Source organism: Pongo abelii, chromosome 6 (genome assembly GCF_028885655.2).
Source record: "Pongo abelii isolate AG06213 chromosome 6, NHGRI_mPonAbe1-v2.0_pri, whole genome shotgun sequence".
In the NCBI taxonomy this organism is placed as follows: Eukaryota; Metazoa; Chordata; class Mammalia; order Primates; family Hominidae; genus Pongo; species Pongo abelii.
The window spans coordinates 44,040,375-45,193,807 of NC_071991.2; the positions used below are offsets into that span (position 1 = coordinate 44,040,375).

The window sequence follows — 1,153,433 nt, forward strand, 5'->3', positions numbered from 1 at the left end:
GAAGGCTACTAAATTTTCCAAAATAGGACAAACGTTTGTACCTACAAAGTGCCATAGGACTGCAACATTTTTCATGTCATCCTTGTTCCTCTGGCTTTATTCTGGAGCAGTTTTTTAATGTAATAGTGATTATGTACTCAGTTCAACACACCTAGTTCCTTTTTTTTTTTTTCAGAGTCTTACTCTGTCGCCCAAGCTGGAGTGCAGTGGTGCAATCTCGGCTCACTGAAACCTCCACCTCCCAGGTTCAAGTGATCCTCCAGCCTCAGCCTCCTGAGTAGCTGGGACCACAGGCATGTGCCACCATGCCAGGCTAATTTATTTTTGTATTTTTAGTACAAATGGGAGTTTCACCATGTTGACCCTGTTGGTCTCAACCTCCTGGCCTCAGGTGATCTGCTCACCTCCGCCTCCCAAAGTGCTGAGATTACAGGTGTGAGCAACTGCCCACACCTACTTTCAAAATCATTGTGGAATTAAGTCCTCATTGAAAATTCTTCTTAAAACTACAGACAGGCCACTGAGAGATCCCAGGGATGGACTCCAGGACTACTGAGAGATTTCCTAGGAGTAGCTGGTGAGCATTGAGCAGGTTGCTTACCAATACACCAGGGCAAGCACCCTTAGAGGAAACAGTCTACACCATTGTCAAGACAGGAAATGAAGCAAGTCAAGAGATCAATACCAAGAAAACTGATTTTAGGGAAAAGTGAGGCTTATCACTTCCATTCAACACAGATTTCTTGAATACCTATTGTGTTCCAAGTACGGGGACAGGTAGGCGCAATCCCGCTGTCTAGGATCTGAGAGCTTAGGAAGGAGATGTCATTGAATAATTTCAAAATTACATGGGAAACTATGAGCAGAGTGAGAAGATATGTTTGAACCAGGGTGATGCGTTTGAGAAGGTTTCTAAGAGATGCAACCTTATCCACATCTTGAGAAGTGAATATTATCCAAGTGAAGCCTGGGAATGCCTGGGGGGTGGCCAAAGGAAGGGCAAAGTCATGATCCAGCAGGTGTGTGTGTGTGCAGGGTGGTGGTAGGTGAACCATGAGCTGTCTGGTGATCAAAGCTTAGAATGTTAGGCAGGAAACAGCAAGGTCAGATTCTTATGGCTGACCTGTGGTGCTGGTTGCCATGTGGAGAATGGAGCTGACAGCGGGGCTGCTGTAGAGAACATGTTGAGGGCAGGCAGATGATCCCAGCAAGGTGAGGGATGGCAGGACCTGCATCAGTGCAATGGCAGTGGGTGTGCATGTGAATGGGACAGGAAGTAAAATCAGTGGGACTTCGTGGCTGATGGATGTGTGGGATGAGAGAGACAGAGAGTAGATTCTGAATAAGAAACCATCAGATGCTCAGAGAATGTTTTCCTTGGGACATGGAGTTTGAAAAAGGCCTTTAAAACAAAAGTTCACAAACCACGTGAGGGCTTGGGGTGCCAGGTTTTCATGGGGTGCCAGCCGTGTGACTTGGGGCCGGCTCAGCCTCAGGTTGTGGAGCCGCATCGGGCATCGGCAGAAAGTGAGCCAGAAAGATCGTGCCTGTCTCCTTCGCTTCCATTTGGGGTTTTACTCGTCCCATTGACAGCTGGGATTAGTACTTTCCTAATTCAATTGTTTTTGTAAATCCCCATTCATCTGATGATTGATTACAGGTGGCTATAAATTGAGACATGACAGAGAATAGTTTGGCTTCTCCTTGCTTCTCTCCTCAGTAAACCAGAGGCCTGGAAAATCTTGGGGTTGCCTTGGGAAACATAATGCACTCTAAACTGGGAGCTGAAGGAAGGTGGAACATTTAAATTAACCTCCAGTGGAAACCTCAACCTGCTTGTTATGGTCATTCTTGGCACAAAAGGCATCTCATTTTGGCTAACATCCAGAAACACAAAAATGGTAAAATTTCGGGACAGAAAGTTGGCATGGACCGTGTGGCAATTTCCCTAGTCCCCACCAATTCCCCTGCTTTGGAATTCTGTCTAGACTTGGCTTCAAGGCACATTCCTTCAGCCTTCAGTAGGCAGAGGTGTCCAGCTCTTGCAGTGTGTACATGATTTAAAAAGAACTAAGAACAGGCTCTCAACAAACCACTGCCTTCTAAAGGTCAAATCTCACTGCTCCAACTGTGACCGGGAAATGGAAATATATTCCAGATCGCTCAGCCCACAGGTGCAGAAGCTGAGGCTGCAAATTGCATGTGCAGACTGGCGGGGTCCCTTCTCTGAGCCTCCAGATGCACAGGGAATGTTTTATGTACAGGAAGACGGAGGCTACACAGTGACAGCTGGGCGTCAGAGAAAGAAAGTATGGACATGTAGTTAACTCTACCACAAATCCCCAAAATTCAAGCCACCAACATAGGAGAGAGAAAGGGAGCAGCCAGGGAGATTTGGTCCATGCATTCATTCCAAAAATGTTGAGCACTGATTATATGTCAGATATTTTTTTCCAAAGATATTTCTCCATCTGTGACAAAATTGCTCACACTGGAGAAACATGTTTCCTGCCAGTCAGACGTCACTTTGCAATTCAGGGGGCTAGAACACCAGCATGCCATTTGCCCCTCGTGTATGATATCACCAGAAAAGTGATTTTATGACTTTCCTTTTATCCAACAAACTTAGTCCCTTTTCATAAATGACCTGGAGAGAAATATACCCTGAGAAATGAATTTCACAAATGAAGCATTCTGCCTGAAGGAGGTTGGAGACTGTTCAGCTTGAGGTGCAACTGCCAGCCCTTTCTGTGCCTGTAGGTGGATTGCCAGGGAGCTATTGCCATGAAGGGCTGTAAAGTTTTAAGTTCTCCACATACAGAAATGCTAGCCATTTTATGTGATGATTATAGTGATGATGATGATGATAGGAAAATAGACTGAGAAAAAAATATTGAAGAAATTAAGAAGAATGAGAAAAAAAAATCTGAAGAACCTAAAACTAGTAAGTGAGGGAAGTATTCAAAGACTAAATTGGACACAATCCAGGGCATTATTAGTTCTGAAATATTTCTTGAGCACCTATCATTTTCGGGCCATGCTAAGTGCGGAGGATATAATAATAAACAAAGCAATTAATGTCATGGAAGTTTCGTTATGGTGATGAAACAGAGTAAACTATAATAATAATAATAATAGTAACAGCTATATAGGATACCAAGTGCTGAGAAGGGGAGGAGGTAACGGGGATAAAATGTGTGTGTGTGTCTAGGGAGTGGGTGCTAATTTGCTTAATGAGTGTTGGAGAAAGAGACACCAAGAAGATAACATTTAGACAGAATCCACTCGCTAAATGAAAGAGTCATTCTCTGGGCAAACAGTTGACTCTTTGACTTCCCTGTCATCTCTATTCCCAGGCCCTAGGGATTAACTGGTGTTCCCTTCCTTTTCAGCATCCTTCATTGCATTACCTGTCAGAATTGTACAGTATGCGAAGTTTAAGGGAAAGTGATTTTTGGACTGCATGTTAGAACATTTGTGTCACTATAAGGGAATACCTAAGACTGGGTGATTATAAAGACAAGAGGTTTAATTGGCCCACAGTTCCGCAGGCTGTACAGAAAGCATGGTGCCAGCATCTGCTTCTGGTGGGGGCCTCAAGGAGGTTACTATCACGGTGGAAGAAACCTGTATATTACATGTGAGAGCAAGAGAAAAGGGAGAGGGCAGGAGGTGTGTGCTCTTTTAAACAACAAGATCTGGCGTGAACTCAGAGGAAGAACTCACTTGTCACCAAGGGGATGGTGGTAAGCCATTCATAAGAGATCACTCCCATAATCACCTCCCAGTCACCTCCTACCAGGCCCCACCTCCAACACTGGGAATTGCACCTCTCAACATGAGATTTGGAAGGGACAAACATCCAAACTCTAGCAGACCTCATGGACTAACCCACAAGAAGAATTTGTCCTTCTGCACCTTCTCTGGCCAGGCCCTGCATTTTCTGGTTTGGATGCCAGGTGGTTTCTGAGCTTTTCCTGTTTCTTTAAAATGTCAAGAAACCAATCCACAGCATGTGCTCCAATCTCTTTACACTTGGGGCATGGGACTTTTTTATTCAGGTCAAGGAGTTAGAAAACAACAATATTAGGATGCTGACAGGCTTCCAAATGGGAGGTGACTCTTTGAGAGAAGTGGGATGTAAATATCTTCTTTGTTCTTTTCCATCCATACATTAGATTTTGTGGGTATTCTCAATCTAGTTTTAATTATATGGAAGAAACTGAACTCCGTCCTTTTGCTCGGATGTGCTTTATTAGATTAGGGAGATCTCTTTGCCTTCAAACTGAATGGCCACTACACACCTTCAAGGGGCCATGGGGTCATGCTCTTGTTGTCATGTCCTGATCTGCATTGCATCCTTGGGGACACAGGTGACCACACCATGTGAGACATCATGATGCACAGAGGGCATGATAGATTTCCTGAGTAGTTGTCACTTTTCTCTCTGCATTGTCCCTTCCTCAGATATACTTAAGGCCCACCTTATTGGGTTCTAGTGTCTTAGATATAATTTCACAGTCGGGCAATTGGGTAACTAAGCTGCCTTACAACTCTTGTCCCTACAATCCTTTACAGTTGAATAGTGTTTTATTTGCTTGTTTTTCAAAGTTCTTGCATATATTTTTTCACTTGTTCCTGATAATAGGATTACTAGAAAACTTGTGCTACTTGATAATCACCATTTCACAAGTTAAAAAGTTGAGTCTCAGGAAGGTTGGATAACCTGTCCAAGTGACTGAACAGGTCATTTTCCAGCTCTGAGCAGCATCCAGTTCTTCCAACTTCAAATCTATTGCTCTAAAATCACATCTCAAAGACGCACAACCCTGGGATTGGATTCTGGCCATGGGTAAAATGCTTGCCAATGGGAAACAAGTCACCTTCTTACCTACCTCCTATCAAGGAGTGATTTGCTCTCCCTAGACTCATGAAGGAAACTGCAGATGAAGCTGCTTCCTGTGCGGTGAGATGTGAACACCCAACAATGAAGGGAACCAGTGACACAGAAAGCCTTTCATTTTCAATCTTCCCTCTGAGAAGCTCTCAACCCAGGCCTTGGCCAGGATTCTACCAACGCTTCCCGACTTTTGAGCTCAGGTCCATTTGTAAGCCTCTCCCATTCAGCTCTGCAGGGTAAGCAGACAGCATCAGGGCATCTCCTTTACCTCCCATAATTGAGCTCTCTTCCTCCATAGAGTGAGCAAACACAGTGCACAGAACACTGAACACATCTAGGATTGCCCTGGAAAAGCTTGTCATTTAGTGGGTAGTAGAAAGACTTCTCAGGAATAAAAATAAGAGTGATAAGGTCTGCCCTCATGTGTGATCTAGAGCATTTTGACCCAAGTGGTCCACAAACCAGAAGATCCATATGAACAGGAGGCAGGGGCTAGTTAGAAACAGAAACTCAGACTTCATGCAAGAACTCCTGAATCAGAATCTGCATTTTAGTAAGATCTCCAGGTGATTTATGCACATATCCAAGATTGAGAAACCTATACCAGGGAACCGATTTCCCTCTAGCCTGCATACGAGGAGGTCTGTGCCCTAATTCCTCCTCCATTCTCTTACCTGTCCCCTCCCCACATAACTGTGTCTGTGTCCACCCTCCTCTCTCACAATGCTCAAGCCTCACAACACTCTTGCTCTTGAATATATGCCTTAAATTCTCACAACAGCTCATAGATATGTTTTCTTGTACCCACATTACAGGTACTGAAACTGAGGTCCAAAGAGAGAAGAACTCACCTAGGGTAGAATTACTGCTAGGTGTGGCTGTGCCTGGAATTTGAAGCTAGGCTTGGCTCACTCCAAAGCCAAATCTCTTCCTACTATAACCAGAATGACTTCATACAAACCTCCTATGGCCCATTTTTCCCAGAAAAACCCTTTGCAGAATATGGGGAAGCAGTTTTCACAGATCCTATAGACCCACAAGAGGGAGACTTTTGTCAGAGGTGTTTGAACCAGAGCAACTCCATCTTGAATAGGGATTGGGTAAAATAAGGCCGAGACCTACATTGGGCTGTGTTTTCAGGACGTTAAGGCATTCTTAGTCACAAAATGGGATAAGAAGTCAGCACAAAATACAGGTCGTAAAGATCTTGCTGATAAAACAAGTGTGGTAAAGAAGCCAAAACCCACCAAAATCAAGATGGCCATGAAAGTGACCTCTGGTTGTCCTGACTGCTCATTATATGCTCATTATAATGCATTAACATGCTAAAAGACACTTCCGCCAGTGTCATGACAGTTTACAAATGCCAAGGCAATATCTGGAAGTTACCCTATATGGTCTAAAAAGTGGAGGAACCCTCAGTTCTGGAAATTGCCCACTCCTTTTCCGGAAAACCCATGAATAAGCCATCCCTTGTTTAGCATATAATCAAGAAATAACCATAACATAGCCAACCAGTAGCCCTCGGGGCTGCTCTGCCTATGGAGTAGCCATTCTTTTTTCCTTTACTTGCTTAATAAACTGGCTTTCACTTTATTCTGTGGACTGATCCTGAATTCTTTCTTGCAGCAAGAAAGAATTCCCTCTCTTGGGGTCTGGATTGGGACCCCTTTCTGGAAACACATTCTCTGGCAGTTCAGATGTTCCCCTCACCACTGTTCTTGCCACAAAATAGCTGAGAAAACTCAGCTTCCATCTTCAAACACCACGCAGAAGAGGCAAAGGCTCTTCTGATATGTGCTCGTCCTGGATGCATTATCATTTATTGGCCCAAATTGTTTCATGCCCATTCTTTCCCAATCACAGGGTCTGAAGGTGAAAATACTGAAACACTTAAACCAATATGGGGGCATTCCTGGAGCTGCAGGTGGGTCCTCTCACCAGTCACATGGTCAAACGGGAGGAAGTAAATTCCCTCCTGCCTGCCTCACCCTAAACAAATCAAGATACAATAGATGGAGTGAGAACGTAGAGGCATACTTCACTTCATTGTGCTTCATTTTATTGCATTTCACAGATACTGCATTTTTTACAAATTGAAGGCTTGTGGCAACTCTGTGTCCAACAAGTCTATCAGTGTCATTTTTCCAACAGCCTGCACTCACTTCGTGTCTCTGTGTCACATTTTGGTAATTCTCAAAATATTTCCAATTTTTCAAATTATTATTATATCTTTTATGGTGATCTGTGATCAGTGATCTTTGATGTTACTATTGTAATTGTTTTGAGGTGCGAGGAACAGTGAAGATGGCAAATCTAATTAATAAATGTTGCAATTGCTCTGACTCCTCCACCAACAAGCATTCCCCATCTCTCTCCATCTCCTCAGGCCTCCCTATTTCTTTGAGACACCACAATATTGAAATTAGGCTAATTAATAACCCTGCAATGGCATCTAAGTGTTCAAGTGAAAGGAAGTGTTGCACATCTCTTTCTTTAAATCAAATGCTGGAAATGATTAAGCTTAGTGAGGAAGACACGTCAAAAGCTGAAATAGGCCAAAAGCTAGGCCTCTTGCACCAAGTAGTTAGTCGCGTTGTGAATGCAAAAGGAAAGGAATGAGAAAGCAAAACAGATTTATTGCTGATATGGAGAAAGTATGAGTGGCCTGGATAGAAGATCAAGCCAGCCACAATATTCCCTTAATTTAAGCCTAATCCAAAGCAAGGCCCTAACTCTCTTCACTTCTGTGAAAGCTGAGAAATGAGGAAGCTGTAGAAGAAAAATTTGAAGCTAGCACAGGTTGGATAACGAAGTTTGAGAAAAGAAGCTCTCTCAACATAAAAGTGAAAGGTGAAGCAGCAAGGGCTGATGGAGTAGCCACAACAAGTTATCTAGAAGATCTAGCTAAGAAAATTGATGAAGGTAGCTACACTAAACAAATTTGCTATGTGGATTAAACATCCTTCTATTGGAAGAAGATGCCATCTAGGACTTTTATAGCTAGGGAGAAGTTAACGCCTAGCTTTAAAGCTTCAAATGACAAGTTGAATCTTGTTACTAGCTAATGCAACTGGTGACTTTAAGTTGAAGCCAACGCTCATTCACCATTCTGAAAATACTAGAGTCCTTAAAACTTATGCTAAAGATACTCTGCCTGTACTCTATAAATGCAACAACAAAGCCTGGATGACAGCACATTTGTTTACAGCATAGTTTACTGAATATTTTAAGACCACTGTTGAGACTGATTACTCAGGAAAAAAGAAAAAGATTCCTTTTATTAGGTTATTGCAGTTCTGCAAATACTTTTGCACCAAACTAATAAAATGTTACTGTTTATAACAATGCACCTGCTCAACCAAGAGCTCTGATGGAGATGTGTGAGGAGATTAATGTCGTTTTTGCGCCTGCTAACACAATATGCATTCTACAGGTCATGAATCAAGAAGCCATTTCAACTTCCAAGTCTTGTTATTTAAGAAGATGATTTTGTAAGACTGTAGCTGCCATAGGGCTTGGTTCCACTGATGGATTTGGGCAAAGTCCACTAAAAACCTTCTGGAAAGTATTCACCATTCTTGACGCCATTAAGAACATTTGTAATTCATGGGATAAAGTCAAAATATCAACATTAACAGGAGTTAGGAAGAAGTTGATTCCAACCCTTATGAATGACTTTGAGGGGTTCCAGACTTCAGCAGAGAAAGTAACCATGGATATGGTAGAAATAGCAAGATAACTAGAATTGGAAATATAGCCTCAAGAAGTGACTGAATTTCTGCAATCTCATAATAAAACTTGAGCGAATGAGGTGTTGCTTCTTTGTTTTTTGTTTTGTTTTGTTTTATTTTGTTTTTAAGACAGTCTTACCATGTCACCCAGGCTGGAGTGCAGTGGCATAATCCTGGCTTATTGCAACCTCTGCCTCCCAGCCTCCAGCGATTCTTCTGCCTCAGCCTCCACAGTAGCTGGGATTACAGGCCCACACCACCACGCCCACCTAATTTTTTTTTTTTTTTTTTTTTTAGTAGAGATGGGGTTTCACCATGTTGGCCAGGCTGGTCTCGAACTCCTGACCTCAGGTGATCAGCTCACATTGGCCTCCCAAAGTTCTGGGATTACAGATGTGAGCCACCATGCCAGCCAAGGAATTGTTTCTTATGGATGAGGAAAGAAAATGGTTTCTTGAGATGGAATCTACTGCTGATCAAGATGCTGTGAACATTGTTGAAATGACAAAGACAAATTTAGAATATTACATAAATTGAAATGACAAAAATGATTTAGAATAGTACATAAACTAAGTTGATAAAGCAGTGGTAGAATTTGAGAGGACTGACTCCAATTTTGAAAGCAGTCCTACTGTGAGTAAAATGCTATGAAACAGTATGGCATGTTACAGAGAAATCTTTTGTGACAGGAAAAGTCAATAGATGCAGTAAAATTCATTGTTGTCATATTTAGATCCTGGAAACAGGTTACAATGTGCTGAAGGCTCAAATGATCTTGAGTATTTTTTTTAGCAACAAAGTATGTTTAATTAGGGTCAGTACATTGTTTTTTATACATAATGCTATTGTACAATTAATATACTACAGTATAGTGTAAACATCACTTTTGTTTGCACTGAAAAACCAAAAAATGCATGTGACTTGCTTTATTGTGATATTTGCTTTATTGCTGTGTCTGGAATCAAACCTGCCTATATACTGAGGAGAAAACAAACAAACAAACAAACAAAAACTACAAAAATTAAGAATGTGACAGAAATATATTTATTGGCAAAGCCATATATTAACTGGAAAAAATCAAGTCACAAAACAGGAATTTCAGCATTTTCTTATGTCTTTTTTCCCAAGAATCTGTCTATCTATAATATCGAGTATAGAAGGGTGCTAAAATAATAAGTTTATGGGAGCTCTTCAGTTTATCCTTAATGCTTTTCTCAATCTTTTGGTTTTTTTCTCTATAATAATAAAAAATTACATGTAGAGCACATATTTAAAGCATATTTTTTTAAACACACACTTTTTTTCTATAGCATTATTATTATCCTCAATATCAGTATCCACATTTTAGGACCTACACAGCTGTACAGCACTCTATAAAGTCAGTTTTTTTGAACACCTCCTTGTGGCATGATCTCAGTAGTTTATGCCAATCTATAAAAGATTCCTTCAAAGAGAAGTACACCTACCTTAAAAAAAAATGGACCCCAGAACCTGGTAGCATTAGAAGGAGAATCTGCTCCTGGAGAGGAGGGGTAAGTCAAGGAGCCCAACTTCCTTTCCCTGGAGCTGCCTGTACCCTAAGGTCTTATCTCCACCCACCAATTCCTGTGGGTCCTCTTGGCCTTTAACACTTCTAAACACATTTAAACTAAACATCTTCATCTAGTTGCCTCTTTGCTTAGCTGAAAACATGTTTCAAAATTTTAATATTAAATTAAAATTAAAATTAAAGACTTTACCAATTACTGAAGAATTACAAAAGATTAATAAACCCTAACTACTTGACTTTGGAGAGCCTATTACATATGCCATGCTCTTTGGAGGAGAATTGATGGGATCTCACACATGTGAAACCTTCTAGAAATGAGAAGGCTTCATTCCACTCCCTGGATCCACTCCTCCATTCTCCAAGCCCCCCTTTCCCTTTGAGAGAGAGAGACACACACAGAGAGAAAGAGAACAAGTTTCACAGTGTATCGATCAACCACTACATTTTAAGAATGATTTCACATAGACCCAGATCATCAATAAGGTATTTATTTTCATTGGCCTCTCTGTGCAGATGGATAATAAATAGAATGACAAATAATGGTTCCTGCTCTAAGAACCTTACAGTTTCTGGTGGGAATATCAACAAATGCCTGGAATTCATGTTGAAATATCAAGAAAGGAATATGCAAATACTCTGTTTACTCCATTTATCATTTGGCTCATGGTTGGATGGTTTCTGTCTCCTTCATGATTGCTTCCTCAAATCATAACTAACCTTAAAACCCAGATGTAATGGCATCTCTTTCACAAAGCTGTCTCTGATCCCTTCCTCCAAAGTCATAGAATTCCTTTTCTTCTGAACCTCCAGCATATATAGTATTTTTCATGGGAGACATTTTACAGCTTAACACAATGATTCTCCACCGGAAGAAAGGGTGGGAATATATGTAACACAAATCTTACTAAGTTCTAAAAAATTACATAAATTACCAAGAGTCACACAGATAGTGGAAGGTACCACATTGTAATCCATATCTTCATTCCAAAAACCCTGCTTTAAACTACTGGTGTCTCCTGATCATTTTCAAACCACTTTCTACATCCTCCTCTCCTCCACCCCACCAGCCTGGATTGCAGTCCCCTCATCATGTCCACATACCTTTGTCCATCTTTGATGAGTCCCTGGGACTGGTGGCAGGGAGTGGCATCCCCCTCAGACCCTGAGGCGAAACAATATTGACAACCACGTTTTTACCCTGTTTGTGGTCCTTATCTGTCCTACTGGGTTATGTACTCCTCTAGGGAAGAAACTGTACCTTTTTCATCTAGCTCTACCTCCCCCAGACACCATCATTATGGGAACTAGAGCAATGTCTTACCTTATCATTTTTGTATGAGTTTTTCAATAGATTTTTTTTTGAATAAAGGAAAAACATAGAATATACAGATTATGTAAGTACAAATAATATAAGGTGTAAGTGATAACATTTGTGGATAAACAGGATGATGTGGGGAGACTTTCTGGAGGAGGTGAGGTTTTTTAATTTCTTTTGGCTGGAGGATCCTGACTTAGCAGAGATGAAGGTGAAAGGCAGTCCAGTTAGGGAGAATTGCATAATGGTCTGATTTAAAACATTCCTCGTTGTTGATGAGAAATGACAGTGCTGATAGGTTTCCTATGACCATAGAACAGATGAGCAAGACAGTTTAATTCTGGGAATTTCTGCTTTCCATCTCAGCGATTACTCCTTGGGCCATTATCTCTTCAGTGGATGAAGGTACTTGCTAAAAATAGGCTACTAATGTTTTCCTTAGAATTACAGCACACGTCAGAAGAGAGTAATGACCCAATGCCGCACTGTTTTCTTTTCATTTCAGTTGGCCTCAAACAAATAAACCCGATAAATATTATCAGAGTCACATATGCTCATTAAGGGTTATAGTCAGTGGCTCTGTTTGTTTTACTGTGTAATAGATGATGAAACCATGGTGATGAGTGGAGTAAGCTGGGATGGTTTTCGTATTTCCCCATCTCAACACTGAAGACTTGCTCATTGTTATTTCACTGGCTTGTACGAGAAATAGAACAGCTCACTAAAACTCTTACTCATTTTGACATGTCTTAAAGAAGTCCACATTCACATATTCTGATTTAGCTCAATGACACATGATACATGTTTGAAAGGGGTTCTTAAATAAATCATTGAACATTAAATAAGCATTTTCACTGACAAGAGGAACAGTGTGAAAACTTTCAAATAAGAAATAGTATTCTTAATAACTTACTAACTCACCATAACTGAGGATTCTGTTGGTAATCATTTTATGGGCTAGAGGACAAAATTCGGCTCATGTTGTATAAAATTTATGCCTCAAAAAGTCAAAGTATATAGTACTGGCCTACTGTCTTTTTAAAAACATTTCAGGCTAGTAAAAGAAAATAAACACTATAATTATTCCTAATGAAATTTCCACACATTTTCATATCTAAGCCTCATGGCTTTCATTTTTTGTTTAAAGAGACTGAAAAACCATGGGTCTTCCTACTCTTGTATGAATTTTTACCAAAACCCTTATTTTACTATCCAGAAGGGCTGCTTTTCCCTATTTGCCCTAATCCTTCTATCCACAGAGTGATCTTTCTAAGATACAGATCTGATTGCATCACTTTCTAGTGAAAACCTTCAACAGTTCCCTGTTAACATAATCCAAATACTTTTGGATGATGTACAGCACTATTCGTACTATGGTGGTCTATTTTTGGCCCTTTAAAAATTCCCTTTCTGTGTAATTCACAATTGTCCTGAACTTCATATGTCCCAAAACTTGCAGGCTTTTACCCTTCAGCCTTCAAACACACTTCTCCTTATCTTCCAGGTAAAATTGCTGTCATCAACACTGCACTCAAATTTAACTTCTTCTGAGATTTTTTCCCCCACATTTACTCCCAAACACCTCATGGTTCCCTTCTTCCAGATCATTTAGTGCATTTTCCAGGCACTCAAGTCGTGTCATTTCCATCACCAGCATTTTCATTATTTGTTTTGATGTCTATCTCCTGCACTGCGCTGAGGACTTGTCTTTTTTGTAATGAAAGCTCAACGCTGATACAATCCCAAGCCCCAACCCGGTGCTCCATAAATGTCCATTTACAATGCCATTGAATAAATGAATCACAAACTCCTCCTCACTAGCAAGGAACAAGCCCAGAACTCATGCTTTTTAAAGCCCTGATACAATTTGCAATTTCAACTTGCAATTGTATCAAGTTCCAGACCGAAGCCAGTGTTAGGGTTCTGCAAAAGCATCCAAGTAGGTTTTAGCTTCTAGTTAAAACCACATACACCCAAGAGAACATCAAGGGTTATTACTTGAGTAGACACCCCGTCCACATAAAAACGGTGAACACATACACTTTGTTCTTTGAAAATGTTTCCTTGAGTCTCTGCTGAGATGTATTCATTTAGAATAACAAAGGTTGATCAGCATATCACCAACCAGACAGCAGAAACTGTATGTTTGGCAGCCACTTCTGGAGGGATACAGGCCTGCATTTTGTTTCCTAACAGATTTCAAGGACCTAACTTAGTGGGAGAAGTACAGTCTTACAGGGGAGGAAGGCTGCACGATACCAAAAAACAGACAAACAAACAAACAAAAAACAGCATCACACTTGATAGTGATAATGTTTCCACCGGCATTGTCCAAATCTGCTCTGTAATTACACACTCAATGCCATTGTAAAATGGTAGCCGTCGGAATATAGTTATAGCAACCTAGAACATCACAGATGGAAGGAGTCTTAAAGGAACTGTTGTTAATATCTTTCATTACTCAGATGTGGATGTAATAGCTAAGAAACAAGTCCTATCTGCCCGACTTATTAGAATATAGGAAAAAATTGAGGGGAAGATACTCCATAAAGTGGCAGCATAATAGGGTAGACGAGCTATCAGTTCCAAGGGACAGATCAGTCTGGCTTCATCACCTGTATGGCTATAGGAAAGTCACTTAACCTCTTTGAGGCTCATTTTTTTTGCCTATAAAAAATATCCATTGTTATCTTTTTTAGAGGGTTGCAGTTAGGATTAAAGGTTCTAAATTAGGAACATCTAGCACAATGCCTGGAAAAGTATAAGTCTTCAATAATTGATAGATATTATTATTATTGCAGTGGAAATACAGGGAATGTGAATCATGTTTGGAGTGGACTTTTGTCATCTGGGGCTATAAAACAACCAAATCTTCGTATTTGGGGGGAAGCCTGATGGACAGGAAGAAGGCCCACCTTTCATTACGGAGGCTGAAAGGGGAGAGTTCTGTCAGTGAGAGAGTGGTTACCTGGTGGAACCTGTTCAATCTGAGCTTCCACTGGGGCTCTGAACCTGGAAGTGACATGGCCCTACCCCTCGCCTACCTGCATTCTGCCAGAGGATCCAGCTACAGAGGCCCCGTTTGTTCCTACATGCGATTCAACCCTGATGTTTCTGGGAGCTCTCCATCTATCCTCCAACCAATTCTTTTTTTTGTTTAGGATAGACAAAATTGATTTCTGTGACTTCTGACTAGCAAGACACTCACTATAAATATAATTCAAATAGAGGCAGACCAATAATTTCCAATCTAGTCCTTGTTTCTCCATTGCTAGCATACTTTGTGCTATATCGCTTTCTCAATTAAAACCATGGCTCAATTTTCTATGTTCATAGACAGAGCATAGATCTTTAAAAATGGGAAACTGTGGATAAACCACACTGTTTACTTTAATTCACAAAAATGAAGTAATTATATACACAAACCTAGACTGAGAGGCTGCTCTGTCTCCTCTGAGTTTAAAGGGCCTGGGCTAAATGGCAGCAAAGGAGTGGGAGAACAGAAGCCTAGAATGTCCAGTCTCACTAAGTGAGCACCAATTACAAAAGGAACAATCATCCAGTGCCGGCAGGACTTTGTGCTAAGCAGCCAGTGATTTTCCAATGTTTTTAAGTTGGAGGAAAATATATGACAGATGTGTTGGCTCTGGGAACAATAAAAACAGCTTCTTAAATCACCAAGAAGGGGAGGGAAAGAAAGTAATACAATACAGGATAAATCAGGAGGGAGCCGGCAGGACTGTCTGTTACGGTTGAGGGTAGCAAGGGAATGATGTGTTCAGTAGCAGTAAACAAGCATGGGGTGAGAAGGCCTCGGACCACAAGACCAACCATCATAGAAAACTGTCCGGAATCCCATCCTGAAGGAACATGATCTACAACTTGAGGAACACAAGAGGGATAAAACACTAACAAAAACTCAAATGGGGCAATAACGTTAAAACACAGTCGACTTGTGCATTACTAAAGCAAAGGGATGAAAATAATGAATCAGCAGGCTGTCCCAAGTTCCACTAAGACAGTAGTTCTCGACATATAATGTACCTAAGAATGTCCTAGCATTCTTGCTAAAAGTGCAGAGCCCTGGGCTTCTTGGTCAACAGGTGCTACTAGGCCAGACATGGCAGCTCATGCCTGTAATCCCAGCAGGTTTGGAGGCTGAGGTGGGCAGGTTGCTTGAGCCTTGGAGTTTGAGACCAGCCTGGGCAACATGGAAAAATATTGTCTCTACTAAAAATACAAAAAATTAGCTGGGTATAGTGGCACATGCCTGTAGTCCCAGCTACTCATGAGGCTGAGATGAGAGGATCAATGTCTGGGAGGTCAAGGCTGCAGTGAGCTGAGATCATGCCACTGCACTCCAGCCTGGGTGACACGGATTCTATCTAAAAAATAAAAAAAAATTAAAAAGAGATAATGCTACAGTAAGTTTTATCTAGAACCTATAGAACCTAAGAATCTATATTTTTAACAAGTTAGAGGGTGGTTCCAATGCAGTTAGCATTTCTCACTTCTTGGACTTCCTAGCCTCCAGAACTGTGAGAAAATAAACTGTTGTTTTTATCTCACCTAGTCCAGAGTATTTCATTATGACAGCCTGAGCAGATGAACCCACTCACCTAGTACTTTACACAAAGTAGTGAATAATGCTAACCCTAACTCTAAAGGTCCAATAAGGGTTTTTAGTTTCAACAGATACAATGCCAGGTCACATTGTCCTAGTATAATATGTTCAAGACTAAGACACCTGGTATTACAGCATTATGAATAATCAGTGGTGAACTGAACTCATTTATGAACATTCTAATGTTCACTGTGGACTTCTTTTTTGGTGATGTGTACAACCTAGTGGCAATAATAATGGCCATTATGTATTGAGTTCTCACTGTGAGCCAGGCCCTGCTAAGTGCTTTATATACATTGAAAAGGTGACTCTTCAAAGTAATTCTGTGAGGTTAATTTTATTATTATCCCTGCTTTATAGATGAAGGAACTAATAAAGAAGATGAGAATCTTGGATATAATATGATGGTATAATGGTTAATTTTATGTGTCAACTTGACTGGGCCACAAGATGCCCAGACATTTGGTCAAACACAAGTGTGGTGCTTCTGTAACAAATACCTAAACATGTGGAGTAATTTTGGAGCTGGGTAATGAGTACAGTCTGAAAGAGTTTTGAGATATATGCTAGAAGTATGGACATTAACACAGATTCTGGTGAAGTCTTAGACGGAAATGAAGAACATGTTATTGGAAGCTGGAGGAAAGGCAATATTTGTCATAAAATGGCAAAGAACCTTGTTGGCTTGTGTTCATGTTCTAATGTTTTGTGGAAGGTAGAACTTGTGAGTCATGAAATTGGATATTTAGCTGAGGAGATTTCCAATCCAATTGTCGAAGGAGTGTCTTGGTTCCTCATGACTGTTTATAGTAAAATGTGAAGAAAGAGACAAATTGAAGAAGGAATTTGTTAAGCAAGAAAGAACCAGAATTTAAAGATTTGAAAATTTCTCAGCCCCTCCATATTGCAAAAAGAAATGTTCTGAAAAGAACACTAAGAGTATGGATGATCAACCATTTAATAAGAGATCATGTATTCAGTTTCTCCATTTAATCAGCCATCTTAACAGAAGCCAGGAATAGAGATGAGATTATACCAGCAAAGACACTGCCATTGTGAACTAAAGGGGACAGAAAAGACAACAAAATGCAGCAAGTCTGTCAGACTTCTTGGGTTTTACCTGATGGAATCATGAAACTATCTGGTTGCAAACAAGTGCTATCTTTCAAGAAAAGGGAAAAAGGACCCCAGAGCTACAATTCAGACTTCATCAGGGCTGCCAATCCTATCACTGGTCCAGAGTGCACACGCCAGGGGTGCAAGGCTGCCTCCACGTAAGTTTCAGATGGCTGGACCACAACTCTGCAGAACCATGTGTGGGCAGAGCTACCACAGAGAGCCAAAGAAATGAGATGCTGCCATCCCACTGGGCCTGGAAGGTGGAGGAGCAAACCAAAGAGGATTATTCTCGAGCCTTAAGGTCTAATGGGGCCAGGCTCAGTGACTCACACCTGTAATCCCAGCACTTCGAGAGGCCAAGGCAGGTGGATCACTTGAGCTCAAGAGTTTGAGACCAGCCTGAGCAACATGGCAAGATTCTGTCTCTACCAAAGATACAAAAACTTAGCCTGGCTTGGTGGTGTGTGCCTGTGGTCCCAGCTACTTGGGAGGCTGAGGCAAGATCACCTGAGCTCAGGAGGCAGAAGTTGTAGTGAGCTGAGATGGCACCACTGTACTCCAGGCTGGGTGACAGTGAGGCTCCATCTATAAAAAAGATTTAATGGTATTTCCCTTCCTAGGTTTTACACTTGCTTAGGACTACTCATCTCTTTCTTCCTTCTAATATTTCTCTTTTACAATACGAATGCCTATCCTATGCCTGTCCCACCATTGTATTTTGGAAACATACAACTTGTTTGGTTTCATAGTTTCACAAGTGGAGAGAAGTTTTTCCTCAGGATGAACTGTTTATTGAGTCTCATCCATATCTGATTTACATAATACTGAGGTGAGACTTTGGACTTTAGAGATAATATTGCAAATCAGTTAAGACTTTTGCGGCTATTGGGGTGGAATTAATACATTTTGTATGCAATAAGGGCAAGAATTTGGGGGGGCAAAAGGGATGCAATACTATAGACTGCATATTTGTGTCCCCCCAATATTTATGTACCAAAGTCTTAACCTGTAATTTGAAGGTATTAGGAGACAGGGTCTTTGAGAGTTAATTAGGGGTAGATGAGGTAATAAGGGTGGGGCTCTCATGATAGGATTATTGAGGATGAAACATCTGAGAGCTTCTTCTCTGTCTCTGTCTCTGTCTCTCTCTCTTGCTCTCTCTTGCTGTCTCTCTCTTCCATGTAAGGACACAGCAGCAATTTGGCAAGCCATCTGCAAGCCAGAAGAGAGCCCTCACTGGGGAACAAAATTGGCCAGTACCTTGATCTTGGACTTTCTAGCCTCCAAAACGGTGAGAAAATAAACTGTTGTTGTCACCTAGTCCAGGATATTTCATTATGACAGCCTGAGCAGATGAACCCACTCACCTAGGAAGTGGTAGGATTGAGATTTGAATTTGGAAGCCTTACCTGAGGATTTTTCACTTAACCAACGACACTACACTTTTAACAGTCTCTTTTCCCCACAAAGACTTCCAAAAAGAAAGCTAGGTATCCTCTCTTAGGGCATATTTTTGTCTCCAAAATTTCCCTTATACCAATGGATAAGAGAAAAAGTGACTTGATTTCAGGTTCCAGGTGCTTGGATTTATTCTTCTTCTTAAAATGTCTCTGAGTAGTGGGACAGAAATTTCCCCACCCTTCCCCTCATGAAGCTGTGTAGACAGGCCACAAAGGAAAAGAGCAACTGACTTTCTCATTTCTACATGATTTGACCATGTCACCAACACCTGTGTCAAAATGAAGTTTCACCAGACGCAGTCAGGCCTCCGCAGGGGCTGCTGAGCCACAGTGTCTCCAGGAAGACCCGCTGATGAGTCACACTCCAATCCACTCATCAGACCACCGTGCTGCTGGCCTTCTGTGGTCTGGTAAGAGCCAGAGCACTTGGAGAAAAATGCAAATGCGTCTTTAGTACCTACATAAAGGTAAAACATTTTGCAACAGCATTTCTGGTCTTTAGATTAACACGTACACTATGTCAGCTTCACAGGTAGTTTGGGCCCACGTTTGAGTCTTGGGAAAGAGTAGAGTAACAGGAACCCTACTTCTTTCATGTGCGTAGGAAAGTGTCCCAAGGATGTTTGCTTGTGGATGTCTTGAAGCTTGGAAAGTGGGAAATGCTAAAGGGGAAACTAAGTCAAGGAAGTTCTCCTTACAGATATGGGGCTCAGCATTTTGTGGAGACACAAGCATAGGGCATAATGGAAAAGGCATGGGGGGCCAGGAACTGTGAATGTGGGGGTATATCAACCTTGCACCAACTCCCAATCAGGAAGGTACATTATGAGGCTGAGCAAGGCAGATAAAGCAAATTACAGCAACTAGAGCTGTCAGCCAAAGTGATCTTTGTAAATCCAAACCCAATCATGTCATTATCCTGCTTAAAGCCTTTCAAATGACTTCCATTGCATGAAGAACGCAGTTGGAAAGCCTTAGTGAGTCCTGCATAACCTATGTCATACACATTTCAAAGACCTTACTCGTACCTCCCTTCTCGAGCTTCATCCCCTCCACTCCAGTGCCCCTTAGGTTCCTGGAACATGTCAGTCTTTTTCTGCCTCGTGGCCTTGACACATGCTGCTTTTGTTTTTCAGATGGACCGCTCATGCTCTTGGCTTTGGCTTATCCTTATCCTTTTGGTCTCGCCACAATTGCCCCATTTGAAATTCATCCCTTGCTTTTCTATTATTTTCTTTCTCAGCAATCTGGTCATAACTTCCTCAGCCCTCATACATTATGAAATTACTATGCCCGCTCACACCTTTTTGACTGTCCCACATTTCGACTTTGAGGCCCATGAGCATGGGGACCACATCTGTCTTGGTGTGCCCTCAATATCCCCAGCATCTTACACATGCCTGGCACTTGGTAGGTGTTCAGTCAGTGTTTGAATAAATAAGTGAAAGTCCCGTTGGCAAGAGTTAAGCTGTCCTTGCCAGGACATTGTGGTCGCCTGACACAGCAGTCAAAGAAGCCTGGAGAGCAACCCCTGCCTGACTTGCCATCAGAGCTGACTTCCCTTTGACACTTTGACCGGAGGCAAAGAGAAATGACAGAGGTGTTGCCATTCTCCAGCCCACAGCATGTGTCTGTGTGCTGGGCAGAGGGGTGCAAGTGAGGGCTGAAGACCAGCCTGTATTCCAAGGGCTGGCCAGGTGCCAGCCACCTCAATCCACAGGGGGATGCTTTTCTGGTTAGACTGCCAAGAGCTGAGAGCTTTTGGAAATTCACACAAAGACACAGCACGGGCTATCCAAGACCCCGTCGATAACTCAAGGGGGTTACAGACCAGAGAGCCAATGGCGAACAGGAAAAAATGGAATCGCAGCCCCAAGATGGCCGAGGTTTAAGGGTCAAGTGGCAGGTTCATCAGGCTACAGAGCCAGGCTTTGGATCACAGAAATACATCAGCCAGACCCAAGACTAGAATCTCCTGGCAGGAGCAATAGCAGGAAGTGGTGGCATTCAGATAAGATCTGCCCAGGTAGGGATTTACTAGTCACTTTAATGCAGTTTGGCTCTAATTAATTTAGAGGAAAAAGCAAACACCAGGGGAACCAGAGAAACAAGACCAAGGAAAATAACCTTATCCAATTTCTATATCCTCTGACTGCCTCTGAAAGGTGTTTATCAACAATAACTTCCTTGTGAGAGGGAGTGGTTTCCATTTCTGGTCAGAGCAGCCACTTTGTAAGCTTGTTCATACCCCCTCCTCTAGAAGCCCCATGCAACTTGTCACCAAAGAATACCTTGAGAAATACTGAAGCCCTAATTCCTTCATATTATTTTTCCTATGGCATACAAGTAGGCCTGGGTAAAATGAGATAGCACATACAAGTTGCTTTGCAAATTCGCAAAGACTCATGACAGACTTTAAATAATCTACCCCCAAGGGAAACCTAAGAGAATGAATAAATGGAAAATGACATTGCCATTCATTTTAATAGTAGGAGCTCCGTCCTGTCCCTTCAACCTTGTCACCAGCATGCTCTGGAAGTCAGATCAACAGCTCCCTTTTACAGATGGTCTATTGCATTTGCTATTATTATTGACACTGCAACCTGTTCCCTTTTCTCTCCCTCCCAGCAGCCGCCAGAGGATCAGCCAAATGGCCCTGAATGAGGAAACCCATTCACGGCCATTTGATTGCGGTTGTGTGTGTGTTCAGGTCTCCATCTCACACTCACTCCATCCTGACAAGTGCAGAAGGTGAAAACATTGCTAGTCAGCCTATTTTCTGAAAGGGATCAGCTTGTTGCTGAAAGATTTATCATCAGGGAACTGCAGGGTAGGGGAAGGCCTTTACTTGAACCAGAATCGGTCATTCAGAGTTCATTCTGTAACTTGATCATTTATTTATATTTTATGCACCTTCTACCAAGGAAAGAGGGTGCATGTGGGACCATTACCTCATTGAAAGTAGTGTGGTCAAGTAACTATCTCATTGAACAGTCTGTTAGAGACGTAGTGTGCAGCTCATTTGACTGTTGCTCTAAACCTTTGGGCTCTGTGTGACCTCTGGTGAGAAAAGGGGATTTCAGGTTTTGCCTTCTCTAGTCACACGCACTGCAAATGGGATCATGAGACACAGCTCCTGATTCCAGAAGACATATTCCATCCTCCACTCTCAACCACTCATTGGAAGAGAACATGCTGAGTGAGAGGTGACAAAAAGCCTGGAAAAATTGAAGGAGGGGTTGTAGGAAAAATAATTCTTCTTGTAAATATTGGTGGCTCATGTGCATGAGATCACATTCAGAGATGTGAAACCTATCAATGGCTAGGAAAGGTAGTCATAGCTTGGCACTGTTATAAGATACAAATCATAGCAACATCTTCTATTTATCTAAGGCTTCAGTCATGTCAGAATGTACTTATTTCAATTTCTCACTTAATCCATGGATATTTTTATTCTTACTGCACAGATGAGGCAATGGATATTTAATGAATAGTTTGCCCAAAGTCATAGCTAAGAACTGGGATACCTCCCATGTATTTGGATGCTCAGACAAGAGCTCTGTTCTCCAAGGTCTCTAAAACCACATTTAGAAGCAATTGAGGGCAGCAGGAGGTGATATTGGAAAAATCTGCCTGCAACCCACTCACTTCCTCCAAGAGTAAATAGACCCACCTCAAGGCTCCCTTGTTCACAATGACTCCTCTTCTGTGAAAATTGCTATTAGTAAATCAAATGCCCCTACAACCAATGTTTGAACCATCCAACCCTGGTCCTCAGCTTGCAGGACCCTAGCCATAACTGATCCACAAAGGGTGGGAGGGATATCTGATCCTGGTTTGACCATTTAGATTGGAACTAGATGACACAGACTTGGTCATGGAGCTTAGTTAAGGCAGGGCTATGAAAGAATTGGTCATAACACTTTTTGCTGAACTCTCAGAAGCTACTCTTTCTTCCAAGTCTTGTCTGGCATTCTCAAAAATGTCCTCTTCTTACTTAAGAAAGTGTAGAAGACACTTGCGTATGTGTGTTCATTCAACACACATTCTAAACCCAGTTCTTCCTTGCCTTCCTCTCTCCCTTGCGTCTAAGGATGGCAATGCACTGTAACTCTGGCCAAGAAAATATAGGTAGAACCCTGTGGGCTGGAAGATGGGTTTCAAAATAAAAAGGCAAAGGCATACTCTTCCCATTTCTCACTGACTAGAAAGCAGATGTTATGCCTGGAAAAGAAGCCACCATCGGGAAAACATTTTTTAAAGGCCACAGAAATGAAGGATCATTGAATCAAAGGATCAGAGGGACAGCCTACCTCTAGTTTTTGTATCATATATAGAAAAGAAAATACAACTATTGGTTTAAGCTCCTGTGAGTTGGGTATTCTGATATTTGCAAACAGAGAAGTAGCTTCTTATACTTAGAATGAATAGAATCTTGCATACCTCTTGAATATCATGAAGCGGACTTAAATGATTTGAACATTTCAGCTGTGATATGGGACCCAAGGAAGTCATCCACATATAGAGATCTGAAGGAACATTCTGTACATGTGAGGAGGATGATCCTTGAGATTTCCACTTCCAAATCCTCCCTCCTTTATAGTGTAGAACAGGATGAAGAAATCTTGGTTAGGCTTCTTTAGGTTTCTTGAAGGGAAATGTATACAAAACCATGGGTAATGAAGGTTTTTGGAAAGACAGAAGATATGTGGAATATTTATAAAATTGATCAGACACTAGAGTCACCTCAGATTCTATTTGTTACTGATTCATTCTTTCATTAACATTTGTTCATTCACTTAGCCTATAACAAGAGTTTATTGACCACCTATTGTGCCAGGTGCATGAATATTCTGGTAATTAAGATTTATTTTACTCTCAGAGAGCTTTAATATAGATCTTGAAGCGGATTTTTGCAAGTACTTCCTATAAAGTTGGATGAATATCTGGATAGTTGGGATATGTCTACATTTTACCAAGAAATGAAAAAAATGTTCATTATAGATAAGGATGAAAACTTGGTACACATAATGTACTTTCCTTAATTCACTTAGCATTTGTGCTTTCCCAAGAAGAGATTTCAGAGAATTCATTTGGTACCAATCAGTGAGGGTGAAATGCTACTCTTGGGCACATGTAACATGTCGTCTCAAAGGTGATTGGACTTTCACCTGCCCCGTCCTACGTGGCTGTTTCTGGAGTGTTCATATGTCTGTATTGGTCATCTCAGGCTGCCATAACAAAATATAATAGACTGTGTGGCTTAAACAACAGAAATGTATTTTATCACAGTTCTTGATGCTGGAAGTCCTAGATCAAGATTTGGCAGGGATGGTTTCTGCCGAGGGCTCTTTTCTTGACGTGTGGATGGTCATCTTCTTTTTGTGTCTTCATATGATGGAGACAGCAAGCTCTGGCATCTTTTTCTCTTTCTATAAGGGCATCAGCCCTATCAGATTACACCCCCACACTTTTGACCTTATTTAACCTTTATCGCCTCCTCATAGGTCCAATTTCCAAGTATAGTCACATTGGAGGGTTATAACACCAACATTCGAATTTGGGGGAACATAAACATTCAGTCTATAATAATGGCTGATTCTTCCTGCTTTGGTAGTAGGGCAGATGTCACTCAAAGGGCACTCTATGTGAACAACACCACAAGATCAGAAAGAAAAATAGAGTCACTTTTCTTTGAAGGTGGCTCTTTAGGCACTATGGACTTTTCCTTCCATCATCCCTGGTATGCGGACAAAAATAAACCATCTTGAGAATGCAGTAGCTAGAATTCTTTCTCTGAAAATACTGGACTCATTGACTTCAAGCAAATACCATAGGTAATCCATTAGCAGCTAACTATGAACAATCACTATTAGCCAATACATAATTGATTTCAATTTATCTGCCTCAAATGCCAGGAAAAGCATGGGTAAGATCATGAACAGCCACTACTGGGTGATGAAAGAGAGAGGAGCTCTAGAAGGAAAACAAAATACTGTCTTGGGTTATATGCTTTGGTGTCACATATATAAATAAAATACAAGGGCTATTAGAAATGATTTTGTGATTGAACTAAAGGTCAGATATTTGTAGTTTCATTTAACTGAAGAATAAATAAAAAAGAAATGAATATGCCAAAATTATAGGAAAGTTCTGTGATGAAAACAGAGTTTCTCACGCCCAAACCCACTGGCTCTAGCCACTGCCAGGACTCATGCACCAGAGTCCTATCCCATGAGAGGCTCTGGTCCAAGGGCAAACCTTTCCTACTTAATTAGCTCTCTGATAGTTCAGACGTGCTTTTCACAGTATTAGCTACTGCTTAGGGTCCCTTCCCCTAGATTTTCCTATATATTAAAGACAATACACCTGGAAAAGAGAGACACTAAAACTTTCAACATCAAAATTCAGATTGGCATAAGCCAAAAGCCCCCAGGGAAGGGTAGTAAAAAAGTAAGAATTGCATATTTCCACATCTGTTTTCAATGAGACTTATGTCAAATAATTTTGTTATTTGACAAAAGCAATTCAAAGAATTGCTTTGTTTTTTCAGAATGCCTTGAAAATGTCATTAAAATTCACCTATCAGCACACACACAGAACATACCACCTGTCCAGAGTGTTAGATCAAATGAGAAAACAGGGGCTTAGGCCTCATGAGTAGAAAGAGACTTGATCTGCTGCAGAGGAGGAGAGGCAATGTTATTTCTAAGCATTCCTGTTTCGACCAACCTGGGGGCAAGCAATCTATTTTCAGCTTGACACCAATCAGGAAATGGCTCTGCTAAAATACCCTCCCTGTTAATACAAATGAGACATATCTCCGGAAAAGCAGAGAATGCCAGCATGGATCTGAGTGCTCAGATGAGAGAGGCCATTCCTGGGATAGTAAGTGAAAAGCTATAGTTATACGTGAGAAAGCAAACCTGCAGGAGCAAGTTTCTAGATGGTAATTTGGTAATTACATTACAATTAGAAAGTCTTACAGAAAGTCTACAGCAATGCAAACCCTTTGGTGCAGTAATTTCACTCCTTTGAAATTATCCCAAGGATATGTAGGCAAGGATGCTTATTGTTGGGAGGTAGCCCTAGATAAATCTCTTGTGTTACAACACACCTTGCTGGATATGGCAAGAATGCAGCATCCTTTACCACTCTTTACCAAGGCCATTTCCCAGGCTGGTGCTTATAGCAAGCAACCTTGGAGGATGAGGTAATGTCTCCTACTGAGACAAAGAGCAGGCTTGCTTACCATTTACAAAGCAGAAGTAAATTCCCTAAGCTCAGTATTCCTCAGTTGCAATGCAAACCCACTGTGAGCAAAGTGTCCCTCTGGGCCCATTGAATCAGCTCTGTGGGGTTTGGAAGCAAGGGGAACCAGTGTACATGCTGATATTCATGCTACCTACAGTACTGTAGTAATAAAGCCCTTTGTCTCTGACCCAGCATCTTATGTCTTCTACCAACATCCATGAAACGGTAGCAGATTCGCTTTTTAGCTGGCAAGGAGGGTAAAATCGAATCCCAGACCTGACAGCTATGATGATTGTTTCGTAAAAACAAGGACATTAACTGTCTTCTAAGGAGAAATTGGTTAAGTTAATTGTGGTACATAGATACACAAGGTAGAGTGCAGACATTTAGAATGGCTTCGGGATGTATGTTTATTGACATGGAAATAAAATAACAACATTTTTTGAGTGAAAAATCAGGTAAAAAAGAAACATATATAGATGAACCACTTTTATATAAACACGTAAACATTTCACAGGTGTAGATATATAAAATTTCTGCATGGTTCCATACCAGAAAAGAAAAATGTTAACCAGAGCTTTCTCTGGATGGTGGACTCATAAATGAGTTTTATTTATTTTCTCATCTATGAGGTCTCTTATTTCTCAGTGTAAACATGAATTATTTATGTAAAAAAATTATATTAATTGACAAAGACCTGCTAAAAAAAAGAGCATATGACAAAATCCTTGTACTTGAAACAAACTGTGAAGAGCTGCTCTGCAAATACAGAGGGAGCTGCAAACAGAAGTGAGGTTCCTGATGGGACACAGCTCTGCCTGTGGTACTGATGACAACCCACAGAACCTGAAAGAGAAGAAATAATGAAAATACCCATCTTAGACATGATCCTCTTAGAACAACTGAAGATCAGTCTCAGAACCTAACATTTAGAATCTGAGGTGCCAATTATGCCTGGTGTTTTAATGAATAAACACTCTCACTCAGTGTCTGTGAGTTATCCAGTGCCACAGGTCACCCAGGAAGCCTGAGACTCTGCCCTCAATCACTGACTCACTTCTGCATAAACCCCTTTTAAATCTCTTGTGCTTATCCCTTCCAGTGCATTTCACTGCTCTGGCTTGAATCTAGGTTCTCATCATCATTTGCCTGGACATTAGAATATTCTTTGAACTGGTCTCTCTATCTCCACTTCACATCCTGATATAGTTTGGAATTCCCCTCCAAATCTCATGTGGAAATGTAATGTCGTGTTGGAGGTGGTGCCTGGTGGGAGGTGACGGGCTCATGGGGGCAGATGAATGGCTTAGCACCATCCTTTTCATGCTGAGTGGGTTCACATGAGACCTGGTTCTGTAAAAGTGTGTGGCACCTCCCGCATTGCTCTCTCTTCCTCCCACTCTTGCCATGTGACATGTCTGCTTCCACTTCACCTTCTGCCATGAGTGAAAGCTCCCTGAGGCATCCCTGGAAGCCAAGCAGATACTGGTGCTATGCTTGTACAGCCTCCAGAGCCATGAGCCAATTAAACCTCTTTTTTAAAAAAATAAATTAGCCAGTCTCAGGTATTCCTTTATAGCAATACAAGAATGATCCAACACACACTCCTTTAACCCTGCCACCTGATTTTTTAAAAACATAAGTCAGAGTGTCACTTCTTTGCTTAAAATCCTTCAGTTTCTCCCAAATACCTACAAGGTGTCCCAGCACATAAGGTCCACCTGCTGGCCTCACTAAACTTTCTCCTTGTCCCCCTTGTCCTTCTCCCAAGACTCATTTCTTTTGATTTCTTGCATCTCCTCTACGGAATGTCTCCACTCCCACCCAGCCAGGCAAATGCTCATGTCAAGATTCAGATCCTCCAAGAAGAGTTTCATAACAGTCTCCCCAAGTTGAATTCTTTCTTTGGAGTCTCAATTATATCATATTCAAGTTCATCAAAACACTTACCACCCTTTGCTTTTGTATTTCTCAGAACTTTCCTATTTGATCGTGAACACATGAGGTCAGGAGCCACATCTTCTTTATATTTACATTATCAACATCTAGTCCTATACTTGGCACCCAGAAGAAAATCTATACCTGAATGAAAAAAATACCTAGTTAAAACCATAGAGTCTGGCCAGGTGCAGTGGCTCACGCCTGTAGTCCCAGCATTTTGGGAGGCCAAGACAGATGGCCTTGAGATCAGAAGTTCAAGACCAGCCTGGCTAACATGGCAAAACCTTGTCTCTACTAAAAATACAAAAATTAGCTGGGCATGGTGGCGAGTGCCTGTAATCCCACCTATTCAGGAGGCTGAGGCAGGAGAATCACTTGAACCCAGGAGGCAGAGATTGCAGTGAGTTGACATCGTGTCATTGCACTCCAGCCTGGGCCACAGAGTAAGACTCCATCTCAAAAAAAAAAAGAAAAACAAAACCATAGAGCCTGAGTACAAACACACTCAACAAACCTTCTTGATTCTGAAAAGTTCCCAATTAAAAAGCCTCCTCGCGATGGACTTTCATTGTATTGCCATCAATATTTTGCTGCCCAGAAAGAAATAAATTAGATGATTGTTACCTGCAAAGAATGTTGCTTTAGACATTTTTGTTTCTGTGGGACACAGGGCAGTCTCCCCCTCCTGCTACACTGGAAATGTTAGCATCACTGGGACAAAAGCCAACAGGAAAAACTAACACCATAACAGGATAATATGCTTTATCGGATTATCCTGTGGAACTAAGCATACTAAGAGATACTTTAAACCTTTTCTGTAATTTATTCAAAAAACATTCAAGGACAGAAATAAATGTCAACTCGGATGAACCAAAGCAGATGTAGAAAACAAACAAAAGCCATGACCAGACATAAAAACTGACCCAATAGGATGAGGGCCTGAAACTGGAAATCAAGTTTCTAAGTTCTATTTAAAATACAACAGTTGAAAGCTGGGTGCAGCGGCTCATGCCTATAATTCCAGCACTTTGGGAAGCTGGGGTGGAAGAATGGCTTGAGGCCAGGAGTTCAAGATCAGCCTGGACAACATAGTGGGACCCCCGTCAGTACAAAAATTAAAAAAAAAATAGCCAGGCATGGTATAGTCCTAGCTACTTACGAGGCAAAGGCAAGAGGATCCCTTGAGTCTGGGAGGTTGAGGCTGCAGTGAGCTGTGACTGTGCCACTGCACTCCAGGCTGGGCAATAGAGCAACACTCTGTCTCTAAATAAATACATACATACATACAATGCATCAGTTGGAATAGGCCTCTAAAATACAGACCACATGTAAATTTGAAATAATCTTTATTTCATCAGTGTGATCCCTTATCATAAGCAGAGTATAACACAGTGTTTCCAGAAAGGGTTTGAAAGGTCAAGACAGACCATGTAACATGAAGACTGATAAGTCATTTCTAACATGATGACTTTTGCCAAGAAAGGCTGTGGAACAATCGGAAGCAGTGGAGTTTAAAGAACTATCTCATAAGTTAGGATCAGGACAAACATCTTTGCCATTACAGGTTCTTTCTCTTCCTGACACCCACAGTGCCCTGAGTTGGCCTCATGGGGCCAGCTGGAGCAGGAGCTGGAATAAGAGTAGAACCTCAGGGGCTTCTGGGTGGGACTGTGGTCTCGGAGCTGCTCAGGATCTACTTGGCTACAGGCAGGCCTTCTGGATGCTCACACCACAGGGGCTTGTGAGAAGGGGCCTTCCACCCTCAGGTCTGTGGGGTCTGGGGGCCATGTGGAGCAGCTCAGCCACAGCCCTCCACAGATGGGCCTTGTCACTTACTGGAGGGTTTGCTTCAGAGATCGCTTCTGTGCCCCAGCCTTGGTTACTCCTCTTGTCCTGGTGAACATTAAGCCCCGTATCCTTTCTCTACCTTTACCCAGCCATGCCTTTTGGTCTTGAGATCAGCAGCACTTATTTTCCTGTAGGCCATGGAGAACTTTGTTTTGTTTTTTGATGTCTCTTCTAGAGGCTTCAGGAGCTGAACCTCACCTTGGAGGTGGCTGATCACAGTTTGGGCACTAATAACGTACAGTCATTGCACTGCATTAGTTTCTCAGCTCTCCAGTGCTGGACCCATCCAGTGAATTATATATAGGGAGGCAGCATCCTCAACTGGTCATGGTTTGCTCTGTCCATGCCAGTTAGCGTTAAGCCCTGACAATAAAATGAGGCTGTGCTGGAAGCAGCCCTCCCCACAGTGGACTCAGCAGACACGGTTCCACTGTTCGGTATCACGTTATGGGCAAATGAAGAAGGGGTTTGGTGTGTGACCTGGTCCATGGGTGTTGTAAATTATTTGTTGCAAAAGGGTTTCTTTTATAAACATTTCAAATATATCTAGATTGCCTCATCCTATTTTATTCTTTTCTAGTTTTACAGAAATATGCAAATAAGACTTAAAGCTGTGGACAAGAAGAGGAATTGGTTCCAAATCTCATCAAGTCCATTGTTCATACAATGAGTGTGTTTTTCATTTGGAAAATTTCTTAGGCTCATGAAAGAAGAAAAGAAAAATGGGTGGGTACATAGAAATGTATTAAATAGAATCTGTTATTAAAATTATGATCCACAGGTTAGAAATAAGTATTACGTTTAGCTTTTCTATATCCATTGATTCCAGTCTTAGACCCTCTATTAGGGAAGAAGTAGTAGGAGTGGGTTCTTGTGGTTATTGTATGTATTTCTGTATAAGAATTCACTGCGTTGGAGATCGAGACCATCCTGGCTAACATGGTGAAACCCCGTCTCTACTAAAAATACAAAAAAAATTAGCTGGGTGTGGTGGCGGGCACCACCTGGGCTGGCTAGTCCCAGCTACTCGGGAGGCTGAGGCAGGAGAATGGCGTGAACCCGGGAGGCGGAGCTTGCAGTGAGCCAAGATCGCACCACTGCACTCCAGCCTGGGCGACAGAGCAAGACTCCATCTCAAAAAAAAAAAAAAGAAGAAGAATTCACTGCACTTTATTTCCAGAAGTTCCCATAATTTGGGAGAGGACATTCGATGCTATGTAGCCAGAATTTATACAAGTACTTTTTCAACTTCAGTTTGATTGAGGGTGAGGGTGTGTGAGATTGGGAAGCATGAAGGAGGTTATTTTATTTTAATTGCTTGGGTGTGGGAGGATCTGGTTATCAGTTTCCTATGAAACGCACTCTATTCTGAGGGATTTCGTACTTGTCTTATTAAACGGAGATTCTGTGATTTTCTCATTACTTACACATGAACTTAGTGACTTGTAATAACACTTCATGGTTCCAATCTCAACTTGCTCTTTTCCAGCTACGACAAGGACAACATCCCTGCCTCTGGGAGCCTGGCAGCACCTTTTCCATACTGGTGAGATTGCACTCTGGCCTGTGCAGAAGAGGAGGCTACTGGATAGCACTAGACTCTGTGGTGATGGGAGAGAGAGCACAGGGTGAGTCCTTTCTCACCCATTTGGGTAACAAAACAAAAAACCTGAGAAACACCTAAGTTGTGCTTTACAGACTTGAACTCAGAGAAGGATGAGCTTGGAAATGCCCAGGGTTCCATGATGGTAAGCATCAAATTTTTCAAAAGATGTAAGAAAAGAAAAATGAAGTCTGATGCATCCACAAGCACAGCTTTCTGGATAGTGAACAAAGAGCTAAGATACACATCTCTGGGTTCATTGAAACAACCTCTAGAACAGTTTCATATATTTCCTTTTCTCTGTATCTTTCAGCTCTTTCAACCAAACCATGAGTCATTTTCCAATGTGGCAGTCTATTCCTCTATGTTTAAGTCACTTTAGGCAATTTGTAAACCCATGTATGAAGCTTCTATCAGTCTAGCTTGAATAGAAGCATTAACGGAGTGCTTAACCTTTAGACAACTCTTTTGTGAAGGCTGGACAACAGACGGCTTGATATTACCTTTTCAGTGGGGACATGGGAGACCAGTGGTGTGATGAGGTAGTTGAAGGCAGATGTGTTGTCCTGAACTAGATATCTCAACCACAGCACAGGGATCTGCCAAAACCAATTTAACAGGTGGGCAGCTGTTACCCTCCTCCCACTGCCTCACAGAGTTAGGCTCTGAGCGTGAAGGCAGACAACTTTTGTCATAGGAATTTATTCCCCGCATATCAATAAGAGACTCTCCTTAAGAGAGTCTTTAACTTCTTAAGGGCAAAAGACGACAGTCCATTACCAGGAGGAAAACATTGCTATTATATGATCACTCATGCATGTCCAGAGGATGATACGCAACAGCTTTGTTTTCTATTTTTCCATAAATGCAGAATCCTTCCCAGGAGCCCTCTCCTCTGGTCTCCTTTCACAATCTCTGTGTCCTGCTTACCTTCTCCCAGAACCCTGGCTCTCAATCTGTTGTTCCATTTAGTTTTACCACCTGTGAAAGTTCTGTGAAATCCTCAGGGTCCTATTTGTTTTGAAACTAGCTTTAGGTTCTTCAAAACTCAAACATGTTCAACCTTTGTCTTACTAATAGTGCCCACTTTTTATTGCATGATTGTGATGGCCTATGCAGTCCTATGCAAATAGAGATACTTATTTTTTAAAAAAGGGTTTCTGTGTAAAAGAGTGGTGGGGCAGAAAAGAAGAGAGTGACAATGCGGGGGAAACACCCCGAAACCTGCCTTGTGGTATCTGAAACTAGGCCATTACAATGACTGAATTCTTACCATTTTTTTAAGATTTTCAACCAACAGTCTTCCTTCATTCACGATATCAGCAAATTAACAAAGTGCAGCTAATGTAAATGACTCTCATTTTCCATTGTCCATTTTAAAACAAAGAGGTCATTCTCTGATAGTAGATGCATAGAATGTGTGTTCTACATCAGTTTTTGTTTTGTTTTCCAAATAGTCTGTTTTGTCTTTCAGAGGTAGAATTGCCAAATCTCTGAAACTTAAATCAACCCAAAGACAAAAGTATGTTTTATTTTGTTTCACTTGTTTTAGTATGAATATATAGTACTTTAAAAGAAACATCATATACAACTCGATTAATATGAATTCATAATGTTGACATTAGAAATAGGCCAACAATCATTCTAAAGTGAAACCATCTTTATTTTGAAAATTACCAAATATTTTCTACGTTTTAAGTTATTATTAATATATAACTCTGCCTATTTTTTTCAGAGTAATTGATGAAGGTAAGACTAAAACAAATGAATTAATGAATAAAGGAAAAAAGAAAGAAAGAAGAGGCAGGTGATACAAGGGTGCAAATACACAGGCCCATATAGGCTTACATTGTTGCAAACGTAGTTAAATTTGGCTCTTAGTCCCCTGGCAGTCAAAGCAAAAGAGGGGAGATATGGTCAGTTGCATAGTTCTTATTATTAGATGAGAAAAACACGCTAGTTCCTCAGGGGAAGCGAATGTATTTTTCTTGTATTCATTTCTCAAGGAAATCAGGCTGGTGGGGCCTCACATGGGAAATGCTGAGTGATGTCATACACACTGAACTTAACTGGAGTCCTACAAACAAGGCTAGAGTCTCTCCTTAGAAACCAAGTGCAACCTTAAAATGCAATCCAGTTTAAGCAATTTGTAAACCCAAATATGAAGCTTTTATCAGTCTAGCTTGGGTAGAAGCATTAACAGAGTGCTTAACCTTTAGACAACTCTTTTGTGAGGCTGGACAACAGACAGCTTAATATTGCCTTTTCAGTGGGGACCATGAAGGCCAGTGTTGTGATGAGGTAGTTGAAGGCTGATATGTTGTCCTGAACCAGATATCTCAACCACAGCACAGGGATCTGCCAAAACCAATTTAACAGGTGAGCAGCTGTTACTCTCCTACCAACACCCCACAGAGTTAGGCTCTGAGTGTGAATGCAGACAACACTTGTAATAGAAATTTACTCCCAGCATATCAATAAAGAATTAAGTATTCACCTTCTGCAAACAGAATATTTACTTGGGGCCCATTTAGCTGAGATCATTCCCATGAAGTCACATGACTAAGATTGGAACACATGGCAAAGCATCATCTCACTCAGCGGTGCACACCATTGGCTACTTTTCACTATGTGAGCTTTGCAAAGTGATGTTACTGATAGCCACCCAGAGAGATCCAAGTGCCTATGACATTTGAGGCACTTGCCTGGACTGTGCTTTCCTGAACCCCTCTCCAGAATCTGGGTCTCAGAGACTTGCCTCTTGCTGATCAATACAGTCAATCTAACATCCCCACAAAGATGGAGTGTATTTCTGATTTTATGATGCAAATAAGATGTTCAAAATTAAGTTTAAATTTTAGCAAGTTCCTTTCTGTTTCCCTTTATATACTCTCTCTTTGATCTAAGCGGAGCTTTCTCTCTACCCAGGAAGACCTTTCCAATCAAAAGCTACATAGGCAAGATTCAAGTTTATTCAAGCATAGCAAGACAAATCTGTCTTAATTTATGAATGATTCATTGATACAAAATGAATAGAGAAATCCTTCTTGAGCAAGGATTAGTAGGACATTTCGATATCTTCATGACATCAAGAAATACTTTGTAGAATGTGAAAGTCTTTCTGATACTCCTAAATACCAAAGTTCAATTTAACATTCACTGGGCTGGGGGACATCAGTTCAAGGGTTAATGTGAAGGAAAAACAATTGCTTTCCACAAGTCCAGGATATCCCTTCTGATGATGGTCTTAATTAAGATGAGTGAGTAAGTCAGCCTCACATAAACGCAGTCTAAACTTGCATCTGACATCTTTTCAAAGGATCAAAATACTGAACAGCATGAAGCATGGCAGTTTGACCTCTCTTACTTTTAACTTCTATCTTGATGATTTGCAACTACTTCTAGATCTAGAGGCACATCTTCTGCCAGAAACAATGAAGAGAATGAGTACACATTGATGACTGTATATAAGCAGAATGAATCACACTAGGATATTGATATATGTAAGCAATATTCCCCCATATTTATGCCATAGAATGCCATTTGCCATTATTAAATTTTGTATGCAAATACATTTGGAAAGGAGTATTCCATTTAATTTAACACAGCTTTCTTAAGAGAAACACAAAAACATTCTTCCCAGTACAAATTGGCTCCAGGTAAGGCATAAAAGCATATCCTGTTGTTCAGGTTACAGAGGCAATTATTTCATTCCTAAAAGCAGAGAATAAATAGATGTCTAAAAAGTATCAATTGGAGTTTAATACCCAAGTAGACAATGCATTTGCTGCACTGGGAAGACTAAAAATTGGGAATAGTAAAAATCAATGAAGAAATCTATCTCCATCTCCTTAGGAAGCTGAATTGGGATAAGACATGTTTTGTTCAGTGGGCCAAAGAGCTTGATGATAGTCTCCACTTGGGGAGCCCACAATACCTTTACATTCACCAAAAGTATCTGTCACTTCTGGGTACAAAAAAAACCCAACATTCTTGAAAAGAATAAGCATAATACATACATGTGGGAATAATTCAAATAATAATTAGGTAAATTTTGAAATGATATAACTCGGAAGAGACAACATGTAAAAGTACAGGGCTGGGGCAACATAATAATGTTTCTTTGTTTATATGCAATTCCCAGGAAAAGGTGTAGTTGATGCTTAAAATACAATCCCTTTGGTTTGGTCAGTTTCTTCTTGGACATTATTATAAGGGGAGGAAGCTGGAAATAAACTCATCTCCAGATGATCTTCCTGGAAACCTGCCTAAAAGAGTGGTACATAGGTTTGAAAATAAACAAGCTGGGCAGATTAGGGTAGAAAAGTTTCCAGGATCTGATCCATAACACTTCTATCTAACAAGAACATTGAACTCAGCTGTGTTCCTTATCAAAAGTCAACCTGGAGCCATTGTGTGATCAGCCCAGGAAGAGCCAACTCACCCACCCTTTTCCCATTGAATTGCATACTATTTTCATGACACAAATGGATTTTTTAACCTAGAACTTCTCACTAGTAATGCAAGTATGCTGTCTTGAGCAAAACTCTCCATTTTTCTGATGTGTGTGTGTGTGTGTGTGTGTGAGATTTGTTTTTGAAGGAATTTGTATAGTAGGGGTTGAGGGTTCTTGGTGAACACAGTCTATTGAACTGAATATCATGCAATCTGAAGGATCTAGAGATACCAACTGTCCACTTGAGGCAAAGAGGACAGCAAGCACACTACCTTCTTTCTGAGAGGTGAAGCCAGCTGGGCTTCTGGGTCAGGTGGGGACTTGGAGAACTTTTCTGTCTAGCTAAAGGATTGTAAACGCACCAATCAGCGCTCTGTGTCTAGCTAATTGGGCAGGGGACTTGGAGAACATTTCTGTCTAGCTAAAGGACTGTAAATGCACCAACCAGTGCTCTGTGTCTAGCTAAAGGCTTGCAAATGCACCAATCAGCACTCTGTAAAAACGTACCAATCAGCGCTCTGTGTCTAGCTAAAGGTTTGTAAACACACCAATCAGCACTCTGTAAAAACGGACCAATCAGCAGTCTGTAAAATGGACCAATCAGCTCTTTGTAAAATGGGCCAATCAGCAGGATGTAGGTGGGCCCAAATAAGGGAATAAAAGCAGGTCACCTGAGCCAGCTAGGCAACCCACTTGGGTCCCCTTCCACACTATGGAAGCTTTGTTCTTTTGCTCTTTGCAATAAATCTTGCTGCTGCTCACTCTTTGGGTCTGCACTACCTTTATGAGCTGTAACATTCACTGCAAAGTTCTGCAGCTTCACTCCTGAGGCCAGTGAGACCATGAACCCACCAGGAGGAACAAACAACTCCAGATGCGCCACCTTTAAGAGCCACTGCAAAGGTCTGCAGCTTCACTCCTGAAGTCAGCAAGACCACAAACCCACTGGAAGGAAGAAACTCTGGACACATCTGAACATCTGAAGGAACACACTCCAGACATACCATCTTTAAGAACTGTAACACTCACCACGAGGGTCCTCAGCTTCATTCTTGAGGTCAGCGAGACAAAGAACCCACCAGAAGGAACCAATTCCATGCACACTTCTATCTTAGGCTTTGATTGCTTTTGAAGCAAATGAAGAAGAGCTGGGATTTTCTGAGTCCTCCTCTCCCACTTCAGCCACAAAAGGTGTGTGATGAAGTCCATCCTAGCAAAATCCAAGGCTGAGGAAGGAGGTGATTGATCACAAAAGAGAAGAATAAGAAACAAAACAGAGTTCTGTCATCTGGAGTCCTTGGTCACACTCCCTCACTCCCTTGCTAACTTAATGAGGGAGTCTTTGGTCACACTCTCTCTCCTTCCTAGGAAGGCAGGTGCGGCACTGTGTGTGATCCTATCTGTCTCCAGAATCTTGCCTTAGAAAGGGCCTACATATGGATGAGCAGTCCAGCCTTTAAAGGACAGTTAAATTGCATTTGGTAAACATTAATCCAGTTTGAAGTATTTTTAAATATTTTGAATCCACTATGTGATTTAAAGTAACTTTTATTAGGAGTGTGGGGGTGCTGAGGGTGGAGGAGGAGTCACATCAGTTACAGTAAACCATGATAGTGTTGTTTTCTAATATCATGTGTATGTGTATGTGCATAGTATTTTGTTCCCTTCTTAAGAGAGTCGTCCAATCTTTTAAGAATAGACATTCAACTTCAAAAATCCTTGTGGTAAGTACATGCTTTTCAGACTTTCCTGCTCAAGTAAATTGTCACAGGACCAGTGATATAAGTGTGTGATTGCTGTCAAACATGCACTAGTACACATATACAGGTTTGTGGACTAATGCATTAACTTTTTGGGAGAGAAGCAATGTGCTGGTATGGTAAGATAAATTAAAAGAAACATAAATGAGATGTAATGCTGAAGACTGTATGAAAATGGAGGAAATTTATATGAAATATTTCTCATTTTCTGTGAGATAACCATGAGAAACTTTGGAAAAACAACAAATTGAAAAAGTTACCCAAATGTCTCCAAGATGATGTAATATAATGTTTCTTTTGAAAAATATCTTTCCAGTGCCTCTGAATCTACAACATCTTTTAGATCTATGGGGCATTTGAAAGTATTTTGGTATCTGAAATGCATATGTATTGTCCAGGATTTTGTCTGGTTTCAAACATATTGTTTGGACCTGGAAACGAAATGGAGAATACTTCTAATGGCACTAATGGGAGTCTTCTCAAAAATACTCATGTCATTTATGTACCATGACTGATTTAAGAATAAACTTGTGGGGAAACAAAACATTGGCATGAGCACAAATCTACATATTGGAAGTCACAACTTCCAAAGGAATTGCAGAGAAACAACTCTCATTGTTTCACTATGAGAAACAGCATTTGAAGGAGAGTGTGCAAACAAGATGTTATGACCTTTTGTGGGTAGTTATTTATTCACTTCACAAAGGGCCCAAAATCCACAGATCATCACAAGCAATTGGGCAATGTGGCATCAAAGGTTTCTGAGGGATTTCCAGGCAAGATGGCCGAATGGGAATAGCTCCAGTCTGCAGCTCCCAGCGAGACCAATGCAGAAGGCGGGTGACTTTTGCATTTCCAACTGAGGTACCTGGCACATCTCAATGGGACTGGTTAGACAGTGGGTGCAGCCCACAGAGGGTGAGCAGAAGCAGGGTGGAGTGTTGCCTCACCCGGAGAGCACAAGGGGTCGGGGAACTCCCTCCCCTAGCCAAGGGAAGCCGTGAGGGACTGTGCCTTGAGAAATGGTGCACTCCAGCCCAGATACTATGCTTTTCCCACTGTCTTTGCAACCCACACACCAGGAGATTCCCTCGGGTGCCTATACCACCAGTGCCCTGGGTTTCAAGCACAAAGCTGGGTGGCCTTTTGGGCAGACACCGAGCTAGCTGTAGGAGTTTTTTTTTTTCATACCCCAGTGGCACCTGGAACACCAGCAAGACAGAGCTGCTCACTGCCCTGGAAAGGGGGCTGAAGCCAGGGAGCCGAGTGGTCTTGCTCAGCAGATCCCACCCATTGAGCCCAGCTAGCTAAGATCCACTGGCTTGAAATTCTTGCTGCCAGCACAGCAGTCTGAAGTTGACTTGGAATGCTTCAGCTTGATGGGGGGAGGGGCATCCACCATTACTCAGGCTTAAGTAGGTGGTTTTCCCCTCACATGTAAACAAAGCTGGCTGGAAGTTCAAACTGGGCAGAGCCCACCACAGCTTGGCAAAGCTGCTGTAGCCAAACTGCCTCTCTAGATTCCTCCACTCTGGGCAGGGCATCTCTGAAAGAAAGGCAGCAGCCCCAGTCAGGGGCTTATAGATAAAACTCCCATCTCCCTGGGACAGAGCACTTGGGGAAATGTGCGGCTGTAGGCACAGCTTCAGCAGACTTAAATGTTCTCGCCTGCTGGCTCTGAAGACAGCAGCGGACCTCCCAGCACAGCGCTCAAGCTCTGCTAAGGGACAGATTGCCTCCTCAAGTGGATCCCTGACCCCTGTGCCTCCTGACTAGGAGATACTTCCCAGCAGGGGTCGACAGACACCTCATACAGGAGAGCTCTGGCTGGCGTCTGGTGGGTGCCCCTCTGGGATGAAGCTTCCAGAGGAAGGAACAGGCAGCAATCTTTGCTGTTCTGCAGCCTCTGCTGGTGATACCCAGGCAAACAGGGTCTGGAGTGGACCTCCAGCAAACTCCAGCAGACCTGCAGCAGAGGCGTCTGACTGTTAGAAGGAAAACTAACAAACAGGAAGCAATAGCATCAACATCAACAAAAAGGATGACCACTCAACAACTCCATCCAAAGGTCACCAACATCAAAGATCAAAGGTAGACAAATCCATGAAGATGAGGAAAAACCAGTGCAAAAAGGCTGAAAATTCCAAAAAACAGAATGCCTCTTCTCCTCCAAAGGATCACAACTCCTTGCCAGCAAGGGAACGAAACTGGACAGAGAATGAGTTTGATGAATTGACAGACATAGGCTTCAGAAGTTGGGTAATAACAAACTCCTCCAACCTAAAGGAGCAAGATTTAACCCAATGCAAGGAAGCTAAGAACCTTGATAAAAGGTTACAAGAACTGCTAACTAGAATAACCAGTTTAGAGAAGAACATAAATGACTTGATGGAGCTAAAAAACACAGCACGATAACTTCATGAAGCATACACAAGTATCAATAGCCGAATCGATCAAGCAGAAGAAAGGATATCAGAGGTTGAAAATCCCCTCAATGAAATAAAGCATGAAGACAAGATTAGAGAAGAAAGAATGAAAAGGAATGAACAAAGCCTCCAAAAAATGTGGGACTATGTGAGGATACCGATCAATGAAACAGAAAATTAACAAGGATATTCAGGACTTGAACTCAGCTCTGGACCAAGTGGACCTAATAGACATCTACAGAACTCTCCACCCAAAATCAACAGAATATACATTCTTCTCAGCACCACATAGAACTTATTCTAAAATTAACCACATAATTGGAAGTAAAACACTCCTTAACAAATGCAAAAAAACGGAAATCATAACAAACTGTCTCTCAGACCACAGTGCAATCAAATTAGCACTCAGGATTAAGAAACTCACTCAAAACTGCACAACTACATGGAAACTGAACAACCTGCTCCTGAATGACTACTGGGTACATAACAAAATTAAGGCAGAAATAAATAAGTTCTTCGAAACCAATGAGAACAAAGACACAATGTACCAGAATTTCTGGGACACAGCAAAAGCAGTGTTGAGAGGCAAATTTATAGCACTAAATGCCCACAGGAGAAACCCAGAAAGATCTAAAATCGGCCCCCTAACATCACAATTAAAAGAACTAGAGAAGCAAGAGCAAACAAATTCAAAAGCTAGAAGAAGATAAGAAATAACTAAGATCAGAGCAGAACTGAAGGAAATAGAGAAATGAAACACCCTTCAAAAAAAAATAAATGAATCCAGGAGCTCGTTTTTTGAAAAGATTAACAAAATGGACCGCTAGCCAGACAAATAAAGAGGATAAGAAATAATCAAATAGAAACAACGAAAATGATAAAGGGGATATGACCACTGATCCCACAGAAACACAAACTATCATCACAGAATACTATAAACACCTCTATGCAAATAAACTAGAAAATCTAGAAGAAATGGATAAATTCCTAGACACATACACCCTTCCAAGACTAAACCAGGAAGAAGTCAAATCCCTGAATAAACCAATAACAAGTTCTGAAATTGAGGCAGTAATTAATAGCCTAGCAACCAAAAAAAACCCAAGACCAGACAGATTCCTAGCTGAATTCTACCAGAGGTACAAACAGGAGCTGGTACCATTACTTCTAGAACTATTCCAAACAATAGAAAAAGAGGAACTCCTCCTTAATTCTTATGAGGCCAGCATCATCCTGATACCAAAACTGACAGAGACACAACAAAAAAAGAAAATTTCAGGCCAATATCCCTGATGAACATCGATGCAAAAATTCTCAATAAAATATTGGCAAACTGAATCCAGCAGCATATTAAAATCTTATCCACCATGATCAACTTGGCTTCATCCCTGTGATACAAGGCTGGTCAACATACACAAATCAATAAACATAATACATAACATAAACAGAATCAATGACAAAAATCACATTATTATCTCAATAGATGCAGAAAAAGCCTTCGATAAAATTCAACACCCCTTCATGCTAAAAACTCTCAATAAACTAGGTATTGATGGAATGTATCTCAAAATAATAAGAGCTATCTATGACAAACCCACAGCCAATATCATACTGAATGGGAAAAACTGGAAGCATTCCCTTTGAAAACCACCGTAAGACAAGGGTGCCCTCTCTCACTCCTATTCAATATAGTATTTGAAATTCTGGCCAGGGAAATCAGGCAAGAGAAAGAAATAAAGGGGATTCAAACAGGAAGAGAGGAAGTCAAATTATCTCTGTTTGCAGATGACATGATTGTATATTTAGAAAACCCCATCGTCTCAGCCCAAAATCTCCTTAAGCTGATAAGCAACTTCAGCAAAGTCTCATGATACAAAATCAACGTGCATAAATCACAAGCATTCCTATACACCAACAACAGAAACACAGAGAGCCAAATCATGAGTGAACGCCCATTCAGAATTGCTTCAAAGAGAATAAAATACCTAGGAATACAACTTACAAAGGAGGTGAAGGACCCCTTCAAGGAGAACTACAAACCACTGCTCAAGGAAATCAGACACAAACAAATGGAAAACACTCCATGCTCATGGATAGGAAGAATCAATATTGTGAAAATGGCCACACTGCTTAAAGTAATTTATAGATGCAATGCTTTTCCCATCAAGCTACTATTGATTTTCTTCACAGAATTAGAAAAAACTACTTTAAATTTTGTACAGAACCACAAAAGAGCCTGTATATTCAAGACAATCCTAAGCAAAAAGAACAAAGCTGGAGGCATCATGCTACCTGACTTCAAACTATACTACAAGGCTATAGTAACCAAAACAGCTTGGTACTGGTACCAAAACAAATATATGGACCAATTGAACAAAACAGAGACCTCAGAAATAATGTTACACATCTACAATCATCTGTTCTTTGACAAACCTGACAAAAACAAGCAATGGGGAAAGAATTCCCTATTTAATAAATGGTGTTGGGAAAACTTGCTAGCCATATGCAGAAAACTGAAAATGGACCCCTTCCTTACACCTTATACAAAAATTAATTCAAGATGGATTAAATATTTAAACATAAGACCTAAAACCATAAAAACCCTAGAAGGAAACCTACGGAATATCACTCAGGACATAGGCATGGGCAAAGACTTCATGACTCAAAAACAAAAACCAATGGCAACAAAAGCCAAAATTGACAAATGGGATCTAATTAAACTAAAGAGCTTCTGCACAGCAAAAGAAACTATCATCAGGGGTGGTTCCAAGATGACCAAATAGGAACAGCTCCAGTCTACAGCTCCTAGCGTGAGCAACACAGACAATGGGTGATTTCTGCATTTCCAACAGAGGTACCATGTTCATCTCACTGGGGCTTGTCAAACACTGGGTGCAGGACAGTGGGTGCAGTGCACGGAGCATGAGCCAAAGCAGGGCGAGGCATCGTCTCACACAGGAAGCACAAGGGGTCAGGGAATTCCCTTTCCTAGCCAAGCAAAGCTGTGGCAGATGGCACCTGGAAAATCGGGTCACTCCCACCCTAATACAGTGCTTTTCCAATGGTCTTAGCAAACAGCACACCAGAAGATTATAACCCACACCTGGCTCAGAGGGTCCCACGCCCATGGAGCCTCGCTCATTGCTAGCACAGCAGTCTGAGATGGAACTGCAAGGTGGCAGTGAGGCTGGGGGAGGGGCACCCACCATTGCTAAGGCTTGAGTAGGTAAACAAAGTGGCCAGGAAGCTTGAACTGGGTGGAGCCGACCGCAGCTCAAGGAGGCCTGCCTGCCTCTGTAGACTCCACCTCTAGGGGCAGGGCATAGCCAAACAAAAGCAGCAGAAACCTCTGCAGACTTAAATGTCCCTGTCTGACAGTTTTGAAGAGATTAGTGGTTCTCCCAGCACGGAGTTTGAGATCTGAGAACAGACAGACTGCCTCCTCAAGTGGGTCCCTGACCCCTGAGTAGCCTAACTGGGAGGCACCCCCCAATAGGGGCAGACTGACACCTCACATGGCCGGGTACCCCTCTGAGATGAAACTTCCAGAGGAATGATCAGGCAGCAACATTTGCTGTTCAGCAATATTTGCTATTCTGCAGCCTCCGCTGCTGATACCCAGGCAAACAGCATCTGGAGTGGACCTCCAGCAAACTCCAACAGACCTGCAGCTGAGGGTCCTGACTGTAAGAAGGAAAACTAACAAACAGAAAGGACATCCACACCAAAACCCCATCTGTATGTCACCATCATCAAAGACCAAAGGTAGATAAAACCACAAAATGGGGAAAGTACAGAGCGGAAAAACTGAAAATTCTAAAAATCAGAACGCCTCTCCTTCTTCAAAGGAACGCAGCTCCTCACCAGCAATGGAACAAAGCTGGACAGAAAATGACTTTGACGAGTTGAGAGAAGAAGGCTTCAGACGATTAAACTTCTCTGAGCTAAAGGAGGAAGTTCAAACCCATCGCAAAGAAGTTAAAAACCTGGAAAAAGGATTAGACGAATGGCTAAAAAGAATAACCAACGTAGAGAAGTCCTTAAATAACCTGATGGAGCTGAAAACCATGGCATGAGAACTATGTGATGAATGCACAAGCTTCAGTAGCCGATTTGATCAACTGGAAGAAAGGGTATCAGTGATGGAAGATCAAATGAATGAAATGAAGTGAGAAGAGAAGTTTAGAGAAAAAAGAATAAAAAGAAACGAACAAAGCCTCCAAGAAATATAGGACTATGTGAAAAGACCAAATCTACGTCTGATTGGTGTACCTGAAAGTGACAGGGAGAATGAAACCAAGTTGGAAAACACTCTGCAGGATATTATCCAGGAGAACTTCCCCGATCTAGCAAGGCAGGCCAACATTCAAATTCAGGAAATACAGAGAATGCCATATAGATGCTCCTCGAGAAGAGCAACTCCAAGACACATAATTGTCAGATTCACCAAAGTTGAAATGAAGGAAAAAATGTTAAGGGCAGCCAGAGAGAAAGGTCAGGTTACCCACAAAGGGAAGCCCATCAGACTAACAGCGGATCTCTCGGCAGAAACTCTACAAGCCAGAAGAGAGTGGGGGCCAATATTCAACATCTCAAAGAAAAGAATTTTCAAACCAGAATTTCATATCCAGCCAAACTAAGCTTCATAAGTGAAGGAGAAATAAAATCCTTTACAGACAAGCAAATGCTGAGAGATTTTGTCACCACTAGGCCTGCCCTGCAAGAGCTCCTGAAGGAAGCACTAAACATGGAAAGGAACAACCGCTACCAGCCACTGCAAAACCATGCCAAATTATAAAGACCATCAATGCTAGGAAGAAACTGCATCAACTAACAAGCAAAATAACCAGCTAACATCATAATGACAGGATCAAATTCACACATAACAATATTAACCTTAAATGTAAATGGACTAAACGCTCCAATTAAAACACACTGACAGGCAAATTGGATGAAGTGTCAAGACCCATCAGTGTGCTGTATTCAGGAAACCCACTTCATGTGCAGAAACACACATAGACTCAAAATAAAGGGATGGTGGAAGATCTACCAAGCAAATGGAAAACAAAAAACGGCAGGGGTTGCTTTCCTCGTCTCTGATAAAACAGATTTTAAACCAACAAAGATCAAAGAGACAAAGAAGGCAATTAAATAATGGTAAAGGGATCAATTCAACAAGAAGAGCTAACTATCCTAAATATATATGCACCCAATACAGGAGCACCTAGATTCACAAAGCAAGTCCTTAGAGACCTACAAAGAGACTTAGACTCCCACAAAATAATAATGGGTGGCTTTAACACCCCACTGTCAACATTAGACAGATCAATGAGACAGAAAATTAACAAGGATATCCAGGACTTGAAGTCAGCTCTGCACAAAGCAGATCTAATAGACATCTACAAACTCTCCACCCAAAATCAACAGAATATACATTCTTCTCAGCACCACATAGAACTTATTCTAAAATTAACCAAATAATTGGAAGTAAAACACTCCTTAACAAATGTGAAAGAATGGAAATCATAACAAACTGTCTCTCACACCACAGTGCAATCAAACTAGAACTCAGGATTAAGAAACTCACTCAATACTGCTCAACTACATGGAAACTGAACAACCTGCTCCTGAATGACTACTGGGTACATAATGAAATGAAGGCAGAATAAAGATGTTCTTTGAAACCAACAAGAACAAAGACACAACATACCAGAATCTCTGGGACACATTTAAAGCAGTGTGTAGAGGGAAACTTATAGCACTAAATGCCCACAAGAGAAAGCAGGAAAGATCTAAAATTGACACCCTAACATCACAATGAAAAGAACTAGAGAAGCAAGAGCAAACACATTCAAAAGCTAGCAGAAGGCAAGAAATAACTAAGATCAGAGCAGAACTGAAGGACATAGTGACACAAAAAACCCTTCAAAAAATCAATGAATCCAGGAGCTGGTTTTTTGAAAAGATCAACAAAATTAATAGAACGCTAGCAAGACTAATAAAGAAGAAAAGAGAGAAGAATCAAATAGATGCAATAAACAATGATAAAGGGGATATCACCACCGATCCCACAGAAATACAAACTACCATCAGAGAATACTATAAACACCTCTACGCAAATAAACTAGAAAATCTAGAAGAAATGGATAAATTCTTGGACACATACACCCTCCCAAGACTAAACCAGGAAGAAGTTGAATCTCTGAATAGACCAATAACAGGCTCTGAAATTGAGGCAATAATTAATAGCCTAACAACCAAAAAAAGTCCAGGACCAGACAGATTCACAGCCGAATTCTACCAGAGGTACAAGGAGGAGCTGGTACCATGCCTTCTGAAACTATTCCAATAAATAGAAAAAGAGGGAATCCTCCCTAACTCATTTTATGAGGCCAGCATCATCCTGATACCAAAGAGTGACAGAGACACAACAAAAAAAGAGAATTTTAGTCCAATATCCCTGGTGAAAATTGATGCAAAAATCCTCAATAAAATACTGGCAAACTGAATCCAGCAGCACATCAAAAAGCTTATTCACCATGATCAAGTGGGCTTCATCCCTGGGATGCAAGGCTGGTTCAACATATGCAAATCAATAAACATAATCCAGCATATAAACAGAACCAAAGACAAAAATCACATGATTATCTCAATAGATGCAGAAAAGGCCTTTGACAAAATTCAACAGCTCTTCATGCTAAAAACTCTCAATAAATTAGGTATTGATGGGACATATCTCTAAATAATAAGAGCTATTTATGACAAACCCACAGCCAATATCATACTGAATGGCCAAAAACTGGAAGCATTCCATTTGAAAACTGGCACAAGACAGGGATGCCCTCTCTCACCACTCCTATTCAACATACTGTTGGAAGTTCTGGCCAGGGCAATCAGGCAGGAGAAAGAAATAAAGGGTATTCAGTTAGGAAAAGAGGAAGTCAAATTGTCCCTGTTTGCAGATGACATGATTGTATATCTAGAAAACCCCACTGTCTCAGCCCAAAATCTCCTTAAGCTGATAAGCAACTTCAGCAAAGTCTCACGATACAAAATCAATGTGCAAAAATCACAAGCATTCTTATACACCAGTAACAGACAAACAGACAGCCAAATCATGAGTGAACTCCCATTCACAATTGCTTCAAAGACAATAAAATATCTGGGAATCCAACTTACAATGGATGTGAAGGACCTCTTCAAGGAGAACTACAAACCACTGCTCAATGAAAGAGGATACAAACAAATGGAAGAACTTCCCATGCTCATGGATAGGAAGAATCAATATCATGAAAATGGCCACACTGCCCAAGGTAATTTATAGATTCAATGCCATCCCCATCAAGCTACCAAAGACTTTCTTCACAGAATTGGAAAAAACTACTTTAAAGTTCATATGGAACCAAAAAAGAGTCTGCATTGCCATGTCAATCCTAAGCCAAAAGAAGAAAGCTGGAGGCATCACACTACCTGACTTCAAACTATACTACAAGGCTACAGTAACCAAAACAGCATGGTACTGGTACCAAAACAGAGATATAGACCAATGGAACAGAACAGAGCCCTCAGAAATAATACCACACATCTACAACCATCTGATCTTTGACAAACCTGACAAAAACAAGAAATGGGGAAATGATTCCCTATTTAACAAATGGTGTTGGCAAAACTGGCTAGCCATATGTAGAAAGCTGAAACTGGATCCCTTCCTTACACCTTATACAAAAATTAATTCAAGATATTTAAAGACTTAAATGTTAGACTTAAATGTTAGACCTAAAACCATAAAAACCCTAGAAGAAAACCTAGGCAATACCATTCAGGACATAGGCATTGGCAGACTTCATGTCTAAAATACCAAAAGCAATGGCAACAAAAGCCAAAATTGACAAATAGGATCTCATTAAACTAAAGAGGTTCTGCACGGCAAAAGAAACTACCATCAGAGTGAACAGGCAACCTACAGAATGGGAGAAAATTTTTGCAATCTACTCATCTGACAAAGGGCTAATATCCAGAATCTACAAAGAACTTAAACAAATTTACAAGAAAAAAACAAACAACCCCATCAACAAGTTGGCAAAGGATATGAACAGACACTTCTCAAAAGAAGACCTTTATGCAGCCAACAGACACATGAAAAAATGCTGATCATCACTGGCCATCAGAGAAATGCAAATCAAAACCACAATGAGATACCATCTCACACCAGTTAGAATGGCGATCATTAAAAAGTCAGGAAACAACAGGTGCTGCAGAGGATGTGGAGAAATAGGAACGCTTTTACACTGTTGGTGGGACTATAAACCAGTTCAACCATTGTGGAAGTTTGTGTGGCAATTCCTCAGGGATCTAGAACTAGAAATATCGTTTGACCCTGCCATCCCATTACTGGGTATATACCCAAAGGATTATAAACCGTGCTGCTATAAAGGCACATGCATACGTATTTTTATTGCGGCACTATTCACAATAGCAAAGACTTGGAAGCAACCCAAATGTCCATCAATGAAAGACTGGATTAAGAAAATGTGGCACATATACACCATGGAATACTATGCAGCCATAAAAAATGATGAGTTCATGTCCTTTGTAGGGACAAGGATGAAGCTGGAAACCATCATTCTCAGCAAACTATCACAAGGACAAAAAACCAAACAATGAGAACACTTGGACACAGGAAGGGGAACATCACACACCAGGACCTGTTGTGGGATGGGGGAAGTGGGAAGGGATAGCTTTAGGAGATATACCTAATGTAAATGATGAGTTAATGGGTGCAGCACACCAACATGGCACATGTATACATATGTAACAAACCTGCACTTTGTGCACATGTACCCTAGAACTTAAAGTATAATAATAATAATAAAAAGAAACTATCATCAGAGTGAACAGGCAACCTACAGAATGGGAGAACATTTTTGCAATCTATCCATATGATGAAGGGCTAATATCCAGAATCTACAAAGAACTAAATTTACAAGAAAAAAAACCAAACCCATCAAAAAGTGGACGAAGGATATGAATAGACACTTTTCAAAAGACGACGTTTATGTGGCCAACAAACATATGAAAAAAATCTCATCATTACTGTTCATTAGAGAAATGCAAGTCAAAACCACAGTGAGATACCAAGTCACACCAGTTAAAATGGCAATCATTAAAAAGTCAGGAAACAGCAGATGCTGGAGAGGATGTCGAGAAATATGAACACTTTTACATGTTGGGTGGGAGTTTAAATTATTTCAATCATTGTGGAAGACAGTGTGGTGATTCCTCAAGGATCTAGAACTAGAAATAGCATTTGACTGAGTGATCCTATTACTGGGTATAAACGACTATAAATCATTCTACTATAAAGATACATGCACACATATGTTTATTGCAGCACTATTCACAATAGCAAAGACTTGGAACCAACCAAAATGCCCATCAAGGATAGACACAATAAAGAAAATGTGGCATATATACACCACAGAATACTGTGCAGCCATAAAAAAGAATGAGTTCATGTCCTTTTCAGTGACAAGGATGAAGCTGGAAATCATCATTCTCAGCAAACTAACACAGGAACTGAAAACCAAATGTGGCATGTTCTCACTAATAAGTGGGAGTTGAACAATGAGAACATATGGGCAAAGAGAGGGAAATATCACACACTGGGGCCTGTCAGGGGGTGGGGGAAAGGGGAGGGATAGCATTAGAAGAAATACCTAGTGTAGATGATGGGTTGATGGGTGCAGCAAACCACTATGGCATGTGTATACCTATGTAACAAATCTGCACATTCTGCACTTGTATTCCAGAACTTAATCATCATCATCATTATCATCATCATCATAAGGTTTCTCAGGGAGCAGGTTACTGCCAGAGTTGACACTAAATCTGTTTGTGGGTTACATTTCAGTCTAAGTGGCATGAATCATGGAATGATGGAGAAAGTTACTTATTAAAAGTTGCTTTAGTGATCTATCTTGCAACTGCCTTGGAATATGATCACGGGTTGCAGTTTCTTTAAACAAATAGCCATGCTTGTATTTTCATGCAGAGAAGGGATGGCATGGCTATAACACATAAAGAACTAAACTGTAGAAACTATATTCTGTTTGACATTTAGTTACTGATGCAATATCACAGGACATGAAGAGAAACTCCAAGACATCCAATAGGTTTCTTTGTAAAACAAACAATCTAAAGGGCATGACTTGTGTTTTGCCAAACACAGAGTATAAGAGCATTAGTTACTTCTTCTCTATAATCAAATTGGCAATAGAGTCTTCATCGGCTAAAGGAGAAGAGGCTGTTCTGCTGCATGCTGGATAGGATAAAAGTCATTCTTGCTAATATTCTTACAATCTCACTAAGAGACTGATGAATGAACTTGGGATTCTGCACAAACAATAAGTGAAGGTTAAGGAAAAGTTGCGAACTGCCTGCTTGAGCATTGAAGATATTGTTTAGCAAATATGAAGAGACTCTTGGCAATGGCAGGGAAACAAGCATTTAAGGAAATGTCTTTCCAATGACTAGTGGACTGCCAAGCTAACTGAACAAACTTCCGTGTTTAAACATGACAAAGAATATAGACTTCATTTAATTAGTTCAGGAAAGTCACTAAACAAAGAACATTAGCAACAATAATAAAACATGGCACCATTACAAATTCTGGGGAGGAAGTCAAATTAGATATCCAGAGTTGCTATACTGTATTATTTTAAATGTCTAGTTTTCAACAAAAATTTCTTAGACATGCAAAAACAAACAAACAAAAAAAAAAGAGAAAGCATGGCCCACACACACAAAAAAGCAGTCAATAGAACTTGTGCGTGAGAAAGCCCAGACACTGGACTTACTATAAAAATACTTTAAATCAGATAACTTAAACATGTACAAACAAGTAAAGAAAACTATTTCTAAAGAAATAAAGGAAATAATGCCTCATCAATTGGAGAATATCAACAGAAATAGAAATTATTTTTTAAAAGAGCCAAGTAGAAATTATGGAGTTGAAAAGTACAACTGAAATGGAAAATTTACTAGAATGGCACAACAGCAGATTTGAGCTGACAGAGGGGAGAATTTGCGAACTTGAAGATAAATTAATTGAGATTATTTAAAAACAGAAAGTCTTAAAAACAGAAAGAAAAATAAATAGGGTCTCAGAGACCTGTGGGACACCATCAAGCATACCAACATACGTATAACATAAGTCTCAGAAGTAGAGAAGAGAAAAAGGCAGAAAAATATTAGAAGATAAAGTGCATGAAAAATTTCCAAACTTGAAGAAAAATATTAATCTACACATCCAAAAAGTTCAACAAATTCTAAGTAGGATAAACTCAATGAGATTCAGATCAAGACATTACAATGAAGCTGTCAAAGAATAAACCAAAGACAGAAACTTAAAAGCAGCTAGACAGAAGCAAGTCATGAAATACAAAGATCATCACATACAAAAGGTAATCAATAGTATTAATTGCTGATTTCTTATTTAAAAAAAATGGATACCAGAAATCAGTGAAATGACACAATCGAAGTACTGAAAGAAAATAATTGTAACCAAAAATTTCATATCCAGCAAAATTGTTCTTCAAAATAAAATTTGAAAAGAAATAAAGACATTCCCAGATAAACCAAAACCAAGAGAATGTGTCACTAGCAAACCTGCCCTAAAAGACATACTTTAAAAAGCCCTTTAGAATGAAATAAAAGAGTAACTTAAATCCACATGAACAAATAAAGACCACTAGTAGATAAGCACATAGGAGCTGGATTAGCCTACTGCTGCTTGCTACTCCCCACTCCCTTTGCTGACTCTTCTGTGCAGCAGAGGCAGTTGCACTCCTTCTTGGAACATTACCCCACTGGCCAGAGAACTGCCCTCCAATCCCCACTGGAACTACAGCTTGTATCCACATGTGCAGAGCCAGAGTGTGGACTTGCGTGGCTCAGCCCCCACCTGACCTTGCCCCTCCACCCACTATGGTCACTTAATACAAAGGACAGAAACTTTTGAGAGGTCTGTGGTTCTGCCCATTGCCTGAGACACCAGAGTACTTCCTCTGGGTAGCATAAAGCAAGCATACAACCCATCACTACCTCCTAGCTGGAGGCCAACCAACACAGTCTGTTACAGCATCTGTAGGCAGAAGAACAGAGTGCCATGAAAAAAAAACAAAAACAAAAACGTGTATGTGACCTCAGATATCACCATTGCCTGCATCATCCTGGCTAACCAGAAGGTTCTGAGTCTATTCATGAATCACTACTACAGCTGGCATTTGAAAAAGCCAACACTCTAAGACTATTTCTAACCAAGGTATCTCACAGATTCTATATCACTCCTCTGCCACCCCCATCAGAGTTGGTGCTGGTACCTGTTCCTGGGAAACTAGAGGACAGGTCACATTATTGTAACCCTTGCAGATATTGCTCAGCACCAGCCTGGAGTGTAATGTGGCAGCCCCACTGGGTGACTAGACTCAGAGGAGTAGCAGCATTCACAGTAGTTTGGCCCTCAGGGAGGGACTCCTACTCCTGGGGCAAGGGGAAGTCCATCATATCAAAGGAGCACCCCATGGGACCAAATAAGCCACATGGCAGACCTTGAGTCTCAGAACTTTTGCTTGTGAAAATTTTCATTCAGCAGAGCCACAGGTGCAGTGCTGGGCTCAGTGGGGGAAAGCCTACAGCTCTACCCCAACAGTCAAGCAGCCCTGGTGCTTGTGAAAGGTTTTGTGAAAAAGACTTCTTCCCCTCACCCACCACTGCAGACATAGTGGGGCTTCTCCTGCAGGAGCTTGGTGTGGGTGCATCTGTAGACAGCCTTTCTAGAACACCTCAGGGTGACTGCATCCCCACAGGAGGAGTGCCCTCCAGGTTCAGGCTTGCATGAGGGGTAGAGTTACAATCCCTCTCTACATGAAACATCAGCATTCAGCATTCCTGCAGACAAAAAGAGATGCCTGTTTAATCTGAATAGCTAGAACACTGGATCAGGAATGTGACTGGGAGGTAGTCCACTTTCCTGCTGGCCTGGCAGTGGAGTTGAGGTGGCTTCTTCCTTTCCCCCTAAAAAAGACCTCGATGTGTTTCACTGAACACTCTCCCAGCTGCCTCTGTCAAAACTTGGACCCCTGCCCACCACTGGGTATTGCATTTACCCACCTGTTTTAGCCACAGCTGGTTTTTACGCATAGATACCCCCTCTACTGCCTGAAGTCTGAACTATGCAACCCAGTAAATAAAATACTGGGGAAAAATTAATAAACAAATAAGTTTACACCACTAAGGAATGACATAAGCCTCAAGAGACCTCTACCATTACAACCCCACAGAAGATAATGAACCTGCTTACACACTGAGCAGTTTTTAGACATCATCCTTTACAAACTCATACAGAATCTTCACCCTTGAAAGCACCAAGAGCTGAATTGTTTCAATAAACTATAATCATTAAAGTCACATCTTCAAGAGGGGAAAAGAAATTTAAAAATAAACAGTCAAAAAATAAATTAAAAATAATTAGAAGAAATCATCAACCCAAATTAGAAGGAACCAGAAAAATAATTCTGGCAATATGACAAAACAGGGTTCTGTAACACCCCTAAAAGATCACACTAGCTCTCTAACAATGCATACAAACCAAGATGACATCTTTGAGATATCAGATAAAAAATTCAAAAAGTTGATTATTAAGTTACTCGAGGAGATACAAGAGAAAGGTGAAAACCAACATAAAGAAATGTAAAAAAAAAATTCAGGATATGAATGGAAAGTTTTCTAAAGAGATAGATATTTTTAAAAAACTAATCAGAACTTCTGGAAATAAAAGACATATTTAGGGAATTACAGAATACACTGGAAAGTTTTAACAATAGACTAGATCAAGTAAAAGAAAGAATTTCAGAACTTAAAGACAAGGCTTTCAAATTAACCCAATTGGACAAAAAAAAAAAAAAAAAAAAGAATTTAAAAGAAACAATGTCTCCAAGAAATATGGCATTATGTAAATTAGCCAAACCAAAGAATGATTAGTGTTCCTGAGAGAGAAGAAAAAACAAAAAGTGTGGAAAACTTATTTGAGGGAATAATTGAGGAAAACCTCCTGGGCCTTGCTGGAGATTTAGACATCAAAATACAAGAAGCTCAAAGAACTCCTAGGAGATTCATCGCAAAAAGAATATCACCAAGCTATATAGTCATCAAGTTATCTAAACTCAATGTAAAAGAAAGAATTATCAGTATTGAAACAAAAGTATCATGTAACCTACAAAGGAAAACTTATCAGACTAGCAGCAGAATTATCAGCAAAAACCATACAAGCCAGAAGGGACTAGGGTCCTATCTTTAGCCTCCTCAAATGGAATAACTATCAGCCAATAATTTTGTATCCAGTAAAACTAGGTTTCATAAATTATGCAAAAATAAAGTATCTTTCAGACAAGCAAATGCTGGGGGAATTTGTCACTACCAGAAGAGCCTATAAGAATGGCTAAAAGGAATTCTAAATCTTGAAACAAAAGGTTGATATGCACTAGAATAGAACCTCTCGGAAGCATAAAATTCACAGGCCTATGAAACAATAGCATAGTGAAGAAATCAAAGTATCTAGGTAACAATCAACATGATGACTGAAATAGTACTTTATATCTCAATATTAATGTTAAATGTGGTCTAAATGCTGCACTTAAAAGATACAGATTGGCAGAATGGATAAAAACTCACAAACGAAATGTCTTCTGTCTTCAAGAGACTCACTAACACATAAAGACTCATATAGATTCAAGGTAAATGGGTGGAAAATATGTTACATGAAAACAGAAACAAAAAACGAGCAGTAGTATCTATTATAATATCAGATAAAACAGATTTTAAGGCAACAACAGTAAAAATAAGAAAAAGGTCATTATATAACAATAAGAGGATCAATTTAACAACAAGATATTACAATCCTAAATATATACTCACCTAACTCTGGAGCTCCCAGATTTATAAAACAATTATTACTAGACCTAAGCAAAGTGATAGGCAGCAGCACAATTATAATGAAGAACTTCAACACTCCACTGACAGCACAGACCGATCCTCAAGGCAGAAAGTCAACAAAGAGAAACACTGGACTAAATTGCACTCTAGCACAAATAGACCTAACAGATATTTGCAGAACATTCTACCCAAGAACTGCAGAATATACATTCTTCTAATCAGAACATTAAACATTTTCAAGACAGATTATATGAGAGGCCACAAAACAAGTCTCAGTAAATTTTTTTAAGCCAAAATCATATCTTCTCAGACCACAGTGGAATAAAACTAGAAATCAACTCCAAAAAGGACCCTCAAAACTATACAAATGCATATAAATTAAATAATTTGCCCCTGAGTGATTTTGGGGTTGACAATGAAATCAAGATGGTAATTTAAAATTCTTCAAAATGAAAAATAGCAACATAAGTTATCAAAATCTCTGGGATACAGCAAAGTGTGTTAAAAAGAATGTTTACAGCATGAAAAGCCTAATTCAAAAAGTCTGAAAGGTCACAAATGTGACCTTTAATTTAATTCACCATATAAAATTAAAAGCAAAAACCATATGATCATATCAATAAATGCAGAAAAAGCATTCAATAAGATCCAGCATCCCTTTAAGATAAAAACCCTCAACAAAATAAGCATAGAAAGAACATACCCAAAAATATTAAAAGCAATATATGACTAACCCACAGCCAACATCATACTAAATAGGGAAAAGTCGAAGGCATTTCCCCTAAGAACTGGAATAAGAAAAGGATACCCACTTTTACCATTTCTATTCAACATAGAACTGGAAATGCTAGTTAGAGCAATCAGGCAAGGGAAAGAAATAAAAGGCATCCAAACTGGGAAAGAGGATATCCAACTGTCTAGAAAACTCTAAAGATTCCTCCAAAAGACCCTAGATTTGATAAATGAATTCAATAAAGTCTCAGGTTACAAAATCAATGTATACAAACCAGTAGCATGGCTATACACCAAAAATGACCAATCTGAGAATGAAATCAAGAACTCAATCCTTCTTTACAATAGCTGCAAAAATTTAAAATATCTCAAAATATACTTAACCAAGAAGGTGAAAGATCTCTACAAGGAGAACTACAAAACACTGCTGAGAGAAATCATAGATGATAAAATCAAATGGAAATATATCCCATGCTCATGGTATGGAAGAATCAATATCATGAAAATAACCATATTGACCAAAGCAATTTACAAATTCCATACAATTCCTATCAAAATAGCAACATCATTTTTCACAGAATTAGAAAAAACAATTCTAAAATTCATATGGAACCAAAAAAAAGAGCCCAAATAGCCAAAGCAACCCTAAGCAAAAAAGAACAAATCTGGAGGTGTCACATTACCGAACTTCAAATTATACTACAAAAGGCTATGGTAACCAAAACAGCATAGTCCTGTTATAAAAGTAGATATATAGACTAATGGAACAGAATAGAGAGCTCAGAAATAAAGCCAAATATTTACAACCAATTAATCTTCAACAAGGGCATACAAAAACATAAATTGGGGAAAGGACATCCTATTCAATAAATGGTGCTGGGAAAACTGGGTAGCCACATGTAGAAGAATGAAACTGGATCCCTATCTCTCACCACACACAAAAATCAACTCAAGTTGGATTAAAGTCTTAAATCAAAGACCTGAAACCATAAAAACTCTTGGAGAAAACCTAGGGAAAACTATTCTGGACATTGACTAGTCAATGAATTTATAACTAAGAACCCAAAAGCAAATGCAACAAGAAAAAAAATAAATACATAAAACCTAATTAAACTGAAAAGCTTCTCCACAGCAAAAGAGATAATCATGAGTAAAAAGACAACGAATGGGAGAAAATATTTGCAAACTATGCATCCAAAAAAGGACTAATATCCAGAATCTGCAAGGAACTCAAATCAGCAAGAAAAACGCAATCCCATCAAAAAGTGGGAAAATGACATAAATAGACACTTCTCAACAGAAGATATACAAACGGCCAACAAACATATGAAAATGTGCCCAATATCACTAATCAGGGACATGCAAATTAAAACCACAATGACATACCACCTTACCTCAGCCAGAATGGCCATTATTAAAAAATCAAAAATCAAAAAACAACAGATGTTGCCATGGGTGTGGTGAAAAGGGAAAACTGCTGGTGGGAATATAAATCAGTACACCCTTTATGGAAAACAGTATAGAGTTCTCAAAGAACTAAAAGTAGGATTTACCATTTAATCCTGTGATACCACTACTAGGTATGTGATATGGTTTGGCTGTGTCCCCACCCAAATCTCATCTTGAATTGTACACCCATAATTCCCACGTGTTGTGGGAGAAACCTGGAAAGAGATCATTGAATAATGGGGGTGGTTTCTCCCATACTGTTTTCGTGGTGGTGAATAAGTCTCACGAGATCTGATGGTTTTATTAGGGTTTCCACTTTTGCATCTTCCTCATTCTCTCTTTGCCTGCTGCCATCCAAGTAAGATGGGACTTGCTCCTCCTTTCCTTCCTCCATGATTGTGAGGCTTCTCCACCCACGTGGAACTGAAGTCCAATTAAACATCTTTCTTTTGTAAATTGCCCAGTCTTGGGTCTTTATCAGCATCATGGAAATGGACTAATACAGTACGTGTCCAAAGGAAAATAAGTCATTATATTAAAAAGACACCTGCATGAATATGTTTATTGCAGCACAATTCACAATTGCAAAGATGTGGATCCAACCTAAGTGCCCATCATTCTATGAGTGGATGAAGAAAATATGGTATATAGACATCATGGAATACTACTCAGCCATAAAAAAGAATGAAATAATGTCTTTTGCAGGAACTTGGATGGAATTGGAGGTCATTATTCTAAGTGAAGTAATTCAGGAATAAAAAACCAAATACTATATACATTCGGAGTGGTATAGTGGACATTGGAGACTTGGTGGGAAGAGTGGGAAGGGGTATTATCAGCAGCGTGAAAATGAACTAATACAGTATTAGTATTAATATCTAATTACATCTAATATCTGATACTAATACAGTAATAGATATTGGGTACAATGTACACTACTTGGGTGATGGGTGCACTAAAATCTCAGACTTCACCATTAAACAATTCATTCATGTAACCAAAAACCACTTGTACTTCAAAAACTATTGAAATAGAAAATGTATATTTAAAAAATTAATTAGTTAATTAAGTTGGTAATAATCCAAATTAGGTTGTTATAAATTACTGTGTTATTTGTAATCTTCAGGGCAACCACTGAAACAACAACTCAAAAAAATAATAAAACAAATAAGGGAATTAAAATGATACACTAGAAAATATTAAACACAAAAGAAGGCAGTAACGAAGGAATAGGTGAACCCAAAAGATACATGATACAAAAAAGAAAAGGCAAAATGGTAAATTTATTGTATCCTAGCAACTACAATCAATGTAAATAAAGTAATCATGCCAATCAAACAGCAAAGATTTAAAGAAAAAAATCCAACAATATGTTGTCTGCAACAGCTGCAGGCTCGTAGCAGTCTGTGGCCTATTAGGAACCTGGCTGCACAGCAGGAGGTGAGCAGTGAGTGACTGAGCATTACCACATGCACTCCACCTCCTGTCAGATCAACAGCGGCAATAGATTTTCACAGGAGCACAAACCCAATTGTGAACTGCACATGCGAGGGATCTAGGTTGTGTGCTCCTTAAGAGAATCTAACTAGTGCCTGATGATCTGAGGTGGAACAGATTCATCACAAAATCATCCCCTCTGGCTCCTGCCTGTGGAAAAATTGTCTTCCACAGGGCTGGCCCCTGGTGCTAAAAAGGTTGGGGAACGTTAGTCTACAAAACACAATTTAGATTCAAGACAAAAATAGGCTAAAAGTAAAAGGATGGAAAAAATATATACTATCCACACAGCAACCAAAAGAGAGCTAGAATGGACGTACTAATATCAGAGAAAATAGACTTTCAGACCAAAAAAATGTTGCTAGAAACAAATAGCAAAATTTTATAATGATACAAGGGTCAATTTATCAAGAATATATAACAATTATAAACACATATGCAGCTAACATCAGAGCCCCAGAATGAAACAAAATGACAGAATTGAAGGGAAAAATTAACAATTCAACAATAATGGCTGGAGACTTTAATACAACACTTCCAATAATGACTAGAACAACTAAACTGAAGCCGGGTGCAGTGGCTCATGCCTTTGGGAGGCCAAGGCAGGTGGATCACCTGAGGTCAGGAGGTTGGGACCAGCCTAGCCAACAGGGTGAAACTCCGTCTCTCCTAAAAATACAAAAAAATTCTCTGGGCATGGTGGCAGGTGCCTGTAATCCCAGCTACTTGGCAGTCGGAGGGAGGAGAATCGCTTGAACCTGGGAGGCAGAGGTTGCAGCGAGCCAAGATTGAGCCACTGCACTCCAGCCTGGGCTACAGAGCAAGACCCCATCTCTTGGGAGGGGGTGGGGTGGCGGAAGAACAACTAAACTGAAAAATAACAAAGAAATAGTTGACTTGAATAGCACCATAAACTACACCTAACAGACATCTATTTGGTCCACCAAACAACAGCAGAATACATACTATTCTCATGTGCATACAGAAATTCTCCAGGAAAGAACATGGTAGGGCATAAAAGAAGTCTCAAAAATTTAAAAGAATTCAAATCACACAAAGGATTGACATGACATACAAAGAAATGAAATTAGAAATCAATAATAGAAGGAAATTTGTGAAATTTTTATATATGTGGAAATAAAACAACGCATCCTTAAACAACCAATGGATCAAGAAAGAAATCATAAGAAAAATTTAAAAACAGCTTGAGATGAATGAAAATGTTAAAATGCAACATATCAAAATATATAATATGTAGCTAAAGAAGTACTTAGAGAGAAATTTATGGTTCTAAAAACTTATATGGAAAAAGAAGACAATCTCACATCAATAACCTATGTTTCCATTATAAGAAACTAGAAAAAAAGCTAACTAAACACAAAACAAGGAGTAAAAAAAAAATACAGATTAGAACCTAAATAAATGAAATAGAGAATAGAAAATATTAATAATCAATAAAGCCAACAAAACCAAAAGTTGATTCTTTGAAAATATCAACAAATTTAATAAGCCTTTAGCCAGACTGACCAAGAATAAAAGAGAGAAGACTCAAATTACTAAAATCATGAGTGAAAGAGGGAACATTATTAATAATAACAAAAAATTAAAATAAGAAGATTTTAAGGGACTATTGTGAACAACTATATACCAACATTTTTGATTACCTATCTGAATAAACAAATTTCTAGAAAAACAGAAACTACCAAAACTGAGTGAAGGAGAAAGGAAAAATCTGAAAAGACCTATAAAAGTTAAGGAGATTAAATTAGTAATAACAATAATAATAATAATAAACATCCCACAAGGAAAAACCCAAGCCCAAATGGCTTCAGTGGTGAATTTTACTGAACAATTAAATACATCACAATTCTTTGACAAAAATCCAGAATATACAAATAAATCTTACAATTCAAAAATAAAAGGCAAATAACACAATTTAAAATGGGCAAAGGATTTGAATAGAAATTTTTCCATCAAATAATTAATAAGCACATGAAAACTGTATAACACATTTTTGAATCATCAGTGAAACAAACATCAAAACCACAGAAAATATTACTTGACTAGTCTACTGGGAAGGCTCTCTCAAAGAAGACAATAACAAATGTTGGCAAAGATCTAGAAAAGCTGGAAGCCATATAAACTGCTGGTGAAATTATAAAATAGTACAGCCTGTTTGGAAAATAGCTTCATTATTACTCACAAAGTTAAATATAGAGTTACCATATGGCCTTGTAATTCAACTCTTAGCTATATCCCAAGGTAATTGAAAACAATGTTCATGCAAAAACTTGTAATGACTGCAAATAACAGCATTATTCATAATAGTTAATTATTGGGACCAACAACGTTTTTGTCAAGTGATTAACAGAAGGTGGTATATCCATTCAATGGAATATTATTCAGCCATAAAATAAATCAAGTATGTATACATGCTTCAATATTAATGAACCTTGAAAGCATTATGCTAAGTAAAAGAAGCCAGACACAAAGGCCACATATTGTATAATTCTATTTATATGAAATAGCCAGAATAGGCAAAGCCATAAACATAAAAATTAGATTAGTGGTTGCCAGGGCCGAGGTCAGGAAGGAATTGGAATGACAAAGTAACAACTAATGATATGGATTTTCTTTGGGGGATGATGAAAATGTTCTCGAATTCAGTGTAAGTGATGGTTATACAACTTTGTAAACACACTAAAAACCATGAATTGTATACTACTGAAGGGTGATTTTATGGTATATTAATAAAATCTCAATTTTAAAAAATTAGACTGCCAAAATTATAAAACACATGAAAATAACTGAAGCTAGTGAGAAGAATCAACAAATAGATAATTTGAGCATAAATTTATTCCAGATGAAATTAGCCATGTTTTCTATATTATCTTCTATTCACTTATCAGTCAGAGAAAGACTTTAAAATTAGAGTTTTGGGTCTGTTCCAAGATGGCCAAATGGAACAGCTCTGTTCTGCAGCTCCCAGCATGATCAGCGCAGAAGATGGGTGATTTCTGCATTTCCAGCTGAGGTACCTGGTTCATCTTATTGGGACTGGTTGGACAGTGGGTGCAGCCCATGGAGGGTGAGCCGAAGCAGAGCTTTGGAAAGCACAAGGGGTCAGGGGATTTCCCTTTCCAAGGGAAGCTGTGACAGACTGTACCTGGAAAAATGGGACACTTCCACCCAAATACTGCACTTTTCCCATGACCTCAGCAACCGGCAGATCAGGAGATTCTCTCTCATGCCTGGCTTGGCGGGTCCTACGCCCTTGGAGCCTTGCTCACTGCTAGCGCAGCAGTCTGAGATCGACCTGCAAGGCTGCAGCCTGGTGGAGGGAGGGGCGTCCGCCATTGCTGAGGCTTGAGTAGGTAAACAAAGTGGCCAGCAAGCTCAAAATGGGTGGAGCCCCCCACTGTTCAGCAAGGCCTACTGCCTCTAAAGACTCCACCTCTGTGAGCAGGGCATAGCTGAATAAAAGGCAGCAGAAACTTCTGCAGACTTAAAACATCGCTGTCTGACAGCCCTGAAGAGAGCAGTGATTCTCCAAGCATGGCGTTTGAGCTCTAAGAAAGGACACACTGCCTCTTCAAGTGGGTCCCTGACTTCCATGTAGCCTAACTGGGAGACACCTCCCAGTAGGGGCCGAAAGACACCTCATACAGGTTGGTGCCCCTCTGGGATGAAGCTTCCAGCAGAAGGATCAGGCAGCAATATTTGCTGTTCTGCAGCCTCTGCTGGTGATACCGAGGAAAACAGGGTCTGGAGTGGCTCTCTGGAGCAAACTCCAACAGATCTGTGGCTGAGGGACCTGACTGTTAGAAGACAAACTAACAAACAGAAAGGAATGGCATCAACATCAACAAAAAGGACATTCACACCAAAACCCCATTTGTAGGTCACCAACATCAAAGACCAAAGGTAGACAAAGCCACCAAGATGAGGAGAAACCAGAGCAGAAAAGCAGAAAATTCTAAAAACCAGAGTGCCTCTTCTCCTCCAAAGGATCACAGCTCCTCGTGAGAAATGGAGCAAAGCTGGATGGAGAATGACTTTGACGAGTTGAGAGAAGGAGGCTTCAGAAGGTTGGTAATAACAAACTTCTCCAAGCTAAAGGAGCATGTTCTAACCCATCACAAGGAAGCTAAAAACCTTGAAAAAAGGTTAGACAAATGGCTAACTAGAATAAACAGTGTAGAGAAGACCTTAAATGACCTGATGGAGCTGAAAACCATGTCACGAGAACTTTGTGATGCATGCATAAGCTTCAATAGCCAATTTGATCAAGTGGAAGAAAGGATATCAGTGATTGGAGATCAAAATAATGAAATAAAGCAAGAAGATAAGTTTAGACAAAAAAGAGTAAAAAGAAGATCAAATTAATGAAATGAAGCAAGAAGATAAGTTTAGACAAAAAAGAGTAAAAAGAAATGAACAAAGCCTCCAAGAAATATGGGACTATGTGAAAAGACCAAATCTACATTTGATTTGTATACCTGAAAGTGACACGGAGAATGGAACCAAGTTGGAAAACACTCTGCAGGATATTATCCAGGAGAACTTCCCCAATCTAGCAAGGCAGGCCAACATTCAAATTCAGGAAATACAGAGAACACCACCAAGATATTCCTTGAGAAGAGCAACCCCAAAACACATAATTGTCAGATTCACCAAGGTTGAAATGAATGAAAAAATGTTAAGGGCAGCCAGAGAGAAAGGTTGGGTTACCCATAAAGGGAAGCCTATCAGAATAACAGCGGATCTCTCAGCAGAAACCCTACAAGCCAGAAGAGAGTGGGGACCAATATTCAACATTCTTAAAGAAAAGAATTTTCAACTCAGAATTTCATATCTAGCCAAACTAGGCTTCCTAAGTGAAGGAGAAATAAAATCCTTTACAGACAAGCAAATGCTGAGAGATTTTTGTCACCACGAGGCCTGCCTTACAAGAGCTCCTGAAAGAAGCACTAAACATGGAAAGGAACAACTGGTACCAGCCACTGCAAAAACATGCCAAATTGTAAAGACCATTGATGCTAGGAAGAAACTGCATCAATTAATGTGCAACATAACCAGCGAACATCATAATGACAGGATCAAATTCACACGTAACAATTGTAACTTTAAATGTAAATGTGCTAAATGCCCCTATTAAAAGACAAAGACTGGCAAATTGCATAAAGAGTCAAGACCCATCAGTGTGCTGTATTCAGGAGACCCATCTCATGTGCAGACACACACAGGCTCAAAATAAAGGGATGGAGGAAGATCTGCCAAGCAAATGGAAAGCAAAAAAAAGCAGAAGTTGCAATCCTAGTCTCTGATAAAGCAGACTTGAAACCAACAAAGATCAAAAGAGACGAAGAAGGCCATTACATAATGGTAAAGGGATCAGTGCAACAAGAAGAGCTAACTATCCTAAATATATATGCACCCAATGTAGGGCACCCAGATTAATAAAGCAAGTCCTTAGAGACCTACAGAGAAACTTAGACTCCCACACAATAATAATGGGAGACTTTAACACCCCACTGCAATGAGACAGAAGGTTAACAAAGATATCCAGGACTTGAACTCAGCTTTGCACCAAGCAGATCTAATAGACATCTACAGAATTCTCCACCCAAAATCAACAGAATATACATTCTTCTCAGCATCACATTGCACTTATTCTAAAATTGACCACATAATTGGAAGTAAAGCACTCCTCAGCAAATGTAAAAGAACAGAAATCAAAACAAACTGTCTCTCAGACCACAGTGCAATCAAATTAGAACTCAGGATTAAGAAACTCACTCAAAACCGCTCAACTACATGGAAACAGAATAACCTGTTTCTGAATGACTACTTGGTACATAACAAAATGAAGGCAGAAATAAAGATGTTCTTTGAAACCAACAAGAACAAAGACACAACATACCAGAATCTCTGGAACACATTCAAAGCAGTGTGTAGAGGAAATTTATAGCACTAAGTACCCACAAGAGAAAGCAGGAAAGATCTAAAATTGACACCCTAACATCACAATTAGTAGAACCAGAGAAGCAAGAGCAAATTCAAAGGCTAGCAGAAGGCAAGAAATAACTAAGATCAGAACAGAACTGAAAGAGATAGACACACAAAAAAACCCTTCAAAAAAACCAATGAATCCAGGAGCTGGTTTTTTGAAAAGATCAACAAAATTGATAGAATGCTAGCAAGACTAATAAGGAATAAAAGAGAGAAGAATCAAAGAGACGCAATAAAAAATGATAAAGCAGATATGACCACTGATCCCACAGAAATACAAACTACCATCAGAGAATATTATAAACACTTCTATGCAAATAAACTAGAAAATCTGGAAGAAATGGATAAATTCCTGGACATGTACACCCTCCCAAGACTAAACCAGGAAGAAGCTGAATCTCTGAATAGGCCAATAACAGGCTCTGAAATTGAGGCAATAATTAATAGCCTAACAACCAAAAAAAGTCCAGGACCAGACAGATTCACAGCCAAATTCTACCAAAGGTACAAAGAGGAGATGGTACTATTCCTTCTGAAACTAGTCAAATCAGTAGAAAAAGAGGGAATCCTCCCTAACTCATTTTATGAGGCCAGCATCATCCTGATAGCAAAGCTGGGCAGAGATACAACAAAAAAAGAGAATCTTAGACCAATACCTCTGATGAACATTGACGTGAAAATTCTCAACGAAATACTGGCAAACCGAATCCAGTAGCACATCAAAAAGCTTATCCACCACAATCAAGCCGGTTTTACCTCTGGGATACAAGGCTGGTTCAACATACATAAATCAATAAATGTAACCCATCACATAAACAGAACCAATGATAAAAACCACATGATTATCTCAATAGATGCAGAAAAGGCCTTTGACAAAATTCAGCTGTGCTTCATGCTAAAAACTCTCAATAAAGTAGGCATTGATGGAATGTATCTCAAAATAATAAGAGCTATTTATGACAGACCCACAGCCAATATTATACTGAATGGGCAAAAACTGGAGGCATTCCCTTTGAAAACCAGCACAAGACAGGGATGCCCTCTCTCACCACTCCTATTCAACATAGTGTTGGAAGTTCTGGCCAGGGCAATCAGGCAGGAGAAAGAAATAAAGTGTATTCATTTAGGAAAACAGGAAGTCAAATCGTCCCTGTTTGCAGATGACATGATTATATATCTAGAAAACCCCATCATCTCAGCCCAAAATTTCCTTAAGCTGATAAGCAACTTCAGCAAAGTCTCACGATACAAAATCAATGTGCAAAAATCACAAGCATTCCTATACATCAATAACAGACAAACAGAGAGCCAAATCATGAGTGAGCTCCCATTCACGATTGTTACAAAGAGAATAAAGTACCTAGGAATCCAACTTACAATGGATGTGAAGGACCTCTTCAAGGAAAACTACAAACCACTGCTCAACAAAATAAAAGAGGACACAAACAAATGGAAGAACATTCCATGCTCATGGATAGGAAGAATCAATATCATGAAAATGACCATACTACCCAAGGTAATTTATAGATTCAATGCCATCCCCATCAAGCTACCAATGACTTTCTTCACAGAATTGGAAAAAACTACTTTAAAGTTCATATGGAACCAAAAAAGAGCCCGCATAGCCATGACAATCCTAAGCAAGAAGAACAAAGCTGGAGGCATCATGCTACTTGACTTCAAGCCATCCTATAAGGCTACAGTAACCAAAACAGCATGGTACTGATATCAAAACAGATGTATAGATCAATGGAACAGAACAGGGGCCTCAGAAATAACACCACTCATCTACAACCATCTGTTCTTTGACAAACCTGACAAAAACAAGAAATGGGGAAAGGATTCCCTATTTAATAGATGGTGCTGGGAAAACTGCCTAGCCATATGTAGAAAGCTGAAACTGGATCCCTTCCTTACACCTTATACAAAAATTAATTCAAGATGGATTAAAGACTTAAATGTTAGACTTAAAACCATAAAAACCCTAGAAGAAAACCTAGGCAATACCATTCAGGACATAAGCACGGGCAAGGACTTCATGACTAAAACATCAAAAGCAATGACAACAAAAGCCAAAATTGACAAATGGGATCTAATTAAACTAAAGAGCTTCTGCACATCAAAAGAAACTACCATCAGAGTGAACAGGCAACCTACAGAATGGGAGAAAATTTTTGCAATCTACTCATCTGACAAAGGGCCAATATCCAGAATCTACAAAGAACTTAAACAAATTTGCAAGAAAAAACAAACAAACAACCTCATCAAAAAGTGGGCGAAGGATATGAACAGACACTTCTCAAAAGAAGACCTTTATGCAGCCAACAGACACATGAAAAAAAGCTCATCATCACTGGTCATGAGAGAAATGCAAATCAGAACCACAATGAGATACCATCTCATGCCAGTTATAATGGCAATCATTAAAAAGTCAGGAAACAACAGATGCTGGAGAGGGTGTGGAGAATTAGGGATGTTTTTACACTGTTGGTGGGAGTGTAAATTAGTTCTACCATTGTGGAAGACAGTGTGGCGATTCCTCAAGGATCTAGAACTAGAAACACCATTTGAACCAGTGATCCCATTACTGGGTGTATACCCAAAAGATTATAAATCATGCTACTATAAAGACACATGCACACGTGTGTTTACTGCAGCACTATTCACAATAGCAAAGACTTGGAACCAACCCAAACGTCCATCAATGATAGACTGGATTAAGAAAATGTGCACATATAAACCATGGAATACTACGGAGCCATAAAAAAGAATGAGTTCATGTCCTTTTCAGGGACATGGATGAAGCTGGAAACTGTCATTCTCAGCAAACTATCACAAGGACAAAAAACCAAACACCGCATGTTCTCACTCATAGGTGGGAATTGAACAATGAGAAAGGGCGGGGGGAAGGGGGAGGAACATCACACACTGGGGCCTGTCGGGATGGGCAGCTGGGGGAGGGATAGCATTAAGAGAAATACCTAATGTAAATGACGAGTTTATGTGTGCAGAAAACCAACATGGCACATGTATACCTATGTAACAAACTTGCACATTGTGCACATGTACCCTAGAACTTAAGGCATAATTTAAAAAAAGAAGAAAGAAAGAAAAAGAAAAAGGAAAAATATAGAGTTTTGCCGGGCACGGTGGCTTACGCCTGTAATCCCAGCACTTTGGGAGGCCAAGGTGGGTGGAGCACAAGGTCAAGAGATTGAGACCGTCCTGGCCAACATGGTGAAACCCCAGTCTCTACTGAAAATACAAAAATTAGCTGGCCATGGTGGTGTGTGCCTGTAGTCCCAGCTACTCAGGAGGCTGAGGCAGGAGAATTGCTTGAACCCGGGAGGCAGAGGCTGCAGTGAGCTGAGATCACACCACTGCACTCCAGCCTGGGAGATGGAGCAAGACTCCGTCTCAAAAAAAAAAAAAAATTAGAGTTTTACTATCCTCAAAGAAACAAATGCTGGGATACTTTACATTAAAAAATGTGAAACAAAAACTGAAAGAACGACGCAATTACAAATATAGAATAATCATTTAAAAATATTACAAATGGAAAAATACCTTTATCGAAATAAAAAGAAACTTAATAGAAAAATCACCTCCAGATATGATGGTATAAAAGTGAAAATTAATTAAGTGAAAGATAGTATTCAGGAATTTGCCAAAAATAAAGCAAAAAAAGGAAAAGATGTTTTAAAAACTGAAACTAGTGAAGAGGTAAGCTAAATAGATTGAGAGGTTCCAACATATGTCTAATAGAAGTTCTTGTGAAAGAAATGGAGTGGATGTTGAAAAAGAAATATTTGAATATTTTTCATAATTGAAGAAATCCATAGGTTTTTGTAGAGAAAATATACTCTGAGTACTGAGCAAATTAAATAAAATTAGGGGAAAGGGGTGGGAAAAAAATAAAAATAATTAATTTAATTAAACCAACAACTAGGCATATCTTTGGGAAATTTCAGGAAAAAAATAAATGATATAAAGAAAAGAGAGATTACTTTCCAAGGAACAATTTTACTACCACCAGAGATTCATATGCAACAATAGATTCCAGAAGAAAATGAAATTATATGTTTTTAAATGCCAAGGAAAAATAATCATCAAGCTAGAATTTTATACCTAAATTCTCATGTATGAGTAAGAACAAATAAAGGTATCTAAAGACATATAAAGACTAAACAAATTTACTACAAACATATGAGCTCAGGCAATGATTCTAACTTCTCACAAATTTTGAATGATATGCAGGAAACACAGACATTTCTATATCCCACTTTAGTGGTGTTACATGGAGGCTCCAAAAGGGTCACTGGACTGAAAGAGTCCTGAGCTCAGGACCAGGAGGCTCACGTATGCAGGAACATCATGATTAGAAGCAAATAGCCAGGACTTCATTCAGTGGTCTTTTATGTTGTCCCAAAAGGTTTGATATGACTATATGCCCCTCAACAGTCAATTTAGGTGACCAGCTAACTTTTCTCAAGTCCGAGGTATTTCCTGGTATGCAAAGTTTTTAATGCTAAGACAAGAACAAGCCTGGTTCTGGTTGGTTGGTTATCATAGCAGCCATTAATACAAGAATCAGGTCCTCCACAGGAAAGACCTCAGTAAGCATGCAGGGGATACTGTATAGTTCTGACTCCCCTTTTCCTACCACTCAGTGCTACCTATATTCATATACCACACAATAGCAAGGCAAGACAAGAGAAAGGAAATCCATATGACTATGCTTTCACCAAAAGATTAAGACATCTCAAAATAATAATTTAAATCAATTTATTTTATCTTTATTTTCCCGTGATTGAGTGGGTAGCACTCACAAATGAGATTAGATGCCTTAGGGAATGCTAAGTAGCTACATTTTCCTTCGAGTATCTTAGACTGTGTGAGATTGGTTAATTTGCCATGCTACATATACAAGTTTTTAAATAATACTTTTTATAGTCTTTGAGACACTATTTTCCAGTCACAAAATACGTTTCCCACATTGAGATTTTGAATATGATCCCCTCATGGGCAATGTCTAAACAGTTATACTGTCAGAGATGGCAGGAATATTCAGGTTTACAAGAGCCCTGACAGCTCTATTAAATGAACCAGTCTTCACAACTTGGAATTTACCTCAAACTAATATTTGGCCTTGATGGAAAGACTGAAAAACAAAACAAAGTGTATTTGTCTGGTTGGGCTGCCATAACAAATTACCATAGACTGGGTGACTTAAAGAATGGAAATTTATTTCTCACAGTTCTGGAGGCTGGGAAATCCAAGATCAAGGTGCCAGCTGATTCAGTTCCTGGTCAGGGTTCCCTTCCTGGCTGAGGCTGGCTGTCTTCTCACTGTTTCTTAACATAGTAGAGATAAAACTTGAAAGTTTTCTGCTGTCTCTTATTATAAAGACACTTGAAAGTTTTCTGCTGTCTCTTATTATAAAGACACTAATCTCACCATGAGGGACTGACCTTCATGACCCCATCTCCAAACACCATTACATTGGAGATTAGGGCTTCAACATATAAATTTTGGGGTGATACAAACATTTGGTCCATTACACAAAGCAACCTACTTGAATCTAGAAACTCTTTTATTACTTTATTCTAAGTTTTTACCTTTGCTCTTTAACCATCTTCTGGTTTCCAGCAGCAATTTTGGGAAATCCTCTGATCTAGTATCTATGAATCTAGTAGCATTTCTCCATTAAGGAAGAAATTTTGTGGATGTTTCGCTGAATAACACCAAACAAAAGTCCAATACAAAGACAATCTTACCCAATTCTCAAGAGTTAGTTTCTATGATTTCCATTATAAGCTAAGAAGAATAAGGCTTGATTACTACTATTGAAATATTGAGTAACATGGATGGTCCTGTTTGGGAAGAATCAAGCTGTATTAGGTAGTATTTACTCAGCATCAGTAGTAAGTTCTCAATTAGCAGAATGAGCAGTGGCGTGGGAATTTTTATTTTTTATTTATTTTTTTATTTTTTTTTAATACTATATCTAGTTTATTCTTTCTTTTTTTTTTTTCAGTGGGAAAAGATAATTTATTTAATAAAGGATGCACAGAAAATAGCTGTGCATTAAGAGAAAACTAAAATTATATCCCTTTATCACACCATACACAAAAATTAATTACAAATGGATTATACACTTAATTTTTTTATTGAAACAATTGAAACCCTTAACAGAAAATCTAGGAGATTGCATATTTATTTATTTTTTTTTGATAATTCAGTACAATTTTTTTTTCTTTTATTATTATTATTATTATTATTATTATACTTTAGGTTTTATGGCACATGTGCGCAATGTGCAGGTAAGTTACATATGTATACATGTGCCATGCTGGTGCGCTGCACCCACCAACTCGTCATCTAGCATTAGGTATATCTCCCAATGCTATCCTTCCGCCCTCCCCCCACCCCACAACAGTCCCCGAAGTGTGATGTTCCCCTTCCTGTGTCCATGTGTTCTCATTGTTCAATTCCCACCTATGAGTGAGAATATGCAGTGTTTGGTTTTTTGTTCTTGCGATAGTTTACTGAGAATGATGATTTCCAATTTCATCCATGTCCCTACAAAGGACATGAACTCATCATTTTTTATGGCTGCATAGTATTCCATGGTGTATATGTGCCACATTTTCTTAATCCAGTCTATCATTGTTGGACATTTGGGTTGGTTCCAAGTCTTTGCTATTGTGAATAATGAGGCAATAAACAGCTGTGAGGAGAGCAGTGGTTCTCCCAGCATGCAGCTGGAGATCTGAGAACGGGCTGACTGCCTCCTCAAGTGGGTCCCTGACCCCTGACCCCCGAGCAGCCTAACTGGGAGGCACCTCCCAGCAGGGGCAGACTGACACCTCACACGGCCAGCCAGGTACTCCAACAGACCTGCAGCTGAGGGTTCTGTCTGTTAGAAGGAAAACTAACAGAAAGGACATCCACACCAAAAACCCATCTGTACATCACCATCATCAAAGACCAAAAGTAGATATATGAATTTTTATTTTTTTAAACAGGAACTTGCTCTGTCACCCAGGCTGGAGTGCAGTGGTGTGATCGTGGGATCATGGTTTGCTGCAACCTCAAACTCCTAGTTCAAGCAATTCTCCCACCTTGGCCTCCCAAGTAGCTAGGATTACAGGCACGTGCCACCATGCCTGCATAATTCTTGGATTTTTTGTAGAGACGGAGTTTCGCCATGTGGCCCAGACTGGTCTCAAACTCCTGGACTCAAGCAATCTTCCCACCGCAGCCTCCCAAAGTGTTGGAATTACAGGCATGAGCCACCATGACTGGCAAGAAATTTTAAATGACACCTTAACCAGTGCTTTTGGCTTGAGTATGATTCGTGACTCTGCTGAGGTTCCATAAATTCTGTGCATCAAGCACAGAGTTGTATTGTGAATACATCATTTTGGATGGGATTGGAAGCTGGTCCAGTTTTCTTGTCTTGGTATCCAGTTCAGCTACTTTCTCCTCCCTGCTCTCAACTGGGGTTTCTCCAGACTCATGTAAACCACCAAGCCCAAAAGAGTTGTTCTGTGATGAAGAGAACACCTATTGAGCTCTATCTGAGAGGCTCTGCAGAATAGGGAATAATATCACTTAAAATTAAATAGAGCTAATATCACAAAAAGCTGAAAGAATGCCAAGGTTTGTCACAATAGTTAGCTCTGAGAAGATAATATACATGTGGACAACTGAGGAGGATGAATTCATTGTGATTGTATTCTATTAGGCATATTAAAGAGCAAGTCAGACAAGACCATTCCTTTCCCTGAAACAATTCAAACTGAAAGAGTCATGCAGAAACCAGTCTTTACATGGGGGAATATCATGTGGGTTCATCCCATAAGATAAGAAACCATCTTCAGTGTGAATTTTAGCTTTTGACTACTGTCAGAAAGTATAGAAAATTCTCATAAAAATAGAAAGTCAGGATTTGCTTAAGAAAAGCAAATTTTATTCCAAGGGTTAGTCAGGGGCTTACTATTATAACCCAGAGATATCATTAATTAAGCTCTGCAAGCTGTGGCCTGCTATAGCTCTCTTTCTTCTAAAAACAGAGACTGCAAAAACCTTCAGGTGTATACACTAGACTTGGAGAAACTTACATGTGGTACACTGGGAGTCATGTACAAGCAACACAATATCCATATGACTAGAGAATGAATACATCATATTTGTGATATATTATATAACATAAAAATAAATGTGCTATAGTTACACATAACGACATGAAAGCATCTTATAATCTGTGAATGAAGAAAGTTCACCTTGACTTTACTGAAGTACTGATGATACAGAATTAATAACAAGCACTGCCTATGTTTCCTTCCTTTGTTCACTCCATCTGAGCACTAAATTATTAGTTTCATGGCCTATATTGTATGCACACTGTAAATCTGAGCCCCAGAGATAGTCTTCCATGTTGAAGAGTGTCTTGTAATGGATACCTAGTTGAAGGAGAGAGCTGAAGTCCTCGGATCCATGCTGATGACTGATGGGCTAATCATCCAAGCCGGTCCTGGAGCATCTTCCTGTAGGGTCTAATATAAAAAATTGAGGCTGGGCATAGTGGCTCATGCCTGTAATCCCAGCACCTTCAGAGGCCAAGACAGACAGATCGCTTGAGCTCAGGAGTTCGAGACCAGCTGGGTGGGGCAAGCTGGCAAGGCCCCACCTCTACTGAAAACACAAAAATTATCTGGGCATAGTGGTGCATGCTGGTGCATGCCTGTAGTCCCAGCTATTTGGAAGCTGAGGTGAAGGGATCACTTGAGCAGGGGAGGCAGAGGTTGCAGTAAACTGAGATCATGCCACTACACACACACACACACACACCACACACACACACACACACTCGGTAATTGAAAGATCCAGGCCACCTTGGCTGAAGATAAAATGTCTTCGTCAGTTTGGGGTGCTTTAACAAAATATTTAAGACTGGATAACATATAAACAATATAAATTTATTGCTCACAGTTCTGGAGGCTGGAAAGTCCAAATTCAAGGCACCACCAGATTTGGTGACTGGTGAGGGCCAGTTCCTCATAGATACTGCTTTCTATGTGACCTCAACTGGTAGAAGGGGCAAATAAGCTCCCTCAGACCTCTTTTATAAGGGCACTAATCCCATTCATGAGAGAGCTCTGCCCTCATGATCAAATCACCTTGCAAAGTTCCTGCCTGTTAATATATGACTTTGTGGGGGACACAAACATTCAGACCACAGTATCAAATGAGGAAGTTCATCATCAGCAGGGAAATGTTTCTATTCACAGTTCATGGAGATCAAGATCCATGGCCTCCAGGATGACTCAACTGACACTAAAGAAATAAAGACTAGAAGAGCGAGAAGCACTCATTTAGAAAAGCAGAGAAGATAACTTAGAATGGGATCTGAAACACTAAATACCATATTTTTGCCAAGGATGTAGGCAATATTGATGGACTACATCAGGCCTGGGGAATTTGGTGGTCCCCAAGAAGAATCTTGACCAGTCAGTGCTTTTTCCTTAGAGGAGAGAAGATTTAGGGGCCTGTGAATTTATTCTCAAGCCAGAAATTCTGAAAACTATTCTCTGTCTCCTTGAATTAAGGTAACAGAACATGTTTCAATTTCAACATTGATTATTGACTCTCTACCTAAGAGCTTTGTGCTCTGAATGGGTAAATGGTGCAAAACCATGGTTAATGATTATCAATGACCAAGCCAAAAATCACTATGTGAGCTAGAATTCTTGTCAAAACTGCTAAATGCCCTTGTTTTTTCTGATTCTCAAAAGGCATTTTTTCAGAATAAATGTCTCCTGCATGTAATATCTTCTACATAAACAGCGGACAATTCTATGATGTTCTCTGATGGTAACTTGCCAAGCAACTGCAATGCTTTTAAAACCAGGTAGGGAACCAAGGGGCCTAAGTTCCTATCCAAAAGCTCCACAGGGTGCACACCCAGGACAAAACACTGCTCATCTCTTTCTCCTCTTTCTTCACATTTACAGGCTAAGGAGTCTCCCTCAACTTCTGTTTTATAGAGGCTCCAACTGAATCTTGAAAGTGCTGGCCTTGATGTCTACCTCTCCACCCATCTCAGCTTTCTAATCTTCCCAGAAGCACATACAAAATGGCCTTGTACCAAAGGGTCTGTCCAGCAGCTAAGAGCTGGGCACTTTCAAGACAGCTCAGAGGGCAAAGCTCCTATTAGTAATTACTTGGTATTGCCCATGCCTGTGTAAAACAGCCAAAGGGCAGGAAATACCACCAGGGCATAGAGGGGAAAGATAGAGGCCTGTAAAGAAATATATCTGAAAGCAAGTCAGCTATGTGTGGCACTTATTGCAAGGTAAACTCCACTTACCATTATGAGAAAGTTACTAACTCCAACTCGAGGCAACTGTCAAGGGCACCTTTCAATTTATTAACCCAAAGCTCATGAGGCCTCTCCTTGAATCTTGCTCTATTTTGGATGAAGTGAAATATACCAGTGGATTCTTTCAAGAGAAACTACAGTCATTGTCGATTTCTACACTCTCAGTAAAGAAACCTTGTGTTTTTTGCTTCCTTTTAAAGTATGCATGTGATGCCAGTTTTGCCCGAGGCTGCTGTCTTTGTCTCCTTGGCAAGGACTAAAAACCCTGCCCCATGAGTCAGGCTCTCTGACTCCTGAGGCGTGAATCTGAGGCAGACTGCAAGAGCCACCCAATGAAGAAGGAAGGTGTTCTCTTCAGAAGCACCCAGGTCTCAAAAAGCAAAGGCAAAGAGCCAAAGAGTTTCCTGAAATTAGGACTTGGAGTGCTGGTGCTCCTACTACCACGGAGGCCAGGTGAAACAACATCACCTCTTTCCTGATCAGTTTTATAGAAACTCTGGGATAGGTGACAAATACTTTACTAAGCCCAAAAGGGGTCACTAGAAGACATAGTCCGATTTGGAAGAATGCTAAGCTTAATCATTAAGGAACTCCTCACCCCTCTAAACCCTGGAGTAAAAACCAAGTGTTTCTCCTCATAGCATTGGATAACCATGGAAACAATCCAGGGGGTGACAAATACGGGAAGATACATTTTTTTCCTTTCTAACACATCTGAGTTAATATAGGAACACTGGTGTCTCTTTTGAATCTGCAACTTAACTGACCTCACTACGATTTATATTCATGTTATGGATATATGCAACTTCTCCAGGGTAGAGTGAAAAAGATGGCCATATTTAATTTTAATGTTCTAAATAAATGGCTGGAACTGCCACCTCCCTATTGTGAGATTGTCCTCATCTCCAGTCTAGGGCCTTTCCTTGCATGCTCATACACGCACACACCCACACCAACCTCTCAAAGTGCAGTGGGCAACCTCACTTTCGAGCTGAGGCCCACAAAAAGCGGGAGGTTACAGCCACCACCCCCGGGGGTTGGTAGCTTTGGAAGCAGACAAAGGCCTCTGCAGCAGATGACAGCTGGGAAAAGCCGAGGCATCTGATTGTGCTGTTCTTGCTTACTGGGCTGTTCTTTGCCACTGCAGAAAGTTTAGAGTCCTGACCTAGCTCCAGCAGTTCTTCGAGGTGAAGAGCATTCCAGCCTACACTAAGCCTGGTCTCCCAGTGCCGCCTGCTGTCACCTAGGTGAGATCTGAGCACCTTGATGACCTGCTTCAGTACGAGGGTGCACCTGGCCCCCAGCCTCTCTCTACCTCCATGGAGGTTTTATTTCAGAACCCTTGCTATTCCCTCTCACTAGGACCTTTCCACCCTGGCAGAGTGCAGCAACTTTGGATTTTGAAAACACAAGGTTCAGGGATCTGTGCTTCTTTGTTTTTGAAAGGCCCCTATAGTCCACATACAAATTTATTCACCTCGCTTCCAAATAATATATTATTTTGTAAATAAATAAATAAATAAAATTTAAAAACAGAATTTTCACCTTACAAGCACCTATTAAAGTGATTCTTACAACATGAATATTTTTTATTTATACTAACACATTTCCATTCTATATCCCTAGAGTACTGGCAAATGCAGGAAGGTGCCAATAACATCCAACCTGCAATGGGAGATATGGGCATAGAGCGTGGAGCTAACAGTACCTGACCCAGAAACAATTACCCTCAGGGCCAACACCAACCTGTCCACTTCCTTAAAGTGGGCATAGCACAGGAATGCTAATCACAGCAATGGGACTGCAATTTAATTACCATCCAAATGAACATGCTTGGCATTTTGTTCTTTTCTTTTCCTTCTGAGGCTTTCAGAAAACAAGGTATTAAGTATTTAAACCTTAAACTTGCTTATCTTTCATTTTATCTTTATTTATCTCTTGGCTACATTCTCTCATGCTGTGTCTCCTTTGCTCTCTGACAATATCTAAAGGTAGTCCATCCTTTCTCTTTCATCTGGGGATCTAGAGACACGTTGACAAATAGAAGATCTGCCAATCAACAATTTGGGAGGATGATTTTCCTGTTCAGACCAAGAATAATGAAAGAGAAAGAAGAAATAAAACCAACCAACCGACAAACAACAATAAAACTGAAGCCCAATTCATGTCTGAGGCTCTGACATGACCACATGCCAACAGGAAGTAGCTGGACCACCTCGCTTCCAAATGGGCTGAGTTGGATGTGCATTTTTCACTCATTCTGGGAGAAGTCCCACCCTCTCCTTCAGCCCTTTCTTTTTGGCAATATCAGCAGGTACAGGTCAGGTGATAGCAGATATTGAAGTTTCCAGGGCTTCTGGTGATATTCTTGTTAACCTCACTCATAATTGTCATTTGTCCTACACAGGGCATACTTTCCTCACAGAAGAAGCCAATTCAACGGGAGAAATATTTATCATGGGCATCATATATGCCATATCTAGGCACTTAGGAAACAAGAGACCGAGATATGGTTCCTTCCATGAGAAAATGACAATCTAGCCAGTGAGCTAGCAATATAAATGACTTCAACACAAGGTCATAAGTGGAGGAATAATTCTGGAATGTATAGGGGACTATGGAAGCACACAGAGGGGCCTTTAACCAAGTAGAGGAGATGGAAGAAGGTAGTCAAGAAAGATACCTCCGAGAAGGTGCTCCCAGGCTGAGTTATAAAAGAAAAGGAGGCAACACCATGATAAAAACTATGGAGGAAGAAAGAAGCATGAGCCACACAGTGGATCAGTAAGATGTGTTCAGGGAATTGCAGCTGATGCTAGAAGGGAAGGTGCAGAAGGGCTGTTAAAGGAGCTCTGGGAGATGCATGTGAAGAATCAAGAGGAGCCAGGCTGTGAAAGGCCTGGCTGCGTTCTGAACGTGTAGGACTTTGTCAGGTAATTGGGAGTTGTGGAAAGGTATTACACAAGTAAGTTAGATGATCAGGTAGGTCCTTCTAGCAACGATCTAAAAATGTATCGGGGTGGGGGCAGTGCAAAAGGAGCAAACTAGAACAAGGAGACCTGTCAATCAGTTATTATAATATTTCTGTATATGGGATCATAAAAGATAAATTAAGAAACCTTGGGTTGGGGTTCTGTATATTTTATTAGCAACAATCTGAAATGTATTGGAGTGGGGGCAATGAGGAAGGAGCAAAGCTAGGACGAGGAGACCTGTCAATCAGTCGTTATAACACTTCTGTGTACAGGATCATAAACAATAAATTAAGAACCCCCAGTTTGGGGTCATTTAGGAGGTAAAATGAATAGGACTTTCTGAGTGATTAAACAGAAAATGGTGAAGATGGTTGATTCAAAGGTAACTTCCCAGTGCCTGGTTGAAATAATTGGGTTGATGCTGGCACCAACAAATAACAGACTATCCAGGAGGAAGCTTACTTTTAGGGAAAGATGAGTAGAGTGTTAGACAGGGTGAGTTTGAAGTGTCCATGGGACATGCAGGTAGAGATATCTGGTAGTCCCTGAGCAAATGAGTGGAAGCCTGAGGAGAGGTCAGGGCTACAGAAATAAATGTGTGAGTTATCTGTGGCTAGCAGGTGGTTAAAGGCATGTGATTCAGTGAGCTCATCCAGAAAGAATACTTAGAATGAGTAGAGAAGAAAGATAAAACTCAGGAAAACCCCAACAGCTAAGTGGATGGCTCTCCATGCCTGTGAAATAAACCAGAGTGTGTCAGGTAACTTTTCTCTCATCACCACTTGTGAGGGAACTTTTTCATCTATTCAGAGTCCCACAGATACCAGATCCTTCTGACAATGACATAAGCATATTTGTATAAAACAATGATATAAGAGATTAAAAGTATTACCCTGTCTTGTGGAATTTAGACTCTAAGGGACGCTGGCTGTTTGAGTATTTGAATACCAAAGAAATGAACCACTAAGAATGGAATTTCAGGCATAAACAAAGATTTCTGAAGCCAGGATGGGCACCAAGGAAAACATTCTCTCTCCCCTCCCTCCTTGTTCCATCTTTTTATTTCAATCGTCTTCCAGAATTCTGGTCTCACTCAGCAGGTTCCATTGCATTTCAACCTGGAGAATGGTTATAAGGTCTAATAGAAGGTAATGTCTCTAAAACAAGTAGATTATTCCCATGCTAACTTTCCTCTTATCATCATAGCTTTGGGGCTGTAATAGACTAACAGATTTTTCTATACACCCCCCACCTTTTTTTTTTTTTTTTTTTTTGAGACAGAGTCTCGCTCTGTGGCCCAGACTGGAGTGCAGTGGCACAATCTTGGCTCACTGCAACCTCTGCCTCCCGGGTTCAAGTGATTCTCCTACCTCAGCCTCCTGAGTAGCTGGGATTACAGGCACATGCCACCATGCCCGGCTAATGTTTGTATTTTTAGTAGAGACGGGGTTTCACCATGTTGGTCAGGCTGGTCTTGAACTCCTGACCTCGTGATCCACCCGCCTTGGCCTCCCAAAGTGCTGGGATTACAGGTGTGAGCCACCGCAACTGGCCTGTTTTCCCCTTTTTACCAAAGACCCTTTTCAGAGGGGTATGAGGAAATGAAGAGACTTATTTTCCACCCAATTTTATTCTCCTGCCTCTAGGCTCATGGCTAGGAAACATTTCCCACCTCTCCACGTAGTGATCCTCTAACTGGGTTTTCTCCAGTGGAAAGTGCCTGCCCCTCCTATATCTAGGCCTTCAGGATGTGGATAGGTATTATGAACTGAATGATTGCATCCAGCCAAAATATATATGGTGAAGTCCTAACCCCCAATGTGATGGTATTAAGAGGTGGAGCCTTTGAGAGATAATTAGGATTAGATGAGGTCATGAGAGCAGAGCCCTAATTATAAGATTAATGCCCTTATGAGAGGAGAAAGGGATGCCAGAGGTTCTTCTCTCTACCATCAGGGGACCCAGCAAGAAGGTGGCCATCAGCAAACCATGAAGAGGGCCCTCGCCAAAGGCCAAATCTGCCAGTGCCTTGTTCTTGGATGTCTCAGTCTCCAATACTGTGAGAAACATGTTTGTTGTTTATAAGCCACCAAGTTTGTTGTTGTTGGTGTTATAGCAGCTTGAACTGAGACAACCGGCTTCTTCTATCCTCCTGCAGGCTAGAGCCTGGGTATGTCTGTAACTCAGCCTCTACCATGCAGGTGATGGCGAGGCCCTAAAGGATGACGTGGTCACAAAAGGAGAGGAATCTGGGTGGCTGCGTACATCCCAGAGACCTTGACCTCTCATCTTGAACTTCTAGAGAAAAATTAATTTCTTGTTCTTTGAGCCTCTAAATTTGAGGAAATATTTTTATAAAAGTAACCTACTATCCTAACTTATGTAGGGTAGAAACTGTGGGTAAGATGGGTAATAAAACCAAGAACTGCTCCTTCTTCTAAAGGGAATTACGTAGTATTTTTAAATTATAGAAAACATTGTAAGGTCATTTTATAATGATTAGAAGAGTCAAAGATACAAAAAAAGTTTACTAGAGTTGACAGTCATGAATTTTTGTCCAAAGTCTTCCCCCATGGGGAGCTAATGCTTCTCAACCCAGAGGAAAAGAAATCTACATTGTATGATTGAGGAACTCTTGATGTCCCTCACTGGGTCTATTGAATAATAGCTTATTGATGTGTTGGGTATTCCCAGGCTACTTTGTCAGACAAGAAGATTACTTAACAAATGCAGTCCCTGGGGCCCTCTTTTATCTACAGTGTTTTTTATGACTCCTTATTTACTTGAACCAATAGATTCTGACATTCTGCACTCTTAGTTATGGTCAATCAATTATGTGTTTCTAATTCTGTAACTACTCCAGACTCCATATGGCTTTGTCAATAGCTTCATGTATGGACATTTTTAAAGTATAATATCTGTGTATATAAAGAAAGAAATGAATAATAAATGTTAAAGCCTACACAGTCTGACACTCAAAAAGTGCCAGTAGCACGTCTTTGTCCTTTTTGTATACATACATACAAACACATGCACATACATAAAGTTGTTTTTTTAAGTAACTGAAAAATCAAACACCAAATAGTAGAATGTAATTAAATGGCAGCTTACTGATTCAGAAACAGAACTATTCAAGCGTAGACCTAGATTCAGTTATGATAGGATGCCACGACCCACATGATGGTATCAAGATTCAGTTTATCTCTTTTCATCTGTATTGGCTTCATTCTCAAAAAGACTCCTCCTTCATCCTCACAAGATGTCAGAAGCTCATGAGCTACCTAATGCCAGGTTAAAATCCAGTAGTAACTAGTAAGAGTCTTTCCTAACATGGCCCACATCCTGGGATTCACTTTAACTGGACTTGCTCCATTCATGCACATCCTTCAATCAACCACTGCAATCAGAATGACTTAGGCCTACATCATGCACTTCATTTCTAGAGCTGTAAGTGGACCCATACCTAGACTGTGTGGACTGAGAAGAAGTAGATCCCATACAAAATATTAGGTCTGGTACTGAAAGAAGAAGAAACAGGTGATGGAGAAACAAATAGCAACTACTCACTGCGGTTAACCTCTTGGCTGCCTAACATTCATATACAATTTTAGTGCTAATATGTATATCTGTGTGTGTGTATGTGTGTATGTAGAGAGAGAGAGAGATTGTCCCACATCCATATATGACATATATAATATACTCACTCAGTCTCCAGAAAGAAAAAGTAAAATCTCATTTGATGGTTTCACCCCACTTCAAGTTTAAGATTAATGGCTGATGTGCAGTTCTCACAAGGTACCCAACATGCCCAATATACAATGGTGGAGAGAGAACCAAAAAAACAGGGTGCGATGGGAAACATTAGTAATCATTGATTCAATGCATGTATCAAATTCTATTTTATTTACCTATGTATTTCTACATTGTCTGGAACATAGTAGGTACAATAGTATTTGCTGAATTAATGAATGCACACACAGCTGGACAGGAATGGGAAGGGCTGCCTGTCCCAGCAGGAGAATGAGTTCCTTGCCATGCTTGTCAAGTTCTTCCTGCTCTTCCCTCTAAGAGAATGGCTCCTGTCCTCTGCCTTTATGGCTACCTTTTCTGCTTTTGGTAGAATCCTCTTGGTCTTTTGTTTTCTGTGACCATATCTTAACATGGCATTGCCAAAACTGTCCCCATTATTAGCCTGTTTTTGTTGTTGTTATTGGTGTTGTTGTTGACAACATTTCTTAGACCTCAGGGTTTTCTTAGAGACTAAACATTCATAGACAATTCCTCCTACGAATTGTCTGGCTCCTCCTTTAGGAACATTTGAGGTCTTACCTAGTTTCAAATACTGAACTCCATAAGCCAGTCTCCAGATATCTTGTTGAGTCATGATCCTTGAAATTGGATTCCAGCCTGAGAATTTCTGTTTCTCAGTGATAAGACTGGTGCTCTGTCCATCCCTGAAGTCTTTCCCTTAGTGATCTTTGACTTTGTACTGCCCAGAGCAATTTGAAACAATAGTTGAGGTAAGAAAACTCATCTGGCACTCAGGCACCAACCAGCCGCACCTTAAGAATGTGGGTCATTATCCTTTTTGTCACGTAGGGAACAAGATATGCTCAGCAGCGATCGGAAAAGAAGTTAGCCCCACATTCTAATGGTATTTTCTGATATGATCCCTACCTTCCTGATTGGGTTTGCACTAATTTATGATTACGGTAAGAATAAACTTTTCCAAACCTGCAAAATTTCAGATCACCAAATTCTCATCTTCCTTATTTTACAGGGTTCATGCAGAAAGGCATCTCTTAGCCAAATTGTACTTTCCTTCCTCTCTGATTTCAGATATAGAAGGTTCAACATAGGTTTGTCTAATTCTGGTGGGACCTTTATTGTGCCTTCTAAAAGGCCACAAAAGGCAGGCATGTGTTTCAATATCATGAATTTCTCCTCCAAATTCCATAATGCAGCAGCCTCTATACGCCTATGGTTTGAGGTCTGAGATATAGCAGTGTAAGATATGGCTACACTACCAAACAACACAAAACGCCAACTTCTAAGTGAATAGGGGTTCTCAGTGCCTTCCACTCTACTTCCTCAGCCTAGCATTTTCATATTTTAAGATTTAATATTTACTATACTCTACTATACTCTATTCCTGACAATGATTTCTGTGTAAAGATCTTATCCGTGGTAAAGTTTCTAAATATGAGGTATCAAGCATAGCCATTAATTGGGTGACAAAACTGAAAAGCCCAGGAGAAGACCCGGCTTTGTAGAGGGCTGAAAAGAAGGTCTCATCAGCCTTGTCCTAAGATGCACTGAGCACTGTGACAAAGGAAATGTAATCGGACTTTGAGTGATGTGTGTCACTCTTAGGACAAGCATGGAACCCTGTCCAGATATTAGGGACTGAAAGAGGGGAAGGGGAAAATCCCTAGACAAAAATTAGATACGTAGAAGTGGTGTTGTCTGAGCTAACTCAAGAGTAAGCTAAAAAAAAAAACTGAAAAAAAAAATCTTGACTTAACAGCATCTTTAGTCTCATTGTCAAATGCCATATTTTTGTGTTAGGATTATTGTTCAGCAAATATTTATTTATTTCCCTTTCTTGTGTGGGTGAAATTTGTTTTCCTGACTCCATTGATGCCAGACCTGGCCATATGATTTTCTATAGTGAATGGAATGTTAGTGGCCATGACATGAAGAGGTCTTCCATGAGCCTGTGCATTTCAGTTTGGCTCTTGTGCTTTGGTAATCACCATGAGAGGAGCATACTGCAGATAGAGCTGCCCCTTTAGCCTGGGCCCCAGAATAAAAACACATATAGCAGATCTGAATCCAGCCAGCCCACAGCCTGAAGCAAAGACAACTAGATGAGTCCATTCTGGACCAGCTGAACTGCAAGTCAGCATGCAAAATAGTGAATGGGGAGAACAAATGCTTGTGTTGTCAGCTACCAAGCTTTGAGATTATTTGGTAGGCAGCATTATTTTTGCAAAATCTCATTAAGACATTCTTGTAGTACATGCTCTGGAATTTCTTTCTAAAAGCAAAAATGCAGTTGGAATATGGGACAAGGAAAATTATCTTGAAATTGAATTTTCATAGCAAGCGTACTGTTTTATTTAGATTGTATATATACTTTGGGTGGACTAATGGAAATTTGGGGGACAATGTGATGTTCTTAGTTTTAAGATGTACAATTTTTTTCCATTTTAACATTTCTAAAACTAGGATGTGTTATAAAATCAATGTGCATGTGGCATAGTGGCATGTGATGGCGTTTCTCCGTGTCCTGAGCCCCACTGCTTATGGTGTATCCATCAAAGGTCGGATCCATCCTGGCTAACATAGTGAAACCTCATCTGTACTAAAAGTACAAAAAATTAGCTGGGCGTGGTGGCACGTGCCTGTAGTCCCAGCTACTCGGGAGGCTGAGGCAGGAGAATCACTTGAACCTGGGAGCGGAGGTTGCAGTGAGCCAAGATCGTGCCACTGCACTCCAGCCCAGTGACAGAGGGAGATTACATCTCAAAAAAAAAAAAAAAAAATGTTGGATCCAGCAATTCCGTAGTCAGGAAGGATGGTGAAGGATAGCAGGAGATGGCAGGACTAGAGAAGTCATATCAGGGGTGTATTCTCGGACAAGTGCATCAAGTATCTAAACAGCATCATTAAATATTGATGGAGTACAAGATGACTGACAGCAAAGTAGCATTCTATTATAAAAACTAAATAGTGAACTCCACGTTGCATTATGGTAAAGTCTGCTTTTTTTTTTTTTTTTTTTGGAAATGTTTAATTCCCTGAACATGTAGTCTTTCAGAACACAGACTACTGTGTCATGTAGTAATGAAGCAATTGTTTTTAATTTGGAAACTAAGAACAATTCTTACAAAGATGGACACATCTTGACTACAAAAATGCTATCAGCACAGGCCCATCTAGGACAGGAAATTACACAGTATAAGTTAATGATAGATGGAGTTTCTCAGGACTTGCCTTGTGAATGTTGGCAATTGTCGACCAAAACAAAATTTTATTTTAGTTTATCTGATATTAAGCTGCTCTTTTTTATTATACTGAGTCAACAGTTTCAGCTGCTAAAGTTTTCCCATGGAACAATGTTATAATTGGTTGGATAATTGGGAGTTGTGTTCCTGACCAAGGACTCAGCAACAGATAAATCATAGATATAACTAACAAAATGTCATACAAGCAAGATACAACAACCATAAACCTCTAAAATCATCTGAATTAGTAAAATTTTGACCCCAGTACCATAAAATGGGCAAGAATTTAAAAATAACACATAAAATACAGGCCTAATGTATCATAAATCTGGCCAATCTAAATTAATAGAAAGATAGGTATTGTAAACATTGAATTAAAACTTTTGTAGGATAATGTGTAAGGCCTAGTTCTTCAAGAAAAAAAAGCAAGCTGTCACAGTAAGTTGAAGTGAAGCATCCTTTATTCCTCAATAAATTTCAGTGCAGTAAATTTGTCATATAAAAGCCAATAGTTTCTTGAAATGCCAGACCTTAGGGAAGAGTGCTTAGGACAAAATACTAACAGACCTTAAATTTAAATTTTCAACATTTCCACCAATCTTCATATATGATTAGCTGGCACCTGTGCACACACACTCGTACATCCACACACACACCATGCCCTCCCACCTGCATGAGTTCATAGTTACTACAATTCCTTCAGGATGTGAACTCAGGGATGTAAGAAACAAGACAAAGAAAACTGCTTTTCATGGTTCCTTTATACCAATGGTTCTTAACTAAGCATGATTTGCATGACATTTGGCAATGTTTGGAGACATTTTTGGTTGTCACTAATTGGGGGGAAATTACTGGCATCTAGTGTATATAGGCCAGTAATGCTGCTAAACATCCTACAATGTGCACAGGACAGCCCCCACAACAAAAAATTATCTGGCCCCAAAGTGCCAAAGTTGAGAGACTTTTTTTTTTTTTTTTTTTTTTTTGAGACAGGGTCTCACTCTGTCACCGAGGCTGGAGTGCAGTGGTGCAATCACGGCTCACTGTAGCCTTGACCTCCCGGGCTCAGATGACCCTCCTACTTCAGCCTCCCCAGTAACTGGGACTAAAGGTGTGTGCCACCACACCCAACTAAAAATTTTTTTTTCATTTTAATCACTATACAATTGTTCTTGTAGCAGCTGTCACATAGAAGATTTTAAAATAATGTCATTGACTTTGAACTGTACTCAAAGTTCAGAAGAGTATTTTCAAAACAGCAAGTACAATGTCCTAATAATCTAGAACTTTGATACAATTTTTGGTGGGTTGTACTGTTTATTTGCTTATTTTGTAATGTTTTGCTTTGTTTGTTGTTTATCTTCTTAGTTCTTCTGAACTTATCCCACCCCCGAAGCAATATCAGGAAAGTCACCCATGGCTACTTTGGGATAAGTATTTAGAAAGAATGGAAATTATGCCTGTCAGCCATGGTGAAGGGAAGAGAAATGAAGATGGGAGGGGGCACAAAGGTTTAAATTAATAAAGCCCAGATTTATTTTTAGTACCTATTATCAGAACCTCCTCCTTCTCTGAGTTCTATTTCTTTCCTGAAAACACAATCCAGTGCCAAGATGGTCTTTACTACTAACAAACAAACCAATCAAAAATTTCGTTGTAAAGCCATTTTGACTTTTCCTGGGGCCTACCATCATTTCTATATGTAAAAGGCAATCATTAAATACATGCCAAATTAGTGTATATATTTTGGATTTGTTGTGTGCCATGGGCTATGCTGGGTACTGGTCATAGAGAGGTATAGGAAGTGTGCTTCCTGCTTTCCATAAAGGGGAACATGGGGTTACCATTATTATTAGCACGTATCAATGAATGCAAGTGCAGAGGAACCAAATAGAGCAAAGGCTGACCGGATCTTCCAAAGTCACCAAAATAACACTGTCAGAGAGGTCACTGGAATCCTTGATCAGTACTGGACACATAGGCAGGCATTCTTACTTCTCATTACTTCCCTTCTAACTGCCATTATGTCCCCTCTCTGTTTGCACTGCAGCACACTTTGTAAGCATGGATCAACTTTCAAGCTTATGTCGTTATAAAAATGTTCCATATTTTTGCAGGCAGGCCTTGCAATATCTCTTGACCCAGCACATGATAAGTTAACTATTTCCTGTAGATAGCAAGTACCAACCTAAGTTTATAATTCTTGCTACCCTCCATTAAAAGTTAATCTTCTCAGACTGGGCATTTTGCCATCTTTCTTCTATTTTGACCTAACATCTGTCATCCCTGGTCTGAGTCTTCTGTCTCCAGCTTGATGTGCATTTCTGGTTAAGCCTGCGATTGCTTCCTGTCTCCAACTCTTCCTCTATTCCATGGATCCTTCAGAGAATCCTTCTTTGTGTGCTGGTAGGTCTTAGGAAAGCACTTTCCATGTTGAAAACCAAGAAGGAAAAAAAAAGGAAAGAAACCAAATCCTACATCTAGGTCAAGGCAAGAGCAGCTGGATTGGATTACAGTCTTCCAACTCTGGATGTTCTCCCTGTTGCCACCAGCTTCCAACAAGGAAAATGAAAAGTGAATTAGCCTGTTGAACCCCAACTCAAGAAGTCAGCAGGTAATGTGAGCACTTTCCTGGAAGATGCCCTTGGGTGAGGCCCTGTCTAACCAAGTTGCTGTTTTTAGACTCAGACACGTTGGCTCTAAAAGCCGCCACTCGGTAAGGAATTTTGTACAGATGAATTCACTCTTCTGCAAACCTTCCTGATAAAGCCACGAGATGAGTCCAAACTACCTCATAACCTTGGAGCCGGTCTGTCTGGAAGGGGCCAGAATAATCAGACAAGTGGAGTAGTTGAAATCTCTCATGAAATATCTGGAAACAGGTAATAATGAGAAAACAGAATTCCAGATGAAGTTACACAGAATGCAAAGCCAAGCAAAGGCCGTCGTCAGTGAAGGAGAACTCCAATGTCTGAGAATAGCCTCCCCCATAGTTCTCTCCTCCCTGTGACATCAAAGGAAGGTCTGCAGCCCACACCTCAGTTGTATTCATGTTTCACTGCATCTAGCAACCAATTTTGACTGTCAGAAAATACAACACCTTCAGTAACTAAACATTGGCCCACAGCCCACAAGCAGGAGCCTAGTGAACCCCGGGGTGACATGTAGCCGTGCTTCAGAGCAGTAAGTCAAAGAGACAGGTGGAGGCACGCACTGTTTGGACCAGTCGCACTCAGAAACCAAACATCGAGTGTCCAGCAGCGTGGCTCCCAGGTTCTTCCAGGATCACCAAGTGATCTACTGTTTTCCAGACCTTGGCCTGTCCTTGGCAGAGCTCCGGTCCAGGTGACCCGAGAAGGAACTGTTGATTTTGGAAATAGCTGAGACTGTATTTCTGCCACAACAGATTGGGTCTCCACTCTCTTTTACTTAATAAAATTTTATGATTGTGCTTGCAGTATACATGCATTGTAGAAAAAGCACATCACAATAAAGTGGGGAAAAAACCATAAATGACCACCCGGAGATAGTCTTGAGGGTATTTTAGAGTATTCCACTCTGAAGATTTTCTTCTGCATATGATGTATCTATGCATACTTTTCAAAAATGAAACCATACCATCCATGGTCATTTAAAAAAATTTAAATATAACATACATACAGAAAAGAGCATGTACACATGTAGAACTCAATAAAATCTGTATTACTTTGTAAGTTGTATTTTCTTTACTAAGTCATCATGCTTTTCTACAGCTACAGATATTCCACTGTGTTTAATAGCCACATGGTATTAAATTGTAAGAATCTTCCAAAGTTTATTTAACCAATTCCCTGATTCGATATTACTATGAAAAATCTGGTAGCTATATATTCTGCTGTTAACTATTTTTATATTTTGTATATTATATGGTATTACAAATTCCTAGGTGAAGGAAAAGAAGTGCTGTATCAAAGCCTATGCAGATTTTAAAGCTTATGATATATTTGGCCAAGTTGCTCTTTGAATTATTTCTAATGTTGCCTTTCTTTCCTCATACTTTTTAAACATTGTGTGTTATTAATTTTAAAAATATTTCCATTTGATAGAATAAAGTGGTATATTATTAAGTTTTAATTTGTATGTCTTTGATTTCTAGTAAACTTCATCTACTTGTGGTCTATTTTTTTTTTTTTTTTGAGATGGAGTCTCGCTCTGTGCCCCAGGTTGGAATGCAGTGGCGTGATCTCAGCTCACTGCAAGCTCCGCCTCCCAGGTTCACACCATTCTCCTGCCTCAGCTTCCTGAGTAGCTAGGACTACAGGCACCCGCCACCACGCCCAGCTAATTTTTTGTATTTTTTTTTTAGTAGAGATGGGGTTTCACCGTGTTAGCCAGAATGGTCTCGATCTCCTGACCTCGTGATCTGCCTGCCTCAGCCTCCCAAAGTGCTGGGGTTACAGGTGCGAGCCACCGCGCCCGGCCGGTCCATATTTTTAAGTGGCTGTCCTGGTGATGCCTTTCCAATTTTTCTGTTAGGTTGAGGTTGGATGTGAGTATTTTTCTTACCAATCTGCATATACATCTTACAGAAAAAAAAAACTAAATAATTACTTTTAAACATTGTAAGTAATGAAACTGGATCCTTATTTACTAATGTTTAGAATTAAAAGGTGAGTATTGACTACCCTCATAAGATAAATAAATTAACAAACTTTTCTTGTTACAGTATCTTAATTTTGGTGAGGATGATGTCAAACTTATCTTAGATTACAGCTGTATAATGCAATGTGTCTCAGGCATTGTCAACACCCTTGCCTCATCTTTATGCAATTCTGAGTTAAAGATCCCTCCAGAATTAACAGTGTGGTTAAGCGAATGGGCTGTGATGTTAAACAAATCTGGATTCAAGGCCTTTCTGTAACTTGCTAACCATGTGATATTAGGCAATATACTTAATCTCAGTTTCAGTTTTTTCAGCTGTGAAATGGGAAGAGTAATAACACCTACTTCATAGGGTCTTTTGTGAGCGTTAGATGAGGCAATGCATATAAAACCAGTAACAGTTAAATGTTAACTACATTTAGGCACTGCTTTACAAGGCTAGTGCCTGACAGAATGATAACTCAGTAAGTGTTAGCTATATTAAATGAGTATTATTATACCTGTTATTTATGGGCCTTGTCTTGCAATTAGAATCAGGAATTCAAAGCCCAGGAGGTAAAAACTAGATTAAGCACCATCCCTTATAGAATTATGTTTCAGGGATGCTGATTTTTGTCTGGGAATATGACACATAACACAGTAGTGGGTGAGCTCGGTCAGGACATTGATACTGCATTTCTGAGCTAAGAAAGAGTTTAGAAGTCAGTGAAGTTCATGATTCTGAGGCAGAAACCCAAGTCCCCACTCAATCTTCTCTCTCTCTCTCTCTCTCTCACACACACACACACACATACATACACACACACACACACATACATACACACACACACACACAATCAGAACAAATATTTCTCCTAACAAGTATATCCTACTTCCATCTTCCTACCCTGAACGGAAGCCCCATCCTATTATGGAGACAAAGAAGCACCAGTTAAGCTCATGACTCTTGACAACAGCACCTCCTTGAGTCTCTGGGAGGCCAGCAATGCTTGAAGGATGCTCCCACTCTGGGAAGATTTGTTATTTGGTTTGTCAACTCTAAGTTATAGAGCATTCTTAAAAATTATAATTCCCATCTATTTCCTATGCAGCAATCAATGTGCTTATTCTACTTCTCCTCTCTCCTTTCTCCCAGTTTTTAAAGTTGTATTATTATATAGTCATGGTATCCATGGGATATCGGTTCCAGGACAACACTTCCCATATCAAATTCCAAGGATGTATGAGTCCTTTATATAAAATGGCTTAGTATTTGCATATAACCTATGCACATCCTCTCACATATTTTAAATCACCTCTAGACTACTTATAGTACCTAACACAGTGTAAATGCTGTGTAAACAGTCATTATACTCTATTGTTCTTTTATTTGTATTTTTTTATTGTTGCATTTAAAAAATATTTTCTATCCGTAGTTGTTTTAATCTGAAGATGTGGAACCCACAGATATGGAGGACCCACATACTTGTCGGGACAATAAAAAATTACACATTATTTTTCTACCATTGTTCCTACATTTATTTTAGTTTGGGATCTATAATTAAATATATTCAAGACTCACTATTAGTCCTTTGGCCAACGTTTCCCCAGTTCTTTCTGATTTGGATGAAGCTTTTCTCCTTGAACAGTTCTGTGGAAAGAAAGTTTCAGAGTACAGGATCGCCTGAGTTGTGCATGCTCAATTCTGTTGAGGGATAGCATTGGTTCATAAATTCCTTGGATCAAATCCTTGAGTTTATCAAAAATGTTCTCCACCATGGTCTTTACTGTTGAGAAGTTTGATGCAAAAAAACAAAACAAAAAAAAAGCTCTGGAAATGGATGGTGATGATGGTTGCACAACAGTATGAATGCAGTTAATGCCGCTGAATTGTACACTTAAAAATGGTTAAAATGATGGCAGAGCGCAGTGGCTAATGCCTGTAATCCCAGCACTTTGGGAGGCCAAGGCGGAAGTGCAAAGATCACTTGGGGCCAAGAGTTTGAGACCAGTGTGGGCAACATAGTGAGGCCCCATCTCTACAAAAAATTTAAAAATTAGCCAGTGCGGTGGCATGTGCCTAGGGTCCCAACTACTTGGGAGGCTGAGACAGGAAGATCACTTGAGCCCAGGAATTTGAGGCTGCAATGAACTATGATCGCACCACTGCACTCCTCCAGCCTGAACAAAGTGAGATCCTGCCTCTAAAAAAAAAAAAAAAATTAAAATGGTAAATTTTTTTGTCATGTATATTCTACCACAATAATTTTTTTCAAGGCACCTATTAGATGCCAGGAAATGTTCTAGACCCTGAGTACACAGTAGTGAATGAGAGAGACAGATATTTGGCCATTGTGAAATTTACCATTCAGAGGGAAATGCAGAAAATAAATGGCGTTATATGAATGAGACACAGTGCAGTGTAGTGATAAAGAACTTGAACTGGGAGGAAATACATTTCTGTTGTTTTAAAACAAAAAAACTATAAATATCATAATCAATATTAGTTATGCTTGCTCTATTTCCTTTTATCATCCCTTTTCATTAATATTTACTTGTTCTGCTTTTTTGTGAGAAAACATAAATTCTTCAGGTTGTAATCAAAAGAGAGAATGTTTTAAGTCAATGAGAAAATCACTCTTAAGATACACATATTGTTCAGAATCGTCTTCTCACAACCAAGGGCTTCTTGCTGCTTGGAAATGGTGGGTAAGTCATTTTTATGAACCAAATGATTCAAGTAAAAAGATTTACTCAATACGAATAGTTTATTTATTTGTTGGACATATGTATCAAAGTTCTCAAAAAACTGTGAGTGATTCCATCACAGAAAATACTTGAAAATTGTTATCCTATTAGAGGTTTCTTCAGAATTGAACATCTCACTCCATGAGTTAACCATGTTATAGAGATTTTACTTGAAAGTAATGCAACTATTTACCACACTAAAAATACCATCTGCCACTTGTTTTCAGGCAAACTTGGCTCATATGATAAAACTAGAATGTTTTAGGCATCTTGTACTAAATCTGGATATTGGTGTTATCAAAGTAGAAAGTGAAAGAATAGGAAGTTAACTATGTGTTTTGAAAAAGGGATTGTTTTACACACATACACACACACACATATACATATATGTGTGTATACTTACTTCCCTAATCCTAAATCTCCATCCTCTACCTGAAGGCAATAATATATGTCTTCAGCTTCTAAATAATTTTTATTGCAATAAAATATACTTAACATGTATCATCTTAACTATTTTAAGTGGCATCAAGTACATTCACATTGCTGTGCAAACATCATCACCATCCATCTCCAGAAGATATTCGTATTCTCACAATGAAACTCTGTCCCCGTTAAACACCAACTCCCCATTCCTTCCACCCTGCAACCCCTGGCAAGGGCCATTCTACTTTCTGTCACTATGAATTTGACTATTCTATTATGTGACAATAACTTTTAAAATTATAACCTAATTATTCTAATATTTAATACAGTTAATGAAGCAAATTACGTCCCTTAAACTATCAGATGAACCCCACATTGGTATATATACAAAGACCTCATGGTGTAAAATCCCAGCCTTGGCCTGGTGGGGACCTGCCTCCATGAGGCAAACACAAAGCCCCTTTATTTGCCCTATTTAGATGAATCCTAAACAGCCTCCCTGGCGTTCTGGGCCCTGCCATATACTCGGTATGTTTCTGATGGTGCAAACTCAGTCGTAAAAATATCTACAGTACTTGCTTTAAAAGTACTCGCTGCTACTTAACTGTAAACAGACTTGTAATTTGGCTGTAAAAACTCATGAGTTGCTGAAAGGGGCTATAATAAAGTCGTAATGATTGCTGGCGAGAACCCTGCAAGAGAGGTTGAGGGTGGTTGGCCGGCTAGGAAGGATGGTATGCGTGATGTAAGCTGCGCCAAGCTTGGGCAGTGGCCATCCAGCACTGCCTTCCGAGAGGTTCATCTTTCTTGTGGTCCTCAATTCCCAAATATATCAAGTGCTGTTGGGTTCATGGCTACTAAGCAGAAGACACAAGGTCAGTTGTCAATCTCAGCCCTACTGGGGATACAGAGGCGCCCTTCAAGCCCGTCAGGGTCTTTGAACAACAGCAATCTTTCTTTTTGGTAGGAGGATGTAAGGTAACATTTGGAAATGAAGGCTGGAGAGAATGACAGTTTGCTGCTGCAAACAGGTCCCATTGAAAGCCCAGGGTGCCACCCTTTACCTTGTGTGCGATGAAAGAACTCTTCTTTCTGCAGGGATTGCTAGAGGAGGGTTTATCTAAGTAAAATGAAGCTTTTGTTGTTGTTGTTCATTCTGAAGTACTGGGAGAATATAACCAAAACGCAGGCCTTTCAGAGCCAGAAGTGACTTGGCACCAGTAGATCTGTGTGGGGGCTTCCAACGACGGCCAAGGAAGTTCTCATATTGGACTTCTGGCTCAACAGACTGGTGTCCTAGCAAAGGCTATGGTCTTACTGAGCCACTGCCCTTCTCTTCTTCTCCCCTGGCCCTCTTCTCCCCCTTTCTGAACTCTGTCCCCATTTACTTTCCATAATTCTCTGTCTAGGCGCTGATATAAGTGGGGCTCCCTGCAATGAGAACTGTCCCTCAAGTGATACCTGTTCTGCCTGGAGCCCATTTAGAGCTCCCTCTCACCCCCATCCAGCTGCACAGCCCTTCAGAGGTGGATGGTTTGGCTAGATAAGTGGCTGCCCCCCTTGACTTTACCAGCAGTCCAGGCCCCAGGAAAATAGAGTAACTTGATTAGCTGCACGTGGTGACACGCGCCTATAGTCCCAGCTACTCGGGAGGCTGAGGCAGGAGAATCACTTGAACCTGGGAGGCAGAGGTTGCAGTGAGCCAAGATCGCGCCACTGCACTTCAGCCTGGTGACAGAGCAAGACTCCGTCTCAAAAAAAAAAAAAAAGAAAAGAAAGAAAGTAATTTGGTTTGGAGTCAGGAGATCTGAACTTGGGGAAATAATTTATCTTTCAAAGCTTGGACCCTCCTCTGTAACAGGAGAGGATTAAATTCATTGCCTATGGTGTTTTCTAGTTTTAACAATTTTGGTTTTTTCAGCTACAGGATATTCTTGGAGCCTCTGTTTCTTTGCCTTTTCAGAAAGACGAGGCCAGAGCAGAACTGGATGCAGGAATACTTTTCTTCAGTCAAGGTCCTGGCTTAGACTTATAGAGACAGAGGGAGACATACAAATCCTGAAAATCATGTTGAAAATGATTTCATTTACATTAAGATTTTAACATTATTAAATGATTCTAAAAGAAATACAAGGAGATGGCTTTATAGATGCCTGCTCTCATTAATTCTTTGTGGTTTTGATTTTTTTTTCTTTTTTTTTTTTGCGATGGAGTCTCACTCTGTCGCCCAGGCTGGAGTGCAGTGGTGGGATCTCAGCTCACTGCAACCTCTGCCTCCCGGGTCCAAGTGATTCTCCTGCCTCAGCCTCCCAAGTAGCTGGGATTAAGGTGCATGCCACCAAGCCCGGTTAATTTTTTGTATTTTTAGTAGAGATGGGGTTTCACCGTATTAGCCAGGATGGTTTCGATCTCCTGACCTCGTGATCCACCCACCTCGGCCTCCCAAAGTGCTGGGATTACAGGTGTGAGCCACTGCACCCGGCCGTTTTTGATTTTTTTAATTGAAAAATAAATTAAACATAAACATATTCTGGCCACATAATGTATGCTTGTTTTTTTGTTTGTGTAGTCACAAGTTTTTCTGTGATGCCTGGATTTGCAGGGAAACCAGCCTGAACACTCATCTCACGGTCTCTGTTACTTGGAAGGAAAACACAGTTTCTTATTTCTTTGCAGAACCGCTTGGGTGAATGTAGGCTGTTAAAGTTGAAGGTGAGCTCACGTGCTCGAATTCTGAGCCCATGTGAGGATGTCAGTAACTTCTGATGGGGCATGAAAACGACACTGTGTTTTAACTCAAGCTCTCTTTGCCTCTCCATTCCCACTTGCCTGGATTTGGCTGGATGTGCACCGCCAGGCTCCTTATTTCTGGCACTACTGTACAAAATGACCAGTGAATCCCTCCTATGTCATGACTCTGATTCTGAGTTCCTGGAATTTTAAAAAATATCCAACACCTCTTTTCATGTTTAGCATTTCTGCACTGTTTTAAAGCTTTTTAAGACCATAATTCAATTTATCCCCCATGAGAAACCAAGTGTATTCTGCATTCCCTTCATCCTCTTTGTGCTTATTTCTCAATTCTATTTCTGATTTATTGCCTGGCATCCTTTGCTTTGGGATCTATGTGCCAAGAAAGCCACAAGGTTAACGTGGACCTGAACAGTGCTCTGTGATCCTCTGTTTGAAATCGCCAGAAATCAAGGCAGTTTGGTAACATCATTCCGTGAGGCCTGAGCTTGCAGAACGCCTTGGGGATGACCTTCTTATTGGATGCACACCAACTGCACTGTCTGGTAGCCTAAGGTGATGGTTGCTATATAGCGTGTGTTGTGAAGATTCGTAAGATTAAAGGTTATTCTCGTGAGATACAGAGATAGGACCAGGCTCCCGGGAAATTCCCCATTAAGTTGAAACAAACAGTAAGGACACATTTGCCTGGCCAAGGAAGTGATCAAAGGATCTTTGTGAGAAAACAGGAGATTTAGGACCAGCCAAGAGAGTCATTGTTCTCTTCGCTGCTAGCCTGGGTCACTTCCTCATTAGTTATGTCCCCAGATATTGGTCACCAAGATCCCTGGGCCACTTTCCCAATTCTTTGTAACCAAGTTCTGCTGAGAGTCCATGTAAGAGCTGTAAGTCAACTGAAATATCTTCTCTATAATGGAGTTAAGCTTCTCAAAGCCAAATATAGTATGAATCACAAGATGAAAACCTAAAACAATCAGCTTACAGTTGGGAAACACTACCTCACTCCCCACCCCCTACAATATACACACACACACACACATCCATCCAAACATTTCTTTCTTTTAAGCTCCAAGTGTCAAATGTAATCCTGGGACTGACAATTATATATATTTTCCCTCATTTATCTTATATTTTAAATTGCACTTGCTTTTGAAAACCACCTAAAATCCTTTGGGGAAAAATAACGCATAGGTTAATCACTTTGTAAATGAATAATAAATGATGTGCCATTTTTCTTCCAAGGTTTTCCCTTTCACTGCAGCCCAGCAGTCCTTACTCTGTCCTAAGTTCCTTTAGCTTCCTTGCAGAAATGCAGCTTCTAGGCTGCCTCGTGGTTTTTGCAGAGCACAGACAGCATCCTGAAAGTATGACATGCTCTTCACTGGCAAGGACCTTCAGAGTTCCTCGGCCCTTCTCTCACCAGCTATTGACACTTCTCAGCCCAGGCTTGAGCACAGACGATGCCTTTGACAAACAAGTACTATTGTTTGGGCCAGCCAGATCTGTGGAATGAACTTTGGAACTCAAAGGGGACTAAAGATAGTTTTCTTTCACATCTGCTATGCTCCCAAGATAGTTTAAGTAAGAGTTGTTGAATGACTATGTGTTTTATGGGCACAATCTCACTTAATCCGCACAACTAGTTCATCCTGTAGACAAGGAAACAAAGGCATAAAGAGGCTTAGTCCAACATGAAGGAACATTGCGGGGAACTCAGGCAATCAACTTCACAATTCAAAATCTTGATTATGCAGGAGGAGCCAGAGGGAAAGAAATAGCTGGGCGGTTAGAAATGTGGCTTCAGCAAGACCATGGCGTTTGCTCTGGGCATTGAATGACAAGAAGATTGGAGATAGGCAGAGAAGGGGGAGGCTGCTTAAGGAAAAGTATGAGCCAAGTTTCCAAATGTGGAAAACACAGCCGGTCCATCATGGGCTCTTCCCAGAGCCTGGCCAATGCTTCGCTGAGAAGGCCTCGCAGCAGCCCCCCCAGGATGAAGGAGGTGGGGGTCCTTGTGCTACTACTGTGACCTCTAGAAGAGAGAGGGCCAGGGCCCACCCACTCCCCCCCAGCCCACCGCAGCCAGATCCTGCGAAGCCTGGTCTGCCTTCTTTATCTTTATAATGCAGCTTAATTTATACTCTGGAGCAGAGTGCTGTGTAATGACATACATGGCCATACGCTCGGGAAGGAGTGGCAGGTTAAAGACTCAATTTCCTGGCCTCTCCAGCTTTGCCTCACCCTGCTTAATGATATTTCAACATTGAAAGGTTTGAGTTTTTTTTCCTCTTTAAATTAAATATACAGTAGGTGTTTTGTGTTTAATTTCCTTAAGAAAAAACTGTGTTGTGGGGGTGACATGGTAAAAACAACAAAAAAAAGAAAAGTAGAAAAGAGTACTGGAGTTTATAAAAACCATATTGTATGCTCAAGAGACGGGAGTTACCTTTTTGGAGCCTTTTTATTCTCCTGGGAATACTCATAATGCCGTCTTATGAGTTTTGTTTGTTGTTGTATTTTTCGTTGTGCTCTTGCTTTCTGTCTCAGCGTGTGCGTTGCCTCTTGAGTCGCGTGTCTTTTTATATGCTTCACAGAGGTAAATGGCTGACACCATAGCCTGGAGCAAAGAGGCTTTGGCGCAGCCTGCGTTCCATCACGTAATTCCATTCACAGGGCGTATTTATAGCCACGGAGGTGCCAAAATGGGAGGCGGAGGGGTAAATAAAGAGCCTTGCCTTAAGGAAGGTGGCTCACTGAATCTGATACGCAGAGAACCTCTGCCAGTCAGGGTTGGTGGGGAGGGAGGGAGGGAGAGAGGGAGGGCGGCCAAAGATGCCAGTCTGTTCTCAGAAAGGTCAAGAGCTGTGCACAAGTTAAGGGAGCAAAGCAAGAGGAAGGGCACAGCAGGGCACTCTCGCACTCCTTCCCTCCTATCAGAGGTTCTCCCACTGGGACCCTCAAAGCTCTGGGGGTTCTACAAGAGCGGCTTGGAGGCCACAGGTGGGGAAGAGCAGAAGGAATAACAATGCCTAAGAGCCGGACGTGGCTGTAGCCCGCTTCCCCAGGCCCAAGGAGAGCCACTGCCCTTTCACTTAAATGTGGCAGTTCCCAGTGACATTTTGTTTGAGGAATAGCTTCTTCATTTACCTAGGAAGTTTTGACTGTCCCTGATCTAGGAACTGTTCACTGTTCACTTTGATCACATGAATCACCTAATGGCCCCCTAAAGCCTCACCGAGTATTGTTCTCTGCCACCTCCACCCCATTTTGTGTCCAGAATTCGTAGGTTCTCGGTCTCACTGACTTCCAGAATGAAGCTGTGGACCCTCCTGGGGAGTGTTACAATTGTTTTTTGTTTTTTGTTTTTTTTTTGAGACGGAGTCCCGCGGTGCGATCTCGGCTCACTGCAAGCTCCGCCTGCCGGGTTCACGCCATTCTCCTACTTCAGCCTCCCAAGCAGCTGGGACTACTTGCGCCCGCCACCTTGCCCAAAATAATTTTTTGTATTTTTAGTAGAGCTAGGGCTTCACTGTGTTAGCCAGGAGGGTCTCGGTCTCCTGACCTCGTGATCCACCCGCCTTGGCCTCCGGAAGTGCTGGGATTACAAGTGTGAGTCACCGTGCCCTGCCGAGTGTTACAGTTGTTAAAGATGATGATGTGTCCGGAGTTTGTTCCTTCAGATGTGTCCAGAGTTTCTTCCTTCTGGCGGGTTCGTGGTCTCGCTGACTTCAGGAGTGAAGCTGCAGACCTTTGCGGTGAGTATTACAGCTCTTAAAGGCAGAAAGCCAGCATGTCTGGAGCTGTTTGTTCCTTCTGGTGGGTTCGTGGTCTCGCTGGCCTTAGGAGTGAAAGCTGCAGAACTTTGCGGTGAGTGTTACAGTTCATAAAGTGGCACGTCCAGAGTTGTTCATTCCTCCCGACCGAAAGTTTGTCACTGCTGGTGGGTTTGTGGTCTTGCTGGCTTCAGGAGTGAAGCTGCAGACCTTCGCGGTGAGTGTTACAGCTCATAAAAACAGCGTTGACCCAAAGAGTGAGCAGCAGCAAGATTTATTGTGAACAGCAAAAGAACACACCTTTCACACTGGAAGGGAACCTTCTTGGTGTCCATGTGCTCTTATTGTTTAGCTACTACTTATAAGTGAGTACATGTGGTATTTGGTTTTCTGTTCCTGTGTTAGTTTGCTTAGGATAATGGCCTCCAGCTCCATCTATGTTGCTGCAAAGATCATGCATGATTTCATTCTTTTTTATGGCTGTGTAGTATTCCATGATGAATATGTAGATTTTCTTTATCCACTCTACTACTGATGGGCATCTATGTTGATTTAATGTCTTCTATTGTGAATAGTGCTGCAATGAACATACACATTTATGTGTATTTATGGTAGAACGATTTATATTCTTTTGGTTATATACTCAATAATGGGATTGCTGGGTCAAAGAGTAGTTCTATTTTAAGTTCCTTGGGGAGGAACTTGTATTCCCACCAGGAGTGTATAAGTGTTCCCTCTTCTCTGAAACCTCATCAGCATCTGTTATTTTCTGACTTTTTTAATAATAGCCATTCTGACTGGTGTGAGATGGTATCTTAATGTAGTTTTGATTTGCATTTCTCTAATGAATAGTGACGTTGAGTATTTTTTCAGATGCTTGTTGGTCACATGTATATCTTCTTTTGAAAAGTGTCTGTTCATGTCCTTTGTCCACTTTTTAATGAGGTTGTTTTTTGCTTGTTGATTTAAGATCCTTATAGATTCTGGATATAAGACCTTTGTTGGATTCATAGTTTGCATATATTTTCTCCCATTCTGTAGGTTGTCTGTTTACTCTGTTGATAATTTCTTTTTCTGTGCAGAAGTTCTTCAGTTTAACTAGGTCCCATTTGTCAATTTTTGTTTTTGTTGCAATTGCTTTTGGCATCTTCATCATTAAATGTTTACCAGGTCCTATGTCCAGAATGGTATTTCCTAAGTTTTCTTTCAGGATTTTTATAGTTTTAAGTTTTGCATTTACTTCTTTAGTTCATCTTGAGTTGAATTTTGTATATGGTGTAAGGAAGGGGTCCATTTTCAATCTTCTGCATATGGCTAGCCGGTTATGACAGCACTATTTTTTTAAATAGGGATCCCTTTCTCCCAATGCTTATTTTTGTCAGCTTTGCTGAAGATTGGATGGCTGTACGTGTGCAGGATTATTTCTGGACTCTATTCTGTTCCATTGGTCTATGTGCCTGTTTTTGTATCAGTACCATGCTGTTTTGGTTACTGTAACCTTAACCTTATAGTATAGCTTTTTTTTTTTTCTTAAGACAGAGTCTCACTCTGTTGCCCACGCTGGAGTGCAGTGGCATGATCTTGGCTCACTCTGCCTCCCAGGCTCTGTGAGCCACCGTGCCCAGCCCCTTGTAGTATAGTTTGAAGTCAAGTAAATTAATGTGGCCAGGTTTGTTCTTTTTGCCTAGGATTGCCTTGGCTATTCAGGCTCTTTTTTGGTTCCATATGAATTTTAAAACAGGTCTTTTTTTTCTGATTCTGTGAATATTTTTAAAAAATTATTTCTTTATTGATTATTCTTTGACCCATTGGTTGTTCACTACCATGTTGTTTAATGTCCATATATTGGTTAATTTACCAATATTCCTCATGATATTGTTTTCTATTAATAGTTTGATACAATCGTGGTCAGAAAAGATATTTGGAATGGTTTTAGTCTTCTTGAATTTGTTAAGACTTGTTTCATGGCCTACCTTAACATTTGATTTATCCAGAAGAATGTTCCATGTGCATTTGAAAAGAATATGTATTCTGCTCCTGATGGATGGAATATTCTTTTCATATCTGTTTGATCCATTTGATCTATAACATTAGAACAGTATTGTTCAAATCCACTGTTTCCTTACTGGTTTTCTCTCCAGATAATCTATTCATTGTTGAGAGTGGAGTATTGAATTCCCCTACTGTTATTGTATAAATGTCTATTTCTTTTTCTGTTACTATTAGCTTTATATATTTAGGGGCCCTGATGTTGGGTGCACATATATTTATAATTGTTATGTCTTCTTGATGAATTGACCTTTTTATCATTATATAACGACTTTCTTTGTCTCTTGGGACAGTTTTGACTTGAAGTCTATTTTGTCAGATATAAATATGTATAAATATAACCACTCCTGCTCCCTTTTGGTTACTATTTGCACAAGATATCTTTTTCTACTCCTTCTCTTTCCACCTGTGTGCCTCCTTAAAGCTAAAATGAGTTTTTTGTAGGCAGCATATAGTTAGATCTTGTTTTTCAAAATCTATTCAGCCATTCTGTCAATTTACATTTAAAAGTAATTACCAGGTCTGGGCACAGTGGCTCATGACTGTAATCCCAGCACTTTGGGAGGTCACGATGACAGGATCATTTGAGGCCAGGAGTTTGAGAGCAACCTGGCCAACACACCAAGACCCTAGTTCCACAAAAGAAAATTTTTTTTAATTAGTCAAGTGTGGTGGTGCACACCTGCTGTCTTAGCTACTTGAGAGGCTGAGGAGGGATGATTGCTTGAACCCAGGAGTTTGAGGCTGCAGTGAGCTATGATCACAGCATTGCACTACAGCCTGGGTGACGGAGACCCTCTCTCTAAAAATCTTTAATTTTAATTAAAAAAGAAGTAATTACTGAGAGGTAAGAACTTAATGTTGACACTTTGTTTATTGTTTTCTGATAGCATTATAGTTCCTTTATTCATTTTCTCCTTCTTGCTGTCTTCTTTTGTGATTTGATAAATTTTTATAGTAGTATGATTTTATTTCTATCTCTTTATCTTTTGTGTATGTACTATAGGTCTTTGTTTTATTTTGTGGTTATCATGAGGCTTACATTAAACATCTTATAGTTATAAAAGCCAATTTTAAGCTTATAATAACTTAATTATGACCACATATAAAAACTCTACACTTTAACTTCTCCTCCCTCCACACTTTGCTATTGATGTCAAAATTTACGCCTTTTATATATTGTGTATCCATTAACAAATTATTGTAGCTATAGTTATTATTAATACATTTATCTTTTAACTTTATACTGGAGTTAAAAGTGACTTATTCACCACTTTTACAGTATTATTCTGAGTCTGACTATATTTTTATCCTTACGGTGAATTTTATATATTCTTTTTTTTTTTTTTTGAGACAGAGTCTTACTCTGTCACCAGGCTGAAGTGCAGTGGCATGATCTCGGCTCACCACAATCTCCACCTCCTGGGTTCAAGTGATTCTCCTGCCTCAGCCTCCTGAGTAGCTGGGATTACAGGTGTGCACCACCACACCCAGCTGATTTTTGTATTTTTAGTAGAGACAGATTTTCACCTTGTTAGCCAGGATGGTCTCAATTTCCTGACCTCATGATCTGCCTGCCTTGGGTTCCCAAAGTGCTGGGATTATAGGTGCGAACTGCCACACTTGGACTAACTTTACATTTTCATATGTTTTCAGCTTGTTAGCATAATTTTTTCAACTCGAACTCTCTTTAGTATTTCTTGTAAAGTAGGTCTAGTGGTAATGAACTCCCTCAGCTTTTGTTTGTCTGGGAAAGTCTTTGTCTCCCCTTAATTTTTGAAGAATGGCTTTGCTGGGTATAATATTCCTGATTGACAGATTTTGTTCTTTTTTTCTTTCAGTACTTTATATATCATTTCACTTTCTCCTGGCTTGCAAGGTTTCTGCTGAGAAATATGTAGATAGTCTGAAGAGGATTCCCTTTTATGTGATAAGTTGCTTCTCTTGTGCCGCTTTGATAATTTTCTCTTTGACTTTGACTTTTGGGAATTTAATTATAATGTGTCTCAGTGAAGATCTCCTTATGTTTAACCTATTTGGGGTTCTTTGGATTTAGTAGATCTGGATATTTATTTCCCATTCCAGGTGTGAGAAGTTTTCTGTTATTATTTTTCAAAATATGCTTTCTGTTCCATTCTCTTTCTCTGCTCCATTAGAACTCCCATAATGCTTATATTGGGTTCCCTTGATTGTGTCTCATAAGTTCCATAGACTTTCTTGACTCCTTTTTTTTTTTTTCTCTACTTGGGAAATCCCAAATGACCTGTCTTTGAGCTTGCTAATGCTCCCTTTTGCTTGATTTAGTCTGTTGTTGAGCTCTTTATGAAATTTTTCAGTTTAAACATTATGCTCTTAAATTCTAGAAATTTTTTGTTCTTTTTTATGGGTTGTCTCTCTTTGTTGAATTTCTAATTATGTTCTGTATTGTTTTCTTAGTTTTGTTTAGTTTTCTATCAGTATTCACTTGTATCTCACCGAACTTCTTTAAGACAATTAGTTTGAATCCTTTGTCAAGAGGTTCATAGATATCCATTTCTTTAGGTTACTGGTGCTTCATTTTGTTCCTTTGTTGGTGTTATGTTTTTCTGATTATTGATGTTTCTTGTGGCTATGCATCTGAAGAAGTAAGTACCTCCTCCAGTCTTTACAGACCATCTTCACCAGGGAAAGCCTTTTACCAGTCAGCCCGTGCAGAGGTTCTGGGTAGGCTAACTGGTGGGGCTTTTGGTCAGGCTTGCTGTTGGAGTCTTCAGGCAGGATGGCCTGATGCCTGAGTCAGCAGGTGAGCAGGCCTGGAGCTTGAGCCCAAAGGGGCTGGCCTGGTACTAGGGTCCACTGGGCTTAGCCTGATGACTGAGTCCTCAGATGGGGCAGAAGCCTGGGTCCATGGGGGTGAGCCAAGAGCATGGGACAGGGAAGTGGCCTGGACATGGGGGCATACCTAGAGCCTGGGTCCACAAGGGTGAAAACCCAAATATATTAACACAACACTCAGCAGCTTACACACTCTGAGGCTTACCTCTCCAGTTGCTCACCTGTCTCCTCATTATGCCCCATATGGCAACCACACAGACTTTTTATTCATTCAATGATTGAATCAGTGTTCATTGAACAACTACTATATGTCAGATATACTGTCACTGCTAAGTGAATGATGCAATATGACTGACCTCATGGAGCTTGCATTCTATAGGACAAAGGCAGAAATAAACACGAATATCCAAATAACATGGTTGTCAGGTATCATGCAGAAAACAAGGGGGTAAAAGGGTAGAACCTGAGTTGTGGGACTATTTTGTATAGTGCATGAGACAGTCTTTGAACTTAGACTTTGAACTCAGAAAAGTGATAACAGGGATAGTCTTTTCCTGGAATTTTGCTTGTAAAAGGTCCAGTGGAATAGAACCATGAGAACTGTTGTCAGTAGGTAATAACCTACTTGACTTATATTAATAAGTTTCTTAGGCAAGTTATTGGTGATGAGATAATTTGTTATGTGTCCACATGGGATTCCACAGAAAGAGATCTCAGTCTGGGGCATAAGAATCTACTCTCAAGCCCTCAGGGTAGTGAATTATGGGGGCCTGAGAATGTGTTCTGTTTCTGATTCTGAAGACAGCTAAGTCATGATCAGGCCCTTAAAAAGGCCCCTGGGAACTACTTTTGATGTCATTTGGGTGCTTGGGATAAGGCATAACCTTTCCAAGATCCTGTCTTAAAGCCCATGCCAAACTTAACAGTACTCTGAGACACCCTCTCCTCCCAGCAAGGTAGATCCACAGAACACATAACCCTCAAGGATTGCCACTAGCAGTCCTCCCAGGGAACACTTCAGACCATGTGTTTCAAGACCATCAAGTCCAGCTAAAAGTCATAGACTGATCCCCCGTACTTTCCACATGTCCCTTGAGAGCCATGGCAGCCAGCTGGCTGGCCTACCCACCAGGGTCCATGCTCTTACCAGCTGTGATCCACCACTGCCTGCCCAGCCCATCGATGTACTTCAAGGCACAGCTTAACTCCTGGACCAGCCTTCTTCCTTCCACCCTCCTGCCCCATTCATCACAGTCAAGCTCCAGCGCATTTGCATTTTCTTGCCACTTTTGTGCCAAAAGAAAATCAGTGAAAATAAAACACAATCCATGCGGCAGTATCGGGCCACAGGCTTTTTGTCTCAGCCTAACTGACTCTGACAGCTAAGGGAGGAGAGCAGCAGAGCCAGCCTAGCTGAGCAGCAGCCATGGCTCTGGTTCCAGAAACAGAAGTGGACACTGCCACACCCAGGTGCATCTGAGACCCCTTCCAATGCATACTCGGGAGTAGGTGACCTGGGCTCTTCTCAGACTTCCTACTTGACACCTCCCTTCCACCTGTAATCCCTTGGCCCCGACTGATGCAGTGAGCAGTACCTATCTGTGGTCTGCCATAAATCCTCCCAAGTGCAGGTGCACCCAACCCATGCCTGTAGTCTCTGCTTGGGTGTTCCAGTCTACCACACCCAAAGTGCACCTTGCCTTATTATGTGACATGGTTTTTTTTTTTTAAAAACCTATGAATGTGCCTTAAAGCACAAGGCTTAGAATGTCATTAATTTTTGCTTCCTATGCAAATGAAGCTTATTTTAATTTTTCAAAAATACTGCTGGAAAACCTGATCTTGGGTATATCTCTACCTTTCTTTCTTTCTTTTTTTTTTTTGGATGGAGTCTCGCTCTGTCGCCACACTGGAGTGCAGTGGCATGATCTCGGCTCACTGCAACTTTCGCCTCCCGGGTTCAAGTGATTCTTCTGCCTCAACCTCCCTATCTCTACCTTTTGTGGTAGAAAAAGTACCTTTCTTTCTACTTCATGGAGAACCATTTGCATATATTCCCAGAGTTTTCCAAGTCCATGTTGGAAGCAGAGTAGGAGAGGAAGCCTGCTGTAGGAGAAGTGACATAGATTTAGGAGTGAGATGCCCCAGGTTTCAGTCGAACATGAGTTCCTCTTGGTCTATGTAGCCACTTTATTCTCTGACATTCAATATTTTATCTGCAAAACAAGGGCATGGATGCCTATGGAGCATAGGGTAGTAGAAAATGCATTGGCTTTGGAGTCAGACGTACCTTGTTTTCAACCCCAGCTCTGCCACTTCAGAGATTAAAATAAGATGCTACATGTAGAATGCTTAGTGCCACACCTGCCATAGTGTGCCCTTTAGTGGCACCTGACCCTGCTGATCCCTCCCTTGTTTGAAAGCACTCTCCAACCCCCACTTTCCGGTACCACATTCCCCTGCTTTTCATCCAAATTTATTGGCCACTTCTTTTCAGTATCCTTACTGGCTCTGCCTTCCCCTTCCAAACACAAAATTTTGGAGTTGCTTGGAGGTTAGTTCCAGAGCCCTGTCTTTTGCCTCTCTTTCAGGAAGCTCAGCCCTCCCACCTTTGTCTCTCTAGTCCAGACGACTCCCAGGGCATTGAAAGGTCTTGGATAAACATATGCCTACTTGAGGACCTATTTGTACTTCTCAAAATCAGAACTCTTGTGTCTTCCAGCCAAAGCACCTCCTCACCCCTGTGTATTCTGTCTCAGTCAATACCACCACTGTTGGCCTGGTTGCTGAATCTAGAAACTTAGGAGACTTTCTTGACTCTAACCTCTCTGTCTTCACTACTTTTCTAATCCATTATTGAGCTCTGTGATTCTATGTTAAAAAGACATTTTGAATCTATACTTGTCTCCGTGACTCCTTCCACTACCCTTGTAGCAATGAAGGTCATCACAACCTCTTGCTCTTACTACTACAGTAGTTTCCTAACTGGTTTCCAGCTTCCAGACCTTTTCCTACCCAACACAGTCTCCAAATATGTTTGGTCTTTCTAACTCACAAGTATGTCATATCACTCAGCTGCTTAAATCCCCCTTGGTAACTTCCCATTTTATTTAGAAATATTAATAAATTCAGACTATCCTTCAGGACTTAGAATGTTTTTTATCATCTGGCCTCTGCTTCAGTCTTCAACTTCACTACATGCCACTCTTCCAGCCACTGGTTATACTGGTCCTCTTTTCCACCTTGAGGTCCTCAAAGGTTCTATTCCGTGGGCTTAGGACTCCCTGCCATTTCTGGTTTACAGGACCTTTATCTAATATTGGACTCAGGTATAGGTCCAAGGGAGATGGAAGTAAGAGATTCCATGGATTTATAATTGTTCCTACTCTCTCAAGCTACATCTTTGACCAAGAGTCAAGTTCCTGAAGTGGTTATTTTCCCTGGCAGTACCCTGATTTCTCATATAAATAGACTTTTCTGGGCCTGTCCTTCCAATAGTTCGGACCTGTCAGTAGGTCTGAATTACAGGGGTAAAAACAATCCTAAAGCATATGCTGGGATGCTTACTGCATACTAACATGGGTATCTCCAAATTATCTTGCCTGTTGGGGTTAATAATTCTGGGAGTTGGCTAGTTAGCAGGCCTAGGAGAATGACCACTATGGAGGCATCGCATTGTGGAAGAATTTCTTAGTGTATTAGTCAAGCCATCCAACATTTTGGCCCAGCTTATGTCTTCATTCACTATTCTACCCACACACATACATCTTGCTACCCACACACAATTCATTGCTTGATGAATTTACCTTTCACAGCTCTGTTTTCATTCTCTACCTGTGATACTTATTTAGCCACTGTGGAAGCCACACTCTCCTTCAAGTCCCAGTCTGAATGTCAACTCATGAATATCCTGAATCTAAGTGTTCATCCCCACAGTAGCTTAGTGTTGTCTTCTTGGAGCTCCAAGTGATGGTGCTTATTTCCTGCTAGTGGCCCCTGCCACCTCCTATCATGGTACATCAGGCACCATGCTGTGCATTTTATAAGCCTTATCTAACATAGTACCTACAAGATAGGGTACCATCAATAGCCCCAGTATACCCATGAGGAAAATGAAGCCTAGAAAATAAAGTGGCATGTCCACATTCATAATTCAAATCCAATCTGTTCTATTCTATCATGCATTGTTTTAGCCATTGCACTATTTTGCCTCATTTCAAAGCATGACTCCATATTCCTTGAGGCTCATCTTCATATATACCAGGCCTCCACAGCATATGAAACACTGACACTTCCCAGGCCACACACTGTTAATAGAGTGGTTTCCTATTCTGCTTCTGTAAAGTCTCTTAAAAGTGGGGGGAAGGTAAAGAAAGGTCCATCCACAACAGCATTAACTATCTGTTATAATGAGAAAAAGTTGGGAAATTGATATCTCAATGTTTCCAACACCAACATTAGCTTAAATTCTCATCCCCACCCTTGGCCTAGGAGGGTCACACCAAGACAAGTCAGATTGCCCTTTGGAGCCCATTAATTAGAGAAGGAAAGTGTTTATGTGGCCTCAGCTTGGGATGAAATAATGATTGCCTTTCCTCCCAGCAGGTCTCACCCCATCTCAGGAAGACGTCAGGGGTCATCAAAAGGACAAACTCTGGGTTGATGAGTCATTCTGGGAGAAGGCCAATCATAGGATGGAGGTGGGCTCCAGGGACTGGTGAAAGGAAATGGTACCTTTTCCTTTAAGAACTGAGGTTGAATTTAACCTCAGTCTGATGGCATGAAAAACCACCTGGTCTGTCTGGCTGGGGATCCAGGAAAGGGAACAAGGGTCCCCAAAGAGGAAGACTTGTAGACTAGTTTCTGCCACGGCCCTTGGGAAATCTTTGCTGCCAAGTCTCTGAGGATCACAGGTGAGGCAGGTGTCAGAAATATGGGCCCGTTTTATTTTTTCCATTTGTAAATCTGGCTCCATTAAAAGAAGGAAGAAGTGGTGGAAAAAGTGTACTTTTGAGGAGGCAGTAGAGCAGTGAGGCCAACAAACTCTGGTTTCTCTCCAAGCCAGTACATCTGCTGTGGCGCCCTTGGAGGACCGTTGAATCATACGGTGAAAACACTGGAACCTGCAAGTATTACAGCCTTTTCTGCTTCTACTGCCATTACCACCATCCTCAACACCAATACCATAACCTCGGCCACTATTCCAACTACCACTACTATCACTAGCCTCTCTTTAGTGTCATTGAATTATTTGGCAGGTACCATTATAGGTGATCTGATGTTTACTTTTCATTAATGTATATAACAGGAATTATTATCTTTAATAATGAGGAAACCAAGGTCTAGAGAGGCCGGGCAAGCTGACCAAGGCATACTTCTAAGTGGCAGAGCTCTTATCCAAGTACATCTGACACCAAGGCTCTGCTCTTAACCACTATGACAGATGAAAGATTCCCTTTGGGGCAGAGAAGAAGAGTTCAGATTAACAAACCACAAACTGTAAAGTAAGGATAAGTCCTACTCCACATCTCTCATCCCCAACTACTCTCCTGCTCACTCATACTTTGTGACTCCATCGCACTCTTTAGAATAACCAGTCTCTCTCCTCCTTTGGGGCTATCACTCTCTTGCCTGTTTCTACCAAGCAAGAGGTGATTGTCATGTTTATTCTAAATTGCTATAGCCATTCTTGCCTTCTCAGCAGGTCATTGTGACCTCTGCTTGAAAAATGCAGGAAAAAATTCAGGAAAAACTCTCATCCTTTAGTATCAATCACTGCAGAACAGGCGGGCCAAATATTAACATGTGAAGATTTAGCCAAGCAAGGAGCATCTCCAGCCTCATCATAATGGCATCCAGAGAGCCCACAGCACCCTACTGAGTTCAGGGAAACTCAGTCATAAAGGGACATCCCATCTCTCCAGGGATCCAAAACCATTTGTTCTCTCACCAGAGGGTTATGAGCAAAGGAAACATATTTGAGTCTGGAAGCCTGAACATGCTTTTCAATCATGAGCAAAGCATTAATGTTGATAGAAATCTGGACAGGGAGACAGTCTGCTGAAGGTTCCTGAAGTCTTTTCTCCGCTATGCCAGCAGCTGAGGAGAGAATCAGCCAGGTAGCAGTTTCCTGTTGCTGGCTTGGAAAGTTTTCCAGTGGACTCTTCAAGCATAAATATATTGGAATGAGTCTGATCCCAGGAAAAGCACCAAATGTCAGAAAAGTGGAACATAAATCTTGCCTAGGGTGGAGATTCCTTGACAGTAAGATTTTTTTTTTCACTAGTGATACAAGAGAGAATGTGAAAGTTCAGCCTGATTTTGTGAGCTACGATCATAGTATTTCTCTTTCTGGAAGAAACTTGGCATTGTCTCCAGAGCGTTTCTGTGATTTAAGCTTATGGAAACTGAATTTACTGGAGACTCTGTCTGTGGTTGCATATCCTGCTCCCACAGTGGGGAGCCAGTTCAGTGGGATATGCCCTAAAGTAGGTAGACAAGGATTGACTGATGTTTTGGGACTTAGATAGGGATAAATCAATCCACTGCTTATAGTAAAATACATGGGAAGTTAAGCATGTTTCACATTACAAAATTCATACATTAAAACAGGTAAAGTACATCCTGGAAAGTCCCTCCCACCCTTAACTTCTAGAAGGCCAATTTAACACTATTTACAACAATTATAGCAGCCAACATTTAACAAGGCCTTATTCTGTAGTAAGCATTTTGCATGTATTGTGTCACTCAATCATCCTGACAACTCTATGAGATAAATAGCTATATTATGCCTATAGGTAAAACTGACACAGAGAGGATCAGAAACTTTTCTAAGTTCATACAGAATATGGGTCAGAGTAAAGATCTGACCTTAGGGTGTTAAACTCCAAGGCCCATGCTATTAATTTCTATGTAATGCAAACTAAGGATCAAATAAAAGAAACTCGAAGAGTCCCGATTTAATTGTTGTTCTCCATTCTCTAACCCTTGAGATTCTCAAAGTCGCACATGAAGGTAGACTGTAGGAATAAAGAACAGCTGAATTACTGGGGCCAAGGTCCCAAACAACCAGAGGCAAGCTGTTTTTCATTCCAAATATACAAGGGAAAGGTCTTCACCTCTTGCAGTTCATGAGCTGGACACATACCTAATTAAGAAGCCTGTATTGTTAAGAAGAAAGCATGGTGAGTTCTGATGAACTGACCACACAAACAAGTTGGGAACACCAAGTTCTCATTGCCTTGGTTTAATCTCATGCTTTCAGTTAGGCAGGACAACTAAACCAAAGGGTTGTCAGAGCCAAGGACTAAGGCAGCAAAAGAGTCCTAGGAAGAAGGAGGAGAAAGCAGGCTGATCCACATATACTAGAAGCACAGAAAGATTTTCAAAGCTAAATGAAGGAACAGATGGAGATGGGCTCAAGTTTTTGAGCTTCCAAACAATGTGTAATAATTCTGAGAAATAACCAAGGATGAATTGTTGCTCCTAGAATAAAAAAAAACATGAATCCAGTTTTACCTGATAAAACACCAATTCTGATGACCTTTTTATCTCTTCTTGACTTCAAACTTGAACCAGGAAATTAATAACATATTCATTAATTTGTTTCGTTGTTTTTTCTTATCAATTACATTTATGCAATTTCAGGAAGGCCAATGTTCACCTGTAACATCTTTATTAGTTTTACCTTTAACCTGAATTCAATGGGTAGCAGACTTCACATGCAATTAGTGTGAGCCTTAATCAAAGAGCTTTATTGTGTGTTCTAACAGGAAGCATATCTATAGTCCTCTTCTGTTAATGACAGTGGGGATCTTGAGAACACACGCACAGACACACACAGCCTTGATGTGTGCTACCAATAAGATACATTCTACAGGGACCATTGAGTATTGCCTTCCATAGGAGAAAAGAGGATAAAATTTTATAGCAGGAAGTAGCTAAGATGATCCTCTTTATAACCTGACCATAAAGAATCCAACCAGTGGATGACAGACACCAGAGCTCCATGCTCCACAGAACAACTGGGTCATTTTGACTGCTTCTGAATAGAAGTAAACAGAGCTTTATGTAAAATTGTTTATACTGGCCAGACTTCAAGAACTTCAACTTTAGTGTTGGATATTTCAAAACCTTCATAAATTAATGGATTTTTCCTCCATAATTTGCAGCCCAATGGATCATCTTCTGATGCCTGGAGAGCAATGGGAGACATTCCTGTGTGTGGCAGATCTGGTCAGTTGCTCTCATCTATAACAAGGACATTTCATAACTTCCAATACTTTGTCTAAAAGGAAACTAGAAGCAAACAAAGGTGTGAGAAAAGGGACCTTTCTTAGGGATTTAGACAAATATTAGAGCCAATGTTGATTTCCTTAGCAAACCAAATGACCCTCTTCGTGATGGTTTTCACATGTGCATTTTTACTACCCTAGTCCTTAATGTTACTTTAGATTATGCCTTTTTCCAGGGCTTACCCTTTAGCTTGTCGAGCTCCTCCTTCGGCTTTCCCTGGGATGGGAGCAAGGGCTTCAGAATAAACACAGTTCTTCTATCAACAGGACTTCATCTTGACTCTCTCCAGAACCACACTGTGTGGTAGAAGCCAGTGTCAGCTTCCACATGGTGAAGGATGCCACTGTGCCTGAGATCTGGAAAAGAGATTGGGGTTATTTCCCAGCCTGCTGCTTTACTTGGCATGCAACTATCATGTTAAGAAAGGGCTTAACAATGTGCTCTTTTATATCAGGATATGGGGCCACCCCCATCTCCCAGCCAAAACAATAAAAGGAGCATTTGATATGCAATAAAGTGGCTGTTGCTCAGATGACCCATCCTCCCAAGTTCCGTAAACATGTACCTGAGTCTTAAGGGAGAAGGTGGGGGCTCAACTTGACAGAGAGGTTTCACTAAAATCTCTGTACATCACTGAGTCCCCAGAAGAATTGCTTTTCTATTTATGTAATGAATGGAACACAAATATGAAGAAGAGGAATTCTTCCCACTTTAAAGGGAATGGGAGCAGCTTTAGCACACCAGGGAATGTAGAAAACATAGAAGAGTTGTGTTCTATATAGCAGTGACAGGTTATGGCTTCAAAATAGCCAAGGCTTTGGCTGATGGGTCGTGAGAAGTAGTTAATGATGGGTGCCTCTAGGTTTCTGAGAACATGGGAGAACATGTTACCCACGAAAACATGAGGACAGTGGCAAGCTACTTTACAAGAAACTGAAAATCTCATAGTGGAGGATGAGATGGTGAAGGGATAAGGTAGAAGTTATGTTCTGTTATGTTTTCTAATCCCAGTTTTATATTCTACATTGGTGTGAGACACATATGCTTGTACAATTTGGCCTCATAATCATTCTGCATAGCTTTCAAGGACCAAATGCTTGAGGGTCATTCTCTCTCTACCTCACAATAAGCTGTTGCCCAGAGGATCCTCCCTGGTTCCATCAATATCCAATCTCTTCTAGGCCAGATGGAAAATCTAACTGGCTACCTTTGCACACTTACAACAGAACTTCTGTCTATCAGCTGTACTCCTTTTTCCTGTCATGAAACATTGGTTCAGCACAGGTCACTGAATCATAAACCATTAGAGTTGGAAGGCAACCAAGAGATTCTCTGGCCCAGTGATTTTTTAAACTGTTTTAAATAAAAAATTTTTTTTCCAATGAAATTTTACTCAGATCTCAAAATATAAAATAAATATAGTAGCTATGATTCAACATGGCATTTTGATCATAACTTTTTATCACTTTTACCCAGTAAATAAATATAGATAGTATAATTACAAAAAAAGTCATCGTTTTGCAGTCCCTAATGAAGCCATGGATTTAGGCAGGAACCATGAATGGGTGCTGAAATCATAAGATGAAAGATTGATGGGGAGCTTCACAATACAAGGATCAGGCTGACATCAACAGAGCCCAATGATCACACCCATTATTAGTAAAAGTGGGTTAATCAGCCATGTTGTGCCTTCAGAGCATTTGCAGCAGGGAGTATAGCGCATGACTTATGAAGTACTCTTGCCTGAATAAATAAATAACTAAATAAACCCAAAAATCTTTCCTCTAGTTTCCAGGAAATCTAATCACATTAATTTCCAGGAGCTATGGGTCATAAAAGAATAAATCAAACAATACCATGAGGAAGCAATCAGCCAAATTCAGAATGTAGGACAGTCTACAGAACAAATATCCTAGTTTCTCCAAATGATCAAAAGAATGTGCAGTGAGCTGGATTATTGGCCAATTATTCACTCCCTTTTCCTGTGAGAAGAGTATACATTCAGGCCTATTGCTCCTTGGCTGGCCATTCTCTCAAGGAACAGAGTATGTTCCTGCCCCATTGGTGTTGACTGGGCCCCATGACTTGCTTTGACCAATGGCAGGTAAGCAGCAGAGACTATGCCATGTCCAAGCAAAGCCATGTCAGCTATGGCATCACCAGCTTTCTTGCCCTTTTATGTCTTCCACAAGAACATCCTGACACAAATAGCCTGGGTCCCAGAAAAACAAGACACATGGAGAGAGGCCAAAGCATTGCCCAACTGCAGACTGTGTGCACTGTGGTCCAGAAATTTAAAAATTTAATCCTTTATGTTATAGCTGTTGAATTTGAGGGTCATTTGTTACCACAACAAAACAGGTAAATGAAATATGGAAAAAAAATATGCAAAATGAAGAATTATTATAGAATAAAAGAAACTGGAGAAATGTAACCATTGAAAACATTTCTTGAACCATGATTGGGTCTCATTTCAAACTATAAAATATCACTTTGGGGACAACAGAACCAATGTTAACAATCTTTGTGTATGACAGAATGTTAAGGGACTGTTGATTTTGTTAGGTATGAGAAGCTCATGTATGCATGTATTTCTGAGTTAGAGATGTATACTGAGATATTCATGACACAAATGACATGATGCCTGGATTTGCTTCTGAATACTTCTAGAAAACAAAGTAAGAAATGAATAAACTGTTCACAAAACATTGATAATTGTTGAAGCTGGATAATGAATACATGGAGGTTAATTATACTATTATCTCTAACTTTATATATGTTTTAAAATTTTGCCTAGTAAATATGTTTTAAATCATAGTGAATAAATTAAAAGGTATTTAAAAAAATGACAGACAGGACATGAAGGAAGTCATCAGTAGACAAAATTGTGAAATTCCTTAAATATGTAAAGTGGTTAGATGAGTGGTAACTTAGAAAGTAAGATTGAGGAGCCAGACACGGTGGTTCATGCCTGTAATCCCAGCACTTTGGGAGGCCGAAGCAGGCGGATCACAAGGTCAAGAGCTCAAGACCATCCTGGCCAACATGGTGAAACTCTGTCTCTATTAAAAACACAAAAATTAGCCAGGCGTGGTGGCAGGCGCCTATAGTCCCAGCTACTCGGGAGGCTGAGGCAGGAGAATCATTTGAACCAGGGAGGCAGACCTTGCAGTGAGCCAAGATTGAGCCACTGCACTCCAGCCTGGCGATAGAGCAAGGCTGCATCTCAAAAAAAAAAAAAAAAAAAAAAAAAAGAAGTTTGAGAAAGCTTCATTCTCAAGTATGTGCATGTGTGGTGGAGGGTGGCAGGGTTTTTTCTGGCAGAGGTTGTTGATCTGCCCTGGAGAGTTCAGCATAAAGCCGACAACTTTACCACATTCACCCATCCAGACATCTGCACACAGAATGATATCTGGTAAAGTATTTGCCTTCCAAGTGAAAAATAACAGGCTTCGTTTTCCTTAAAACAAGGCAAAACCTGTCTAAGGAAAACTAGAGCAGCTAATGTGGGTACTGGTGCCCAAGAACAAAGCACTCCAAAATGTAGCATCTAGGGCTTTTCAGCCTAATAGTCAGCTCCTCCTGTTTTCACCCTAAAGTGAAGCCTACCAGACAATCAGCCCTGTCCACAGAGGAATGCCAAACAGGCCAATATTGCCTTATTCTTAGATGTGAATGGACTATGAAGAATCGCTATACAATTGGGGAAGGTCTGCAGCTCAATAGACATAAACACAGGAAAAGTGACACCAGAGAAAACAGAAATAACTACAAAACAGGATAATATTTTTTAGAAAAGAAAATCTTTCAATTAGCATTCTCAGAGATACTGAAACAAGATAATGTTCATAAAACAAGAGCAGAATTCTATGAAAATGGAAAAATAAAAGGTAGTAGAAAGGACTGCTGGAAATTAAAATTCAATCCTAACTCCTACCCTGCCCTTGTTTTAAAAAAGAAGAAGAAGAAACAACAAAAGAAGATATAATAGAGTACCCCCAAGAAAGGAAAGAGAAATGTGATACTTTCTATCACTGGGAAAGTGAAGGAAACATTTGGGGCACCTAGAAGTGGGAAGTAACGGAAGCAGATAAGAGAAGAATAGAATAGCCATTTATCTGACAGAACAGTAGAACTCTAGAGCTTTGTTTAGATCTTTGGTGTTTTCATCATGTCTGGTTTTGTCACCATGTCGTTTCAGAATATGTGACATGCACATGTGCAGAAGCAATTTAATGTGATGAGCATATTCTAGAAATGTAAAACCAAAGAAGATTCAGCAGCATATGGAGTAAATCCTCAAGTATCTAATAACTCAGCCAGGCTTTTATTTCTAGAACTGAGAATCTCAAAATCTAGTCCCTACATTCATTCTCAGCTCTTGGTGTATACAGGTTAAGATTTAAAACAAATCTAAGAATCTCTCACAGGGATGTAAATTAGCTAGAGAAGTCCCCATCATTTTGGTTTTGAAAATTGGGACTAAGTGGTTTTCAGATTAGAGCTATGTTTGAAATTTTTATAAAAAGAACATGTTTGTGTGTTGAGAAAAACTCCATTCACACACACACTCCCCACTCATTGAGTGCATATTAATTCCCTGCAGTACATTATCAAAAAACTAAAGAATATGTCAAAATTACTTTTACACTGGTCAAGTCTAAAAAATGCTATCAAAATGTATAGAACCCATGACTAATGATTTTGGGGGAAAATATCCAATAATGAACCTTGAAATCACATGTCATTTCTGGTAAACACATACAGACACACATTTGGATATAACATGAAAGGTATTCTTAGAAAGCACTTGCTAAATTGTTTATTACATTTTATCTAAAGACTATTTAATGTGTTGATTACAAGCCGTGTTTCAAAAGAAATTGTTCATTTGGGCACATGCTTTGGCTGAAGGAAGCTTCAAGAGGTTGAAGGAAGGAAGAGATTCCTTCAAAACAAAAAGAAGAGATTCCTTGAAAACAAAGTTGAGTAGATATTAACTTTAAATGATTTTGAACTTTGTCTAGGCTCTAAGTGAAAAAGAAAAATCCATGTGTATATTAAAGAAGAGAAAGGCTTTTAAGAATTCTAAGAAAGGGTACTGTCAAAAAAAAAAAAAAGATCTCAGGGGAAATTAGACCATGGATGCCGAGGAGTCCTGGAATGGCTCCAGGCTGCACAGGCCCCTCCAGGAGCAGCGGCTGCACAACCAGTGTCTGTTCACAGCGGGAACCTGTGGCTCTAAGCAGCAGCCCTGGGATGGATGCACAAATACAATCCATTCACCATGGTTATTTGCCAAACTGCCCCAAAGGCCTTCACCAACCCCACACACCGACCCCGCCTCCCATGGGTCTGAGACAACCTAGGAGGAATTTGGAGAGCCTCTGATTTATGGTGGTGAAGATTTCCTTCCTTTCCAGTCTGCTAGAAGGAAAGAAGCCAAATGAAACACTACTCATACACAGACTTCTAAGCCATGGGTGGCATTTGCACCTAAGTTATATCTTCAACTTGGTATACACATGGGATCCCCTTTCCTTTAAAGTATTTAAATAACTTTCTAGAAACTTCAATATGCCCAGCCTGTATTTTTTCTAGTATGGTCCTTCTGTTCTTTCCAGGGAATAAATTGACAGACAGCTGTAAGAGTGTGGGTTTAAGAGTAATGTTTTAAGAGTGGGTGTTCTGGAGTCTGACTTCCTATGTGCACATGAAAGCTCTGGCATGCATGGTTCTATGACCTTAGGAAAGTTACTTAAGCAATCTAATTTTCAATTTGCCTACCTGAGAGCTAGAGATGAAGACAGTGTCAATCTTACAGAGTTATTATGAGTAGTGAGATAATATCAACAAAGTTAGAATATTCTCCTGCCCAGAGGTATTATGGTTGCAATTAAAAAAGGAAACAAACAAACAAACAACAACAACAAAAAAAAAAACAGCAACTCAAAATGGCCAAACAATAAGTAAATGTATGTTTCATATAAGTTGGAATCCAGAAAAGCAGCCTTCAGCACAAAATGATTGACAATTCAATGGGTTGTCCAAAACCCAGGTTCTTTTCCCCTCTTCTATGCTATCTTTGGTATTGATTTCATTCCAAATCTTCTCTCTGTCTTGGTCACATAATGGTGGCCCATGGACAACATTATGACCACCTGTGGCATTATTTCTTGTTCATGTTCAGTAAGAAAAGGTGAGGCAAACTTTCCCAGAAGCTTTCCAGGAGTCTTCCCTCATCCCTTGGACCAGAATTAGGTCCCATGCTCATTCTAAAATAATCACTGCAGGGAGACGAGGACCGCCAAGCCTGGCACAGACTCATCTTTGCAGGAGAGATGGATAGGGGGGAAGATTACTTATAGATTCTGTAAAGGTTAGCTTTTATTAGCATTATTGTCTACATTAGGAATGCACTTGTAGACTTACAGGAAGTTTTTCTAAAGATGCAAGTGGTTATTGCCTCAAAGGTCTTGAAATGACAAACACATTTTATTTGTTGTGTCACTTCAGGTTGATTTCTAGTGGCTGTCTAAAATGGTACTTAAGAAGGATTCAGGGGTTCCAACTGTGTTGGGGAGGAGAAGGAAAAATGATTAGTTATAGGAATTAGCCTGGAATGGAAGATATGGCCTCATCAATGCCATGGGTAGGACTGAACAACTGGGTGCTGTTTCATTGACACTCTTTTGTTCTGCCACCTTTTAAACTTTAGACAATATGGAACTACACTAACATGTGCTCGAGCTTTTTTGACTAAAACCAGAAGCACATCCTCCCCATGGAAAAATAAATTTCTGAAAGAAAGATTTCTGAGAAAGTGAGTTTTCTCAACAGTCTAATTCAACAACTATTTCCTGAACACTAACTTAATTCCTATGTTGTGCCAGGTGCTAAGCAGAATACAAAAGACGTGTGAGACACAAACTCTACCCTTAAGAAATTTCCAGTCTATCTCAGAAGAAAACATGTGCGCAGTAAAGGGTTAATAGTAGAAAAGACCACCTAGAACTCAGAGTGCCAGGAAATTGCTACCACCATTTTAATTGGCCGTGACTAACTTGACCAGGGAGAATCCCATAATTAAGTGCAGTGCCGTTTGGCAGAGTGGCATATGGGATCTGCCTAAATCTGTAACAGGGAGCTGATACTTTCCATGGAGCAGGCAGACAGATGGCCTGAGTTTTTCAGACTTAGCTTCAATTTCTCCCATGTATTAATCATAACCACTACTGTGACCTTGTATAAATATATATTCTTCCAGAAAAGGATAGATCTTGAAGCCTGATGAGGAGGTATGTTTCTAGAGCACTAAGTGTGGTGGTGGTTTCTCAGGCTCCTGCACCATCTTCCAATACAACTCTTAGGATTCCCAGTTGAACAGCATTGATCTATCAAAGTGGCTCTGCACTGTTGGCCCTAGAGAATATGTTACACAGAGAATATACTGTATATCACAAATTCTTACATGCTCATATCAGTGCTACATGTCTATAACTAATTTGGAGCAGCTAAGCCTGATAAAAATTTATGGGGTGATAATAACAGCAACAGTTACTCACTAACAGTCACTTAATCCAGAGCACTGTATCGGCAAGAAGAATCATGATATAAAACTGAAAAGAAAATGTCTCTGGCTTACAAGATATTTATAATCTGGTTAACTTAATACAACAGAGATATATAGAACAAAATGTATAAGGGAACATACAAGACTACTCTCTCTCATCTAGGCCCCTACTGTCTCAAAGGCAGATTATGACAGTTGGTTCTTTTGGCTCAATTTTGGTCCACTCTATACACAACTGTCAGGGCCATCTTCACAAGGTATAGCTTTGGATGAGTCATTTCCTTGGTGGAAAACCTACAACATCATCATAGTGTCTACAGAAAAATTACCCTCTTGACTTTCAAGGTCCCCAGCTATCTGAAATCTGTTTCTTCCCAGTCTTCCAATCCATTGCCATGGAATGGCCCTCTTTCACTACCCACATAGCTCCTTTAACTGAATCTGTTTACTTAAGATTTCTACTTCCAGATGTGCCAATGGTGTTCCTGCCTCCACAGCCTGCTCACCTCTGCATGTAACACTCTTCGTGCCTCTACTTATATGAGTCTTGTTTTCCTTTGAAGATGAAGGCTCATTTCCTACAAAATTATTTTCCTAAGCACAGCAGGTTACAGAGTCATTCCCATCTCTGAACTCCAACAACACTGGCATTTCTTAGGTAATAGGATGAGTTATTATGCATCAACTTTATGTGTCTTACCTCCCAACCTTGGTTTTAAGTTCCTTGATGTTGAGTACCTGTCCTAATCCTCTCTGTATATCCAAAGCTTAACAAACACAAAATCTTCAACAATGCTCTTGATGGCAATATAAAGTCAGGCATAAGTATTGAGCTGAGTAAAGGAGTAATCAGTTATAACAAAATAAACTGGAATTAATTTTTTAAAGGTTTACTAGACCACTGACTTTTAAAATTGGATTTGGAAGAAAGGGCAGGAATGACTGAAGTGTGAGAAGGAGGAAGCAAGAAGGGCGTAGGTTAAAATGGTGGCTGTGGACATGGAAAAGAATGTGGACTTGGAATGGGTGGGCCCAGGAGCCTGGCCACATTCTGATAATGCAATAAAATCAACAAACCAGTGCAGAAGTCTGGTTGCCAGATGCCCTTCCCATTGCGTATCTTCTAGGTGTAACTTGCTGAGGTCTATAGAGTCAACAATTAGGGCCAAGAAAAAGTCATCCTGTAGGCTCAAATGCTATCATGTGACCTTTAAATATTTTTTTCCATTCAATTCTTTAAAATACCATTTCCTTTGGCAAAGTAATTTTTTCCAATGGGAAGCTCATTGGTAAGTTTTTTGGTCCTCATTTTAACCTTGTTAGAACAATTGGACAGAATTGCAAATGTTGATTAATATTTTGCACATGTATTTATCCTCTTTTTCATGTCCTCAAGTACCGCTTGAAAGCTCCATATTGTAGAGAAGACCCTATGACTTCTAGATCTGCAGGTTTTCAGTGGGGTAGGGTACGTTACTGTTATGTTATGATCAAGGGATCAGCCAGGTTCCACTGAGGCTGCACAGCTGTGACCCAGTCAGCAAGCCCTGACCTCAGATGCCTCTCATGCTCAACACTTTAGCCTTAATCCACCTCAGTTCTTTTCCAGAGCAGACATCTGAAGAGTGTGTACATCAAAGAGTTAGGAAGGTGTGCCAAGGAAGGTATGAATTCTCTCACTTGATATTTCTTAACTTTGTAAACACTCTACTTCCCTACAGTTCTGAGTTAGCAGATACCCAAAAGGGGTATAGTTAATTCCTCATTTAAAGTTTCTTTCTCCTTTAAACTTCACTGCAAAACTGTCCATCTATTTTCTCTACACTTATTCCATTCTCTGTGTATCCACAGTATGAAAGAAATAAGAATGGCAGAACTCAAAATATGGATCTTAGAAATTATGTCCTCAGAGCCCCTGACTCATCAGAGTAAACTGTAGCCCAGAGGGGATGTGGCCTGGTCAGTGTCACTTGGACAACTTATAGTTCTCTAATTATATTAAGAACTAAGATCTTCCCTGTAATTTGACTTGTGTCCCTAATGTAACTGCAAATATGAAGAACAATTAATGAGGACTCTTCTTTAGATAGTTTTGCTTCCTCCACGTTAGAAACATACTCATTGCAAGAAGCCAAAGTAAGAATTTCACAAGAAGTCAGAACAAGAATTTTTCATCAAAAAACCACTATGGTAAGTTTTATCTGTGGATCAATTATACCGCAATGAGCCCACCTGTATCCTCCCTTAAACTTAAATAATGTAAAAAAAAGATGAATAGATGGGACGGTCAGGCACCTGCTCTCCCACCTGAAGGATTAGCTTCCTCCGGAATAGTGTTTCTCCGCAGCAGCGTTACTGACATTTTAGGCTGAGTTTTTGCTGTGGGGCTGTGCTGTGCATTGCTGGATGTTTATCAGTACCCACTATCCCCAGCTTCTACTCCCTGGATGCCAGTAGCAATCCTTCTCCCCCCACGCTGCCCCCAGTTATGAGAGCCAAAAATGTCTCCAGACATTACCAAATTTCCCATGAGGGAAAAAATTGCCACCCTCCTCCTAGAGAACCACTGGTCTAGAACGTGGAGGTTATTCTGGGAAGTCCTTGCAAAAGTTTCTCATTAATATTTGTGTTCCATATCCTTTACCGCCTACTCTACCATTACTGCTGTAATTTATATCCTGCACTCCCCCGAAGAGGTTAACATACAGCAAACAACACTGCCCTTTCATAATGCCTCCTCCAGACAAGGCTTGACAAAGAGTGGGGATCATTGAAAGACATGAATACCAGAGGGTGAGGCTCACTGGCGGGGGTGGGGGCGGGGGGACTATAAAGGTGACCTACTGCAGAAACCACTCAGGAAGTTAAACTCCTCTCTGAGTTTACAATTAATTATGTATTGCTGTATAACAAACTATCTAAAATTTAGTGGATTAAAACAATGTCAATGTATGTGGGTCAGAAATTTGGTCAAGGTTCAGATGGGCAGGTTCTTCTGTTCCATGTGGCACTGGCTGGGGTCAGTCATTCAGTTGTATTCCCTTGGTTGCTAAGATAAGCTGGATATCCAAGAAAGCTTCACTCACATGTCTGGTATACTGGTGCTCCTCCAAATGGCCCCCTCTCTCTCCCCATAGCTAGCTTGGGCTTCTTCAGAGGATGATGTTCAGACATCTAGCATGCTAGTTGATTTCCAAGAGCAAAAAAGGAAGGTGCCATACCTCTTAAAGACTTAGCTTAGAAATGGCACGTGGTTTTAAAAATATGTGCAAGGATACATAGAGAAACAAATATAAATGTGTGGCTGGGTGTGTGTGTACGCATGTATTTCCTCCCTCGTCTGCAAAGGGGACCTAGTCATAATGATATTCCAGTAACAATTAGCACGTCTAGTATTTAGATCTTGGTTTCTAAATACCATTTTCTAGTAAAAGGAACAAGGGCTTTTTGGAGAAATGATTAATTCCAGGGCTATTGTAGGAAAAATACAACATGATCCTGAACATCTTGTATTGACAGAAAGTAAGAAAGTGTTCTTAAAAAGGTAGGAGCATGTTGAAAGGACATTCAATTCATGCTGAAGAAGCTCTCGATGGCCAGATCTGTGACAATTTAAGCAAAAAAACAATAAGTACAATAAACAATAACCCACAAAATAAATATCAACTAGTCCATATTGTTATAAATAAATAATTGAATATGTAAACAAATGGAGAACGGGCAACTTATAATAGAATTACAGTTAATAAATCTAAAAACAGGAAAAATAGAAGTAGAATACCAAATAATTGTTTAAGGCAAGAATCACAGACAGATGCTAAAGTTCGTGGGCAAAACTATAATGAAAAACAGAATATTTGCATATTTTCTATGGTATCCTAGAAAATGCCTCCTCAAAAGATAATGCATTCTGTCTAAACCCTGAAACCTATAAATGTTATCTTTCATGGGAAAGACTTTATGGATGTGATTAAATGAAAGATCTTGAGATGGAGGGGTTATTTTGGATTGTGTGGGTGGGCCCTGAATAGAGCCACAAGTTTGCTTACAAGAGACAGGCAGAAGGAGATTTGATGGCACACAGAAGATCATGTAAAGGAGGAGGAAGAAAGCAGAGTGAGAGGGAGAAGATGTTACACCACTGCCTGTGAAGGTGAAGAAATGACCATGGGCCAAGGAATGAAAGGAATGCAGCTTGAGATGCTGGACTATGTGAGGAAGGGAATTCATTTCTAAAGCCTCCACAGAGAGCACAGCCATGTAACACTTTTCTTTCAGTTCAATGACATTGATCAGAATGAAATCCAAAGACTTCTGGCCTCTAGAATTTTGAGAGAATTAAGTTCTATTGTTTTACATGACCGTGAGTGTGGTAATTTGTTACAGTGGCCGAAGTGAACTAATACAGTCTCAGAATATTTCCCCAAAATATACTTACTAATTACAGAAACAAACAAACAAACAAAAACAAACCCACGACCTTTAAGGGGAACTTGTAAGACGCCGCCTTAACTAAAGGATCAAAGTTAAAATGACCAGTAATACAATATCAACATCATGTACATCCTGTTACGATATACTACAAAGATCCAAAATCACCTCTGAAATTTCTTGCCAAAAATGCATAATCCTGATCTAATAATGAAGCATTTCACACAAATTAATGGACATTCTACAAAATAACTGCACAATACACTGAAGGTAATTACACAAAGAAAGATTGGAGACTGACCCAGATTGGAGGAGACTAAGAAAAAATGACAACTAAATGTGATGTGGAATCCTGGAATTGATCCTGGATGAGGAAAAAAAATGACATTCGTGGGTATATTCATTTTCTATCACTGCATAGCAAATTACTCCTAGCTTAGAGGCTTAAAACAACAGCCATTTATAAGCTTTCAGTTCCTTAAGTCAGAATTCAAGCATGGTATATCTCTACTCAGGGTATCACAAGACTGAAATCAAGCTGGCTTGGCTGAGTTCTTGTCTGAAACTCTGGAAATGGATCCACTTCCAAACTGATTCAGGTTGTTGGCAGAATTCAGCTCCTTGTGGTTATAGGACTGAGGTCCCTGTTTTGTTGCTGGCTGTCACTTGGGTCTTCTCTCACCTCCTAGAAGCCACCTGCATTCCTTGCCATGTGACTACTTCCAGCCGTGGGGGTTTTCCACATGTCAAATCCCCTTTGTGCTTCAAATCTGAAGCATAATGAGTTTGACCTCTAGACCCAGGTTTAAAGGACTCATGTGATTAGTTCAGTCCCACCTAGAGAGTCTCTCTATACTAAGGTCAACTGATTTTGGACCTTCATTACATCTACAAATTCCTTCCATAGCAGCACTTACTTAGTGTTTGATTGGATAACTGAGAGACAGTGTGTGTGGCTGGGAATCTTGGGGACCATCTTAGAATTCTGCCTACCCAAATGAGACAACCAGTAAAATTTGAATAATGTTTATAGATTAGCTAATAGGATTATATCAATGCTAATTTTCCGGTTTACATCATGTTACGTTGGTTATATAAAATGTTAACATTAGTAGAAACTGGATGAATGTACATGGGAATTCTATGTACTATTTTTGGCATTTTTTGTAAATCTAAAATTATTTAAAGTAAAAAGATTTTTTAAAAAGCAAGTCATAGCCCATAGCCAGGCTCAGTGGCTCACACCTGTAATCCGAGCACTTTGGGAGGCTGAGGTGAGAGAATCACTTGAGGCCAGGAATTTTGAGACTGGCCTGGCCAACACAGTGAGACCCCCACCTCTACAAAAAATTTAAAAATTAGCTGTGCATGGTGGTGCATGCCTGTAGTCCCAACTACTCAGGAAGCTGAGGTGGGAGATTGCTTGAGCCCAGGAGTTTGAGACTGCAATGTGCTATTGTTGTGCTACTGCACTCCAGCCTGGATGACAGAGCAAGTGCTCACCTCTTAACAAAAACAAAGCAAGTCACAAGGCTATCTTGGTGTCATGGAATACTATGCAGCCATAAAAATGAATGAGATCATGTCCTTTGCAAGGACATGGATGAAGATGGAAGCCATCATCCTCAACAAACACAGGAACAGAAAACCAAACACTGCATGTTCTCACTCATAAGTGGGAGTTGAACAATAAGAACACATGGACACGGAGAGGGGAACAACACACACCAGGGCCTGTTGTGGGGTGAGGGGTGAGGGGAGGTAACTTAGAGGACAGGTCACTAGGTGCAGCAAACCAACATGGCACAGGTATACCTATGTAACAAACCTGCGTGTTCTGCACATGCATCCCATATTTCTGTTTTGTTTTTTAGAAGAAATAAAGAAAAAAAAAGAGTAGCTCGGTTTCAAGGGGAGGAGAAATAAAATGCATCTCTTGCAAGAAGGAGGCACGTGCATATAGGGAGGGAGGAATAGATGGTGACTATCCTTGAAGGCTATTACAAACGCTATGAGTAATAAAATAAATATGACCAGTTTCTGTCTCATAGAACTTGTAATCTGGTGGGTGAGAGGATGTCTATTCAGCAGATATTTGTTATGTATCTCCTATATAGTAGGCGCTATGATAACAACTGGAGATACAATAGTGACTACGATACCCACAATTATATTATAGTTTAATAGAAGAGAACCACCAGTAACCAGGTAATGATAGCTCAATGTGTGACAGCTGTTTTGGTCAGATCAGCACAGGGGACTAAGATAGCAAACAACATGCAGCGAGCACTTCTAATTGTGCGGGTTAGAAAGAGCTTCATTCATGGCTTAATAGACAAACATGAAGATGTACTTCTTTCTTGCTTCTGCTCCAATATTTGAAAATGTTCCAACAAACCAAAACTAAAAGAAGTTATCTATTCAGTTCACTGCTGTATCTTCTCATTTTCTGGGACTACTTTTTTTGTCCCAGAAACCCAGAGTAGGTTTTCATATAAATGCATGTTTTCCTACTAATACAATTTTTAAAACTCCTACTGGAGTTATATATGTAATTCTAGACATCTCTCATACTTCTTTTTATTTGTCCAAGAATCTGAAACTTAATTGGAAATAGGTTTCACTCATGTTCTAACATTTTTCAGAATTTTTGGTAAGCTATCATTTATAAGCTTATAAGAGATGCTCTCTCTCTCTCTTGCTCTCTCCCCATATATATGGAGAGCATATATATACACGTATATATATGCTCCAATATTTGAAAATATTTTATAAGCTTATGAGATGTTCTTATAAGCTTATGATATATATATCATATATTATATATATGCGGAGAGATAGAGACATATATATGGGGGCATGTGGTATAGAGACATAAATATATATATGGGGAGAGTTCTTATACATATTAATCTTATATATATTAATCTTATTTTATATATATATAAAGAGTTCTTATTTTACACGGATGCGTCTTGTAAATCTATTTCCACTTTGTTCAGGAAATTAAAGGTAACAACTCTGACAACTGTCAGAGTCCTCTTTCTCCCCCCATCTGGGCCTATTCTAGATCTGAGAGCTTTTTTTGCCGAGCTAATAAACCTTCCCCCAGAAATGCGCCCACACAGAGACCCACCAAGCTACTCATTTCACCTCATGTCACCCAGGTTGTATGAGAGTAGTTGCATAAAACATCGAGTTTGGATCGTTGTCATCTCTCCGTGGTTTGTCAGTGAGTTCAGCTAACGATTCACTTAGCAAGTCTTGAGCACCACCTCTGGCCTGCATGCTGGGCTTACATCCTTTCACTGGAGTTTTCCCAGACTCCAGAAAGTAAAGCTAGAGAATGAGACAAAACGTTTGGGACTCAGCATATGGGAAACGTGGGCTTGGAGGTGGGAGCCCAAGTCACTGGCTACTTTGGCTCTGTTGTGTTTCTGAGAACGGGGGCTTCAGTCTGCTGTAGTCTCAGACTTCTCCCATTGCACTTGTGGAGTTACTGCATTTCTGTCCTTCCCTGTGGCCTGTGTCAATGCCATTGCAAGCACGTTCGGCTGTATGAAGAGGCAATCCTAGATAGGAAAAGAGAGTTCATTTTTCTACCTCTAGAGATAGTGATTCTTTAACTGTCCTCCCAAAATGGAAGCTATAATTTTCCTGACCCTCTCCAAGGAAAGAACACAATAATGTTCATCAGGAGTACATTTCAAAGCTTCCATCAGGAACAGCTGGAAGTTTTTTGTAAAATCTAAAAACATAAATCCAGGACTGTCAGGGTGAATGTGTGTTATGCATGTTGCCACATCTCATACCAAGAGATGCTATGGAGATCCAAATTCTAGTGGGTTCACAAAGAGGTAAGAGGGGTGGAAAGAAAGGTATTTTCCTGTGGCAGTTTGACATTAATTTCTTTTCTTTCAATATCCCAGTTGCGTCTTCTGAAGCTGAGTCTCCTGTTTTATGGTGAGTACTCATGCAAAGTTCTAGGTGAGAGGAAGGGGTGTGAGTGACAGGACACAAAGCAGGAAAACACTGTTCCCCCAATCTATGTGGTCAGGAGCCAAAGAAACTAACTGGAGTTGAAAGGACTGTCATGTGGTTAATCTGCAAAGAAAGAGAAAGGGAGGAGGCACAGGGAGGGATGTGGCAAAGTGTTTTCAGCCTGCTAGGAGAAGAAAGCAAAGGGAACATGAGAATGGAATCACCCTATTTAACAAGGTAGAGGTGAGGGCACCATCCTTCTGGAGGCCATTGGATTAAAATGGCCAGGGACAAACTATTCATCACCACCTGAAGGCCAAGTAAATTTTCCTTCGCTAAGAAAGAGTAAGAAGCAAAGTCCAAGACCCAGCCTGACGCTGGAGCAGAACAGTCCCCCATCACACCATCATGCTCTCCCTGCTCCTGCCCTAATGGAACTTCCTCTGTAACCACAACAGCAAGACCCAAGCTGTTTGGCTCCAGCATCTGGGGCTGGAACAAAGTGTCGGGCCTGGAAGGAAGAGTCTAGACTCTGCTCTGCATTCTATTTTATTTACTTTAGGTTTTCCCCCTTAGAACTGGGTGCATGTGACATAGAGCCAGAGAGCCTGAGAACTCTGCTACAGCCCAGAGTAGCATTTGGAGCACCCTTTCATTTCTTTGCCTGCGTTTCAAGGGACAAGAAGTGGCAGCTAGTTATTAAAGAGCCACCCCACCCAGAGATTAATTCAAGACTGCTTGCGGGGGTGAAGTCATGGTGAGAATTACCACTAGTTATCTTCCTAAAGACTGAGAAAGTCCTATTTTTCTGAAGGTCGGACACAGGTTTTGGTATCCACAGTTGTATAACATGGATCTATAACTCTGTGTGCATGTCTGTGTGTGGAGAGAGAGAGAGAGAGAAAGGATGAGGAGATGAAGAAAGGAGAGGAGAGAGAGGAGGAGGAGGGGTTGGAAGATAAAAGGACAGGAGGAAAAAGATTTTTACCCCAGAGAAGGAGAGAGAGGGGAAGAGGTTCAAAGGATGAGAAAAAAGACAGGTAAGAACGGGAGTAATCAGGACAAAGAGAGAAAGAGGTGAAAATGGAAGAGTGGGAAGGCAGCAATTGTTCATGTTGCAAAGGACTTTCCTGTCCTGCACTTTTAACCCTAAGGTCTTAATAAATGAGAAAAAAGAGCTGCGTCACATGAAAAATCGAGGTGAGTAAATTCTGATATCTGGCTAGTGTTCGAGCTCTTTCTAGTGCCTGCCCCTCCCTCTCAGTACCAACATGTCAGGCTGGGTTCATTCTGCCTGTGGCTTCTGGAGTCTTCCAAGGAAATGTGTCCTTGGATCTGCAGCTCCTGGGTGTGCTCTCTCTTTTCCTTTCCCCCTAATCAAATTTGCCTATTCCAGTTCCCATTCCTCCAAATCTCTCCTTTTTTGTGCTTGTTTTCCCTAGCGTGTGGAATAAATGTATTGGTGCAAAGTATTTGCATTCATTCGCCTATAATACTTTAACCTCCTAAAGTGACACCAGAAGACATATTTTTGAGTGGGTGTTGGGGTAAAGATGTCTAGTGCAGTTGCTTCTTCTCCACTAATCCCACCACATAAGCCTGTCCTGCATACTGCCCACCTTGTTTAAAAGTTCAGGGCCATTCCAGGCACGGTGGCTCATGTCTGTAATCCTAGCACTTTGGGAGGCTGAGGTGGGTGGATCAATTGAGGTCAGGAGTTCGAGACCAGCCTGGCCAACATGGTGAAACCCTGTCTTAAAATACAAAATTAGCTGGGCAGTGGTGGTGCACACCTGTAGTCCCAGCTACTTGGGAGGTGGAGGCATAAGAATCACTTGAACCTGGGAGGCAAAGGTTGCAGTGAGCTGAGATCGCACCACTGCACTCCAGTCTGGACAACAGAGCCCAGGCAACTGAGATGTTGAAAGAAACTTTCAGGGCCATTCATGCTCAGAAAATGGCATGGTGTGTCTGTATGGAGAAACTAAGGATCTTATGAAAGCAGTAATTCATGAAACATTTAACCTTAGTTTTGCTATACTGGGATAGTAAGAAGAAACTCAATTGTACTTCATGCCTGAGAAAACTTTTAGACTGCAATATAAGAGCCTCTGTGATGGGTTTTTAATTTTCCCTAACTGCTGTTTGAAATGGAAATATGCATCTTTTTTCTGCATCTCTTCATCTTCCTTATCAAACACATGCACCAGTACTAGTACCACTAGATCAAGAAGGAAGAGGAGTGAGATTGACATCCTACCTCCTAAAGATCACTCATACTGTAATCAAGATAAGCAACTTTTTTTTTTCAGGCCCGTTGTACCTCAAGAATTCCATCAAATAGAAGGGCTCACTACATCAGGGAGTCTCCTATGAACAGAAGCAAATGCAAGGAGACTATCATAATCTTGGGGAATGAGTTTGAAAATGAATAGCCCAGGGTTAGGGTATGGAGGGCAACGGTGTGCATTTTTCCCACTCGTCTCCTTTGCCAATTGAGAGTCAATGGTGAGCAGTTATGAGAAGGGGCTGAAGATCTGCATAGTCTGTCTAGCCTGGACCTGGCCTTCACTCTCAGACTCTTTAGGTCCATTATCTGGAGTATGAATCCTACGCATGAATGCAGCATTGAGCCACGTAGGACCTGCAAGTTTCATATCTATAAAGCCTTTAAAATACAACATGCCAAACCCATGGCACAAAAGAGTCAGTGGTGAAATAGCAAACTCAGGTGAGATATGAGAAGGTGCAAGCTTCCCAAGGGCAGGAGTTGTGAAGTCTTCATGCCAAAGCCCTGCCTTGTGGTGCTATCCAGCCTAATGTCCTGGTATGAACTAGCCTGTATAAAATCCTCTTTGTTTTGAGATGGAGTCTCACTCTGTCACCCAGGCTAGAGTGCAATGGTGCTATCTCAGCTCACTGCAACCTCCGCCTCCCAGGTTCAAGTGATTCTCCTGCCTCAGCCGCCCAAGTAGCTGGGACTACAGGCACCCACCACCACGCCTGGCTAATTTTTGTATTTTTAGTAGAGATGGGGTTTCACCATGTTGGCCAGGCTGGTCTCAAATTGCTGACTTCAAGCGATCCAGGTGCTCAGCCTCCCAAAGTACTGGGATTACAGGCATGAGCCACCATGCCCGGCCCCCTCTTTGTTTCCTTAAATCATGATTATACTTCTAACCCCTAGGAGATGGATCAAACACACGCTCACACCAAGAAATTGGGTAGTCACACAAAGTTGATCAATATTCATTTATCTTCTGCTAGAGAAGCATTCAGCATATCAGACTGCTTTCTGGAAAATATCATGCTTGATTAGTCAGAAAATCATGGCAGTAAAAAGTTTCAGAATAAAAAAAAAAAAACAAGAAAAAGAAGCCCATTTGCTTACGGACACACTTCCAATTCTGTAACGATTACCCCACTGAGTTTCAGAAAATTTTCTAAGCCAACCTTAGACACAAACCTGCCAGAAGGCAGGCCTTGACACAAACTGAACTTGAGCATATGGTATATTAGTAGTGTGCTCTGTTTCAGGAATGTGTAAGATAATAGGTCCTGATAATTAAAACAGCACATTTGTTTATAAGCATAACTTGATCTGGGGCATATTGTTAGAAATTTTAGCAAGCATGATGTTTCTTTCAGGACTAATTATTCATCTGGACTTGAAATATATTCCAAATTATTTCTTTCACTAAATCAGTAGAGCACAGTAAATGCTTTCTGTTAGGTGACCAGTAGGTTCAAAGTCCTGGCTCATTTTGAGTTGTGTAGGTGGAGTCCTAGATACTTACATATATGATTTCACTAGAGACAGTCTTTTTGTTTTAATATTGACTGTGTCATGTCTGAAGACTGCACTCTACATGGATTTGAAAATTTTAGGGGAATTTTGAAAATTTTAGAGGAATTTTCTGTCCGCTTTGCATGATCAATATCATCCTACATATGTTTACCCAGATATTTAGGGTCTGCTCAGTAAGTGAGTAAATTTACATTTCAAGATATCTACCCAGATCAGCAGAAGAAATGGTTGGGCATATCTTTCAAGATATGTGGTTTTGCCAATTCTCTGCCATCTAATCTTTTACCATTTTTCATATTAAATGTACAAGCATAAAGAAATATTTCAATACCTGGCCTGAAGTAAATGTCTCTGAGTATACATCTGTGAATTAGCCAATGGGGGAAAAGTACTGCAGAAGGTATCCAATTAGCCTTGTATGATGTGATTCTAACTAGTAGAATAACAGCAGGAGTTCTTCAGAATAAGATGTCCGCAAAAAGCAAAGCAGAGAAGACAATAACTGTTTCAAAAATCAGTAAACATTCTTTGGAAAAGTGTCAGGAGGCCTTGTGAGAAGACAAGTTCCTATTTGTTTGGAATCCTTCATTCTAGAAACATCTTAGGCCTTACAGCATAGATTAATGACTCAAATCATTCTAATAAAGAAGAATATGAAAAGAAAATGGGTTTTAAATCACAGTTTGAAAGATGAACATCTGTAATTTAGCTTTCATATACCATTTGGTGTGTAATGACTTTGCTTTAAAATAGATGTGCCTAACAGCCAGGAGTTGAGGTCATGTGATTCCCCGGACTATACCTGGGCTTAGCAGTCTTGAGCAACAATTTATCCTGGAACATATGTCCTAATCACTTCTCACCTACTGGACACAGGTGTTTTTTATACTTTATATCCATTGAAATACTCAATGCTAAGGCATGATCTAGTCTTCAACAGTGATGCTCAGATTACAAAGCAATGTCTTCCTGTCATTCTTTTATCTGTCATGATGTATAAATTATTTAACACCTGGTTAGTCATTTAAGAACCTGTTTAATTCATTTAAAAACCGTGTTGCATTTTCACTTGGCTCAAAATAAGGTACCAAGTGTAAAACCACTTCTCACCTACCTGTGCAGACAGATACCTAGATCTCTAAATGCACTGGGAAAATTGACTTTCTGCCACATAGCCTAAAATCACCAGAGAAATACAACATAAAGCAAATATTTACCCCTGCAGGGGAGAATGGAGCTCAGTTTTATAATGGACATCAGCAAAGTCCATGGTTTAAATTAGAGACTAACAAAGGGTTCAAGAGCTCAGAACTAAGTTATTCTGTTTAAAATCAATCACAGAGACTGTCATTCTGATTATTGCTTTGACTCCCCAACACAAATTTAAATGCAGATTTTATGTACAAGTAGAAAGTATCAAGAGATCTGCTCTTTTTCAGGCCTGTATGGACGGGGCGGGGGGGGGGGGCAGTGAGGGCATGGGGGGTAAGGGGCAAACGTTTAGGACATTAATGTAATTAGAATAAGGAGTGCATTTTTCCAGGAAAAAAATCAAATCTTTATTTTTAAAAATCCCACAAATCCATAATTAAATCATCATCTGAAAAAAAAATGGTAGGGAACAAAATGTGGGGTACATTTAAAGGGCACTAGATTCATTAATACCAGAGCCATTCTGGAGATGCCATGTAGGAAATCTGGAGTTACTCTAAATCTTCTTTTTAGTGGTATCAGAACTGGGGAGAAGGGTCCAAGCAAAGTGTTGCCTTTGCCAGTGTATTCGGATCGAGGTTATGAGGAAGAGCCCTTTTCCTTTGTCAGTGAGTTTCATGTTGGTCCACCACTCCAGCGTTGAGCAGCTCCCCGATGGCCCTGTCATCGTATCTCAGGACCTCCTTCAGGATGTGCATTGTGTGCTGCCCGAGCAGGGGAGGCGGCCTGGCCTCTGACATCTTGAACTTACTGTATCTCACAGCTGGGCCTGCCAAAGGAGAAGGAAAGCAGGAAGCCTGTTAATGACTAACCCTAGGAAATTAATTACCTAAGCAGCCTGGGGTGTTTTCCACGAATGCCAAAAATATCAATGAGTGCCAGTTACACCCTTCCAGAAGCACCATCGTTTTGGAAATAAACGTGTTTTCACATGTGGCTTTTCTTGACTCAGGTTCATCCAAATGTGCAGTGCTCCTCTGACTCGCTCATCGCCATGCAGTGGGGCTGCATGGATGAAGCTAACTTGTGCCGGGCCTGTTTGGAAGCTGGTGTTCCCGTCATGAAGACTCAGAGGTAGGGCACTCAACTGAGTGAACTCTAAGTAGGAAAGAACAGTGACCACAGAAACGTAGTGTCTCTCTGAAGCTGGAAATTTGATCCCAGGTGAAAGCAACCCAGAAGCTGACTACTCAATGTCTACTGTATAGTTCCAAGGTTTAGTTCAACTGACTGCAGATCACCGAAACCTCAGCTAGACCCCGGTTCAAGGCTTTTGGTGGTAGAAGAAGTTATGTGTGCAGGCTTCACTGTCAGAGAGACTTAGGCTTTGCTCTCCGCTCTTATGCTCTCTAGCAGAGCCATCTTGGATGAATTACTGAACTTCACACCATAAATTGGGTCTGATAATGTTTATTGTACAGACTTCAGGTAAGGATTTAATTGAGATCATAGACAGAAAGCACTAAGTAAGCATTCCCTAACCCATGCTAATGCACAAAACTTGTTGGTTACTATGATTACAAAAGCTGCCACAACATCTCTCTTGAAGCTTATAGTGTAAGGGGAAAAGGGGTGCCGGGCACTAAGTTCCTCTAAACAGAGTTGAGCAATGCTTTTAAGAACTGCTGGAAATAGATTTTACTATCCCCATTCTTCCCATGAGGACACGAAAACCCCTAAAACCTAAAGTTTTGCTCAAGGCCACATAGCTAATCATAGGGCCTGGATGAAAATCTGTGTCCACTGGAACTGTCTCACATTAAACGCCATGAACTTTCCATAATATCAGCGGCCACTTCTGACTTCTCACTCTTCCATGGAGAGGCTGGACACTGGGGAACATGTTGTTTCAACTAATTTTACCTTTGTTATCACATTCAGTAAGTGGTATTTATGTTGGCTGTCCTTTATGTCTCATTTGATTAGACTTCAGGAGAACAAATGATATAGTAGTCACAAGAAGACTTATAAAACAGGATATTCCTATCTCAATTTTTTTTTCTGGCTTTCTCTTGATTTGAGGAGCCCATAGGAAGAACAAATAAAACCAAAGCATGAGTGGGTAAAAGAATGCCCATCAGTAAAGCAGCAAACGAGCTTTGAGCTCTTTGGAGAATTCCATTAATAAAAGTACTTTTGCACATGCCACTGTTGACAGAGATGGAGGACTTGGGTCTCCTAACACCGTCAAGCCACACCTTTGTGTAACACATCTGATCCACTACAGAGGGACAACTTTCAACTGATGCCTAAAGTTTTTCCTTCTCTGAAGCTTAGTGACATTCATCGTTTTCTTCTCACATTTTCTTTTAAATGCCCCAGTCAGTGTATGACTACCTTTTCAAGGGTTTGTCCCTTTTCAGTAAGAGAGAAATCAACTATAGCACACACTGGGAGGCAGGGTCCACAGCTTTCCCAAGAATGCCAATAATGTGATGGTTTAGGCATCTGACCCTTACTCATTGCTCTCTCCAACTCTGTTCCATTTTGATATTCATTAAAAACAGTTTTAATCTAAAACCCGTCTATCAAAAGAAGAACTCCGTTGAGGCAATATATGCCTCCTGAAGTCAATGTCATGTGACTTTACTCCACTTGAATTACCTGAAGCAAGACAGTAGTAGTAGCTCTCATAGTCCAGTTACCATTTCTTTTCTTTTTTTTTTTTTGGAGATGGAATTTTGCTCTTGTTGCCCAGGCTGCAGTGCAATGGCATGATCTTGGCTCACCACAACCTCTGCCTCCCAGTTTCAAGGAATTCTCCTGCCTCAGCCTCCCGAGTAGCTGGGATTACAGGCATGCACCACCATGCCCGGCTAATTTTGTATTTTTAGTAGAGACGGGGTTTCTCCATGTTGGTCAGGCTGGCCCAGCTACCATTTCTTAAGAACTTGTGATGCGTCAACCACTGCACCGAAGGCTTTATGTATTAATACATCATTGCATACAGTTCTCACAACAGTCCTGTCTGTTGGGTAGACTGTCAGTCATCTTTATTTCCAGATCAGGACATTGAAGGAAATGGAGGTTTAAATGTTAAAGTTAGGATTAAGGTTAGGAAATTAAAATAACTTGCCCAAATTCATACAGCTAGAAAATGATAGAGTTAGATTCCAATTTCATGTCTGTTGGGTTCAATAACTTGGATTAAAAAATAATAATAATTTATTGAGGTAAAACTTACATAACATAAAATTAACCATTTTAAAGTGATCAAGCAGCTTCTCCTCATTCCTCCCAAATCCAGGCAACCATTAATCTACTTTCTGTCCCTATGGAGTTATCTATTCTGGCTACTCCTTATAAATAGGATCATATATAATTTGTGAGTTTTTGTGTCTGGCTTCTTTCACTTAACATAATATTTTTGAGATTCATCCATATTTTTCATATCAGTACTAAGAGCCTGGACTTTTAACCTCCACACAGTGATCGAATGAGGGAATTCTTCAGGTCCAGCCAAACTAAAGGGGAGTTCAACTTGTGTTACTCCCACTGTATGCCATACTTTTCTGGTAGCTTCCAGATCTACACTGAAGACTATGCTACCAGTTTAGAATGAAGAGTGTTTAACCTTTTGCATAAAATGTCTTCAAGAATTTAGGTTGGTAAAATGGTATTACCTGGCAACTTTTTCACACTTGCTAGGATGAAGACATAGACTGCAACGGGACAAATAAAGTGATGTCAAGATCTCAGAGAAAGCTAAATTCCCATGAGCCATTTGAAATATGTTCTTGCAACCCTGTGCAATAATAATAATAGCAGGGACATCCCTCTCTGAATAAGGTTTGCATGAAGAAAACAAAGGGCTCACAAAACACATTTGTTTCAAAAAGTAGAAAATATTTGACAGAATTATTTATATCTAAGGTCCAAAGAAAATGACTAATCTGATCTTTCATCTAAAAAATTATGAGCAGGGTAAGTCACATGTTCTTAAATTTTTTGGCGAACTAACATCTATATTCTCATCTGTTTTTAAATATGTACAAGCTATGTGAACTTCAGAACTCTTAAGGTCTCAGAGCCTCAGTCTATACATTTCTAAAACGAAGTCAGCAATACCTATTGAAGGGTGGTTCGGGCACTGAGTAATATTATATAGATATCAATCAATATCAGTAATAATCTAAGAAATGTATGTAAAAATAACAAGATAAAATTTTGCCTATAAAATTAGCAAATAATGTGGGAATTTTTGTTTGATTTTAAGAGGTTGGTGGCTGATAAGAGTGTAAATTGGTGCAATCCTTCTGGAGGAAAAATTTGTCAACTAAATATCAAGACTTTTAAGTGTTCGCATACTTGGATGGAGAAATCCCACTTTAAAAATTTTTTCCTATGGACATAATTAGGAATGTTCACAATTTTCATAGGCAAAGATCCATATAGATTTTTTAATCTGCTCAATACTGTTAAGAGCTCTTGACTTCCTACATGGCATTCTAACCTACAGCCCATAAAAATTCTTTGCATGGGATCCCTAACTTTGGTTTAACTTGAATTTTCTGTCTGCTCATTGCTTCCAAGGGTTACCTCTGTTAGGACTAGGTGTTCAGCTTCTCATTATTTCATGTACTGTCCTGCACACCTATCTTCAACCTCTCTCTTCCAAATAAAAAGGTCAAATAGTTATCATGCTGAAAAATATTAGCAAGATTTATCCAAAAGTTGGGCACTGGTTAAATAAATTATAGGGAAACTGTACAGTAATTTCAAGTTATAATTTAACTTTTGGCTTTGAGTATATATATTGCCTTCACACTCTCCTGAAACCCCACTGAAATAAAAGTATAAAAATTAAACAAAAAAACTTCATATGAATGAAAAGAATGGAAGGGGAGCATCACTAATGAATGGGATATTTCCAACAAATTTACAGGCCACATGGATGAGATCATGTTGATGGATAAAAGAGATAGAGAAAGCTGAAGCCTGAAATATTCTAGAAGGAGAATAAGAGCAAGTGGATGCCAGTTGGTCTGTTTTGCCTCCCAAGAGCCTTTGATCTTAAAGTCAGTGATTATGAGAGACACAGAACAGGGACTAGAAATAGGACTAAGAAGAAGGATTGAATGTCTGAATATAGAACAAGGGTCCGTTTGGATCTGCAATAACATTTAAACAAGCTTTGTAAAAGTAGAGTACAAGCAGCTAGCATTTAGCTAGCATCAACCATTTCTTTTAAAAAGAAGCTCAAGAAAGCTACAAAGGGAAAGTTAAAAATTTTTAATATGGATTTTTGTGCCTCAGTGCAAAGCCCTCCATACTCCAACATTTGAGGGGCCCATAGCCTGTCTATGGCTCTGAATCCATGTTGTAAAGACTGTCAGTGAAACTACCTTGACCCACACTTCCAAGCATTCTCATTCAGAGCAGATCCAGTAAAAGTGGAAAACATCCTCAACAACAGAGAAAAATCAATGCCAGGCATCCAGATCTTTTTTCTATAAAAGATTGATCAACCAGGGATCACTAGAAATATGAGAACCAAATAAAAGATGTTAAAAGTGGAAACAATGAAGATAACTCAGAACAGAACAAGAACAGAATGCTATGCAAAAAAAAATGCAATTGAAACAAGATTTAGCACTTACATTTTCCAATATTATTGTCGAAATTAGGAATTTAGAAAATAAAGTAAAAGATGCTCCCAAGGATTTAGGGACAAAAATATAGCTTGTCTAAAAAATGTGAGAAAGAAACTAAGAATTCTCATAAAACAGACAAGAACCCCAGGAAAAAAGAGGCAAAAAGAGTAGAAGAGGATAAATTTTTCTTCTCTTTTCTTTTCTTTTCTTTGAGGAGAAATTTTTCAACAAAGAATATGAGGAATAGAGAAGGAGAGCATTTTTTCAGATTAAAAGAGTCAACTGAGAATCCAACAGTATAGATGAAAAAAAGATTTACATCTTGACATCACATAAAATTTCAGAATATCAGCATTAAAAATATCTGAGAAACTTCCTGGAAATGGAGGAGGGGTGAACAATTCAAGATCTAAGCACTAGGACAGGAGGGTGGAAACTAGTTTTTTTTTTAAAGAATAAAATTAGACTGCACCAAACTCCTCACTAGTGTCTACTAAAAACTAAAAGTAGAGTTTGTTTTCAACTTTTTGTTTTTTTTAAGACACAGGGTCTCGTGCTGTCTGCCAGGCTGGAGTCCAATGGCACTATCATAGCTCACTGCAGCCTCGAGCTCCTGGGCTCACGGGATCTTCCCACTTTAGCTTCAAAAGTAGATAGGACTTTAGGAGTGTACCACCACAGCAGGCTAATTAAAAAAAAAAAAAATCTAGAGATGGGGACTGGCTATGTTGCCCAGGCTGGTCTCAAACTCCTGGCCTCATCCTCCTACCTCAGCCTCCTGAGTAGCTAAGAATACAGGAGCATCCATGTCCACCTTTCAACTTTCTCAAGGGAAATACTGTTAAACGTAGAATGGTATGGCCAGTTAAATGATTAATCAAATATGAAGTTATTTGCAAATTCTCAAAGACTAAGTAAGTGTACTGAAATAAGTTTCTTGAGTATGACTGCAGTAAAATATAGAAGCCAATGGACAAGAAAGAAAAAGAAAGAAAGAAAGAGAGAGAGAGAGAGAGAGAGAGAGAGAGAGAGAGAGAGAGAAAGAAAGAAAGAAAGAAAAGAAAGAAAGAAAGAAGAAGGAAGGAAGGAAAGAAGGAAAGAAAGAAAGAAAATTTTGATACACAATAAGGACCTACTAAGGAGCATAGGGAAAGAAGGTCCCAGGATGACAGCTTAGACCTGGAGAGCCAATAAAAGCAGAGATGGAGAAGGAAGACAGAGGCCTTCAAAAGGAAAGTCTAAGAAGGCAAAAAGCCTTAATTGTGTAACTGCTATAACTGAAAAGTTGGAAAAATATAATAATAAGTTACATCATACAAGAAAAAATAATAATTAGATACTTTATGAAAAAAATATGCATGGAAAAATCAAGATCCAAATATGAAGCAAATCCAAAATATGGCAAGATTTTAAGTAATTGATGGAATATCTGCAAAGAAAATTCATTTGACCTTGATGGTAAGAACATTCATTTGAGTAGCACATATAACCTTGTGCATTCTCTTCAACGGCTCTTAGCATTAAATTGTCTATTTAGATGCCTGTATCCCCTATGGGGGCAGGAACAATGTCAATTGTGTTTGCTAATGGGCCTTCAATGCTTTTCATGGTCACTATGAAATGAAAATATCAGTGGCAAGCATTCTTTCTTAGATATTCGCTATGACTGTGGACTATGGCTTTTTGTTTCATTATTTCATTGGACTTTGCAATTTATATAAGGTAGAGACTATTATAGCTCTCATTTTACAGATCAGAAAACTGAGGCTCTTTAAAGGGTTAATTAATTTGTCTAAGGTTATCCAGCTAAGTGATAGAACCAGCATAAGAGCTTATATCGGGCTGGGCGTGGTGGCTCATGCCTGTAATCCCAGCACTTTAGGAAGTCAAGGGAGGCGGATTGCCTGAGCTCAGGAGTTCAAGACCAGCCTGGGCAACATGGTGAAACCCTGTCTCTACTAAAATACAAAAAATTAGCAGGGTGTGGCGGAGTGCACTGGTAGTTCCAGCTACTCGGGAGGCTGAGGCAGGAGAATTTCTTGAGCCCGGGAGGCGGAGGTTGCAGTGAGCCAAGATTGCGCCACTGCACTCCAGCCTGGGCGACAGAGTGAGACTTTGTCTCAAAAACAAAAAGAGCTTCTATCTGTTAGACTCCATAGCTCATGCTCTGTCAATCAATACAAATTTGTTGAACAAATAATTGCTAACAATAAAAGAAAGTTTAATAAATACTGTGATATTATTACACATAGTAATACATATATTAATTAATGTATGTATCCACTAATTTATTCTACATATAATTTTGGAGTATCTATCCTGGTGCCAAGATCTGGGCTGTATGATCTACATATATATTAGCAAACAAAACACACACCTGGACCCTACTCTTCTAGAATTTACTTTCTTTATTTATTTATTTCTTTTTTTTTTTTGAAGTGTTGTGCTGAGTGGTTGTGGGAATAAAGAAAACACAATTTTATTGTCATCATCAAACTCATCAATTAGTAACATTTCTTAGCTCTTGAAACCCTTTGAAAGGCTGATAAAAGCTGTTGGTCCTCCCCTCAAAATAAGCACTTATTAAACCCAATGCTCTGGAATTTACTTTCTGATGTGGGAGGCAGACAATGAACAAACAAATGCAAATAAATTGCTAAAATTTGCTAAAAATTATAAAATTATTAAAAACCAAGTTGAAAATGGAATAATATTGCAATCACAGTGGGGAGGGGCTGAAGTGGGAGAAAGGGCATTTCTAAATGGGACGTGCAGAGGAGGCCAAGCTGATTAGATGATCCTTAAGCTAAGTCAGAAGCTGAGCTATCAATACGAACAGTGGGGGAAAGAAGATTCCAGGCAGCATGAACAAGACTGATGTTCAAGGAACTGAAAAAAAAAATGAACCAGTGTGGCTAGCACGTAATTTAACAGAAGAGAGGTACTAGATAAAGTTGCAGGGAGTGGCAGGGGATAGTATGCACAGGGTATAGACTATAGTAGTGACAGTGGATCTTATTCTAGGTTCAGTGGGAAGCTACTGGAGCTTTAAGAAAAGCAGTGGCAGGACTTACAATAAGGAATACTTTTGTGCTAAGCAGAGAATGTAATGAGTTTGGAGGTTGTTGTGGGTAGACCAGAAGAGATGATGGCGGCCTTGACTGGAATGGTACGTTAGAGTTTTAAGAAAAGTGGATGTGTTTTTGAAAGGTATCCTAGTGATAGAATGAGAGGACACACTGATTAATACATGGGCCAAGGTAGTTCAGGAGAAAAAGAAAAGGATCAAAGAAGAATCCTGAGTTTCTGGGTTCATTTACCAGATAGGGAAAATCGAATGGATTGCATGGACAAGTTTGGCACAAGCCAAGGATTATTTTTTTGGACATGCCAAGTTTGAGATGCCTATGAGATATCCAAAGAGAGATGTCAGTGGGTCTTTAGCTATGCAAGTCTGAAATTAAAGGAAGAGTTTTGGCCAGCATATGTAAAATCAGAAGTTATTTACCATCTAAATGTCCTCATTCTAAAACGACATATTTCCACAGCAATTGTATTTATTCCAACATCTCTGATGCTGAGGTTTTAAAAATAAGTTGTTTATGCAGCCTTTTCTCTACTATCCAAGGTCTCTACCAAAATCTATTGCATCAAAAACATTTTATGTCCACAGGAGGCAAATAAAATAAATAAATAATTATCTCTAAAGCTCATAATTTTGGAGATAAGTGCATTTCTTTAAAAGAAAATCCATATTCTTGTCCTTCAACAGGCAAATTTCTATGGACTTCATGGGTATAAATTAAGGTACTTTTACTTTTACTTTAAGCCATGCTTACAGGTTATGCCCATCTCTAAGCAAGGGCTGTGTGTAAACTGCCTGTGGTCCTCTAAGGGATGGTTCTAGAGGGGTCTAGGATAATGACGAAGGCTTTTTGCTTCAACTGCTTCATATGCCCATACCTGGGAGGCTGAACTGATCAACTTCATGGAAGCCAGAATTACAGAGCTGGCAGCAGACAAAATGCAGAGGTAGGTGTGGAAGGATCCTGTCACAGTTTCTAAATTATATATTATAACATCTAAAACTACTATTTAAGGAACGCTTACTGCATACCTCACCCGACATGAGGTGCTATGTGTTTGTTATCTAATTTGATCCTCACAACAACATTAAACATTTTTTTTTTTACATTTACAAATGCATTTTATGCCTAAATCACAAAGGAGGAACATGGAGCTCACAGAAGTTAAAAAATGTGTACAAGGGCACACGACAGATGCAAATATAGATCGGTTGACTTCATAGCTGTTGTTTTTGACAAGTGATACAGCAAGGCGGTTAAGACTGTGGGTTCTAGAGCTGGAGTGTCTAGGTTCGCATCCTGGCTCTGCCATTTACTGACTCCATCTCCTTGGGTAATTTACTTACTGAACCTGTACCTCAGTATCTTTACATGTAAAATGGGCATGACACTGGTATAAAGTGTCATATAAAGCTGGGAGAATTAAAAACCTTGCTTCTTATGAATCCCTGAGAACAGTACCAGGCACACAGTTAATACTCAATATATGTTATCCTTTCTTCTCTGCTACAGTGATGACCTTAGCAACTTAGATACCTCTCATAGAGCTTTGATCACCTGCTAATTTCAGACCTAGACTTCCCAGAACATTAGCAAGTTAGCTGCATTTTAGATTTGTGAGAGCAGGCTAAAGATAAAAGTTTTAACTTGTAGAAATCTTTAACTGTCAGGGACAAGGTTTTTTAAAGTGAAGGGAAAAGGGAGGAAGGAATCAACCATTTCTTAACCACGTGTTACATAAAAAGCACTTTTCAAATATTTATTTTGCTTATTCCTCATTACAACCCTTTGAGATAGGTATGTTTCCCCTTCCTACAGAGAATAAAAAAGAGGCACGGGAGGTTGGATGATTACTCAAGCCACACTCTTTATGAGTACATACTTAGTGTCTCCAACAGCATCAGGACGTGTACCAGAAATTCATTTTATACCCTTTTACCTTTTAACTAGTTAAGTGGAAGGAACTATGAAAACACGGGACTTCTTTCACTCATTTAACAAGCACTTACTACAGACACTATTATATGTGCTTCACTCATTTATTTTGCTCAGTCCTTATGATAACCCCAGATGGCCCTATATCATCCCCACTTTACAAATGGGGGAGACTGAGAGACAGAAGGGAAGCCACTTGCTCAGGGTCACAGAGCTGGTGAGGAGCAGGGCTATGATTCACACTCAGACAGTCCTGTGCCAGAATCCCAGCTCTTTGCCACTGGACCACACTGCTTTCTGGTGAAAGAAAGAGAGCAAAGGAAGGAGAGAATGATCTCAGCTTGAAACTGAACTCAGGGGTCCGGAAGCAGAATGCGCAGAGAGCCACTTGAGGCCCCACCTTCTGACCAGTATGTCCTCTCCATCTTTCTAGATCAGAGTCCACCAGATTCCTTGTGCAATAAATTCTTGTTATTACCTCCTGTTTTCAAATGAATTTGTCAAATGCCACCTAAACCCTTGTAGGAAGTCCCGGACTCACGGCACTGTCGATACATGCCAATTTCTCATGCCTCTGAGTCAGGGGATGCTCTGCAATGCCTCCCTCCACCCACCCTGAAAGGAATGAAGCCTTCACTATCCCCTCTGTGGAAAGTTACCTGAGTCAAAGCACAAGGAGGGCCTAGTGCCTGGCGCCCCCGGAGAATCCCTCAGGCTAGCTCTGTGGTGTTTTCCGTCTGTGGTTTGAGATCCCTCCGTAACACGGCCCCAGTTATTTTGTCTCACCTCCTTTTAGAAACCTCCCATGATTCTTCTAGGGTGAAAAGGAAATCTAACCAATCTATGCAAACACCCCAAGCTACTCTAGCTATATACAGGTTCAAGCTACATTTCTATAAGCCAAACAACTTAATAATGTAAACAGTTGCAGGAAACAGAGGTAGCCAAAAACATGGGGGAAACCATAATGAATATTCAAGTAATGGGAACATAATATCACATCATCATGAGGGAAGGGACCTAAACAGTCCCTTTTTCCAGAACTCCATGCACCTTCCATCCTAATGATGCATTTCTACACCAATGAAACAAATTATTGCTCAACCTCACAGCTCACTGGCAACTGATCAGCACTAAGGGTTAAAGTAATTAACATAGCTGGCCAGTCTGATCACAATGGAAATAAGAATGAATAAAATCTAATAAATGGAAAATACCCTAAATGTGTGGATTTTTTTCATTTGATTTTTTTCTTAATTTCTGACATGGGTATCATCAACTTCTTAAAGTATCAAGAATACTTAAAAGTGAACATCTGTTTTATAAGATATGAAATGTTTGTTATAACAAACATTTTTTCTTTGGACTTCTTTGGCTGATTGTTAAGATACATGCTGTAGATACCATTTAATCTTCAAGGCTTAGTAGTGTAGTAAGAAGCCAAACTTCATTTTGCTGAAAATAATGATAGCTCCAGTACTAAGTTATTGCACAATTTCCCCTCCAGTGCTTGAACTCATCATCATAACAATAACAATATTTTTATATGGCACCTCTCAGCCATAGCATCCAATGCACCAAATGGAGCCATACACTTAGAACACATTAAACCCATTAGATGTGAGATAAAAACAGAGAAAGCTATTTAACTAGCATGGAATGGTGGGATAAGGCCATAGAGAATAAATATGGCTTTGGATATTTTTAACAGAAGAACTCAAGCCATGGCACTGCTTACAGGACCAGGCATCCCAGAAACTCAAGGCATCTTGTGGTATGTACCACCAACATAGATAGGTCTGCAGTCTCACTCAGAGTTCAGAAACGCCATATATCACTACTGCTTGAATCAATTTTGGCTCATTGTTTTTTAACTTAATAAGGAGGGCCTCAAGTGCCAGTATCTATAGGTTGTCTATTTTTAACCACATCAATGACCCTTTGATAGTCATCAGTGTTATCCACCAAATTTCCAGTTTCTGCTGACAACCGAAATGAGGCACTGAGGAAAAAGTCTCAATCATGGAGGTTTATTAAGCCAGCTTTAGGGTACATCCAGGAAAAACACGAGCCATAGACACAGCTGTGGCTATTTTTCTCAAGAGTTTTCAGGCTGTCCAGTATATATACATTTCCTTAAGGGGGAGAGAAAGCATGTAGGAAGAGGGCCAGGTACAAGGTAGAGTGGATGGTTACATTCCTGTGAGACTTTAGTTAGTGCCAGGTAAATCTACATTTTACATGTAATAAGGTGAATGTTTGAAGAGAAAAAGAAGTAAAGGAAGTGTAAATTATGCAAGTGTCTCTGGGTAGGTGGAAATAATTGGTCTCCTCTTATCTTTGTTCTGCACCTGGAAAGATAAGCTTGTAATCTACACCATCAGTGTGGAATCCAACAGACTTTAGATTTAGGAGCTAGACTTACATTGCAGGCCTAAAGTTATAATTGGCACGCCCTTGTTTCTGGGAGGCCAGCAAAAGATTTACCCATGATTGATCTGTGGGAGCAGTCTTTCATAGATGCCCAAAGCCTTTTACCTTGTAGGGATCTGGCTAATGTATAATGCCAGTAACAGCTTCATTTGGAAAAGGGCATTGCACGACTCAGTCTCCAGGCTTAACTTTCCCTTTTGCAAAGGAGTTTGGGGGTCCTGAGACTTTTTTTACTTTCCTTTACACTAGTTTCCAGGAATATGACAGTATTACACACCGTTGTCCCTTTGGGGTTGGGTAAAACTGTGTGAGCCCAATGAATTGTGAATGAAAGAAATGTGGGCCGGATGTGGTGGCTCATGCCTGTAATCCCAGCACTTTGGGAGGCTGAGGTGGGCAGATCATGAGGTCAGGAGTTTGAGACCAGCCTGGCCAACATGGTGAAACACTGACTCTACTAAAAATACAAAATTTAGCCAGGCGTGGTGATGCACGCCTATAATGCCAGCTACTCAGGAGGCTAAAGCAGGAGAATCGCTTGAACCAGGAAGGCGGAGGTTGCAGTGAGCTGAGATCGCACCACTGCACTCCAGCATGGGTGATAAAGTGAGACTCCATCTCAAAAAAAAAAAAGGAAGAAAGAAAAGAAATGTATATGTCATCTCCAGGACAGAACCCTCAATTGCTGATTTAAGACCCTGTCGGTCTCCCTGTCTCTTTGGCAGTGTGTGAGAATGGTGACTGTTCCACCAGCCTGGGTACCTGTCAACCCATGATGGACAGGTAGTGTGAGCAAGAAATACATTTGTGTTGTTTTAAGACACTGTTATTTGGGAATTGTATGTTATCCCACCACAAACTAGCCTATTAAGATTGATCACATGCCTCAGTTTCAGTGTAGAGACCCACTTGCCTGGACTAGAGGAGAAACTCATTAATCTAGTTCCTCGGCACTCCTTTAAAAAGCATTCACTCCAGACATTCCAAATACTTCGAAATGGCTCATTTTGTGTGTAGCCAATTTTGGCCAGTGGAATGATGATACTAGCTATTATTTACTGAGTACTTACATGTGTTAAGCACTTGGCATAATGCTTTCTATATATTACCTTCTTTGATGCACTAAATGAATTTAAAAGGTGGGATCATTATGATACCATTTTCTCAATGAAGAAATTGGGGTTAAGTAACTGTATCAAAATTACACAGCTTGTCAACTGAAGAATTTCCTTAGAACTTAGGCTGGTTAAATACAAAGTGCGTGCTCATTAACACTGGGATGTACTTCCTCCCTGCATAATGTGGAAGAAAATCTGCTCTCATATCAGTGGCTGGATAAATACCATTCTTTAGCAGATGGTGTTATAAAGCAGTACTGTATTATAAATACTTATATATTTCATGATTGCTAATCTATTAAGGCATTTATCTTTCATTTGAAAAAGAAACAGGGCAACTTGTATTTGATTTATCTATCTTGTTCCAACCCACTGAAATGTCATAGTAGATTATCCATTTCCTACTGGAAAAATATATGGCCCATAAGGAAATACTATTCATATTCATTAGTAAACATGCTGTCTCCCCTCAAAGTGTGCTACCCAAACCTTCCGCTGAGGTCTCTGAAAAATGTGGGACTGGAAGAAGCTCTCTCCTGACTGTTTTTTTTTTTCCAACAGTGGTGTTTGCATGTCATTATTTTAGACACTCATGAATACTCGAAAGGGTGAAGAAACACCTTGCTGACAATGTGCTCTTTGCCAAAATAATCAATTCTTCCTCTTCTCTGCCTTCTGGAATTCAAATATTCAATACAAGCTCTTTGGGTGCATTCCCAAGACTTTGTTTGGTTAGATTTCACCATGGAAAACAAAATTGGTTCAGCTGAAGTCTATAGCCAGAATATTTTAAGCTTCATAGTCCTTCAAAGTAGTAACCTTCTCCTCACCTCCTCTGCCTCTGTGCTCCATTAAGGAAAAAACCGAAAGTTTCAGGTCAGAGAAGCCAGATCACATTTTGATTCAATTTTAAAAGGAGCAACTAAACAGAGCTAGAGTAGGTGGTTATTTGTGGCTCTTACCTCAAATGAGCTTTGAAAAGTTTTTCTGTAAACTTGATGATACTAGTCTTTTGTAATTTAATAAATTTTTTCCGAACGTCTAGTCACTATAGTAAAAGAATTAGTCTTATATCAACCATCTTCTATTCTTTCCCCAGAGTCTTTAAGATCACACAAATGACGGTTATATTCCAAGCAAAGAGAGAATCAAGAAAATTAGGCCCCCAAACCTGCTGCTAAGAAAAAGAGAATGTGTTAATTATTTGTCGAACAATTGGTCTTAGTTTTTCCCTTTCGTCTTGCCTGTGCAGTCCAGATGGAAATGTTTTAGGAGAAAGTCCTTTCTCTCTATGCCCCTATTTGAATTTTGGCATGACCATCCTCTCAATAACAGCACTGTAATCCCTGGCCTTACTTATACCTTGCTAGCCCCACAGTCCTATCTCTGAAAATATCTTTCACACACACCCACACTTCTGATCTTTTCCGTCATCCCCTTGGTTCAAAGCACTGTGCAATATGAGGACAACTTGTTCAATCCTTTTCCCCTGCTGTTTCTTCCAGCCAAACTGCACTTACTCTCTGCTGGACCTGAGGCTGTGTGGGTCTATGTGCCAAAATGGAATGCATCTCAGCTTGGCAATCCTCAAGTCTATGATATTCTCAAAGCTCTGTTTAGGCTAACTTAATGTTGGACCTTCCCCTTTTCCCATAGTCCAAAGAAACATCTCTCTTCTTTGACTCCCTATAACATTTGATCTGCTTCTCCTCAGTGTTGTATCTCACTTTATAATTGCATTATCTCTTGCAATCTTTGCTGACAACGAAATTTATGTTTTGTTCATTGTGTATCCTCCACAGCATCTACCATATGAGTATTCCATCAGTAACTGCTGAAAATGTTAGACAAAAAAAAAAACCACCAAAAACCAAAACCCACTAGATTCCTAGAATAGAAAACAAGGCCACTAGAAATATGTGAAATATAGAACTAAAGAGAGGTCAAGGCTTACAGATTGGTATATTTTGCACTACATTTCTAAGTGAAGTCATCTTGACTCTTCTCTTTCTCTTACATGCCATATCCAATCCATCAGCAAATTCTACTGATTCTATCTTCTAAACACATACAAAATCCAATCACTTTTTACAGCCAGCCTAATGGTAGCTACCATCATCTCTTGCTGGATTTCTGTGAGAGCTTCCTATTGATACAGACAGGAGGCAGGGAAATACTGGGTAGAAGAGGGCGGTCCCTGGCAAGGGCCCCACCCTCAAGCCTGGACCTGCGGTCCAAAATGAGAGCTTTAACATCCCTGTTTTCCCACCCGAAATGTTGCCTTTTCCAAAACCACCCTGGCCCACCCTGCCCCCCACCCTGTACCCATAAAAACCCCAAGCTCCACTAGCAGGACACAGAGTGGAGCAGCAGAGATGAGGAGAAGAGAAGCAGCAACCAGATGTCAGAGAAAAGCAGGTTGACTTCAGAGGGGTGGCTTGATGGCGGGACTTCCAAGAAGAGTTCGGTCATTCAGGAGAAAATTATCTTCCCACTCTGTCCCCCTTCCAGCTCCCCTTCCCACTGAGAGCCACTTCCACCTCTAAATAAAATCCTCTGCATACACCAGCCTTCAATTCATTTGGGTGACCAGATTCTTCCTAGATACTGGACAAAAACTTGGATACCAAGAGGGCAGGGTATAAAAGGCTGTCACCCTGACCCTCCACTGAGCTGGTTTACACTTAGCCATCTGCAGATGGAAAATGCTAAAAGAGCACTGATTGTAACACATGCCTTCTGGGGCTCCGGGAGTTGCAGACACCCCTTCCCAGACAGCACAGCTAAAAAAGCATTGTAACACACTTGGATGCTGCCGTGGTTCCTGTACAAAGCCTGCTCCCACCAGAGAGGAGCAACTGGCTGGTTCCAGTGTTCATTTGCCCTGGTTCCTGCACCCACTCACCTGAGTACTCCCCTTCCCATGATGGGTTTAGAGCTGCGGGCCGAGTAAATGAGCCACCCCTTCACAAGTCTTGCAAAGACTTGTCAAGGGAAATATCACTACCAGCTCTCCCTGCCTGCAGGCTTTCCTTCAGTGTATTCTCAACAAAGCAGCTGGAGTCACCCTTTTAAAACAAGTCCAGTCATGTCATTCCTCTGCTCAAAACACTGTGAGGCTTTCCCTTGCTCTTCACAATAGGCTATGGGGTTCTACATAATCCACTCCCCTTCCCACCAAGCCACCCTGTGCCTTCCTCTCTTGCAGTGCTCCCTCCGGCTCAGTCTGCCCCAGCCACACAACATCCTTGCTGTTCACCAGGCATGTTCCTCCTTGGGACCTTTGCTCCAGCCATTCTTCTCTGCTGGGAACATTCTTCCTCCTAAAATCTACTCACATCATTCCCTCAAGTCCTTCACGTTTCTGCTCAGTGAGGCCTACACTGACTCACTTCAACTTTTTTTTTTTTTTGAGACAGAGTCTCTGTTGCCAGGCTGGAGTGCAGTGGCATGATCTCAGCTCATTGCAACCTCTGACTCCCTGGTTCAAGCGATTCTCCTGCCTCACCCTACCGACTAGCTAGGATTACAGGCATGCGCCACCATGCCCAGCTAATTTGGGTATTTTTAGTAGAGACGGGGTTTCGCCATGTTGGCCAGGATGGTCTCTATCTCCTGACCTCATGATCTGCCCGCCTCGGCCTCCCAAAGACCTGAGATTACAGGCGTGAGCCACCACACCCCGCTTCACTTCTACTTTTTTTCATCCTGCCACCCTGACTGCTACTTCCCATCACCCCTTAAGCCAGTTACCTCCTTTCTTCCAGAGTACTTTTCATGTACATCTACCATTCTTTATCTGTCTTTCTCTGCTGGAATGTACATTTTATAATGGTAGAGATCTTTGTATTTCCTCAAGAGAGAGTGAATGAGGGACTGATTGAGTTTAACCAAGCTTTGAATTCAGTCCTCAGGTTTCTAAAACAAGGAAACTCAAAGTACTTACAACCTCAAAAAACAAATTCTGTCAAACAGATCTAAAAGCAAGGTGAGGCATTTTCACTGAACATGAACCAAAATAGTCTCATGTAGACAAGAAAATGTTAAATGCAATGTGTCTGTTCTCACTGCACCTGACTTACAGAATTGTGCAACTTGCATGTATGTTACCCACAAGAAAGAGGCCCTGCAATATTCCAAAAATGAAACATTCTAATAGCTGTGTGAAATCTTTGAGTATAAAGATCCACTTTATAAGTTGGATAAAAACAGGTGTTCAAGAACAATTTTAAGTTCTGTGAGGGCAGGAATCTTACCTGTTTTCTTTGCATTGTATGTCCAGAGTCTAGTAAATTAACATGCTCAATAAATATTTGTTAAATGAACAAATAAATGAAGGGAAAGAGTCTCTACATTTTCAGAAATAAACAAGAATGCAAAAGGTAATTTTTCTTTTCACTTAAAGGTTTTATCATCTGGGTGTTGGTATGATACTGAATTTACCTTAATTTGTTTAGATGTTAAGCTTTTAGTATGACAATAATAGGTAAGACTCCATGAACCATGTAAAATGAGTCAGGAAAACACTGTCAGACTTTAAAAAAATGCTTATTATTTCTTCTTGGAAGAACATATTTTTTGTTTTTTTTTAAATGATTATTTGTTTTTCTACTTGGAAAACATAAGTCTTATTTCTTATTTCTATGAAACTGTAATTTGTACAATTGTACAATAACCTCATTTTGTTTCACATGTTTCTCTTTGGTAGTGGGTGTTGCAAATTTCATATAATAATAATAATAATGATATGTGTCTGTTGTGGTACACAAACATTTTCCTATTTATTGTTTCTTCCCCTTCTGCATATTCTCCTTATTAACTATTTAGATTGATGTTTACAAAATGCCCTGCCAATGCTCCTAATATTAATTCTGTGGTTATTCTTTCCCAGTATCTTTTGAATTATTTAAAAGTATTTAACACACAAGGTGAAAAGGGCTAATTAGTACTGAAAATCTGAAATGTTTTTATTTTCACAGTTTTATTGTGTATCTGAGTATGGTCATTTATTTTTTATGTACTAATTAAATACACGAGTAATATTCTCTCTCCCCAAAGGGCCCTCTGCACAGTTTCCAAGAAACAAAATTGGCTCTCTTCTCACACTAAGGGTAGAGATGGCCATTGTCCATGAAATGTTTAGGATATCCTCAGCCCATGCTGAGTGGGAAGACATTTCTTTCCACACTGAAACTTCGTTAATTTTGCCTGATTCACAATCCAGCATAGGTAATGAAAAATATGAAATGTATCATTTCTTATAAATAAATGAAACTATGTCACAGATGTCTTACAAACCCATAAGAAAACTTACTCTAGTAAAATACACAAGTGGATTGTAACTAGTAAATCAATTCTTTATCTACAACAGGTACTTGTTCTGTGTTTGAGCATGCTTATTTTCAGGAGTAACTGAAACATTTCCTGTGTAATCATAATTAAACTAACAATTTGTTTAGGAATGTCATTAACAAGACAGCACAAAGATAAACATCAATTTAGTTGTCGTCATCTATAATAGATGATCATATATTCAAAATTAATGAGAACCAAATTTGAAATATAAATACTCTTAGGTCTCTAAGTCTAAAGGTCTGTAAAACAGGAAGACTTAGTCTCAGATAATGATTCGTAAATTATTGTCTGTAAAAAAGTTATTGATGAATGAATAAAAGAATAATTTGTCATCTGTGTTAATACATTTTGTTGTCTGTGTCAGCAAAATTTTATTTTGTTTATTAGGAAAAATGAATAAGTAAAAAGGAAGTACTCTAATGAGAAGGTTCCCACATGACATTTTGAATCTCATAAAAGAAAAAAAAAAGTCTAAGTATTATAACAATGATGAGTTATAAATTTAAGAGTCCTCCTTGGATTACACTGGTTTAAAAGTTTTTGTACCTTGAAATTATAAAACAGTTTATGTGAGGAAAGTGACTATTTTCATATACTATAAAAGGATTAGCTAGTTGGCAGTCTCTAAAAATAGTTCTAACATAAAAAAAAAACACCCAAATACATGTCTATGTTTTAAAGATAACCACAATTTTGTTTCCAATGAAACAGAACATTCAATAAACATCCAAGTGACTATTCTACAGTAAGTTTGACTGCCCAGACCAGTGGTGTGCCAGTGAATGTGCAGTAATGCCCACTGAGTGTGCTACAGCAAATGCTGGAAGCCTCTTGGGCAAAACACAGAAGAGGAGAGCATCCCAAATCTGTTTTCAAAAAAAAAAAGAGGTTTGCTCATTTTCTGCTTCCTTTATGGGTGAGAGCCAGCTTATCAAAGAAATAACAGATGACTCAGTGCCTTAGGTATTTATCAAAGTGTGAAACTGAGGCTTTCCACCTCAGTTTTCTAGCTTGCCAAGTCAAAAATGCATATCGCTGAGCCTGGCCTTACACATACTAAATCAGAATCTTTGTGAGTAGGGCTTGTTATCTAAATTTGAGCCACTTTGTGAACTCCGTGGGAGTCATCCTGCACTCCTCAGAAAGTCTCATTATGTGAATAATAATCCTTTCATACCCTCTTGGTATGTGTTTGTAATCCTAAGTCTCAACATCCAAATGAAGTTTTGGGTGGAGATCAGTCCTGCAGGGTGACCACCACAAAATCATAGAATATGTTCTCAGACAAGAAATCAATAACAGCAAGACAACAGGATAACCTCCAAACACTTGGAAATTAAACAACATACTTCTAAATGATGCATAGGTCGAGGAAGACTCAAAAAAAAAAAAAGAAAAGAAAAAACATTCAATCAACTAAATGAAAATGAAAATATAACATGTCAAAATTTGTAGGACACAGTTAAAGCAGTACTGTGAGGAAAATTTATAGCACTAAATGCTTACATCAGAGGAGACAAAACATCTCAAATCAATCATCTAAGTTTCTACCTCAAGAAACTAGGGGAAAAAGCAAAAAATAAACCCAAGCCAGTAAAAGGAAGGTATTGATAAATGTATGATCAAACATCAATAAATTGAAAATAGGAGAATAGAATCAATGAAACAAAAGCTGGTGCTTAAAACAAAGTTAATAATATGGATAAACTCCTGCTAAGTCTGACAAAATAAAAATAGAGAAAACACAAATTACAAATATCAAGAATGAAACAAGGGACGTCACTCTAGATCCTGTAGTCATTAAAAGTTTACTCTTCAAAATTTAACTCAGAAAATGGACCTTTTACTCAGTAACCACTGACTACCAAAACTCAAAAAATATTAAAATAGGGAAGTTGAACAGTTCTATAATCATTAACGATATTGAATTCATAATTTAAAATTTTCTAAAAAAGAAATTTATAGGTTCCTATGGTTTCACTGTAGAATTATACCAAACATTTAAAAAAGAATTTACACAATCAATTCCAGAATATAGAAGAGGGAGGAATACTTCCCAACTCATTTTATGGTCTCAAAACCAATAAAAATTAGCTGGGCATGGTGGTACATGCTTACAGTGTCAGCTACTTGGGAGGCTGAGGTGGGAAGATTAGTTGAACCCAGGAGTTTGAAGCTGCAGTGAGCTATGATTGTGCCAATGCACTCCAGCCTGAGCAACAGAGCAAGATCCTGTCTCTAAAAAATAAAAATATGGTCTCAAAACTAGACAGACATCAAAAGAAAACTAGGGATCAACGTATCTCATAAACTTATGTCTAAAAATCTCAATATGGCAAATAAAATCCAGTAATGTATAAAAAAGAAGTATTCACCATGAACAAGTAGAATTTATTCCAGTAATGCCAAGTTGGTTTAATATTTGAAAATCAATCAATGCAATTCACCATATGAACAGGCTAAAGGAGAAAAATCATGTGATCATATCAATTGATGCAGAAAAGGTATTAGACGTAATACAACACCTACATGTGAAAAAAAAAAAAAAGAACTCTCACCAAAGGAGGAATAGAGGGCACTTCTTCAACTTCATAAAAAACTAAAAAGCATTTACAAAACCCAGTAGCTACCTTCATACTTAATGATAAAAGACTATATACTTTAAGATTAGAAACAAGGCAAGGATGTCCCCTTTCACCGCTCTTATTCAACAAAGTACTGTAAGTTCTAGCCCAGTAATAAGGCAATAAAAAGAAATAAAGGGCATATAGTTTGGAAAGGAAGAAATAAAACTGTTCCTATTTGCAGACAGCATGGTTGTCTATGTAGGAAATCTTGAGTAATCTATAAAGCAAGCAAACAAACAAACGAAACCCTAGATGTAATGAAGGCCTTAGGATACAAGATAAAGACACAAAAAGCAATCACATTTCTATGTAGTAATAAGGAAAATGTGGAAACTGCAATTTAAAACACAACACTCCTTCCAATTACTCCAAATAAAATGAAATAGGTATAAAATTAACAAAGCTTTTAAGTATACTGAACATTACAAAATGCTGATAAAAGAAATCATAGAAGACCTAAGTAAATGGAGAGACATACTGTGTTCATAAATTTGAAAATACAGCATATTAAAGATGTCAATCCTCCTCAAATTGATACACATGTTGGATGTAATTCCTATCAAAATCCCTGAAAGAATTGTTGTTTTCTCCTGTAAACACAGATAAGCCTATTCTAAATTTTATCTGAAAAGACACAGGATTTGTAATAGCTAAAATAATTTTGAAAAAAGGGGTAAAGTAGGAAGATTCACTCTATTCTATTTTAGCTATTATTATACAGTTACATTCATCAAGACCATGTGGTACCAGTGGAGGGATAGAAATCTCAGTCAATGGAACAGAAATAGAGAGTCCAGAAATAGACTCACAAAACATATCCAGTTGATGTTTAGCAGAGGTGCAAAGGCAATTAAATAGAGGAAAGATAGTTTTTTCAGCAAGTGATGCTAGAGCGACTGACCATCCATAGGCAACAGACCTCATCCTAATTTTCATATCCCATAAAAAATTAATTCAAAATAGGCTGGGCCTGATGGCTCACGCTTGTAATCCCAGCACTTTGGGAGGCCAAGGCGGGTGGATCTCCTGAGGTCAGGAGGTCAGGACCAGCCTGGCCAACATGGTGAAACCCCACCTCTACTAAAAATACAAAAATTAGCCGGGCATGGTGGTGGGTGCCTGTAATTTCAGCTACTTGGGAGGAGGAGGCATGAGAATCGCTTGAACCCCGGAGACAGAGGTTGCAGTAAGCCGAGATTGTGCCATTGCACTCCAGCCTAGGTGAAAGGGCAAAACTCTGTCTCAAAAATAATAATAATAATAATAATAATAATAATAATAATAATAATAACTCAAAATGGTCACAGAATTAAAAGTGTAAAATGCTTAGAATAAAAACATAGGAGAAAAATCTTTATCTAAGACTAGGTGAAGAATTCTTAGACTTGATACCAAAAGCAAAATCTAAAATGAAAATTGATAAACTGGACCTCATCAGAATGGAAAATATTTGTTCTGTGAAAGATCATGTTAAGAAGATGAAGAGACAAGCTACAAATTTGAAGAAAATATTTGCAGACCACATAGCTAACAAAGAACTAGTACCTAGAATTTATATATTTAAAAAAAACTCTCAAAACTCAAGTAAAAATTTTTAAAATCCAGTTAGAAAATGAGCAAAAAACATGAACAGACATTTCACTGAGATAATATGGAGGTGGCTAAAAGCATATGTAAAGACGTTCAGTATTAGCCATTCAGGAATTATAATAAAAATCACAATTAGCTATTGAAACACATCTACAGAATGACTAAAATAAGGAATATTGATAGCACCATATGCTGATGATGATGCAGAGAAATTGGATCACTCATACATTGCTGTTGGGGATATAAAATTTTTCTAGTCACTCTGGAAAAGAGTATGACAATTCCTTTCAAAAATATACATGCATTGACTATACGATATAGCAATTGTACGCCTAAACATGTATCCCCGAGAAATAAAAACTTGAATTTACTCAGAAATCTGCTCATGAATGTTCGTATGTAATGCAAAATCTGGAAACAAATATCTTTCAGTAGGTGAACAGCTAAACAAAGGTGTTGTATTCTATACCATAGAATACTATCCAGCAATGAAAGGAATGAACTATTGACACAAGCAACAACTTGGATGAATCTCAAGGAAATTATGCTAAGTGAAAAAAGCCAAAACAAGGAAGTTACATACAGTATAAATCAATTTATACAACATTCTTGAAATAAGAAAATTATAGAGGTGAAGAACAATTAGTGGTTGACAGGAATTATAGAAGGAGGGAGAGAGGGAAGTGGTGGTCCCTCTAAAAGGGCAGAATGAGGGATTCTTGTGATGGAATTGTTCTATACATCGATCACGGGTATATTCACAAGGATCTACATGTATGATAAATTCCATAGTACTAAACACACACGTTCACCACACAATGAGTCACATAAAACTGGTAAAATCTGCATATGGTCAGTCAAATGTATCAGTGACAATTTCCTGTCTGATATTGTACTATAGTTATGCAAGGTGTTACCATGGAAGCAAACCAAGTGAACAGATAATTTCTTACAACTCCATGTAAATCTACAAATATCTCAAAATAAAAAGGTTTTAAAAGCTATGAAAAGACAACAAAAACAAAAGCAAAACCTTACATCTGATTAATGCTTTTCATTTTGTATCTAACATCCCATTTCAAGAAAATGAAAAATACACCTGAGCACAGGGCTCACATCTGTAATCCCAGAGTTTTAGGAGGCTGAGTTGAGAGGATTGTTTGAGCTCAGGAGTTTGAGACCAGACTGGACAACACAGTGAGACCTCATCTCTACTAAAAAAAAAAAAATTAAAAATTAGTAGGCATAGTGACATAAGCCTGTAGTCCCAGCTACTCCGGCTGCTGAGATGGGAGGATTGCTTGAGCTTGGGAAATCAAGGCTGCAGTGAGCCATGATCACTCCACTGCACTCCAGCCTGGGTGACAGAGTGAGACCCTGTCTCACCAAAAAAAAAAAAAAAAAGAAAGAAAAAAAAGAAAGTGGAAGATACTAATGATTTCCTCCAAATGGAAAGTACTAAATATTTTCCTAACCAATTGGATGGATCTGGCAATTGGGGGATAGAAAAGTTAAGTGATTTACCTGAACCAGAAGACTTAATAATGGGTTCATGAAGCTTAACATTAAACTAAAACTAAACTTTACTTCAAATCCAGAAATATGTTTATGTTTTTAAAAGCTTTGAAACCAAGTAAGAATATACAATAAAGCCATCAAATATGTTCTTCCAAATTGTTTGTAAGCCTTGGGAGATTGCCTTCTGTGTCATACAAATCAGGTTTTATGTAGATCCTTTACAGAAAACAGTGTTTCTGGAGATTGGCAATAGAATGGAATGTAGGTATTGCCAGAAGGAGAGCACTAGCAGAACTTAATTTCTGTAGTCAATATTTCAACATGTAATAAATAGGGGAAAGTACTTGTAGGAGCCATCATAGGTAAGAAGAAATTTAAAGAATTTGGGCATAAAATTTAGGATATACCTGGAAGGAATATAAAACAAACAAAAAACAGTCCACATCTAGTTCTTTGGAAATTAGATTTTAATTCTGTTGTTCTTATGCCTTTACGTTTTCAGGTGAATCTCGAAGAGACAAAAGACCAAATTCCAAGCTGTCAGCAAGGTGAAATGGAAGAGGAAGGCAGTGTCTTGAACTGCATTGTCCCGGTCCAGCACCACCAGCCTCATGTGGGTGTTTGAATTAAACTTAAATACAACTAAAATTCAGTTCCTCAGTTGGACTAGCACATTTCCAAGGCTTGACAGCCACATGTGGCTAGCAGCTATCATACTGGGCAATAAAGAAAGACATTTCTATCATCTCAATAAAGCATTGGACAGCTCCAATCTATATAATTAATGAAAACACTAAAAAGCCCCAAACTTTTTTTTTTAATTTAAAAAGGACACCATTTTACAAATGACACATCGATGGATTCATATCCATGGCCTCCTAGAAGAGCAGGGTGGAGAAGACCCCGAATACTATCCTGTCAAAACACTTGTTACAGGCTTGAATCTTTCTGGTTATTGATGTCTAAACAGCCATGGCAAATAATTTTTATTTCCTTCATTCTTTTGCAGGTTAAAAGAAACATTTATTTTATTTGAAACTGTTCTATAGCTGTAAGTCTTTCATCATTCTGGCTGCTTACTGCTGAATTCCAGTCTGGGTTCCAATTTATCTATATATATCTCTAGTCAAATAACTGGTGCCAAAATTAAGTGCCATGTTCCAGGTGCGCAGAATATAGGAGGTTTATCTTTTTCCTTAGTCTAGATATTATGCATCTACTTTTACAGACTAAAATCACAAGGTGACTTTTAGTAACCCCACCAATAAATTTATTTGCAATTAGTTTTTAGTTAAATAAAACCCTGCAATCTGGTTAATGTGGCCCATTGCTCCATCTATTTGAAACGTTGTGTGTCCTATTTATAACCAGTCTACTTTTGAATACTTCTGGTGGAAAAATCATTAACCCTGTTGATTTTATATCAGATGCAAAAGTGTGGCCTCCAACATCTTTTTCCATGTAACTGTTAAAAATGTTAATAATGGGGTCCAAGCATATGTCTTTGGGAAACTCTACCCCCCCACCCACCCCCCCAGCCTAAGAATCATCACAGTTTGGACCCAACCATTCACAAGTCAGTTGAACTATTTAACTGTCCAGTCCATGCTTCTCCATTTTGCCCACAAAGACATACCTAGTAACCCAGCTTTTATTGAATCTCCTGCAATACGCTTCACCTTTCCCAGAAAGTTAAAAAAGCAGACACTGAGATTTTTTGTTTCAGATGACTAGGGAGGTTTTTACAGCACAGAAGAGAACTCACCAACCCTGGAGAAGGGATGATGCACTTGAAGTATTGGCACCCCACAGTGGGCAACTCTAGCATTTCATGTTAAAACAATGCTGAAAACAATTTCTAATGGTTCTATTGATTTTCAAACAATAGTAAAGGGTAGGGTTCTACTTAATTGAATCCTAATGAGTTCGGTATTTACCACAGTCCATCACCAAATGCACTTCTTGTACAAAACTCTTTGAACCTGCTGTGGGAGAGGAGAACTCTCTGTTCTAAATGCTGCCTTCACCACTGTCCAGATGGGATGTTTTAGAACCAAGTCTCTCACTGACTCATTCAGTCTAGAAACAAATAGAGGAAAATTTGCGGCACCTGATCCCAAAGCAGGTGGCTATGCATTAATGATGTAGCATGTGCCAAGATCCTGAAAGGAACAGTTCTAGAGAAATATTGCAGGACCTAATAATTTTTAATGTCTCTCCTAACTTGAAAGTGGTTTGTGTACATGACTTCAATTTTCAAAAGATACAGTGCAGCCTGGGACTTTAAAACAGGGAATCTGGCAAATTAACTAATAAGTGTATGAACACATGTTGAAATGGCAAGGCACTAAATAGGCTGGCTTCTCCTACAGAAAAGAGTCATTTAACAGGAGTCAGTTAAGTCAATGTTTGCTTTCCACGTAGGGAACTTTACATCACAAATGGGAGACATAATTCAGCAGGTAGAAAAAAAAGAAAAAAAAAGCTTTCCAAACAGGGAAACTTCCTTGGGTTGTTAATGTTTCTTGTTATGTTAAGATGGGTCTTGGAAAACAACCCATCTCAGATCAACATTCCTACATGTGGAGTTTGGATTTCTTTTTTTCTTCCAGTAATCTTCAACTACAATGGGATCTATTTGACTATTATTGCAATGTTTAAAACAGTACTGATTAGATTCCTTTCCACTGGGACAACCAAGAAAAAATGGACTGCTGAAAAAAAAAAAATCTAGAGGTAAAATATGCAGGCCTGTCAAGGGATGATGGCCGGAGCAGAGGTCTATGGACCGAGGGGATGGCAGCATGCAGAATAGAAGTAGGAATGGAAGAGGCCGGGTACGATGGCTCACACCTGTAATCCCAGCACTTTGGGAGGCCGAGGTGGGCTGGACACAAGGTCAGGCGATCGAGACCATCCTGGTTAACATGGTGACACCCCGTCTCTACTAAAAACACAAAAAAATAAGCCAGGCATGGTGGCGAGTGCCTGTAGTCCCAGCTACTCGGGAGGCTGAGGCAGGAGAATGGCATGAACCTGGGAGGCGGAGCTTGCAGTGAGCGGAGATCGGGCCACTGCACTCCAGCCTGGGTGACAGAGTGAGACTCTGGCTCAAAAAAAAAAAAAAAAAAAGTAGGAATGGAAGAAACAAAGAAGGCCTGAAGCAATAGGTATATCTGGTCTGAAATCTTCCTCTTTAGCTAATTCTCTGTGGATAGGAGTACTCACCTCCGGGAAAAAAAAAAAAAAACCCAGAAAACAAAAAACCAACGAAACAAAAAACCCAGAGTGGATGTATGAACCATTATAGCTGTCCTTCTCTTAACTGTTTGGTGCAGAACACTAAAAAATATAAAGTTTGGGAGAACATGTGTCCTATTATGTAATTTTGCTATAATATTAATACTACCACAACATTAAATGGGACACAGTGTTTTCACAACCATATGATATTAGATGATACTCACAATGACCCTGTGGGGTGGAGGATAATTATTTTTCCCACTTAACATTAAAGGAAAATAAGGCCCTGAGAGGTTTCACGTTGCCTAGAATCCCCCAAATAAGGAAGCGGAGCAAGAACCAGAACTGTTGGATGCCTGCTCTGGGTTACTTTTCAGGACTCTGTGTCACCACCTATCTCATGAGTGCTCTCCAGAGATACCCGGAGGCACACAGGGACAGCCACACATTTGCATGCACGGCCCCTTGTGAATGGAGACAGGCTCCGTACTGCTCACTTTCTTTTACTCCCCTGCACCCAAGACCCCCCAACATGTGCTGTTGCCCTGAAACTGGAGTTACTACTATACAAGTGTTCTAAACATAGGCTATTGTCCTGCCAGAAGACTTCTCCTCTGGAAGTCCTTGGAGCCCCCTCTAGGCTGTCCTGCCAGTGTGTGAGCCTGTACTCTCTTCCTCTTTAATATGCCTGGTAGCCTTCACCCTACAGGCCTACAGCCAGCCCTGCTGAATTCAGGCTGGGGTGGGGGTGAATAGTAAGAAGAGTATCACACAGAGATAGGATCTAGAGGTGTAACATGTAAACAGAAGTGTTCTTAGTGTCCACAGTCAGAACTCAAGGTTATATTTTCCCACAGAATCCATGTGACTGATGTTGACTTGCTAATGAGATTCAATAATTCTGGGAGTATTTAGTAGCATCTTGGTTAAACATCTGCATTATGTAGGGCTTCACGGATGACTGCAAGACCCTATCCATCATTGATAATATTGTTTCTATGGGGAAATGTGTTTGAAGTTTCATATGACAGCCCTCCAAAGAAATTCTAGCAAACAAACCCATTTGAAAGTTGGGCACTGCCTGTCTTCCAGCACTGGCTGTTCTCCCTCTCACTCTCTCCAACCTAACCTGTTTTCTTATATCCAACTTCTGGGTGGCCCACGAAGGCTATTGCTCCTCTGAGGCCACAGCAGGCATAAGCAATGAGGAGAAGGTGAAAGTGCTGGGGAACAGTCCCAGCAGCAGAGGGAGGGGGGCAGGAGAGGGAAGAAGACAGAGTTGGAATCATCACCAGACAGCAAACATTGGGTGAGCCTACACTGTTGATAGGACACAGGCTTTTTACGGGAATCTAAAATGCAACTTTCAGGCAGGATGAATGTCATTAAGAAAGCACAGGCCGTGGCATGAGGCAGGCCTGGGGTACATTCTGTTTCTTATTAAAAATGATGATCTTAAGCTAAATACTTAACCTCTTAGAAGGTTCAGCTTTCTCATCTCTAAAATTGAGATGACATTACTTCTCAGGGTGTTTGTGAAGATCAAAGTAATTGTGTAAATGTGATTATTACAATCTTCAGCAGCATTTACCAGACAGTTGAATGTTGCTTTTTCTTACTTTCCTCCTTTGAGAGATGCAAGGTGGTACAGGGGAAAGATTAGAGTAAAAATAAGTGGATTTGAATTCCAGTCTCAGAATCAACCCCATGGAGGGGCTGGGCACACTCTCCGAGTTACTGTCTTCTGTGCTGTCTTCTGAGGACTTTTGTTGGTGGCAGTGAATTAACATATGCGTGAATGGCTGCAACTAGCTGGTCAATAATTATCATTCACTGTTTTGACAAATGTGTGTTGAGTGCCTACTATAGGCCTGGCACCACCTTAGAAACATGAATCCAGCCAAGGAGAAATAATCAAGGCAGGCCTGTTCTGTTAGATGGAGTGGTCAGGGAAGTTTCTCTGAATAGATGAGATTTGAGCAGAGACCTGAGTGAGGAGTGGGAGTGAGCCACAGAAATATCCAGAAAGAGGCATCCAAGAAGAGGGAATAATCTGAGTAAAGGCCAGGCTGTCAGGGTCTGCTAGGGCCTGATTGAGACCTTGCAAGGAGGTCCTCAGGGGTCTTCATGACTAGTGCAGGGAGCAAAAAGTATGGGCACGGGGCACGGACAGGGGAGGGCAGGACCAGTGGTCTGTTGATATGTGCTCTGCAAACCGCTGGAAGGACTTTCTCCTAACTTCTAGGTACTCAAGCCCTTGGAAGGTCTTGAGTGAAGGAGTTTACATTGTGAAAAGCCACATGGAGAAGAAACTTGTGGCCCAAGGGTGAAGGCAGGCAAGCGCTGGGAGGTGACTATGGTCAGCAGAGCAGACCTGAGAGGAGGCTCTGGGCCTGGGGTGGTAGCAGTTGGGGACACAGATGTGTTCTGACTCAATGTGCGTGTGGTGAAGTAGAGCCAATTGGATGTGCTCATGACGTGGTGGTGGAATGTGGGAGAAAGAAGGAAGCAGAGAAAGGATCAAATTGTCCTTTTTACTCTAAAGATGATGCTAGTTACTGCAATGGGAGAATACTGTGGGAGAAATGGTTTTTGAAGGAAAGTCAGTGTTCTATTTTGGATTGAGTTTGCCACATGCTACATGAATTGAGTTTGCTATATGCTTTTGGTGTCTGTGTGGAAATGTGAAGCAGGCCCTGGAGCTAGGGAAGGGTGCAGACCTAGAGACAGACACTGGGGAGGCCTCCACAGAGTGATATGGTGTGACAGCACAGGGCCGGACATGGTCATCTGTAGAGCAGGAACAGAGGAGAGGGAGGAGAACCCACCATGACACTGCACAGCATTTTAGAGGTCTGAGGAAGGAGATGCCACTCCATGCATGGAAAGTGACAAGACAAAAGAGGCCCTTTCTTACAAAAATTCTTTGTGTCCTTTTTTTGTTATTGCTTTTGTTTTTCTTTTCATTAAAATAATTATGAAATATTTCAAAACATGCTGAATACTGAAAATAAAATAACTGACACTCCACCCGAATTTCTAACTTGTGAACATTTTGCCACTTTGCAATTGACAGCAAGCGAATCCCAAAATTGGGGCTCAGCCTGGGAGGGTTCTTGACTTTGCTCAGGAAAGAACTGAAGAATGAGCTGGCAATGAAAGAAGGCAAGTTTATTAGAGCAACAGTGTATGGCAAAGTGGCTGCTCCCCAGAGCAGAGCTCTCTCATAGGCAGAGCTGCCCAGAGCAGCAGCAGCAGCAGCAGCAGTCCTTATGGATTGCTGGCTAGCTATATTTATACACAGTCTTCATTATATGCTATTTAAGGAGCAGGTTATTCAGAATTTTCTAGAAAAGGGGTGGGGGAGTTCCTGGAACCATATAAGGAAACTTCTGGGTTGTTGCCATGGCATTTGTAAACTGTCATGGCACTGGTGGGACTGTCTTTATGCTTATTAGCAGTGAGGGCAAGAGGGTCACTTTTGTTGCTATCCGCTGGTTTCGGCTGGTGTCTTTGCTGCATCCTGCTTTGATTAGTAGGGTCATGATCGGTGCTCAGAATATAAGTCCTGCTGGTCTCTCATCTCACTATATTCATTTCAAAGACAGCTAAAGTCATGCCCCCAAACCGCTAAAGTCATGCAGTCCAAACTGCTTCTTCTTCCTTCTCCAGGAGGCTTTAGTGAGCAATGAGAACAGTGCCTGGTGTGTGGGAAATTCTCAGTGAAGGTCAGGAACTGTGGCGCCACTGGAGGTGGTCTTTACCATTATGATGATATTGAGGTCAGTCTTTCCCATGCATTTTCTAGCTCTTACTGCATAAAGGTATCTCCATAACAATGCACAGTACAATTTTGTATGTTTTTCAAATTAATGTAAAGGGTAAATTTTTGTATTCTTTTGTATCTTTTTTTAATTCAACATTGAGTTCTTGAGCTTTTTTTTTTTTTTTAATGTAGCAAGTCAGACACAGTTTAGAATATAACAGTAACAGGAGGAGGAAACAAAATCTTTGCAGAGAGAGCAATGTGAAGGTGCTTTGGAAGCCCCAGTATGCCAGCTCTCCAGATGCCTTTTCTCCATCCCGCCCTCTTTTTCATTCCTTAACTGCAAAGCTATTGGAGAGAAAGGAGAAGATCATTCAATGTTGTGACAATATTAAACGCTAGCTTCACAGCCCCTCAGGACAAGAAAGACCATGTGGCCCTGTAGCCCCCAACTGGAGCATGCTTGCTCCTCTTCCCTGATAGGAGCCCTCCCATGGGTTGGGGATAGAGGTTCTGACCCTGGGGCAGCCCCACTTGACTCATGAACTGATGAGCATATTCACTTCTGCAAGCAAAGTAAAACTGAACATAGGAGCTATACTTGCTGGTTACTGTTACTGTTCTATCCTCTCATGTTCCAATTACCTGTTTTATTTTTATTTCAGAGCCTTCACTGAACAGGCAATGTTTGGATTTAAGCTCTAAAGAAATGTGGGTAGACAGAGGGCATATTCCACATAAGAATCCAGGCATGGATTTTGAAGTAGCAGCTTGACCACTGTCATTGCAGAGCTCAGGCTAGAGGACAGGATTGGTTTTCAAGACTCTGATACCCATCTGTGACAGACGGGCAACTTCTGTGCTGGCAGTATCAAAGCAACCCCACCAAGAGACACGCTGGCCTCTCTGTGGCTGGATGGTTTCCATGGTGTGGGGGAGTTTTGTTATTGTTGCTTTTGTGAAGTTTAAGTTCTTGTGGCTTTTTCCCTTTGCCAGCCTTGCTTAAGACCAAAGGAGAGCTGGATGGTAAAGACTCCCCTGAGAATGGGCAAACGAGTTGCAGATCAAGTATCCTGGCCACAAAGACAAGGAGAGGATCAGGCCCAAAGCTCCAGGCCTGGACACGCCCCGGAGGAGAAATGATCCTCGTGGTTAGTAACAGAGCCAAGCTTCCTTTGTCTAACCTTTCGCTGGAATTAAGAGCTTTTCACATTTCAGTTGACTTGAGAACAGACAGGGAGCCCCAAATCAGAAGCAGATTGGAGCTGGTGAGCAGGAAAATGACACTTCAGCCTCTAAAATGCAGCAGCTCTGTTTGTCCCTTGCTTCTGACCCCAGCAGTCTCTTTGCTCCCTCTCTTCTCCCTACTCCACAGAATGCTTCTCTCCCCTTCTCTGAGACTCTGCTCTTAAAGCAGGAGGTGCCCGATTCCAGTGGACTCTCTCCACTGTGGAATGTATCAGAGCAGGGGCAGCACCTTCCCCAGCAACACACCCTATCATCTTTGATCCTTTGCCATTTGCACTATGGGTTTTCATTTGACCCAGCAGTCTGAGTTTGCTCCAGTATTTGTGTTTTTGTGTTTTTCTTTCCTATGCTTCTCTTTCCCTCCCCGCCCCTCCTTTATGCTGTGGCCTAAGTACACTGAGCTTCTTCTTTTGTTTGTATGACAGAGGATTCCTTTTCATTCGTCAAGATTTTAACTATGCATACCACAAAAAAACTGAAGCATAAAGCACCAAAAGAAAATGAAGATAGAAAAATCTAGTGGATTTGGAGGTGAAAGAAAGCAAACTTGCACCCAGTTTTCCAAATCTTAAACAGATTTATTTTCTTGGCCAAGTTCTCAGTTACTCACCACAGTGCTCTTATTTTGTGCCTCAAGGGATAGGCAAAAAGCTCCTTCCTGCTCAGCACTTACTTAATACTTAAAAGAAATACCCTTTCTTTCTCTAGCAATGCACTTGTTTTAACAGTGGAAATACAGGGCACCCAAGAGGTCAAACTCTCTAGAAACCCGGGGCCAATACTTACAAAGACTGATGCTTTGTGGGTGACTCAAAAACAACCGTAGAGTCAGAATTAACAACATTCTCCACATACTGTTTAAATGGTCACTCTTTGTCCGGAGCTGGGTACTTTCTGAAAACTGTTTCTCTAGCCTGCGGCAAGCGTGGGCTTTGGTTGTGAGGCCCAGAGGCTTAGCTTCTTCACCCAATGCTTGCAAAATGTTTATAGCAAACTCAAATACCTTCCACAGATTACTCCCATTCTCCATCTGATTTCTTCACCAGCTGTTCTCTGCCTGATTCATTGTGCAGATTTCTTTCTAGTGTTGTGGATATTCCCTAGTTACCTACCATAATGCTTGGTCTTACAGGTGTATAGCATGTTTGCAATGCTTGTTCATATGCTCCCAGGGAAAAAAAATCATAAAATATAATCTTATGTGTAATTTTCCTGAATACTAAGTGCTCTGCCCTAAACTTGAAGATAGTGTAGCAGTTGAAGGATGCCAGGAATTACTTCACCTCATGTATATGTACCTGTTACAGATTATATTCATTTTCAAATTAATTTCAAAGCCAGCTGTTATTTTTGCTAAAAGTCATCCTTGATGGTATGCTTTAGCAACTACCATTTAAAACTTAGAGACAACTAGCCGTGCAATATGAGGATTTAAAAATTCAGTACTTGGGTTGTTTATTGTGGGTTTTACATTTTGAGCTTAAGTCTCCTTCTTAATATATTGTCTGTAGGCACTTAATAAGACGGATTTTTAAGGAAAAATAAAATAGCTTTACTATATATATAACATGCATATTATATATAAAATGTTGGAACTTTTTGGTGATTTAGTTTTCCTTTATAAATACGGGCATGTAGTTATTCCTATAGCAATACTAACACTGAAATACGAGTTTCTATGCCATGGAGGCTTTTTTAGAAGTTCTAGCTGGGAATGTAAGCATCTATGTAACCTTAATCCAAAAAGAGGGCTCCTCTAACTGGGAAGGTTGGCTGTTTGGACCGTCGGATGGCTGAGGAGAATGGGTCACCTGCCTAGCCTACTTAATGAGCTGAGTCCACTCTGACAGTCAGAGCTGGGAGAAAGCATCTTCTTCAAAGTGAGCACACATCGGATTCCCCCTCCATTTTTTCCCTTACTCATGTGGAGGGGTTAGGACTTTGAAGAAGTCAGGTTTTTCTTTTTCTTTATTTCATGGAATATGTTAAAAAACAGAAAGAAATATCAAACCTATGCCATGTACTTCAAATGAAGCTTCCACAAAAAATTTGAAACCCTAAAAAGTTCTTCATTTAAGCCATACAGAAACACAAATATTCAAACTCTCCTAAGTAATGCTAAAAACAAGGCAGCTAGTGTTCCAGCAAGGGCAAGACCTCACTTGTTTGTTATTTAGGACTCTTATCACTGTCAATTTTAGCTTGATGAAAGTACTACCATGTGTCAGAGACAATGCCATATGTTCATCAAAAAAACAATTTAGTTTCCCTCTGGGCATACAGAAAGACTACATTTCCCAGTTTCTTTTGTAATTAATTTTGGGCTATGAGTCTGAATTCTATCCAAAGAAATGCAAGTGAAAGTTGTGTATACTACTTCCAGGTCTGCCAGAATCCTCCCACCTCCTACACAACCTTTAACATCTCTCTTCCCCCTTCACACTAACCCTGGGACCACATAGTGAAGACGGCGGCATCGCAAGACAGGAAGAGCTTGGGTTCCTGAAAGACTGCATGAAGCAGTGCCCTCTTTTCCATGACTATCTTGGTCTGTGACAGGCTGCAATGGTTTGAAGGTTTGTCCCCTCTAAAACTCATGTTGATATTTAATTGCCATTGTGATGGTATTGGGAGGTGGGGCCTTAAGAGGGCTCTGCCCTCATAAGTGGACTAATGCCAGTTATCAGGAGTAGGCTCACTCACTTCTGCTCTCACTTTTTCTTGCTCTCACTCTTGTTGGCCCTTCTGCTTTCCACTATGGGATGACAGAACAAGATGTCCCTCATAAGATACTGGCACCTTGATCTGGGACTTCCCAGCCACTAGGCTACAAACCAATAAAACTCTGTTTATTACGTATTACTCATTCTTTGGTGTTCTGTTATAGCAGCACGAAACAAAGACACAGGAAGAAGCAAGAAATAATTATTTGAGATTTAGTGGTTGTTGTAGCAGCTTGCATCATGTACCCCAACGAATGCATACCATATTATATCATGTATGTTCTCTGTGTTGCTTATTTCCTACCTCAACCATAGCCATCATTTTAAGACAACAATTAAGAAAACTCCTTTATCTGCACAAGTGCTGTCTCTCTACCTGATGTTTTTCCCCTCCTCCCTCTGTTCTTGCCTCCCCAACACACACACATACCCGTTTACCTTTATATAACCCTTTTCCAGCTTTGAAATGGCAAGTGGGCCTGACAGGAAAGATTCTTTGGACTTTAAGAACATCCATCAGCTTTATTGCTATAGACAAATTTCTTTCCTTAATGTTTTTTTTTTTTTTTTTTGAGCAAGGAATATGGTTTGCCCTCTGAAGTCATAGAGTGAATTAATTTGAGGATTTAGCTAGCTACTTGTCATGAACCTGAATGAGAGAAAGGGAGAAATTTTCATCCACTACTCATCGTCATTTTCTCTCCTTCTGACTTCCACTTTCCCTAAATTGTTGCATTAATCTAGCCACTCCCCAGTCATCAGCACTATAGTGTGAGTTCTTTTAGGAAAAGAACCAGTGCTTATTCATTTTTTATCCCTGATACTTGGAACCTACCAGGTAATCATTAAACGTTAGCTATTATTTAACAATAAGATTAAAACCAGGTGGAGCCAAGATGGCTGAATAAGAACAGCTCCGGTCTACAGCTCCCAGCGTGAGCGACGCAGAAGACGGGTGATTTCTGCATTTCCAGCTGAGGTACCGGGTTCATCTCACTAGGGAGTGCCAGACAGTGGGCGCAAGACAGTGGGTGCAGCACACTGTGCGCAAGCCGAAGCAGGGCGAGGCATTGCCTCACTCGGGAAGCGCAAGGGGTCAGGGAGTTCCCTTTCCTAGTCAAAGAAAGGGGTGACAGACGGCACCTGGAAAATTGGGTCACTCCCACCCTAATACTGCACTTTTCTGACGGGCTTAAAAAACGGCCCACCAGATTATATCCCACACCTGGCTTGGAGGGTCCTATGCCCACGGAGTCTTGCTGATTGCTAGCACAGCACTCTGAGATCAAACTGCAAGGCGGCAGCCAGGCTGGGGGAGGAGCGCCCGCCATTGCCCAGGCTTGCTTAGGTAAACAAAGCAGCCAGGAAGCTCGAACTGGGTGGAGCCCACCACAGCTCAAGGAGGCCTGCCTGCCTCTGTAGGCTCCACCTCTGGGGGCAGGGCACAGACAAACAAAAAGACAGCAGTAACCTCTACAGACTTAAATGTCCCTGTCTGACAGCTTTGAAGAGAGCAGTGGTTCTCCCAGCACGCAGCTGGAGATCTGAGAACGGGCAGACTGCCTCCTCAAGTGGGTCCCTGACCCCAGACCCCCGAGCAGCATAACTGGGAGGCAACCCCCAGTAGGGGCAGACGAGCAGCCTAACTGGGAGGCACCCCCCAGTAGGGGCAGACTGACGCCTCACACAGCCGGGTACTCCTCTGAGACAAAACGTCCAGAGGAATGATCAGACAGCAGCATTCACGGTTCACGAAAATCCGCTGTTCTGCAGCCACTGCTGCTGGTACCCAGGCAAACAGGGTCCGGAGTGGACCTCTAGCAAACTCCAACAGACCTGCAGCTGAGGGTCCTGTCTGTTAGAAGGAAAACTAACAAACAGAAAGGACATCCACACCAAAAACCCATCTGTACATCACCATCATCAAAGACCAAAAGTAGACAAAACCACAAAGATGGGGAAAAAACAGAGCAGAAAAACTGGAAACTCTAAAAAGCAGAGTGGCTCTCGTCCTCCAAAGGAACGCAGCTCCTCACCAGCAACGGAACAAAGCTGGACGGAGAATAACTTTGATGAGCTGAGAGAAGAAGGCTTCAGATGATCAAACTACTCCGAGCTACAGAAGGAAATTCAAACCAAAGGCAAAGAAGTTGAAAACTTTGAAAAAAATTTAGACGAATGTATAACTAGAATAACCAATACAGAGAAGTGCTTAAAGGAGCTGATGGAGCTGAAAGCGAAGGCTTGAAAACTATGTGAAGAATACAGAAGCTTCAGGAGCCAATGCAGTCAACTGGAAGAAAGGGTATCAGTGATGGAAGATGAAATGAATGAAATGAAGTGAGAAGGGAAGTTTAGAGAAAAAAAGAAAAAAAAGAAATGAACAAAGCCTCCCAGAAATATGGGACTATGTGAAAAGACCAAATTTACGTCTGATTGGTGTACCTGAAAGTGACGGGGAGAATGGAACCAAGTTGGAAAACGCTCTGCAGGATATTATCCAGGAGAACTTCCCCAATCTAGCAAGGCAGGCCAACATTCAGATTCAGGAAATACAGAGAACACCACAAAGATACTCCTCGAGAAGAGCAACTCCAAGACACATAATTGTCAGATTCACCAAAGTTGAAATGAAGGAAAAAATGTTAAGGGCAGCCAGAGAGAAAGGTCGGGTTACCCACAAAGGGAAGCCCATCAGACTAACAGCGGATCTCTCGGCAGAAACTCTATAAGCCAGAATAGAGTAGGGGCCAATATTCAACATTCTTAAAGAAAAGAATTTTCAACCCAGAATTTCATATCCAGCCAAACTAAGCTTCATAAGTGAAGGAGAAATAAAATACTTTACAGACAAGCAAATGCTGAGAGATTTTGTCACCACCAGGCCTGCCCTAAAAGAACTCCTGAAGGAAGCACTGAACATGGAAAGGAACAACTGGTACCAGCCACTGCAAAATCATGCCAAATTGTAAAGACCATCAAGGCTAGGAAGAAACTGCATCAACTAACGAGCAAAATAACCAGTTAACATCATAATGACAGGATCAAATTCACACATAACAATATTAACTTTAAATGTAAATGGGCTAAATGCTCCAATTAAAAGACACCGACAGGCAAATTGGATAAAGAGTCAACACCCATCACTGTGCTGTATTCAAGAAACCCATCTCATGTGCAGAGACAGACATAGGCTCAAAAGAAAAGGATGGAGGAAGATCTACCAAGCAAATGGAAAACAAAAAAAGGCAGGGGTTGCAATCCTAGTCTCTGATAAAACAGACTTTAAACCAACAAAGATCAAAAGAGACAAAGAAGGCCATTACATAATGGTAAAGGGATCAATTCAACAAGAAGAGCTAACTATCCTAAATATATATGCACCCAATACAGGAACACCCAGATTCATAAAGCAAGTCCTGAGTGACCTACACAGAGACTTAGACTCCCACACAATAATAATGGGAGACTTTAACACCCCACTGTCAATATTAGACAGATCAACAAGACAGAAAGTTAACAAGGATACCCAGGAATTGAACTCAGCTCTGCACCAAGCAGACCTAACAGACATCTACAGAACTCTCCACCCCAAATCAACAGAATATACATTTTTTTCAGCACCACACCACACCTATTCCAAAACTGACCACATAGTTGGAAGTAAAGCTCTCCTCAGCAAATGTAAAAGAACAGAAATTATAACAAACTGTCTCTCAGACCACAGTGCAATCAAACTAGAACTCAGGATTAAGAATCTCACTCAAAACCGCTCAACTACATGGAAACTGAACAACCTGCTCCTGAATGACTACTGGGTACATAATGAAATGAAGGCGGAAATAAAGATGTTCTTTGAAACCAACAAGAACAAAGACACAACCTACCAGAATCTCTGGGACACATTCAAAGCAGTGTGTAGAGGGAAATTTATAGCACTAAATGCCCACAACAGAAAGCAGGAAAGATCCAAAATTGACACCCTAACATCACAATTAAAAGAACTAGAAAAGCAACAGCAAACATATTCAAAAGCTAGAAGAAGGCAAGAAATAACTAAAATCAGAGCAGAACTGAAGGAAATAGAGACACAGAAAACCCTTCAAAAAAATTAATGAATCCAGGAGCTGGTTTTTTGAAAGGATCAACAAAATTGATAGACCGCTAGCAAGACTAATAAAGAAGAAAAGAGAGAAGAATCAAATAGATGCAATAAAAAATGATACAGGGGATATCACCACTGATCCCACAGAAATACAAACTACCATCAGAGAATACTACAAACACCTCTATGCAAATAAACTAGAAAATCTAGAAGAAATGGATAAATTCCTGGACACATACACCCTCCCAAGGCTAAACCAGGAAGAAGTTGAATCTCTGAATAGACCAATAACAGGCTCTAAAATTGTGGCAATAATCAATAGCTTATCAACCAAAAAGAGTCCAGGACCAGATGGATTCACACCTGAATTCTACCACAGGTACAAGGAGGAACTGGTACCATTCCTTCTGAAACTATTCCAATCAATAGAAAAAGAGGGAATCCTCCCTAACTCATTTTATGAGGCCAGCATCATCCTGATACCAAAGCCGGGCAGAGACACAACCAAAATAGAGAATTTTAGACCAATATCCTTGATGAACATTGATGCAAAAATCCTCAATAAAATACTGGCAAACTGAATCCAGCAGCACATCAAAAAGCTTATTCATCATGATCAAGTGGGCTTCATCCCTGGAATGCAAGGCTGGTTCAATATACGCAAATCAATAAATGTAATCCAGCATATAAACAGAACCAGAGACAAAAACCACATGATTATCTCAACAGGTGCAGAAAAGGCCTTTGACAAAATTCAACAACGCTTCATACTAAAAACTCTCAATAAATTAGGTATTGATGGAATGTATCTCAAAATAATAAGAGCTATCTATGACAAACCCACAGCCAATATCCTACTGAATGGGCAAAAACTGGAAGCATTCCCCTTGAAAACTGGCACAAGACAGGGATGCCCTCTCTCACCACTCCTATTCAACATACTGTTGGAAGTTCTGGTCAGGGCAATCAGGCAGGAGAAGGAAATAAAGGGTATTCAAATTGGAAAAGAGGAAGCCAAATTGTCCCTGTTTGCAGATGACATGATTGTATATCTAGAAAACCCCATTGTCTCAGCCCAAAACCTCCTTAAGCTGATAAGCAACTTCAGCAAAGTCTCAGGATACAAAATCAATGTACAAAAATCACAAGCATTCTTACACACCAATAACAGACAAACAGCCAAATCATGAGTGAATTCCAATTCACAATAGCTTCAAAGAGAATAAAATACCTAGGAATCCAACTTACAAAGGATGTGAAGGACCTCTTCAAGGAGAACTACAAACCACTGCTCAATGAAATAAAAGAGGACACAAACAAATGGAAGAACATTCCATGCTCATGGGTAGGAAGAATCAATATCGTGAAAATGGCCATACTGCCCAAGGTAATTTATAGATTCAATGCCATCCCCATCAAGCTACCAAGGACTTTCTTCACAGAATTGGAAAAAACTACTTTAAAGTTCATATGGAACCAAAAAGAGCCCGCATCGCCAAGTCAATCCTAAACCAAAGAAACAAAGGTGGAGGCATCACACTACCTGACTTCAAACTATACTGCAAGGCTACAGTAACCAAAACAGCATGGTACTGGTACCAAAACAGAGATATAGATCAATGGAACAGAACAGAGCCCTCAGAAATAACACCACATATCTACAACTATCTGATCTTTGACAAACCTGACAAAAACAAGCAATGGGGAAAGGATTCCCTATTTAATAAATGGTGCTGGGAAAACTGGCTAGCCATATGTAGAAAGCTGAAACTGGATCCCTTCCTTACTCCTTATACAAAAATTAATTCAAGATGGATTAAAGACTTAAACGTTAGACCTAAAACCATAAAAACCCTAGAAGAAAGCCTGGGCATTACCATTCAGGACATAGGCATGGGCAGGGACTTCATGTCTAAAACACCAAAAGCAATGGCAACAAAAGCCAAAATTGACAAATGGGATCTAATTAAACTAAAGAGCTTCTGCACAGCAAAAGAAACTACCATCAGAGTGAACAGGCAACCTACAGAATGGGAGAAAATTTTCCAAACCTACTTATCTGACAAAGGGCTAATATCCAGAATCTACAATGAACTCAAACAAATTTACAAGAAAAAAACAAACAACCCCATCAAAAAGTGGGCGAAGGACACGAACAGACACTTCTCAAAAGAAGACATTTATGCAGACAAAAAACACATGAAAAAATGCTCACTATCACTGGCTATCAGAGAAATGCAAATCAAAACCACAATGAGATACCATCTCACACCAGTTAGAATGGCAATCATTAAAAAGTCAGGAAACAACAGGTGCTGGAGAGGATGTGGTGAAATAGGAACACTTTTACACTGTTGGTGGGACTGTAAACTAGTTCAACCATTGTGGAAGTCAATGTGGCGATTCCTCAAGGATCTAGAACTAGAAATACCATTTGACCCAGCCTTCTCATTACTGGGTATATACCCAAAGGACTATAAATCATGCTGCTATAAAGACACATGCACACGTATGTTTATTGCGGCTCTATTCACAATAGCAAAGACTTGGAACCAACCCAAATGTCCAACAATGATAGACTGGATTAAGAAAATGTGGCACATATACACCATGGAATACTATGCAGCCATAAAAAATGATGAGTTCATGTCCTCTGTAGGGACAGAGATGAAATTGGAAATCATCATTCTCAGTAAACTATCACAAGAACAAAAAACGAAACACTGCATATTCTCACTCATAGGTGGGAATTGAACAATGAGAACACATGGACACAGGAAGGGGAACATCACACTCTGGGGACTGTTGTGGGGTGGGGGAAGGGGGGAGGGATAGCTTTAGGAGATATACCTAATGCTAAATGACGAGTTAGTGGGTGCAGCGCACCAGCATGGCACATGTATACATATGTAACTAACCTGCACATTGTGCACATGTACCCTAAAACTTAAAGTATAAAAATAATAAAATAAAATTTAAAAAAAGATTAAAACCAGGAGACAAATATCCTTAACTCTGTCAAGAGGCATTAGGACAATTTCGTGGCACTAGGAGTGATGCCAGGCCCTTCTCTTAAATCCGTAGCTATTTGAATCCCAGATTTGAAACTTAAGGGAAATAAAAATTTAAGTATACATGCCACCTCTTAATTTCTTTTCAAATACTTTTTTTCATTTTTCCTTCTCAAAAAAGAAGGAGAAGGAAGAGGAAAGGAAAGAAAAGTAAATGAAAATTTTTAAGAGGTCCATTTTCTACTCAAGGATGAAAATGCAGGTCCCAAATGCTTATAAAATCTACCCCTTTCAACTACTATTTATAGTAAGCAGTGTAGTAGAGTTAGGTGGAGGAAAAGGAAAACTATGGGAGTAGAAATTGCATTTGCTGAGTACACATGTGAAACGACAGTTACCACCTTCATTCTCCAGTGTTAGGTTTTGAAATCGCCATAGTAGGAAATCCACTTTAAATATGTTTGCCTTTGGATCTATTTTTAAATGAAAAAAAAAATCTCAGTGCTTCTGGTGTATGTATGTAGTAGAGACAGTCTTAACCTAAGATGTTAAGAGAGGAGCCTGGGGACAATTTATCAGTGTCAGAACCCAACACCAGAAGAGAAATTGGAGTGACCTTTTAACAAAGGTTCTATTTTTAAGATCTAATTGACTTAGCCACTGGGATTATCTCTGGTATTAAAAGTTATTTAAGGGGGTTGCTCTATGAAATTCAAATAGGATGTATGGTAAATCATTAATAAGATGATACAATGGCAGCAAATATTTACTGATGCAAAACAAAAAGCTCTAGAATACCTGAGGGTTTGCCTGCTATGGTAGTGAGTTATGAGAGACATCACAACCAAGGCGTGCTTGTGGCTTTTTCCTTGCAGCAAAATAAATAAGCAGCCCTTGGAGTCATCAGAACACCCAGGAGGACTTATAAGCTGTCCCCTGGGAATATTTAGTCAAACTCTTGCTTACTGATTCTTCACTTTCTCCGAATTTCCCACTCTTTCATTTCCTAACTTGTGTTTTTAGCTGCCCACTCCCATAGTATTTCCCCATTTCCTTAACACTCTCATTTTCAATTTATTCCTTCCCCATATCTCTTTCAGGATTTCTCCACGTTCAACACTATGAGATTACCTCAGATAGGAGAGTCCACTGATGAGTGTACGTATGAGTAAGGTAAAAAACAGTGCTCTACAAGGTTCCCTTGAAGACCCTCAGGGACCTCAGTCTATCAATCATTTTCTCCCCTGCATATGCAATCTTTCTCTTTCCTATTACAATATAACTAGGGTGAAGTATCTTCTATCTTAAAAGACAATGTTACCCAGACTTTAAACCAACAAAGATCAAAAGAGACAAAGAAGGCCATTACATAATGGTAAAGGGATCAATTCAACAAGAAGAGCTAACTATCTTAAATATATATGCACCTGATACAGGAGCACCCAGATTCATAAAGCAAGTCCTTAGAGACCTACACAGAGACTTAGACTCCCACACAATAATAATGGGAGACTTTAACAACCCACTGTCAATATTAGACAGATCAACAAGACAGAAAGTTAACAAGGATACCCAGGAATTGAACTCAGCTCTGCACCAAGCTGACCTAATAGACATCTACAGAACTCTCCACCCCAAATCAACAGAATATACATTCTTCTCAGCACCACATCGCACTTATTACAAAATTGACCACATAGTCGGAAGTAAAGTACTCCTCAGCAAATGTAAAAGAACAGAAATTATAACAAACTGTCCCTCAGACCACAGTGCAATCAAACTAGAACTCAGGATTAAGAAACTCACTCAAAACCGCTCAACTACATGGAAACTGAACAACCTGCTCCTGAATGACTACTGGGTACATAATGAAATGAAGGCAGAAATAAAGATGTTCTTTGAAACCAATGAGAACACAGACACAACATACCAGAATCTCTGGGACACATTTAAAGCAGTGTGTAGAGGAAATTTATAGCACCAAATGCCCACAAGAGAAAGCAGGAAAGATCCAAAATTGACACCCTAACATCACAATTAAAAGAACTAGAGAAGCAAGAGCAAACACATTCAAAAGCTAGCAGAAGGCAAGAAATAACTAAAATCAGAGCAGAACTGAAGGAAATAGAGACACAAAAAACCCTTCAAAAAAATCAATGAATCCAGGAGCTTGTTTTTTGAAAAGATCAACAAAATTGACAGACTGCTAGCAAGACTAATAAAGAAGAAAAGAGAGAAGAATCAAATAGATGCAATAAAAAATGATACAGGGGATATCACTACCGATCCCATAGAAATACAAACTACCATCAAAGAATATTAAAACACCTCTACGCAAATAAACTAGAAAATCTAGAAGAAATGGATAAATTCCTGGACACATACACCCTCCCAAGACTAAACCAGGAAGAAGTTGAATCCCTGAATAGACCAATAACAGGCTCTAAAATTGAGGCAATAATTAATAGCCTACCAACCAAAAAAAGTCCAGGACCAGATGGATTCACAGCTGAATTCTACCAGAGGTAAAAAGAGGAGCTGGTACCATTCCTTCTGAAACTATTATAATCAATAGAAAAATAGGGAATCCTCTCTAACTCATTTTATGAGGCCAGCATCATCCTGATACCAAAGCCTGGCAGAGACACAACAAAAAAAAGATAATTTTAGACAAACATCCCTGATGAACATTGATGCAAAAATCCTCAATAAAATACTGGCAAACTGAATCCAGCAGCACATCAAAAAGCTTATCAACCATGATCAAGTTGGCTTCATCCCTGGGATGCAAGGTTGGTTCAACATATGCAAATCAATAAATGTAATCCAGCATATAAACAGAACCAAAGACAAAAACCACATGATTATCTCAATAGATGCAGAAAAGGCCTTCGACAAAATTCAACAGCCCTTCATGCTAAAAACTCTCAATAAAGTAGGTATTGATGGGACATATCTCAAAATAATAAGAGCTATTTATGACCCACAGCCAAAGTCATATTGAATGGGCAAAAACTGGAAGCATTCCTTTGAAAACTGGCACAAGACAGGGATGCCCTTTCGCACCACTCCTATTCAACATAGTGTTGGAAGTTCTCGCCAGGGCGATCAGGCAGGAGAAAGAAATAAAGGGTATTCAGTTAGGAAAAGAGGAAGCCAAATTGTCCCTGTTTGCAGATGACATGATTGTATACTTAGAAAACCCCATTGTCTCAGCCCAAAATCTCCTTAAGCTGATAAGCAACTTCAGCAAAGTCTCAGGATACAAAATCTTTGTGCAAAAATCAGAAGCATTCCTATACACCAATAACAGACAAACAGAGAGCCAAATCATGAGTGAACTCCCATTCACAATCGCTTCAAAGAGAATAAAGTACCTAGGAATCCAACTTACAAGGGATGTGAAGGACCTCTTCAAGGAGAACTACAAACCACTGCTCAATGAAATAAAAGAGGACACAAACAAATGGAAGAACATTCCATGTTCATGGATAGGAGTAATCAATATCGTGAAAATGGCCATACTGCCCAAGGTAATTTATAGATTCAATGCCATCCCCTTCAAGCTACCAAGGACTTTCTTCACAGAATTGGAAAAAACTACTTTAAAGTTCATATGGAACCAAAAAAGAGCCCACATTGTCAAGATAATCCTAAGCCAAAAGAACAAAGCTGGAGGCATCACACTACCTGACTTCAAACTATACTACAAGGCTACAGTAACCAAAACAGTATGGTACTGGTACCAAAACAGAGATATAGATCAATGGAACAGAACAGAACAGAGCCCTCAGAAATAACACCACACATCTACAACCATCTGTTCTTTGACAAACCTGACAAAAACAAGCAATGGGGAAAGGATTCCCTATTTAAGAAATGCTGCTGGGAAAACTGGCTAGCCATATGTAGAAAGCTGAAACTGGATCCCTTCCTTACACTTTATACAAAAATTAATTCAAGATGGATTAAAAACTTAAATGTTACACCTAAAACCATAAAAACCCTAGAAGAAAACCTAGGCAATACCATTTAGGCCGTAGGCATGGGCAAGGACTTCATGACTAAAACACCAAAAGCAATGGCAACAAAAGCCAAAATTGACAAATAGGATCTAATTCAACTAAAGAGCTTCTGCACAGCAAAAGAAATTGCCATCAGAGTGAACAGGCAACCTACAGAATGGGAGAAAATTTTCCAAACCTACTTATCTGACAAAGGGCTAATATCCAGAATCTACAATGAACTCAAACAAATTTACAAGAAAAAAACAAACAACCCCATCAAAAAGTGGGCGAAGGACACGAACAGACACTTCTCAAAAGAAGACATTTATGCAGACAAAAAACACATGAAAAAATGCTCACTATCACTGGCTATCAGAGAAATGCAAATCAAAACCACAATGAGATACCATCTCACACCAGTTAGAATGGCAATCATTAAAAAGTCAGGAAACAACAGGTGCTGGAGAGGATGTGGTGAAATAGGAACACTTTTACACTGTTGGTGGGACTGTAAACTAGTTCAACCATTGTGGAAGTCAATGTGGCGATTCCTCAAGGATCTAGAACTAGAAATACCATTTGACCCAGCCTTCTCATTACTGGGTATATACCCAAAGGACTATAAATCATGCTGCTATAAAGACACATGCACACGTATGTTTATTGCGGCTCTATTCACAATAGCAAAGACTTGGAACCAACCCAAATGTCCAACAATGATAGACTGGATTAAGAAAATGTGGCACATATACACCATGGAATATTATGCAGCCTTAAAAAATGATGAGTTCATGTCCTTTGTAGGGACATGGACGAAGCTGGAAACGATCATTCTCAGCAAACTATTGCAAGGACAGAAAACCAAACACCACATGTTCTCACTCATAGGTGGGAACTGAACAATGAGAACACTTGGACACAGGATGGGGAACATCACACACTGGGACCTGTTGTGGGGTGTCGGGAGAGGGAAGGGATAGCATTAAGAGATATACCTAATGTAAATGACGAGTTAATAGGTGCAGCACACCAACATGGCACATGTATGCATATGTAACAAACCTGCATGTTGTGCACATGTACCCTAGAACTTAAAGTATATTTAAAAAAAAAAAAAAGACAATGTTACCTTGGAAACATATTTCCTATTTGCTATGGTACTGTATCTCTAACTTTCCTTCCTGCAAAGATTTATCTATATTCCCTGCCTCCACTGGCTCACTTCCCATTTACTCTTCAATCCATTAAGATCTCAATTCCAGTGTTTATCTCCAGTGTTGAAGATACTCTCACAGGTACACATATACTTCCACATTATTAATGTCCATGATACAGGCTTTAAAACAGGAAGTATCTTCCAGAGCCACTGCCCCTTTTTGAGGAAAGTGGTCCTTACCAGTTCTTCATGAAGAAGTAGTCATGTTCTGGGTACCATATTACTTTGTTTCCCTGGCTACAGCTGACTGGGCCCCAGGCAGGTGAGGCAACACAAGTGATTCAATAGCTACGAATCTATGGACTATGAGGTCCCTCTCTAATTAGAAACATGGGGATAAACTAGACCAATCTGATTCTCTCTTGAAAGAGCTGGTCTAGAGATGGTAATATGGAAGTGCATCCAAGGTGTGTAGACCTCCACAGAGTAACAAAGAATTAGGCTGATGGCAGACTGCCTGTAGGCAGACCACGGTGCACCACCTATTGAGGAGGTAACAAAATATCCTGATTGCAAGAGTTGTGTTATATCCTGAGCTCCTAGTTTCTGAACTGCAGTCCATTCTTTATGAGGCCTGGCATTCCTTGGTTCCTGTTCTCTCAAAACCTGGTTGCATGAGTAGAGTTTCTGTCTACTTCATTTTCTGAGTGTATAGTTATAATTAAGCAAATTGATTTCATGATTTCTTTGTCAAGAGAACCTGAATGAACATTTCTTAGCTAGCAAAAAGCCCACCTAGCAACCATTATATTACATGTGTGATATTTGACTCTGCAGATCACTACCTCCTTCTAGAAGTTCTCTCTCTTGGCTTATTTAATACAACTCTTCCAGATGTTCCTCCTACTAATGAAGCTATTTCTTATCTTCCTTCCTGCCATCTCTATTTACTCATTTCAGCCCTTAAAAATGGATCTTCCTCAGGCATCCCATTGCCTACTTTTGTTCAGTCTATATGCTCTGTCTGAAGAACTATATATATATTCATGGCTTCAACCTCCATTTGAATCCTAATGCCAGTTGTTTGCTGGATACCTTATCTTCTTTTGGATGTACGACAAGATCCTCAAATTCCACATGGTTAAGACAAAAATTATCATTATTTTGCATAAAATAGCTCTTTGTCTTGTATTCCTTCCATCAATAGTTGATATAATTGTTAGCCTAAATCCCCCCAGTGAGTAACCTGATTCTAAGTCCAGTCACTATTCTCACTTACTCCATGATTTAACTTCTCTCCAGTATGACTTCACCACTCCCACCCTCTATCACTGCTTATTCAGGGTTTTTTCCCCCGACTCCCCAGTGACTTGGGTGTTCCTGCTCTGTGTTTTCATAGTACCTACTGAATACCTCTTTCAAAGAACCACCTATTGTACTGAGAGGTTGACTTTCTCATCTGTCTCCTCCAAAAATGTAAGTTCCCCATGGGTAGAGGACCAGTTTTAAAATCTAACACAATGCTGGCCAACTATAGGTACTTACTACTATTTTTTGAGTGGATAAATAAGTAAAAAGTCAGAATTGCCTGTGCCATACACAAAAATGAAGAAGCTCCAGCCTTCAAATTATATCAAAACCAACTCAACTAAGAATGGGAAATGTGATATTGGACAATAGAAGTGTTGGTTTGTAATCTCCAAACTTCTCCCCAAAGACACTACAGACAAACACTTTTAACTTACTCTATTCTCATCCCCTTCTTATACTCTCTCTTTACAATATCTTCATGCCACTCTTATTTGACTTCTCCCTTGTATATTCCTACCAAACCAAGCCCTGGTTCTGGAGTTAATGGCCATAGCTAATAGTGCAGAGTTGTGATAACTTCGCCTGTTAAGATTCTGTTCATTCCATATGTACAGAGGCCTTTACTTTGCATACAATGGGTTTGCTAAAGAATAACCTTAGTAACCTCTTCAGCCTTAAAATTGACCAACTCCCCCACCCCACCCCAGATGGCAGATGAGAGGCTTTTAGTTTGCCTCAGCCACTTGGAGATAGCAAGACAATGCATAAAGATCAACTCTGTGAACTTTAATTCAAGAAGGAAAATAGGAATCTACTGGAATCTTGAAGAACAAACCAGAATCCAGGGAGCAAATGCCAGCAAACAGCCCCTGTGATGGTGTCTGATAAAATGATAAAATGAGTAAAACCCCAGTACATGAGAGAGGCAGAGAGCCTCCCTCTGAAGCTCACCTTTCCAATGGAGATCCAAGCAACCCAGACCAAGGGGGAGCACTTTGTTTCTCCCAAGCCCTAGTGCTAACTTGGGGAAAGGACTGAAGATGTTGTAAGAGAAAGACACCACAAAAAGCTCAATACATTTTCCCCAGCCTAGCCTAGGACCAAGGGCAGGGTGCCATTTTTAATGCAGGACCACACAAAGTCAGGAATTCTTTGGTGACCTGGCAGCATGACTGTGTTGGTATTTTAGTCTTGGACCAGAGGCTGGAGCAAGACTTGCTCTGGAGTGGGGTAGGGGCCTCCACAGCCCGAACTGTAGAAGGCACCTCAGCAGTAGATGCTAGAATTGTGCTCCCCCTATTGCAAGCCTCGGGCAGAAGGAGAGCTGCTACAGCTATAGTTTCTCTTGGGCAGTGAGACTTGCCAGCTTGGCAACGTGGAACTGGTCTGCATGTACCATTGCTGGGTGCCCCAGCTTGCTCCTCTGAGATTGTGGTACAGCAGGGCACTCTCCATTTCACCCTCAGGCAGAAATCCAGGCATTTGGAGCACCCACTTGTGTGGTTTTGCAGCCTGAGCCACACCATCCTTCCTTGGCATAGATTGTGGTACAGGAGAGCTCTTGCTGCTCCATTCACAGGCAGACATACAGGCATTCAGAGCACCCACTCACCTGTATCAGCAGCCTGACATGCCCCATCCTTCCTGTGCAGAGATCCTGGTACAGGGAGGCCCTCTCTGCTTCACATGCAGGCAAATCTCCAGGCATTTAGAGCACCCACTCATTTAGTTCAGCAGCCTGAGCTACCCCACCCTTCCTATGCAGAGATCCAGATGCAGAGAGGCCCTTTCTGCTCCATGCCCAGGCAAATCTCCAGGACGCTTGCCTTAGTCATCCTGCCCCGCCTGAGCAGAGAACTTGGTGTAGGGAGACCTTCTCTGCTCCACACTCAGGCACATCTCCAGGCATTCACAGCACCCACCCAACTGGAACAGTGGCCTAAACTGCCCCAGCTTTCTTGTGCAGAGATCCTGGGTGCAAGAGGCCCTCTCTACCCCATAACCAGGCAGACCTCCAGGTATCTGGAGTACCTACTCTCCTAGGAGTTTAAGCCACCCCTCAGTCCCACATAGAGAACTTAGGCCAAGGAGGTTTCCCAGCACCATGCCTAGGCACACCTCTGGGTGCTCAGTGGCGGCTCACTGTACCCACCCTCAGCACTGGTGCTCGTGCCTGCCATCGGGGCCCCTGGAGGAGGACCTGCCTGGTCTAGCGCTGCCCATCTTGGCCCCCAACCCCACAGGGCTGAGGAGGGAGCTCAGACCACTGTGCACTCCACAGCTTAGCCCATTGCCTGAGGAAACAGAGGCCTTCTCCTAGTAAGCAAGGATCAACTATATATCCAACCATGTTGGCTGCAGCTGGCTCTTACCTATAAGCGCCATCTACAAGCTTGTAGGTCAAACTGCAGAGCCCAATATAAAACCTGCCATCAGAAGTGCATGGGGCTATAGAAACAAAGCCAAAAGACCCTACCCAGCACTCTCTACAGTCATATCACCTAGGAAGGGAGAGAAAGGTAAAGAAAAAAATAATATTATAGGCAAGAAAGAAAAAGAAAAATCCTACCCACACTAAAATAATTACAAAAATTAGAAGTGCCAGCATCTCCAGATGAGAAGGAGCCACTGCAAGAATTCTGGCACCAAGAGGAATTTGAATGTGGTGACAGCATCAAAGGATCACACTAGCTCTCCAGCAATGGTTCCTAACAAAAATGGAAACTCAGAAATGACAGATTTGAAAGCATGGATTGCAAGGAAGCTCAACCTCCAAGACAAGTTTGAACATCAACACAAAGAAACTTCTAAAGCAATCAAGGAAATGAAGGAAGAGGTAAACATCTTAAAAAAAAAAAAAAAAAGAAATCAAACAGAGCTTCTGGAATTTAAAACCTCACTTAAGGAATTTCAAAATATAACTGACAGATTTATCAATAGACTGGACCAAGCAGAAGAAAGAATTTCAGAGCCTGAAGACTGGTCTTTCAAACTAACCAAGTCAGACAAAAATAAAGAAAAAATAATTTTAAAAAATGAATAAAGTTGTCAAGAAATATTATGTAAAGTGACCAAACTTACAAATGATTGGCATTCCTGAGAGAGAAGGAGAAAGAGTAAATAACCTAGAAAAAAAATTTGAGGAAATCATTCAAGAAAATTTCCCTTATCTTGCTAGAGAGGTACACATCCAGATACAAGAAATCCAGAGAACACCTGCCAGATACTACACAAAATGACTGTCATCAAGGCATACAATCACTAGACTATCCAAGGCCGACACTACAGAAAAAAATCTTAAAAGCAGCTCACTTACAAAGGGAGCCCCATCAGGCTAACAGTGGACTTCTCAGCATAAACCTTATAAGCCAGGAGAGATTGGGGGCCTATTTTCAGCATTCCTAAGGAAAAATGTTCCAACCAAGAATTTCATATCCCACCAAACTAAGCTTCATAAGTGAAGGGAAAATCTTTTCCGGGGAAGCAAATGCTAAAGGAATTCATTACCACTAGACAAGCCTTACAACAGATCCCTAAGAGAGTTCTAAACATAGAAATGAAATAACAATAACTGCTTCCACAAAACACACTTAAGTACCTAGCCCACAGACCCTATCAAGCAGCCTCACAATAGAAACTACAAAGCAACCAACTAACAACTTCTCGATAGGATCAAAACCTCATCTATCAATATTAACCTAGAATGTAAATGGTATAAATGCTTCACTTAAAAGGCAAAGAGTGGCAAGTTGGATAAATAATACCCATCCATCTGTTGTCATCAAGAGACCTATCTTACACATAAGGCTATCTTACACACCCATAGGCTCAAAGTAAAGACTTGGAGGAAGATCCACCACACAAAAGAAGGCAAAAAGAGAGCACAAGTTGCTTACCATCTTTATATCAGCCACAATATACTTTAAACCAACAACAATAAAAAAGGACAAAGATAGGCATTACATAATGATAAAGAGTTCAATTCCATAAGAAGATTTAACTCTCCTAAATATATATACACCCAACATTGGACCACCCAGATTCATAAAACAAGTACTTTTAGACATATGAAAAGACCTAGACAGCCACACAATGATAGTGGGGAACTTCAACATCTCACTGACAGCATTAGACAAATAATCAAGGCAGAAAACTAACAAAGAAATTCTGGACTTAAATTTCACAATTGACCAAATGGACCTAAAAGACATCTACAAAATATGCCATTCATTACCACAGATGATACATTCTTCTCATCTGTACATGGAACATACCCAAGATTGACCACATGCTTGTCCATAAAGCAAGTCTCAATAAATTTTTTAAAAAATCAAAATCAAACCCACCACACTCTGGGACTACAGTGGAACAAAATTAGAAATCAGTACAAAGAAGACCTCTCAAAGCCAAGGGCAAATGAAAGAACTTGCCCCTGAATGACCTCTGATTAAATAATGAAATTAAGGCAGAAATCAAAAAATTATTTGAAATAAATGAAAATAGAGTCACAACCTACCAAAATCTCTGGGACACACAAAAACAGTGATAAGAGGAAAGTTTATAGCACTAAAAACCTACCTCAAAAAGTTAGAAAGATCTCAAATTAACAGTCTAATCTCACACCGAGAGGAAGTAGAGAAACAAGAACAAACTAACCCCTAATCTAGCAGATAAATAACTAAAATCAAGGCAGAACCAAACAAAATTGAGACCCCAAAATCCAAACAAAGAATCAGTAAAATCCAAAGTTGGTTCTTTGAAAGGATAAACAAGATCAATAGACTGCTAGCTAGATTAACAAAAAAAAGAGAGAAGATCCAAATATGTACAATCAGAAATGACAAAGGTGACATTACAACTGATCTCACAGAAATACAAAAGATCCTCAGAGACTGCTATGTGCACCTCTATGCGTGCAAACTAGAAAAAAACTACAGAAAATGAATAAATTTCTGGAAACACATAACCTCCCGAAATCGAATCAGGAAGAAGTTGAAACCCCAAACAGACCAATATCGAGTTCTGAAATTGAAGCAATAATTTTAAAAACTACCAATCAGAAAAAGCCCCAGACCAGATGAATTCACAGCTGAATTCTACCTGATGTACAAAGAAGAGATGGTACCAATTCTACTGAAATTATCCCCAAAAAATCAATGACTGTGGTCTCATTCTATGAATCTAACATTACCCTGATACAAAAACCTGGCAAAGACACAACAAAAAATGAAACCACAGGCCAATCATCAACAAAATATTAGCAAACCAGATCCAACAGGACATAAAAAAAGTTAATTTGCCATGATCAAGTAGGCTTCATTGCTGGGATGCAAGGTTGACTCAGCATACACAAATCAATAAATGTGCTTCACCACATAAACATAAAATCAAAACCAAAAACCATATGATGTCCATAGACATGGAAAAAGCTTTCAAAAAAATCTAACATCCTTTCATGACAAAAACCCTCAAGAAACTTGGCATTGAACAAACATACCTCAAAATAGTCATAGTCATCTATGAAAAACCTACAGCCAACATCATACTGAACAAGCAAAAACTGGAAGCATTCCCCTTGAGAACTGGAACAAGACCAGGATGTCCACTCTCACCACTCCTATTCAATACAGTACTGGAAATGCTAGCCAGAGCAATCAGGCAAGACAAAGAAATAAAATGTATCCAAATAAGAAAAGTAGTCAAACTATCTCTCTTTAAGGACAATATGATTCTACACCTAGAAAACCCAAAAAACTCCATCACAGGCTCCTGAAACTGTTAAACAAGTTCACTAAAGTTTCAGGACACAAAATCCACGTACAAGAATCAGCAGCATTTCTATACACCAATAATGTTCAAGCTGAGAGCCAAATCAAGAACATAATCCCATTTACAAAAACCACCACAAGCAAACAAAATACCTAAGACTACATCTAACCAAGGACAAAAAAGAGTTCTACAAGGAGAACTATAAAACAGTGCTTAAAGAAATCATACATTAAACAAACAAATGAAAAAATATTCCACACTCATGGATTCTAAGAATCAGTATCATTTAAATGACGCTCGAGCCCAAAGCAATATACATATTCAATGCCATTCCTATCAAACTATCAACATCATTTTTCACAGAAGAGAAGAAAAAACTATTCTAAAGTTCATATGGAACCAAAAAAGAGCCCAAATAGCCAAAGCAAGCCAAGCAAAAAGAACAAAGCTGGAGGCATCACATTACCTGACTTCAAACTATATTACAAGGCTGCAGTAACTAACAAAAACAGCATGGTATTGGTACAAAAACAAAAATATAGAACAATGGAACAGAATACAGAACGCAGAAATAAAGTTGCATACCTATAGCCATCTGATCTTCCTCAAAGTTAACTAAAATAAGCAATGGGGAAAGGACTCCCTATTTAATACCTGGAACTGGGATAGTTGACTAGCCATATACAGAAGAATGAAACTGGAACCCTACCTTTCACGATATAAAAAAATTAACTCAAGATGGATTAAAGATTTAAATGTAAGACCTCATACTATAAGAATCCTACAAGAAAACAGGAAATGCCATTCTAGACATTGCATTTGGGAAATAATTTATAATTAAGTCCTCAAAAGCAATTGCAACACAAACAAAAATTGAAAAGTGGGACCTAATTAAAATAAGAGCTTCTGCACAGCAAAAGAAATATCAACAGAATAAACAGATAACCTATGGAATGGGAGAAAATATTCACATACTACACATCCAACAAAGGTCTAATACCTAGAATCTGTAAGGAACATAAACATTTGACCAAGTAAAATACAAATGACCCCATTAAAAAATGGGCAAAAGACAGCAACAGACACACCTGTTGAAGTCATACAAGTGGCCAACAAACATATGAAAAAATTCTCCACATCACTAATCATCAGTGAAAGGCAAATCAAAACCACAATAAGATACCATCTCACACCAGTCAGAATGGCTATTATTAGAGTCAAAAAACAACAGATGCTGGCGAGGCTGCAGAGAAGAAGGAACATTTATACATTGTTGGTGGAAATGTAAATTAGTTCAGCCACTGTGGAAAGCAATTTGGAGATTTCTCAAAGACCTAAAACCAGAGCTTCCATTTGACCTAGCAATCCCATTACTAGGTATATATCCAAAAGAAAATAAATCTACTTGGGAGGTTGAGGTGGGAGGATTGCTTGGGCCTGGGAGGTTGAGGCTACAGTGAGCCATGATTGTGCCATTGCACTCCAGCCTGGGTGACCAAACCAGACCCTATCTCAAAGAAAAAAAGAAAAGAAATCATTCTACCAAAAAGACAGATGCGCTCATATGTTCATCACAGAACTATTCACAATAGCAAAGTCATGGAATCAACCTAGGTGCCTATCAAAGATGGATTAGATCAAGAAAATGTGGTATATACACACCATGGAATACTACACAGACATAAAAAAGAATGAAATCATGTACTTCACAGCAACATGGATGCCGCTGAAGGCTATTATGCTAGGCAAATTAATGTCAGGACAAAAAACCAAATACCACATGTTCTCATATATAAATAAGTGGGAGCCAAACATTGGGTACTCAGGAACATATGGCAACAATAGAAACTGGGGGCTACTAGAGAGGGTAGGGAGGTTGACAAGGGCTGAAAAACTAACTGTTGAGTACTACGCTCAGTACCTGGGTGATGGGATCATTCATATCCCAAACCTCAGCATCACGCAACATACCCAGATAACAAACCTGCACATATACCCCCTGAATCTAAAATACAAGTTGAAAAAAACATTGACCTACTATCTTCACAAGCTATTGACTCAAAAGGAAGGATTTGTGAAAGAGCTTGAGGAACAAAAACCTAGTATGGTACTTCTTTAACCATACTAGGTTAACGTAACCTCTTTAATTCTAGATTCTGCTGATTGTAGAAAAATAAGTTACTTTTTTGGGTGTGTGTACGTGTGTGTGAAAGAGAGAGAGAGAGCACACACACACACTTGTATATATAGAATAAATATAGAGTTACCATTGCTCATTTTGATTTGCCCACACTAATAGAAAATATCATTGGCATAGATGGTAAAGAATAACAGATATTGTAAAGTTTACTTCAGAAGGAAAAATCATAGATGGAAACACTAAATATGAGCTAAAGCTGACTTAGCACTTAACAATATTCAGTTAGTATTAAGCACTTCACAAGCATTATTTTATGTAATCCTCATAACAACCTTGTTTATAAGAGAAAACTGAGGCTCTGCTGCATTTGAGTCATCTTTGCAAATAACAGAACTAGGGTTGAAAATCAGGTATGTTAATTTGCAAAATCCATGTTTTTGATAGCAATAACACACTGCCTGCCAAATTTATCTTGTCCAGTCCAACTTCCCAAGTTTCCAGATGAGAAAACCGAGGCCCAACGGTATAAAATGTCTTGACCAAAGTCCACCGTTGGTTAGGTACAGAGTCAGGAACAGGCATGAATTGTCTGGGGGCATTTTGCCTTGTCATTGAAATATATGACTCCTGGAGACAAATATCAACAAGTAAAAGAGACAAGTCTGGGAAGTGAGCAAGATAAAGTCATATGCTTTCCTCTTCTGCCTAACTGGAATGGCCTGAATTCTGTTTCTCATAAAATCTCCAAGAGACAACAGTTACATTCATGGGAAGGAAAACAATCTGTTTGAATGACACACACGAGATATTTTTGTATAAAAGCAGGGAATGGGGCAACTTATTGCCTCTTAAAGATCAAAAGGCCCTTGGAGGAATGTTCTTCCTTACCACCAACCAGCTCCTTATCCCAACCCACAGCTGACTGACTTCCTTATTAGGTTTGGACAATGGAAGGACAAAGAATTTAAACCAACTGGGCTTTGTGAAACTGCAGAAGAGTAAGTCTTGGGGAATGGAGGCAATGTCCCCAGGGAGCATGGCTGGAAGTAGACCAGTTGGGCTGTGAGGGAGGAGACAGTGCCCAAGCATATGGATACCTCTTTGCAGATAATCCAGCCTTGGCTGAATACAGTTCCTGCAAATCCAAGCATTCTTCATTTTCCAGAAGGCTATTCCCATTTATTCACACTGTCCGGGCTTCTGCTGCTGGGATGTCTGATGGCCTCTGTCTTCAGGTGAGGCCAGGGGCCAGTCTCAAGGGCAGAGTCCTTCAGGTTAACCTTGAGATTAAGCAGCTTTCTCAGGTCTGGAATCCACTGCCAAGTCTCTTGGCTGCCCTCACCTGCTCTTGTGCTTTCCTTATTGACAAACAGGGTAAGGGTGGAGTAGCCATGTGTGATAGTTAATATTGAGTGTCAACTTGATTGGATTTAATGATGCAAAGTATTGTTCCTGGGTGTGTCTATGTGGGTGTTGCCAAAGGAGATTAATATTTGAGTCAGTAGATTGGGAAAGACAGACCCACCCACCCTCAATCTGGGTAGACACACAAGTGAGGCCAGGATAAAAGCAGGCAAAAGAACATAAAAAGGCTAGACTGGTTTAGTCTTCTGGCCTGCATCTTTCTCCTGTGCTGGATGCTTCTTGCTCTCAAACATTGGACTCCCAAGTTCTTCAGCTTTGGGACTCGGACTGGCTTCCTTGCCCCTCAGTTTGCAGATGGCCTATTGTGGGACCCCACCTTGTGACCGTGTGAGTCAGTACGCCTTATAAACTCCCCTTTATATATACATCTATCCTCTTAGTTCTGTGTCTCTAGAGAACCCTAACTAATACACCATGGGACATGTCCAGTGTAGTCAGATAGCCCTTCTGTCATAACTCAAACTACCCCCAAGTTAGCCTCATCATGGTTCCGAGCCTCTATCTGGTTGTCCAGCTTCTTCCTGTAGACGCTTTGTCAAGGGCCATCATCCTTTCCTAAATCTCAGCTTTTTGACTGCCTTATTTGTATAGCCTAGCCCTTGGACACTTTCACCTGTTTCTGCTGAGAAACTGAGTAATTGCCTCCAGACTCTACGGGCTGTGGAAACCTCCTCTCTACCCATCCCCCTTCTCACTTGTATTAGTTTATTGCAGTTTCATCCTGTGAGACCTCACGTCAAAATTTCTTGTTCTAGAACATTAAGCATGATGGTTTGATAGGTGCAACAAACTACCATGGCACCTGTTTACCTACGTAACAAACCTGCACATCCTGCACATGCACCCCAGAACTCAAAATAAAAATAAAAAAATAACATAAATGTTCTCTGAAAAATGTAAATAACATTGGACTATAACTTGTCAATGATTCTCTCTAACTTCTGAGACTGTAACGAAATAAAGCTACTGCGACTGCTACTGCTACCACTACCACTACTAATACTACTGCTATTACCAATTAGCACCTTTTGAGTGATGAACATGGTGTTAAGTGCTTTACATGTATAAACTCACTCAATCTTACAACTTTAGAAGGTGGGTAGTGAATATCCTCCTTATTTTAATTTTAGAGGTCTGGAAACTGATATATAAAGAGTTGAAGCCAGAGACTGCCAAGTGCTCTGCACATGGAGCTGCATGCAGACCACGCTGCATCCTCTGAGATACAGATTCCCTCATCCTCAGGGCAGCTGGGTAGAGCCTGGTTGAAACCCCCAGCCTCTACCTAAGCTGGCCCCATTTGTTCATTCCAAGGTTCCAATCCCAGCATTTGTACCAATATTATTGATTTTAATATATTATATTACATTGAATATATTGTGAAGGACCAGTTAAAGAAATTTGTTGAATGGTAGAGTCACTCTGAATACAAATATGTGGAAATTAGAACCTGATTTCAGAATCAATATTCATGATGATGTTTTTCCTAACAAAACAAATAAAAGGGGGAAGAGAGGAAAACCAAGGATGGGTATAAGACAACAGGATCATTCAGAACCACCATAATTCCTCTAATGTTATAAAATGTAGGGAAAAAAGTAAGAAAGATAAGCAAAGAGAGGAAAATCAGGTTGACAGGGAAGATTACAATGATAATGGCTGAGAAGGGAACACTAAGGCTGACTTGAATCTCAATGTTCAAAAAATTCCTAATGAGGATTTTACTCTAAACATTCATATAAATATGAACAAGATAAAAGAGATTTAAAGCAGGGTGGATTTAGGGTTGAACATCTGTAAGTCTTGCCCATGTCAGGGTTTGATAAAACCCTGAAATGGGCTATTCAGGACCACCTGGGAACCTTTGAGAACAAAACTCCACCAACATTACAGAGTTTAGACATCTCCCCTTTTTAAAAGCAGAAACTTATTACAGAATATCTAGCCCTAGGTACTTGTAAATTTGAAATTTCTATAAGCTTTTAGTTTTCTTTTACAAACAGAGTAACTCATCAAACTTAATGGTTTTCACTTGGATGCTTGATATTTGAGGATTTGGAAGTATATCTAGCCATCCCTTCTCAGCAGATTCCCCAGGTGGCTTTCTAAGATGCACGCACTATTTGAAGGAGCCTTTCCTCCTCACTGTTTCATATTTCTGGCATTTGTCTCTAAGGTGCCATAGATGGCACTCCACATACACACAAACAAATGATTTTAGTCCAAGTCAGGGTAACACCCTATTCTATGCTACTACCATAGTTTGTTAATACACATGGAATCATTTAATATGTTCAAAAGCAAAGCACTAACATCTTTATATTAAAAAGCACCCCCAAACGAATATGTGCTCCTTTTACAAAGACATAAAACAAATGACAACTGCTATTAAGTCAACTACACATAAGAAATATTGATTCCTGACAGTAGAAACATTAACAGTTCCCTAGACTGGATTTATGTCTAGATGACACCAAAGTGATTCTTCCCCAAATGTTTTACAGGAACGTGAAATTTGTAGGAAACTTTGAGGGAGGTTCAAGGCAATCTCAATGTCTTTGTCATACCCTCATGGCCACAGTTGCTTGCCTCTTTGCAGGAAAGCAAGTCATCTTGCTTTAAGATGCTGTCAGCTTGGGAATGTCAGCTTGGGTTGAAGTGGAGAGCCCCAAACATATTTTGGCTTCCAGACAGTGAAACAGCAAATGCTTTGCTTTCTAACTAAACTCAAGGAACAAAATTTTTCATGTCTGCTTTGATGAATGAATTATTCAGAAGCAGTGAGTTCATCTCTTTTAGAGTCCAGAAATTGGTGAAGACCCATATAAATAGTAAACAATGCTTTTTTGGCCTCATGCCCCAACCCAAACAGTATGTTACATGTAGCCAGCCAGATTCTGCCCTTGGACACACCCAGATGAGTCCTACTATAGTCAATGAAAATTGCATGAGAACTTCTGGGGGGCAGAATTTGGCTGGGGTGGTATGCATAAGGCTCAACTTCTGAGGGTGGGCAGAATTTGGCTGGGCTGCTATGCATGAAGCTCAAAGGGCATGGCGTACACCCAGAATGCAGCTCAATGGTTGGATTCATGTGCCTTTAGAGACAATGCCTTTTCTCTTTGCAGTATATTAACTAGCATGCCTTAAGCAGGCATGGGAAAATTGATCCAGGAACCAGTGCATCCTAAAACTGTCCAACTCTCTGAAGTCATGCTGTAAAAAGACAGAGTCATTTTACTTCAGAAGTTTGCTTTCGTGTAGACATATCGAAGCTGACCACAAATAAAAGTGAAAACAGATCCAGAATAAGTACAGTAAACAAGGGAAAACACATGGATCCTGGAGTGCAGATGAAACAAGGCTGGTTTTGCATGTCCCCAATATTCTGCCTTTCCCTCCCCCAAATATTTTCTTAACATTTCTAGCATTATTAACAGAATTAAATTATTCTACATGGGTGCAGAATCAGCCCTATGGTGCCAACATTTTTTCTTTTTCTGCACTCAAGATAGTAGAAACACAGTGCATTTTAATGGCAATGGCACTGATCTTTATTATGGCAATTTAGGTTTCAGTGTTTACCCATGGGAAGCTAGGCATCATTCAGAACATATAAATGACAAGGACTTTGTCTCTGAGTACCTTATCATGTTTTCCAACAGATGCTTTCACTTAAGATATTCCATCTTTGAATCATCCACAAATGCTGATTGCATTGAAAGAATTTTTTTTTTCTGAGAAGGGTAATGGCCCAGACAGTGATATTCTTACAAAGACAAAGGTAGAGGACCTCACTACTTCAACTCGTAGATATAAACGGATGCAGGATGAGGTGTGGCATCCCCATGATTCCTCCTCTTAAAGCTCATATTATCTAAGAGATATTTATTAAGCATCTATTATGTGTCAGGTACTTTTCTAAATGTTAGAGAGACTGCAGTTAATTACAAGTCCCAAGTATCTGCCCTCATGAAACTTGCATTCTATTATACTTGAAGAGGGGAAAATAAAGAACTAGATCAATGCTGTATTGCTCAAGTAAGCATTGATTTAAATCTTTTGTAAGCATTTCTTCTCTTAGTTTTATGCCCAATGTTATATTTATGCACAAGATGTACAATGTTGCCAAAACTTGTAAGCTTTTGGAAGGCAAAAAGAAGTTTACACACACTTTTCTTTGTAAGGCGATAATCAATTCCTAGATGATTATGATTAGCCCCTTTGCGACAAAGAATAATAAAATACTATCATCTCAAAACCCCATGCTCCATTTAGTCAACATACTACCATAGACTGCTTTTCATGTGGAAAGTGAATTTTCTTGGGTTTTGAAGTTGATCTTTCTAGATGACCAGGTAGAAAAGTAATATAAATTGTTTCCTCCTCTTCCAAAAGTAATGTAATCAACACACTGTCCTTCCCACTGTAAATTGTAACAATATGTTTTACAGTCTTCAATAAAACTAGCATTTGAAAAGACAAATGCAACAGCACAAATGTGCTGGAAATGGTTTTCAATTATCTGATTTTCTTTAAGAACTCTACAGAAATTTAAATTTAAATTTTGATTTCTTTAGGTTACTCAAAGAATTTGTGTCTAGTTGCATGATCATATTACTTTTGTGATCATTTTAATCACTGGTAAAATTAATAGTAGTTGTGTCTATTATTTTTAATGGTTCAAAAATATTATTTTGGGTGATGAACTCTTGTTTCCTTCATGAGGATGGAATAAGAAGATGCAATATGAGGGAAGAGAGGGCATAGGAAATACAATAATTCCCTTAAGACTTAAGGAATTTGAGGCACATGGCAGGTAATTAAAGGCACAGGCTTTGGAGTCAGAAAAAAATGGGCTTGAATCTGGCTCTGCCACATACTCACATGATTTTAGGCACAGTTGAACCTCTTTAAGATCAAGCTGCCCATCGGTAAGATAAGAATATTTTACTTAGAGAGCTGTTGTGAGCATAAAATGGAACAATATCCATGAAGGACTTGGTGCAAGGCCTGACATATCTGTGAGGATATGTCACAGATCTATAAAAGGTTGCTACTTTTCATTATTAATATTACTAGTATTTTATTTTTTATTACATTGCATAAGACAAGAGGGAAAATTTAGCTTTATCTTGCCCATGAGCAACAAGAAAAGGAATGAAGTATAATAGAAAAGCCTTGTCTTCCAAATAAAATTATAGTTGATAAAAATTGGTGTTATTATTTTCCATTATCATCAACTACTTGTAATAGGTAAACAGCTTTTTTAAAGAAACATGCAACCAATTGCTAATTTCCTATAATCTGGGAATCAAAAATAGTGTGTTTAAATGGATAGCCACAGTAATCTTTAAATTTCATTCGAATTTCTTATTGTAGCTAGTAATAGAAAATGGAACAAACAGTGAATAAAATCTGATCATTTATATATGTTCTGGTGCAGGCTACACTCTATAGAATAAAAAACACTGGGGATGGTCACACTTCAAATCCCAACTTTCAGCTCCAAATATGCAAGTAATTGGCTTTTCAATATTGTGATTTCTACCAGCTATCTATAGAAAGCACGTGTGACTCAAGGCATGGAAGGAAGGCTCAGTGGTTTTTAGGTTGCGCAAGTTAAATGAGCCTGCTGAAGTGAACAGCTTCTGTAAACCACCATTTGAACAGAATTGGGTTGTCCTCTTCCATCTCCATCAGGTTTCAGTTCTACCACTCACTACTTGCAATCGCTAGGCTTTGCTGGGGAAGGTGTTTACAAGGCTTTATAGATGACAAAGTGGAAACCGTAAGGCTTTTATAATCTTAACAGACAATCTTATCCATAATGAACAAGACAGGGGACCAGAATACACAGTAAATGTAGACCCAGCAATAGAAAGAGGCTTTGGGGGTTTTTAAATGCCATTTTGGTGATGATCACATTGCAAAGTCAGAAAGAAGACAACTAGAAGGTGACTGTGTGTGTGTGTGGTGTGTGCGTGTGTGTGTGTGTCTGAGTGCTGATACCACTGGGGAAATTTCCATAGGGGGATAGAGAAAAAAATTCATTCATCCATTCCCTGTGACTTTGTTTCTTGCAGCATATCTTCAAGTCATTTGTCTGGTTTAGTTTGTAATGACTAAGTGATGAGGCTTCCATAATGTTCCCAGTGAGACTATTCCGTAGTCTACAAAATTTCACTGTTTCCTCTTATTTAGCTTAATTTTACTCCATTTCAAGTCACTGTTTCCATTCAAGAAAAAAAAGAGTCTGTTCTTTAAATTCACATCATAGGAAATAGTTTTTGTTTTCTTTTCATTTTTAATGACTGGGTTTCTCGGTGGCCACACTTAACATTTGCTAGAAGAGATGTAAGACTAGATGCAGATTTTTTTTCTTGTTCACAAGAGCTATATAAGCTGGTCTATGGGGTCAGATCCTCATCCAATGCACTTATGAGGGCATTTTTAGATGTATACATCCTGACCCAGAGGGCCTGAGCACATGTGATAAACCATATATTACATGACATCTTTAGGGTTGTTATTTTCCCCCCATTCCTATGTCCAAGGTATATAAACATGAGTTCAAAGTTCAGCCCTATTTGAAATGTCCTACAAGATTTCAATTCTGAACTTATTTCTAGAAAATACACACTGCCATCTGCTGTACCTCCCAGAAGATGGGGCATCCTCCTGTGAAAAAACTCAGTCTTCATTTTTATGCTTAAGATTGTAGACTGGCTCACTATTGCCAGCTTCTCCCAACCCCTTCTTCATTGTCCATGTGAAATCTACCCCTCAAGATGAAGTACTTTGAGTACTGTAAAGTTTCTTACCAAGACACATCCACAAAATCCTGGTTGGCAAGATGGTAGGATAACCTTTTCTCTCTATCCTCTTTGAAATAACCCAAGCCTGTGAGAATAAGGCACAAATCTCTAACAAAATACATCTCAGACCTCCCCCAGCAAGATGTTCTAAATTGTTTGGGATTGCTTACATAAATGTAGCTTCCAAATCCCACTAAGACTTGCTGAATCAGACATTTCTGCAGGTGGGAGAAAAGTTAAATACCCCAGATGACTCATGTGTATGCTGAAGTAGAAGTAACGAAGGTCTTCATCCCTTTCACTCTATTCTGGAGAGTGTTCACACACTTTCACTATCAATCCACTTGCTGGCAGGAATCTTCTTCTTTCTCCCTATTAGTACTCACAATGGAACTACTGCTCTGTGTGAACAAGTTGATCTGGTTTACATTAAACACATTGTCTGCCACCATGGCATGACTGCTTGAGATCAGTGTCAGGATGTGCCTGGGAACACAAACCCTGGCAGTGGCACTTCCTGGCTCTGTGACCTCAGCCAAGGCACTTAACTGTGTCTGTCTCAGTTTCCATATCTCTGAAATGGTGGCAATAACAGCAACTACCTCATAGGGCTAGGATACAAATTGTGTGATTAAGTTAATTAATATGTGTAAAGTGGTTAAAATAATGCCTGAAGTATAGTAAACACTTTATGATTATTATTATTAAATCAAGAACACTATAGCTTCAACTTCTGTACACAATATAGAACCCTCTGTATGCCCTGTACACCTTCCTGGGTAGAAAACAAGGAAATAAAGCAACTTGAGTCTACAGTAAGCGGTAGCAGAAAATAATGGGAACCTTCTTTCTGTGGTATCCAGAATGAATAACAAAGACCTTAAAAGGCCATAAGGGCCAGGCGCGGTGGCTCACGCCTGTAATCCCAGCACTTTGGAAGGCTGAGGCAGGTGGATCACCTGAAGTCAGGAGTTTGAGAACAGCCTGGCCAACAAGGTAAAACCCCATCTCTACTAAAAATACAAAAAAAATTAGCCAGGCATGATGGCGGGTGCCTGTAATCCCAGCTACTCGAGAGGCTGAGGCAGGAGAATCACTTGAACCCAGGAGGTGGAGGTTGCAGTGAGCTGAGATTGCACCATTGCACTCCAGCCCGGGTGACAAGAGTGAAACATTGTCTCAAAAAAAAAAAAAAAAAAGTCATGAATACGACACCCCCACCCTGCCCCTACTCCTGCCTCAGATCATAGCCACTCTCAAACAAGGCCACACCCATCATCCAAGGCATGGAGCATCAGCAAGATGACCTCAGAGTGCTGCAGCCCCCAACGTTATGTAAAGGGAAAGGAGTAAGTCCTGCTTTTTGGCTGGGTAGGCAAGAATAAATCTTTAGACATTGATGACAATGACTTTTGAATGTCAGAAATGAAAACAAACGTCTGCTTGGAGCACAGTGTCATTTTCCAGGCCCACAGTAAGTGGAGCCACTATAGCACTCGTGCTAAGAAAGGATTTTCCTTTCTACAAAAAGATTCTGAATAAAATCTCGCAGTTTTTCAGGAATCTAGCCCTCCCAAAATCTGTTACCTGGCTTCATCTGGGACAGGTTTGCTATAGTAATGACTTTTTCACTGCAGGTATTCAGCATTCTGCTTGTTTCACAAACTTTCTTCTCTGCATTTTCCAGGCTAGTGCCAAGGATAAGGCTTTTCCATGCCAGGTTTTCTGAAAAATTAATAAATCTACTGCCATAATCCTAACTGCCTCAACTGACAAATTTAATAAATGACAGGATGCAAAGTCCAGGTTGCCTAATGGGATTGCTTTCTTTTCTTTTTATTTTTTCCTCTTTGACAAGTTTTACAGAGTAGCACTTCTGAGACATGGTCAAGTGCTATAAACCTAATCCTTAGCAATTTCCTCCTTAGCTCAAATAACCTAAATATTTTATGAATGGTAAAGCGTTTCACATGTCAACCATCAACCAACCCTTGTCTATCCTTTTACTCTGCCTCACTTTTCTTCTGGTTGTTTGGGTAACTTTCTTTAGGAAAACATACTTTTGTCAATCTTTCACACAAAATGCACAGGATATTTTTATATGCTTTCTTTAGAAGGTTTCAAAAGGAGTATGCTATTCCCAAGCAAAATATACTACATAAAAGCTATCAAAATTTTCCAATAACCTTGATGTTAGTTAAAAAAGAAAAAGAAAAAGAAAAAAAGGTCTGGTTTGAGTGTTTGGATAAATAAGAGCACCAATTCTAGGGAAGTGAAGAGCCTGTTGGTGCACAAAAAGGAGGCATCAGCTCCAGGCTCTCTTCATGGAAGAGGTAGCTCTGGTGCCCTTTTGGGGCATTCTTGATCTGACTGGAAATGTGTTTGGGCCCAGAGTCCATCCTGTCTCATAAGAGTTCCTTTGCTCAAGGGGGCTGTGGGCTACCATCCAGCAGAGCAAAGTGATTCACCCGTTAAGTCTACCGCAATCTTCCTAAAGCAAAAATCTGCAGGGATTTGCAATGGCGCTGGGGTAGTTTAGCTTGTAATGAGAAATGACAAATTATAATGCATTTGTGAACCTAACACTTTGGGATACAGTCCATCTAACAAAAATGATTTTTAAAAACATAAAAAAGAAAGAAAAAAATGTACTATTAAGTGCCAAATCAGCTATTATTTTAGTAACTTAGGTATTTTGCCTCCTTGGATCCTTATGATAGTTCTGAGAGGTAAATATCACTTCCTGCACTTACAGTAGGGATTATAATGCTCAGAAAGTTAACTAGCATGCACAAAGCATAAAGGAAACAGACAAGTGGTGGTATTTGAACCTTATGGCAATAAAGAAAACAAGATTTATTTACACCCAAGACACCAATGTGTTTTGAAATATTACTCACTAGCACCAGGATGTATTATTTGCTAAAATGAGTTAAAATTCACTTATTTTGACTAAAGCTTCTGACTTTTTCTTTCACTACTGTCAACAAAAAAATTCTTATAAAAATTTCTCAATATATTGATGGTCTACCTCAGCAATTCAAAACACGTTTTCCCTTTTAAAAATTATTCATCTATACATTTCTCAAAGGATCTCACAAAAAGGAGTGCACCATAGAACCAACAGAATTTGTATCAAAGGAGCCAGAGTTATTCTTTTGTCATAATCAATCAATCTTAGCACAATCATTTATTCAACAAGTACATTTATTGAATCAAGTTTTTGCAAGGGGCTGAGGATAAAAGATAAATATGAGCCTACAGTCAAGAAGATCACTGGGAAGGGAAAAGACATAATATCAAATTATAACTATAATACAGTTTGATAAATGCTAGGAAATGCACGTATGCAGGAGAGTAAGGCAGGTTGGAGAATCTGTGTGTGGCTGAGGATTCAATCAGAGTTGCTGAATCTTGAATTCTAAAGGAGGGATTGGAGATCTCCTGGTGGGTATTATATAAGGGGATGCACGTTTCAAGCACAGGAAATAACACAGGTCATGCAACTGTATAAAGCTGCCAATATATCTGAGTGGCTAATCAATACAGCATGAGTTGGCCATAGGGCAAGACAGGCAGGGAAGGTGAATGAGGTCCTGGGAAAGAAGTCCTTGTATTCCAGTCTATAGAATTTGAATTCTGACCTATAAGCAAAGGGCATACAGAGTATGTACCTAATACTATGAAGCCATAAATCCTAAAAGTACCTACAACTTGCATCACCTCTTCTAAGCAAAGCAGCCCACCATTTATTTGGGGGGGTCCATGCTTTTCATCATGTGACCCTGTAAGTTTGATAACAATAAAGTGGGCTGAGAATCAGTGGCTGGTCCAAAGGTTGGACATGAGAAAGCCCATTGGCCTGTAAGGTACATGGGATGGAAAATGTAGGAATGGAGAGGAAGGGATAAATCTAAGAGAGATATATGACATGGAACTGAGAGTTCTGTTGACCAGATGGATGTGGGGAATAAGAGCAGAAGCAGCCTAGGATGACTGTCGTTTCCAACTACCGGGACTGATGCGACCAATAATCCAGACAGTGAATACAAGAGAAGGAACGGATTTCAGGGTATAGAAAAACGGTGTAGTTTCAGAGGTCTTGAGTTAAGAAATTGAAATGACTTATAGAGTGATCATATTTTCCAAATAAAAAAAATTGTTTTATAAGGACATCCCAATATGCAGTTTTTGTAAGAAAATAAGGCAGGTATTTCAACTTGGAGCTATTGCTATAACTATGAAATGCTGTGTACTTTAAGTTAAATACTGATATTGAAGGTCAGTTTAATATTCCTGGAAAGAAACTCTGCATCATCTCATCTTTTCTCTATCCTATTGAACAAATAAAAATTTATCCCAAGACTTACTGAGCCCCTCAGTATGCAATGCATGCTGTAGACTGAGGAAACTTGGTCATGAGCACTAGAAAATCCTTTGTCAGAATTGCCCTGACCCACTTTATACAGGGATATATACAGGGTTGATATCCCAGTCAACCCTGGCCTTACCCTGCCTTGCTCTTTGGACATTCAACTTTCAGGTTGTGCCTGGCTTCTCTTCAGGGACCTGCCTTGTCTCATCTCGGGCTGACCTTCACTCACTGTCATCCACTCTTTTGGGCACTGCCTCAGGGCTAAACTTCTGGAGCTATCAGTTGGCTCCAAACTTTCATTGGTCTAGATTAACAGCATAAAGTCAAATATTTTCTCCACAATATCTAAGACATAAAAAGATGCAACCTGTAGCCACACCTGATATAGAAGGCAATATAGCTTAGTGATAAACACCGGGGTGTGGTATCAGAAAAAAATTGGGTTCAAATCTCTGGTCTTCTATGTATGATATAAAATCTCAAACAAGTTACTTTAGCTCTCTAAGCCTCACTTATAAAACAGGAATGATGATGGAAGCTGCCTCCTAGCTTTCAAGGTCCCGATGTGATAATACAATCGTATATGGCCAGTGCTTAACCTGGTACCTAACAGAGAATAGAAGCTCAATATTCCTCCTTCTTCTCTTTCTTCTCCTTTTCCTCATCATTGTTAATTCTCTAATATGCTTCTTGTTAGTACAAAGTCTACCAAGTTGCCATCCTCCCAAGCACCTTCTCAGAAATGTCCAGGTCACTCTCTAGCTTTCAGTCGGAAGTTCTCTCCTTACCATATCAGTGTTCCCATCCCTTTTGAATACCTTTGCATATAATCACTTGTTTTCATGGACTGATGACTAAATGGGACACCAACACTCAGATCTCCAACCCAATACTCATCTCGTTTCCTACTTCTAGATGCTATTAGACATTTTTTACTGACTATTTAGTGGGCTCAACACACTGTGTGTGGTTTTTTTTTTTTCTGAAAGGTATTTGTCGTACACAGACAAACAGAGAAAAGGAAATTCTGAAAGGAAAGAACTTTCAAGTCTAGGATCCAAATGGGTTATTATAAACAATTGAGAGTATTTAAAAAGAAAGAAAAAGAAACCTTTAAAAGAGGTCAAGAAAGTACCTCCACAGAACTCTTTTCATTTATATTATTTCAAGTAAAAGATCACATATTCAAAATGTTCCTATTAATTTTCATACACTGCATTCACTCAGCATGTTTGACCATTTCACTTCATAATGTTTTGGCACAAAAATGTAAATAACATTGCACTTCACCTTCCCAAGTTCCCATAGTCCATTTTCCGTAATAGGGGGAAGAATACACTAACAGTCAGAAACTATGCACATTCTGCTGGTTGAAATCCAAAAGCAGTTTTTTTTTAAAGTTTTCTGTCACAACTTGTTCTTGGGAGTTTGCTCCTTGCCAACTAAAAACTATGATTTTCAAGAGAATACAAGCCCTCTTAACAATCAGACAAGATTATTATATCTCTGTGTCGATGCGATTGAAGCCCCACGAAAGCATCAATTTTTGACTTCAGTTCAAGATATGGAACCCCTGCTTTTCTACTTAAGATTTTATTTTTCTTGAAGAACTTCTGGAACATTCCTATTTAGCTGTTTTTAGGAGAGAAGCCAACTTTCATTTATTTAGTGAAAGAAGATGGGCTTTAAACACATTTCAATTTGAGGATGGGGTCCTACTGGAAATAGTTTTGCAAGTAGCTATTTATAAAATGTTTCATTGTGGTAATAAAGAGAAAGGAAGTGTGAGGAGAACTGGGTTCTAGTCTCGGCTCTCTGCTAACTACCTCCTATGGCTTTGGGGAAGTCATTTTTATGTCTAAGCCAGCATTCTTCCAGTGCACCTCTGGGAACACAGGGGTATAAGTTATTCTACTCTCAAAGATGCTTGAGCCCACTGGTGTATTATACATCATGCAATTTCTTCAAGAAGGAAATCTGTAAGTTTGCTTAACCCAGTGTTTCCCAAGCTTATTTTACCGTGTAACTACAATTAGTGTTCTATGGAACATTTACTTTGGGAAGTGCTATTGTAGGTGTATATTTACTCACCAGAAATATATTAGCATATTGAAAAAGATGTTTATTAAAATTCCCATAAATTCTTGTATTATCTGATTGCTCAAAATGTCTGTGGCATGAAATAAAAATTGAAGAATGAAGTTGTTTTTCTTAAGTTTTAAAAAGAACACGAAACTTCTGTTTATGGAAATATGGTGGATTAACTATCCTGAAAAAATCTTCTCGACCCAGGACATTAAAAAAATGTTAGGATACAGATTTAAAATATTTTAAATGTATGGCTACATTGATAAAAAATAAATAAAAAATCTTTCCGGAAGGCAGGAGGAGGGTGGGGAGGATCCAGTACACACAGCAAATGGTAAAATATTAAGTGAGTTCCGAAGCTAGCAGCTTCCCCAGGAGCATCTGTCAATACTTTCTGACTTATAGCTGTGGTATAAATGACCACAGGAAGAACAGAAAACATAGCTTAAGCATTGTACAAGATGAGGAGTCATATTTGTGATCCCTCCATAAAGCTGGGCTTCCCAAAATGTTATAACCTCAGTGAAATGGTGAACTATAAATAAAATACATCTCATGGAACAATGGCAAGAACCCTGACGCAGCATGGAGGGTGATAAAATAATTTCCTTGAGAATTTAACCATAAGTCAGACCTCATACAGATTTATAGCCTGAAGTCACACCACTTTGAGAGTAACAAACACTATAAGGTGAAATGTAGCTTAAAAATGTTGTTAGTTTGAAGTATCATAGGGTCTATCAGAAACAAACACAAAGGAATATGCTCTCGAGCTGGACCTCAAAGAATTCTGACAGGTAAAGTTCCAAGGAACATAACATATTAAACATATCTGGAAATAAATTACCATGAACTAGAGAAAGAAAACAAATAAATGAAAGAATCAGATCCTTAAATAGTTCAGCTATTAGACTATCAAATCCAACATATAAACGTTTTAAAAAGGAAGAATCAAAGTTATAAGAAAAAAATCACTCTATAAGAATAATATGGGAAAACATAACTTTTAGAAATAAAAAGTAAATCATTAATTTAAAAACTCAGTGGAAAGGTTAAACAGTATAGATACAGATACAGAGACATTTAGCAAATTGCAAACAGCAGATTAGATACAGCTGAAGAGACATTTAGTGAACTGCGAAACAGAACTGAAGATAATAATCGGACTTAAAAAATATGAAAGTTAAAAGACATGAAAGATAAAGTAATCAGAGTTAACATGCAGCTAATTGGAGTTCTAGAAGGAGAAAGAGACTATCAACATTTGAAGAATCTTCCAGAACTGTTGACAGACATGACTCCTCAGATTCAAAAAGCCAAACAAATTATAAACAAGATAATAAAAATATAAATAAATCCATACCTAGATACATCTTACATTTTTAGTAAAACTGCAAAAACAAAACTAACAAGTAAACAATAACAACAAAAAATAAAGTCCAAGACAAAAATTTAAATTTAAAAGTCAAAGGAGAAAGAGAAAAGATTACCCATGAAGTAACGACACTTAGAACGCTGACTTCTCAACAGCAAGAATGAAGCCAGAAGCATAGATGTTACTAGTCAATGCAAATAGTCTTGTATAATATCCTATAACTAGGAAAACAAAGTAAAAAGTATCAGAAGCTGACCAATGAAATGACTAACTGGAGAAATAATGTCATTAAAATTAAGAGTAATCACTCATCATGTCTGAAGTGCAGTCTCTAGGAACAGGAGTAGTGAGCCTGGCTGCCTATTTACCACATCAAAGATGCAAATTCCAATTTTTGTTGCCACCCTTCCATTCCACCTCTTCTGCAAACCCAGAGATGTGTACCTTAGATAATCAACCAGAAATTCCATGTAGAATCAAATTTATAAGTATAATGCAGGCAAATCCAGTAACTCATGAAATCTAATTATGGCTTTAAAAATCAGCTAAAAGAAGGCACATATGAATGTTGTATGGAGATAGTCTAAGACAGTGCGTCCTAAATATGGATATGCATTAGAACTATCTAAGGAGTGTTCTTAAATAATACAAATAGCTGGACTGTGCCTGATCTACTGAATAGAATCTCCAGCACAGGAATTTGTACTTTTAAAAGCCTCCCTAAGCAATTCTGATACATGGAAAAATTGGAGTACAACTTGTCTAAGGGAACTCCAGCTATATCTAACCTTGTGCTCCAAAGGCCCAGTACCTGATTCTTATTAGTTCTCAGTGCCATGAAAGCTGACATACTCAAAATCAAACTGTCTTTAAAACTAATATGGGTACCAAATTACCACTCCTTAATGTATATTGCTGTCACATGAAGCACTGCTATTCGTGTTCCCATGATTGTCCCATTCTCCACCTACAGTCAACCACATGGAAGCATTATTTCAAGAAGAGACTTTGTTTGCATCAGAAACCATTGTCACATGGACCAGATAGCTACAAGTCCAGCATATTTCATCAGCATATTTTCTTCATGGCAATTAATAAGTTGCTGGTCAATACGGAATCAGAACAAGTGAGTAAGACAAATTGAAGATCCCTTGAAATATCCTTCTCATCAAAGGAATGGTTTTTAACACAAGACCAGAAAATGTAGGCCTTTTGACAACAACCCTGTGAACAACGTAATCTACCTTAGTATCCTCTTGATAATGGAACTCTCAGTATGTGAACAAGATTGGGATGTGCACAGATGACACTGCTCCCATAAAACTCCTTAATTAACTGCTGTACCCTGCTTTAGAGTAATACTTTAAAGATATACACTCTTCCTTCCTGTTCTACGACACAGGTGCATGTTCATATTTCTAAAGTCCAGAAATGTCTTAAGACAGATATATAGACTTAATGTGACTTTGTTTTTATTAAATCAATGCAGATTTGCCCATCAGAGCATAAAAAATTGTTTCTTCCATTATAACTGCAAATTTTCTGTGGCAATGCTTCATATTTACTCATCTTAGGCCAACCCTTGACAAATCATGTGTGGCCAGAGAACAGGATTAAAATCTTTGCTTATGCTCTCCATGTGTGTGGGAGGAGTTACCCCAGAAGAAAGAGGGGCTAGCTAGACCAACAAAAGAGGGAAATAAGGTATGTAAGGCCAAATAGTTACTGTATTTGTAGTATTCCTGATTAATTCCAAAGGGAGCTTGTATCACAAACAAACCAATTCACTTAAGTAACATGTTCATAAGAGCATCGCGGCAGCCCAGGTGAGAGCTTCAGTACATTTTTGGATTGTTTCAGAATTAGGAATTTGGACTGAAATAAGACAAAATGTAAATCCAGAAATAATATTTCCATTTTTTACTCCTTCCTGTCTTTATTAAACATTGGCCTTGATTGTAAAAACTTGCCAGCATACGACTATTTGTTTACATGGGACCTATGGAAACAGCATTAAGCAATTTGTTCCTCAAACTATCATCTTTCTCCTAAAATTCTAATGTGCAACATTATGGTTATTCTTTCAAGCATACCAAGTTGACCTACCTAGGTAGCCCTACAGACCTCTGATCACTAGAATACATCCACAGCCTCTGAATTCGCTGAATAAAATCTCTAGAGTTAAATGGCAGTTCCTGGAAATGCAAATCAGTTAGAAAGCTGTTTAGGCAAAAAGGCAACTGAAAACATTCTTTGCTTTTAAATTATTTTGTTGCTATCTTTAAGCAAAATTATTTGTCTCTATTGCATTGACAGATAAAGTGCTACAAAGATAGAGCTTACGGTAATGGTTCTTTTGAAATTTGATGAAGACAAATTTGTGTTGCACTAATTTTAATCCAGTGGTCTTACCTTTATCATAACAACTTTAATTTTTTTAATTGAAAAGGGAAAGGATACATTCTGTATAAACAGCAAATGCATTTTCTGTCAAAAATAATTAATGTCTGATAGAGAAAGTTTATGAATTTTGTAAAAGAAAGGATTTTTGTTTGCTTTTTGAACAATCTTTGCAAAATAGCTCTCTCTGCTCTTTTGACATCTGTTAGCTCCTCCATATCCTGGAAGTATTAAGTGTATTATGCTTTCAGCTGCAAGCAAATAAGAACAAATCTCAGCCACCTCATTTTATAAATCCTTTCAATCATTTGCAATATTCTTTGACTAGAAAATAAAAGGACTGCATCAAAAAAGTAATTTAGTTCATTGCTTACAGATGAAACTGCACACCAGTCAGTGTCTACAGACAGAGTACATTACTAAAACAGATAACACTCAAATATTTATTCATCACTTTATAAGTTAGAGTTTCTAAAAAATTATTGATAATATCTCAAATGTTTATTTTCTCAAGATAAAGTTATCAGAATTTAAATTATCATGTGCATATAAGCAAACAAGTGATGACTTAATATTTTTGAATTATTTCAAGATTGCATTTAAATTAATGTTATTTGTCTGCAAATAATTTCTGTATTCCATACTGTTATTTATTATCTGTTGGAATTATTTCTTTGATCTGAGTTAGGCCTTCAAAGAAAAGACATTTTAAGAAAACTCTCCTCTGTATCATGGCTCACTAAGTATTTAGAATACACTTAAAGCTATATTAGTCCATTGTCACACTGCTATGAAGAAATATTCGAGACTGGGTAATTTAATAAGGAAAAAAGTTTAATTGACTCACAGTTCCACAGGGCTTGGGAGGCCTCAGGAAACTTGTAATCATGGTGGAAGGGGAGGCAAACATGTCCTTCTTCACATGGCAGCAGCAAGGAGAAGTGCCAAGCAAAATGGGGAAAAGCCCCTTATAAAACATTCAGATCTGGTGAGAACTCACTCACTAGCATGAGAACAGCAGCTGGGGGTAACTGCCCCCATGATTCAATTACCTCCCACTGGGTCCCTCCCATGACACATGGGGATTATGGCAACTACGATTAATTCAAAATGAGATTTGGGTGGCGACACAGCCAAACCATGTCAAAGTTTTACTATAGCAGTGAAAATTCATTGATATAGAAGTTATTATTTGTAACACATTCTTATCTTTCTCAAATATTTACAGACAAATCTTATTTTGAAGGCAGCTTTTGGGAGCAGCCACTTCTGGCCTTGAACTTTTCCTGGGGCATTACTAGTCAAGGTGACTTGGACACATTTTCTAACCCTTCTGAGCCTCCTCCTCCACACATTTTTTAACTCTGGAAATCACACTCACCACATTGGGTTTTAGGAGGAGTAGATGAACTGATGAGTACAAAACCTAATGCAGTGCTTTATAAACAAAAGGTACACGATAAAAGTCTACATTTTAATCCAAAGAATAATATAAAGTAGGCTTTTACTCTTTAGGACTCTATTTCTTGAGACTCTTTCATAAGGCTTTTTCTCTCTCAAGACCCCAATTCAAAATCCAGCTATCCCACTCCTGGGTATTTATCCAAAAGAACTGAAATCAAGATCTCAAAAGATATTAGCACCCCAGTGTTCACTGCAGCACTATTCACAGTAACTAAGAAACAAACTAAATGTCCATCAATAGATGAACGGATTAATAAAATGTATATATATACAATGGAATATTATCGACCTTAAAAAAGAAAATCATCCTACCACCTGCTATTTGGATGGATGTGAAAATCCATGCCATATGGATGAACTTTTAAGACATTATGCTAAGTGAAATAAATCAGTCACAGGATAAAGACTGCCTGATTTCACTTGCCTGAGGTATCTAAAATAGTCAAATTCACAAAATCAGAGAGCAGAATGGTGGTTACCAAGACCTAAGAGGGAGGGGAATGGGAAATTGCTAATCAATGGGCATAAAGTTTCAATTATGCAAGATGAAAACTTTCTAGAGATGTGCTGTACAATATTGTTCTATAGTTAACAATACTGTATTGTACACTTAAAAATTTGAGAGAGTAAATCTCATGGTAAGTTTTTTCACAATAAAATAAAATAATATTTTAAAAAGAAAAGCTTAACTCAAGAAAGCCTAGATGGATCCCAGTGATGAAACCCTGTCACCAGGATCCTAATACTGATCATGTCTTAATCCCTGTCTCCTGGCTCACTTCAAGCAGGCTCCAACTGAGTGGTGACAAATATGGCAGCCAGGAGCCTCTGCTCTAATAATTCTAATAATTATTCTAATAATTAAGTGACAAACTGAAAAAGAGATAGTTTTCCCAATAATTACAGATAGAATCCAAGAATTTTCTCAGGTTCTGGACTTGGTTATGTGCCCTGGACTGAAATCTCTGGCCAGGAGGATGCAGTAGATTCATGTTCCCTCATTGCCCAGGGGAGGCTGTAGCAGGCCTGCCTGAACTACCATGAGTAGGAGCCATGACAGCGTCATGTGGAAAGCAAAGGCTGAGACAGACTTGAGAAATGTCTGGACTTTGAATGCAGACCCCAACCCACACAGAGATCCATCTGAAGAGAACAGTAACTTTATAGGCTCAACATGTTCTATCATTTCCATTTGGTCCTTCTTTATATCTTCTGTTTCTTCGCAGAGATGTTCTATTTTCTTGTTAAAACTTCCTACTTTCACCTTTGTTTTACGTGTGTTTGTAACTGCTTTTGAAGCTTTTATATGATGGCTGCCTTAAAACTTTTGCCAGATAATTCCAATGTCTGTGCAGTCTCATCGTTGGCATCCATTGATTTTTCTTCTCCCATTCAAGCTGAGATTTTCTTGATATGAAGACTGATTTTCAATTGTATTCCTGGACATTCTGAGTGTTAGGAGACTCTGGATCTCATTTCAATCTTCTGTCTTTGGAAGCCTCCTTTGACTGCATGCTGGCCGGGGAAGGCGTCCTGCCTCATTATGGCAAGCTGCAGGTGGAAGCCCAGGCCCCCATTTGGTCTCCACTGATACCCTGCTGCAGGGGGAATGACTCCTCAATACTACTGGGCAGGGGTGGAGCTTCAGGGTCCCCCTGGGTCTCTGGTGATATCAGAGACCTTCTTGCTCTTACCCATGTGGCTTTCATGGATACAGCAGGTGGTAGAGTGGGCGGCTTGTTACTGCTGGAAGATAACAGTCCAGGCTTTCCCCGCTGGTCTCTAACACCTCACCAGCAAAGAAGGGCAGCCATGCCTGTTACCACCGGGCAGGGGAGGAAGTGCCTTCTCCCCATGGGTCTCCACTTTTGATGCGGGGATGGGCATCATTACTGCCAGGTAGGAATGTAAGTCTAGGCTTCTCACTCTGCCTTTGCTGACAGAGGTGGAAGTGGGGCTGCCGTTTTTCCTGTGGTGTTTGGCTAAAGTAGGGAGGTTACTGTCTAAACATTTTCTGTCATGCTAGCCTGCCCTTTTCCTGGTTCTTTGGCTAGAGAGAGCAGGCATTTCTTGAGGCTTTTTTTTTTTTTTTTTTTTGGTCAAAGTTTCTTGGTTACCAGTTTCTCCAATACCTAGCTTGAGATATGTGAAGCAAAAAGAAATGCCAGGATCTTATTGTCATGTTGATCCTTAGATCCCAAGATTGCTAGCTGGTTTGCCTTCTTCTCTCTGTCTTTCAGTCTTACATTTATCTCCAATATCTACTTTTCTCTGAGATCTTGGCCCCGTATGTGCTGACTGCTTTAGTGTCCCTAAACCCAGACCCAGCAAAACTGTTGCGAGCTTTAAGTCACTATTTCTGGTAGGTCATTATGCCATGCACCAAGAAATGGTAATGCCCTAAGCGGAGAAAGGGAAAGAGTATACAGGGCTTACTCCAGTGTGTTTCCTTTCTCTTTGGGATATCGGCCCTGAAGCCCTAACTCTCTTGGTAGTTCCCCGGTGATTTTGAACAGATTTTTGAAAACTTATCCAGTTTTTCTTACTGTTCTTGCTGGAAGGGTTAGTGTGCTACAAACTGGTCTTCCTTATTAGAAATGAAACTCTCAGATACCTCCTTAGGATCTGTATACAATATTGTAACGAGTATTCTCTTCTTGCATATCTGCCCAGGACTTATAATTCAATTCTGACAGCAGAGGACTGAGAGTCAAGACAGACTGCATTTGTGAAGTTTAATAAAAAATGAATCAAACAGTTACTAATGAATTATTAGGTTTTCACCAGGGCTGATATTAAGTTTGTGTGCACTGGTACATTCATACTGGTTACTAGAATACTGATCTATTTCATATTAATTAGTAAATAACTGCTGTCCTGCATCACCTGTGCCCAACCTGGGATCCCACCGAAATTCTTAATGATCCAAAACATTAAGGCTAACACCCAGTTCAGGATGCAGCCTCAGTGACACCATTCCAGTGCCTTGTCCAGCAATCTATTATTTTTAGTGAAGGGGTATGATTAATTATTGTTAAGGTATTTTGAATACCACTCCTGTATACTTATCTCAGCTTGTTTATTTTTCATTTATTATAGAAATTAATTATATTTTTCTTTTGGTTATTTCCACAGATAATTGCTTAATATGGCTCTTTACTTATTTGAATAATATGCAACAATATAATTAGCAAGAATATTTGGAATTGTTTCTGCTAGTATACTCTTAATTTCTAGTCTATGAATATCTTTACCTTTCATTAACATAATTGAAATCAGACGTGATTGCCAGTTTAAGCCAAATAACTTATGGTAAGGCCAACCTCACAGCTGAGATAATAAGTAATTCCTGCTAATCAAAAGTGTTACATTGAATATATGAAACTAAGAACATCCTATAACACATATCTTATAGAAAATAATCATTAGCAAATTAGTTCATAGTGGCCATCTTTATTCTTCTATTACCTCCTGAATCATTTTCTTCTTGAACTGTGGTATCAGTGTATTACTGTCAATACACATGTCTGAAATCATATGCTCAAATTTCACAAGACTTAATCAATATTTCACTTACTGACCTTCCAGAGGAAAATTCAAGGCATTATGCAAGCTAAGATTTTTTCTTTCTTTTTTCTTCTTATTTGGAGATAGGGTCTCCTTCAGTTGCCCAGGCTAAAGTGCAGTAGGGCAATCATAGCTCACTGCAGCCTCAGATCCTTGGGTTCAAGCAATCCTCTTGCCTCAATTTCCTGAGTAGCTAGGACTGCAGACATGCACTACCACCATTAGCTAATTAAATTTATTTTTATTTTTATTTTTATTTTTTTTTATTTATTTATTTTTTTTGGTGACAAGGTCTCACTATGTTGCCCAGGCTGGTCTTGAACTGCTGGGCTCAAGTGATCCTCCCACTTTGGCCTTCCAAAGTGCTGGGATTACTGGCATGAGCCACCATACCTGGCCCTAAAATTATTTTTCTTTAAACCAAATTACAAACAGAAGCCTAATTAATGATTTTGCCTAACTGTAATACAATTACAATTCTTCACTTTGAAACCCACCAATTTAGAAGATGTTACATGCATTTTTAATACCTTAACTTTTCTTCTTTATATGCTACATTGAAAATGGAACCATGTGCTGCAAATAAAAGAAAAATTGAGGGGCAAGAATGCCAGCTGTGAGCCACCATCTCTTGCTGCCCCCAGAAAAAGAAAAAGAAAAAGTGCTTACAGATGTATTCATATTTCCCAGTGATTGTGACCAAACCTTGGAGGCTTTTCCTGGATTTACCTTAAGTTCCTGGTTACTAATTTGGTCCAAAGAAATCTCAGTATCAAATGTATATTCTCCAACTGGGACTAAGCTTTCTTTAATAGGATTTATGAGACATACTTATCTTTGAAGATACTGTAAGGATTGGCTTACTGAAGATTGAAGACTGCCACATTGTCAAAATTCATTTCACTGAGCTAATTTAGTCCTGGTTCTTATCCCTAAAGAATTAGTAAAAATACAGGTAGGCAGACCAAATTAATCTGAGAACAGCCATCTTCTCCAGGAGTGGACAATCCAGCAGCTTATTCTCCCTAATAGAAGAAATGGTTGATATCAATTTTGTATATATTTTAGTTCACTTTGAGAGGCTGTTTTCCACTGATAAAATTTATGTAAAAAATGTGAAATGTATAAATGTTGGAGGGGTGTAGGGGGAAATGATGGTGGCAGAGACTGAGACAGTTTTGACCGGGTAAAACTAATTATTGAGGCTGCTTAGAAGGTAAATGTCCCGTGTTAAGGGGTTTCTTCAAAAATATTTTTGCTACCCACCAATCACATGCAATATTACCTTGCATTTATGGGCTCCTATAGATGTATATGTTAATATTATTAATTTTAGACAGTAGGTAAAGTTACTTATTTCAAAGTGAAGACATGGAGGCTCGGCATGATTAAGTGACTTGCTACAGGTAACAAAACATATAAGGACGAAAGCCAGATTCTAAGTCTTTTTTCAGCATTTTCTCTTTCCAGTTCTCCACAGTCCAGGTAGTACCTGCATCTACTATAATCACGTCAAATAACATTGTTTAACATTCTCAAGGCATGTTAGAGTAATTTTAGCATTGTACTCATAATTGTTTTAAAATTATTTCTTCCCCAGTCCCTGCTACAGAAAAGATGAACTGGAAAGGGATCAAAGGGGACATTCTCTGGCCCAAGAGGTCAAGAATTCACGTGTATTAATAAGCGATTAGTCTACAAGAGTTCCTCCCAGAAGCAAGTGAATCTTGTCCTCAGAATGTAATCCCCAGTAATGTAGAATTTTAATGACATAAAAGTGTTATAAGTCGCTATGAGAAGAGGATGACCTAAGCAGTTCTGAGTGGCCCACTTGAAACACTGAAAATGAGAATGAAAAGAATGCTCTTAGCCCTGTCCAAGGGAGACACCATCACAGGAGCTTAAGTTTCAGATGATGATAAAAGCATGCTGATGAGTGGAGCAGAACCAATTTTTGATAAAGCTGTGAAACTCACTACCCCCCTCACCCCCAACACACACAAAATGGCTCCAAACTACCTGCTTCTCTTTGCCCGGAAGCCATGCTCAAACCATCTTGTGAGTATAAATGTGCCACATTAGGTTCTTATTAGACTAAGAAGAAGGTCTCATACTCAGGGATAGAAAGATCCAGAAGCTGTAAAAGGCTTTTCCCATGAAAAAATTTAATAGACACTAATTCAACAAGTCATTGATTGAGTCATACACTCATGCTTAGCACTGAAGAATCTAAAACGATAGAGACACCATTGCCCTTTAGGAGCTCAGAATTCAACTGGCTTTTTGGTGGAAATTAGTTTTATGAGTGAGTTTAAAGGGTATAAACCAATTTCATCAGGGCCTGCAACCTAGTGGAAGAGTAAACCATAGCAATTCAGGTCAAATAACTGAGAAATGTCTAAAGTTTAGAGGTGAGAGCAAATCTAGGATCCCAGCCTAAATAAACCTGCATGAAGTTGTAAGCACATCTACGTTGGTACATTTTCTCAGTAATTCCTCAATAAGACTATTATTTCCTTTAATAAAACATAGGGATCTTCAGAATTTAGCATTGGACGGCAAATCAATGGCTGGAAAGGGGTGTCTGAACCAACCCCCAGGCTCTCCACCTGGGCTTTGCCTACCTTTTCTCCTTCTCCCCTCTGATTCTTATGCCTTCTCCTATGGGCCTCTTACCACCACTCCTGTTAGTGCTCTAAAATAAACAGGAACAAAATTAGTTTTACTTATTAGTTTTCACTGAAATTGGTTGAAATTTTCAGAAAAGTTTCTTTTACTAAATATTAAATGAGAACAAAGGGGAAATAAGAATGCTACACATATAGGCAAACTAATTAAGAAAAGCTTTCTGAACCTGTCAAAGCTAACTTGCCTGTGGGGCCTGAAAGTTCTATCTCATTCTGTATGGGATTCCCTGAAAAAGAGGTGGCCACCCTCTCAGCTCCAGGACTAAAATAATTCCTAGCAACAAGAAAAGGTAGCCCGATGTCCTCTGGCTGGCATCAGTTGGTCTCCACAGGGCAAGCTTTTGGATGTTGTGACCACCCAGAGTTTGTCACAAAAGACACAGATTTCATTGCTGTTTCTGGCTGGGTATCTCACTAGTCATTGACAACAGGAAGAAACTTATGCTCGAAGTCAGCCTTCCTCAGCACAGAATCAACTGGACTCCAATATCTTCCCACCACATCATAACCACAGCACCCACAGAGGCAGAGTCACATGGAAGTTTTTCTCTCACTGATTCCTGTTAACTGAGTCCCCTTTGCAGAAAATCATAGTAACTCAGCAAAAGGCAACCAGTGGTTAGAAGGGTTAAAGGACCATAGTGAAAAGACTATAATCTATTGGACATCCCAAGATACTGTGATAAAAAGAATCTTTATTATGAAATAACCGTGTTTCTCTATGCTCCTGTTGTTTTTGCTAAACAAGAACATGGCAATTTCATGAGATGAATTCAATCTGAAAAGGGGTAAAGAATGAGGCCCCCTCATACCGCTTTTTTCCTTGACAGGAATGGCAATATTTCTCTGGATTCTCTTATTATATTTAGGCTCAAAGGATGCATATGCCAATCTAAATACACAATGCCCTCAAACTTTTCTAGACAATCTTTTGGTTCAAAATTGAAGGCAATGACCTAAATGTGATGGCTGGAAGAACACTTCTGCTAATGATTTTGCTAGAAATCTTTGGTTAGGAGCAGAAGAAACTTACAAAGCCCAAGTGTTTACTACCTAACTTCCTTATATCATAGACCACAATAATAATAGAAATAAACTGGCATATGCTTGTATTAATAGCCTGAAAAATGAAAAGAAAGAAAACTACTTACATTGGCAAGAAAAGTATAAGAAAACTAGAGAATTAAAACTTACTGATGAATTGGTCAGGGATATTTAAAAATTATAGATATGTAATAAAAATAAGGATAAACAGAATATAATATGACTGTGTAGAGCATTAATTCTCAATGCACATGGAGAAAGAAATAATGGACACAATTTTAACTTTCTAGAAAAAAACAATATTCTATTAATTAACACTGTACTTCTAAAAAAAACAAGGTTTATGCCTTTTTCTGATTGTTCTGTAAAGATTTTTCTAAATATTAAATTATTTAAAAATACCGATGAAAAATAAAGAAGATAAAAATTACCCAAAATCTTACCACCCAGGAAGAATTATTATTAATATCATAACATTGTCTTTAACATTTTGATATATTTCCTTCTAGACTTTTTTTTTGGTGGGGGGAGGCTTACACCTCATACTATCAATTATGCCAAAGCTTGAATATTACAAAACAATCTAACAGTTGAGTTTTAGACGAATAACAAGCTCTAAGGTCCAGATAGGAAAGAAGATGCAAACAGGGATAACCATTTGATGTTAAAAAGTCAGTTAAAGAAGTTGCCTGAGAAGCTGGTAGAGTCTGCTAATTCAGTGATAAGAAAACATTTGCCAGTTTTTTCCTGTAAGTTTCACTTAGCCCATGTTACCCCTTTTGCGTGTGACTCAACCATCAGTAGACCCCTGAACTTTTTAAAAACTCTATTCATTCTCAGAAAACATTTATTCTTTCTGTTTTGGTCTGAACTACACAACCTACTAGCAAGTCTGAATCTCAACACATGCTGTAACTTATATAGCTTCATTATTATAAAAATATATCTAATATAAAGGGGTGTGTGTTTACAAGTGTGTGTGTGTGTATGTGTGTGTGTATCTTCCCTGCACCGCAGCATTTTGTCTGAGTTTGGCTCTCAGGCCAGCCCCATTCCCAGTGCTGGCAGAGAGCTAATGCAGTTTTCCTGAGACTGCAGATTCTATTGTTACTTATCTTTTATTATGATTTCCATCGCTATCATTTTATTCAGGAGAAAAGGTTATCAATCCTGGTGATGTCCTTTTAATTCCAAAGGAATGTAAGATGGAAATTTATTGTCAGAGTCCCAAGGCTAAGAATACAGAGATAATAAGAAAGCCTTGAGAATAACTATCTTGGGTATATATAAACAACACTGATACATTACGTGCATAACTAAGGAGAAGCAGCGAGCTGATACAGACTCCAAGGAGAAGGGGATTGTAACTGTACATGGAGAAGAAAAAGGGAAATAAGCATTCTTCAAAAGCCCATGTGACACCAAAAATAGGTAAAGTTATCCACATGAGGAACCCGATGCCTGAAGAATGCAGAAAGATAAAATCAGATACGTTGTACTTAATTTTTCTTTTGGTAAACTTTGTCATTGGAAATATTTCCTTTCTTCCATTTTGCAGATTTGTAATGCCATTCTTTATGCCTTAATGAACTTCTAGCTGGCCTCTGAAAACTGTTTCCTCAAAATATTTAAAACTTTTCAATGCTGGTGTTTTTAAATTTTTTAAAGGCAACAAAATTAAAAAAAAAAGAAGAAAAAGAAAGAAAAAGAAAAAAAAACCCCACACTAGGAACTCCAAGTCCTGCCAATTTTTTCTTCCTGCCAAGTCCTATTAGTATAAATGAACGGTTTATTTTAAGAAATGCCTGATAAATTACTCTACACAATCAGTAATGAGGGTACTGTCAGCAAAGGAGAATCATTTCCAAAATTTACTTGGCATTAAGGAGCTAGTGCCTTCTAAGCTCAAACTGGGTTATGTGGCCCTAGCCCCTGTGGATTCCATAAATCTCTTCCTTCTTCTCAGAGGACAGAGGGATCAGCAGATATGGGTAACTTCTGGGATTTCTGTATGTCTGCTTACAGTTTTTGAAAACTGAAATAAAACATGGTCATTTGCAAACTTTCCTTGTCAACAATTTCTATCACTCTTTAGAGAGTTTATTTTCCTTTTGGACTTTGCCCCAGAGGAAAATATTAAAGACCTCAGGGTATTACAGTAAAATTTAAAAACATAAGTCAGGGCAAAAACAGAAAACAGCACGATTATAAAAAGGAAATAGTTAAAGAGCTCCACATTTCTTTTAGGACACAAACCTTCACCCAGCACCTGATTCCCATCCAGGGTGGCTTTAGGGCACTACACTTGTAGGGATGCAGAGGCTACAAATCACCAGCCAAAGACAAAAGCAAAGGAGGGCAACAGATGACCACTTCTAGAAAGAGGAAGAAAGAAAACTCCACAATTGAAAGAATCCTTAGGTAAATAAAACCATTAGAGTTTCAATTAAACAACAGGAGAGTATGATGATCATCAATGGCTCCACACAGTTTGCCGACAGCACTGTACCTTACAGAGCCATCAGGTAAAACCCTTTGTATGTTTATTAATGAACACTCGGAAGGCAGATCTCAGAAACAAAAGACATGTGGTGGTGTCCTCTATCCCCAAGCCACTAATAGAAAACTGCCTTGTCCTGAAGCTTTATTTTTCTAAAGGGAGACATAGGTGACTTTCCTTTGATTAATTATGGCAGCAAACCCCAGCAAAGCTGTTGTGGGAATGAAGAGTTTAAAACTTGAAGTCTGTTATCTGTGAAGCTCTCTTCTGCTCTTTAGAGAAATAGTATCACAAAAGTTAATGGTCAAATAAAATAAACAAATACCTCAAATCCTCGCCCACCCTCAATTTCCCTTGGCCTACTTATAAATCCCCCAGTGATGGGCTTCAACTACTTTTGCTGTAAGACTATTTTCCAACCACTGTCTACAAGACTTCCACTTACTCTTAGCAGTGTCTGTATAATGTTTGTGCTGACCCCGCATCAAAATCTTGTTAAGCCTCCAAGTAGGAGACAAAAGTGTTTCATACAATTTATACTACTCATATTTTGTATTTAATATGTTTAAACACTAGGATCAGAGTTCAGCGTTTAATGCAATGCAGTATGTACACAAGCTGACTAAATTACAGATGAACAGAGAGATGCTGCATACCTCCTCCAATCTTATAGCAAGAGGAAAGATATCAGCTCTGCTTAGGAAATATTTATAAGTCCCAAGCATTCTTAGCATCATTAATAAGCAACTCCTTAATGGTCCTTAGAGGTCATTGAGGGGAATTGATTCCCATTTTGCAGATGAGGAAACTGAGACCTGAAAAGAAGTTGGGTGAATTTTTCTAGGGCAAAGACATCAACGGAGACAGAACCAGTACCACCCGGTGTAGAATATCAGACCCCAGACTCCTGAGCCATTCTGCCTGATCTGTTTCCCCAGGGTCTCTGCTCAGAACACTACCTGCATCCTCTACAAAAGGCTGGGGTGTTTTGGTCAATGTCCATGCTAACATTCCTGAGGTGGCTGAAACGGAGCCAAAAGGGTTGGAGAAATGGACTCTAATATTGGTTTGATTTGTACTTGGTAAAAGCCATACAGAAAATAATGGAGTGGAAAATCTCCTTATCCAAAAGACTCTCAGCTTCATCTCACCTACCACAGAAATATGTTTCCACAGAAAAATTATACTCCAAGGGTCTCAGGTCTAATCCCAAGTAACATTAAGTGGGACGGTCAAAGTAAGAAAGGTATAAGTTTTACGCCAAGCAGGTCACTCATATCAAACCAGCTTCCTTGGCCTCCAGGCCTGTGATCCACTTTGATTATTTTCTGATCACTTATGAGTACAGGGCAGGATGCCAGGGATCCTTTCTTTGTAGCCTCACCTCACCACATCTAAGAATGACGTGGAGCATTCTTAGATCATTAAATTATGAAATAACCCAACAACAATAATTACAGAAAAAATGATTGCTTCTGAAATAATTTTACTTCTGCCAGGAAAAAAATAAATGGGTAGACAAATGTAAATTTTAAATGAGCTAAATATCATATTTAATTTCTAAACATAACTTTAATCCTATTGTGAGCTCTCTGAAGCTAGCTTTGGAAATGGCTACCTCACTGTTATGATATTCCCCAGGTAAATCAAGTAGATTGTCACGATTCTAATCTAGGCATCATCATTATATTCTCACACCCCAAGGGTGCTAAAAGCACAGGTATACTAAAGAGTCTGTAGAAGGCAGCTATGATTTGTAAAGTACAATTCTACAACCTCTGGCCACAGCTGAGTAAAACAATAGGGTCTTGACTCAAAAGTGGTTAACCACTGGATTTCAGTCTATGTGACACTATGATCAGAGACGCTGTGTCCCACTCCTCTCTGTGGAATTGAGAACTGGCAAACTAAGTCGCTGAGCTAGACAGCAGGGGCCACTAGAGTGGAAAGGTGGTGGGAGGCGTTGCTGGGGTGGCCACTGTGGGCTAGGCTAAGCATATGCTGAGGAGGGGAGTGACTATGAATACACAGAGGAAGCCAGCTGGGAAAGAAAGGGAAGAGTCAGGCAGAGGAACTGTGATTCAAACAAGGATGTGAGGGTGGTACAGTGCAGCCCCTGCCCTTGCTGCAGCTGGTCGTTTGGCTTCTCCCAGGCACAAACTTTCAATCAATCCTCCTTCACAGGAGGCAACTTAAGTACATGTCTGTTTCTGGTAACCAAGAATGCCTTGAGAAGAAAAAAAAGGCCCCTAAAGGAAATGATTAAAGATCTTCTGGGGTAGTCCAACCATGGCACTGCCCAGTCCCAAGCAGACCCAGCTTTCCCCAGACCCACAGCAATGCCAGGACTCCCAGAAGAGGCTGGCTCCTAGTGTAGCTCCTGGTTCATGCGACTACTTCAAGCAATTTGGATATTCTTCCTCCAAAATCAATATGAAGTATCACTGAAATTTAATGCTAATAACATTCAGATTAAAAGATGACCCACAAAAGTGAACTGATTTTTTTAAAAAAACCCACCATGGAAACATAAATAGGAATGTGGCCATTCACATCAGACTGTGGCTCTGATGTCTTTTTACCCTACTACAATAGAAACCCATGGCCTCTCCACTAGTTGATCCTGATGCCCACGGAAAAGGTAAGAGTGCCCAGTCTGATGCACACCTCCATCATGTGGCTTTCCGTTCAAGTTAAGTAGAAAAAAAGCAAGTGGGATCAAAACCTAGGGTCTAGGAAGAAGAATATGCATTTCATTAGTATTTGGTCAACATGAATCTGAACAACCACTGTCTATGAAGATAGATAAGAGGCTATCTAGAGAAGAGAAGAAAATTATCTCTCATCTCTACCCCTGGTAGTAGGATTTTGAGTTCAAAACTTCATAGAGGAGATCCCCGTTACACCACAATAGAGCTTCTAAGATTGTCCACATCTTCTCATGCTTCACCGCTCTACTGCATTAATGTTTCAAACAGCTCCCTGAGGAGAAAAACCAACCTTTGGCTTGGTATTTACTACATGGCGCATTGTTCTATAGATGGCAAATGGATTTCATCCTATTGCTAACTCCAAATGACTGTTAGAGCCCTGTCCCAGGAAGGGTTCTCCAAAGCCAAGTGCACTCTAAGCTTGGTAGGAAAGAGCCTGGGATTGATGAGCAATGTCTGTCACTGGCATGGGAGGGAAAAGAGCCAGAATGCTAGGTACCAGCCAGCTTTAGCTCACACCTTTAATGTGCAAGAGAGTGTTTGATTTAGAGGACTGCATTTGTGAGCCTAGGGCACAAAGAGATTCAGCTTCAAATATCTCTTTGAGATAGAGGTGTTGACATTTAAAACTGAAATAATACGTAGAAAGTAACATTGATGAAACTTATAGCCTCTAGGTTCAGAAAAAGTAAGAGCAACTAATTAATAACTATGGAACTTCCAGAAGAATATGAAAACTCAAACCCAAGAAGTAGAGTTTTTCTCATGATGCAAAAGGACCATATGATGTCAATCATAGAGAAACAACCATTAAAATGAATACAAATAGTGATGTAATCAGTTTGGGCTTACGTCCTAAAATACAAACAAAAAAAGACACCAACAAAACCCCACAAAACTCAAAAAGTCTTTCAATCTAAATAAGGCTGGAATCTCCCTTCTGAACACATGTGCTTTTGTGTTCTTTTTCCTATTTTGATAGTTGAGAAACTGAGGCAGCGTGGGAAAGAGAAAACTAATTCAAAGGCCCCAGTGTGAATCAACAGCAGATTCTGGGTTTAGAAATAAAACAGTTGATTTGGAGTTGACTTGTTTTAGTTCTCAGACACGTGGATTCCCTGGCTGACTTTCACAGCGGCAGGATGGGGACAACCGCTGGGCACCTCACTGCAAACTGCAATATGGCTCAGCAGGAACTTGGCCAAGGTGTATAAAAGTGGCAGGCACAATGAGGAAGGGATCAGGTGAGTGGCCAGGAGGTCATCTGACATTGAAAGATAATATATCTTAACAGAATAGATTCTTTAGAACACAAACTTCGGAAAAAGGAAAAGAACTAAAGTAACAATTCCAGAGGCAGAACCATTCTGAAAGCCTTATCTGTGTTCAAAACCTATATGGAGCTCCTCCTTCTCACACCCTAGGCTGACGTGATTTTATGTTGCTGCTGCTTAATAGGAATTTCGAAGATTGCACCTATATTGACTTATGTATACTTCCACAGAAGGAGATAAGGTGCAGAAATAATCCACTCACCTTACACTTAAATTCAGAGACAGTTTAGTAGCTTGGGTTTGTGCTCTAAAAGGCATAAGGTATGTCCATCTAAAATGAGGCCAAATTTTCTCCCATGGAGAAGCAAAGCTCCATATCTTTAATTGACCTGAACCTTAATTTTCTAATCTGTAAAACAGAGAAATTAGTATCAACGTGCCAAGATGAAAGAATGTTTCTAAAACAGTGTATGTTAGGCATCTTATCTGACAGAGTTAGCACTCAATGCATATTAACTATTAGTTTGCAGATATACCTCTTAGCATTGTTAACTGAGAATGCTTGTAGGTATTTGCCTTTCCAGTAGAGAAACTGGGACTCTATGTCCTGCCAAAGACCTTGTGTATGTATAAGCTAGTGGTTGAGAGCTGAAGGAAAATACATTTACTTGTAAGTCAGGGTACATAATTGGAAAAAGGATATCGCACTCATTTTGGGCACAGCTCATTAGTGTGCATGGGCCCTTCAGGCCACCTCCTTCTGATGTAAGCCACATTAATGTTTACAGATGGTAAAGCAGATTTATCTTTCAAAACCTTCAGAGATGTTCAAGCAACTCTGAATGGCTCTCAAATAAAAGTTTTTGCATTTGTTATTTGGCATCTCTTCTGTGTAGAAACCCCAATAACACCACAGTTGAAATTCCATAGTATGGTAAGCAGTTCCAAAAATAAGTATAAATTGCTACTGTGAAATACATATATTTTCCAATAAGAAGAATTGCAGTCTCATTTAGAGGTTTTTTGGTCATTGCTGTTTCACAATTAAAAAGATGTGAATCATTTTATTTAACTTTTTTCTCTTTTTATTACCAACTAAATGTTACTAATGGGACAGTACACATGGCCATGAAAACTCAAGACCCATTATTTCTTGATGTTCAGACCAAATTTGTGGGATTTTTTTTAATGCCTTAGTCATTATATTTCACAGTTACAGTATTTGGGGTAAATTGAAAATATGAAACTTATGGAAAAAGCCAACATATAATCAAAATCTGTAAGTCTTTGCAAGGCTTTATAATCTGTAGACAAGTATCAACAACAGAAATAACTCTGTTAGGAAATTATAACTGCATTTCGGCAAGACACAGTGTTTTTGGCCTACAGATTCCACTTGAGCATCTAAAAATCAAAATGTAGCAAAAATTAACAAAATCAGCAATCTCCCCGTCTCCACAATGAGTAATGAGAACATTATAGATCAATTTCATGGGACATTGGGAACTTTTCAAGATTAATTAATAACATCTATTCTAAAGAGAAAGCAACAGACACATTTATCTTATTATACTTATTTGCTGAAATTACATAAAAGAGAGCATTTATGTAAATTACAGCAAATATTTCAGTTTTCATTTTGCCTGCTACTTCTGAAGGCATTCTTTTGGCAAGAATAACTTCTTGGCTTTCATGAGATACATTAAATCTACTTCATAGAACTTCCTATCTTCCCTGTGACTTTCAGAGGGATGGCTATTCAATCTCTTCTAAAAGGGAAAGAAGGCTGATTTCCAAAACTTGGAAATAATCATAAGCTTTACACAATCTTGGTGAATCTTAAATTAGGGAAAGAAAAAAATGTAACAAAGGAAAGCTTTGGGTTGAATTCGGAAGTATTGTGAGATTCTAAAATTTGACGTAGTATATTTGCCCTCATAACACATTTCTGTAGAAAATAGATTTATAGCATCCATTTTCACTCTGATTTCCTGTTTCTCTGTCCATTCACCAACAAGTATTTAGAACCTAAAATGGCTATGTGGAGTGTTTTAAGAGTTAACCTAGGAAGTGAGCACCCCTCTGGGAGCAATTTGATTGGTTAATACTAGTTCTGAGCTCGGCATGTGAATCTTTATGACCGCACAGCTTTGGGAATGAATTGCTTGACCTCAACTTTCTCCATGGGGGTGCACACCTTAATTTTCCACACTAATTTTCAAATGGAATGACAAAAACACTTTACTTATCTAGAGGTCAACTATTCTACAAACTCAAGTACTTGGAACTCAGACAAAAAGCAAGCAGAAAAAGTATCTCTGCAGGCAAAGTGATGTCATCAAATCGCATAGATTTTTCCCCATTGGAGAGCTGCTCATCATTTGAAGCAAATGTACATTGATTTTATTCACAATTCCCATCACTATGCTGATGTTGTTTTTGAACCTGGAGCAGATTAGAGGAAACAAATCGTATGTGAGAAAGAGAGACTAATAGAGGCAATACACTCAAAATAATATGATATAAAAAGATACGGCCAGGCACAGTGGCTCATGCCTGTAATCACAGCATTTTGGGAGGCCAAGGTGGGCTGGTCACCTAAGGTAAGGAGTTTGAGACCAGCCTGGCCAACATGGTGAAACCCCATCTCTACTAAATATACAAAAATTACGTGGGCGTGGTGGCAGGTGCCTGTAATCCCAGCTACTTGGGAGGCTGAGGCAGGAGAATCGCTTGAACCCAGGAGGTGGAAGCTGCAGTGAGCCGAGATCATGCCATTGCACTCCAGCCTGGGTGACAAGAGCAAAACTCCATCTCAAAAAAAGAAAGATACTATTTCAAAAATTATTAATAAAAAGGTCAAATGACTCCATGTGCCCCTGTAGTCCATAAGGAATCACTTACTATAAAAAATTAATATTCATAATGATTATAAAAACAGAAGTTTTCATTTTATTCAATCTACATTAATTAAGAAAGTGAGGGAGTTGTTTTATAAAGTAATTTTATAAAGAATTTCATGGAATACAAAATATTTCAGGCTGGTGCAGTGGCTTATACCTGTAATCTCAGCACTGTGGGAGTCCGAGGCGGGCAGATTGCTTGAGCCCAGGAGTTCGAGACCAGCCTGGGCTACATGGCGAAACTCTGCCTCTACTGAAAAAGTCAGCTGGTTGTGGTGGTGTACACCTGTAGTCCCAGCTACTAAGGGGGCTGAGGTGGGAGGATCCCTTGAGCCCAGGGAGGTTGAGGCTGCAGTGAGCCATGATTGCACTGCTGCACTCCAGCCTGGGCAACAAAGTGAGACCCTGTCTCAAAAGTAAATGATAGATAGATAGATAGATAGATAGATAGATAGATAGATAGATAGCAGATAGATAACACCAGATAGATAGATAGATAGATAGATAGATAGATAGATAGATAGATAGATAGATAGATAATTTCAAAAGAATTGGCACATAAGGATATGCTCTGGAGATCTAGCATCTATCATGATGAATGCTGGAAAATCCCATAGTTATTTAAAGAATTGCTTGTGAGCTCAAACATGGAACTCTGTCTTTTTATTTATTCTTTAACCAGAAGCATGTTCTCCTCCAAAGAATAAAGGTTTTTATCTGTAACCACAGGAACTTGAAACAATCTGCAAGACTTACGTATGGACTGATATTCAGCAGGTGGTAACAGGAATATGGGAACCAAAGCCAGAAATTGAGCTTTCAATGAAAATGTTACTCTCTCCCCTATTCCTACAGACTTTTGGTGTGGAAAGTGAAGAAGAAGGGAGGAGGAAGGGAAAGTTCATCCTGCTGAGGATGGAGGAGCAGGCTGCAAGCTGGCTTACTCCTTCAGGGAGCTTGAGGGGGCACTATTAATAATTATGCTTGGACAACAGGCATACACCAAGACAGTTCTAGGCAAATGGAACATATGGTCACCCTAGTTTTAAGGAGCAAGATGAAAAATACTATGCTAATTAACTATCCTCTAACAATTCTTGAGGTAGAGGACAGTGGGAAAATATAAAGGAGTAATTCACAAAAGTATTCTATCGAATACCCTGAAGAAATAGCTTCCCCAATTTATGTGCTCATTCATTCATTCAGTTAGTCTCAGTGAATAGCTACTGTAATACATTACAATTTCCAATATAATCTCTTTCCTATTAGATTACATGTTTTTAAGAGCCAGAATGTCTTTTAAAATTATATTTCCTTTCAAGTCTCATCTATTTCACTTCTTCAGTAGATGATAAATATCTGTTAACAATCAAAATAGTATCTGTAAGAAAAATGGAAGACCTACATTGAAAAATAATATGAATAATAATTACACTTTTATTCCCCCCATCGAACCTTGAATTAATCTTACAAGGATAAAATTAGTCACTTGAACTTAGAGAGTGCTATACAATCCTGGATTGCTCTGAACCACAGTATTTACCTTTCCAGCATTGACAACCTCATGGCATTGTTAAGATACATTACAGGAAAAGGGCACATTAGAAAAAAAAAATGCTAGAAAATAAATTGTATATTGTGTTACTTGATAGACTTTGTAATTCAATTTGACTATCAGTCTACTTGATAACTATAGTGTTACAGTTACTGATATAATTTGGTTACATCGATACAGATTGTGATCCACACACAATCTGCTGTATTTTAATAGATTAAACTACACCTTTCTAAACTGTATTTACAGAGAAAGATGTGGGTGAGTGTTGGGGGGGAATCTAAGTACATTTTGCTATGTGTAGAATTATAACTTTTGAAACAAAACATACACACACAGCTACATTTGTTATACTTTTGGATATACAATCTTAACTTCCTGGGAATTTCTAGAAAACTGTTAAGAGCACAAAATATAGTATACATGAAATTAAATTATCTGCTCATATTTCAAAATTTTAGAGACATTGGCATCTGGAAACTTTTCAGGGTTCATTAGTTCATTCATTCACTATAAATACATTTTAATAGCTACTGTGCTAGGCCATAAAGTGATCACAGAGCTCCTGCCTCAAATTGCTCATAGTCCAGTGAGCAATTTGTCTCCAAGGTTATAAAGGCATTTGACACAGTAAGTGAAGGTATTCACAGGATGTGGGGAGCATACAGGAGGGACACCAGTGCTTTGGGGATTAGGAAAAAGTCTTCCTAGAGCAGGAATTATATAAGCCGAGTTAAATTATGATGTGACAGATATGGTTTGTTGTCCACTAATATCCCTTCTCTTCTTCCATAGAAATAGGACATCTGTTTTCCAGTAGGGCAAATGCCACTCTTCATCCCCAGGATAAAAACTACATTTCCCAGCCTCTGTGCAGGTGACTAAGCACTTGTTAATATATGTGAGTATAGGTATAATTTGACAGCTTCCAGGAACCTGCTCCCGAAATATTTGGGGTATGCTCTTTGTTCCTTTTTCCTCTTTGTGCTTTCCTCTAACCCTCTGTCTGGAACATAGATGTGATGACCCAAGCTCGAAATGCCATCTTGTACTACAAAAACAAGGACCACCTTCCAGGGAAGGTGGAATAATGAGCTAAAAGGAGCCTGATTTCCTGAAGACATCCCATGGCAGAGATGTCATACCAGCACTGAACTGCCCGCCTCCAGACTATCATGGGAGAGAGGATTAACCTCTCTTTAATCTGTGCTATTTGGGGGTCTCTGTTATAGCTAAAGATAATCCTGATGCAGCAGAATAGAAGTTATCTAGGCAAAACATAATATAAAAGCCACTCACCACAGAGGAAACAATACATGCAAAATAACAGAGACAAAAACAGCATGGTGTTTTCAAGAACCTTGACAAGTTCAGCATGACAGGGGTTCAGGGAGGAAGTAGATGGAAAAGTAGCAAGCTTAATCATGAAGGGGCTAGCAGGTCATGCAAAGAAAATTCGATTTAATTAGAAATGCATAAAAGTCAAAATGCATATTTAAATAAAGGAGAAATAATGTTATAAGAAATGAGTGAGTTAATATACAGGCTCAATCCAAGAATCAACAACTAAGTGTTGAGGGAAAGAAGTCAGACAGCTATGCTTCCTGCATTGGTGTGTACATTTGGGGCCTTGGCTACCTTGTTTAGGGATCAAATAAAATTTAAGATAGAGTTTAGAGAAAGGCAAGTGTATTCATTTCCTGTGGCCATTGTTACAAATCGTCACAAAGTTGGTGGCTTAAAACAACGTGCATTTGTTTCTGTAGAGCTCTGGAGGTCAGAGGTTTGAAATGGGTTTCATTGCGCTAAAGCTAAAGCACTGGCAGAACTACGGTCCTTTTGGAAGCTCTAGGGGACAATCCATTTCCTTGCCTTTTTCAGTTTCTAGTGATGGCCTGCATTTCTTGGCTTGTGGCCCCTTTCTCCATCTTCAAAGCTTATCACTCCGCTCTCTGCTTCCATTATCACATCATATTCTCCTCTGATTCTGACTACTCCTGTGTCCCTCTTATAAAATGATGGTGATTACACGAGGCCCTCCTGGATAATTAAGTTAACATTCTTGAATTAATCACATCTGCAAAGTTCCTTTTGTCATATATGATAGCATTCACAAGTTCCAGGGATTAAGACATGACATATTTAGAGGGCATTGTTCAGCCACCACCTCAAGGAATCACGTAAAAATCCCAGATTAGGAAATGAGAAATTCGAATTTTGCTTCTAACTCAGTCACTGACCTTAAAAGCCACTTAAGTCAATTCCCTACTCTACACTTAAATATAAAATTCCTGCTAAGTGCTCATCCACTCTCTTCTTTTAACTCTACTATTACTGCTATGTTCGCTTCCTTGCCAGGAAGGTCAGTACTCTCCCCCTTGTTTTTCTTTACTGCTCCATATGTAAGAAAGCTGGTCTATGCCTTGAGCTCGAATCATTTCCCTCTAACATCTAATTATTAGTCCTAGTTCTGCCCTCTCAAGGAATATCCCTCTCTACATTAACCACTGTAGTTAAGACTTCTCCTAATAGACACACTCAGCACAGGACACAATTTCAAGCTGCCTCACCCTGCAGGCTGCACTCTCCCTAAAGAACAACGTGGCACTCACATGTGCCTCCTCATCAAACTTCTGTGTGCACCTGCCTTCCAATACAGGGTACTGATGTTTGGAGGTCTGATTAGGTATTTACAAGAAAAAGGAATGGCATAAACAAATTAAGTGTTTTATAAATGTGACACCAACAGCATCAACCATGATACGAAGACATTTGAATTGCAATATGGCAAACATGACATTATTTGAAAGAAAATGAACTACCTATAGGGCTCAGTTTTTAAGCATCCAGCCTGATCTTCGTATCAAGTATTCTTTTATGAAGCAACGTTTGGTATTGGTCATGTTGAACATAATTCTACCTAGAAATGGTCATAGAAAGATAGAGTGGGTCTCAGTGCTGTTTAAAACATTTAGGGGTTGTTGGCATTAAACACACTGAACAGATTCCCGGGTGACCTTGCCTCCTGGTCAAAAGGTGCCTCCCACAAAGTGGCCTAGGCAAGTTGAAACATCATTCTTATATCCTTTATGGAGAACAAGAGTCCATGGTGCCATTGAGGACTCTAGGAAACTCCTAAGAACTTTTCCAGGGACACAGGAAGCGGCCGAGGATTCCTGCGGATTGCTGCTGTGAGCCCTCCTTGAGCAGCCACTGCCTCTTCCACTAAAGCTGTGCAGAGTTCTAAGAAATACGTAGTGAAGCAGCCTGAGGCCCCTGACTATGGAATCTTACCTGCTGAATGGAGAAGAAGAAGCCCAAGACTGAGCTGAAAACCTTATCTGGATAATATGCTGCTTGGTTTTCTGCCCTTTAATTCTCCTCCCCAATTTCTACAGAGCCTGGGACCCTGAGGGAGTATGGGGCACTCTTGGTCCAAGCTCAGATGACCCATGGCCAGTCCTCACTATGTCTTCAGACGCAGTCATGGTGCTCAAATGTGTCCTGAAATGAATTCCTACCTTTTGTTCAAGTTTTGAAAAGTCTGCCTTCTTCCCTTGGTCTCAGTTCCACCCTTAAACCTATTCTGGTAACTGTCTCCTTCCAGGATATGGGAAAATCAACGATTCCATCTTGTTCTTGGCTTTTTCTTTCTTAAATGTCAGGAACTGAATTCTGCTTTTGAATACTGGCCCTGTGGCTGAGGCCTTGCTATCCAGAAGGATTTACCTGAAGCCTCTGTCTTACCTATTTGCTAGGATTCTGTGATGTTTCTTGAACCTATGATCTCTGTGTGTTTTGTCCACTGTCTATCAGGGCACCTTTTCATCTCTTGCTAAATCTTCTGACACCATATTTACCAGTTACTGTGCCCCACCTGATGGGTCAGCATTCTTTCCATTGCCCACAGGTAGGCCATCCTCTGCCGCCACTCTGACCCATACCAGTTGGCCTGCCCAGTTCCAAGTTCTCACATCCATGGGCTGCTCCATCCTACTTGGGCAACTAACCCCATCACTCTCCTCTGTGGTTTCATATCAGATCTGGGTCCCATGAGAGACCCTTTGGACCAATAGCATTTTGAAAAATGCCCCATTCAGATAGGTTTGGGAATGTTAAGGCTTAGGAATACCATATAGTTTTCTTTTATATCACGTGATTTACATTCTATGGGCATATATTTTGGGTACAAAACTCTATATGGGTGGCTTTTTTAAGTTACAGGAATTAATATTACACCCTTTTGAGAAAAATTCTATGAAGACACCACCTATGTTTTTTGTTTTTCTTTAATGCAGGGGGTCAATTCCTATAAGCCAACTTGTTTTTAGTATTGTGGTTTAAGTAGACTTGTCTCTTCCTTTGCAAAAGATAGATTCAAAAGTCTTAAGTCACTGGAACATTTTCAAAAGCATGTAATAAGTGAATAATCCAGACAGTACATATCTAAACACTTCTTAGGTTAGATGTGGAGATATTGCTGTTATGTAATCATCATCATCAGTATAAGGCCTCCTTAAGTGTGGGCACCAGTTTTCATGCCTTACTACTATATCCAGGCTATCGCCTTCATCCAATATTGTTAAATTCCCCATGGTGCAAATTAAATGTCACATACACAATAATAATACTAGTAACTTACATTTGTATAACACTTAAAGTATTTGACTTGGAATTTCAAAATACGTCACGTGAACACATATCCACCTCAAACTGCATATATAGGCCAGGAGGATAGGATTGGATTGCTTATATGAAAAATATGTGTATTTGCTAAAATCTAAAACGGGCTACTGGTTAATTTTCAAATATTCCAGCAGTTCTCTATACATACCCTAAGAGAATATGGCAGGAAAAAATTATTTGCTTCAAAGCTTAATTCTTAGTAACATATTGAAGTTTACAATTTCTATTAGGAAAAATACTAAATTGACAGGATTTGCAGGAATTTAGATTTGCAAGAACAAAGAAAAAAACAACAGGAATATCCATATATTAAATAAAGATTTTCCCAGCACTTCGGGAGGCCAAGGCAGGTGGATCACCTGAGGTCAGGAGTTCGAAACCAGCCTCGTCAACATGGTGAAACCTCATCTCTACTAAAAATACAAAATTAGCTGGGCATGGTGGCATGTGCCTGTAATCCTAGCTACTCAGGAGGCTGAGGTGGGAGAATTGCTTGAACCCGGGAGGCAGAGGTTCCAGTGAGCAGAGATCACGCCACTGCACTCCAGTTGGGACAACAGTGTGAGGCCCTGTCTCTAAATAAATAAATAAATAAAGATTTAAGGTTGAATTTAGTTATACCAGGACTGACAACAGGATTTGTATATAGATTATATGTATCACTTTTTCTACACTTTTGAGGGTTTCATGGTTTCAACTATATTATATTGGAATTCAAGAATAAAAAATTATATTACAACAGAGTTCCGTTGTGTTGAAATAGGAGACCACTGAAATAAACTTTTGCCTTTTCCCACCTCACACAAAAGGTTGAATGTTGACATTTCCTTTCGTATATGTGAAGCATTTAATAAAGGTAAAAAAGAGTAGTCCAAAGAAAATACATGGCTGAAAACTTAGAGGGTGATGCTTGATATTCAAGAAAAGAACAGGAAGGGGCCTTGTGGTCAGAGGGTTTCCCTGCATCTGAGAGAAGGCGCCCTGGTTGACTGGGTGAAAGATTTAGACTACTTCAGAAACTGCTCAAATATGAGTATCTCCTCTACTTCTTTTTAACTCATGAATTCCAGTTTCTTCCCGCTGTACGGGCCTTCTCTTGGTCTTTATTATTACCTCCTAAATCCTTTATATAAGGACAAAGGAAACTTAAAAGATAAAGAAGAACATAATTGGCAATTTATATTGGTTTAGAAACCTCTTATTCTAAATAGCTCATTTTTCTTTCAGCTCCATGAATACCCAAATCGTTAAAGTCAAATAAATGACTTTATAATAGTTCATTATTTTTTACTTCAGGAGAAAAACAGTTTTGAGGGGTTTTTTTGTTTGTTTTTGTTTTTTTTCTTTAATGGCATGTCCCTGAAAGCATTTGTATCAGGCTCTTCGGATTCCAGGAAGGAGTTTGAATGTAAAGAGACCAAGAAGCATTTTCAAGCCATTTTTTTGTTTATTTAGTTTACTTTTTTTGAAAAGAAGAGAATCCAATTCCATAGAAAATATCTTGGTATTTCAACTGGAATGAGAACCTCTGGTTTGGAGAGTCCACAGTTCTAATCTGATTTAAGACCAAATGTATTTACATGACAGTTGTTTGTATTTGTCTTACTGGAAAATTTCACAACTAAAGATTTAGAAAAAAAGGATCAGAAAGGAAATTACCTGTAATTCACTACAAATGAAGAGAAATTAACTAATAAAAACTATTGTTAAATCTCATTGAATCTAAAAATGCCAAATATGAAATAAGCTGTCACTCACACATTCTGAGAATGTAGGGACTCTACTGCTATAAGCTGGCAAAGGAGATTATGAAACCCCACTATACCATTCTGATTATAACTTGAGATACCATAAGCACAAAGAACCTCTAGGATTGGAATACTAGAGAAAGAGGAGCCTCCGTACCACAGAAAGAACACTGCAGCCCCAACCTGTGGCATGCTTGGAAGAACTGTGTGTGAGTCCCAGCTGTGATCTTACTCCTCTCCAAGAAATTGACAGCTTACCTTATACACAAGGTAGCAGAGGGATGAAATAGGATTGGAACTACCTCTATCAGGAAGGTTGACAGGGAAAACACCTTAGCTAGTTCAATGAGGTAAAACAGCCCCAATTAAGCTTCATTTAACAAATATAATCTTTGGGATTATATTGTTTGGTTTCAGACTCTACTCCACCCTACTCTCTTGAATTGATTCCAGAATAATTGTTTAAGTCACTTATTTTTTTTAACCTTCCTGTCAGGTCTGTTTTTTCCATCAGTACTAATATACCATTTATTTTTTTTTTTTTTTTGAAGAAAAGAAGAAAGCCTTATAAAGATAGCCAAATAAGATGATATATATCATCTCTGCTTAAGTCCTGCTATGGAACTGAATTCCTCATATTTGAAATGTGTCCCATGAATGTAAAAGACATAAGCAGTCAGTCCTGATGGCTAAAAAAGGTGAATGAGGTAACAGTAACACTGATGGGCTGTTTGTCTCAAATGTCCCATAAATAGAAATGTGAAATTAATTTTTTTCAATCTACATTCTCTCTACTCAAGGAACAAACTCCTCAGTGGTGAGCTGAGGTAAGGCATTTAATAGGGAATGGTTGGAATTTGAGTTGTCATTTCCATGCTCATATTTGGGAACTTCTTGCAGAAATAAAAAGTATACTTAAGTGCTTATTTCCAAAGTTTGCTTCGCAACTCACGAACACAGGACCACACTTTTTTTTGGTGGGGGGTGCTTTCTGTTTTCCACTTTCTAATTGAGCCTATTGAAAAGACCTCCCTCTGCTGTATATATGCTGCAGGACAGTTGGGGAAGAGCTTTACCCTAGGCCTGCTGTTGCAACAGCTGGTGGCTTTGGCATTTTCATATAAACATGCAGGCCGAAGAAGAATTTCTCCTTTCTAATTGGCCCCATTCCCCCCTTCCTGGGACATTCCACAGTGCCACCAACAATGAAGTGCTCAGAAAGGAGGAATTGTTTCTGTTTATGTGAAAATAGATCCTAACTCCACAAGTGAAGAGAAGAAATAACACAAAGCTTCAAAGACCACAAAGAGAAGTTATAATCAAATCTGGATGCTGTTTCTGAGATCTGGCACTTCTCCTCCATATACCATATGAATGCCCGGTGAGCTGGAGCCAACTGCCCTTCCTTCTAGCCTGGCCAATCTCATTCTCTGTGCAACCTTGGGCAAGCTGCTTGCTGAAGCCATGCCACAGGATTATCTGTGTCAAGCCTGAGTAACACCCCTGGTGACCACCCACTCTCAAACATGAGCAAACCATTTCACTCTCAGGAGTGCTTCATATAAACTAAGCCTAAAGTCTGTCAAAGTGATGATCAAAAAATGCCTTCAGGAGGCAGTAGAGCATAGCAATAAAAGGGCGTGGATTTCTGAATGCAAATTCTGACTCTGTGACTTTCTAGTTATGTGACCTTGCTCGGGCTATTTAATTTATCTGAGGCTCAGTTTGCTCACCTGTGAAATGAGATTCTAATGCCACACCCAGAGAGTCTATGTGCTGATTAAATACTCCTGTATAAAGCACCTAATTCATATTCAGGCTCACTAAGTATTAGCGAGTGTTATCAGGTGTGCCCTACAACTAGCCTTATTGCGGCTTACACTATCAGGTGTAGCTCCATATACAGTATAATACAATGCATAAAATTGCTTTGTGGCTCATGCCTGTAATCTCAGCACTTTGGGAGGCAGAGGTGGGAGGATCACCTGAGGTCAGGAGTTCAAGACCGGCCTCGCCACCATGGTGAAACCCCATCTCTACTAAAAAAAAAAAAATACAAAAATTAGCTGGGCATGGTGGTGGGCACCTGTAATCCCAGCTACTCAGGAGGCTGAGGCAGGAGAATAACTTGAACCTGGGAGGGATAGGTTGCAGTGAGCTGAGATCACGCCACTGCACTGCACTCCAGCCTGGGCAACAGAGTGAGACTCCATCTCAAAAAAAAAAAAAGAGTTGTTTTATGCTTCTTACCATCAAAGATATTACTATAATTCAGCTTGGGGGAAAACATGTTTGGAGGCTTGAGGCAACCTGAATTATAGCAAATTAAATAGTTTTCTCTATTTTTCAATCTCTGCTCCTAAGAAATATGAAAACATATGCATCCTTTTTAAAGAAAAATAATCTGTTGACACCAGGATGTTATCAGGAAGAAAAGTACCTTTCCGAGTCTTTATCCAAATAACACAACTGATTTCTCCATATCATGGCAGCCAAATCACCCCTACTGTTAAATACTGTTTCCCTAATATACTTCAAGTTTCCCTTTTGGTGGTAAAAGCCTGTTTCTTCTCATTTGCCACATTAGGCAATTAATTGGGTATTTATAGGCAGCTATCATAAACCTCACTGTCACCGCTACCAGTCATACATCTTAAATTCCCCACATCTTGCTACTTAAAACCTACCCCTTAATCACCTCATCATCTTTGTCACATTTTTAAAGTTTTCTTCCACTTAATCAACTCCATTTTCTAAGCTAGAGTATGAACAATTGTGCAGAATTCTCCTCATGCAGCTTTACTGAGGCTCAATGAAGAGGAAATGTTTTCTTCTTAAGTGATTTCTTTAGATCCCAGGATAGTTTCTGCTTCTAGTGCAAGAGCATCACCGTGTGAGCTATTCCTGATCTGCACGTCAGTGTTACCTTCAATCCATTTCCATTATTAATGCCTTTCCTTGTCAAATGAAGCTCTTCTGGTGGGGGCTGAGCCCCCTAGGAGTGAAATCACCGCCCCCCACTGGAGTTCTCTTACCACACAAGTTCCCCGGGGCATGCTCCTGGCCAACCCTCTCCTGCCCAGTGTTCATGGGTATTCAGCTCTCATAGCAGAAAGAACCCACTTTGACACTCCTCAGGAACACTGGACCCTTGAGCTAAAAAACAAAAGAAAATCCTGACCCTCGGAGGACGGTCAGTTTTCTTATTTGGTTTCCTCTCCCTTTGTTAGCATAATCCAGCCAATTTCTCCAGTAAATGACCATTACAACTTGTCTCATGTGGCTCCAAGGGACACATGTTCCTAGTGGGTTGACCCAAAAATCACTTTTCCACAGGATGTTAATAAGCGCTCTGGGGGAAAAAGGGCTCTGCTGTCAAATAACTTCAGGAAAGATGGTCTTCGATATCTCCCTCTTAGGCAAACACATTTTAGACTATCAATGCTTCTGAGAAATGTCAAAGTAAAGAAAATTCACTGACCTTTGCTTAATGCAGGTTTCCCAAAGTTGTTTGACAAAAGGGTCATTTTGTGGTGGGACAACTATTACTATTTCAGAAAACTAGGGTCCTCTGGGCAAGGAACATTTAGGAAATGCTGTGTTCTATCATGGGCCCCTCTCTAATTTCCCCTAAATAAGCTGTTACAGTGTTATCTATGACCTCTGCATTATTTTCACCTGCATGAACTGTCTGAAAATAATGATTTTGGAGGAGGCTTTCACACTGCATGGTCTCCACTGACTTTATACACAAAATATTTATCCAAGAGCTCCTACTTGGGAAACAAACAAAGAGGCCAGTTTAGCCTCGCACCCATCTGGCAGTGGCAGCCTCAGGATCTCCCAGTCCTCACTGTGTCTTATTTGACTGGTCACTGTCACATGCCCCATTACACAGTGCTTCTTGTCAGCCAGGACTTGGCACAGAGTAAACACTAGATAAACATTTGTTAAACGAAAGGGTGATTTGTTTTATGTATTTCTTAGAGAAACATGCGTGATTGTTTCAAGGTTTAATGGTTGAAAAATTAATGATGTGGCTAGTTTTATTTTTCCCCAAGACTACTTGTTACTGTAGATGAAGCTACGAGTTTATTAACTATCTATACTGTGTTTCCACTTAATCCTTCTATGTGCTGAGCACTGGACATTTATTATTATTTAATTAGTATAAGTTGCAGTGAGTATTTGGTCTTCCTGTCACAGATAAGAAAGCTGCCACTGAAATACGTGAGACAGGCTGTCAATTATCTCCAAGCATAAATTGCAAAACCAGGCTTTGAGCTCAGGTCTTGGTGACTAAGCCTACATGCTCTCCATTCTAGCCTATTTTGTATGCACACCACACATACATCCTACACATACACACGAAAACATCATAGAAGTTAATTAATATTTTTATGAATCATATTTTTGTTGTAGCTGAAAATGTATATAGCATGAAATTTACCATTTTGACCATTTTTAAGCGTACATTTTAGTGGCACTAAGTACATTCACATTGTTGTGCAACTATTATGCCATCCATCTCCAGAACTTTGTCATCTTCCCAAAGTGAAACTCTGTATTCTGTAAACACTAACTCGCCATACCCCTCTCCCTCCAGCCCCTGACAACCACTATTCTACTTTCTGTGTCTATGACCTTGACTACTCTAAGTACCTTATATGGAATCACGCAGTATTTGTCACTAATTTATTTTTAAACTTTTCTGGCCATAGTATCAACCACATGCTTGGGGAAGAAAAATCATGTTAACTCTATTATACTAACACAACATTGTTTGCAGTTTAATTAATGCTGCCCTAAGGAATCGGGCTCTAACTCTGAAATAAAACCAGCCCCAGGTCAGCAAGAGGAAATTTGCCCACACAGCACCATGGCCACAGAGATCACTGGAAAGACAAAAACTCTGGGTGATTCCAGGAGGCAGCTTAATATCTTGGGTCTTTTGATGATTGAAATCTGCATATATATCCCAAACATATCTCCTTTATTCCCCTTCCAAACAGCATTTCTGTTAATGTGTGAAAACAGTACAACTAGCAGGAAATGTAGTCCACATGTTTTAGTGCATTTACACTTACATGCTCTTGAGAATATTAAAATGGCCTAACAATACATTTTCTGATGGCTGCTGCTGCTTTTTTTTTAATAGAAACACAATTACAGACTTTGTAAAAAAAAACAAAAACAACAACAACAAAAAAAACCCATGTAATCCCAAAATAGATAGGTAATCCCAAAATAGATAGGCTGAATCTAACTTTAAATTCTTAAAATGTAAATATTATTTAAATAAATGTCAACTGATCTTCAAATAAAACATTTAAAATATATCCAGCAGCCTTTAAATTAGAGACTAATGTAAGTAAGGTAAAAAAAAAACTCAATAGTTGGTTCAACTTCCCTTTTTGGCTCAACTTTAGGAGATAACAGTAAATAGAGAAAAGAGGATAGATTAAAGATACACCCAGAGCTGGGTTTGAATTGCAACACTAACATTGGTTGGTACAGCAACATTAAGCAAATCTCTATCTTCTTATCTGTAAAATGGACATAGTAATATGGTTTACTGAATTGTCCTGGAGAAGAAACAAATGGTGTATATAAAGTATTCATATACATACCATATATAGACAAGTATTAAGCAGATGTTTATTTACTTACATTCCCTCCTATCAAATTTGAATGCTCCACAGCAATTATGCCATTAAAACCTATTCACAAAATATAGTTAAATGCAGCACAGTGAATTGTATTTTTCCATTAAATTAAAAGGATGAAAAGACTAATCCCATTAGAACAAGAAAACAAGGCACTAGAAGCTGAAGTCAGTTATTTAAGGTCACACATGAACTTGAAGGCCCAGCAACAAAGAGAAGGCAGAATTAGTCTTTGTTGCAGATATTCTTTAAGTCTACGGAGGGTAGTGCTTCTCTAGCTTTTTGTGGCTGCAGCATCTTCTTGGTACTTTTATTTGACCACATCCGTGCCTCAAATGCCCAAAATGTCCTGTTATTAACTTTTTTCATTTTTAATTTGATTAAAATTTGGTTTTTGCTTAACTGTTTGAAATGCTTACAGCTTCTTGAAATAACCCAGGATTTAGAGCTCTTAGGAACATTTCAAACAGACACAAGGGTTGTAAGTAGATTAGACTAATTGGCAACCCACTCCAAGAGGCACACAGCCCATTCTGACTTACACAATGTTCAGATAAAGGGCAAATTAGGGAAGCATTTCAAGGTCCCTCAGGCCCCCCTTCCTATGTGGTGTTAGAACATCTTACTCAAAGGAGGAACACTGAGACACGCTGACTGTTAATGCCATACCTAGATAAAGATATGACAATATGAAGATATGGTTTCATTAAAGCTGATACATACAGGACAAATAAGATTCGCTCCAGCTGAGGAGAGAAGCAATAAGGCCCACAGACCTAGTTCAGTGCCCCCATATCCTGAAGGTTTGGGGATGATATGAAAAATGGGATATGATACATTTCCTATTGATTATAGTAAGGTATCTGGAGGGTTTTCTTTAACCCCTTTACTACCATTTCTTTATCTCCACCAACGTCTTTTTAACATTAACATAACATTGTATGCTTAGTCAAAATTAAACTATGATCCTTTTAAATAAAAAGATGGCTTGCTCCATCTGGCTTAGTAAAGATAAATATTTTATCTAAGTCTTCTTAATCAGAATACTTCTTGACATCTTAAAGACTGATATTTAAAAAAAAAAAAATTCCATGAAATTCAGCCCAATTTATCTCTTCATGCACCAAAGAGTCCCTTCTTGGTAATGCTGAAGGAAAGCAAAGCCACTCCTCTTTGAGAAAGGATTAAAATGACTCCCTGTCCAACCATGAATAAACCCAACAATAAAGCCAAGCAACTCGCTCCTAGCTGAAGCCACTTGGAGGCAAAGATAACGTCACTTCTTGATTCTCCAAGTTAACGCCATGACACTGAAGTCTAAACTGGAAGATAATTTTAAAACTTTTGTATTTAGCTATTGTAAGATATTTGTTTTTACTTCTCTAATCAGTTTACATGTCTAATTAAATTTGATTAATTTATTCCCTAAAGGCTTATCGTAAAGTCAGTACTTAAAGTTGATCCAGAAAGACTTTTTTGTGTACTCAATGAAGGTTGGCTGCAGCTAATACACCAGGAACGCAATCAAGAACCGATGAAAGTTTCTGATACATCTTTTGACACAATAGCAAAAACGGTATACCATCATTTAGCCTTTTACTCTTCCTGTGGCTTTTTATTTTTCTTTTGATTTCTATATTCAGGTTAACATTCAATGGTCCACTCGGATTATTTAAAACATACCTCTAATCTCAAGGATCATTCTGCATAGGGATACTGGAAAAATTCCCAAAGAATGTATAAGTCCAATTAAATATTCCCCCAGGAAAATTCTTGAGCATAAATATCACTTCCTAGTAGTGAAAACTTACTCTGCACCCCAGGAATTCATTGATAACTTAGGGCTGATTTGCAATAAGAGTTTCTTGTCTGTTAGACACATTCACTTATCGGGAAACCCACTAGGGTCTACGTTGATGAGGATATGTTGCAAAGGAACAACTGAGTTCTTGGCAGCTTTCCAAGACCCAACTAACAGGAATAAGAATTCCCAGAGCATGAAAGCCTAGGTCTCACAAAATATTTCTTCCTCATGCCACAGATAAGCATAGTTGATGGAGATCCCTGAGTTGTATCAGCGACAGTAACTTGGCTCTTAGAGCTTCTCTGGTGCCTGATGGAAAGACATTCCTGGGGATGCAATTCACGCCCCCTTTGTTTCCTCCCTGCTCTCCTAGGAAGGAAAATCACTGTGCTATTCATTTCTCACAGAACAGTAACAATGTCTACTATCCCACCTTATTGTAATAGGGACTTCCAGAGAAGACTCCAGGCACTCAATGGCAAGTCGCCTGAGAATACGCTGATTGATTTCACTCTCAGTACCCTGCCACGGGTTAAGGATTTAATAACGGTAAAAAATAATTGAGGACTTTGGGAAGTACCCTAGCTAGTCTATTTGAAAATTCACTTTCCTGCCAGCTTTCTCTCATTTTGTTGACAGACTCTAGAAACTTCCTTTCATCTCTTTCCTCTTTTTGCAGCTTAACCTGGTCCCTTAAGGAGTATGCTCTTTCTAGAAGATAAATTATGCACTACGCACAACATGAAAACTTTACACACTTTTCCTGTTGTCATCTGAAAGGCCTTTCTACCTGGAAGAAATAACTTATCTCACCTTTCATTCTCACATTGGTTTTACACAGAATTCCTTATGAGCACCAACATACTTAAACTTTATGGAGAGATATATGCTGAAACTTTGGTTCCTCTTAATTTTTCTTTTTCCCCAGTGAGATTTGTGACAGCCTTCCCCATTGCTGTTATCCATTATAGAAATTTAACTGCACTTTGAGGACATGTGATTTCAGAAACATGATCTAATTTTCTACCTAAAGAGAAGAAAAAAAGCTAAAAGTAACAGGGGAAGGCAAAGTCTTGTGTAGCATAGAAAAGGCAGAGTTGTAATGCATGGAAAATACAAGGCAGTTACTCCATTTAATGTATGGGCTTCAAATTGAAAACTAACTAAATAAGTAAAATAAATCGTTATCAGAGAGCTTCTGCAGGTAGCCAGTTCATTAATAAAAAATGCATACTGAATAAATGGATCATAAATCATGTTTTTGATTATCTAATAGTTTTCCATTGTAATCATCATCCAGAAAATGTTCTTAAGTTCCTAGTCGGCATACAGGGTGCTGGTTAGACTTCAAATTATGACATTTTTGCCCTCCAGGAGCTTATAAAGGTATACTGTCTCAAACCCAGAGAAGGGTTTTAGATCATTACTTACAAAACATCTTGCAAAACATTCAGAAATACAATGTGTCCAATAATAAAATAGAGGAGTACATTCAACTTTATACAAATTCACCTTAAAATCCAAACATCAATATTCTAATAATTTGATTCAAACTACGCTAATGCATGGCGGTGACTACTGTCTCTGCATCCAACATCCACTAGTTAAACATTGCTGCAAGTTCCAAATGTGAGTATTAAAATACTATGGAGAAAATATATTGAAGAACTTGGAGCCGCTTTCTGAAAAACAGATCAGGGGACCAGCAAGCAGAAGTAATTCAATTTCAAATCCTTTTGCATGTATAGAAGACTGCTTCCCCTTCACAGCACAGACACACTCACCACTGAAACACTTCCCAGAAGTGCAACTAGAATCAAATGACTGCAATGCACATTCACAGGAAGTATCTAAAAAAGGTTATGGTGAGAAACTGCAGAGCTACACATCAAACTCTATTCCAATGACATCCTTTGAAGTTTGGCACTCAGCACCAATGCTAACTTGGCACCTCCACAGTACATGCAAGGACAGCATGCTCCACTCTGGCTCAAAGGCCAAAGACCGGTGTGATTGCAAGAAGATGCAAATAGTGAATGGCTTGGTGGAAATTGGCCAACCTTTGGAATGTGATAACTTATGCAAGATCTTCCCGCTAAAGTCACAAATAAGGTGAAATTTACATAATGGCCCATCTCCTGTTGCAGAAATGCTGTGATGTAAACTTTAATGTGCTTTTTAAATTTCTGTAATTAACAAATACAAATTTCTATCAATTTCACTGTTTAAAATTTAGGACACTGTAGGTCTTTACAAAAGTCTTCAACAGAGATAGAAATTACCCCTAAAATCAATCCATGAGAACATCTGCTAAACCGGTGGTTTCTATCCAAGCTCCACTTGCAAGTCCTACCTTCACTCCTTAGACAGTAGGAATCTCAGGGACCCCAGCATAGATATCTTTGAATTTTTTTTGATTTGTATTTAATGTGATTATTAGCTCTATTTTAGAACTTATTCCTGTGGCCTCTGGATCCCTCTTCGGGGTCACTGTGAGCCTGCCCCCTCCCTATTTCTCCACTGGAGTGCTTTCTCTGCTCCTCCAGGGTGCCAGGCACTCACATTGTTCATGTATCCGATTGCATTTTTTTTACATTATATAATTTCATTGAAGAATCATTGGCATTGTTGATGAATCATAGGATCATTACATCTATTAAAAAGCTATTTGTTCAAATTTTATCATAAAAATATGAAAACATTTTATCCTATGTACAATGATGTACACAAATTTAAATAGTCATCAAAGATACCTGAAGTAATTAAAGAAGTATATTTACAGTAGCACATCACAGTAGGTGGAAAACCACTCACAGATCCAACATTGATACTGTTTTTGTACTTGGTTACACACTGAAGGTGAAGCATACATTTCACTTCTCAGAGAAACCTTTCCTCAGCCTACACACTAGGTGAGGTCTCCCTGGTATGTGCACCCAGAGCCTTGAGCTGTAGCCCCTGATTCTCCAAGGAAACACTCAACCTACTTTTCCATGTTCATTGTTCATGCCTGTTTCCTCTGGCAAAGCATAAGCTCCACCAGGGACTGGTCCTATCCAGTTTTCTCCCCAGAGCTTAAGTAGTGTACCAGACACAGTAAGTTTAGTTAGCTTAGTTGTGGGGGGAAGGGGAGGGAACGTTTGAGGTTTTAGCACTCAATATAGGTTATATTAATTAAGAGCAAATTAGTACATTGTGCCTATCATGCTGACACTTCTATCATTAAGGTAATGGTGACCTAAAACTAACAACCACTTCCCTCACTGAGGGCTCTTAGAACACTAGAATGTTGGAGTCTGGCAAAGAGTCACATGATACCTGTTCTTACTTATACGTCCATTGATAGTTCATTTTTCTTTGTCTCTCTTCACTTTTAACTGTATAATAGGCTTTAAAGATCAGATGAGGGAGTACTTTAATGAATAATATACTAAATAAAGAATAATAGCATTAGCATAACTAAAACTCATACTTAGAGATAATTCATGGGCTTAACTAGTTTGCATGTTTTAACTAGATCATCTGTAAACACAAATTACATTTCTTTCGTAATTCTTTATTATAGTTGAAGATGATAGAGAATCATATGAAAGGGAGTATTTGCAATAGATATAATAAAGGAAATAGTTTAGATGATATTACTTATTGTATTTTAATAATGGTAATGATTACAAAGATTGAAACAATGTACTAAATGGCTGAAATAATTATTTTCTTTAAGTAGCCAAGAGGGATTTTTAAGAGGTAAATAATTTCGCATCCTTGTCCAAAGTATATTAAACATGGGTTGACCAGTACCTTTAATGTATTAATCAATAAGCTCTCATCTGAAGGAATGCTATGTGGATTTATACAACTCTAAAGAAGGCTCCATAAATATCACATGATTTACTGCTGTTTTTAAGAGACAAGTTTCTGGTAATGACTAAGAAAGTGCTTCAGGCAAATTAGTGTGACATACAGAAAATTCAGTTCATAAATAAGTTCAAGAAGTTCATAAATAAGGCAGGAAATATAAATAAGTAGAATAATTTGGAATGGTAATAAGATGGTAATGCTAATAATGCTAATAACAATCCTAATAAGGATTGTTACTGTAAACGTGAAGATGTGGATATGTATGTGTAAATCTATAGAACTACATCTAGCAAATTCAAAATGTGTTTCCACTAGTTAACCAGGAAACAGTGTAGCAAAAGTCACCTTTAACTATAGCTTGTGTTTCTTGTTTTGGCAGACTTACCATATTGAGAGACATTCTGAGGAAATTGAGTTATGTCTATAGCATTTATGAGTTCTCCAATGGGGACATCCCCAACAAAGAAAGGCAGAACTATCATAGGTAAATAAAATCAAGGACAGGTAGAATCCACAGACAAATTGTAAATTTTATTACTGATAAATTCCCTTTGCATTTAACAACTCTTGTCCTGTCTATGTGGCCTCTTATTGGGATATACTGAATTAGGAGATACAATAGCCTCTTTTTATCTGACATCTATAGGCAGAATTGTCCTTCCCCTTTCGCAAGAAATTCAGATGTGCTGCACTCAGAACACACTCGGATTCTAATTCCAAACATTAACTAGACTCACGCATTTCATCTGAAATCTGGGAATTCCCATATTGATAATTCTATAGAAAGAATACAAGATAACAAGACAGACATACCAAAAAGATGACTAAGCCCTATAAACATTAAACAAAAATAGAATTTTCCAAAGGGAGATTAAAACAAAAAAAGGAGAAAGAAATTGCTGTGGATCTGAGAACTCTATTGTAGTCAAGTGAATTTTTTACTCCAATTATTTACTTCTCCCTGTGCCCATGCTCCTCACCATATAACTTTGAAATTTCTCTCAGAAAGGGTCACATGTATTTCCCCACCCTTTTGGATACAGCCTAAAACTTGCTTTTGGCCAGGCACAGTGGCTGACATCTGTAATCCTAGCAGTTTGGGAGGCCAAGGCAGCTGGATCACCTGAGGTCAGGAGTTTGAGATCAGCCTGGCCAACATGGTAAAATCCCGTCTCTACTAAAAACGCAGAAATTAGTTGAGCGTGGTGGTACATCCCTGTAATCCCAGCTACTCAGGAGGCTGAGGCAGGGGAATCGCTTGAACCTGGGAGGCGGAGGTTGCAATGAGCTGAGATTGCACCACTGCACTCCAGCCTGGGCAACAGAATGAGACTCTGTCTCAAAACAAATTAATTTAAAAAAATAAAATTTGCTTGGACTAATAAGATGCAGGCAGAAGGGTTTGCCAGCTGTACACCAACATCTTACATAGCACTGTGGTTTCTGCTTGCCCCAGTGTTCTGCAGCCATGACCGTCAGAAGAGTAGGAGAGACACACAGATTAGAAATGACTTCAAGCATAGGCAGGAGCTAAACCTGGCCAGACCTGGAACTAGAAGCAAAGCTACCCAGCTGAGCCCAAACTATATGAAACATCCCAGCTAATCCACATGCATGGCATACACAAATGCTTATGTTTGAAAACCATTAAGAGCTTGAGGTTATTTCTTACACAGAATTCTTGTGACAGTGGCTACCTGATACATTTATAAATTAAAGTAGGCAAAAGAAATATTCTTCCCTTCTAGTAATCTGTAAAGAATACTTCCCTCCTCCTGAGATTTAGCTTTCATTTATTTACAGTGAAAGTCAGCAAATTACGCCTGATTGAAAGAGTGTTACCTCCAGTGAGTTCATTCTTGGTTGGCCACTGACTTACTTTTTTCCTATTATCATTGCTGACAATCATATTAACTTTCAAATGCTTACCCTTTCTCTAATGTGTTGGGGATACCAACTCCTGTATGACCTCATCTGTAAACTTGTGGGGTTAAGTGATTCTTAAGTTCTTCAGGGCCCAGACTTCCAAGGAGAGATGTGTGGAAGACCACAGCATGGTGGGCAGAGGAGGAAAGCTAAACAATAGGAGTGCTAACCTATCCATCAGCCTAACTCTGCTTCCATCTGTGTTAGCTATGGATTCTTCGTGTGGAAAATCAGTTTTACTGTTTAAATATCAAAAACTACTAGACCAGATGTTTTCTAAAGATCTAATACTCAAAGACCTATGATTACATTTTTTATTTTAACCACCCCCTTCTCTTTATTTCTATTCCCATGGCCCTAATTTAAGACACTATCACCTAACCTCCTGTATCACTTCCTAACCTGACCGCCAGCTTTAAGCTGTAAATTGTGTCATTTTATTCCCCTACTTAAAACGAGAGAAAACCCAACTTTAACAGGGCCCCCAGGCTCTCCCTATCTCTCCAGTCTAATTTCCTGCCCCACTTCCCCACCTTTCATCCTGGCTTAGAACATACCCCACTCTTCATCACCTCGGAGTTTTCTCCCATGCTGTTCCCTCTGCTGGAAACGCTCACCCTCTATTCATTCTGCCCTTCAGTGTCATGTTATAAGTCTGCCTCTCAGAGAGACTTTCTTCGATCACCTACACTACAGAAGGCCCCACCTGACCCCTATCATTCTCTATGACAGCACCTTCTTCTTTCTTTCTTTGCACTTATGACTTACAGTTATAGAAACATTTGTTGGTTGTTATATCATTCAACTTTCTATTAAGTATCAGCTCCAGGTGGCCAGGGGTGAAGTTGTCTGGTTTATTTTTGTATTTTTAGGACCCAAAGCAGTACCTGGCACATAGTATATACTCAGTAATATAGATGAGTGGATGAACTAATGAACTTCTTAGCTTTTGTCACACTTTTTTCTACCACTTTTCTATACCATATAACATTTCCCTAGAACGTGTGATCTCAGTTTTTCATTTGCTTATACCTGCTCTCTTAGTTACCTTCCTTAATCCATGCATAATGTTCCTTATATTCTTGAACATTAGAATTTTCTCTTCAACTTTCTTTATTCATCATACTTCCCTCTTCTTACTCTTTTCATGTGCGAGTGGTCACTATCTGGTAGGTTATGGGAGATTATTATAAAGCTGATCCCAAATCTTAGAATTAAATTCTATTTAGGATAAAATTAACAAGAATAGTCCTTCAATAAATGAGATCAGATAACTGTAGAAGTCAATACTCTATGCCACCTGACTGAGGTGACTGAGGAGTTTGGCAGATACCTAAATTCCAAGTAAGATGGCCAGGAAATGGTTTTAGGAAAAAACAATAACAAAAATTATATCCTAGCTAATTTCACTGACCTCCATCAGAAGAAAAGAAAAAAAAATAAGTGCTTGGTTTGTGTATAGTCTAGAAAATATGGACACAATGAACAAATAATGTGGAACTCCATTGCTGGAATGTGGATTTTCCAGCAATGCCTGGAATAGAGAAACAACATATCTGATAAAGGTAATATTATGATTATCAGAGAAATGAAGGCTGTGGGAGGGAAATGTATTGGTCACAAGCTCTCACTACAGTTTAAATGCACCACCTAAGAGGATGCTTTGAGAGTAGGCATGAGGCTACTGGCTGCTGAAATGAGAGCTCCCTCTGCAAGTAAAGAAGCTGGCATTTCAGCTTAGGCAGCAGTCTCTGGTGAGTTGGTTTAGTATGAGTCAACTTACAAAAATTCAATCTATTCTGGGTGTACTGAAAACATTTAGTTTCTTGATCTGTAAAGCCAAGATCCATACCTTAAACCACAGTTCTGAAAGAAAATGCCCGAGCCTGAGCAGTCAGTAGCCTTCCTCGGACTCCAGTTACATCTTGCCTGGCTTTCTTTCCAATTCTCATATGAACGACACTCTATTTATTGTTATTGGCCATACCTATTACTATCAACCTGTTGATAATTACATGATGTACTTTTGTGAGCACGTGATTACACAAAATGGAATTAAGAAATGCAAGCATTTTTTTGTCATCGTGGCAATCCGACACTCCTTAGAGCTAAGACACAAGGCCATAGTGTCAGCATACATTTTTGTGAGTGCAGTCCTAGGATTCCCCTTTTACCCAACATTATAAATTTGGATAATGTCTTGGAAAGTTGTTTTTGAGGTCATAAGCTACCTGTAGTAAACAGCATATGGGACAATTAATAAAGAAAGATGTTAGAGAAAATACCGAAACTTTTCAGACCTGGGACAGAAATCTTCCCCACAGTTGGATGCTCCATCTCCATAACGAGGCCATTGTGTAATACCTGAAAAGGCAAAAACAGAGAGAAAAATAATTTACAAAAATAAAACCATCTTCAATCGCAAGGCATGGACAGCCATCTATTCAGTCAACATCAAAGAAAGACATGGCAAAACACAGAGGTGTTTAAAATTTTCATTTGAAAGTAAATATTTGACATAAAAACAATGTTTCATCTTATAATATACCAAATGAAGCCAAAAAAGACTAGAGGATTCACGGACTAGAAAACATTTCAATAAGACCTTCCCACTATTAACATTTTTATTTGCTCCTAAATATAGCGGATGATTTCCTGTCTTTCATCTATGGATGCTCCCCTAATATTAAAGCTCAGCCTTTTCCTGCATAACCTTATGGCAGGACTCAGCCAAGGTTAAGAAATAGAACCTTGAACAGAGCAGCACACTGGGGTGGTATACATGCTCCTGGAAATCTGTTCAGCAGAAGGTATGCGGAGTCAGTCCAGTTTGAAGAATAAATCAGAGTATCCAGAAGGCTCGGTGACTGCTGGAGGTGGAAGGATTCAGGGCTGCTGTGACAAGCAAATGAGCAGCTGACAGCAAATCCAGAGGAGACCCAGGTCAGAGGCAAGCACAGGGAAGCTGAACCAGGAACGTTTTCAATGGTGGCCAAGACCTTAAGAGTAAGACTAGAGTTCAGAAACAGGATTCCAGGATGCTGGCGTAAAAAAGCCAAAGACTTCATCCCAGAGGGCTGACTAGGTTCTCATGCAATGGTGAGGCAGGAAATTTTAAAAATAATAAAATAAAATAAAATTTTCTATATTAAATTAATTTATTTCAAAGACAACAATAAGTATATTTTTATAAATTCTTATTCTCTATAACTAATAACTTCAAATATTCTATTTTATCTAAAAATACAATAAAAATCATAGAAAACCTAAACAAACCTAAAACTACAACTATCTAAACACGATAATAAAAATTATAAAATAAACCAATACGAAACTCTTTAAAACAAAACCTAAATAATAAACATCTAAACTAGTTAATAACAATCATATACAATCATAAATTATAAACCTATTACAATTTAATTAACTATCTTTATCCTGCTTCTATATCCCTACTCTAACACCACTATAAACTTACTTCAAACTAACCCACCCCCTTTTATAAAATATACATAAAAATCAAATACTATCTTTATTCTAAACCCAATCTTTAAACATTAAATCTACTAAATCTAAATACACTCAGTAATAAAAATACCCTCCTACATATACCCCAAAGTCTCTCTCTAATCCTCCTAATCCCACAACAATAGGACCGGGATAGGTATCTAGTGTCCCACCAAGAACACAAGGTAGCTTTGGCTTGGATTTAAAATCTAAGGCCAGTTACTAGTGCAGGGACATTCTACCAGTGCCTGACAAGAGAAATGTGACTTGATGCTGAATCACTTGAGTATTGAAATGAAGCAACTTAAATCCCTGGCAAACGAAGGCTGGAATTTTCCCTGGGGGTAGGCAAAAAGACAAAATCTGCAGTGCCCTCCAACTAGAGGTGGTGGACAGGCTGAGGGCATGGAACTAAATTCGGACACATAAGTGTTGAATTATTGGAGGCAAAATGTTCTGTGATACACAAATAAAAATGCAACACATTTTTTCTTTAAAAAAAAAACAACAACTGGAGGCTAGCTGGGTATACTGTCTCAAAGAATCCAACATCTATTACTGGAACCTCAGTAAGACATTTATGGGCATCTTTCATATAAATTGTGTTTCACCTGCACTATCTACCAAGCAGAGAACCTCTCTCTTCCTGTCCTGTACGTGCATCTAAATGACAGAAGTATTTCAGTGGCACAGTAATCTTACAGACCACGATTTCATGCCAGCATCCCAAAGAGTGGCAGTTATAATGGTTCTACAGCATTTTGAGCTTCAGGTAAAAGCAAGATTTGCATATCTACCTTCTTACCATAATCCATTCACAGAGCAAAAGAGCATGGAATAAAGAAAGTAATAAAATGTTTTCTCACTTTGTTAAACTCAGAGAAAGAGCTCAAATTTCTTGGGTTTTATTCATTTCTAGTGAGTCACATCATAAAATAAATCATCAATAAGACAACTTCATGGGTGACTTTTTAAGTTTAGAACTACAGTTTTGCTATAGCTAAATATTCTGGCTGCCACTGGTTTCTTTGGGAATGGTTACCACTTTTCGGGTGATGCTCTTTAAACAACGATGTCAACCTCCCTCATTGAGGATGATACCACACCACACAGAGATTCTTTCTTTTGGGATCACCAGGTTTGTACTCAAGAGCTGGCCAGATAAAATTCTCGCCAGTGTTAGAATTGTGCTATAATTTAATTCTGGTGTGGCTCGTTCTCAGCACCCGCCCCGCACAGCTTCCTCCTATGTGGGGGTGGGGGCTAAATGCCAACGGGAGGTGCTAAATCTCAGTTCTACTGAGGACAGGAACAAAAATACCGAGCTAAATTTCACTCAAAACAATTATCTGCACACTGAATCATTCTTCTCTCCTCGTATCTCTGTTGCCCTCCTGACTACCTCTTTGTAATAACACTGCAGTGCTACTCACGAAAGACAAAAGTGAGTGTTCTTAGCTAAATATAACTTAACCGATAGTGTTGAAATTAATTAACGCTGAATTTTAATCATGTAGCAAACGTTAAGTGTCAAACGTGAAAGGGTAGTTGGTAAAGGTCAAGGGACATACGTCAAAGTTTTGTGAAGCAAAAGCTAGCAGTTGATTGAAATTTTCCACGGAAGCAGTTTAAAGAGTGTACTTTCTCCACCCCTACGCCGATTGCTGTCTATATAGGATATTTTTCAGTATGAAACTTTAACCTTATCAATGCCTTTGCATTGAAAACCATTCCGTTTTAAGCAAAAATATAAATTCTTCTTACGTTCGGCAGAGGAAATTAACTGCAGTTTCTCATTTGCTGTAGCATGCATACAATTATGAGGCAAATGGGCTGGTGTGAGCCCCATGTTCAGAAGGAACTGATGTATTCCCCTGCTTGGTTGCCGCCCACCTTTTCATATAAAGTGTGAAGTCCATATGATTCCATAGGCTTTCTTCGTGAATCAGGTCAGAATATCCCAGAGAACAATGGGGGCTGTGGCAGTGCTGTCCCTGGAAACCCTGCCTAATGACTTGGAATCTTGGAAAACTCTCCAGCCTTGTTTGTGGGGCGAATCCTGCTCTGCTTAGTAACATATTAGAGGATTTCAGAACCCAGGAAGTCTGTCTGAATTCTAACATAAATCTCTCCTGCTTCATTACCCTTTCACGTTCGACACTTCAACTCCCTTTCGTGTTTGACGCTTAACTTTGCCACATGATTAAATTTGTCTCCTCTAAGCTTCATTGGAAATGAAAGAACTACCTGTTATCACCATTTGTATAACATTTTTTGGTGAATGGTTACTAAATGTTTCCTTGTTCTTTTCTCATCTGGCCCCAACACCCCAACCTCTATCACCTTAACCTAGAAATTCAATTTAAAAATGTTTCATTTTCTGACCACTAACAATTAACTGCTATAATTTCCCTTAAGATATTCATGGCTTAAAGAGAGTTTCATGCCTTGGTGCTAGGTCTGGCCATTCAGGGCATTCTTTGTTGCATATTGAGTTATTTCAACATAAGGCAGGGAATTTCTCCAGAATTTTGTAGTGAATTTTGTCCATTTAGCAATGTCTTTGGATTTTACTGTTTTCTCCTTCATTTTACTTATTTTATCCTTCCTAGGTCTTTCATGGTTTAGTAGCTCTTCTAAATTCCATTTCTTCTCCTTGAAATTTCAAAAGCCTATTCTTGACAAGAATAGAATTGTAGTCAGTGCGCCAACCTCTTTAGCAAAGTATCAGGCCTATTTAAAATAAGGTCTCTCTTTCTTTCTCAAGTGTTTTACAGATTGACAGCCTAATGACAGAGTCAAGTGGTAATGTATTAATGATGGGGGGAAAGAGTAAAATGTATACCTTAAAGTAACGTGGGAAATAAAAGTTTAAGTGAAAGTAAGAAAGTCTTTTTATAAAGTCCTATGGCAGAAATGGCAGAAGAAAAAAATTGGTAATATAGCACTAGCAAGACAAAAAATGCAAAAAATAAAAATCGATACCCTTTCCATAGACAGTGAAAATATTTATGGAAAGTGAGAGTGCAATATTCTAATGAAAAGACATGAAATTACATACGCAAATGATATTTGAAAACACTACACCGTCCTTACACATATCAGAATCAAAGTAATACCATCAATGGCATTAGCAATAATGTACAAAAGAGAACTGACCTATCTATTCACTGTGAATAATGATATGACCTATTCATTCAACAAACATGATAGCACTTATATGCTAGGCAAAATGAAGAAGCTGGCAGTGAAAAGATGAACGAACCTGCATTAAAAATGTATGTAATTAGAAGAGAGGGTGCAGAGTAAGAGATATTTTTTATAACACAGTCATATAAATTGTTATAACACAGTTTAAGCTCCATAACAAAGGAGCAAATCCAATGAGGAGCAAGTAGGTAACTCTGCCTATCTTGAAAGAAGTTGGTGATTTGTTAGATTAAGATAATATAACTTAGGTCAGGGAGGTTAGTAAAGACCAGAGAACAAAGATAATATTGAAATTAGATGTTAAGATTAAAAACAACAATGATAAATGTAGTAACAGCAGGTGCTGCTCAACAAAACTCCTTAAGGGTCAGGCATTGGGTTAGGAGCTAAAGCTTTGTTCATTTAATCCTCTCATTAACCAGATTAGGTAGGAATTATTATCTTCATCTCTACTGATAAGGTGTTAGAAACCTAGAGGGGCTAAGTATTTATCCAAGATTTCACAACCTTGGCTGATTACTAAGTGGCTGATCTTGGATTATAATTTAGGTGTGTCTAATTTAGCCAGGTTCTGGCAGTTGGAGACAAAAAATAATGGAAAAGCTTTATTTGATTTACCATTAAAATAACTAGCTGATGTGGTCAATTCTGTAAAACAAATTAGTCACTTTAATGAGGAAAGAAAATCAGCCAGATTACATGACACCATGTGGTCCTATTAGTTAATAAACTGAGCTGCACCGTTGCAGGTAGCCAAGGATACTCTGGCACCACAGACACAAAGGCTGTGAAAATTGGAAGTATTTGAAGGGGATGGACCCAGAGGGTGATCTTGGGCAAGGCGCTTCAGTAGTCTAAGGCTTAAAACCCTCATCAGTGGCCAGGCGTGGTGGCCCACATCTGTAATCCCAGCACTTTGGGAGGCCGAGGCAGGTGGATCACCTCAGTTCAGGAGTTCAAGACCAGGCAGGCCGACATGGCGAAACCCCACGTCTACCAAAAAAAAATAAAAATTTAGCCAGGCGTGGTGGTGTGGGCATGGTGGTGTGCGCCTGTAATCTCAGCTACTCGGGATGCTGAGACAGAAGAATCACTTGAACCCAGGAGACGCAGGTTGCAGTGAGTCAAGATTGTGCTACTGCACTCCAGCCTGGGCAACAGAGCAAGACTCTGTTTCAAAAAAAAAATTCAAAAAATTTTAAAAAGAGAAAATTTAAAACAAGAATCTTTATTAGTAAAAAGGGGATAACAATATCTCTTCTAAGGGACGAAGTGCGATGATGAGTATAAAGCCCTGAGCATAGGCCCTGGTGCAGAGTGTGCTCACAAGAAGTGGCAACTGTTTTTCCTGTTACCAATAGACTGGGTTCAAACTCTGGCTTCATCAGGTACAAGATGTGTGGCTTTGGGGTACACTCATTGAACACATATTAAATGTACTAACAGTAAAGAATGATCATTAACAATAAGCATTAAATACATATTAATGTGCCAGGCATTGTTAAGTGCTGAGGAAAAACTGGGTCACAGAAAACTCAAGGTCATGCCCTCAAGAAGCTTACTGCCTTTTAATGGAAACTTTCTAATTAAGCAGAAACCACTGGTCTGTTATTGTTACATAATATTATCTGTTTTGTCCCCTTTTATATGCCCAGTGCCATGAATGTTATCTGGCACTATCTGGTAGATGCTCAATTAACATTTACTGAATTTTTTTTAATTAAATTGAATTAACTGAGTAAATTGCAGGTAGTTCCTTTTGGTTTCTTTATTTTGTAGAAGTTGGGGGAGAGTACTCTTATTTTAAGCTTTTAATGAATGCCTAGAGTTCTCTAGACACAAAACTGTTTTACTGAATTTCCAAAATACAGTCATTTTTAGGAACTTAGATATCAAGTTCTAGTGTTGCCTTGCAATTTCTTCAGTTTTCTAAAGCAGCTTCTAGCTGATCTTGAATCTGCCATATACACTGTACATATTTTAAGACACTCCAGAGGCCATGCCGAGAAGCTCTGCACGGACAATGGTCATTATCGATAAAGGAAAGCCAAAAAACATGGGCATGCACATTTACACATGTGAAATGAATCTACTAAACTTGAAGAAAACAATTACAGAATTCTTCTTCATTAGAAATACTCAGAAAACCATTTCTAAAACACACAATATCTTACTAAGCAAAAAACACTGGAGTAATATTCTTTATTTTATTTCCCATTTTAGCAATTTAGTCATTCCTTTAGCATAATAGGAAAACAACCTTGGAATAATATTTGAAAGGTTACATAACTGAAGGCAAAACTTACAGTGAATACATTAAAAAGTTAATTAAACTATTTCTGAAAACTGTGCCCTCAAAAAATGCAAAAATAACATAAATTCATGAAAACAAATTGACATGAAAGTCCCTAACTTTACTTACATCAAGGGTCCGCAAACCGGTACCATGGTCCATGGTATCAGGGGTCCACAAACCAGTACCGGTCCTTGGCCTGTTAGGAAGCGACCTGAACAGCAGGAGGTGAGCAGTGGGCAAGGAGCATTACAGCTTGAGCTCCGCCTCCTGTCAGATGAGTGGCAGCATTAGGTTCTCATAGGAGCGGGAAGCCTATTGTGAACTGCACATGTGAGGGATCTCGGTTGGGTGCTCTTTATGAGACTCTAATGATAAATGTAATACCCTTGAATCACCCTGAAACCATCCCCCATCCTCGTCCATGGAAAAACTGTCTTCTACAAAACTGGCCCCTGGTGCCAAAAAGATTGGGGACAGCTGACTTAGATAATGAAGATCACATGTAAAAGCTGACTTTTTTTGTTATCTTACTTCTTTGAAACAATTCACTGTTATTAAATTTCATTCTGCTGTGAATGCACCTGACATAGCCTTTTTCCTATTTTCTCTAATTTAAAAAAACTATGAAAATTGGTCATGCAATATACACACACACATAATTTACACAAACACATATGTAATGTGTGTGCATATATATGTATTGTGTGTATATATAGTGTGCGTATACATATGTACATATAATATGTATATATACATACATACACACACACATATATATAGCTTAATGTAGACTAATAAAATGAACACCCATGCACCAAACACCCAGCCTGAGAAACAGAACTACCAAAATGTTTGAAGTCCCAGGTGTACCCAGTCCCTCCCTCTTCTATCCCCAAATATAATTCTCCTGAATTTTGTTAATCTTTTCCTTTCTTTTTTTCTACTTGTATCAGTGTGTATATACTCCAAATATTTAGTCCTGGATTTCACCCATTTATAACATTTAATTCAATGAAATCAAGCATATGCTTCTCTGACTTGCTTTTTCTCATAACATTGTTTCTGAGATTCATCCGTTCTGAGGCATGAGGCCATAGGCTAACATGGCCATTAATATGAAGTATGCCATTGGATAAATACTCCATAATTTAACTGACTCTGCTTTTAGGTAGCTTCCAGTTATTTTACCATGGCAAACAATGCTGCCATTAACCCATCTCTTCATGCAACAATTTTTCTAGGGTATAAACCTAGAGCTAGATTTGCTATGGCATAGTGTTAAATATATCTTCACTTGTTGGGTAATGACAAATAATTTTCCTAAATCATTTACGAATCACTCCCACCAGTTGCTTTATATCTCAGCAAAACTTAATATTATCAGAGTTTTTAGGTTTTGCCAATCTGATCACTGTGAAATGGTATCTTATTAAAGCTTTAACTTGCATTTCCTTAATTACTAATCAGGTTGAGTATATTTTCCCTGCTTAATAATAATTTACATTTCCTCTTAAATGAAATGCTTACTCAAGAAGCTTTCCTACTGGCTTAATTATATTTTTATTTTTCTTTCTTTCTTTCTTTCTTTTTGAGACAGAGTCTCACTTTATCACCCAGGCTGGAGTGCAGTGGCGTGATCTCGGCTCACTGAACCCTCCTGGGTTCAGGCAGTTCTCATGCCTCACCCTCCTGAGTAGCTGGGATTACAGGCCTGTGCCACCACACTCGGCTAATTATTTGTATTTTTAGTACAGACAGGGTTTCTCCATGTTATCTGATAGTCTTGAACTCCTGGCCTCAAGTGATCTGCCTGCCTCATCTCCCAAAGTGCTGGGATTACAGGTGTGAGCCACCATGCCAGGCTGCTATCATTTATGAGTTTTTTACATATTCTGGATATGAATTCTTGGTACATGAAACTACTGGAATTGAAATTATGGCTTTATTTCTCATTTATTTTGTATTATGTTTTGATAAACAAAATTTCTTAATTTCAGCATTTTCAAACTTATTGAAATTTTCCTTTTGTTCTTCACTTTTTATGACATGTTTTAAAAATTGTTTCCTATTCTTAAGTGTTAAAGATATTATCCTAAATTTTCTTATAAAATGTTTAAACCTTGATGCATTTATTCATAATAAAAGGTCACAAGTTAGGGATTGAAGGGAATAATCTCAACTTGTTAAAGAGCACCTACAAAAAATCTAAAGCTAACATCATACTTAATGGTGAAATACTGAATACTTTTGCTCTAAGATTGAAAATGAGGCAAGGAAAAAAATAATAATAAAAAAATAAAAATAAAAATAAAAAATAAAATAAAATGAGGCAAGGATGTCTGCTCCCACCACTCTTATTTGACTTATTACTGGAAGTTCTAGACATTGCAATAAATCAAGAAAATAAAAACATAAAAGGCACACAGATTGGAAAAATAAATAAAATAAAAATAAAAGGAATAAATATAAAAAATTAACAAAAGAAAAATTTAAAAAGGAAGAAATCATACAGATAACACAATTGTCCACATTGTCAAGAAAACATACAAAAATACTCTTAGGACTAATAAATGACTTCTGCAAGGTCTTAGGACACAAAACCAATGTACAGAGATCAATCGTATTTTTGTATGCCAACAATAAACATTTGCAAACCAAAATTAAAAACAACACCATTAATAGTCACTAAAAATAAAATGAAATACTTAGATATAAACAACAAAAAAATGTATAGACAATGTATGCTGGAAATTACAAAATGTTGATGAAAGAAATCAATCAAGACCTAAACAAGTGGAGAAGCATACTATGTTCATGGACTGGATGATTCAACATAGTAAAGATCCCAATTCTCCCAAAATGTATAAGTTTAATGAAATTCTTACCAAAGTCCCAGGAAAGTTTTTTTCTAAACTTTTTAAAAAGTTCATTTTAAAATTTATATGGAAAGATAACAGCCTCAGAATGGCTTAGACAATCATAAAAATAATAAAGTAAGAGATAATTACCCTATCTGATATTAAGATACACTATATAACTGCTAAACACTAAGTAGATACTAGGAGAATATCATATTGGCAGAGAGACAGACACATAAATCAATAGAACAACAGAGAACTCAGAAACAGATCCACACAAATATGTCCAAATAATTTTTGACAAAGGTACAAATGCAATAGAGGAAGTAATACAGCCTTTTCGACAAATGGCACTGAAACATGTACTGGAGCTGGGGGGAAAAAAGAACCTCAACATAAAGCTCACATTGTAAAAAATTAATTCAAAATGGATCATAGACTTAAATGGAAAATGGATAAATACAAAATTTAGGAAAATAAACAGGAAAAATATTTAAATAAACAGGAAAAACTATGGTACATCCATATTATGGAATACTCCTTAGCAATGAAAAGGAACAAACTATTGATTCACACAACAACCTGCATCAATCTTAAGGGAATTGTGCTGAGTGAAAAACACCAATCCAAAAGATTACATAGTATATGATTTCATTGAACATAGCATTCTTGAAATGACAACATTCTAGAAACAGAGAACAGATCGGGGGTCTCCAGAAGTTAGAGGAGAGATGGGAGTGGAGGGAAGGGGAGGTGCATGTGGCTATAAAAGGGCAGCAGGAGAGATTTTCGTGGTGATGGAACTCTTCTCTATCTTGACTATATCAACGTCAATGCCCTCAATGTGATATTGTAGTATAGTTTTGCAAGAAGTTACCATTGGGGAACAGGGCTACATGGGATCTCTCTGTATTATTTCTTATCACTGCATGTTAATCTATAATTATCTCAAAACAAAAAGCTTTTTTTAAATTATGGTCTTCTGTGGGTATAATGTGAGAGGGGACTCAATTTTATTTTCTCAGCTAGAAATATATTGATGAATAGAGTTTTAGTAGAAAACATTTTTATCTTGTTCCTAATTTTAAAGGAAATGCACTTAATGCCTCATCACTGAGTATGCTTGTGACAAGGAATAATGGGCATACTTTATCAAGTTATGGAATCTATTCCTAGTTTGATGAGAAATTTTATTATAGATGTTTACTTACAGCAAATGGCTTTTAATCCATCTACTGGGAGGATCATATAATTTTTCTCCATTAATCTGGTCACTTACAACTGCAGTAAGTGATCAAATGTATTGTCTTAAAATTTTTTGTTACTTGTACAATTTTAGAATAATTATCTCTTTCAGGTGAATTCAAATTTTTATTGACATGAGGTGACTTGAATAGTAATGCAGTTTGTTTTAAAGTTGGTAGCATCTAACATTACTAAAGCTACACTGGCTTCATTTTGGTTTGTATGTTCTTCATACATCATTTTTTAACCTATATATATGCAATCTTTCTAAGTTTTTAGTTTTATGTGTATCTCTTGAAAATAGAAAATAGCAAGATTTATTCTATCTTTGCCTTTTAACTGAAAAGTTTACTGCATTTACATGAATTGACATTATTGATACGTTTTAATTCATTTTAGAATCTTACTTAGTGCCTATTTTTGGCCCCCTATAAAAAAATTCACATCTTGCCTTGTTTGAGATTGATTGAGATTGTTTCCTCAAATTTACTAGTTTGAAGATATATACTCTATCAAAAGGATAATCTCTTTTTTTTTTTTTTTTAAGATGGAGTCTTGCTCTGTCACCCAGGCTGGAGTGCAGTGCTGTGATCTTGGCTCACTGCAACCTCTGCCTCCTGAGTTCAAGCAATTCTCCTGCCTCAGCCTCCTGAGCAGCTGGGATTACAGGCACGCACCACCACACCCAGCTAATTTTTGTATTTTTAGTAGAGACGGGGTTTCACTATGTTGGCCAGGATGGTCTTGATCTCCTGACCTCGTGATCTCCACAATTATAGGCATGAGCCTCTGCGCCCAGCCTATTTTTTTTTTTTTTTGAGACGGAGTTTCACTCTTGTTGCCCAGGCTGGTGTGCAGTGGCACCATCTTGGCTCACTGCAACCTCCACCTCCTGGGTTATAGCAATTCTCCTGCCTCAGCCTCCCGAGTAGCTGGGATTACAGGCACCCGCCACCACCCCTGGCTAATTTTTATATCAAGACGAAATTTTTTTTCCTGCAGAAGTCTTAACATGCATATTTAACTTAACAAAATAAAAATGTAATCAATACCAGTTATCCCCGTATCAATTATATGCCAGGATCCAGTTATCCCCCTACCAATTTATATGCCAGATGTTTTCAAACTTTCTTGGTTCCCCATATTTTTTCTGTCTCTGTAAATTTTTCATAATGCCCTTAGGCAAAAAGGAATACTGTTTTGTGTATTAAGTAGTATTGTTTTGTTTATTAATTAAGTAAAAACAATATGTATTCATATCCTAATAACTGAGTAGTCATTTGAAAAAATAATAGACATAAATTATAAGAAAAGAAAAAAATAATATCTTTCTTTGATTCTTAGCCACTATTACTTTCTAATAGTATATGTACACCTGTTAGGCACAGCAGAACTTCTTAAATTTTGGAATTGAATCAGATATCTCCATCCATATTTCTTGTTTGATATTCATTTTCTCTTGGTACTTGCATTTTTTTCATAGCAACGTCCATCCAAAAACCGAGTTTGATCAAATGTGTTTATCAAAGGAATGTAGTGTGATTCAATGTCGAAGCTGTGAACTTGAGGACACTCTGTGCTGTGTCCAATATACATATTGATTGATATATGATATATTGATATATATGATATATTGATTGATATAATATATCATATCAATAATATATGATAATATAATATATAATATATAATATAATATATCATATATCGTATATGATATACTATATCATATTATCATATATATGATATTAATATATTATATATTGATAAATTACATATATGAAATTAATGCAAATTTTAGCTATATATTAGATGTGATCACACTATATGTCTCTGCCTCTCTTTTTATTATTATTATTATTATTATACTTTAAGTTTTAGGGTACATGTGCACAATGTGCAGGTTAGTTACATATGTATACATGTGCCGTGCTGGTGCGCTGCACCCACTAACTAGTCATCTAGCATTAGGCATATCTCCCAATGCTATCCCTCCCCCCTCCCCCAACCCCACAACAGTCCCCAGAGTGTGATGTTCCCCTTCCTGTGTCCATGTGTTCTCATTGTTCAATTCCCACCTATGAGTGAGAATATGCGGTGTTTGGTTTTTTGTTTTTGTGATAGTTTACTGAGAATGATGATTTCCAATTTCATCCATGTCCCTACAAAGGACATTAACTCATCATTTTTTATGGCTGCATAGTATTCCATGGTGTATATGTGCCACATTTTCTTAATCCAGTCTATCATTGTTGGACATTTGGGTTGGTTCCAAGTCTTTGCTATTGTGAATAGTGCCGCAATAAACATACGTGTGCATGTGTCTTTATAGCAGCATGACTTATAGTCCTTTGGGTATATACCCAGTAATGGGATGGCTGGGTCAAATGGAATTTCTAGTTCTAGATCCCTGAGGAATCGCCACACTGACTTCCACAATGGTTGAACTAGTTTACAGTCCCACCAACAGTGTAAAAGTGTTCCTATTTCTCCACATCCTCTCGTCTCTGCCTCTCTTGTATTTCCTCTGTGTGTGTGTCTCTCTCTGGGTTGAGTTATAATTAATTTATTCAGATCTATGTATCTGATCCTGAATTCTCTCTTCTATCTAATCTACCATTTAATTTGCTGTACAGTTGTTCTTAATCCAGAGATGATTTGCATTCTGTTTTTCTAAGTGCTTAAGGGCACCTCTGAAATAGAACCACATTAAACTTAATTTTCTGTTTGGTGGTTTTTGGGCCAAGTAGAATTAATTACTGTCCTATATATAGGACAATAGATTTGTAGATAGCTCATCTCCTAGCCCCAGAAAAATGAGAGATTTTCAAGAACCATGGTCAAAACAGGTCAGAATATCTACTGTTTTTTTCTTCAGTCTTCAATGGCAGGTTTTAAAATTTGTTTGCTTTCTTTTTTGTTTTGTTTTGTTTTTTACCTAGCTCACCCACTGATATTGCTGACTTTTGGATGTCCAACCTTTATTTTGAAGTTTCTATTCTATCTCCCACCTAGTGTGGACTTCGGGATTCTTGTTACATCCTCATTTCTTATGGCCCATAAAGTTCAGGTTCTAAGCCAAAGAGTATTAGCAAATGCTGGTTCCAGTGCCTGCTTCTCTGCATGCATGTTTTCTAATCATTTTTCTACTGGCAGGATTTCTCTGGTCATATAGTCCCCCATATTGTCAGAAACAGAGGTCCTCCAGATGTCACTGTATCCTCTTTAAGCTACATTTGAAGTCTTAATTTGGTGTTCCAACCTTTCCTAAGACTAAGTAGTCCAGAAAATAAGAAAAATAACAACTATTAAATAGAAGAGGAAATACAATAGAATCCAGTGAAATACAAAGGTGATTTATGAACTTTAAAGTCAGGATATTCGAAGTCCAGACTTACATCTTTAATTCTATCCTTCTTGGCAGTGGGGCCTTTAATTAAGTTATCCCAGAACTGAACTACAAACTTTCAAGTTAAGGAAGCATTCTTTCCCCTCCAGCACAGAAGTCCACAGAGCCCTGTGAAAGGAACCATTCCGAGTGGTGGTCAGCAGGGTAATTTTGTGTGTGCTGTCTTCACTTAGCAAGAACCAAATAACTCCTTCATTCTTAGGAATTTTCTAGTTGCCCAGTGGGAAACCTGTGAGTTTTGATTAGTCCTAAGAATAGGTCAGGAGGTTGTATATATATTATATTTCTAACTGGATTTAGTCCTCTCTTCCCCAGAGACTGAAGATTCTAGGCAAGAATTTGGGAGTCCAGTCTAAGAGGCAGAAGCTATCTACTTTATTAATGAAGTGATGCTTCATCCTTTTCAGAAGCCATTGAGGCAAATATTTTTCTTATTACTCTTCATTTGTTGATCAAGAATTCATCACTTAAATGTCTGCCAACCATTCTATTTTTTTGCAGGGACCAAAGTAACAAAAAAGTGTAAGGAGGAAAAATAGTCAATTGGACAAAAATATGGCATAACAAAAAAATGCACATGGATTCTCTGAGTGGGCAGAGTTTTCTGTGTGACTTGCCAGGGGTGGACAGTCCAACCAGCATGAATGTAAAGCAAGGACAGAGTGAGTGTGAGAGGACCATACTTGACACTTGCTTAATATCTAGGTGGCAATTTGTATGCGCCAAGACACAGTGAAATAGATTTTTCATTATTATCTCTATTTTATATATGAAGACACAGATCTGAGGAGGTAAAATTACTTGAGTAATAATGTAAATTAAGGTAAAAGGTGTCTATCTGACAGCAGAGCCTATGATCTTTCTACCACACTTGTGTCTGTCTCTAAAGTGTTCAGTACAACTTTCCACTATAATAAGATTCTAGTATTGCTGATCTGGGTGCAACACAGACATAAGAAAAAAGAGTCATTTGGGACACAGAATATTTCAAATGATTGCCATTAGCAGATTGTCATTTCTTCTGCTGGTGCAAGTGCTGCCTGAGAAAATCAGGTATAGTAAGATGCAAGTAATCTTTTATGGAGACCTTCCTCTCTGTCTCCTTGAGGGTAATGTGTTGTAAACTCTCCTGAAATTAAATCTCCTTTGGGATCGAACTGCAACAAGGCATCTCCTTATTTGATGTAGCAAAGCTTTCCCTTAGTAAGTCCACAAGAATATGAAGGATGTAACAAAACATTAACATCTACTTCCTTAACAAATTTTCTTAATAAAGTCATACATGCCGAATATGTTTAAGACTCATTATCACTCTTGATATAGTATGATAGAAGTTTAACCAGAAAAGGTTTTCAGCATCAGGAAGCCACAAAGGGAACAATGTCGTGGCACATACAATATCTGAACAATATCATTTGTTTGCTTTATGTCAACCATTCTAGAGAACAATAACCACACAGGGAGCAATCAAGTGACAGTCCTGTGGCTACCGAAAGACACGGACACTGCACATGACATCCTCCTGGTGCCTGATTCATTATGCCAAAAATTTGCTCAGGCTCAAAAAAGCCAGAACCATTATGATAATTAACACATTTCTAAGACTTAAAAACACTAAGAAGGTGGTCCTAAAATTCAATAAACTCAGTATTTTCATTTTACGTTTTGGTTTGCTTTTCCTGGGAATTTGTGTGGATGGGGAAATACTTTGCTTGTTGCAGGCAGATAGATGCATGTTTGCTCTAGGCCAGGAGATAAGGAGAACTATTTTAGGAAGGAGCCTGTGTGACCAGGCCTGAGGGAGATAATACTGATAAGTAGAGCGTGGTCACTGATAACTTTGTGGGCAAGTGACCCTTTGGATATGCCAAGAGATGTTATCAGGGAGAAAGGGCTGAGTCATGTATATGTAATTCTGGCTTACACTAGTTGGAGTGTGGGGCAGACAGGTAGAGATGGAAATACATAGAAACTAAAATGGAGTGACATGAGTCCAGTCAGGAGTCAAGCCCGAGCTTCTCTCAGACACATTTGTGTTCCCAGCTGACTTGCCTCACAATTTCTTTCCCAGCTGACTTGCCTCACAATTTGTTTGTTTGTTTGTTTGAGATGAAGTCTTGCTCTGTCGCCCAGGCTGGAGTGTAGCAGCACAATTTCAGCTCACCTCTGCCTCCTGGGTTCAAGTGATTCTCCTGCCTCAGCCTCCCAAATAGCTGGGATTACAGACATGTGCCATTATCCCTGGCTAATTTTGTATTTTTAGTAGAGTTGGGGTTGCACCATGCTGGCCAGGTGGGTCTCGAACTCCTGACCTCAAGTGATCCACCCATCTCGGCCTCCCAAAGCGCTGGGATTACAGGCGTGTTGGCTCACAATTTCAATCAGGTGTCATCAACCTGCCTTACAGACACACTGTTTCAGCATGGATATTCACATGGATATCACACTATCACATCTCAACACCCAACCAGAAAAGTGGTTCCTGCCTCTGCCCTGCTTGAGTATCAGGGAGAGTGTTGCCTTCTGAGTTCCAGCTGTGCAGTGTGTCTTCTTATTCAGATCCATGCTTTATCTTTTGGGCCTGACACTTGACACTGCCACTCTGGTTTGGACATTTTGCTTTTGCTCACAATAAACACTTTCCTTGAAGTTGAACCCTATGTCCGATGCCCACCTTACTTTGCCTAGTCCTTGAATCCAACCTTACACTGCCTATAACAGGTTGAATAATGGTCATCCAAAGATCTCAAGTCCCACTCCTGGATTATGTTACCTTATTTAGAAAAAGAGTCTTTTCAGACGGGATTAAATGAAGGATTTTAAAATGGTGCAATTACCCTTGATTATGGGAGTGAGCCCTAAATGCCATCACCAAGTGTTCTCATAAGAGAGGCAAGGGGAGATGTCACAGATACACAAAAGGGGAAGCAGCAATGTGACCAGCCAGATAGAGAATAGAGTGATGCTGCCACAAGCCAAGGAATGCCTATAGCCTCAGAAGCTGGAAGAGGCAAGGAAAGATTCTCCCCTAAAGCCTTCAGGAGAGCGCAATGCTGCCAACACCTTCATTTTGAATTTCTGGCCTCCAGAACTGTGAGAGAATACCTGTTCTCTTAAGCAGTCCAGTTTGTAGTAATTTGTTACAGCAGCCCTAAAACAAACTGTATCCTAGCTCCTGAGATATACCCACATAGATTATCAGGAGCTAGAATTCTGTTTAATTCATGTACCCCTATCTAAACAAATAACCCCTCCATTTAAAAAACAAAGACCGGAATCAATCTTCTGGTCCAAAAGAGACTGACTTGCTACATAATGGAGAAAGGAATATTTTGAGCAGCACATAATCATGATGAAGTCAACTAGATGGTATTCTATTGCAGCTATTTTCATAAAGAAATATTATTGTTTTCATCCTATGTTTCACTCTTTTGGAACTAGCTTTGCCACTCTCAATAACTTGGGAAAAACTTAAAACCAAATACTGTTTTCACAGCAAATTTACATTTCTTCCACTCTAGCGATTTGTTGAGGCAAATGACCTGAACTCAGGCACAGGTTGGTGATTCCTAGGGTGGGGTGGGTGGGGGTGGTGGGGGGTGTGCACCATGTAAATGCAGATTCATGCTATCCTCACTCTTTCGATTCATTTCTAAGACGTAATTATTTTCTAAGGATTCCTGAAATTGACTTTCTCAAGTTTTTCTTTCAAGTATAAAGGCATAATTGATAATGCTGTTTTTTCCTATAAATAAGAATATTCCAAAACCAAAATAAGGAGATGAGGAACAGGTATTTCAAAGGATCCTGATCTTATCTAAAATAATTGTGGACTAGTAGAGGGAACACCTACCAATTTTGGTTCTGCCACTAATCAGATAAGAGGGATTGAGTAAAATTCTTTTAACTTCTCTGGACTTCTGTCTCTGCACTTTTAAAAACTGGACTATTATGTTTGACCATGTAGCCTTGTTAAGATAATTAGATGAATTGAAATACTTTCACCTAAACACCCTTGAGAAACTGTCAAGGTCAATAGGGCCACCCAAAACTCATTCTCACCCTTCCTCACACATGCTCCTCCCAAATTCCCTACCAACCACTAGCACTCCCATTCACTCAGTCTCCTATGTCTCACACCTGGGAAGTCTCCTTGACTTTGCCCTTTCTAACAACTTGCCACTTTTGTCCTTCAGTCAAGTTAAATTCCTTACCAAGTCTAGTACTTGTCCATTCATTGAAGCATTATTCACAATACCAAGATATGGAATCAATATTACGTGTCCATTGGTGGATGCATGGATTTTTAAAAAAGTGGTATGTGTGTATACAATTGAATACTATTCAACCTTAAAAGAGAAGGTGATTCTGTCATTTGCAACAACATGGATGAATCTGGAGGACATTATGCTAAGTAAAATAAGCCAGGCATAGAAAGACAAGTATCACATGATTACACTTACATGTGAGATCTAAAAAAGTTGAACTCAAAGAAATATAGAGTAGAATGGTGATTGCCAGGACCCGAGGGAGAGATACTGGTGAAAGGACACAAAATTTCAGTTAGGAGGAATAAATTCAAGAGATCTATTGTACAAAGTGGTGATTACAGTTAATAATAACATACTTCATTTTGAAACTCACTGGAGAGTAGATTTTAAGTGTTCTCGTGGACAAAAAAATAAGTATGTGAGGTACTGCAGATATTAATTAGCTAAACTGAGCCATTACACAATTTAAGCATATTCCAAAATATCACAGCATATGTGAGAAATATATATCATTATTATTTGTCATTAAAAAATAAAAATAGACTGGGCATGGTGGCTCACACCTGTAATCCCAACACTTTGGGAAGCTGAGGCAGGTGGATTACTTGAGGTCAGGATTTTGAGACCAGTCTGGTCAACATGGTGAAACCCTGTCTCTACTAAAAATACAAAAATTATCTCGGCCTGTGGTGCATACCTGTAATCTCAGCTACTCAGGAGGCTGAGGCAGGAGGATCACTTGAACCTGAGAGGCGGAGCTTGCAATGAGCCAAGATCATGCAATTGCACTCCAGCCTGGGCAACAGAGTGAGACTCTGTCTCAAAAACAAAACAAAACAAAAAAAAATACCATCTGAATGGACTCTCCAGTGTTCAAATCCAACCACGTCATTCCCCTGCTTCATGTTCTTCCCTGGACCCTCTGTATTAGCAGGACCCAGCCAAGCAGCCCAAGGGCACCATTTATATTTTCCCTGGCTTGCACAGTGTTTTATAATCATTTTCCATCTTAATTGCCAAGATTGAAAATTTGGAGATTTCACATACAAACCCAGATTTATGAATTTCCATGAAAAATAAAAGGGTATGGATGCAACCAGACTCTTGGATACAACCTACATGAGCTGAGAGGCAGCTCTTCTCTTTAGCAGTGGCGTGTGTTTTCCTGCTTTCCATAGTACCCACCACTCTCTCTGCTGGTTACCCAGTGTGATTCACTCACTGATTTCATTTGCCTAGCATTTGATGGTATCTGAATTGTAACTTTTGGTCTACAAGATAAAGTCCAAAATTTAGCACGGACCAAAGGCCCTCAGATTCCTACCCTGGACTACTTTTCTCATCTCATCTCACCCAAATGCAACATCAAACACTTGTAGATCCCTGAACAGCACACAGTTTCAAAAAATCTCCTTGATTTTTAATATGCTTCCACTCACCACCACCTCTAGCACATCTCCAATGTTATCTTCTTTGCAAACATGTGTCCTGCAAGACTCTACTTAAATGGCACTACTTTAGCGAAGCTTTATTTGGTCAGCTCAGAACAACTATTGTGGTTCCTCTTCTAATGCTACACACATTATGGAATTTATGATGTTGGTTTCCAATAATCTGTGGACATATAGTCCCTGAGAAAAGGGGCCACGCTCACTGACCTTTATATCCCTAGCCTCTAGCACAGTACCTGATATATACAAGTGTTAATATGTGATGGCTAAAACAAACAAACAAAAATGTTGGAGTACTTATCCACTACTTGGCACGCAGCAGGCACTAATAAATTTGGTTTGACTTAGAGTAAATAATATTAGGTATCACAGACTAGAATTAAATATTAATGAATTTCACTTTGGATCCAATCAAAAGAGAAAGTAATAGCATCATAATGTAGCGTCTGAGTGTAGGCTCTAGAGTCAGACTTTACTGATTAAAATTCTAGCCCAGCTACTTGTCAAAATGGTTTAATTATCTGTAAATAGGAATTTTAACCTGCTTCCAAGGATACTGAGATGATTATATGACTTACAAAACACTGAGGAGCATTTGGCACACAGCATTAAACAAATTTAGCTGAGATTATTGTTATTGCAATTACCATTATGGTTATTGTTTTGTTATATAAAGCCTTCTTCATCAAGATGTCTCCCTTATGTAGCCACTCCACAGACTGGACCTATAGAAGAGCACTGTAGTGAGACAGCTGTATTCCGAGGTCTTCTATATCACTTGCATAAGGTAAAAAATATATATTTTCAGACAAGTCATAAAGCCTTCATTTCCCATAGATAGGTATTTGAAGAAAGTCCTCCTTTCGTTCAGTTCCAATTTAGTCCTATATAAATATGTGTAATGGAAGAAAGGCTATTCTAAAACAACAATAAAATACCATCTATCTATAACATATAAATATGTATATTCTTTTATTTTTTCTTTTTTTGAGACACAGTCTCCCTGTGTTGCCCAGGCTGGAGTGAAAGGTACAATCTCGGCTCACTGCAACCTCCACCTTCCCAGTTCAAGTGATTCTCCTGCCTCAGCCTCCCAAGTAGCTGGAATTACAGGCACCCACCACCACGCCCGACTAATTTTTGTATTTTTAGTAGAGACAGTGTTTCGCCATGTTGGCCAGGCTGGTCTCGAACTCCTGACCTCAGCTGATCCATCCACTTCAGCCTCCCAAAGTGCTAGGATTACAGGCATGAGCCACTGTACCTGGCCTAAATATGTATATCCTTAATAAGGACATAACTTTCAAGGGTGAAAGGAGACATATAATTTTTACCTTGAAGGTAAAGGTGTAAATTTATATAATGGGTTTAGTCAATATATATACAAAGAACTTTATAAATACTCTTTGACTAAACAATCCTAATATTCTTCATCTTTTTTAAGGAGATAATTTTAACAAAGAAAAAACCTTTATGCATAAAAATGTTCATCTCAGAATACTTGTAGTATCTAATTGGTAAGAACCTGTCTAAAACTAGAATAATAAATAAATAATAACACAGATACATGCTATAACAGTGAGGAAATAGTAAAATTATGTTCACAAAGTTGTTTAACAACATGAGAAAGTTACTAAGTAAAAATGCATAATGTAATTTTATATGAATAAACTAATCCCCAATATTAAAAGGGAAAAACTGAAAGGAAATTAACACTTCTTTCTTAATAGATGCTAGAACTACAGCATTTTCCTAGGTTTACAAAATTCTCGTTCTGCACATAGTAACTAAACATTTCAACTTTATGACCTATGCATTCAGAATTAGACAAAAATGTTACATTAAATTGACAGGTACATTGTTTATCAAAGATCAAAGTTTGAAAAACTCAGTTCTAATCTGAACTGGATGGCTATATGGTGAGATAATAGCTATTTCTTGCTGAGCCTCAGCACAAATATCAGACATGAAGTACACAACAAAGTTTTAGGTGGAATAGTCTTCCATTTGTCAATAAATAAAGGTATATCATAAAAAAACTATCAGGGCCTTGGAACTTGACTAAATAAAAATTGCTTACAAGAGAGGAGAATGGTCCAACGGGCTAGATTCCACTGCTGAAGATGAAGAAAGATGCTTGGCAAACAGTTTCCAAAATGCTACAGCTTTGTGTCAACTGAGACTAGGGAATCAACAACTGTGACTTAGAAATGCAAAAGTGAATTTGTATACCTTGGATAAGCTGAAGAATAACTTCCAGGGGGCAATAATAATAGATTTCCTGCTAAACAAATCATGACACCTTTGTACATAGCATTGAAAAGTGTACCGTGAAAGGCAAAAAAAGGAAATCTCACAGGTCAAGAAATCCTTGTATAGAGAAAAAGTAACTGCCTTAGCTAACAGTGAGCAAAGGAGTCACTATTAATAACACGATACCATGACTACTAGTGTATTAGTCATTATTTGACAGCCCATGGGGGCCTCACCTGTTTCTCCAAACACGATATACATAGTCATTTTAGCCTTTTCAATCACACACTACTCTGTCTCGAGAGCTTTGCTTAAGTACCCCATTCATCTTTCTCCTGCCATGCAAGTGTTGTGCTTTGTTTATATATCATTCTTTGTTGTCTTAGTGCACAGTCCTTTGGCTACAGGTACTAACCCCTTCCCTGATGATCACACTTGTTCCTCCCACGAAAATTCGTATTCCAAGCAGCACCTGTGCAGTCAGGTACAGTGTGTGTCCTCATGGTGGCAGTAACCCAACCCATTGTCGGTGCCCTCCCAAAATAGACCTGGCAATTCAGTTGCAGTGCCTCAGCTTTCCTTTCACCCCACTCCGAATGTAATATCTCTTCATGTGTGATTACACTGAAATATAAGATATTGGCCTTTATAAACACCTAAGAAACTGTTAAGTGTCTTGAGTAGGCAGGTTAGTACATATTGGGTAATACAGTTGACCCTTGGACAACACAGGTTTGAACTGCACGGATCCACTTATGCATGGGTTTTCTCCCGCCTCTGCCACTCCTGAGACAGCAAGACCAACCCCTTCTTTCTGCTCCCCCCTCAGCCTATTCAATGTGAAGATGCTGAAAATGAAAACCTTTATGATAATCCACTTCTACTTAATGAATAGTAAATATATTTTATCTTCCTTAGGATTTTCTTAATAACATTTTTTCCTCTATCTTACTTTATATTAATAGTAAGAATACAGTATATAATACATATAATATATAAAATATATGTTAGTGATTGTTTGTTATTGGTAAGGCTTCCAGTCAATGGTAGGCTAGTAATACAATATTTGAGGACTCCAAGTAATACAATGTGGGTGTCCTGACACCGTTCTCGCATAGGAACCTAATCCCTGCATTGCTCAAGAGTTAACTGTAATTGCTAACATTAAGTGAGTATTTATTACGTGCTGAGATTTTATATGGATCATTTCCTGACTTGGGGCTGCCTGGTGCCAGGGCCAAAACTCTTGACGCTCATTTTATATTATCTTCGAATAACTGCCTTCCTGATTGCAAGATTCTCTAATACTTCGCTAGGAGCTCTTTGCCATCCCTCTCTATAAAGTTCTTTACTCACTTACTCTTTCTGGTGGGCCCCTTGTCTAAAAAAATATATCCTTAAAAAATCAAGGCTATAAAAGGGTTTGAGGCAAGATAAATAGGCAAAATCTGATTTCTCCATGAAAAGAGTCTAGGATTTTCATCAAGAACACAGTGATTCTGGGAACTACAGATTTGTATTAACTCTGCTGAGAAACGGGATTTTAAGGTAGGTATAAACAATTAACTATAGGGTTTCAAGAGATTACCATTAGGAGGAAGCATATCAGCTTCCTCATAGGGGACAAATGTACTGGTGAATTTGAATAGTTAAAAGAGAGTGAAAAGAAAAAAAACAAAAAGAAAATAGAGGTCCCTACTGCTCAATGTCTGTTATGACCCTCAATGTGTTATGTTGGCCACCTACGTAATAGGTAGAGTTTCAACTAGGAGAAACTTTAAAAGGAAATATGAGCATGCAGAAACTCAAAAGATGAAAAGTGGGCAAGGGTTCACGGAAAACGCATTGCGTCATTTGGATATTAGGATTCAAAGAAGATAGTTTCACATAATGCATACCATAAAAGTATACTCTAAAGAAAGAAGGTCTCGCATTTTTCATTTATTCATTCAAAATAAAGAGTCCTCTATATTACTGCTTGGCACACTAGCAATGTATAAAAATCCTCTAGAGAACTGGCTTAGGAGTTGTGCATTCCTGAGACTACATCTGATGCTGATGCTTCCTGAACTCATCTTGAGTAGCAAAATTCTACATTCTATAACCACTTGAGAACACTACCATATGTGTAAGTCCTGGGAAGAGAAAGCAAGGCCAGGCCTCAATGAGAAGTGGGGAACAGGATCTGAAAGGAGCCCCACGACAGCTCCTGTCTCAGCAAGCACTCCTCCTGTCCAGCATTTCTAACTCTCAACTGTTTTGAGTACTTCTAGAGCTTTTTACATGGCTATAAAAATGCGCTACTGGCAAATGCATCAAAGTCCCCTTCTACAGCAGCAGAATAGATGTTTAAAAGGAATTTACTTTTTGTTTCCTCAAACCTCAAATAGCAATGTTTGTTAAAGTTTTATCTGTTTCTAATTTGACCTTTTAAAAAATAAAGGATATAAAGTTGGTTCCCACAGAAATTTAGCTTTCATGCATGACATAAATATACATATGTAACTTATACGTGTATATTTATATATACATATATTTAAAATATATATTATGTATAAAAACTTACATATAATACATATCCAAATTGCACTGTACTGAATTCAGAAGAGAGAACAGTAAACCACTAGCTGTACTTAGATCTCAGGTTCCAGGACATTACATTTAACCCCAGACCCCCAGACCTTTTTATTTTTTATTTATTTTTTTTTTTTGAGATGGAGTCTCACTCTGTGGACAGGCCGGAGTGCAGAGATGCAATCTCGGCTAACTGCAAGCTCCGCCTCCCGGGTTCACGTCATTCTCCTGCCTCAGCTTCCCCAGCAGCTGGGACTACAGGCACACGCCGCCACGCCCGGTTAATTTTTTGTATTTTTAGTAGAGAAGGGGTTTCACCATGTTAGCCAGGATGGTCTCGATCTCCTGACCTTGTCATCTGCCCGCCTCGGCCTCCCAAAGCCCCAGACTTTCTTAATAAGAGACAGAAATGACCAAGAATGCCACATAGACACAAATAGGGTCAGATGTGGCAATGGTCATTTGCAATATCCTCCTACTTGATAGTTCCCCCATGTGAAGAAATTCCTCTTGTATGTTTTATTTTCTCCGATTAAGGGAACAGTATAGGCAATCATGTGCTCATTTTTTTTGCCTTAATTTAGAGTTAAGTCCAGTTCTCAAATGATCTCATACCAGGCCTTGGTCCTTAGCATAAATATCTTTTCATTTTCTTCACATGATGTCTGGTCTCATTTTTTCTGATCTAAATTGTATCGCTCTGTTTCACATGTGTTTCTTATAAACTGCCTTGAATCCTTTTGAGAAATAGACAGGAAATACACAAATATTGATCCATTTGTTGATTCAACCAGCAGTTTCCAAGGGCCTGTTAGGTGGTAGGAACTGGTGATAGAGGTGAACAAGATCCCATATTATGAAGATGCAGACAGTAAGCAGACAATTGTGATGTATAGTGGTTAAGGGCTGAATATCTTCAATATGTGTTTGAATTAATGGGATGTAGTATGAAAAACAAGTAACTCTAGTGTTTCCTGGAAAGTCATACTTTTGTTTTTTTCACCAAAAAGTTAGTCTTAAAAACAAATTAGAGATTTCCTGTGGTTTCGTGATTTAATTCAAAGTCAGAATCACAAGTAGGAGTCCATTAGAAGGAATTAGTAGCAGAAGCTGTTCCAGTTAAGTCAAAGCAAACCTCATTCTTCTTTACAGAACTGGGACTTCAAGGAGACAGAATATTCCAGAGGCTAAGCAGTCATCTGCTGCATTATCGGTTGAGGAATTCATGCATTTTGTATATTTCTGGAAATAGACGCAAAAAAGAAAGAAAAAGCCACAGCCCCTACATCCGCTGGAAAGGGGAAAGATACGGAGAAAGAGAAGAACACTGCTAAACACCACTAGGATAGGCACAGAAGCAGCCACTCCCACAGCCATCATCTCCTTTCAAACCTGTGTCAACTGCTGAGGAAACTCAAATTGGAGAAGTCAAGTGAGTTTCAAAGGTCACAAAGAAATGGTGGCACCAAGATTCTAGTTCATTTACCTCCTGCTAAAATTGGAGATTGTGTATACAGAGCCAGCTGAGTGCCTAAGGTCCAGCCTCACATAAATGCATCTCATGTGCTTATGAAACAGTATGACCTCCAGTTTCACAAAGCACAAAGCTTTGGAAGCACTTTGTCATTTTAGTTAAGTAGAAGTTTCAATAGTCCTGTAAAAAACGTTCATGAAAACTGCCAGTTTGCTTTCTGCATTTGGACTCCAAGCTAGCTGATCTCGGAAGCAAATCACTTACACAGCTCTATTGGTAGATTCATTTCAGATGGCAAACATAACTTGAGAGTACAGATGTTGTTTATGATTTATAGGGTTTATAAATAATGTTATCAGATTGAAGGATATCGCTTCAATGTGTCACACAGATATTTTATTGACCAAGAAAATAGAAATACTTTACCGCAAAGGGGCAGTTTGAAAAGATATGATAAGACAACAGAAGTAGCAATATGGTAATTCAGCTTAGAGAAGAAACAGATAGGTATTGAACATTATATTAAAATGTATTTCCCAAAATATGTATAACTATTATGTATCAGTAAAAAATGATAAAATAAAATAAAGCTATAGTGGACAAACCATGAGGTTTTAGAAGACTCACTTCATTTTCTGTCTGAGCCAAATGTGATTTGAAAACAGCCAGTGGAGAAGCAAAAAAGTCCATTTTCATGCAACTGGCTTGACTGCTTTTTGGAATTGACTATATTTGGTCTAAAACTGACTGTTTTCTCATTGAATGAGCCAACATTCCCAAGGAGCATTTAAATGAACTATATCGTCACAGCACGGGAATGGCTGAGCACTGCACCGAGGTCTATTTTCACTTGATTATATGTGTATTTATTATGTAAAAATAGAGCAAAATATGACTCTGCCAAGAGACTCCCCTACATTATAGTATAAGCGTGAGCAAGGATTTCTTTAAATTGAAGAGCTGCATGCTTGCTTTGTTTTCACAGCTGTCAGCCTTTTTTTATGCTGAAAAATTTTCCCCAATTGGTTGTTATTCATCATATTTATTATTTAGGAGAGTTGACTGGTAGCAAAATGTGCTTGTTGGCAACTCCAAAAGAGGAGGTCCTCTACCCTGTCAATTTGTGGTGGATGAAATCATTCAAAGCTGTTAAAAAAAAAAAAATTACTGGGAGAATGGTCCAAACACAGGCCAGCTTTCCTCATATTTAAATAGATAGGTTTTCTTCCTTTGGTTGAAGGTTTCTGTAAGAACTTCTTTCATCTGGGACCAGAATATATGGATGCAATACTAAAATCTCCTATGAAAGGACATTCTTGAAATGTGTCCAACTCTAAAAGTCTCATTGGGAATCATATTTTCAACTTCAAGCTATGTAAAATGAAGTTTCAAAGCTACCATCCCTTCACAGATTGTACACATATGCATAAACAGAGATAGAAGAAACTTTATCTCCACTGTAGCAACTGCAAACTAGAAGACATATTCCTCAGAGGCAAAGAATGTCCATCCTAAAACGGGAACAGAATGAAGCCACTTAAGAAAATGGTCAATTATGGAATGTTCTGTGCATAAGTATGTTCATTAATTAAGAAATGAACTGAAATTACTAATGGATTTCATAATGGCCACCAACCAGCTGCCAGTTGGCTGTAGCTTGGTGACAGATGGTAGTGACTGATCTGGACTAGATTTGACCTAGAGATAGTCCATCATTTATTAAATTGCAGTCCCAAATAAAATTCCATGCATTGCAGCATTTCACCATTATGTCTCACAGTGAGATCCTCTGAGAGCATTCCTTATCTGCCACCACTGTTGCAGACAGCAAACTATTCAAAAGGCTTAAATATAACACTCAGTAAAGAAAGTTCATAATAACTCTCAGGAGATGAAAAAAAAAATGCAACTTGAATGACTGTCACTTGAATGAGGCATAGTATAAAATGGGAGCTCTGTTTCATGCTAATCTGGTTACCTCCCAGCATTGATATTTACACCCTCCCCTCCTTTAAAAAAAAAATCAAGGGGGTTCTCATTTACACAGCAACAGGCAGATAGTGGACTGTTTGGGTTCTGCTTTAATCCATCAACACATTCTCAAAGTGAAGAGAGCTGCTCAGACTGGCTCCAGAACCTGCTTACTTAAGGCTCTTGCATGAACAGGTCACTGGAGTGGGCACATCAAAAGTTCCAATTACCATGACCAGACTCTGTTTCCTCAATGTTTGAGTATTTCAAAAAATTAACCTTATGTGCTTTTGGAAGATAAGTTTCATAAAACCAGGAAAAATACACCGACTCTTACAAATCCAGGTAGAACCTAGAAATACAAAGAGAAAATATAGCTCAGTGTTTTAAAATCTTCCATGTAACATGCTGTAAAGCTTTCTTCATGTTGTCAAAACACCATGCATCTTTTAGTCTCATTCAAAGATGATACGTAAGGGATGCATTTTATTACAAAATATATATACTCCAGGAGCAAAAACACAACACAGAGTGGCATCTGGCCATCTAAAGGCTATTATTTTACTTATTTCAAAGAGACAGAACACTGTTATTAGTAAACTTCATATTTAACACATTACACTAATCTTATTTTTAAAAATTTCTTGTTTCAGCTGGAAAGAGTCTGACTAATACTGTAGTCATTCTTTCTCATACATGTCCACTGAAGGACCCCAAATAGTAGAGAGGAGTGAACAGAGATTCCATATACATTTTGGGGAAAAGTCTACAGAGGCCTCACCATGAATAAAATGTCTTTGTATTCTCATGCTTCACTCTAAAACTGTTCAAATTTCGCATTTGATATACAGCATCTCCATTCTTCTCCAGATTAAAATGTTTAAAATTGTTCCATTATATAAAAGTAATCCAAGATGTGGCATTTTTATGCCATATCTTTGTGAACCCCTCCATGTCCCCTTGTACCTCTTAACATTTACGTGCCTTTTGACAAATACAGATCTAACACAAATTCCTTGGTTAATAGATAAGAATACTCAGGACCAAGGAGTTTGTGACTTAACCAAGGTCACGTGACTCTAAAATCACATGAGGTTAAGTGACTTACCCACGGTCTGGTAGTGGGGGGACTAGAATCTAGGTTTATGACTGTTGTACCAGAATTGCATGTGCTCCCAGCCTGGTGCGCTGGCTCACGCCTGTAATCCCAGCACTTTGGGAGGCCGAGGCAGGTGGATCACTTGAGGTGAGGAGATCAAGATCAGCCTGGCCAACATGATCTCTACTAAACATACAAAAATTAGCCGGGCGTAGTGGCCGACACCTGTAATCCCAGCTAATCAGGAGGCTGAGGCAGGAGAATCGCTTGAACCCAGGAAGTGGAGGTTGCAACGACCGAGATCGTGCCACTGCACGCCAGCCTGGTGACAGAGTGAGACTCTGTCTTAAAAACAAAACAAAACAAAACAGAATTGCGTGTGCTCTGCCTACTACTAAGTGATGTCTCACCTAAGCTCTCCGCACTCCTGTCTTTTCCCTAATGCACCTTTATTTCAGCAGCTTCATTGCTTCTCACCTCATCTTGCCTATCAGATTCTCATCTTTACCCCAGTTCTCCCTCTGTGCGGACCCACTTCTCAACCTCATTCTGCTTTCGATTTTTCTGTTGTGGGCTTTTGCCTGGTTTTCAGTTCTGAAAATCTTTTTCCTGGTTTTCAGTTTTGCTCTTCCTGAGTTGGTGGCTTGCAGAAGTCCCACAGGTTTTAAGGCCCCCTGGCATGTGGCTCTCCGGGGCTGGCTCCAGCTAGGTATAATGCCAAAGAATCCAATGTGGGAACAACAAGCTCAACTGAAAGTCCCTGAGGGAGACCTTGGTCAGGGGTGGAAAGCTGATGTGATGCATACACCAGCAGCTAGGAAAGTAGGAGATTTAAAGAATAATCACAATAAATTAGAGATGATGAGAGCCTGGAACAGAATGTGAAAAAGATTGGGATACAGAGGACTGAGGAACAGGGAAAGGAAAAGAATGGCCAGACAGTTTCAGAAAGAACAGCATGTGTAAAGGCCTATATACCAGAAAGCAGGACACAGTCAATGCCCTGAAGGATCAAAGGGGTTTCATAGAAAAGATGAGCCCAGGGAGAATGGCAGGTGCCAGATCACATATGGCTCCATAAGCTATGTCGGGGCATCAGGCTTTATCTTAAGGACAATGAAGAGATACTAAAAAGTTTAGACATAGAATAACATGAAGAAATTTGTATTTTAGTAATGTTACATATGAAATTTCCAAATTGGCCTTAATTCCTTAGGGAACTATATTCAGTTACCTTTTTTAAGTGGTCTACTTTCATACTGGCTTTTAAATTTTTATATCATATAGCCTGTGGGAAAAGATTATAAATAAATATTTGCATAGTATCTGATATATAAGAATTTGTTCCCAGAGTTTGTGGCAATAGTGTGGACACTGGCTCAGACACAAGTATGTGGAATCCATTTCAATAAGTATTATTTAAAATATTAAAAGTTATTTTTCTGAAAAAAAAAGTCAATGCAAAATCATCTTTAAATGTTTACATATATACCTAAATCTCCAAACTGCTAATAGTAATATTAAATGGAAGGTCAAAAGCTATTTTTCTCCTTTTTTATTGGACTATTATTAACCAGTCAGAAAGCCTAGCAGTTCATTTATCAGACAAAAAAAAATGTATAAATGTTTGACACATAAGCCATAGCCAAAATGTTATGACTTTATTTGAATTACATTATATAGACAAAACATGCCAATCCATCAGCCTCAAGTTACTGCCCTGTTACCTATGGAAACAGTAAGATATTTTCCTCGTTACTTAATAATACCAAATCTCAAGTAAGTATCACAACATAAAAAACAGATGTTAAAATGTGACACTCAAGGTCAGCTTATACTGCATACTTGTTCATTTTTAAGTCCCGGGTTTCTTCTCAAACATTGTTTCTGAAATTTTTCACCAGATTTTGTTGGATTTGGTTGCAGAGGTTAGAGTCTTAATACACATATGAGACACAAATAGAAAACTGATTTGTTATTAATTAACACAGCAATAAAATGGGAGATGCTAGTTTTTATATCAGAATGCTTATTGCTTTGCATGAAATATGATTTGATAGAAATGACCAAAATCAAGAGCACAGTTTCTATTTTTATTCCAAAAGCATTTTCATTTGTATTCTCCCTTTACTGTATCAATCTTATCAGTTTATTAAAGACATATCTTTCATTTAAAATAGAAAATAACTTTTCATTATTGTGCTATTATAGATAATGTTTAAAAACGAAAATATGTGAATAAAGAAAAAAAGAGAATATACTTCTCATTATGTACCATTTTCAATAACTACCTCTAATATAAATTTAGTTCCAAATTTTTTTTCTATGTATTCATATCTATATATCTATAACTATGTCTATGGATATTTTCTTAGAAAAAATCCTGGAACCAAAACATGCAGTGAAGATCTTCCCATGCCAATTACTCTTCATCTACAGCATTATTTGTAAATATCAAGGGTAGTGACCTGACATAGATATGCTATAACTTATTCAACAATCACTGATTTCTGTGCATTTAAATTGTTCCCAATATTTCAGTTTTATAAATATTGAGACAGCCAAATGCCTACACAGATAAAAAGGGGTCCCCAGAGAATCTCCAACCTTCCCCACAAGTGTTTACATCAGAAGCTTTTGTGCAAATGAGGGAACCTGCCCAGGGCTTGTCTGGGCATGCCCACAGTGGACTGGAGACCGACATGTGCCCTATGGGAAATGGGCGGGGCCACGGGGAGTTCACGCCTTATGCAGGGGAGGAGCTTGCTGTCTTCAGCTCCTGTGGTGACCTGGGATTCAATCTGCGAGACAGAAAACCTGCTAGCAGGACTCTCTCTTGCTTTGGTTCATTTTCCTTTTTCCTCTTCGCCCAGTAAATTCCATTTTCCTCACCCTTCTATGTGTCCGCGAGCCTAATCTTTCCTGGTCGTGTGACAAGAGCCTGCTTTTAGCTGAACTAAGGAGAAAGTTCTGCAACAATATGATCACAGTGAACAAATATGTAGCTTAATCTTTCTATGTATTCTTGATTATTTCCTCAGCATACATTCAAGAAATAAAATTTTGTGTCAAAAGGGTGCATATTTTAAACTTTTTGGTATATAACTGCTAAAATATTGTACAAAATTACATTCCCAGTAGAGGTGAGCAGATGACATTTTTCTATCATATTGGTTTTTTTTTTCTAGTTTGCTACTATACTTTGTTGATCCCAAAAGGCACATTTTTCTTTCACATTTTAACATCTTTAAAATCTAGTTATATATTACAATTTATGGTATATCACAGTTAGACTAGTGGCATTTTTTCTTTCTCATTGATACTTAGAATGTTGCATCATTCAATCCATATCTGAAATCTATAAAATATATTATCTGTGTTTATATACTGTGGTTGTGTTTAGTAGATACAGAGAAGTTTTAGTATTTACATAGTGAGCTGCTTTCTTCATTGGCTTCATGTCCATGATTTCTCTGATGGTCTGTGATAAACACTTACCTTAGTTTTCTCCTATTATTATATATTAAATTGAAATATTTAATAAAAGTAATCTCAAAAATTACTCTTTTCACAAATGATTAGCCAATTACCCTAGTGATATTTATTGAATAGTTCTTTTGTGCTCACATATTTAAAGCTTATTCTATTTAAATATTACTAAACCCTTTAAACACAACAAGCATTTAATAGATAACCATTGATTCATTAATTAAATTTGTTAAACAGAAGTAGACTTTGGAATGAGTTAAAGTTTTGAAGTAACTGTTTGGACCTTCTGCAGAGATGACAGTTGTACAGGTTAAATGTCAATCAGCCATTTGGGCTCCCTGACTTATTACTGCTCAGTCATGTTATATATAATAGGATCCAGCAAATTGAAACCTAGTATTTCTTCACTGCTGATGACCACTCTTCTGACCTGATGGAATCAGGGAGGAAGGAGGATTGTGCAGGGCGGGAAGGCCTCCCTGCTTCAGTATTCAACAGAATTGCACAGGAATTTACAGGCAGCCCACCAGGGTCAAGCAATATGTTAAAAGTCAGGAACATGTTCCCCACCAGCTCATCAATTGAGTTCACAAGTTCCTCTTTTATAATGCCCAAATCCAGCAATGCACTCACCTACCACTTAATAAGCAGCTTGTCTGTGCTTAGCACTAAAGACAGGCAGAGAAATAGGAAAATGTCTCTGACTTCAGAACGCCAGCTAGGGAGGAAGAAAGACAAGTCAATAACAAGTGCTACAAAATCCAATCCTTACTTTCCTGATGGAGAGGAGGGTGCAATAGGAGAACAAAGAAGAAAACTATGGTCCAAGAGGAAACAGGGGAGGGCGAAAAACCACAGGAAAGTGGTATGTGAAGAATCACTTGGCTGATACAGAGTTGGGGGTACAGGGACTGGGAACAGCTTAACAAGCATATGGCAGGAGATGTGAGGGAGGATGTCAAAAGACAAGTCTGGGAAAACAGAAAAGGAGTCAGAAGATAGGAAGAGGAGGTGGAATCAGGACTCAGCAACTGATTGAATATGCAGGTAAAGACAGGGAGAAGTCTGGGATGATTCTTCCTTTTGTAGCTTTTATGCTTGGTAGATGCTTGTGCCCATCCACTGAGATAGAAAACACAGGAGAAGGGGCAAAGGTAAACTCAGTTTTAGATACATTGAGCTCTTTTGTTTGTTTGTTTTATGGAAAATGAGGGCAACTGATGGATGGAGCACGCTTTGGGTGACATTCCTTCCATCCTGTAGTGGAAGACACTGGGTTCCTGAATGAAAGGAGATGGGACTGGATGCCAGGGAACAGGAGATGGGACTTTAAGAAGACAGCAGAGGCAGGCTAGATGTTCTTCTGCAGTTGTATAGATGAGGTCACAGCAGCAAAACTTCCCATCCCAGCCCGCATCAATACCTTTGCTGTGTTTGCTGCACTGACCATAACTGCTCATTCCCTGTTGTGTAACTGAAATGAATAGATCGTTCAAGAATGCCATATCTGTACAAATTTGGTCTATTTTAAGAACAAAGGAGAGAGTTTATTTTTTTAATAATGTTTCAGTGGAATTAAAAGTGTGATTTTTATAATCCAAGTCACACCCTTACAATTTTTTTTTCCATATACAACCTTAACTCCTGGCAAGTGGAAAGCAGAGAAACCACATTCACTCTGTGTACTGACCTGTGATTTGCAGCTGAGTTTTAGGAACATGATAGAACTTCAGTATGAATTACATATTTCTACATTTAAACCAGGGTCAGAAGTGGCACTACCCAGTGTGGGAGTTTAGACTGATTAATTGCCTTCATGGAAGGGGAAAAGTATGGCTAGGAACTGTGCAAGTATTATTGTTTCATCCACATATTATTTCCATGTATTGTCTTGTACAGTTCGACTTGGCTAACATGCAAGAAGTTTCTAGCTTTTCCAGGGTGTTACAATCAGCTTTAAAAATGTCTAGAGTTAAATTTGCTTCTGAGAACAACCATTTGTGACTTAATTGATAAAAGCCAGTGTGAACTCTATTATTGAAGACCTATGCAGTTATGTAATAATTTCCTTAAATAATGGAGAAGATCTTTAGAAAGAAAAACAAAGAAAACCCACATAAGCACATGGTTTTCATTTGGGGAGTAGGGGCTTGAGAGAGGCTCTGCTCTGAGGTTAACTTCATGGCTTCAGGCAAAACTAGGAGATTTAAACAGAAACCACAGCAGAACCATAGCTCTCTGTTTTTAAGGACACTTAACTAAGTATATGACAAATCTCAGAGAATCTTTTGAATTTGGGTGGGGGATGAATAGTTATGTTCCTTTTGTTTCTACTTTTTTGTTTTGTTTTCTTTTTTTGTTTGTTTTTTTGAGAGAGTCTGGCTCTGTCCCCCAGGCTGGAATGCAGAGGCACAATCTCTGCTCAATGCAACCCGCCTCCTGAGTTCAAGCAATTCTCCTGCCTCAGCCTCCCAAGTAGCTGAGATTACAGGCACTCACCAACACACCTGGCTAATTTTTGTATTTTTAGTAGAGACAGGGTTTCATCATGTTGGGTAGGCTGGTCTCAAGCTCCTAACCTCAAGTGATCCTCCTACCTTGGCCTCCCAAAGTGCTGGGATTACAGGCATGAGCCACTGCACCCGGCCTTGTTTTGTTTTCAATGATTAATATTAGCTAATTAATGTTCTCATGGAAACTGACATAAAGTTTAAAAAGTTTCTTAATTTAATAACTTCAGATGGTTTTCTACATGGCAAATGGAAGTTAGATACCAAATGATGTCCCCTAATGTGGTTAAAATGCCTCTTTTCCAAAAGGGTTAAGAGAATATGGAGAAAAGTTTATGCATGATGTGGTGGGGGGCATTGGGAGAGGGACAGGAAAGGGTAGGGACTGGAGACAAACAGAAGGAATAATCCAAACAATTTTCTACACAACTGATAATTCCCAGACAAACACTCAAATTGACCACGGCTAGATGTCTAAGTGCCAAGCAGGATTTGCACACGCTACAGAATATTAAGATGGAATTACATCCACCTCTGTTGTGGTTAAAGCTCAAAGGTTAAACACAAATTAACAGGTGGCTGTGATTCTAGAATGCCTTAGTAGGACTTGCAAGGCAGTGGTGAAAACTGGTTTTTAACCCTTAATTCAACACCTACCTCATGGGTATAAAATTATTGGAATACAGTGGCATTTCTTGTAATAACACCCTGACCATGGATGTGCAAAGGAACTGCTTCTCCCTGCCCTCAAGCTTAATCAAAGAGGCCTGCAGAAGATAACCAAGAAAAGATGGGAGAGTTATCATACCTACAGGACTTAGAAGGGGCTGAGGAAATGCTCGGAGGCCAGGCACAGGAGAGGCACTGTCTGAGCCCAGAGCCCTGCAGGTGGACTTTCTGAGTGGAAGAAGAACAAAACTGCCCTTTCTGGGAGAGGGTCAGCCTGCAGCAGTCTCCACCCCAGAGAAGGTCTACACCAGACTACACAGCGCCAGTCAAGGGAGGGTTCTCCTGTCCTTGCATCTACTCTGCTGTGTCCCTTTCCTGACAGGTAATTGGGGCCAGGGGTGCAGGACAAGTGACAAGTGACGAAACGGAACAGAAGCCAACCGCACCCCCTCCTCCTCCCTTCACTAAAGACCTCTGAATTGAAGTGGGCCATTGATGGAAAAAACAGAAGCTTTCATTCTAAAGTAGTTCAGAGATTTTGCTATGCCACCATGTTGATGTTAAGAGTTACATTTTAGACAAGTCTTGTGACTGAAAGGGATGTGGAAGACGTTTTACTATCAAGTCACTGACAAAGTTCCAGGATGGGCCCAAGGTCCAGAGGCACGAAAATCTAAAGGTTTCAAAAGAATAAAATAATGGCAGCGCACTCTGAAGTCTGCTCCCTAAGTTTAACTCTATGGAGATGTGAGGCCTGCATGTGCCAAGGGCCCCCTGTGGCGTCAGGTAAGAGACTCCGTCCTCTTCTGAGGTATATTCAGAGGCTGAATGTTGAAATGTTGGATTCGACATCCCTTTCTGGAAAGATAGCAATTAACTGGTAGTTCTAATAAATACTTTAAAAGAAATATATTTCCATTTCATTTGGCCAGCATTTCAAGTAAAAGCTGCATACTCAAGACAAATTTTATATAATCCTAAACTCTTTTTCTCTACAGAGGCAATCGGTAGTTTTCCTTCCATACTGCATTATGTTCCAGGAGGTTTGCACAACATCCTATAACAAATTATGGTGAAAAATCAACTTTCATGTGAAACATATAATGTGAGATATATACTGCTTTCCAGCTCTGCCTGATGCAACACAATATGCTTTAATTGGCTAGAAAATACAGCTGAATCTGTTCTTATAAAATTACTTGTGGTTAAGAGGAGGTAGATTATATTTTTCTATCAGATCTCACCTATCAACTTCTCTGTTAGTGTTGCTCCTTTAACAAATGCCATTCCTAAAAGTTACGAGATGAATGTTTAGTAATCCATACAAATAATTTGAATATTCAAACATGGATCTATCATTCATAGCCCCTATTTACCAAGCAAAGAAGCTGCAGCCTACATACTATAGAGGGCAACAAAGTCAAAGTCAGTTTCAAGTGCCAGCCATTAAGACTGGGCCGCCTTCTAAGTCAGCTAGGCTTGCAGAGCTACAGTTTCCTCATCTTTGATGTGGGCCTCACTTCCAGAGCCATGGGAAGAACTGAATGAGAGTGAGGATGTGAACGCCTCTGCCACGCTGTAAGTGCTACCTAAGTGCGGGCCAGTCATCCTGTTCTGTACATGTCAAGGCATGAGCCACTCCAGGGAACTCAAAGACCCATGAGACTAGATACTGTGCTCAGAGTTTACAAACCTAAAATCTAGTTGAGGATACACAGAAACATTTTATCAATGATTTCAAGGTTCAAATATAAAGAGAATTCACAAAACAGTATAAATTCAATGAGTGACTCCAACAGTTCCATAGGGAGCAGCAAACTCCGTGGGCAGCAGTGGTGAAGTTTCAAAAGGATGGAGGAATGGAGGTCTATAGGGAGGACTGGATAGGAAAGACAAATGGGTATGGCAGTTTTTAATACAGAGGTTGCAAACTAACGTCTCCATTATCAAATTTCATAACAAAATCCTGATTTCCAGCTTTTCTTTCTCTTTCTTTCTTTCTTTTTTTTTAGATAGAGTCTTGCTCTGTCACACAGGCTGGAGTACAGTGGTGGGATCTCGGCTCACTGCAACCTCTGCCTCAAGCAATTCTCCTGCTTCAGCCTCCCAAGCAGCTGGGACTACAGGTGTATGCCACCATGCCCAGCTAATTTTTATATTTTTAGTAGAGACAGGGTTTCACCATATTGGCCAGGCGGGTCTCGAATTCCTGACCCTGTGATCCACCCATCTCAGCGTCCCAAAGTGCTGGGATTACAGGTGTGGGCCACTGTGCCCAGCCTCCAGCTTTTCTTTTAACCCCAGGGGCTGGATCGGAGTTGCTCTCTGAAGAAAAGTTGTCCTCTCTAGGGCAGCGCAGTGGTCGCTTCTCCTGAGTTTCTCACACCCATTGGCCTTCACTTACTGCTGTTCCCTGCCCAGCCCTGGTAGGCATTTGAGATTGCTCATCTCTGATTTAGAAGTTTCATTAACCTTGCCAAACAATGCTCCAGACCTAAATGTATATCAGCTGACTCAGGCAACCACACTGTACTCCCAATTCCTTCCTTTACCCCAATCCACTGGCAGCAACTTATCCTGTAACACCTTAACGGCTGCATTTCACACTCTAAACACAGAGAAACTACAGGCAAACCTTGAGTTTATTTTAGATGGCATCTTTTCAAATAAAAACTCCTCAAGGTAATTTTCTTAAATTAAGATCCCATGGGAAAAAATAAATTAACCAATAATAAAACCTCTGATGAGCCCTGGGGTTGATCTTTCAATAAGTGGATAATTATTTGCTGGGCTCGCCACTCAAATAAAATTATCTAGTTGTAGCATCTCTTTTTTTCCTAGACTAGTTATTAATGTGATTATAAAGTTTTTCTCATTTGTTTTTCTTTAGGTATGATTTTAGAAATCTCTCTCTCACCTGCTTGCACACACACAGACACACACATCTTTAAAACTACCCTTTTTATGAAGATCTAGAGGAGTGAGAATGAAGGAGGAGGAAGTGGATGAAAAACTCCAAAGATAAGTTCTCTGGGGTAAAACATTAACAGCCTTACCTCCCTCAGTGCCCCTTACTCACCATCTATAAAACAGAGGCTGGGGTTGTATCTATATTATTTCCATAAACCGAGACGGATCACAAATAATTTGTTCCTAATATCTGTAGAATAAAAATTTACAAATGGCTTGTTTCTCAGTAAGTAAAAGCAACTTCAAGGTTGTGTCTGTAGTAATGTATCTCCTCTGTGTTGCATTCTACAGCATTTTCTGGAATGAGAGAGAAAGAGGTGGTCCACCGTATAGTTAACATGCAGAGAATGTTCCAGAGAGAGATGCAGTCAGTACAGTGAAGAGTGGGAACTTTGAAAAGAGGAACAATATCTAGGAATTCTTTTTTACAAAGTTAGCTGGGTGCTGTCTCTAGTTTATGTACAGCCCTGTCCTTTCCTCAAGAAAATGTCGATAAAGATCTATGTTGCTTCCAATGCTGTTTAGTGTAAAATTTGTGTTTCTTTTGTCTGAGAATGTCTTCAAGGCAATCTTCAGTATGCTATAACCAGTGGTTCCTGAAGTTGGTTCCTAACCCCTGACTAGCAGCAGCAGCACCTGGGAATTTATTAAAATTAATCTTTGAGCTTCACCCCAGATCTGTCAGAAATTCCAGCAGTGAAGCCCCGCAATATGTATGTAGTTTAAGTCACCCTCCAAGTGATTCTCAAACTGAAGTTTGAGAACTGCGGCTATCACCTATAGTGAGTAACCACTATGGAGAAACCACCTGTAGTAGAGGTTGTTGGTGCCACCCATTCAGATCTTCCTGACTAGTCAAGGCACTTGTACTCTGGCTGCTTGGAGGAATACAGCTGAGGAAACGTTTATACCTATGTCCTTCTCCCGTTACTTCTCCATGCTTGGCAGAACAAGAAGAGATGCCTGGGAAGCCACCTACCCACAACCCTGGGTTGGCAATGATATAAGGTTCTTAAGCCTGAACTCCTTGCAGGGCAATACAGCCCTGTGAGCCTGGGGACCAGGCCAAGGCTAGACTTTGCCTAAGACCATATCCTTGTAGATCCTCCTCCTTCTCTATCTTGCTCTCCTCACTCTCTTACAGGATTTTCCTAAAGACTGCTCCCTCATTAAATCCTGTGCACACGAATCCACTTCTCAAGTCCGCTTCTAGGGAAATAGGCTAAGACATGACTAATTGTTGTGTAATTACTTACGAAACTTTTCTTAGAGTGATAATGGATGGGGCTAGTTATTGTTTGGTGGGGAAGAGTTAACACATGTGGGAATACCCATAGGAGTCTTATCAAAGGGGCATCAAACAACATTGTGTGCTCTCGCACTGCAAAAATAAAGGTTGAAAACTGGTGGATCACATGATCTCTAGCGACTCTTCTAAAATTTATGTCATCATAATCCCTGACAGTGAATAAGAGATACTTATTGTACAATTTTGTGACAGGAAGTTCCAAGAGGGGCAAGTACTCATGTTTACTAACAAAATAATTCCTTGAACAAATGTTTACTGCTCCTCTATGTTCTAGGCACTGGGACCTCTATGGTAAACTCTACAGGCAAAGCCTCTACCCTCAAGGAACTTCCATCTTGATGACAGAGACTGGCAATAAACAGATGAATACATGTAATCTGATATAGAGAGGTGAGAAATACTATGGACCAGAAGAAAGAAGCGGAAGGGACAGAGTGTGATAACTGGGGGCGGGGGTTGGGGAATGCACTGAAGAGGTGATATTTGAGCAAGCAGTGACTGCAATAAGGAAAGCTGTAAGGATATCTAGAGTGCTCAGGCAGAAGCAACAGCAAGTGTAAAGACCTGAGGCAGGGCTTGCTTAGCAAAGGAGTCAGTGGCGGGAGATGAGTTCAGGACGTAGCCAGGCCCCTGATCACATAGGTGCTTGCAGGTCCCATATTCACAGGAAGAACATGGTGTGATTGGAAGGCCTCCAAGGGCTCTGAGCAGGTGGTGGCATGATTGAGCTAATGTAGATAGGGCAAGAGAATCAGGGACCACAGATAAGAGGATAGAGCAGTAGGCTAGGTGAGAATGAAACAAACACTAATGGCTTCCAGAAAAGTTTATTGACCTATTCCTTTACTTTCTTCATCCACTAAGAGCTCTGACGGGCCCTGCAGGATGTACACACTCTACATACTCAATGCAATTCTCCTTTCCTTTTTGCTTTATCACAACCTGGAATGGGAAAGAGGGGTTTACGAGGGCATCAAGTCTCAGACATCCAGACTGAGGTACGTATAGGACACCATTAAAGCACAGAGTACCCAGGAAGTGTTTCAGTCCTGGTACCCAATGTTGACATTAGTACTGAAATACTTCAATAGTACTAATATATCTCTCTGCTTCCTGTCACTTTAAATGGTGCTGTGGAGAGATGGGAAGTATCCTTGAGACCACATGCTATTCCTGAAGCTGAAAGGTGAGGAATGACTTATCTCTATTTCATTTTATTCAAAGTATATATATTATTAAATAATACCACAAAGAAAGATTTTCTATCATTTATGCTAACAGCTAAAAATCTGTAATTCATTTTTTCTCTCAATAAAAGCTCCTATTCATTGCTAAAATTTTATTGTATTTTCTAAATGCACAGAAAAAATATTTCAATTATGATTTATATTACAAGCAAGTTTTAACAAAAGAAGTCAATTCTTTGGTAAGAAACAAAAATCCACCAGACCTACTTAGAAACAATATTTAAGACTTAAATCCATGGAGATTCCTTTTCTAAATGAAATTCAATTTTCCCATTTATAAGTTTCCTGATGTTGATGGTTGTGGTATATGCGCCTGTGGTCAAGTGGTTTAGGGAAAGCGGACTATTGGAAGATTGTAGGTGCTGGTTTTAAAATTAAACCTGAATCTTTCACATGCCTTAAGGATTATATCCAAAAAACATTTGCGTTCCATAGGACCAAAGGTACTATCTCACCACTCAAATGCAAAGGGCCAGAAGTCTATTTATACATTCTCCATGATTTGTTTCCCAGATTTAGCTTTCTACAAGCACTTCCTTCAGGGAAACACACACTTTTCCTCTCTTGCAGCCCAATTTCCTGTAGGAGTGCCTCTTTAGGAAATGATAATCACAGCATCATTCTTGTGTTATATGATGACAACTTAGAAGAAAAACATGCATATACATTCATTCAAAACACCTTCCGAAACAAATGAGGATGAAGCAAAGAAAGGAGATGAAGAAAATGTTCTCTTTGTCCAAACAGTTCTGCCTTTTTTTTTTTTAAAGGTAGATTTTGCAGCATTTTCTTAGCTTACACTGAAAATTCAAATCTACACCCCTCATTTAAAGGCAGGTTCTTCTTTTAGTGTTAGGTGTAAATTCATGTAATCTGAGTCACTATTCCAGTTCAGTCCAAACAGTTCTGCCATGGGCAATTATAGGATATCCAGGTATCTGAGTCAGCTGCTAGGACATGCTAACACAGAGATGCTCTTGTTCCAAGACTAAGGGTGGACAATGAGGGTGGGTAGTTCTCTACTTAGCCGAACTGTGTCATGACCACAGTCTTTGTGAAGACTCTTTTAAGGAGCAGGACTGCTCATCCTGAACAAAGTGAGAGTCTGGGGACTATGCTCAGAAGAAAAGAAAAAAGGAGGCAGCTAGGTTATATAACCTAGCCTCCTAAATGCAGCCAGCACACAAAGCTATCTCAAAATTTTTTGGCAATGCTATGGTTTCTTCTAGATCCAGACTCAGCAAGGTCTCTAGAGATAGCTGCTCGCTGGAAGTGGTGCTGGGAACAAGGCTGGCTGTCCCCATGACAGAACGGCCTCTAGAAAGTTGCTGAATGGATGTTACTGCCAACCAAAGAAGCCACTGCCATGAGAAACATCACCCAGAGAGGAAGGAGGATGTTTCCACTTATTATAATCAAGTCCGTGCTCTAACCTCACAATGACCACATTTCCCAAATTCGAAGACTCTTATCATGCTGACTTTTCTTTTTTTTGAGACAGAGTCTCGCTCTGTTGCCCAGGTTGGAGTGCAGTGGCACCATCTTGGCTCACTGCAACCTCTGCCTCCCGGGTTCAAACGATTCTCCTGCCTAGCCTCCTGAGTAGATGGGACTACAGGTGTGCACCACCACTCCCGGCTAATTTTTGTATTTTTAGTAGAGATAGGTTTTGCCATGTTGGCCAGGCTGGTCTCAAACTCCTGGCCTCAAGTGATCCACCTGCCTCGGCCTCCCAAAGTATTGCGATTACAGACTTTTCCAGAAGGATAAGAATCCCTATCATGATTGAAGACACATACTGATATAAATGTGTCTTCAAATATAAATTAAAATATATTTACCATAGAATAAAGGAAATGCTATATTATTAGAAATATTAATGATCATATAAATACTAGAAAATGTTGAGCCCTTCCTAGGCCATACATTTAAAGGTATGATCTCATCTACTCTGAAGTAGATACAGGTTTTCTCATTTTATAGATGATGGACACTAAGGCCAAAGAAAAATTAAGGAAATTAAGAAAAGTGAGGGAACCCGGTTTTAAGGCTCTGAACTCATGCCCTTTGTACCACAGCAGTCCCCTCTGAGTTTCTGAGCTATGCCACCATGGAAAGGAGCCACCAGGGTGCAGAAGATGGTGCTGTTTTCCCTGTTGTCCCAGTAAAATCCAGGGATAAATGTCAAGGAAAAAGGCAATAATTTGGCACCAGCAGCACAGTTAAGTGGTCCAAGACCTTGCTTCAAGCTCTATAGCTTCTGATGGCATAAAAATTAAATATTACTTCTGGCATGACCCAAATTTTAGGATGAAATGTAGTGGATCAGAAGGAGCAATGGCTCTGGGATCTGAAAAATATAGGATTTGTAATAGTGTTATGCTGGGATAAAAGGGTGAAATTTCTAGTCGGTGTCAAAAATGGAGATTTGTAAAACAAATGGTGCTGAGAAAATTGGAAATTAGAAAATAGAGTCACTACTTCTCAATAACACCAAAATAAATTCCAGATGAACCAAAAAATTGTGAATAAAAATCAAAGCATACAGATCTTTGTGGTAATGGAATAGTTTTACCTCTTGATTGTGGTGTTCATTATCTAAATCTACCTGGGATGAAATGGCATGAAACAATACATATACATTATACCAATGTCAATTTCTGGATTTTGATATTGCACTATAATTATGTAAGACATTACCATTGGGTACACAGGACTTCTCCATATGATTTTTGCAACTTCCTGCAAACCTATAATTATCTCAAAAATAAAAACTCAAAATAAATTTTAAATAAAAGCATAAAAGAAATAGAATGAAGTAAAAAATAGCTGAACTCGGTGTGGGCAAAGAAAGAATCCTTTTTTAAAAAAAGAACTGATAACTATAAAAATTGAAAATTTCTGAATGTACAAAAATATAAAATTAAAAGGCAAATATTAAGATTTTTCAGCATATCTGACAAATGAGGAGTCAGAAGTCTTAATATGTCATTTACATAGTGGTTGAAAGTGTGAACAGACAGCTTGGCCAAAAACCATGACTCCACTACTTCATAGCTACATGGCTTTGAGAAAGTTTCCTCACCAAGTTTCAGCTTTACCATCTGTGAAACGAGGATAGCAGTACCTTCTTCAATGAATTGTTCTGTGGATAAATAAGTTAATATGATGTAATGTAAAGCCCTTAGAAGAGTATCTGGAACATAGTGTTAGTTGGGTTAGTTGTTGTCATCGTTGTTATTATAATTCAATACAAAAACGACAAAACCTTCCCTAACATCAGGCTCTCAGGTACGTGGAAGCTGGCTGGGGAAAACTCATCCTTGGACAGATTGCCCTGTGCCAAGCTGTAACATAATGACACCCTCATGCTGGGTCAGGCCTGGCCATTGACCCTGACAGCTGATAATCCATGTTATGCTATGTGACCTCTACCCCTGTGGTCACCTGTTAGCTGGAACTCCTCGCTCTTTCCAATACCCCTATCTCCCTGACTACTCACCCCCACCTCCCTTCTAATATGGGTCTCATTGTTCACTTCGTTAGGTAATGGCATGGTTGTAAGAGCCCTCTTGTGACAGCATCTGGTGTTGTCATCTGCATACTCCCACAGATTACTGCTGATAATCCTCACAAAATCCTTGTGGGTAGATATCTCCACTGACAGATGAAGAAAAGCGAACTCAGAAAAGTCAGTGACTTTCCCAAGATCACACAGCCAGCAAGCAGTAGTTCCTATTCTCAAAGCCAATTTTTCTGAATTAAAAGCCAAGGCTAGAAGTTTCCAAGGTGACGGGAAACTCCCACATTATGGGCATCATCTAAACTAAGAGATTCACAATAAGAATCTCTAGGGCTCCAGAGGGAGCTTTTGGACACCTTGTTGTCAGGGCAGGTTTTACTTTTCTCTTCTTGATTCTCGTCAGTGTTCCAGAAAGGAGGATCCCCGTACAAGTTTCCTCTGGGCAGATCAGCTGCTCCTATAGTTAGACCACGCTAGGCGTGAGCACACATTGCTTCTGTCAGACCTTTAGTGGCTTTAGAGCTCTTTCTCTTCAAATAGATTGGAGGCTCATAGAACACGTGGACCACATGTTGCTATTATTTGGTATCCACTCACAAGTAACAGTGGTCTGTACTTTCTAATCCTTGGCCCCCAAACTTGAAGCACTGCATGAAGAAGGCAGAGACAGCCCATGTTTCTGTTTGAGAAGGTCTTGTATATATGCCCATCTTTGACCATCTGGGATTATAAGTATAGAAACTTGAGTATCAATATCAGGAAATGTATTTGATTTATTGCTAGCTCTTAAAAATCACTATTCACTGTGAATGTGGGCAAGTGATTAAGCTTTCCTGGATCTCTTTTCCCACACTGTGAAAGGAGTTTATCACTTTTCAGCAAAACTACTCTAAAAGATAGTACCTCCAATCTTCCAGTCTCCAAAGAAGTTTGAGTATGTATATATAGAGAGGTCAGAGGAGGTGACCTTCACAAAGGACTCAAGAATCACATTCTGTGGGGATGCTGTGGGTCAATTCAGAGCTTCACCTGTGCTAAGATCTCCGGGAAAAATCTGTTCAAAAGAACCATGGTCAATTGGACCCTGGCAACGACCCCGACCACCACCTATAAAGAGGACAGGCTGTCGAGACCAGCCTGACCAACATGGAGAAACCCTGTCTTTACTAAAAATACAAAATTAGCCAGGCATGGTGGCGCATGCCTGTGATCCCAGCTACTCGGGAGGCTGAGGCAGGAGAATCACTTGAACCCAGGAGGCGGAGGTTGCGGTGAGCTGAGATCGCGCCCTGGCACTCCAGCCTGGGCAACAAGAGTGAAACTCCGTCTCAAAAAAAAAAAAGATAGGCTGAAACACACAGACATAGAATGCAAATTTCTCCTGTTATAACAGTCCATGTAGATAGCATTTAGATGCTTTTCCTTGGAATAACAAAGGTGAGGCAGGACTGGTATAACAGTTCTGTCACACATAAAAACAGAACCAAAATATTCTTGCACACTTTGTGGGCTGATTTGAGAGTTACATAGTTTTGGGCTTTAAAAGAATTCCATGTTTAGCTGTGGTTACAGGTGAGGGGCCCGTGGGATAAGAAACTAGCCCAGGAAATGCATTTCAGTGATCTTTCATTGAGCTGGAAATCCCGCACTGACGCTTGCAGGACATTAAAAGAACACCTTGTTACATAGTTCTCTCAACTCCCAAAACATGAAGCCAACTCATATTGATGGATCACTATGAAACTGAAAGTAGCTTTACAGTAGGTTGACCCCTAAAGCGGAGAAGCTTAAAGTGAAGTGGACTCAATGCCTTTAAAATGCACATAAATCTAACGTACCAATACCATATGCTGAAAACATCATTGCTGAGCACACGAGGGAGGAAAAGGCAGATGGATGCCCATAGTCCAAGAAGCAGAGAAGGTAATTTGTGGCTCTTAGAGGTAATGAATAATGATTTAACTTGGTTTTCTTGACTTTGATATTTTTTACAGAAAAAGTCACATGAAAATGTGTATTTTTCACTCTATTATTTCCCTCACCTGGAACAGTGCCAAGTTTCTTTCACATTAGGAGAAATACTTTGACACAGTGAGAGATTAGAAACTAGATTTTAAATTTCTTCTAAACTTGTTCTAGCAGCTGGCCTGCCCATCCAGTACAAATTGTGAGATCTGGAAGAAGTCTGATCATTGGTAACTATCTCTCTATCACCACTTAGATAATCTGAGGGAGGTCTGGCTGCCTTCAAACACCGTGCCTCAGGCAGAGCTCAGGTTTCTGGTGGCTTTGAGGGTTATTTTAGGAAGCTAATCTTTGGCAGGGCTTACGGAAAAGGCTAAGGACAAAGTGAGAGTTGAATCCTGTGATGATGTAACCCAGGTGGATTGCGCAGTAATCTGTGAGTTTCTTATGCATTTCTACAGCTTTCCTTTGACATATGTGTGACAGCAAAGGGACAGAACCATGGCCTTTGGGCAAACCAGGGTCTCCTAATCTGAGGCTAAGTTTTTACAGCATATCTCTCCTTCACTCACTGTCTGGCTCCAGGCCACATAAGAACTTCTTCCCCAACTCAGTTTCCTTAGCTGAAAGTAGGAGGAAGCCCCCACATACCTACTTCACAGAGCTTTCCAGTGAAGTTTAGCAAATGGGGATGGCAGAGCATGTAACAATTTTAGAACTGCTCTAGAGATTCAACAGTGAAAATACACTAGCTAATTAAACAAAATTTGGTAGAAAGGAGAATTGGAAATTCACCTTCTATCAGTGCCCGAATGGCTGTGGATGAACAATTCCTTTAACTACTATGTATTTCTCTAGTTCCCACATAAACTCTGTCATTTCCCAGGGGATCGCCCAGAAAATACTATGCATATACCCAGCGTATTATCATTTGTTGGGACACCTAGCAGCTACCTCTGAAAGGAGAGGACTGGTCCTGGAAGCAGCCAGATGGCCCTGAAGAAGTAGCTTTGGTCCTCAGGCCTCCCAGTGCTGTAGGAGCAAGGCTGACGCCCACAGGGCCTCTGAACACTGGAATGGCGGATGAGCTCAGCTCTCTGAAGTGGCTGCTGTGGCTAAGATAGGAGTGCCCTGCCACACACACTTCCTAGAGGACAAGTTCAGCCAAAGCCACATTAAAAGATGGTTGCTTAATGTTGGCAGAACTTTTTAGGAGGCATCAAATGAGAGTGTGTGGGAGGGGGAGTGGGCATCAGTGTCATAAAATGACGAAGCCCAACAAACGTTTCCTGTCTTCACATTTAAAATCTCTGGAGGGGGAGGAAGCCAGCCTCAGAGGCCTGGGGCTTTCCTGAAGAAACTATAAAAGGAAAGAATGATAAAAGGAGCCAGGGTTTCAGCAGGACCACTACCAAGCAAAACAAAGAGCAGAGGGAAGAAGATCCCCTCTCAACCCCAACCCTTGCTTGTAATTTTCAGAATGGATTGGCTACAGGAAGCTACTTACAAGAGAGGGGAGGTTTGGTGTTGGTTCTGCGGTGGCTCTTTTTTCCTCAGTGAGTGACTGTGGGTCGCATCTAGTCTCCTCTTACTCCCACAATAGATACATTTAAGAAGTCAAACAAGAATCAGTGGCTGCTTTTTGCACCACACACCGCCTAGTGGCCTCTAACAAAATACACTACCTGCTCAGAAAGTATCCCTTGCCACCTGAACTCATGCTGTTAGAAATTAGGAAAAGAACAGGTTTGAACAGCAGCTGATACTTAGATATAAAACCACCAACATGGTCAATAAATATGTTTCTTCATTTTCCAGGACAGGGAAAAGTCATGGAGCAATTCCTCTGACATTTGTCAATTTTCAGTCACAACAAAAATACAAATAATTGATTGAAAGCAGAGCAAATGAAATATTGTTCAAAATAAACAGCGTTGTTGCTCTATTTCTTTCTGCTTTCCAAGTCACTCAAACAAGAGTATATTGGGGAGGTTTCCCACTATAGAGTCCATGAATAAATTAAATGCTTAGATTTCTCATTTCATGATCACTTAAATCTTACAATGTAAGATTTCATGCAAGCAAGGCCTGGACAGATCCATGTCTTAGGAAGAAGCTAAGTTCTCCTGAATGCTTGAGGGATCTCCAGTCCCAAGATGGGACTGGAGATGTAAGAGCAGGCCCACTCAGCTAATGTATGCTCCACTGCACAATTTAAAACACAGGGTGTAAGGCAGTTTTTCAAAGAGGTTCCAAGCATCTTAAGAGTCCCAGAAATTGTATTTGACTCATGAAATTTAGAATTCTCCACCCACACTTATCAATGTCATCTTCTTCCTCCTTGTCCTTGTTCCACCCTCCTCTATAAATCAAGAGACACATGCAGCTGCCTACAGCAACCAAAAGATTTCTCCAATAAAGCAAATTCTACTAAAAAGGGGAAAAAAGTTTCAGAAAGGCTCACAGAGATTAAGGGTTAAACCAAATAGCCTGGGTTCTGATTCTGATGCTGCCAACAATGAAATAATTAATGGCATTTATTTTTTAACTTATTTTATGTTTTATTTTATTATTATTTTTTTTTGAGATGGAGTCTCGCTCTGTCACCCAGGCTGGAGTGTAGTGGCATGATCTTGGCTCACTGCAGCCTCCACCTCCCGGGTTCAAGCAATCCCTGTGCCTCAGCCTCCTGAGTAGCTGGGATTACAGATGTGCACCACCAGGCTCGGCTCATTTTTGTATTTTTAGTAGAGATGAGGTTTCACCATGTTGACCAGGCTGGTCTTGAACTCCTGGCCTCAAGCGATCCACCCACCTCAGCCTCCCAAAGTGCTGGGATTACAGGCGTAAGCCACTGTGAGGGGCCTTAACAGCATTTAAACACCCTTTATGTATTTCAAATTCATTAGCATTATGCAATTCATTCGACCTTTACAACATACCTCTGCAGGACAGGGGGAGACTCATCACCCTTAGTTTACAAATGAGCAAGCCAACTCTAGAGTGGGTCTGTATAACCTGGCAGCATTCTCACTCAGTGTCCACTGCCATGTGGCCTGAGCTCCCTTTCTTCTCACGTCCCCACCTTGTCCCATCTGCACACACAAACCTACTCGCTCTCCACCTCTGTGCCCCTTAGCAGCTTGTTTCAACATACTGTGTGCTGCATCCCAGTTATTGATATGTTTCTCAGTGTCCCCAAAGGCTAGAAACCTCACTGAGGGCAAGCAGCACAGGAGCCTCATCTTTGATAGCCTGAGGACATGTTGCCATATCTTGAATGCAGTATGTGCTCCATAAATATTTGGCACATTGAACCAAACTGCATTAATCTCATATGAAATCGAAAACCAGGTGAATTCTGTGCCTCCCCCACCCTGTAACCTCTTGTTCCCAACCCTGACTCCCACCTATCAAAACCTACTCCCAGATCTTTCAAACACATAAAAGACTGTGTGATTGATAGAAACTTAAAATGTTACTCATCACAGTAGGTAATAAACTTGAATCTAAATGGATGTGGCTCTAATTTCTGGCATAGCCTGAAAGTCTTGGAATGATCTGGGAATGTCAGGGCCTTTTCAGGAGACCAGAAATCACATTTAGAACCCATTGGCCCTTGAGCCTATACCAAAATCGCAGGCATCTACAGTCACCCACCTCACTTCTCATCTGTGAGTTGAAAAGTATGAGTCATAAACTGTTGGAAGCATTTTTAACTCAAGAATTATGTGGACAGTAAAATGTAATGCTTCAACCCTAACTGGATACGAAGCCCAATCTTAGCAACCAATTAGACAAGGTTGACTTTGAAATCAAAGTAAATGACCAAAAGAAAAAAAAGTAAGCTATTTCAATAGACTGTGTTGATAGCCTGATATGTGTAACTTGAGGCATCAGTGTGGTCTCCACAGCAAATGACAGGGTGTGGTCGCTTCTTCCTCTTGGATGCTGACCACAAGAGGATGTCTAACCCTAATGGAGACAGCATCCTGAACTTGCTGTCTGCCCTGAGCCTGCACTCCAGTTAACTCCAGTTACACAGGGTGAGGATTCTGCATTTTACCCTTGAAGAGTCCTGCAAGTCAGGGCAAGCCCCCTGTCCCTAGCAGTCTCCGTCTTTTTGAGTTACACTTTGGGCCACTAAGTCTGGCCCTGCCTACCTCTTCTGGCCTCACCCTCCCTAACCCCTCTAAGAGCCTGGATTGAGGCCACCTGAGACATTCACCTGCATTATGCAGATTACATAGATACCACTTTTACCTCTCCAAAGGCCTTCACATTGCTGTCACCTGGCCATGCCAGCCACTTGCAGGCTGCCATCTTACCATCTCTCCTCCATCTCCAGGACTTGCTCATGCTATACTTCGCCTGCAATGCCCATCTGAGCATCCCACTCATCCTTCAAGATTCAGCTCATTAACCTGTAAAGTCTTGACTGACTCTACCAGTCAGAATGTCTTCCTCTCTGTTTTCGAAAAATCTTGAGCACATATCAAGCACAGCATGTATCACATCAAATTGGAATGTCTGTTAACTTCTCTGCTGGGTACTCTCAGAGGTCCTGCACGTGGCTGGCACTTTGTGAGCACTGAGGGGGAAAAGGCTTGTTGGCTGTCTGACTAGCTGAATGATTGAGCAATAAGGTGTAGTATGAGCCATCATCTCAGACCATGGTGAAGGAAAGGTCACAAATCTTTGAGATGTCCCTGTTCTCCAGTAGCTAACACACTGCCTGCTTGGGGCATGTTACCAGGTAGTTAAATGAAACTGAACCACACAATTCTTATCTTGACCATCTTTATTCATTCAGCCATCAACTTTTTTGAGATGGAGTCTCATTCTGTCACCCAGGCTGGAGTGCAGTGGCGTGATCTTGGCTCACTGCAACCTCCGCCTCCCGGGTTCAAGTGAGTCTCCTGCCTCAGCCTCCTGAGTAGCTGGAATTACAGGCTCCTGCCACAACAATTGGCTAATTTTTGTTATTTTTTTTTAGTAGAGATGGGGTTTTACCATGTTGGCCAGGCTGGTCTCGAACTCCTGACCTCAAGTGATCCACCCACTTCAGCCTCCCAAAGTGCTGGGATTACAGGCATGAGCCACTGCACCTGGCCCAGCCATCATTTATTGAGCATCTACTACATACCTTCATTTCACTGGGCACTGTGAAAGCAATAAACCAGGTAAGTCAAGAGTCTAGAGTCTAAAGAAATAATAGACTTATAAACTGAAAAGAGTCATAGAGATCGGAATAAAATGCCAAGTACTTTTTGTAGGCAAGATGGGGAAGATTTAAACAGGGAGTTGAGTTTCAAGTAAGATTTGGAATAAGTATATGAATACACACTTTTTTGAGCCTTTTTGCTGTGTGTGTGTGTTATGTGTGTGTGTGTGTGCGTGTGTGTGTGTGTGGTGTTGGTATCCGCTACTACCATACTATGCACAAAGTACTGCAGTGTGAATATTTATGCAAATGTTAATTACACACTATAATCTAAAACTTCTCTTGGTTATTTTCTGCCAACACAATGTCCTTTGGCAGGTCTTTACCATTTTGGTTGTTTCTGGGTGACAGCTGTTTTCATATTCCTCAGACCCTAGTTTGCCTTCCCTAGGCTGCTTACTCTCCTGAGTCCTGGAAATCTCTCATGTTAATTATTACTTTTTCCAGCTGCAGTCATTGTAAACTGTAGTGTGCTTTCCCCTTATAGTAATAAATATTCACGTATTTATGAAGTAATGAAGAAAATGTCGCTGAGCATGAAAGAGTTGATGTCAACAGTCAGGAGAGAAAGAGACACAGAGTTAAAATCTACTAACATTCTCAAACATTCCTAATGGCTGAACTGCTTCGGATGGAAGAGGCTGAAACTTGGAGTTTAGAGGTTTTGATAATGACTACAGGATGGGCAGGAAAACAAAGATATAAACTTGGCTAGTTTTGGCTTTGGGTGTCATTTCCATTTCAGGACAGCGCAGGGGTGAGAAGCATTTTGGAGCTTTTTCATATTATTTATTTATCCCTTGGAGACTGGCGTAGTCTACTCACCCCAAACATAAGATGGGGCCTGGGTAGTGATGACTGGAGTTGCAAGCTGCACAGCTCCATTAGGAAATGAAAGTTTGCTTGCAGTGGGGTCTCCTAATCTGGACTTTTATGCCAAGTCTCTGACCTCAGACCTCCATTCAAATGCATCTCCTGGCTCAGAAATGGCTAGGATAACGGCACAGGTATCAGTTTCCTTTTCTACAATTCGTGACTGATGGGTGACTGAGGATTAATGTAAAATCAGTTTAAGAGTGCTTTGAAATATTAACAGATAGTTGCTGGACATGGGTGCATACAGGTGTGCACGCACAGTATACATGGCAAATGTCCACTAGACATATGCTATTAGACAGAAACGGGAAAAGAATTGTTGGATGGGTTGGTGGTATACAGTAGTAAGTAGACAAGCATTTTCTAATCAGAAAAGCCTTGTAGAACTAACTCTACCATTTAGGACCTTAGAAAAGCTACTCAACCTCTCCAGACCTCAGTTTCATCATCTCCTTAACACAATGGTTCTTAACTCCATGCAGTTCCCTCCTCCAGGGACATGTGATAAGTCTGGAGACATTCTGATTGTCACATACTAGAGTGAAGGGGTTCCTACTGGCATCTAGTGGGTAGAGGACACGGATACTGATAAACATCCTACAGTGCACAAGACAACCCCCATAACAATTATTCTTAACCCAAAATGTCAATAGTGCCAAGAATAAAAAATTCTGTCTTAATGGAATACTAATAATTGTACCTGTCTGAAAAAAAGCCTTTGTAGCTCTCAGTAATATTTGCTATTGTAGTTATGATCATTGCCATTACATTATCACATCCTGAAAAAGAACTCACATTAAAATTACAATATATTTCTAGGGATTGAATATTAAATTCTCCAAGAAACATGTTTGTATTTTAATAAGGGTTTGGGCTGGGCACAGACTCATGTCTGTAATCCCAACACTTTGGGAGGCCGAGGCAGATCACTTGAGCCCATGAGTTCGAGACCAGCCTGGGCAACATGGCAAAATCTCACCTCTACAAAAAATACAAAAATTAGCCAGGCGTAGTGGCAAGTGCCTGTGGGCCCAGCTATGCAGGAGGCTGAGGTGGGAGGATCGCTTGAGCCCAGGGAGTCAAAGCTGCAGTGAGCCATGATCACTGCACTCCAGCATGAGCAACAGAGACCCTGTCTCAAAATAAAGAAAGAAAGAAAGAAAGAAGAAAGAAAGAAAGAAAGAAAGAAAGAAAGAAAGAAAGAAAGAAAGAAAGAAAGAAAGAAAGAAAGAAAGAAAGAAAGAAAGAAAGGGATTTAGGTAGATAACATTAATGAAATAAATGATTAAAATGGTGAAAGTCTAAGGCATCTTAAGGCAATTCAGTATCTGGGCTATTTGGGTGCAGATGGCAATTGTAATACCCCTCAACAATGCCCCATAAGCACTCATCCTAAAAACAAGCACTCATCATAAAACAAAGGGGATAGTCACACAAATGTGTCTGCTCTTCAAGCCAAAGTGACTACAACTGAGTAGGTGACCAAGTGATACTGGTCTATCCAATCCCCCAAAACATCTCTAGCCACTTAGTGTAAATTCTTTCAGTACTTCTAGAAGAAAGGTAGTCATTTCATCTCAGAAAGTTCAGAGCAATTTCCTAGCCATGATGTCTTTTTAAAAGAGGGATCTGATTACTGATGGCAAGAATTGTTTTATATCTTCTTCAGTTTGTTTAACAGGAAACAAACTGTTGAAAAGAGGACAAATTTGTATCTTTCTCATTGACTTAACCAGGGGCAAGGCTCTATTTAGCAACCAGCAAGAACAATGTAGAAATTGTTCACTAACAATGTGAATCACTTTCAGACAATCCCCACAAAATCTGGGATAAGTTAGGTGGAAGAGAGATAAATGACAGTATGTGGAAAACGTTATTTATGAATGTTAATAAAAATTTCTACTGCAAAGGAAATACTAGAGACAAAACTGAAAAGCTCGACATTGAGAATGAAGCTTATTCCAAGCTGATTCTGAGATGCAAACAAGCTAAGGGCCAATTCATTAAGTGCCAAGTTCAAGAAAGGGATGGCAGCCCAGAGCTATAGCTGGAGAAGTTCCTCTCCTCGGGGTTTTGCCCAGAACCTGCTCACACGCTTTGCAAACCATCACAGTTATGTTAGGGCAGACCTGACATCCTTGCTGAACTTTCTCCATGTCAGCTTTTCGCAGGACGGAAACAAGTTGGTACGTTTAGGACTAAAGGCAATCTTCCTCATTCACACTTGGGGTCTTTGATAGAAACTTTCAAAATGGAAAACGAAAATAGAAGCCAGTAAAATCAAGATCTCAAGTTTTACAACATCTAGAGATCCCTTTTAAGGACAATAGCTGATAAAACCAGAATAAACTTGAACTTAAGTGAAAATGCACTACAAGAAATATCTAGATACACATTGGCTGTGCAATGGATCCTGACATCTTCAATTTTTTTGATCTGTGGGAATGTTTTCAAACACAATGGTGAGAACACAGCAGGATGTTTTTGTGAGGGCAGGACAGTGTTTTGTGAGGTTGAAATGAAATTGTTTTAAATTAGTGACTGAAAGAAGTGTCTTTCCTTGGAACCTTCCCAGGTCATGGAAATAGCAAATATTTTAATGGTGTTCATGTAACTGGATTAGGGAAGAAATAAATACCAGCTAATGCACCAGTGAGGTAAGGTGAGCTTCCAAAATTCTAATACTGAGGAATACGCTGAACATCAGGTTGAAATAAAAAGTCAGGCTTTCTTGACTGGCTGATCTTTATTTCATGACTATATCTTTTAGCAAATGTGTCCAGGTGATTCATGCTCCTTCAGAGGCAATATAGCACAGTAGCCAAATAGTGTTATCTCTGAAGCCCAAAAGCCTGGGTTCAAATCCCAGCTCTGAAACTAGTCATGTGACTTTAGGAAACTTACTTAACCTCTCTGGCCCTCAGCTTCTTCATCTGTTAAATGGGGATAATGATGGCACTACCTTATATGGTTACAGTTTCAAAAATTCAATGCATGAATGCATGTAAAGCATTTGGAATAGCACCTGAAAGTGTGCTATCAATTCTAGGTCTCATCTCATCTGCACACAGGCCCTGTGAGTTAAGTACCATCCATCACTCTCATCCACAAATAAGGAAAGGGAGGCTTTGCTAGGTCAATTAACTTGTCCAAGTTCACACAGCTCATAAGTGGTAAAGCCAGTACTTGAAAAACTTCTATTATGAGTTAAAGCCCAGGGTCATAATCACTCACAAAATAATGTATTGGGGGAAATGACTGTGAAGAGAAGAGTTGGTCTATTGTACTGCAGGAAACAATGGCTACTAGGGCAGAGATAAGGAACATTCTTAGTTTAAGAAGTAGCGCCTGATGACCCTCCAGGAGACATTCACAACTCCTTTCCTCTCTCCAAAGCCCGTACAGTAGAGATGAAGTAATATGATTTCAAAGATGACCCCTACTAGCTCAGTCAAACTAAACTTCCCTTAAACAGGTCATTTTCCTGACACTTAGCACAAAGCATGAATATCTCAAAGCTATTCTTCTTCCCGTTACTCAACCAATTCTCAAGAATGTGTCACTCTCATCACAACTGTGTGTCTCATTGGTAGAATGGGACCATGAACCCATTTCAGCTGGCTTCCAGGTGAAGGAAAATAGGCCTACCAGGTTCTTTCTGAGTTTTTAAATGAAATTTAGAGTTGGTGCCTGAGCCCTTTCTGTATCTATTTTGCTTCTGGAATCCTCTCTCCAGTACAACTATCCCGGTGTCCCAGGAAGCCAGGATCTATAAACTGTTCTTGAGTTAGCCAAAGTGTGCGCTGCAGTAGTATATTCTACTCCATCATTAAATTTTACAGCTCTAATTTTCTCATCCAGTTTCACCTCCAGGAAGGCTCCCATTCTCTTAATACACAGTATGAGACCCTTTGCATCTTCACTGGCTGTACTACGGAAGTCCAAAAAATCAGGACTGTCAAGCTTTCAAATTTTGCTTCTGTTGTTCTTACTTCCTAAACCTGAAGTAGCTTCTTCATTTCCCTATACTATCCCCCAATCCACTGTCCTCTTAACCTGGCAAAGTAATACCCTTATTCTCAGGGGAAGACTTAAATGTCCCACCTTCACTGTAGTTTTTATAGAACTGAGTATCTGGGTTCCCTGCAAAACAGAATTGTTACCTTGTCTGCACCACTCAGTTGTTCATGATTCCCTGTAAGTACCACTACTATGCCACTTATGGCAATGTATCAAGCCCTTTCTCTGCTCAGCATCTTGCATAGTCTTGAGACATAACAGACACTGAACAGGGTTTACTGAGACATTATTAACGAGTGACTAGGATAGGTGAGGCAGAGGTGATACAGCGAAACAGCATAATTTTTGGTATTAGAGACATCTAGGTCCAAATTCTGGCTTTATCACCTCCTATGGCAAGACCTCCATGAACCTCTGTTTATCTATGAAATAGATCATTTCAATAAGAATCCAATGAGAAAGGGTTATAAATATTTTTGCTACATGGTGAGCACTTAACAAATTTTTGTGTCTCTTGAAATCTGCCCACATTTTCTTCTCTTTATATTCCTCCTTCCCCAAACTCCTTGCCATTCCTCTCCCTAGAAAAGAAGAAGGCAGTTGTTGAAACTTTAGATAAAAGAGAATTCTAAGACAAGTTTTAGGTGAGTTCATCCAAGCAGACTCTAAGAAAGAAAGACATCCATTTGACTTTCCATTTGACTTGAATACTATAAATCTGATGTCAAGAAAGGTTCTAGTATGAAGATAAAGATAGGATTCTTAAGCCAAGACTTTAATAATTTCTGGCTGCCATCACTGAGTGGATATAGCAGGCTGTCTTGGTTTGGCTCCATTAAACTTTTGATATATCTAGTGTATATCTAACATATATCAAAAGTTTATATCTGATTCCACACTCACCAGAAAGCTGGGCCTGACTTCTGGGAAGAATTATTGATCATGCTGACTTCAATTCTTTCTAAACCCCAATAGCTATGATAGCTCATGATCAGTAAGAAACATGGCTTCTGGGTATGATCCAGCTGTGAGGAGAAAAAGTTCTGTCTTATATCAGTACTAAAGGCAAAAAAAAAAAAAAAAAAGTTTCTCACATAAATTAGTCAAGTAGTTTTCAGGAGTCTACACAGTCTCATATACACTGTAGGTTCGTAAGAGAGAATACTGATTGACCTTGAGCCCAAAAACCATTTCTTGCATCTTCAAGTAGAGGGCCAGGTCACTCCAGGATTTCATGCAGCGCCACTTGTTTCCTGTTTCTATAGAATCCATCTTCATTCTTTGAGATCCTTAGTTCTCCAACAGTAGGAAGCCCCAATATCAGTTTTTCCTGAGTCTTTCTTTTCTATTCCAGAGGAAATATCAGACAGCCAAGTGCAAAAGGCCCAAGTATATTTGGTCCGGATGGGCTCTTGCCTTTTCCTCTGGAGAAGAACCAGACCTTGAGGGTGCCTGTCAGTGACTTCTAGTTACAATCTTTAGGTCCTCCTAAGATTTCAGCTCAAATGTTTATATGAATGGCCAGGTGTGGTGGCTCCTGCCTATAATCTCAGCACTTTGGGAGGCCGAGGAGTGTGGACGGCTTGAGCCCAGGAATTCGAGATCAGACTGGGCAACATGGTGAAACCCCGTTTCTACAAAAAAATACAAAAATTAGTCAGGCAGTCAAGCATCTTGGCACATGCCTGTAGTCCCAGCTACTCGGGAGGCTGAGGTGGGAAGATCATCTGAGCCGAGGAGGTCAGAGGTTGCAGTAAGCTGAGATCCAGCCACTGCACTCCAGCCTGAGCGACAGATTTTCACCTTGTCTCAAAAAAAAAAAATTATAGGGATGAATTGATCTCTCTATATCTTGCTATTTCATTAAAATGACTTACAGCAAGAATTATGAGAAAGTAGTTTTTAAATAATTAACATATTAAGCATAATATACCTATTAATATAATTAATGTATTGTGCAATAATTAACATAATTAGGCATGGGGAAGAAGTAAGTGCTTAAGAAAGATAATATTTGATTTATAGAGTACATCTAAAGGTAGCTAGAAGGTCTACTTAAGGTTCTAAAATGTTTTATAAATTGTTTTTTGAGCAGAAGTCTACTCATGTCACAAAAATATTCTTGTTCATATATATAATATATTGTGAATACAACAACTTTAAGGCAACAGTCCCAGACAACCAAACTGTAACCATTATGTTTACCATCTTGGCCCATATCCCAAGCTCCACATGTTTTCGTCATCCTTTTTGGACTCAACAATAAGGGCTCAACTATGAAGACTACTTTATGTTACTATTACAAATGCAAAGAGAACAAATCCATTTATGTAAATATGAATTTGAAATTCTTTGTAGTATGGTGATCATATGCATGGATTCTCAGAAAGCAAAAGCCAAATATTAATTTCCCATTCTGTGGAAGTACTTTAGGTTTCTGACATGGGGAACTGATCCTATTAAGTGGTAATTTACAGTGGCTACTTGTTGCTTAAATGTGGAAAATCCATAGGGGTAAGTCATAGGAATTAAGGAAGAGAGTACCCTGAGTAAAATAATATGCACAGCTAATCCTTATGACTCACTCAATATCCTTCCCCCCAGTCCCCCCACCCTTCAATCCATCCACCCCTCCCCCTGCCACTCAATTAAGTGAAACTGTCCAGCCAGTTTGGCCGCTACAAGAATTTGAGTTGGAGCAAACAGACATGGTCTGTTTATAAGAAATGGGCCTTTAGCCATGGTTTCATCTCATTTGCACTAGGATTCTGCTAGAAGATTTTCTGTGTTGGCTATATGGTGCCCTATATACAGTGTGAAGGAAGTACAAGTCAGGAAAGAATTTTGTCCTTATAGAAGATCAGCAGGAGTAGAAAGCCTCTGAAATCTGAGAGGATTATGTTCCATTAAAGTTGCTAAATATTCTCATTGGAAAATTACTCATGATAATCCTCTTTTAGTCTGAAAGTGACGTTCTAAAGAAACTATGGTCTTTCTGCTTTGCTTGGAAATCTATGATTTTCTTAAAAAATTTAGACATAAAAAAGGTAAAAAAGATTGCCTTCGTGATATTTTTATTTTCCCCAGAATTTGGGGGCTCATTGCTTGCTATCCACTGGACACCTAAGCCTTCTCTAGAACAACGAGATGTCTGCTCCACCCAAGGCTACCTTTTCTATTACTTGACAGCCTAAAAATTAGTAAACACACAGGCAAAAACAAAGGGCAATGTGAATTGGAACACGTATTGGTTTGCAGCTTTCTAAACATGTCTTAACTTACTAGAAGCTTTTAAAGAAACTTTAAGTTGGGTCTGCCTCAGAAAAATAAGTCTCTCCCTTTCCTTCCTTCCTTGATAAACTGAACCAGCAATAGTCAATATAAAAACTACCATATTTGCTTCACTCCATAGTCCTTTAAGTTAGCCTTTACAGACATCCATTTCTTTTCAGAATTCAGTAGTGTGATGGGGTAAAGATTTAGAATCTGTACTCTCTCCAAAATTTTTTTAAAAATATGAACAGAGAATTTAAATACTTAATTTTACCTACAAATATGCTACTTCTAATTTAATTTAGTAATTTATATCATGTGCTTGTGTAAATTATTTTTTCTAACTCAAAAAGAATATAATTTCAGTACAAGAAATTTGTAACATGCAGAGAAACATTTTTTAAAAGGGGAAAGTTAGCCCTAACTTTTACACCACAATCTCATTCCAAACACCATTAGTGTTAAGACTTCAGTGTATTTCCTTTGAAATTTTTTATTTTTCATATTGTCTTTAATACAATAGTGACCAACATGTGCTAGAAATTTTGTAACTTATCTTCTTTTAAATATTATATATATATATTTTAGTGGTCTGATGACAATCTGTAATTCAGATAAAACTGCTTAGAGGCTTTGGGAGTTGTTCTTAAATTTTTACTATTACATGGTATCTTAGGGACAAATATAATTTCAAGACAAATAGAAATGCCATGGCAACTATTCCAGTGGCTGGGTACAAGATTTGGATTGTAATTTCTTCGGGCAAACGTGAATTCAGAAGCAAAATTCCTATCATGAAACACTCACTTTAAATCTCTGGTAACAGAGACACCCTTTTCTGAATGTGCTGATCCAGGAATCTGTGTAACAGAGAAAGACTGGGTCTCCAATGGCTTCAACTGCAACATTGTCACATGGAAGAAAGTTGAAGTGTTGGGCCAAGACTGATTGTGCCATGGGAGTCCCGAGGTCTCTGCTTATCAAAGGCCTAATAATTACTGACCATTGCATTAAGAATACTATTGAGATTATAGATTTTTATAAGAGTTTCCAAATTAAGTCTTAACATCTTGAATGTTCAATAAAAACTGTTGAAGGATGAAGAGTTCCAAATTACCAAACTGCTTGCATGGTAAATAAACTGGTGGCTAAAAATATTGGGGGGCCCTGTAATTCCAAATACACACAAAAGAAATGGACAAAAATAAATTATCTCCACCATTTCCAAGTATAGCCACCGCCTCTCCGCTTCAAGCTTGCTCACTCATAGAACCTGGAAGCCTTCAGAGAAGGCTGGTGAAGGAGTTCCTAAGAAGCTTGCCATAAGTCTTCTGAAGTATGTATGGGTGTAGGTGGCACAAATTAAAAATAGAGGCTAGTGCTTGCTTCTCATCTAGAGATTACTGAGGAATTGAGATCTGTTGGATCAGCTCATGCCAATAGGACATGAAGGGGCTATAACGGTACGGTGTTTGTGGGAAGAAAAATTGCGGGTATACCCATTTCAGTTCTCTATGAAATTTTGAGGGTGGAAAGAACTCAGCGGTTCCTCAGCTCCTCATAAAAGAACACAGAGGTTGGAGGGGATATGGGAGCTGTGGGGCCACCAAATGGCCACTAGAAAAAGGTAGAAGGGACTAGACTATCAACTACTGATGCAGCTAAAAAATAATTAATCTGCCACTCTCTGGGAGGGAGCTGTAGTAAAATTGAAAGTCTCCTCAAGAAATCACAACTACTACATCAACAGAGTCCACCAGTGTCAGAGAAAAGGAGACAAAACTCAAAACAAGAATTTCTGCTTAAATGTCTGCTTCCTCCCTGTCCCCTTCTGCCAATGAAGCTAGCCCTTGCTTGGAGAGCAACAATTAGATGTGGTAGGTTGAACACAGTGTTTATTATTCTTCCCTCATAATTCTCCACCAAAATGACAGTAGAGATTTTTTTTTTCAAGAACAAACCTAGAAGGGGAAAGAGAAGAGGAGTAGAAACAACAGATGATGATAGATGGTAACAACATTTTATAGGCTGAAAATGCAGTGGATAAGTGGTAATCAACTTAGAAGATGGGGAAAAAATGAAACTGTGGGTTGGGGGTGGCGGCAGTGAGAAAGAAGCCAGTTCAAACATGTGAATCCTGGGACTGGAGTAACCTGAGGAAAGTGGGTGTGCAGGGTAACAATGAAAACAGGAGCAACGGCTCATCGTTGCTTGAGGTGATTGCCCCTCCCCCAGCTTCTAGAGGTTTTGAATGTAGAAGCTATAGATTTTGTAACACCATCCACAGCTGGGAACGAAAGTGATATTCCATGCAGAAAACCAGACAATTAACTGAAAATTCACATGCCAAATTTGACATTCCCTATCCTCCTTCCCTGACTGAGCTCCTAGAACAAAGACAATCAGGTTTAAACCCCACAGGCAGAGATGTGTAGAGTTTCCCTCTGGAGAACTGAACAGACCAAGAGAATGGATGTGTAGATGCTGATATTTGGGGTCCTTCAATGAAAAAGCCAGCTTACCATCTTATCTGCTTCCACTCAAGAAGCTGTCAGTCGTCAAATCCTGCTCACACATACAAAGCTCCCAGTCAGCTTATCAGTGCCACATTCTGAAATATCAATAGTCAATGCTGTCTTTCTGTGTGTCAAGCACCATTCTAAGCACATTTTAATTTTTATGCCAATTAACTTCTTTATATATATATTAATGTTTTTCATATATACACATAAACTTAATTACTACTTTATACCAGTTTTAGAAGTAAGTACCATTACTATTCTCATTTTTTTAGTAAGGAAAGTAAAGTACATAAAGGCCAAGTAACTTGCTCAAGGTCACAAGCTACTAAGTAGTATGGCCAGTTTCATAGTCTTTCAGTTTTTATCCAGAGCTCATGCTTCTAACCTGTACATCTTACTGCCTCAAACATGACAACAGAGACAAAGTGAGGCAAAAAAGGGAAACAATGGAACAGGAAACCAGGAACCAGAAGAAAAGTATAACCAACTGTACCACATTTACTCAGGTAAAATATTACAATCATAAAAAAATAAAAACAGGATGCTCTTTCATTCAGAGAATGAGAGTGTGAATGCAGACAATTGGATAGATGAGCTATATTACAGAACTAAAAGAGATAGAAAACTAGGATGATCTATCTAGAAAGTAACAACAGATTGAGCTGTGGTGTGAAATTCTCAAAGAATTAATATAAGAAAACTTCCAAATTGCTTGAATTTTTTCAATAGAGATGGGGTCTTGCTATGTTGGCCAGGTTGGTCTCAAACTTCTGACCTCAAGGGATCTTCCCACCTTGGTCGCACAAAGTGCTGAGATTACAGGCATGAGCCACGTGTGCGGCCTGAAACTTATGAGTAAATGAATCAAAGAATAACCAACTAGCACAAGGTTGGACAAAAGATCTACACTAAAACATATTACTGAGAAATAGTCACCAGATATTAAAAGATTATTTTTAAAGTTTCTAGAAGGGAAAAAAATCCACAATCAAAAGATGAAGAATTAGAATGGGATGAGTCATGCAACAGCAACTCTGAAGGTAGAATAGGACTGGCATCTGGCCGATTACCAATCAAAGGTAAAGATGGGATAAAGATGCATGCAAAATCTCCACAAAATTATATCCTATGTATCTTTTTCCAATAGGAAAATAGGGTTCTAGAAAATGGTCCCAAGTTGGTGGTGAGAGGACAATTCAGGAAGCAGTCGAACATCAATGTCTATAGAGAATTAATCCACATCAGAGTGACAGGATAGAGGGCTCCAAGAGGAACGTCTTTAGGTAAATTATAATTTGTAAATTTCTTGATTTTTAAATATTGTATCACACAGTTTTACAACTCCAGTAAAGAATTTAGGTCTGAATTACTAGAACAAACACAGAAAATTAAGCAGTGTATGAATGAAGTCAAATTGTTAAATTCAGGAAAATACTCATAAGGGCCGGGTGTGGTGGCTCAAACCTGTAATCCCAGCACTTTGGGAGGCCAAGGCAGGTGGACCACTTAAGGTCAGGAGTTTGAGACCAGCCTGGCCAACACGTTAAAACCCCATCTCTACTGAAAAAAAATGAAAATAAAAAAATAAACACACAAAAATTATCCAGGCACAATGACTGTAGTCCCAGCTACTTGGGAGGCTAAGAGGGGAGAATTGCTTGAACCCAGGAGGCGGAGGGTGCAGTGAGCCAAGATCACACCACTGCACTCCAGCCTGGGCAACACAGCAGGATTCTGTCTCAACAACAACAACAACCACGAAAACTCATAAAACACTATGTGTCTCAACCATGAGAAACATTTATATACTCACGGTAATGTAAATATTAGCTACTTATTTAACCAAAATAGTGATATAAGATTATATTGGGAAGGGAGAGAGAGAAGCAGGTTGTGAGTTGTGTAGAAAATGGAACAAGACAGCTAAATCCTCATTGTCCATGGAACAGAATAAATGTCTAAAATTCAAAAAATATTAGGAAATAGTATTAATTGTATTATTTAGAAACACAGATATAATTAGCTGAATAAATAACTTTCAGAGTTTTCCAGAGACAAGAATCTGAAGAGGAGAGGTGGCATAAGGTTATGCTGTTTTTCATTATATATCTATCCATATTACTTGTTTCTTCAAACCATATGTATGAATTACTTTGATAAAAATGTTTTAAAAAATTACAAGGAAGGCTTTTTAAAGAGAGGGTAGAGTCTCAGAAATGGAATCTAAGTAAAATGGAATGCCTCTTTGCATCTCTGTCCATTAAACAACACCGTGACTATGGCAGAGAGAATAATGGCTCCCCAAAGATGCTATGTCCTAATCCCTGAAACCTGTGATGTAAATGAATAAGTATGGATGTAATTAAGGTCACAAACCTTGATACGGAGAAATTATCCTGGATTATCCTTTCCTGGCTGCAGGAAGTGAGATGCAATAAGAGAAGGGCTCAACTCACCCTTGCTGATCCTTGAAGATGAAGGAAGGGGCCATGAGCCAAGGAATGCAGCAGGCTTTAGAAGCCAGAGACAGCGTTCTATTGACAACCAGCAAAGAAAACAGGGACCTCAGTCGCACAATCACAAGGATTTGAATTCTGCCAGTAACACACATGATCAAGGAAATGGCTTTTCCCCCAAAGCCTCCAGAAAGGAACACATCTGCCAGCACCTTGATTTTAGCCTGGTGAGACCTATGTGAGACTTCTGACCTACAAAACTGTTAGATAATACATTTGTTTTGTTTAAAGCCATGACATTTCTGGAACTTTGTGATGGCAATAATAGAAAACTAATAATAGACTGCCAAATCCCAGGCCATTTCACGCAGTTACCTACTTAAGTGACAATGTCTGAGAGTGAATGTTGACACTTAATATGCTCAATAAACACATGAACTTAAAATTCACTGCAGAGATTGTCTCATCTTCTCAACATAATTGACAAGGGTCAACTGAGAGTCAAGCAATGGAGTATCCATCTTCCCATCACAGGCTGATCAGTAGTTTTTAGCACAGCCAAGAAGTCTGAAGGTTCCCACAGTGGGAAAGGGAACTTCAAACAACCAAATTTCTTCCACATTCTTCCACTAGAGCCATTTCTCAAATGTGTCCAAGCCAGTGGGATGTGTTTATGATGGAATTTAAATATTTATAAGCACCCAAGATAAAAAAGCACAAGCTCAGATTTCAGAAGTCTGCCCTGAAGAAAGGAAGGGGGTGGTCTTGAGCACAGGTGGAAAAACTAACCTACTCTCACAACCCTCTGAGAAGCGACATTTGCAGAAGTTTCAGGGCTACACAGGCTTTAACAAAAGATGTTGTCCTTCACTTCAACCTGACAGCCAGCAAATCAGGAAAATCGCCCTGATCTCTTTCTTAACTAGAACATCAAAGCCTCTTGGAATTAATTAATAAAGAATGACTGAGAAATTGTCTTTATTAAAATTTCTATTTACAGAAAAAAGTCTAGGGTTACTTTTCTTTTAAGCAGAAAAGTCATCTAAAGTAAATTTTAAAAGGATAATTTACTGATATAAAGTGAGAAAAGTAAATTCACGAATTAAAAAAATGCAAAGGAATCCTATTTCACTACTGACAGGGCACAAGTTCCAAAAGCTGTGAAAGAACAGTAACAAAAATGGAAGTAACCTTTTCCATGTTCACAATACATATGACCTTTCATTTTCAAACACATCTTTTCCTTTGGGAGACACCAAAAATGTAGAATGGAATGAGATAAATATAACTTAGGTCCACATTCACAAAACAGAAAAAGAATAATGACTCTGTTCAAGCTACGTAAATCAAACAAAAAATTAACTCTTCTCCTTCTTCCCAGAGAAAGTAGGTGGATTTTTTGGGGGGGTGGGGAGGGGATGGGAGGGAGTCAGTTTTCTATGAAATCTTAATAGACATAGAAAAAAAACAAAGTGTTTTTCTTACTCTCACACACCAGTAAGTACAATACTTCTGACACCAGATGTGTGGGGATTTCTCCCCATACACCAAGCAATGAGTTCTCTAGTGGACATCAACTGAGTGCTCTGTAATTCTACTCAGTGCTGACATTATCTACCTGGAGACATCAGCAGATCACACGGATTAAAGCTCAGTCCCACAATACTGCCTCCCACTTCAGATGCCAGTCACAAGCCCCAGGTTGTGACCTGTGCTTCTGACTGACTGGCTATAAATCAAGATTCATGGTCCCCCTTCTTGGGTTTGATTAACTTGCTTGAGCAGCTCAGAGAAGTCTGGTAAATACTGCTCGCATTTACTGTTTATTACAAAGGATGCTACAAAGGATACAAATAAGCAGCCAGGTGAAAGAGATGTATAGGGTGGGGAATGGGAGAAGGGACACAGAGCTTCCATGCCCTTTCCAGGCTGAGATGGAGCAGGGACCCCTCTTTTAGGAGCCTGTGGGGGACCCCGAAGCATGGAAATATAGGAAAATCCTGAGCTCCTTCAAGGGAAATTCCAGGCACCTAGCTAGCCTTGAGAAGTAAATAAGCAACTTAATAAGCAAAAAGGTAACAGTAGTCTAAAACAACAGCCAAGGAAGTTAGTCAAAACAATGTTTGATTCTCTGTAGAAACTCAAGATATCTTCACATGCAACCCTGACTTGTTTTTCAGAAACCCAGACCCCCACCAAACAGATCTGCCTGCATGAAAAACTGAGGACTGAACTCTGACCACTGTTCTCTGTTCCAAATTTCTTCCTGAGGGCCTGGAGGAAGTCATGCCCATGAGCTAGAGCTAATATTATTTTCTGCTGATCCTCAATTTTAAACAAAGCTTCATGTCCTGAACCAGCCACAATGAGAAAAGCTTTGAATCCACCTCTGACCTCTGGGTTCCCTACTTCAAGAGGTCCTGCCTTTTGAGGTCAAACCAATGTATATGGTCCATGTTTTGATTTATGAGTTTGCCTGTAACTTGTGCTTTCCTGAAATTTGTGCCTGCCTTAAAAAATCCTTACCTGCAAGTCATTGAGGAGTTCAGGTGAGAAAGAAGCATCAGCTGCCCTGATTTGCCTTGCTTAGAGCTCTGCCAATAAACGCCTTCCTTTCTTTCTTTCTTTCTTTATTTATTTATTATTATTATACTTTAGGTTTTAGGGTACATGTGCACAATGTGCAGGTTAGTTACATATGTATACATGTGCCATGCTGGTGCGCTGCACCCACTAACTCGTCATCTAGCATTAGGTATATCTCCCAATGCTATCCCTCCCCCCTTCCCCCACCCCACAACAGTCCCCAGAGTGTGATGTTCCCCTTCCTGTGTCCATGTGTTCTCATTGTTCAATTCCCACCTATGAGTGAGAATATGTGGTGTTTGGTTTTTTGTTCTTGCAATAGTTTACTGAGAATGATGATTTCCAATTTCATCCATGTCCCTACAAAGGACGTGAACTCATCATTTTTTGTGGCTGCATAATATTCCACGGTGTATATGTGCCACATTTTCTTAATCCAGTCTATCATTGTTGGACATTTGGGTTGGTTCCAAGTCTTTGAATTATTGTGAATAATGCCGCAATAAACATACATGTGCATGTGTCTTTATAGCAGCATGATTTATAGTCCTTTGGGTATATACCCAGTAATGGGATGGCTGGGTCAAATGGAATTTCTAGTTCTAGATCCCTGAGGAATCGCCACACTGACTTCCACAAGGGTTGAACTAGTTTACAGTCCCACCAACAGTGTAAAAGTGTTCCTATTTCTCCACATCCTCTCCAGCACCTGTTGTTTCCTGACTTTTTAATGATTGCCATTCTAACTGGTGTGAGATGGTATCTCATTGTGGTTTTGATTTGCATTTCTCTGATGGCCAGTGATGGTGAGCATTTTTTCACGTGTTTTTTGGCTACATAAATGTCTTCTTTTGAGAAGTGTCTGTTCATGTCCTTTGCCCACTTTTTGATGGGGTTGTTTGTTTTTTTCTTGTAAATTTGTTTGAGTTCATTGTAGATTCTGGATATTAGCCCTTTGTCAGATGAGTAGGTTGAGAAAATTTTCTCCCATTTTGTAGGTTGCCTGTTCACTCTGATGGTAGTTTCTTTTGCTGTGCAGAAGCTCTTTAGTTTAATTAGATCCCATTTGTCAAAATCTCCTTAAGCTGATAAGCAACTTCAGCAAAGTCTCAAGATACAAAATCAATGTACAAAAATCACAAGCATTCTTATACACCAATAACAGACAAACAGAAAGCCAAATCATGAGTGAATTCCCATTCACAATTGCTTCAAAGAGAATAAAATACCTAGGAATCCAACTTACAAGGGATGTGAAGGACCTCTTCAAGGAGAACTACAAACCACTGCTCAACGAAATAAAAGAGGATACAAACAAATGGAAGAACATTCCATGCTCATGGGTAGGAAGAATCAATATCGTGAAAATGGCCATACTGCCCAAGGTAATTTACAGATTCAATGCCATCCCCATCAAGCTACCAATGACTTTCTTCACAGAATTGGAAAAAACTACTTTAAAGTTCATATGGAACCAAAAGAGAGCCCGCATCGCCAAGTCAATCCTAAGCCAAAAGAACAAAGCTGGAGGCATCACACTACCTGACTTCAAACTATACTGCAAGGCTACAGTAACCAAAACAGCATGGTACTGGTACAAATACAGAGATATAGATCAATGGAACAGAACAGAGCCGTCAGAAATAACACCACATATCTACAACTATCTGATCTTTGACAAACCTGAGAAAAACAAGCAATGGGGAAAGGATTCCCTATTTAATAAACAGTGCTGGGAAAACTGGCTAGCCATATGTAGAAAGCTGAAACTGGATCCCTTCCTGACACCTTATACAAAAATCAATTCAAGATGGATTAAAGACTTAAACGTTAGACCTAAAACCATAAAAACCCTAGAAGAAAACCTAGGCATTACCATTCAGGACATAGGCATGGGCAAGGACTTCATGCCTAAAACACCAAAAGCAATGGCAACAAAATGCCTTCCTTTCTACTCCTGCAAAACCTCAGTGTGGTATCTGGTCTTACTGTATGGAGAAAGTGGGCCCTAGTTGGGTTCTATAACAAAGTGTGCCACTCTCCTGGAACCTCTACCCATTAGGCTATCTGAAAACTCATCTGAACCTTGTTTTGGGTTTTTATGGAGGCTTCATTACATGAACATGATTGATTAAATCATTGGGCACTGGTGATTAGCTCAACCTTCAGCACCTCTGCCCTCCCTGGAGCTTGGGGAAGTGGGGCTGAAAGTTCCAACCCCCTAATTAGGCTTTGGTTTTTCTGGTAACCAAACTCATTCTAAACTGTATAGGGGCTGCCAATCACTGCTATCTAATGAGTCATGCTGTCTCATTAGCATAAAAAAGACACACTAATCCCTGGAGATTCCAAGGCTTTTAGGGCTTTCTCTAGAGCAAGACTAAATGTCCTATATATTTCACAATATCACAAACCCCATGGTTCCCAGTATCTGAGGTGTATTATAAATGAGGATCAGGATGTTTTGAAGTTAATATCCCAGAGGAAGTCTTCAGTTGTCCATTGCTAGTGGAAACACGCTCGCACTTACAATTTTGCTCAAGTTTAAAGTGCATGAATTTTCCTAATGTTAAGTGTGGACACGGTGCTTCATCTCATTACTCATGACTGCCCCTAGAGCCTCACCTACTGTACTACTACTTTGGAAGATTGCCAACCCCAGGTAGAATGATCATGACTACATTGGCCACACTTGCCTGATTTGCATATGGTAACTATGGTCACCATAATCAAAGGGTGCATAGAAAATGCAGAATAAGGGATATGTGATTCCCAGTTATAAATTTCAAAATTACCTCCAGACTGGGATTGCACCTATGTAAAATGTGAGATTTTTTTTCCTCCTGTAAAACTTCATGGAACAAGTAGTTACATCCTTGGGTGGGGAGGTGAGTGGAGTATAATTACCTTTTGACAAGAGAATGCACCCTGGGACTTTCAAGGCACGGTCTTCAGGCCTTTTATTTTTCCTTTACTTCTTTTGTGGGTGTGTAATCCTTTCTTAAACATTTTGTCTACATATGGATAGACCTGTGATTTTAAATGGCCTAATGAGCCTCAGAGAGACTTCTAAGTAACACTCATGAATAAGCTAAAGAGAGATTCTCAGATGCTAACATTTATTGTACTGAGATTTTTTTGTTCCTATTTGCTGAATTTTTGCCTCTTTTAAAAAGTTAACACTTACTGAACATAATATATCCTGAATCTTTTGCAGGTGTTAAACAGCTGACTTCGATTTTTTAAAAGAAATCCATCTATTACCAAACCAAAAACTTAAAAACAAGCTCTATTTATTTAGGTGATTCTGACAGTAAATCCTTCCTCCCTATTCTGTCTGAGAAAAAGGATTGCATTTCTCTGCAAAATAAACCTTCTGTGAAGATTAAGATATGACCTCTTGTGGACTTGTTCCTTAAAAAGCTGAAGGGTCCAAAATATGACATTACATTTTCTTTCATCTAACTATTTAATTTAGGATGGAGGGCCATGCATTAGCCACAATGCCTTAAAAAAATCAAATAGCATATCTTTCTATATCGTGACACAAAATGCTGCAGTATGGTAAGTAGCTTTCAGTTAAGGTATTGTGTAGACTGGATATGAAATTCTCATCATGAGAGAATACTGGTATGAATAAGAGGATCAATCACAGGATAGCAAATGAGATCTGGAAAAGGGAGGAGGATTTTAACAAGGACAAACTAAATTTTAGTTCCTGAGTGATTTGGCCTTGGACTCAGGACTCTACCTTCTACATGTAGGCTTTTTTAATCATAAATTTTCCAATGTTAATGGATTATCGCTATTTTATCAACTAGCTCTCTTCTATTGTCCATGCCAGAAAAGGTATTCTCTGCATCCAGCCAGCAGAACAGCAGCAAAGTGGGAAAGGTTGTCTACAGTACTATTTATTATAAATAGAGGCTCTTGACTTCATTCAAGACACTGGCATAAATGAGGGCAGTTGTTTGTGGTAGGATGCAAACTTGCCTAGTCAGAGAGAAGTTGTCATGAGATTGTAGCCTTCTTTAAGATACTGCAGCATAGATCAGTAATGTATCTGCAAGTGTTCATTTTAATGTACACCTTTGAGCTGGTCATCTGTTCTTATCAGGGATACACACTACAGGAATGGTGGGCTAGCATGGAAAAAATCTTAAACAAAAGGCCAACTCCAGATACAGTTTTCACAAGATGGGTTTCAGCTATCTTCAAGATTGATAAACACCAGGGGCTTTGTTCTTTAGCATAATGGATATTAGAAATGCTCCTTTCTTAGTGAATTTAGTGTCAAGATATGTGAACTGGGTAGACATACTACAGAGACGTTTGTACCTTCACATAAAAGAGAATGAGGCATAAGAATATGGGAAGCCCAATGGCCTGAACCCTTCAGAAGGGTGGCCTGGGCTCTCCGAAGTACTCTTATGTCTAGTCTCTGATTTGAATAATTCTTGGTCACCACTATCTTGAACTATAGGTGGCTACCAAAGTCAACCAGAAGTAACTTCAAAATGATGAGCTGAAGTGGCTAAGTTTTCTGTTTATTTATTTATTTGCCACGGGTTTCTTTTGTTTGTTGTTTGCTTTTAATAACACTTCGCAATAGTAGTGAAAGGACTGTTCTAAAAACCCAGGGCAAACAAACCAAATTGGTTACAGTATGAGATTCACTGAATCAAATTACCTATATTTTCTTCATGTAGGAAAAAATATCTGCCCTAAAGCACAAAACTGTATTCAAAATGTTACAGTTCCTTGCCCTTATGTCTCATCTAGATATACTATATGAACAGTTCACTACTGGAAAAACAATTCACACCATTCACTCTACGTTATTATAGTGGAATTTTGCTTATGATTTTGTTAAAAATCACTCAGTGATGTCCGGCTTTTTTTTTTTTTTTTGGGATCCAACAAATTTGCCCAGGAATGGAAAGTAGGAATTGCCATTCACACCCCATTGTGTACTCTTTTCTTTCTTTTGGTGGCTGGTAGTTCAGAGGGATTTTTCTGGTGAAAAAGGGAAGTATGGATAATTGTTTTTTGACAACTAAAAATAGCTTTAGATCAACTATCTTCTTCCTTCATCACATATTCACTCATTCCTGCTCATGGACAGGGAGCATGAAAAGCTGTAAAAATGTTACTATGAGTGCAAAAAACCAACGCCGAGTGAGAGAGGAGATAAAATAGGAGCAGCACCTTAGATCTTTGCTGCTATGGTAGCCATTCTCCACGACGGCAACCAATGATCCTTGCTTCCTACTAGCTATGCCTTTGATGTCCCTCTATATTGAACAGGGATGACCTCTGTGTTCAATAAAATACTGCAGAAGTAAGGATGTCTGACCTCTGAGAACAGGTCATAAAAGGTATTACAGCATCTGCTTTGATATCTTGAATCATTTGCTCTGGAGGAAGCCAGCGGCTGTGCCCTGTGGAGAGGTTTACTGGGGAGAAACTGAAGCTGACCACTAATAGCCAGGTCGAGCTGGCCAGCCATGTCCCTGGGCCACTTTGGAAGCAGCACTTGCAACCACAGTCCAAACCTTCAGATGACTGCAGCCCAGGCCATGTGACAGTCAAGATCACCCAAGGTTGCTTCTGAATTTCAGACCCACAGAAACTGTGAAAAATAAGAAACACTTATTTTGTTTAAAGCCACTACATTTGGGGGTATATTATATAGCAATAGACACAGCTACTAACCCAACGTCATTTCCAACCCCATTCTCTTTTGACTGACTCCTGCTATAGAGATTTTTTAAAAGCAAGATACGAATGGTCTTATTAGCCTCCCTTGTAGCCAGAAGTGGGCATGGAACTCGTTCTGACCAATGAGACATAAACAGGAGTCTACTGAGGAAGCTGTCTTATAAAAGGAGCAGGTAGAAGGAGACTTCATCACACAGCACCTTCCTCCCAGTTTCTGCTATGAACATGATGTCTGGGGCTGAGGTAGCTATCTTACAGCAGGGATGTGACATGCATGAGGGTGAAAAGCTGATGGCAGAGGATTGTGGAGTGAAAACAAGTAAACAGCTCAGGTCCCTTGTAACACTGTTGGGTAAGTAAATTAATGTTGGCAACTTCCTACCACTTTGGTGAGTGATTAAAATAAGCCCTGTTTTTATACCACTGTTAGCTAAGTGTTCTATCACTTGTGGCTGATAGAACTCCTCATTTTTTGAACCAAGAAAGGGTGCTTTAGAGAACAGGCCCTAAAATGTAGAGTTGGCCAAATGAAAGAGATAGGACATCCGGCTGTGAGGTTCCAACCCTTTCTGTTTGGAAACAGGATCACCTTTATTATGCAGTGGTGAAACATTTGTTATAATTGTTGCTTGCTGGGATGCAGGCTGCACAATGATAAAAGCTGTGGTGTTAGAGGTGAATGTAAAAACACTGGTTGGGCCAGCTTATTTTTCCATACATACGTTTCGGAACATTTAGAAAACTCACATGGGAGGTGAATGACTTCTGTGGGCACTTCACGGCATGGCATGTTAGAGTACGACCCTTTATACACCACACACACAAACACACACACACACACACACACGTCATTCTCAAAGCTTTGGGTTTGTATGTTTGGTTTTTATAACAATTTTTGTGTGAAGAAACAAAATAGTAAACTTCAAAACACAAGGGAATAGGCCGGGCGTGGTGGCTCATGCCTGTAAACCCAGCACTTTGGGAGGCCAAAGTGGAAGGATCACCTGAGGTCAGGAGTTCAAGACCAGTCTGGCCAACACGGTGAAACCCCGTCTCTACTAAAAATACAAAAATTAGCCCGGCGTGGTGGTGCGTGCCTGTAATCCCAGCTACTCAGGAGGCTGAGGCAGGAGAATCACTTGAACCCAGGAGGTGGAGGTTGCAGTGAACCAAGATCATGCCACTGCACTCCAGCCCGGGCAACAGAGTGAGGCTCCATCTCAAAAAAAAAAAAAAACACGAGGGATTTTTTTCCTTGTGTCTCTGCTTCGATGAGTAACACCCAAGTAAACATTATGCAGGATCTGGTATATACTTCTCCTATTTAGCCCATGAATTGAAAATATATATTGGCAAAAGATCAAGACGCAAGATCTCATAAAACATATTTCACTTGTTGCCCTGATGATAAAGTAATAATTGTTAGAAAAGTAATAGTAGCCATATTTCAATTCTATACTGTTTCCAAGCATACTCTATATGCTATTTTATCTAAGTTTAACAATAACTCCATGAAGTAAGTTTTTTAATCAGGCCCTTTGCTAGATGAGAAGACTGATGATGCTTACAAAGTAAGCCTAGCACTGTTGAGTCCAGAGCTTTTGCTCATATCATTATGTCTCAATGCCTCCTGTTTCCGGCTCCCACATCTCCCCAACCCCATCCAAATCTAATCAATTACCAGCTACTGTTAATTATATATTTGGTATTACTCACTTTTGTCTGCTTTCCAGATGTGACTAGCCTCAGCCACCTCACTGGTCTCCCTGACTCCTCTCCAATCTGACTGCGGCCACAGACATCTTTCTTGTCTATACTTGTTCATATTTCTCCACTGTTGTTCAAAGAATTACGTCAAAACTCCTTGACATGACACTTCTGAATTGTGTCACTTACCCCTTCCTTGCTTTCCAGCCCCATCTCCCAGCAGTCCTCTCCATTCTGACACCTCTGTCTCCGAACTCTTACTGCTCATTCTGTGTTGATCCATACTGGATGTCTCCTAGTTCCTTATGCTTTTCCAGCTCCAGGCATTTGCAGCCGAAAGCGCCTCTGCATGGAGCAATTTCCCTGACTCTTTTTGCCTAACTCCCATACCTCCTCCATCTTAGACATCACTTCTGACCCCCAACCGTAGCTTAAGTGGCCTCACTAGATGTTTCTTTTAGCACGATGTTCTTCTATTAATCCAGGCCTCAGTGTTGTGCTTTTGTCTCTCTCTGAGCCTAGCATAACTAAACTTGCACAGTTAACTACTCATTCTCCTTCTAAAACATACCACATTTTCTACACATACAAATATATATGCATATACGCAATGTATATTTTATACATATGTGATTACACATTAGAAGATTTGAGAAATTGGTCAGGTGTGGTAGCTCACGCCTGTAACCCCAGCACTTCGGGAGGCCAAGGTGGACGGATCACCTGAGGTCAGGAGTTTGAGACCAGACTGGCCAACATGGAAATCCCATCTCTACTAAAAATATAAAAATTAGCTGGGCATAGTGGCACGTGCCTGTAATCCCAGCTACTTGGGGAGCTGAGGCAGGAGAATTGCTTGAAGCCAAGAGGCGGAGGTTGCAGTGAGCCAAGATCACACCACTACATTCCAGCCCAGGCAACAGAGTGAAACTCTGTATCAAAAAAAAAAAAAAAGATTTTAGAAATACATATATAATATTACATATAATTACCTAACAGGAGGAGAGATTCTCTTTTCAACTCTAGAGTCATACTCTAATTTATATTCTTAATGACCTTACTCCACCTTCTAAGTAGACTAGGTTCAATCGAAAACTACTTTCCTAATATACAACACTCACCTCCACCTTCTGCATCATAGACAGCAGAACTTCTCATCTTTGTCTCCTAAATCACTGACTTGATTTTCTATAGTTCTTTACTATCATTGATATACATTCTAATATTGCTATGTACTTAAACAGAAAACTATTTCTATATCAACCTTTCCCCTAAAAAAAAGACAAAAACAAAAACAAACAAAAAAACCAGACTGTCTGGATTTCTTCATTTCTATTTGTGAACTACAGTCATTTTTATAGATTTCCCAGTTTATTTATTTTACTGTTTTATTTTTCATGGATGAGGCTCTTTTTCGGAAGTGGAGGCACGCACGCCGGGGCCACAATTTTTGGTCCCCGTCCAGGTTCTTTCCTGCTGTGGCTGGTGAGAATTCCTCTGTAGCTGTTAAATGGTTCACAACTGTCTTTGGTTTTCATAACTGTTTTGCCTTTTTAAATGTCTTCATGAGTATTTCATGAGTATTTCAGTAGAGAGCCAGGGAAGGACATTTCATAAAATGTGAATATGATGCCATTTTGAACTGAAATCCCTGCCCATCCTTAAAGGACTTATTTTTCTGCCATTAGTGGCACTAACCAGCTCTATTTCTCTGAAGTGAAGCATCAGATTTGGCAATAAACTGCAATAGGGAGCTTGCACTACAAGGTAATGAAACTTTCCACAGACTGTGTATCCTATAGTAAAAGTCCCCATTTTATGTAGCCACTCCTTTTATAAAATTTATTCTTTCCAGGAAGAAATAGTGCTTGGTACTTTAACAATAACAAACCTGTTCTTTCAAAAAACCAAAGAATGGTCTCCTAGTTTAAGCCTTTTACATTTTTTTCTTGCATAATATGCTTAATCTTTAATCGGATCAATCCTCATTTTAATAGAGCTTTTAAAAGTGTAAAGTCTGTGGCTAGTTTTCATTGTTGTTATTGTTGTAGTGCCTGTTTGTTATTGTTTTAAGTGGCTTTGACAGAAAATGAGTTTGGGTCGTAGAAAAGGTTTCTAGATATCTGGAATATCTTTTAAGGTAGCAAAAACCCTTTGTATAATTGAGGGAAGAATTATTGATCTCCAACAGTACAAAGTCACAATGCGTAAATTTTAGACCACGAAAGACAGAATCGGCTCCAAAGCATAGGCAATTTTGTTTCAAAGACTGGTTTTTGTTCATGAAAAAAATGTAATGCAGTTAGGCCCCTCATATTTATTAAGTGATAGGTGACTATAAAAGAAGTTTATGAATTGTACAGCCTCCATTTGTATGTTGTACTTCAGTCAGAGACATTTTATGGATGGTTATATAATACTCTTCAGCTTTACATAGCGCCCTTAAATAGAACCACAAAACTCCTCACAGAGTTTCATTCATAAATAAATAAAAAAGGAAAAGAAGGCTTTGAGGCAAGATTTAAATAGAGGAAGTGACTCAGTGGTTCAGAGGGAGTTTTGGCAAAGAGATGAAATAGCATCCACAGAAGAAGAAACTAAATGATGAAAGGCCATGGGAAGTTAGAGTCAGAGCAGCAAAGAGAGGAGCAGAGCCCACAGGTGGTTTATAAGAAATACTTAGCACAGAGCAGCATTAGAATCCATGTTGGTGAGAGTCACAGACACATCACTCTACAGAAGATCAAATGAGTGATTAAGGGGCAAAGATGAGAAGTTCTCCTGATACATGGAAGAAAGAAACAAAGAAATGAAAACAACATGAGAAAGAAGATAACAGACGTAGAGGATGGAGATTCCAAATTTTAATCTAAACAAAATAGAATTTTCCAAATAAGAAACAAAGACAAATGGAACAAAACTAGTTATAAGTTATTGAAGAAAATGTTACTGATATTGATAGAGATCTAAATATTGTGGTTTAAAAGTAAACACTGAAATTCTGGAAAACACAAAATAATTTACAGTGGCATATTGCAGGTTGCCAAGGTCTGGGACGGGGTAAGATGGCCTACAAAAGGGCATAAGGGAGCCTGCTTGGGGATTGTGTACCCACCACATTTATCATTTATACATTCATCAAAACTCATCAAATTGTACACACAAAAAGGAGGCATTTGATTGTATGTAAACTACACCTAAATTAAATTAATATTATTGAAATTTTTATTTTGAGATGATTATAGATTCACATGCAGTTGTAAGAAATAATACAGAGCTCCGACATAAACTTTACGCAGTTTCCTTCAAGGGTAACATCTTGTAAAACTATTGTTCAGTCTCACAGTGAGGATGTTGACATTGATAGAGTAAAGATATATTCCATCACCACAGTCCCATAACCACAGGGATCCTTCATGTTGCCCTTTGACACCCACATCCACTTCCTTTCTGTCCCCACGTTCTCCTTAAATACTAGCAACCACTCATCTAGTTTCCATTTCTATAGTTTTGTTATTTCAAGAATGTACATATAAAAGGAATCTTATCATATGTAACCTACTGGGATTGTCTTTTACTCTGGGAATAATTCCCTGGTGATCCATACAAGTCACTGAAAGTATCAATAGTTTGTTTCTTCTTATTACATTCTGTAACTTGTCTTTTCATCTCTTAATAAAGTATCTCGCAGAGGAAAGTTCTTAATTTTGACGAAATTCAATTCACCATTTTTTCCTTTTACAGACTGTGGTCTGATGTCAACTCTTAAGATCTCTTTGGTTAACCCAGATCCTAAAGATATTTCTCCTTAAAATATGTGATGTATTTTGAGTAAATTTTGGTATAGGATGTGAAACTTAGGTTAGGTTTTTTGTTTTGTGTTTTGTATTGCCTATGGATGTCCAATTTCTCCAGCACCATTTGTTAAAAAGGTTCTCTCTCCCTACTGAATTGCTTTTGCACCTTTGTCAAAAATCAATTGGGTATATTTGTGGGGATCTATTTCTGGGTTCTCTCTTCTGTTCACTGATCTATGTGTCTATCTGTTCTCTGTATACAATCTTGTTTACTGTAGCTATAAAATAAGTCTTGAAACAAAGTAGACTAATTCCTACTTTCCTAATCTTCATTTTCAAAATTGTTTAAGCTGGACTGGATCCTTTGCCTCTAAATAAAACATTTAGAATAAGCTTGTTTATGTTTTGCTTGGATTTTGACAGGAATTCCATGAAACTTATATATCAATTTGGAGACATGACACCTTTCCTATGTTATCTTCTAGTTTATGAATACAGTATATCTCCACTTTAAAAGTATATTTGATTCACCAGCATTTGTAGTTTGTAACATACAAGTGCTATATATGTTTTGTTAGGTTTACATCTATTTCATTTTTATCCTTGAGAGAAAGTAAATGGTACTGCATATTTAATTTTGGTGTCCACCTGTACACTGCTAGTATATAGACACACAATTGATTTTGATGTGTTTAACATGCACCCCCTAACTTGTTGAACTCAGTCGTTAGTTCTAGAAGTATTCAGTAAATTATGTCATTTGTAAACAAAGACCATTTTATTTTCTACCTTTCCAATTCACATATCTTTTATTTCCTTTCACTGCCTTGTTGTGGTGGCTAGAACTTCCAGAAATTTGTAGATGCTCTTTTTCAAGTTGATAAAGTTTTCCCTTGTTTATACTTTTTTGAGAGTCTTATAATGAATGAGTGTTTCATTTTTGTCAAATGCTTTTTCTTCATTGACTGACATGATTATATGGTTGTTCATCTTTAGCCTATTAATATGATGGATCCGTGGTGTCCCACAGATTGGAAGACTCAACAGATGAAAAGTGTCAATTCTCTCCAAATTGATATACAGGTTTCACACAATTCCTATCAAAATCTGAGCAAGACATAGACAACATTTGGTTTTCAAGCATTGTAACTTGCACCCTGGAATAAACCCAATTTAGTCATGGTATATAATTATTTTTATATATTGCCAAATTCCATTTGCTAATATTTTAAGTATTTTTGCTTCTATATTCATGATGCATAATGGTCTGTAGCTTTCTTTTGTGTACTGCCTTGTCTGTTCATAAAATGAACTGGAAGTGCTCTGTCCTCTTTTAATTTCTAGAGGTTTGTGTAAAATTGGTGGGGTTTTTTTTTGTTTTTTTTTAACATTGGTAAAATGTTCCCTTGCAATCATCTGGGCTTGAAGGTTTCTTTTGGGAGAGTTTTAAAATTTTGACCTCAATTTTATTAATAATTGTAAGGCTATTTATATTATGTATTTAATATCGAGTGAGTTGTAGTATTTTGCATTTTTGAAAGGAGGCCAATTCCATCTAAGTTGTCAAATTTAAGCCAGGCACAGCCACTCAAGAGGCTGAGGCAGAAGGACTGGTCAAGCCCAGGAGTTTGAGGACGGCTTGAGCAACATGGCGAGACAATGTCTCTAAAACAATTTTTTTTAAATGTCAGATTTATGTGTGTATAGTTGTTCATAGTATATCTTTATTATCCTTCTGATGTCTGCAAGGTTTGTAGTAATATCCTGTTTTATTTCTGACATTAGTATGTTCTTTCTCCTTTTTAAGTTTGTCAGTCTTTGAAAAGGTTTGTCAATTTTATTGGTCTTTTCATAAAACCAGCCCTTTGTTTCCTTGATTTTCTTTCTTGGCTTTCTGTTTTGAATTTCACTGATTTCTGCTTTTACCTTTATTAATACCTTCCTTCTCTTTCTGTTTTATTTTGCTCTGCTTTTTCTAGGTTCTTGAAGTAAGAAAGAGCTTAGATTATTGATATGAGACTTTTCTTCTTCTTTTTTTTTTTTTTTTTTTTTTTGAGATGGAGTCTCCTGTGTTGCCCAGGCTGGAGTGCAGTTTCCTCGTAGCTTCCATGATGTCTGATGAGAAAGCTACTCGCATTCAAATTGTATTTCCTCTGTAGGAAAGGTGTTATTTTTCTTTAGTTGTTTTCAATATTTTTTTCTGTGCCTTTAGTTTTTAGTTTTCAGTATTATGATGTATTTTGGCATGAATTTCTTTAGGTTTTTGTTTAGGGTGTGCTCTGCTTCTTGAATCTCTACAACTATGTCTCTTAACAAATTTGGTGAGCTTTTCATCAAATTTTTTCTAGTACTTTTTCCACCTACTCTTTTTCTTCTATCTTTCCTGGCCTCCAGTAACAGAACTGTTAGATCCCACAGGTCCCCAAAGGTCTGCTTATTTCTTTTTTTCTAGTCTATTTTCTATCTGTTGTCCATTAAGGGTAATTTATTTTGTTCTATCTTCAAGTTTACTGATTCTTTTCTTGGTTCCCTTCATTCTGCTGTTAAATCCACCGTTAAGTTGAGGGTTTTTTTGTTTTGGGGTGTTTTTTTTTTTTGGTTATTGTATTTTTCAGTTCTAAAATGTCCATTTGATTCTTTTTTAGATCTTCTATTTCTTTGCTGAGACTTTCTATTTCTTTGCTGAGATTTTCTATATTTTCATTTCTTTCAAGCATATTTATAATTGCTTGAAGTATTTTAATTATGGCTGCTTTAAAATATTTGTCATATAATTCTAGCATCTCTGTTGGCATCTATTGAGTGTCTGTTTTCATTGAATTTGAGATATTCCTAGTTCTTGGTTGGATGAGTAATTTTTTTTTTTTTTTAAGCTTACACAATTTGGGTATTATGTTATGTGACTCTGGACCTTATTTAAACCTTCTGTTTTAGCTGGCTTCATCTAACTCTGCTTCAATACAGCCACCCCTGTACTGTCAGGTTAGAGTAGAAGTCTAGGTTCCCCATTTGGCCTATGTTAGACCTTCTGGAGAGGAGGAAACCACTCATCACTAGGTAGGAGTGGGAGTTCTGGCTCCCCAGTAGGTCTCCACTTAAAACTGCCCTGAATGGAAGGGGCAAAAAATCTTTGTCCTATTCCTCATGTGGCACCGATATCACAGAAGGAGGCCTTGCTACTACTGAGTAGAGGTGAAATTCCAGCCTCCCTATGTGGTCTCAGCCTGGCAGAGATGAAAGTCCTTGTTCTTTATTTGGCCTTCTCTGAACACCCTGTCAGGGGGGTTGGAGTGTCTCATTACACCCTGACAAGGGTAGAAGTCTAGGCTCCCAACTTGGCTTTAGAGTGACTGGGGTGAGGTCACAGTTTTTCAGTGGTGTTTGGCTACAGTACAGCAGTTATTGTCTAAAAGATTTTTGTCTTGTGAGGCTGCCCCTTTCCTTGTCTTTTGGCTGTTCTTGGAGCTTTCATTGTCCATGGCCTATTAGGGTTTCCAGATTGCCACCTTCTTTAGCTCTAACTCTGGAATATATAAGTCCAAAAGAACTGACCATCCTATTGCTTCTTGGGTCTTGAGATGCCTAACCAGTCTGTCTTTTTCTCTTTACTTTTTAGAATCTTCTTATGTTTGTTTCATATATAATATCTAGAGTTTTTGTTTTTACTTAGGAGAAGGAATAGAGAAAAGCACAAACATTTATTCTGCTTTTCTGGGAGCAGAAGTCTCCAAAGTTGACTTTTCTTAAAGAAAATTCTGTTTTAGAGAATGAATCAATGAAAAGATCCCCAAGATAAAAATATTTTGGTAAATACTTCAGTTACATATAATGAATCTACAACTATTCATATATAAATTAGAAGATTATCTACAAAGGAATAAAATAAAGATGAATGAAGCAATGAATGGCAGAAAACCATTAAATACCTCGGAGTTGTTTGAAAGAAATAATTTTAAAATTCTGAACTGAAATTGCACTTCATGTGTGAAGACAGCACAAAAACATTCTAAGATGTGAAAGGACTCAGTCAATACCATTCACCAATATATCATACTGTAAAAGAATTTAATTAAAGATGTACCATTTATGTTCTGACAAATGCAAATTAACTCAAGTATGAAATCTCAGTTTTAAGAAGATTAGCAACGAGCATTGAAACCGTGATTAAATAATTGCTTTAATTATGATTATATAATGTTCTAATTTTATGAATATCAGGTTTCTTGGTATCAAATATAATATCCTTATAATTTTTTTCTCAGTTGCTTTCTGAAAAAAAATTGAGACCCACAAATCCATACAAAGGGTTGACTAAACAAAAAAATTGGTTCTTTGAAAGGATAAACAAGATCAGTAGACAACTGGCTAGATTAACAAAGAAAACATCCAAATAAACACAATCCGAAACAACAAAGGTGACATTACAACTGATGCCACAGAAATACAAAAGATCCTCAGAGACTATTAGGAATATCTCTGTGCATACAAACTAAAAAATCTAGAGGAAATTAATAAATTACTGGAAATACGCAGTCTCCCAAGATTGAACCAGGAAGAAACTGAAACCCTAAACAGACCAATATCGAGTTCTGAAAGTGAATTCGCAATTAAAAACCTACCAAAAAAAAAAAAAAAAAAGCCCTGGGCCAGATGTAGATTCACAGTCAAATTCTACCAGACATACAAAGAAGAGCTAGTACCAATTCTACTGAAACTATTCCAAAAAACTGAGGAGAGACTCCTCCCTAACTCATTCTATGAAGCCAGCATCATCTTGATACCAAACACTGGCAAAGACACAACAGACAAAGAAAACTACAGGCCAACACCCCGACGAACATAGACACAAAGATCCTCAGCAAAATATTGGCAAACCAAATCCAGCACATCAAAAAGTTAATACACCATGATCAGGTAGGCTTTATTCCTAGGATGCAAGATTGGCTTAACATATGCAAATCAATAAATATAATTAATTAAATTAACAGAGTTAAAAACAAAAACCATACAATCAACTAAATAGACACATAAAATATTAACTATCTCATTAAAAATCATCAGTCCTTTCATTCATTTTGTTGTCCCAATGAGCAATTTTTTTTTTTTTTTTTTTTTGAGATAGGATCTAGCTGTGTCATCTAGACTGGAGTGCAGTGGCACAACCATACAGCCTTGACCTCCCAGGCTTAAATGATCCCCCTACCTCAGCCTCCCAAGTAGCTGGGATCACAGGCGTGCAACACCACATCTAATCTTAGAAGAGACGAGGTCTCACTATGTTGCCAAGGCTGGTCTCAAACTCCTGGGCTCAAGCAATCCTCATGCTCAGTCTCCCAAAGTGCTCCCATGAGCACTTTCTTATCTTTCAAGTTGCAAGTCCATGATCCATCACTTTAACATCTTTCTTGATATTAATCTGTTGTATCCACTTCTTTCCTTATGTTGTACCCGTCAAGTAAGCCTATGACTTTGAACCAATCTAATTATCAGACTTGTCCTTTCCTATGCAGTGTTGGGGGAAATCATACAAACACATGGAACATAAATGTATTATATCTGAAGTCACTGGATCTTCAGCACTAAGCAGAACACACTCTTTGTTTCCCTGGCTGGCTTTCTTTTCTTCCATTCCACACAGTAGCTTGTTCATATCATTGGTCTTCCCACTATCCGCCCACTACTTCCTTCTTCATTCTTTGAAAACATTCTTGTTTACCAGTCCCTGGGAAAAATGGAAAACATGAAGCAGAAAATCCCTAAATATCCTGTCCACCCACCAAAAAAACAAAAACACTAACCTATAACCCTACCCCTTCCTTCCTTCCTTCCTTCCTTCCTTCCTTTCTTCCTTTCTTTCTTTCTGACAGAGTCTTGCGCAAGGTGTGATCTTGGCTCACTGCAACCTCCGCCTCCCAGGTAAAAGTGATACTCCTGCCTCAGCCTCCCGAGTAGCTGGGATTACAGGCATGTGCCACCATACCCAGCTAATTTTTGTATTTTTAATAGAGACAGGGTTTCACCATGTTGGCCAGGATGGTCTCGATCTCCTGACCCCGTGATTCAGCCTCCCAAAGTGCTGGGATTACAGGCATGAGCCACCGCACCCAGCCCTCCCTTCTTTCTTCTTTCCTTCCAGCCACAAGAAGTATTTCTCCCATTCAAGGCTCTTTTCCTCAAATTGTGGATCAAATCCTATTCTCTCTACCCTATACAGAGGCTTATATCCACCAGTATATAAGCCTGCATATGTAAGTATATCCCAGTATATATAAGTATATATTTCTTCTCATTATCTGAATTATCAACCTCAGCATTTATACTTACTGGCACACCTATTAAAAAATAAAATACATTAAATTTCAAAATAAATAAGAACCTTGCTGTCACATCCTGTGCTCCCACCTTATCTTCTCCCTATCCTACCTAGACTCTTAAAAGACTTGTCTTCACTCACTGCCTCCGTTCCCCAATCCCCACTCCTCAACCTGCTGCAAAAGGGTTTTGGTCCCCACTCTATAGAGAGTAATTCTTTCCCTACAATGGCTTCTGGAATGCTCAAACTAGTGGAAACTTTTATTCCCTTCTCTTACTTCACCTCTCTTTAGCTCTTACCACCCTTGAAAACTGCCTTCTTCTTAAAACGGTGTTTTCACTTGGCTTCACTCATGCTGGATTTTCCTGGTTTTTCTCTTGTCTCTTGAGCCAGTACTTTATTTATTTATTTATTTATTTATTTTTTGAGATAGAGTTTCACTTTTGTTGCCCAGGCTGGAATCTTGGCTCACTGCAACCTCCACCTCCTGGGTTCAAGCAATTCTCCTGCCTCAGCCTCCCAAGTAGCTGGGATTGCAGGCACACGCCACAATGCTTGGCTAATTCTTTTTGTATTTTTAGTAGCGACGGGGTTTCACCATGTTAGCCAGGCTGGTCTCAAACTCCTGACCTCAGGTGATCCGCCCGCCTCAGCCTCCCAAAATGCTGGGATTACAGGCCTGAGCCACCACACCCAGCCTGGCCGGTACTTTTAAATTTGCTTTGTAAAGTTCACTTTCTTGGCCCAGCCTTATGTATCTATATTCCCCAGGGTGTTCAATAATACAGTATTAGTAAAATAATTACAGTGGACATATAAGAAAAAATTAGATTGCCATAAAAATGACACAGAAAAAGATTTTTTTTTTTTTTTTTTTTTTTTTGAGACGGAGTCTCTCACTGTCTCCCAGGCTGGAGTGCAGTGGCACAATCTCAGCTTACTGCAAGCTACGCCTCCTGGGTTCACGCCATTCTCCTGCCTCAGCCTCCCGAGCAGCTGGGACTACAGGCACCTGCCATCATGCCCAGCTAATTTTTTGTATTTTTAGTACAGACGGGGTTTCACCGTGTTAGCCAGGATGGTCTCAATCTCCTGACCTTGTGATCTGCCCGCCTCAGCCTCCCAAAGTGCTGGGATTACAGGTGTGAGCCACCGTGCCCGGCTCCAGAAAAAGATTTTAATTAAATTTAAAAGAGTGTAAGCATCATTGCACATTTAGCATAATCTACTGTTAAATAAGTGAAGATGCTTGTTCCCAGTTATTCAGCGGAGGACTTTGTTTTAGTTACATACATCAATAAATCAGTAGTTCTCATCTCTGTTTGCTCATTCTGTTCTTCAGGGAAGCTTACTGATACCTAGGACCCATTTCCAGAGATTCTTAAGTGGTCTGGGTTATGCTCCTGGCATTATGATTTTTAAAAGCTCCCCAGGTGACCCTAGCATGCATACAGATTGAGTCAGTGCAATAAATTCTGTTTATTGTTAATGACTATTTGAGTTAGATTTCCCTGACTTGCTCTGTAAAGCACTCTAGCTCCATGTTTCCAAACCTTAACATGCATAAAAATCACCTGGAGATTTTCTTAAACTACAGATTCCAATTCATAGCTTTGCAGTGTTACACTGGTTTGCCAGGACTGCTATAACAAAATACTGCAAGTGGAGTGGCTTTAAAAACAAACATGTATTGTCTTACAACTTTAGAGGGTAGAAATCCAAAATCATGGTGTTGGCAGGATCGGTTCCTTCTGAGGACGTTAAGAGAAGAATCTGTTTCAGGCCTCTCTACTTGGCTTGTAGATGGCCATCTCCCATCTATGCATTCTGTGTCCAAATTTTCCCTTTTTATAAGGACAATAGTCACATGGATTAGGCCCTCCCCCCAGTGACCTCACTTTAACTTGATTACCCCTGTAAAGACTTTATCTCCCAATAAGGTCATATTCTGAGGTATTAGGGATAGCACTTCAATATGTGAATTTTGGTGAGACATAATTTAAACCATAAAAGGTGGAAATCAAGAATTTGCATTTCTAACAAACCTCTAGGTGATGCTTACACTGCTGGGCCATGGATTACCCTTCGAAGAACAAGGTTCTACCAGACACAATTCTTATGCATGGGACTGGGTGGAATTGAAGCACCCTTATTTTCAGATAAATACAATTGAGAGGATCTAAGGGACAACCAGCAGGTGGGCAGAGTACTAGAAACAGGTTACAGGTCATGCCTATGGGATGGATTAATTTAGGAACATACAAGAGACCAGCCCATCACAGAGGACCTCCAAGACAGACTTGGGGTGGGAGAAATAAACCTTTAAGTAATGAAACACACACACACACACACACACACACACACACACCACAAAGTAATTTGGTGAATATAGTGAGAAAAGAAGACAAAGAGACAGAGACAGGGACAGAGATGGAGACTAACAAGAGAAAGAAATACACCAAAACGTCAGAAATACTTTTCTCTGGATGCCTTTAAGAGTGAATAATACATTCACATAACTATTTTTCCCAGACTTTCCAAATTTTTTTTGAAATATAAATGTATTACATTAATAAGTAAGAAAAAGTTAAAATAGCTATTTAAAAAGAATTATCCTTAATTAAAAATTAAACAAAGTCCGTAAGACTGATCAATTCTTTATTTACCTTCCTGAAAGAGGGAAATAATTCTTCATTGCAGTATGAAGATAAAATAGTTTACTAATGTGCTGCCATTAGTTGGACAGTATGCTAACGTTTTTAATAATGTCATTTAAAGTACTAAACCTGCCTGTTTTCTACATATAGAAAACAAGATTGCTGCTATAACAATGACTGTCACATTGAATTCTCAGTTATAATTGAAATGCCTGAAATTATGAGAGTTATTCATTCAGCAAATACTTATTAGCACCCACTCTGAGGGAAGCTCCGTTCTTGGCACTAGACATATCACAAGAAGCAAACGAAAAAGGATTTGTCTTCAAGGAGCTTAAGTATTAGAGCATGATTACAAGTATTAATTTTTTAAAAAGGTAACATGAAAATATAAAATATGGTGAGATCACTTCAGGTCCCAGTACGGCTAGAAAGAAAATTAAACAGAGTGCTATGACGCAAACTGGAAGTTCTTTAGCTTCTATGGTCATGGAAGATTTCTTGAGGAGGCAGTATACGAAATGAGACCTGAAAGAGGAGGAGAATGCCACACAACTCCCTGGAGAAAGAGCATTCCAGATCAAAAAAATAGTATGTGCAATGTTTCTGTGATGGGGATGAGCTTGGCAGGTCCAAGGTCCCGAAAGGAAGGCCAATGTGGCATAAGCACAGTGAACAAGGAGGGAGAGAGGAGGGGTCTGGGGTTAGAGGATTGGCAGGGTCTGGTCAGGTAGACCTTGAAGCCTATGATAATGAAAACGATTGGATGATTCTAAGCAGAGAAATCACATGATCTCGTCTTTAAAATAGCAGTCTGACTTCTATGTGGGGAGGATGGGCTATAGGAGGAGAACAGAGGATGTGAGGAGACGAGTGAGGTGGCTCCTGAAGTAGACCAAACTGGTGACACAGTGCAGGCTAGGTTTCGGCAACGGAGCTGATGAGAAAGAGTTGAATTAGGACTGTATTTTGGAGGTTGAACCAACAGGATTTGTCAATGGACAAAAATAAAAACCCTCACAAACCTCAACGACATTCTTTGGATATTAGCTTAAGAAACTAGGCCTTTGATGGCACCATTTGCTGAAAAGAGAAAAGCTTGCTTTGGGGCAAGGGGGAGATATGTTTGACAAAAAGAAACAGCTCTGTTTCGCATGTCAGTTTAGAGTTACGAATTCTAGTAGAGATACCAGTTTGGCAGTTAGATTTAAAGATCTGGACCTTAGTTGCAGACTGAGCTGGAGAGAACAATTTAGAGATATCTGTGTATCAGTGATTTAAAAAACTCAAACTGGATGAGGTCATCAGGAGAGAGGGTATGGCTGAAGCACTAACATGTAAAACATGGTAGAGAAAAAGAAGCCAGCGAAAAAGACCAAGAAGAAGGAAATCCAAGAGGATGTTGTGTTGCAGAAAGCCAGAAAAGACCGTGTTTAAGAAGAAACATGTAACCAGGGTGGCTGCTGAGAGGCTGAGTATAGGAGGGGCTTAACTATTGGCACTGACAAGACATAGATCACTGGGGATCTTGTTGAAAGCTTTTAGTAGAGTTGTAGGAGTCAAATTCCAATTTTAGTAGACTGAAAAAGAAAGGAGAGGGGAAAACTTAGGGTGAATTTGTGAATTTGTGAATTTGAAGAATGTTTTCAAGTAGTTTTTCTGTGAAAAAAAAGCCAAGAAATGGGGTGGCACTTGAAAGAAGGATCAAATTAAGGGGATTTGTTTTTCATTTTAAGACGAATGATATTACAGTATGTTTGTTTGCCAGTGAGGATGATCCGGCAGAGAGGAAAAAGTTGATGATGCAAGACAGAAAGGGGATAATGGTAACCAAATCTTTCAGAAGGTACAAAAGACAGGATCTAAGAAAAAAAACTGAAGCGTTTGGTTTTAGGGGCAGGAATCACTTTTCACTGCAACATGATGAGCAATGGGAAGTTAAAGTAGTTATTGACTAATTTCACCAATTATCTCTAAGAATTATAGATTGAGGTCATTAGCTAAAAATATTTAAGGAGAAGAGACTGGAGAAGGTGTGAAATGAACATCTTAGACAATAAGAAAGTGAGTCCTCTAGTCCATCTAGGCAGCGTGGAGCACCCATTTCACACTTTTGGTTGTAAATTTGGAATGAGTCCAGTGAGTAAAGTTGCATGTTTTTTCACTGACAATGTTCAAGAGCACAAATACAGGTGTGGCGCAAGTAGACAGTTGGTTTTAACCAGCCTCAGGGGGTTCCCAGTCATGTACAATGAAAGGACAGGGGTGGCAAGAAGGTTATAATGCTGGGACGGGAATCCAGGCCAGTAGACGGAGAGGTGAGGGCACAAGGAGAATGATGAGGAACTGAAAACAGGTACAGCTGTAGATTAGTGGGAGAGTTCTTGGAAAGGCAGAATCAGAGTAAGTGAGGTAAACAGGGGAAGTCAGAGACTGGGTTGTTTTTATCAAACAAAGTTTTCTGAGGTGGCACAACTCTGTTGTGATGTTGTCAGTGATTACAATATCTAAGGTATGCCCGCCTGAATGAATTTCTAACAGGTGGTAGCAGAGAGGAAGACAGATAATCAAAGCCAAAGAGGTCTGAGAACTGATGAATGCAAGTTCAGGCCAAGCTTATTATAAAAACTTCCTGGCTGGGCACGGTGGCTCACGCCTGTAATCCCAGCACTTTGGGAGGCCGAGGCGGGCGGATCACGAGATCAGGAGTTCAAGACCAGCCTGACCAACATGGTGAAACCCCGTCTCTACTAAAAATACAAAAATTAGCCAGACGTGGTGGCAGGCACCTGTAATCCCAGCTACTTGGGAGGCTGAGGCAGGAGAATTGCTTCAACCTGGGAGGCGGAGGTTGCAGCGAGCTGAGATCATGCCACTGCACTCCAGCCTGGGTGACAGAGCAAGACTCCATCTCAAACAACAACAACAACAACAAACTTCCCATACTCTCTGCCTTACCCCATTTCACTGGCTGTATATCAAGGTCAAGGAGACATTATCTCATATTGAATATGGGAGAGCCTCTGTCAGCCTCAATGACTATATAGAGCAGTCCTCCCTGTTAGAAAACTTTACGTGAGAAACCTATAAACTGAAGGTGAATATGCCATTCAAATTTTGGTGTTAATTTGTTACAGCAGCTGTCACTATAATCAATATTACATCCATCATGTGTCTTATAATGGAAGTTGGAGACCTCTTCAAAAAAAATTACTTAGATGTAGTGGCCTCACCCACCAACCATAACTCCACATTTCCTCTCTAGTTTAATAAGGAGAGGAACAAGAAGAGAAGAGAAATGAGTTGTTGGCTCCCACTCACAGTGTAGTGTAGTATACTGTACACTATTGTATAGTAGAGTAGTAGAGTATATCTAAGGAGGAGAAAGTGATGGTGTCCCTCACCCCAAGTCAAGTAAATTCGAGGGCTCTCAGTGAGTCACCAGTTAGAAATTGGGATGGCATGCAAGGAGGGTGGATTGGCTTCTTTTTCCTGCTGTTTTGTTTTTCATTTAGTTAAGTTTCAGAAACATGAAGGCCCACCGTGGTAACCAGCCTGCAATATGACCCACAAAAATCCTGTTGGTATTCATATATCTGTGTAGTCCATTTTCACATGGAATTAGGGCTACTCTATGTGACTACTAGAACAGTACAGAAGTGACAGCATGTGACTTATGAGCTGAGGTCACAAAACACATGCAGCTTTTGCCTTGGTCTCTTGGCTCACATATTCTGGGAGGAAGCCAGCATCATGTCATGAGGATGCTCAAGCAGCTCCACTAATAGGCACGCATGGAGAGGAGCTGAGACTTTCTGCCCACAGTTGAGCTCCAGGATGCCAGCCATGGAAGTGAGCTACCTTGGAAGCAGATCCTCCAGCCCCAATAAAACCTTCAGATGACTACAGCTCCACATGACATCTAACTGTGACCTCATGAGAAACCCTGAAATAGAACTGCCCAGCCATTTCTTTAGAGTTTCTGACCCAGAGAAACTATATGGGATAATAAAGTATCATTGATGGGTTAAGCATAATTTTGGGAGTTGATCTGTCCTGCATATTAGATCGCTATAACATCAGAGAAAGCATACCTAATCCATTCCCAGAAGTGTGAGTGCATTCATAAGCAGAGACTAGTGACTGCTCCCAGACTAGAAACTTCCAGAAATGAGAGCCTCACTGGAGCAGCCATGCCAATAGGTCTTGTAGGGACAAACAGAGTACTGTTCCTAGGAATGAAATGAGTCAAACTCCACACCACTCCAGTTTCCCCGGGCCCTCAAAGAACAGAAGAAATTTTCTGTAGCTTTCTTGGCTTATGTGATGACGCATGGAGAGGAAAAGCCAGGCAAAAGCCATGGGTTACACAAGAAGCCACCAGGCCAAGCATGAGGCTACCCCACCCTGTGAGGGGTGTGGGATTTTATGGCTGGAAATGCCAAAGGAAAACTAAACAGCCTCTCTGTGAGAAAGTACTCACAACAAAGGGGACTCAAATAATTGTAAGCCTATCCCAAGACAATTCATCACGTGAAACACATTCACCTTAAATGAAGTGTCCATAGCATCAGACAGAACTAGACCAAATCAGAGTACAGCCAGGGACACTTCCTCTACCGCCTGTAACCAGAGTAACACAAGAGAGTATCTGCCTTTGCTAGTTCCCTGACCCGCAGATAAGGATCTAAGTCTTGATGAGGATGAGGAGAAGGGAAATCAGAGCCAGGACAGATCTGCCTTTTAAATGGGAAAAAGATAGGACTTTAAGCTGAGTTTGGGATTATAATAATATTAGGTCTCACATTAAAATAACCGGAAACTTATGGAGTCATCTCAATAGGAAGTTAAGAGACGGGAAAGTGGGGAGCGGTTCAACATAACAGAGTTGAAACAATAACTGGAAAAAACCAAGACCATTTCATGCTTCTATCTCAAAGAGTTGAGACTCCTCAATAACGAGGTTATACATCATATATTCATGCTAACTTGTAAATATTCAGAGATTAACAACATAAATTCCAATAGACAGAAGGCCTAGAATTCATGGACAAAAATGGCTTAATCGAAGACTTGATACAATAAAGGAACAATGTGTTTCACTGTCATTAGAGGCTTTGGTTGTTTTAATTGCCTTTTGCCTAAGTTGTTCTAAGGTTTATATTTCATGAAATTAATAATTTAATTCAATTCCCTCTAAGAGTTTTCCTTGGTACTGTTGTGTCATGGATCACTAGATTTGGTGTCTGACTGAGGTTATCATCCCAGCTCCATCACTGAGGAGCTGCAAAAGCTTCAGCCAGACATTTATCTTCTTTCATGTTAGATCCTTCATCTAGAAAATGGAGATTATAAAGTCTACTTCATGGCCAGGCACACAGTGGCTCAGGCCTGTAATTCCAGTACTTTGGGAGGCCAAGGTGGGCGAATCACAAGGTCAGGAGATCAAGATCAGCCTGGCCAACATGGCGAAACCCCATCTCCACTAAAAATACAAAAAATTAGCTGGACTTAGTGGCAGGTGCCTGTAATCCCAGCTACTTGGGAGGCTGAGGCAGGAGAATCGCTTGAACCTGGGAGGCGGAGGTTGCAGTGAGCCGAGACTGCGCCATTGCACCCCAGCCTGGGCGACAGAGATTGCACCACTGCACTCCAGTCCGGGCAACAGAGTAGGACTCCGTTTAAAAAAAAAAAAAAAAAAAAAAAAATCTACCTCATGAGATTACTAATTAAATGTTACAGGACCTGATTGAGCACTTGATACAGTATATGCATTCTGAAAGACACTTAAAACAGAATCTAATAATTATAAGTTTGTAGATATGATAGGCTAGCATCGATTGACATTATTGTCAATCTCAAATACAGCACAGATATGGTACTGACATACCACTACCATGGAAAAATTACTTCTGGGATGACAACAACAAAGGAAATTATTCCTTTCTTACTCACCAAGGGGAAAAGAAGCATAATAGATACATATATATCTCCATAAATTCTATAGCAGTTATATACATATAACTGTTTTCATGGAAATTTGATTTATAGCTTTAAAGAAAAAAAAATCACCTTAAAATCATGTAACCCCTAATGTATACTTTCCCTGAAGCTATAAACACACCTCCAGATATTCTGTCCAACAAAAATATACCACAGCAGGTGGAGTCACAAAAAAGTAAACGGTTTCAATCTTTTCATTCATTTCAGTCTATTCCCTCAACAAAAACATCAAACTGCAGGTGCATGCAGCATACTTCTGCTATGACAAGAGCAGTGTATCTCTGTAACCAGGGCTTCACCTAATGATGTGTGAACTAAATGTTAACTGCAGCAAAATGACTCCAAGCCAAGAAAGCCCCAGTTGAGGGTCTTGCCTGGAAGAGGGGCTAAACCACAGGAACACACCAAAGAGTGGAGTTGGATCTCTGGCCCTTGGGAGATCATCATTCTTTCCTTCCCCTCAACTTCTAATGTTTCGAGAACAGTGCAAATTAAATTGGAATTCTGTTTGCAGACATTCCTCATTTTAGGGTCCAAATTTGATTTCAGCCTGGAAACTAGCATCTAAATGAGTTTGAGAGAGGAGTAGGTTTTAAGAAAGGTCAAGGAGTAGGTTTTAAGAAAGTAAAACACTAACCAATTACTATGGGAATCAGTTTCACATCTGGAATTGGTTACATGTGGGACAGAAGGAAGAGTTTTCTTAGGACAGTTGGTTTAATTACACTTTTTAAAACGAGAAAGAATAACCTACGGGTGCCAGCTAATCTCAAATGCAAACTGGCTACCTCTAGCTAGTGGATCTATTTGCTTCTCATAATATTTCTACCAGAATTATTAGTACTATATCCACAAATAGTTTCAATCTGTTGTTGCTTAAGTAAGGCAAACTTTGGAATATCCCTTTGAGGTACACATTTTTCCTGGGAGTATTAGTGTGTTAGGGTCAAATCTAGGTGTTCAGACATCTTGTCTATTAAAAAAAAAAAAAAGATGCTATGAGAATAAGCATGATTTTGGCTTAAGACTGACCAAGATTTTAAAATACTATGTGTGTGACTCTGGGAATGTTACTTAATCTTGCTTTATCTTTTCCTTATCTGGGAAATATGAATCATTCTTATCTTAAAGAGATCTATATTATGATTATTATATTAACTTGTATAGCATATGTAAAACAACAAACAATTATGGGACTATCTGGCTATAGAAGGTAGTCAATAATTGTTAATTCTCTTGCCCCTCTCGGCTCCTTCCTTCTATTATTTAACAACTTATTTTTCCAAAGGCAATAAATTTTTGGCAAATATAATGAGACAGGAAGCTTGATATAGCCTACAACCTAAAACATCAGTAGTATGGCACAGAATACAAGAAATTAAGCATATACACGGATTTAAAAGTATTCTCCATTGGATATGGCAAAAAAAAGTTTATTTTTGTGGTTTAATACAGTTCTTGAAATATATTTTTATGATTGTGGCAAATTGAACCTTTTTGATTTCACCACTATCCCCTATCCCTCCTCTGACCTTGCCAAAAATAGTAAGTACTCACATATTGTGATCATCTTGACCCTCCGTAAGCAGGACAATCACTGTCCCTGGCATTAAAGAATATCCTGGCTCAGAGTGGGTCATCAGCTTTGTAACTGACGCCTCCGTAACACTCAAGGTTACCAGTGGACAAGTTTGCAAAGTAAAACTTTGTCAGAGTAGGGGAGAGAATTCTGCTTTCCTATGAAGTTTAGTGTAGCTAAGAATAATGCTGAAAGCAGTATTTTACTCCTAAGGAGCAGGTTATAACCTTTTCAGTGAAACCTAGCCAGTACATTTATAGCACATTAACACTAGTGAATGGAAAAGAGAGAGAGGGAGACAGGATATAATTATATAAATTTTTTTAATTTTTAATTTTTTTTGAGACAGGATCTCCCTCTATAATCCAAGCTAGAGTACATTGGCACGATTATGGCTCACTGCAGGCCTGACCTCCTGGGTTCAAGTGATTCTCCCACCTCAGCCTCCTGAGGAGCTGGGACTAAAGGCGCATGCCACTACACTCAGCTAATTTTTTTATTTTTTGTAGAAACGAGGTCTCGCTATGCTGTCCAGGCTGGTCTTGAACTCCAGAGCTCAAATGATGCTCCTGCCTCAGCCTCCAAAATGATGTTGCCTATAATTATAGTCACCTAGCCTATAATTATATTTGTTAAGGCATCAAGGCATTGGTTGTTTTAATTGCCTTTCGCCTAAGTTGTTCTAAGGTTTATAAAATATTTCATGAAATTAATAATTTAACTCAATTCTCTCTAATTGTATTGTCTATTTTCCCCCACTTGAATCTGTGTGCAGAAGTAAATCTGTAAGGATGAGTTAGGGGACAGATAGTGGACCAGTGCTGACCAAAGAGATCACAGTGACATCTAAAGATGATTTCAGAAACACCAGATGCTGTAGACCCAAAGTGGTGGAACAAGGCATCGCAATTATCCAAAGAAAAGAGAGTTGTTTGTCCACATTTTGAAAGCCCCTAGGGACAGTTTTCAGGCACTTGGTTTTGGTCTTTGTGTGTGTGAAGCATATAGTGCAGGACGAGATTAAATCGATATTTAAATGACATGCAAGACACGGGAACCACTTGATGTGGTTGAGCATTTGCTCTCGTTACACTCTGATCTGTTTATAAACATTCTAGCTATGTGAATAATAAAAAGCCAAGCACAGGCCTTTGTCATCCCTTCATGATCTTTCTGGTACCGGAGGAGCTTAGGAGGAGGTGTTGAGTTTTTGTGTGCTAAAGCTTGTCAAGGGCACATCAAAATGTAATAACGAAATCAACTACTAGACAGATTGGATGGCAGATTTTGGCAGCTAACAAGGAGCTTTCTTGTTATAGGATGTGCAAGCTTGTGGGTTGCACTGCAATTAGAAATGAATTTTTTTTTTTTTTTTGCCTGAGCTCTTCTTATCCTTTTCATTCTCATAAGTGACAACAGCAAAAGACTAGTTCTCACTCTCTAATGTACTCTATCCATCTCCCTGTTGCTAAAGTAACTAGCATCTTAATTTAACATCAAAATTTTAAAAATTGGATCAATGCTATTCAGTGTTTGTGAGATATTGATACCTTATGGGAAAGTAAGTGATATATTACTTAAAACTAATTCTCTTGACTTCTTTCTATGTACGCAAAATATCCTTTTGGTATCCTTTTTTTTTAATTGTTGTTGTTGTGGTTTTAACCATATGTCTCCAGTAGGAAAGCAAGATCTTTGTTTCTTAACAGCTGATATGTACTTGCTACTGTGTCACACAGGAGTCCGCAATACTGTTAGCGGCAACAAAATCATTTCCACAGAAACTAAATTTAGCTTTCAAGAAGAGAAAAACAATACTATTTTTCTGCTACTTAATAGATGGATTTCATGTGAAACAACACAATGAACCAAGTCAAAATGTTTTTCAGGGATTAAAAATAAGACACCCAAAGGTCCAAGTGGTTCCCTCAGAGACTCACAGCCTATCTGGGTGAGGATTAGGACCTCCTCCAGCTGACCAGGCAGCTCCCAGGCAATCAGAACAATTCCAGAAGACAGGAGAGAAGAAACTGAAAGGGAGGGAAAAGGAGATGGGGTCATTGAATTCAGCTTTTTAAATACACCTGGGAATGTCCATTCAAGAGTCAGCTAGCTTACTAAGCCATTTTTCCTGATAGGTTGATGTATACAACTGTCACAGAGTAGAGGTAATGGACAATAAAGTCATAATGCATGTTATAAATTTTCAAAGGACAAGAAATTTTTATTTCGGAAAAAAAATAATAAGCTGAAGAATTGGGTATTAAATCCTTAAGAGATAAGAAGAACTAAAGAAAAGAACTAATCCCATATTCAACCCTTTTTTATTTTACTAGAAGAAAAATATTAAATCCTTAAGAGATAAGAAGAACTAAAGAAAAGAACTAATCCCATATTCAACCCTTTTTTATTTTACTAGAAGAAAAAAGAAATGTGGTTACACATCCAAGTGTTCTTTGAATAGTCCACCATTTTAAAATGCACTTAATATATGCCAGGCGCTAGACCAGGATCTGGGGAATCAGAGGTAAACTAGAAACTTCCTTTGCCCAGCCATGGCCAAGTAAAAGTAATAAGGAGAGAGAGGTGCTGATACTAACTTATGTATGGTGCCCAACAGAGATACAAAGATGAAATCATTAAGTCTCCTCTTCACGGTAGAGATGAAGCTGAGGCTGAGTCCTAAAAAGTGAACAGGCATTTTCAAGACAAACTGGGAGGAAAGGATATAATACGTAAGGGAAAAGCCAGTGGGCAAAGCCTGGAGAGTTAGAACAGAGTGTGAGGAAAGAGGCAGATCTCCAGAATGAAACAGACATGAGGTTCTGAAGATCAAATATTCCACAAGAAGGGAGTTTGGATAAGAAGGACATTAAGGTGCTTTAAGATGGAGGGGACATGATCTATGCCCTTTACAAAGATCTTTAGGCAGCACTGTAGCAAACAGATCGGAGAGGGAAAGTATTATTATAGCAATACAGATTTTTCTTTCAACATAATGTTTGGTGGAAACCACCAGTGCAATTCCCCCAACTTCTTGTTCAAATATCCATGAAGACAGAAAAAATACTAAAATAAACCTAAAACTAGTATCAACAGACTATGTCTGAATTTAGGAAAATGTGCAATAGCTATTAGATAATTGGAGCTAGGCTGAGATGCATCTGTCTCTGTACCATTCTATTTGCAGACACAGACCAAAAACCAGAAAGCCATTGACTAGTAAACATGAAGGTGGGGGGAGATCCTAGAGGTACAACAGTACAGCTTTGAAGATGGAGATAGACATAACCTTGATATCACAAATGTATTTTTTCATGTATTCAATCAGTTCATCAAACCAGAGAAATAAGAAGGCAGGGCAGGAGCAAGTTGTTCTCTTGATAGAATAGAGGTGCACTATAATCTATGCCTGCTAGAAAATGGGTGAATAAATGAATCTGCCCTCCGCATGCACAACTAAGAAAGTAATTCAACTTCAGGGTATAAAGGACAGTTTAGCTTCCTTATTTACTGAAAAATACTGAAACTGAACACTTGTTTGAAGATAAGTAAAAGGAAAACCAACATGGAGAAAATGATTTGCAGAAAAAGGAATAACAAATAGCATCCAGAAAATAGGGAAGAATAAAAGACTTCATAACATTCATTTACTTCAGGACTGAGTAGAAATTTCATGAAAACATCTGGTTTCTTCAATGAGGACAAAAAGTCAAGGATCTAGGATGGGATCAAATAATCTTAAGGAAAGAACAGGTGGAGGTAAAAAGATACAAGGATGAAATAAAATGGGTGATGACAAAATGAAAAAATAATTGCAATGGCATTAAAACCCCATTATTAGAATTAAAATATGCATTGAAGGAAGGGCAGAATCAATGATGCATAAACTCAAACAAAAATGTGGTGGTAAGCACAGAAGTTTCCTTAGAACACAAAGGAAAGAACTAAGCAGGAAGAAGGAAATGAGAGCTACAGATGATAAAACCCATAAAACCAAGTTGAGGCTGAATGATGTTTCTGAAGAAAAGAATGAAATTAAAGAAAGTAGCAACAATCAAAGATAAAAAATTTTTAAAAATTCTATGAGATGAAGAAAGTCATGTGTAAGCAGTTTCAATGGTTCACAGCTTAGTGGTTCACAGGAAAACCAGTGAAAAAAATGCATGCCTAGGCACATGATGATAACCTTTAAAAAGTACAAAGTTTTTGCAATCTATCCATCTGACAAAGGTCTAATATCCAGAATCTACAAGGAATTTAAACAAATTCACAAGAAAAAAAAACCATTAAGAAGTGGGCAAAGGACATGAACAGACACTTCTCAAAAGACGACATTCATGTGGCCAAGAAACATGAAAAAAAAGATTAACATCACTGATCATTAGAGAAATGCAAATCAAAACCACAATGAAATACAATTTCACACCAGTTGGAATGGTGATTATTAAGAAGTCAAGAAACAACAGATGCTGGTGACGTGCAGAGAGATAGGAATGCTTTTGCACTGTTGGTAGGAATGGGACTACATGCACACATATTTTCATTGCAGCACTATTCACAATAGCAAAGACATGAAATCAACCCAAATGCCCATCAATGATAGACTGGATAAAGAAAATGTGGTACATATACACCGTGAAATACTATGCAGCCATAAAAAGGAATGAGATCATGTCCTTTGCAGGGACATGGATGGAGCTGGAAGCCATTATCCTCAGCAAACTAATGCAGGAAGAGAAAATCAAACAACATATGTTCTTGCTTATAAGTGGAAACTGAGCAATAAGAACACATGGACACAGGGAGGGGAACAACACACACTGCTGCCTATTGAGGGTTAGGGTAGGAGGAGGGACAACATTAGGAAAAATAGCTAATGCATGCTGGCTTAATACCTAGGTGTTGGGTTGACAGATGCAGCAAATCACCATGGCACACATTTACCTATGCAACAAACCTGCACATCCTGCACATGTACCCTAGAACTTAAAATTAAAATTAAAATTAAAAAGTACAAAGTTGAGTGAAAAAGTCATCAAATTCTGCAATATGAGACAACAAATTTTGATTATTCTTAGCAATATCCTTTGCAACATTAAATACCAAATGAAAATGGAGGAGTATCTGATTTATTGCTGAAAGTTGGCTAAAACATGTCCATGGGATCACTGCCAGTTATTTCTGCCCAAGAGATTATATGAGGAGGTAAAACACACCCTACAAAACATATACACAGGGAGCGGACCAAACCTTTAGTGTCGGATTCCTCTAAATGATCTCAGATTATTCAAACCTGCTTAGAAGTTACATTTTAAAATGTTATCTCATGAGCAGAGAGCTGAAACCAACATGTTTCAGGCCTCTAAGATGGCCTCCAATAGTCTGCATGTCCTGGTATACACTACTGTGTAATCCCTCTCTTTGAGCACAGATTGAATTTAGTTATCCCCTCCTAATGAATAGAATATGGTAGAGGTAGCAGAATGTCACTTCCAAGATGATTGGCTTCTGTCTCAGCCCTCTCTTTTTCTCTTCCTTGCCCTGAGGACTCCTGCTCTCATGTTGTCACCTGCAAAACTGAGATACCCACGTGGCAAAGAACTGAGAGAGGCCTCCATCCAAGAGCCTGTGCAGAACTGAGTCCCTTAGTCCAACATCTTATGAGGAAATGAACCTTGATTTCAAATTCCCCCCATTTGAACCTTCAGATGGGAATGCAGCCTAGGCCAGCATGTCAACTGCAGTCTTCTGAAAGGCCTTAGGCAGAGGCATCCAACTAAGCCATGCTCAGGTTCCTGACACAAAAACTAGGAGATAATAAATGTTTGTTTTAAGACATTACATTTTGGGATAATTTGTTATGCAGCAATAAATAACCAATATATTACAGGTTAATAATGAATAAAGTTAAGAGTAAGAAAATAGCAAGTGACTCTTTGATCTCTCCGTCTCTTGGCATTCTGAAATTTCTACCATATGGACAATTTTTGAATAACTGAAAATTACTCTTGGTCTTGGAAAGGAAGACACCTTTAGTTTAAGCAAGAGCCTCATATACATATTAATACCATTATTATGTCTCTATGTACTACACAGATTTAGAAATCAGCTATTCAACCAATTAAACCAACAATCAATCAATCTTTAATAACAAAATAAAATGTCCAAAAGAAATCTGAAAATAGAAGATATAATTAATATAAAATATCCTAAATCATTAGGTCTACCACCCCAGAATTTATTTAGAAGGCCTGATAGCATAGTGCTAGAGATCACAGAAGCAGTGGCTATGCAAAGGTTATCTAGTAACTTAGGGCAAGTTACATAATCTCTCAATGCTTCCCCTCCTCTCATCTGTAAAGCAGAGGTGTGACATGTAGAGACTATCACGGGGGCATCAGTAAAGTAAATGTGACATACTGTTATTACATTGTAAGAGGTAAAAAGTGGCAAAGAAGAAAAAAATTAAATTTGCTTGACTTCTGATCTCAAGCACAGGCATCTCAAATACTGCTGTTTGAATCTCAATTCTGACAATTAAAAAACATAGGAAAAAATTATTTTGAAAAATGGAAAGGTAATAAAACATACAGATTTCAAAACACCAGAGAAAATATAAGCAAAGAAAAAGCTCAAAAAAGGAAACATAAGTAACCATATAAAAAAAATAAATTAGTGAAAGAAGTTTTAGACCAATTATATTAGTAATGATAACAAATAAGAATAGCTCTCTTAAGTTTTTAAGAAAAAAGTTTCATAAATTTGTTCAAAGAACAAAATATTCTCATTATATTAGTTTCCTAGAGCTACTGTAACAAATTGCCTCAAACTAGCTGGCTTAAAACACAAAAATGTATCCTCCCACAGTTCTAGAAGTCCAAAATCAAGGTGTTGGGAGGCCAGTGCTCCCTCTGAAGGCTCTGAAGAAAAATCCCACCTGGTCTCTTTCTAGCCCCTGGTAGTTGCAGGCCATCCTTGGCATACTTGTAGCTGAAATGAAATAAAGTAGCAATAACACTTCGATTCCTGCCTTCACTTTCACAGAGCCATCTTCCACACAGTGTGTGTGGCTATGTTTCCTTGTAAGGACACCAGTCATGGGATTTAGGGCCAACCCTAATCAACTATGACCTTGTGTAAACTCAGTTACATCTGCAAACACTCTATTTCCAAGTGAGCTCACATTCACAGGTACCAGATACAGGTGCCAGGGGTTAGGACTTCAACGTATCTTTTGGGGAACACACAATTCAACCCACAACTATGTACCATGTTCAGAAGGTATATACCTGAAAACAATTGGAAGCAATTTAAATATATGACAAAAAGGAAACAGGCAAATTAGCATGCATCTATATAATCAAATATTTAAAATCTACTAAAACTTTGCGGAAGACTAATATATAAAAATATCAGTGATGTGATGTAAACTAAAATTATTAAAATATAAGTAGATGCTTAAATATGCAAAAAGATATAATGACTGCTAATAATATATGTATGTGTATATATACAGAAAAATCTTAGGGAAAGTACACTGAAATATTAATCATCATTGACATTGTTGGTAGGACAAGAGGTGATTTTTAGTTTCATCTTCATAATATTCTATACTTTAAATATTTTATTACAGTTAGAACGCTTTTCTAGACTTTTGTAGTCTTTGCATTACAGCAGTAAAAGTAAAGTATATTTTTTATACCCATCTTCTGATAGTTGTGAATATGCATCTGTGCTTTTTGAAGGGACTGAATCAATGTTCAAGGAATGTATGGGATGTAGGATAGCTTTGGGTTTACTCATAATGTAATAATGAAGATTATACACCAATGACTGGGTTTACAGTTAGGATCTCCTACTTGGTGGCTATGTGAACTTGGGCAAGTGGTCTAACTTTTTTTTTTCTGGAGTGCAGTGGCTCAGTCTCTGCTCACTGCAACCTCCACCTCCTGGGCTCAAGCGAGAAGCCTCATGCCTCAGCCTCCTGCCTCAGCCTCCCGAGTAGCTGGGATTTTACAGGTGCCCACCCCCATGCCTGGCTAATTTTTGTAGTTTAAGTAGAGACAGGGTTTCACCATGTTAGCCAGGCTGGTCTCAAACTCCTGACCTCAGGTGATCCACCTACCTTGGCCTCCCAAACTGCTGGGAGTACATGCGTGAGCCACTGCACCTGGCTGAGGGGCCTAACTTCTATGTGTCTCAGTGTTCTAACTTTAAAGCTGGATATATGATAGGGCTTGTCTCAGAACTCATTTTAGAAAGGTTTTTGCTCATATATTCAATAAGAATAATAAGTCAACTGCTTTTCACCGATAATTTGACCAGCAATTTCCTATGGAGTATCTGATAGTATCAGTAGTACTTTTGCACCAACCTAATGTATTCTGATTGAGTACATTCTCCTGAAATGCAGTAGGATGACTTCAATGACAAACAAGGCATAGTAGTATGAAAGTGACCCCTTAGATATTTGTGTTTGTCTCTCCCTTACCAAATACAATGGTAAGTTTGATATATTTCCCGATATTCTTTGATATCCTTCAAGTGCCTTGATATAATAGTGATTTAATGTTAGAGACTTTCAGTTACTTGTCCAGCCCCCAGTAAAAAATGGCCACAGGTGCTGAGGGCCCTGATATTATCTGTTCCTGCTTTGCCCTGTCAAGCTGCATGTGCTGAAGGCCTGTGACACTCAGGTGTACCCAGCCCAGCTTCGCTGAACTCTAGCCAGTGTGTTCAGAGCACAGGGGTCTGGGATTTGCCCACTACACTAATTCTGCTGGCAGGTGTGCCTGATTTCTGAATCAGCAGCAGCATTCTGCTCACCCTGATTCATTCATGCAACAGATATTCATTGAGTGGGAGGCCCTGTACTTACTAGATGCTGAACAAAATTGCACCTGCCTCCTCAAGTTTAGTGAATTAAAGCACTAAACAAATACAGAATGATACACTGCGATAAACACCAAGAAGAAAAACGATATGGTACAAAGACAAAGAACAAGAAGAACAGGTGACCTGGTTAGATTGGGTAGTCGGGGAAGGCCTGTTTGTGGAGGTGACAATAAATTAAAAACTTCAAGGATGAAAGTAACCTGCCGTGCAAAGAGTAGGGAAGACTGGCCCGGGAGAGGAAATAAATTCTGCAGGTGTGAAGGTCCTGAACAGGAAAACACTAGACCAGTAAAAATGATAGAAATGAAGCCAGTGAGTGGTACAAAGAAGGGAGGAAAGATATGAGTTAGCTAAACAGAGACCAGACCCTGCAGCACTTGGTCTTGTAGGACACAGGAAGAACTGCATTTTGATTTTGTTTTAATTTCACTGAGAAGGCATTGATGGGTTTTAAACAAAGAAAAAAACCCAGCTATTTAAATTACATTTTTATAAAAGTGGCTGCTTTCTGAAAAACAGATAGGAAATAGATAATAGATAGAAAAGGGTAGAAATGGAAAGACTAATAAGGAGGCTATGAGGAGTTCCAAGTGAAGCATAATGGGGCCTTGAACTAGTGCGGTCACAGAGAATTGGAGGCATTTGAGCTTTATGTTAGGAAAGCCATAATAGAGTTATATTATATGTGGGGAAGAAGAAGGAACTAAGGGCCATTGCTAGGATTTTTGCTTGAGCAAATGGCTGGCTGGTGAGGTCATTCATTGAGATAAGCATAGACTTAAGAAAATCTTGTTGAGGGTGTCTGGTAGTGGTGAAGATGAAAAGGGGGACTAGAGTTCAGTCTTGAAAATGTGGTTAACTGAAATACCTGCGCATCCAGTATCCCAATGGAGATGAAAAGAGGCAGTTAGATATCCATGTCTGGAACTGAGACATGGGGTCTAAGCTAAGGATGAAAATGTGGAAGTTGTAACTGGAACTGCCTTGTGAGACAGTTCCCACTGTGAATAGAGCCTGGGCTTGAACCCCAGCTTGATTGGCAGAGAGGCTGACCTCCCACCTGTTCCTCTTCACTGTGCAGTAGACCCAGATCTACCCTCGGATCCCACTGGATCCCAGGTGTTTGATATCGAGACTGATATGACCTAGAGATTCCCTACCAGGCTTCTATACCAAAGGTCTGCCTCCTCCAATCTGAATCCAGTCTATACTGGACCAGGTGTCTGTGGTCTACCGTGAGCTTGTATTTAAATGAGTATTAGCAGAAAGGTAGTGTCTTTCTGAGGAGGATGAATCCACAGTGCTTCAGGGAAGTAGGGTAGGAAAAATCTTGGAATAGACGGCCTTCTTTGCAAGCAATTGAATAGATATTGCTCATGTGGTGTGAACTGAGGAGTATACAAGAGAGGCAAGCCCTGATACATTTATTTCATGTCCACTTAGTCCCTGGCCCTTTGTACATGGTAGGCCCTCCCACACCACATTCCAGCCTGGGAGACAGAAAAGAGCCACGGCCCACAGCACCAGGCTCTGGTGTTCTTCTAGGACTGTCCTCTCACTTGCTCTCTAGAACAATGGGGCTCTGATACTCTTGTCCAACTCCCTAAGAGCGATGGGGACATTTTAGGCAGAGCAGCCAAAAGGACGGAAGGCGTGGAGTTAAGATGCAGCCCATGTAACAGCCACGAGCAGTTCAGTGTCTCTCCCCGCCAGGTAGGTGCTGACTAACAGAGGAAAAGGAGCAGGAGATAGCAGATGGGGGTACAGAACAGCAGCACCTGCTCTACAGAGCGATGTTGACTCATGAGATTAAAAGGCCTGCAGTGGACAGGAAGAAGGGACCAGCAGGGGAAGCATGTTGAAATGTATCATGCTGTAAGCACTGGAGAACAGCTGACACAGAAACACAGCCACAGTGCAGTTGAGGGAAGGTGCAAGATCTGCCTTGCCCATGGACCCAGGTGCGGAGAGGAGGCTGGGCTCACAAAGCAACTTGTGTAGACCCCATAAGCCAGTCTGAGGAGGGCAAGTTTCGGTGACGGCAAGCATCACACAAGGTCTGCCCACAAAGGAAATGAGGAGACGAGGAATGACAGGAGCTTCCTCCTGCACACGGAATTCCAGGAGCTGCCAAACTCCCTAATAGCATGGCTCCCTAATAGCTGGCAACTGCCTGACAGTTCTAAGAGTGATGACATCCAGAGATGAAAGGGTTTAGCATCCCTGAGCAGAGAGTGCCTGTGGGTGAGCCGACTGCTCATTAACCTGGGCTGAACACCCTGCATGGTTTCTTGGGCTCAACAAACACAGCTGTAGAAAGTTTTAAAAATTGACATCTTTCTTCTGAAACATAGATCCACCCATGGTGGCCCACAGGGTTGTGAATCAAAGCTGAAATGCAGAGGCAATGTGAGGAAAAGCAAAAGCATGATCAGTAGTGAGTGGCTCCATAATCCAGAAAGCAGTGACTGAGGGTAGCTGTGGGCACAGTCCAGAACCAGAGAGGTAGTAAGGAGAGAGAACACTCAAGGGGACAGCACCTTAATCTGGACATGGAAGGCACTTTAAGACAGATCAAGATCAGGAGACAGGGTGTTCGCTATATGGGGGAAATCAATAATGAACTGCCAAGGAATAAGGATTTATTTGTCGGAATTTCTCCCAGGAAACCTCCGCCATCTTTCCCACCTCCTATAGTTTCAGAACTTACATAGAAGCTGATGTAGGAGTCAGTTAGGGATCAATCTATCCTCTTTATTACTGGTAAAGCTGGACCAGAGAATGTGGCTAGTATCTGAGGTCACAATCAGACTTCCTACCTTCCCGCACCCATCCCAAATGACAGGCTTTCCGGAGGCAGACGCACAGCTTGCCCAGTAAGATTAGCACAAGGGGAAAGAAGAACATGTCCTGCCCGCAGGCAAACTGGGCTGACAGAAAGAAAGCCCCAGGGGGCTGAGCCACAGAAAGTCAGCTACTCTCCCCAGTTAGGCAATCAGATAAGTCCCCCCTTTCCTTTGGGAGGGGGCTGGCAGGAAGGGTGAAAGCTTCCTCCCTTCCTAGTATTTCCAGAAGGACAGATGTTTCCATTTTACGGGCCTCAGTGGGGATGCCTAGAAAGGAAGAAAATTAGCCTCCTTCCATTATACTGGCATATATCGTCAGATTGTACATTCTGATATTTAGAGAAGAAAAATTCAAATGAGCTAGTAGAAGTCCTAGAGATTTTTTTGATCCACTTGTTTTCAAATGTTTGCCTTTTAGCATTGAACTCTTTCTTCAAATATAAAACAAAAGACAGAGCTGTTCTTGTTGAATGGGACAAAAACGTAAGAGGTGTGGGAAGTCCAGGCTCAACCAAGAGGATTCCCCTCTCCTCCCCAGCACCATCCAAAAGCAACTCAGAGGAACCAGGCACTTCACACTATAGTTTCCAGACCTCTGAAATGGTTCTACTGCACTGGAAAAATGTTAAACAGAGAACTTATGTGACTGCCCAAATTGCACAGCTGAATTAATGGTGGAGGTACTGTACTAGGATCCATCATGGTTTGGCTCATCTTGACAAGGTCTTAAAATCAACACAGAGAGTTTCAAGTCACTTGAAAGGGACTTATATTATTAACACCAGTCTAATTTCTTCTTATCTTGCAATATACCTCATCTTCTAATGCCCATAGGTCTTAGAGGAGGCTGTACCTAGCCAGGAAGTTCACACTGAAAAATATCACTAAAAAGAGTTGTGCCACTGCCAGTAATACAGATCTTTGCAAAGTGGCAAGTAATTATAATCCAAATGGTTTAACTGGAGGAAAAGTGATGAGCTAATGGAGCTTCCAATCACCTCCAACACAATAATTTGAATAAGGTGTCTTTCTCTGGTTTTGTTTTTGTTTTTTTGCCGCCCCTTGCCAGAAGGGACCAGTCAACAAAAACAACCATTTGTCACAATGGGCAGCTAATTCGACCATATTGCCCTCACTATAACCCTGGCTTTCCATGAGCAAGGAGGTGGTGAGGGGGGTGTTTCTAAACAAACAGAAAAAAACCAATTTGGCTACTGCATGCAGAATCAGGTGGAATCACATGAAATCCAATGAAATGAAAACACTGAATCACGTTTTTGTAAATCATAAATGGCCAAATACTGGCACTTTAATATGTTTCAACCTGTATTTCACTGGCCTGGTTCTCAACTGACTCTTACCTTCCAATATTCCAAATAACAGGCTTTAGTCCCTTGTTCATCCCTGATTCTGCCTCTTAACTTAGGACAGGGACCAGTAAATATAGTGCAGCCTTCTACTTAAGGTTCTGTGTGACTGAGCATGTCACAGGAGTTATATCATGGCCCTTCCTCCAGCTAATACTGGTTCTTGTCCATTCCCTTCCTTCTCCTTACCCTCAGTTCATGCCCACACACCCACCATCATACAGAGACTGCTGAGACCACCAACCCATTTCATACCAACTGCCAAACACTTTACAGAATACAGAAGAACTTTCACTACTTTCGGAGGTCACAGAAGGCCCAGGAACCAAGGTTTAGTATCTCTGCATTTGATCACTTATTCTTCCCAAGAACATTATCAAAAGCATATAAAAACATTTATTTCTATTATCCCCTTCATAATTATATCCACAGCATAATCTCTACAAAAGCATGTGCATGGTTTAAAAAGCCAGTAAGTGTCAGGGGGATTCAGATCATCACCCATTGGCAAGCCAGAATATCACTATTACCAAACTTACTTTACAAAACAAAGTGGAGGTAAAGACCACGGGAAGGGAAATTCAAACATCAAACAGGATTGATGGGTTTATCATCATCGCACTACATTACAGAGTGACCTCTGCAGACTGGAAATTGGGTTACATCAACAAACCTCACTTTAAAGTGTGAGATGAAAGAGTGCCTCCCCTAACGTTTTGTGGTATAACTGGCTCAGGTTTAAAGAAAGTATGCAGCCAGGTACCCGTGTCACATTTCAATCTGTGATATTGACATGGATGTGAAAACCCAAGCCTTTGAAACTGAGCCTTTCATAAGTTGAACAAAAACCTGAAATGCACTCTCCTGCGAAGACCTGAAGGACAGAGAAGGTAAGATGATAAAGGGGAAACCTTTACACATGGAACATTTTTGAATTTTCCTGCCATGGGCCATAACTCAAGTGTGTTAAAGTAGAGCTTAGCTCAAATAATTGACATTGGTTTGTTTGGTTTTCCTTGATCCCAAGGCTTACCTGCCTTGTAAAGATTCCAAAACATCAGCAATGTGTTGCCAAAGTAAGGAAAATTATTAGGGTAACAGAACCAGCCATACTTAAGTTAGATTCAATTATCCGACCCCACCGCACCCAAGAGCACCCTCTTGTCATTTATTTATTTAGCCAAACTAATTTCTCTGTTGACTTGGCAAACTCTCAGGCAAGCAGTGAAGAGCTCGGGCAGTAAATGCAAGCTTCATTAACCCACTGCAAATGATCTTCATATTTTTTTGATAATGTTCCAAAAGGAAAATGTCTCTGCCCTTTACTTTCAATTTCTAGTCTTTTGCTTTATAGAATACAGAAAAACTATAATTTCTAGATTTAATGTACAAATTAACAGATACCAAGCCAAATGTCTTATCCTTTGGTTTTATTATTTGGTGTGTATACAGGAAATGAAGGGACTGCAGAGGGAGGGATTTCTCAACTTCCCATGAATCATTTAAAACAAGGTCCTCAGGCTCTGCCCACTTGTGACTTCAAGGTTAAGAACGGGAAGAGAGATATCACAAAGGGTATTTGAACTTCTTGTAAACAGGGATAAAAGGCTATTTGTAAATATCTCATGATGCAAACAAGTCTCCAATAGTAGAACACCAAAATGTCCTGAAAGTTTTAAAGTCTTGAAAATATCTCCAGCCCCAGGTCCTTCCTTGGCTTCCAGCCAGGTCCAAGTCCCCTTTACCAGGAACACAACCCCAGGATGCATTACGCTTCCTAATTCTTCATAGTCTGCTTCATTTGGCAAAGGACCTAAACCTAACCACAACAGTTAAAAAGAAAGGCTTGCATTCTACTATAAAATATACAAATCATGAAATGTATACAACTAACAAAAACAGTTTTGGTACTACTTGATGAGAAGAATTTTGTGGGGGGTGTGTGTGTGTGTATGTGTTTTTTAATTCAGCATTCCAGTAATGTGAAACCACTGTTTAAGGTAGAAAATCATTTTTCAATCTCAGGAAACATCGTTACTAGCTGCCAAAAGTCAATCCATATAATAAGAAATATTTGCTAATGCTGAACACCTGCACTTTTATAGATAGCCTCTCAGGACAGCTGTGGCTGAGTCTTCAAGTCTACCAATACAGCAGCCAAGTAAAAACACAAAATTTTAGATAAGAATGCTTGTTGAATTAGCCATGCATGTATCTACACTAAGTCTAGTATATTTATTGGTGGACTCTGACAGTTATTAGATACAATAAAGTACAATACAAAATATATCCAGGATAAGGTTTCCAGCTGCTAAATGCTTACATCTTGAGGTGGTAAGATACACAAATCAAAACATACTAAAGGTATAAACATATATCATGCTTATGGAAGCCATGTGTAAATATTTATTTCACTTCCCATGGTTAGATTTAACTTTTTTAGTTTCATTGTTTAATTTTTCTGACTTGCTGGGTTTAATAGGAAAAGGCGGCCACCAGAAGTTTGAGGGAAGGATTCATTAAGAAGGTGCAAGCATTGTTTTATATCTTTCTGAAATGAGTTCTAGCAAGTGCCTTAAGGATAGTTTACACTTTCTTGCATACTATTCAAACATCATGATGCTGAATCTTCATAGTTTTCTAATTGCATTAGTCTTCTCTAACCAATCAAGCAAGAGACAGAGAAAGACGACTTGAAAATTATTACTATAAATAATAAAAAGCATTTATTGAGTATCGACTAAGAACCGGAAACTGAATGACATCCTTTACAGACAGTGAGTTTAATTCTTACAACATTCTGAAAAAGCAGGCCAAACACAGTGGCTCACGCCTGTAATCCCAGCACTTTGGGAGGCTGAGGTGGGTGGATCACCTGAGGTCAGGAGTTTGAGAACAGACAGGCCAATGTGGCGAAACTCCGTCTCTACTGAAAAAAAACACAAAAATTAGACAGCATGGTAATCCTGTAATCCCAGCTACTCAGGAGGGTGAGGCAGGAGAATTGCTTGAACCTGCGAAGTGGAGGTTGCAGTGAGCCAAGATCCCGCCACTGCACTCCAGACTGGGTGACAAGAGCGTGACTCCTTCTCAAAAAAAAGAACAAAAAAACAAAACAAAACAAAAAACAAAACAAAAAATCTGAAAAAGCGTATATTATTACCTTTCTTTTACAAGCAAATAAATTGAAAATCATAGTAATTGATGTGACCGTCTCAAGTTAGATATTTGATAAGTCAATTCTTATCTGGTAATAGAACTGGAATTTAAACCCAAGTTCATCTGCTGTGAGATATTGTGGTATTTCTTCTGTGTTATACTTCTTCTTTTGCCAATATTTAATTAGCACTGATTTGTTTGCTGGGCGCTATACTGGGAATGTAGTGGTAAATTAGGCAGATGTGGTCCTGCCATCACAGTTTACGATCTAGCCTGGGAGACAGACCTACAAGGAGTACTAATAAGTAAAATTTGGGCTATAAACAGACAGTATAGCATACAAGGGGACAAAAGGGGAACCTGACCAAATGATATAAATTCTGCATTCTGCACAAGATGCCACAGAAAACTATTTGCTGAGTAATCAACTTCATCCCCTAAACTTCAAGTCATCCCACTGTTCACTCAATTCAATCTCAATAGTGTGAGATTTCTATTTAAATAAAATGTTATCCAATCAGTTTTCTTTGGTTTCTATGATTTCAGCAGGGCCAGGTAGAATAATTAGATTAGAGGTACTGGATAGGTTCTTCTTAAATTTCTTTCTTTGGATTTCAAGCCTTTCTAATGCCTTTGTCTTCCAGCACATGTCCCGCCTAATCATGTCTGAAGTAGCCTATTATTCCCTCTCTTTCACCCAGTCATGACCTGTTTATCCCCATCACACCTCCAGAAGGCAATCTGACATCACAGGCATTGCATCCCTACTACATCATTTTCCTAATATACACCCTGCTCCTTTCCTCCCTTACTGGCCCCTATAGCACTTTGCACACAAGGATTGAGCAAATCCCCAATGGCAGAAAGGACAAATTCATATTATTCTTGGGTACTGGGTCTTCTCATACTAAGCAGAAAAGTCAGAATGTTTCTGGCAGCACTCTAATCAAGCTTTTATCACCTTGGAACATGTGTTCGGTCATTTCTATCTTCAGATTTTTTCAAAAGCAGATACAAGCCATGTAAAGTGCTGAGATTAACTAGAATTCTTTAATATGCACAGGATAGATGACCTCTGCCTGCAGACTACACTCTCATGAGAGTGATCCAGCCAGAGCTTCACCTACTCTCTTTCATCAAGGAAGCATTTCAGAATGCAAATGAGAGTAATATTATTAAAGCAAAAAGCTTGAATCTGCTCAATTTTTTAAAAAATAAACCACTCGAATTCACTTAACTAGTAGTAATTAATTGCCTATGTTTTACAACACACCTCACAGCCAAGGCACTGTGATTACAAACCTGCCACCAAAACAAGTGCCGGATATTTGAAGGCAGTGGCTAGTAACCCTGCACTCTAAAAGCAACTTACTGTTCAAGAGAGGTAAGCTACAGAAACAGGGACTGACAGGAGCTCTTTTGTGGCAAATTAGCTGAAATCATAAGTAGTTCAGATAAAATGCACCACATATGCTCAAATACATACCCATAGCCTCTTCTAAAAATTTCAAGCAGTATCAGGACAGATAACAATGTAATCAAGTACTTACAAATACTCTGTACAAGTCATTAGAAGAAACACTGTGTTACTGAGCCCAAAGCTTTCCTTCCACATTGGCTGATTGTATAGAAACATTATGCCTTCTAAACCTTTCGTACTAAAAAATCTTCCAATCACCATATTATAATCTCAAAGAAGCACATTTCATGCTGTTAGCATAATAACCAATTAGTTAATGTGTGAGTATGAACACTTTTATAAAACTAAGAAACAAGAGAGGTAAATACATGACAGCATCTCTCCAGGTTCTCAGTTAGAAGCAAAACATGGAGAGACTAAGCTGTGGTGTTCCTACTAGAGGACCATCACACTGAAGTGGGGATAGCCAATTTTCTCAGTCTAGAGAGCCATGTGTTCTGGTAGTTTGCTGACTAGGGTCTGATGTTAAAGAATTAACAACAAATATCAAAAAGATGTTTTAACTCAAGGAACTACCCTGGTGTCTGGGGTCAAGGGGTCCTCCCCATTTCCTATCAAACACTTCTTTCTGCCTTTAGAGATTCTGGTTCCTATGCCTCAGCCATACCTCTCCTTGCAAGATATTAGATTTCAATGTTTCAGGGGAGGCTGCCTTGTGTGGCAAGACACCAAAGGACCTTCTATTCACTAGGTGGTCAGTCTTAGCACATTCTCACCAAGTCCCAGTGTAACTCTGTGAGCCATAAGGATATCTGGCTTTTCCCATTCCCAGCAAACAGAAAGATGAAGCTGAATTGAGAAGTTGAAAATCTCCATTATGATTTCCCTTTTAGATATTTTAGTGAGTTTTCCCTGGAGGGAAACAAAATTATGAGTTCATCAAACATAAACGGGAAACATGAGCTTCATCAGTCATCCCCGCATATTAAAAGTAGCTCCCCTTTTGGGTTGCTCATGAAATAAAATTGGTAATAGCTTATTCCCAAACTTTTCTAGATCTTTTAGCCCCAGGAGCACACAGCAAAAGTCACCACTCCTTTCACTAGTAATATTTCCTTCTGCCTTTGTGAAATCCTTGCCAGGAAAGGAGGGGTTAGGGATATCTTTCTGAATATTTTGGGGACATACATGTATCCAAAAGGACCATTTAAAAAATTTTAAGACAAAAATAGTCAGGCATGATTAATTAGAATGGATGCAGACAATATGGCTTTTTAAATTGTGGTAAACTTTATATATAACATAAAATGTATCCTTTTAAGCATTTTAAGTGTACAAAATACATTCACAATGTTATATAACCATCACCACTCTTCACTACCAGAACTTTTTCATCATCCCAAATAGAAACTCTGTACCCATAAAACACAAGCTCCCCATGCACCCTGCCCTAGTTCCTGGCAGCCTCTAGTTTACTGTGTCTTTAAGAATTTGCCTATTCTAGGCACCTTGTATAAGGACTATAGTGCTTTTAATGTCTAAAAATTCTTTGTCATTCCTTTACATCAAAGAATTTCCCTTCCCTTGACCGTGGGCCTACCTTAGTGACACATTCCTAATGAATAGAATGAGGTAGAAGCGGCACTGGGTAAATTCCAAGCTCAGACAGAGGCAATACAGCTTCCACCTGACTCCCTCCCCACCTCTCCCTGGAAGCCAGCCTCCATACTCCGAGAAATCCAAGCAGCCACATGTAGAGGTCAAGGGGGTTCTGGCCACAGCCTCAGCTGAAGACCCAGTCAACAGCCAGCATCAACCACTAGTCATGTGAGGGAGCCTTTAGCTAATTCCAGCGTCCAGCTTTAGAGCCACCTCAGCCGATGCCATGTGAAACAGAGACAAGCTGGCCTCATCCGGCCCTCCCCAAATGTCAGATTCATAAGCAAAATAAGTGTTATCATTTTGTGTCCAAAATGTGGGGGTAGTTTGTTATGCAGCGATAGAGATTTGGAATACCAACCAGTCATGGTGAATGCTGGCCAGTACATCACATAGGTATATATCGGCTGAATATCTGTGCTCCACGTATCCCATAGAATAGATTAAGCCAAAAATTCACAAGCCAACTCCAGGGAATCCTGGAGACAATATGGCTGTGGAATATTTAGGTCAATTAAGTCCACAGTAACTTAAATCCAAAGTTAAGGTAGGAAGGAATCAACAGTCTTGAATCATCCAGTGATACCTGAGTATCTGCACAATGGTGATTAACATTCACACATTGGGAGAAAACAAAATTCATCTTTTGGCTATTTTGATAACTTGCCCCTTCATTTAATAAATACTGGCAATAAAAACAGATTAATAGAAGATCTCAGTGGCAGAAGAAGAGACAACAATGCAGACAGATTCTGTTCTGGCAACAACAGGACTGAAAGAAATAAATGTTTCAAAATATTCCCTTATTTGGAGCTTCAGTACAATGTGTTTATATAGAGATTCTTATTGCTATTTTGTGTTAATTTAATTTGATTAGCATTCAATGTTTTTTCTGGCTGATAACTCATGACTTTCTTTAGTTCTAGAAAATTCTTAGCTGTTGTCATCTGTTGTATATAGTCTTTTCTTCACTCTTCTGAAATTCCTGTATTTCATGTCTCAGTTCATCCCCTGATGCTCTTCTCTTTCATAGTATATCCAACTCTTTCTTTCTGCAATATTTTATGTAATTGACTCAATCCCTATGTGTTTTTGTTTTGTTTTGTTTTTTGTTTTTTTCTTTTTTGGAGACAGAGTCTTGCTCTGTCACCCAGGCTGGAGTGCAGTGGTGCGATCTTGGCTGACTGCAACATTTGCCTCCTGGGTTCGAGTGAGTCTCATGATTTAGCCTCCCAAGTAGCTGGGACTACAGGCACTGGCCACCATGCCCAGCTAATTTTTGTATTTTTAGTAGGGACAGGGTTTTACCATGTTGGCCAGGCTGATCTTGAACTCTTGGCCTTAAGTGATCCACCTGCCTCGGCCTCCCAAAGTGCTGGGATTGCAGGGGTGAGCCACTGTACCCAGCCTCAGTCCCATTTTCATTAACTGTCACTTCAACTGTGTTCGATCTATTATTTATTCTCCTAATTAGAGTCTTTTTCGAACATTTAAACTGTATGAAAATTTTATTTACAAGATTTGTAATGAGTTATTGGCTGTATTCATTCATATTAATTTCAAAAAATTTGATTTTTCTTGACAATCTCTTTTTACTACTTAATTTGGATACTCATTCCTTTTTTATCTTTTCAAAGATTTATAAAATAATTTTCAAATAACTTGAGCAATGCATGATAATGTCTATTTCCTTAGGTGTTAATGCTTCCCATTTGTTGGGTGCACTGGCTATCTGCCTTAAATTCCCTCACGTTTTAAAATTTGGGCTTGTAAGCTCTTCTTGCCTAGGAAATTTTGTTTTGCTTCATTGTTTTTATCTCTTTCTAAACTTGCCTACCTGTAGTGGATAGTTTCACAATTGCCTCAGCCCTGACACCACAGTCTACAGTGCAGAACCAGGTCTTATAGTAGAAGTCTGGGATCTTGCCAGGAGGAAATCATAGTCAGTTCCTGTGGGATCACATGGAGGCACCACTGGAAAATCCACTGGAATGAGCAAGTAGCTGATTCCTCTCTGGGCCACATCATTTCTGCCACAGCCCTTGACATCATACAGAGCAGTAGCCCTTGAGACGCATTGCGGTGGGTTGCATTTAGTGCCTCATGGGGTTTGGACGACAGGGGTTAGATTAGCTCCCTCTTTCCCGTCTCAGTGCCCCAGGAACTTCAGCGCCAGCTCGCCATGTGTTTTTTCACTGTGTTTTTGTTCAGCAGAAATTTTTATTTTAAATTCTGCTTTATAAGTGAAACTCTATTCTTTAAGTCTTTTTTTCCTCCAACTCTCTGTGTTCCAGGTAGATGGAGAGGCACTCCCTGCTTTGTATTCCATGTGTCCTCACTCTGCCATTTTGACTATAGAGGCAAGAATCAGAATAAGAGTGATTCTTTTCATTTCCTCAAGTTAGCATGAAGATCCCTATATTTTCATAGATAAAATTTCATATTTATCATGATGGACAGAAGAAGGTAAAACAAGCATATCATCGCATAAAATGATATATTTGCTCTAATAAAGAACTAAAAATAATATTACGATGCAAGTATTATAGGTAATGCAAAGGTCTGATAAATATTTGATTCAGTGCTAACTTTTAAATATATATGCATGTATATTTATGCAAAACCAGAAGATATGTAGAAAATCACACACATTGTATTCCTCACATAGGACATGAACCTTTCACAGATCTCCTAAACTGTACCTTTATGAGCCTTTAAATCTTTGGAATTGGTGGGTTTTGCTTGAGATTCATAGCATAAACAACTTTCTGGCCAGGTGAGGACTGGCTCTTTGGTTATAATTTTCAAAGATAAGTCCTGATTGCTTGATTTTGTACCAAGCACCTGCTAAAAGGTATTGCTTTCCTGGCTAAAAGTGCAGGTGATTTGACATATGCACTGACTGACAAGAGACTTCATATAAATGTTTGTCTACATGTCAGTTCATTGTGAACAAACTTTAATATGTTCAAAATCCTGAGTCAAGTCAGCCCATTTCAGTGTAAGCCCATCTTTCTGCAAAGAAATGTGTTTTGGCATACAGGACATATCACTGAATGTTTATTTTACTTAAAACATGAAGGAGAAATGTTCTTTTGATCCTCAATACTAAGTATTCAATAGATTTAAAAGAGAAAACAATATAGACACTTTTGGTTTCAATATTATTTAAAAGTGTCTGTACAGAAACTCAGAGGCAAAGTTACTGAGCATCTTCACTAGGTGATAAAAAGAATGAGTAAGATATACACAATTCCTCCTCTAGCCAATTTTATAATACAGTTATCTTATGCTATGTGATGAATCTCTTATAAATCAGTCGATTCTCTTCTCTCTCTCTGTCATAGTTTTCGAAGCTATCCTCCTAGGGATACTGCCTTGCACATATTGTGTTCTCATAAATATGTGCATAATGAATGTGGCACCACTAGAAGCTCAAGATGAACCAACATGGCTTGACTTTTATTTTTAATTAGCTAAAGAAAAAACCTCTTTATAATAGAGTCTGTATCCAGTCTTATGAAATGTACAGGTCACTAAATTTAGGCAACACTAGTGACACCTAAGAATACTCATGCATTGTTCTCACTCATAGGTGGGAATTGAACAATGAGAACACATGGACACAGGAAGGGGAACATCACACTCTGGGGACTGTTGTGGGGTTGGGGGAGGGGGGAGGGATAGCATTAGGAGATATACCTAATGCTAAATGACGAGTTAATGGGTGCAGCACACCAGCATGGCACATGTATACATATGTAACTAACCTGCACATTGTGCACATGTACCCTAAAACTTAAAGTATAATAATAATTTAATTTAATTTAATTTAATTTTAAAAAAAGAATACTCATGCACTTCAATTTCAAGTGAACTTGTATACTAGTCTCTTTTGCTTAAAAATTCTAAATGGAAGACTTTAAATCTCTATTTTGAAGATGCAGTGAAAAATAAATCATATTTTCAACTACTTGTGTGACTGACATATACTTGACATTCAAATCTTTTTTGAACGAATGAATGAATGAACATGGTTTTACACTATCTGTATGGAAACAGATACATAACATTCTTTTTCTTCTTGCTCAGGCATAGAACGACCAGAAAGTCAGAAGAAAGAAACTGGTGGGGTAACTCCATATTCCTTTTTCATGTCTATCTAGTATGTCTTCATGTTGAGTGACTAGGAAATGGAAAATAAAGTACAGATGATGAAAATGGACTAAAAAATAAAAATGAATAAATAAAGTACAGAGGAACAGATGCCTGAACACCACCACCCATGGCAATCACAGACCACCTAAGGAGACTCAGAGGCAGAAGATTCAGAGAAGCAGGTTTGGCATTTACTAGTTATACACCACATGCCAGGCCCACTGTCTAAGGCCGTCATTCTTACTTTCCAGCAAAAGGCCAGCACGGGAGCTTATCAAGGCTTCAGAGTGATGCTGACACAGGGCAGGAAAGAATCAGGACTTCCATCCCATGAGGGAGACAATGTCAGACAAGAATGGGTCATTCTGAGGGTCCACCTGTGCCAAATGCATCCCACTCATATTTACGGTGGACACAGTATGTATAAAGCACCATTTCCAGGCCCTGGAGATCCTGTGGAAAATGAGGTCCTGCTCCTGGGGAGCTAGCATTCCAGGAGAAGAGTTAGAAAGGGCTCTGGCTTAGGAGCATCTGCAGGGATTAAGATCAGAGTCCAAAGAAAGAACTCAGTAACTTCAAAAATCAAGTTGGGGATGACCCTGGATTATCAAAAGTAAAAGTTCAAATCCATGTAGCAATGAGGTAAATCTCTATTTTCCTAGAAGAAAAGATAGGAGCCTTTTCATGATCAGGGGAATATCAACTCAGTAGTCTTCTAGCCTTCTAGCTATGTCCTATGAGAAAAGACAGAAGCCTGTCCATGATCAAGGGAATCTTAACTCAGTGGCCTTCTAGCTACCTTTGTCAAACCCTACCCAGGCTTTTGAGATGGAACTGCTCTTATATCTCAGGAGAGATGGACATCTGCAGGCAGAATCTGATCTAAGAAGTCTGTGGCATTACCTTACTGATTTCAAAAAGTAAGATCTAAACATGGATCCCTTCTTCCCCTCTATGGTTATCCAGATCCAATCCAAGCACGGGATTTCAGATCATGAAAGGACTAGCTTTTGCCAATTTGTAGGGAAACTGCTGATTTAGTTCTTTGATGAGTGAAAACCATCAAATGTTGAATTTGTTGAATTGTAAAACTAAATCTAAACAGCTGGTGGCAGGAAAAACAAATGTCACGTGGTAATCTTTATTCCTGTTCAGGATGCATTTTATATCCAAAACCCATAACCATCCATACACAGCCAAGCTTAGGAAGAAAGGGTGTTATTAAGCATAAATCAAATCAGGAGTCTATGTTGAAAGCTAAATGGTTTCTTGTTACACGTAAATAATGCTGAAAAAAAAACAGAATCACTGAAAGTAAAGCTGTGCAATACAATTATGCCACAATAGAGTGCTCATGAAAACAAATACTCTCTCCTGTTTTCATGTTTGTTCTTTCCTATCATTCTAGGACACAGGGTTAGGGAGACAGGAAGCAGTGGGGTGAAATAAAAGAGCTTTGGACTTTACAGTCCGAAAGATTTGGGTAAGAATGTCAAGTAACCACGTACTAGATGATGTGGTCAAATCACACAGCCACTCTGAGTCTCAAATTTCTAATCTATAAACAGAGATACTGACACCCATATCATAAGATTTTTGTACGAAATTAACAAGTCTCCCACCCATCCCCCTGACCCCGTGTGTGGGTATCATACACATCTACACACACAAACACAAAGACACACAGACACACACAAAGACCAGTTTATAAATCCCCACTCTGTTAGCTCAGAATCTTGAGTATACTTTATTATACAACTTTTAAAGTATTTGCTATAAATTTACCTTTTCTATTAGACTGAGAGCCCTTTTGGGGGACAGGAGATGTATCATATTGTCTTTCCGTCATGAGGATTTAGAAAGTTATTGGCATACAGTTAGTCAGAAAAAGTTACTTCATGTTTTTGTTTTTTTAACATTTATTATGCTCATGTCCTAAGAGTGCTCTTCTCCATTTACTGAGATAGGATAGCATCTAAGTTCCAATATTCTATCGTGCACAGGCAAAATCTTTTTTTTAACCAAAAACAATATTACAAAAAGAGGTCCTACTATTTTTTAGTTTCTGCTTATCCTTTTTGTTGGTCGCTCTTTCTTCTGAAATAGCATCTCTGTTCTCCATTGGGTCAGGCGGCTGTGAGCAGAGAGCAGGTATTTTATAATGTCAACTAATCAAGCCATGGATGAAGAAGAAAAGGACCCAGTTCCCCACTTCCAGAGGGTCAACGGGAAGCAGGGCAGGGGCTTCCCTCTGTGTTGTGACTTCGTATGTAGCTGGTATTACAGGACTTTGGGTTTGTGCTAAGGAACATCACTGAAGGAGAAATAGTAGATGAAATGAGAAAGCAGCTCACAGGAGACAGGTTTCCCTGTAGCATAAAGGAACAGGTTGGAGGAAGTGATGGCAGGCACAAAGCGTGGGACCGCTCTGGCTGGTTGAGGAGGAAGTAAGGAGTGTTCCATGCCTTAGTATAGATTTAAAATCATGAAGCAAGAAGTCAGGAGTCAAGGGCAATATAGGCAGGTAATCCCCAAAACTGTTCTCTCCTGAAGTGCTAGGCTTTTATTTCTCCAGTGAAATTGGCCTAAAAAATTTAGAATGTCTCCTCTCAAACCCTGTAGCTTCTCACTGCAACTCTGCAGGTCACAAAATGAGCTCCTCTTGTGGATCAACAGATCTTTTCAAGAGTCATGAACATTATCCTTCCAGGGTAATTTTACATGTAACATAAAATTTATCCATATGCAAAAAATTACATGTAATTTACATATGGATAAAACATATAGATTTAAAAACTGGTATTTCTTAATACATAAACCTGACAGAGGAGGCAGTCATTAACTCTCATCACTAATTCTGAACAATAACTTTCCCTGGCCCCTTCTCAAATAAATTAACTTTATTCCCATCTCAGTTACTCACAGATGATATGACCTTGAGTAACATATTCTCCCTCTATAATGGCCTTCAAAATTGACCACCTCCTCCTGCCATTATCCAGCCCCCTATTCCTGCCACATAGGATTATTTGAGATCCACACACATTATTTTCATTGCTATATCCTAAAAGCCCTCTGCCTCTTGTCTGTGTGGCAAACTCAGAGTCTACTTTCAAGGCTTTCCTCAAAGCTCTTCATCTGAGAGTCTCCCCTGACCCTCTGACAACTCTCAGGGAGAGCATCTACCCTCACTCCTGGTTTATTGCTTACTCTGTGTGACAGATTCTTTCATGTCAAATGACTGGCTAAATTATTTAGATCTGACATGCCCTGAAGAGTAGTACACAGGTTTTTCTCTTTCTGGATAAATATATCATTTATTGTTTCAAACCACGTAAATTATGCTTAGTAAGTGTCGGCTGTATGTAGCTGTTTGAAAGATAGGAATGAACTGCACTGAAATACTCAAGAAGGAGCTCTGGATAGGCTAGGGTTCCTGCATTCTGTCCCAAGTTAACTCAGTCAGAACCTATGAGGAGGGACCTAAGAGTCTGGCAGGCATGATGGACAGCGAGATTTGGGAACCAGTGCTGTAAAACAAGGATGCTGAAACAGAGTAAATCCTATCACCTGAGGTCAGGAGTTTGAGACCAGCCTGGCCAACATGGTGAAACCCCATCTCTACCAAAAATACAAAAAATTAGCTGGGTGTGGTGGTGCATGCCTGTAGTCCCAGCTACTAGAGAGGCTGAGGCAGGACAATTGTTTGAACCTGGGAGGCAGAGGTTGCAGTGAGCTGAGATTGTGCCACTGCACTCCAGCCTGGGTGGCAGAGTGAGACTCCATCTAAAACACACACACACACACACACACCACAAAGAACAAAACACACACACCCCAAAACTGAGTAAATTCCAAAGCGTTGAATGCTATCCACTTTCAGAGATAATTAAAAACCTGAAAGGAGGAAGATTATTTTATCTTTTACACACACTTCATTTAAACTTGCATTTGTTGGTGTTAAGAAAAGAGAAGGATTCCATGTCAGGTGAGATCTTTCCATTCAAGATGGCGGGCATTCCTGAGTGTGCTCTCATCTGGCCAGAGGGCCTGATCCAGATGTCCCACCTGACAGGAACCCCCAATTTAAATGGCATACTCTGATTACTGAATCACAGCTACAAAACCAGTGGTTCTAAATGAGAATAGTGTAGATGTTTTGTGAGTATGGTTATTGAGGGAGACATTTGACAAATCACTGGATTGGTGCTAAATGATCCAACCACCTAGCATACCTATGATGAGCACCTTGCATTTCAATAAGCCTATTTAAACAACAAAACATTTACAGTAGTCCCCTTTATCCAAGGGGGATATGTCCCAAAACCCCAGTGGAAAGTTTAGTTTATTAAAATAGAACAATTATAACAATACACTGTAATAACAGACATGTGGATATGGTCTCTCTCTCTCTCAAAATATCTTATTGCATATCATATTTTCCAATTAGAGTTGATTTCAGTAACCAAAATTACACAAAGCAAAACTACAGATAAGGGAGGACCCTACTGCACAATAAATTTGGATATAAAACCACTCAATATAGTAAGCATTGATAACATGAAACCCGAAGTCCAAAAGGCAATAAACTGTTATATTCAAATAAATGCAGGCCACATGTTTCAATTTGAGGATGTCAATGCCATACTCAATTCCTGCCAGACACATTTAGAGAGCCCTCCTGCCATTTAGCCCTGGCAGAGTAGTTTCATGTCATGGTAAGGCAGAATAGTGTCTGGAGGCAGGGAACCTAAGGCTGTTTCACACTGACTTCCTAGAACTAAATTGAAAGGGAAACCCTAACTTTCCATGCCTAAGTAACAAAAGGACCAGAAGCTACTCCCTTTGCAAACCCCCACCTTTTCTGCAAGGCAGATGGGAAACTGAAAGTACCTCTGATTGGTTGCTTTTTGCAACCAATCAGATATTTGCATAGGAGTGTAACTTTGAAACTTCATTTCAGCCTGCTGTCTGCAACCAATCAGACTGATTGTGGGCCACCACTTCATTTACATGGGATGAACACCAAATGGCCAATAGGAAACCTCTAGCAGGTATTTGGACCCAAGAAGATTCTGTATCCACGGCCCTTGAATGGCTGCTCAGGACCACTCCCACACTGTGGGGCATACTTTCATTTTCAATACATCTCTGCTTTTGTTGCTTCATTCCTTCCTTGCTTTGTTTGTGCGTTTTGTCTAATTCTTTCTTCAAAACACCAAGAATCTGGACACCTTCCACCAGTAACAATGGGTCTTGACTCCACATCCTCTTCTTTGTCTACATGCCTTTCAATCTTCACCAAAAATAGGAGTGGGATAACAGGCCTCCCCTTGTTGGCACTTTGCAATACTTTTGCAATGCACATAACGATATAAGGAAAACTGGAAAAATAGAACATTTTCATCATATTGCCTTCCTTCAACTTGCAGTGTTGAAACTACTTGATGTTTTGAACAAATACTCAGTAAATATGCTGATATGAAAACTTTAACTAGACATGCACGGGGAAAAGAACTAGTATTTATTGAGCATCTTCCATGTGCCAAGCACTGAGCTAGAGAAGCAGGTATGATTGTGCATGTTATACAGAAATGGAAGCTCAGGAAAGATAAGCAACTTGGCATAGGACACACAATAAGACCCAGAACTAGGATTTGGACCCGTGTTTGTCTGACCCCAAGAACCCATTCCCCATAAGTTTTCTCATTATTGTTTATAAAAATGTTTACTTAGCATATTTCATTCTTTCCTGAATCCTGCAGAAAGCACACATTACCAGAAGAAAGTTGAAAATAGCTATACTCCTAAAATTCTATGAAAGTCTCTCTGGGCCGGGCGCAGTGGCTCACGCCTATAATCCCAGCACTTTGAGAGGCCGAGGCGGGTGGATCACGAGGTCAAGAGATCGAGACCATCCTGGCTAACACGGTGAAACTCTGCCTCTCCCAAAAATACAAAAAAAAATTACCCAGGTGTGGTGGTACATGCCTGTAGTCATAGCTGTTCAGGAGGCTGAAGCAGGAGAATCGCTTGAACCTTGGAGGCGGAGGTTGCAGTGAGCCAAGATCACACCACCGCACTCCAGCCTGGGCAACAGAGTGAGACTCCTTCTCGAAAAAAAAAAAAAGAAAGAAAAAAGAAAGAAAGTCTCTTTAAAGGCAGGAAAATAACACAGAGTCTGGGGGAAGCTTCCTGAGGAGACCAAGGAGTGCTGGAAGGTAGAATGGAACATTTAGATAAAGGAACGTCCTTTTGGCCACAAGGTGGTTGAATGCCCTGGTATGGTAGTTAAGAACAAGAAGGGTCTTTGCAGGGCCCATCAAAGGCTGTACTACTTTCTAATGCTGTGACTTTTGGGTAAATTGCTTAACTTTTACCATTAGTTAAAAGAAAATACAAATATGTACTTCACAGGGTGTGAATTTCAATTAAATAAAGAATGTGAAGTGCTTCGCACCATGCTTGATGCTGAGCAATTGCTTAATTTTTTAAAATCACTCTTAATAAATTGTTCATGGAAAAAGCAATCATTCACCTGTCCTGCACATGGGCCTTGACTGTTCTACAGTGAGGGTTTAAGTTAGCTTCTGATGGGGCTTGCTAATCAGCCTGCTTAAACCCCGCCAATCCGCTATACTGTGTTAATGTTGCAGGGGCTGGGGGGAATTCATCTTAATAAATTTATTTTAATAGTTTGCACCACAGTTTCTCCTGGAGAGAAAACTGTCTTCGTTTAGAAAAATACCCTAATGAGTTGCCTGGGGTAAAAGAGGTGAGGCTCAAGGAGGCATGGGTAAGAAGGAAGCAACAATCAAAGCCTCACTGAAGAAATGAAGAGGAATTTTGAACTGATGGATGGCAAGGAGAAAGAGAAAGAGGAGAAGGAAGAAGAGGAAGAGGAGGTGAGGGAGTGAGGGGGGCCCAACTTGGTAAGGCATAAGAATGCAGTCAAGAAGAACCTTCCAGTGGCAGAGTGGCTTCAGAATTTTTAAGAACATGGATCCTGATACGCTATTTAAATGTTTTGCTGGGATATAAACCCTCACCTATTGCCCTGCAAATCTTCACGAACAGTTCTCTGTGGGAGTGAAGTGGGGGTGAAGTGGGTTGTGTGTTAAGGAAAAAGGATTGAGTTCCACATCTAGGTCAGCATGGAGCACAGAGAAAAACGCAGCCGGAGGAGGTAAGAAGCAGTCAGGTCAAGAGTTCGCCAGGAAGAACTACCCATGAGAATAGGTCCAAGAATGTGCAGAAATCTGGGGGATGGCATTGGAACCTTTTAGGAGATATGAAATGGGGGATTGAGGCAATTTTATTTCAATCTCAAAGGACAGAGTGACCTCAGAGACAAGGATGACCTCAGCTAACATCTGAGTTACATTAGCATTTCCAATCAGGGGGGAAAGATAAGAATGCACTATGATAAGTGGGGTTGTAGCAGGCAGTCATTTTCAAAGTGTGTTTGTTTTTTACAGAGAAACTCTTCAAATGAAACATTACTTGGAAGTGCATTGTGAAAACAGATAAAAGAAGGTCTGCTCAGCTTGGCGTGTTTGTGGTGTGTGTGTGTGTGTGCGTGTGTATGTGTGTCTGCACAGAAACGTTTTAGAGAGACAGAGGAGGGAAGTCAGGGCCCTACCTACTTGATTTCCTCACTCTCGACTTTCCTCTTATCCAAAGAGCAGTTCTACTTGTGACAGGAGTCTAACCATCGCAGTTTAAAACCGCATATAGAGGTGCATTTGGCTATTTTTCAAAAAGGCAGCTTATCAGCACATCAGTTAATTAAGCACACAAGGTCTCACATCAGATTGCCTTCACTCATCCTGTGATTCTAGGAAAATTGCCTTAATGCTTTTTCATTCTTCATCTATTAATATATAGTAGGTATATAAGCATACACATCTTCACATGGTTATTGTGATGATTAAATATAAAATTACACGTTAAGTACTGTAAAAAGGACTAGCACAGAGTTAAAAATAAGTGTTAACTATTACTGTTACTTTAATATACCTCTTCCTTTTCATAGAAATAATAACATATAGATATGAGGTTATCAAACCATTTCCAGTTTGGCAATTACCTAAAAAAGGTCCTGGTGGAGAGAGAGGAGAGGATAGCCTAGAGCAAGAGGAAGATACTGGGGGAGGAGGCCTGAGGTGGGCGCTCTGTGTCAGCCCCATGTGGACTGGGAGGAGATGGAGGGAAGTGCCAGGGAAGGAACGTTCTCCTTCCAGGAAGAGTAACCAGTAAATCACTCCAAGCCAGAGACTGTCTGACATATGACACACAACAGAATTAGTCCATGACCTGTTTAACGCATGTCCATTTGATTGATTTACTATGAACCACATACTGACCCTTCTTGGTATTTTGACCCAAGAACACTTAATTAACATTAACAGAAATAAAGTGATTAAAATATCAAAACCCAGTATCCCAGAGAGACGGAATCTTGAGGCAGAAAGCAGAAGAAAATATTAGTAAGAAAGAAATATTTACAACTCTATTTCTTCGGCCTTGTTCTAAAATGAGGAATCAGCCATTATAAAAGCTCCTGACAAAACATAATTCTCTCCTATGCCATCCCAAAAAATTACTGATTACACACTGGGATGTGTGTGTGTGTGTGGTGTATGTGTGTGTATGACTGCATGTGCGTGCACATGTGTGTGATCATTCCTAAAACTTAAAAGGCAAGTTTAAGATTATTATCTGAGTAAATAATCTTCTAACAAAGTCCAAAAGCTAAAATAGTACATATTTTCTACAAAAAAATTCTTGGAATTGTATTGCCTTTAATAAAATTTATTAACTTAATAATTTTCTATAAAAGGAGATGTTAAAAAGAGGGAGTATAAAATGATTTGTGGAGGCTCATAAAACAATAAATTGTACTTGTAGAATGCAGAAAAATGAGAGAGAAATGCAGCTCTCCTATTTACAGTAGCCATGTGAAATTCAGGGCAGGGTCCAGTTCTGCACAATTCCCTGTTCCAAAGCAGTCTGGGTAATTTAGTATTGTGGGATAAATATTTACGGACAAAGTCTAAAATCCTGGGGATGACTGAAATAGAGTAGCATTGCTGATGTATTTTGGGAAAGAAAAGTAGGAACGTGTTTCTAAGACTTAGAAAAAACTATGGAGTCCCTGGCATGGAGAGATGGGCAAATGGAGAAAGAGAGTTAAAAGCCTGAGAGATAATGAAGTGTAGCCTTCCCTTGAGGAACCAAGGAGTGGTTCCATATGTCTTTATTGGCAGGGAGATTTCTAGAAAATCCTGTTATCAAGCATCAGAGAGTTTGGACAGAGATCAAATGAATCGCCCAAGGTCACACACTGTGTCAGAGCAGACCGAGAGTTAGAACTCATAGCCCTGAAGTTTCCAATCAATTGTTTGGCTCCCTAAACCACAAATGCTTGTCAAGGAAAAAGTCTCCCTACAGCTGAGGCAACACAGCTGCAGAATATTAGCCCAAGGTTTAAACCAGACGGGGTTTCATGGGATCACAGGCCCAGAACCTGTTTTGGGGGATGCATGTGGAAAGCTGAGGAGAGAGGGAAGAGAGGATGGTTGAGAAAATAGGGAGGCCTAATTAGATCTTCCCACTCCGACAGCTAGCCACCCTTCAAAGACACATACAGACACACACAGACACACACACACACAAACACACACACACATCCTATTAAATGTTATTGGCTGATAAAACTGAAAATACTGGTCTGAAACAAGTCATCATTTTAAGAGTAAGTCACCAGTGGGTGGGTATAGCAGTGTGCATATATGTGTGTGAATTTTAGCCAGAAATTAGTTTTCAGAAGATGAAAACAAAACAAAACAACCACAACAACAAACATGAGGGCAGTTAAGTCTCAGATCAATGAAAAAAGTACCTTCCACATTTTGGATGATCTTCGTATTGCTGACCGAGCAGCCTTGGGTTTGTAACTGTTTTGGGCATTACCACCAGTGAGAGCTTGATGAAAGCCGAGGTCCTCTCCCAGAAACTGCTTATGAACCCATACTCATAAATTTATCATCAAGTTTCACAAGTTCAAAGATCACCGTTAAGTCAAAGCCCAAGTATGGGAAGCCCTGTTGTAAGAAGTTTGAATGCTCAGATAAAGATGTGAAAGGCATTGATTGGCACACTGATTTCCAAAAACCTGCCCCAAGGGACACGTGTCTCATGAGCACATGGGACACCTGCTAAAAATACAAATAATCTGAAGATCTCTCACATCCAAATGAATCCAAATTTCTGGGGCTAGAGGGATGAGGCAGGTGCCACAGAAAGCAGTATTTTAACTAATGTCACCAGATGATTCTGATACACGGTCAGGTTTGAGACCTGCTGCTGTGGACAGCTGCCTAACGATGCTGTTAACCAGTTGGAGGCTTCCATAGGCTTTCCTCAAATGCCTGTGATAAAGGTAACAGAAGTTGGGGAAGGGTATGTAAGAATAATGATCATATTTTCCAATCTCAATTTGGGACCAAGAGCCTAACAATGGCAGAAATATTTGAAATCTGGCCTATCGTAAAAACTCAGGGACATATGGTCATTGTAGATATAAGATGAAAAATGTCTGAGAAATCATTGGTTTAAAGATAAGATAGCCAGATGGTCTGCATTAAGCCAGAAAGTTCCATCATTTGATTTCACATCCTGCATCCTTGATTTTCTCTTGCCTGTTACCTTCTCCTCAAGCTACTGAAACACCCCCTTCTTCCTTTTATCACCGAATTTCTCCAACTGCTCCATATGTCAGAAAACCTCACCAGAGCCCCTTCTGATCAGCCTCAGGGCTGATGTGCAGGCCGACACCAGCCTACTCTGTATTCCTTTGCTTTATAGCCAAAGGCTCGAGAGATTTAACCTATTCCTTCTCCTTAGGTAGCTACTTCAACCCACTCTTCCCTGGAGACTTTGTGCGTTCAAGCCTCAAGCCAGGGAATAAAAGGCAGCTCAGCATCTCAGCTCTAAGAATATCCACACTGGCTCATTTCCATCACTGATCATTACAAGGAGAGAGACAGGAGAAATGAAAATAACACACATAAGAAAGCTCCCCAGTGTTCAGGGGAGCAGTGCTCTTGCTGCAGTGTTCGCTGGGCTAGAATTGCTGACTTCCTTGTGTATCTTCAATTTCTCACTTCCCATTTATTCCTCAACCTGCTACAATAATAAATACAATACTAATAATACATATATGTATATACAAATATTTGTATTCTGTATGCAAGCAAATAAGCCTGTGATGATAGAAGGAATAAAAATGCAGGCTAAAAAATCATTGATGCTTACTTCTAGAACTGTTTTACTCACTAAGAAGAAACAAAAGGAAACAGGCAACAAAATGTAAAACATTCTCCTCACTCTGTTTATCATGGTGGTTTGCCTTCTGATAAATACGAAAAATAGATCTGAATTAAACCAAAGTAAGTTAAAACTCACCAAGACTATTTCCACCTAAAGATAGATGAAGTTTCCCCTAGTGTTTTGCACACTTGTTCCTCTTGCTATTCAGCTAACAGTGAGGAAAGCAGTCCTATAAATTAACACTTAACAATCTATTTGTGTTTGAAATGATAATTTTTATCAGTCTCATTATTATTACGGCCATTCACCAAATGCTAAGTACCATACTATGTTAAGAGTTATTGGCCGGGCGCGGTGGCTCACCCCTGTAATCCCAGCACTTTGGGAGGCTCAGGTGGATGGATCACCTGAGTTCAGGAGCTCAAGACCAGCCTGGCTAACATGGCAAAACCTCGTCTCTGCTAAAAATATGAACATTAGCTGGGCTCGGTGGCAGGCGCCTGTAATCCCAGCTACTCAGGAGGCTGAGGCAAGGAGAATCCCTTGAACCCAGCAGGCAGAGGTTGCAGTGAGCAGAGATCGCTGTTGCACTCCAGCCTAGGCAACAGAACGAGACTCTGTCTCAAAAAAAAAAAAAAAAAAAAAAAGATCCAAATTGAAAAATGAGTGATGTAGGTAGAGTACTAGCTTGCCTCTATTTTATAGAGATAGAAAATGAGGCTAAATATCTTGAGGTTAAATATCTTGAGCAAAGTAACATAAATTCAATGTGCTTGAACAAGTGCTGTGCTGGTAAATGTTTAACAGATGGCTCTTTGGGGTGATGGGAGAGGCCTGGTCTTTAGTATTTGCTGGTTCCAAGGTGTAAATACTCCCAACAAGCGGATCACAATTGTCAGGTAAGGTACATCCCTGACATCATGCACACCATGGCTTGAATATAGACCAGCTTAATTCTAAAAGGAGAATATTCCTTCACTGCCACATTCTTGAGAATGGAAGTATGAGTATGGAAATTGGACACTGGACATGTTTTCTTCCTGGCAGTATCAAACAATTTCTAACTATCAGCTATTTTCACTCATTGTAATGGTAAAATATAGAGGAAAGCCACTAAGTTATCCTGTTGCTGTGCGAAGTCAGAGTCACAGTGAAAACTCTTTGTAGATAACTTTGAAAGCTGAATTGAAAGTAATATGGCAAGGAAACATTATATAAAGTATGATAAGCCCACTAATGGAAACTATCAGCCCTCTTTTAACATGGGGCTGATATAACAAATGACATCACAAATGAATCTGAGGGGAGAAAAGTTTTAAATGGCTTTGCTGGGTTGAAAAAACTTTGAGATAAAAGATAGGAATTACTTTATGTGTATTCATAAAACTAAAGTGAATTTTATTCCTGTATCATATTTTAAAAGCTACATAATGAAAATATATTCTCCCACATATTAAAAAATCCCAAACAAAAATTGTAAAGCTGATGGAAAGGTCATGCATTATTAATATATAAAAACTTTCAAACAAAAAAATTCAATCATAAAATTGGCAGAAATTATTTGCTTCATTTAGATTTTAATATAAAAACTGTGAGTACTCTAGACGAAGGAAAAAAAACAACAAAATTAATAGATGTATACCATTTGGCAATGTAAAATAAAGAACATATTTTCCAATTATTTATCAGAAAATTTCTTTAGCCTTCATTTTAAATATACTGGCCTACTATAGGATGGAAGACAATAATACAAACATTAAAGAATTAATAAACAAGGAAGAAGTACTCATGACTAGTAATGTAGATGTTTCAATTATTTAATTAAAAATAGTTCTATTAAAATGGGATTGCAAGAGACCTGGTTATATTTCTGATGTAATGGGTTCTTACAGAAGCAGACATGCCCACGGGCCTTTGTAAATAATAGAATCTCATCTCTGAAAGAAAATATGGAAGGCATCATCTAGCCAAAGGGGAACTCCCATAGTATTCCCGGCCAGAGTGGGAGAGGAGGTAGAGGTAGGGAGTGTTGAATGTTAGAATGTGACTCAAAGACGGTGGGTTTTCAGCACATTTTAACACCGGATGTCTCTAATTAGGAGAGTGTCCATCTTTGTTCAACAGGATCCTCTATCTATAAGTTCAGACTTATAATTGTTTCCTAATTCTGTCTCCTAGAGGACAGAAATGACAGAAAGAAATTAAAATTTAGAAACAGAAAAATCAGATTTAAATTCTGAAGACATCACCATTAACAAGATTAGCTCAAATAATGTAGTATCTGAGCCTCAGTTTCTTCACCTGCAAAACAGTGATAAAATAGATACCGACAAAGATTATAAAAGTCAAATGAGATAATCATGTATAGTGCCTTATGAACTAAGTTTCTATACGAATAAATAATAAATCATGTGAACTCCAAAAATTACTTCTGACAGTCCCTAAATTATTTGAAAATAGCTAGCTAATGCCATCAAGGATCTTCGAAGAGGGAAAATTTCATATTCAACACGGAATGTATGAAGACAGGCTACTAGCCTGAATATCTCCTCTAAAGTTCCAGTTTGGTCATGATAACAAAGTTACTTGGTCATGTGCAACTCTAGGACAGTAGTATGCGTACCACTTTGATGCTGCTCATGGCTTCAGTAGAAGTCTGGTTAGGTTCTGACTTATTTTGGCAGTAAAGCTACAGCAATTCCTGTTGAGTGAGATGTGGACTGTGGGACAGTCAACTTTAGTTTCAAGATTCGTGTCCTGAGCAATGGGAAAGGTGGAGTTGCCATAAATAAAGATGCAGAAGACGGTGGGTAGAGCAAGACTAGCAGAAAAATTTGAGATGTTTACGAGACATACATGTAGAGATATCAAGTAGTACTCTAACAAAATAAGAATTGAGAGGATCAAAAAAGAAAGATAGTAATAAAGAATGTCAAAACCAACTTAAGAGTTCTTTGAAAATAATTCTCAGAACATTAGCTGTGTAACAGGTCTAGAAAACAATCACTCAAAATTCAAAAAGCCTCCAAGAATGTCTTCTAGAGAAAGAATGAAATGGATATACATAATGACTAAGCAACAGGATTATAGTGAAGTAAAAATACTTTTTTCTCTCAATTATGTAGAAGGCAATTAAAACAAAAAAGAAAAATAGTATTTCAGAGTTGATGACATATGAAAAAACTGAAGGAAGACATGATGTTGAACAATCAGTACAATGTAAGAAAAAACAATCTCTTTAGCTTTTTTATGAGTAGCACAAGGGTTATGTCACCAAAAGCTTTGAGAAAAAATTATAGTCACAGCTCTCCATTGGAAAAAAAAGTATGTAGTTATTGGTTTTCAGTGTTTAGAATCAATTTACAGACAAAATCTGAAAGTTATGGAATTTCTAAGACATTTTAAGTCTTCCCAGATTTTAGAATTTCACTTTTTAATCCCAGTAAGTTATTTCTATAATGGCATTCATAAAAGTTAAGTGCCTTTTTTCCAAGTAGCTAAATTTCTTTTCTCCTAGAAGAGCAAGTCAATGAGTAACACACACATACACACACACACACACACATAAATCTAACCAGTTGAATCAGAATTTTACTGGACATCTGAGCTCTTGTACTGTGAGTCAAAGTTCTTCTTCAAAAATATGTCAAAAGGAGACATTTCATCAGTACACTTCAGATGGCATAAAAGTATAAAGCTTCAAGCTTGACAGAAACTTTGGAGGAGATCTTATTCAAAGCCTAGGACTGGATGACCTCTCAAAGCTTTTATCTAACCTTGATCATCTAAAAGTATTCATTAAGCCCCTTATGACAAAGGTTTTGAGCTAGACATTAAAATAGTGTTCATCCATTTTTCAAAGACATAATTCCAGTCTTTAGTATTGATTTCTTCAAAATAGTGGGAAATAGAGGCAAATGTCTTTGGATTTTTTTTCAAATATTAAACAAGAAGAAAAAGATTAACAAATAAAGTGTAGGTTTAAAAAAAAAGACAAAACTTATTTGCCTTGTGGCATAGTATGAAAAAAGTCATCATTATGCCTGACCTTTAATCCACTAAAAACCACCTTTTCAAATTTGAAATGGAAAAATTTATTGGATATCTGGGTTTTACATGCAAATGGGAAAATATAGACTTTTCCAGGACAACCAACGTTAATCAAATAGAAGATGCTGTTAAATGTGTTGTCTCCAGGACCCCACCATTCAGACCAAAATGCTACTTGAGGCCTCCACTCCCCTCGGAGGGCAAGGTGGGAAGGGGACTGAACTCCAGTTCTATTGAAGACTGTTCCCCAACAGGACTTCTCCCTGAGCGAGGGACAATAGTCCTTATGGCCACCTTCAGAGTCTATCCCTGTTTCACTCATTCCATGGTCCCACAATCCACCATGCACTTCAAGTGGACTACTTACTCCCCAAAATAGTTTTCTTTGTCTCTGAGGATAACTAGGTTTGCATTCCTATTGCATCATTTACTAGCATATGGATCCTGGGCAAACCACTTTAGCTTTATTTTGCTTTGATTTTCTCATGTATAAAACTAATTTAATGTTGGGCGTGGTGGCTCATGCCTGTAATCCCAGCACTTTGGGAGGCTGAGGCGGGTAGATCACTTGTGGTCAGCCTGGCCAACGTGGCAAAACCCTGTCTCTACTAAAAACACAAAAATTAGTTGGGCGTTGTGGTTCACAACTGCAATCCCAGCTACTTGGGAGGCTCAGGCACGAGAATGGCTGGAGCCCAGGAGGTGGAGGTTGCAGTGAGCCAAGATCACACCACTAAACTCCAGCCTGGGCCACAGAGTAAGACTCTATCTCGAAAAGAAAAAAAAAACTACTTTAACATACCTAGTTCCTGGTTTCTTAAAAGAATAAAGAAGAAAACACATATAAATATATTGTGAAGCATATGGCACATAATAGTCATTCAATAATTATTAACCACATTCTCCAGTCATATATTTATGCTATTTTTCACATTAGGTAGTGATCCTGAAATAAAAAATATAGAGACCTCTGAGGGAAAAGAAACAGGAGATGTTTCCAAGAGATAAATGCATTAATTAAACCCTAATATTATTAAACATATTAAATGGTATAGGTGTCTTTCAAAATGGAGAGCAAACTCTTCGTAATCACTTGCTTTACTTTCCATGCAGTGAAGGGGGCACATAAGAATCCATGGCACACACAACGAGGAGGATGAAGCAGAAGAAGGTGGGAAGCCCCATTTCTTAAAATTAAAGCTTATACTTGGACTTATGATTATACATAGAAAGCCGAAAATTTTATTTGCTCCTAAATGATCCTTGCGTGTTCGCTAAACAATTGAATAACCACAGTATACCATGGAACCCACAATTCCATGCCTGAAAGAACCTAGGAGGTCATGTATTCTGCCCAACTTCTCCACTGAACAGCAGATGAGCTCAGGCAGAAAAAGTCCATTCTACAGCGATGTGTTGGGTACCCATTCTGTAAGAGGCATGGTGATCTGTATTTAACAAGGACACCAAGGCCTTCTGACTTTCTGCTCAGGATCCTTCTAGGTTCCTATCTTGATAGCAAAAAATAAATTTTTTTCTCACTTGAGAATTAAAGGGCATGAATCAACATAACACCACAATAAATAATTTTATTTACTGGGATTGAGAGGTTCTGGAAAAATGGTTTTCTGGGTAGGTGGGAATGTCCAGAAAACATTTTTGTTAAAATCTGTGTTAAAAAAAAATGCTTGTTAATCTATATTTATTGTATTGCGACATTTGTTTAAAGAAAAAAAATCTTTGAAAACTGAGGAGCTTGTAGTTCCCTGGGTGATCTTTCATCAATCTGACTATAGATGGAATCTGTATGTTATTAGATTAAATTTGTGCTGGATTCGGCATTCCATATAGAATTAGCAGTGTGTTTGTAAATAAATTCTTTTTAAATTTTTATCATTTTCTTTTTTTCTTTCTTTTTTTTTTCTTTTGAGATGGAGTTTTGGTTTTGTTGCCCAGGCTGGAGTGCAATGGCGTTATCTTGACTTACTGCAACCTCTGCCTCCCAAGTTCAAGCGATTCTCTCACCTCAGCCTCCCAAGTAGCTGGGATTATAGGCACCCACCACCACACCCGGCTATTTTTTGTATTTTTAGTAGAGATGGGGTTTTACCATGTTAAGCCTGGTCTCAAACTCCTTACCTCAGGTGATCCACCCACATTGGCCTCCCAAAGTGCTGGGATTACAGGCATGAGCCACATTGTCCTTATTTTATAGGTAAAGAAACCGAGACACAGACAGGTTAAAGAAGTTACCCAGGGTCACACAGCCATTGAGTAGTACGGCCTTTATCATTTTCCTCTTTATTTTCAACATAGGAAAAAAACACTTTACTAAGTTCTGATTTCAACAATTTTGTGTTTGTTTTTAATAAACTGTGGTATGGCCTCATTTAATCTTTAAAAAATAATAACAGCACAACTACCATTAAGCTGGTGCACCTTTCCCTATTTCCATCTATAGCAATGACTGCCGCATAAACTAACATTTCCCAAAGGATGGCCCTCTGACACTGACTTTGTGAGATGCTGCAAGAAATAAAGATGTCAACATACGATTGTCTCCTCTTGGAGACAGACACCTACATTGGATTAGTAAAGGATCCTCAAAGTCCAGCAGAAAAGAAGACTGCTTACATTGTATGTGCTGGGGTTCCCAAACTAACATAAAGCAGTACATATCTTTAGCAGAGCATGTATTAACATCCTCTGACTTGCCTTATACAGAACAGACTGGGGAAGTTGGCTATAGACACACAGGAATACGCCCTCTTCTCGAATGCAGAATTCAACAAAATTTAGGGAAAGCAAGAAAAATGAAGAAATATTCTTCAAAGTCAATTGGATAATGAAGTAGTTAAAAAAAAAACAGCCTTGGGGTTGTTTATGATTTTTGGCTTATCTTTTACCCCGACCTCAGGGTAATTCCCTGAATTAAACGGTAGGCTTTCAGAGAGTGGAGACTAAAAACCATAGACATACGAATTAGCACAGATATGACATTCAAAACATGACAGAAATAACTTGAAAATAAAATTCAAACTGTAACCCATAGCATGCACTACTACGTAGTTAGAAATACTGGGTGCAGGCCGGGCACGGTGGCTCACGCCTGTAATCACAGCACTTTGGGAGGCCGAGGAGGGTAGATCAACCCGACCAACATGGAGACCAGCCTGACCAACATGGAGAAACTCTGTCTCTACTAAAAATACAAAATTAGCCGGACATGGTGGCAGGTGCCTGTAATCCCAGCTACTTGGGAGGCTGGGGCAGGAGAATCACTTGACCCCGGGAGGCAGAGGTTGCGGTGAGCTGAGATTGTGCCATTGCACTCCAGCCTGGGTGACAGAGCGAGACTCCGTCTCAAAAAAAAAAAAAAAAAAAAAAAAAATTGGGTGCAAGATAAGACTGGGAAGGAAGAGCAAATGCGTGTGTCAGCTGTTCCAAGAAGACTACACCATTGAACTCATCTTTCCAGAATAAAAGAATCCTGATGAGGAAAACATAATGTCAAGAAGCGATTGCCCATGCTCTTTATCTCTCTCTCTCCTCCACCTATCCCAGTTGGGGAAAACAAAGTCATGGTGGAGCTAAGTGAAGTCTAACTCCACACATAATCAGAGAATAAACTGTCTAAACACAGTTTCTGAGTGCCCAAAACAAATGTGGCCATGCAGATCATTAGGGCATCTTCACTTAGTGCCCCTTTTAGCGACTCCAGCTGTGAAAGCAGCCTCATGGTGACTGCCCCCACCAAAACCCTGCTATGACAGCCCCACAGTCTTTCGAAGTAAGAGGCTTCACACATACAGACTCTCAGGGGAAGTCTGGCATATAAGAGTATCGTTGAATTTGGCTCCAAGGATTTTTTTTTTTTTTAGATGGAGTCTTGCTTCATCGTCCAGGCTGGAGTGCAGTGACATGATGTCGGCTCACTGCAACCTCCGCCTCCTGGGTTCAAGCGATTCTCCTGCCTCAGTCTCCCTAGTAACTGGGATTACGGGCATCCCCCACCATGCCCAGCTAATTTTTGTATTTTTAGTAGAGACGGGGTTTCACCGTGTTGGCCAGGCTGTTCTCGAACTCCTAACCTTAAGCGATCCACCAGCCTCGGCCTCCCAAAGTGCTGGGATTACAGGCATGAGCCACCGCATCTGGTGGCTCCAAGGATTTAAGCAGTAACTTTAAAATTGAAAATATATTTAAGAAATGCAAATACAATTCTAATAATCATGTTAGCTAATCTTATTTGAATGTTACCATATGCCAGACACTGTACTAAGTTTTGCAGGTTTTTCTCATTTAATCTTCATAGCTACCCTGTGAGATACAAGCTGTAATTATTCCCATTATACAGATGAGAAAAACAAGGCACAGAGAGTTGAGGTAAATTTCCCAAGGTTGCACAGCTATCAAGGAAGGAGGGTGATGCTATTCCAGTCTAGGAAGGCTGACTCCAGACCCTGTCCTCTTAATCTTGAGACCATGCTGCTTCTTGTAAGCTAAACAAAAGCTTTGTTTTGCCAAAATAAACAAAGACAAGGTCCTGATATTTCTTGTTTGTGTGGTGGCTGGGTGTGAGCTTTAGAGGGCAAGTGTCCGAGTTCAAAGCTTTGCTCTGTCCCTAAGTGGGTAAGAGCCTGCAAGCAAGTATTCAACCTCACTAAAGTCTCAGCCTCCCCAGCTGTAACATATGGATCATAATGATTAGCATTCCAGGGCACTTATTATGAGCCACACATTCCAGAGCACTTTGCATAGATGAACATATTTAATTATCACAACAACCTATGAAGAAGAGACTGTTATCTAATATTACCTAAATAATAGTAGGGATTAAAGGTTCTCACAGACATAAAGAACTTTGAAAAATGGCCTATCCATAAATGCTAGCCACAAGAGACATCATGAACATACACATACACTGCATAACACATTATGAGGATCATTATTGTAATTTAAGAATGTTGTTACTAATCAGTGATCTGTTGTAAAAAATGGGGGAGGAAATCGTAGTTTTTAAGTGCTTTAATGAGACATAAATTTATAAAATATTAACAATAAAAAATGACTAGAAGGCAGCTCTGTGATAGTGGTTACAGCAGCAGCTGTGCATACAGGCTGCACAGATCATATCAGCTGTGCTACTCAATGGCTGTGTGACCCTGGATAACTTCTTTAACCTGTCTGTGTCTCAGTTTCTTTAACTATAAAATGAGGATAATAAAAATGCCTGCCTTAATAGGATTATAAAATGGAGATAATAAGAACTTTTGACTCACAGGATAAAGAGTTTTAAGTGAGCTAATATATGTAATGTACTTTGAAGAAAGCTTGGCAGATACCCAAAAAGAGTTAGCTATTATTAGGAGTACTATTGTTACTACTACCACTACTATGCAATTTTACTACCTAACTCAGTGTATCTTGTGAGAGAATTATTGCCCCAAGAGAACGAATGGGGCACATGGTGTAGAGATCACATTTGATTTAAAATAAAAGCAACACTCCACATGAAGATCCAGTAACCCTATTTCCTGAAGTTTGTGAAAGGACATTCAGTCATTCGGTATGTTTTGTTTCTCTTTCAATCATGCCCTACCATTAATAATCTAAAATGGAGAACTTCCTAGGGTATTATTTTAAATGAGTCATTACTAACCATTATGATACAGCCTGAAAATACAAACAGCACTTCAAAGAAAATGGAATTTGCTAATAAATTATGATAATTCATTTTACTTTACACAGGGAATGACTGATTGTTTACAGATTCATAGCCTAATAGCTCTTTCGTTTTCAGTGTTGGAAAATGAAATATACCTCAAAGCATATGGTTATTCTGGAGACATATTACTAAATCTGATGCACCCTGACTAAAAAACCATATGAGTGAACCAGGAAATGTACAGCGAATGTACAAGAAGGTACCGTCAACAATGGGCAGACAAGGCCTGGAATCAGAACCAAGCACACTCAGGGGAAATGTCTAAAATGCATGCCTTTCCCCTAATTCCACTTCCTTACCCAGCCTCCCCAGACGTCGGTTCTGGATCAGAGGAGGAGTGCTGATCCAGATAGAAATTCTGACACACACTCAGTTGCTTTGAGAATTACCGTAATTAATCTTAAACTGACATGAGGCAAGACCGAAGTTCATGATGGAATTCGAAGTCTTAAACACAACTAAATCCCCTTGGCCTAAAGTGGAGCCACACATAATAAGCTGTTAAAAATCAGGATTATTGTTCAAATCAGCACTGGGATTCCAAGGACAGTCCAGAATCACTAGGATTTGCTGGTTTCTTCTCAGAACACCCCATTTCTAAACACTCAATTTTGGCTTTGCCAAAACAAATGCAGTTTCCAAGGGGGAGCAGATGAGGTGTAAGATGAACCATTACGCGTTACAAGTCGAATGTCTGAATCATTTGAGAACTAGCTCTCTTCTAGCAAAATGTTTTCCTAGAATTTTTTCCTGACTTATGTATTATATTAATGCTCTTCCCTACTCAACAAATTTTATCACTCAATAATAGACACAAAATAAAAGACACACCACAAAAATCAGGACCAAGAAAAATAAGACCCAAGCTAAAAAATATATCACAAAGTTAATATAATTGGGCCACAGATTCTGTTTTAAGCTTCCTGGTAGTCAAAGCAAGAAGAGAAAAGGTTTGCAAGAATTAAGTTAAAGGGATTGCAGATAGAGACCCAGATGTAAATGATTATTCAAAAATTACATGTATAAATATTTCGTTAATGTGGGTCTACTTAAGACTCACATGTGGATGCTACATGAAGGTTTTCCTTCACACATCCCTTCCAGAGCAATGGCTGCTGCCCTTTCCCTTAGGCCCCAAGCCACTCCAGGAGGAGGGGTGTTCTGCAGACGAGATAATACTTCAGTTTTTAAAATATGGTCAGTGTTTCCATTTTAAACCAAAAGAAATAATTGTTATTATTATTATTTTATGAATAAGCTTTGTGATTTGGGAACCTCACACGGTACCTATAATACCAAGTGCTCAATAAATGTTAACTAATTGAATTGAGCTTTGTGGCTATAGCTTGAACACTTACATTGCTCTACTCAATTATAAAGGAAACTTTTAAAGTAATGGCCTATAATGCATTCTGATTTGGCTTAAAAAAAATCAAAAAACAAAAACACTTAGCGTTTTGAAATGTGGACTTATCAAGAACTCAGAAAGAGATCATTTGTTACTCCAATGCGTTATGCAAAGCAAAAGGTCAGTAAACATGTGCTGGATCGGATTCGGCCCAATTCTTCAGGTATTAGCTATATAGTCACAATCCATTTGTTGTTTTGCTGTTATTTTTTTAAGAGTTTTCAGTGCAATTTTGAAGTACCGATAAATAAACAAAAGTTAAGAAACAGTGTGTGAAAGAATAAAGTGATAATCATATTTCTTTTTCTTTTTTTTTTTTTTTTTTGAGATGGAGTCTCGCTCTGTTGCCCAGGTGCGATCTGCTTACTGCAAGCTCCGCCTCCCAGGTTCACGCCATTCTCCTGCCTCAGTCTCCCAAGTAGCTGGGACTTCAGGTGCCCGCCACCGCGCCTGGCTAATTTTTTTGTATTTTTAGTAGAGATGGGGTTTCACTGTGTTAGCCAGGATGGTCTCGATCTCCTGACCTCGTGATCTGCCTGCCTCAGCCTCCCAAAGTGCTGGGATAATCATATTTCTATTGTAAGAAAGAATGGAAAGAACTTACCATGCAGTGAGAAGCTACCCTGCATCCATCCTGGTCTCTAGTACTTACACGAACCTAAGTTAATCTTCACAATAATCTGATCATGTACACTCTACCATTATCATTGTTTCACAGATAAGGATACTAGGGCTCAAAGAGGTTAAATAATGTGCTCGAGATCACAGATACATACAGCAAGAGAATGGGAGTCCGTTTATATGTAATTGCAAAGCTCATGTTATTCCTAGCATACCTTGAAAGAACATTCACATAGCAGAATACAGGATACTAGGCCCATTTTTCTAAATGAGGAAACCAAAAAAATATCAGAAAGACAAACTGGCATTGTAGTGTATGCTAGAGACAGAACTACAACTCGGAGCTTTTCTACCAATCAGAGTTGGTTTGCTCTGAAAAGTGTCATTGACAGAGTGTCTGTGATATTCTGAAGACAGAGTTTAAGTTAATAAATAACAACAATGTGTTTTCCCTCTTTTCTTTTTACCATTTTTGGCACATTGGTAAAATAAACTTTGTAAGCTTATTTGTGAATTCAACTATTGTACTAAAGTACAAAAGGACATAATTGAGATAAACTAAAAAATATAATAAATGGACTAAAAACACACCATTTTCACAAGGGAAACCACTATTTTCTAGGCTGCATTCCCTAGAGCTAGAGAATATACTTCTAATGAGCTTTGAGTAATCCCATAAATTGAAAACCTAACCTTGTAATGCCTGATAGTAATCTAAACTACTTAGCTATGTTTTGTATTATACCACAAAACAGTGGTTTGTTCATGAAATGTAACAAAATATCATGTGTTACTCATACTTTGGCCTTAGGCTTACATGTGTTGAAACCATAATCCCCAATGTATTTCAGAGTATGTTTGGACAACCAAAGTTACCTTATGAAAATGACCCAAAAGGAAAATCCTATTCCATTAAAAACACAAATTGCTAAGAGTTAAATGTTTAAGTATTGCCTAGAGTGTATAAGGAAGATTTAAAATATAGTGTTCATTTTTCCCACTTAAAAGAATGAAAAAGGTACATTCAGGAACCATGCAGGAAAGTTGTAAATTAGCTATATCCCGATCTACTTCATGTATGTTGCATTACGTAATGTGGAAGAAACGAGATACTACATCCCAACAAAAGGCTGTTTGATACCAAGAGCTTCAGATTCAGAGAGAAAGGGGGCTACCTTGGTTCTAAATTAGGAAGACGTTTCAGGGTAACGCAGAATATCAGAAACTAATCATAGAACTCACAGGTTGAAGATCCTTAAGTCAAAATACCTGAAGCCCATCTTGGAAATATTCATGGACATTATTGAGGCCATAAATTCTCCATAGACAGGGCTATGGTAGTTAAGAACGTGAGCAGCAGTATCAGGTAGAAACATGTCTAAAACCCAGTTCTGTAATTCACTAGGTCTATGGCCTTAGGAAAAGCACTTCACCTCTCTGGGTCTTAATTTCCTCATTTCTAAAATGGATACTTTTCTCCCAGAGTTGTGAGGATTAAATGAGATGGTGTATGCAACATACTTAGTAAATTTCCTGGCACCTAGTATGCACCCAACAAGTCTTAGCTACAATTATTATTGTCACTATTATTGTTTTATGAATAATCTTTGTGATTTGGGGACTTAACATGGTAACTATGATAAAAGAGCTCAATACATGTTTACTAATTGAACTGAGCTCTGTGGCTAAAAGCTTGAACACTTACATTGCTCTACTTAATTATAAAGGAAACTTTTAAAGTAACATCATCCAAATTCTGGGAAACACTGGGTTGGCCATCAAATAAGACTGGGAAATGCTAGGTTCCTGCAGAACTTCTCAGAGTCTTCAATGTCACGATGTGAATTATAAAACTCAGCCAGATGTGATGGCTCACACCTGTAATCCCAGCACTTGGGAGGCCTAGGTGAGAGAAGCACTTAAGCCCAGGAGTTTGAGACCAGCCTGGGCAATATGGTGAGACCCTGTCTCTACAAAAAAATTTAAAAATTAGCTGACTGTAGTGGTGCATTCCTGTAGTTCCAGCTACTTGGGGGGCTGAGGTGGGAGGATAACTTGAGCCCAGAGGTTGAGGCTGTAGTGAGCTATAATTGTATCACTGCACTCCAGCCTGACTGACAAAGTGACACTCTGTCTCAAAAAAAAAAAAAAAAAATCTCCAGAAAAAGCATACAATAAAGCCTTCAGTGTTTCTCAAATTTATTGCACAGATTCCTCACCTGGAAAACAATTTTACAACATGATCTCTACATTCCTCCCTCCTAATTAAAAGGTTAGAATATCAAGCATTTTTCCGATCAAATTATGCATATGAATACATAAAAAGGATGATTCTTCTTCGAAAGCAAAACAAATTAGATCTTTCTGCATTTTCCCTTTCCAAGGCCCACCCAAAAAGAACTTAATCTCTGATGCTCCATCATGTATATAACTTAATCCTTTAACTTAAATAGATCAAGTTCATCTAGAGTTTATTTTTAAGTCATTTCTGATTTAATATGGCTTTTTAAAAGCTTACGTTGGTTGACATTAAATCCTAGATGTTAACGCTGACAGGTTCCTTGATAAAGACTTGATCATGTAAGAGTAAAACATTTTTTGAAAAACTTACTTTTCAGTAGGTTTCTTATTAAGACAAAATGTTACCCAAATCCAAATCCCCAACAATGTTTAATGTGGTAAAAGCAGTTAATATAACTGTCACTTTAATCTCCTAAGTAAAAGGGAAGCAGGAAACAAGGAAAGGCTCCATTTGCCTCTATCCCCGTATATTCCACACAAAGACGCTTCCTGGATGCTCTAGGATCCCAAATCTCACCCTTTTGCATTTTCTCTCTCTGAGCTGAAGACTCTGTTTCCATCTGTGTAGTGGGTATCCTCACACTTGGTCGCTTCAGTTTCCACATGCCCAAAGTGAAACTCACGACTGCAGCACCAAACCTTTCTCAGCTCATCCTGTTATCAGTGTCAGCCACACTTTCAGTCTTCCTCAATGCTTCCTTCTTCGTCATCCTCCACCTTCAATCAACTTTCTGCCTCTTAGAAAGCTTTCCCGTTAATCCTTTCTCCAGGAGCCCCACTCTCTTTGCCCTTCTTCTTTTGTCTTTTCTGCTCCAACAGAAGGTAGACAGCTTCCTGTTGCTATTTTTTACATTCCTCTACCCTCTATCCATCCACTATCTTCCTGAGAGATGTTTCCAAAATGAAAAGCAGTCCTCACACTCTCCTAGTGACAGTCGTTCAACGACTTGCCTTCTCCGACTGAATACGATGCAATCTGCTCAGCATGCTAGACAAGGCACTGCACAAACTGATTGTAACCTACCACTCTAGCCCACCTCTCACCAGGCTCCACTCCTTGGACTCCAGCCTCTCAAAAGGCCCTGTGAGACACACACACACCATTTCTTCTACCAACTACTATCTGCCACGCCCAAACTTGTCTTACTGGCAAACATACAAATATCTTTCAAACATACAAATAACCTTTAATACTTACCTCTCGCCAGCCTGCAAAGCAGATCCTAACTCCTACCCCTTCATAGTGTTGTTATTCCCATCTCTGTGTTTCCCTCGCAATTAATATCTTCCTTTATTAGTGTGCTTTTTAAGTTCTCCTCTGGACGGAGTTTCTCAAGATTGTAAGTATTCTCTTTTCTCCTCCATTTCTGACTGCTCTCTACAGCCCTACACAATGGCAGGTACATAGTGGGTGCCCATTCATGTCTGTTCAGTGACTGAAAAATAAATGAATGAATCAAATCCAAATAGATTTTAAGGCTTTGATTTTAGAAAGAGCTATGTTAAATGTAAGGAAAGCCACACAAATATGCCAAATCTTGTATTCTCAAAAAAAAAACACGGAATATCTTGAGTGGAAAGAGTGAGTTACTAGGTAATTCTTTGTGTGGGTCCATTTGTGTCTGTGAACATAAAGACGTACACTTTGGTGTGTCGTGCCACTGAACTGAATGTCATCAGAGCAAATGTAAAGCCCCATTCCACAATGAAAGGAAATCGGTGGCTCTGAAGTTGATTGGAGTAGAACGTAAAGTAAGTTATCATTTGTTTCTCTGACTTAAAATTTCCCCAAATAACTCAAGGCTGTATTTCCATGGCCATCGTCTTATGCTGGTAGAGCATCACTCCTGAGAGGAAAATCTGCCCCCGTGTTAGCAAAAGCTTGATATTCATTAGGCCAGGCGCTGAGAGGCGGACGCGTGTGCTGCTCTGCCCAGCAGAGGGCGCACAGCCCCCAATACCGTGCAACGCCGGCCAACAAAGCGGGCTGGCGGGACTGGGTGAAGTTGTTCAACAAACCCAAGCCTTTGAATCCGGGTCAGCGTGCTAACCTCCTGTCCTTGCCTGCTCCTTGGCATTCTGTTCTGTTCTTCCCACTCACAATGAGGTGTTAGTGAACCTCAAGCTCTCAGGCAAACCCGTTTGGGAGCAAATAGGGAGACGGCAAAGGTGAGGCTCTTCACTCAGGAGTGCGATGATTTCTTGGAAAAGGAAGCTTTAACTCACTCCTACTTGGCCTTACAGCGACAGAAAGCACCCTAAACTGGCTGTAGCCTACATTCTAATTCTTTCCTTCTGTAAGTGAATAAGGGACGATCAAGGTGGGGGGTTTCAATAGGCCCCTGTCCCCAAACTGAATGAAAATGACTTTCTACTCTTACTGATTTGGTTTAGATATCTTAGGCATCGGAAGTGTAACGTTAAGATCACTAGTCTATTAAAAGGCTCAATGGCATAAAGTCCTTCACCTAAATACATTATTTATACTTAATGAGCTTGTAGAAGAGGAGAGAAAACATGACATCCTCTCACATTCTAAAAACAGATGCTTCTGTTGATCAATGTAAGAGGAAGGGCCAGTGATCTAGAAAGAAAAAATTAAAAATATAAAATAAACCAAGCAGATTCATGTAACATTCAAGGAAACCTACAAGTTCCCACGCTTTTTCTGAGAAAAGCAAGGGACCATCATAGGCCTTGCAGGGAGATTGCTTGTCTGCTCTGTTAATCATGAAACTTGTTAAGAGGGAGGAGATAGCAAGGGCCTCGGGCGAACACTCAGAAAGATGTCACAAAATACTTTTTTTCTTCCTTCAAAATATGCCTCAAGCACAGAAACGAGAAGCCTGCCCGGAATTTTACCCCCACATTGAGGAACCTCCCCCACTCCTATGCAAAGGTCTAGAAGCAGGAGGGAACATGGTTACTGAAAAATGGTGGCCACCTCAGGATGGGCTAAAGAACAAAGTGGGGACTGGAGATAATGAAAGATGAAGGTTAGTGTAACTCACTGTAAATAGCGCTAAGGATATTATCTATATCTTAAACTCACGAGAAGCCACTGAGGAATTTTAAACAGGGGAATGACATGAGCAGATTTGCATGTTGGGAAGATCATTCTAGAAATAGAAAATAGTGGGGCAAGTTATGCATATCAAACATGAAATGTCAAATTAAATTTCATGCTTACTAATTATGATAGGGCATGGCAAGATCATTAGCTTATTTTTGAAAAGCAGGACATACCAAATAAGAAGGGGAATTTTTCTCATTTCTAGTCCACTTGACTTACACCCTAAACCCAGGGCCTCATGCCTCGAACAATGCTAACGGCTACTATTCATGCAGACCACAAGGCTGAGAACCATCTAAATCCAGAATAAAATCTCAAGTGGTTTGAGATTTTATCACTACTATCCTACTTTCAAATCATAAAACTATTATTCATTATACAGGAACTTAATTACATAAAAAACTTATGGAACAGCTACTATATTTAATCCATTGTACTAGACTCTTTTGAGAACTCTGAGATCAATAAGATGTAATCTTTGTCTTTAGAAATTCAGAGACTACTTCAAATCAAGTAGAGGAAATCACTTGTTTTTTATTTGGTTTATGGGTAACCTTGGGCACACAAGAATACCAATGAAAGCACTTTCGCTATCATTATGCATTTGTAATACATATTCCTATGTATCTAAACCCTTTTAGTCTCTAACATCCAATTATTCAAGCGTAAATACAGAGTCTGAACTTTGGAAAATCAAATTTAAATCAACATATTTTCTATACTCTCAGGTTGCATTTCTTTGAAAAATAGAGGTTAGATATTCTTAAAAACACATGAGCACCAACTAGAGGATAACTGTTAAGTGAAGAATATATTTAATTCATCCTAGAATTTAAGTTCCCTAGAAGTTCACATGAGAGTTCTGTTCCCTTCAGTCCTATTTATGCTCAGAATTACTATGCCAGCTCCTTGTTCCAACATCCCATCACTATTGCAGTTCTGAAAAGCAGCCACCCAAGACTGTTTGGGAAATTTCTACCATTTCTAGAATCAAGTGAGAATATCCTAAGAGTGTCATCCTGTTGGAAAATCCTGCCACTACTATGAATAATGTCTAGGATGGGATTGCTAATCCCATGGAAGGGAGAGAGAGTACACCTAGAAATGATTAGAATGGATGACAAAAAGAACAGAAGATCCCAGAAGGGAAGGAAACAGTTCCAGTAGGTTTTCATGAGGACACTATGACTTCCTACTGTTGCAAACCAAAAGAGTGAGGGTCGTGATCAACTCTGTATACCATTGGAGGCTATATGAGTAAACAGCAAACTGTTCTCATGAAAGCAGGATGTTGGCAAACTGACAAACTGAGTCTGTAGTCCAGAAGGAATACTGAGGGCAGTCACGACCCAGGCACAAGTGATTAGACACATCTGAAGCCTGTTAGCAATAATGTGAACCTGTGATCAATCAAGCAGCTGACCAATCGTTACCTCCTCCTCCCTGCTCTTTCTACCCAGTAAACACGAAGGGCTGTAGAGGTTCAGGGCTGCTGCGTTTGCTCACTAGAAGCAGGGAGCCCTCTTCTTCCCCCCACAGATCCCTTTGTTAAAAGAGTTTCTTTTGTTTTAAGTTTTCATTTCTGGGTTCGTCCCCCTTCATTCGGTCCCGTGGTAACCATGGCAAAGCACGACATCCTACTGCCTCAGTAACTCAGGTTTGGGGGTTGGTTGGTTGGTTTTTCCCATGGCTTAGGTATATAACCATGGTTTGAGGGTTGACCTATAATCTGATCCTACATTACAGCAGACACAATTGAGAGAGGGAACAAATCTATTTCACTCAACAGAGTTGGGCTGAGATTACTTAAAGTGAAACCATGTTTAAAATTCTAAGTATTGTTATATGAAGAGGTCTCCACGGTAAAAAATTGAAAGAGTATGTCTATAAAAGGCCAAAGAAACTATTTCTAAATGAAAATGTTGAGTGCTTTAAAATGCGAACTCTCAGGCAAAGGGCAATCCTTTTTTAGATACACTTTGAATTTGGAAATTTGAAGGGTTAGATCTTATTTGAAGGGTTAGATCTTAGAAAAAGGGTGTCCAATCTTTTGGCTTCCCTGGGCTACATTTGAAGAAGTATGTTGGGCCACACATAAAATATACTAACACTAAAGATAGCTGATGAGAAAAAAAAAAAAAAAGTCCTCACATTTTAAGAAAGTTTACAAATTTGTGTTGGGCCACATTCAGAGCCATCTAGGCTGCATACAGTCTGCAGGCCGCACGTTGGACAAGCTTGTCTTAGAGGCTTAGGTTTTCTCATGCAGAGTTGCTGTTGTCAAATACTAGAAGACGAAGCGTAAGGTTCCTGTGATACTCCACATCATGGAATTTCATGGTAATGAACCACAGCATAAAGCCAGGGTACTTTGTGGTTCATGTAAGTATTTCCACAACAGACTCAAAACCTTCAGAAAATGTTTCTAAGCAGTATTATTTTATCAGTCAGAAATCCATTACATGAGTACCTCAAAGATTTGTGGCAAGGACATGTGTTCTTGACGGTTACAGTCCACAGGGGAACCTGGTGTCTGCAGATCCCAGATCTCTCCCTTTGCCAATCAAATGAGCTAGGAGCTTCAGGTCAATACAAGACAAAAGGTAAACTAGAATAACAAGGAGTTTTTAGATTGTACACCCCGATGTCAAACTCTACAGATTCCCACCTGGAAGCTATTTCCTAAGACATCCAAATACTAAACTATTTGCTACTAATACATCTGGCCATTCAAAGGGTCCTGCACATAGATAAAATAAAGAAATTTTGTTTGCCTACTACCATAAGCAGTTTTGAATTTCATATAAATATGGGACTTAAAAAATATCCTTTTCTCCTCTTTCTTTCTAGAACTGGCTTCAGATTTATAGTATTCCATTTATGTTGCTATATTAGAATGACAGTGGTACATTTCATGTTTTGATCACAAACTATTGGAACATAGTGTTGAACACAAGTACCTTAAAAAGTACTTAACTGCCCTCCTCCCCCATATCAAAGTAAAGATAGTTTAAAAACAAAACAAAACAAAATTGTCTCTAATTAGACAACTCTGAGCATCATCCTCATGCCACAGACATATCTACTCCCTTTATATGAAATGAATGCTTATTCATTTGAATCCAATCCACAAGTCTTATTAAAAAAAAACTGTCTACCTTGATTCCTCAGAAATTCTGAATTTATATGTCCCCTTGATCAAGAAAAAAAGAAAAGTGGTTTACTCTGGTTTTCATGATTTCTACTTCCCAAAGGTATTTGAGGCTTGAATTTTCAAATCAATTAGGAAGTACCAAGTCTCCATGTCTCTCATCAAAGAAAAATGAACAGAACTTGTTACAACTGTATCCCCCAAACTGATGTGAAAGCCCTGGAGATTAAGCAGATGCACAGAGGTTCTCTAATAAACCTTGTAACATTAACAAAATGAATACCTTAGATGACATTCTGCAAACCATGTGTTATCAGTCAGCCCTGGTAACCCATTCATCTAGCCATAATGATGCCTGGGATTTGGGTGAAAGTGTTTTCAGCACAACTTTGTTGGTTGGGCTAATGGGAGACTTGCATGAAGTAACTTTCTTAGATGCACAGAAATCCAGCTTGAGACTACATTGGGATTCACACACACATAAGAAATGAGTGAACAGGAACTCTGGCTTTTATTCTTCTGTTGTTGGAAATTTTTGCTCTTATTTGTTTGTTTGGGGGAAGGTTCCTGAAAAAAGAATAATGAAATGGTTTTGCAGACACATCCAGGAAGAGGCTGTGACTGGCAGAACAGACTGCTTTCAACTTCAGGTATGGGTCGTAGTACCAGTCCCATAGAAAGAAGAACTGCTGACAGGCAGAAGAAATGTTTCTCCAGAGCCCAACAGAGAAAATATAACTGCAAAGAGGAGGAGAAGCATTCTCCTCACATGTGACCTGGTGCAGCCTCCTCACAATGAGAAACGCAGGGATCCCGGCACCCTACGGGCACTTTAGAAGGGCTTCCAGAGCGCATGGTGCCGGTTCTTTGAACACTGCTGACACCAGTATCCATATAGCACTCCCACTCAGGCACCTCCCCTACTTGACTTCCTGGGATTTGGACTCCAGTAAGGGGAGCTAGAGTGAGGAAAATAAGAAAGGGCTGCTTAAAAGTATAGCTACAGGCCCGGAGTTACACCAGTGGGTAGAAAGCGATACTACAGTTTATTATGTATTATCCACAAGCTGGTAAGCCTGGGGAAACTTAGCTTAGAAATCAAAAGCAATTGGGTTTTAAGTTTGTTTCTAGAAAGAGTAAGAGAGAATATTAAAGAAAATCAGATGGGCAATTTAGAGGAAGAGAATGAAAACTTGTAATCAATAAGGTGACTTATATTACCCAGAATCATGCTCATACAGGAAATCTTATAAAATGAATCCATTCTTAGGAGGACTGAAAGGCATTCCAAGGGTCCAGCTTTGGTGCTGAAGTTAATATGACCCTCAAAGCAAAAGCAAGTAAACCACTGCAATTTGGTGTAAAAAGCATGGCTATCATCTACCCTCCCACACTTCATTTCCTCAATTTTAAATAAAAACATTCCTTACCCTTCAATTTACAGCCAACAATCTAATTTCCTAATTAATGAGAATACACACGCTACCCACAAACTTCTGAGAAACCCTCTCCCAACCCTATGGTATCCTGTGGCAAGGATAATATTGGGTAGCAAGCAAATCTCGAGCACCAGCTTCTGAGGCTTCCCTTAAAGTGTCGGTTTCAACCTCCCTCTCTCATCTGACCACAAAACAGACCTGCTTCCTGTGGCATCGGAAGTTGGCAGCAGCAACAAGAGACAGTATTTCATTTAGAAGGAAGTGGAGAGGAAGGTAGGCCCCGTTTAGGTTCCCCTTACAATTCCAACTCTCCAGCCACCATTAAGTTTAGAATCGTGGACAGAAAAGAAGATGGTCTTGGAGATGAGAGAGATGCTCTTATTAAGAATCATTATCCCCCTTGTCAGTATTTTGAAGGTTTAATATTCTCTCTCTCTCAAATGTCAACCCTCTCCATTCTGAGAGTCATGTATCACACATGTGTGGTTTGAAAATTTGCACACTATCTACACAGATCCTGTGTTTGGGATGGTAGCTGTCATCCCTTGGTCAAAGGTACCATCTTCTGTCACCTTCTTGACCACCTGGTTTTCTGAAATAATATCCTACAGTTATGGCTCCCATCCCATGCATCCACACAGACGTTTGTCCCATTAACAGATGTTGATGTCCCATCAAACAGATGTTTGACCCCTGCATGCTCGTTCCCACTCTGGATTTCATGTCTACGTGAACAGTCCCTCTTCTCGCAGTGACTTTCTCTAGTTCTCTGCGAGGAAAAAGAAATTCATATACATGAATGCCCAAAATAATTATCACCTCTATGAATCCTCCCTCCACTCAGGTTTCTAAAGAGCATCTGCCTCTATAGTAATGACCTGGCATGCTGACATACATGAATTAATTGTGTATGTGTCCAACTCCCTGAACAAGTTTCAAGAAGTTGATTTCGTCCCTTTTGGTAGTGAAGATAATTAAAATTGCTTGGCTGAATCATCACTCTAACTATAGTCTACTGGCAGAGAGGGGCCCACCACGGTCCAGAACTCAAGAGAAAAGCATGGTTCCAGTATATTGAGTGCTGTGGTTCAGTTATCCTTTCGCACTGCTGCGCTTTAAGCAACAGCTAAGGGTGTGAATTTAAACAGCTGATATCTTGGCATGTGGCACTACCTATGCAGAGATCTGGACCTGCAAGGATATTATCACTCCAGCAGATGAGAATCCACTTGTCTGTGAGAAGCCATGGGTACACTATGTGATGGAGATGGAGAAAAGGCAGTAGCATGCTAATATGACTTTTCAGTCTTTTCCTGACCTTTTTGGGTAAAATAATACACTGGATTTTTTTTTTTTTTTTTTGGAGAAACTAATAGAGGAGTCAGATGGTATCTGAAGGGCTCAAAGATTAGCTGGAAAAATAAAAAATAGTACTTATATTTGTCAGGATAGGCTGAATTATGTTACAGGAACAGCAACCCCAAATCTCAGTGGCTTAAAACAACAAAGGTTCATTTCTCTTCCATGCTATATTTCAACTGTGGGTCAATAGTGGACTCTGTTCCTTTCAATCATTGAGGAACCCAGGCTGACAAAGAAGCCACTGTATCAAGCATTTACCAGTCCACCATGCCAAGGAGAATGAGAGCTCTTCAAGGTCTCAGGCAGGATACAGAATGCTCTGGCCTGGAAATGACATACAACCCTCTGTTTGTGGCACCATGGCCAGATCTAGTCTTCATCCCACCCCTCTCTAAGGAAGCCAGAAAGTGAATCCTGCCACATTGCCAAAAGTCAGAAAGCTGGAAATATTTGGTAAACAGCACTGATGACTACCACATGACCTTATTTGTACCTCAAGCTTGTAAAGCAGATCACACTTGTTACAATAAATTGAATCATATTTTACTGAAACAGGTTTTCCTGTTAATTTAGTTTAACTGAATCAAATGCATGTTGCTCATAGATGTTTCAATATTCAGTCTGAAAGATTCTAGGAAAAAAAAAAACTTATCTGAACCTGAAGTTGTACAACAATTGCACAGTTCTATCTCCAAGATGTTTTGCTAAGGAAGCTAGGCTAGAACAATTCCTTGTTTGATAAATAATTTGGGAAAAATTAACCTACCTATTAACAATCTGATTTTTATATGTTAAGGATTTTCTTTTGGAGAAACAGAATCTGATGGAAAACAGAGATTCATTAGAATAACAAAAAGATATAAGTTCTAGTTCCTATCTTCTTACCTACTTGCTGTATAACTTTGAAGCCCTGTGCTTCAATATTTCTACCCAGAAATAGACAACATTATTTCATTCAATTATCAAATAGTCATTTCGCATCCACTGGATGCAGCCACTAGGTTGCATTGGTAATACAGCCATTAAGGGGGAAGATACACGATACTTGATCTCATGGATCTTCTAATCTGCTTGCTACTAGTTACAGAAATCACTTGATTCTAAATAATAGAATGTGTTAATACAGGAATAAATGTGCATAATATAAAAATTACCAAGACTGTCACTAATCTGTTCAATGCACCGGTATAAGAGCCCTTAAAAGGAGGTAAAGGGAAGACAAGTGACAGGAAGGCAACGAATACAAGAGGCAAATGTAGACTTTAACACCTCATATATTAGCTGAAAGAAGATCTCCATCCATCCACATCTACCAGACCCCCAGTGTTCAATGAAACACATGTCCAAGTTTCCAAAGATATATAAAGCCAAACCTGCCAAATATTGTGTGGCCCATTCACGGAGGAGAAGAGTCATATTTTCTTGGGTAGTTGATAGGACCTTAAGTTCTCCTTTGACTTCCTAGGTATTCAACTTGAAATAATTTGTGCATGTTTAAAGGATCCCATTTCCTCAATGAAAATTTACATTGCAGCAGTAATATTCAGTGTTACCAAAGTGACCTCTATACATTCAGAAAAGCGGTGGTAGAATTTTATCTGTGACTCTCTGGTCCTTTTATTATCAGTAGTACCAACATGGTTTCCAAGCACATGATGTACTCCTAGTGCCTATTGTAATTTTATTTTTTAGCTATTTTTATTGGAATGAATGAATAAACTATTAAAATACAAAGAATCCTTTTATAACTACAAAGGAAATGTGCAAAAAGCAATGAAAAGGATAAGAAATGGTTTCTAAATTGAACAGTTTGTTTTATTATTAACAATAACAGTAAAGTAAGTCACACAGCTCATAAGTCCTCCCAGATGAGACATCTGTGGGATTCTCTAGTTTGAAAAGAAACTTAGCTTATAAACATGTCAGCCATGTCCCGAATAAAATAAGGATTTCGCACTACATGGAAATGAAACTATTTGTTCTTCAACATGTCCAAGATTCAGTGTTATTTTAAGATGCTTTTCCTTCCAATTAAATAGGACATGTTTTCCATCAGCTGCAGAGGGAAAAGGTACCAGTAACTTTGATGAATATAAATTGCTTAAGCTACTAAACTTAAGATCATAGGCTATCAACCATTGATACAAAATCTAAATCCAACCCAGCTCACAGTGTAAAGAGTTTGAACCTTTGTTAGCAAAGATCATCTCCATATTCTGGTTACCACATTTGACCTTTTATGAGTTGGGACAGCTAAATGATTTTGAAGATGGGAGTGGTGTAACTAGTTATAGCTGTAACTAGTTCCTAAAAATTTACCGTACTTTTTTTTTTTTTTGTGGCATCAAAAAGAAAAGAAAAAAGAAAGGAGAGAGGTGTATTTAGTAGCCATTGAGATACACAACATAAAGGGAATTAGTGAAAGCTTCTCTTTTTCCATGCCCCTGTCCCAGAAACAATGTGAGGACTTGTCCTCTGCCTCTAAGGTGATGTCAGTTTTATCAATGACAACGTGTCAGTTAAATGCTCCCAACCTTGTATGCAATGCTTTTCAACTTTCACTGACTCTATTCAACTCTCTTCTCTGCTCATGACAATAATGAATCATGATACATTACAACAAAAATTAAAGAAGCACAATACACTTCCTGAAGGCTCCACAGATGGGAAGGAGGGAATGGAAAGAATGTGGCCTTCAGCATTATACAAATCCATCACTTAAGAGCATTATGACCTTGGTCAAATTACTTCACTTTTGCCGAGGAAGCAGGGGGCATTTTCATCAACTATAACATGGAGGACAATAGTTTTTCACAGAGTTGTGGCAGATGGTATAAAGATAATATATTTTGAAGCACCTAGCACAGGGTAATTTTTTAATTTTTTGGTTTCTTAGAATATTAAATATACAAAGAATTATTTTTTTTTCTGATGTCTTATGCAACCTCTTTTTTCATATTCAGAGCCAATGGCTACCCTAAAGTAAAATGATTCATTCATGACAGAAATCCCATCTTCATTCTAAACTTAGCAGAGTGGCTTGAAGGGTTAAGGTGAGCAGGGAAGCCGAGCAGATGGGGCTTTGAGTTTCTCTCCCTACTTTAACCAAAGCAGCTACACTGTGTTCTGTTTTACATTGACCATGCATAAATGTGGGATTTGGGAAATTCACCAATGATGTCCTACTTCTTTATTGTCTTCTTGGTGCCACACAGGACCTGACTAAAATCCTGTGAAGAGAGGAGGGGTGTCCCCAGCTGTTCTCACTGTGCATAATCCTGGAAGAAGTTCATGGTAAGAGATTCCCAGGTAAATCTGGGGCTGTAGTTTGACTCAGACTCCCCATTTTATAGAGGAGAAAATTGAGGCATAGGGAGGATAATTAACTTGCCCAAGTGAGCTAATTAAATCATTTGAGAGCATGTTGAAATGGGCAAATTCTTAGCAACTTGGCAAGTGGAGGTTCCTGTCATAATAATTGGGTATGAAAAGGAAGGGTGATCATATTTCATAATTATGGTAGAGATGACTTGGGTAGAACGGATAATATATTGGGATTTTACATCATATTTTATCTGGAAAATCATAGTGAGATTTTGTTGTTGTTGTTGTTGTTTGTGAGACAGAGTTTCACTTAGTCTGTCACCCAGGCTGGAGTGCAGTGACGCAATCTCAGCTCACTGCAACCTCCACGTCACAGGCTCAAGCGATTCTCCTGCCTCAGCCTCCAGAGTAGCTGGGATTACAGGAGTGTGCCACTGCACTGGCTAATTTTTGTATTTTTAGTAGAGACGAGTTTCACCATGTTGGCCAGGCTATTCTCAAATTTCTGACCTCAAATGATCTGCCCTCCTCAGCCTCCCAAAGTGCTGGGATTATAGGCATGAGCCACCATGCCTGGCCCATACTGAGATATTTTAACTCAAAAATCTTCTTTGACACTGTTTATTACTGTTTTATTAGCGTGTTCTCAAACTTCCTTATTCATGAAACACTCAGGCCACTCTTGAAGGCAACAATTGTACATTGTCCTTTGCCAATGCCCATTTTCTAACTGCCAACAAAATCCAACTACTGACCCTAAAATCACCAACCAAGGATAATACGGTTTGACCATGCCTACCTCTCTGGCACTGGTTGCTGGGCATGTGGGAAGGTGTGGGTTTGGGGAGGCAATGGAGAGAAATTGTTAAACCAGTAGAAAAGGGAGAGGGGTTCCCACTAGAATCCCACGGGCTCTAGGCCAAGGACAGAGCTGAGTGTTCAGCTCCTCCCCTGCTCTGGATTCCAAGGCCAAGTCAGCCTCTGTGACTCTGAACTCTTAAGTTCTACTGGCCTCCACCTTCTTATCTGGCCATATCCTTCATAATCGTTGACTTCTTCCCCTTTGTGTCCTACCAGCTGCTCAGAATCTGACCCAAAGCTATGTTTTTCTCCTAGGCCCTGGTCTGGTTCGATCACCTGGCACTTACTTGTGCCCTTAATTCTAAGCAGGATATTTCACTTAGTTCTTTAGACAGCCTTTTGATGCAAAGTGTCAAATGTAAAAATCACTATTTATCACTGATAAATGTGTACAACTGATATCCCTGACCTCCAGGGACCATACCCAAGACCTAGAGATGGGAAACAGCAATGGGATGAAGATCTCTTTACCTCCTTGATCATGGGGAAACAAAACAAAACATAGACTTGCTACTACCTCTTTTTTTGTTTTGGTACACATCAAAATATCTCAGTCAAAACCATATTCAAAATGTTGCCTGGCTCAGGGTAAGCACCTCCTCAGCAGAAGCCAAATATGGAATCTAAAAACAAATCAGAAAGCCCCTGGCACTACTTTACTTCTAAGTTTACTACACATTCTCCAAATATCACACAGTCCTCCATTCCATATGCATGTCCCTAGATTAGCAATCTTGCAATTTTTAGTATACGAAGTTTCCAACCTCCTTTATTCACCTTCATCATTCCTCTAGCCCTTCCCTGCACGCTCTCTACCCACAATCCCTCTGCTCAGGGCGTGCAGACCCAGACAGTCAACCAGAGAGGATGGATGTCTCTTCCAGACAACCAACCAGTGCTCTAAGGTTGCCTCATCTTATGGTCTGCAAATCCAGGAGCAGCAGTCACCATTATTTTATTTGAATCTCTGCCACAAAATAATAAGAGAGACAATGGGACCTCATCCCTATCCTATGGGCCCTCAGTTAACAATAGCTAAATTGGACAGCCCATAATTATGATGATTAGCAATTCATAAGGGTGAAAGTGATCTTAGAGAAAATCTAAGTCAACATTTCCACTCATATTTAAACCTGTTGTTTAATATTACCGAAGATTTGTCTTCTAATGTAAATTTGACACTTTCTACAGTACAAAATTCTGTCTTTTTGCAAAGTTTTTCTATATTTTGTGCAAAGAAATATAGGCATACCTCGGAGATATTACAAGTTTGGCTCAGACCATTGCAAAAAAAGCAAATATCACAATAAAGCAAGTGTTGTAATAAAGTGAATATCAAAATAAAATAAGTCATATGAATCTTGTGGTTTCCAATGCATATAATAGTTATGTTTATACTATACTGAACATTATTAAGTGTGCAATAGCATTACGTCTAAAAAATACATCTTAATTTAAAAATATTTTATTGCTAAAAAATGCTAACAATCATCTGTTCCTTCAGCACATCATAACCTTTTTACTGGTGGAGGGTCTTGCCTTGATGTTGATGGCTGCTGACTGATCAAAGTGGTGGCTGCTGAAAATTGGAGTGGCTGTGGCAATTTCCTCAAATAAGAGAACAATGAAGTTTACTGCATTGATTGACTCTTCCTTTCACAAAAGATTTCTCTGTTACATGCGATACTATTTGATAGCATTTTACCCACGGTAGAATTTTCAAAATGGGAGTCAATTCCCTCAAATTTTGCCACTGCTCTATTAACTAAATTTATGAAATATTTTAAATCCTTTGTTGTCGATTCAGTAATGTTCACAGGATCTTCACCAGGAATAGATTCCATCTCAATAAATTGCTTTCTTTGCTCATCCATAAGAAGCAACTTCTCATCCATTCACGTTTGATCATAAGATTGCAGAAATTCAGTGACATCTTCAGGCTCCACTTGATTTTAATCCTCTGTTATTTCTACCACATCTGCAGTTACTTCCTCTCCTGAAGTCTTGAGCCCCTCAAAGTCATCCGTGAATACTGGTATCAAATTATTCCAAATCCTAATTAATGTTGGTATTTCAGCCTCCTCCTATGAATCATGAATGTTCTTAATGGCATATAGAATGATGAATCCTTTCCAGAAGGTTTTTAATTTCTTTTGCCCAGATCCATTGGAGGAATCACTATTTATGGTGGCTACAGCCTTATGAAATGTATAAAAATTGCTCCTTGATCCATGGGCTGCACAATGGATGCTGTGTCAGTAGGCATGAAAGCAATATTAATTTCCCTACACATCTCCATCAGCGCTCTTGGGTAATGAGGTACATTGTCAATGAGAAATAATATTTTTAAATAATTTTTTTTTCCTGAGCACTAGGTCTCGATAGTAGTCTTAAAATATTCAGTAAACCATGCTGTAAACAGACGTGGTGTAATCCAGGCTTTGTTCTTCCATGTATGGAGCACAGGCAAGGTAGATTTGACATAATTCCTAAGGGCCCTAAGATTTGCAGAATCGTCAAGGAGCATTGGCTCCACCTTAAAGTAACCAGCTACATTAGCCCCTGACAAAGGAGTCAGCCTGTCCTTTGAGCTTTGAAGCCAGGAACTGACTTCTCTCTAGCTTTGACAGTCCAGATGATATCTTCTTCCAATAGAAGGCCACTTTGAATACCTTAATAATCTGTTGTTTAGTGTAGCTACCTTCATCAATTATCTTAGCTAGATCTTCTGGATAACTTGCTGCAGCTTCTACATCAGCACTTGCTACTTCATTTCGCACTTTTATGTTATGAAGATGGCTTCTTTCCTTTACTTCCTTCCTTTACATTCACAATTTGGCTGTTTGGCATAAGAGGCCTAGGTTTTGGCCCATATTGGCTTTCTACATGCTTTGTTCACTAAGCTCAGTCATTTCTAGCTTTTGATTTAAAATGAAAAATGTGTGGCTATTCCTTTCACTTGAACACTTCAAGGCCAATATAGGGTTATTAATTAACCAAATATTAATGTTATCGTCTTTCAGGAAATAGGAAGGCCCAATGAGAGGGAGAGAGATGGGGAACAGCTGATCACTACAGCTGTCAGAACACATATTTATTAAGTTCAGCGTCTTCTAGGAGTGCAGTTCATGGTGCCTCAGAACAATTACTACAGTAACATCAAAAATCACTAAACACAAATCACCATAACAGATATACTAATGATGAAAAAGTTTGAAATATTGGGAGAATTACCAAAACGTGACACAGAGACACAAAGTGAGCATATGTTCAAAAATTGGTACCAGTAGATTTGCTCAACACCGGGCTGCCACAAAACTTCAATGTGTTAAAAAAGCAATATCTGCACACTGTAATTAAGTGAAGTACAATAAAATGAGGCATTCCTTGTAGTTAGAAATGAGCAAAGGTCAAAAGAATATATCCAAAATGCCTGAAATACATTAGAGGATCTAAAATGCATGTAACATTAACAAATTTACCATTTTGTTATTTGGTTTAAGTTTTCACTAACTTAAGAAATATATTTATGGAGATATTAACATTACCATAACAATTAAGAGTTAGTAAATTATCTGGCCTTACTTATGTCTACTTTTGCGCTCCCTATATATCTGTTATGGCCTGAATGTGTTCCCCAAAATTAATGTGCTGGAAATTTAATTTAATCACCAATGCAACAGCATTGGGAGGTGAGGCCTAATGGGATGTGTTTACATATTGAGGGCTCTGCCCTCATTAATGGATTAAAGCCACTATAAAAAGGGCTTCTGGAATGCATTTGCTCTCTTCTAGTCCTTTACTATGTGAAGACTTGGCATTCCTACCCTCTAGAATGGCAGGGAGCATCTTGGAAGGCTGATCAAGGCAGCATCTTGGAAGCAGAGAAACTGGCCCTAAGATGCTGGTGCCTTAATCTTTGACTTCTCAGCCTCCAGACTCTGAGAGAACAAATTTCTGTTCTTTATAAATTACCCAGTCTCATGTATTGTTAAAGTAGCAGAAAATAGATTAAGATAATATTTTAAAGTGAAATTATAAGAAGAAAAAGGAGGTACATAAGAAAATATTGTCTTGGCTCACAGTCTTAAGGATACACACACAAGCACACATACACACACACATATGTGTACATATTTAAACAATACTACAAGATTACTAAACAGAGTGACAAGTTGCTATGACACCAATTACTGGTTTTGTATCAGTTCAGAAAAAAACAATTTTATTTAGATGATTTTAATTAGATCATACTTTGAAAATGTGCTACATGTTGATGTATGTTTAATTATATATTTATTTGTACAAAACAGAATTATTTCCTAGCAAGCCAAAATATCAGATATGAGTTTTCTCTGCAAATGTATGCATGAATATTACTCCGGATTCTAAGGAAAATGGCAAGCAAATGACAGATAAAAACAAAGAAGAAAAAGATAACATTTGTTAAGCGCTTTATAGCCTTCACTGTTTTCAGATTCATTACCTCAAATTCCACAATAGTAGATGAAATTCATTCAAAGAATAACATATCCTGTAATTTACACATTCCCTAGTGAGACTATTTTAAGATTAACCAGGATTATTGCAGTATTATTAAATATGATGGTATTAAACCTTGAACCTAGAGAAATGCTTAAAGCAAAGAATCAAATGAAATGCTTCAATCATAATCATTAATTAATATTGTTTATAGTTCTTTATTAAGATTCATCACTCTTTAAACCTAAAACTCTAATCATTAGAAATGTGACCATGGGAAAGTTAGAATTCTGTATGTCACCTCTTCAATTATAAAACACGGATAACCCCTAACCTCCTGTAGATAATGGACCAGGAGAGTTAACACTTTGAGGTCCTCTCTGCCTAAAAATTATACTAATCTAATTTATAACAAAACTAGTGACCACAGAGTGATGTAAGACCTTCAGGAAGTTTATTTCGCATGAGACTTTTCTTAGAAATATAAAAGGAGGGCTGGGCGCAGTGACTCACGCCTGTAATCTCAGCACTTTGGGAGGCCGAGGCGGGCAGATCACTTGAGGTCAGGAGTTTGAGACCAACCTGGCCAATTTAGTGAAACCCTATCTCTACTAAAAATACAAAAATTAGCCGAGCATGGTGGTACACGCCTGTAATTCCAGCTACTCGGAAGGCTGAGGCAGGAGAATCGCTTGAGCCCAGGAGGCGGAGGTTGCCGTGAGCTGAGATTGCACCACTGCACTCCAGTTTGGGCGGCAGAGTGAGACTCTGTCTGGAAAAAAAAAAAAAAGAAAGAAAGAAAAAAAAGAAAGAAATATAAAAGGAGGATATAAATGTATCTGTTTAAAAGATATCCATTTTACTGTTGTCTCATACAAGTGATTTATATAAGTGAAATATGAGTGAAAGTGAAAATTTCATTATGTATTGAAAAATTTTAAAGCAAGCTTTAAAAGGATTGATGATTTCATATGGTAGCTATTTTCATTTAAACACAATAAAAGGAAAATGGGATAAGTCATATGACATCTTACCAATCATGTTTCATTAAAACATCACTTCCTCTTTCACCTCCAACTGCTTTGCCATGGCAATGACAAATAAACACTAAATTGAATAAACATTTAATGTGTCAACTCATGTTAAATGCAAATTTAACTGCTTTAGGTACACACACATCACTTTTATGAATTTTTAATTTCTACATCATTTTTCTATTATATGTGTTGTATATATTTATATATCTATCATAAATATGAAGACATGTTTAGACACAAGAATTTTAGAATTATTTATTTTTCAAAATAGCTTGGTTACAATAACTAAACATATTGAGAAAATAAACTTGGATCTACTTGTAAGTCTGTCTTTGTTTATCATTCAACTTTACTGATGTGCAATTTATATACAGTAAAATTCACCCCTTTTTGTTCACAGTTCTCTGAGTTTTGACAAATGTATAGTCATGTAACCACTACTACCATCAAGATACACACTATTTTCATCATGTCCCCCAAAAAATCTGTTGTGTCTCTTTATAGTTAATCCCTGCCTTTCACTGCCAGCTCCTGGCAACTCCTGAGCCTGTTTTCTGTCTCTATAATTTTGCCTTTTCTAGAACGTCATTCAAATGGAATATACAGTATATAGCCCTTCACCTCTAGCTTCTTTCACTTAGCATAATGCATTTGTGATTCATCCATGTTGTTACATATATCTGTAGTTCTGTTACTTTTCATATTGCTAAGTGGTATTCCATTGATTGGATGTATTCCATTATTTGTTTACTCATTTACCAGTTGAAAGACATTTAGGCTATTTCCTACTTGTAAGTCTTTCTAAACATGGCAGATCATAAGGCAGCATAGTATTGTGGTTAAAAGCTTAGGTTTTTGAGCTAGACAGATATCAGTTCCAATCTCAGGTCCAATATCAACTTGTACCTTTGAGCAAATTACTTATATTCTTCGAGTTATAGTATTGTTGTGAAGATTAAATTAGTATGTGGCCTGTAAATTGATAAGTGTCTGCTGTTATTATTACTACCGTCCCTAGTGCTCAGTGTTAAATCCCAAATTTAACACTGTCAATCACCTTAGAGCTTTTACTATATTCCTTACTTAAAACACCCCACCCCTTCTCTCTGCTTCCCTTCTGCAAGACCCAAGTTCCTCTTCCTCCAGGAGGACTTCTCTAACTCACAGTTCACATTTAGACTGCGATTCTGCACATTCTTATAGCATGCATCATCCAGTCTGGTGGCCACTACTTACATGTGGCTTTATACATTTAAATTAATTACAGTTAAATAAAATTTAAATCCAGTTCCTCAGTCACAGGAGCCACATTTCAAGTGCTCAAGCAAAATGGCTAGTGGCTGCCACATTGGGCAATGAGGATATAGAATATTTTAATCATCATAGTGATTTCCATTTTAAGTTCTAAGTTAAAAACATTGCCTAACACTTAAAACTATATAATTCTATATAGAACAGGAAAAACTAATAATTAGCAGACATTGACTGAGCTCCTATTCTGTGCAAGACATTCTACCTTAAGCAATGATACAGCATCTTTTAGGGGATCTTGAACCACCTGAACAATTATATAAAAGAAATTTAAAAGAAGAAATGATTACCAAGGTCTGGCAGGTGAAAGAAAGAAAAAAGTAAGTCATTGAAATTTAGAAGTTGGCCAGGCACAGTGGCTCTCACCTGTAACCCTAGCACATTGAAGGCCAAGACAGATGGATTGCTTGAGCCCAGGAGTTCAAGACCAGCCTGGGCAACATGACAAAACCCTCATCTCTATAAAAAATACAAAAATCAGCCAGGTGTGGTGGTGCACACCTGTAATCCCAGGTACTTGAGAGGCTGAGGTAAGAGAATCACCAGAACCTGAGAGGTCGGGACCACAGTGAGATATAATCGCACCAATACACTCTAGCCTGGGTGCCAGAGTGAGATCCTGTCTCAAAAAAACAAAACAAAAAAGTTTAGAGGCATGTGTGGTGGCTCACGCCTGAAATCCCAACACTTTGGGAGGCCAAGTGGGGTAAGATGGGTTGAGCCTAGGAGTTCAACACCAGCCAGGGAAACATATCAAGATCTTGCCTCTACAAAAAATAAAGTAATTGGCAGGAAGGCTGAAGCAGGAGGATCCACTTTCTCAAAAGATCCACAGAATCACAGAACAATGATCTTGCTAGATTTGTCTCAAGCTAAAGGTGTCTCAAGGAAAAAGTAAGCTTTTAAAGTCCAAACCTTGAATGAGAAAATAACTGTGTTTTCAGAGAAGAAGGCAAAACAAAGACGACAACAACGAAACCTGACTGCTGGAAGACTCATTTCAGAATATATCTTAAAAAGCCACTATATGTCTCATGAATCAATCCAGATACTATATCACCCACCCTCTGGCACAAGGTTATGACTCACTGTCTGAAACCACAATGCTTATAGAATCCTCAAACGTTCAAGGATAACTACATTTGGTTCAAGTCAGCAATGGAAAGGGAGCTCATTAAGAATTCCCCATTTTCCCCACTACAGTCCCTTACCATTAGAATCCACCTACAACGCCACAGCTGATGGGATCATTCCAATTTCATCTTCTCAAGGAGGATTCTGAGAACCATTGAAGGGTGAGTTTAAAGGTGAATCATCAAAGCCAGTTTAAATGTATTGAAAAGATTAAGGCATGAAATTATCATTTACAATGCACTTGCCTTAGAAGATCCTGGTTTTCTACTTTTCCATTTACACAAGAATGTCAGGAGATCCTCCTGAGAGGAAGCAGAATGTTAAGATACCCTTGGAAGTCAGAGTCATTACTATCACTCCCAAGGCAGCTATAATGGCAGGAGAAAAGTATCCAGTGTAAATAGTTCGCCACAGTGGAGCCTTATATTACTATATATACAACATGGGATTTGGAACAATATCCATATGCCAATCCCAGCTCTATCACCATCCAGCTGGGTGATCCTCATTTAATTCCTTAATTTCTCCTGTCATCAGTTTATTCATCTGCAAACTGGGGTAACACTGTCCTTAATTACTTTGATGGAGTGTTGTGATGGTCAAATGAGATAATGGCTGGGAAAACACTTTGCAATCTGTAGATCACTATGCACATGGGAACTATTATCTGGTCTTTTCCCCTAAAACAACTGCTCCTTGGAGTTCACTTAGCCTGGGATTTTCCAACTTCACTTCTAAAAGAACATTTTTGGAGCTACTCAAATGAAGACTTAGACAAAACATGAGTATCTGTTTTCTGCTTTTTTTCTGATCCAAGGAACTTGCTTCCTTTCACAGATTTAGCTCTTTATGTCATTAACTAAATTTAAATCATGCCTAAAGACTTACTTGTTTGGAAGCACAGTTTCATATCCTGTTTGGTTTGATTTTTAAAATTCTTTTGTAAAGCACTCCAAGATGTTTGCATGAAGATCACTCAACAAATGGAAGCCTCTCTCGAATAATACACACACAAGGACACACCCACATCAATGAGAAGAAACATAATACAGACTTGTTAACTTGGTAAAACAAGTGCTCAAAAAACAATTCCTAAAATTACATTCGATGCCACACTGTATGACCTTTTCTTGACTGAGAGAGCCTTAACTCCGTCAAAACTGACTTGGAAAGCTAAGGTAATCTGGTAGAATTCAACTCCACCAACTTATATAGAGAGATGTAAGTGTATGCTTCAACATAGACACAATATTTTCCATGAAGCAGGCATCCTGGCAAGTAAAAATTCCCTCGTGTTTCAGCATGTATCGAGAGACTAACCATCAGATCCTGAACTGGGTTACATAAGCACAATACCCTTATTGTTAGCAGCTGTGTATTGGTCAGCATTGCACAACTGACCAGGTGCATGGCAGGATGGAGTTTTGTCTTTATCCAAAGATTCAGAGTAGATGGGCTCAGGACTTGCTCTATGATGGCAATATATTAATTCCAAGCCATCAGGATTATTATAACCCATAAGATACTTTGGCAATTTATGCATATGTGGTAAAAATTAAGGCATGTAGTAGATACCAAAAGAACCATTGGTTTAATGTGGAAACGTTCTTTTCAATTCTGAATGTTTAAGAATTCATTTTAAATGTAATTGTCTGGATGTGAAGGTAAAATAATTGACTCAATGACACTAAATATCATCATACAATTCCAGGGAAGACATATTTAAACTACCAATGGAAAGGATATGTGATTTTCAATGATCACTTTAGGATAAAGGTATAACACTAAAAGTATTCATTAGAAAAGCCAAGGAAAGATCAATCCATATAGGAAAGAAGAGTTTCTAAAACTGAAAAATCTATCTCCCTCTATACTCAAGAAAAAACTTCAATCACTTGAAATTAACAATGAAGATTCTGACTTTTATATTGCCTTATGACAGGATTTCAAAGGCTGTTTTCTCACCTTTGCTGTTTACTTGAGTTGAAATACTTTAAAGTATATTTTCCTTTACAGATGTACCACCCCATTCAATTCATTTGTTGATTTCAAAAGCTTCCAATACCAGCTAGTTGTTATTTAAGGGTACTATGTTGCAAGGCAAATTATTGAGCTGCTAGTTTTTGTGTTTTGTATTTTCACAGTCAGTTTTTTGTTATTATGTTGATTTAGTTTTTAAGAAATGTTTACTTATACATAAAATATAGCTGATCCAAAATTGCTTATGAAAATAAATGACAATATTTAGGATATACTAATAATACCAGCATTACTATTGTAGAAAATGCCCTGTACTGACATTATTAAACCACTTTTCTAAACTTTTTGGATACAGAGCTAATATATACTGACTATGTGCTCTGTGACAGCCATGGAGTTAAGGGCCCACCCAATGAGGAAGCTACGAAGAGTTTCCTCAATGCATAGATGAGGAAGTTGAAGCAAAGTCATTAGAGAAAGCTGAAGTTATCGACTCCAGAGCACTTGCTCTGCAGCAGCAACCTAATGATGAGGGTGTTTGCAGCTGCAATTAACAGAGGATGAGGAGGACTTCTGCTCTGGCATACGAAGAAAGGAACTCCATTTCCAAGTTTGGGCCACAAGCTTACCTTCAGGACAGGTAAAGATAGTGTTTACAAATAGAAGATTATCAAATACCCAAATTATGAATTATGTTTATGGGACTTTTATTAATGAAAAACATTCAACTCAAGACCCTGTGCCTCAATTATAAAGTGTAGTGGCAAAATATTGACTCATTTCAGTTCTGTCTGTGAAATAATAATGGAATTCAAATATCTCATTGTTGAGAGACACTAAAACCAGTACACAATTTGTTAATATGCCCTCAGTTAGGAAATCACATACAGATTATACCAACAAAGTATGCACTTCACAGCACTGCAAGTAACACCATTTCGAAGGGGATGGACTCCACATTTAGACTCTATTTTAGCTTGTGATCTGTGATGACCTTATAGAAAATGGAATGGTTTTGTATTTCTTTATTGTTTCTGAAAGCAATCTCTCTCGGTGACTTTTCCTTATTATTGTTACAGAGAGCGATGTCTGTTTGTCCAGAACTGTAATTTACAGTAAGTTCTGGGTGAGATTGTGCATGTCCCTGTTCAATACTTTCAGTACCAAAGTGGAAAGAAGAATGATTATATTTCCTTCCTTGTTTTATTTTATGTTTCCTTTCTCTGTTTTATTTCCTCAGATTAGTCATGCAGGAGCAGGGACATTTATTTCTGTGCCCAATAGTCTCTTCTATTTAATTTCTTAGGCCAGTTTTTACAAATAAAGAAGTGACTTGGACTCCTCGAGATTCTCCCTGGTCACTTTCCAGGTGGACTTTTCTTTCCCGGCTGTAAATGGCAAAATGAGCAGAGCCTACATAAATTAGGCACTATTTGTACTACATCTTGCAGAAATTATTTAAATATTCTACCCTATAGGTGTTCCTATTTTTTATTTCCTCTGCAAATGGTCTTTGATAGATATCAGGGGAAAAATATACACACATCATTTGGAAGATAGGGTGTTAAATATGCATGATAAAATCACAATCTTGAAAGAAAAATAAAGTAACCCTCCACAATTACTCCATGTGGCTTCCTTCATGATTAATGTATTCTAGGGAAAAATTAATTTCCATATCTTTCCCAAAGAAAACAATAAAAACTAGAACAACAAGTTACTGTACCTCTTCTGTCTTTAGTTTTGAAAGTAAATCAAGGTATGTCAGGTTTGCAGATTTTCTGGAAACCCTGAAATGGAAAGTACTCCTTAGCTGGCTAACTACCTCCTGGCTTAAATGTCACTTAGGTGCCACATTTCCTCATCTAAATTATGTTCCTCACATCAGTGTCTCATAGCACCATTTTCATTCTTGTATAACCATATCTGCAATTGTAGAGTTTTTAATTTCCTACCTCCACAAGTTAATTGTAAACTGTTTTTCTTAAATTTTATTTTAACCATTATACCCAGTGCCTATCACAGTACCTGGTACATAATACACACTCAATAAATATGCATTGAATTAATGATCAAATAAACAGCGAAGCAGACAACAGGGATTTTTACTGCTTAATGAAGTAAAATACAGTGTCATAATGTCTCGCTAGTGCATCTTCACACTAATCTACAATTACAGTCATGTGTTGCTTAACAACAGGAATTCTTTCTGAAAAATGTGTTGTTAGGCATTTCATCATTTTGCAAACATCATAGACTGCACTTACACAAATCTATTAATAGATGACATAGCCTACTATACACCTAGGCTATATGGTATAGCCTGTTCTTAGGCTACAAACCTGTACATATCACTGTACTGAATGCTGTAGGCGATTGTAACAAAATGGTATTTGTGTATCTAAACATAAAAAAGTACAGTAAAAACTTAGTTGTAATCTCATAGAACCACCGTCCATGTGGTCTGTCGTTGACCAAAACATCATACATGGCACATGACTGCACATATTAATCAGGAAATGTCCTGTGCCTTTCTCTTTACCCACCACAATGCCTCTGCTTTGTGAAGTCATGATGGTCTAATTCCTTACTGAGGCAAGGCCAAATATACCACCTGGGATATTCTGAAGTTATGATTTGACTCTTCACAGGATGGCCTGGGTTTTGGGAAAGGCGATGTTAAATATGTGTGATAAAATGAAAGCAATTCAAAAGACAATATAGCTAGGTAGATGTTATACCTAAGCAAGCTACAAGTCTTCTAGCACTGTTCTTAATCTTCCTTCATGAATAACACAAATAGTTTAAATGCTAATATGACATATTTTAAATATATTTTCTAAGTATTATAGAATGGTCTCTACCTTTCAGCAAACTATCATTTCATATGAAAGAGATAGACTAATTGATCAAGAGATAAATAAATGCATGTATGATATATATGTACTATATACACACAATATTATATACTATGTACATATTCTATGTATTGTATGTTGAAAAATATATCTTGTTCACGCTCATGTTTCACTCACCTAATGGATTTCTCTTTATAATTTTGCATTGCAAAAACAAAGCTCTAGATGAAACATTTCCAGTGACTTAATCATTAGAGACATAATAAAACTAGATATCTAGGCAAAAGTTAAGGTTTCTTTCCTCACAGTGTCTATTTGGCTATGCAGATTGTTTCATATCACTGGGTAAGTTACTTTACAATTATCTCTTTAATCTTAGAATAAACCTGACCTGATAGGTGAATTATTTCAGAAGGAAAGGCAAGAGGAAGAAATGCTGACTCTACCTAATCCCTAAACCATCCTACTCTGCTCCAGGTAGGACTCCCTAAGAACAGTACAGGGACTATGTGCTTTGGCCTCACATTGGGTATGTCAGCTAAGGTCCTGAAGACTCTGCAACATCATTCACGTGGCCTGCAATGCTCTAGTCCTGACCTCTCCAACAAAGTTCCCCCTTCGTTTAAATTTCTGCTGTTGAGCATTGCACTGTCTCCTGACTAAAGCCCTCTGGAATCTAGACACCCACGTGCTACGACACCCCCGCACCATTTATGTCTGTTTCCATAAAAATAGATGTCCACTTGTTTACATGTTTTCTCTGTGTTCCTGGGTCCTTTCATGTGTCTGTCTGGCTGAAGTGAAAGACTGCAGAGAATTTCCTGCAACCCAACCACAGCAGGAAGACTCAGCTCTGTCCTTGGACCACCAGGGGGATCCTATCGTGGGCCTGACGTGTGGGGGTGAAAGCTGCATTGTCTCCCAGCTTCTCAACGGCCCCAAGTTGCCAGTGAAAACAGAAGAAATTCACAAAGCCCAGAAACCATGGCTCAGGTTGTCATAAGGGAGGGCCGAAATGTTACTTCAGTTTCTATAGATCACTAAGTTCGTTTAACCATGGAAACGTGATGCTGGTAACTGCGATGAAAAGGTGAGGTGTCAGTGGTGGTCTTCAAGTGGTGAAATGTGTCCCCTTGATTGATTTCACCATTTACTTTTCTGAGGTTCTAATGGCAGATCACAAAAACTTATTTAAAAAAAAAGAAGTAGTCCACTAGACGGTGAGCTCTATGAAGTCAGAAAGGATTACTATTTTGTCTGTTGTTGTCATTATTGTTGTTGTTCATTATTGTACTGTCCTTGGAGCCAAGCATGGTTCTCAATACATTGCAGGCATGAATTAACATTTATTGGGTGCTTACATGTTCTAGACACTTCTGAGAACTGGTAATACTGTGATAAATAAGACAAAGCTCTTGCTTTTATGGAGCTCACATTCTATTTGGAGGAAAAAATAAACAGAATTAAATGAAAAAGAAAATATGAGAAACTGCAGGTGGGGGCGAATTTAAATGGCATGGATAGGAAGCATAGGTCTTTTTCATTGCATGACTGGAGCTAGCTATGAGAAGATCACAAGACTTCCCATTCTTGAGTGCCTAAGAGAATCGCCTGAGTTGAGTTGAAGACTATCATTTTGCTGGGTTTGGGAGGTGGGGGCCTGAGCATTGGTATTTTCTAAATGTTCCCCAACTGATGCTAATAATCAGGACTGAGAACCACTGAAGAGGAAAAATGTTCCAGGTGAAGGAATAGCTAGTACCAAACTCTTCCAATGAGGGGTGAGGCTTGTGATTAGAGCAGTGGTTGACAAACCTCTAATTGTAATCACCTAGCCAGCTTTTAAACATCCAGATACCCATACCACACCCCAAACCCGTTAAATAGAAGGCAAGGGGTGGAGGTGGGGCCGAGAGGAGTGAGGAGTGGGAAGCAACAGTATTTTCAAAAAGTACTCAGGAGTTTTCAATGTACTGCCAAGTGTGTTAGACAAAGTGACCAGTCTTCCTGGTTTTCCCAGGACTAAGGGATTTTCAGGGACATGGAAATTTCAGTGCAAAAACTGGGGCTGTCTCTGGCAAATGAGGATAATTTGTCACCAGGGTTAGACAAGTCATTCTCAAAGAATGGTCCTATGGCATCAGAAACGCTGGGATGAGGCCCCTCTGTGTTATAACAGCCCCTCTACATGATTTTGATGTAAACTAAGGTTTGAGAACCAATGTTAGAGTAATGGAGAAATCTATGTCTACAGTGTAGACAGAGAACGGGGCAATGGTTTGAAGAATTAATGAATAAATCAATTAACTCATCAGGAAATATATGTTGATAATGTCTAAACAGTGGGATGAATATTAAAGTCTTTGATTTTATGAATGTATAAGCCAGTAGAAAGGCATATTTTGCTCAAGCAATAAAACAAATGTTTATAGTTTTTAAACAATCAAAAGCAAAAGAAAAACAGCATAAGGCTCAAACTGCTGTAAAACTCCTTAGAATAGAGTACCTTGATAATATGATGCCAAAAGAAAACCACTTACAGTTTAAAAAAAGAGTGTACTGGAAAGCGAAGGGGAAATTCCAGAAAGGAGGGAGCCCAAAATGCAGAGTCTATAAACTTTGTTCCAACTGTGGCTGACCCCTGTGATGTGCATATAGCACTGACAGCTAAAGCTAATAAGAACTAACTCAAGATTTGAGGTGTGAGATAGAGAGTTTACAGTTTGAGTTCAGCAAAATTAAGTGACTATTTTTAAAAAACAGCACTATTCAGGGGAGTATATCAAAATACAGAGTCTCTACAAGAGATCATTCATTACTAGAAAACATTTACTGAATTTACTCAACTGCCCCTAACATGCCAGAAAAAAAAATCCAGGAAAATATGAGATTTGCAAGAGAAATGACAAATAATGGAGACCAATTACAAGATACTCAGATATTAGGACTAATGTCTTGGGATGCTTCCACCCAATCTTCCTTCCCTCTCTCCTCCACTCAGAGTAGACATGCATGAGTTTCAGCAGCTCTCAGTCTTTTCCAGCTCCTGTCTCATTTTCTCTTACAAGTGTTTCCTGTATTAACATCCTTGCAAGTGGTACCTGCCTCTCTGAGGATCCAGTTACGCAATGAATCTGAGAAAGCTTAAAATCGGAACTACTGCTCTAGTAATGGTTCTCAAACCCTGGTGGTCTTGACACACAGGTCTTATTAGAACACAGTTGCTGGGTTCCACTTAAGAGATCTGGATTCTGAATTTGTATGTCTAACAAGTTTCCAGGTAATCCTGATGCTTCCAGTCTGGGCTACACTTTAAGAACCACTGGTGTAAGCATCACTCCCCTTGGCCCCAGGACAATAGGATGATAAAGGATCTCATCAATCACCTTTCCTTGTTTGGTTTCTGAGTTATTTCCTGGGGGAAATCTGATGCTTGAGCATCTGCTATTAGAGGGAAGGTGAAAGCATAGGAGGCAGGGACCAGGCCTTCTCCCCTACTGCAACCAGAGCAACTGTGCTACTGTTTCATATATTGATATTTTATTTGATAAAAGAGTTCAGATGATAAGAAAAATATTTGAAAACAATGGCTCTAACAAAACTCAGCCAAGCTGTTGTCTATACAAATCAAAGACAATCCCGGCAACTCTTGCCTCTGGTCGGGTTTACCGGATGGACAACACTGACCAGTAGCTAAATTATGAACAGCCATGCCCTATGCCCTTGTACTAACTTTCACATGCATAAGTCTGCAGTAACACTTAGGTCCCAAAGAGCCCCCAATTTCCCTGACTCACATGTTCCCTGCTCTCAACGCATGGGAGAGATTTTTTATCCTTTTGGTGGGACAAAATAGCTTCTAAGCAAACTATATGGAAGAAACATTTTCCTCTGGTGAGGGCAGACCTTTTTCCCTTTCTTCTTTCACTGTTGCCCCTTCAAAACCTGCTTCCTTTGTTTGATAGCAGCAGGGGAGAAGACAAATAGTAATCAAACAGTTCAAAGCTGCAGGCAGGGTCAACCTTCAGGCTGCTGCTGTTCTATCAACAGATAAACACTTCTCATCACTTTTAATTTTTTTAAACACATTCCTGCTCTGCCACTAGAGCTGAGTTATTCAAAAAGCTAAAAAGTTTCACGCGTCTTATTTCTTATTTTATGTAAATGAAAGGGCCTGCCTTTTGCTTTTCAGTACTAACTGATAAATGCAAAACATGAGCAACAGTGAATTATAAAGGACTGATTGTCACAACTCAGCGATACCGTCTAGTTTTTACAACATGGGAGAAGCATTACACAGTTACATATAACTCTTTCTGTTTTTTTTTTCTTTTTTTGAGACAGTGTCTCACTCTGTCACCCAGGCTGGAGTGCAGTGGCACGATCTCGGCTCACTGCAACCTCCCTCTCCTGGTTCAAGCAATTCTCCTGCCTCAGCCCACTGAGTAGCTGGGATTACAGGCATGTGACACCACACCCGGCTAATTTTGTATTTTTAGTAGAGACAGGGTTTCACTATGTTGGCCAGGCTGGTCTCGAACTCCTGACCTCAGGTGATTCACCCACCTCAGCCTCCCAAAGTGCTGGGATTACAGGCATGAGCCACCACACCCAGCCTTATATAACTCTTAACTCTTCAGGTACAAGTGATGGAAACCTAAGATATTTTTAGCATTTTTTTCCCATTTAAATATTGCCACTTAATGAACCAATAGGACTTCTGAGATTAAAAGATGTGGGGTGGGGGGAAGTAGATGCAATGTGTGTTTGCTGTTAAATAGAAGTTCTGACAAGAATTTGGTGGGAGGAAGCTACTAGGCATCAACTTCTTCCACATTTTGAATCAAGTAGTAATTTGAATATGCCATCCTCTTCTTCACTATCCTGGGATAATTAGGAACTATCTTTCAGTGGTTAGTTTTTTTGTTTTGTTTTGTTTTGTTTTTTAAATAATGTTGGTAAGAAATTAAATCAGACAAGTGATAAACAGAAGATAAGGCAACAATAACAGAGAGCTGAGGGGGCCTAAGTCCTCTTCTTTAAAAAGTATAACACTTTAAACTTTCATATTGGTAATGATGACTTTTGGAGGGGTATGTTTGAGGCAGACAATCCAAATAATTTACTCCAAAAATTCACCCAACCCCACCCCCCAACCCTCCTGCCCACCATCGTGCTTGTATCTTGTTGAAGTATAGGCATACTGAAAAAAATCTGCTTAATGAGCTAAGGAGGGATGCAGAGGCAGTGCGATGGAGGGGTGGAGATCTTAAACACTGGTTCAAATGGTTGAGTTTGAATCTCAGATTTAGCCACTCAGTAGACTTTAGAAAAGATGTGCCCTCTTTCTGGTTTCTGTATCTATACATCAGTTAGGCCAACCTAACTCTCCAGGATTGTTGTGAAGATTTCATGGCATGATGTCCACAGAAGTAAGTCCTATGGTTATTTGTAACATAGTACTTGATGCTCAATAAATATCGGTTAAAAAGTAGGAAGCTGATTCATAATCTTTTGGAAGATTAAACTAACAGGCCCAGCTGGGCACGGTGGCTCACGCCTGTAATCCCAACACTTTGGGAGGTCAAGGTGGGCGGATCGCCTGAGGTCAGGAGTCTGAGACCAGACTGGCTAACATGGTGACACCCTGTCTCTACTAAAAATACAAAAATTAGCAGGGCATGGTGGCGTGTGATTGTAATCCCAGCTACTCGGGAGGCTGAGGCAAGAGAATCTCTTGAACTGGGGAGGCGCAGTTTGCAGTGAGCTGAGATCACACCACTGCACTCCAGCCTGGGCAACAGAGCAAGACCCTGGCTCAAACAACAACAACAACGACAACAAAACAAACAACAACAGCAAAACTAACAGGCCCACCTTCAGGATGACATAATATATCTTCAGAAATGAAATTGGAAATAAAGGCTAAAACAGTCTTAAGTTATGTAGGGCTTTGTTTTATAAGGAATTTCATTTGCCATATTGGAGAACTGGGGATAAAAAAGAGATAAGTGAATGAATAAATACATACAATGGAACGTAGGAGTGCTCATGCTTCCATATACAAAGGCTTGCTGGAGTAGAGAGAGGAGCAGCTGCCAAGAGTGAGGGAAGGTGAGTATCCAGGGGAACTTTTGCTTTGCACAGAGACTCACAGAGGACTTGAGCCCTGGTTATAAGTGGAATTCGTCACACAGATGTAGTGGGGTAGGGGGGCAGGGAACAGTGAGCATACCAGACTGAAATTATGTGTGCTCATATAACATATGACTTCAGAATAACACAATTTCATCAATTTGCCATGAAAAACAAGAAAAAGAAACATCATAGGTGAATAAAACTTGCCCATTTATAACAGGCAGTTTTAAGCAGAAGAAAATGGAGAAAGTAAGAAACATGAATAAGGCTCTCAAATTGTGTGCTATAGAGGAAAGAGAGCCAGGAGGTCAACAACCTGCTCAAGTCCAGCTCTACCAGACGCTACCTGGGGGATCTTGGACAAATCTCCTCAAACTCTGAGCCTCAGTTTTCTCATCTCCAAAAACTCAGAGTTGGCTTAGCAGATCATTGAGGCATCTGCCATTTCTAAAAACCGCAGGACACAATGAAATCAAAGCTCTACTTCTACAAATCTATTAATTAAAAGAAACCAGTGAAGAATCTGCTGCTGCTTTTGAAAAATCACTGTTTTGAAACCTCACTTCACCACACAAAACAGATTATACACCTATAAATCTTATGTCTATATGTATGTATGGATGTGTGTATGTGCATGAGTGTATGTGTGTTACAGCTTATTACTTAGGGAAAAATAGACTGGATTAAGTCACACCTGGGTAAGGTGGATGGGGAGGGAGGGATGGGAAGGAAAAGGAATTTGAAATGTCTGCAGAGCTCATTAATGCCCTGATACCAAATGATTCAAGGACATCTTTGGCTTTGATTCAAACAGTTGTTCTGTTCTGAGTAACATGATGACAATCTAAAGATCCACAGCTGGCCTCTGGAAAATCCTGTCGGATTCTTCTGTTATAAAAGTAACAGATTTGCTGTATTGGTTGGATGATACAGGACCATTTCAGAATGAATCCTGTCAAAGCCAGGGGCCCAGAGGAGCTGCTTCCTAAAGCAGTTTTGGTAGAAGATGGGATTCATTTTTAAGTTGCTCTGGTATTAAGAAAGGCTGAGCAAGCAGTTTTGAGAGGTCACAGCTCAAGCTGAAACAAAAAGTGAACATTTGTGTTTAGACATTGTGGTGGGGTGCATTTTTGTTACTCTACCCTACGTCTTCAGTCCCGGGGTTTCTCAGCCCACTCTCCAAATAACGCAGAGGACAGATGACGTCAAGATGAATCACATGCCTCCGCATGTATATCCCGTCTTCTCTTCTTTCGCAGAAGTTTGATGCCACAGTGGATGCTACCAATGACACCATTTGATTTGGAAATAAGGAGATAGGCCCAAGTTTTTATTGGACACACCCTTCATTCTTCGTTCATCACAGCATCCCTGAAATTGAAAGCCAGCAGCGACCTGAGGCACCATCAATTTAGCTGCTTATTCCTAAGAAAAAGTTAATACTTTAAACGTTAGGATAATATGAGATTAAAATCATAAATTTATTCCAGAGGCGTGAAGGATTTACCCCAGATGCTTCTTTCTACCTTTGCTTTTTAAACTGAAGATAATCCCCATTAAAGTTAGACACAGATTAATCTAATACATAATTTTCACTACTTGCTGGGGGGCTCAGGGATTGTTATATCACACCACATGTGCTCCCCTTACATGTAAGGTCCTCCCCTCCAACTCCTCACCTCTCCTTCCTTTGATCCCAGAAAGCTCTGACCACCAATGAATGGAACACGAGCCGCCTGAGAGCCAGTGATACCAAAATATTTCTAGGAATGAATTTATCTCTTTTCAAATACAAACTCTAAGCCCTGCGAAATTTCTTTTTCTTCGGGGAGGCAAAAGAAATATTTTCCTTGCTGCCACACCAATAAATTTTCTTTTTCCCCCCTGAATTTTCACAGTCAATTTTCTACACTCAAATTTGCATGCCTGGTGTAAATTTCCAGGAGCTTTCCTCCTGGAAAGCCAGTGTCTCATTCGCCTCCCAGCAAACACTGACCACATCCTGAACGAAGCTAAGCACTGTGTAATGCTAAGCAGACCTGGGCCCGCAGGAAACAAGATGCCACATTCAGGACAGCTGTCAGCACTCATCCAACACCCTGCCTTCCACTCGTCCATCCCTGCAATTAGTGAGGAGTGAGGTTTGGAGGTAAGTGGACAGCTTCTGACCCCCAAAGCAAATAAGAGCAGTCACTTGATTGCTATTTTGCAAATACTTTGCTGAGGTTGACCACTGTCTGAAACAATTTCATTTCTATGTAAGTGTTGCTTACTAACCCTTTTCTCCTGAGACACTTGAACATCATTTTACACATTCCTACATTATCCCAAAGAATTTAAGAATACCACAGATTCACACTTTAGTTTTAAGCAACTGGTGCCTGATAAAAGCTTTTCTGAAGACAGAAAAGTAGCTTGGGGTGGTGCTTGATCCATTTAGCAAATATTTAAGTCAGATTCAAGCCAATGAATTTTTTTTCATTGATGTGTTCATTCGAAAAACATTTTCTTGAGCATTTATTTTGTTCAAAATACTATGTCAAATGCTGTAGTTGACATGAAAACAGAAGCAACAGCTTCTCCCTTAAGAGATATTTGTGTGTGCATGAACAATTGTAACCCTCCTGTATACAGAAAGTATAGAATTTAAAATTTTGAAATAGGAAAATAATGACATGCATTTACCAAATTTAGAAATGACTAGACATGGAACTCAAAACTAATTTGCACTTGAGTTCACATTTTCTCACAATAAATTTCATAGTCAAATAAAGAAAAAAAGTAACAGAATAAGTGATCTATAATTAAATATTAATTTCATTTATACAGTAATTCTCAAAACTTTAATTTTTTACTTTATTTTCATCAATATTAATGCTTTGGGGATGCTGTTATTTTAAAAGTAGTTAATGCTTGCAGATAATTAAAATGTGGCAAGGGCAAACTTAGCTATGCAAAGCATAATACAATGCAATATGTTTTAAAGATCTTTTATTGTAAGTCAAATTACAAATTGAAACGGCCTTTATGTGGTATTTTGATCAGTAACCTGCTTTTACAGATTAGGAAATTGAGGCCCAGAAAGAAAGTGGTACATTTATTAAAGCCTACAGCTTTTATAGCATCGTGGCAGGCGCCTGTAATCTCAGCTGCTCGAGAGGCTGAGGCAGGAGAACCGCTTGAATCCAGCAGGCGGAGGTTGCAGTAAGCCAACATCGTGCCACTGCACTCCAGCCTGGGCAACAGAGCAAAGCTCCATCTAAAAAAAAAAAAAAAAAAAGAGCCTAAAGCTTTTGCCCAGAGGAGAGTGTACCTGTTGCAAACTCATCACTGTTTTACTCTTAGTTTAGACATAATCCTAATTAGGCTGGTTATCTGATTCTCCAGCCCAACAGAAGACTTTTAGAAAGAAAAAAAGGAAACACCACTAGACTGATTTTATAATTGCTGCAAAGTGAAAGAATTATCAACAATGAAGGAAGCAACTGGGGAAAAGACATCAGAAACATCATAAAATAAATACATCACATATCAGAAAATGTGCAGCAGCCTGGTGACGTTTAACTTAAGGGCAATCGCTCCATGCACATTAACAGTCCCTCCACATTTAACTGCATTCCAGTCTCTTCTTGTTCCATTCTCCTTGTCTCACACTAAGCTCTAACCACACTGTTCTTCAGTTCTGCAAAACTTGCCAAGTGCTTTCCCACCTCAGGGACAGCTCATGCTGTTCTCCCTGCTGGGAACTCCATTCTCCCCATTCTCAACATGGCTGGGCCTTCTTTCTTTAAGACTCCCTTTATACAGTAACTGATAGTGCATGGGCACTCAGCAAATATCAGTTGAATAAATAAATGAAAAAATATGTTAACCCTGTGTCCTCCAGGAAAATTAATCTTTAGTATGCTCTCACTAACAAGCAAAGAGAAAAATGCTTATAATATGTCCACCAAAAATGTTTAAAATAAGTCTGTCTTAAGAAAAAACGGAGTAGCAACTTCAGGTAACTTAAAAAGTTCTTATTTTGAAAATATAATGCAATCAGCACTGAGCTACTTCCCTAACATAGTAATTTCTCTTGAAACCCTCATTTTTTTTCTTTGAAAGCAAGATTTTATAACAACGTGGCCAATGCAGCCTTCCTTTTTATGGTAGCAAGCTACATATCATCAACTTTGGATACCACACTTCATGACTGGTGAAAGAATAATCGCATAAATTTTTGCCTAACAATTTTTCCAATCAGTTAAGTTAAAAAAATCAACTTTATCATTTAGGTCAGAATCGAAGGCTTAACAAGATTAAAAGGTTTTTAATGCGATGATTATCATCAGAATAAACCACAGGTCAGAGGGAAAAGACAACTAATTGCTTTTTATACTGTAACTCTCAACTATCAATGAGTTAAGTCAAAGTTTATTTTTTTATAATCCTTCCACATTGAGACAATTCCTATTTTACAGTAGAAATTTAAACCCACATTTGTATATTCTCAATGATCAGTCAGTCCAAGTTGCTCACTTCACAAGTCTTAAGGAAGGGCCTCTTTGCCCCAGCTGTGCCAATTCAATCTGGAATGGGAAACATTGAGCTCTGACACCCTTAAGAGCTACCAAGATATTGTGATGGAAATGAAGCTGACAGTTTTGTCAGGGATGTGAGAAGCAGAATCAGATTCAGCTAGTTCCTGCGAAGATGTGCTGGCTCTGCAAAGATGAAGATAATAAAAGCAAGTTTGGTGGGTAAAATGAGTAGATATAACTCAAAGACGCATGGGAAGAGATACTGAGCGAAAGGATGACATTTCACACATTACTGATCAGGGGAGCAGTGCCTTTGCCAAGGGTTCGGTAACCACTGGAGGGAAAGGACAGACTTGAGTGTTTCCCTAGGATCACCTACATCCTACATTTAGATTCATCTTCTTAAGATCTAAAATCCCTGCCCCCTATATCTCATCCCCCTTAATTCGTATTTCAAGCAATGGACTTACAAGCCCTTGGCAGCATATATGTGCAGTGAGGCTCTTAATGATCCAAATTCATTGGATCACATCCAATTCATGTGATCCCATTCCTCACATGAATTGAGTACCTGATTTTTAAAAAGTTACCTTGGGCCAATGCATGTATTATCTACAACCTTTGAAACAATCCTTAAAGGTAGGTGTTACTATTTATGCTTTGCAGATGAGAAAACCGAAGCTCAAAAAGGACAATGAACTTCCCCAAGGTCACACAGCTAGGAAATAGCAGAGCCAGGATTCAAACCCAAATCCTTTAGAGGGAGGCTGCTCTCTTAGCTTCATTGTTGCTCCTAATTCTCACGAAGGAACTTATTAACTGCTTTTGGCTAAAGGAAGATATTTTTCTTTCATAAAATGTAAATTAAATAAAATCTCTACAAAAATATGTAAAGCATCTCCATCATCTTTCTAATAATAAATATTAACTTCACCTGAGCTATGTCCTGGGTTTCCCAACAGCCATAGCACCATTACAATGTCATTTTCCAGCAAGATGTCTGGACAAGCCATGCTTCATGTCCATGCTCTGCACAGACTATGTCACCACCAATGATGACTATGGTGCCCATTTATACTTGGAAGCTCTGTCCCAGGAAAGAGGCAATCTCTGGGAGCTGAAGAGCACATTCTTCTGAAAGCTGTTTTTTATAGCAATCACTCAAACAGTTTTCATTTTCTGTAAGTTTTGTTTGAGAAAGATCTTAAGGTAACACTCCTTTGTACAAAACCTTATAGGTTTCTAGTTTGGAGTTTTCCATCTGTTTTTGACCCTGTTCTTGAGGGGGGGGTGTGTGTGTGTGTGTGTGTGCATGTGTGTGTGTGTATTACTGATAAAGAAATATTCTTATCAGTGTTATAGGTTATGCTTACTATGTACCTGAATGATGAATTTAAAAATTAAGAAATGTGGTAGAGCATCACAAAATAGCCGTTTGACTAACTTTCCACTGAATCAAATTTTTTGCTTCTCCATTATGTCCAGAGAGACATGATCTTTCTGGCTGGTAAAAGAAAAGAAATGCAGAATTTAGGTTCTTGCCTCTACCACTTATCCTTTCTCAGATACGATGTCATCATTTGCAAAATGGAAATATCTAATAAAATACCCAAGTTATACTGAGACTCAAATGGAATCAATCATTCATTTGAAGACTTTTGAAAATGACAACGTCTAATAAGCCCTCATGTAAGCTAGTGTCTTACATAAGTTACAGTCTTTCTTTGTATGCCATCATAAGAGATTCCACATAACAGCAACCTCCTGTAGCTTCAAAGGTTGTGGTGTTGTTCAATTTGAAATTTCTTTTGCTATTTTAAATTTGGACATTTTTCCCCGGGAGTTACCTAGTCTGAAGACATGGTTTACTTAGAGAAGCCTACTTGCAATTGTGTGGCTCTGTGCTCCCACACAAAGTAAGAAAAGAAACTTGTGACATGTTAGAATGTTGGCCAACAAAGAAGAGAGTGTGAGAACAACTTTGAAAGCAAGACAGACTTAAACTGGATGGATGTTCCCACTTTCTTGAGAGCCCTCACATTAAGGCTGGAGAAAAGACCAGAGGATGGAGAGGAGGAAGGATGAGGTCCACAATGAAATGCCCAGAGTGCTAGAAGAAATCCCCTATTCAGTAACTTTTCAGATAATATCTAGGCCTATGATGATTACAGCGTGGTTCCAAAATGAGCGGTAATGAATAGTGTTGAATCATTTAAACTCCTAAGAAAAAAATCAAGAACAAAGTCTAATGATTATCCCTACTGAGTAAAATATTGCAGACCACAAAATGGTTTGCCATTCGAATGCATTTCCAGCATAAACAAACACATACTTTTAATGCACACACAACTCCCTACATGTAAACCATAGTCAAAGGCTGAAAGAGTTAATTTAGGCCTTGGAGAAAACCTGCTTTAAGCACTGGTTCAAAAGCTCTTAAATAGCAGAAAAATCAATACACTTTTATCAAATGTCAGTGTTTATAGAAGCAATACAAAACAGGATTTTGTTAAATGTATATATTACGCCAGATGAAACTGTAAGTTAAAACATCTGCGTTCAAGTTAATCTCAGATACAGCATGAAGATTATTTGAATTGTGTGTTTCCTTTTGTGACCTTTTTAGATGTGGCTTTGTGGGGGACAGGCGAAGGAATAATTTTCTTAAGCTTTTAGTTGCCTGCAACAGTGCCAACAGTTGAACATAACAGCAATATTTTTTTAAGTTACCCAGATGAATAACAAAAAGGAAGGAAAACCCCTTTAGTAATTTCAAAATAGTGTTGTATAGGGAATCTTTAAAAATAAATTATAGACATAAATATAGGTATGTGCATCTAAGATTGCTATAGGCTTTCCATGGCATAAAATTTTCAATTAAAACAGCTTTTATGAGCAATAATCACATTTTGAGAAAGCATCCACAACCTGCTCATGGGTTATATCACTTCCTCGACGAAACAAACCTTAAAATATAAGCAAATATAATGCATTTAGCTTAATATGTATGATGTTTTTTAACATAATAAAGATTTTTAAGGTCTTATAGAAAGTCCTTGGTTCTGGTTTGTAGCAGACAAGCAAAGAAGAACTGAAGCTGATGGAAGCTTTCTTTTTTTAGCTCTGTTTTTAAAGGATCAGACATCTGTAATTCAAATCCATTTTGATTGAAACAATAAATTTGATTCAATTCTGAAATTTCATTTGAAAAGTGTAAGAGAGAAATTCACGGGACCCCTCAAAGTAAATGACAAGCCTGGTCTCTGAAATATGTCAGGAACACATTAACACCATGTAAAAATAACAGCAGAGCCATACCAGAGTCACGACGGCCAAATGTCCTGAAAACAGGGCCCTTCCTAGGAAAGGAATGTGTAGATCTAATATTAATCATATCTGTGTTAAGCACTTGGAACATATGATTGAATCTTCTTAATTATTATTTTTGGTGTGGTAATGATATTCTGTCTGTTTACTTGGTCATGTGCTGGGGAGAAGATAAGAACTCAAGATTAAGAAGACTACATTGTAGACGCTCCATGGGAAGCAGAGTCATTCAACAAACACACATATTCACTGAGTGTATATTATGGCCAGGAACACCTGAGTTTATGAAGCTTATATTCGTGTGTGTGTGAGTGTGTGTGTGTGTGTGTGTGTGTGTGAGATATGCCAGGTGTTGATCACTATGAAGAAAATTAAGCAAGGAAAGAGTGATCAAGAGAAACCTCTCTGTCGAGGTGACATTTGAGCACAGTCCTACATAAAATTAGGCAGTAAGCCCCAAGGATGTCTGTAAAAACAATATTCCATATAGGTATAACAGGAAATATTAGAATGCCAAAGTGTGAGCTTGCTTAGTGTGCTAGAGAACATCAAAGGAGTCAGTGGGGCTGAAGCGGAATGAGAAGGCTGGATAGAGAGAGAAAATAAGATAATAGAAGTAAATGGGACCCGATCATTCCACCCCTGGAATTCATGCTGATCGTGATGGAAAGACATCGGAGGATTTGAGCAGAACAGGGTCATGATGATCATGGTGTTCAATGACTAGGGTAGTCCAATGAATAGGGTTTCCATCTAAAGTAAAGCACAATGCTGAAAACAGTACCTAGTATATAAACGATATGCAATAAAGATTTGTTGAATCAAAGAAAAGATGAATTAATATAAGAAATGATGGTGATAGCCTATACCCCAGCAGAAACTTATCTACCATTAGACCTTTATTCCATTAATCAAAGCCATAGTCCCTTTACTTTGCAGAACATACCTGAGCAGTATAACAATTTAGCCACTTCAAGTCATCAGTGTATTCCATAAATTAGTTGACTAACAGATCTGGCCAATATAACTATCAACAGAAAGGAGGTTTCTTAAGTGTCTGGACAAAAAGAGACCAAGGAGATAAGTTTTCCATTTGATTCTCAAGAAGGCATGAGTAATGGTAAAAAATTGAGAGAATGCTACTAAAAGGAGAATAAAATAATGCTGAATTCTGCCTATTTTTCAACGTTCCTTAAAGCCAATTCTGGTAATAACAACTGCCCACATCCACAACATATTTTTAGTATCTACAGTACTTCTTCAGAATCCAGTTTCTCTAGTTGAAGGATGTGGTTATCAGTCCTGGATTACCATTCTTCCTGGGGTACAGGAAATTGGATCTTGAGCTACTTACATGAGAACATAGTTAGCAAGTGCTTTTTACCTAGACCAGGATCATATTGGGCATTTTGGAGACAGAAAAATTGTCTTTATTCTCAGTATACAAAAGCCTGCTCTGAAGTAATAAATACATATCTTAGAGTGCCCAGTTCACTAACAGAAAGGGAAAGTTGCCATTAGGGAGATCTGATTCCTTGTATCAGTGGGTACAAGAAGTTAGGCCAAGCCCCTCCTAGAAGAGAGTCACATTACAAGTATCATTGACCCAGGTCCCAGGGCTCAGTAAATAGTCAGCCCTTTCTAGGTTATACAATTTTCTTCATTGTCGAGATATTAAATGGTGATCTAAAGGACAGGAAGAGTAGGAGGACAGTAGGAAAAGAAACTGAGATTCTGATTCATGACAGGTTAACAGAATAAACTGAAATTAACTCTTATAAATAGCAAATTCAAGTACATTCCTTTCCTCTACCCTACAGATATAATTATTCTTTTATTATGACATGACGGTGGTTGAATTATAAAAGTTATATAGGCTTATCGTTTGAGATGTTGCATTTATTTTATTTTATTTTATTTTTTGAGACGAAGTCTCGCTCTGTCGCCCAGGTCGCCCAGGTCGCCCAGGCCGGAGTGCAGTGGCGCGATCTCAGCTCACTGCAAACTCCGCTTCCCAGATTCACGCCATTCTCCTGCCTCAGCCTCCCGAGTAGCCGGGACTACAGGCGGCTGCTACCACACCCGGCTAATTTTTGTGTATTTTTTTTAGCAGAGATGGGGTTTCACCGTCTTAGCCAAGATGGTTTTGATCTCCTGACCTCATGATCCGCCTGCCTCGGCCTCCCAAAGTGCTGGGATTATGGGCGTGAGCCACAGCGCCCGGCCAAGACGTTGCATATTTTTAATAAATAAATCACCTACAATTCAACAACCCAAAGATAAGAAACATTTTGGTATGTTTAGTTCTAGATATTTTTTCTCTGTATATACATATCCCACTCATTGTGCTGTGGACTTTTAAGGACTGATATCTGTATTTGTCTCCTTGGCATCTCTGGGGGACTATTTTTTATATACTCTACTTGCCAGCAGCTATACACAAGTAGGCCTTTCAGATCATATTCTAAAATAATTGCTAGTGCTTAATTATAAAAATTCATTCACAAGAAGGAGTATTGCTTTCACTTAGATTGCAGAAAGCCATAAAAGGCTTTTGCCCCCTTTTCTTTATTATTATTATTATTATTATTATTGTTATTATTATTATTTGAGACAGTATTGCTCTGTCGCCCAGACTGGAGTGCAGTGGCGCAATCACGGCTCATTGCAGCCTTGATCTCCCAGGCTCAAGTGATCCTCCCACCTCGGCCTTCCAAGTAATTGGGAATATAGGGGCACACCACTGTGCCTGGTTATTTTCTCTCCTTTTTTTTTTTTGTAAAGACAAGATCTCACTATGTTGTCCAGGCTGGTCTCAAACTCCTGGGCTCAAGCAATCCTCCTGCCTCGGCCTCCCAAAGTGCTGGGATTACAGGCATGAGCCACCACACACAGCCCAAATAATGACTTTTCTTTAGCATTTCCTAGAAGGCACCCATGTAAACCAAATACCGAAGAACAGTCAAACCCTTCTAAGAACAGACAGTATCTGAACTATTTCACCTTTGGTAGAACATGGGAGGAAGAAGCAGCTACCATAAAAGCAGGCAAGATGAAAATAGCTAAAATTTTTACAAATTTTAAAGTCTGAGGATGGAACAACATGACAGAATAACTGGAAGTCACAGATAAAAGGGGAGTCTCCAACAAGCTCCTCTCTTTAGGCAACCACTCCCTGCTGCTAAGAAAGCATGGGAGGAGGACGGGACATAGAGCACTTCAGGGGCATGTGCATGTGCGTGATGATCCACTGTTACTTGGGCGGAGGAAGAGCGGAAGGAGTTCAACCCCGCTCCCTTCCTTGGACCCCTCCCTCACAGAAAGTAGAAGTCTTAAGCCACTGAGAGAGAGAAATAAAATGTTTCAACTATCAGAGCCAAGGCCAAGATCCACACTTCCGATCTGTTTCATTGTAACCTCAAATTAAACACGTCCAAAACGAACTCATTTTCTTCCTCTTAAAATCTCTACTGTTTCTCTTAACAATGGATGGTGTGGCCGTGCCCCCAGTTTGCATAGCATAAACCTTGGAGTTCATCATCATTCCTTCTGTCTGACCCTTCTTTCCTTAGTGTGAAATTGGTCCTTCTTCCTATCTCTCAGACTTAAACAGGAGAACCTTTTAAATCCCACTGTTACGATTTAGGTCAGGCCCTTACCATCATCTCACAGGCTATTATAACAGCTTCCTAATTAATACCTTTGTCTTCAGTCTCTCCACCTTTCCCACATTGATCAATTTCATCCCTTATCAAAATTCTTCAGTCTCTCAATCCTACAAATTGAAGTTCAATCTCCTCACGCAGCAGAAAACACCTTGTATACCTTTACAAATATATTAGATCTACATCTTATGGCCTGTCCCGAACCCCACTGAAGAAATTGCCATCACACCAGCATCCTACACCATTTTACACCTCAGTGTCTCAGTCTTTATACCTCAGTCACTCAGCATGGAATGACCCACCCTGCATTTTCTACCAGATGAAGTGGCATTCACCTTTTTTTTTTTTTTTTTTTTTGGCAATGGAGTCTCCCTCAGTCGCCCAGGGCAGTCGCGTGATCTCGACTCACTGCAAGCTCCGCCTCCCGGGTTCACACCATTCTCCTGCCTCAGCCTCCCAAGTAGCTGGGACTACAGGCGCCCACCACCACACCCAGCTAATTTTTTGTATTTTTAGTAGAGACAGGGTTTCACCATGTTAGACAGGATGGTCTCGATCTCCTGACCTTGTGATCCACCCGCTTCAGCCTCCCAAAGTGCTGGGATTACAGGCGTGAGCCACCGCGCCTGGCCTGGCATTCACCTTTTAAGACTCAGCTTAGGCCGGGCACAGTGGCTCATGCCTGTAATTCCAGCACTTTGGGAGGCTGAGGCCAGCAGATCACAAGGTCAGGAGTTCAAGACCAGCCTGACCAACATGGTGAAACCTCGTCTCTTCTAAAAATACAAAAATTAACCAGGCGTGGTGGTGTGCACCTGTAATCCCAGCTACTTGGGAAGCTGAGGCAGGAGAATCGCTTGAACTGGGAAGCAGAAGTTGCAGTGAGCTGGGATCACGCCACTGCACTCCACCCTGGGCAACAGAGCGAGACTCCATCTCAAAAAAAAAAAAAAAAAAAAAAGAAAGACTCGGCTTAAGCATCTCCACCTCTGGTGAATCATCCGTGAACCCCTCCCCACAGGTCTGTTGTGCTTCAAGTTATCTCCCCTGTTGAGTTATGATGCCCTCAAAGTAGGATTATTGAATCCACTGTGTTTGTCTTATTCCTGTTGGTAACTTTAGCCCCAAGCACAATGCCTGGTACATAATAGATGTTCAATATATCTGTTGACTAAATCTTAAATCTAAAATGAAGACACAGATAGGACTCTCAGTTTCAATAAGTGGTTAAAAATGAGTGGTACTACCAGGAGATGCAACCCAGTTCTCCAATTTCAGATAAAATACATTCTTCTGTTTCTACTTATGAGAACTGAAGGAGATGTTAGGAAAAGGAAGTTGAATTTGCTCATTCCAATTAGAGAAGGAAGAAATCCAATGAAGGCTTTTATACATGGGTCTTGCCACTCCAGCTTTTGGTAAAGTCTGTCTACTACACATAGCATCACAGCATTGCTAGAATTCTGTAGCAAGCTGCTTTTCCTAGTCTGTGTTAAAAGGCTTGTATTAGGCCTTACCCACTCGTAAGGAATTTCTGAAAGATACGTGTTCAGTGATAGCATTTCTACTAAGTCCAAACACAGGCAATGCTTTTAAGAAAGAACAATGTGGTGATAATCACCATTTATTTTCAAGTGTTGCATATTTGTTTCAACAAATTTCAAAACATTTCCCAAAGGATTTTAAGGAAAGTCACCAAGGATGTTTAACAAAACAACATATGGAATGCTAATTTTGTTGTGATGCTATACTCTAATACAGCAAGAAACAGATTTTTCGTAAAATCAGCAGATTTGCAAACACTAATTAAGAAACATTGAAAACTATCAAGGTCAATTTAAAAATCTATTTGAAAACAAATATTCCTAGTCTTCTTAGTTCTAGTAATTTCCCACTGGGGATACACTGCACATCAACAAACTTTTACCATGCAAGTTTTACACTGAAAGTAAATAAATAAAGACATACTTTCAGTTTTCAATACAAAGCCAAACAGTGAAATTTGGAGGGTTGGGTGGAAATAACCAATTTGTCTCTATCAGTATAATCTCTACTCAGGCCTCTAAGATCCTTGGAGTACTGGATTTCACCTTAAGGTACATCATTCCTAAAAGATGTTCCAGAAGTTCTGTGTTTGCCATAAGGGAGAATGCTCTGATAGTGTTAACCCTAGGCAAGAATGATTCTGTCTTGTGTGGAAAAAGCAAGTAACAATGAGAAACTAGTTTTACATCTCTGTGCTGCCTTTTGTCCCATGGGCATTCTTTCCTCTGTCTCTCTGTCCATTGGACATTTTATTTTCTGCAAGGTTCTCCACCCAAAAAGTAGAGGGAAAACATGTATGCATGTGTATCTGATGTGTGCATGTATATATATGTGCATGCATGCATGCACATGTGTGTGTGTCACTTTTCAAATGCTCAGATTTTCAACCAGTGGGCACTGACTAAACACTCATGTGATAAACCTAGCTGTACACTTAGGGCCACTCATTTCTTGTCATAGTTAACTCCATGCACAGGAAGTGGGGAGATATATTATATTTACACTCTTCAAGAACAGAACCACTAGTAACAAGATATTTTAAATAGGATAATTCATAGCAAACTACCCTTTTGCCTAAGAACCACTGATCCACAACAGAAGACCTGATCTGAATCCAAAATAGAAAAGGTTAAAATATATCATTACATATCCAGATACCAAAACTTTTGCATTAGTTTAACATATTGTATTACCTCTTTATGCACTGTCTTATTCCAGAACAGACTTAAAGTGGTTTTGTTTGAAATAACTGTGACAGTGGCGAAAGTTTCAAAAGTTCTTGTTAAATGGAATTTGGCCTTTTGTTGCTATTACATTCTCTTTGACGAAATTTCATATAAATGACATATACTTAAATAGGTCAGTTCTCCATCCCACATATCCACAGTACTGGGCTTCCCCAATGAAAACCAAAAAGTTTTTAAGATAGTAATGTATAAGTATAGAAAACAAAGATGAAAAAGTGTGTCAGAGTAAATGTTATAGAGATTAGTCAAACTTATCAACTGATTCCTTGAGGGACACTATCTCATAAACAAATACACGTTCTCGCCCCCTTTCTTCTTCATTTCATTTCACCATTTATGATAAAAATGAGGGAAATGTGAGGCTATGGGACAGATAGGACAATTGTAACCACTGGGTGACTTTATCACATTTCATATACTGTGATATTCAGGGCTGTCGCCTATAGATACAAACAGCACAACAAATAAGACATACAACATTGGAAGTTTTAAAACATTATTTATTGCTAAGTCTAAAACACTCAAACACCACAGTACAGTGATTGCCAAAGCTAAATTGGAGTTTGTGGGCCTTTAAAAAGTTTCTCTTCAGGGGAACATTTCAGCCCTGTGGAGAGGTGTGACATGTAAGGAGATGGAGCATCTGGCTGGAGACCAATTTGTCTATAAGCCCAAACCAAGTGGACCCATGTGGAGAGCTTTTATAAATCATAAGCAGTAAAGCTGAAGAAAACTCTAGGTTCAGACTGCTTTATGGTATCAATAATTAAACTGGACTCACTGCACTCACAGGATTATTTCAAATTCTGAGTAAACCTAAAGAATTTTCAAATAATCTAATTATGCCTTTGTTTATTCATATTTACATAAAGCGTCTTTTTTCTCTGTTCTTAACTGGATGTTTAAAAAATTCACAGCTATCCAAGCATATTGTTTAAATGTTTATAGACAATTCACAGGAATTTCCCTCATGAGAGAGAAAAGCAGCATTAGTGATGCATATATCCAGGCCCCAGAGGCAGAGCAAGAATAACAAAATGCAAGACTAGAATTAATGTTTTTTTAAAACTGTGGTAAAGTATACATAACATAAAATCTGCCATTTTAACATGTTAAAGTATACAATTCAATTGCACTAAGTACATTCTCAATGCTGTGCAGTTATCACCACTATGTCTTGACATTTTACTCATCCCTAACAGAAACTCTTTACTCATGAAACAATAACTCCTCACTCTGCTCCCCACCCCACCACCCGAAGCCTGGTAACATCTAGTTTATTTCTAATCTCTATGAATTTGCCCATTCTATGAACCTCACATATGTGGAATCCTAATGATACCTGTCCTTTGTCCCTACTTATTTTACTAAGCATAATATTTCAAAGTTCATCAATACACTGCAAAATATATCAGAATTCCATTCCTTTTTTATAAATAATATTCCATTGTATACTACATTTTGTTTATCCAATCATCCATTGACAGACACTTCAGTTGTTTTCACCTTTTGGCTATTGTGACTAACGTTGCTATGATCACTGGTATACAAGTATCTGTGTCCCTGCTGTCAATTCTTTTGGGAGTAATTCTCAGGAGTGGAATTAATAGATGTTACACTAATTTTATGTTTAACTTCTGGAGAAACTACTAAGCTGTTTTTCACAGAGGCTGCACCATTTTACATTCCTACATTGCACAAGAGTTCCAATTTCTCCATACCTACATCAAAACTTTTTATTTTCTGGTTTGTTTGTTTGTTTGGAATAGCCATCCCAATGAGTGTAAAGTAGTATTTCACTGTGCTTTAACTTGCATTTCCTTAATGACTAATAATGTGGAGCATCTTTTCATCTGCTTATTGATCTATTTTCATCTGTTTATCTTCTTTGGAAAAATGTCTATCCAGGACCTTTCACCATTTTTTAACTGGGTTATTTGTTTGTTGTTGACCGATAGAGGTTCTTTAAATATTCTGATTCTTAATCCCTTATCAGATGTATAATTTACAAATATTTCCTCCCATTCTGTGGATTGTCCTTTTGCAAGATAGTTCTTTTTTTTTTTCTTAGACAGGGTCTCACTCTGTCACCTAGACTAGAGTGCAGTGGCACGATCTTGGCTCACTGCAACCTCTGCCTCCTGGGTTCAAGTGATTCTCTTGCCTCAGACTCCTGAGTAGCTGGGACTACAGGCACGTGCCACCAAGCCCAGCTAATTTTTGTATTTTTAGTAGAAATGGGGTTTCACTATGTTGGCCAGGGTGGTCTCGAACTCCTGACTTCAGGTGATCTGCCCACCTCGGCATACCAAAGTGCTGGGATTACAGACGTAAGCCACCACACCTGGCCTTGATAGTGTCTTTTGATGTACAAAAGTTTTTAATTTTGATGAAGTCCATTTTGTCTATTTTTTATTTTGTTGCCTGTGCTTTTGGTGTCATATCCAAGAAATCATTGTCAAATCCAATGTCATGAAGATTTCCCCCTGTATTTTCTTCTAAGAGTTTTATAGCTTTATCTCAAGAAAGGATACAATTTCATGCTTTTGCATATGGAAATCCAGTTTTCCTGGCACTTTTGGGGAAAAGAGTTTCCTTTCCTCATTGAATAGTCTTGGCACCTAGCTTAAAATTCAGCTTACCCCACATGTGTGGTGGGTTTATTTCCAGGCTCTCAATTCTATTACATTAGTCTGTGTATGCATGTCCATCTGTCAGATCATACTGGTCTGATTCCTATAGCTTTGAAGTAAATTTTGCAATTTGGAAGTGTGAGTCTTCCACCTTTGTTCTTTTACAAGATTATTTTGGTTATTTGAGGTCACTTTAAGATGGGTTTTTTATTTCTGTAAAAAACACTAGTGGGATTTTGATAGAGGTTGCATTAAATCTGGAGATCGCTTTGAGTAGTAGAATCATCTGAATAATATAGCCTTCCAATCCATAATCACAAGATGTCTTTCCATTTACTTATGTGTATTTTAATGTCATTCAACGCAATTTTTAAAATTTATTCTTACAAACACTTAATTACCACTTATTATGTGCCAGAAACTCTTCCACGTGCTTTAAAATTATTAATTTATTTAATCCTCATAACAACCCCATATAAAGTACTATTTTAGCTTCAGCATATGAATTAAAAAGCTGAAGCACAAAAAGGTTAGATAATTTGTTCAAAGTCACATGGCCACTAAGTGGTAGAACTGGGATTTAAACCCAGGCAGTCTGGCTACAGAGTCCATGCTCCTATTATGCTACACTCCTTTTCAAGCATTCATTCATTCTACAAATATTCACACAACACCTGCTAGTTCTCCTGAAGCAGGCCATGAGACAAGAGTTTGTGTGCAAGTGATTCATTAATGAAGTGCTCCCAGGAGAAATCAGTGAAAGGAATAAGGAAAGCAGGACTGAGAAGGGGAAGAATCCAAACAAGGGTTTGAAGGGCCTGCCTCAACCTGATCCTGTGGAGCTGTAGTGTGTCCACCTCAAGGCAAGAAGCAGGGCCTTCATACTGCTGCACCACTCTGCAGCATAACACTGCTGTGGAGATAAACTTCTAGACAATCCCAGCTTTCCATATGTCTGAGTGAAGTGCCTCCAGTAATTCAAGTTCAGTCCTCTGGAGAAAGTTACAAGTTCAAGTTGTTAGGAACAAAGTGTGCTGAAGGTGGAGGATAGACTTAACAGAGGTGAAAAAGTGGACTCAAGGGATCTGGGCATAGGGCAAACAATATGTATTGCATCTAAGGCACTGTACCAAGCATTAGAAGAAGCAAGATGAATGAGACCAATACACTCACCTTCAAAGAGGTTATGTGTTGATGGAAAGACAGGCATACTTTATGTAGGGTACATGGTGATAAATATTATAAGAGGGGCAAACACATTGCTAAGAAGTTAGAGAGAAGAGTAACAGCAAATGTTTTATCCCCTGGTTAAAGGAGTCACAACAACATCATTAAAGATGTAGCATTTGATCTAGGTGTTGTAAATGGAAAGACTTGGGGAAAGCCTACAAGACCATTCAAACATGAGCAGCCACACCAAGATATGAAGGTATTGAGCACTTTCATAATCATACCACTCAGCAATATTGTACTTCCTTACAATATTGTTGGAATATTGGAATATTGAAATTTGTCATGAGTTCCCCAAAAAGTATTAGAAATACACACTGTGAGGCTCCACACAAGACCTACTGAGTCAGACACTCAGAAGTGGGGTCCAGCAGGCTATGTGTAAACCAGCCCTGTAGGAGACTCTGATGACTGCTTAAGTTGGAGAGATACTGTTCTATCACACCCAGGATCATGGGCCTGTGAAAGCTCAACCAAGCGCTAGACATCAGGCCACCTGGGACCCACCTGCCTGGCATCACACTCACACCCATTCCTGGTCTGGAATGAATAACACCTAGGACTGAAAAGGGAGTTTAGACTAGATGAAGGGACAGTCATCCAAAGAGCAGCCTTTTGTGAAGAACAAGCTTGAGGCTCAGAATTCCATGAGGCCTAATCAGTGAGAAAAAAAAAAAGACAAAGAGGAAGGGTTTCATTGATCAGAGAGTGCATCCTGGACCATCGAGAGCTGGCCATCCTCCCATCCATTTCCTGGAAGTTCTCGGAGTTCTTGATCTTCCATTTTATTTGGGAACTGGTCCAGCTCTGGGGGCTCATAAATACCCACATAAATTGCCTCAGAAAATGACTGGTCAAAAGAGGATGAGGGCAGGCTGTACTACTTTGAGATCATATGTCAAATACTATATAGAACACCAGATATTTACTACAGAAAAAAACTGTTGAGTAGTGACGATTAATATATTAAAGTATAGTTTATGAAGGAATAGCAGTTTCATGGGCCAGGATATGCAGAATGGTGACATGAATGTATGATGATGGGGACAGGCATTAATGTCAGGATGAGGAACCATTAGGCAGAGGAGTGAAATAAACAGAAGTCATGCTTTAGGTAAATGATTGTCAAGTTTTACAAAATGGATTAGAAAGGAGGGATGCTGGAAGAGGAAAAATCTGAAGTACAACTCAGAAGTACAACTGTTGATAGGAGAAAAATACATGAGAAACTGACATATATGACATAAATTAAGTATATGACAAACACAAGTCTAAGGGAAGTCAAGGGAACATTTTTATGCAGACTGTAGATATCAATAAATACAACATACCTCTTCTGTAAAACTCAGCTTTTTAGCTGAAACACCAAGGTCATTCTCACCCTCAAGACATTGGTCATTAAAATTATCCACACAATAAAACATAGTACAGAGAAGCTACAACTACACTATGCTGTTTAACTCTCACATTTACCATAGAAGTGTTCTAAAACATGGACAAGCTAAATGATTCCAGGTGTCTTTAAGACAAATGCATGCAATCACACTTCTAGCTTAAACCTACAAAAACACTCATTCCCTAACAAGTTGGCAGGTTATGAATGAACAAAATGACAATCTACATGCCACTAAACTCTCCAGATCTGTTGTTACATTTAGGGAAACCATCCACCATCAGAGTTAGGCATTATCTTATTATCAGCTCATCAAAAAAAGTTATCATCTGTGCAGATTTACAATTTAACATTAATATCAAGTATTTATTGAGTGCTCATAATGTGTCGGGCACTATGCCACTTACATGCCTTACAACATTTATTGCTGAGCACAAAGAATTAAATGCATTGCCTAGGTTATGCAGCTTTTAAGTAGAAAAGCCAGGATTCAAATCCAGATCTGCAGACCCCAGAGTCGGAGTTCAATGCACTAAGCAACTTTTCTTCACACATTAGCTCTTTTAATTTAATCCTCCTAACAGTCATTGTTTGAGATAGTCATTGTTATCACCATTTTACAAGTGAGGAACATGAAACACGAAGAAGTTAGGTGCCAGGTTAGCCCACTGGGAAGATCTGATCTGAGTTGTCTAAGTTCCCAGGGCAGGGCTGCCCCACTATCTGATATGGGGGATACTCACATTGAGGGCATCCTCAATATTTCCAAAATACATTAATAGTTTCTGAGAAAGAAAACAGAACATTTGAAACATAGCCCAGCTTGTGCACATGCACACACACACTCACACACACACATAATGTGGCAGCTTAGTAAAGGAGGTAGATGGTGTGGAAAGTGTCTACATTTTTAGCTTTTTACTATCAGTTAATGATTATCAGTCTATGTGTAGAGGGTGGACATATATCGATATAGATAAATACATAAATATCTATATTTAGAAAGAAATCACATGGATTAGCTGTGATTTCTGTAAATCCATGGAGAAATTCTCATATATTATTATAAAAAATAAAAAAATTATCTCGATAGAGAAAACATGCAAGTGCAATGGCATTGACCAAGGGTTACATCATTCAAGGTCAACTTTCCATGTCTATTCTGTATGATGCAACTCTCAAAGACAACATCAATCCAGAGATCATACACATTTTCCTAACTAAAGACCCTTTGCATTATCTGAATGTTATTTTCTGAAAGAATAACCCTTAGTTAATTCCTAGTGGTTCCCTAACTTGCACCCATACCTCAAACTCATTTAATTCTTTCTTTAATGCATCAGTTTTCATTTTAAAGAGAGAACGTATACAGCATGACAAAAGTAAACTCAGAAACACTGCAAGGTATTTTGTTTTTGAATGGGGAACACAAGTCCAAAAGTAATTATTACCTGCCCAAATATTTCCATAAACTATTGTTACCATTTTGAACACTTTTTATCAGTATTATTTTAATTCTGCAAGTAAATTATCTTCTGCTCAACAGACATGCAAAGATCATTCACTCCCATTCTTTAGGAGAATGGCCAGAAGCACCTCAAACTCTGAATAGGGAACAAAAGATGGAAGCTCAGACAGGTACAGGTCTGCAATCACAGCCACAGCTTCATATAAACAGAAATCAGGATTTCCCCAGTCCTGTGATTATGTCAGGAAATCTCAAATCCCTGAATCAATTGATTAATACAACTATGATGGGTTCAGGAAACAAAGCCGGGGCGGTGGGGGTGGGGATGGGGGGCTGGAAGTGGCTGGGCAAGAAAGGCTATACTTAAAACATAATTTGCCCTTTTCCTTCCATGCCTATGGGGAAAGTGTGATGGAAGATGTCACCCAGATCACAGCCTATGTGTTTGGGCAAAGTTCTAGGTTATCATTTATGTATCCTACTTGCACTTTGATCTTAGTCATGCTGACAAAGGAAATGAGTGGAACAAGCCAGGCAAACTCCCAACGCATGGTAATCATGACAGATGAGTGGGGGAGTTGAGCCATTCCAGCTGTCCTCGCAGGCCATCACCAGACCCTGGGTGATCTATTAGTAGGGTGAGCCCAGGTGCAGGGACTCTCCAGGCTCAGAGAGTGCAGCCCCAGCCATTAACTGATGTAAGCCATGGAGTAACTTATGAAAAAAGCATGCAACAGGAACGGCAGTCAGGAAATGGTTACAAATTGGAAAAAGAGGTATGGAGGGCAGAGCAGCCTCTCATGCCACAGTAATAAAAGCAACTTCCTCTTTTTCCTAATTTCAGAACCACAGAGTAGAATTCTCTCCATATGAAATTCCTCACAAGTCGCAGGCTGCACTAAACCACCGCCTGTCCCTTTCAGTGTATCACAGTGTAGTCACATGGAAACAGATGTTGCTGCCTTCCTGTCACACTGTTAAAGGAAAGTGTGCTGTGACGTGGGGAATGGTGACCTGTGAACTCTCAAGACAATTCTCTAGCACCTCATAGATGCTTTTGTTCTCTAGAAAATCGAGATCCTTAAAGTTTGATAAAGCGTTCCAAGATGGTGTAGCTCAAGTTTAATGAGTCTGATAGGCTCTGTAATTGAGCTGAAGGGAGCCTCTCATAGCTTGCAAGTCAAGTACAATGCTGACCTGTGAAAGCTCCTTTATTTCACTCTGACTGTCTTCCTCAGGCTGGCTGACTCAGCACCCCTGCCTCAGACGAGCTTCCTGTACTGGTCAGAATAATTCACTCTCTTATCTGTGTCTTCAAGATTATTTTTACATGGCTGTATTGTGACACTTATCCTACCACATTGTAATCAGTCATCATGTTTATGTTTGTCTCTCCAACTGAACGGTCTCTTCTTGTGGCAAGATGTATGCCTTCTACTGCCTTCCATCCATAGGAGTGATCACTTATGGTGCCCATGGGTGTATGTGGAGTGAAGATGGATACACTTCAGCCTGAACTGTCAATGTTTATTATGACCGAGCACAACATATATATTTATTTCTCTTTCTGTCTGTTTTAGATTGTATACTTCCCTGTGATTTAACTAAGCCATTTCTCTTTTTACAAACTTTGAAAGACAGCTTAAAGATGTTTTAAAGTTATATGTGAGTATAGGTTGAGTATGTTTACAGAGGATAGTATTCCTGGTAGCATTCAGCCTGGAAGTCAATTCTCTCCCTCAAAAGACACATAATATCCCTAAGGAAAATAAATAGAATGTTATATTCAGCAGAAACGTACTTAAACCTCTTATACCAGAAATCAACTTTTCAATGCAAAGGCCGAAACCGTCACTAAGGATTTCACCAAAGGGTGGAGTGGGAACTAGGAGAACAAGAAGTTTGTAACCCATAAAATCACAAGTGTTCCAAGAGGAGGATGTCCTAGGAGAACCTGCTGGGCAAAGAGCATGCCCACTTGAATACAGAGGGCCTGAGAAAAGAGCTCAGTGAGGACCTCCGAGCAATAAGGCATTGCAGAGACATGGCACACTGCTGCCTGAGGGAAGGCAGGGAGAAGGCTGCCACAGGGGCCTGACAAGACAAGAGAAAAAAAAAACAGGTAAAATGGGTAAAACAGAAGGCAAGAATAAGGGAAAGTACTGCAGTAAGATTTTGTAGCCAGAAGAGGAGAGCTGTAGTACTATAGTAAATGGATCCTGAAGAACAAAGGTGAAATGTATGTGAACTCTGAAAAACATCTAGAGCCCCTTGCAACACCTCAAAAGAAACGAGAGTAAAATGGAAAAAGAACAGAACAATGGCTATTCTGGCTAGGGAGAACTTGCTAAGTGAATTGAAACTGGTGGACAAAGGGAAGTATATTCATATTTGATTTAAATGTTCAAATAATTATTTAGTACATTTAGTTAATGCTTTTGCCATCGCATATGATTACATGGTTCTGAAATAAATGTTTTTGGTTATAAGTCTCAGGATAAGAGCCCTGAAAGGATATTGTATGTATAACAAATGCTTCAATGTGTGGTTGCTCTCCTCTACCCAAGCAGGCATAAACAGTTCTTGATGGAATCTGCCTCTACTCCTGCTTTCTTGTACAAGAAGAGAAAAGGTAAGATAGAGCAGAATTGGTGTCAGAAAGCAAACACAACTTCATGAAAGACTAGGTATTCCAGGGAAGAACAATTCTGGATTGTTAGCTAGCAGGAATACTTAGTACCACTAGCAACACTGAACACAATACAAATAATCCTTCCCTATACGAAGAGATACAACCAATAGCAGAGGAGAAGGCATTCATATTCCGTAAAAGGAAGAGGACCAAAGTCACAGACAAGACCAAAGAGGCTTTAAATTTGATTAAATTTCTTAATCAGGTAGTAGAGCCACCAGCATAGATAACAATTTATGACTGTTTAGATTCTCTTCATAAGGTGGTAGAGCCACCAGCATAGATAGCAACTGATGATTGTTGATATCCTAAACCACTGATTGTAAAGTCTCCCAACCCTTCTCTCAGCTTCCAGTGTCTAGCCCTTGCAATCTATCTTTTGTGACAAGATCAGAGTAATTATCCTGAAATAAACCCAAACATGCTATTTCCTCCTTACAATCCTCTCCTAGTTGCATTCCACTGCCTATGAAATGAATTCTCAATTGTTCTAGGACAGCACTGAATATTCCTCAGAATCTGACCCCGAGTTACCCTGCCAGTTTTATCTTCCACTGTCCACTCCCCTCATCTTTTTCTTCTGCTACACAAGACTCTTCAACAACTCAGAAACACTTATGTATCTTCAAATGTCTATACTGCCTCCTCATGCTATTTCCACACTTATAGCCTGCTTTCCACAACTCACACACCTAAATCATATTTATCATTCAAGGCCCTGCTCAAATGTCTTTTTCTCAATGAATCTTTCCTTGGGCCAATCAATCATAATAACTGTTCTTGCCCTTATGTTCCGACCACATTATGCTAATGTCTGACTGCATCACCACTGAAAATTGACATACTAGAGAGTTGTGTGTGTCCAGTGTTCACACTAGATAATAAATTCCTAAAGCAGAGGTACACTGTCTTTTCCATCTTTGGTTTCCTCCTAGACAGTTTCAGCCAAATGCTTGCATTTCTTTAAGGCTACCTCTAACTTGACATTCAACTAAATTCAGTCATTATTCCAGGATTTATTGTTTATTCCTAGTCATTACAAAAGAGTTTTATTTTTAATATTTTCTATTCTTAATTCATTAGCTAAGTCTACAGAAAGTGTATTATCAGACCTAATAACACATAAAAGTCTCCCTTGAAAGAGATAGAATTTTATATTCAGCAGAAACATAGTGAAGCCTCTTATACCAGAAATCAGCTTTTCAATGCAAAGGCCAAAACTCTCACTAAGGATTTAACCAAAGAATAGGGTGGGAAATAGGAGAACAAGAAGGTTGTAATCCATACATTCACAAGTATTCCAAGAGGGCCATCAGAAGGAGATCCAAGGAGAAACTGTTGGGCAAAGAGTATGCCCACTTGAATATAGAGGGCCCAAGGAAAGAGCTCTGTGAGGGCCTCTGGGTAACAAGGTGGCTATTAGGCAGTACACTCACGTCAATTATTGCATGTTTACTTAAAAACTCAATACAAAACTATAAAGTATGATATTTCCCTTCAATAAACAGATAAGAAGACATGGATTAGGTGTCCAAAGACAGGAAAGGATGAATAGGAAGAGCCAGCGGGTTTTTAGGGGAATGAAACTATTTTGTATGATAATACACTGATGGATATGATACATGTCATTATACACTGTTTTAAACCCATAGCATGTACAACACAAAGAGTGAATTCTAATGTAAATAATGGAGTTTGGGATGATAAGGACAGGTCAATGTAGGTTCACTGATAATTGCAAATGTACAACTCTGGGGGTGGGGGAATGCTGATGACAGGGGACACTATGGATATGTGGGCACAGGGTATATATGAGAAATTCTGTATCTGCTGCTCAATTTTTCTGTGAACCTAAAACTTCTCTAAAAAATAGTCTACTAAAAAAAGAAAAAGTTGGGTGCCATAGTTCATGCACGAAATCCCAGCAATTAAAAAGGCTGAGGTAGGAGGGTTGCTTGAAGCCAGGAGGTCAAGATGCACCTAACCAACAAAGCAAGACCCGTCTTACAAAAAATGTTAAAAATTTTTAAAAATTAGCAGGGTGCCATGGGGTGTGCCTGTAGTTCCAGCTATTCAGACAGTTTAGTGGGGAGGAGCATTTGAGCCCATGAGTTCGAAGCTGCAGTGAGCTATGATTGTACCACTACACTCCAGTCCAACCTGGACAATAAAACAAGACCTAATCACAAAAAAAAAAAGAAAGAAAAGAAAAAAGAAAGAAGTTTATAGCTTATTTGGAGGATTAAAATTAAAACATGCAAAAAGTAAAGAATGCGAAACAGTATAAAACTGAGGTCATTAAATGAAATACTTGTGTTAAAAAGTTGTAGAAAATATATCTAAGATTATAAGGCTAAAAGGAGACAAAAAAGAGTTGACACGATAAGGAAAATAAAAATTCCACTTGTAAGAATTTGTTTGAAAAGAGTAATCAGACATGTGCAAAGCTCTACATATGAAGCTGTATCTCAGCATAAATTACAAACAATCTTGATATTCAACAATGGATTAGTTAAATAAATTATAAAATATCCATAAAGCAAATACACGAAAATGATTAAAAATAATCCTTTCATAGGTATATGTGAATGAAAAATGATAATATAACAGAGTATTATTTCTAATATTTTATAAAACTACACATACATAAAATTTTAAAAAGCTATGAAGAGAAGTAACCTCTGATCGTTGAATTAAGGAAAACATTTATTTCCTTCTTTTATCTCTATTATCTGCGTTTTTATAGTATGCATTTACTTTTTGTAATTAAAATAAGAGCTGAAAGATAATCTTAGTATCTCAGAACAATCTGGAACTCAATGTTGGCATTCCCTCCTTTTCTCTCTGAATCCAAAATTAGATATAATAAGATTAAGTCCATAAAAAAGTTTTGAAATAAATAAAACGATCTACTTAAAGTAATAATAAAAAAAAGACATAGCCATTATAAGTTTTTAAGGAAGGTATGACGGTTAATTTTATGCCTAAACTTCACAGGGCCACAGGGTGCCCAGACATTTGGTCAAACATTATTCCAAGTGTGCCTGTGAGCTTGTTGCTGGAAGAAATTAACTTGTGAATCAGCAAACTAAGTATAGTAGCTCTCAACCAATCAACCGAAGACATGAATGGGGACAAAAAGGCTACGAGGGAACTTTGCTTGCCTCGCTGTTTGAGTTGGGACATTGGTCTTCTCTGGTCCTCAAAGTGGAACCACATCACCAGCTTTCCTGGCTCTCCTGCTTGTCAACTGCAGATCTTGGGACTGATCACATGATTAAATTACTCATAAGTCATATACATATGACTAGTCTCTTCTGTAGTTGTCAGGGTTCTCCAGAGAAACAGAAGCAATAGGAGATATATCTCTTATTACATTAAGACTCCTATTGCTTCTGTTTCTCTGGAGAACTCTAATACATAAAAGATTAATGATTAGAATTATGCTTGAAGAAGGTTAATCTTATAATGGCATGCAGAGTGGAGCTGGGGAAGGCCAGAGGCTAAATATCGAGCCAGAAAGATACTGCAGAAAGTGAGCAAAAAGGATGAGTGGATGGCCTGGAGTGGAATCTGTGAAAAAGGGCAGATTGTCAGTCTCAGGAAATCAACAGGACTGAGTTCTAACTTCAGCTGGGCTACTATGCCCTGGGGCAAGTCACTGCCCTCGCCTAAGCCTCTGATTCTTCATCTATAATGTGAATTTGATAGATCATACATCTTCCAGGGTCCTTTTCCATTCTATGAGTCTAAGAATCTATTGTCAATAGGAAAAAATATTTATAGGCTTTTATTCAAACTGTGAACACATTGGCTTAATTTTGTTGTCTTACACTGAATATTCCATCAGTGCTCAATAAATAATACATTAAGCCAGCTCTTTTGGACTTCAGGCTTTAATTTTAAGGCCTGGAACTGCCCTGACTTTTGGCAAACTCTTTACAATATCAATTACTTTATTAACTTTGCAAACACATAATGGAAAAATGGGCACATTACTTTGAAATAGGCCTGTCTTAATATAATTACCTTTCTTAAGGAAAAAAGCCAATTTATGAGTATAATTATTTCATATCAAATAATTTATTGATAATGAAACATTAAATAACCACTGCACTTGATGTAATTTGAGGACAGCGTACAGGAGTTAAAGTGAGGTTCCAGTATTCCAAACAGCCATGCCAGTGTGATACGTGTGAATTCTATTCCCATTGGTCTGCTACATGTAATGATGTCCTATGTCTAAGTCTCAGCTAGGGCAGGAGGAAAGAGTCTTGTTAAATTTATTCCAAATAGAAATCCCATGTCAAAGGTGAAAGACATTTGAGTGCTGGGCTTGAAGATTAACTTTCTGGATGTTGAACTTCATGTGATCCATATGATATATGATTCTGATTTTATAGATACACATGACTGAGCCTATCTGATCAAATTGAGGCAATCTTACAAACAAATCAGTAGGCCACAGATGCAATAAGCCCACAGAATGCATTGTCTGAATCACATTCATTAATGCCGTCTTCATCCCCATCACATAGTTCTCTGGGTATTTCCAAAGTCAGATGTTTAAAAGAAAATACTCATGATTCTTCTGTGGCAAGCATACTTAGTTATTCTCTGTATAACTGTAAAAATCAAACAGAAAAAGAAAGGAAGAAAAAAGGATGGCATACCAAATCTCTTTTCAGCCTGTTATCTGATCTCTTAGAACCTGGACGCACAAACCAACTCTTACTTTCATAAAATTATTCTCTTTCCTTTGTCTTGGTTTCTTTTTACAATGAAAACTGGATCTAACAGCATTAATGTCCAGAGGCTTTCAGGTAAGGCCATATTTTACATCATATTTTATTTCTGGTCTTGGCAGTAAACTTGGAATTAGCCATTAAGTCAGGATTTCTCATCTCGTCAACTCCAGGAAAAATGCAATAGAGAAAGGAGAAACAGCCAGAGACCTTGACCAACGGAACTATATTAAACCAGAAAAAAAAAAGTATTCCATGTGTGCTCCAGTAAGAAAGAAGAAAGGAAGTCTCAACATTTCTATCATGAGGACTTCTTCCAGCAGAGAGGCTCCATAGGAGACCTTTCATTGACCTTCACCAAGGAATACCGAATATGTCATGACTTTCTTCAACTCCACCTCTTCAGTCCATGCTATCAATTGAGGTTTATGAGAGCTGAGCTATCATTTCTAAAGACAGAGGAATTTGTTCGAAAAATATCTGGTTTTCCACCCCCACCTTCATTTATAAAACAAACCATCTAAGTCTTTCAGGCTATTTTTCCACCAGCTTGTTTATAATGTGGTAATGATTATGCTAATACCAGTTGGGAATACATTCTATGTGGACATGTTGTGGGAATGTGATTGGAGGGTGTGGGGGAGAGGAGAGGGCTGTGTAAGTGCATGAGGAGAACTATTCTATAAAATTATAGTACATGCCCTCTTTCCATATTTACTAGTTTTTGTAAGCTCCTTCTCAAATGGGAAATAGACCATGCTTCCTTTCCAGAAGGATAGTTATTGAATAACGAGCACCATGTGTTCTGCTACGTCTTATTCGTCTGAGCACTCTGCAGCTATTTTCTAAACCAAATTAATAACAGTATACTAAACTGATTTCCCTAGTGAAAACTGCTGGCTACTACCAATGTCAGTTATGTACACCCCACTGCTCCCCCAAAGCTTAGGTAATCACTGCATAACCAAAGTCTACGACAGCCCCAGAGTGGGGGCAAGGCAGCTTTCATGGTACACAAGGGAAAATTGACACCCTCTAATTAAATGAGACTGTTTACACAAGTGATAGAGTATTACAACACTTTCCCTACAAAAAGAAGAGAATGTGAAATTTCAGAAAAGACAGATAGCTGTTTAATGTGGAACTTGTCACCACCGTCAGCTTCGGCATGATAAAATGCACATGGAAAGTCCCTTGCAGCAAGCCCGCTGCAAAGAAGATTCTTCCTTCGTCTGGGTCAGAGGGTGTGGATGCCTCTAAAGGAAATGCTACCTCTCCTTTGCTCACAGACCCACTTGAGGCACAGTGAGCTTTCCACAGCATATATGGGATCTGTGGGCTGAATGCTGGAGATACAGGGGCCAGAGGCTGGCAATGAAGCCTCCTGGGTTGTGGAGGAAAAAGGAAGTATCTCCTTTCTACAAATTAAGAAAATGCACATCCACATGACAGCTTAACACGGGACACTGGGTGTGTTTAGAAACTGCCCCCACCCCCCTCCAAAAAAAAAAAAAAAAAAAAAAAACCTCCCACATTCACCCAAGCCAAGTAAGTTGTAAGCAAAGACAACGCAATTCTGGTAGCCAACTGATCTCAAAAGGGATCTCTAATTTTTAATATTACATTACTCCAAACTAGAGTGCCTCCTTACCAAGTATGATTTTTGTCACATCAATATATGGGCATTTTTGTGAAGCCATACCTGAAAACAGGCTTCTGTTCTCTCAGCTAAACTCTCAATAAATGTTGGCAGTGATGGAAGTTTGGAATACTTTCATATTTCAAATGTGGTGCTTTTGTTCCCAACTAAATATATAGGCACATATACTTATTAAAACACACTCTACAAATTCCCTACTGGGGGAATTTTAGTTCCATTTGAACATCACAACTAAAACATTCTATTCATTCCACAGCATGTTCACTCTCTCCAAGTAAGAATTCTTTCTGGTGTTTTCTGACATAAACCTAAAAGTTCATTATAATTTGCACATGAAAAATCCTTTTAACAGTTAGAATCAAAAGTAGCATGAGTTAATGGTCCAGTCCACCAGATAAACTTTTGCAGGTTTCCATCTGAAAGTCATAATACAACCTTTTATCCTGTGTGTCATTGGTACAGAAGGTTTTGCAAGGCAGGGTTCTTCAAACTGCAAGATGTTAAACAGATGTACGGCAGAGTCTTCCAACCCTAAACTATGAAGAGCCTGTTTTCAGTCTGTGTGTTGTAGCCTTCATTTTTTAAATTATTTTATCAAGATCTTCAGGTTTGCACATTTCATTTGTGAAAATTTTGTAGTTGTTTTCATTTTTTGAGCTACATATATTTTAGAACTAGATTTTAAAACATACTGTTTTTGAACTAAATAAAGAATATTAATTTAAATTTTAATATGTAAAATCATATTTTCAGCAGGATGATCTCTGCTTCCTATAGCAGGTGCTGGAAGCCCAATCTCAGATGTTTTGAAGTGTAAATAGCAAGGGAAGAATTTGAGAAATGGGTAGAGATGCCAGAAAAAGGAAGGCATAAATTAAAAACAGACATGTTGAAACATTAGTTCACACGGACATTTTGGCTTTTGTTGTTCACTGGTGGGCTTCTATACTTAGCTATTTCTCGTGTCACAAATGTCACTTTCTAAGACACAGCCATAGCAATTGGCCTAAATGTTCACCTAGCTGATGAAGCAAATTCTATTCCTACATTGACCAGAATGACAAGTCTGACATTCCTTTTCAGAATGCTTGAGACTCATAATCCTACCTTATAGATATGGCCGTTTCCCCCATGTTTAACTGCATAGAAGCTTGGAGTTTAACTATATCGAATCAGTGTCATAAACAGGGTTCCCTAAAGCTTGAGCCTCAGTCTTTGTAGTTGAAAGGCCCATTCTGCCCCTTTTGTTCTTACCCACTTGTTACTTGAAGGGATTTCAGAATACATAGCTCTAACAGAGTTAAAAGGGTACTTATAAATGTTTTCTCCTTATTTAGCTTGATGTTGGCAGAGCTGCGCCATCATTTCAATGAGACACACATGAGCAAAAAGGCCTTTATTATATAGGCAGGCCTTTATAATATGGGCAGCTTCCTTCTCAAATATCCTTTTTTGCTATCAAACTAATCAGTACTATGGGATAATTAAATCCATACCTGGTGTAAGGCTGAGTTTTCACTACTTTAACCACTTCACCGCCAAGCCCCTCTGCATCTACATTGACAGGGATACAGAGAACGGCCCTGTTTTTCAAAAGCGTGAGGTATCCCTGAAGAAAGGGAGTCTTAGTAAAGGAAGAGCTATACATGGCTGTTCCTCATGACTCTAGGATTTGCAGGACATGTGGCCAAAAAGTTATTTACCTCTTTGAGACATGGTTTACTCATCTGTGAGGTGGATGATGATGATGATGATGATGATAATGATGACGATGGTTATGATTACATTGTCTATGTCATATGGCCTTTGTGAGGATTAATTAGATACTATGCACAAAGTATTCAGGCCAATGCCTGACACATAGTGCTAAATAACTGTTCATTATCTTTACTTTGCTTCACACATACTCTCTGCTCCAACCAAAGTGAACTCCTCTCTTTTAAATGAATCCTTGCCCCTTGCCACTGTATTGCCAAGCACTTGCTGGTCCTGACCCACCTCCTTGGTGGAAGGCTTTCTTCATATATTCCACTATCTCCCACCTGTGACAGCTCCCTGTCCTCCCCAATATCTGTTTAAAATTTTACTCATTCTTCAAGATACACCTCAAATGCCACCCCCTCCATGAAGTATATCCTAAACTCTTCAAGTTGTGACTTATTTGAATCTCCAGGTTTTTTGTTTTTTCTAGTTTATAGGTGTGAATTTAGCATACTCCTTATTTAATGGAACATTATAATTATTGGTTCATGAATAGTCCCTCTGTTATATTTACATTCCTTTGTAATCCCAATCCAATCTCTAGACTCTTCTTCCCATAGGGAACTACTCTAATATATTTCATGTAACTTTTGAAAAATAAGTACTGTTTTATACATTCATTCTCATTTATATAACTGGATTCTCTGATAGAGCTCTTGCTCCTTTGATTGCACCATGCTGGTTTTTACAATCCTTCCAAGTTTCCACAGGAACTTCCAATTATTGCATAATGCTTACTGCCCACACTTTTGACAATCAACTACTGCTCACCAGAAATGAATATGTTCATATCTGACCACTATAGACCTGTTTGAGAATTTTCTTAATCTATATGTCAAAGAGAAGAATTGCAGGGTCACAGAAATAGGTAACCTTATTGCCTAAGTAATGACAAACCGTTCTCTAGAATGTCTGCGCCATTATGCAATATCAACAGCAGTCCATGTTGGCCCCCACATCTCTACATTTCTGCCATTACTTGGCTCTCTCTGGTTCTCTAACTCTTGCCACTTTATTTATTGTCACTTTAGTGACATATTATTATTGCTTTCATTTGTATCTCTCTCCTTACTAATGCATTTAATCTTCATGGGTCTATTTTTCTTGGCCATTTAGCTTATAGAGCCTGGACGGCATTTTTAAATTAAAATGCTTATCTTTCCTCTTCACCCACTGCCAAATTATAAATTCCTTTAAGGTACAGGGTATTTTTCCCCTCGTTTTTGCACTCACTGTAACACCTACCATGGCACCTGAAACAACAAATAAAACATGAACACAAAAATAAATGGAAGGAATGGAAGTATAAGTGGATGAGAACAGTTACATATTGCTCTTACTACTCTCTTCTTGCTAAACCCATGACTTCCCTTGGCCAGCTGAACTGAAAATAGCAGCATCCATTTAATATCTCAAATGCCATAAAGGAGGGAAAGAAGAAGGTGTTAATGCACAGAATTCTAAAGTTCTACTGCGACATACACAATCAGTCTCCTTGGTCCCATGTGCAGGGACACTCACTTCACTATTCACTTTTATGGACCAAATGGAAGTCAGCCTGGCACTTCTGCCTTGGCAACTTCCAAAGCTCCGCTCTTCAATACAGGTATACAGCCTGGTGTAAGAAAACTGCCCTGTTTGCCAACATTAATATACCCCAGAGAGTAAGTAGGCATTTACCTAGCAGCCAGTGCAGGAAGCTATATTTTCTGTAACTTTCCTGGTAAGGACAGAGCAACAATGGTCTTACACCTAATTAACTCTACCATCATGGCAACTTCCTTGATGTGTATCATAAAAGCTGTCCAGCCACATGGCATGCTAACTAGAAATAAGGGTTTTGGACTTGGGCAGACCTGTTTAGAATTTTGGCTCTGCAATGTACCAGCTATATTACTATTTTGTTTCTCCTCACATCAGTTTCCTCATCTGCAAAATGTGGACAATGGTCCTTACCTTACAGAGCTATTGTAATAAATAAATGAAATGATATAGTACTTGATAAATGGTAGTTATTTTATTATGCCCATTATTCTCCACCCTATTCCATATTATCAAGATTACAGCAATAAATAAAAGGATGCTGCTAATATATAAAATAAGTATTGAAAAGACATGCCTATACTTATGATAAATGAGTAAGTGGAAGATTTTCCTTGCAAAATTGAACTGTAGTTTCTGTAGTGAGAAAAACATTTTAAAAATTTGGTTCTATGTTTTAGTCCCAACTATACCACTTATTTCTGTGTGAGTTCAAGCAAGTCTCTTGACCTCAAACCAGTAGGAAAACCACTATATAGGGATAATGTTATCTACTCCCCAGAGATACTATAAAAATTTGATGTGATTATAAATGTGAATGCACTTCAAGACCTGCAAAATAGCATGAAACGTGTTAAATATCACTGATATCCATAGTTTGATAGCACCTTGGTTACTACAGGTATTTAGTTAGTATTGGAAACAATAACATATTCTTAACATAATTCCAAATGTCAAAAGCATTTTTCTAGGGATAAAATTATGTTGGCAAAATTTTTTACCTTGTACAATATCATTAAGAGATTTCCACCTTTTATTCAATATTCTAGGAATCAGAAGATTCTCCCTAACATTGGAGTCCAAAGAAGAGGAGCCACCATCTCCTTAACTATAAAACAACTGAGAGAAGAAATGTCTCCCTTTAGTGCCAGTGAAGAGTTTTGCTTCACTAGAACAACTGTTTATTTTTGATCTTATGAAACGCGTGACACTTGTAATTGATTTGCCTTCTTTTTGCTTGCTGCTAGAAATCTCAGAACCAAATTCGAGGTCATTTCTGAATGTGCTGGACTACACAGCATGAATTCTGTGTCCTCACCTCATTCATAGATACATTTTTTTATTTCCACCCATCTTTTCCTTTCCCCAGATTTTCCTATTGCTCTTTTATCATCTTGAGTAAAGAAGGTTAAACTATGAATAAAAAGTACAATCTCAATGATGAGTCAGGGAAAAGTAAGTTTTGGACTTCCATTTAGAGCCATTTATAGGTCAGCAATCTTTTGTCTCTGTGTCTTCCTTCTGCCCTGAACAACCAAGGCATCCTAGTCAGTCTTTCTTCATCTGCATACCACTTTAGAGAGCCCAGGCGTCTTCCATGTACAGTCATTACTAAGAAAATGTCTTCAGTAAATTTTTTTTTTTTTTTTGAGATGGAGTCTCGCTCTATTGCCCAGGCTGGAGTGCAGTGGCACAATCTCAGCTCACTGCAAGCTCCGCCTCCCAGGTTCACGAAGACTCCCAAGTAGCTGGGACTACAGGTGCCTGCCACCACACCTGGCTAATTTTTTTTGTATTTTTAGTAGAGACGGGGTTTCACTGTGTTAGCCAGGATGGTCTTAATCTCCTGACCTCACAATCCACCCGCCTCAGCCTCCCAAAGTGCTGGGATTACAGGTGTGAGCCCCAGCGCCCGGCCTTCAGTAAAATTTTAATGCATGTTGCTTATCATTCTTTGTATTGTAAGCACCAATCCTTAATCTTTGCTGTGGTTTTTGTTCAGAAACATTTCTTTAAAAAAATTTCCCCAGACGCTCAGCCTTCATATTCTAATCTTTGTTATTCTGAACTACCTACAAAGCTAAATATACCTTGTCTACATGCAGTGCTTATGTAACAATGGTGCTTATTTTGTTTTACATTGCTTCAACCTCTGACCAGAAACTTAGGGGACAGAATGCCCTGCTCTTACAAAAAATGTGGTGACCACAACGGTAACCTTATCTAATTGAGACCATTTTAGGAAGGAGTGGAGGAGATATTTTGACTGCAAAGACTGAGTCATAAGCCTTCATTTTTTACCCTGGGTTGTGCAGAAACTTTAAACTTTTTATATTATTTCATTTCTTCCATACCAGGACATTTATTTCCTATTCAGTGACAATCTTGATGTTTTCATCCTTCAAACTGCTCTCTAACATAGTTTCAAAATCCAAGCATTAAACATTATTAATGCTCCGCGGATGAATATGTTCATTACCTTTATTGTAGTGATGATTTCATATGACAAAATGATAAATGATGTAAATATAATAATAATTATCGTAGTTATTAATCATAGTAATAAAACTGGACTACCTAAAGCACAGTTTATGGTATAATATTTTATGACTTAAGAGCAACACAAATAATAATGTTAATTGCTCACCTACAGATGAATGCAAATGAGGATATAACAAAGTCGAAATAAACTAAGTAAAGGAAACAATGTTTTATAGCTATCATGTTCATTATTCTAACCAAAAAAAAGAACATAGAAATCAGATATATGCAATAGGGTACACTGAAATGATTCTCAATGATTATATAAAACATATATACATTATTTTCTCAACTTCCTGAAACATCAATTCTCTTGCTCATAATGTAGTTAAATCGTCTAAGATTAGCCTCATGTGACTGTTTGGACTTCTTAAAAAAATCGCTTCAGGAACATTACATTTTCATGATCAGATAGTTTCCTGAAAGTATTAAACAAAACTAGGAAAAGTGTTTAATAGTTATTTGGATTACATTTCATTAAAAATCTTTACGATCTCTGTTAACAGGCCAGTACATTTGAATGTTAAGGAGGACCCTGCACTGAAGGTTTTATAATGCTTAATCTATTCCAAGTTATACAACACAAAAATTTTCTCAAACAAGCACATGTGACTTTGCCTACATATGCATTTAAGATTCTAATGTACATTTTTTTATTCTTCTGTTTAAATTATTAACTATCAACACTAGAATTGAGCACGGTATGTATTCAGAATTATGTTCAAGTAATTAGTGGCTATTTCGTTAATAAAGATGAAGCTTCGATTGTAGATTTGATAATTTTACCCTAAAATTTTTAAATATATATAAAATAGCATTTTTTAAAACTATGATGGTGAGGCAAAATGTTCTCATCAGATTCGGTGGACAGATTGGACAGGGAATACAGCTTTCCTGAACCTGGAACTCACAGTTCTGCCACACAGCTATAGCAAAAAGGCAAGTTTTCCTTCTCAAAGGGGAATGCACAGGCTCATAGGTGTACACTATGAAACTGCTGGAGTAAAGAGGATGCTTTTTTCTCAAAGTCATAGAAAGATCGAGACATGTTGATATTATTTAAACCCCTAAATGTAGCGATTTCTGAAACCAAAAGCGATTTCCAGATTGTTGCAATGGTGTGAATCAACAATTTCAATTATTTTTTCCCTCTTTAATTTACTTTGGATCTTCGTCACTAACAACTGAGACTCTGCCTAATATTTCGGTGTTCATTATTTTTAGGTTTTGTTGTTTAATTTCCTACTGTACTGTCAGATGCCATTCAGTGCATAACTTCGACCTTAAGAATATTCTGCTGTTAACTTGCTTGAAAACAAGATGATCCTGCAGCACATATGAGAGCTTAAGAAGCTCTCCTTCAAGGAAAATGTATCCACTTCTGTCTCCTACCCAAGCTGAGAAAGACTTTCCCCTTCTCAGCTGCCACAGCAGCACCCACAGGGTAACCAGTGATTGACATGTCTGTAAACTCCCAAGGACCAGGACCAGATCTTTCATCTCTGTATTTCCAGAGCCTAGCCAAGTACTTGACATGCAGCAAGAATTCAGGAAATGCTTGTTAAATTATTGGGACTCAATGCCACACAGCTAACTATTTGCCTGGCCCTATTTGGCTATCTCACATCCAATTATAAACAGCCATTCCAAAACTTTCCACTCTCAAACCCCTTGGGGCAAATTACCTTGCCATCCTTTCTTACAATTCACAAATGATTTTGCCTCCTACTTAATTAACAAAATAAACAAAGCATGAACTCATTCTATTTCCTGTCCCTGTACCTTCAGACACCAGCAATCCCTGCCCCCTTCTCCCTGCCAGTCTCAGAGCATAAGGTATCCCTCTCTCTTATGTTCAGAATGTATACCTTCCCATTTACACCAAGTTCAAGATCTTATTCCATTTTTTATCTTCCTTCTTTCTCTAGAAAAATGAAATGTCTTCCTCCCTCAAAAGCAATTCCAACAAAACCAGAAATTGATGTGTGGAGTCTAATTAAACTAAAAAGCTTCTGCACACCAAACTAAAACTAACAACAGTGTAAACAGAACCTACACAATGGAAGAAAATATTTGCAAACCATGCATTCGACAAAGGTCTAATATCCAGAATCTATACGAAATTTTAATAACTCAACAAGCAAAAAGCAAATAACCTCATCAAAAAATGGGTATGAAGAGACACTTCCCCAAAGAAGACATATAAGCGGCCAACAAACATAAGAAAAAAATTCTCCACATCACTAATCATCAGAGAAATGCCAAATCAAAACCACAATGAGAAAACATCTCACACTAGTCAACTGCTATTAATAAAAAGTCAAAAGGCCAGACGCAGTGGCTCATATCTGTAATCCCAGCACTTTGGGAGGTCAAGGTGGGTGGATCACCTGAGGTCAGGAGTTCGAGGCCAGCCTGACCAGGATATGGCCTCCTGTTGTATCCATGTTGCTTCAAAGAACATGATTTCATTCTTTCTTATGGCTGCATAGTATTCCATAGTATATATGTACCACACTTTTAGTCCAACCCTGATTGGCACGTAGGTTGATTCAGTGTCTTTGCTATTGTGAAAAGCCCTGCAATGAACACGTAAGTGCATGTGTCTTCTTGGATATACACTCACTAATAGGATTACTGGGCTGAATGGCAGTTCTATGTTCTTTCAGGAATTTCCCAACTCCTTTCCACAGTGGCTGAATTAATTTTCATTCCCATATTCTATGTCGATTAATGAAGGAACAGAAAACCAAATACTGCATGTTCTCTTTATAAGTGGGAGGTAACAATGTCTATACATGGACATAAAGACAGCAGCAATAGAAACTGGGGACTACCGGGGGGGAGGAAGGGGAACAAGGGTTGACCAATTAACTATTGAGTATCATGCTCAGCACCCGGCTGATGGAATCATTTGTAACCCAAACCTCAGCATCACACAATACAACTAGGTAACAAACCAGCACATGTACCCACAGAATCTAAAAGTTGGAGGAAGAAAAAATAAAAATAAGTGATATTATATATAAAAATTTATCTCCAAATTATAAAAATTTTAAGACAGACTATGTTTTATTGCATCTTTATATTTAGATAAATGATAATGAAGATATTATATTTAATTGAATGCAAATTTTTTCTGCCATGAAAATGTTAATCTATAGAGAAGAGTCACTCACCAAACACTAAAAACATTAAAAAATCTTATAAATAAATATATTTGAAATCATTTCAGTTTTGGGGAAAATCTCTTTGTGATCACCTGTCACCAATAAGTTATAAACATATGTTAAGACAAATAGAGTAGGCAAAACTTATAGTTGAAAACATTTTATTTCTTGAAAGCATGTTTACCATTATAACGACATAAGTAATTTTTCAAATTTGACTAAAGGTTATTTGGAAATTACTGGAAATCAGAATGAAAGATAAAGAAATTTTAGGCTGGGCGCAGTGGCTCACACCTGTAATCCCAGCACTTTGGGAGGCCAAGGTGGGTGGATCACCTAAGGTCAGGAGTTCAAGACCAGCCCGGCCAACATGCTGAAACCCCGTCTCTACTAAAAATACAAAAATCAGCTGGGCACGGAGGTACACGCCTGTAAACCCAGCTACTGGGCATGACAGCGCATGCCTGTAGTCCCAGCTACTCGTGAGGCTGAGGAGAATCGCTTGAACCTGGGAAGTGGAGGTTACAGTGAGCCAAGATCGCGCCACTGCACTAAAGCCTAGGCGACAGAGTGAGACTCCGTCTCAAAAAAAAAAAAAAATGAAACTAAGAACTAATTATTTGATTCTTACAAATATGTCCTAATTCAATATGAAATCATTGGCATAATGAAAAGCAAATTCTTATTGAACACTATCAATAAGATCAATGTCCTTAGAATTATTAAATTATATTGGATGTGACAACTAAGAGCACACCACAAAAACAGAATCTGTGGTAAGTTACAGGCAATAGACAAAAACCATCTCAAAGAGAGTTTCTCTAGTTTCATTAGTCTTAAGAGAACACAGTAAGATCATCACAAATAGGTATTGGGGATTTTTTAAAATGGTACCAATTTAAAGTTATTTTCCTAAAAATTTATGCCAATCCTAAGCTTATGCCATTAACACACACAAACACTTAGCTACAAAATTTAAGTATATACTTTCCAATGTCACATATGTCTTTTGGATGTAGCAGTGATAGTTTTCAGAGAAAATGGCAATTAAAGAATTGCAAACTGTTCCCAAACCTGTCAGTTATTTGTGTACATCTGTAAAAAGACTGTCCATTTTGCAATATTTTAACCAATAGGGAGTAATAATGTAAAAGAAGCTGAGTAACTTTTTAAAACATGCTGTATTTATATTATGATGCATTATTAGGTGTGACTGAAATGTTCACAAAAGTTATTAAAACACTAGATGTTTTAGAAAGTTGTTATTTGATAGAACATATAGGTGATGGAATATCAAGTAGGAGATACTATTTTTCAAATCAGAATTTATGTTTTGCCTAAATTTTGGTTATATGCTAAGTTACAAGAATTCTCTTAAATAGGTTAAATGTAGACTTAAAGATAATTTCTTTGCCTTCAAAATTAGAAGTAGTTCTTTAGAAGTGGCTGAATTTCAAAATTTCTTTGCCATTGTGGAAAATATGTCAAAAATATTCTCCAAATGCAAAAAAGTCTACGAAACTGTAAAAACATAAAATAAGATTTTGGATTTATATATTTCTGCACAATTATAGTAAAATATGAATATTAACACTTACTTGATATTCTAAAATATCAATTAGATTGATTAGATACACTATTACTAAGCTTAAGTTTATATTTTGAGAGCAATAATTTGAGCAAAATAAAAGAAACTTTAGAACTACCCTTTAAGAAAACAGACACATATGAAACAATTGAGAATGTGCAAAAATTTTGTAGGTGAGGAAAATGTGACTCACAGATTTTTGTTTCATTGGTCAACACATAATTAAATTTTATTTATTATTGTATCACCTTTACACATTTCCATTTTTAACACAAAATTCAAAATAATGCTACTTGTATTTCATGGCTATTACAGGGCATATTACTTTAGCTTGCACAGTTACTATAGCAACTTGTTATATTCTGCACCATGTGAAAATATTTTGGGGGTAAAAGGAAGGGTTTATAAATGGATTTAGTAGCCTATCACAAATTTTACAAAGCAGAAATTGTTAAGCAACTCAATAAAAATTAAAGATCACATTTCTATTTATTCATGTGAGCTGAGAGACTGATGAGGTGGTATTGGTTTAATTTCAACATAATTAAAATATTGTATTCATAATTCACATATGAAACATTAACTTATAGGTCCTAAAGCTTTACTGTTGTGGAACATAATGTTGATATTATTGTTTGGATGACATAATGGAATCAGTATGTTACTTTATGAACATCCCCTCTTAACATTAAAAAACAAAACAAACGAAAACCCTTCTTTGCCTAATGTTAACCTAAAATGTTATCTAAAAATTTTTGCTTGCTTACCTAGAATCAACTCTAGAGAATCTCACACTACAGATTAAAAGTAATCCAAGGCTATCCACAAACACAGCAAATACACACACACACACACACACACACACACACACACACACACACACACAGACATACTTGCTCAGTTCAGGGTGTCACACTTGAAGTGATTCTTAATCCTTCATAACTTACTTTCTTAAGAATCCTACAGATTCTCTCCATTCCAGAAAAATTATACACACACAGATACCTACCTAATGCTTATCATTAGACCTCTCCTTAGGGGAATGAACCCCACATTAATAAATTTTCCCTTAAAAGAATGATTATTTTCTTCCTGATGGTCACTCAAGGAGCATAAGGCATGGCTACATTTTCATTTGTTTCATTTTAATGGTTCCAAATTAAATACTTAAAATATTTCTGATGCTTTGAGTCATTCTAAGACATCAAATCATTCATGAGCATTGGATCCTTATTTCTGAAGAAGAAATTTCAAAACAATTTTAGCCAAACCCAGATGAACATCTGTATGAGACCAACCTTGCAGTTGGCCTCATCCCTTAGGCTAGTTCCCTTACTTCCCAGGCTTCTGAACAAATGGTTACTCAGAAGGACAAAATTAAAGACTTGCCTATACATGTGGCAGAAACATATTTTTTAAATGAATAAAAATATACATGGCCGGGCGCGGTGGCTCACGCCTGTAATCCCAGCACTTTGGGAGGCCGAGGCGGGCGGATCATGAGGTCATGAGATCGAGATCATCCTGGCTAACACAGGTGAAACCCCATCTCTACTAAAAATATAAAAAATTAGCCGGGCGTAGTGGTGGGTGCCTGTAGTCCCAGCTACTCGGGAGGCTGAGGCATGAGAATGGCGGGAACCTGGGAAGCGGAGCTTACAGTGAGCCGAGATCGTGCCACTGCACTCCAGCCTGGGTGACAGAGCAACAATCCCATCTCAAAAAAAAATAAATAAATAAAAATAAAAATAAAAATTATACATATATATACATATTTTAAAATATATTTGTCTCATACTCAATACGAACTTTAAACACATGGCTGTGAAGATAGATAGGAACTTCTTGCTTCTTATAATCTTAAGAGTAAGAGCTATGATTTATTATAACTAATAAATTTTGGAGTAGCATTGTTCTCTACTATTAGGCAATTCCAACTCAAAATTTTCTTTCCATTAATGACTGATACTATAGATAGAAATAAAAACGACCATGAAGAGACAAAAAAAAATCCAATAACTCCTCTGTGATAATGAGAGGAGCCCAGGATTTGGGGTCAGAAGACCCACCCTGCCATTTACTGTGTGGCTGTGAGCTAGTTGTTTCAGTGCCCCAAGGCTGTTTCCTCATGGGTAAAATAAGCATAACACTAGCTACTTTACAGAGTTCTTGTGAGGTTTAGATAGCGCATGATCTCCCCTAAATCCTACTTTTCAGCCTTTATATCTACGCACTTTCTCCATGTGCATCTTATGTTCTGTTCAAATCAAACTCCTCGAGGTTCTCGAAAGGTGTCAGCTTCATTCATCCCCTTGGCTTTCAGTGCACTCTTCCTCTATTTACTTGGGTAATAGGGACTAATTCATCGAGACTTAAGGAAATCTTCCATGACCATATGAGAAGATCAGCCCATTCTCTAGGCTCCAAGATAAACTTATACATATTTTACCCTTATATTTACTTGTTTATTATTCCAACTCCTTGACCACACTGTGTGTTCTTTGAGACCCTAAACTATGCCTTCTATCTCTTCCGTCTCATGTGCACTTAGCACATGCCTAACCCATGATCGAAAAAACAAAAAAAATCAATGTTTAAATGAATGCATGATATACACACAGCATTGGGCTTAGTTGTCTGTGATATAGAAGGGATTTAGTTTAGATTAGCTGAATCTAAAATTTAAACCATTAGAGATGGATTCACTGATCTCAATGATATGACTTCATTTGTGTCATTTAAGTTTCAGAACAATAACTGCTAGTGTTCCTGAGATGTATTTTATAAGGAAAACGAAAAACATCATTAAATGAATCTCACATATGGTCAGCACACTCTGCTAAGAATATTTTATCTTGTTTGTATTAAGTTAGCATCAAGGTCTTTCAGCTTACCAATCCCATGAAACATGCATACTGACACACAAGACTCCAATATACCACAAAGCTAAATTGTAAGCATGCTTTTCTCAAGTTTCAGTGTGGTCACTGAACTCAATTGGTTAGCAGTAGTATTTGAAGGCTTTTATACACTTCCTGCTGTTGGTCAGTTTGAATTTTTATTAAAACTATTATATTGTCATAGTCTAAACTATATATTATGTTTTGAGTAACAGTGAAGGCATGGAAAAAATGATTCTAAACAGTCATTTTCTGTCACTAAAAATTATAGAACAAACTACACTCAACTTGCTATAAGTTATAATTAGAATTGTTCAAAAGGAACAAAAAATAGCAATAAAACAAAAAACAAATCTTAGGAGTGAATTACAGTTCTTCCCGGTATAAAGAAATGCATTACTGAGGTACTTGAGTTAGGGAACTGTGTGACACAGAGAGGCAGACTGCAGGCAGATGACTACATGAGCAGCAAAATGCAGGATAGAATTTAAAGGCAAAAAAATTGGAAAGAGGTGAGCAATTAGGTAAAAAATCTTCAGGTACTGACACTCTAGGGCTTATGGTCCACACTGGGCTAAATAAGCTATGTTTATACTGTCACATTTCTGGCCCTCAGAAAAGTCAACTTTCCTTGTACTTTTGAACACAGAATGAATAGCTTAGCTGGTGGGTGTAAAGTTTATTTTCTACAATTCATTTATTAGGTTGGTGCATAGTAATTGCGGTTTTTATCATTACTTTCAATGGCAAAAACCGCAATTCATTTTGCACCAACCTAATTACTTTTTATCATTGATATGGTTTTCCATAGAGGTCTTCCTACACACAGAAAATAAAAATCCTTTAACTTTACAATTAAAAGGAACATTTTCTTCATCCTCCTCCTTCTTCCCAAGAGGGTGTGCCTGAATGAAAAGGAACATCTAGTTCCTCTCTACTCTGGGTTCTCGGGGCTTTTGCTGAAATGTCCTGCGATCTGCGCAGTCTGCTGGCAATCCTCTCCTGGTAACAGTGATTTGTCTGCCTTGGTTTATTAACAGTACCCACACCTGATGACCATGGAATTGCCACTGCACCTGGTGTTGAGTTCTCTGCATTCTGCATCCTCCACTACTGAGCTCCTTGGTGCACTAGTCCTCATAGAATGTGAATACTGGAGAGGAGGTGGAGAGGAAGCCCTCCACTGTTGACTCTGCAGTGTGCAAGACTCCTTCAAGGTAACCTTAGCCTCTCCCATTAGCCACCCCAATGTCATATTGGACATTTCACTATAAAGAGGGTCTAAACCTCCCCCAGGTTCTGGAATTCGGAACAATCAGTTAAACTTTTACTTGTCCACTCCTAGTTTCAAGATCTCAGCTAAGGGTGACAGGATGGAGAAGTAACAGTGTTCTGCCAAATTTCTTGATCTTCTTCCCCTTCAGTGATCTTCCCCAGTACAGGGGAGATTTGCTCCTTCCTATGTTGTGGGAATTTCCCATGTGTTCTGTCCGTTGTTCCTCTCTGTTTTGTTCTGCTCTAAGATCCCCATATCGAGCTCTAATTTGTAAGAATACCACAACATACATCTCTTCCTTTTTTCTACCTCAAAAAAGCATGGCTTTTGCAAACAAAAGGTGCTTGCCTGAAGACTACCATCTTGCTACACATGTTTGAAAGATCAAAGCCAAATGATGACTCTATTGTTTATTCTCATCTGGGTTGATCCTGTGCAAGAAGCAATGAATGCTATTGATTTAATGAGTTGGGGGAATCAAGGAACAAGTAGGAACCTGGCATTACCAGGAATCTAGACACATTATTTTAGTATTTCTAAAACGTATATCTCGAAATATCCATATCAAATCCAAATATACAGTTCAGAAGAAAAGATTTTCATAAAATCATATTTTACTTGGGTCATTCTTAAGAGTTTCAACTTAAGAGTAACAAAATATCCTTTTTGGTACAACCTTTCCATTGCTGCTGAGAAAATAAGACAGAAATAAAGATCATAGAGTCTTTCTCCCTAAATCTACTGGTCTAAAACAGAATTTTCCATTCTTAATGTGTGGAGAAATTACTATAATAAAGAATGGTTTCTAATAGTAGAAGTGTATCTCTTTAAACCTATGACCAAAATATCACATATTCAATATTCATAAAGATGACAGTCTAAAGGTATAATATTTAAGCCATTTTAAGTCAGATCTATTCCCAAAGGGCGTCCTAAACAGCAATCTACATGGAGGTTGTTGTAATCTTTCCTCTCTAGGGGGAATAATAAGTCAAACTAAGAAGTCTAGTCAAAGTAAATAATAAAAGCCAACACTGATTGAGCATCTATTATGTACCAAGAATTGTTCTAAGGGCACTGCAGGTATGATTTCATTCAATCTTCACTGCAGTCTTTCAAGGTAAGTATACCTATTATCTTCATTAGGAAATGAAGGCACAGAAAGGCTAAGCTGCTTTCTCAACATCACTCCATGCATTAGTAGAGTCAGAATCTGAACCCAGGCAAACTCATCCTGTTGTACTTATATCTATCCACTATGCTGTACTACCTCATAGGTAAAGGAAATGCAAGGGCACTGAGTTTAAAACGTAAAAAGAAAAAAACCAGGCATAAAAGCCTCTGGTATCTTTGTAAGGACAAAAGAATGGACTGAGATTCCATATTTAGAGTTGGCATGCATAATAATTCCAGAACCATATGTTTCTAATGACCCGATCATTGGGTCTTTCATTTCTGATCATTTGACATTTTTAAGCATGAATCATCTAATGAAAAAATTACAGGGTTTCTTTTGAACACACTGTTTATTTGTCACCAAGAGATCTCAGATATACTTTAAACAAATTTCTTCTATAAAGGAAAGACTACATACCCTCATGAATGGCATAATCCAAAAATAGAAATTATTTAAAACAGCTCTAACACCTTTTCTAAATTTCCTACATTGTGAAATGACAGCAGTGTCTCCCTTTCAACACTGCCTTCTAGTCAATGTAAAAAGAAATAAACCATTCCCACATGCTCATATTTGGTGTTTACTTTTCCATCAGTCATCTAAAATGGGACACAGGAAAAGGGATGTGTCTGTCTCTGTTAGAAAGAGAAGAAAAGTGAGGGGAAAAGAATCTAATGCAACAAGAGAGTTGCCAGATTTGGAACTGATTGAAAGAGTTTTGTGTCACCAAACATTTTTCAAAGACCTATCAATCTGCAGCTCTTTTTATAAACCAACCTGTAATGAGTGGTGTTTCCACACATTTTCTTCACACAGTTGCTTCTGAGTTTGGCAGTGCCTTTGATTTGAAAAAGAATTTCAAACTTTAGATGATCACACAGAACCTTTTTGGCATCATGGAAAAGAATATTTAGATCATAAAGACTTAAAGGAATGTAAGCTAGAGTTCCAAGTAGTTTAAACTTTCATTACAAAGATACTGAAAGCCACATTGCTGTGCTTACAATAAGTATGTTTATAAGCGATGCCATTTGTAACTCTAATTAAATGAGAACTGAAAAAAAAGTAAGAAAGAAAAGTATGGCTTAAAAAATTAGTATTAAGTGAAAAATTCCACCGTATATCAAATAGCAAGATAGACCCGAACATCATCATAATGTTTTTATTCACATCTTCTGGCATCAAGGGAAAACCACCTTGGAAAAACCAACAAATCCTTAAAATAACAGAAAAGTGCCAACACTAACAGTGGTATACTTAGTACTCTCTGGGAAAATTCAAAGAAAGTAGAGTAATGAAATTTGTCACCTGCTGACTGGTTTCTGCTGCTTCCAAAAACAAAGAGCACAGCAGACTAGGTTCAGAATGTACAGACAGAAGAGGAGGATTCTTAACTGTAAAGTGATTGACTCCATTATAAACAAAAATTTTCCCCCATCCAATCCCTCCCAAACCACTGGTTCTCAACGTTTGATCCCAAACAGCAGCATCAACGTCACTGGGGAATGTTTAGAGAGACACATTCTCAGGCCTCAACCAAGACCAACTGAATAAGAAACTCTGGGAGTGAGGCCCAGTAATCTGTGTTTCAATAAACCCTAAAGATTATTTTAATGCATATTAAAGTATGAAGTACATTGCCTTAAATGTCACAGCACGATCAATAACAAGTAGAGAAGTCCTTGAAACTGTGAATCCTGCTGGTGAAAACAGTTAACAGCTATTGAGGGCTAACTGAGCAAAGCATTCTTCATTCTTATATTCTCCTACTTAATCCTTATGGCAACCCTATATATACCAAGTCAATGCAACTCATTAGTTTGACAGGGCACAATAAAAAGAATTAACAAAGAAAAAACAATGCTATTATGAGAAGAGTGAGTTTCCTGAATGCACATCTATCAATGGTAACAGAGGCAAAAACCCTAGGAGGCCTCAAAAGAGGATTTTTGCATACCTTTAAAGCAACATTTAACAGTAAAAATCTTCATAAAACTTCTCCTGAAAGACTGACAGGTAACGGTCTAGTATATTCATGACTCAACTTCTGAATTAGTTCCATTCTTGGGAGCTGGAATGAGTCCAGCGAGGCAGATGCACTTAATAGCCTTGGAGACAAGATGGATGGCAGATAGTGCAGCCAGATTGTCCCCAAGTCTGACCAGCACATAACGCAAACACCGTCTTCTGCACCTCTGCTCCCTTATGTAATTAATGGATATTCTTGATGTCAGTGCACAGAAAGCATAAAAGAGTTCAAGATATAAAACATGATTGTGTCTAAGTATTTAAATGACAGCTAAACCAGAAAATCAGTATCAAGCACTTCTTTTTGATCCCTTTATTTAGTTCTATAACTCTATCACTTCTTTTTCAGTAACCCAGGCTTAAAACCCTTATGCTTGTTAAGTATTCATATTTTCTCTCTCTCTCATCCAAGAAATCACCAGATCGTAAAGTTATTATGTTCAGATTCTTCTAAATGTCATTTTCTTTCCATTCCAACTTCCTTCACACTATCTCAGGCCCTCACCCTCTCATCCTAGATTACTGAACAATCTCTTAATCCTTTTCCTTTATACTTCTCATGACACCACTGTCAAATACAGACACTTTCCCCACAATGTTTTCTTGCACAAAACCCATCAATACTTCATTACTGACAGGGTCCAAACTCCTAAGACATAAATATAAACATCTTCACAGCTTGGCTACAACTTTATCTCCGGCTCTTTCCTTATGTGAACCCTACACTCCAATCACAGTTCTATATTCACTATCTTAAAAACATGTCACGAATGTTCATTCCAGTAACTCTTCTTCATCCCTCTCCAAATCTTTGGACAAACAGTGATTGATGCAAAATGCCAACGTGAGAATAGGCATTAAAGCAGAGAATAAATTAAAGCTTGCTTACTCTCCAGGATTTAATTATAGATCAGTGCCTCTAATTTCATTATTCTGTTATATTGAATTTACAACTGTTAGGACAAAATAATGAATGTTTAACAGTTTAACAAAGGTCTTTGCTTAACCTGTATAGAAGCATTTGAATTAAATATTGAGCTAGTGCTATTCCAGAAGCCAAAGACAAACATATTAATGAAGGAAAAAGGCTTCTGCCCCAGAGGCTCACAGTGTAGGGGTGAAGTACACATGCCCCTCCACTCTCTACCACACCACCACCTTGGTCATCCTTCCTGGCACACAGCCACAAATCATTGCTGAAAGAATAGGAATTCCTTTTTGCATTTATGAAACAGCCCTCCAACTACCAAAGCTTCTCAATTGAATCCTTCAAATGTAACTATTAAAAAACTACGGAAGCCAATAATGTGACAATATCCTACAAATAGAACTAATCCCATAGAAATCTGAACTAATCCCTTAAAATTTCTGAAAGAAACAAAGAAATTTTAACAGAATTCTTATTATTATAATCAATAAAGCTGAAGAAATACAGCATTCCCTTAAAAACAATGTTCAGAAAAAAGCAAAGAAGAAGAGGAGGAAGAACAGAAAGAATTGGAGGGAGACAAATAATTAGCATTTCTGGAAATTAAAAGCATTGTGGTCAAATGTTTTTAAAAATAAATACACGCGCAAACTAGCAAGATGGATATGAATAAAGATTCAATTAATGATTTGGAAGATCATAAGAAATCACTTAGGACTAAAAGTAGGTCCTAGCAAACACAAGATGTCCTAGCAAAAAGACATCAGAAATATGGCATATTTAAAAAACAGGCATTCTTTGCCAACAATCTGATGTCCAGCAAAACATTTGGGAAATTATTAAAATAAATATGAGTTTACTAAGCCAGTTGGAAACAATATCAACATATAAAATCAGTAGCTAGCAATCACAAATTAGAAAATGAAACTCTTAAAGATCTCATTCAGAAAACAAATAATACTCATAAACTAACTAAGAACAAGGGTAAAGTAAATGTGCAAAACATTTTTTTTAACTGCCAACCTTACCATGGACATAAGAAGGCTTAAATCCTAGAGAAATACCATGCTGCTATAGAAAGATTCAATATTGTGAAACTATAAATTTGCCCCCAAATTAATTTATGAATTAGATGAAATCCTCTCATGTGATTCTAAAATCTATATATAATAGATCCATGAAATCAGCAAGAACATTTGTTTTAAAAGAAAAAAAATTGAGAGAAAATTTGGCCTACTACTGTACTATGTAGCCACAGTAGTTAGAAACTAGCAAGAAATTAATCCGGGAATATATAGACTGGTTAATAAACAGAACAAAAAGTCCAGCAAACAATCCATGCATACATGGGATTTATCTTGATAATGATTTTCTCCTTTACTAGGATTCTCAGAGCTCTTTTTCAACTAGGCCATAAGCCAAGGAATGCGGGCAGTTTTTAGAAGCTGGAAAAGGCAAAGAAGTAGATCCTCCCCTAGAACCTTCAATGGGACCTTAACATTGTCAACATCATGATTTTAGCCCAGTGAGACCTATTTTAGACTTCAGATATCCAGAACTAGAATAAATTCGTGTTAGTTTAAGCCACTATGTGGAAGTTTTTTCTAGCAATCATAGAAAACTAATATAATCAGACACTCATCAGGTTATAAAAATACTAAGATATCCTCTTGCCTTTTACATCACAGTCTTTTCCATGGAGAAAACAGGTACATTTACATACTAAAATTCTTAAGATAGATATTAAATGTCAAGCCATAAGACTTTCTAATTATTTGAATTATACATAATTTCATTATATCTGCTGATAGTCTGACTTCATAAATCTTTAGATATCATAAATGCCAGCATGTTAGATAAAATTCATTTGGGGGATTTTGATATAAGAAATAATAATATTCACTAATATCCAATAATATCATATAAAAAAGAATAATATCCACCAATATTATTGGTTGAAAGGGATTTACCACTTTTCCCTAAATATCTCAGTCTTTGCTATAAGGACTTTCTTCATGTCTTTCTTAATTCCATTGACGCTATTGTAAAATTATCTGTTAATAAAATAGGAATCAAAAGGGATATTCACTTCCTATATTTTGTCAGCTTCATTCAATAATTTGGCAAACATTAATTACATATTATAAAGCTTTTATGCATAAAATGTATTTTTTGTAACAGACTGAATTCTAAAATTTTTGGAAAGTTAGCAAAATGTTTGTCAGTTGAAATTTCTTAAGAGCCTCACCTATAATAGCAGCGTGAAACCCTCAACGAGAGGCAGAAAATGACTTGTCAAAATGCACATGGGACAAACATTTTGTATTATATCTGCAATTTGTGGGTTATTCGTATAGCAACTGCAAACAGGTCTACTCAACAGTTAAAACTAAGAGGAAAAAGAAGAACTCAGTTTAGTTACTGCCTGGATGGAAAATCTAAAATATTTATGAGATGTTTTCCTTTATTGTACATTACATGTTTCCTACAAAAATTTTTCTCCAAATTAACATTTTTTTCTTGCATATTCAATATCAGGATGGGTCAAGTGAGATGACAGAAAACACATCATTTCTCTTTTCAGGGATAGTGTGATAGAAAGAATAATTTAGTAAAAAAATTAAGTTGTTAACTAGGTAACTGTAAGGATAAAAAGAGAACTCTAAGATACTACAATGGTAGCAACTAGTGTAAGTAGTTATCACCCCTACGGCTGGGGATAAACAATGGAAAACATTAGAATTAATACTTAGAAACTTAGAGAAAGGGCTTTTGAAGCTAAAACTCAGACCTCTCTAAGGAGGACGGGCTGCCCAGTTAGAGTTGGTTTCTCTGAGACAGTACATTTTGAAATTAATTTGCAAGTGTTAGAGAAACTACAAGTTTGAATTAGCTGCTGGTACATGAAAGAACTGCTGCTGCCAAGGTGAACAAGTGTTACTAGGGTGATGACTATTGGAACCATAGACAAAATGAAGTCCATGAGCAGAAAGCAGAAAAACAGAAAAGGGGAAGTCTTTTCATCCTCTTCCTACCTTGCCAATTCCCTCCAATGTCTCTTCTGTGTAAAATTCAAACATGAAGTCAGGTTGCAAAGCAGAAATGTGGTTTATAGAATCCCAGGTCCAACATCACAAAACAGAATATAGAAGGGTAAATATCCTGCCGAGAAACAACTTAGTAGTTGGTATAGCTTTGGTGAACTCACATCTAAATACATTCTTTCATATAATACCAGCACCACCAATCTATGTTTCCACTTAACAAAGATGCAACTATTATTAGTGCAAATGAAGACACTATCTCTTCAAAGTGAGTAGACACAAAATCCCAGCAATCATAGTATTCATCCCTATACTACATTATTCCCCAATTTCAGACACTGTCTCATTTGAATTTTCTGACCTAGTACTACAAGAAAAATTAATCTCTAAAAAACCTAAATTGAGAAAAAAACGAAGAGATATAAAAGAATAAAATATGCATAGCTGCTACAGTCTTTATTTATGCAACTGTTCATGAGGCTGTCACTATTGTTTATAACTTCCTTCTTTCACTATTCCCTGTTTCTCCTAACATCAGCCAAGACTTCACTGGTCAGTAACCTATGCCTTCTTTCTTGAAGTGTCTGAATCCTTACTACTATTTAACATGGAAGTACTAAGAGACTTCCAAGAGAATGTCCTGCCTCCATTGTGTAGCCCAATTTTCCATTAGGAAGGGAAAATTACAATCATGTCGAAAGGTGAAGGCAGAGCCAGCACTTCACATGGCTGGAGCAAGAGCAAGAAAGACAGGCAGGGAAAGCACTGTACTACACATTTAAAAAAATAAAACAAAAAACACATCTTGTGAGAACTCACTCACTATCACGAGAACAGCATCACACGGGGATGGCACTAAACCATTAATGTGAATCCGCCCCCATGAGCCAGTCACCTCCCACCAGGCCCCATTTCCAACACTGGGGATTCAAACTGAACATGAGGTTTAGGTGGGGACACAGATCCAAACCATATCACTGACAATATCTAGTTTTCCTTTTATCATATTTCCTATAATCTAGTGTTTTCACCTGTATTCTCCAGTGTATGAGAATTACAGGTATTTTAAATCCTTTAACCACGCTTGCAATAAAATTATTTACTAGTTTTGAGTTGAAATGTTATTTTAGAACCAATATTAGAAAGTATACCTGACAATCTGAAAGATAAATACAAGAAAATGTGTCCCCTTTAAACATTTCCATTCTTTGTTCTGCCACCTAAATTGCAGCAATAACACTTCCTTCAGACACTCTACAGAGGCACATGGATGTGCTTCCAATTTATTTTTTTTTTAATTGAAATGCTTATTCAAGTCATTTTACCTAGGTCACTTGTGTCCATGACCAGAAGTATAACAGAAGTGAGAAGACAGAGGGGCAAATCTCTCACATCGAATGTGGTTTGTCAAGGCCAAGAATTTGTGCTTTTCTTCCTCCTATTGTAGCAAATGCCTTGAAAGAGTGCTAATTGTACAGAGTGCTACAACCTGTGTTGCAGCATTCTGTGGGCTCCTCTGAAGGTAGAAGTTTCCCTTAAAATATAATGACTAATACATTAACAGAGTTCTTTTATATCCATTATTTCACTTGATGTTAAGATAACCTTGGGGGATAGATATTTGCACCACTTCATAAACCATGAAGCTGAGCTTCACAAGGGCAGACTTACTCTAGATTACAGTACTAAAAGCCAGATTTTCTGACCGAAACTCTTAGAAAACCACAAAAACCCCTCCAAAGTTTAATAGACACCAGAATTTATTTAACCTGTCCCATCTTTAGCTTTTCTAATTATATTCAATGCTATTTATTGAAAACTATCAAAATTCTAGTATCGTAAGGATACCATGTGTCCTTTTAGTGTTTTGCTTTTATTCCATATGTCTAAGAAACTTGGTATTAGTATGTCCTAAATATGAATTGATCGTCAACTCTTAAGTCAGATTTTTCTTTCTGTCTGTAATAAGTAAAGCCAGTTTCCCATTGTCTATTTCCATAGTCTTTCAAACTTTGAATTTAGAAGCTATCCACCTTCTTTTTAAAATAGTCCAAATTCCAAAGCATAATATGGTATAACAGAACCATTTGCTATTGGTAACTCTATCATTTACTCAGTATCTGGAATAAATGAGCAGTTGAAATGAGTGCTTCAACAAATTTGGAGTCTGTTGGACACCTTTCTAAATTATCTATTTTATTACCTATCTGAATTATCCTAATTCTCCATCAGAGTTTCACACTGAATCTGTCTTTGCAATATAGATTTCTCCTACTGGAAGGAAAAGCAATTTTTATTAATTATTAACTTAATATAAGATTGCTTTGTTTGTAATTGTGAGCTAATAAAATATATCAACAGCTTGTCTTATCTTTTATACATTGGCCCATTAAAATGTTTATTATACTTTCTATTCTCCTGGCAATTTATTTCAGAGATTTAATTCAGACATATAATGACAAAATTTTCTCAATCCTTTCTCTTCTTGGCTCCAAGAATTTTCTGTGTCTACTGAACATACAGCATTTTGTGCCATCTCTTACGCAGTGTTGTTTCACTGAATATTTTATTTATTAAAATTATTTCTTTAGAAATAATTGCAGACACACAGAAGAGTTGAAAAAATGCTACAAAGGGTTCCTATGTACTCTAGCTAGCTTCCCCTAATGCAAGCATCTCACATAACCATGGTACAATCGCCAAAACTAAGAAACTCATATTGGCAAAATGCTATTAACTAAACTAAAGACTTTATTCAGATTCCACCCTGTTTTACTAATGTCCTTATCCTGTACCAGGATCTAACTCAGGGTCAAACTTGGAATTTAGTTGCCTTGTCTTCTTCATTCTAGGACAGTTACTGAGTCTTTCCTTGTCATTCATGGAGATGGCATTTGTGACCAGATATTTTATGGAATGCACTTCAATTTGTGTTTGTCCGATGTTTTCTCACGATTAGATTGAGGTTATGGACTTTTGGAGATACTATTGCAAAAGTGGTGTGCCCTTCGGTGCAAATTATATCCAGGAATACATGATATTGGTGCCTTATTTCTGGAGAAGTTACGAAGCACACAGAGTTAAGGTGCATTTGTTAACTGGAAAACTTTTATAAAGAAAACTTATTATATTCCCGTATTCCCTACTTTATTTATTTAAGCATTTATTATATCATGAATATTGATTTTATTCTTTTGAGTTGTAACTCAAATAATTCTGGTCTATTTATTGTCATTTGGATTATCTTTTGTGAAATTTGATCTAACTTTGGCCATTGGGAGTTCTTTTTGGTTAGCTCCTACATATTTTTGACTTTTCTGTCACCACTAGACTTTCAGACATATTTTAGATGGTTTCCTGTACCCACCCTGGAATCAACCACTACTCTAAGAAGCTCTGATACTTTTAAATAGGAAAAGAATATTTGGAAAGCAAGATCTGGGAGCTAAATAAGTTCCTGACATCTGGGATACAACTGCTTCTAGAACATCATATATATGAATACTAATTAATGCATGCATACATATCTATATTTATTTCTGCATCTACGTATCTGTTTGCATTTTTAAAACAACATCTGAGTTGACATTGGTTCATTCTATTATTCCCACTTGGCTTATTAACGACATCTTTCTACAACATAAGTAATCTGGCTTTCATTATCTAAAATATATTTGCTTCTGTGTTCAAACCTAGTATACAGATAAAATAGTTTCATAATTGTTAGCCCATACCCATTTGAAAAACAAATTTACCAATTGGAAGACACTGTTTGGATGTAGTAATCATTGTGCTTGGCCTTACAGGCTCTGGTCAAAATAACTGGTTTCAAGGCTACTGCAATCAGCTCTTTCTTCCCTACCCATTTCAGTGTGGTCATTCATTTGTCACATTCTGGATTCCATCTTGGGTTCTCTTGATATCCCGGTTGACTTTTTCTTCATATAAATACTATTTATACTGTAGGCTTGAGTGAATTTTGATAAATGCATAAAGTTCTGTGTCCACCACCACAGTACCATATAGAAGAGTTCAATCTCCCGCCAAATTCTCTTGTGCTACCCTTCTGTAATCACTGCCTACCTCCATTCTCAAGCATCAGCAACCACTATTCCGTTTTCTGACTCCATAGTTTTTCCTTTCAGATAATGGTGTATTAATGGAATTATATAACATGCATCCCTTTGTGGCTGGCTTCTTTCATACAGCAATATAGATTTAAGATCTACCAGGATAGGTAGAAGGGGTGGCAACTTCCAGAATGACAGCATGAGGACCTTCATGGACCAACTACTCTACAGCAAATCAACCATAAGTGGTGAAAATCATTATTAAAAACAACATGTAACACTTCTATAAATCATCCTCAGAGCATACAGCAAAGAAAGAAATGCTTAGAGAGGTAAAATCTGCTAAATTTCAATAAGAACATCAATACTAGGCCCAAATATCACACTTAACAGATAAAATCTTCAAAACAGTCATTATAAATATGTTCAGACAACTAAAGGAAACCAATACCCTTTTATGATAAAAACACTCAACAACTCAAAATACAGAGGAACCTTCTAATCCTGATAAAAGGTACCCATGAAAAGAACACAGTAAACTTTATTCTTAATGGTGAAAGATTGAATGCTTTGTTTCTTAAATCAGAAACAAGACAAGGATATTTGCTCTCACCACTGCTATTTAACATTCTACTGGAGGTCCTATCCAGGGAGATCAAGAAAGAAAAAGAAAAGAAAAGAAAAAAAAAAGACAAGAAAAGAAAGTCATCCAGATTGGATAGGAAGATAACATGATCTTGCATTTAAAAATCCTAAGGGATTCACATCAAAAAAAAAATGCTACTGGAACTAATAAGTGAGTTTAGCATGATAAAAAGATACAAGATTAACACACAAAATTAATTTAATTTCTATGTAACAGCAATTAAAATAAAAAATTCAAAAATGAAATTAAGAAATAAATTTCATTTACAATAGTATCAAAAAGAAAAAATTACTCAGGTATAAATTTAACTAAAGAAGTGAAAGACTTACTAAAAATTGCAAAACATTTTTGGAAGCAATTAAAGAAGACATAAATAAATGGAAAAACATATCACCTTCATCAATCAGAAGACTTAATTAATATTGACAAGACATTAGTATGAACTAAAATTATATATTCAATGCAATTCCTAACAAAATCCCAGCTGGATTCTTACGAGAAATTGCCAACGTATTCCTAAAATTCATGTGGAAATGGAAGGGGCCTAGAAAAAAACAAAACAATCTTGAAAAAGAAGAACAAAAATGAGGTACAGACACTTCTTCATTTCAAAACTTAACAACAGAGCTACAGTAATCAAGACAGAGTGGTATGGGCAAAAGGATAGATATATAAATTAATGAAACAAAATAAACCCCCACATTTATAGTGAATTGATTTTCAACAAGGGTGCCAGAACAATTCAATAGGGAAAGAGTAGTCTTTGTAATAACTGGTGCTGTGCCAACTGGTTACTCACGTGCAAAAGAATGAAATTAGACTCTTACCTCATACCCTGTACAAAAAAATGACTCAAAATGGATTAGAGACTTGACTGTAAATGGTAAAACCATTAAATTATTAGAATAAAACATATTCCTAAATCTTCATGTCCTCAGATTAGGCAATAGTTTCTTGGATATGATACCAAAAGCACAAGTAATAATGTTTTAAAAAATGGGTAATTAATGCTTCATCAAAACTAAAAACTTTTGTGTGTCAAAGAATACAATCAAGAAAATGAAAAGAAAACCTACAGAATGGAAGATAATATTTGCAAGACATATATTTGATTAGGAACTTTTTCCAGATGCTCTCAAGAACTCTTATAACTCAATAATAACAGACAAATAACCAAATTTTTAAAAGGACAAAAGATTTGAATAGACTTTTTTTCAAAGCAGACAAAGAGTCAATAACACCTTAAAAGATTTTCAACATCATTGTCATTAGTGTAATGCAAATAAAAACTACAATGAGACACAACTTCATATACACCAGTATGGCTATATTTAAAAAAATGAAAGGAAGAAAGAAGAAAGGGAAGAAGGAAGAGAGGGATGAAAAAAAATAAAGAAGTGTTGGCAAAGTTATGAAGAAATTCAAAGCCTCACACATTGCTGGTGGATTTGGAAAATGGCGCAGCCACATTGGAAAATATTTTGGCCATTGTTTAAAATGTTCAACATAGAGTTATCATATGCCCCAGCAATTCCACTCTTAGGTACATACTCAGAACATTGGAAAACCATATGCCCATACAAAAGGCTACATGAATTTACATAGACATACTATTCATAGTAGCCCAAATTTGGATACAATACAAATGCCTATAACAGATAAATGGCTGAGTAAAATGTGGTATACCCACACAACAGAATATTATTCAGCCATATAAAGGAATGAAGTACTGATACATGCTACAACGTGGAAGAACACTGAAAACATTGTTCTAAGTCAAAGAAGACACTCATAAAAGTACACATTTTCAATAATTCTGTTTACATAAAATATTCAGAATAGGCAAATTCATAAAAACAGAAAGTAGATTAGGTTACTAGGGATAAGGGGAGGGAAGAAGGGTGTGACTGCCAGTGGTGTTTCTTTTAGCAGTTATGAAAATGTCCTGAAATTAGATGGTGGTGATGGTTACACAATTCTGTGAATGTGCTAAAATCCGTGGATTATATACTTTAATAAAAAGGTAATTTTACAGTATGTGAATATCCCAATAAAGCTGTTTTTGTAAAAAGATCACATAGTGTATGATTCCATTCCTATAACATCCTTGAATTGATAAAATTATAAAGCTAGAAGACAAATTAATGATGGCCATGGATCAGGAATGAGGGCGGGTGTGGGTGTGACTCTCAAGGGGTAGCGTGAAGGAGATCTTTGCCCTGATGGAACAGCTCCGCGTCTTGATTGTGGTCATGGTTACAAAAATCTACACATGTATTAAAATGACATACAATTCTATATACACACACATCGTAACTATGCCAGAATCCTTGTTTTGCTGTTATACTATAATTGTATAAGATGTAATTATTGAGGGAAATCAAGTGAGGAGTCCACGAGACCTCTCTAACCACTTTCAGGATATTCTGTGAATCAAATTATTTCATATTTAAAAATAAAAACATGTTTTTAAAAATAACTTCCATGGTCTTTAAATCTCATCTTTATCATCAATATCCTGATTATTAATTTGGCTCTCCATGAGTTCCTTAATACCTGAAAAGTATGCCCTGGCAAAGAGACATCATGTGTTGCTGGCTTTGAAGCAAATCTCTCATTGCAAATACATAGCTTGCCTTTTTTTTTTTTTTTTTTTTTTTTTTTGAGACGGAGTTTCGCTCTTGTTGCCCAGGCCACAGTGCAATGGCACGATCTCGCCTCACTGCAACCTCCGCCTCCCGGGTTCATGCTATTCTCCTGCCTCATCCTCCAAAGTAGCTGAGACTACAGGCATGTGCCACCACGCATGGCTAATTTTTTGTCTTTTTAATAGAGATGGTGTTTCACCATGTTGGTTAGGTTGGTCTTGAACTCCTGACCTCAGATGATCCACCCTCCTCGGCCTCCCAAAGTGCTGGGATTACAGGCATGAGCCCCCACGCCCGGCCTTAGCTTGGCATTTTTGTTTGTTAATAAATCTCATATTTTTCTATAAAATAGGAAGTTAAATTGTGATTCTTTTTCCCTGGTGCTTAGCATAATGCCTTGCACAGCTGGCACTCATGAAATATTTGATAATAAATAAAGTCTGAATCTTCAGGTCTCGGAAAACAAACTGAGCTGTGGTGACTCTACATCAGGACTGTGAAGCCCAGCCTAAAGGAAACATCAACATCAATTTAAGGCATCTTCTTTTCTATCATAAGTTTCTGAGTCACTGAAAAAAAAAAAGTCTATATTTAATTGTACTTGTACTAAAGTTTGCGTAAAAATACTTCCCTGATGCCGGGCGCAGTGGCTTACGCCTGTAATCCCAGCACTTTGGGATGCCAAGGCGGGCGGATCACGAGGTCAGGAAATCGAGACCATCCTGGCTAACATGGTGAAATCCTGTCTATACTAAAAATACAAAAAAATTAGCTGGGCATGGTGGCAGGTGCCTGTAGTCCCAGCTACTCGGGAGGCTGAGGCAAGAGAATTGCATAAACCCAGGAGACAGATAACTGTTTGCAGTGAGACAGAGTTTGCAGTGAGCCGAGATCGCGCCACCACACTCGGCCTGGGCGACAGACCAAGACTCCGTCTCCCAAAAAAAAAAAAAAAACTTCCCTGAGCTTAAAGATCACACGGTCAGCATTATCTCTAGGAGAATCCCCTAATTTAAATAAGTCCTAATTATAGCTCATAAATATCTTCAGGACGAAGGTCACTTTTTCAAAGCCATGATGTCATTGAGTGCCTGTGTAAGAGGATGGTAGAGTATAAAAGAGCATCTTGCCTTACTGTGTTTGCTCCTGTACAAGAGTATCCCCGAGGTTAGGTCCTGGCTTCCCCCTACTTTAGTGACAATTTGAGAATAAGTGAAATGGAGCGCTCAGGAAATAGGAACTGAATCTTATCACAGAACGCCTCTTTAAAACAAGTTTTATGATCCCAAATGGCCAAAAACAGAGCTTAGAGCAGGTTAGCTTAGCGCAGTTGTAGTTCAATATAGCTCCCCAAGATGCCCACACACATCCATATACTGAAGTAGCTGATTTCTGGTAATCTGAAGCACAGTATAGCTTTTACAGTGCTCATTCATTGGTCATCCATAGCTTATTATCAGAATTTGAGTTTACCAGAAGCTGAGGCCCAGAGTTCTGACTAACAGGGTATAAGACAAAGGTTGAACAGTTATAGTGGGCAACATCCCAAAAAATCACACAGTGTATGATTTTTGGTAGGTTGTGTTAAATGTGGCTTGGACCTGAAGACTTCTATCTTCTAAACTAAAGCTCCACCATGGGACTGATCTCCCCTACATTTGTCAACTGTAGATGTATACAGGCGTATCTACATCCTGGATCATGCTGGGCTCCATTGCCCAGAAGGATATTGATACTCAGGATAAGCAGAATTCTCTCCTGCTGGTATGAGTCTATCTGCTCCACTTCCAGTGGCTGGCATCATAGTATATGGTGCTACAATTTGAATATAGATCAAACTCCCCAACATGGCATACAGGCATTCCAAAACTGACTCTTAGATTCCCCATTCTCATCTCACCATCTCTCATCTGCACTCTATGCTCTGGCCATGCACACAACCTGAGTTTCTCATATTTCCCCAGCAGTTTCACACTTACCATTTCTATGCCAGTTACTACTTCTGCCTAAAGTACCTACCCCTTCACCACATTTTCCAGCAAACATCTTACCATCTTAAAAAAAAAAAAATCCATCATTTTAAAGTTATTTATGCATGTACTATCTCACTGGTATATGAAATAAATGAAATATAAATCATTAAAATAAATATTTACAGAAAACTGAGGCATATAGAAGTTGGGTAATGCCCGAAGTCACCCACTGAGTAAATGACAGAGCCCAAAGAAAAAGCCACGTCTGTCTAACTGTGTAAAACATGTACATAGCCACAGCACTCTATCTAAAATATTCTATGGTTCTAGAATGGAATCCTTGCAGAATCTTTTAAAAATTCAGATATCCATAACTCCATCTTAAACTTGTGTTTCCTCTTGCTGGAGCTCTGGGATCTGTATATTGGGAAAGTTTCCCAGGTGACTCTGAGGCACAATGTATTTGAGAACCTCCACCTCATGATATAGAAGGTCTTAGAACAAGTATTGACACTTCAATGTACCACTAGGAATTGGACAGCATCTGAAACCAATTTTGGTGATACACCATTTTTCAAAAAAGTTAAATGAGACATGTCTATTTTGCAAAACTGAGAATCTGTAGAGAAGTACTTCCAGGAGTAACTGCATTCTGGTAACATTTAATTACATTTTGTAAATTAGCAAAAATCTGTTTTGTAAAGAAAAATGAATTTAAATTATCTTTCATTTAAATTCTTGACAAGGGATCAACTACAATTGTGTGGAGAATAGATTTGATTTGAACATTTGATTGAGTGTGTAGCTGTCTTAGTGGTCCTCAGGCATCAAAAATAAAATCTCAAGTATGATGAAGAAATATTAATAATATTTCAGGCTTTATACTACTCATTCTTTCATGTTTTTGGAACAAGAAAAGGAGGATTATTGTAATCAATAAGTGTGAAATGAGACAAAAATGAAAACCATGGCATATATAGGGCTCCCCCTTTGCCATATACGCTTTAACATTTTTTAAAAATTCAAGGCTCTTTGTCTTTGCATTTATGTAATGTGAGATATTTGAAATGAAATTTGTTTTGTGTTATTTTTGCTTTTTATTTAAAATAAATTCAGACTTGCAAAAAAGTTTTAAAGTGAAGTTTTCATGTACTCCCATCTCAACTTCTACTATTAACATCTTACCTAATCATGGTAAAATAATCAAAACCAAAAAATTAAAATGGATACAGGGCTATTAACTAACCTGCAGACTTTGTTTGAATTTTGGCAAGTGACCCAATAATGTTCTCTTCTCTGGGTTAGGAGGCAATCTAGGATCCCACACAGCATACAAGTGTCATGTCGTTCAGCCTTCTCCAATCTGAAACTGTTCTTCAGGCTTTGTCTTCCATAACCTTGCTGCTTCTGAAGAATACTGGTCAGCTTAGGGACAATGGTCCCTAAGTTTGAGTTGGCCAGATGTTTTCCCACAATTAGATTGAAGCCATGCATTTTGGGCAGGAAAGTAAGATTATACATGATACCAAGGGGTACATGATATGGAAGTTCGCTCTTGGGATGTATGATGACTTGCTTAAGCTGATGTCTATAAGATTCCTCCACAGTAAGGTTATTACTTTTTCCATTGTAATGACGATGATGGAAAAATACTATGTCTAACTGTGAAAACTATGTACACAGCAACAGCACTCTATCTAAAATATTCTGTAGTTCTAGAATGAAATCCTTGCAGAATCTTTTAAAACTTCAGATATCCCTAACTCCATCCTAAAGCTGTGTTTTCTCTTCCTGGAGCTCTGGGATCTGTATATTGGAAAAGTTTCCCAGGTGACTCTGAGACATCCACCAATGGTCCTTTTTCCCACAACAATTATTGCTGTGGTGTTTACCTAAGGGTAATCTTCTATTTCTCTTCTGCCTTCTAAGTTTATTAATTGAAATTCTACATTTCACATTTATTTATTTATTTATTCAACCATTTACTTATTTTTGTATGACCTCATGAATACTTATTTTATTCTGAAAAGTATAATCCATTAATATAATTTTGTAACAAAAATGGTCCCAAAGTGGCTGTTGAAAACGCTTAACATTGCCTCTTTGTACTTCTGCCATGTTCCTATCATTTTGTGAAAACTTCCTTACTTAATAGAACCACAAGATGTTCCAGGATTATATTATATTTGAGATAAAGTATGGGACAGATTATTTAGTACTGCTCAGATACCAAAAAACAAGATTTCTTTTTTCTCACTCACCCCGACCAATGCAGACTCTGATACCTTATTTTTCTTTCTGAAAATTCTGGTTTCCCTCACACTTCAAAACACTGTGTTTACCAGAGAACACAGAATAAGTGCTAAATAACTATCAAATGCCTTATATAGAAAAATGATATTTAAGGAAAGTAGTTTAAGAACAAGCTAACCATTCATTCCTCTATATCAGATTTTCTCTGTCTTCTCAACAAAATCATTTTATTTTAATAAAAAAACAGAATTATAATATATATGTAATTAAAAAGCAATACAGTATTATTAAATATATCTATATACATTTCCAAAACTATAACATTTGCTTACCTTATAATCAATATAATAATTAATGTTTTATAATTCCAGTTATTTATTATTTTATACAATATATTTCTATAGCTTGAATTATATATACTATGAAAATTCAAATTCCCATGAATAAGTACTTACAAAATATCTAAACTTTTAGAGCACTTCAACTTAACAACTATGTCAGGATTCTCTTCAAGCAAATGATCAAAAAACTTTTTTCAAAAATAGTAAGAAAATGTTGCTTTAAAGTTGGAACATTCAGGTTGCGGGTACGATGGAGCAATAACTCTACACCATCTCTCCCACTGAACACAGCTCTAAATCCTGGACAGACTACAAGGAGCAGCTATTTGAGGATTCAAAAGTAAATAGCAGCAGATGGACTGAGGAAGAAGAACAGAATTCAAATACCAGCAAACAAGTGGTAACATGACTAACTTTTTTACTCCTGTGTCCCCTGGTCTGAACTCAACACACAACAAACAAAGAAGTGAGCCCTGAAAAGCAGACGGAAAGAAAAAGCCCAGGAGAAGCCTTTTAGTTCTGGCTTATGGGAAAGGGAATGCAAAACACTCAGAGAGAATGTAAAAAAACCCTCAATTAAAAAAAATTATTTTGTTCATTTGCCTACCCGCTGGACTTCAGGCAATCCTCTGCTGACAATGGTAACAGCAGCAGTGACAAAAGAGGGAATGGGAGTGACCAAAGACAAACCCTAAGAAAGGAAACATTCCTCTAAGTTTAAAGAAATGACAGTTTCCAAAGGGTACAGCCAAATACCATTGGTCTTTTTCCCTTTGTGATCTCCTGCCACATAGCCCCAAAGACAGTGTGGTTGCGGAAGTGCACAGTAGATTAGGGTAATGAAAGTCATAGTATTTTGGCCAAAGGACCAAAAAAAAGGTATCCCAAAAAACTGGAAATAACCAGGGAGATCATGAGAGAAAAACTTGAGAATATGACTATATAAAGTTGCTTATGAATCACATAGTTTATCAGAATAATTCCTGGCAATCTATTTATGCCAATTCCTAAGCCCTATGAAAGATACTAGAAATCACTGGACTTTGTCAGGTCCAGAAACATAAATTTTAACAAAGCTCCAGGATGATTGTGGCCCAGGTGTTCTTTGGGAGATTACTCCAAACACACTACAGTAAAACGTTCACACTTCTCTTTCAAAAAAAAAAGCGAGATGGGAGATCACAGCTAGCAAGGTCAGGGCAAGGAGGCTGAACACCACAGCAGGGCACAGTCAGACATTCTTGAGGGTGTAGGAAATAACTGGAAAGAGAATAAGCACCAAGCCCAGAGTAAAATAAATTTAGCACATTTATTCTGATAGGGTAAAGATACATTTGGGTTATCTTGGAAAGAGGCAGGGTAAAGCGTGCAGGACAGGACTTTTGAAATACACCCTCTTCTTAGCAAAACAGCAATTTTTCTGGTGAAAATTATTTTTTAAAAAAATTGAAATTCTCTAGAAATTACTGTAGGTCATACAGCAAATGAAAAAACATTCATTCAAGAAAATCAACTCAATCTTAGTAAGAATGGTGAGGGTCCGTGGCATTTGAGCCATGGCTTATTCCATTAACCTCCACCATCACTACCAAGCTCTACACCTCTGCATTACAAAAGCTTTAACCGAGGCAGTCTACTCCAGGCAGGCACAGCCAAGATAAGGAGGGCTTCCTCTCCACCTACCTTCCACTCCAGGACTATGGCTTTACCCCATGAGGAGCAGGCTGCTGTGTTTTTCACTTCTCATAGCCTGTGCTGCAGAAGCTACATTCTAGGCAGACATAGCAAAAATGACATGGTCTGCCTTCCCCCATCCCATCCCCACAAATGGGTGGAAGCTCTACCTTAGGCACGGCAGCCCAAGCAAACGGGGGTTCTTGTTGCCCCTGTTACAGCTTAATTGTAGGTAAAACGATCCACTGCAGAAGGACCAAGCCAAAAAGACTAAGGGCACTCACCATCACCACTTCTAGTTCTCACTCTTAGAGCAGAAATGTTACTCAGGAAAAGTGGAACTTACCCCAGAAGTCTGGTACAGTGGTAACAAGGTTTTGGCCTGGCAGAAAGGTAGGTCATAAGGATGAAGAGTTCTCCAGCTCTGCCTGAGGAGGCTATCCTTATGTGGAAGAGAGAGTGGAGAGTTCTAAGTCTAAGGGCATTGTTGAAAACAATACAGGTTTTTCTGGGGAGCAATTAAGAGAAAGATGTTAGCTTCATGATGCTAGCAAAACAGCAGACAAGCAAGTTTAATAGAATCAAAAAAGAGACAGTCAAGATGAGCCCTTCTGAGATCACAGGCAACTCTGTATGCAAGAAAGGATGTACACATGTGTTTGGCTTTACCAAGAAGGGGTAATCAAAGCACAATTTGGGGCCAGACCTGAAAGTATTCATCAAGTTGCATCCTGACCCATCCAAAAGGCAGTAGCCTCACTGGCATGAGGTACTTAAACTCTAACCAAACACTGAGTGAACAGTAAGCTGCTCTGACCCAAGGGCAATGCCTAGAAAGCTAGGCTTCAAAATCACACTGATCCATGGAAGTCTGGGCAACTATATGCATATTTAAAGGCTGGGTCCTCTCAGAAGCAATGGCAGAGGGAATCTTCACATTACCAGACCCTGGCTGAATGTGGATGGGTAGCAGGGGTAAGGGTGTGAGTAAACTACCTTAACTGTGATAGCAGTCTCTAAGTCAAGCACACACATCCAACTGTAAAGGATAAAAAATATAACTGGCCAAGAACAACCTTTGATAAATTAGTAGCTTATAACATATGAAGAGTGACCCCTAGGTCAAGATTAAAATCTCCTACCCCAAGGTGGAAGATAAAAACAATTGGAAAGACTCAGAGCTGGGACCTCAAAAGCTATGCACTGTAGAAAAGGTGGGTGGGGAAGAACACTTCGCAGAACTGGTTGGGCAAAGTTAACATCATTTGAACTAGTGAGCAACAAACAAAACAACCTTAGAGGTCGGGGAGGGGAGATCTAAAGTGTTCAGTTATCAACAAAAAATTATGAGACACACAAAGCACAGTAAAGTGTGACCAATATACAGAAAGAAGAAAGCTGGCAACAGAAACTTCCTTTGAAGAGATCCTGATGGTAGACTTAGGAGAAAAAAAAACTTCAAATCAGCTGTTATAAATATGCTCAAAGAACAAAAGAAAACCATGCTTAAAGAAGTAAAGGAAGGTATGTTGACACTCTCCTAAAGGAGATAATATCAATAAAGAGGTAGAAATTATTCAAGTTATTAAAAGGAACCAAATAGAAATTCTGGAGTCCAAAAGTACAATAACTGAAATGAAAAATCTACTTGAGGGGTTCAACCATAAATTTGAACTGGCAGTAGGAAGAATCAGTAAACTTATAAGATAGATTAATAGAGATAAGCAATCTGCAGAACACAGACAAAAAAGATTGGAGAAAAATAAAGCCTTAGAGAAATATGAAACATAATAAAATAGAAGAACATAAGTATAATGGAAGTACTAGAAGAAAAAAGAATTTTTAAAAATCAAAGAAAAAATGGCTGAAAACTATTCAGATTTTATGAGAAACATCCAAGAACCTCAATGAACTCAAATACATCAATTGTATAATCAACACATCCAAGAAGCTGAATGAACTGAAAATAGATTAACTGTTAATAGAACCACAAACATCCAGATATATCATACTAAAAATGTTCAAAGACAGAGGAAATCTTTCATCCTTGAACAGAGGAGCAAAATAAAAATGATACATTACACTCAAGGGAATCTAGTAAGATTAACACATTACTTATTATCAAACACAATGGAAGTCAGAAGGCAGTGGAATGACATATTCAAAGTGTTCAGCGAAGAAACTGTTTAACAAGAATCATATCCAGCAAAATATTTTTCAAAAAGATGGCAAACTAAAGGCAATCTCAGATCAAAAAAAGTGGAAAAAATTCACATTGCTAATAGACTTACATTAAAATGAACACCAAAGAAAATCTTTTAGGGTGAAAGTAACTAATATCATCAACATACTGAATCCATGCACACATAAAAAAGAGAGCACCAGTAAAAGTAATCATGTATGCAATTTCACAAAACAATACAGTTGAATATTTCTTCTCTTGATTGATTTAAAAAGCAATTTCAATAAACAATATGTATATAAGTGTATTGTTAGGCCTTTAACATATATAAATGTAACACATTTGACAATAATTACACAATCATTATGAGTAAGAGCAAAAAGCTATATTGAAATAAGAAAAAGATACCATTTAATAACTCAAATCAATAGCAAGAAACAAAGAATAAGATAGGGTTAACAAAAAGATTACTATAACAAATATTATCAATATAGACTTGCTCTTATTTCTTTCACCAGCTTCCATAAAAGATTTAACATTATATAAGACATAATATTAAATAAATCTAATACTATAAGAGTATATTGTTGAGTTTTTAATATACGTAGATGTGTTTTATATGTATATATGCACACACATACAAAAAGGAAGTGTGTAGCAGAAAACATTGTTTCGTTGTAATTAAATCAGTACAAAACTGAAGTCAATTTTGATAAATTGAGATGCATATTACAAGGCTTAGATAAAACAATAAGAAAACTCAAAAATATTACCTTAAAAATTATTAAGGGAATTAAAATGGTATGCTAGAAAATACCCACTTAGTACAAAAGAAGACAATAAAGTGGGAGCAGAGGGGTATAAAAGACATAAGACATAGAAAACATAAAGCAAAATGGCAGATGTAAATCCAACCTATCAATCATAACATTATGACTGGCTTGAATAACCTAATCAAAAGGTAGATATTTTCAGATTGAATTAAAGAAAAAAAACAGGATCCATCTATCTACCCTCTACATGAGACATACTTTAGAATCAAAGTTACAAACAGGTTGAAAATAAAAGGATGTATAATATAATCAATCACCATGGAAGAGAATAGAGTGGCTACACTAATATCAGAAAATAGATACTAAAACAAAAATGTTACTAGAATTAGAGAGACCTTCATACTGATAAGACAGACAAAGGGACCTAATAGACACCTACAAAATATTCCAACAGAATACAAATTCTTCCAAAAATACATGAAATATTCTACAAAATGGATTATATGCTAGGGCATAACAAGACTCAATGAATATAAAAGAGCTGAAATCACACAAAGTATGTTTTCAAACACAACGAGTGATATTAGAAATTAACATTAGAAAGTTTGGGAAATACATAACAGTGGATACTAAATAAGACATTCCTAAATAATCAAGAATTTATAAATAATCTCTTTATATTAATGGTGAATTGATTTTGAGCAAGATTAATTGACATGAAAATTCACTAGAAAATAAAAGTGTTTTCAACAATGGTACCGAGACAACTGGATCTAGGCCGGGCATGGTGGCTCACACCTGTTACCCCAGCACTCTGGGAGGCTAAGGTGTGCGGATCACTTGAGGCCAGGATTTCGAGACCAGCCTGGCCAACATGGTGAAACCCTGTCTCTGCTAAAAATACAAAAATTAGCAGGTGTGGTGGCACGCCCTTCTAATCCTAGCTACTGGGAAGGCTGAGGCATGAGAGTTGCTTGAGCCTGGGAGGCAGATGTTGCAGTGAGCCAAGATTGTGTCAGTGCACTCCAGCCAGGACAACAGACAAAGGCAATGCTCAAAGAAAAAAAAAAATCTATTATTGGCCAGGTACATAATCCCAGCACTTTGGAAGGCTGAGGCAGGAGCACAGGCAGAGGCCAGAGGCTGAGACCAGCCTGGGCAACATAGTGAGATCTCATTTCTACAAAAAAATAAACAAAATTATCCAGGCAGTACAGCCTGGGAAACAGAGCAAAACCTTGTTTGTTTGTTGTTGTTTTTTTAAAAAAAGAAGAGATCTATTCTCCCAACAAATTTGAAGTAGAAAATACATTTTCCTTAACTATAGTCACTATACTGTATTTAAGTCTCCAGAACTTACTCATGTTATAAGTACCTTTATAAATGAAAAGTTTTATATTTGAAAGTTTGTACTCTTTGACCAACGTATCTTTCCATTTACAGTTAGCAAAGCTGACCTTCATTTTATGTTTATTGATTCTTTGGATTTTCCGAGTTTTGTACAAAGTGGCATCTTATGTCTTCTGCCCATTATTCTCTTAGAAATGTTAGTGTTTTCTATTGTTTCTAAGAGCTCTTAAGATATTTAGGTTATAACAGCATTCGGTCATATTCATTGCAATAACTTAATATTGCTCTGTAACTAAACTTTGTATTTTTATCATACCGATATGTACTTTACAGGTTTTCACTTTTACTAACCAAATTTATCGATTTCTTTTCTTTCTGACATCTTCTATTGCATTGATGCTTAGAAAACCTTTCCTTTTCTTAAAATCTAACTGATTTTCATGAATACTTTCTTTTAATTAAAAATAGTCTACAGTAAACTCTGAAACCTCTATTATCTGGGCATAAAGCATAGATATAATTTTAAGAGAAAAGTAACAGTTAATGTCCTTTATTTCAAACAGAAAATGTCTCCCTTTCTCCTCTTATTTGTCACGCTATTTTTATCACATACCAAATCTCTATGCATGTTTTAAAGTTTTTCTTTATGTTTCATTGATCTATCTCTTTATTTTTTGCTAGCCCCATTATTACGGTTTTGGAATATATTTAATTATGTATGATAATGCTTGCTTCCTTCTCATTACTTATGTTTAAACATACAAAATATTTGCTATTCTCGTCCACAAGTTTTTTATGGTAGACTTGAAAAACCACTTGCTAAAAAATTTCAGAAAAATATTCTACCAGGACTTTGATTGCAATTATATTAAAGCAATAAGTAATCTGGGAATAATTGATACCTTAACAATATTCAGTGTTTGCAGCCATGAATGACTATGTCTCTACATATATTCAAACCTTTTATTTCTCTCAATCAAGGTTAATATTGATAGTTTTCTGTATCTAGGCCTTGGATTTTTCTTTTCAACTCCCTCAAAAAAACCAAGCCTGAAAGCCCTAAAATCTGACATTATTTGTATGAGAAAAGAGAGTTGCTAACTTATTACATGTTTTCATTTTGTTACTATAGAAATCATTTGTTTGAGTAAAAGCTTTTCCTTCCAATACAAATTTAGAAGGTTGCCAAAAAGAAATGGGTAGTAGAATGCATGCTAATTATGTACTCCATATAGGACTTTTAAAAGATGAAATTCTTATGCCTTCAAAGCAAATACTATGATGATATTAAGTCTAAAATTATATGTTAGTTGGAGGCTAACAAATGACAATTAAAATAACTAAAAAGTGAGCAAAGCTGGAGAATAAAGTGAAGAACAAACTCCCACATATTTTTGTAATTGGCTAGCTTGATCCCGCCAACATTGCAGCCACTAGCCACATGTGGCTACTGAGTACATGAAATGAGACTAGTCTGCAACAAGTGCTATAAGCATAAAATGCACAATGGATTTCAAAGACTTAGCACAACATTTAAAATGTTTCATTAATGTTCTCCTTTAATTTTAATTGCACTTATATTTTGAATATTTTAAGTTAAATAAAATATATAATTAAAATTATACATTTTGCTATTAATTTAATATTAAATTAATTTTGCTATTTTATTTTTAAAATTTGCCCACTACATAATTTAAATTATAAATATGGCTTACATTATATTTTTATTGTAAAGCACTGTGCTGAACTATTTTCAAAAATTAGCTGGTACTAATTACTCTTTATTCTGGGTTGCAAAATGCCTCCAAATAGTATAATTCAGTTTTCTTGATTTTAATTTTTTACACATTAAAACAATTATGTCTTTGGCTTGCAAGTTCAAAGTTTAGTAAAAGTCAATGATTGTACTATATATTTCCACTCTGAAATATTATAGAAGTGTTCAGAAAATATAAAGTACATATGTGGAGCTTGATGAATAAACTATAGCACATGCTAGAGAAAGAGAGCGAGAAACAGAGAAAGAATAATGTTATAAGACATCAAAATATATTTTATGTACCAAGGTCACAAATAATTTCAAAATTACTAAATAGTAAAAGCTGAAACCCTCCATTATCTTCTTCTTAGTCATTGAGAAGAAATTTATTAGTAACAGAATAAACTAATTACAAAAGGCATTTAAAAGGATAAAGAGTTCTGGGGCAAATATGCTTAAGACATTTTAAATTTTTTTGTCAGATTTTAAACTTTTGTTACATCATTAAACAAGAAAATCCCAAGTTTTATGCCTGATATTTCTTGCTATTAGAAATGCTCAGAGCATTTATGTGTAACTCTTCTGTGACACTGAACACTTTCTACCTTAACCTAAACTGCAAAGTCCTTGAAATTTTGACAGCTTTGTCCTCTTGATTCACTTTCTACCATCGTACCACTCCTTGCCAAATACAAACACAAGACCATACACATAGTGGATGTCAATGATGATTTACTGAATGAAGGAAAGGATGACTGAATGAAGAAATGATTATGATCTCCTTTGCCCCTGTGTGTTATAGCTTAAAGACATTGTGTCCATAAAAAATGTGTCCAAATTTTGTAGGTATATAGAAGAAAAAGAACATAAAATGCCAGTAATGTCATACTAAGTCCTTGATTCTTATTCGACATTTTAACATTTCCTCTTAAATAATAACACAGGAAGTTTTTTGCAATAGGATAATTTTCTCAACTCAAGATAAAACTGTACACTATTGCCTCATACTTTATATATTAATATAAAACTGGGAGCTTAAACTCTCCATTTTTATTTTATTTAATCACCTACATCAAAAATACATTATTTCTTCAAATACTTAAAATATTACACCCAGGGATGATAAAACAAATACACAAATAATATGATGTATCTAAATTTGTACATCAGTTAAATGTGTCATGTATATTCAGAGACACACATAAAATTTATGTTTTTATCTCCTTGCCTACTAGGAATTATTTCCAGACCTACTATTTTACATAAGATCTTTACCAACAGTTTTCCAGTTGCAAAGACCACTGTATATATGTATTTCCCAGCAGTATTAGAAACAAGAATATAATTTTGCTTGACTCGTATAACCCTCTGAGGGCTATGAAACTGCATTTCAAGAAATATTAACTAATGTCATTTGAAAGGTGATCTTTAAAATGCATCAGAAGTGAGTGTGGGTGTGTTTGTGTGTGTGTGTGTGTGTGATAGAAAGGTCTTGAAAAATAACTCTGTATTTTGGGGGTGCTTCTGATGTTTGCTATATGAACATTGGCCTTTTTAAAAAAAATAAGATGCTCAGATATTTTGCCAAAATGTGCTAAAACAAAATCACTCAGATAATATGAGGTAGTTTAGAGATTAATAAACTCTCCAATTTCAAAAGCTTATACAAATAATGAGATGAAAACAGATAATTTTCAGCCATCAAATATTTCAAGACTTCACTCTGTTTCTATGACATATTCATCCCATACGAAAGATTTGCTAAAGGGGTTGTAATGGCCTTCTGGGACAGGAAGAATAAGGTTTCTGGAGAAAATGTTAAATCAATTTTGATGGTGATGCGAAGTTAAGAAAGGGTTGTTAAGGGATGGCTTGCTGCCACAGGGTGGGGTTTTGTTTTGGTATCCTTTTAGAGCCTGCAGGTGTTTGGCACTAGTTAAAATCAGGGCCAGCTGTGATATTTCAATAGTTCTGATATTTTCCTCCCAATAGTTCTCAGAAGTGATGCTTCAGAGTGATGTCTTACACCTGATATATTCGACTTGTGTGGTACAAATGTGAAGACTCTATTAAATAACACCAGTTTTGTGACACCCTTTGCCCTCTCTTCCCTACCCTCAGGTCATGGCATCCATGACAAAGAAAAACACGAATCAGAGGCTTCAATCACTCATAGTTTTTAACTGAGCAGTTTAATCAAAGATGGTGATACACTGGAATCACCAAGTAAAAAGTCTAAAGCAAAGCCTAAAAGCAGAATGGCACATTCCCTTTTGATTCTCAATGTAGACAATGATGCTTTTAATCCCTCTCAGTGGTGAGATATATACCTATGTTTGCAGGAATTCGAATAGTTTCTATTAAAAGCTGTATTTTCTTTTAAGTGTGTTTGGGTTGGAAACCCTCAAACCACAATGTATTTCATGCACATGTTCCCGAGGGTATGTTAAATAGGACCATACTGAGGTCATCTAGTAAGTTTTTGAAACTTTTTAAGAATTCCTTTAATGTACTGCACAATCTTGGCTTGATTAAAAGAAGATATTTTAAGAAAGCACTTGGAAAAATGACTGGCTATTAAAATCTATATGCAGATAATCTATATTATACATCTATAATGCACAGAGCTTTCCACAGATAATTTGTCATTGAGAGAGAAAGACAATAAAACTCCCACTCTAAGGGTTTTGAATAAAAACTCCTCAGAACTTTCAGTAAATGCAGACCAATCCCCCTCCACCCAGCCTGCAGTATTCTTTTTTTTAAATTATATGTTCTTTTTTTTTTTTTTTTTATACTTTAGGTTTTAGGATACATGTGCGCAATGTGCAGGTTAGCCAGCCTGCAGTATTCTTGATTGACTTAACAGTGGATGCCTGTAGGATCACTTTAACTGTGCAAAGGTCTGTCACATATAGTCAGAGGATAAAAGGTAGACAATCTCTCATTTATCCATGAAAAAAAAATATCATCTGTTGTTTTGGTTGAATCAAAAAATCAAGTTACCTCAATCCATGAGACTATGATGAAACTGTTAGGCTAGAAATAGTTTCTACCATCAAGTAAATTTTTGTTGTCTCCAACTTCAAACCACAAATGAAATGCTGTAAATGGTCTACTTGAGAAGTAGGCACTCAAATTTTTCTGCCGTTACTGAGTCTCCCAATCCTGGCTTTTGTTGTTGTTGTTAGACATACCCCTTTTTCACTTTATCAAAGTCTCCATTCCTGCGCCATGTTCCAGGCCTTGTACTTCAACCAAAGCAATTTTCAGTTGAACTAGCAGCTGTGCTGGCACAGCGCACACGGAGAGTGGGCCACACGCGCCAGCGGTGCGTTCCCACATCTGAACAGAAGTGGCCGTTTCTATGCACCCAGGGCCAAGAAACTCTACAGCTCATCAGAGGCAAAACAAGGGAGGATACCTTAAACGGAAATCACACTTAGAAAAAACTTTTACGGAAAATGAAAAATAAAAGGGTTTTCAATCATCAGAAATGAGGAAGGGAAGTTCTCTTCTTGGCATAGAGTTTGCAGATATATTTTTATAAAAGGATAGCAGAGTGCAAGCTTAACTTAATGATCCCCATCCCCAAAGTTACACTGGATTTTCCTCTATCCACTATCCACAGGTAAGTAAAACAAGTTAAACAAGACTATAACCTTAAAGGGCACCATCATAACCACAGCTACTACTAGGCATTGGCTGTTTACCATCTTGCAATCCCTGTGCTGTTCCCTTCATAAACAGTATCTCAGATGCTATTTCACCATTTTACACTTAAGGAAACTAAAGTCTAGAAGTTTATAATAAACTGCCCAACAATTTTGACTCCATGGTCTTAACCATTATGTTACACTGAGTTCCCTCAGATCACCAAGGGTTTTCCAACTAGCCCTGAAGATAGAGCTTGTCAGCCTCACTCAGGAGTACACAGGATGATAGTTATGGTGGGGAGGATTTTTAAAAGGGGAGGGGGGACTGCACAGGAGCAGCTTGATTATTTGGAAAGCTTGCACATTCCAGTTAAACAACTCATTAACCCCTACCTTTCTAATAAATAAATTCAAAATGGACTTAAATAGCAGGTATACATTGTGTACTGAATTTCTGCTAAGTCACAAGCACTGGATATATCATAAGTTTGTTGAATAAATGAATGAACTAAGTCATCACAGTTAGATGTTATCTTGAGGGTTTTCAAAAATAATCTGTTTTACACAAATTTACACACAGGGCAGTTTGTAGAGACATTTGTAATAGTATGAAAAGCTTGTACGTTGACTTAGGTAATATAAGTGTTCTCCATTTTGGAAAGTAGGCTAATGACTGAAAATATGCCATAGACCAATAACAAAAATTTTTATAGTTCCAGAAGAATTGAGATGCAAAGATTAAAGTAATTACATTGAACCACAAGAGAAAATTAGGTATAAAAATCCTAATTATCCTATATTCACTTTGAGCTAGCCAATAAAGTGAATTATTTTAAGATAGTGGGTGGGATTATAAATCTTTGTTTATCAAAGCCTAAAAAATAGGTAGCGTTAGAATATACTTAATATATTTTTAAATGATATATTTAAAAATAATTCTTTGCTTTGGTGCCTTCATCTCTGATAAAACACAGATGGAGCAATAGAAATGCTAATGGAAAAACTCTTAGGAAATATCTCCAGAAAAATGTACCCTCAAACTGAGGTAAACACGAAGTTCTACGTAACACCTCAATACACGACAGCTTCAAATGATGGCTTGGCCTCACTCAAAGTTATAAAGTGAGAAAAACAGTCCCCTGGTCTACAATATTCAGAGTATGCACAATGCTACCTCCTTGTAAAGAATCACCAGGCATTAATCCACTGATGGTGTGGGGTCCCTTTCAGATGAATTCACATAGTACACACCAAATGGGCCCCTTTATCTCAAATACTTATTGACCATTATTGACCAATGTTTTAACATGAACAAAGCCTTGAGATATTCACAATCTTGGCTGAAAAAATAGCACAAGCAGAATTCCTGAATTCATTCACTTTTTTTCTCCAGTAAACGTAGTAACCATTAAATTTAAAATATTTCAATTTTCTTTTAAGCAGATATTCATGTAAGATAAAAGGCACCAAAGGTTTTCCAACAAAGGTCTCCTCCCTCAAAAGGTGTATTCTATGCTCAGTAATTTATTTCTGAGAAAAACCTGCCACTATATAAATATAAAGAACCCAAGAAAATATACCCCATAGTTTTGAATGTTGGAAACTGACAAGACAGTTGAATAATCATAGTGAAAGCTTTAAAATGGAGTCCCTCTACTTTGGGGGATCAATGGATGAATTTGAGAAATGGTAAATTGCTTGTAGTTATATTGATTGAAGTAATAAAATCAAAACATTATTTTCACATCATCTAAAAATAATCACTTGAACAATGTTGTAAAGTAAATATATTTTCAGGTGACCCTGCTCCTGGAGCCCAAAAAGGAGCCTGATAAGCAATGTAGAGCACAAATATCTATCTGTGTAAAATTTATGCCTTACAAATAACATATATTCATCAAAGCAAACAAAGTCCTCTCATTTGCAGAATTAAATATGACCTGCTCTGTACATTTTAAGATAAACATATGATCAGAGAGATAATCATATGATCAGAGGTATAATCATATGATCAGAGGTTTATACATATAATCATATGATCAGAGGTTTAAGATAATCATATGGTCAGAGGTATGAAAGTTCTCATATTTCTTCCTACAAAGAATAGTCTCTGAGTACCCAACCCCAATATCTCAATTGTGTATATTTCTGTTTTTCAGGAAAATTAAATACCCTGGCCACAGAAACTTCATGTAGTAGCTGATGAAGAAATACAGTGTATTAAATCTAACAGAGACATAAGTATGCTTATGGACAGGCACTTCTAAGTTCTGGTTCTTTTTATCTCAGACCCACAAACAATTTTAATATGATGGTGAAAATTCACATCATGTGACTTAAGTTTGCGATCAATGGCAAAGGTACCTTGATATAAGTCAATCTGGACAGAAAACAGAGGCAAATGCTTGTGTTGTTAAACTTCAAAAACAAACCTGAGGTTCTGCAAATACATTCTTCATGTTGTTGATTGGGCCATACGGGACTCCACTGCCTTCAAAAAGATGTAACCACTTGCTGGTCAGTTCTTCTTCAAACCTAAGCAGACAAACAAGGATAAATTTTTTACACAGGAAGGAATGTAACACAGACTCTTCTATCATGTGGCCCTCTTTCAAAGCAAGCAATAGTGATAAAACTGTGTTTCCTAGTCTTTCTTTACACCTCATTTGAGAGAAGGTTGTCTGTATGAAATGACTTGAGTGGCCCTGTAGTGGATAAGAGTAGCCACCCAGGTGCTAGTGTTTAAAAATCCATCATTTAGAGATGTAATTCTTCCTATTTCTATTGCTATGAACTCTCTGAGCAATTTACGAATTTAATAATAATAATATCATTGTACTTTGAGTGTGAAGTCATTGGGCAATATGTCTTTTAGGTTTCAGGTAGTGGAAATCAGGTTAGGATAGGCACTGATATATTATTCTTCAAAACAAAAAAAATACTAATATAGCTGTTTTAAGAAAGCTTTGGGAAAAGTACACAAAAATTAATGGTCACAACCATTGGCCTACAAACAACCTTTGCACTGTGATTTACTAACCAACACAACTCAAGACATGCAAAGAGTGATATTTCAGTTTAACCAACAAAACTCAAATTCATCCAAATCCTTTGTCTGTTTTATTTCTACTATAATTTAAAATTGGACTTCACAGACAGAAAAGCACATGGATTTTCTTTATTTTCTCTAATAGGTCTTAAGGAAGGGAAGCTAACACATTTATGAGATTTATTGTTTTATATTTCTTCTCTGTAAAAACAGTGAACACAGAAATAAAATCTTGGATCTATAGGGACACCACAACACAATTAGTTTCTAAGGTATGAAGAATTTCAGAATTATTGATTATTAAAATATCAAACCTGTTTTAATTAATTAATAATCTAGGTAACAAAAGAGACATTTTTAAAATATTAGCCAAAGTAGACTAAAATGTTTTACTAATATGAAAGGGCTAGTGAAACAATAGTAGAGTATTCATGGACTTCCCTTCAGTTCTCCTGTACATAGCTAGAATTAGCTTCAAATCTGCAGACTCCAGAGGAAACTGTATTAAATTTACTTCTTTCACCATTAAAAAAAAAAAAGCATAGGAATAGTTTCGGCCAGGTGTGGTGGCTCACACCTGTAATCTCAGCACTTTGGGAGGCCAAGGCGGGTGGATCACCTGAGGTCAGGAGTTCGAAACCAGCCTGACCAAAATGATGAAACCCTGTCTCTACTAAAAATACAAAAATTTAGCCGGGCATGGTGGCGGGTGGCTGTAATCCCAGCTACTTAGGAGGCTGAGGCAGGAGAATCCCTTGAACCCAGGAGACAGACATTGCAGTGAGTGAGGTCGCACCATTGCACTCCAGGCCTGGACAACAAGAGCAAAACTCCATCTCAAAAAAAAAAAGAATAGTTTCAATAGTTTCAATACTGAAGGACACTTTATTGATTGCTGTGTAAGAGAAGAAATGAAAAACGAGAAATAAAAAGAAAAACATGGAATAAATGTATGTTCCAAAATAAGGCTACTATATGAACAATGATGTTCAATCATATAAGTTTTTATTTAAGGATATAATAAATATTTTTTATAAAGGTAGTATTACATTTCACTAGGAATCTAATCAATTCTATCCACACATTCATTTACTGATTGCCCACTATACACCAAGTATTGATTTTTGTTTTTAAGTATATGCCTTCCATTTTCTCTCCAATTCGATGGATAAGGATTTTTTATTATACATTTTATTTCAGTCCAGTAATGTTAACTACCCCTATGTGGTACACAATAAAATACTTCACTTCTAAATATAGTTTTAAAAAATCTTTAATAAGAATAACAATGCCAGGTTAAATGTTTGGGCTCTAATCAATTCTTTACATTCTTACTTTCTTTTCAATGACTGTTCCAGTCATCTCCTGGCCAAGGCTTCCTAAAATATATATAGATAAATATCATCAGAATGATATATGCTGAAAGAATAAAAGAGATACTTTGAACCTGTAGCCTTTTCAATGAGGGTGTCAATTACTTAAGTTTTCATAAATGGAGTGTTAAAACAGTTAGCCTGATAAATTTTCAAGACAACAGAATTTATCACCACTGGACTCACCAAAGTGGCCTGAAAGATCTACACAGCAAATGCATGTCAATATCCAAACAACCCATGGCTGCAGGTTAGCCAACAGAAAACTCAAGGGAATAGTTGAAGTTTTAGTATTTATATAAGCTTTTCACCACTGGGCAAAAGAGAGGGATTTATTTCATGTTATGGAAAACAACGGATGCACTCTGGAAATGAGACTGCGGGAGCTGCAGTTGTGACCACTGTTTGTGTCTTTGCGTGGGTGTGGGTGTGGAAGGGTTCTGAAATGCCATGAACTCAATCAGAGAGAGACAGAACATCGTTGCATTCCACTGCTCTCAGAGGACATATCCATCATTTTTTTTCTAAAAATCTATCTCTTGATCTAAATCGGATGTGGAATCCTTTATGCAAAAAGCTGTAAGCACATGTTTTTATTAACCACAAAAATTCTGCTAAAAAAAATTTAAAAAGCTGATCTAAATCACTCAGGGCAATAGATTTCAGAAGTTAAAACAAAAGAGTGTCCTCAGATCCAGCTTAGCAAGTGAAGCTAGGGCCTTCACTGGGAAATTATTTGGAGACTCACGAACAACTCAAATTTAATTGGCAACTTACTAAATCAACACATATATTTCATTCTAGATTTTTGTAAATTCACTTAATGCTGGGAATGAGTATTATGAATCAAACAGTATCATTTAGATAGGTGAAGCACAGCTGATGTTAAATTTCCTAACATCAAAATTCCACTTAAGAAATGAAACATTCTTCTCTTTATAAAATGAATTAAAGTTGCAAATGAGACAAATACAAGACCAAAGAGAAACTAATAAGAGATCTCAGCCATGAAGGTGAGAGTTGGAAATAATCGTGACATTAGTGACAACTAAATGCTGGTTATTAAATTGTTTAGTCTATATTTTGTCAATTTTATCTTCACAACCGGACTATACGGTATTATCCTCATTTGACCAATAGGAAACTCAGGTTCAGAGAAATTAGCTTGCTCAAATTCATACAGCTTTTAGAGTCAGATGTCATGTTTAAAGCTGAGACTGCATAACTCCAAAACCACATTCTAACACATAATGACTGTAGCAGAATACATTCAGAATGCATAGCTTCACATATTTTATTCATTATATATGGTCACAGCTAAAAAATGAAGGAGCAGAGGTGAAACTGTTCATTTTTTGCACTAATAATATGCTTCTTCACTTCTATCGTATATACCTCAGTATATATTATTACATTGATACACATTCATTCCCAATGCTTTTAGCAAGAGTTTGTTTTGCATCTGCCATGGAGATTGCAATAAAAAAGACCGTCCCTGTGTTAAGAGTTCATATAGTCTAATGGAGAACACAGCTATGAAAATAGATGAATTACAATGCAGGATACTGAAACAAAGATACAAAGAAACAACTTATGGTTGAAGCAACAAAGAGGGAGACTTGCACTGGACCCACGGAGACAGGAAAGGGTTCAAAAACAATGCGATATTTGAGCCAAGTGTTGAAAGACAAGTTAGAATTAGACATGTGAAAGATGAGAGAAAGGCTCTTCCAGGTAGAAAGAGCAATATGTACAAAGATTTAACTTGGAAAGAATCTGAAATCTCCTGTGCCCCAAGTGGCAGAAGATGAAATGTGACAGAGTTTAGAACCAGAATGCAAAGCAACTTGTCTGCTATGCTAAGAATATTGGATTTCTTCTTGCAACAAGGAACCCAGAGAGGTCTTTAGGCAGGGGACTGACCTACTCAGCACAGATGCAGACAATGGGCTGATGTAGGTGAGACTAGAGATGTATGGCTGATGTAGATGAGAAACTTGACAGGAAGCAACATACGCTTTGCCTCTGATGCATCCAAAATCTGCTGATTAGTAGTATCTTCCATATTATCATCAATAACAAAAACAAGTTCCCATTTGAAAAAAAAAATTGTTTTCTAGACATTCCCAACCCTTTTAATTACTCTTATATATCTGTTTTCAATCCACCATCTCTCCTGAGCCTCTGAAATCTGGTTTGGTCATGAATGCCTTTTCTTACCCAGTCTCTAAAGGTCTCCAGTGATCATTTGTCAAATCCAATATTCTTTTCATGGTTGTCATACTACATCACTATGTAGTATTTGATGATGTTAACTATTCTACCCAGAGGTCTTGTGACACCATTCTCCCTTGGTTTCCTAGATTATTATTATAATTTTTTTTTTTGAGACAGAGTTTCGCTCTATCGCCCAGGCTGGAGTTCAGTGGTGCAATCTCGGCTCACTGCAACCTCGACCTCTCAGGTTCAAGTGATTCTCCAGCCTCAGCCTCCCAAATAGCTGGGATTACAGGTGCCCACCACCACGCCTGGCTAATTTTTGTATTTTTAGTAGAAACGGGTTTCACCATGTTTGCCAGACTGGTCTCAAACTCCTGACCTCAGGTGATCCTCCTGCCTTGGCCTCCCAAAGTGCTGGAATTACAGGCATGAGCCACCACACCCGGCCCTCCCTTGGTTCTCTAAACACTGCTTTGGACATTTGTGCTTTTTTTTTTGACACTCCCAATATTCTTTGTTCTCTTTTACTCACCTAAGTCATCTTGTCATTTCTATGCAGATGACACCCACATCCATATTACCAGCCCAGACCTTTCTTTCCCTAGTTCCCTTTTTCTATGTACCATAGGATAATTCCACTCAGATGTATTAGCATCCCCATGATATCATGACCATGGAAGACTTTATGATTTCCATTTCCTTCAAAAACCTAGGATTCCTCACTTGCCAGAACTCACACCCTTGGCTAAACCTGGAACTCCTTCCTTTTCATCATTTCTTATAACTTAGATACAATTGCCTTATAGAATCAACTACTCCTCCATTCGCACTGTAACTACCACAGTCCTGGCCCTTGATTCCGCACACCGAGACTATAGCAATATCTGGTTAAAAACATATTGCCTCCAATATTCCTCCTTCCAAAAAGTCACCAATGTTAGGGGTGTCTCAAGTCTGTTTGACTGTCACCTTCCCCAGTACCACTATCTTCTCTCACACTAAAAACAGACTGTTTCTTGACTGCCATCTACACAATAATTAGAAGATAACTGGCGCTCAATATTTGCTGAATGAGTGAATATATGATGATTTGGAAAGAATAAAAGTCTCTCAGTGACATTAGTTTGAATTAATGTGGTACATAATTGTCTCCTAAAACCTTGGAAAGACTATGTTTAATTAGACCCAGACACTGAGAAAAGGACAATTTGAGACCCTTAGATTAAACTGGAATAGCACAGCATCTCCTCTTAATTTTTCTTTGAGACTAGTCCCTAAATTCTGTATGTCTTGCAGAAAATCTTGCAGTATGTCTTAGGGAAAAAAAAATTCACATTTCAAAAACTGACTAACATACAAATGCTTAAAACATCATGTTTCAATTTAGGGACTTCCTATACTTTCCAGAGTCATAAGATCTCAGGAATTCAAATGACCTTAAAAATCCATTCTTTTAGAGTGACAGCAGCAAGATGAAGGAATAGGTATTCTATAGCTGAACTCCTCCACAAAGAAATCCAACTAGTAACTATCATCAGGCAAAAGTCTCAGTCTGAATATTCAAGGACTTGAGAGGCTGAGACATCCCATTGCACCAAAAAACTGAGAAAAACTATAATGAAATGGTAAGAACAATTCTCTGGCCACGTCACTTCTCTCCCAAGCCAAAACAGTACCACACACTGTGAATTGCCCTATATTCACAATTTCTGCAGTGGGAAAAGTGGAGCTCAAAGCAGACATTCAGGTTCCCCACCATTCCGAGAACTCATGAGAAATTTTGAGAGTACCAGCAGGGCTAGACCACCTAGGCTCAGTTAGAAACAAAGCACAGGGTTGGAGCTCATAGCAACAAATATACAAACCTTGGTGGTTGCTCTGCATTCTGGCCAATGAAGGTACCACACAAGAGAAACTAGCCAACAACATTACGCTGCAGGAAACACAGACCACAGGTCTTCCAGGCTTGAACCCATGACCAGCCTCCACACAAAGCTGGTGCTCTCATTGAGTCTTCCTCAGATTGATTCCAGACAGCTTCTGTACCAGCTGTATAAGTCAAGGAACTCAAGCCTGGGTGGCACTGGCCATGGTTGTCCTGGGCTTAGAGCTCCTTCTAGTGCTGCAATAGCTATAGTGATCATAGGCTTTGGGACCACTACAGAGGGTCTGCTCAAGATTTCTAGACAGGCTTACTGTTGAGGAACATTACTAGGCATAACCAGATGGTAAGGACTGTAACAAATATCTCCTTCAATTCACAGGCATCAAAACACAACCACAAGGATCAGGAACAATCAAGGAAACATGACATCACCAAATGGACAAAATAATGTGCTGGGGACTGACCTTGAAGAGATAGAGATCAGTGAAGTGCATGACAAAGTATTCACAATAGCAGTCTGTGTGTGTGTGTGTTTTGTTTTGTTGTTTGTTTTTGTTTTGTTTTGTTTTGTTTTGAGACAGAGTCTCGCTCTGTCACCAGGCTGGAGTGCAGTGGTGTGATCTTGGCTCACTGCAACCTCGACCTCCTGGGTTCAAATGATTCTCCTGCCTCAGCCTCCTGAGTAGCTGGAACTACAGGCATGCACCACTACATCCAGCTAATTTTTGTATTTTTAGTAGAGACAGGATTTCACCATATTGTCCAGGATTGTCTCTATCTCTTGACCTCAGGTGATCCTCCTGCCTCGGCTTCCCAAAGTGCTCGGATTACAGGCGTGAGCCACCATGCCTGGCACAAAATAGCAGTTTTAAGGAAGCTCAGTGAACTTAAAGAAAATACAGAGAAACAAATGTCAGAGAAATGTAACAGAGAAATTAAAATAATTTTTTAAAACCCCAAATCCTGGAGCTGAAAATGAAGTGAACCCTCACCCCCCAAAAAAAAACTGCAACAGAGAACATGAAAAGCAGAATTAACCAAGTAGAAGAAACATCTGTGAATTCAAAGTCAGACTATTTGAAAATATACGGGCAGTGGAGAAAAAGAAAAAAAAATGAAGAATGCTTAATGGAAGTATGAGACCACATTAAAAGAGCAGTTGTTGGCATTCAAGAGAGTGGAGAAAGGTAAAGGGGTACAACCACATTTAAAGAAATAACAGCAGGAAAACTCCCAAGCCTGAAGAAAGATACAAATATTTGTTCACAGAAAAATCAAAGATCTCCAAACAGATTTCATCAAAATCAGGCTAACCAAATATATATTATAATCAAACTGTCTAATATCAAAACCATAGGATACTGAAAGCAACAAGAGAAAAGAAGCAATTAACATATAAGCAACTTTCAATACACCTGGCAGAAGATTTCTCAACAGAAACATTTACAGGTCAGGAGAGAGTGAAATGATATATTTAACACATTGAAGGAAAATAACCATCAACTAGGAATACTGTACCCAGCATGTTATCCTTCAGAAATAAAGGAGAAATAAAGACTTTTCTAGACACATAAAAGCTAAGGAAATCCATCCTGCCTTACCAGAAATGCTAAAGATCGTTCTTCAAGCTGAAAGAAAAGGACATGAGTGAGTAATATGAAAAATCTGAAGTATAAAACTCACTGAGGAGGAGGAGCCAAGATGGCCGAATAGGAACAGCCCCAGTCTACAGCTCCCCGCGTGAGCGACGCAGAAGACGGGTGATTTCTGCATTTCCATCTGAGGTACAGTGTTCATCTCACTAGGGAGTGCCAGACAGTGGGCGCAGGTCAGTGGGTGAGGGCACCGTGCACCAGCCGAAGCAGGGGCGAGGCATTGCCTCACTCGGGAAGCGCAAGGGGTCAGGGAGTTCCCTTTCCAGGGGTGACAGAGGGCACCTGGAAAATCGGGCCATTCCCACCCCAATACTGTGCTTTTCCGACGGGCTTAGGAAACGATGCACCAGGAGATTATAGCCCGCACGGAGTCTCGCTGATTGCTAGCACAGCAGTCTGAGATCAAACAGCAAGTCGGCAGCGAGGCTGAGGGAGGGGCGCCCGCCATTGCCCAGGCACGCTTAGGTAAACAAAGCAGCCAGGAAGCTTGAACTGGATGGAGCCCACCACAGCTCAAGGAGGCCTGCCTGCCTCTGTAGGCTCCACCTCTGGGGGCAGGGCACAGACAAACAAAAAGACAGCAGTAACCTCTGCAGACTTAAATGTCCCTGTCTGACAGCTTTGAGGAGAGCAGTGGTTCTCCCAGCACGCAGCTGGAGATCTGAGAACGGGCAGACTGCCTCGTCAAGTGGGTCCCTGACCCCTGACCCCGGAGCAGCCTAACTGGGAGGCACCCCCAGCAGGGGCAGACTGACACCTCACAGGGCCGGCCGGGTACTCCAACAGACCTGCAGCTGAGGGTCCTGTCTGTTAGAAGGAAAACTAACAGAAAGGACATCCACACCAAAAACCCATCTGTACATCACCATCATCAAAGACCAAAAGTAGATAAAACCACAAAGATGGGGAAAAAACAGAGCAGAAAAACTGGAAACTCTAAAAAGCAGAGTACCTCTCCTCCTCCAAAGGAACGCAGTTCCTCACCAGCAACGGAACAAAGCTGGACGGAGAATGACTTTGACGAGCTGAGAGAAGAAGGCTTCAGACGATCAAATTACTCCGAGCTACGGGAGGATATTCAAACCAAAGGCAAAGAAGTTAACTTTGAAAAAAATTTACAAGAATGTATAACTAGAATAACCAATACAGAGAAGTACTTAAAGGAGCTGATGGAGCTTAAAACCAAGGCTCGAGAATTACGTGAAGAATGCAGAAGCCTCAGGAGCTGATGCGATCAAATGGAAGAAAGGGTATCAGCCATGGAAGATGAAATGAATGAAATGAAGCGAGAAGGGAAGTTTAGAGAAAAAAGAATAAAAAGAAATGAGCAAAGCCTCCAAGAAATGTGGGACTATGTGAAAAGACCAAATCTACGTCTGACTGGTGTACCTGAAAGTGACAGGGAGAATGGAACCAAGTTGGAAAACACTCTGCAGGATATTATCCAGGAGAACTTCCCCAATCTAGCAAGGCAGGCCAACATTCACATTCAGGAAATACAGAGAACGCCACAAAGATACTCCTCGAGAAGAGCAACTCCAAGACACATAATTGTCAGATTCACCAAAGTTGAAATGAAGGAAAAAATGTTAAGGGCAGCCAGAGAGAAAGGTCAGGTTACCCTCAAAGGGAAGCCCATCAGACCAACAGCGGATCTCTCGGCAGAAACCCTACAAGCCAGAAGAGAGTGGGGGCCAATATTCAACATTCTTAAAGAAAAGAATTTTCAACCCAGAATTTCATATCCAGCCAAACTAAACTTCCTAAGTGAAGGAGAAATAAAATCCTTTACAGACAAGCAAATGCTGAGAGATTTTGTCACCACCAGGCCTGCCCTAAAAGAGCTCCTGAAGGAAGCGTTAAACATGGAAAGGCACAACCGGTACCAGCCACTGCAAAATCATGCCAAAATGTAAAGACCATCGAGACTAGGAAGAGACTGCATCAACTAATGAGCAAAATAACCAGCTAACATCATGACAGGATCAAATTCACACATAACAATATTAACTTTAAATGTAAATGGACTAAATGCTCCAATTAAAAGACACAGACTGGCAAATTGGATAAAGACTCAAGACCCATCAGTGTGCTGTATTCAGGAAACCCATCTCACGTGCAGAGACACACATAGGCTCAAAATAAAAGGATGGAGGAAGATCTACCAAGCAAATGGAAAACAAAAAAAGGCAGGGGTTGCAATCCTAGTCTTTCATAAAACAGACCTTAAACCAACAAAGATCAAAAGAGACAAAGAAGGCCATTACATAATCGTAAAGGGATTAATTCAACAAGAAGAGCTAACTATCCTAAATATATATGCACCCAATACAGGAACACCCAGATTCATAAAGCAAGTCCTGAGTGACCTGCAAAGAGACTTAGACTCCCACACATTAATAATGGGAGACTTTAACACCCCACTGTCAACATTAGACAGATCAACGAGACAGAAAGTCAACAAGGATACCCAGGAATTGAACTCAGCTCTGCACCAAGCAGGCATAATAGACATCTACAGAACTCTCCACCCCAAATCAACAGCATATACATTTTTTTCAGCACCACACCACACCTATTCCAAAATTGACCACATACTTGGAAATAAAGCTCTCCTCAGTAAATGTAAAAGAACAGAAATTATAACAAACTATCTCTCAGATCACAGTGCAATCAAGCTAGAACTCAGGATTAAGAATCTCACTCAAAACCGCTCAACTACATGGAAACTGAACAACCTGCTGCTGAATGACTACTGGGTACATAACGAAATGAAGGCAGAAATAAAGATGTTCTTTGAAACCAACGAGAACCAAGACACAACATACCAGAATCTCTGGGATGCATTCAAAGCAGTGTGTAGAGGGAAATTTATAGCACTAAATGCCCATACGAGAAAGCAGGAAAGATCCAAAATTGACACCCTAACATCACAATTAAAAGAACTAGAAAAGCAAGAGCAAACACATTCAAAAGCTAGCAGAAGGCAAGAAATAACTAAAATCAGAGCAGAACTGAAGGAAATAGAGACACAAAAAACCCTTCAAAAAATCAATGAATCCAGGAGCTGGTTTTTTGAAAGGATCAACAAAATTGATAGACCGCTAGCAAGATTAATAAAGAAAAAAAGAGAGAAGAATCAAATAGATGCAATAAAAAATGATAAAGGGGATATCACCACCGATCCCACAGAAATGCAAACTATCATCAGAGAATACTACAAACACTTCTATGCAAATAAACTAGAAAATCTAGAAGAAATGGATAAATTCCTCAACACATACACCCTCCCAAGACTAAACCAGGAAGAAGTTGAATCTCTGAATAGACCAATAACAGGAGCTGAAATTGTGGCAATAATCAATAGCTTACTAACCAAAAAAAGTCCAGGACCAGATGGGTTCACAGCCGAATTCTACCAGAGGTAGAAGAAGGAACTGGTACCATTCCTTCTGAAACTATTCCAATCAACAGAAAAAGAGGGAATCCTCCCTAACTCATTTTATGAGGCCAGCATCATCCTGATACCAAAGCCGGGCAGAGACACAACCAAAAAAGAGAATTTTAGACCAATATCCTTGATGAACATTGATGCAAAAATCCTCAATAAAATACTGGCAAACAGAATCCAGCAGCACATCAAAAAGCTTATCCATCATGATTAAGTGGGCTTCATCCCTGGGATGCAAGGCTGGTTCAACATACGCAAATCAATAAATGTAATCCAGCATATAAACAGAACCAAAGACAAAAACCACATGATTATCTCTATAGATGCAGAAAAGGCCTTTGACAAAATTCAACAACTCGTCATGCTAAAAACTCTCAATAAATTAGGTATTGATGGGACGTATCTCAAAATAATAAGAGCTATCTATGACAAACCCACAGCCAATATCATACTGAATGGGCAAAAACTTGAAGCATTCCCTTTGAAAACTGGCACAAGACAGGGATGCCCTCTCTCACCACTTCCATTCAACATAGTGTTGGAAGTTCTGGCCAGGGCAATTAGGCAGGAGAAGGAAATAAAGGGTATTCAATTAGGAAAAGAGGAAGTCAAATTGTCCCTGTTTGCAGACGACATGATTGTATATTTAGAAAACCCCATTGTCTCAGCCCAAAATCTCCTTAAGCTGATAAGCTACTTCAGCAAAGTCTCAGGATACAAAATCAATGTACAAAAATCACAAGCATTCTTACACACCAATAACAGACAAACAGAGAGCCAAATCATGAGTGAACTCCCATTCACAATTGCTTCAAAGAGAATAAAATACCTAGGAATCCAACTTACAAGGGATGTGAAGAACCTCTTCAAGGAGAACTACAAACCACTGCTCAAGGAAATAAAAGAGGATACAAACAAGTGGAAGAACATTCCATGCTCATGGGTAGGAAGAATCAATATCGTGAAAATGGCCATACTGCCCAAGGTAATTTATAGATTCCATGCCATCTCCATCAAGCTACCAATGACTTTCTTCACAGAATTGGAAAAAACTACTTTAAAGTTCATATGGAACCAAAAAAGAGCCCGCATAGCCAAGTCAATCCTAAGCCCAAAGAACAAAGCTGGAGGCATCACACTACCTGACTTCAAACTATACTACAAGGCTACAGTAACCAAAACAGCATGGTACTGGTACCAATACAGAGATATAGATCAATGGAACAGAACAGAGCCGTCAGAAATAATGCCACATGTCTACAACTATCTGATCTTTGACAAACCTGAGAAAAACAAGAAATGGGGAAAGGATTCCCTATTTAATAAATGGTGCTGGGAAAACCGGCTAGCCATATGGAGAAAGCTGAAACTGGATCCCTTCCTTTCACCTTATACAAAAATCAATTCAAGATGGATTAAAGACTTAAACATTAGACCTAAAACCATAAAAACCCTAGAAGAAAACGTAGGCATTACCATTCAGGACATAGGCATGGGCAAGGACTTCATGTCTAAAACACCAAAAGCAATGGCAACAAAAGCCAAAATTGACAAATGGGATCTAATTAAACTCAAGAGCTTCTGCACAGCAAAAGAAACTAGCATCAGAGTGAACAGACAACCTACAAAATGGGAGAAAATTTTCGCAACCTACTCATCTGACAAAGGGCTAATATCCAGAATCTACAATGAACTCAAGCAAATTTACAAGAAAAAAACAAACAACCCCATCAAAAAGTGGGCAAAGGACATGAACAGACACTTCTCAAAAGAAGACATTTATGCAGCCAAAAAACACATGAAAAAATGCTCACCATCACTGGCCATCAGAGAAATGCAAATCAAAACCACAATGAGATACCATCTCACACCAGTTAGAATGGCAATCATTAAAAAATCAGGAAACAACAGGTGCTGGAGAGGATGTGGAGAAATAGGAACACTTTTACACTGTTGGTGGGACTGTAAACTAGTTCAACCATTGTGGAAGTCAGTGTGGCGATTCCTCAGGGATCTAGAACTAGAAATTCCATTTGACACAGCCATCCCATTACTGGGTATATACCCAAAGGACTATAAATCATGCTGCTATAAAGACACATGCACACGTATGTTTATTGTGGCATTATTCACAATAGCAAAGACTTGGAACCAACCCAAATGTCCAACAATGATAGACTGGATTAGCATTGGGAGATATACCTAATGCTAGATGACGGGTTGGTGGGTGCAGTACACCAGCATGGCACATGTATACATATGTAACTTACCTGCACATTGCGCACATGTACCATAAAACCTAAAGTATAATAATAATAATAATAATAATAATAATAAAAGAAAAAAACAAAAACAAAAACAAAAAAACAAAAAAAAAAAAAAGAAAATGTGGCACATATACACCATGGAATACTATGCAGCCATAAAAAATGATGAGTTCATGTCCTTTGTAGGGACATGGATGAAATTGGAAATCATCATTCTCAGTAAACTATCGCAAGAACAAAAAACTAAACACCGCATGTTCTCACTCATAGGTGGGAATTGAACAATGAGAACACATGGACACAGGAAGGGGAACATCGCACTTCGGGGACTGTTGTGGGGTAGGGGGAAGGGGGAGGGATAGCACTGGGAGATATACCTAATGCTAGATGACGAGTTGGTGGGTGCAGCGCACCAGCATGGCATATGTATACATATGTAACTAACCTGCACATTGTGCACATGTACCATAAAACCTAAAGTATAATTAAAAAAAAAAAAAACTCACTGATAAAAGTAAGTACACAATCAAATTCAGAATATACTCATATGGTAATGATGGTGTGTAAATTACTTACATCTTTAGAATGAAGGTTAAAAGATAAAACTATTAAAAACAATAACAACTATAATAATTCGTTAAAGAATATGCAATGTAATGTGATGCATGTTTTAACATCAAAAATTCAACATGTGGAGAAGAGGGAGTGAAGTGAAAATGTAGAGTTTTTTAACTACAATAATGTGCTATAACTATTGTTACATGCTATAACTATTAGAAAAATCATAAGTTCTTGTAAACTTCACGGTATTCACAAAGAAAAAATACACAAAAGGTAAAAAACAAGAAATTAAAACATACTACTAGAAAAAAATTCAATTAACCACAAAGGAAGACAGCAAGAGAGAAAGAAAAGAAAAAGTATCTACAAAACAACTACAAAACAATGAATGAAATGGCAGTATTAACTCCATACCTATCTCTAAGTACATTGAATTTGTTGGATTAAATTCTTCCAAAAAAAAAAAAAGAGCAGAGTAGTTGAATGAATTAAAAATAAATAAATAAATAAAAGTAAAAGGAAAGAAAAACCAGTTGGTTTTGTTTTCTTTCTCTTGTAGTATGCTGACTACAAGAGATTCCCTTCATCTTTAAGGATACCCATAGACTGAAAGTGAAGGAATGGAAAAATATATTGCACACAACTGAAAACCAAAAGAAAGCAAGAGTTCCTAGACTCAGAAAAAATAGGCTTTAATGCAAAAATTGTAAAGACAATAGAGAAGGACCTTATATAATAATAATGGAGTCACTTCAGCAAGAGGACATAACAATTGTAAATACATATGTACCCAAATCAGAACACCTAAATACATAAAGTAAATATGAATAGTTCTAAAAGGAGAGATTAGCAGCAATACAATAGTAGTAAAAGACTTTAATATGCCATTTTAAAAAATAAACATATCATCTAGACAGAAAATCAACAAGGAAACATTAGACTTAATAATGATCTAAGCCAAATGGAAATATATATATGTAGAACATTCCAGCCAACACATTCTTCTCTACTACATGTAAAATATTCTCCATGACAGATCATATATTAGCCTACAAAACAATGCCTTAAAAAATTTAAGGCATGGTGGCTCACGCCTGTAATCCCAGCACTTTGGGAGGCTGAGGCAGGTGGATCACATGTGGTCAGGAGTCCGAGACCAGCCTGGCCAACATGGTGAAATCCCTTCTCTACTAAAAATACAAAAAAAAAAAAACAAAAAACAGCTGGGTGTGGTGGCACATGCCTGTAATCCCAGCTACCTGGAAGGCTGTGGTAGAAGAATCACTTGAACCTGGGTGGTGGAGATTGCAGTGAGCCGAGATCGTGCCATTGCACTCCAGCCTGGGCAACAACAGCGAAACTCTGTGTCAAGAAAAAAAAAAAGATTGAAATCATATGAACTATCTTTTCTGACCAAAATAGTATAAAAATAGGTATCAGTAATAGCCGAAACTTCAGAAAATTCACAAATGGAAATAAAACAACATGCTCCTGAACATGCTCCTTAACAAGAGTTAAGAGCAGCCTGGGAAACATAGTGAGACCCTATTTCTACAGAAAAAAAAAAGTTAGCTAGGTGTGGTGGAATTTGTAGAATTTGCTTATACAAGGAGGCTGGGGCAGGAGGAGCGCTTTAGCCCAGGAGTGTGAGGTTATAGTAAGCTATGATTATACCACTGCATTCTAGCCTGGACAACAGTGCAAGAACTCACCTCAATTGAAAAAAAAAAAAAGGAAGGAAGAAAAATGAAAGAAAAATTTTAAAATTTCTTGACGTGAATATAAATGGATACACAACATACCAAAACCTATGAAACACAGCAAAAGCACTACTAAGAGGGAAGTTTATAGCAGTAAGCGTCTACATCAAAAAATAAAAAGATTAACAATAAACAATCTAATCATGCACCTCATGGAACTAAAAAAGCAAAAACAGACCAACCCCAAAATTATAAATCAATGGAAATATTAAAAATCAGAGCAGAAATGAATAGGAACTACAAAAAATAAAAATAAAAAATCAATAAAACAAAGAATTGGCTTTTGAAAAGATAAACTCAACAAATCATTGAGGGGTCCAAGTTTTTTAAAGAAGAAGATTCAAATAAATAAAATCCAAAAACATCTAAAAAGACATTACAACTGACATCACAAAATACAAATGAGCATGAGAGATTATTATGAACAATCGTGTGCCAGCATATTGGATAACCTAGAAGAAAGATACATTCCTAAATATACTCAACCTGCCATAATTGAATTATAATGAAACAATATCAGTAATAAAAAGTCTGCCATCAAAGAAGAGCCCAGGACCTGATGGTTTCATAGCTGAATTCTACAAAACAGTTAAAGAACAAACACCAATTATTCTCAAACTCTTCCAAAAACTGAAGAGGAGAGAATACTTTCAAACTCATTTTACAAGGCCAGCAGTACTCTGATACCAAAACCAGACAAAAACACAAAAATAAAAGAAAATTACAGGCCAATATCCCTGATGACCACAGATGCAAAAGTCCTCAACAAAATACTAGCAAATGGAGTTCAACAGCATATTAAAATGATTATCCCAGGGATACAAAAATGGTTCAACCTATGTATGTCAATAAACCTGATACATCACACTAACAGAATAATCATTTCACTTGATGCAGAAAAAGCATTTGACTAAATTTGACAAAACTCAACATCCCTTCATGATAAAAAACCCTCCACAAATTAGGTATACATGAGACCAGGCACAGTGGCTCATGCCTGTAATTCTGGCACTTTGGGAGGCCAAGGCAGGAGGATCCCTTGAGCTTAGGAGTTTGAGGCTAGCCTGGCAAAATCCACTCTCTACAAAAAATACAAAAATTAGCTAGGCATGGTGGTGACTGCCTGTAGGTCCAGCTACTTGGGAGGCTGAGGTGAGAGCATCACTTGAGCTTGGGAGGTTGAGGCTACAATGAGCCATGATCATGCCACTACATTCCAGCCTGGGTGAAAGAGCAAGACCGTGTCTCAAAAAAAAAAAAGAATGTATATAGATATATATATATATACCTATATTATCTAGATATATAGACAGAGACATATATTTGAAAAAAATAAAATTCCATTGTTTTCTACATTCCTTCAAAGTCATTATCTAATGTATATTAAAAATATTACTAATAATAGGAAACTCACAGGCAGTCAGGTTACTGGAAGTCTTCAAACAAACACAGGAAGTGTGCTACAACACACATGAGCTTTGAATAGATTTGGGTTAGAGTCACAAGCCCAATTATCAATAGGATCTTCATAAAAATCTTAACTAATTAAGATTAACTTTTTTAAAATGAACCGTTTATTAAGCATTTAGTAAGTGCAAGGCTCCGTGCTAAGCATATTTTACTAGTACACATTATTTCACTTAATTCTTCCAACATCCTGTGGGGTAAGTATTAATACCATCATTATGTTCACTTTAAAGATAAGCAAATCAAGGTTTAGAAAATTTAAGTAAACTTTTAAATTCATGTAAACATTATGCACCAAGCAGAAATTCTATCTTGGGTCCAATGCTCATGTGTTAATCACCACTTTCTACTGCTTGACTTCTGGTGGTGAAGTTCATGAAAGTAGACCACACAAAGCTCTGTAAGTGATGTGCTGCTAAAGACCAGTCCCACAGAGGGCTTAAAAAGGCAGTAGGTTTTTAAAATACAGTATCTTAGTGCTACATTAACTGAAGCCTTTTATGTACCAGGCACCACAAGAAATACTATTTCTAGTCCTCCTATGACATGAGTTTTATGATCTTCATGATTTAGGAAACTGAGGCTTAGAGAAGTAGACAGGGCAATGTCTGGATCTGAAGGCTCAAATGTCTTAGCTGGAGGAGATCTTGAATTGGTATTTCTCTAGGTTCATTCAGTAGGGTAGACTCATTAGATATTAACAAAAATGCAAACAAACTCTAAGATATAGGACCACCCTTAGGCCACTGGCAATTGAGCTACTGTCTGCCCCCAAGGCCACTTGGGAGCACCGGGAGTGTTGCCTGGGCTCTACCCATTCCTGACTTCTTTCCAACTAACCACTGATCAACCCAATGGTTCCAAAATGTCTCATAATATTGGCAACGATTTTATGAACTGATTCTTTCAAGAATGCTATGAGAAAAGACAAATGCTTTCTATTTGGAATATGAAAAATTGAAGGACTAAGATACTCACATTCAAGTCTTTACATTCCAGGCCCATAGCCCATCTCACTACACACTGCTGCCCTTATATAGAAGATAATCAATAAATCAATAAATAAAATTCATTGAGAAGATAAGGCTGACATTTAATCTTAATCTACTTTTGTGACCATGGGCAAGTTGCTTAACTTCTCTGAGCTCCAATTTTCTCATTTATTCTAAAGAAATTATAATAGTTGTAAATTGCTTAGCACACTGCATAGTAACAGTAAATATCATTTACTTATCAGTGATTTCCTAAGGGTAGACAGAGAAAGAAGCAGAGCCTCTCAGTCAGAAACTAGACACATTTTCAGCTGTATTAGATTTTGCCCAATTGCACTTTAAAGTAATTGATGCCATTCACTACTTCCACCATGCTCAATATTCTCACCAACTTTTGCTATTGACCGATAGAGGGAGCATGGTATATCTCATGGTTATTTATAGTTCCCACAGTTGGAGAAATCAAGCATCTTTTCATGGGACTAAGGGTCATCAGATGTTGAGGGTTGTCCTGTTTTTTCTTTTTTCTTTTTTCAGTGAAACTGTCTTCTTATGGACTTACAGGAATTTTGTACTAGTCTAGAAATAAATCCTTTATCAGTTACACAAATTACAAATTTCTTCTCCTGGACTATAGCTTCTCTTTTAATTACCTTTTTCATATAGAAGCTATTTTAATTCCACAAATTGTTACTCTTGTCCTTTAAGGTTTTTGCTTTTGTGTTGGTTTAAAAAATAGTGCCTGTCTCACAAGCTTATTATGATAAGTTAAATGAATTAACACTTTGAAAGTATTCAGAACAGTGCACAGCACAAGTAAGTGCTATATAAGTGTTAAATAAACAAAACTACACTAACATTTGTGGGGAGGCAAACTGTTGGCAGGGAAGGGGAAGACACTAGAGAAGAAGTTTTTAGGAACAAAAACTTGGTACAGGGGTGCATTCCATACATGCATTACCTATACGAAATGTCCCTTTGGACAAGTCTGAGTAAATCCAAATCAAACCAACAAGGCTCTGTAAGATCCAGCCTTGAGTCTACAATTCAGTAACCATAAACAGGCCTGTGACACTTCTGTAACCCACAGAGAAACAGCTGGAATTTGTTGGTCGGCATTTCTACCGTAAACAGAATCACAGATTTAATATTTCCTGTAATTTCCTCAGATCTTATTTCCTCTTAGGAATTATCTCTACATATTACTGATAAATTATGGTTAAAGTTATCTTTTCTCCCCCTAGCATTTACGAGCTCTCCATTGTCTGCATGTCAATTTGCAGGCCACACAAAAGATGGAGTAAGAGTCCAACAAGGAATCTAGGCACTGCTTTCAATCGCAAGATGGCTCAGTACATTCCATATAACTTGCTCTTCAAAACAACAGTTATGTAGGTTCATGTATTAAGATTCACAGTTATTATGAACACATTAACAATTCTCATCCATACTAATCATTCACAGTTCAGACGTAAACTGTTTTTTGTAAAGATTTTGAATAAAATGTGAATCACATATTGCAATGGTTTGGCCTGACCAGAATTGCTACGACCGTCCACACAACCTAAGCTGTGTCAATGGAAACATAATATAGGAAAGTTACCCACATTACCGATGTCTGGTCACATCGCACACCAGAGGCTGCTTATGCTAAAAAATAAGTCTTTTTAATTAGGATCTCTTTGTGAAAAACTACTGGTAAAGTAATACCAAATTATTAAAGAAAAAATATTTAAATATCAACAGAGAGAAAAGAAGAAATAAAATCAACTATAACCTTACCACATAGAAATAAATTTGGTTTATGCATAATTTTAGCATTTTTGTATAAATGTGGATGTTTACTTTTTATTCTTTTCTCCATACCATGAATCTGTAACAAATGTATATTTATAAAATTTAAAAATGATCATAATGTTTTGTAACCATTTTAAACTTACCAGTCATATGTTCTGATCCAGAAATAGTTACCTACTATGGCTGAAGAATATTCACTATAAGGGTCTATCATAAGTTACTTGAGCTAACCTGTGATATTTACGTTTTATTTTCCTAAAATTTCTGAGTACTTCTTCAATAAACATCACTGCAGATAAAGCTCTATACATGATCTTATTTCACTACGATCCATTCTTGGAAAGGGAAATCTTTTAAATGTGTATAATTTTAAAACATTTTTATATTTATTCATGGAACAAGTTTTATTGAATTCCTAGTAAATACAAGGCATTTTGTAGGGTTACAGCAATGAACAAAATAGACAAAAGTCCTCATCTCCAAGACTGCCAAAAAGAGAGATAAATGAATAAAATCTGTATTATTTGTGGAATTGCTATGGAGAAAAGTTAAGCAGAAAAATAAAGCCCTTTGTGAAGAGTTGCACTTTTTAACAGGGTAACTTAAGAAGGAATCAATGAGAAGAGTTAAGTATCAAATGCATTATATAAGCAGTTTCTCTCACCAAAACTCAGTATTATCATTATCATTGATTTGATTATTTTCCAAGTGTGATAGGGAAAAAGGGGGCATCTCGCTGATTACTAATGCTTACAGTTATTTACACATCTTATTTTACAAAATCCCTGGTTATATCTTTTTGATGATTTTCTATTGGGTTATTATTTTCTTATAAATGTGTAGATGATTTTTATATTAAGTATGTTAGACCAGCTTTGTATTTCACTTAAGTTTTTATTGATGGTGGTTTTTAATGTGCAGAACTTCTAGAACACTTCTGGCTCTCAAGGACACAGGTAATGATAAAATTAGAATATCTCACAATTTCTCATTTGCTTTATTCTACATCATATACATAATAATCTCATAATAAATATCTTAATCCTACCACATATAGAAAATATTTTATACATATATATATATATCTTTTCTTGAGGCAGGGTCTCACTCTGTCACCTAGGCTGCAGTGCAATTGTGCAATCATAGCTCACTGCAGCCTGAAACACCTGGGATCAAGTGATCCTCAGGGCTCAGCCTCTCGAACAGGTGGGACTACAGGTGCACGCCACCATGCCTAGTTAATTTTTATATTTTTTGTAAAGACAGAGTTTTGTCATGTTACCTAGGCTGGTCTCGAACTCATTCCTGGCTTCAAGCAATCCTCCCACCTCAACCTCCCAAAGTGCTGGGATTACAGGCATGGGCCACCACACCAGACTTGATTTTTAAAAAAATGTTGATTATGCTGCCCCCATGTTTAATGGTCATATTATATCTATGTGTCTACATAAAGTATATGCCCATTGCATATTCTGTTCTTACTCTTTGACTCTTATTTAGCCATTCTCGAGTGTGTGTCTCTGGGTGTATGTATGTGTGTATAAATTAAACACACCACCAATCTATAGATCACTATCTCTCCAGGCACTTTTGTGGTCTGAAGCTTATTCTCCAATAGATTACTCAGTTGTATGAACAGTAGTAACAAAAAATAAAATTAAACAATTGGGAAAAAATCAACCAGAAAATTAAAAGATGTGTACACTAAAAATTATAAAACATTAATGTAGAATATTAAAGAAGACACAGAAATACACCCTATGTTCACGGATTAGAAGAACTAATATCAATAAGATGAGTATTTTATCCAAAGTAATCTACAGATTTAATATAAACCCTATCAAAATGTCAACGGCATTCTTTACAGAAATAGAAAAAGAAATCCAAGTATTTATACGGAACCATGAAAGACAATAGCCAAAGCAATCTTGAGCAGGAAAAGCAAAACTGGAGGCATCTCACTTCCCAATTTCAAAATAGATCACAAAACTACAAAAATCAAAACAATGTGGTAACGGCATAAAAATAGACACATAAATCAATGGAACAGAATGGAGAGTCTAGAAATCATGCATCTACAGTAAAGTGGTCATCGCAGGGATGCCATGAACATAGAATAGGGAAGAGATAATCTCTTCAAAAAATGGTGGTGAGAAAACTATATATCCACAGGCAGAAGAAAGAAATTTGACCTGTATCTGACACCGTATACAAAAATCAACTCACAATGGATTAAAGACTAAAACATAAGACATAAAATCATATAACTAATAGAAAAAGATGGGGTCAAAGTTTCTTAATACTGGCCTGAGAAACAATTTTTTAGATTATGGCCATAAAAGTACTAGCAACAAAAGCAAAAATAGACAAATAAGATTATATCAAACTAAAAAGTCTCTGTACGGCAAAGAAAATAATCAATTGAGTGAAGAGATGATGTACAGAATGAAAGAAAATATTTACAAACCATATATTTAAGGGATAATCTTCCAAAATATATAAGGAACTAATACATCTCCATAGCAAATATAAATAAATAACCCAATGTAAAAACAAGCAAAGGACATGAATAGGCATTTCATAAAAGAAGATGTACAAATGACCAACAGATATATAAAAAGGCGCTCAACTTCGCTATGTCAGGGAAATATTAATCATAGTCACAGGGAGATATCACCTCAAATCTGTTATAATGACTGCTATCAGAAAAAAATAACAAGTGTGGCAGGGACATAGAGAAAAGGGAATTCTTCTCACTGTTGGTGGGAATGTAAATTGGTACAGGCATTTTGACAAACAGGGAAGCTTCTCAAAAATTAGAAATAGAACTACTTTGTAATTCAGCCATCTCACTTCTAGGTATACAGTCATACATCACTTAATACAGAAATGCATTGCTAAGTAATTCATCATATAAGAACACGTACATGGAGTGTACTTACACAAACCTAGATGGAACAGCCTACCACACACCTATAAGCTGTAGTCTATTGCTGTAAGGCAATAAGCTGTAGTCTATTGCTGCTAGGCTACAAACCTGTACAGCATGTTATTGTATGAATATTGTGTGTCTAAACATATCTAAACAAAGTAAAGGAACAATAAAAATTCATTATTATAATCTTATGGGACTGCTATGCTACATTCAGACTGTCATTGATTGAAACACTGTTATGTAGTACATGATTATATACCCAAAAGATATGAACCGGTATCTCAAAGAGATATCTTCACTCTCATGTTCATTTCAGCATGCTTAACAAAATCCAAGATATGAAAACAACCTAAGCAATTGTCCATTAGTGGATAAATGGATAAAGAAAATAAGGTGGACAAACATATATATGTGTGTGTGTATATATATGTACACATACACACACACAGTGGACTATCATTCAGTCATAAAAAATAAAGAAATTCTGACATTTGCTGAAACATGGATGAACCCAGAGGACAATATATAAAGTTAAATAAGTCAGACACAGAAAGACAAATACTATATGACCTCATATATGTGGAATTCCATATATATATCGAATAGATTTGATTTGACATTATATGGTATATTAACATGGATTAGATTAATATTAGATTTGATTATGGGAGAGAGATATGTTGCTCAAGGGGTACAAAGTTTCTGTTATGAGGACAAATACGTTCTGGAGATATAGTAAACAACGTGACTGCAGTTAATGATACTTTATTCTGTACTTGAAATTTGCCAAAAGCTTAGATCTTCAGTTACTACACACACAAAAACAGTGCTAACCAGCTGCAGTGAAAAATGTGTATATTAGCTTGATTGTGGTGATTACTTCAAAATGCATATGTATATCATATCATAACACTGCACCCCTTAAATATATACAATATTTATTTGTTAAATACACCTTTAAAAAACCCAGCAATACATCTTTAAATAGGTGAGCCAGGATTTGTCTCCATCATGACCTTACAGTATCTTAAGTCTTTAAGCCTTAGTTTCATCATCAATAAAAGCACATAATGATGATTCCTACCTCGCGCAAGTTTCGTGAAGGTTAAATAAAATATACGTGATGTAAATTAAAGTCTTATTTTTGTGCCTGGCACAGGTAGTACGTACTAGATAGAAATTAGGAAGCCAGACATGGTGGCTCATGCTCATAATTCCAGTGCTTTGGGAGGCTGAGGAGGGAAGATCACTTGAGGCCAGGAGTTCAAGACAAAGCCAGGCAACAAAGCAAGACCCTGTCTCTAGAAAAAAGTTTTAAAAAATTAGCCAGACATGGTGGCGTATGCCTGTAATGCCTGTAGTCCCAATGACTCAGGAGGCTTTGGCAGGAGGATCCCTTGAGCCCAGGAGTTTGAGGCTGCAGTGAGCTATGATTGCACCTCTGCCCTCCAGCCTGGGCAACACAGCAAGAACCTCTCTCCTAAAGGCGGGGGAAAAAAAAAGCCCAAACAATAATTTGTTGGGGATGCTGTTGTCAGACTTCTTGCCCTAAAATCTATTTGTTCTCTATTGACACACTGGAAAGATTAATAATCAAGCTAAAGTCATTTCAACTGCACATTCAGACTCTAAGCAGCATACCAAACATAATCTAAATTCAAGTATATGGTAATGGAAAGCAACACGCCAGAATATACAAGCCTACAACTTTTCTTTGATTTTTCTGTTTTGAAACCCTATTTTTAATATGTCCCCACTGAATTTAATTTAACTTATTAAAATAAATTTTCAAGTGAAGCATAAAAATTTACTATTTTACATTTACCCATTTTCTCATTTGCTGCCTTCCATGCATAAATTAGTCTTAGGAATGGGAACATTATTTTCTTACGGTACAGAATACACCAACATGAAAATGGTATACAGAAAAGAGGCATAGGATAGAAAATCTTATTTTTTATTCCAAAAGATTCCAAAGGTAGAATAAATTTTGCCGACAATGTCATTCCACCCAAGGAACCCCAAAGAGAGGTAATCCAACCCGCTTTTGTATGTATACAGTACAGGAAGTGCTCTTCCTGGAAATACTACTACATTCAGAAGGAAGTCACTTTTGGAAATCTCTAAATAAGACTCCAGCTCCCCAGTCTTGCTGCTCTCCGTCCACCCTCCCTAACTCCACCCAGACTAATCTTGTTTCCCTTAAATTACTCATTTCTTTTAAATTACTCCTAAAGATGATATCTCTATTTACAGAACTATCACTCAAATAATTCAAATATTTTATAAATATTAATGTATAATATGATAATAAAATCCAATAAAATTGGCCTTGAGGATGTTATCTTTCCTATACATATAGCATTATTACGAGAAACGTGGAAGTAATTTATCTCGAATACTGTTTCTCTATATTAATTGAAGAATAAACACATTAAAACTAAGATGAGTGCTCTCATTTGCAAAAACTAGTTTAAATGTTGTTTGTGATATTAAAAACCGACATTTGACTGGGCGCAGTGGCTCACACCTGTCCCAGGAGGACTCCAAGTACAGGGACTACTGAGGAGGTTGAGGCAGGAGAATCGCTTGAACCTGAGAGGCAGAGGTTGCAGTAGGCAAGATTGTGCCATTGCACTCCAGCCTTGGCAACAGAGTGAGACTGTCTCAAAAAAAAAAAAAAAAAAGAATGAGAACTATAAATATTTTAATTCAGTTTGATTGAATCATTCCATTTGTACAGTAATATTCAATATAATAATATTCTCATGACAATAAAATTCTAATAACAATAAAAATTTTAAATGCCCTAAATGCCAAAAAAAAATCAAAATCCCTTAGTATACTATGAAATATTTATACAACAGGGTAATATATGAGCCAATTGAAGTAAAAAATATAACCAATGTACACAAAATACTTGATACCATATACACAAAGAACGTTAAGCAAATGCAAAAAAAGAACTCACAATTGTTATGTGCATATGATTACATCTAACTATGCATATAAATTAAGAGAACTCCAAAAACAATTTGTAAAGAAATTTTTTCCCTCATCATCATATTTTTTTTTTCCTCAACAGTTTCCAAATCTTTTAAAAAAATGGCAGATGATTAAAGCAGTCTCATGGCTTAATAGAGAGTATGTGGTGCTCCACTGACTGTAAGCACTGTGGGGCAGGAAACAGCCTCACTTGTTCCCTGTTCCATATAGCCTTGACACAGAGCCTGACATTTGATGGCTGATATTTTTATAGCATATACTATGTGTCAGGCACTGTTTTAAGTACTTTACATAGACATAGACATAGACACAGACATATACATAGACATAGACATTTAATCCCTATAACATAAGTACTACTATCATCCCCATTTTATATATGAGGGGCCTGAAGCATAGAGGCATTTAAATGATTTACCAAGATGACAGAGTTAGCAAGAGCCAGGATTAGAACTCAGACAGTACAAGCCCCAGAATCCATGCTCTTACCACCCCACCCACCCCCCTGCTATACCACCTCAATAAAAGAGGAGGTGAGCAATAAAGGGTGGATGAATTTTAGGATGGAAGGATGAATGAAACAATCAATTGATGGATTGATAGATAATTTGATAGACTTATTTATAGATCAATTATTTGGGTTCACTCTCTCTGAACATGGGAAAGGAAACTGACTTAGTAGTGAGCACCTCTCTGCTCTGACACTGTTAGGTGCTTTCACATATTTCTTACTGAATCATAGTAACAATCCTGTAATATGCCTCATATTGCCTCGTTTTGAAGATGTGGAAACTGGATTTTGTAAATTTGATGTTAATTCTTGGAAAAATCCTGGGATTTGAAATGATGCTTCACAGAGTTCAAGCTCAATACATACTCGTTGAATGAAAGATTGCAAAGTACTCTTTTGAAGTTTAGAAAAGGAAATAGTAAGAATTAGTCACCAGTATGGTTTCCTTAAAACAAATAATTGCCAAGCCAATCTCATTTTCTATTTTGCTTGGTTTTAAACAGGTATATGAGGGATATACTATGGACAAAGTATTCCTGGATTTCACCGAAGGTACTAACAAGGTCATTCAAAATATCTTCGTGAATAAGACGGAGAAATGCAGTTTGCATAATGACACAAATATGTGAATTTGAAGGCAGTAAAATAATACAACCAGAGCTTTCAGTTTCAATCTCAGGTAGTAAGGATGGTGTCTACTGCTGAACCCAAACAAGGACTTGGATGATGTCATGTTGGTCAGATTCGTGAAAAACAAGAAGCTAGCGGAGACAGCAATCATGTTGGTTTAAACAAAGATGATTTTATTTTAAACAGAGTGAATAAAAAATGTACTTTACAATGAAGACACAGGAGAAATAAGGGTTTAGGAACTGCCAAGGTTTTCTTTAAGAGGTGATTTAGTAGTGAGCACCCAATGCAAGTCAACATGGCACATAGCTTCCAAAAAGAGTGAAAACTTAGACTTCATTAAGTGAACTCTGTTACTCAAGACAAGTACCATCACACTATGCTGCTGCCCTGGCAGACCCCTACAATATGCAGTACTTATCAAGTGCTTGCCATGTGCCAGGCCCTCTACTGTATTCACACATTTAATTCTCTCAACAATTTTAAAGGTAGGAATTACTATTATAAGCTCCCAATTTATAGATGAAAAAAATCTGAAACACAGAAGTCACATAACTAATGTCTTAATAGGACAGGGCAAGTATTGAAAGCTGAGCAGTTTGATTCAAGCTTCAATGCTAGCATGATTGCATTTAGCCTTTCTTGTCTTCTGACACTCAGAGCTGTAGAGGCTACAGATGCCCCATCTCACATCCCTTGACCAACCTGAGCTGGTCTGGGTTGTCTATTGTTTACTGGAAGTATAAACAGTTCCATGCTGCTGTCGGCTTTCCTTTCCAAACGCTTGCACCTCTTCTTTGTATGTGGCTTTTCCCAAAACTATGGGAGTGTGCTGGACGGCACCTCCAGGGGAAACCATCAAACACTGGAGGATAGTAGTTGGGGGATAAATGCCCTAGCATCCACACCCTCTGGTTACATGATTCCGAAGTAAGTACACACAGTTTTTAGAGTGTTCCCAACATGACTGAGCCCCAGCTACCCAAAATGGCAAACTGTTTATCTGCCTCACTTCCCTGCCCCTCCGCCCCCCACACTCAATACCATTTCTTGGAATCCTCTCCCTAAAAAATTAATGGTACCCAAGACCCCAGATTCGTTTTGCTTCTAGGCAAACCCTAACATACTACTGTATGCTGTTTCTGAATCTTCTCAAATCTTCTATTAACTGTGTCATTTAGTAATTAAGTAAATTACTTTAAATAATTTCTATTTTTCAGCATAACATGGGTATCCCTGACATTAATTAAACATTCTTTGATTGTTTTATGTTACCAGCTAAACTACAGCTTGACATAGGGGAAGGGGGAGAAGCGAGCATGATTTTCCTCCAGGTGGCCTACCAAACATAATAGTAGCAGAGAGAGATAGAGAGAAGGGGAAATGGTAAAAGAATGGGGGAGAAATATGAGACACAAATTTTACATTTAATCACTATAACTCAAGTAAAAGTTAGGTTTTTACCCACCCTGTCAGCAACCCAAGGACTCTTACTTACCTGATCGGCCACCCTTGGACTCCATGCACCAAATTATAAAACTAGACCATTTGCAGTAATATCTCTGAGTGAGTTCCTAAATTAATTTCTTTTTGGATATGCCCCAAGGGGGTTATTTGCATTCAAATACGTAACTCAAACTGAGCTGGCAAATTAGAAAACAATTACTTGTCCCTGGTTAAATCATGCCACCATTTTTTTTTTCTGCTCCTCCTACTGCATTTGTGGATCACAGTCACACTCTTCTAACTTTAAGAGGACTTTTGGGAGGGGGTCAAAAGTACTATCAAAAACTCAGTCCCTGCTGCTAACCTATAGAATGAACATTTCAGACTCAGAAACACCTTAGGCTTAGAAACATGGAGTGGGAAAAAGAAAGGCTACTTAAGAGAGTATACTAAATACAATCTTAACTTTTAACTTTAATACACTGAAAAATAATATTTCAATCAAATATCACATCCAACTACTATTGCTATTGGGATAAAGTGATATATTTAGTAAAAATGACGTAACCAACTATCAGAAAATGACTGACATTTCTCAAATGTACAGCTTTTGCATGTGCATGTTGCTTTAAGATGCTTCATATGGTTACCGTTAAAATAAGTATGTAAGATTTATTGAACAATACAGTAAACAACCACAAAAAGCATGCATAAATTGTTAGTGGATTTGGCTACTTATGGCAGAAGTCATTGGTGGACTGTGTTTCATCAGAACATTCACTCTTCCACTGAAAAATGAAACATTTTGTAATACACAAACAAGAAACATGGTTCTTTTCCCTCTTACTGAGTTTATACTTTCCTTCCCATAGAAAAATCAAAGAAAGAAAAATATACAACTTTCTCAATGCATTTGTAAGGAAGAAAACTACAACTGAAAAGAAGTCAATTGTATATAACACATTATTATAAGAATTTAGCCATTTCTCCTGAGTAACATAAAAGCTAGAAAATACTCAAAGATACATGTGACATTGATATTTACGCAAAGTGAAAGTCAAGAACATGAATTAATAACAGAAGGCATTTCCATAAATCAATAACAGAAGGCATTTCTTACCTATATTTTGACCTCCATGTTCTGTGACATTATGGGCTCTCAACGACAAAACGCTACAAATAAAACTGCTGATAGTGCTCATCAGCTATGTCAGATCCCTGAGGTTTTTATTATTATTATTATTATTGGCATTATGTGGTTTGCTCTCTTAAAAATGGATGTATATTCCAAAGCTATTTGTTAGCTTCATCAATTCATTGATTACTGAAATGTTCACATTAAAAACGTGGAAAACAGTGGGAAATACAAAGATGTGAAACAATTACCTATAATTCTATGGAGAGACAACCACGGTTAATATTAGCTTTACTTCCTTCTTTGGTGCTATTCCTTTATGCCGTTGCTAGCATAGTTTATAATTGTGCCTTTAAACTAGTCTGATGTAATAAGCATTTCCCATGCAGTAAAAAAATCTGTGGCAAATTTAATTTTTAGTGAATACAGAATATTCCAAAGTAAGCTTTTATTTGTTTCTCTAATACCAGATGTATACGTGCTTTGTGCTATTTCATGATTGTGAACAACTCTGCAATTGTGTACTTATCATTGTCTTTATCTTGATTCCTTTAAAGACATTTTACCTAGGACTCCAAGAATGAATATTTCAAAATAGAATTATCGAGTCACTAAGAATGACACTTTAAGGCTCTATATGCCTATTGAACAATTGCTTTTTGCACAGCAGGGAATGAACCTGTATGTCTTACTATGCCTTAGGCAACACTAATTATTATTCATTTTTATAAGTATGTGAATGATTAAAAAGAGAAAAACATGTTTCAGCCATTTTATTTGGTTATATTTAATTTCTAGTAGGACTATATTTTTCATACATGAATTTGACCTTATGTTTTCAGTTTTTGTGAAGTATTTCAAGTTAATACATTGAGGTTGTTATAATTTTTTACTGACCTATTTTAATAGTCTCTTTGTAAAATAACTACTATTATCTGCAGTTATTCTTGGAAATATATTCCCCACCTTATATTTTCAATTTATTTATGTTGCTTTAACATTAGAATTGTTCTACCATATAGCAGGGATTGTTATCTCCAATACTTAAAAAACAATTTCATGTATACTTGAAGATAAACTTCAGAATTTGTTAAATTCTGAAGATAACCCTCTTGAAATGGTGTTTTGAATTTTGTGAAAGTTAATATGAGAAAATTTTACATCTTCACTATAATATTTAGTCTTCCTAGCCAAGAAAGTTGTATAGGTTTTTTGTATGTAAGCCCCATACACATCTTGTTACTGTTACCCCTAGATACGTTGTATTTCATGCTGCTGTTAACCATGCATAGAATCTCTTCTTCATTACATTTTGGATTATATAGGCAAGTACATTGATTTCATATTTGGTCAGATGCTTAACTCTATAACTTATATGGAGTTCAAAATTTTTATTTTAAATATTATTATTTTAATTTTATATTTAGTATTTTAGTACTTTTTTTAGTCTAAGAAATGTAGCCATTTAAGTAAACAACCTGTGCTTGTTAGTGTGCATTCAGAGACCCATTTTATCCTCTATTTTAGATAACAGAATGTTAACTTATATACAATTACATTTTTCACAATTTCTCTCACTTTCTCATAATTCCAAATTTCTGTGTTTTAGAATATATTTGTATATTTTGATGTGTTTAAAAAGTAAGTTGAAACCAACAATTGGTCCTATTTTTCAAATACATTATCTATCAATGGCCACCAACAAGGGCCAATCCTGGAGCCACAAAGATCCAGGCCAGCATTTTGATTTTCCTTTTTTGTTTCCGTTCATTAAATTGAACAGAGTACTGAGACTTAAATAAACTCAGACATTCCAATGTCTGGATTTTTTCTCTTTCCAAAGTTAGCAAATGAGAAAAGAAAAACAATTCACAATAGAGGAAAGAAAAATCATTTAAAAAGGAAAATGTAAATTTATAAATTTAGAGATTTAAGTTGTGTACATATGATTCTGTGTATGTGTGACAGAGAGAGAAAGAGAGAGAGAGAGAGAGAGAGAGAGAGAGAGAGAGACTGTTCACTTAGTTTCTTTTCCTAGCCAGGAATATTGTAAACATAAAATGTGTAGTTAGAGAAAAGGAGAATAAGCAATTATTCCATGAGTGCTATGGAAAAGACATTGATAATCAGAAGATTGCAATCTGAGCCTCATCAATGAGCTGTTTGAATTGGGGAAAACATGATAAACTAGAACTAAGGTAGGTACCGTCAGGCGATGGAAGCAGTGAGCAACATGCCAAAACTACTGCGGATTGTCCAGGTGAGGATGGCCAGAAGCAGCTGGTCAACAGGGAATGATCCAGAATGCTAAACAGCTGGTGGAAATCAGCACTCAGCAGGGATGTCATCTGTCAGCACTGGGAGAGAGGTGGAGTCGGCCCTTACTAGAAACATCAGTTGATGCAAGATCAAAGACTCAAGGAAAGTCCACGCTGGAGAGCCAAAGCTAAGAGGAGATAAGAATAGAACCCAAGTGGGCAAAGTACATAGCAGAACTCAGTCTGACCCAAAGGCAAGCAGGAAATTGGGCAGGACAGGAATGAGTCAGGGAGTCCGAGGAGCAAACCAGATTTGACTGAGTCAAACTCCAGATTCTCCATCCATTTCCAAAGTCAAGAGCGAAATAAGGTCAGCCAGAAAAGTCTGGAGAGCTGTACCTTCCCCCTCCCAAAAAAGAAGGCCTTTAGCATTGACTTGTGGAGTCTTCCACCACGTTTCAAGGGATCTTTGGCCCATGATACTATTAATTCTAAGTTCTCACACTTAGGAAGGGGTTAAATTTGATGATATCCAAACTTCTATCCAGCTCCCCAAGTGTTTAGGACTCTAACATTCTATAAATCTAAAAATACACATTAAGTTCCAAAGCAGAAACGAGGGTATTAAATGTTTTATCCAGGGAAATAGAGTTTACTGGACTCCCTCCCACCACCATCATCCCCTCCATATACAAACATAAAAATATCCCACAACCACCACCTAATTATTCCTACTAAAAGGTAGTGTGGAATGGTTTATAGTCCTCTTGGAAAAAAAAAAAAAAAAACTGAGATGACATTCCATTCCATCCTGACTCGCTTAAAGATATCATTTGATTCTCAGTCACAAAGAATTCTCCTAACAGGGTGGAAAAAGCCTTGGTCACGAGGAGATTGCCTGGAGTTGCAGTGGTTCCCTTTGCATTCTCTAAGCCAAAGGGATGCTTTCCAGAGCTGTGTTTCTTTCTTTCTTTTACCCTCCAGGCTGATTTTATAGTAACAAAACACAACCACTTAAATCTATCTCCAAATAACCAACATTCAGAAAATGTACCACATAAAATATAGACATTTTACAAGGGACCATCTATTAGCTGATAATGGCAACACTGCCAAGGAATGCATAAGAAAACAAATGTGACCCTCACCAAACGTCAGATCTATTTATCCAAATTAGCCCCTCTACAGTGAATGCCATGATATGATTCAAAGAATTATGAGGGGTTGGGACGAGGTTACAATAAACTAAATATGTAGGTTGAGGATACATATAAAGCTTATGAAATGCAGCCTCATAAGACGTTAATAGAAGTCAGAAAAAAAAGTTGGCAGAAGAGATTTTAAAATGTGATCATATGGAAAAAAGAATATTAGACCAACACAAAAAGTTTCAGAGGGTGAAAACAATAAGTTTCTCTATGTATATTAAAAACATGTAGATATGGGAGAGTGGATGGTTGCCAGGTTGAGGGAAAGGTGGAATTCATCGGATTTAAAAGACACTTCCATAACCTCTCAGCCCTTGGCAAATGTGTCAGGAAGGGGATCTTCATCTCTGGGGCTCCTAACTGCTCTCAGCTTCTCATTTCGTCCCTCTTCACTTACCTTAGGCAGCCAGTGTTTGGATGATTCCTCTGTTTTCTCCACATTAAAATCTAAACTGAGGCAAAGATCTGGGAAAATGTATTTACACTAAGGAATCAGAGTTCAAGCTTTAACCCTCCCTGCACTGTTTGAAACTTAAGAGTATACAGACTTTTAACCCACCCCCACTACCCCACAAAATCTTTAACTGTAAAACCTCTGAAATCAGCAAACTATGTGTAACGAAGAATTATCTTTCATGGAATAAAGGTTCCTTCCATGCCTTCTAAATTGTATTATATAGGTAACCACTGATAAAAATCCTCCCTGTTCTCTAAGAAAACTTGTGCTCAATAAAGCCTTCATGCAAATAAGTGAAATCCAATTAAGACTGTAATACATAATACCCATTTGTTGTTTAATTTTAAAACAGTTCAAAGTGTGAAAAGCAGAGTAGGGGCAGAAAGATGGGGTAGGCCAAAAAAGGAAGGAGGGAGGAATAAAATTGAGGATTTAGGAAAGGGGGAAAGGCCAAGGAAGGTGACACAGATGTTAGAAATTAAACATGAGAAAATAAAAAATAAGGAAATTACAGATATTACTTAACTGAAAAGTCAACAGTTTTCAGGAAGGCTAGAGATACCAAATAAAACAGTGAAAAACGTGCACATAAAAATGGCACAGGAGAAGTCATGGATGTATTTTACTAAAGTGCTTAAAGGTATGGGCTGAAGCTTTTCGTGGAGGCTATTAACACAAAGTAGCAATTAAGGAACACGCAAAAAGTGTTTCATTCTTTATGAAAGTACAGACACAAATACAAGGAATAACTCAAGTGGAGTGTTCACAAATTCTAAATTCATTAGCCACAATGCAGAACAAGTGTCTCTTGAAAGGGAATAGAATAGGGGCTGTTAAGGTACTCTTTTAGTTAAAAAAAAAAAAAAGAAAATGAATACTATTAATAGTCTTAATTAGGAAATTAGTACAAAGTAAAATGTATTCCTAAGTCCTATGAGCTATTTTTATTTTTTCAAAAAGTTGAACAAATTATTTATCCACCTTCAAAAAGGCCATGCAGGCTAATGAAAATGTCATGCTTTGCTTTTGGTAGAAGTAAATTGCTACCATAATACTAGTTATATCATCCTTATTAGGATGTCTGATTGGCAGTTAAAAATAACTTTGTAAACACAAATTGTGAAAGTTGAGTCTTATAATAATTACAGTTTGGCAGAAAAAAAATCTTAGAAATGAGGTTCATGAATTTAAAACTAATAGAGAACTTGCTAAAGCAAACAACTGGGAAACTAAAGTTTATGATTTTCCAGGATTAAGATGTTCCTCAGATAGGTCCCAAAAATAGAAAGAATGAATAAGACCTAGTAGTTGCTAGCACAACAGAGTAGCTACAGTAAAATATAATTTCATTGTACATTTTTAAATAACTAAAAGAGTATAACTAGATTGTTGAGACACAAAGGATAAATGTGTGGGCTGATGGATACCCCCATTATAATGATGTGATTATTACACACTGCATGCCTGTATCAAAATATCTCATACTACCCATAAATTTATAGATGTACACTAGGTACTCCAAAAATTAAAACTTTTTTAAAAAAGATTTTCCTCAAATAGGCTGAGTACTGCTGCACACTCAAACTGTGCTGGCTGTTTACACGCTTTTTTTTTTTTTTTTTTTTTTTTTCTTAGACAGAGTCTTGCTCTGTTGCCAGGCTGGAGTGCAGTGGCGCGATCTTGGCTCACTGCAACCTCCGCCTCCCAGGTTCAAGTGATTCCTCTGCCTCAGCCTCCCAAGTTGCTGGGACTACAGGCGTGCACCACCATGCCCAGTTAGTTTTTTGTATTTTAGTAGAGGTGGGGTTTCACCATGTTAGCCAGCATGGTCTCGATCTCCTGACCTCGTGATCCACCTGCCTCAGCCTCCCAAAGTACTGGGATTACAGGCATGAGCCACCATGCCCAGCCCATCTGTTCTGGTTTTTAATCCTCTTTGTGATGTAGGTATTTTTACATGTATGATATATGAGAACCTGAAGGTCAAGGCTGATCACTGAAAGACTAGGATCTCAAATTCAGATCTTCTTATATTGTATGACCACGATAACAGGCTCTCTAGTTCATTCAAAGTCCTCATTCCAGCTACCACTGCTCTTCTCTGTTTTGTAGAACCTGACATCGTGGATCCTTGTTTTTTCCCTTTGGTCAGTTCTGCCATACTTGGATACCTTGCCCATCATTGCTGCACATGTTCACTAACTGAGAGAACATTTACTGAGTGCCAAATAGGCGCTAGAAATAAAAATCCAAAAGATATATTCTCTGCCATAAGAAATTCACTGTCTTGTCAAGGAGGAAGAGAAGTAAATGACTGATGACAGCTGAGTGGGGTAGATGCTGTGATGCAGCGGAACAGGAGGGGCTGCTTGAAACAGACTAGCGAGGCCAGAAAAGCTCCTAAAACTTGTGCTTACTTTAAAGGACTGATAGCGGGTAGTGAGATGAAGAAGCTCCATCATTTGAGTGTCAAGTAATGAGCATGTGGGGAAACATGGAGGACTGAAAGATTAGGCCACATTAAAAGTAGTAGCACTGGGCTCTGTGTGACCCAGGCAAGGCTGACAAGGTGGGAGGTGCATGTGTTCGGGTAAAATGGTTTGAACTTTATCCTTCAAACTATAGAAGCCAGGCATAGTGATTCAGCCCTATAATCCCAGCACTTCGGGAGGTTGGAGCAGGAGGATTATCTGAGGCCAGGAGTTCAAGAACAGCCAAAGCAACATAGGGAAACCCCACTCCCCCACCCACCAACCATCTTTTTAAAAGAATTTATATTTTAAATTAGGCAGGCATGGTGGCTTGCACCTGTAGTCTTAGCTACTTGGGAGACTGAAGCAGGAGGATTACTTGAGCCTAGGAATTCAAGGCTAAAGTGAACTATGATCACACTACCGCATGCTAGCCTGGGTGACAGAGTGAGACCTTGTCTCAAAAAAAAAAAGTATTTATTTATTTTTTTTGAAAGGTGTAGAGAGCCCCAGAAACACCTAGCCAGGGCAGTGAAATGGTCATATTGGCTTAATAGTGCCAAGATGTCAGTTTTTTACATTGACATTCAGTACAGGGACCTTTGAAGTTACAATTGCTCCATCAAGAGCCAAGAAATGTTCCAGGTCCAATTCTCCAGTATTTTGTATAAATCTATTCAAAATAATCTGATATCAAATTTTGAAAATGATCAAATTAGAGGAAAGTAACTAATAAACTTTTTTTTTTCTTTTTGAGACAGAGTCTTGCTCTGTCACCCAGGCTGGAGTGTGGTGGCATGATCTCGGCTCACTGCAACCTCTGCCTCCCGGGTTCAAGCGATTCTCCTTCCTCGGCCTCTCGAGTAGCTGGGATTACAGGTGTGTGCCACCACACCCAGCTAATTTTTGTATTTTCAGTAGAGACGGGGTTTCACCATGTTGGCCAGGCTGGTCTCGAACTCCTGACCTCAGGTGATCTGCCCGCCTCAGCCTCCCAGAGTGCTAGGATTACAGGCGTGAACCACTGTGCCCAGCCAGCCACCGCACCCAGCCTAAATGCTTGATTCAATTCAGCAAATACTTGTTTGGCACCTCTGTTAAAAGACCCTGATGTAGGGCATTTAACTCCACAATGCAGTAAACTCTGAAAATAAGTAAATAGACAATTAAAAATCAAAAACTTAATTTAAGAAAAAAGCAAATCATTCAAAACCAAAACTATTTATTTTACTAAAGGAATTGCCACAGTATTTTAAAAGGCGAACTTATCTAATGCTGTTAGTTTTATTTATGATGACATAATGTAAACAACTTTTTACAAATGCCTTCACTAGGACTAAGTTGACATATACTTGCTTTACATATGTAACATTTTGCCAAAAGCAGTTTGAAAATTGTCATCTGCATCTCTCCAAACTACAGATAATCCTTAACTTATGAAGGTGTTATGTCACAATAAAACTATCATTAAATTGTAAATATCGTAAGTCAACAATGCATTTAATACACCTAACCTACCAAACTGACTGAGAGCTGCAGCTCACTACTGCCGCACAGCATCGCAACAGAGTATTTTGCTGCATATATGGCTATCCTGGAAAAAGATCCAAATTCACAGGATGGTTTCTTTCCCAAAGTAGCTGGGACTATAGGCACATGCCACCAGGGCCAGTTAAATTTTTAATTTTAATTTTTGTAGCAACATAGGGTCTTGCTATGTTATCCAGGCTCACAGTACAGTTTCTAATGAATGTGTATCACTTTACCACATGGTAAATTTAAAAAATTGTAAGTTGGGGACCATCTGTACTTTTTTTCTGTTGCCATGATTTTATTTTCATGCTACAAAAGTACATTCACATCAATATTTCCTTCTTTGAACTTTTTTCTTCATCTGCCTAATTCTGTTTGTCCCTCAAGATTTATCTTAGATGACACCATCTCCAGGAAGCCTTCCCTGATTTCCCAGATTAAAGGAGTTGCTCCTTCTCTGGGCTCCCCAATCCACTGTGCATATGATTACCCAGGTAATTCCCACACTCTACTTAAATCAATGCTTTCTGTGTTTATTTTCCTAATTAGACCATGAACTCCTTAAAAGTCCAGGCTTCATCTTTCAGCTCTGTATCTGCAGGACAAGGGTACACAGTCAGTGGCCAATAAATGTTGAGGAAGAGAGGAAGAGAGAGGGAATAAAATAAATTTTATGTCTATTTTCTCCATCAATTCTCTTCTCCTTCATCCTCATTTCATGTCTTCCTATTATTTCTCCCCAAACACTAATACATCATCTTTATCCCTCTCTTCCTAGTTTCAATTCACAACTTGCAATATCTCTCTTGGGGTCCTAACAATTGCAAAAATGCTGAGCTGGTGTGTGAGTAGCACAGGTTTAAGAGTTTGTTGCTCCTTAGCATTGCAAAGAAGGGGATTGTTTTATCTGGCGCTGGATTAGTCTCCATTATATCTCCTCTTCTGTTTTAGCTAGGGATTTTTAACATGATTGAGTTTTACCTAGTTTTCAATGTTAGCAGCTGGGTAAACATACTTTCTGCAACACCCCGGATAAAATGGCAAACTCCAGGGGAAAGTCTTCTACCTTTAGATTAATAAAAAAGACGCTCACAGCCCTGGTTGGGGAATAGTAACACCTGAGAGCTTTTGAGGGGAATCGTGTGTGCTGGCTGTGGAAAACGCAGCTGATGACCAAAACAGGCAGCTGCCGTCCTGAGTGAGGCTGATCGCCCTCAGAGAGTAGCTTCAAACTGTACTTAGCAAGAATAACAGAGAACTGAGGTAAGTGACTGACAACTCTGGTAGGTACTTCCAAAAAAGCCTGGACTTTTCATAGGAGAATCACCTGATTCTAAAAAATATAAATGAAGGCTTACAAGGGACAGGGAGGGGAGTACTCAAAAATTGCTCAGGGAAAATACTTCGGAAGGAAGATTTTGAAACACAATAGGAAATTCACGTGTATGTTTACAAGAGCCAACTTTGTAAAAATCCATAAATGCTTCTGTTTTCACTGTCTTCAAATTGGGTGTAAAGGATGAGAAACCTTTTTAAAATAAACACAGTGAGTTCATCATTCCTAGAGTTTGTTTTTAAAGTTATCTGCTGTGCAAATTCACTCTCATGAATCCCTCCACATTTTTACATGTTTTAAAGATTTTCTAAAATAAAAATATCAGGCAAGGAAAGTGTCTATAAGTATTAAAGGAAAGTTCTTGCGATGTAAGGTTTAATAGAAGACAACAGGCAAAAACACGATAGACTCACATGGTAAAGTTGATTATTTCTGAGTGGCTACTGTTACTAAAAATATGTTTTTACTATGGAAATGGTTGGCAAACCACATTTAAAAAATTGGAGCATGTATATCAACATGTTGAAAAAGTACAATAAATGAGTAATAGGCACAGCCTATAACTGCAGTACTTTTGCAAAAGAAAAAATTTTTTTAAGTGGTTATTATGAAAAAGATGGAAAACTAACTTCTTAGGCTCACTGAAACAAATGTGTTAAGCAATAGTTCAAAAACAACCACTACCAAAAAGAAGTATGTCTTCCAGAAAGTCTGCAATGGTTACCAAATGAAAATTCAGGAGGGCAGGAATTCTTGACTGTATTTTACTGCTATATCCCTAGTGCTCACAGTAGTTCATGGCACATAGTAGGTGTTCGATAAATGCTTGTTGAATATGTGAGAGACTGAATAAATGGAGGAGAAGCATAGACCATTTCAACCTGGCCCTCTGGTCTCTCCAGGTGAGAAATGGGGTCTTCCTGACTCCATGTTGCTGAAATGCTTTGACCTCTTCTCTACTAGGTAGAGCACTCCCTCTCTTGACGCTCTCTCTTCAAGTTAGAGGAAAAAAGTTGCAATAAGCAAATCCATTTTATAGCCAGAAAAAAAAATCCTTCATTTCACAAGTTTAAGAAACTACTTTATCATAAAGGCTTTCATGATTTCACGACATGATCTGCCTGCCATGGGCTCCCACTCTCTCTGAACCAACCTAACACCCATCTTATCTTGCTCCCCCAGATCCAAGCACACTGTCCTCTGACTTACTCCATAAACTCTGCCTGGAATGCATCTCCCAGATGCCTGCCAGCCTCCCTCAGACATTTTCTCTCATTTCTTGCAAGCTTCTGCTCAAATGTCACTTTCACAGAGAAGCCCTCTGTGACCAGGCTAAATGAAAAACCCAGCTTCACACTTAACTTCTGGCATTCTTCCTTGTCCTGGCCTGCATTATTTTTCATGGAGACACTTTCGTCTGTTTCATTCACTTCTCTATCGCCAACGCTTGCAACAGTGCCTACTACACAGTTAGTGCTCAATAAATATTTCTTGAGCGCATAAACAAACAAGGACACAGTCATATTTCATGTGCCACTTCAGGGAGGCAATATGAGAGATGAAAAAGGTGTAGCCTTTTGAATCCCATTTCTAACTATTCACTATGTGCCTGACCTGGAGACCACCTCCCTAAATGTCAGAATTTTCATATCAAGTGGGAATAGTAACACTTATCTGGCATGTACTTGGCAGCCACCAAAGGCTGGTTCCACTCCTTCCTTTCTCCCTGGCTCCTTTTTTGTGGCTGTGAGCTAATGTAACACTTTTGTTAGGAAATAAAATGCCTGCAAGTTCTGAGGTGGCTGTGTAATGCATGTGCTGAGCAAGACGAGAATGTTGAGAAGGCCCTAGAACAGTATCATTCATAATGACAACTAACGTTGATTGTACTTCTGTTTGGCAATGGCAACAGACAAGGCACAAAAAGGACAATGTTCTTTCCTAAAGGTGCCAACATCTGACTGGGAACAGAGGCTTCTAGAACTGGCCTTGAAGCATGACTAAGTTTCAGAATAGTGGTAATTCTGAGAAGCATTTCAGAGAGGAAACTAAACCAATTGGAAGGGTGACTATAGCAGGGGCGTCCTTTGGAAACATGTAAGAAGAAGAGTGGACAGGAAAGGTGATGTCAGATTATGGAAGACACCGCATGCCAGGCTGGAGGCTACGTCTAATCATGTAATTTATGAAGCACCACTAATATTTTTGAATACTGGAAAAACACAGAATCACATAATGAAAATGACAAATTTTAAGAGACTTCTCAAAGCCAAGCACTAAGCAGTACTAATGATTTCAGTGATATTTGTTCGGAAAAATAAATGATAAGCTTATAAACTGGAATGAATCAATATTTATATTCTAATCTTCCCAGGTCATCACTATTTGAACTGCCGTGGAGGAGAAGAGACGTGCTAGAAGAGACTTGGAGAACTGCAACCCATAAGAAGGTACCAAAAAATGTCAGCGCACTAGCAGAAGAGAGCACAAAAGCTAGCCTGCAAGCAGCCAAGGGCTCTATCTGTGGTCTGTGTTTTAACAGCAGTACCAATGATGATGTGACCTCCTTATGAAATTTCCTCTCCTAGGACTACCCCACCCCAGCCTAGTCTCTTCCTTGCCGGTTGATTCCTTACTTAGTGTTAAGTCTGAATAAAAATATAACAAACTTATAGATACCAAAATGCTGAAACTTCTACTTCTGTGTATAAAAGAAGAGAAAGAAGATGGCTGCAGATTATATAATTCACCCCAAAGAGGGAAAATGGAAATGAGTATGTTACAGATGCTACTAAAAGTCATTCCACAGTTGAACTCTATAACAGAATTTAGCAAGGAATAAAAGTTTTAAAACATAGGAACCAATCTAGGTATCATATTTTTCTTGGGATCTACTCTTCTCGCAGCATGGTCATGATTTATTCAGATTATCAAAGAGCTTCTGATAAGGTTCTCACAAGTGGCTATTATTGAAACTTGGTCACCACAGTGTGAAACGAAAAAGCTTTATCAATTAATTATATGAATTACAAATGCTTGAGAGGCATAGAGGCAAAAAGAAGAAATAAATGGGCAATTCTCATGTGGAGAAAAGTTAATCATTGAGGGCTCTGGGGCTTCGCGGTAGAATCAGAGTTATATTTAACTAGGGACCAGAAAAGGGCACCCAGTTCTCCATCCCCCATTCTGTGTCTATCAGTCCCACAACACACAGTCCCTATTGATATGAACAGCATTTGGCACATGGAAAAGATACAGGCAGTGTTTAAAATTACAAAAGTGTTTAAAGTTACAAAAGCATTTCAAATCCAGGAAAGAGAAAATAGATAGATGAATGTTGATTCAGATATTCCTGCAGACATCCCCAAACACAAAGACAACAAAAATAAAAACAGCAGAATTTTAGTTCTTATAACTTTGATGTACACCACACAGAAACACATGAGCCTTTTCAAAAGACTAGATATGGTATTTAAACAAAATTACCTAATTTATTGGCATGATGAGAGCAAATTTTCAATATAAAGAAAAGTTCATGTGGGCATTTAGATCCACAAAAGCCACAAAGCCTATTTGTACAGATTCAGAAGACATGTAAAGGCAAACAAAAAGTGAAACTGACATGAAACAGTAAGAATAATTACTTTTTTTCAGACAAACTTGAAAAATTGGTACAGGTATTACAAAAAAATAACCTGACATTAATGGAAAAATTTGGAAATAAAATATTCTACTTAATTAACATTAATCTTTTATGACCCATAACTCAATGTGGCATCTGCAATGATCCAGAAATAACATCATGATTCACAGGAGTGGCTCAGAAATGCAAACCAACTCTTGATTTCACCTCTCTTTGCCTTGCTTTCCTTACATGTAAAATGGAAATAACAGAACTTACCTCACAGGATGATTATGAGGATTAAACGAGACAATGTATCTAAAGCATTTAACAAAGTGAAAGTATGAAATAATGTTAAATTATTATTGTTGTTGTTGTATTTATGATAAACTAAACCCAAACAGGTACAGGACACAAAGAAATAACCAAATTCAAGTCATGGTGACTTTCTTATTTATATCATTGTTATGACTCAGTACTTAACAAAACATAAAATGTGTTCAAGTGCTTCTAAACAAACAAACAAAAAAAACCCCACAGCTTTAAAATCTCTCCACCAGCCAGTTTTTGTAAAATGGAAGATAATTACAAATTGATCTCAAATAAGCCAAGAACAAAACACACAAAACACCAGATAAAAGCTTATCACATATTAGTTCTTAAATGGATGAATACAAGATCCAAACTTACCGTTCAGATAATATTTTAATAAGCTCTTTTCTATTGTGTACCCGAAGGTGGTTAGTTTTATACTTGGAGTCATCAATCAACTCAGGCAAATCCAAGATCTAAAAGAAAAAAATAATTTTGAAGTATAAGAAGTAGGTTGTTCTTGTACCTGCCTGTGGGTGCTAGTGTTCAGGCCCTATCTCTCCCTTCTCAAGAACATTCCTTGCTGGTCTTTATGCCCCTCAACAAGGACATATGGAGGGAACAAGCACACGATTAGGATGGAACATGCTGGTGAAAGGGTTTGTCATTCATAGAGGCTTTTACTACATTTAAGCAAATATTCTTACATATAGGAGACCAGCAAAAGATCCCCATAAGTCTTATACCAAATATGAGAATATAGGAAACATGTTATCAGATCCCCACAGAAAAAAAATCTTGTTTAGAGGAAATAGGGAGAGAGATGCTAAACTGGGTAAAACGGACCAAATTTTAAAAACCAATACCATAAGTGCATATCTACCTGTATCTTGTATATAGTCAACATGTACCTTGTAGATATATTCACTTATTTATACCACATGTAAATAAAATACTGTGATCTTCCCAGGTTGTCCTATGCAGAATGTTCTAACAGCTGCTAAAATAAAGTAAAAGCAAATACATTTACCCAAATTCTCACCATTTGAACAATAGCAAATTAAAAGATCTTCTTCCTATAGAAGTATCACTATTTTTTATTAATATATCTCCCTGAAGTAATACCAACTAGAAATGCTTTTATAGATTTCCTCTTTTGCTCCTCCTCAATAAGGGGAAAATCTATCTTGCAAGTCCCTTTGGACAACGTTCAACGTTAACAAGACCATAATGAAAGTACCAAGTGGATTTGGAATGGAAAAGTTTTACAAAGACTGTAGAGGCAGTGCTTGGCAGTTGTGTTGGAAAGTCACAAGGAGCATTTACAGCCTGGGGGCAGGCCATGTGGCCTACAGAAAGCTTCATTGCCTTTATTAATATATTTGCTTTCAATATAAATATTTAATGGTTTCATTTATTTTCCACAGTTTAAATAAAATCTATCTATTAATCATCTTACAAAGGACAGAGAAGTGAAGAAGATTCCCTTGAGTAAAGAGGTCATCTCAGTGGTGTAATTTTTCTTTCACATGTTTCACTTATTTCCTTTAGGAATAATAAAGACAGCATTATTCTCCCAGATTTTAAAAACCAACACCACATACAGCACCCTTTGTAGAAACCTCCCTGTCACAACACCTGATCCAAGAATTGGCCTCAAGCCTTGTGTAGCAGTTAGACAACCTCCCTCCATAAGAGTGAGTAAGTCATTCCAAGAAAAAAGCAAGTATCTTCACTAAGTTACAGGTTAAACTTATAAACCTGGCCTCACCCAAAAAGCACCATCAGCAACAAAAAATTACACAGTGACCACACTTAAGGGTAACTGGAATGCCCATGTGTCCTCTGTATTTGACTTGCTGGAACTCTTTTCCTTTTCAAAGATGGTGTGAAATTGTTGGCCAAAGTAATAATCCTTCCATCTTCAGCTATGCCAGCTAACATTCAAAATGTTTCGAGAGACAGCTTCAAGGACTGTGATCATAACTACTATTTTGGAGCTTAAATTAAAAAAGAGTGCTGCCTGGGATAAAATAAAACAATGTACATGAAAATGCTTGACATATTAAGCACTAAATAAATGTGAAGTATTCCAACTAGGTACTGTTTCCCCCAAAAGATTTTTTTTTTTTCTCAGACAGTCTCACACTGTTGCCTAGGCTGGAGTGCAGGGGCACGATCTCAGCTCACTTCAACCTCCACCTCCCAGGTTCAAGGGATTCTCCTGCCTCAGCCTCCTGAGTAGCTGGGATTACAGGCATGCACGCCATCATGCCCGGCTAATTTTTCTGTATTTTTAGCAGAGATGAGGTTTTACCATGTTGGTCAGGCTTGTCTCAAACTCCTGACCTCAAATGATCCGCCCACTTCGGCCTCCCAAAGTGTTTGGATTACAGGCATGAGCCACAGAGTCTGGCCAGAAAAATTTAAAAAGCATATATTGGTACAAAAAAGAAAGGAGGGAGGGCTCCGCAAAAAAATGAAGAGACATTGGCAAAAACAAAAAAAAGAAAATAACAAAACACCATAAACTGAGTAGCAAACATTTTCTAAAAAGGAGAAGAGAAAAAGTAATGAAGACCCATGATAATAAAAACTGCAAGTGTTTTAACATGCCTATCATCTAATGTTCCCCTTAAAGCAAAAACCAAAATCCTTAAGAGAGTCTGAAAGGTTCCACATGATATGGCGCTATTACCTCTCTAACATCACCTCTTACCATGCTCTCCTCCCTTGCTCATTGCTGCAGCCATTTCATCTTCTTGCCGGACCAGGAACATGTCTATTCCACTTCAGCCTCAGGAGTTGTAAAATAGCTATTCCTTTGCTTGGAACATCTTCCACCATACATCTAGTTGGCTAGCTCCTCCTTTCCTTGGTTGAGTCGGCTCAAATTCAACTTCTTAATGCAACTAACCTGATTATCCTACCCCCATCACAGGCCACCCCACCCTACTCAACACTGACTCCCCTGATTCCCTCTTCCCTTGCCCATTTTTTCCCATAATATTTATCACCTAACATATTTATTATGTTTATTATTCCATATCTGTCTGCCCTGCTAAAATGTAAGCTTCACAAAGTCAAAGTATTTTAAATGTTCTGTTCACTGGTATAGCCCAAATGCTGACAACACATTCTTCAACTGACAAGCTCACAGATCAACAATGTGAACACTTTCAGGTGTATGATATTGCAGACATTATTCTATGCATATACCTTATTCCATTATGTCTAAAATCACTTTTTAGTTGCAGCCAGGGGTAGTGGCTCACGCCTATAATCCCAGCACTTTCGGGAGGCCAAGGCGGGTGGATCACCTGAGGTCAAGAGTTGGAGAACAACCTGGTCAACATGGTGAAACCCCATCTCTACTAAAAATACAAAAATTAGTCAGGCATGACGGTGGATGCCTGTAATCCCAGCTACTCAGGAGGCTGAGGCACAAGAATCACTTGAACCCAGGAGGAGGAGGTTGCAGTGAGCTGAGATCATGCCACTACACTCCAGCCTGGGCAACAGAGCGAGACTCCATCTCATAAATAAAAATAAATAAATAAATAAATAAAATATAAATATAGTTGCTTCTTAAAAGCTATATGGCCTCTTGAAAGAGCTGTTTGTTAGGAGAAAATTATGAAGAGTTGTCATTGCTTGTAAGTCATAATGTTCATATACACCGCCATCACTTTATGTGCATTACTGACACAACATATGTTAAGTTTAATTGCCATTTAAAATGGCATCCAGTATAATAGAAAATATGATAACTCAGTACTGAAATAAAAGATCTTTGCATATGCAGGAAGGTGCAGAAACAGAGAATCACTTTTAGCATAAGAACTACTGGAATCTAGTTTTTAGATAAAGGAAAAGGCAACATCTCTTGTGAAATGTGAAGTTTCACAATTTCTCAACAAATTCAGATCATCTGATCTTCCTTCTGCCAGCACAAATGTTAAATAAGTATTTGCACAAGAATTTGTTGCAAACAAGTTTTCTGAGATGACAAAAACTGGTCCATAGTTAATATAGCCCCACTCCAGTTTTCTTTTCATTAGTGTTTGCCTCTTTTGTTTGTGTTTGTATATTTTTCCATCCTCTTACTTTAACTTAACAGTATTATATTTGAAGTGAATTTCAAATATGAATTGGACAGCATAGAGTTGGGTCATTTTTTTTGACAACTTCTGTTAATTCATATATTTAGACCATTCACATTTAATGTTACTGATATTTTTGAATGACTTAGATCTATCAGTTTATTCTTTTTTCTGTTTATCCCTGTTTTGCTTTCTGGTATTCTTTAGAGTCGTTACTATTACACTTACCTATTTTGATTTTGGCTATATTTTTGCATAGATGTTCAATGATAGATGTTTAATGATTGCTTAGGGGATCATAATGCATATACTTTTCGCATTGTAGTTAGAATCAAAATTTACCACTTCAAGTGGAATATAGCAAACTTACTACAATATAGTCCCTTTACTCTCCCCATTTTATGTTGTATTTATCTGTATGTTAGATCTACATACACTGAAAATCCCATCAGACAGTATCTTAATGTTTGCTTTCACCCATCAAATATTTCAAAGAATTCACTAGGAAAAGAATAGACCATTATATTCACCCAGATATTTACTATTACGTTGCTTTTCCTTCATTTCTGATGTTTCCAGTTCCCTTCTGACAACATTTACCTTCTATAAATGAAAAATTCCTGGAAAAATTATTTTAGAGCAAGTCAGCTGGCTACAAATTCCCTTAGTTTTCCTTTATACAGAACATCTTTATTTAACCTTCATTTCTTAAGGATATTTCTAATGGATATTGAAATCTAGGTTGGCATTTCTTTCCATTCAGCCTTTTAAACATGTTGTGCCACTTCTTCCCTAGCATTAATTTCTGACAAAAAAAAAATGCAGTTAATTGAGTCACTGTTCCCCCATGGATAATACATTTTTTTTCCCTCTGGGTGTTTTTCTGGATGATTTTTGTGTATCCATTGTGTTACAATTGCCTATAGTATTGAGTGCCGTAACATGTACATGCTGTACAGATTTATAGCCTAGGAGGAATAGGCTATCCCATATAGCCTATGTGTGTAGCAGGCTATACCATCTAGGTTTGTGTAAGTACATTTTATGATATTCACACACCACCACCAACTGACACATTTCTCAGGACATACACCTGTTGTTAAGGGACACATTATGTATTCACGCATAGATTTTTTTCAGTTCATGCCATTTATGGTTTGCTGAAATTATTAAATCTACGGGCATTTAACTTTTACCAAATTTGGTATATACACAATTGTTATTTCTTCAAATATTTTTTCAGCATGTACACTTTCTCCCCTCATTCTGGGACTACAATGACATAAATATTGGACTTTTTGTTATTGTTGAACAGGTTCCTGTTATTTCTTGTTTTGAGTAGAAGGAGCTATCTTTTGTTCTCTCTATTGTTCAGATTGAATAATTTCTATTGATCTATCTTTAAGTTCCTTGTCATCTTCATTGCACTATTGAGCTCAACCAGTGAGGTGTAATTTTTTTCTTGGTTATTATACTTTTAAGTTTTTAATTTTCCCTTTGGTTCTTCTTCATATCTTATATTTCTTTGCTAAATATTTCTATATCCCATTTATTTAAACAGTGTTTGTGATGCTTGTTAGAGCGTTGTTATAATAGCTATGTAAACATCTTTGTAAGTTAATTCCAACATCTGTGTCATCTTCGCATTGGCATTGATGGCCTTTTCTCATGCAAGTTCTGGTTCTTCACATGCTCAGTAATAATGGATTGTATCCTGGACATTTTGAACATTATATTATGAGCCACTGGGTCTTGTTTAAATTCTAAGGAGAATTTTTACTCTTGCTGTTTTAGCAGACAATTGACCTGGTTACATCCAGGCTGCCAGTTCTAACCCACCTTCTGTGTGCTTTGATTCTCATGTTGATTAAGGTTTCAAAGCCTCTGCAGTGTTATTTGAATCTGACTAGTAAGTGCCAAACCTAATGGTCATATGACAACCTGGGCAGTTGTCTATTTATTAATTCAGTTCCTATCATCTTTGGTATGCTGATTAGGATCAAATTAGTGCATATGCAAGTAAGAGGTGATCCGAAGAGTTCATAAACAACATCAAGGATTGCTTTGTCAAGATCTTCTCTCTGCAATCTCTCTACCATTTTCCAGTTGCCTGGGGCTCCTGCTTTAGTTATCCCACTCCCCAGCATGGTTCCAGGGCAGAGGCCATGCAATAGGAGGATGGAAGTGGAAAAAGAAAGGAGATTCACTCCGTTCTTTGGGATCACAGCTCAGCAATGAAGAAAGTTCTTCTTTCTCAGAGTTGGCTCCTGCTCATCTGCTGTTTCCAATACAGGATTACTTGGGATCTGGGGCATAAGAAAATGGAAAGGAGGGGAAAACAAACTATTTCCACACTCTCTCTGACATTACAGCTCACTTTTTCATGTTCTTTGCACCAGGAATAAAGAGCATTTCCTGGATATCTGCTGCGTTGCCTGGTGCTCACTTCCAGGTTTCAGGTTCAACTATACTCAAGTGAAGGAATAACTGGAGGGAAAAGCTGGTTAAGTTGACTGCCAGTTAGAGGTACTTCAAATTCAGGTGTTCTCCCCTAAATCTCTTACTATTTACTTTTCAAAGTCTTTCAATACATGCTTCATGGATTCATGCAATTCTGTCCAGGTATGATTACTGTGCTCGGGGTAAGTGGGAAAAGTGTATTTACTCTCTCCTCCTCAGAACCAGAATCTTCATATCTAATTTTCATAGATGTCATTTATTAAGTACCTATGAACAAGGCCTATTCTAAGTGCTTCACTTCTCTAACACTTTACAAACCCCTAAGTTGTATATAAGTATAATTACATATTATAATCTTCATTTTATACATAGGAAAACAGATGCTTAGAAAAGATTAAGGACCGTGATGGAGTTCACCTACCTACTAATAAGACTCACAGTAGGCCTTAAACATTATACCTTGGATATATTATATTTTGGAGCAGGCGGTCTAAAAACCTGCTCCAAAATCACCTACAGTCCTTCTTAAAACTGAAGTTTCCTCTACCTCACCCCAGACATACTAAAGTAAAATGTCTGGGAATGGGGCTAAAGGACATTCCTATGCATACTACATTGAGAACCAATGTGTAGTCTCTCCAATAAAAGAAGCCTTCAGTCTACATTACTTTTAAAAGGATGTCAATATTCAATATTTAACATAGGAATACCCATTAGGGGTGGCAACCATCAGCTTAAAATAGCTTACATATGCTCACTTTCATACTTTACTGTATCATGGTAAGGAACATTAAGTAGGACTTGTTATGAACAAGGTTCACTTTATACACAACAAGATTTTCTGGACCTCAGACTTGAACCCAATATTCTTGCTCCCACTCCAACTCCTTACAATGAAAGCTCGCTAATACAGCTCCTCCCCAAGAATTATCAATCAACCACTATATCAATTCTATTTTGGAAAGAGACTAGGCATAAGTCAATTCCATTCATTTGTCACAGACAGTGCTGCCACATTTCTCCCCAGGAACTAAAGCTGTCCCATCTTTCCTGATGGAGTGTACTTGACAAAAGAACAGTTTTGAGGGGCTCACTGTGAAGAACTGGGAACCCCATCTTCTATAAGCCCAGTTTGAATAACAAGGCTCTCAGTAATAAATAAATATGAGTAAAAAAAATGCTTAGAAGAAATCCACACACTACACATAACTGGGAAGGGAAGAAAACCTTGCATCAGAATGGAGGAACAGATGATTTTTCTTAGGTAAGAAGGTGTTTAGGACAAGTTTACATGTGAGGGCATAATTACAAAGATTTGAAAAAGTCAATCAGATTGCAACATTCATGCAGGATGCCTAGCTAATAATGTAAAAACTCAAGAATCCTGTACACATAAATCTTCTGAGAATCTCAAAGACTTTTATAGACATTGGATTAATGGCCTATAACAGGGATTATCATTCCTAACTCTCATATGGGAAAATCAAGGTCAAGTGTGCCATTCCTAAGGCCCTCTGATAGTCTCCTTTATAAGTAATGTGTTATAACACACCATAACAATAAGTCATATTTCAGTACTAAAACGTCTGGCAAATATTCTGCTTTGAAATAAGAACCTTTGTTGAAAACTGTTCTTATGGATATTTATGAGGAAGTTCAAAAGTGTTAACTTGATCAGCAGTAATGAATCAAAAATACAAAGAATTCAGTACAGTTATTTTCAAAACTAAAGAGTATGTCAAGCAGTAATTTTCACTGCCAGGTCCTCCCAACCCCAACCCCACCATTTTCTGGAGAAAGAAAACTCCAAAACATATGGCCCAGGAAGAAAATCTGTACTCGTTTATAGCAATGAACTGGCTTATACATCTCTGCAGTTAGAGTACGCAAATGACTTCACAGGCAACAGCTTCCGTATGTTTCATATTTTTAACATTGACCGTTCATAATAAAGATTCTTTGATCCCAGATCAAATGTTTGAATCGATTTTCCCTACACTTACTCAGAGTCACCATTTAAAAGGCTCCCCTCTTTCCCACCTCAGATGTTTCAGCCCTTCCTGCAATCAGAACTATCTCCATTTGTCACCTTCTCCATGGTCCTTCCCATCCCTTTGCTGTGGTTTTTAGCTCTTCTCCCTAACTTCTCATACAAAAGAGGCACAGTAATAAATAATTTCTGTACATAATAAGTTAAATACAGTAAATGAGATTCAGGATTTCATAGGCATCCCTTTTTTTTTTTTTTTGAGACAGTCTCCCTCTGTCGCCCAGGCTTGAGTGCAGTGGCGCGATCTCGGCTCACTGCAACCTCCGCCTCCTGGGTTCAAGCAATTCTCCTGCCTCAGCCGAGTAGCTGGGACAACAGGCGCACAGCCGCCACACCTAGCTAATTGTTTGATTTTAGTAGAGACAGGGTTTCACCATGTTGCTCAGGCTGGTCGAGAACTCCTGAGCTCAGGCAATCTGCCCACCTCGGCCTCTCAAGTGCTGGGATTGCAGGCATGAGCCACCGTGCCCAGCCCTCATAGTCATCTTTAATAACACTGAAAGCTCATGGTAAAATTTAGTATAAAAACTGATTGTCTCTCAAAAAAAAAAGAAAAAAAAAAGAAAAATATCCTTAACAGGTAAGGCCTTTGAATATATTTAAGAAAAATAAAAATAAAAATGGGATTCTATTCCTTGGATTAAAACTAGAAAAAATGAACAGATACCTAAGTTCTAAAATTAAAACAAACCACCAAAGTCTTGATAATTAATATAAACATCAAGTAAAGAAAAAAAAGTCTAGTAGGCCAGGTGCAGTGGTTCACGCCTGTATAATCCTAGAACTTTGGGAGGCTGAGGAGGGCAGATTGCTTGAGATCAGGAGTTCCAGACCAGCCTGGCCAGCATAGTGAAGCCTCATCTCTACTAAAAATACAAAAATAGCCAGGCATGGTGGCGTGCACCTGTAATCCCAGCTCCTCTGGAGGCTGAAGCAGGAGAATCACTTGAAGCAAGGAGGTGGAGGTTGCAGTGATCCGAAATCGCGAAGTCTAGTAAATGCTACAAGTTTAGAATATCCCTAAGAATACATTATTTTAAATGATTCCAAGATCTTTATTTTAAGGCCTTGTTGAGAAGGAACAATTTTAATATAATCTTAATTCCTAAAACCTTGAAACATAAATTCTTCAGAAAGGTACTCATTAAATAAAGGTTAAGTTGAAAAAAGTTTTAAAATTTCCAGTAGTAAATAAAATAAATATGGGAGTAGCTTAACTATATATGGGTCCAATTAACCTGATATAGTAAAAGAGAAGGAGGGAGAGAACGAAAGGAAGAAAGGAAGGCAGGAAGGGAAGGAGGGAAGGGAAAAAAAGAAAAAAATACCAGTGTTAAAGGTCCCTTTAAAAATGATTCCCCCATTTTGTTTGGAATGGTAGGCAGGTCAAGTTTTAGGACAATTTAAGCTACTACGATTCATTTTAAAATACAGCCAAATACCACAAAAAACACAGAATGCTAATTTGGACTCTGCCTTATCCTATATAAGCATGAATATCCTATACTTTTAGGTGCTAACACAGGGGGCCTAAGTTGGCTATGACCTGGGCAAAACTGAACTTTCCCTGGCTTTGTACAAGATCATCGACCAATCCCAAAAATCATAGATTACCTTGCACACGGTGGCAAACTGCTGGTTATTTCCTGCTCCAACTACAATATAGCCATCTTTGGTTTTAAAAGCCTAAAAGAAATAAATACACAGGTAAATATTATTTATATGTTGACAAGACCACAAAAGTTTAATTTCTAAAATATCTATATAGAAAGCTTGTTCTAAAGCAATGTTATTAATTCAATATCGATTAATTTGTATCTTTTTCATATGTGTATACATATATAGTATATCTTCCACAAAAGATATAATATATATATACACACTAGCTAAATGTCAAACATTCAATAGCCACATGTGGCTAGTGGCTATTGTATTAGCCAGCACAGACAGAATATTTCCATCATCACAGACTAGATCTCTCTCTCTCTCTCTCTCTCTCCATATATATATATATATATATATATACACACACGCACACACATATATGTATATGTATGTATGTATGTATATATGAGTGTGTGTGTGTGTGTGTGTATATATATATATATATATATATGTATTTGGTGACAGGGTCTGGCTCTGTCACCCAGGCTCCCAGGATGGAGTGCAATGGCACAATCTCAGCTTACTGCTCCACCTCCCAGGTTTAAGCAATCCTCCTGCCTCAGCCTCCTGCGTATCTGGGACTACAGGTGCATGGCACCACGCCCAGCTAATTTTGTACTTTTTGTAGAGATGGGGTCTCGCTATGTTGCCCAGGCTGGTCTTAAACTCCTGGGCTCAAGATCCACCCATCTCAGCATCCCAAAGTGCTGGGATTACAGGCATGAGCCACCATGCCTGGCCCTTTTTCTTTTATATTTGGATAGCTGGTTTCATTTAGATGGTTCTAAGCATTTCCTAACTCTTCCACTGTTACAACATTTGTCAAAAAAAAACAAAAAAGAGTGATTCAAAAAAATAAAAGAAATCCATTATAATGTACAAAATAAAATATTCATTATGGTTTGGAACAATTAAGAATTTTTTGTTTTATTTTCATTTTTTCCCTGTAGGGCAAAGAGCATTATAAGGCAAAAAGCATTATGTTTCTACAAAGTATAAGAAGCATAGATGGAAAGAAGGGAGAAGCAAAGGAAGGAGAAGGAAGGAAGGAAGGAAGGGAGGGAGGGAGGGAACTGGGAGAGGGAAGGAAAGTGACTTCATGGAGCTACATTGCTTCTTTCAAGAACTCAAATGTAATCTTTTGGGCACTCTTTAATTTTAGTGGCAAAAATGGACACATCAGTATCTCTCTGGACCTCCTGTGGCTTTATGTACCTAAAAATGTCTGTCCTTTTTTGGGGACAGGTTCCTGTGGACAGCGACAGACACTCTAACCACCCACAGTACCTAGCCCACTGGAGAATGTTTTAGCACTTCCTTCTCCACATATGATCACAATGAAATCGGAGGAACCAAATTTTACTCTCAGAAGGCCTCATTTCTACTTCCCCAAAGTAAATTAGCTATTTGAATTTTCATCCTTTCTACATAAAAACTGTGCTGTATCTCCATCTACTTTTTCTTCACTCCCTCCTCCCTTTGAGAAAAAAGACTGTTTTCCTTGACTGGACTTACTCCTGGGCTGATGACCTCCACCTGCATCCTTCAGAACTTGCTTAATCATCTGTAATTTCTTCATTTCCACTGAATCCTTCTCTTCTGCCTACATATAGGCTCAGTTCTCCATAAAAATACCATTAACAACAACTGAAGAGAATTTTGATCAATCCCAACACCCCTTTCAAGGTATCTTGAATGTTCCTTTGTTCCCTTCTTCTATAACGACATAAGAGCGCCACCTGCCCTCACTTCCTCACCAAGACCACATTCTAGTGACCTCTGTCATCGGGATACTTACTATCACACTGAACTATACTTTTTGAACCCTCTGTATTATTTGGTACTGTTAACCATTCCCTCCTTCATGAAGGTCTCTTATCTTCAGGCTCTGTCCAAGTTCATCTCCTAGCTCTCTGTTTTGCACATACCCTTTCTGTAGGATTTTCTTCTCCTGAGCCTTCAGCATTCCTTAAACATCTGTCTTTGGTCTTTCACTTCACTTGCTTCTTACATTAGCCACTAGCCACATGTGATCATTAAATTTAAATAAACTGAAATTAGCCCGTCACTAAAGGCCAAATATTGTGATTCTATTTATACGAAATGTCTAAAATAGGCAAATCCATCAAGACAGAAAAACACACTAGTGGCTGCATAAAGCAGTCGAAGCTGGGGGAAGATGCGGAGTGATTGTTAATGAATACTGGGTTTCTTGTCAGGGTAATGAAAATGTTCCAAAATTGACTGATGGTTGCACAACTCTGAATACACTAAAAATCACTGAATTGTGCACTGTAAATGGGTGAATTATATGGTACGTGAATTACATTCCAATAAACCTGTTATTAACAATTCAGATCCATAGTCACACTAGCTAAATGTCAAGCATTCAATAACCACATGTGGCTAGTGGCTACTGTATTAGCCAGCACAGACACAGAGTACTTCCATCATCACATAAAGTTCTTTTATACAGTTCTGGTAGAGTGGAACTGGGAGATTGTGTTGGTCATGTCTTAATTTCAGTCTTCATCATCCTAACATGATATCTGAAGAATGTTAGGCAATTAATAAATAGTTGGTAAATGCTAATGAATCAACCAAATGATTGCTTCCAGATAACACAATGGTAACTAAAATAGATCTCAAGAAATACATTATAAAAAGGTTTTATTCTATTTACATTGTTGCTTGATTTGGTAAGGAATGCTATTAAGGAGATATCACATAAACTCTTTCAAACATTCTCCCTTGTCCATGAGGGCAAAAGTAAAGTTAGTGTCATAGACAACGCATTAGTGTTTCTCAACTACAGAAAGAAAATCTGCAACAAAGCTGTGGGTGAGGTACAAAGGATTTTGAGCTCAAGTATTGCAAGGAACCATTGACAACTGTGAAGTTACACAGGTTGTTTGCTTGCTTTTTTGTGGAGAAGGGTGAGATGGGGGGCAAATAAGTAAACGTGAAGTAACAATCTGTGTTGGAACATATAATGTGAAGAAAGGCTTGCCAAATTTTGGATCAGTGACATGTCCAATAAGTTTATATTTTCTGGGCTGTTCATTTCCTTTTAGTAAGTAAAGAAATGCATATTTTTCCCTGCAGCCACCAACATATATTTAAATATATCTTTTATCAATATAAAAGTTTAAAATTTTTAAGAAGATTCTAGATAGCTGAACATGCAGAGGTTCCTGAAGGATGGCATGCCCCAGGAGGAAATGGAAGCTCCGTACCCCTCCCTATACCTTACAATACACATCTCTTCATCTGTACCCTTGTTAATATCCTTTATAATAAACCAGCAAACATAATAATTTTAAGCAAAGGTAACTAGTCAATGATCATTGAAAAGTGAAGAACTCATGGCAACTGAGCCTCAGAATATAATCAGCCTAAAGATTATCAAATAGATTTTATAAAGATTCAGGTAAGATTAGGAGTTCTTTTTAATAATTATTTGTTCCCTGTTACTGCTACAGTATTTATTTAATAAACATTTTAAATAAGATCTTTAAAAATAATATGTTATTGAGGATTTTTGCATAGATGTTCATCAGGGATATTGGTCTAAAATTCTCTTTTTTTGTTGTGTCTCTGCCAAGCTTTGGTATCAGGATGATGCTGGCCTCATAAAATGAGTTAGGGAGGATTCCCTCTTTTTCAATTGTTTGGAATAGTTTCAGAAGGAATGGTACCAGCTCCTCTTTGTACCTCTGGTAGAATTCTGGTAGAATTCGGCTGGACTTTTTTGGTTGGTAGGCTATTAATTATTGCCTCAATTTCGAAGCCTGATACTGGTCTATTCAGGGATTCAACTTCTTCCTGGTTTAGTCTTGGGAGGGTGTATGTGTCCAGGAATTTATCCATTTCTACTAGATTTTCTAGTTTATTTGCATACAGGTGTTTATACTATTCTCTGATGGTAGTTTGTATTTCTGTGGCATCAGTGGTGATATCCCCTTTATCATTTTTTATTGCGTCTATCTGATTCTTCTCTCTTTTCTTCCTTATTAGTCTTGCTAGGGGTCTATCAATTTTGTTCATCTTTCAAAAAGCTAGTTCCTGAATTCACTGATTTTTTGAAGGGTTTTTTGTGTCTCTATCTCCTTCATTTCTGCTCTGATCTTAGTTATTTCTTGCCTTCTGCACCGAATCAAGCAGCACGTCAAAAAGCTTATCCACCATGATCAAGTTGGCTTCATCCCTGGGATGCAAGGCTGGTTCAACATATGCAAATCAATAAACATAATCCATCACATAAACAGAAGCAAAGACAAAAACCACATGATTATCTCAATAGATGCAGAAAAGGCCTTTGACAAAATTCAACAGCCCTTCATGCTAAAAACTCTCAATAAACTAGGTATTGATGGGACGTATCTCAAAATAATAAGAGCTATTGATGACAAACCCACAGCCAATGTCACACTGAATGGGTAAAAACTGGAAGCATTCCCTTTGAAACCTGGCACAAGACAGGGATGCCCTCTCTCACCACTCCTATTCAACATAGTGTTGGAAGTTCTGGCCAGGGCAATCAGGCAAGAGAAAGAAATAAAGGGTATTCAATTAGGAAAAGAGGAAGTCAAATTGTCCCTGTTTGCAGATGACATGATTGTATATTTAGAAAACCCCATCATCTCAGCTCAAAATCTCCTTAAGCTGATAAGCAACTTCAGTAAAGTCTCAGGATACAGAATCAATGTGCAAAAATTACAAGCATTCTTATATACCAATAACAGACAGAGAGCCAAATCACGAGTGAACTCCCATTCACAACTGCTTCAAAGAGAATAAAATACCTAGGAATCCAACTTACAAGGGATGTGAAGGACTTCTTCAAGGAGAACTATAAACCACTGCTCAAGGAAATAAAAGAGGACACAAACAAATGGAAGAACATTCCATGCTCATGGATAGGAAGAATCAATACTGTGAAAATGGCCATACTGCCCAAGGTAATTTATAGATTCAATGCCATCCCCATCAAGCTACCAAGGACTTTCTTCACAGAATTGGAAAAAACTACTTTAAAGTTCATATGGAACCAAAAAAGAGCCCACATTGCCAAGATAATCTTAAGCCAAAAGATCAAAGCTGGAGGCATCACGCTACCTGACTTCAAACTATACTACAAGGCTACAGTAACCAAAACAGCATGGTACTGGTACCAAAACAGAGATATAGACCAATGGAACAGAACAGAGCCCTCAGAAATAATACCACACATCTACAACCATCTGATCTTTGACAAACCTGACAGAAACAAGAAATGGGGAAAGGATTCCCTATTTAATAAATGGTGCTGGGAAAACTGGCTAGCCATACGTAGAAAGCTGAAACTGGATCCCTTCCTTATGCCTTATACAAAAATTAATTTAAGATGGATTAAAGACTTAAATGTTAGACCTAAAACTATAAAAACCCTAGAAGAAAACATAGGCAATACCATTCAGGACATAGGCATTGGCAAAGACTTCATGTCTAAAACACCAAAAGCAATGGCAACAAAAGCCAAAATTGACAAATGGGATCTAATTAAACTCAAGAGCTTCTGCACAGCAAAAGAAACTACCATCAGAGTGAACAGGCAACCTACAGAATGGGAGAAAATTTTTGCAATCTACCCATTGCACAAAGGGCTAATATCCAGAATCTACAAAGAACTAAAATAAATTTACAAGAAAAAATCAAACACCCCATCAAAAAGTGGGCAACGGATATGAACAGACACTTCTCAAAAGAAGACATTTATGCAGCCAAAAAACACATGAAAAAATGCTCAGCATCACTGGTCATCAGAGAAATGCAAATCAAAACCACAATGAGATACCATCTCCCACCAGTTAGAATGGTGATCATTAAAAAGTCAGGAAACAACAGGTGCTGGAGAGGATGTGGAGAAATAGGAAGACTTTTACACTGTTGGTGGGACTGTAAACTAGTTCAACCATTGTGGAAGACACTGTGGTGATTCCTCAAGGATCTTGAACTAGAAATACCATTTGACCCAGCCATCCCATTACTGGGTATATACCCAAAGGATTATAAATCATGCTGCTATAAAGACACATGCACACGTATGTTTATTGCGGCACTATTCACAATAGCAGACTTGGAACCAACCCAAATGTCCAACAATGATAGACTGGATTAAGAAAATGTGGCACATATACACCATGGAATACTATGCAGCCATAAAAAAGGATGAGTTCATGTCCTTTGTAGGGACATGGATGAAGCTGGAAACCATCACTCTCAGCAAACTATCACAAGGACAGAAAACCAAACACTGCATGTTCTCACTCATAGGTGGGAATTGAACAATGAGAACACTTGGACACAGGATGGAGAACATCACACACTGGGGCCTGTCATGGGGTGGGGGGAAGGGGGAGGGATAGCATTAGGAGATATACCTAATGTAAATGGCGAGTTAATGAGTGCAGCACACCAACATGGCACATGTATACACATGTAACAAACCTGCATGTTGTAAACATGTACCCTGGAACTTAAAGTATAATTTTAAAAAATGAGCTTTTTATAAGAATTTGGGACTTTTTAAGCTTTTTAACAAGGTTTGGAAACTACCAAATTAAGCCATTTTGCAAGTTCCAACTGCCAGGTAAAGTCTATGAGATAGATTACCATCAACAACTTTTCTAGTAAAGAAGGCATTAAATGGTCCTATACAAAGACAAAAATAAATAAATAAAACATAATATGTTATCACTGTAGAAAATTGGGGAAGTACAGAAAAATATAAGATGGAAAAAAACTGCATGATATCATCACCCAGAAGAAGCAACTATTAAGTAGCATTCTTCTTTCTAGTTTCTTTGTATGTGTTTTTACATTAAGGAAACTACCTTTGAGAGAAATATGACACAAAAATTATCGGTGAGTGAAATCTAACCTAACTAACTCCATCTTGTTTCTAATTGCACAAGCTAACTGACTTCTTTAACTTTACAGTCCCTTCCAGAAGCCCTCCTTGCTCAGGGATCAAAACTGCCTTTTAAGACTAATGAAGTCAGGAAACAACAGGTGCTGGAGAGGATGTGGTGAAATAGGAACACTTTTACACTGTTGGTGGGACTGTAAACTAGTTCAACCTTTGTGGAAGTCAGTGTGGCGATTCCTCAGGGATCTAGAACTAGAAATTCCATTTGACCCAGCCATCCCATTACTGGGTATATACCCAAAGGACTATAAATCATGCTGCTATAAAGACACATGCACACGTATGTTTACTGCAGCATTATTCACAATAGCAAAGACTTGGAACCAACCCAAATGTCCAACAATGATAGACTGGATTAAGAAAATGTGGCACATATACACCATGGAATACTATGCAGCCATAAAAAATGATGAGTTCATGTCCTTTGTAGGGACGTGGATGAAATTGGAAATCATCATTCTCAGTAAACTATCTCAAGAACAAAAAACCAAACACCACATATTCTCACTCATAGGTGGGAATTGAACAATGAGAACACATGGACACAGGAAGGGGAACATCGCACTTCGGGGACTGTTGTGGGGTGAGGGGAGGGGGGAGGGATAGCATTGGGAGATATACCTAATGCTAGATGACGAGTTAGTGGGTGCAGTGCACCAGCATGGCACATGTATACATATGTAACTAACCTGCACATTGCGCACATGTACCCTAAAACCTAAAGTATAATAATAAATAAATAAATAAATAAATAAATAAAGACTAATGAAAGGATACATGATTAGCATTAGAGAAGGGACTTGAATTCTAAGATATGGCTTAATTAAATGATAACTAGCATTGTTCCCTTGCTTACCTTTCTATAAGGATTTACTATTTCAGAAGTCAAAAGATGTGTGTCTTCCTAAGTGCTCCTATAGATAACATCACTATCGTCGAAACCTCCTAAGATTGGTCTTTGAGATATTTTTCAGACTTTGACATTCTGGCAAATGACTTAACTCTACCCAGACCCATGAGTCATAGGAAGGAACTAATACAACCAGTCCTGAGACCCCCACCCAGAAACTCACTCAGAGTACTAAGATAACTTGGACACTGCTAAGATTTCATCCCCAACCAATCAGCAGCACCCAATCCCTCTCCCTCAGCCTTCAAATTACTCTTTAAATCACTAAACTCCAAGCTGTTTGGGAGGCTGATTTAAGAAATGTCTCCCATACTTCCAAACTCCCATACTTCCATACTTCCCATACATTGCTGGCCTGTGATTATTAATCTCTTTCTCTACTGTAACACTGCTGTTTCAGCAAATTGGCTCCATCTCTGCAACAGGCAAGAAGAACTGGTCAGGCAATTACATGAGTATCTTACTATACATGAATTTCTAGACTGCATTTTTTTTCATTTAACATCCTATCACAAGCATTTTTAAATAGCATTGTTTTTCATGACACAAAATATCTTTTTCAAAATTTGCTTCAACATTCTAAGTTCATTTAAACTGGAGGGTTTTTGTTTTTTTTTAGTTTTTTTGTATTCAGATCAAGCCCTATTTCATATGTTAATATCACAAATAAAAAATTATTAAATTTCATACTGAAACTCTGAAGAAAATGTCTGATCCAACTAAGAACCTTAAAAAGCCAACCTTACCCCAGTAAGGCCTGAAGGATAAAATAGCAAAATGAATCCCACCCAAGAAATTTATTAATAATTAACCTGTGTGATATTAGACAATTTACATAATTTAAGAGCCTCAGTTTTGACATCTCTAAAATAGGAATGATCAGTACTTACCTTTAAAATTATTTTGACAAAGTTCATAAAGTACATTGATTCATGTACCTGGCAAATATTTATTGATATAACTTACTATGTGCTAGGCTCTGGGTACAATGGGTAGAAAATGACAAGACAAATGAGACATACAATCTAATAAAGTAGCAGACACTAATCAAACACTCACATAAGTAATTACAAACAGTGACAGGCACTGGAAAAGAAAAGTACAAAACCCAATGAGATCTTTTATTTTTTTAAAGACAGCATCTCTCTCTGTCACCCAGGCTGGAGTAAACTGGCATAATCCTAGCTCACTGCAGTCTCAAACTGCTGGGCTTAAGAGATCCTGCTCACATAGCCTCCTGAGTAGCTAGGACTACTCAGAAGGAGTCTCATTGTGTTGCATAGGCTGGTCTCAAAATCCTGGCTTCAAGCAATCCTCCAACCTCAGCCACCCAAACAATGAGATCTTAGGATAGGTGGACCTAATGTCTTGGTTGGGAGTGCTGAAGCCAGGAAAGAGTCCCTAGAAAAGTGATCCTAGAAAAGTCCCTAGAAATAGATTGAGATGGTAAAATTTACTGACTTGGTAAATATCATGAATATCATGGTTGAGAGTTGAAATCTAAGGGAGAAAAAGGTGTCATGATGACGCTTAAGTTTCTAAGGAGCTTTTGAGATAGTCCAGTGACAAGTTCACATGAGTAAGATGGGTACCAGGTGAAAGTCTGAACTGTGGATGAAAACTTGGCTGGGTGCAATGGTTCATTCCTGTAATCCTGGCACTTTGGGAGGCCAAGGCAGGTGGATCACTTAAGTCCAGGAGTTTGAGACCAGCCTGGCCAACATTAGTGAAACCCTGTCTCTACTGAAAATACAAAAATTAGCCAGGCGTAGTGGTGCATGCCTGTAGTCCAGCTACTTGGGAGGCTGAGGCAGAAGAATCGCTTCAACCCGGGAGGCAGAGGTTGCAGTGAACTGAGATCAGGCCACTGCATTCCAGCCTGGGCAACAGAGCAGGAATCTGTCTTTTAAAAAAAAAAAAAAAAAAAAAAAACAGACAAAAAACTTAACTCATTTGCTTATTATCTATAATTGAAGTCATCACATGGACCAAATCATTTAGGAAGAAAGTTCACACTGCAGAGTAGGAAAAAAAGGGAGTTAAGTGAGGAGTCTGAAGGCCTCTCCCATTTGAAATCCAGGCAAGAGAAGTACTCAGAGCGTAAGATGAGGACTGAAGAATGCCTACAAAGTAGACTTCCATTACATCAGCAAGAGGTGTCCGGTGTCGTCATGCGAAGAGAATGCAGTTTGGAGTGAATCACGGACTCCATAACTGTTAAGGAAAGGCAGCGAGCACACGCAGACATCTGTCTGAGCAGTCTGGCTGTGAAGCGCAGGGATGAGCACGGACTGAAAGCACAGTGTGAGCATGGCTGCAGATGGAGTTCCCATGTCGAGGAGGACCCAGGAAGTTCCCACTGGATGCTTCTACCTTCTTATTAACTGAGAGAAGATTGGGGAAATACGAGAATGAAAGACTAAAAAAGAGTAGAGAAGTTCTGACATATCACTGAAGACAGTGGCGTAGCACTGGGACCAGTTAACACAACTGGGATACTGACATGTTGAGAGCCCAACTGAGTGACTTTCTCTATCATCTCTCAGCTATCCAGACATAGACTAAAGTATATTTACATTCACTAGCTTTAGGGTGTTGCCAGATGGATATGACAAAAAGATATATGCGTAGGAAAATCAGCCAGAATGTTACTGAGCAATGAACCACAGACTAGCTGTATAAGAAAGAAAGTGGTAAAGATAGGAGATTATGGCTAGGCATGGGGAGGTGTCTCAGTGGGTCAGAAGTCCTGATGAGGTCTAGGAGTAGTCATGACGGGAGTGGCTGAATAAGTAAGGTGAAAGAACAAGAGACGATGGATGGTTAGAATGTAGAATGCTTCAATCAGTGATTAAAGGAGTGAGGCAGGTTCAGGTTATGCCTAGAGATCCACAGTGTGAAGTACATAAAATAGTTGCTGCTATGAGACAGCAGCAACTCTCTCTCTCTCTCTCTCTCTCCATATATATATATATATATATATACACACACACACACAATTTCTATATATATACTTTCTATATATATAGTAGTATATTATAGTATATTATAATTATTATATAATTACTACTGTACTTGGTCCCACAAGAAAGGAACTCCTCAGTGAATTCTAAGCCCTTAGGTCCTGACTCCCAGGCCTTCACTGGCCCTGCAAATCACTCCTCCTTCTCTTCTCCTCATTCTGTTGGTTGCCTCAGTCTAAAAGAAAGCAAACCAAGTGATAACATGCCGTGCACACACACCACTACCAGATTCTTTATCACAGGGAGAGCTCAAACCATAAGCAGCGAATTGGGCTGTAAACAGTCAGGACTGGAGTGTGTCTCCTGTAAGAAACTCAAGAAACAATTGCTTCTGAATGAAATGATGTGGGGAGACAGCAGCAAGGGCAAGTGTCTAGAATTTTTAAAGGACAAGGCCAAAACCAAGCATTGCCTCACAGGAGACCAGATTGTATTACTCCCGAAGAAAGACATCCTTCTCACTAGGAGCTGTGCACATTCTGGCACAACAAAATTCACCGATAGGGAAACCAAACACAAATGCACATTTTCATCATATGTTCATTGTGAGAAACCTCCTCTCCTGGAGAGGGAGATCTTTTACAAGACTGAGAAAATAATGATGGGTCAAGGAATTTGATGACACGACAAAACTAAAGAACTTCATGATCAAACTAGGAGAAACAAAAGGAGAAGGGAATGGAGGTTCAGTGTTTAGTTTCTCTATTTAGAGCAGCTCCACACAGAAGATGTGACCACCCCTGAGATATAAGATACAGAAGTGCAGACTGTGGAGCAGATGTGAAGGCGGGGAATTGAGAAGGTCATTTGAGAATTTCTGCTGCTCCTGGAAATTTCTACTCCTTCCCAGGGACTTTGCTTTCTGGGCTTCCAGGCATGTTAGCCTCATTTGATGACATCCTAATTATAAAGCTGACTAAAGATGAAAACATACGGGTTTCAGAAGTCCATGTCAACACAATATATCATATAATCAAGTGGGAAAAGAAAAAAATGTACAACCGGAAGTTCCTATGTTATCTTCTTAAGTTACTTTATCAGTGCATCTAGTATTTTCCCTGGCCTAAATAAAATACAAAAAATTTGTAGTATGTCTACTTCAAAACAAGAGCATAAACGTCAAGGCTTCCCAGGGCTACTTACTTTTTAACAAGATTTTCTTCCACAAAAGGTAACCATTGCTAAATGACTTCATCACCCACTGGAAAAAGACATTCCATGAAGTTTAACTCACTGCCATGAGAATGTTTTCTGGAATGCCAAGCAGTTATTGACTTCTGGGTCTGTGCTAGTACATCATGATAAACATAGAGCACTATTTCCTACCACTGACAGTTCAGTTCACCTTATGGCACTGGAACTGGGCTGAGCCAGATGGCAATGAGGCACAGACTACTTACAAATGGAGAACAGTGTCATCTATGGATGGAACAATGCCACAAATGGTAGATGAGCCCTGGAGTCTCCAACTTCACCTACTACTAATTTGGCATTGGCAGGACATTTTTTACATGGAACAAACCATGTTGAGAGCTCATTGCTAAATATAAGCCCTTGCTTTGAATTAGGTAATTCTAGAGTAACCTTGAAAGCAACATTATATACTGATTTCCTGCCCCAGATCCAGGCTAGGTTTTGCTAATTCCATAATAGGAAATTGGAATGCTCACATATATCCTTGAGGTTCCTCAAATAAATTAAATTTTACTTCCAATTCAACATATCTAGGATTTTCAATCACTCCATTTCTGATACTGGGTGTGGAGGTGATGACAAGGAGGGAAATGGGCAACTGCCTCATATATTTTCTATTCTTTACATGTTGTCAATGGATATTATTTTTCTTATAAAGAAAACTTTTTGTGAAGAAAGCCTGCTGTTATTCAAGAAGGCAGTTACCATGTATCTTGGGCACAAGGTAAAATGACACATAGAGTTTTTCTTCCTGAGGAATATAGGCCAAAAACTGGTTTTAAGAAACCTGAACTAACTGTATTATAAAGAATGCTAAGCCAGATTATTTTGAATAGCCTACCAAAAGCAGCTACTGCTTCACAGAAACTATGCAAAAAAATGCTAGACAAGAGACCATATTGATTTTTCAGGAGCACCCCAAGGTAAAAATTCCAAAAGAATGCTAAGCCAGATTATTTTGAATAGCCTACCAAAAGCAGCTACTGCTTTATAGAAACTACACAAAAAATGCTAGACAAGGGACCATATTGATTTTTCAGGAACAACCCAAGGTAAAAATTCCTTGAGCGTATGAAATATTTTTAAGTACTCTTTGTTGTATCTCAAACATGTTACAACAATCACAGTTCTGTACCATCTATGTGCCATATATGAAAATATCATTTCTGACAAAGCCTACATTTACCTCAGACTAAAGGCATTTATAGAACAGAGCTTTAGTCAAGCTGTCACCACATTTCACTACCTACAAGCAAAGAATCAAGCTAGAAAAAAATAGTAACTATAGTTACAATAAAAAATATTCTAAATTGGCTTATATAGTGTATTGCCAATAATGTTTCCCAAGCATATCTGTTCATCATATCTCTGGATTTATCAATGACAAAACACAGAGCATACATAGTGAGACAGAGATTGGGGGAGGCCCTGAAATTAGGCCTGCCCACTAGACCTAAAGTGGCATTAGAGTACAGGCCCAGGTGACAGCAGAGTTTCATCCCAGAGTATGGAAAATTTGAGCAAGTGCAGTACTAGGAAGCAGTCATGGCCGGTATGGTGGCTCAAGCCTGTAATCCCAGCACTTTGGGAGGCAGAGGTGGGAGGATCGCCTGAGGTCAGGAGTTTGAGACCAGCCTGGCCAACATGACAAAACCCTGTCTCTACTAAAACTACAAAAAGTAGCTGGGTGTGGTGGCGCGCCCCTGTAGTCCGGCTACTCAGGAGGCTGAGGCAGGAGAATTGCTTGAACCTAGGAGGCAGAGGTTCCAGTGAGCTGAGATTGTGCCACTGTACTCCAGCCTCGGTAACAGAGCAAGACTCCATCTCAAAAAAAAAGAAAAAAGGAAAAGAAAAAGAAAAGAAAAGAAAGCAGTCAGCAAGATAAAGTATGGCATACGGGAGATGAAAAATTTTGATAGCAAAAGTCTTGAAACTCACAGTAGTTAAATGGCCCAAGAGATATACAGAGAGTCACAGGCTGCAGGATCCCAGATATGAGGATGAGGCTCAGAAACTCAGCACCAAATTCCCATATAAGGAATTGTGATAGCAAGGCAAAGGGTGGAGGGACAGAAACCAGACAGTTAACTCAATGAGAAACTCATAGAATATAGGCAAAAGCAGAAGCCCAAGCCATTGAACAAAGGTAGAGCAAGCATGGAGAGTGATCTCTGGGGAGGGTAGGTGGCTGAATATCAGATAAGAGCAACTTAAACGCTAGTTCAAGATGCTAGTTAGTTAAGCATCTAAGACAGTATCTGGGATATTAGAACCCAATAAACTTTTTAAATCAATGTCAGTGTGTCACAGCAACCTAGGCAATTCATGAAATATGAGACATTATAAGGCTTGGTGGCAAAATTGTAAGCATAAAATAGAGGAGAGTTTCAGGGAATCAAAGATAAGGACCAACTGAAAAAGGCAAGCATGCTAAGAATAGATTCCCCAAACTTCCTTCCTCACAGATGATCACCCAAGTTTAAGGGTGAATATTAGTTAAAGTGACATGCTGAATATAGTTCTATCAAGATTTATAGGTATGTCCTATAGTTGGAACAATGAGGACCTCAGTCCCTCTTATTAGGTACTTCTCATTCTTCTTACCATGGCCAAAAGTTGGCCTTGAAGCATAGAGGGTCAGCCTTTGTACCCTTTCCACATAGCTACTACCAAGTAATGGGATATACACTGATAATAACATATATTTGCCATCCAAATTTGGGTTCCTGTACAGAGGGTTGGAATCTAAAGTATACAGACTCTCAAAACATCTTTCAGCTTGGCAAACTATGGGAAGTGTGAATGGCTACTCGGCTCATTCAGCGGAAAATTAGTCCTTATGGGAGGGTCCTGCTGACCCACAGCAGCAGGTGAAATTCTCATGGAGTAACCAAGTATTAAAACAAGTCAACCCCAGGGTCAGAAAAAGCATAGGGGAAGGCTCTATCTGATATATATGTATAGACATTTATAACTGAAAAAAAATGATGGAAAAGGTAGCAGGCAACAAGCACCAGGCAGGACCTTGAGGAGACTGCCATATTCCAGGGTCTGGATTTGTTCTTTATAGGACTTACTTCTTGTACTGGATGATCAGATCTGGAAGCCTAACTCAAGGCATCTAAAATGCATGTGAGATTAAGATAGATACCAGAAGGATAAATTACTACTATATGATTAGAAAGAACTATATTATAAGCCACAATACTTAAAGACTATATGACTAATTCTTTTCTTGGGAAACTAATAATTAGAAGGTAAAAGATCACAGACATGAGCATGGTTTAAGTTCTTCCTTCTCAAGTCCCCATGAATCTGGATATGAAGTTCAGCCTGAATCTGCCAATGAAAAAATCATTACACCATTCTGTGTGTGACTATAAGAAGAGAAAAAAAAAATAGGACAAGGCTTATTCAACAGAAGGAACCATGATAAATTTCTAGAAGATTAAGGTCTCCAAATGTACCTCAACCATTGAACTCTATGAAATACAAGAAAAAACAAGATACAATCTGAATAGTATTCTGTACATACCTTTCAATCATTAGTTACTCAAAAGAATTGGACTCGCATGGGCACATCTACCATGATTAAGGTCATGAGAGTGTTATATAAGGTTTGCAACAAAATTTAGACCAACTAGGAAGTTATCCCTTCCAAAGTAAGTTAACAGCAGAACAAATGGGAACATTCCTCCAAAACAACACGAAAAAAATTTAGTAAGTCATCCTAGTAGGTCACAAGGTGAAGAAAGCAATAATTATTTCCAGATCTCTAAAACCACTTATAATAACATATGTGGTATGTATATGCCCGCCCCAAAGTTATTATAACAGGTTATATTAGTTAAAAGATCAAGGGTAGCCAAGAAATTCTGTTTTATTTTAGAGTTCATTTATCTGTGTGAGTAATTATTATATTTCAGTTTCTCTGGGATTCCTGTTCTATAAATAAAGGTGGAAAATATGTAAATATTTTTATGCACAATAACAGAATGTGCTGAAAATAATTTATCTTTGCATGCCTCCCCAAATACTATAATTCTTCATCCCAATTACATTAGATATGTTAAATTTCTATTCCACCCCAAACACCTTAAAGAAGCAGCCCTATACATCATGCAACTGAGCATTCCTCTTCCCTCATCGAAGAGAATAGCGTGAGCACCATTCCCATGCCAGCCAGTAGGTTTACTTGGCACAAATCAACGGCATCAGCTTGAAGATTCAAAAGGAAACAGGAAGGTGGAGATGAGATGGCCATATTCGGCTTAACTAAGTAAAACCAAAAGACTAATAAAGACTAAAACTAAGACCAGACTACAAAATAGAGATATGGACTAAGCAACTGCCTCATTCCTAATGGCATCTTACATCTTGTGAATCTCAATTATATGTCACATACTTTTTGAAACATGTGGATATCAACAAGAAGTTATAAGACAAAAAAAAAGAAAACATGACCCAATCAAAGGACCAGAATAAATAACAAACGAACCTAAAGAAGCAGAGGCATATCAATTACCTGACAAATAATTCAAAATAATCATCACAAGGATGTTCAATGGCTCAGGAAAACGATACATAAACAAAATGAGAAGCTCCACAAGGAGACAGAACACATAATGAAGAACCAGACATTTTGGACCTGAAGAAAACAATCCTTGAATTGGAAAACTGACTACAGAGATTCAATAGCAGACTTGATCAAGCATAAGAAATATTCAGCAAACTCAAAGATGGGTCGTTGTAAATTATCGCATCAAGGGAGCAAAATGAAAAAGAATGAAAAAAGAGAATAAAGCCTAGGGACTTACAGAATACCATCAAGCGGATCCATATGCACATTACATAAGTTCACAAAGAAGAAGGAGAGAGAGAGAGAGAAAGGATAAAGTACTTATTTGAAGAAATAATGGCTAAAAACTTCCCTAAATCAGGGAAGGAAATAGACATCCAGATTCAAGAAGCCCAAAACTCATGAACTAAAATAAACACAAAGAAATCTACACTGCAATACATTGAAATTAAATTGTCCAAAGTCCAAGACAAAAGGAGAATTTTGATTTTTTTTTTTTTTTGAGAGGGAGTCTCACTCTGTTGCCCAGGCTGGAGTGCAGTGGCACAATCTTGATTCACTGCAACTTCTGCCTCCTGGGTTCAAGCAATTCTCCTGCCTCAGCCTCCCGAGTAGCTGGGATTACAGGTGCCTGCCACCACACCCAGCTAATTTTTGTATTTTTAGTAGAGATGAGGTTTCACCATGTTGGTCATCCTGGTCTCGAACTCCTGACCTCGTGATCCGCCCACCTCAGCCTCCCAAAGTGCTGGGATTACAGGCGTAAGCCACCGTGCCTGGCCAAGGAGAATTTTGAAAGCAGCAAGATAAAATTGACCCATTATGTACAAAAGAGTCTCTATAAGACTACCAGTGGGTTTGTTCAGCAGGAACCTCGCAGAACAGAAGGTAATAGGACAATGAATTGAAAGTGCTGAAAGAAAAATTCTAACCAAGAATACTACGTCAGGAAAAATGTCCTTCAAAAATGAAGAAATCTATAGAAGGAAAGTTCCTCAACATAATAAAAGTCACTTCACTTTTGAAAAACCCATAGATAAAATTATCATCAATTGGGAAAAACTGAATGTTTTCCACTAAGATCCAAAACAAGGCAAGGATGCCCAATCTCATCACTTCTATTCAACATAGTACTGAAAGTACTAGGAAAAACAGTCAGACGAGACAAAGAAATAAAAGACATCCACATCACAACAGAGGAAGTAAAAATATCTCTATCTGCAGATAACATAATCCTATATGGGGGAAAAAAAAACCAACAATGATTCCACCTACAAGAAACTATTACAACTAATACACAAATTCAGTAAAGTTTCAGGATATAAAATCAACAAACAAAAACTATCAGCATTTTATACACAAATAACAAATTTAAAAGAAATTTTTAAAAATCCCATTTATGACAGCATAAAAGATAAAATATCTAAATAGAACCAATGCTGAGAATGTCAATAAAATACAAACTGACCTTTAAAGAGTTTACACCATTTACAATAACAAGAAAAACAACAAAATACTTAGGAAAAAATTTAACAAAGGCAGTGAAAGAACTCTACACTGAAAATTATAAAATACTGCTTAAAGAAATTGAAAACAGAATAAAAGAAAATATAGCCTATGCTCATGGATCAGAAGAATGAATATTGCTAAAATGTACATGCTGCCCAAAGCAATATACAGATTCAATAAAATTCCTATCAAAATCCCAATGGCATTCTTCACAGAAATAGAAAAAAAATACTAAAATTCATATGGAACCATAAAAGACCCCAAACAGCCAAAACAATTCTGAGAAAGAAAGCAAAGGTGGAAGCATCACACTTCCTGATTTAAAATTATATTATTAATCTATAGTAGTCAAAACACTAGATACTGCTTTAAAAACAGACACATAGACCAGTGGAAAATATAGACAGCCCAGAAATACTAAATAATACCAAACATATGCTGTCAACTAATTTTTCCCAAGGGCACGGAGAAGACAAAATCGGGAAAGGATAGTCTCTTCAATAAATGGTGCCAGGAAATTCAGTATCCACAGGACATTATCTTTTTTTTTTTTTTTTTTTTTTTGAGACGAAGTCTCATTCTGTTGCCCAGGCTGGAGTGCAGTGCTGTGATCTCGGCTCACTGTAACCTCCGTCTCCTGGGTTCAACAGATTCTCATGCTTCAGCCTCCTGAGTAGCTGGGATTACAGGCATGTGCCACCATGCCTGGCTAATTTTTGTATTTATTTTAATAGAGATAGGGTTTCACCACGTTGGCCAGGCTGGTCTTGAGTTTCTGACCTCCAGTGCTGAGGCCCGCCTCAGCCTCCCAAAGTGCTGAGGTTACAGGCGTTAGCCACAGTGCCCGGCCCATGAGCCATTATCTTATCCCTGAAAAAAATAAACTAAAAATGGGTATAAGACCTAAATATAAGATCAGAAACTCTAAAACTCCTAGAAGAGAACATAGGCAGTAATTTGTTTGATATCACACCAAAAACTAAGGAAATGCAAAAATTAATAAATTAGACTACATTAAACTTAAAACATTCTGCACAGCAAAGAAAACCATAAACAAAACAGACCAGCAACTTACAGATTGGGAAAACAATCTATGCAAACCATGTATCTGATAAGAGGTTAAGATCTAAAATTGATAAAAAGAGTTCACACAACTCAATAATGGAAAACAACCCGATTTTTAGAAGGCAAAAAGCTTGAACAGATATTTCTCTAAAGAAGACATAAAAATAGCCAAATGTACATTAAAAGGTGCTCAAAAACATTAATCATCAGGAAAATGCAAACTGAAACCACTATGAGATACTGCCTTAACAACCATTGGGATAGCTACTATCAAAATGTCAAAAGATAACAAATGTTGATAAGAGTGTGGAGAAAGGAGAACTCTTGTATACCATTGGTGAAAATATAGATTGGTACAGCTGTTATGAAAAGCAGTATGGACATTTCTTTAAAAATTAAAAATAGAACTAGTATATGACCCAGTAATCCCTCTTCTGAGCATATACCCAAAGGAAATGAAATCACCATCTTGTAAAGATATCTACACTCCCATGTTCATTGCAGCATTAGTCACAATAGCCAAATATGGAAACAATCTAATGCTCATCGATAAATAAAGAAATGGTAGTACCTACACAAAATATTATATTGGTCAGCTTTTAAAAAAGAACAAGAACTTGCCAAATGCCACAACTTAGATTAGCCTGGAGGATATCATGCTAAGTGAAATAAGTCAGACACAGAAAGAAAAATATTGCATAATCTCACTTAATACGTGGAATCTAAATTTTTAAAAATCCAATTATATACAGAGATACACAACAAAAGAGAGGGTACTATGTGTGATGGTTAATATTAAGTGTCAACTTGATTAGATTGAATGATGCAAAATATTTTTCCTGGGTGTGTCTGTGAGGGTATTGCCAAAAGAGATTAACATTTGAGTCAGTGGGCTAGACCCACCCTCAATCTGGGTGTACACCATCTAATCAGCTGCCGACATGGCTAGGATAAAAGCAGGCAGAAGAATATGGAAGGAATAAACTGGCTGAGTCTCCTGGCCTCCATCTTTCTCCCTCTGACGGATGCTTCCTGTCGTCGAACATCGGACTCCAAGTTCTTCAGCTTTTGGACTCTTGGACCTTTGACCACAGACTGAAGGCTGCACTGTCAGCTTCCCTACTTTTGAGGTTTTGGGACTTGAACTGGCTTCCTTGCTCCTCAGCTTGCAGACAGCCTATAGTGGGACTTCACCTTGTGATCGTGTGAGTCAATACTCATTAACAAACTCCCCTTTATATATACATCTATCCTATTAGTTATGTCCCTCTAGAGAACCCTGACTAATACACCATGCATGGGAAGAAGGGAAGACAACACAGAGATGCAGTTCAGAGCTACAAAATAGCAGATATACAGGATTAACAAGTTAAGAGATCTAATGTACAACATAAATACTATAGGTAATAAAATTGTACTGTATATGAGATTCATGCTAAATGTGTAGATTTTAGCTGCTCTTGCTACAATAACAAAAAAAACAGTAATTATGTGAGATGATGGATATGTTAACTTGCTTCACTATAGTAACCATTTTATTCTCTATATGTATCCCATAACATCATGCTGCATACCTTAAATATACACAATTAAAATTTTTATTTTAAAAAGAAAAAAAGGAGGAGAAATAAGAACTGTCCCAGATAAAAGCTGAGGGAATTCTTTACTACTAGACCTGCGTTACAAGAGGTATCCTTTCAATATCTGCCTTAAATGGAGTCCACCAAGTTAAAAGGAAAGGACATTAGATAGCAATATGAAACAGTGTGAAAGTTTAAAGCTCATTGACAAACATACAGACAAACAAAGAATACTGTAATACTATAACATTGGTATGTAAACCTTTTAATGCTGGTAAAGAAGTTAAAAGCTGTAAGCATAAAAAACAACTATGACAATAAAATAGGTTAATGGATACACAATATAAAATAGGTGTAATGTATGACATCAATAACAAATGGGTGGAGACAATACAGTTTTAGTATGCAATTAAAGTTGTTATCAGCTTAAAATGCATTATGTTTTACATAAGGCCCACAGAAGACACACACACACACACACACACACACACACACACACACACAGCAGAGAGAGAGAGAGAGAGAAACTACAAAAATAAATTAAACACAAAGGAATACAACATGACAGGAAAACACGGGGATAAGCTACAAGCCAGACAGAAAACAATTTAAAAGTGACAATAGTAAGTCCTTCCCTATCAGTATTTACTTCAAATGTCAATGGATTAAACCCCCCAATCAAAAGACATTAAAGTGCCTGAATTCCAAATTTCAAAAATCCAACTACATGCCGTCTACAACGACTCATTTTAAATTTAAGGACACACATAGGCTGGAAGTGAACGGATGAAAAAAGGAATTTCATGCAAATATCAACTAAAAGGGCAGAGGTAGCCATAATTACATCAGGCAAAATAGATGTTAGGTCAGAAACTGTCACAAGAGACAAAGAAGGACATTACAGAACAAAAGGGTCAATTTATCAGGAAGATACAGCAATTATGAAAATATATGAAACAAGCACTGATGGAGCAAAAGGAAGATAAAGAGAAAACCACAATAATACTAGATTTCAATAACCCATTTTCAATCTCGAATAGAACATTCAGACAGATAAGAGGCAACAAGACTTGAAGAACACTGTGGAATAAATGTACCGCACAGGCATATAGAGAGCCTCCTACTCTGCATCAGAATACGCATTCTTCTCAAGCACCACTGGAATATTCTCCAGAGTATGTTAGGGCACGAAACAAAATATCCAAACCATATCACTCCCCATCTTCCTTCTTTGACTCTCCCTTCCCAGATGTCATATCCTGCATTACAATCGGAAGGCCTCTCTGCCTATTCTTGCTCCATAGGAATTCCTCCCAGTGAGCCCCCGGCATGGGACATTCAGCCTTGGCGTCTTCTGCTTCTCGGAGAACCCAAACCACCACAATGACTGATTATGAGGTTAAAATAAAAACCGAGGTGGAACTAAATACCGAAAAACAACAATATGCAAACTGAGGAATGAGTGGAGTTCAAACATTGTTCATAATGTTTGAAACGAACATAAAGACTTAACTATTTAACAGTTAAAGTTTTTTAAAGTAATCACTGAAAAATAAACAGAATATACGATGTCCACACTATATTAAGGGGGAAATGACATTGACTTTGAAGTTGGACAGAGCTGAGTCTGAATCCCAGTACTGCCACTTACTTAGCAGTGTGACCCTAGACGAGTCACAGAACTTTAGTTATGTCTTGTATAATATATAAATAATGACCATCTTATAGAACTTTGTGAGAATTATCCATGGAGGATCATAATTATTATCACTTGTTTTCATAAAATAAACCCAAATCCCTTAACTAGACATTTGGAACTCCCCACAGTTTAATCCTGATTAGCCTGTCCAATCTCACTGCTCAAAATTCCTGGACACATATGTCTCAATCAAAATTTAAAATGTGCTATTCTTAGCTGGGTTGTATGGCTCATGTCTGTAATCTCAATGCTTTAGGAGGCTGAGGCAGGAGGATCACTTGAGGCCAGTAGTTCAAGACTAGCCTGGGCAATATGGTGGAGACTTTGTCTCTTAAAAAAATGTTTAAAAATTAGTTGCATGCCTGTAATTCTAACAAGTTAACAAGTCAGAAGGATGAGGCAGGAGGATTGCTAGACTCCAGCAGTTTGAGGTTACAGTGACTTATGATTGCAACACTGCACTACGACTTGGGTGACAGAGCAAGACCCTATCTCTTAAAAAAAATTAAAAATTAAAAAATAATAAATTAAATGTGCCATTCTTAAAATATATATTCTTTTCTACTTCTGTACCTTCTACTCATACTTTGTCCCTGACTATTTCCATAAACTTTCACTTATCATAAACCCAGAGATTCTGTAGTGTTATAAAACCTTAAGGGCCTGAAATCTAATTCCAGAATCCCCACAGTGTGGCTGTCTTCCATCTACGGAAACACCTTCAGTGATGTAAAAGTCAATACCATCCAAAGTAACCAAGTTCTTAAACAGATATTTCTGCTCATCTGAAGAGGTGCTTTATTTTAAATTAAAATCAGCCTCTATGTAGCTTCTCTTCCTGGAAGTAGTTTTTAATTACTTGAGGACATAGAGAATATGTCATCCTTCTAAAAGATTCCAGGATGAAAGCCCACTGGTGAATGTTGAATCTAATCAGGATAGGGTCACTGAAATTTGTCTCAGAGCCTGGTAAGTCTGAGATATATCCAGCTGACATGCATATACCATAAATCATAACAGTCTCTGTGCTATAATCAAACCAATTATCTACCTTGTTGGCTCCTTCATGGGAGAGGTTTCTGCCTCAGTTTGTCCAGTAAGTACCCCCAAGACTTGTTTGGACTAAAATGTTATCCTAAATTGTGGGTGACTGAGCTTGGACTCTGAATACCGAGTAACTTCTCTCAGTCCTTTCTCAAGGAATAGAGCTTATCTCCCTGTAACAAGTCTCTTACTGTGAAGAGACTGATCACCTGGAATTATAGTGGTAGCTTTAAGTTATTAAGTGATTAAGATATGTGCCAGACATTATAATAAATTCATTTTATCAATTACTTTGCATGATCATCAACACAACGATAAGATATATGTATTATTATAAATTTACTGTTGAGGAAACAGAAGCGCTGAAAGATAAGCAACTTCCCCAAGCATTCATTAACAAGGCTTCCCTGGAATTCAGGTGCAATTGCTTGTCTGACTTTGAATCTACTATCCCACTACTTGGAACCCCACCAGATGCTGCCTTTCTGGTTTAACCTGATATCCTCGGATAATTGTTATGTGAACATACCTCAGATCACAATATCCATTATCAATGGTGTATGGCTCCATCTAGGTAATTCCACAAGGGCAGTTTCTGTTACCAGGTAAGGATCCCCAAAACTAAGGCTCCCCACCAATCTTTCCTTTCAGCAGAATGCTGAGAGCCACTTTGTAGGACCCCAGCACTGCCTCTCATAAGTTTTAAAAAAACAAGAAAGCTTAATTGTGTCTGAAACAGGTTTTCATTTCTCTTCCCAAAATGTTATGGACTTGAAGACAAGAGATCAGGATTCCGACACTAACTTACTATATGGCCTTGAGCAAATCACTTAAATTGGTCAGGTGGCAGTTTTTTTACCTATAAATTTGGGTGTTAGACAAGTCCCTTCCAGCTATAAAATTCTGTGATTTCAAGATCAAACATGAGATCCTGATAGGAGGATTGTAATAAAACAGTAAAAAAAAAAAAGAAAATGGTCTGGAATAGAAGATCTTGCTTATTTTATTTTGAGTGTTTGGGGCCATGTTTACATGCACTTAGAGACATTTAAAATGAGGACATTTTATAAGGTAAGAAACAAGAAGGCCCTCACACACACATGATATTTAAAATGTGGCTCCACAGTTCACAACACCTTCATCATGTATAAATAGAACATAGCATTTACAACCACTTACACTGTAATATATTTCTTTTGGCTGAGAGAAATGTTCAACTACATGAGTTTCTGAGAACACTGACTTTTTTCTTTATGTTGTTGGGTAAAGTAATGCTATTTTATAAAGACATGGGGTCCTTACGTACCCACTCTATTACTGTGTTTTTTGTAAATAATTACAATAGCTCCCATTCATTGAGTACCTACCACTGGGTCTGAATCTATGCTTGGCAATTTACATACATAATCTTATTCTTCAATAAGTCTACAAAATATGTATAATTATCACACTTTCCTCATAAAAAAACCAATCCTCAGAAAGAATGGTAGCTTAGTTGAACAACTGTTAAATAAGAAACCAGGATAAGAACCTAAGTCTGTCAAACTCTGCTCTGCCATTTTGCCTCCAAAACAATTTAAAATAAATCTACTCACTATTTAAATAATAATAGTAGTGAAATTTATTAAATCATTATTACCTGATAACCCATTTGAGCCTTGTGGCAACTTCATCAGCTACGAATTATTTTATAGGTATGGAAACTGAAACATATAGAAGTAAAGTGACTTGTCCATAGTTACACAGCTTAAAAAGATCAATGCTCACAAACCCCTACCTCCAAATCACCTAAAATCTGATAGAACCTCAAGATCCAGAAGAAAAGTACTCATTTATTCTCATGTTTCACAAATAGATACCTAGGATTCTTAGATTATTCAGGCAGTGCTTATAGAATTTCAAATAAATCATGAAATTCTTCTACTGTTCTCCACACACCTACACACATATCAAGTATGTGCAAAAAGAAATGGCCTTCCAGGCGCTGACATATTCCAATACTTTTGTCACCATCTCAATTCTTCATTCTATACCTTGCTCCCTTTCTTTATGAAAACTACATAAGTCTCTGTGCTGAAAACAGTGAGGCTAGTAATAATAATAGTGCTTATTTAAATGATTTTAACTGATTATCTTGGACTCAATTGTTTTTAACATTTGAGGAACTATCCAACCATGGCAGAGTATGCCTTAAAATGTAAATGCCAAAAAATAATTTACAGGGGAAAGTATGATAGATTGACCACTTTAAGATCCTAAAACTTTTTTTCTTATTTGAAAATGATTATCAGTTGTCTGCCAGTCCAAAGAGAGACACATAACAAATATTTTGTCAAAAAAATGAGAAAAACTTGAAAACAGGGACCTGAAATAATATATGGCCAGTTGTAATGTGTTTTAAATATCATAAAGTTTATGATAAACCTGAATTCCAAATAAACCCCTTGATGTTGTAAACATACACTGTGTTGGTGTGTTTAAAAAATTTATACACAGAATCAAATTCTCCATTGCAACATTAATTTTCCATTACCTTTTCAATAGTATCCTGTGAAAACATACACATATAGAAGATGGATAGTTTATGATAGCAACACATTGGAGCCAGTGTAATGAGGTTTATGTCAATGTTTCCATTTAAGCTACTTTTTTTTCAGTAGGTTAATAACTGGACCATAAAAATGCAATTAAGTGAAATCTGGCAAGTGTGTTCTTAGTAAAAAGTTTTTTTAAGTGAAAAGAAATGGAAAGCAATGGCTGACCATTTGGAAAAAGATTTTTAAAAATTATGTTGAGGAACAGGTACTGTAAAGCAAAGTTATATAATAGCTTTTGGTTACTTAAATTGATAAATATATTCTGGGAATTTGTTGCCAAATAAATTTAGTCACATCTCTTCCTATAAAATAGTCTATGATTTCAGACAGTTTGACACGTACTTTCTTAGTGAATATGACACGCATCAGCAGTAACATTAATATCTTTCCACAGACACTAATCACAGTATTTGGAAGTCCAGCTATTCCTAAAAGGGTGGGTTCCTAAAAGTAATAATGAAATTAAATAAGAAATGAGACTCCATTTAAAATTATACCTCTGATAACTGTTAGCAGAGATGGGAATATAGGCCAGAAGTTGAAGCCACATAGGTTAAGGTGTCAGTTCTGCCAACTGATAGTTTCTGTCACCCAGGCAAGCTATTTAACCTCTCTGTGCCTCAGGCATCTCATATTGAAACTGATAATAAAATTATGTAGAACCTATCTCATAGGATCCATTCATTCATAACATTCAGCATCTATGAGCAAGTAGCACTTAAATTAGTTTTTCTGAAACTTGCTTTATTTAAAGATAATATAAGTATTATTAAATCATGGAACATTTCTCAAAATGAAGTAGTAGAGATTCCTAGTGATTATATGTTTTAGGCAGTTGGGTTTTTTTTTTTTTTTTTTTTTTTTTTGGACAACTGGTTAATTCTCTAAAATGGCAAGGATAAAGAGTAGCAAATCATCTCAAATCACAGTAATTACATGGCTATTACAAAACAACTGCTTAGTTTAAATGTGATAAATTAGCAAATCTACCCAAGACACCTGATGTTTAATTCAACAAATATTCATTGAGTGCCTACTTTATTTAAGGACAACACCAAAGGTAACATTGTATACAAATTGACAGAAATGTCCTGGAAAGGGTAAAAACTACAAGTTTAGGATTCTGCTGTGAAGAGAAAAGAATGCATTCTAAGTAAAGAAAAAACACATTTGCAAATGTGGCATATACAATGCCAGACAAAAGGATTGAAAGATAGTGGGAAATGAGGCTGGATGAGAAGGCACTGGCCAAATTGTAAAACGACCAAGAAAATTTTTATACAAGATTCCATGGAAGACATGTTGAGATTTTCCATAGGATTAAATGAAATAATATGTATGGTAACTTTTAACAGTGATTGCCTCAATACCAACAACCCAAAAATGCTAGTCAATAAATAATTGCTTTATTAAAAATTTAATTACACCCTATTCTAAATACTGACAAAATACTGCCAACATATAAACACAGGACCACACAACAGAATTCCACCCCACCCCCACCACATTGCAGTTAGCTTATATTATAAATTTAAGACTGATTTAGAAGCCTTTAAATCCATCTTAATTGTGTTCCACAAGATTTTGGAGATTAAAAAAAAAAAAAGGTAAAAACAGTCCCGTGAAACACATAGGCCTGGGCTTAATCTGGGGACAAATGACATTAAATGGTAGATATTAGAGGGAAAATGTTAGACACCGGATCACCAAAACATCACTAATGTCTTAACACCTAAGGGAAAGAGTTGGGGCAAGATAAATAGCCCAAAGCTAGAAGGTCGGAGATCTCTGAGAACTGTTCAGAAGGACCTGCTGTGGATGAACCACAGCTCAAAGTTAGTGCACAGTCTTACTAGGTGACAAGTATCAGTGAGTGCACAGTCCTAAGAGTGATTACAAGTATCAGCACTGGAGACTTCTCAAGAAAGCATTTTTTTACCACTTAGTTAGGTCCCATCTCCCTCTGGTAAGCAGTCATGGCATCATACACTCTCTACCAGTCTTACATTTATTTAGATGGTTGTAAATTGGTCTCTTTCTGTAGATACCATGTTTAACAAAAAGCAGGGGCCATGCCCACTGTATGACTCACCACTATGCCTCCAGAGTCTGACACAAAGTAGGTAATTAATAAACATTTGTTGAAGGGATAAATGGCAAAATAAATCAAGAAGCTCATGGAATTCAGACCAATCATCCTTGCAAATTGGAAGTCAAAAGGGATGCTGAGCTTGGGTTATGATAAAGTATCCAGGAGCCTATCCAGGACACAGGAGTCAGGAGCCACTGGTCCTGAGGCCTCTCAGTGCAAATGCTAATGAGGCAAAAGGTGGGGTATTTAGGAGGAAACAACGCAAACCCCAGCAACAGATCTCCAGGAACTTGATAACAACATGGAGACTCGGAAAACTAGATGAGTAAAAGTGGAAAGTAGAAGGTAGAGGCTAGGAAAGTTCCAGAACTGAAAAAGCAGTAGCTCAAGACCTCTGAAGGGTGCCAGCGGTCTCACTAGTGGGTTAAGAAGCAGCTGTCACAGTTCTCACCAGGTCTGACAAGGTAGACTTTGCAGATCCAAATATGTGGCAAGGTAAAGAACCCTGGGAATTCCATGAGAGAACTACATACGTAAAGGCACAGGATGGGAACAGGAACAAGTGGACTGGATAAAAATACAGGGTAGGTCAAGGGAAATATTGGAAACACAGTTGGAAAAGTGGGGTGGAACCTTAATAGCTTCCATGATAAAGAAGGTGGGCTTTAATCAATAAACCATAGAAAGGCTCTACAAACTTGGTGAGCAGAGAAGAGACCTTATCAATGCTCTGCTTCCAGCTTCAAGAGAGTATATATATATATATAGAGAGAGAGAGAGAGAGAGTGTGTGTGTGTGTGTGTGTGTGTGTGTGTGTGTGTGTGTATCCTGGGGTGCAGCTTATACAGTAGTCCAGGCAAGTGAAAATAAGGTAGGATCATCTGTCCATGGAAATGGAGATATAAACCACAGCAGCACAAAGAGCCAGCAAGACAATCTCCTGCAGCACTTAGTCTTCCTTAAAACACACACTCTTCCTGGCCAGGTACTGTAGCTCATGCCTGTAATCCCAGCACTTTGGGAGGCCGAGGCAGGTGGATCACCTGAGGTCAGGAGTTTGAGGCCAGCCTGGCCAACATGGTGAAACGTTGTCTCTACTAAAAATACAAAAATTAGCTGGGCATGGTGGCGGGTGCCTGTAATCCCAGCTACTCAGGAGGCTGAAGCAGGAGGATCACTTGAACCCAGGAAATGGAGGTTGCAGTGAGCCCAAATCACACCAATGAGCTCTAGCCTGGGAAACAGAGTAAGATTCTGTCAAAAAAAAAAACAACAAACTACATACTCTTCCTTAAAAGCAACTTGCATAATATGATCTATTTCACATACCTTCCTTTCCCATTGCCACTCTCAAGACACTTTCACTGCAGCTAGTAACAGCAACATACCCCAACGTGCCTTTGACACTTTCTTCCTTTATCAACTCATTCTCACACTTCAAAAATCACCCAGCTGCTGATATTCCTAAGGTTCTCCTCTTCTCTCTCACCCATGTACTCACACAGCAGCCTGCAGTATCTCAGCTACAACACTTACCACACAGTAAGTAATGATTCAGATTTTCTGTTTTCCCTCCTGAAACTATAACCAGTCACAGGGAGAAAAAGCACATGGTTTGGAGCCCAGGTTCCTGTTTCTGTAACTTGCCAGCTACGTATCATCCATGGTACCTCACAGTACTTCTGCAAAATGTATAGGAGACAATACATGCAAGCTGCTTAGCACAGTGCTTCACATGACAGAAGCACTGAATAATAAAGTTTTTTTCTTTTTATTAACCATTCTTGTGATACTGCAGACAAAACAAAGAAGCAGGTTAGGCTATGTGTCAGAGATACACTACAAGTCAATGAATAGAATCAGGCTTTCCCCCACTATCTCTGGGATCTCATCCCCTCTTCCCTCCAAACAAGCCTCTTAGCAGTGGACCTCAACAGTGGACCTGAGCTACAACTTCACAAAGAGATGAGCACGCTCTTGAACGAATTCATCATTTCCTCCCACAGATACCAAAGAAGAAGAAAATATGGAGAGGGAGCTACCCAAACTGCAGACTGAACTTTGTATAGCTTTGTAGCCAGAAATAATAAAGAAATAAATAAATGAGGAAAGTAGCTTTTTACTGAGTAATAATTAGAACTCTCCTTCATTTCCTTCTAATTCAAGCCAAAATTATTTTTTCCCTTTTCAGTAATGAATCAAGTGATTCACGAGTATATTGGGGATTTTGTCTAGGCTTAGAGTTGGCCAGTAATATATAGAAGTGGATGTGGTTAATTAAGAACAAGAAAAAAATTGAATTCCTGCTATCGGATCTCTCATTGCACTAGTTTTTGGTACCTCTGTCATCAGCCGAAGAAATTCAATCAATGAAACCCATGAAGAACTATCCATTTACAAGATCCATTTACAGTATGTAAACATGAACTTTGCCTTTTGTTCCATGCAACAGGAATTCACCGCCCCATAAATGAGCACATATTTTTATGATTCTGCTGCATCTCATTACGACAAAAAACTCATTTAACATACTTTATAGCGAATTTCTTCTTTAAAGTTATATTTAATGCCATCACAATTTCCAAATACATGTACAGCACTCTACTGTAGGCAGAGGGTAAAGAAAAGAAGAACGCATCATTTAAAGATCTTGATGAATATTAAAATGCTAGTTACAAATACATTACAGTTTATGAATTATGGTGCTTAATATGGCATTTTTACTTATTTTCACTATCGTAGAATTAAGCTGCCCAACACTGACAGGGCAGAGGAAAAATGTCATTTCCTCTGTTTTACAAATGAGAAAACCTGAAAAGATGATTCTCTTCATTTAAAGACCTTCATGGTAACCAGTGGATTACAGGGGAGAAGCTGTCACTGCCTGTCCAGGCCACACCCCACTTGTAATGGGCCTGCGGAGAACCCCTGCAGCCCAAGTGGCCTACTCCTCTATCACATGACTCCCTCTTGTTGCAGTTGGTAGCAGCTAAGACAGAGGGACCTGATCAATGTCTGCTCATCTGCAGGCCAGCCAGTTAGCCTGTGCCTGACTAAAATTTGAGCTGGTACAAACTCATTATTCTCCCAAATACTTGGTATTGGGAAAAGGAAAGACTCAGCCATTTAAATGTAAAGCTGGTAATAAAAATGTGCAGTGAGGGTGAATCAGGAACATGGCAAGGCAACAATCCATGCAACCCAAAATAATTAAGGGGCAAAAACTCCACTGAGTAGCTGCAAGGCTAGATTACATCACCCAACCAAGGAGAAGCAGAGGGCAGGTAGACCCATTCCTAGAAAAGACATCCTTCCTGAGATTTCCCATCTGAATCCTTACAGTAAACCTCCTTTTACTGAGGGACTCTTGCTCCTTGCAATCAATCAGAAACACAATGACTGCTGACATAGTGTCTATTGAACAATTAGTGCAGCTCTTTTAAAGCTAAGAAAAAGAAACTATTTCACAGAGACGTAAAATTCAAAAACCTAACAAAGAATTTATCCTGTTTGAATATCAAAAGATGTGTAAAAAGTTAGGGCTGTGTTCAAAAAACCATACACATCTGTCTGAAGGCAGTTGACATCACATGAAGCTTCGACTCATGTGAAATATATAATATTTATCACATGTATTGTTTTTCTATGCTGCATAACATATAATATAAAAGTTAAATAATGTTAAATAAATCAAAATAACAGAAATTAAATGTAAGTGTAATAAATAAAGCAAAAACTAATAAAAATGTAATGAGAAATTAACAAATAAAACAATCATCGACAAAGAGATTCATACCCATGTTTCAAACTACCATACAGCCAGTACATTAAAAATACGTAAGCACATGAAAAAATTTAATAATGTAATTAATAGAAAACATGAATAATACAAACAAGATTTTATATAGATACATAAATATAATTATACATATTATGAAATGAGAACAAATATTTTATTCAGGCCCATAAAACATTTTTTAATTAAATCATGCACTTGAACCAAAAATATGCTTAAATTCAACACATGGAAAATCATATGGATCACATCTTCTGATAAACCCATAAATTTTAAAAGCACAATAAAATGTTCACAAAAATAAAGCTAACTATTTGGGAATTGCTAAATATTTCCCTAAATAATCCTTAGGTCTGAAAATAAAAGAAAACCGCTATTACTAAGGATTTACAAGACAATAAAAAAGAGACTACTTCATACGCCAAACATTAGGATATAGATAAAGTCTTGCTTATAGAAAAATGTATACCCTGAAAAATCATTATTAAAAAAGAAAAACTGAATGGAACCAAGTAAACATTTTTAAAATGTTAAAGGTAAGATACAAAATAAACCAAAAGAAAATAGAATGTAGAAATAAACAAAGAAAAAAGCTGAAATGTATGATCTAAGAATTCAAAAATTCACTCTGCCAGGGTGAATAAAATGCAAAAATTCTCACAAGTCTGATAAGGAGAAAAGAGAAAGAATAAGAAAGGCGAGCAGAAAATAAAAACAGATATACCAGATAAAGACTTAGAAAATTTTATGAAAATATTATATGCAACTCTATGATGACATATTCGAAAGCCTAGCATTAGTGGATAATTCTCTAGAAAAATACAAATTACCAAAACTGATAAAAATAGAGAAAATGAATATACAAACCACTAATAATGTAGATTATCAAGGCAATTAAAGCCTTGGTTTTTAAAGGCACTAGTTCCAGACAGACTTACAGCTGAATTATCCAACTTTTGAAAGATGCATAATTTCAGTGAAATTTAAATTATTCCAGATTATAGTTAAAAATAGAAAGCCTTCTAATTTGTTTTTTAAATTTTAAACTAGCCAGATGTAATAAAGCTCAGAAACAGAAAATCACAGTCCAATTTCACTAGTAAATATATGTGCAGATGATGTCAATAAAATACTATCAAATTAAATCAATGTTTGCAAGATTTCTAAAGAGTAACGCATTGTCATCAGGTACAGTTTATTTTAGAAAGCCAAAGATGACCAATAAACATAATGACAAATTCATTACATTGAAACCTTAAAGAAACATCTCTATACATCTATGATTTCATAAATGGTACTAAAAGTAATTTGATAAAATGCAGGCACATTTTCTAATAAGAATTCCAAGTCAGATTGGAAGGAAATAAATATAGTATTTATATATAAAGAAAAACATCATTAAAATCAGAATGACCCTTTATTACCACTATTATTCAAATTTGGGCTCTGAGATTCTAATAAATAAGGATAAGAAAATAAAATAATTGGCTTAATAATTATAGTAATAAAGCTACTAAAATTCATAAGGGAATTGTATAAGGTGACTACATACACTATATGCAAAACCAATATTTTGTATCTAACAAAAACAAGAAATTAAAACAGAAAATTGCTATTCACAATAGTTTAACAAAAAAAACCCTCTATTTTGTTGTAAAATTTTATTGTTAAATACAAAATAAGATTTGAACAAGTCATAGGCAAACAATGTCCTTGGAAAAGAAGACTTCATGCCAAAATATTATAAACAAAAATCCTCCAAAAAGTATATGCTTCAAAGTATACTTATAAGCAATCCAGTTAGAATCACAACCATTTCGAAATCAGTTAAAATGATGTTAATGTTCATATCGAAGTATAAATAGCTAAGATGATTAAAAAATATAAAAACAATAGTAAGTTGAAGACTCCCATCTATTAAAACTCACTATAACAGAATCTTAAACAAATAAGAAATAAGCAAGTAATTGAGTGGTTGGAATAGCGTCCAGTAGTAGGTCCCAATATATACATGTAATTAATATATTCCATGTAGAATTCAATTTTAGTAAGAAAAAAAGTATTTATTCAAAACACTGTCAAAACTAGTTATCCATCTGTAAATAAATTAAGTCATTATTTCACATCATATTTCATAAGAGTGGAGTAAAGACACAAATGTGAAAATAAGTAAAAATAGAAGAAAATTTAGGAGAATAAATTTTGGGGGAGACATTTTACTCAAGGTTTTTATAACCAAAGGTAGAAAACCCAAAAATTCTAGAAGAAAAATTAGAAATATTTGATTAGATAAAAAATAAAAACAGAGTCAAAGATGAATAGAGGATTGGGAAAAAAATATTAACATTTTAAAAAGGGTTTCTACATATTAGTAAAAAAAAAAAAAAAGTATAATCAACCAAAAAAGAATAAGAAATGCAAATATCCAATAAACATAAACAGAGTCAAACTCAATCTGAATCAGAGAAGACAATACTAAAATAGCATTGCTATGCATTTTTTTTTACACATTATGTGGCCAAACTTTTTTTTTTTTTTTTGAGATGGAGTCTCATTCTATCCCCACGCTGGAGTACAGTGGCACCACTGAGGCTCATTACAACCTCTGCCTCCCGGGCTCAAGTGATTCTCCTGCCTCAGCCTCCGAGTAGCTGGGATTACAGAGGCCTGCCACCACGACTCGCTAATTTTATATATATATATTTTTTGTTTCTTTGTTTGTTTGTTTTTGTTTTGGTTTTTTTTTTGAGACAGAGTGTGGCTCTGTCGCCCAGGTTGGAGTGCAGTGGCGTGACCTCGGCTCAGTGCAACATCCGCCCCCAGAGTTCTAGCAATTCTCCTACCTCAGCCTCCCGAGTAGCTGGGATTACAGGCGCCTGCCACCACTCCTGGCTAAATTTTTTGTGTTTGTAGTAGAGACGGGATTTCACCATGTTGGCCAGGCTGGTCTCCAACTCTTGACCTCAGGTGATCCACCCGCCTCAGCTTCCCAAAGTGCTGGAATTACAGGCATGAGCCACCGCGCCCAGCCAATTTTTATACTTTTTGGTAGAGACGAGGTTTCACCATGTTGACCAGGCTGGTCTCGAACTCCCAATCTCAAGTGGTCCGCCCGCCCTGGCCTCCCAAAGTGCTGGGATTACAGGCATGAACCACCGCGCTCAGCCAACATGGCCGAATTTTTTTTTAATGTGACAATACCCATTATTATAGAAAATTAGATGTAGGGCGGGGGCACTTTGATACATTGTTGTTAAAAATGTGAATGACTGCTATTTTTGGAAATAAGTCTAGCAATCAGAGTAGTCCCCCCTCATCTGCTTAGGACATGTTCCAAGACCCCCAGCGAATACATGAAACCGCAAACAGCACTGAGCCCTATATATACTGTTTATTTGACCTGAAAACCTAGATGGCTATGGCAATTGGGTAGCATATACAGCATGGATATGTTGAACAAAGGAATAATTCACATCCTGGGTGGGAAAAATGAGAATATCACAAGATTTGCTACTCACAAAAACATGCAATTTAAATCTAATGAATTTTCCATTTAGTATATTCAGACCACAGTTGCTTATGGGTATGTAAAACCATGGAACGCAAAACTGCAGATAAGTGGGGACTAGTGTAGTTCTTTCTTTCCTTAGTGATAGCAATCTCATTCCTGATCATCTATTTTGTAGATTTAAAAGCCATATGTTATTCACATATAAAATAATGTTTGGTGCAGTATTTATAGTAATAGCAAATAACAGAGAAACAATATATTGTCCACCAATAGGGAAATTAACCAAGTTACATCCAACCCATGAAATAGTGTGCAGCTATAGAAAAAAAGAATGCAGTCGTGGAAAGACACTTTCCCAAGTCCTGAACTAGTATTATTATCTTTTCTTCCCATTTATCAATGTAATAAAGAAAACTGTAATTCATTGCTTTTATTTACATTTATTTGATTGCTAATGAGATTGAAAGTTTTTTTTTATGTTGTCATTAGCCATTTGTGCATTCTTTTTATGGATCATATCAATGTTGCTTGTTTTACAATTAGGATTTTCCTGTTTCCTTTATTAATTTGTAAAAATTCATTATACATAAAGACTCAATCTTTGGCCATCAAATTACATTATAAATATTTCTATTTACTGTATAATACCGTATGTGGAGTGAGCTTTCTCACATACAGATGTTGTGAGAAATAAATAGTTAAACCTATCAGTTATTTAATTTTCCCTTGTATTGGATTTAAAATGTACATTCCTGCCCAAAGAGTATATAAATGTTTTCTTCTATTTTCTTAAAGTACATGCAAAGGTTTATTTTTTTAACATTTAAATCTTTAATCCATCTGGAGTTTATTTTGGTGGATGAAGTGACTTAGGAATCTCACTTTCCCCATTGAAGTAGGGTTCTTGCCTGAAACAGCAGGCAGGAGCTCCAGGAAGGAGGCCAGACACAGCCAAGCAGTATTCTTGAGGAGACGCCAGGAGGAAAAGAAACTAGCTGTGGAAAGCTGGCCCATGGAACAGCAGTTTCCCCATGTACAGAGAGTAAACCAACCAGAAAGGAAATCTCCCTGCCTAGATGTCCCATGTCTCCACCTTCTCCAAGTTGCTTGGTCACTAATATAAATTTACACTAATCAGCCATTCAATGTTAGATGTGAAAGGAGAATACTACTGTACAAGAGAATATTGAGGAGATACAGAAACAAACCATCCATGTTATTTTTGGGCAAATACAAGATCGGAATAAATCTTTTTTCATTTAAGAATGAAAAAAATAAGAAGATACAATAATATCCACGAAGATATTATGCCCTACAAAAGGAAATAAATATAAAATGTAAGAGGTAAAGAGCATACTTTTAACACAAATATGGCAGAAAACAGGTAAATTTTAGAAAGCATTTATTTATCCTCTCATATATTAAAGAAAACTCTCTGGACCCTCCAAACAGAGAAAGTAATGATGAGCTAAGAAAAAACAAACAAAAAGAAAATCAGCAGAACCATTAAAACAAAGTAAGGAGAGAAGAATGCCTTAACACAGTCTAAAATTGCAATAAAACTTGTAAAGGTCAGAACCAACATTGCAGAAAACCAGTCCAGGCAAGATTGTTGAAAAATGGGATGAACATTTTAAAATGGCCCCCAAAACTGATAAGAATTATGGGAGACATAAAATGGAGATTCAACATATAAATAATGTATTTTAATAAAGAAGAAATCTAAACAAATTCAACAAAACATAAAATATTGCATAAGAAACTTTCCTTAAAGCTATAGCTTATAGTAGTTGTTGTTTGTCTTATCTTGAAAAGATGAAGAAAGGAGAAAAAGCATCAGCTAATTTTACAAACCATAATTCCTCCAAGCAATAACAGGAATTTGTATTGAAGAGCACATTTTGGCCACCAAGAAATGTTAGTTCCTAGTTAAAGTTTGTCTTCCTAACAAGTTAAGGAGATGCACCAATAAGAAACAAGCATTCTATTTGTGAGTGAGAGTTATGAGAAAAGAAGTGCATGAACAGTGAGTGGCTTCTGAAGTGACCACTGTGAGGACTTGGACAAGCAGTGCAGTCTCTGGTCTAATGGACAAGATTTTGTGGATTGGGAACACTACACAAGGCATGACTGAATAGGAAACCACCAGCCTCTGACTTCCACCTTTGAACAAGAAGTCATTTACATCATATTTGCCATCAAGAATGCCCAGCCGAAGAAAGAACACTTGAGCGCTTAAACAGGGGTGGGAAAAGTGGATGGGGTGGGCCTAAAGGAGGCAGGAAAAAATGCCCTGCCTCGTTTTTGTCCACCACCATCAAAAAATTATGTTCTTTTCCTTTTTTGAAAAATTTACTTTTTTTATTGAGTCATAATAGATGTACGTATTTGGGGGCTATGATATGTAAATTTGATACGTTCATGTAATATATAAAGATCAAATCAGGGCAATTGGGATATCCACCACCTTAAATATGTATCTACTGTAAGGTAGGATCATTCAAATTAATCCTGTCTAGCTATTTTGAAATGTACAATAGATTATTGTTAACTATAGTTAACCAACGGATCTGTTGGAAATCAGGTCTTAACTTCTTCTAAGTGTATAGTTGTACCCATTAATAAATCATTGTTTATCCCCCATCTCCCTGCTACCCTTCCTGGCCTCTGGCAACCATCAATCTACTTCTATCTTCTTAAGATGCAATTTTTTAACTTCTGCATATCAATGAGGACATCCACTACTTGTCTTTATTTGGCTTATTTCATTTAACATAATTCCAGTTCCACCTATCCTGCAGCAAATAACAGGACTGTTTAATTTGTTCTTCCCTCAAATGTATGATTCATTGGCTTTTTGTTTGTTTGTTTTGAAACACAGTCTCACTCTATCGCCCAAGCTGGAGCATAGTGGCACGATCTCGACTTACTGCAGCCTCCGCTGCCCAGGCTCAAGTGATACTCTTGCCTCAGCCTCCTAAGTAGCTGGGATTACAGGTATGTGCCACCATGCTCAACTAATTTTTGGATTTTTAGTAGGGATGGGGTTTCACCATGTTGGTCAGGTTGGTCTTGAACTCCTGACCTCAAGTGATCCTCCCACCTCAGCCTCCTAAAGTGCTGGGATTACAGGCATGAGCCACCACACCCAGCCAATTCATTGGCTTATGACAGCGTGTCAGAGAAAAGTGAGAAGAGCCATTTTTCCCACTCTGTATTTTTTTAGCTTAATCAGACTTTTTCTGTAACCAAATTACCAAGATGAATAAAAATCTAACTAAATCTAACCTTTTTTGTGCTGACCAAAAAGATTCACCTTATATAAGATGTAATTCATTAAACCTAGACAATCCTGATGAATTTTTTTTGGTAGATAAAGACATAGTCCTTAAAAAAAACTTAAAAGTCAGATTGGCCTAGATCACTTCACAATATTGTGTATGGAATAAAATTACAGCTTTTCAGTGGGGAAAGATGCTTACCAAGAATTCTATATCCAGACAAATTTTCATTCACTTGTAAACACAACAGAACGATATCTTCAGATATGTAAGAACTTACAAAATATGCCACCTATGCCTCCTAGAGAAATAATAAAAGGTTGGAGGCATATTCCTACCACAAAGAAGTTAGGTAAGACAAAAAACTCATGAATATGCAAGTGCTATGAAAGAAATGGGAATAAATATTGCCACTACTCAATCTCAGAATTATATCCAAAATAGCTGCTAAAATAAAATAAAATAAAATGGTATAATAATTATTGAAAGAAAAGATATATGAGTTAAAAATAATGGCTGAGGTAGTAACTGAGATAAAAACATCAAATATACAAACAAATCTGGAAGCTGAAGGAAGAAAAAAGTAGAAGGGAGCAAATAGTGTTTCCCTGTTGCCTTCATTTATGGTCAAAGTTGTACAAAGAACTAAAGTAATATCAAATAAACAAATAAATATTGTAGTATTCAAGACAAAAAGTATTAACTGGATTTAAAGTAATAATTGAAAAAACTAAATAAAATTAAAGAAGGTTATATAATACAGCAACTCAAGACATGTGAATTTGAACTACCCAGAAGTAACAAATGATTTTGGTGATGTGGCCAGTTATGACATATATATAATATAAGCATGGTAATACAATATAAGCATGGTAATTGCATATCTAATATAAGCAATTACCATGCTTAGATAATATACGCTTATGCTACACAAGGGGCAAAGATTCTACCCACTACAGTGCCCAAAAGATGTAAAATATCTAGACACAGACACCAAGACAGGTATACAATGCATACGAAGAAATCTACAAAACTTGCTATTATGAGGGTTGACTAGCGCTATGCTCCTGGAAGGGAAGACTCAACTATGATGAACAGATCAACTCTAATCAATTTAATTTTTATATTTCAATCAATGCCAATCAAAATCTGATAAACTGTTGTTAACTTGACATTTTTCCCTCAAAATTTTCTCCAAAAGTTGCAGTGAGCTGAGATTATGCCACTGCACTCCAGCCTGGGCAACAAGAGCAAAACTCTGTCTCAAAAAAAAAAAAAATTATCCAAAATAATACGCAAAAAACAATGAGCAAAAAAAATTGAAAATGAAGAATACTACAGGGTTTATGAAAATAGATGTCTAAATTTGCTATAAAGCCAAAACAATGACAATAGAATTGAACTGAGGTAGTAAGAGACAACAGGGGCCAGGTATGGTGGCTCATACCTGTAATCCAAGCACTTCGGAAGGCCAAGGCAAGAGGGTTGCTTGAGCTCAGGAGTTCAGGATCAGACTGGACAGCAGAATGAGACCCCATCTCTACAAAAAATAAAAAATTTAGCCAAGTGTGGTGGTGCACACCTGTAGTCCCTACTCGGAGGCTGAGGTGGGAGGATCACTTGAGCCCAAGAAGTCAAGGCTGCTGTGAGCCGTGATCGCACCATTGCAATACAGCCTGGGCAACAGAGCAAGACCCTGTCTCAAAAAATAAAAATAAAAAAGACAGCTCAGCATGATAGCTCACACCTGTAATCCCAGCACTTTGGAGAGGCCAAGGTGGGCAGATAGCTTGAGTTCATAAGTTTGAGACCAGCCTGGGCATCATGGTAAAACCCCAGCTCAACAAAAAATACAAAACTTGGCCAGGTGCAGTGGCTTGTGCCTATAGTTCCAGCTACTCAGGAGGCTGGGGTGGGAGGATCACTTGAGCCTGGGAGGTAGAGGCTGCATGTGAGCCATGACTGCACCACAGCTTACAGCCTAGGCGACGCAGCAAGACGCTGTCTCAAAAAAACAAACAAAACAAACAAAAAGCAGAGAGAGAGAGAACAGAATATAAAGGCCAAAATCATGTGGGCCTTTGTGTATCTGTTCATAAAATAAGTTCAAATCACTGAGGTATTATTAATATAAATGGTTAAAGGTGAATGGAATAACTATTTGAAGGGCCCACACTACTTATCTTTGGGCAAATGACTTCATTTTGCTTCTGTTTGTTTTGTGTTTCCCTGTCATTCTGGTACTTTCCTGAGCTCTCCAAATTTCCAACAATGAGAATGCTTCCATTTCGTAATTAGAAAAAGCTCATAAATGTTATTTTAATAGTATGGGTTCAATTGAAGTTGTAATTAGAAAAGAAAAAAAGTTTTTAAAAATTCTATAAATCTGAGATTCCCTCCACAATGATGCAACTGTGGGAAAAATTGCTTTGGTGATAAACTATAACCCAGGTAAACTGTGAAAAAGAAAATGGCTGAAAAATATTCTTAGACAGTTGGGTATTGACTTGGAAAATTAGGACTTCATGAGGAGTTCCACGAGGTCACCATCTAAGTAAGTAGAAAGCGGGAGGCATACTAGGATGGGATAAAAATAATCAAGTCAATCCTTCAGTTTGCAGAAGTCAGTTTTTAACATGGTTTCAGGAACAAAAGTGTTCAAATGATAAGGACTAGGTTTCCTAAATTGCTTGTAATATAGATGAGTATCTCTAGAAAAGTAACTAAAGAATATTTTCTCAATAGTAGCTCCAATATATATGATAAATAGAATATGCAAGTATATGCATTATACATTAACCAAGAGCATCTGTCATTTAAACAAAAGGAGGTAACTGTAATTAATGTTGCTTTCAAGTTTAAGAAATGCTCTAGCAATACTGTCTTTTAAATAAAAAAGGTACCATCTTCAATTTGCCTTCCAAATTTTTTTACATAATGACTACCAAAAGACTACAGAAAAGCACATTTAATCTGAATGACTTAGAGCAGCTTGGTGGCATCAAAATCAATAAACCATTAATATCCTTTCAAAGAAAATAGGTAAAACAGAACTAAAGAAAACATCTGAACTCAGGGGTAAGATAGTTTATGGTAATCGAAAACTATTCCAGCATCACTAGGGAATGAATTGGATGGCTCTTATTTCAGAGAATGTGTCCTGTTTTAAGCTAAGATAGTCTCGTTTAGAGGAAATATAAATGAAAATTTTCTTCTAGTCTATGTTGCCAATTCGTAAATTGGTGGAGGGGGGAACTCTTAATTCATTCCTAAGAAAAGCTTTCTAAAAGCTCAGATCTGCCAAATCCTTTTGCAGATGATTGCCAAAATAGAATGCAGGAAGATCAAAAACAAAGTTATTGTCAATGCTGTTCGTTCTTCAATACTTAACACTGAACAGAACAATAATCTTTTTTTTGGCATGATCTTCTTCTTAGTACTGAAGCTTACTATTTCTATCTTCTTAAGACTTAAAGAGGACCATAAATGATGACATACTTCTTTTTTTTTATTTTTGCCAGTTTTAATATAATATTTTATATTTTCATCAACTTTAAAGATATATAAATCATTGAATATTTACATTAATTTCAGATAATATCCTGATAAATGCTAACTTTCATTGTTTTATTAAAACAAACTATCTGGAATTATGTTTAAATACTAAAAGCCATTTCATCCAGCTTTTGGAATATCACACGGCTACATTTATTATATTTCTATTCATAGAGCCAATCAGGGTAAAATTTGCCTTGAATCAACAAAGATATGTGAACGGCAAAATTTATCTGATGACAATTAGGTGAATTGCAAGCATTTTTGTGTAAGTTTGTGCATTTGAATTCTTATATTCATTCATATTTTGTTTTCTTTGTTGTAGTCTCAAAGAAGGCCTTCAAGCTCTTTGTTCTTTTTTTTATCTTTTTCAACAAAAAAAGTATTTAAGTTTTTATTTTTGTAAGGTAGACTTTATTTCGAAACTTGTTTTCAACCAAGAACCTAGACTATCATCATATTTCCCAGTTTTCTGTCCATATGTATAATTTAAAGCTCAGCAAAAATAGCTGAGGGATCCTTTGTTTCTAGTCCCACGGCAAATGATCATTGTAAAAATTCAGAATTCTGTCAGCTGTCATTGAATATGAATGAGCATCTAAAAAACCAGTATACTTTGCAATATTATTTACTCTTTTAAAAACTTCTCAAAAGTCTAGGACAGATTTTTGGAATACTTATCCCAGAGATACATTCTTATGATTAAATTACAACTTTTTGAATAAAGAGAATAGTGTACATTAACTCACAATTGAACAAACCCTAATCAGGTTAACTCTCTAGTAAACCTAAATAAATCAATTTCCTTGCCTAATGAAAAGACCTTTGAAAAAACTATGACAGTGAGAAAACTCTGAAAGTGAAAGAAATCTGACCTGTCTCCATCTTGCTTCTAACCTCCAAGTTGCCCTCGTTCATTCCTCTGTGTAGGCCAAACTTGAAAGGAATTTACTTTATAGTTTAACTTCGAAACAGAGATGATAACAGTCCCTCCCCAAAATGAACCCATCCTTGCTTGGGGACCAGACTGCCTTTGTGAAACTAACAAATCAGCCACAACATTAGAAATTATGGCTCACAAGTCACACAACCAAAGGCCACAAGATTCCTAACCTCCCCAATTGCTCCTATGTATAATATTACCATTGTCAAACCTAAGATTGGTATTGGAGGTATTTCTCAGACCCTGCATTCTGATGAACCAGCTGGCGCCATCCAGACCAATACATTGTATCATCTCATCTGTAAGAACTGACTCAGCAAGAAGACAGCTTCACCTCCCTATGATTTTATCCCCCACCCAACCAATTAGCATCCCCCATTCCCTAGCCACCTGCCTATCAAACTACCTTCAGGAAACCCTACGCTCCAGATTTTCAGGGAGGCTGATTTAAGGAATGATAAAACTCCTGTCTCCCATTTAGCTAGCTCTATGAGTATTAAACTCTATTGCAATTCCCATGTTGATAAATTGGCTCTATCTGGGCAGCAGACAAGAAGAACGCGCTGTGTGGTCACACCAATGGCATCACCATGAAAATCTGCATTATAGGATTTCACAAATTGAAAATAACATTTCTTCATTGGTTTTTCTTTCTTTTTTTTTTTTAGACAGAGTCTTGCTCTGTCACCCAACGTGGAGTACAGTGGTATGATATCCGCTCACTGCAACCTCTGCCTCCCAGGTTCAAGCAATTCTCCTGCCTCAGCCTCCCGAGTAGCTGGGACTACAGGCACCTACCACCACGCCTGGCTAATTTTTGTAGTTTTAGTAGAGACAGGGTTTTGCCATGTTGGCCAGGCTGGTCTTGAACACCTGGCCTCAAGTGATCCACCTGCCTTGGCCTCCAAAAGTGCTGGGATAAAGGCATAAGCCACCACGCCCAGCTCCTCATTGTTAAAAACATTAATTTTGTAAAATATTTTCTATACTAAGTAGCTGATATTATAAGAAGCAAAGTAAATGTGCTTTGTAATAATTAAAACATGTTCAAATGCTAATTTTAAAGAAGGAAACATTATCTTATCAGTAAAGAAAAAGAAAAAGAAAAGACATTATCCCCATTATACAAATGGAGAAACTGTGGTCGATATTTATATAACATATCCTATAACACATATATTACATCACTTTAAAAGAGCATAAAACACTGAATTTCCTAGGGCTAAGGTCACTGTATACATGTGATTGGGTCTCTCTTACTTCTTCCAGCCATGAGTAAACTGACACCTTAGCCTTGCCAAAACAGCTCAGGAGAAGGCCTGGCTATTTAAACACTTCTTCTGTTGAGGGGGATCTGCCAGGTGAGGCTCTCATCTCTTTGATTTGCTATGCAGCTTACAGAATAGTCATAAGGTTTAGGTTTGGGTTTCAGGTAATAAAGAGGCCTAGAAATTGAAAAACATTCCCTGGCTCAGCATACCGGAGAGCTTTGGTATTGTGTTTCAACCTAAAGCCCAGCTAATTCTATAAAGATACCAGAATTAGGAACAGAAACCACTATTCCCAGCACTGCTAGGGCACATCTGTCTGTAAACATTAAGAACCTGTCAGAGAATGGAATCATACTGAACAGCTTTTGTTGACCTGAGAAGCATTTTTCTCTACGAGAAGTTATGCTATCAAAATATGGATCAAAATCTCCTCTAGGGGCAAAGAGATAGCAACAAATTCAAGTGGAGTCTGAGCATGGTGGCTCATGCCTGTAAACCCAGCACTTTGGGAGGCCATGGCGGGCAGATCACTTGAGGTCAGGGGTTCGAGACCACCCTGGCCAACATGGTAAAACCCTGTCTCTACTAAAAATACAAAAATCAGCTGGGCATGGTGGCACGTGCCTGTAATCCCAGCTACTAGGGAGGCTGAGGCAGGAGAATCGCTTAACCCAGGAGGCAGAGGTTGCAGTGAGCCGAGATTGCGCCACTGCACTCCAGCCTGGGTGACAGAGTGAGACTCCACCTCAAAAAAAAAAAAAAAATCAAGCAGATCCTTCTCTGAAAGTATGTCTTCCTCAGACCAAGGAAGACAAATAAAGACTAGAGATGTCATTGTCTCGGTACCAACACCTACAAGATGTCAGGAGCCTTGCCTAACAAGTAAAACCAATATCATCTTCCATCTTTTGCTTAGAATTGTGCAATAGTAACTGTAAGGAAGTTCATCGACTCTAATTTTTTTTCTCTCTGATGAGGAAACTGAAGCCCAGCAAAATTGGGCAACTTGCTCAAAGTCACCCAGAAGCGGAGTTTCCTGAGGTCCTGGCAGAGGCCCTTTTCCTGCACATCGCAGTGCTCGTCCATCTCCTTCCATTCCTAAGTGACCTGTACCAGTCATCTTTGCATTCAGTGCCTTAGTGTAGCCAGTGTGTTCCTTTTCCTGATCCCTTCCTTATCTCCTTTTCCTATGTGGGTACAACGTGGAAAAGGAAACCCACCAAAGAATACAAGTGCCCAAGAATATAATGCACAATTTCATCTGGATTGATTACATTGCATCAGCCAGCAAGCCAGTCAAAAAGAATCCCAGAAGCAGATGCTGCTTCCAAAACTAATCCTCAAAGAGATTAAAAGGGCATGTTTGCACTGTAAACTCAACCTGTTTGCCATATAGACAATGAAAACATGCTTGCCATCAAACTGCATCAAATTAGTTCCATTCTACTATGAAGAAATTGAGTAGACAGAAGTTGTGAATCATCTAATCACATGGAAAGCAGAGATATGGCAGCCTCAGAAACTCAAAGTTTTAATTAATTACTCTGTCCTGTGTTCAAGTCACATTGACAGGTTTGGGTTATGTGAACATTCTCCTGAATTTTCAAATGGCCCCTCCCATTTTATGTCTGTTGTAACTTTTCTCTTTTTACCCAACATACTGACAGTTAAAAAGATAGTTCTTATTCCCGTTATTCCCATTTTACAAATGTTCCTCCCCTGCCCCTTTAGGCTTACAGTCCCTCTAGCAAATTCAGTGTCCCTGCAAGTGTTACCACTGTTTTTAATACAGTGAGATAAAGAAACTGTACCCTAATCAAATGTGTTTTGGATAAAATACTACTCAGCTTTCATTCTTCATGACAAGTCTTATGTATCTGTGAATAAAGCTTGCATGGAACTCTCTATTTATTGACAGATTGTAATGTTGCTAAGCTCACCTACTTCTTTATTTTTGTTCCAGGCAAGCAACAAAAGCACTTGCATTTTTGTACAAAAACTAATAAAATCATGGAAAATGACAGCAAAAATGTGTTTAACATATAGTTTACAGTCATCTACTCCCCAAAGGCAAAACAAGGAAAATGGAAAAATAAATATAAGAATAAAGATAGGACATGAGGAATAAGGGTACAGTTTAAAATGAAGTAAGTAACACAGATATTGAAACCAGACAATGCCCCCGTGCACATAATCATGCCGTGGGCTGCCTCTAACCTATTGGAAATTAAGTGAAGTGCAATGCGAGGTTTCCAGTAAAAAGTCTCTTGTGTTCTCACCTAAATCCATGGAAGACAGTAGTCCTCATCACTAAAACCACACATAAATCAGAAAGTTGGCAGTGCTTGCTCTGGAGAGTCCAGAAACTTAAGCTTTTTGGAGACTGAACTTCCTCTCACCCTAAAAAGGATGAATCCTACCCAATCAGGATGAAGCAATGAGAGCGAACTTTCTAAAAGCTGAGAGACAGACATTTTATTTCCAGAATCATTTAATATAGCTCTTATTAAAATACATATATGGATTCCCATTCCAACACATTTAAGCCAAAAAGAGAAAACCTAGATGTATTTTTAAAAGTGGATTTTTAAGAAAGAATAGAAAAAAAAACAGGTACAAATAAACAGTATCTGGAAATTTCACTGACTTTGTATTGCATATTGTTAAGGGGATTTATTTTTCTAACTAATCATAAATTTTCCCCCATAGAAGTTTATGAAAAGAAAAAGAAAATCTTTTCCTCTTATAACATAAGTTGACTTTCTTAATTGAGGCAGTTGTTTTCCAGGCCATAGGATGTCAGATAGCACAGTAAAAGAAGACAGCTTGATTTTTATGTCAGCCATAAACTAAGTTTGGATAACTTTCCCTGTTCACTCATCTTGACAATGAAAATAGATTCTATCAAATCATCTTTAATGTCTCCAGCAACTCAAAAGAAAGACGGGGACAGAATTACAGAATGCTTAATAGCACACGTTCTAGAACGACCTTTCCTAATTGTGTAACCTTTGGTAAGATATCTAGTTTCCATGTGTCTCATTCATTTGAAAAAAAAAAGGGGATAAAAATACCTATTTTACCGAGTGTATATAAGCGGTAAAGGCATTTAGAATAGTACCTGGCACACAAATGCTCAATAAATATTGGCTATTATTGTTATGTGTGTTTAATAAATGTGTTTTAATCAAACAATCTGGAATGTTTGGTGCAAAAAAAAAAAAGTTGTTGAAACCCAAAATATTAAGAGAGAAATCTGGAGCATTTTGAAAAGTACCAGAAAGAAAGAAACAGAATCATGGTTAAGAGCAGAGGACCCCTATCTAAACAAGACTATCCAAAAATTGGAAAACGCTTTTCCTTGGGGATCCTTCTTTGTTCAAATACTAAATATTCACCAAGTTGCTTTCTTGTCTTGATTTATAGCTCTTGTTATTTCTGGTCTTATGTAAACTTCCCTTCTAGGAAGAGGTATTTCCTATTTTAGATTATTAAACTAGTTTCTAACTAAAACCAGAATTTGGTCATTGTGACTGTATTTTCCCTAGGGCTTAATCACTCTTCAGATTAAATGAATGGTCAGTTCTCAGACTGCAAAGTTGGAAGTGCAAACTTCAGAGAATACAGAGTCCTTAACCTACCTTTCCTGAACGCTCACAGTTTAACAGAGTATTCTCTGCTTGGGCCCTAACAGTGTCTTGCCTACGTAAATAAATTAGTACCTCTTAACATGCTATTCCACTTCCATGTTTCCTTGTCCAGTCCACAGAGCCTGACTCTTCTACTTAACAGAGTTGAAGAGCACACAGAGGGCAGAGCCCTTCTATGAATCATTTCAAGGTCTAGCCCTATTGGACCTAGTGCATAGTAGACCTCTTAAAGTCTAAGGTAATTGCACAAGGTACTACTGTAACTTATATTGTCATACAATTATTTCTCAGGTTTGGTGTAATAAGAGCCCAAGGAAATTTTTGGTCAGCTTGTAATGACAGAAAATATTCCTCCTTAAGACCAGACACTGTAATTTTTATAAATATATCTGAGGCTTTATGAGATACAGGCTATTCCACAAGAAAAAAAGAATCAAACCGGTTATCCTTCCTTAATCTCAAAAGTTAAGAACAATTCATGATTGACAAAAAAGGAGTAAATTACAGCTAAAGAGTAACACGAAGATGAAAGGATATAAAACAAAAGCATTTTAGCAACTTCCAAGGGTTGTATTGAGATGCCTTCTTGATGATTATATGGATTGGAAAGTTCCATCTGGCCTTGTTCAAAACCATTCAAGTAAGTGTGCAAAAATCTTTTCCCCACCTACATCTCCATCACTCCCTTAGGGTGCAGGCTCATATTCTTTATCTCTGGCGACTGGCCTGAGATGAGCTATGACTACCGAAGGACGCTGAAAGTGGGTTCTCATTACTTAAGTAAGGTACAAAGTAAGCAAAATGCATAAGCACTGAAATCCAACACATCAGCAAAAAGTCAATAGAAATACTCTGGTAGGTGGTTAGATCCTCACCAAATGCCAGTTAGAAGAGCAGTTTATGCAGTGCTCCTGTCACAGAAGTCCTCGTCACAGGAGACACATTAATAAATGATGCCGAGATGGAGACAGAAGTTGGCTCTCAGGAAGATATATGCTTCATGAAGAGTATATCTCCTCTTGACTAAAAATAGAACTATCACTCAATCCAGCAAAGCCATTAATCAGTGTCTACCCCAAGGGAAAGAAATCATTATATTAAAAAGATACATGCACTTCTATGTTCTCGCCATGTGACCTGCCTGCTCCTCGTTTGCCTTCAGCCAGGACTGTAAGCTTCCCTCACCAGAAGCAGATGCTGTTGCCATGCTTCTTGTACAGCTTGGAGAACCATAATCCAAATAAACCTCTTTTCTTTATATAATATCTAGCCTCACTTATTCCTTTATATCAATGGAAAATAGACTAATAAATTCACCATACTAATAGGAAGAAAGAAGAAAATCCATATTATCATCTCAATTGATAAGAAAAAGCACTTAACAAAATTCAACCCAATTTATGAATTAAGAAAAAAACTTAGCAAACTGGAAATAGAAGACTTTCTCAGTCTGATAGATAAAATCTATTTATTTTTATTTTTGTTATTATTATTTTTTGAAATGGAGTCTTGCTCTGTCACCAGGCTGGAGTGCAGTGGCACAATCTTGGCTCACTGCAACCTCTGCCTCCTGGGTTCAAGCAATTCTCATGCCTCAGCCTCCCAAGTAGCTGGGATTACAGCCACACACCACCACACCCAGATAATTTTTGCATAAAAATCTATTTTTTAAAAAAACCCTACAACTACCATTATAATGGTGAAACACTAAACCATTTTTCTCTAATATCAGGAGTAAAGTACTGATGTGCTCTTACCCTTTCTGTTCAGCATTATACTAGGGGTACTAGCCAGTGCAATGAAGCCAGAAAAAGAAATTAATGACATACAGATTGGAAAGCAAAAAGTAAAATAAGCTATGCTAATTTCATTATCCAGTCCTTTGTTTGGAGATGGACACACGAACCAAATCAGGCTAATAAGACCCAAGGAGAAACAATTCCTAAATTTTGGTACGAATTCTCTTTCCTGTTGTATCTTTTATTGTGGTAAGGAAACTCTCAATCTCCTGGTGACCACCCTACCCTATTAGAAGCTGGGTCTAAAAATGATCCTAGTGACATTGAACCGTGAATCAAGCTGGTTTGAGAGTAGTTCTATGCCTGGACCTCCTAGTTACATAAAACAATAAATTCTCTTTTTGGCTGAAGCCAATTTGGATTAGGTTTTTTGTCACTTATCACCTAAGAGTCTTAATTTATTCCTCATATATTTTTTAATACCTTAAATCCTCTCAGGGTTTAGATTTTTTAATTTCTTTCCTCCCGACATTTTTTTTCCTTTGCTTTTCTTCACTTAGGGTTAAATCAAAATCTACCTTCAACTGGTAAAATAATTATTTTCTAATAAGAAATTAGTATAAATACCATCCTACCACACGTTAAATTTTGTTTTTTAAAAAAATTTCCTGACTGATGAATCAAAATCAGTCCTTTGTAAACCTCTTCACTAATGCAGGAGGGTGATAATGTATATTCATCTATTATACTCCTTCTAGATTCACTTTCCACATTGCAGTGGCAGTGAAACAGCAATCAGACATGTCAGATGTGTGCAGTGGAGTTATAAAACATGTTGATTTTATTTATACTGAGTATGGACAAAGTCAACAGGAGATATGAGAAGTATGTAGTACACATTCAATTTTCAAGCATGAAGGCTCAATACAATCACTTTTATCTACTCCCCAAGGTCATCCTTCTTATAATTCCATCCTTTGTTCACTGCACAAATCCCCTCCAGATCTCTCCCAAAATTCTTCTCCAAAATCATGCTAAATAAATTATATCTTTCTCACTCTCATTACTCTGTAGTTATTTTACCACAGCTGTTGTGATTATGATATCACTAATAAAAAGATTGGGCCTTATAACAGGACTAATTTATTCTTTGCCAAGTCTTCAGCTACACTTGATTAGAATGTACTAGGATGAGATGATCCAAAACAAGACCCTATTTGATACATGATCCCGGGAAGCATAATTTAGGGAGATATAACAAGAAAATTAGAAGAAAAAAAAAAGCCAGTAAAGTGTTACTGATCAGGTTACTGCTCTGGCCAACCAAGATGCAATCCTACTGGGGCTTTCTGATTAATGACATATGATATACCTCAGAACTGTCTTATCAAGAAATAGAGAATGTGGGGCCAGGCATGGTGGCTCATACCTGTAATCCCAGCACTTTGAGAGGCCCAGGCAGGTGGATCACTTGAGGTCAGGATTTCAAGACCAGCCTGGCCAACATGGCAAAACCCCATCTCTACTAAAAATACAAAAATTAGCTGGTCATGGTGGCATGTGCCTGTAATCCCAGCTACTCAGGAGGCTGAGGCAGGAGAATTGCTTGAACCCGTGAGGCGGAGGTTGCAGTGTGCTGGATCGTGCCACTGCACTCCAGCTTGATGACAGAGCCAGACCCTGTCTCAAAAAAAAAAAAAGAAAGAAAGAAAGAAAAGAAAAGAAAAAAGAAATAGAGAACATGGAATATTCAACCCTCTGACCCCCCCACACCTCACAGGTTGAGGGTTGTCCATGGAGACATAAAATCTCTGACGTTTCTGAACTTCCCTGTGTTAGGTAAGCTAGAACCTGTGATTTGAAAGCAAGACCTCAGTCAGAGATTGAGGAGAGACAGATATTTGAGGTAGGCAGCCATCAGTGAGTGCAGGGATATCTCAGAAGGAATGAAGGAAAACACAGAGTGGACAGAAGGGATATGGAATGGACCATCAATAGCATCAGTTACACTGTCCAAAACAGCTTGCAAATCGCCTCATCTTCATGATCACAAGAATACCAGCAAGCTCTTTCTCCTCCTCATTACCTCAGGGATTTCTCTGCAGTCTCTATATACATTTTCATTCACCTACTTAACATATTGTATTACGTATTCAAGCATAGATACAATCCCCTTATTAAATATAATAGATTCCCCTTTGATTAATACTATCCAAAAGACAAAAGCAACTTAGACTGGATATAATGTCCCTTTTCTAACCAGTCTGCCTTTACTCTCCTCCACAATGATCTTTGTGAGGAAATAGGAGCATTAACTTTCAAGAGTTTCAAGAATAAAGTCCCTGCTGTCCAGAAGTCGAAGTCACAAATAACTAAAACATAAGGCAAAATAAGCTAAGTGCCATAAGAGAGGTAAATACAAAGTGCTTTGAGGGCTCAAAGGAGATAAATATCACATCCAGTTGGCAGGATCAGGAAGGATATGTGAATGAAGAGGCTTGAGAGCTGAGTTTTGAAAGATGGATGGAATTTTGTCAGTAAAAGGTGGCTAGAGGGCTTTCTAAATATAGAGAATATTATAAGCAAAGTTCCAACCACAGAAAAATGCATGCTCCTTTGAGATACAGTCTGCTTTGGCTGGAGCATAATGTACACATCACAGAAGTGTCCTGGGAGATATCGCTGGAAAGGACCACTCTGCATGCATTTTTAACCATTTCAGTAATCTATCATCAGAGTTTTCAACTCTTAAAAGTGGCATGACATTAATGCCTCTGGTGGTAAGGTCTATCCAATATATATTATTTTTAACAACCAGTATAGTATTCATATTTTACATTTTCTACGAAATCAAACTTGTTGAAATGGAATGTAGGAATTCAGAAGAGGGTCATTCCCTCATGGTCATATAAAGATAGCATAAAAGTTTAAGAGCCCATGATCTTTTTTGACTTGCTTTGTCCAGTTACTGCTTAAAGAAAGAAGTGATGGTTTGTATTTTACAAAAGAGGGAGAATGAGGTAATAAAAAAAAAGATGAATAAACAAAATAAGTCAATGCTTAATACTCTCTTCAACAGGTGCCCGAATCCACACATATATGTGAATTTAAAAGAAATTAGCCAAAATAAATAACGTGGGAAATCAATGTTAAACACATTTGTATGCATGTGGTTTCTCTCCACATCCTGGGGGATTAACATTTTACTCTTGCTGCAGTCCCATTATTAATCTTACTCTTACCAGAGTCAAATGGGAAGTAAATCGGCAAAAATGTAATAACTGAAGCTAGAAGGAAATTGTTTTTCTCTTACAGGATAAGTACTTTAGTTCAACCTGAGGACTGTTTCAGACAGTCCTAAAGGTTGTTTTGTCAGCCCACGAATGCACAGTTTTAGTCAAGCTCTTTTAAACACACAGAAGCACGGCTTATTCTACTTCTGAACATCAATGAGTACTTTTCAGGGCAAATTATCATACATTTAATATTCATAATAATTCTCGAAAAAATTGGTACAAAAACATTATCTGCATTTTATAGATGACAAAACTAAGGTTCAAAAAAAATTTGACTTCCCCATGTCAGAGTTATATTAAGGCATTTCAAATTCCACTTTCTTCCAATTTATCTAAAGGAAGTCATCTTATTTCCTAAATAATTCACTTTTTGAACCTCAAAAATGCAAAAAATGGGGGGCACTTCTTTCACTAACAGTCTCACTCTGAGTGTCCATGCTGGTTGTTACATATTTAATATTCTTCTATGGTATCCTATCAGAGAGCAAAGCTAAAACTATCTCTTACATTCTCTTGGCTTTAGTTCTCAGGAGTCTCAAAAAAGTCCTTATAGAGGCTGTTGAATAAATTCAAGGTGTCTCTTAAAGAAAAGTTTGGTTCTCCCTGTAAGAACCTTAGTATGTCCATTCCGTAAAAATAACAGTCTATAGTTGCTAGAATATAAATTAAACTCTTCATTTTTTTAGGAGAATGATAACTTCCCACTTGGATTTCTAGAACCAAAAGCAAGACTACCCAAATTGTTAAGCAACTCAGAACACCTGGATGACAGCCTGTTGCAATAGTTTTCCTTCAATGCTCTCATGCTTCCATTAAAAGGTCCCTGAGACAACAGAAGAAATGAGGCTCCCACATTTTCTGAGCTGAGTGGGAATGGGGGAATATGGCTTAAAGCAGATAAGTAATTCTCAAACTTGAATCTGCATACAAATCACTTTGATCTTGTTAAAATGTAGATTCTGATTCAGTACAGCAGAGGTGAGGCTCAAAATTGAATTTTTTTTTTTTTTTTTTTTTTTTTTGAGACAGAGTTTCGCTCTTGTAGCCCAAGCTGGAGTGCAATGGCATGATCTCGGCTCACTGCAACTTCTGCCTCCTGGGTTCAGGCGATTCTCATGCCTCAGCCTCCCAAGTAGCTGGAATTACAGACACCAGCCATCATACCCAGCTAATTTTTGTATTTTTAGTAGAGACGAGGTTTCACCATGTTGACCAGGCTAGTCTCAAACTCTTGACCTCAGGCGATCCACCTGCCTCGGCCTCCCAAAATGCTGGGATTACAGGCGTGAGCCACCTCACCTGGCCTCAAAATTGAATTTCTAATTAGCTTCCAGGTCATGCCTATCCTGCAAGTTCAGGACCACGCTGGGTAGCAGCAAGGATCCAGAGCAAACTGCCCCCTATGCCTACCTGGCCTATGAGATAAAAATGGTTTTTGTATTTTCTAATGGTTGGGAGTAAAATTAAAAGAATAATAATATTTCACAACATTCAAAAATTATAAGGAATTCAAATTTGTGTCCATAAATAAAAGTTTTCTTACATTATTCGAAATAGCCAAGATATGGAATCAACTTAAGTGTCCATAAAGAAAATGTGTTGTATGTATAAACAAAAGAATATTATTCAGCCTTAAAAAGAAGGAATTCCTGTTATGTGCAATAGCAAGGATGAATCTGGAGGACAGTGTGTCAAGTAAAATAAGCCAGGCATAAAAAACAAAATAGAAATAACTGCATCACCTCACTTATATATAAATGTGAAAAAGTCAAACTCACAGAAGCACAGGATAGAATGGTGGTTACCAGGGACTGGTGGAGGAAGCAGAGGAAGCACTGGGGAGATGCTGGTCAAAAGATACACAATTTTAGTCAGAAGGAATAAGATCAAGAGATCTATTGCACAACATGGTGACGATAGTTAACACTGCATGTGAGGTAATGCATAGGTTAATTAACTTGACTTGGCCATTCTACAATGTATACATATTTCATAACATCATGTTGCACAGTATAAATCTATATAATTTATATTTGTCAATTAAGTCATAATAAAATTTCAAAGAAAAATTTTATTGGAAGACAGGCATATTTATTTATCTATTATCTATGTTCCTTTTGCAGTGTGAGTTAAGTAGTTGCAACAGGGACTGTATAGACCACGAAGCCTAAAATATTTACTATCTGGTATTCTATAAAAAAAAAACCCATTTGCTAACCACTGGTCTGCAGCAGTGGTTCTTAATCATGGCTACATAGTCAAATCACCTGGGGAGATTTTAAAAATATTGATGACGCAGAATTTCTGAGAGTGACTTTGGCATCATTATTTTTTTTAAGTTCAACAAATAACACCTGTGAGCAGTCAAGTCTCAAAACCACTGCTATAAAGAAAATATTCTCATCCTACCCGTGTCTCAGCAACTATAGACAAAGTCACCAAAGTCAAAGAATAAAGTTCAGGTCTTCGACATTTCATAGATTATTTCTGCACAACCTCTGCATTTTTGTCACTGCAGACTAAGACACAATCCCTAGAACAATTCTTTGGTTGCTTTTGTTGCTGTTGTTTTTAATTCTAGCAATTCAGAAACCAGTATAATCTTTTACTACTCTCTTTGTGTCTCACCACATTCATTTTCAAGAGTTGTCACTGCTTCCTTCTTCCTCCAGATGGCTGAAACCAGCTGTGTAATCACTGGACTGTCTAACACATATGACCCACACATGCTCTAAAAGTACAATCATCTTCATTCCTTTCCTTCAGGAAAGAAATGGGTCTGTAGACCCGTGCAAGGTCCATCCTCTACTTATCTCTTTATTCCAGACTTCAGACTCACTGGGAACCTATGCATTGGTCATACTTCCTCTTCTATCTTCAACCCCTCCCGAAACCTGCTAAATTCTACCATCTCAACCCCCCAATAAAACTTCACCTGTAGCTGCCTCTTAATCTTCTCCCTTTATCATCCACAATACGTGAAAGAGGATTCCCTACTTGCTGCCTCAAGTCCCAATCCAACATTTACTTCTACACCCAATGTGTCATGGCTTCTGTCAAGATCATTCTATCAAATCGCTTCTTGCAAAAGTCACCAGTTGTCTCCATTGCCTAATTTAGTGGACATTTTTCAACCCTTATCTCATAAGACCTCTACACAGCACTGCACAATGTTTAACATTTTTCTGAAATTGTGTCTGTTTCTCTGATACCACATACCATTGGTTCTCATTATACATCTGATTATTCCTGTTCTGTGTCTTCTGTGGGCTTCCCATTCTTCAATGAACCTAGGTACCCCAGTAATCCATCTACAACCCATTATTCCCCCATGCACCATGACTCAGTCACTATAATAATAGCATCTACCACAGATGATAATAATTCCTCAGCTGTTTCCACCCCAAATCTCTGCCGACAAGATCAGACTCATATGGTCAATTTCTGTTGACTATCACCATTTGACTATCCCAAAGACAATGTGCCCCAAACCAAACTCACTCTATCTTCTGCCTGACCCTCTTCCTGCATTTCACCGTCTTAATTGGTGACTCTACGATCCATCCAGTTTTACAGGCTTAAGCCTGGTACTTTTTGTTTAACCCCTCTCTGCTTCATCACCAATACTACAATGTCATTGATATGGGTGAAACCTGTCAGTATCTCTCTATCATACAAGATAATGCCCAAGCTTTTTAACACAGATTCTCAAAAATTTGGACCTCACTTTTGGTGCATCATGCAAACCTCACTTGATGTTCGTAGTAACAAGTAACAATAATAAGATGTGCTTTCCGAACCCTCTACCTGGAATTCATTTCTTCCCCCCACCCATTACCCTCTACCCGCCTCTATAGCTTTAGCTAATCCATATACTTTAATATTCATGAATCCTAGGCTTGCTTACCTGTCCACCTCTCTATCTCCATGATAGCCTGTGCATTTCTCTTTCATCTCTATATCTAATTTGTATGATGACTATTCTTTATTTATTTATTTACTTTTTATTATTATACTTTAAGTTCTAGGGTACAGGTGCACAACATGCAAGTTTGTTACATATGTATACATGTGCCATGGTGGTGTGCTGCACCCAATAACTTGTCATTTACATTAGGTATATCTCCTAATGCTATCCCTCCCCCATCTCCCCACTCCACGACAGGCCCGGTGTGTGACGTTCTCCACCCTGTGTCCAAGTATTCTCATTGTTCAATTCCCACCTATGAGTGATAACATGCAGCATTTGGTTTTCTGTCCTTGCAATACTTTGCTCAGAATGATGGTTTCTAGCTTCATCCATGTCCCTACAAAGGAAATGAACTCATCCTTTTTTATGCCTGCACAGTATTCCATAGTGTATATGTGCCACATTTTCTTAATCCAGTCTATCATTGATGGACATTTGGGTTGGTTCCAAGTCTTTGCTATTGTGAATAGTGCTGCAATAAACATACGTGTGTATGTGTCTTTACAGCAGCATGACTTATAATCCTTTGGATATATGACCAGTAATGGGATGGCTGGGTCAAATGATATTTCTAGTTCTAGATCCTTGAGGAATCGCCACACTGTCTTCCATAGTGGTTGAACTAGTTAACAGTCCCACCAACAGTGTAAAAGTGTTCCTATTTCTCCACATCCTCTCCAGCACCTGTTGTTTCCTGACTTTTTAACGATGACTATTCTAACTGGTGCGAGATGGTATCTCACTGTGGTTTTGATTTGCATTTCTCTGATGACCAGTGATGCTGAGCATTTTTTCATGTGTCTGTTGCCTGCATAAATGTCTTCTTTTGAGAAGTGTCTGTTCATATCCTTTGCCCACTTTTTGATGGGGTTGTTTGATTTTTTCTTGTAAATTTGTTTAAGTTCTTTGTAGATTCTGGATATTCGCCCTTTGTCAGATGGGTAGATTGTAAAAATTTTCTCCCATTCTGTAGGTTGCCTGTTCACTCTGATGGTAGTTTCTTTTGCTGTGCAGAAGCTCTTGAGTTTAATTAGATCCCATTTGTCAATTTTGGCTTTTGTTGCCATTGCTTTTGGTGTTTTAGTCATGAAGTCCTTGCCCATGCCTATGTCCTGAATGGTATTGCCTATGTTTTCTTCTAGGGTTTTTATGGTTTTAGGTCTAACATTTAAGTCTTTAATCCATCTTGAATTAATTTTTGTATAAGGTGTAAGGAAGGGATCCAGTTTCAGCTTTCTCCATATGGCTAGCCAGTTTTCCCAGCACCATTTATTAAATAGGGAATCCTTTCCCCATTTCTTGTTTCTGTCAGGTTCGTCAAAGATCAGATGGTTGTAGATGTGTGGTATTATTTCTGAGGGCTCTGTTCTGTTCCATTGGTCTATATCTCTGTTTTGGTACTAGTACCATGCTGTTTTGGTTACTGTAGCCTTGTAGTATAGTTTGAAGTCAGGTAGCATGATGCCTCCAGCTTTGTTCTTTTGGCTTAGGATTATCTTGGCAATGTGGGCTCTTTTTTGGTTCCATATGAACTTTAAAGTAGTTTTTTCCAATTCTGTGAAGAAAGTCGTTGGTAGCTTGATGGGGATGGCATTGAATCTGTAAATTACCTTGGGCAGTATGGCCATTTTCATGATATTGATTCTTCCTATCCATGAGGATGGAGTGTTCTTCCATTTGTTTGTGTCATCTTTTATTTTGTTGAGGAGTGGTTTGTAGTTCTCCTTGAAGAGGTCCTTCACATCCCCTGTAAGTTGGATTCCTAGGTATTTTATTCTCTTTGAAGCAATTGTGAATGGGAGTTCACTCATGATTTGGCTGTTTGTCTGTTATCAGTGTATAGGAATGCCTGTGATTTTTGCACATTGATTTTGTATCCTGAGACTTGCTGAAGTTGCTTATCGGCTTAAGGAGATTTTGGGCTGAGACGATGCGGTTTTCTAAATATACAGTCATGTCATTTGCAAACAGGGACAATTTGAATACCTCTTTTCCTAATTGAATACCCTTTATTTCTTTCTCTTGCCTGATTGCCCTGGCCAGAACTTCCAACACTATGTTGAATAGGAGTGGTGAGAGAGGGCATCCCTGTCTTGTGCCAGTTTTCAAAGGGAATGCTTCCAGTTTATGCCCATTCAGTATGATATTGACTGTGGGTTTGTCAAAAATAGCTCATATTATTTTGAGATACGTCCCATCAATACCTACTTTATTGAGAGTTTTTAGCATGAAGGGCTGTTGAATTTTGTCGAAGGGCTTTTCTGCATCTATTGAGATAATCATGTGGTTTTTGTCTTTGGTTCTGTTTACATGATGGATTAAGTTTATTGATTTGCGTATGTTGAACCAGGCTTGCAACCCAGGAATGAAGCCCACTTGATCATGGTGGATAAGCTTTTTGATGTGCTGCTGGATTTGGTTTGCCAGTATTTTATTGAGCATTTTTGCATCAATGTTCATCAGAGATATTGGTCTAAAATTCTCTTTTTTTGTTGTGTCTCTGCCATAGCCTGTGCATTTCTATATTATCCATATCAAAGTGCAGTAGTTAGGAGTAGTGCATAATCACAAAGAACTGGATTGAAATTACTTTGCCAATATTTATCGACTCTCTTAATTGGGAAAATCATATAACTTCTCTAATTCCTCAGTTCCTTCATATGTGAAAGAGAAATATTATTTACCTTATTGCTTTGTCACTGCCAATGAGATAAAGTGCTTAGGATATAAACTGACACAGGGTAAGAACCCAATAAGTTAGAATTGTAGTTATTATTGTTTGTTGCTGACTTTTAAGTCAGAACACAAAACAGTAAGGTATATGTTCTGTAACTCTTCTTTTTGCTTGGTTTGTTTGTTTGTTTGTTTGTTTGTTTTGAGACAGGCGTGCCCAGGCTAGAGTACAGTGGCGCAGTCACGATTCACTGCAACCTCTGCCTCCTGGGCTCAATTGATTCTCCCACCTCAGCCTCCCGAGTAGCTGGGACTACACGTATGTGCCACCATTCCCAGCTCATTTTTGTATTCTTGTAGAGATGGGGTTTCTCCAGATTGCCCAGGCTGGTCTCAAACTCTTGAGCTTAAGCAATCCACCTGCCTCGGCCTCCCAAAATGCTAGGATTACAGTCATGAGCTATCCCATCCAGCCTCAGTAACTCTTCTTTAAATGCCTTACTTTGGCAAAGAAATCTTTGTAAAACATTCTTATATTTTATCTAAGTTAGTCTTTTCAGTGCTTGTAAACAAATACTCTTTCTTACAAAAAGAAATAATCTTGATACATATTAAAACAATAACAAGCAAATTTTGACAATGACTTGCCAATGAAAAGCTAAAAGAGCAGCAGGTTTTCTCACAATAAATGAATATCTCAAACATATTTTTTTAAGTTCTTAAGTGGTAAAACATGAATATTATGAACCATGGATGACTCTTTCTGAGAAAAAACAAGATCCCTTATATCTAAATTATTATGAATTATCCAAATCCAAAATAATAGGAGACTGTGCTTTTATTTTACTTCAGAGCATGATGATGTGAAAATATAAAACATTAAGTTCACAAGAACATCTGCTAATATTTTAAATGTTAAAATGTTCTGCCCGGGCGCAGTGGCTCATGCCTGTAATCCTGGCACCTTGGGAGGCCATGGCAGGCACATCACTTTAAGTCAGGAGTTCAAGACCAGACTGAGCAACACGGTGAAACCCCATCTCTACTAAAAATGCAAAAATGAGCCAGGCACATTGGCACACACCTGTAATCCCAGCTACTTGGGAGGCTGAGGCAGTAGAATCACTTGAATCTGGGTGGTGGAGGTTGCAGTGAGCCAAGATCGCGCCACTGCACTCCAGCCTGGACGACAAAGCGAGATTGTCTACAAAAATAAATAAATAAATAAAATGCTCTGATTTCTGTTGCTTTCAATGATTTGTATTAAAACTAAGTTAAGGTGAGGAAGTCAAAATTTCCTCATTATATTATAAGCCTGTTCATTACCCTAAGGAAAAGAAAATGCAACCTATTACAAAAGTGCCCAGTAACTTGCTTCATTAAATGCCTGTAATTACAGCATATTTTTTAGCAGTTTATGAAGGGGATCAAAGAAATATGTTCCAGGTGTAGGCTCTGTACTCAACAGATTTAGACAAAGACTCATTTTTTCAGTCTTAACATTGTGGTAATGTTCATTAGATCTCTATTTCATTTTTCTAATTTCAATTAAAAGTAATGGCAGACATGTAAGGGACAAATTCAGCATAACACTGACTGAGGCTTTAACAATTAGGTGAGCCCAAGCGTCTCTCTGCCCCACATTTGGGGAGAGGATACTTCCTTCCAAATTTGCATCCGATTCCAACTCATCCGCTTACAGGCTGTGTTTCCTCAGGCAAGTAACAAACTCTCTTCCTCATCTGTGAAATGGGAATAATAGTATCTATCTCAGGAACAGTTAGAGTACCATGAAATGAGAAAGCACCAAGATGTAAAGTACTTAGCATAGTGGCTGGACCCATTAACATTATTCCCTTACATAGCACTCACTGAGGGCCAGGTAGTGTACTAAGCACTTTATAGACATTATTAATCCCTTTGATAGTACCTACATGGTAGGTATTATTATCATCCTCCTTTAACAGAGGAGAATTCATTTGTACACCACAATTCTGATTATTTCACAGGACAACAGGACCAGAAAAACAAGGATTAGCACTAATCACTCCAAAGGGTTCAGCAAGAAAAATAAACCTGAATGCCCTGAGATAACCATTCCATATAACAATCTAACTTCTTTCCTATTAAACTAGAAAGTAGCATCCACAAGAGAAGTGAGAAAAATAGTGACTCAGGTAGTTTCCTGTGTTCTGTTGTTCAGTTCAAAAACCCAAATAGAAAGTAAGTATAGCCCTGAACCTTGTCCATAGATTTCCTGCCTTTGTGTCAGTCTTATATGTGGGCCATGTAACCGATCTGCCCAAGTTACAGAGCTCCAGTTCCCCATGGTAAAGAAATCAGACCATACAGGAAGGGCAAGATCACTCATTTTTGAAGGGAGATGAATAATACCTACGTTTGGGTGCAAGGTAAGTTACTAAGATATTAATGAGCTTCATAGTTTTATTGCTATCGAATAACCCAAAAGACTGAAATCACATTTAGTAATTTGCATTCCCTATTTTGCCTTTTGATACCTCATCCTACCTCCTGAAAAGAGAGCCAGGTCTTGTATGCTTCCTCACCACAGGGTAGCCCACCTACCACAGAAGTGGCCTAAGAGAATTCCCTTTACTGGCTATTGTTTTCCAAAAGCTTAGTACTATGGACACAAAAAGAAGCCACTGCATTGGTGTGAGAGTGAGGGATGATGGTGGGGACAGGTCTGGCACAAGCAGCAAGAGAAAGGAAAAGACTGCCCCAAGCTTGAGGAAGGGCTGGTCTGTGGCATCTACAAGTAAATGCACCCAAAAGTTTCCTCTTGCAGAGCTCCAGGAAAGAGGTTGGATCCGCATGGGAAATAAAAGCAAAGTGGCCACACGAGGCTCCATTCAGAGCGCCTGGGCCCACTACTTTCTCACATCCCTGGGACAACAGTCCCAACCCCATCACAGTCCAAGGGATCTGCCGGGGGGATAAAAGTAGGTATATTGTGGGACTCAACTAAGGAGCTTTGGAAAGGTAGAAAAGGCTTTTTCTCAGTTGTCACAATGAATCAAAGTCATGGATGCTAAAAGCATCCTGCAATGTATAGAACATTCCCACACCACAAGAACTATCCCACCAAAACTCCAGTATGCCTCTGTTGAGAGAAACTAATTAGCTAACAAATTAGGAAATTAGCAAACTAATTTGAACTAAAAACTCAAGGGTCTCACCTGAATATTTTGTTCTATGCACCATCACAGGACCTCAGCCCCATAACTTTGTGAGTGAGGGAGCCCCATTCTAACTGAGATTCCCGTCAAGATGGTGGGATAAGGGCTCAGTGTTGGATTTAGTTGATTTAAAACAAATACGCATCGAGACATTTCTTGCACAACAAGGCTTATTGAGAAGATGTGCTTTCTAGATATTTCAGATTAACAGCTGAGTGTCAGGGGCTTTCTGAAAACATGCAAAGCTCTTGTCCTATCTTCTGTGCACTCCTGGGGAAGCACCAGCCTCTTCTACAGTAACAGTTCTAAGATGGCTTTCCAGATTGCATCTGTGTCCTAGTACAGTGAAGACAAAACCAGGCCATCCTTCTGTCCCCAAGACAACACCACATATTTCTTTACTCTTACTTCTTTGTGTGTAAAAATGGCAGCAGTAATTACATTTTTAAAGCTTTATTTTTAAGCTATTTTATTTATAATCAATAAAATCTGCTTAAGCATCTGGATATGCATCCATCCCCCCTAACAATTGTTACAGTTCACAACAAAATTGGCAAGAAGGGACTTTTGCAATGCTATATAAAGTGACACAAATTATTGGTTTTATAAGAAACATCCACATGTCACCTTAAAAGCTAACTAAACAGCAATATGCATTTAAAAAATAGAAAGAGACTTGAAGCATTCTCAACTTTAGTACAAAAACAGATTTGAGGAAAGGAATGAAACACATCTATGTATCACCTTTCCCTAAAAATGAAAAGACCATTGTATGATGTAATTAATCTTTATACTTCTTTTCTAAAAAGAAAAAAGGAGAAACATAGTCCTTTTTGCATAAGGGGGAAGCAGCACAAGGAATTCAGATTTCTTGCCTGAGGACAGGGATCAGTGAAGATCATGTCAAAATCCTACAGAAAGACTAGGACACTAAATGCCATTCTCTTACGAGCAATTATATCTTTTTTAGAAGACAGCATTCATTCGACACTTACTATATACCAGGCACTATACTTAAGGTACTCATCTCACTTAAATCTTACTACAACCCTGATAAGAAATGTAATTTTCCCCATTTTACAGCAGAAGAAGCCAAGAACAGTGACATTAAGTTGCTTATACAAGATCACCTAGCCAATACGTACTGATAGAATTTCAGCCAGAACTGTCCCTGACTCCAGCCATGAACTCCAAAGCCCATGATCCTAACCCATGAATCCTCCTTTTCTCTTCACCCCTCACATGGTATGATTTTATTAATTTTAGAATTAATATGAATCTTTCCCAGTGGCCATCATGGATTCTGGCAGTGCCAAATTAAAATATGAACGAATAAGACTATTTTCAATTTCCTAGAATGTTATGATCATTGACAATCGTCCTGCCTTTATCTTCCATACTACTCTATCATTAATACTAATCACATTTTATTTTAATTACTTGTTTAATGTGTCTTGCCTCCCAGACCCTTGAGGACAAGAAAAGCCCCTTGAGGACAAGAAAAGAGCCCATCTTTGTTTACCACAAGACTCAGAACCTAGCACAGTGCCTGATACATAGTAGGCTCTCAAGACGCCTTTGTTGAATGAATGACTGAGGGAGCCGGGCACAGTGGCTCATGTCTGTAATCTTAGCACTTTGGGAGGCCGAGGCAGGCGGATCACTTGAGGTCAGGCATTCAAAACCAGCCTGGCCAACATGCTGAAACCCCGTCTCTACCAAAAATACAAAAATAAAAGCCAGGCGTGGTAGCAGGCACCTGTAATCCCAGCTGCTTGGGTGGCTAAGGCAGGAGAATTGCTTGAAGGCAGAGGTTGCAGTGAGCCAAGATCATGCTACTGCACTCCAGCCTGGGCAACACAGCAAGACTCTGTCTCAAAAAAAAAAAAATTACTGACTAAGGGAGCCAAGGTATGTGTTGACACCTAGAAGTAAGACCACCTTGTCAACTACTGGATGATAACAAACCACAGAGAAACTGTGATCTAAGAAGACAAAACATAAAGATATTAAAAGCAACTAAAAGCCCACATATCCATGAAGCCTTTCAAAACTCTTCACAGGAGAACTAATAGCTTCACTTTCTTACACGCTAGGCATGATTTGTCTCACACCAGGCTTTCGTCATGTTTTGAGGATCATACTTACTCCCTAAAGTACACATATTCATCTTTGTATCCCCAGCACCCCACAGAGCAGCTTCACATTCAACCTTTCTTTATCCTCCACCCAATGCACTTACCATTGAACAACAACTGCCAGTAGTTTGTTCTCCTTTTTACAAGAAAATTAACGGCTACCCCTTATCTATAGTATTTACCCACAATCATGTGTCAATATATATTTCAAATCTATTTCCCACTATCTCTCCCTCTGCTGCAGGATAATTAAGGAATCAGAGAGACCGAGGGGTTGAGGAGGAATTAATTATTTAGGTACACTGTCCCAGTTGGATTAACATCCAAAGGACTGAGCCTCGAACAAAGAGTCAAGCTACCTTTCAAGCATTTCGTGGGGCAGGGGGAGATCTGTGCAGGGGGAAGCATATTACAGAAGGGAGAAACAAACACAGTTATTTAATTAAGACATGCATTACAACTTCACACATTTTAGTGCCATCTAAGAGAACTACCTGCTGATGCCCTGACGAACTTCTTGCTTTGATCATGCAGTCCATTCTGTACCAAATGCCTTTCATTTTCACGTTTAAGACCAGCTCAATTATCATTTCCTCCGGGAAGCCACCCCAAACTTAGTCCCAATGGACACAATCTCTTCCTTATCAGAATTCCTACATTTTATCTATATTTTTCTATTGACATCTATCATGTTACTCTCTAAATTCAGATTATGTTTTGTATTTCCCAATAGATGGGAAGTTCTCTGAAAGCAAATGCCACATATCATTTACCTCCTCATCTTTCACATCAAGTAGCACAGTCCTTTCTATATAGTAGGTACTTTGTAATTTAAGATGAAAAAATAAATGACTGAATAAACAGTTAAGTCCATTTTTGTTCTGATGTTCCTATGTCTTGAACCTGTCTTAATAGAAATGGGATGAATCATAAAACATAGTGCTACTTCAATTTTAATCACAGGCTAGCTATGAATCAGGCAAGTTACTTAAAATCGATGGATTCTAGTTTCTTCATCTGAAAAGGAACATGAATTAGAGCAAATCTCTCAGGCCATTACTAATACATAGATGTAGTGTGTAGCATAAAATATGTATATAATTTCAAACAGAGGAAACACAAGTCCCCATACCCCTTGCTCAGTAACTCTTAGTCTATCTTCAGAGCTCAACTCTTCATCACTTTCACAGAGAACTTTCCCAGAGGGCCATGACTACATCAAATCCCTCCACGTAATGCTCTTATAGCACCATAAATCTCCACTTTGCAGGGGGTGTCATACTTATAATTTCTATTTATTTCTGACAATTTAATTAATGTCTATCCAAGCTTCTTCTTGTACATTCAATAAAAATAAATTAATTAATGTAATCTGTCTTAAATATGAAATCTTACAAAGCAGACACATTTTTATTAGTTCTCCATGTAATATTATCACGTTTCCACACTAAATACTTTCCAAAGATAATGGATATGAGTACGTCATCTCACAACTTCAAAGAGCTTACAAAGTTTTCAAAGCATCTAAATTGTCATTTCATTGTATATATTCAATGAATATTATCTCAAATAGACTTTTTTATAAGTATGCAATACAAATTAAGTTTTCTCTTTTGTTTTAGGTCAGTTCCTTGCTATTTAACACAAATACATTTGCTTTAATAAGCTGTTCCATTTTATTCGTCTCCAACTCCTTCCTAAACATAAGACATTCTAGTTAGCATTATAATTATGAGTTAAAGGTAGGAGCTTAGACCACAAAGCGTAATACTTCAATCTTCTTTCACGTCCTCCTTTCTGTGCCCTTGCAGAGTATTTCCTTTCATAAAAAGGAGATATTGACTAAGACTAGTGACCCATGACCCCTTCCTATCCAATAAAGTGGAGTGGAAGTGCCAAATCCTGAGACTCATGTGCCCTCAAGGGACTACATAAGATGAGCTAAGCTCACTTCAAATTTAAAATAGTTTTTCCCTTTTTTAGTCACATGTATAAATGTGTGAAAAGTAAACCTACAAGCAATAAAATTCTATTCCTGACAACATAATTGTGACAGTCACTAGATTATGCAAGATTTTGAAAAACCTATTCAGTCTATCAGAAAAGCCACATGCCCATAAAAACTCTTAAAAGAGGCTACACAGGGACATGTGAAAATGAATGTACTAAAGAGCAATGACTATATTTTTAAATATTATAGGTGTTTTTTGAAAAATAAAAACAGCACTGTTTAGTAAAAACCCATATACCACACTCAAGAAATTCCTAGAGTTACACACACACACACACACACACGTCCCTTGACAGTAGGAATCACATTTACTCCAGATCTGTGTCATCAGCACTGGCATGGTGTACTGAATGAAGTGAAATTTATCAACTCCATCTGAAATAATTGTCCAGCAGAAAAAACATATATGAAATAAACCGAAAATGATTAACATAAAAAAATACTAATCATTTGCTCATGTATCCCAAACTAACACTTTTCCAAATGGTATATAGTTATTTGGTTTCATGGGGTTTGTAGGTATGTGTTTGTGATTTTTTTAATGCCTAGGATTCTGGTACAATGAGAGAGATAAGGAGGAGTTAGGAAATGATATGATATGAACTGCCAACATATTCCTTAGTAATGTAGTAAGTTTCATTACATCCACACTACCACAACATGATTGAATCTAGGTTGTCTCTTGAGACAAGGAAAAACTCTTTTCACTACAATTAGGAAGTTACTGAATTTTATAGTTTTTTCGGAACCACGAGTCAACAGATTTAGGGGTTTTTTTGTTGTTACGAAAACAAAAACAGTAATGCTCTGAAGACAGTTTTAAGATTGGAGTTTTAAAGAACATAAAATTATAAAAGTTTCATAATAATACTTTATCCATGTGAACAAAAGAACAACGTACTGTGAGACATGGGCAAAGAAAATCTAAAAAATACCAATGTCTTATAATATTCCTGTAAAAGTGAGCTAAAAATATAATTTTCTTATTATTAAAAATTTATTATTGCTACTACTCTTATCACTACTGCTATTACTACTACTACTAATTTTTCTATTACTTATATATTATATAGCCAGCCATATTCAGGGTAATACTTATCTATACCATAACACTACTATGAGAATCAACTTGAGTCTTAAAGAATCAAATCACTACTGAGGAATCCAAAGAGATAAAACAAAATGGATCCTCTCATTCTTCTCAACACATTCTACTGCCCTCCACCTATTAAGAATAGATATTAATAATATGACAAATGATGGTATTATTTCAGTAGTACAAACTAGGTATGGTCACAGACAGAAACTAGCCTTACTAACTAATTAACTAATTATAGCCAGAAAGAAAAAGCTACGCATTTCATTTTTTAAATCAAAGTTTTCATTTGATTTCACAGTGAATAATCCTGTATGATTTCAAAACAAGACAGTAAACAGAAAATACATAATTATGCAAGCTCTAACCCCCAAAACCTAACAAAATAAATACAGAAAGGAAAATATATAGGCAGCAATCAAATTTAGAAAGTAAGCAAACTATACCACAAATTTTGACAAAATGCCATTCAGAGACAAGACAGTAAATATCTCCGACATCAATTTTCAGTTCCTTTCATGACTATCAATACGCATTATAGAGACGAAAGAAACTGAATCCAGAAAATTCTGATAATTCTCAGTGAAATCCCCCAATTCGGATGGAAGTAGAATCTAGGGGATGCGATGCAACCCGAAAGAAAAGTCAAAGAAGTCTTCTTCAAAGCAGAATAAGCCATAAATACAGTAAACAGCAACTCGGAGGAGGCAAGCTGCACAGAGTTCAAAAAGCCATATGCCGGAGTGACATCAGCACGAATGGCAGGGTAAAGACCTCCGAAAATCCTCTCCTCCACAAAACAATGAAAAGATTGGCAAAAATAGTCAATAACAACTTTTTCAGAACTATGGAAATTGAGTAATGGCTTGTAGCAATCCAGGGAGCATGTGTTTAAAAAACAGCTGAATCATGGTAAAAACAGTTGAGTTTATGGCATTTTAACTTGCCCTATTCCCATCTCCGCATCCCCAGCAATGCACTAGCCTTGAAAAACAGTAAGCTGCAATCACAGTGAAAACCAGCAGACTACCAGCCACTAGAAGACACTGAACTGGGTTGGAACTCCTTGGAATCCCCATTAGCACAGAACTGTCATTATTTGACCTATGGAAAATACCTCATTTTCAAGGCTTTCCTTTGTTTGACCTGCCTCAGGGTTCTCCCACTGTTAACAACCATCTCCTTGTGGGCATTTGCCAATTGTCTAACATCTCAGCTGCCTGAAACAGTGGATAATATTTGGGGTAAACAATAGACTAAGCAAAAAAACTTATCAAGGGAGATCTGAGGAATGAACATTCATAAGGAGCTTTGAGAAGCTCCCACCATATTCCTGCTAACCTATGAGACCCATGAACACATGAAACGTTTGCATGCCCAGGGCTGTGCACAGCTCAGGAATAACTTGAGAAGGGCCTACAATTTCACTTCTTACTAACCTTGAGGCTCTGTGCAATAAAGAGGCAAAGACCAAGGCAGAATTGTCAATGGACTGGCTGAGCATGGAAGGCAAGCCTCAGCACAGAGCCCTTCGGCAAATACTTGAAGACAGGAAATCTCCGTCAAATCATTAGCTGACTACTAAGCTAATTGAGCAGACACTCAGTGGTCACATACAACAAAGAATATAAACTTTACAGATTTAGTTCAGAAAACTGTCTAGGAAAACAACAACAAATCCTAAAAAAAGAGCCAGCATATAATTTCCAGAATTGTCATTAATTTTATTTAAAATGTTTAATATTCAGCAACAACAAAAATACAAAGCATGTGAGAATATTAAAAACTTATAGGCCTCGAAAAAATAAGTAGTCAATAGAAATTGTCCTTGAGGAGGGCCAGATGTTAGACTTACTAGACAAAGACTAGACTAGACTGCATTAGTTTCATAAGGTTGCCATAACAAATTATCACAGACTAACTAGGTGGCTTACAACAATAGGAATTTATTCTCTGGTAGTTTTGGAGACCAGAAGTTTAAACTCAAGGTGTGGGCAGCACTATGTATCCCTCTAAAAGCTATAGGACAGATTCAGTTCCTTGCTCTTTCTACCTTCTGGTAGCTGCCAGCATTACTTGCTTTGAGGCTTCATTACTCCAATCCTTCTGCACAATGCCTTCTCCTTACCTGTGTGTCTCAAGATGTCTTCTACCTCTCTCTGATAAGGATGTATGTAATTACATTCAGGGCCCGCCAAGATAATCCAGGATAACTTCCACCTCTCAAGATCCTTAACTTAATCACATCTTTACATATGTGATAATAGTTACACTTTTCTCATATAAGCCAGGCTCCAATGATAAGGACATGGACATATCTTAGGGGCCACCTTTCAGCCCAATACAAAAGCATTTCAATCAGCTGTGTAAAATATGTTTGGAAAATTAAAGAAAAGCATGTCCTAAAGAACTAAAGAAAAGTATGAGAAAGGCCAGGCATGGTGGTTCATGCCTGTAATCCCAGCACATTGGGAGGCCAAGGCAGGCAGATCACCTGAGGTCAGGAGTTCCAGAACAGCCTGGCCAATGTTGCAAAACCCCATCTCTGCTAAAAATAGAAAAATTAGCTAGGCATGACGGCACATGCCTGTAGTCCCAGCTACTCGGGAGGCTGAGGTGGGAGGATCTCTTGAACCTGGGAGGCAGGGATTGCAGTGAGCTGAGACAGTGCCACTGCACTCCAGCCTAAGTGACAGAGCAAGACCCCATCTCAAAAGAAAAAAAAAAGTATGAGAAAGATGCCTCACTGAACAGAGTATCTGGAGTTGAAAAGTACAATAACAGAAATGTTAAAATCACCAGGACTCAATAGCAGATTTGCAGTGGCAGAAGAATCAGTAACTTTGAAGACAGGTCAACTGGGACTATCCAGTCTGAATAGTAGAAAGAAAAAAGGATGAAGAAAAACTGACAGATCCTCAGAGAGCTGTGGAACGTAATCAAGAGTACTAACAGGTGCACAACAGGAGTCCCAAAAAAAAGAGGAGAAGAGAGAAGGAGGAGAAGAGGAGGACAGGGGATTGAGAAGTGGGGCCTGAAAGAATATTTAAGGTAACAGCCAAATGTATCATCTTTTTTGGAAAAAAAAATACCCTACACATCAAAGAAGCTCAATTAACTCCAAGGTGGATCCATACTACACAAACGCCTAAACCAAACAATCAAAAGCCAAAGGCAAAGAGAGAATCCTGAAAGCAGCAGGAGAGAAGCAATTCATTACGTACAACAGACCATCAATAAGATTAACCAATGATTTCTGATTAGAAACCATGCAGGCCAGAAGACAGTAGAATGGCTTATTATATCTAAAGTGCTGAAACAGAAAACACAAACAAAAACATATACCAAGAATTCTACATTGACAAAACTATTCTTCATATATAAAGGACAAATTAAAATTATAAAATAATTAATTGCAAGCAAACCTGTGCTACAACTAACACTAAACAGAATCCCTAAAACTGAAATGAAAGGACACTATATAGTAACTCAAATCCACATAAATAAAGAATACTTGTAGGATAACTACATAGGTAAATATAAAAGACAACCAAAATGTATTTCAGTTTGTAACTCTTTTGTCCTCCAATCTCATTTTTAAAATAACTGCATACTTGGACACAGGGTGGGGAACATCACTTTTTAAAGAATAATGGCTAAAGGCCGGGCGTGGTAGCTCACGTCTGTAATTCCAGCACTTTGGGAGGCCAAGGCAGGTGGATCACCTGAGGTGAGAAGATCGAGACCAGCCTGGCCAGCATGGTGAAACCCCATCTCTACTAAAAACACAAAAATTAGCTGGGTGTGGTGGCTCACGCCTGTCATCCCAGCCACCCAGGAGGCTGAGGCACAAGAATCGCTTGAACCCAGGAAGCGGAGGGTGCAGTGAGCAGAGATCATGCCACTGTACTCCAGCCTGGGCAACAGAGTGAGACTAGGTCTCAAAAAAAAAAAGAAAGAAAGAAAGAAAGAATGGCTGAAAATTTCCTTCCCAAGTTTGGTAAAAGACATAAACACAGATTGAAAAATGTGAGTGAATACCAAAGGATAATCACCTATATGGGAACTATAGCTCAAATGACTATGGATTTCCTATCAAAAACCAGGAAGACCATTAGAAATTGGCACAAAATTTTTAACAAGCTGGGGGAAAAATATATAAACTGGAGTTCTACATGCAGTGAAAATACCCTTCAGAAATGCAAATAAAATAATGACATTTTCAGATGAATGAAAACTAAGGAATTTGTAGCAGCAGACCTGTTCTAAAAGAATGGAAGTTTTCATACAGAAGGAAAATGATAACAGAAGGAAACTTCAATAGAGTAGTATGCAACTGTTAAAAAAAAGAGTGATTATATCCTCATGTGTTGACAGAGAAGACTTTCAAGATATATTAGACAGGCCAGGCACAGTAGCTCACGCCTGTAATCCCAGCACTTTGGGAGGCCGAGGCAGGTGGATCACCTGAGGTCAAGAGTTTGAAACCAGTCTGGCCAACATGGTGAAACCCCATCTCTACTAAAAATACAAAAATTAGCCAGGCATGGTGGTGCACACCCATAGTCCCAGCTACTCAGGAGGCTGAGGCAGGAGAATCACTTAAACCCGGAAGGCAGAGGTTTCAGTGAGTGGAGATCACGTGCCACTGCATTCCAGCCTGGGTGACAGAGCAAGACTCCAGCTCAAAAAAAAAAAGATACATTAGATAAAAATTGCAAATAGAAAAACTATATTAATGTTGTGATCACAACGGTTTAAATAATAAGTAGGTAACTAATTATCTACAGAAAGATAAATACATTAATGCTATATACATATATACATACATAAAATTTGCAAAAAGACATGTAAGAATGTATTAATAGTGATTAGTGAAAGGAATTGAAAAAGGACACATTTTACCTTCCCTTCATAGCTTTTTCTGTCATTTAAACTTTTACATCCAGAATATACTAATCCTATAACTTTTTAAAAGAATTAGTCAATGTTCTAATTTAGCATTATGAAATTTTCGTGAGATATCTATACATATAAGGTCCCCTGTTGCTATTACATATGAATTTCTGTTATAACACACATTAGAAAAGCATATGCTACATCCTCCATCTGACACGAGAATCTGTGGTACACTTACTCATGAATACCCATGGTATTTTTCTTCTCAGCTATATTCTAACCATTCCTCCATTCATTCACAAACACAGAGCGTCCATTCTGGCATGGTACTAGACTCAATTCAAACTCCCTGCCCTATGAAATGCACATTCCCTGAGGGTACTATGGGGCACAGTATTATGAGGGTATGTTACTATAAACATAATTTATATGTCTATTTATATGTCTATAATTTATCTATTTAAGACAAAACAATTATAAATTGAGAAATACTGTGGTGAAAATTAATATAGGACTAAAGAACAGAATAAAGGTAGAAGGAACTTCTTTTTAGATAGGGTTGTCTGGGACAATCTCTCAAACGAGGGATAGTTGTGCTAATAGGTAAAGAGTCTAAAGGACAAGAAAGAATCAGTTCCACTGACAGTCAGGGAAGAACATTCCATGAAGGAAATAAAGCATGTGCCAAGGCCATGAGATGGGGAGTAGGAGAGAAACCCCTAATTTCAAATCTTGATATGATAATTTTTTTATAACCTTATTTCTCCTCCAAATCGTCCAAAGACTCAAAGGTCCACTGGACTCAGACAAGTCTTCCCACTCAAAGTTTCCAATCAAAGGGACTTGCCTTAATCAGATGTCTCACAAAATAATCTTCTACATACACAAAGAAACTTGATTGCATCTTTCTAAACTTGCCTGACCCTTAAAATTGTGTTATGGATAAAACACCATTCTCCCACTGACCCTCAAAAGTGTACTACTAACATCAGCCAGTATTCACAGCAACACTCAGGATATTTCCTCACTTACCCGCAACTGCACCATGATTCCTTCTCCCAGCTCAGAACACGTAGCTTTGTGACGCTGTCTGTACTAATGGTTTCCCACAGAATTGGACCTATACCATTTATGGTCAAAGTTGCAGGACCTCCCTTCTGAAGACTGAGCCCACACATGACAATCTTTATTCCTACTCACTTGTATGTTGGCCAACCCAACTAACATAGAGTTCGTGGAAGAGGTAGTGGAGTTGGGGGACAAAGAGGGCCAGATAGCATCCATAATCTGGTCCCTAACAACTTTCCACCAGAGTGCCCTTCATGAAAACCTAGGCTCAAGCCAGATAAAATTGCTTTCTGCACTCACGCCCACATATGTCTCACCATGTTCTTGTTTGTGTGATTCAATCAGCCCAGGATTACATGTTCATACAACATCAGAATACAAGAAGATGATATAAGTGAGTCAGCTGAGAACAGCAGAGTGGTGGACACTGAGAAAACAAGAAATACCTTTCTAGACCTAAGGCACTCAAATTAATATCCTTTGGAAAATGCAGAGCTAGTTATACCTAAGTCATGTTCAGGATGAATTCAGTCCATGAATCGTTCAATTTGAGACAACCCTAGTTCCATATATGTCTAGATTTTACCTTTCCTCTGTCTTGCAAGAACAATTCCTCCCAGAAAATTTGTACGGATACCCTTTATTTGTATTAATATTTTGCCTGTGTCTCCACTTGATGGAAAGGGAAAACATGGAAAGTGGAGCTTGAACGCGCAGGTTGAATCCACTTATTTACTTACAACTTAAGGGAATTAATATTTCTGAACCTTAGCCTCCTCATCTGTAAAATGAGGATGACACCACCTACCTCACAGGGTCATTTTGAAGATCAAAACAGAAAGCACGTGCAAAAAGCAACATACAAATATTAAATCAAACTGTAATTGTGGATTTTTTTAATCTTCATTCCAGAAATAGCTATTGCTCAAGGCTACATTAATATTCCTCCTTCTTCAACCCTATATATGCATGTCCCCAGCAAAGTTCCTGAAACAAGTTGTTAATATTTTGCCTCATGGGTTCATATAGTTAGTATTGTGCATCTCTAAGTAAGGTGTCATGTAACTCAGTAGATTCACTGAAAACTTCAAGTCTTGTTTCACAGTCAAACAAAACAACAACATCAAAAATTAACCAGAATATTTTTCCACTTAACCAGACATGATAGGGGTTCTAGTAATTGATGCCAAAGTAAATTGGGGACAAAAGAAAATTAATATAGGCATTATGTACCTCTTTATGATAATGAATTCAACTTGCACTTTTTTACTATAAAACATTTGAAACATTCTTACAGATTTCTATCACTCCTGTTATTGACTCATTTTTATTAAAACAGTTATCTTGTCAAAACTCCTGAAAGTACAGTCCAAAATAAATTTGGCACAAACATAATGAGTCAATCATACACAAGCCACCTGTTTATCTTGTTGTTTCTTACCAAAATAAACTTGCATGTGACTTCCAGTAATATCAAGGACAATCAAAAATATGCATTTGGGAACAGAATGAAGTCCACAGACAGTTAGCATTGTCCTAATTTGATTTTGAGGACTTCTTTGAACTATATTCCTTCTTCAGGAGTATATACTCTCAGATTGAAAATACTCACATGTCAAATGAGTACCCTCAAATTATGAGGGCACTATTAATTTGGAATTCACTTTTCTAAATCTTAAAATGCTGTTCAAAAATAAAATTTATAAAGTTTTAGGATACTTTTCATTGATCTAAATTCTATATGTTAATCATAGATTCTAAATATTCTAGAATCTATAGATTCTAAATATTCTAGAATCTATAGATTCTAAATTTTCTAGAATCTATAGATTCTAAATTTTCTAGAATCTATAGATTCTAAATTTTCTAGAATCTATAGATTCTAAATTTTCTAGAATCTATAGATTCTAAATTTTCTAGAATCTATAGATTCTAAATTTTCTAGAATCTATAGATTCTAAATTCTATATATTAATTATTATAGCTAAGTGGAAAACCCAGAGAATTAAATAGGCATTATTTCCAGAATCACTTAACTTCTTCAAAGTAAAAGGAGAAGAGAAATTTAACTTTCTAACTTGAACTTTAAATCACATATTCTAGGAATTTGTAATACGATAGTGTTACTTCTTCCGACTTCACTAGCAACAATTTTCACCTATGAATTCCCCAAAGTTGTTTAGTAATAATTACTACTATGATACACAATTAAGCCATATGATATAATTTTTACATACAGCACAAATCTTAATTCTTAGAGTTGACTCTTGCAACCTAATAATCCTGTCTGTATATATTTGTCTTACAATTTCCTTTTTATGACAAATCAATATGGATTTGAATTACAAATTATTAGAGGACAAAATGCGTGGTTACTTGCATTGAATCTTTTCTGTTATTTGAGCAAGAACACACCTGCTCCTCAGTCATATTTGTTTTAGATAAAAATTACCTTTGCTTGTTAGGAAGCATTATCCTTGAATATTTCATTCTGTTAGAGAACATTCTCTGTGATCTTTATGTTCCTCTTTTCAAAGTTTCTATAAATGTATGATTTATTTGCCTGCATAATTTTAGACATTTTTCCACTGACATAAAAGATTAATCCTATTAATAATTAACACAACATTGGGATGGTGTTTTTCAGTTGAAAAATAAATCTATAGCCTACAGGAGTATATATTTCCCAGTAAAATCAGAGGCAAAACTACAGAAGATATTTCTCTGCCAACTTTATGTAAATAACATAAACACCTCAAAAGAAAAAAGTGTTTAGGAGTATCCACAGCATAATTTTTAAAAATCAAATTAAGGTATTTGGTGTGGAAATAGAAAAATAAAAGAGAGCAAACCATTCAGTACATTTTTATAACTAGTTTCATTCGTCGATTGCAAAGTGCTTTGCTAACATTAATTAATTAAAGATGTAGGGTCTAAGATCTGCAGTATATTTTGTAATGGCCTCAATCAGTCTTCAAAATTCCAGATGACTAATAAAGACACAGACACCTGACAGATGAAGTCACAGAGGTCATCTCCATGTGAATCTTTCAGCTCTTCAACTCTTATTCCATTACTGGACTTGGAAGAAAACAGGAAGAGCGTCAAAAAAGTATAATCCAAAAACAAACCTTAAAAAAAAAAAAAAAACCCCTCAAACCAGTAAAACCATGTCAAAAACACACAGACAACCCTGGCTCTCATTTGCAGTATGTGTTTCATAATCCTGATTTTTTTAAAAAAACACACTGTCCTCCTCAACCTAGACTATTTTTACACAGATGTGTGTGTGTGTGTGTGTGTGTTCAAGATGTATATACATACATCCAAAGCAATAATTATACTTTTTGTTTACTAAAAGGATTAGGAAGAATTTCCTGTGAACATGATTTTTAAATTAGACGGAAGAAAATCAAAAGATTCTCTTCTTCCTATATCAGGAAATGAAGTGAAAGTTTCTCTGTAATCTTTTCGAAGATCAGAACAATATTGATGTTAATTCTAATTGAACAGTGACAATTAAGACAATAAGGAAACAATACCAAAAGTCTTTAATGACTGAAAATATCTTCTAAATATGCTAAATTTAATGAATCTCTGGTGCAAAGCCAAGATTTCTTTGTAATATTTTTAAACAATGTATAATATTTTTGAAAGCTCCCAAATCTGCCCAGTTAGCAGCAGTAGAAAAACCATGATGTAATGAATTTGTTTTCTCTGTTATTTAAAAATGCTTTTAGGAACTTGAAGTGCACAAAAAAGCATGTGTTGCCTTAACCGGACTCCACAGCTGCATTCCTGATAGTTAGTAGCCAATTTTCTATTACACAGTCAATCTTTTCAACTCTTCCCTCACCTGACACCACCAAGTACCATGGGTTCACCAGCTATAGGAGAAATAAAAATGACAAACCAAACAAACAAACGAAACACAAAGGCAAAGCTTTTTTATTATTATTTTTGTTTCTGGCTCATCCTGTGCTCTATTTAACTTTTGTAGTCACTGAAAGCAACCAATCTGAGTATTTATACAGCAAAAAACTCTTTTCAAGTAACTAAGAAAAAAGAAAGTGAGGGAAAATTGGGTAAGAAACAGATGAGAACTGGTCAAAATGGACTCTTCCCTTCTGGCATTTTTTTCTGAATGTTCATATGAGTAAAAACATTTAGCATGAAAGAAACACTCATGGTCTTTGGAAATGGGACTATCTAGCTCTGGGCCATTAGTTACATGAGTCTGGCCAGGTCATGTAATATCTCTGAGCATTAGTTCCTCCAACTATATATCGCGCACAACAGTACTGAGAGTTAACTAAGATGAAGGGTTTGAGACACCATAGGTACTCAATAAATGAACACTAAGCCTATTGTTATTAGTTTAAAGCACATAGCACTCATATTTTCCCACAAATGCAAATAGCAGTTAAAGCGCTTTATAAAAATAATTTTTTCTTACTAAGAAGTAATATATAAAAATTACAAAAATATTTAGAAAGCCCTGAAAAGCAAAAAAAAAAAAAAAAGGAAATCCTCCCAAATCTTAAAACCAAGAGATACCACACTTAACATTTAAATATCTGTCTGTCTCCATCTCTCTCACTGTCCCCCACTCTCTCTCTCCCCCTCTCTCTCTCTCTCTTCTCTCTCTCTCTCTCCTTTGCCCTCCAAACCCATCCTAAGCATTGTGAAAAGAATCTCTGCAAGTGAGGATCTCTAGGTATGTTTTCTCCTTCTATAGCCTCAGTTACATACAAAGCAACCAACTTCATATGGGGGGATCAGCAATTACACCTTTTGAGGGAAATCACTCCTGATCATCCAGGTCCAGCAGAGTTAAGAGAATACATGTGTAGAGAGGAGCAGCTACAGTGCAGGGCCCTACAGATCTCCCCTGAAGACTCATTCTCCCTCAAAACCGATCCTTCTCTGGCTTTTGCAAAACTTATTTTTGTTTTCTTCCTTCTTTTTTGCCTATCTTTTCTAGGCGTTCTTTACTAATTAAGTTGAGAGGAAAGGGCTACAGATGTGATGAGACAACTTTAGTAGAAAGTTATGCTTCGGTCATGGATTGCCAGTGAGAACTGACCCTGGCAGTAGATCAAAATACACATTCCCACTAGTGGGTAAACTTGGATATTTACATACTGCCCTAAACCAAGGACCCAACATACCCAGAGTGTCTCATTTTTCTCTAATACAAAGTAGCTGCAATATCATGTATTGCATGAAACATGAGTCCTCGGACTGGAAGTCTCTTCAGTATCATACTCCCATTCCCCACCAGCACTAGAGCCTGACCATAAACCTTACTAATCTTGCCAGAGCCCTGAAATGCTGCTAGATGCTACCAGTTTCTTTCCACCTTTCCATGACCTATCAAAATACTCACACAATCAGTAGGAGCCTAGGATTTATTGCAACTGAATAAACTTTGCTTGAACTCCTAATCCACAGGCCCACTTTATTCTCTGTGGCTTCCATCCAATAATTCTACTGCCATTTCCTGCCCATGTCAACGGCAATCTCTGATATTAATCCTAATCCAGATTGGATTCAACCTTTATATGCCTCTTAAATTGTATAATTGGGACCGATGCCTGCACCCTTCCCCTTCTTAGGGGCCAGGGCTGGGGCAGAAACATTGTTTTACTCAACTTCCTTTCTTCTTGCAATAGCCCATTATAATATTCCATAAGGGGCCAGACACAAATGTATATGTTTTAAGCGTTATACATCAAGCTCCTGCAATCATGGGTGTGGGAAGTCAGAAGTAGAACAGAATATTTGATGTGTGAAAAGGAAAAAATGATAGAAAAAAATGGTAGACATAACTAGGAGTCAGTTTCTTCAAGAAAAACTCAATTTAGAAGTCATCTTCTTCCCACAAAAGCCAGAGAAATCTCTAATAATAGTCTACTTCATTGCCATCTTCCGCTCCACTTCCAAAGCAGAGGGAAGACAATTACAACAAGAATTTTGCTAAATGTGTTGAAGTATTAGTTCCCAAATGCCTCTCTGCCATCTAGTACTAATCTCACTGCATGTGAATCACCTGGAAAACTAATTAAAAATACACTCAATCCCCACTCAAAAGTTATAATTTTTTTTTTTTTTTTTTTTTTTTAGATAGAGTCTTGCTCTGTTACCCAGGCTGGAGTGCAATAGCGTGATCTCAGCTCACTGCAACCTCCTCCTCCTGTGTTCAAGCTATTCTTCTGCCTCAGCCTCCCAAGTAGCTGGGATTACAGGCACCCACCACCATGCCTAGCTAATTTTTGTATTTTTAGTAGAGATGCAGTTTTGCCATGTTGGCCAGGCTGGTCTCGAACTCCTGACCTCAGGTGATTCACCCTCCTCAGCCTCCCAAAGTACTGGAATTACAGGTGTCAGCCACCACACCCAGCCAAAAGTTGTAGCTGAATAAGCCTAAAGCCTAAGAACTTGGATGTTGTAAAGGCTTCCATATGACTCCGAAAATAAGCCAAATTTGAAAATCAGTACATTATAGGAAAATGGACTTCCTTTCATTTCATGAGGTTTCACGCCTAGTTCAGAGTAGTGGTAAATTAGAGTCAAAACTAGTTTCAGACCTAGGTATACATTCAATGAAGATGCTTTGTACTTGAAGTCTGAGCTTGAGGCAACTGCAGACAAAAGATTCCAAGTCTATGCAGTGACCACATCAGCTTCTATGTAAGAACTTTCAGATATTAATAATGAACAATAGTCCGGGCACGGTGGCTCATACCTGTAATCCCAGCACTTTGGGAGGGTGAGGCGGAGGAATCACAAGGTCAAAAGTTCAAGACTAGTCTGGCCACCATAGTGAAACCACATCTCTACTAAAAATACAAAAAATTAGCCGGGTGTGGTGGTATGCACCTGTAATCCCAGCTACTCAGGAGGTTGAACCAGGAGAATCATGTGAACCTGGGAGGCGGAGGTTGCAGTGAGCCGAGATCGGCCATTGTACTCCAGCCCAGGCGACAGTGCGACACTCCATCTCAGAAATAAATAAATAAATAAACAATCACAAAATAAAAAAGTATAGACTAAAATGTTATAATGTGAGAACTGAGGAGGGAAAAGCAGGAAGTATGAGGTCAAGGAAGACTTTCAGAGGTAACAATACAGACAAAATCTGGAGGATCAGTAGGCTTTTCCTAGGTAAAGGGTGCTGGAAGTGCTCTAGGGAGATGGAAACGTGGCAGGAGCAAAGGCTTAGAGGCTAGAAGAGGAGTGACTCATCTAGGAAATGAAAGCAGGTGGTTTGCCTAGAGTGCCACGAAGGAGGAGGAGAATGGTGGGAGGCAGGGATGGAGAGGCTGTGAGGACAGATGGCAAGGGCCAGGAAGGCCAGGTTAAGGACTGGGTCTTCATCCTTGAATCAGTTGGGTGACATGACGCTTGGGAGGCAAGAGTGGAAGCAGAGAGACAAGAATGAGAGTCTGCAGTATTCTATGGGAGAGATAACAGACCACGGTCGGGCAGCAGACATGGAAAGAAGAGGAAATAAGAGAGATTTGAGAGATGAGGACAGGTGTGTTTGCCTTAGTTAAATATTGCATTAATTTATATTATATTTCTTTTTGCTCTTACCTACTATTTATGGCAAGTGGTGCTGGTTTTCCTTTTACAGAAGTAAAATAACATTTCTTTTTTTAGAAAAAAAAATTAAATGTTTTTTGAGGGGCACAGGGTGTTGTTTAGTAAGTTCATATACTTTTAGTGAATATCTCAGTGCCAGCCATTTTAAAAATGGGTTATTTGGGGTTTTAGTATTGAGGGATTTTTTTTGTTTGCATTTTTCCTTCTGATTTTTAAAATTAGATCTATTTCATATACTATGAGACAAAATTGTACTTTACAAATAGAATGGCTAAAAGCCACATTCTAATCATACCATATAGATCAAGACTATATTTTTTTCCAAAATTAGATCATAGAGATAGCTGTACAAACTTGTGAATATACAAAAAAAACCACTGAGTTGTACATTTCAAAGGACTAATTTTATAATATATAAATTATATCATTATATCTCAATTTTTAAAATTATATTATTGTTTCCAAACTTACGCTTCCACTTTCAACTTTCCTTCTATGTCGGATATAATCATTATTAATACTTACAGCTATATAGTACTGTCAAAGAGAAAAATAACTATGTATACCTGTATCTTTACCCAAGCTTCCTTCTCTAGCATGCAGACTTACACCAGAAGCTTTAATCATAGCAGGTTGATGGTGCTGGAGACACTGAAGGATTACATTGATTGGTTGGTTGGTTGAACTACCTTTTTTTTCTGAGGGGGGAGCAGCGGAGATGGAGTCTCACTCTGTCACCCAGGCTGGAGTGCAGTGGCACCATCTCAGCTCACTGCGATTTCTGCCTCATGGGTTCAAGTGATTCTCCTACCTCAGCCTCCTGAGTAGCTAGGACTAGAGGCATGCGCCACCACACCCAGCTAATTTTTGTATTTTTAGTAGAGACAGGGATTTGCCATGTTGGTCAGGCTGGTCTCGAACTCAGGTCATCTGCCCACCTCAGCCTCCCAAAGTGCTGGGATTACAGGCAATAGCCACTGCACCAGGCATGGCTGAACTTCTTAATCATCTGAATCAAGAACATGTGATGCAGCTACACCTGATGTTCTAAAGAGTTTTCTTTCCTTGAACTCCTTGGCGGCCTACCTGTATTACAGTCCTCTCTGGATTGACATTTAAATATTGTGATCCCCTCACATTCTTTCCTGTAATTTCTTCTCACTCTAAGCCAGTGCTTCTCAAACTTTGGCCCAGGCCAGCCTAAAGCAATTAAATCAGAATCTCTGGGGATGGGTATCAGGCATCAGGATATTTCTTAAGATCCCCATGTGATTCCAATGTGCCGTCAGGAAAAAAAACCATGACTGCTCTTTGATCCCTCCCTGAGATCTCACTCGATCACTTCAATTGTTATCTTTATGCCAGTGACTCCCAAGTCTGTATCTCCAGTTACTACTGCCTTTATCATTCAAAAATCGAAATACCAAAACACTACAGTAAACCACAAAATAAAATGTTGTTTTTTAAATTAAAACAAAACTGAAAATTTTGTTGAAATTTAAATCACTTCTTCCTAGAGTGTTTGAATTTTCTTTTTTTTTTATTTTTATTACTATACTTTAAGTTTTAGGGTACATGTGCACAATGTGCAGGTTAATTACATATGTATACATGTGCCATGCTGGTGTGCTGCACCCATTAACTCGCCATTTAGCATTAGGTATATCTCCTAATGCTATCCCTCCCCCCTCCCCCCTCCCCTCACCCCACAACAGTCCCCAGAGTGTGATGTTCCCCTTCCTGTGTCCATGTGTTCTCATTGTTCAATTCCCATCTATGAGTGAGAACATGCGGTGTTTGGTTTTTTGTCCTTGCAATAGTTTACTGAGAATGATGATTTCCAATTTCATCCATGTCCCTACAAAGGACATGAACTCATCATTTTTGTGGCTGCATAGTATTCCATGGTGTATATGTGCCACATTTTCTTAATCCAGTCTATCATTGTTGGACATGGAGTCTCGCTCTGTCGCCCAGGCTGGAGTGCAGTGGCACAATCTCAGTTCACTGCAAGCTCCGCCTCCCATGTTCACACCATTCTCCTGCCTCAGCCTCCCTAGTAGCTGGGACTACAGGTGCCCGTCACCACGCCTGGCTAATTTTTTGTATTTTTAGTAGAGACAGGATTTCACCATGTTAGCCAGGATGGTCTCAATCTCCTGACCTCATGATCCACCCACCTCAGCCTCCCAAAGTGCTGGGATTACCAGCATGAGCCACCACACCCGGCCGAATTTTCTCTCTTTTTGAGGGCTGAGCTGCCTGTGCTTTGTTGGTATCCTAAAGGGCAGATTAGACTGCTGACTGGGAAACTGAACTCATACAAGAAGGATCTCCATTTGAAGCGCCCATAGCACTAGAAAAATCAATCTACAAGTAAAGTCATTATTCCCTCATTTCTCCAGACACAACCTACTCCTCCTCTCGTCTTTCCTAATAACATCCTCCCAGTGGCTGAAGTAAAACACCTGAGAATCATCATCCACTCCTTCAACATTCACACTAGTAATTATTGATCAAGCAATATCAATTATAACTCCTTAATAGATCTTGAACCTGTTTGCTGTCTCTTCATCCCCATAGTCACCATTTCCTTGCACCTGGAGTACTGTAACAGCCCCTTCACTGGTCTCCTGGCCCCCAATCTTTGCTTGTTCCACACTATTGTCAAAATTTTATTAATATTTCTAAACACAAATGTCTTTGAGTACCTAAAACATTTCAGAGGCTCTTTCCTGCCCTTAGGATAGTGTTTGAATTTCATAACATGGTTTACAAAGCCCTTAGAAACCTCTCCAGTTACATTCACTGCTCCCTCTCATGTTAGTCCAATCCCTTCATCTCTGCCTCACCTGCCTTCAACAGAGATTTTACTTCTTCTAAGAAATCTCAAGTCTCCCAAAACGGGGTTAGGAGTGCCTTCCATGCATGGCCATATCACAGTGCACTTACTCTGTTACTGCATCCATCACCACCTTCACTTTCTCTCTAGGTGCAAGTGAACTGCTTAGGGGCAGAGGCAATTGCTTGTTCTTCACTGTGGACCCAGCGCTTGGCACACTGTTGGTGCTCAGCATTTGTTGAAATAATAAATTAATAAATCAATGAATGAATTGTATTCCTTCTTCACAAATTTCAACAAAATTTGCACTAAACCTCTTCAAACAAAGGTAGAATAGAAGAAAAATGGTACTTTAAAAAAAAAATCTTAGGCTGGGTGCAGTGGCTCATGCCTGTTATCCCAACACTTCGGGAGGCCAAGGCGGGCGGGTCACTTGAAATCAGGAGTTCTAGACCAGCATGGGCAACATGGCTAAACCCTGCCTCTACTAAAAATACAAAAATTAGCCGGGTGTGGTGGCAGGTGCCTGTAATCCCAGCTACTTAGGAGGCTGAGGCAGGAGAATCACTTGAACCTGGCAGGCGGAGGTTGCAGTGAGCCGAGATTGTGCCACTGCACTCCAGCCTGGGCGACAGAGTGAGACTCTGTCTCAAAAATAAAATCTTGCACACACATGCACAGCAGACTCATGGGCTATGCAGTGGGTAATAAAAGGCTGCAGGTCATTTCTCTAACATTTGTAAGTAGTTACCAATAAAATTGTCCATAATGAGCTTGTATTATGCAGAGACAACAGTCATCTAGTCATTTTAAATTTTAAAATATGAAAGTATAAAATCTTTCCACTCTCCAACACTGTGCTAAGCAGTTGACACATGTTGTCTCATTTAATCTCCACAATCTAGCTCTAAAGTAGATCATATTACAACTTCTCAGGGGAAGAAATGAAGGTTCAGAAGGGTAAACACCTTGCCTACAACAACACAGTTAGGACGTGAGAAAGGCAGTTTGACAATCATTCTCTTTATACCCTTCCTTTGGGTGGATGTTTCTCTACTCTTATATCATGGGGGTAAACAAGAGTTACCATGAAACTTGTACTGATATTGCCATGTCAGGTCCAAGCTTACTGTACTAAATGACAGAACAGGCCGGGCACAGTGGCTCACGCCTGTAATCCCAGCACTTTGGGAGGCCGAGATGGGCAGATCACCTGAGGTCAGGAGTTTGAGACCAGCCTGACCAACATGACGAAACCCTGTCTGTACTAAAAATATAAAAATCAGCCAGGTGTGGTGGAGCGTGTCTGTAATCCCAGCTACTCGGGAGGCTTAGACAGGAGAATGGCTTGAACCCAGGAGGCAGAGGTTGCAATGAGCTGAGATAGCACCACTGCACTCCAGCCTAGGCAACAAGAGCAAAACTCTGTCTCAAAAATATACATACATACATATATGTACATACATACATACATGAGAGAACATAAAGCTAAGGCTGCTGGAATAAGAAATGCCTCTGAGTTGATAAAACAGTGCATATCCAGGGAACAGCCCCATGCCAAAAGTGATGACTAAAAGCTTGCCAAATTCTTTATTTGCATGCAATCTAAGTGAGTTTGTAAACATAGTGTAAAATGTATCTTTGGCTAACAATCATATTTCCCACAGTTACCTATACCTGAGAGATACAGCACATGCCTGGAAGTATACATAACTTGGGGGATGTTGTATAAATAGTCTAGCCTATTAAATAGTTAAAATACCCTAACATGGAGCTCATCCTCCGGGAGAATGCAATTGGCTACTAGTTTCTTTGGCTTTAAGTTCTTTCTTTGTTGAAAATTCTGTCACTTTCTATGAATAGCGTTGTTGTTGTTGTTTTTGAGATGGAGTTTTGCTCTTGTTGCCCAGGCTGGAGTGCAGTGGCACAATCTCGGCTCACTACAACCTCTGCCTCATGGATTCAAGCGATTCTCCTGCCTCAACCTCCTGAGTAGCTGGGATTACAGGCGTGCACCACCACATCTGGCTAATTTTTTGTATTTTTAGTAAAGACATGGTTTCACCATGTTGGCCAGGCTAGTCTCAAACTGCTGACCTCAGGTGATCCACTCATCTCGGCCTCCCAAAGTGTTGGCATTACAGGCATGAGCCACTGCACCCGGCCCTCTGAATAACTTTTTAAAGCAATTTAGTTATAAAGAGCCTCATAGAAATAGCCTACAGAGGGTTGTGTTTGTCTACTATACTCCTCTCACATCTTAATTACGCAAAATAATATGCTCTCCAGCTATTATTACTTAATAACCTGGCCATAATGATTCCCAGCTACTAAACACTTCATGCTTTTCAGGGATAACCTCCCCCTATTTTTGGACTCTCTCAGGTTAAACAATTTATTTTTAACTCATCATCTTTAAGCTCCCGTATATTGTGTAGGACAGACAGCAAATCATTCATTCATTTCATTCATGGAACAGATCTTTTAGGTTTATTATGTGCCAGAAGTTTTCTATAATTGCCTTATTCAAAACTACTTATTGGGCATCTATGTGCTAAGGATTTAATGTGAAACAAGATAGCCAAGTCTCCCATTCTTATGTGCCAAGTCTTAAAGCAGGACCTATTTTTTGGTGTCTTTGACATTCTACTCATCATAGATCAATGATTCTCAACAGTAGGGGTGAGCAAACAATGCCATACTGGCCAAATTCAGCCTGCTGTCCATTTTTGGATGACCCACAAGCTAAGAATGTTCTTCACATGTTTAAATGGTTAAAAAAATCAAAAGAAGATAAAAAAAAAAAAAGAAAAAAAGATTTTAAAAAGAAGACAAAAAAGAAGAAAAAGGAAAAAAAGAAAAAAGAAAAATTTTTAAAAATCAAAAGAAAAATATCTCATGATACATGAAAATCACATGCAATTGAAATGTCAGTGTTCATAACTGAAGTTTTATTGAAACACAGCCACATTCATCTATTTACATCTATGGCTACTTTTGCCCTACATCAGCAGAAGTGAGTAGTTGTGACCAGACCACGTCGCATTCTCATGCTTATTGCTTTGCACATCTTTTTGGTGCACCACAAATCACAGCGACACAATCATAACTCAACAAAATCGACAGTGTCACCCATGTGGTAGCGTCACTTTTTTTAATCTTCCCAATGTAAACCAATCATGTCAAAAGAAGAAAGGAGAAGACAAATGGACTTCATCATGCTAGATTTTGGCATACATTGGAAGATGAATTTTTTTAATTAAATTAGATGACAAAGCATTTTGGTTATTATGTAATGACATTATAGCTGTGCTAAAGGGAGACAATAACTGCCAAATTGGGTACTGATCAAAATATTCCCAACTCATAGGAAAGCAATAGTCAGAAAAATTATAAAATTTAAAACAGAGCATCTTAAAACAGCAGAATTTCATCACAAAAATTACAAAATAAAAATGAGACTGCAACCAAAGTGAGTTTCTGAGTGGCTCATTTTTGAGCCAAGCAAAGAAAACCATTTACCAGTGATGAGTTATTTTAAATTGTGTCTGATTACAGCAGCTAAAGAAATATGTCCAGAGAAAATAAATTTGTTTAGAAATATTAATCTTTCAGTAAAAAAAGTTGTTCAAAGAGTTGAAGACATTGGGAGCAATATCAATGGTCAATTTGAAAATAAGGCAAATTATTTTGTGTGGTTTTCCTCAGCTTTTGATAAGCTAACAGATGTGATGGATACTGTTCAGTTGTTCTTTCAAGGAGTCAGTACTGATTTTGAAGAGGCTGAAGAATTAGTTTCTATGAATAGACTGCACAGAACAACTACAAACAAGTATTTTCAAAGAAACTAAGAAAACACTAATTCAAAACGACTTAAGTGGAATCTGCTAAAATGTGTTACAATTTAGAGCGGCAAAAAGTTATGTGTGGAGCAGAGGGTGACTTGGACAAATTTACAGACGAAGGTGTTCAAAGCCTATGGTTATTCATCGTATTATTCATCAGCAAGTACTTTTCAGAAAATATGTTTTGCTCTGATAGGCTTAGCCAGTTAGTCCTAGAAGTTTTCTCAGAAATACAAGTTTAATATTCTGACTCACCCCACCACACAGCACTTCCATGCCTGTAACAGGGATAAACTTAGGTGTGGTGTTTGAGCTCAGGATCAAGAATGAAATTTTTCTGAGTAAGAAAATCCATCCTCAACCACTATCATTGAGTACTAAATAGCTTTGGAAATTAGATTTTCCTGTGGATTTGACAATATGTTTAATGAATTCAATCTAAAATTTCAAGGCAAAACAGCATTTACATGCAAAACTTCTATGACAGTAAAGTCATTTCGATGACAACTAATGTTGTTTGAATCATAAGTTATGCCAAGCTGTTTTATATACTTCCTGCGCTGTCAGAAGATAAAACAAAAAGTGAGATTTCCATTCCCACATGAATCTGGAGCGGATATATTTTCTGAGCTCAAGCTACAACAGTGTTCTTCAGACCTTGATGCAAGTGCAAAGGAAATTTCCATATTTCAAAATCCATTTAACGGAGCAACTGAGGAATTTCCACCCAACTTTCAATTGGAAGTGATTAATCTGCAATGTAATGACATGTAAAAGGAAAATATCAAGAGAAAAGTCTAATAAATTCTAGAAATGCCTTCCAGGCAATGAATATGCTCAATTTAAATCATATGCTGTGGATTGATATTACTACTTGGCAGCACCTTTCTGCGTGAAAAGACATTTTCAAAGATGAAATATGTAAATTCTTATTACAGATCAGCATTAAGAGATAAACATTTGAAATCAATTCTAATGATAGGGAACACTAATTTTACAACTGAATGAAGTGAAATATAATCCTCCCAAAAAAAGAATTCCATTCTTCTCATTAGTAAATCTGTATTATAAATAATGCTAAATTATTTTATATTTTTAAATTTAATCACTTAAAATTTTGTGAGATGTTTTCCTCTCTTATTGCATAAATATTTGCATAATATCCTCAGTTTTGCCTCTTGGCCTGCAAAGCCTAAATTCTTGACTATATGGCTGCTTACCAAAAAAGTTTGCCAACTCCTGCTCAAAAGGGTTGATTGTAAAAGGGAACATCTCACAGTCTCTAAGAAGCACACGTGGTTAATATTGCCCAAAAGGTTACAAAGGTTACCTACAGGTTACAAAACATAATAGTAAGAAATTGTCATAGGTTTTGATTGACATAAATGTCTGAAAGATGAATGAGATATGATGAACCTCCTAAGTCAATTATAAAAAGATTCCGACAAGTTTATGACATTAGGAATGATAAACCAAAACATACAAAGAGAGGGGACACCTAACCCACTGGGGCTCACAGCCTTCGAAAACACTCCAGTGTCCTTCCCATGGCTCAAGAATCCAGGAATTTCAAGTGACCACTATCAGTAACGAAGAGGAGGTAGGCAGAATCTGGTGACCTAGAGATTAGAGTCCTTCCCTGTTTATCTGGTCACCCTGCAAATCTCCTGAAGTTTTATGGAACTCTATGGAGAAGGCAGGAGCCAAACTAATGACTGAGGTACGATTTCCCAATACGAGGTAAAGGCTCAGAATGAAATCTGAGTCAATGTAAGAAAAAAAAATTGCATATGCATTTGTGAACAAGAGTCATAATTGCTACACGATAGGGCCAACCTCATAATAATGTGTAGACTGAAATTATGTAAACTATTTAGCCAAGTGCTTGGCACCAAAAGTATTAACTATTATTATTGTGATGTATCCAGCCTCATCTCCTGCTACTACTTTGCTTTCACATTTCCTGCTTCCTATACTCCTCATTATTCCCATAGTTGCCAATCTTCGGCATTTCTGTGCATTAGCACATAATATTCATTCTCTCTGGAATTGCATTCCACTCTGATCTCCTGGTTATTTTATTTTATACCCCTAAACTCCATCTATCCTCAGCCTTCTCTACTTTGTTCAGTGCTCTTGACAGTGACTGCACAAACTGCAATACCCAGCCAACTTTTCATTAGATTTCACCTCTGGGAAGAAAAAGAGATAGAAGAATTTCTTTGTGGCTCCCTCTCACGTAGGCACTGTATCTCAAGCAGCAGCCCCATAGGTCCCTCCATGACCACAGCTTTAACCAGGTGGCCTCTCCTCCACAGTTCCCTTACTGGCTCCAGGAAGTACATTTCCTTCTTGTCCCTTTGGCTGTATGGCGAAGTGATAGATCCCTGCTTTTCCCACCTCTCCATCCATCCCTTCTTTGCCCTCTGCCCACACTGTTGTATGTAATACCTCAATTTGAACTATCAGCACTGAATTCTGTATTCTACTGCCCCGCAACCAATAAATCCACCTCACAAATTCTTATTTAGCCTTCTGCACGTCTTTGAAGCCTTATTTAACAATACTGTTCCCCTGGTTAAGCCAGAAATTCCCTTCCACCTTAAACAGTGTGAAAAGAAGGGAGGGAAGAAGAAAAATAATTATAAATGTGTTCATTTATTACTTGTTGCGGGGGGAGGCAAAACAGAATTGGAAAATAGCCTAAACTAACACATCTATCTATTAAAAAGGCTACTTCCCGGTCTCTTGTCTGTTTTTCTCAGTGTTGCACTTTTTCTTTAAAATTCTTTCTCAGACTCTCAAACCAAATGCCATAAAAATGAAAGCAGAAAATAATGATAGTTACCAAATGAACTGCAACAGGAGCCTGAAACAAACCCAGTATATCCAATTTTATCATAAGTAAGTGACAAGTGGAAAAAAAGTTGACGAAAAAATTCAGACACATTTAAGTTTGATGTTGATAAAACTGATGATACTTGTCATATTTTCAGTACTTAAGATGGTGTAATATTAAGAATAATTGATAGAAAATCTCAATTTGCCTATCTATATGGTTTGGTTAAGAACCCAACTCCATCAGCAAAAAATAACAGCATAATGACCCTAAAATGAGATGTAAAGCACAGAAAATAGTATTAGTTTTGCTTCAACACTAAAATTATCTTTATTAAAAGACAAATTATCTTCAATGTGAAAAGTATTTACTGTGACAATAAATATTTGAACCCAATTTCGGAAAACTGATTTAGTTGTTTTTGTTTGCTTGCATATTTTTAACCCCTTAATCAGGTACCCTTCAACTTCAATATGTACACACATTATCTGAGGATCCTGTTAAAATGTGAACTCTGATTCATTAGGTCCAAGATGGGACCTAAGATTCTACGGTAATATGAAGCTCCTGGGTGAGATCTATGCTGCTGGTCTATGAGTACCCTTTGCATATTTAGACTAATCCTTTTGGGGAAAAAAAAGTCTGTTCCTGCTCTTCTAGTCTTATTTTTTAAATAGTTCTCAAACCTTAGCGGTACCAGTCACCTGGAAACTCGGTGAAACACAGATTGTTGTTGTATCCTGTATCTTGACTTTAGTGATAGCAGACATCTGAAAACAACCCCATTAAAAAGTGGGCAAAGGACACAGACACTTTTCAAAAGACACATGTGTGGCCAACAAGCATATGAAAAAGTGCTAAACATCACTGATCATTGGAGAAATGTAAATCAAAACCACAATGAGTTACCATCTCACACCAGTCAGAATGGCTATTATTAAAAAGTCAAAAAATAACAGATGCTGACAAAGTTGTAGAGAAATGGGAACACTTATACACTGTTGATGACAATGCAAATTAGTTCAGATACTGTAGAAAACAGTTTGGCAATTTCTCAAAGAACACAAAACAGAAATACCATTCCACCCAGCAATCACACTATTAGGTGTACACCCAAAGGAATACATATGTCATTCTACCATAAAGACACACGCACACACATGTTCATCGCATTACTCACAATAGCAAAGACATGGAATCAACCTAAATGCCCACCAATGGTAGACTGGATAAAGCATGGAATATTTTACAGCCATAAAAAGAATGAATCACGTATTTATGGAACTGCAGACCATTATGTGAAGCAAACTAACACAGAAAGAGAAAACCAAACACCACCATGTTCTTACTTACATGTGGGAGCTAAACACTGAGTACATATGGATACAAGAAAGGGAAGAGACACCAGGGCCTACTTGAGAGTAGAGGGAAGGAAGACGGAGAGGACTGAAAAAATACCTATTGGGTACCTGGGCGGCGAAATACTCTGTACTCCAAACCCCAGTGACACACAACTTACCTATATAACAAACCTGCACATGTACCACTGAATCTAAAATAAAACATTTAAAAAAATAGATTGTAGTGCTCACTTTGGCAGCACATATACTAAAAAAAAAATTGTATAGAAGTAAACATACACACACAAACACACAAATGCATGCAAAACTGGTGAAAATGGATCTCTATTATTTCTTCCAATTACAAGTGAATCCACAATTATCTCAGAACAAAAACTTCTTTTGAAAAAAAGCAGACATATTGAGATGTGGTCTAATAATTTACATTTCATTACATCTCAAGTTCTCATGTGATGCAGCAAATCTGGGGATCACACTTTGAAAACCACTGATGCAAAATAATAGCTTTCTACCATGGGTGCATAAAAGAAGCTTTTTCAAAACTCTTAATGCCCAGTGACACCAAAGAACAATTAAATATTAATTACTGGAGGTGAAACTTGGACATTAACTTTGCATTAAAACCTTCTCAGGTAATTCTAATGTGCAGCTAGGATTGAGAACCACTAATCTAAAATTTAAACTCTTCTCTGTTTCTTCAATAATAATCCACATATATCATTTGAGAAAGCCATACAAGAGCAGCAAATTTTCCACAGATTAAAAAATGAAGACAAAAACACAGATAAGTTGGCAAAGTTGCCATTAAATACAACAGTTTTTAAAAAAACTCTAAATGTGATGTCAGCTAGTCATTGAAGAGTGCTTATAAGTGTTTTATTGACAAAATTAAGCTTTACTCATTCTAGAGATTTTCTAAAAACATTATGTGGAACCCTGATCACAGTTATTACCTAACCCAAAAAGGTATTATGTGAATTAATGGGATAATGCTTATAAAGTCCTTGAAAATCTTACAAGAGTAGTGAAAACAATACAATCACACTATTATAAGTACATTTTGCTAAATTCCTAAATAAATAATCCACTCAAGGAATTAGGAAGATAGTTTGTTTCATTAAAAAGAGAAAAAAATAAAAATATAAAATAATTTAATGTGAAATCATAAAAATTCATCCAGAGGAGATCCATTTTTAGATTTTAGGATGGTAAATACTTTTAAAGCAGAAACACAATAAAAGAGGTCATGAAAGAAAAATTATTAATTTTGATACTTAAACACAATATTTGACAGAGTGAAAACAAATAAAATTAAAACACAAACTGAGAAAGACTAGTCAAAACAAATATAAGTTGGGCATAATGTTATCAACCTACAAAGAGTTCTTAAGAAGGCTTACACATCAATAAAGAAAATATACACAACTCACTATATATAAATATTTAAGAAATTAGAAAAAACATTCAAAATCATTAAGAACCAACCCAAATGTCCATCAAGGATAGACTGGATAAAGAAAATATGGCACATATACACCATGGAATACTTTGCAGCCATAAAAAAGGATGAGCTCATGTCTTTTGCTGGAACATGGATGAAACTGGAACCCATCATTCTCCGCAAACTAACACAAGAACAGAAAAACAAACACCGCATGTTCTCACTCATAAGTGGGAGTTGAACAATGAAAATACATGGACACAGGGAGGGGAACATCACATACCGAGGCCTGTCGGGGGGGTTGCAGGGGAGGGAAAGCATTAGGAGAAATACCTAATGTAGATGATAGGTTGATGGGTGCAGCAAACCACCACAGCACCTGTATACCTATGTAACAAACCTACACATTCTGCATATGTACCCCAGAACTTAAAGTATAATTTTAAAAAATCTAAATATAATAGGCCAGGCACGGTGGCTCATGCCTCTAATCCCAACATTTTGGGGGGCCAAGGTGGGTGGATCACTTAAAGTCAAGAGTTCAAGACCAGCCTGACCAACATGGTGAAACCCTGACTCTACTAAAAAAAAAAAAAAAAAAAAAAAATTAGCCAGGCATGGCGGTGGGCACCTGTAGTTCCAGCTACTTGGGAGGCTGAGGCAGAAAAATCGCTTGAACCTGGGAGGCAGAGGCTGCAGTGAACTGAGATTGTGCCACCACACTCCTGCCTGGGCAACAGAGTGAGACTCTCTTAAAAATAAATAAATAAATAAATAAATAAATAAATAAGATATAGTAATGAGTATGATTCACTTACAAAACAGGAAAAGTTTTAAAAATCAAATTGTAATGAGTACAAAGATGACATAAAAAGTATTATCTTTAATATTATCATTAAAATTGACATATATCAATTATATGAAATTATTTTAAAAAGAAGAACAATATTAGAATAAAGGATATTATAGCAGAAATGCTATAGATTTTCTGCTAGGTATATTCTAAATGAACCAAAATAAATGAAATCACCAGAGGTCCATTGATAACTCATACAAGTAAAAAATCTATGTTGACAAAAATATAGAAAAAGCTGGGTGCAGTGGCTCACACCTGTAATCCCAGCACTTTGGGAAGCTGAGGCAGGAGGATTGTTTGAGCTCAGAAGTTCAAGACCAGACTGAACAATGTAGCAATAGTAGAGCACCCTCATCTCTACTAAAAATATTAATGAAAACCAGTCATCTGGGTGTGGTGGTATGCCTTTAGTCCTGGCTACTCAGGAGGCTGAAGTAAAAGGATCACTTAAGCCTGAGAGATAGAGACTGCTGTGAGCCATGATCGTGCCACTGCACTACAGCCTGGGCAACAGAGTGAAACTCTGCCTCCAAAAAACACCATATAAGAAGAACTTCTTAGAGGAATGAGTGATGGTATACCAGGTGAAGAGCAAGCGGCAAAACCTCTATTTTGTAACTGAGAATGAGTAGTTGAACGCAGGGATCTTAGAGAGGGCCCCAGAATTTGTGCACTGACAACACCAAGTAGGAAACAGAATGACAAACACTAGACTCAACTATCCAGACAAAAGACCAGTTTGTACTAGGAAATAAAGACTATTACAGCGTCAAGTATAAAAAGTTAGTCACTGAAGTTGAGCTGAGATTGCGCCACTGAACTCCAGCCTGGGCAACAGAGCCAAGACTCTGTCACAAAAAAAGACAAAAAAGAAAGTAAGTTAGTCACTGAAGCAATGGCCAAATCAAATGTATCAAAAGGGAAGAAAAAATCAAGAGACATAGTTCCTCGTTCCTCTGATGAGCCTGCACACTCCTGTAAAGCTTTCTGAATCTAAATTTGTATCAATGAGTATTTCACATTAAGATTTAAGGGAAGCACTTTGAACAGCAACCAAATAGTGATGAGTATTAAAGAGAAGCAAAGCTATTATTACTTACCATTGTTTGCCAGCAAACACCAGCCAATATATGTGAGAACTCATTCAGTGAGGATATACAGAAGCGGGGTGGAAAAGACCTATATAGAAATATCCCACAATGTAAAAGAAAGAGAACAGAGTCCTCCAGGTGCAGCAAAAAAACAAGAATTTCAAAACCATCTATGTAGGGAAAGAAGCAAATTATAAAAAGTGTCTGCTTATCCACTCAAAACAACTCAGGGAAATATGGTCTTCCTTAAATATGAAATCAAACATGAGATTATGAAACAACAGCACTAACTGAGAAGTCAAAAGAAATTACAATAGAGATAGACAAGAATACTACGGATTTCAAGGGTAAAAGAGCAAAATTCAGCATTACAGAAAATGGGGTAAGTTATATGCAGGACAAATCTAAAAACTTCTTCCAGAATGAAGAAGAAGAAAAGGAGCAAAAATAACATTGATGAGGCATAATAAATATGAAAGGATGAAAGGACAGACAGAGACCTAAAATAAAGATGCCTAACTCAAACTAACCCAAACAAAAAAGGTACGGGAGTAGAGAGGCTTACAATACACTTGTGAGTCAAGTGTATTGGCTCACAGACTTGATGAGTTCAAAAATACTCCAGCTCCTGTCATGGATGGATCTAGACAATCAGCTGAGATCATATGCCTGTGCCCACACCAATCATCTGACCCTAGGAAGGACTGGATTCTAATGGGACTCATTCACAAGACCTGCTTGGCATAGACGGTCAGAGGTGTTAGCCCAAGCTGCACCATTTTGTAAACCCTTACCATTTCACAGACCCTGGTCAGAGCAGAAAATTCCACTAGAGCTCCGGCCATGAGAAATATCCTGCCGGACAAGTGCCAGGTCTAACCACCTGACTGCAAGAAATTCCTCCTTTATCAGCAGCTAACCACACCGCCCACCCCAGTTTGCAACAAGCCCAGACCTCTCCTGCCTGGACCTATAATTACCCCAGTCTGTAAGTGGGGGTGGGCTCCAGCGCTAGCTGGTGTCTCCCCCCAACCCCCCTGCAGGTCTTTGTTCAATAAACCTGTGTTGCTGTTGAGCCACCAGCTCTCTCTTTTACCCTTGCCTTCCGCTCAAAACCTTACAAGGGGTAGGGTCATTCCCATCCCTTGAAACACAGGTACCAAGTGATATGTTTATAACATGGAGGAGGGAAAAGTACCTCCCAAGAAAAGAATGCCAGGCAGACATAATTTTTACATTCACTCTAGTAAATTACATACTAATTTATGGAATGCAAGTAACAACATGAGTAACTAGAACAAGGAAATATCATAAATGATCTGAACAGATTTTCAAGAGATGTATGTATATGTCTATCACATATCTGCAGTGCAATATACAGGGTGTGTAAGTTGATTAATAAAGCTAGCAAATGGATTCACAGTGGGATCAACAGCTATAACTAATGGTGATTAATGGAAAGATGGCACATAAACTAGAGGTTGGAAATAAGTCACAATAACACTGGCCTCTTCTGAACATGCTTTCTCATTTTTTGGAATAGGGATAGAATGAGAATTTTTCGAATCTCTAACTCTAGTATCTTTGTGCTTAACCATTTTTCTTCAATTCATCTATCTTGTCTCCCATTTTACTATAAGCATTCAGGAGGACATGGGCCACACTTTGAACATTTTTTTTTGACATCTCTCGAGCTAAATAACCAATTTTGTGTCTTGCAAGTTCTGTCTTAAAAACAAACAAACAAACAAAAACACTAGAAGACAACTCAGCCAAGTTCTCTGCCGCTTTATAACAAGGGTTGCCTTTTCTCCATTTGCCAATAACCTGTTCCTCATTTCCTTGTGAGGCCTCACCACAATGGATTTTACATTCCACCAACATTCAGTTCAGGATTATCTATGTATTCTCTAAGAAAATGAAGGTATAACCTCCAGCTCGCCTCATTCTTTCTGAGCCTTCAGCAGAAGCGTCTTTAATGTCCATACTTCTACCAACAATTGCTTCATGGCAATCTTGGCTTTCTCTGTCATGCACCTCAAACTCTTCCAGCCTCTACCCATCAACCAGTTCCAAATCCACTTCCAGATGTTTAGGTACTTGTTACGGCAACACTCTGCTTCTCAGTACCATAATCTGTGTTAGTGTACTTGGGCTGCTGTAACAAAATACCATAGACTGGGTGCTTTTGAAAACAGAAATTTATTTCTCATAGTTCTGAAGGTTCAAGTCCAAGAATCAGGTTCCAGCTGATTGGCAAATGGTGAGGGCATTTTTCCAGGCTTGCAGATGGCTGCCATCTCACTGTCCCCAAATGGCCTTTCCTCAGTAAATGTACAAGGAGAGAGAACACTCTAGTGTCTCTTCTTGGAAGAACACTAATCCTATCAGATTAGGGCTCCACCCTTATGACATCATTTAACCATAATTACTTCCTTAGAAACCCATCTTCAAATACAGGCTACAGTATGTGAATTTTGGGGGACACATATAGCTCGTAACAACAGTGTGTGTGTATGTCTGCAAACATATATTTATGTTTATAAAACTCTAAGTTCCGCCAATAAGGTAGATGTTATTTTATTGTCGTTTTAACAATTGAGGACCTAAGGCACAGAAAAGTTATATAACTTTCTTACGATCACACAACCAGAAAACTGTGAAGGCTAGATTCAAACCCAGATAATGTGGCTACAGAGTCTGTACCTATATTCCCTATCCTGTTGTAATTTTCTCTCTGTTAGGAATGAAAAGAAAACAATAATGAATATAATAGATTTCTTTTAGTTATGGAAGAAAACTTTATGAAAAAGAAAAAACTATGAAAAATTTAAATACATAGATTAAATACATTCATAGATTAAGTGGGCAAATTTCTAGAAAAACACAGCCAATAAAATTGACTTAGAAATGGAAAGCCTATATAATTTTTAAACTTGAAAATAAATAGACCTATAATTTAAAATCTATCCATTCAAAACCCACTAGGCCTATACGGTTTAACAGATTATCTCTACCAAACTTTTAATATACAGATAATTTCAATCTTCTAGAGAATAGAAAAGGGATGGTTATTCTCCATCTCATTTTATAAAACTAAACTAACATGAAAACCAGAGTTTAAGTCTTTGGGTGCACCAAACTCTCAGAAACCACCACTAAAGAACTTTACGTGTACAAAAAATTAATTTAAAAAAAAACAAAAACAAACAAGAACAATATAGGAAAAGAAATATCTGAGCCAGTTTCTTTTTCAAAATAGATGTAAAAGTCCTATATGAAATGATAGGAAAAAATTAATCTACAAACATGTAAAAACAATACATTATAACTAATAGGTAATCCCTGGAATGGAAAGACAATGTAATATTAGAAAATCTAGTGATATAATTTACTCTCTATCAATATCAGGCAAAATTGAATATACACATACCTATGATGCAGCAATTCTACTCTCAGATATAGATTTCAGATCGTTTAAGACAAATGAATTAAAAAAACACATACAAGAATGTGCATAGCAACCTTACAAAAATAAAAATTGGGAAACAACCTAAAAATCATTCAACAGGTGAATGGCAAACAAATGGTGCCATACTGAATGAATGGAATAATGTGAAGCATAACAAAGAATGTATTAGAACTATACATATAAACATACATGAAACTCATAAAAATGAAATTCATAAAAACTCAAAAAAATTGAAAGAAATAAAAGCATTTTTCAGACTGATGTTTCAGTATGGTACTGTATAAGTCAAGTTTAAAAACATATAAAATGATACCATGTATTGTTTAAAGGTATACATATATGTAATACAAGAATAAAAATATTTGTGATATTGACAACACCAGATTTAAGACAGTGTTTATCCCTCCATAGGAAAGGAAAGGGACTGAGAGGTCATCCGGATACATTCTTCCCTCCATACCTTATATACTCAAACCCTCTTTGACTGGAATGCTCAAGCCCTCTTTCCCTTCTCCCTTTTTTTCTCTCAAACTTCTATTCTCCCTTCAAGATTTAGATCAAATTTTACTTCCTATGCTCATCTGGGCTCCCAGAGTTCTCTGTACAAACCACAATTAAAGCTGCTAATTATTTGTATATGGTAATATTCTGTTCTTGACTGTGGCTCCTTATATGAACTCTGGGGGACCCCACATAAAGGAATTCCATTAAATTTAGCAAGTACCCAGTGAGAATCAAATACTATGTGCCTAATCCCTGGCTGAATGCTGGGTTGCTAAACACTTTATACAGTTCCTGCTTTCAAAAATGTTACATTTTTTAAAAAATCACAAAATGTTATATACATAAAACTACTGAAGAACTATACAATCAATCAAATGCTAGTATGTGTTACATAAAGAGGAAAGGGAAATTTTTCAAAATCATAGAAGTAGAATTCAAGCAAAACCTCTGCGGAGGAAAAAGCCCAAGAAGGGATATAGAGTGATGTTTCTTTGGTCTTTGAAGATACTCTAAAGCATGGGTCAGCAAACTTTTTCTGTAAATGGTTCATGATAAATATGTTCAGCTTTGTAGGTCATACAATCTTTGTTGCAACTGCTCAACTCCGTTATTTTAGCACAAAAGCAGCTAGACAATATATAATCAAATGAGTACGGCTGTGGTTAAATAAAACTTTATTTACGGACTTTTAAATTTGAATTTCACGTGTCAAAAACTTTTATTCTTCATTTGATTTTTTTCAGCCATTTAAAAGTGAGAAAACTATTCTTAGCTCATGGGTCACATAAAATCAGCACAGATCCATGGGCCCTAGTTTGCCCACCTCTGCAATATCGAAAATGAAATAAATAAGCCCAAGGACAGGATCGGTACTAAAAGCTGATAATGAATGCTACACAATGCAAGGTCAAGATAGGTCTGGATGTTAAGAGTCTTAAAAATACCAAGATAAAATAAAAATACTAATAAATAATGCTAACAAAAATACTACTAAGGCATCATTCTATGAACTCATGTGGTTGGAAACACATCCTGAGCTGGTAATTTAAATCCATAATTTCACAAGTTTGAGGAAGGAAGAAATAGAATAAAATGGCACCATGGAACCCAGCATGTACCTCACCATCTGGAGCCAACACAGTTACCTAGGGGATACTAAAGTATGTTGAATATCCAACACACAACCTCTTGGGAACAGGCCTAAGGTTTGCATGGAAGGCAGTGAGGAAAAGGAGATAAGAGTTTCAACTAATACGGTGACTCACACCTGTAATCCCAGCACTTTGGGAGGCCGAGGCGGGCGGACCACGAGGTCAGGAGATCAAGACCCTCCTGACTCACACAGTGAAACCCCGTCTCTACTAAAAATACAAAAAATTAGCCAGGCGTGGTGGCAGGCGCCTGTAGTCCCAGCTACTCAGGAGGCTGAGGCAGGAGAATGGCGTGAACCCGAGAGGCGGAGCTTGCAATGAGCCGAGATTGCGCCACTGCACTCCAGCCTGGGCGACAGAGTGAGACTCCATCTCAAAAAAATAATAATAATAAAATAAAATAAAAATAAAGAGTTTCAACTAATAAAAATGTTCAGAGGAAGAGAAGGGGTACAGGAGTGAGAATGAAAAAATAATTGTTTTCAAGTTTGGAGATCGGCCAAAGGGATTCTGTTGTTGGTGGAGTTTTGAGGAAATGCCATCTATAGAAATATCTAGTGTCCGTTTTTCTTATTTTTCCTAAAACAGTCCATAACTGAAACATGAGATATAGTTTCAATGGGATTTCTGTTTCCTTAGCCTTAAAAAGACCTGGGTTCAAGTTCCAAGTCTGAATAATTTGTTCTATAAACTTGGCCAGCACATGCTATGAGGTGATATGCTGGTAATTATTTTTAAATAAATATCAGAAATTATTAGCATGGCATTTACATTATATAAGTAATTATAATAGTTTTGAGTTAATTAGTTAATAATAATTTCTAATAACTATAACAATAACAACCCCAGGAATAAACAGATAAATTAGGATGATGTTTTAAGATAAAGCTATTGGTGGAAGGCTGATAGAGAGGTGTGTGTAAGAGTATGACTATGGAACTTCCTCCATAGCATAGCCTTCAGATTATTTTTTTTAAAGTCATGCAAAGTTTGCCAGCAGTCATTACTTCACATAGAAACCTTCTTATATGCCATGTGTCTAAAAACAGAAAAATATTCCAGACCAGATTTATTTCAAGCTGAGGAAGACCAACTTCTAAGACACTGGAGACAAGCCAGACACAGTGGCCCATGCCTGTAATCCCAGCACTTTGGGAGGCTGAGGCAAGCAGATCACTTGAGGTCAGGAGTTCAAGACCTGCCTAGCCAACATGGTGAAACCGCGTCTCTACTAAAAATACAAAAATTAGCCAGGCTTGGTGGCAGGCGCCTGTAATTCCAGCTACTTGGGAGGCTGAGGCGGGATAATATCTTGAACCTGGGAGACAGAGGTTGCAGTGAGTCAAGATCATGCCACTGCACTCCAGCCTAGGCAACAGAGCAAGACTGTCTCAAAAAAAAAAAAAGTACACGTTTAGAAATTTGACAGAGTAATTTTAGGATATTGGAGCCTTCAATTAACTTCTAATATGCTGGAAATGGAAAATGTCAATATTGATAACAGATATTTCCTTAAAGACTCAAAGTGAAATACCAAGTATTCTATGCACTTTCCACAGAGCCCCCTACTGTAAATTAATCAACATTTAATCATATGAACTAAACAGGGGTGTGTAGCTTTGCCTGGAGGAAATATTATGGTTGATTACTCTGTTGAAAGATCAGAGTTCACAAATTGGTAATTTGTCTCTCATTTGCTTTTCTGAGCTTTGATTTTTCCTATATATTGCTCATACCTATCCATAAGAAAGAGGTTTCTGAGTATCTCAAGTCCCCTTTCGTCCCTGTATTCTGTTGTTCTATGAATTACAGAAAGTTAGCTTTCTACTAAGTCACTAATGACAATTAGAGAGGTTCAAAAATCAAGTTGTCTCCCTTTGTTAGAGGGGAACTCCTTGTAGCTGAGTTAGAGAGAAGATGGATCAGCATCTGCCATAGACTTTCTCAGGGGCTTCCCGTGCCAGGTGAGAGATTGATTAATTTCCTCCAACTAGGAGGATGACTTCATCATGGCCATTCTGAAATGTTGCATTCAAGACTTGACGTGTACCACTGCACCACGTGTGCAGGCACATTCACATGTATTTAATTTGGTCCTCAGAACATCCCTTTAAGGACTGAGTCAGGATCTGAAACCAGGTCCTTCTCATACCCCATTCTTTTTTTTTAGTATTTGCCCATCAAAACCAAAAGAATGCACAGGCACAATGGTTTTGCTTCAACTGTACTTTTGTTTTCAGAACCTTCCAGCATTCTGCTGGCCAACTCAGAAGGATGCATCTACAATGCCTCTGAACTCCTTTCCTGGTTCCTAAATGAAACCAGGTTTCTAACTAATTCACAGCCCACAATTTTACAAGTTTAGTGTAGTTTCTTTTTCCCTAAATAGGTAGCACTTCTCACGGTACTGGATCCTCCCTGCCACTTTCTTGTCCACTTATGCCATCTTTCAAAAGCTTATTCCAGTTGATTTATAATTTTATTGGCCAAAAGAGCTTAAATTCTGTACCTTTAGAAACTTCATTGTGTGCCTGCCCTTTCAGATTATCTATAAACATGTTTAATAAAGAGGCCCAGCAGAAAACCTGAGAGGGACCTCACTATTTACACATCTCCCTCAACAGCAGGCTCATACATGCTACATTTTTTTTCTCTATTAATACCTACCTGTGGTGAAATTTCCCTCCTAATACCATAGTAACACAATTTGGAATAGCATTGTGAAACTTTTTGACTCCTTGAAAGTCTAAACAAATTGTTTCTTGCTTTTTTCCTGGTGCTTGTTTACCCTTTCAAATAGCTCAAGTATATTATAAAAAACAGGATGCTTTTCTCCATTCATTATACAAAATGGTCAATGATCCTACAATTTCTGGAGTTTACTAATATGAATGAGATTCAACAGTCAATAGATTGTAGGGTCTCCTCAGTAGGTTTCGTTAGAATGTAAACAAGAATTCACTAATACTGAAGAGTAAGTGCAATAACTTATTTCACATTTAGATCCATTTATTCCCTTGAGTTTCTTCAGACCCTCATAATGGATGTCATAAAGTTTCAGCAATTTACTTATATCCATCAGACCAATCAGGCAGAACATCCTGTTCCCTTATCACTATTTGATCTAATACTACATATCTCACCTCTTTGCTTCAAAAGACATGATGACAGTGGAAAGTTCTACATTTCAACAAAGACCAAAGTGAAGAATTCATTGAGTTTCCAGATCTCCTTTTTTCCCCGTGAGCACCCTGATCATCAAGCAGTCTCATTGATTCTCCAGTCGACCTTCTACCTTTCATGTATAAAAACGCTTTTATTTCTGAATTGCAGTCCTTTTTGTGCTGTGTCTTGAATTCCTTTATAGCCAGACTGGCTCCTTATTTACACCTGACCTGTCACACTTTGAGGTCTTCCCTGTTCTCACTTGAATAATCTTTTGCCTACTTTTTCCCCCTACTTTTGCTTCTTTTACTTTATGAAATGGATGCAAAAGTCTTTATATGAGCTCCTAATCTTTGATATGACATATTTCCCTGCCCTTCTATTAATGTATTTAAAGCATTTCCAGATTTCTTACAAGTTACAGGCTTTTAAAAATATTACTTTCATTTTTTAACTTAACGCACACGTTGATTTGATCATAGTTCCATTCTCTTAAATTCAGTAATAATGTGATAGGGTTTTTTTTTTTATTTTTGGCCTTTATTTCCCTTTAGAAGATTAAGTGTAATTAAGTTGTGAGCATTATCACAATAGTCACAGATTATTTCCTGTACCAATCCCTGCACAGTCCTAGGCCCAAGTCCAGTATAATTCCATTCCTTATGTAATTCTAACACTTCTTGCCCTATGTGGCAGATACTTGTGTGCAATCTTTTTTCAGTTGCATAGTGTGATTTCTCTCATACTACTTACTACTATTTAGTCTAATTTTCCAGTGTTCTCAATGTAATTTCACTATCCTTACCCTATTGAGTTGGTCTCTGGCAGATAATCTTAACCTAGGGTCCAGGAATGAGTTCTAGGAAGTCTGAGAAGCTCCTGATATCCCAGGCAAAATCATGCATGTATATCAATATGTGTACTTTTCTAAGAAAGGCTTTCATAGCTTTCATCAGTTCAAAATTTCAAAAGAATTACAGGCAACAAGAAAGTTTAAGAGCCACTGGGCAAAAAAGGGCGGTTCCAAGATGGCCAAAGAGCAACAGCTCCAGTCTATAGCTCCCAGTGTAAACGACGCAGAAGATGGGTGATTTCTGCATTTCCAACTGAGGTACCGCGTTCATCTCACTGGGACTTGTTGGACAGTGAGTGCAGGATAGTGGGTGCAGCCCACCAAGTGTGAGCCGAGGCAAGGTGACGCATCGCCTGACCCAGGAAGCACAAGGGGTCAGGGAATTCCCTTTCCTAGCCAAGCAAAGCTGTGACAGACGGCACCTGGAGAATCGGGTCACTCCCACCCCAATACTGCGCTTCCCCAACAGTCTTAGTAAATGGCACACCAGGAGAGTATATCCCACACCTGGCTCAGAGGGTCCCACACCCACGGAGCCTCGCTTATTGCTAGCACAGCGGTCTGAGATCAAACTGCAAGGCGGCAGCGAGGCTAGAGGAGGGGCGCCCACCATTACTGAGGCTTGAGTAGGTAAACAAAGCGGCCAGGAAGCTTGAACCGGGTGGAGCCCACTGCAGCTCAAGGAGGCCTGCCTGCCTCTGTAGACTCCACCTCTGGGGGCAGGGCACAGCCAAACAAAAGGCAGCAGAAACCTCTGCAGACTTAAATGTCCCTGTCTGACAGCTTTGAAGAGAATAATGGTTCTCCCAACACGGAGTTTGAGAACTGAGAACAGTAAGACTGCCTCCTCAAGTAGGCCCCTGACCCCTGAGTAGCCCCAGTAACCCTACTGGGGCACCCCCCAGTAGGGGCAGACTGACACCTAACACAGCCGGGTACCCCTCTGAGACAAAGCTTCCAAAGGAACAATCAGGCAGCAACATTTGCTGTTCAGCAATATTCGCTGTTCTGCAGCCTCCACAGCTGATACCCAGGCAAACAGGGTCTGGAGTGGACCTCTAGCAAACTCCAACAGACCTACAGCTGAGGATCCTGACTGTTAGAAGGAAAACTAACAAACAGAAAGGACATCCACACCAAAAACCCATATGTATCTCACCATCATCAAAGACCAAAGGTAGATAAAACCACAAAGATGGGGAAAAAACAGAGCAAAAAAACTGAAAATTCTAAAAATCAGAGCACCCCTCCCCCTACAAAGGAACACAGCTCCTTGCCAGCAATGGAACAAAGCTGAACAGAGAATGACTTTGATGAGTTGAGAGAAGAAGGCTTCAGACGATCAAAATTCTCCGAGCTAAAGCAGAAAGTTCAAACCCATTGCAAAGAAGCTAAAAACCTTGAAAAAAGATTAGACGAATGGCTATCTAGAATAACCAGTGTAGAGAAGACCTTAAATGACCTGATGGAGCTGAAAACCATGGCACGAGAACTACGCGATGAATGCACAAGCTTCAGCAGCCGATTCAATCAACTGGAAGAAAGGCTATCAGTGATTGAAGATCAAATGAATGAAATGAAGCGAGAAGATAAGTTTAGAGAAAAAAGAATAAAAAGAAATGAACAAAGCCTCCAAGAAATATGGGACTATGTGAAAAGACCAAATCTACGTCTGATTGGTGTACCTGAAAGTGACAGGGAGAATGGAACCAAGTTGGAAAACACTCTGCAGGATATTATCCAGGAGAACTTCCCCAACCTAGCAAGGCAGGCCAACATTCAAATTCAGGAAATACAGAGAATGCCACAAAGATACTCCTCAAGAGAGCAACTCCAAGACACATAATTGTCAGATTCACCAAAGTTGAAATGAAGGAAAAAATGTTAAGGGCAGCCAGAGAGAAAGGTCGGGTTACCCACAAAGGGAAGCCCATCAGACTAACAGAGGATCTCTTGGCAGAAACTCTACAAGCCAGAAGAGAGTGGTGGCCAATATTCAACATTCTTAAAGAAAAGAATTTTCAACCCAGAATTTCATATCCAGCCAAACTAAGCTTCATAAGTGAAGGAGAAATAAAATCCTTTACAGACAAGAAAATGCTGAGAGATTTTGTCACCACAGGCCTGCCCTACAAGAGCTCCTGAAGGAAGCACTAAACATGGAAAGGAACAACCTGTACCAGCCACTGCAAAAACATGCCAAATTGTAAAGACCATCAAGGCTAGGAAGAAACTGCATCAACTAATGAGCAAAATAACCAGCTAACATCATAATGACAGGATCAAATTCACACATAACAATAGTAACCTTAAATGTAAATGGGCTAAATGCTCCAATTAAAAGACACAGACTGGCAAATTGGATCAAGAGTCAAGACCCATCAGTGTGCTGTATTCAGGAGACCCATCTCACGTGCAGAGACACATATAGGCTCAAAATAAAGGGATGGAGGAAGATTTACCAAGCAAATGGAAAACAAAAAAAGGCAGGGGTTGCAATCCTAGTCTCTGATAAAACAGACTTTAAACCAACAAAGATCAAAAGAGACAAAGAAAGCCATTACATAATTGTAAAGGGATCAATTCAACAAGAAGAGCTAACTATCCTAAATATATATGCATCCAATACAGGAGTACCCAGATTCATAAAACAAGTACTTAGAGACCTACAAAGAGACTTAGACTCCCACACAATAATAATGGGAGACTTTAACACCCTACTGTCAACATTAGACAGATCAACGAGACAGAAAGTTAACAAGGATATCCAGGAATTGAACTCAGCTCTGCACCAAGCAGATATAATAGACATCTACAGAATTCTCCAACCCAAATCAACAGAATATACATTCTTCTCAGCACCACATAGCACTTATTCCAAAACTGACCACATAGTCAGAAGTAAAGCACTTCTCAGCAAATGTAAAAGAACAGAAATTAAAACAAACTGTCTCTCAGACCACAGTACAATCAAACTAGAACTCAGGATGAAGAAACTCACTCAAAACCGCTCAACTACATGGAAACTGAACAACCTGCTCCTGAATGACTATTGGGTACATAACTAAATGAAGGCAGAAATAAAGATGTTCTTTGAAACCAATGAGAACAAAGACACAACATACCAGAACCTCTGGGACACATTTAAAGCAGTGTGTAGAGGGAAATTTATAGCACTAAATGCCCACAAGAGAAAGCAGGAAAGATCTAAAATTGACACCCTAACATCACAATGAAAAGAACTAGAGAAGCAAGAGCAAACACATTCAAAAGCTAGCAGAAGGCAATAAATAACTAAGATCAGAGCAGAACTGAGGAGATAGAGACACAAAAAACCCTTCAAAAAATCAATGAATCCAGGAGCTGGTTTTTTGAAAAGATCAACAAAATTGACAGACTGCTAGCAAGATAAAGAAGAAAAGAGAGAAGAATTAAATAGATGCAATAAAAAATGATAAAGGGGATATCACCACCGAGCCCACAGAAATACAAACTACCATCAGAGAATACTATAAACACCTCTACACAAATAAAGTAGAAAATCTAGAAGAAATGGATAAATTCCTGGACACATACACCCTCCCAAGACTAAACCAGGAAGAGCTGAATCCCTGAATAGACCAATAACAGGCTCTGAAATTGAGGCAATAATTAATAGCCTACCGGCCGGGCGCGGTGCCTCACGCCTGTAATCCCAGCACTTTGGGAGGCCGAGGCAGGTGGATCACGAGGTCAGGAGATCGAGACCATCCTGGCTAACACGGTGAAATCCCGTCTCTACTAAAAATATAAAAAAATTTGCCAGGCATGGTGGCAGGAGCCTGTAGTCCCAGCTACTCGGGAGGCTGAGGCAGGAGGATGGCATGAACCTGGGAGGCGGAGCTTGCAGTGAGACAAGATCATGCCACTGCACTCCAGCCTGGGCGACAGAGCGAGACTCCATCTCAAAAAAAAAAAAAAACAAAAATAGCCTACCAACCAAAAATGTCCAGGACTAGATGGATTCACAGCCGAATTCTACCAGAGGTACAAGGAGGAGCTGGTACCATTCCTTCTGAAACTACTCCGTCAATAGAAAAAGAGGGAGTCCTCCCTAACTCATTTTATGAGGCCAGCATCATCCTGATATCAAAGCCTGACAGAGATACAACCAAATAAGAGAATTTTAGACCAATATCCCTGATGAACATCGACGCAAAAATTCTCAATAAAATACTGGCAAACTGAATCCAGCAGTACATCAAAAGGCTTATCCACCATGATCAAGTGGGCTTCATCCCTGGAATGCAAGGCTGGTTCAACACATGCAAACCAATAAATGTACTCCAGCATATAAACGGAACCAAAAACAAAAACCACATGATTATCTCAATAGATGCAGAAAAGGCCTTCAACAAAATTCAACAGCCCTTCATGTTAAAAACTCTCAATAAATTAGGTATTGGTGGGATGTATCTCAAAATAATAAGAGTTATTTTTGACAAACCCACAGCCAATATCATACTGAATGGGCATAAACTGGAAGCATTGCCTTTGAAAACTGGCACAAGACTGGGATGCCCTCTCTCACCACTCCTATTCAACATAGTGTTGGAAGTTCTGGCCAGGGCAATCAGGCAAGAGAAAGAAATAAAGCATATTCAATTAGGAAAAGAGGAAGTTAAATTGTCCCTGTTTGCAGATGACATGATTGTATATTTAGAAAACCCCATCGTCTCAGCCCAAAATCTCCTTAAGCCGATAAGCTACTTCAGCAAAGTCTAAGGATACAAAATCAATGTGCAAAAATCACAAGCATTCTTATATACCAATAACAGACAAACAGACAGCCAAATCATGAGTGAACTCCCATTTACAATTGCTTCAAAGAGAATAAAATACCTAGGAATCCAACTTACAAGGGATGTGAAGGACCTCTTCAAGGAGAACTACAAACCACTGCTCAACGAAATAAAAGAGGACACAAACAAATGGAAGAACATTCCATGCTCATGGATAGGAAGAATCAATATCATGAAAATGGCCATACTGCTCAAGGTAATTTATAGATTCAATGCCATCCCCATCAAGCTACCAATGACTTTCTTCACAGAATTGGAAAAAACTACTTTAAAGTTCATATGGAACCAAAAAAGAGCCCACATTGCCAAGATAAACCTAAGCCAAAAGAACAAAGCTGGAGGCGTCACGCTACCTGACTTCAAACTATACTACAAGGCTACAGTAACCAAAACAGCATGTACTGATACCAAAACAGAGATATAGACCAATGGAACAGAACAGAGCCCTCAGAAATAATACCACACATCTACAACCATCTGATCTTTGACAAACCTGACAGAAACAAGAAATGGGGAAAGGATTCCCTATTTAATAAATGGTGCTGGGAAAACTGGCTAGCCATATGTAGAAAGCTGAAACTGGATCCCTTCCTTATGCCTTATACAAAAATTAATTCAAGATGTATTAAGGACTTAAATCTCAGACCTAAAACCATAAAAACCCTAGAAGAAAACGTAGGCAATACCATTCAGGACATAGGCATGGGCAAGGACTACATATCTAAAACACCAAAAGCAATGGCAACAAAAGCCAAAATTGACAAATGGGATCTAATTAAACTCAAGAGCTTCTGCACAGCAAAAGAAACTACCATCAGAGTGAACAGGCAACCTACAGAATGGGAGAAAACTTTTGCAATCTACCCATCTGACAAAGGGCTAATATCCAGCATCTACAAAGAACTTAAACAAATTTACAAGAAAAAAACAAACAACCTCATCAAAAAGTGGGCGAAGGATATGAACAGACAGTTCTCAAAAGAAGACATTTATGCAGCCAATAGACACATGAAAAAATGCTCAGCATCACTGGCCATCAAAGAAATGCAAATCAAAACCACAATGAGATACCATCTCCCACCAGTTAGAATGGCGATCATTAAAAAGTCAGGAAACAACAGGTGCTGGGAGAGGATGTGGAGAGATAGGAACACTTTCACACTGTTGGTGGGACTGTAAACTAGTTCAACCATTGTGGAAGACAATGTGGCAATTCCTCAAGGGTCTAGAACTAGAAATACCATTGGACCCAGCCATCCCACTACTGGGTATATACCCAAAGGAATATAAATCATGCTGCTATAAAGACACATGCACACGATGTTCATTGAGGCACTATTCACAATAGCAAAGACTTGGAACCAACCCAAATTTCCATCAGTGATAGACTGGATTAAGAAAATGTGGCACATATACACCATGGAATACTATGCATCCATAAAAAAGGATGAGTTCACGTCCTTTGTAGGGACATGGATGAAGCTGGAAACCATCATTCTCAGCAAACTATCGCAAGGACAAAAAACCAAACACTGCATGTTCTCACTCATAGGTGGGAATTGAACAATGAGAACACTTGGACACAGGAAGGGGAATATCACACACTGGGGCCTGTCATGGGGTGCGGGGAGTGGGGAGGGATAGCATTAGGAGATATACCTAATGTAAATGACGAGTTAATGGGTGCAGCACACCACCATGGCACATGTATACATATGTAACAAACCTGCACATGGTGCACATGTACCCTAGAACTTAAATTTTAAAAAAAAAAAGAGCCACTGGTCGATGCTGTCACTAAATTATATATATATGTGTGTGTGTATTTTATAAATATTTATATATATATATATATATATATTTTTTTTTTTTTTTGAGACAGAGTCTCACTCTGTCACCCAGGCTGGAGTGCAGTGGTGTGATCTTGGCTCACTGCAACCTCCACCTCCCAGGATCAAGCAATTCTCCTGCCTCACCCTCCCAAGTAACTGGGGTTACGGGTCCATGCCCCCACACTGGACTAATTTTCATATTTTTAGTAGAGATGTGGTTTCGCCATGTTGGCCAGGCTGTTCTCAAACTCCTGACCTCAAGTGATCCACCTGCCTCAGCCTCCCAAAGTGCTGGGATTATAGGTGTGAGCCACCACGCCCAGTCACTAAATATATTATTATTATTACATACTGACCATGTGTTTCCTCATCCACAGAGAATATATTTCTCCAGCATTATTTTATACATTTTGTTTACTGTTTTTATTATACTCAATCTGTTTTCATCATTCTGTATATAAAATGTTATAATCCCACCATTTCATCCATCCCTGATGCTCCTAAAGATTTCCTAACCCAGCAGTAGTAGTTTCCATTAGTTTCTACTAATTTACTCCTTCTACCAAGACTATGAAAGGAAAATGGAATCAGGATACTTACTTGCCACCAATCATTCTATCCATTTTTTTATGCTTTTAGCATTTATATATCTAATATACATATAAATACTTGGGGGCTATACTTTTCTACAAAACTGTTAATTTGCTGTCTAGATGGATGGATGATTTTGCCATGCCCAACACACCATCTTCATCCAATACACCACTAAATCCTCTTCTCGTGTCACTACTCCCTCCACTGCCTGCCACCATAACCCTAGCAAGGTCTGTGTCAAATTGGGTCTCATGCTTCCTCTGCACTTATCAACTTTCTCCTAGTTTTTAGGTTAAACCCTAAACTGCCACTTAACAGATTCACTACACACAGAGCTCATTTTCTGGCCCCCACATTAATGCAACACCTCAATGCACCATTATGTTTGCTGAACAAACCTCAGATTCTTTTGCAGTCTACACAGTAACACTATTATAAGTTTTGTTCCCTGCCTCCCAGCTTCTTTGAACTAGGACTGAACTTACTGATTTGATTCCTACAATGGAAACAGGAATGACATGGTAGGGAAAAAAGAACAATCCACACCCCTTCTAAAGTTTTTTGAGATGTATTTTAAACAATGACGAAAAATATATCTTAAATTTAACTATGTAAAAAAAAAACAAAACAAAAAAAATCCAATGCAGATTCCAAAAGTCTAACAAGAAAGATGAGTTTATTTTTAAGATACGTAATGCTCTTAATTCTTTAATATTGTATTCTTCTTCTACTTGAGACAGCACACTACTAATACAGGTGATGTCACATCAGAATCTCCATCATTCTTCATCAATGGCATATTATCAAGCGAAACCATGGGGCTGTTTATGATGGAAGTGCAAAGATTCTTACTAGGATGTTTTCAGGATGAGAGATCTCTTCAGACTTCCTTGAAGTTGTTTTCCAAGGCTGCTGCTAACCAAGTAATGTTCTGGTGACCCCAAGGTGTCAGTCATAGCTATTCAAAGCCTAGAGGTCCTCTCTGAACCAAAAATGGTCATTCCAAAGCAATAAAGATAATAAAGAACAGACAATCTGGAATTTATGTGGCAAACATTCAATAAGAATTTGGCAGTTGGCTTCTCAGAGTTTGTTTCCCTTTAGAAATAAAGCTTAAATCAGTGACTATGCCATTTACAGTTTAAATGGCCCAGCCTGTAAGATGGCTATACTAACAATACCAACGGTGCTAACAATTCTATTGAGCTTGATTACCATTTATAACACTGAGGGAAATTTTCATTGAGAATCTCAGTGTGGAACTTCTCTCCCAGTTACTGTTCTAGGATCCACATGTTTCCCTGCCCCTCTACTAGACTACCAATCTGCTCCCCACTGACCCATGCCATTGTCATGAACACACTGGCCAGGCAGAGGAAAAGGAAGACTTCTCCATGACCTGGAGCTCCACTCTGGTGGACAAAACCTATAGGAACAAGGACTCCTGGCAGTTGATGAACTGGGTTATCAGCTGGGAGATAAAGATAACAGCAGCAGGCCTGCGATCTCTGAGCTTGTGTAGTACTGGCAGTCACAGCTACCAGCTACTGAACATACGTTAGTGCCAGACTCTACGCCACATATTTTAAATGCACTGTCTTGTGACTTGTCACCAGGTAGTATTATACCTATTTTATACATGAAGAAATTAAGGATCAGTGAAATGAAGCAATGTGCCAAGGTCTGTCTGACTCCAAAGCTCATGCATGCTTTTAAACACTACACCTAAATGTGCTGCTATCTCTAGCAAGTTGTCTCAGCAGCAACAAGTGAAAAGAAAAAGGGAAAAAAATTCAGCAGTAAAGAGGATGGGTGTGTAAAATACTATCACTGAAGAAGTAGATGTTTAGACTGTGCCTAAGAATAGGAATGGGCATTTTAGGCTTGTTTTCCATGATTTAGATCAAGCTTGTCCAACCCACAGCCCCCAAGCCGCATGCGGCCCAGGACGCTTTGAATGCCCAATATAAATTCATGAATTTTCTTACAATATTATGAGATTTTTTTTGTGATTTTCTTGTTTAGCTCATCAGCTATCTTTGGTGTTGCTGTATTTCATGTGTGGCCCAAGACAAGTCTTCTACTTTCAATGTGGCATGGGGAAGTCAAAAAATTATCTAAATTTTAGATAATGTTTTAGAAAAATAAAATTGATTTTCACTAAAATGCTTCAAAATTAATTCTGTTTCTGGTCATAAGGAGTCACATCAGAATAAATGATGTTAGAAAAGACCCTAAAGCTTAGAAGTAATTACTATGGTGACCTTAATTATTTGAACAAAAGAAAATTATATGTAAGCTAAAACTGTATTGTTTTTACATCAATAAAACCATTTTCTTGGCTGAAATTACCCAAACCAAGTATCTGCCATGCATTTAGTGATATAAAGTAAATGCCCCCCCATCCAGAAGAGGAAATACACACACTCACAAAACACACTCAAGCACACACAAACACCTGCTACTTTATGACTTGTTTGCTACCCTTGTTAACTGAAACAGAGGAAAAACCATGTCGGACTTAGAGGGAGGAGCGTTTTGCAAGTAGGTAATTTCTTTCAAGAACTAACTTTTCTCAAGCTAGGCATCCGGCAAAAAAAAAAAAAACGAATCTTCTAAAGCATAGTCCTTACCCTCTTCACCCTTCTTTCCTAATATGCAGACCTAACCAGTTGTCAACAGGACCTTTCCTAGGAACCTCATACATCTCTAAATGTATATCTTCTCCCTCAGGATATTACTTTACCTGTAAATGTCCCTATATGCATCTTCATGGCTGAAACTAACTCCCTACAAGATTACATTTGGGACGTTATTTTCTAAGCAGACTCAATCGTCTTTATAAAACTACCCTTGAGACACCTCACACACTCAGAAAGGTCAGCACTTCCTCCAACAATCACATCTTAGAGGCTGATGCTAATTTCAGGATACAGCCTTGCTTCCTTTCTGTTCTCAATAACTTCTACAGAGATCAAATCTGTATGTTTATTCTGTGTTGCCATGCTCAGAAGCCCAGGATGCTGTTCTCTCAGTGAGCCTGTCACAGCATCTGCAGCGTATTCTCTGCTGAGGTTATATAATGACAGACTAACCCATGCAACAGAGAAGACAGTAGGCAGGAGTGCCAATCCAAAAAAATGGAAATCATTCCCAGGAATCTCTCTCCAGGACTTTGAACCATAAAGAATGATAGTTTTACCTTAAATAATCAATGTGTATATCAGTAGCTCTAAGGATGGGGAGGAAATCATCTAATAATAATATGATCATATTCAGGGATTCTTGCAAATCCCCATTGAAAAATCCTGTCCCATTACCAGGTTACAAGAGTGACATCTAGTGGACTCATGTTAGAATGACAACAAGAGTCTAAGGAAAACAAATCACCTGTGCACACTTCTTGTTAAAATGCAGATTCTGATTCATTAGAATGAATCTATTACTTCTAACTTCCAGGTGATGCCAATGCTGCCACTCCATAGACTACTCAGAGTCACTAGGACCTACAGCACTTTGCACCTGCTTTCACCATCAGGAGAGAAAGAGGAAGGGGCACTTGAGAGTAAATACTTTCCAGGTGAAAAATAGGCCAAATGAATTATTAATATAATTTTGTATAATGTTCCTATTTCACTAGCACCACTCAGCACGCACACATACCATTTCCTGTCTGGGCAGGGTCCCTGAAGCAGTACTCCTTTTCCTAAATGCCAGAAGCAAACTTAAGAAGGAAACAGCCTACTTCACAGCCATACTTATACATGAACATGATTTGTTCCAGTCTCCAGTACAGATTCACTTAGGTACTTAACATCTTACAGGCTTTCTACCATTGTTATATTATTTGCCTAATATTAAACTACAATAGTAATTGGTACCACATCAGAACTCAGTTATTTTCCCCCCAGGCAGTCTGCACCTGAACTGAGATCTATCAGAGTACTTGTATTGGTGCTAAGCATAGCTACTCAGAATTTCAACAAGATTTGCACTGGACACCCCTAGGAACAAAATAGGACATGTAACTACATGCAAATCCAACTGTTTCCATAAACTAGTCCTGTGTGATTTATTTGAGCTAAAGAGCCCTGACCTCCACACAGAGCCACCAGGCTAGACTCTTAGCTGTGAGGTAATGTGTGTGTCCCTTCAAAGAGGAGCTATGCCAGGCCTCACCCAAACTCCTCCCACATAGGCCTCCGACTTGGGTAGATTTGAACCCATTCTTTGGTTTTAGGTCCACAGTTCTAGGAACGACAACAATGATTTCCAGCACTGAAGGAAATCAGTCTCTTTTCTCCAAAACACATACACATACACATACACACACATACACACACACATACACATGTACAAAACCCACTTTCTTGTTCAATAAAGTCCTTCAGTACAAGATGATCGATCTAGGACGAGTAATGAGTTTTAAGCAGTGGAACCCCTGTTTCAAAGAACTACCAGAAGGTGAAATTGTTCTGGTTGAAATGGGGTGGGAATACTTAGAAAACTGTCTACTTGGTTTCTTCCCAGGCTATCCCCCTCCCTAGGCCCTGGAATACTCCTCCTCATGTCTCAAATATTCCTTCCCATCCCGGCTCTGTCCCCACCCTACCAACCTCCAGAAATATAGTTTGAAAACCAGAAACAATGAGTCTCACAACAGCTAAAACCATCCCCAACTCCTATACTGCTCAAGGACAGTACTGTTCTCATTAAATAGATGGAACTATTAATAGGTAGAGTTGCTTCACTACACCATCACTTACTTATGATCCTAATACAATTTTAGCATATGCGACCAAAGGATTTATTCAAAAGATGTACAACCTGAAGGAAATTTGCTTTTAAGTCATAAATAAGGATCCCTATGATGAGTAAACAACAGAATTGTTTATACCTCTTCAATTGCTCTTGGCAGTCCTAAAGGGGAAATCATGTAGAGGAAAAGGTCACATAATTATTTCTCAAAAGTAGGATAAAGATAGAAAATGAAACTAAACATGCAGCATTGTATCATCTGCCTGTACAGTACAATGGGCTCAAGTCCCCCTGCCTCAGTTAGAATCCCAGTTATACCATGGACTTGTGACCCTGCACAAGTTATCTAAACTCTCTATGCCTCAGTTTCCACACTTGAAAGTGGAGATAATAACAATAACTATTTTAAGGGCTGTTGTAAATATTGATTTAATATATGTAAGATATTTAATAACATAGTATTCATAAATGTTACATCTGATAATTATTACAATGATTAAGATAATATTAATAGGACTAATAACTGAATATTCAAAATGGCCTTTAATTCTTTTAGTTAATTTTAGCAAAATATGTTAGGCATACAAAATATAAAAACACATTAGTTATGCACATATATTAAGAGTACAAGAAAAGTTGAAAAAATTCTAAAGGAATTAGAGATTTATTACTTTTACTTTCCTTGCACCACCTTCTATTTTACCTCTTAGCGAAACACATTTAAAACACTATATGTCAATTAGAGGGAATTCTGAGTTTAAAAAATCATAATAGTCTTTGAACAGTTGTAAGTGCATTTAGTCTTTGTGTAATAGTCACCCTTGGACATCATGTTACCTTATTTACGTTAACTTTAGAAATTTTGTTTTAAATCAAAGACAGCCAAATCTTTTCTAAGAAGTAGTCCAGAGGGTGGCAGCTATTATGCCACTAGCTGGCATATCTGCCTTAATTTTACCTGCTCCTGGACTGCCCAGTGACCTATATTCTTCAGACTGTGGCAACCTCCTGGCCAACTGGTTCCAAAGTAACCAGGATCTTCAAACAAAAGATTTTGTTTTGCTTTAACAAGAATCCCAAATCCGTAAGGATCAAGGCATACACAAGTATTAAGGCAAATATTCAAAAGCCACGTGGCCAAAAACTTTAGAATTAAAGGGGCTGGGGGTTCGTACAATCCATGCCTTAATTTACCAGAAAACCAACTTTTGAATATTCTTACTTGTCAGTGCTAATTTATCAAAAGTTGGTAGAAGCCTGAAATGTAATCTAATGTATTTGCTATCACCTACTCTTTCGTTCCCAATAAATCTCCAAATATTTTTTAATGGGTAAGCATTATCGACATTCTTTGCAATTTTAAGGTTATAAAAACAAGCCTTTAAAATATTCTATTTCCTTCACTTTTTAAAACCAAAAGAAAAATCTCCACAATTTTTTGCTCTTACAAAGGTGAGTATATATTTTTTATAAAGGTAGATTCCCATCTTGTGGGCTTCTCAGAGATTACTCCTGAAAATCATTTTTGTCATGGTTCCTTTTGTTAAGTATGAATCTATACCCAATCTCAATTAATTAAACCATTCAATAAACTAGAAGCCTTACTCCCTTTAACAACTGAGTGATGTTGCCACACATGATTCTCCTCAAACTCTATTAATTTTAATAATGCTATATTTGGACAATGAGCTGAAGGCTACAATTTCTGAAAAAAGTTCTACGAAGAGTTTTTTTTAAAACAAAATTACCACAGCATGTTGCCCTCTTTTCTTCTCTAAAAAATGAAAAGACATTAAGCTAAAAATCCCATAAAGTTTAAGAAAGAAATTCAGCTCTGTTTATTTATTTACTCTGCCCCTAAGCTTCTATGGGTAGTTTTCAGAGAGACTATTTCATATTTTCATAGAAACTACTATTCACAAAAGCTATAATTATTAGTTCAACACACCAATAATAACAGGAGCCACCTTTTATTGAGGGCTTACTAGAGTCAGATGCTGCACAAAACACTTAGTACAATGATCTCTTTTAATTCTCCAGGCCTGTCTGACCCCAAAGCTCAGGTTCTCCCAACTTTGCCTGCTATATTGCCTTTGAGTCCCTTGAAATCAAGGGCCCAGTTCTTCCTCATTTGGAGGCTTTCAGGACTAAAACACTGCCTCCCCCACAGGGGACTCAAGAAATTATTTTTTAATTGGTTTGTCAAGAGTCATTTGAAAGCAATGTACTGAAACCATGGTAGGGGGAAACCTACACTTGCCCTACAGCTCATAATTCAAAGATACTTCTGTAGCAAGGCCAGTTATTAGGTTTGGTACCCACTAGAATCATAATAAATTTGACATTTGTTAAAGAGATAATGGAAACAGATTAGAAGAATTCTAGAATCTGCCAAAAAAAAAAAAAAAAAAGACACACATCCACAATGTATCCAGCTTAGTTTGGATACAGTCAGAAAAGAAATGTTTGTTTTTGTTTTTTTGTTGTTGTTTGTTTTGTTTTGTTTTGAGATGGAGTTTTGCTCTTGTCGCCCAGGCTGGAGTGCAATGGTGCAATCCTGGCTCACTGCAACCACCACCTCCTGGTTTCAAGTGATTCTCCTGCCTCAGCCTCCCGAGTAGCTGGGATTACGGGCACGCACCACCACGCCCAGCTAATGTTTGTATTTTTTAGTAGAGACGGAGTTTCACCAGGTTGGCCAGGCTGGTCACAAACAGAAACAAGTTTTAAAACCTTAAATCCATGGTTCCTATTTATTCTAGAACATAACTGCTAATGTCTCTAGGCTTCCCTTTCATGAAACTAAAAGAAGAATAAGCAAAAATTTTATAAATACATATATACATGTACGTATACATATATCTCCCAGCTACATAGTACATGTCCAGTGGTAACCAGCATGATTATTATTACTGTTATTACTAATACAACAATTATTTTAAACATGTGATAGAATTATATGCCTGTTTATACCTTCACATTTTAGTGCCTTAGTGTAACTATGGTAAAATAAATAAATAAAAAGTCACACAAGAAGAGACAGATGTATATCATTTACATTTTGACTTTTTTAAAAAAATCCTTAACATGGGTTTAAGAAAAAAAAAAGAAAAAGATTCCCAATGTTACCTAATCTGCCATGATTTAACAGCACTTTGACATTTTTCTAAGGAATGATAGCAAAGTACTGCATATCTTCAAACTTGGAATTTACTGCCTGTCTGAGTCTCTGCTTCTGCCAAATTAAATATACAGTATAATGTCCCCACCAGAAATAACATAGCACAGCTTCCTGCTCTACTCCTTGGTTGAATAAGCCCAAACTGGAACAAGGAATATGTTATTTTATTTAATCATGTAAATAATTGTTTTCTTCAACCTCCTGAGTTAGAAGCTACTTCAGAAGAAAAGTTTAGAAGAAATTACCATGTGAATTATCAGGCCATTTAAAGGAAAATTCCATTGAAAGTCTCATGAAAGAGCATAAAAAAAGAATTATCATTAATGAACTACTCAGAAAGTCAACTACCCCTAGCTATTGCATACCACCTGAACTCCTGGGGTCTCCCATTGGTCTGCAAAGCACAGACTACATCATAGAATAGACAGTAGAGGGCTTCCATCCAGCAATCACCCAAAATTTTTTGGAAGAGTCCTGTATAGTAGCACATACAGAAATAGGATAGTATTTGAAAAAGACATTGCTTGGGAATCAAAGAAAGGTTGGTGGGCTTTTTTTCTGGTGGCTCATGCCTGTAATGCCAGCACTTTGGGAGGCCGAGGCAGGTGGATCACCTGAGGTCGGGAGTTCGAGACCAGTCTGGCCAACATGGTGAAACCCCATCTCTATTAAAAATACAAAAATTAGCCGGGCGTGGTGGTGTACATCTGTAATCCCAGCTACTTGGGAGGCTGAGGCACAAGAATTGCTTGAACTTGAGAGGTGGAGGTTGAAGTGAGCCGAGGTTGCCCCACTGCACTCCAGCCTGGGCAACAGAGCAAGACTCTGTCTTAAAAAAAAAAAAAAATTATATATATATATATGATCATCTGCTTATCCTATGAAGTATAATACAGGTGACAGAGGACATAAAATGCAGATGCAACGCCCTTAGGCAAAATATGGAAAGGGACACTTTCTCTCTTGTGACAGGAAGGAATGCAGTGATCTATATATAGGTTCAAATGCAAGAGTTTGGGAGGTACAGTAGAGAAAAGATAAGGTAGTTCTCTTCTGATTGCATTAATTTTAAGTGGAATAAGAGACAAAGTCTTTAAGGATGAGGAGAGATGGAAAGATCTTAGAGAAGAGAAGGAGTGAGATAGTCATCTCAGAGGGGGAGAAAATAAATTACCTAGGTGAAGGTGGCAGGATTTCTGGGTAAGCCTGAGGAGCCACTTGAGAGAGATGGCCATGGATTGGGAGGGAGATCATCAGCAAAGTAGCATATTTTCTTCTGGCCATATCCACCACTTGACTGCAGGCCAGGAATAGATGAACTATTAAGTCTATCCGCACTGGGATTTTGCCAGTTGAGTATAAAGGCAAAGGTGTAGTCATTGATAATAATAGTCTAAGGCCGCGAGCAATGGCTCACAGCTGTAATCTCAGCACTTTGGGAGGTCAAGGTGGGAGGATCACTTGAGTTCAGGAGTTCAAGACCAGCCTGGGCAAGATGATGAGACCCTGTCTCTAAAAAAAATTTTTTAAATAGCTGGGCATGGTGGTGTGTGCCTGTGGTCGCAGCTATTACTCGGGAGGCTGAGGTGGGAGGTTTGCTTGAGTTTGAGGCTGCAGTGTGCTATGATCACACCACTACTTCAGCCTGGACAACAGAGAGAGACTCTGTCTCTAAAAAAATAATGATAATAATACATTCTAGATCTGGAAACTGAGTGCTCCGACTAACAGCATGAACATCACCTTGAAACAGAATCTGCATCTTAATAAGACATCCAAATGATTCACATGCACTTTAAACCTTGAGAAACACCAAGCGAATCGGAGTGGGAGCCAAGTGAGCACAGAAAAGGATCATTACAACAGAGAAGAGGTTAAAGAAAGGAGAGACTGGACTGTTGCAAGGGTCCTCTATGTGGATTTTACAGCCACCAAGACTGATGACAGGAGAAATGACTGGGTCAAAAGAAGGGAGATTAACAGAGAATGGGAAAATTGTCTAGGTGATAACAGATGGCCAAAAGGCTTGGAGTTCTGGTTGTAATTGAGGCAAATGGGTATAAGGAGTGATGGGACTCATTCTGGTAGTATTTTATTTTATTTTATTTGAGACAGGGTCTCATTCTGTCACTCAGACTAGAGTACTGTGGTGCAATCACAGCTCACTGTAGCCTCAACCTTCCAAGTCAGGTGGGAGGCTCAAGCAATCCTCCCACCTCAGCCTCCAGAGTAGCTGGGACCATAGGCTTGTGCCATCACGCCTGGTTTCTTCTTCTTTTTTATTTGAGAGACAGGGTCTCACTATGTTGCCCAGGCTGGTCTCAAACTCCTGAGTTCAAACAATCCTCCCACATCAGTAGTACTGGGATTACAGGAGTGAGCCACCATGACTGGCTCTGGTAGTCTTTTTAAGGAAAGGTTATAGTCTTATTCTCAAGACTGGCCTCTTGGGCAATTTACCCTGTCACGAGGGCAACACTATAGCTGAAGGAGTTGTGGTTTTACCAGGAGCACAATAAACTGTGAGCTCCCTCAATTCCTGCTGCCAAAGGAATGAGCCGGGGGGACAGATGGTCTCATCAGAAACACAGTCTAGTGGGCTTCTATTAGATCCTCACATCAGCTTGCCCCTCGGGAAGGGATTCACTGTATATCAAAACTAAATCATTAAGCACTTAGTATAGTGGTAGCTACCCAAAGATCTGTGGGCACAAAGACTGTGCCTGCACTAGAGAGCATAAAAACTCATAGAAGACTAGAAAAATTCATTTCTCTTGAAAAAGAGAAGAGAGACAAGGGACCTCTGAAGCCAGAAAGGAGAAGGGAGAGAGAGAGAGAGAGACAGAAGATGGGGAGATTCTTATGCTATTCAGGACAGTGAAACTCCCTGGTAACAATCAAAGGATATGGTTAGAAAGGTGAGGCCTCCTGTTGTAAGACTGGGTACATTTCATCTATAAAAAAACACTGCTCTTAAAATGTAAGAACAGATGGTGAGGACATGGAGAAAAGAGAATGCTTATACCCTGTTGGTGTGAATGTAAATTAGTACAACTTCTATGGAGAACAGTATAGAGATTTCTCAAAGAACTAAAAAATAGAACTACCATTCAATCCAGCAATCCCACTACTGGATACCTGCCCAAAGGAAAAAAAATCAAGATCTCAAAAAGATACTTACATTCATATGTTTATCACAGCACTATTCACAATAACAAAATCATGGAATAAACCTAAGGGCCTGTCAACAATGGACTGGACAAAGAAAATGTGGTATATCTATACCATGGAATACTACTCAGACATAAAACAAGAGTAAAATCATATCATTTGCAGCAACATGGATGGAATTGGAGGCCATGATCTTATGTGAAATAACTCAGAAACATTAAGTCAGGCTGGGCGCGGTGGCTCTCGCCTGGAATCCCAGCACTTTGGGAGGCCAAGGTGGGTGGATCACCTGAGGTCAGGCATTCGAGATCAGCCTGGCCAACATGGTGAAACCCCGTCTCTACTAAAAATACAAAAATTATCCAGGCATGGTGGCACAGGCCTATAGTCCCAGCTACTCGGGAGGCTGAGTCAGGACAATCACTTGAACTCGGTAGGCAGAGGTTGCAGTGAGCTGAGACAACACCACTACACTCCAGCCTCAGCAACAGAGCAAGACTCTGTCAAAACAAAACAAAGCATAACAAAAATGGCTGGGCACGGTGGCTCATGCCCATAATCCCAGCACTTTGGGAGGCCGAGGTGGGCAGATTACTTGAGGTCAGGAGTCTGAGACCAGCCTGGCCAGCATGGCGAAACCCTGTCTCTACTAAAAGTACAAAAAATTAGCCAGGCGTGGTGGTGTTTGCCTGTAATCCCAGCTACTCAGGAGGCCGAGGGGGGAGAATCACTTGAACCAGGGAGGCGGAGGTTGCAGTGAGCCGAGATCGCACCACTACACTCCAGCCTGGGTGACAGAGTGAGACTCCGCTTCGAAAAAAAAAAAAAAGAAAGAAAGAAAAAAGAAAAGAAAAAGAAACAGCAAGTCAAATGCTGCATGTTCTCACTTATAAGTGGGAGCTAAATAACATGTACCCACGGACATAGAGAGTGGAATAATAGACACTGGAGACTCAAAAACATGGGAGGTGGAAGGGGAATGAGAGAGGAGAAAGTACCTATTGGATATGACGTACACTATTTGGGTGATGACTGCACTAAAAGCCCAGGCTTCACCACTACATAATATTTGCATGTAACAAACCTGCACTTGTATGCTCTAAAATCTAATTTTTAAATAAGTAAATAAAAATTCCATTTTTTTCCACTATATTCAGCATCACCTGTCCTTGTGAGTGTATTTGTGAATGAATCTTCTATGATATTGGAGACAGTAGAGGTCAGTGTGGGTCACAAGCAAAGGAGGACATGGAAATGAAGGTTCCTAGAAGGTTGAAGAAATTTGGGCGAGAGTTTTAGACAGATGCAGCCTATGAAATTAAAAGAATTACCACGTTTGCCATGTATGTAAAGGGCAGTGGCCCCACTGACAACTATGTTACATAATAAAATATATTCTTTTTGAAGGCCAGCTATCTGCTTTCTCTGCACCCTCCTCTCCCGTCTCTAAAAGCCTACTGTCTTTAAGTATAATTGTTTAAGGACTGGGAAACATATCTATGCATTAAAAATATTACAGGCTCACGCCTGTAATCCCAGCACTTTGGGAGGCTGAGGCAGCCAGATCACCTGAGGTCAGGCATTCGAGACCATCCTGGCCAACATGGAGAAACCCCATCTCTACTAAAAATACAAAAACTAGCCAGGCGTTTTGGCTTATGCCTGTAATCCCAGCTACTCAGGAGGCTGAGGCAGGAGAATAGCTTGAATCTGGGAGGTGGAGGTTGCAGTAAGCCAAGATCGCGCCACTGCACTCCAGCCTGGGTGACAGAGCGAGACTCTATCTCAAAAAAAAAAAAAAAATTAACAAATATCATGTAACTATTAATTCCTTAGGCTAAGTGCTTCTCTGTGGCAGGGTCCACTAGAAATGGGAACAAAAGAAGCAGTGAAATCTAAAACTTTTTTTTAAAAATCTGAAACCTGCCAGACACTGTGGCTCGCATCTGTAGTCTCCGCTACTCGGTATCCCAGCTACTAGGAACACTTGAGCCCAGCAGGTTGAGGCTGCAGTAAGCTATGATCACACCACTGCACTCCAGCCTGGACGACAAAGTGAGAACCAGTCTCATAAATAATAAATAAATACATAAATATCTGAATGCTCAGAAAAGCATCCACCAACATGTTCAACAAGTAGCAAAATTATCTCAGCTCTGTCTACGTTTGTCTAACTTACTTAATCTTAAAAAGCTGGCAACCAAAGAATAGGGAAGAAAAGGGCATGAGTGGATAATCAATCTGAGAAGTTAAGAACTGCATGCTTATAAAATAACACACAAAACAAGGATCACTACTTTTCTGAAATTTACATGCCGTGCATTTGAGGTATACCATCTTTCAGATAGGGTTCAACAAGAATGGAGGAGAGTGAGCTAGGCACCTTAAGTAACTCCTGTGACCATCAGAGTCTTCCATTATAGACAGTCCAAAACTCAGACAACTCAACTTAGATGCAAAGTTTTCTGTAATTATTACAGAAAACTGAATTATAATTCCACTGGCATTCACCCACAAAAATATTCCCCCAATCTATTTTTAAAATTGAAAACAGACCAGGGTCTCTAAGCATATCTAGGACCCATCTTGGTATGCTAGTTTCATTTCAGCTAAATTTGCATTTATTCCTTAATCACAGTGCTGAACTAGTTCTTGGGAAGAGGAAACAAATTAATTCTGGGCTCTTGAGGAAATAACCTGGTAGATTTCTTATTTCTTATAGATAATAAAGCTGCAATCAACTAAAATCAAATAAGTATACTATCCATTTTATGTGAATGGCACAATTCAACAGGAAAAGTACATTTCTATCATTGAAGAACAGACAAACACAGACACAGATACACACACAGAGAGAAAGAGAAAAAAAAAAATCCCATGTCTTTTACTTTCCAAAATAAAAGCCAAGATTCTGAATTTCTTTTCACCGCATAGTGAAATAATTGAGGGCATACCCAGGGTGCCAGAACTCTAGGTGCACATGCCCAGAAGGAATAGCTGAGGTCTATATAAAGCTTTTTAAAATGACATTCCATTTTTTAAATGAGCAAAAAATAAACTATAAACTTTATGCTTGAACGTAGTGAACACCCACCTATGTGATGGGATTTGGAATTACACTAGAGAACCTTCCAACTCAGGAATGCTTTCTTCACATACATAAAAGGCTGAAGGCCAGGCCAGGCATGGTGGCTCATGCCTGTAATCCCAGCACTTTGGGAGGACGAGGCAGGCGGATCACTTGAGGTCAGGAGGTCGAGGCCAGCCTGGCCAACATGGTGAAACCCTGTGTCTACTAAAAATACAAAAATTAGCCAGGCGTGGTGGCACATGCAGGTAGTCCCAGCTACTCAGGAGGCTGAGGCAGAAGAATCGCTTGAACCTGGGAGGTGGAGATTACAGGGAGCTGAGATCGTGCCACTGCACACCCACATAGGCAACAGAGCAAGACTCTGTCTCTAAATAAAAAAATAAAGACTGAAAGCCAGACTTCCATTATTTGAGATGATTTCCCACAGATTCCAACACTGTTCTCTGTTAAAATACCCTTGAGAAAGACCTCCATTATCAATGACGAGTATAAATTTAGTTGATCAGACCCTTGACCTAGGAGCAAGTTTGATGGAGACCCTTGATAGGGGTAGAGTTGATGAAGGGAACTGAAATCACCTTTTCTTATCAAAGGTAGCAGAATCTGAAAGAATACTCAACAAGGAGGCAGGGCACCACAGTTGGAGTTCATCTGCCCAATCTAGGTATCAGATTTCTTATCTGAAAAACAAAAAGACTAAATCTGATGATCTCTAACCAATTCAAAAATGTAATGACTTCTGTGAAATGAAGCAGGTCTGGTTAGAAGTATAGGGTCAGTCACAAGGGGCTAGGAAGTGGGGAAGCAAAATGTCATTAATGGTGGTCATAAAACCAATGGTGGAGACAAAGGGGAAGAACTGGAGAAAACACCTCCACAACTGTAATTACACCTAAAGGTCAACTCAGTGTGTTGAAAAGCAGTTCCACAGTGAAATCATAGTAATGCCTCAGGTAAAGGGCCATGAATATAAACAGAGAGGGAAGAATCCTAGGTTCATATTGGGTCAGTGCTTTCCTCAAATTCTGATTTTAAAAAATGGAAAAGAAACTAGTTTTTCCCAAGGAAATAATGTCTTAAAGCTAAAAGGATGATTAGCAGGGTTGATGAATTTCCTGGAAAATGAAAAATGCTGACTTTTTTGTTTTCTCCCAAGAGCACTAACATTGAAATGACTACAGTAAAATTCACTCATTCATTCCACAGATATGTATATAGTACCTAACATGTGCTTCCATTGATTATGAGAAGACATACAATGATGAAAAAGTCACCTCGACTCTTAAGAGCTTGCAATAGAGTACAGAAGATATGCAGATACATTAATAAATACAACAACATATGGTGCAACTGGACAAAGCAAAGGTTAGAGATTGGAAGAAGAGCTAGGTTTTGTTTTAAATTTTATTTTTGAAAGATCACAGTTACTTCACATATTCATTTACACTAGCCAAAGTCAAGAATTTCTAAGGACAAGTTTAGACACTTAATAAAGAACAGCAGCTCCTGAGCCATCTGCTTTGTTCCAAAAATGAAGAACCATCACACGCAAATTTTCATTTTACTTCAATCCTGTGAGAATATTATTGTCAGATGGGGTAGGTAACATTTGTTTTATAACTGACATGGTTAACAAATCATGCTTTATAAAATGGCTACAGTCAGTGCCTCTTTTAGGTGGGGAAAAAAAAAAAAAGAAAACCATCATATGAGCCCAAAAGTCACTTACTTTCAGCGAGTTCCTTTGATCTGCTTAAGGGTCCTGTTACTAATCTCTTTCTGATGAAGAAATATGCAAAACAGAACTTAAAGTGAACAACAGAACCTTGTCATAGCCAGACACAGATACATTACAAAAAAAAAAAAAAAACAGCTGAAGGATTTGTGTATAAAAAGACATCATTTTCCAAAAACACATCATATAAAACTGCAAATTACAACAGCTCAACCCTAGACTGCTGTAGTCTTACCTGGTAAGGAACAATACTGCCATGAGCTGTACCCCAGCGTTTTGCTTCCTTTTGACCAATAAGATAATTTGCAGCTATGTGAGACAAACACGCCACCTACCAGGAAAAAAAGTAAATAAATAAAATAGAACAGCTAGTTTATCTATACTCATAAAGAGAATGTTATATTATGAAAGTAATTTCACTTCATCTCATTGTAGAAGAAAAAAACCTGTCCATCAAGTTAGAAAATATACAGGCATTTGTACTTTTATCACACAAATGAAGAACGGTATTACATTATTGCATGAGACTAAGTAATAGTCAATTGAGAAATATAAATACATAAACGTTCAACCCCTAAAAAGATTATCTGAAAGCAGAGGTTGACCAAGCAGACGGAACCGTGGTCCGGCCTTTATCCTCAAACCCATGGCAATATACATCAGCAACTCGTACATTTTTTTCCCCTCTGCATGTATCTCCTTTTATTTTGCACCAAGATAATACAAAGAGAGCCTGTGTCATCACTGAGTAGATGAATCAAAGCCAGGAACCACATTCCTCTAAATTTCTGATGACACAGGAAAGTAATAATAATAAACCTCCATTTTATTTAAGTCAGTTTAGCCAGGTTTTCTGTTACTTTCTGCCCAAAGCATTCTGACACAAAAGATCAAGATTATTTGACTTTTTAAAATTAATTAGTGGATCATCCTCATTTAAAGAAACATTACTGTACCTCTCCCAATTTGTTCCTAGCCCCATGTGCTCACTGTCATACTCAATTCAATTTTTGAGAACTGCAGATCTATTAAAGGGGTCATCCAAAACCTTAGAGTCAATTTCTGACTACTGTAGTATTTCATGGACAGATCTTGACAAATCTACAATAGTTCAACTCAATATGACGATAATATGAAGATAATGAATTGATTCCTGGTGATCTGCCACAAGGATCTTATGTTCCAATGAATACTTATGGCTCCACCACCGCAGAACTATGGAAAGGAGGTGATCAAATGATTTTCCATGGATTCCAGAAAAGAATAAAAAGTGGTTCAGGCCACATGACATAATCATGATATAGCATCGGCTTGCTTTTCCCTTTCTAGATCGTCAGATGCGATTGGAAAACCTACCAAGCCAGTCATTAAAACATACTCCAAATTGAGATTGGCTCCTGGAACAACTCAAGGCATGATTTTTCAGGCCTTTTCTTGCCCCCTACCTAGCACAGCAGCTGTGCTTCCTACAAGAAATATCAATAGGACTCAGTCTGGATGAATCACCTTGCTGCTGCAGCCATTCTCCTTTACTTTATTCTTGGGACTCAAACTCACTTTTATGTTCATTTATTGCTCTGTCAAATTGGAACTGCCTGTGGCAGCTGGTTTGGCTGTACAGACCAGGTGGCAAAACTAATAAACTTTGAGTCATCCACTTCTGGACTTCCATCTGGTCTTGGGCATTTGAACCATGGAGCATTCCAGGGCTGCCCGGGGCCGCCTAGTGCTAATCACCATTTCACAGATCACTTCCGTGTCTTTCAAAATGGAAAATCAAATCAACATTTTGTAGCAAAAATGTCCTGGATAGGAAGTCCAGACATGGACGGTTGAAACCTGGATGATTTCTAATCTCTGTCGACCTCTAAATAGTTCCATGACTGTGGGTATATAATTTACCTTCTTTGATCTTCTGATACCTTCTCTATAAAGTCTTGGGCATTTCAGCTAAACCAAAGGTTTTCAAATGTTTTTTTTAAAAAGCAGAACTCTCATATTCAACCAAATAATACATGAAATCCTAATATATAAATATGTAAGCAGATAATATTTCAAGTGCTCTGGATGAAGCAGAAGCAGTCCTGCAACACCACCCAGGCAGCATGAACACAAAACACAATTTGCAAAACAGTAAGTAATCTTCAATGTGCTTACAAGGCAAATGTGTATACACTTCGGGATTATTCCTCTTAACAATCTGGCAGATAAAAAGAAACGAGGGGCCGGGAGCAGTGGCTCACACCTGTAATCCCAGCACTTTGGGAGGCCGAGGCAGGTGGATAACCTGAGGTTGGGAGTTCGAGACCAGCCTGACCAACATGGAGAAACTCCATCTCTACTAAAAATACAAAATTAGCCAGGCATGGTGGCATATGCCTGTAATCCCAGCTACTTGGGAGGCTGAGGCAGGAGAATCGCTTGAACCCAGGAGGCGGAGGGTGCAGTGAGCTGAGATCACACCACTGCACTCCAGCCTGGGCAACAAGAGTGAAATTCGGTCTTAAAATAAAAAAAAAAGACACAAGGGATGCAATAGGAGTTATTTCCCATGACACCCCTTCCTGAAATTGGAGACATTTTCTGACTTCTCAGGTCTCTTTTCAGATCTAGCTATGCTGTTATTCTTTTTATTTACTTTTTCATTCAAATAAATCATGGCGAATGTCACTCTCTAAGGGGCTCTGTTGCTACTGAAGGCCAAGAATTCAAATTAGTAAAGGTTATTCTGTGCCAGTAGTCAATTACAAAAGGCTTGTTACTTCTACTTCTCTAATTTCAAAGTCAATAGACCAACATCATCAAGGGCTGCATGAGGTGCTGAGGTGGCTGGATGATCACAGGCCAATTTATAAATCCTAAATCGATCTAAGATAGTTGCCAGGGATAGGGAAGGACTGGATTCCTGGCTGGATATCAGCTTGGCTGCCTCATTCCTTACCTACTATCTTATTCTTTCTTTTCAATTTTTGACTTCTGCGTTTCTGACCCTGCCCCATTTAGAATGAGTTTGAATGAAGAATCAGAACTCATCTCTCAAACAGTTTGCAAGTAGAATACTACATAAATTTCCTCCTCCATACAGTGGTAGTTAATGAAAACAAAAAGCATTTCAGAATTAGCAGGCTCACATTGGGCAGAAGGATTAAATAAAATTTTAAGCCAATTGCCATGAAAAAACAAAGTGTGGGCTGGGCGCGGTGGCTCATGCCTGTAATCCTAGCACTTTGGGAGGCTGAGGCAGGTGGATCGCTTGAGCCCAGGAGTTCGAGACCCACCTGGGCAACATAGCAAAACCCTGTCTCTACTAAAAATACAAAACAAAAAAAACAGGTGGGAGGATCACCTGAGCCTGGGGAGGTCAAGGCTGCAGTGAGCAGTGATCATACCACTGCACTCCAGCCTCAGCAACAGAGTCTCAAAAAAAACAAAAACAAAAAACAAACAAACAAAAAAACCAAAGTGTGATTTGTCAGTAACAACTCAAAGGCAAAGTTGGGGAAAAACGAATTCTATTTTTTAAGAAAGAGAGCAACATGGCTAAACTTAGCAACTCAATGTTTAAAGGGGGTATTACCAATCTGAAAGTAATCTACTATTTACAGGGATGTATTTTAAGGCAGGAGAAGGGAGAGAAAGTCAATAGCTATGATGTGATTATGTATGAAAAAAATCAGAGGTTTCCTGGGCAATTAATGACAAATTTTGCACAAATTAAAAGAATGCAGGATGTGACTTTTTGGTTAATAACTATATACTGTATATGCATTCTAAATACTGCATTAGATCATTACTTTCATTCCCTAAACTTAGGCTTATTATTTCATCAAGTGGACGCTATATAATTTACTCAGAATGTTGCCTTTTTATGGTTTCATCTAAACAAAAAAGCCAACTTTGGTTTAATAATAATCATTCTGACAGCAAACTATTTTTTAGATAACAGAGTGGGTCCTGATATTCTTTGTTTCTAACCAGAAAACCAATGGGGTGGTCAAAATGGATCTCAAAGAGCAAAGCCCCAAAAGGCTTGAGGAAGAATATGCCCAATTATTTCTCAAAGCAGTCCCATGGTGTCTGTCACCACATGCTTCACTTCCACCGAATGAGGATCAAGCTGCAATAATACAATCTTTCATCTCCAAAAGGACAACCAAGTGTGACAGGTAAAATGAGAAAAACAAGACTAGAACCATGGTCCACTGCATCAAAACAGGTCATTTTCCCCCCACTTCCCTTGCATGTCTTCTGGCCTACAGCTAAGGTGAACTGAACACCAACCATGCAATCATCCACCTGCCCACATTTCCACCTATTCTTCAAAGTCTATTTCAACATCATCTTTTCCATTAAGCCCCAATCCCAGCCAGCAAGCAAGAGATTATATTTCCTGCCCCTGAATGAATACAACACTTAATTTATCTGATTTCTACTGCACTTTCACAGTCTTCCTTGTACTACAATTAGAATTGTAAGATGTCAAAGCCAGAAGGAGCTAGGTCACTACTTCCTTAACCTACCCGTGCACCCCCCCAATCACCTATGGAATTCGTAGAACCCATCTCATACCAAATGAATCAGGTTTTTCAGGGATGGAAACTTGGAAAAAAATAATTTCGCCAGCGTAGTATTAATGGCACACCAGAGTTGAGAAGCAAAGCCTTACAAGAGTCTAGTCAAACTCCTTTATATCCAAATGGATACATAAAGGAACACAGAATAAAAATAACTTGGCCAGGCGCGGTGGCTCACACCTGTAATCCCAACACTTTGGGAGGCTGAGGCAGGTGGATCACCTGAGGTCGGGAGTTCGAGACCAGCCTAACCAACATGGAGAAACTCCATCTCTACTAAACATACAAAAAAATTAGCCAGGCATGGTGGCGCATGCCTGTAATCCCTGCTACTTGGGAGGCTGAGGCAGGAGAATTGCTTGAACCCAGGAGGCAGAGGTTGCGGTGAGCCGAGATCGCGCCATTGCACTCCAGCCTGGGCAAAAAGACCAACTCAAAAAAAAAAAAAAAAACTTATGTGAAGACATACAGGTGGTTAATAACAGAACTTTACTCCAACAACACTGCCTTCCTCCATGCTACAATATTATTTATATATTCTCCTACCCCTCCTTTTAAATTAGGAGCTATTTCAAGGTAAGACTTATTTATTTTAAAACCTTTGTGTGTTTCCATAGCACTTAACACAGATCCTGAACCCTATTTTTTAACAAATGAATGAAAATGGTAATTACTACTTGTTTAATTATTCAGCAACTACTGAGTGTTGCTATGTGTAAGGCTTTATGCTAGGTACTAAGTATATATAAGGAAATGAAAAAGATAATAGTCTTGCCTTCTTTGGAATAGTAAAGAAGATAACTAAACAAAGAATTATAGGACCTGCCATGGGGAAAGAAGATGGAAGATAAAACTGGAAAACAAAGAGTAACATATGCGAAAGCTCAAAGGCAGGAAAGGGGTTGGCATAGAGAAAGAACAAAACTGAAAGAAATAACTAAACCATGGTGAGAAAGAGACTGAAATGAAACGAAAGAGAAAGGTGGACAGAGGCCACAGCATGCCAGTCACTGTAGTAATGGTAAGGAGCCATTCTTTGCACATCTTGCAGAATGATCATTTCAGAACAATCACAAATTGTATCGTCATTCTTCTATTTAAAACCCATAGGGATCCCCCCACATTTGTAATTATATTCAAAGAATGAACTAAGAAGAGGCAAGAGAGAAAGGGGACTGTTAGGGATATCATAAAGGTCCAGGCATAATTTGACGATAGATAGCTCAGGCAAGGTTGGTAGCAGTAGACATGGAAAAATCATGAGTTTAAGATCTATTTCAAGAACAGAACAGACAGAGCATGTGAAAGATTGTATGGGCAGAGGATGCAGACAGAATGGTGACAGAGAGGAGAAACCAAACTTAACTCCCACAGTCCTGCTGAATATCTGGGTAAACTATGACAGCCTTAACAGAAAAACAGAAATCAGAGAGAGAAGTAATTGAAGCGGAAAGAAAATAAGAGCCCACCTCTGAATGTGTTGAATTTGAGATGCCTGTGATATAATCAATTAGGCAGGAGTCATCAGCCTATAGAAAGTATTTAAAGTCCTAACCTAAGGGGAAACAGAGATAAGAGAAGAAATTGGAAATAATATCAAACAAGAGAAGATAAGTTTCCAGGCAAAAACAGTCCTTCCTCTATCACCAAAGGGATGATCAAAGATGTAGGTACAAACTACTAGAACCAATTTAAATGCCCAAGAATGGGTGGTTTTAAATAAGCTATGACATCTGTATATAACAATAGAAGATGAATAGGCACCTAAATGACACAACAAAACAATATAGCATCATGGGGAAAAATATTCATAACATTTTATTTGAATTTTATCTGAAATAAACTTTTTATTTCAGAACAGTGTTCAATTTACAGAAAAACCAAGATAGTACAGAGAATTCCCATCTACTCCACATCCAGTATCCCTGTTATTACCATCCTACATTAGTGGAGTGCCTTCTTAACAATTACAGAGCCAATATCGACACATTATTAACTAAAACCCACATACTCAGACTTCCTGACTTTTCACTTCATATCCTTTTTCTATTCCAAGATCCCAACCAGGATACCACATTGTATTTAGTCATCCTGTCTCCGTATTTAGTCATCCTGGCTCCTCTTCGCTGTGACAGTTCCTCATACTTTCCTTATTTTTTATGCACTGAAAGTTTTGAGGAAACTGATCAGGTATTTTGTAGAATTTTCCTCGACTGGGATTTTTGTGATGTTTTACTCATGATTAGACTGGAGTTATGAGGTTTTAAAAGAAAGACCACAAAAGTCTTTCTTTTCAACATATCATATCAAAGATACACAGTGTCAACAATCAATCTTGATCACCTGGCTGAGGTAGTGTTTATCAGTTTTCTCTGCTGTAAGATTACTCTTTCTTCCTCCCCGTTTCCATACAGTACCCTTTGGAAGAATGTCAGTACATGAGGCTATACTTAAGGAGTAGAAAGTTATGGTCCTGCTTCTGGAGGGTGGAGTATCTACATAATTATTTAGAATTTGGCACACATTTGTCTCCCTTTATTTATTTATTTATTCAATCATTTATTTAAATCAGCATGGTCATGTGGTTTTTTTTAAAAAATACTTTTTTGGTTATAATTCAACACCACTTTTTTGTTGTTGATCAAATTATTCCAGTTTTGGCCATTAGGACCTCTCTCCACTGGTACCTGTGTCCCTCTCTCTCTCATACCACACATCGCTGTGTGGGCTTTGTTTTTAGCACTCCCTTACTTTGTGACAATATAAGATGCTCTGGGCTCATCTTCCTATTTCCTTTCCCAGTCTTATAGGAAAGCATAAAGAGAACAGGAGTTTTAGGGTAAAGAGCAAATATTTATTTCAGTGTCAATCAGCACCTTATTCATTCCATATTTTTATTTAAAAGCTGATATAGGCCAGGTGCAGTGGCTCATGCCTGTAATTCCAGCACTTTGGGAGGCCAAGGCAGGTGGATCACTTGAGGTCAGGAATTCAAGACCAGCCTGACCAACATGACGAAACCCCATCTCTACTAAAAATACAAAAATTAGCTGGGCATGGTGGTGAGTGCCTATAATCCCAGCTACACGGAAGGCTGAGGCAGGAGACTCACTTGAGGCGGAGGTTGCAGTGAGCCGAGATAGAGCCATTGCACTATAGCCTGGGCAACAGAATGAGACTCCATCTCAAAAACAAAAAAAAAAAAAACATTGATATCACACCTACTATGTGCCAGGAATTGCTCTAGATACTGGGGATACAGCAGGGAAGGAGAAAGACATAGTCCTACTCTCATGAAGCTTACATTCTAGGGTAAGCTACATTAAGACATATACAGGAAAATATCAAGAAATGATTCGTGCTATGAAGAAAATGCAACAGAATCACAGAGAGTGCTCTTTTAAACTAACAGGCTTAGTAGAGGCCTCTTTGAAGATGTTATATTTAACTTAAGACCTGGAGAAGGCCTGTGAAAATCTAGGAGAAATCTTTCCTTTTGTTTGAGACAGAGTCTCACTCTGTTGCCCAGGCTGGAGTGCAGTGGCACAATCTCGGCTCACTGCAACCTCCGCCTACTAAGTTCAAGCAGTTCTTCTGACTCAGCCTCCCCAGTAGCTGGGATTATAGGTGCATGACACCATGCCCAGCTAATTTTTGTATTTTTAGTAGAGACAGGGTTTCACCGGGTTGGCCAGGCTGGTCTCGAACTCCTGACCTCAAGTGATCCACCTGCCTGGGCCTCCCAAATGCTGGAATTACAGGCATGAGTCACTGTGCCCAGCCTAGAAGAAATATTTGTAGGCAGCGAGATCAACCAGTTAGAAGACTTTAATATGCTAAAAGCTTACATAGAGTGAAGAACAGAAAGAGAGCCATTGTAGTTGGAACCTAGTAAGTAAAAGAGAGAGTAGTACAAGATGAGGTCAGGAAAGTGTACAAGGGCCATATCATATGGGTCCTTGCAGGCCTGGGTAAGGATCTGAGATATTATTCTAAGTGTCATAGGAAGGCATTGATTTCTATAATTAAATCACCTGGTCATTATGGCATATGAACAGGCAATGAGTGAAAGCAAATTAAGTCACTTTGCAACTCCCATTTTATAAGAAAAAACTAAAGACCAAGGAGATTAAGTATGTTGTCTAGGTCTCATAGTTGACGAATGGAAAAATCCTGACCCAAACCCAGGTCACTGTACTCTCTACACCATCCCTAAGCCACTAACTCCTCTCTGTTCAGCCTTTCTGCTCCCTGCCCCTTTCACCCGAGTAGTGAGTAGCTTCACATTTGTATCTTTGATTGTATCCTTGGCTTCACATTTTATATTCCAGGCAAGTCCCCCTACATCAACGGAATGGACTAGAGGTCCTCTACTGTCCCCTGTACTTACTTAGAAAACACACTGTTAACTAAATCAATAAATTCTCACATCCTTCTGCTCAACCTCACTCATTTACTAACTACAAAATATCTTATGGGGAAAAACTGCTAAAAGAGAAATGAAGGGGCTAGCATTCGTAGAAAACACAACTTTCAAGAAGAAAAATTTGACCTCACCTCAGGAAGAGATTTCGAGTTTCTGGCATCTCTCTTTTTAACCTAATACTGTTACTTTACATGTCAAACTCCCTTTGCAATTTAACTTGCTTCACTTTGTCCCTCACACCATAAGGTGAACAGATTTTTTCAGAATAACTAGGACTGAGGAGGAAAAAGGACTCCAGAGTACACAAGGTATATTGTCCATGCCATGTTAAAAGGAGAATCAGTATTCTACCCGTCTGCGCCACATTTATCATTGTTTCTAGTATTTACGACTGATCAAAGCTAACATTTACTGCACACTGTTCTAAGCATTTTACATGAATTATCTCATTTACATGAATTACCTCATCATAATTTTATGGGAAAGGTACTTTGATGACCCCATTTTAGAGATGAGAAAACTGAAGCACTGAGTAGTCTGATAATCTGCCCAAGGTTATACGCCTAGTAAGTGGACAAGCCAGGGTCTGAACTCACCTAGCCTGGTTTCTGGCATTCTATACTAAATTAGATACAGAATCAGACTTCTCTCAAAATTTCTGAGTGGGCCTGAACCTGGAAAAGTTTAGTTGGAACTTACTACTTGGTAAAGAAAAAATAGTGATTGAGCATCCTTTCCAATTAGGTGAACCTCTACAGATAAATTTGACCTTAATTATCACATAATACATAATGCAGTACTTATTCAAAGTTTTCTGCTTTGCTGCAAATATGGTTTGGCTTCACTGCAATGTAATTAGAAATAAACTTCAACCCATAAATATTTTACCTGTAAACACTGAAAACCAGTAGAGTTGTTAAATAGTTTTAAAATCTCTACTTTTATTTACTTACCAAAGAAAAAACATCTAATGGAATTATTCTCTTCATAGTCATTTTTTAACTTAATGAAAGGAACATACCTATTACCCATTCCTCTGAATTATCATTAACAACATTCAAATCATATTGATGTTTATTTTATTTATGAACTCAAAAGAAAAACAGATCCACATTATACTGAGAATAATTTTCCCAATCCATATGAATCAAAATCAGACATATGAGGAAACTGGATATCAAATGCCAGAGGTAAGACCAGACAGCAAAGAGAGACAGAATTTCAAAAGCATGTTGAGAATAATACATCAAACATATTTCTTACCATGAACCACGGACCCAGTCAATCACATGACTCAAAGAGTGGTTATGAAAAACTAAACAAAATGTGATGAGTAAGTGGAAATGTAGAAAAACAACATTTAATGACAGGGTGTGCTTATTTATTCCTGTGATAGCAAGTCTTCAGTTTCAAGTGTCTTCTTCAAATACTTTTTTACATTTTAGATAACAGATATTCGAAATATTTCTGCTTGTAGAATAAAATATTACATTATTCTACAACTCTAGTTTTGAAAAGTTCTAAAAATGACATGAAACTTACTTGTGTTTACTACTTTCTTCATGCATTTAACAGATATTTAATAAGTAATTATTATATGCAAGGCAATCTGTTAAGTGTAGTGGGAGATCCCAAAATCAATAAAACAGTTTCATCTCTCAGAAAGGTTAATTTATTATTTATAATTCAGAATAGAAATGATCAATGCCACAAGAGACTTTTTTAAAAAATCAAGAAGGGATAAAAAGTGGCATTTGAGCTAACATTTTTTGATAAAGAGAATTTAGTCAGGCAAAAACAAGGGAAAGGGCCTTCCCAGTAGGAAAATATTGTGGTCACAGTCCCATGTTTGGAAAAGTATTGAGAATAAAAACTGAGACAAGCTATTAAATTTAACGACCACGAGATCACAGATGATTCTTAAAATGCAGTGTCAACAAAGCAGCAAGGCCAAAATCCAGATTAATGGGGGCAAAGGAATGAATGAAAACAATGTGAGAGCCACAGGGGTATCTCAGAGCTTGTGTAAAAAGGAGAGGAGAGATATTGGACCATAGCTTAAGCTGGTGAGCAGAAAGAATAAAGGTTTTATTTTTGAGGATGTAAAAAAATAAAATAAAATAACTGGCCAGGCACAGTGACTCATGCCTCTAATCCCATCATTTTGGGGGGCCAAGGCAGGAGGACTGCTTGAACTCACGAGTTCAAGATCAGCCTGGGCAATATAGTAAGACCTTTTCTCGGCTAAGAATAAAAAAAAATTAACTGGGCGTGGTGGTGTGCACCTGTAAAACCAGCTACTTAGGAGACTGAGAAGGGAGGATTGTTTGAGCCCAGAATATTGAGGCTGCAGAGAACTATGATCACGCCACTGCACTCCAGCCTAGGACACAGAGCAAGACCCTGTCTCAAAAAAATAAAAATAAAAAAATAACTGGAGTTCATCTACATATACAAGAGAAAAGAATAATTGAAGATGTGGAGTTCTAAGCAAGATGGAGACAATGAGAAAAAAAGTAGAAGAGGAGGGATTATGGTTTGAAATGTCAACTCTTCCCTCATTCACTCAGATGGGTCATTTTGTCTTCTGGATCTCTGTCTGCTAGAATGCAAGCTTCAGGAAGCAAAGGATTTGTCTGATTTGTTTCTTGCTCTCTCTCCACAACAGGAACACCCCCAAGACACACTGTAGGCAATCAGTAACTATTAGTTAAACTCAAAAATGAATGAATAACATCACTTTCCTCTAATTTGAAGAATTTAAAGAAGAAATGCTCAACAGAAAAGGAGGAAAGTTAGGTACAATTCCCACAGAAAGCTACAAGAGTAGAAAAGCATCTCCACAAAATGAGAAGGTCAGGCTGAAATTTGCCTTGTTCAGTGGCTCTGCCCACTGAAGTGACAAAGCCCAAGCCCACTTGTTCCTTCCCCACATACCAGATGGATAAACATAGAGGCTGAGTTAGGAAACAATGTCAGGGACTGAGGCCCCGTATTCAGGGTGAAGAAAAGAGGAAACGTGGCTTAAGGAAGAATGAGGGAATCTTCAGGGAGCAAGACCCTGTGGGGCTAAAATTGAGTGCATGATGATGCTAAAGACCCACGGATGGGTAGAGAAAAGAAATAGCAAACCTTCCCTGAAGTCAGAATTGGCTTGGGGTTTTAATCATAATTATACAGGGATGCTGGATTTTGTCAAATGCTTTTTCTGTGTCTATTGAGACAATCATGGGGTTTTTGTTTTTAATTCTGTTTATGTGGTGTACTACTCGGCCATAAAAAAGAAGGAAATAATGACATTAACAGCAACCTGGATTATTATTATTATTATTATTCTAAGTGAAGTAACTCAGGAATGGAAAACCAAATATCCAATGTTCTCACTCATATGTGGGAGTTAAGCTATGAGGATGCAAAGACATAAGAATGATACGCTGGACTTTGGGGACTTGCAGGAAAGGGTCGGGGGTGGTGAGGGATAAAATATTACATGTTGGTACAGTGTACACTGCTCAGGTGATGGGTACACCAAAATCTCAGAAATCACTACTAAAGAACTTATTCATATAATCAAACACACCTGTTTGATTATATAAAAAAACACACTAATTTTTTTAGTGAAATAAAAAAATTAAAAATTTAAATATGAAAAAATTAAAATTTAAATTTTTAAAAAAAGAATTGGCCTAGGAATAGGGAGTGGGGTGAGTCTGTTGTAAATGGGGTAACCAATGGGTTCCATGAGATAGCACTAGGCATATCAAAAGCAAACAAGTTGAATAAAGGCTACTTCCTTCTAACTTCTACAGATTTCTTTCATTATTTCGTGGAGCCCAAGGGGCTGTTTCTTCCATAGGAGTGATTCATTCTGGGAAGGGCTTCACATCCTTTGTCTGGTTATTCTAGGACCTTCTCCAATTCTCTATTTGTCACATTTTCCTCTAGTTCTGATTACCATTGCATTTATGTCCTGGTGTTCTTTTGTTACTGTTTCTTCAACATCATTCTTTTTTTTTTTTTTTTTTTTTGAGATGGAGTCTCACTCGTTGCCCAAGCTGGAGTGCAATGGCACGATCTCAGCTTACTGCAACCTCTGCCTCCCGAGTTCAATTAGCCGATTTCTGGCTAATTTTTTTATTTTTAGTAGAGACGGGGTTTTGCCATGTTGGCCAGGCTGGTCTCAAACTCCTGACCTCAAGTGATCCACCCGTGTCAGCCTCCCAAAGTGCTAGGATTACAGGCATGAGCCAACACCATTCAATAATGTATTATCCCCTTCAAAATGGGGAGAGAGGTGGCACAAAACGATGGAAGTATGGAATATAATGCATGTGGGCATTCCTTAGACTGTTCCCTTTTCTCACAAGGCAATAAGCTAACTTGCACAGGTCTTTGTAAGGTATGGACAGTGTGAAAGAGAAGAAAAGGGCCAGGCACAGTGGCTCACGCCTGTAATTCCAGCTACTCAGGAGGCTGAGGCAGGAGGATCCCCTGAACCTGGGAGGCGAAGGTTGCAGTGAGTCAAGATGGCGCCACTGTACTCCAGCCTGGGCAACAGAGCAAGACTCCGTCTCAAAAAAAAAAAGAGAAGAAATGGCAAATTGGAGAGACATTTAAAGGATGGAATCACAAGTCCTGGGAACAGACTGTAGGGAATAAACAAGAAGTTACAAAGAGGGTTCCAATGTTTTTAGCCTAGAACTTACAAGAAATGTGAATTTACTTTATAGAAACGGCTTTCTTGGCCGGGCGAGGTGGCTCACACCTGCAATCCTAGCACTTTGGGAGGCCAAGGCGGGCGGATCACCTGAGGTCAGGAGTCCAAGACCAGCCTGGTCAACATGGTGACTCTACTAAAAACACAAAAATTAGCCAGGCGAGGTGGCAGGCGCCTGTAATCCCAGCTACTCAGGAGGCTGAGACAGGAGAATCACTTGAACTCGGGAGGCGGAGGTTGCAGTGAGCCAAGACTGCACCACTGCACTCCAGCCTGGGTGACAGGGCAAGACTCCATCTCAAAAAAAACAAAAAGAAAAAAAATGGCTTTCTTGGTGAAGAAATATGCTAGGTTAGAGTGGGATTGTTTGTCTGGGGAAGCGGTATTTATTTAAAGGTGTCCATAGGATGTCCAGGTGGAGATGCCTATGAGTGGTTGCCATCCAGCCACTGGAGCCCTGATTAATGATGAGAGACAGTCATGAATACTTAGTGGCCATCTACACTGAGGCTTGGGGTAGGCAGGATTCTAAGATGGCCACTAAGAGTCCCATCCTCTGGCATATACATCCTGTACAATGCAATGTCACTCTCAGAATTAGGTCTGTAATCAGTTAATAATGAATTCATCAAGAAAGAGATTATCTTGAGTGAGCCTGGTCTAACTTTTAAAGGAAGGTGAAGCTCAGAGAGTCATGCTCCTGTTGGTCTTGAAACCCACAACCTCCATGAGCTCTAGAAACTGTATTCTGCCAACAATCTAAACGAGCTTGGAAAAGACCTCTGAGGTCCTGCTGAGAAATTCAGTCCAGCAGATACCTGAATGGCAGCCTTTTAAGACCTGAGCAGAGACTCCATCTAAGCCATTACCAGATAACAGACACATAGAAACTATAAAATCATAGTTTGTGCTGTTGGAAGGCATCTTTCATATTGCACTTCTGATAATCTGTTATGCAGCAACAGAAAACTAACACAAGGGTAAAGCCACTGAAGTGGATGACTAGACTGGATAATTGGGGGGAAAGCAGAGGACAAGGGCAGACCACTGGAGTCAACCAAGGAGGGGACAAAAAAAACAGGTGGGAAGAATAACAGGTGGTGTGGTGTCTAAAGGCCAAAGGAGGAGAGTGTTAGAAGGAAGAGTGTTGAATGTACATCAAAGGCATTGTCAGTAGCAGGATGGGAGTGTACAATCTAATGCAAAGCATTAAGAAAATAATTAGTGGGTAGGAAGCAGAAACCTCAAATACTAATAACATATGAAGTTTGGCACTGAAAGAGGAAAGAAATAGAACAACAGTGGAAATGCACAGCCACATCACCAAAAATGGAATCAAGTAAAGGTTATTCATGATGTTACCCTTTCCAGGGCTACACAGACTTTAATAAAAAATTAATAAAGATTCAAAAGCTTTCCCTACAGCTAAAGGAATGAAGCTCTCTTAGTGGAATTTCAGGCATTTTCTTAGAACTATTAAGTAACAGAGCTACCCCCCATATCACAAGCTCATGAACCAAGCCCCAGCATGAAATCAAAATAAATTAACTTAGACACTCTCCCTACATCTGATCATTCTGATCAACCAAAATCCCAGAATGTAATGGTGAATCTGATGATTACTTGTATGATCCACTGCACAGCTGGCACAGTCCTTCTCTGGCCATGTCGCACTGCACTGCTCTCTTGAGCTTCTGTGGAATGGTTCCCAAAATAACAGGGGAGACTCACTAGACTACACAGTACATGATGAAGTTCTTTACTGATGACTCTTCTTAAAGTGATCTATCTCATGGGCGTTCCAGGGAAAGGTGCAAAGCCAGGTGTGGAATAGGACAAGAAATGCATGATTTCAGTGACCAAATGATCCAGCAGGTAAAATACGTGTTACGTGTTTACACTTCAAGCAAAAATTCATGTAAAGAATACAGGTACATAATGCCAAGGATTGCTGTATTAATTAAACAAACTCAGTGATTTAAAAAACAATCTGAAGAATAGCAAGTGAGAGAAAACACATTTTATATTCTCATATATTAATGCTGTTTTATTTGAAAGTTTTAAAAATCTTGTATGCACATTTCATTGTTTTCATTCAGCAAATACTTATTACTTCATTCAGGCACCATGCTAGGTGCTGAGACAGAATGGTGAAAAGAGATGAATTTTCTGTCCTCATGGAAAAACAGTCTAGTGTAAAAGACACACACTAAACACTATAAAACCCAGCGTCTTAGAGGGACGATATGCTGAGATTATAATAATAATACCCAGTGACATGAGGAACACATGTCTTGAGGGACACAGTCTGATTGAAAACAGGCCTAGAAGACTTACTTCAAACATGAATTTGCATGACAATTGTGTTATTTTCACACCTCCTTGCCTCCTCCCCAAACTCATACAGAATGCTTTTGTTAAATATAACTGCCATTTTATGGCCATCACTTCACAGGAACAGGAACACTGAGAATATCCCACTACACACAAACACCTGGATAATCGTTCCTCTGTTCTTACTAATGCATCTCACCAGAGAATAAAATCAAGGAAACTGATTTCAGAAATTCACTAACTTACATTACAGTCAGAACTCCTCATCAACAGACCACATGGCACAAACTGGATGGCTTTTAAGATCTAAGCTGCAAGCTATAGACATGTTTGGGCTTTTCAACATCACCCCTAAGAGACCTCAAAGGTACACACTAACACAATCAGCCTTTGATGACATACTATATCATATATCCATATACTCATATGTCCCTAATTCAGCACATTTGCATATGATCTGCATTCTAACATACCCACAACTATGTTTTATATGTGAGAAGACTGTAACATGATAAAACCCTTAAGGAGGCACTCTGCTTTGTTGTGTCAATTCTTATATTCATCCAACAATGATCGTTATCTTAGCCATATCCTCCATTCACCCTTTAACCACAATTGGAGGGCTAGACAGTTCTGAAGAGGGCAGAATTTTTTAATCTTTTTTACATCCTCAGCAGTCTGGCAAAAAGGAATTTGGACCCTGATTCAACAGGCCTGAGACCCAGTCTCAGCTCAGCCCTCATTACACTCCCTTGGACAGCAAAGTCCTGTACCTTGAGTCAAGTTTACAAAATAGCACTAACCTCCTCACAGCCTTGTCTGTATGACTTCAGGGTAACATTGTAAAAAGTGCTTCAAAAATACTCAAAAGTAAGAAGAATTGTAAAATATAATTTTAAAAAAATCATCCAAGGGAATACACACAAAACAGCTTACTTAGGGTTTTGCTATACAACAATTTTGTAATTTCAATAAATTAGACTGACATTTTCCATCTTTCACTAACACAAATAATGCATCCAGGAAAAACAACCCCCCCAGACGGCAAGCTAGGTTTAGTCAGTTTTAGAAATTCCAAGTATACTGGCTGTTCTAATTAATCAAAGAATAATTTCTGAACTGCTAATTTTTACCTTATACCAATATTAAACATACATTAAAACACTGTTGATAGCAGTACATTTTCATGTGTAAAAAAATAAAAATAAAAAAATTGTTGATTCCAAAAAATACCAGTGAAACCATTGATTAGACATCTGCAGTTTGACTATAAAATAGCAAAACTGATTGCTAATAAGATTTCCAAGAAGTATTATCAGTTTACTGTCAGAGATTATAAATTGGCAACTAATAAGTATGATTTAGTTCATTAATATGGTTTTTTTTTTTTTGGCCTACATAGTATTTTAAAACCCAAGAGATTTTATATAAAAAAATCAGTTTTCTTCAAAAATTGCAAACCTGGCTACACTGAGGCTAGTGGTGTGCTGGAGCTAGCTTGTACTTGCTCATTGAGCCAATTATTAGTATCCCTTCTAAACATGTGCAGTGACAATCATAGTAGAGGCTTGAAATTAGCTATGTGGGAGTGTTTATACGATGAGAATTGGCAAATGCAACCTGTGACACTTTGTTGTTGTTGTTTTTCTTGTTTTAATGAGCCAGTTGTTAAACATTTACCAGCACACCACTGCACTGGGATCACAATGTCACATGGTAGCACATGCTGGAGAGAGTAGTGACTCTCTCCTCAGACAGGATGTGGGCTCTTTAGTCCATATCCATCACCATTTCCTATTGTTTTTCGTCTGACTCAGTTCACTTATTTTAATTACCCGTCTGGCATAGTTAAGCATTTGACTTTGCAACTCCTGGTTTACGGTCAAAACACACATTCAAAATACACTCTTAGATGATAACATAGGGGAAAAAAAATCAAGTCACTGTGTTTGTTTGAAATTTTAAAAAATAAAAGGCTTAAATTGAACACTGTTGGACAAATTGAAATATCTTTAGATTCCTTTTTGTTCCTTTTCAAACCATTGTTATTCAAGCACAAAAGAAGACTGTAATATACATTTCAAGTCACAAAGTAAGAAGTCAGCAAAAAAAATTTTAAAAAGAGAAAATAATTATTTAATCATATATTTTTAAGAAACAAACTATAAAACCTGGAATTTTTTATTTCTAGTGAAAAAGCCATCATTGCTCCTCAAAAGCAGGTTTTTTTCATTTGTCTAAAAACCTTATATGGATATTTGATGGAACTCTTGAAAACCTGGACCCAAAAAAAAAAATTCCTTCACAAGAGAAACCTCTGATTAAATGAGTATTTCAGTAAGAATGTCTGAACATGAAGCCAGACATGATAGTGGTCAGGAAAATTCCCTTTCAAGTCACATTAAGTGGATTCCTACACAAATGACTGCAGTGTATCCTGTTCTAATATATAGGTCTGTGTTTCCCACAACAATAATGATTGCACGTATCAGTCTCTTCCCCTGGGGCATGAACTTCATAGTCCTACCCACTAAAAGAAAATCATTGTTCAAAAACCACTTCCAAGGTCCTAAGAACAAATACAGAGGACAAAATTGAGGAAAGAACAAAGACCAATGGAAGTTCCTAAAACAGTTCCCATCAATGGGTTTTGTATTTCTTGACACTGTCCTAACAGTAATCACTTCCACCATTAAAACTATGCAATATGAGCAACTATGAGAAGTCTCTACCCCAATGCACCACTTAAAAAAATCTGTCTTCCTTCCTCTTCCCCTCACTAACCTCACTTTCAACCTCAGGCCTACTTTAGCATGGTGACTGATCTTTTTTTTTTTTAATCAAGATACTCAAAAACAACAAGTATTTGGAATTCTATCCTAGTCTCCAAATTATAAGGTCAACATTACTTGGCCATGCATGGCTTGTAGCTAACTTCAAGAAAAAAAGGTTAAGGAAACACAAAGGAGGCAAGGAAGAGAAGGAGGATGGTAAGGGAAGGAAGGGAAAGGAAGGACATGAACATGTTTTGAGGTTACATGAGGCAAAAAAAAAAGGGCTATGTTTAAAAAACAGAAGGAGGAAAACAATATCATGTGTCTTAGATTATTCTTAATACAAATTTTGGGCAGGGACAAAATTCAAATACCATTGTTACGAATCACCTTGAAAAAAATTTCATCTCTGAGTTTTGACATCCTTCATGTATATAGGACATGCTTGAGAGTACATCAGAAAGTTCAGGAAATCATGCAGTTTAGAGTCAAGAGGAGTTTGTTGATAGAACCAAAAACAAAACAAGACCCAAAAAAAGAGAATAACAGTTTTACTTGTAGTGGGTAATATGTGTTGCTGTACTAATTCATGTTGAGCTTTGTTTCATTGTACTGATTTTCACCAATTTAATGCTAAAGGTCTGGACCTCAGTTACCTCAAGATCTCTTTTAGTGAAAGAGGTCAATGTGCACTGGAGTACTTTTCCTCAAAATGATCAGATTTGCATCACAGCTCACTATCAAAGAGGTCTTTCCTGAACATTCTTGTTATCTCAGTTCTCTGTCTAGTTTAAGAATCAGCCAGAATCCATAAGCTTCACATGGATGTTTACAATAAGAAATATGCCATCAGCAAGTTTCATTTAATTTTGGTTGAAGTATTTTAACATGTACATTACCCTAACTGAAATTTAAGAAAAAAGAAGTAGTAGCAAAGTAAGACTCTTACTTCATAATGGAAGACATCATAATTGCAAGACTATCAAAAAGTAAACGCTTTAGGTAAAAATCAGGCTTTGCTGCAACCAGTGGGCTCCTAGGGCAGGACATGCATGGCTAAGGAACGTAGTAATAAGGTGAAAATGGACAGAAGAGGGATTGAAGGAAAGAGAAGAAAAAGAAGAAACTAAGGTAGTGGTAATAATAATATAGTCATAAAGCTAACACTTATTTAGTGCTTACTATGTAATGGGCACTGCCAAAGAACTTAACAAAAATTAATTCATTTTAATCCTCAGCAATCCTTGGAGGCAAACCTATTATTATTCCCATTTAGTGAATGAGGAAACTAAAGCATAGAGCATTTCATGACTTGCTTGAGGGTCATAGCTACTTAGTAGTATATTAAGGACTTAAATCAATGTAGTTTGGCTCCAGAGTCCATGCTCCTAACCACTACTCTAGAGGCCTATATAGGATGGTTACCAAATGGAAATAAGTGGGTTCAACAATAAGCTTGAAATCAATTACACACACACAAATGCACACACACACGAGAGAAAGACTAAGGTTTTCCTAACCACTACCCTAGAGGCCTATACAGGAAGGTTACCAAATGGAGAGAGAAGTTAATTCAACAATAAGCTTAAAATTAATTACACACACACACACACACACGAGTCACTCTGTCTCTCTCCCTTCCCCCTCTCTCTGAGATTTTGCCTTATAAGGGAAAAATAATTTGCATTGCATTGAAATTAAAATATTCTCCTACTAATAAGTACAATATAAAATGTAATATGTACTTGACAACAAGTAACACATGCTATTACAAACATTAGAAAAGAACACAAAAAGCCTTCTCCAGAAACATGGGTACACAACATTTTGACCACCAAAGAGATCCCATTTGTACGGCAGTCCAAGAGCACACAGTGCCATCCAGCGATAAAGTAAGTGAAGCACGTGTTCATCCTCTTCTGCAAGGGAATCGAATATTTAACTTTAGTCTTTTCAATAAGCAATTCAGAATTTTCACATAAAAAAAGGAAACTAGCATAAGTAATAACCTATCTTTTATTTTCCTGTGACTTGCACAAAATTACCTTACATTTAAATTCTCCACTATTTCTTAATTAAGTGTATAAATTCAAACAAGACCAACCCAAACTATTAACTTAAGGCATCCAAACTATTAACAGCATCTCAGTCACCCAACAAGGATATATTATCATCATATAGGGTACTTTTGTGCTGCCTAACATGACTTGTCAAGTAGTGTATTTTGCAGAGTTCAGAAACAGTCAGTGATGAAGGCTGAAAGAACCTGCCCTACACATGGCAAAGTAAATCATGGCTAGTTCTGCCATCAGCAGCACCTACACTACAGAACCTCCAAAAAGAAATGGATGCAGCAATTAAGCATATGGTAGAGGAGAGACAAGGGGGTGTAAGGAGAGGAACTGGGCAAGTGTTAAACAATGCAAAATTTATCTATGCACCTAAATAGGCAATTATTTTTACAAAATTCTCATACAGACAATGTTTACATTATGACATAACTAAATTCTAAAGTTTAGTTTTCATCCGAAGCCAAAACATTATGGCCAATTATACCACTAAAAGAAAATATTTATTTATGTCCCTGGAAGAAATTCAAGAAACATTCATTAGTGAGATTTTTTCTTTTATTTATTTGTTTGTTTATTTTTGGAGACAGAGCCTTGCTTTATCACCCAGGCTGGAGTGCAGTGGCACAAACTCGGGTCACTACAAACTCCATCTCCCAGGTTCAAGTGATTCGCCTGCCTCAGCTACCCCAGTAGCTAGGATTACAGGTGTGAGCCACCATGCCCAGCTAATTTTTGTATTTTTAGTAGAGATGGGGTTTCACCATGCTGGTCAGGCTGGTCTCGAACTCCTGACCTCAGGTGATCCGCCTGCCTTGACCTCCCAAAGTGTTGGGATTACAGGCGTGAGCCACCACACCCAGCCTTTAAATATAATTTCTTTTCTAAAACACTTACCAAACTTTTAATAGTAGTTATCACTGAGTGGAAATGCAAAAAAAAAATTTACTTATTAAATTATACATTTGTATCATTTTGGCATTTTTTTCTAATATGAATTTCTTTTGTTAAAGATGTGAAAAAGTACTATGCTTTTACAGTCATAATGAAGAAACACTGAAAGATAAGACTTTGTCTCTATTTTCTATATATCTGTTACACATTTCAATCATTTGTGTAAATGATTTGCACGTACACTAATAAAACACAGCTTCTGGTTAATTTAACAAATGCCCTTCACCACAGAACTACTTCAGAATCTAAGCATTTTGCGCAGCGTATTTTCCAACTGACAGCTAAGCTAGCTTTTAAATTTTCATTTTTCAAAGTGCCAAGATTAATAATGCATCAACAGGGCCAGGCACAGTGGCTCACGCCTGTAATCCCAGCACTTTGGGAGGCTGAGGTGTGTGGATCACCTGAGGTCAGGAGTTCAAGACCAGCCTGACCAACATGGTGAAACCCCGTCTCTACTAAAAACACAAAAACTAGCCAGGCGTGGTGGTGGGCACCTGTAATCTCAGCTACTTGGGAGGCAGAGGTAGGAGAATCGCTTGAACCTGGGAAGCGGAGGTTGCAGTGAGCCGAGATCACAATGCCACTGCACTCCAGCCTGAGTGACAGAGCGAAACTCCGTCTCAAATCATCATCATCATCATCATCATCATCATCATCATCATCATCACGCATCTATGGGAAGTGAATATGATTTAAAAGACTGGTATGTAAACTCTGGAACCAATATGTGACCAGCAGAGTCTAACTTGAGGTTCATGTCTATGGCCATTGGAATGTCCCTCTCTGCTTCTGCTTCCCTTCAGGACAAGGGCTTCAGATAAAGAGCTCCTAAACACTCCTAAAGACTACCAGATTACACAGGTAAGCTGCTGTTATTCACTTAGTCCATATCCTCATTGCCTCACTTGTGTTCATTGTATCCACACAGTCATCAAGACTTAAAGTTCTGTCTAGGCCAGACGCGGTGGCTCACGCCTGTAATCCCAGCACTTTGGGAGGCTGAGGCAGGCAGATCACCTGAGGTCAGGAGTAGGCAAGACCAGCCTGGCCAGCATGGTGAAACCCTATCTCTACTAAAAATACAAAAAATAGCGGGGCGCCATAGTGCGTGCCTGTAATCCCAGCTACTAGGGAGGCTGAGGCAGGAGAATTGCTTGAATCCAGGAGGCGGAGGTTGCAGTGAACCAAGATTGCGCCACTGCACTCCAGTCTGAGCGACAGAGCGAGACTCCATCTCAAAAAAACAAAAAAAAGTTCTTTCTAAATCACTATATGTTCTTTTAGTCCCCTGTCCTGAGGTAGCCTGTAGAGCAAAGACATTAAGTACAGAACTATCCCCCAGACAAGCCAAGAAAATTGCTACAACTTCAGTTTTGATTAAACATTATTTGGGGGAATTTCAATGCCATTTAATTTTAGGAGTATCAAATGATAGTATTAGTGGAACCATCCAAGAAGCCTGTCTATATAAGAGACACACCTTGCAGGTTTACCCTAAAACACACTTTCTTTTTAAATTGTAACCCCTGGGTCTACTGCATCAGAGTTATCTGGGGTGCTGCTCCAAAATGCAGATTCCTGAATCCTGCCCCAGACTGAGTGGATCTCAATGCTTGCGTGTGAGGCCCAGGAATCATTTTTTCAAAAAGCTCACTGGTACTTTTATACATCATAAGTTCATGACTTATTCCGTGGGACAGCAGTTTTCAAACTTTGCTGCATATCAGAATCATCCAGAGAGATTTTTAAAACCTCAGTACACAGACCATGCCCTAGTTAAATTAGAATCTCTGCGGATGGGAAAGAGACAGCAGAAGTTCTGAAAACTCCACAGGTGATTCCAATGGGCAGCCAACGTTGAGCACTGGTGTTGTAAAGGATCAAGGTACAGCTTAGAGACCAAGTTGAGTCCTTCTGAGTGTCAAAGCACACTCAACTTGAGACTTTTAATGATAACAACAAAAACAAAATGATTAATACTCACGTTTTCATAGTGACAACAATAAGACCTAACAAGCTGCCATAAAAATCTTAAGTATGGTTTAAACACAGAAAAATTCTCATTACCAAATATGACTACATACAATTTAAAAAAAAGTTTCCAACACTTTTAAACAAACAAAAATGCAACTCATTAATTCCAGCCTCCATTGACAGAAAACTTATGCTCCAAATACAGCTCTGAACCTGTCTTCTAAATCGGTTTCATTAAATAATATGATGAAGTGACCAATATGGTTTTTTTCATGACGTTACATACCAATCTGCAACAGCTTGGGGATAGTTAGAAAATACAGAAGTAGAATGTGTATCAGAATAAACTAAATTTAAGATCATTGAGCTGATATCTCAAGTCAAGAGCTTCTGTAGTTAAAAGACTGAAAGATGGATGCACCTGATTTTCCCTCAGGGGCTTACAAGATAAGATAGTGCATTATTAAACCTGACAAAACATATGTGACTATACTGCACCAGAAACTACAGTCACAGAATTTTAAAAGTATGTCTTTACTTAATGAAGTACAAATTTCAAACTCAAACTGGGCCTACAGACTTAGCAGAAGGCAAAAGGAGAATGTACTCATTTTACTATTGTGACCTGGCTTGAGTTCAATAGAATCAAAGATATAAAAGAATTACAGAGCTGTCTGGTGGAAAGGAAATCATCATTTCATAAAGGACTCAATAACTTACATGATTTCAAATCATGCTTTAAGTGTCTGCAGCTTCCTTTAAAGAAAACCTCAAAATGCATCTGAATTATCGTCTATCCTGTAAGTGTGGTTCAATTTCAGGAAGAACTGATTGAACTGAAAATAACTATCCCACCAAGAAGACAGTGTTCCTGGAACTTTAAAAAATACAGACTCTAGAGCAAGGCTGAAATTTCTTACAATTGTCTCTCAACAATGTGTTAATCCCCTGTCCCTATGAAAATCCACCTAAAATATAAAATTGCTGAAATTAAAAATGAGTACAACTCCACCAGCAATGTAAAGCTTGAATCAGAACTGATATAGACCTTCATTTGTACAGAATGTATGTATATACATATGGTATATAAAACCTAAACTGTCTGTAGCCACCTCCACCTGCTAAGGTGGTAAATTCATTTCCCATTGCTGCTGTAACAAATTGCCCCTAAACTTAGTAGCTTCTAACAAGACAAATTTATTATTTTATAATCCTGGAGGTCAGAAGTCTGAAATCACTCCTCATGGGCTAATGTCAAGGTGTCGACAAAGCTGGTTCCTTCTGGAGGCTCTCAAGTGAGAATCTGTTTCCTTGCCTCTTTAAGCTTCTAGAGGCTGAGCGCATTCGTTAGATGTGTGACCTCATTCCTCAAATCACTTCAACTTCTTGCTACCATTATCACATCACAAACTATAGTACTCTCCTCTAATCTGTGGTTTCACTTTCCACTTTCAACTGCAATCTAGAAATAGGTGAGTATAGTACATATTGTAATGATATATTGAGACAGACCACATTCACATAACTTTTATTACAATATATATACTATTTTTTAATTTTATTATTATTATACTTTAAGTTTCAGGGTACATGTGCACAATGTGCAGGTTTGTTACATATGTATACATGTGCCATGTTGGTGTGCTGCACCCATTAACTCATCATTTAACATTAGGTATCTCTCCTAATGCTATCCCTCCCCCCTCCCTCCACCCCACAACAGTCCCCGGAGTGTGATGTTCCCCTTCCTGTGTCCATGTGTTCTCATTGTTCAATTCCCACCTATGAGTGAGAACATGTGGCATTTGGCTTTTTTGTCCTTGTGATAGTTTGCTGAGAATGATGGTTTCCAGTTTCATCCATGTCCCTACAAAGGACATGAACTCATCATTTTTTATGGCTGCATAGTATTCCATGGTGTATATGTGCCACATTTTCTTAATCCAGTCTATCATTGATGGACATTTGGGTTGGTTCCAAGTCTTTGCTATTGTGAATAGTGCTGCAATAAACATACGTGTGCATGTGTCTTTACAGCAACATGATTTATAATCCTTTGGGTATATACCCAGTAATGGGATGGCTGGGTCAAATGGTATTTCTAGTTCTAGATCCCTGAGGAATCGCCACACTGACTTCCACAATGGTTGAACTAGTTTACACTCCCAAAAACAGTGTAAAAGTGTTCCTATTTCTCCACATCCTCTCCAGCACCTGTTGTTTCCTGACTTTTTAATGATCACCATTCTAACTGGTGGGAGATGGTATCTCATTGTGGTTTTGATTTGCATTTCTCTAATGGCCAGTGATGATGAGCATTTTTTCATGTGTTTTTTGGCTGCATAAATGTCTTCTTTTGAGAACTGTCTGTTCATATCCTTTGCCCACTTTTTGATGGAGTTGTTTTTTTCTTGTAGATTTGTTTGAGTTCATTGTAGATTCTGGATATTAGCCCTTTGTCAGATGAGTAGGTTGTGAAAATTTTCTCCCATTTTGTAGGTTGCCTGTTCACTCTGATGGCAGTTTCTTTTGCTGCGCAAAAGCTCTTTAGTTTAATTAGATCCCATTTGTCAATTTTGGCTTTTGTTGTCATTGCTTTTGGTGTTTTAGACATGAAGTCCTTGCCCATGCCTATGTCCTGAATGGTATCGCCTAGGTTTTCTTCTAGGGTTTTTATGGTTTTAGGTCTAACATGTAAGTCTTTAATCCATCTTGAATTAATTTTTACACAAGGTGTAAGGAAGGGATCCAGTTTCAGCTTTCTACATATGGCTAGCTAGTTTTCCCAGCACCATTTATTAAATAGGGAATCCTTTCCCCATTGCTTGTTTTTGTCAGGTTTGTCAAAGATCAGATGGTTGTAGATACGCAGCATTATTTCTGAGGGCTCTGTTCTGTTCCATTGATCTATATCTCTGTTTTGGTACCAGTACCATGCTGTTTTGGTTACTGTAGCTTTGTAGTATAGTTTGAAGTCAGGTAGTGTGATGCCTCCAGCTTTGTTCTTTTGGCTTAGGATTGACTTGGCTATGCAGGCTCTTTTTTGGTTCCATATGAACTTTAAAGTAGTTTTTCCAATTCTGTGAAGAAAATCATTGGTAGCTTGATGGGGATGGCATTGAATCTATAAATTACCTTGGGCAGTATGGCCATTTTCACGATATTGATTCTTCCTACCCATGAGCATGGAATGTTCTTCCATTTGTTTGTATCCTCTTTTATTTCATTGAGCAGTGGTTTGTAGTTCTCCTTGAAGAGGTCCTTCACATCCCTTGTAAGTTGGATTCCTAGGTATTTTATTCTCTTTGAAGCAATTGTGAATGGGAGTTCACTCATGATTCAGCTCTCTGTCTGTTATTGGTATATAAGAATGCTTGTGATTTTTGTACATTGATTTTGTATCCTGAGACTTTGCTGAAGTTGCTTATCAGCTTAAGGAGATATTGGGCTGAGACAATGGGGTTTTCTAGATATACAATGATGTCATCTGCAAACAGGGACAATTTGACTTCCTCTTTTCCTAATTGAATACCCTTTATTTCCTCCTGCCTAATTGCCCTGGCCAGAACTTCCAACACGATGTTGAATAGGAGTGGTGAGAGAGGGCATCCCTGTCTTGTGCCAGTTTTCAAAGGGAATGCTTCCAGTTTTTGCCCATTCAGTATGATATTGGCTGTGGGTTTGTCATAGATAGCTCTTATTATTTTGAGATACGTCCCATCAATACCTAATTTATTGAGAGATATTACAATATATTGTTACAATTGCTCTATTTTACCATTGTTCAAATTAGGCCATATTGTTCAAATATTTTACCATATTGTTCAAATCCTATACATGCATAACTATGAATAAATTACACACAATTGTGCCTAATTTATTCATAGGTATGCATGTATAGGAAAAAAACACAGTATTTATAGGGTTTGGTACTAACCATGGTTTCAAGCATCCACTGGGGATCTTAAAATGTATCCCCCACAGGTAAGGAGAGGCTATTGTAATGATTCTGATACTCTTGCCTCTCTCTTACAAGAACCCTTTTTTTTAAGTTTCATTAGGCCCACACGGATAATCTAGGATAATCTCCCATCTCAAGATCTTTAATTTAATCGCATCTATGATGTTCCCTTTACCATGTAAGGTGGCATATTCATAGGTTCTGGGGATAAGGACGTTGACATCTTTGGAGACTATTTTCAGCCTACCACAGGTGATAATACGGAAGGAGGAAAGAGACGTAGTAGTGGTTAAACATTATTTTTCACTTTCAACATGAGTATGGAAGGAAGAAAGAAAAGACTGAAATTTCAAAGCATCAGCCCATTCTTCTGTGTTCTCAGACTATTCTAGTCATTACAATAGCCACTGCCCACATGTGGCTATTGAGACTTTGATGGCAATATTCCAAATCAAGATGTGCTGTAAATGTACAACTACATATATAACTTGAAAGACATCATATAAGAAAAAAGTAAAATAATTATTAATTTTATACAAATGTTACATTTTGAAAGGAAAATATTTTGGATATATTTGGTTGAATAAAATATATAATCAAAATTAATCTCATCTGTTCCTCTTTTTTTTTTTTAGTGGAGCTAATAGGGAATTTTAAATTATAGATGTGGGTAATAAGCACACTCGACAAAGATGAAATAAAGCCTTCTGCCATAAAAGCAACAAGAACACTGGCAAAAATTCTCAAAATCAAATTTTTGAAAACTCTGGAAATTAACTAAAGCCTTGCAATAACTGATGAGTTTTTATCCAAGAAAAAAAAAAAAAACCTGAATTTTAATAAGACCGGCAAGCTTTGTGACATCTTAACTTGCCGTATTGTCATCCACTTCTACCAGGCTTGAGAACCAACAGCCTCATTAGTAACTAAATACTAGCAGCCTGGCAAACACAAAATTCAGCAGAATGAGTTTAAAGTTTAGGGGGGAAAAACCCAGGCTTTGTTTTCTTTTTTTTAGCTTCAATGATGAATTCTACCAAACAATAAAAGAAAAATTAGTACTAATTCGTCACAAACTCTTCCAAAAGCAAGGAGAGGAGGGAATACTTTTCAACTCTTTCTATGAGGCAAATGTTACTCAGACACCAAAAACTAACAAAAACATCATAAGAAAACTACAGACCATAAAGACCAATATCCCTTATGAATATAAATCTAAGAATCCTCAGCAACATACTAGCACACTGAGTACAGCAATATATACAAAGGATCATACAACTTGACTAACTGAAATTTTTCCAGGGGTTGAAAAATTGGTTCAATATACAAAAATCAATGTCAACTGTTAATCAATCAATAACCAAATAACATATAAATGGGATAAGTGACACAAATCATCATGTCAATAGTCAGAGAAATAGCATTTGCCAAAATTCAACACTCTTTCATGATAAAAAACAGTCAGTAAACTAGGAACAGAGGGTACTTCCTTGACCTGTTAAAGAGTATCAAGGAAGGCCAGGCACTATGGCTCATGCTTGTAATCCCAGCACTTTGGGAGGCCAAGACAGGAGGATCACTTGAGCTCAGGAATTTGAGACCAGCATGGGCAACATACTGAGACCCCATCTCTACTAAAATTCAAAAAAATTTAGCTGAGCATGATGGCCTATGCGTGTAGTCCAAGCTACTCAGGGGGCTGAGGTGGGGGATTGCTTGAGACTGGGAGTTCAAGGCTGCAGTGAGCCATGATCATGCCACTGCATTCCAGCCTGCGTGACAGAGAGAGACCTTGACTTTAAAAAAAAAAAGAGTATCAAGGAAAAAAACATAGTTAACATCATACATAATGGTGAAAGACTGAAATGTTTTGCCTTGAGATCAGGAACAAGAAAAGGATGCCTACTCTTGCCACTTCCATTCAACATTGTACTGGAGTTCTGTCCAGGGCAATTAGGCAAGAAAAAGAAATACAGTGCATTCAGATTGGAAAGGAAAAAAGTAAAACTATCTTATTTTGCAGATGATGTAATCTCACACAGGAAAAATCCTACAGAATCCACTAAAATACTCTTAGAACTAAATAATGAGTCCAGCAAGGTTGTAAGATTAAAAAAAAAATCAATATATGATCATCACATTAAGTTCTATCACTCAGTGCTGATCACAATAATTCAACTTTAGAGAATATAAACAGCCTATGTAATGCAGTATCTATGCCAAGATCAGCAAACTTATAGCACCCTCCCAGTGTTGCACCTCAGCAGGCAAGGATAATAACCATGGCACTCTTTTCCAGAAGCCATGTCAACCTTCTCAATACCACCCTCCAGTCAGGGTCCAAGTGACAGAAAGATTAAAGCTGTCTGCAGTCTTGTGTTGCTTCTACTACCATTCCACCAAAACAACACTAGTAGTCAACTCTGGCTCTACAGGCTTGGCCCAATGTGCTGCCAAGAAAGTCCCTCTTTCCCAGACAAACAAAGAAACAAAAAACAGCCTGTTACTGATTCCTTACTTTGAATGGACCTACTAACTATAGGACATAGGGTTATTATTTGAAATGCCACACCCAATGTTTATTCTTCACATGAGTATGAAGAAATGACCAGATTTAGTACCAATCACAACTTCTAGGAGAAGGCTTTCAGTCACACCAAACAATAAATGCAAAGGCCTGAAGCAGGAGAAAGCTTGACATGTTCTACAATGTTTAACCACTACTATGTCTACCCTTTTCTCCTTCCGTATTACCACCTGTGGTAGGCTGAAAATAGTCTCCAAAGATGTCAATGTCCTTATCCCCAGAACCTATGAATATGCCACATTACATGGTAAGGGGAACATCATAGATGTGATAACATTAAAGATCTTGAGATGGGAGATTATCCTGGATTATCCATGTGGACCTAATGAAACTTAAAAAAAAGGGGTTCTCCTAAGACAGAGGCGAGAGTATCTTGACTTGGCTAGTCCTGTGGCAGGCTCCTTCTCATCCCCGCAATTTTAACTCCTTAAAGTAATCTTTCCTACCCAGCCTAATACAAGTGCCCCTGTTATCTTTAGCAAACCCTGTGTTTCCTAATGTACATTTATTACTAACTACTTGTTTGTTGTCTATATCCCCAACTGCAATAAAATTTCCATGAGGCAAGAAACTTGCTGGCTTATCTATCATTCATTGTATACTCTGGCATATAATAGATGAGGAGCAGGGATGGATGGTTGGATTCTGTTTGTACAGATGCAACTTAATTTCTTACTTCCTAAGTGAATATCAATATGTAAAAGGAATTAGATCAGAATAATACCCTTGGAGGTGAAAATATATTTAGCATATGGAACGGATCACAATAGAAAAGTAAATTAAAGCATTTTAGAAGAATTTTTCTGACAAGGGTTTAAACTAAAGCAGCTATCTTTTAACTATTATTCATCTAGAAAATGAAATCAACCATAATGTTAGATTGCTAAGCTCTCCAGTTAACTAAGGTCTGATTATCATTGCTGGTATATAATGACTCTAGGCTACAAACCAATTATAAACATTAAAAAAGTACTCACCATTATACCTCATACCCATTCTGTGAAGAACTAAAGTAATTTTCCTAGAATTACACCTTGCCACAATGCTTGATGCAGGAGGTTTCTTTATCATTTAGCTACAATGATGGCATAATAATTGGGACCAGAGAGACATGATCTAGTCTACAGACATGTCCATAAATTAAGATGGGTAAATAGTCACCATTGATTAGCCAATACACAGGGACACGATGGCAACATTTTATTCTAAATAAAATTCCTGCCCCCCCAAAAAAAGAAAAAAACAAGAATAAATAAATAAATAAAATAAAAAATTCCCTGACCTGAGAAAATACAAAGATAAAGGTGAAATTAATTAACTTAGTAACAAAAACAAATTGTTCTAACTCTGAAAGTAGACAATATATATGATTCCAATATCATTAAACACAGCTTTAGGAATAGTCCATCAAATTCATCATTCTACTAGGTTCTCCAAGGACAAAATCTAAATTCAGGAAATACATGTTAACATCAATAGATCTTTCCATTTCTATTTCTTTTATATCTTGAACTTAATTATTTTTCTATTGTTTCAGAACATTTGAAAGCTCCAAAGTGTTTTGAAGTATCTAATAAGAAAATTAAGTTACATCACCATAAAATGTCTCCCCATTTTATTCTTTTTTCCTTTGGGATATTCTCCCACTAGTAATTATCAATTATCACAAGTTGAAGACCTGATTTTCCTCATTTGTGGTTCATATCATATAAAAATATGCAATGCCCATGAATATAACTAATGACTTCATTTATACAGAACCAGAGCATGTTCCCAATTCACTTATATTTCGCTCAGTTTTCCTCAAAAAGACAGCAAACCATATTTTGTATTGAAGTCAATTTGCATTTAACCTAACCAATAGCATTACTTCTTTGGAAGTAATCTGATTTTTCCTTTTTTGGTTTGTCTTTAACTTCCTAATTATTCATCTTAATAACAGATACTTTTTTTTCCAATGTTTTAAATTGATGATTTTTTATTTAATTGAAAATAAAATTACAAATATTGATAGTACATATAATGTTTTGATCTATGACTACACTGTGAGATGATTAAATCAAGCTAGTTAACATACTGGAGTGCAGTGGTGCAATCTCAGCTCACTGCCACTGCTGTCTCCCAGGTTCAAGCAATTCTCCTGCCTCAGCCTCCAGAGTAGCTGGGATTACAGGTGCCCGCCACCACACCTGGCTAATTTTTGTATTTTTAGTAGAGATGGGGTTTCACTAGGTTGGCCAGGCTGGTCTCGATCTCCTGACCTCAAGTGATCCATCTGCCTCAGCCTCCCAAAGCACTAGGATTACAGGCATAAGCCACCATGCCTGTCCTTCATCACCTCATATACTTGTGTTTTAATGATAAGAACATTTAAGATCTAATCTCTTAGGAAATTTAAAGTATACATTATTATTAACTCTAGTCACCTTGCTGTACAATCGATCTCCAGAACTTACTCATCCCATCTAACTGAAACTTTGACCCTTTGACCATCATCTCCCCCTGCCCCCACCTCCAACCCCCAGGCCCTGGCAACCACCATTCTAGTCTCTGCCTCTATGAGTTCAACTTTTTCAGATTCCACATATATACGAGACCATGTGATATTTTTCTTTCTGTGCCTGACTTATGTCACTTAGTCCTGCAGGTTCATATGTCTTGTTGCAAATGACAGGATTTTCTTCATTTTTAAGGCTAAACCAAATTACATTGTGTATATATAACACATTTCTTTATCTATTCATCTGATGATTTATATTTAGATTGATTCCAATGCTGCAGTGAACACGAGAATGCATATATTTATTCAACATACTGATTTCCTCACCTTTGATATATTCTCAGAAGTGGGATTGTTAGATCATATGGTAGTTCTACTTTTAATTCTTTTGAGGAACCCCCATACTGCTTTCCATAATGGCTATACTAATTTACATTCCCACTAACAGTGTGTAAGGGTTCCTTTTTCTCCACACCCTCGCCAACACTTGTTATTATCTGTCTTGCTGATAATAGCAATTCTAACAAGTTTGAGGTTGTGGTTTTAATTTGCATTTTCCCTGATGATTCATGGTGTTGGACATTTTCTCAGATACTTGTTGGCCACTTGTATGTCTTGTTTTAAGAAATGTCTGGCCAGGCGTGGTGGCTCATGCCTACAATCCTAGCATTTTGGGAGGCCAAGGCGGGTGGATTACCTGAGGTCAGGAGTTTAAGACCAGACTGGTCAACATGGTGAAACCCCGTCTCTACTAAAAATACAAAAATTAGCTGGGCATGGTGGCCCGCAGCTGTAATCCTGGCTACTTTGGAGGCTGAGGCAGAAGAATGTCTTGAACCTGGGAGGTGGAGGTTGCAGTGAGCTGAGATGGCACCACTGCACACCAGCCTGGGTGACAGAGCAAGACTCCGTCTCAAAAAAAAGAAAAAAAAAAAAGAAAAAGAAAAAGAAAGAAATGTCTATTCAGGTCGTTTGCCCAATTTTTAATGGGGTGAACTGTTTGGGTTCCTTATATATTTTGGATAATAACCCCTTATCAGATAAATGCTTTGCAAATATTTTCTCCCATTCTGTAAGTTGTCTCTTCACTCTGTTGATTGTTCCCTTTGCTGTGCAGAAACTGTTTAGTTTGATGCAATCTTGTTTGTCTAGTTTTGCTTTCATTGCCTGTGCTTTTTGGGCTCATATCCAAATATCTTCACCAAAAAAAAAAATGTCAAGAAGCTATTTCTGTATGTTTTATTCTCATAGTCTAACAGTTTAGATCTTATGTTTCAGCCTCTAATCCATATTATTTATTTATTTACATTTAGAGATAGGGTCTCGCTCTGTCGCCCAGGCTGGACTTCAGTGGCATGCTCATAATTCTATGTAACCTCTAATTTCTGGGCTCAAGCAATTCTCCTACCTCAGCCTCACATGGTTGTGACAGGTGCTCACAACCATGCCCGGGTAATTTTTGTATTTTTTTGTACAGACAGGGTCTCATTATACTGGCCAGGCTGGTCCCAAACTCCTGGCCTCAAGTGATACTCCTGCAGGCTGGGATTACAGGCCACTGCACTGGCCGTTTTAATCCATTTTAAGTTGACTTTTGTATATAGTGTAAGATAAGGGTCCAACCTCATTCTTCTGCATCTGAATATCCAGTTTGGTTTTTTTGTTTGTTTGTTTGTTTTTGTTTTTTTGGTATTTTTGAGACAGCGTCTAGCTCTGTCACCCAGGCTAGAGTGCACTGGCGCAACCTCAGCTCACTGCAACCTCCACCTCCTGGGTTCAAGCGATTCTTGTGCCTCAGCCTCCCAAGTAGCTGAGACTACAGGTGCATGCCACCACACCCGGCTAATTTTTTTATTTTTAGTAGAGATGGAGTTTCACTACATTGGCCAGGCTGGTCTCAAACTTCTGACCTCAAATGATTCACCCACCTTAGCCTCCCAAAGTGCTGGGATTACATGCATGAGCAACTGCACCTGGCCAGTCAATTGATCTTTGACAAAGGTGCCACAATACACAATAGGGAAACTACAGTCTCCAATAAATTGTATTGGTAAAACAGGATATTCAGGCTGGGTGCGGTGGCTTGTGCCTGTAATCCCAGCACTCTTGAGGTCAGGAGTTTGAGAACAGCCTGGCCAACATGGTGAAACCCTGTCTCTACTAAAAATACAAAAAGTAGCTGGGTGTGGTGGTTTGTGCCTATAATCCCAGCTACTTGGGAGGCTGAGGCAGGAGAGTCATTTGAACCTGGGAGGCAGAGGTTGCAGTGAGTGAGATTATGCTGCTAAACTGGACAGCCTGGGTGACAGATTGAGACTCTGTCTCCAAAAAAACATCAAAAACAAACAAACAAAAAAATCAATTGCCTGTAACTGTGTGTATTTATTTCTGAGCTTTCTATGCTGCTCCTTTGGTTTACATGTCTGTCTTCATGCCAATGCCATGCTGTTTTGATTACAATAGCTTTGTATTATATTTTGAAATCAAGAAGTATGATGCCTCTAGCTTTGTGTTTTTCACCTGAGACTGCTTTGGATTCATTAACAGAATGAAGGATAAAAACTACACGATTGTCTCAGTGAATACAGAAAAAGCATTTAGCAATATTCAACATCTTCTCATGATAAAAACTTAACAATAAATTAGGTGTAGAAGGAATGTACCTCAACACAATAAAAGCTACATATTACAAGCCCACAGCTAGTATCATACCCAAATTTCTGCTATAACCTTCTATTTTTCCTTCTCCCTCAAAGGAAGAAAAAACAAAACTCCCTTTGAGGAGTTCTCTTAATTTCCTTTGTCATAGACTGTGCTGCCTCTCTATTTTTTCATCCTATACTCATGCTTCAACACATTCTCAGCTTTCAGCTCTACTTCCTTCCTGGATACACAACTGCTTTCCTCACAGATTTGTACATTCACGGGCTTTTCTCAAGGTAATTCTTCTAGAGCTGATCTATCAATTAGGCACAGTAGGCACAATGCTTAAGATCCACAATACTTTAGGGGTACACAAAAATGTTTCAATTTTCATTTCATTCAAAATCAGAGAAAAAGAGTGTAATAATAATAAATGCAGAATAATGAATTATCTTCATCTTTATACCAATGCAGTTACAGAATGTAATTTTTAATATTTTTAGGAAGGAAAGAACCCACAAAGGCAAAAGTTCCCAGGGCCCACGGAAGTCATAATGGGCCCCTTCTTTTAAGTCAGCCTAGTCCCAGATCTCTCCCCACTCGAAACTCGTCCATTCTAGCCTCATAGGCAAGACCCGCACCAGAAGTAACAATACGGGTACTCATCAAAACCTGATTAATACTGATGGTTACATAACCCACTAAACTTACTAAAATCATTAAGTTGTCATTTTTATGATATGTAATATATACCTCAATAAAATTGTTTAAAAAAAGATATAGAGTTGCTTAAAAAAGCAGAAACACAGGTATATCTAAGGACACAAAACAATGAATTTTAGATTACTATACTTGTTTGAGATTCAAAAGTTTATCAGTCAAAATGATAAGAATTAAAATTGTATCTACTTGAGTATGTTCATATAATATGATCAATGTACATATGTGAGTAAAGGATGGTGACATCAAAAGTGACAAAATATTCTATATGTGCAAATAATTATGGTGCTAAAAAAACTAACTATTTGTAGTAGTAATTAAGGGAGCCTGGTTGCAATTAAGTACAGTAAGGACATTAAAACTTCCAAAAGATATTTCTGTAAGCCACAACAGAAGAATAGAGTAACATAATAAGTAGAACCACATCCAAACCCGCTTCCTTGTTATTTACCAATATCATCTAAAGAACACTGTTTAGATGCTGATGTTAGTTGTCTTGACTGGACAAATTTAAATCATATTCAGACTAAAAAAAAAAAGCAAAAGAATTTTTGACAAGGGTTAAAAGTTTATAGCCTTAAAACTATAAAAAATGTGGTGCCCACTACAAACCACATCCTGGCAATTGTCATGTCTCTACAAGGAACTACTTGAAATGGTTTTGTTGTGGCTGAGGCAATCATTTCTGAGTTAACAATTAGCTACTATTCCAATGAGATGTAAATTGTCTTTTTTACACTAGATCACTTTTAAGAGGAATATAAAAATTTCATTTTTAGCAACTAACATTCAATGTTATAATCATTTGTCATTCTATTTAATATAATCAAAATGAGTAGGAAAGTGTGTTTTTTACTACTGCATGAAATTGTATTCATTTTCAGGCAGCTGAAATTAAATTCAAATGTTACCTGTTTAACGCAGGTGAACATTTATATTCAAAAAAAAAAACTTTTTTTAATTTTAAAAAAGGTGAAGTTTCCTGTTACGCTTTTTTAGAAAGTACCTACAAATAGCACTCCTTATTTACATAAAGCAGATTTTAATCATGTTGTGGTTGGTTTTTAGTTCTAGAATTTATAAGTGTTATCTTAAATTGAAAGACAAATTAAAGTCAGTCACGGTTTATCTATTATGAAAAGTTATCATAATTATGATAAAATAATTATAATAGCCAACTTTTTAATCTAACATTAGTAACACTGAAGTATTTTTTCAATAACCTAATAAAATTAATGCTTGTCATCATCATACTTTCTGATTTACAAAGTATTTTTCACATCCTTTATTGTATTAGATCCTAAAAACAACCCTCTACATTAGCATAGTAAATATTTGTGGATTGCTTCCCCAACATCCATTTCCCTCTCTTCTGGCCAAAAAATAACCATGCCATTCTTTGGAGGACTCACCTGTCCCCCAGTCTCAGCCATACAGTGTGGGTGGCGTTAACCCCATCTCTAGTACCAGGAATCGCTTATGCCACTCAGTGTATTCTATCTTTCAGGCCCCATTTATCAGTTTAGGAATGGTCCCTTAAACCAGTGAAATTATGTTCTTGTTTTCTGGGACTTCTAGGAAAGGGAACTTCCTTTATATCTCATGGGAACTACTGTAAGATTCTGAAACTTTTTGGAATAATATGGTATAAGAATGTAAGATCTGGTAAGATCTGGCTGGATGCAGTGGATCACACCTGTAATACCAGCATATTGGCAGGCCAAGGCAGGAAGATCCCTTAAGGCCAAGAGTTCAAGACTAGCCTGGACAACATAGTCAGACCCCCACATCTCTAAAAAAAAAAAAAATACAAAAATTAGCCAGGCATAATGCCATACGCCTTTAGTCCAAACCACTAGGGAAGCTGAGGAAGGAGGACTGTTTGAGCCCAGGAGTTCGAGGTTTCAGTGAGCTATCATCGCACCACTGCATTTCAACCTGGACAAAAGCACGAGACCATATCACTTAAAAAAAAAAAAAAAAATGTAAGATCTGAAACAAAAACTGCTACAACCTTAGTTCCACATAAGGAAGGATGGATAAAAGGGAGGGAGAGGAAAGAAGGTCGAGAGCATAGAGGAGAAAGGAAAACAGGAAAGTAAAGAAAGATGAGAGAGAAAAAGAGGAGAAAAGAGATGCCCAGGCTAGAGAAGGGCACATGAGAAGAAAGGGAGGACAGAGACAAGGAATAAAGCAGAGGCAAACAGAGAAAAACAGAGCTCAGGATGCAGCAAATCCAGAGAGTGAAAAAGTTCTTACCAGGCATTGCCTTGCACTTCAGGTAAGCTGTAGAATAAATTATCTGTTAAATTGCCTTTTGAAGTTCTCTAACCACTACTCACAGCCCAGAAGCTATTCTGAATGGGGCAGCTGTAGCAAGTCTATGAAGAGCCATATTCTTTGCCTTAAAAGACCATCACCTAATAGAATTTATGAATAAAGAAACAGAACTCTTGCTCAGCACAGTGGCTCTGGCCGGGTGCAGTGGCTCACGCCTATAATCCCAGCACTTTGGGAGGCTGAGGCAGGTGGATCACTCAAGGTCAGGAGTTCAAGACCAGCCTGGCCAAAATGGTGAAACCCCGTCTCTACCAAAAAATACAAAAAAAAAAAAAAAAAAATTAGCCAGGAGTTTTGACACACGCCTGTAGTCCCAGTTACTCGGGAGGCTGAGGCACAAAAATTGCCTCAACCTGGGAGTCGGAAGTTGCAGTGAGCTAAGATGGCATCACTGCACTCCAGCCTGGGCGACAGAAAAAGAAAAAAAGAAAGATGGTTAATGAGACTGAAATACACTAATTTTAGCAATCTGAGTTAACTGTAGTACAATAGGCCAAATCACTGCTACTTTTTTTGCCAAAAGCAAATAATCTCATCATTAGCTGTTTATCGAGTACTTATCATAATTCTAATGGTTTACTATCTTTTCTCATCTTCCTTGGCAAATCTAAGGGTTACGAGACATTCCCACTGGTAACAGTAGTTCTCACATTGATCTCAAAGGATTGGAAAAGCCAATCTTTGACAAAGGCTGGGCTGGGCATTGAGGATACCATGGTAAGCAGAAACATTGTCCCAGCAGTCATAGAATTTAGTCTCAGGGAGAAACAGGGACAATAAAAATAGACACAGACACACACACACCCCCCAAAAATGACTGACTATATACCTGTGTGTATATGCATGAGTTTGCCCTCACTGTGCCCTCACTTCGAAGCAGCCCTGCGGTGATTCCACCTTCCCCACCCTTACTCCCAGGGAAATACACACCTTCATATGGTGAACCACTAGTTAGATGCTAGAAGTGAATTAAACTCTAGGATACTCATCTAAATAATACAATACTCTTTATATATTAGAGTAAAGCAGCCTAGCTAAAAATCAGGAGACTTAAGTAGAGTCTCAACTCCATGACCTGCTACGTAATCTGTGAGTACTGGTGTAAATAAAAACTGTACGGCCTCCTGTGGACGTTATTAACAAATTCAAGACAGTGACAGCAGAACATTTAACTAAGCCCAGGGCTACCCATGACTGCACAGGTCACACACCCATGAAACCTTCATGGCTTCCAAACTTATTGGATGTGCAACTTTTATTCATTTGCTTACCCTACCTCAGGTTCCTTACAGCTTAAAATTAGAGGAAGAAAAGACTTTCTGCACCCTCCCATAACTAACATCTGTAGTTCTCCATTAAGGAGTGAAACCATTCATTTGAACAGAGTTCTTTTACCTTTTATAGAAACATTAAAATTCTGACTGTGACTCGAAGCCACTGTCATGTAAAAACCCATACAGAGTATTTTATTTTCAACCATATTGATGTTTTTTACTTCTATATACCTCCTTAATTTTGCCTAAGAGGAAAAAATATCCAAAGCAGTGTTCCAAGTTTACTATTTTCCCATGTATGCCTTTTAAATCTGAAATTCCCAACTGGGGTCTCTATGTCTAGAAAGTAGTTTTTCCCACAGTAAAATGTCTCCTTGCACAAATCAGATATTTTCCTTTTCTATCACGGAAAAATTATCTATTCAGAATCAACTTCCACATATGGTACAGCATCTGGGTCTGATCCAGTGAAAAGAAGGCAAAATGTCATTTTGACAGTTAGTTAACCCTTTTATTACCCCAGTTTAGTATTTAGCACAACATAACTGACAACTACAGAAACCAGGAATTCTTTATCTGGGGTCTATAAACAGATTTCTGGGAGTTAATCAACTCAAGTGAAAAAAAAGTGTATCTTTATTTTCATCAACCTCGAAAATTTATCATTTTATTCTATTGTAAATGTAGGTGACAACCCACAAGAATATTAGCGGTACCTATGACTTGATCACGAATAAATATTATGCATATCTTTGTATCATATCACAATTACTACAGATACCATGAAATACCATTTATGCTCAACATGACTTCAAAATTGTAATAGTGTTATACCCACTATTAGATATTGTGGTTTAATGTGTCAGTAAAAATTATATATTTTTAATAATGCAAAATTGATTTTCCCATTGAATATATTTCAGTATAACTAGCTTCCTTTGTAATCCTAAGTACCTCATTTTATGTGTTCAAAAACACAATTGCAAGGAAAAGTCCAGACTTCACCAGACTACCAAAGGGGTTCATGGCACATAAAAGGTGAAGAAACAAGTCAAAGTAAGTTACAGAATACATGTGAAGCAACTATATCTCTTGTCTTACAAGAAGCAACAAACACATTCTAGTAAAAACAGCCTGGAAAATTTGAGTTCAACAATGATGTCTACATTACAACAAAATCTTCATGGTCCATGTATTTTAATATGAAAACAAGTACATGGGCCGGGCGTGGTGGCTCATGCCTGTAATTCCAGCACTTTGGGTGGCCGAGGTGGGCAACTCACCTGAGGTCAGGAGTTCGAGACCAGCCTGACCGACATGGAGAAACCCCATCTCTACTAAAAATACAAAATTAGCCCGGCGTGGTGGCACATGCCTGTAACCCCAGCTACTCAAGAGGCTGAGGCAGGAGAATCGCTTGAACCCAGGAGGTGGAGGTTGCAGTGAGCCAAGATTGCGCCATTGCACTCCAGCCTGGGCAACAAGAGCGAAATTCCATCTCAAAAAAAAAAAAAAGAAAAGAAAAGAAACAAGTACATCAAAACGAAACAGTTTTCATTGTTGTTGTGTTGGTTTTTGTATTGTTTTTGTACATGTGACCATAGAATTTGATCTGAAAAGGTATAACCCAGACACAGTTTTTATAACATTATCTGAAATGTTAGTTGGATTGTTACCTGGGATGACAGTAGGTTACAATCAATGAACAGTCCTTTCCCAGTTTTGTATTTTTGTATCAATCCAGCCATAATAGCTCCATATGCATACAGGCCAGTGGCAAGATCAGTCATAGCTACTCCTGGGCGAACTGGATCTCCATTCTGATTTGAAGGTTGGGTTGAGAAAGAAGAAATAATTAAACATTAAAAGAATCATATGATTTCTCAAATCTTCTAATGTGAAATAGAAAAAAGAATTGTCTATTAACTATGCAGACACATACACACAAGAAAGTTAATAAAATAAATTGCCATTGTGAATATCTGTTGGTAACAGGAAAATATTTATATTTACTATATACTTCTCAGTGTATTTCTCTCCCCAATGCCTACTAACCAAACTAAAAATAAAAGATTTTTTAGAAACCGATCTGATGTTTCAATGTTTTAAATTCCTTCTTGATAAATTTTATCTTGTTTATGCTAAAAAAATTAATTGAATTTAAATGAGTTAATTTGTTGGGGAGAAAGAGTTAAAGCAGTGTTTTTCTCCTATTGGGTGAGAGGCTCTCTCACGAAAAAAAAAAAAAAAGAAGGTAAAAAATCTGGTCAAACCTCCTTATAAGCATGCCAACAGCTGGCAAAAATACTAACAGTGTTTGCTTAATAATTTAAAAAAAGACTATTTACCCATAAAAAGCTGTTAGCAGACTGCCCCTGGATTAGGATTACTATGATAAACAAACTGAGAATCTCAAGATTTATGGAACATGGAGCACGGGGCACAGGGCATGAGCTTTGCAACTATCTGGGTATAAAATGGAGATGTTTCACAGACTGTAACACTCCCTGGTAATAACTCATACATTTCATTAAGGACCTCATCTACTGCTTTGGGCCACAGAGTTTTGTCTACTGCAGTAAGAAAGGATCCGGGGGCCTCTCTCAATGTCCCGGACCCATCTCTGCTTTTTCTGAGCCTTTTGATTGCTTGTATTCTTGAAATTATAAGGAAAGCTTAATATTGATTAACATCTCCACTTCATGTCAGTCTGATTTGACAATCCAATCCTTGGCCCATATGTAAAGATGTTAGAACAGTACTTGACACAAAATAAAAATCACCCATCAAAATTATCAACATTGTTATTAGTCATTGATATATCAGATAGTTTCTACTTGTCACTACCTTTAATTCTGCTAAGCCTTAAATCGCACAGAATACCTAAAAAAACTCACATTTCATATTTCATCTGGTTGATGCAATGATTCAATTACCTCCTTATCAATTAAGTCTAGCTTCTGTTGAATCATTTTCAGAAGTTAATTTGTCCTTTTTTTGTAGCGCATCATAAACCATGTTAATTGTTTTGCAAAAGTACTGTTTTGCAAAATAATGTTTAAAGCAAGTAACTGAGACTGTATAGTAACTAAACTTATTTTTCCCTGCTTTTCAATACAATTTCAAGGACGATATTGTCATGAAACTTGGAAATGTCTGACAGTTTACTATTATTGTTGTCAAAAGTTGTAATGTAATGCCTTAAATCAATACACTTAAAATTAAATTTGTTGTTAGAATTTAAAATTATTTAATGTCTTAAAAGTGAGAGACAAGTTCAAAGTTACATTGACCCTTGAACAACAAAGTTCTGAACTGCATGGATCCACTTATACGTGGAATTTTTTTTCAATAAAAGTTACACTAAAGGCTGGGCACGGTGGCTCACACCTGTAATCTCAGCACTTTGGGAGGCCAAGGCGGGTGGATCACCTGAAGTCAGGAGTTCGAGACCAGCCTGGCCAACATGGTGAAACCCATCTCTACTGAAAATACAAAAATTAGCCAGGTGTGGTGGCACATACATGTAATCCCAGCTACTCAGGAGACTGAGGCAGGAGAACTGCTTGAACCCGGGAGGCAGAGGCTGCAGTGAGCTGAGATCGTGCCACTGCACTCCAGCATGCGTAACAGAGCAAGACTCCATCTAAAAAAAAAAAACAATACTACCATATGATCCAGCAATTCCACAACTGGGTAGATATCCAAGAAAGAAGAAAATCAATCACGAAGAGATATGTGCATTCCCATGTTTATTGCAGCACTATTGACAACAGCGGAAATATGGAATAAACCCAAGTGTCCATCAATGGATGAATGGAAAAAGAAAATGTGTTCACGCACAGTGGCTCATGCCTATAAATCCCAACACTTTGGAGGCCAAGCAGGAGGATCGCTTGAGGCCACAAGTTCAAGATCAGCCTGGGTGACAAAGTATTGTATTGTTTCTACCAAAAAGTACAAAAAGGAGCTGGGCATGGTGACACACACCTGTAGTACCAGCTACTTGAGAGTCTGAGGTGCAAAGATCACTTGAGTGCAGGAGTTCCCGGCTGGAATGAGCTATGATCATGCCACTGCACTCCAATCTGGGCAAAAGACTGAGACCCTGTATATATATATGTCACACTGCAGTTCTTTTTGAAACATATATATATATATATAGAGAGAGAGAGAGAGAGAGAGAGAGAGAGAGAGAGAGAGGAATATTATTCAGCCATAAAAAATTAGTTGGGCAAAGAATAAATTCCTGTCATTTGCAACAATATGGATGTCACTGGAGGACATTATGTTAAGTGAAAGAAGCCAAGCACAGAAAGACAAATATCACATATTCTGACTCAGATGTGGAAGCTAACAAAGTAGATCTCATGAAGATAGAGAGCAGACTGCTGGTTACCAGAGGCTGGGAAGGGTAGGGGGAAGAGAGATGAAGAGAGGTTGATTAGTGAGTACAAACATACACTTAGATGGAAGAAATAAGAATTGTTGTTCAGTAGATCAGTAGGGTGACTACAGCTAACATCAAAAGGCTGTACATTTCAAAATAGTTAGCAGGGAATAATTTGAATGTTCCTAGAACAGAGAAATGGTAAATATGTAAGGTGATGATGGGTATATCAACAGCCCTGATCTGATTATATTAATGTATGGAATGATCACATGAACTCTGAAAACATGTACACCTATTATGTATTGATTTTTAAAAAGCTAAAAAAAATGAAACTTCTCAACCTAATAAAGGGCATCTATTAAAAATCATAACCCAGATCACACTTAAAGGTAAAGAACTGAATGTTTTCCCCTAAAATCAAGAACAAGACAAGAGGCCAGGCACGAAGGCTCATTCCTATAATCCCACACTTCGAGAGATTGAAGGGAGGATCACTTAAGCTCAGAAGTTGGAGCCCAGACTGCACAACATAGTGAGACCCCTGCCTATATATTTTACAAAAGAAAAAAAAATTTAACTAATTATTTTTTAAAAGAATAAGACAAGGATGTCCACTCTAACCACTTCAATTCAACATTACACTGGAGGTTTTAGCCAGTGCAGTTAGGGTACAAAAAGAAATAAAATGAATTTAGATTGCAAAGAAAAAAGTAAAACTATCTCAATTTGCAGATGACCCAGTCTTATATATCAAAAGTCCTAAGGAATCCACTAAAAAACTCTTAGAACTAGTAATCGAGTTAAGCAAGATTGCAAGATAAAAGCCAATATACAAATATCAGTTGTATTCTACACACTAGCAATAAACAAACAAAAAATGAAATAAAGAAAGCAATTCAATTTATAATAGAATAAAAAAGAATAAAATACTTAGAAATAAATTTAACAAAAGAAGTACAAACTTATACTCTTAAAATAATAAAATATTGTTGAAAGAAATTAAGATAAAAATAAACCAAAAGACATCTCACAGTCATGGAGCAGAAGACGTAATATTGTTAATATGACAATGCTTCCCACACTCCTCTGCATATTCAAGGCAATTCTACCTATCAAAATCCTAGATATCTTTTTTGCAGAAATAAAATCTGATCCTAAAAATTCATATGGAAATACCATAAACAAAGAATAACCAATCTAGAAAAAGACAAAGTTAGAGGACTCACAACTTCCGATTTCAAAACTTACTACAAAGCTACTGTAATAAAGGCAGCATGGTACTGGTGGGAGGCAGACATATAAACAATAAAAATTCTCACATTTACATCCAATTACTTTTTGACAAATATGCCAACACAATTCAATTGGAAGAGTCCTTACAAAAAATGGTGAAAATAATAAAGTTGGATCCCCTCCTTGTAGTACATACAAAAACTGACTCTAAATGGACCAAAAATCTAAACTTGAGAGCTACAACTATATAACAGAAGAAAATATAGGAGTAAATCTTTACGATATTGGATTTGGCAATAATTTCTTTGATATGACATCAAAAGCACTAGCAAAAAAAGAAAAAATAAATTGGACATAATTGAAATTAAAAATATGTGTTTCAAAGGACACCACCAAGAAAGTGAAAGGACAACCCAAAGAATAAGAGAAAGTTTAGTAAATCATGTACTTGATAAGAAATTTGTACAAAATTTCTTTTTTTTTTTTTTTTTGAGAAAGGGTCTTGCTCCATCACCCAGGCTGAAATCCAATGGCGTAATCTCGGCTCACTGCAACCTCCACCTCCTGGGTTCATGCAATTCTCCTACCTCAGCCTCCCGTGTAGCTGGGACCACAAGCGCACACCACCATGCCCAGCTAATTTTTGTATTTTTGTAGAGACGAGGTCTTCCCACGTTGCCCTGGCTGGTCTTGAACTCCTGGGCTCAAGCAATCCACTGGCCTGGGCCTCCCAAAGTGCTGGGATTAAAGGCATGAGCGATCACACCCAGCCTAGAATTTTTAAAGAACACTTACAACACAAAAATAACAAGAAAAATGACCTAATTTAAATATGGGCAAAAGATCTCAATAGACATTCCTCCAAAGAAAATATACAAATGGTCATTAAACACATGTAAAGATGCTTAACATCATTAGCCATCAGAGAAATGCAAATGAAAACCACAGTGAGTTTACAACTCCACAATAAAAAGACAAGTAATCCCATTTTTTAAAAATGGGTAAGTCAGGCGCAGTGGCTCATATCTGTGATCCCAGCACTTTGGGAGGCTGAAGCCGGAGGACTCCTTGAGCTCAGGAGTTTGAAACCAGCCTAGGCAAAAAAGCAAGTCCACATCTCTACGATAAATACAAAAATTAGCCAGACATAGTGGCGCACACCTGTGGTCCCAGCTACTAGGGACACTGAGGCGAAAGGATTGCTTGAACCCAGGAGGTGGATGTCGCAGTGAGCTGAGATTCCATCACTGCACTCTAGCCTGGGTAACAGAGCGAGACTCTGTCTCAAAAAAAAAAAAAAACTAAAAATTGAAGTTAAATGGGCAGAGGTTTTAAAGACACATTTCTCCAAAGAACGTAGATACAAATGACTAATGGGCACATGAAAAGATATTCAACATCATTAGTTGTCAGAGAAATGTAAATTAAAACCACAGTGAAACACTACTTCACACTCACAAGGATGACTATCATAAAAAAAGAGAGATAATAACAAGTGTCAAGAAGGATGTGAAGAAATGGAGCCTTCATGTACTATTGGTGGGACTGTGAAATGCGGTAGTCACTGTGATAAACAGTCTGGCAGTTCCTCAAAAAGTTAAATATAGAGTTACCATATGACCCAGCAATTTCACTACTAGGTATATACCCAAGAAAATGAAAGCATGGGCTGGACGCATTGGCTCATGCCTGTAATCCCAGCACTTTGGTAGCCTGAGGCGGGCAGATCACGAGGTCAGGAATTCGAGACTAGTCTGGCCAACATGATGAAACCCCATCTCCCCTAAAAATACAAAAATTAGCTGGGCATGGTGGTGCACGCCTGTAATCCCAACTACTCAGGAGTCTGAGGCTTGAACCCAGGAGGCAGAAGTTGCAGTGGGCCAAGATTGCACCACTGCACTCCAACCTAGGGGACAGAGTAAGACTCCAACTCAAAAAAAAAAAAAAAAAATTAAAAACAAGAAAATGAAAGCATGTGTCCTCACAAAAAGCTTAGACACAAATTTTTATAACAGCATTATTCATAATAGCCTAAGAATAGAAATAACCCAAATGTCCATCAAATGATAACAGATAACGAACGTGTGGACTAGCCATACGGTGGGATATTTTAGGCAACAAAAAAGAAACAAACTATTCTACTAATACATGGAAGCACTTTAACAAATATTATGCTAAATGAGAGAAGGCAGTCACAAAAGGCTGCATATTATGTAATTCCATTTACGTGAACTGTCCAGAACAGGCAAATCCATAGAGATAGAAGGTAGATTAGCCAGGGGCTGGGAGGAGGCAGGAATAGGGAATGACCACAAATAGGTAAGAGGTTTCTTTATGGGGTGATGAAAATGTTCTAAAATTGACTGTTGTAAGGTTGCAAAACCCGTGATGTATACTAAAAGCCACTGAATTGTATGCTTTAAATGGATTAATTGTATAGTATATGAATTATATCCATAAAGCTGTTGTATTTTTAAACTCCATAATTCTGATAATTAAATGAAGCAGGAAAAATAAAGTTTAAGAAAAATCTTTAAAGACCTGCTTAAAATCATGTATTTAGTAAAAATTCTAAAAGTTTTCTTTCATTCAAGGCTATTGTTTTATTTCATTTACTTATTTCAATGAAGTTTTATTTCATTCAAGGGTAACAATAACTAAAGAAGAGGTACCATTCACTCCTTAGTACAATTCTGAGGTGGCTATGCTCATACTGTGAAAATGTCTTATAAATATATTCCTGTCATTGAAAAGTTGTCAGAATGCCAGAGAAATAAGAAAGCAAAAATAAATTACCACTTAGTGAGTAGAAATTCCCACAGAGAATGACACTGTGGCTGTAAAGTGCCTAAGTATTCCCAGGTGCAATAATACAAAATCAGAGAAGGGCTGTGTATCTACAAGATACAACCCCCTTCCACATCTGGAACTTCACAGAGCCCTGCTGCTACAGCAGTACAAAACAATGTCTCCCTTCTCCTTAACTCTGGGATGAATGCGGTGGTATTGTCTCTATCATGGGTAAAGGGATTCATTACTCAAAATCTTTAGTAAAAATACATTGAAAAAAATGAGTAATTCACAAACCTTGTTAAGCAATATGCCTGAGAATCTCACCATAATTTATTAGAAGTGGACTTAAACTCATATATAGACTTTTAAACATCAAGTAATATTTTATTTTATTAAATTATAGCTCTAGAAATTGATAGTACAATTTTCATTTTGTTCATGGTCACTTAGAAACGGTTTTAAATGTATTTAGCTCTTTTAATGAATTAATGTAACCCTTTTGTCAGAGAGATTTATGATAATTTTGCTGTAAAAGTAACAGATATGACTCATCAATAAAGACAAGAAAGGGAAGAGTCTCTAGTTAACACTTAAGACATACAATTATAGTGTGAGGACAAAGTATTAAATAAAAATATTAAAAGTCTTCTGATTATTCACTTTCCATATGTATTCATGCATTTCTCTATTTTCACTGTTCCCAATGTTATTTTCTTTTCTTTTTTTTTTTTTTGGTTTTGTTTGTTTTTGTTTTTTTTAGATGGAGTCTTGCTCTGTCTCCAAGGCTGCAGTGCAGTGGCATGATCTCAGCTCCCTGCAACCTCCACCTCCTGGCTTCAAGTGATTCTTCTGCCTCAGCCTCCTGAGTAGCTTGGGACTACAAATGCGTTTCACCATGCCTAGCTAATTTTTTTATTTTTAGTAGAGATGGGGTTTCACCATAATGGCCAAGATGGTCTCAAACTCCTGACCTCGTGATCTGCCCGCCTTGGCCTCCCAAAGTGCTGGGATTATAGGCATGAGCCATCATGCCCAGCCCCTAGTGGGTTATTTTCTTATACTCTGTCATCCCCCATTCATTCATGTATTCAAAAACTCACTAAAAGTAAAAGCTGACCATTAGTGGAAAAACCACTCATATCTGAATAAGGTGCAGTTTAGATAAAAGAATTGTATCAATGATAATTTCTTAGTTTTGATCATAGCTCTACAGTTTTGAAAATGTTAACATTAAAGGAAATGGGGTGAAGAGTATAGGCACTCTACTATTTGTGCAACTTTTTTGATAGGTATAAAACTATTTCAGGCCAGGCGCAGTGGCTCACACCTGTAATCCCAGCACTTTGGGAGGCCGAGGCAGGCGGATCACCTGAGGTCAGGAGTTCGAGACCAGCCTGACCAACATGGAGAAACTCCCTCTCTATTAAAATACAAAATTAGCTGGGCACGGTGGTGAGCACCTGTAATCCCCAGCTACTCAGGAGGCTGAGGCAGAAGAATCACTTGAATCGGTTGCACTCCAGGCTTGGCAACAAGAGCAAAACTCCATCTCAAAAAAAAAAAAAAAAAGAAAGAAAAGAAAGAAAACAAAAGAAAAGAAAAAGAAAAAAAGAAACTATTTAAAAATTAAAAAGTTAAAAAGTAAAACCTGAAATTCCTTCTTTAAAAATTGATAATTTTGAAATGGCAGAAATGGTTTAGCGGTTTTTATTTATTTTTTTGATTATGCAATCTAGAGATGAAGGGGAAAAACCACACCACTACTTGTGAAGGTTTTTGTTTTTTGTTTTTGTGTGTGTGTGGTTTTTTTTTTTTTTTTTTTTTTTTTTTGAGACAGAGTCTTGCTCTGTTGCCCAGGCTACAGTGCAGGAGCATGATCTCAGCTCACTGTAGCCTCCGCCTCCTAGGTTCAAGCGATTCTCCTGCCTCATTCTCCCAAGTATCTGGGATTACAGGCTCATGCCATCATGCCGTGCTAATTTTTGTATTTTTAGTAGAGATGGGGTTTCATCATGTTGGCCTGGTCTCGATCTCATGGCTTAAAGTGATCTGCCTGTCTCAACATCCCAAAGTGCTGGCATTACAGGCCTGAGTCACTGCACGGAGCCAATGTTTTTTTTGTTTCCTTTACATCCTGATCTCTTAAATTACAAAATTAAGTATTTTAAAAGATTACTTACATACACAATTTAAGAATTTTTAACATTTTTATTCATTTCTCTATGCTCTTCCCACTACATTCAGAGCTTGCCAAATGAAATAGGGAAAGAAAAAAGAAAGAAATGAGGGAAGGAAGAAAAGAAGGAGGGGGGAGAGAGGGACAGCGTAAAAAAAAATCATGTGTTTTTCTAAGTTTCTGAAATCTTGTTTTGTTAAAAAGTACATCGAAGCTGTAAATCAATTTGGGCATATGTTCAATAAAGAAGCATGAATTTGAAAAGTCGCCAAGCATTTTTCTCTTGTTACATTACTCAACCTAATTACTTCATAAAACAACAAAAGTGTTAAAACTTTTTTTAAGTAGTTGGCTTCATTTCTAAAATAAAAAATCATTCTTAAATGTATCTGTGTCCCTATGCTGTATCTTTATTTCATACTGAGTCATTCATTATACTAATGTAATCTACAGAAATTTTTTTTTATCCTGGGGCACACAAATTTTTTAATAAACTACTTTCCAAAATATAAATTTTTCTAGCATTTACTAACCACACAACCTTTGGAGAAGTTCTTGGCCTTTCTTAGTTTTTTTCTCAGTTGTCAAATATGGGTAATGATAAAATCTACTTCAGCATTTGGTTTGAGAATTAAGTAAGAAAAGGTGTATAAAAGCACTTTATGAAGGTAAAAGGCTGCACAAATGAGACTTTCTATAAACTACTTGGTGTGATGACGGGACACCCGTCAGAATGACTTCGCAATAATGCAGGGCAGAGAGACGAGATGGGAATCTCAATCAAGGACAAGTGGAGGCCATGGATTCAAGAGATACTTAGAAAATTGAATTCAGAGACTGATATTGATCAGTTGGGGAGAGTAAAAAATGAAATAAATTTGGGGAAACAATCAACAGGAAATTAAGTTTCTTAATATGAAGGTAGTATTTTCATTGTTAGAACCACTATTCTCATGACTTGTAGCCCTAACTAGCAGGAAAACTGTCTTCAGTGGAATTGCAAGCATAGAGAACAAAGAATGGAATATTCAGATCAAATGAGGGTTTCCGTGCACACAGAACACGAGTCCTCACAGTCACTGCATTCACACTTCACGGGCACAGACTCTGCAACTATACAGCATCTGAACCTTCTGTTCCAAACACACACTCTACTTGAACCACTAATTGATACTAAAAATATGCTTACAGACGTTCACATACAAATTTCCACAAACTAACATTCCCCTACTTGAAGGAAATTCCATTTACTAACTCAAAACACTGAACTCCACTCCTTCCACTGCCTCATCTATAAACAGGCATAACAAAGTCTATTATTTATGTACCTCAGTAACACTATGGAGTCCTCCAGTCTAAATCACACCATTTTAGAACTTGAAAGGATCCTGTAGTTCAATCCTCTTATCAGTAAAGGTAAACAAGCAGGAAAGTACACGAGTTGTTTAGAGATCAGTGTCTACTAATTACTGACAAACAGAGCCCTAATAAGACAGAGAAAAGAGTCTTAACACTACAAAGCACTAAATTTAGGCTATAAGTGGTGAACAATCCCAAGAAGAGAAAGGTCTTTACATTGCAGACTAGAACAGGAAGATCATTTTTCTTCATTACACCCTGAAAGACTTGAAGCTTTCACCCATACGCCTCCAGCTAAACCTCAACAAACCACAAATCAGAAGAAAAAAAAAATGACAAATTGAGACCCCAGAAGAAAGGAAGAAAAAAGAAAGACTGACAGGAAGGGGGAAAGAAGAAAGCAAAAACTCTCTCTGATCTTCATTGCAGGTGGACTCACCATAATAGCCAGGCAACTCAAGGGAAAATGCAACAAAGTGATTTGTGTCATTCTCTGGATCCCTTGTAAGTGCCTGATTACCTAATATTATTAATGTCTTTGTAATACTATACTAAAATGTTCTGCCCTTCCAAACATGAAAAGTATGAACTTATAGATCATAACATCATATAGTCAAATTTTAGCATCTAACTTACGCTACACAAGGCTTACGAGCAAGGAATCCTTGTTACAGATGAGGAGCTAAGGAAGAGTCAATTTAAATAAATACTGTGAGATGTTAAGTAGCAAAGTCAAGATGAGACCCCAAATCAATTTATCCAAAAACTGCTGCCTATACCACATTGCTGGATTCAGATGCCTTCCTCAGGGCTTCATGATCAGGTTTGGATTAAATATTTTGCATTTAGTAAACTAATAAGAAGCTGTATTCAGATCTCTTTCACATCTGTAACATGTATGCTTCCAACATCATGTTTTTCAAAGTGCTTTAACACATGTTGTCAGATTTAACACTAAAAGATAAGTGCCAATATTATCACTATTTTACAATTCATGAGAGAAATATTTAGGCTGGGCACCGTGGCTCATGCCTGTAATCCCAACATTTTGAGAGGCCAAGATGGGCAGATCACTTAAAGTCAGGAGTTCAAGACCAGCCTGGCCAACATGGTGAAACCCCATCTCTTCTAAAAATACAAAAATTAGCCAGATATGGTGGCATGCACCTGTGATCTCAGCTACTGGGGAGGCTGAGGCAGCAGAATCGCCTGAAAACAGGAGGCAGAGTTTGCAGTGAGCTGAGATGGCACCATCGCACTTCAGCCTGATGACAGAGCAAGACTCTGTCTCAAAACAAAGAAATATTTAGACAATAAATTAACTTGTCAAAGTCACAGAGAGTAAATGATACAACTAGAACTCAGGAATTCTGATCCAAAAGCTTCTGTTCTTTTTGCTACCATCTTTTCTCCATATATTGTTTTATTATACATCAATATTCCTCATCTTTCCTTTTCAGACAATCACTAAAGAGCAAAAATTTTAAATGTGTGAGTTAATTTGTCATTTCTACAACTGCAGTCAAGAAATGATAGGCCCTAATGTAGTATGGCTTGTTCCTTTTTTTTTTTTTTTTTTTTTTGAGACAGAGTCTTGCTCTGTCGCCCAGGCTGGAGTGCAGTGGCACGATCTCGGCTCACTGCAAGCTCCGCCTCCAGGGTTCACGCCATTCTCCTGCCTCAGCCTCCCAAGTAGCTGAGACTACAAGCGCCCGCTACCATGCCCGGCTAATTTTTTTTTTTTTTTGTATTCTCAGTAGAGACGGGGGTTTCACCGTGTTAGCCAGGATGGTCTCGATCTCCTGACCTCGTGATTTGCCCACCTCGGCCTCCCAAAGTGCTGAGACTACAGGCATGAGCCACGTCGCCTGGCTGGTATGGCTTGTTCTTTGCAACTCAAGTGAACTGCAAACAATCTAATGTACCTACAGAGAAACATGCTTTTACCACTCAGAGATCAGGCAGGATGGGCGCGTTCAGGGAGGTATGGCCATAGATGCTTTTACCATCTGAACAATGTAAACCAAAACTTTTTTCAGAAAATAATTGAAAGAATCAATTCATTGGCAGCCTACATTGAAAAATACACAAAACCACAAATTTCCGAAAATGCCTTAATACTTCAATCACACTATTTTCTTGTCTACTGACTGAAAACCATCTCAATCATTTTTACTAAGCTCTCACAGTGAGATTCCCAAAATATCATCTAGCTTGTCTGTCCTCATGAGTTTAAATAGAGTAAGACTAGGAGAAAATGAAATGGAAGGTTGGGGAATTGTGATATTTTAAGGAATAGACTAAGAAATAATTTCAAAAATTATTTTACATCTTTCCATGCTGCTCTTCAAGAAAAAGTTTCTTAGTTACAGTTTCTGTGCTACAGTTTTCTGCACTGATGGATCAGAGGGTAGAAAGAACAAATGTAAAAGTCAATGGTTCCAACTTCTGAAACAGAACAACATTTATATCCTCTAAGATCTGCATATAAACAATCTTGCATTTAATAGGCATCCTCTGAACTCATTCTGTAAAAAACTTTTAAAGAGACATTTGGTCTAACTCCCTGCCTTTAGGTAGGTAAATTTCTAAGTCATCTAGGAGAGATGCTCATACCTCTCTTTAAATATCTCCAGAGGACCGAGAAGAGTTATTGAGTGTCTATTACACGCCAGGTAAGCACTACAATGGAGAAAGGAGCTAGCATTGTTTCCTCCGTGTTTGTCTACACATTATCTCATTGAATCTTAGTACATATGTCAGGATACATGTTAGTATTCTCACTTTTACAAATGAAAAAACAATGAGGCTGAGAGATGTTAACTGGGACTAAGATTCCAAGCCAGGACTGTCTGAAGGCCCAAGATCTTTCTACTCCAACATGCTAATAGAAACTGTGTGACCTGGACCTATTTCTTTATCTATTGGAAGATTCATTGCCCTAGTGGTCAAAGAGCTCTTCATTAGGTAACTAAAACCTCTTCTCTGATATGAGCTAATATTATCTTATTCATTGTTCTATGAATAATAACAATAACTGCTCTACATCTTCCCCATAAAAATAGATTAAAACAGACATCAAATCATTTATTTGCCTTATCCAAGGCAAAAATTCCAGTCCCTATAGACTTTCACTGGAGAAAGTCTACTTTATATCCCTGAAATCATTTTGGCCATTTTTCTTCTCCAATTATAACAATTTTTTCAAAGCATTATGACCCAAATGAACACAACACTCTGAAAAGTAACTGAGATAGAAAAAAAGAGTGGGGGTGGGGTTCCTTTCTTTCATAAAATTTAGAAAGTAAAAATAGGCCAGGCACGGTGGCTCACACCTGTAATCCCAGCACTTTGGGAGGCCAAGGTGGGTGGATCACCTGAGGTCAGGAGTTCAAGACCAGCCTGGCCAACTGAAAATACGAAAATTAGCCGGGCATGGTGGCGCACACCTGTAGTCCCAGCTACTTGGGAGGCTGAGGCACGAGAATCCCTTGAACCCAGAGGGCAGAGGTTGCAGTAAGCCAAGATCACTCCATTGCACTCCAGTCTGGGCAACAGAGTGAGACATCATCTCAAAAAAAAAACAAAACAAAACAAAACAAAAGCTTTTTAATCCCTACCTCAAAGCCGAATATTTTTTCCAAACATTTGTACCATATTTTTTCCAAATATTCACAACCCAGAAATTCTCAGTTCACATTATCTGAGTACAAGGTTTTACCTAATAAGAAAGGCTCTCCTTTTAAGCGTGTAGCTTAAAGAACTCTAGAAGGAATCAAGTACCATAGCTATGGCTACCATGTAGCAGCTTCTGATTATCAAACTGAAGCTGAATCTTTCCTAGAATTAAAGATTCTAAATTCATATACAGCAAATAATCAATAAGCACCAACTCCATGGTGGGTCTATGTTATATTCTAGATATACAAAAGGAATGTCCCAAAGACTCTCTCTCAATTCAGCCACTAATATTCTAAAGAGGAAGACAAACAGATATATATTAGCAGCATAAGTAAAAACATACAGAAGCACAGAGGGAAAAAATGGCAAAACAAATCTAATAGAGTTAAGAACCATGTTATAAAGGATGGATAGAAGTCCTGCACACCTAGTAGTGCTCTCAATAGAAGCACTATTGGCATTTTTCAAGAAAAATTCAGATTCATGGGCCTGTCCCATACATTAAGGATGTTTAATCCATACCGCAAGCACTAATGTCAATAACAAATGAAATATCCCACATATCATTTTAAAATTTCCCTAGAGTTTTACTATCTCCAGATGAAGAAGGATACTTCAAGCTCAGAACTGACATAGTGAACAGACCCACTATCCTATTGCTTCTTAATTATGAACAGTAGCAGGGAAAGTGAAGCTAGGAGTTCAATGACTAAATGAATGAGTGAAAGTGTTTAAAATATTAAAAGATCTAATAAGGTCAAGAAATTTGTGATATAAAAGATGCAATTAGAGAGTAAAATCAAAAATAGAATCTTCACAAATAACACAAAATACAAAATGTGGATATATGAGTGGGTTGAGCAAATGAATGTCGGTAAGTAAAGATAATCATACAACTGGCATCTAAATAAGACTACAAATTACAGCATGGTTTCACATATACCTCATGTGATGCTGCACCATCACTTTACAACCATGTATTTGTTCTTTTATTGTATATATGTACTGTGTACAACATGATATTTTGAAACATATGCACATTGTAGAATGGCTCCACCAAGCTAATTAACAAATGCATTACTTCATATACTTATATTTTATTATGATAACACTTAAAAATCTACTGTCTTAGAGATTTTCAGGAACACAATATAGTCATATATCCACAGTTGGCCCTGCAGAACACAAATATATGCAAATTGACCCTCAGTATATATGTATCCCTCAATCTGCATTTGATTGAAAAAACTCCACATATAAGTGGGCCTGCACAGTTCAAATTCATGTTATTCAAGGGTCAACTGTACATTAAGTATATTAACTATGTTGTACAATAGATCTCTTGAACTTATTCCTCCTAGCTAAATTTTTATATCCTTTGACCAACATCTCCCTAACCTGCCCTCCTCCCCAGGCCTCTGGTAACCACCATTCTACTCTCTACATCTATGAGTTAGACATTTTCAGATTCCATATATAAGTGAGGTCATGTGGTGTTTATCTTCTGTGCCTGGCTTATTTCACTTAGAATAATGTCCTTCAGGTTCACTTATGTTGTAACACGTGACAAGAAATCTTTGTTTTTTCTAAGGCTGAATAGTATTCCATTATGTATATATACCATGTTTCTTTATCCATTTATTCATTCATTCATGGACACTGAAGTTGACGCTGCAATGAACATAGGAGTGCACATATCTCTTCCACATTACTGATTTCATTTCACTTGAGTATATGCCCAATGGTGGGGTTGCTGGATCATATAGTTGTTCTACTTTTAATTTTTTGAAGAACCTCCATACTGCTTTCCATAATGGCCACATTAATTTACATAGCCACTAACAGCCATCACTTTACAACTTCACAATTACCAGTGAAAAAACATATTTTCCAGGCTGGGCATGGTGGCTCACGCCTGTAATCCCAGCACTTTGGGAGGCCAAGGCAGGTGGATCATGAGGTCAGGAGTTTGAGACCAGCCTGACCAACATGGTGAAACTCTGTCTCTACTAAAACTACAAAAATTAGCTGGAGATGGTTGCACACTCCTGTAACCCCAGCTACTCAGGAGGCTGAGGCAGGATAATCGCTTGAACCCGGGAGGTGGAGGTTGCAGTGAGCCAAGATCACGCCATTGCACTCCAGCCTGGGCAACAGAGTGCGACTCTGTCTCAAAAAGAAAAAAAATTAAAAACATATTTTCCCTATTTTACAGATGGAAAAACTGAAGTTAGAGAATCTGTCTAATGTTACACCAAATGACAGAATGAAAATTCAAACTCAGATTTTCTGATTCCTATGACTGTTCAATAAAGGTGTTAAATAGGTCTTCAATGGCTGCTCAAAGTAATGACAGGACATGAACTTAAGAAGAAAACTGTAAGAGTCAAGGTTCTCAGATTACATGGCAGAGGAGAGAAAAGGCCAGGATGTTTGTTACCTATGATGGTGGGAAAGAGAGTATGTGCATAGATTTTAGAAGTGGAGTGGATGTTGGCATAGGTTGTAGAACCATGACTAGATGTCAAGGTAAACAGCAAGAAGCCTGGGACACCATCCCTGGTTCAGTGTTTGCAGAAAGTGGAGAAGCCAGGAACAAGCATCCTCCAATTGAAAGTAATTTAAAACAATTATCCCAATCTATACTCTTGCTATATTGTTCATGATACTTAAATTTCGTTCTTTTTTTTTTTTTTTCTGAGACGTAGTCTTGCCCTGTCACCCAGGCTAGAGTACAGTGGCATGATCTCGGCTCACTACAACCTCCACCTCCCGGGTTCAAGTGATTCTCCCACCTCAGCCTCCCGAGTAGCGGGATTACAGGCATCCACCATCATGCCCAGCTAATTTTTGTATTTTTTGTAGAGACGGGGTTTATGCATGTTGGCCAGGCTGGTCTTGAACTCCTGGCCTCAGGTGATCTGCCCACCTCAACCTCCCAAAGTGCTGGGATTACAGGCATGAGCCACCACACCCAGCCTTAAATTTTCTTTTTAACCTACAACATTGAAACAAACCATTTATATTAACATTTACTTTAGTCTTTCCTCCTGGTTTACTTTTTTAAAAGAACCTTTCTCTTTTTTTTTTTTAAACATTTCTTTGAAATGTTTTCAGTTTGTTGATGTTTCTCTGGGATTTCTGGTGCTTATAAACCAACTCAGTATTACAGATTCCAGTGTACCAGTGCCATATATAAATAAACTAGGATGATCTTATTCCTCTGTAACGTGAAACAAAAATGAACACAGCTCAAAATGATATTGACAATATCAAGGGAATCAACATCAAGAAATAATTGTTACATAGAATGCGCAATAAAAATAATGTATTCTATCTTAAAAAATTAAAAAATAAAATACAAAAATTTGCCAAGTGTGGTGGCACATGCCTGTAATTCAGCTACTCAGGAGGCTGAGGGAGGAGAATCATTTAAACCCATGAGGCAGAGATTGCAGTGAACTGAGATCGCACCACTGTACTCCAGCCTGGACGACAGAGAGAGACTCCATCTAAAAAATAAAAATAAAAATAAAAATAGGCTGGATGCAGTGGCTCATTCCTATAATCCCAGCACTTTAGGAGGCCAAGATGGGTGAATCACTGGAAGTCAGGAGTTTGAGACCAGCCCGGCTAACATGGTGAAACCCCATCTCTGTTAAAAATAAGAAAATTAGCTGGGTGTGGTAGTGGGCGCCTGTAGTCCCAGCTACTCAGGAGGCCAAAGCAAGAGAATCACTTGAACCTGGGAGGTGGAGGTTGCAATGAGCCGAGATGGCATCACTGCACTTCAGCCTGGGTGACAGAGTGAGACTCTGTCTCAGACAAAAAAGTAAAAAATAAAAATAAAAAATTCTGTATTCCAAATGTGATTATATTTGCAAGACTCTTTAGAAAGATGCCAACAAATAGCTGTTTCCATAACAAGGACTATTGACAATTGAGAATCCTCATTCCCAGTCCAAACAAAGGGCTTGAATCTTTCTCTCCCCAAAAAAGGAAATACACCAGCATCCTCATTCCTCACCCTATGTAACTCCAATGTAAAATTATTTAGATGAGAAAATTTTTAAGCATTTTCCTCAAATAATGTCTCTGATCTCATTTATTTATTCTGCTTCGACCAGCAACAGCACTATTAATAGGTAACCAAAAGATACCTATAAATCAGCTGTAGCTGACGTGGGTTGGCTTCATTGCTATGGCTCTTACTATGGAATCTTCATTGTATAGAGGAGGCCAAAAACTACTAAGAGCCAAAACCAATCTTCTTAGCCATAAGGAACTGAAAACAAGGAACAGGCTGAAATTTCATCTGTATCTGGTCCCAGAAAGGACCTTAATCCACAACCTAAAAATGTCAGGGGAAAGGAAATTCTAAATATAAATCCCATTGACTCTTGAGACATGCAAATCATCTCTTCCTCTCCATTTTTCTCTCAGAAACAACCATGCAATTATACTTTTCTTAAATAAATTCCAATGGGATCATAAAATTTAAAGAAATTTAGATTTCATGAGATGACAATAAATTTAACCCTGATCAACTCTGTCCAGGAAAGTGGTGGAGCAAGATGGCGGAATAAAAAGCTCCACCGACCATCCCCCAACACGCACACACAAGGAGTTAACAACTATCTATACCTTCATAAGAACCAAAATCAAGTGAGTATTCATAGTACCCGGTATTAACTCTGTTCATTATATTTACCAAATGAATAGAGAATTTCAAAGATCTATGTACAAGATGGCAGTAGATCAAGACCAAGGTCCAGTCTCTCCTTCTTAGACTGTGATGGTGAAAATAAAATATCAAGGAGCAATGACATTACAAATAAAGGAAAATATGCAAAGCTACAGATCATAAACAAACAATGCAGACAGTTATTTTCTTTTTTTTTTTTTTTTTTTTTCTGAGACAGAGTCTCACTCAGCCGCCCAGGCTGGAGTACAGTGGCGTGATCTCGGCTCACTACAACCACCCTCTCCCAGGTTCAAATGATTCTACTGTCTTAGCCTCCTGAATAGCTGGGATTACAGGCATCCACCATCATGCCCGCCTAATTTTTGTATTTTAGTAGAGCCCAGGTTTCCTCATGTTGGCCAGGCTGGTCCTGAACTCCTGACCTCAGGTGATCCACCAGCCCTGAGCTCCCAAGGTGCTAGGATTACAGGCGTGAGCCACTGTGCCCAGCCTCAGCCTGTTATTTTCAACACTTTCATTGAGCCAGGCAAAAATAAACCATCTCTTACCTAATCCTTCTACCAGTGTTCTTTTCTCTTGCAATTTATGGACAAGTTCAAACTGAAGACATATCCTTTCCAGGATTTTTTTTTTTTTTTTAGATGAAGTTTCACTCTTGTTGCCCAGGCTGGAGTGCAATGGTGAGATCTCGGCTCACTGCAATCTCTGCCTCCTAGGTTCAAGTGGTTCTCCTGCCTCAGCCTCCTGAGTAGCTGGGATTACAGGTGACTGCCACCACGTATGGCTAATTTTCTATTTTTAGTAGAGATGGGGGTTCCTCCATGTTGGCCAGGCTGGTCTCAAACTCCCAACCTCAGGTGATCCCCCCTACCTCGGCCTCCCAAAGTGCTGGGATTACAGGTGTGAGCCACCGCGCCTGGCCAACATATCCTTTCATTACTACTGTTTTTCAAACTTTAAAGCAAATATTTTATTTGGATCACATAAAAACTAAAGGATCATTACCATGAATGTGCTAAATTAGTGAAAAATAAATTTTTTTCTATAAAAAAACAGGTACATTTTATTTAAAAGGCATTTGAATGATAGAGGAATATAACAGAGGCAAAACCTGACATTTTAAACTACAGAAGATTGCATGATCTTTTAAAAAATAAATAAATTGTTGGCTGGGTGTGGTGGCTGACACATGTAATCCCAGCACTTTGGGAGGCCAAGGCAGGTGGATCACTTGAGGTCAGGAGTTCGAGACCAGCCCGGCCAACATGGTGAAACCCCACCTCTACTAAAAAATACAAAAATTAGCTAGGCATGGTGGTGAGCACCTGTAATCCCAGCTACTCAGGAGGCTGAGACACTAGAATTGCTTGAACCCAGGCGGCAGAGGTTGCAGAGAGCCGAGATCACACCACTGCACTCCAGCCTGGGCGATAGAACAAGAATCTGTTGCAAAAAAATAAATGAGTAAATTTTTAACAAGCATTAGATATTTCAGAATAGACATAATCCTTCCACAATGAAATACTTTCTATGAAAAAAGAAACTTATCTCAAATACAGGAGTCCCTTTCCCCCAAAAGACATTTCTTGAAAAACCAGGATTCATTGTGTATATGTGTATGTGTGTGTGAAATCTTTCACTAGCACTCTGTTTTAGAAAAGAGGTTTTAGAAGAATTTGAAGATTTTGCTTTCCAATATAAATTTCCTTCCATTTAGGGGTCAAATATAAGAAAAACAAAGTAGAACCATCTAGTGATATAACTTTTAGGAAATAACAAATGAAATATCATATGAGCTTCAATAACAAATATCCGTAGTGTTAACGTCAGTCACTGGGATTGAGTCTATAAATCCATTTCTAGTTGAACTAACTAAACTAAACTGAGCAGTCAATTCAGTCAACCAACAAATAAGTTGTGTAAAGGTAGAAAAACATGCTTGTTTATTTTCTCTATATTTATTTGCAGTTTCCCTGAACTAACTAAGAATCTAGTTATCTTAAAACATGTAGGCCAGGTGCAGTGGCTCATGCCTGTAATCCCAGCACTTTTGGAGGCCGAGGCGGGCAGATCACCTGAGGTCAGGAGTTCAAGACCAGCCTGGCCAACATGGCGAAACCCTCTGTCTACTGAAAATAGAAAAATTAGCCGTGCGTGGTGGCTCTGTCCAGCCACCGGGAGGCAGAGGTTGCAGTGAGCCAAGGTGGAGCCACTGCACTCCAGCCTGGGCAACAGACCAAGGCTCCGCCTCAAAAAAAAAAAAAAAGTAAATATATTTACACATTCAATCAAACAATACGTGAATGCCGATTATGTTCCAGGCATTCTTCTAGATTTGGGGGGTACAGTACAGCCAGTCCCTGCCTTCATAAAGCTTACATCTTAAAAGTAGATAAAGAAAGTAACTAATAAGAATGAAATATAATTTCACACATGAAGATGACTGCCATGAAGAAAACTAAAGGAGGATAAGGAGCTGGAGAGTAACTGGAAACATTGTGAGAGTAGTTATCTAAAAGGGATGTCCCCTTACAGGACTGAACCTCCAATTAGTAGTACACTAAATCAAATATTCCATTTATTGACCACATACTCTTATTTAGGGATGTTAATAGGTACCATCTTCACAACAACCATGAGAAATAGGTATGTTAACCCCATTTCACAGATGAAAAAAGGGAAGTTCACAGTAGTTTGTCTAAATAGCATATCTAAATTTGCATAGATAATAAATGGCGGAACCTGCATTCAAATGCTATGTAACTCCAAACCCCATGTTCTTTGCACTATATTACACAATTGCTGATAAAAATCAAAATGGCCTCATTATTTCCAAAGTTATATTTCCACAGTTATAATATTCATTAGCTTTAATAAGTTTTAGCCTTGCATGGTAGCTCGCACCTGTAATCCCAGCACTTGGGGAGGCTGAGGTGGGGATCACTTGAGCCCAGGGGTTCAAGACCACCCTGGGCAACATAATAGGTCCCCATCTCTATAAAAACTGAAAAACATTAGCCAGGCCTGGTGACACGTGCATATAGTCCCAGCTAGTTAGGAGGCTGAGGTGGGAGGATCCTTTGAGCCCAGGAGTTCGAGGCTGCAGTGAGCCATGATTGCACCACTGCACTCCAGCCTGGGTGACACAGCAAGACCCTGTTTCAAAAAATAAAATAAGTTTTAATAAACCAAATTCCTATTACATACCATATTCCTCAGAGTCATTAGAAAATAAAAAGAATGGTAAGTTATTAATATTAATTCTTAAAATGTAGTACTTTCAGGATGACTATCATTTCTGAAATAGTTGTATGTGGAAATTCTCAGTAAAATTTGTTCTGTTTCACAAACCATCTTACATTGTTTGAAAGGTACCCCAAACATTTATCACAATAAAAAACAGAGTTTTTTGGGCCAGGCACAGTGGCGCATGCCTGTAATCCCAGCACTTTGGAAGGCTGAGGCAGGCAGATCGCTTGAGCCCAGGAGTTAGAGACCAGCCTAGGTAACATGGTGAAACTCCTAGCTAACAAAAAATTAGCCAGCCGTGATGGTGCATGCCTATACCCCAGCTACCTGGGAGGCTGAGGTGGGAGGATCACTTCAGCTCAGGAGGTCAACGCTGCAGTGACTGTGCCACTGTACTCCAATCTGGGCAACAGAATGAGACCCTGTCTCAAAAAATCTTAAGATTTTTTTATCTTGAAATCTTTATATGATCTATAGAACTATAATTTTAACAAATAAAATGTTAAGTACATCATTTCATTCATAAAGATAGAATATTGAAAATCTCTTCAGTTTTCTGGTGGCGAACAAACACACTAAGGCAGAATTCTACCAACACATTTTTTTTCTCAAAAACATCTCTACTTATTTGTTTGTTTGTTTTTTTATTTTTCCTAGGTCATACAAATTGGTCCTATTATCAACCAAAGAAAGGAGAACAAACTTATGTTATGGACTTGAAACGATAAAGCCAAGCAAAAGACTGAAGTGCTGCCTGTGTGGACAGCGCCTCACTGCTCCTTCCTTACCAAGACAATACTGAGGGGAAGAAAGGCCAGTTGACTGAATCTAAATTATGCTACCAAAAATCTCTAAGGGGGGAAAATACAATGAAATAATAAATTAACACTGGGAAAAGTCAACAAAAATACCCTTAAGGAAGAAAGTCTCAGGCCCAGAACCAAGACCAAAGGTGCTGCCAGGATTTGCCACATACCTTCATGTGGGAGTGGGACTCACCCTTGGCTGGGTGGAGGATGCCTAGCATAGGGAATTGGCTGGGGTCTTGGGAAGAGGGCTGACCCCTGAACCCTATAAGGACAGCACTCAGCCCCGCAAGGCTTGGCCTCCTATGGTACGTTCTCTTCAACCTCATCCCACTTCTATGCCTTATCTCAGTCAACTGCAAATTGGAGGAATTATTGTTGCAGTATAGAATTTAAATGTTATGCAACTTGACTAGAGTTAGGTTATGCAAAGTAAGTAAAAGTACCTGACAGCACTTACTAAGTAAAAGTATTTATGTATAAAGGTGAAGTAAACTTTGACTAAGTACAAGTAGTTAATTAGCAGCAATTGGGAAGTGAAGAGAGGGAAGATGGAAGGAACGAATGTTCGAATGCTAATCATTGCTCAGAGCATGAAATCAATACATGATGGAACATGTAGGTAATAGTTAAAGAAGCATGAAATGAGGCAGGACATGGTGGCTCACACCTGTAATCCCAGCACTTTGGGAGGCCGGGGCGGATGCATCACAAAGTCAGGAGTTCGAGACCAGCCTGGTCAAGATGGTAAAACCCACGTCTCCACTAAAACAAAAATTAGCTAGGCGCAGTGGCAGGGGCCTGTAATCCCAGCTACTCGGGAGGCTGAGACAGGAGAACCGCTTGAACCCGTGGGGCAGAGGTTGTAGTGAGCTGAGATCGCACCACTGCACTCCAGCCTGGGCAACAGAGTGAGACCCCGTCTCAAAAAAAAAAAGAAGCATGAAATGACTCCAACGTCTTAAGGGTTTTCATAATCTCCTCTCAACCTCCACAGGATCTTTTAGTAATGATTACTTTTGTAAAGAAGGAACAGCCAAATTGGAGCAATACCCTCTATTTCACTTCAATTAATTGTTCCTCTGTTAAATTCAATTAAATTGTATACTTAATTGCTTCAAATTAGCAAAGATGTTATTATCTCATCCTTATAAAATAATTTATGTTTGTCATATGCTATGAATATGCCAACGTATAAGCATAAACAGATGTCAAGATTGATGCTTACCAACTATTAACACTAGGAACTTCTGACTGATGAGGATAATTTGTGACTTTCTTCTCCATTATTTTTGACATTGTTTCAGTTTTATAATAAATATGTATTATATACAAGAATAATTACTTTAAAAAAAAAAAAGATCTTGCTCTGTTGCCCAGGCTGGAGGGCAGTAGCACTATCTTGGTTCACTGCGACCTCCATCTCCTGGGCTCAAGCAATCCTCCCACCTTAGCCTCCAGAGTAGCTGGGACTACAGGCAGGCACCTCCATGCCCCGCTAATTTTTTTGTATTTTTTGTAGTCATGGGGTCTCGCCATGTTGCCCAGGCTGGTCTCAAACTCCTGAGCTCAAGTAATCCTCCTGCCTCAACCTTCCAAAGTGCCAGGATTACAGGCATAAGCCACCACGTCTGGCCCAAGAATAATTACCTTTAAAAGCCAATTAAGCCAGGCGCAGTGGCTCACACCTATATAATCCCAGCACTTTGGGAGGCCGAGGCAGCCTGATCACCTGAGGTCAGGAGTTCGAGACCAGCCTAGCCAACACAGTGAAATCCCATCTCTACTAAAAATACAAAAATTATCCAGGCATGATGGTGCATGCCTGTAGTCCCAGCTACTAAGGAGGTTGAGGCAGGAGAATCTCATGAACCCAGGAGGCAGAGGTTGCAGTGAGCCAAGATCGCGCCACTGCACTCCAGACTAGGCAACAAAGTAAGACTCTGTCACACGCACACACAAAAAAGTCAATTAAAATAAAGTATAAATAAAACTAGCAGTTAAGTTATTCCACCATTAACTCTGACTCTAACTCTGACTGTAATCAAAGGTCAGATATATTTAAGCAGTGTCACGTTAGAAAGGTGCATGAATTAAGAAAAACTTCATTACTTAACCTAGACTATTTAACCTCTTTTGTTAGTGAACTAATACTTCTAATTGTTAAGATTAAAATCAAGGAAATATGTTATCCTAAGTCATAAAATAAGAAATATATTTTATATGTGTAAGAACCCATAATGCCTATAATATTTATTAAGCATGAAGTTCTTTCCTAGGCACTGAAGATGTAGAAATACATGACACCTTTCTTGTGGAATATATTATATAGTTTTATATTATATATATTATATACTTTATTATATTATAATATATGTAATATTTGTATATAATATATTCTATATATTATTATATTTATATATATTATATATTATATATATAATATATATATATCTTGTTGGTGTTTTTTTTTTTAAGACAAGGTCTCACTCAGTTGTCCAGGCTGGAGTGCAGTGGCAAGATCATGGCTCACTGCAGCCTCTATCTCCTGGGCTCAAGTAATCCTCCCACCTCAGCTGCCTGAGTAGCTGGGACTGCAGGTTCATGCCACAACACCTGGCAAATTTTTTTAATTTTTACTAGAGACAGGGCCTTCCTATGTTGGCCAGACTGGTCTCAAACTCCTGGGCTCAAGCAATCCTCCTGCCTTGGCCACCCAAAGTGCTAGGATAACAGGCATAAGCCACCATGTCCAGCCCAGGGAACATATATTTTAACCCATAGCAAACACAGTTGAATTTTTAAGAGAGAGTGAGAGAGAGAGAGAGAGAGGGAGTGTGTGTGTGTGTGTGTGTGTGTGTGTGTGTGTGTGTGTGTGTGTGTGTGTGTGTGTGTTGGAAAGAGCCACATCTCTACTTGTTTATTTGCATAGATATTTCTAACTTAAAACAGGTTTTTATTCTCAAACATTGCTGACAAGAGTATAAAATGGTTCAATCTTATAAAATACAAATACCTATCAAAAATACAAATGAACTAATCTGTTGACACCACAGCCTCCTTCTAGGGATTTTTCCTACAGATACAATTGTACATGTGGGGCCAGATGCGGTGGCTCACGCCTGAAGCCAAGATCTCACCACTGCACTCCAGCCTGGGCAACAGAGCAAGACTCCATCTCAAAAAAATAATAATAATAACAATAATAATTGCACATGTAGAAAATTACATAGGTGCAAGGATGCTCCCTGTAGTGTTACAGTATTAGTAAAATAATGGAAAGAGACTAAATGCCCAGCAAGAGAAGGTTAAATAAACTACGGTACATCCACAGGTATAGACACAATAAAAGCAAGTGCATTGATATAGGATAATCTCTAGGAAATATGATTTAAAATAAAATACAATGCAAAACATTCAGTGTAGGTAACCCTAAAGGTAAGAATCAAAACTATAGGCCAGGCGTGGTGGCTCATGCCTGTAATCCCGGCACTTTGGGAGGCTCAGATGGGCAGATCACCTGAGGTCAGAAGTTTGAGACCAGCCTGACCAACATGGAGAAACCCTGTCTCTGCTAAAAATACAAAATTAGCCAGGCATGGTGGCGCATGCCTGTAATCCCAGCTACTTGGGAGGCTGAGGCAGGAGAATCGCTTGAACCCAGGAGGCAGAGGTTACAGTGAGCTGAGATCACGCCACTGCACTCCAGCCTGGGCAACAAGAGTGAAACTCCATCTCAAAAAAAAAAAAAAAAAAAAAAAAAAACACAAGAATCAAAACTATAAACCTTCTAGAAGAAAATCTTCAAAACTAAGGGTAAGCAAAGATTTCATAAAGAGGACATAAAACACACTAACCATAAAGAAAATAAATTAACTAATTTGACTTAAATAAAACTTAAAACTACTTATCAAAAGATAGCATTATGATAATAAAATGGCAAGCCACAGGCTGGGAGAAAATATCAGCAATATATACATCTCACAAATACTTGTATTTAGAATATACAAAGAAATCCTTTAAATCACTGAGGAAAAGACTACCACTCCAATAAAAACAAGGAAAGGCCAGAACCTATAGTTCACATAGATATCTAAACGACTACTAAGCATAAAAAAACACACCTTAACTCATCAGGGAATTGCAAATTCAAATCACAATGAGATGCTACTACATATTCACCAAAATGGCTAAAATTTAAAAGACTGGCCGGGCACGGTGACTCACACCTGTAATCCCAGGACTTCGGGAGGTCCAGGTGGGTGGATCACTTGAGGTTAGGAGTTCAAGACCAGCCTGGCCAACATGGTGAAACCCCGTCGGAGTTCAAGACCAGCCTGGCCATCATGGTGAAACCCTGTCCCTACTAAAAATACAAAAAAATTAGTTGGTCATGGTGGTGGATGCCTGTGATCCCAGCTACTCGGGAGGCTAAGGCAGGAGAATTGCTTGAACCCAGGAGGCAGAGGTTGCAGTGAGCTCAGATCATGCCACTGCACTCCAGCCCGGGCAACAGAGCAAGACTCTGTCTCACAAAAAAAAAAAGACTTGCATTATCAAGAGTTGGTGCAGATAATTAAAACTCTCAAACATGGCTACTACAGTATAATCTGGTAACATTCCAGAAAACCAGCAGCATACTAAAGCTAGATATACATCTACCCTGTGACCCGTTAGTTTTTCACTTGTAGGTACATACCAAGAGAAATCAATACGCATGTCAAACAAAAGGCATTCAAAAGAGAGTTCAGTTTTATTCACAAAAGCCAAAAACTAAAAACAACTCAAATGTTGATCAATAGCAATGTGAATACTTTGTGGTATATTCATAAAATGTAACACAATATACACAGTAAAAGCACATCACTAATACACACCAAATTGAATGAACATTACAAGCCTTCAATTAGTCCAAACACGGTGGCTCACATCTGTAATCTCAGCATTGGGAGGCTGAGGTGGGCAGATTGCTGGAGACCAGGAGTTCAAGACAAGCCTGGCCAACATGGCAAAACCTCGTCTCTACCAAAAATACAAAAAAAATAGCCAGGCATGGTGGCACGTGTCTGCAATCCCAGCTACTCGGGAGGCTGAGGCACGAGAATTGCTTGAACCTTGGAGGAAAAGGTTGCAGTGAGCCGAGATCATGCCACTGCACTCCAGTCTGGGCAACAGAGTGAGACTCTGTCTCAAAAAAAAAAAAAAAAAAATAGAAAGCCTTCAATTAAACAAAAAAGTCAGGCATAAATCAGAACATACTAGGCCGGGCGAGGTGGCTCACATCTGTAATCCCAGCACTTGGGAGGCCAAGGCAAGCAGATAACTTGAGCCCAGGAGTTCAAGATTACCCTGGTCAACATGGTGAAACCCAGTCTCTACCAAAAATACAAAACTCAGCCAGGTGTCATGGCAAGCACCTGTAATCCCAGCCACTCAGAAGGCTGAGGCACAAGAATCACTTGAACCCTGGAGACGGAGGTTGCAGTGAGCCAAGGCTGCACTACTACACTCCACCCTGGATGACAAAGCAAGACTCCATCTCAAAGAAAAAAAAAAAAAAAGAACATGCTATATGGTTCTACTTATAGAAGTTAAGCTAGCATATAGTATCAGAAGTCAAAAATAGTGGTTATCTCTGGAGGAGGTAGTATTGTTTGGGAATAGAAAAAGAAACTTTCCGGAGTGATGGAACTATGCTGTATCTTAAACTGAGTAGTGTCTATCCAGGTGTATATATTTTAAAAAAATAATAATCGAACCAAGCCTGGGCATCATGGAGAGACCCCACCTCTACAAAAACTACAAAAATTAGCTGAGCTTGATGGCATGTGCTTGTAGTTCCAGCTATTCAGGAGGCTGATATGGGAGGATCGATTCAGCCCAGACTGCAGTAAGCCGTAATCGCACCACTGCACTCCAGCCTGGGCAACAGAGCAAGACTTGTAACGTTTGTAATGCAAAGAAATGATAAATGCTTGAGGTGATGGATACCCCATTTATCCTGATGTGATTATTATATACTGTATGCCTCTATCAAAAAATCTTACATACCCCATAAATATATATCTACTATGCCGGGCACAGTCGCTCACGCCTGTAATCCCAGCACTTTGGGAGGCCGAGGCAGGCGGATCACGAGGTCAGGAGATCGAGGCCATCTGGCTAACACAATGAAACCCTGTCTCTACTAAAAATACAAAAAATTAGCCGGGCGTGGTGGTGGGCCCCTGTAGTCCCAGCTACTCGGGAGGCTGAGACAGGAGAATGGCATGAACCCGGAAGGCAGGGCTTGCAGTGAGCCGAGATCGCACCGCTGCACTCCAGCCTGGGTGACAGAGCAAGACTCTGTCTCAAAAAAAAAAAAAAATATGTATATATATATATATATATATATATATATATATGTCTACTATGTACCTATAAAAATTTAAAATAAAAAAGTTCATGGCCGGGCGCAGTGGCTCACACCTGTAATCCTAGCACTTTGGGAGGCCAAAGCAGGCGGATCACTTGAGGTCAGGAGTTTGAAACCAGCCTGGCCAACATGGTGAAACCCCATCTCTACTAAAAATACAAAAAAAAATTAGCCGGGCGTGGTGGCAGGTGCCTGTAATGCCAGCTAACTTGGGAGGCTGAGGCAGGAGAATTGCTTGAATCTGGGAGGCGAAGGTTGCAGTGAGCCGAGATCATGCCACTGCACTCCAGCCTGGGCAACAGAGCGAGACTCTGTCTCAACAACAACAACAAAAAAAGTTTAAAGAGGAAGACTATTTTGCTTGGTTTTGAATAGAATATCTCTGGAAAGATACAAAAAAGAACTGGTAACATGGATTTCATCTGAGGAAGAGAATAAGGTGGGATGGGCACAGAGGAAAGGAGATTTATATTGTGGACTGTTAGACACTCAAGGAAAAAGACCCAGTTTATGTCCCAACGTAATCATACAGAGGACTTTCCTGCTCTCTCCCTCTCAAAAGTGTCCTGGTTTGTATGATGAATTATACGGTCCACCTACTTATGTATCTTACGGATTTAGTATTATGTGAATGTATTACCTCTTCAAAAAATAAATAAAATATAAACTAAGAATAATACGGTGCCTTTAGACAGCAATGTAAGAGCAATTTCTCCTTGTATAATTTTGTGTTTTCTTAGTTTTTAAAGGAGGAGATAAATATCTAAGGAGCAATGCTTGTAAACTTGATTTAATCCATCCTGCACACTTGGGCCAAACTAATCTTATGAAGCACAGCTTTCATCATATCACTCCCCTTCTGAAACATCTTCTGAACTTCACTTTGAGCAAACATCCTCCCAACTTCTTTACTTGACCTTGAAGACTTGCCAAAGTAAGGCCTAAAGCAACCTTCCCCTTATGTTCTGAAACCTTAACTCTCAGCGCCTCTGTGACTGGCCTATTGTCCACTAAGTCCTCTGTGACTGGCCTATTGTCCCTAAGTCCACCTGATTCCTTCCTGCTTCTCTGTATTTGTTTTCCACTGTGTGATCTCCCCTGGGAATGTCTAGGAATGTCTTAATCCATCCACATTCTATCTGTCTTTCCAGGCACCATGCAATTCAAGTCCCACCTCTTCCTTAAAGTCCTACCCTGAACCACATTTATACTTTATATATTTTTTTTAATTTTGTTTTGTTTTGAGACAGAATCTCGCTCAGTCACCCACGCTGGAGTGTAGTGGCGCAATCTGGGCTCACAGCAACCTCAGCCTCCCAGGTTCAAGTGATTCTCTTGCCTCAGCCTACCAAGTACCTGGGATTACAGGCACCTGCCACCACACGCAGCTAACTTTTGTATTTTTAGTAGAGACAGGGCTTCACCATGTTGGCTAGGCTGGTCTCGAACTCCTAACCTGAAGTGATCGACCCGCCTCAGCCTCCCAAAGTGCTGGAATTACAGGCGTGAGCCACTGCACTCTGCCTATACATTACATCATCAAGTTACAATAAAAACTTCTCTCCAACAGATTCAGTGTAAGCCATAAATAGATTCTGAAGATGTTATTAATTTTTTTTAAATTGTGAGGAGCATTTATTGTACGAGAAACTAGGACATAGAGTTGAATAAGAGGCTATCCCTACCATGGAAGTTCTCATAGAAACATCTAACAACTGCCACCATATCAACTTGCCCTCATACATCTGCCACTCTCAGCTGCTTGCAAAGAACTGCCTTCATTGTCAACATCACATATATAGACATACACACACACAAACACACACAGACAAACACACACTCCCAAGCCCCAAGCCTCTAGAATCATCCAACTCATGAGTTTTCCAATGTTGTTAATCCTCAAGAAAAAAATTAAAGATGCTTTATCTTCCAATCTGATGTATTATCTGCAACATAACATACCACTAATTTTATTCAGTTTTCTGTTATTTTTATTTGCTAATTTTTCCATGCATATACATCTTATCTAGGGAAGGAAATAATTCCTTACAGAGTAACTTATTATGGTACCTAATACAACACTACACATATGGTTAATACGTCTTTGTTCATTTGATTGCTCAGTATAATTCTTCTTGATGTTTAAGTGTGCCAAAATTTACAGTTGAATTATTACTCAGAACACATATCACATATGTCTGAGTCATTTACTTTCCAGAATCTCTCATACTTTGATTTCATTCCCAATCTCTTCATATTCTGTATGCATTAAAAAAAGATGATAGATAGATAAACAGATGATAGAGAGAGAGAGAGAGATGGATGCAGGCATGGTTGCATGTGCCTTTGGTCCCAGCTACTCAGGAGGCTGAGTGGGGAGGATCACCTGAGCCCGGGGATGTTGAGGCTGCTGTGAGCCATGATTACACCAGCCTGAGCAACAGAGTGAGACCTTGTCTCAAAAAAATATATATATATATACATATATATATATATATGTCACATAGCACGGTACCAGATATTCATTTACTCATTTACTCAACATAATTGTTTACTAAGGGTCTGTTCTATGCATAAAGTAGTGACCAAATCAAGGACCATGGTCTTTCCTATGAGGCTTACATCTTACTGAGGCCCATTTTAGGCAGTTAGTGAACAGACAGCAGTGAATTAGAGCCAGAACCCCAAACTCTGTATTTGAGTGCTCTCCCACTCTTTCAAATGGTGTATTTACTACATCGTAACAAATATCAAGCAGCATGCAGAAGCAAGGTGCAAATACAACAGACATCAGGATCATTCTGCAGGTATCATGGGGAGTGGAAAGAGTACAGGCTACAGAAGTAAAGAAAACCTGGGTTCAAAGTTGGGCTTTAGTACTTTACATATCAAGTTATATAAGCCTCTAAGCTTCAGTTATAGAATTTGTCAATACGAGGCTGGGCACAGTGCCTCACACCTGTAATCCCAGCACTTTGGGAGGCCGAAGTGGGCGAATCACTTGAGGTCAGGAGTTCGAGACCACTCAACATGGCGAAACCCCGTCTCTACTAAAAATACAAAAAAAATTAGCCAGGCGTGGTGGCACATGCCTATAATCCCAGCTACTGGGGAGGTTAAGGCAGGAGAATCACTTGAACCCAGGAGGCGGAGGCTGCAGTGAGCCGAGACTGTGCCACTGCACTCCAGCCTGGGTGACAAGAGTGAGGACTCTATCTCAAAAAGAAAAAAAAGAAAAAAAAAGAGTTTATCAAAACATACCTGAAAGTATCAGTGTGAGGATCAAAATACATATGTAAAATGTCTATCATCTGTCTGGCATAGTGTAGGAATTCAAAATAGATTCTCTCTTTGTCCATAATCAAATATAATCTAATCTGACAACACCACAGCATACGTAAAAGGCTGGATTTTAGATTTAGTAAAGGTCAACAGTAATTAGTTTACCCAAAATCACATGATAAAGACGGCTTTTTTTTTTTTTTTTTTGGAGACAGAGTCTTGGTCTATCACCAGGCTGGAGTACAGTGGCATGATCTCAGCTCACTGCAACCTCTGCATCCTGGGTTCAAGCGATTCTCCTGCCTCAGCCTCCCAAGTAGCTGGGACTACAGATGCACACCACCACGCCCAGCTAATTTCTGTATTTTTAGTAGAGATGGGGTTTCAGCATGTTGGCCAGGATGGTCTCGATCTCTTGACCTCATGATCTGCCTGCCTCAGCCTCCCAAAGTGCTGGGATTACAGGCATGAGCCACTGCACCTGGCCATAAAGACTTCTTTCATAAAATTTTCCCTATGGTATACATTTTTCTTTCTTTCTTTTTTTTTTTTTTTTTTTGAGGCAGAGTCTCTCTTTGACATCCAGGCTGGAGTGCAGTGGTGCAATCTTGGGCCACTGTAACCTCCACCTCCCGGGTTCAACCAATTCTCTTGCTTCAGCGTCCCGGGTGGCTGGGATTACATGCATGTGCCACGATGCCCGGCTAATTTTTGTATTTTTAGTAGAGACGGGGTTTCACCATGTTGGCCAGGCTGGTCTTGAACTCCTGACCTTAAGTGATCCGCCCGCCTCAGCCTCCCAACGTGCTGGGATTACAGGCGTGAGCCACCGTGCCCAGTCCCTATACTATACATTTAGATATGTCCCCTTTTGGATAAAAATGACATTATTATAACATTATAGGAAAAAAACTTGCATTTTGAGTTTTTTCATTATAATACTAGTTTATATCTTTGGAATATCACTTGATTTCAAGAGAGAAATATATGAGACTATCACTAAAAATATATTTGTATATAATAATGTATTTTCTCATCAAACTATTAAGTAATGTAATAAATTCACAAGCAATAAGTTCAGCCACTGTTCCTCACCTCCCCAACCACATTTGGCCCCACTTCCTTATTAGTTCACAATAATCCAGTGACACTGCCCTTCTTTTGGCTCTTCAAAACTACCAGACTCTCCAGCATCTAGATGACATGCAGTACCATGCATTACTCTCTAATGCTAATCGGCTAATGCTTAACAGGATCCCAGCCTAAATATATGGCCCTCAGAGATGCCTTCCCTGACCGACAACCCTGATAAACTTGGGCTCCACCATGTAGGGTGATGTGGAGAAACCTCCTGATGTCAGAGAAGCCTGGGTTCCAATCACTCATCTGACAACATGGAGTTACGCTACAGCACAGATACATGGCTGTGCAGTTACAGAAAAGTTCATACGCAGTGGATATAATTGGCAATAGTGTGTGTGCATTGGCTGGTTAAAAATATTAGCCAAGGCTTTCAGAAGTGCTTTCCCGTACAATCTCTGCTGAGAGGCTTAGGGAATTGTTAACATATTGCTGATAAGATAAGGGAAAACAACTCTCTTAAGGGGGACTCCCAGCATGGCCAGATTCTTCTGATTCTTTTCTTTTTTTTTGGAGATGGAGTTTCGCTCTTGTCACCCAGGCTGGAGTGCAATGGTGCGATCTCAGCTCACTGCAACCTCCGCCTCCTGGGTTCAAGCGATTATCCTGCCTCAGCCTCCTGAGTAGCTGGGATTACAGGAATGCAACACCACATCTGGCTAATTTTGCATTTTTATTACAGACAGGGTTTCTCCATGTTGATCAGGCTGGTCTCGAACTCCCGAACTCAGGTGATCCGCCCGCCTCGGCCTCCCAAAGTGCTGGGATTACAGGCATGAGCCACTGTGCCAGGCTGGCCTGATTCTTTTCAATCAGCTTTTATCTTTAGCTGTCAAACCACACTTTATGGAGATCTTTAGAAGCATAGTAATGGCCTGAGGTACACTGTTATTTATATATGTTCATAGCACCCTGTACTCTTCTTCGCAGTTCTTTTTATTTGCATGTAATAAATATTTTCTGCTAATGTTTGTTTTCCCTACTTAACAGCTATAGGAAGATAAAGACTGTGCCTGTCCTGTTGCCTGCTTAATCTCCAGCCCCTACCACCATTCCCACCGTACAGTAGGAAACAGATGCGGTAACTACTTACTAGGTTGATGTGTAACTTAATTAAGGAATGAAAGATGTGTCCATGTGAAAGAAATACAGTGTGAGAGTTAAGCTTACCTAATGTAATACATGGAAAGTATATAAAGCAATGTTTGGCACATACCAAGCACTCAATAAATGTTATTTGCTCACCTAGAAGAAAAATCACCTGAGTAGGGTAACACAAGAGATAAAAGCTGTTATTGACTGAGAAATTATAAGGTTGAGCATATACTGTGTGGTTATCCCTGTTAGACCACAGTGCAATGTACTAAAGAAACTACAGTAATCCCCCATCTCAACAGTTTTTCATTTAATTCATTTTACCGTTTGAATATAGAAATTTTTAAATCCCAGATCTTCTCACATATTCCTAATTGAGTTCAACACCCTTAAATAAAACCATTCACAATAAAGAATGTCTTGGCCATATAAGAGCCTATGGAATTGAGCAATGAGAGAAATGTCCATGCTCTAGTCTCTCAATGGATGGAAAGAAAACTGGTGCTCTTGAATATTTTAAGGAAAGGCCAGCAGGGTACAGCGGCTTATGCCTGTAATCCCATCACTTTAGGAAGCCAAGATGGCGTGAGTCCAGGAGTTCAAGACAAGCCTGGGCAACATAATGGGACACCATCTCTACAAAAAACTTAAAAATTAGTCAGGTTTGGTGCCATGCACCTGTAGTCCAAGCTATGTGAGAGGCTGAAGTTGGAGAATCTATTGAGCCCAGGAGGTTGCAGTGTGCCATGGAGGCTGCACTCCAGCCTGGAGACCCTGTCTTAAATAAAACAAAACAGGCTGGGTGTGGTGGCTCATGCCTGTAATCCTAGCACTGGGATTGGATCACAAGGTAAGGAGTTTAAGACCAGCCTGGTCAAGACGGTGAAACCATGTCTCTACTAAAAATAAAAAAATTAGCTGGTCATGGTAGCTGGCACCTGTAATCCCAGCTACTCGGGAGGCTGAGGCAGGAGAATCCTTTGAACTTAGGAGGTGGAGGCTGAAGTGAGCTGAGATCGCGCCACCGCACTCTAGCCTGGGTGACAGAGCAAGACTCTGTCTTAAAAAAAAAAAAGCAAAGGCCACACACATTTTTTTCTAAGACTTGTGAAAATGAAATGAAGATGAAAGTACAATAACTTTATATTTCAAGAAATTAAAACCCCAACAGTTGCTTTGAAATTAATAAAAAGTAAATCTCATCATGAGAAAATAGAGGCAAAGAGAAATAATTAATTAATAAGTAAAATTAAATAAAAGGAAGACTGCAAAAGACTTGAGGTCACTCTGTCTCAGTTTATTCCAACACTACAGCAAGCAATATTTCCTGAAGAATCACTAGAAGAAGTGATTTGGAGAATGAACACCCACTGAAACAAGTTTTTTAAGGCCATCAATCTAGTTTGTTTTGAAATGGGTGTGTTCTAGCATTTTTATTTACTAGGCTTTCACACTTTTTTTCACTTTGTTTAACGTCATTCATATTGCTTTCCCCAAGAGTCTTTTTTTTAATCTAACCAACCACATTTTGGCCATCTAAATACTTGTTAGGAACTCCCCAACCCACTATCAATGGAGAGGAATTATTATAAAATCAAATAATTATTTCACTGTCAGAATCTAAGGCACATGACAAATTAGATACATTTAAACCTAAGGGAGGCTTTACGCAACAAATTTTCAAATACATAACTACCTAGAATTTTCCAGAAGGAAAAAGAGACCCTCTGCTATGTATACATGGCAGATGAAGGCACTCTAGTAGAAATGGACATCCGTGGTCTAGTCTAGTCAACTGTTTTATTTCAAAGAAGGAATATTCCTAAATCACACAAAGGTGCCTATATTAAGCTTGAATAACATAATAAATGTGGAAAGTGTGCTCACCATCTGATCTATGGCTTCTTGCTAAAAACATTGCTCTTTTCCCTGTGGCCAAATTGATGTTTAGCCTCAATACATTTGTAATGAACACTTCCCATTTTACTTTCATAAGCATTCACTTTCCCTGGTTTCTTTCTAAAATTATTAATTTCAATGGCAAAAACAGCAATTACTTTTGCCCCAACCTAACAACTCATTTAATCCTATGGGTTAGTACAGAGTAAAATCCTTTTGGAATATGTAAGGGAAGAAATTATGAATATTCTAAGGAAGGATACCTACCTCAGGCCCTGTGATGTGCATCAGACCAGAAACAGCCGAGGCAACAGCATCATAACCAGCTCGCTGAGAAATTGGACCTGTCTGACCATACCCTAAAACAACAAAAATAAACATATTCAGCACCACACAGGGTGTGCTAAAACCACTGTACGATACAGTGTGTTAGAAACATTTGTATCCAGAAATCCTGCAGCATTTTGAGACTATTAAATCTATACTATTCCTTGAAGAAGGCAGTAAGAATTCATTATAGTGCTCAACCCCAGCTATTAATTTTTTTGGGGGATGGAGTCTCATTCCCGTCGAGCAGGGTGGAGTGTGGTGGTTTGATCTCGGCTCACTGCAACCTCCACCTCCCAGGTTCAAGTGATTCTCCTTCCTCAGCCTCCCGAGTAGCTAGGATAACAGGCGTGCACCACCACGCCCAGCTAATTTTTGTATTTTCAGTAAAGACAAGGTTTCGCCATGTTGGCCAGGCTGGTCTCAAACTCCTGACGTGAAGTGATCCACCTGCCTCAGCCTCCCAAAATGCTAGGATTCCAGGCGTGAGCCACCGCGCCTGGCTTACCCTGGCTATTCTTAAAAAAAACTCAGGCTGGGTGCGGTGGCTCACGCCTGTAATCCTAGCACTTTGGGAGTGCTAGGATTTTTTAAAGGCAGACTCCCTTTAAAAAAAAAAAAAAAAGGAAATAATTCAAAACCAGGCCCACATTCTCACATGCAATAATCAATTAGAGTTGAGTATTGCCTCTCCCCTCTATATAGGGCATAAATCCTCTGATTTGCCACAGGGTCCACCACTCTACTCCCATATGCCTCAGCCGGGTTTCACGTACTTCCCTGACTCCAACAGGTATTTACTACCCTTGCTTTGTACACAGTAATATACAAAGTTAAGCTAACATACAAAGTTAAGCAAAACAATATCTCCCTGAGTTCTATTTATGTATTGTCTCAAGTAAGCAAAGAAAACCTAAATGATTTTAAGATTTGGACATAAATAAACAATAACATCAACTAAGTGATTTTTAAGATTACAAAGAGAAGGTAGAGAAGGTGTCACATTTTTTTCTTTCTTTCTTTTTTTTTTTTTTGTGCCATCAGCAAGAATCAACAGAACACAGGAAAGATTTTCTTCTACCCCCCTCAGTCCTGGTGCTTATTGCTACATCATAAAAGTTGTATCAGGCCAGGCGCAGTGGCTCACGCCTGTAATCCCAGGACTTTGGGAGGCTGAGGCGGGAGGATCACCTGCGGTCAAGAGTTCAAGACCAGCCTGGCCAACACAGTGAAACCCCGTCTCTACTAAAAACACAAAAATTAGCTGGATGTGGTGGTAGGTGCCTGTAATCCCAGCTACTGGGGAGGCTGAGGCAGGAGAACTGCTTGAACCCAGGAGGCAGAGGTTACAGTGAGCCGAGATTGCACCACCGCACTGCAGCCTGGGCAACAGAGCAAGACTCTGCCTGAAAAAATAATAATAAAAATAAAAATAAATAAAGGTTGTATCAGAAGCTACATAAATTTGTCTCCAAAACCTTCCTATCAAGCAGAGTGGCCCAATGAAGAGCTTTCCATACCCATCAGCTACTTGCTGATATTCCCTGCATATGCTGCTTTAGGAAGGCCATGAAAGAGTTGCCTGCAAGCCTTGTTTCTCCAGCCACCTGGAAGACTCTCCCTCAACCTTTTGTAAAAGAGCACCCTAGTTATATATGTTGCCACAGCGCTTATCACAATAGAAACACAATACCATTATTTGTTAGATTTATTTTGTCTCCTCCCTACTAAAGTGTATACTCCAGAATGTTTTTCTGTTTGGTTCGCTGCTGTATCCCCAGCCTCTAGAACAGTGTTCAATAACATTTATTCAAGGAATGAATGAGTGCAAAAATATTTTAGATAAAAATAATTTTTTGGCCGGATGCGGTGGCTCACACCTATAATCCCAGCACTTTGAGAGATCAAAGCAGGCAGATCACTTGAGGTCAGGAGTTTGAAACCAGCCTGGCCAACATGGTGAGACCCCGTCTCTACTAAAATTACAAAAATTAGCCAGGCATGGTGGTGCATGCCCATAGTCCAGCTACTTGAGAGGCTAAGACAGGAGAATCAATTGAACCCAGGAGGTGGAGGTTGCAGTGAGCCAAGTTCACACCACTGCACTCCAGCCTGGGCAATAGAGTGAGAGTCTGTCTCAAAAAATAAAAATAACAATAATAACAATAATTTTTTTCAAAAACAATCTATAAAAAGTAAATAAATAAAACCACAAAAGTGAGTGATAATCACCAATTAATCTATCCAGATGCATTCACCACCAGAAATGATCTTTGTCACAAATAAGAGTATGCAAAACAAACTCCACAGATAAAATTATCACTTAATATTAAGGAATTAAAATAATTCAAGATTATAATTATTGATGATTTTAAAAAGGTGTTAAAACATGTCTCTGCTTATGTTTTATCTTCGAAAATTTCAAATAAAAATAGATAGAATATATAATAAACCCATCAGTCAACTTCAATAATTATTCATGGTCAATTTTATTTCCACTATGCCCATTTTTCAATTAGAACTGTTACATGAAGAAAAAATAAAACCATTATCTTTTTCTTTTTTTTTTCTTTTTTGAGACTGGGTCTCACTCTGTCACCCAGACTGGAGTGCAGTGGCACCGTTGGGGCTCACCACAACCTCGACTGACTGTGTTCCAGCAATTCTCCCCCCTCAGCCTCCCGAGTAACTGGGACTACAGACACACACCACTACACCCGGCTAATTTTTGCATTTTGGGTAGGTATGGGATTTCACCATGTTGCCCAGGCTGGTTTTGAACTTCTGAGCTCAAGTGATTCACCAGCCTCAGTCTCCCGAAGTGCTGAGATTGGGCATGAGCTACCACGCCCGGCCACATAAAACCATATTGAAAAACCCAAACGTCTTGATTCAGGTAAATTACAGTTTTATCTCCCAATATCAATAACATAACGTATAAATTCTTAACTATTACTTTCTCAGTCTTTAGAAGAACAAACATGGGATATAAAGCAAATAAAGAGAAATAAACTATAAGTCAACATTCTCTGCGCAGAAATAACGCCAAGTTTTAGAAAATGAGTTCCAGGGAAGGCAATGTGCTGCTGTAAAGGGCACCCTGGCCCGGGATTCCAGCCTTCAAAGCAATGGTTTTCAAACCACTGGTAGTCCCCAGCATAAAACAAGTCTCCAGGAACAGAAAGAAGCTGCCACCATCGGCAGGAAGGCCTGTGCACCGTGAACCACCTGTTATCTCAGCAGGAAGTCAACGAAAGGAATTAAGTTTCAGTTAACTCTAGGTTCGGAAAATCAGGTGCTTCTGGCCAGGAGTCCAAATCCCTCAAATGGGACAAACCCAGGTCCCTCACCATCAGTGCAACTCTAAAAAGACTCTTCTAAATAAAGGCCTGCAGGAAAAATTCTCTTTTTGTTCAGCTTAGAACAAGGGAGAGACACAAATATCCTAATTACTTTAAATTACAACTTCTAAGTATTTCTATTAAAGAGAAAAGGAATAGTTGCTCTCATTGGAAGCAGTAAGGTATAGGGAAAAAGGGGAGTTTCAGGATTAAAAAAAAATCTGGATTCAAATTATAGCTCTGCCAACTATTAAATCTTTGACAATTCATTCAATCTTCCTAAGTCTCAATGTCTTCATCCGTAAAACGGCAATATTCACATTTATCTCATAGATTTCTTATGAGGATTTAATTTGATTACATAACACAAGCAAAATGAATTTTATATTGAGAGCTAAATATGCATAATTACTAAAGATGCATTAATCAATGTACAAATAATATATTAGCTTACCTTTTCTATAAAATGTTGAAAATAACAAAAAGAAAACTACCCTGAGGTATGTCAAATGATGACAGTAGACATCTAAGCATTTAAATTATGTTGTTTAATAAACCATAAAAATTAAGCTATTTTGTATGTGGAATCTTGCACTTGTTCATAATAGCAAAGAAGCTGACAATAATAATAATAAACGTGGCTGGGCGCCGTGGCTCTCGCCTGTAATCCCAGCACTTTGGGAGGCCGGGGTGGGTGGATCACTAGGTCAGGAGTTCAAGACAAGCCTGTCCAACATGGTGTAACCCTGTCTCTACTAAAGATACAAAAAATTAGCCAGGCATGGTGGCGCATGCCTGTAATCCCAGCTACTTGGGAGGCTGAGGCAGGAGAATTGCTTGAACCCGGGAGGCAGAGGTTGCAGTGAGCTGAGATCGTGCCATTGCACTCCAGCCTGGGCAACAGGGCAAGACTCCGTCTCAAAAATAATAATAATAATAATATACATATATATTCCGTAATAGGAGTCAAAAATTATTCCACGTTTTCACCTTATACTTGTAACTATTTAAATACTGACTACCAGTACTATCAACAAATATTTATGAGAATAAATAAATAACATTTTAAAGCAGAGAATGAACATCAAGATGGTATTTTACTAAGATTACTCTGTTGATGATGTGCAGAATGAAATTATTCATTAATAATTTAATGAAGAAGTAGAAAAAATGTTAAGGCTGGGATCCAGATAGTTCCTTTAAATTTTATTTTTAGCTTTACAATTCCAAAAACAACTATGATTAAAATCTAAATTAAAGAGGAAAAATGTATGCATGTCAATTCTACTTTATATTCAAGTAAAGAGCCAAGAAAAATCAGGGAAGTTATGGAAAATCAGAGAGGAACACCCAACACACATTTTCTTTCTCTTTCTCCCTCTCTTCCACTTAGTAATTCACATTCATTTTAAGGAGCAACCTCGCCATCTTGTGGCATTTATGGACACTGAAAGCAAAACGTGAATTTCTAGACGTTGGTAAAAATGTACAGGGAGGAAGCTAAGGGAAAAGATTTATTATATCTTAATATTTTCCCTGAGCGCCATATGATCTGGCCTGCCTACCCCGTTTTTCTTCTTAATTATGTCTGACTTTGTGTTTTCCCTCTCTCCCATCAGTGCTCAACACACTGTCTTGTTAATGGTTATACTTTTGGAGGTCACAGGTCCCTTTGACAAACTGGTAAGAAGCTATGAACTCTCCTCAGAAGAAAGTAATTGAATACATGCTCATACTCTTAGAACCCTACCCATTAACCCCTGTTGCCCTGGGTTAAGAGTCAGGTTAACGACCTTCAGTAGGTCATCACTGCTCCAGGCCTGGAGAACCTCAATTATCAAAACAATTCTCCCGACAGGGAACTGTTCAAGGACAGCTTTGAGGCTTCCAAGCAACCAAGAGACTCAGGATGAGGCTTTCACTTGATAATAAAAGGAAAAGAGAGAACAAAATAAAGTATCTCTCATCTAGACTATTTCATTAGCCACCTGTTTCTGCTCTCCTTACCTCATTTTTGACTCTTGTGATCACAGTGATTGACTGATTGATTGATTGAGACAGGATCTTGCTCTATTACCCAGGCTGGAGTGCAGTGGTGTGATCTTAGCTCACTGAAGCCTCAAACTCCTGGGTTGAAGCAATCCACCTGCCTCAGCCTCCCAAGTAACTGTGACCACAGGCATGCACCACCACATCCAGCTAATTTTTTAAATTGTTTGTAGAGATGTGGTGTTGCTTTGTTGTCCAGGCTAGTCTTGAACTCCTGGGCTCAAGCAATCCTCCCACCTCAGCTTCCCAAAGTACTAGGATTACAGGCATAAGCCACCACGCTCAACCATACAGTGACCTTTTGAAAAGGTAAATCAGTGCACTACTTTCCTGCCTAAAGCTTTTTAAGGGCTTTCCAAGTCACTTAAAATAAACCTCCACTCTTTATCCTGGCTTAGATGGCCCCACGTGGCTTGGTTACTATCTACTCTTTGGCCTCAGCTCGTCTGTTTTCCCAATGCCATATCTTGGGTCCTGATGTTGTTTTTAGTGTTCTCCACAGCTTATTCCCAAGGTGGGGACTTTGCACTACCTAGGATGTACTTCTCTCCAATCTTCACATGGCTTGCTACTACATCCTCCTCAGAGAAGCTTTCTCTACCACCCAATCTAACATAGACTCCTAGGAATTCTCTAGCATTTTATGATATTTTCATTCTCTCTAAAGTACTTATCACCAGTGGATACTTTTATCTTTTTGATGGATATCTCTCTCCTCTAGAATGTTAGTACCCTGAGGCCTGTGACCAAGGTGACTGTTCTCTGCAATATCTTTAGCACCTAGAATAACGTCTACCAGTAACTTAGCAAAAGCATGTTTAATAAATGAGTGAATGTGAATATATAAGTCTGGGAATAAAAACAACACTTGTTACAACCGGCAATAGGACAGAGATAAACCTCTACTCCCTCCAGTGATGTCTGAAATAACCTATTGAGGGTAGAGGACTCCCGGCAGCTGAGTTTCTGAAGTTCAACTGTTGACATTCCCCAACAGTCCATATTTGGTCCTCTCTCTTCTCATTCTCATCTCTCTAATGAATCTCATCCCTTCTAAACAAGATACTGGAAGTCCCCATATCTAGAATAACAATGACAACATTTATCAAGTTATTGTGCATTAGACACTCTGTTAGACTTTTGTCAATTCGATTGTTTAATTCATACAACAACTCTATGAATTATCCCCTTTTTACAACTATAACTGAGACATGGAAAGGTTAACTAACCTACTCAAGGTCACACAAATAGGAAGTAACAGAGCTTGGATTTGAACCCAAGTCTGGGTCCTTAAATAAAAAGATGTTTATATATATTTATGCATGTATGGACATCTCCACCAGAAAGTCCAAGGGAATGCAAGCTGAGAACCCCTAAGCAGAAGTTATCCCACTTAAGTCACACTCATATGCCACCAACCCAGACTGCTCCTTCTACATTCGCTAATTCAAACTGAAGGAAACCTAAGGGCCATCCTGGACTCTATTCTTTTACTTCCTGCCTATATCCAATTGATCACTAATTTCTAATTATTTGACCTGCCAAATAATTCCCAAATCCATCCTGCCTCTCATGTCCTGCGATAGCCTGCTTACCACTTCCCCTGTCTCAGTTTATTCTTCATGTGGTTACAAAAGCCTTTCAAATTTGTAATTCTAATCAAGACATTTCCTTATTGAAATTCTTAGGAAATTGCCCGTAGGATAAAAATAACGGTTCCTTAGCATGACATACTGAATTGTTTGTGACCTAGCCCCCACTCACTCCCTATATCTTATCTCTGGCCACCCCTTGACATGCATACTTAGAATAGCCGTTCTTCAGATATTCAAACTCTTTAATTCCTCTGGGCCTCTATACATGCCATTTCACTTGTGATCCTCATCTCCATTGTTTGTCAGTTCAAGGACAGCTCAAACCTAGCACTCTTTAAGATATAGACCTGGTCAATGATAAGTTACTAGAGACAAGAAAGAAGCAGGTTTCAAAGAGGACTAAGACCTATCCTGGTAATGAGGTCAAAAACAGTGTATATTTAAAAGTAATACCATTGTTATTAGCTAGAAGGCTAAGATTAATATTCTAAGCAACTACAGAAACTCCAACAATAGACTGTTTACCTGAAAGGAGAACAAAATGCAATACAATGTTTCATAGTAAGTAATGTAATTCTTCAAAATGTATATACATATCTGGATTCTGTTTATTTCTCCACTCATTTTCTAGTGTAGGATGTTTCTGAATTAAAATGATGAGGTATAAACTCCTGATGCTTTTTTTTGTTTGTTTGTTTGAGACAGAGTCTTGATCTGTCACCAGGCTGGAGTGCAGTGGCACGATCTCGGCTCACTGCAGCCTCCACCTCCCAGGTTCAAGCGATTCTCCTGCCTCGGCCTCCCCAGTAGCTGGGACTACAGGCATGCACCACCAAACCCAGTGAATTTTTGTATTTTTAGTAGAGATGAGGTTTCACCATGTTGGCCAGGATGGTCTTGATATCTCCCGACCACCTGATCCACCCGCCTCAGCCTCCCAAAGTGCTGGGATTACAGGCGTGAGTCACCGCACCAGGCCTTTTTTTTTTTTTTTTTTTTTTTTTTGAGATGGAGTCTCACTCTATTGCCCAGACTGGAGTGCAGTGAAGCAATCTCGGCTCACTGCAACCTCCACCTCCCAGGTTGAAGCCATCCTCCTGCCTCAGTCTCCCGAGTAGCTGGGACTACAGGAGCATGTCACCATGCCCCGTTAATTTTTGTATTTTTAGTAGAGACAGGGTTTCACCATGTTGGCCAAGCTGGTCTTGAATTCCTGATCTCAGGTGATCCACCTGCCTTGGCCTCCCGAACTGCTGGGATTACAGGCACAAGCCACTGCACCCAGCGCATATTCTTTTTTAGTATTTATTTTCTTATCCATCCACTAAAAAGGCCTAGAATCAAAGACTAACCCAGTATCACTGAGATTCCTACTATCAGACAGTGGTATGTAAATACCACTTCCCACTAAGAGGAACTAACAGTCCTTGAAGAAATGGCTGATTCCAGGATGGGGCAGGAAAGGTACAAAATGTTCCTGGAATATCTTGTTTTACCAGAAATCAAGGAAGCTATCAAAAATTATTGGTCATGTCAAAAAGATGCAGAAGCCAACCCGGAAAGGCCTTTACTGGCCTGAGAATGTGAGCATCAAGAAGGATAATAATTGCAATAAATTGAAGCACATCAAATATGCTCAATATTGTGGGTTCATAATGATTTTTTTTATTTTATTATTATTATACTTTAAGTTTTAGGGTACATGTGTACAATGTGCAGGTTTGTTACATATGTATACATGTGCCATGCTGGTGTACTGCACCCCATAATGATATTACAAAAAAATAGCCATCACTGGTAAAGCCTAGGGGAAAATTCATTATTATGACAATTGGTAAGTAAAGGGAATGTGCATCTCTCCTGCCTATACCTCAGGGTAATCAAATACTTGATGAGAGAAAGAGTCCCCTTACAAAAGTTTCCCAACTAATATATGAAGAAGGAATGATAGAACTAGAATAGCACATTTTGTAATTCCTAATAAATTCGCAGAGCTGGGAAATCATCATCAATGCCTGCCAACATCACAGAGAAAGTAATGTCCAGCCACTATATGCCTCTTAGTGGAACTGCACACCACTTTCTATGAAGTATTTTTGGCCAAAAAAACAAAACAACAAACACACACACACACACACACACACACACACACAAACCTGAACAAGTTATAGATCAGTTTATAAAGAACAAAAAAAAATTAACATCATAGGAATTCAGCAAAATCAAAAAACACAACAGAATAAATTAACTGGTTTTTAAACAAATAAATTTCAAGAAAAAAGACTGAGAAGGAACTACAAATTTAAAGTCTTAAGAAATATATAACTCAACTACTATGATTACTTTATTCGGATCCCAATTCAAATTACCAGCTAAACAAAAGAGAGAGAGAATTGGGAAAAATCTGAAAAACAACTGTATATTTAATGATATTAATAAATAATGACAAAAAAATAAAGAAAGAAAGAAAGGCCGGGTGCAGTGGCTCACACCTGTAATCCCAGCACCTTGGGAGGTGGAGGCGGGATGGATTACTGGAGGTCAGGACTTCCAAAGCAGCCTGACCAACATGAGGAAACCCCATCTCTGCTAAAAATACAAAATTAGCCAGGCATGGTAGCGCACGCCTGTAATCCCAGCTATTTGGGAGGCTGAGGCAGGAGAATCGCTTGAACCCGGGTGGCGGAGATTGCAGTGTGCCGAGATGGTGCCATTGCACTCCAGCCTGGGCAACAAGAGCGAAACTCCATCTCAAAAATGAATAAATAAATAATAAATAAATAAAATAAAGGAATTATGATGATTTTTACTTATGGGTGATAATGGCATTGGCCTCCCAAAGTGCTGAGATTACAGACGTGAGCCACAGCACCTGGCCTGGATGTTCATGTGTTAAAAAGAGTCCTTTCCTACTAGGTATATCCTGAAATATGTAGAAATGAAATGATGAAATCTGAGGTTTGCTTTAAAATAATTGAGGCGTATACAACTATTATATATCAATTAAAAATTTTTTGATAAAATAAAGTTGACATTGGGAAGCCAAGGCAAGAGGATCTCTTGAGCCCAGGACCCCATCTCTATAAAAAAACTAAAAAATTAGCCAGATGTGGTGGCACACACATGTAGTCCTAGCTACTGGGGAGGCTGAAGTGAGGGGATTTCTTGAACCCAAGAGGTCAAGGAGACTGCATTGAGTTGTGATCCCATCACCAAAGTAAGATTGGCCATGAATTACCATTATTGGACTGGGATCTTAAGATCTCAAGGTCTATTATACTGGCCAGGTGTGGTGGCTCACATCTGTAATCCCTGCACTTTGGGAGGACAATCCGGGGTGGATTACTTGAGGTCAGGAGTTCCAGACCAGCCTGGCCAACATGGTGAAATCCAATCCCTACTAAAAATACAAAAAAATTAGCCAGGCGTGGTGGCAGGTGCCTGTAGTCTCAGCTACTTGGGACACTGAGGCAAGAGAATCACTTGAACCCGGGAGGCGATGGTTGCAGTGAGCCGATACAGTACCACTGCACTCCAGCCTGGGAGACAGAGAAAGACTCTGTCTCAAAAAAAAAAAAAAAAAAAAATCTATTAAACTATTCTCTCTACTTTAGGTAACTTTAAGTTTTTCCACAATAAGATGTTAAAAAAAAAATTTTATTTTTTATTTAATTATTAATAATTAACTTCTTATTTAATAAATTTTTTGTTTGTTTGTTTGAGACAAAAGTTTTGCTTTTGTTGCCCAGGCTGGAGTACAATGGCAGGACCTCGGCTCACTGCAAGCATGAGCCACTGCTCCCGGCCAGTAAATTTTTAAGTGATATGCAAATTTCATTTTGTATGTCTAAAAGTACACCAAGGAATTTTAGAGCTAAATGGGTCTGGGGCAAAAATTCTTACTTTACAGATGAAAAAAATTGAAGACCAGATAGGTTAAGTGACTTGGCCAAAGTCATGAAGCCAAGCAATAACAAAACTAGAACTAATGCTCATTTCAGTTTTCCACTCTGGGTACCCTACACCTGAAAAAAAAAAAGAGTTAGTTTTCTATTCTGAAGATTCTTCTTAGCCACTTTTTACTTTTATAGAGTTAATTCAGAAACAAAACCAAGAGCCAGTTCTCTAGTGTTTTCGGTCTTTGTGTTTTTTTGTTTTGCAGACAGTACCCTTGTGAGAACTAAATGAGACGTGGTCAGCAAATGGTCCAAAGTTTTACAGTCTTAACAGCATTTCACTTCATTTTTTCTATTGACCTGGTGAAAAACCTTCCCATTACTTGGAAAGAAGTTTTGCCACAATCATACTGTCAATTTAGTAGTTTGTCCTTCTGTCATGCGTATAATAATGTAGATTCACACAGTTGTACCTCATTTTGCTTTATTTCCTTTTCTCTTTTGCCCTTATGGTACAGATGCAGCATCTCCAACCTACAAGATAGTCACTTTCCTACATGCAAGATTCCAAAACCAACCTCAGCAGGATTCCAATAAGATTTATGTAAATTTCAATACAGCAAGAGACCTCCCAATATACCTGCTAGCCAATCTAAATCAACATATAACCCAAAGACTCCATAAGGTCAACTAATAGCAGTAATTTAGAGTCAGAATAATAATAGTCAACATGGACAGAGCATTTCTGTGTTCTAGGGACTGTGTTGGTGCTTCATATGTGTCATCTCATTTAAGTCTCACAAGAACTATACGAAGTAAATTCTATTGTCCTAGTTTAATTATTGAGAAAATTGAGGTTCTGAAAGACTAAGTGCCTTACCCAAAAATACACAGCTACTTTCTATGATTCTATAATTATTGAACTGTAAACACTCATTACTATGAGTAATATTTTACAAAGTATTTCCATGAGTATCAACAATTCATCGATCTTAGCCGGGCACAGTGGCTCACACCTGTAATCCCAGCAATTTGGGAGGCTGAGGCAGGTGGATTAATTGAGGTCAGGAGTTCAAGACCAGCCTGGCCAACACGGTGAAACCCCGTGTCTACTAAAAATACAAAAACTAGCCGGGCGTAGTGGCACGCGCCTGTAATCCTAGCTACTTGGAGGGTGAGACAGGAGAATCATTTATACCTGGCAGGCAGAGGTTGCGGTGAGCTAAGATCACGCCACTGTACTACAGCCTGGGCGACAGAGTGAGACGCCCCATCTCAAAAAAAAAAAAAAAAAAAAATCATATATTATTCAAAGACCAAAAATCTGATTAATATGGTTTACTACCTCAATAACCTTTGATATTGGACCCCTCAATCTCTACCACAGAAAGGCAGCAAAACTGGCTGATTAATTACACAACACCTAAAACTTCTGAAATGTAATACTAAGAAGCGCATGTTCCTAGTCACCAAAGGTAAATAAATTGGTAAGTTAAGCAGTATCCTGTGATGCAGCAAAAGCATACTGAACAAAAAAAGAAAAATGTTTACACTGGTATCTGTCTTTATTACAGAATTCCCACTTTGTTTTACTATATCCAACTTGGGAATGCTAATATATAAAGGTATGTTTTGTCTGGCAATTGTTTCATATGCATACATTTCATTTTCCTCAACTAGATAGCACCTTCTACCCCAACAGGCAGGCAGCCTCTGTGATACTGAAAGGTCTTGTTCCCTCATGGTACCCCACTGCAGACACAGCTGGGGCTTCTCCCACGGGAATGTAGTGTGGATGCACCTACAGACAGCCTTCCTGGAACAATTCAGAATGACTGCAGCCCCACAGGAAGAGCACTCCCCAAATTCAGGCCAACACAAAAGGCAGAGTCCCAGTTCCTCCCTACTTGGAACATCAACATCCATACAGATGAAAAGAGGTCCGGTCTGATCTGAATAGCTGGAACACTGGGACACAGGAAACAGTAGTATAGCGGGAATTTAATAAACACTTTTCACCTGACTGGTGCATATTTTTGCCTTTTACAGTATTCCATGCATGCCTGTGATGTTTTTCAAATAAAGTATCAAAATAAATGTTTTCAGAAGATTGACAGGAGCTAGGTATCAAGATACTATCTTGCCTACAACATATACTGTTTTTTAAGGAAAAAAAGTCTTCAAAACTATTATTCAAATGGAGTCTACAATTTCAAAGGTCTGATGACCAAGTCAATGCATCTTGCTAAAAGTGCTAAACTCACAATCACATACACACACTTATACACATGCATGCACACACACACACACGCACAGATTATCCTAAATCCTAGAAGACTTATTCAAATAAGGAGGGAAAAAAACTATTATAAACCACACAGACTAAATGAAAATAAATCGCAAAATTTGTCTTCAAATTAAGAATTTAAATATATGTTCATGGAATCTAAAGAAACTATGTCAGCAATTAGATCTATGTCCCAAAGATCAAACATTTTTTACAAAATGAATGCAGCTCACATTCTGGCAGATGGATCATAGAATCATTAAAGAATGAAGAGAATTACCATTGTTAAATATTTTTCATTGTCAGGAGCAAAATCAAATTTCAAATGACAGGAATATAAAACATAATCTTTGAGTAGAAAAGAAAATAAAAACTCAGCCAGACTCTCACATAAAACCAATTCCCTATAGCTGGATTCCCACACTCCAAATAGCAGCACTACGTCAGCCTATGAAAGGACATTTTAGGCAAAGAACACAGAAATGTTCAGTACAGATCTCTTTACAAACCAAGACTAAATAACATCTCAAATCAAATCCAGATAAATGGATAACCCAAATGAGTAACAAATTAACAAGAATCACCTTTAGCCTTGTTTCATCGCCAAGAGGAAAACACAATTAAGTACAGTCTACATCTTTATTTAATAGAGATAAATGAAAGAACAGAACAAAAGTAACTCAAGTAAGTAAGATAGTAAATAAAATCCAGTAACCTTTGAACCGCCCAAAGTGAGAGCAATTAAAGTCTTTTCAAAAGTGCAGACTTCAGGGCAAGCAATGCTTCCTAAATAGGCAAACATACACAGTGGCTCCAAATCCCAGAGCAGAAAAGAATATGAAATCAGGAGAAAGAGCATGTAATGGCACGTATAACATGTGATGGCCCTGGTGAAAATTATCATTTATAGAATAACTATCTAATGGGTGGTTTAAAAAGTTTGCAGTTATAAGCACATCTAGTTCTCAGATCTTGGTTTTAAATACCCTTCGTCACTCAATGGAATCAGGGCTTCTTGGACAAACAGTTGATTCCACAACTGGGGCAAGAAATAAAAACAGACTGGGTGCAGTGGCTTACACCTATAATCCCAGCACTTTGGAAGGCCAAGTCAGGTGGATCACCTGAGATCAGGAATTCGAGACCCATCTGACCAATATAGTGAAACCCCATCTCTATTAAAAACACAAAAATTAGCCAGGCATGGTGGTGGGCACCTGTAGCCCCAGCTACTTGGGAGGCTAAGCCAGGAGAATCGCTTGAACACGGGAGGCGGAGGTTGCAGTGAGCCGAGATCACGCCACTGCACTCCAGCCTCTGCAACAGAGAAAGACTACCTCAAAAAGAAAGAAAGAAACAGAAGGATGGATGGATGGATGGATGGATGGATGGATGGATGGAAGGAAGGAAGGAAGGAAGGAAGGAAGGAAGGAAGGAAGGAAGGAGGGAGGGAAGGAAGGAAAGAAGGAAGGAAATGAAAAATAAAATAAAATAAGATGTGTGCTTGTGCCAAAAATTAAGAAAGTGCTGGCCAGGCATGGTAGCTCATGCCTGTAATCCCAGCACTTAGGGAGGCTTAGGCAGGTGGATCACAAGGGCAAGAGATCAAGACCATCCTGGTCAACATGGTGAAACCCCATCTCTACTAAAAATACAAAAATTAGCTGGGTGTGGAGAAGCCTCCACCTCCTGAGTTCAAGCAATTCTCCTGCCTCAGCCTCTCAAGTAGCAGAGACTACAGGCACACACACCACACCCAGCTAATTTTTGTATTTTTAGTAAAGATAAGAGTTTCGCCATGTTAGCCAGGCTGGTCTCGAACTCCTGACCTCAGGTTATCTGCCCATCTCAGCCTCTCAAAGTGCTGAGATTACACCACGCCCAGTCTATTCCACTAATTTTGATTTGACAAATATCTGAGTAGCTACCATGTGCAGACAGTACTTCCAAAAAAATCAGAAGCACTTAAGAAAAACCATCAGTGTTCAATAGTGACAGAAGCAAATCCATGTAGCACCTCATTTTGCAAAACCTAGCTTCTAATGCCTCCATGGCTGGATATAAGGTTGAGGGACTGGAGAACACGGAGAAGAGGTATGGGCAGTAGTGAAGGTCTTATTTAATTGTACTACTCTGGTGACCCAGCATTGCTGCTCCCTGGGATTGACGGGGATTTAAAGCCTACTTATTGTAACATGGGGCATTGTAATAGGTTCTTCCAAGATCTCTTCCACTCCATCACTGGGGATCTCTCATCGCCAGAATTTTTTACACTGATGAATCTATCTGTTTTCCACCTGGTCACTTCTAAGTCCCTCCTCAGCCCCAGGCACCATCAGCACACCACCAGCTTCCTTCTGCCTGCTTGCACAGGCTCTAAAACCAGCACACAATGTTCTTCTCTCTCTTACCCCAATCCACAGGAAATATTTGCAGAACTGCAGTGGCATCCCAAACCGCAGCCCTCCAGACATCCTCTTAGTCTCTAAATATCTCAGGCGTGAATCATATATTAATCCACTCATCCACCAAGTTCAGGAAACAAAAATCTTCCAGAGGTCCCAGTGAAGCCCCTTTCTTTTGCTATCAGATTATAAATTTTATAGAACTGTTCCTTCTGAAACTATGAACATTCAATTAACATTTATTAATTAAAAATGATTATGGGGTCAAATGCAGTGGTTCAGGCCTATAATCCCAGCACTTTGGGAGGCCGAGGAGGGCAGATTACCTGAGGTCAGGAGTTCAAGACCAGCCTGGCCCACATAGTGAAACCCCATCTCTACTAAAAATACAAAAATTAGCCAGGCGTGGTGGCACACGCCTGTAATCCCAGCTACTCGGGAGGCTGAGGCACAAGTATCACTTGAACTCGGGAGGCGGAGGTTGCAGTGAGCCAAATTCATGCCACTGTACTCCAGCCTGGGCGACAGAGTGAAACTCTGCCAAAAAAAAAAAAAGAGCAATAACAGCTTTCTAAATTAAAAAATAGATAATGTAAACATATGATTTATTCTATAATTAGATTTTTTTTTTTTTTTTTTTTTGAGACAGGGTCTCGCTCTGTCACCCAAGCTGGAGTGCAGTGGCATGGCCTCGGCTCACTGCAGCCTCCTCCTCCCAGGTTCAAGCGAGTCTTGTGCCTCACCCTCCCAAGTAGCTGCGATTACAGGCATGCACCACCATGCCCGGCTAATTTTTGTATTTTTAGTAGAGACTGGGTTTCACTATGTTGGCCAGGCTGGTCTTGAACTCCTAACCTCAGGTGATCTGCCTGCCTCGGCCTCCCAAAGTGCTGGGATTACAGGCTATAATTAGATTTCTGATAATAATAATTTAAAAGTGTATTTTCCAAATGAATATAAATGAAAACTGCCTTTTGTTTTTCGGGTTGTTTTTGCTAAGTGCATGACAAATAAGACGGGATCTAACCATATTCATATATTTTGTATCTCCACTGATGATAAAGACACTGACTCTAAAAAGCTAAAACAAAAATTGTCCTGTGAATGCATCTTCAATACAGAACATGTGGCTTCATATCAATTAACTTAACTTCCTCATTGTTTGAGCTAAGCTAATAGTAAGATAAATTTACATTCTCTTTCAACAATCCAAACAAGGAAGATTTTGTCAAAACATTTTGTGTTGGGTGAGTCAGCTCAGGTTCAGAATTTTTCTGTGGCTACTCCAAAAATAAATAATTTAGAATTTGCAATGCTAAAATAAGAAACTTAAGGTGAGGCTGGCATTATTTTCTTGAAAATTGATATATCTATGTATTTGTGGAATTGTGCCAAGAAGAGAAAATTTTCCACATTTACATGAGAAACTATTGCATAAAGAGTACTTTTCCTTGTAGCCCTAAGTTAAATGGGGTGGATGAATCATTAAAAGCTCTCAGATTTTGTCACCTCCACATGCAACTTAGATTAAGTGGTGCTTCCTCCATTGTCACTCAGGGACTATCACTTGGCTTGATGGCCTAATGACTTAAAAATACTTGGTAACAGACTTATCAAAAAGTCATGAACCAATAACAACTTTCCTCCTGATATAGTCAAGTTGAAAGCCAGGTTTATGTTTTTAATTCATAATAACTTTGTATCAGATGCATATAAATATCTGGAACACTCTGGGAATATCATTACAGCCAGATGGAATATCAGGGAATGCAGCAAAAGTAGTTCCTATTTCTGGGTCAGCATGGCAGCAGACAGCCATACCAGTACGCCTCTCAACATCTCATCAAAATACTTTTAGAGAGAGATGATAAACATCAAAACTGGCCAAAGTGGGGAAAAACACTTTAAAGGGAAGATAACATCACATACCATGTTTAGTAGAGAATTTCCACAAAAAGCATCATTGGTGCGAAGGATTAAGAAGCACATTCTTAAACGATAAATCATGTGTCTCCTATTCTCAATCAAAACAGTACAAACTGTCTTCAAATGAGTTGGGAAAAAAGCTTTATTTCTTCACATACTCCTATACTAAAAAAAACCAGCCAGCAATTAGGGTAAACTTCCTTATTTTTACCAGGTTCTAATTAATTGACACTTGTTATAAGGGAGTGAACATAAGATTTAGAATTCTAAGGAAAAAAGCTGGATCAAAAGATTTTTTATTAACAAGTTGCCTTTTAATTTCTTAATTTTAATTTAAGGTATTACACAGGTTTTTTTCTGCCCTTTGGTGATAAGAAGTTTTTTAGTTTTTTTTAATTCATATTTTATTTTGTCTGTTTAATGTACATTTTAAACATCCAAACAGAAGAGTCACCACCCCTACCACTGTGATTGGCATACCTGGTGCAGAGAGGCCTATCCTTCGACAATCTCCATTCACATGGCCTGGTCACAACGTCCCAAAGAGACAATGTCACCTAACTTTTATAATTGAGATGACTGATCATGACATCCAATTACAACACTTTCTCCCCCCTTCATTTGGAGAGGTGGGAGCCAGGCTTCTAGTGTTCAATAAAAATGTTACTACTACAAAGTACTACATGTGTGTATTTCTTCTCCAAAGAGCAAATAATAATTTTGAAGAGCACCTCTTGCTCTCACTCCCTTTATTCTACTTACTCATATATTTTTAAATGTGTCCAGAATTGGTGGGTTCTTGGTCTCACTGACTTCAAGAATTAAGCCGTGGACCCTCGCGATGAGTGTTACAGTTCTTAAAGATGGTGTGTCCGGAGTTTGTTCCTTCTGATGTTCGGACATGTCAGGAGTTTATTCCTTCTGGTGGGATCCTGGTCTTGCTGACTTCAGGAGTCAAGCTGCAGACCTTGGCCATGAGTGTTATAGCTTATAAACGTGGCGCGTCCAGAGTTGTTTGTTCCTCCTGGTGGGTTTGTGGTCTTGCTGGCTTCAGGAGTGAAGCTGCAGACCTTCGTGGTGAATGTTACAGTTCATAAAGGTAGTGCAGACCCAAACAGTGAGCAGCAGCAAGATTTACTGCAAGGAGCAAAAGAATGTAGCTTCCACAGCTTGGAAGGAGATCCCAGCTGGTTTCCACCACCGGCTTGGGTGGCCAGCTTTTATTCCCTTATTTGGCCCCGCCCACATCCTGCTGATTGGTCCATTTTACTGAGCGCTGATTGGTCCATTTTACAGGGTGCTGACTGGTCCGTTTTTACAGAGTGCTGATTGGTGCGTTTACAAACTTTGGCTAGACACAGAATGCTGATTGGTGCGTTTTTACAGAATGCTGATTGGTGCATTTACAAACCTTTAGCTAGACACAGAGTGCTGATTGGTGTGTTTACAGTCCTCTAGCTAGACAGAAAAGTTATTCAGGTCCCCACCCGATTAGGTAGACACAGAGCACTAACTGGTGCATTTTTACAGAATGCTGATTGGTGTGTTTACAAACCTTTAGCTAGACACAGAGCACTGATTGCTGCATTTACAATCCTTTAGCTAGACCGAAAAGTTCTACAAGTCCTCACCCGACCCAGAAGCCCAGCTGGCTTAACCTCTCAACAATGTCCCAAAGAGACAATGTCACCTAACTTTTATAATTGAGATGACTGATCATGATATCCAATTACAACACTTTTCCCCCCACTTCATTTGGAGAAGTGGGAGTCAGGCTTCTACTGTTTAATAAAAATGTTATTACTACAAAGTAGTACATGTGTGTATTTCTCCAATGAGCAAGTAATAATTTTGAAGAGCACCTCTTGCTTTCACTCCCTTTATTCTACTTACTTATTTATTTTTTTGAGACAAAGGCTAGCTCTGTCGCCCAGGCTGGAGCACTGTGGCACAATGTCAGCTCACTGCAGCCTCCGCCTCCCGGGTTCAAATGATTTTCCTGCCTCAGCCTCCCAAAAACTGGGATTACAGGTGCACGCCACCATGCCCAGATAATTTTTGTATTTTTAGTAGAGACAAGATTTCACCATGTTAGCCAGGATGATCTCAAACTCCTGACCTCAAGGGATCCACCTGCTTCGGCCTCCCAAAGTGCTAGGATTACAGGTGTGAGCCACCACACCTGGCCCCCTTTATTTTAAATTGTGTAAATTATCATCTTGGAATGGAACTCCCCAACCATGGATGATCAATTCAAGAGACACTAGTGACAGTTTTTCAAGCCCATCTTTTTTCAGGATAACCCCGTGGCAAGTAGCCAAATGTTTCTGCCCACAAATGCAAGATGTTCCAAGGGTATCCTGGTATTGTCATTAATTCTAGACTGCATGTCAAACAACAGATAGCTTTCTGAAACCCAAATTTGGGTTTTCCATCAGTCCCATCCACTTCTCTGTTTCTACAGACATTCAGAGATTCCAAGTTACCAGTACACAACAGAGGAGAAAGTAGAGGAGGATGGGAAGAAGGGCACAACATGCTGGGATGCTTTGATACCTGAGGAACAGCACTGTAAGCAGGTGTGGAGACAACAATAATTCAGGAAGTTGGCCAGGTGCGGTGGCTCATTCCTGTAATCCCACCACTTTGGGAGACCAGGGCCGGCAGATCGCTTGAGGTTAGGAGATCAAGACCATCCTGGGCAACATGGGAAAACCCCTTCTCTACAAAAAAATATAAAAATTAGCCTGGTGTAGTGGCACGAGCCTGTAGTCCGAGCCACTTGGGAAGCTGAGGTGGGAGGATCACTTGAGTCCCAGAGGCAGGGGTCACAGTCCACCTGAGATGGCGCCATGACACTCCAGCCTAGGTGACAGAGTGAGACCCTGTCTTAAAAAAAAGGATAATAATAATAATTCTGGAATCAATTCAAGACAGGTTGGTGGGCAAGGGAAAAGGGTAAACATCAAATGGTATCTGTGGCCCTAGCTTAATCACAGTATCAGGCAGTTAAGACAAGAGACTATAAACCTCAGTGCAGCAAACTATTGCTAAATTCAGATACAGACTCCATAAACAATTTGCCATTCAATCTAAGACTGAGAGGCAGGAAATGCCAGCATCCAAATGAACAGAGTAAAAAGAACACCACAAAGAAAATCCTTACACTTGCCCTGAACGTCCTGACTGCCTGTAATGATTTTCATTCTTTATTATATGAAGAGGGTATTAATAAATTACAACACTTTTCTTTTTTTTTTTTTTTTTTTGAGATGGAATTTCGCACTGTTGCCTAGGCTGGAGCGCAACGGCGCAATCTCAGCTCACTGCACCCTCCCCCTCCCAGGTTCAAGCGATTCTCCTGTCTCAGCCCCCAAAGTGAGTAGCTGGGATTACAGGCATGCACCACCACACCTGGCTAATTTTTGTATTTTTAGTAGAGGTGGGGTTTGACCATGTTGGCCAGGCTGATCTGGAACGCCTGACCTCAGGTGATCCACCCACTTTGGCTTCCGAAAGTGCTGAGATTACATGTGTGAGCTACACGTCCAGCCAACACTCTTCTTAAGCAAGCTTAGGCAGCCATGTCCTATCATGCTTTCTTTTTTTTTTTTTTTTTTTTTTTGAGATGGAGTCTTGCTCTTTGCCCAGGCCAGAATGTAGTGGCATGATCTTGGCTCACTACGACCTCCTCCTCCCGGGTTCCAAGGATTCTCCCACCTCAGCCTCCCAAGTAGCTAGGATTACAGGCACCCGCCATTATGCCAGCTAATTTTTGTAGAGACGGGGGGTTTCACCATGTTGGCCAGGCTGGTCTTGAACTCCTGACCTCAGGTGATCCGCCTGCCTCAGCCTCCCAAAGTGCTGGGATTACAGGCGTGAGCCACGACGCCCAGCCCCATCTTGCTTTCTTGTAAGCTATTTGTGAATCTGCCCCAAGACAAAATGAAGAAAATTCTTTTTTTAAAGCACCTTTTATTTCCCAAAACAAGTTAAAAAAAAAAAAAAAAGCCTTTCTCTGTGGATGACAGCTGTAAGTAAATTGCATTTCATATCAGTAATTTCTGTTCTATATAAGGTAATAATGCTCAGATATTTACTAAAAGGTCTGGGCAGCAGGATATAATCATCTACCTCTACTTACCAATAGAGAAACAATTCCAAAATCTCAAACCATTCATGCCATAGAAGTTCCAAACCTTAATTTCTTAATATGAATTAGCTTAATAGCTTAATCTCTTTTTTTTGAGATGGAGTCTTGCTCTGTCGCCCAGGCTGGAGTGCAGTGGTACGCCCAGGCTGGAGTGCAGTGGCTCACTGCAAGCTCCGCCTCCCAGGTTCACACCATTATCCTGCCTCAGCCTCCCGAGTAGCTGGGACTACAGGCGCCCGCCACCTTGCCCAGCTAATTTTTTGTATTTTTAGTAGAGACGGGGTTTCACCATGTTAGCCAGGATGGTTTCGATCTCCTGACCTCGTGATCCACCCGCCTCAGCCTCCCAAAGTGCTGGGATTACAGGCGCGAGCCACTGCGCCCAGCCTAATCTCTTAATAATAAGCTCTTAACATTAATTGTATTTGATAAGAAGTAAATGATACATGAAACTCACTAGCCATTGTTTGCTAGTATCCTCAAAGTTCTGCATTACTGTGATTAAAATGTTCAAGAGGAGAGTAGGTGGTTCACACCTATTAATCCCAGTACTTTGGGAGACCAAGGCGGGTGGGCCACTTGAGCCCAGGAGTTCAAGACCAGCCTGGGCAATAAGGCAAAATCCTGTCTCTACAAAAAAATAAAATAAAATACAAAAATTATCTGGGCATGGTGGCACGTGCCTGTAGTCCCAGCTACTTGGGAGGCCGAGGTGGGAAGATCGTTTGAGCCCAGGAGCTCAAGGTTGCAGTGAGTCATAATCGCTCCACTGCACTCCATCCTGGGCAACAGAATGAGACTTTGTCTCAAAAAAAAAAAAAAAAAGTGTTCAAAGTATAACGTGGCCCAGAAAAAGAGAGACATCTTTAATTTTGATAGACCCTAACATATCTGCCATGCTAGAAACTCTGTGAGTCTTTCTCAGTTATTTCTCTCATTCCCCATAGAAGGAATGCCTATGTGACTGATCTCATGTAGACATACATATTCTCTCCTCTATACATATACACATACTCTTTCCTCTTTATCCATACTTTCTTTCTTTTTTTTGAGACAGAGTCTCGCTCTGTTGCCCAGGCTGGAGTGCAGTGGCACAATCTCGGCTCACTGCAACCTCCGCCTCCCGGGTTCAAGTGATTCTCCTGGCTCAGCCTCCTGAGTAGCTGGGACTACAGGCATGTGCCACCACACCCAGATAATTTTTGTATTTTTAGTAGAGACGGGGTTTCACCATATTGTCCAGGCTGGTCTCGAACTCCTGACCTCATGATCCGCCCCACTCAGCCTCCCAAAGTGCTGGGATTACAGGCATGAGCCACCGTGCCCAGCCCATAATTTCTACTTTCACTGAATCTCAATTTATACCCACAATACCGCTCATAAAGAACATCACCACAACTACAACTCTCTGCTCCCAGTCCCTAAGTTCTGACACACAAAGAGGTGCGAATCACAACCCTTTCTTAGTTTAGTGGCAGAGTAATCCTGGACAAGTGACATAACCTCTTTGTGCCTCAGTACTCTCACTTTAAAATGATAATTGAAGCTACCCCATGGGGCTGCTGTAAATATTATGTAATATATTATAAACATTATGTCAAGTAATACATATAAAGTGATGAACACTGACTAACATTTAATAAATATTCAGTCATTGCTATCATTATCCAACTACAATAAGGACTCCTTGAGGACAGTAATTTTTTTGTTTTGCTCATTGTTGAATTCTCAGTGACAGAAGAGTCTGGAAGGCAGGGCAACGGTTATAAGAAAATTTTAAACTCTATCAGTAAGAACCTCCTCAACTAACCTCTCTCTTTGAATGTGAACTGGTCAGAAAAAGGAGAGAGTACATAGCTTAGCAGTTGATAATAGTGTGGTTCAAACTGCTGAGTTCATGGTCTGACTATGCCAAGCACTATGTGACTTCAGTTTCAAAATCTAAAAATGGAGATAATAATATCTATCTACCTTGCAAGGCTATCTTGAGGATTCCATGAGATAATTTATCAAAACAAGCACTGAGTTGTAGGGCTGATGCAAGGAGGAGGAAGGAGAGGAGGAGAGAGAAGAAAAGAAAATCTTGAAAGGATAGAGGCATGTCAGAAAGACACAAAAGCCAACCTGAAAGAGCAATCCTTGGCCAAAGCTGAGAAATTTTAGCAACAAAACAAAAAACAATAGTATTGGACTACAACTTGAAGAATAAAACAAATATACATAAGTCAATACTGACATAAACAAATACCTGAATAAACAAACAACTGGGAAAGAAAGAACAAATGTTGCTTTCAGAACAGTTACAAATAATAGAGATACTGCCCCTCCTCAGGAGGTGAAGCTTCATTCCCCTTCAGCAGAGAGGAGGCTGAACTTAAGCTCCAAGAATATCATATGGAAAAGGAAGGGTAGTAAATTTATAGTGGAGAAACCTGGCAGATACCATCCTAACGAAGAGATCGAAGTTAACGTCATCAGTGAAGTTAACGTCATCAGTGATGTCATGGTGACATCAAATAGTCCCTGACATGATGCAAAGAGAAGGGTACTTCACCTCTGTAATAGTCTTCCCAAAAGCCATCAACTCAGTTCCTAAGAAAACATCAGACAAACCCAGTTTGAAGAACATCTACAAAATATCTGACAAGTCTCTGACAACTGTCAAGGTCAAAAAAACAAGGAAAGACTGAGAAACTGTTACATGTTAGAGAAATCGAAGGAGGTATAATCATTAAATGCAGTACCACATGCTGGATTGGATCCTGGGACAGAAAAGGACATTAAGTGGAAAAGTTGGTCAAATTTGAATAGTAAAGATTTTAATGCGTCTTTCTCCGGAATTGACAAGATAATTGATAAGACAACATTAAAAAAACATTAAAGATATGAAAGACTTGTATAGTATAATTAATAATCTTGACCTATAGAAAGAAAACCTTCAAAAATTTTATTTAGTTTTAAATTTTTTCTGGCTTTGTTGAAGTATAATTGACAAAAATTATTTACATTTATGATATATGATATGATGTTCTCATATACATTGTGAAATAATTACCATCATCAAGTTAATTAATGTACCATCACCTCACAGTTATTATTTTTGTGTCTTATCAATCACTGAGAAAGACGCATTAAAATCTTCAACTATAGGCTGAGCACGGTGGCTCACACCTGTAATCCCAGCACTTTGGGAGGCCGAGGCGGGTGGATCACGAGGTCAAGAGATCTAGACCATCCTGGCCAACATGGTGAAACCCTGTCTCTACTAAAAATACAAAAATTAGCTGGACATGGTGGCACAAACCTGTAGTCCCCGCTACTCGGGAAGCTGAGGCAGGAGAATCACTTTAACCCAGGAGGCAGAGCTTGCAGTGAGCCAAGATCGCACCACTGCATTCCAGCCTGGCAGACAGAGCAAGACTCCGTCTCAAACAAACAAAAAAAAATATTGAACTATAATCGTCAATTTACATGTTCCTCCTTATAGTTTTATCATTTTTTCTCTTATATATAATGTGGCCATACTATTTGGGGCACATATCTTTTTTTTTGGTTTTTGAGACAGGGTCTTGCTCTGTCACCCAGGCTGCAGTACAGTGGCTTGATCATAGCTCACTGCAGCCTCAAACTCCTGGCACAAGCAATCCTCTTGTCTCAGCCTCCCAAATAAATAAGACTAAAGGCATGTGCCACTATTCCCAGCTAATTTCTATTTTTTGTTTTTTTTAGATATGGGGTCTCAACATGTTGCTCAGGCTCTTTAGACTTGACAAACTTGGGAGACTGAGGTGGAAGGATCACTTGATCCCAGAGGATCAAGGCTGCAGTGAGCCATGATCATGCCACTACACTCCAGCCTGGACAAAAGAGTGAGATCCTGTCTTTAAAAAAAAAAAAAAAAAAAAAAAAACAGAATTACTCTCTGGCACTTTATAGAAAAAGTCTGCAGGCCCCAGATCTAGAGTATTTAGTATTCATGGCCTAAAGGCAGGGATAACACCACAGGATGCAGAGAAAAAAGGTACGTTTGTTCCCTTTTGAGCTTCAAAAATCTAGGCCCTGAGGATACTTAGGATAGAAATTGCACTATGATGTAAAAGCCAAGAATGTGAGTCTTGTGCCCACATTCCCAAGAATGGAAATAATTCTTCCAGGCCCCTGCTCTAGATAAGTAAATTTGGGAACTGCAAAGAATCCAAAGAAATGCTGGGAATGTGGTGGTGTGAGAGGTGAGGCATGAGAAGAAAACATATTAAGCTCCACTCATGTCACTCACAAGCCCAGATTCCACCTGGGCCTTGTCCCGCTTTCTCTCCACCATCTTCACCTGAGACGTGTCTGGGCTGCACGTCCAGTGTTCTGTGCCTTCCACATTAGCTTTTGTTGTCTTAGATACTGTAGGTCTCAAGGTGGTAATAATGATGGATCAAAAAGCTTATATCCAATAATCTCCATGCCTCGTGTATGTAATAAATAATTCAAGTCTAAGGCCAGCAAGGTGGCTCATGCCTGTAATCCCAGTACTTTGGAGGCCAAGGCAGGGAGATCACTTGAGGCCAGGAGTTTGAGATCAGCCTGGCCAACATGGGGAAACCCCATCTCTACTAAAATATACAAAAAGTAGCCAGGCATGATGGTGGGCACCTGTAATCCCAGCTACTCAGGAGGCTGAGGCAGGAGAATCATTTGAACCCCGGAGGTGGAGGTCACAGTGAGCCAAGATCGTGCCATTGCCCTCCAGCCTGGGCAACAGAGCAAGACTCAGTCTCAATCAATCAATCAATCAACCAATAAAGGAGTTTGAGATCAGTCTGGGCAATATGGCAAAACGCCATCTCTACTAAAAATACAAAAATTAGCTGCGCTGGTGGCAGGTGCCTGTAATACCAGATACTCGAGAGACAGGCACAAGAATCGCTTGAACCCGAGAGGTGGAGGTTACAGTGAGCCGAGATCACACCACTGCCCTCCAGCCTGGATGACAGACTGTTAGATACGAGTTCTAAATTTCTTTCCAAAGAGTTAGTATGTCAGTATGTTCAATTCTTTGCCTTCTACTTTTAAACTTCTTCGTAAAGCAACCTTTTTGGATTAGCTGCACCACCCTGACTCATTCTGATCACCTGCTCCACCGTACATTCCAATCACCTGCTCAACCCTAACTCATTGCAATTATCTGCTACCTGCTTTGCCCTGACTCCCGCCAAAGCACTCACCCCGTCATTCTCTTTAAATTAGCCAAACGGAATTAGTTTAGCCTGTGTGGTCTAACCCTAGCCAATAGGGGAACGACACAGCAGCAGGGGCCACATGCGTCAGGGATAAGAACCCCTTCCCCTCCCTTGTCCAGGTGTGCACTCACCATTGTTCCATCTGTAAGGGCGTACCCTTCTATATAGAAGTAACATGCCTTGCTGAGAATTAAAAAGAAAATGTTATATTCCAGTGCTATTTCTTTTGCGGCGTTTATATATAAGAAGACTCTGTCTCAAAATATATATATATATGCACATACAGCTTAATGGAATCATTGTATCAATATGTTGGGTTTGAAACACAACTGAGGGTGTGTAGGAGACAAAAACCGAGGTATGATAAAGAAAGAAAAGTAGGCCAGGCGTGGTGGCTCACATCTGTAATCCCAGCACTTTGGGAGGCCAAAGTGGGCAGATCACAAGGTCAGGAGTTTGAGACCAGCCTGGCCAATATGGTGAAACTCTGTCTCTACTAAAAATACAAAAAAATTAGCTGGGCGTGGTGGCACATGCCTGTAATCCCAGCTACTCGGGAGGCTGAGGCAGGAGAATCACTTAAACCCGGGAGGCAGAGGTTGCAGTGAGCTGAGGGCATGCCACTGCACTCCAGCCTGGGTGACAGAGCAAGACTCTGTCTCAAAAAGTAAATAAATAAAATTAAATGTTTTAAAAAAAGAAAGAAAAATAGAAAATTCAAGGTATGAGGATGATAAGAGAACATGTCAGATTCTGGATGCATCTAACTAAGGTGAAGATTTGTCCCACACTACTATTTGGCTTTCCTTGGAGAGCTGTAAGAAACATGATAGAACTTTCTAGATGAACTATGTAGGGGAAATGTGCCTTCCTAGAAAAACTTGGGCCAAAATATTTCATTTCTCGGATTGAAATTTTAAAAATAATTATAAAATCTTTATTCTTTTGTTTGTTTGTTTTGTTTTGAGATGGAGTCTCTCTGTCACCCAGGCTGGAATGCAGTAGCATGATCTCGGCTCACTGCAACCTCCGCCTCCTGGGTTCAAGCAATTATCCTGCCTCAGCCTCCCAAGTAGCTAAGATTACAGGCATGCACCATCACACCTGGCTAATTTTTTGTATTTAGTAGAGACAGGTTTTCACCATGTTGGTCAGGCTGGTCTCAAACTCCAGACCTCAGGTGATCCAGCCGCCTTGGCCTCCCAAAGTGCTGGGATTACAGGTGTGTGCCACCGTGCCCAGCATGTTTGTTTTGTTTTGTTTTGTTTGAGACATAGTCTCACTCTGCCGCCCAGGCTGGAGTGCAATGACAAGATCTGGGCTCCTGCAACCTCCACCTCCCGGTTCAAGCAGTTCTTCTGTCGTAGCCTCCTGAGTAGCTGGGACTACAAGCAAGTGTCACCATGCTTGGCTAATTTTTGTATTTTTAGTAGAGATGGGATTTGGCCAGGCTGGTCTCTAATTCCTGACCTCCTCAGGTGATCCACTCGCCTCGGCCTCCCAAAGTGCTGGGATTACAGGCGTAAGTCACGCCACCGCATCTGGCCCTTTATTCTTATTTTGAAGTAACATCAGCAACTCTCCTAGAACTCTCCTGATTATAACTATTCATTCTATTAGACTAAGTCTTCTCTCCAGAAAGCACTGACTGAAACTCCCATCACTCATTCCTCTGAGTATTTCTTAGACAATTTTAGGAATGACAATTTACAATGGAATAACAAAATATGGTGAATAGCAATAAGAATCTGAAGATGTGTTTGGAATAGAATTTTGAGGATAAAAACACGAAATATTGGTCAAAATTTATTATTAAGCAAATGACAAGTATGCGTCCTATACTGTACTAATTGCGGCAGAATTGAAAAGAAAAACAAAATCCTTAAAATAAAGGGCTTTTAACTTAAACATGTAAGAATCAGTTGGGCGCAGTGGCTCATGCCTGTAATCCTAGCACTTTGGGAGTCTGAGGCAGGCAGATTGCCTGAGCTCAGGAGTTCAAAGCCAGCCTGGGCAACACGGTGAAACCCCATCTCTACTAAAATACAAAAAAATTAGCCGGACGTGGCGGTGTGCACCTGTAGTCCCAGCTACTCAGGAGGCTGAGGCAGTAGAATTGCTTGAACCCGGGAGGCGGAGGTTGCAGTGAGCCGAGATCGCACCACTGCACTCCAGCCTGGGCAACAGAGCAAGAAAAAAAAAAGAATCAATTTATTCTTGAATAAGAAAATATTTTACATAGTCAATACCTAGTTGTCAAATATTTATTTGTATTTGTAGACCATGATCCAAGACATATTAAAACATTTTCTACTAGTTGTGACATAGTAATCTGAATTTCTTCCATGGAATACCTTATAGTTTAGACTATTCTTTCCTTTCTTTCTCTACTTTTTAAAATTGTGGCAAAATATACATAACAAAAAAATTTACTGTTTTAACCATTTTTAAGTGTACAGTGCAGCGGCATTAAATATATTCACATAGTTGTATAACTATCACCACCATCCATCTCCAGAACTTCTTCATCTTGGAAAACTGAAACCCTATACCCATTAAACACTAACTCCCCAGTCTCTCCTTCCTCCCAACCTCTAGCAACTACCATTTTACTTCCTGTCTCTATGAATTTTACTGCTTTAAGAATCTCATATAAGTAGAATCATACAGTATTTGACTTTTTCTGACTAGCTTATTTCACTTAACAAAATGTCTTCAAGGTTCATCCTTGTAGCATCTGTCAAAATTCCCCACATTTTTAAGGCTGAATAATATTTCATCATTATTGCTTGTTTATTTACCTGTCAATGGATACTTGGGTTGCTTTGATGTTTTAGCTACTGTGAATAATGCTGCTATGAAAATGAGTGTACAAATAATCCTTCAAGGTCCTGCTTTCAATTCTTTTGGTATAAACCTAGAAATAAAATTGCTGAATCATATGCTAATTCTGTGTATAATTTTTTTTTTTGAGATGGAGTCTCGCTCTGGCACAATCTCAGCTCACTGCAGTCTCCGCCTCTGGGTTTCAAGCAATCCTCCTGCCTCAGCCTCCAGAGCAGCTGGGATTACAGGTGCCCGCCACCACGCCTGGCTACTTTTTGTATTTTTGGTAGAGACAGGATTTCACCATGTTGTCCAGGCTGATCTCGAACTTCTGGCCTCTAGTGACCCACCTGCCTTGGCCTCCCAAAGTGCTGGGATTACAGGCATGAGCCACCACGCCCAGCTTCCGTGTTTAATTTTTTTGAGGAATATCCATACTGTTTTCCATAGTGGCTGAACCATTTTACATTCCCACCAACAGTGCACAAGGGTACCAATTTCTCCACATCCTCACCAACACTTGTTGTTTCCCGGCTTTTTTATAGTATCCATCTTAATGGGGGTGAGATGGTAGGTATCTCATCGTGATTTTGGTGTGCACCTCCCTAATGGCTAATAATGTGGAGCGTTTTTCATGTGCTTATTGGCCATTTGTATGTCTTCTTTGAAGCAGTGTGTATTCAAGTCCTTTGCCCATTTCCTAATTGGTGGCTTGTTAGACTAGTCTTTCTTTTTTCTTTTTTGAGACAGATCTTTGCTCTGTCACCCAAGCTGGAGTGCAGTGGCGCAACATAGCTCACTGCAGTCTCAACCTCCCAGGCTCAAGCAATCTTCCTATGTCAGCCTCCCAAGGAGATAGGACCACAGGTGCGCATCACCACACTTGGCTAATTTTTGTATTTTCTGTAGAGTCAGAGTCTCACTATGTTGCCCAGGCTGGTCTCTATCCCCTGGGCTCAAGCAATCCTCCTGCCTCAGCCTCCAAAAGTGCTGGGATTACAGTCACGAGCCACTGTGCCTGACCAGACTAGTCTTTCTTATAATCAAATACAATCTGCCTTTTGTATCCATGGGTTCCACATCCATGGATTCAACCAATCCACAAATTGAAAATATTAGGAAAAAACTTGCATCTGTGCTGAAGATGTACATTTTCTTTTCTTGTCATTATTTCCTAAACAATAGGTATGACAACTATTTACACAGCATTTACTTTATATTAGGTATTACAAGTAATCTAAAGATGATTTAAAGAATACAGGAGGATGTGCATAAGTTATATGCAAACACTATGCCTATCATATCAGAGATTCGAACATCCACAGAAGGTCCTGGAACTAATCCCTCACATAAACTTAACTGTACATTTCCCAAATTTCTTAAACTTTGATATTTTTCACTTGAAAAACCTTTGTGCATAATATATTCTTTACAAGTTGGATTTCACTGATTCCACAATCTGGTATTCCATCAAAATCCCTGATCCTTCCAGGTTCAAACTATTACCTACTCCACATACTTTTAACCTTTGTGATTAAATATACTGAGGTTCAAATAAAAGGCTGAAAGTTGTGGTACTGCACTAATGCTGGCTTGAAGAAACATGCAAAGAATGGAAAAAATAATTAGCGAGATGAATGCTATCTAAACACTATCTGACATGTATGTTTTTATCCTTTTAAGTATAAAATTTTTTTCTTATCTAACATTGCTTCTTTAAATTTATGGATTTATTTCCCAGGCCTATTACCATAAGGGGAAACAATTCAGTTTTGATGACAGGGTTTTTGGATGGTGGCTAAGTCCTGGCATGTTTATCTGGCACGATCTATAAAACATTCAATTTGTGAAAGTTTTGAAATAACTACTGCTGTGACATTAACTAGTATTGTCATCTTTTTCCTTTTACTGGTCCCTAGTCTCCAAGAGATTCTTTAAATTGGAAACTATTCTAACCATATATCAGAAATTAGAGATCAAAGATGAAACCAACTGATTCTGGTGGATAATGATCTATACTAAATTTATACCATATTTCTAGGCCCAGGCGATCTCTTTGCTTCTGGAATTTTAGAGTATGTAGAAAAACAGCTCAATCTCCTGTTAAAGTTTTGGGTTTCTCTTTTTAAAATCAATAGTATCAGAAAAATAAAAATAGCTGGGAATTGAAGTAGACCACACACATTTATGTACAAAGCTGTGTCATGAGAGGGTACTTGCATATCCCTAATTACACCCAGCAGAGCTCTTATAAGATGAACAATTTTGTCACTTTTCTTTCTTTTTTTTTTTTTTTTTTGAGATGGAGTTTTTCTCTGTCACCCAGGCTGGAGTGCAATGGCATGATCTCGGCTCACTGCAATCTCCGCCTCCAGGGTTCAAGCAATTCTCCTGCCTCAGCCTGCCAAGTAGCTGGCATTACAGGCATGCACCACCACGCTCGGTTAATTTTGTATTTTTAGTAGAGATGGGGTTTCACCACGTTGGCCAGGCTGGTCTCAAACTCCTGACCTCAGATGATCTGCCTGCCTAGGCCTCCCAAAGTTCTGGGATTACAGGCGTGAGCCACCATGCCCAGCCAATTTTGTCACTTTTAACAGAATGGGAAATCACTTTATCCATGTTCCAATCCAATACATTTTCCTTTTTCCTTTTCTCTTTTTATTTTTGTTTTGTTGTTTTTTTGAGACGGAGTCTTGCTCTGTCGCCCAGGCTGGAGTGCAGTGGTGCAATCTCGGCTCACTGCAACCTCCACCTCCTGGGTTCAAGTGATTCTCCTGCCTCAGCTTCCCCGAGTAACTGGGAGTACAGGCACACGCCACCACGCCTGGCTAATTTTTGTATTTTTAGTAGAGACGGGGTTTCGCCATGTTGGCCAGGCTGGTCTCGAACTCCTGACCTCAGGTGATCCACCTGCCTCAGCCTCCCAAAGTGCTGGGATTACAGGCATGAGCCATTGCACCGGGCCCTTCTCTTTTTATTTTTAAGAGACAAGTTCTCACTCTGTCACCCAGGTTGGAGTACAGTGGTGCAATCAGCTCAGTGCAGCAATCAGAGCTCACTGCAGCCTCAAACTCCTGGGCTCAAATGATCCTCCCACCTCCACTTCCTGAGTAGCTGGAACTACAGGCTTGTGTCATCATGCCTGGCTAATTTTTTTTTTTTTTTAATTTTTTCTAGAGACGAGGTCTCACTATGTCACCCCGGCTGGTCTCAAACTACTGACCCTCACGCAATCCTCTTGTCTTGGCCTCCCAAAGTGCTGGGATTACAGGCATGAGTTAACGTGCCTGGCTCCAAGATTTTCTTAATCCCACAGTTTCATAAAGAATTCCCAGGCCGGATGCGGTGGCTTATGCCTGTAATCCCAGCACTTTGGGAGGCCAAGGCAGGCAGATCACGAGGCCAGGAGATCGAGACCATCCTGACTAACACGGTGAAACACCGTCTCCACTAAAAATACAAAAAATTAGTTGGGCGTGGTGGCGGGCACCGGTAGTCCCAGCTACTCGGGAGGCTGAGGCAGGAGAATGGCGTGAACCAGGGAAGTGGAGGTTGCAGTGAGCCAAGATCGCGCCACTGCACTCCAGCCTGGGTGACAGAGCAAGACTCTGTATCAAAAAAAAAAAAAAAAATTCCCAAGTAGGCTGGGCACAGTGGCTGGCTCATGCCTGTAATCTCAGTACTTCAGGGAACCAAGGCAGGAGGATCACTTGAGGCCAGGAGTTTGAGACTAGCCTGGGCAACATAGTGAGACCACATCTCTACCAAAAAATCAAAAAATTAGCCAAGTGTGGTGGTGCATGCCTGTGATCCCAGCTACACGGGAGTCTGAAGTGGGAGGATCACGTGAGCCTGGAAAGTCAAAGCTGTAGTGAGCTATGATCATGCCACTGCACTCCAGCCTGGGTGACAAAGTGAGACTTTGTCTCAAAAAAAAAAAAAAAATTCGCAAGGAAAACTGTCATAATGTTTCTTATACCCAGTAACAATTCAATATCACCTTTCAATTGATTTTTTATAGCAGGAAAATATATTTTTAAATTATATATACAGAAAAAATTAACCTTTTCACTTGGGTTTAAATAGTTGAAAATCTACAACATTAGCCAAAATATGTTTATCTTATTAAATAGATATTCTTTTCTTTCTTTCCTTTTTTTTTTTTCTGAGATGGAGTCTCAGTCTGATGCCCAGGCTGGAGTGCAATGGTGCGATCTCAGCTCACTGCAACTTCCGCCTCCCAGGTTCAAGCGAGTCTCATGCCTCAGTCTCCCAAGTAGCTGGGACTACAGGCGCGCACAACCACACCCAGCTAATTTTTGTATTTTTAGTAGAGATGGGGTTTCACCATGTTAGCCAGGCTGGTCTCAAACTCCTGACCTCAAGCGATCTACCCACTTCGGCCTCCCAAAGTGCTGGGATTACAGGCATGAGCCACTGTGCCCGGCTTAAATAAATATTCTATTTCCATACTTAAAAACTTTGAAGACAGCTATCTCATGTTCACTCGACTTAATGCTAATCCTTACTACCTTTCAGAAAAATTTGCTTTAAAGAATGTTGCAAAGAGACTCCTCTCAGTTTCATCTGAGGCTTCAAACCCCCAAAAAATGTCCTAAGCGCCAGAACACTAGCACAGATAACACTAAAAGATTATGAAACCAGTTTTGCTGCCATTAGCTTATCATCTATTTGAGGATATGTGAGAAAAGGTGAAAAGCTAAATAAAACCTTCAGCTGAATTTCCTTGGAAAGAGTTGTTATTGTATGCTAGGCATCTCATTCTGTCATAAGAGAGGAGCAAGCTGTTTTCCCCTTAATGTAAGCCACACAAGAGAGACTTCCAAAAAAGCATCAGAGACCTTGACACATGCCAAGGGAATTTGGGAATTCTGGGAATTTGGAATTACCTAAGCACCTGTGGCATGTGTCTAAAAGAATACCAAAGGCAAGGGGTTATGGCTACATCAGCTAAAAGCAACAGAGCTAAGAGTTGGGAATAAACTGTACACCTGCCAATGGTGACAAGGAGGAAGGAGGATTTTTCCCCACGGGCCAAGTTCACCATGAGGAAAGCAGAAGGAGTTTATCTGAAAAGGAATTCTACCCATGAGGGCTGCCTATAGGACAAGGTGATCATAACAGATAGACTCTGTGTATAGACAACCACAAAAAAACAGGGACTGAAGCGGGAGAACTACAGTCTGAGGTCTCTGAGGAGACTACAAAACTCCCCATAAAAAGAGAGCCACCTACAGAACTTCAGGCACACAGAAGGCTCCACTGCAGGTTACAACTACACCAGTCAAGTCATACCCTTTTTGCACTCTTTAACTTGCTTCCCTTCCCTGGGAGGGCCTGATTCTGAAAAAACCACAAATAGCAGCTAACAATAGGAAAAGATGGATAATGAAGAAACTGATTAGGCTCTTCCAAAACACATAGACATGCAGACACATGCATGCATGTGCATACATAATACAAACACACACACATGCAACATATGTGCACCTGTAATACAAACACACACACATACTCTTCGCATTCCCAAGAAAGTAGCCTGAAGTTGGGGAAAAGGAGACATCATAAACTGGACAAGAGTCTGAGGTTTTGATATTAGATTGGACTGAACATTTTAATACTTGAAATGAAATAACTGCCAGGCATGGTGGCTCACGTCTATAATCCCAACACTTTGGGAGGCCGATGCAGGAAGATCACTTCAGCCCAGGAGTTCAAAACCAGCCTGGGCAACATGGTGAAACCCCATCTCTACCAAAAATACAAAAACTATCCGGGCGTGGTGGCATGCACCTGTAGTCCCAGCTTCTCGGGAGGCTGAGGAGGACGATGATTTGAGCCCAGGAAGCAGAGGTTGCAGTGAGCCGAGATCGCACCATTGCACTACAGACTGGGCAACAGAGCCAGACCCTGTTTCAAAAGAAAAGAAAAGAAATAACCAGGGAGAAAAAAATCTATTGGACTTGCTTGGGATTTCATCTATGAGCAAAGAGAATAAGTGGACAGTGCAGGTTTGCAGAGGTGGGCTGGGAGAGAAGAAAGCGTCTGCTTGTACTCCAGTAAGTCCAACTCATGTAACACATCTGTTATATGTGTATGGGTAAAAAGAAATATTTAAAGATAAAAGGTTATACTGTTGGGGAATAAAATGAAGGCATAAAGTTATTTTCTGGAATCAGTCCATGTCTACAGACAAAATATAATCTCAGTCCTTAGCTCCAAGGGCTGTGTTTTGAAACCCTGCGTTTATATGCTAAGTTTCTCTTCCCCTGGAGAGATGGTGTCATTATTTCTTTAAATAATGAGCTTAATATGAATTGGTAAATATGTCAAACCACACTTTCACTAAAGATCACTGGCTATAAAGTTGGACAGATGGCCACAATATCCTGAAACTCTGGTGAAAAAATATTTCCTGATATAAGAGGGTGCAACAGAGACACTCATAATTTAGACCAGTAGTTTTCAATTGTTTCCACTATGAGGGTTCCCTTTAATATCATCTATTAAACTATCATCTCCATATTGATTATTTATTCAGTCTAAAAATGATGCTTAATGCAGTGTGAACATCGCCAGATGAACTAGACTACTGTCTTTAGAAATTAAAAAAAATCTTGCTGATTGTTATCCCATTTTACTCCACTCTGCCTCTCATTTTATTCTTCCTTCTCTTCTTCCTTTCTTCATTCCCTCCTTCCTTTTTCCTTCATTCCCTCTTCCTTCCTTCCTTATTTTCCCTCTCTCTAGTCTTAATGTCTTTTCTCACCTTCAAAACATCTATGAATTTGCAGTATGGATTTGCAGATCCTATTCTAATTATTCTATCTTTTTTTAAAGCTATGGTTATGTGGTGAATATGCCGAAAATAAGAACACACACACACACAGACTAACTCATGCCATAAGAATCCAACTGCAGCAGTGTTTTGTTTTGTATTCCCGTTGCTGTGATATGAATGTAGAATGCAGTTGCTAAATAATTTGCCTCATCCATTTGGGCTCACCAGTCTCTGTTATTGACTCTGAAACACTATGAGGGCCTTTAATAATCTTTAAAAAATTATCTTTATAGCTACTCTGTGAAACATGAGCCCCATTTCAATCTCCAGTGCCTATAATGAAGTCAGTCAACCAGGAATTGAATTCTACCTCTTTTTTTTTTAATCTGCATTCTACTGAAAAATCCTACTTCTTTTAAAGATTATGATCCTACCCCTCCACGGCTCAGACCCATCCTAGCATGCCATGGCCCCTGCACACCTCTGCAGTATCTTTTCAAGCATACTGCTCTCAGTTTTTAGTGTTCCAAACACTTCGGCTTTCTCTTAGATCCTTAAAGGCGTCTAGAGCTTTCCTACCACGGAGCCTTTGCACATGGTATTCTCTCTGCCTCAATCACTTCTCCCCTTGCTCATTCCATGGCTGGCTTCTTGTCATTCTTCAGGTCTCTTAAATGTTACCTCCCCAAAAAAAACCTTCCCTGACGAGCTCATTTACAGCATGCAACCCCTCCTCTGTTAATCTCCACCACAGTACTATTTCATTCTTTCATAATAGTATAGTTTGCTAATACATGTCATATGTATTATATGTTTTAACTTGTTTATAGAATGTCTCTGACCTAGGCTGTCAGCTCCTTAAAAATGCAAGGACAGTGTCTACATTGTTTGCCCTGAACACTCAACACAGCCAGGAATATACAGAAGCTCAAGAAATAGTTGTCTGGGGGTAGGGAAGGGAAGAAAGGAAGGAAATAAGGAGGGGAGCTATTTGGGCATTTCTGAATCTTTTATTCTCACTTAAATCATAAAATAGAGAATGACGAATACTCATGTACCAGCCAGTCAGTTTATTTTGCGAATATAATTGAAATTCTGTGGTCCCATATCTTCCCTCCCCACTCCCCAGGGCTAATCATTCTCTTGAATTTTGTACTATTCATTACCTTGTATGTCTTCATATTTTAAACACATATATTTTGTATGATTTTAACTCTATGTAGTGCTATATAAATAGAGATTAAGGAAATGTCCCTAGGGAATTCACAAAAATAAAAAAGGCACTTTTCAAACCCTCTTCCTTTAAAAAAAAAAAAAAAGAAAAAAAGAAACTCATTAAATGACATGTACAGTGTTCCCACTACAAACTCAGTCTAGTCAATAATATAATGAAATGTTTATCCTTCCAGAAAGAAAGAGTAATGAAATTAACAAGAACAGGAGAAATAACATTTTAAAATGTAGTGGAGAGGATTCCTACTGCTAAATTTTTATAATTAATAACATGTTCAGAAGATGCAAGGGAAAGAAGGTACAACTTAAAATTAAATTGTTAGGGGAAATACCATTGTACTTCTAAAAGTATAGAGAAATATAGAGTGGTTACTTCACAAATATAAATATGTCCTTCAGAGAATCTTCCTACCCAGTGGTACACAGGAAACACTGCCCTTTTCACAAAAATAATTCCTAGTGAATAATAGCTGTTTAAACACTGCCCCCTAATGTGCATACTCAGCTCCCTCTGAAATGATATGAGGACCATGCTATTAAAAATAATCAGGTCCTTCCTCCCTTGTGATCACTCTAGCATTTTTGTCCTGCAGACCAGATTTCACAGACTGGGGCAATTTCAACCACACAACTGTCATAGTACATTAAAGTCAATCTCCCAGCCATTCTAAGATTACTCTCATCAGCAATAGGGCCAACATGTGGGTGAGAACAAACTATTTGGGCTTGGACAGCGCTGACAAGACAGCAATACCATTGGGAAATATCAGGAAAGTCTAGGATCTCAATCACAACATGTGCAACTTTAGACTGATGTAATCAGTCTTATTTTAAAAAAAAACACATACACACAGACACACTGATTACCAAGAAAATCAAACTTTTTTTTTTTTTGAGGTGGAGTCTCACTCTGTCACCCAGGCTGGAATAGAATGGCATGATTTCGGCTCACTGCAACCTCTGCCTCCAGGTTCATGCAATTCTCCTGCCTCAGCCTTCCAAGTAGCTGGGATTGTAGTCACTCACCACCATACCCAGCTAATTTTTGTATTTTTAGTAGAGACGGGGTTTCGTCATGTTGGTCACGCTGGTCTTGAACTCCTGACCTCAGGTGATCCGCCCGCCTCAGCCTCTCAAAGTGCTGGGATTATAGTCACCCACCACCATACCCAGCTAATTTTTGTATTTTTAGTAGAGACGGGGTTTTGTCATGTTGGTCAGGCTGGTCTCGAACTCCTGACCTCAGGTGATCCGCCCGCCTCGGCCTCTCAAAGTGCTGGGACTACAGGCATGAGCTACCACGCCCAGCCAAGAAAATCAAATTTTAAAAAAAGAGATGAACCTTGCTTTATATGCACACAAACTCACAACTCATGAATGACTTTGGCTTCCAGAAGAATCTGTTGAAATTTAGACTCCCTGACTAATAAATTTGTTCATGACTTCCACTATTGCAAATAAAATTAACAAGTGAAAGAAAATGGCAAAAATATATTATTCTCAAGTAGCACTGTTCAGTGTCACCTAATTACAAAATCTATGTCATTACTTATTGGTATGTCTAAGTATGGAAAGCATAGAGGCACTTACTACTAAGACAAGAAGCCTGAGTTTTAAACCCATCTGCTATTAAATAGCTGTGTGACCTTAGGTCTGGATCTGTTTCATTATCAGGAAATAAAGGAGAACGGAGTATATAGATGTTATTCTAATAACTGTCAGGAGGTGGGAATGAGGAGATTATAGAATAATGAGAGGTATGTTTTCAGACTACACATATCTGCCTATCACCCTCTCATTCCTCCATTATATCACTAAAAAGCACATGATAGAACCATCCTTCCTTGTCTGAGAAATACTGAATTATATAATCTAGCTCCAATGCCATTTTGCCACACTAAAATGTTAATACAGAATTTGAGAACTGTAAGAAAACTTAGAGACTCTCCAATCATTAACTCAAGGCCCAAAAGAACTTTTGACCCTAACCAGTTAGTTATAAATGTGAATCATTAGGAAGTGTGGGCTTCCCAAGTAGACTAACACTTTTTTTGACTCGATGATGTGATAAAATGTATTATTATTCTCAATTGTCATCCTGCTCGAAACCCATGCCCTATGCCATGCGACTTTGTAGTTCCTCCCTCTGAAACAGAATGTATTTCACCACCCATTGGTATTGGACTTGGCCATGTGACTTGCTTTGACAAATATTCCATTTGTTAGCAGATGCATTGGGAGCAGAGGCTTTAAACACACTGGTGAAAATGGGCTTGTTCTCTTGCACTCCACCTTTCCCTATGAGGGGAGATGCATTTGGTGGCCATTGAGCCAAGGAGGATAACAGACATGCAGAGCATACCAGTCCCCCAATGCACAACTTGGAGCCAAACCTAACCAGTCTGTATCAACTGAATCCCAGCCAACCACAGACATGGGAAACAGAAATAAATGCTTATTGTCATATAGCATTTTGCATTTGTTGGCTATGCAGTGTTTTTATGGTAATATGATAATTCAGAAGATAATTTACCGATATTAAGATTTTAAACCTCAACGTTTCCATTAGATTACAAGATTCTGATGGAAAAAATCTCTCCCTCGCTCTGTCACACATACAAATATTGTTTAGACAGAAAAATGAAAATATGATTATGGATCTATAAAACAGCACATTTTAAAAAGTGAGATCTAGTGGCCAAGAATCATCTACCAAGTACAGAACCTGTCATTCAGTACAGAAGTTAATCATCAGGGCCGGGCACAGTGGCTCACACGTGTAATCCCAACACTTTGGGAGGCTGAGGTGGGTGGATCACTTGAGGTCAGGAGTTCAAGACCAGTCTGGCCAACATGGTGAAACCCCATCTCTACTAAAAATACAAAAATTAGCCAGGCAAGGTGGTACAAGCCTGTAATCCCATCTACTCAGGTGGCTGAGGCAGGAGACTCACCTGAACCTAGGAGGTGAAGGTTGCAGTGAGCCGAGATTGCACCAAAGCACTCCAACCTGAGGAACAGAGAGATACCCTGCCTCCAAAAAAGAAACTGCTGTTGGCTGTGGAACCCCTATCATGTGCTCTGCATTACAGGTGAAACTGGGAATAGAATAACACAATCACATAAGGCCAGGAGTTCAAGACCAGCCTGGCCAACATGGTAAAATCCCATCTCTATGAAAAACACAAAAAAATTACCCGGGTGTGGTGGCTAGTGCACTTGGTGTTGTCCTGCCTAAAACCCTCTTCGCCAGTAGCTATGTGGTTCACTCCTTTACCCCATGCAAGTCGCTACTCAAATGTCACCGTATGGGCAGGGCATTCTCTCACCTACCAGTATGAAATAACTTATCCTCACCCTACCCCCTTGCCAACTACCAGACTCAATTACCAAAAACAAAAGCAAATGTGCTTATTTATTTACTATCACCCTAACCCAGCATATAAATGCTCTAGAGAGCACAGATGGATTTTTATCACTCCTGTATTCCAGAATCTGAGTCTATTGCCTGGAAGATCATAGGCTTGCAGTAAATATTTGGTGGATGACTGAGTAAAAACTTAAAATATTATGAATTTTTCTGACGCAAACTATTAATATAACATTTTATGTTATGAGTCACTTTTCTCTATTGCATCCCTAATTAAGAGTTAAGTACTTATATAGAAAACTAAGTAACATTGTGACTTTTTCCCTTTAGCCTAAACATACACATACATGCATATATAAGTGGTTCACTGGCAAGGGCTGAACAATTGGAAGACTTTATGCCACTCTTTTCCTTCCTTTGGCTTAGTGCTTCTGAATATACTGAAGGGATACCTTGGGTTCCTATGTTATTATCTTAAAGCCCATTAAAATTTCAACAGTAGGCCGGGAGTGATGGCTCATGCCTGTAATCCCAGCACTTTGGGAGACCCAGGTGGGTGGATCACCTGAGGTCAGGATTTAGAGACCAGCCTCGCCAACATGGTGAAACACCATCTCTACTAAAAATACAAAAATCAGCCAGGCATGGTGGTAGGCACCTGTAATCGCAGATACTCAGGAGGCTGAGGCAGGAGAATCCTTTGAACTTAGGGGCAGAGGTTGCAGTGAGCCAAGATCATGCCACTGAACTCCAGCCTGGGCGACGGAGTGAGACTCTGTCTCAAAAAAAAAAAAAAAAAAGAATTGTTTTCAACTGTAAATTCACCTATGCAAGAGTTAGTAACAGTACTTCGTAAACATTTGTAAAACATCAACATAAAAATTAGCAAAACTATAGGCAGACAATTCAAAGAAGAAATACGAATAGCCAATAAATTTATGAAAATATTCATTTAGGTTAATGTTCCTTAATGATGTTCAGCAGCCAAGGCCGGACATGGTGGCTCACGCCTGTAATCCCAGCACTTTGGGAGGCTGAAGAGAGTGGATCACGAGGTCAGGAGATGGAGACCATCCTGGCCAATATGGTGAAACCCCATCGCTACTAAAAATACAAAAATTAGCTGGGCGTGGTGGCACGTGCCTGGTAATCCCAGCTACTCAGGAGGCTAAGGCAGAAGAATCGCTTGAACCAGGGAGTCAGAGGTTGCAGTGAGCCGAGATTGCGCCACTACAGTCCAGCCTGGCAATAGAGCGAGACTCTGTCTCAAAAAAAAAAAAAAGAAAGAAAAAAGTAATGTTCAGCAACCTAAACAGCCTTGGAAAAAGGAAAGTAGAATAACTTCCAAAAAAAAAAGCCAGCAAGAGGTTTCTTATAGCAGTAAGAAAATACAGAAACTGGAAAACCTTTTAACTGACAAGGGTGTGGGATTGAAATACCTGTGATGGAACAATAGATGATGTGAGGAGCAATCTTGTCTATATCTTCATATCCCAGGCCCATTGCAGACAGTTTGCCAGGGACATAGTTTTCCACAAACACATCACAAACAGCTGCAAGCTGATGGAAGAGGTGAACATGAGTCAGACTTCCACTCAACAAATCCCCACATGATAGAATTTTAACTTTACACAATTGATTCTCCCTTTGTAACAGCTCAGAAAAATCACAGGACTGATGAAGCAAATTAGATAAACATACAAGTTCTGGTCAACTACTTAAAGCATTACTGTCAGTAAAATAATGGCTACTAAAGTTTTTGTAAGTACATGTAAGAACATGCAGAATAGATTCTGCATCCTTCGGATGTAATAAATATCTAGACTACATGGTCTGTCCAAATAGATTCTCAAAAGATTAGGTAGAAAAATTAGAATGTAAGTACACTAAATCAATGAAAAACATTTTTTAAACCTTTACAAGAAAACTAAATAGGCCAGGTGTGGTTGCTCACTCCTCCATTCTCAGCACTTTGGGAGGCCAAGGCAGGTGGACTGCTTGAGCCCAGGAGTTCAAGATCAGGAGTTCAAGACCAGCCTGGGCAACATGGCAAAATCCCACCTCTACAAAAATTAGCCAGACACGGTGGTGCATACCTATGGTCCCAGCTGCTCAGGAGGCTCAGGTGGGAGGATCACTTGAGCCGGTAAATTGAGGCTGCAGTGAGCCGTGATGGCGCCACTGCACTCCAGCCTGGGAGACTGTTAGACCTTGTCTCCAAAAACAGACCTAAACACAATGTCTTTACTACTCAGCATCCCTGTTATTATGTAATATTCCTCATTATAACTTGCACTTAACGCACGTAAGCAGGATTCTGAAATGTTTTCACACCTTTCAGATGCATTCTTCCCAAACAGTTTTAAATGTATTTAAGAACCACTGGAGTTTTTTTTTCTTCAGGCTACTAAACTATAGCCCAGTAAACCAGGAACTGTCAGGAACAAAATCCAGATTGTGATGCCCAGACTGCTGTTACGGGAATTAGAGGACAATGTAGCATTGTAAACCTTAATTTTACAGAAATTTTACAAAAAATTGGGAAATTTTTTTCCCAAAATTTCAATTGTGACTACATACTTTTAAAAATGTTTTTAAAGGACCAGGTGCAGTGACTCACACCTATAGTCCCAGCACTTTGGGAGGCCGAGGAGGGCAGATCATTTGAGGTCAGGAGTTCAAGACAGCCTGGCCAACATGGTAAAACCTTGTCTCTACCAAAATTACAAAAAAATGAGCCAGGTGTGGTGTCACATGCCTGTAATCCCAGCTACTCAGGAGGCTGAGACACAAGAATCACTTGAACCTGGGAGACAGAGGTCACAGTGAGCCGAGATCACGCCACTGCACTCCAGCCTGGGTGACAGAGTGAGAACCTGCTTCAAAAAAAAAAAAATCTTTTTAAAAAAAATTGGCTGGGCACAGTGGCTCACACCTGTAAATCCCAGCACTTTGGGGGGCCTAGGTAGGCAGATCACTTAAGGTCAGGAGTTCAAGACCACCCTGGCCAATATGGCGAAACCCTGTGTCTACTAAAACTACAAAAATTAGCTGGGCCTGGTGGCACATGCCTGTAGTCTCAGCTACTCAGGAAGCTGAGGCAGGAGAATCACTTGAACCCAGGAGGTGGAGGTGCAGTGAGCCAAGATCGCGCCGCTGCACTCCAGCCTGGGGCAACAGAGTGAGACTCCATCTCAAAAAAAAAAAAAAAAAATCACAGTAATTGGCCAGGCCAAATAGCTGTAATCTCAACACTTTGTGAGGCTGAGGGGGTGGGGGTAGATCACTTGAGGTCAGGAGTTCGAGACAAGCCTGGGCAACATACCAAGGCTTCGTCTCTACAAAAAATTTAAAAATTAGCCAGGCATGGTGGCACGTGCCTGTAGTCCCAGCTACACAGGAGGTTGAAGAAGGAGGATTGCTTGAGCCCAGAAGGTGGAGGCTGCAGTGAGCCAAATTCTCACTACTGCACTCCAGCCTGGACAACAGAGTGGGACTGTCTCAAAAAAAAAAAAAAAAAAAAAAAAGCACTCCTACAAGCACTAAAGAAAATAAACTGCAGGCTGGCCAGGCGCAGTAGCTCATACCTGCAATCCCAGCTCTTTGGGAGGCTGAGGCAGGTGGATTACCTGAGGTCAGGAGTTCAGGACAAGCCTGACGAACACGGTGAAATCCTGTCTTTACTAAAAAATACAAAAATTAGCCAGGCATGGTGGTGGGCACCTGAAGTCCTAGCTACTCGGGAGGCTGAGACAGGAGAATTGCTTGAACCCAGAAGGCAGAGGTTGGAGTGAGCCGAGATCGCACCATTGCACCCTAGCCTGGGAGACAAGAGCAAAACTCTGCCTCAAAAAAAAAAAAGAAAGAAAATAAACTGCATGCTATATAGCAAAATTCTAGTATTTTTGTTTCATCTAAGCATAGGATAAATGAGAGTTCATTATTCTTTCAACTTTTCTGAATGTTTTAATTTTTCATAACAAAATGTTATAGGAAAATAAAACTCATGCATTGCTCTGCTGACCATAACACATGCCCATAATAATGATATTGTGACTGTCAACTAATTAACATAGAAAATTGTCTGAAATATTGGATAACACATGATCAGAAGCTATCAAATCATATTGCCACAATAATACTAAGTTTCATATAGGTTTTCTAGGCAGAGTTTCAGTTTTTACACAACCTGTTTTTGGTTAGCCTAGCTGACAAAGGAGTCATACTTTTTGAAGCTCTCATGTATCCAGCTGATTGCCTTGTGTAATACTTAGGAACTGTTTCTATAAACTAGACTCATTGTATTAGCAATCATAGCCACCAAGGCCTAAATGGAGAGGGGTTATTTTTGCTAATCGTTTTTTTTTTTTTTTGAGATGGAATCTCACTGTGTCACCCAGGCTGGAGTGCAGTGGTGCAATATCGGCTCACTGCAACCTCTGCCTGCCGGGTTCAAGCGATTCTCCTGCCTCAGCCTCCCAAGTAGCTGGGACTACAGGCACACACCACCACGCCCAGCTAATTTTTGCATTTCTAGTAGAGACAGGGTTTCACCATGTTGGCCAGGCTGGTCTCGAACTCCTAACCTCATGATCCGCCCGCCTCGGCCTCCCAAAGTGCTGGGATTACGGGCATGAGCTACCATGCCTGGCATTTTTTGGTACTCTTAAGGCCAGAAGAGAAATCTGTACCAGAAATATGAAAGAATAGAGAAAAAATAATTTTTCCTTTAGATAGTAAGATACATAACTTATTAATTGTATAACTACCTAAAAGCAATTGCCTGGCCATGGTGGTTCCCACCTGTAATCCCAGCATTTTGGGTAGCTAAAGCATGCGGATTGCTTGAGGCCAGGAAAACAATTTAGAAAAATCAAACCAAGTTTCAAAAGAAAAACAAAAACAAACAAACCTAAGTTATGCTACAGGAAAGATACGGGAAGAAAGGGTGGTAAGATCAGGATGATTTTCAAGTTTTGGGTTCAAAATATATCTAGTTAATGAAAATTCTAAATTGGCTGCATTGATCCAGCAGAACCAAAAAGAATGGTCCCTGATTCTGATCTTAATAATTCAATAACTGAGATAGAGAACATATAGCAGCAGCAGAGCAATTGAAGCTAAGTTGATGTTTTGGTAAAAAATAAAGTTTGAGGCCAGGCGCGGTGGCTCACGCCTGTAATCCCAGCACTTTGAGAGGCCGAGGCGGGTGGATCACCTGAGGTTAGGAGTTTGAGACTAGCCTGACCAATATGGTGAAACCCCAACTCTACTAAAAATATAAAAATTAGCCGGGTGTGGTGGCACATGCCTGTGGACCCAGCTACTCCGCAGGCTGAGGCAGGAAAATTGCTTGAAACCAGGAGGCGGAGGTTGCAGTGAGCCGAGATCGCGCCACTGCACTCCAGCCTGGGTGACATGGCAAGACTCTGTCTCTAAGTAAATAAGTAAGTTTGAGACTTGGTTCTCTAACCAAATAGCCCTAAGTACAGTTGGCCCTTGAACAACAGGGGTTTGAACTGTGCAAGTCGACCCCTAGGTGGATTCTTTTCAACCAAACGTGGATGGAAAATACAGTATTCACTGGATGCAAAACCCATGTACACTGACAGCCAATTTTTTGTATAAGCAGGTTCCACAGGGCCGACTGCAGGACTTGAGTATGCACAGATTTTGGTATATTTGGAGGTTCTAGTAGAACCAATCCCTCGAATACAGAAGAATACTGTACATCCATTAGATTCAACTGTAAACCTTAACAAGGATGGCAAACAAGGTTTATCCCACATGATGAATCCAACATCAGGAACATAGGAAATAATAACAGGAAATAACATAGGAAATAATACCTCATGAGTGCTGACTATGTGGCAAGCACTCGTCTACACATTTTACACAGACTAACTCAATTCTAACAACAACCCTAGAGAGTAGGTACTATTGGGCTGGGCACGGTGGCTCACACCTGTAAATCCCAACACTTTGGGACGCCAAGGTAGTCAGATCACTTGAGATAAGGAGTTCGAACCAGCCTGGCCAACATGGTGAAACCCCATCGCTACTAAAATTACAAAAATTAGCCAGGTGTGCTGGTGCACACCTGTAATCCCAAGCTCTGGAGGTTGAGGCAAGAGAATTGCTTGAACCCAGGAGGTGGAGGTTGCAGTGAGCTGAGATCATGCGACTGCCCTCCAGCCTAGGCAACAAAGCGAGACTCTGTTTCAAAAAAAAGAAAGAAAGTAGGTACTATTATTACCTCCAGTTTACTAATGAAGAAACTGAGGCACAAAGAAGTTATGTAACCTGTCTGAGGTCATATAGCCAGTAAGCACAGAAGGCAGGATTCAAATCCCATGCAAAGGTATCCATCCTTAATTTAACCACTGTGCCTTCCAGCTCCTCTAAGAAAGATGCTCAGATCAGGTCTGGATATATTAGTCATCTGAGTAAGGGTTAGAGAAAGCTTGGACTCTCCAGTGATGTGACCCAGATCCAAATGTCAGCTTTTCCCCATACTAGCTAGGTAATCTTGGAGCATCACTTAGGCACCAGGAAACTCAATTCCCTTTTATGTAAATGAGATCTCAATACTTCATTTACAAGGTAAAATATGAGGATTAGAGGAGATAACATGAGCAAAGTGCCCAAGCCCATGATTTGCTGCAGAGTTGGTGCTCAGTCAATAGTAGCTAGCACCATAACGATACACAATATACAAAAAATTTAAAGCACATTACACTTACAAAGAAGTATACAAATCAAGGTAAATACTTAAAAGGTATTTGTAGCAAACATACAGATCACCCATAAAATTGAGTTTTAAAACACTTTTGCTCTGATATTCCAATCCCTAATTATAACCTAGGTGGTAGGATGCCTTCTATACATCATACTGTACCTCTCTGATGATTTTCACCCCTTTTGGATCCTTGATATTAACAGCAATACTCTAAAAATTAAAATATATATATATATTATTTCAATGACCAAAACACAAGAAGCCCAATCCCCACCATTATGCAATATACCCACATAACAAACATGCACATGTATCCCCTGAATCTAAAATAAAAAGTAAAAAAAAAATAAAGTATGTATATTAAAATACTATCATAAAAGTTTTTCTTTGTTTACTTTTTGAGACGGAGTCTTGCTCTGTCACCCAGGCTGGAGTGCAGTGGCGCGATCTCGGCTCACTGCAACCTCTGCCTCCCGGGTTCAGGCGATTCACATGCCTCAGCCTCTCAAGTAGCTGGAATTACAGACACCCGCCACCATGCTCAGCTAATTTTTGTATTTTTAGTAGACACAGGGTATCGCCATATTGGCCAGGATGGTCTCGATCTCCTGACCTCGTGATCCGCCTGCCTCAGCCTCCCAAAGTGCTGGGATTAAAGGTGTGAGCCACCGTGCCCAGCCATGAAAGTTCTTCTTATTGCTGACAAGAAAGCCATTCATATCATAGATCATCCTCTTAAATTTATTTTAAGCATGAAGAAATATTTAAATCATCTTTACTGATTGTATTTACCATGAGGATATATTAATATGCTAACAAGGATGATAGGAGATGTTTTTAAAGTATAATACTGACTGTTAGGCAATTATTCCCTAATAATAACAAATCTAAGGAATCAAATGATTTTTCTATTTCATAAAATTATTTCCATTATAAATTCTTATGAAATGTTCTAAGTTACTTAGTAGGTAAGAAAGAGTAGTAAAAAGCTCCATTGTTTCTACTTAGTGAATGGTAAATGAATAGAAGTTTAATTTACTCGAAATATTAGTTACATCTTAATTTTTTTAAGGAAGAAAAAAACAAGCCACAATGATATCAACAGTTTTGCTATTACAAGAGAATTACACACAAAAAGCAAAAAAGGGATGATATTCTTACTTTTTTATTTCGGTTAACACTGAGATAATATGTACTTTCTGTCCCAACAAAAGGTGGCCCCCAAGTTCGTGTATCATCACCAACTCCTGAAAATAATAACATGAGCTATTAATCTTTGGGTTTTTTTTTTTTTTTTTTTTTTTGGAGATGGAGTCTCGCTCTGTTGCCCAGGCTGGAGTGCAGAGGAACGATCTCTGCTCACTGCAACCTCTACCTCCTGGGTTCAGGTAATTCTCCTGCCTCAGCCACCTGAGTAGCTGGGATTACAAGCGTGCACCACCATACCTGGCTAATTTTTGTATTTTTAGTAGAGACACGGTTTCACCATGTTAGCCAGGCTGGTCTCGAACTCCTGACCTCAGATGATCCACCCCCATCCACAGCTTCCCAAAGTGCTGGGATTACAGGCATGAGCCACCGACCCCAGCCATTTAAAGCAGTTTCTAAGTGACCTTAAAAATAAAAATAAAAATAGTACTATCAATTTCTAGAACTATAATTTAATTGTACTATCGACTGCTAAAACTAGCTGGGATTACAGGCACCCACCAACATGCCCGGCTAATTTTTGTATTTTTAGTAGAGACAGGGTTTCACCATATTGGTCAGGCTCATCTCGAACTCCTGACTCCAGATGATCCACCCACCTCAGCCTCCCAAAGTGCTGGGATTACAGGTGTGAGCCACCGCACCCAGCCAAGAAGCATTAGTTCTAACTGGAGATAAACCAATGACATCTCCTGCATCAGCCTCCATAGTAACTGGGATTACAGGCGTGCACCACCATGCCCGGCTAATTTTTTATTTTTAGTAGAGACAGGGTTTCATGATATTGGCCGGGCTAGTCCCGAACTCCTGACCTCAAGTGACCCAGCCGCCTAGGCCTCCCAAAGTGATCCCACTGCACCAGGCCAGTAGTTTATTTTAGATATTTGCACTCATTTCTCAGGTGGAGATAATGTCAGGAGTCTAAACTGGAGGCCTACAGGCTTTCCTGATCTAACTGGGGTTTCAGAAGGCTCTGTGTCCATGGCACATGACAGGAAATGTATGGTTAAAGGACATAAACTGGAAAAACCTGTAGCTTGGGAGACATGTTTTATTTGACCCACACAATTCTTTTTTTTTTTTTCATTATACTTTAAGTTTTAGGGTACATGTGCACAACGTGCAGGTTTGTTACATATGTATACATGTGCCATGTTGGTGTGCTGCACCCATTAACTCATCATTTAACATTAGGTATATCTCCTAATGCTATCCCTCCCCGCTCCCCGCACCCCACGACAGGCCCCAGTGTGTGATGTTCCCCTTCCTGTGTCCATGTGTTCTCATTGTTCAATTCCCACCTATGAGTGAGAACATGCGGTGTTTGGTTTTTTGTCCTTGCGATAGTTTGCTGAAAATCATGGTTTCCAGCTTCATCCATGTCCCTACAAAGGACATGAACTCATCATTTTTTATGGTTGCACAGTATTCCATGGTGTATATGTGCCATATTTTCTTAATCCAGTCTATCATTGTTGGACATTTGGGTTGGTTCCAAGTCTTTGCTATTGTGAATAGTGCCGCAATAAATATACGTGACCCACACAATTCTTAAAGTTTTTAACTAGCTGCCATGATTTCAAAATCTAGAAATCTTTAAAAATTCACACTGCCTTTCTTAGATGACCTTTTGACACACTGATTCATTCAACAAATATTTATTGAGCACCAACTATGTCACAGACACTGCTCCGTGCAGAGCAGACACAGCAGTGAACAAAAGACCAACAGCCCTGGCCTCGTGTCCCCTAGTGGAGACAATGCTGAAATTTCAGCTGCATCCTTGCTCACTTTCCTGCTCACTTTCCTCACTTAGGTTCCCTGCCTGGCCCTGCAGGCACACAGATACACCCACTGACTGGCTAACTCTACAAAAAGAAGAGTATACATAAATGTAATATGCTCTTTGGTTACACAAATAAAAATAATCTAATCTAATAGTAAATCAGAAAACTACAACCAGGCCAGACGTGGTGGCTCATGCTGGTAATCCCAACACTTTGGGAGGCCAAGGTGGGTGGATCACTTGAGGCCAGGAGTTTGAGAATAGCCTAGGGAACATGGTGAAACCCTGTCTCTACAAACAATGAAAAAATTAGCCGGGTGTGGTAGCACACGCCTGTATTCCCAGCTACTTAGGACGCTGAGGTGGGAGGATCACTTGAGCTCAGGAGGTCAATGCTGCAGTGAGCCAGGAGTACGCCACTGCACTCCAGCCTAGGGGACAGAGCAAGATCCTGTGAAAAGAAAAGAAAAAGAAGAGAAGAGAAGAGGAGGAAAGGGGAGAAGGGAGGGGAGGGGAGGGGACGGGAGGGGAGAGGAGGGAAGGGAAGGGGAGGGGAGGGGAAGGAATAAAAGAAAAGAGAAAAGAAGGAAGGAAGGGAGGAAGGAAGGAAAAGAAGGAGAGAGAAAGAAAGAAAGAAAGAAAAAGAAAGAAAGAAAGAAAGAGAAAGAAAGAAAGAAAGAAAGAAAACAACAACCAAATTTTACTTAATTGAGGAACTGTAGAAGTGGATATAAAATGAAACTAGTTTTCTACTGAAATGTGAAAATACCACCAAGTTGCTTTTAATGAAAATCCCTTTTTCTCACATCTGAGTTGAATAACTATCTCAAAAACCCAAAACAATTAAATATATAATATGAATATTAAAATGTATTAATTAGAAGGGTGAAGAGAAGGAGTCATAGTAACTGGTCAAAAAAAGGACAATAGGCCAGATGTGGTGGCTCACCCCTGTAATCCCAGCACTTTGGGAGGCCGAGGTGTGTGGATCACCTGAGGTCAGGAGTTTGAGACCAGCCTGGTCAACATGGTGAAACCCTGTCTCTACCAAAAATAAAAAAATTAGCCGGGCATGATGGCACATCCCAGCTACTCAGAAGGCTGAGGCAGGAGAATCATTTGAACCTGGGAGGTAGAGGTTGCAGTGAGCCGAGATCGTGCCATTGCACTCCAGCCTGGGCAACAAGAGCAAAAAGTCTGTCTCAAAAAAAAAAGGACAATAAATCCCTGCTAGGAACAAAGCCCGATACCAAATGTATGGTGATGAGACATAATAAAGGCCTAGACAAAGAAAGATCTGTTGTGGTTTAGTTTCCACGGTGGAAACTAAAAAGTACAAAGGAGAAATAGGCCTCACTATATAGGGAACAACAATTTATAAAATTAGTAGAAATACAAATGTTACCCTGGTGGCCAACTGAAATAGCAAGAGAAATTATTAATACATTGAATGTTCTATCTAGGAATGGAAAATGCAAGAAAACCAATGGTTGTAAGTGCTGCAGGGCTGAAATCAGATACCAATACGGAAATTAGAAGCTTTAAAGAAAAAAAACAAATGTTGAGCTAGAAAATAAACATTCCTCCACATGTATCCAACAATGACTAAAAGCGATGAACATCATTGGCTGAATAAACAAAGCATCATCTCTGGGAGCAGGACTTGCCAGGCACTTCTACTGCCTGAGACTGGCAGGGATAATAAAAAGTAATAAAATAAAATATACTAATACATGATATTCCTCATGCTCATCAGAGAATCTTCTGCTAACTGCTTTGGCCTCTTAAGAATATCTACTTAACAAGAAATTGAATCTTCCGGATCAAATATTCTACTTTCTGTAAAGACAAAATAAAATTTAAAATTTTTTTAAAAAACAAGGAAACAAACAAAAAGATATTCTACTTTATATGGCTATCATTTATGGTCAATTACTAAGTTGATACAATTATAAATCATTCTCTTGTGAGTCTTAGAGATACATACACACTATTCAGCACTAGACCAGTCTCACTGATTTGGGGATTCTGTTTAAGACCCGTAGGATCAGATCTTGAAACATAAATAATAATAATAATGCTAATTTTTGAAAACTTCTAAAACAAGCTGCACAGGCCATGTGTGGTGGCTCACCCACACCTGTAAGGTCAGCACTTTGGGAGGCTGAGGTCGAAGGATCATTTGAGCCCAGGAGTTCAAAACCAGCCTGGGCAACATAGGAAGACCCTGTTTTCACCAAAAAAAAAAAAAAAAAAAAAATTTTAATAAGGCCGGGTGCGGTGGCTCACAGAGTGAGACTCCATCTCAAAACAAACAAACAAAAAAAATTAGCCAGGCACAGTTGCGCACAATTATGGTTCCAGCTAAGGTAGGAGGATTGCTTGAGCCCGGGAGGTCGAGGCCATAGTAAGCCATGATCACACGATGGCACTCCAGCCTGGATGACAGAGTGAGATCTGTCTCAAAAAAAAATAAAATAAAACAAGCTGTTTATATGACGATATAGCAGACATTAAAAAACATGGACTGTGCCCTTTAAGTGCTTATTGGAGAGAAAGGGCACAAAACAATGACACGTTCCTTTTTGAGATGGAGTGTGGCTCTTGTTGCCCAGGCTGGGGTGCAATGGCATGGTCTCGACTCACTGCAACCTCCGCCTCCCAGGTTCAAGCGATTCTCCTGCCTCAGCCTCCCAAGTAGTTGAGATTACAGGCATCTGCCACCATGCCCCACTAATTTTTGTACTTTTAGTAGAGAAGGGGGTTTCACCATGTTGGCCAGGTTGGTCTTGAACTTCTGACCTCAGGTGATCCGCCCACCTTGGCCTCCCAAAATGTTGGGACTACAGGCGTGAACCACCATGCCTGGCCAACAATGATGCTTTTCTAAGCAACTTTATCAATAACAGCTTGAACTAAACACCAAAATGCTAAGATGATACCAAACAAAAGTGAGAAATGTGTACACAGAATATATCTATTTGGTGAACAAAGGAGGAAGAAAGAACAGGAAAGATGTCAGATGAAAAATATAAAAGCAAAAAACTGATCTAAGCTTAGGTGTTTCCTGCTTCAAAACCTTTAAAATTATAAAATGGGGAAATGTTTCTTTTATTGGGAATAGAAAAAAATGGCCAGGAGTAGTAGCTCACACCTGTAATCCCAACATTCTGAAAGGCTGAGACAGGAGTTCAAGACCAGCCCAAGCAACATAGCAAGACCCTGTCTCTACACACACAAAAAAATTTTTATTATTACAGCTGGGCATGGTGGTACATGCCTGTAGTCCAAGCTATTCAGGAGGCTGAGGCAGGAGAATTGCTCGAGCCCAGTAGTTGGAGGCTATGGTGAGCTATGATCACACCACTGTACTCCAGCCTGGATGACAGAGGGAAATTCTGTCTTTAAAAAATAAAAACAAAAAGGAAATAGAAAATAATGACTTAGGTTGGAGTATTGGAGGTTTTTTGTTTGTTTGTTTGTTGTTCCAGCCCAGGCTGGAGTGCAGTGGCACGATCTCGGCTCACTGAAACTTCCACCTCCCAAGTTCAGGAGATTCTTCTGCCTCAGCCTCCCAAGTAGCTGGAACCACAGGTGTCTGCCACCATGCCTGGCTCATTTTTGTATTTTTAGTGGAGACGGGGTTTCACCATGTTGGCCAGGCTCGTCTCGAACTGCCGAATTCAGGTGATCCACCTGCCTTGGCCTCCCAAAGTACTGGGATTACAGGTGTGAGCCACTACGCCCAGTCTTAGGTTGTTTTTTGAGGGACTTTGATTCCTTTTCCTTCTCTCCTTCTGTACCCTATTTCTTCACTTTTATCCTCCTTTCTCCTGGCCTTCCCTTTATTCCACGGTGAGGGAGGGTGGCCAGGCCCACTGTAATCTCAGTCTCAATGCTAAAGCTAGGCTGGGGCTAAGGAAGGCCAGAATCATGGCTGAGGGTCTGGATATTCCTTATTACCTGTCTGCCCCTAAATAAGTTGCTTTACATCTCTGTGCCTCCATTTTCTCCTTTATAAACTATGAATAATAGCATCAGCCCATAGGATTGTTGTAAAGATTAAATAAGCCCAGGCAAAGCATTGAGAACTTTGCCCCGGCACTGTAGGTGTCATTATCATCATTGTTATATGCTGCATCTCAGCCTCTTTTTTTTTTTTGAAACAGAATCTTGCTCTGTTGCCTAGGCTGGAGTGCAGTGGCATTGACCTTGGCTCACAGCAACCTCCACCTCCCGGGTTCAAGTGATTCTCCTGCCTCAGCCTCCCAAGTAGCTTGGATTACAGGTCCATGCCTGGCTACTTTTTTTTGTATTTTTAGTAGAGAAGAGGTTTCACCATGTTGGCCAGGCTGGTCTCAAAGTCCTGATCTCAAGTGATCTACTCTCCTTGGCCTCCCAAAGTGCTGGGATTACGGGCTTCAAAAACTGTGCCCAGCCTCAGCTTCTAACAAAAGCCTTCAGGTGCAAAGAAGAAATTGGCTTGAGCCTTAGCACTTAGCACACGTAAGGAGTAAAAAAGATATCATTAGTGTTAGTTCACAGGAAAACAAGAAATGGAGAAGAAAAAGACAATCATTTTATTTTAATTCTCTCCTTATCCCACTTACAGGTACACTAAACATGGGTATTTAGAGAATTATTTTAAAATATTTATTAGTTTGTTTCTATTTTTTAAAGGGAGTAATAGCTTTACCTGGTCTCTCCACTTTTATAACTTCTGCTCCAAGATCTCCTAAATTCATAGTAGCAAAAGGTCCCGCCAGGACTCTACAATGTTAAAAATGATAAATAAATTAATTACCATCTTAAAAATTTTTATATTAATTATTTTCCAACAACCTGTCAACACAGACAAGCTCATATAATGCTAGTAAGAATCAAAACAGTTAAAAGTGTAATTTGGCCATATGTAATAGGAGCTTTAAAAATATATATCCCCTTTGATCCTATAATTCTTTTCCTTTTTTTTTTTTGGAGACGGAGTCTCGCTCTGTCACCCAGGCTGGAGTGCAGTGGCACTATCTCAGCTCATTGCAAGCTCCACCTCCTGGGTTCACGCCATTCTCCTGCCTCAGCCTCCCGAGTAGCTGGGACTACAGGTGCCCACCACCACGCCCAGCTAATTTTTTTGTATTTTTAGTAGAGACAGGGTTTCACTGTGTTAGCCAGGATGGTCTCGATCTCCTGACCTCATGATCCACCCGCCTCGGCCTCCCAAAGTGCTGGGATTACAGGCGTGAGCCACCGCACCTGGCCCCTATAATTCTTTTTCTAGAATTTTATCCTGAGGAAGAAATCAAAACTGAGGGAAACATTTGCGTACAAGGAAGCCTAATTTATAATCGTGAAAGACTGGAGGATGATTAAGTAATTATGTGACATCAATATATTAATTACTATTTTACTTTTTTGTTGAATTTTGAATAACATAGGAAAATATTAAAAATATAACATTGTGTTTAAAATGTGGGTAAAACTGTAATTTCAATATGGTTCAAATTTTTGTTTTTTAAGATTATATATAAATACACATTGGGAAAAGGCATAAATACTACACTAATTGTCTCATAGAATGATGATATTACAGGAATTTTTCTTTTCTTATTTTCTTCTCTAAAATTTCAACATAAGCATATAAGTCTCTTCTTATAATTCAAAAAATTAAAAGTTTTTGAGGAAAGGGAAAAACCCAATCACCAAAATGTAGATAAACCAATACAAACCTTGTTAGATCCAGAATTTTTACCCCTTCCAATGGCTTTATATTGTTCATATCTGGCAAAACAGAGAAAACATTTCAAGATAATTCATTACTAATTTTCTTACATTTTCACATACACCAATATAAGCTTGAGACAGATCACAAGGACTACAGTGATTCTTAGCGAGGGAGTCCACAGACCACAAGGCTCTAGTAAAGAATACTGGAAGCTCAGCCAGGCACGGTGGCTGACTCCTGTATCCCAGCACTTTCAGAGGCCGAGGCAGGCGGATCACCTGAGATCAGGAATTTGAGACCAGCCTGGCCAACATGGTGAAACCCCATCTGTACCAAAAATACAAAAATTAGCCAGGCATGGTGGCACATGCCTGTAATCCCAATTACTTGGGAGGCTGAGGCAGGAAAATCACTTGAACCCAGGAGGCGGAGATTGCAGTGAGTTGAGATTGTGCCACTGCACCCCAGCCTGGGCGACAGAGCAAGGCTCTGTCTCAAAAAAAAAAAAAAAAAGTACTGGAAGCTCATACAGTAGGCATTCTCTCCTTGAAATGAGCCAATTTATTATTTTGTAAGAAATCGCTGTCACAGGCCAGGTGTGGTGGCTCACACCTGTAATCCCACCACTTTGGGAGGCAGAGGCGGGTGGATCACTTGAGGTCAGGCGCTTGAGACCAGCCTGGCCAACATGGTGAAATCCCATCTCTACTAAAAATACAAAAAATAGCCAGGCACTGTGGCTATTTTTTACATGCTATGTGCATGTAATTCTAGCTACCCGCTGAGGCAGGAGGATCCTTTGAACCCGGGAGGCGGAAGCTGTAGTAAGCTGAGATCGAGCCACTGCACTCCACCTGAGCGACAGAGCAAGACACCGTCTCAAAAAAAAATTACTATCACAATCACAGCAATAGCAAATATTTGAAGTGCATGTGATTGGTGCATTATTTTCTTGACAGCATACTTACATGGAAAACCAAATTACAATCAGAAGGTAAACTGATAGGCAAAGCATCAGAAAAAGGAAAGTAGCTAAAACCATGTTTAATGTGGTAAATTGTTACAGCTATTTCCCCAAAAATCACACCTCCAGATATCCACAACCTCATACATTCTCCTCCCACGTTGGCACTGGGCTTGGACATCTGCCTTGTTTTCGCCAACAGGACATTAGGAAAGTTGATGCCAGCAGAGGCAGGATAAGTGTTTACACACTGGGGCTTGACTTTTTGGACCACTTCCATCTTCATGTGAAGAAGCACAAGATGAAAGAACACATGGAGAGAAGTGCAGCTGAGACTGTCATTGCAGCAGTCCCAGCTGAGGCCCAGACATCTGGATGAAGCCATCTTGGAACACCCAGGCTGAGCCAAGCCACTAGTTATTTGCAGACACATGAATAAACCCAGGTGAATCCAGCAAAAGAATTGCCCAACTGGCCGGGCTTGGTGGCTCACACCTGTAATCCCAGCACTTTGGGAGGCTGAGGCGGGCAGATCACCTGAGGTCAGGAGTTCCAGACCAGCCTGGCCAACCCCGTCTCTACTAAAAATGCAAAATTAGCCAGGTATGGTGGTGCATGCCTGTAATCCCAGCTACTCGGGAGGCTGAGGCAGGAGAATCGCTTGAACCCAGGAGGCAGAGGTTGCAGTAATCTGAGATGGCGCCATTACACTCCAGCCTGGGCAACAAAAGCAAAACTCTGTCTTAAAAAAAAAAAAAAGAAAGAATTGCCCAATCAAGCCACAGAACTTTGAGAAAAAAATAAAGTCTTGTTTTAATGCACTAAGTTTTGAAGTAGTTTGTTATATCGCAATAGATTAATACAATGGCTTACAGCAGAGAAAACCTGTTATAGTAGTGAGAATGATCCTTTTTTACATAAAACATAATATCCTTCCGTGCTCAAAATCCTCTATGGCTTCCTACTAAACTTAGAATGAAATCCAAGTTCTTTCCACAGCTCACAAAATCCTGCTTGTTGTAGCCCTTGACACTTAAAAATATGATAGAAGGAAAAATATTATAGAAAGGCAGAAAGATCGAGATAAGAAAATCACCTACAGAGCAGAACAAAAAAATAAAATAAAAGTGGAAAATGGAGAAAAGGTAAGAAAAATAAAACATCAGTACAGGAAACCCAATAATATGAGCTTCTTTAGTGAACAGCAAAAACAGAAAAGAGAATATTACCAAAGAAATAATTCAGAAAAAATTGCCTAGAACTGAAAGGCATAAATTTCCAGATTGGAAGGTCCCTCTACTGGCCCAGTATAATGGATTTTAAAAAGACACAGAGCAAGCACACCAAGACATCACTGTGAAAATCTGGAATACTGACTTCTCTGACAAAAGATCTTAAACATTTCTAGGGAGAAAAAAGCAGGTCAGATATAAAGGATTGGATATCAGGAGGACATTGAATTTCTCAACAATGCTGAAAGACAAAACAAAAAACTGGAGCAAAAAAAACCTCTTAAAATTCTGAGGGGAGAAATTCTTTCTCCCTAAAATTCCAAACCCAATTAAAGCACAAGTCAAGTGTGAGGGTAGAAAAAAATATATTTTTAGTCACACAGGTTTTCAAAAACTACCTCTCATGCATCCTTTCTTGGAAAAATTACTTTCAAAGGTAATCTAGAAATTTAGAAAATTACTTTATAAGAAAATCATTCCTCCCCACCTGAATATAAGGAAGACTCTAGATCCAACTTACAAGTAAGTGACAGGAGCTATAGGAGACAGATGACTATGTTCAAGGACACCATACGGAAGCAGGCAGAAAATCCAGAATGCCTGAAACACTGCAGGAAATGGAAATGTTTATTTCTTTAACAAATAAAAAGGCAAGAAAAATGCAAGATGTAGAAGGAGACCCCAAATTAAAAGAGACTTAAGAGAAATGTCAACCAACCACAGTATATGAGCTTCACTTAGAGCCTGATTCAAACAAACTATTAAAAATCAGAAAACGGTAGGCAAGGTGGCTCATGCCTGTAATCCCAGCAGTTTGTGAGGCCAAGGCGGGCGTACCACTTAAGGTCAGGAATTCGAGACCAGCCTGGCCAACGTGGTGAAACTCCATCTCTACAAAAATACAAACATTTAGCTGGGTGTGGCGACGAGCGCCAGTAGTCCCAGCTACTCAGGAGGCTGAGACAGGATAATCTCTTGAACCCAGGAGGCAGAGGTTGCAGTGAGCCAAGATTACACCACTGCACTCCAGCCTGGGCAACACAGGGAGACTCTATCTCAAAAATAAAATAAAATAAAATAAAATAAAATAAAATACAAAAAGAATAAAATAAAATAAAGCAGGGGGTGAAGGGAAAGCTCAGGACGACAACAAGGAAGATACCAACACAATAGCTGAGAGGTTTGCCCTTGCATTGCGGTATGGGATAAATGGAGGATAGATATTGAGAAGGCAATTAAAGAAACTGGACAAATATTAACAAAGAGAAATAAAAAGGTATACATGAGCAGCAATGTAATCAGGGTATGAATAATAATTGTACTATTTTAAAAAATGTTTTAAACAAACGTAATTTAACAGTTTAATTTAGCAAGGAAAAAATGATTTGTGAAATCGGACAACCCCTCCCCACCCTCCCCCAAGTCACAGCAGATTTAGAGGGCCACCAGTGCTGCTTGTACAGTGGGCACGGTGGGAGAGAACTTATGGATAGAAAAAAGAAAGTGATGTGCAGGGAGCAGAAGCAAGGTATAGAAACAGCTAATGCCTTATCAGAACACGATCTGAACAGCTGGTGGCTGTAAGTCTTTGAGGTCCAGCTGCTGGGACTGGCTGAGAGTCAGCAACTATTATTGAAGCATACCCCTAAGTTAGGTTTTCAGTTTGCTTACCTACTAAATTAGGTTGTGGGTTGTAGGTAAAAACTCAAGTATGTGAGTATGGAGGCTTTCTTAGGCCAGATTTTAGTTTGATGAAACAGTATAATAACAGCCTAAATACTGAATAGTGATCTAACAAAATTTATAATTTGGAAGGATGGAAAGGGCATGAATATTTGTTCAAACGGTAGTGAAAGAAAGCTAGTCTTTTTTTTTTTTTTGGAGACGGAGTCTCACTCTGTCTCCCAGGCTTGCGATCTTGGCTCACTGCAATCTCCGCTTCCCAGGTTCAAGTGATTTTCCTGCCTCAGCCTCCCAAGTAGCTGGGATTACAGGCACCTGCCACCAGGCCCAGCTAATTTTTGTATTTTTAGTAGAGACGGGGTTTCGCCATGTTGGCCAGGCTGGTCTCAAACTCCTGACCTCAGGTGATCTGCCCACCTCCACCTTCCAAAGTGCTCCGATTACAGGTGTGAGGCACCGTGCGTGGCCTGAAAGCTAGTCTTTATCTCTACCGATAGTGCCTTAAAAAAAATAAATAAATAACATTATAATCAGGTTATTTAGCAATTTGGCAGGAAAAAAACGGCAAAAAGAATCGAAATTTGTTGTCTCTGGACAAAGGGAAGGGGCAGAAAGGCATAAGGGGTTACTCTTCTTCATAATTAACACCGTAGAACTTCTGAAGTTTTAAAACCAAGTATACCTAAAACTTTGATTTTAAAAATTAAAAAATAAATTATAAATTATATTACATTCGTGAACAACAGGGTGAAGTATCATTCTGTGTATCTCCTGCTATACAGCCCCCTGCAGTGCTTTGATAAATATTTCCACTCTGAAGCTTTTACTGACTCATTGTACACATGGCAGCAGCACCACAGAGGAATTACAGTTAATACTCAGATTCTGTATTTGGAAATTTGACTACTCACTAAATTTTTTTTTTTTTTTTTGAGATGGAGTCTTGCTCTGTCGCCCAGGCTGGAGTGATCTCAGCTCACTGCAACCTCCACCTCCCGGGTTCAAGTGATTCTCCTGCCTCAGCCTCCCAAGTAGCTAGGATTACAGGCATGTGTCACCATGACCCGCTATTTTTTGTATTTTTAGTAGAGACAGGGTTTCGCCATGTTGGCCAGGCTGATCTCAAACGCCTCATCTCAGGTGATCCATCCGCCTCAGCCTCCCACAGTGCTGGCATTACGGGCATGAGCCAGCCACCACGCCCAGCCTACTCACTAAAATTTATTTGTAACCCCAAAATCAATACATGTGGAGCTTTCACGGTCATTCCCAGACATGCACAGTATGCAGGAAAATTTGAGTAGGTCATTGTGCATGTTCCCAGCTGAGGTTGAACAAGGTGATACTTGTTTCACCTCTCATACTATAAACAAGTGTCCTCTTGCAGTATATTTAATGTTACGTTTTTAACATTTTTATGCTTTTTGTTGGTGATCTGACTGTTTATGACCCAGAAGCATAGTGCTGTCTAGTGTTCCTAAGCATAAGAAGGCCATGATGTGCCTTATGGAGAAAATACATTGTTAGATAAGCTTCATTCAGGCATGAGTTATAGTGCTGTAGATCATGAGTTGAATGTTAATGAATCAACAGGGTGTTAATGAAATCAATAAGTTGTCTTTACAAAGAAACACAAGCCAGGTGCGGTGATTCACAACTGTAATCCCAGCACTTTGGGAGGAGGAGGCAGGTGGATCACTTAAGGTCAGGAGTTAGAGACCAGCCTGGCCAGCATGGTGAAACCCTGTCTCTACTGAAAATACAAAAAGTAGCCGGGCATGTTGGTGCACACCTGTAATCCCAGCTACTAGGGGGGCTGAGGCAGGAGAATCGCTTGAACCCGGGAGGCAGAGGCTGCAGTGAGCCGAGATTGCACCACTACACTCCAGCCTGGGAGACAGAGTGAGACTCTGTCTTGAAAAAAAAAAAAATTTAAATGCAGTACAGTGAAGGATATCATGAATACAATTAGAAGATAAATGACAGCCTGAAAGGCTAAAAAATAAAGAAGAAAGGTTTTTAGGTATAAAGAACTCTCACATATCAGTAAAAAAAGAAACACAGCCTAATGGAAAAGTGGGAAAAGAACATGAACAATCAACTCACAAATAAATAAAAATCTCCAGTATCATAGCAAAAGATGTTCATAGCAATTCCACTTAAAATCAAAAAGATGAATATTATCACAATAAAATTCTTTTTCTCACCACATTGGAAAACATTTAAAAGATAACTATTCAATACTCGCAAAAGTGGGGTGAAATGGACACTTTCATACATTGTGGAATATCAATCAGTTAACAATCTTTTAGGAGAGCAATTGACACTTTCTATAATATTTTAAAATCTTAATAGCCTTTAATTAAGTTTTCCTGTTGGCAGAATTGAATTCACAGGAACATTCTACAAGTATGCTAAGATATAGGTATAAAAATGTTCACGGGAGAAATTTTATTTTGATTTTCTGCTGTACCTTATTTAGATGTTTTATAATCAACTTTATTCACTTATTTATTTTTTTAGAGACAAGGTCTGGGCTTTGTTGCCCAGGCTAGAGTGCAGTGGCAGGAACATACATAGTTAGTTCACTGTAACCTCGACCTTCTGGGCTCAAGCAATCCTCTCACCTGAGCCTGCTAAGTAGCTGAGGCTACAGGCATGAGCCACTGCGTCCAGCACCTAATTAACTTTATTGAAGAATGACTTACATATAATAGTAATATATGTAATAAATTATAATATTCTTAGCCAGGTGTGGTGGCATGCTTGTGGCCCTACCTGAGAAGCTGAGATGGGGAAATAACATGAGCCCAGGAGTTCAAGGTTACAGAGAGCCATGATGGGCCAGGTGCAGTGGCTCACGCCTATAATCCCAGCACTCTGGGAGGCCGAGGTGAGTGGATCACCTGAGGTCAGGAGTTCAAGACCAGCCTGGCCAACATGACAAAACCCCGTCTCTATTAAAAATACAAAAATTAGCCAGGCATGGTGGCACACACCTGTAATCCCAGCTACTTGGAAGGCTGAGACAGGAGAATTGCTCCAACTCAGGAAGCAGAGGTTGCAGTGAGCCAAGATCACACCACTGCACTCCAGCCTGGGGGACAGAGTGAGACTCCATCTCAAAAAACAAAACAAAAACAATACAGTGAGCCATGATTACACCACTGCATTCTAGCCTGAGCAACAGAGCAAGACCCTGTTTCTAAGAAAAATACACACACACACACACAGAGGATATACATTATATAAATAAATTATGTTATACAAATAACTATATATAATACATTATATATATATAATTTATATTATTTCTATAAATATGATAAATTATACAATTAAATAAATTTTGACAGATGTATACACCTGTGAAATTGAGAGACAGGACTAGCTGGATTTCCTAGTCCAACTAAGAATTCCTAAGCCTAGCTGGGAAGGTGACCACACCCACCTTTAAACACGGGGCTTCTAACTCAGCTCACACCCAACCAATCAGGTAGTAAAGAGGGCTCACTAAGATACAAATTAGGCTAAAAGCAGGAGGTAAAGAAATAGACAAATCATATATCACCTGAGAGCACAGGGGAAGGTACAATGGGATATAAACCCCAGGCATTCGAGCCGGGAGTGGGCAACCCCCTTTGGGACCCCTCCCATTGTATGGGAGCTCTGTTTTCACTCTATTAAATCTTGCAACTGCACACTCTTCTGGTCCGTGTTTGTTATGGCTCGAGCTGAGCTTTCGCTTGCTGTCCACCACTGCTGTTTGCCGCTGTCACGGACCCGCCGCTGACTTCCACCCCTCCGGATCCGGCAGGGTGTCTGCTGTGTTTCTGATCCAGCGAGACGCCCTTTGCTGCTCTCAATCGGGCTAAAGGCTCGCCATTGTTCCTGCATGGCTAAGTGCCCAGGTTTGTCCTAATCGAACTGAACACTTGTCGCTGGGTCGCTGGGTTCCACGGTTCTCTTCCGTGACGCACAGCTTCTAATAGAGCTATAACACACACTGCATGGCCCAAGGTTCCATTCCTTGGAATCCGTGAGGCCAAGAACCCCAGGTCAAAGAACAAAAGGCTTGCCGCCATCTTGGGAGCGGCCCGCCACCATATCATGGGAGCTCTAAGGACAAAGACCCACCCGTAACATTTGGTGGCCTCGTCTGGGCATTCTCCAAAGCGGTAATATTGGACCACTTTTACTTGCTATTCTCTCCTATCCTTCCTTAGAATCAGAGGAAATACCAGGCACCTGTTGGCCAGTTAAAAACGATTAGTGTGGCTGCCGGACTTAAGACTCAGGTGTGAGGCTTCCCGGGAAAAGGCTTTCTAACAACCCCCAACCCTTCTGGTTGGGAGCAATGGTCTGCCTGGAACCAGCTTCTGCTTTCACAATTTTCCTGGAGAAGCTGAGGGCCGACTAGAGACAGAAAGGTGTCATCCTAAACTCCCAGCATTGGCCGGTCGAGATCTTGGTGCAGCCAGAAGTCTTTACTCAACAGTTGCCCATGCGTGCGCCCCTACATCTCTCCTTCTGACCCATACCTCCTGGGTCCCGACCATGACTTTTTTAAAGTGCAGCCTCAAAATTCTCCTTACCTCTGAATCTATTTCCTCTGATCCCTGCCTCCTAGGTACAAATGCTTCAGACCTTCACTTCCTCTCCCAAGTATTAGAGCAGGTTGTATCTCCAAAGGGATCTAAGGAAGCGCTATGCTGTGTCCTTAGGCATCTAGGCTATGAACCCAGGGAGTCTTGTCCCTGGTGCCCCTCCCAATATATAGCTCTCGACATGGGCAGTTATGTGGGACCCATTTCCCACCACCCTTGCCAGGACCCCAAGTTTGTAAATGGCTAGGATTCCTCTCCCATTGTGTAAGATGCTCTCCTCCCCCAATTTCTACCCAGCTTCCCCCACTGCAATACAATCTCCAAGCCTCGGCTCCTTGGCCAGGGCCTTAGAACTGATGACCCAGTACTTTAACAACTGGAACTGGGTCTATGACAACATAATAGATCAAGATGAAAGCGAATTGAGTAAATTAAAGGGAGACACATATTCCTATAGTGGCAAATGGGAGCAACAAGCAGACGTCCTTCCACTGTGTTCCCAAAATCCATCTACCGAGAGAGGGAAAGAGAGAGAGAGGAAAAGAGAGAAAGAGAGATACACAAGTAGTTAAAGAAAAAGCAGTATACCCTATTCCTTTAAAAGCCAGGGTAAATTTAAAACCTACAATTGATAATTGAAGGTCTTCTCGGTGACTCTATAACACTCCAATACTACCTTGTTGTCAGTGTAAACAAGAGCGTAGCCTGAAAATGCTGAGACCACTGACAACCCATAGCCCTCCTATCAAAAATCCTTAACCCACTAACCCGCGGATGGCCCAAATGCATTCAATCGGTAGTGGCAACTGCTTTGCTAGCAGAAGTAGAAAAGTAACGTTTAGAGGAAACCTCATTGTGAGCACAACTCACCAGCTCAGAATTATCCTAATTCAAAAAAAGCAAAAACGTAGCTTATTAACTCAAAAATCTAAAAGTATAGGGCTATTCTGTTAGAAAAAGGTGATTTAACACTAACCACTGAAAATTCCCTTAACCCAGCAGATTTCCTAACAGGGGATTTACATCTTAATTACCATACAAAAGTCCAACCAGACCTAGGAAGAACTCCATTCAGGACAAGAAGATAGATGGTTCCTCCAGGGTGACTGAGGGAAAAAATACAATAGGTATTCAGTAATTGATAGGGAAACACTTGTAAAAGCAGAGTTAGGAAAATTGGTCTGCTCAAACATATGAGCTGTTTGCACTCAGGCAAGCCTTAAAGTACTTACAAAAAAAGCAAACCCATCTTTTTCTCCTCGCTCTTCTTCTCGTAGGAAAAAGGCACATAGGATAAACAGGATTCATCTCTCATATTTCTTACCCAAAAGGACTTAATCTTGGGCAACAAAAAGTTTAAGGTCGATAATTGGGGCATATTCCTACAAAGGAAAGAAAGACAAAGGCCCTAGTGGGCAAAAACTCTATCTCAATCCTGACTCAAAAGGTTACCTACACCCTCTCTGAAACAAATTTGCATAAGAACTGTTGTTTATGGGAATGCATCTTGATGGGGCACCTGGGTTGTTATGAAATATTCAGGAACCCAGCCCAGATCTAGAACTCACCCCTGAGCGCAAAGGCAATGTCGGGCATGCTGGTAAAGGACCACTAGAATCCAGCAGCCCCAATCCCTTTCTTTGTGGTCAAGAGAGGCAGGAAAAGAGATGCAGGACTGCTACATCAGTGAGCATAACTAATCCGATAAGCAGAGGTCCATGGGTGGTTATGCACCCTGGAAAGGAACTCACCTCTGAGCGCAAAGGCAATGTTGGGCACGCTGGTAAAGGACCACTAGACTCCAGCAACCCAGACCCCTTTCTTTGTGGTCAAGAAAGGTGGGAAAACAGGTGCAGGACTGCTACATTGGTGAGCGTAACTAATCCGATAAGCAGAGGTCCGTGGGTGGTTATGCACCCTGGAAAGGAATAAGCATTAGGACCATAGAGGACACTCTAGCACTAATGCTCATTAGAAAATGACTAGAGGCGCTGGCATCCCCATGTTCTTTTTTCAGATGAAAAACGTTCCCCCTAAGGCAAAAACGCCCCTAAGATGTATTCTGGAGAGTTCGGCCCAGTCAGAGTGTATGTACCTTTTTTCCCTGTCAGACTTGAAGCAAACTAAAATAGACCTAGGTAAATTCTCAGATAACCCTGATGGCTATATTGATGTTTTATAAGGGTTAGGACAATCCTTTGATCTGACATGGAGAGATATATTGTTATTGCTAGATCAGACACTAACCCCAAATGAGAGAAGTGCCGCCGTAACTGCAGCCCGAGAGTCTGGCGATCTCTGGTATCTCAGTCAGGTCAATGATAGGATGACAACAGAGGAAAGAGAACGATTCCCCACAGGCCAGGAGGCAGTTCCCAGTGTAGACCCTCACTGGGACGCAGAATCAGAACATGGAGATTGGTGCCACAGACATTTGCTAACTTGCATGCCAGAAGGACTAAGGAAAACTAGGAATAAGCCTATAAATTATTCAATGATGTCCACTATAACACAGGGAAAGGAAGAGAGACTGCCTTTCTGGAGAGACTAAGGGAGGCATTGAGGAAGCATAGCTCTCTGTCACCTGACTCTATTGAAGGCCAACTACTCTTAAAGGATAAGTTTATCACTCAGTCAGTTGCAGACACTAGGAAAAAATTTCAGAAGTCCACCTTAGGCCCGGAGCAAAACTTAAAAACCCTATTGAACTTGGCAACCTCAGTTTTTTATAATAGAGATCAGGAGGAGCAGGCAGAATGGGACAAGTGGGATAAAAAAAAAAGCCACCACTTTAGTCGTGGCCCTCAGGCAAGCGGACTTTGGAGGCTCTGGAAAAGGGAAAGGCTGGGCAAATCGAATGCTTAATAGGGCTTGCTTCCAGTGCAGTCTACAAGGACACTTTAAAAAAGATTGTCCGAATAGAAATAAGCCTCCCCCTCGTCCATGCCCGTTATGTCAAGGGAATCACTGGAAGGCCCACTGCCCCAGGGGACGAAGGTCCTCTGAGTCAGAAGCCACTAACCAGATGATCCAGCAGCAGGACTGAGGGTGCCCAGGGCAAGTGCCAGCCTATGCCATCACCCTCACAGAGCCCCAGGTATGCTTGACCATTGAGGGCCAGGAAGTTAACTGTCTCCTGGACACTGGCACGGCCTTCTCAGTCTTAATCTCCTGTCCCGGACAACTGTCCTCCAGATCTGTCACTATCCTAGGGGTCCTAGGACAGGCAGTCACTAGATACTTCTCCCAGCCACTAAGTTGTGACTAGGGAACTTTACTCTTTTCACATGGCTTTCTAATTATGCCTGAAAGCCCCACTCCTTTGTTAGGGAGAGACATCCTAGCAAAAGCAGGGGCCATTTTACACTATAATTAGGAGAAGGAAAAAGGGTAAATATATATACAGACTCTAAGTGTGCTTACCTAGTCCTCCATACCCATGCAGCAACATGGAGAGAAAGGGAATTCCTAACTTCCGAGGGAACACCTATCAAACATCAGGAAGCCATTAGGAGATTATTACTGACTGTACAGAAACCTAAAGAGGTGGCAGTCTTACACTGCTGGGGTCATCAGAAAGGAAAGAAAAGGGAAATAGAAGGGAACCACCAAGCAGATATTGAAGCCAAAAGATCCGCAAGGCGGGACCATCCATTAGAAATGCTTATAGAAGGACCCCTAGTATGGGGTAATCCCCTCTGGGAAACCAAGCCCCAGTACTCAGCAGAAGAAATAGAATGGGGAATCTCAAGAAAAAATAGTTTCCTCCCCTCAGGATGGCTAGCCACCGAAGAAGGAAAAATACTTTTGCCTGCAGCTAACCAATGGAAATTACTTAAAACCCTTCACCAAACCTTTCACTTAGGCATTGATAGCACCCATCAGATGGCCAAATCATTATTTACTGGACCAGGCCTTTTAAAAACTATCAAGCAGATAGTCAGGGCCCGTGAAGTGTGCTGAAGAAATAATCCCCTGCACTGCAGGCCATACATTTCAATCCCTGTATCTTTAACCTCCTTGTTAAGTTTATCTCTTCCATAATAGACGCTGTGAAGCTGTAAAACTACAAATTATTCTTCAAATGGAGCCCCAGATGCAGTCCATGACTAAGATCTACCGTGGACCCCTGGACCAGCCTGCTAGCCCATGCTACGATGTTGATGACACCGAAGGCACCCCTCCCGAGGAAGTCTCAACTGCATGACCCCTACTACGCTCCAATTCAGCAGGAAGCAGTTAGAATGGTCATCGGCCAACCTCCCCTACAGCACTTGCGTTTTCCTGTTGGGGGGTACTGAGAGACAAGACTAGCTGGATTTCCTAGGCCAACTAAGAATTCCTAAGCCTAGCTGGGAAGCTGACCACACCCACCTTTAAACACGGGGCTTCTAACTCAGCTAACATCCAACCAATCAGGTAGTAAACAGGGCTCACTAAAATACAAATTAGACTAAAAGCAGGAGGTAAAGAAATAGTCAAATCATATATTACCTGAGAGCACAGGGGAAGGGACAATGATTGGGATATAAACCCCAGGCATTCGAGCCGGGAGTGGGCAACCCCCTTTGGGTCCCCTCCCATTGTATGGGAGCTCTGTTTTCACTCTATATAAAGTCTTGCAACTGCACACTCTTCTGGTCCATGTTTTTTATGGCTCAAGCTGAGCTTTGGCTCACTGTCCACCACTGCTGTTTGCCGCCGTCGCAGACCTGCCACTGACTTCCACCCCTCTGGATCTGGCAGGGTGTCTGCTGTGTTTCTGATCTAGCGAGGCACCCATTGCCGCTCTCGTTTGGGCTAAAGGCTCACCATTGTTCCTGCATTAAGTGCCTGGGTTCGTCCTAATCGAGCTGAACATTAGTCACTGGGTTCCACAGTTCTCTTCCGTGACCCACGACTTACAATAGAGCTATAAGACTCATTGCATGACCCAAGGTTCCATTCCTTGGAATCCATGAGGTCAAGAACCCCAGGTCAGAGAACAAAAGGCTTGCCGCCATCTTGGGAGCGGCCCACCCCATCTTAGGAGCAGCCTGCCACCATCTTGGGAGCTCTAAGAACAAAGACCCACCCATAACAAAATCACCTCCACAATCAAGAAAGAGAACTTTCTAGCACTTAAAACTTTCCACCTGCCCTCTGCAAACTACCTCTTCCTCAATTTCCAGCTTCAGACATCCACTGATCTGCTTTCTGTCACTATAATTTAATTTTCATTATCTAGAATTTTACATAAATGAGAAACAGTATGTAATTTTGTGTCTGGCTTCTCTCTTTAAGCATAATGATTCTGAGTTTCATCACGTTGTTGGATTTTTATGAGTACACTCTACTGTATGGATATACCACATTTGTTTATACATTCAGCTGTTGACGAACACTGAATTGGTTTTTAGGCTACAGTGAATCAAGATGCTATGAACATTTGTGTACAAATCTTTGTGAGAACATGTCTTCATTTCTCTTGTGTAAATACTTAGCGGAATGGCTGAGTTATATGGTAAGTGCATGTATAGCTTTTTAAGAAACTGTCTAAACAGATTTCTAAAATGCTTGTACCACACTGTATAAGAGTTCCATATGTTCCATATCTTTGAAACACAGGAATTGTTCTTTTTTTTTTTTTTTTTTTTGAGGTGGAGTCTCACTCTGTCACCCAGGCTGGAGTGCAGTGGTGCAATCTCGGCTCACTGCAACCTCCACCTCCCGGGTTCAAGCAATTCTCCTGCCTCAGCCTCCCAAGTAGCTGGAATTACAGGCACCCACCACCATGCCTGACTAATTTTTGTATTTTTAGTAGAGACAGGGTTTCATCATGTAGGCTAGGCTGCTCTCAAACTCCTGACCTCAGGTGCTCTGCCTGCCTCAGCCTCCCAAAATGCTGGGATTACAGGTATGAGCCACCACGCCCACCATGGAATTGTTTATTTTTTAATGTTAGCTGTTTGAATGGGCGTATAAAGGTTTCTTGTTGGGGTTTAATTTGCATCTCACTGATGACTAATGATGTTAAATATCATTTCATGTAAATAGTTGGCCATTTAATGAAACAAAAACTTTTAAATTGAATTCACTTAATATCAGGTAATGGAATTTTATTATCTAATAAGACACTCAGAAAGGACTTCTAGAGCATATTTAAGTCAAAATCAATGAGTGAGTTTTAAATCATTAAGAGTCAGACTGCCTGGATTCAACTCCCTGCTCTACTATATACGAGCTCAGGGACATTGCATGAGGTAACTCCACTTCTCAAAGCTTCCCTTTCCTCATCTGAAGTACCTGTCTCATAGAGTTTGCAAGTTTTAAATGAAATGTTGTATATAAAGTGTTTAGTATACCCCCTGGCATAAAGTAAATGCCACTAAAAGTTGCAATTGTTATTTTTATTTTTTTAAAGATGGAGTCTAGCTCTGTCACCCAGGCTGGAGTGCAGAGGCACAATCTCGGCTCCCTGCAACCTCCACCTCCCGGGTTCAAGTGATTCTCCTGCCTCAGCCTCCTGAGTAGCTGGGATTTGGCACGTGCCACCACACCCAGCAAATTTTTAAATATTTTTTGTAGAGATGGGGTTTCACCATATTGGCCAGGCTGGTCTTGAATTCCTGACCTTAAGTGATCCGCCAGCCTCGGCCTCCCAAAGTTCTGCAGTTATAGGCGTGAACCACCACACCTGGCCTGCAATTGCTATTATTATCATCATTATCATATATGTATTATACAGTCACATGATCTATTACAGCAAATAACTTCTTGCTTGAAAACAAGAAAAGATAAACATATGATTATTCTAAGGAACAGGAAAAAAATCACTTCTTAATGCACTATACTTAAAAAGATATCTAGAGTCAAATTTTGCCTATTTCTGAAAGAACTGATGGGCTGGGTGGGAGTAGGGGATGATTACAAGGCATGAAACAGTTGGAAAAGGCATAAATTGTAATTTGTTGAAATATATTGAGCAGCTTGTATATCTCTCTGTCTTTTTGGCCTCTAGTATGGAAAGCTATTATGATGATACAGCTGGTCAACCATGCAAAGAAGTATAATTATAATGAAGCTGCCATCAATTCTATGCTTGCCAAAGCTGCTTGGTAGGACTCCCCTGGTACTTGGCCCTGGGGTTTAGACGACACAAATAAACTTGAGCAACACCAGAGCAGGGATAATTGACAGATGCCCACACAAGTGGTTCATCTGTGTGACAGGAATCATGGCATCCCTTCCCACCCATACTAGCCAACTATTGAGATTAAAAAAAAATTCTTAAAGGCCAAGTCACAAAACAAACTGCTCAAACAGCAATATGAAACAGAAACCTGTGATATACACCAAAATAATTTTTTAATTTGATGATTTACAGAGAATTTAACCACCAGACCTTATGCATGAGGAGGCAGAAAATGGGCCTCTCTTCAAAGCATGCTCTCTTAATCTGCTGAAGCTTTATCTATAATAGTTAGCATGATGTTTCCTTTCCAGCATGTGTCTGAAGTCATGGAAGAAGCTCTGTTCCTAACAACCTAGTTTGATAGGAAATTTTAGGAGTGGAGGGCACCTGGAAAATTAGTATCCACTGGAAGACATTCCAAGGAAATAATAATTTGGGAATCAGCAGGCAATAATTGTTTTCAATTTCTAGGTTCATGGGAAATAAGAAACAAGGTTCGTGGAAAAGGAGAGTAAAAGATCTTCATGGACTCAAGGAGGCTTCAATTCTGTTCATCACGGAAATTCATGAGTATGTATTGACATAACTATGGATTAATTATTGTCTCATCATCATCCACTTTACTCCTCTTAAAAACAATCACTCACAAAAAAATCACATCGAGATGATAATTTTTAATTAGATTTCTTTTTCTGAAATCTCTGGAGGCAGAGGGGACATGAATTTTCAGCATCAAATGTTTATGCATAATAAATAAAATAGGAGTTCACCTTCCAATTCAACTAATTAATATTAATTTTCTGAAGCCTCTGTTACATTAATAAAGTACATAAAAGAGGCACAACAAAAACAGGAAAAAAAATCCTCAACTTTTGCAATTAATTTCCATGTTTTCTCTTTACATAAACAATTCAGGCCAGGCGTGGTGGCTCATGCCTGTAATCCCAGCACTTCGGGAGGCCAAGGCAGGTGGATCACAAGGTCAGTAGTTCAAGACCAGCTTGGCCAATATGGTGAAACCTCATCTCTACCAAAAATACAAAAAAATTAGCCGGGTGTGGTGGCAAGTACCTGTAGTCCCTGCTACTTGGGAGGCTGAGGCAGGAGAATCGCTTGAACCCAGGAGGAGAAGGTTGCAGTGAACTAGCCAATATTGCACCACTGCACTCCAGTCTGCATGACAGAATGAGACTCCGCCTCAAAAAAAAAAAAGAAATTCAAGGGTCAGTCATGGTGGCTCACACCTATAATCCCAGGACTTTGGGGGGCCAAGGTGGACAGATCGCCTGAGGCCAGGAGTTCGAGACCATCCTGGCCAACATAGTGAAACCCCATCTCTACTAAAATACAAAAATTAGCTGGGCGTGGTGGTGCATACTTGTAGTCCCAGCTGTTTGGGAGGCTGAGGCAGGAGAATTGCTCAAACTCAGGACGTGGAAACTGCAGTGAGCTGAGATCACGCTACTGCCCTTCAGTCTGGGTGACAGAGCTAGACTCTCTCAAAAAAAAAAAAAAAAAAAAAAAATTCAATTCAAAAAATTAAGAAAATAGAGCTAAAGAAAATTGACAAAATTGAAATCACTCATTTTTTAATCATTTAAAGGTAACAATTGGTAGTGTTTTGGGTATAAATCCTTTCAGAGATAGACAAGTGGGTGGGTGCATATATAGATGCACCATTTTTGTTCAAAAAAATCTAATCTGTGCTAGATATTATATAATAACCTGCTTTTTTTTTTTTGAGGTGGAGTCTCGCTCTGTCACCCAGGCTGGAGTGCAGTGGCGCAATCTCAGCTCACTGCAACCTTCGCCTCCAGAGTTCAAGTGTTTCTCCCACCTCGGCCTCCTGAGTAGCTGGGACTACAGGTGCGCGCCACCATGCCCAGCTAATTTTTTGTATTTGTAGTAGAGATGGGGTTTCACCGTGTTAGCCAGGATGGTCTCGATCTCCTGACCTTGTGATCTGCCCACCTCAGCCTCCCAAAGTGCTGGGATTACAGGTGTGAGCAACTATGCCCAGCCAACACTACTTTTTTATAAAAGCTTGAGAAATTTACAGAAAGTATAGTACAAAAAGGCCAGAAAAAGAGCTTTTGAACCATGGTTAAAGCATGTCACAACCAAAGTACAACTCAGTGCTAATCCCAAATCTCACTGCTCTTCCACATTTTCCAGCTTCTCTGGCAATTATGTTGGGAGTCAAATGACTTGGATCTTGCCAATGAAACACAGGCAAAAATAATAAAAGCCATTTCCAACTCTGACCTTTAAAAACACCCCATGAAATCCTCCAGGCCTCTACCCTCCTTAGAGCCCACAAATTTCAAATAGTGTAGCTACATATGTAAGATGTTTTTATTGTATTGAGCGACTGAGATTGGGCTAATTTGTACTGCAGCACAACCCCGCCAGTCGTGCCCAATAAAGATGCCAGGCATCAGAGGCAGCATGAGATCTGAATGAGTTCACACCATGAACAACTAGGATGTCTATTTCAGGGTAGACTGTTTCACTGTCCTTTTAGTGGCAATCTTCAAATTGGAATATGTGAAGAATTCCCTAAGGGTTGGGCGAGGTGACTCACACCTGTAATTCCAACATATAGAAGGCCAAGGTGGGAGCATTGTTTGAGCCCTGGAGTTTGAGACCAACAAGCACAACATAGCAAGATGCCATCTTTGCCAAATAAAAATAAAAAGTAAAAAGTCAGCTGGGAATGATGGTGCACGCCTGTGGTCCCAGCTACTCAGGAGGCTGATGTGGAAGGATCACTTGAGCCCAGCAGGTCAAGGCTGCAATGAGCTATGATGGCATCACTGCACCCCAGCCTGGGCACAGAGGAACACCCTGCCTAATAAAAAAGGAAAATACTTGCCTAAGGGATGCATGAATCATTTCAATAAATCAATTTCCAGATCTTCAACTTCCATAGGTATTCTTTCCTACAACTGATCAACCTGTAAGTAACCCTTCTTTCACAATAGGCCTTCTCCTACTAGGCAAAGGAAAGCAGATTCCTAACATATCCCAGATCTTACTCTTACCTTGGTTTACAGTATAAACTTTACGTAAGCGATGACAACTTTAAAATATCAACTTAAAATATGCAAATAATTCCTTTTCAAATCATTTGGGATTTGAGAATCACTTCATGGCCGGGCGCGGTGGCTCACGCCTGTAATCCCAGCACTTCGGGAGGCCGAGGCGGGCGGATCACGAGATCAGGAGATCGAGACCATCCTGGCCAACACGGTGAAACCCTGTCTCTACTAAAAATACAAAAAATTAGCTGGGCATGGTGGTGGGCACCTGTAATCCCAGCTACTTGGGAGGCTGAGGCAGGAGAATGGCTTGAACCCGGGAGGCGGAGGTTGCAATGAGCCAAGATGGCGCCACTGCACTCCAGCCTGGTGACAGAGCGAGACTGCACCTCAAAAAAAAAAAAAAAAAAGAAAATCACTTCAAATTGGTATGTGGAAAGGTACAAAATGGTACCAATTTATAGATTTTATAAATCAATCTACAGTTATAGAATGCACAACCAAAAGTCAACAAGTCAAAGGAAAAACTTAGGTGTTCAGGCTTCTTTAACAGGCCATCCTGAAGTTAGCTGTCCAGAGGATTAGAAGGGATTGAACCAGAAACTGGAGGGGAAATGATCGCTGCAAATTTCTATTCAACATAAGAATGCTCACAAACCCAAAAGAACCCTGGAATTTCTCAATGTTGGTGATGTGATTCTCCTACAGAGAAGACTGACCAAAAGGAAGACTTTAAGTGCAAATAAGAAAAATGCATCCCATCCAGGGGAAAACTGGCAAAGTAGTGACCATTCTAGGTTGGTTGATCAAACAACTTCATAGGTACTTAAGGAGAATTATAATTGTCACAGCAAAGAAAATATGCATGGGGTGGATGAAGACAGTGGGGTGTTGCAGTGTTAGAGTGTGAATACGAAGAGCCTCTTGACACAAAAAAATATAGAGAGAGCCCATTCCATGGAATATTTTAGATATTTAACACGGAGAAATAGAAGGGAAAGGCAGAGGCAGCTTGGAAGAAACAGGGGGGCAGATACATATGTGAGAGATTTGTTTTATGATTTGATTTTGTTTTTAACAGCTTCCAGTGAGCAACTATGAAGAGCAAGAGAAATATCTGGAGAGAAGTTTAGAAATTTCTATGTGCTGGACTAAGGAATCTTCCCAGAGACTTCTCTTCGGGTAGTAAAGGTAAAAATTCGTCTTTAGTGCTTTCAGAGTTTTTGGAGATGGAGAAGGGGAAGCAAAGAACTTGCTTCCAATTACAGAGGTAGGCTTTAAAGTGGCCTAGCCATATTCACGTTATGAATTCCTTAATACTCTTAATACATATTATCAAACCGTCCACCAAAAAGGGTATATATAATATTATATATATGTGTGTGTATATATATCAGTATGCTATGAAAATCATGTTCTCTATCATCTTCCATAACCCTAAACATAATCTCCTGGGTTTGTGGAGTTTTTGTTTGTTTGCTGCAAACCTAACAGTTAAAAATTTGCATGTGACTATTATTTTAATTTGTACTTATTTAATGACTTCTGAAATTAAACATCTTTTAAATCTGCTCTTTTTATATCTTCTCTTATAAATTATTCTTGATGTTGGTCCATATTTCTATATGCACATTTATCTTTTTCTTATAGGTTTATATGAATTATACATACACTAAGAATATTAATCTTTTATTAGTCATATGTAGTAAAAGTAATTTTTCCCTATCTGCTCTTCACTTTTCAAAGGTGTTTTAAGATTTCATGTTTTTAAAAAATCATTTCAGCTGGGCGTGGTGGCTCACGCTTGTAATCCCAGCACTTTAGGAAGCCAAGGAGGGCGGATCACCTGAGGTCAGGAGTTCGAGACCAGCCTGGCCAACATGGTGAAACCCCGTCTCTACTAAAAATACAAAAATTAGCCCGGCGTGGTGGTGCCTGCCTGTAATCCCAGCTACTCAGGAGGCTGAGGCAGGAGAATCGCTTGAACCCAGGAGGCGGAGGTTGCAGTGAACCAAGACCATGCCACTGCACTCCATCCTGGGCAACAAAGCAGGTCTCCATCTCAAAAAAAAAAAAAAAAAAGAAAAAAATTCTTTTATGGTTTCTGCCTTTGGAATTGTTTCAGGGTTTCCCAAGACCACCCATATTTTCAGTGATTTGCTAGAAGGATCCACAGGACCTAACCATCTGGTTGTATACAGAGCTAAGGTTTACTGCAGCAAAATGACATATGACAGGACCAACAAGAGGAAAAGACACAGGTAGAGATGGAAAAAATTCATGCCATGCAGAGGCTGCTTATGTTCTTTTGCTCTCATGGAAGGCCGCATCAAGCATGCTTCTTTCTCCAGCAACAACAAAAAATAGATATAGAAACATGCAAAGTTTCTGCCCAGGGAAATCCATTAGAGACTCAGAACCTAGGTTTTCACTGAAGACTATTTACATAGGCACTCTCTGCATACCATGTAGCACAATTCCAGACTCCCTCCCAGAAGAAAGGTAGCTGTTTACCATTGTTGAGGCACAGAAACCACACCCAAAAATGTAGGCATCACAGCAGCCTCAGAAGCCAGAGTTTTTCTCTGACCTCCTGCCTTCCTGTCTCTCAGTCCCATGGTCCTCTGAGGATAGCTATAAAAACTAGAATCCGGCCGGGCACGGTGGCTCACACCTGTAATTCCAGCACTTTGGGAGGCCGAGGTGGGCAGATAACAAGGTCAGGAGATCAAGACCATCCTGGCTAACATGGTGAATCCTCTTCTCTACTAAAATAAAAAAAAATTAGCCAGGCGTGGTGGTGTTGTGTCTGTAGTCCCAGCTACTCGGGAGGCTGAGGCAGGGGAATCGCTTGAATCCAGGAGGCAGAGATTGTAGTGAGCTGATATCATACCACTGCACTCCAGCCTGGCAACAGAGCGAGACTCAGTCTCAAAACAAACAAACCACAACAACAAAAAAACTAGAATCTCTCTTCCCCAAGAAGGGTCACAGAAACCAGACCTCTTTTCGCCAATGCCAGCCACAAAACCTAAAAATACTACTCCAATTGTCTCTCTGCCATATCTGTGTAAAAACCAGCCATAAAGAAATTATCTGGCCAGGCGTACTGGCTCACACCCTATAATCCCAGCACTTTGGGAGGCCAAGGCAGGCGGATCACTTGAGCCCAGGAATTGGAGACCAGCCTCAGCAATATGAGGAAACCCTGTCTCTACAAAAAAAAAATACAAAAAAATTAGTCAAGCCTGGTGGCACATGCCTGTAATCCCAGCTACTCAGCAGGCTGAGGTAGGAGGATCACTTGGGCCAGTGAGGTCAAGGCTGCAATGAGCTGTGATCATGCCACTGCACTTCATCCTAGGCAACAGAGCCAGACCCTGTCTCAAGAAATACAATTTTAAAAAGAGATCTCTATTTTTCCTTGCTTTCTGTTTTCCTAAATATTTCACATTTTTGGCAAAATGTATCCATCATTTTAACAATTAAAAAAATACAAATATGTAAATGCTAGGGACATAAAAATTTTATTTACTCATTTTATTTATTTATTTTACTTATTTATTTGAGACAGAATCTCACTCTCCCACCCAGGCTGGAGTGCAGTGGCACAATCTAGGCTCACTGCAACCTCTGCCCCCCCGGGTTCAAGCAATTCTCCTGTCTCAGCCTCCCGAGTAGTTTGGCCTACAGGCACATGCCACCACGCCCAGCTGATTTTTGTATTTTTAGTAGAGACGGGTTTCATCATATTGGTCAGGCTGGTCTCGAACTTCTGACCTCAGGTGATCTGCCTGTCTCGGCCTCCCAAAGTGCTGGGATTACAGGCGTGAGCCACCACACTCAGCCATATTTACTCATTTTTAAATAAACTTTTAGTCTTTGTATCTGGAAAACAATATTCATACTCTATGTTTCTTCATATAGAAATAATCTGTCAGCAATTTTATTATTTTCAGTGAAAAACTTTTATAAGCATAAGTTAATGCATTAATACCTGTGTTACACTTGGGTGAGGAATATTAGTCTACAAAGAAGTAAATATGTATAAAACATTTCTCTTGTGCTTGACTACCTTGCATAATTGGAAATGAAAATATCACTTTTTTTTTTTTTGGAAACAGAGTCTTGCTCTGTCACCCAGGCTGGAGTGCAGTGGTATGCTTTCGGCTCACTGCAACCTCCACCTCCCGGGTTCAAGTGATTCTCCTGCCTCAGCCTCCCGAGTAGCTGGGATTACAGACGCGCACAACCATACCTGGTAAATTTTTGCATTTTTAGTAGAGATGGGATTCCACCATGTTGGCCAGGCTGGTCTTGAACTCTTGACCTCGTGATCTGCCTGCCTCGGCCTCCCAAAGTGCTGGGATTACAGGCATGAGAAACTGTGCCTGGCCCGAAAATACCACATTTTAATGAAGCAGTAGAATTTGGCTCTCAGAAACCCTTGAAAACAAGCCACTTCTAATTCTCCCTTTATCAATGAGATCATTATTTAAGTGACAGTTAAGCAATCTACTGTGTTCAGTGCAGGTCTAACCCTATCAACAAGTGAGCTAATCACATCCTACAGAAGCATTTACTTTTCCACTATTAGTAGTCTTTAACATGAAACAGCTAACAATAAGCACCTCTATAAGGAAAACTGATATAATCTGAAAAGTTTTAGGAATACTAAGGTAAAGCTTAAACCTGAAGTATACATACAATCATTTCTGTACAGAGAAATTATTAAGTATATTCTCCTAAGAAGTGTTTTACATTAAAAATATTTGTTTTTAATCTCTATATTTATTCATTCTTGTAACCTGAAGGTAAACACAAAGTTTCTGGAGCAGAGATCAGAGTTATTATTACTTAAGTCAAGACATATATCATTTTCCCATACCTAATACCCCATAAACAATGCAATGAAAACCCTTTGATAGACAAGGGTTGAACCACAGGAGAAGAATCCCAAAATTTTGAATCTGTAAGTGTGTACAGGATAACTGTCCAGCTGCCGCCTTTGCCTAAGAAAGTGAAAGCAATCTACCAATGGTAAGCAAATTCTCCTTGGGAAAAAAGGGGAAGATCCCTGGGCTCTTACCCTTTGGAACATAAATAAATGTCTCCAGGAGAAGGTAAGATAAGTGTTACTGGGTTTACAATCTTGGGAATGCCTCCAGCGCTCTGGGTTTTATATCCCTTAAGTCATCTTTTAACTTCCAAGGCTTGTCTTTTAACCCAAGTTTTACTTTTCTATGCTCAGAAAGCCCTGACCATGCAGAAACATGAAAATATTTACCCTTTTTTTTTTTTTGAGACAGTCTTGCTCTGTCACCCAGGCTGAAGTATAGTGGTGCCATCTCGGCTCACTGCAACCTCTGCCTCCCGAGTTCAAGCGATTCTCGTACCTCAGCCTCTGAGTAGCTGGGTTTACAGATGTGTGCCAACATGCCCAGCTAATTTCTGTATTTTTAGTAGAGACGGGGGTTTCACCACGTTGGCAAAGCTGGTCTCGAACTCCTGACCTCAAGTGAACCACCACACCCAGCCAATATTTACTTCTTAATAATACATAGTGAAGCTAACCAACGATTTCTATTTGTAGCACTGGTTAATACCTGACATCTACCTAAAACAGTGGCTTTCAAACACTTTCTGCAGAGCCTTGGGAATTCCTCAAAGGTGCCACCAGGAGCCACCACCTCAGAGGCAGTGAAGGGGCAGGAGGGTAGTTAAAATAGGAGTACAGAGTGAGCAGGGCTCTGGGACTCCAATTCCTCCTTTGAATACAGCCCATTTGCTCTTAGATATTGGGCTTCCAAGCGTAGTTTTTTAAGACAAGGCACTAAAAATCTTCTATTTTTTTGAGGCGGAGTCTCACTCTGTCGTCCAGGCTGGAGTGCAGTAGCGTGATCTCAGTTCACTGCAAGCTCCACCTCCCAGGTTCACGCCATTCTCCTGCCTCAGCCTCCTGAGTAGCTGGGACTACAGGCGCCCTTCACCACACCGGGCTAATTTTTATTTTTAGTAGAGATGGGGTTTCACTGTGTTAGCCAGGATGGTCTCGATCTCCTGACCTCGTGATCCGCCCGCCTGGACCTTCCAAAGTGCTGGGATTATAGGCGTGAGCCACCACGCCCAGTCAGCACTAAAAATCTTAGGTATCCTAGGCCAGGCACAGTGGTTCACACCTGTAATCCCAACACTTTGGTAGGCTGAGGCAGGTGGATCACTTCAGGTCAGGAGTTCGAGACCAGCCTGGCCAACATGGTGAAACCCCATCCCTACTAAAAACACAAAAATTAGCCAGGCATGGTGGCGCACACCTATAATCCCAGATACTCAGAGGCTGAGGCAGGAGAATCGCTTGAACCCAGGAGTTGGAGGTTGCAGTGAGCCAGGATTATTATGCCACTGCACTCCAGCCTGGGCTACAGAGGGAGACTCTATCTCAAAAAAAAAAAAAAAAAAAAAAATCTTAGGTATCCTAAGTAAAAATCCTCAGCCTTACAGAAATAGATAAGGTCCCATTTACATTTATACTTAAATTTCCTTGGCTTGTTACCCTTACTTGCATTAAAGCAGAACTTCTAAACACATACCACCACATCATTAATAACCGATTATTAACAATAATAACCAATTATTTATGGGGCTCCCCAAGAGGCTTGGGTGCTCAATTGTTCCTTGATGGTTTTTTTGTCTGATGATGTCTTCTATATACAATGTCACTTGAAGATAGCCCCTAGCCACTGGAAGCATATTTCATAAAGGCACTGCCTTATCCAGGATCTTGTCTTCTCATGTTGGGGCTCCCTCAACAGTGCTACAAGGATCTTTTTGTGGGAACCATACCTATGTTTCTCACAAAAACGAGCAGTGTCCTTTTCCCTTAGCTCAGAGGACAGCCACCATAAGCTCACATGCATCATCCCAGTTCTTCATTTGTCCTTTTTTTTTTTTTACTAGAAGAAAAACAAAATTTATTTTAATTTGCTTTGTTGGTCCCACACCTCAAATACCAATGTGTCTGCTATTTTTTTTTTTTTTTTGAGACGGGGTCTCGCCCTGTTGCCCAGGCTGGAGTGCAGTGGCGCAATCTTGGTTCACTGCAACCTCCGCCTCCCAGGTTCAAGCGATTCTCCTGTCTCAGCCTCCCAAGTAGCTGGAATTACAGGCATGCGCCACTACACCCGGCTAATTTTTTTATTTTTAGTAGAGATGGGGTTTCCCATGTTGGCAAGGCTGGTCTCCAACTCCTGACCTCAGTTGATCCACCCACCTCGGCCTCCCAAAGTTATGGGATTACAGGCGTGAGCCACCATGCCCTGCCTCTGCTATTTACAAATAGTAATGCTCTATGCTACTACTAACAGTATTTTTGCAATCCCTTTGATAAATCCTAGTCCTCTATTTTAGTTCTGAATAACAGATGCATATTAATCTGAATAACAGATGTGCATTTTAATTTTTAAGGCAGATGGTAAACTTTCCTATAGGACTTGTGAGATTTCATCTTATGGGGTAAACATTGTTCACAAAATGCAATACTTCACTTCTAGAGTTAAAGAATCTGAGCAACTGAATAGCACAGATATGTAGGCAATGAAATGTGGCCTAAGATGTAATTAATGTTCTCTGCCTTTCCTTTAGGCCAGAGTAGCTTTCCACTTGGCACAATAAAAACAGGCTGTAAAGCCTGAGAATAGGTCAGGTGTTGTGACTTACACCTGTAATCCCAAAACTTTGGGAGGATTGCTTGAGCCCAGGAGTTCAAGACCAGCCTGGGCAACATGGTGAGACCCCTATCTCTACAAAAAACTATAATATTAAAAAAAAAATGTTTTAAGCCTAAAAATAAAATGTTCTACACCCAAATCTCAGACCATTTTACTAGGCTTTTCACTAGGCATCTTTAAAAGCATTTTAAGCAAACTACTAATTGCCCAAGATACAAAACAGTGCCAAGGAAAAGCTCTGCTTTCTCATAAGACTTTTTCAATCCCATTACATTACATTACATTCACATCTTTTGCCAACTAGGGTGAAGAGCTCTGAACAGGTTTAAAGAGTGCAGACTGCACTTTTTTTTAATACTATTTTGCTCTTAAAGCAAGTTCTTCATGCTGACATTTCCAGTGTTGGGAAGTACGAGTACTATTAGTTATCTTCAATCTTTGCATTACCAGAGTTCCTGTTTCTCCATCTTGTTCTGAAGGATGAACAAAAGCTTGAGGTGTACATTTCAAAATATAAACTGCAGCACAAAGACCCCCAATGTTCACCCGAACGGTATCCACTTTTCACCATACACATCACATGCCAGATAATGCTTTGGTAAAGCATTTCGCGTCCTGAGTACATCGTACAGCTTGGCCTGTTGTAGGTGTACACAGACACAACTCATCTCCCGTAGGCAAGCTGGATGAAGGTTCCAGTTTCTCTTCTTGGATCCCATCCTTTTTCCAAATGGCAAATCTGCTACAATAATATCCACAGAGCCAGTTCTCAATGGCAGATTGCATTTATCCCATTGAACAACATCTATGGGCAAGCTTCCGGATGGTTCGCCTTCTTTAATTTGGCTCTTGGTCAATAAAGATGTGATGTTGTTTGCTGCTCTATTCACAACCAGGGGATTATTATCACCAGAATATAATGTGAAAATATTCAGTAGTCTATTGGTATTGCCCCTGTTCCACACATTGGATCAACTATTATAACATAAGGTAGCAGACCACAGAGGCTGGGTATCCCAGGGGTAAGAGTTGATAGGTCCAAAATGTGCCCATAGGTCCAAAATGTTGATAGGTGCAAAAGAGTCGTAGGTCCAAAATGTGTGATACGTCTTCAGTGGAGACTCGCTTTAGTCAATGCCATGCCCACAGTGATTTCATTATCGTGGATATTCAAAAGAATTGCAACACCAAAGTTGGTCATGTCGGCCTTCCACTTAAAATAGCCTTAAACATCACCCCCAGAATCTCTTCCAGCCTCATTTGAGGGAAAGCAGTGTTTCTCTCCTACTCTGTCGCACATGACTCTAAACTTTACACTTGAGGCTCAGTTTCTTCTTTTTTGCTTTCATCAGTCTCATCTTTGCAAGATGCCAAATCATCACCTACTAATGTTGCTATCTCCTTTGATGGCTGGAGTTTCACAATAACCTAAGATGTGTGAATCTAAAACATTGTAGTGAATGAACTATTTTTTTTTAACATCTCTTTCATCTGTTTGGACTTCTTGTCCATCATGAACCTTCCTTTTACTTGAATTCTGAATTATCTTTTTGAGCTTTGTTTTTTGTTTGTTTGTTTGTTTTTTCCTTAAAATCAACATTAATTGGCTGGGCGCAGTGGCTCATGCCTGTAATCCCAGCAGTTTGGGAGGCCGAGATGGCCAGATCACAAGGTCAGGAGTTCGAGACCACCCTGGCCAATATGGTGAAACCCTGTCTCTACTAAAAATATAAATACAAAAATTAGCCGGGCATGGTGGTGGGCGCTTGTAGTCCCAGCTACTCAGGAGGCTGAGGCAGGAGAATCACTTGAACCAGGGAGGTGGAGGTTGTGCAGTGAGCCAAGATTGCACCACTGCACTTCAGCCTGGCCAACACAGCAAGACTCTATCTCAAAAAAAAAAAAAAAAAAAACATAAATTTTCCTTAAAATTAAAGTGTTTGACCATGGGAGTTTTCCAGCCAAGTCTTCAAAATCCTTTAGAATTTCTTTGTTTTTCTAAACTAGTAATCTTAAAACTCCTGAACAACCACAAATAAGTTATCAACTGACCTCAGACAATAAACCTGAGCCAAATTTTCACTGAAATGACAAAATATATCTTGCCATGGTCTCTGCTGATTATATGGTGACCCCAATTTGTCTCTCACTTCTTCCACAGCTGTTTGCTCAAAGCTGGCTCCAATAGTTGAAATCACCTTGACAAAAACTAAAACAATGAGAAAGTTACAACAGAGAAAGGGATCTGACCTAACCGACTCCATCTTGGTTCTAACCTCCAGGCTGCCCTTGTTTATTCCTGGGCGTAAGCTGAACTATCTTTGGGTGGAACTTAGTTTAAAGTTGAACTTTGAAACAAAGCCAATAAAAGTTCTTCCCCAAAACAAATCTCTTACTTGCCTGGGGACCAGACTGCCTTTGTAAAACTAACAAATTATCCACAAGATAGAAATTACGGTTTAGGAGTCATGCACCCAGAGGCTGCAAGATTCTGAACCTTCCCAGTTGCTCTTAGGGATAACATCACTATTGTAAAACCTAACACTGGTGCTGAGGATATTTCCTAGACCCTGCGTTCTGATGCACCAGCTGGTGCCACCCAGGCCAATAATCTGGCTCAACCTGTTCTGTGATCCCACCCAGAAACAAAAGAAAGCTAGAAAAACCCACTTTGACCCCCGGTAACTTCATCTCTCACCCATCCAATCAGCACTCCCTACCCTCTGGCTCCCAACCTGCCAAGTTATCCTTAGAAAACCTCAGTCTCCAAATTTTCAGGGAGACTGATTGGAGTAATAAATCTCCAGTCTCTTGTACAGCTGGCTATGCATGAATTAAACTGTATCTGGGCCACTGGGCAAAATGAATGCACTGGGCAGTTACATAGTGACTTGAGGAAGCTGAGACTCACCTCTGAGGTCATTTTCTGTCACTTGTGCAGACCTCTGGTTCTCATGCAGGTTTACAACTAGGAGCTGTTAGTGGCTTCTTGAATGTCAGACATGTTGGCAGTGCTACCTAGATCCCTAACACTGTCCCAGGCTCTGGGATCCAAGGATGGCCATGAGGAGAGATCTTGGAAATATCTATACTATCCTTGTGCCAGTGCCAGGCATACACAATAGTGTTTAACACTAATTCAATTTCTGTGCCTAAGGAGCTCACAGTCACTGTGAATACAATCTTCATCTAAAAAAGGCAGCTGAAGCCAGTGAAAAGGACATGTCCGGCTGCCACACAGATGCTTTCAGCTCCAGCATTCCACTGGCCTCATGTGTTCAGGTCACACGACTGGAAGCCACCTCCAGTTCTTAACTTTTCTAACTCTAGGTAATCCAAGATAAAACTTTCTGTTTTTTTGTTTTGTTTTGTTTTGTTTTTAGAGACGGAGTCTCACTCTGTCACCCGGCTGGAATGCAGTGGCGTGATCTCGGCTCACTGCAACCTCCGCCTCCCAGGTTCAAACGATTCTCCTGCCTCAGCCTCCCAAGTAGCTGGTACTACAGGTGCACGCCACCACGCCTAGTTAATCTTTTTGTGTGTATTTTAGTAGAGACAGGGTTTCACCATGTTGGCCAGGATGGTCTCAATCTCCTGACCTTGCAATCTGCCCGCCTCAGCCTCCCAAAGTGCTGGTATTACAGGCGTAAACCACGGTGCCCAGCCAAGATAAAACTTTCTCCCTTTCTCTTCATCTCTTCTCCCCTGAATTCATCATCATATACATGGTAATTCCCTGGCTAAGGCCTAGGAATGTAACTGCCAAAGGGGTTCACCTTGCCCACTGTCTAGATAGAGCTGATTCATCAAGACAGGGGAATTGCAATCCAGAAAGAGTAATTCATGCAGAGCTGGCTGAGCGGAAGACCGGAGTTTTATTATTACTCAAATCAGTCTCCCCAGCACTCAGGGAGCAGAGTTTTGTTTTGTTTTGTTTTGGTTTTTTGTGAGTAGTTTTGCTCTTGTTCCCCAGGCTGGAGTGCAATGGCTGATCTCAACTCAATGCAACATTCCCAACCTGGGTTCAAGTGATTTTCCTGCCTCAGCCTCCCGAGTAGCTGGGATTACAGGTGCCCACCACCTCACCCAGCTAATGTTTTTTGTATTTTTAGTAGAGATGTGGTTTCACTATGTTGGCCAGGCTGGTCTTAAACTCCTGGCCTCAAGTGATCCGCCTGCCTTAGCCTCCCAAAGTGCTGGGATTACAGGCGTAAGCCACCATGCCCGCCCCAGCGAGCAGAGGTTTTAAGGATAACTTGGTGAGGATTGGGGGAGCCAGTGAGCCAGGAGTGCTGATTGCTCAGAATGAAGTCATAGGGAGTCAGAGATGTCTTCTTAATCAGTCAGTTCCTGGGCAGGGGCCACAAGATCAGATGAGCCAGTTTATTGATCTAGGTGAGGCCAGCGGATCCATCAAGTGCAGGGTCTGCAAAATATCTCAAGCACTGATCTTAGGAGTAGTTCTGGGAGGGTCAGAATCTTGTAGCCTCCAGCCGCATGACTCCTAAACCATAATTATTTTTTTGAGGCAGGGTGTCACTCTGTTGCCCAGGTTGGAGTGCAGTGGCGCGATCTTGGCTCACTGCAACCTCCGCCTCTCGGGTTCAAGCCATTCTCCCACCTCAACCTCCTGAGTAGCTGGGAGCACAGGCACGCACCAGCACACCCTGCTAATTTTTGTAATTTTTTGTTTGTTTTGAGACGGAATTTTGCTCTTGTTGCCCAGGCTGGAGTGCGATGGCGCGATCTCAGCTCACTGCAACCTCCGACTCCCGAGTTCAAGCAATTCTCCTGCCTCAGTCTCCTGAACAGCTGGGATTACAGGCGCCTGCCATCATGCCTGGCTAATTTTTTGTATTTTTAGTAGAGATGGGGTTTCACCATGATGACCAGGCTGGTCGTGAACTCCTGACCTCAGGTGATCCACCCACCTCGGCCTCCCAAAGTGCTGAGATTACAGGCGTGAGCTACCACGCCCAGCCAATTTTTATATTTTTAATAAAGACAGGGTTTCATTATGTTGGCCAGGCTGGTCTCGAAATCCTGGCCTCAATTGATCCACTTGCCTCCCAAAGTGCTGGGATTATGGGCATGAGCCACTGCGCCCAGCCCTAAAGCATAATTTCTAATCTTATGGCTAATGCTAGTCCTACAAAGGAAATCTAGTCCCCAGACAAGAAGGAGGTATGCTTTGGGAAAGGGCTGTTAACAGTCTTTGTTTAAACTATGAACTATAAACTAAGTTTCTCCTAAAGTTAGTTCAGCCTACGCCCAGGAATGAACAAGGACAGCTTGGAGGTTAGAAGCAAGATGGAGTCAGTTAAGTTAGCTCTCTTTCACTATCTCAGTCAATTTTGCAAAGGCAGTTTCAGGAAGACCCTAGCTACATTTATAAAAATCCAGTATTTAAGGTTGTATCTGCAAATCTTCAAATCTAAAATAAGCTACATGCTTATTAAACTGTTGCACTTTTCAAAGAATGGACTGTGTTGGGACTCAAAAACTGAGACCCCAAAATATGGCACATTGACATGCTGAACTGAAGAAGAAACCTCAAGGACTCTCCAAGGTTCCCCACCCCTACCATCTCTTCTAAAGAAGTTTAAGATTTTTATCTGCCAGAACTCCAGGGTCACCCACCAAAGAAGAACAACTGTTTTTTCCTCCCCTCACTGGAAGACAAAGAATGTAATCAGACCTGAACAGGCCCTTTCAGAAGATAAAGCCTGTCTCTCAGACTCATTCAAATTCTAAAGAGAACTATTTACCAGTTAATCTCTATCCTCATCCATTCATTCTCCCTAGCAATCCTTTATTTCCCCCAACAGAGTTCCTCTTCTCTTCCGGTTCCCATAACCTCTTTCATCAGAATCCAATCCCCCATTCTTTCTGTAACTTCAAGATGGTATAGGAGCTCATAAACCTCATCATGGGGTTGGGTCTTCATTCTGTTTTTTTTGTTTTATTTTGGTTTTGGTTTTTTTTGAGATGAAGTTTTGCTCTTGTTGCCCAGGCTGGAGTGCAATGGCGCCATCTCGGCTCACTGCAAACTCTGCCTCCCAGGTTCAAGTGATTCTCCTGCCTCAGCCGCCTAAGTAGCTGGGATTACAGGCATGCGCCAGCACACCCGGCTAATTTTGTATTTTTAGTAGAGACGAGGTTTCTCCATGTTGGTCAGGCTGGTCTCCAACTCTCGATCTCAGGTGATCCGCCCACCTCAGCCTCCCAAGGTGCTGGGATTACAAGCATGAGCCACTGCGCCCGGCCAGGTTTTACCTTTCCACAACTGACAGTCAATTCATATTTCTTAGGAAACATAATTGCCTGTGTTAGATAGGAGTTCTAAATTTCTTTTCAAAGAATCAATATGTCAGTATGTTCAATTCTTTGCCTTATACTTTTAAACTTAACTTCCTCATAAAGCAACCTTTTTCGATTACCTGCTCCACCCTGACTCATTCCGATTACCTGATTACCTACTCCACCCTGACTCATTCCGATTTCCTGCTCTCTCATAACCATTTTTTCTGCAAAACCACTCACCCTGTCACTGTCTTTAAATTAGCCAATCAGAGCTAGTTTAGCCTGTGCGGTCTAACCCTAGCCAATAGGGGAACAACACAGCAGCAGGGACCACGTGCATCAGGGATAAGCTCCCCTTACCCTCCCTTGTCCGAGTGTGTGCTCACCATTGCTCCATCTGTAAGGGCATACCCTTCTACAGAAGTACATTGCTTTGCTGAGAATTAAAAAGAAAATTTTATATTCCAGTGCTATTTCTTTTGCAGCACAGAAACTTTATTTTTAACAATTTGGGGGCTCTCCTGTGATTACATTCCCCTCTGGGGGTGGTCGCTGGTTCTCTCTCATGAGGAGGTCCGTCCCGCCCCCTTGTGGCGGCCTCAGGTGTGAGAAATAAGGACCCACCCAGTGGGAGGAATAACTCGAGCTCTCAGCAACGTGGAGAGAAACTGGCCAGCAACCTAGCTTAAAGAATCCTCACATACTGTGGTGACAACTCTGTGCACAGACTAAGGAAGGAGAAGCCGCAGGAGCGGGTAAAGTATTTCCTTGGTGGTCGGGACTAAGGAAAAAGCTGCGGGGTGGTAAAGCATTCCTTGGTTAGGGCATACCAAGGAGAGAGAAACCGCAGGGACAGTAAAGCATTCCTTAGTCGGGACTAGGGAAAGAAAGCCACAGGATGTGGTGAAGTATTCCTTAGTCGGGATGTCTTGGAGGTTAAAAAGAGGTGAGAAATCCCCATTGAAGGGGGGGTTGAACCTCAGAAAGAGGTGAGAAATCCCCATGATGGGGGGGTTGAACCTCAAGAAGAGGTGAGAAATCCCCATGGGGAGGGGGTTGAACCTCACACAAACCTCCAGTAGTAAGAAAAATATTCAGAACTCCCCTTTCCTTTCTTCTCTGGGGAAGAAAGAGTAGGTCCACTCCTGCTGGTCCCTCCCCTAGCGGAAGGGGAAGGAGGGAGGAGAACAGCAGCATAAGCGGCTGGCAGAGGCAGGGAAAGACTAGCAGAGAGGAAAGAGAGGGAGAGAGAGAGACAGTGAGGAGAGAGAGAGAGAAGACAGAGAGAGGAAGAGACAGAGAGACAAAGAGGTAGTCAAAGAGAGAGAGAAAGAGGCAGAGAGAGAGGAAGAGACAGGGAATCAAAGAGAGAGAAAGAGAAAGTCAAAGAGAGGAAGAAAGAAAGAGGGAGACAGAAGTAGTAAAGAGAAAACAGTGTACCCTATTCCTTTAAAAGCCAGGGTAAATTTAAAACCTATAATTGAAGGTCTTCCCTGTGACCCTATAACACTCCAATACCACCTTGTTGTCTGTTGGGATCAGGCCCCAAAATCTGGCCATAAACTGGCCCCAGAACTGGCCATAAACAAAATCTCTGCAGCACTGTGACATGCTCGTGATGGCCTTGATGCCCACGCTGGAAGGTTTACGGGAATGAGGGCAAGGAACACCTGGCCCACCCAGGGTGGAAAACCGCTTTGCATGAGCGATCTGTGCCTTAAGGACATGTTCATGCTGCAGATAACTAGCCAGAGCCCATCCCTTTATTTCCGGCCCAACCCTTTGTCTCCCATAAGGAATACTTTTAGTAAATCTTATGACTGACTTGCTGTCAGTAAATATGTGGGTAAATATCTGTTCAAGGCTCTCAGCGCTGAAGGCTGTGAGACTCCTAATTTCCCACTCCACGCTCTATATTTCTGCGTGTGTGTCTTTACTTCCTGTAGCGCCACTGGGTTAGGGTCTCCTTGACGGAGCTGGTCTCGGCAGTTGTCACTGTAAACAAGGGCGTAGCCCAAAAGCATTGAGGCCACTGACAACCTGAGGCCACTGATTAGCCTTCCTAATCAAAAATCCTTAACCCAGTAACCTGTGGATGGCCCAAATGCATTCAATCTGTAGCGGCAACTGCTTTGCTAGCAGAAGAAAGTAGAAAAATAACTTTCAGAGGAAACCTCATTATGAGCACACCTCATCAGGTCAGAACTATACTAAGCCAAAAAAAAAAAAAAAGCAAAAAAGGTAGCTTACTGACTGACTCAAGAACCTTAAACTATGAGGCTATTCTGTTAGAAAAAGATGATTTAACATTAACCACTGAAAATTCTCTTAACCCAGAAGGTTTCCTAACAGGGGATCTAAATCTTAATTACCATACAAAGGTCTGACCAGACCTAGGAGGAACTCCCTTCAGGACAGGACGATAGATGGTTCCTCCCAAGTGATTGAGGGAAAAAGACACAATGGGTATTCAGTAAGTGATAAGGAAACTCTAGCAGAAGCAGTTAGGAAAATTGCCTAATAATTGGTCTGCTCAAACCTGCCAGCTGTTTGTACTCAGCCAAGCCTTAAAGTACTTACAGAATCAGGAAGGAGCCATCTATATCAATTCTAAGTTAATATGGACTGAACAGGGTCTTATTAATAGCAAAGAATAATTGAAATCCCAAATTTACAAGGTTTTCAACAAAAGTAAAGTTTGCTAAAAGTTAACAGTGTAACATGTATTATCCTAACTTCTAATCTTGTGGCCTTAGACTAGTCCACAGATATGAAGGAAGTTCACTTTGGAAAAGAATAGTTATCATCTTTGAGAAAAAAAAAAGTGGGGAGAAGAATTTATGTAAAAAGGAATGTTATATGGTAAATTCTTGTCCTAAAATAAATTAACTGGTTGTTTAAAGAAAGGGATGTTTGCAACAAGTGAGAAAGCTGAGGCATGTCAAAGAATTGTCTGTGAAAGTCGTGAAAAAAGTTATAAAAGGGAATTTATGCAAGAAATGTTGTATAATGTACAAGTAATTAGGCCTCTTGAATATAAAACTATTGAAGAAACAGTTTATGTGCAAGGTGTGTAAGGAAAGTAAATATACTTTTGGTAAAAGGATTATAACGAGGCATAAGAATGTGGATTTTTACCTACATTAAAAGGTTAAAAAAATTTTTTGTTTTAAAGGTTTAAGCAAGTTTTGAAACATTAATTTTAAAGGAAATTCTCTTTGTAAACATATTGGCTAAAGTTAAAGGGGTATCATCCAGCTTTTCTGTAAACTGGACATTAAAATAAAAGCACAACAGGTTTTTCTTAAAGCACTAACCTGCTCTTTAACAAAAATTATACAATGTTAAAAAGAGTCTATAAAAATCTTACCTTATGGTCAGACATTAAAAATTGGATAAATGTGTCTACAAGGTTTTATTAAAATTAAGTTTATCATTAATAGCACACTAATATAAAGGTGAAATTTAGCTTTTCTGGTATAAAAATCATACAGGAAGCACTGTCAAATATAAAATGGTGTTTGGCTTTCTTTGGTCTAACAACTAATAAAAATAGATGCTAAAGGAAATTTCTCAGTAAGAAGACACCAAGGACTATAGAGTCCACTGCTGATGTCCCCACATTTAAAACAAAAGATCAATTTCTTAGAAATTGTATACTTGGTTTATCTTCCACTTTCCTTTCCCTCAAAACTAAAAGTCTTCTAGCACAGGTACCACCCCTAGAATTTCCGGTAAACCAGCACCAGCCTAAGGATCACCTTCTCATCAAAGGGTGGAAAGAAAGAAAACTCCAGCCAGCCTGGGAAGGACCCCACCTTATGCTGCTAACCACCGAGACTGCTGTTCTTACAGTGGAAAGGGGATGGACTCATCACACCTGAGTCAAGAAAGTGCCGCCCCCTCCAGAGTTATGGGCCATAGTCCCAGGGGAAAACCCTACCAAACTAAAGCAAAGAAAAATTTAACTCTCTTTCATCTATTCTATTACTCTTTCTTCTTTCCTCGCTCTATTGCTGACCATCTAGTTATTAACATAACCAAGTCAATTTCTCTTCAAACTATTACATTTGATGCTTGCCTTGTTATACCCTGTGGGGACTTGCCAAGTCAAAGACAGCTCTCTACTTCAGAAAACTACCTCTCTCCCTCCTGACTCTCCTGAGACTAGACATTAGTGAATTGGGACCATTTAATCCAGGGAGATTTCGATAAAGACCCCAGTGTCGACCAGGAGTCTTGCCCCCCAATGTAGAGCTTTTATGCCGTAGTTTGTCCAACATTCTGTGGACCACTAAAGAGCAAGGATGGACTGCCCCAACCAGTTTTTGTAATTTCCTAAAACCATACATTCATTTTACTAGAGGGACAGCCAACCCCCAACTGGGGGTCAGCTAAACCAGTGCATTCCAATACAGGTTATTATCTCGAACCTTCAAAGTTCTTCCCGTTTTCTAAGCTGGTTCCCTTCTTTAAGCCAGTTTTATGGTATGGGGGCTGAGGTTTCAGGGACAGACCCTATTGGATTCTTTGAAATGTGTTTCCTTGATCCCCCACTGCCTGCACCTTCCTCTAAGCCTTCTTCCAAAACCTCTTACAACTGAACAACTGCCACTCCTCCATCTAACGACAAGACCAAGATAGTTATCATACAAGTTAAAGACTTAAAACAAACTTTGGCAATTAAGACAGCATACCAAGATGCAAATGCCTGGTTGGAACGGATCAAATATTCCGTCTGCATGTTAAACAAAAGCAATTGTTATGCTTGTGCACATGGCAGGCCAGAGGCCCAGATTGTCCCCTTTCCACTAGGGTGGTTGTCCAGTCAACCAGGCATGGGCTGCATGGTAGCTCTTTTCCAGGATTCTACAGCCTAGAGTAACAAGTTGTGCCATGCTCTCTCTCTGCTATATCCCAAAGTCCAGCATGCTGCAGGTCAGCCCCCAAGGGCCATCCAGCCTCCATCTTCCAAAACCAATTTAACCTCATGTCTCCAACGATCAAGGGAAAAATTTGGCATTCCTTGGAGACTTAACAGGATGCAATGAAGTGCGGCACTTCCAAGAGCTGACCCATCAGTCTGCCCTTATTCATCCCTGAGCGGATGTATGGTGGGATTATGGAGGACCTTTACTGGACACTCTGCCAAATAATTAGAGCAGTACTTATGCTCTAGTCCAATCGGCTATCCCTTTTACTCTGGCCTTTCATCAACCAGAGGAAGGAAAAACCAGACATCGTAAAGCAAGAGAAGCCTCTTATGAGTCTTTTGACTCTCACATCTATTTAAATGCAATTGGAGTCCCACAGGGAATACCAGATCAATTTAAACCCCAAAATCAAATAGCCGCAGAATTTGAGTCAATATTTTGGTGGGTGACAATTAATAAAAATGTAGATTGGATAAACTACATCTATTACAACCAACAGCAATTTATTAACTATACTAGAGATGCGATTAAAGGAATAGCCGAGCAATTAGGGGCTACTAGCCAGATGGCTTGGGAAAATAGGATAGCCTTAGACATGATATTAGCAGAAAGAGGAGGAGTTTGCATCATGATTAAAACTCAAATGTTGTACCTTCATCCCAAACACTGTCCCTGATGGAAGTATAACAAAGGCATTGCAAGGTCTGACTGCTGTGTCCAATGAGTTAGCCAACAACTCAGGGGTAAATGACTCCTTTACAGGATGGTAGAAAAGTGGTTCGGTAAGTGGAAAAGAATAATAGCCTCAATTCTTACTTCCCTCGCAGCCATAATGGGTGTACTTATTCTTGTCGGGTGCTGTGTCACACCATGCATCCATGGGTTGGTGCAGAGGCTCATAAAAACAGCACTTACTAAAACCTCCCTTAACTATCCTCTGCCTTATCTAAAGAAGCTTCTTCTTTTGGAAAATCAAGTAGAACAACTAAGCCGAGACATGTTAAAGAAGTTTGAAGAAAAAGAGCTGTAAGGAAATGCAAGAGGACGGAATGTTAGATATGAGTTCTAAATTTCTCTTCAAAGAATCAGTTTGTCAGTATGTTCAATTCTTTGCTTTCTAGTTTTAAACTTAACTTCCTGGTAAAGCAACCTTTTTCAATTACCTGCTCTACCCTGACTCATTCCAATTACCTGCTCTACTCTCACTCATTCCGATTACCTGCTTCACCCTGACTCATTCTGATTACCTGCTCCACCATGACTCATTCCAGTTACCTATTCCACCCTAAGTCATTCCGATTACCTGCTCATTCTCCACCCTGACTCATTCAGATTTCCTGCTCTGCCATAACCATTTTTCCTGCCAAACCACTCACCCCGTCACTCTCTTTAAATTAGCCAATTGGAATTAGTTTAGCCTGTGTGGTCTAAACCTAGCCAATAGGGGAACGACACAGCAGCAGGGGCCACGTGCAGCAGGGATAAGAACCCCTTCTCCTCCCTTGTCCAGGTGTGTGCTCACCATTGTTCCATCTGTAAGGGCACACTCTTCTATAGAAGTACATTGCCTTGCTGAGAATTAAAAAGAAAATTTTATATTCCAGTGCTATTTCTTTTGTGGCACCAAACCTTTATTTATAACATGGGCTACTGGAGTCAAGACCCTGTCTCAAAAAATAAAAAAAGAATTCCCTCTCCCTCAATCTTCATATATTACCTGTAAATGTGATGAGAAGCACACTTTCTTTTTTTTTTTTTTTTTTTTGGGGGATGGAGTCTTGCACTGTCTGTCACCCAGGCTGGAGTGCAATGGCATGATCTCAGCTCACTGCAGCCTCCCACTCCCGGGTTCAAGCAATTCTCCTGCCTCAGCCTCCCAAGTAGCTGGGATTACAGGCGCCCACCACCACGCCTGACTATTTTTTTGTATTTTTACTAGAGACGGGGTTTCACTATGTTGGCCAGGCTGGTCTCGAACTCCTAACCTTGTGATCCACCTGCCTCAGCCTCCCAAAGTGCTGGGATTACAACCATGAGCCACTGCACCTGGCCCGAGAAGCACATTTTCATGCAAAATCTGTCAAAAATTTATAAATCAGATGGGCACAGTGGCTTATGCCTGTAATCCCAGCACTTTGGGAGGCCTTTGCAGTGAGCCTACATTGCACCATTGTACTCCAGCATGGGTAGTAGAGCAAGACTGTCTCAAAAAAAAAAAAGGAAAAGAAATCACTAGGATTTCTGTTGACCAATAATGTTCTACCCAAGGACGAAACCAAGAAGGCAGTCCCATTTATGATAGCTACAAAAAAATAAAATACCTAGGAATATATTTAACCAAGAAGGTGAAAGAAATCTACAAGGAAAACTACAAAACACTGATGAAAGAAACTAGAGATGAAACAAACAAATGGAAAAACACCCCATGCACATAGGTTGAAAGAATTAATGTGGTTAAAATGACCATTGTACCCAAAGCAATCTGCAGGTTCAATGCAATTTCTATTAACATCATTTTTTCACAGAATTAGAAAAAACAATTCTAAAGTTCATACGGAACTAAAAATGAGCCCAAATAACCAAAAATATACCAAGTAAAAAGAACAAAGCTGGTGATACCACATTTTCTGACTTCAAAATATACTACAAGGCTATAGTAGCCAAAACAGCATAATACTCATAGTGTCTATAAAAACAGACACATAGGGCCAGGTGCAGTGGCTCATGCCTGTAATCCCAGCACTTTGGGAGGCCAAGACAGGCAGATCACGAGGTCAGGAGTTCAAGACCAGCTTTACCAACATGGTGAAACCCCGTCTCTACTAAAAATACAAAAATTAGCCAGGTGTGGTGGCGTGCGCCTGTAATCCCAGCTACTCAGGAGGCTGAAGCAGGACAATCACTTGAACCCGGGGGGCGGAGGTTGCAATGAACCGAGATTGCACAACTGCACTCCAGCCTGGGCAACAGAGCAAGACTCTACCTCAATAAATAAATAAATAGACACATAGATCCATGGAACAGCTTAGAGAACCCAGAAATAAACCCACATACTTACAGCCAACTGATTTTTGACAAAGTCGACAACATTTACTGGGGAAAGGATACCCTTTTCAGTAAAAGGTGCTGGGAAAATTGGATTGCCATATGCAGAAGAATGAAACTGGATCCCTGTATTTCACCATATAAAAAAATCAATTTGGCTGGGCACGGTGGCTCACACCTATAATCCCAGCACTTTGGGAGGCCTAGGCAGGCAGATCAACTGAGGTCGAGAGTTTGAGACCAGCCTGACCAACATGGAGAAACCCTGTCTCTACTAAACACACAAAAAATTCACCGGGTGTGGTGGCGCATGCCTGTAATCCCAGCTACTTGGGAGGATAAGGTAGGAGAATCGCTTGAACCTGGGAGGCGGAGGCTGCAGTGAGCCGAGATCGCGCCATTGCACTCCAGCCTGGACAACAAAAGCGAAACTCCATCTCAAAAAAAAAAAGAAATTCAAGATGGATTAAAGACTTGAATGTAAGGATGAAACTCTAAAAATACTGAAGAAAACCTAGGGGAAACTCTTCTAGACATTGATCTAGGCAAAGAATTCATGACTGAGACCTCAAAAGCACAGGCAACAAAAACAAAAATAGGCAAATGGAACTTAATTAAACTGAAAAGCTTCTGCATAGCAAAAGAAATGATCAGCAGAGTGAACGGATAACCTGAGGAATGGAAGAAAATATCTGCAAACTACATATCCAACAGGGGACTAATATCCAGAATTTGCAAGCAACTCAAACAACTCAACAACAAAAAACAAATAATCCCATTAACAAATGGGCTAAGGACATGAGTAGGCATTTTTCAAAAGACAAACAAGCATATCAAAAATGTTCACCATCAGCCAGGCACAGTGGCTCACACCTGTAATCCCAGCACTTTGGAAGGCTGAGGTGAGTGGATCAGCTGAGGTCAGGAGTTTGAGACAAGCCTGGCCAACATGGTGAAACCCTCGTCTCTGCTAAAAATACAAAAATTAGCCAGGCGTGGTGGCACACACCTGTAGTCCCAGCTACTCTGGAGGCTGATGCAGAACAATCCTTGAACCCGGGAGGTGGAGGTTGCAGTGAGCTGAGATCTTGCCACCGAACTCCAGCCTGGGTGACAGAACAAGACTTTGTTTCAAAAATAAATAAATTAATTAATATTATGAATCCTGGATTTATTTATTTTATTTATTTATTTATTTATTTATTTATTTATTTATTTATTTTGAGCCAGAGTTTTGCTGTTGTCGCCCAGGCTGGAGTACAATGGCGCAATCTCGGCTCACTCCTGACCTCTGGTATCCACCCACCTCAGCCTCCCAAAGTGGTAGGATTACAGGCATGAGCCACCACGCCCAGCCTGATTCCTAAACTTAATCCAATAACAGATTTCTTCTCAAACATTGGCAGTATGCTGTAATCATTTTAAATTCATAACCAGAAAATGAGTTGAACAAAAAATTCAAGACTCTAGGGAAACAAAGTAAAAATAGTTTGTATATTGCTAGAATTGTCTATTAAGAGTCATGTTTTCATGCCTTTCAATCTTCCCTGAAAATTTCTGTGTACTGCCATGAGTAAAATTTTTTTAAAATGTTCAACATCACCAATCATCAGATAAATACAAATTAAAAACCACAATGAGATATCATCTTATACACATCAGAATGGCTATTAAAAAGACAAAAAAGTCACAGGATGTTGGTGAGGAAGCTGAGAAAAGGGAACTCATACACTGTTGGTGGGAATGTAAATCAGTGCAACTTCTATGGAAAACAGTATGGAGATTTCTCACAGAACTAAAAATAGAACTACTGGAAGATGCAGCAATCCCACTACTGTGCATCTACCCAAAGGAAAAGAAATCATTATATCAAAAAGATATCTGCACTAATATGTTTATCACAGCACTATTCATAAAAGCAAAGATATGAAATCAACCTAAATCCCCATCAACGGAGCACTAAATAAACAAAATATGTTATATATACAAAATGGAATACTATTCAGCCATAAAAAAGAATGAAATTATGTCTTTTGCAGCAACATGGATAGAACTGGAGGCTATTATCTTAAGTGGAATCACTCAGGCACAGAAAAACAAATATTGCCTGTTCTCCCTTATAAGTTGCTGCTAAATAATGCGTACATATGGAAGCAGAGTGTGGAGTGAAGGGCAATGGAGACTTGGAGGTTTGGGGATGTAGAGGGAAGGGGATGGACTACAGGAGGTTGCTTGCTGGGTACAATGTGTGTTGTGCCAGTGATGGATGCACTGAAGGCCCTGACTTCACCCCAATACACTATATCAATGTAGCAAAACTGCACTTGTACCCCCATGAATATATGCCAAAAAAAAAAATCATAACTGGCTGGGGCACAGGGGGCTCATGCCTGTAATCCCAGCACTTTGAGAGGCCCAGGTGGCTGGTTGTGTGAGCCGAGGAGTTAAAGACCAGTGTGGGCAACATGGCAAAACCCCATGTCTTCAAAAAATACAAAAATTAGCCAGGCATGGTGGCACACACCTCTGGTTTCAGCTACTTGGGAGGCTGAGGTGGAAGGATTGCTTGAGCCCAGGGAGGCAGAGGTTGCAGTGAACTGGGATTGCGCCACTGCACTCCAGCCTGGATGAAAGAGCAAGACATATCTCAATACTTAAATAAATAAAAAATATATAGAGAGAGAGTATACTGCTATAAGACAGAAAAACACAACTCAAATTTTTTTATTGGTCAGTTTTATCTTGCTACAAAATGTACTACTAGAAGCTTAAAAAGAGCATGGCTTTTGAATTTTAATAAATTTTAGTGAACTTTAGTTAGATTGAAGTTATACAGATAAATGGGTTGATGGAATAAAGATCTATATACTCATTAGGCGTCCATTAATTAAACTGTTTACTATTAAATTAATTTGTTGGTTGGGCATGGTGGCTCACCACACCATTTAATTGCAGAGTTTTGGGAGGCCAAGGCAGGAGAGAGGAACGCTTGAGTTGGGGAGTTCTGGGAAACACAGCAAGACCCTGTCTCTACAAAAAATAAAGAAATAAAAAAATTAGCCAGGCATGGTAGCATGAGCCTGTAGTCCCAGCTACTTGGGAGACTGACGTGGGAAGATCACTTGAGCCCAGGAGGTCGAGGATGCAGTGATCTGTGATCTCACCACCGCACTCCAGCCTCGGTGACAGAGTGAGACCAACCCATCTCCATAATAATAATAATAAAGTTAATTTTGGTCCCCACCACTCTCACTTTTCTGCCGCCTCCCCTGAGTAGACTGGCTGATGATCTAAAAGGTGAAAATTACCTATGTGATGTATGTAAACCTTTTTTTTTCCAGTGGGTTGGGGGGGCATGATAGGGTCTCGCTCTGTTACCCAGGCTGGAGTGCAGTGGCACAATAGCGGATCACTGCAGCTTCGACCTCCTAGGACTCAAGCCATCCTCCCACCTCAGCCTCCCAAGCAGCTGGGACTACAGGCACACGCCACCAAGCCCAGCTAATTTTTTTGTACTTTTGGTAGAAATGGGGCTTCAAGATGTTGCCCAGGCTGGTCTTCAACTCCTGGGCTCAAGCAATCGTCCCACCTAGGTCATTTTATTCAATAAATATTCAAATGAGCAATTCCCAAGCATTAAGTTAAACACTAAAGACAATGTCCAGAAAGGTGAATTTTTGGCCAGGACAGAACTACTGTATATAATAAAGTGGATAGGCTGGAGTCCTCAGACCTTAATTGTATCACTAAGCCTTAACGGCAATATGCTACCTTGATTAACTCTATCACTTGTATCTACAGAAGAAACGAAATGTAGTGAATTGAATTTCCACAGAATAAACCAACAAAAAAACTCTGTGTGTGTGTCTCCATTCATCAAGGAGGATAGAAGCTGAGAAGATACCACACTCGTCAGCTTGGGATGTCACAGAACATGTCAAAGAGACAGCGAGGAGTAGCAGCTACAAGAGGGTGAATGGAAATCACAGGTCCAGGCTACCCATTAGGCTATGATTTAATGAGTCCTAAAGCTCTTTTAAGATTCTGTATCCTACGCCGGGCGCGGTGGCTCACGCATGAAATCCCAGCACTTTGGGAGGCCGAGGCAGGCAGATCACCTGAGCCCAGGAATTCGAGACCAGCCTGGCCAACATAGTGAAACCCGTCTTTACTAAAAATACAAAAAAATTAGCCGGGCATGTGGCACATGCCTGTAATCTCGGCTACTCTAGAAAGCTGAGGCAGTAGAATCGCTTGAACCCGGGAGGCAGAGGTTGTGGTGAGCCAAGATCGAGCCACTGCACTCCAGCCTGGGCGACAGAGTGAGACACTGTCTCAAAAAAAAAAAAAATCCTGCATCTTGCAACTAATTTCAAGATTCATAGTGGGCTGCGCGCGTAATCATAGAGGTTACGTCTGTAATCTCAACACTTTGGGAGGCCGAGACGGGAGGATAACTTGAGGTCAGGAATTCGAGACCAGCCTGGCCAATATGGCGAAACCCCGCCTCTACTAAAAATACAAAAATTAGTTGGGCGTGGTGGCGCATGCCTATAATCTCAGCTACTCGGAAGGCTGAAGCAGGAAAATCTGAACACGGGAGGGGGAGGTTGCAGTGAGCCGAGATCGCGCCACTGCAGTCCAGCCTGGGCGAGAGAGCGAGACTCCGTCTCAAAAAAAAAAGAAACAAGGAAAAAAAAAAAAGATTCATAGTGGATTACCATTCCCAAATTCAGAGGGAGTAAAGAAAGTTCTATAACACTGTAGTAAAGCTGAATTTCATCCTCTAAATAAAATTCTGCGACACGTAACTGTACAAGGGCGCCTTTTATTGTACATGAAGTGTGAAGTTATTCAAAGCAGCGGGCTAAAGTCCTTTCTGAAATGTGGCTGGGTGTGCATTTTCGAAGTTACTTAAACTTGGCGGACGAAAGCACAGGAATAAAGAGGCCCCAAACGCGAGCCGCGGGACGCGCAGGAGCCGGACCTCACCGCGCACGGAGCCCTCGGTCACAACAACGCGCGGGGCAGAGGCGACCCCGGGCGGCCAGAGTGGGGCAGGCCGGCCGCAGGCCCACGGAGCGGGGTTGCAGGGAGACAAGCAAAGCCACCGCTGCGGGGTCAGCAGAGACTTCAGACCCCGACTGCTCTCCTCAGGGCGCCCCAGGAGGCAAGCTGGGGCAGGGGTCCCTTTAGCCGCCCAGACCGAATCTCGGAGGGTACCTGACTGCGGGCGGCCAGTCCACAGCCCCCTCCCGCCGCCCCGGCCGGAGAAGAGGCAGGTTCTGCGCAGAGCTGCCACCCTCGCCAGCGTCGCCAGCATCGCTTGCGTCTCAGATGGCATCGGTCCCGGTGCAAGCGGCGAACTCCGTGCGGCGCCACCCGCCGCCACTGGGGGGCGCCCACGGACGCCGCAGACCCCGCCCCCGCCGGGCGGGGCGGAGCACTCCCAGTCGCTCGCGGGGCCAGCTTCTCATCTGTCGGTCAGACCAAGGGCACCCAGACTGGAAAAGTTGTTGCTGGGTTTGGGTGTCCCTCCTTTCCTGTGTCCTTTTCTTCCTCTTTTCACTTAAATCCACTGAGTCTCTCGCCAAATCAGTAATTTAGGTAATCCTACCGCTCCTGGCGGAACCTTTGTGATGCCGGAACTGATGTGTCGTAGGGTGGCTGCGGTCGGAGGACTGTTTTGGTAAAGGACTAGCAGTTCTCTGCGGAGGGCCGGTTGATACAGTTCCGGTGAGAGAACGCGGCTGCGAGGTTTTCGGCTTTGGCTCCTGATATGCAGCGACAGAATTTTCGGCCCCCGACTCCTCCTTACCCTGGTCCGGGTGGAGGAGGTTGGGGTAGCGGAAGCAGCTTCCGGGGAACCCCGGGCGGGGGCGGACCACGGCCGCCCTCCCCTCGAGACGGGTACGGGAGTCCGCACCACACGCCGCCGTACGGGCCCCGGTCTAGGCCTTACGGGAGCAGTCACTCTCCGCGACACGGCGGCAGCTTCCCAGGGGGCCGGTTCGGGTCTCCGTCCCCTGGCGGCTACCCTGGCTCCTACTCCAGGTCCCCCGCGGGGTCCCAGCAGCAATTCGGCTACTCCCCAGGGCAGCAGCAGACCCACCCCCAGGTAATAATAATAGCCAGCGTTTGCCGAGCTCTTACTGTATGGCAGGCACGGTACTAATATTCCCTTTACGTGGATTATTTTGTCTAATCCTCTCTGAGGTACTATTGTTAGCCCAATTTTGCAGATGAGCGAACTGAGGCTTAGAGAAGTTGAGTAACTTTCGGAAGATTACCCGAAACAGTGGCAGAGCCGTACGTTCTGTTTTCGAGCCCTCGTGCTTTTAACCAGTACACTGCCACCCGTACACAGATTTTCCTAATTCTCCATTTCCTCCTGTTTGCCAAGGGCCTTGGCAACGTTTTCAGGAAATCGTTCTTTTTCTTTTTCTTTTTTTTTTTAAATCTTTCTTTCGAGCTACACTGGCTTCTGCTCCAACTTCCCTGGAAAGAAAATCGGTGGTAGTGGAAGTTTTCCATTCCTTTAGTGAGAGTAAATACAAAAGACAGAGGGAGTATCTCTAGCATGTCTGGGATTTCTGTGGTTTACAAGTTGCAACTACGTGGTTTTCCAACTTGCTGTATTCTACACCAACCCCCTACCCCTTTTGAGCCTGGAGCTAAGGAGTAAAGAAAATGTTCATGAGCTAGAAAGGTTCTAGAAACTTTAAAACTATAGTATTGTTTTCTCCTGAAAAAAGTGAAAATTTCGAGGGAAGATTGAATATAATGACTTGATTTCATCACTGCTTGTATTTAATTACTGCAAAGTTACATTAGACACAAAAGTATTTGAGATGACAGTGGTCATGGAATTATAAATAAATGAGAATAACAAATTGCTTTAAGTACTTTTTTTAAAAAATAGAAACACTTGATTAAAGGAAGCATGGACTTTGTAATTGAACATATTTAGGTTCAAGTCACAACTTTTAAGCAGCAATGTGATTCCCGCTAACCTGTAGCTAAAGGAAGAAGTACCAATTATCTTTACTAAGTGTTTTTTTAACTGATTTTTTTTCTAAAGGGTTCTCCAAGGACATCTACACCATTTGGATCAGGGCGTGTTAGAGAAAAAAGAATGTCTAATGAGTTGGAAAATTATTTCAAGCCTTCAATGCTTGAAGATCCTTGGGCTGGCCTAGAACCAGTATCTGTAGTGGATATAAGCCAACAATACAGCAATACTCAAACATTCACAGGCAAAAAAGGAAGATACTTTTGTTAACATTTCTGAAATTCAACTGGAAGCTTCATGTGTCAGGAACATCTTGGACAAAATTTTAAGTTGTGTTGATATAAATTTACCCAAAGATGATAACTTTGATTGGATAATTAGTAAGGTCTTTTTGTTATTTTTCATCGTATCAGGTATGGTTGATATTAGAGAAAAAAGTAGGATAACTTACAACATTTAGTTCTGGAAGTACCTACCACATTTTAGAGATATATTTAACATTCCTGGTTACATAATGGACATGTGTCTTTTAATGTTTTTTCAATGTTTTAAAATAAAACATTTTGTCTTCTAGCTATTGTGGTTTTGTGGTATGATAAAGAAGTAGACTTACTACAGTAATGCTTTGTAATCACTTAGAGTTCATAGGTAAATGTTTTGCAAATTATTTTTGAAAATGAAATAGATAAACCATCCTTTGAGCTGTAGACAGCTCTGTATTTGTTCATAAATAATGAGGATGAGAATAACAGAGTTCTGTTCATACTGATTTTATCTAATGCTTCTGTTAAAATGCATTAAAACTTGAAGCCCAGAAACCCACTTAAGCATAACTTTATACTCATTTAACTGGAAAAGGCAAGAATAGACCATGCATAGCTAAATCAAAGTGTTCTATCTGAATTTCTCTATACCTCTTAGCATTATGGAGTTAGTTTCTCTTAAGGCCAAAGAAGATAGCTACCAGCAGCCTCAAATCACTTCCATTGCAAAAAGAACATCTCTCATCTCCATCAATCCAAGAGAAGACAAATTTGCCATACTTAGATCATGTTTCTGTATTATTGAACCAATTAACTGTGGCCAAGGCCACAGTGAAACCTAATTAACTTGAATCATGGACACATCACCATAATGAGACAGGATTCTGTGACCTTGAACACCACTGGGCCTACCTGGAGTAGAGAAGTGGTTTTCCAAATTAAGGGATGCTATGTATATATACCTATAGTTCTGGAGAGAAAAATATGGAACAATTGTTACCCCAACTATTTTTTAAAAATCAAGTGGTTTTTTTTTGTTTGTTTTTTGAGATGTAGTCTCTGTCGCCCAGGCTGGAGTGCAGTGGTGCAATCTTGGCTCACTGCAACCTCCAGCTCCTGAGTAGCTGGGACTACAGGCGCATGTCACCATGCCTGGCTAATTTTTGTAGTTTTAGTAGAGACCATGTTTTGTTTTTTTTTGTTTGTTTGTTTTGTTTTGTTTTTGAAACAGGGTCTTACTCTGTTGCCCACGCTGGAGTGCAGTGGCGCAATCTTGGCTCACTGCAACGTCCGCCTCCCGGGTTCATACAAGTCTCCCGCCTCAACCTCCTGAGTAGCTGGGAATACAGGCGCGCGCCTGGCTAATTTTTGTATTTTGAGTAGAGATGGGGTTTCACCATGTTGGCCAGGCTGGTCTCGATCGAACTCCTGGTCTCAAGTGATCCCCTACCTTGGCTTCCCAAAGTGCTGGGATTTCAGGCATGAGCCACCATGCCTGGCCCAGAACATGTATTTTTAGTATTTTTAGTTTCACCATGTTGACCAGGCTGGTCTCAAACTCCTGATCTCAAATGATCCACCCATCTCAGCCTCCCAAAGTGCTGAGTTTACAGGTGTGAGCCACCATGCCCGGCCAAAATCAGGTGTTTTAACATGTAACACAGACTCTAGGCATTTTGAAGTTACAAAATACGAAGATAGAGCTAGTAAAACTTTTGTTTCAACATTCCCAGAAAGAAACGTGTAAAAACAAAATGGTCACACCTCCTATTTGAACCATACCCACAGAAATTTGTTCATTAGGTATTTCACAGAGACTAGAAAATAAGAATGGAAGGCTTTTAGATTAATAAAAGCTCCATGAAAGCCAGGATTTTGGAAATGCTGTCTCTACAAGTTACTAGCTGGATGAGTTCACTTCTCTATGCCTCAATTTTCTCATACGTAAGATGAGGAAATTAATAGTACCTGTGTCATAGAGGTGTTGTGTTGGAGGATTAAATGAATTTATGTATGAAACTCTTAAGCCAGAGCCTGGCACATAGTAAGCACTCAATAAGTGGTAGCTGTTACTTTCTTTCTCATTTACCCCCATTTCCTCAGTTTTTAGAATAGTGTCTGCAAGATAGTAGGTACTTAAGTGATAAATGGATGTAGAAATTCTGATTGTAACTACTATATTGTTCTACCTACACCCTGTATATACAAGGGATAACTTAGTAATTTTTCCCCAGTATTTTAAAGAAAAAGTCCTTATTCCCAACATTATGTCTTTCCAGATATGTTGAGGTCATGATGTATAATGGAAATTAAAGCAAAGGGAATACTTTTTTAAATACTTTATTGAACTTTATAGGTAAGAAAGGTTGTCTTTAGGAAATGACATTTGGAGATAATTTACTGAAGCATCTCTTAGATCATTGGGTTATTAGTAAAGATGAAAACAGAAGTTAGGATTTTTTGCCAGTGTATTTATATCATATGTGGAAGACATTCAAACTGTAACTCTTCTAATGGTCTACGTACATTTTATTTCACTATAAGTATAACATAAAACAAAGGTAAAATTTCTTGCTAACGCTTCCCAACATCTACTTCTAGAGGCCTGGCCTGAGTTTTTTAAGAAAAATGTTTGTCCTCAGGAAAGATGCATACACTGTAAGTAGTGTATTCAGTTATCCGAATTCTTGCGGCATTGGTCATTTGGTTTGTTACCGTTACTCTATTTTTATTTAGCTGAGTAAAAGGAATTAATTATTCTTTAAAATGAAAGGGATTGTTTTTTAATGTTCTAGGATACACATTTTACCTTCATAAAAATGCTAAATAACTTTTTAGAAAAACTTACAATTAAGTATACATCTTAAAAATTCATATGCATAAAAGATGGAAGTGTAGTCTATAGTAGAGTCTTCAAACAAGGGTCCACATACTCCTGGGAATATTAAACTTTCTAAGGGATATGCAGGCATAAATAGCTTTAAGGGAATGCAAATTCAGATTCCAGTGACCATGTAAATTCTTTATTAAAATTGACGTACATAAAAACATATCCATGATCAAGGGATCATGCCAGTTCTTTTTCCCTGCTGCCTTTTGGTAATCACTGTTCTCCCATTTTACAAAAGAAACCTATGGCAAGTTGTGTTTTCCAGAAATGACGCCAACAATATTTAAAGTCTCATACCCTTCTAGAACCTTGCCCCTACCCTTATCAAGATGTGGAGTTACGTCCCTTCCCTTTGAACATTAACAGACTTTTTTTTTTTCAAAGAGTTAGGGGGTCTCCCTATAGGGGCCTCCCTTTATTACCCAGGCTGGTCTCTAAGTCTTAGGCTTAAGGGGTCCTCCAGCCTTAGCCTCCCAAAGTGCTGAAATTACAGGTGTGAGCCACCACGCTTGGCCCCTTAGCCAACTTCTGACTGCCATAATTAAGAGAATATGATGGAAGTTAATGTATTTTCATTGTGGGTAAAGTGTGGTGTTAAAAATGAGTTATAGGCCAGGCACCATGGCTCACACCTGTAATCCCAGCACTTTGGGAGCCCAAGTGGGCAGATCACTTGAGGTTCGGAGTTCGAGACCAGCCTGGCCAATATGGTAAAGCCTCATCTCTACTAAAAATACAAAAATAAGCTGGGCATGGTGGTGCACACCTGTAATACCAGCTACTGGGGAGGCAGAAGAATCACTTGAACCCAGGAGGCAGAGGTTGCAGTGAGCCGAGATAGTGCCACTGCACTCCAGCCTGGGTGACAGAGTGAGTGAGACTTCATCTCAAAAAAAAAAAAAAAAAAGTTATATTGGCCCGTGTGGAGATGTTCAGAATTCAGATGTATTATCAAGTTGGGAAATAATGATGAAAGTGTTCAGTGACCTTGCCTTTTTGTTTCTGGACTATTCAAAAAATCATTTCTTCTGTGGGTGCATTGTGTGAAAGGAAAGCAAAGAGCATGAGTTTAACATGAGGAAAAGATACCTTATTTTCAGGCAAAAAGCAAATGGTAAGGCTCTTTGCCTCATCTACCTAATAATTAAAATATTCAAGATGAGTAAAAAAGCATGATTAGTTTTGGTGAATCTCCTGTGAAGCAAACTCTGTATTTCCACCATTCTTTTTTTGTTTTTTTTGAGACGAAGTCTTGTTCTGTCACCCATGCTGGAGTGCAGTGGCACGATCTCAGCTCACTACAACCTCCGCCTCCCAAGTTCAAGCAATTCTCCTGCCTCAGCCTCCCGAGTAGCTGGGACTACAGGCATGTGCCACCACACCCAGCTAATTTTTTGTATTTTTAGTAGAGACAGGGTTTCACCGTGTTAGCCAGGATGGTCTCAATCTCCTGACCTCATGATCTGCCCGGCCTCAGCCTCCCAAAGTGCTGGGATTACAGGCGTGAGCCACCACGCCCGGCCCTCCACCATTCTTGATAATTATAAAGAGCCTGATGAAGATATCTCAATTCCTGTCTCAGTAGCATAGTTTGCATGATTTCAAGGAGGAGGAAGTTAAAAGTTTCATGTTTACTTCTGACATACTAACATTACATCTTCAAGTTAAAAACATGTTAGAAGTAAGTTCATGAATTTATATTTTCTGAAACATTTTCAGATTCTTAAGAGAAACATTTTCATTAACCCTTGCCAGTACATTTATTATTAGGCTCTATAAATTCCATATTAATTGTTTTACGTAGGCCAAAGTCTCCTGCTATTGTCACTCAACCATTTCTCAGTTTCATTCATTCCTACCATATACTTAGGTTTAAGTTAACAGAAATATGTTGTAGTTTTTACTGTAAATAAGACACACAATCGGCTGGTCGGAAGGTAGTGAGTTATCTTAATTGATTGTTCATAATCAGTTACAGATCGAACTCCTTGTTCTATTCTTCCCCCCGCTTCTCACTGCTGCACTTGACTAGTCTGGAAAAATAAAATACATAGTAGTCATCTGTACACCTTATATAAGCCCTGAACTTCCTAATGACTTTTTTTTTTTTTTTTTTGGTGACAAGAGTCTTGCTGTGTTGCCCAGGCTGGAGTGCAGTGGTGTGATCTTGGCTCACTGCAACCTCCGCCTCCTGGGTTCAAGCAGTTCTCCTGCCTTAGCCTCCTGAGTAGATGGGATTACAGGTGTAAGCCACCACACCTGGCTAATTTTTGTATTTTTAGTAGAGATGGAGTTTCGCCATGTTGGCCAGGCTGGTTTCGAACAGCTCACCTCAGCCTCCCAAAGTGCTGGGCTTACATGGGTGAGCCAGTGCACCCAGCCTGAATTACCTCTTATTTTGCTCATAATTTCCATAATTTATCATCTAATTTAAGATGCTTTCAGATTCACTGTTACTTTATATGCCACTTAGTAAAAATACTGCTAGTTAAGCTGTGACATGTCATTGATTATAAGATACATCTTAATTTCAGAGATGTTAAATACATGTCTTAGTTTGATAAAATACCATACTTTTTTTTTTTTTTGAGACCGATCCTGCTGTGTTGCCCAGGCTGGTCTCCAACTCCTGCCTCAGCCTTCCAAGTAGCTGGGATTACAAGTGTGTGACACTACACCCAGCTCATATACAATACTGTTTTTTGTTTGTTTTTTGAGACAGAGTCTTGCCCTGTCGCCCAGGCTGCAGTGCAGTGGCGTGATCTCGCCTCACTGCAACCTCCACCTCCCAGGTTCAAGCAATTCTCCTGCCTCAGCCTCCCGAGTAACTGGGACAACAGGCATGCACCACCACACCTGGCTAATTTTTTATATTTGGTAGAGATGGGGTTTCACCATGTTGGCAAGGCTGTTCTCGAACTCCTGACCTCGTGATCTGCCCACCTCAGCCTCCCAAAGTGCTGAGATTACAGGTGTAAGCCACTGTTGCCGGCCTACAGTACTCTTAAAAGCAGAACATATACTTAGATATAAGTAGGTATATAGAAGTAAATGTCTCCAAAAAGTAGCGTAGGACAATACATTTGAAAATTGGCTTTAACCCATCCTGGCTAACACAGTGAAACCCCATCTCTACTAAAAATAAAAAAAAAAATAGACGGGCATGGTGGCAGGCGCCTGTAGTCCCAGCTAGTCGGGAGGCTGAGGCAGGAGAATGGCATAAACCCGGGAGGCAGAGGTTGCAGTGAGTCAAGATCACGCCACTGCACTCCAGCCTGGGTGACAGAGCAAGACTCCGTCTCAAAATAAAAATAAAAAAAAAGAAAATCGGCTTTATTTAATTAGGGCTAACTCTTCGCAGATATTTATATTTGTTCAAATTCATTAAAAACCATAATTGAGGCTGGGCGCGGTGGCTCACACCTGTAATCCCAGCACTTTGGGAGGCCGAGGCGGGCAGATCATGAGGTCAGGAGTTTGAGACCAGCCTGCCCAACATGGTGAAACCCCGTCTCTACTAAAAATACAAAAATTAGACAGGCATGGTGGCATGTGCCTGTATCCCAGCTACTTGGGAGGCTGAGGCAGGAGAATTGCTTGAGCCCAGGAAGTGAAAGTTGCAGTGAGCCAAGATCTCACCACTGCACTCCAGCCTGGGCAACACAGGGAGATCCTGTCTCAAAAAAGAAAAAAAGTTTTACAGTTAAAAGATTGGCAACAATCTAAATGACTATAGGAGAAAGGATAAATAAGTTGCATATTTGCACAGTATAACAAGATAGTTGATTAAATTAGAGCCATTTGATACAACATGAATAAATCTAAAATTGTGTGCAAACAAAAGCCAAAGCAAAATTTATGTGATATTCTTTACGTCAAATTTGAAAGTCTGCAAAACAATATGCTGTACTCTCTATAAATGGTAAATATAAGGTCATAGTGTAAATACAAATGAAGGTAACAAATGCTTTAGATATAGTAATTATTTTGGGGTGGGTTTGGGGAGATACAAGCTTCAGATGGACTTGGATGTGTGAGTGGGTATGTATTTCAAGTCAACCAAATTTGGAAAATGTTAAAATTTATTAAACCTCACCATGGAATACACGTATATTTATTTTCTCTTCTTTGAAATATTTTATAATAAAAAATTTACTCTGACCTCCTAACTCATACTGTGATGCCAGCATCACCCTAATACCAAAGTCAGACAAAAACATTACAAGAAAGGAAAAATACATACCAATATCTCATGACGATAGATGCAAAAGTTCTCAATAAAGTGTTACCAAATAGAATCCAGCAATAAATAAAAAGAATTATATTGGCCAGGTACAGTGGCTCACAGCTATAATCCCAGCACTTTGGGAAGCCCAGGTAGGAGAATCAGTTGAGCCCAGGAGATGGAGACCAGCCTGGGCAACAAGGTGAGACCTTGTCTCTACCAAAAAAATCGAAAAATTAACTAGGCATGGTGGTCCACGCCTGTGGTCCCAGCTGGATAGGACCACATGGGAGGCTGAGGCAGAAGGATAGCTTGAGCCCAGGAGGTCAAGGCTGCAATGAGCAGTGTTCACGCCACTGCACTCCACCCTGAGGACAGAGCAAGGCCCTGTCTCAAAAATAAAGTATGATAAAAATAATTATATACCATGACCAAGTGGTATTTATTCTAGATATTTAAGGTTTAGCATCCAAAAATCAAAGTAATCCATCACATCAATAGACGAAAAAAGAAAAATCTCATTATCGTATGAATAGATGGTGAAAAAGCTTTTTTTATTTTTATTTTTTATTTATTTTTTTTATTTTTTTTTTTTGAGACAGAGTCTCGCTCTGTTGTCCAGGTTGGAGTGCAGTGGCACGGTCTTGGCTCACTGCAAGCTCTGCCTCCCGGGTTCACGCCATTCTCCTGCCTCAGCCTCCCGGGCAGCTGGGACTACAGGTGCCCGCCACCACACCCGGCTAATTTTTTTGTATTTTTAGTAGAGAGGGGGTTTCACTGTGTTAGCCAGGATGGTCTCGATCTCCTGACCTCGTGATCCGCCCGCCTCAGCCTCCCAAAGCCCTGGGATTACAGGCGTGAGCCACCGCGCCTGGCCAGAAAAAGCTTTTTTTAAAGAAAATTTGAGACAGAGTCTCACTCTGTTGCCCAGGCTGGAGTGCAGTGACATGATTTTGGCTCACTGCAATCTCCACCTCCAGGGCTCAAGGCAATCCTCCCACCTCAGCCTCCAGAGCAACTGAGACGATAGTTGCACATCACCACGCCTGGGTAATTTTAGTATTTTTTATAGAGATGGGACTTGGCCATGTCACCCAGGCTTGTCTTGAACTCCTGGACTCAAGTGATCCTCCCACTTCAGCTTCCCAAAGTGCTGATGTTACGGGTGTGAGCCATGGTGCCTACCCACAAAAAAGCACTTGACAAAATTCAATACCCATTCATGACAAAAACTGTCAGCAAGCTAGGAACAGGAGGGAACTTTCTCAACTTGATTTTTTTTTTTTTTAATTTACAAAATTCTACAACTAACATCATACTTAATGGTAAGAAATTAGATTCTTCCCACTAAGATCAGGAAAAAGGTCAGGATGTCCTGTCACCACTCCTATCAATATTGTACTGAGATGCTCGCTATAAGACAAGGAAATAAAGAGTATAGAAATTGGGAAGGAAGAAATAAAACTGTTCCTCAAAAATGACATGATTATGCAGAAAATCAGAGAATTGAAAACGGAAAAACTTCTGGAACTAATAAGTGATTACAGCAAGGTCGCAGGATACAAGGCTAATACACAATAATAAATTGCTTTCCTACATACCAGTAATAAACAATTGGAATTTGAAATTAACCTAATACCATTTACCTTGGCACCAAAAAATAAGAAATGCTTAAGGATAAATCTAAGAAAATATGTATAAGACTTATATAAGGAAAACTACAGAACTGGTGAAAGAAAGAAAATATTAAGAAATTTAATGTATTTCATGCACATGGGTAGGAAGATTCAATATTGTCAAGATGTAAGTTCTTCTCAACTGGATTTGTAGACTCAACGCAGTCCCAGTCAAAATCCCAGCAAGTTATTGTGTGGGTATAGACAAATTGATTCTAAAGTTTAATTGTAAAGGTAAAGGACTCAGAATAGGCAACACAGTATTGATTGAGTACAGAGTTGGGGGACCGACACTACCAGACTTCAATATTTATTATAAAGCTACAGTAACTAAGACAATGTGGTATTGGCAAAAGAATAGACAACTAGATCGATGGAACAAAATAAAGAGACCAGAAATAGACCCACACAAATACACTTGTGTGACTCACACAAATACAAATTGATCTTAGTCAAAGATCAATTGATTTTTGATCAAGGAGCAAAGGCAATTCAATGGAGAAAGGACAGTCTTTTCAACAAATACTGCTGGAACTACTGGACATCCATATGCAAAAAGTGAATCAAGACACATCTTACACCTTTCACAGAAACCATCAAATGGATCATAGACCTAAATATAAAACACAGAGCTATAAAAGAAGACAGCAGGAAAAAAACCTGTGTGAACTTGGGTTTGGCTATGACTTTTTAATTTTTTTTTTTTTGGTATAAATTTAAGGGCCACAAGAGCAATTTTATTACATGGACATATTATGTAGTGGTGAAGTCTAGGCTTTTAGCATAAGCATCACCTGAATAATGTACATCGTATCCACTAAGTAATTTCTTATTCTTCAGCACCCTCCCACCCTTCCTACTCTCTAGTATCTATTATTCCACACTCTATGTTCACGTGTTGCCATTATTTAGCTTCTACTTACAAGTCAGAGCTTGTAGACCAAGTGTGGTGGCTCACACCTGTTAATTCCAGCACTTGGGAGGTCAAGGCGAGCAGACTGCTTGAGCCCAGAAGCTCAAGACCAACCTGGGCAACAAAGTGAGACCTCATCTCTACAAAAAATACAAAAATCAGCCAGGTGTGGTGGTGCACGCGTTAGTCCCAGCTACTTGGGAGGCTGAGGCAGGAAGATTGTTTGAGCCTGGGAGGTTGAAGCTGCAGTGAGCCAGGATCAAGCCACTGTACTCCTGCTTGGGTGACAGAGTGAGACTGCCTCACAAAAATAAAGTAAAATTAAAACCCAATGTAAAAGTGTAGTGTCACCAGATTTTTCAGTTTTTCAAAAGACTCCCCAAAACTTGGGCTTTTTTACTCAAAATCTCCCAATTTGAAACTAATTTTTTGTTACTGTTTAAACAATGTACGTCAAAACCACATATCAGCTGAATCCCAACCCCAGGTCACCAGTTTATGATCTTTGTTGTAAATGATTAACAGAATTGTGCACACGTTGTTTTTTATTTATTTATTTATTTTAATTTTATTTATTTATTTATTTTGAGACAGAGTTTCACTCTTGTTGTCCAGTCGAGTGCAATGGCGTGATCTCGGCTCACCGCAACCTCTGCTTCTTGGGGTTCCAGCGATTCTCCTGCCTCAGCCTCTGGAGTAGCTGGGATTACAGGCATGCGCCACCATGCACGGCTAATTTTTTTGTATTAGTACAGATGGGGTTTCTCCATGTTGGTCAGGCTGGTCTCAAACTCCCGACCTCAGGTGTTCCCCCTGACCAGCCTTGACTTCCCAAAGTGCTGGGATTACAGGCATGAGCCACGGTGCCCAGCCTATTTTATTTTTTTTAGAGACAGGCTCATTCTGTCACCCCGGCAGCGGTTGAGTAGTGTGTGTCATCATAGTTCACTGCAGCCTCAAACTCCTGGGCTCAAGCAGTCCTCCCTCAGACTCCATAGTAGCTGGAACTACAGGTGCATGTCACCACACCTGGCTGATTTTTTAAAAATTTTGTTTATAGAGACAGGATCTCGTTATGTTGCCCAGGCTGGTCTCGAACTCCTGGCCTCAAGCAATTCTCCCATCTCAGGCCCTGAGAGTGCTGGGATTACAGGCGTGAGCTACTGTGCTCAGCCCAATGTTTTTTGTTTGTTTGTTTTTTCTGTTTTGGGACGGAGTCTCACTCTGTCACCAGGCTACAGTGTGGTGGCACAATCTCGGCTCACTGCAACCTCCGACTCCCTGGTTCAAGCGATTCTCCTGCCTCAAGCCTCCTGAGTAGCTGGGATTACAGGCAAGGGCCACCATGCCCAGCTAATTTTTTTTTTTTTTTGTATTTTTAGTACAGACAGGGTTTCACCATGTTGGCCAGGGTGATCTCAATCTCCTGACCTCGTGATCCACCCGCCTTGGCCTCCCAAAGTGCTGAGATTACAGGCGTGAGCTACCGCGCCCGGCCATTTTATTTTATTTTTTTAATAAACTTGTTGGACCAGTATCTTTGTGGGGTGGAAAAGTTATTATTCTATATATTTTTTGAGATGGTCTTGCTCTGTCACCCAGGCTGGAGTGCAGTGGCGCAAGCACATAGTTCAGTATAGCCTTGACCTCCCCGGTCCAAGAAATCCTCCTACCTCACTCTCCAGAGTAGCTGGGACCACAGTCGTGCACCATCATGCCTGACTAGGTTTTAGTTGGTGATGGTTTTTAGGTTTTTGCTTTTTTTTTTTTTTTTTTTTTTCATAGAGACAGGGTTTCCCTATGTTGTCCAGGCTGGTGTCAAACTCCTGAACTCAATCAATCCATCCGCCTCAGCAAAAGTTGCTTTTTAAGTTGGGATCAGGATTTATTAAGTAACTTACCTAAATATTCTCATAATGTGTAGATATAAAGGAATTCTCATTGTTGACTGACATTCTACATATTAGGACTAGTTTTGTAATTCAACAGTGTCTGTTGAGAATGGATGACCATGATGCTTTTTTTCTGAAACATAATTAACATCACTACATGAGCCCATGGAATATGTGAGCAGACTCCATATTATATTATGAATCCTGAATTTAAACCAATAACAGATTACATCTCAGACATTGGCACTATGCTGTAATTTTAAATTCGTAACCAGAAAATGAGTTGGACAACAAATTCAAGACTGTAGGGAAACAAAGTAAAAACAGTTTGTATATTACTAGAATTGTCTATCAAGAGTCAAGTTTTCATGTCTTATTTATTTTTTTATTTTTTTTTTGAGACAGTCTCACTCTTGTCACCCAGGCTGGAGTGCAGTGGTGCGATCTAGGTTCACTGCAACCTCTGCCTCCAGGGTTCAAGCGATTCTCCTGTCTTAGCCTCCCGAGTAGCTGGGATTACAGGTACCCGCCACCACACTGGGCTTATTTTTGTACTTTTAGTAGAGACGGGGTTTCTCTATATTGGCCAGGCTGGTCTCAAACTCTTGACCTCAAGTGATCCGCCCGCATTGGCCTCCCAAAGTGCTGGGATTACAGGCGTGAGCCACCACAACCGGCTGTTTTCATGCCTTTTAATCTTCCCTGAAAATTTCTGTATACTGCCATGAGTAAAGTGTTTGTCACGTTCAGCTATATGGCATTAATTCAAAACAAAAACAACTTTAGGGTCTCAGTGTATGACTTGGTTCATAAAGTTAAGTAACTAATTGAACAAGGCAAATTAAAAGAACTGAGGAGTCAATTGTCTTTTGTTTAATAATCAAACAGTTTTCTCTTTATCACAGACACTCCTTAGCTGCAGTTCAGCTTGATGTTTGCTATTTCTGGTAATATGAATAATACATGCTCCTATTAAAAAATTCAAATAATTCAGAAATGTGTAGAGCAGAATGTGAAAATCTCTTGTAATCCCAATCCAGTTAACTGATTAGTCTTTCCAAAGTTTTTTTGTTTTTTTTTTGTTGTTGTTGTTTGTTTTTTGAGATGGAGTCTTGCTCTGTCGCCCATGCTGGAGTGCAGTGGTGGGATCTTGGCTCACTGCAACCTCTACCTCTCGGATCAAACGATCCTCCCGCCTCAGCCTCCCAAGTAGTTGGGATTACAAGTTTGCACGACCATGCCCAGCTAATTTTTGTATTTTTAGTAGAGACGGGGGTTTCCCCATGTTGCCTAGGCACATCTCAAACTCCCGACATAAAGTGATCCGCCTGCCTCAGCCTCCCAAAGTGCTAGGATTACAAGCATGAGCCACTGCACCCTGCCTCCAAAGATTTTTATATGCACTAACAAATACATTTTTTTGATGGTTTCATACTAATTCACGGTTTTGCATTACCTCACTATAGTTAGCGATTTTTGTCTTAGTCTGGATTCTGTCAAGTTGTAAGATTCAGAAAACCCAACTTAAATGGCCTCATGGAACAAACATACTTTATTTTAAAAGTCCAGGGCCTGGCTGGGTAAAGGAGTTTAAGTAATGCTGTCAGTCCTTGGCTGTGCTCTTTTTTTCTGCTCTTTCCTGTCTTGGTCCCGTTTTCCAGCAGCCTCTCACCTCGTGATGACAATAAGATTAATACAACTCTTCTTATCAACCCCCCAGTGGAAAGGAGAGATTCTGGCTTTTTTTTTTTTTTTTTTTCAAGCAGGGTCTTACTGTGTCGCTCAGGCTAGGGTACAGTAGCACAATCATAGCTCACTGCAGCCTCAACCTGGCAGGCTTCTTAACAGTTTCACAAGAGTCTTGTAATTGCACCTCATTTGTTCTGATTAAATCACATGTCCATCCCTGAATCTGCAACTGTGACCAAGAAGATGTGATGTTGCTCAGCGGGTCAAGTCTAGGTCACTTGCTATCCATAGAGGCAGAGGTGGAATTAGTGTCCCTCTAAATCACAAAGACCGAGAATAAGGGAATGCAGTTTCCCAGTAGAAAATAGAATGTTGTTGAGAAAAAAAATGAATACTCAGTAAGAAAAGACATTCTTTTTTTTTTTTTTTTGAGACAGAGTCTTGCTCTGTCGCCAGGCTAGAGTGCAGTGACGTGATCTTGGCTCACTGCAACCTCTGCCTCCCAGGTTGAAGCAATTCTCCTGCCTCAGCCCCCGCTGTAGCTGAGACTACAGGCGCACATCACCATGCCCAGGTGATTTTTGCATTTTTAGTAGAGACGGGGTTTCACCATGTTGGCCAGGATGGTCTCGATCTCGACCTCATGATCCCCCTGCCTTGGCCTCCCAAACTGCTGGGATTACAGGCGTGAGCCACCACGCCTGGCCAGAAAAGACATTCTATGTCCTGGCAGCCCAGTTTCCATACACAAACCTTTTGCTATACATACACTATTTTGGTTTTTGTTTTTGTAGTTTTCTTTTTTTCTTCTTATTTTGAAAACAGGGTCTTGCTCTCACCCAGCCTGGAGTGCAGTGGCACCATCATGGCTCACTGCAGCCTTGACCTCCTGGGCTCAAGTGATCCTTCCATCTCAGCCTCCTGAGTAGCTGGGTCTATAGGCGTGCACCACCATGCCTGGCTAATTTTTTTGCTGTATTATTTTTTGTAGAGACAGTATCTCACTATGTTGCTCAGACTGGTCTCAAACTCCTGGGTTCAAGCCATCCTTCTGCCTTGGCCTCCCAGTGTGCTGGGATTACAGGCATGAGCCACCAGGCCCAGCCTTGTAGTTTTGTTTTGTTTTTATATTATATGTTGACTGTTAAATTTATAGAAAAGTTGCAAAGATAGTACAGAGTTCCCATATAGCCTTCACACAACTTTCCCTGATGCTAACATCTTACATAACCAATAGAACATGTGTTAAAACTAAGAATACTAAACAAATTACAGACTTCATTTGTCTTTCATTGCTTTTTCCAATAATTATCTTTTTCTGTTCCAAGATCCAATCCAGGATTCCACACTGCATTTAGCATCTATATACTTTCTTAAAAATAGTCACACCCGAGCTAATGTAACTATCTAACCTACATGACAAAACACACCTCCTCAGGGAGATAGCTGAAAGTCTCATTATTCATTCCGATTGAGGGTCAAAAACCCATGGATGATTTGTATTTCTTTTCAGGTCTAGATATAATACAACTTCTCATGGCAAGTGATTCCCAAATTACACTTAACTGACTCCAGCTCAGTCAACATGCAATGGTAGAAAGAAAACATGGTGGCCGGGCACAGTGGCTCATGCCTGTAATCCCAGCACTTTGGGAGGCTGAGGCAGGAGGATCACGAGGTCAGGAGTTCAAGACCAGTTTGGCCAACATGGTGAGACCCCGTCTCTACTAAAAATACAAAAATTAGCCGGGTGTGGTGGCACGCTCCTATAGTCCCAGCTACTCAGGAGGCTGAGGCAGGAGAATTGCTTGAACCCAGGAGGCAGAGGTTGCAGTGAGCTGAGATTGCACCACTGTACTCCAGCCTGGGCAACAGAGCGAGACTCTATCTCAAAACAAAAAAACAAAAAACAAAACCATGGTAACCACAATTGGAAAAAAAGAAAAGACAAAGAAAGAAACTTCCCTTAGGAAAGGAGAGAAACGAAAACATACAGTGGTCACTGGTTGCAATCATACACGTATAACATCCCCTAATTGAAAGAAATAGCAAAAACTCGCGATCCTGGCAGCAAAGTGAACTTCTTTTTTTCTTTTTTTTGAGATAGAGTCTTGCTCTTTCACCCAGACTGGAATGCAGTGGTGCGAACTCAGCTCATTGCAGCCTCCACCTCCCAGGTTCAAGTGATTCTCATGCCTCAGCCTCCCGAGTAGTTGGGATTACAGGCACCCACCACCATGCCAGCAATTTTTTTTTTTTTTTTTTGTATTTTTAGTAGAGACGGGGTTTCGCCATGTTGGCCAGGCTGGTCTTGAACCCCTGACCTCAGGTGATCCACTCACCTCGGCCTCCCAAAATGCTGGGATTACGAGCGTGAGCCACCGTGCCAGCCTTTTTTTTTCTTTTTTTGAGATGGGATTTCACCACGTTGGCCAGGCTGGTCTCAAAATTGGCAGCCTCAAGTGATAGGCCTGCCTTGACCTCCCAAAGTGCTGGAATTACGGGCATGAACCACCACATTCAGCCCATATACAGATTTAATTTGTATTTGTTCATTAAAGACTAAGCTTGTATAGTGTGCCAGGCACAGTACTTGATGCTAGGAGCAGAGAAAATCAAAACAAACAAACAAAACTGTGGCCCCCATGGACCTTATATGGGGAAAAAAATGAGGCAGGAGAGAGTGGTGAGCTGATGTGTTCTTTGTTTGGCAAGCAGGGATTTTCTAAGAGTCCAGATAGTTTTTCCATAGCAGCAGGACAGAAGTTAGTGAAATGGAAATGGTTGCAAAAGGCAGAACTGATGTAGTAGGAGTTATGGGATTTCTCCTATTTATGGACATGGTCACTTTCATAACAATACGTATACCATGTTATCATCATGGAATGTAAATTCAGGTTAGACAAAAGAATTTCACAAGTATAATAGCATTCTGTAGTACATAAAAGTTTGTGTGCCGGGCACGGTGACTCACACCTATAATCCCAGCACTTCGGGAGGCCAAGGCAGGCGGATCACCTGAGGTCAGGAATTTGAGACCAGCCAGGCCAACATGGCGAAACCCCACCTCTACTAAAAACACAAAAATTAGCCAGGCATGGTGCTGGGCACTTCTGATCCCAGCTACTGGGAAGGCTGAGGTAGGAGACTCACTTGAACCCGGGAGGTGGAGGTTGCATTGAGCCGAGATCGTGCCACTACACTCCAACCTGGGAGACACACTGAAACTAAAAAAACAAACAAAAAAATTCTGTATACTTTCTGGCCAAACCAGTTTGCTCATAAGTCATTAATCAATTCCATTGTTTACAGTTTTTATGGAGAAAATAAGCAACACACACATTTTAATAGTGTTCATTTATTTTTGCATGAGTTCTTAAAATACATACCTCTTCCTTTCCTTTTTTTTTTTTCTTTTGGAGACAGTCTCATTCTGTCACCCAGGGTGGAGTGCAGTGGCAAGTCTTGGCTCACCGCAACCTCCACTTTTCGGGCTCAAGCGATTTTCATGCCTCAGCCTCCTGAGTAGCTGGGACTACAGGTGCCTGCCACTATGCCTCCTGACTAATTTTTTGTATTTTTCGTAGAGATAGGGTTTCACCATGTTGCCCAGGGCAGTCTCAAACTCCTGAGCTCGAGTAATCCGCCCGCCTTGGCCTCCCAAAGTGCTAGGATTTCAGGTGTGAGCCACAGTGCCCAACCAAAATACATATTTCTATTTCAAGATAACATTTAAAAATAATTCTAACAGCAGCAAAAATATAATTCTACAATTACAAAAGAACTAAACTAGAATCCATCAGTTATTCTCGTGTTTACAATTGTGATTCTTTAATACTACTACTATACAGCTCTATTGTAAGCTTTCAAGGTTGGGTTTAAACACACACACATAGATACTGTCAGTTGTGGGAGGCTTTACAAGTTATATTCCATGCACTTTTTGGACAGAGTTCTGAAAGAGCCAGCCAGTCCACAAGACAGGCAGAAAAAAGTTAAATTAACTGGGCAAATAGGATTCTTATATAACATTCAAAACGTGAGATTCTGCAGCAAACTGGGAGTACTTCAGGGTTGGCCTACTATCTTCTTTAGAACTAATTTCATCTTAACAGTTTAAGAAGGTGGACATTTCAACACTATGAAGTATATTTAGGTGACATGTATCTTTTATGTTAACTCTACTTCCTTTAATGACCTAGTTAGTAAACTATTCACTAGTAATTCAATCACCAGGCAAATCAAGCCTGCAAGAAAGGAAGCCAATATTCAAAATGACGTGTTACCATCTTAACCCACTCAAATAGTTAATTTTCAACATTAATATGTAACTTCAATAATGAGATGTCTAACTAAAGCAAGCTCCTCCAACATGATCAAGACAGCATCTCTTCTTCTAAGGCTCAGGTTTTGCTTAGAATTCCCGATACATGGAATAGCCCATACCAACAACAGCCATTGCTCCTACAACAAAGCCTTGGGCTTCCACACGCATGTGGATCAGATGATGGAACATTTTAGTATTTCCCCTGCTCTTCAATTTGTGTAATCCATATGCAACAATTGCCACAAAACCTACCATTCCAATGGGGGTGAATTGTGCCTCTTTAGCTTTTTGAGTAAGTTTGGATCCCTGATCTTCATCGTACGAAGAAAAGGAAACATCTGTGTCTGTTGACATAGTGATTGCTTGAAGAATCTCCCTAGAGCGAGAAAACCTCTTACATGCCAACCGGCTTCTCTCTCCTATTTATTTATCTATCTGTGAAATAAGAACCTCCAGCTAGACTCCAAACCCAGTGGTACACAGGAGAGAAAACAGTCATCACTGGAGAAAGCTACAGGGCAATCAGTGTCCTCAGGGAAGAGCCAGGTGTTAGTCAAAGCAAGAAGGCCAAGGGAACGCTTAGAGAAAAGCTATCTATATAATTTCTTCAAACTAAACCATACCTTAACACACTTAGTATGGTAATCTAAGGTCAAAATTATTATTATTGTTGCTAGAGACAGAGTCTCACTCAGGCTGGAGTGCAGTGGCGCCATTTCAGCTCACTGCAGCCTCCATCTCTCAGGTTCAAGCAATTCTCCTGCCTCAGCCTCCCGAGTAGCTGGGATTACAGGTGCCCACACCACGCCTGGCTAATTTTTGTATTTTTAGTAGAGACGGGGTTTCATCATGTTGGCCAGGCTGGACTTGAACTCCTGACCTCAAGTGATCCACCCACCTCAGCCTCCCAAAGTGCTGGGATTACAGGTGTGAGCCACTGTACCCAGCCAAAATTATTTTCTCTTAGACATTGCAGAATCTTTTTTGCATGTAATGTTAATTGGTGAGGAGTTGGATGCCAGTCTGATTCTTTCTTTTGTAGACAATCTTGTTTTGTTATTTTCTCAATATAAATACATCTAAAGTTCCAATAAAATCTAAAATTCTGAAATTTTACTTTGATGTATTCCAAGTTTGAAACCTTTGTCATGTATCTTGCTTGGTATTCTATAGGCCTCTTAAATTAGAAGACTCATGTCTCCTTTAACTCTGGGAATTTTTCTTCTAGTATTTCTTTATTTCCTCCTCCAAATTCTCTGTGTTTTCTCCTTTTGGAACCCCTATAGGATGGATAATGGGATATCTAGATCTATTCGTTTCTCAATTTGCCTTTATACTTTTTAAAAATTTTTAGTGGTTCATTTAAGGAGGATCATCCCTAGCATCTCTCAACTTGATAGTTAGGCTAATTTGCTCTTTTTTGAGATGAAGTCTCACTCTGTTGCCCAGGCTGGAGTGCAGTGGTGCAATCATGGCTCACTGCAATCTCTGCCTCCCAGGTTCAAGTGATTCCCCTGCTTCAACCTCCCGAGTAGCTGGGACTACAGGCACACACCGCCACACTTGGCTAATTTTTTATACTTTTAGTAGAAATGGTGTTTCACCATGTTGGCCAGGCTGGTCTCGAACTCATGACCTCAGGTGATCTGCCCACCTTGGCCGCCCAAAGTGCTGGGATTACAGGTGTGAGCCACAACGGCCGGCCTGATTTGATGTTTTAAAAAGCTGGATTATTCCCCCAAGAAAATGGGAGACATAATAGGAGATAAGATGGAGAAAAAGAGATAAACATTATTAGGCTTCTCTCAGAACTATAGAATTATGAATCATTGCTTCCTACTCAAGGCTGTTGTTTCAAATTGCTTCAAGGCCTAATACCATTAAATGGAAGGTCAGATCGATGAATAGGTTACAAAAATGAAGCATGGAATGGAAAATCTCTTATTGTCCCATCACACTATTTCATCAGAAAAAAATTTGAGGCGGCGGGGGGCAGAGTCTTACTCTGTTTCCCAGGCTGAAGTGCAGTAGCGTGACTGTGGTTCACTTCAGCCTCAACTTCCTGGGCTCAAGCGATCCTCCCACCTCAGCCTCACAAGTATCTGGGACTATAGGCATGCTCCACCATGGCTGGCTAATTTTTAAATGCTATTTTTGTAGAGATGGGGGTCTTGCTGTTTTGCCAGGGCTGGTCTCAAACTCCTTGGCTCAAGTGATTCTCCCACCTTGGCTTCCCGAAGTGCTGGGATTGGCCAGGCGTGGGGGCTCACGCCTGTCATCCCAGTGCTTTGGGAGGCCAAGAGGGTAGGATCACATGAGCTCAGGAGTTTGATCAGCCTGGGCAACAAAGACAAACCCTGTAAAAAAATTAGCCAGGCTTGGTGCCACACACCTAGGGTCCCATCTACAAGGGAGGCTGAAGCAGAAGGATCACCTGAGTGCAGGAGGTTGAGGCCGCAGTGAGCCATGTTTGTGCCACTGCACTCCAGCTCAGGTGACAAAAAAAAAAAAAAAGAAAAGAAAAAGTGTTGGGATTACAGGCGTGAGCCACCACGCCAGGCCTTAGATTTTTGTTTTCTTTTTTGAGACAGGGTCTTGCTCTCTTGCCCAGGCTGGAGTGTAATGATGCAGCCACAGCTCACTGCAGCCTGCAACCCTTGGCCTCAAGAGATCCTTTCACCTCAGCCTCCCAAAGTGCTGGAGTTATAGGCCTGAGTTACCACACCCAGCCTGGTCAGAAATGTTATAGAAGAAAGGCAAAAGAGTGATTCAAACTGTGTCCTTTTAACAATTAACACAGTTGCGATTATAACACAAATTTGAACTACAAATTCAACAAATGTATCTTCATAGCTTTCACAAACTTTTTTCTCCACTATAGAATTCTCTCTACCACCACCATTTTAAGTGGAGTCTCTGTAAGTTGTCTTTTGCTGCATCTGTTACACTGGCATGAAAAAGGACTTCCTGAATTTATTGGCCCTGAGCTTGGAATTTCCCTGGAGTTTTTCACCATGTGGTAGTTTCCACCAATGTTTTTGGTTATTTTCTCTACTCTCATTTCTCCTTCTGTTACAGTGTGGATATGTGTCCCCAGCCCCAAAGTCTCACAGTGAAATGTAATTCCCAGTGTTGGAGGTGGGGTCTGGTGGGAGGTGACTGGATTGTGGCAGTGGATTTCTCATGAATGCTCTAGCACCATTTCCCTTGGTACTGTTCTCATGGTAGTGAGTTCTCATGAGATCTGGTCATTTATATCAGCATGCAAGAAGGACATTAATTTTTGGGTGATGGAATGGTTATAGACTTACTATATGTATTCTCTCAAAATTCATGTTGAAGCCCAGTGTGACTATATTTGGGGTAAAAAAAAAATTAAGGTTAAATGAGGCCATGAAGGTGAGGCCCTGATCCAATGGGATCAGTGCCCTGATAGAAAGAGACACCAGAGAGCTCACTCTTCTCTCTCCTCATGGACTTGGAGGAAAGGCCATGTGAGGACAAAATGAAAAGGCAGATGCCTGCAAACCAGGAAGAGAGCGCTCACCAGAAATCAAATCATGCCAGACCTTTATCTGGGACTTCTACCTCCGTAACTGTGAGAAGTCAATTTCTGTTGTTTCAGCCACATAGCCTGTGGAAATTTGTTATGGCAGCCCTAGCTTACTAATACACTGATTATGCTCAAATTCCATCCCTGATACTAAGTGGCAGTCCCTGGCTACTAACCTTGGGTAATTTAATGTCTTTTCACCAGTGTCCTCATCTGTAAAATGTACGTAGGAATACTATCTACTTCATATGAGTTATGAGGACCAAGTGATGTAATATTTATAAGAGCTAAGAATACTGCCTAGTGCACAGTAAATACTAAAGTGTTAGTTAATCATCTACAGCAAATGCAGTAATAATTTTTTTTTAATTTTTCTAGAGAGAGGGTCTCACTGTCACCAAGGCTGGAGCATAGTGGTGCAATCACAGCTCACTACAGCCTTGACCTCCTGGGCTCAAGCAATCTTCCGTCCTGAGTAGCTGGGATTACAATCATGCATCACTGCATCAGCTAATTTTTTAATTTTTTGTAGAGACAGGGTCTGATTGTGTTGCCCAGGCTGGTCTTAAACTCCTGGGTTCAAGTGATTCTCCCACCTCAGCCTCCCAAACTGCTGGGATTACAGGCGTGAGACACCATGCTCAGCCCAGTAATAATTTCATGTGAATGTTTCCTATAGTGCCCTTTGATAAAAAGCTGAGAGCATAATAATAAAATGTTAGTTTAGGTAATTCTACAAACTTCAAGATAATGGTGGAAGTACTTAAATGTTATGAAGGCTAGCTTGATTTGAAGATACCGCTTAGAATAACTATAAGAATACATGAACTTGTTCCTAAGTTTAATGAAGTATTATTAATGATTTTGTGTTTTGTTCAAGATCATAACAATCTATTTTTTCTACAAGCTTTGACATTTACCTTTTGTATGTATGTCTAGAATCCATCTCAAATTAATGTTTGAATATGATGTGATATATGAGCCAAGCTTCTTTTCTTTCCCCACATGGAACCCAATTGCTCCAGCAATTGCTCCAGCAATTGAAAAGACTATTTCATCTCCATTGAATCTCATAAAGCTGAAAATGATTGTGAGGTCTATTTCTGGACTTGTATTTTGTTCCATTGGTCTATGTCTATTTTTTTTTTATTCTTTTTCTTTCTTTCTTTCTTTTTTTTTTTTTTTTTTTTTGAGACAGAGTCTCGTTCTGTCGACCAGGCTGGAGTACAGTGGTGCTACCTTGGCTCACTGCAACCTCCGCCTCCCGGGTTCAAGCGATTCTCCTGCCTCAGCCTCCCTAGTAGCTGGGATTACAGGTGCCCACCACCACGCCCAGCTAATTTTTGTACTTTTAATAGAGACGGGGTTTTGCCATGTTGGCCAGGCTGGTCTTGAACTTGTGACCTCAGGTGATCCACCCATCTCGACCTCCCAAAGTGCTGGGATTACATGCGTGAGCAACCGTGCCCAACCCGCTTTTTTTTTTTTTTTTTTTTTTTAAATATACGGAGTCTCACTCTGTCACCCAGGCTGGAGTGCAGTGGTGATATCTAGGCTCACTGCAACCTCTGCCTCCTGGGTTCAAGCAATTCTCCTGCCTCAGCCTCCTGGGTAGCTGGGACTACAGGCTCATGCCCCCACACCTGGCTAATTTTTGTATTTTCAGTAGAGACAGGGTTTCACCATGTTGGCCAGGCTGGTCTCAAACTCCTGACCATGATCCACCACCTCAGCCTCCCAAAGTGCAGGGATTACAGGCATGAGCCACCGCACCTGGCCCTGGTCTATGTCTATCTTTATGGTAATATCACACTGTCTTAATAGTTGTTGCTTTACATTAAGCATTGAAATCTGGTAGAGTAAGTTCTTCAACTTTGTTCTTCAAGGTTGGCTTGGCTACACTAGTTCCTCTGCATTTTCACATACATTTTAGTCTCAACATGTCAATTTACACACACACACAGACCTGCTAGGATTCTGATTATAATTGCATTGATCTATAAATTAGACCAATATGAGTAGCATTGACTTAATAATATCAAGCCTTGGCCAGGTGCAGTGGCTCACATCTGTAATCCCAGCACTTTGGGAGCCCAAGACAGGCAGAAAGCTTGAGTCCAGGACTTCGAGACCGGCCTGGGCAACATGGCAAAACCCTGTCTCTACAAAAAATATAAAAATTAGCCAGCGTGGTGGCATGCACCTGTCATCCCAACTACTTGGGAGGCTGAAGCACGAGAATTGCTTCAGCCCAGGAAGGGGCGGTTGCAGTGAGCCGAGATTGCACCATTGCACTCCAGCCTGGGAGACAGGAATGAAACTCTGTCTTAAAAGTAACAATAATAATAATATCAAGCCTTCCAACCCATGAACTTTATCTATCTACCTATTTATCTAGTTGTCTGGTTATATAGACAGTCACGTGTTTCTTAATGATGGGGATACAGTCTGACAAATGCATTGTTAGGCAATTTTGTTGTTGTGTGAACATCATAAAATGTACTTACACAAACTTAGATGGTAGAGCCTACTATATACCTAGGCTATATGGTATATCCTATTGCTGCTAGGCTATAAACCTGTACATGTTACTATGCTGAATATTGTAGGCAGTTGTAATACAATGTTAATTATTTGTGTATCTAAACCTAGAAAAAGTAATGCTTTGCCTTATGATGTTATGAAGGCAACAATGTCACTAGGCAATTAGCATCCTAATAAAGGTAGCTCATACAGCTAAAGACTAGATTGTTTTCCCCCACAAGATAACATTCCTTTATAGCTCTAATGCTGAAAGAGCAGCTTTTTAATGTAACAAATGATCTAGGTACAGAAGTCATAGGTTTCTCTTTCTATGAGAAAAATGTTCAACAAAATATAAACCAAACAGCATCCCAGAGGCAATAAAATCTCATTGTACTGAAATGTATACAAATTAAGGCTACCTTGGTATATAAACAATTTAGAATTTATGATGGAACGTTCCCACCAAATTGTTTACATATAAGAATTTAAGGCCAGGCGTGGTGGCTCACACCTGTAATCCCAGCACTTTGGGAGGCCAAGGCAGGTAGATCACCTGAGGTCAGGAGTTCGAGACCAGCCTGGACAAAATGGTGAAATCTCGTCTCTACTAATAATAAAAAAATTAGCCGGGCATGGTGGCACATGCCTGTAATCTCAGCTACTCAGGAAGTTGAGGAGGAGAATCGCTTGAATCTGGGAGGCGGAGCTTGCAGTGAGCTGAGATCGCACCATTGCACTCCAGCCTGGGGGGGAGCGACAAGTGAAACTCCATCTCCAAAAAAAAAAATTCAAGCAATTTGTTAAAGAATCAGTAGTGGGGCTCAGTTCAAACAAGTGAATATTATTCATCCTTTCATTCAACTTAGTACACTCAGTTGCTATAAGGAGAGTAACTGTCATCTTACTTCTGGAAATACCACTAGTAATGTTAAGAATCCAAACCAGTCAAAGGGCAAAGTATTACAGCATTTGGCTCATGAATGAAAAAGCCTACAATTATAATTTAGTTTTTCCATAGAACATGATCCAAACATGGGAAGTTTTCTTTGCTTTTGTGGCTCTAATGCCCTTTTGGTTTTCTAAGCAAGCTGAATACATTTCCTGATCAGTACTGCCATATTTTTACTAAATCAAGGTTTCAAGATGGCACAGTGTTCCCAAGTTATGTTTCAATTAGTACATCTTTCTGATGCCAGGGGGGGAAAAAAACAAAGACTAATATGTCCTATAAAAAATGGTGACATATTCCTAAAGCTGTGTATTTATTTATGAAGAAAAGATGATTGTCCCACTTTATCCATGTGTAGATCCTGTTTTAGCCACTATGATAGAAGAAAGTCTCAGTGTAGAGGTCTACGATTCTGATAAATGTCTCTGCATTTCCCTACACTAAGTTAGCTACCTCCTGTCCAGAATTATAACCACAGACATTGAGATGTAGCTCTCAGATCTCAAAATGTCTTTATTTTTTAGAAAATGGATTCCAGGAAGATTAAAAAGCAACACCAAAGGGTATAGGTGCAAAATTGGATGTAGTCATTCAAAGCATTCAAGTAAAATTATGGCAATATAAATATCAGAAAAGCATCCCTTGGGTGCTCAAAACAAAACGTATAAGTCATTCCTAACTCAATGAAGCTTTATAGCATTTTCCCAGACAGGAAGGGGAAAAACAGTTCACATTTGAAAGTCCTGAAAGCTTTTTCCTGGTTAATTACATTAGATGGTTTGTCTTTGAGCGAATTCCTTTTTTTTTTTTTTCTTTTCAGACAGAGTCTTGCTGTGTTGCCCAGGCTGGAGTGCAGTGGCTCTATCTCAGCTCATTGCAACCTCTGCCTCCCGGGCTGAAGCAATTCTCCTGCCTCAGCCTCCTGAGTAGCTGGGATTACAGGTGCCCACCACCACGTCCGGCTAATTTTTGTATTTTTAGTAGAGACAGGGTTTCACCATGTTGGCCAGGCTGGTCTGGAACTCCTGATCTCGTGATCCTCCCACCTCGGCTTCCCAAAGTGCTGGGATTACAGGTGCAAGCCACTGCGCCCGGCCAAATTCCTTCTTTTTAAACATGGATAAAAGTATTACAGGCCAAGCGTGGTAGCTCACATCTGTTATCCCAACACTTTGGGAGGCCAAGGTGGCTGGATCACTTGAGGACAAGAGTTCGAGACCAGCCTGACCAACATGGTGAAACCTCGTCTCTACTAAAAATACAAAAATTAGCTGGGCGTGGTGGCCCACACTTGTAAGCTACTCAGGAGGCTGAGGTGCAAGGATTGCTTGAACCCGGGAGATGGAGGTTGCAGTGAGCCGAGATCACGCCACTGCACTCCACCCTGGGCGACAGACAGAGACTCCGTCTCAAAAAGAAAAAAAAAAAGAAGTATTACATAGGTACACTGTTAAAACAGACAACATGTTGCAAATTAATTCTCATATAATATACTCCAACAAAGCTTAGAAAATAAAGATGTTGAGGTGGCTTGGGACTAAGTTGAATAGTCATTTCCTCTGCTGACAACTTCTTTACATGTTGGACCCAACACTATGGTATGTTCAATTGTGCTGTATATGATCCTTTAATGTCACATAATGGTGGGTATGGATCTACAATGCCCAAGTCACACAGATTCCTCAGAGCCATCAAGTACTTACTTTATCCCACAGCTCCATTATAATCTTATGGGACAGTGTCATATATGTGGTCCATCATTGACTGAAATGTGGAAATGTCATTATGTGGCGCATGACCGTATACATACTGTCAGCTATCGCATCCACGGATTCAACCAACTGCAGCTCAAAAACATTCAGGAAAAAAAAAATGGATGGTTTCATCCATACTGAATATGTACAGCCTTTTTTTCCTTGTCATTCTCTAAACAATATGGTATAACATATTTACATAGCAGTTTGTATCAGGTACTGTAAGTAATCTAGACATGATTTAAAGAATACAGGAGGATAAGCATAAGTTATATGGAAGTACTACATCATTTTATATAAGGGCCTTAGACATCTGTGGATTTTGGAATCCTAGAGGGTCCTGGAACCAATCTCCCACAGATACCAGGGGACAGTGTGTATTTATATATGTAAGCACTTTCTCTCTTTATGTGTGTGTGTCTCTCTCTCTCTGTCTCTCTCTCTATATGTGTATACATACAGTCTGTATATATGTGTGTATATATATTTATAGTCTCTGTATATACTCTATACTATATATAAACTATATAAAACCACTATATATAAACACTGTACACACATATATAATATAAATATAAAATATATAAATAGAATACAAAATATTGCAAGATATATATATAGATATATATCTTTTTTTTAGGTCTTCTTTACCCTCTCAGCAATATTTTGTAGTTTTTAGTGAAGTACATCTTTTTAGGGTGTATTTCTTAGCATTTGTTTTTGACAGTAATGTAAGCAGTGTTTACTGAGTTTCATTTTCCAAATTTTTGTGCTAATCTATATAAATACAATTAATTTTTGTATGTTGATCTTTTATTTAGTTTCGTTACTAAATAAGTTTATTGTTTGTAGGTTCTTTTTGATTTTCTATGAATACAATCATGTCATCTACACATAAATACAGCTTTATTTCTTCCTTTCCAATTACTTCTTCTTATTTTTTTTCAGAGACAGGGTCTCACTCTGTCACCCACGCTGCAGTGATGCAATGATAGTTCACTGCAGCCTCGATCGAATTCCTGGGCTCAAGCAATCATCACACCTCGGCCTCCCAAAGTGCTGAGATTACGGGTGTAAGCCACTGTGCTCAGCCTACAATCTTTATATATATATATTTTTTTATTCTCCTTACCTTATGGCTCAAACTTTAGTAAAATATTGACAAGAAACAGTGATAGTAAACATCCTTATCTTGTTCTGGACTTAAGGGAGAGAGTGTTCAGTATTTCCCCTTCAGGTATGTTAACTATAGGTTTTTTATAGATATCTTTTATCAGATCATCTATGTTCCTTACATTTCTAGTCTGCTGAGAGTTTTTATCATAAGTGGGTGTTTAATTTTACAGTTTCTGAATTTGAGATTATCACATGATTTTTCTCCCTTATTCAGGGAAAGTGGTAAATTACATTGATTTATGAGTGTTTACCCAACCTTGCATTCCTGAAATAAATCCCATGTGATCCTGATATATCATCCTTTAGAAAAAAAAAAATTTCACCGGGTGCGGTGGCTCACACCTGTAATCCCAGCACTTTGGGAGGCTGCCCCTCAGGTCAGGAGTTAGAAACTAGCCTGGCCAACATGGTGAAACCTCGTCTCTACTAAAAATACAAACAACATTAGCTGGGCATGGTGGCATGCGCCTGTAATCCCAGCTACTGGGGAGGCTGAGGCAGAAGAATCGCTTGAACCAGGGAGGTGGAGGTTGCAGTGAGCCGAGATCACGCCACTGCACTTCAGCCTGGACATCAAAGCGAGACTCCATCTCAGACAAACAAACAAACAAAACAAATCTCTTGGCCAGGCACGGTGGCTCACACCTGTAATCCCAGCACTTTGGGAGGCCAAAGCGGGAGGATCCCTTGAGGTCAGGAACTTGAGACCAGCCTGGCCAACATGGGGAAACCCCATCTCTACTAAAAATACAAAAATTAGCTGGGCGTGGTGGTGCACACCTGTAATCCCAACTACTCGGGATGCTGAGGCAGGAGAATCTCTTGAACCCCAGGAGGTGGAGGTTGCAGTGAGCCTAGATCATGCCACTGTACTCCAACCTGGGCGACAAGAGTGAGACTCCATCTCAAAAAAAAAAAAAAAGAAAGAAAAAAAACCTCTGGATTTTCCAACTTTTTTTTAAGGATGTTCAAGAGAAATATTGGCTTGTAACATTTTTGTAAAGTCCCATGTCAGGTTTTGGTGTTAGAGTTGCACTAAACTCAGAAAACCAGTTGGAACATGTTCCTTCTATCTCTAATCTCAGGGTGTATAAAAAAATATTTTTTTCCTGAAGTATTTGGAAGAATTCATCAGCAAAGCATTCTGAGGCTGCAGTTATATTTGTTTTTTTGTGTGTATGGAAAGATTTTCAATTACAGATTCATTCTCATTAACAGATACAAGATTTTGGGATTTCTTCTGTCAGTTTTAAGCTGTATTTTTCTGTATCATCTAACTTATCAGATTTATTGGAACAAATTAAGCTTAAGAACAGGCAAAACTAACTGAGTGTTAGAATAGTAATTTCTTCTAGGGGTACTGATTGAGAAGAACATGATCTGGAGTAACACAGATTTTCTCCATCTCGACCTAGGTCATTATGTGGGTGTTAATATAATTTAAAAATCCATTAAGTGTACTTAATTTAACTTTAATGTAAACATATTACAATTTTAAAATTACATGGAAAATAAACTTAACATATGATTTTGATGCTTATTCAAGACTGAAAATTTTAAGTTCAAGTGTGGCCTGAGAGCCGATTTGAGCACTTACTGGAGATCTAAATTTTCAAAGTGAATGGTTCCTATGCTAGGATATTTTATTTATACCATTTCCTCCTAGCAAGCATAGAATTTGCTTATTCTATAATCTCTTCCAATAGAGAGCAGAGAAATAAATCATGTGAAATTGAAGAGAGTAAGTTCCAGTGTTTAAATGACAAGGAATAAATGGATTACATATACTTTTTGTTGTTGTTGTTGTTGAGATGGAGTCTCACTCTGTCACCCAGGCTGGAGGGCAGTGGTGTGATCTCGGCTGACCTCGGCTCACTGCAACCTCCGCCTTCTGGGTTCAAGTGATTCTCGTGCCTCAGTCTCCTGAGTAGCTAGGACTATAGATGCGCACCACCAAGTGCAGCTAATTTTTGTATTTTTAGTAGAGACGGGGTTTTGCTATGTTGGCCAGGCTGGTGTTGAACTCCTGGCCTTAAGTGATCCACCCACCTTAGCCTCCCAAAGTGCTGGGATTACAGGCATGAGCCACGGATTACATATACTTTAGACAGTTCTTCATTAATCTTTTTCTATCAGATATTTAAGGTGGAACTAGACAGAAAGTAGTTCAAAACCTGAAGGAAAGCCTCAAGAGTGAATATTGTTGCTTTGTTGACTGGAACCCATAAATTCCTACTTAAAAATTTATTTTATTACAAATACATTTTTCTTAATTAAGATAAAAAATAAGCATCAAAGCAGCAGCAAAATTCCCCCTTCCCCACTCCCACCCAGTTCCTCTCTCAGTCACAACAGCAAACATTCAGGGAGCCCTGAAGTATGTACAAGGCACTATTCAGTTACTTAATCCTCAGCACAAACCTTTAGGTACTGTACCCACTTCATGAATGAAAAAACTGAGAAATAAGGGAGTTTTAATAGCTTGGCTATGTCTATACAGATTAATAAATAGTAAAACCAGGATTTAGTCTTGGCTCACAAGTCTCTTTTTAAAACAATCTGCTCTATTATAACCCACGATCAGTTTTAGTTTTCAAATACTCTTTCTATGCACTATATAGAAATACTGATTTAATACAATGGAGTCATTCTATACTTTTATCCATCTTATTTAACTGTTCTCCTACAAATGAATATTTATTTACCTTTTTTCACTTTATAATTATATATAAAATTATACAGACAGAAATAAGCTAAATATATATATGTCCAGAAGTGGAGCTGCTAGTCAAAGTGTATTTGTTCTTTCTCAGTATTTTAAAGTTTTCCCATTCAGATCTATGAAAATGTGTTATTTTTTTTTCAAAATTTGCCTCTTCCTATTTCTTCTTGTAGATAATCATTTGTCCCAGGAATCTTTACATCTGGTAGAACAAATCCAAAATCTTGTTCTTCGAAATTACCTTAGCTATTCATGGCCTCTTCTCCACACAGTAGTTCCACTTTATCCATAGTTTTGCTTACCCCAGTTATCAGAGGTCAACTGCAGTCTGAAAATATTAAATGGAAAATTCCAGAAACAATTCATGAGTTTTAATTTGTGAGCAGTTCTGAGTAGCATAATAAAATCTCACACCATCCTGGCTCTACCTGCTGTAGATGCTACCTGCCCATTAGTCACTTGTAGCTGTCCCGGTTATTAGATTTTAAAAACAGTATTATGCAGGGTTCGGTACTATCTGCAGTTTCAGGCACTAAGTGGTGAGTCTTGGATCACATACCCACAGATAAGGGGAGACTACTGTAAAAGTTACTAGCAATTCATACAAATCTATCAATGCTAATAATAGTTTATCTTGTGTGCTTTACATAGACAATCACTTAAGTCTGCCATTAATAATTTTTTCTGGCCGGGTACAGTTGCTCACACTTGTAATCCTCCCACTTTGGCATCCCACTTTGGGAGGATTGCTTGAAGCCAGGAGTTTGAGACTAGCCTGGGCAATATAGCAAGACTCTGTCTCTAAGAATAAAATTAAAAATTAGCTGGGCATAGTGGCATGTGCCTGTAAGTCCCAGCTGTTTGGGAGGCTGAGGCGGTAGGATGACTTGAGCCCAGGATTTCAAGGCTGCAGTGAGCTATGATCGCACCACTGCACTCCAGCCTGGGTGACAGAGCAAAACCCTGTCATAAATAAATAAATAAATAAATAAATAAATAAATAAATAAATAAATAAATAAAATTATGCCTTTTCAAACCCTTCTCTACCTTCCTCCATCCCTCAAAAATGCTGAGAACCTGAACAGTAACTAATAATGGACATCCTTGTCTATTCCTCATCTTAAAATAAATGCGTCTAACATTCTACCCCAAGTATGTTTGCTGGATAACATTTTAGAAATAATTAGAATAGTTAAATAAGAGAACTAAAACATCGCTTTTTATTATTATTATTTTTTAGACAGCCTCGCTCTGTCACCCAGGCTGGAATGCAGTGGTGTGATCTCGGCTCACTGCAACCTTCGCCTCCCACGTTCAAGCGATTCTTCTGCCTCAGTCTCCACAGTAACTGGGACTACAGACACCACCACTATGCCCGGCTAATTTTTTGTACGTTTTGTAGAAATGGGGTTTCAACCTGTTGGCCAGGCTGGTCTTGAACTCCTGACCTCAAGTGATCCACCAGCCTCGGCCTCCCAAAGTGCTAGGATTACAGGGTGAGCCACCATGTCTGGCCTAAAACATCGTTTTTTAAATGAGTCTAAAATCATGACTCTTACTACAAAATAAAAGGGGAAGAAGTAGAGGATTAGAATAAAGTGAAAATGTGCAAATTTCATATAGGAGGCAGTCTATGGCAACTCTTTTATTCCTGAAGTTACTCATTCAAGAACTCATTTTAAGTATGTCTTCGACATATTTAAAGCTGAATAGAAAATAGTATGTACACATTACAAATTAAGAGAAGGCCCCCAAATGCAAATTTTAAAATTCTTGGCTGGGGGCGTTGGCTCACGCCTGTAATCCTAACATTTTTGTAGGCTGAGGTGGGTGGATTGCTTGAGCCCAGGAGTTTGAGACCAGCCTGGGCAACATGGTAAAACCCCATCTCGACTAAAAATACATAAAAAAGAAAAAAAAAAGTCGGGCAAGGTGGCATGCACCTGTAGTACCAGCTACTTGGGAGGCTGAGGTGGGAGGATCACCTGAGCCCAGGAAGTCGAGGCTGCAGGGAGCCAAGATCACGCCACTGCACTCCACCCAGGTGATGAGTGAGACCCTGTCTCAAAATAAAACAAAAAAAAATTCTTTTCAGAAAAGATTAAAAACAAAACAATTAGCACTAAGAAGAAAAAAAACAAGCAGAGAGCATAAAATTAAAAGAAGACCATGTAATTGTGGTAATGCTAAAACTGAATATAGTAGAATTCAAAATGTTAAAAAATGTAAATAAATGGGACAAAAATTAAGTAGTTGTGAGCCTTTATGTGCTGAGTATAGCACTGAATATAAAAAGCAAAGGGATTCAAATATACAAAGCACTGAATAAAGTATAAAGGAAAAAAATACATAACAGCACTATAGGCTCTATTTTCCATTTCTCACTTGAGAGAGAAATAAGCATATAGAGAATCCACCAGTTTAATTATTAACACTGATCAAACGGATAGATAACAAATTGCACTGAAGAACATACCCTTCCTAGCACCGGGGAAATAGTTACAAAATGTCTGCTTACCAGGCTAAACAGAAATCCTGAATAAATTTCCAGAAGCAGACTACATACACTAACTCTGTGTATTAGAACTACAAACTGTTAACAAAAACTAAAAAATAAAATGTACCCAACCACATGGAAATAGAAACATACTATCCTAAACAAGTCAGATCAAGCAGTCAAATTTTAGCACTAAATATTTAGAAAACAGTAATGAAAACGCTTTTTTTTTTTTTTTTTGGAAATAGACACTCGCTCTGTCACCCAGGCTGGAATGCAGTGGCATGATCTCAGCTCACTGCAACCTCCACCTCCCAGGTTCAAATAGCTGGGATTACAGGTGCACACCACCATGCCTGGCTAATTTTTGTATTTTTAGTCGAGATGGGGTTTCCCCATGTTGACCAGGCTTCTCTCAAACTCCTGGGCTCAAGCGATCCTCATGTTTTGGCCTCCCAAAAGGCTGGGATTACAGGCATGAATCACCATGCCTGGATGAAAACAACGTTTTTAGCCTACAGGATGGAACCAAATAAATAACCAGAGGAGATTCATAACATTAAAATGGTTCCGATGAGAAGTGAAAGAAAAATAAATGGACCAATTATTCAACTCAAGAAATAGGAATAAATAAGGGAAGTAGAAGGAAGGAATCAAAGTAAAAATACTGAAATAAATTAGAAAATAAATGATAGTTTCTTATTCCTGGATGGTGAGAGAGAGAATGGAGGTAGCCTGGGCAAACCTTAGCTAGTTTAATCAAGAGAGAAAAGACACAAAAAGTATATGTAATTATAAATATGTATTTAAAATATTTAGATTATGTGCAATTATAGGCTTAAAACATTTTAAATAAAAGGTAGAATGATGAATTTCCAGAAAAAGGGAAATTACCAAGATTTACCTGGTAAACAGACCTCTCAACAGACCAACAGATAAGGACATAGAAACGTGAAAGAATTACTTTCAAGAGCCAAGTATATCTGCTTATAAATAAAATAGCTCCAACTTCAAAAAACAGGTAATTCTCAGGATCTATCTATATATATCTATAGATATATCTATAGATATATATATATTTTTTTTGAGACAGGGTCTCACTTTGTCACCCAGACTGGACATTGGCTCAATCTCGGCTCACTGCCACCTCTGCCTCCCAGGTTCAAGTAATTCTCTTGCTTGAGTCTCCCGAGTAGCTGGGATTATAGGCATGCGCCACCATGCCCGGCTAAGTTTTTTGTATTTTTGGTGGTAACGAGGTTTCACCATGTTGCCCAGGCTGGTCTTCAACTCCTGAGCTCAAGCGATCCACCCGCCTCAGTCTCCCAAGTGTTGGGTTTAGAGACGTGAGCCATGGCACCCAGCAGGATCTATATTCTAAATAAAACATTAGTTTTCCAGCTTATTCTGCCAACCTGTCATAACCTGTTAATCAAAATTAACACAGATACAAAACATAGATACAAAGTCCTAAATACATGGTTAGGAATTAGAATATAATAGCATTTTAAATTAATGGTTATTACATTCTATACTGTCATCAAAAGGTCAAAAGAGCAATTGCATATAATGTCATTTGAAAAAAACCTTTCACAGCTGATCCTAATAAGCAGGCTTCATGAAAAAAGATTCTTCTTAAACATAATATTCTATTTTTAACCTATAAATTACACGAGTGAAACACTAAAAATCAGACATCAGTAAAATCAGAAACAAGAATGCCATTATACTTATTCACTGAAAACTATTAAAAATGATAATAAAAGTTATGTGGCCAGTTTAACAACAACAATTAAGAATCAGCTTTACAAATAAGTGGTGACTAGTTAAAAATATTATAATACTTAAGAGGAGTCCATATCTAAAAGCAACAAAAATATTTTTGGAAACTTAAAAAAAGAACATGAAGAAAATTTTGGAACCCTTACCAGCCTGGCCAACATGATGAAGCCCCGTCTCTACTAAAAATACAAAAATTAGTCATGTGTGGTGGCAGGGGCCTGTATCCCAGCTACTTGCGAGGCTGAGAAAGGAGAATCTTGAACCTGGGAGGCAGAGGCTGCAATGAGCTGAGATTACCCCACCACATTCCAGCCTGGGCGGCAGAGTGAAACTCTGTCTCAAAAAAAAAAAAAAAGTTGGAACTCTTAATGGGGAACATGTAAAAAAACAATTCTACTAAGCTCTCAATGGAAACATCCCCTAAGTTAAAAACATTTAATATGTTTCCAACTAAAATCCTAACAGAATACTTGAGAAAATAATCTAAAGGATTCTGAAAGTCACATGGAAAAATAAACAGGAATAGAAAACTCTGAAAAGGGGACAATTAAAGTTCTGCCTGACAAATTTTATGTGGTACACATTTTCTAGGAATTGAAAATAAAATGATTTTTAAAACACACACACATAATGTCAGATGCCTAGTTTATAATGATACAAGTGTAGGACTTGTAAACAGAAGATAAAGATTAAAAAAAAAAAGAAAGTGTAAAGTTGGATCCATATCTCAAAACAAACATCTATAAAATATAGAATGGTTTAGAATTAAATGTATACTAAAATATGTGTAAATATTTAAAAAACTTTGGAGTACGAAAGCTTTTCTAAAAGCTTTTCTAAAGAGAAACAAGGAAAAGATTAACAGACTTAACTACATATTAAAATTTTCCCATAACAAATATATATATAACATATACAATATACATACATAATATATATATTTACAATATATACATACATATATACAATATATATAATATATACATATACATACTATATATGTATACATGTATGCATTATACTATATATACACATAATATACATTATGTATATGTATATACATAATATTATTAGGATCAGCTGTTAAAGGTTTTTTTCAAACATCTGAATAGTTAATAAAAGACCTGGCTAACATATGAAGTGTTGGACTTCACTAGTAATCCAAGAAATATGAGTTAAAACAAGATGATTTATCACCTGTCTAACTAACAAAGATCTCTAACTTTTAAGTACCCAACATGGCTAAACGAAAAAGTTAAGAAACAGGAATGGGAAACTGGTAAACTTTTCCCTAGAGCGATTTGGATCTAGCAAACATTTTAAAAGTGCATTCTTTATAGCAGCAACTCCAAGGAAATTAATTTATGTTTGTGTGTATGTATGTATTTTTGTGGATTTTCATCACATTATTTGTAACAGAAAAGTCCAAAATATTGTGTCCAGCAATGAGAAATTGTGAAAGTATGGTTCCTCTATAAAGCAATAATTTACAACCATTAAAAAGAGGGTGGGCTGGGCACAGTGGCTCATGTCTTTAATCCCAGCATTTTGGGAAGCCAAGGTAGGAGGATTGCTTGAGGTCAAGAGTTCAAGACCAGCCCGGACAACAAGACTCCATCTCTACAAAAAATTTAAAAAATTAGCCAGGCATGGTGGTGCATACTTGTAGTCCCAGCTACTTGGAAGGCTGAGGCAGGAGGATCACTTGAGCCTAGGAGTTCGAGGCTGCAGTGAGCCATGATGTCGACATTGCATTCCAGACTAGGGGAAAGAGGATAGAATTTAACTGATTGATACCAAGAGATGTTCACAACATATTATTAAATGAAAAAATTCAAATTACAAAGCTATGGGCAGTATGATCCCATTGTTTTAAGAAAAAAAAACCAAGATATGCATTCAAATACATCTATCAAAGGCAAAATACTATGTGGTTATCTGGGGGTATTCTTCTCTGTGTTCCTATTTCCGAATATGTACTAATTATAAAAAGAAAAAAAAAGATTCCACATCTTAACCTTTGCCAAAAAAACACGGCACAGTGGATTACAAGTGGTCATCTTTATCAGATAAGATTACTTCAAAAAGTCTGTTCTGGATAGAAGCAAAAAGCAAACAAGGCGGAAAAATGGCCTGGGGGTGTTATGGCAATTTATTTACAGACTATTGAATACAGCCTTTAAAAAAAGGTAAAAAAAAAATGGCTTACATTAATACATTAGATGTTAACAGTTACAAGACTTAACTTTTAAACGTTCTTGCAAAAGAGTACAACACTTTTAAACAAATTAACTGGGAAAAAACTTAAAAGAGTGATTCTGTATTCACTATAGAGCCTCATTTGAATTAGAAAATTCATTTTTAATTGCACATTTAACAGGCTGAAATGAGTTAAGACCCACAGACTCTGTTAGTCCATAAAATTAAAAGGATAAGTTCTTCCCATTACGATAAAAATTTTCTATTTTCCCTGTCTTCAAATGGATCCCATGACAACTTATTATTAATAGCTTTTATTTTTAAGTAGAAACATTTAAGAAATTATCTGGAGAAGCCTTTGGTAAATGGCAAACTATTGCTCCCCTTAAAAAACTACTTGAAATTACAAAACCCTGAAAGTATTTTTTTGTTTTTTTTTTAAAAAAGTTCCAAATCGATAGGTTTTATTGCATAAAACCTTGAAAGAACTTAAAAGCGAATTATGTTTGCAAGCCTACTGATAACCAATCTTCTTTGAACAAATGAAGAATATATACAGGACTTGCCTTTTAAAAGATTATCCATATATGAAACAAACAGCCCCTTCAGGCTCCTAGATTTTGAAAATGTTTTTATTTTTCTATTTTTTCTAAATAAAAATTGTTTTTTAAGCAGACTTTTTAAAGCCATTTGTGTTAAACCATTAGTCCAATAGTCTAATTATTTTACTGTATCACTGGTCAAGTTATTTTGAAGCAATTTCCCTATTAAAAAGTTAAGTATTTACTGCAGAATTTAGGTATGGCTTAGAGGAACAAGCACAGGCAATCCAGTTGCCAAAGTTTCTGGCAATCCCCCTCTCTAAGCCTTATTTTTCTTAGTTGTAAAGTAAGAAGACTGACTGGATAATTTTAGGTTACTGGGACATCTCGTTCAGACTTTTAAAATATCAAAAGGCAGACTGGGCCAAAAAAAAAATTGAAAGGATATTATATCCCAGGGAATTAGCTATCTATATTCAAAACATGTATTTTAGCTTTGTTTTTTTTAGCTATCTCCTACAGGAAGGATTCACCTTTTTGGAACAGAAAGCAAGTCCCCTTCCCCTAAAAAAAGAAAAAATAAAAATAAAAAAGGAAAACAAAAAGCCCTAGGATGAAAAATCATCCCAAATTGGATTAAGCTCAAAGCAAACAGCAATACTTTAACTCAGAAGTACCAGATTTTAAGCATTTATGTATTCACTTTTCGTTTTTCTCAAGAAGTCTTGATATTTCTTACAAATAGGCCATTAAAAACTGACCAGATTCAACTTAAAATTTTATCACTGAATTTCCAGTTGTTTGGTTTCTCTCCATAACCATCTCTATCCAAATTTTAATTTAAAATTTCAAAAAGATACTCAAATTTTCATGCCCTACATTCACTTAGGTGCAATTTAGATACAGCTGAGGGTAGCAAATACCACTAGCTTCTCCAGACATTTAAAAAATCTTGCTCACTGTCAGCACACTGAAAGTATGATTTAACACTGTTGATGATTATTGATGTACCCCAAGGACTAGATTAGTACCTGGCATGTTGTAGGCACTGACTATGCATTTGCTGACAGAATAAAGCTCTGAATCACAACTAGAATTAGCACCTTATTTCACATTCCACAAATGACAACTCCTTAAAATTGGCATTTTAAGGTTTCACAAATGACTTGCAACTCTCCAACAAATAATGAAGACGTGGGAAACATACTGTATGAGTTGCATGCAGAAAAACCTGCTGTGTCAGTAAATACAAAAGGGAATTTCATGTGGGAGAAGATAAATACTTTCTTCTTTTGGCAGGTCACATCTTTTATATTTTTGTCTTCTTAACTTGCAATCTGACTTACCTGCTTTTTTCCAAAAAATTTAAGCAATATTTTGTGTTCTTTAGATTTCACTCAAATTTTCAGCGATGACTGCTGTTATAACCTACAGAACTAGTGATTTCCCAACTTTGTTCCATTAATCCAAATTCACTGAATTAAAATATTAAATGCTATGGAGGGAAGCATTAAAATTTTTTACTATCATATTTCATCAATTATAAGACATATATTTTCATATAATATGTCTGAATCTGGGATGCAGCTTACAAATGATGACGTCTTAGCATTGTATTGTGGCTTAATTGGCAACATTTTTTCTTCTAAGTGACATATAAAAGACTGGTATGTCTCACAGCAATGCTGTCTTAGGATAATATTAGAAGTTCTAGTTCAAATTTTCAATTTCAAAGCAACAATTTCCCTGTCCTCCCAGCCACTCTCCCAACATAAATATGTAACTGAAATGTCTGATTAGAAAAACTATCCAAACACAGTTCAATTTTATATAAAATATTTAATTTTTAAAACACAGGCTATTCATGTCACATAAATATCTTCAACTGTAGGTTAGCTGCTTATGGTCAGCAGAATTATCAAGTGTGACTATTAAGAATAACTTAGATACTGTCACTTATAGGAAAGTCTAAAGCTCTAAGACTCACCATATTAAAATTTCAGATACTTGAATACTGTTGCTATTTTGCTAATTTCAAAATATTTCTTCATTTCCTGCAATGTAGTTTATAAGTTGTTAGTAACCAATATTCAAATAAAAGCAAAATATTTTTTCTCCCATTCATTTCTTTCTCCCAACAAAAAGAGTCCATCAAAAAATAAAATGGTCAACTGATATCAACTTATTTTATAGTAGTAAAATGGTAAATTATCCTCTTTAAAATAATTTTACTGTTATCAAACTACAGTGCTTCCCACATACTGTTTTGAAATGAAGGTTCATAAGTTACAGGGCACAGGGTTAACTGGCTTTAGAACTGGAGCAATACACATTCTGTAACAGTTGTTCCAATTTACGATTCCAATAAAAAAAATAAGTTACCAGAACAGTTAATGAACAAAATGATTAATTGGCACAACTCTAACTTCCAGTCAATTTTTCCATTTAGTGATAATGGAAACACTGGTTATTTACCTTTGGTTCCTTTCTAGAATTATAATTGTGTGTGTATGTGTGAGAGTGTGCACACAGTGAGACTTGACACCATTACAGTTTAAATAAGGACTACTCCATTCTTTGATGCTCTTCATTAAAAAAAAAAAAAAGTTAAAATGAACTAAAGTTGTTGCTCTAAGTCTGGCAGAAGTCATAATCAACTTTATAGAAGGTGACAAGGAATATAAAAGTTCCCTCTCATTGCCTTTTCTTTTTGCTTCAATAAATTCAATCTAGGCAATGTTTCTAGTTAACAAGTGAATAGACTTTCTTAAAAGGGCAATTGCATAACTTAAAATATGGTATTTGCCACCCCTCCCCCATGAACTTTAACACATTTATGCAAGTTCTGTTATTAACTCTTGCTTCTATACTATGGCCCTCCCATTATCCATGGCAAATGGAAACAGGGATAATATGGCAGCCTGAAAGAAAATGGTACCCTAAAATTCTCCTGAAGCTATTACTTTCAACCATTTAAATGACAAAACTTTTTAGAACTTCTCAAACAATATGTACTGATTGCAGTTCTACTCCCTTTCTTTGCTCTTACTCTCCTATCAAGAGAAGGTGGTAGTAAAAGGTAACACAGCCCAAAGACAGGCAGAAACGGAGAAAGTGTGACAGGCAGAGGGAATGGACCTAACAGGAACTGAACAGGCAGCCCCTGAAACTTGAGAGTTTCTTGCCTTTTTAATGCATTGATTCCCTTTAAAAGACAAATGGGGGTAAAAGTTAACTATTTTTTTCAGACCTTAAGCTTACCTGTTAAGGCACTTACTTTCCCTCCCCACCCCACCCATAGTTTTCATATAAAACCCACTATTTCATTTAAATGCATTTTGCTAGGCTATGATAATCTGCAAAACAAAACAAAAATAACGTTGACCATTTTTTTTTTATAAAACTGTTGCATCAAGAGAAAGGTTGTGTTTTATTTTCTGAAATGAGCACAAAGTACACCTTTCACAATAACACTGAAAGCAGGTGCAAAGACTGACAGTGACCTTTGACTAAAGGTAGCTTTGTAAAAAGAAAAATACCAAATAAATCAGTGCCCTTTCTGATTGTTGTAAAACTGGAGATGGGGAGGGGCTGTTTGTTACATAAAAGTTGGTCCAAACTTACAAAAAAAGCACAAATGTGCATAGTTCAGAAGATCTGCAAGAGGGCCATAAAAGGCTTATGTCCCTAAAATTAGCATCCACTTAAAACTGCAAGAATACAAAATAAAATTGTTAACTAGAATTTGTGAAGATGTACAATCGATAGATCTAGTTTTTAGAACAGCATGAATTTAAGCAAAGGTTTTTTTTTTTGTCTTTTTTAAACTATTGTATGCAAGACCCTTCTCCACATAAAAATAAAGCTGTTGTTGAATTATTATTATTCAAGTCTCTTGGATTGCTGCCTTAAATTGCAGCTAGAAAAGTCTTTCCAGATAAAAATGATGTGCCTGAGGAAAAACAGATACTCAGTATGGTAACCCTCTGCCTCTGCCTCTGCCAGCTGATGTGCTAATATGTCCCCTGTATCCTTGTGAATATCCAGGTCCTTGGGCAGGAGAAGTCCAGGTCTGTCCATGCATGAGGCTGGGGCCACTCGGATTTTCCTGTAAGTTACCACCATAGTTATAGTTGTGCATCTTTGCTGGCAAAGGATGAGTACTCTCTGGCCCCGTGGAAGGGTCACTGCTGTTTGCCAGGACTGCAATAGGACCATGGCTATATTCAAATCTATGGTCCTTGTCTCCACTAAACAACATGGGACCAGCATTGAGGTAAATGTCTCCATATCCAGCTACTGAACTGGGAAATGACTCAGAAAAGGCAGAAGGCTGAGGTGGACCACCAGAATGAGATGAAGCAGTACTGTAGTTATCCAAAGACTGAATATCTGAATTTCCAATGAAACTACGTCGTTCTAGTGGTGGAGCAGAACTGCTTCCTAGACCATCATTGCCAACATAAGGAGCAGAAGAGAAAGAAGAGGATCCAAAGTTGTCCTTGTAGTCTGAAGTGGACACGTAAGTGTCTCCTGCTTGATAATCAATCCCACCTTCTCTTTTGGGGTCATCCTGGGGCTGATGCTGAGCAAGCAGCTGTAACAGGGCTGCCTTCACTCCGGCATGAGGGTCAGTTAATGACGAACTGGTGGTGGGTACATGCTGGTTTTCTGTCCGATAATCTAGATCTTCCTCAGTGACTGGTGGTGGTTCAGGAGGCTCGGGAGGTCGTTGGTCAGGAGGCAGAATTCGAGGCCGGTCTGGTTCTGGCGTTAGCTCCAAGATCCTCATATCTTGATGCTGGATGAGGTCATCTTGTCCTAAGTGAAACAGAGCAAAAACAATGTCAAAAGTTACCATGGAAAACTAAATATTCAAAATACTCAGTGTTTCCTGTAGGTAGTTCTAAAGATGATTAGAAGTTCCATCTCTGGCAAAATGTTAAATGAAAAAAGCAAAAAGTTTACAAGTACTATGGTAACTGGTAAATTTTACTGTATATGGCTTCTCTTTAAAAAAAAAAATTTTTTTTTTTTGTGACACAGTCTTGCTCTGTCACCCAAACTGGAGTGCAGTGGAGTGATCACAGCTCACTGCAGCCTTGACCTCCTGGGCTCAAGTGATCCACCCACCTCAGCCTTCCAAGTAGCTGGAACCAGAGGCATGTGCTACCATGCCCAGTTAATTAAAAAAATTTTTTTTAGAGACAGGGTCTCACTATGTTGCACAGATAGGTATTGAATTCCTGGGTTCCAGCAATCTTCCCACTTCAGCTTCTCAAAGTGCTGCGATTACAGGTGTGAGCCACTGCACCCAGCCGTAATTGGCTTTAAAAAGACAATTACGGCTGGGTGCATAATTCACGTATACTTCATTGCTTGAGGAACAAAAGCTACTGTGTACATAAATTATGCCTTAGTCAAGCATCCTTTTGTATTTGGAGTTAAATATTATTTCTTAACCATAGGTTTACCTTAGAAATATCTTTATCATTCATAATGAGTTCTATCTCACATGGATAATTTGTTAAAGAATCCATTCCTGGAAGTAAACAGACTGAAAAACCAACCTATTGCCAGTAACCTGAGATTTTTCAGGACATCTTTTGGCAATGTCACTGAACTATACACATTATATATAGTCAGCAACACTGAGTAGACAATGTAATGCAGCCATGTTAGTGGTCTGGTATCTGCACACTTACCCGACACCGGAGTGCTGGGTTCTGGAGGTGGCCTGAGTTGTAATGACGCTTCATGTCCCGATCCATTTTCCCTCTCTTCTAGTAGCACATCTTTCTGCTTTGACTGCTGAGCCTTTATTAACTGAGTCAACAGAACTGCAAATGCACTCTGCACAGCCGCCTGGGCAGCATCAGTCTCCACTTTAGGCTGGATGGTCTGAGAAGAAGGCTGAATTCCTCCCAACGGTTTCGAAGACTCCTGTTGTGGTGTTGATGGATCTGTCTGTTTTTCACCTGTTGCCAAAATTCCAGCAGGAAGGTTTATTTTATTTAGCTGCTGTTGAGTCTCAGAGTTTACCTTAATGTTCAACACTTGGACAAAATCAGCCATATTAACACTTGTTTTAGATTGTAGTAGGTTTAGTAGAATTGCCAATTCACTGTGGTTTAAGTGCTGTCCAGGGCCTGTTTTTACTAAAGACAAAATTATATTAATTAGAACTGTCATAATTCACAGCTCCTCCCACCCCCAAACCAAAATGGCTCTGTATTACCATATGAAAATGTATACTTGAGGGACAGTATTTAAGAAATACTGTAAAAAGAGAACCTCAAGTCTAGTTAAATATCATGTACATTTAAAATGTACCTGTACATAAAAAGAACTGCAGTCAATTTTGAATAAATCTTTAGGGGTAAATACTTCAAAAGGAAAATCAAGACCACTACTAAAAACTCATGTTACGGATTTAACCAGGAAACAGCACATTGTGAATGGGAAATGAATAATGATAATGATGACAGCTAAGGGAGTGTCACATACCTTCTAAGCATTTAATATCCTTTATTCCTTACAACAACCTTACAAGGCAGACTCTATTATTAGCCTCCTTTTACTGAGAAGAAGAAACTGACACCGAAAGAGACCAAGCAACTTGCCCAAGGTCAAATATTCTGTAAGTGGCAGAGGTGAGATCTGAATCCGATATTCTGATTCCACAATCTGAGCTCTTAACTGCACCATACTTTCTCTAAAATAAAGTTTATTATGCAAAATCTAAGGTTATCTTTGCACTATATTGAAATCATGACATTTTGCAGATTCTGATAAAATGCCTGTGTTTATCTTCAAATTATCTTTTTTTTTTGTAACTTTAGGTAAGTTAGGAATGCCTACAGAAATATGCTTATTATTAATATATGCATATGATAGTATTAACTCATCACCAGTAATAAGGATTCAGTTGTTTTTCCAACTTTCAGTTTAGACTTGGGATAATTTACACAGGTCCTCCCTCAAGCAAGCTTATCTGAATCACATATAACGACAAGGCTCAAATGCATATAAAACCATATATGGTAACTACAAGACTGCAATGATAAGCAATTCCCATGATAACAGATGACAGACTGATAGAAGAGGAACTCTAAGATGATGAAAAACTGGTGTTTAATGCTTTTATATTCTCTTTATATATTTTGAGATACTTCTGTAAGTTCTTCTTATGACCCGTGAGCATGCTTGTTTGCTACACATCAAAAGTCATTTTTCCTTATTTTCATTTCCCTATTACCACAGGTAGTCTCTCCATGTGAATTCAGGGATGTGGTCTTTAATTGAGGTGCCTCATTTGCTGAAGGGGCGTTTTCTTATTTCAGCATACTTACTGATGACAGAGAAGAAAATGACTCAGAGGATTCATCCTTTTTTCAAAAAACCAGAATTCTCCTTTTTTTTTTTTTTTTGAGACAGAGTCTTGCTCTGTTCCCCAGGCTGGAGTGCAGTGGCATGATATGTAACCTCTGCCTCCCATGTTCAAGCAATTTCCCTGCCTCAGCCCCTGCTAGGAGCTGGGATTACAGGCGCATGCCACCATGCCTGGCTAATTGTTTTATTTATTTATTTTTTTGAGACGGAGTCTCGCCCTGTGGCCCAGGCTGGAGTGCAGTGGCACGATCTCGGCTCACCGCAAGCTCCGCCTTCCGGGTTCATGCCATTCTCCTGCCTCAGCCTCCCGAGTAGCTGGGACTACAGGCGCCTGCCACCACACCCGGCTAATTTTTTGTATTTTTAATAGAGACGGGATTTCACCGTGTTAGCCGGGATGGTCTCGATCTCCTGACCTCATGATCCGCCCGCCTCAGCCTCCCAAAGTGCTGGGATTACAGGAGTGAGCCACCACGCCCGGCCAGTTGTTTTATTTTTAGTAGAGACAGGGTTTTGCCATGTTGGCCACGCTGGTCTTGAACTCCTGACCTCAGGTGAACCACCCACCTCAGCCTCCCAAAGTGCTGGGATTACAGGCATGAGCCACCATGCCCAGCCTGGAATTCTCACTTCTTAATCATAATACTGATTTTTCTCTTTTCTCTTCTGATTTTTTAAGACAGGGTCTCACTTTATCATCCAGGCCACAGTGCCACTGGCACAATCTCAGCTCACTGCAGTCTTGACCTCCTAGGCTTAAGCAATCTTTCCTGCTTCAGCCCCCCAAGTAACTGGGAATATAGGCCAGGCTAATTTTTGTATTTTTTTGTAGAGATGGGGTTTTGCCATGTTACCTAGGCTGGTCTCGAAATCCCGAACATAAGCAACCAGCCTGCCCCAGCCTCCCAGAGTGCTGGGATTACAGGCATGAGCCACCACACCCGGCTATTTATAGATAACTCAAGGTCAGGAGTTCGAGACCAGCCTGGCCAACATGGCGAAACCTCATCTCTATTAAAAATACAAAAATTAGCCGAGCGTGATGGCACATGCCTGTAATCCCAGCTACTCTGGAGGCTGAGGCAGGACAATCACTTGAACCTGGGAGGCGGAGATTGCAGTGAGCTGAGATCGTGTCACTGTACTCCAGCCTGGGTGACAGAGACTCTGTTTCAAAAAAAAAATTAAAGTTAAAAAACGAAAATAAAAAATAAAACTCTCCACCATTAAAACAGGGTTGTAAAGTAAGTTAGAGCAAATTAACAACAAAATGAGCCCAGAAAGGACAATTCATTTTTTGCCAGCTAAAATGAGTAAACTACTACGTTTGGTAGAGTTTAAGGCATCAGTTCCATGAAGAAGACCAGAAATAAAGACCTGAGAGTCTTGCCAAATATGACAACTGTTGCCTGGGAAAACTGATCACCATCCAAAATTTCTGTTATTGCCATTTCACATCCTTTTGTTAGCAGGACAAATATTTTAATGTATAAGGGGAACTCACTATTTCAAGAAAGAATACTTTTGAACAACAAATAACAATTGCTTTTGGTATTCACTGAATGAGTACTTTCAGTATGCAGTTGAACCAAGGTCAAGTAGAAGCTTGTAGACTACATCAGCAAGCATTAATGGTTATCTTCCTAAAGCTTTCTCAGTTAATCTATATTTATCTTCAACCACCAAAAGTTCAGTCTGATCCACACATCTGTTTTAATCAACTAACTCATCAATCAACATATACTCATCTCTTAAGAAGTGCTAGTCTATTTTTTCATGTTTAATAAGCCACCACCTACACACACACACACACACACACACACACACACACACACACACACACTCTCTCTCTCTCTCTCTCTCATTATTTTATATCAGTCTCTGTTTTCATAAAACTTAAACTAAAGATGGTGTTAAATTAAAGATGGGTGTTTCTGGATGCTTTAGGCAAAATGAGGGAGTGGAGGTCCTTTTAAAAAGTTGTTAAATATTTTAACACTCTTGACAACATTAAAGAGGCAGACTTTGCATCAAAAAGCTTACTCTATGACAGACTGAGTCAGAGGAAGAAATTTAAGTTTCCCTAAAATAACTACATATAAGATATCCTTTTTTTTTTGAGACAGTCTCGCTCTGTCACCCAGGCTGGAGTGCAGTGGCGCAATCTTGGCTCACTGCAACATCTGCCTCCTGGGTTCAAGCAATTACTGTGCCTGAGCCTCCTGAGTAGCTGGGATTACAGGTGTGTGCCACCATGTCCAGCTAATTTTTTTTTTGTATTTTTAGTAGAGACAGAGTTTCAGGAAGTTGTCCGAGCTGGTCTTGAACTCATGGGCTCAAGTGGTCTGCCCATCGTGGCCTCCCAAAAAGCTGAGATTACAGACGTGAGCCACCATGCCTGGCCTTCCCTTCTCATATTTTAAGTTATTTTGGGCACAAATATCGGATTCACTCACACACACACACACACATACACACACACATATATATATATTTTGAGATAGAGTCTCGCTCCTGTCGCGCAGGCTGGAGTGCAGTGGCGCAATCTCGGCTCACTGCAACCTCCACCTCCCGGGTTCAAGTGATTCTTCTTCCTCAGCATCCGCGCAGCTGGGATTACAGGTGTGTGCCACCACGCCCAGCTAATTTTTGTATTTTTAGTAGAGACGGGGTTTTGCGATGTTGGCCAGGCTGGTCTTGAACTCCTGATCTCAGGTGATCCATCCGCCTCGGCCTCCCAAAGTGCTAGGATTACAGGTGTGAGCCAGCATGCCTGGCCTCAATCTTTAAGATTCTTTAATATAACCAGAGAAATTATAACATTAGGAGTGACATGAGGACGCTATAAATGGTATGAAAGAGCTCTCATTATGATTTTTGGCTGTCTTCTTATACCTTTCTTCCTACTGCTTAAGCATCTATAGACATTGAATGCTGAGCCTCACTGAGAGTAGTGTCAATAAAAGACCTACTGACTCCTGCACTAAGAGTAAAAAGGAAATACAGAAATCCGAGGACTTGCCAGTCAGGTAATTTGATGCTTCTTTATAAGTTACCTTAAGATTACTTAAAATTGTGGTGCCAATAGCAATGAAACTTCTGTACTGGCACAAAGAAATGTCTAGTTCAGTGAATAAATGTTAATTTTCATTGTTAGCCACAAGATGCTTTAACATTAGAGCAATATGATCAGCATTAACTGCAAAACAATGTGAAGAAAACCAACCCATGGAAGCATTACTGACCAGGTGCCACATTTGAGTTGCCCTGAGATTTCAGCTGTGAAGATGGCAGCACACCCTGGGGTGTGTTGGTTCTGCTGTCATCCAAGCCCAGAGACAAGTCCTTCCTGGGGGCTTTAATTGTGGAAACATCATCAGTCATGCCCATCTGCTTCTGTCTTCTTCGCTTTTTACTCCATAACTCATGACAATCTTGCCATAAAGGGAGACTGAAAAAAAAAAAAGGAATTAAATTGTAAATGGCATTTCTTAACAAAAAATGCTACAGTTACTATGTAGCACCAAAGTTATGCCCCCACCCCAAATAGTTCTTGAAGACTTCATAGAATGGCTCTGTAAAACTCTTCCAATAAAAATCATCCTTATTGTCCCACTTCCTTCAGGGCTTGCTTTGTCTTTACAGATAAACTATTTTTCTTTGGCTTTTGAATAATCAATAAATAATCATTTATCAAAATTATGAATGAAGAATATATATTCATAAAAATAGGCTACTATGCCAGGCATGCCTGTAATCCCAGCACTTTGGGAGGCTGACACAGGTGGATCATCTGAGGTCAGGAGTTCGAGATCAGCCTGGCCAACATGGCAAAACCCCGTCTCTACTAAAAATACAAAAATTAGCCAGGTGTGGTGGCGGGCACCTGTAGTCCCAGCTACTCAGGAGGCTGAGGCAGGAGAATGGTGCGAACCCGGGAGGTGGAGGTTGCGGTGAGCCAAGATTACGCCACTGCACTCCAGCCTGGGTGACACAGCGAGACTCCGTCTCAAAAAAAAAAAAAAAAAAAAACCACTATTGCTGTTGGTGCAACCTTTCAAAGTCAGTTCTTATGATAGTATATCATACACTGAATAAGACATGAAAGAGAAGGCAGAAAAATATGCCATTTCCAGCCAGGCACAGTGGCTCACGCCTATAATCCCAGTGCTTAGGGAGGCCAAGACGGGAGGATTGCTTGAGCCCAGGAGTTCAAGACCAGCCTGGGCAACATGGCAAAACCCTGTCTTTGCCAAAAATACAAAAATTAGTTGGGCATGGTGTTGTGCACCTGCAGTCCCAGCTACTTGGGAGGCTGAAGTGGGAGACTAGCTTGAGCCCAGGTGGTGGTGGTTGCAGTGAGCTGAGATCATGTAACTGCACTCCAGCCTAGGTGACAGAACCAGGCCCTGTCACACAAAAAAGAAAAACATGCCATTTGCAGAAACCAGATATGGGATAAAAAAGTAGTAAAGGGCCAGGCGCAGTGGCTCATGCCTGTAATCCTGGCACTTTGGGAGGCTAAGGTGGGTGGATCACTTGAGCTCAGGAGTTCACCAGCGTGGGCAACATGGTGAAACCCAGTCTCTACAAAAAAATTAGCCAGTCGTGGTGGCACATGTCTGTAGTCCCAGCTACTCGGGATGCTGAGATGGGAGGATGGCTTCAGCCCGGGAGGCAGAGGCTACAGAGAGCCAAGATCATGCCACTGCACTCTGGCCTGGGTGACAGAGCCAGACCCTATCTCAAAAAAAAAAAAAAAAAAAAAAAAAAAAGAGTAAGGCTAGAACATAACATTTGTGAAGAACTTTACAGTAAAAGCTTACTTTTTACTAACTTGCTTGTCTATCCAAATGCTCTAGAATTAAACTGATGCTACAGACGAGTTTTCAAAATAGGTAATCCTGGCATAGAGTGGCTCATCATTTATCAACAGAGTTGTGAATAACAACTACCAAAACTGCCCACAATTCCTAGTCAATTCTCTCTTAAAGTAACTTCATACAACTGATAACACTAGAGAATAACTTTTGCTTAAAGATACAAATATTTGGTTTATAAATGCTTTCTTCTTACCCTAATAAAGTATTTAATGGAACGTTACTGTTGTATCTATTTAAAGATGAGAAACTTGAGGCTTAGAAAGGTGAATAAACTTGCCCAGAATATCTACAAATTCCCTTAAGCAACCCCACCTGGTAATATATACCTATAGTCCTCAACCCTGGATCTGTTTACCTCTAGGAGGTACATGAAGACTCTCCAAGAGGGTACACCTGGAATTTTTTTAAAGGAATTTCCATATCCATATGTCTGCTTTCCTAAGACTGAGCTTTGAGGATGGCCTGCTTGTTTAAGCAAGTTCTTCTTTTACATCTCCTCTTTCACAATTACTCATGTTATAAAATAAAGGCAGATGCAATAATATGGTTGAATCTTAGCAATATTAGTTTAAAAAGTCATTCCCAAAATACTACAAACAGCATGACGCGCTTTTATAAAATTAACAACTAAAATTTTAAAATATAACCTTTTATGAGTACATATAGATGGCAACAAAAAGTATATACAAAGGAAAACAGGGATGATGGTTACCTCAGGTGGAGGAAGGCAAGGGGATAGGTTGGTGGGGGTAGGGGTAATATGATTAAAGTATGTTATTTTCAGCATTCTAGCTTTTGTCTGGTAGGTTCATGGCTGCTTATTAACATTATTTAAAATAACTAAAGTAACTAAAATAAATAAAAGAGAGCCATGCATGGACCAATGATGAGTGACACAAGGATTATGATTAAACCAAGTCTATGCACCTGAGGTCCAAAAACAAAACAAAGGCATACCTCTCAGCCATCTTACTATGATGCATTGCCTCAGCGTGTAAAAACCTCCTGGAGTAACAAACAAAGGGACAATTTGAAATATCGATATTGGGAAGCTTTCAGGCATCATAAACCCGCCAAAGAATTTCCTTTCTAAGTGTGTGTATGATATGATGTGGGTCTCAGTCTCTGTTGGGATACCTTAAATTCAGATATACTGTAGTACTGCACAGTGGGGTAACTGGAGTGATTCCACCTTTCTATCCTGAAGTTCAGGGAATGCATTGCTCTTGAAGGACAGCCCCATGAGAGCAAAGCAAAGTAATCCATTAAAAAGGGCTTTTGTTCTCTCCCACAATTTAAAAGTAAGAGATTATTTTCTTTCCTTTTTTTTTTGAGATGGAATCTTGCTCTCTTGCTCTGTCACCCAGGCTGGAGGGCAGTGGCGCTATCCCGGCTCACTGCAACCTCCGCCTCCCAAGTTCAAGTAATTCTCCTGCCTCAGCCTCCCCAGTAGCTGGAATTACAGGCACACGCCACCATGCCTGGCTACTTTTTATATTTTTAGTAGAGACGGGGTTTCCCCATGTTGACCAGGCTGGTCTTGAACTCCTGATCTCAGGTGATCTGCCAGCCTTGGCCTCCCAAAGTGCTGTGATTACAGGCATGAGCTACCGTACCTGGCCCCCATAAAAGTAAGAGATTCTTTATGGATGATCTTAACACTCATCTCTAGGAAAGATAAATTTTACCCAAGAAATAGCTAAAATAGTACAGGTTACTGATGCTGACACTTTCAGATGGATCAGGAATGTCTTCCAGATAACCAAACTTTTATTTGCTTTCTTGAAGGTTCAAATGCCAGCTCAGTCACTTACTTGATGTGTCTTAGGCAAATAACTGGACCTCTGTGCCTCATTTTCCTTGTCTTTAAAAATGGGATTAACAATACTATCTATCTCATGGGGTAGTACTGTATGTTAACATGTGCAAGCTCTTCAGCAGTGCCTCTTACAAATATGCAATGTATTAATTCATGTTTGGTATCACTGATCATTTAATTTGTAGTTTACAACTATTTCCATCAAATCATTATTGTGAAATATTTATTCTAATGGCAATTGATATTCTGTCTTATAAATGGCTTAATGCTTTTTACTTGCTGTTAAAGAAAGCTTACAGGCTGGCTGCTAGTCTAATTCACTTTCTAGCTATATATACTTTACATTTGACAGGGCATCTAATACAATTAATGGAGTTATTTCTAACTTTTTTGTTTTTGAGACAGAGTTTCACTCTTGTCACCCAGGGTGGAGTGCAATGGTGTGATCTCAGTTCATTGCAACCTCTGCCTCCCAGGTTCAAGCAATTCTTGTACTTCAGCCTCTCAAGTAGTTGGGATTACAGGCATATGCCACCACACCCTGCTAATTTTGTATTTTTAGTAAAGATGGGATTTCACCATGTTGGCCAGGATGGTCTCGATCTCTTGACCTCGTGATCTGCCCACCTCGGCCTCCCAAAGTGCTGGGATTACAGGTGTGAGCCACTGCGCCTGGCCTAATTTTTGTATTTTTACTAGAGACAGGGTTTCACCATGTTGGCCAGGCTCGTCTTGAACTCCTGGCCTCAAGTGATCTGTCCGCCTCGGCCTCCCAAAGTGCTGGAATTATAGGCATGAGCCACTGCCACCGTGCCCAGCCTATTTCCGATTTTTAAATACTCCATTCTCTCATTTGATTATTCCTAAAAAATTGATCAAGAGTTTGATACACCTTCCAACTTTCTAAAGGAATACCATGTATTTCTTCATAGTCCTTACCTCATAAGTAATGTATAATTTTAACTACTCATTACATCATATTGCAAAATAGTGAGAGATATTATATTGTTTATAAAATGTTTTTATTTAAATATTGGATCAATCTGATAATCTTTACTTGATTGCTTTAGTAATGTATCTAACAGGATTCATTCCATAATTTGTTACAGATAGCTTACAGAATGTTCCTTGAATGTGTTTTTAACATGTTTGTTTTTAATGAAAAAATGCAGTCAGGTGTGTTCTGATAAAATTAAGTCTGATTTGGGTGATTTGCTTTACAATAAGGACACAGTTTATGATTAGATTATAAGGTAGACATTTCCCATAAATTGAGTGGGATAAACCTATAGTTCCAAGTTTTGGCAAAATACCTAAAAAACATAATTAAGAAACAATTTTAAAAATGGATTGGCAAAGTAGCACTGATATTACATGCTGATTTCCTAATCTTTTCTAGGTATACTGGATTAAACGTGCTGTGAAAAGAAAAAGTAACAAGTACTAGAAAATGTCGTTTCATAAGCATTGGTAAGACAACTGAAAAGGCAAAGAATTACTAGATAAGAAATCCTTCTTTAGATCATGTGATCTCTAATTCTTCATCTTTTTTTTTTTTGTAAAGACAGGGTCTCCTTATGTTACCCAGGTAGGTCTCAAACTCCTGGCCTCAAGCGATCCTCCTGCCTTGGTTCCCAAAGTGCTGGGATTACAGGCATGAGTCACCATGCCCAGCCTCCAATTCTTTACTACCCAAAAAACTGAAGCAGAAAGAATCTTAACACCTGGAAGGTCATTAGAATCTTTTTTTTTTTTTTTGGAGACAGAGTCTCACTCTGTTGCCCAAGCTGGAGCGCAGTGACGCGATCTCAGCTCACTGCAGCCTCCGTTTCTCAAGCTCAAGCAATTCTCATGCGTCAGCCTCTGAAGTAGCTGGGATTACAGGCGTGTGCCACCACGCCTGGCTAATTCTTTTGTATTTTTAGTAGAGAGAGGATTTTACCATGTTGCCCAGGTTGGTCTCAAACTCATGGGCTCAAGGGATCCACCCACCTTGGCTTCTCAAAGTGCTGGGATTACAGGCATGAGCCACTGCACCCAGCCTAAAATAATTTTTTTTTTTTTTTTTTTTTTTTTTTTGAGGCAGAGTCTCGCTCTGTCACCCAGGCTGGAGTGCAGTGGCAAGATCTTGGCTCACTGCAATCTCCACCTCCCAGGCTCAAGTGACTCTCCTGCCTCAGCCTTCTGAGTAGCTGGGATTACAGGCACACGCCACCATGCCCAGCTAATTTTTGTATTTTTAGTAGAGCTAGGGTTTCGCCATGTCGGCCAGGTTGATCTCAAACTGCTGGCATCAAGTGATCCTCCTGCCTCGGCCTCCTGAAATGCTGAGATTACAGGCATGAGCCAGTGTGCCCATCCTTTAAATCTTTTTTTTTTTTTGGAGATGGAGTCTCACTCTGTCGCCCAGACTGGAGTGCAGTGGTGCCATCTTGGCTCACTACAATCTCCGCCTCCCAGGTTCAAGCAGTTCTCTGACTCAGCCTCCCGAGTAGCCAGGATTACAGGCACCAGCCACCACACCCGGCTATTTTTGTATTTTTAGTAGAGACAGGGTTTCACCATCCTGGCCAGGCTGGTCTTGAACTTCTGACCTTGTGATCCACCCACCTCGGCCTCCCAAAGTGCTGGGATTACAGGCGTGAGCCACTGCGCCCAGCCTAAAATCATTTTTGATGAAAGACTTTTCACACATAACGTCGAAGGAGTTCCAAGAACTCAGTGATATAACTATGACAAAACTCCTTACATTCTCAAATGCTAATTTACAAGCATACTTATAAAACTAAAAAATAAAATTGGAATTCATATGGAAATATGTCTCATTCTAGAATAAGCAATATTAATCAACAGATAAGCAAACTACTTGGGAAACAAATCTCAGCCCTCTCTTTCATTAGGTTGTACTTCCAACAAAATTTACTAATTTTTTCTTTATTTAAAATGGAAATATTTGGGCTGGGCGCGGTGGTTCACGCCTGTAATCCCAGCACTTTGAGAGGCCAAGGCGGGCGGATCACCTGAGGTCCGGAGTTCAAGACCAGCCTGACCAACGTGGAGAAACCCTGTCTCTACTAAAAATACAAAATTAGCCAGGCGTGGTAGCGCATGCCTGTAATCCCAGGTACTCGGGAGGCTGAGGCAACAAGAGTAAAACTCCATCAATAAATAAATAAATAAGGAAATATTCATTACTGATATTTGCAATGACAAATTAATCAAGAAGAGAGCTTTTAGTCACAGGAAAATGTGAAATTTAATTTCCATTTATATACATATATTTGTTTTTTAAAATATATGATACAGTAATCAGTAAAATACTTTCTAGCATAAATATTTTACATTAGAATAAAAGCCTACGGGAGTAACATAAGTTCAAGATGAAAATGGAACAACGTACAACTGCTCAACATTTTCTAAATGACTACTGGTGGTGGATATCAAAATGCTATGATAGTTGCTTTCCACTTGATATATTTACAAGAGTGATGTAAATGCTCTACTTAAAAATGTCAGCATTTACTATGTTGACATTTTTAAGTATGTGGTTACATCTCTTGGTCAAAGTTACCATTACCAATAATAATGGTACAAAGTAACATTATGTTCTCTTGAACTTAATTATCACAGAGCAGGATCACCATCAACATTACATTCTTGCCCCCCAAACTCTTAATCTAATTCTGATAAAAAGAAAGCAATCAAATCCAAATTGTGAAATATTTTACCAAACAGCTAGCATGGAATCTTAGAAAATGTTAAATGTTATAAGATCTCTTCCCTAGAGAGTGATTAAAGATGAAAAAGACGTAACAAATAAACAGAATGCTGAACTTTGAAAAATTCTTTATCTTAAAAAAAAAAAAGCCTATAAAGGAAATCATTGGGTCAACTGGGGAACTCTGACTATGGATTGACCATTAAATATTCTCATGTTAAATTTCATATGCTTTATATGGTATGCATGTAGAATAAAGTCCTAGTTCTTACAGATATGATTACATATTTATAAGTGCCACCTCCACAACATGATATCCAACTAGTTCAGGAAAAAAGTAGAGAGTGATAAAGCAAATGTGTCCAACTATTAATAACTGTTGAATCTAGGTAAAGGATATACATGAATACTCTTTGTACTATTCTTCCTATTTTTCTGTAGAGTTGAAATTTTTCCAAATCAGAAGTTTAAAAAATGTTATTTGAAGGGGTACTGAGCCCAAGTTTTAAGATTACTGATACACACTAAGAAAAAAGCAAACATGAAACAATTAATTCAACAGTGAAAAATTCAGGTCCCTCATGATGTCAGGTAATAGATCCTTTTTGGCTCTCAAATCATCCCACAAAGGCCAACCATCTACAGCTCAATAAAAGCTTACTGAAGCTGAATATGACAGCCTCATAGAAATATAATAAGCACTATCTAACTGATAAGTAGAAGAACCAGGATTTGAACTCCAGAGCCCATGTCTGTTCATTTAAAATATGCTATTTTTATTACATGGAAACATTTTATTATTATAGATAATAGGCTTGCTTTTAATGATGCTCCTTATCATTTTAAAAATTATTAAGAAAAGGCTAGGCGTGGTGGCTCAAATCTGTAATCCTAGCAGTTTAGGAGGCCAAGGTGGGTGGATCACCTGAGGTCAGGAGTTCGAGACCAGCCTGGCCAACATGGTGAAACTCCATCTCTACTAAAAATACAAAAATTAGCCAGATGTGGTGGTGCATGCCTGTAATCCCAGCTACTCGGAAGGCTGAGGCAGGAGAATCACTTGAACCTGAGAGGCAGAGGTTGCAGTGAGCTGAGATCGTGCCACTGCACCCCAGCCTGGGAGACAGAGTGAGACTTTGTCTCAAGACAAAAAAAAAAAAAAAAAAAAAATTACTAAGAAAATACCTACAAGGTATTTCTAGATCCTGTCAAGGAATGCAAATGAACTGTTTTTCCTTCCCCCGACTCCCCAAATCAATCCTAGAGAAATAACAGGAGCCATTTGAAGTTACAGGTTCAAGAAAAGCCAGCTATTTTGACTCCCAAACTCTGTATATTTCCCCCATCAGACAATAATTCCTTCTATATAGGCTTCTGATACTAATATTCTTTTCATTCAATGATAAGAAATTTATATTGTATACTATGCTATAAAGTATTTTCAGAACCTCTCTTACTTATTGGACTAATGTGAATTTGAGAGCTGGCTGTACCCTTTACTAGATTTGTATTCTTGGGCAAGTTTCTTAACCTCTCTGAGCCTGCTTCCTCCTCTATAAAGTGGTGATGATAATAATACTAATACCTACCTTATAAGGTTATAAAGATTAATGTAATAAATGAAAAATGCTTAGCATGGCACTCAAAATTATAGCTATAGCAGTACCAGTAGTAGTGTTAAGTATTTAGTAAAAGTAGTATTAGAATAGCAACAGCAGTAATATTTTTTTTTTTTTGAGACGGAGTCTTGCTCTTGTCACCCAGGCTGGAGTGCAATGCCACGATCTTGGCTCACTGCAACCTCCACCTCCCGGGTTCAAGCAATTCTCCTGCCTCAGCCTCCCAAGTAACTGGGATTACAGGCGCCTGCCACCACGTCTGGCCAATTTTTGTATTTTTAGTAGAGACGGGGTTTTGCCATGTTGGCCAGACTGGTCTCAAACTCCTGACCTCATGATCCGCCCACCTCGGCCTCCCAAAGTGCCGGGATTACAGGTGTGAGCCACCGCGCCCAGCAGCAGTAATATTTTCTTAGAGTTGAAATATATTATTAAATCTTGAGGTCAATCAAGCCTAAAATTAGCTAGAAGGCAGCTGTTTTTGCTAGCCCTATGGGTAAACATTAAGCAAGCATCTATATCCCAGATGTGCAAATTATGTGTATTACTGCTGTTTTATCTTTCCTTTGATTTATTATATTTCTTTTCTCATAACAGACATGAAATATCTTATCATTATATATAAATGTTATTAAAACTTTTAATATAATAAATATAATAATAATATATAATAATAATAGGATAAAAAGTCACTTACTCTGGTGGAGGCATTTTTGAGGGTTCCACATCTCGGAGGAACTCGCACTGAAGAGCCTGTTCAGCAGTGCAGCGCTTACTAGGATCCAAGGCGAGCATGTAATCAAATAAGTCTAGCGCAGCTGCAGGAATACTAGCATGAGAGGATTACAAAAGTCAGATGTGTTCTTTAGACACAAGCTTGTTTCTTTAGGAGCTTAAATTATTTTTAATTAAATTTTAAAACTAAAACTAAGATCATTTAAAAATAATTATAAATACTAACTTTTTTAATATGTGCATAATACTTTACTTCAATAAATCCGAATTTTCCTTTGAATAAGTATTTCATTTTTACATAATTTTTGTAACCACTTTCTAAACAATAGTATATATTGTTACTCCATGGGCAATTTGCTGTTATTATACAAATTCAGAACTTAACAGTATAGTTTTTTCTAAAGCAAAATGAAAACTTGAGCTCAAGTAACTTGAAAGCTGTTCCAGTAACATTTAAATGATCTTATTAAAGTTCTTTCATGTAAGCACCAAATCAAACACACAACCTCAAATCACTGATTCCATAATAATGGTAAAATGGTAATCTGCATGTAGCAAACAGAACTCAAAATTAAATGCCCTAGAAGAATTATAGGTTTACCTCAGATCACTAGAGAATAGACTAACATTTATAATTCACTAGAATTAAAAGTAAAACATTCACGCAATAAGGATGTTTACACATCCCCTTCTTACAAAACAAATTCTTCTCTTAACTTTCGACGATATTGCTTCTTTGGTTTCATGGTGTTGAAATATGGTAGTTTGATTACATCAGGCCACACTGCAGGACATGGACTCCCACATATTCGGCTAAGCAACACACAAAAGGAAGTACATCACTATCAACTACATAAAGAATACATACAACTGTTATACAAAACATCAACTCATTTTTAAATACACAAAAATTGAAGCCTTGGTCTATAAAACATTTTGTTATTTTATTATTTCCTTTTTTTGAGACAAGAGTCTCACTCTGTCACCCAGGCTGGAGTACAGTGGCACAATCTCAGCTCACTGCAATCTCTGCCTCCTGGGTTCAAGTGATTCTCCTGCCTCAGCCTCCTGAGTAGCTGGGATTATAGGCATGCGCCACCATGGCCCAGCTAGTTTTTGTATTTTTAGTAGAGACAGGATTTCCCCATGTTGGCCAGGCTGGTCTTCAATCCCTGTTCTCAAGTGATCCACCTGCCTAGGCCTCCCAAAGTGCTGGAATTACAAGCATGCGCCACCACACCCGGCCCTCGTTAAATATTTTAGTCATCCCAATTTAATTATTTAAGAAATTAATTTATTTTCAGTGGATACTTTTAACAATCCAAGCATTCCAATTCTTAGAGGACTTTCATATTTGCAAAATGAAATCTTAAAACATGATGACACTCAAAATGTGTGACTTACACCTTCAACATAAAAAATTTATGCCAATAAATTAAGGAACTAGAGTTGAATATATGTCCCTCTCTGGTTTTTTGGTACCTGTCACTCCTCCTTCCCATGAATATAAGGCAGTCTACAATAATAGCAGAAACAGATTTCTATATGACCTCCGGAAGGTAACTGTAGTGTAAAGACTACTGCTAACTGCCATCAATGGAAGGACCCTAAACATAACACTCTTGAAACATTAAAGTTCTCCAATTTAAGTAGTGCTGCTGATCTTAAGTCATAAAGAAATTTTAACTGCTTTACTCTCGTTTATCTGTATCTTGAAAATCCTCATTATTTTAGCATTAACTAGTAAATCCTTGTTATAGTAATTTGTAGAAGAAATGCTATAAACAAATAGGCAATTCCAGCTGGTAAACATTTAAAAACTAACTGATTTAGTAATAGGTAGATGAAAATTTGATTAAATCTACTTATTTTTAGTATACCAAATTTCAAGGATAAATGTTTATTATATATAAAATTGTCAGCTGGTCTGCATATGTAAAAAGAAAATGTTGATGTATCACTGATTGAAAGTAAAAATATTCCAAACATACGTAAATACAAATGCATGTATAAATGTATATGAACAAGTAATGGCTCAAGTTGCCAGACATTCTTTTAGCTGAGCTTTAGAATGATACCTCAGAAACACATATTTATAGGAGACCTTTTATGTTTTTAAAGCCATATGTCACTGAAATGTACTTTTTTGTCTCAATATTTTTAGCATTTTTATAAACCCAAGCTTTAAAGATACTAAGAACTTATTCTTTATATAGTTCTACTCTCTTTTATCTTAAAGTCCAATTTTCACAACCTCCTCAACCCTACTCCCTTGAAAAGAAAGCCCAACTCCTGTAGCATGGGCTCTCTGGATCTGGTCCCAATCTGCCTTCCTACTCTCATTTCCCAATGCATCTCTCCCCACAGGCCACTCCTTCCTGTCTATGCTAATGCTCCTTCTACCTAAATTCTATATAGCTGAATTATTTTCACTTCTCAAGATTCTGATCAAAAGTAATCTAATTAACAAAAGTCTTCTGTATTCTCCAATGCTACTCAGAATTACTCCTTGCATGCTACTGGTTTGACATTTGTTTCATCCTGCTCTGTATTTTAGTTGTTTATAGGTCTCTTTTCTATTTCTTGTTTTTGTATACTTTTCCAAGTAACCATGTAAACACAATTAATCAACCCCAGGCAGACTGTTGTACACTATAATAGAAGTATAAAGCATACTGGAATCCAGGAAGGCAAAGATACTTTCAATATGCAGAAATACAAGAAAACTTACTCAAGTTAGGGAAAGAGTGAAGAATTTTGGTTATAATTCCAAGGATAAGTAAACCATAGACAGGTGAGAAATGGAGTAAGATAAATTATGTTACCAGAAGAGAGAACACAGGCAAAGGCATGGAAGTAGCAAAGTATAGACATTTGGGAGGAACACTATGTAAATCAGTGTAGGTGGAATACAGGGCTCAGGGAGGCTTAGCTGGAAGCATAACCTGGGTCTAGATAATACTGCGGTAGGTTTGTCTGTAGACAGGTTTTTGCTATGTTGCCCAGGCTGGTCTTGAACTCCTGGCTTCAAGTGATCCTCCCACCTCAGCCTCCTAAAGTGTTGAGATTACAGGCATGGGCCGCTGCACCCAGTCCACAATACAGTTCTAAGGTACTTTGCCTATGTATAATGAAGACAGACTTTAAAAGCAAGCTTTAGATTTGACTCTTGTCTGACATCGGTCAAATTACGTTGCTTACGAATCTGCTCCTCTTTTGGAAACTTAAGATTAATTTTATTTTGAAGCTACGAAATTAAATGAGCTAGCATCTGGCCCATTAATAGTCTTATAATAAACAACAGTTTCATTACCCTAAAGAATTTTAATTATTTTATCATATGTGATGTTGAAAGATATCTGAGTACCGAATTTATCTAACTGAAAGCAGGATACACGATGGAATACACATACCGATGCAAGGAAAGTTCCTAGAAACTAGAGAGGTAGACATGACAGCAACTGATAACGGCATTTACAAAATCTGTGCCTGGTGGCCAGTCAACTACTCCAATACCATTTACTACTGAGATGCATCATACACTAAGGTATATGCTAAATCCCCAATTATCTGAGGTATACTTTGGGAATCTATCGTGATTCCATCAGTCTACTCTGGTGTCAGTACCATATTGTGCTATTAGTATTTCTTGAAAGTCTGATAGGACAAATCTCCTATCCACCTCTTTACTTACTCTCCTCAAAATTTTATTACACATGAATTATAATCAATACTATAACACTCCAAAAGAGAATCCTGCTAGGATTCAACCGCCACTCTGGATTTATAGATTTAGAACCAACTACTGCCTTTACAATGCTTAGTATTTCTATCTTAGAAATAGTCAGTGTTTCTATTTCTTTCTTTTATTTATTTATTTATTTTCAGTGAGATCTTGTGTATTTCCTTTATGGGCTTTTTGTTTTTTAAATAGCTTTTTTTTTTTTTTTTTAAATAGACACAGGGTTCCGCTGCCACCCTAGGCTGGAGTTCAGTGATGCAATCATAGCTCCCTGAAGCCTCGACCTCCTGGTCTCAAATGATCCTCCTGCCTCAGCTTACTAGCTGAGACTACAGGAATACGCCACTACATCCATCTAATTTGAGACCCAGGCTGGCCTCAAACTCCTAGCCTCAAGTGATCCTCCTGCCTCAGTCTATCAAAGTATTGGGATTACAGGCATAAGCCACTGAGCCCAGCCTTAAACATGTTTTTAGCCCATTATATTTTCTTTCTTTCTTTCTTTGCGATGGTGTCTTGCTCTGTCGCCCAGGCTGGAGTGCAGTGGCACCATCTCGGCTCACTGCAAGCTCCACCTCCCGGGTTCATGCCATTCTCCTGCCTCAGCCTCCCAAGTAGCTGGGACTAAAAGTGCCTGCCACCACGCCTGGCTAATTTTTTCGTATTTTTAGTAGAGACAGGGTTTCACCATGTTAGCCAGGATGGTCTCGATCTCCTGACCTAGTGATCCTCCCACCTCGGCCTCCCAAATTGCTGGGATTATCGGCGTGAGCCACCGCGCCCGGCCCATGCCCATTATATTTTCTAAGCAATTAATTAGAAAAGCTTGGCCAGGCATGGTGGCTCACGCCTCTAATCACAGCACTTTGGAAGGCCAAGGCAGGTGGATTGCTTGAGCAGGAGTTTGAGACTAGGCTCGGCAAGATGGGGAAACCCTGTCGCTACTAAAAACACAAAAATTAGCTGGGCATGGTGGCACACACCTGTAATCCCAGCTACTTGGGAGGCTGAGGCAGAGAATCACTTGAACCTGGGAGATGGAGGTTGCAGTGAGCTGAGATCAGGCCACTGCACCCCAGCCTGGGTGACAGAGAGCAAGACTTGATCTAAAAAAAAAAGAAAAAAGGCCAGGCACGGTTGCTCACGCCTGTAATCCCAGCACTTTGGGAGGCTGAGGTGGGCAGATCACAAGGTCGCGATATCAAGGCCATCCTGGCCAACATGGTGAAACCCCGTCTCTACTAAAAATACAAAAATTAGCTGGGCATGGTGGCGCGCACCTGTAGTCCCAGTTACTCGGGAAGCTGAGGCAGGAGAATCACTTGAACCTGGGAGGCAGAAGTTGCAGTGAGCCGAGATTGTGCCACTGCACTCCAGCCTGGCAACAGAGCGAGGTTCTGTCTCAAATAAAAAAAAAAAAAAAAAAGAAAAAAAAAGAAAGAAAAGCTTTATTACAGGAAAGGTTTGAAATTTTATTTATTTATTTATTTTTTGAGACATGGTCTCACTCTGTCACCCAGGCTGGAGTGCAGGGGTGCAAACAAGGCTCAGTGCGACCTTGACCTCCTGGACTCCAGCAATCCTCCCATCTCAGCCTCCCAAAGACCTAGGATTACAGGTGTGAGTCATCATTCCTGGCCACAAACAAAAATTTAATAATAAGTAAGCCATCTGAGATCGTAGGGTTCCTACCAGTTTTAGCAGTTGTTTCTTCAAGGTATTCCAGGTATATAAATCATATAACCCATGTTAGAATTCATCTATATTTTTTCAAATGTATCTTTATCACTGTGGTATGTTACATTATGTGGCAATTACTAAACAATGTTAAAATGATAATGACAGTACACAATATTGGGTAACTTTATTTTCCGATTTTAATGGGAGCACATTCATTGTTTAGCCCTGAGAAGAATGATGCCTTTGGGTTTGAAAAACACATAACAGAAATATACTCACATATATATACACAAATTCACACATATTTCCTGTTAAGGAAGCATTCATTTATTCCTCTCTACTATGGATTTTATTTTTTGTGGCTTTTATATTCTAAGAGTACTTAAGTTTTATCAGTTTTGATTTTTTAGAACTTCTATAACCATCATCATCTGCATTTTCTCCCCAGGCTACTAATGTGAATTGTATCAACAGATTTCCTAATACATATTCATCATTATATTCAAAGGAAGAATACCATCCAAGCCTAATAAAAGTACTATTATTTCAGTGTAATGCTGTATTTTCCACTTGTTAAGTTAGATTTTGTATATCAGTATTCGTATGTAAGACTGATATACAGCAACAGTTTTCACAAGTGGGGTCCAAGGACCACTGAGCGTCTCCTAGACACTTCAAGGTCTGGCAGGTCAAAGCTATTACTAAGCCATTATTTGCCTTTTTCCATGTGCTGATTTGCACTAATGGTACAAAACCAGTGGTAAAACTACCAGCACCTTAACATGATTCAACTCAGTGGCAACAAACTATATTAACAGGATGTAGTCTTCATTATCATGCAAATTTCAGGGTGGGGAGAAAAGCCAGTTTCACTAAGAACGCACTTGTTAGGTGAGGTGCAGTGGCTCATGCCTGTTAACTCCAGCACTTGGGAGGCCAAGGTGGGCGGATCACCTGAGATCATGAGTTGGAGAACAACCTGGCCAACATGGCAAAACCCTGTCTCTACTAAAAATACAAAAATTAGCTGGGTGTGGTGGTGCGCAGCTGTAGTCCCAGCTACTCAGGAGGCTGAGGCACGAGAATTGCTTGAACCCGGGAGGCGGAGGTTGCAGTGAGCTTTGATTATACCACTGCCCTCCAGCTTGGGTGACAGAACAAGACTCTGTCTCAAAAAAAAAATGTACTTGTTGAAGCAGTACAAATTGTTAATGGCATTTAATTCTGATATTTGAGAATGTATCTTTTTAATATTCTCTGTGATGAAATGGGAAATACTCATAAGCACTTCTACTGTACAACAAAATATGATAGTTACTTGAGAAGATGTGCCTGTGCAATGATTTGACTTGCGAACTGAGGCAGCTGCTTTTTTCATGGACCACTATTTTTACTGGCAAAGAAAACTAACAAACTACAGTCATCCAAACTTGGGTATTTTCCAGACATTTTCTCAAATAGGAACAAAGTCAGCTTGTCACTTGAAGGAAAACAACAGCATTTATTGTCAATTATAAAATTGGAACTTTCTAGAGAAATTAGAATATTAGAAAACTTATATCCTCCACTGTGAGCTTAACAGTTTCAAAATACTGAAAAGCTTTTCTGATGAGATCAGTAGTGGTACAGATTATATAATATAAAACATTACATTTGGAAGATCGGTTCAATTCAGTGAAGCAGCATTTTTCAAATGACCAATGCATAATGTCACAAAATCATCACAGATAAAAGATCCATTCAAAGTGCAAGACAGAACAATGGATTTCAATATAGTACAGTATAAAATATTCCTTCATATGGTTTCAGATTACACATTACAACCTGTAAAAAACTACCAATCATCTAATTTTTGTGGTTTCTAAGAAGAATATGCACCATTATCCAAAAAGGCTATTGAAAACATCACATCACAGATATGAGGATCCAAGTGTCATGTCTATTAAACCAGACAGATCTGCCATTCCAACAACTTTTATTTTAGAAACTATAGATGTTATAGACTTTAAAACATGTTAACATTATTATGTTAAAATGAATTCATAAATATCTTTAATTTCTAATATGGTAAATCTCAGTAGATATAAAAACTCCTGGGATCTTTAATAATTTGAGCATAAAGAAGTTCTGAAACCAAAAAGTTTGAGAAGCACAACTCTACAGAATATTTTATGCTATCAGTTTATGAAGGTATACAGGATTCATTTTTTTCAATATGGGAAGTTTCCCTCTTTTCCTATCTTCTGGTACAACCAAAATCTAATTCCTTTAAAGTTTAAAAAATTTCACCTGTGTAAACCACCTAGGCCTGAGGGTTTGTGTGTACTGGATGAGGTGGCAGATAGTCAGAGAAAAGAAGGATTCATTTAATTCTAATCTACTTTCAATTTCTTCACTGATTATAATCCTTTTTATCTCATAAGCAATGTACATTGTGTGATATAAAGGCTCTTTAGCTGACTGCTAGAAGGCTTAGGGTAATGTGATCCTCATGTTTAAAAAAAATTAAATATATATATATGGCCACACAGAGCTTTCTGCCATCATTCATCCCATCTTGTCCCAATGTGTGTTTTCCATTCTCTTCCTCCATCACTTTTTGTTTTGTTTTGTTTTTTGAGACAGAGTCTCGCTCTGTTGCCCAGGCTGGAGTGCAGTAGCACAATCTTGGCTTACTGCAGCCTCCACCTTCCAGGTTCAAGCGATTCTCCTGCCTCAGCCTTCCCAGCAGCTGGGATTACAGGTGCTAGCTACCATGCCCTGCTAATTTTGTATTTTTGTAGAGATGGGGTTTCACCATATTGGCCAGGCTGGTCTCAAACTCCTGACTTCAAGTAAACCACCAGCCTCAGCCCCCCAAAGTACTGGGATTACAGGCGTGAGTCATCATGCCCTCTATCACTTTTTTTTTTTTGGGGGGATGGAGTCTTGCTGTTGCCCAGGCTGGAGTGCAGTGGCACAATCTCCGCTCACTGCAACCTCCACCTCCAGGTTCAAGCAGTTCTCCTGCCTCAGCCTCCCAAGTACCTGGGATTACAGGTGTGTGCCACCACACTCAGCTAATTTTTTTTTTATTTACTTATTTTTGAGATGGAGTGTCACTCTGTTGCCCAGGGTGGAGCGCAGTGGCACCATCTCGGCTGACTGCAAGCTCCGCCTCCTGGGTTCATGACATTCGCCTGCCTCAGCCTCCTGAGTAGCTGGGACTACAGGTGCCCACCGCCATGCCCGGCTAATTTTTTTTTTTTTTTTTTTTTTTTGTAGTTTTGGAAGAGACGGGGTTTCACCGTGTTAGCCAGGATGGTCTCGATCTCCTGACCTCAAGACCTCATGACCTGCCCACCTCGGCCTCCCAAAGTGCTGGGATTACAGGCATGAGCCACTGTGCCCGGCTTGTTTTGTATTTTAGCAGAGACGGGGTTTCACCATGTTGGCCAGGCTGGTCTCAAACTGCTGACCTCAGATTATCTACCTGCCTCGGCCTCCCAAAGTGCTGGGATTACAGGTATGAGCCACCGTGCCTGGCCTCCCTCTATCACTTTTTAATCTATGCTACTTCTATTATAAAATATTTGTAATCTGCCTAAAATACTTTCTGGAACAAAGCAAATTATAAATAAAATAACTTAATCACTATAGTGTAAAGCCATTTAAATCAAATTAGTGTTATCACTCTTGACCAGTTTTACATGTATCTGTACAATACTGACACTAGGTCTCATCATTCCTGAGCCTATAGATTAGAGAAACAACCTAGCATTACTGCAAATAAGGTGAGGGAAGAAATATGTACTGAAAACTTATTTACATTTAATTCTCACAACCCTAAGCATGTTATTAGTCCTCTTTTACTTTTGAAGAAATAAACTTAAGAGCATATGGGACCCTAAACCATAAGCGCAGGAAGTAGCTGAGCTGGCATTAGAACCCAAGCCTGTAAGATTCTAAAGGCCACACACTTTTCAGTATACTCCGTTGCCTCATTATACTCAGATTTGTTTCCTTTATCAGAAATTTCATTTTCTTCATGTTTAAAAATAAATTAATGCTATGAAATCAAAATTGAAGCATCTTTTTATTTTTTGTTGTTTTATTTCTGTTTTTTTGAGACAAGGTCTCACTCTGCTGCCCAGACTAAAGGGCAGTGGTGCAATCACAGTTCACTGTAGCCTCGACCTCCCTTGGGTTCAGGTGATCCTTGTACCGCAGCCTCCCAATAGCTCAGGCTATAGGTGTGTGCTACCACACCCACCTGATTTTTGTATTTTTTGTAGAGACGGGGTTTGGCCACGTTTCCCAGGCTGCTCTCCAACTCCTGGGCTCTAGTGATCCACCTGCCTTGGCCTTCCAAAGTGCTGAGATTACAGGTGTGAGCCACTGTGCCCGATGAATCTCTTTATAAAATTATAAATATCTTAACAAAACAAAAACATGCTGAAATATATAAACTAGAAAATAAAAATTTCTCCTCCCTAGTCTTCTCGAAAGTCCATGTTCAGATTAACAATTTGAGTCTTTTGTTTTACCTAAATGAGATCAATCTCAATATAGCCTTCTGTAACTATTCATGCTGCTTTTCCATTTCTTTATCTCCAACTCAACTATTTCCTTTTTTTTTTTTTTTTCTGAGACATAGTCTCACTCTGTCACCCAGGCTGGAGTGCAGTGGCACAATCTCGACTCACTGCAACCTCTGCCTCCCAGGTTCAAGCTACCTGAGGCAGGATGCTCCTGCCTCAGCCTCCCAAGTAGCTGGGATTACAGGCACACACCACTGTGCCCAGGTAATTTTTGTATTTTTAGTAGAGACAGGGATTCACCATGTTGGCAAGGCTGGTCCTGAACTCGACCTCAAGTGATCCGCCCGCCTTGGCTTCCCAAAGTGTTGGGACTACAGGCGTGAGCCATCATGCCTGACCAACTATTTCCTTCTTAGTAACTGTACAGCATGCTATAAAATGGATAAACCAAGCTTTCCCCCCATATGGTTCACTGAGAACATATTCCTAAAAAAAAAACCAAATATACTCATGCCTCAGAGTCTTTATTACTTTGCCATTTCTTCATTCAGATCTCTGCTCAAATGTCACTTAAAGGGAGACACCTTTCTTGACCCTCTATATCATCTTAGCTCCCATCATTTTTCTGCAAGTTAACTTTCTGATAAAAAGCTGGATACTATTTGCTAATACCTCCCTTAGAATTCTTGGATTAATATCTTATAACAATTTTCTTTTTTTTTTTTGAGACAGTCTCAATCGCCCAGGCTGGAGCGCAGTAGAGCAATCTTGGCTCACTGCAACCTCCGCCTTCTGGGTTCAAGCAATTATTGTGTTTCAGCCTCCTGAGGAACTGGGACTACAGGTGCCTACCACCACGCCCAGTTAGTTTTTGTATTTTTAGTAGAGATGGGGTTTCGCCATGCTGGCCAGGCTGGTCTCAAACTCCTGACCTCAAGTGACCCACCCGCCTCAGCCTCCCAAAGTGTTGGGATTACAGGCATGAGCCACCATGCCCGGCCTAATTTTTATATTTTTAGTAGATATGGGGGATGGGGGGCGTTCACCATGTTGGCCAGGCTTGGTTTCGGACTCCTGGCCTCAAGTGACCCTCCCACCTCGGCCTCCCAAAGTGCTGGGATTACAGGCATGAGCCACCATGCCCGGCCTAATATCTTATAAAATTTTTCATGCTGTCTTTGTCAAGTACTGATATGTGTGTCATATTGATTTTGTAAAAGAAAAGATTCCAGGTAGTTGTATTTCCTATGTAGTTTATTTATTTATTTTTTGAGACCAATTCTCACTCTGTCACCCAGGCTGGAGTGGAGTGGTGCGATCTTGGCTGACTGCAACTTCTGCCTCCCAGGTTCAAGCAATTCTCATGCCTCAGCCTCCCAAGGAGCTGGGATTACAGGTGTGTGCTACCATGCCCAGCTAATTTTTGTTTTTAGTATAGACGGGGTTTTGCCATGTTGCCTAGTCTGGTCTTGAACTCCTGGGCTCAAGTGATCCACCCGTGTTGGCCTCCCAAAGTGCTGCGATTACAGGCGTGAGCCACCGCACCCAGCCTGTAGTTTGGAATAATGGTTAAAAGTTTAGATCCTAAGGTAACACCTAGCAGTGTTTAAATCTCAATTTTGCCACTTGCTAGTTGTATGACCCTGGACAAATTCTTCACCTCTCTAAGGTTCAGTTTTCTTAACTATAAAGAGAAGACATAGGGTTGTTATGAAGCTTAACTGAGATAATTCAAGTGAAACTCTTCGAATAATGTTGATATTGTATATAAACTAAATAGATGTTAACTATCTTTAATAGAAGCCCTAGTTTCCAATACAATCAGGACCAAGAGTTGGCTGGTTGGGTTTAACAAAAAAAAAAAAAAATGGGTTAGAAGGAATCGTTTAAAAAAAAAGGTTAGAAGGAATCGTTTAAAAAAAAAGATACACAGATATATAATTTAAACATTTTATTTTAACTGAAAGTTTATAAATGTACATTTGTTTCCCCATCTTCTGACAAAGGCCAAGGCTTTCTCTTTGAACAGAGGATTCACCGAATGGAATTCTATATTAGCTCTCTTGTACAAACCACACCCATAACATATCATCAAGGATTTTTAGTTTTGATTTCTTTAAATAAATCTAGAAATTAAAAACACTTTCAAAGCAATCTAATACCACATCTTAGATTTTTATGACTTTTCTAACTTACACAATTACTTGTCCACCCCAATTAGACAGCAATGTCTTAAAGTTTTTGTAAAGCACTGTATCTATGCTTAATTAAACTATGTAATTATAATAATAAAAAGCATAAAAACTGAAAACTAACAACCACCTCCTGTTCAGCATACTCTTCAACTGGTGGGATAAATACATAGTCTTACTAGAAAGTGACAGCCTACTAGCTACAAGCATTCAGCTTGCCATGTTATCAAGCCAGTTTTTCTTTACAGAGGGAATGAAGAGCATCAATTAATCTAATAAGACTCTTCAAGAGAAGACTGAATAAGAAAGCTTGTACTGCATTATTCTTATGTTCTGGAATAGTTTAAAGAACATTACAAGTACTGGTTTCTAAAAGATGTGCAATAATTTATCAAAGAAAATAATGGGGCTGGTTTTTTATTTTGGAGATAGGGTCTCACTCTGTCAACCAGGCTGGAATGCGGTGGTGTCATTAGCTCACTGCAGTCTCGACTTCCTGGGCTCAAGTAATCCTCTCACCTCAGCTTCATGAGTAGTACAGACCACATGCTCACACCCCAATGACTAGCTAATTTGTTGTTGTTGTTTTTGTTTGTTTGTTTTAATTTGTAGAGACAAGTTCTCACTATATTGCTCAGGCTGGTCTAAAACTCCTGGGCTCGAGTGGTCCTGCCTCGGCCTCCCAAATGCGGGGATTACAGGCATGAGCCACCGCACTCATTTAATTTCTTTATACTCTCTTTTCATATGAAGTTAAACTAGTAGACTAATTTATATTGCATATATTTGTGAATAAACTCAAGACCAGATCATAGGTTTCTTCGTAAATTCTACATTTTATGTATTATAATTCATTTTTATTTCCTGGGTTTATTTTGCTGCTTTTGTCTAAGTTTGTCTGTAGAATGCTTAATTAATTTGCTTTCCTTTTCTTATTTAGTAGTATATTTAAGGTTGTGATTTTCTCCTAAGCACAGGGTTAGCCCATGGATTTTTATACTTATCACTCTTTTTAAACCTAGATGTTCTAAAGCAAGCTTGTCCAACCCGCAGTCCATGGGCTGCATGCAACCCAGGATGGCTTTGAATGCAGCCTAACACAAATTCATACTTTCTTAAAATATTATGAGATTTTTTGGGGGCATTTTTTTTTAAGCCTATCAATCAGCTATCATTAGTGTTACTGTATTTTATGTGTGGTCCAAGACAACTATTCTTCTTCCAGTGTGGTCCAGGGAAACCAAAAGGTTGGACACCCCTGTCTTAAAGTTTGATTTCTCTTTAATCCAGGATTTTTTAGCATATGTAAATTTTTAGATAGTTAAGAGACTTTGTTGTTTCCATTTTTATATTAATTTCTAGTTTTATTCTATTTTAGAGAATTTAGCCTATAGTATTTCAACGTCTTGAAGTTTCTTCCTCTATTAATATATAACTAACTTTTGTAAATACCCAATTAGCACTGAAAGGTATATTTCTTTTTTCCAAGAGTATCAGTTCTTCTTAACCCTTTTTACTTGTCTATCGCACAATTAAAAAGGTAAGACACATTTTGGGAGGCTGAGACAGGATGATCGCTTGAGCCCAAGAGTTGGAGACCAGCCTGGGCAACATAGAGAAAACCGGTCTCCAAAAAAAAAAAAAAAAAAAAAAAAATCACCCAGCATGGTGGTGCATGCCTGTGGTCCCAGCTACTTGGAAGGCTGAGGCAGGAGGATTGTTTGGTTCCAGGAGGTCAAGGCTGCAGTGAGCCATGACTGCCCCAATGCACTCCAGCCTAGGCAACAAAGTGAGATACTGTCTCAAAAAATAGGAAAAAAAACCAAAACCAGTAACATAAAAGTTTTCTATGTTTCAGGTGAACTCCTTCCCTTCCCTTCTCCTTTTTCATAATTTTATATAAAGAGAGGCAACTGGCTGCTTTGGAGTTGAAGCACTACTAGTTTCTGGCTTCGGGTACTTCTGACTATAGCCAAGTTATCCCCAGAGAAGAAGCAGGCTCTAACTAGGGCACTCATCTTTCCCTGCTGTACCCTATAGTAAAAATCTTGCCTAACCACCAAAAAGGGCAATAGTAAGATTTTTAGTTTGATTCAATTTGTCTGTTTATGATATGATGTTGAGGTCCTTCTCTGGTTACTATTTGTTGCTTTATGTTCATTTTGTTCAGTCGGTAAAGTAAAATTCTGTAAATCTGTACCCCCTACCAATATCTTTCCTAAAAAACTTCATATATATTTTGAAACTTTCATGGAAATTCTGTAAGTTGCACGTTTACATTATTACATATGAAACTGAAGCCCCCCATCCCCAACCCTTTTTTTTTTTTTTTGAGACAGAATTTCGCTCTTGTTGCCCAGGCTGGAGTGCTGTGGCATAATCTCGGCTCACCGCAACCTTCGCCTCCCGGGTTCAAACTATTCTCCTGCCTCAGCCTGCCTCCCAAGTAGTTGGGATTATAGGCATGGGCCACCACGCTGGGCTAATTTTGTATTTTTAGTAGAGACAGGGTTTCTCCATGTTGGTCAGGCTGGTCTCGAACTCCCAACCTCAGGTGATCCACCCACCTAGGACTCCCAAAGTGCTGGGATTACAGGCGTGAGACACCATGCCTGGCCAAAGCCCATTTTTAAAATTAAAATTATTTTAAAATATAAGACGGGCTGGATGAGGTGGCTCATGCCTGTAATCACAGCACTTTGGGAGAATGAGGCGGGGGGGCGGTCACCTGAGGTCGGAAGTTCAAGACCAGCCTGGCCGACATGGTGAAACCCCGTCTCTGCTAAAAATACAAAAATTAGCTGGGCGTGGTGGTGGGCACCCGTAATCTGAGCTACTTGGGAGGCTGAGGCAGGAGAATTGCTTGAACCCAGGAGGCAGAGGTTGCAGTGAGTGGAGATCATGCCACTGCATTCCAGCCTAGGTGACAGAGTAAGACTCTATCTCAAAAAAATAAAATAATAAAATAAAAGATAAAGAGAAAAGTGATTAAAATGTATGAGTAATTGCTTATGAACTAGGTCCTATGATAGGCTCCAAATAATGAAGGCCTACGCTACGGGGTACATGCATGTATTTTAGTGTGTATACACACATATATAGACACGCAAATACACATAAAAATATGTGTATTTACAATAGAGTATTTTTAAACAATACCCCAAAACATGAATTTTTCGTTTCTTTCATAATTAAAAAATATGTATCTGGCATTCATTCTCTCCTACGTTTACTCTTCCTTGCCAGTCTTATCTTTTGGGCCTCAAGTCCTTTGATTTAAAAAAAATGCACACATGCACGCACGCATGTACACATACACATGCACCCACCCAGGGGCTTTGATATCCTTAATTTCACTGGAACAAGTATCAAAGTGCCTACATTTCAGTTTGTCCTCCATTTAGCAGTCATAAGCCCTCCAGAGAACCATGTTGTTCTCTTCCTGAAAAGACAAACTTGAGAGAGTTTAAATTTCCTGTGGAGTATGACACTCTCCCAATTCCCACCAATATTATAATCAGCAGCTTACCTTATTAATTCTAGTTGTGCAAGTTCCTGATTTGCTTGAAATATAGGTTTTTTAGTGAAGAGTTCGCCAAGGATACAGCTAATGGAAAAAATACCCGTCATTACCAAATGATCTATTTTAATTCACTACCAAAAGTTTCAAGTAAAATAAACCAGTAAATAAGGCTATCTTACCCACAGCTCCATACATCAATGGCTGGTGTGTATCGTTCTTCTCCCAGTAGCAGTTCAGGTGGACGGTACCATAAAGTAATTACCTTGTTAGTATACGGCCGACTAAAAAACACAGAAAACAGTCTTTAGAGTTAGTATTTGTTGGAGTAAGAGAGATTCTCTGAGGAAATATTATTTTATTAAAGCAATACCTATAATCCTAACTAAAAACACTTTCATCTGCCTACTAAAAAATACAGACATCCAAAGGTATCTAATATATGATCATAAAATGGATGTGAGGGCAACCTGTTTAACTAAAAATTCCCTTAATATATGAAGATAAAAACAAAAAGTAGTTGACTGGTAGGCTGGGCACGGTGGCTCACGCCTGTAATCCCAGCACTTTGGGAGGCCGAGGCTGGCGGATCACGAGGTCAGGAGATCGAGACCATCCTGGCTAACATGGTGAAACCCCATCTCTACTAAAAAAAAAATTAACCGGGCGTGGTGACGGGTGCCTATAGTCCCAGCTACTCAGGAGGCTGAGGCAGGAGAATGATGTGAACCCGGGAGGCAGAGCTTGCAGTGAGCCAAGATAGCGTCACTGCACTCCAGTCTGGGTGACAGAGCAAGACTCCGTCTCAAAAAAAAAGTAGTTGACTGGTATTAACTGCAATTTGGTCAAAGCAAAGCTTTGGTATCAACTCAATTGTTGAGTACTGTTTTTCCTTTCCATAAAAACCTTTAATGGGATTAACTGATTTAAAGAGCATTGACTGGTTCTGATCAAATCTTGTAAATTACTAATGGATGACAAGATATAGTTCAAATAGAGACCACCTAACAAAAGTTTTCAATTGATCATATTTTTGGCAATTTTTCACTGATTCACATACCCACTGTAGTGTGTGAATAGAAAAAAGCACACAAATGCAGAGTATAGTACTTGAGGTCTACTCTGCAAAGTAGCAATACATATGGTACTTTATCAAATAATTCCTTTATCACCTTCTGAAAAGAGGACATAAATATACTGCTACCTCTTTATTTGCCACAGACAAGATTATTTACTCAAGTTATATTAGGGTCAGGTTTGACTATAACAGCACAAATTATCTGGCAATGTAAAGTGTTCAACGCTCAGAGAATAGTCACATTCTAGCTGATTGACACGCTTGAAGAGAATCCTAAGTAGTCAAAGGAGGTTCTTCGGCTGATGTAGTTACTTACTTCAGGGAGATCACATATGTATTCAGATCAGCTATAAACATCTCTTTATATCCAGATGTTTTCCAAATCACAAGGACTCAAAAGCCATAGCAAATTCCCCAGAAAGGCTGTATTCCAAACCCATTTACCTAAGTTTGGCTTGGTCCTGGACCAGTCTTGTTAAGGAAATGGAGCATTCAATTTAGAAAGCAATTCCCTCTTGCCACCTATAGATTTGCAGTTCCAGGCAGTGTAAGATCTGCCTGACCTGCTCTGCCCCCATCCAGCCAAATTTCTCCAAATAACTTAAGCACTAGCATTATAAAACTATCAATTTGGGCATTATAGCACTACCACAGATAGGACTATAGTTAACAGTGCTCCAAAGCTAGCAAAACCATTTGACTTTGGTAAAAATTGGCAAAAGAAGACAAAATAAGATGAATATTTTTAATAGTAAATTAAGATTAGGTTTTTCTAACATTATTAATGTACTTTTCTCAGTGATTTTTGCTTGTTTACTGGAATCACTCATCTTCACATAATGAGCAAGTCTTTCAAATTTTAGCTACTCTAGTTAAACTGAACTTAATTCTTTAAAATTATGCTCACCTCTTTATGCTTTACCTTTTTTTTTTTTTTTTTTTTTTTTGAGATGGAGTCTCACTCTTGTCGCCCAGGCTGGAGTACAGTGGCGCAATCTCGGCTCACTGCAACCTCCGCCTCCCAGGTTCAAGCGATTCTCCTGCCTCAGCCTCCTGAGTAGCTGGGATTACAGGTGCCCACCACCACACCTGGCTAATTTTTGTACTTTTAGTAGAGACGGGGTTTCGCCATGTTGGCCAGGCTGGTCTCAAATTCCTGACCTCAGGTGATCTGCACACCTCGGCCTCCCAAAGTGCTGGGATTATAGGCGTGAGCCACTGTGCCCAGCTGCTTTATCTCCTTTTAATAAAATCTTTTCCCTATTTTTCTCATTCAAGTGCTATACTTCCTTTACAACACAGTAAAAGATGCATATTCATGAAGTCTAATCTCTATTAATAATATATTTATCTTCACATTCTTAAATTTACATCATACTTACCTGTCTTTAACTCCCTATTTTGTATTTTCCCAGAAAGTTAAAAAACCTCGTAATATTCTTTATTATGAACCCCATACACAAAGCCCAGAACAATGCTGGGCACAGGTCAGGCACCTTAATGTATATTGCCCTCTAACTTCAGATGACACATGATTAACTGGGTGGAAGAACAAAATTTGTCAAAATTATGACAACTAGTTTCTCAAACACATCAAGGATCTATGAGTATATCAAACCTATACAATGGTGTTATAAAAGTGCAACTGGATAACTAGGTTTGAGGAAATGTTTAAATTTATATAAATCTATCTACAAATAGTTAATTTTTATTTTACTTTAAAAAATATTTTTAGTGTCTTGTATTTTTAAAAAAATCTTAAAAATTAAAAGTATGTTGAATTGTAGAGAAACTAAACAAATTCAGTGACTACAAAGGAATAAGTAAAAGATTATTTTATATATTGTATATCAAATTCTAGGCAATATGTAGCATCATCTAATGCAATATTTAGCAGTCACCTTAGCAAACTAGACTATACTTTTTATTAATCGCTATCATGTTTTATTAATTCAGACGTGAAAATAGTAAATTTTCAAAAATGATTAAACACAAAACCACATGAAATATATTTCTAACTGTACAGAAAAATATTTAATGTATACTAATTAATGGCCTTTCCAAATGCTTAGTTTCTGTTAGACAAGAAATAAGAACTATGCAAAATACTGAGAGAAAACATTCAACTGTGAAATTTAATCTAGGAAGCTGAATTTTAAAACACTAATGTAATTTCAAAAATATGGAAATTATTTGATTTATGAAGCAAACATTCAGACTGATACATACTTTTTATAAAACAAAATACCACACTCTAAAAATTATTTTTACATTCAAGGAAGTGTCAACAGAGTAGAGATCAAAGACTATCTGTTCATTGATAGATTCCAATACTTTGCTTCTAAACAATCCCAAGAAGGCTGGGTGCAGTGGCTCATGCCTGTAATCCCAGCACTTTGAGAGGCCGAGGTGGGTAGATCACGAGGTCAGGAGTTCAAGACCAGCCTGGCCAAGATGGTAAAACTCCGTCTCTACTGAAAATACAAAAATTAGCCAGGCGTGGTGGCATGTATCTGTAATCCCAGCTAAGTGGGAGGCTGAGGCAGAGAATTGCTTAAACCCTGGAGGCAGAGGTTGCAGTGAGCCGACATTGCGCCACTGCACTCCAGCCCGGGTGACAGAGCGAGATTCTGTCTCAGAAAACAAAACAAAACAAAACAAAAAACAAAAAGCAATCCCAGGAATTCCAGAGATGGAGGGCAGGGAAGATGAGATATGGTTATGGCCTTCCCTACCTTAAGGCCTGATAAGCTGCACCATATCCACAACAAACCAAGCAGTGCGATAAGGAGTGTGCCCCTTGGCTGGCACATTTTCAACCTCCTATTGGTCTAGATATATATAGAAAAACAGAACAAAATCCTAGATCCTTGAAGTATTTGGGAGTTCTGGATAATCTCAGTTAAAATTTATAAAGCAGGGTTGCTGCCTTTGTTAAAGACCATTCTAAGTGAAAAAAAAAAAAATCATATAAAATGAAATACCTAAACTAGCTCTAAAATGTTTCATTTTTCCAACAACATATGATAAAGTCTGTACTTCTTTCTTCCTGCTTGAAGGCAACCCTCCCATGTAGTTCTTTTATACTATAATTTATACTGTTTTGAGACAAAGAGACTCTTCAGTAAACTAAATTCATCATATACACAAAATGCCATGTCATCTTTAAGACATTTACAATCCATTGCAGAAAAATCTATCAAACCTACAAAAGAAATCTGGGATCTATTTTCTAACACCTACCCAGCTTTTGATGTCAAAACTCCAGGTGTCATTCTTGATTCATCTTTCCCTCAAATTTCCAAACAACTTCCGCCAATTCTACAACCAAAATAGATCCCCAATCCAAATACCTAGTCCAAGCCATTATTCTTTTCACTGGTATGACCACAACAATATCTTAACTGGTTTCCTGGCTTCCATCTCTAATCGCACCCCCCCGCCCGCCCTGCCCGTTTTTGTTTTTGTTTTTATTATTTTATTTATTTTTTTTGAGACAGAGTCTCGCTCTGTTGCCCTGAATGGAATGTAGTGGCACAATCTTGGTTCACTGCAACCTCTGCCTCCTGGATTCAAGCAATTCTCCTGCCTCTGGAGTAGCCTGGATTACAGGCATGCACCACCATGCCCAGCTACCCTTAACTTCTTTTCAGTCTTTTTATTAAGCATAAAACCAGGTATCAACTGCTTGCTTAAAACTGCCCAGTGATTTCCCACTGCAATCAAATAAAATTTAAACTTTACTTCAGTTGATAAGACTGTACACCAAGGATCTTACCTCCTATTACACCGGGCAACTTTTCACCTTAAACCTCCCAAGTCTGTTCCCAGGCCGTACTGAGTTCCTTCTCCTTTTTACTTGGAATGTTCTTGGCCCAGGTCTTCATTAAGTTTTCCCTTTCTCATCACTCTAGTCTTAGCTCCAATTTACTTCCTAAAAGAGGCCTATCTTAACTACCCTAATGAAAATTACCCAATTATCCACTACCACCCCTACTTTGACACTATAGTCGTTATTTTATTTGCTTTGTAGCACTTAGCTATTTTAAATTCCTCACCCTACATATGCATTGCCTAACTTATTAATACTTTCATATAACATAACTACATAACAATAAACACAATCTTTTCTCTCATGCTCTTTCCCCCTTTCTATTTGAACTCCTGTTTTCCTCCTTTTGGTATCTTCCAAGAAAAATAACTTTTAAATTCCTCTATCATCACAGTGCTATAGAGAAACAAAACCAATTTTTTCCCAACTGATGCTGTCATCTTACTAAGATCAGCTGTCTTACTTGCCCATTCTTATTACACAAGCAAATTTAGAAGTCCTATAAGTACCTACATTACTACCTTTTGCTACAAACTGCATCTCTGTTCTTCTTTACTGTCTCAGCAAACAGCCTCACCATTCGTGGCAGATACTCATAGCTGCCCTCTAAAAATCTGTTATTCCTCCCTTCTATGGCAGCTGTCCAGCTCCGCTACATTTCCCATCCTCACTGCAGTTAGGTGTGGCCACATGACCAAGTGCTCTCCAGTGGAAAATAAGCACATGTGATAAGTGCCATTTCTAGGCCTGGCTCATTATTCTCCTCCCTCCTCTTTTCTCACTTCTGGCGCCAGCCTTGGAAGGCATGTGTAGAAGATGGCAGATCTTCCAATCTTCTTCTCTGAAGAGCTGTATTGAAGCAGTCACCATTTGACTTGGTGGTATGGTTAAATAATCTTAATTGTGCACTGGGGTAAGCAACAACTGCTCAAGATTTTTTTTTTTCTTTTGAGACAGTTTTGCTCTTGTCACCTAGGCTGGAGTGCAGTGGCGTGGTCTTGGCTCACTGCAACCTCCACCTCCTGGGTTCAAGCGATTCTCCTGCCTCAGCTGGGATTACAGCTGAGATTACAGGCATTTGCCACCACACACAGCTAATTTTTGTAGTTTTAGTAGAGATGTGGTTTCACCATATTGGCCAGGCTGGTCTTGAACTCCTGACCTCAGGTGATCCGTCTGCCTTGGCCTCCCAAAGTGCTGGGATTACAGGCGTGAGCCACCACGCCCAGCCACCACTCAAGATTATTAAGTGAGAAATACATATATAAACTTCTCATTCTTTAAGCCACTAACTTTTGTGGTTCTCTTTTGTTACAAAAGTTTAGACTATCCTAACCAACAAATCATTCATCCAGTTGCTTAAGCAGAAACCTTACAGTAGGGGGTGGAGGCAGGGATGTATCTCACAACATATTCAACCATCAAGTTCTAACAAGTCTATATCTTTATGATATAAGTAACCTGTCTTTCCACTACCTGTGCCCATTCCTTGGCTCTAGCTATAATCATCCTATTTAGATTTACTGCAACAGCTTTCTTAAGTGATTGTTCTTGCTTCCAGACGTATAAGGCCAAACCACTTTCCAAAGTGCAGTCAAAGTGATAGTATGAAATGAAACATGAATATGTTATGGCTATAGTACACATTGCTTCCATCTAGAGAATACCTACACAAGGCCTATAAAATCCATTATCATTTGGTTTTTGTTCCAATCACACTAAACCTTCAGTTCCCTGAGGGGGGTGAGCAAATGTTCATTTTCCAGAGAAAGCGGATAAAGCCACGGAGAGAACAGAGCTGGCAAGAAAACTTTAAAGAAGTTAGTGGTACTTTAATTGTATTTTAAATATTTTTAATAAACTATTTTTTAAAAAGCTTTTAAAAGGTAACAATGACAAAAGACAATGAAAATGACCGTTACTAAGGACAAGGAAAAACACCTGATGATTTATTCAAAAATTTTGCATAATAGGTACCATGCCTCACTTTCTACCTCTCTAATGAAAAAGAAGCAAATATTGAGAAAGTGTGCAGACAGAAGTATTTAATCATAAAAGCAAGTTCCAACGTAGGTGGAGTTAGAAGAGAATAACGACAATTTCAGGTATCACCCAATTCAGTAATATAGTATACTATCAAACAAAAATCCATGTTATGATTAGGATGCTAATATTAAATCTCGTTAACCATTTACAAATGTAAAGACAAAAGTAAAAGAGACTGAAACTACATTTTGGCTCCAGGAAATTTAAAGCCCAGGAAAATTAAAGCACATTGTAATATGAAAATACATTATCCAAAGACAGACAAATAAAAGAAAATCCATCCAGGCATGGTGGCTCATGCCTGTAATCCCAGCACTTTGGGAGGCAGAGGCCCAAGGATTGCTTGAGCCCAGGAGTTCGGAACCAGCCTGGCCAACATGGTGAAACCCCACCTCTACTAAAAATACAAAACAAATTAGCCAGGTATCACGGTGCATGCCTGTAATCCCAGCTGCTGAGAAGACTGAGGCATGAGAATTGCTTGAACCCAGGAGGCAGAGGTTGCAGTGAACCTAGATGACACCACTGCACCCCAGCCTGGTCAACAGAGCAAGAAAGACTCTGTCTCAAAAAAAAAAAAAAAAAAAAAATCCAGAATCCTCAAAAATGAATTTCAAACTTGTGCTATTAGATTTGGCTACCAACTATCAACATCGTAGAGATGATCTTCTTTAGATCACACAAAGAAGAAGCAAACTGATTTAACACTACATATACGATGCTTTTTTCTTTCATGGATTAAAAATCAAATTACATTCTTGTGGTGTGTCTATACCCAGTATTTGCACAAAAAGCAAATTAACTCACAATGAAAAAGAAACAGTACTGAAAAACATATAGTCAAGTTCTTAGATGTTATCAAATAAATGTGTACACACAAAAAAGAAAAATCTAAAAATGAAATGAACCACTCCAGTTTATTTACATAATTAGATCAATTCCAAGCAATAAACTCAATAACCCAGGAAAACACACACACACACAGTCCTTCTGCCATTAAATTGGAAAAACAAAATTTAGTAACTTCAATAAGTTGTTATTGGATGGCAAGAAACTAAACTTTGTAAAGACCCAAAAATAATGGTCTCAACGTTAACTATTGTGCATTTCAATTTCTACTTTTTTTAAAATAGAGATCTCACTATGTTGCCCAGGCTGGACTCAAACTTCTGGGCTCAAGTAATCCTCACATCTTGGCCTTCCAAAGTGCTAGGATTACAGGCAAGAGCCACCAAGGCCAGTCCTTCTGCTAAATACTTTCATTTGTAAATCTCATTAATATTTTTGAAAAGAAGGCAGACATTATTTCTGTGTCTGCCAGGAAAGTAACACCTTAGAAAACAAAATCAAACAATTCTTTTGTTTTTCCTTAAACCTTAAGTGATTAACCAAGTATTAAAATTTAAAGTCAGGCCAGGTGCCATGGCTGACCCCTGTAATCCCACAGTTTGGAAGGCCAAGGTGGGTGGATCACCTGAGGTCAGGAGTTCAAGACCAGCCTGGACAACACAGTGAAACCCCATCTCTACTAAAAATACAAAAATTCACTGGGTGTGGTGGCAGGTGCCTGTAATCCCAGCTACTTGGGAGACTGAGGCAGGAGAATCGCTTGAACTCAGGAGACAGAGGTTGGGTTGAGCCGAGACTGCGCCATTGCACTCCAGCCTGGGAGACAAGAGCGAAACTCCATCTCAAAAAAAAAAAAAAAAAAAAAAAAAAAAGTCATCAGACTTTAATATAACTTTCATGGGAAAAATTACAGGTAATTTTAAATATTTGTTGCTATCAAAATATTTTTTGCTTATAGATTTCTCATTAGATATTTCAAGAGCTTTCAAACTGCTTAAAATATAATTAAATCCAATATGACGAAGGGAGATTCAAAAGTAGAAATATCACATAACTTGCTAACCTGCTGGAAGATTAAAACTACAGCATACCTCATTTGTCAAAAATATTATATTTGGAGGATGCAAAGACAAAAAGCAAAATTCAGCAGACCCTTTACTACAAAAGAACTCTAAAAATTGTCATCAGCCTAATGGTACCTCTAAAGCAGACTTCAGAGGCCCCTAGAGTTCTCTACCTGGAAGATACTTCTAGGTAATCAAGGCTGAATTCAGAGTCTTACCAGAGAAGCACTCCCATATAATGAAAATAATCTGTCAAAAGATCCTGAGCTCTACTACTTATTGGTTGTGTGATCTTGCAAATGCACTTAAATTTTCTAAACTACTGTTTCTGTAACTTTAAAATGTACCTAAGAATGATACCTACATCATCCATCTCAAACAACTTTCTTTTAAAATAATTCTTGTGAAAGGAAACTATGTATAAATAAAGTGATGTACACAAATGTTAGTTAAGTTTGTTCTTTCCTTTTCCCTTCTTTTTTTTAAAAAAAGAGAAAAATGGTGGTAATATAAATTATAATCATGTACTACAAATAATACATAGAATGAATAATATACTCTAAACACATAAAAGAAGATGTGCCCAATGATGCCTGTGGGATTCAGGACAGATTTCAAAGGCAGTAGGGCCTGAATTGCACACTGAAAGAAAAAAAACAAATTTGTCAAACTCAGGTGGGAAGTATAATTACATACAAAAGAAACAGCTTATGTAGATTCACAAAGGCATTCAAGAGCACAGCAAGTTTAGGGAACTAGAAATAGTTCAACATTGCTATTATCAGGGGGGCTGGAATGGCAGAAGAGAAGAACATAAGGGAGAAAGACCAGAGGGCAGAAAAACCAATGAAATTCTATTTACAATGGCCTATATGAGAAGGTGACTGGAAACCTTTAACTAAAACAGGAAATAAAGGAAAAGGAGTAGACATTTTTCTGGGGAATGAAATAGACAGGTTTTGTAACAAGGTTTAATTTAGGGTACCCAAATCACCTGGGTAGAGATTTCCAATAAACAAAAGGTCTGGAGACCAGAAGATCAAGGATTGGAACTCAGTTTTGTAAGTATTCAGCAGTAATGTCTCAGATGATATTCCCCCAATAGAAGGAGGGGGTAATTCTTTCCACTTCATATGCTCAAAAATAAAGACTACTCCATTAGAGTTGAAGGGAGAATAATTTAATCTTGATCTTACAGTTAAAAGTCAGTGATCTAAATGAGATCTCCTTTCCTGAAGATTGTTTAATCATATTATTTATTGTCATTCATCTGTTATTAGTAATTTTTTTTATTACCATGGTTCCAGTCTTGTCTAGTGATTCTCAGAAGATCCTTTTTATTACCTAGAATCCCCAAAGCTCCCTGTACTCATCTGCATCAGGAGGATCCTCCAGATGAAGATCACCTTCTCCCAGATCAGCATCAACCAAGCACTTACCATGAATGCAGTCAATGTTTTAGGGAACATAAAACACAAAAGAATAAAATATGGTAATACTATCTTCCTCTCATTAATACCTTCAACTTTGGGAAAATTTAGTTTTGCTCTCAATAACAATGTTCTGAAAAGCCACTAGATGGCGATGCTGCCTTCAAAAAGGTGTGTGCGTTTTGGGAGGGTGGTATTAGTGAGCTAATGCTCTAAGGCCCTTTTCATTTTTCCCTTCTCTCTCCTTACTGGATCATCATATGGAAATGTAGCATGCTTTCTGGTTATTGTTTAAAAAACTTTCATTTTGATCACAGTAACATTATTAAAGATATGTTTTTCAGGGCTGGGCACAGTGGCTCACACCTGTAATCCTAGCACTTTGGGAGGCAGAGGTGGGTACATCACTTGAGGTCAGGAGTTCAAGGCCAGCCTGGCCAACATGGTGAAACCCCGCCTCTACTAAAAATAGAAAAAATTAGCCGGGCGTGGTGGCAGGCAGCTGTAATCCCATCTACTCAGGAGGCTGAGGCAGGAGAATCGCTTAAACCCGGGAGGTGGAGGTTGCAGTGAGCCAAGATCTCACCACTGCACTGCAGCTTGAGTGACAGAGTGAGACTCCGTCTCATAAACAAATAAACAAACAAATAAAGTGTTACATTATAGTTTCTTCTCTAGAAAATGAAGCTAGTTTCAAGTTAATATGGAAAACATTTTTTTCACACAGGACAGTCACATGAAGAGAGAAAGATATTCCATCCTTTTGAAAACCACTGGAGCAATGACTTGGTAAAATAAAAACTAAGGAGAGAAACATTGTAGCTGTCAGAAAAACTATACTTAAAAAATCATATACTAAAAGATGAACAGTTAATGAAGAAATGGGGCAAAAATCTCTATTCTCAAGTTTTAAAGTTCCCAATGCAGAATGGGACAAAGTATAAATACCAATGTTCAAAATGAGAAAATGACTGAAATTTAAGAAATCATTTTCCCCTCTAATTTTAATCCAGTGGTTCTCTTTCTTTCTTCAATAGGCACATGAAGAGCAGATCCACATTGGTCACAGACCCCCAAGTACCAGCTGTAACTCCATCCAGCTTTCCCCAAATTCAAAAAACGAACATCCAAAATCTAATGGGAGCTGTGGTTGATGCTATTACAGTTGTAAGCTGAAATCTGCTCTATTTACAAACAAAAAACCTTACACAAAATTCTTGAACACTTCAGTTATTCGATCTATATTAACTACTTAGAAAATAAAAACACTTCAAAGTGACTTTGTATTTGCATGAGTATTACAGTAAGGCCCTACCTGGCTCTCTGTTTATAACGAAGCAGAAATATGAATGAAAAATCATTTGTTATATATTTATCTCAAAAAATATCTAGAAAATTTGAGACAATACAATAAATCTGTTAAAGGTAGATTTCTTTTAAAATCAGTATGTTATTAAGGTTCACTAGAGCAACATATGTATTTTAAAGGTATTCCATTATATTAATACTACTTCTCTAGGAGAGTCTAAAGAAATCAGAATTATTCTCTTAAAAAAAAAGAGAAGTTTTAAAGGAGTATATGAACCCCATAATGATAGGATATTTGCTCTTAAAACAAAATGACAGACTGAATTTTCCTCTTATACATTTCACTGAGCAGAAAAATTCAGTATACATTACCTGAAGATGCAAAGTTATGGGACTTTAAAACTCTGGTTCTCTAAACTCAAAATTTCTACATCAATCCAGCAGGGCAACAGGGACCATGGCCCAGTGAACACGCCACACTCCGGCACTCCAATGGAACCCAAATTATATTTTAAAATGAAAATCAATGGGAAAATGGAGCCTGATAATATAAAATTTGGCTTTATAATCAGCTTTTCTGAAACATATCTATTCCAAATGTGCACAAATATCTGCATAACAAGAATCTATTAGATTAAAATGGTAATTAGCTGTTTTCCATTCCATAGAAAAGAATTTATATAATTAACGACAGACACAAACTTATATTAAGCAAAATCTAACTACAGTGAAATCTCAACCAGCTTAGCAGATAGAATTCTTAATTAACCAGAACTTGCCCAAAATAATAGCCACATTAATTTAGTCATATATATGCTTCTCAGCTGGGCACGGTGGCTCATGCCTATAATCCCAGCACTTTGGGAGGCCAAGGCAGGCAGATCACTTGTGGTCACGAGATCGAGACCAGCCTGGCCAACATGGCGAAATCCTGTCTCTACTAAAAAATACAAAAATTAGCTGGGCGTGGTGGTGCGCATCTGTAGTCCCAGCTACTAGGAAGGCTGAAGCTGGAGAATCGCTAGAACCCGGGAGGCAGAGGTTGCAGTGAGCTGAGATCACACCACTGCACTCCAGCCTAGGCGACAGAGTGAGACTGTCTCAAATAAAATACACATGCCTCTTAAACAGCAGAAGAAAAAAATATACTTCAAGTGAAGTTTTGGATTAAGTACACATTCAGATCAATTTTTCCTTTCAACTTCTACCAAGAGGCAGTATTATATATGACAGAAAGAATAAAAAATTGGGAATTGAAAACTTAACTATACACCCTTGGCTCTGCCAACATTTTTTGATCTTTAAAGTCACTCAACCCTTCACAATAGCCAGGATAGGGAATCAACATTAAGTGTCCACTAAGAGATGGATGGATAAAGAAAATGTGGCCTGTAATCCCAGCTATTGGGAGGCTGAGGCAGGAGAATCACTTGGACCCCGGAGGTGGAGGTTGTAGTGAGCTGAGATTAACAGCACTGCATTCCAGCCTGGGCGACAGAGTGAGATTCTGTCTCAGAAAAAACAAAACAAAACAAAAAAAGGAAAATGTGGCATATACGCACAATGAAATACTATTCAAGTCTTAAAAAAACAAGGAAATTCTGTCATTTATGGTAACATGGATGAACATGAAGCGCACTGTGTTAAGTGGAATAAGGCAGGCACAAAAAGACAAATAACTCATCATTTCACTTATACGTGAAATCTAAAAAACCTCAACTCATAGAGGTAGAGAGTAGAGCTGGTAGTTACCAGATACTGGGCATAGGGAGTATGGGGGTAAGATGCTGGCCTAAGGATATAAAAGTTCAGTTAGACAAAAGTAAATTCAAGAAATTTATTATACAACTTGGCAGCTACACTTAATGTATTCTTGAAAATTGTTGAGAGTAGATTTTTAAGTGTTGGCACACACACAAAAAAGTGGGGTAATGCATAGTAATTAGCTCAATGTAGCCATTTCACAATGTATACACATTTCAAAATTTAAAAAGGAAAGTAACTCAGCCCTTTCTGGGTCTCAATTTGCTCAAATGCAAAATGAGGGATATAGCTTTTGAGCTTTAAAACAGTTTTAAACTTAAAAAAAAAAAAAACACTCATACAACCCTTTCCTAAAATAAAATGTTAATTTTAAGTGTAGTAGTTAAAACAAATAAAAACCAAGTAACTCTGGTGAAAGTTGGTACAGAGGACTGGAGGTCCAATCACAAAACCCCATCCGCAGAACACTTTCTTTCCTTTCTCTTTCTCTCTCTCTCTGTCTCTCTTTCCTTCCTCCCTCCCTCCCTCCTCCCTTCCTTTCTTTTTTTTTTGGAGACAGTCTTGCTGGAGTACAGTGGTGTGATCTCGGCTCAGTGCAACCTCTGCCTCCCAGGTTTAAGTGATTCTTGTGCCTCAGCCTCCCAAGTAGCTGGGATTATAGGCGTGCACCACCAAGCCCAGCTATTTTTAGTAGAGATGGGGTTTCACCATGTTGGCCAGGCTGGTCTCCAAGTGCTGACCCTCAAGTGATCCGCCTGCCTCTGCCTCCCAAAGTGCTGGGATTTGTACAAGCATGAGCCACTGCGCCTGGCCCACAGCACACTTTCTGAGGGGTTTCATGGAACTCGAATAGATCCAAAACATATCACTTATAAACCTCTACTCTAGAACACTATATAAGGAAAATACTTTCCAGAATTATGTCACAGGCACTGCAAGATTTAAAAAAAATAGACTTTCTACTCTGAAAAATTCAAACGAGAGTTTTTCTTTATTGCTTTAACCAGAAAAAAGCAAAGATTAAATGAAAGTAAACATCTATTCCTAAGACTGCAATCAACTGATGTTTCATTATATTAAACTATGATGATACTAAAGAAATGACAGAATTGTCATAAAAGAATTTAAAAATTCTTTAAATATATTATTTCAGATATATATATATGAAAATAAAGACAAGAAAGGAATGGGGTAAATGGACTAAAGATTTATTAAGCCAAATTAATTCCGTATTTACATAAAACCTACTATTGCACAAAAATATTTTATTTTGAAATCCCATATTAGTTTTAATAAGACAAATCATATTTCACTACCACCAGGCACAAAGAAAGCCAAGTTGGGTATATAATCCAACTTTAGCCAGAAAAGTTCTATCTTTTTGTGTCTTATACACTGAACATCCTCCCAACAGTTGGTTTAAATAAAGGGTTCTAGGGAGTTAAAAAAACAAAGAACTGTAGATATAACAATAAAACCTGTCTAAAATAATAATGAAAACAAAGTTTATAAGTTTAAAAATGCAATTTAAAAGGTTTTCATTAAGAATATTTAATATCTGAATATGCATTAGAAATTTAAGTATAAGTTCACTTCAGTCACACTTAAAGATGTTCATTTTAAAAAAATCATTTTTACCTGTGTTAAAGATCAATTTTTAAATTGAGATAATGTATAAAATATTGTAATTACAATAATCAACCCAATATGGTATAAAATTTCAATGTTTTATGTACTAACCATGAAAAGTAAATCTCTCTTTAAAAAATAAAACTATCAAGAAGGTATTCTTAGTATAACTTCTAATACTAAACTCTAGTATCTACAATATTCATTTGAAGGTATGCTTACCTTTCTTCTGAGCTATACAATCGAGCAAGTCCAAAGTCTGCAAGTTTTATCTGTCCTCTGGTGGAAGTAAGACAAAATGAACAAAAGGTATTAATTTACTCTAAATTGACAACACACATTTATATTCTATGCCTAGAACTGATTAAAAAAAAAAACCTATGTAAACTTTAACTCTGCTCACACTGCAATATCATCAAGGTAATACAGGGAAAGGCAAGTAGTGGATAAATTCACAAAACAAGAAAGTAAACATATCCTTGGATAGTCTTAAAATTATTATAGTAATATGATTATTATAATTACTGTATTATAATATTAGAATAGTATTTTGTTACTATTCAGTTCCTATTTAGAAAAGCATACTTCAATGAAAATAAAATGAGATCATTTTTATTACTTAGCAGTAAGACAAATTTCTTGTTCAAGGTAACAGTGCTCAAGAACTAAGTGACATCACTTTTAATTTGTTTAATTCTCCAGTTTTAGAGGGGCTAGGTGCATAGAACACTGTCTATTAATTAAAATAAGAACCAGGCATGTCTTATTTAAATTAACAAACAGTACCAATTACAAGAGAATTACCAGGGTTCAAATATAAGATGTTACAAATCTAAGCTTATTTACATAAGTTTTAAATATGTGAATGTGTATGTGTGTGTACACTCTTCCAAAAAGTTCACTTTACAACTGTGACTGCCTTTTTAAAATTTTCTAAAATCTATTCTTAACCTAAAGCTGAAATTACATTGCTTATTAGATGATCCATTCACATTACTTGGAATAATAGCAAACAGAAAAGTCAACTAAGTATTATTTTTTGAGACCGAGTCTTGCTTGCTTTGTCACCCAGGCTGAAGTGCAGTGGCACTATCTCAGCTCACTGACTCCACTCAACTCCACTTCTGGGATTCAAGTGATTCTTGTTCCTCAGGCTTCGTAGCAGCTGGGATTACAGGCGTGTGCCACCACACCGGGTTTATTTTTGTATTTTTAGTAGAGATATGGTTTCACCATGCTAGCCAGGCTGGTCTTGAACTCCTGGCCTCAAGTGATCCGCCTGCCTCATCCTCCCAAAGTGTTGGGATTACAGGCTGAGCTGCCCCACCCGGCCACTAACAGCTATTTAACACAACTTTTGAGGTATCCCAAGTTATAATATTGTTGATTATTTTTATTTTTATTTTTGAGCCAGAGTCTCGGTGTGTCACCTAGGCTGGAGTACAGTGGCGTGATCTCAGCTCACTGCAACCTCCACCTCCTGGATTCAAGCAATTCTCATGCCTCAGCCTCCTGTGTAGCTGGCATCACAGGCGTGCTCCACCACGCTAGGCTAACTGTTGTATTTTTTTGGTAGAGACAGGGTTTCATCAACGTTGGCCAGGCTGGTCATGAACTCCTGGTCTCAAGTGATCCGCCCATCTCTACTTCTCAAGGTGCTGGGATTACAGGCGTGAGCCACTGTGGCTGGCCTGATTATTTTTAAATAGTTTGTATAAAGTAAACTAAATTTTAAATCTTTTTTAACATAATCAAGGTGCAACATCATGTAACACCGTATCCTTTTTTTATTTTAAAAATTTTAGATTCGGGGGTACATGTACTTGTTGGTGACATGGGTATTACAAGTGTAATAGTAGGGGTTAGGCTTCTGGGGTACCCATCACTCAAATGTTGGACACTGTACCTAATAGGTAACTTTCAATGCTCACTACCCCCGACATTCCCCGCCACTAGTTTCCAGTCTATTCTCTCCATGTACATGTCCATGGTAAAACTCATTTTAAATATATATAAAGTTCATACCCATACCTATTATTTAGAAGGATATTGGAACATTTAATATCTCTATGCAAAAAGTTCTTCTTATGACAATAATCCAGACCCTCCATGAGCTGTCTCATAAATGACTTTATGTGATTTTCATTAAAATGAACCAAGCCTGATTCCAGTAGTCCCATCAGATCATGGTCCATATATTCAAACACCAGATAAAATGCACCTAAGAATGAGAATAATTAATACATTAGAAACTTATTCCTACAACCTTTCCATAAATTCACAATTTTTAACAATAAAAGGCTGGTAGAGGAAGAATTAATCCTTGAAAAGAAGTGTTACTTTGTTACTTTAATAACATTCATCTTTCTCTCTGGACTTAATAATATCAATAAATAAATCCCAAGAAAACATCTAATCTATTTTCTTCTCCCCCCAAAAAACCGTTATGATTTAAAAAAAAAAAAAACACCCTGCTGTTCTCCATATTGTATAGTTTCTAGGTGTGATTAATGTTTTAGACATCAAATTGTCTCTTAGAAGCTGAATAAAATCAATATAGTTTATCAAAAAATTAAAAGTTGGTAAAAGAACTGCTTTTAATTAAAAAAAAAAAAAAGAGTACAGGCCAAGAAAGATGTTAGGTGACTTCTAAATGCCTCAATAAACATGTAATTTAATTCTGTTTATACAGCTCCAGAGTACCTAAAAGCAAGAATTTGAGGAAAAACAATATAATTTGAAATTACAACTTTATTTTATAGAAAACAGCTTAGTCTTGCTACCAAAACCAAAAATAACACATGGCACACACACACAAACTATACAAACGTACTTATGAGAGATTCAGAAATCCTAAAGGAAACTTACACACAAACTGAATGAGAAATATAATTCACTACGTTTGTGAAAAGCAGAAAAACTAACACCAAGACAAAAAAGGCATCTGAACTTGGTTCAGATAAGTTCCTAATTTTTAAAACAGAGCAAAGAACTCTTGGTAAACTTGCAACAGAAGGAGTCTTTCTTAAAAGTTTATTATGGTACCTCCCTGAAACTAACAACCAATGTCATATTTAATAGGAAAGGCTAGATATTATGTATGAGATTAAAAAAAAAATTGCCGGTGGCTCATGCCTATAATCCCAGGGCTTTGGGAGGCCAAGGTGGGCGGATCATGAGGTCAGGAGACAGAGACCATCCTGGCTGACACAGTGAAACCCCGTCTCTACTAAAAATACAAAAAATTAGCCGGGCATGGTGGTGGGTGCCTGTAGTCCCAGCTACTCAGGAGGCTGAGGCAGGAGAATGGCGTGAACCTGGGAGGCAGAGCTTGCAGTGAGCCGAGATCACGCCACTGCACTCCAGCCTGGGTGACAGAGCGAGACTCCGTCTCAAAAAAAGAAAAATCAGTATTTAAAAAGCAAAAGACAGCCGGGCACTGTGGCTCAGCCTATAATCCCAGCACTTTGGGAGGCTGAGGCAGGTGGATCATCTGAGGTCAGGAACATGAAACCAGCCTAGGCAACATGTCGAAACCCTGTCTCTACAAAAACTACAAAAATTAGCCTGGTGTAGTGGTGTGTTATCTTAGTCCCAGCTACTTGGGGGACTAAGTAGGAGGATGGCTTGAGCCCAGGAGGCAAAGGGTGCAGTAAGCTGAGATTGAGCCACTGTACTCCAGCCTGGGCAACAGAGCCAGACCTAGCCTCAAAGAAGAAAAAAAAAAAAAAGCAAAAGACTTCATATATGAAGCAACAATTCACTAGAAAATAAAACTTAAATGACTTCACAATAGAAAAAAATTACTACTAATGACCAGGACTAAACTTTAAAAAGAATTATACAAAACTGGGCCAGGCGTGGTGGCTCACACTTGTAATCCCAGCACTTTGAGAGGCCAAAGTGGGCAGATCACCTGAGGTCAGGAGTTACAGACCAGCCTGGCCAACATAGTGAAACCCCATCTCTACTAAAAATACAAAAATTAGCCAGGCATGGTGGCGTGCACCTGTAATCCCAGCTGCTCCAGAGGCTGAGGCAGAAGAATCACTTGAACCAGGGAGATGGAGGTTGCAGTGAGCCGAGGTGGTGCCAATGCACTCCAGCCTGTGCAACAGAGCAAGATTCCATCTCAAAAAAAAAAAAAAAAAAAATATATATATATATATATATACACACACATACATAAAATTCATTAATAAACACCAAATTGTAAAACTCTGTATTTTTCTCTTTTTTTTTTTTTTTTTTTTTTTTTTTTTTGTCTGAGACAGGGTCTCACTCACTCTGTCACCCAGGCTGGAGTACAGTGGCACCATCACAACTCACTGTATCCCTGACCTCCTAGCTCAAGTGATCTTCCTACCTCAGCCTTCCAAGTATACTTGGGGTCATGAGCTCTCACCACCACATCTGGCTAATTTTTCTGTTTGTTTTATTTCTGGTAGAGATGGGGTCTCTCTATGTTACCCAGGTTAGTACTGAATTCCCCAACTCAAGAGATCCTCCCACCTTGGCTCTCAAAGTGCTAGATTACAGGTTTGAGGCACCACGCACATAAAAAACTCCGTATTTTAAAGCAATTTCAATAAAAGGACCAATGGTTTTTCTCTTTTGTCACCAGAAGTTAGGAGACTTAACTTGACAAAATAATTCTAAAATTATCCTTGAAGAAAACAAACCAGAGTACTAGCCAAAACATTTCTGAAAATAAACACTTGCGCTACTAGAAATTAATCTGACCTGTGTCATACTGTAGGGACTGACAGAACAGTGGAAATAATACACACCAGAAAACAAATCTCAGTTATGTATCTAATAATTATAAAAATAGCCAATTTAAGTCAGTGAAGAAAGAATAGATAAAACAGTGTTTTGACAAATGTATAATCCCACAAGGAGGTGGACAGTTATATCAAAGAAAAATGCAATAAAAAGCCAACAGATTTCAATTCACTAAATGAAAATGCAGAAGTACTGCCTAAGGAAACAGTATGGAAGAGATAAAAGGCAAATGATGGCTGCGCATGGTAGCTCATGCCAGTAATCCCAGCACTTTGGGAGATCGGGGTGAGAGGACTGCTTGAAGCCAGGGGTTTGAGACTAGCCTGGGGTGACATGGAGAGATCCTGTCTCTACAGAAATTTAAAAATTAGCCAGGTGTGGTAGTGCACACCTGTAATTCTAGCTACTTGGGGGCTGATGCAGGAGGACTACTTGAGCTCCAGAGTTTGGAGTCTGTGGCTGCAGGGCCACTGCATTCCAGCCTGGGTGACAGAAGGAGACAGACCCAGTCTCAAAAAAAAAAAAGGAGGGCTGGGCACGGTGGCTCACACCTGTAATCCCAACACTTTGGGAGGCTGAGGTGGGTGGATCACTTGAGGCCAGAAGTTTCGAGACTAGCCTGGACAACATGGTAAAACCCCGTCTCTGCTAAAATACAAAAAAACAGCCGGATGTGGGGCACATGCCTGTAATCCCAGCTACTCGGGAGGCTAAGGTGGGAGGATCACCTAAGCCTGGGAGGTCAAGGTTGCAGTTAGCTGTGATTGCGCCACTGCACTCCAGCCTGGGTGATAGAGTGAACCCTGTCAAAAAAAAAAAAAAAAAAGAAAGAAAAGAAAAGGACAAACTGGAGAAGTATCTATAACATATACTAGATTAACATCCTTAATATAAAATGAGATCTTACAAATCAATACAAAAACGGCTGGGTGTGGTGGCTCACGCCTGTTATCCCAGCACTTTGGGAGGCCGAGGCGGGCGGATCACTTCAGCTCAGGAGTTCGAGACCAGCCTGGCCAACATGGTGAAACCCCGTCTCTACTAAAAATACAAAAAAATTAGCTGGGCTTGGTGGTACATGCCTGTAATCCCAGCTACTCGGGAGGCTGATGCAGGAGAATCACTTGAACCCGAGAGGCGGAGGTTGCAGTGAGCCGAGATCGCGCCAGCCTGGGAGACAGACCAAGATCTCAAACAACTACAACAACAAAAAAAGAATCAATACAAAAAAATACCAATCCCACAACAGAAAATAAGAAATCAAATGAACTGTCAATATGCAAAAGAATGCCTATGTCCAAAAAACACACGAAAAATATTTAATCTCATTACTAAACAAAATATACAAATCAAAGCAACTGTACACCACTTTTAAATTGCATACTCTTTCACGTGGCAAGATTGCAAAGATTTAGCTGTAAGCATGATCACTAAAGCAATGTAATAATAAAACACTTAAAAACAAAACAATACGTCAAAAAAGTTCTTCTGGTATATCTTATGCCACTCCATGTAACTTTGAAAAAGGTTATAGAGATGTAATTATTGATGTGGAAATGTACTGAGCATGCTGAGTATAAGTAAGTCAATTATCAAATATATACACACCACTATCTCTGCTGTTATTTAACATTATATTGGTGGCATTATGTAACACACAGAAAGATAAAAGAAAGCATTAAGAGTTGCATGGTCCAATACAGTAGCTACTAGCCACTAGCCACATGTGGCTACTGAGCTCTTGAAATGTGGCTAGTTAAAAAATGCTATGAGTTCTGGTATGACTTTGAGAATTATTAAAAGTATATAGAAAAAAATTAAAAATAAAAATGCTATGAGTGCAAAACACACACTGAATTTTGAAGACAGTACAAAATAACAGAATATAAAATATCTCAATAATTTGTGTTCTTGATTACATACTGAAATAATCTATTAGATACATTGAGTTAAATGTATTATTTGTTTAGTTGGTTTTTTTGAGACAGAGTCTCACTCTGTTGCCCAGGCTGGAGTGCAGTGGCACGATCTTGGCTCACTGCAACCTCTGCCTCCCGGGTTCAAGTGATTCTCATGCCTCAGCCTCCCAAGCAGCTGAGATTACTGGTGTGCACCACCACTCCTGGCTAATTTTTGTATTTTTAGTAGAGATGGGGTTTCACAATGTTGGCCACGCTGGTCTCGAACTCCTAACCTCAGGTGATCCACCCACCTCGGCCTCCCAAAGAGCTGGGATTACAGGCACAAGCCACCACGCCTGGGTTAGATACGTTATTAATATTAATTTCGACCTGTTTCTTTTTTTTAAAATGAAGTTACCAGATGATTTTAAATTAAAATACAATGGCTCACATTCTATTTCCATTAAACAGCACTGAATTCGAGATTTAAGAATTGACATAGGAAAGCTAAAACTATCTTTAAATGCAGATAACAAGTTTTTGGCCTCTGGAGAGCCATAAACACTCAATGACAACAAAAAAATTATTACACACAGTTAAACAAGTTAAAAAAGTAGAATATTACATATAGTAGTCACTAACATCAACCACCAGTTAAAATATAAAATGGAAGACCCCATTAGTAATAGCTAATCAATCAGTTAAATTTAAAAAGCTCACATAAGAAATGTGAGAAATCCTTTAAACTATAAACACTCTCACAAGACAGAAAAGTACACATGAGCAAATGGATAGCAGGGCTAAACATGATAAAGATGTTAATTATCCCTATGTTAGTTTATAAATTAGACACAGCCCAATGTTTCATGATACTTATTGGTTGTTTTTCTGTAATGTATATCCACATAGAAAAATAATTAAGAATAGCAAAGTAACACCTGAAAGAGAAAGGGGGTATGTGTACACACTACCAGATATTAAACCAGTATACATTTCCATCATTAAAAAGTGTGATACTGGTAAATAAACATGAAATAAAACAAAATTCAGAAATATATCCACATATATATGGACCTTTACTATATGATAAAGATGGCATATCAATTCAGTGTGGAAAAGATGGACTTTTTAATTGGTGGTATTGGGATAACTGAATAGCCAGAAAAAGATAAAACTTGTCTGTCTCTCACACTATACACCAGCATAAAAAGCAAATGAATCTACAAAATTACAAAAAATTAGCCAGGTGTGGTGGTGGGTGCCTATAATACCAGGTACTGGGGAGGCAGAGGCAGGAGAATCGCTTGAACCTGGGAGACAGAGGTTGCAGTGAGCTGAGATTGTGCCATTGCAATCCAGCCTGGACAACATGAGCAAAACTCGGTCTCAAAAAAAAAAAAGCAAATGAATCAGTTATCTAAATTTTTTTAAAGAAATATAAAAGTACTTAAAAAAAAACACAGAATTCCTTAATAACCTAAGAGTAGAAAAAAAGTTCCAACTAGGAATCAAGAAATAATTTATACCAAGAAATAATAAATATGACAAATATGACTATGTAAAAATAAAAATCCTCTGCATGGCTAAAAATACCACAAGCAAAATTAAAAGAATATAGCAACCTGGAAAAAAATTAGCTGCAACTTATACTGCAGAGTGATTATTAGTATCAACTACAGTCCAGGCACGGTGGCTCACGCCTGTAATCCCAGTACTTTGGGAGGCTGAGGCAGGTGGATCACTTGAGGTCAGGAGTTCGAGACCAGCCTGGCCAACATAGTGAAACTCTGTCTCTACTAAAAATACAAAAATTAGCCAGGCATGGTGGCTCATGCCTATAATCCCAGCTATTCAGGAGGCTGAGGCATGAGACTCACTTGAACGCAGGAAGTGGAGGTTGTAGTGAGCTGAGATCCTGCCACTGCACTCCCGCCTGGGTGACAGAGACTCTGTCGCAAAAAAAAAAAAAAAAATTAGCTGGGCATGGTGGTGGGCACCTGTAATCCTAGCTACTTGGGAGGCTGAGGCAGGAGAATCACTTAACCTGGGAGGTGGAGGTTGCAGTGAGTCGCAATCGCACCACTGCACTCCTGCACTCCAGCCTGGGCAACAGGCAACTCTCTACCTGTATATACAAATAAAATAAAAACTCTCTAAATTAAGGGGAAAAAAGATCAACGACCTTACAGAAAGTGAGAAAAAGAGACAATTAGCTCATCCGAAAAAAGGGCAAAGTGCCCCTAAGTGAATGCAAAGTAGCTTAATCTTGCTCATAATAAAAATTCACGACCAGGCACAGTGGCTCACGCCTGTAATCCCAGCACTTTGGGAGGCTGAGGTGGGCGGATCACCTGAGGTCGGGAGATCGAGCCCAGACTAACCAACATGAAGAAACCCCGTTTCTGCTAAAAATACGAAATTAGCCAGGCATGGTGGTGCATGACTGTAATCTCAACTACTTGGCAGGCTGAGGCAGGAGAATCGCTTGAACCCACGAGGCAGAGGCTGCGGTAAGCCAAGATCATGCCATTGTACTCCAGCCTGGGCAACAAGAGCGAAACTCCGTCTCAAAATAAATATAAATTAAGTAATTAATTTCCCAAACTAAAACTTGACCAAGATACTAAATTGACAAAAATCTAAAAGTAGAACTCCAGAGTCTACTGACAAAGCTGTAAGAAACACTTTCATACATTGGCAGTAGAAATACACAAATACAAGCCCTCTGAAGAGAAATTTGGCAATATCTAGCTAAATCACATTCAGTTTTTCCCTTTGACTTAACAATCCCAATTCTAGGAACTTGTACCAAAAATTCACTGGCCAAAATACAAAATGATGTATGCATAGGGCTATTCAATGCAGCATTATTTACACAATGAAAATATCTATCATTAGGAAACTAGCTGAATAAACTATAGTATAACCACACAGTGCAGTGCCTCTAAGCAATGCATGATTTTTGTCTACTAACAAAATGATTTTTGTCTACTAACATGGAGTAAACTTCAGCATATATGGTTAAATGAAAAGAAAAAGGTAAAGCAGAGCACTTACAACATTGCTATCTTTTTTTTATATATAAAAAAAGGGAATGTGAATATGTACAAAGGAAACATTGGAGGATGAAACAAATATTTAAAATAGTTACCCATGGGTAAGGGAGAGAACAAGAAAAAGAAGAATGGAAGTGACACTATTCTGAATGTACCTGTTTTATAGTTTAGAGTTTGAAACCAAGTAAATGTTTTATATAATTAAAATACATCATTAAATCAAAAAGGGAAAAAAAGCAATCCCTAAAAAATTGGAAACATATCCACCTTTAGGTGGATTTATGTTTATCAAATTGGTTGCATAAACTGTCTACAATACAGTATACTGACTATATACAGCTGGGGGGTATATTTTAAGGACAAAAAGAATCACTAAGAAATCTTAAACTGCATTCAGTAGTCTTGTTAGTAATTAATATTAGCATTGTTACTTTAAAATTATTACATGTATATGGTAGAACAAAGCAAGCTATGTTAATATTTTAGGAACCAGGGCTTTAATTTACAAGAAAGATAAGGTCAAAGATGTATAAATCCTGTACTCTGAAATTGAAACTGAAATCATCTACAGCAGCCAGCCTCCAAAATGGTGCTAAATGATCCTCACTATCTGGCATCCAGGCCATGCCACAGTGATTCAAGGACGGTCTGTGTGACCAACAGAATATTGGAGAGTGAATGATGTGACTTCCAAGTCTAGGTCCTAAAGACAATATAGCGTCTACCTTACTTTTTAGATCATTCAACCTAGGAGAAGCCAGCCACCAAGGCTGTCAGGATATTTAAGCAACTTTGTGGAAGGCCCACGTAAAGAATAAGTGAGACCTCCCACCAAGAGAACAACTTGCTAGCCATGTGAGGGAGCCATCTTGGAAGTGGATTCTCCAGCCCCAGTCAAGCCTTCTAATGACAACCCTAGCTAATATCTCACTGCAATCTTATGAGAGACTCCAAACCAAAACTGCCAAGCCAAGATGCTCCCAAATTCCTGCCCACAGAAACTTCAAGATATAGTAGCTTCCACTATCATCTTTTAAATACAACTGCCAAAGAATTGAATTTGCATCTAAATAAATTTCTGGATTTAATTCCTATTTAGAGGAAATAAGAGGGATAGAAGAACAAGCTAACTAACACCCAAAGGAAGCATCTGGCCAAACTGAAAATGCAGTCTACTCTCCAATAAATAAATGGAATAAAATGTTTAAAAGGCAAGAAGAGCTACTATAAATTATGAGACTTAAAATATTAATATGAATAACATGCCATCTTGTTTGCATCCAGGTTCAAACAAAGCAGCTATAAAAAACATTTTTGAGACAACTGGGTAAACGTGAATGTAGATCATTAGATGACATAAAATTACGGCTAATTTTGTTAACTATAAGGTCTCTTTTCTTTTTAAATATAACTACAATTTCATTATCTATTGTCTCTCCATAATCAAAGACTAACTTTTATAATACAGTGAGCCTGAGATTCACTTAAAAATAATCCAGTAGTTTTTTTTTTTTTTCTTTTTTTTAAGTAGACAGAGATAAATAAATTTAGCAAAATGTGTTAACTATAAAAGTGAAGGATGGGGACGCTGGGGTTCATTATACTATTTCCTCTACTTTTATTTTTATATTTTATTTTATTTTATTTTCATTTAATTTAATTTAATGTTTTTTTGAGACGGAGTCTTGCGCTGTCACCCAGACTGGAGTACAGTGCACGATCTCAATTCACTGCAGCCTCCGCCTCCCAGGTTTAGGCGATTCTCCTGCCTCAGCCTCCAGAGTAGCTGGGATTACAGGTGCCCGCCACCACACTTGGCTAACTGTTGTACTTTTGGTAGAGACAGGGTTTCGCCATGTTGGCCAGGCTGGTCTCAAACTCCTGATCTCATCTACTTTTAGATGTTTGAATATTTTAGTAATAATGAGTCTCTTAAAAATGTAAGTAAAATTTCAGAAGGCTTTGAAATTATTAAATTGAATTAAGAGATAAATTTCATGTTCCTATATTTTAAAACTGGTTTTTACTTTTTATCAAGGTTTTTCATGTGTGTGTGTGTGTGTGTATGTATATATATAATTTATTTATTTATTTAGAGACAGGGTCTCACTCTGTTGCCCAGGCTGGAGTGCAGTGGTACAATCTTGCCACCACTTCCTCAGCTCAAGTGCTCCTCCTCCTGCCTCAGCCACCCCAGGAGCTGGGACTAAAGGTGTGTGCCACCACGCTTGGCTAATTCCTGTAATTTTTTATAGAGACGAGGTCTTACTATATCACCCAGGCTGGTCTCAAACTCCTGGCCTCAAGCTATCCTCCTGCCTTAGCCTCCCAAAGTGCTGGATTATGGGTGTAAGCCAAGGTTATATATTTATGTAGTTTAAAGCAGTGATTCCCAACCTTTTTGGCACAGGGACCAGTTTCATGCAAGACAATTTTTCCATGGACTGGGGATGGGGGGACGGGTGGGTGGAGGGATGGTTTTGGGATGATTCAAGTACATTACATTTCTTGTACACTTTATTTCTATTGTTATTACATTGTAACATATAATGAAATAGTTATACAACTCACCATAATGTACAATCAGTGGGGGCCCTGAGCTGGTTTTCCTGCAACTAGATGGTCCCATCTGGGGGTGATGGGAGACAGTGACAGATCATCACACATTAGATTCTCATAAGGAGCGCACAACCTAGATCCCTTGCATGTGCAGTTCACGATAGGGTTTGTGCTCCTATGAGAATCTAATGCTGTCACTGATCTGACAGCAGGAAGAGCTCAGGCAGTTATGGGAGCTATGGGGAGCCACTGTAAATACAGATGAAGCTTCACTCGCTCACCTGCCACTCACCTCATGCTGTGTGGCCCAGTTCCTAACCAGCCACAGACCAGTACTTGTCCATGGCCTGGGGGCTGGGAAACCCTGGTTTAAGGCAATGTTTTTCAAACTGTGGGTCATGCAATCAACAGAGTAGGTCATGACCTGCATTTTTAAAAACATTTTTATATTGCTTCATATTTTTCCAATATTGTATTTAAAAATTAATAAAATCATATGTAATGTAGTTGTGGAACTGTAACATGCCACACAAAATTTCATTATGATAGGAAATCTGATATATATACATATCCTTAGAAAAATATTAGTATCAAAACTCTAAGAGGAGTTTATCTGTGTGAACAGGTGATTTTTACTTTCTCTTATGCTGTAATTTTCTAACTTTTTCCAAAAGTACAATTTTAAGAAATATTATCAATTGTGCCTAACAGTCAGATTAATAAGGGGAACAGCAAATAACCCAACTGAAAGTAAATGTCAATGTCCACAAATAAAGAATCCAGAGAGAAAATTATAATGTTAATAAACATATGTAAGATGCTCCATACTTCACCAGTTTTCAAGAAAGTACTAATCAAAGCAATGATGAGATACCATTCTCTTCTATCAGACTGACAACATCCAGTAATAGCCAAATAAAGGAAACTCATACACTGCTATGTTTGGGCCAAGTAATCAGACAATATGTATTCTTAAAAATACAAATATCCTTTGACTTAGCTATCCCACTTTTAAGAGTAAATGTAAAGAAATAACAGCACTAGTATGCAAATATACATGTACAAGAATATTTTTAGCAGTACTATTTATAATGGAAAAAAGCTGAGACAACTTGAATGTCCATCAATAAACAAAGGTTGAATAAATCTAGTATATCCATATTATAGTATATTATGCAGCTAGATATATGTTATAATCTTTAATAAGAAAAGTAAAATATAGAAAAAATATTAGCCCTGCGGACGACGGGTTTCTGGTCTGGAATTTAAGGAGTTAAAAACTGCCATTCCATACTCAAAATAAAAGAAAAGCAAAGGTGAAAAGCAACAACTCTTCTTAAAGCCATCGCAGAAATTGGAGTCACAGGGCAAACCACTGCCCCCAAAATTAGAGAGAAAGGCAGGCAGGTACAGGATACAGAAAACCACAACTTAAAACTGCAGAAAGCTCCTTGGGAACCATTACCAAGGTAGGAAAGCCTAAACCAAGCTGGAGGTTCAGCGTGAACAAGTTTTAATTAAAAACTACAGCAGGACCCTGTCTGAGAGGCCTCCACATTGGTCAGTTTTTAACAACCAGAAGCCCTGCCAGATTATCATAGTGAAGATCAGAAAAAAATATGTAGTTATGATGAAATATGCCCAGAGCATTCTGTCCTTAACAAGGCCTGACTTCAAGAGAAATTATTTATCAGAGCCTAACCTACCAGGGTTCCACCAGAGCCTTACCAATCTAGAAGGGAAATATTCAACTCCAGAGCATTCTAGCCTTAGACTTAGGGTAATGAAATACCCAATACCAGCATCCTCTAGCACTCCTGTCGCACTGCAGGGAAAAACCAAAACTTAGAAGTACTTGTGGAGACTACAGACTAGGGGCACAGGTTCACTAAAAGACTGAGAACAAATCTTTAGGCTATAGAACACTTCCCTCCCTCTACACCTTAACACTATACAAATATGGCTCCTGTATACTAAGTGGAGAATACAACTAAACAAACTGCACACCTCAGACCTTATTTAAGAAGAAATTCCAGAGAAACCAAAAGACAACAGGGGAGACAAAAACACGAACACTAGAGGAAATTTTGGCCTCTGATACTTATAGGTACAGTGAACAGTGAACATAGCCTAACCCCTAGCCAGATAAACACAAAACCTTACACTAAAGGCCTATTTACCTTAGTTCCTTCTACATCATGTACTATGTCTGACTTTCAGTGAAAAATTTTAAAGCATGCTAAAACACAGTTTGAAGAAACAAAGTAAGCATCAGAGTCAGACTCAGATATAGCAGAAATATTGGCATTATCAGACTACTAATTTTTTTAAAGCTCTAATTAATATTCCTAGAGCTCTAATGGAAAAAAGGTGGACAAAATGCAAAAGCAGAGAAATGGAAACTCTAAGAAAGAATCAAAGGACAATGTTCAGGCCAGGCATGGTGGCTCACGCCTCTAATCCCAGCACTTTGGGAAGCTGAGGTGGGCAGATCACCTGAGGTCAGGAGTTCGAGACCAGCCGGGCAAACATGGTGAGACCCCATCTCTACTAAAAATACAGAAATTAGCTGAACATGGTGGCTCACACATATAATCCCAAGTACTCTATATGAGGAAAATAATAACACTCTAATGAAAGAAATCAAAGGAATGAAGAGAAATTCCATGCACACAGACAGACTCCACACTGTCACGATGTCAGTTCTTTCCCAACTTGCTGTATGCATTTAAAGCAATCCCAATCAAAACCCCAGCAAGTTATTGTGTGGATTATCAACAAATTGATTCTAATGTTTATATAGATGGTAAAAGATTCAGAGTAGCAAGAAAACATTTTATGAGAGCAAAGTTAGAGGGCCAACATTATCCAACTTTAAGACTGACCATAAAGCTACAGTAATTAATACAGTATGGTATCAGTGGGGGGGGGAAAAAAAAACATAACTAGACTAATAAAACAGAATACAAAAGCTCAGAAATGCATCCATTAAAAAAACAGTCAACTGATCTTTGATAATGGAGTCAAAGCACTTCAATGGACAAAGGATAGTCTTTTCAGCAACTGCTGCTTAAACAAGGGGACACCAACAAGTGAACAAAATGAATTTAGACACAAACCTTATACCTTTCACAAAAATTAACTCAAAATGGATCATAGACTTGAGTGTAAACTGCAAAACTAAATTTCTAGAACACAGAAGAAAATCTAGGTGATCTTGAGTTTGGCAATGACGTTTTATATAAGACACCAAAATCACAATATGTGAAAAGAAGAAACTAATATGTTGGATAGTGTTAAAATTTAAAACTTCTGCTCTTTGGCAGGGTGCAGTGGCTCATGCCTATAATCCCAGCACTTTGGGAGAACAAGGTGTACAGATTGCTTGAACCCAGGAGTTCGAAACCAGCCTGGGCAACGTGGCAAAACCCTGTCTCTCCAAAAAATAATTTTTAAACCATACAAAAATTAGCCAGGTGCAGTGGCATGTGCCTTTAGTCCCAGCTACTCAGGAGGCTGAGGTGGGAAGACCGCTTGAGCCTGTGGGGAAGAGGCTGCAGTGAACCAAAGTCACACCACTGCACTCCAGGCCTGGGTGACAGAGCAGGACCCAAAACAAAACAAAACAACCAAAGAACAACTTCTGCTCTTCAAAAGACACTGCTAAGAAAATGAAAAGACAAGTCAGACTGGGAGATTGGTATCCACTAGGCATGGTGGCTCACGTCTATAATCCTAGCACTTTGGGAGGCCTAGGGAGGAGGATAGCTTGAAGGCAGGAGTTGGAGACTAGCCTGGGCAACATAACAAGACCCCATTTCTCCAAATAATAATAATAATAATAATAATAATAATAATAATAATAATAGATTAGCCGAGTTTGGTGGTGAGTGCCTGCAGTCCCGGCTACTCAGGAGGCTGAGGTGGGAGGATCACTTGAGACTGGGAGTTTGAGGCTGCAGTGAGCCATGATTGTGCAACCACACTCCAGCGTGGATGACAGAGCGAGATCCTGTCTCCAAAATAAAAGAAAGAAAAAAGAAAATAAACAGCCCAATTAAAAAGAAGGCAAAACATATGAACAGACATCTCACCAAAGAAGATATACCAATGGCAAATAAGCAAGTGAAAAAATGCTTAATATCATATTTCCTTTCTTTTTTTCCTTTTTTTTTTTTTTTGAGACAGAGTCTCACTCTGTTGCCCAGGATGGAGTGCAGTGGCATGATCTCGGCTCACTGCAGCCTTTGCCCCCTAGGTTGAAGCAAATCTCCTGCCTCAGCCTCCCAAGTAGCGGGGTCTGCAGGCACATGCCACCACGTCCAGTTAATTTTTGTATTTTTAGTAGTGACCGGGTTTCACCATGTTGGCCGGGCTGGTCTTGAACTCCTGACCTCATGTGATCCGCCCACCTTGGCCTCCCAAAGTGCTGGGATTATAGGCATGAGCCACCACACCCGGCCTTAACATCATATTTCATCAGAGAACAGCAAATTAAAACAACAATAAGATACCACTACATATCTATTAGAGTTGCAAAAATCCAAAACACTGACAACACCAAATGCTGGTAAAAATGTGAAACAACACAAACTTTCATTTGTTGCTTAGCAGACACTATGGAAGACAGTTTGGCAGTTTCTTAAAAGGTAAACATTCTCTTACCTTATATAATCCATCAATCCCTGGTGTTTACCCAAAGGAGCTGAAACTTAACACAAAAACCTGCATACAAATATTTATTCATAACTGTCAAGACTTGGAAGTACCCAAAATATCCTTCAGTGGATGAATGGTTCAACAAACTGTGGTACACCCATACAATGGAATATTTTGAGTGAAAAAATAACTGAGTTATAAAGCCACAGAAAGACAAGGAGGAACTTTAGGTGCATACTGTTAAGTAAAAGAAGCCAATCTGAATAGTCTACATATTGTATGATTCCAACTAGATGACATTCTGAAAAGGCAAAACTATGGATAAAGTTTAAAAAAAAAAAATCAGTGACAGCATGCAGTAACTCACACCTGTAATCCCAGCACTTTGGGAGGCCAAGGCAGGCGGATCACTTGAGGTCAGGAGTTGCATACCAGCCTGGCCAACACAGCAAAACCCCATCTGTACTAAAAATACAAATTAGCCAGGCATGGTGGTGCGCACCTGTAATCCCAGCTGCTCAGGAGGCTGAGGTTGCAGTGAGCTGACATGGTACAACTGCACTCCAGCCTGGGTGTCAGAGCAAGACTCTGTCTCAAAAAAAAAAAAAAAAAAAAAAAAAAATCAGGGGTTGCCAGAGTTGCAGGGGTGGGGAAGGATGAACACAGGACTTTTAAAGCAGAAAAACTATTCTGTTTATTTTTGTGTCACTCTCAGATTCTCTGTGTCTTTGCATGCCAGACTGCCTGAATGATTGTTTCTCTCTCTCTCTCTCTATATATATATATACACACACACATCTATATATACACACATATATATACACACATATATATATAATTTTCTAATTTCAATGGTGAGGTACTTTTGTTCTCTAGAAAAGATATAGTGTATAGTGGCTATAACTACTACTACTGAAATACTCTCTCCATATGGTTAGCACTTAAAAGAGATGCTACTAGTGCTTTTGAGACTGCTAAACATGGGTTAGAAAGAATCAGAGCAAAAGGGGTAGGGGATGCAATGAAAGACAGCCAGATAGAATCAAGAACTGACCCTGAGTGTCCTTATCCACTACTTCAGACAGTAAGAATCTAATCTAGGCCAGGCGCAGTGACTCATGCCTGCAATCCCAGTACTTTGGGAGGCCAAGGCGGGCGTATCACAATGTCAGGAGTTCGAGACCAGCCTGGCCAGCATAGTGAAACTCCGTCTCTACTAAAATTACAAAAAATTAGCAGGGCACGGTGGTGCAAGCCTGTAGTCCCAGCTACTCGGGAGGCTGAGGCAGGAGAATCGCTTGAACCCGGGAGGCAGAGGTTGTGGTGAGCCAAGATCACAGCACTGTACTCCAGCCTGGGCAACAAGCGAGACTCTGTCTCAAAAAAAAAAAAAAAAAAGAATCTTTTCTCTCTCTCTCTCTCTCTCTCCCTCAGCCTCCCGAGTAACTGAAACTACAGGCGCGCGCCACCACGCCCAGCTAATTTTTGTATTTTTAGTAGAGACGGGGTTTCACCATGTTGGCCAGGATGGTCTCAATCTCTTGACCTTGTGATCCGCCCACCTCAGCCTCCCAAAGTGCTGGGATTATGGGGGTGAGCCATTACACCTGGACTAAATTTTTTTTTTTTTTTCCAGACAGTCTTGCTGTCACCTAGGCTGGTGTGTAGTGGCACAATCTCGGCTCACTGCAACTTCTGCCTCCTGGTTCAAGTGATTCTCCTGCCTCACCCTCCCAAGTAGCTGGGGCTACAGGTGTCCACCACCACGCCCGAATGATTTTTGTATTTTTTGGTAGAGATGGGGTTTCGCTATGTTGGCCAGGCTGGTCTTGAACTCCTGACCTCAAGTGATCCACTTGCCTCAGCCTCCCAAAGTGCTGGGATTACAGGTGTGAGCCACCTTTTTCTTAATTTTTTAAAATTCTAGGCTACATGGTTCATCTGAGTTTTCTCAAATTGTTGCAAATCTCCAAAAAAAAAACTTTTCCAATATATTTATTTTAAAAATCTGCATATAAGTGAACCCATGCAGCTCAAACCCATGATGTTCAAGGGTCAACCATATATCTAATATATTTTTCCATTTCTGTTTTCCTTTTTAATACAGCATCAATGATATATACTAAGCTGTTAACACTGGATTTGGCAAAAAGTGGCAAGAGAAAATGGGAAATTAATTTTTTCTTTATGTATATTTGCATTATTATATATATTATTTATATATATTTGCATTACCGTGGTCATAGTAAACTCATTTATACTTCTTACAGAGGAACTTTATTGTGAAAAGAAAAATATTAAGGAATTTATAGTTAAAAAGTCCCTAAAAGACAAGAGATTTAAAATTCAATAAAAGTTGGAAACAGTAAGTTCTAAACTCACAGGCAAAGCAAATAAGACTCAGTGAGACCACCATCAGGGGAATAAATAATTGTGTTATTTGCATTTCTGATCCTTTTAATTGAGTAGATCGTTAAGTATCTGCCCACCAACAGGTCTGTAAAAACCCTGGTAAAAAGTCAACTCAGGCTGGGCGTGGTGGCTCACACCTGTAATCCCAGCACTTTGGGAGGCCAAGGCAGGCAGATCACGAGGTCAAGAGATTAAGACCATCCTGGCCAACATGGTGAAACCCCGTCTCTACTAAAAATACAAAAAATTAGCCGGGCATGGTGGCGGGTGCCTGTAGTCCCAGCTACTCGGGAGGCTGAGGCAGGAGAATGGCATGAACCTGGGAGGCGGAGCTTGTAGTGAGCCTAGATCAGGCCACTGCACTCCAGCCTGGCGACAGAGCAAGACTCCATCTCAAAAAAAAAAAAAAAAAAAAAAAAAGTCAACTCAAGCATCTGAGATCCTGGGAATCACAAAGGATCTGACTTCTACCTGGTGAAAACCCCCCCCCACTCTGATCAACAAGAGAACAACCTTCTGCTGCTGGGACATTCTAAGACCATACTGAACCTCCCTAATCCATACTTATTTACTTGGAATGTCACTCTTGCAAGTAACAGAAAACCCAATGTACACCAATTTTTTAAAAAAACAAACAAGGTTAATTTCTCAATATTCTGAGCTTCTACTGTAATTATGGAAAAAAGAGAACTATCAAAATCCTATGGCAAGGGCCTACGTTCCTTCTCTCCATTTCTCAGTGCTTGCTCTATTCTCAGAACCTATCCTGTCTCAAGATGATTACCCTCACCCTCACACTCACACTGCACAGGTAAGAGGACCTCACTCTGTATATGAAATCTCAGGGTTAAGTCTCAACCTTGTAAGAGAACTGTAAGGCTCCAACTGCCCAATCTGAGTCATGTACCCGTAGAAACAGAGCAGGCTTCACAGCTACACAGACTGAGGACAGAAAAAAGGTGAATCCTCAAAAAAAAAAAAAAAAAAAAAAAGCCCAAGGTTGTTATAGAAAGTGAGGTAAACCAGTGGTGGGTGGCCCCAAAACATGTCAAATACCATCTCTCTCCCAAAGTAGTGCAAATACCAAGCTGTTTAGAACTAAGTTGTCCATTCAGAAGGCTTTAGTCTTAACATGTGGCTATTGCACAGTTGAAATGTGGTTAGACCCAGCTGAGATAAGATATGCTGTGAGTGTACAATACAAAGTGGATTGTGAAGATTTAGTACCAAAAAATCTAAAGTAGCTAAGTAATTTTTATATCTGGGGTTAAATAAAAGTTTTTTTGTTTTTTTGTTTGTTTGTTTGAGACAGAGTCTCACTCTGTCATCTAGGCTGGAGTGCAGTGGCACAATCTCAGCTTACTGTAACCTTCGCCTGCTGGGCTCGAGACTCTCCTGCCTCAGCCTCCTGAGTAATCGGGATTAAAGGCACACGCCACCACGTCCAGCAAATTTTCTGTATTTTTAGTAGAGACGGGGTTTCACCATGGTGGCCAGGCTGGTCTCGAACTCCTGACCTCCAGCGATCCACCCGCCTCGGCCTCCCAAAGTGCTGGGATTACAGGCATGAGCCACTGCACCCAGCCTAATAAAAGATAATATTAAAATAATTTCGCTTGTCTTTTTAGTTTAAATGGGGTTTTTAGAACATTTAAAATTTACATACACGGTTAGCATTATTTATCAGAAAGGTGCGAATCATCTCCCTAACCAGCTAATAGCCTGAAGAGAAACCAGCTAAGTCTATATATAACTTGAAATTGTTTGCTGTTCAAAAAAACTAATGAAATATCTTGAAGCAAACAGTTCCAGACTACAACTTTAAGTACACCACAGTATTTTATTATTCGGATTATTTCCCAATTTTCTCCTAGTATTTTCATTTTAAAAGGAAGGCTAGAAAGGAAATGAATGACAATCACCGCAGAGGTCTATGAAATCGGCTTAATCTACCATTTGCCTTTCCAACAGCATGTTTTGGCTATTTCAAGGAAAAACCAGAACAAAAACTGCTTTAAGTACCTTGTAGACAAAGTGAATAAATTTTATGGTTATTTATGAGGTTACTTAAGGAAAGAGTAAGAAAAACATATTCAAATTATTTTTAAATAGTAGATTGTTATTTATTTATTTCTGAGGCAGGGTCTCATTCTGTTGCCCAGGCTGGAGTGCAGTGGTGCAATCGCAGCTCACTAAAGCCTTGACCTCCTGGGCTCAAGCAAGGGATCCTCCTACCTCAGCCCCCCAAGTAGCTGGGACTACAGGCATGTGCCACCATGCTCAGCTAATGTATTTCATTGTTTTAGAGATGGGGTCTAGCTATGTTGTCCAGGCAAGTCTCAAACTCCTGAGCTCAAGAGATCCTCCTGCCTTGGCCTCCCAAAGTGCTGGGATTACAGGCATGTGCCACTGCATCTGGCCTAAATGGTATTCTTACACATAATTTATTTATCTTTTAATTTCAATGGTGAGGTACTTTTGTTCTCTAGAAAAGATATAGTGGCCATAACCACTTCTACTGAAATACTCTCCCCACATGTTTAGTACTTAAAAGAGATGCCACTAGTGCTTTTGAGACTGCTAACCATGGGTTAGAAAGAATCAGAGTAAAAGGGGTCGGGGGTGCAATGAAAGACAGCCAGATAGAATCAAGAACTGACCCTGAGTGTCCTTATCCACTACTTCAGACAGTAAGAATCTAAACCTTGGCTTACTTTGGCAACAAAAAAAATTGCTTCACATAGAAAAATACCTGTTAGCAGAATTGGTATTAAAACTAAAAGAGAATAAAGCATTTGATTTTCTTAATTTTCTTCTCTAAGTGTTCATATAAGGCAAGAAGGGGGAAACAATACCAATAAAATAAACAATAAATTCAATGGCACATTGGTTTAGATGAAACTAATGTTTTCACTTATTACTAATTCCAAAATAAAATTTCACACATGACCAAAACATTATGGAAAGCAAGGTAGCACTATTTATAAAAATGTGTTTTAAAATTCTTCAATAAGATTATTCCTAATGGAAGAAAATCCCATCTCAAGAAAAAGACTGTGAATGCCCAATCAACTTTTAATGACCAATTCTAGAAATTATCTGAATTAATATAGATCCTACCTGTTAAGACTATTAAGTTGGCAAAAGTTGGAAGTAGATACAAGGAATAGCAATGGTGAAAGTGAATCAAAAAACTACAAGTTTACATTTACAAATACTAATTTAAATAATTTTTAAATTATAATTTTATATAAACTCTACCAATTATTTTGGAATTTTTTCTTTGTGAGACTATTCAACAAAACAACAGAAGTTTATTGATTACAAGTACAAAGACAAATAAGAGTTGTTCACATCAGGAGGCTGGAAATTTATTAATACCACTGCAGATAAATATGTAAATAAAGTAACTGTAGTATTATAATGCTTTGATAGGGTTAAAAATGCAGTGGTATCCCAAAAGATAAAACCTGATTCAGCTATCAGGAAGAGATATTTAAGCTGAGATTTAAAGCAGGACTAACAGCAAGCAGGCTGATAGAGATCAGGGGCATGAGTATGAGATATCTTTGTGAAATATGAACATTGAGATATCTAGTGAATAGCTGTAGCTATCTGAAGCTAAGATCTGGGAATGTTTTCATAAGGTAATAGCACAGAGATATGATGATTAAAAAAACCATAGAGCTACAGCTGGGTACAGTGGCTCACGCTTGTAATCCCAGCACTTTGGGAGGCCAAGGCGGAAGAATCACTTGAGGTCAGGAGTTAGAGACCAGCCTGGCTAACACGGTGAAACCCCATCTTTACTAAAAATACAAAAATTAGCCAGGCATGCTGACACACACCTGTAATCCCAGCTACTCAGGAGGTAGACACAGGGGAATCGCTTGAACCTGGGAGGCGGAGGCTGCAGTGAGCAGAGATCGTGCCACTGCACTCCAGCCTGGACAAAAGAGTGAGACTCTGTCTCAGAAAAAAAAAAAAAACCACAGAGCTACAGATATCTTGGAAGAAGACCACCACCAAGTAGACACCACTAAGAGAGACTATGAAGCAACAGCCAGAGAGAGAGAAAGCAAACCTGAATAGAACTCTTTCAGAAAAGGCAGAAGTTTTAAGAGCAAGTCAACATAATAAACGCTGGCCAAGTCAACTAAGAAAACCTGAGAAATTGTTATTACCTTTAGCAAGAAATTACTACTGTCCTTATCTTTATAAAGTAGTGAGAAAATTCAGACCAATGGGTGAATGGCAAAGCGAGGCAGTACAATTGGCATCTACTGATTACTCTTTCACAAAGTCTGGCAACAAAAAGAAGTAGTGTACAGAGTAATGATCCATAAAGCAGACTCAAATTAGAGAAGGGTTTTTTTGTTTTAATACAGGAAATATGTGGGTAGGGTTGGTGCTGAAGGTAAGGAGTGAGTGGGGAGGGAAGCAGTTGAAAATACAGAAGAGGTAACACACACACGTCAAAGTACCTAGGAACTTGAGGGAATCTGCTTCAAGTAGGAAAGAGAAATATTACTTCCTCTGAGATAAATGAGTAAAATGGGTACAGAGTGAGGTAAATACATGGAAAGTTAAAAGCTGAGAGTGAGTTCTTGGCTGGTGTTACTTTCCCTGCAGAAAATGAAGCAATATCTTCTATTGAGAAAAGAAATAGAAGTTGAACAAGAATCTTTGCTTTGCAGAATGGAAGACAGAGCTGACTAAGGACAAATAAAAGGATACTTTGGTAGCCCTGAAGTCCTATCTTTGTTGACCATAAATCTGAGAAGAAAATAACCTAGATGGCTGTAATGATTCTTCTCCAGCAGTTTTAGTATTAAGAGATCAATCCAGGGCCGGGCGTGATAGCTCACGCCTGTAATCTCAGCACTTTGGGAGGCCGAGGCGGGTGGATCACGAGGTAAGATCAAGACCATCCTGGCTGACATGGTGAAACCCCGTCTCTATTAAAAATACAAAAAATTAGCCGGGTGTGGTGGCGGGCGCCTGTAGTCCCAGCTACTCAGGAGGCTGAGGCAGGAGAATGGCGTGAACCCAGGAGGTGGAGCTTGCAGTGAGCCGAGATCATGCCACTGCACTCCAGCCCGGGTGACAGAGCGAGACTCAGTCTCAAAAAAAAGAGATCAATCCAAGGTTGAAGGCTAGGGCAGGTGTGACACCAGAAGACAAAACATCGGAGGTATAAACTTCCCAACCAAAGTTTCAGAAAATCACCTATTTCAACCACGAATACCTTATGAAAATGTACAATCAGAAGTTTGCAGGGCACGGTGGCTCATGCCTATAACGGCAACACTTTGGAAGGATGAGGTGGGCAAATCACTTGAGGCCAGGAGTTCATCTCCTCTACCATAAATACGAAAATTAGCTGGGCATGGTGGCATACACCTGTAGTCCCAGTTACTCAGGAGGCTGAGACATGTGAATCTCTTGAACCTGGGAGGCAGAGGTTGTGGTGAGCCGAGATAGTGTCACTGCACTCCAGCCTGGGCAACAGAGTAAGACTCTTGCCTCCAAAAAAAAGTTAAGTATAAGTTGTACTAGAACTCTGCTTTCTCAAATTCAACAACAGAAATAACTAAGGAAGAGAATTTCAGAAACAAGATTTAACAGTTCTGACTGTAAAACTAAGGGCTGCAACAATTGCATTGATCTTTACTTGAGAAAACAAGTAAAAGAATCAGACTATTTGCAAAGTTTTCAGGACATTCATATGAAATTCAAAACCATTTCTGCCTAACTGCAAAAAATAAAAAAAAAATAAAAGAAGAAAAGAAAAAAAACATTTCTTCCTATGGGTCTACCTTTAATCTGTAATTGCTAGAAAACAATTCTAGTTTTAACAGGAGTAAGCAAATTAACCTAACATTAGAGTCCCAAGTCATACAGTATCCATGGGGGTAGATCAGGACATTCCTCTACTCTGCTTTGACCCTGGTTCAATTTGGGACAGAGAGGAAAAAAAAAAAAAAAAGATATTTCCTCTATTCCCCTAACCCCACCCCAGCCCCAATCCTCAGCCACTATGACACAACATAGGGTCTACCTTGTCTATTCCAAACACCTAGAACAATGTTTGGTATATAATTGGTGCTCAACAAATATTTGTTACAATATTTCTTTTAAAAGTATTCAGGGATCTTATTTCAACATTTCTATTTACCTCAAAGCCATGACCTGTAGAAGAGATATGAAAAAACTATGCCTGAAGGTAGAAGGTGTAGTATGAGTATTGGAAGAGAAGGAATCTATACTATTCCATTTCTTATTAGTATCAGTGGTAGGAAACCTAAAAATTGATACATGCACATTACAAGAAGTTTGTGGCTGATGGGGGCAGTAGCAATGAAAAGAAAAACTAGATCAATTCCTGAAATGGCAAAAGAGAAAGATCTGGTCACTGTGCTGACATAAAACCAAATATATATCTCAAACCCAGAGGTGTTTACACCAAAAAGAGGCCCAAAGAAAACTCTGGTCCTCAAACCTTCAAACGCTGAAAACTTAAGACCTCCTGGCTCTTTTCCATTCCAAATTTCAGGCCTTAAGGCCACTAGTGATAGTGAGCTGCCTAAGTAAATACGTGACCTCAACGTGAAAGGTGGTAGGAGTATAAAGAGTAAAAATCCATTTAATGACACCACAACTGGGAGTGGGAATAGGTGTGTATCTTGCCTCAAAATCTGAGTTCCAAACACATTTTCCCATAAATATACCTTGATAAATAATGAGATTATCTATGTCCTGTTAAAATCAAACCAACAGAAATAACTATCTGCTTGAAAAGAAAAATTTTAGTTGCTATTTTTCACATATTTAGTGCATGACAAAAATTCTAACTTTTCCTATACCCCTGTACCTCATTTCCTTCTCTATCCTTCATAGATTTGTTATGATGATTAACTGAATATTTGTAAATAGCTTAAAGCAGTGTCTGGCCCACAGTAAGCATTATACATATATATTTGAATTAAATAAAACACTTTTTTAGATTTGTTAAATTTCTAACTAGTTTTCAAAAAAAAAGTATGTTGGTTCTACTTTTTTAGTGATATTTTCAAAAATTTTTTGGAGGTTTATGTGTAAGAAAATTATCAAGTTAAAACAGACAAAATTATTATTTCCTTTTTTTTGAGACAGTCTCTATCACTCAGGCTGGAGTGCAGTGGCAGAATCTCAGCTCACCGCAACCTACGCCTCCTGGATTCAAGCGATTCTCCTGCCTCAGCCTCCCAAGTAGCTGGAACTACAGGCGTGCGCCACGACGCCGGCTAATTTTTGTATTTTTAGTAGAGATGGGGTTTCACCATGTTGGTCAGGCTGGTCTGAAACTCCTGACCTCAAGTGATCCACCCGCCTCAGCCTCCCAAAGTGCTGGGATTACAGGCATGAGCCACCGTGCCCAGTCAAAATCATTATTTCTAAGAAAGCGTATGAACTGATCTTTGGGAATTTCAGACTTAAAAGTTTACAGGTGTGTGTGTGTGTGTGTGTGTGTGTTTATATATGTGTATATATATACATATATATGTTTGTTTGCTTTGAGACAGAATCTCACTCTGTCACCAGGCTGGAGTGCAGTGGCACAATCTCAGCTCACTGCAACCTCTGCCTCCTGGGTTCAAGTGATTCTCCTGCCTCAGCCTCCCAAGTAGCTGGGACTACAGGCGCCTGCCACCACGCCCTGCTAATTTTTGTATTTTTAGTAGAGACGGTGTTTCACCATGTAGGCCAGGATGGTCTCCATCTCTTGACCTCGTGATCCACCCGCCTTGGCCTCCCAAAGTGCTGGGATCACAGGCGTGAGCCACCGTACCCAGCCCTACTTTTTAATATATTTAAAGCAACCTTATCCTTAAAAGCTACCTTGCTTTTTTAAAATTTTACCTACAAAGTATTTCACCTATAATATTACCATTAAAAGCATATTTGTTATGTTTAAGCAACTTTTATTTAGCTTAATTATGAATATTCCATTGAACTGCCATCATTTAATGTAGTGTCTGCTATAAGAGTTGGAAGTGTTGCAAGAAGTATGTGTAACCTCAGTAACATTCTAAGACAAATACAATCACTTTTAACATTTTAGGAGTAGCATGCCAGTTTAACCTTTCTTAAGCAACGAAATACATTGGGGGAACAGCAAGAGGGAAAGGAAGAGCTTCAAAACTGAAGAGTAAAGGAGTATGAAAGTAGCAATAAAGGAATCCTGGTTGGTAAAGTGGCTGCTGCAGAAATAACATGAGGCGATAAAACAATTTGGGCCGGGTGTGGTGGCTCACACCTGTAACCCCAGCACTGTCGGGCGGAGGCAGGAGGATTGTTTGAGCCTAGGAGTTGGAGACCAGTTTGGGCAACACAGAGAAACCCCATCTCTACTGAAAATACAAAAAGTAGCTGGGCATGGTGGCATGCACCTGTAGTCCCAGCTACTTGGGAAGCTGAAGCACGAGAATCCCCTGAGCCCAGGAGCTGAAGGTTGCAGCGAGCCAAGATTGCGACACTGCACTCCAGCCTAGGTGACAAAGCAAGACCCGGTCTCAAAAAAAATAAAATAAAGTTGAAAGTTTATCATTTATATTAAATCTAGAACATATTGTAAAATTCCTATTCACTTTCAGAAAACACATTTAAAGCCAGAGACGAATAACAAAAAAACTTCATGAAAGTGCAAAAATCATTCAGTTCCTGTTATCCAAATTCTTGAGCATGAGAATGAAGCATCATGCATTATGACATACACCGAGTTTCTGATAACATCTTTATGCCACTAAATCACAAACCCTAAACCCTGCCCTTATCTCTGGGTCTCTTCTCATGTAAGCTAATAGATTCCCACATGGTTTAAAAGTCTCTCAGTTAGGTATTCTGTTATTCTGCCAAAATCATCTTGTTACAATTAGAAGGTTAATTTCATGTGCCAACTTGGCTAGGCTATAGTGCCCAGTTGCTTGGTCAAAACCAGCCTACATGTTCCTATGAAGGTATTTCTTACATACGATTAACATTTAAATCAGAAGACTTTGGGGAGAAAAGATGAACCCTCACAATGTGGGTGGGCTTCATCCAAGCAGTTGAGGCCTTGAAAGAAAAGAATGAGGTCCATCAAAAAGGAAAAAATTCTGATTCCAGATTACCTCCAGACTCAAGATTGCTGGCCACCCCTACAAATTTCAGACTTGCCAGCCCCTACAATTGTGTGACCTAATCCTTAAAATAAATCTCTCTACACATACGTAAATATACATCCTATTGGTTCTTTCTTAAAGGAATAAACTGAATTTTGGCTTAAGTTTGTTACATTTTAACAGAAAATTTTCTTTTACAGCTTCGATGTGTTAAGTGACAATAATAAGCTGCACATATTTAGAGGGAATGATTTAAATAGTTTTCACATAGGTATGTACCCATTAAGACTGTGGCTACAATTAAGACAGTAAATATATCCACCACCCTCAAAAGTTTTCTTGTGTTCCTGGAATAAATTTTAACAAAAATTTGGATGAAACTTTACCTAGTCCTTTGTAAACAATATGAATAACCTTCCTTATAATTTAACTTTTACACAATGTATATAACCACATAGCATTCTCTAGTAATAATATACCATAGGTCTGTTCAACAATTCTCTATTGTTGAGATATTTATGTTGATGCTAACGTTTTGTTATTATAAACAATATAATGAAGAACATTCTTGTAGCAGCTATATCTAGTCCTGATTACTTTAAAATTTTTTTTTCAATTTTAATAGCTTTAGGGGTACAAGTGGTTTTTGGTTACATGGATGAATTGTATAGTGGTGAAGTATGAAATTTTAGTGCCCCTGTCACCCGAGTAGTGTACACTGTATCCTGCCTCCCACTCTCCCCCTGAGTCTCCAGCATCCTTTATACCACTTTGAATGCATTTGCATACCCACAGCTTAGCTCCCCCTTATAAGTGAGAACATAACAGTATTTGGTTTTCCATTCCTGAGTTACTTCACTTAGAATAATGGCCTCCAGTTCCATCCAAGTTGCAGCAAAAGACACTCTCATTCTTTTTTATGGCTGAGTAGTATTCCATGGTGTATACAAACCACATTTTCTTTATCCATTCCTCAGCTGATGGACACTTAGGTTGGTTCCATATCTTTGCAATTGTGAATTGTGCTGCAATAAACACATGCATGCAGGTGTCTTTCTGATATAATGACTTGTTTTCTCTTGGGTATGATTACTTCCCTTATGTTTCCAAAAATACAATTGCAGAGTTAAAGAACACATTATATTTTAAGAAATAATGATTATTCTAATAGTAACATAAAATGTTTATCTAGTATTTAGCACACGCCAGGTTCTATACTACATCCCTAATTACTCTCTAACAATTTTTACTCTCCAGCATTACATTAATATGCTTGTCAATGATCCCACACCCTGACCAATCTTTTAAAAAGCATTCTTCCTCCCACACTAACATCAATGTAATTCCAGCCAAATTTCCATCAGTATGTTTTCAGACCTCGTATCCATCTAAAATGCATAAAAATAAAATCTTTTTTTTTAAAGGGGAAAGAGAAGGCGATCTTTATCCACCAGAAATTAAAATATGCTATAGGGTGGTGATAATTAAAGCAATATAATATGGTGGTAGTACATACAAAAACATCAGTGAAACAGGAATCCTCAGAACATGGGGAATTTAAAAAAAAAAAAAAGAACATGTGGGAATTTCATACAGGCTAAAGATGGCAGAACAGTGTAAGATAAAAATAAAAGATTAAGATATCCGAATATTTTTTTCAAATTATAATAGAATTTTTTTTAATACAAAAAAATTCCTATTATTCTGCCAAGGATTCAGCCTTCGTAAGCATGAGAGAAACCACCCTTCCAAAATTAAAAAAAAGCCCCCAGACAGACAGATGTGACCATATTTAAAGATTTAAAATAACAAAGAACACAGAAAATCAAAGGGCAAGCAATATAAATGGGAAAATTGTCTGACACATGAAACACATAAAACATTAATATCTGTATTTTAGTATCTCTCTAAATCAGTAAGAAAATGTCAAAGGAACAGGCAAATTCACAGACGAAATGGCAAAAACTATGGAAAAAAAGGTTTGACTTCACAAATAGGGAAAAAGGTATTACTTTCTCTTATCAGATGGGCAAAACCATAAAATCAATAATACACTGTGCTTCAGTAAACTACATATTCCCACAAAATTTTTATTAGAATGTAAAAAAACTGAATAAACTTCCTTATAAGTTAATTTAGCTATAACTATTAACATACAAAAGAATTATATCATCTAACTAGCAATTCCAGTTTTATGAATGTATCCTATGAAAGTCTCAAACAAATACACATAGATTTACACTTAACAATGGTAAAGCACTGCTGGAAGACGCTAAAAACCAATAACCGAAATATTCATCTATATGGGCAAGCCTAATAAAATACAAAATATATCCAAATTACAAAATTACAGAACACTATCTCTGTTTTTTAAGTGGCTATATCATGGCATATAAAGATATCTATTTTGCAGAATATTGCATATTAATGCCTCAATTTTGAAAAAATTCATGAATAGAATAATGCACATGCTTGTTTTGCACAAAAAATTGTGCGGAAACTGAAAAAACGTGACTCTGGTGTCTCTTCATCACTGGCCATAGTATTCTTATCTGCTACATATGCATATTCCCGTTCTATCCATTTATGCTTTTTATTTCTATATTTCCATTGTTTTAACTAAACCATATATAATTTTATAATTCTAAAAAAACAAATGAGAAAAATTTTTTAAAACACTACCACTTTTGAGAGATAAAAAGTTTGTATCATTTAAATTACACTTCTTTTATTATGGTGAGGCTGGATATTTTTTCTTTTTTCTTACATTTACCGGAAATTATTTTCTTCTTTTTGCCCTGCCTGATGTACTTTTATAGTAAATCTTTAATGAGGTATAAAGAACTATGCCTCCTTGTTTAAAAGTTATGCCACAGTTCATATTTCTCTTCAACATCAGATGATATATTTCTATAAATATATAACACCTGGTACTCCCAAACTTTAACATCTGACTTTCAACAAAATTCTAAACACAAACTAAAACAAGTAAGAAACCTGAAAGTTTTATATGGTAACTGTATGACAGATCAACTACTATACAAAGTCTCTCCTATCACATGACATAGTAACAGTGACATCCTAGTACATATAGGTAGACTCTAATGGTAATCATGAAGAAAGAATGGTGAAAATACTTCACATGTTGCCTCACTTAGGTCTCACAACAACCCAAAAAGTATAATGATCTTCTTGTAACACTCAAGCTCAGAGACAATAAATAATTTGCCCACGTTGACATAACTACTGTGTGGCAAAAGTAAAACAATCCCCCAGCCTCACTGTCCTCTACTTTTCACGATGAAGAAACAGCAGTTAATCATTAGCTTCCTCCAAGAGGTACCAAAAACTGCACAGCAATATAACAAGTATCTTTTAGCTTAATGTGCTCTAAATGGCACTCTGCCACTTCCACCCTTCACTGCTGGCATTTCTCCCAGTGCAGAATTTAACTGCAGAATTCTATCTGTTCTTGTTGGCTATAGTTATCTCAATGTCAACAGTATCTGCTCCTTAACTTCCTCTTCTACTCTCCATTTCTAACCTGTACCAAGGCATCTGCTCTTTGCATTTCCCTTATTATCTGCTCCTGAGTTTCACTTGTCAGTCTTCCTTTCGCTGCCAGTTTGGGTTTGATCACAACCAATGACTCGTTTTTTTCTTTCTGGTGGGTTAACCAATTACTCACAGCTAGTCAGATGTGACTGAAACTCTTCACAATTAGAGACTGCTTCTAAGCTTTCAGAAAATTGTTTTTTTTGTTTTTTGTTTTTAACTTCTGGATCAACTCCATTCCTGAGGTCTGATCTCCACATAATAAAATTTCACTAGAGGACTAAAACTAAAATTTTTATTTCTTCCAAAATTCCATCCTACCTGCCTAATAATTATTGTATTAATAATCTAATTCTGCCCTCAAAATCAATCTACTACCAAGCTAAACTTTACTGATGTGTGCTTACTATGTGCCATATTCTATGTGAAGTATCACTAAATAATTACAACAAACCTATGAGTTAGGCATTATTACCCCATTTTCCAGATGAAGAAAACAGAGTATAGGATTCTAATTCATGCTCTTAACCCATTATACATATTACCATCACTATTACCTTATAACACCTGTTCTAAGAGTACATATTTCTAGTGCTCTACTGTACTGTTCAGGAAATAGTGACATGGGAAATGTACTCCCCACCCTACTTTCCATTCCTATCCAGCTCTCTTCCTTACTTGCCCACAGTTTCCCTTTCCATTAAACTCCTAACAGTCCCTTTGCCATGTATCATCTCCTGATGGGCATCTAACACATTCTGACCTATGTTCTTTAAATTTCAACATGTGGTACTAACTCTACATTTCCTTGAAACCCAGAGAAGAAAGTCATTCCAAATTAAGATTTGAGCTTTTTTCCTTCAAGACATTATTTGGTGTATCTTAACTAAAACACATTCCTCTATCATCTTCTACTAATTATCTGATTATTCTGAAACAGACTACAATCTATTTTATACATATTTTTCTTCTCAATTCAACTCACCCCTCAAAAAAATTTATTGATCACTAACATAAGAAAAACACAGAGAGCAAGAAAACCAGATGCCTGAATAGCTTTTAATGTTACTCAGTCAAAAGATGAACATTTTTACTATGTAAAACATACAATTAAAATCAATTAAGAAAAACACTAATACCCTAGTTAAAAAAGAGCAAAGGACCTAAACGTGAAAATATACGGTTAAAGAAATATAAATGGGCTGGACACAGTGGCACACGCCTGTAATCCCAGCATTTTGGGAGGCCAAGGCGGGTGGATCACTTGAGCCCAGGAGTTCGAGACTGGCCTCGGCAACATGTTGAAACCACAGCTCTACAAAAAATTACAAAAATGAGCCAGGTGTGCTGGAATGTGCCTGTCATCCCAGCTCCTTGGGAGGCTGAAGTAGGTGGATCACTTGAGCACAGGAGGTCAAGGCTGCAGTGAGCCGAGATGATTGCGCCACTGTACTCCAGCCTAGGTGACAGGGCAAGGCCGTCTCAAAAAAAAAAAAAAAAAGAGAGAGAGAAATACACATAGCCTCTAAATATAAGAAACTATTCAAGCTCCACAGAAATTAAAAAATATGTATTAAAAAGACAAGACAGGCTGGGCGCAGTGGCTCACACCTGTAATCCCAGCACTTTGGGAGGCCAAGGCGGGCAGATCACGAGGTCAGGAGTTCGAGACCAGCCTGACCAACACGGTGAAACCCCGTGTCCACTACAAATACAAAAATTAGCTGGGCGTGGCGGCACGTGCCTGTAGTCCCAGCTACTCAGGAGGCTGAGGCAGAAAAATCGCTTGAACCTGGGAGTCGGAGATTGCAGTGAGCCGAGACCACACCACTGCACTCCAGCCTGGGCAATAGAGTGAAACTCTTGTCTCAAAAAAAAAAAAAAAAAAAAAAAAGACAAGACAGCATTTTTTGCCTATCAAATGCCCAAAGATAAAATAAAATCACTATAAATGCTGATTGAAATGTACAATAAGCACTGTATTATTTTTTGAAAAATGTAGAAGTTTTTTGATATTTTGGTTCCTTGGCATAGTATTCAAACGTCTAGCACCTTTACAGTCTCATCTTTTATAACACAGAGACACCCCTCACCCCAGTCTTTATCCCTCTCAATTTAGACTGTATTTTCATTAAACACAGAATTCATAGGAGCTAGTTATCGTTTTTTTCCTTAAATAACAGCTTTATTGAGATATAATTCACATATCATACATTCAACCACTTAAAGTGTTCAATTGGTTTGCGTGTACTTGGAGTTCTGCAACCATCTTCACTACAATGAATTTTAGAACATTTTCATGACCCTAGAAAGAAACCTCACACGCATTAGCAGTCATTCTCCATTTCCAATCCCCTCCCCATGTCTCTGGCAATCACCAATCTATATTCTGATAATATTTGGCGCCTATTCTAGATATTTCATATAAATGGAATCATATAATACAGTCTGTTGTGACTAGCTTTCTTAGCACATTTTCTTGGTTTATCCAAATAGTAGCATGTATCACTTCATCTTGTTTAATTTTTTTAAATTGTGGCGAAATACACACAACATAATTTTAACCATTTTAAAGTGTACAGTTCAGTGGCATTAGCATATTCACACTGTTGTGCAACCATGACTACCACCCCTCTCCAGAACTCTTTTCATCTTGCAAAACTGAAACTCATTAAACAGTAACTCCCCATTCCACTGTCCCTTAAGCCCCTAGTAACCATCATTCTACTTTCTGTCCCTATGAATTTGACTACTGTAGGTACCTCACATAAGTAGAATCATACATATATTATCTTTGTGACTGGCTTATTTCACTTGGCATGTCCTCAAGATATATCCATGTTGTAAGCATGTGTAAAAATTTCCTTCATTTTCAAGGCTTAACAGTACTTAATTGTAGGTACATACCACATTTTGCTTATCAATTCTTCCATCCAAGGACACTTGGGTTGCTTCCACCTTGCGGCTACTGTGAATAATGCTGCCATGAACATGAGCTTACAAATCTCTTGGAAATGCTGTTTCCTTTTTTTTTTTTTTTTTTTTGACACAGAGTCTCACTCAGTCGCCCAGGCTGGAGTGTAGTGGCGCAATCTCGGCTCACTGCAACCTCCGCCTCCCGGGTTCAAGCAATTATCCTGCCTCAGCCTCCCGAGTAGCTGGGATTACAGGCGCCCGCCACTGCGCCCAGCTAATTTTTGTATTTTTAGTAGAGACGGGGTTGCACCATGTTGGCCGGGCTGGTCTTGAACTGACCTCAGGTGATCCGCCCACCTCAGCCTCCCAAAGTGCTGGGGTTACAGGCGTGAGCCACCACACCCGGCATTCAATTTTTTTTTATTTTTTAAATGTTTTATTTGACAACGTCTCACTCTGTCACCCAGGCTGAAGTGCAATGGAGTGCTCATAGCTCACTGCAGCTTCAAACTCCTGGGCTCAAGCGATCCTCCCACCTCAGCCTCCTGAGTAGCTGGGACTACAGGCATGTGCCACCTCACCTGGTTAATTTTTTAATTTTCTGAGGAGATGTGGTCTTGCTATTGGTCTTGAACTCCTGGCCTCAGGTTATCCTCCCACCTTGGCCTCCTCCCAAAGTGCTGGGATTATAGCTATGAGCCACCACACCTAGTGACAATTCTTTTGGAGATCCAGTAGTACAATTTCTAGAATTCTATTTTTGATTTTTGGGGGGAAAGGCCATACTGTTTTCCAAAGCAACTGCACCATTGTACTCTCTCCGTAGCAATGAGTAAGGGTTCCAATTTCTCCACATCCTCGACAACACTTATTTCCTAGGGTTTTTTTGGTTGTTGGTGGTGGTGTTTTGTTTCTTATAATAGCCATCTTAATGGATATAAAGTGGTAACTCACTGTGGTTTTGATTTGCATTTCCCTAATAACTAAGTTGTTGAACATCTTTTCATGTGCTTATTGGCCATTTGCATATCTTCTTTGGAGAAATATATGTTCAGATCCCTTGCCCACTTTTTAATCAGGTTGTCTTTTTTCATTATTTAGTTCTAAGAGTTATTTATACATTTAAGATACAAGTCCCTTATAAGATATACAATATACAAATATCTTCTCCTGTTCTAAGTGTTGTCTTCTCGTGTTGATAGTGTCCACCAAAGGACAAAAGTTAATTTTGATGAAGTTCAATTTATCTATTTTTTTTCTTTTGTTGCCCCTGCTTTTGGTGTCATATCTAATAAGCATCTGCCCAAAGATCATAAAGACTTACTCCTACATTTTCTTCTAATAGGTTTATGGTTTTAGTGCTTACATTTAAGTCACTGATCCATTTTAAGTTAATTATTGAATGAGGTATGAAGGGGTCCAACTTCATTCTTGTGTGTGTGGATATCCAGCTATCCCAGCACCAGTTGCTGAAAAGCTATTCTTTCCCTCTGAATCATCCTGCCACCTTGTCGAAAATCAATTGAGCTTATAAAATGTGTGGAATTAATTTCTAGACTCTCAATTCTATTACTGATCTATACGTTTATCATAATGCCAGTACCACACAATCTTGAGCACTTTAGCTTTGTAGGAAGATTTTTTTTAATTTATGTAAATTTATAAAAATAGAGACGGGGTCTCACTATGTTGCCCAGGATGGTCTCAAGCTCCTGGACTCAAGTGATCCTCCCTCCTTGGCCTCCAAGGGGTTGGGATTATGGGCATGAGCAAATGTGCCCAGCCTGTAGGAAGATTTAAAATTGAGAAGTGTGAGGGTTCCAACTTTGTTCTTCTGTTTTAAGATTCTTTTGGTTATTCTAGCTCCTTTGAATTTGCATATGAATTTCAGAATCAGCTTGTCAGATTCTGAAAAGAAGTCAGCTGAGATTTGATAGGAATTGTGTTGAATATGCAGATCACTTTGAGAAGTACCGCCATCTTAATAATACTGAATTTTCTCATCGATGAACATGGAATACCTTTCCATTGTCTTCAATTTCTTTCAATTATGTTTTCTAGTATTCAAGATACATGTCTTGCACTTCTTTCATCAATTTATTTCTAGATATTTTATTCTCTTTAAGGCCTTTTTAAATTGTTTTCTTAATTCTACTTTGTTCATTACTTGTATATAGAACAATCGATTTCTGCATATTGATCTTTTATGCTGCCACTTTGCTGAACTTACTTATTAGTTCTAACAGTTTTTTAGTGCAGGGGTCCCCAATCCTAGTACTGGCCTGTGGCCTGTTAGGAACCGGGCCGCACAGCAGATGAGCGGCGGGTGAGTGAAGCTCCAACGGTGTTTTGTTTTGTTTTGAGATGGAGTCTCCCTCTGTCACCCAGGCTGGAGTACAGAGGCATGATTTCAGCTCACTGCAACCTCTGTCTCCCGGTTTCAAGTGAAATCTGCCTCAGCATCCCGAGTAGCTGGGATTACAGGTGCATGCCACCATGCCCAGCTAATTTTTGTATTTTTAGTAGAGACGGGGTTTCCCCATGTTGTTCAGGCTGGTCTCGAATTCCTGACCTCAGGTGATCTGCCTACCTTGGCCTCCCAAGGTGCTGGGATTACAGGCGTGAGCCACCACGCCTGGTCCTCCATCTGTATTTACAGTCACTCTCCACTGCTCACATTACTGCCTGAGCTCTGCCTCCTGTCAGATCAGCAGCAGCATTAGATTATCATAGGAGCACAAACTCTAGTATGAACTGTGCATGTGAGGGATCTAGGTTGCACACTACTTACAAGAATCTGATGCCTGATGATCTGTCACTGTCTCCCATTGCCCTGAGATGGGACCATCTAGTTGCAGGAAAACAAGTCAGGGCTCCCAGTGATTCAACATTATAGTGAGTTGTTAATTATTTTATTATATATTACGATAATAAAAATAAAGTACATGATAAACGTAACGTGCTTGAATCACCCCAAAACCATCCCCACCTCCCCCACAGTCTGTGGAAAAATGGCATGAAACCAGTCCCTGGTGTCAAAAAGGTTGGGGTCCACTGTTTTGGTGGATTCCACAGGATTTTCTCCATTTTCATGCATAAATATACACACACGCAAACTAAAGATAGTTTTACTTCTTCCTTTCCCTTTTGGACACTTTTTATTTCAGTTTCTTGACTAATTGCCCTGGCAAGAACCTCTAGTACAATGCTGAATACAAGTGGTAGAAGCAGATATCCCTGTTTTTCATAAGATGTCCTTTATCAGGTTGAGGCAGTTCCCTTCTACTTCTAGGTTGCTGAGTGTACCCTGGATTTGGGAGTATAAATTGGCACCTTTTTTTCTGGAAAACAACTTGGTAATATATGTCAAGAAGTTTCAGAATTTAAAAACTTCGGTCTATCAATTCAATTCCTATTGATCTATTTAAGGAAATAATCAAATGTTAAAAAAAAAAACGTTTACCCCTAAGGACATTCAGAATGGAAGGAAATCTGGTTCTAGTATCTATGACCCACTGACTGCTAGGATTGCTGCAACAGCTGCTCATTATGTAAGACTTTTATCCTCAATTCTTCATTCCTAACCAAACCAGTAATTCAGAATTGATTAGGACTTTTCTTAGCACATGAAGCCTCTGCTTTAACTAAAGGCATATGAATAGTGGGAGGTAACTGCTAGAATATCCAAGCATAAAACTTCAATAGAAGGAACTATAATGAAATGCCCAAAGGAACTTAAATATGCAAAACGGAGGAATAAAATATAGTTCAGGCTACGTTTCATCCAAGTGACATTATGCCATTACAAAAGCATTTTATTAAATAAGACAATAAAAGAAGCAGAACCTTCATTTGGTAATAAATAATCATACAGATGTGAGAAAAGAGACACTAGAGGAAAATAGAGACAAATGATGATAGTGACAGTATCTGGGTCATCTTATATTTCTCTTTTAGACTTTGTTTTCCAAATATATGACAAACATTTATTTTATAATCAAGTAAAGAAAACCTACACATTAACATTCTTCTTTCTCCTCTTCTGCCCCACCCCAAAAAAGGTACTACCGTTACACAGTAACAGTACTACACCAACAAAGGGGCAGAATCCTAAAACTATGAATGCCTGACCTTATACCTTAATTGTAAATTTCACATAAAATTCCAGATAAAAATAAAACGTAGAACGCAGACTATTTTGTAAGTTTTATCTTTCACATAACATAATGAATAACACGATATAGTAACCCTCACTATAAAAGAAAAAAAAAGTAACTTATGAGTGACTTTCAACCCTGCCTTAACATGCTGCTGGAAGCCGCACTGTTACAGGAACATTTTATTTTCAATTAAAAAAACCCTGCAAGTTCATTTCTCTTTTTAGGAGGGGAAAAAAAGATACATAGTTTACAGTTGCTAAGAGCAGACTCCTTAGCAAAGCTCCCTGACTTATTGGGTAGGTTCCACAGTGAGTTACTGTTTAAGTTTTTTCACTTCTTTTGAAACTCAACACCTTCAACTGAAATTCCAACAATAACAGATTAACTAACAATAAAGAAAAATCTCTAGGCAGAAACAGGTTTGTCATTCATATATTTGTCTGATTCAGTTCTCGCAGTGTTTGCTGATTCTTCTGGTTCCAGAAACTAGGTTGAGTCAGGGACCAGATGTTTGTTTAATATCCCCAGTATTTAGATGGACATTATTTAATGTTAAGATGATGAAAATGTTCTGTAACTTCCCTGTCCAAAATGTAGCCAGTAGCTACACATAGCTACAGAGCACTTGGAACATGAATAGTGCAGTTAAGGAACTAAACTTTTGATTTTATTTAATACTAATTAACTTAAATAGCTACATGTGGCTAGTGGCTACTGCACTGGCCAGCCCAGATCTATCTAGAACCTAGTACAATAAACATTTGTGGAAAGAAAGAATGAACAAATCAATGTTGCTTTCTTCTCAAACCTCAGGAGATATCAGCAGTTCTAAACTGCGGGAATATAAATTCAGACCTAGAAAAACACAAGGTAAATAATTTGGAAGCTAGGTATTCTTTAGGGGATGTGCCGATCTTTCATTGTCTTGTAAAAACAAGTCATGACAACTAATAATTAGAATGCCCTCCACTATATCTATCCAAACTGCACCCACCTTTAACATTCCACCTATTCCACAGAACCTTCCTACCTCTCCATTTCATTCATTCACTTACTCAAAATTTAATGATAATCAACTGTGTGCTGCACACAATGAACACAAAGAATAAAATCCAGTCCCTGCTCTCAGAAATACAGTAAGAATAAGATATGAAAACATGACAAGTTATATGAAAATACAAGTTATGGCTGGGAGCAGTGGTTCATGCCTGTAATCCTTGCACTTTGGGAGGCCGAGGTGGGTGGATCACTTGAGGTCATGAGTTCAAAACCAGGCTGGCCAACATGGTGAAACCCCGTCTCTACTAAAACTAGAAAAAAATTAGCTGGGTGCGGTGGCGAACGTCTGTAATCCCAGCTATTTAGGGGGCTGAGACAGGAGAATCACTTGAACCCGGGAGGCAGAGGTTGCAGTGAGCCAAGATCGTACCACTGCACTCCAGCCTGGGTGACAGAGCGAGACTCCGTCTCAAAACAAAAACAAACCAAAGCAAAAATACAAGTTATATGAAAGTACTATTACAGAATTATGTATGACATGCAATTCAAGTATACGGGAGCACCTAACACTGTTTGGGAATTGGAGACTACAGAGGAAGTGACATGTGAGGACTTCTTCCCCAGACCAAACAGTGACATGTTGCCACAAGCATTTACTATAGAATACTGTCTTCTTGATTTTTAGGATAATTCCACACTAGAGTGGTCGAATTCCCTCATTATAAAAACACTAATATTCCAAGTATTATAGCTAAATTAATTACGGGATAGTAATTATAATACTGATGTTTGGGTGTCCAGGATACCATGTTAAGTTTAAGTACCAAAACACTGTTAAGTAGGATGATTTTATATGAAATTTATAGTTAAGGTATAAGGTCACAGATTCATAGTTTTAGGATTCTACCCCTCTGTGTAGTACTGTTACTATGCAGAGTTAGTACCTTTTTGAGGGCAGGGCAGAAGCAGAAAAAGAAGAATGTTAAGGTGTAGGTCTTATCAGCAGAAACTGGTAAATTTCAGTTTAGGAATTTTTTTAATCTGAATACTGAAATATTTACATCTTGAAATAAAGATCAATGACTCGAGTTTTTACTTCATACAGCATAAAAGTCTTCTCTAGCAAGATAATTTGAGACACAGTCTCACTCTGTCGCCCAGGGTGGAGTGCAGTGGCGCGATCTCGGCTCACTGCAACCTCTGCCTCCTGGGTTCAAGCGATTCTCCTGCCTCAGCCTCCATATTAGCTGGGATTACAGGCGCGTGTCCCCACACCCAGCTGGCCTCTTGACCAGGCTGGTCTGGAACTCCTGACCTCTGGTGATCCGCCCGCCTCAGCCTCCCAAAGTGCTGGGATTACAGGTATGAGCCACCACACTCAGCCTACCCAGAGAATTATAAACAGTACTAAAATGTTTAATATTTAATTAAATATTATTTTACTCATTCAGAAAGTATTTTTCTATAACTTTGTAATCCTCAGTGAAAGGAAGAAAGTAACAAAGAAAAGCTTATATTGCAAAATAATTCTTTTATTTTCAGCAAATGCATCTACATCCATAATCTGTTGCAATATAAACACCCAACAGTTCAAAGACTTTTTGAACAGTCAAATATGAACATAAATACTGAAACTAATGTAAGTAACTGCATCCCACTCTCCTTCCATACATGAAGAAACTGAGTACCTAGAGGAACAGGAAAGGCTCTCTCTGATCCCAAAACCCCACCTTGCTAACAATAAAAGATTAAAAATCGGTAATTTTTAATCTTTTGATTAAAATCAAAGTGATTAAAAGAGATGAAACTATATGTAGATGAAAGAGTTAGGAGGAAATTTCAGAATCAGTTTATCCCCTGTCCATTCACCCAATTACTTTAGAAAAAGTTTCTTCAGGCCAGGTGTAATGACTCACGCCAGTCCCAGCACTTTGGGAGGCAAAGGCAGGAGGATCAATTGAGCCAGGAGTTTAAGGCCGGCCTTGGGGAACATGACAAGCCTCATCTCTACAAATCACTTTTTAAAAAATTAGCCAGGCATGCTGTCTTGCGTCTGTGGTCCCAGCTACTTGGGAGGCTGAGGCAGGAGGATTGCCTGAGGTCAAGGCTGCAGTGAGCCCTGATTGCATGCCACCACACGCTAGCTTGGGTGACAGAATGAGACCCTGTCTCAAAGAAAAAACAAAACAAAACAAAAAACAAGAAAAAGCTTCTTCAGCATCTGCTAGTTTCTGCACAAAAATACACCCATGACTTGGTGATATCACTTAACCCTCTGTTTCTTAAGAATAATTCCTTTTTTAAGATGAAATAAAATTTCACTTTTGGCAGGGCACAGGGGCTCACGCCTGTAATCTAAGCACTTTGGGTGGCCAAGGCAGGCAGATCACTTGAGGTCAGGAGTTCCAGACCAGCCTGGCCAACATAGTGAAAACCTGTCTCTACTAAAAACATAAAAATTAAAAATTAGATGGGTGTAGTGACACACACCTGTAATCCTGGCTACTTGGAAGGCTGAGGCACGAGAATAGCTTGAATCTGAGAGGCAGAGATTGCAATGAGCTGAGACCATGCCACCGCACTCTAGCCTGGGCAACAGAGCGAGACTTGGGTCTCAAAAAAAAAAAAAAAAATTCACTTTAAATAATTAATTGAAATTAATAACCTTCATGATTAACTTTTTCTCATTTTTAAGTAAAGCTAAGTTTTAAAAATATATATTTATGATGTTTTCCTTTTTTTTTTTTGAGATAGGAGTCTCGCTCTGTCGCTTAGGCTGGAGTGCAATGGTGCAATCTCGGCTCACTGCAACCTCCACCTCCCCGGTTCAAACAATTCTCCTGCTTCAGCCTCCTGAGTAGCTGGGACTCTAGGCATGCGCCACCATGTCTGGCTAATTTTTGTATTTTTAGTTGAGATGGGTTTCACCATGTTGGCCAGGCTGGTCTCGAACAACTCTTGACCTCAGTCGGGTGATCCACCTACCTCGGCCTTCCCTAAGTGCTGGGATTACAGGTGTGAGCCACTGTGCCGGGCATTTATGATGTTTCTCTTACACAACTAATAGCTTAGTTATAATGATGCAAATGTTTATATTTTTAAAAGTTAATATTTTTACTTGTTTTTTTTATTGTTTCTAATTTTCATATTTACATTAAGTCTAAACTTCTGCTTTTTAATGTTTATACGTTCTAACACACTCATTTTAGATTAGCCCATAACATTTAACCAGTGTTATTGAACTGTCTTTATACTCTAACTAGACAATCAAATTTACTTTAATACCACACAGCATGGCAATCACAATTAGTATAATGTCATACAGCTAGCATGGTCAGGATTAGACTTCAAATCTAGTTCCCTTTTCAGAAAATCATGTTGCTTCATCATAGTTCCCATCAAAATTATTAATTTAAGAAATAATTATGTTTTAAATTTTATAACCTCTCACATACTCTAATGCATTTAACTAATTCCAGGTACCTACATGTAACTTCTCACATAGTAAAACACATTCTTATTTATCATGACGCACAGAATTACAAACAGGATTATGGTAGGAAGAAAGATGATGAAGGGTGCAAATAACATGAAAATCTATGATTTCTGAAATGCAGTGCTAGGCACTGAGGAGAAACAAAACTAAAAACAAAGCAAAATACAAAGGCTCAGGGAATTTATAACCTGATAAGGAAAATAAATTATGACCATAATTATAATAACAGGAAGACTATTAATATATTCACAGGTAGTACTGTTTAAGTATTAAAGCATAAATAGGATTATTAAAAAAAATAGAGCTCATATATTCATTCAACAATTAGTCATTCAGCACATTCTATGGTCCTGCCACTGAGCTAGGTAGGAGGCACAACAGTGAAGAAAACAGGTAATGGTTCCCAGCTATCTGTACAGAAACAAGTAAGTAACAAACCATTATAATTATTCCCACTTATTAGGAAACATTAAATTGTCTGTGTCCATAGGTAGTAGAAAGTGGGAAGACTGATCAGGTAAGGCCTCACTAACGAATAAAGCAACATTCAGGCTGAGACCTCAGGCGTGAGAAATTAGCCTTTCAAATTGTGCATGCGTGCATGTGTGAATGAGTGTGTGGGTATGTGTGTGTCTGTCAAGCTTGGTGGGCAATCAAAATGGCACAGATGGGACTGGAGAAGCAGGCAGGGAGGTGATCTCATAGATCAAAAAAGCAGGACGTCCCTGGTATGCTGGAGGAAAATCAAATACACTAATTTGGCTAGAGCCTGAGGTTAATGCAAAACAAACAGCATTTGCACAAACTTTCATGTTTAAAAGTCTTAATTCTTACTATGAGAGATAATGTTTCCCTTTTATGGATGAAGGGATAACAGACTCAAAAGGGTTAAAAGCCTTGCTAATAAGGCCACACCACTAATACACTAAGTCTCAAGACCCAGACATTCTAATTTAAGTCACACCAGTACCCCTTCAACCACACAATAAGTAGTAATGAAAAATAAAGTTAAAAAGACAAACCAGGGTAAAAGCCAGGCTGAGAAATGAAAGCTTTACTAGGGACAGAAAGTAACAGAAGTGACATCAATTAAAATGATGATTCTGAACTCCATATTGCACTTTCAAACAGTTCCTTTATGCAAAATAACTACCATGTAGTTTATCAATCATTTTGAATTGTGTCCCCCAGCAGAGTGAGAGAAAGAGAGAGAGAGAGTGTGTGTGCGTGTGTGTGTGTGTAGCTGGGGAAGACAGGAGCCTAAGTACCATGTTCAATCAGAACATACCTACTTTAATCTTTTTCTTTTCGTTTTTAGAGACAAGGTCTTGCTCTGTCACCCAGGTCGGAGTGCAGGGTGCAATCACAGCTCACTGAAGCCTCTATCTCCTGCACTCAAGAGATCCTTCTGCCTCAGCCTCCTGAGCAAATGGAACCAAAGGCATGTACCACCAAGCAGGGCCAATTTTCTGATTTTTTTTTTTGTAGAGATGGACTCTCGTTATGTTACCCAGGCTGGTCTTGAACTCCTGGGCTCAAGTGATCCTCACACCCTGGACTCCCAAAGTGTTTGGCTTATAGAGATGTGAGACACTGTGTCTGCTTTATGTTAGATTTAGTTTGAGAAAAAGTTTTGCTGTTTGCAAACCTCAGAATACAGTCAGTAAACTTTGGTTCTAAAATCTCATAAAGATTTAAACGTAAGATTTATATAAAGATCCTATATTTACATCTAAAATATAAGATTTAAGATTTTATGAAGATTTAAATCTAAAATCTTATGAAGATGTAAAACATACCAGCAGTAGAGCACTGCTTTCACCCATCATGTGCCCTATAATAACTACTTTAATAAGCAGGCTAATTTTTTGTCAGCTTCTCTGCTAAATAATAACTATACATATATAAATACCCCACTATGGATTATTAAAGGCAATTTCAAGTATGACTTTTGCCTCCACACTTTCAGAAATAATACATATGCCTACCATAAAGTTTCCTTGTAGGTTAAGGCATTTGTAACATAAAAATGTAGGGTAAAAATACTACTACTATGAACTGGTTTTTCAACTACTAAAAAATGAATACTAAAAACTATACACTGATGCCCAATAAAACATATATTACTAGTGAATACTTTATGTGTAATATTGGCAAATACCCTTTACGAAGTTTACTCAAAAACCACTAAAGTAAATCATTATTCAACTCCACCAAACTTAAAAATATAGTTTCACGATTAGAGCAATAGTATGTAATTACTCAAATAGTCACATCTATAAAAAAATTTTCCAAGTTAGCGACATCAATCATGAATACAAAAAATTCGTTATTTAAATATGCGCACATACCTTTGTCCTTCTTGAAATCCAAAGCATCTTCTTTATCAGTCACTATTTCCTTCATATTGATAATACTCTGATGGGTAAGCTGCCGGAGAATTTTAATTTCTCGAATTGCTGTAATTGGAAAGCCTTCCTTTTCATTATCCAGACGTACTTTTTTTAAGGCTACCATTTCTCCTATTAAGGAATTTAATAAAATCAGGTTACCAGCTGACAAAAGCAGATGACATTTTTCTTAACTTTAAATGTATTTTAATTCAATTCTGTTCTTATTTCTCAAAAATACAACCACAAAGTATGTTTCAGTTTCTAATATACCAAATAATATTTATAGTTCAAAAAATTAAATCTGTCATTAAACAAATTATGGAATATTTACATAAACCAGGGGATACTATACAACCATTAGAAAGAATGAGGTAAGTCCAAATATATTATGCTCCCCATTTATATATTTAGTGAAAAAACTAAGATGCTTTTACATTCACTTGGGAAAAAATAAAAAGAAAACAGAAAGATGTTAGGCCAGGCATGGTAGCTCACACCTGTAATCCCAGCACTTTAGGAGGCTGAGGAAGGCAGATCACGAGGTCAGGAGTTCGAGACCAGCCTGGCCAACATAGTGAAACCCCAACTCTACTAAAAATACAAAAAATTAGCTGGGCGCCTGTAACCTCAGCTACTTGGGTGGCTGAGGCAGAAGAATCACTTGAACCCGGGAGGTGGAGGTTGCAGTGAGCCGAGATCACGCCACTGCACTCCAGCCCCGGCAACAGTGCAAGACTCCGTCTCAAAAAAAAAAAAAAAAAAAAAAAGATGCTGAAGACTGGGTATATCACACTGTCATTTTTATTTTTTTAAAGTGAACGAGGGAAAGACAAATATAGCCAATATGTTTATGTATGCATAAAATTTCTCTGAACAGAGGAGAAAAACTCTATCAGTGAAAAAAATACACTCAGACATATTACTTGCCCAAACCTGGCCAGTTACCTAGTAGTAAAACTGGAATTCAAAATCCAGTTACTTGTCTCAAAAATATATGTTCTTCCCCACTACACTAAATTGCCACATAATTTAGGTATGAGTCAGCTTTGTATCAGAAATGATCCAAATAGAAAATGAAATATACACACATACACAAAGTCTATTATAAGAAAAAATTCACTATAATAAAGGTTTGTTCATTCCACTTCCTTGGAGAAAAAAATGTTCTTACAAATTTTCTAAAAGAAGGAAGCATATTCTTTTAACCATTAAACTTATTCTATTAATTTTTATGGAATGCCTTCTATATTGCGTATGAGTCCTTGTTTTACTTAACAGTTTTAAAAGTTGTCATTTAATCTTTTTGGTAACACATCATTATAAATACCAATTATTACTCTATGCAGTAATTGCCCTCAGTAGTTTCTAACCGTTAAGGTCATCTCCCATATACTATATGGCCTCAAATAGCTGTGCTATTTTAATCTATTGGTTTCTTTCTTTGAGACAGTCTCATTCTGTGGCCCAGACTGGAGTGCAGTGGTGCAATCTCGGCTCACTGCAACCTCCACCTCCGGGGTTCAAGCAATTCTCCTGCCTCAGCCTCCCAAGTAGCTGGGATTATAGGTGCCCGCCACCACACCCGGCTAATTTTTGTGTTTTTATTTTATTATTTTCTGAGATGGGAGTCTTGCTCTGTCACTCACGCTGGAGTGCAGTGGTGTGATCTCAGCTCACTACAACCTCCACTCCCTGGGTTCAAGCCTCAGCCTCCTGAGTAGCTGGGTTTACAGGCATATGCCACTATGCCCGGCTAATTTTTGTGTCTTTGGTAGAGACAGGGTTTCTTCATGTTGGCCAGGCTGGTCTCGAACTCCTGGCCTTAGGTGATCTGCCTGTCTCAGCCTCCCAAAGTGCTAGGATTATAGGCATGAGCAATCACGCCCGGCCTATTGGTTTATTTCAATAAGCAGTTATGAGTAAAGAAAGATAAAATACTAGCTCTATGCATTATTAAGTAAAATACATAGCTTCTGACACAGCCACTTTTTGCTCTCCTGCGAAGCCTTTTAAAACTTTCTCTGAGTTCCTGATTATGTTCTGAAAGATTAAGCTGCTAAAACTGGCCTCCAAGGATAGTTACTGCAGGAAAAAAACTGAAGGCTAAATGAAAGTGTTGTGTAAGGCTTATGACAAAAAAAATTTACTACTAAGATTAATTCAGGTTAAGATACCTTTCCCTCTGATTAATAACAGTGTAAGAATTATTCACCACAAAAGAGGAAAGAAAAACTAAATCTTACCATACAGTATATCACAAATACTAAAGGAACACTTTTTAAAACATACACATATACAGACCCACTTACATGTACTCCTATCTTACAAAATGCATATATAGAATAAAATTAAAAAGATGAAACAAAAGCACAGTAAATTTGAATTTAATTTTTTGGAAAATTTCCGAAGCCAAACATCAGAAAAGAAACACAAACTAAGTACATTACGCAGGCCCAAAGATCCCCAGAACTTGGCATTCTTACCAGTGTCTTTATCCCTGGCTTTGTAAACTTGTCCGTAAGTACCTTCTCCAATAATTCCGATGATATCAAATTTATCCACGCAGCGTTTTCCCCAGTCAATATCTTTTTCTTTGATTTCACCATAGCGAGGCCCACATATTCTATCAAATATAGTTCTAAAGTTTTTATATACAATCAAGCAAACTGAATAAACTGTCTAATAACTCAATATCTACTCGCCACCCAATTGTATATTCTTTATTTTTCCCTACCCTTGCAGTATTTATCATCATCTATCCCAAACAAGTAACACTGATTTGGTATTGTAAGTTATCATAAAAACTGAGGTATCATTTCTACATACTGACTCTTCTTCTGTAGACAAGTATTTAAACCGAGAAAAAAAGTAGTAGAGCTTGTATGAAGGGTTTTCAGAAATAAAATATAATTTTTCAGTGAGTAGATGAAACCAACACTAGTAGAGTCAAAATTCTCTAACCAATCTCCAGAAAGTTTTATTTTGCATCCATTAACAATAATATATATAATCTACTTTTAAGAAACAAGAGTTTGATAAAGAATGTGAACAAAAATCTAACTATAAAACTTATTGACAAATTTAGACTTATGACTGGATGAAATCACCTGAAAAACATCAAAAAAAAAGATTTTTCAGTCTAAGAGAGTACAAAAGGTATTAATATAACCAACTCTCAGGAAGCCACGTTTAAGCAGATACAGATGGACAGGTAAGACAAAAATCTTACATTCTTCAGAAAGATACATAATTTTGTAGTATTTTAATATTATGGTAAATCACAGAAATTCAAGTAAAAGAATAAAACTACAGTGCTCAAGAAGAGAGTATTTTTTAGCTTTTTTATTTTATTTTATTTTTTTGAAACAGGGTCTTGCCTTGTTGCCCAGGCTGGAGTACAGTGGCACACGATCACAGCTCATTACAGCCTTGACCTCTTTGGCTCTGGTGATCCTCCTGCCTTAGCCTCCTGAGTAGCTGGGACCACAGGTATGCACCACCACACCCGGCATTTTTTTTTTTTTTTTTTTTTTTTTTGTAGAGATGGGGTCTCCCTATGTTGCTCAGGCTGGTATCAAACTCCTGGACTCAAGTGATTCTCCCACCTCGGCCTCCCAAAGTGCTGGGATTACAGGCATGAGCCACTGTGCCCGGCCGGTTTAGAAAATAACCTCAAATTCACACACTAGGCACTACCTCAACTGCAATTCTAAAATCAGAGCTAACTTAAAGTCTTCACTGTCCCTTGGTTAAGAACTTAAAAAAAAAAAAAAAAAAGCACCAGTGTTCCCCGCCTTTAACTGATTAACAGGTTTTAAGGGAAAGAGATCTCTTTAGGCACTTAGTTGAAGCTAATTTAGGATACAAATTTCAAACCTTCTTCTACTCCATCTCTTGCAAAGTGAAGAATATATTTGTTTATGGGAGAAAATGGAGCTAAAAGCAAAGGAAACAGCAGCTTGCCCATTACTGATTTTATTTGGGCTCACTAAATGCTGACTTCTACTCTGCCCAATTTCAGTGTTTCTGTGTTATTTCAATCTCTTAATAACAGAAAGTATCTTTAACATATACAATACCCCAGGAAATTAATACATTACAAATTACAAGAGAAAATTAAATTTGGTTTTATTAGTTATTGTGAATAGGAATGCAAGCAATTATGAATTTTTTCAAAACTCTAATAGAATTCATATATTTAAGTTGAAAGAATAAGTACATTTTTTATTTTAAACCTTAATTTAGTGTTTTATGAACTTCTGATGACTCAGAATCACTGCTGGTCAATTTAAGAGCAGGTAGAAAGCAAGCACATACTTAGGCCTCCTTTTACTATGTAACTGTGTTGCTGTTTTCTTTTCCTCTGGACTCTTTGAAAGATCATCTCCTCCTGGTAGCTCAGGGGGCAGCGGTAAATCAGCAAGAAGACATCGGAGTTTCTTTTCTACTTCTTTTTTAACTGCTTTTACTGAAATATTTCCTCGTAAGCTGAAAGTGAAAGAAGTCAGACAAATAAAACAAAAATTTTGTTGAGTAATAAAAATGTGCTTATGTTTTACATTTAAGTAGCAATAGTCATGAATATTCAACAATATTTCACATTATAAGACTACTGTCCGAGTTTCTTTCCAGCTAAAGTAGTACACTATACTCAACTGTATAATGCAAAATTTGGGGTAAAAATGATATAGAATTAGGTAAAAACCAAGGAAATCTGTATAAAGTAGGAACTTTAATGATAACTTCGTATCAATATTGATTCATTGTTAACAAATGTACCATACTGATGTAAGATACTAACAGTAAGGAAACTGGGTACAGGGTATTCAGGGTCCCTGTAGTATCTTCATAATTTTTCTATAAATGTAAGACTGTTATAAAGTTTATTTTTTAAAACGATACAGAATTAACTATAAAACTGTACATTAAAATTGAAAATCAACTAAACATGCTTTGCATAAAAACTCAGTTTTGCAAAGCATTTCTTTTTTTTTTTTTTTTTCTGAGATGGAGTCTCACTGTCACCCAAGGTGGAGTGCAGTGGCAGGATCCTGGCTCACTGCAACCTCCACCTCCTGGGTTCAAGCGATTCTCTTGTCTCAGTCTCCCAAATAGCTGGGATTACAGGTGCCCGCCACCACACCCAGCAAATTTTTGTATTTTTAATAGAGACGGGGTTTCACCATGTTGGCCAGGCTGGTCTTGAACTCCCAACCTCAAGTGATCCGCCCGCCTTGGCCTCACAACGCCCAGCTGCAAAGCATTTAGTTTGATTCTGGTAGAGACACAAAAGGTATTTTACTGTAAGAAATAAAAGAAAGCCATGATAATATTTATCTTGCCCATCTAAATAACCACAAGCAACAGCTAATTCAGCTTTGACCCTTTTCAAGGTTAATTAATTTTTCTAAATTGGACAATGATTGTTCTAATTTTTTTAAGATTCCAGGTTTCTAGAATCACAGCTGAAATTTAAACTCCGTTAGCTTTGTATTTTTTATGAATGCATAAAGTGCTCTGAGTTTTAAAGTATATCTTAACTTGGCAATTTATTTTAAATTTCCCTGATATGACAAAGTCTGTCATCTAATATAATGTGACACGTTGAAAGAGAATCTCATAATGATAATAAAATTTGGACTTCACATACTTTCATAGCAATTGAGTCCCATAATGAAAAAATTTATTGCAACTACACTGCTGTGATCAGAAATTACTGAAGATATTATTATCAATGTAAATAATTTAATTGTAATTATCCTCCTATTCGTGTTGAATAATAATACTGTAAAACAAATGAATCCTTTAATACCACTTGATAAAAACAACTTAATAATACCATCTGATAAAAATGACTTAATTATCATAGTAAATTTATGTCCTGTGCTACTCACTGGAAGGTTCTTTAACAGAGAAAAAACATGCTTTAAAAGAAATTGGCTTGTAGTTTTGTTTTGTTTCTTTAAGACACAGTCTTGCTCTGTCGCCCAGGCTGGAGTACAGTGGCATGATCCAGACGGAGTGCAACCTCTGTCTCCCGAGTTCAAGCAATTCTCCTGCCTCAGCCTCCTGAGTAGCTGGGACTACAGGCGCGTGCCACCATGCCCGGCTAATTTTTTTGTATTTCTAGTAGAGATGGGGTTTCACCATGTTGGCCAGGCTGGTCTTGTACTCCCGACCTCAGATGATCCACCTGCCTCGGCCTCCCAGAGAGCTGGGATTACAGGCGTGAGCCACCATGCCAGGCCTGCAGTTTTATTTTTAAAGTAATGTATTACACAGCCCACTTCTCAATTTTCCTCTCCCTCCATTCAGCAAATATTGATTGTGAGCTTCCATGTGCTAGGTATTTGTAAGGCACTGGAAATTTAACAACAAACACATTAAGCTACAGTTTCTTTCAAAAAAGCTTACAGTCTGGAAGACAGGTAGGAAGTAGGATAAAGTGTTACACAAACAGATTCCTAGAGTAATGTAGTAGCTAAAGGGTGGCTAAATCAGGTCTGAAATACAGTAAAGGCGTCTTTCTAGAAAAGGTATCACCTGAATGCCAACTGAAAATAGGCGTATTTAGAATAACTTATTTAGGAAACTATAGTCTCTAACTTGTAATGAGGTTTTAGTCAAGAGTTCTTATTGGAAGATTCAAATCAACATTTTTGAAAGCAAAAAACTTAAGTCTTAATTTCACTTATAATTTAAAATTTAAAAGACTATATTAAATGTCAGTATATTAATTATCAAATATTACTTTCCAAGAACAATGTTACAAAATTTAAAACATTTTTATTGAATATTTGCAATAATCAAATAGAAAACGTGCTTTTTAAAAACACTTCCATACACCCCAGCAACAAAAATAAAATGCCTTAAAAAGAAATACACACAAGCAACAGAAAAAAAACATTTGACTGAAGAAATAAAATTAGATCTGAACAAATGAAAAGAAACCATGTTTTAATATGGGAAACTAATATTATAAAGCTGTCTCCAAATTATGACTGTATTAGATTTAATAGAGTTCCAAAAAAAATTCAAGGAAGAGTTTTTTTTTTTAAATACAACTTGACAACCTGACTGATTATAAAATTTGTCTAAGAATAAAGGCAAAAGAACTGCCAAGAAATTTCTGAAAAAGAAAAATTAAGTGGGATTTGCCCTGTCAACCTATTCAGAGATCTAGAACTAGAAGCCAAACGCTGGTTGAAGTCAAAGGATATGTATTACTCAGTCTATCCAATGCTTTATAAAGAACTATGAATTGTAATTTTAAATCCAAAGATTTACATAATATTCAGGTTCTAGGCTTCCTCTTTTAAAAAAGCAAAAGTTCTAAGACAAGCTTAAATTCTTGTAGAGCAACACTGCTGTTGAGGCTCAACAGCAGAGCCATTTACGCATCACTAATTTACTCCATCCCCTTCATTTTTATATTACTGTCTGCCCCTAAAATAGAAATTTGAGTTTGGGAGCCAATATACCACGTATCTAAAGACACTACAACGGTAAGATACTGACAAATACAATATGTTAAAAGAAAAGAAAGTAGAGAAACAGATATATGTAAGAATTTTTATATATGGAAATTAGTGAGATGAATTATACAATAAACAGTACTGGTAACAACACTGGGTTGGGGGGAGTAAAGAATCAGAACACTTCTTTACACAATAACCCAAACCAAACTTCTATGAGATCTGACTTAACCTTTTTAAATTTTATAAACCTAGAAGTCTTAAAGGAAAGAGAATAATAGATTTGACTAGATAAAAATGGAAAACATTCATATAACCAAAAGCAAAACAAATGTCAAAAATAAGCAACAGACTCTGAGAAGCAAAGGTCAACATCCCTAACATAACAACTAAACATCAATTCGAAAAACGGAAACAACTTTAAGGAAAAGCCAGCACAGAATACAAGCAAGCAATTCACCAGAAAAATAATAAATAACCAATAAACGTTCAAGAAAATACCATACCTTATTATCAGAAAAATGCAAAATTAAATAATTACATATTTTAAAGACTTTCAAAATTGACACTATCCAAAACTGTTAAGGCAATTTCATACATCTGGGTGCATAAATTGTTATACAGCCTTCCTAAGACATAATGTGACAGTTTCTATCAAATTTATAATGTGTATACTTTGACATGTAACTATCCTATAAAAATTACCTGAATATACATAATATTAATATATAAGGAGAGTTTAATAGCAAATAATTATAAACCTGAGTATCCATTAATCAACAGAAGAACACGATACATCCATTCCGGTAATAAGAATATTGGGCCCATCTATACCAACATGGAAAGATCTCTAACACAGTAAATGAAAAAGCAAGTCAAGGAACATTATCCATGGTATGATTCTAATTTTAAAAAAAATAATAAAACAACTACATTCTGTGAAAACACAGATTACCAGCTATCTCATGATTTTGTGGGAAAACAGACTGTAATTTTGAGAATGAAGCAAAATTCAAAGTGAGCCTAACATACACCTTTAACTTGAAAGCAAGGAAACACGAAAAAACAAATGAGGTCATGTCAAAAGACTAAAGGAGTCAGCTTACAGGAGCTTCCACTGGCCAAATTTCGGACAATGTGAGGGTAAAAAAGAATAGTGGCTATTACTATTAGTAACACAGAAAATAAACAAAAACCCATGAGAGTAGAATGATTAAATGGGATATGGGGAAACATGTATTTACAAAACAAGGCCAGCTAATGTTAAAAGGAATGGCAGAATTAGAAAATAACCATTTTTAATTTGTGCAGCAGCAATGGAAAAAAAAATCACCATTTGCAGTCCCTACTACAGTAACTGAATTAGACAAATACCATTAATGGTTGCTAAATCATTAGGTGATAGGTTGTTGGGAAAAAGGATATTCAATCACTGCCAAAAATATTACCCTACAGCTCACTTCCAATTGCAAAGAAGAAAATGCACCCTCATACATGGAGAGACCTTAAAGTTGGTCATCACCTTAACCAAGTGATCACATCACTACTAGTAGAGTAAAACAATCTGATATTTTGGTCCTCCTGTAACAACAGCATAAAGTACATAAAATCACCTCTTAAATATTCTGGCTAAAAAACTGTATTCTTTATCTAAACAAAGCACAAGTAATTTCCAGATTATGGGAAATAAAGGGGTTAGAGAAGAACAAGTTAAATGATACCAAGAAGAAATAATCAGATAAATCCAAAGGTGAGACATTCTGTAAGATTACTGGCCTAGACTCTTCAAAAAGTCATGGGGCTGGGGACAGGGGGTGGGGGGGAGTACTGATTACTGATTATATATAGTGGATGATATTATTATTTATTTGTTAGATTAACTACTGTTGATTTCCTTGTTATCACAATGATACTGTGATCAAGCAGGAGACTGACCTTATTCTTGGGAGATGACTTAAGTATTTACGGTATAGTAAAAAGAAACATATACACAGCTGGGAGTGGTGGCTCATGCCTGTAATCCCAACATTTTGGGAGGCCGAGGCAGGAAGATCACAAGGCCAGGGGTTTGAGACCAGCCTGCCCAACACGGTGAAACTCCATCTCAACTAAAAATACAAAATTTAGCTAGGCATGGTGGTGTGCACCTGTAATCCCAGCTACTCCGGAAGCTGAGGCAGGGGAATTGCTTGAACCCAGGAGGCGGAGGTTGCAGTGAGCCTAGATGGCGCCACTGCATTCCAGCCTGGGCAACACGGCAAGACTTCATCTCAGGGAGAGGTGTATACACACAAACACACACACACACACACACACACCCTCATTAGTTCTCTTAAACAACTAGAGATGGAACGTGTGTGCGTGTGTGTGTGTGTGTGTATAATTTTTTCCTTTTTTTGAGACAGGGTCTCACTCTGTCACCCAGGCAGGAGTGCAGTGGTGCAATCACAGCTCACTGCATCCTCGACCTCTTGGGCTCAGGTGATGCTCCCACCTCAGCCTCCCAAGTAGCTGGGACTACAGGCCTGCACCACCACAGCCGGCTAATTTTTGTATTTTTTGAAGAGATGGGGTTTCACCATGTTGCCGAGGCTCCTCTCAAACTCCTGGGTTCAGCCATCTGCCCACCTTGGCTCCCCAAAGTGCTAATTACACTTTGAGATTACAACTGTGGGCCACCACACCCACTGAGACGGAGCATATAAAACAAAATGTTAACATTTCGTGAATCTAGATGGATAACTTCCAACCAGTAGTTCCAGTAGTTACACAGATGCTAACTGTATTATTATTTCAATTTTTCTAAGTGCTTGAATACTTTAAAAATAAAGAATTTATGAGGGAAGGGGAGAATTTACTTGGACATATAATAAAACAGCAAAAACAAGTGGAGTAGAGGTTTGCAAAATCAAGAGGCCATCCAAAACACACACACACACACACACACACACACACACACACACACACACACACACACACTTTTGCTAACGTATTTGTGGATACAACAGTGAAAGTCAACCAGGAATACAGATACAGGCATGCTCAAAGAAAGCAAAGATCAAAAGCTTTCCTTAAGATACAGCAATGAGATTATGCAGACCATTACTCACTCTTCTTTACTAAAGTGATCTTTACATTTACAATGAGTAACAAGTAAATAAAGATACCTCCCATATTCGGGTTTCCTAAAGTATGTTGTAACAGAAAAGACTGTTTCTTTACCTCAAGAGAAATAGTTTATAAACCACTTTAATAGCTGTTCAGCAAAAAACAAAAAGTATACAATGGTTACTAAAAAGAAACTTGTAAACAAAATTACCAAGAGCATTACTTTCAGATACATGAAAAAAATGGCCTGGGGGTGGTCCCCCTTCATTGTAAAAGGGGATGGAAAACCAACCAACAGTTTCTCTTTTACAAAAACCAATCCTTTTCAAATGAAGCACTAGGTCAATTCATTACACACCACATCTACATGTTACACATATAATGGTTTATATATTATACAATGTAAATCATATTTTGTAATTTTTACTTTTTTTCAATAATCTAAAGCAGTTTTAAATATCTGTAATATTTCCAGCAGTGCTGATTTACACTATGACTAATTACAATAACTGAGACGCATAACACTTTACAGCTTGCAAAATTCAGTCCATCAACTAATTTAATCTTTACAACTAATCTGTGAGGTTAAACTGTAAATATTTTCACCCATGAATAGAACTATGGACTGAGGCACAGAAAGATTAAGTCATGAGAGTAGTAAGAGGTACAACTGTCACTAAAAACTAAGCTTTCTACTACAGCCCACTAACAAATGTTATTGTACTTCTAACAGTATTATAAATAGTAAATATAAAATAAGTCTCCTGTGCCATCCATTCCCTTCAGCGCCCATTTACTTCCAAAAGTAATCACTTGTAACCATTTCTTTTTACAACACATTTTTATTTAATCACCTAAAAACTTTTATAAAAAGTAAAACAATATCAAGTCTCTTCCTCATATGTAGTTAGTACATACATTTCGGTAAATTATAGACATCAAAATAAGGAAAGTTCCATTGGTGATGAATTAATCTTTGGCCACACAGACATGTAGTAGAAGTGCTCATGAATCTTTAGAAACTTCCGTATCCATTAAACATACAAACACATTCAAAGAAAGAAGAGACAACAAAAAGCGGAAAAAGCAGAGGAGACAGAAAAGGTGGATCAAAAAAAAAAAAAGTAATGAACAAGAACTAAATGTGCCACCAACTAATTAAAGACAGATGCATAAAGAATATCCTCATTAAGCACTCACATGTATACGTAAGAGTTCTTGAAAATAACCTAGTAAAAATTTACTCCTAAAGCATATATGAAGAATAAAGTAGGTCGGGCGCGGCTCACGCCTGTAATCCCAACACTTTGGGAGGCCAAGGCAGGTGGATCGTGAGGTCAGGAAATCGAGACCATCCTGGCTAACACGGTGAAACCCCCTGTCTCTACTAAAAATACAAAAAATTAGCCGGGCTTGGTGGCGGGCGCCTATAGTCCCACCTACTCGGGAGGCTGAGGCAGGAGAACGGCATGAACCCGGGAGGCGGAGCTTGCAGTGAGCCGAGACAGAGCCACTGCACTCCAGCCTGGGCGAAAGAGCAAGACTCCGTCCCGTCTCAAAAAAAAAAAAAAAAAAAAAAAAAGGATAAAGTAGAGAAACAGCAGTCTTAATGAAACATGGATTCTCAGTAACTGGTTACTCTCTAATGACGTAATTCAATTCCACACTCAAGCCTCACAATTACAAATCACTACTGTTATGAACCTTCAGCATTCCCTGAGAACAGTCAAACCTGCAAATACAACAATTACAGTAGTATAATTAAATAACACCCGATTAAATTGGATGGGGTCTCCCAACATTTTGATTATTTTTAAAAAGGCCCCTCAAAGGGCATGAAACTCAAGAATTATTATTTCACTTCTGTTTGTGTTAAATTATAAAATTTTCATAATGCCAAAGTAAGCACTCGTCCACATGGCATTTTTATCCATCTGACTTCAAAATCTATAAAAAAAAAAAAAAGTCAGCTAGGAAAACTACTCATATAGTTGCTTTTTAATGGGGAGTGGGAGGGGGTGGAAGCTCTAATTTCTTTATAAAAATAAAAACAGCTAGGTGGTGTAACAGTCAGATAAACCACACAAGTCTAATTCTTCTACACTAGGATACAAAAAAGAAACAATCTTAGCTGTATTTTTACTGCCTCTTAAGAATATGTTTCTCAATAAAAAATAAGCCATACTCTCAATGTTCATAATAGAAATTTTTAAACATCTTAAAGGAAAGCATAATCACATTATGAATTTTCTTTTCTTTTTTTTTTTTTTTTTGTGAGACACAGTCTTACCGTGTCACCCAGGCTGGAGTGCAGTGGCGCGATCTCGCCTCACTGCAACCTCCACCTCCCAGGTTCAAGTGACTCTCCTGCCTCAGCCTCCCTAGTAGCTGGGATTACAGGCACCCGCTACTGCGCCCGGCTAAGTTTTTTGTATTTTTAGTAGAGACGGGGTTTCAACATGTTGGCCAGGCTGGTCTTGAACTCCTGACCTCAGGTGATCCACCCGCCTCAGCCTCCCAAAGTGCTGGGATTACAGGCTTGAGCCACCTGGCCACATTATGAGTTTTCTATAATATAATGTGATTAATCCCAACTGTAAGACAGGCTAAAAAAATTCTTTTTTAATTAAAAAAGTTAAGAAAAGACTAAACTAAAAAGTGATAATAAAATCACTGACAGTGATAAATTTACAAGGCCACTGAAGAAACTTAGAAATAAATGAGACAAATGCTTGTGAGATGTATATTAACCAGGGCCGACTAATTCATAAAATATCCTGTCTCTGATTACATCATCAAGGAAAACTAAACCAAAGAGAATACTGGCATTTCTAATACCCAAAATCATATTGAAATATTCATTGTATCCCAAGGCAATGGCAATTTTTCCCTGAATGTCTTAGTATAAACTTTAATTTTGCCATCTTGTATGCAATGTGCTTCATTTTAAGATGCATATAATAAAGAAAATTCATTCACTTGTAGTCTTTTTCACTAAAGTTGTTTCGAGGGGGTTAGGGGAGGTCAAATCATTTCTCACTTCAGACTTACATTTTTTCTTTGAACAGTTATTGACAAATACTTTTTGCACTTACCTATCAGCTTCTTTATCTTCAGGCAGCATGGGAGGCAAAGGTAACGGTGGTAATGTAGAGGTCACTAAAGCTACATGTTGCTCCTTCTCCTTGGCTCCTATGCTTGGTGTAAGTGGTTTGGTTTTCTCTTTAAGAGATACTGGTTCCTCCTTTGTAGCAGCAGATTTACTCTCCTTTCCAACTATGACTGCTTTCTTGGTGGCTTTATCTACAATCAAATTATTTTCCACCTTTGTTACCTGAAGAGGTGGCTTTGTTTTTGCTTTGTCATTTTTTAAAGTTCCACCACTTGATGGAGAAGGTGCATGTTCAATTTTAATTTTCTTCACATCCTTCACATGGTTTGTTTGTGATGCACTGGCACTGGTTTCTGTGTTCCCCTTGGTAGGTGTAGAAGTGTTTGAAGCTTTTGCAGCCTTGGCAGCAGCCTCAGCAGCCTTAGTTGCTTCTGCAGCTTTCGCTGCTTCTGCGGCTCTTGCTGCCTCTGCTGCTCGTGCTTTTTTATTCTTGTTCAATTCAGCTGCCAGGCTACTCTTCAGAGTTAGTGTGCTAGGAGAAATACTAGAATGACGACTTCTGGATCTAGACAATCTGTGCCTGCTACGAGATCTTGAATGCCTAGATGAATACGGGCTTCTGCTTCGGGATTTTCCAGACCGTCTGGTGAGAAATAATTAAGATTTAGTCAGTAATTGAGAAAGGTTCAGTTTGGAATTTACAAAGACAGTGCTAACTCGAGTTTATGAAATAAAACAGAAATTTACTTAATTTCAAAGTTACATTTTTGAAGTTTTGAAAAATAAAAAGTTCTTTAAAGTGGAGTATTATTTGGTGATCATAGTTTTCTTCAAAATGGATTGCCCTGATCGTCACTCTGGTCTACAAATGTAAAAATTAGGAGGAAAAATGTGACAAGGCATCACTGCTGTCTCAGAAAAAAGAAGTAGGCAATAAGGCTACATCAATGGTAGTAGTAGCAGCAGGGTAAAGTCTGACAAATCTTTTACCAGGAGACAGGTGCCACATCTCAAAAGTACCTTCCTCAACTATAAGTTCAGAAGTAAGCAGTGCTCTGTCTGTGGCAAGAGTGAAAAAGACAAGACTTACTACTGGGCAGTAAGTAGAGTCTCTTAGAGTTCATTTCAGAAAGACAGTTTTAAGAAAATTTACAGCCAGGCGTGATGGCTCACGCCTGTAATCACAGCACTTTGGGAGGCCAAGGCGGGCGGATCACGAGGTCAGGAGTTCGAGACCAGCCTGGCCAACATAGTGAATGAAACCCCGTCTCTAGTAAAACTACAAAAATTAGCCCGGCATGGTGGCACACGCCTGTAGTCCCAGCCACTCAGGAGGCTAGGGCAGGAGAATTACTTGAACCTGGGAGGCAGAGGGCTACAGAGCAAGACTCCGTCTCAAAAAAATTAAAAATTACATTCACACACATAAACTAAAATAGACATGAGCATAATCACTTTACTCAGGTAAACACACATATACAAGATAATAGCTTATGAGCTACATAATTTCACACAGAAAATGCAACAAAGTAAAAACTATCCAATCACTCTTAATCTGAGGCTCTGATACTTTTCAAAATGAATTAGAGTAAAAAAGTTAATATACATATCATTTAAGTCTTCAAAGTACTTGACAACTATTATTTTACCATAATATTAAACATTTACTAGTTAAGTATTATTACTCCAATTTCTCAGAAAGGAAAAGCACAGAGAGACAAAGTAAAAATAACTCCCACAAAGAACTATGCCACAAATAGTAGTATAGTCTGAACTAGGACTTAGGTTTTCAGGCTCCTGGCTCCATAAAACAATGACAAACTAAATCTTGGAAACTACTTGATAATAATGAGGCCATTCACTTCTCAAAAATTATTGGAAAACATATATTTAAAAGTATAGTGGCAACCAAAGTTCCCACAAAACAAATTTAACACAGTACCAAGTGAAAGGAAGCTGAGCTTTTCAAATCCATGCATTACCAAGACTTTTAAAATATACTCACAAGACAAAGACACTATGATAGTACTTTCACATTATCTCATTTAATGCCCTCATCAACCCAGTAAAGTATGCATAGTTAACAGATAAGAAATTGGGTAAAATATTACGTTACCTGAAGTCAACACCTGAACTCATTAGTAGTTGTGTTGCTTATTATCTTACTACAACTGCTCTATCTCCCAATACCTTTCTGGCCTACTTGGTGCCCAATGATGCTGACCCCAACAGATATGCCTTCTGAGTTCCAGGGCTGTCCTGCCACTGACAGAAGAAGGCAGAGAAAGGCTGGATTATTTCTTCCTAGCTCCCTCCCTCCTCATGGCCACATTTTCTGGAAGAAGCTGCGTCCCTCCACCACCATGGTTGCTGTGAGGCACCCTCTTCACAGCTCTCACGACGCTCCAATAGCACTATATTTTTCCTGGCCCTTTGGGCTTCCCTGTTGCTAGTAAAAACATGCCTTACAGGTTCCCTTAATCCAGGGCACCTCTGTAGTCCCTGCATTAAAGTCTCTTAGAAGATCTGAGTTGGATTCTATTTTTATCTAGAACGCAGGTCTTAAACTCAGCATTTTTTTTTTAACTCTAAAGTAGGCAGGTTAACACATTAACACACTGCCAAGGAGCTAGCTGGCGAGAATGTAGAGAAAAGGGAACCCTTGTACACTGTTGATGGGAGTGTAAATTAGTATAACCACTGTGAAGAACAGTTTGGAGGTTCCTCAAAAAGCTAAAAATAGAGCTATCTTATAATTCGGCAATCCCACTCCTAGGTACATACCCCGAAGAAAGGAAATCAATAATACTAAAGAGATATCTGCACTCCCATGTTTACTGCAGCACTATTCACATCAGCCAAGATTTGGAAGTAACCTAAGTGTCCATCAACAGACGAATGGATAAAGAAAATGTGGTACATATAAACAATCTAGTACTATTCAGCCATAAAAAGAAAATGAGATCCCGTCACTTGCAACAGCATGGATGGAACTAGAGGTCACCATGTTACGTGAAATAAGTAAGGCACAGAAAGGCAAACTACATGTTCTCACTTACTTGTGGGAGCTAAAAATTAAAACAATTCAACTCATGGAGATAGAGAGTAGGACAGTTACCAGAGGCTGGAGGGGTAGTGACATGGTGGAGGGTTAGCGGAGGGTTAATGGGCACAAAAAATACAAAGAATGAAGGTGACCTACTATTTGCTAGCACAATAGGCTGACTACAGTCACATTTTTTTTCTTTTTTTTTTTTTAGTCAGAGTCTCGCTCCAGCCCTGGCTGAAGTGCAGTGGTGCAATCTCAGCTCATTGCAGCCTTTGCCGCCCGGGTTCAAGCGATTATCCTGCCTCCTGGGTTCAAGCAATTCTCCTGCCTCAGCCTCCTGATAGCTGATACTACAGGCATGCCCGCACCATGCCTGGCTAGTATTTGTATTTTTAGTAGAGACGGGGTTTCACCATGTTAGCCAGGCTGGTCTCGAACTCCTGACCTCAGGTGATCTGCCTGCCTCGGCCTCCCAAAGTGCTGGGATTACAGGTGTGAACCACCACACCTGGCCAACAGTCAAAAATAATTTAAGTATACATTTACAAAAAACCATAAGAGGATAGTTGGATTGTTTGTAACACAAAGGATAAATGCTTGTAACACAAAGGATAAAGGGATGCCCCATTTACCCTGATGTGACTAATATGCATGCATGCCTGTATCAAAATATCTCATGTAACCCATGAATATATACATCTACTATGTACCCACAAAATTTTTTTAAATTTTTATTTCGCGAAATTTTTTTAATTCAAAAAAATAATAAATAGGCAGAGAATTTTTTTTTTTTTTTTGAAACAGGGTCTCACTGTCACCCAGGCTGGAGTGCAGAGATACTACCCATAGCTCACTGCAGCCTCAACTTCTTGGGCTAAAGCAATCCTCCACCTCAGCTTCCTGAGTAGCTGGGACAACAGGTGTGCGCCACCATGCCCAGCTAACTTTGTAGAGACAGGGTCTGACTCTGCTGCCCAAGTTGGTCTCGAACTCCTAGGCTCCAGGGATCCTCCTGCCTTGGCATCGCAAAGTGCTGGGATTACAGGCATGAGCCACCGTGCCTGGACACTGAAAATTTCCGTTCTTAGTTGACATTAATACAGTGTGGAGGGAAGTGTTTAGAAACATTCTAATTCTAGGATAAACACAAAATGATGATTAGGTTTAGGATAAACTCAAACACAAATTCAACATCTACCTCCCTCTTTCAAAAACAAGTATGTGCTGAGGGTCAACTAAGGTTCAGTATTGAGGAAGCATTTCATAAAAACCCATACTTTAATATCAATAAGCTTATAATTATACATAGAAATGAGAGGAAATGTTTGGCTAAATATGAAGTGATTGTAAGCTGGTTGTGAAATAACTTGGTTAACTTTAATATAGGAACCAAAAGTTTCACAACATGAAATACTCAGCCACATTTTTAATTTCCTCTCCCTTCAGATTTTGTTGGAGCTCCAAACAAGTCTGATATACTTCATGTTTCTATCCCCTGATCAGATACTGACAAGTGGCAGAAAGGTAAGCAGCAGAAGAAAGCAAAGAGACTGTCATCTCATCAAAGGTAACAGCACAGAAGGTTTGGAAAGCAAACCTTCTTTTCTTAAATCAACTTTTCCTACACTGGCAAGATTCTGGTCATCAATTTCATTCAGACACGTAAACTATATTTAATAGAAATTTACAATCAGTGAATCTTATCTAAGAAAAGAGATACAAAGATAATAGCTAAAATCCCAACACAATTCTTCTGAACTATTAATCTCTTTTAGACAGAATCTGAATAACAGAAATAAAGACTCAGAAAACTTTTGTTCTATAAAAAGATATTTTGGGGCCAGGCGCGGTGGCTCACACCTATAATCCCAACACTTTGGGAGGCTGAGGTGGGTGGATCATGAGGTCAGGAGATCAAGACCATCCTGGCTAACATGGTGAAACCCCATCTCTACTAAAAAAAAAAAAATACAAAAAAATTAGCCAGGCGTAGTGGTGGGCGCCTGTGGTCCCAGCTACTTGGGAGGCTGAAGCAGGAGAATGGCATGAACCCGGGAGGCAGAGCTTGCAGTGAGCCGAGATTGTGCCACTGCACTCCAGCCTGGGTGACAGAGCAAGACTCCGTCTCAAAAAAAAAAAGATATTTTGGAAGAGACTTTTTATAGTATTTGATCACTATATCAACTGAATTCTTCTACACACAACTTCCGTTCCTCTCCAACTCTTTTATTTCTCTACGAAAGTTCCTTCCTTAAACTATTTATTTCATGTCTTAGTAAATTTCCATTCTCTCAGATATTGTGATTTGCTAATAAATTCCAATAATATACTGTTTATAACAAACATGGTTTGGGAACCTAAAACTAAACAAATTTAAGTTTAGGCCATTTTTACTAATGATTAATATTTCAGCCATAAAAAGTTATGAGAATAAGAGAGAAGTGCATCTTTAAAACTATATAATGAATTATGGCATGATAATGTTTTACTAAAAGAACTGAAATGGAGGTAGGTAGCAGGTCCAACCTCCTTGTTTAATAGGTAATTTTTTTTTTTTTTTTTTAGACAGGGTCTCTCACTTTTTCGCACAGGCTGGAGTGCAGTGGCGCAAACAAGGCTCACTGCAGCCTCAACCTCTCGGGGTCAAGTGATCCTCCCACCTCACCTCCACCCCCCACAAGTAGCTGGGACTACAGGTGCGCACCACCACACCCGACTAATTTTTGTATGTTTTGTAGGGATAGGGGTTTCGCCATGTTGTCCAGGCTGATCTCAAACTCCTGGACTCAAGTGATCTGTCCACTTTGGCCTAGGGTTACAGGCATGAGCCACTGCACCCAGCCAAGATTTTTCTTTCTAAAAATGTTTTCCTAATATTTCTACACTGTTGTAGAAATTAATGAATATATATTACCTGTTTCTTGCTTTTGATGTTTTTAAGAGGCTACAGGACCTCTTTAAGAAAAGAACTTTCTATGTTTCTAACAGGTTTTCCCAAATACACACAACACAAAGTAGTACCAGAATAAAAACCCAGTATCCTGAAACCCAAATGGTTAGTGCTCGTTGTTAGACTATTTAGTGTTCCTTGGAGAGCACTGTACAGTGTTCACTTGACTATTATCTCACAGTCTCTCCAGGAGTCTAAGTCTTCTGAAAATTGTTTCTAATTAGCAAATACTGCGTCCTAAAAATTTTACTGTAATACTGATAATATCCAGTCCTCCACTGTTGAAAATAACACAGAGCAGCATCACTCAATGGAACTTTCTGGATGACAGAAATGTTCTATACATATGATGTCCAATACAGTAGCTGCTATCCACAACATCTTTGAGGCTAATGTTTCCACTCTGCTTATTTCTCATGCTAATAGCAGCTGTGTCCATTTCAAAAACTTATTAACCCCCCCAAAAAGGTATGAATATGACTCCCAAATTGAAAAGCACTATTTAAAGTGATGTTCCTGTGTATTTTGTCATGTAACGTTATTATAAAAGCCCTATTAACTATATGTAACAGCACTGTCGTAGCCTCTTAAATTCATCTCCTTGTTTCAAATTTTCTTCCACTCTAATCTATATTACTAGACTCAAAATACTATTCTCACCAGTTCCTGAAATTATGACATGCAAAGCAAATATACCCTCCTGTAACATCTACTCCTTACCGTTCTCTATTTTTAATTTCACTACTCTCCACTCATTTACCCAGGCTAGAAATCTAGTTTCCCAGTTCCCATACCACAACCCCTTAATTGTCTCATTTTACTGATTCTAACTCTATACTATTCCCTTATATCCATACCCTCTGAATGCTTCTGATCGTTGTAACAGAAAACTCCACAAAGTTAGCAGTTTAGAACAACACAAATTTATTATCTTGCAGTTCTGCATGTCAGAAGTCCAAAATCAGTCTCAGTGAACTAAAATCAACATGTCACCAGAGCTTTGTTCCTTCTGGAGTCTCTTCGGAAAATGTTTCCTTGCCTTTTCCAGCTTCCACAGGCTGTCTACACTCTTTGGCTCAAAACCTTACATCACCTGGGCCTCTACTTTCATCATGACATTTCCTCTCTCCTATTCCTGTCATCATGTGAGTTCTCTGACTAGACCCTACAGCCTCTCTTTTATAAAAATCCTTGTGATTACACAGGACCCATCCAGATAACCCAGAATAACCCTGCCATATCAAGATACTTAATTTAATCATACCTACAAAGTTCCTCTTAAAATGTAAGGTGTAACAGTCAGAGATTGCAAAGATTAGGGCATGGCACCTGGAGGGGGTGTGGTGTTGGGTGAGTATTATTTGGCCTACCACATCCTCCTCTTCCATTCTCAAGGACACTGTTCTACTTTAGACCTCATTACCACTTCCCTAGACTACCATTTCATCTTAAAAAAAATAAGCAATCTCTTGGCCACGTGCGGTGGCTCAGATCTGTAATCCCAGCACTTTGGGAAGCCAAGATGGGCAGATCACCTGAGGTCAGAAGTTCGAGACCAACCTGACCAACATGGAGAAACCCTGTCTCTACTAAAAATACAAAATTAGCCAGGTGTGGTGGCGCATGCCTGTAATCCCAGCTACTTGGGAGGCTGAGGCAGGAGAATTGCTTGAACCTGGGAGGCGGAGGTTGTGGTGAACCAAGATCATGCCATTGCACTCCAGCCTGGGCAACAAGAGCGAAAACTCCGTCTCAAAAAAAAAAAAAAACTACATTACTAGTCTTTTTTACTTTATTACTAGTCTCTGTCTGCTCCATTTCTACAGACACCATAACCAAACTGATCCTCACTGTTCAGCGATTATTACATGTCCCAAATTCACTCATTTTCCTCCTCTTAGTAGCTATTCCAAACCTTCACAACTTTCATCAAGCTCACACAATCCCATTCGTAGTCTTCTCATAGTGTAGCTTTACTTACTGTTTCACAGAAAAAAACAAAGACTACCAGGCATGTCTCTTGCCTGCAAATTTAATCTGTATTTCCTGTGCCTTCATCCACCGTACATTCCACCTCAATTAAGAGAGGAGGTGTTCCTCTTTCTATCTAAGGCTAACTCCCCTATAATGCATCAATCTCATACTCTCTAGAGCCTTACTTCTTAGAGGGTAGTCCATAGACAGGCAGCATCAGCACCAATTGTGAGCTTGTCAGAAATGCTGTGTCTCAGACTCCAGCCCAGACCTACTGAACCACAATCTGCATTTTAACAAGATATCCATTAAAGTTTGAGATGCACTATGCTAGGCTACTCTATGACAATAGCTGGCTTATTCTATTAATTGTGATGTTAACCTTTGCTGTTCATTTGTTAATTCCCCTGAAGGAATAAATTACTCAAATCTCTAAGATCTTTAAAAACAGACAAGAAAACAAAACAAAGAGAAAATGATGGCATACTGATATTATCTTTATCTCTCCTTCCAGTTACGGCCAAAATCTCATTTGTCCTTTCAATCCTCAAATCACTACAATCTGGCTTATACATCCTCTCTGCAACTGGTCACCTCTGAAGCAACCAATGACCTACCTTTCAAAAAAAGAAAAAGAAAAAAAATCACTGTCTGTGATAATGTTGGCTACAACCTTAAAAGTCTCTCTCTGCTCCAATTATTTGGAGCACTTCCTAGCTATTTCTACTACCTTTCGTCTTCATGATTTTCTTCTATGGCTGTTTCCGCACCTTGAGGTTTTTCTTCCTTCCCAAACTCATTCTCCCACAAGTTTAATTTATGCTATGTGTGGCTTAAATGATCACCTAAATGTTGTCAATTCGTCCCCCCGTCACCCCCGCAAATCATCCTCTCTACTTCCAACTCTCTGACGTGTATCTTCAACACAATACAGCTAAAACTATTAAGCTTCCTCTTCAAATCCACCCTCCTTCTCCTTAAATATACCCTATTCTCAGGCAGTGGCACCGTCTAAAACAGCAGAAACCTGGAAATTATTCTACATTCCACATGATCCCTTTTATCTCTTCTCACAGATCTATTTGGTTTCCAAGCTCCACCAATTCTACATCTCAAGCATCTCTCCAGTTTTCCATGCTCTTTATCCCCATAGCTACTATTCCACATTAGGTACTACATCATCAGACATTTGGCCCGGTGCAAGTCTCCTTACCAGGTTCCCACCTCGCGTCTCCACCCTTTCCAATTAACTCTGCACTTGAATAATCTTTCAGTTATCCCAAAGCCTTCAGCCTTGCTTGACTTGCATATAAAGTCCTTGTCCAGCCATCACAAAATATAGGAAGTGTCAGGCCTAGAATGTTTCTCTCATATTCCTCTCTTCACCTCCTTTATGTAGGAAACAAAAGGATACTTCGTATCTCAGCACAGTGTTTACCACCTTTATAAAGTCCTCTCTTATTACGCCAGTCAGCTAGAGCTGGTACTTGTCCTATGATCCTATCACAACTCTGTTTATATCTCAGAATAAAAATAATCAGATAATCTATCTTCCCCAACTAAACTGAGCTATTCTATCCTCAAGCCTTGACTTCTATCATAAACCTGGAAGTGGTAGATGCTCAATAAATATTTACACAATTAAAGACACTGTTGATAGTATTCCTATTGAAAAGAATTCACAGCAGCCTAGTATCAAGATACTGCATAATTTGGTCCTAACCTACCTTTGCTTATCAAGTACTAAATTTGCCCAATACTTCCATGCCTTTACACTCCCACATACTGGCCTAGTGAGAATATCATCTTGCCCTCCATCTTCTATTCAAAGCTTATCCACCTCTCAAGGACTAGTAGAAAGGACTTCATAAAGCCTTATGAAGAAAGAAGCCAAATCCAAGCAAGAAGCAGTGTCTCCATTCTTTGAACTCCCACAGCATTTTATCTGCACCCTTCTTATGATCACTCTTAACTTCATATTTTAGGTATCAACCACACTGTCTACTAGACTGCACCCTCTTTGGGGAGCAGAAACTGAATCTAATTCATTGTTGTATCACTCCACAGCCCCTAGCATAATTCAGTGTTTTATGCACTGAATAAAACAAATACCGTACAGCAGTCCCCTCATCCGCAATTTCACTTTCCATGGTTTCTCTTATGCAAGGTACAGTATAATAAGATATGTTGAGAGAGACCCTACATTCACATAACTTTTATTTCAGAGTATTGTTATAATTGTTCTATTTTATTATTGTTGTTAATCTCTTACTGTGCCTAATTTATAAATTAAACTTTATCACAGGTACGTATGTATAGAAAAAAATAGTATATTTAGAGTGGAGTACTATTTTGGTGGTTTCAGGCAACCGCTGGGAGTATTAGAATATATGCCCCATGGAAAACTGGGGACATGACTGTATACCACACTAACCCTCACAGGTTCACATTTATAAGCATTTTTCATTTGATTTGCTCCTCATGTGCAACCAAGGTATAGAGAAAGCAGATGGGGGAACTAAGAAAAGGCAGAGTCAATATTCAAACCCAAGTCTTCCACTTCAAAGCCAGGCACTATTTATTGCTACCACACTATCTCTTTCTCCTCCATTTGTTTCTGTGTGTATGTGTGTGTGTGTGTGTGTGTGAGAGAGAGAGAGAGAGAGAGAGACGGAATCTCGCTCTGTTGCCCAGGCTGGAGTGCAATGGCACGATCTCGGCTCACTGCACTCCGCCTCCCGGGTTCAAGCGATTCTCCTGCCTTAGCCTCCCAAGTAGCTGCGATTACAGCACCCACCACTACGCCCAGCTAAATTTTGTATTTTTAGTAGAGATGGGGTTTCACCATGTTAGGCTGGTCTCAAACTCCTGACCTCAGGTGATCCGCCCATCTCGGCCTCCCAAAGTGCTGGGATTACAGGTGTGAGCCTGTTTAATTCTTATCTATTTTTCATGGGTCAAGCTAAAGTCTCATCTCTATCACTTCCCTATTTGCTGATCACACAGTACTTGTTATAGGTTGGCTTGTATTTTATGTCTTTGTCTTTTAAAAACATGAATTGGATTATGCCATGTCCTTGCTTAAAACTCTGCAGTGGCTTCCAGCTGCATTTAAAATAAGAATAAAACTCTGTGTTGTGACTCACAAGGCCTAAACCGCCTTCCATCTTTATTATACCCTTCTTTATTTACTAGACTCCAGCCATGCTGGTCTCCTTTCTGCTTTTGCAGAAGGTCAAGCTTCTTCCTGACTTGGTGCCCTAAGCATGCATCATTTTCTTTTCCTGGGATGCTTAGATCATCACATGGCTGGCTCTTTCTCATCATTTCCACATTAATGCATACATTATTCATTATAAAACACTGTTCAAATGTTTCTGTACGCATGGTATATGAGAAACCAATGTGGCAATCATTACACACATACTACAAAATAGGAGATTTCCTTTTTTCATGGCCCCTAGAATAGTAATGATACTTGTATTAAAATATGCTCACGTATAGGGGTCAAACAAGGTATTTGAGGGGTTTGTTTTTTGTTTTTTGTTTTGCTTTGAGACAGGGTCTCACTCTGTTGCCCAGGCTGCAGTGCAGCGGTGCAATCTTGGCTCACTGCAGCCTCAACCTCCCGGGCTGAAGCAATTCTCCTGCCTCAGCCCCTCAAGTAGATGGGACTACAAGTGCACACCTCAAGGCCCAGCAAATTTTTGTATTTTCTGTAGAGACAAGTTTTTGCCATGTTGCCCAGGCTAATCTCAAACTCTTGGGTTCAAGTGACCCTCCTGCCTCGGCCTCCCAAAGTGCTGGGATAATAGGTGTGAGCCACCATGCCCAACCCAGAATTTTTTTTACACCAGAACTTAAGACTTTGAGGGAAACAAAGTCTTTTTTTTTTTTTTTCTGACTTCTGCAATGACTTGGAATCAAAGTCATTGTTTTTATTAAAAAATAAAACTAGCCATTTATGACGAAATCTGCAGCTAACTACTTTGTGAATAAAGACTAAATGAGGAACAAGACAAGAAAGTCCCTTCTCATCCCTTCTGTTCAACATTGTATTTGAAGTTCTAGCCACTGTAATTAGTCAAAGATAAGAAATAAAAGGAATCCCGGCTGTGCACTACGGCTCACACCTGTAATCCCAGTACTTTGGGAGGTCAAGGTGGGTGGATCACCTGAGGTTAGGAGTTTGAGACCAGCCTGGCCAACATGGCAAAACCCTGTTTCTACTAAAAATACAAAAATTAGCCAGCCATGGTGGCACTCACCTGTAATCCCAGCTACATGGGAGGCTGAGGCAGGAGAATCACTTGAACCCAGGAGGCAGAGCTGCAGTGAGCCAAGACCGTGCCACTGCACTCCAGCCTGGGCAACAGAGCAAGACTTCATCTCAAAAAAAAAAAAAAAGAAAGAAAAAAAGAAAACAATCCCATTGCAGTAGCCTTTAAAAGAATGAAATACCTAAAAATTTAATTTAAAAAGTGCAAGGCTTATACCCTGAAAACTACAAAACACACTAAAAAATATTAAGGAAAATCTAAATAAAAGGAAAGACATCCCATGTTCACGTATTAGACGACTTAAATTGTTAAAAGGTAATACTCCCTGGCCAGGCGTGCTGGCTCATGCCTATAATCCCAACGCCTTGGGAGGCCAAGGCAGGAGGAGCGCTTGAGACTAGGAGTTCAAAACCACCCTGAGCAACATAGTGAAACCCTGTCTCAAAAAGAAAAAAAAAAAAAATTAACAAGATAATACTCCCCAAATTAATCTAAAAAGTCAATGTATTGCAGTTCTGTAGTGATGAAACAAAAAATTTTTTAAATCAATGTACTCCCTATCAAAATCCTAGCTGCTTTTTTGAACTAACTGGCAAGCTGATTCTAAAATTCATTTGAAAATGCCAAGAACCCAAACAGTCAAAACAATCTTAAAAAAGACCTAAGTTGGAAGATTCACACTTCCTGATTTCAAAAATTACTGCAAAATCAGAGTAAGCAAGACTGTGTGGTACTGGCATACGGACGGATACATAAATCAATGGAATAGAATTCAGAGTACATAAATAAATCCTAACATTTGTGATCAGTTGATTTTCAACAAGGGTGCTAAGACAATTCAATGGAAAAGGAATACTCTTTTCAACAAATGGTGCTGGGACAACTGTATATCCACACACAAAAGAATGAAGCTGGACCTCTTCCTTTCACCATACAAAAAACTAACTGAAAATGGATCAAAGTAGGAGCTAAAACTATAAAATTTTTAGAGGAAAATGCAGAAAATCTTTGTGAACACAGATTAGGCAAAGCCTTCTTAGATTTGAGACCAAAAAACACAAACAATAAATAATAAATTGGACTTCATCAAAATAAAATACTTTTGTGCTTTAACAGACACCATCAACAAAGTGATAGAATGAAAGAAATTATTTGTAAATCATTTATCTGATAAAGGACTTACATCTAGAATAGATAGATAGTATAAAAAACTCTTAAGATCCTATAATAAGATGACAGCCCAATTTAAAAATGGGCAAAGAAAGCCAGGCATGGTGTCTCATGCCCGTAATCTTAGCATTTTGGGAGGCCAAGGTGGGAGGATTGCTTGAGTTTGAGTTTGAGACCAGACTGGGCAGCACGGCAAAACCTCATCTATACAAAAATACGAAAAAATTAACCAAGTGTGGTGGCGTGCACCTGTGGTCCCAGCTGCTCAAGAGGCTAAGATAGGGACATCGTTTGAGCCCCAGAGATGGAGGCTGCAGTGAGCCAAGATTGTGCCACTGCACTCTAGCCTGGGCAACAGAGTGAGACCCTGTCTCAAAAAAAAGAGGGGGTGGTGGGGATTCATGTAGACATTTCTCAAAAAAAGATTCTGGCCATTTCTCAAATGGTAAAAAACACATGAAAAGATGCTCAACTTTATTTGTCATTAGAGAAATGCAAATCCAAACCAAAATGTGATCTCACTGCAAATACCAAGATGGCTATAATCAAAAAGACGACTCTTGTTGAGGATGTGAAGAAACTGGAACCCTCATATGTTGCTGGTATGAATATAAAAATGATGCAGCTAGTTTAAAAAACAGCTTGACAGCTCTTTAAAATCTTAAACATAGAATTATCATATGACCCAGCAATTCTACTCCTAGATATACGCTCAAGAGAAAAACAAATGCTCATGCAAAAACTTATACACAAATGTTCACAGCAGCATTAAAAAAATAGCCAAAAAGTTAACACAAAGGTCCATGACTAATGATAAAATGTGGCATAACCATACAATGGGATATTTGGCCAATAAAAGGAATATTGATCCATACTACAACACAGACAAACCTTGAAAACATTATGCTTTAGCGAAAGAATCCAGCCATAAAAGATCACACATTATGATTCCACTGAAATGAAATGTCCAGCACAGGTAAATCTATAAAGACAGAAAGAAATCACCAACCGTTGGTTGCCAAAACTGTGGAATGTGGGAATGGGGAGTGACTGCTAAATAGCCATGGAGTTTCTCTCTGGAGTGACTGAAATATTCTCAAATTAGTGGTGACGGTTACACAACGCTATGAAGAGGCTAAAGACTAATAAATTCTAGTTTAAAACAGTAACTGTACAGTATGTGAAATACATTTCAATAAACATGTTATTTTTAAAACTAGAAAAGATAACATAAAACTGACATGTTTTGTGTTTATTCTAAAAATATACTTCCTTTATGGTCCTTATGCCATATTAAAAGTAACGACAACAACAACAAAAAGACACGTGGCTGACTTTTTGCAGATTTGCTCAAGCAAACATGTTCTAGTCCACTGAGCATCAATTCTGTGTTTGTCTTCATGTTTCCCTGAACCATGCCTTGAGATGTATTTTTGAAGACGGAAAATGAAAAGCAGGTGAGAAGAGTAGAAGGGAGCTCAGTACTTGACATGCACAAAAGCACATACTTTAATTAGTCTCTCTCTCCAGCCATCAAGAATTTGTTCATAGTGTATTACTAGACCTTGTTAATATCAACAGAATTTTTTTAACCATGTGGGGCTGGACCTTTTTTTGTTTTTTTTGTTTTTCATTTTTTGTTTTTTTTGAGATGGAGTCTTGCTCTGTTGCCCAGGCACTGGTGCAATCTCAGCTCATTGCAAGCTCCACCTCCCAGGTTCAAGTGATTCTTCTGCCTCAGCCTCCCAAGTAGCTGGGACTATAGGCGCCCGCCACCACGTCCAGCTAATTTTTGTATTTTTAGTAAAGACAGAGTTTCACCATATTGGCCAGGCTGGTCTCGAACTCCTGACCTCATGATCTGCCTGCCTCGGCCTCCCGAAGTGCTGCGATTACAGGCGTGAGCCACCACCCCCAGCCAGGACCTCTTTTTTTTTTTTAATCCAAAGCAATTTATGCTGAAGGAATAGTTTGCTAGAAAATACAAGTTTTTTGTTTGTTTGTTTTTTGTTTTGTTTTTTTGAGACCGAGTCTTACTCTACTGCCCAGGCTGGAGTGTGGTGGCAAGATCTTGGCTCATGGCAACCTCTGCCTCCTGGGTTCAAGCGATTCTCCTACTTCAGCCTTCCGAGTAGCTGGGATTACAGGTGCACACCACCATACCCAGCTAGTTTTTGTACCCTTAGTAGAGATGGGGTTTTGTCATGTTGGCCAGGCTAGTCTTGAACTCCTGGCCTCAGCTGATCTGCTGCCCTGGCCTCCCAAACTGCTGGGATTACAGGCATGAGCCACCACACCCAGCCCTAGAAAATAAAATTATAAAACAAGACAGGCAATTTAATCTCACTTGCTAGGTACCTACTATCAAATGCTGTACTAGGTGCTTAAGAACCACAAATATTTTAAAAGTCACAGGAATTGAAATCCAATGGTTGAAGCAAAACCAAAATATTATAGAAATTTATCAGCCAGAAATGCAACAAGTCAAAATATTAAGGAAAAAATTTCAGTTTAGGATTCCATACCCAGTAAAACTATCTTTCAAAATGGAGACTTTATCAGACATAGAAAAAGCAGACCTACATTATAAAAAATGTTCAAAGCCATTCCTCCAGCCAGAGGAAAATGATACTACATGGAAAGTTGGATCTGTAAAAAGGAAAAACATTTGAAAAGGTAAATATTTGAGTAAACATAAGTGCCTCTTCTCATTTTAAATTTTATGTCTGTATTTAACACACATACGCCATGCAAACACAGACATAAAACAGGTGACAACAGGCCAGGCGCAGTGGCTCATGCCTGTAATCCGAGCACTCTGGGAGGCTGAAGTGGGTGTATCACTTGAGGTCAGGAGTTCGAGACCAGCCTGGCTAACAGGGTGAAATTCCAGCTCTACTAAAAATACAAAAATTAGCTGGGCATGGTGGCACATGCCTGTAATCCCAGCTACTGGGGAGGCTGAGGCAAGAGAATTGCTTGAACCTGGGAGGCGGAGGTTGCAGTGAGCCAAGATCATGCCATTGCACTCCAGTCCAGATGAAGAAGACTCCGTCCCAAAAAAAAAAAAAAGATGACAACAGTAGAAAAGACAAGATGGAAACGTAAGTATGCTATCATAATGTTAACATTATACATAAAAGTAGACTGAGAAATATGCACATTATAAGCCTAAGAAGAAAATATCTGTTACTGTGGGTTAGGCAAAAAATTTTTTGGACATAAAATGCACAAATCTGGCTGAACACGCTGGGTGGCTCACGCCTGTAATCCCAGCACTTTGGGAGGCAGATCACCTGAGGTCAGGAGTTTGAGACCAGCCTGGCCAACATGGTAAAACCCTGTCTCTGCTAAAAATACAAAATTTAGCTGGGTGTGATGGCACACGCCTATAATCCCAGCTACTCAGGAGGCTGAGACACGAGAATCGCTTGAACCCAGGAGGCGGAGGCTGCAGTGAGCTAAGAACATGCCTGGGTGACAGAGCGAGACACGCTGTCTCAAAAAAAAAAAAAAAAAAGCATAAATCAGAAAAATGCTAAACAGGTTTTTCATTAAAATTTAAAACTTTTGCTCTTGGAAACTACTGTTAGGGAAAGTGAGCCACAGACTGAGGAAAAAACGTTTGCAAAACATGTATTTGTATCTAGCACATACACAGAATTCTTACAACTTTAGTAAGACAACAACCCAATTCATGAAGAATGAACATTTTGAGATACTTAGCAAAAAAATAGGAAGGGCAAATAAACATATGGAAGTATACTCAACATTACTTATCATTAGAGAATTGCAAATAAAACCACAATGAGATACCAATACACATCCACTAGAATGGCTAAAATCAAAGACTGCCAAAAAAAAAAATAAAGTCTTATTGAGGAGGTGAGGCATCTGGAATCCCATACTCTACTGACTGGAATGCAAATGGCAAAGACATTTTGAAAAACACCATGGGACTGTAGGAAGTCAAGCATTCGCTTCCCATACAACAACACAGCAAACCCTCTCCTAACTTATTCAAGAGAAACAAAAACAAAAGACCTGTACTCAAATGTTCAGTAGCTTTGCTCAGAACAGCCAAAAACTGGAAACAACTCAAATGCCTATCAACTGGGTGAACTGGATGTAACAAGCACTCACAAAGTGATCTCAGTTCTAAAGGTATTTTTAAAAATCACTTCTGAACGAGATTAATGAAGACTTCATAGATAAAAATAACACCTGAGGCTAGGTGCCGTAGCTCACAACTGTAATCCCAGCACTTTGGGAGGCTAAGGCAGGTGGATCACCTGAGGTGAGGAGTTCTAGACCAGCTGGCCAACATGGTGAAACCCTGTCTCTACTAAAAACACAAAAACAACTAGCCAGGCATGGTGGTGTGTGCCTATAATCCCAACTACTCGCAAGGCTGAGACAGGAGAATCGCTTGAATCTGGGAGGTAAAGGTTGCAGTGAGCCGAGATCACACCACTGCACTCCAGCCACAGAGCAAGGCTCCATCTCAAAACAAACAAACAAACACACACAAAAAAAACCCACCTGAACTAAGGTTGAAAGAATGAGCAAGCCAGACTGGCCAACTGAAGGAAGGATACAAACTAAGATATAAGAAAATAGTAAACAGTCCAGTTTGTATTGTGATCAGGATATACAGTAAGAAGTAAGAGTAGTTTGGTTCAGTCTGTGTTGGGGGTCTTAAATGCCCCGTTCAAGAATCTGATTCAGTGGAATACTCAAACCCTCAAAAGATCCCAAATGGCCAAAGCAATCCTGAGCAAAAAGAACAAGGCTGGAGGTATCACACTACCTGACTTCAAAGTTTATTCCAAAGCTATGTTAATCAAGAGTATGGTACTGGCATAAAAACAGAGACATTAACTGAAGGAACACAATAGAGAACCCAGAAATAAACCCATTTATAGTCAACTGATTTTTGGCAAAGTAGCCAAGAACATACAGTAAGAAAAGGACAGCCTCTTCAATAAATGGTGATGGGAGTGAGGCACAGTGGTGCATGTCTGTAGTCCCAGCTACTGCGGAGGCTAGGCGGGAGGATTGCTTGAACCTAGGAGTTCCAAGACCAGCCTTGGCAACACAGCAAGACCCTGTGTCTTAAAAATAAAAATAAACAGGGGTGGGAAAACTGGATATCCACATGGAGAATAATGAAAATAGACTCTCATCTCACACCTTATACAGTAGAAAGGAGAAGAAAAGCTCCATGACATTAGTTTGGGCAAAGGTTTCGTGGTTATAAACCCAAAAGTACAGGGAACAAAAGCAAAAATAAACAAACGGATGGAATCAAATTAAAAAGCCTCTGCAAAGCAAAGGAAACAAGTAATGAAGTAAAGTGACAACCTGTGGATAAGGAGAAAATACCTACAAACCACACATCTGATAACGGATTAATATTCAAAATATATTAGGAACTCAAATCAACAGAAAGAAAATAAATAACCCAATTTCAAAAATGGGCAAAGGACCTAAACAGACATTCCTCAAAAGAGGGAATACAGTTGGATTTGGTGATTAGTGCCTGAATCTCAGCTACTTGGGAGGCTGAAGTGGGTGAGGTGGGAAGACTCCTTGAGCCCAGGAGTTTGAGACCAGCCTGGGCAACATAGCAAGATCCCATCTCAATTTTTTTTTTTAAAAAAAGGACATACAAACGGCCAACAGATACATGAAAAAATGCTCATCATCATCAATAATCACCAAGGAAATGCAAACTAAAACCACTATGAGATACCACCTCCCACCTGCTAGAATGGCTAGCATCAAAAAAATGAAAGATAACAAGTGTTGGCAAGGGTATAGAGAAAAGGAGACCCTTGTGCACTGCTGGTATGAATGTAAATTACTGTAGCCATCATGGATAATGGTATGCAGGTTCCTCAAAAAAGTAAAAACAAGATTACCACATGATCCCACTTCTGGGTATATACCCAAAGGAACTGAAATCAGTATGCTTAGGAGATGTCTCCACTCCCATGTTCATTGCAGCATTATTCACAATAGCTCAGATATGGAAGCAACCTAGGTGTCCATCGTTAGATGAACGGATTTTTTTTTTAAATGTGGTTCAGGTTTGTTTTTTGTTTTATTTTGTTTTTGAGACAGGGTCTCACTCTGTGGCCCAGGCTGGAGTGCAGTGGTGCGATGCGATCTCAGCTTACTGTAGCCTTTACCTCCAGGGCTCATGTGATTCTCCCAGTTCTGCCTCACAAGTAGCTGGAAGTACAGGTACATGCCACCATGCTGGGCTAATTTTTCTGTATTTGTAGAGAAGAGATTTCACCACGTTGCCCAGGCTAGTCTCAAACTCCTGAGCTCAAGCGATCTGCCCGCCTCAGGCTCCCAAAGTACTGGGATTATAGGCGTGCGCCACTGCACTTGGCTCAGCTTTAAAAAAGAAGTAAATTGTGGTTCTCCCAGCACGCAGCTGGAGATCTGAGAACAGACAGTCAGACTCCTCAAGTGGGTCCCTGAACCCCGAGTAGCCTAACTGGGAGGCACCCCCCAGTAGGGGCAGACTGACACCTCACACGGCCGGGTACTCCTCTGAGACAAAACTTCCAGAGGAACGATCAGGCAGCAACATTTGCTGTTCACCAATATCTGCTGTTCTGCAGCCTCTGCTGCTGATACCCAGGCAAACAGGGTCTGGAGTGGACCTCCAGCAAACTCCAACGGACCTGCAGCTGAGGGTCCTGACTGTTAGAAGGAAAACTAACAGGCAGAAAGGACATCCACACCAAAACCCCATCTGTACGTCGCCATCATCAAAGACCAAAGGTAGATAAAACCACAAAGATGGGGAAAAACAGAGCGGAAAAACTGAAAAATCTAAAAATCAGAGCGCCTCTCCTCCTCCAAAGGAATGCAGCTCCTCACTAGCAATGGAACAAAGCTGGACAGAGAATGACTTTGACGAGTTCAGAGATGAAGGCTTCATTCAGACAATTAAACTACTCTGAGCTAAAGGAGGAAATTCGAACCCATGGCAAAGAAGTTAAAAACCTTGAAAAAAAATTAGATGAATGGCTGACTAGAATAACCAACGCACAGAAGTCCTTAAAGCACCTGATGGAGCTGAAAACCAAGGCACGAGAACTACGTGACGAATGCACAAGCCTCAGTAGCCAATTCGATCAACTGGAAAAAAGGGTATCAGCGATGGAAGATGAAATGAAGCGAGAAGAGAAGTTTAGAGAAAAAAGAATAAAAAGAAATGAACAAAGCCTCCAAGAAATATGGAACCATGTGAAAAGACCAAATCTACATCTGATTGGTGTACCTGAAAGTGATGGGGAGAATGTAACCAAGTTGGAAAACACTCCGCAGGATATTATCCAGGAGAACCCCAATCTAGCAAGGCAGGCCAACGTTCAGATTCAGGAAATACAGAGAACGCCACAAAGATACTCCTCGAGAAGAGCTACTCCAAGACACATAATTGTCAGATTCACCAAAGTTGAAATGAAGGAAAAAATGTTAAGGGCAGCCAGAGAGAAAGGTCAGGTTACCCACAAAGGGAAGCCCATCAGACTAACAGCTGATCTCTTGGCAGAAACTCTACAAGCCAGAAGAGAGTGGGGGTCGATATTCAACATTCTTAAAGAAAAGTTAAAGAAAAGAATTTTCAACCCAGAATTTCATATCCAGCCAAACTAAGCTTCACAAGTGAAGGAGAAATAAAATCCTTTACAGACAAGCAAATGCTGAGAGATTTTGTCACCACCAGGCCTGCCCTAAAAGAGCTCCTGCAGGAAGCACTAAACATGGAAAGGAACAACCGGTACCAGCCACTGCAAAAACATACCAAATTGTAAAGACCATCAAGGCTAGGAAGAAACAGCATCAACTAACGAGCAAAATAACCAGCTAACATCATAATGACAGGATCAAATTCACACACAACAATATTAACCTTAAATGTAAATGGGCTAAATGCTCCAATTAAAAGACAAAGACTGGCAAATTGGATAAAGAGTCAAGACCCATCAGTGTGCTGTATTCAGGAAACCCATCTCACGTGCAGAGACAACACATAGGCTCAAAATAAAGGGATGGAGGAAGATCTACCAAGCAAATGGAAAACAAAAAAAGGCAGGGGTTGCAATCCTAGTCTCGGATAAAACAGACTTTAAACCAACAAAGATCAAGAGAGACAAAGAAGGCCATTACATAATGGTAAAGGGATCAATTCAACAAGAGCTAACTATCCTAAATATATATACACCCAATACAGGAGCACCCAGATTTATAAAGCAAGTCCTTAGAGACCTATAAAGAGAGACTCCCACACAATAATAATAGGAGACTTTTAACACCCCACTGTCAACATTAGACAGATCAACGAGACAGAAAGTTAACAAGCATATCCAGGAATTGAACTCAGCTCTGCACCAAGCAAACCTAATAGACATCTACAGAACTCTCCACCCCAAATCAACAGAATATACATTCTTTTCAGCACCAGACCACACCTATTCCAAAATTGACCATATACTTGGAAGTAAAGCACTCATCAGCAAATGTAAAAGAAGAGAAATTATAACAAACTGTCTCTCAGACCACAGTGCAATCAAACTAGAACTCAGGATTAAGAAACTCACTCAAAACCGCTCAACTACATGGAAACTGAACAACCTGCTGCTGAATGACTACTGGGTACATAACAAAATGAAGGCAGAAATAAAGATATTCTTCGAAACCAACGAGAACAAAGACACAATATACCAGAATCTCTGGGACACATTCAAAGCAGTGTGTAGAGGGAAATTTATAAGCACTAAACGCCCACAAAAGAAAGCAGGAAAGATCTAAAATTGACACCCTAACATTACAATGAAAAGAACTAGAGAAGCAAGAGCAAACACATTCAAAAGCTAGCAGAAGGCAAGAAATAACTAAGATCAGGGCAGAACTGAAGGAAACAGAGACACAAAAATCCCTTCAAAAAAAAAAAAAAATCAATGAATCCAGGAGCTGGTTTTTTGAAAAGATCAACAAAATTGATAGACCGCTAGCAAGACTAATAAAGAAAAAAGAGAGAAGAATCAAAGAGACGCAATAAAAAATGATAAAGGGGATATCACCACCGATCCCACAGAAATACAAACTACCATGAGAGAATACTATAAACACCTCTACGCAAATAAAGTAGAAAATCTAGAAGAAATGGGTAAATTCCTGGACACATACACCCTCCCAAGACTAAACCAGGGAAAAGTTGAATATCTGAATAGACCAATAACAGGCTCTGAAATCGAGGCAATAATTACTAGCTTACCCACCAAAAAAAAGTCCAGGACCAGATGGATTCACAGCCAAATTCTACCGGAGGTACAAGGAGGAGCTGGTACCATTCCTTCTGAAACTATTCCAATCAACAGAAAAAGAGGGAATCCTCCCTAACTCATTTTATGAGGCCAGCATCATCCTGATACCAAAGCCTGGCAGAGACACAACAAAAAAAAGAGAATTTTAGACCAATATCCCTGATGAACATCGATGCAAAGATCCTCAATAAAATACTGGCAAACCGAATCCAGCAACACATCAAAAAGCTTATCCACCATGATCAAGTGGGCTTCATCCCTGGGATGCAAGGCTGGTTCAACATACGCAAATCAATAAACGTAATCCGGCATATAAACAGCACCAATGACAAAAACCGTATGATTATCACAATAGATGCAGAAAAGGCCTTTGACAAAATTCAACAACGCTTCATGCTAAAAACTCTCAATAAATTAGGTATTGATGGGATGTATCTCAAAATAATAAGAGCTATCTATGACAAACCCACAGCCAATATCATACTGAATGGGCAAAAACTGGAAGCATTCCCTTTGAAAACTGGCACAAGACAGCGATGCCCTCTCTTGCCACTCCTATTCAACATAGTGTTGGAAGTTCTGGCCAGGGCAATCAGGCAGGAGAAGGAAATAAAGGGTATTCAATTAGGAAAAGAGGAAGTCAAATTGTCCCTGTTTGCAGATGACATCATTGTATATCTAGAAAACCCCATCGTCTCAGCCCAAAATCTCCTTAAGCTGATAGGCAACTTCAGCAAAGTCTCAGGATACAAAATCAATGTGCAAAAATCACAAGCATTCTTATACACCAATAACAGACAGAGAGCCAAATCATGAGTGAACTCCCATTCACAATTGCTTTAAACAAAGTAAAATACCCAGGAATCCAACTTACAAGGGATGTGAAGGACCTCTTCAAGGAGAACTACAAACTACTGCTCAATGAAATAAAAGACGATACAAACAAATGGAAGAACATTCCATGCTCATGGGTAGGAAGAATCAATATCATGAAAATGGCCATACTGACCAAGGTAATTTATAGATTCAATGCCATACCCATCAAGCTACCAATGACTTTCTTCACAGAATTGGAAAAAACTACTTTAAAGTTCATATGAAACCAAAAAGGAGCCCGCACTGCCAAGTCAATCCTAAGCCAAATGACAAAGCTGGAGGCATCACGCTACCTGACTTCAAACCATACTACAAGGCTATAGTAACAAAAACAGCATGGTACTGGTACCAAAACAGAGATATAGACCAATGGAACAGAACAGAGCCCTCAGAAATAATGCCGCATATCTACAACCATCTGATCTTTGACAAACCTGACAAAAACAAGAAATGGGGAAAGGATTCCCTATTTAATAAATGGTGCTGGGAAAACTAGCTAGCCATATGTAGAAAGCTGAAACTGGATCCCTTCCTTACACCTTGTACAAAAATTAATTCAAGATGGATTAAAGACTTAAATGTTAAACCTAAAAGCCTAGAAGAAAACCTAGGCAATACCATTCAGGACATAGGCATGGGCAAGGACTTCATGTCTAAAACACCAAAAGCAATGGCAACAAAAGCCAAAATTGACGAATGGGATCTAATTAAACTAAACAGCTTCCGCACAGCAAAAGAAACTACCATCAGAGTGAACGGGCAACCTACAGAATGGGAGAAAATTTCTGCAATCTACTCAAGTGACAAAGGGCTAATATCCAGAATCTACAATGAACTTAAACAAATTTACAAGAAAACAAACAACCCCATCAAAAAGTGGGCAAAGGATATGAACAGATACTTCTAAAAGAAGACATTTATGCAGCCAAAAGACACATGAAAAAATGCTCATCATCACTGGCCATCAGAGAAATGAAAATCAAAACCACAATGAGATTACCATCTCACACCAGTTAGAATGGTGATCATTAAAAAGTCAGGAAACAACAGGTGCTGGAGAGGATGTGGAGAAATAGGAACACTTTTACACTGTTGGTGGGAGTGTAAACTAGTTCAACCATTGTGGAAGTCAGTGTGCCAAATCTTCAGGGATCTAGAACTAGAAATACCATTTGACCCAGCAATCCCATTACTGGGTATGTACCCAAAGGATTATAAATCATGCTGCTATAAAGACACATGCACACGTATGTTTATTGGGGCACTATTCACAATAGCAAAGACTTGGAACCAACCCAAATGTCCAACGATAGACTGGATTAAGAAAATGTAGCACATATACACCAAGGAATACTATGCAGCCATAAAAAATGATGAGTTCATGTCCTTTGTAGGGATATGGATGAAGCTGGAAACCATCATTCTCAGCAAACTATTGAAAGGACAAAAAACCAAACACCGCATGTTCTCACTCATAGGTGGGAATTGAACAATGAGAACACATGGACACAGGAAGGGGAACATCACACACCGGAGCCTGTTGTGGGGTGAGGGGAGGGAGGAGGGATAGCATTAGGAGATATACCTAATGTTAAATGACGAGTTAATGGGTGCAGCACACCAACATGGCACATGTATACATATGTAACTAACCTGCACATTGTGCACATGTACCCTAAAACTTAAAGTATAATAAAAAAAAAGAGAGAAAAAAATAAGTAAATTATGTCATTTGTGACAGGAAGATAAACACTGCATGATCTCACTTATATGTGGAATCTAGAAAATTCAAACGCATAGAAGCAGTGAGTAGAATGGTGGTTACCAGGGTCTAGGGGAGAGGAGTGTATAGGGAAAGGGAGATGTTGATCAAAAGACACAAAGTTTCAGATAGAAGGAATAAATTTTAGTGATCTATTGGGCAGAATGGTGACTACAATAATGCACTGCATATTCTGATATTGACAAAAGAGTAGTTTTTTTGTTTGAGACGGAGTCTTGCTTTGTGCCCAGGCTGGAGTGTCGTGGCGAGATTTCAGCTCACTGCAACCTCTGCCTCCCAGGTTCGAGCTATTCTGCTGCCTCAGTCTCCCAAGTAGTTGGGGTCTACAGGCGCACGCCACCATGCTTGGTTATGTTTTGTATTTTTAGTAGAGACGGTGTTTCGCCATGTTGGCCAGGCTGGTCTTGAACTCCTGACCTCAGGTAATCCATCCACCTTGGCCTCCCAAAGTGCTGGGATTACAGGCGTGAGCCACTGTGCCCAGCCAAAGAGTAGAGTTAAAATGTTTTCTTCGATGGCTGTTTGGAGCTGTGTTAAAAAAAAACTATTTTAAAAATGTTTTCACCACCAAAATAGGTATGCGATGTGACTGATTTCTTAATTATCTTGATTGAAGCCCTCCACAGGTAAACACCAAAACATCACACACAAAAATATATACAATTATTTGTCAATAAAAAATAAATTGGCCGGGTGCGGTGGCTCATGCCTGTAATCCCAGCACTTTGACAGGCCAAGGTGGGCAGATCACCTGAGGTCAGGAGTTCGAGACCAGCCTGGCCAACATGGCAAAATCCCATCTCTACTAAAAGTATAAAAATTAGCCAGGCATGGTGGCGGGCGCCTGTAATTCCAGCTACTCAGGAGGCTAAAGCCGAAGAACAGCTTGAACGCGGGAGGCGTAGGTTGCAGTGAGCCGAGATCACGCCACTGCACTACAGCCTGGGCGACACCAGTGAGACTCCATCTCAAAAAAAATAAATAAATAAATTTTAAAAGTATTTGATGGCCGGGCGCGATGGCTCATGCCTGTAATCCCAGCACTTTTGAGAGGCTGAGGCGGACAGATCACAAGGTCAGGAGATTGAGACCATCCTGGCTAAAATGACGAAACCCCGTCTCTACTAAAAACACAAAAAAATTAGCCGGGCATGGTGACGGGCGCCTGTAGTCCCAGCTACTCGCGAGGCTGAGGCAGGAGAATGGTGTGAACCTGGGAGGCGGAGCTTGCAGTGAGCCAAGATCATGCCACTGCGTGCCACTGCACTCCAGCCTGGGTGACAGAGCTAGACTCCATCTCAAAAAAAAAAGTATTTGATTCTGTAAGTATCTTATAGAAAAAAAAAAATGATCAAATGAAAGTGGTATTTAAAATTTGAATGCAGAGAACAGGAGGGGCTCAAGGAGAAATCTAAAAGCAAGCAGAACTAACAACAAAGCATTCCAAGATAAATGTGTGGACCAAAAGACCACTGGGAAAAAAAAAAAAAACAAAACTTTACAGAACAAGAAGTTCATTATAACTATGGAAGGAGAAAAGATAAGTACTACTAAAGTTTGACACTAGGTACCTGGGAGAAACTACTACCACTTAAAACACACGTGTGCACACACACACAGAGACAAATCAAAAACCTAGTCCTAAAACAAAACATTACATAAAGAAGGTTAAAAGATAAAAGACAAGCTCACGAAAAATACTTGCTAATGCTGCAAAAAAAAAAAAAGTTAGTAGGTATAACACACAAGTAGCTCTTGCAAGTTAATTAAAAAAAAAAAAAAGAATCAAGAAATTAGAACATCTGGCCAGGTGCAGTGGCTCACACCTGTAATCCCCGCACTTTCAAAGGCCAAGGCAGGCAGATTGCTTGAGCTCAGGAGTTGGAGACCAGCCCTGGCAACACGGTGAAACCCCGTCTCTACCAAAAATAAAAAAATTAACTGGGCATGGTGGCATGCATCTGTGATCCCAGCTACTCAGGAGGCTGAGGTGAGAGATCACTTGAGCTGGGAGGTGGAGGCTGCAGTGAGCAGATGGTGCCACTGCACTCCAGCCTGGGTGACAGAGTGAGACCCGGTCTCAATTAAAAAAAAAAAAAAGAAAGAAAAAGGCCAGGCACGGTGGCTCACGCCTGTAATCCCAGCACTCTGGGAGGCCGAGGCAGGTGGATCACCTGAGGTCGGGAGTTCGAGACCAGCCTGACCAACACGGAAAAACCTCATCTCTACTAAAAATACAAAATTAGCTGGGCATGGTGGTACATGCCTGTAATCCCAGCTACTCGGGAGGCTGACGAAGGAGAATCGCTTGAACCCGGGAGGCAGAGGTTGCAGTGAGCCGAGATCACGCCATTGCACTCCAGCCTGGGCAACAAGAGCAAAAAAAAAAAAGAAAAAGAAAGAAAGAAAAAGAAATTAAAATATCCAGATTAAAATATCCAGTAAACAGAAGAAAATATATTAAACCTTATTAAATATCAAAGAAATGCAAATGAATGAAACAATAATGGTGCCAGGCACCAATAGGGGCTCACAACTGTAATCCCAGCACTTTGGAAGGCCAAGGTGGGCACATCATTTGAGGTCAGGAGTTCAAGATCAGCCTGGCCAACATGGCAAAACCCCATCTCTACTAAAAATACAAAACAACAACAAAAAAAACCAATAATGGAATATGTGACAATTCCAAGTGTTGGTGAGACTGAGGAAATGGGCAATTCTACACTGTTGGGAAATATAAATTTGTAAAAGCCTTCTGAAAGGCATTTTGAAAGTGTATCAATGTTACAAATGTATATACCACCTTTGCCTCAACAATTTTATCCCCGGGAAATTCAATCTAAAGAAGATAATGGAACAAATACACTACACAAAAAAATTTTGCTTTAGATATACACACATAGCAAAAACTAAAAAAAAAAAAAAAAACACTAAGAATTTATCAAAGTGGATTCAGCCAAACAATTTATGCTATATTCATACAACAGAATACTAGGAGCTACTAATAAAAATGGTATGCTGTACTATGGAGTACAGGCTACAAGACAGCATTGTTACATGTTCCCGCTTATGTAAAAATCATACGTCCCTGTGCATATATGCATAAAAAAGTCTAGAAGAATATTTATCAAAATGTCATGAGTGATCATCTCATCAGGTAGCTGGACCTAAGGGGCCTTTTAATCTCTTATACTTTTCTATACTAACTGAAAATTTCTACCATTAGCCTCTATTATGTTTGCAAACAGGTGAAAAATAATAAAGAGCAATATCAGAAAAAAAAGACTCTAAGAAAGGTGAAATAATTTAATGTTAGGTAAATTGAGTTTGGAATGCCAATAAAATATCCCAGTGAAAGTGCCCCTATGCAACTAAAAATGCAAACAGAAAAGCAGGGAGGCGTGTAGATCATTTACCATTTTCGGTTCCTCTCACTAACCTCATTTCCATTTTATTTACATTCCAGTTTTACCTATATTTATCCTCTAACGTACATCAATTTTATTTTCCAAATACATAAAAAACACTAGGTTCTTCCACAATTTAAATGTGCAGGAATTCAAGGAACAAAATCACTGCAAACAAGTAATGCTTCTGATTTTAGCTTGGTACTTTTGCTTCCAACACCCACTTCAAAGCTTATAAATTTATAGAAAACAAAGCCAACCAAAACCAAAATAACAACAACAAAATGATATTCACACAAAAAAAGTCCAAAATAAAGGAAAAAATTAAAATTATCTTATATGTGACTATTAAGCAACATTCACTTCCAACTGGTTTTTCAAAAATAGCTACAATTTTTCAGAGTCGGGAAATAAGTTTGACATAATGTCTGCTCAGAAAATTTTCTCTTTAAAGATTAATTCAACTCACCAAGAATTTATCTTGATCAGCACAACAGAGGGCAAATATAAACACTAGGTCTGAATTTATTCCATTCACACTAAAGTGACTCCCAGCATCCTCTACTCATTCTAATAAAGTGGAAGCTAGAAGGAGGTTCTTAAATTCCCTCCTTATAAATCAAAACAATTACCTGCCCTATCCTAGAGTATGAGAGTGTATGTAAACCAAAATACCAAGCAAGTTTACAGATATAACTGGCATCTGTGCAGACTGGTTTGCACTAATCTGTAGAGAAAAAAGTGTATTTAAATTAAACCACTGATAAATAAGCTCTGTAATTTGTCCTCTAGGAGCTTACAATCTAGTAGGGAAAACACAAAGGTAGCCAGCCAACTAAACAGATATTAAACAGAATTTTTTAAAGCTCTATAACAAAGATAAAGTGCTCTGGGGGCACAGGAAAAAAAATTAACTTTTATTTAGATGAATGGAAAAAGGTCTCAAGATAGTGGGATTTAAGGCTGGACACACTGGCTCATGCCTGTAATCCCAACACTTTGGGAGGCAAGGACAGGAGGATTGTTCAACCCCAGGAGACCAGCCTGAGCAACACAGTAAGACACCATCTCTACCAAAACACACACACACACACACACACACACACACACACACACACACACACACACACACACACACACACACACACACACACACACACACACACACACACACACACACACACACACACACACACACACACACACACACACACACGACAGTGGGATTTTTGAGCTGAGTTTTAAATGCAAAGCCGGAGACGAAGAACAAAATAGAGTTTGGAGTGTCTCTTATCATTTAAGCTAACAGAACAGCAAGTATAAAAAGAAATAAAAATGTCTCTGACAACAGAACTGTGATAGAATGGAGCTAGATCATAAAAGGCATTAACTGATGAAGCATTAGGAAGTTTAGACTTGGCCATGCACAGTTGCTCATGCCTGTAATCCCAACACTTTGGGAGGCCCAGGTGGGAGGATTGTCTGAGGCCAGGAGTTCAAGACAAGTCAGAGCAACATGGTAAAACCCATCGCTACAAAAAATACAAAAATTAACCAGGCATGGTGGCATGCACCTGTGATCCCAGCTACTCAGGAGGCTGAAGCAGGAGGATCCTCTGGGCCCAGGAGTTCGAAGCTGCTGTGAGCCATGATCACATCACTACACTCCAGGGTGGGCAACTGAGCTAGACACTATCCCTAAAAAAAACAGTTTAGGTTTATTCTAATAATAATTCTAATATAATGGGAGTGACATGAGCTAAACAAAGATATTAAGAAAACTCTCCTGATAAAGAATGAACTGAGAAGAGAACAATGGATGAAACGAGAAGAATGTTAACAGTAACAGGAAGTCTAGCTAATTAACCTGAAAGGGTGATAGAAATGGAAAGGAAGAAATAAATATTAGCGTTAGCGCAAAAGATATGTGATAAGGACTGAGTAGATGTAAATGTCAGGTAAAGTTTGGTCAGAGAAGGAGCAAAACACAAGGCCATCACTTTGAGAATGAAAGTAATGATTACAGCTTTGGAAATTTAAGACAGTTAACCTAAACTTCCATTCCCTTCTGAGAGTTTCTGCATTTGTTCTAGTATCCTATTTTTTGACACTTTTTAAAAGCATTTTAAGAATTCCATTCACCTAGGGATTTTCATGACTTATTTCTATTAAGTATATATTAAATCAGTGACATATTTTTTGAGTTTTTTTTTTCACGACGGAATATCTTCATTTCATATACTTTTGAACTATAGTTTTCAGGACAAAACACTAAATAATCCGTAACAGAGATACCACATATAATAATAATTTGACTTATTTATATTTAGAGTCCACCCATCTTTTTCAGATTCTTAGGTTCTTATTATTCCATAATGAATGCTTCTGTGCTTCTTGGTGGAATGGAACTTCCATAGGTTTAGAGAAAGAACAAAACATACATGATAATTTATTGCACGGATTTTAATCTGACAGCAGTAACTTCAGATCAAAATAATTCTGGAAAACCACCACCAATAACTAAGAGTAATTAATGTCTTCAAGAAATGTTTTTAGCCAATCTTTGTAAAGACAAAGTAGAAAAAACATCTACAAGATTTAAAAACCCAATTGTTCATAAAAACTACAAATAAACACAAATAAGCTGAAAGAATCTTTAGAAGATTCATCTTTTAAAATCTTCAAAATGCTGAAAAAATGGCCAAGGAACAGAAATTAACACATAAATACCCACGCAGAAGCTGATTTTTCACCAAAACAGGTCATTACGTGAGGTGGCCAGCGCCCCTGAATGCCAACTGAAGTTCAATAAAGCATATGCTTTAAGTGGTAAGTGGCCCATGTTCTTTAATGAATAAACTGCTGTTAGAATTCTTCACATTGTAACCAAAATCCACCTTCATATTGTAACCAAAATCCATGCTCTTTAATATTAAGAGCATGTACTTTCAAATCAACCTAGGGTTTGAATCCAAGCTGACCTTGGAACAAATCGCTTAAAACTTTTTAGAGCTCCCCCGTTTCCCAATCCATCAATGGGAATGTTTCCAACTATCACATGGATTTTGGTGGTCAATATATGTTAAATATTCATCAATGCCTGGCACACAGTAAAACACTACAAACGGTACCCTCTCCTCTTTTCAGCACACCCTCACATTTATTATAGGGACAATCAGCAAGATTACGTGACCTTCCACACCCCAACTGTCAAACAGTAAAGAAAATATGGCAAACATTATACAGGGGAAAAAGTAAAGGTAAGAGGGAACCGATGAAAAGAAATGCATGAGCTGAGGACTGAAGATTCAAATGAAGACAAAGAACAAGTTGTGAAGTAGAAGTCACTAAAATGAAAAGGATTTATTTATCTGACATCAAAAAAAGCTTCAGGCTGGATGCGGTGGCTCACATCTGTAATCCCTGGACTTTGGGAGGCTGATGCAGGTGGATCATTTGAGCCCAGGAGTTTGACACTAGCCTGGGCAACATGGTGAAACCATGTTTCAGCTTATTTAAAATTGTTTTTCATCTATTTTCAGCTTATTTAAAATTGTTTTTCATCTTCATACCACGATTTCAATACTATTTTGAATGTGTATGAATTTCCTTGAAAATATCTGCATTGACAATTCATTAATATGTAAGTTCTGCATAGGCTGGGGAAAGATTACACTGTTTCTTACAGCATTACACATGGTCTGTATTAAATATTTTGAACGAAGTTTGTAATACAGGCCCACATTAATATTTTGTATGTTCAGTAAACTCCATCATCCCTTCATTTACCTATTCAACATTTATTAAGAGTGTACTTGTGCCGGATACAGTACTGAGCACTAGAAATACAATGGTGGACAAGACAGGCCAGTTGCCTTCATGGAACTCACAGCAGTCCATTCATTAAAGAACATGGGCCACTTACCACAAGTAATAAATTCTGAAAATAAATAAAACTTTTCCATTAATCTGTACAAGTGAGTTCAACTAACTGTTCCTAAAATTACCAATACACTTATTATATTTTAAAATCTTAAGATTTTTCCAATCAACTATTTTAGCTATTAATTCTGGGCCCCATGTTTTAAGCTGGACATTTGACAAACTAGATATACTGTGAAAAATCTGAAAACCGTATGAGTTTTTTAGCCTAGAAGACCCAGAAATCATGACAACTGTCTTTATATTTTAAAGGGTTAGCATACACGTGTGCTCTGTACCATTCCAAAGGGTTAAACTTGGAGCAATGGTTCGAAGGTGGATTTTGGTCACAATATGAAAAATTCTAACAATTTGGGATATTAAATAATTCAACCACCTTAAATATTTCTGTAAGGCTGCATGCTTTAAAAAGATAAATTTTCACTTAATCCTTGAAATAATCCAGAAAAACAAGTGTTTCCCTGTTACAGTTTAGGAAACTGAGTCTTCAAGGATCTTGCTAAAAAACTCAAGTCCCAAATCTAGTGGAACAGGTTGCCTCAAACTAACGTGCTTCCCACCTCTAGATGTATTTCAGGCACATACCAAATGGCCATCTGTCAGGAATGTTAGCCAAGATATCCTAAAGTTCCTTCCAAATTCAACCCTTTAGAAATACTGGTGGTCAATGTAAACACCATGAAAAGATTCTGTGTTGAATGGTCCTCCAGAATGCAAGCTCCATGAGGGCAAGTAACTTTTTCTTTCCTGCTACATCCCAATACCTAAAACAGTATACGGCATACAATACAGGGTCAAAAAATACTTGCTAAATATGAATAGTCCTAATCATACATACCACGATTATATATTTCATATATATATATAAAATACATACCACTATTATACAATAAAGGACCTCGCTGAAGTATCCAGCAACTAAAAAGCCTGCTAAGTACAAAATCCATTCTTAAAATTGCATCAAGCACTTTAAATTGTTCAAGTGCTGAAACTTAAACCAACCAGTTTGCAAAACAAATTCAACTGAAATAACTGCAAACCCTTTGGAAAGTATTATAGTTAAAAGTAAAATACAAAGTCTTAAAACATACAATGGCTAATTTTGATGAATGAGTTTTTCAATTCTTCACTAAGGTATCAACTAACATTTTAAGTATGCTTCAACACTCTTTAAGAGCGAAGCAATTTATACAACTTTTTTGGCTTAAAGACAAACTCACGCTCAGATCTCTACAAACATCACACCTTTACATTTATTATGGTGATACTTCAAAAAGGCCTGCTAATTTTGCAGATGCATATTCGTATTATGTTGAGATTCCACATAACCCATACTTAGAGGTACTGTACATCCACTTGCCATTACTGAAACCCAATAGGAAAAACTAATACAAATGTCATTTTGCAATACTCTACACTATAAGGTCTGGAATGTCCAAACATCTCAAGGAATATAAGAACCCATAAAATACTCGAAAGTTGTTTTTAATGCACTTTGCTTAGTGGATAAGTATATTTTAAGGCACACTTTTTAAAAAGAATATTATATAACAAAAAAGGCAAGAAAGCTACATAAAAGTTTTACTCCAATTTCATTAAATTAAATTACACCTTTTAAAGATTTCTGGACAAAGATCCTGATATTTAAAGGTCTAGTTATATTGTGTTTTTATCCTTCGAGCATATATCTAAAAAAAAAGTCTACTTAGCTTTTAAAGTAAGCAGTTACAGGCTTATAATAGTCTAAGAATGTACTCAGCCATTCACTTGGTTACACTAGGTTACACCACCCAGATTTATAATGTTATTAGCAACTGGGTGTCATTACAAACCAACAAAGAAACCACAGTCTTGTCATTTTTTTCTACCTTCTATAATTAGGACTTTGAAAGATCAGGTAAAAACTATCCCACACAAGAATATCACTAAATAGATACCTTCTTTATCTTCAGTATTCAGAACTATCGGCTTCCACCTAAGCTTTCTTAACATACTAAAAGAATAAACTTTACAGAAAGGCTGCTTCTCCGATTTCTGTAATAATCATAAGAAACATCCGCAATCCACATCTAACTCTGACATCAGTACCTGATTATTCCCCTGTACAATGCTAGACCCTAAGTTGCAGTCCATTCCTAACTTCCCAATAATGAAACCTCTTCACAGAACTTTCAAAATTGAGACGACTTAAACCACCTCTAGGTTTACCCAAATTGTACCAAAAAAGCAAAGAGCAACTGAGAGAAACCTGTTAACATATCAATGCAACAAGCCTGAAACTTTGAATTCTTCCTTAGAAATCTTCCCTGCCACAGCTAGAAGAAAAGTTCCGTTCGCCCAGTTGCTTTGTCCCTTCGACCCCCTAAAAAAGTGTCACGCGCGCGAAAACGCCTATCCTTCCTGGGAGGCTCAGGCGGTGTTGTCTCGTCTCGGTGGTGGACCTGAGTCGTTCTGAGGACGCGGGCACCACTTTCCCTTCCTCCTGGGGATCTGGCCAGCGCAGCCAAAGCACACACGGGCAGAACGGCGGGACTCACCTGAGCACAGGGCTGTAGGGACTGCGAGAGCGGCGCCAGCTGCTGCTGCTGTAGGGACTAGGGGACACGTCGCCGCCCCGCTCGTAGGAGCTGTGGCGGCTGTAGCTGGGGGAGCGGCGGCGGCTGTAGGGGCTCGGGGAGCGCGGCAGCCTCCGAGAATAGGGGCTGCTGCCACCTCCTGCCGGGCTGGGGGACTTGCGGCTCCTCAGGCTCTGAGAGGCCCTGTGCGACACCGGGCTGTCGTCCCGGCCTCCCAGCGGGCTGAGGGACCGCCGCCGCCTGTAGGCCTTGGGCTCGGTCTTGTCCTCCCGGTAGGCCTTGGGCGGTTCCTTGTAGGCCGAAGGCGGCTCCTTGGACGACTTAGTCCGGCTGCGGTGGGCCTTCGAGTCCCGGTCCTTGCGGCTGCTACTGCTGCTGGACGTGGCCGAAGCGCTTTTCCTGCGGCCGCCGCTGCTGCTGCTGCTGCCGCTCTTGGCGACCTCGGCCCGCTCCTCGCCGCTGTGGCTGTGGCGGCTGCGGGACTTGGAGGCCTCGCTGCCACCACGCTGCCCATCCCGCCGCCGGTGCTCGCGGTGGCGCTCCTTGCTGCGGCCACTGCTGCTGCGGCGGTCCCGGCGGGGCCTGCGCTCCGACCCCTCCCCGCGCCGCTGGGTGCCGGAGGAGGAGGCCGGACTCCCGCCGCTGCCCCCCGTTCCCCCGGCAGCCGTCGCCGCCGTTGCCGCGCTGGCCCCCCCCAGCAGCAGCCCCTGCTCGGACTGGGAGCTCACATCCTCGTATTCCACCAGCGGGGTCACACCCCCGCCGCTACTAGCACCGCCACCGCCGTCCTGCTGCGGCTGGGGCAGCGAGAAGACCCGACGCTTCTCCGCCTCCTGCCCGGCGCGGGGCCCGCGGCGCCGCTTCTGCCGCCCTCCTGCGCGCCTCTTGCCTCTCGCCAGCCGCTTGACCTCCAGAGGGGGGCCCGGGCTGAAGCAAGAGGAGGAGGCCGCGGCGGCGGCGGCTGCGGCGGCGGCCGTGCCGGGAGCAGCCAGGAAGAGCAGAGGCGGCGGGGGCGGCGGCGGTTGCAGGAGCTGCGGCTGCAGGAGCGGCAACAGCAGCGGCGGCTGCTGAGGGGACAGGAATCGCCTCCGCTTGCGGCGTTCCTCCAACTTCTTCTCCGCCCAGCTCAGGCCCCCGCCTCCCCCCAGCGCCGTGTCCGAGCTGCTCGGCATCGCCTAGAGCCAGCCGCAGAGCGCGGCGCGGGTGCGGCCTCCTCCCGGGTCAGATCCTGGCCATCTCCCCCGCCGGAAACGGGAGCGGCGGCGGAGGGACACCGAGCACCAGGGCCGGCCGGGAGACGCGCCACGATAATCCGGGTCGGGACTCGGGTCCCTGGGTTCCAGGTCACAGTGGGGTACGCAGCAGCCTCCGGGCCTCAGGGAAGCAGGAATCCGGGCGGCGGAGTTCCCGATCGCGCTTGTCGTCCTATCCTCGGCAGCGAAAACACCAGATGCGCCGGGCGCTGACCTGCGGGGGAGTCCCGAGTCCTCCAAGTGCCCCCGGGGGTGGGGGAGCGGCCTTGGCCGCGCTCTCGGCTCGGGCAGCGCAACGCGGAAGTACCACCTTCTTCGCCGCTTCACTCCATCGCGCCCTGACGTTGGGTGCGAGTTCAGGGGAGGGGAGTGGGCGAGACAACAACACGCCTCCGCCACCTCCTCCTCGGCGTCGACGTCGTCCTCCTGTGGTGGCAGCGACACACCGCAGGCGCCTCGGAAGTGGCCTGGGCCTGACAACAACTCCCGGCCTAGGGCCTCGCGCACTCTGCGGCCCGCGGGGCTGGGCAGCGGGGCGGGGCGAGGCGGGGGCGACCGGGCTGCGGCTCTCGGTTGGGGCAGCGACTGTGCGGGGCTGGGCGGGGGGCTATTTCCGGGGAGATGGGGGCGGGGGCGTTTCTGAGTCTGTGGCGGTAGGTACGGGCCCTGACTTTCTCCTTCTTTCGCCGCCGCCGCCGCGAGCAGAGGTGGCGGAGCTACCCCTGTCCTCCGCTCCCCCACTCCACGAGGAGGCTCCTGGTGTGCGCGGCCGGCCCCGGCTCGCTCCTCCCTTTCCCTCTCCGCTCCTCGTCAGGAGGGAGAGCAACGGGACTTGCTGGTTGGGCCCTAACCTCCACAACCCCTCCTTCTCGCCTCGCTCTTTCGGCTTTTCCCCTCAGCCCTGACGTACGACCGGGAGCGCGCCCGCAATTCACGCTCAGAGATAGCCGAAGATGAGAGGTGGCCGGGGCAAGAGAGGCGGGAACAAAGTTGCCGCGCACTGGCGTGCTCGCTCCCGCCAGGGGCCGGCAGGCCGCACCGGAAGTGGCATGATGTAGAAATCGCTCGGCTTCCGGCGAGGGTGGGACTCGGTGTGAAGAAGGGTTAAAGAAAGGAGAGGATTCGTGCGCCGCCCACTGCTATTGCTTGAGACTCTCCCCGTGGTGGCGCGCCCGTTGTGCCTGTTGCTTGCGTCCGGCGCGCAGTGCCGGTTCCGGTTCTCTGCAGATGCCGCACTGCCTGCCTGTTGAGCGAAAGGTCACAGTGAGAACAAGTGTCTCTGGAGACTGCGAGGGAAATAATGCTGTTGGTGGCCTTCTGGAGTAGGCAGTCACCCCGTCGTGTACCTTCAGTCAAGCCCTGGGAGTGGAACGGCTGCGAAAGGAGAGAAGACACCCCGCAAAACAGGGTGGAGATGGCGTTGGTTTAACTTGTCTCACGTACGCCAAAGTTCGAGGCCCCATGTTTTTTTTTGTTTGTTTGTTTTTGTTTTTTTTTTTTTGAGACTGAGTTTCGCTCTCGTTGCCCAGGCTGGAGTGCAATGGTGCGATCTCGGCTCACCGCAACTTCCGCGAGGCCTCTTCTTATCCTAAAAAACACACTTGGGAATCACAGCTCAAGCTTCGGTAACACTATTTACTTTAAAATAAAAATTTTTAAAGCTTAAATCAATACAGGGAATAAGTGGAATGTTAAAAGGAACTACTGAAAATTCCAAATTCTCAGGAGCCTTGAAATTAAAACATCTTGTGCGAATGAGGACTGCCCTCTTAGTACTTCACCCACTTTCACTTTCATATCTAAACCTTTGGGGTTGCCAAACATAGCCATATAGTGAACTCACATCTCATTTCTTGCCTTAGAATTGTCCTTCAGTTACAGACTGAGCACTCGGGATAATTAGATTAAAATGTAAATGGCTTATTGGCTTTTAGAATGGTTGGAAACGCAGGCTAACCCTGCGCGGTGGCACACGCCTGTAGTCCCAGCTACTCCGGAGGCTGAGGCAGGAGGATCTCTGGAGCTCAAGTGTTCGAGGCTGGAGTGAGCCATGACGGTGCCACAGCACCCCAGCCTGGCCAATCGGCAGGGCGAGGCCCTGCCTCTAATAAAAGAAAAAGCTAAGCTGTCTGTTCAGTGACTACATGTAGTAACCCCTTTGAAAATTCATTTGTTCAGATCATCAGTTGGTTTAGTTCTTAAACACTTGGTATCTATCCATCATTAATACCTTAGTGTAAATTATTTTAAGCAGTTTGACATCACAGTATCACAGACTGGCCTGATTTAAGCTAAGATCAGACTTCACTGACCGAGTACAAAGGATGTTGGTTTGCTGAAGAATAAAGGAGGAGGCAAAGGAATAGGTAATCTTTAAGTCAGAGCATTTCCCAGGAGGGCAGGCCTGGGTGGGCAACACCATGGGATGGGCATTGGGAAACTGAATAGAAAAAGAGGGGGCAGGGTTCCTAAAACAAATTTCTCGTTGACAGCATTGTTGAGTGAAGGTCCTGTAGCCAGCCTCCTACCAAAGACTGTTTAGCAAGTGGCTTTTTCAGAAACATGTAGGATCAACTTGTTCCATCATCCTACATTAAATAGACTGGAATAACAGAACAAAGAGAGCAAATAAGAGGTTTAGCTTTCAGCTCCCCTCATGTACAACCAGTTCCACTTGAGAATGTCATCTTCTATCATATACTTGCAAAGAAAACTTGATCCATAGTAAATGGATAATTCCCATGTGTAAGTGTATTAAATAGAGAAGAAGGAAAAAAAAAGTAAATGGATAGTTCCCAATCCAGGCTGCAAACAAAAAACATGTACTAAAATATTTTTACTGTGGTTCTACCACCCACATGTTTCCTCAAAGATTCTACCTTTGGTGGGGGAGGTTGAATGAACATTTTGAGCTCTCCAAAGATACCTGCCCACGTGGTTAGAAACACTAATAACTAATAGGATTCAAACTCCAAAAAATGGGAAGGACCTTTGAATTAGAAGCCGTCTGTGTCTATAAGCCTGTCTGCTTGCCTGAATATTAAAGAGATTTGAAATTCCCATTTGAGACTATATATTTTTTTATTACTGCTTTTGTGGGGGGGGGGGGAGTTCGTGTTTTGTTTTGTTTTTGTTTTTGTTTTTTTTGAGACAGAGTTTTGCTCTTGTCGCCTAGGCTGGAGTGCAGAGGTGCAATCTTGGCTCACTGCAACCTCCACCCCCCAGGTTCAAGCGATTCTCCTGCCTCAGCCTCCCATGTAGCTGGGATTACAGTTGCTTGCCACCATGCCGAGCTAATCTTTTTGTAGAAACGGGGTTTCGTCACGTTGGGCAGGCTGGTCTCAAACTCCTGACCTCAGGTGATCCGCCCGCCTCGGCCTCCCAAAGTGCTGGGATGACAGGCGTGAGCCACTGCACCAGGCCCCAGACTCATCTTTTATGCAGTTCAGAGGCCCGCAGTGTTAGCACTTTTTTTCAAAAAAGTGCAATATTGCTTCTCTGTGTTGGGGAGTGGGAATTCTTGTTGGTTCAGTAAAGCTGAGGGATACGTATTTCTAAAACAGTAATGGTGGAGTAAACTTCTAGCTGTCTTCCTACATGGATTTTCCCTTGATTACCTAAGTAACAGTATCATGGGTTTGATGGGGGTAAATGTGCCTAGCTGAAAACTACATCTCCCAGTATTCCTGGCAGATAAGACGTGATCATTGGCTCCTGCCAATGAAGTGAAGTGGAAGTTGTTGGGCGAAGCTTCTGGAAATGATTCTTAAAAAATGGAAGGTCAGGGCCGGGCGCGGTGGCTCACGCCTATAATTCCAGCACTTTGGGAGGTCGAGGCGGGCAGATCACCTGAGGTCGGGAGTTCAAGACCAGCCATGACCAACGTGGAGAAACCCCATCTCTACTAAAAATGCAAAATTAGCCTGGTGTGGTGGCGCATGCCTGTAATCCCAGCTACTCGGGAGGCTGAGGCAGGAGAATCACTTGAACCCGGGAGGCAGAGGTTGCAGAGGTTGCGGTGAGCTGAGAGTGCACCATTGCACTCCACCCTGGGCAACGAGAGCGAAACTCCATCTCAAAAAAAAAAAAGGCCATCTCAAAAAAAAAAGGAAGATCAGTTTAGCTGACCTGTACCTTTTGCCCCTCACACTTACTTCTTACTTTTCTCTACATCTGGAACTCAAATGCAATACTGGAGTTTGAGCAGCTGTCCCGTGACAACAAAGGAATAAGCACAGGCTAAGGATGGTGAAGTGAAGGGAAGATAGAAAGATGTGACTCCTTGGGGACATTATGGATCCTTCAAAGCAACCCTAGACTAAAAAAGGAATAATTTGTTTAAGCCACTGCTATTTTCAATTATATTACAGCCAAATTAAGTTCCTAAATATTACCACGTGACCCCATGTCCTCATTCCACTTCATGGTAGATATCATTAATTAATGGCAGCACTCCTTCCTGCTCACCCTAAATGTAGCCTCAGAATCCCTCAGACACGGTGATGCAGTCATCCATTACCAATAGATCAGGGATGGTACTAGCATTAAACTTATTTTTCATGTTGTCCTAAAATAATTTTCGTGATTTTTGGGGAGTTGGTTTTTCCAAAAACTTAAGATTCATGTCCTGGCCAAACTACATTTTTTTTTTTCAGACAGGGTGTCTCTGTTGCCCAAGCTGGAGTACAGTGGTGTGATCTCAGCTCACTGCAACCTCCACCTCCCAGGTTCGAGCAATTCTCTTGCCTCAGCCTCCCAAGTAGCTGGGATTACAGATGTGTGCCATCACGCCTGGCTAATTTTTGTAGTAGAGACGGGATTTCACCCTGTTGGTCAGGCTGGTCTTGAATTCCTGACCTCAAGTGATCCACCTGCCTCGGCCTCCCAAAGTGCTGGGATTATAGGTGTGAGCCACCGCACCTGGCCAAATATTTTTTATTCTTTAACTTTACAAGAATGTGTAGGTCCTCTTAGGAGATAAATATTCATGAATATTTGGAAGTTCAACTAGAACAAGAGTATTTCAAGTTACTAATTACATCAACAAATTTGAGAGAAACAAACATGAACAATTCATCTGTGTTTTGTTAAAATTTCTCATAAGTAGAATCATTAGCATCTTAAAATATAATGCTGATGGCGATATAGGTCACAGGAAATCTTTTCTACCAGAATTTTTTTTTTTTTTTTTTTTTGAGACAAAGTCTTGCTCTTGTCCCCCAGGCTGGAGTGTGATGGCATGATCTCGGCTCACTGCAACCTCTGCCTCCCAGCTTCAAGCGATTCTCCTGCCTCAGCCCCCCCGAGTAGCTGGGATTACAGCCGCCTGCCACCACGCCTGACTAGTTTTGGTATTTTTAGTAGAGACGGGGTTTCACCATGTTGTCCAGGCTGGTCTCAAACTCCTGACCTCAGGTGATCCACCCGCCTCGGCCTCCCGAAGTGCCGGGATTACAGGCGTGAGCCACCGCGCCCGGCCCATTTCTACCAGAACTTTTTAACTGGCAATGTGAATCTTATTTTGTTTACAGAACATTACAAAAAAAGGATAAAAATCAGCATTTAAGAATTGATTCACTCACATTTATGGTCTGTTGATTTTCAACAAGGTGCCAAGACAATACAATGGGGAAGAATAGACTTTTCTTCAACAAATGATACAGGGACAACTGGATATCCACATGCAGAAGAAAAAAGCTGATGTCAACCTCATACCATATTAAAAAAAAATCGAAATGAGCCAAAAGCACATGTGACAAAAGGAAAAACAGATAAACCGGATTTCATCCAAATTAAAATTCAAGACAGGCAGATTGCTTGAGCCCATGAGTTGGAGACCAAACTGGATCACATGGCCAAACCCCATCTCTACTAAAAATACAAAATTTAACCAGGTGTGGTGGCACACACCTGTAATCCCAGCTACTCTGGAGACTGAGGCAGGAGAATCACTTGAATCCAGGAGGCAGAGGTTGCAGTGAGCCAAGATCCCACCACTGTACTCCAGCCTGGGTGACAGAGTGAGACACTGTCTCAAAAACAACAACAAAGAAAAACTGATCCTGTACTTCACATTTGCCAAGAGGATAGATCTTAAGTGTTATCAGAAAAAGAAAAAAAAGTTTGGCCGGGTGCAATGGCTCATGCCTGTAATCCCAGCACTTTGGGAGGCAGAGACGGGTGATCAACTGAGGTCAGAAGTTCAAGACCAGCCTGGTGAAACTCCGTCTCTACTACTAATACAAAAATTAGCCAGGTGTGGTGGCACACACCTGTAATCCCAGTTACTCGGGAGGCTGAGGAACAAGAATCACTGGAACTCGGGAGGCGGAGATTGCAGTGAGCAGTGATGGCACCACTGCACTCCAGCCTGGGTGACAGAGCGAGACTCTGTCTCAAAAAAAAAAAAAAAAAGTTTAAAGGACCTAAACAGACATTTTTCCAAAGAAGCTACTATGCAAGTGACCAAAAAGCACATGTAAAGATGTTCAATGTCATTATCCACTAGGGAAATTCGAATCAAAACCACAGGAGATACCATTTCAAACACCAGAACCAGCCTGGGCAATATGGTAAAACCTCAGCTCTAGAAAAATACAAAAATTAGTTGGGTGTGGTGGTACACACCTGTAGTCCCAGCTACTTGAGAGGCTGAGGCATGAGAATCGCTTGAACCTGGGAGGCGGAGGTTGCAGTGAGTCAAGATCATGGCACTGTACTCCAGCCTGGGTGACAGAGCGAGACCCTGTCTCAAATATAGATAAATAAACAAAACAAAATTTAAAAAAAGTATGACTATAATCAATAGACAAATTTTGTTGAGGATGTGGAGAAATTGGAACTTTCATACATTGCTGGTGGAAGTGTAAAAATGGGGCAGCTACTTTTTAAAAATTTAAATGTTTATTTATTATTGCTTAATAATCAACTTTTGTTGATTAAATATTATCAGAAAATCTTCTCTCAAAATGTCTTTTGTGCTTTTTGTTTTGTTTTATTCATTTATTTATTTTGAGACAGAGTCTCGCTCTATCACCCAGACTAGAGTGCAGTGGGGCAATCTTGACTCACTGCAACCTCTGCTTCCCAGGTTCAAGCGATTCTCCCACCTCAGCCTCCTGAGTAGCTACGATCACAGGCGTTCCACCACATCCAGCTAATTTTTGTATTTTTGGTAGGGATGGGGTTTCACCACGTTGGCCAGGCTGGTCTCGAACTCTTGACCTCAAGTGATCCATCCACCTTGGCCTCCCAAAGTGCTGGGATTACAGCTGTGAGCCACCACGCTGGGCTGGATGTAGTTCCTTTGGAAAATAATTTGGCAGTTCCTCTAAATGCTAAACATATAATTACCATATGACCCAGCAATCTCACTCCTAGGCGTATCACCCAAAAGATATGAAAACGTATGTTCGCACAACATGTCATGATAGGTAAAAAAATGGAAACAACCCAAACTTTCATCAACTGATGAACAGATAAGCAAAATGTGGCATATCCATACAATGGAATATTATTCATCAATAAAAAGGAATGAATTTCTAATACGTGCTACAACACGGATGAACCTTGAAGACATTATGCTAAGTGAAAGAAGCCTTAGTTTCTCTCTCATAATCATCACCTGAAGTACAAAATAGATGATATTATTATCATTTAACAGATAAGAAAAGTAAAGATCAAAGAGACTGAGTTGCCTATAGCCACATAAACAATAATGTGAAACAAATTTTAACCTCAAAACATATTCTAAACACAAATAAAACTATTTTTTTTAAGTGTCTGATACGGTTTTGCTGTGTCCCCATTCAAATCTCAACTTGAATTCTATCTCCCAGAATTCCCACATGTTAAGGGAGGTACCCAGGAAGAGATAATTGAATCATGGGGTCCAGTCTTTCCCATGCTATTCTCTTGATAGTGAATAAGTTTCACAAGAGCTAATGGGTATATTAGGGATTTCTGTTTCTCCTCTTCTTCATTTGCTCTTGCCACCGCCATGTAAGAAGTGTCTTTTGCCTCCTGCCGTGATTCTGAGGCCTCCCCAGCCATGTGGAACTGTAAGTCCAATTAAACCTCTTTTTCTTCCCAGTCTCAGGCATGCCTTTATCAGCAGCATGAAAACGGACTAATACAGTGTCGAAGTCTTGATCTACAGCTCTTTTCCTTTGTGGTGTCCTCAGTAACCACACAGATGCTTTTCATCTTTCCTTTTCCCTCTCTTTGTTCCTGGCCTTCTTCTTATTGTCCTGGGCATAGCTAAAAATTACCAGTGGAATTCAAGGGATTTAAAAATTAAAAATCTTAGGTCAGGCACAGTGGCTCACACCTCTAATCTCAGCACTTTGGGAGACCAAGGTGGGTGAATCACTTGAGCCCAGGAGTTCGAGATCAGCCTAGGCAACATGGCAAAACCCCTATCTCTACAAAAAAAAAAAAAAAAAAAAAAAAAATTACCTGGGCATGTTGGTTCACACCTGTATTCCCAGCTACTCAGGAGGCTGAAGTGGGAGGATCACCTGAGGCCCAGGAGGCAGAGGTTGCAGTGGACTGAGATTGTGCCACTGCACGCCAGGCTGGGTGACAGAGTGAGACCCTATCTCAAAATAAAATAAAATAAAATAAAATCTTAAAAATTAGCTTAATCCCCCCACACTCACTTATTATGATGTAAACTGAGATTTACACAAATCAAATGTCTTATCCAAGATCCTACTGCTACTTGTAAAAGAAGCCTGGTTTATTTTGCCTTCCATCTAGATCCATGATTTTCAAATTCAGTAGTGGTACTCAAAGATGTTCTAAGGAATAAATAGGTTGGGAAAGTTTTAAGGAAGTGAGTTTTTAGATCCTCAACTTGTATACTTCTAAAATTGATCTAGGCCAGGCACAGTGGCTCACAGCTATAATCCCAACACTTTGAGAGGCAGAGGTGAGAGAATTGCTTGAGGCCAGGAGTTTCAGACCAGCAAGACCCTATCTCTACAAAAAATAAAACAAGTAACATGGCATGGTGGCACGTGCCTGTAGTCCCAGCTACCCAGGAGGCTAATGTGGAAGGATTACTTGAGCTCAGCAGTTCAAGGCTGCAGTAAGCCATGATCACACCACTGCACTCCAACAGGGTCACAGAGGAAGACCACATATCTAAAATAAAATTAAAATTTTAAATAAATACATAAAATTGATCTGCCAGTGGTCAAGATGTTTTTGTTTTGTTTTGAGACAGAGTCTCACTCTGTCACCCAGCTGGAGTGCAATGGCACAATCTCGGCTCATTGCAACCTCCACCTCCCGGGTTCAAGCGATTCTCGTGCCTCAGGCTTCCGAGTAGCTGGGATTACAGGCACCCGCCACCACACCTGGCTAATTTTTGTATTTTTAGTAGAGACAGGCTTTCACCATGTTGGTCAGGCTGTTCTTGAACTCCTGACCTCAAGTGATCCACCCTCCTCAGCTTCCCAAAGTGCTGGGATTACAGGCATGAGCCACCGTGCCCGCCCTCAAGGTGTCTTGCTGGGTCTCTTTCCCTCACTTTACCAAAAAAAGACATATTTTCTTTCTTTTTTTTTTTTTTTTTTTTTGTTCTTTTGAGAGAGGGGTCTTGCTTTGTCACCCAGGCTGCAGTGCAGTGGCATGATCATGGATCACTGTAGCCTCAATCTCCCAAGGCTCAGGTGATCTCCTGCCTCAACCCCAAGAAGCTGAAACTACAGGTGTGTGCCATGCTACCTGGCTAATTTTTGCATTTTTAGTAGAGACAGGGATTTTGTTGCCCAGGCTGGTTTCAAACTCCTCCTGGACTCGAACTCCTGGGCTCAAGAATCCACCCACCTCAGCATCCCAAAGTGCTGAGATTACAGGCATGAGCCACTTGCAGCTGATGCCACTTTCACTCATTCTCTAATCATAATGGTGCATTGCCCAAAGGTGTAAGAACAAAGACAAACAAAGCAAGCCACAATTCAAAGCATTGATATGCAGAAGCCTTTTTTAATCAAGGCAATCTATCTCATTGTAGCAGTAAGTACTAATCTTCTATGGACATATGAGCTAATGGTGCATGGCACGTTAATTAATGTTTAAAAATTATTTATCAAATTATAAAATATATTTGCTGTTTTTTGGTTTTTGGTTTTTGGTTTTTTTTTTTCGAGACGGAGTTTCACTCTTATTGCCCAGGCTGGAGTGCAATGGCACGACCTCAGCTCACCACAACCTCCGCCTCCTGGGTTCAAGTGATTCTCCTGCCTCAGCCTCCCGAGTAGCTGGGATTACAGGCATGTGCCACCATGCTCGGCTAATTTTGTATTTTTAGTAGAGACGGGGTTTCTCCATGTTGATTAGGCTGGTCTCGAACTCCCAACCTCAGGCGATCCGCCCACCTATTTGCTGTTTTAATCAATATTAGTGATAATTAAAATTAAGGCTTAATCTAGAATAAAAAATTTTTTCTTGCTGGGTGCGGTGGCTCATGCCTGTAATCCCAGCACTTTGGGAGGCCGAAGCGGGCAGATCACAAGGTCAGGAGATCAAGACCATTCTGGCTAACACAGTGAAACCCCGTCTCTACTAAAAATACAAAAAAAATCAGCCGGGCGTGGTGGCAGGCGCCTGTAGTCCCAGCTACTCGGGAGGCTGAGGCAGGAGAATGGCGTGAACCCAGGAGGCGGAGTTTGCAATGAGGCGAGACTCTGTCTCAAAAAAAAAAAAATTTTTTTCTCCAGCCATAGAAAATAGGGAAAAGAAAAAAAATTTTTTTTAATGCATAAGTTTCAATTTAATACACATTTTTATAGCAGAATGTATGATAGGGTAATCAGTAAAAGAGTTGGAAACCAAAAAGTAATTAACATATTATATTATGGTAAAATTATGTTAGGGAAGTAGAATGGAAATAACAAGTCAAAGAAAAAGAGGAACAATGTAAAATTCTACTTACTAAAGATGATGCATTATTTCTAAAAGAATGATAGTGGATATCAAATTGCTAGAGCTTGAATCTTTTCCATACATAAACTCAAGGGATTTAGTTTTACTTATACAATGACAGAAAATTGTATCATTTGTAACTATTTAAATTTATAATAAAAAAATCTTAAATGTCAACTTAAAAATGTACAAAGATACAGGCTTCCAAGATTATTTCAGGAAATACAAGCAAAAAATCTGAAGGCCACTCTCATAGGTAGTCCTCTGTGAAACATTGGCAAATCATAGTAAATCCATTACCATTATAGAAAAAATTCTCAATAAACTTGTCTACTGATTTTTTTTTTTGAGACAGAGTCTCTCTCTTGTTGCTCAGGCTGGCATGTGCCCAGGTGGCATGATTTTGGCTCACTGCAACCTCCGCCTCCCGGGTTCAAGCGATTCTCCTGCCTCAGCCTCCTGAGTAGCTGGGATTACAGGCCTGCACCATCACGTCTGGCTGATTTTTGTATTTTTAGTAGAGACGGGGTTTCACCATGTTGGCCAGGCTGGTCTCGAACTCCTGACCTCAAGTGATCTGCCCGCCTCAGCCTCCCAAAGTGATGGGATTACAGATGTGAGCCACTGTGCCCAGCTTGCTATTTATTTATTTGTTTATTTATTTATTTATTTATTTATTTAGAGACAGAGTCTGTTCTGTTGCCCAGGCTGGAGTGCAGTGGCACAATCTTGGCTCACTGCAACCTCTGCTTCCCGGGTTTAAGCGATTCTCCTGCCTCAGCCTCCCAAGTAGCTGGGATTACAGGCGTGCGCCTTCATGCCCAGCTAATTTTTGTATTTTCAGTAGAGACATGGTTTCCCTGTGTTGGCCAGATTAGTCTCGAACTCCTGACCTCAGGTGATCTGCCAGCCTCAACCTCCCAAAGTGCTGGGATCACAGGCGTGAACCACTGCACCTGACCTGTCTGCTAATTTTTAACCCATTATTATCATTTTCGCACATAAAGGAAAGCACATTATCATTGTTCTTAAAAAAAAAAATCAATGATTTTGGCTGGACGTGGTGGCTCACACCTGTAATCCCAGCACTTTGGGAGGCTGCGACGGGAGGATTCATTGAACCCAGGAGTCTGAGAGCAACCTGGACAACATAGAGAGATCCCATCTCTGTAAAAAACAAGATAAAATTTTTAGAAAAATCAATAGGACAGGCACAGTGGCTCATGCCTATAATCCCAGCACTTTGGGAGGCCGAAGCAAGTGGATCTCTTGAGGTCAGGAGTTCAAGACCAGCCTGACCAACATGGTGAAACCCCATCTCTACTAAAAATACAAAAAAAATTAGCTGAGCATAGTGGCGTGCACCTGTGATCCCAGCTACTCGGGAGGCTGAGGCAGCAGAATCACTTGAACGCAGGAGGCAGAGGTTGCAGTGAGCTGAGATGGTGCCACTGCACTCCAGCCTGGGCAATAGAGTGAGACTCCGTCTAAGAAAAAAAAAAAAAATTAATGACTTTGAAGTCATGACAGATCAGAGATTTTTGCTCCCACTCCTGAATTTCACAATCTTTTCTTACACAATTTCCCCAGGCCCCCAGGTACCAGATAGCTGCCTACTAAGGCTCCTGCTTGAAGGCCTTCAATTGCTTCTAACTCCTTATAGGAAAAAGTACTAACACCCTTATGTGACTCACAATACTTGGCATAATCTGAGTTCCACTTATCGCTCCAGATTCAAGTCTCTACCTGCTTAAATTTACTCTGTACTTCAGAAATACAGAAGTTCTTTCTCATTTTTGAAAGGTACTGCATTTCTCAACTCTGGGCCATCACATGGCATTTTCCCTCTATTTGGAATTCTCACTCCCACCTCCTACCTCACAGCTAGGTGTCATTTTTACATATTTTCAAATCTTAATTTAGATATCACTTGAAGCTTTATCTGACACCCCCTCCCCCCCATCACTATCATCATTAAGGCTGGAATAAATGCTCCTTCTTTGTGTTTCTGGTGAATAGCGTCCTTCTACATCACGCCTGTATTTCAATCATGTCCTTCCTTGTCTGTATCTTCCAACAGACTGTGCATTCCAAGACAGTAGAAATAGTGTCTATTACTCACCATCATATTCTTAGTCACCATCATATTCTACTTAATCACCATCATATTCTTAAGTTCTACCATAATATACAGTAGGTGTTTAATGAATATTAGGAGAATTAATGAATGAATTGATTGATTTTAATTATCAAATTATTTCCATGAAATACTTTTATGGAAAGTAAATGGCTTAACTTTTACTTTCTTAAGGGAAAAATGAATTTATTGGAAGGGTATTATCAAGGGCTAACAAACTGACAGGAATCTATAATACTAGGCTTGAAAAATGGATGGAGACCCAGGTGGTTCCAGACAGCCAAGAAGCTACAAGACTTTAGCAATAGCCTGGGAAGGACACAGCCACATTCATTGTAGGACACTTTTAGGATTCATCCTCAGTGCCCTTGGAGATAATCTCCCTACTGCTGTGAATTGAATGTCATCTCCCCTTTGTCTTTGTGTTACTTGGTCAAGAATCAACGTTCTGGAAAAATGATCATTGGCTAAGCCTAGATCACATGCCCATGCACAGGCTGCTGGAGGTGGGGAGCCTCAGGATATGTCCTCTAATGCCTCCAGAGTGGGAACAAGGGCATTACCAAGACAGTGGGGAATTCTCTCACATAGGAAGGAAGGGTTGGACTTAGTGCAGCTAAGAAGGTACAGCTGTTAGTTACAGCTGTCTAGAACTAAAGCAAAATATGTGTCCCCACACAGAAGCAGTTTGTTTTGGTGCCATGTGTATATATGCAGGGCTTCTAGAATGGCTCAAAAAGTAGTAAAAAACACAGTGTAATGGTTTTGGAGATGCTTTTTTTTTTTTTTTTTTTTTTGAGACGGAGTCTTGCTCTGTTGCCCAGGCTGGAGTGCAGTGGCACAATCTCGGCTCACTGCAAGCTCTACCTCCCGGGTTCACGCCATTCTCCTGCCTCAGCCTCCAGAGTAGCTGGGACTGCAGGTGCCCGCCACCACGCCCGGCTAATTTTTTGTATTTTTAGTAGAGATGGGGTTTCACTGTGTTAGCCAGGATGGTATCGATCTCCTGACCTTGTGATCCGCCCACCTCAGCCTCCCAAAGTGCTGGGAGTACAGGTGTGAGCCACTGCGCCCGGCCCAGAGATGCTCTTAAAGAAGCATTATTTTCATTCTGTCATCAAAAGGAATACTCAGTAATTCAGATATAGTGATAAATGTCTACATTTAACTTAATGAAGTGTTCAGTTAAAGACAGAGAAATTACAAAATAGACTTTAAAGTATTAACTGAAAAGAAGCTAAGATACTTTGGGTTGCATTATGGAAAAGTTATTTAGTGCTCCAATCTCAATTATAGCACAAAATTTCATCTTTGTGTGGAAATGCCCAAGAGCCTAGAAACTCAAGGGACTTTGAGAATCAATCAACAAATGTTTAAATGTTTGTATTAATTTTGAGGAAACTTTCTTGTAATCAATATTTGATGAGAATCTAATAACAATTCAGGCTTGTAAAAACAAGATTAAGGGTTTTTCTCAGGTATGGAAGAAATGAACCATATAAGAAAAAAAAATACCCAGTGTAAACCTGAAGAACCAGGAATGAAAAAGAAGTATTTATCCACATAAAACCTTGAATGTAAATGTTTATAGCAGCTTTATTCATAAGTGCTGACATTTGGAAGCAACCAAGATGTCCTTCAAAAAAGTGATAAACAAACTGTGGCACATCCATGCAATGAAATATTATTCAGTGATAAAAAGAATTGAGTTATCAAGACACAAAAAGGTATGGAGGGCCGGGCACTGTGGCTCACGCCTATAATCTCAGCACTTTGGGAGGATGAGGCGGGCGGATCACTTGAGGTCAGGAGTTCAAGATCAGCCTGGCTAACACGGTGAAACCCTGTCTCTACTAAAAATACAGGAGAAAAAAAAAAAAAAAGATGGAGGAAACTCATGTACATATTGCTAAGTAAAAGAAGCCAATTTGAAAAGTCTACATACTGTGTGATTCCAATGACATGACATTCTGGAAAAGGCAAAACCATGGAGGCAGTAAAAAGATCAGAGATTGCAGAGGTTCAGGGAGGAAGGAAGGAAGGATGGATGGGTAGAGAAAGAGATACGTTTAAGGAAGCAAAACTGTTCTATATGATACTATGAAGATGAACACCTGTTACTATACCACTGCCAACACCCATAGAATGTAAGACACAAAGAATGAACCCTAATGTAAACTATGGACTTTAGTTAGTAACTGTGTATCAATATTGGCTCATCAATTATACCAAATGTAGCACACTCATGCAAGATAGCTATAGGAGAAACTGGGAGTGGGGTAGGGAGTGTACATGGGAATGCAACACTTCCCACTTATTTTTCTTTAAAACTAAAACTGCTTTTAAAAGTCTGTTAATTTAAAATAGAGTATATACAAATGTAATTTTATCTTATTTATTTTATTTTATTTTATTTTATTTTTTTGAGACAGATTCTCGCTCTGTCACCCAGGCTGGAGTGCAATGGCGCGATCTCGGCTCACTGCAACATCTGCCTCCCAGGTTCAAACAATTCTCCTGCCTCAGCCTCCTGAGTAGCTGGGATTGATTACAGGCACGCACCACCACACCTGGCTAATTTTTGTATTTTTGGTGGAGATGGAGTTTTGCCATGTTGGCCAGGCTGGTCTCGAGCTCCTGACCTCAGGTGATCTGCCTGCCTTGGCCTCCCAAAGTACTGGGATTATAGGTGTGAGCCACCGCACCCAGCCTACAAATGTAATTTTAAAATACTATAAACTTCTTGGTTACGTTTGTAATATATAGTATCTGTGATTGGTGTTTTCTTCACAAGCAGCAGATGAAAGACTTGCTGCGGAATAAAAATTAAGTAGATGAATATAGATACACAAGTATTTACTGACTGTATTTGCCAGCCTCTCAGATAGCCTCCAATGGTCCTCGTCCCCTTTTTGTTGTTCTTTTAAGCCCCTAAAGTCTGAAGCATTTGTTACACTGCAGTAGATAACTGATAACTAATATACTGCTTTTTAGTTAGGATTAAGTCAGTGAATGCACATCAATAAATAAAAACCCTGAGAACAAATTAACAACTTTGGATTTGCAGGGATTTAGAGAGGTTCTGGACTTCGATATTGAAAGTATTACAGAAAGAAAGAGGGAGAAGTGAGGCCAAAACAGAATGGTTTAAAGGTGGACAAGGAACAGACTGACTCTGACCTGAACCCTGAAACAGAACAGTTTGCAGCCAGGGTGGATGGTGGTGAAGGTTGAAAAGGGCAGGTGTCTCAATCATTCAGGCTGCTATGACAAAATGCCATAGACTGGGTGGCTTATAAACTACAGAAATGTATTTCTTACAGTTCTGGAGCCTGGGAAGTCCAAGATCAAGACACAAGCAGATGCAGTGTCTGGTGAGGGCCTGCATTCATTCATAGACATTGTCTTCTCATTGTGTCTTCACATGGCAAAAGAGGCAAAGGAGGTCTCTGGGGTCTCTTTTATAAGAACATTAATCCCATTCATGAGGGGTCAACTCTCATGACCTAATCACCTCCCAAAAGCCAGGCACAACCACACTAGGGATTAGGTTTCAACATATAAATTTCAGAAGGACACAAATACTTAGTCTACACAAGCAGGAGAATTCCTCCCAAAAGAACTGCCTAGAGAGAACTAGGGATACCAGGGAAGAGTTGGAATAACAGAGAAAATCTCTCCATTCTGATATGTGGGAAGCTTCCAGCATGAAAGCCAGTCCTTGACCTGTATTCTCAAGGGATACTTGTCATTAAGAATCTCATCTTTTGTGAACAAATCAGTCAGTCTTGATGTTGTCTTCTTTTTTAAAAAAGTCAACTTTATAGATGCATAGTTTATGCATAATATAATATATTGGCAAATATATATAGCATATAATTACCACACAATCAAAGCAAAGAATATTTCATTTACAAAAACAAAAATAAAAAGTTGGCTGTAGCCTCTCTGCCATCAATGCCCACCACCACCACCCTACCCAGGCAACTAACTGTAGATTGTTTTCATATTCTAGAGTTTCTTATAAACTGAATCACAGAGTATGTGGTTCCAGTTTCTTTCGCTCAGCATAGTGTTTTTCAGATTCCTCGTGTCATAGCTCATATCAGTTCATTGCTCTTTATTGCTGAGTAGCACCTCACAGTATACAGTGGATATACAGTACCACAATTTGCCTATCTATTCACCTGTGATTGAACATTTGAGTTTTTTCTAGGTTGGGGCTGTCAGTTCACATCAGCCATGAACATTCATGTATCACCATTATAGCATCAAACAGAATAATTCAGTGCCCTAAAAAAAATCCCGTTTCCCATATTTAACCCTTTTCATTTTTATTATATCTAATAAAAATACCTTTCCAAACTAAAGACAAAATAAAAACTTTTTCATAAAAACAAAAGCTGAGCAAATTTGTCTCCAGAAGACCTGCACTACAAGAAATATAAAGAATATTTTTCAGGCTGAAGGAAATTATCGCAGAAAACCTTAGATTTATACAAAGAAATAATAAACTTCAGAACTGATAAATATAAAAGTAATATAACAGCCTTTTTTTTCTCTCTCTCTCTTTTGAAATGAGTCTCACTCTGTCGCCCAGGCTGGAGTGCAGTGGTACAACCTGGGCTCACCGCAACCTCCAGGTTCAAGAAATTTTCCTGCCTCAGCCTTCTGGGTAGTTGGGACTACAGATGCCTGCCACCAGGCCCAGCTAATATTTGTATTTTTAGTAGAAACGGTGTTTTGCCGTGATGGCCAGGCTGGTCTCGAGCTCCTGAGCTCAGGTGATCCACCCACCTCATCCTCCCAAAGTCCTGGGATTGCAGGAGTAAGCCACCGCGCCCAGCCTATTTCTTTCAATGTAGACAATTTCTATTGCTGTCTTCAAGTTCACTGATCTCTTCATTTGCAGTATCTAAACTGTTATTAAGCTCATCCAGTGAAATTTCTTCTTTTTTTAAAAATTAATTTATGTCCACACAAAAGCTGACCAGTGAAGTTTTCATTTCACATATTGTATTGTTTACCTCTAGAGGTTCCATCTGATTCTTTAAAAAAATCTTTCATTTCATTATTATTATTATTATTAGAGATAGGGCCTCACTCTGGCACCCAGGCTAGAGTGCAGTGGCATGATCATAGCTTACTGCAGTTCAAACTCTTGGGCTCAAGTGATCCTCCTGCCTTAGCCTACTGAGTAGCTAAGACTACAGGCATGTGTCACCATGCCTGGCTGATTTTTAAATTTTTTTTGTAGAGGAGGGTCTGACCCAGGCTATTCTTGGATTCCTGGCCTCAAGCAATCCTCCTGCCTCAGCCTTCCAGAGCACTGGGTTTACAGGTGTGAGCCACCACACCCAGTCTCATTATTATTTTTGTGTTTTCCTTTAAAACGTTAAACATATTTATAATAGCTATTTTAAAGTCTTTTTAAATTCTATTAATATTATGTTTATCATTTCTGAGTATTTTTCTATTGGCTAAATTTTCCCCTCGTTAGGGGTCATATTTTCATCTTGTTAGCAATTTTTCACTAGATGTTGAACATTGTGAATATTATATTGTTGAGTATTTGGATTTTGTTGTCTTCTTTTAATGAATGTTGAATTTGTTTGGCAGGTAATTTAGTTACTTGAATATCAGCTTGATCATTTCAAGACCTACTTTTAAACTTTGTTAAGGAAAATCTAAAGTAGTTTTAATTCTAAGACATGTTTAGCTCTACCACTAAGACATAACAATTGTTGGTTCTGTGCTGAGTGCCCAGGTTTTTTTTTCTTTCTTTCTTTTTTTTTTTTTTTGAGACGGAGTCTCATTCTGTCACCCAGGCTAGAATGTAGTGGCACAATCTTGGCTCACTGCAACCTCCACCTCCTGGGTTTAAGGGGTTCTTCTGCCTCAGCCTCCCGAGTAGCTGGGATTACAGGCATGCGCCACCATGCCCGGCTAATTTTTGTATTTTTAGTAAAGACGGGGTTTCGCCATGTTGGCCAAGCTGGTCTTCGAACTCCTGACCTCAGGTGATCTGCCTGCCTGGGCCTCCTAAAGTGCTAGGATTACAGGCCTGCCACTGTGCCCGGCCTGAAAGCCCAGGTTTTTCTGAAGTTCTCTTCACTCTGGCAAGGAGATCAGACGTCTCTTAGCCCTGTGTGACCTCTAGGACTTGTTTAGCTTAGAGCTCCCAGACTTTGTTCTTCGCTCAGCCTTGTGTAATTTCACCTCACATAGTACACATTAGATTCTGCCAAATAACGAAGGTGATGCAAACTTTTGGATCTCTTTCTCTGCATATCTCCCTCTTTGGAACTCTGCCCCACAAATTCCAGCCACCTCAGCTTCCCCAAGTTGTTTTTTTAAAAATGTCTAGAGCAGGTCAAATATACCATGTTTTTATCTCTACTTCATTAACTCAGTGAGATCTCTCAGTGATGTTTGTGCTTCCTCTCTCTGTGCCATAGCCAGGAATTGCCTTTAGGAAGGAAGCCGCAACAATCAAAAGACACACCTTATTGATTTCCGTTCTTTCAGTGGCTAAAAATAAATGGTTTAGGGCTGGGGGTGGTGGCTCACACCTGTAATCCCAGCACTTTGGGAGGCTGAGGCGGGCGGATCGCTTAAGTTCAGGAATTTGACACCAGCCTGGGCAACAAAGTAAGATTCTGTCTCTACCAAAATAAAATAAAATAAAATAAATAAATAAATACATAAATAAATAAATATTAGCTGGGTGTGGTGGTTTGTGCCTATAGTCCCAAGTACTCAGAAAGCTGAGGCAGGAGGATCCCCTGAGCCTAGGACTTTAAGGTTGCAGTGAGCTATGATCACCCTACTGCACTCCAGCCTGGGTGACAGAATGAGACCTTGTCTAAAAAAAGAAAGAAAAAAAGAAAGCCAGGTGTGGTGGGTCACACCCGTAATCCTAACCCTTTGGGAGGCTGAGACAGGTGGATCACTTGAGGCCAGGAGTTTGAGACCAGCCTGGCCAACATGGTGAAACTCCACCTCTACTAAAAATACAAAAAAAAAAAAAGAAAGAAAAAAATTAGCCAGGTGTGGTGAAGTGTGCCTGTAATCCCAGCTGCTTGGGAGGCTGAGACACAAGAATCGTTTGAACCTGGGAGTCACAGGTTGCAGTGAGCTGAGATCGCACCACTGCTCTCCAGCCTGGGTGACAGAGCGATACTCTGTCAAAAAAAAAAAAGAAAGGGCTTAAAACATTGATTTCACACATTTTGTTTTCTGTATTCTATGGCAGCACAGTAAGCTCCATACTGAAACCACTCCGTAAGTGGAAGCAGAATTCTACTGACTCATTCTTAAATATGAATGGATAACCCAGGATCAGCAGACATTTGAGGACGGTAGAACAGAAGAGTTACTTAAATTTTCACAACACAGTCCGGGCACGGTGGCTCAAACCTGTAATCCCAGCACTTTGGGAGGCTGTGGCAGGTGGATCACCTGAGGTCAGCAGTTCAAGACCAGCCTGACCAATATGGTGAAACCCCGTCTCTACTAAAAATACAAAAATTAGCTGGGCGTGGTGGCATACACCTGTAGTCCCAGCTACGCAGGAGGCTGAGGCAGAAGAATGGCTTGAACCTGGGAGGCAGAGGTTGCAGTGAGCCAAGATCATGCCACTGCACTCCAGCCTGAGTGACAGAGCGAGACTCCTTCTCAAAAAAAAAAAAAAATTTCACAACACAATATAGATGTTATAACATTGAACACACATAGATGTATCAGTTTGCTAAGGCTGCTAAAACAAAGTAACATAAGAGGGCCTTAAACAACAGAATTTTTTGTCTCATAGTTCTGGAGGCTAGAAGACTGAGATAAAGATGCCATCAGGGTTGGTTCTGTCTGAAGACTGTGAGGGAGAATCTGTTCATGCCTCTCTCTCAAGTTCAATGCAATCTTTGGCATTCCTTTGCTCCTGCTGCTTCAGTCTTTGCCTTCATCTTTACATGTCTTTCTCTCTTGTGTACGATTGTCTCCGAATCTCCTCCTTTTTAAGGATGTCATTCATGTTGCATTACGGGCTCATTTTAACTACATCTACAAGGACCTTATTTCCAAATAAGGCCACATTCTGAAGTAGTGGGGGTTAGAACATCAACATATGAATTCTGAGGGGACACAATTCAACCCACAACAATAATTAGAGGTGTTGCCAACAAAATTTGTGAGATGGAAAGGAAATAGAAAATTTGTGAGAAGAGATAGAGGAAAAAGTGGGAAAATTTAACGTCCTGGTCTTACAAAAACAGGAAGAGAGTCATGAAATATTGACAAAAGTCTATAGAACATGAAACAGGAGGCCAGGCGTCATGGCTCACTCCTGTAATCCCAGAACTTTAGGAGGCCGAGGTGGGTGGATCACTTGAGGTCTGGAGTTCAAGACCAGCCTGGCCAACATGGTGAAACCCTGTCTCTCCTAAAAATACAAAAATTAGCTGGACGTGGTGGTGCATGCTTATAATCCCAGCTACTCAGGAGGCTGAGGCAGGAGAATTGCTTGAACCCCAGAGGCGGCGGTTGCAGTGAGCCAAGATCACGCCATTGTACTCCAGCCTGGGCGACAAGAATGAAACACCATCTCAAAAAAAAAAAAAAGAAAAGAAAGAAAGAAATAGGAGTTTTGGTATATTATTTAATGTTATAACAGTAACCAATTAGCATGGTAAACAAATTGAAATGCTTATAGGAGCAAAGCAAGTAATATAAATAAGAAACAGGCCTCAAGCATGGGTGTGTGTGTTTACCTCTTGGGTGTGTTGAGAACTTTGGCATACAAGCTAGCACCTGCCACATCTGGAGAGTACAGCCACTTGATCATTAATTTTAATGGGATTAATTTTTGGGATAAGGGCTATATTTTTCATGTACTGGTTATCCCCTCCAAATTTCATGTCCACCTGGGACCTCATAAGGTTATCTCATTTGGAAATAAGGTCTTTGCTCATGTAATTAGTTAAAATGAAGTCATACTGGATTAGGATGTACCCTAACTTCAAAGGCTAACGTCCTGACAAGAAGGGGAGATTTGGACACACACACACACACAAAAACACACACACACACACGGGAAAGCCAAGTGAAGACAGAGACAGAAATTTGAGTAATAACAACTACAAGCCAGCAAATGCCACGGATTGCTTGCAAAAGCTAAGAAGCAAGAAAACATCTTTCTAAGGGAGCACAGCTCTGCCAACATTTTGATTCTGGACTTCTATCCTCCAAAACTATGAGAGAATATATTTCTACTATTTTAAATTATCCAGCTTGTGGTACTTTGTTATAGCAATGCTAGGAAACTCATATGTGCTACAACTGACTTTTTGTGAAAAGTTAAACATTTTCTTTTTTTTTTTTTTTTTTTTGAGACAAGGTCTCACTCCATTGCCCAGGCTAGAGTGCAGTGGCGCCATCACAGCTCACTGCAGCCTGGACTTCCTGGGCTCAAGTAATCCCCCCACTTCAGCCTCCTATGAGTAGCTGGGCCCACAGGCACACACCACCACCTCCAGCTAATTTTTTCTATTTTTTTTTTTTTTGTAGAGATGTGTTCCCACTATGTTGCCTAGGCTGGTCTTGAATTCTTGGGCTCAAATGATCCTCCTGCCTCAGCCTCCCAAAGTGCTGGGATTATAGGTGTGAGCCGCCACGCTGGGCCAACATTTGGATTAAAAAAAACATAATACATCTAATAGTTTTTCAATGTTGGCTTTAAAAAAAATTACTGCAATCCAAACCAAATACACCTACAGTCAGGTCTAGCCTGCAGACCATCTGTTTGCAACCTCTGCAGTAGAGAAACTACTAATAAATACTGAATAGGCTATGACTAACAGAATTGAGAAGAGAGCTAAGTGAGCTGAGGTGTGGTATAAGTGTGCTGAATTTTCTTTTTTTTTTTTTTTTTTTGAGATGGAGTCTTTCTCTGTCGCCCCGGCTGCAGTGCAGTGGCGCGATCTCGGCTCACTGCAAGCTCTGCCTCCTGGGTTCACGCGATTCTCCTGCCTCAGCCTCCTGAGTAGCTGGGACTACAGTCGCCCGCCACCACGCCTGGCTAATTTTTTGTATTTTTAGTAGAGACGGGGTTTCACCATGTTAGCCAGGATGGTCTCAATCTCCTGACCTCGTGATCCACCCGCCTCCGCCTCCCAAAGTGCTCGGATTACAGGCGTGAGCCATCGTGCCCAGCAAGTGTGCTGAATTTTCAACTCATAGCAGGAAGTAAAAAGAAAATGTCTAAACTAGATTAATTAAGAAATAGCAATAAAATGATTCAAAGTAGTTGCTTCTGGAAAATGGCGTAAGGGGTGGGGCAGGTGACTGTTGCTTTCCATTATAAGTTATTTTTTATTCCTTGAGTTTGAAAGACAGGTAGGTATTATTAGGCATGCCAGTAACTTACTCTGAAAGTAAGGATAACTGCATTTTTTGCCAGCAATAACAGAAAAGGCCAATAGCTGGAAAAATCTGGAAGAGTGCAAAAGACATTATCTCTCCCTGAAGGAAAATAGGTCTTAGCAGATTTGGAAGAACCGACAAAATGCACTTCTATGTCCCTCAGAATTTATCTTTATGAAGGCCATGAGAGTCTTTAATTTTTTTTTTTTTTTTTTTTTTTGAGACAGAGTTTCACTCTTGTTGCCCAGGCTGGAGTGCAATGGCGCCATCTCAGCTCACTGCAACCTCTACCTCCCGGATTCAAGTGATTCTCCTGCCTCAGCCTCCTGAGTAGCTGGGATTACAGGCATGCGCCACCACACTTGGCTAATTTTGTATTTTGAGTAGAGATGGGGTTTCTCCATGTTGGTCAGGCTGGTCTCGAACTCCCAACCTCAGGTGATCAGCCTGCCTCGGCCTCCCAAAGTGCTGGGATTACAGGTGTGAGCCACTGCACCCAGCCACAGAGTCTTTAATCTTCAATATGCTTTAAACTGTGGAAATGAAACAATTGAGTAAGGTAATCTGTGAAGTTTTACAATATGGAGGAACCAAAAAATTAAGAATCCATTCAGGTCATTTCATTTTGAAATCATCTATGAGAAAACTCATTAAGTGCCACCCATATTTCATGGAACTATTTCTGCTTTTCATAAAGGAAGTATAGATTCTTTAATTATACAACTGTTCATGACATACGGCATGACTAATTATTTCAAATGATAAATCCAAAGGAATCAGCCCATAGAGATTGCACAAGGGGAAAATCATCCTGGAACAACACCCAGATTATCCAGAAATTCTTGTTTTTATAAAAACCTACCACCACATTAGCAGTATATAGTTACATGATGTTTGCAAGTTGAATTGATATAGTTAAGTAGTATAACTACTAAAGATCTCTACTAAAGATGTTTCTGAGAGCAATATTAAGAAATTAAAATTAGATTAAACTTTAGAAATAGGTTTATTATATGTCACTTTCTTCCCTTTATGACACTTATGAAAACTAGACAAATAGCCAGATTATATTCCTCAATCTGTTCTCCACACTAGTCCTGAGGGAACTTGCTCAAAGGCAAATCTGCTTAAGGCCTTCCCCTAATGTAAATCCTTTACTGGATCCCCATTGTCTTCAATACAGGGTTGTTGTTGTTGTTGTTGTTTGTTTTTCCTAGAGATGTAATCTCACTATGTTGCTCAGGCTGATTTGGAACTCCTGCTGCTCTTTTTTTTTTTTTTTTTTTTTTTCTGAGACGGATTTTTCACTCTTGTTGCCCAGGCTGGAGTGCAGTGGTGTGATCTCGGCTCACTGCAACCTCTGCCTCCTGGGTTCAAGTGATTCTCCTGCCTCAGCCTCCCAAGTAGCTGCGATTTCAGGCACCTGCCACCACGCCCAGCTAATCTTTTTATTTTTGTATTTTTAGTAGAGACGGGGTTTCACCATCTTAACCATGCTGGTCTCAAACTCCTGACCTCAGGTGATCCACCCACCTCAGCCTCCCAAAGTGCTGGGATTACAGGCGTGAGACACCACACCCAGCCTTAGTCTTGAACTCCTAAACTCAAGTAATCCTCTTGCCTTGGCCTCCCAGAGTGCTGCGCTGGGATTCCAGGGATGGAATCCCATGCCCAGCTGCATTAAGTCTTTCTGGATCTGATCTCAGGTCACTTTCTGGCCTCTTTTCTCAACTCTCTAATCAACACAAATGGGGTGCTTGCTTGTCCTTGAACCTGAGCTCCTGGGTGTGTTGTTCCTTCCTTTTCCAGTCCTCTTTCCCATGGCTAACTTCTGCTTATCCATGAAAACTCAACTTAGGTCTTCTCTCTCCAGAAAGGGACGCTATTCACCCTTTCAAGGCTGAGTTGTATATCATCTTGGGTATTTCCACAGCACCTTCTTGGATAACTCATCATAGTTTGGCTTCTTCACCTATTATCATCTGACACTAATGTCACTAGAAGATTTATAACTTTATGACCATAAAAGTTGGATTTTCTTACTGAGAAAGTTTCTTCTCTGTTTCTTTTCTTTTCTTTTTTTTTTTTTTTAAGATGGAGTCTTGCTCTGTCGCCCAGCTTGGAGTGCAATGGCACGATCTCGGCTCACTGCAACCTCTGCCTCCCGGGTTCAAATGATTCTCCTGCCTCAGGCTCCCGAGTAGCTGGGATTACAAGTCCCACCATGCCCGGCTGATTTTTGTATTTTTAGTAGAGATGGGGTTTCACCATTTTGGTCAGTCTAATCTTGAACTCCTGATCTCTGGTGATCCAACCTCCTCGGCCTCCCAAAGTGCTGGGATTACTGGTGTGAGCCACCATGCCCAGCCTTATTTCTTTTTTCTTTTCTTTTCTTTTCTTTTTTTTTTTTTTTTTTTTTTTTTTGAGACAGGGTCTCACTGTCATCCAGGCTGGAGTACAGTGGTGTGATCACAGCTCACTGCAACCTCCATCTCCTGGGCTCAAGGGATCCTCCCACCTCAGCCTCCTGAGTAGCCGGGACTACAAGCATGCCACCACCATGCCTGACTAGTTTTGGTATTTTTTGTAAAGATGGGATTTTGCCTTATTGGCCAGGCTGATCTCAAGCTCCTGGTTTCAAGCTATCCTCTCGCCTTGGCCTCCCAAAGTGATGGGATTACAAGCGTGAGCCACTGCGCCTTCTTTTCTTTCTAAATAATGACTTTAGTTCTCAGCTCGTTTATAAAATAGGCAAATCCCAAGTCTGATGAATAATCAAGTTCTTCCTACTTTTAGATCCCTTTACAATTCAATTGCCCTCTTCCCCACTTCCCACAGGGGGTGTCCTAGACCTTAACACCAGAATTACACAAAACAAAACAAAAAAGAACAAAGTTCTACCAAGGAAAGAGGATTGTTTTCTCATAGAACACTGTACTCACAATCAACTCTCCTAACTTTTCTTTTGAACAACTTGAATATAAGTTTCCTGAAAACTTGAATTATATTCCCATTGCTCAGCATGTTGTGTAAAGTAGTGGGCATTCACAGACTATTTCTTCATCCTTATGATTTTTAAAAAAACTTGATTTCCAAGTTCGTCTCTGTACATACCAGCAGAAACTTATTGCAAGAGCTTTTTTTGTAAAAAATTTTAATTGAGAATGAGAGGATTTATGAAAGTTTAACAGTATGCTCCATTTTACAAGAAAATTATAAAAGAGATGATAAGAATCTATCAATTGAGACAGATAAAACCAGAAATGCTGTGAAATTTTTTTTCCTGATAAGTTTTTGTATTTCTCTGAAAAAAATCTAGATTTATAAAGGTTGTTGATTTAAATGAAATCCTTCACAAATGAAAGAAAATTCAAACTGCCCAGAAAAAGGAAACTGACCTAAATCTGAGAAAAATGTTTTGGGCACCAAGTCACTCACCTTCTTTTAAAATATTTTTCAAAATATGGACTATTTTCTGCTTCTTTCCCTTTTCCTTAAAAAAATTATGATATCACCAGTAAAGCTTAACTGCCATTTTTGCATGTTTTTAAAATCCGATAATCCTATGAATAGCTACAGTACACTGAGAATTCGGCTGAAAACATTCACAGGCAATAACTCATTTACTTTTCAAAACACCCCTGTGAGGTAGGTATTATTATTACCATTCCTATTTCACAGATGTGGAAATAAAATTTACGGAAATTATTTACTTTTCTCAACATCATACAACTAGCAAGGAATAGAAACTTAAGCAGTATTTGTAAATGCTTGAGAATGGAGATGGGATGAAATGGGAAAAATAGTCTAAAGAACACACAATTGTTTTGAGACATTTTTTTCACACCTGTTTGGGAAAGGACAGCTGGGTTCATGCCTCCTGAGATAATGTAAAGTCAAAGCATGTATGTTTTCATTCCCTAGCCATTACTTCAGAAAGCCCAGGACAATTTTTTTTTTTTAATCAAGCCCCACTGCCCCTACTTTGTTTGGGGTAGAGACAGAGAGGTCTAACTATGTTGTCCAGGATCTTGCTATATTGCCCAAGCTGGTCTCAAACTCCTGGCCTCAAGCAACCTCCCACCCTGGCCTCCCAAAGTGCTGGGATTACAGGTGTGAGCCACCACACTGGGCCAGATCAAGACTTTTCTTTATCAACATTGATGACAAAGATTTGTTAAGTCCTACTGTGTGTATGGAGGGGACTACTCTGGGCACAAAAACGTAAAAACATAAAGCAGACTTGTTTCCTTTCTGACAGCACAGTTTTTATCTCTTTGGGGGGAAGGTTTATGTATCTAGAGACAGGGTCTCTCTCTGTTGCCCAGGCTGGAGTGCAGTGGTGCAATCACAGTTCACTGCAGCCTTGACCTCTCAGGCTCGAGCAGTCTTTCCACTCAACCTCCCCGGTATCTGGGGTCACAGGTGTATACCACCACACCCGACTAATTTTTTGGTTTTTTAGAGACTGCTTCTCCCTATGTTGCCCAGGTTGGTCTTGAATCCTGGGCTCAAGTGATCCTCCTGCCTCAGCCTCCCAAAGTGCTGGGATTACAGGCATAAGCCCTTGTGCCCAGCCTGCAAAGTTTATTTGAAATGTGTTTCTATAGCATACCATCATCACAGGGTATATTATATTTTAGATTCTTCTTCCCTAAAACAAAAACATGTCCTTGCCTGACAAAGAAACAATTAAAAGAAAAATGTCCTTAGAGATAATTCATGTAAGTGTTTATATCAGTAGTAGCCCACCAGTTAACTCCCCATGAAAGAAAACAATATTGACGATCATTGTACCTTTGGGCCCTGCCCCACGGTCGGAGTTCAGGTGAAGGGAGTCATACTGTAAAGGCAGCACTCCTTCCATTCAGTGGGTCCAATTAAAAAAAAAAAAAAAAAAAAAGACAGCACTCCCATTTGTCCTCTTGCATGATGAGGAGGCTCCGGACGTCCAGGACACCTGACTCAATCTAACATTTGGGTGACCTTTTCTTCCCTTCCAGCATTGGTTTCTCAGTGTAACGACTCCATTTGCAGGTGCCAGTTTGTTTCCACAGCCTGATGAAGTTCATAAAGTTCACAGGAAAAAGTCTTCAGTCATGAGCTGGCTCATCATTACACTGTGCTTTTGGGAACGGAGGCTTCTTCAAGAGCCCTGCCTACCTCTAGCACATTAACGTCACTCCCGTATCGCCTTACTCAGAGAGTTGAAGCCTGGCAAGTAATAACCCTATTTTTAAAAGACTTTTGAAATCTCTCTGTATTTGTATAAAGTGCAAACATTTAACAGTTCACAGCTCATTGTAATTACTGAGTTCTACTCAGAGGAGTGTGGAGGGTCTTTACTTTTAATCCCTACATTCCATTGTCATTTCTTTGGAATACTCAGATCTGAAAGAGGCTCGCTGTGCATGGCAGCTACGTGGTTCAGGCTCTGACAGTCTGAGGGGCAGCTGGATCCAAGGGATTAGCGGTTATGATAGCTGAGCCTGTTACTTGGCGGGACGAAGACACAAGAAGTAACTCTTGACAAGTCAGAGCAAGTGTGATCTCAACGATAGCAGCTCTCCTGTTGCACTTTCCTAACAAATGGGATTGGGGCCCCTAAACATTTTTTGGAAGAATAAGTCTTCTGTTTTATGTTTTAACCAGTCACTGCAATTCAACAGAAATAAATGAATTCAAATCAAATATGTTTTTGGGTACTTCAAAAAATATACTTGTAAACTGCTTTCAAAGTACTTTTTTTTTTAAAATTTAGAAACACAAGCTGGTCACTTTTTTTATAATCCCAGCACTTTGGGAGGCTGAGGTGGGAGGATCGCTTGAGCCCAGGAGTTTGAGACCAACCTGGGCAACATAAGGAGATCTTGTCTCTACAGAAATTTTTTAAAAATTAGCCAGGCGTGGTGGCACATGCCTATTGTTCTAGCTACTCAGAAGGCTGAGGTTGGAGGATCGCTTGAGCCCAGGAATTTGAGGCTGCAGTGAAGTATGATTGCATCACCACACCCCAGCTTGGGCAACAGAGTGAGGTTTTGTCTCTTATCTTTTATTTTTATTTTTAGAAGTGGAGTCTTGTTCTGTCGCCCAGGCCGGTGTGATCCTAGCACACCATAACCTCGAACTCTTGAGCTCAAGTGATCATCCTGCTTCAACCTCCCAAGTGGCTGAGACTACAGGTACATGCCATCATCAAAGTACATTTTACTTTATAAAATAAATTAAGAAATTTTAGAATTGCACATTGGTGGACACACATTTTATCCTTTATAATTGCTGCAGCCAAGTATAATTTTTTTTTTGAGACAAGATCTCTCTGTTACTCAGGCTGGAGGGCAGTGATACAATCTCAGCTCACTGCAACCTCTGCCCCCAGACTCAAGCCATTTTCTCACTTCAGCCTCCCAAGTAGCTGGGACTACAGGCACATGCCACCATGCCGAGCTAATTTTTTGTATTTTTGCAGAGACGAGATTTCCCCATGTTGCCCAGACTGGTCTCAAACCCCTGACCTCAAGGGATCCACCCACCTCGGCCGTATACTGTGTCCAGCCCCAAGTATAATTTTTTCTTCTTATGTTTTTTTTTTTTGAGACAGAGTTTCACTCTTGTTGTCCAGGCTGGAGTGCCATGGCATGATCTTGGCTCACTGCAACCTCCGCCTACCAGGTTCAAGCGATTCTCCTGCCTCAGCCTCTTGAGTAGCTGGGATTACAGGCATGCACCACCATGCCTAGCTAATTTTGTATTTTCAGTACAGATGGGGTTTTACCTTGTTGGCCAGGCTGGTCTCAAACTCCCGACCTCAGGTGATCCCCCTGCCTCGGCCTCCCAAAGTGCTGGGATTATAGGCATGAAACACTGTGCCCGGCCCCCAAGTATAATTTTTAACTCTCTTTTATGCCTCACTATGAGTCTCTTAAGTTCTGAAATTCAGTCCACTGATGAAAGCTCAAGGAGAAGTGTGGTATGGTGGAAGGAGTAAAAGGCTAAGAGTCAGATGAAACTCTGGCTCTGCCATTTATAAGTCATATTCATTTACTCTCTCTTTGGTTCAGTTTCCACAGCTGTGAAATGGCAAGAATGATAGCTGCCTCACTTATTTTTACAAAGTTCTTGTAAAAATACTGGATGACATAAATGAATAATCTGAGCCAGCATATGAAGTAGGTACTAATATTACCCATTTTACAGAAGAGGGAACTAAAGGTTGAAGTGCTTAAGTGACTGCTCAACATCACTCACAATATACCTGACTGAGTTTGTGCCCCATCCAGACTCACTTGGCCCCACTCAGCCCTACCCTTGGACCTTGGCCTCTTGCTCAGTGGAGCTCGTCTGGTCTCCTAACACCACAGCTGACTCACAGCTGACTCACACTCCCCTGGGGTGAGTGCCTGGCTTTGGCCTGACCTCCCTGATGCCCATGGCAGCACTGGGTTTGTTTCTCTTTCTTCCTTTTTTCCATTACTCTTTGCTTCCCTGGGATTACACCTCCCAATAAAGCAGCTGACATGCTCACACTCTAGTCCTGTGCTCTCCAATTCAGAAGCCACTAGCCACGTGTGGCTATTTAAATATATTTATTTATTGTTTGTTTGTTTTGAGACAGAGTCTTGCTATGTTGCCCAGCCTGGAGTGCAGTGGTACAGTCTTGGCTTACTGCAACCTCCACCTCCTGGGTTCAAGCAATCCTCCCACTTCAGCCTCCTGAATAACTGGGACCACCACACCTGGCTAATTTTTATTTTTATTTTTTTGGTAGAGACAGGGTTTCACCATGTTGCCCAGGCTAGTCTCAAACTCCTGACCTCAAGCAATCCCCCTGCCTCAGTCTCCCAAAGTGCTGGGATTACAGGTGTAGCCACCGCATCTGTACTTTAAATTTAAATTAACTAAAATTACATAAAATTAAAAATTTCATTTCTCACTCATGCTAGCCACATTTCAAATGATCAGTAGCTCCATGCAGCTAGTAACTACTGTATTTGATAGCACAGATAAAGAATATTTCCATCATTATAGAAAGTTGTATTGGCCAGGGCTGCTCAAAACCTTACCATAACCAATAACTTCTATTTTCATCAATTCCATTCTCGATGGGCATCTTCTGTCTTTCCAATTTACTCTAGTATCCCCTCTTAAATACCTTCCTTTCCACCTAGAGTTGTAGGATCCTGTGTCTTTCTCATCACTTTCTTGCCACATCCTCACCACCCCCCCTTATCCAGCTTAATTTTCCTATCTTTCAATTTCTTCTTTGTTCTCTGTTCTTCTTTGATTACATTCATCTGCTGTGCAGGATATCATCTATTTGCCCCTCCAGATCCACTCTCCACCCTACTCTATGCCTTTGGAGGGTGACAGATGGTCTACAATCATTGGTGAACCTTTTTCTCTCTGGGTTCTGTTTGAGTTCAGTCCACGGCAAACCCAGAAGGAGACCAGAGAGAGGGGGGAAGTGAGATTGAGATATTTATTCCTCCAGTGTCCTCTCTAAGAAGTCACCATGGGCTAGCTTTGTCCCTCATTGGAGGGACTCAGCTCCTGAAAGAACTTTAACTATTCTCTATTTGAAAACCAAAACCAAAAAATACCCTCCTAGATTATTACTGGGCTCTGACAGACACCTGTGACCCAGACTGGCCATCCTGAACTGGGTATTATATGCTCACTAAAACCTAAAAATTGCACACAGCAGGTTTCTTTTACTTTCTTTCTTTTTTTTTCCTTTCTTTTCTTTTTTGAGACAGAGTCTTACTCACTCTGTTGCTCAGGGTGGAGTGCAGTGGTGCAATCTTGGCTCACTGCAACCTCCACCTCCTGGGTTCAAGCGATTCTCATGTCTCAGCCTCCTGAGTAGCTGGGATTACAGGTGTGCACCACCACGCCTGGCTAATTTTTGCATTTTTAGTAGAGACGGAGTTCCACCCTGTTGGCCAGGCTGGTCTCGAACTCCTGGCCTCAAGTGATCGCCTGGCTCAGCCTCCCAAAGTGCTGAGATTACAAATATGAACCACTGTGCCCGGCCAACAGCAGGTTTCTTATTAAATGGAAATGATATGATCTGCTTGATAAGCAGGTCTGGAAGACACAGCACCCTGCATGAGCAGGCAGCACAGACTCCCAGGCTACCACTCCTACTGCTTTGTTGCCTCTTTCTCAATTCACACCAGTCCCTTTTGAGGAGTTTCATACAGCCACTTAATAGAGGAAGAAGAAGCACGTAGGCCAGTTCTGTTGATGGATCTGCCTTTAGACCATCCCCAGCTGGAAGTGTGTGGCTGCTACACCATCTCTGCACTGAAGGGTGGTTTCGGGAGACAACGGTGAAGGGAAATCCCTATGGGCAGAGTGCTAGATGTTGCATCTAGTTGTCCACTACAGGTGGAAGAAGAGGTAGCCTGAGGGACAGAACTGTAGTAACACATGGACAGTGACCCAGTTGGTCAGGGACTTAGAAGGATTAATTTTGGAAAACCAGTGGGAAGGAGATCTGGGGCAGATGCATGTGGGTGAAGCTCTTGGAATGAGCACAAACTGTGAAAATGTTCATGTTCCATGTAAATGCCCACCAGAGGGTATCTACTAACAAAGAGGCTCTTAATGATCAGATGGACAAGATGCCTTGGCCTATGAATGTCAATGAGTTTCTTTCCCCAGCCACTCATGGAGTTTGTGGACCTATGTACAGACAGGAATGAAAGCTGTGCATGGGCTCAACAACATGGACTTTCCCTCATTAGGGCTACCACCAATGCTGAGTGCCCAATCTGCCAATAGCACAGGATAATTCTAAGCCCTTGACATGGCATCATTTCCTGGGGGAGACCAGAGAGCCAACTAGTGTTAGGTTTAGGGTAGACACATAAACTGAGTGTAGATTTATCTTCTCTATCCTCAGTGCTTCCGCCAGCTCCACCTGTTTTTGGACTCTCAGAATACTTTATCCACCACCCTCATATCCCGTGCAACATTGCCTAAGACGAGGGCATGAATTTTATGGCAAAGGAAGTAGAACAATGAACCCAACATCTGTGAACTTCACCTATCTTACCACAGACCTCACTACACAAAAGTAGTTGATTTGGTAGAACAGTAGAATGAATGCTCTGCTGAAATCCTAATGTCAGCTGGGAGAAAATACCCTGTAAGGGTGGGCTTCTGACCTACAAATTGAGGTATGCTTATAACCCAGCGACCAGCACATGATATCCTCATTTTCCTAGCCTGAATGCATGAGCCTAGGAACCAAGGTTGGAGATGGCAGTGATCCCTCTCACTATGGCACCATAACCTTGAAGAATTTTTGCTTTTTGTCCCTGTGACCTTGGTTTCTGTGCATTTACAGGTCCTAGTGCCCAAGGGAGGAATACAGAAAATGGGGTTACTGTGTTGACTGGAGTAATCAATCCTGATTACCAGGGAAAAATTGAGTTGCTGCGACCCGGAGAAGACAGAGAGCTATGTCTGAAACCCAGAGGATTCACTGGGGTGCCTCTTAGCACTCATTTGGCCAATTGTCTTAGTCAATGAAAAACTGTAGTAGCACACAAGAACAAGGTCACTAACGACTCAAATCCTGTAGGAATAAAAGTCTGAGTCACCCTGTCAGGTAAAGAACCCCATTTAGCTGAGGTGCTATCAAAGGGTAAGGGAACATGAAATGAGTTGTAGAAGACAGCAGTTATGGTTATCACCTGCTTAGACTTCATGACCTGTCTCAGAAGCAGGGATGGTAATAGCTATGTGTTACATGCTTTCATTTCATAAGAAACTGTGAAACTGGCCAGACACGGTGGCTCATGCCTGTAATCCCAACACTTTGGGAGGCCAAGGCGGGTGGATCACCTGATATCAGGAGATTGAGACCAGCCTGGCCAATATGGTGAAACCCCATCTCTACTAAAAATACAAAAAATTAGCTGGGCATGGTGGCGGGCGCCTGTAATCCCAGCTACTTTGGGGGCTGAGGTAGGAGAATCACTTGAACCCAGGAGGCGGAAGTTGCAGTGAGCTGAGGTCGTTCATTGCACTCCAGCCTGGGCAATAATAGCAAAACTACATCAAAAAAAAAAAAAGAAAGAAAGAAAGAAGGAAAAAAGAAAGAAAGAAAGAAAGGAAGAAAGGAAGGAGGAAAGGAGGGAGGGAGGGAAGGAAGGAAGGAAGGAAGGAAGGAAGGAAGGAAGGAAGGAAAGAAACTGTGAAACTGCCTTCCAATGTGGGTGTGTCGTTTTGCATATCAGTTGCAATGTCTCCATTTTCATTTCTAATTGAGCTTATTTAAGTCTTCTCTCTTCTTGGTTAATCTAGCTAACGGACTATCAATTTTGTTTATCTTTTCAAAGAACCAGCTTTTACATTTCATTGATGTTTTGTATTTTTTGGTTTCAATTTCATTTAGTTCTGCTCTGATCTTTGTTATTCTTTTTCTTCTGCTAGTTTTGGATTGGTTTGTTCTTGGTTTTATTTTTCCTTAGGATGGTTTGTTTCTTAATCAGTTTGTTATTGTTTTTCTATTTCCTTGAGGTGTCATGTTAGGTTTTAAGTTTGTGGTCTTTTACTTTACTTTTTTGTTTTTGTTTTTGAGACAGAGTCTTGCTCTGTCATCCAGGCTGCAGTGCAGAGGCGTGACCTTGGATCACTGCAGCCTCTGCCTCCTAGGTTCAAGCAATTCTCTTGCCTCAGCCTCCTGGGTAGATGGGACTACAGGTATGCACCATTATGCCCAGCTAATTTTTGTATTTTTAGTAGAGATGGGGTTTTGCCATGTTGGCCAGACTGACCTCAAGTGATCTACCTGCCTTGGCCTCCCAAATTGCTGGGATCACAAGCATGAGCCACCATACCTGGGCCATCTTTTACATTTATTTATTTATTTATTTATTTATTTTGGAGACGGAGTTTTGCTCTTGTTGCCCAGGCTGGAGTGCAATGGCGTGATCTCAGCTCACTGCAACCTTGGCCTCCCGGGTTCAAGCAATTCTCCTGCCTCGGCCTCCCAAGTAGCTGTGATTACAGGCATGTGCCACCATGCCTGGCGAATTTTTTGTTTTTAGTGGAGTCGAGGTTTCACCGTGTTGGTCAGGATGGTCTCGAACTTCTGACCTCAGATGATCCTCTCGCCTTGGCCTCCCAAAGTGCTGGGATTACAGGCGTGAGCCACTGTACCCGGCCTACGTTTTTTAATGTAGGCATTTTGTACTATAAACTTTCCTTCTAGCACTGGTTTTACTATATCCCAGAGATTTTGATCACTTGTGTCACTGTTATCATTACTTTTTTTTTTTAAACAGAGTCTCACTTTGTCACCCTGGCTGGAGTACAGTGGCACAACCTCGGCTCACTGCAACCTCCACCTCCTGGGTTCAAGTAAGTCTGGTGCCTCAGCTGCTCAAGTAGCTGAGACCACAGGCATGCACCACCATGACTGGTCAATTTTCTGTATTTTTAGTAGAGACAGGGTTTTACTATGTTGGCCAGACTGGTCGCAAACTCCTGGGCTCAAGTGATCTGCCCACCTTGGCCTTCCGAAGTGCTGGGATTACAGGCATGAGCCACCATGCCCAGCTGTTAACAATTTTGAAGAATTTTCAAATTTTCATTTGAGGCTGGGCATAGTGGTTCACACCTATAATTACAGCACTTTGGAAGGACAAAGTGGGAGGATCACTTCAGCCCCGGCGTTTGAGACTAGCCTGGGCAGATAGTGAGACCTTGTCTCTATAAAAAATTAACAACTTAGCCAAGCATGGTGGTGTGTGCCTATAGTACCGGCTACTTAGGAGGCTGAGGTGGGAGGATTACCTAAGCCCAGGAGTTTGGGGCTGAAGTGAGCCAAGACTGCGCCACTGCACACCAGCCTGAGTGACAGAGTGAGACCTTATCACAAACAAACAAACAAACAAAATCTTTCACCTTGATTTCACTGTTAACCTAAAAATTATTCAGGAGCAAATAGTTTAATTTCCATGTATTTGTATAGTTTTGATTGTTCCTTTTGGAATTGATTTCTAGTTGTATTCTGCTATGGTCTGAGAAGATACTTGATATGATTTCAAGTTTTAATAATTTATTGAGACTTGTTTCTTGGCCATATGGTCTGTCTTTGAGAGTGTTTCATGTGGTGATAAGAAGAATGTATATTCTGCAGTTCTTGGCTAGAATGTTCTGTAAATGTCTGTTAGGTCCATTTTTTTCTAGAGGGAAGTTTAAGTTCAGTGTCTCTCTGTTGACTTTCTTCCTCAATGATCTATCTAGTGCTGACAGTGGTGTGTTGAAGTTCTCCACTATTATTGTGTAGCTGTCTATCTCTTCTTACCTCTAGTAGTGATTGTTTTATGAATTGGGAGCTCCAGAGTTAGGTGCATACATATTTAGGTTTAAAGTCTGTCTTATTTAAGAATAGCTACTCCTGCTCACTTTTGATTTCCATTTACATGGTATCTCTTTTTCCACCCCTTTATGTTGAGTTGAAAGAATACTTAAATGTTAAGTGAGTCTCTTGAAGATAGCAGATATTTGGTTTGTGACTTTTTATCCATTTTACCAATCTGTATCTTTTAAGTGGAGCATATTGACCATTTACATTCAATGTTAATATTGAGATGTGAGCTATTGTTCTTCTCATTTTGTTATTACCTAGTTACTTTGTTTCTTCCTTGTTATTGCTTTATATGCCCTGTGAATTTTATGCTTTCAAAAGTTTTTTTTTTTTTTTTTTGAGATGGAGTCTTACTCTATTGCCCAGGCTGGAGTACACTGGCACAATCTCAATTTACTGTAACCTCTGCCTCCCAGGTTCAAGCGAATCTCATGCCTCAGTCTCTCAAGTAGCTGAGATTACAGATATGTGCCACTATGCCAGCCTAATTTTTGTATTTTTAATAGAGATGGGGTTTTACCATGTTGGCCTGACTGGTGTTGAATTCCTGACCTCAGATGATCTGCCCACCTTGGCCTCCCAAAGTGCTAGGATTACAGGTGTGAGCCACCATGCCTGGCCCAAAATTTTCTATTCCAGGGAACATTGACCTTTTGTTTCAAAATTTAGAACTCCTTTTACTATTTCTTGTAGTAACAAATTCCCTCAGCATTTGTTTATCTGAGAAAGATGTTACTTCTCCTTCATTTATGTAACTTAGTTTTGCTGGATATATAATTCTTGTCTGGCGGTTATTCTGTTTAAAGAGACTAAAGATAGGACCCCAGTCCTTTCTGGCTTAAAAATTTTCTGCTGAGAAGCCTACTATTAGTGTGATAGGTTTTCCTTTATAGGTTACCTGATGCTTTTGTCTCACTGCTCTTAGAATTCTTTCCTTCACATTGACTTTAGATAGCCTGATACTATATGCCTTGATGATGTCCTTTTGCAATGATTCTCCCAGGAGTTCTTTGAGCTTTTTGTATCTGGATGTCTAAAGGTCAGGGAATTTTTCCTCAATTATTCCTTCAAATATATTTTCCAAACTCTGCTTTTTCTTCTCCTCAGGAACACCAGTGATTCTTGGGTTTGGATGTTTTAACATAATCTGACTTTTTTTTGAGACTTTGTTCATTTTTTAAAGTTAAAAAAAAACTTTAAAAATTTTTTTGTCTGATTGGGTTAATTCGAAAGCCTTTTCTTCAAGCTCTGAAATTCTTTCTTCTACTGGGTCTACTCTATTGTTAAATTTCCATTGTATTTTGTAATTCCCTAAATGTGTCATTTATTTCCAGAAGTTCTGATTAGTTTTTCTTTAAAATGTCTATCTCTTTAGAAAATTTTTCTTTCATATCCTGAATTGTTTTAAAAATGTCTTTATCTTGTTTTTCACCTTTCTCTTGTATCTGCTCGAGTAACCTAATAATCAACTCTTTGAATTCTTTATCTGGTATTTCAAAGATTTCATCTTGGTTTGGATCCATTGCTGGAGAGTTAGTGTGATCTTTTGGTGGTGTTATGGAGCTCTGTTTTTTATATTGCTACAGTTATTTTTCTGGGTCCTTCTCATTTGGGCAGACTGTTTCTTATAATTATTTTTTCAATTTATTTTTGATTTAACTGTGTTTTTGTCTTATTTCTTTTTTTTCCCCTCTTGAGAATGTGACTTTAATGTTAACAGTTTATTGCAACCTAATTTGGCTGTATGTGCTTTCAGTGGAGAAGATGCTGTATGAGTTCCTTGGTCACAGAGAGTCTTTGTGTGATGCCTTTCTCAGATGCTAGTTGTAGTAGCAATGTGTTCAGTGTGTGAGTAGGTTCACTGTCTCCTGTAGGGCTGGAATGGCAGAGGTCTCATGAGGCTTATCTTGTTCCCCAGTGGTATGCACTTCTATATTTATTTACTTTCCCCAGTGTATTATTCATTGAGTTAAGCAGTTCAGGCTTCAGGCCTGTAGGAGATGCCCATGAGTAAAAACAAGCTGTGGCTAAAGCAGGTGGGTGAATGTAATACCTAATGGTGGGCAGATGTCCCAGTCTTGACAGAGGTGACTGGGGGAGCTCTCAGCAAAATGCACTGAGGTCAGGGGGAAGGGAGGGAGCCACCTCAGCTTCCCTACCACCCCAGCCGGGAAGCAGTTTACCTCCTAGTCACACTCCTGGCTCAGTGTTCCAGCTATTTAGATTACATATGCCCCTCTGTTCATCTGCAAAAAAATGCTGATGTTCTATATAGAAGTAGATTGTGACTCTACCCCTCATGCAAGGCTAAACCTGGAGGGCACTCCTCCTGTGGGGATGCAGTCACCTTGAAGTGTTCCAGGACTATCTACAGGTATACCCATGCCGAGGTTCCATGGGAGAAACCTCAGCTATGTGTGCAGTGATGGCTGAGGGGGAGAAGAAGTGTCCTTTTCCAAGACTCTTCATGAGCACTAGGGCTGCCTGACTACTGGGGTAGAGCTACAGACTTTCCTCACTGAGCCCGGCACTGCACCTGCGCCTCTGAACCTGTGCCCAGCACTGCACCTTCCCACAAGCAGAAAGTTCTGTGACTCAAGGCCTGCAGTCTGAATTATTTTGTCCCATGAGGTGTTCCCTTGTCATAGTGCACGTCCCCTTTCCATAGGAGTAGAAGTCCCTGAGGGTCGGACTACTGTGAATTTTGGTGCTCCTCCACTCTGTGAGGCTGCCACACTCCAGGCTGGTGCTGGGAAGTGTCTGCAAGGGATCTAGTAATATGACTTGTCATCTAGTCTCCCAGCAGTAAATACCAGTATCAGCTCTGATGGGGGTGGCAGGGGAGAGATGTAGACTCTGTGAGATTTCCTTGGTTATAAATAGCCTTAATGTGTTGGCTTTCTCAAATTCCAGCTGTAGTAGTAATGTGCTGGCCATGTGGACAGACACAACGCCTCCTGGTTAGCACGAATGATGAAGGCAGTGGTGATAGCTAAGGTTGGACAAAAGTTTTCTCCTTCCTGGCTGTTGTCTTATTGTGTCTGCAGATGCTGAAATGGACTGTGTTGGTTGGCCTCCAGCCAGGAGGTGGCACTTGGGAAAGAATGCAAGCTGCGGTAGTAGTGGTGGGATTTGTGCTTGCCTTATGTTACCCAGGGGAGGTACTCTGGTATCTTAGGCAATGCGTGGGACCATGGAGCTTCCAAAAGTCCCTGTCCTTTTTGTTAAGCTACCAGGGCAGGTGGAGGAGAAAAGCCAGATGGGGGTTGGGTCAGGCAAGTCTGTGCTCTGGCTCTCCATGTATGGGTGCAAGCAGCAGCCCCAGCGGAAATCGGAGTACAGTTCTGGGGCCACTGGGTTAATGTTCCAGGGAGTAGCACAGCTACCTCTGCTGCACAGAAGAATCCACATGGGGACTGAGGGGTTGCAGGCAGCAGTAAGCCCTGCCCAGCTCCCATGCACTGAGCAAGGCAAGTCTCACACCTACTGTGTTCTAGTAGCAGCAGCTAGCTGGGCTCGAGACAGCCTGTGCTCAGAACTCAGTACTGCCCCAGGCCATAAGCCTTCCCCATTGGAACAGAAACCTTGGCTTTCCGGTCATGCCTCTCCCAGTCTGCCCTGGTGAAGCAGGAGCACCCAGCTCCTGCACCCATGGCTACAGCAAACTTCCCACTTGTCCCTCAGTTCTGGCCAAGGGGTTTCATCCCTTCTCAAGATTATATCGCAGCTGGGTTCAGTGGCTCACGCCTGTAATCCCAGCACTTTGTGAGGCTGAGGCGGGTGGATCACCTGAGGTCAGGAGTTTGAGACCAGCCTGGACAACATGGTAAAACCCCATGTCTAATAAAAATACAAAAATTAGGGGGGCATAGTGGCAGATGCCTGTAATCCCAGCTACTCAGGAGGCTGAGACAGGAGAATCACTTAAACCCAGGAGGCAGAGGTTTCAGTGAGCCTAGATCATGCCACTGCACTCCAGCCTAGGTGGTGGAGTGAGACAGCATCTCAAAAAAAAAAAAAAAAAAAGATTATATTGCAAATCTCATTTGGGAGCTTCTCTCAACCTGTGAATGCTGCCTGAGATAGCTGGCTGACTTCCATGAGGTCCCCTATGAGCCAGGATCAGAATGGCTTCCCACCATCTCCACTGGAGTCTGGGAGTGCACACAAAGCACATTCTAATGCCTCTCCTCACATACTCCCCACAGCTCACTAAATCAGCTCCAGCACTGGGTAGAGTTAAGGCCTTGCCCCAGGGCCTGGATTGCCAGGTTCCCCAGTGGGAGTGAATATCACAGAGGCAGTCTCTCCTTCTCTCACACTCTTGGGGACTCACAGTTTTCTGCCTGCCTGATGATGTAGGCTGCTGCTCACTGCTTCCTTCACAGGGTAATTGGTTTCTTTCAGTTTTCCTTGTTAAGTTTCTGTGTTACTTCTTGGAAAAAAATTCACAGTGTAAATCTGTATGCACTATTCTTTTTTTGTGTGTTTGTTTTTGTTTTTTTGTTTTTTGAGACTGAGTCTTGCTCTGTCACCCAGGCTGGAGTGCAGTGGCGCAATCTTGGCTCACTGCAACCTCTGCCTCCCAGGTTCAAGTGATTCTCCTGCCTCAGTCTCCCAAGTAGCTGGGACTACAGGTGCACACCACCACACCTAGCTAATTTTTGTATTTTTAGTAGAGATAGTGTTTCACCATATTGTCCAGGCTGGACTCTAATTCCTTACCTCAGGTGATCCGCCCACCTCAGCCTCCCAAAATGCTGGGATTACAGGTGAGGGCCACACCGTGCCTGGCCTGTATGCACTATTCTGTCTTTCCAAGTGAGAGAGGCATGCTAACAATGCCTCCAATCCACCATCTTGGAAACTAGATTTTTCTCCTATGTTTTCTTCTAGTAGTCTTATTTATACTTTTGGGTTTTAATTTAAATATTTTTGTTTGTGTGTGACAGAGTCTTACTCCATTACCCAGGCTGGAGCACAGTGGCGCAATCTTGATTCACTGCAGCCTCCACCTCCCAGGTTCAAGCAATTCTCGTGCCTCAGCCTCTCAAGCTGGAATTATAGGCATGCACCAGCACGCCCGGCTAAATTTTGTATTTTTCAGTAGAGACGGGGTTTTGCAATGTTGGCCAGGCTGGTTTCAAACCCCTGACCTCAAGTGATCCGCCCTCCTTGGCCTACCAAAGTGCTGGGATTACAGGCGTGAGCTACCACACCCAACTTTTAATATAAGTCTTTAATCCATTTTGAGTTTATTTTTGTATAGGGTGAGAGGTGGGGGGCTAGTTTCATTCTTCTACATATGGATGTCCAGTTTTCCCAGAACTATTTATTAAAGAGACTGTCCTTTCCCCAATGAGTGTTCTTGACATCTTTGTCAAAAATCTGTTGACTGTAGATATCTGGATTAATTTCTGGGTTCTCTATTATGTTCCATTGATCTCTGTGTCTGTTTTTATGACAGCATCATGCTGTTTCAGTTACTACAGCTTTGTAGTATGTTTTGAAGTGAGGTAGTGTGAGGCTTCCAGCTTTGTTCTTGTTGCTCAAGATTACTTTGGCTATTCAGTATCTTTTGTTATTCCAAACAAATTTTAAGCGGTTTTTTTTTCTGTTTTTGTGAAGAATGTTATTGGTATATTGGTAGGGATTACATTGAATCTGTAGATTGCTTTGAGTAATGCAATCATTTTAACAATAATTATTCTTCTGATCCCTGGCCACAGCTAACAAATCCTACTTTTCTGGGAGACATTTTATTACTGCTTCAATCTCGTTACTTGCTATTGATCTATTCAGGCTTTCTATTTCTTCTTGGTTCAATTTTGGCTTGTTGCATATCCAGGAATTTATCCACTGCCTCTAAGTTTTCAAATGTATTGGTGTATAGTTGTTCATAATAGTCCGTAATGATCCTTTGTATTTCTGTGGTATTGGTAGTGATGTCTCCTTTTTTGTTTCTGATTTTCTTTATTTGGGTTTTATCTCTTTTTTTCTTAGTTGGCTTGTCAATTTTGTTTATTATTTCCATCCATTTACTTTTAATCTATATGTCTTTATATCTAAAGTGGATTTTTGTAGACAACAAACAGCTGGATCTCTCTCTCTCTCTCTCTCTCTCTCTATATATATATATATCAAGATTTATCAAATTTTTGAGAGACACAGTTTGTCTCTGTTGCCCAGGCTAGAGTGCAGTGGCACAATCTTGGCTCACTACAACCTCTGCCTCCCAGGTTCAAGTGATTCTCGTACCTCAGCCTCCCAAGTAGCTGGGATTACAGGCATGTGTCACCATGCCTGACTAATTTTTGGGTTGTTTTGTTGTTGTTGTTTTATTTTTCTTATGAGGCAGAGTCTCGTTCTGTCACCCAGGCTACAGTGCAGTGGCATGATCTCAGCTCACTGCAAACTCTGCTTCTCAGGTTCAAGCGATTCTCCTGCCTCAGCCTCCTGAGTAGCTGGGATTACATGAGTGCACCACCACACCAAGCTAATTTTTGTATTTTTAATAGAGACGAGGCTTCACCATGTTGGCCAGGCTAGTCTCAGGTGATCTGCCCACCTAAGCCTTCCAAAGTGCTGGGATTATAGATGTCAGCCACTGTGCCTGGCCCTTACCTTACTTTTTGATCCACTCTGACAATCTCTGTCTTTTAATTGGTGTGTTTAGACCATTGATGTTTAAGTAATTATTGACATTGAGTTAATATATACTATATTTGTTACTGTTTTTTATTTGTTGTCCTTGTTCTTTCTTTTTTGTCTTCCATGCTTGTCCTGAGTTTCACAGCAGGAGTGGTAGCATTTTATAGAATTCATTTTTTAATCTTAGCTTATCAGTTATGCTACCTTTTTAACTTCTTTTTAGTGGTTGCTTTAGAATTTGCAATATACTGTCCTCAAAACAGGCAGTGAAAAAAAAAAAAGAGTTTGCAATATACATTTATAACTAATCCAAGTCCACTTTCAAATAACACTATAGTGCTTCACAGGTAGTACAAGTACCTTATAATGACAAAATAATTCTAATTCCTCCCTCCTATCGCTTGTATAATAGCTTTCATTCATTTCACTTATACATAAGCATATACACATGTTTATATTTGCTTATATATGCTACATAAATGTATATATGTTTATGTGTGTGTATATATCTATCTGTTAGATCAATTAGAAATATAAATTTGAAGTTCTATTTTACCTTCACTTATCCCTTCTTTGACATTCTTCCTTTATGTAGATCTGAGTTTTTGACTTATATTGTTTTTATTCTCTCTAAAGAAATTTTAAAACCATTTCTTGCAAGGTAGGTCTACTGGCAACAGATTCCCTTAATTTTCATTTGTCTGAGAAAGTCTTTGTTTCTTCTTCACTTTTGAAGAATAATTTTGCAGGGTACGGAATTCTACATTAGGGTTTTTTTCTCTCAAAACTTAAATATTTCATTCCATTCTCTTCTTATTTATATGGTTTCTGAGATAAATTGGATGTAATTTGTATCTTTGCTCCTCTATATCTAAGGTTTTCTTCCCCCCACCCAACTTCTTTCAGGATTTTTTTTCTCTTTGATTTTTTTCTATTCAAATATGATATGCCAGCTATACTATTTTTTTGGCATTTATCCTGCTTAGTGTTCTCTGAGCTTCCTGAATCTGTGGTTTGGTATCTGACATTAATTTGATGAAATTCTAGGACCGGGCACAGTGGCTCACGCCTGTAATCCCCAGGACTTTGGGAGGCTGAGGCAGAAGGATCACCTGAGGCCAGGAGTTTGAGACCAGCCTGGCCAACAAGGTGAAACCCCGTCTCTACCAAAAATACAAAAATTAGCCTGGAATTGTGGTGGGTGCCTGTAATCCCAGCTACTTGGTAGGCTGAGGCAGGAGAATTGCTTGAACCAGAGGCCGAAGTTGCAGTGAGCTGAGATCGCACCATTGCACTCCAGCCTGGGTAACAAGAGCAAAACTCCGTCCCAACAACAACAACAAAAAATTAATTTGATGAAATTCTCAGTCATTATTATGCATAATATTGCTACTTTTCTTTTCTCTTTCTCTTCTTCTTCTGGATTTCCCATTACATGCTGTTATACCTTTTTTAGTTGTCATACTGTTCTTGGGTGTTCCGCACTAGTTTTTCCTTAGACTTTTTTATCTTTGCTTTTCAATTATGACAATTTCTTTTCTTTTCTTCTTCTTTTTTTTTTGAGTGGAGTTTCACTTTGTTGTCCAGGCTAGAGTGCAGTGGCATGATCTCAGCTCACTGCAATCTTGACCTCCTGGGTTCAAGCAATTTTCCCCCCTCAGCCTCCCGAGTAGTTAGGACTACAGGCACACACCACCATGCCCGGCTAATTTTTGTATTTTTAGTAGAGACAGGGTTTCACTACATTGGCCAGGCTGGTCTGGAACTCTTGACCTCAAGTGATTCACCTGCCTCAGCCTCCTAAAGTGCTGGGATTATAGGTGTGAACCACCACGCCTGGCCACTTTTTTCTTTTCTTTAAGACACTCTGTCACCCAGGCTGGAGTGCAGTGGTGCAGTGGTGCGATCTCAGCTTATAGCCACCTCAACCTCCCAGACTCAAGTGGTCCTCCCACTTCAGCCTCCTGGGACTACAGGTGCATGCCACCATGGCCAGGTAATTTTTTTTTTAAGTCTTTTTGTAGAGATGGGTTTTCCCTATGTCGCCCATGGCTGGTTTTGAACTTCTGGGCTCAAGTGATCCATATGCCTTTGCCTCCCAAAGTGTTGGGATTACAGGTGTGAGTCGATGCACTGGCCCAATTTTGGCAATGTCTTTGAGAAATTCTCAAGCTCAGAAATTCTTCCCTTAGACCTGTCGAATCTCATAACAAGTACATCAGAGTTATTGTTCATTTCTGTTAGTTTTTAATGTCCAGCATTTCTTTTTTGATTCTTTCTCAGAATTTCCATCTCCCGTCTTATATTGCCCACATGTGTTTGCAATCTGTCTACTTTATCCATTAGCATTCTTAGCATATTAATCACAGTTGTTTTAAATTCTTGGTCTGATAATCCCATCATCCCTGCCATGTATGAGTCTGTTTCTAATGCTTGCTCTGTCTCTTCAAACTGTGTTTTTTGCCTTTCAGTATGCCTTGTAATTTTTTCTTAATAGCCAGACATGAGGGACTAGATAAAAGGAACTGCTATAAATAGGCCATTAGTAACGTGGTGGTAGTGCATGGAGGTTCTCATAAGAGAAAGTGTCCTTTAGTCCTATGATGAGGTCTCAGTCTTTCAGTGAGCCTGTGCCTTTGGACTGTGAACTTTATTCATGACTCTCAATTTTGTTCCTCCCCCTTAGGTGGCATGAGGATAATTCATGAGCTTACTCCAGTGACATGGTTTGGCTCTGTCCCCACCAAACCTCAACTTGAACTGTATCTCCCAGAATTCCCACGTGTTGTGGTTGGGACCCAGGGGAAGGTAATTGAATCATGGGGGCCTGTATTTCCCGTGTTATTCTTGTGATAGTGAGTAAGTCTCATGAAATCTAATGGGTGTATCAGGGGTTTTCGCTTTTGCTTCTTCCTCATTTTCTCTTGCTGCCACCATATAAGAAGTGCACCATTAGCTTCCCCAGCCATGTGGAACTGTAAGTCCAGTTAAACCTCTTTTTCTTCCCAGTCTTGGGTATGTCTTTATCAGCAGCGTGAAAACAGACTAATACACTCCAGCTAGACTGGGCTGGGGTTGGGTATTTCCCTTCCCCCAGGTCAGTTAGGCTCTGATAAAACCCCAGCAGGTAATACTCTGGTAAGTTTCTCCTGAGGGCAGACCTATTAAAAAGAATGGAATGCTTTGATATTTTTCTATTTTTTTTTTTTGAGACGGAGTCTCACTCTGTCACCCAGGCTGGAGTGCAGAGTACAATGGCGTGATCTCGGCTCACTGCAACCTCCGCCTCCCAGATTCAAGCAATTCTCCTGCCTCAGCCTCCCGAGTAGCTGGGACTACAGGTGCCCGCCAGCACGCCTGGCTAATTTTTTGTATTTTTTAGTAGAGACGGGGTTTCACCATGTTAGCCAGGATGGTCTCGATCTCCTGACCTCATGATCTGCCCGCCTCGGTCTCCCAAAATGCTGGGATTACAGGCATGAGCCACCGCGCCCGGCCCTGCTAATCTAATTTCAAATAATTTTACATAATAATTTTTATAACAAGTACTTCCTTAGGTTCCTCTTCATGAAATAGTCTTTTTTTTAGACTGAGTTTTGCTCTTGTCGCCCAGGCTGGAGTGCAGTGGGACGATCTCCGCTCACTGCAACCTCCGCCTCCTGGGTTCAGGCAATTCTCCTGCCTCAGCCTCCTGAGTAGCTGGGATTACAGGTGCCTACCAACACACCCAGCTAAGTTTTGTATTTTTAGTAGAGACAGGGTTTCACCATGTTGGTCAGGCTGGACTCCAACTCCTGACCTCAGGTGATCTGCCTGCCTGGGCCTCCCAAAGTGCTGGGATTATAGGCGTGAGCCACTGCGCCCAGCCAAAATAGTCATTTTAAAAATAAAACTAAAAAAAATTTTTTTTTGAGATGGAGTCTCTCTCTGTCACCCAGTCGGGAGTGCAGTGGCGCGATCTCGGCTCACTGCAACCCCTGCCTCCCGGGTTCACGCGATTCACCTGCCTCAGCCTCCCAAGTAGCTGGGACTACAGGGGCCCGCCACCACACCCGGCTAATTTTTTTTGTATTTGTAGTAGAGACAGGGTTTCACCGTCTTAGCCAGGATGGTCTCGATCTCCTGACCTCGGAATCCACCCACCTTGGCCTCCTAAAGTGCTAGGATTACAGTCATGAGCCACTGCGCCCAGCCAAAACTAAAAAATAAGTTTTGACACTGTGGTAGAGACTAACAGGACTTATCATTGGGCACAGTGGCTCACACCTGTAATCTCAGCAGATTGGGAGGTTGAGGTGGGAAGATCGCTTGAGGCCAGGAGTTCAGGATCAGCCCAGGCAACACAGTGAGACTCTGTCTCTACATATATAAAAATAACAATAAAATTAGCCAGATGTGGGGCACACACTTATAGTCTCAGCTACTCAGGAGGCTGAAATGGGAGGATCACCTGAGCCCAGGAGGTTGAGGCTGCAGTGAGCTGTGATTGTGCCACTGCACTTTAGCTTGGGTGACAGAGTGAGATCCTGTCTCAAAAATCTAATAGCAAAGTTAAAAAATAAATAAATGATAGAGCTTATCATATGTGGCTCACCTGTCCTTTGTAGGTATAAAGAGAGACTACACTTCCCAGCTGTCTAGTCATTAGGCAAGACATATGTCTGCTTCTTGCCAGTGAAATGTGAATGTAAGAGATGTGTGTCTCTCCTGAATGGACATGTTTAAGAACTGGTGTGTTAACTCCATGTGCTTTGTTCCCTGCCATGGTGACCCTGAAAGCCCTATATTGAAAGGGCACCATTTCTAGACAGAAGAAGCCTGGATTCCTGAGTCACCAGATGGAGGAGAACTCTGGCTCATCAACATCGAATTTTGATGTTGGTGAGCCAGACGTCAAAATTTGGTATTGGGAATTTGATATTGTATCATATCCTATGCTATCCTGACTAAAACATTTACTCACCATTTGATTTCTGTTGGAAAAGAGAACTGAAGAGTAGCTGATTCCAAAATATCCTTTTAAGGTCACCTCATTCCTATTTCAGACCCTTAATGAAAAATTGATCTTCACCCATCAAACAAAATATACAAAAATATCTTACAGCTGTAAGGAAAGTAACAAATGGTTGCAAGGCACGTTCTTCCTTTTCTGTGGATGTATCTTTTGGATGTTTTAAGAACAAATATCAGAAAGTCTAAATTGAGTTGGCTTAAAAATAAGATAATGCATTATCATACATTACTAAAATCCCCAACTAGACTAAGAAGTGCTTCAGGATTGGTCAACTCAACAATTCAACAACTCAATATGCTATCAGGAACCTGGATTCCAGGCCGGGTGTGGTGGCTCACGCCTGTAATCACAATACTTTGGGAGGCCAAAGCAGGTGAAGTTGGAGACCAGCCTGGTCAACATGGTGAAGCCCCGTCTGTACCAAAAAATACAAAAATTAGCCGGGCATGGTGGTGCATGCCTGTAATTCCAGCTACTTGGGAGGCTGAGGCAAGAGAATCACCTAAACCTGGGAGATGGAGGTCCAGTGAGCTGAGATCGTGCCACTGCACTTCAGCCTGAGTGACAAAGTGAGACTCTGTCTCAAGAAAAGGACCTGGATTCCTTCCATTATTCTTCTGATGTTTTTGTTGTTAGCTTCATTCTCAAGCTCATAACAAGATGGCAGCAGTAATTGGCGTATTCACATTCTGACAGGGCAATGTCAAGAGGAATAAGGACGGTTTCTCCTATAGCTCTCTTTTAGGATTGGAGGAGGTTTTCCCAGAAGCTTCCTAATAAATTCTCCTCCTGTCTCATTGGACAGAACCCAGTTACAGGACCATGCATAGCTGATCATCGACAAGGGTCAGTGGGATTGTCTGTGGAAGAATCAGGCCTATCTTTACAAGTAGGGATAATGTGGCTGTGAGGAGGATGGGTTTTCTTGTGAACAAAATCTGGGTGCTGTTAAGAAGGAGAAGTGTGACTGAAAGTTGGAGAGAAGCTGACAGCATTGCTCATGGTAGGGAATGATGGAATGAGACTCACTCATGGCCAACTCTAAGATGTATTTTATTTATTAAGAGCCATATATAGGACTGACAAGGAGAAAACAGAGAGTTAAGGAATCTCGGTCATGCCCCTTCCCCCTTCTTGGTGCCTAATTTTAGATCATCCAAAGCTTACCTGATTAATTAGGCTATTCATAGACCAACAAAGGGATTAGAAAGTTGAGGATTATATGTAGTCATTTTAGGAATTATAACGGGAATTGAAGAACTGTATCACCTAGTATGGTTTAGTTCCAAATTAAAATATACAGTCTTGACTTAAACTGGCTTAACGAGGAGGAAATGTGTTATTTGATGTAGCAATGGAATAAGAATCAGGGTTGGTTGCTCAGTGGCTTCTTGATGCCTTAGTTCCAAGACTTTTTTCCATCTCTCCAGTCTCCCAGCACTAGTATTGGCTTCATTTTCAGGTTGATGGCAAGATGCTGTCAGCACTTCCATACATAGTATTTTGAAATGATAATGTCCAAAAGATAAAGGGAGGAGGCATCTGCTCTGTGGCTTTTCTTTGGATAGAGGAAAATTTCTCAGAACTGTCTTCCTGAGAGCAGGATTCCCTCATGTGTTATTAACCAGGTTTTCATTACAAGCTCATCCACGAGCCAAACACTAGCAAGAAGTATAGAATTTCCAGGATTGGCTTATGCTAATTATCTGGAGTCAAATGACATTTGGGGGTTAACTTTATAACTGGGAAGCTGAGGCCAAAATGAGGTTTAAAACTTTTTTTAAACCTTTAAAGGATTCCTTTAAAACTTGAAGACCATATTTTCTCACAGCTAGGTCACTAACAAAGTCACCTGGAGCAAGATAATCATTTGTTTATTCAACATTTATTGAGCACTGGGAAAAAAATGCGGAAGATAAAAATGAATGGTCTGTGGTCTCTTCCCTCAAGGAGCACATAGTCTAGTGGGGAAGTTATAACTGACTGTTCTAAGAGCTATAAATAGAGGTGTGAGCTTAGCCCTATGGCTCAGAGATGATGGAGGAGGAGGAGAAGTAGGAGGAGGGTGGAGGCATTGGCAGGGCAGAATCACAGGTGCCTGAGCTAAGTGCTGAATGTGCATGAGTTTGTCAGACAAATGATAGGGATGGGCATTCCAGGCAAAGAGATCAACACAGACAGAGATAGTGAGGCACAAAACGATATGGCAGAGTAAAATAACTTGAAGACGTTTGGTGTGGCTGGCTTATTAGCGTTGTCAGAGTTAAGGCTGGTAAAGTAGGCTTTGCATTGAAAGGTCTCATTGGCCATGACAGGAAGATTGGGATCTTCCAAACTAGTAAGGAGCCACTGAAGGATTTTAAGCAGAAGGGTGACCTTGTTAAATCTGTATTTTTCAGTGTTTACTATGGCAGTGGATGGAAGACAATGTAGGAAGGAGACCCAAATCAGACAAATTTTTAGGGAGGCAAATTGAGTGGACCTCAGTTTTCTTATTGAAAAAAATGGGGTAGTGGAGTGGCATAGGATTAGATTAGGCATCACAAATGCAACTGCTACCAGGGCTGGACAGGTCCTGTCTATGCATCAGGTGCACTGGGGGTGGTTGGGAGCTGCATTAAATGAATAGAACACACTCCATCTAAAATGGGGGCCGTTCTTGAAAGAAGATCAAGAAGAATAAATACATTAATAAAATAGAATGCAAGAGGGGCAGCAACTAGTCAGCCCAGGCTATTTTCTGTAGCTATTTTCCAGTTTTTTTCCCCAAACAGCCCCTGAATCACTTTTTGTGAAGTCTCCTAATTTTTCTATGTTGGCAATTAATTCCAAAGTAAAAGTCAACATCAGCAGCAACAAGATTATGCATGGTAAATAAGTATACTCTGCTAGCGTTCACTGATTTGGGACTTTGGGATATGATAAGCTCTAGGGCCTCTTCCAGCTCTAACAGGACAAGACTCTTCCATATCCCGCTAGCATTTGTGCTACATTGTCATTGATGGTTCACAGTAAGCCAGTCACATGGATGAAAGTCTTTAGGACTATTCAAACAGGCATAACCAGGTATTTCTGGGGTTAGCATTTATTCATTGATATTTTCGTGTATTAATTTGTTCATTCAACAAGCACTTGTATAGTGTCAATTACATGCAAAGCATTGTTGAACGGAAACAGAGAGATGAAAGAGAAAAATGAAACTTAGGGTTGAGGAGGAAAGATTGGGACTTCCTTACAAGAAGGAGAAATCTGTCATTTTTTACCTGTTACCTCTGCCAACAGATCTTAGAGGAGAGACTTCTGCAGCTCGGCTCAGGGCCTTCGTGTTCAGCCTTTCCCGTTCACAAAACACGGATGTGAGCAAGCTTGTTCCTCAGAGTCCCCAGGACTCTCAGGATCTGCCTTCCTACTATTCCATCTGGAGGAAAAGACAAATGACAAGAAAGGAAAAGAAGGCAATGAAAATAAATTACTGCTTAAGAAATTAGGTTATTGTCACCATTATGAGGCTTAAGTAACAGTTGACATTTGTTAAGAAGAGTTTTTTCAAAAAAAGTCAATCTAGGATTTTTTTTTAAAAGAACAAATATGAAAATGCATGGAGTAGAAAAGTGTGTATTGTGTGGAAAATGCATAGAATACCTCTGGAAGGGATATACGCACACAGAAACTGGCAATTGAATTCTATTTAGTTTAATTCCATTTAACTAATTTTATTTTGTTCCATTTAATCAATAAAAAGAGAGCTCGAAACAAAATCGAGTTATAAACTAAGAAAGTTAAATATACCATGAAAGCAAAGAAAAACAATACTTTACCATTTTAAACCAATTTTAATGTAACATTTTAAACAAAATGGTTATTTTATAAGAACTACAGTGTTTTAAAATTATAATATCCAGTGTTGTCCATATAATTGAGAATAGTGTCAGCAGCTTTAAAGATATGTACAGTACAGTATACCTTTTGTTGTTGTTGTTTGAGAGAGTCTCGCTCTGTTGCATGGGCTGGAGTGCAGTGACGCAATCTCGGCTCACTGTAAACTCCATCTCCTGGTTACAGGCTGTGAGCCACCGCACCCAGCCAAGTATACCTTTTAACCCAGCAATTATAGTAATAAGAACTTATCCAAAGGAAATCATTTAACATGTGTATAAAGATCTAACTCGGTCAGGCACAGTGGCTCACGCCTATAATCCCAACACTTTGGGAGGCTGAGGCAGGCGAATCACCTGAGGTCAAGAGTTCGAGATCAGATTGGCCAACATGGTGAAACCCTGTCTCTACTAAAAATACAAAAAATTAGCCGGGCATGGTGGCCGGTGCCTGTAATCCCAGCTACTAGGGAGGCTGAGGCAGGAGAATCTCTTGAACCTGGGAGGTGTAGGTTGCAGTGAGCCGAGATCGCGCCACTGCACTCCAGCCTGGGCGACAGAGCAAGACTGTCTCGAAAAAAAGTCTAAACAAAGACAAGAAAGCATCTGAGACCCAGGAAATGGAGTTTAAAGTGCAAAAGAGCCAGCCTGTTGCCGAAGATTGGGGATGGGAATTCAATAGCTTCTGCAAAATTCCCGTGTGGTGCTGCCACCCACTGGACAATTAGGAAATTAAACTGAAACTTTGCCATAAAGCTAGTTTTTCCATTAGAATAATATTTTGTAAAAGAGCTGACACTTGCTGTATTTCTATCGTAATACTTTTTTCCTAATGCACTTGCTTGTGCTTCCTAGCTCAATGATCATCATTAGAGACATATGAGGGGGACAGGTATGAAGAGACAAGAAAATGTCAGTTACTGAGAAATTAAATCAGACTTCAGTGTATTCTATACTCAGCCTTTATGAGTGTGAAAGATCTGTAAATCTAGAACTCAATATGCACTTGCTACATACTCACTTACAAAACGTATGCTGAATTAAAACAATAGCAAACATTTGTTGAGTGTTTACTGTATGTTGTATCCATACTTAATGTGGATAAAGTATTTTATGGATAAAACATGAATATAGTGCTTTATGGATACACACTTTATGTGGATTAATTTATTTAAGCCTCATTACAACCCCCAAAAGTAGATGTCATTTGTGTCCTAATTTTACATGTAAAGAAACTGAGGCATGAGGATATTGAGTAACTTGCCCCACGGTCATGAAGCAAACGAATGGTGAATTGAGAGTCCAGCCCATGGAGTCTGATCTGGAAGTTTGTCCTCTTAACCTTAAGGCTAGTGGTTCTCAAAGTGTGGCTCCTAGACCAACGTCATCATCATCCCTTGGAAACTTGATAGAACCGCAAGTTCTCAGGCCCCTTTAGAGACCTGAATCAGAAACTTGGGATGGAGCTGGATGCTGTGGTGTACACAGTGCAGTCCCAGCTACTTGGGAGGCTGAGGCAGGAGGGTAGCTTGAGGCCAGAAGTTTGAGGCTACAGCGCACTATGGTCGCACTTGTGAATAGCCACTGTACTCTAACCTAGACAACATAGCCAGATCTTGTCTCAATAAAAGAAAAACAAAAAAGAAAATCAAAATGTGGATCAGAGGATTACAGGTGATTTTGCCATAGGCAAAAGTTTGACAACCACTGACTTAGATTATGCCACCACCAAGTGTTAAAGTATTTAAATAAAAGTAACTGTTTCTAGACTTATCCTAGAGATCAAGAATAAACAGTGTGGTAGACATAACTACACTGTCATTTATGTGACATCCCTGGTGACTGTCAGGGATTCTCTGTTCATCATAACTGTGTTTGATTGGGATAATGACCCCTCTCTGGGGAGGAGAGCCCAAGGATAGAAGGGTGTAGGTGGTTCTGAAGAGCAGCAAAGGCACCCACCCAGGTGTCCATTCCAGAAGTTGGCAGCAGGGAATAAATCTACCGTGGCTCTAAAACAGAGAACAAAGCAAACATGAAAGCAAAGAAATTCCCTGGGCAGAAGGCTTGTTTTCTTAAGCAGTTTGACTTCCAGGAAAAGAATGGAGGGGATTCCCCAGCAAGAGCAGGGTGTCCCATCCCAAGTGTGTGGCTTGGGCTTGCAGCAGTTGAGCTAAGCTGGAACAATGTCTCCCAGCATCCCCTTCCCTGCATAGTTCCAGGCTGGCATGGCCCACAAGAGACATCTTGGGTGGAATTTGGAAGACAGGGGTGAAACAGCAGCTGTATCCCTTCTGTGCTCAGGCGACTGGCGCAGGCTCCAGCTACCATCCCAGCACATGCTCGTGTTGTTGCTTTTCTGTTGGCTCACCTTGTTGGTGGCAGCCCGTGGCTCACAGCTCCTCCATATTCTGCTGGAGCCTCTTTCAGCTTCTCTGACTCTTGGGCCAGATGTATGTTTGGTTCCATAGTGGAGGGCTCTAGCTTTCCCAACAGGAAACCTACTTCCTTGAAATTGGAAGCTTTCTAAAAGACCTATGTGGGCTCCAGTCTGTCCTCTGGCTCCAGCTTTGGGCTCACGGGTCCCAGTTTATCCTTGCTTTCCTCCACTTCATATCCATCCTCATCCTCATCCCCAGAGGACCTGCTCTGCAGACTTCAGGCCCCAGAACCAGCCATCTACAGACTATTCAATGTTGACAAAAAGAGTCAAGTTCTGTAAAATATTTGAAGAGATTTATTCTGGCCCAAATGAGGGTGACCATGGCCCGTGACACAGCCCTCAGGAGACCCTGAGAACATGTGCCCAAAGTGGTTGGGGCACAGCCTAGTTTTATACATTTTAGGGAGACATAAGACATCAAATACATGTTAGGATGTACATTGGTTTGGTCTGGAAAGGTGGGACAACTGGAAGGAGAAGGGCGGGGCGGGGTCCAGGTTATAGGTAGATTTAAACATTTTCTGAATGGCAGTTGGTTGAAAGAGTTATTAAGTTATTATCTAAAGACCTGGAATAAATAGAAAGGAATGTCTGGGTTATGATGATAAGGGGTTGCGGAGACCAGAGTTTTATCGTGCAGATGAAAGCTCCAGGTAGCAGCCTTCAGGGATAATAGACTGAAAGTGTTTCTTTTTTTGTTTTCTTTTTGAGATAGGGTCTCACTCTGTCACCTAGGCTGGAGTGTAGTGGCGTGATCTTGGCTTACTGCAACCTCTGCCTCCCGGGCTCAAGTGATCCTTCTGCCTCAACCTCCAGAGTAGCTGGTATTACAGGTGTGCACCACCATGCCTGGCTAATTTTTGTATTTTTAGTAGAGACGGGGTTTCGCCATGTTGACCAGGCTGGTCTTGAACTCCTGACCTCAAGTGATCTGCCCACCTCGCCCTCCCAAAGTGCTGGGATTACAGGCATGAGCCACTGCACCCGGCCCGTAAGTTTTTCTTATCAGACTTAAGGTCTGTGTTGATGTTAATGCTTGTCAGCTTTTGCTGAAATCCAAAAGAGTGGAGGGTATAATGAGGTATGTCCAACCCTCCCTTCCTGTCATGGCCTGAACCAGTTTTTCAGGTTAACTTTGGAATGTCCTGGCAGAGAGGATGGATCCATTCAGATGGTTCGTGGACCTTAGCATTTTATTTAATATTATTATTATTATTATTATTATTAACCTCATAATTTTTTTTGTTGAGATGATGTTTTGCCATGTTGCCCAAGCTGGTCTTGAACTCCTGGGTTCAAGAAATCCACCTGCCTCAGCTTTCCAAAGTGCTGGGATGAAGGCTGAGGCAGGTGGATCACTTGAGGTCAGGAGTTTGAGACCAGCCTGGCCAACAAGGTGAAACCCTGTCTCTACTAAAAATACAAAACTTAGCTGGATGTGGTGGCACATGCTTGTAATTCCAGCTACTTGGGTGGCTGAGGCAGGAGAATTGCTTGAACCCTGGAGGTGAAGGTTGCAGTGAGCCGAGATCATGCCACTGCACTCCAGCCTAGGTGATAGGGCGAGACTCCATCTCAAAAACAACAACAACAACAAAAAACCAAAGTGCTGAGATTACAGGTGTGAGCCACTGTGCCCATCCCAGAATTGTTTTTAGTTTGCATTAACCAGCTTCCAAAATTGTTTAGGTCCTCTCATATCTCCCTAGTATACATCACTCTGAGTGGGTTTTTCTGGATGGACCCTTGGCTGATACACTGGCACAGAGAGAGGACACCCCATCTGGGGCAGACAAGGCACAAGCCAAGAGGGATCAGGGAACCAGACCTGAAGGAGGAAAAAGAGTGTCAGAGACTCAAGGTATCCTGGCCAGGTAAACCCGGGGGACTGTTAGGGTGACCCAGTTTTCAGGAGAAGAAAGATCCACCAAAATGCAGGAATCTTAACTCTTTGTACCATTCTCAACACTCAGCCACAGAGTGACGATTTCCAGAATTGGTAGAGAGATGCTAGAACAGGCTTGTCTGATCTGAGTGCCAGCTCCAATCCTCACCAGCTGGGCAACTCTGGGCTAGTTGCTTAACCTCTCTTTGCCTCAGTTTATTCACATGCAAAATGGAGATAATAATAGCACTTACGTCACAGGTCGTTGAGAAGTTTACAGGAGTTAATATTTGTAAAGCTTCCAGAATAAGCCTTGGGACATAGCAAGTACTATTTACATTTCTTCTATTTATTTGGAGGTATTCACATTTACAGATGACTCAAGTTTCACCTATGTCCCTTGGAGAGTACCTCTCCCTTACTTTCCCTCTAGGATTTGCCCCAGGAGTTCCCCTTTTGCCTCCCCTGCAAGCATTCTCCTCATCCCCTCTCTCTTTCCTACACAAAGCCCTGTAACCACCCAGCAGGTTCACCTTGCCCGCTGCCTAGGCAGAGCCAATTTATCAAGACAGGAGAATTGCAATGGAGAAAGAGTAATTCAGGCAGAGCAGGCTCTGCGGGAGACCAGAGTTTTATTATTACCCAAATCAGTCTCCCTGAGCATTTGGAGAATTTTTAAAGATAATTTGGGGGGTGGGGTCTCAGGAAGTGTGGGGTGCTGATTGGCCAGTTTGGAGATGGAATCATAGGGGGTCGTAGTGAGGTTTTCTTGATGTCTTCTGTTCCTGGGTGGGATCACAGAACTGGTTGAGCCAGATTACCCTTCTGGGTAGTGTCAGCTGATCCATCCAGTGCAAGGTCTGCAAAATGTCTCAAGCACTGATCTTAGGTTTTACAATAGTGATGTTATCCCTAGAAGCAATTTGGGGAGGCTCAGACTCTTGCAGCCAGAGGCTGCATGACCTCTAAACCATAATTTCTAATCTTGTAGCTAATTTGTTAGTTCTGCAAAGATGGACTGGTCCCCAGGAAAGAAGTGGGTCTTTTTGGGGAAAGGGCTATTACCAGTTTTGTTTCAGAGTCAAACTGTAAGCTAAATTCCTTCCCAAGGTTAGTTCAGACTATGCCCAGGAGTGAACAAGGACAGCTTAAAGGTTAGAAGCCAGATGGAGTCGGTTAGTTTGATCTCTTTCACTGTCATAATTTCCTCTGTTATAATTTTTGCAAAGGCAGTTTCAGGCCTGCCATCAGCCCTTATGGAAGGAGTCTTTTGAGCAGCATGGCAGCCCTCTCATGGATCTTCTCTGCCCTGACCTCACCTTACAGAAACCAGTTATCAGCATCTGAAATCCAAGGTGCAAATTATCCTGTGAGGTTTCAGTGGTCATGGCAGTGGACGTGGCCGAGGCAGTGATTGGAGTCTTTTCTTGCCCTTATCTCTCTCTCTCTTTTTTTTTTTTTTTTTTTTGACAGTCTTGCTTTGTCACCCAGGCTGAAGTGCAGAGGCGCAATCTCAGCTCACTGCAACCTCTGCCTTCCAGATTCAAGCGATTCTCAGCCTCCTGAGTAGCTGGGATTACAGGTGTGCACCACCATGCCTGGCAATTTTTTAATTTGTAGTAGAGATGGGGTTTTGTCATGTTGGTCTGGCTGGTCTCGAATTCCTGACCTCAGGTGATCCACCTGCCTCGACCTCCCAAAGTGCTGGGATTATAGGCGTCAGCCACCGTGCCCGGCCATGTGTCTTACTTATTGAACATCTGCTGTATATCATGCAGTTCACTGGGTGCATAACATAATAATGCTTCATTCAGTCTTCCCCACAGCCTGTTGGGCAATACCATCTTTGTTTCACAGGAGAGGCAGTTGAAGCTGAGGGAGGTTAGGTAGCTGCCCCAGATCACACAGCCAAAGAGCCATGGGGTCAGATTAGGAAACCAGGTCCCTATGGGCTGCACAACCCTGGCCAGCACTTTCCACTACAAAACCTGCCCTTGGGTTTCCTAGTCATTGTCAGAAAATCTCGAAAGGGATGTGCACCACTTTAGGGACAGGGGAGAAGGGTTGGGCGCTAGGTGAGGCTTAGTTCTCTAGGGGCTAAAGAGAAGCAGAGGAGCATGTGAGGTGTCTAGGAGAATGCCCACAACTGGCTCACTTCCATCCCTTCATCTTCCCTCATGCCCTGTTTTGACCTTGGGCAAATGCCACCAAGTTCCAACAGTGCAATACCTATTGTCCAGGGCAGCAGAAGGGCAGGTGGTTACTCCATGTTCCCAAGCCCGACTGTGCCTTCCCGTCTGAGCTGGGCTTCCCCTCTGGATTGCAGTTTTCAGAACTTTCTCAACCAGTGTGGAGAAACCATAGAAACCACACAGAAGGTAATTTGAGTGAGTACTCTTCTCATTTCTTCCAAGAATGTTGCATCCCATGCTGCAGTTCCTTGTAGAATGCATAAGAGTGGAGTTAATTCATTACAGAATATGCCCTAGGACAATAGGACTGAATTCTCTCAGAAAGAAAGGTTGATTTTGTTATATAAACAGAAAGAGTAGTACAATATATGCTATAACAAACCCCTATACACACACACACACACATCATCCATCTTCAACAATTAATGACAACTTGTCCATTTTGTTTCATCTTTCCACTGCCTCCAGTACTTTTCTGGAGGTGGTGGGGATGAGCATTTTATTTTGTTTGTTTGTTTAGACAGTCTTGCTGTCACCCAGGCTGGAGTGCAGTGGTGCCATCTCGGCTCACTGCAACTTCCACCTCCCAGGTTCAAGCGATTCTTGTACCTCAGCCTCCCAAGTAGCTGGGACTACAGGCGTGTGCCACAGCCCCTGGCTGATTTATTTATTTACTTATTTATTTTATTTATTTTTTTAGATTTTTAGTAGAGATGGAGGTTTCACCATGTTGGCCAGGCTGGTCTCAAACTCCTGGCCTCAAATGATCCACCCGCCTCGGCCTCCCACAGTGCCGGACTACAGGCATGAGCCACCATGTCTGGCCAGGATGAGCATTTTAAAGCAAGCTCCAGACGTCATGAAATTTTACCCACAAGTACTTCAGTATGCATATTTTGCTGGTAAAAACCTTTTATATTTCTTTCTACTTATTTTTTTTCCTTCTTTTAAAAAAATGTATTGGTTATTTTTTTAGATCGACATCTCACCATGTTGCTCAGGCTGGTCTCAAACTCCTGGGCTCAAGCAATCCTCCCCCTTCAGCCTCCTAAAGTGCTGGAATTACAGGCATGAGCCACTGCACCTGGCCAAACCCTTTTAAAATATGATCACTATGCCGTTATTGCACAACAATGTAATAACACTGCACATTGCACCAACAAATATAATTAGTAACATCTAAAACAATAATATAAGATTTATAATAAATTAATAACATCCACTACCCAAACCATATTCAAATTTCATTGATTATCTCAAAAATGGCTTTTTTATAGGATCCAAACAAAACCTACACGTTGATTTAGTTCTCATGGCTGTTAAGTCTTCAAGCAAATCTTTAATCTCTATAAACCTCAGTTTCTTCATCTGTAAAATGAGAATAATTAATACCCATCTCATTGAGTGTGTTGGTTTCCTTGGGCTGCCTTAATAAGTTCCACAAATTCAGTGACTTAAAACAACAGAAATTTATTCTCTGGCAGTCTTGGAGGCCAGAAGTCCAAAATCAAGGCATCAGCAGGGCCGTAGTCTTCGAAGGCTCTCGGGAAGCATCCTTCCTCACCTTTTCCAGCTTCTGGTGGCTGCTGGCCATCCTTGGTGTTTCTTGGCTTGTACATGCATCACTCAAGTCCTCGCCTATTGTAAGGACAGTCACCTTAGAGCACACCCTAATCCAGTGTGTCCTCATCTTAACATAATTACATCTGCAGAAACCTTATTTCCAGATAAGGTTACATTCATAGGCACTAAGGGTTAGGACTTGAACAGATTTTTTAGGGGGTCACAGTTGAACCTATCACACATGATATTTGCATGGGGAAAATACAATACTGCTGTGGCAAGTAAAGAATCACTTAATAAAAATGGTGGCAATGTTCAGTATTACTACTATAACAATAGATGACCACAGCTCCACTCCAATTAGAACAGTTGAGGAATATGACGTGACAAAAACAAATGGAAGCCAGGCAACTGTAGGAAACAGAAAGTTGTACAGAGAACCTGGCATTTTCCAACATTAATTAGAGGCCTGTGAGGAAAGGGAATTTGGCTTGGAGTCATAAGTTTATTTCCCTCTCTCTCTCTCTATTCTTAGAGATAGGATCTCGCTATGTTATCCGGGCTGGAGTGCAATGCCTATTCACAGTCACGATCCCACTACTGATCAGCACAGGAGTTTTGACCTGTTCAGTTTCTGTCTGGACTGGTTCACCCATCCTTAGGCAACCTGGTGGTCCCCCACTCCCAGGAGGTCACCATATTGATGCTGAACTTAGTGCAGACACCTGATTGGCATCGTGTACTATAGTCCAGGACTTCTTGGGCTCAAGTGATCTTCCCACCTCAGGAGTAGCTGGGACTACAGGCATGCACTGCTGTGCCCTACAGGAGTCAAAAGTTTAAGTGCTGCAACTTCCTCATGGGGAAGCTGTTTAGCCAGAAAGACTACATGTCGGAGCTATTTATTAATTTAATTATTTATTTATTTATTATTTTTATCTTTTCTATTCTCTTAGATGGCTGGATGAGATAATCCCTGTATTCCTTTTCAGCTCTATTTTTCTGTGATTTGTTCATTACCTGTTTCAGATTACCCCAATTTTGTCAGAAGAAACTCAGAATTTTGAAATATTAGAGGCTTTTGCAAGTGGAAAGTTGAATTGGAAGAGCAATCAAGATATCTTTGTAGGCAAGTTGTGGTGGCTCACACCTGTAATCCCAGCACTTTGGGAGGCTGAGGCAGGCAGATCACTTGAGGTCAGGAGTTCAAGAGCAGCCTGACCAACTTGGAGAAATCCTGTCTCTACTAAAAATACAAAATTAGCCGAGCTTGGTGGCACATGCCTGTAATCCCAGGTACTCGGGAGGCTGAGGCAGGAGAATCGCTTGAACCCAGGAGGTAGAGGTTGCGGTGAGCCAAGATCGCGCCATTGCACTCCCGCCTGGACAACAAGAGCAAAACTCCATCTCAAAAAAAAAAAAAGAAGAAAAAGATATCTCTGTAGATTTTTACTAAATTAAGAAGCAGTAAGCAATGAGTTTAAAAAAAGAAAAAAATCTTTTACATTCTAAAATGCATTTCTGAGTCAAAGCTGTAGAACAGTATGGGGGAAATGTAGAAGTCTCCCATTGTCTAATAATCCTTGATTCACATTGGCTTTCAAACAGTGAATCTATAGCTATAGCCCCAATTATAATTTGTGACAGAACTTCTTGCATATGTATTAGGTTGGTGCAAAAGTTATTGCTCTTTTTGCCATTAAAATGGCAAACTTGCAGTTACTTTTGCACCAACCTAATAGAGTTGAAGAACCAATCCAGGCCTTCAGTCTTCATTTGTGCAATTCTAGTTCTGTATGTTTGTTTTCCACAAGGAAAATACGTAGTAGTCATTAAATGCTGTTCACTAAATATTTGCAGCTCTCTACCTTTGGGGCACCTGGTAGGATTTGGGTTATGTAGCTCTTTTTGATCAATGAAATTGAGCAGGAATGACATGTGACCCTTCTGGGTAGAAAGCAGTGCATAATTCACCATGTTCACCTTCCCAATGTCCTGATGATCAAGGAAGCCACTGCTAAGAGGACACCACTGGCAGCCTGGGCCCTGAGTGGTGGCAGCAGCAAAGAGGCCCTGTAGCCCCACCTTGGACATGTAGCAAAAGTAAGAAATAAATGTGATTGCTGCAATTTGGGGGTTGGTTGTTACTGTGGCATAGGCCATTCTATCCTGGCTGACACATTTTTTTTTAATACTAAAAAGAAGCTGGGCCAGGCACAGTGACTCGTGCCTGTAATCCCAACACTTTGGGAGGCCAGGATAGGGAGACTGCTTGAGGCCAGTAGTTCAAAACCAGCCTGGGTGATACAGTGAGATGTTGTCTCTACAAAAAATAAAAAATATTAGCCAGGCTCTAGGCATGGTGGCTCATGCCTGAAATCTCAGCATTTTGGGAGGCCGAGGCAGATGGATCACGAGGTCAGGAGTTCGAGAGCAGCCTGAGCAACATGGTGAAACCCCCTCTCTTCTAAAAATACAAAAATTAGCCGGGCGTTGTGGCGCATGCCTGTAATCCCAGCTACTAAGGAGGCTGAGGCAGGAGAATCACTTGAACCCGGGAGGCAGAGGTTCAGTGAGCCGAGATTGCGCCACTGCACTCCAGCCTGGGCGACAGAGTGAGACTCCATGTCAAAAAAAAAAAAAAAAATTAGCCAGGCACAGTGGCACATGTCTATAGTCCCAGCTACTTGGGAGGCTGAGGTGAGAGGACTACTTGAGCTCTGGAGGTGGAGGCTACAGCGTGCTGTGATGGAACCACTGCACTCCAGCCTAGGTGACAGAGCAAGACCCCGTCTAAGAAATAAATAAAAATAAAAAAGAGGTTTCAAAAAAGTCAATTCTCTAGCAAACCAGGGCATTTCTATACTTTAGGAGCAAAAGGATTGTGATTTTTGGCCAGCAATTTAATTTCCCTTGCTTAACTTCGTAACTATCTCACATGCTCCCTGAAGCCTTGAAGTCAGATCTCTGCCTACCCTTCATTCACATCCCCAAACCAGTTAGAGCAGAAACCAAGTTCCCACCTGCCCTGGCCTTCCAAAGTGCTGAGATTACAGGAGTGAGCCGCCACTCCTGGCCCCCAACTTTCTTTTTTTTGTTTTATTTTTTTGAGATGGAGTTTCACTCTTGTTACACAGGCTGGAGTGCAATGGGTCAATCTTGGCTCACTGCAACCTCTACCTCCCCAGTTCAAGCGATTCTCCTGCCTCAGCCTCCCGAGTACCTGGGATTACAGGCATGTACCACCACGCCCGGCTAATTTTGTATTTTTAGTAGAGACAGGGTTTCTCCATGTTGGTCAGGCTGGTCTCGAACTCCCAACCTCAGATGATCCGCCCGCCTTGGCCACCCAAAGTGCTGGGATTACAGGTGAGCCACTGCGCCTGGCCTTTTTTTTTTTTTTTTTAGACGGAGTCTCACTCTGTCGCCAGGCTGGAGTGCAGTGGCGCGATCTTGGCTCACTGCAATCTCTGCCTCCCAGGTTCAAGCAATTCCCCTGCCTCAGCCTCCCGAGTAGCTGGGACTACAGGCACCTCGCCACCACGCCCGGCTAATTTTTTGTATTTTAGTAGAGACAGGGTTTCACCATGTTGGCCAGGATGGTCTTGATCTCCTGACCTCGTGATCCGCCTGCCTCAGCCTCCCAAAGTACTGAGATTACAGGCGTAAGCCACCACGCCCAGCCCCCACAACTTTCTTTAGGAGTCAACCAAATTCACACCAAGCTGTGTGAACAGTCGCAGCTTTGTCTAGTTCAGACACAAATCCAGGCAGAGTTTCTGGTTATGACAAAACACAATATCTGTCCTCCTCCTCCTTCTTCCCTCATTCATTCAATGATATCTATTGACTGCCTACTGTGTGCCAGGCCCTGTGCAAGGCCCTGGAGAAAGGGCCCTTAAAAGCCACAGATCCTGCCTCCATGACCAACTGGCCACCTGTGCCCTTCCCTGATCCCTGCCCCTGCCTCCTGCACTCGTGCCCCAGCCCTCATTATTTTCCTATCAATTTTCTTTTTCTTTTCTTTTCTTTCTTTTTTTTTTTTAGATGAGAGTCTTGCTGTGTTACCCAAGCTGGAGTGAAGTGGCGAGATCTCAGCTCACTGCAACCTCTGCCTCCTGGGCTCAAGTGATCCTCCCACCTCAGCTTCCTGAGTAGCTGGGATCACGGGCATGTGCTACCACGCCCAGCTAATGTTTATATTTTTGGTAGAGATGGGGTTTCACCATGTTGCCCACGCTGGTCTGAAACTCCTGACTTCAAGTGATCTGCCTGCCTCACCCTCCTAAAGTGCTGGGATTACAGGTGTGAGCCACCATGCCGGGCCCCCAACTTTCTTTAGGAGTCAATTGAGCTCAAACCAGAAACTTCTGTTGCCAGATTATTAAATCTCAGCGTCTTTAGACAACTTCTGTGTAGTACAATACTTCTCAAACTGGTTTCTCTAATGATATTCTTGGGCAGCTAAGAGTGTTCAGGTTGGGAAAACACTACCTCAAGAAATTAAAGATAATCTATAAAGCTTTTGGCTATGTATTATTACTAACTATATAACATATCTTTATAACATAAAATAATTCAACCAAAGTCAAAATCACAAATGCAAGGTGATTGTGTTATTTTGACATTAGGTGCAATATTTCTTAAAATGAGGTCAGCAGATCCCAGGGCACAGGGAGTGGGGTGGGTTCTCTGGACATATTTTTGGGGGAGGTGCGTTCTCCAGTTTAAGAAGCACCAACACAGGGTAGTAGATCCCAAAGCTGGCTTTATATTGAAGACATTGGAGAATTTCTTTTTTCTTTCTTTTCTTTTTCTTTTTTTTCTTTTCTTTTCTTTCTTTCTTTTTCTTTCTTTCTTCTTTCTTTTTCCTTCCTTCCTTTCTCTTTCTCTCTCTTTCTTTCTTTGTCTCTCTCTCTTTCTCTCTCTCTCTCTTTCTTTTTTTTTTTTTTGAGACAGGGTCTCATTATGTTGCCTAGGCTGGTCTTGAGCTCCTGAGCTCAAGTGATCTGCCTGCCTCGTCCTCCCAAAGTGCTGGGATTACAAAAATGAGCCACCACGCCTGGCCTGATTTTCTCCTAAGGTTTCTACGTAAATATGTCTTACCGTTTTGTTTATTTATTGGCAGAAATTTGCCTAAGTCTTAGAGTTAAAAAAAAATTTTCCCCTCAGGATTTATACATTTTTCATTTACTTTAGATGATGTATTTGTTTACTCTAGCTGTTCTTCAGCCAAGCTATGTAAGTCTGTCTTACAGCAAGTGTTTTTGTCCACGTAACTCTTTTTCCTACACTTACGGTAAAATACACATAACACAAATCTACCATCTTAAACATTTTTAAATTTACAGCTCAGTGGCATTAGGTTCATTAACATCACCATCACCACCACCACCATCCACCCTCAGAATTCTTTTTTCTTGCAAAACGGAAATTCTGTACCTACTAAACACTAATTCCCCATTCTCCCCTCCTCCAACCCCCTGGCAACCGCTTTTCTACTTTTTGCCTCTGGGAATTTGGCTACTGTAGGTACCTCATATAAGTAGAATCACACCATATTTGTTATTTTGTGATTGATTTATTTCACTTAGCACAATATCCTTAAAGTTCATCCTTGTATCATGTGTCAGAATTTCCTTCCTTTTTTTCTTTTTCTTTTTTTTTTTTTGAGATGGAGTCTTGCTCTGTCGCCCAGGCTGGAGTGCAGTGGCATGATCTCGGCTCATTGCAAGCTCCGCTTCCCGGGTTCAGGCCATTCTCCTGCCTCAGCCTCCCGAGTAGCTGGGACTACAGGCGCCTGTAACAACGCCCGGCTAATTTTTTGTATTTTTAGAAGAGATGGGGTTTCACCGTGTTAGCCAGGAACGTCTCAATCTCCTGACATTGTGATCCACCCGCCTCAGCCTCCCAAAGTGCTGGGATTACAGGTGTGAGCCACCACACCCGGCCAATTTCCTGCCTTTTTAAAATTTTTTTTTAAATTTTTTTGAGATGGAGTCTCACTCTGTCGCCCAGGTTGGAGTGCAGTGGTGCAATCTCAGCTCACTGCAACCTCAGCCTCCGGGGATCAAGCAATTCTCCTGCCTCAGCCTCCCAAGTAGCTGGGATTACAGGTGCGTGCCACCACACCCAGCTAATTTTCATATTTTTAGTAGAGATGGGGTTTCACGATGTTGGCCAAACTGCCCTTGAACTCCTGACCTCAGGTGATCTGCCCACCTTGGCCTCCCAAAGTGCTGGGATTACAGGCGTGAGCCACCGCACCTGGCCAGCTTTGCCCATTTTGTAATCAGGTTGTTTTTGTTGTTATTGTTGTTGTTAAATTGCCCAAGTAACTCTTGGTGATTGTGTTTCTCTAATTTCTGCCTTCCTCTTCCTTCCTTTAATTCTTTATATTTTGTCACCAAGTGTGTAGCTTCTTAAACTTCTCTTGGGTAGTTTCAGTATTCATTTAGGAGTAACAACAAACAACAACAAAAAAATGAAAGAAAGCAAAAGAAATGTAGTTGCTTCCAGCTGGAATCTGGTAAAATATGTATTTCACAACCAAGTCTTGTAAGAAAGGATAATGTGACTCATATAAGCTGGAAAGTTTAGGAGATTTAAAGCTTAAAGTAGTGCTCAAAGTCACGTGGGTCCACCTCTTAGCTCTTTCTTCTGGTTTCACTCTATCCTGAGACAGCCTTTTCCAGGGTGGTTTTAAGATGGCTGCCAACAGCTACTTTCTTCTTTGTCCTCCCTGTCCCTCTTTCTTCTCCTCCTCTTCCTTGTCTACTTCCTACTTTCCCCTTTTCTTCTTCAGCAAACTTTATTTTGGCATTGTGAAAGGGAACTATCTTGGGCCTCCAAAATCACTAAGCTAAAGGGAAAAAGCAGCTGGGAACTGCTTAGAGCAAATCTGCCTCCCATTCTGTTCAGTTGTCCCTCTGTTCACTGAGATAGATGCAGATCATATCTGATTGCCTCCCTTGGAAAGGCTAATCAGAAACTCAGAAGAATGCAATTGTTTGTATCTCACTTATCTGTGACCTGGAAGCCCCCTCCTGCTTCAGGTCTTCTCACCTTCGCTTCGAGTTGTCCAGCCTTTCCAGACTGAACTAATGTACTTCTTACATGTACTGATTGATGTCTCATGTCTCCCTAAAATGTATAAAACCAAGCTGTGCCACAACTACCTTGGGCACATGTTGTCAGGACTTCCTGAGACTGTGTCATGGGTGGACATCCTCGACCTTGACAAAGTAAACTTTTTTTTTTTTTTTTGAGACAAGAGTTTTGCTCTGTTGCCCAGGCTGGAGTGCAGTGGCATGATCTCGGCTCACTGCAACCTCTGCCTCCCAGGTTCAAGCAACTCTCCTGCCTCAGCCTCCCGAGTAGTTGCCATTACAGAAGCCCGGCTAATTTTTGTATTTTTAGTAGAGACAGGATTTCACCATCTTGGCTAGGCTGGTCTTGAACTCCTGACCTCGTGATCCACCCACCTCAGCCTCCCAAAGTGCTGGGATTATAGGTGTGAGCCACTGTGCCCGGCCTAAACTTTCAAAATTAACTGAGAACTCTCAGATTTTCTGGGTTTACATTTTTGTAACCAGAAGGGGTTTCTGAGTGGAGATACCCCTGACCTTTGACAAGCTTTAAATCAAAGTTAGCATGAGCTAACTTTATGGCTCAAACCAATAGGATAATTTGCTGAGGTCTGAGAGTACCCCCTCCAGAGAATCCCTGATCTCCCAAAATTTGGTTGAGATCTAACAACTCCTTTTTTTTTTTTTTTTTTTTTTTGAGTTTTACTTGCTTCCAACACAAGGAAGGCAAGTTTTTCCTGCTTCCATGATGATGGAAGCGAACCAGTTCGATTCCAGCAGGGAAGATGAGGTTTTTTTCCCCCTGCTTCTAGGATAGTAGACAGCAGTCTTTAGCCTGAGACCCATCCCTAGGTAAGTAACTGAATTGGGGCTTGTCTTGGCTAAAGATTAACAACCAGCTGGTGTTAATTTCTGCTTACACTTACAGCACTCACGTTAGAAACAACTTTCGGTGCCGCAAAAGAAATAGCACGCAAACAGAAATTTTCTCAGCAAGGCAAATTTACTTCTGCAGAAGGTTGCAGCTTGCACCAGTCATGATCACAAGAGCACACTGAGTGGGATAGGGTGTAGGGGTTCAGTCAGGATGGTGGGAAAAAATGTAAAATAACCACAAACCTTCTTGGAAACCTGGAAGGTTTTTGCAAAAGCCTCAGGATAGAGTTATGGCTGAAGGCAGCCTAATCCTCCTTGAGCTATAGCAAGGGTAATTAACATAGGAATGTAGAGGATTCTATCTAAATAGCTTGTTGACTTATGTGGTCCTAAGACTAACCTTTGACCATCTGCAGGTGCATGATTGCTCTCTACATGGTAATTACCTTCTAGTGGTGTTTACTTGAGACTTTTGTCATTTAATGTGTGCCATATAAATGACGGAGGGCCAGCGAGTGGGGGCCATGGTTGCAAGTCTTTACAACACTCTTTTGGGAGTCTGTAAATGGCCTGAACTCTCAGCATAATATCTGTGTCAGGGTATTTATTCATCTGTTGTTGGGTCAGGGTCTGCAGGACGGACCCCTGCAGCTGGTGCCGTGTGTGAGGATCACTACAAAGGAAGCATGAAGGACTCCCTGAAAATGAAGGTAAAAAAGGACCACATGGTTACTGAGTAATCAGTAAGTCATTGGTGCCCACTCGGGATTTCCAAGTTCAGAGGGGATTGTTCAGGCTAAGATTTCATCATGGGACAACAGTTATCAGCTCAACAGAAACAGTATATAAAAGTATTGAAACAGCTGCTTAAAGCTAGCAAAGACTTGGTTTCGCAGGCTCATTTAAGGGACTTAATGCAAACTGTTGAATCCCAAACCCATGGTTCGCTGGAAAAGGCATGCTAGACATAGAGCTCTGGGAATAAGTGGCGAGAAATCTTAACATTATGCACAAGGCCAATGGGTCTCAGTAACAGCTCTAACACTATGGGCTTTAATTAAGGCAGCCCTGGCTCCATTATACACAGAAGAGCCTAAAAAGGGGAAAGAGAAAGAAACATCACCTCCCTTACTGCCTCCTCTTCCCTCAGCCCCGATATCACTGGGCCAAAATAACAAAGAGGAAACAGATGTTTTATCTAAGCCTCCTCCTCCTCCAATAGATAGGAAAAAGAACAGGAGATACACCACAGCTATGAAACCATGTCTCAAGAAAGCGGCATTAGAAGGGGAGCACTTAACCTGCCCGGTAATGCAAGATCAGCAAGGCAATCAAGTATACAAACCCATTTATTTTAATGCTTATAAAAAAAATAAGAAAAGGTATTAGAGGCCAGAGCTGCGCGCCCAAGCAAGTGGTAGGCAAAAGGGAAAGCTCGGTGGTGGGGAAGTTCACAAACCCGGAGCCAGCAAGTGCTCCCAGGAACTTGGCCTGGGCTGAGGCAGCGACAGGAAGCCAAGCCCAGCTGGGACTGGCCTGCTAGGGAGGGGCAGGAAGCACGCACGGGAAGATCCGCCTGGCCAGCAGCAGCCACCTGGTGGTGGGGGTAGGGAGCAGCACACACAGAAAAAGCGGCACAAAAACAAGTGGCACAGACAAAAAGCGGCGGCAGCACCTAAGCAAGTGCCAAGTGGCTGCCACCCCGGGGCCCACCTGCTCAGCTCTCCAGCTCCGCAGGCGCCCAAAGCAAAATTTTATGTGTTCCTTGTATACAAGCAACATCCCAAATTATAATTCTCTGCTAAAATTTAAGTACAATTTAAGAATTTGAAAGACCGCTTTTCTAATAATAACCACTGCTGTTATCACTGTCTTACCCTTAACATGTCTCTCTCAAAATCCAATGTAAGTAGAGCAATAACCTTTAAAGGGAGAGAAATTACAGACTCTAATAATAAGCTGCAAAATCTGTTTTCTATCTTAAAGGGCAATCCAACCCTGGATTCTCCCAGATATTCAACCCCTGCAGCAAAAAGTGAAGTCAAGGACATAGAGCAAGCCATCTCTCAGAGGCAGCTAGATCGCACTGATCCATGGTATTCAATTCAATTGTTTATTTTTCCCACTAAACACTCCCCTACAGGGTTAATAGGACAGATGGCCCCCAGGCTACACTTCCTAGAATGAGTTTTTTGCTCACATACCAGGACTAAAACATTATCTCCCTATATTCAGTTAATTACTAAAGTCATCTATTCAGTTCGCAAACAATGCAATAAGTTGCTAGGTTATGACCCTGTTGCCATCAGGATTCCTTTAAGTAAAAAGCAATTTGAAGCAGTATTGCCAGTATCTATTGATCTGAAAATAGCTTTCTCTGATTACACAGGACAAATACAGTATGTCCTCCCTGCTGATAAACTCCTTCATTTCTTATCTCATACTCCGGTAATCTTGCCCACAAAAATAGTTCACTCCCACATATCTAATGCTTTAACACTGTTTACTGATGGTTCTGGTAAACTGGAAAAGCGGCAGTCTGGTGGAGACCACATAATTCAATCACTTGATCTGGGTTTACTAGCACTCAGAGAGCTGAGATTGGGGTCCTGATATTGGCCTTGGAAACTTTTTCCACTCAGCCCGTCAATATTGTGAGTGACTTGGCTTACTCTGTTTATTTATTACAGAACCTTGAAATAGCCCTTATTAAGCCCACTTTTGAGCCCACCCTGTGTGCTCTTTTTCTTTGACTTGAGCAATTGCTAGATCAACATACACATCCTATTTTTATCACACACATTTGAGCCCACAGCATTCTGCCTGGCCCATTGGCTTATAGCAATGGACAAGCAGACCTTCAGGTTATGACATCGCTGCTTGACCAAGCCACCCAGTTGCATCAATTTTTCCACCAAAATTGGAGAAACTTATCTAAATAATTTCAACTTACCCAGAGGCTGGCTAAAGAAATTATGCTACAATGCCCAGATTGCCAGCTCACAGGCACATCCCCTCCTTCCACAGGTGTTAACCCTAGAGGACTAGAACCTAATCAGTTATGGCGAACAGATGTTACACACATCCCTGAATATGGAAAACTTAGATATGTACATGTATCCATTGATACCAACACTCATCTAATTAGTGCACATGCCCTTTCTGGAGAATCAACCCAATATGTCATTAAACATCTTCTTTTAACTTTTGCATTTATGGGGCAGCCCTCAAAAATTAAAATGGATAATGGTCCAGCTTATGCCAGCTCACAATTTCAACAATTTCGTCACATGTAGAATATCTAACATTCCACAGGCATCCCATATAACCCCCTAAAGACAAGCCATAATAGAATGTGCCCACTCCACCCTTAAAAATATGCTCAAAAAACAGAAAAGAGGGAGTATGGGTAAAGACTCTGCAACACTATTGGCACAAGCCTTATTTACCCTTAATTTTCTACATTTAGATGACAAATTTCAATCAGCTGTAGAAAAGCACTTTGCTAAAACCTCTCAAGGCATAGAACCTGCAGTTTTATGGAAAGATGTGAACAGTAATGTATGGTGTGGTCCAAGTAAATTATTAAAGTGGGGAAGAGAGTATGCTTGTGTTCACACCCCCTCAGGTCCTCTTTGGATTCCAGCATGATGCATCAAACCATACCACAGCATGGCTAGGACCTAACCTGGTACCAGAGATGAAGGAACTGACCCCACAGGACCTGTAGTCCCAGATGATGCAGCTCCTGCAGACAACACAAGCCCCAGACTTTACCTGGGGGATGCTGAAGAGGACAACTCAGGAGGCTGAATGAATTCTGCTCCAGACACAGATACCATTTACTCTAGATAATTTGTTCCTTGCTATGCTTTCTGTTGTACATTGCAACTCATGTAGGGTATTGATCCTTTTTATGTTCTCCCTTTATCTGCAACCTGTACCTGCTACACTCTATTGGGCTCATATCTTACATCCACCTTTCTTTCGCCCTGTCACCTGGGCAGACACCCCCTTCCCAGCCTATAATAATGTGACTGCTTGGCTGGGAGGGACAAATTCCCCCAGTGGGATCCCTCAATAATGGCACACATTGGACTAAGGTGCCAGATAACACTGCATATCACTCCACTATCCTCCCACTGTGTGTAAGCTATAAAGGTTCTAACCCTTACTATGTATCTGCCTAAACACAATTTTTGGCTACATCATGGCAAAGAAAATGCCTTAACAGCCTTAGCTGCAGGTAGCCTCAAACCAGGTAATGCAATCAATGCTGCTTTCCCAAACGTTCCTTCCTGTGCTAAAGGACAAAGCTGGGAAAGTAATGGATTTCACTTTAGCTGGGAGTTTCATGGGGGACAAGCACTTAGCCTCCAGTTAGGCAATTATAATATCTTAGACTGGAACCCCCACGGCCATTTGCAGGGGAGCCTTACTAATGTCCTCATCTGTCATGGCATCAATCACAGTTTCATAGCCATGTCCTGTTCCCCTATGATTTGGGCAAATTGGGGGATGGATATCCTAGACCCCAAGTAAAGTCCAAGACACTTTATGGTGCCTGGGACATCTTGGCACCTCCCTTGACACCTGGCATGGGACATATCATAATTCCAGTAACAACTATATTCTAACCTTTATTCATAATCACACTGATCAGTGCCTGACTTGCACTAACCATACATATGTTTTCCTTATAGGAACCAATATTTCTATTACACTCCAAAACTCCACGTTTGTGACCCAGGTGCAGGGACAGGCTTGGTTTGCCTCATGTATCACTAATTACAATATATCTAATCTAAATATTACTAGTGTCATGGTATTAAGGAGACAATCTGAGGCATTCCTACCAGTCAATTTGAGATGCACTTGGCAGAGTTCCTCTGCCCTTGCCACCTTAGAATGTGTCCTGTCTCTATTCAGACACAAAAGATTCATAGTTACATTTATGGCCTTTATAGTCTCAGCCATAGTCATCCTGGCAACTGCTATCGTTGCTGTGGCATCTATTACTGAATCAGTACAAACAGCTGTCTTTGTAGATAATCTGGCCAAAAATGTGTCTAATGAACTTCTTTTACAGCAGGGTATAGATTAAAAAATTCTTGCATGTCTGCAGGCCCTCAAGGCTGCTTTGGAATATGTGGGGGAGTGACAAGATGCACTGGCATTCCAACAGCAATAAAACTGTGACTGGGAGCATAAACATACCTGTGTCACTTCTCTACCATGGAACCAATCAATCCATAGTTGGGATGAGGTGAAACAACATCTCTGGGGAACCTTTCATAACAATTTAACAGCAGATGTAAAGCAACTTAAAACTAAAATTTTAGAATCCCTTCACACTTTAGATCTACACACCCAGCAAACAGCCATATAGAAGGGTGTGCAAGATCATCTCTACTGGTTTGACCCCCGCTCCTGGGGGACACTCTTTGACTGGAAAAGAATGTTGCTAATTATACTCATGATTGTCTTATGTTATTTACTAATTCTAGGATGCAAAGCCAGAATAAGAGCAATGACGGCCACACCTGACAAATCTGTTGCTGCATATATCTGCACTTTCCAATCAATAAGGCCTGATACAGAAAACAGAAAAGGGGAAGATGTAGGGGATCAGTCAGGATGGTGGGAAAAATTGTAAAATAACCACAAACCTTCTTGGAAAGCTGGAAGGTTTTTGCAAAAGCCTCAGGATAGAGTTATGGCTGAAGGCAGCCTAATCCTCCTTGAGCTATAGCAAGGATAATTAACATAAGAATATAGAGGAGTCTATCTAAATAGCTTGTTTACTCATGTGGTCCTAAGACAAACCTTTGACCATCCGCGGGTGCATGATTGCTCTCTACTTGGGGGTCGGCAATGGTAATTACCTTCTAGTGGTGTTTACTTGATAGTTTTCTCATTTAACATGTGGTGTATAAATGCCGGGAGGGCCAGCAAGTTGGGACCACGGTTGCAACTCTTTACAGCACTCTCCTGGGAGTCTGTAAGCAGGCCAGACTCTCAGCTGGACTGACGGGCATAATATCTGTGTCAGTGTATGTTATTCATCTGTTGTTGGGTCAGGGTCTGTGGGATGGACACCTGCAGCAGGGCAGTGATTTTTATCCCTAGTGCAATTGGTTCCTACTGCTGTGTGCTTTCTCCATTGGCTGGGGTTGGACCGCACAGTCTAAACTGACCCAATTGGCTAATGTTTGAAATTGAACACAGCTATCTAGGTGGGAAGGGGAAGGCTATTCGTTATGGCGCAAGGCACGTCTAGGCTTGTCAGGGCACGGCAAGGGTGGGAAGGATTGTTTACCACACATGGGTAACTATAGAAACTAGAGAAACAAAGAATGGGAAGAACAGGGAATTAAAACCTTTTGAAGAGGAATTTATCATCTCTGACAATTTCCTCCTCTTGATTTTATAGTTTGTTTTTCCTCTTCAAAACGTCTCAGCATATCTTGGCTCTGTTCTTCTTGGGTGCCTAGAAGGAAGAGTTTATCTGAATAAGGCAGGGGTGAACTAAGGGAGGTTTTGGTGAAGCTGTTTCTATAAGTGTTTGCATTAAACCACGAATACAGAATATGATACAGCATCCTACAAGAATATACCTATAATGATTACAAGGGAGGTGAATATTGAGGTCATAATTCCTTTCCATTTCTCAAACCATTTTTCCATGAGGCTTGTAAATGGGTCATTTATTCCAGAATTTTTAGCTAACTCATTTGATAAGGAGGTAAGGCCTTGTAAGGCTTTTGTTATTGTTCCATCAGGGGCAGTGTTATTAGGAATAAAAGTACAATATTGGACTCCAATCATGACACAAACCCTGCCTTTTCCAGCTAATATCATGTCAAGGGCTATTCTATTTTCCCAGGCCATTTGGCTCGTAGGGCCTAATTGTTCAACTATTCCTTTAATAGCATCTCTAGTATAATTAACCAAGTGTTGTTCATTATAAAAGATATAATTTATCTTCTGAGCTACATTCTTGTTTTCAGTTGACCACCAGAACAATATAGACTCGAATCCTGCAGCTATTTGATTTCAGACTTTGAATTCACCTGGTACCCCTAGTGGTACTCCGACAGCATCTATATAAACATGAGGATCAAAGGATCCGTGAGAGACATCTCTCTTTTTATGATGTTCTGTTTTCAACTTTCTTGGTTGATGAAATGCCAAGGTGAAAGGGATAGCCAATTGAATTAGAGTGTAAGTGCTGCTCCAGTTACTTGGCAGAGTACCCAGCAATAGTCAACCACAATACCACCAAACATTTGCTCGGGGATGAACAAGGGCAGACTGATCAGTAAGCTCTTGAAAAGGCTTCATTTCACTGCACCCTGTTAAGTCTCCAAGGAATGCTAACTTTTCCCCTGCCGTGAAAGGCATGAGGTGAAGTTAACCTCAGGGGCTGGAGGCTGGATGGTCCTCAGGGGCTGACCCCCAGGGCTCTTGACCTCAGGGAACAGCAGTGAAAGAGTCTTGCATGACTCATCACCTCAGACCGTGGGGTTCTGGAAGAGAGCTCGGACCATACAGCTCATGCCTGGTCCGTGAAAGGACCACCTCACAAGTGGAAAGGGGACAATTTGGGTCTCTGGCCTGCCTGTCACACAAGCATAACAGTTCCTTTTGTTTAGCATGTGAACAGAATATTTAATCCATTCCAGCCAAGAATTTGTGTCCTGATACCCTGTTTCAATGGCTATAATTTGTTTTAAATCTTTAACCTCTATAACAGCTACTTTCAGTTTATCATTGGGTATACAACAAGAAAAGGTTTGGTTAGCAGAGAACTTAGGAGAGGGAGAAGGGGGTACAGGAGGTAGGGAAGCAATGAAGTGCATTTCAAAGGATCCTGTGGGGTCCTTCCCTGAGACTTCTGCTACTGTACCATAGAAATGGCTTAATGAAGGGGAAGAACTCTGGGGAGCAGGGATGGTAATCTGTGCTGGATTACATTGGTTCAGCTGACAATTGGGAGGGGTAATTCCTTTAGTAAAATGAATATATGGTTTTAAGAAACTGCAAGTACCAGTTGGGGTGGTCCATTCTTGCTCTTTAGTATTTCATAGAACATTGGACCAACTTTGGCAGAGAAGCTCTGCTCTAAGAGGACAAGATGTCCAGTTCATACTGGAGTCTTCATCAAACTCTTCCCAAACTAACTTATCCCGATTAACAAATGCCCAATCTGAGGAAAGCCAGGAAGGATGGAAATACTTTTCTGAAGAGGAGAGTTGCTTTTGACTCGACAACTCTCCACAGGGTATAACAAGGCAAGCATCAAAGGTAATAGTTTGGGGTGAGTTTGACTTGGTTACATTAATGATAAGGGACTAGAGATGGGGTAGGGGGAGGAAAGAAATACAGAAGAGGGTTAAACCCTCCTTAGCCTTAGCTTGGTAAGAGTTGGTCCTGGAACAAGGATCCATGATTATGGGAAGGGTGGTGCCCGCTTAACTCGAGTGTGATGAGTCCATCCCTTCTTGGCAGTCCAAACTGCTGTATTAGTTGTTAAGAGCACTAAATAAGGTCCTTCCCAAGTGGGCTCGAGCTTCCCTTCTTTCCAACTCCTGATGAGGATGTGATCTCTAGGCTGGTGGTAGTGAACTGGAAACTCAAGAGTTGGAGTCTGGGCTAGAATTAGGGCTTGAGTCCTAAGGGAGGAGAGGGCAGAAGACAGATCTAATATATAGTTTTTGAGAAATTGAGTGAGGGCTTTCCCACTCAAAGGCAAATGGGTCCCGGCTGTCCTCTGCTAACAAACAAGTCCAGAAGGCATCTTTTAAATGTACTACTGTAAACTACTCATGGCTGTATGGGATCCTACTGATAACAGTATAAGGATTGGGAACAACAGGGAGTGCAGTTTGGACTCTGTGATTAATAGCTCTAAGGTCTTGCACTAACCAGTATGACCTGTCTGGCTCCTTTACAGGCAGTATTGGAGTGTTATAGGGAGACATACAGGGTTCAAGAAGCCCATCACAGACAAGACCTTAAATTATAGGTTTTAAATTTACTCTGCCTTCTAAAGGAATAGGGTATTGCTTTCTCTTTACTACTTCCCCAGGGGTATTTAATTTAACATGAATCAGAGGAATCTGTAACTTTCCTCGTCCCATCTTTTGACCATATCCTGGGATGAATGTGTTCTTTGTCTGCGGTGGTGAGCAAGTTTAGGGAGGGGTGGAATTTCCCATGATTGATTTGGAGGCCTAAGCCTAATTTTAGCATTAAATCTCTTCCTAATAGATTTGCCCCTGCTTCCAGAATTAACAGAAAGTTGATACTAGCTGATTGATTTTTATATTTAACTTCTGTCTCCTACTTACTGGTTCCTTCTCTAAATCTGTATTTTCATTTCTAGGTGTTAAGACTCCTCCCATCTCTCTCAGCCTCTATGTCCCAGCCAGGACAAAGCACTCTTAGTTGGTCTGGCAGAGAGGAGCTGAGCTGCTGGCAGGAGTGTGCTAATGGTGCTAGAAGGCCCTGACCAAAGCCAGCCACACCTTTGCAAAGACTCTGGCTGCTATAAACATGTGGCTGGGCTGAAGTGGACAACACTGGGCACAAGAGCCTTCCAGAGTGGTCCCTTGACCAACCAGTCCCAGCTACCCAGCTTACATCCGAACTTGCCCTTTTTCCTCTTTCCTCACCAGCTTCACAGTCATGCCGGGATGGGGTAAAATGACAAGCTTTTATCTACTTTAAGCAGTCATGCCACACTGCCAACAGTTTTCAAAGCATTATAGCCTTCAAAGAGAACCTTCCTTCCTTTCCTAATTTTAAGTTTCCAAGCTTCACTTTTTGGTGCTCTTTATATGGCCTGGAAAGTGGGGGCCTAGGCTCTTTTTAAGTTCTGGCCCCCTGAGTACTTTGTTGTATGGTGGACAGCAGAATTTTTGCCTTCTGCTTTTGTTTTCCTTTGTCCCTTCTTACATACTCTTTTTGAGCCTCCCTAAGAAGTTCACTCATGGGACAGTGTGGAAGATCAGTCAGAATGGCAGAAGAAATTATAGGAATAGAAAGAAGCAAACCTTGTTGGAAGGCCAGGAAGTTTGGCATAACTTCAGATAGTTTGGCTGAAGGCAGCCAGATTCTCTTTTCAGGAGCCAGAGAGCTTAGGGCGCAGATACATAGGAATGTGGAGAAGTTTATCTAAAGAGCTTGTTTACTCATGTGGTCCTACAACTAACATTTGATCACTCATGGGTGAGATAGCTCTCCCAGGGTGGGGGGTGACCAGATTAATTACCCACAGGTGTGTTGACTCAAAGCCTTTGTCATTAAAACTGTGCCAAATAAATGCCCACAGGGACAGCTAATTGGGGCTGTGACTGCAGATTCTTTACACCACCTTCCTTGGTGTCTGTGAGCAGCTTGGATTCCTAGAGACACTTTCACTGAATATCAGTGTCTGGGTAAGTTATTCATCCATCATGCGAGCTGGGGTCTGCAGGACAGACCCCCGCAGGATGGTCTTTCCAATTTTCCATCTTTTGTACTTTCTTTGAAATATCTGGCCAACTGTTAATAACAAAATGAAGTTTTAACATTCCCCATCCAAGAGGAACCTCAGGATCTAGGTCAGCATACTGTCTCATTTGTTCCTTTGATCTGTCTAAAGATTTTATAGGCCCATCATCTTGCCCATGCTGTATATCAAATGCTCAGGTAAGGTTCTGGATTTGGGGTACTGATTCTTTAATCCCTTTAATTATCATTTCCCTAAGGTCTTGCATATGTAGTGGGCTGCATTGTTATTTTCCCACTGGGGGTCTTTGGTGGGGAATTTTTGATCTGCTGCAGGAATGTTTTGGCCAGGAGGGTGTTCACATTCTCAGACAACCATAGCAGCTCTACGGATCATGCTTCTTTCTTCCCCTGAGAAGAGGATGCCTAGGATGAACATTAGCTAAGCCCAAGTATTAACTGTGGTCCTAGTAATTGGTCAATTTGGTTTGCTACCCCATAAGAATCATCTACTAGTGGCTTAAGCTCTCTTTATAGGTTTGTACTTCTGAGCTGGTTAAAGAAGCATTTACAAAGCCAATGCCTCCTCCTCCTAGGGGCACCTTCCTCAAGGGGAAGAGAGCTGGAGCTGATTCCCCTGAGGTAGAGGGGTAGGGGAAGTTCTGAATATCTTTTTTTCATTGCTATATTTCATGTTAAAGTGCCTTTAGGGAAGGGTACTTAGGCTGGTAGTGAGTGGGCTCTTGGGACAATTCTCAAGAGGCAGGATTATAAGAAGGGGGAGCAACAGGGGTGGGAGAAGGGTCTGGGACAGCAGCTGTTTGAGGGGGAGGAAAGTTAGGGATGTTTGGTGGGGGAAGGTGATCTAGCGGGTCCCAAGCCATAGATTGCTTGGGGTTAAGAGTTTCAGTTTCCTTAGAGGAAACATTCTCTGGCTTATGCTTATCTTTTAGAGCTTTTAGGGGGTAGAGAAGAACAGGTCCTTGTCACCAACAAAAGGCATAATCTATCTCTTCTTGGGAAACTGGACTCTTGTTATTAGCATGTTCTATTAGAAGACAAATCCAATCCTCATTTGACCCAAATTTCGGTCAGAAAGCTGAAGGTTTGAGGATTGGTTCCTGGGTCCAAAGAAAACAACAGTATTTTATCATTTGTTGCTTTTTCTCCTTTCACTATCTTTACAATACTTTAACATGAGACTTAGGGGACTCTCAAGGGGAATATCATTGCTGTTAGTTTTATCCTTTTCACTCCTTGTCTTACTTGGGGTATTTCCCATCTTGATGGTTTTGGGGTGAGGCTCTACTTCCCCTAGTGGAAATTTTTTGCCTTCCACACTACTGGAGGTTTGTGTGAGACTTAATCCCCCCTACTGGAGATTTCTCACCTTTCTTTTCTTCTAGAGGCTCAACCCCTTGTATTAGGGATTTCCTGCCTTCCTTTTCTCTAGAGGCTCAACCCCCCCTAGTGGAGGCTTCTTGCACTCTTTTCCTTTCATTTCATCCTCTCTGGCCACTTCCCCAAAGGGAATGTCAGGTCCCTCTTAACATTGGTGGGTCAGTATAAACTCCTGATGGGAGGTGAAAGGCCGCCATAAGTCATATGAGGTGACCACGGAAACTCAGATTGGACTCACTCACTCTGCACACCAGTAGTGCTCATTCACACACTTTCAACTTTCAACCTCCAAGATGTCCTGACCACCAAGGAAATACTTTGTCACCCCATGACGTTTCTTACCTTGTTCTGTGCACACAGTTTCCTGGTCACCATGGCATGTGATGATCTTTTTTCCCCCCCAAGTTGTTGGTCTGTTTCTTCCTGTGTTGCTGAGAGTCTGGATTTATTTGTCAGACTGGTTGGGTCTTGATTCCTTACCCCCAAGGCCACCACAACGAGGCAGTGGGGCATACTTCCTCACAGGAGAGGACTGGACCCTTCCCCAGGGAGAATGGGAATCCCAGATGGGCCCCTAAATTTGTTAGAAACAAGTTTTGGTGATGCAGAAGAAATAGCACTTGAACAGAAATTTTCTCAGCAAGGCAAATTTACTTCTGCAGAGGGATGCAGCTTGTGCCAGTCATGATTGCAAGAGCACACCAGGTGGGGTAGGGCAGGGGTTTTTATCGCTAATGCAATTGGTTCCTACTGCTGTGTCCTTTCTCCATTGGCTGGGGTTGGATTGCACAGTCTAAACTGACCCAATTGGCTAATGTTTGAAATTGAACACAGCTATCTAGGTGGGAAGGGGAAAGCTATCCATTATGGTGCAAGGCATGTCTAGGCTTGTCAGGGCATGTCAGGGCATGGCAAGGGCGGGAAGTGTTGTTTACAGCATGGGTAACTAGAAACTAGAGAAACAAAAAACCAGAAGAACAGGAAATTAAAACCTTTTGAAGAGAAATTTATCATCTCTGACACTCAGAAATTGTATAATTTGTGTGATCATTGTTAGTTTTGCTTAACTGTTTTGTTGTTTGTTTCTGTCTTGTTGGGTTTCTTTAGTGTGTGTGTTTTGGTCCTTTCCCCTACCAAATTTGACCAACCCTCTAGCTCATGAGCATTGAGTCCTCCAAACCCTCTAGCTCTTGAATGTAGAATCTTCCACACCAAAGAAATAAGAGCACCTTGCTCCCCTCAGCCTTTCAGGGCATTCTCAGGCAACTGAGAATCATGTGAAGGTGTCTGGGAGGCATGCTCCCTAAGATGTGCAGTGGCTCTAAAAAGGTGTCCCCCTCAGAATAATATACTTAGGATCTAGTCTCAGCTGGCAGGAGCATATAAGGAGCTGACCCTTCCCACACCTTAAGCCACTGACACACTGTGCCAGGTAGCTGCAAGACAGGTGGATTGAACTTGTTCAGGGGATAATGGCCCCTGAAAAGCTAGTTCTGCAAGCTATATGTTGTGGGTCTGACACACATCCCAACTTGGTCAAATCCAAAGGGGAACTCTAAATTATGGGGAACAAGGACTCTGAAGGAGGAAGAAAATGGTCAGCAAAAGAAAAAAAAAAAAAAGGAAAGTTTTTTTTATTTTGACTACTAAAGGGGCATTATTTACATAACAAGGCCACCTTTTTCCAGCCAGACCAAACTGAAAGAGCAATGGCTATACTTCTGAAGAAGCAGCATTTTGTCCTAGCTGAAACATGGTAATGAAAATTTAAAGGATTTTTTAAAGGGGCTCAATGGTTAAAAGTCAGCTTAATTAAAAGGTTAACATCCAAGATGTGTGTGTGTGTATGTGTGCATGTTTGTATTTAAAAGGCCTTCATGTTTTTGTTTTGTTTTTGTCACCTAGAGCCTTGTCTTTTTTTTGAGCAAATGTGTTTTTTCTTCTCAGTTGACTGAATTATGTTTTCACCTGATTTTTTTTTTTTTTTGACTAAAATAGTTATTGCAACAGGTTTCTCCCTTTTTTTTGGAGATCTCAGATTTCAGTGTGGGCTCTGCCCAGAGCTCAGAGATCCAGTTAAAAGATAGGTAGTCCCTATCTAAACAAAATTTGTCTCCTTATACAATCCTATGATAGATTTCTATAATTTTATGTTTGATTTAGCTCAAAGAAAAATAAAAGTGTCTCCCACCAGCACCATGAGATTATTTCTCTCTGTACCTTATGACGTAAATTTTGCTATTTGATTTTCTCTTAAGTTGTTTCCTTTAATATGCAAATTTAAGGCTATTTAGCTGACAACTCTCTAGGGTTGTAAAACAGGTTATCAAGAATCTGGGCATGGTGGCTCATGCCTCCTAGCACTTTGGGAGGCTGAGGGGGGCAGATCACCTGAGGTCAGTAGTTCAAGACCAGCCTGGCCAACATGGTGAAACCCCATCTCTACTAAAACACAAAACTTAGCTTGACATGATGGTGGGTGCCTGTAATCCCAGCTACTTGGGAGGCTGAGTTGGGAGAATCGCTTGAACCAGGGAGATGGTGGTTGCAGTGAGCCAAGATCATGCCACTGCACTCCAGCCTGGGCAGATGAGCAAGACTCTGTCTCCAAAAAAAAAGAATCTGAAAGTCTAAGATAGGAAAGAAAAGGGAGATTCTTTATGAATCTGTAAAATGTACTTCCATCAGCACGCCTAATATGTCTATGTATTTGTGTTGTATAAACAATGTTTCACTACTAAAAATATATAAAAGAGCTCTAATTAATTGGCTTAAGGAAAAATGAAAGCTTTTAAATCAAATACTTTATCAGGAAAAAGACTAGTCAAATGCTTTTTCAAGCTTATGTAACTTAAGTAAAATGTTTAATAAATAAGCTAGCTTTAAAGTTATTGGTAAAGTAATATTAGAAATGTCTTAGAATTGCCAGCATATTTTTTTACATGTATTAATCAAGCAATTTCATAGTTATCTCTGCCAAATACCATAAGGTGTCAAAATTTGGCATAAGGGTTACAAAACTATGAACCCAGCCCAAAACAGAATGATCTTTGCTTGTGTAATTTTTTTTTTTTCTAAGATGAAGTCTTGCTGTGTCACCCAGGCTGGAGTTCAGTGGTCTGATCTCAACTTACTGCAACCTCCGCCCCCTGGGCTCAAGTGATTCTCCTGCCTCAGCCTCCCAAGTAGCTGGGACTAGAGGCACCTGCCACCCTGCCAGGCTAATTTTTTTTTTTTAATTTTTAGTAGAGACAGGGTCTCGCCATATTGGCTAGGCTGGTCTTGAACTCCTGACCTCAGGTGATGTGCCCATCTTGGCCTCCCAAAACACTGGGATTACAGGTGTGAGCCACTGTGCCTGTCCTGCTTATGTAATTTTTAATAAATAGGACGTTGACATTGGTTTAATGAAAATAGCTGCATCTTAAATTTAGTAAGATTACTATAACTTCTAATTTTGTGGCTTTAGGCAGGCTAGTCCACAAGCAGTAAGGAGGCCTGTTTTGTAAAAGGACTGTTATCACTTTTGTTTCAAAACTAAACTATAAACTAAGTTCCTCCCAAAGTCCAGGAATGAACTAGGACAGCTTGGAGATTAGAAGCGAGATGGGTCAAGTTAGGTCATATCTTTTTCACCATTTTAGTTATAATTTTGCAATGGCAATTTCATAACTTTAAATCATGACTATCTCAGTTTTCATAAATAAGCTAGGTAAACATTTAAAATAATTTGGTAAATGTAATGGGATAAATACTTGTAAACAAACTTTAATAATTTAGAATCTAAAGTTATATTAAATTAGGCCAGTCATGGTGGCTCACCTCTGTAAGCTCAGCACTTTGAGAGGCCGAGGTGAGTAGATCACTTGAGGTCAGGAGTTCAAGACCAGCCGGGCCAACATGACAAAATCCTGTCTCTACTAAATATACAAAAATTAGCTGGGTGTGGTGGCACACACTTGTAATCACAGCTACTCTGGAGGCTGAGGTAGGAAAATTGCTTGAACCCGGGAGGCAGAGATTGCACTGAGCTGAGATTGAACCACTGCACTCCAGCTTGGGTGACAGAGTGAAACTCTGTCTCAAAAAATAAATAAATAAAAATAAAAAATAATAAAATCATATTAAATTAAATAATAGATATTTCATTATTTGGATATTTTCCAATAACTACATATTGTAGGAAAACATTACTGCTAAAAAAAGTGTGTCCTTTCTTTAAAAGGTAAACAAGTTTTGTCTCATTCAAAGCTTATTTAAAGGTTATTTATGAAACAAGGTAAAAGCTTAAAGACAAATAACTTAAATAATTTTATATAAGAAAAAATCTTGTACGGGAAATTTAATCCTAAAATAAAATGACTGGTTGTTTAAGAAGAAAGGATGTTCAGGACAAACCAGAAAGTCCAAGCATGTCATGAATGGTTGGTGTAAGTCACAATAAGAGGATTTATATATGTTTTAAAAAACTCAAAAAACTTTTATATAATCAAGTTGTCATATTATGACTAAGTTTTGGTTTGCTTAGGGAAAAAAACTTAGATAAAAATTTTTTTAATTAAGGTTATTACGCCCATGTATCTTCCTGTATGTGCTTTTAAAGTTTTTGTAACATTATGTTACAGGGCTTTAACTCCTGGGTGTAAAAAGGATACCAAGTCCTGCTAAATCTTAAACACCGACAGCAATTAAAGCCTCATCTTCAGGCCCGTAGAAGACGCCAATCAAAATAAACTCCATTCCTAACACAGGGCCAGAAATTGAAGCCATTAACTCCTCAAGGCCCAGGGACCATTGCAGAAGAGGTGGACCAGTGAGATTTTAAGGACCAATTTTAAGAGATAAAATAAGTTTAGTTTCTCTATCAATTAATCATTAATGTCAAAGGCACACTGATGCAATACCAACATATGGACCCCTGTGTCAGATTAACAAGGTTTTCTTAAAGCATTAGCCAACTCATTAATAAAGGTTATAAAAGGCTTATGGAAGTTATATCATATGATCAAGATTAAAATTTTATAGCTTGTTTACAAAAATTTAAAAAACAAATTTTTGGCTTCATGCTATTTTTATTAGAGCTTCTTGTTTGGAAAATTAAATCTCCTCTCTCAAAGAATGAAAGTTTTCACTGTTTTTTTTGAAATCCTTGAGTTATCACTTTGTGTGTTAGTCCATTTTCACACGGCTGATAAAGACATACCCAAGACTGGGACATTTACAAAAGAAAGAGGTTTAATGGACTTAGAGTTGTATGTGGCTGGGGAGGCCTCACAATCATGGTGGAAGGCAAAAGGCACATCTCATGTGGCAGCAAACAAGAGAAGAGAGCTTGTGCAGGGAAACCCCCATTTTTAAAACCATCAGATATTGTGAGACTTATTTACTATCATGAGAACAGCATTGGAAAGACCTGCCCCCATGATTCAATTACCTCCCACCAGTTCCCTCCCACAATACGATGGAGGTGACATAGCCAAACCATACCACTTTGGTTAAGTGAATGACTTTACAATGACCTGTAATCCTATTTTGTGACATCAAGTGTTTTAAACCTTTTATATTTGACAAACTTTCCAACATCAAATTATAAATTATGTCTTTTCTGACCTAATTAATCCTTTAAGATAGTAGAGTCCCTAAAATCCAAAAATGACATAATTTGGCTTATTTGATATAAAAATAATACAGGAAGTATTGTCAAATATGAAATAGTGTTTGGTGTTCTTTGGGCTGTATTTGTATAAATACGTTATTGGTATATGTTCCAAAGTTATGAGAAATTCCTGTAATTCTGATATGACTTAGTGTACATTATCAGTAATAATCATAATTCTTATGTTAAAATTATTGTGTGCCACAGAGGTAACAAATTTCCTTGTCAATTGTGTCTTTGACTATGGCTGCCCTAAAATTTTTGTCATCCACAGATAATTGTTGTCTTGTTTTGGTCCTCTTTAGAAGGTGGTTTTATAATCAGCTATAAAACTCTAACAGGTGCTCTTGAATGGAGGTTTCTGATAACTTTGGAGATTGTGACATCAGAATAGAGGAAAAACTTTCAGGACTCATGGAAAGCTAAAATGTTCATGAGTATAAGCAGAACAGGAAGGAACTGCATGGACTGAACTAATGTGTTTGACTTTTTGCTTAAAATGTTGCTGATCCTTTGTTTTGTTTTTCAGAGTCTTGAAACTTTCCTTTTGAGCCATTGACAGCCTTTAACAATTTAGTATATTCCTATGAACAAAATTTGGAACATATTTGTTTCTCTCTACCTGATTTCTCCAGTATTTGGAAACCATTTGTGAGTATTCTTAACTTATGGCAATACAGTTATTTGCATAAGTGCAATAAGAATCTATTTTCATTTGTAACAGGACACAACTGGAGAAACTGGTTATTTTACCAAGGATTTGACTGGAATGGTATGCTTTCCTTTGAGAAATCAAACTTGACTTATGGAGCCAATAATGACCTTGGAAAAACTGGTCTCATATTTTGTGTACACAGTTCCTGTACAGGGTTTCTGGTCTGTGGTAAGTAAAGAATGTCACTTTCTGACAGGCCCAGAAGCCCCAGGTTTATCTTGGAACCTCAAGAGGAGAGGGAATTCATCCAACTCATAGGTATTTCATGGCACAAACCCATGGCTGGGCTCAGGTTTAAAAAAGTCTTATCTGAGATTCCTTCTATGGAACAAAGTTCCATCAAAGCCAATTAAAAAGCCTATGTAAAAAATAATTATTATTGCTGCACTGTATACAAATAATTAGGCCAAGTATAATAAAGCAAGGCAGTCCTACCATGAATTGTCTTCAGCAAAAATGGAAAACTAGAGAGAGAAAAATTATGTTTCAAAAACTATAGTACACTGTTGTTAGATTCTAGTTTTGGCCAATGTTTTAAAATTTTTATTATTTTCTACAGTTTGGAAAGAATTCTAATTTTTTTCTTGGCTACAAGTCTCAAAATAATGTTTTCAATTTTTTTCATTTTTTTTCCATGTTTCTTAATTTGGAGTCACTGAAAACTAAGCTGTGCTTTTGTAAAGCCCTGTGAACTGAAACTAGGCAACTTAAACTTCAGAAGAAAATAAGAGCAACCTATTTACATACATAAGCCACTTTCATACCTGCCTACCGATGTATAGATTTCAGAGTAATGTGGCCTATATCAATTTTCAGGATTGTTCTTTTGTTTATTGTTGTTTTTCTCCCTTCCTCCCCCTATTTTTTCTTTGTAGGACATGAGACTTCACAACCTTCTAAAAATGAGCTTTCCTAATAACTCTGGAGTTACCTTACAGGAATAAATCATCCTAGCCATGAGAGCTCAGACAAATCCTAGGACCAGAGACTTATTTTCTTCTAAAATGCTTTCTTCAAAAGATTTTAAAAAATAAAAGAGGGGAATGTGAAAGGAAAATATCTTAGGCCCCCAAAGTCATTAAGCTAAAGGGAAAAAGCAGCTGGGAACTGCTTAGGGCAAACCTGCCTCCCATTCTATTCAATGTTATCCCTCTGTTTATTGAGATAAATGCATATCTGATAGCTTCCTTTGGAAAGGCTAATCAGAAACTCAAAAGAATACAACCTTTGTCTCTCACCTATCTGTGACCTGGAAGCCACGTCCTGCTTCCAGTTTTCCTCCCTTTGCTTTGAGTTGTCCTGCCTTTCCAGATCGAACCAATGTACTTCTTACATATATTGATTGATGTTTCATGTCTCCCTAAAATGTATAAAACCAAGCTGTGCCCCGACCACCTTGGGCACATGTCATCAGGATTTCCTGAGGTGGTGTCATGAGTGCATCCTCAACCTTGGCAAAATAAACTTTCTAAATTAACTGAGACCTATCTCAGAGTTTCTGGGTTTACAACATAATAAAGATTTATGGAAGAGTTTTGGGAACAGTATAAAGAATTGCTATATACCCTTTACTCAAGTTCCCCAGTTATTACATTTTTAGTCCGTTTGCTTTGTCATTCTTTCTCTTGCCCTCCTACTTTCTCTATATATTATCTGTTGTGTGTGTGTGTGTGTGTGTGTGTGTGTAATGCAATTGTTCCTGAACCATGGGCAAATGAGTTGCAGATGTGATGACCCTACATATCTAAATACTTCAGTGTTACCTAAAATAAGAACATTAACCACAATAAAAATTATCAAACTCAAGATATTAACACTGATACAATAATATCAACTAATCTACAGATCTTAAATTTCACCCATTTTCCTGATAATATCTTTTATAGGAAAAGAAAACCACAGATTATTAATTGCATTCTATTATCATTTCTCTTTAGAGATTGCTGGATTCCCCTCCATAAGGTTATAACATTTGGCATTTCCCACCACCGATTAAGTTTTTAATACTCTAGGTTTAATTTGTGTCATGCATTTTTCCCTGAACCAATGACTGTCATCTGGGGAAAGAGGCTGTGCTGATGAGCTTAGCCTCACTCACTTTCTACTCCCTAGGAGCCCGTAGATGGATTCAGGTTCACCTGAAACAAGTGGGCTCAGACAGGGAGGGTGATTCCCCAAAGCAAAATTGGGGTACTATTTCTACAGAATAGAGCTGAGTGAAAACAACCACCACCAATATCCAATAAGCTGGTTCATGGATGCCCAACTTGCATCTATACAACAAAACAACAAATGCCTCTGATGTTTGGCTAAAGAGAGACAGTGAAATTGGAACTAGAGCACAGGTAGAGTCCAACCTAATTCTTTCATTTTCATGCAGTAATTATTTTAGTTTCTTTTTTTTTAATTCATAGTACTTTTTTTTTTTTTTCTTTTGAGGCAGGGTCTCACTCTGTTGCCCAGAAGGCTGGAGTGCAGTGGTGAGATCATGGCTCACTGTAGCCTCAACTTCCCCAGGTTCACGTGATCCTCCCACCTCAGCCTCCCTAGTAGCTGGGACTACAAGCATGCACCAGCATGCCCAGCTAATTTTTTTGTATTTTTTGTAGAGTTGGGGTTTTGCCATGTTGCCCTGGCTGGTCTTGAACTGCTGGGCTCAAGTGATCCTCCCGCCTCGGCCTCCCAAAGTGCTGAAATTACAGGCATGACCCACTGCACCCAGCCATAGCACAACTCTTAAAGAGAAAGATTTCAGTCTATCTACTGCCTGTGATTTTTTGGTTTTTAATTTAGTTAGTTCTCACAGCAGCTCTAGGTAGCAGGAAATTGTACATTTATCCCACTTCTGAAAAGTCTGTACTAAGGCAGACACTTGAAATAATTCTACTAAATGTGCTCAACTAAATAAAATAAACCCAGGTTTTTGTTCCAAACAATAGGTTTTGTGAAATTGTGATCTTTCTAGAAGAACTTAGATGTGATTTTTCCTCTCAGTTTCTCTTTTTAAAAAAATCTTAAGAATTTTCATTGTTAGCATGTTTATTTTTCTGCCTTTTCCAATGAGGGAGTTTCCATCTTTCTCAGAAACTGGAGGGCTCTAGTGGAGAGTGATGATGTGTCATCGTTTCACATTTCCTCTCACGCTCATTTTTCTTCTGGTTGTAAAGCTTCTAAATGATTGATTGCCATCTTAACAGATTTGAGGCCAGTCAGGGTCTCCTGCTCTCAGCACTGTCTTCTGGAGAAGTTTGTTTAAGCCCAGGAGAATTAATGCTCTCAGATATGTCTGCACCAGGACAAACTGATTTCTTATATTAGATCCAAAGGGTATTTGAGAAAGCACTCACTGAACCTAAGTGCTCAGTGTACTTTGAAGCACACGTTTGTTTCCCTTAGTCATTAAGCTTCAAAAAGTCCTACCATTCCTTGAGGCAGGAATGCACTCTTTTTAAATTTTCTATTCAGCAGAACCAGAAATGTCTAAAAATAGAAATCCCACTTAATGATTTAAGTCTGTCTCCCTCCTTACTCAACAACTAGGCAAATATTAAACAAAAAGAGCCCCAGTGCTGGCCTGCCGGCAGCTTTCCCTTCTGTGAGTTGAAACTGGGAAAGCGCAGGGAGGTATTGAAGTACAAGGGGAGGTGGAATGAGCCTTGGTGGTGGAGGCAGTGAGAGGTGACAGCATGCTGGCAGCCCTCACAGCCCTCGCTCGCTCGCTCTCGGTGCCTCCTCGGCCTCGGCGCCCATTCTGGCTGCGCTTGAGAAGCCCCTTCAGCCCCTCGCTGCACCGTGGGAGCCCTTCTCTGGGCTGGCCAAGGCTGGAGCCGACTTCCTTGGCTTGCGGAGATGTGTGGAAGGAGAGGCACCGGCAGGAACCGGGGCTGCACCCAGCGCTTGCCAGCTAGAGTTCTGGGTGGGCGTGGGCTTGGCAGGCCCCGCGCTCGGAGCAGTGGGCCGGCCCTGCTGGCCCCAGGCGGTGAGGGGCTTAGCACCCAAGCCAGCAGCTGTGGAGGGTGCACTGGGTGCCCCAGCAGTGCTGGCCCACCTGCGCTGCGCTTGATTTCTCGCCTGGCCTTAGCTGCCTCCCCATGGGGCAGGGCTCGGGACCTGCAGCCCGCCATGTCTGAGTCTCCCCCAACCCGCCGTGGGCTCCTGCGCAGCCTGAGCCTCCCTGAGGAGTGCCGCCCCCTGCTCCGCGGCACCCAGTCCCATCGACCGCCCAAGGGCTGAGGAGTGCCGGCGCACGGTGCGGGACTGGCTGGCAGCTCCACCTGCTGGCCCGGTGCGAGATCCACTGGGTGAGGCCAGCTGGGCTCTTGAGTCTAGTGGGGACTTGGAGAACCTTTGTGTCTAGTTAAGGGATTGTGAGTGCACCAATCAGTGCTCTGTGTCTAGTTCAAAGTTTGTGAACACACCAATCAGCACCCTGTGTCTAGCTCAGGGTTTGTGGATGCACCAATGGGCACTCTATCTAGCTAACCTGGTGGGGACTTGGAGAATCTTTATGTCTAGCTAAGGGATTGTGAATGCACCAATCGGCACTCTGTATCTAGCTCAAGGTTTGTAAATGTACCAATCAGCACACTGTGTCTAGCTCAGGGTTTGTAAATACACCAATTGACACTCTGTAGCTAGCTAATCTAGTGGGCACATGGAGAACTTTTGTGTCTAGCTCAGGGATTGTAAACGCACCAATCAGCACCCTGTCAAAAAGGACCAATCAGCTCTCTGTAAAACAGGCTAATCGGCTCTCTGTAAAATGGACCAATCAGCAGCATGTGGGTGGGGCCAGATAAGAGAATAAAAGCAGGCTGCTGGAGCCAGCAGTGGCAACCCATTTGGGTCCTGTTTTATGCTGTGGAAGGTTTGTTTTTTTGCTCTTTGCAATAAATCTTGCTGCTGATCACTCTTTGGGTCCACACTGCCTTTGTGAGCTGTAACATTCACTGTGAAGGTCTGCAGCTTCACTCTTGAGCCAGCGAGACCATGAACCCATCAGAAGGAAGAAACTCCGAACACATCCACACATCAGAAGGAACAAACTCTGGACACACCGCCTTTAAGAACTGTAACACACAGAGAGGGCCCGTGGCTTCATTCTTGCAGTCAGTGAGACCAAGACCCCACCAATTCGAGACACAGCAGGACCTGTCAGTCTTCATCTAGCTGTAACCTCAGCCAAACCACTTATACTTTGTGGGGCTTAGACCATGATATCCAAGAAAAATACTTCAGAATTTATTTATTTATTATTATTATTTTTTGAGACAGAGTCTTAACTCTGTCGCCCAGGCTGGAGTGCAGTGGTGCAATCTCGGCTCACCGCAACCTCCACCTCCCGGGTTTAAGCGATTCTCCTGTCTCAGCCTCCCGAGTAGCTGGGATTACAGGCACAAGCCACCACACCCGGCTAGTTTTTGTCCTTTTAGTAGAGATGGGGTTTTGCCATGTTGGCCAAGCTGGTCTGCAATTCCTGACCTCAGTTGATCTGCCCACCTCAGCCTCCCAAAATGCTGGGATTACAGGCATGAGCCACTGCAAATACTTCAGGATTTAATACAAAAGTCATAATTCTCTGCGTATTGACAATCCCAAAAGGAAGTTTTCCTGAGAGAACTGCCATAACTTAGTAAAATTATAATTTAGATTCTTCCAGATAGTAGTCATTTGCATAAATTTCCTTAATATGATAATAGAGCCAATCCCCCAGATACATTCTTCTGTTTTGTTTGCCTGCAGGAGAAAAGAAGCCATATTCCTAGTAAAGGTGCTCTGTTCACTGAGCACAAGGTAAACTCAAACCCATTTCTTTAAAAATCTTGTGCAAACTATGAAAGATAAGTCTTTATAAAAGAAAAGGGGGGAGAGGAAGATGAATTATTCCTTTAAAAACAACTCATCTGACTTTGAAATGGGAGGGTATGAGAAAGTCATTAGAGGCTTTTGAGTGATGCTGGCTACTTTTCCAGAAAACTCCTTGCCCCAAAGTAAATAGCAATTATGTCTTGGAACCCATATTTTGCCTACATTCTATATATATATAATTGGATTAAAATGTAGAAGAATTTTGAAATAAAACAGAATGGGACAAAATAGTCCCTAAGCTCTCTTAAAAAACAGTCAAAATCATTTTTCTGCATTCCAATTGGCAACTCTGGATGCTCTCACTGAAAAACAGAAGAAAAAAAATTTTTTTTTTGAGATGTCTTGCTCTGCTGCCCTGGTTGGAGTGCAATGGCACAATCTTGGCTTACTGCAACCTCCTCCTCCCAGGTTCAAGCAATTCTCCCCCTCTGCCTCTCAAGTAGCTGGGATTATAAGCGCCCACCACCACGCCCAGCTAATTTTTGTATTTTTAGTAGAGATGGGGTTTCACCATGTTGGCCAGGCTAGCCTTGAACAGCTGACCTCAAGTGATCCACCTGCCTCAGCCTCCCAAAGTGCTGAGATTACAGGCATGAGTCACCTCACCCGGCAGAAGAATGATTTTTGATTTATGGCCTCCAAGTCTGAATGCTTGGCCTCCAGGTCTTTTAATTAAGAAATATTTCACAATGTATATTCATCATTTTGTAAAAGGCAAACAATAACTCTTATGATCTCTGTTAACGTAACTTAGTCTAGATAGTACACTCAATCAGCTCCTTGTCCCTCCCAAAATCAAAGTAAAATAATTTAACCACCAGGGAAGGTCTTAGAGATACTCTTGTTAGAGAATATTCATTCATTCATTTGAATGTTTATTGAGAGCCTGTGAGCATGTGGAAATGAGCCAAAACATTGGCTAGGTGCGGTTGCTCACACCTGTAATCCCAGCAATTTGGGCGGCTGAGGAGGGCGGATGGATCCCTTGAGCTCAGGAGTTTGAGATCAGCCTGCGCAACATAGCAAAAACCCGTCTCTACCAAAAATACAAAATTAGCTGGCCATGGTGGTGCACACCTGTAGTCCTAGCTACTCAGGAGGCTGAGGTCAGAGGATCACCTGAGCTCAGGAGGTGAAGGCTAGAGGGAGCTGTGATCGCACTATTGTACTCCAGCCTGGGTGACAGAGTGAGACCCTGTTTCAAAAAATAAATAAATAAAAATATATTTTTAAAAGGAGTATTTTCTCTAGGTTCTCATTAAATTAAAAAAGAAAAAGAGATGAGCCAAAACAAAGGTCCTGATCTCATGAAGCTGGCTCTTATGAGGAGAGACTAATAATAAACAAATACCTCTATAATGTCAGCTTAGGATAAGTGCCACAAAGAAAAATAGCTCAACATAACATAACAGTGCAAAGAGCAGGTGGGGGGAACATGTTCTGTTTAAGTAGGAAGATCAGGGAAGACCTCTCCCCACCAGGTTGACATTTGATCAGAGACCTGAACGAAGTGAGGGAGTGAAACGTGAGGTCACCTAGAGTAGTGGTTGGCAAACTTCTGTAAGAAGCCAGACAGTAAACATTTTTGGCTTTGTGGGCCATACAATCTCTGTTGCAGCTACTCAACTCCGTCCTTGTAGCAGGAAACCAGCCATAGATAACATAAATAAGTGTGGCTGTGTTCCAGTGATCTCTTATTTATGAATGGTAGAATTTGAATTTCATCTAATTTTCATGTATCACAAAATATTATTTTTCTTTTTTTCCCCAATCATTAAAAATTGTAAAAAATATTGTTAGCTCAGAAGCTGTACAAAAAAGCCTGTGGGTTGCATTTGACCCATGGACCACAGTTTGCTGATTCTTGATCTTAAGCAAACACATTCCAGGAGAGGCAGCAATTCCAGCCTAGATCAGGAACATGAATGACTTGATGATAGAAAACAAAGGAAAGCTCCATCCCGAAGCATCAATTAGTAGTCATTATGGAAGACAGCCTACTACACTCATTCCAAATGATTTTTACCTAACTTCCCAACTTCTAACTTTCTAGCTAACAACTTGTTCTACATTGAGCACCCTTTGAAAGACAGTTACCATGTTCCAGAGAGATGGGCGGATCGGGAGAAACATTTTAGAGGAAATAGGTTTTGAACTGGTTTGGCTTTGAAAAAAATGGACAAGATCCCAACAGGTGAGTCTGTTGGAGAAGGAGTATTCTAGTTAGAGGAATAACCTGAATAAAGGCATGGAAGTGGGAGAGTTCCATGGTGCAGGCTAGAGATTCTTGTAATCTCCATCAAGTATTGGGTGTGTGTTGCATATCCTAACACTTTGAAAAGCAAGCCCTAAACGAATGGTACTCAAACCCTTGCCTGCATCAGAATACCCTGGAGGACTTGTTAAGCCAACTTGCTAGACCATTCCCCCAGGGTTTCTGATTCAGTAGATCTGGGGGAACACCAGAGAATTTGCATTCCTAGTAAGTTCCCAGGTGGTTCGGATGCTGCAGACCCTAGAAGCACACTTAAAGAGCCACTGCCCCACAGGGTTCGCTGCTACAGAGGAAGAGTGGGTTCTAGCAATCTTATATTGCCTACTTTCAAAGTGAGGGTGATACCTGAGAAGTTTGCCTGAGATCACCTATAAAACATAATAGTGCCAGGTCCATCCTAGGCTTGCTTGTGCATGAATTCTCTTCCTGTCCTGTAGTCTTTCCTGCAACTTCTAAGCCTTTCCCAGAAGGACTTAAAATTTGTAAATGCATTTCATGTGGTGCTTCTGCTTCCAGATTATTTTTAAAAGTCATAGTGACATGTTTGCCATCAATAACAAAAAAAGCAATAATACGGAGTGGTGTACATCACACCAAGCATTCAGAGAATCCTATGATGTCATCAAAGGGACAAAAGAATTGGAGACATTTTGAAAATGACTCATACAGTGAGTTTGTGTATCCTCCTCATAAGTTAAAGGCCAAGATTAAACTCAAGCTCTCCAGCAGCTAAACATATCATAATAAAACTTCCCATTTGCACGTACTACTGATTTTTTTTCTTATTCATTCTTTTACAGTGACAGAGCAGCACATATTTCTTTAAAATCCTTGATTTGCATCAAATTTCCAGTGATTGAAAGGCAGGCAGTAGAAAAACCAATATGCCCCAAAAGAAATAGGTTTTGGCAACCCAGGCACAGTGGCTCATGCTTGTAATCCCAGCACTTCGGGAGGTGGGAGAATCACTTGAGCACAGGAGTTCGAGACCAGCCTGGGTAACATAGCAAGACCTCGTCTCTACACATATTAAAAGGAAAAAGAGCGGGGAGAAATAGGTTCTGGCTGGGTGTGGTGGCTCATGCCTGTAATCCCAGCATTTTGGGAGGCTGAGTGGGAGGATCATTCGAGCCCAGGAGTTTGAGACCAGCCTAGGCAATATAGCAAGACCCCATCTCTCTATATAAAAAATAATTAATTAAAAAATAAGAAAATTAAAGCAAAAAAGAGATAAGTTTTTAAGTGGAAACCACCAGGCCAGATGTGGTGGCATGCACATCTGTAGTCCCAGCCACTCAGGAGGCTGAGGTAGGAGGATCACTTGAGCCCAGGAGTTGAAGGTTGCAGTGAGCTATGATGGTGCCTGTGAATAGCCAATGCACTCCAGCCTGGGCAACATAGTGAGACTCTGGTTCTTGAAAAAATAAATAAATTAATATTAAATCCAACTAAATATATGGAGCAAAAACTCAAAATTTGAATTCAGATCAGCTTGATGGTTTGCTGAGCTTGTTGCTGACTAGTCCCTTCTAAGGAATAAGGCCCTGTCTACAGACTAAGGTTGGTACCACACGACCCTGTTCTCCATAGCTATGGCTTATTGGGCACTTGATCCAAGGGTGGCCCATATCAGACTGGCCAGCAATCTATGATGTGGCATGTCTTAGAAACCTGAGCTGGGCCAATCAGATTCCTCATTGAGGAACTGGTAGTTAGGAAATAGAGGAGACTGGGCTAATTCGCCATTAGAGCTAGCAAAAGGCTCCTGTGGGCCATGTGCAACGCATAAGTATGAAGAGGCTTAGCCATAAAGGGAGGAGGACAGAGTGGACAGATTCACAAGAAAGCAGCAGAGAGGCTGTGAGCAAGAGAGCCTGTGACCACTGGGGGAAAGGAACAGACTGGTTCTGGATGATTCTGTAGTTCCAGTGCACATGTATCCTTAAAGTCAGCTCCCTTTTCCTTGAAATATAACTAACTCATGTGGGTTTCTTTCCTCAACCAAAGAGACCTAATGCAAACCAGCAGCTCTTTTTCAATTAGAAAAATTGACTATTAACTATCATTGTTTCTAATTAAAAAAGCAAGCAAAAACTACATTATTTTAATACATTCCAGCTTATATACAGAAAAAAATATAGTTTAGTAGCAAGTGTGGATCTGGGTTTTGTGGAGCCTGAAGTTTATACAGATTACAGATACAGATCTTTTAGAAAAGAATGCCAAATTATAGGTAAAAAATAGGTAGAGGGTCCAGGAGGGGCCTGTGAAAGTCAGGAGCCTTGAATCTGAGCTTCACTAACTGCATGGTAAATTCAGCTCTGTTTAGAAGAAAGAACACGATCCTAAGGCTAATGTGGCCTTAGGCACTTTTTAAATTTAAATAACAACATTTAATTTAAATAAAAAGTGGACCCCAGAAAATTACATACTGTTTCCATACTTTGGTTGATTGCTTTTTAAGCTATCGCAAATGAACTTTTCTTGGCCAGCACCAGTACTTTTAAAAGGATGAAATAAAATGGAATAGAAAGGAAAGGCTCAGGGTGCATCATATGATGTAAGGATGACTATTGTAGTGTGAGACTTTTGTTTCCATTTTATAAATATATAAGTCAGTGACTCGCAAACTCTTTGGTCTTAGAATCTCTTTGTTCTCTTAAAATATACAGAGGACTATTATTGTTGTTGTTTTGAGACAAGGTCTCACTCTGTCACCCAGGCTGGAGTGCAGTGGTGTGATCATAGCTCACTGCGGCCTCCATGTCCTGTGCTCAAGTGATCCTCCCACTTCAGCCTCTCAAATAGCTGGGACCACAGGTGCTTGCCACCATGCCTGGCTAATTTTTTCTTTTTTGTGTGTGCGGAAACTGGGTCTTGCCCAGGCAGGTCTCAAGCTCCTGGCCTCCAATGATCCTCTTGCTTCAACCTCCCAACGTGTTGGAATTACTGGCATGAGCCACCACATCTGGCCCAGAGGAGAATTATTTAAGGTTAGCACCTAGAGTTAAAAAAAATACACACACACACACGGCCCCAAAATGTTTTTGTTTATGTGAGATATATCTGTTGATATTCACTGTATTAAAAATTAAAACTAAGGCCAGGCACAGTGGCTCATGCCTGTAATCCCAGCACTTTGGGAGGCCAAGGCAGGTGGATCACCTGAGATCAGGAGTTGGAGACCAGCCTGGCCAACATGGTGAAACCCCATCTCTACTAAAAATACAAAAATAACTAGCTGGGCTTGGTGG

The 1,153,433-nt window shown here is 39.3% G+C and overlaps 4 protein-coding genes, 1 long non-coding RNA gene and 1 pseudogene across 24 annotated transcripts; 2 read left to right on the forward strand and 4 right to left on the reverse strand.

The window, feature by feature from the left end:
• Positions 1–18,602: 18,602 nt before the first annotated feature.
• On the forward strand, positions 18,603–33,848 carry LOC103891117 (uncharacterized). The gene is made up of 3 exons (XR_655372.2): positions 18,603–19,168; positions 30,325–30,394; positions 31,234–33,848. It is a non-coding gene; the product is annotated as an uncharacterized LOC103891117 (long non-coding RNA).
• Positions 33,849–133,842: 99,994 nt separating this feature from the next.
• On the reverse strand, positions 133,843–868,971 carry SUGCT (succinyl-CoA:glutarate-CoA transferase). Of its 19 annotated transcripts, none has more exons than XM_024250215.3 (16): positions 868,788–868,906; positions 825,571–825,658; positions 822,859–822,910; positions 821,829–821,902; positions 815,299–815,384; positions 814,297–814,347; positions 808,838–808,958; positions 766,222–766,313; positions 729,402–729,545; positions 688,111–688,206; positions 559,235–559,306; positions 549,386–549,483; positions 506,103–506,205; positions 272,024–272,101; positions 251,430–251,493; positions 133,843–134,289 (listed from the first exon to the last, which is right to left on the reverse strand). In XM_024250215.3, exons 3-16 carry the CDS (start codon positions 822,906–822,908, stop codon positions 134,126–134,128), a joined length of 1,293 nt encoding a protein of 430 aa, XP_024105983.2. In that variant the 5' UTR covers positions 822,909–822,910; positions 825,571–825,658; positions 868,788–868,906; the 3' UTR covers positions 133,843–134,125. The 19 variants fall into 19 exon arrangements, with proteins under 19 accessions (XP_024105983.2, XP_054416536.1, XP_009241119.2 ...); XM_054560561.2 differs by lacking the exon at positions 868,788–868,906 and adding an exon at positions 831,329–831,647; XM_009242844.4 differs by lacking the exon at positions 825,571–825,658 and having other exon boundaries at positions 868,788–868,971.
• On the reverse strand, positions 848,050–862,414 carry LOC103891121 (tRNA (guanine(6)-N2)-methyltransferase THUMP3-like; annotated as a pseudogene).
• Positions 868,972–869,343: 372 nt separating the features above from the next.
• Positions 869,344–871,149, forward strand: MPLKIP (M-phase specific PLK1 interacting protein). The gene is made up of 2 exons (XM_002818029.4): positions 869,344–869,682; positions 870,646–871,149. Exons 1-2 carry the CDS (start codon positions 869,344–869,346, stop codon positions 870,844–870,846), a joined length of 540 nt encoding a protein of 179 aa, XP_002818075.1. The 3' UTR covers positions 870,847–871,149.
• Positions 871,150–888,477: 17,328 nt separating this feature from the next.
• On the reverse strand, positions 888,478–888,861 carry LOC112134411 (HIG1 domain family member 1A, mitochondrial-like). Its single transcript, XM_054560566.1, has one exon. The coding sequence runs from the start codon at positions 888,803–888,805 to the stop codon at positions 888,539–888,541; it is 267 nt and encodes an 88-aa protein (XP_054416541.1). The 5' UTR covers positions 888,806–888,861; the 3' UTR covers positions 888,478–888,538.
• Positions 888,862–909,971: 21,110 nt separating this feature from the next.
• On the reverse strand, positions 909,972–1,055,230 carry CDK13 (cyclin dependent kinase 13). 2 transcript variants are annotated; one of them, XM_024249824.3, is made up of 14 exons: positions 1,054,020–1,055,230; positions 1,018,685–1,019,344; positions 1,009,324–1,009,494; positions 1,007,490–1,007,629; positions 1,004,965–1,005,135; positions 961,004–961,193; positions 959,195–959,251; positions 944,155–944,256; positions 943,982–944,059; positions 929,015–929,131; positions 928,281–928,412; positions 918,790–918,995; positions 913,858–914,130; positions 909,972–912,973 (listed from the first exon to the last, which is right to left on the reverse strand). In XM_024249824.3, the coding sequence occupies exons 1-14, from the start codon at positions 1,055,228–1,055,230 to the stop codon at positions 912,123–912,125; spliced, it is 4,359 nt and encodes a 1,452-aa protein (XP_024105592.1). In that variant the 3' UTR covers positions 909,972–912,122. The 2 variants fall into 2 exon arrangements, with proteins under 2 accessions (XP_024105592.1, XP_024105591.1); XM_024249823.3 differs by having other exon boundaries at positions 913,858–914,310.
• Between the last annotated feature and the right edge of the window lie 98,203 nt (positions 1,055,231–1,153,433).

Excerpts from the sequence above, each read along its gene's own strand:
- CDK13 (XM_024249823.3), bottom strand. The coding sequence starts at position 1,055,230 with ATGCCGAGCAGCTCGGACACGGCGCTGGGGGGAGGCGGGGGCCTGAGC. Across the intron at positions 961,194-1,004,964 it reads GGATTTCAAGAAGGACAAAG|GTGCATTTTATCTGGTGTTT; the intron begins GTATGTGCGCAT and ends TCTCATTCTTAG. Across the intron at positions 944,257-959,194 it reads TTGTATAGCTCAGAAGAAAG|TCGGCCGTATACTAACAAGG; the intron begins GTAAGCATACCT and ends TGTGTTTTTTAG.
- MPLKIP (XM_002818029.4), top strand. The coding sequence starts at position 869,344 with ATGCAGCGACAGAATTTTCGGCCCCCGACTCCTCCTTACCCTGGTCCG. Across the intron at positions 869,683-870,645 it reads AGCAGCAGACCCACCCCCAG|GGTTCTCCAAGGACATCTAC; the intron begins GTAATAATAATA and ends TTTTTTCTAAAG.
- LOC112134411 (XM_054560566.1), bottom strand. The coding sequence starts at position 888,805 with ATGTCAACAGACACAGATGTTTCCTTTTCTTCGTACGATGAAGATCAG.
- SUGCT (XM_009242844.4), bottom strand. The coding sequence starts at position 868,908 with ATGCCATCTGAGACGCAAGCGATGCTGGCGACGCTGGCGAGGGTGGCA. Across the intron at positions 814,348-815,298 it reads GTGTTAACCGAAATAAAAAA|AGTATTGCTGTTAATATCAA; the intron begins GTAAGAATATCA and ends TTTAATTTTTAG. Across the intron at positions 559,307-688,110 it reads GCAGTATTGTTCCTTACCAG|GCTTTTAAAACCAAAGATGG; the intron begins GTAAGACTACAG and ends TATTTCTTTTAG.